The 1,021,404-nt window shown below is 35.7% G+C and overlaps 5 protein-coding genes, 1 long non-coding RNA gene and 3 pseudogenes across 10 annotated transcripts; 4 read left to right on the top strand and 5 right to left on the bottom strand.

Annotated features, from left to right (window-relative positions):
- Positions 1–76,892: 76,892 nt before the first annotated feature.
- GCG (glucagon) lies at positions 76,893–86,054 on the bottom strand. Of its 2 annotated transcripts, XM_045828362.1 has the most exons (6): positions 85,936–86,054; positions 82,865–82,961; positions 81,249–81,410; positions 79,477–79,614; positions 78,005–78,148; positions 76,893–77,365 (listed from the first exon to the last, which is right to left on the bottom strand). In XM_045828362.1, exons 2-6 carry the CDS (start codon positions 82,954–82,956, stop codon positions 77,359–77,361), a joined length of 543 nt encoding a protein of 180 aa, XP_045684318.1. In that variant the 5' UTR covers positions 82,957–82,961; positions 85,936–86,054; the 3' UTR covers positions 76,893–77,358. The 2 variants fall into 2 exon arrangements, with proteins under 2 accessions (XP_045684318.1, XP_045684396.1); XM_045828440.1 differs by lacking the exon at positions 76,893–77,365 and having other exon boundaries at positions 78,001–78,148.
- Positions 86,055–96,712: 10,658 nt separating this feature from the next.
- On the top strand, positions 96,713–112,415 carry LOC123833334. Its single transcript, XR_006788218.1, has 4 exons — positions 96,713–96,921; positions 103,549–103,643; positions 110,750–110,868; positions 111,592–112,415. It is a non-coding gene; the product is annotated as an uncharacterized LOC123833334 (long non-coding RNA).
- LOC123833266 (fibroblast activation protein alpha) lies at positions 107,022–179,964 on the bottom strand. Its single transcript, XM_045861421.1, is given in 25 exon segments — positions 107,022–107,400; positions 108,793–108,866; positions 109,129–109,201; positions 109,672–109,736; positions 110,775–110,874; positions 119,127–119,181; positions 123,889–124,083; positions 124,819–124,888; positions 125,219–125,317; positions 130,720–130,767; positions 135,912–136,036; positions 137,718–137,771; positions 140,423–140,493; positions 140,592–140,696; positions 146,633–146,677; positions 150,404–150,539; positions 152,637–152,740; positions 154,743–154,897; positions 155,782–155,902; positions 156,578–156,650; positions 160,635–160,687; positions 162,130–162,204; positions 163,100–163,194; positions 164,135–164,233; positions 179,874–179,964. Coding segments are annotated over 25 exon segments (2,283 nt in total). The 3' UTR covers positions 107,022–107,298.
- Positions 179,965–185,712: 5,748 nt separating this feature from the next.
- Positions 185,713–199,610, bottom strand: LOC123817011 (annotated as a pseudogene).
- A 3,852-nt stretch (positions 199,611–203,462) lies between these two features.
- On the bottom strand, positions 203,463–253,484 carry IFIH1 (interferon induced with helicase C domain 1). Of its 3 annotated transcripts, none has more exons than XM_045830782.1 (16): positions 252,446–253,484; positions 246,148–246,316; positions 241,514–241,603; positions 229,548–229,652; positions 223,723–223,943; positions 218,086–218,296; positions 216,983–217,200; positions 215,710–215,826; positions 213,841–213,964; positions 213,057–213,308; positions 212,444–212,700; positions 209,753–209,902; positions 208,133–208,294; positions 204,609–204,799; positions 204,066–204,159; positions 203,463–203,971 (listed from the first exon to the last, which is right to left on the bottom strand). In XM_045830782.1, the coding sequence occupies exons 1-16, from the start codon at positions 252,896–252,898 to the stop codon at positions 203,792–203,794; spliced, it is 2,994 nt and encodes a 997-aa protein (XP_045686738.1). In that variant the 5' UTR covers positions 252,899–253,484; the 3' UTR covers positions 203,463–203,791. The 3 variants fall into 3 exon arrangements, with proteins under 3 accessions (XP_045686738.1, XP_045686728.1, XP_045686745.1); XM_045830772.1 differs by having other exon boundaries at positions 241,514–241,660; positions 252,446–253,481; XM_045830789.1 differs by lacking the exon at positions 241,514–241,603.
- A 30,142-nt stretch (positions 253,485–283,626) lies between these two features.
- On the top strand, positions 283,627–302,963 carry GCA (grancalcin). 2 transcript variants are annotated; one of them, XM_045860086.1, is made up of 8 exons: positions 283,627–283,718; positions 287,679–287,849; positions 291,906–291,975; positions 295,641–295,684; positions 295,966–296,113; positions 298,611–298,724; positions 299,007–299,065; positions 300,166–302,963. In XM_045860086.1, exons 2-8 carry the CDS (start codon positions 287,700–287,702, stop codon positions 300,190–300,192), a joined length of 612 nt encoding a protein of 203 aa, XP_045716042.1. In that variant the 5' UTR covers positions 283,627–283,718; positions 287,679–287,699; the 3' UTR covers positions 300,193–302,963. The 2 variants fall into 2 exon arrangements, with proteins under 2 accessions (XP_045716042.1, XP_045716007.1); XM_045860051.1 differs by having other exon boundaries at positions 283,639–283,800.
- Positions 302,964–311,603: 8,640 nt separating this feature from the next.
- KCNH7 (potassium voltage-gated channel subfamily H member 7) lies at positions 311,604–788,332 on the bottom strand. Its single transcript, XM_045819059.1, has 16 exons — positions 788,089–788,332; positions 786,190–786,420; positions 476,013–476,168; positions 456,561–456,989; positions 451,689–451,709; positions 443,975–444,189; positions 397,540–397,965; positions 385,137–385,536; positions 367,437–367,636; positions 345,140–345,383; positions 342,068–342,273; positions 338,543–338,636; positions 326,880–327,143; positions 321,749–321,917; positions 314,111–314,303; positions 311,604–311,961 (listed from the first exon to the last, which is right to left on the bottom strand). Exons 1-16 carry the CDS (start codon positions 788,162–788,164, stop codon positions 311,695–311,697), a joined length of 3,591 nt encoding a protein of 1,196 aa, XP_045675015.1. The 5' UTR covers positions 788,165–788,332; the 3' UTR covers positions 311,604–311,694.
- LOC123812764 lies at positions 571,156–576,977 on the top strand (annotated as a pseudogene).
- Positions 788,333–937,173: 148,841 nt separating the features above from the next.
- Positions 937,174–937,879, top strand: LOC123816962 (annotated as a pseudogene).
- The last annotated feature ends 83,525 nt before the right edge of the window (positions 937,880–1,021,404 follow it).

The following is a 1,021,404-nucleotide window of genomic DNA, read 5'->3' as shown; positions in this document are numbered from 1 at the left end:
CTCTATATCCTCCCATTTATTCCATCCATTCCACTAATACTTGAGGGGCTGCAATGTAACAGACTCTCTTTCAGAAATTGAGGTAGAGAAACAGAACAGCACAGATGAGGTCCGTGCACTTGGTACTTTCAGTATAAAATACACAGGTACACATTTGCTTTTAGGGACCTTCTCTTGAGGATAAGTGCTACTCTTACTTTCTGAAAGGCCTCTTCAGTTTGTTCACTGCAGCAGAAAAGCAAAGCCTCTCTGTCCATAGTTAGAGGTAAAAAATTAAAAATGCAAAGTTTTATAGACCATTAAAACGTGATGATGAATAAATTCAAATTTCCAGTCTTTATCTCCATTTCAGACTTTGCTTCTGCACTCAGGGACCTTTTCCCCTCTTGATCTCTAGTTACTGATGACACATGCATACACTTACACACACCCAACTCTGGAGGCTCAAACTGAACTCTACCTTCTCCATCACCCTACTCACCTTTCTCTGATCATCTCTGTGTCTTCATTAAAAGGAACTTCATTCACCATTTACAAAAACTGAAAACTTTAGTCATTTCAGGTTTTCTTCTCTACTGTCCTGCTATTTGTTTGGCCACCAATTCTGCCTGTATAAGTTTCTTTCAAATCATTCCCCTCCTTCCTCTTCCAACTGCTGGCCATAGTCAGTCAGTAGTGTTGCTGGAGCTGTGACAACAAACCATCTAACAAGGACTACAAGGAATAGTGCCATATTGGGGACTCAGTGTTGGGCTTTGCTCTCACCAGTTTGTACACTCAGCAATGGAGGAAAGAAACTGCAAGTCACGTCAACCTTGGGGAGAGACATCCATACATCTGAGGCTATGCTTACTTTGCCTCCTACACCACTGTACAGCCAGCAAGCTCTGGGGAGGCTGAGGAGAGGTGGGGTGACATCTGTGGACGTGGGGCTCATTTCAAAAAATTCTTTCACATATCTTCCTCACCCAGACCTCTTTGCAATCAGTCTTTCAATCTTGTTTTTTTTTTTTTTTAGTCTCTGGGAAACAGCTGGCTGACACATTAGCCACCACTTACTTATGAGTTAGTATAATCTTATATTAGATCATCTTTCCATGCAAAATGCAAAAACAGATGTACTACTCAAAGTTATGTCTGTTAAGAAGATTTCTAAGAAGATTTCTCTTTCTGCTGTATTTCTGGGCATCCCTGAGAGGGTCTGTGATGCAACAGCCATCCACTTAATGACAGGTACTGACTTACTTTGCAAAAGGCCCACTCTTTTTCCTCCCCTGTTCCTTGGTTATACAGTACTCTCCACAAAAGTATAGGTGTGTGATGAGAGAGAAACATTGATGCAGTGGAAGAGGGCACCATGAAGTCCAAACTCTTTACTCATGCAAACTTAAAAAAAATACTTCTTTATTTAACCATGACTTGTGTGGCTCAGTGGATTGAGTGCCAGCCTGTGAACCAAAGGGTTGCCAGTTCAATTCCCAGTCAGGGCACATGCCTGGGTTGCAGGCCAGGTCCCTGGTGGAGGATGCACGAGAGGCAACCACACATTAATGTTTCTCTTCCTCTCTTTCTTCCTCCCTTCCTCCTCTCTAAAAATGAATAAATAAAATCTTTACTTATAATACTTTACTTATTTAATTACTTTTAGAGAGAGAGAGGGAGAAAGAGAAGGAGATAAACATTGATTGATTGCCTCTTGTATGTGGCCCAACTGGGAACCAAACCCACAATCCAGGCATATGCCCTGGCCAGGAATTGAACTGGCGACCTTTTGCTTTGCGGGCCGATGCCTAACCCACTGAGACACACTGGTCAGGGCTCATGCTATCTTCTTGTGTCTCTGGAACACTTAGGCTCATCTCCTATATCATTTAGATACCATTTTCACTTACTAATGGGACGCTGCTGAACATGCCCAACTATCATTTGGTGGATCAGGTAGCAGTCAGTTGTACAGTTACTTGGTGTTATGGGTTAAATTGTGTCCCCTCCAAAAAAGATATGTTGGACTCCTTATCCCCAGTATTTTAGAAAGTGACCTTTCTAAATAGAGATCAAGTCTTTGCAGGAGTAATAAGGTTAAAAAGAAATCATTAAGGAGGGTTCTAATCAAATATGACCAGTGTCCTCATGAAAAGGGGAAATTTGGACACAGGCACACATAGAAGACGATGTGTGAAGACACATGCGGAGAAGGCAGTTATCAACCAGCCAAGGAGAAAAGCTTGGAGGACACCCTTCCCTCACAGGCCTGGGAAGGAACCAACCTTGTCAACCCCTTGCTTGTGGACTTCCAATCTCCAGACTGTGAGACAAGAAGTTCCTATTGTTTAAGCCACCCAGTAGGTGGTACTTTGTTACAGCAGCCCAAGTGAATGGATATAATGGGTGTTCCATGATCATGCTTTCAGTCTCTCTACCAAGAGGAACTGAGGGGGGTGGAGGAAGAGTGAAAAAAAGTGAAGGTGAGAAAAAGATAGAAACCTCCAGGTATAAAATAAGTAAGCCATGAAGATGTAATATACAGCACAGAGAGTGTAGTCGATAATATTGTAATAATTTTTCACAGTGAGAGATAGTTACTAAACTTAATATGGTGATCAAATCATCAGGTATATAAATGTTGAACCATTATGTTGTACACCTGAAACTAATATAATATTGTACAGCTATATTTTAATAAAAAATTTAAAAAGTAAAAAAATTCTGAGGAAGAGGACCTGAGATCATGGGCAGGGCAGAGGAAAAAGAAACACACAAAAATTTAAAAAAAAAGAGGAACTAATTTTTAGACAGTGAGTATTCGTGGGCAGTTGTAGCCATTATCCAAGATGAGCTGCCAAAGTTTTGGGATATTTTATTATGCATCAACAGATAACTAATAAATTAAAAAGGTGGCATGACCTTGTTCTAAAAACCAGAAGCACATTCTCTGTGATTCTTCTTCTGGGGCTTGCTCAAGGCTCTGCACAGCATCTCCAGTTGCCACTATTGTGTAACTATTGTGTTTGCTCTGTCATTAAAGTCCCAGTCATTAAAATCAGGGCAGCTTGCACTATAGCCTGGACCTAGGGAGCCCTCTCTTGCCACAGGCTCCATTCAAAACAGCCTTATAGGTTACTGAGCAAATGGGTTAGAGAAGCACATCCATCTGTGGTGTATGGTGTCTCCAAAATTCAAAGATTCCTGGCAAACATTGTCCCCCTTTGTGGTGGGTGTACAAGGTGTAGTGACTTAATTCATTTTAGTGGATATGTCCTGACATACTTCCAACCACTGGATGCCTTAAAATTTCAAATATCTTCATGGGATTTATCCTGTATTATATGGCCACATTAATTTTACTAAAGCATCTAAGGAACTTGACACTTACTGTGTGCCAGAGCCAATTAGCATAATTTCACCAATGTAATGGATCAGTGTGATGTTCTCTGGGATATCAAGATGATCAAGTTTTTAGTAGACTATATGCTATAACAGAGAGCAAGAGAGTTGACTAAGGCCTGAAGTAAAATGGTAAAATAAACTATTGCCCCTTCCAGGTAAAGGGAAATGTTTTTGGTTGGTCTTTATTAATTAAACTTAAGAAAAAAAAAGTACTCATCAGGCCAGTACTAGCCGCAGACACTAGGACTGTATGGTTTGACCCAGTAAAGTTACCATACCTGAAATGGCAGCTGAGATTAATCCATAGTCATTTGCACAATCCATTTTGCTTTGCACAGGCTGAACAGGCAAGTTAATTTAGTGTGGGATAGGAAACCAGCATTCCTGCTTGTCCTTGCCCAGGGATGTAGTGCTGCTTTTGAGTTCACCACATAGTTGTAGAGGGAGAGTGCCAGGGGCTTCCATGTGGTCTTTCTTACCATAAGCTCTCTCCATGGGTCAGGAGATAAATGAGCCAAGGAGTGCATGCTAGGCGGACTCTAGAAGCTGGAAAAAGTATGGAAATAAATTCTCCCCCAGAGCCTAATGCAGCTATAATGATGCCTGGACTTCAGTCCAGTTGGACCCGTTTTAAACTTCCGACCACCAGAACACAATAATAAATTTGTGTTGTTCGAAGCCACTGGGTTTGTGGTAATTTGTTATAGCAGCAATAGGAAACCAGTTCACCACTGGACCGTAGTAGTATACTACTCTATTGAAAGTAGTATAAACCTAAGGCTAGTATTTAATAACTCCCCAGAGGCCTCAACTTGCATAAGACATTTTCAAACAGCTGTATGTCACGTGTGCTTCTGAGGAAGACTTGGAAGAAGATATACAGTGTGTTCTGTGGCATCATTGCAGGCTCCAGCTTCCAAAAGATCTGGTCTCCATTTCAAAGAAGGCATTCTCTATGAACTGGCTGGAGTCTGGAAACTTGATGACAGACCATGAATTTATATTATGACAACTTAAGGGAGATTTCTGCCTCAGACATTAGAATTTTTCTGGTTGTTTAAAACAAACCATAGTTTAGAAGGCCACCCATCTACTTCCTTCTTAACCACTCCATGATAAATGAACCAAAAGGATATCTGACATTGCAAGTCAAATACTCTTGTTACCAGAGTAATCCCTGCAGCTGTGTGTGGTAATAGCTCCTATTAACAACCTGTGGCTTGGAAGTGGGATCACCTAGAGCAGGGGTGTCAAACTCATTTTTACCACAGGCCACCTCAACCTCGTGGTTGCCTTCAAAGGGCTGAAATAATTGTAGGACTATATAAATGTAACTACTCCTTAACTGTTAAGGAGTTGAAATTACATTCGGCCTTTGAAGGCAACCGGGAGGCTGAGGTGACTCCAGTGAAAACGAGTTTGACACCCCTGACCTAGAGCAAGCTATTGACCTGGAGGGATAAAGCCAAAAGCACAAAACACACAGCAGACAAAAAGCAGAAGGAATGCATACTTTGATGTCTTACTCTTTCTTGTCTTCAATACCTTTGTCAACATAAGAAGTATCCAAACCTGTAAGAATTTTTTAGTTTATTTGACTCAAACTGGCAACAATTGCCAAGGAGTAAAATCTCAAGGGATTGAGACAATGCTCTGGAAAATGGCAGTTTTACCACTTTTTTATACATCAGAATCAAAGGGGAAGAATTGAGGGGCTTATACAAAATCCATTGGTGAAAAATTAGGGAAGAAGGAGAAAGCAAAGTGAGGAAATATCTGAGACTGGATAAAAAGTAAAATGATAGATACGTACTGCTTTTACATAGGTGGGTGTAGGAGAGTTAAGAGTTAACAATTAACATGATAATAATAACAGTGAGGAGACTTGTGGTCTCTGCTCTGATGCCTTGGTTGCATTTTGAGAGGTCTAGAAAATAGAAGATTACTTTGATATTCCAACAGTATGCTAGTTTAGATGCAAAAAGATAATAGACAGGCTCAGTTAAAATAAAGATTGACTGTTGTGAAGGAAGATACTGGCCTAGGACCGGTTTTTAGTTAGAAAGTTTTCATTTCAGACCATCCAATGTGGTTACTTTAGGTCTCTGAGTTTGTAAGGCTGCTATGTAGACCTCCCCTGAGCTTGTCAGGTTTAGTGTGTGATACACTTTTTGTCCATACCTCCCTGGTGTCTCTTCTCAACTGAATCCAACTAAAAGCAGGACAAAAAAGCCTTACTAATCTTACTCTTATCTTAATAGAGGATGCTCTCTGCAGGGGTCAGCCTCCCCAGGTGCTGGACAAGGAACATAAGGGTGAAGAATATATAGGAGAGTCAAAAAATAACCAGTTAAGCAGCCCAATACCATGTGGCACATGTTATTTGCTAAACTGTTTCTTCATAAGGATTGGAAATGCTCCAGTTATTCTTTTATCTTTCACCTCATCTTTCTCTCTGTAGCAGCTAATACTGGGCCTGGAACACATCAGTAGTCAATAAGCATGGGTTGAATAAATGAAGAAAATGAAATGATAAATGAAGAAAAATAACATTAGATCTTTCTCTGTTTTCTTGGGGACTGTAATCGGAGGCCTGGAACAAATGGGGCAAGGGAGTGATGAGGAAACTGAACCCATTTTACTCCTTGCCCTCAACTCTGGAAGATAAGTAAAGGTATTTATTTTTTTTGCTGATTTGTATATGTATTCTCACTGGACACTTGCCCTTCACCTGATTAGGGAACTCTGCTCTGTCTGTGGAAATGGCTTTCTCTGGCCCAGGGCCAAACCTCACATCTCACATTTTTGAAGTCCAGATCAAAACTCACTCTTCCTGGTTATCTTCAGCATTGATCCCATCTGCGTCTTCGATTTTCTGCTTTTCCTACTAAGTATAGTTTGGAAGATCATTCTGCATGCATGTTAGGTAGAACCTATTTACAACAAAATTTATTTCTACCAAGAGATACATAGATTATAGCTAGCTAGCTGAATAATCCAGTGGATTTAGATAGATGGAAAGAAGACATTTCAGGCCAAAGGGATAATTACACACACAGGCTGAATGAGAAAGCCAGAGGAGCTTTAGGGAATATCTGTTAGTTTAGTTTCACCAAGACATACAGAGTATTCTAGAGAGCACTGAGAAATTAATGTCAGTCATGAGCATATTCTTCAGTCTTAAATTCAATGTTCAGCATACTAAGGAATCAAGGAATGTTTGTTCCAGGGAAGGAATCCAATCAGGCCTAAACTTCAGATATAAGATTCAGGTGATAGCATATGCTGGATAGATGAGAAAGGGAAGAATTAGAGATGGGAAAAGAGTCAGTAATCTTGATGCTACAAAATTAAATTGGCAGGTGCCTCTTTCTGCGGAGCTTGTCATAAAAAGATTTAAATCATGTCAACTTGTGCTCATTAACATAGGAGATTATAACAACTGTTACTCAGCTGTGGTTTGTGGTGCTTTCCTTGCCCCAGTTATCAGTAATAACAAATAAGAGGTTCTTTGTGCATTTGGGGCTTAATAAAAGTCTTTTGCTTCTTGTTAGATCAGACACCAGCTACAGGGGAAGGAGACTTCTGCTCTTCTTTTGTTGACGTCCTCTGGAAATTCTCTGGATTTTTTAATTTGAGGAATTTGCTTATATTAGCCCCTGACTTAAGAAGTAACTGTATGACACTGTGAAAAAATATGTTTAAGATCCTTAGAGCCAGGTTCTCACAAAGTTGCTGTGACTATGACAACATCTCCTTCCTGTAAAGGAGGAGCTGTTTTCCAAGCTGTCAACCTGTGGTGGATGTGACGATGGTGGTGCATGTGTACGAGTCTGGGTTAGTGTTTGAGTGAAGTGCCTGAGCAGTTGTTGCTATAATTTAGAGAAAAGGGATAGTAGAGTCCAGTCGAGCATGGCTAAACTAAAGGGAGAGATCTAGTCTGCCCTGGAAGGAACCACCTATTTTCTTTTGAGTGCTAGATCATATAATCAGAAAATCATACGTAGGAAGGCCTCCTGATTTTGTTGTGTGATGTTTTATGAGTAACAATAGTAAGAAGAAAATGCTTCATGTTTGATATTGAACTTGAGTGAAAAGTGTCTGTTGTTTGTTTTTTAAAGTTATGATAAAATATACCTAACAAAATTTGCCATCATAACCATTTTAAGTGTATAGTCATTTATTTGTTTTATCTAGAGTACATAGTTTATTTTAGTGGATAAACATGTAATTTAAAATTATGCATTAGGACTCTCCTTTTTCTTGGCAAGGTGGTGGAATACAACGTACCATCTCTCATTGTGTACTTTCTGGACTAGCATCTGGTTCTGCTGCTAGAGTTTCTCTTCATAAAAGAGATATAGGATGGAAAAGGATGACTATGTGGGAAACTGGATCTTCTTAGTGATCCCAGATAAGAAATTTTGTTATGAGTATATGCAAAGACTTTTATATGATGACACTCTTCATGCTTTGAGAGAAGGGATAGCAGCTGTAGTATTTCAAAAGAAAGAAACCAACTGGGAAGAATTTTTAAATTTTTTTAATTTATTGATTTGAGAAAGAGAAATGACACTCTAACCAACTGAGCTATCTGGCCAAGGCAGAAGAAGTTTTAAGGTATAGAAACTACAAGAGAAATGCAATCCAAGAGGGATAATCAGATGTTATTTAGCTCCACAGCTTAGAGTTAGGAGAAATAGTTGTGTGACTAAACACAGAATGGGCTACCTGCCGCTATGAGAACCAATACTTGAGAGAAAGGTGCTAATGTCAAAGAAGGTGGTTTATTCAGATGCTGGCCCTCTGGAAGATGAGAGACTCACATCTCAAAGCCCAACTCCTGAGAAGATGGGGACTCATGTCTCAAAGTCCATCTCCACCTCTCCACGGAGGTGGTGGTTTTAATGAGAGAGAGGGGAACAGAACAAAGAGATGAAGGGAAGGGGTTGAAAAGTTCTCTATGTACAGATGAGCACAGTCTATTCTGATAAGGCAAGTAATGGGCCAGTGTGTGTCTTCCTGGTTTAGTCATCCTGGCTTCAAGTCATCCTGGCTTTACTCCATCCTGGACCCACCGCTGAAGATCTGCAAATCTCCTGGAGCTGTGATGCCTGAAGGTGGGAGTATCTTTTGAAGTTAGTTCCTAGGGTTCTTATACAAACATACTGTTTATCTATAAGCTACATAATAGTCAGAATCAGCTCGTATAGGAACAGAGTCAAAAGAATGGTGGGACAGATTATGATTTTCCACTGTTACAGAGGCTCTACAGCATGTTTCTCAACCTTTTTTTTAAATTTTGTAACCTCCCCCACTGTTCCACTTCTATTTTAGATTTTTTTCAAACTAATCTATTATGAAAGTTAAATACCACAGATATACTCTTTGTGTGTTTATGTACTCTAGATCTGTGCTTTATACATAAGAAGAGTAATATGTTTTGCCCCAAGAACTATTCCCTTGGTGATGATGCTGCCCTCACTGAGAATGCATGCTCTACAATTCCACAACAAATGGGGCAACCACTCACGATCAGCAGAGTGGCATTGCTCATTTAGCTTGCAGGCTCCAGCATGTGGTAGACATAGTGTGTTCACTCTGCAAAAGCTAACCTCTGAAATCTTAGTGCTGAGAGACTGAATATGCAAACAGACAATAGCCAGACCATATATGACAATTGGATTCTCACAACCTTTACAGCAGTCTGTCACAGTGTGTTGATCAAGTTGTTAAAAAAATTCCAAAAATAAATTAAAAGAGCATTTTATTCATATATGATTTGCAAATCAGAGGATGTAGCACTCAGTATGAGTTGAAGATGAGTTCCAAGTTGGGGAGAGAGTATGGCATGAGAACAGGGTTTTTATTTTTATTTTTTCTAAACATTTTATTTATTTATTTCTAGAGAGAGGGGAAGGGAGGGAGGAAGAGAGGGAGAGAAACATTGACATGCAAGAGAAACATTGATCGGTTGCCTCTCTCATGCCCCCAACTGGGGACCTGTCCTGCAACTCAGGCCTGTGCCCTGACTGGGAATCAAATGAGCAACCTCTCGGTTTGCAGGCCTGTACTCACTCCACTGAGTCACACCAGCCAGGGTAAAAACAAGGTTTTTGATAGGAAAAGATTTGCTAGGGAAATAAGTTTAGAAACTTAAATAACTTATTTTCGGATTGACAGGGGCAACTTAACCTTTAATGGTAGGAACAATGAGTAACATATGTTTAAGTGATTATCTGTATCCTAAGTTTGGTTCCGGCTCACAGAACAAAGGCTATTTTTAGTAGATCAGTTCTAGTACAGGGGCTGTTACTTTTACGATTTATCAAACAGTACAATCAGCACTAGGGGGCTGCTTGCTCTTCAGGAGGTTTTGGAGCTGCAAAGGGCAAAGTTATGCTTTGTAAGCAGCTTCAAAACTCAAGCTACAAAAATCTAAATATTGGGCCATAAGTTATGATATTAAAGTTCTTATAAGTCTTCAAAGTCATCCACCATTGACTCAGTCAATGATGGATGGCCAGCCTTTCTATTTTTTGCCCTTGCTTCCAACTCAGGATCAACTACAAGAAGATTAATGCTTCCCAATCCGGTTTCATAAGATGCTCCACTTAAAGTTAGCCTACTTCCTGTTTCCCTAGGCCGATAATTTCCACTCAGAGCATACCTGAAGTCTCCCTTATTTTCGCTATGAAGCACTCCCACTCTCTGCCTCTCTTTGCATACAAATTCTAGGTTATGCTGGCTGATACCTTTGCTATATTAAGCTCCAAAATAAAATGCATAAAATGCCTTCACTTTTGTTCTCATTTAGGTTTTCTTTCTTTCTTTCTTTCTTTCTTTCTTTCTTTCTTTCTTTCTTTCTTTCTTTCTTTCTTTCTTTCTCTTTTCTTCTCTCTCTCTCTCTCCCTCCCTCCCTCCCTCCTCCTTTCTCTCTCTCTCTCTCTTTCTTTCTTTCTTTCTTTCTTTCTTTCTTTCTTTCTTTCTTTCTTTCTTTCTTTCTTTCTACAAAATGAGTTTAATGATGATTCCATTACTCCTATCTGTGTGGCCCTAAGCAAGTAACAGGACACATATAAGCCTCGGTTTCTTCATCTGTACAATGGAGACCCACCTCTACCTTCTGGACAGTTGTCAGAAGCATTACTAATGTTAAGAAAGGGACCTGACCTTGTCACACATAGTAGGTCTTCCAAACACCATTGTCTTCTTCCCTCGGAGCCTGTGTCTGCAGCACTCTCCTGCGCAGCAGTCACAGTGCCATTGCACCGCATGCAGCCTGAATCCTTTTCATCTAATACCTGCTCACTCACACCTGTGCTTTGTCCACCTTGGGACACTCTTTTCCTCAATGTACTGCTTTTCTGACTCCCTCCTCTGCTCAAGCCATTTCCTTTACCCACAAAGCCCTTCAACCTCTACCCTCAGAAATTCTCCCATTGGTCAGTGCAAGCTCTTGTGCCCTCTGTGCTTCACAGGCCCCACTTCTGTACCCACCATGCCTCACTAGATCATTTACTCGGCACACCTCCCCTATGGGCATCTCGAAAGTTGAAGCAGAGTTTGAATTTATCTCTGGGCTACTTGATGCTGGGTTGAACTGTACTGAACAGAGTCCCTCTGGGTCCTTTTCCTGACTTAACCCAGACCTGCCTGGACCCCAGTTCTCAAACAGTCCCTCTTCAGTCTTACCAGTCTCATTCCCAATTCTGTTTCTTTCACTGAAACCCAAGGTATCCTCCACTGAGAACTGATTCTTCACTCCAACTTTAGAGACAACATGCATTCTTCTACCTCCCCAGTGTTTCATGGTAGGCACTGAGTCACCCCTTGGGGATTCCTGAGCCCCTTCCCTGCTCCCACTGTGGGGGACAGGATGCCTGCTGCCTGGCCCCAGAGGAAGCCAGGGCCTCCAGGGCTCAGTATTTTTATCAGCCTAGGAAAGAGAGACACAGAAGTGGAAACTGTGTGGTCAGAGAAAGCAAACAGCCCTCACCTTGGGTGAACCCCCAACAGGGCTGGGGGCCAGACATCAGGGAGAAACACTGAGAACAGCCATGTCTGGGAGGCCAGGTATTGGGGCTTATTTTGCTGTTTTATGTAACTCTTGCAAAGGGTTAGTGATGTGCTGATTAACCAGAGAAAAATCTGGATGGAGTAGCAAAGTTGGACACCAAAGTTTTCTGCTGTTTACCTGTTAACCTCCAGCTTTGGATCCTAACCACCAACCCAAACCTGAGCTCTTTGCACTCCACTTCCGAAATCTCCAGCCTGTGAAAGGAACTGGATGCCTGGGCTGCTCACAGCTCAAAGTCTCTTCTCTGAATCATAGCAGCTTCCTCTCCCAGGCTCCTTCTCACCTGTCCTTCCTCCTCCTGCTCTCAGAACATCTGGCTGGTCTCTCAGAGGCCTTGGGCCTCTTGGCTCTGTCTTCTCCAAAGGTTTCATGCTTACCCCATGTTCCTGAGGCTGCCCCTCGCCATCCTCCAATGCCCTCTACCTCTACTCTTGGGCTTCTCCTATGTAGACCCAGGCCCCAACCTGAAAAATAAGTGTCTGATTCATGAGCTTCTCTGATGTGGACAAGTGCAGACTGTACACTCCCGCTCATGCCCGTACTGCCAGCGCTGCCCTTTCTCTTTACCAAGTGCACTGCTGGGCCCTGGGGGTGGCAGTGGGTTTGGTGCTGCCCACTACTTCCTGTCCCAGTCCAGGGAGCAGGAGTGAGAATTGAGTATGAACAGCAAGAGGGATGGTGCCCTCAGTCGTCTGTGGAAATTCTAGATCTTCTCCCTTCATCCCTCAGGAAAAGGAGATGTTTACCTGGAAGGCCATGCCTGCCTGCCCAGAGATAAAACCTAAATTTGGAATGGGGGTAGAAGCTGGATGGAGGAAGTTGAGAAATGAGGCTGTCAAAGAAAAAAACCTCAAAAAGTGTTTGGAGGCTTTGGCTAGAAATAAATGATAAAGATTTACTAGGGTGTTTGCAAACTGGAAACATAATTAGTCAAAAACCCACAAATGTTTTCGAAGAAGAAAGAAAAGTTAAGAGTTCTTATGGTAAAAGAACTCTTTGAGAATCATCAGTCCTGCATTCTAGGACTGCTCCAAGACAGTTATTAGTAGGACATGGGTGGCCTGGATGATGGATGCCAAGTGAATACATACATGAACCCTTCAGGGGAATTCAGAGGGTTATCTGGAGGTCAGACCAGGTGTGTGCCCCAGCATTGAGGCAGGACTGGAAAAGTCAGAAGTTTAAGTTTCCAGGCTAGTTAAATAAGAATAGAATCATTTCCTATGTCTCAACCTACTTGACTTTCATTTTTAGCAGCTTGACTATAGTGAGTCCATTTTACTTCACTCTTTCCTTGGGGCCTGGAGGAGAGATAGGACTGAGTGCTGGGGGGAGAGATGGCCTCAGGTCGGATCCTTTGGTGCCCAAGAGCAGACAACCCACTTTCTGGGGTCCAGAAAAAGGCTCAGTGCTCAAGTGACTACTCCTTAAGGATTTCATTAGATTGTTTGTCTCTTTATAGTAAAGCCACATTCACTAGTATATTAGTATTAATATGTTGGCAGATAAACTAAAAAAGACATCAGAAGAAATTGAAAGATAGATTGTGAATTTGATTAGGAGACTGATTTAAAATCAAGTCATGTGGTTATGAGTAACAACAAAAAGACCAGCCAAAGTCTTCTGGGTAAAAACTAGATGATGGCTACAGATATTGAGGAAAATTTATTCAGAGCTCAGGGCTCTGGCTTCTACTAATAGATGACTAAAAAATTTCAACATGCTAAATCTCATATGTAAAATCAGATATATATTTTAGAAAATTAAAAATAAAACATTTTGAATGTGGCAACTAGTTTATTTACATTTAGCTTTGATTCAATAAAGGTTAATATTTATTATGATGCTACTTTGCAGACAGTGTACTGGGAATATCCCAGTGAGCAAGTCAGGCCCATGACTGGGACAAGAAGGTTTACAAACCAGTTAACAATTGCTAATCCATCCAAACTTGTTAGCAAAACCCAAGACCAAACCTCAGAGATGATTAGCCTTCACTGGCCCCCCCCCCGAAAAGTATTTTCTCGGGGCAGCTGAAGAAGGAGGTTAGAGTTCCCAGAGGCTACTCGAAGGCACTGCGATGCGGGTCTGAGGTTTTAGTGTGGAGGTCCTCTGGGCTCCTTCCTGCAGATGCTCTTACTTCCCTTTTCCTCCCAGGTCTTGTGATCTCTCTCTTTGTCTTTTCCAAACCAGTCGCCTCAGGCAAAGACTCCAACTGGCCATGGTTGTCACCAGTCTCAAACTCCTTGAATTATAATGAACAGACTTGATTGGAGGTTGACACTATAGACGTATGCACTTTATCTGGCCTTTTGAGGACAGAGGCTCTTCCTGATTCTTAAAAGTTGTGCCAGATACACCCTGCACAGACCATATTTTATCAAAATGACTGTTCACTTCCTGTCTCTCTTACCCTTCTTCGAATGTGGCAGTTACATTAATACTTGTGTTTCCAGGAACTACAGCAGTATTGGGCTGGCAGGAACTCACCACGGCCGTGAATATAGAAACAAATGTGTCTTCTAAGCACTCAATATACCACTTGGAAGGCAGCATGGAGAAGAGAAAAAGGCAAAGATTTTAAAGTCAGACAAGCCTGAGTCTGTTATCCCATTGTTATGTACCCATGGGTATTTTGTTTTAACCTACTTCACAGAATTACGGTGATTTAATGATATAATAACTGAGTAACCTCAGCTATTCCTTGAAACTTTCAAATTTATCTCTCTGCTGCTGATTTCTCCACATATCTCTTTAGCTGGGATCTCTTTACTAGATCCTGAGCCTCCTGAATGTCCTGGCCCGGGGGACTCAGAGGCTTATCAAAGACAATTTAGCTAAGAGTAAGTTAATGATTAATTACTGATGACAATACCCCCACTCATACCACCCTTCCCCTACACACCTCAAGAATGATCCTTTTTCATTTTGTCCCATTTCAGCAAGAATAGCCTGTCAGGTTGTCCAAGCCAGACACCCAGAAATTCTCCCTGGTGTCTACTTACCCCGCACATGGACCTCTTTAATCTCTTTCATTTCTCCACATCCCTCTAAGCTTCACCTTTGTTCAGGCCTTCGTCACTTCGGGTTCAGATCACCGCACTAGCCTGCTCTGGCTGGCCTCTTGTCTTGTAATTTCATTCCAGTGCAGCCTCTGTTACTTTCCTGTTTAGAATTAGTGGCTTTCCATGCTGTGGAATATAGTCTGCTCCTTAGCATGGTCTGACCTCTGCTTCACTTTTCTTCTCCCTATTCCTTCCAAACCTTCCACACATATGCTAAGCTACTTGCCTTTTGAAGAATTACTGCCCTTTCCTTTGCTTCAGAATTTTAAACACAGTGTTCCCTCTGCCTGGTATTCCAGTCCCCTGGTTTTACATCTGACTGAATCCTAACCAACCTTCCAGACCCCAGTGCCATCTCCTCTAAGAAGCCCCGTGCATCACCTGTCCAAGTGAGGTGCTTTGCCTCTGTGTTTTCACAGAGCATGAATAAATGCAAATTCATCTGTGTCTCTTCTTTCTGAAGGTCAGGGGATGGGTTTTATTTCATTTATTCCCGGCAGCTAGCCATAAAAAAATTGTTATGGCGCATAATAAAATTGTTTGGTGCATAATAAAATTGTTAAGCTTGTTTCTCTGCGTATGTTCACAGGCATGCTGAGTTCTAAGATTCCATTTTGATTCTGCTTTTTTTTTTTTGCCCTTGCTTCCACCCGACCACACCATAACACAATTTGCTGCATGTCGATTTTCAGTGTGTAGAAAAAAATCAGGTCTGCTGCTGCTTGACAGCTGGAAAAACAGAGCGGCCCCAGAGCCAAACAACTTGCCCCTCAGAGAAGTGGGGAGGAGAGCCTCCTGCCTCAGAAGGTTGTGTGGGTGGAGGGCTGAGTCATCAGGTTCTCTGAGTTCCTTTGAAAAAGATAATCAAAGAAATACAACACAAAATGGGGAAATAGGAGAAAAATGGAGACATCAAAAATGACTAAAATGTTGAAAAAATAAAATCTACAAGGCTAAAAATAATTGAGATCAAGTTTGGATAAGGAAAAGCTGTGGGTCAAAGTTCCAGTGCCCTAAAGAACCAGGAATGAACAGGCTCCAGTTGGAAAGATGTTGGACAGATGTTCCCGGTCCTCATGGACAAGAGGAATGTGCAATAGGTGCAGATGGCTGTTCGAGAAGCTGAGACAGGGGAAAGAACAATTTGCTGGGGAAAAGACAGCCTGAGGTCCAGCAAAACAATCTAAAAGAATCTCTTCAAGTTCTGCGTGACCCAGGCAGACGGGAAGGGTGACGATGGTATTTCCTAGGTAGTAGATACATTTTGAATTTTTTTCTGTTTCAGGAGATTAAATATCCCAATAGATTTTTAAAAATGATTTGCAAAATTTTTCTAGAAAATTTGAAGACTTTGGGTGGAATGGGGTGTGGGGAGGCAGGTCAGACTTCCATGGTCATACAACAAACAAAAAATTCTCAGGCTCCAATCTCCAGCTTATTTGGTAACTAAAACTTGAGACACAAGTTGACATAGGAGGCGGAACATGGACAAATTGCTTACACAGGCTTTGCCTCATTGTCTTTTTTGAATAGCACTTTACAAGTAGTATTGTAAGGATTAAAGAGGAATGCAAAATAAGTAAAACATTTACTAAAGGGCACAAGCATAGTAGGCTCCACAACTGGGAGTGGGGTTATCACTAGTATTATTTTTCACTAGCATTATTTTCTTAATTTTCCAGCTAGGATCTCTAAAAGTATTACCCACCATGAGAAAGATTGGTTTAGGGAAACCCCAAAGTCAGAAGACCTTGTGATTAGAATGAAGGGACTGAATTGGCTCCCAGATAAACTCACTGGCTAAAAAGGGAAGGATTTTATTCAACAGTTTGTTCTATAGCCCATGTTTGGGCTACAAGGCAAGGTGCCATATAAGTGTACTGTAATAATTAATGCCTTGAGGGAGGAGGGCAATTATGTAATAAAATGTATTTTCTAGTTCTTTCATGTACTCATATGTTCATCTTTTTCTGCCCAAGAAGAATGTGCTCATTTTATGGGCAGGGATCTTGTCTTTTTTTTTCCCAGAAAGACTAGTGTTTGTATGTATGTATGTATGCATGTATGTATGTATGTATGTATGTATTTATTTTCATTACCATTTAGTCCCACTATACCCTTCTCCCCCCAGCAATCACCACACTGTTGTCCATGTCCATGAGTCCTTTTTTATTTTTGCTCAATCCCTCCACCCCCACACCTCCCCGCAACAGTTCACTATCTGCTCTCCAACTATGTGTCTGTTCCCCCTTTTCCTTGTTAGTTCAGTTTTTCATTAGATTCCATGTATGAGTTAAATCATATGGTATTTGTCTTTCTCTGACTGGCTTGTTTCACTTAGCATAGTGTTCTCCAGGTCCATCCATACCATCACAAAGAGTAAAATTTTCTTCTATTGTGTAAATGCCCCATAATTGTTTTATCCAGCCATCTACAGATGGACACTTATTTTGGTGATTGTAAATAATACTGTAATAAACACAGGGATGCTTATGTTCTTCCAAATTAGTGTTTGGATTCCTTCAGATATGTTCCAACAAGTGAGATAACTTAGTCAAAAGGCAGATTCATTTTTAATTTTTTAAGGTATCTCCAAACTGCTTTCCACCATGGCCGCACCCATCTGCATTCCCATCAACAGTACAGAAGGGTTCCCCTTTCTCCACATTCTCACCAGTGCTGGTTGTTTGTCGCTTTACTGATGATGGCCATTCTGTCAGGTGCGAGATGATATCTCATTGTGGTTTTAATTTGCATTTCTCTGATGATTAATAACATCAAGCACCTTCTCATATGTCTATTCATCATCTGTATGTCCTCTTTGGAGAAGTATCTATTCAAGTCTTTGCCTATTTCTTAATTGGATTGTTTCTCTTGGTGTTGAATTTTAAAAGTACTTTATAAATTTTAGGTGTTAACCCCTGATCAGATGTATCAATGAATATGTTCTCCTATTTGTGGGTTGTCTTTTTATTTTGTTGATGATTTCTTTTGCTGAGGATGGACCATATCTTTTCATCTGTATTTGTAATCTTTGTATTTTTTTTCCTCAGAGTTTTCAGGAACTAAGCACATATGGATAAAACAAATCCCAGAATTTAAGCTACTTGCATTGCTAAGCACATATAGAGTTTTATAAATATAATTCATGAAAGGTATACATGGCAAATGTTTCTTTCTACCCAATGATCTTTTTAACACCCAGTATGCTATGCATTGTCGCACAATATTGCAACCCTCAGCCCTGTGGAGACCTCCACCTCTCAGGTCTAACCTCCTTCCTGGATCTCAGAGGCTAAGGAAGAAGTGTGCCTGCATCTTTACCCCTGATGTCCCTCTGACCTTACAGCTGCTCTGAGACAGAAGTCACCAAGGCATTCTCACTTTTAAAGAGAGTGAAATAAAACTGCCTGCACAAACTAGTTTCTTTGATTAAAGCCTACAATCTTCCTGTTTTCTCAAGAAGAGACTGTTTTTTTATACGCTATTGAAGGCACTGCTGGTGGACAACTCCAGCAGCTTTTTCCTCCCTACTGTGTTGCAAGACATTGATTAATAAGTAGGTCATTTATGCTTCACAATTACCTTTTGAAGTTTTATTGAAACAAATTTACTGTAAAACAAACAAGCCTTTATTATTTTAGTGAAAATCGTAAACTTAGCTTACGCATACATATAATTAGATTTTCAGGACTCTTATCTACCCAGTCATCCCTGTTGGATGTTAAGTTAACTTCTGTGGATGGGTGACCTCCTTTTACAAGTGGAAATGGGATATATGTTATAAGGACATTACTTTCTTCAGGCAGTCATTTATGATTGGGTGACCATTCGCTAATTCCTCCTGATAATGAAAGAGGTAAGAAACATGTATGCAAAGATTATATCTGAACCATGTAAAATTGCTGATCCTAGAGAATTTTTGACCTATATTATGACAATTTTTTAAATATAGTACAACCTAATATGTGTGAAGTTAATCCATAAAACAACACATTGCATACTATGTCAATATAGAGTTGACATTGGGATAGTAACATAGAATACTTAAGAAGATAAGTTCAGAAATTGTTTTAAGTACAGCTGCAAAATACGAACTTGATACCATGTTCCATACTATAATAGGCTAATAATTGATGAAAGAAGACCCAATTATATTTTGCACCCAGTAACTAAATATTAGCCTTATAATTATAAAAACATATTAGTTTACTACAAACACTAAAATCAATAATATTTTATGAAACAAACCTTTTTTGGTATATTTTATTGATTATGCTATTACCATTGTCCCATTTTTTTCTCCCTTTTACTCCCCCCCACCCTGCGCACCCCCTCTCACCAGCATTCCTCCCCACTTAGTTCATGTCCATGCATCATACATATAAGTTCTTTGGCTTCTTGAAACAAATCTTTATTGTGTTGAGTCATGTGAATTACGTTGGGGATGCTTAAGAAATCGTTATCTCACTGAAAACTATGTATTTTAATAAGTAATGCTTTAATTTTTAAATACTATACACATGAATAGGCAGTGCTAACATAAAATTAATTAAAAATAATTAATAAAATTACCAATAATAACTTTAATTAACTGTTATATGAAACTTATAAAAAATTATATGAACATTTTTGGGTTGAAAAAAATTTTACTAATGTTCAAATATAACTACCCACCTCCTTTATATTTTGGTTTGAGTAAGAGTAATAAGTCACAACTCTGAATTATGCAAAAGAGCTAATGTTGTTTTTCAGTTGATGCATCTAATAGTCTTAATAATGGGGTGTGGTGTAGCATAAACACAGGGAAAAACTTAATGAGTTTGCTTATCATGGAGTAAATCTTTTCCTTTGGAAAGCAAGAAAATACAAAATCTTAACTAGAGAGGAAAGAATGGCTTCTCTCCTGTCAATTATAAGAAGTTATATTAAGACCCCTAACCCCTTCAGAATGCTTGAATACTTCATTGCTAGCAATTTTTCCTTTCAATCCTATAGTTTAAGATCTTTTAAAGGAGAATTATTCTTCTCATGACAAGACTACCTTTTCATCAATGGAGAGTGTTCATTTTTTTTTTCTGGAGGATTTTGTTTGTTTGTTTGTTTATTATTGTTTTTGTAATCCTCACCTGAGGAGATTTTTTTTTTCATTGCTTTAGAGAGAGAGGAAAGGAAAGAAGGAGGGAAAGAGAGATAGAAATATTGACATGAGAGAGAAATATCGATCATCTGCTCACAACTCTAGTATGTGCTCAGACTGGGAACTGAACCTAAAATTTCTCAGTCTATATGACAACACTCCAACCAACTAAGCAACACCATCCAGGGTTCCAATGGAGTTTTGAGTGATAGCATTTGACTCGTATGAATTGTTTCAGCAATTTCCTCTCAGTATTCCTGAGATACAATAAAACTTTATGGACAGCACACAGTATGCTCTCCCTACTTCACATCCAGTCTGTTACCATTGCTTTTTGCTTTTCTGAGATCCTTTATAGTCTATACACTGTTCCAGGGCAGGACTCCTTGTTTGTCTTGTTCACCACTGGATTCCCAGGGCCTAACACAGTGACCGGCTCAGAGTAGACACTTAATGTATGCTTGTTGAATCAATGAATGAATGACTAAGTGAATGAGTGAGTGAATAAATGAATGGATACAGAGAGACAGACAGGCATATTGACATACAATGATGCTTTGGGCAGAGCTTTTATTTTTGAAGAGTTTATAGTCAGTTTTACTTTCTCTGAATTGGAAAGAGTTTATAGTCTGTTTTACTTTCTCTGAATATTTTATTTATTGAAATGAAATAAATTATTTCATTTATATGAAATAATAAAAAGAACACACTTTTTTAAAAAAGATTTTATTTATTTATTTTTTAGAGAGGGAAGGGAGAGAGAGAGAGAAACATCAATGTGTGGTTGCTGGGGGTCATGGCCTGCAACCCAGGCATGTACCCTGACTGGGAATTGAACCTGCGACACTTTGGTTCGCAGTCTGCGCTCAATCCACTGAACTACGCCAGCCAAGGCTAGAACACACTTTTTAATTAGCTATGGATTTATATCTCAACTTCACAATTTACTAGCCTTGTGAATTTGAGTAATTTACCCTGCTCTCTGTCTGTGAGTCTGTCTCTATTTTGACAAGCTCACACAATTAAATAATCACATTGAGAAGAGGATAAGAGAGTTCATATTTATTAAAAATAATATTCATAAATATAATACATTAATAAATATGCACACATCAAGAATTTATAAATGTTTAAAGCATTGTATGTCAAACAGCTTACCTTACTATATAGAAAAATAAATTTGAAGTTAGACTTCTGGCCAAGATAGAGGTATAGGTAGATATACTTTGCCTCTTCACAAAAGAAGTACATCAACAAATTTAAAAACAAAAAATAACCAGAACTGCCAGAAAAACTGTATGGAAGTCTGATAACCAAAGAATTAAAGAAACATTCATTCAAACTGGTAGAGGAGCAGAGACAGGCAGCTGGGTTGGAGAGCACTTGCCACAAGGTGGCGGCTGACAGACCAGGCAGTCCCACATTTGGGTGTGGATAAACCTGTAGGAACAAATGGGAGTGAGACAGGCCGCACAACCCAAGGTCCTACCATGGGAAATAAAGCCTCAAAACCTCTGGCTATAAAAATCTGTGGGGGTTGTGACAGTGGGAGAAAATCCCAGACTCACAGAATAGCTCTTTGGAGAGACCCACAGGGTCCTAGAATGTACACAAATCCACCCTCTAGGGAATTAGCACCAGAAGGGCCCAACTTGCTTGTGGGTAACTGGGGAAGTGACTGAAAACCAACTGAGAGCCAAGCAAGCTGCATTGTTCCTTCTGGGACCCCTCCTTCACATACAGGGCCACAACACAGTGACTTGAGTTGCCCCACCCTGGCAAATACCTAAGGTTCCACCTCTTAGGACACAACAGGTGCACTGAGACAAAAAATATGGCCCAAATAAAAGAACAGATTGAAAGTTCCAAAAATAGAACTATGCAATAAAGAGATACACAACCTATCAGATGCACAGTTCAAAACAGTAATAATCAGATGCTCACAGAAATGGTTGAGTATGGTTGCAAAATATAGGAAGAGGTAAAGGCTATGAAAAGTGAAATAAAGGAAACTGTACAGGGAACCAACAGTGATGGGAAGGAAACTGGAACTCAAATCAACAATTTGAACCAAAAGGAAGAAAATAAACATTCAACCAGAACAGAATGAAAAAACAAGAATTCAAAAAATGAGGAGAGGCTTAGGAACCTCCGGGAAAACTTTAAATGTTCCAACATCTGAATCAAAGTGGTGCCAGAAGGAGAAGAGGAAGAGGAAGAAATGGAAAACTTATTTGAAAAAAAAAGGAAGAAGAACTTTCCCAATCTGGCAAAAAAGTAGTCTTCCAGGAAGTGCAAGAAGCTCAGAGTCCCAAGGAAGCTGGATCCAAGGAAGCACATACCAAGGCACATCATAATTACTTTACCCAAGTGAAAGATAAGGAGAGAATCTTAAAAGCAGCAAGAGAAAAACAGACAGTTACCTACAAAGGAGTTCCCATAAGGCTATCAGCTGATTTCTCAAAAGAAAACTTGCAGGCAAGAAGGGGTTGGAAAGAAGTATTGAAAGTCATGAAAGGCAAGGACCTACATACAAGATTACTCTATCCAGCAAAGCTATCATTTAGAATGGAAGGGCAGATAAAATGCTTCCCTGATAAGGTAAAATTAAGGAGTTCATCATCACAAAGCCCTTATTACGTGAAATGTTACAGGGACTTAACATTTCAGGAAAAGAAGATGATCAAAAACTATAAACAAGAAAATGACAACAAACTCACAACTATCAACAAGTGTACCTGAACTGCCCCCCCCAAAAAAAAACCAAGAACAAACTAAACAAACAACTAGAACAAGAATAGTATCAGAGAAGTGGCGATCACATAGAGGGTTATCAGTGGGGAGGGAGAGAGAGGAGAATGGGGGAAAAAGCACAGGGAATAAGAAACATAAATGGTAGGTACAAAATTGACAGGGGGAGATTAACTATAATATAAGAAATGTTGAAGCCAAGGACCTTATATGTACAACCCATGGACATGAACTAAGGGGAAGAGATGCTGAAGAAAGGGATGGTTCAGGGCAGAGGGGATTAAAGGTGAGAAAAAAATGGAACAATTATAATAGCATAATCAATAAAATATATTTTTTAAAAAATAAAATAGGTAAATTTAAAATTACATTTCAATGGACACAGCTCAGTTTTATGGAGTGATGTTTAAATTAAATTTTATAGTCCATTAATTTAAGTATTAATCATTTGCAACTGAATAAACCCAAAATTTTAAAGTTTTTAAAAAGATTTTATTTCTTTATTTCTTTATTTATTTTTAGAGAGAGAAAGGGAGAGAGAAAGAGAGGGAGAGAAACATTAATGCATGGTTGCCTCTCAAACTCCTGCTACTGGGGACCCTACCCACAACTGAGGCATATGCCCTGACTGGGAATCAAACCGGTGACTCTTTGGTTCACAGGCCAGCTCTCAATCAACTGAGCCACACTAGCCAGGGCCAAAATTTTACATTTTGAATGTATATTTTAAAATATGATACAATTGTATTATTATAATTGGTAATCATATAAATGTTAACTAAAATTTTCTCTAAATTATTGTAGTAATTCATTTTACTTGCTTGTGCAATAAGAGACATGCAGAAAAATGATCGAAGAACTCCTTGATTGCTATTATTCTTTTATCAAAATCTGTACCTTAAACTAGGACACTACAGAGTATGTTGACATAGCCTTATTTTCAAAAAATTTACAACGCAAGTGCAAGTTTTACATGTTTCCTTTGCCGGCTGGATTGTGGCTGATTATGGCCAAGTGTTTTGATGCTATTGGTTTGGCTCTTAAATGAAACTAGATCCTGACAGCAAAGTTCAAGAATTATTGTCGGCTTCTCTGCATAACTTAGAAGCATCTCCAAAGGCATATGTCCTATTGCCCTGGCAGACATATATACACAAGTACAGTGTAACACCTTCTTTCTCCATGCTTGGCAAGTTAATGTGGATGTTCATTTTTATAGCCGCTAACTTATTAGCTGTGGATTAGGTTGTCACTTCGTGTGTTACATTTCCAAGCATAAGAAGTGTGAGTGAGTTCTAAGACATGTGAAATGAAGGATCATCTAGCAAAAGCTGGTCTTGAAGGCATCAGAGAGTAGCAATAAAACTTCATCGTGCGGTTCATAGAGCCTGCCAATTCTTTGACTGACAGCTCTCTGTATGGCAAATTTTGAGGAATTGAGTATTTAAATCTAATTACAAAAAAGTGTGATAGAATACTAAAAATCATTCAAGGAAACTGGAAGGCTTATGAGTAATATTTTTCTATTAATCTCATATACATAATAAAACTTGATTGACAAGATACATACAAATACTGTAAAGGAATTTAGGAAATCAGTACAAAACTGAAAGGAAAATTTTAAACCATGTGCCATAAATATGTCCTATTTTATAAATTAAATTGCCCCACAATCATATACACAAAAATAGAACAGATTAAAATGAGCTGTATAATAAGACATAATTCTAACCAGCCTAAACACCTGAAATCTCAGTAAGAAGATGCAAACAAACAAAAATATAATACAAATGGATTTTTTCCCCTTAGGTTAATAAATCTAATCTTTAGGGAAAAAAATCACAAGAACTTACTACAAAAAAAAATCAGATTCCAAAAGTTATAAATAAAACAACTGTAGAGATAAATTTTAAAAATAAAAATCAAGAAACATTCAAGAATTCCAGTTTATTCTCTTGGTATTTACATCTTTGTTATTCCTTCGTTAATTCATTAATTCAATAAACACTTATTAAGCAACTAGTGTGGTTTAAAACCTTTGCCCATGCCCAGGGCAGAGTATTGGAAATCACGGCAGGGTCAGAGTCCAGGAGGAAAGTGCTCATAAAAACAGATCACAGCAATACAATGTCATTCAACTATAAATAAAAGGCCTGGATATCCTCTGTTACCCCAGCTTCTGTAACCTTTCTCTACCCTTAGGTTGATCTGTATGGACTGTATCAATGGATTCTTTTGCCCTTTGGCTTCTGGTTGGGGTCAGCCAGTGGGGACCCTTCTAGTGGATCAGAGGAAAGAACTGAACTAAAGTATCAAATCCCCTGGCTCTTTTCATAGTGGGTTCCCAGCCTCTGTTGACCAGTCATAGCTCATTTCAGGAAGTGTCCACAAATTACCCATGTGGGTGCGCCATCTGTTTCCTGGAAGGCCCTGACTGATGCACTGTGGAAACACATAGGAAGGAATCTTGTGGGAGAAATCTAGAAAGTCTTCACAGAGTAAATGGCACTTGAACTGGGTCTTTAAAGAGGTGTAGGAGTTTCTGAGGAGAAAAGGGAGAGAAGTTCAGGGCAGCTGGAATACAGGGCAAATGAATGAAGGGAGGGAAGGAACGAAGATGAAATTGGAAGTAGATTGTGAAAAGCCTTGTGTTTCCTATAGAGATGTTTAGACTTAATCCATAGACAAGCAATAGGGTATTTTAGTGGGTTTTACAGTAGAAAGTAGCTGATAATAGTACAAAGCATTGTTTCTCAAATCTAATCATTTCATGCATTCTTTGGATGGAAATCTTTTTTATGAACTTTTTCAGTTACTTCAATGAATATTTATTTTGTATTCAGTAAAGTAGCAGGATACAAAATAAATATTTAGAAATCATTTGCATTTTTATGTACCAATAATGAGCTATCAGAAATGGAAACTAAGAAAACAATCTCATTTAAAATTGCATCAAAAATACTTAGGAATAAATTTAACTAAAGATGTAAAAGATCTGTACTCTGAAAATTATAAGATACTGAAGAAAGAAATTGAAGAAGATACAAATAAATGGAAGCATATATCATGTTCATGAATAGGAAGAATTAATGTCATTAAAATACCCATACTACCCAAAGCAATCTATAGATTCAACACAATTCCTGTCAAAATACCTATGGTGTATTTCACGGAACTAGAATAAATATCCAGAAAATTTGTATGGAACCTCAAAAGGCCCCAAATAGCCATAGCAGTCTTGAGAAAGAAGAACAAAGTTAGAAGAATCACCCTACCTGATATCAAACTGTACTACAAAGCCACATAATAATCAAAAAAGCATGGTATTGACATAAAAACAGACGTATAAATCAATGTAACAGAATAGAGAGCTCAGGAATAGTTCATGCTTTTATGGTCAATTAATATTTGAGAAAGAACATACAATGGGATAAAGATACTATATTTAATAAATGGTGTTGGGAAAATTGGACAGACACATAGGGAAAAAGTGAAACTAGACCACCTGCTTATACCACACACAAGAATAAACTCAAAATGAATAAAAGACTTAAATATTAGACATAAAACCATAAGAATCCTAGCATAAAGAATAGGCAGTAAAATCTCAGACATTTCTTGGAGCAATACTTTTTTCTCATATATCTCCTTGGGCAAGGGAAGCAAACAAACAAAACAAAAACAAATGGACTACATTAAATGAAAATGTTTTTGCACGGCAAAGGAAACCATCAGCAAAATCAAAAGAGCCCACTGAATGGGAGAACATATTCACCAATGATACATCTGATAAGGGGTTAATATACAAAATTTATAAAGTACTTTTAAAACTCAACACCAAGAAGACAAACCCAATTAAGAAATGGGCAAAGTACCTGAATAGACACTTCTCCAAAGAGGACGTACAGATGGATAATAAACATGAGAAGATGCTTGATGTCACTAATCACCAGAGAAATGCAAATTAAAATCACAGTGAGCTATCACCTCATACCTGTCAGAATGGCTATTACCAAGTCAATAACAAATATTGGCGAGAATGTGGAGTGAGTGAACATATTGGCACTGTTGGTGGGTATGCAAACTGGTGCAGCCATGCAGCCACTATGAAAAACAGCATGGAGGTTCTTCAAAAAATTAAAAATGGAACTTCCTAATGACCCAGTGATTTCACTTCTTCATATATTTCTGAAGAAACCTAAAACACTAATTCAAAAAGATATACGCGTCCTTATACTTATTGCAGTGTTATTTGCAATAGTTAAGATATGAAAGTAGCCCAAGTGCCCATAAGTAGGTGAGTGGATGAAAAAGCTGTGGTATGTTTACACAATAGAATACTACTGGCCATAAAGAAGAAGGAAAGCTTACCCTTTGCTACAGCATGGGTATACCTGGAGAATATAGGCTAAGTGAAATAAGTCAGTCAGAGAAAAACAAGTACCATATGACTCTACCTATATGTGGAATCTAATGAACAAAATAAACTAACAAACAAAATAGTTACAGACTCGTAGATACAGAGAACAGACTGACAGCTGTCAGAAGGGAGAGGCAGGGAGCTTGGTGAAAAAGATGAAAGGATTAAGCAAAAAAAGCCCCCCAAATTTATAGACACAGACAACAGTATGGTGATACCAGGGGAGAAAGGGATGGGAGAGGTAGAAGAAAAAACAATCTTTTTCAGGGTGGATTTAAAAATTTTTTATTATTATATATACTATATAATATGTACCCTAAATATGTCAGCTTTAACTAGTTATATATAAATTCCTTTTGCTTATAATTTGTATACAACTGAAGAACCCAAATTAATTTACATAACAAATTTAAAACCATATGAATTCTAAAATTCATATTTAATATTAATTCAAATTAATATTAATTTAATGTGAAGGATCATGTTTTGCTGAAATAAATTTATGACAAGAATAAATTCCATTAATCATAAAAGAATGCCACCTAACTATAATACCTTGTGTTTTGTGATGATTCAATTCTTCACTTCTTTCTGCTGCTCAAACTATTGTGAATCTTTCATCTACACAACATGCTGTGAAGTCATTTGACTTTCATTTAGTATATTAAATCTCCCTCAAAACTTAGCTGTTTAAACAACCATTTTATTATGCTTAAGGATTCTGTGAGTGAGGAATTCAGACTGAGCACAGTGGGAATGGCTTGTCTCTTCTCCAGGATATCTGGGGCTCAACTGAAAAGACTTGATGGCAGGAAGTAAATCAACATCATCATTTGGTAATTGATACTGACTGTTGGCTGGAACCTCAGCTGGGGTGGTGAACTACAGTTTCAACACATGCCTTTCCAGGCAGCCTCAGCCTTCTCCCAGCATGGGACTCTCAAAGTAGTCAGGCTTCTTACTGGCAGCTCAGTGCTCCCAAGTGTCCCAGCTCACAAAATAGAGTTTGCCTCACATTTTCTGACCTAGCTTCAGAAGTCACAAAAGGCTATTTCCACTGTGTTCTATTGGTTACAATGAGCCACATGTCCACTCAGATTCAGGGGAACGTGACATGGATGCTGTGTCTTGATGAGAGATATGTCAAAAAATTGTCAGCTACTTTTTGAAACTACCACAGGCTATAATAATTAATGTTAGTAAACACAAACACAGACTTGGAATGCTAAAAAAGCATGTGGGTTTTTTTTATCATGGTCATCTGGATGGCCCAGAAAACACTTATTAATAGAATAGTAACTGTTTTTTTTCACCCTATAGGCTCTAAAATTGGCAATTAATTTCCAAATATGAGCACAAATGGTTGGTGTATTCCATTTCAGAAGATTTTAAAACTGGCCAAAAGACTTTGCTTTCTCCTTTTCCGTGGAAGACAGAAGGGTCCCCGAGAAACAAGTAGCAGTTGTTACTCTGCCACTGAAATGCACACTCAGCATAGCGAAGGTGGCACTGTGCCATCTGGACATCTGTCTATGTGTCTACTTCACCACCATTTGCAGACTCCTCAGCTTTGACAAAGGGTCGATATGGAACATCATTCGTAGACCACTCCAAATCCTCTCAGTTTACCTGCCATTGTTGTGGCAAGTGGTTTCCGCACAGACTTACCAGTTTCCCACAGGGGCAACCTGACAGTACCTTCCTTGAGACTCTTCAGTGTGCCTCTTGCTTATTGACCCAGGGCTTCATAGGTGCCATAGCATGGGGTTCCTGTGAAAATCAAGGTGGCACTTTTACAGGCACAGCCTGGAGGTATGGGAAGATAAATGCCCATGGGACAATCTTTGACCAAGAGAGTGGGAACTGATGAATGATGTGTGCTGTTTATTACCTGGCATTACCGTGAGATGCATTTCAAAAGTTTCCCCAAAATGTCCTCTGGGGTTGAACACTAGTCACTCACAATGGTGGCCAGTTTGTAAACACATCCTTTTATTGATTTTCCTTCCCTTATGCTTCACTCTCCCAGGCCCTAACCTGGACTTCCTTCCTGAATAAATTACCTGCATACCATCCTTCATTTCAGGCTCTTTGGGGAGTAAGTCCAGGCAAGCCTTTGTTGCAGGTCATGCTTTCAGAAATCCATACTGTGATAGGTCCATGGAACTGCTGGATGAATCCCTATGGCAGGTGCCCAAGGAACATTACCCCTATTCAAGGTCAGCATTGGGGGGAAAGGAGAGGTATCAGAGAAGACAGGCTGGGTATTCTATGATCTCAAGGCCCCAGTCTCTGTCCAATTCTGACTGATGTGCTCTTTAGTGACATGGAAACTAGACAAGGCATAAATATGTTCTATATCCTAGAGCTTTAGAATCATTTAAAATACTTGTGTGTGCTAGCTAACCTCCAGGATGGACCCAATGACCCTTGTTTCTTCAAATTCAAGCCTCTACCTGTACCCCTTCTACCTTATATAGGGCTCCCTTATGTAATAGCAGGGTATCACAGAAATGGTGGAGTGTGATATTCAAGGTGATGCTATGAAAGACATTTTAGCTTTCACCTTGTTCTCTCTTGGATCACTGGCTCTGAGGGAAACAAGCTGCTAGGCAATGAGGAGATGAGTAAGAAGCTCTAGGGAGATACCTGTGAGGCAAGAAACTGAAGCCTCCTTACAATAGCCAACACTGACTTTCCGACTGCAATAGTTTCTTATTGCTACTGTGAAAAATTACCTCAATGGTAGTGGCTTAAAACAATAGAAATGTATTATCCTACGAGCACCACAATCAATAGTCCAAAATCAGCTTCACTGGGCAAAAGTCAAGGTGTTGGCAGGGCTGGTTCCTTCTGGAGGCTCAGAGAGGGGAAGCCCTTCATTTGCCTTTTTGAGCTTCTTGAGGCCACCTGCACTTCTTGGAGTCCTTCCTTGCATCACTCCAGCCACTTACTTCTGTCTTCACATTTTCTACTACTCACCCTAATCCTCTTGCCTGCCTCTTATATGGACCCCTGTGAGTGCATTGGGCCCATGTGCTACTCTCCTCATCTCAAGATTCTGAATTTAGTCACATCTGCAAAGTCCTTTTCTCCATGTATGGTAACACACTCAGATTCTGGGGATTAGACCATGGGTACCTTTGAGGGGGTCATTTTCATCCTACCTTACCAACTATTGGAGTGAGCCACCTTGGAAGAAGACCTTCGATCCCTCTGCTGAGAACTGGGCTGCAACCTCCTGAGAGACCTGAAGCAGAAATGCCCAGCTAAGCCTTTCCCAAATTCCTGATTCACAGACACTATATGAGATAATAAATTTTGGCATAATTTGTTATCTAGCCATAGATAATTAATACAAAATAGGAAAGTTCAATAACATTTAAAATTTCATTTGAAGTTCCATGGGAAATACTATGATTGGATTTGTTCAGGAAAAATGCCTTTTAGATTGCTTACAGTTTTACCTGTTGACAATATTTGATTAGGTCCAAATAAATGATTTTTAAATTTCTTGTTATCTGGTTAAGTGAATGAAGGTTTGCTGATGTCAAACCCCAATAATGTGAAAAGATAATCATTTAAAAATAGTATTCATGGCTGAGGAGGAGAGAAGAAGAATAGGAAGTGACTGCTAATGAGTATGGAACTTCTTTTTGGGATGATGAAGATGTTCTAAGATTAGATTGTGGTTTTGGTTGTAAAGTGTCCCAATACATTAAAAAAACACATTGATTCTATAATTTAAATGGATAAATTATGTGGCATGTGAATTATATCTTAGTAAAGCTTTCTAGAAATCATTATTGAAGCATTGCTTGCTGGGAACCGCCCTGACTGGCTTTGGGAACTGTAACCCCCCATGGCAAAGGCTGAGGGAGTGACCTTTGGACTATAAGCCACTAAGGAGACAAAGTTTATCTCCCTGGCAGGGGCACTGCCTCTGCCCTTTTTCTTCACCCTGCCTGGCCCACAATGCATGATCGCTTAGCCAATGACAGGTAAGATTCCTCAAGAGAGGGACAACCCAAGACAGGCATGATCACATGAGGCCCTCAAGGAAGGACTTGGAGGGCTATAGCAAAAGGGGGTGATGGACTCTCACCCCTCAGCTTTGACATAGCCTGAGTCCTCATTCTGACTGAGAAAAGTCTCCTAATCTTTTGGCTGCCTTACTTCCCCTGCCTGACTTAAGCCTGAAACAATGACAGAGGGTGATGCAGCCTTGTGCTGGGAAGGGTGGGTTCCCCGAGGGATCAGGCCTAAGAAAGAATACATAAAATTCTGTGAAACCTGCTTTTCTAAGAATGCTCTCAATTAAATGATAAGGGTCTGAGCAGGAAATGAGTTTGTTTCCCAAAGTTTTGTAGCCTTTTAGCTAACAGACCCTGACTCAGAATAAGCCCTTGCAGTTCTTTGTATGTTATCTATTGTTTGATCCTTACTGCCTGACAATGATTAATGAGCTTTGCCTCTATTCTTGTGCAAAATGAACCCAATAAAAGCCCATTGAGGAAAAGGCTCTTGGCCCTTCTTTGAGAGATCCACCACCTTTCCTCCCTAAGCAGATCATGTCTTGGTAGACTTATTCTCATTCGTGGTGGCTGGGGGTTGGGGGGTGGGGACCTGTGGGCGGAGCCATCCCCCCAGTAGCTAATCTGTGAGGTTGGAAGTCAGGATAATGATTTTTGAGAAGCAGTGATAAGAGAAGGCCCAAGGTGTGCACTGATGTGGGTTTTTTGATCTGGCTTCCGGCGGCAACATGGATATATTATTCACTTGGTGAAAATTAGGCACTTACAATTTGTGTTTTCTTCAGTATGTATACTGCACTTCAATAAGTTTTATTTTTAAAAAAGCACACACAAGAGCCTAAACAGTATAATGCAAATCCTGCTTCTCAGTGATGCACAAAAGAAACATAATAGTCATCACTATGTCAAACAATAAAGGGGACACATAAAGGTGGGAAAAATGGCAGGGTCAATGACTTTCAATGACTTTTAGAGAGAGTGTGGTTTACCTACCAGTCCCATAAAGCACCCTATTCTTTTACAATAAAATAATTTATTTTACAACATAAATGTTAATGACATTTCTAGAAATATGTAATTATAATAGTTACTATATGTTAAGTCTTATTTAAAAAGAACATGGGGCTAGTTCACTTTAAAAATCTAATATAAAATTATGTTCAAGGGAACAAGCTCAAGTTTTTAAAAATTTTGAAAAGATATTTGGACATCTTATGGTAATTCAATATTTAATATCCTCATTCATGCAGTGTGTTATATTTTTATCATAATACAATGGAATAATATGAAGAAAATGTAATAAATTTTGTAGCAGTCCCCCCAACTTCTAGAGCTCATCTATGATAGACCTATTACTGTATTGGCTTTATGAGTTTATGGAATATTGAAAAACCTCTAGGACCATGGTTCTCAAAATGTGGATGACAAGGACTTGAAAGGATTTGAGATTTATCCTACATCAGGCTAATAAGTGAGCCTGCCACAGTTTCATATATGCTGTCAGAAGACATGGGATGATTGGGTCAGAGATAAGAAAATGTATTATTTTCAACCATAATGATAGCAAAAGTATCATCAATTTTGCACTGAGTTCACCAAACTCCAATTCCCATACAGCAGTGTGAGGATTTTCAAGTGGCACCTGCATGTACAGTGGACTGTGTTAAAGGGGACACAACAGCATCCTTCATAATGGGCATTATAATGTTCTTTTGTAATTTAAAAAATATGTTTATTGATTTCATGAGGGGGGACCCCCAAACCGGAATTTACTTATAAAAATTGTGTATTTATTCTTACATGTTTAAACTTCAGTCACCTTCAAAGTACTCTCCATTTGATGCAATACACTTATTAAGATGTTTTTGCCACTGCTCAAAAGAGTTTTTGAACTTGTTGATTCTGATACTTTTTAGTGCGTTTTCTGTTTTTTGTTTCACCTCTTCCACACCAGCAGAACATTTCCCTTCAAGGACTTTTTTCATCCAGGGGGAAAACAAAAGTAACTCAGGTCTAGGTAGGGTGGGTAAAACACAGGGGTTGTGCTGCTCTTGGTCAAAAACTGTTGAACACTCAGCGCTGTGTGGGCAGGAATGTTTGTAAATCAACTATCATGAAATGGGCAAATGCACTGAGTCTTCCAAAAAATTCACTGAAGCTGAAGGTAGCTTCTCACTACAATGCCAGCTGGCACACTGGTACAGATGGGTTCCCAGAACACTCACTTAGTAGGGCAAGCCTATTACTACAAGGGGTCCACCCTCCAGAAGTGAATTCCTGTTTTTTGGGGGGTCCACTCTGAGACAGAGAGAGAGAGAGAAAGAGAGAGAGAGAGAGGGAGGGAGGGAGGAACATAGATGTGAGAGAGAAACGTCGATTGGTTGCCTTCCATACTCACTTTGACTTGACTCATCAAACCTGAAACCTAGATATGTGCCCTGACCAGAGATTGAACCTGTCACCTTTTGATGTACAGGACATCACTCCATCCAACTGAGCCACATGGGCCAGGATAGCATTCTAATGTTTTATAATGAACTTCGCCCCAGAGAGAGACATTATCTTTATTACATTTGACATTCAACAAACCTTATCTTTTCTCTGGAGGAAGACACTGTCTCTATTTTTCCAAGCGTGTTATAATATAAACATCCTTGAAAACACAGTGGTCAAAGGTAGCTTATGCCTATTCTCTAAGTTGTGCAGAAACACAAGAGCCTCATGGAGAACTATCTTCCAACAGCTGATGGGAACTTTAAAGTACCCTGAGCCCTTATGCAGGGATGTCAAGAGACCAAGACCTTAAAAATTGTACTAAGACATTATTTGCGTTTTTCACTCTTATTCTCTCATGAGGTATGGTGGAGATTTCCAGAGGCTACATAAGAGAGATGATGTCATCACTCTAGTGGCTAATAGAAGGTGTGTGTCTGTATTTATGTGTTTTAAAGAGTTCTTTCATTTCAATAGACATAATCATGTAAACAAAAGCTCTTTGGGAGTCCTCAATATTTTTTAAGAGGGAACGAGTCTGAGATCAAAGTGTCTGAACTGCTGCCCCAGAAAAACTGTCAGAAAAACAAGACCTTCAGAGGCCTGAGTAGAAAGGAGGCCCCAGGAAAATTACTTCCAGACTTGAAGGACGCCGTAGAAAGGGAAGTTGGTCTTTCCTGAGTTGTATGCCAGTTTAGGCAGTTGATTGCTGAACCGCTACCATCTTAACTGGAGCACGAAGATCAGACATTTGGAGAGAAATGACAGGGTAGAGTGGAGAGCCAGCAAGGAGTTAGTTGTCAGCACTCATACACTTCAGTGTGGCAAGGGGGCATGATTTTCCTCTGAGTCACTTGGACACTTAGTAATCAGCTTCAGCGATTTTGTCAGCACCCCACCCAAAAAGCCTGGGGTGAAGAAGTTGCAGCTGAAAGACACTGTAGGGTGGATCACTGAAGAGAGGAGATGGAAGCCGTAAACCTGCTAGTAGATGTTTGACAGCTGGCTGGCCAAAAGAAAAAAAATAAGAGAACTGATTTGTGTTTTTTGCCAATTTGTGTAGTGTGAATTCTCCCAACATGGCTGATTTCAATGGACTAACAACCAGCTCATGTAATTTCTGAAGATTTAACAATTGATCGGTATGAGCTGGCTTTATAAGGATTGGAATAAGTTAAGCAGGATCAAATCTCCTATATACTCAGAACTATACAAGAACACATCATGCCCCAAAGTAAACTTACACTGTGGCTCAAAAGAGGTAACATCCTGGCTCCTGCCATATCCAAGAAATAAATATATGACCAGTGCTGACAAGAGAGAACCAAAGCAGCATCCTTTAAGTAGGACCCAATTGTCTCTTTCCATAACTCCTATTCCTCTCCCCCCTCATCCTCACCTGAGAAGTGAAAATACTAAAGAAAGATGAGGACCACACCTACTGTGCCCTCCAGGTTTCAGGCCATGGGTCAAGCAGCGGGAACTGGATGAGGGGAGGAGAACTTTATGAAAAGGAAGTTTTGACTGGATTAAAATGGACTGGACTGGAAGTAATCTGAACATAACTGGAAAGAAAGGTTTATCCTAGAACAAATGAATGTGGGAATTGGAGAAAAAAATAAAAACTGTTTTAGGTTCATACTTATACCAAGTTCAGATTATCTAATAAATCTTATTAAATTGATTTGAAGTTCATCAAAATAAAAATTAAAAAGTTAATCTTCTAGATAACTCACAGAAACATACTCTATGAATAGGCTGAAATGGGGAAGTGAATTAGGAAACTATAACGTCCAGAATTCAAGGTTGAAGATCTGATCTAAGGAAGTGGCAGGTGGGAGGCAGGATGGAGACTAGGGACAGTTTCAAGGAGCAAGGTTACCTGGTCGAGTGACCAGTTTTATATGGTGTGCAGGAAGCAAAGTGTCAAGATTGACTCCTATCTGCTAACTTGGAAGGCTAAGTATAGTTTTGTATTTTGGGAACTAAGAGTTTTCAAAATTGGCATGAATTTAAAAGACATTATTTTATATGTATGTTGAAACTGGGAAAGTCCTATCTGAATAACAAACTAAGATAACAATGATGAATATGTCTCACAGTGTTAACATTTACTAAGATTCATCCTAATAACATTGTTTTCCTTGCTTTAGAGTTTTATATAAATGATATCATATTCTAGTTGGTCTTCTGGGGCTTAATTATTACACTTACATTTCTAAGATTTATTCATGCTCAGCTGTATGTAGCTGTAGTTCATTCACTCCCACTGATAAGTATTCCATGGGGTGAATATATCATAATTCATTTATTTATTTTTTGATGGATATTTGTGTTGTTTTTAGTTTTGTGTTTAAGTACATGTACTACTCTGACCATTTTCCTGGTGCAGATGAGGAAGAGGACAGGGTGTTTAAAATGTTTAAATTCTTAATTTGTAATGGACATTATAGGTGTTTATTTTATTGGTATGATTTATAATTTACATATATTTTATGTAGATTCTACTATGTGCCGCAAAGACTACGTTTTAAAGAATAAAATTGCGTCATGGAGAAAAGAAGTTGAAAGGGGCGACGGGGATGTCAGTGTGGAGATGCCAGGGCTGCAGTGTCAGGTGGGCGGTCAGAGAAGACTCACTGACATGGGGACTTTTGGGCAAGGCCCAAGGGAGGCGAGGGGGTGGCCATGAGGATACCTGGGGAAACAGTGTTAAAATACAGATGTCAGATAAAAAGTGAAAAAGAAGACTTTAACAGTTCTTAAAAGGAATCTGTGGGGAGAGGTATGGGGCATAGATCAGTTACAGCAGCTGTTCCCATTCTCCTTCTTGAGTTTCTCCCCTGGCCGCCCAGTGGGAACAGCTGCCAAAGCAGACCTCTGCGGCCAACTTCACCCAAGTGAGGGAAATCCCCTCCCCCCTTAGCTTTTGGCAAACACCCCCTGCGCCCTCACACACACAGGCACACTCACACAAACACATATAGGACATTACCAGAATACATAAACACAGAAGTGGATCCATTGACTTGATACATTTTGTTCTAAAGAGAGTAAAATATAGCACTAACTGACCTTGGTATCACTTCTGCCCTGAAAGTCAAAGCCACCTTACAGTCAAACTGTGTCCCATAGTTCCTCTTTTGACTCTCTGGGTAATACCCTGTCCTAATTTCTATTCCTCCTCCTTTCTCCTCAGGCCTCATCCTCTTTAGGTGTAGTCTGGGGGCAAGTAGCTAAGTTGTGGCCTTGCTTAGGTGAACAGATATTTAGTGAGTTTACAGACACTTTTGTGGAGAAGGTGTCCTGTCCTCAGAACATATCAGAAATATTTCCTGGTTGTCCCTACATCTCTTCACATCACCTTTCCTGTGGGAAAGTGATTTCTTCCTCCAGTTTACTCTGATAGGTTGATAATAAGCCTTATAGGCAATGAGATTTTTTAAATAAACTTTCAAAGTGGTTACTAAAATTATCATGGCTCCAAAACAAGCCAAAAGTAAGTCACTTTCCTTAAAAAGCACTTTAACTGGTAATGTTTTGTTTCCTTGTAGATGTTAAAAACTTCCCTAATATTCTCTATATCAACTAAAAATGCTGTTATTGATAATAAGATATGGAAAACCACGCATGGGAAAACTCAGTCATCATAAGGGGCCCAAGCATTTGTTGGTGGTGGAGAGATACTTTTGGCAACAAAGCGCCTGCTATGACAAATCAGTGTATTATATAAATGGAATGTAAACTGTGCTTTCGCAGGCCAGCCCAGCCTGGAAAGAATGGCCAAGTTGTGCCCCATCCAATGGGACTTGTGGGACCCCCAAGCTTCTGTGCCCAACCCCCATGCTGATTCTTAATTTTGTCATGAAATACAGGGAACTCATCTTTTCCTCAGCAGCCACAGCAGCTACTATTGATGTCCTGGTACGGCCCTGGCCTACACATTAGCCTTTTTTGTGATGGATGCTGTCCTGGTTGGGTCTTGACAACACATCTGTTGATCTCCCTTCTTTAATTCAGTTGAGATCTGATTAGCCTGTTCCTTGAGGACTACTGAAAGCCCTCTGTCTCAGAACCAGAGCAACACACCTAATTTCAAAGTCCCCCCCCCCCACCTCTTACAAAGTAGTGTGGTTGGAACAGGACCAAGGAGAAGGAAAGGCTCCAGGGAAACTCTCCTAGTCCTTTGGGTCACCTGTGGAGTCAGAAGCTGGAGTTTGTGACAGTGAAAGTAAGAGGTCATCAATGGGCAAAGCAACCACTGTCCAGTTAAGGCCTACAGCAAGCTGGTCCTCAGGAGCTTTGTGGACCAGTCGGAAAAGTGCTGCATGTTGAGTTGCAGCTGGAATGGCCTGGCAACAGGCTGTCTGGGAAAATGTTAATGGTGGCCTGGGGTAATAGGTTGACAGGTTCCAGTGGATTGGTGAACTTCTCACCATGGGAGAGGGAGAATGAGGTTGGAAGAGGACAGTTGCCTACAACTCCCCCAGCTCTTTGGGTCCTGCTGGAATGAGGGCCTACTAAGCAAATGTTGCATTGGATGGATGATTTTTCAGCTCCAGGCTTTCCAGTCACTGACTTTGTGTATTAGTCACCTTAGTCTAAATTATATGATAGGAACAAATGACCCTCAAATAAACACAGAGTTATTTCTTGTGTTTGCATGTCCACTGTGGATTGGCTATGGCTAAAGTCTATGTATTTTATCAGTGACCCTTCTTCTTCCCAGGGCATGCAGGTCTATGGCAGGGAAAATGAAGTAGAAAAATCACTTTTAAAGCTTATGTTTTGAATTGGCAGCTGGCCCTCTATTCACATTTCATTAGCCCAAGGAACTCACATCACCAAGCCTGATGTCAAATATGTGGCTAGGTTTAATCCTACCATGGTATGGGGCAGCCAATATTTGGGAACAATAATATAGCTTGTCATGGTACGTGAACTTGAGCAAAGCTTTTCGCCTCTGTGATGCTCAGTTTTCTCCTGTGTATAGAGTTTGAGCATAGCCTTTTACCCTCAGGGTTGCTTAGAGGATAAAATGAAGTAGTGCATTTAAATGCCATGTAAATGTGAGAGTTAAAGAATTAAAATGTTGCCCCAGGATTTCTCTACCACAAATACTATCATTTCAAAAAGCTATGAAATTTTTCCCTCTTTAATTTTTCATTCAATACAGGAAATAACCATAAGAAAAAATATACATTTTCAGTAAAGTCATTTGCGCATGTGAAAAAATGTATCTTGTCAACATTGAAATTTTACCTTAATTGTCTCACTTCCAAAAAAGTTGTGTGACATAGCAAAAGTTGTTAACATAGGAATCTTCCTTATAGCTTTTGGGCCCCCTAAATATGGCTGTGAACACTTGGTTTCTTCCCTTTGGGCCTTTCAAAGGGACTGCCATTGCCCACGGCCAGGAATGTGTGTTGCAGATTTTGAGAATAAGGACAGGGAGCTGTGCCTCAGGGTCACATGGAAATGAGGGGGAACAGGGATAGGAGCCCTGCCATGGAGAGGTGAGATGTTTTCCTCTTGGTAATTGAAAGAAAAGTCTCTTGGGGCTGGGGTCCTAGAGACTACAAGTAGGGAGTTTTTCTAGGGGATTTTAGTAAAAGAGGATATAGAAATGAAGAATGTGAGGGATATGATTTTGAATCAGTTCAGGTTACATTTGTCTGCAAGCAAAGAAAAAGCCTCTGAATTATGTTAGCTTACATAAGACAGAAGATTGCTCTTTAGTTAAAAACCATGAGTAGTTCATCACCATTGTGGAAGTTCCATGGCCATCAAGGACTTGAAGTCCTTTTCTTGTTCCACCGTCCTCAGCCTGGTCTCTCAAGGTTCAAAGTAGGTGTTTCAGTTTTAACCAAATCATCTGTGATTCTGCCAGCATAAAGGAGGAAGAGACAAAGAAGTCCTGCCAACACCCTTTAAGAAAATTTCCCACACGTTGCACCCAACACTTCTACTTAAACTCATTGCCCAGAACTTGTCACGTGGCCACACTTGGGAAGTGTTTTATTTTATTTTAGACATCCAGCAAGATCAGGAGTTCCATTTCTAAGAAAAGAAAGAAAAATGGGTATTGGGATGAATGACTAGCAGATGTCCCATATAGAACAGAAAAAGAATGTTAAGGTAATGTAAACTATGTACTTCAATATTTTTAACAATTCCTAAGAAATGGAGAACTTGAGTCATTTTGAAATACGATCTTGGTTTCTGTACTATATTTTATTGTCTGTGGAATAAGTTGAGGCGGAGCCACATTAGCCATGGCTCAACTCTTATCTGACCACTAAGTTCTCGTTTCTGGCTACTAGCCATGGCTCCTCCCACTGAAATGTCTTTCTGTTGCCATAAACATAACCATCTGTGAGACAGGAAAGGACTTTGCCCCACCATCATTCTATTTTATTGGGTTCCCCAATAAGTGGCCCTGATTTTTTGTTCTCATATGCAATGAAGATTAAATTATATTTACTCCTTTACTCTTATATTCTTGCACTCCTTTCTGTAAACTTGGGACAAAATCTTTTGGAAGTAAGTCAAATGGTATCATAAAAGAATTGTGGACAAAAGCATGTGTCTCTTGAGAACCTTAGTGTTCTGGGACAAAGCCCAGGGACCTTGGACTCTTTCCAATGTGAAGACTTGGTTTCTTCCTGTAGGAGAATTATGGAAATATCCTGTCACTTTGCTCCTCTTATATAAGATTGATAATGTCGAAGTCCTGTAAACCTCACCTCTAGCCACCTTGAAGTGTTTATTTCCATGTTTGCCAAGTATCATATTAGGAATCTACGCTAATGGGTCATTCTTTTATGACAATAAGCCCAAGTTTCACCAATAAGTATACAGATTAACTGTTTACTTTCCTTTTCTCTTGGTATAAATGCATTATAATACAACTTTTGTCATAAAAATAGATGTTCATTGTAGGAAATATGGAAAAGTGTAAGAAAGGAAAAAACCACTCATTCTAACCATCTTTACCATGTTCATTAGATTCTTTCTAGTCTTGTTTCTATGGGTTTATATGTATACGTGTGTGTGCTTAACATGTGTGTTTTAAGCAAAATTAGTAATATCATACAAACACACTGTCCATGTGTTCTGCTTTCAAGTTAACTTGAGCACTTTCCATCCAAAATATTCTTTGAAAGCATAATTTTTAATTGCTGCATAATACTTAGTTGTATACACCACTAAAAATCCACTTCAGTAGGAATTTCTGTTAAGTTTGTTGTTTGGTTTCTAAAAGTGAAATGACTTTAACAACCACATGGCAAAGCCAAAATTAATAGTTACGACTACAACTCTTGTACCAGTGTTTATTTAACTACAATAAGCCTCTTGAGGTTATATCATGGCTAGTCTCTAAAGGTAGCCTCCCACCCCCTATCCTCCAACAAACCACACCTCCCAACATTCACGGTCTTGGATAGTCCTCTCCCACAGTGAGTCCAGGGCTTGTCCTGTGTAACCAATAGCATTCAGTGGAAGTGAGGCTGAATGGCTTCTGAGGCTAGGTCATAAGAAGCCTTGTAACATCTGCCTTGATCTCTTTATGTTCTGGAGGAATTCACAAATCTGACTACCTAGAGCTGCTTGGCAATAAGGAGGTCCAACTTGGCTTTGTGCATAAGCCACAAGGTGAGAGAGACAAAGAAGATTGAGAGAGGGATAGAGAGATAGATATGTCCAGCCAACCTCAGCTATTCCAGACATCACAGGTGTGAGCAAATGAGGTAACTTGGATGTTCAGACCAATTAAACCCCAACCACTAACTGATTTCAACTACAAGATGTGAGAGACCTTGTGTCAGAACTGCCTAGCAGAGCCCAATTAACCGGAATTATGGGAGATCAGAAAAAATTATAATGTCAGGGTATTAGTTTTGTGGTGGTTTGTAATATAGCAATAGATAATCCAAACACCGCTACATTAGGTCCTGTAACTTTAGTATCTAGCATGAACTGGCATATGTGGTATATTATAGATGATAATAAAACTTTTTTTAATGAGCAAATAAACTTACAACATCACTTGCACATAAACACATGCACACCTGTGACTGTATACTTGTGAAATTTCCTTATAATTAGGATACTAATAAAACAGTCCCTTTTTATCTTGTTGCTTCTTGTTTTCTCTGTCTCATTTCTCACTGGAATGAGTCAGTAAGGATTGATTTGGTATTTGAAAACAGAGTAAAGCCAAATGTCATAAATGGTTGATAGGAAAATTTCTTTTCCAAATCATTTGTTATTTTGTTAGGGAAACTTGATTTTTAGTAAGTACAACTTGGTTTTGCTTTGAAACTCCAAAATTTAAAAAAAAAAATCAAGTATACACAAGGTTGTGGAAATGGTGTCATATTCTTGCTCGTGTTCCCTCCAGAGCACAGGGAGGACAGGGGCGGTGTGACGGCGGAGGTGTTCCAGAGTCAGTACTGCTGTGGCAGGTGCTTATAGAGGCATGTTAAATGTGGGGGAAATTATGATTTTATATGGTTTCTGGGACTTGAAATAAAAAGAAAAGAACTACAATTGTTTTCAAACTTTCTGTGCTCGACTCTATTCTTTACCCTCTTATGACAAAAGATGGGTTTTAGAAAAAGAGCCAAGAAAATAAGGATGGAGGAGGATAGATATAGAAAGAGGAGGAACAAGATTCTCTCATGCAATTTGTACTTTCTCCAAGGAAGAAACAATTACAACCCTCACATGGAAAGCAAAGCAGTGTTTTCTCTGTTCCTCTTTTCTCCCACTCCTCCCCTCCTTCTGTAACCAAAATACAGAATACACTCCACACGAAGTTCTGCAGAATAAGAAAGGACATCAGCCTTGCCAAGACTTGTAGAAAAGAACTGGGACCTTGGCTGAGGGACAGAAGTTTGTTCATGGTGTGTCCTGAGCCAGGTGCGGTGGGAACAAATCTGTAGCAATCAGAATTTTTGTACTTTTAGAATCAGGAAGCCCTGCTTTTCTGCTGTGGTAGGAAATAATTTACTCCAAGAGGTCAGCACAGAGCAAATGCTCAACAAATCTTGTTATCTTTTGTTCAGAATGCAGCATGCAAGAGCCTTGGCACCAATGTAGTCAAGCTGCATAGTGTCCAGGGGGCGATGCACAAGTATGAAGTATTAACTAAAATAAGCAGCAACCTTAGTCAATAATACTGTAATAAATATGTATGGTGCCAGTTGGGTATCAGAAATATCAGGGGCAAGGCTGTATAAAGTGTATGATTGTCTAACCAAGATGCTGTACACCTGAAACTAACACAAATAATACTGAATATAAACTATGATTGAAAAAAATTAAAAAGAAATAAATAACTAAAGGTAAATAAAATAAGGAACATACTATGCTATTGAATATCAAAGCCCCTTTAGCTATTACAAGAGCAGCCCCTGAGATGCGCCCTGCCATGCTATAGAGGGTGTCCCAGCCACCCTGACGTGTACTGTCTTGCTCTAAACATTTAAAAATGTGGTAAGAATAAACAAACCTTAGAACTCCTACAGAGTATTCTCATGGCTATACATTTTATCCTGAGGGAAAATTTTAGTAGAAATTACCAATGCCCATTTAAGGCATCTATAAAAACAACATGAAACACTCTGAAAAAGGTGGGCCCACTTAGGTTGCTGCCAAATATCTAATTCACAAAGGGATGTGCTCTTCTGAAGGTTGCTATTGAAGTCTGACTACTTGCTGTGTGCAGTTGGAGATACCTGGAGAGGCTCCTTCTCACTGCAAAGTTTTCTAACAAACCCAATTCTGACTTCAGCTTTCAACATTACTCTGTTCAGATTACCCGCTTTAAACAAATAACCCGCTGGTTCTTTTCCCTGTCCTCCCGGGAAATGTGGGTGCTGATTGGCTTTTGGAGGTTTGTGTTACTTGGTCTCACCCCGGAGAGACAATTTTGCCTTATTAAACTTCAAAAGTCTCTTTGATCATTGGAGTTCTTCCTTAAATATTGAACAATCCAGCCTATTATCACTTCCAGTGTGTTTTTAAAATAAATTCTTTTTTTATTATACCCACTAAATTCTTACAAAGAATGTCCAACTTCTGTTTAAACAATTAAGAAAAGCCACCCAGATGTAATGTACAGTACAGAGAATAGAGTCAATATCATCACAATAACTATGTATGGCGACAGAGGATCACCAGACTGAACTGTGGCGATCAGTGCATACATTATACAAATGTTGACTCATTGTGTTGTATGTGTACCTTAGGTTAATAGTGTATGTGAACTGAAATTAAAAGTAAAATTTACAAAAGGATATATGATTGGGAAAAACAAGCCATCCTCAGTATCAGCCACAGGAAGGCTGAGTATTGTGGTGTGATGCAATGTTCAACAGTTGTCCCCTCTGTGGTGGGGTCTTGTGCCTCAGTCCTACCAGGTCAGAGTATTCAGCTGTCAGGCCACCTGTGGGGTCTTATTGCATAAATGAGCCAGATTATGTCAGACTAATTCTGTGTGATCAAGCTCAGCAGGCTCTTTGGTGAAACAGTAGGCCAACTTAAATAATTCACAGCGAATGAAGTGCCAGTTCAAACCACAAAACAACTGCTACTGATTGAAATATTCCATCATCCATAGAATATTTATTGATAGTAAGCCAAACATTAGTGCTCCTTCAGGCATAGTTTGGGAAGTGCTGAGTTAGACATGTATTGAAACAATTTCATTATATTATCTCTACTCCAGGATTCAGCCAGAAGTCAGCCCCGCCACAGGCCCTACCTGACTTCACAACACTTTACCTCTGCTGGACTGCTTACTGTACAATGCAGTGTTTGAATTACCTTTGGTCCCCCCTGGACTGTGTGCTCTTCAAATGTATTAACCAAAATTTTGACTTTGTAGATTGAATAAACAAATGAGTAAATGAATGAGTGAATGAGTGCAGGTCAGATGTGTGTAATAGTGGAAGAGTATTGCACGTGATGAGTAGCTGTGTTGCCCAGAACTTTCTCTGCAATAGTGGTGATAGTATTAGCCATCTTGCAAGGTTGTTGAAGAGAAAAAAATGAAATAAGCTATAATATTTTATTCAACAACCTCATCACTGAGTGTCTACTCTAAGGCCAATAGTGTGAAAACATTCCAGAGAGCTTAAAAGTGATGTTTCTATTTATTTCACAATAGAATTTGGTTGGGAGTTCCTCTAATTGCACATACACCACTAGGAGGGGCAACTTTCTGCTGCTATCTAACATCCTGTGTTGGGATTTTCCTGCTAGAAATTTATATTTCCTCATAGCCTTCTGTTATTACTACTTTGTAGAATTATAACAACATGAATGTTCCCTTAGGGAACCAGGAGCATTTCGTTAACGTTGCTTTATGATCAGGACTGGTTTAATTTGGATATGGTTTGGGAAAAAGAAAAGAGAAAACCTTCACATATTTGTGTTTTAATGAAATATAATCCTTTTTGCCCTGGCTGGCATAGCTCAGTGGATGGAGTGTGGACTGCGAACCAAAGTGTCACAGGTTCGATTCCCAGTAAGGGCACATGCCTGGGTTGCAGGCCACGGCCCCCAGCAACCGCACATTGATGTTTCTCCCTCTCTCTCTTTCTCCCTCCCTTCCCTCTCTAAAAATAAATAAATAAAATCTTTAAAAAATATATAATCCTTTAAAAATACAGTGCCATTTTATTTTAGTTTTTTTTACTTTAACTTTTATTATTCTTTGTGTGTTCCAAACAATTAGAACTCAATTTAGATATGAAAAACAAGTTTGATAGAAATCTGAATTTACTTGTGTTTGGCAGCTGCTTACAAGAGAAATGTTAAGAAACATTTTAAAGATTTGAGACAATTTAGGTTTTTTAAAGTATATATTAGGTAAGTTAATGTGTACATGGCTTTAAAATGGTATACATACTATCTATGTCTGACAGGAAAAGTCAGGGGAAAAGGGCATCTTCACTAGAAACAGCTAAATTTTAGAACTAACAGGCATAGAGCAGATAGACAATTCAGTAATTATTGCATAAAACATACTATGGCAAAACCCCATTTACTTTGAGAACATTCCTATGTTTTTCAAAATAACTTATAATTTTATTTTGTATAATGTATAAGTTTCTTTCAGTGGTCATGGTTTCATAAATTGCTATTTTTAACCTTGTCTAGGAAGTCAGACTTTCATTACACTGTGTTTGTTAGAAGTGAGTTACTGAGGTGTCCCATATTTGAAGAGAGAAGAATATTTCACTGCTTGATGGTAAGATGTCAGGATTCTGGGAGAGTATATGAAAATGTAAATATTGCTATGGCAATATGAGGGAAATGAAATTTGTCACAGGTTCAGCCTACTGGGTAGAGCTCTTATTTTGGATAATCTTGTGTAATACAACATTAAAATGAAAGTTGGAGGCTGAGATGCCAAGATAGACTTCATGTGGTATCCCATAGCTAGATCACACACCATGCCAAATTTACGTTCCATGACTTGAATCCCCTCAGTCACTTTCAGATGGAAAGAGTTGACATGGAGGATAATTTTAAATTATTTCTGTGAAAAGAGCAATTGTTCCTAGGGAATCATGGTGGATATGATTTTTTTTTTACCACAACTTTACTAAGAGGAGACCTCAAAGTGTCCATTTGGAGAGTTCTGAAGCCTGTTCCTTTCCTTATAGTTGGGATTCTCAGAGGATTAGTACCCAACTCGTACCTTGGAAAACCAAAGAGGATAATGATAATACTATAATCTACTATCCTTACTTTTTATCAAACTATATTATTAAAATTTATTATTTATTACTATTATTTTTATTTAAAATAATGGTTTTATTTTTAAATTATGCCATTAAAATTATCTTAATTTTTTAAAGGAGCCTTAATCAAAAGGTCTTTATTGTCTTACCATATAGAGTAAACAAGGTAAGGTGGCCCCAGGTTAGGGTTTTTTATGAGCTCACCATGCATATCATGAGGGCTACATGTAGACTTGACCACATCTATGAGGAACATGTATCTTCTGGAGGATCCCCCTGGCCATCACCAAACCCTCCCAGAGGTGATGGAAAGGAATATGTCCAATGGGCCCAGGGTACACTTGATTCTCTCCAGAAAGGGGGAGGGAAGCATGGGGAGATGCTTTCTCTATGTGTTCATTGCAAATATTTGGATTCAGGCAAGATGGAGGGTTTATACTTCCAAGTTTAAAAGGAGTAAAGGAATATTTTCTGTGGATCAGATATGTGGGTAACTTGGGTCAGTGAATCAATGTGGTTTTATCACAAGCTTTGCCTCATCAAGCCCTAAACTAGTGAAGGATCAGAAGCCAGAATTTGGGATTGATACCAGATTCTTAAGGGCTATGGAAGTACCCACAACTAAGGTGGCCCACCACTCTGATTTGCCCAGGACTGAGGAGTTTCCCAGGACATAAACTTTCAGTACTAAAATAGGAACATTTCTTAACAACCCAAGAATAATAGCATGCATCTGCACCCCCCTCCACACACACACTTCCAAGACACAGGAGTTGCAGGGGAGAGGTCCAGGGGAGACCCTACACACACTTATGAAAGTGTCCATGAAAGAAAGACCCATTTGTAAACATTTTAAAGAAAGCCAGTTCATGATGGACAGTTGCTACTCCCTTATCATTTTTTCTCTCTTCTCGTATTTTTGGCTCTGACCTGGAGACTGGTTAGCAAGCTGTGAGGAAGGAAGGGGATAGGAGAAGGAGGAAAGAAAGTACAAGTTGGAGAATAAGGCACCCATAGAAAAGCAGCCCAAGTAAGAGGCCAGGAGTAAGTTTAGAGTAAAATCAACTTCAGTTTTTGATTCTGTAAGATAGTCTAATTACTGAATTTAATTCTATTTGTTACTGTAGTGACTGTGGGATGTCCTTGTCCTGACATAGATACCTGAGAGTGTCTAGAAAACTCCTGAGATATGTCTGAGTGTTCATCCAGGGGCAAAGAAAGGTCAACTTCACTGAACTCATGTGGAGGCAGAGTGTATCATAAAAACAGGGGTGCTATGATTTTTGTCTTTGTCATGCTAATTCAATATCTGTTATAGTTAAAATTGAAAACCCTTTCTCAGAGGATCCAAGATGGCAGAAGAGTGAGTGGAGGCTACACTAACCTCTTCCCAGAACCAATCTGGAATTATAACTAAACTGTGGAGAAATCATCCATAATAAAGAACTGAACAATAGTGGGAAAGAAGCCTTATAACCACAGACAGAAAGAAGAAACAGCTTGACCACAACGTGACTGGTATGGGATGTGGAGGAGACAAGAGATGGGCTGGCTGGGCTCTGATGGGTGGCAGTTGAAGTGCTGGAGGGATATTTCAGTGGCCAGGGGATTTCCCTGAGAAGTGTTGGGTCTAAACTCCAATCTGGGGAGCCTACAGCATCAGAACCCCAAAATACCTGGATAATATCCAGCTGACAAAAGCAGCAGGGTTTCTTTCTGCCAGGGACAGACAGTGGGAGACACAGAAAGCCTCCTAAAGGGCTGATGCATAAATTTCCATTTGCAGTCACTTATCCTGGGCTCCAACAAAGGCAGGACAGAGTAATAGAGAGGCTTGAAGAGATACTGGGGATGGTGAGTCTGGGGAGAGAACTGAGAGAGCAGCTTCTAGGATCCTGGAGCTGAGTCATCCCCCATACCGCAGAAGCCAGTTTGCCCAGTCAGACCACCAGTCTAAAGATCAATTCAAAGGATCAACACATCTAGGAGCTGGTTCTTTGAAAAGACAAGCAAAATCAGAAAGCCTTTAACCAGACTCATTAAGAAAAAAAATAGAGGACACAAATAAATAAAATCAGAAATGAAAGAGGAGAAATTACAACCGCTACCACAGAAATACTAAGGATTGTAAGAAATTACTATGAACAACTATATGCCAAGAAATTTAAAAACTTAGGCAAAATGGAAAAACTTCTAAAAACATATAGTCTTCTAAAACTGAATCAAGTAGAAGGAGAAAACCTGAATAGACCAAGAACAATTAGTGAAACTGAAACAATAATCAAAAGTCTCCTGGCACACAAAAGCCCTGGGCTGGATGGCTTCACAGGTGAATTTTACCAAATTTTAGGGAAGAGCTAACTCCTATCCTTTTCAAACTATTCCAAAAAAATCGAGAAGAAGGAAGATTCCCAAACTATTTTTATGAGGCCAATAGTATCCTAATTCCAAAACCAGGTAAAGACACAACAAAGAAAACTATAGGCCAATATCACCAATGAACATAGATGCTGAAATCCTCAACAAAACATTGGCAAACCAGATCCAGCAATAAATTAAAAAGATCATATATCACGATTAAGTGGGATTTGTCCAAGGATGCAAGAATGGTATAATATTTGCAAATCAATAACTGGGATGCACCACATAAACAAAATGAAAGACAGAAATCACTTGATCATGTCAATAGAAGAGGAGAAAGCATTTGACAAAGTACAGTACCCATTTATCATAAAACGCTCAGCAAAGTGGGAGTAAGGGGAATGTACCTCAGCATAATAAAGGCCGTATATGAGAAACTTAGAGTCAACATCATACTCAATGGGCAAAAAATAAAAGCTTTCTTCCTAAGATCAGGAACAAGATAAGAATGTCTGCTTTCACCATTTCTATTTGACATAGTATTGGAAGTTCTAGCTACAGAAATCAGACAAGAAAAAGAAATAAAAGGCATCCAAATTGAGGAACAGGGAGTACAACTGTCATTATTTGCAGATGACATGATAGTGTACACAGAAAACCCTATAGACTCCACCAAAAAATTACTCGATCTAATGAGTGAATTTGGCAAAATAGCAGGATACAAAGTCAATATTCAGAAATCAAAGGCATTTTTATACCCCAGCAATGAAATATCAGAAACAAAAACTAGGGAGAAACATTCCATTGACTATAGCAACAAGAAAAATAAAGTACTTAGGAATAAACTTAATCAAGGAGGCAAAAGACTATAATCAGAAAAATATGGAACACTGAAGAAAGAAATTAAGGAAGATACAAACAAATAGTATATGGAAGCATATACTGTGTTCATGGATTGGAAAAATAAAATTATTAAAATGTCCATACTACCCAAATCAATCTATAGATTCAATGCAATGTCTATTGAAATACCAATGAAATATTTCACAATTCAGAACAAATATTTCAAAAATTTACATGGAACCATAAACAACCCTGAATAGCTACAGAAATCTTGAGAAAGAAGAACAAAAGTAGGAGGAATCACAATACTTGATATCAAACTATTCTACAAGGCCACTGTAATCAAAACTGTCTGGTACTGGCATAAAAACTGACACACAGGTCAATGTAACACAATAGAGAGCCCAGAAATAAAACCATGTCTCTATGGTCAAGTAATATTTGACAATGGAGCCACAAGCATACAATCCAGTAAAAATAGCTTCATCAATAAGTGGTGTTGGGAAAACTGGACTGGTACTTACAAAAAAAAGGAAACTAGACCACCAGCTTACACCCAACACCAGATTAACTCAAAATGGATGAAAGACTTACACATAAGCCGCAACACCATAAAGTCCTGGAAGAAAACATAGGCAGTAAATTTCAGATATCCCACACAGCAATATTTTTGTCAATACATCCTCTAGGGCAAGAGAAATAAAGGAAAGAATAAACAAATGGGAATACATCAAATTAAAATGCTTCTGCACGGCTAAAGAAAACATTATCAAACTGAAAAGGGTACCAACCATATGGGAGAACATATTTGCCAAGGATACCATGGACAAGGGTTTGATCTCCATAGTATATAAAGAACTCATATGAATCAATGCCAGGAAGCTGAACAATCCAATTAAAAAGTGGGCAAAGGACCAGAACAGATACTTCTCCAAGGAGGACATACAGAGGGCCCATGGGCATATGAAAGGAAGCTCAGCATCACTACCCATAAGAGCTGCAAATTAAAATACAATGAGATACCACCTCACATCAGTCAGAATGGCCATTATAAACAAATCAACAAACAACAGGTGCTGGTGTGGATGCTGAGAAAAGGGAACCATTGTGTACTGTTGGTGAGAATGCAGGCTGGTGCAGCCAGTGTGGAAAACAGTATGGAATTTCCTAAAAAAAAAAAAACCCTAAAAATATAACTGCCTTTTGACCCAGAGATTCTGCTGCTGGGAATATACCCTAAAAATCCCAAGTCACCAACTCAAAAAAACCTATGCACCCCAGTGTTCATAGGAGCACAGTTCACAATAACCAAGTGCTGGAAACAGCTTAAGTGCCTACCAGTAAATGAGTGGATCAAAAAATTATGGTACATTTACACAATGGAATACTACACAGCAGAAAGAAAGAAGGAACTCCTACCCTTCACAAGAGCATGGATGGAGCTGGAGAGCGTTATGCTAAATGAAATAAGCTAGGTGGTGAAAAACAAATACTATATGATCTCACCTGTAAGTAGAACCTGAAGAGCAAGACAAACAATGAGCAAAATAGAACCAGTGGCATGGAAACAAGAAACAGACTAACAGGGGCTGGAGGGGAGGGCGTTGGGGGACAAGGGAGGAAAGAAGAGGAAGGGCCTATTTAAAGAACAAGTATAAAAACCCCACAGACATGGAGAACAGGGTGGGGATTGACTGTGGGAGGTGAGGGGCAAGGGAGAGCAAAGGGGGGAAACTGGGACAACTGTAACAGAACAAAAATAAAACAATAATGAAAAATAAAATGCAAAAAAAAATAAAATCCTTTCTCTAATGAGAGGTAACAAATTGCATGTCAAGGAAATAACTTGTCAGTTTTTTTAACCCACTCTTTAAGAACTTTGCATTTTCCATGAATTATTTAAAATCCTTAAGATGAGATCTAGTTAGATGAAGAAAACAACTGTACACTTCCCATCTCTTGCTTAATATCAAATGGCCATACCACTAAGATGCCAAGTATTTGCTTCTTCCTTAGTCCAGAGGTGAAAGGATTCCAAGAGATAAACATCAGACTTTCCACATGAATTCTGGGTTCACTGATTTTCTGGGATGATTGTCAGAAATGACTTAGCTTCTTCCACACCCCTTAGTCAGGTAAACCCACCCACCCACCTGTTCCTTCTGCCTGGGCTCAGCTCAGTTCACCTGCTTCAAGTTCTTCCACCCAGGAAATGCCCCTTCCTGCTGACTTTTCAGTACTGCTGCTTGTTCCCCCCAATCCCTTCACCCACCCATACCTGGCACCTAGTCTCAGATGTAATGTTGATTTTCTGGTATTTCTGGACCAAGCCATTTGAAGTATGTAGCTCTGCAGCCTTGTCAGGGCCTTGGTTGCTGTTTCTTGGTTATTTTGGATCTGGATTTTAGTCTCAATTCTGTTAATAACACTCAGTATAATTTCAGGCAATTGTTTTAACCTCTACAAGCCTCAATTTTGTCATCCATACAATTGGGATAAAAAAAGCTGATCAGGGATATTGTGAAGAAACAATATACATAAAAACAATTTGGACAAGTTAGAAAGTAAATAATGAATGGTATTATTTGTAGGACAATCTGGTTACCAAGATGGAGTTGGGATTGCCAATACTATTAGTTTATCTTTACCCTTACCTATCATTACTGCATCCCTTGGCCCTTCACCTGAATCCCTGATCCTCAAAACCTGATATCCTGAATGCCAATATTCAATTGCCTATCTGGACCATCTCCCTAGGGACAGTATCTTCCTATCATATCCTGTAAGTGTCAGTTTCTCTCTTTCAATCTTAGATGAGCCTCCCAAGTCTCTTCTGTTTGAACATTCTCTCTAACCCAATCTCTTAATGACTATAGAGGCCTGTATAATTCCAGTTTAACTACCACTTTTTTCTCTTCTACCCTCATAACAGTCCTCTGGAGAAAAAAACAGGAGAACAAAATGTTCTGGAAGCCAGGTAAAAAGTGTTGTAAGAAGGAAAGAGTGAACAACCATGTCAAATATTGATAATTGAAGAAGAAAACTGAGAATGAGTGATTGGATTTAGCAACCTGAAATGTATCAGTGAAATTGATAGGAACAAATTTAGGAACAAAGAATGGTAGCAAAAACCTTGATTAGAGTAGATTCAACAGGGAAGAGAAGGAGCTAAATTAGAGTCAAGTATACACAGCTCTTTCAAGGAGTGTTGTTGTTAAGGGAAATGAGAAAGATGGGCAATGTCCAGAGAGAGAGAAAAAGGATGAAGAGAGTTTTTAATCAGTGAAAATAGAAAGACCCAAAAGAAAGGAGTAAATTGATGAGGCAGGAGAGACAGAGAGAATTGCTGGCACAATGGCTTATGTAGGTTAGGGAGGACAGGACCTAGTGCTCCACTGGAGGGACTAGACTGGAGGAACATGGATGGATCAACCATAGTGCAAAAAGGAAATCAGTACACGTGCACGCATGTAAAAGGGTGGATAGATGTGAAGGGACTTTTCAGACTGCTTTAGTTTTTCTTAGTTACATAGTAGGCAAAGTTGTCCTCTGAGAATGAGGGTGGAAAAGGTGTTGGAGTTTGAGGAGAGCAAAAGGTAAGATATAGCCACTTCTAAGGATAAAAGTGTAAATGATCTAAGAAAATACAATACAATTGCTGGATGGTGTTAATCACCCACAAAATGTAAGTGATCATGCATCCAGAATGTCCAGTTTAACTGAGATTGGGCTTTTTCCAGGAGAGTCTGATGAAGCAAGAGCAGGGCAAAGAAGTTGGGGACAAATTTAAGGAAGTGATAAGTGACCGTGGAATTTAAATTGGATAATGGAATACATGAGCGAGGGTGCAAGAAGAGCCAGTGAAAGTGTTGTATTAGAATCAATGGATTGGAGGTGTTTTTAGAGTTGAAGAATTGTTGAAATTGGGGTATGGGAAGTTAGCTGGGTATAAAAAAGCAGTTATTCACCAAAAAGTAGGCCATTTAAAATTGAGATAATCAGGGATTTGCAGTTAAGTCCAAGGTTATATCCATGGGAATGAGGGGCCAATGTCTAAGGAAGAACAAGGTCATTGGAAGATGGGAAGGCAAGGAACTGAGTGGACAGACACAGGGAACATCTTCTGCATGGATATTGAACTGACCAAGAAGAATGAGAGGAGTAGAATTAGAAAGAGTGGATATTATACAAGCTTCAAAGAATAACAAGGAATAGCAAGGCATAACGAAGTAGTGAGGACAGTTGTGGGGTGGGGTGTAGCTGACTTCAACAAATCAGCCACCTCTAAAATGACACACTGGTCTGAGTTAAAATGTTCTCCTAGCTGTTCAACACAGACAAGTGGGCAATGAGGAACATTGTTTTATACTAGTGTTCTTGTTCTCATCACCATTAATTTTTAGTTTCAGATGAATATATGAGTATTAGACAACAAAGAGGGAGATAAGAATCTGGAATAGTGATAATTCAGTTAGCTTAATTCAGCCAACTCATTAATCTCAAAATGTGGTCTGGCATCCCCTGGAGTTCCCCAGGACATTTTTTGTGTTGTAACTATTTGCATAATAATATTAAGATGTCACCTGCAGTTTTTGCTTTTTGTGCTATGAAGGTACAGTGGAGTTTTTCCAGAGGCTACGTGATGCATGACAGCACAGCAGATTTAGTGCAGGAATAGACTTGAGGATCCAGCTGTCTGTTATTAAACTAGACATTAAAGAGGTTTTTAAAAATGTAAAACCACCATTTAAAAAACAACTTTTTCCATAAAATTGTTATTTATGTTAATTTGTAACAGGCTTATTCTTATCTTTTTTTTTCTTTACTTCAAAGTCCACCAGTTTATTAAACAAAGTCACTGAGTGCCAACTATGTAACAGATCCTGAAGAAGACCCTGATATAATTTGTATAGCTTACTGGATAATGGAGAAATCAGACACAGAAACAAAACACAGTGTTATAAGGGTATGGTAGTATTTTCTGTGTGGGGGGAATAGCTACATTTCCTACATTCTGTTCCTTTTTCCCAGAACGTTTGTCACCTCCATCCCCATCTCACAGCTGGTTTCTTACCTTTTGAGGTCTCAGCTAAAATAACACCTTCTCCGTAAGACTTTTCTTCACTCTACCAAATCAATCATCTGAAGTGACTTACAACCAGCCCCTCTGATAAACACATCTGAAGACAACAACCAACAGAATATACCAAGTGTGATAGGATATACATGAATATACAGTTCTCTTACATAGGACTGCCGTGCTCTTTTTGCTGGAGCTGATGGCTCTCTCTGTGCTGGCTTTGAGGGAGCAAGTCAACGTGTTAAGAAACCCCAGGCTGGTCTCAGGAGCGGAGGATGGCCTCCAGTCCATAGTCTGTGAGAAACCGAATCCCTGTCTTAAAGCTGCAGGAAATGGAGTTTGCCAACAGCCTGAGTGAGCGTGGAAGTATATCCTTCCCAAGTAGAATGCAGATGAGGCTGAAGTCTCAGCCAAAATTTTCCCCACCCCCCAGCATTACTGAGGTATAACTGACAAATAAAATTGTAAGTCTACAATGTGATGGTTTGATTTATGTATGCATTGTGAAAGGGTTCCCTCATGGAGCTAATTAACACATTCATAACCTTACATGTTTACTGTTTTGTTTTTGCTGAGAATATTTAAGTTCTATTCTCTTAGCAAATTTCAATTATACAATACAGTGTTATCAACTATAGTAACCATGTCACACATTAAATCCTCAGATCTTAATCATCTTATAAATGAAACTTTATACTCTTTTACCAATTTCTCCTTATTTTGTCCACACTCCATGCCTTTCCACTACTTCTCTCTGCTTCTAAGAGTTTGACCTTTTTACAATTTTTAAAATTTCACATTAAAGTGACAGTATACAGTATATTTCTCTTTCTGTGTTGGGCTTATTTCACTTAGCATGATGCCCTCAAGTTCATGCATGTAGTCGCAAGTGACAGAAATTCCATCTTTTTAAAGGCTGAATGATAGCCTATTGTAATATATGCACCATGTTTTCTCAATCCATCCATCCCTTTACAGACAATTAGGCTGTGTCCATATCTTGGCTATTGTGACTAATGCTTCAATGAGCATGAAAGTACAGAGATCTTTTCGAGCTATGGTTTTGTTTACTTTGGATGCATACCCAGAGTGGGATTTGTGAATCATATGGTTGTTCTATTTTTAATTTTGGGAGGAGCCTCCATAGTGTTTTCCATAGTGGCTGTACCAGTTTATATTCTCACCAAGAGTGTAAAAGAGTTCTCTTTTCTCCACATCCTTGCCAACATTTATCTCTTTTCTTTTAGTAATAGCCATCCTACCAAGTACAAGGGGATATCTCATTGTGATTTTGATTGGCATTTCCCTGATGATTAGTGATGTTGAACATCTCTTCATGTACTTGGCGACTATTTGTATGTCTTTTTTTGTGAAAATATTTAGGCCCTTTGCACATTTTAAAATTGTGTTACTCATTTTTTGCTGTTGAGTTGTATGAGTTTTTAGTATATTTTGGATATTAACCAATTAATTGGACATGCTGTTTACAAATATGTTCTCCCATTTTATGGGTTGCCTTTTCATTTTGTTGATGGGTTCTTTTGCTAAGTAGAAACTTTTTAGTTTGATGTGGTCCCACTTGTTCATTTTAGGTTTTTTTTTTTCGGTGTTAAATACAAAAAGTCATTGCCAAGACCATTGTTAAGGACCTTATCCGCTGTGGTTTCTCTTATAATTTTTGTGGCTTCAGGTCATACATTCAAGTCTTTTGTTCACTTTGAGTTGAGTTTTGTGTATAGTGTAAGATAGGTGACCAGTTTCACTCTTCTGATTGTGACAATCTAGTTTTCCCAACACCATGTATTGAAGAGACTATCCTTTCTCTGTCAACATATTTTTGGTTCCTTTGTCAACAATTAGTTGACCATATATGTATAGGTTTTTCCTGGGATCTCTGTTTTATTCCATTGATCCATGTGTCTGTTTTTCTGTCAATGCCATAATATTTTGATTATTGTAGCTTTGAAAGAATAGTTTGAAACAGGAAGAACGATGCCTCCAGCTTTGTTCTTTCTAAAGATTGCATTAGCTATTTGAGGTCTTTTGTAGTTTTATATAAATTTTAGAAATTTCTCTATTTCTGTGAAAAGTACCATTGTCATTTTTACAGGGATTACATTGAATCTGTAGGTTGCTTTGGTTAGTACAGACACTTAAAAATTTTAGTTCTTCTGATCTATGAGCATACAATACTTTTGCATTTATTTGCATTTTCTTCAATTTCTTTCATCAAAATTTTTCATTTTCAGTGCATAGATCTTTTGCCTTCTTGGTTAAATTTATTCCTTACTATCTTATTCTTTTTATGCTATCGCAAATAAGGTTGTTTTCTTAATTTCTTTTTCTGGTAGTTTGTTGTTAGTATATAGAAATAGAGCTGCTTATTGATTTTGAGTCCTGCAATTTTACTGAATTTGTTAGCTCTAACAGTTTTTTGAGTATTTAATAATTTGTACATATAATATCATGTCATCTGTAAATAAAGGCAATTTCACTTTTTTTTCTTGCTGATTTGGGTGACTTTTATTTATTTTTCTTGCATAATTGCTCTGGCTAGGACTCCCAATACTGTGTTGAATGAAAGTGGTGAGTGGGAGTGGGTAAGCCCCAGGAAGGATTGCAGCAGCCAGTCCCTGAATGTGTGTTAAGTGAGAAGCCTGACCCATAAGCAACAGCTTTCAGTCCATGCTGATGAACACTTTTTAGGGAAAAACTGGGAGATGAGTGGGTTTGTTTTTTTGTTTTTTGTTTTTTTTTTGGCTTGTTGTAGTCTTGAGACTCTCCTGGGGGTAGGCCTCATTGCTTTCACAGTTATGTGCTTGGGGCCCTCAGGTGGAAGTCTTGAAAGTTGGGCACCAAGTGTGGGGTTCAAACCCTTCGCTCCTCAGGGGGAAGCTGGGAGTTGGAAGTACCCTCCTGATTGTATGTTCTGGGCTAGGGCTGGGGTTTTTGGTGAGAGTGTGTCTTAGCCTTCCCTACCAATTCTGATGAAGTCATTTTATTACTCACCTAATGTATAGGAGTTACTCAGCTAGTTTCTGTATTTCTTTCAGAGATAGTTGCTTTGTTTGTACATTCTGTGTATCTATCGGTGAAGAGGAGTTTGGTAGCATCCTATGTTGCCACTTGGTCAACCTTCTTCTTTTATTTTATTAGAGATTTTACTTATTTATATTTAGACAGAGGGAAATGGAAGGAGAAAGAGAGGGAGAGAAACATCAATGTGTGGTTGCCTTTCACGCACCCCCTACCGGGGACTTGGCCTGCAACCCAGGCATGTGCCCTGACTGGGAATTGAACCTGTCACCCTTTCTTTCATTAGGCCAGCACTCAATTGCTGAGCCACACCAGTCAGGGCTTATTTTAAATGAATTAAATAAATATTTAAAAATTTCTGTTTTAATTTTGAACATGCTAAATATTCAGAGATACAGTCTAAATAAATAAAAGCTCTTTGGGCGCCCTGGCTGGCGTAGCTCAGTGGATTGAGCACGGGCTGGGAACCAAAGTGTCCCAGGTTTGATTCCCAGCCAGGGTACATGCCTGGGTTGCAGGCCATAACCCCCAGCAACCGCACATTGATGTTTCTCTCTCTCTCTCTCTCTCTCTCTCTCTCTCCCTCCCTTCCCTCTCGAAAAATAAATAAATAAAATATTTTTTTTTAAAAAAGCTCTTTGGGCTACTCAATGATGTTTAATAGGGTAAAGGGACCCTGAGGCCAGAAAGTTTAAGGCCCACTTATTTTTAGTACTTACTGGAAGGTGAAGACTTGTTCTCAGGGAAAGGTTGAGCAATTGGACATCTGAAAAAGAAACGGAGGTGGACAGTCCTAGAACAATACACTTTTTGGCAACTGTGACCTAAAGCTTGAGATAAGTAGCATCATCTCTGACAGAATAGCAGGGAAAGTATGTAGAAACGTATCATAAAGATATTCCTATGAGAGGTTTCTTTATTTTGAGTAATACTGAGGATTTTTATTAAGCAAATTTTTATGATAGAGATGTATATGACTATATAATAAGAAAATGGTATATCTTTGCAGTCTCTATGAAACCACTTATTTTAAAGGTTTAGAAGTTTGTTTTCTTCTAATTATGAAAGCAATACCTATTCACTGTAGAAAATACAGAAAGTTTTGAAAAATACTACAAAAATATGAATTAATTATAATTCTACCTCCCAAAGAAGAGTTAGTGTATTATTTATTTTCTTCTGTCTCTAGTTTTTAAACAAAGTTGTTATCATGTTGTATATATAATTTTACATCTATTACTTTTACTCCTAATTTGACAATCATATGAAATCATCATTTGTAGTAGAGGAAGTATTCCATTGAGATCATTCCATCTATTTAGCCAGTCTGCTACAGTTGGACATGAGTTTCCCCCAAAATTTTACAGAGAATATTTGAATGTGTGCCCTCTATCTGCCCATTTACTCTGTACACATGTGCACACATCTACACGTGCATGCCAAGAAGTCTGCTCCTGTTCTTGTCTACATCACCAGTTCCAAAGCATTCATTTTACTGAGGGAAATAAATATTGCAAAGATTTAACATCCTCCTGAATTAACTTATAATATATTGTTATATTTATTGGCAATTCCAATAAAAGTGCCAGTAGATTTTAACAAAATGATTAAAGGAGTCCAATGTTATGTGGATAAATTGCTATAATAGATAAGAAAGACTTTAAGATTCAAGACATAACTGAGGGGTAATGGTGGTTATAGCAAATATTAAAATGTGTTGTAAAAATAAGATAATTAAAACAGCATGGTTTTTTATTGAAAGATAAAATTTCCTGGAAACATAGTGTAGCATATATAGAAATTTAGTGTACAGATAAAGGCAGCATCACAAATAAGTAATGACACTGAAGACTATTCAATAAATGGTGCAAAAATACTATTAACTCTTTGGAAAAAAAATAAAAACACAAAAAAAGCAAATCCCACTGCTTAAAAAACTAGTTTGAGATAAAATCAGAAGGAAAGATGCATGGTGCCATCTAGTGGTGAAAAATATAACTGCATACACATTGCTTAATGCAGAACTGGCAGTGTTCGCAGAAATTTAAAATAGGAGAAATTTAACACAGAAATAAAAAGACATACCTCACACTTCAACACTAACTTAAGGAAACTTTTGTTAATACTGATAATATGATTTTACTTCTCCCGAGAATATTATAACTGGTATGTATATAGTGGTATGCATATAATAAGTAACAATGTAAAAAATTACATTCACATAAACAAACATGCTAACCTGACATACGTTTTTTAGTTACACGATAGAAGAGTAATTTGAGTTATAGAATACCGACTTAAAATTCATATGTGAGAGTAGAATCTGCCAGTCATTATAGTTTTGAATAAAACATCCAGAACCTGCTCTCAGGATTATGGAGCCTGAAGAGGTCCAGAGCTTGCCCGAGTCTTGTGGCCAGGGCGGCTACACAGTTCTTGGGCTAACTGAAGAATTTGACTCTTTCCACTGCCCCCAGATAGAAGCTGCACACATGCAATCATCTCCACATTGGCTTTCTATCAAGCCATCCAAGTGGCTGTGGGGACGCACGGGTGAATCTGCAAGGAAGCCCTGCCTTTTCTGGGAACAAGCCTTTCTTCCCATCCACATCCATGTGGCTGCAGCCCAGATGCCCAGATGTACCTCTGCTCCCCTTGAGTGCAGAGATGAGCTCCTAGACTAAAGCTGGGCCTACGAGTCCCCTCCACTGGCATTTGGGATTCAGGACTGAGAAAATTGGGTCAATCTGTGTCTGGATTAGCTTAAACTTCAGGAGTTTTTGGTGAGCATTAATTGAACTGGAGAGACAGAAAGAGCAAGCAAAAGGGATGAAGCCCATGAATGAAGTGCCTGATGCTCCCATCCCTGGCTCTGTTCTTCCAGACAAGTATCTTGGCCCCTTGCTAGGCTTGGACATTCAGTTTCTCTTTGAACTTCTTATATTCCCAATATCCTCCTGATAAAGTCTTCCTTTTACTGAAGCAAATGTAAATATTTTCCCTTAAGTTCAAATATACTAATGCATTTTTTCAAAGGACAAAACTGATCTATATTTTTCGGTAGCTGTTCATTACCTTCACAGCAAGTTCAAATTCTTTATGTATGGCCCATGAAACTTCTCGTGATCTCAGGCCTCATAGCTGACTTCACCTTCTCTCTCCTTCCTCCCGGGCACCTTTCGCCCTCTTTCTCCACCCTCCATGCTCAGGCCATACCCAAGGACTCTCACTTGCCATAGAACGGCACTCTACCAGCCTCTCGCCCAAGCTGTTATCTCTCCCAGAAATATTCTTCCAACACCCTTCTCCCTGAGCAGTTTCCATTCCTCTTTTGAACCCCAGCTCAGGCATCACTTGCTTCAGAAATCCTCTTAGATTTCCTCAAGCCGGGTTGGTTGCTCCACCTGCATTAGCTCTATGTATCTGACACCATCATAACTTTTACCACTCTGTTTATTTGTTTGTTTCTCCCAGGAGACTCTAAGCTCCCTGAGGAAAGGTCAGAGTCAGCTTTACTGTTGCATGCCAATGCTTTGTACACAACCTAGAATACAGTCAGCACTCAAATATTTGTTCAGTGAACATATAAATATACACAGAGACCCGTATCTGTTACCTAAGTGAGAAACACTAAATCCAAAGTGAGCTGTGAATCTCTTCAGAGTAAAGTGTCCAATCAGCCTCGTTTCTGCTTAAACAAGGGCCTGTAAATCTCTAATAATGTTTTTGAGAGATGCTGTCTCAGATTTCAAAATTAGACAAATAATTCTAACATATGTAACTTCTCCTTACGCTAAATCAAAGCTAACTGCATATGAATCGATATAAAGATTATCTGTATTTTGTGGACATGGGTGGTCCAGACACCCACGAGGAGATAAATAAATGTTTGAGGTGGGTCCTTGAATGATTTTTACAACCGATGCCAATTTGGCAAGCTTGACCGGGCCCTACCGGTGTGAGGAACCATGGTTTTGGTACGATGTTGGGGGATTTGTGGCTTCCATCTGCTGGTTATCTCACAAAATGTGGAGCTGAGAAAAAAAAATCACATACTGATTAAATCATAGAATCCCACACTTGGAAGGGACTTCACGAGATGATCTGGGCCCGCCTCCTGAAGGTCAATGCATAAATCATCTTGTGCAGATGGCTGTTTATACTATTTTTAAAGCTCTTTAAGGATGGAGATTACACAGCTTCCCTTGGTAGTCTGATCTTCATGGTCAAGAACTTCCTTTTTTAAAAGCCCAGTTTTTCACTGCAGTTTGGCCCATCCTCTCTCTCTCTCTCTCTCTCTCTCTTTCTCCAGCTCTCTGTGAATATGGTAAGTACATGATCAACCTTTTCGGCTAATTATCTCTGACCCACACTCCATACTGTTGCAATTAATCATTGAGATTTATGCTCTTCCCTCTCCCAAGTCACACAGTTGTGATTCCTTTATTTTTTAGAAGACTTATTTTTTTCCCTGTACAAGAATTTTTGTAATTAAAATTTTTTCTCCTTAGAGCCTGTTCCATAGCTCACCATATAAAACTGGTAATGGCATTTCTGCTCAAGTCCTAATCAGCTGTAAATAAATGCTCACAATTTCTTCTTATCTTATCCCAGCATCATATTTACTGTTTACATTACAGCATTTCTTCTTTATTTCTGGCCTAAATTATGTTCCACAATCCTTTTACTGTCAAACTGCCACTTTCTACGTGTTATGTCTGGGTAATTTGTCTTGGGTTTTGGAGTAGACTAAAAGAAGCCAGCTCTTGACCCCAGGACTTGTGATTATGTTAATTTACATGGGGAAAAAAAGACTTTGTAAGTGTGATTAACTTAAAGATCTTGAGACGGGGAGATTACCCTGGATTACTCAAGTAATCACTGAGTCCTGAGATGAGGCAGGTAGGAGGATTAGGGTCTGAGAGAAAAGAGATATTACAGTGAGAGCAGACACTGGAGACCTGTACTTTGAATATAGAAGTCACAAACCAAGGAATGCAGGCAGTCTCCAAGGAGCTGGAAAAGGGAGGGGAAGGGATTTTTCCCTAAGGCCCCTGAGGGAGTGTAGGTAGCCCTGCTGTCAACTTGATTTCAGCCTCTTGAAACCTATTTTGAGTTTCTGACCTGAAGAACTGTCAGGTAATAAAGGTACGTTGTTTCAAACGATAAGTTTATGGTAACTTGTAGCAGCAATAAGAAAGGAACACATCTTGATTCATGAAAATATGTGGGCTTGTTTTGAACTTCATGGTTTTATTTAATAGATCAGTTTTGGATTTATAAAGACTGCTTAATAGTGTGGTCCCTCCCATCATCCACATTCACAGCAAAACCAGTGGGTTTTTATGCAACTACTGATAAACTACTGATAACCTTAACTCCTTATCAATTGTTTTAAAATATTTTATGTAATAGAGATTTCATTTATTGAAAAGGTTTTATGTGTCACTGCACTGTGAGCTTGGAATGGGCTGTCTTAACTTAAGTGTCACAATGAAACCATGAGGTAGGAATTAGTATGCTCATTTTGCTGGGGCGTGGGGAAGTGGAGCGGCGTGACAAGTCACTCACTGGCAGAGGGGACACTCAAGCTCTTGTGGGTCTGATGTTAAAGCCTGTCTTCTCTCTGCTCTGCCACACTGATCTGTCACTGGTCTATGCTCAGTTTCTCTAGCTGGGGTATAACGTTAAGAATCTGAAGCACACGAATTTCCAAGGAAGATGTGTTACTATAAATATATGTTTCTTGGGGGGAAAAAGCTAGTTTCCTAGAAATGTCATGTATTTGTTTCATATGTCAGATGGGAATTATTTCAAACACCAAAAATGAAATTGTAATTGTTGGAAAAGTGAGAGGGATCACTCAAAAATGTTGGGGGAAAAGCAAAAACCTCTCTGTGTCTTGGCAGAAACCTGTAATTTGCCTGGGGGAATGTCATCTCTAAACAGTAAAACTTCTGAATTAATATCCAACAAAGTTATGATTTAAACTCAACTCATGTTTTGCCTATGAGTTTTCTGAAACTGTATTATTCTTCAGCTGTTTTTTGTTACCTACATAATTAGACACGTTAAGCGAAGACTGATGCTATTTTTTTCTTGTGCCATCTTCCTTCTCTCAGTTCTCTCTGTTGGAAAGAAAGGAGAGTGTGCTTTCACTTTGAAAATTCACCTTTCCCAACTCTGTTTTCCACGTGGTCTGCTCAGGTTGGGAAGAGATGCAAGTTTGTTCTCCACGAATCTTCTCTGAACATATCAACTGACACATATTAAATCACCCAATAGTAAAATGCTGGGTTCTACTGATCTCCCCTCTCTTTCTCTTTTCCATCTGAACAGTTAGCAAGTTTTCTCAATTTTATATAATACGTTTTGCAAATATAGTGTCAAGTCCAAACATACTGCTATTATGTCCTTCTTATGTATAAGGACACGTCTTTTGGGAAAAACTTGACCACAAAGACCACAACGGTCTAGTCAACATGTGTTATCTGTACCTGTCATTTTATTGTCTTTTCCCAGTGCACTGTAAGTTGATCCCCACCATTCTTTTGTGGGACAAGTTTTAATGGGTTCTTGTGGGGTAAGGGTGGATGCAGAAGTCAACTTAATATATTTTTTATGTTCCAAACTAAACCTACCCTTTCCCCTACCACTTCTAAAACCTCCTCTTCATCCAATATTTAAGCAAGTCCTTGAATAATGTTCCATTCCTGTTGTTTTGTTATAACATTGACGAGATGCCATAGGAACTTAACTCTTTGTGTATCAGTTAGCCTGTGGTAAAATTAGCTTTTTGTATGTTATCTTGCTTAAAGTCACAGGACCTATCAATGATGCAGAGCGAGGATTAGTGCAGTGTTCTTCATTGAATGACATCATCTAGAAGGCAAATCAGAAATCTAGAATGTAATTTCTACGCCGCAGTCTTCTACTCAGTCCGTCTCCTTCATATCATGTTTACCTCCTCCTTTCTGGTCACTCTCAGTGTTTTAGCTCAAGTCTTTATCATTGTTCAACTGAATTATTGAAATACTGTCCAAACTGCTGCTTCTCTCTAGTTTTTAGGTTTCTTTTTATTTTTAATGAGGTTAATAGTCCATTCTAGGTTAAAAAAAATAAAATAAAAAGAGAGGGGATTGGTCTGGTGGAGGAGACCTAGACATCTGTGACTAAAGCAAAAGATGGCCAGAGCAATAATATGGCCAGAGGAAGAATTACAATTGTAAGAGAAAATGAAATTAGAAGACTTGGGCTAAAACACAAGGGTCACAATGACTGCTCCAAAATACATATGGACCAGTGTGTTTCTAAACACCCACCCATCTCCCAAGATATTATGATTCAAGTGAATACAAGTGGGTGGAATACAGTCTATGTAAACATCCGTATGCTATGCTAGGGGAGTTGTTATGGTGACGAGAGGAGCTCGGTTTATGGAAATGTAACCAGAATCCCCTAGCTATGGCTACAGAATAATGGATGATGATGCGGGTGATGAGCCGTCCTTCTCATTATTCTGTCTTCAGGGGTATTTTATTGAGAAGCTGGCACTCAACAGCTTTTCCTTCTCATTCTCTTTCTTATCTTCATTTCATCTATAATACATTATGACCCATTTAAGAAATTCAAAAAGATATAAAAAACAATTAAGTGAATACTCATATAATCACTCATATACAACCTTAACATAAAAAATTCTATATACCATAACAGTTGAAGTACTGTGCCCAGTCCTTGCTTCTTCTGACTCTCAACCAGAGGTAACTAACTATTTTAGAATTGGTATTCTTTTATTCCAACATATATTTACATATATTTACTTTTAATGTCCAAATTATGTGGTTCTCACTCACCTAACATAGTATCTCACCTACACTACCCAATTGTTGAATATAAAAATTTAGGAGTAACCCTTTATTCATCACTCCCTCTCAGCCTGTGGAATGACAGTGGGGGCTCATTTCCTGGGGAGAGGGAAGAGTGCACATTTTTTCCCAAGCCCATGTGAGATCGGCCATGGCGGGAGCTCACATACAATAAACATTGGTGATAACTATGAATCAAAGGTTTTCTATCCCCACCCCAAGAGAACAGGTTGTTAAGCATTAACCAACATGCTACTGCCCATCTCCCACATCCAACTAGTTCTGTTCCTCAGATTGCATTTCAAATCTGTCCATTGAACTTCGATCCATTGCTACATTCTTGGGCGAGCCACTGTTTTCTTCCTCCTCCTCCTCCTTCTTCTTCTTTTTTCTTTATTATAGAAATTTTCATACACAAAGAAAGGTAGAGAGAATAGCATAATAAATTCCCATATATGTATCACTCAACCTCAATAATTATCAATACTCTGCCAATGATATTTTATCTATTCTGCCCCCCTTTGTGGGAGAGGCTAGAGTTATTTAAGTAAATTTCACCCATAAGTGCTCAATATGCATATCTAAATTATACATATAATTTAGGTGTAATATGTGGCCATTAGTATACTCTCAAAATTAACCATTAGTTTTTAATATTAACACCCAAATTATTTTCAAATTTTTCTAATTTTGTCAAAATGTTTTTCCATAGTTTGAAATCCAAATGAGATCCACAACTGCCTTGATTGCTGTGTTCACCACATCTCTTTTATTCTGTAATGCATTTTTTCCTTTTAAAAAATAATTATCTGATACAGAGGCAGAATAATTTGTTCTATAAAATGTTTAATATTTTGCATTTGGCTCACAGTTTCCTCCATATTTTTTATTAGCTGGTATTTAGATAGGATGTTTTATAGATCCAGGCTTAATCTTTAATCAACACTAGTTTGGGGTGATTCTTTCTGTTGTATCACATTGTTCTTCCTGGGTCAGACGTCAGCCTGGTCCATACACTGCACAGTCCCTCATCAAATCTACACCTAATTCTTTCAGTATCTTTTGATGGTGATTGTTTTCTGGATCTGCTATTTTTAACTAAAGATTGCCAAATAGTGATTTTTTTTCTAATCCTACAATTTCTTTTTATTATTTAACTGGAATTTTATTAAAAATATTTTACCAACTATTTACTTACTCTGAGGAACAGTTTTTGCAGAAAAAGTATAACAAATGTTTGCTTTTCTTACGTTTATCTTTTTTGACATAAGTAGTTGATATACTAGCAATCTTCAATGACAATAAATTTTTTAAAGATTTTTAAAATATATTTTATTGATTATGCTATTACAGTTGTCCCATTTTCCCCCTTCACTCCCCTCCACCCTGTACACTCTCTCCCACCCATATCCCCCCCTTTAGTCATGTCCATGTGTCATACTTATAAGTTCTTTAGCTTCTACATTTCCCATAATATTCTTACCCTCCCCCTATCTATTTTCAACCTACAATCTATGCTACTTATTCTCTGTACCTTTTCCCCCCTCTCCTCCTCCCACTCCCCCTGTTGCTAACCCTCCATGTGATCTCCATTTCTGTGGTTCTGTTCCTGTTCTAGTTGTTTGCTTAATTTCTTTTGGTTTTGCTTTAGGTGTGGTTGTTCATAATTGTGAGTTTGCTGTCCTTTTACTATACATGTTTTTTCTTTATCTTCTTTTCTTAGATAAGTCCCTTTAACATTTCATAAAATAAGGGCTTGGTGATGATGAACTCCTTTAACTTGACCTTATCTGAGAAGCACTTTATCTGCCCTTCCATTCTAAATGAAAGCTTTGCTAGATAGATTAATCTGGTATGTAGGTCCTTGTCTTTCATGACTTGGAATATTTCTTTCTAGCCCCTTCTTGCCTGTAAGGTCTCTTTTGAGAAATCAGCTGACAGTCTGATGGGAACTCCTTTGTAGGTGACTGTCCCCTTATCTCTTGCTGCTTCTAGGATTCTCTCCTTCATTTTTACCTTGGCTAATGTAATGATGATATGCCTTGGTGTGTTTCTTCTTGGGTCCAACTTCTTTGGGGCTCTCTGATCTTCCTGGATTTCCTAGAAGTCTATTTCCTTTGCCAGAATGGGGAAGTTCTCCTTTATTATTTGTTCAAATACATGCTCAATCTGTTGCTTTTCCTCTTCCCCTGCTGGTACCCCTATAATTCGGATGTTGGAGTGTTTAAAGATGTCCTGGAGGTTCCTAAGCTTCTCCTCATTTTTTTTGAATTCTTATTTCTTCATTCTTTCCTGTTTGGTTGTTTTTTTCTTCCTTCTGGTCCACTCTATTGTTTTGAGTCCCAGTTTCCTTCCCATCATGATTGGTTCTCCGTGCATCTTCCTTCATCTCTTTTATGGTAACCTGCATTTTTTCATGTAATTTGTGCCCAAAATCAACCAATTCTGTGAGCTTCCTGATCACCAGTGTTTTGAATTGTGCATCTGATAGATTGGCTATCTCTTGGTCACTCAAAAGAATGAGCCCTGGGGCATTGATCTGTTTTTCTGTTTGAGACATGTCTCTCTCTCTCTCTCTCTCTCTCTCTCTCTCTCTCTCTCTCTTTATTTTTGGTCTGGTCACTCCTGTTATGGTGAGGGGTGGAGCCTTAGGTGTTCACCAGGGCTGGGCACCCCAGTTGCTAGATTGTGACATTGTATGTGGGGGCAGGGGTGGGAGGGAACAATGGTGGTAGCTCCGTTTTCCTGTCAGTCCCCTCCCTGGGATCCTGGGCTGCGGGCTCTGCCCTGCTCCACAATCTCCGCCTCACTGGGTCCGCCAGCTACCGCTTGTGTACTCAGGGTCCACCCACTGTGATCTTGCACACCCTGGGTGGCTTACTCGCTCCCAGTTGCCCCACATGCCCAACTCACTCCTCTCCACCCCTCCTACTGGTCTGGATGAAAGGGTCTACTTCAACTTCTTGGCTGTCCGACGTCCATTCAGATAAATTCTCTATCAGTTCTGGGTGTCATTCTGCCTCTAAATTGTTGTTGCTCCAATCTTGGTTGTACGTGGAGGTACGGAGTGTCCACCTATGCCTCCATCTTGCTGGAAGTCGACAATGAATTTTTAAAATATCTTTTACATAGAAAAAATTTAAACCAACAAAACAGTCAAAAGAATACTGCAATGAACACTCATATATGTCTCATGCTCAAGGTGTACCAACTGGTAGCCTTTTGTCACATTCACCTCTCTTCCATGAGCACTGAGCATTTTCCTTATTTTCTTGGTGCACAAGGTGTACCAATTCACCTTATGTGTTACATACCTCAGAGATTCACACATTTCTCCAAGGAGCTCTCAATATTTTGGGTGGGAAATGATATTTCTAAATATGTGTGTGTGTGTCATCATGACTTTGTTAAATTAACATTTGTTAAATAAAGCCTATCAGTGTGGGATGGTGAGTCAAAGTTCAACAGAAGACCATAAGAGAAAATGAAATAGAGAAATTTATAACATAGTACCCTTGAGGGGCTACACTGGGAGGTCAAGGCATCATGCAGAAGGAGGGTGGGGGGAAGACCTGCAGCACATGCTTTTATTAAGGTCTGAGGGTGACATGCTTTTGGGGTTTTGGGCTAAGGCTGGATTGGTCAACTCAAATTAAAAGAGTGGGTTTTTGGTAAGCCCCATGAGTCTTGTTTTATCTAGGGAGTGCACAAGGGGAAAGCTCTGGAAGGTAAGGAGAATGCTTATAACAAGTGTTGTTGGAGGAGTCCCATAGGGACTTATATTTAATTATGACTCAGAAGCTGTTATTTAGGCTATGTGCTCCAGGGAGAGGCTAGTGACAGTTCAAGACCCCTATAGGCTCCTGAGCCACACAAAGTGGTTGCTGATGCAGCAACATTATGAAGCAGTGTAGCTAAATTCTCTCTGTCCATATGTATATATCATGCATATTACATGTATATACCACAGGCAATTACATATGTTTGAATAGACATATGTTTACAGATGCGTATATAAACCTATGTATTACACACACATAATATATGTATATAAAGAAGCACACATGTATGCATACAGACATACACATACTAATACCTCCAGTTCATCTCCACATAGCACTTCCTCACCTTTCCTCTTCCATAATTTTCCCCCTTCTTATGTAGTGAGGTAGTGAGAACCTAATTTCTAACAGCTTCAGAATTATCTAACTAATGATACTACTAAAATTGTACCTATCTTTATGACTTCTTTTTTATGACTATTGAAATTTTGATTTTGTGGATGTGTATTTCATTCAATCTGTAACCTATGGATGGGTATGCAGGTTGTCTCTGATTTTTTATAATGAGCAATCAATATCTGCAAAGAATAACAATGCAGATTTTTATTTTTGAGTGTCAATCTTCAGGGTAAATTTTTAGAACTAGAGCTGTTGAGTCAAAGACAAAATGTGTAAGTAGTTTCAGTATACTGTCAAATTCCCCTCTTTAAGTGGTAATAACATTTTGTGTGCTGATCTGCATGTTCTAAAGACTCTGTGTAATTGCATCTTTGTCAACAGAATGTATTATAAAGATTTTGAATTAGAAATAAGATCTCAATATAGTGTAAATATAAGTAATTCTCAGTATAAATCAGATCTTCATACTGACTTATTCATATGGATTTTGCATGTTGAGATTTATTTATTAAGGCATAATTTTATGTACAGTGAAATTCACAGATCTTAAGTATACATTTTGCTGACTTTTGGTATATATATCCATGTAACCCACAACTAAATCAAGAAATAAAACATTTCCATTACTCCAGAAAGCTCTATTTTGCTCATTTCTGCTCAAATTCCATATTTCCCCTGTTCCCAGAGGCAACTACTAAACCATTCTACCACAATTGCTTAGTTCATGCATTCTTGAACTTCATATAAAGATAACCATGTATTATGCTCTATTTTGTATTTGGCTTCTTAAATGCCATATAAATAGAATCAGGTGCTATGTTCTATTGTGTATGTGGCTTCTTTTGTGCAACATGTTGTTTGTGACATGTATCCATGTTGCTACATGAATTAATAATTTATCTTTTTTATTTTGTAATTTTTAATTTTATGACTATGCTAGCTTTTCTGTCCATATTTCTACTGATAGACATTCATATTGCTTCCGATTTTTTATCTATAATGAAAGCCACTCAGAACACAATTGCTCAAATCAGATACACACATATATAAATACAAATATTTTTTAATGTCTGTTTAGTTCCCATTTTTTTCAACACAATGTGATTGAAAATCACAGCCAGTAGCTTATGGATAGATAAATGGGTATTTCCATTTTTATGATAATCTGCTTTTTTGGTTAATATATAGAGTAAGTATGTGTTTAAATTTTTAATAAACTATCACATGTTTTTTATAAATGATTATCTAATTTTATATTGCCACCAGGAATGTATGAGACTTCCATTTGTTGCATATCTTTGCCGCCATTTAAAAGTCTGCTGGATTTTGCAAAATTGGTATCAGTACATAATGTATTAGTACCATTTTATTGAATTTTTGTATGAGGACTGGGTATATATTTGTCTAAGGCCTATGCAGTGTGTGTGGAAATAATAATAAAAAAATTTTTTAGATCTTTTAATATGATATAATTACATCATTAAATTTCCTAAAATTGAAACACCTTGACAATTTTAGAATAAATTACATTTGGTGATTGTGTGTTCGAATTCTACTTGCTGATTATATTTTGATATTTCAAAATCAATATTCATAAGTGAAATTAGCCCATAACTTTCTTTTTGTTTTTTCTATCTTTATTAAGTTTAAGTTTTAATGTTATATGATGAAGATCTTGGACAGGAGGATCCGTGTGTTGTGGCTGCTATGAACAAATTCACTCAGACTGCAGAAATTTTTGGAGAAAAAAGGATGGCACAGCCACTCTCTAAGTGAGGGAGAGGGCTCTGGCCCCTGCCTGGACAAGCTTTTATTGCTTTTCTGGGTACATTACATCTAGGATGGTCCTCATTTACTATTCACAGGTTCCTTGTAGGTGACTACTTTTTATAGATAACAAAGGAGAGAATGTTGCTAACTACTTCAAAGGGAAGGGTGTTTCAGACCAAGGGGAAAAGTGGTGGAACTGGTTACACTCCATACTTGGGAGGTTTAGCTCAGATTTTAGGAAGTTACAGTAAGCACTTGCCTCAATTCAGGGTGAGGGAGTTTTAACAAAAGCAAGTCTCATAGCATCCTAGGTACAATGCAGGCCTGATTTCCCACAGGAGAACCTATCCGTGGGCATGGGTCCTGTGTGCCAGACCTCACTTCCCATTGGCTTTTCCGAGTGGGAGCTGGCCTGCATTCCCATGCCACATGGAATGCTTCCCTATAGCTATACTCACTCTGTTAAAAGGATTAGGCCATTCTTGGTTTTTCCCCTAGCCTCTGGAATAATTTACGAAGCATAATAATTACCCACTCTTTGAAGTTTGATAGAAGTTACATGTGAAATGATCTGGATTTGGTAACTTTCTATGATATAATTTTTTTGATACTTTTGAACATTTCTTCTATAAAAATCAGAGTACTTAAGCTTTTTCAAATCTCTACTAGTGACAATTTTTAAAAAATTACACTAAAAATATTTATCCAGGCATCCAGTCAAGATGGAGGCATAGGTAAACACAGCTTGCCTCTTCACACAAACATGGTGAAAATTACAACTCTGCTACAAAGAAGTACATCCAGAATCACCAGAAAATCAAGCTGGATGGGAGTCCAACAACCAAGGAATTAAAGAAGTCACATTCATCCAGATGGGTAGGAGGGGTAGAGGCATGGAGATGTGTGGAGAGGCACAAAGATGTAGAACAGGTGGTCCCACACACATGTGTGGTAGATAAAAATCAGGAGGGATACCTTAAGAGTGAGGGATCCCAGCCCAACACCAGTCCATCCAGTCCGGGGTTCCAGTGCCAGGAAAATAAGTCCCCACAACCTTTGGCTATAAAAACCAGTGGGGATTGGGGCAGTGGAAGAAACTGTGGGATTCTTAGTGTCTCTTCTTAAAAAGCCCACAATGGATTTAAGACTTATGTGGACTCACTCCCTCTGGGCTCAAGCACTGGGGTAACTTTTGGAAGGTCACCAGTGGCATTCAGTGAGAAATTACAGTGTCTCACATCAGGGCAAGTGCTGGGGGACAACTTCTTCCCAGTGAAAAATCCAGAGGTCAGGCAGTGACCTCTAAGCATTCTTCACTTTCTGAGCCCTCACCAACACAGAGTCACAGAGTGGTGACTCCATCAACCTGGTTCATATGGGTTGTCCCACCCTGGCAATTACCTAAGGCTTCACCCCATCCAACTCACTGGTGTGATTTTCTATAATAGGTCACGCTACTAAGACAGGTGGTCAAAGCAGCTCTACCTAATACATAGAAACAAATACAGGGAGGCTGCCAAAATGAAGACAAAGAACTATGGCCCAAATGAAAGAACAGGAAAAAAAAATCAAAAGAAAGAACTAAAAAAAATGGAGATGAGCAATCTATCAGATGTAGAGTTCAAAACATTGGTGTTTAGGATGTTCAAGGAACTCATTGGCTACTTCAACAGCATAAAAGAGACCTAGGCAGAAATGAAGTTTACTCTGAGTGACATAAAGAAAAATTTACAGGAAACCAACAGTGGCATGGATGAAGCTGAGAATCAAATTAATGATTTGGAACATGAGGAAGAAAAAAACATTCAATCAGAATAGAAAAATGAAAAAAGAATCCAAGAAAACAAGAGTAGGCTAAGGAGCCTTTGGGACAACTTTAAGCATTGCAACATTCAAATCATAGGGGTGCAAGAAAGGGAAGAGAAAGAGCAAAATTTTCCTAGTTTGGTGAAGGAAATAAACATACAAGTCAAGGAAGCAAAGAGAATCCCAAACAAGATGGACCCAAAGAGGATCACACCAAGACAGATCATAATTAAAATGCCAAAAGTTAAAGATAAAGAGAGAATCTTAAAAACAGCTAGAGAAAAACAGGTAGTTACCTACAAAGGAGTTCTCATAAGACTGTCAGCTGAGTTCTCAAAAGAAACTTTGCAGGCTAGAAGGTACTGCAAGAAATATTCAAAGTGATGAAAAGCAGGGACCTTCAACCTAGATTATTCTACCCAGCAAAGCTATCATTTAGAATGAAAGGGCAGATAAAGTGCTTCCCAGATAAGGTAAAGCTAAAGGAGTTCATCATCACTAATCCATATTAATAACTTAGTGATGATATATGAAATGCTAAAGGGACTTATTTAAGAAAAAGAAGAAGATGAAAACTATGAATATTAACATAGCAATAAATCCACAATTATCAACAATTGAATCTAAAAAATGAAGTAAGCAAACAAGCATTACAGAAAAAGAATCGTGGAGATCATTTGGAGGGTTACCAGTTGGAAGGGGGCAAGGGGAGAATGGGGGAAAAGGCTCAGGGATTAAGAACTATAAATTGATAGGTAGAGAATAGAGAGGATAATGTTAAGAATAGTATAGGAAATGGAGTAGCCAAAGAACTTATATGCATGATCCATGGACAAGAACTAAGGGGGAGAAGGGATGCTGGAGTGAATGGGGAGTACTGGGTGGAGGGGGGCCAAACAGGAAAAATTGGGACAACTGTATTAGCAAAATCAATAAAATATATTTTAAAATTTTATCCATATCTGCCAGATATATAAATATTTTTGTTCAGCACTTTCAGTAGTCTCAAATTTGTTTTAATTTCATCTCTCAATGGTTGTTTTCTAATTCATTTTATATTATATATTGTTTCCTTTTATTCTTTACTTAAGTTGGCTAGTGGTGTTCTCTGTTGCTTTTCATAAAATAATAATTTTGATTTATTATTCTTATAATAAATAATAAATAAAAAGTATTTATTGTTTTTTCTACCCAAAGTAAAGATTTTAACTTTATTATTTCCTTCTGAGAATTTACTGAAATGTTAATAGGTTTTGACTTTCATCAGATGTGTTTGCTACACTTATTGAAATGAGCATATGAATTTTCTCCTGTTTATTTTTGTTATGTTGTGAATTATATTAATACTTAAGAAATGATAAACCATTCTGAAATTCTTAGAATGCACTTTCTTTATACTGTAATAACTTTTCTTATATATTGCTAGATTTGATTACTTGATGTTTTGCATAGGATTTTTCACTTCTGTTCATGAATCAAGATTGGTCTTTTATTTTCCTTTCTGTAAAATATTTATCAGATTCAGATGCTTGTATCAATGTTATCCTGACCTTAAAAAATGAGCTTGGAAATATTCCTTATTTTCCCATTATTTTGAAGAGTTTATGTAATATTGGTGTTTTCTCTTCCTTAAATGTTTAGAAAAATTCACCTGTTAAGCCATCTGGGCCTGAAGTTCTTTCTGGAAAAAATTTCAAAATAACACACCCAACTTTTATACTACACAGAGGACTCAAGATTTTCCTATTAATTGTGTCTATTTAGTAAGAGTTTTAAAGACATTTGTCCATTTCATCTAATTGTCAGATTTATCAGGCATATATTTTTATATAATATATTCTTATTTTAATTTTATTGTCTGTAAGATTTTAGAGATGTTCACTTTTATTATAGATATTGGTATTTTTTCCTTTTTTTTCCTTGCCTAATCTTGCTAGGGACTTATTTTATTAATCTGGCCAAAGAACCAACTTTTGGCTTTCTTAATTTTTACTACCAATTTTCTGTACTTCATTATTTTTTCCTAATTGTTTATTTTCTTTTGTTTATTTTTTGAGAGTTACTGAGGTTTGTTTTTTATATTTTATTTTTATTTATTTTGAGAAAGAGGGAAAGGGAGGGAGAAAGAGAGGGAAACATTAATGTGTGGCTGAGTCTTGCATGCCCCTAAACTGGCCACCTGGCCCACAACCCAGGCATGTGCCCTGACTGGGAATCGAACCAGTGACCCTTTGGTTCACAGGCCAGCACTCAACCCACTGAGCCACACCAGCCAGGTCTGGGTTGTTTTTTTTTTTAACTCTTTTGAGGTAAAACTTAGACTATTGATTTCCTAATTTATTTTTTCTAACAAATGCATTTAAAGCTACCTTTTACCCTTAAATACCGCTTTAGTTTTATTTCCAGTTTGTATTTATTATATCTTCATTATCATAGAATTCAAAAGTATTTTTTTATTTTTCTTTATGATTTCTTCTTTGGCCAATGGATTATACAGAAATAATTGCCTAGTTTCAAGCAGTTGTGAGTTTGTAAGGTGTCTTTTGTCTTTAATTTCTAGCTTAATTCCACTGTGGTCAGAATGCATACTCTGAATAATTGTATCTTTGAAGTTTATAGAAGACTTTTGGTCCAGCATAAAGTCAATCTTGGTAAACATTCTCTGTGTGCTTAGAATATTAATTTTATTATTAGTAGATGTAATGTACTATAAATGTCAAGCTTATTTTGTTAATTGAGTTTATCAGATATTACTGATTTTTTGTTTGCTCTGTCAAACATGAGTGAAAGGAAATCCTGCCATTTGCCAATGGGAATGAACTTTGAGTGTATTATGCTTAGTGAGATAAACCAGATGGAGATTACAAACATTGTAAAATCACCTACATGTGAAATCTAAAAAGTTCAACCTCATTGAAATGGAGAGTAGAATGGTGGTTACCAGGGCCTGGTGGGAGGCGGGGGTATAGGAACTTGGGAGATTTTGTGAAAGGGTCCAAATGTGCAACTAGAAGTTGAATAAATTCTGGCGATCTAATACACAGTGTAGTCACTACAATCCACAATACTGTATTATACACTAACAATTAGTAAAAGACTAGATCTTAAATGTTTTCATCTCCTAAAAAAATAATAATTATGTGACTTGATAGAAGGTTGGCTAAAACTATGGTGGTAATCATATGGCAATAAATAAATGTATCAAATTGGCTCATTATGCAACTTAAACTTACATGATATTATAAGTTTATTATATTTCAATAAGAAAGAGAGAAAGAGAGTTGGCAATGCTGTAGACTAAGAAAATAATCTCTGGCATGGCAGTCAACACCAGACTGGTATAAGATACTGGACATTGCAGGATGGGGAGATGAGGGTACAGGGCACAGCAGACACTTAAATGACAGCAGGTGCCATTCCAGTGAGACGCATGAACAAAGTGGATTAGGGGAAGGTGCCTGCCTGTGTACGTTATGAGGGTGTGGTGTGTGAGCACACATATGTGTGTAGTTTGTGTGTGTGTGGAGGGGGCACAGTAGTGAACTTGAAGAGCATGTGACTCTTCAAAAGGAGGCAGAAGAGATTTGTTTTGTGGATCCAATATTGCCTGAAGTCCCAATCTTTCCAGAGAAGCATGACATCAATACATATATGTAAAATACCATGAGCTTCCAATGTTGGCTCCAAACGTTAACATACAGCCATTCACAACATGAGGCAATGCCTGACCAGATTGGGATTGTGGGTTACCACCTCAGGTAGAGGAGGTGTTTGGAAGGAATGGGAGCATGAAGAAGAGAAAAAACAGACAATGGAAAAGAAGCTTGAATATTTTATTTAAGTCTTTCCTTGATATATTGAAAGTGAGGCATTTTTATGACAAAAGTTTCGAGAAGAAAGTTCTCTTTCCAGTTTCACCCCTGTGGCTACCAGCCCTACCCTTATTATAATGCAGATGTTTGTGATGGAAATTATTTATATGTACACATTATATCATAGAAAAACAATTTCACGGCTAACTATAAGCAGGTTAGGGCATTTCATTCAAAATAAGAAAATAAGAGATTTTTCACTTTTATATTTTAAAGCTGATATTTTATCAATATTTTGACAATGGTTTATTCCAGTTACAATCTTTTGGCAACATAACATCAGAAGATAATCTATTCATTGGCATGCAAAGCAATATGGCTTCAAAGTACACCTCTTACATTTACAGAACTTAAAATTTCAAACACCCCACGTGGCTGGCAGGTGATGAAGGTGGTCCTGAACAGTGGCATACTCACTTCCTAAAGATAAAAAACAAGGCATGATGTAACTGCTAGAATACTCAGATGACATAAATTATCCAGGCAGCACTTTAAACATTTATTTTGTAAAGTTATTTATTAATCTTTTTATATCTTATAAATCCCTTAGTCTTTGAACTCTTCAAATATTTGCATTAAAGATGATTTATCCTAAAGTTTCCCTAACAGGAAATATGAAATGTATAAGTAATTATAAAAAGGCAATTACAGTCTATCAAGATAAGTGGTTAATTTTGGCATTTAGATTTTTTCTTGATACCCTTACTACATTAAGTGCATACTACCAAATATACTGGTATTTTATTTTGTGCTAAAATTTCAGCATATGTAGAGATTTGTAATGTGTCCTTAATATGTGAATGATACCTCCATGTTGTATTCTTATCTGTGTTCCTAATGCCCTGTTTCTTATTGAAACTCAGGAAATGTTTTTGGAATAAATGGGTGAACGGATAAAAGTGTAATGATTTAAAACAAATACAATAACGTACTCTTAAATGATTCATAGTTTCGGTTATATACCAAGACTGTCCTCCCCACAGAGGGAATAACCTGTAGCAGTATGATAATATTTATGACAATTTTGATGGTTTTCAGAATGGACTAAAATGCAATCACCTGTCAGTAATCTTGGTCTGAAGCAACCAGTTGATAAAGTCCCTGGTGGCAAGATTATCAAGAACTGTGTTCATTTCATCAGAGAAAGAGCCATCGGCATGTCTGCGGCGGAGCTCTTCAACGATGGTGACTTCTTCTGGGAAACTGAGAAAAAGGGGAAAAATCAGTACTCAGTCAAATGCATTAAATAAATGTTCACTGTTTGCCTGTCACTGGAGACATGTAAGGGTCATTGAGAAAACTAAGTTTCCATTTACAGAGGGCCTACTATGAAAAGCTTCATAGAAACCTGTACGGACCAGTCACGTCAGAATGGACATGCTCTGGGAAGAAAAGGGCAGAGCTGGGATGTGAAACCCAGTCTGTATAACCTCATGCTTTTTTCAATGTTCCAGCTGCTTCAAAGATTTTAGTACACTGACAACACAGAAGTTATTATCGAGACTATTAATTTGTTTATGATTCAGAAAATATATGCTATGCTATAAAACCAGTGGTTATCAGAACAGCCTTGCAAAGTGCTGTATTAAGGGATTAAATGTCAGTCTATATCAGATATTCTCTTTGATCAGTTTAATTAGCAAAATGTTTGGTATCCCTTTAAAACACTATAAATTATCCTCAAGTGTAAGTAACTATTTTACCATAGATTTTGTAAACTGGTTTATTAATGTTTTATAAAAACAATGACAATACCAGTTCCCTTGTGTCTTAAGATTTCTCTAAGTCTCCATAAGCTTGTTTTAAATCTCACTGAAAAACTGAGTTGCACATCAATTTCCTGCTTCTCATAATTCAATTGTCAATCAAATGGTCAGGAGAAAATGAGATTGTTCAGGGGTGTGTTTACTTGTGGTAAGATCCAAGGTGGTACCTATAGGTCTTAGCCTCATTTTCAAGTATGAAAGTATAATGGCTATGTGACAGTCCCATAAAAATGGGTATGTTGTTAAATATATGTGTGTTTGAACACATCTCTGTTTTGGGTGTCATTTCATTAAACATCTTAAGTTTAGTTCCCTTCAGTCTTCATCAGATTTTTACCTAAATACTTACTAACACATAAATTGATCCCATTTGTAAATATTTAAAGTCAAACTAAGTTTTCAACATTATTTCTTTTTTCCTTATCCTTAGGTTTCCTAGGCAGTTCTAGTTTAAGCTTATTGTCCTGGTGTAGTTCTCAAAAGCACTCTATTCTCAAAAGTGTCTTGTATTAACAAATTAATAGTCTAATTGTAACACAACTCTAATGTGGGGTAAAAATGTCACCTGTTTGACTCTATTATTAATATTTGCTACTACCGATAAAATAGATTAGATTCTTATAGACTCTTAGAATAGGAGTTATTTCCTTACTTTATGAGACTATAGTAATTTCTTCCATAATTCAAATCCATATGTAAACAACTGTAGTCTAAGTTTTCAGCATCATGCAAAAAAAAAAGTTAAGTAAGAGTATACAGACTTACTCTCGCCTTCCTCGGCCTTTCACCAACCAAGCAATGAATTCCTTTGCAGCTTGGCCTTCCAAATAAGAACTTACGTCACTGGTAAAAGTCCCTTCAGCATGTCTCTCAAATTCATCATGACGTTTAGCAATGTTATTCCTGAAAGACATGTGAAAGTTAAATTAAAGATCTGTGTCTTCAGCAAGATGGTTCTATAAGCAGTGGCAGCTTTGAGTTGAGGATTCTATGTACAAGGGGCTTAGGAGATGTGGGAGATGAGAGTAGCTCTTGGAACTACACTAATTATCTGAATTGGAGTTTGATGAGAGAGGGATAATGACCATTAAGAAGAGCTAATGCTCCCCTATTTTGCTCAGCACACCCATTTTCACCTCCGCTGCTTTTCTGTGCCCTTGCTCATTAGTGCTGCATTTGCTTCAGTCTCAGTGTAGGTGGACTCCCAGTGTGCTATGCTGCTTGCAAACAAGGCAGCTGTTTGTCAGTAGTACATACGGGTTCAGAGACAGATAACTGAGTCAAGGGAAAGCAAAGGACCATCTCAAAATACCATCAAAAGGACCACATGATAATGGATGAAAGGAAATGTGATATGGGACAGCAATGAGGAAAGCTAAGATGACCCCATATCACCCTCAAATGTGTGCAGTGTCTTGTGTAGGTGGTGGACCAGCTGCCCTCAGTTTCTCCGGCATTTATTACCCTTGGGAGGTTTTGTCTTAAACACAATAGAAATCTCTGAAAGCAAGGATTATTTTACATTAATTTACCAAATTGTGGCATTCTGTTCCTAGAAATGAGGACAGTTGTCTTCATTTTTTTTCAAATTTGTGATTTTTCATATTTCACCAGTGGCCACCTCCATAGTCCCTACCAGGGCCACTCCCAGTGTCTGCTCTCACCAGGACCTGTTTCCTGTCATGCCATGTACTTTGAGAACTTTTGGTCAACCACCCTGTCTTTCCAATTCTTCCCGCTGACCCATATTCGTTCTCTCTCTCTCATTCTCTTTCTCCCTTTTCCAATCTATCCAGACAAATCTATGCCCTTTTCCTGATTCTTAGATTCCTTCAACTACTTTGAATGCATAACTCCCTTCCCTCATGGGCCACCTTCCAAGGAAATTGTGAAATCCCACCATCTCTGTGAAACCCTTGTGGATGATTTCCTTCAGTAGCCTACATGCATCATAAAACCCAACACTGTGAATGAAAATCCAGCATTAAAATGTATGCCTTATGATAGGCTTGTGTTCTTATTTGCTTTCTTCTCTCTTTATGCGGTGCAGCTAGGCTATAATTTTAAATGTGTATCTTGGATTGTATTCTACAAGAAAAAGACTGCATCTGTTTCCATTCCTTACCATGATTAACTTGGCTAGGGGTTACTTTGAATGCAATTGCAGCCATGAGTTTGAACCCTAGAAAGGATGTTGAATTTGTTCTCATTTTTTGGTCAGAAATTAAACTGCTATCATTGCAAGTCTACAAAATGCAGCTTTCAATGTTAATAGAAAGTAGGCAAGAGAGTAAATATTGACAACAAGGTCAGAGTTGGGGAAATAATTTAATCCTACGTTCCATCAGGGCGTGGGTAAGACATTTGGTGGGGTGACAGTTGAGACATAGCATCACCAACCTTGAAAATCATCAAAACTGAAAAAGCTTATGGGCATTGTTTGATGAGCCTGATAATGTAAGGGAGTTGAGAGAAATTTTAGACATATTTAAGCAATACATTTGTGTGCACATTTTGGACTAGGTTTAGACTCGTACTTGTTTCTTTTGGTGTTCATCAACCACTGCACGAAATCCTGGGCACGCCTGGAGTCCAGGTATTTGCTGTAGTCGCTGGTGAATGTGCCTTGGGAATGGCGCTTGTCTTCATTCATCTGATTCGGATCATTGAGCGGGTGTCTCTGGGGAGCTGGAAATGAGCTGTGAAGAACAATGATTGGTGCAAGTGAATCTCTCCTCAACAGTAGACTCACTTGAGGACGACCTTCTTCACAAAACACAAGACCGCATGAAATTGAAAGGCAGGTGCCTTGAGTATTTCAGCTGGTATCAGAGAGACCTTGTTTGCCATGAGAATTTCAGAATTTTATTAGAGTTGAATACACTCTGATTCAGAATCCTTGTAACAGATTTTAACTAGTTTCTTCTTTACTGAAATAAGATTAAATAAATCTTTTTTCAACTACTTAATCTACTTATGATTGTGCCAACAATGATAGAAGAGAGCAATGATTTGATTATTTTAAAAGAGTAAAGGATTTCAAATCACTTGGGTAGCTGATCTATGTTCCCAATTTTGTTTTGCATGTTTTAATATAAAAAAGTAGCTTCATTACCTGGTTATATGATAGCTAATGGTGAAGGAGAAAGAATTAAAAGTTCAAAGAAAGACAAGAAAAAGCTCTTGCTAATTTCAAACTGTATAGTGGATAATCCATATGCTGGCAATCAACAGCTCATTGGCATGGCAAATACAGGGAAATATTCAATGGATTAATACTCAGAAATAGAATTGATATACTGTGTCACCTATCAAATTGCAAAGACTAAATACAGGGGCCTTTATTGTGAGAGGAATATTTCTGTAATGCTGATCGGAGTGTGTGTGTGTGTCTTTTCTGGAAAGGAAGTTGGCAAAGACATGAAAGATTTAATCATTCAAACCCTTTGACACAGAAATTTTATTACTAGAAATCTAGCCTCAGATAAACAGTAAAAAAATGTAGGGAGAAATATTATTTGCTGCATTCTTTGTGGGAAAATTTTAGGAACCCAAGTGTTCAATAGAAGAGGAAGAGCTAAATAAATATTGTACATTTATGAGATGAAATAGTATGCAGCCATTAGATATCATGCATTTGATAGATACCCCTAATGATAAAAGAAAAAGGTAACAATACAGTGCTAAGATAAAAGGCATGATATGAAGCTATATAATGATCTGAGATATTTTTATATACAGTACATATTAATACATAACATTTTTTGCATATTTTCTATCATGAACATGTATGACTTTTACAATTAGCACAAAACAGTGTTATTTTGAAAATGGAATAAAAAGAAAAAGTTGGTGTGAGTAATTAAAATAATCTACTATGCAGTGTGTGAGTAGTGAATGGGTAGATAGGATCAGCTGAAGATTTCAATGAGCTATAATTTCCCATGTAACACATTTTTCAACATTGCCTACTCCTCTGGTTGTGAAACAACATACTTTGATCTATACTGTAGAAACAACTTTATCACAATGATATTTGAAAATTATACAAAGTATTTATTTTCAATTACTGAGACCCATTCACTAATCATAGTTTTCACAGGCTATAATATAACCATGGTGCTATGTTAGTTCAAGTCCAAAGATGTAATACCTGGATGTCTCCTCTGTGTCCTGCAGGGAACGTTGCCAGCTGCCTTGGACCAGCATTACAAATAATCCAGCCACAAAGTAAATGCTTTTCATTTTTGCTGTTGGAACACAATCAAGGAGAGGTGGGGGGAGGGAGACAGGCAAACATATTTATACATGCCAGGCTAAATTGGTTTGATTTTGACAAAAAAAATATTATAAATAAAAATAAAATACTATTCATCAACTTTATGCTGCGTACAATTCCAGCATAATTCCAAATAGTAGATTATATTTCCTTCAGAGTTTTAAGATGGCAAAAAATAAAATGCAAAAGATGTTTACCACTATTAAGCTTTTCATTAATGTAAGACACTTCTGTTAATAATTAGGAGACTCATTTCCAGACCTAGAATTAAAAAATGTCCATGATAAACATTTAAAATATCCACTGTGGATGATATGCTACATATGGTTAGTCTGAAAGCCACCTTATCCATAATGCCGCCCCTTCCCTATCAGTCTGGCTTTCAATTAATAGTCCTTCACTTCCAAGCATTTACATTATCCTGCATTTCAACCATCTTAAAGCAGCCTCAGGCTACAACTTGGCATACCAGCTGTCGGTTCAGATGTATTATTCATTTATATTTTAAATAGTGTAACTTGGTCTAGACTTTGTAATTATAAAGCGGCCAACAGATTTGAGGTATTTTAGAGTGCTTTGACCTGTTCTAAATTAAAGGGAAAAAATCACTTTAAAGACAAGCAATTTGCAACAAGAACTAATGCTTCTGGCAACTTGAACAATCACAACTAACAAACTCGGAGATCACTGTCATAATGAAAATTAATGCTTGCTTCTGAAGTCTTGGAAGTCCCCGGGTTGTTTTATAATTGGACTCAGTCCAGGGCATGTCATTTACTGCTTGTGACACTCTAGACCTGGTTGTAGGACACACTTGGTTGCCTATCCTCGTACCACAGCAGATGCCTGTGAAAACACAGCATGCCCAGGACGCGATGATGCAGAGTCGATGGGGTAGGAGCTAACATGAATTTGGGGCTGAATGCCCTCACAGGACACACGCCTCTATGTTCTGAGCAGAAACTCAAGTCCAGCATTTGTCATGCATTTCTCTCTGCTACTTGAGTCTGACCACATTCACTTTGAGAAGTAGGGATTTCAATTCAACATTGGTTATGTTTACCTATAAATAATTTGAATGAGTATTTTTAGCAAATGGCATTTGGTTTGAAATAACAATTTTACAAATATTATCATTTTAAACCATCAATCTTTTCTTTAACATCCTAACCATATTTACTATCTGTCTTTGGCACTAAAATGCGGAAACTATAATACCAGCAGTGGTATTTTTTCTTTGAAATATTAAGTCTCTTTAGATTAAGTGTCAGTGAGACAAAGCAATACAATAGGATTTACATAGTCACCTTTCCTCATTCATCAACATTAAATGACTAATTTGGCATTTTGCTATTCTTCAGTTTATCTAGTTGGCAAACTTTGGAAATTTTGCCATGTATGTAAGTAGTGTCTTCTGATTATACTTCTCAATTATAAGTTCACACTTTCAGGAATTAAAAAAAATTAAAGCAAACATTTCTTTTTAGAATTACACCACTGTGGCAAAGTCAATTTAGTCCTGAATAATTCCTTCTGTGTAAAGTCCCTAAAGGTTTTACAAAATCTTCTATTATATTTTGCAGAGGTGGACTCCAAGCATGTGGTGTTCTATGGCTGTGGGAGCTGATGGAAGAGGAAACAGCCATACAAAAGTGAATGTCCAACGTCCTCTACAGGCAATACAGTGAGTTCTGCTGAAAGAGAAACTGACTTTCAAAATTTCATTTATTCATGTGTAGAAGTCTACAACATTGTGAAAACAATAAGAACACTTTCATGGTTTGAATGCCACTACCAAGAAAGCAAATGTGTGTTATTATAGTTTCAAAATCTTATTCAATAAGAATTTCCAGTTACTCCCCTGCCCCCATTCCAAATTTAGGTTGCTTAAGGAGAAAATCTGTAGTTTTATAAAAACTTCACTTTTCCACTCAAATTTAAAGGGACCATGTAGTAACAATAGCATTCCTTGTGAAGGAAGTCTTTTAGAAGATCAATCTTAGGCAAGGTGACATTATATAATAACCCTAAATGTATTGGTGTTGCAGGCCAAATAAATATTCTTTAAACTGGTCAGCTCATTTCCTTTCATAGGCTTTGGCAGGTGTGGAAAAACACACCACTGAATCATTTACTTCATAGAAGATGGTTGTAAAACTGTTCTCTTTCCCCAAGAACTTAAATAAGTACTTTAGGACATCTGATTTTGAATCAAAAGAGATTTATTAAAGTTTCATTTCAGACTGTGGACATTTTAGATATTTTATTTATCGCCATTGGTTCTCAATCCTTAGTAGATAATCATTAATCTGTGACTTTATTCAGCTCTAGTCAAAATTTCTAGTAATTGATATTTGTTCACTGCACCAAATAAGCTATGACTTATTTATGAAGAGCTGACTTCATGGGCTTTGATTTTTTGATAGACTTATTAGAAATTTGAATATTTGAATGATGGTGTTGATTCTTCTCTTTTGGAAAACTGTAAGTTTTCATTGGTAAGGAGAAATTACTATTATAGCCTCTTTAATGGACACATTTCTGCTGAATTTAAAAGGCGCCTTCTGTTCCAAGTAATATACACATTTATTAAATCCAAGGATAATATTTATTTTAAAAATGTTACCTCTTATTTTTAAAAGGCAGTCCTCATAACAGTTAAATCTCATAACCAGAGCATTGATTTGAATCTTTGTTTTTCTTTTTACTTTATATATTTTCATTGAATTATTTTTCCAACTCATTTTGCAGCTTCACTGTGTTGACATATAGATGAATACATTTTATATTACTTTTTCTTCCTAATTCTGCCCCATGTATTATTAGTAATAAAGTAGAAAATGAAAGAACAATATTTTAATTCATAATAATTTGTCCCCTTATAAACATTTCACTGTACCTAAAACGGAATATACAGTCTTACAATCCCTCAGTATTAATCTTACCTTCTGACTCTGGCACGGAACAGAGCAGGAGGCGAGAGAGCGAGCCCTCTTTGGAACTGTGGAAGAGCTGTGTCCTGAGCTCTGTACTTCTTCACCGAAGTGCACTGCTTTTATATACCCTCCACCGCTGTTTAGCCTCACAGATAATATGCTGACAATATAAATTTCTCATCTGTAAATAATGGGCTTTTTTTACAAACGATTTCACTCGCCCACTCACTTTGCTCATCTCATTCTACGCTTTTATTGGGTGGGACCTCAGAGGACAGGAAACTTTATTTATTGTCATGCCTTTTGTGTATGTGCGGGGGGAATGATGGAAAGGACAGTTTGGAAGTTTACCTTTCATTCCCAATCGAGCATGAAACTCACTTAACTACTCTAAAGTGAATTTTAATGCGGAAGATGTGAAATTATTTAGTTCATGGCTAACCCCACTTTGAGGATGGCCTCATTTGAGGGTCTTACAAGTTTTTTTGTTTTGCTATTTAGTTATGATAAATGTATCTGAATATAATAATCAATTAGTCCTTTTATCTACCCAAATAATACATTTTTTCACTTAGAACTTGTTTAGTAATCCTTGCAGCCCCCACTATGTGGAATTGATTTGCATTTGTAGTGGGGAATTTTAAGAATATCAGTTAGAACCTAACGCATCCTGTTGTAATAAACTGGAGTCAGGAAGAAAGGATAAAGCAAAGTGATGATTAAATATCCAAGATAGGTCATGCTAAAACAACAGAGTCTAGTACTTCTTTTTTCTTCTGATGGATACTTAAAGGCTAAGTCTACTGGTAAGAGAGCTGGACACTAGTTTGTAAAAGGAAAGCTACTATGTGTACTATCATAGGTATTTCCTGAGATTTCTCATCTGCCACTGAAGACTTCAATGATCTATTGGATTTAGCAGACATGAGTCTGATTGCTTTAGACGAAGAGAAAAGTAGGAAGTGATTTGGCAGATAGCATATAATTCTATTTTAGTCTGGCTGCTGTCAACACGTTGTGTGACTGTGGTCCTGTCACACATCTCTTTGTGCCTCAGCTTTCGTATTTGTCAAATGAGAGGGTAGGTTAAATGACTCTTCTAAAATAAAAAACTGATTCTGTATGACAAAGTCATTGCAACATTTTCCAACTAGATTCCCATCTTCTAATACCATCCAAAGCATGATGAAGCTGATGACTTGTTCAGAAGTAAATCATTGATCCAACTGGAGAAACATTCCAATCAGTTCAAACTCTTCAGCTGTGGATTGGACCCAACGTTGGGTAGAGAACTACTTAAACACCATAGAGATAAATTCTACATGGAATTGGGAAACCTTCAGAATGGATCTCTATGCTGATGATTTTTGACGATAGAACTGTTCAAAACATGGTGTATGGACCCGAATCACCTGCTAGAAATGTAGACTCTCAGACCCATGCCCAGACTTACTAAGTAAGAATTCACATTTTACCAAAATTCCAGGCAATTTATGTGTATATTAAGGTTTCTGAAGCACAGCTGCATAAAATACCCCCCTCATTTCTTCACTTCCTGCCTGGTGCTTGCCGCAGTTTTGACCTGAGGACTGCTTTTTGGCATTACCAGCAGGGGGGGTGAAAGAGCAGAGAACAGTAGCACTTGCGGCCAGCTGAATGAAAGCTTGCAAATGCAGTAATGGCTTGAAAGTGTGCAATTAGTTTAATATATGATCAAATAGTTCTTCCCTCTTGCCTCAATCCTCATGAGTATATTAGCTATACTTTATTAGTTTGCCATTTAGTTCTATTTTTTCCCCTTTTCTTATGTGGGTAGACGCTTCTTTGCCTCTGTGTCTCTGTCTTCCCTCTTCAGGTGCTACCTGTTTGTGGAGCAGCCCTAAGAAGGGAGCTCTGCAGATGATGTAAAGACATAAAGATACAAAGATATGAAGCGCTTAACACAGCATCTGGCATTTCAGTAAATGTCCTCTTCCAATATTTCACTAAAACTTGTTTCTTTCCCTCCATCCCACTTACTTTCTGCTTTTTCAGAAGTGACAATCTAAGTTCTTCCAGGACATTTCCTCTAGCTTCATCTCCAGCCCACCAACACTGATCCTTGGGGGTCCCTGATACCATCGTGAGGAGCATTCTGGGAATGCAGAAGCATTTAGATCCTCATTGTATAGGGCACTGCTCCTCTCCCTATGAGGGACAAACCAGGCTCCTTAATGGGCACTGTATTATGAGAAATTATGACAAACAGCAAGTGTCTTTTGAATTTATAGATCTTCCAAACACTGTCCCAACAGCAGCCTCCACTGGGCCTTCAGTTTCCTTCATAGCAATAATTGATTTAGATGAGAGGCAAGGAAAGTAGTGGGCCTGTATTTGTAAGGCTAGTGTTAAAAATGTTGTCTGAAGGCAGGGGAGCTCTAAGAGGAATCTTCTAGAGCTCTCCCACCAGGTTGCATGAGGGACGTCTCGGGGTTGCTAGGGGGTATTGTCCATAGCCAGGATATGCCTTCCTGAAAGGTCAGTTAAATTTGATATAAGGAATTTAAAACACAATTACTCTATGGTGTGCAAAAATCTACATCATTTTAGATAAAATAAGGTACCTATTCGAAGTTTTTTTTTTGCCTTCACTATGATGCTTAAGATAAGGGACAACATCTATGCATCTATGGGCTCATGACCTACATGCTTAGAAGGCCCCTGTTTGGCTTAATGCTGTACTCTTACCATTCTGAAATTTTAATTAAGTTTTGAACAAGGGCTTCACTGCTCCATTTTGTACTTGGACCCCCAATTATGCAGCCAATCCTGCTTAGTACCTCACCTCACAAAATCATGGAGTGTGGGGTTGTTGCATGTGTGTTTTTCTCAGCTGTTTAAGATACTTAGGTTCAATTGTTTGAGAATGGCAAAGATCCAGCTGCACAGTGCACTCCAGTGGCAAGAATATGGACAAGGGGGATACTGTCATGCATTGCTGATGGGAGTGCAGCATGTCACAAATGATCAGAGGCACAATGGACAGAATCACCAAAGTACAAATACCTATAACCCTTGGCCTACTAAGGCTAAAGCACCATTCTGAGAAGTTATCATTCATGTATATATCTAATGATGTAGGGACAAGTTTCTTCATTGCAGCATTGAGTATAATAGTAACCATTGGGAACCAATCCAAGGAGCCATCAATAGAGCAGTGTTTAAAAAAGAATGAGGAAGCTCTTTATTCACCAACATGGAAAGACTCCAAGATATGTTGTTAGGTGAAAATAGGGAGGTTCAATATGGATATATAGCAGGCTCCCCACCTTTTGTGGGAGGAGATGAAACAGGACAAATGTGTTTATTTATTTAAAAATTAGAAGAGTGCCCAAGAAACTAATGCAATGTTTTCCTGTAGTTTGAAGCAGTGGGGTAGACAGGAACAGGGAACAAAGAATACTACTCATTATGTGCTTGTGAGGCTGTTTCCATTTTATGAACATTTGATTTAATTATCTATTTTAAATAAGCAAAAAAGCAATTTAAAAAGGAGTGACAGTGCAACCATTTGGGGAAAAGGTTAAACTTTAAAGCTAAATGGACAACTGCACTTTGAGTAGTAATTCCATTTCTAAGCATTTTACCCAAGAGAAATGAAGACATATATCCACAAAAAGCTTTATAATCCACAAAAAGCATTTTAATCCACAACAGCTTTATTTACAATAACTAAGAACTGGAAACAACTGAACTATCCACCAACAAAAGAAAGACTAGGCAAATTATGGTATGGAATTCATCCAAAGGGATACTACTGAACAACAATAACAGAAAGAAACCAATAACTGATACTGGCAGCAACAAGCATGAACTTCATAGTACAATGCAGAGTGAACGAAGCTGGACACAAAACACCCAATACACTGTGTAGACCAATTGATAGACACTCAAGAACAGGTAAAACTAAGGTTAACATAACTTAGAACTGTGATTGTGTTTTGGAAGCAGAGGAGCAAGGATAGTCTGGGAGGGAACTTTCTGGGGAGACATGATATTCTATATTGTGAAAGAGGATGTGTTTCCCAGGTATGTTTGATTGCCAAACACTGTGGCTAAGGTTTGCAACTTTAATTTAAGTAAATTTTAACTAAAAGAAGAAAACGGTAAAATTAAAAGAGGGATGTGGGTGAAGGAATAAATAATACAGGCACGACTTGTATTATGGAAATTGGTTGATGAGTAAACAGGGTTTATTATGAAATTCTGCTTACTTTATATATAGATTTGAAATTTTCCAAACTAAAAAGTTAAATCAAAACTATAATAAAATAAACACACCAATTAATCAGTTACTTTGAAAGAGTCAGTTACATTCTGAGTCTTCGGTTATGAAGTATGAGCAAGATAAAGTAAATATAGTTTGGAGACAGGTGGGAGCAACCAAGCCTGGAGGTAAAATGGTAGCACTGGGCAGGGCCTACATGGTAGAAAAGCATTTGCAATGAAGGCAGGGCAAGGGATTCACTATTCAGAAATCACAGAAGAATGATTACAGCTTCCTCTCTTTAACCTTTTTCCAGGCCTGTCTTGAGGGAGGTCCTCTCCTGTACTACATGAGACTTAGTTATGGCAGTGAAACTTCCCCTATGAGGCTGAGGTCTATTTTTGTTGCTGGGAGGTAACCCTCCCAATATGGCATGCTCTTCCTAAATGAGAACACTGTTCTTCACAATAAGGATCTTCTGAAAATAGGTGTGAGCCTTCAAAAGATTTTTTAAAAAACAATGAAAAGTAAATACAATTATGTATATCACATGAGAAAAAAAGTTTACATTGAGATTTTTTAGCTTTGAAAAAAAAAGTGTAGTCATTTGACAATAGCTTTTGAAAATTGAAAAACTGAGTACACAGGTTGTAATGATCAGACACCCTTTACCTCTCTGTGAGTGACTTAATGGGATCAGGGATTCAGGGCTGACAAAGGAAGAACTTCTGAGAAGTTCTGAGTTTGCCACAGGATGTGAGAAATATCCTGACCGAGAGATAACTTAAGAGACAGTTCGTGACCCATCCATATGGAATACTGAAACCAGAAAATGTCCGACGTGCACGCTGCCTGTCACTACCAGAACCAATAAGTGGAGACAAGATTGAATCTTTATGGGCACTGTATTCAGATGGCCAGAGATCTGAGAAAACAGCAGGTTATGTACCTTAAAACAGGGGTCCCCGACCCCAGGGCCAGGGGCTGGTCCTGGTCCACTGTGGCCTTTTAGGAACCAGGCCACATGGTAGGAGGTAAACTGGAATGTAATGAGCTTAAATTATCCTGAAACCATCACCCCACCACCACCACACTCTGTGGAAAAATTGTCTTCCACAAAACTTGTCTCTGGTGCCAAAAATGTTGGGAACTGCTGCCCTAAAAGACCGTCTTACATCCCATCTCAAGCTGACGTTTTTTATAAGGAGAAGAAAAGTGTAGGTAAGGGGTTTGGAACTCAGGGGAAATGTTAATTAGATAAAATGTTAATTAGCGACAGTCTGGCAATTTTCCTAGCATCCCTTCATCTGTTGACTTGTGATTCTTTTTTGTTTTTTAATTTATTTTTGAAATATATTTTATTGATTATGCTATTATAGTTGTCCTAATTTTCCCCTTTTGCCCCCTCTCCCCTTTACCCTCATTCCCTCTAGCTATCCCCCCTAAGTTCTTTTGCTTCTCTATTACCTATACTATTCTTAACCTCCCCCTGTCTATTCTGTACCTACCAATTATGCTTCTTATTCCCTGTGCCTTTCCCCCACTCTCCCCTTGCCCTCTCCCAGCTGATAACCCTGAAAATGATCTCCATCTCTATGATTGTGTTTCTGTAATGCTTGTTTTTTAGCTTCAATTGTTGATAGTTGGGAATTTGCTGCTGCTTTGATGTTCCTAGTCTTGCTCTTCTTCTTTCTGTTACTCTTCATCTGTATCCTGGGCTGCAAACTCCTCTACCTGGAGCGCAATGGCTCAGATACCATCTTGACACTTGCAGTCTCCCTGGGGTACAAAGCTTGAATTGCCTGTGAGTCTCTTGCAGTTTGGTTGGTCACACCTCCAGTTCCTGGAACAATAGCTTTTTTGGTGCATTAATTACTAATCTTATTAGTGATAACTTGAAGCTAAATTTTTTTTTTTAACTTTTGAGTTCCCCCATCAATATGGGGGCAGGGGAAAGACCTGGCAATAAGCTCAGTGGACAGTCTTCCTGCCTCGAGGCACTGAGACCCTGTAGAGAACTCACAAGTCTGAGCAGGGACTGTGTAGCACCATGGTTCTGCATATGTCGATTTTATCTTTTGCTAGATCCTGAGTATAATGAGATGTTTAAAATTGTTCTAAATTTCAGTTGTTATTTTTATTCATAAAGGGAACAAGAAAAAGAAAGAAAACAATATCACATTTGTACAAAATAATCTTATCTCATAATTTGTAACTAGAATATATATTTTATATATAAATACATATATATCATTGAATACATGTGTTATGCTTCTATTTTTTCCATATTGTAGCTATAAAAAACAAACCATATGTCATTACATTTATCCAACCTCTTGCTCATCTGGAAAGACTTTTTCTTCTTCAAGCTTCTTAGAGTCTTTAATGCGAACCAACTAAGAAATGAAAATTTTTCAAAGGCTTTTGTAAAAGGAAGTAACTTCAGCCATTAGAGAATTTAAAATTTGAAATCTGTATACTAAAGAAGTGCAGAAAATGCAAAATGGAGTTATAAATATTTTTTCTTATTCCTTATGCCTTGTAATGACACTTGCCCCCTGCCTGAAACTTGTTCAGTGTTGCCAATTCACATTTTATCAGATGTTTTGTAAAGATATCCCAGTTTTTTGGTGATATTGAAATAATATGAGCATAGAGTAGAGGATATTTTATAAAGTCCTATAGTCTATTATTTTATTTTTAAGTAAAAATGTTTACATTTATTATAATATATTTTTGGTTATTTTATTCTTCAAATATACAGAATTAATTACTACTATTTTATTTTGTAATAAATTACCGAGATAATTTATTTCTGGACTCAAATAGTTCTATGGCTAGGAAGTCTTCCATACTGTGTTCTAATGCTAACTCCTGCTAAAAAGTAAATCATTTCTTTGTTGCCACATTGTCAGAGGAATTAAAGACTGATTTTTTACTTTCATTTTAATAAAAAAAATTCTCTTCCTAGATCACAACAGAATATTAACTGTGGGCCCTTTCTAATGATGAAGGAAGATAAATTTTCATTCCCTGCTCCTAAATCTGGTCCATAATCACCAGCATTCTTCTCCATGAACACGATCAGCTCAAGTCTAGAACTCAAAGAACATGCCTCTTCCACATTTTTTTTTGCACTTCTCCCTCTCAACATCAGGCTTAAAGCATAGCAAAAGAGATGACTCAATAAATATCTTAAATTTTTGTTTAATTTATTAGGCACTAATTTGCATCTAATATTTTTATACACATGGGTCCTACATAAATGTATCATTTAGGACAGCTGACACTGATGAAAAGAATCAAATATAAATGATAATTTCAGGGTTGCTTCTGACTAAACACCTGGATGAAAATGTAATAGCCATTCATTCGTGGTTAGCACACAGAACCAACCATCTGAGTAGGTGATTACTTTCATTTTTTATCTGGAATTCATATACAGACTTAATTATAAGCAAAAGATATAGAAATAATAATAATTTGAATGGAACAGAAGATACTTCTACTGTTTAAGTCAGAAATATTTCTATGTCAGGGAGGAAGAGTAGGTCCCCTAAATATACAAATAGTTACCATCTACTGAATGTTTACTAAAGGCAAAACTCTCTGAGCATGTTATTGTATAATCCTCCCATACACAGTACATTAAATATTTCTGCTTCAATTTTACAAATAATGAGATGAGGCTTTAGAACAGGTAACCAAGTTGTTTGAAGCCACAGCTGAATCTGAGTCCAGAACATATTGTCCTTCTAAAGCAAGGCTCTGCAAAGTGGTGGGGGGCATCCAGGCAAAGTCTTCTAACCTCCTTGCAAACTTCCTTGACTGCCTTCTGAATCCATTTATAGATGCCAGTTGGTTAAGGTAACAAGACATTTAGAGATTAAATAATTGGCAATCCCAGATATTTTATAGTTTAGCTTTTATTCTTAAAGTATATGATTCAGTGGTTTTTAGTATTTTCACAATGTTGTATACCCCTCATCACTGTCTATTTCCAGAACTTTTCATCACTCCCAGACAAAATCCTGTGCCCATTAACAGTCACTACCTACTGCCCCTTTTATAGCCCTTTATGATCTCTAATCTACTTTCTCTCTATGTATTTGCCTAATCTGTATATTTCATAAAAATTGACTCACTCAATATGTATGTGGCCTTTTGCATCTGACTTCTCTTAGCATAGTATTTTCAAGGTTCATCAATCTTGCAGCATAAGTCAATACTTCATTTCTTTTTTAAAATTAAACTTACTGGAGTGACATTGGTTAATAGATCATGTAGGTTTAAAGCGTACATTTCTATGGTAATGATCTGTATATTGCATTGTGTTTCCACCACGCACATTCAGATCATCTTCCATCACTATATATTTGTGGCCCCTTTACTATGCCCCTGCCCCATTCCCTCTAGTAACCACCATACTGTTGTCTGTGTCTATGAGTTCCAGTTTTCTATTCCACATGTAAGTGAAGTCTTATGGTCCTTAGCTTTTTCTGACTGACTTATTTCACTTAGCATTATATACTCAAGGTCTGTTCATGTTGTCACAAATGGCAGTACATTATCTTTTTTTACAGTTGAGTAGTATTCCACAGTATATACATACCACATCTTTATCCAGTCCTCTATCGAAGGACATTTTGGTTGTCTCCATGTCTTGGCCACCATGAATAATTCCGCAGTGAACGTACAGGTGCATATGTCTTTGTAAATAAATGTTATTGAGTTTTTTGGGTAGATACCCGGAAGAGGGATTGCTGGGTCATATGGTAATTCTTCCCTAGTATCTAGAGAAGTCAAACATCTTTTCATTTATCTCTTAGCCATTTCTATGTCTTCTTGGGAGAGACATCTCTTCAGGTCCTCTGCCCATTTTTAATTGGATTATTTGTTTGGTGTTGAGTTGTATGAGTTCTTTACGTATTTTGGATATTAACCCATTTGCTATATCATCTCCCACTTGGTTGCTTGTCTTTTTGTTTTGTTGGCAGTTTCTTTTGCTGTGCAGAAGCTTTTTAGTTTGATATAGTCCCGTTCATTTATTTTTGCTTTTACATCTCTTGCCTTTGGAGTCAAATTCATAAAATGTTCTCTAAGACCAATGATTATGAGTTTGGTACCTATGTTTTCTTCCATGTAATTTATTGTTTCAGATCTTTTACTTAGATATTTGATCTATTTTGAATTAACTTTTTTACATAAGAACAACTGTAATCTAGTTTCATTCTTTTGCATATGCCTTTTCAATTTTCCAAGCACGATTTATTGAGAAGGTTTTCCTTTCTCCATTGTGTATTTTTGGCTCCTTTGTCAAAAATTATTTGCCCATATACATGAGGTTTTATTTCTGTGCTCTCAGTTCTGTTCCATTTGTCTGTGTGTCTATTTTTCTGTCAGTACCATGCTGTTTTGATTATTATAACTTTGTAATATCATTTGAAGTTAGGTAGTAGGATACCTTCGGCTTTTTTCTTTTTTCTCAGGATTGCTTTGACTATTTGGGGTCTTTTGTGGTTCAGTACAAATCTTATGATTTTCAGTTCTATTTCTTTAAAAAGTGACATTGGGATTTTGGTGGAATTGCATTAAATATGCATATTGCTTTGGATAACATGGCCATTTTAACTATGTTGATTCTTCCAATCCATGAGCATGTAGTATCCATGTCATTGTGTCTTTTATAATCTCTTTTAATAATGCTTCATAGTTTCAATAGATTGAATAATATTCCATTGTATGAATATAGCACATTTTGTTGAATTATTCATCAGTTTATGGACATTTGGGTTATTTCCACTTTTTTGGCTAACATAAATAAAGCTATGAATATTTGGGTATAAGTTTTGGCCTGGACTGTGCTTTTAATTTTCTTAGGCAAAGTAAAATTCTAGAAGAATTCTAAAGCAACAAAAAAATGAAATCCTTTAATTTGGGGCAACATGGATGGATCCAGAGGGTATTAAGTTAAGTTAAATAAGTCAGACAGAGAAAGACAAATGCTGTATGATTTCATTTACATGTGGAATCTAAAAACAACTACAACAAAATGAACAAATAAAACAAAACAAAATAGGTGCATAGAAACAGAGACCCAAGGGATGGTGACCTGAAGGGGTGAGGATGGCAGATGGGTGAAAAAGGTGAAGGGGAGCACAATGACTGGTGATTACTAGAATTAGTGGGGCCATCATTGTAAGGTAAAGACATGTCAGATCACCGTATCATACACCTGAAACTAACATAAGTAATAAATATTGCAGACTATACTTAAATAAAAAAAGAAGAGAAATAATTCTAGAAGTAGAATTGCTGGGTTATGTAACTCTGTTTAACTTTTGAGGGACTGCCAAACTGCCTTCTAAAGTGATGGTGGAGATTCTATTTTTAAAGAATCAGATCCGTGAGTTTTAAATATGTCACACAATTGACTTTTCACCTTTTCAAACAGCTGTGGTTTCACTTTCTGCTGATGAAGCTGAGGACATTAAAAGAACATACAATCCAGAGCAGAGCAAAAGAGTGGGACAGGTCTTGGAAAGGAGTGCCCATTCTTGTTGTTTTCTCTAGATCGATGTGAAGACAGAAAAGGAGGCAGCCTGAGTTCTGGTATTTGAAAAATTACTTTGGAAGAGCTGCTGTGGTGAATGCAGTTGAGCAGGAAGCTGGAAGAACAGAATTTGTCAGACAAGGGAATTTCCAATATTTGAAAGGTCTAAATATTTTGAATGCTCAAGAGGTTTAAGGTATGGATCTGTAATAATCCTATGGGTTTCTTCTTTCTTATATCCAAAGGTATAATAGAGTGAAGAGCATCTGGTTAAAATAAGTATAACAAATTTCAATTTTTTCTTTAAGAATGAAAGTGTTTCTTTTACTGGAAATGAGGAAGGGTCATGATAAATATTTATAAAACACTTAAGTTCCTGGAATATGCTTTTTTTAATATCAAAACTTGAGTCCACTGATTCTAGAAGTAATGCCATATTTATTTGTTTATAAATAATACAGATTACTTATACTGAAAATTCTTACAGATGAAATTTCAAAAAAACAGATTTTAAAACATTGAGATGAAATGTATATAACAAAATCAACACCTGTTTAAATGAATGAGTCAGTGGCATTGAGTACATTCTCAGTGTTGTGCAACCCCCACTCCTGTCTAGTACCAAAACATGTCCTTCCCTCCAGAATGAAGCTCCCTATCTATGCAGTACTGTCTCTTCCTTTCCTTAGCTGTGTCCTCCAGCAACCTTCTGCCTTCTATTTCTACAGATTTACCTGTTCTGGATACTTCACATAAATAGAATCATACAATAGTATTTTGTGGCTGGTTTCTTTCAGTTAGCATATTTTCATGGTTCATATACATAATAGTATTTATCAGTACTTCATTCCTCTTTATGGCTGAATATATATGGCAATTTGTTTATCCGTTTATCCTTTTATTGACCTTTGGATGGTTTCCACCCTTTGACCATTGTGAATAGTGCAGCTATGAATATGCCTGTACCTGTATTTGATAAAGAATCTGCTCCTAATTCTTTTGAGTATATATCTAGGAGTGGAATTGCTGGGTTATATGATGATTCTATGTTTAACCTTTTGAGGAGCTCCTAAACTGCTTTCCACAGCAGCTGAACCAATTGACATCCCCACCTGCAATGTATGAGAGTTCCAACTTATCCATATCCTTGCCAACACTTCTTTTCTTATTTTTGGAGTGCGGAGGTCACAGCTTAAAACAATAAGGATTTATTATTCCTTCAGCCCATGGGTCAGCTAGGCAATAGTGCTGATCTTACCTGCACTTGTTCATGTATTTTGAATTAACTAGTAAACTGACTGGTCTAGATCTTCTTCTCTCTCTCTTTTTTCAATTTATTGATGTGGCCTTGGTTAATAAAATATATAGGTACAATTCAATTACACAGTACATCATCTGTATATAATATTGTGTGTTTACCATACCAAGTTGAGTCTCCTTCCATCACCATTTATCCCCCCTTGGTCCTCTTCTGCTTCCTTCTACCTCCCTTCCCTTTGGCAATCACCATACTGTTGTCTGTGGCCATGGGTCTTTCTTTTTATTTCTTTGCTTAATCCCTTCATCCTTCTCACCCAGTCCCCAACCCCCTTCACTCTGATAGCTGTCAGTCTGTTTTCTGTACCCATTCTTTTTTAAGTAGCCATCTTCATAGGTACTTCATTGTGGCTTTAATTTGCATTTCCCTATTGACTAAGGATACTGAGAATTTTACCATGGGTTTGTTGGCCACTTGTATATCTTCTTTGGAGAAATGTCCAAGTCCTTTGCCCATTTTTAAATTTTGCAGTTGAATTGTAAGAGTTCCTTATGTATTCTAGATACTGGCACCCTACAGATAAAGTTAAAAATAAATATATATGCACATACTTATATATGTGTATGTATATATAAATATGTGTTTTATACATATAAAACATATATGAGTATAACATAAGAAATAATTATTTAAAATGAATAAAATTCTAATAAAGTATACATTTTAATAAATTATATATCTTAACAATTGCATGCATTGTCTCCACGACCACTTATTTTCTGGGAAATATGATTCAAGGATCATGTTGCTGTTGAGTAGTGGTTTATAGGGTTTATCACAAAGTTTTAACTCTTTGATAAGGATGAATTCCCAATATTTGTTAACAAGAAATACCATGCATGAGACTCTATGTCTGCGTCAAGGAACTGATACTAGTGCTTCCAATAGCAGGCTTCCCTGGGCACAACTTTTTCACCAGAGAAGACTATGTAAACATTTTATGGCTCCTGATACTGTAACTTGAAAAAGTAAATAAAATTACTCCAGATATTATGTTGAAAGTGGTTTGGCAACCTAGAGGCACACACGTGTGTATGTGTGTGTGTGTGTGTTTACAGCATACACTGACAGCCACCAACTAAAAACAGGGAAGAGACACAGAAATACTTATTCTACACAAAGTTAAAATTTTTTACTTTTTGTTTTTCTAAAAACCTAATCTGGAGGAATGAAACTGCAGGTTTACACTTTCATTGTTCTTTATTTCTGGAGCCTCTGCTTTGGCAGCCTAAGTGCTGTTGGCAAGATGCACCCGATGCCAATTTGGGGACCATTCTCGTGTGAGATCTTCGAAGCTTCCCCCCCGATTCTGCCTCCTTCTGTAGCTCCACGGCCATGGTGTAGGAGTTGGCAGGAGAACAGGTGTGGGAAGGCACAGAGCAGGGGTAACATCAGAGAGAAGACATCGAGAAAAAACACTGGTGAGTGGAGGAAAGGTGACAGGAAGATTGGAAAGCTAACGTTATTTTGAGTCCAGTCACGAATTGGATTTACATATTGGATAACTCTGCTGTACATGCACAATGTTTTGCTAGGGCCAGAAACAAGATGCAAACCCCACAGAAGTCACTAAGTTATCGAGGGAGGCACCAAACTCTGTTTTCAAAGCCAACATATAAATGTTTATTTAAGCAGTGACTTCATAGCTACTTCATTAACTGTACTTAAATTCTTATAATGATTGATAAGGGCCTATTACTAGGGTTGTTTATTAATACTTTGCATTGAGCATTTCATTAGTGACAGGAATTGTGACAAAGCCATCTGAAAAGGCATTCCACATAGATGGAGGCATGGCAGGTATAGGAAGCCCATCGTGTGACACACCTGAACACCTGAACTATACCTGAATCTCAGGTAAGTTCTGTAACTTACACCTCATTTTCCTAATCAGAAATATACATATTTTAATTTCTAATTTACAGAGTTTGGATAATTAAATGAAACAATGTATATGGAGTACTTGGTATATAACCCGTACTCAAAATAGAAGTTGATACCCACAGATCAAATCTGGCACACAGATGAGTTTTATTTACTCATATATTAACTGTCAAGGGTTCAAAATTAAGAGTTTCCTTTTTACAATCCAGTTTTCTGACTTCTCTTGACAAAAATCAGGCCAGGAGACAACAGGCTCATGTTCCTACATGGCGACAATTTGAACCAGTAGTTGTCTCTTTCGTGTGCCCACCAGCTTGCCAGTGTCCCACCCTTAGGTTATGAGAGACCGTGCTGACACCTCCTTGAGTTTCCTCGCTTGTTCTGATTGCCTGGCTGGCCTCAGCAGCTGCGTGAGATTTGGAGCTGTACTCCAAGGCATCTGTTACATTTTCCAATACAGGATTCTCAACCTTTAATTAATTCATATAAAATCACTCTCATTAAGGAAGATGGTGATGGTGATGACAATTATTTTAAGACTATATGTGTGTGTGTGTGTGTGTGTGTGTGTGTGTGTGTGTGTACATATATATTTTTTTTCCCAGTGGCTTCTTTTTGATGACTCCAAGTTTATAATCTGAATTTAAAAGAACCAACCAAGCAAACTTTCAGGGATGGAACTTATGACCTACCTGATCTGAAGACAGAAACAGGTATCATTGTGTAAGTCACAGGTATCATTGTTTTATAATGTGAAAGAAACTATTAGTGGTTGAAATGTATTTATTAAGTAAAACATATTTTTGAAACTACTGGTTTTTTTAATAAAAGCTACTAGCCCTGGCTGGTGTGTCTCAGTGGGTTGAGTACCAGCCTGCTAATCAAAGGGTCGCCAGTTCGATTCCCAGTCAAGTACGTGCCTGGGTTGTAGGTCAGGTTCCCAGTTGGGGATGTGTGAGAGGCAGCCACACATTGATGTTTCTCTTCCTCTCTTTCTCCCTTCCTTCCCATCTGTCTAAAAATAAACAAATAAAATCTAAAAATAATCCTTAAAGCTACTAGAGGAATCAACAGTATTCCAGGAGTTTATCTGACTTTTTTCAGTCTGAACATTTTTACCAAAGTTTCTCAGTCTGTGGTGCTCTGATGATTCACCTAGAGGCAGCAAGAATCAGGGGTAGGACAGTACAGTGAATTGTGTTGTCATTTCCTAACCAAAATCCTTTGTGTTTAAAAGACCAACCTCTTTTAGATTTCTAAGATTTGTGTCCTTCCTAACCCCATTCTCCTGATTGTGGCTCATCTGCTGTTCAGGGAATTTTCTTTCTCTTTGCTTTGAGTGGGAAAAAAGCAATTCCTATGACATAGTTACTTCCAAAAAGGATGAGATCTATTTCCACTGCAAGATTACATGTACGGATTCTAGTCTCATGGGCCCCCCATCCACAGAAAATGGGAATATATTCAGCAAAATTTTATCAAGCTCCTCCTACCTAAATTCCAGGACTGTCCAGGCCCTGGGTGCAGAGATTTGCAAAGACAGAGAGGGTGACTGCTCATAGTGAGTTTAAATGTGATTGGAGGAAATAGGTAACAAAGAAGCACATATATAAGTAAAATAATTTCTGATACTCATAAGTGCTATCAAGAAAACACAATGGGATAATGTGGTTGGAAGTCTTCAGATGTGTGTGGTAGAATACAGTGACCAGAGAAGTCCCCTCTAAGGTGGTGACATGTGAGCTGTGGCTTAGATGACAAAGACACAGCCAGGTGAAAATTAGAGTAAACCACATTCCAGACACTGAAACAGAAATAAGCTTGGTTTACACACACACACACACACACACACACACACACACACACAGAGACAGAGAGAGAGAGAGGGAGAGAAAGAGAGAGAGAGGGAGAGAGAGAGGGAGAAAGGAGACCAGTGAGGACGGCTGTGGGAGAAGGTAGAGCCAGGCTAGAGCAGAAGGCCTGTGTGATGCTATGTAGGCTGTGCATGAAGCCTGTACATTGGACTGTCCATGTCCTCCAAATACACATTTCCCTGATAGCCCGTCTTCTCCAAAGGTGTTTCCATCACTACTATCAAGTATTTGACTCCTTAGACAGGTGATGAGATACAAGGATGAACAACTTATTCAAGATAAAGTACCAAGCTTCCTTGGACACTAATGGCTTCTGTATTGGTTATTCCTAAAAGGTGACATCATTTCAGAAAAAGATTAATCTGTAAGTGTTTGATGATTTTGAAACGTAAACTAAATTCATTGATATGGGAAAGAAACTATTGGCTTCTGAATCAGACTGTTAATCTTACCCCTATGTTCATTGCAGTGTTATTTACAGTCACCAAGATATGGAAGCAGCCCAAGTGCCCATCAGTAGATGAGTGGATAAAACAACTATGGGATTTCTACACAGTGGAATTCTACCTGGCCATAAAAAAGAAGAAAATTTTACCCTTAGCAACAATATGGATGGACACAGAGAACATTATGCTAAGTGAAATAATCCAGTCAGAGAAAGACAAATACCATATGATTTCACTCATATGTGGAATCTGATGAACAAACTGAATTCACAAGGAAAACAGGGACAGACTCGTAGATAGACAGCAGGATGACAGCTAGTGGTGGTGGCGGGTGGGTGGAGGAATTGAGCAAAAAGGAAAAAGGATGCATGGACATCGACAACAGTGTGGTGACTGCTGGGGAAAGGGTATAAGAAGACTAAACAGTAATGGAAAACAATATAAAAGATTAAATTAAAAAAAAGAAAATGCTAACTAAAAAGTGGTTTATTTCATATATCTCACAAACCCTCACAAAATACTTACAATCAGTCAAACAATATAGATAGTTAGCTCTATAGATAACAAATAATTTAAACCTCCAAACAACCTTATGGGGCAGGAACAATGATTATCCTCCATTTCACAGACAAAGAAACTGAAGCAGAGAGAATTTTTGAAAACTGAGCAGTCACACAGCTAGCAGGTCACTAAGCTGGGATACAAACCAGATAGTCCGAGTTAGTGTTGTGCCTTTGTTTATAATGTTTACCACCTCTAAAATGAGCTCTAAGGAACATATTATATTTAAAAGAATTGACATATAGGCTATCTTGAATTTTATTTGAAAGGAAGTAATTTGCAATATTGCAAAGTATTGCTTTAATCTTCTAAAAAAAACAAGAGAGACACATTGTTTCCTGTTAGTATATACCTAGTACTTGTATAAAGCATTGTTGCTTTTTATCATCTCTTAAAGCTATAAGTATAGCTTAGTTCCAGTGTGATATAAGCAACTTTTATGATATACTGAAAATATATATTAAGTCCACAAATATCTAAAAGTATGTTTTAGGAACAAACTGAAGATGTGTGAATGGATCATAGTTTTTTTTTTCAAACAAATTTAAAGGTTTAAGACATTTATCTCAAAAACTCACCTTCTGTAACAATGAGAAAAATTCCTGCTCCTAATAATGAATGACTAGCAAAGATGCTCCTTACTTTGCTTGTCAATTAGCAGTAATTATGAAAGAAGGAAAATGAGTTTTCTAACCATGTGGCATGACCTTGGCTTAATTACCGCTCTCTCTCACTCACAGGAAACAGACTCTCTGCAACCACAAAGTGAAGGGTGGGATGCTGTACCAACTGATATTGGTGAAAACAGATATTGTCAAAGCAATTTTTAAGTAAAGTAAGTAATGGAGTATTAATTAGAGGCTAATAGAATGAAATCATATTGCTCTAACTTGCCAAAGACATTACCTGTTTATCCAAAGGAAGTGTTTATGACCAGCATGTTGGAACTGCATGCCAATAATCTGAGCAGGTGGTCATTAGAGACTTTTGCTAGAGGCCAGATAATTTTCCCCATGAATAGCTTGGTAAGATTCAGGCACTTATTTCTCCCTAAATCTAATTTATTATTCCCCTTTCAATTGCCAAGGTACCTGGCTGTAATGCCAAGGAAGAGTTTTAGCATTTCTCCTTTTACAAGCTGAGAATGATTTACTGTGTTCAGAATTTTTTGATCTGTTTTATTGGATAAAATCAAAATATCTGCTCTATTGGATTAAATTTAAATGATCTGGTAGGTGCTTTCTTTCTTCTTTACAAACAGCATATTTAAAAGTATTGTTTTGGTAGAATCTTCTCAGAAGACCACATAATCACTATTTAAATTAGCCCTAATTCATTTCACATTTGCTTATTTTACTGTTAACTTTCCCAGAACTGTATTTTTTTTACAATTAGAACATCTGAATTTTAATTACATTACCATCAAGAAGCTCATTAAAGTCACTTAATTGGCAACATTTCCAAAAAAACCTTAGCTGGGTTTAATATATTTTAAAGAGTTACTGTCAAAGTATAATTTCACCATTACAAACAGCTTGGCAACAACATTTGCATAAAGATCTGTCAGTTTCTGAAAAATGCTCAAATGTTGGGAAAATCAGATTCGTTAAGTCGCCCTTACTGAAACAGTCCATAAACGGAGAAACTGTCACATAAGTCATCTCTGTAACCTCTGCAGTGTGAGAGCACTCCCCACACGGCGCAGGCATTCGGGAGAGGGTTCTTGAAGAAACAAATCATATGTTTTATGCCTTGGGGTAGATTTTTTAAAAGTTAAAACTTCAATAAAGTTCCCTCATTTATGTTAAATTTAACAGAATACCCATTTTCTTGCTGCTTCTTTCTCATTCATTCTAAAAAATTTTATTCACTTAGAATTTTGAAACTTTTAAATATAGCTCTAAGGTCAGCATTGTGAGGCTAACACAGGAGGTTATCTTGAGGTGGTATAATTTTTTATGGTTTCCTTCTAGCACACACTAGGATTCCACCCTAGAGTACTGATCTCATTTGAACTTGCATTGTGATGACACCCCTTTCTCAACTTTACAGCACTTTAAGCTCCTGCTTGTTGAATATACTTGTCTTTTTGAGGGGGTGGGGGTACGGAAAGCAGTGACTTCAAGTCCATTTGTTGGATAAATGAAGGAAAATCTCAAGTTTTTATTATATGAAGGATAACTGTGCATTAATTATGGTGTTGGGAAACCCTTCTCCCCAAACTTCATCTGCAAGATTAAAGTGTGGTGAAGAGTAGTTATTATAATTTGCTTCCTACAAGTATAAAAGGTCAGATTAAAAAAAAATCATCCCCTCTAGTTTAGTACTTTCTACCAAAATCTTTCCCCTTTGCAGTTTATGTGTACCCTTTATCTTCCAAGCCAAAATGAAAGAAACTAATAAAGCTCCACAAAATGAGAACATTAAAAAAGACCCCCAAAACTGCTTCTCAAGTTGCTGCCCTGCTCTCCATTGTATCCTCAAAGTCCTGCAGAGTGTCTAGTATACAGACAAACTCAATAAATGTTTGCTGAATAAATGAATAAATACATAAACACATGCTGACAGTCCTGAGGAGCATCTGGATGGTTCTGCCGGAGGGCCCGGGGAAGGCTTCGTCAACAGTGAAGCAGAAAACCTGAGTCTCCGTGAGCACAGAGGCATTCACTCCCTCACCAGTTGCTGAGCTTCTGTCATGGGCTGTGTTCCAAGATACGGTCTATGAAGACTCCTTGAGGATGTCACCCACTAATGGCATTTTTTGTGATGATGGCACTGCTCTACATCTGATATCTACAGTATTGTTTTGTAGGCAGCAGACAATCACTGGAGGTTTCTGCACAGGACAATGACATACTTGGATTTGTCTTTTAGAAGTTGCCATGAGACAGTGGGAACAAAGGCCTGAGGCTGGAGACCGCTTACTGCTCGGTGATGCTGAATGCCAGGCTTGCGGATTCCACAATGGCGGAAAATAAGTAGAAGTACAAGGCTTTCTATTGCTGTTTATTGCCCTGTTGTGTCCCTGGATAGAGCAGGAAATGACTGTTCATTTTTCTCCTCTCCCTGGCTGGAGAGAGTGAATGATGAAAAAATTATGAGGAAATCTGGGCTTACTCCAGAAGCTGCTCCACACGGAATGGAAAGGGGAGGTATGGGCTCCTGTCCCACCCCCAGCAGCTGCTGTGGAGGAGAGAGGCTCTGGCCTGAATCTGTGAGGGTGTTGCCCAGGCTCCCTGACCACTAGAAACCAGCCCTTCTGGAGGACCAAGGTGGGACTCTAAGGCCCGAGTCGGGGGAATGCGTTTAGGAAACAATGGCAGAAAGAGTGTTGAACTGAGAAATCTGAAAACTCTAAAGGAGTCTGTGTTCTATGACCTTCTTGGCCCCTTCCTGCTGTAATGGTCCATGCCTGCCTTGGTTCTTCTGGCTATAGAGTGTGAGAGAAGGCATGAGGTTTTCTACCTGCAGCTGAGGGAAATCAAGCTAGGGATGGGGGTAGTCATCCAGGGCAATCAGAGCTGGGAAAGATGTCAGTGAACAGTCCCCTAGGCAGTGGCTTCAGGGAGACTTCCAACATACATTTTGGGAATGGTTTCTGGAGACCTGGTGGGGTCCTTTTGAAATTCTGTGGTACCACAGAGATGGCAAGCTGCCCATAACTTTCTACTGGACGGGGACAGTTACTGGCAGAGCATTGTCTTTGTGATTTCAGTCATTATGCATTTTTTTTCCTTTTTCAAAGTAAACTATAATGTAAACTAAAACCCCAGAAAAATTTCAGAGATAGAACATTTTTCCTTTGTAGCTATTGATGTTATTTAATTTATTTGTTTCATTTAGTTTGGTGTGGTTTAGTGATCTGAAGGCAGTTACTATTACTAATTCAAAAAAGGGATACAAAATAGAAACGCTTCCAATTTTGAAGTGTTTCTTAAAAGGAGCCTTAATTGAAAATTCTGATTTTATCCTTATGAAAAGCTTTTGGCAATGTTGAAGAAATCTTCTGAGAGACATTCAATAAACATTTTTTGGAGGGACAGCATGGAGTGCAAACCTCTACAAAATGCATCTCAAAGAGCTTCTAAATTCTCTTCCTTCATGACCAACCACCCTAATATTAGCCCCGTCCTTGCCTAGCAGAACCACTTCTCTCTGTGACAGAAACTGGAACCTGAAATCAATGAACGTAGGCAAGATAATAGCACTTTAACTTCTGACTTTATTGTTTGCCTCACATAAACAGGTGATAAGATGCTGTGTCCAAAGCAAAAGGCATGGCTCCCTTTTCTCTTCCTTTGCAGAGTATCGGGAAATGTAGACAATATTTCCGTCAAACTTCTGAGCCCTAATTTTTTTGCCAGTCATTCGAACAACATTCGTTTGTTTACACCAACATTTTAACAACATAAAGAGTAAAACAAGCAAACAGTCTGAAGCATTTATCTGAAATATTCAGACTGTGAAACAGGCTTGTATTGGCACCATTTTCAGTCTGACAGGGAGAAACACTGCTTTAGGAAGTGGGTCATGTGGGTGTAGAGGTGCTTCGTAGACACGCCCGTTATGCCATGATTCTGGTCAGAGTACCACTGAAACACAAAAGGAAGGAGCCTGCTTTATTCCTGTAGCTGCGCAACACACCCAGCTTTGACTTTCAGAAGCTCCCAGGACCTGACTAGTTTTTCTAATATTATAGTTGAAATTCTACCTAAGAACACTCAAATAAACAAACATAAATGTTTGGAGCAGAAAGATTTAAAGAGCTCCTATTAACCTTCACTACTGTTTCTTTCATATACTTTAAACTGTTTTTTGGCTCTCGGTGGCTAAGCTCCCCTAGTGGCCAATGGCCTGGAGGACCAGGAGGCAGGCGTGGGTGCCAGAGCTCACATGCTGGGACTGCACTTCGCTCCTCTGGAGCTTGGTCTCCTTATTTGTAAAATAAGGGGTTTGGGTTTGCTTTTCCCTAAAGTTCCTTCTATCTCAAACATTCCATAAGGATTTTAGTCTCCGACTCTAATTCTTTTCTATGGTGGAAAACCCACAATACATATAACGGTAAACATCCTTTAAAGGACTTAAAAATAGTATCATTAAAAAAGCAGAAATATGGTGTCATAGATTAAACTCCACTGTTGGAAAGATGCTGGTAAGATTATAGTTTTCACTGAACAAAGGCGGCTAGTGGTCATATGTAATGTTAAGGATTTATAAACTAAATTTACTTTGGGGAGAATCACAGTGAAAAAAAGACCAGAAAAATCTCATCTCACCCTTGTACATTATTTTAAAAAACCAAATTTCAAAAAGATGGGGGTTTCTTTTTCTGGATTGTTGTTCAATATAAGTGAGTGAGGAAGAATCTATGCTTCCCCAAGAGGGGGAAAGATTGTCTCCCTTGCCTTGGCTTTGCTTTATTTTCCTCTGTTTTCATTTCCCATTCCTCATGCAGCCTGGGCATTACAGTTAGCTCATTCATTCTTCCCCTCAGTGAAAATGGAAGCTCCCGTGGTGGGGCCAAGTATGTGCCAGGAGCTGAGGACATAACCCAAGGAAATATTTCCTAACTCCAAGTGGAGCTGCATGACTTCAGGGAGCCTCCAGGGTCTCTGAGAATGTTCTGCAATTACTTCTTACTGAATAAACAGGATCTTCCAGCTACTTTGGGGCTCCCAGGTTTTTTCAGGGTCTCAGCACATAGGACCACAGAGCTATTGAATGTGTGAGCTAGGAGATCATCTCATCAAGTGGATGCCTTTATTTTATACATGATTCAGCTGGAATCACCAGAGGTGCTGTGACTTAGCTTAATGTTCTTCAGAAAGTTAAAGAAAGATCCAGATTCATTTGCTGGGTATGCCTACTCTACCCTTCAGTCTCTTTGTCAGATTTTAGTAAAACAAAAGGAAATTAAAAATAAGGTTCCTCCTTTATGCTTAGGGGTCTAAGGCCATGAACATGAGTAAAATGAAATTATGTACCATTGCCTGGAAATCCACTTGTGCATTAACCAGAGCTTTAGCAATCTGTGCTGAGTTTTGAAAGTGCACATTATCTGCAACAAAGAGAGAGAGTTAAAGCGCTGTTAAATACCAGAAAGCACAGAGTGACAATGTACTGCCTGGAAATGAGCACCAACAATTATCTAGTCATGCCGTTGACATTGTCAGCAGTGCGTAATCACACTCGTTTATGGAACTGTCCCTGACTCTTAGGTACTGACCCTGAGCATGGGCATAGGAGGATGCTTAATGTTTCTTAAACAAAGTGATGCTGGCTCAGTATTTTTATGTGTAAGAGTCTTGCTTAAACCTCACCATCTGCTGTTCCGTGGATGAGAAGATAGTCTACATTTCTGAAATATTCTGCTCTTGCCATCACAGTTGAATTCTGGAAAAGAGGAAAAATTAACATTTTAGTTGCTGCAAGTTCTAATAGAAAACTAGCTAAATCATTGTGCAATGGACTTAGCACCAATACTGAAATTATGTATTGCTTTGGTTGATAAATATTTAAGAGTCAGAGCAACACATTTTCTTCATCATTTGCATTACTTCCATCTGATTCTTGGTTTGAAAAACTGAAAGTTTATGTGTCATATGTTACATATGAGTGAGACCTTAGGCATAAATGATGCCTGCTCAAGCTGTGTAGGGGTTGGGGGTGGGGAGAAGGCAGGGGAAAGAAAGAATAAAATCCAAAAGGAGTAAATTTCTTTCTAGTGAGGTGTTTTGTAGCTAACAAAAGATCATCACATTTGCTCGGGGACCCAGCAAAAGTGTGAACTCTGAATGGCAGCTTTGAAATTATTTTGCACACTTGAAATAAATTAGTGACCCAAATAAAACAAAAATTCTTACTTTATAGTGCTCAAGATTATCATCCTTTGTTGGGAGACCCATGAATCGCTCTGTGTAGATTGACGCTACAAAATAAATAAGAATGTGTTGTTTACATATGATATGTGCCTTGTCATTAACCAGTGAGACCTCCTGGTTCGATAACTGCTCCTCAGTGATCCCATGTGCAGCTGCTGAGGGAGGGCTTTGCTTTCCTGCACTGTGATGCTCCTTCCAAGACTTCTGCTCTGCAATTTGCCTCCGTGGGGCTAGAGAAGTAATGGAGGAGGAGAACGTGGAAGCAGGAGCATCTATCATTAGAAAGAGCTGAATTTTAGCTTTTTTACTTCTACCCAAAGCACATCAGTTGAGGGAATGTTGAGATAGGAATGACCCCATGGAATGACCCCATTATATTTTAAAGGAAATCACAAATGCAGCCACCTGTATTACTTCCCTTCATGTTAGTTAATCTGGGATGGAAATATATCCTCTAAATCCTCCTCCTCCAACATACATATACTTTTTTTTTTGAATAAAGATTCCTACAAGTCACAATCATCTCATTTCTCCCCAACACAGGGAAGGGGATATGATGAAATCTAATTTTCATACAATTATTAGTTAATTCTAAACATTGATATTAATCATTGACATTAATCATAGAAATAGGCAGCTAGGAGAGGTGTATTTCTTGAACAGATATTTATTGTTATGATTCCTGGAGCAATGGTGCTGGAAGCTTCAAAATGGTGGTGTGGAGGTGAATTACTAGGTTCCGTCTGACTTTGTATAGGATGTGCTTAAAATCCAGCTATCCTGCAACTGTGAGCTTTCAGAAAGCCAGTCACCTCTGACTATAAAGGATTGTTTCAGCCGGAGGAACAAGGTTTCTGGAAAGAAAAAGATATGTTGGATTTTGGACAAGTCCTTCCTCACTCTAAAATTGCGTTGATTGTGATGATTATAATGAATCATAAAAATAACCTTATTTATACATTGTATTTCCCCCAGTGATGCTGAGGTGCATTTTACTGTATCATTTGTTTTCTTAGCAACCTCAAATAAAAAGTAATTATGTGTTAAATGTTTTTTTCAGCAAGGTTTACAAAATGCTTCCATACCGTAATATTCCCAGCTGGAGACTGGAGCTACTGCTATCCCACATTTGAAAAGACCTGTTCCGGACGCAAGGGCCAGTGATGAAACGTAACCACCGTAAGACTGTAGAGACATTGTTATGAGTTAGTCCCACATTTACTTTCATAAACTCTTCTCTATATTTTTATAGCAACTTTACTCACAATAAGCACTGATGGGAGCTGGGGAACATGCATGGGGTGGATTAAATGTCTACCTTACACCCTTGGCAGCAAGCTCTATGAGGCGTAACAGTAATTTCATCCTTAGTATATTATAAACACTTGGTGTGCTGATCAGAACATGGCAGAAGCAGTTTAAGACACGGCTATAATTGTAATTTTTCTGTAAAAATTTCTTTTTTTTTCTCTTCTATATTTTTCCAACCAGGGCCTTGCTACAGCAAAAACAGAATTTTACTTGAAAGAAATGAACCAAAAAAGATTATTCCTAAAATGTAAATGCAAGCTACTTCCCATAATTTGCAAAAGTCCTATGAGGCAGAACTTGTATCTGTGTAGTTACTTATTTTCATAACAGAACAGCAAGGGAAGGACATAAGAACCTTGCAGCTAGTCTAAGACATGGCCAGGGTTTTTGTATAATGTCATGTTACATATTCTGTTTTAAGGGTTTCTGGCAGGCAGCTCAAATAAGGGAAAGCCAATGGTGTTTTTTTAAAAGTTTACATACCCTCCCATAAATTTGATAGGAAAATGAAGAAAGACACAAAGGAATACAAATTTCAGGGTAAAGGGCAGATTTAGCTTTCACCACTTTTCTTCCTCTGGCAATCAATAGGTAACTCAGAAATGTGACTCTAAAAACAGAAGAGTTGTCTGCCCATGTCCCTTGGAAATTGGAACTTTTTTCTAAAAAATGAAGAAGAAACCAGAGCATCACAATAAGGCTGCGCCTCTCCCTGGAAGGCACATCTAACCCATATGCACTTGCTGGGAGAGTCTCTTCTGGAAACATGGAGCAAGCAGTGTTCTGGGCCATGGATCCTCCCTCCCCCCAAAAATGTGTGTGCTAGATTAAGAAGTGAGTCTCTGTGTTTACTCTTGCCCCAACGCTGGGACATCCCTGCAAGTCACAGGAGGACAGTATGACTCTCCCACTAACAATGTACTTTGTATTTAAAATGTTATTTCCACAAATTCCTGGAAATCATTTTCCTCAGGTCAGAAAAGCTCGTATTACCATTTGGTACAGAAAAGTCAGTCTTTAGAGAGGGTGAAAGAATGAGTGTGAGAGCTCTACAAAGCAAGAGAGAAAAGCTGACAGACACACAGACAGACAAATGGGACAAATCCACAGGGCAGTGGCAGGGGTCTAATCTTAATCCATAAAATACATGAAATGGCGGAATAAGCTAAACAATCTTGCTGAATTCAACAGTTAAAGGAAGACTTCTCTAGTTTATAGCTTTATGTTTCCAGATCTGGAAAGTTTTACTGAGGACCCTTGACTCCAAAACATAGAATAAAGAGGTGGTTCTGATTGTACCATGGGGTCTTTTTATCACACGTGGAGAAAAACTAAAACATGTTTTAATAGGGGAAAGATATATTTTAAAAACAGAAGAAATATTTGGACTTCAAAATCATGTCGGCAGAAATGTACTTGAAACCTATGTAATCTTATGAACCAATGCCACCCAATAAATTTTTAAAATAAAAAGACCAGAAAAATACATTAAAGGATTTTTTTTGCTTTAAAATTTTTTAAGTCTTTTTGATAAGTGAAAATTTTCTATCAGGTTCAAACTTTCACCTATAATACCAAAATAATTTGTTTTGATGAGTAGATTAGCAACAACTACTCTTGGAACAGAAGACCTTTCCTTTCTTCATAATTTTAGACTCAAATGAGAGTAGAGTCAGCCCGAGTCCTTTAGAAAAATTATTACTGCTTATGGTTTTGTTGGGAAAGTGTGTTCACTGCAAATAACAATGCTGGGTCCTGCTTCTCCTCTTAGAAAACAGAAAACAGAAACAGAAAATAGCATGGAGTAAGATTGGAAATTGAAAGCATTTGCACATAGTAAAAAGTTTTTGAATATATCTGCTCAAAATCTTAGAAATTCTTAATCTGTACCTACTCCATGATTGGATAATGGTGCTGTATATAAATAAAATTTTCATTTTCTCAGGATGAATACAAACCATCTCTAAGAGCAAAACTATACTAGCAGCAGCACAACAAAAGAAGGTGTAGTTTAATTTCTCAGGCAGCCTAGCAAAACTATTCTTATTGTAGAAATGAAGAAGAAAAAAAGCACCAGAGTTAACTTTTTTCTGCTCTCCCTTGGGTGGGGCTCCAAGGCAGAGTGGGTGGCTGCCGCAAGAAAAGAACCCACGGAGCAGATTGGCCATGAGAATTCTAGAATTTTGTCCTTTGCACTTAGACGCCTTGCCATTTTGCTTAAATGAAGGATATCTTTAAAAACATTTTTAGAAGGGCACAGAATTTTGAGGGGTTTATGGAATATTTTTGTGTGAGCTATAAAGCACATTGGAACATTTTACCTACAGGCAATAATAATGAGCTAATGTTTATATGGCTGAGATTATCGTAAAGGTCTCTGTGATCCTACACAATCTGCTTCCCTTCTCCCACCTCACATCTCCCCCTTGCTCTCTGGCCATCCTGATGTTCTTTGCACTTTCCTAGCCCTGGAAATTTGGCAAAGGATGCCACCCTCTGCCCAGAATGCTCTTGCCCCCGAAATTGGCATGATTTACTTTCTCCCCATTTTAAATCTTAACACACACAAAAAGAAGTTCACTTGTCCTTCTAATATAAAAACCTACCCACCCTGCACACCATGCTCTTTTCTTGCTTTGCTTTTCTCCACAGCCCTTAACTGCATTTAACATCCTAAACATTTTACTTTTTTATCTTGCTCATTGTCTTTCTTCCAACCATTCCCAACTCCAGAAAGGTAGACTTTTTTTCCCTGTATTGTTAATGGATATATCACCAGCACTGGGAATATGATCTGAAACACAGTAGGAATAGAATACATATTTGTTTTTGTTTTTTTTAAATGTTTTTTTAAAGATTTTATTTATTTATTTTTAGAGAGGGAAGGGAGGGAGGGAGGGAGAGAGAGAGAGAGAGAGAGAGAGAGAGAGAGAGAGAGAGAGAGAGAGAGAGAATGTGCGGTTGCTGGGGGTTATGGCCTGCAACCCAGGCATGTACCCTGGCTGGGAATCGAACCTGGGACACTTTGGTTCCCAGCCCGCGCTCAATCCACTGAGCTATGCCAGCCAGGGCTTATATTTGTTTAATATATGACTTTTCTATTAATGCATCTAACCCTCAAGGTGAGTTGGTGAGGAAATTACTGTTGAGTTTCACGATGGGGAAACTGAGGCTCAGAGGAAGCATAGAACAGTCACACAGTCAGTGAGCAGCAGCGGCAGGAGCCAGTTCCAGGACACGGGGCTCTACAAGCCACGCCGTGTCTGCTATGTCCCTGCACTAGAGCACAGGTTCTGGGGAACTTTAAGTTTAGAATCTAATATGGTCTCATTAGAGGTGCATTTGTCCTACTTTTACATCGCTGATCACACATAGCAATTCAAATTGCTTATAATTAGTCACTGGAAGAGAAAGGAACTAAGATTAAATCATGAACTAATGCTTATTCAACACCACCTGGCTAGGCCTATATTAACAAAGCAAAGCCTATAAATGTGGTTGTTATTCTAATAATTTAGGCAAAACCCCTGCTGCTCTTCAATTGTCAGAAAATAAATGCTTCAATTTTTCTTCGCATAAGCTAGGGTTTTACAACCTCAGTGCTGTTGACATTTTGGTCTGGATAGTTCCTAGTTCTTTTTTTGTGGGAGTCTGTCCTGAGCATTGTGAGACAACTAACAGCATCTCTGGCCTCTCTTCAACAAATGCCAGTAGTAAGTACCACAGCAGTTGTCACAACCAAAAATCTCCCCAGACTTTGCCAAATGTCCTCCGAGGCACAAAAGGACCCAGTTAATACCACTGTCACAAAGACACTTTTTAGGCATAGTGGATATCTAATAAGCAGGTAAAGACAGGGCTACAGGACTTTGGTTTGTGTGAGCCAGAAAAAAAAATAAAAGTGTAAGATAAAAATTCCTATTCTTCTCTTCTTAATCTGGATAGTGGAGGAAAATGTAGGATTTGCAGCTTACTGACCAACTGACTTCAAACAGTGCTGTGTGGTAAGCTACAGTGTATTTCTCAGACCAGTGACATGCCTAACACTTTATGGAGTCAGATATTTCCTTCCCAAATATGGAATGCAGTACTAGCTAAATAACCCTCATGGTTACTCTCAATGTTTGCATTTTCTCCCTTTCCAATTTCCCATTGGTCCCTGCTTATTACACTCTAAAAGAACACTCAGAGCTCTGACCTGTTCCCATCACTTAATTCGCTGCCTAAATTCAGGCCCGTGGTATTTCTGCCAGTATTGCTGGTCTCTTAACTCCTTGGCCCACTCTTTCCCTGCACCCCAGGCCATCCTTTACTTGGTAGTCAAGAGTATCTTTCTAAGATACCAACTCCACTCCCTGTTGAGTTCTAGAGCACTTCTCAAAGAGGTATGCTGGAATCGAATACTTTTTGGTAATAATGTATTAGACAAAATACAACAGGATTCTTTAATACTTTTTCAAAGAACCTATATATACTATTATATAGAATTTATGATTTATCAAATTATTAGAGCAGAAAATCTTTTATCAAAACATTTCTTGGAACTAGTAGAACACATTTAGGGTAACACTGACTGATAAAGATAAATTCAGTTTAAACAACAGCATAGTTTTATGATGTGGCAAAGTATTGTGCTAAACATTTGAGAAAGCTAAAAAAGACAAAGTCCATTCCCTTGATGAGTGGGCATTTTTGTGGGAAAAACCAATAGACAGAGAAGATAAAACATTGCAATTTCTATAAAAGCACTATAAAGAGCAGTTGGAGCACCAAAAGTCATATCAGTGTTGGGTCTAAACGAGCAAGTAACAATTTTCCATTGTGGCGTGAGGAATAGGTGGGAAATGGAAGAACCAAATGGACATTGCAGGTGCAGGGAACAGGATATACAAAATCACTGGAACAAGGAAGCACAGACATAAGTGGAATTATTCAGCAGGCATGGGGAGAAAGATGAGACTGGAAAACTAGGTTGCAATCAGCATGCCAAGGGTTTGGCATGCAAGGAAATGTGTTGTGCACTAGATTGAGGTCAATGTGTAGCCCTGCAAAATATATAAGCAGGAAAGCAACTTGGTAAGAATTGTGTTCTATAACAGTAACTTCATTAGAAATAGTGGAGCTTGTGAGGCCAAAGAAGTGAGGCTAGTTAAGAGGCAACTGGGAGAGTTAAACTGGTACCATACAACCTATGGAGCAAAAGAATCGGCCTTACCTGGGATCGTGTTTGAAATGCAAATCCTAGTGTTCCACCTGGAGCACCAACTCATAATCTCAAGTAGTAGATCCCTGGAAACTGCGTTTTAACAAGTTCTCCAGGTGATGCTCATGTAAGCCCAAATTTGAGAAGCTCTGGTCTAAATAACATATGAAGAAACCTGAACTATGACAATGTCAGTGAGAACAGGTTTTGATGTTTGAAGGTAGAACTGACAGAATTTACTAGCCAACAGAATGTTTGGAATCAGGGAGCAGGTCAAGTTGAAATAGCTCTGAACTTAATAACTTGTGTGGCAAGGTGTGTGGTGAGATCCTTAATAAAGATGAGGACTTGTTTTAGAGAAGACTATAATAAGTTTAGTTTGGGAAAGTTAAACTCGAGGACCCCGTAAGATGCTGGGAAGAGGTGATCAGTAGGTCTATGAAAGGTGGAGCTCAGAAAGGACATGTGGGCTAGTGGCAGGGATGTGGCAGTTTCATTATCCTGGAAACCACATGGGTTTCCTCAAGGACATGAAGAACAATGAGAGTGAAGGCTAGACCCAGAGAAACACCAACACTTAATAAATGGCGTGTAAAGACCACAGAACATAGAAAAATGAGGAGAGAAACATGTCACAGAGCTGTGGATAAAGCTCATTCTCCCTTATATGACCTAAAAGGACTCCTGTTATCTGGCTATCTACTTACCCAGACTTGCCTCACCTTCTTCATCATATGCCTCCTATTCCTGAAATTGCAAACATTCCTAACAAACTCAGAGCCCCCATTTGCCATACATACTCTTTGTTAACCTTAGGACCTAGGCAATGCGGTCTTCGCTCTGCCTGGAATGCCCCTTAACTCACCTTGTCACCAAGCTCAAATGCTGCCTCATTTCTGAATCTCCCCTTGGCTCTCACAGCCAGAATTAACTACTCTTCTCCCTGGTTTTCTCCACAAGTTGTATCTCTTTTCACACTTGGAACATTTGCTGAGCAATTCTTTTTCTTTCTTCTCCTTCCTTCCTTCCTTCCTTCCTTCCTTCCTTCCTTCCTTCCTTCCTTCCTTCCTTCTTTCTTTCTCTCTCTCTCTCTTTCCTTTCTTTCTTTCTTTCTTTCTTTCTTTCTTTCTTTCTTTCTTTCTTTCTTTCTTTCTTTCTTTCTTTCCTTCTTTCTTTCTTTCCTTCTTTCTTTCTTTTCTTTCTTTCTTTCCTTTCTTTCTTTCCTTTCTTTCTTTCTTTCTCTCTATTAGATGTCCAAGGAAATAACTTACTCATCTTGTTATCCTTTAAAGTACCTTATAGAAGACCAAGTTAAGAGCCACTAAAATTTTTGCACATGGAAGAAGCAACAAATGAGTCAACAATGAGATGGATGGATTAATAAATATGTATTAGTCTTACACTCAAACAACTGATAAAAACAAGATAGTAGTAAGGTATTTTTCCTTCAGGACCTCCCAAGTCCTCCTGCTGATTAAGGGGCTGCTCTAGTGTTATATCTGTTAGCCGTTCACTCATTTCTTCTCCCACACATGCTCTTGGGGATCACCTCACAACCACTGCCATGTTGGAAAGGCAACAATAAAGGGGGCCTGATATACTATTTCTTCCAGAAGCATTTGTACAGGCATGGTGAGAATGTCTTATTGAAGAATTTCATACTGATGGATGTATTTCTGGGTAATGAGTGGGTTCCTTAAATCACCCCATGTAGATGGTTCTCTGCCAAACTAATACTTAGAATTTTCCAGAAATGAAATTAAAAGTTCCACTTTATGGTTATTTCAAAGCCTAAAATAAAACCAAAGTAAACTTCTAAGAGAAATATTAATGATGATATGTAAGTGTTCAGCTTGAAATTTGAATCTTTCAAGAATTTACTTTAGGAGACATCCTAAAAATGGATGGTAGGAATGGTCTTATCTGAAATGTTTTATTTATTCCCTTTGAATCCCACCAGTGTGTTTAGATACTTAAATTTGATAGTTTTAAGAAAGAACAAATGGCCTGAAGAAACAACTTTCCACAAATTCATAACAGCTCTTCACCTGGTCACTGAGCTCAGACTTGAGCCCAATTCTGCAGATTCCCTTCAACACTGGGCTTCATTCCTTCCGTCTTGTGCAGGCCGCTCACAGAAAACAGCCAAGAAAAACAACCCAAGCACAAATGGCTTCAAATTGACTTGCAAATGTACAAATTCAGACCAAAAAGTGAAACAGGAAATCTTTCTTGAAGGGTGATTATCATAATTTACAGGAGGCAAATCTAAGTCCTTTCCAGTATTTCTCTGACCTTTTCAGGGACTTCATTGTCCATGACCCATAACCTCTGCCACTTCCTTTTAACATGTATTTTAAAGACCCGCACAGTTATTCATGGCCTACAACTAGGAAACTGAATACTCCCTCTGTCTCTGATGGGCACAAATTAATATTAGGTCTGGGTAAAAAATATTGATTTCCCCTTTGCCCCCAAATCAAACAAGATATGACTGGCATAGTAGAGATCCTGGGGATTTATATTCTGAAAGTTTCTGTAATTTCAAATTTTAGCTTAGCTTTTCATTAAGATAAAATGATGAAATGTAAAGTAAAATATATTAATCTTAAAACAATGAAGGGAATTCAACCTCTGATGAACATGGTTCAGTTCAGTATACTATAATCTAATACCAAAATATTAAGTAAGAGTGTCAGTTATAAATTAATTTTCTAAATAGGGAAGAAACTAAACAATTGAAAAAAGGGGACAACTTATAGCCATCACTTTGAAGCCCAGATTATTAAAATTGACTGTTTTCATTGACAGATTAAATTATGTGCCAACATTAACATTTCATGAGAAACCTTATAAGCGAACAATTTAGAAGATGATAATTGCAGAACTGAATAACAGGCGTAAAACACATAAAACAACTCACCCAGCCCCATATGGCTATTCTTTTTTCATCAATGAAACCCATTTCTATGAATTTTCTAAAGTAAAAGAAACAAATTTTTAGAATTTTAATTGTGTACACATGACATTTACTTCATTACACAAGCATATTTAATCCAAAAATTTAATAAAATGCTATATTTTCTTTGTTTAAACACATGCATAATCAGGCTACATTTACAAATAATTAAAATAATATTATCATGTTTCTAAAAAGGATAAAAAGATCCTCTAGACTCTACTGTACATCTACTGAGTAGTACTTTTCAGTCTGGAAGGCCTCGTATCCTAGCTGTGTGGGTGGCTCACAGTAATACAAGTAATGTCACCATGGGAGGACCATATTCCCAAATCTCCAGCTGTAGAAAAAGAGGTTTCTGTTGTTGCTATTTTGTTTCATCAATTTCTCACGGCCTTTTTACTTAGATATTAATCACCATCTCACTGTTGGTTGCATTCATCCATGGAAAAATATCTATCTCTGTACCATCTCGTATTTAAGCACCCTGCATTTATCATGGTAAGGAAAATGATCTGCATCTTTTGGGATACGGACATGATTAAGCAGAGCTCTATCACAGCAGAGCCTCCATTTGAACACTATTTTGAAAATAAATCTCTGCTCAGGAGCAAGGGGCATGCTGAAGGGCAACCTTTAAAAGCCATGGGAAGCCCTCAGAAATATAACTTTACAAGGTTGGTACAAAAAAAGAGAGAGTGAGAGTGTTTCAAGCTAATTTATTTCATGCTCCCTCGAGAGAGCTAGTGTTTGTGATTTATAAATTGTGATTTATTCTGGGAATAATTTGATAAAAACTCAAGAATCTCAGAGAAACAGAAGCAGTGGATGAAAAAAACAACTGGAGGAGCCATTGCAGAGGGCAGTACAGGATGGAGGGGAGCAGTCAACGCTTTCTGGACAATCCCAGAAAAATACAACTTTTTTGTTCCTTTCAGTTATGTTAATGCTCTTTCTGATTCTTCTCCTAAAGCAGGATGCAGTGATTTTCATTAGTTGGAAAACTGAGTTTCCTACAGTGACCATTTTGCTCACTGCATCGATTCGACGTGTACATCTCCAATGCGTAGAGTTGGGCAAATGCCCGGGACAAACAGATGGGAAGAAGCCCCGTCAGTCACAGCTTGCCCAACACTGATTCTGAGGGACACTGGAGAGTACAGGGAAGAAATGCAGTAGCAAATGGAGAGTTGCTACCTGTGTGGATGCCATTCATAGTGAAGTGAGAAAATGTGCAGCAAACTGTGGCATTCTGGCAGTTCTTCCACAAACTTCAAAAGCCAAAAGAAAGAGGAAAAGGTGCATTTCCTTCACTAAAAAAGTCAGCTCACCACTAGTGATTGAAGACAGTTCTGGGCCATAAAACCAAACGTGATTTTTATGATTTCCCAGAAGCTAGCAATCATATTGCTTGCGTCTAGGGTAAAAGCAAGTAACAGGTTATATATGGGAACAGGAAATTCTTAACAGCTCCCTTTCTAGGTTTATTCTGAAATGATGACATTTACAGGAAGTAATAGCACAATAGTTAACATGGAAATGAAACATTAACACTTAATGTGGCAGGACTAGGTTAAAGGTTACCTAGATAATCTGAGCACATTGAGACCAACAAGACTCTATAAAATTTACTTCCAAATTCTGAAGAGCTTCCATGAGGGTTATCAGAAATACTGTTGATAATGTGGTTAAATCAACAAAATGTTAGTAGCAAATGAAAAAGCATGTTTTTCTAATTGAGAATGCTGGACTGAACTTTACAACTTTTCTCTCATAAAAATGGCCCTAGACCAAAGGTCAACTTACAATTCTAGTTGTTATTCTGTTTTGGAAATGTTCTTATTGGTAACATGTATAACAGTATGATATAATGTATTTTTATCATATAATTCCTCCTTACCATTAACCCTTAAGTTATACAAAATTTCAAAATTGTGAGAATGTCAAAAATGCCAAATACCCTCCAAATGAGCAAAATTTACTCTATTATCAGTGGAGTTTTGTGTCTCTTACATATGTAACATCTACAGAGCACCTCGAAGAAAGCAGGTTCTAGTTTCAGTCATTCTTTGACCTCACAAGCATCTGCTTTGAAAGATTTATTTTGTATAGTTAAAAGTTGTGAGGTTGTATGGTTTATTTTGTATTTTTTCTGCTTTCCTTTGAATCTATTTATTGACCCTAACCAGTATTTACTGTTATTTCCAAACATGTATATATGATTTTCTTTTAGTATATAAAAAATTTATCCAGATTGAATTTTATAAGAGATTCACAGGGACAAATTTCCTTTTTTTGCAGGGTGGGTGGTAATTTGACAGCTCTGACAGAGAGATTAAAATCCCAGTTCCCTAGGTCAGACATTCAGTGTCAGATTCTTAAAACACCTCTGGGGTAGTCATGTGCCTGAGTTATTCCCAGGATTGTCCTCATAAATCTACCCTTTTTAGCTTGTTTTCTCAAAGCATTGGGCTTCAAGCCTTCCTTTTCACTTTCACAAAACCAAGGATAGCCCCAACTGGCATCTCCATTGTTGCATATGTCCCTTGCATGGGCCACTCAGCTGCCCCTTGCCCACTAGGATGCTTACTGAAAGTTTTATCAAACAGCAATGCTGTCCCTTTAGAGCGTAGGTGGTTTCCACTTTACAAAGATTGTAAGTACATTGAAAATAGGGATTGAAATCTGGACAATTTTATACAAAGTGTATTGCAATGGTGGGCATGAGTATTTGATATTGTTGAAAGGCTGAGTAAATGAGTGAAGATATGCCTGATTTGTAGCAGGAGACCTTCTTTAGGTTCCATTCTAAAAACGGCTCACTGAAGATAAAGGTAGCCAAGTAACGTCTCTGGTCCATCTTCAGTGCTAAATGCCTAAGGCATTTAAGTCATTGTGAAAATCAGGAAAATTTGTGGCTTTCTTTGCTATATGTTGAACATCAGAAATAACAATTTTTGTTAAGGTTTATAGAATGGCTTCAGGTTTAAATTTTCATCCCATCTAAGGAACGCACTAAGAAGCTATCTTTTCTGTTTTTCAGATATTCTTAAATTTGAATGCTGTACTTCTGGTGGCAAATAAATGGGCAAGAATATAATGCTGTCTTTGGTTGTTATTGCTAGGTTGTGGTGATGAATGGTGATGCTCGTGAGATTGATAACCAATGCCAAAACAAACCACTTTTTAGCTCTATTAATTTTGGAAAATATCTAACTAAATTATAAATGACTCATAATTTACATCTCTGTCTTTTGAAGTAGTCCTGGGATTTACATGTCTTTGGTGTTTATTGTATGGCTTAAATACAAAAAGGTTTGTCTGCAGCACCAAATAAAACTCTTCAAAGAATTCAGTCTATAATGCTGACAATTGTGTTAACATTAAGGCACACCGCAGTTTTTATATGAGAAACTGATCTCCCCGTGGAGTTTTTTTTTTTAACTATCCTACTTCTCTCTGTCAGGCAGAAGATGCTCCCAGAGTTAATAGTAGAAAGGTCAATAATATGAACTAGTAAAATAGATGAAACTTCCTACAACTTAGGCATGAATGATGTCCACAGATTTGTGTAGTGTTATTTGATAATCTACTTATTGATTTGTAAGATTTTACTCAAATAGTCTGTTTTTAATCCATTTTTGTGTGTATTACTGTTCACAGAGTGGAAGAAAAAATTGCAAACATATGGGTTATGATTACTTTTCTATTCAAAAAATAATTACTTGTGAGTCTAAACTTTTCTGCTTTAATTACAGACAAAATACAGAAAAGTGTTGTCTGGGCCTGGCTCCTAGATGTTAAATACAATCTGTGTTGTAGATGCTGAATAAAATCAATTAACTATTAATAACATTAAGATGATAAAGGAAATGTGTTAATGAATTTTCTGAATCACTATTTGGTGTGACACAGTGTCTGACCTCTGGCTGTCATGCACACACACCCAGGACTGGGTGCCGTCAGCCTGTGTCAGCTTTTACATTTTTAAACTACTGTTCGCCAACTTCATCTACTTACACCATAATAACAGAAACCTGACAACTATAGAGAACTATCCAGAAAATCCTGAAAAGTGTTTTCAAATAAGCAACAATTTGGTGACTATTTTTTTTAGGAAAAGATGATTGAGCCATAGATTGTGGTTGAGAATGTAGTTGGGAAGTAAAACTCGGATTCTTAATCTGTCTTTTCTCTAAATGTTTTCATAATACAATTTCTACAATGTAAAATAAACTTTTTGTCAAGCGAAAATAAAGAAACACTTTCATGCTAACACAACCGAGCTTCACAGCTTATTTAATTACAAATAAATGCTTAAAATCTACCAGTACATAGTGCCAATGAAATCTTGACCTATTCCTAAATTTGCGAGGTAGAATCCACAATACTTGAGCAAATTCAGCTGTCTGGTTTTCTACAGACTATCCCTACAGCTATACAAATTTTTCTGCTAATTATGAACCACATTAATAAATGAAATGTTATTAGAATGACAAATATTGAAAAAGAATATTTGTCACTTATCACTATAAATCATTTTTCTACACATTTATCAGCTCTCTTCCATGAATATTTTTTTCTCATATTGGACAAAAATCTTCCTTTAAGATTAATAATAGCTTTAGATGAAGTTGGAAAAATAGACATTATAAAAATAGACAAAAAGAATTAAGCCCATAACTTCTGTTGCACATCAATTTCTGCTTGAATGACAGGTGCTCACCTGACAGCTGTGATCTGGTCCTCAACTTCATAAACACCCAGCTTTCGATATACTGCGTACAGGTGTTTGTCACCTTGGAAAGCTGTTCCTCGACCATCCACCAAGGCAATGACTATCCCTTCCTTACTTGCGAGATAAGATATCCAACTAATAGCAAATACAGACCTTACACTCTGACTGCAGGGACCACCATACCTAAAGAAAAGGAAAGAGAGAATCTCTGATTCTTTTGTAAAACTCGACTTCCCATCATGGCCAAGAAATGCCTTTCATATTTCCCAGTACATTTGTATGATAAAATTTCAATAACAGTGGCATTAGAATTGGCTCAAAATCAAGAGAGGACCAGGCTTTTCCCAGAGGTTTGCTACAAGGAAGTTGTTTTGGGACACAGCCTCTCCTATTCCCCAAAACGGATACATCTAGGGTTGGCATTTCAAGGAATATGTGTGGGTTTTTCGTCATTTCTGCCACCTGCCACTTGCTAAAAGCAGACATAAGATATACTAAAAAAAAATGCATGGTGTTTTAAGCAAATTGTGTGTAGGTCAGCACTGATTTTGGGTGTGATTCCACTAAATGTATTCCATTCCCTTATTTCATTTCAAACTCAATTACATAAGATGCTAAGATGATTTACAATATTTTTTTTGGCTGCAATTTATCTCAAAGGTATTCTGACACATTCGGCAATTTGCCATACAAAGGAAATCCAACACAGCAAATGTAAGCAAGTCCATTTAAAGTCCCAAACTTCCTCAGTCTATTTAAATAGCCATATTTTATTTACTCTTATTAGTCGAAGAATATATAAAACAGCATCAATAGGAAATGTTACTAAGGAGAGTGGTTCATTCTATCTCATAAATGTGTATTTAATCCAACATATTTTCAGGAAATACTTTTTACACCAAAGAAAATATTACATACACTTGAATTAGCAAGGGGTACTTCTTTGAACTGTCAAACTGAGGAGGAAGAATCATCTTGTACCATAAAGCTTAGGGAAAAAAAGGAGAAAAATCTTTATTCCACTATACTCATAGCATTATTTACTTTCTTTAATAACATGAATAGCATAAAATTAATTTATCACTAGTAAACTATTCATCAAAAATATGTTTTAAATTGATTTTTATGTTTTTTCTAATATAGGAATTACTAGAAATCTTGAATTATTGTTTTTCTAGACACACATTTTCTAAAATTGAAAGTATATCCCATAATATTATAAGATTTGAACTATAAAATTTATCCTATCATTTTTTAAAGCAAGGTAGGTAAGTGCTCAACTTCATGTCTATAAAAGAGAAGTTTTTAAAGATCTTACTAATTTCATTGACTTCAAGTTTCTTTATTTCCTCTTTAGGCAGCTGGATATTTCTCAAAGCATTTTCCAATTCCTTGTTTTCTTCCAAGATTTTAATTTCTTAAAAAATAAAATAAAATGTTCATTTTTAATTAGTAGCATTTCCATGAGAAAATTCCCTTTCCAAGAGTTCCTTTGGGTTTATTTTTATTTTTTCATTGTTGTTCAAGTACAGTTATCCCCATTTTTCCACCACAACTTTCCCCTGACTTACCCAGCCCCACCTCCCCACCTCACAGATGAAACTTAATCTACATAAGGATTTCTTAAAGAATTTCATATTGGCAAGCTTATTTTTAATCCAGCCTTTAAAACAGGTATGAACTTCTGAAGGACAGCAATCATTATGCCCTAAACTGATTTTCATAGAATCAAAACACATTTTGAGCAGAATCACACCTCAGGAATGTTTATTACACCATATTTCCTTATCTCCAACTTTTCTTTTTTAATGTGAAGTTATGACCTGAGTAGATGACATTTATTTTTATCATTCACTAAAAAACGTAGAAGTAATATCTATATTTCTGAAATCTCAAATTTAAAGTAATTATTTAAGTAGTTATAAAAATGTTTTAAAATTTCTAGTGTGTGAATTCAAATACATTCTTGTTTTTTAAAATATCTATTTCTTTGTTAACTCTTTCCTTCTGTATTTGATTAATATAGGATATTCTTCCTTTTTGTATTAAATTACTGTGTATCCTATTTCTTCAAATTCTTTCTCTCATAGTAGTTATATATCTTAGTAAAACAACAATATATACACACTATGATCTCTTTTTGTCTTTCATCTTAAAAGATCCTCTAAAAACAGCTGTTTATATTTCATCTTAGTTATGTCTCACACTTTAAACTTTGAAACTAAAAAAACCCATTTATCTTGTGATGTTGTAGATCAAGTTTCTAGCAATAGAGGGCTTTTCGTAAGTTTTATTCTGAACTGGGAGCAATACCAAGGATCTGCTAGAGCAAAGTTAGGCTTTCATATAATACGTATAGCTTGTAGCTTTATTTTTTAAAAGAGGGTCTGAATGATTTCTGAAATACAGAGGTTCCTACAAAAGACATTCTGTGGGCTTATTTTTGTGATTTTTTTTGAAAAAGTAATCCTTGAAGATGGGGAGCTAGAAGAGGACTTGGAACTACACTATGTTTGCCAAACCACTTCCCTTACAACTCTCAGTTTTCATATACTCATGGCATTGTATTCTAATATGTTATATTTAATTTTAGAACAATTATAGATGTTTTGGGTATATGAGGGGAGACCCAAAAATAACCCAGAATTTACTTATAAAAAACTGTGCATTTATTCTTACATGTTTAAACTTCAGTCACCTTCAAAGTGCTCTCCACTTGATGCAATTTACCTATCCAGACATCTTTTTCCTCTGCTCAAAACAGTTTTTAAACTTGTTGATTTTGATGCCTTTAAGTGCTCCTGCCATTTTTTGTTTCACCTCTTCCACATAGGCTGAATGTTTCCCTTTGAGGACTTATTTCATCCGGAGAAACAAAAAAAAAATGTTGCTTGGGGTGAGATCTGGTGAATAGGCAGAGTGGGATAGGGGATCATGCCATTTTTGCTTAAAAACTGCTGAACACTCAGCACAGTGTGGGCAGGTGTACTCAAAAATCACCCATCATGAAATGGGCAAACGCACTGAAAGAGTCTTCCCCCAGAATTCACTGAAGCTGAATGCAGCCTCTCACAATACCAGATGGGTTCCTAGAAACTCACCTGGGGAGGGGGGGATCTGTATTATAAGACTTTACAAGATAATTCTGTTCTTTAGGGGAGTTCCCTATTCATAAGCTGTAAAAGATACATAAATTTTGTTTTAACTTTGGCTAACCCACCAGGAAAGAAATGCTTGTGTCATCTTAAAAGTTAAAAGCAAATCAATCAACACATAAAAGGAATACACACAATTTTGAGTACAACGAAGCCTACTCTTAATTCTCCTGTTGTGGGTTTTATATGTCAAGATTTCATGGATAACAGGAATCCTATGTGAAGCAAACACACAGTGTGCCTTCATTATTTATTCATGTATTACTACTATCATCATTTTTCCAACAGGTTAGTTGGAGACAACAAACAGGTGTTTCCAGGTGGCTTTGACTTTGATTTCTTCTCCATTCTGTTCCTAGCTATTGAACTTTTCTGATTCATAACTTACTGAAATAACAGATTTAATTTAAAAATTTGCTAATGTTTCTACAGTCTGAGGTTGCATTTTTATAAGTGATAAGTGGGCATTTTTTTTCATCCCTTGGAGCAAATGGAATTTCATAGGACTGTTAGAAGAGGAGGGGTGGTGACTGGGCTCCTCGATGTGGTTTTTGCATTTAAAGCCTATAATCTGGCAAAGGCATGTCACCATCCCAGCTGCACCTTTTACCTTGTTTCACTCTATGTTTATGCAGCACCCAGGATCCTTGGTACCCAGTACCTGACACGTAGTATGTCTTCTCTATACATTTGTAGGTTTTTGATTATGATGAAATTAAATGGTAAGAATGATGGATCATGTATTAGATTTTTGTTTAAATCATATTAACTACCACATTTGCCCATTAATTAAATTATGTGAAGAATTTGTTTTAAAAAAAGCTGATAAATGAGGTCATTCCATCAGTCGGGTAATTTTAATGAGCACCTGCTGTGCCTGAAGCAACTAATCCTCAGCCGGGCCCTCAATGTCAAGTGGCAACTCTTCTGAGTTTCTACAGCATCTGGTTCAAGTACTATCTGTTGTTTTCAAATGGCCTTACCCAGTTTGCAAAGAAAGTGAAGCCGTTGTACTGTTTTTTGCAATGTCTTCAAACTTTCATCCAATTACATAATAATTCTTCATTCTCTTTCATCAGAATACCAGACATTAATCCCCTCACCTGTCTATGGACTTCATCTTTTTCCAACTTCTTAGGGACCTCCGTCCTGTATGTGTTCTCCCCCTTTGGGTCTAATTTCTTCCATCAACACTTAACCATGCTCAAATGTTTATCATCTTTGAAAAACAAACCTTTATCAATCCTTTCTCTCTCATCAGTGGGACCTATTGGAAATACTGTCTCTTTTTATTTACCACCGACACAGGCCTGAATTTACTTCAATCTGCCTTCCACTTCCATTGTTGCACTGAAACAGCTCTGATCAAGCCACTGCTAATCTCCCTGCCTCTAAGTGCATGGATTTAAAGCAGGCCTCACCTCGCTCTCTGTAGCACTTGACGCAGATCCTCTCCTGCCCTGTTCTTCATGACAGCATACTCTTAAGGTTGTCCTCCTTCTTTTGTTCCCTCTTGGTCTCCTTTACAGATTTATTTTTTCTCTTTCCACTTCTCATGTTGGTGTTCCACATGGTTGTAAGTCTAGGCTCACTGTCAACTAGCTCGGCCCACCCTCATTTTTCCCCTTGTGCTGCCACATCCACTCCCGTGGCTGTAGTAACTATGCCATTTATGTCCATACAATGAATGACTTCTTGATCATCATCTTCTGCCCAAACCAATCCTCCAACATCCAGATCCAAAACTATTCAGGACAGCTCCACTTGGATATCCCATCAGTACTTCAAACTCAACATACAAAACATTTGTCATCTTCCCCAAAGTGTTCTGTCCACTGAGAGTCCCCCATTTCCATAAAAACATCAATATCATTCCACTGACTAAGCCAGATATCCAAGCAGCACCAATCCCTCCTTCATATTCATGAGTCACCAGTCTGATGTAGCTGTCATTGAGAAACACCTCCTAACCCAGAAACCCAGATGATCTGCCCTGTTTATGTGCTTTCTGTGCTCTATTTCCCCACCTTAGTACACTACCCCCTGTGTTGTAATTGTCCATTAACACATTTACATTCCCCATTGATCTGTATTCTCCTTGAGGACTGAAGCCATATCTGACCCAGCATTAATTCATTTTAAGGATCTATTATCCAGCACAGTGTCTGATTTAATGTGAGATGTGTTTAATAAAAATCTGTTGCACAGAGATTTCTGGCACCAAATACAATGGAAAAATGGGTGAAAAAAATTACAAATAAATAGAAGACACAGCATCTGCTGTAAAATGCAACTCTAAAATTTGTCTAGAAATTTATTAAAACTATAGTTTACCTAACCTAATCAACCTAATCCAGGGTCTAGTTAATTGAAATTTCTGGAAAGAGTCTCAGAACATTTATAATAAATATCTCTGGAGAATTTCACCATTAGACAAGTTTGCAGAACTGTACTCTAAAAAATGTGCACTCTATTTTGTGAGTTAGAAAACCTATAAATACATACTATGTATATTTGTAAATATTAGGTAAAGTATTAAAGTTTTGTAAGACCTACAGAAATTGCTGTCTGGGAAAAGGGAAGCCGACCTTTATTCTGCAGTCATGGAAAAATGGGAATTGTACATTTATGGCAACTTCCATTAAAACAAGGAGTTACAGATTTGAAAGTACAACTGCCTTAAAAGTTCTGAAGATTGAAATGAGCCAAACTAAGAAATACAATCTGTTATTCTTAAAAGTATTTTAGTATTAGACCCAAAGTAAAAAAAGAAAAGAAAAAAAACTTCAAAATGAAACTAAATTCACAATCTCATTATTACAATGCCTATTCTGTCCAGAGGTACTGAACTGACTCTGTTTTCCTCATTACCTTATTTTCACTTCTCTTTGAGTCATTGAGCTGGCTGCCAAACACATCTCAAAGCAGTGGCCTGACCTGTTACCAAAATTGTGCTGAAGTCCCTCATTATCCCTAGTCCCCACCAACTTTGATGCTATAACATTGTTTAATAGTACATCAAAAGATAATGGAGAAGCTCAGGAAGGGTTTCAGGTCAATTACACTTAAATAACACTGTTGGGAACAAAAACGGTGATCATTGATCTGTGAACTATTTTGAACCAATATTACAATTATGGGCTGGACAAGGACTATCTTGCTAGCAGTTGAAAATAGAAAGAGCCTCCAAATTGCAGGGCTTTCATATGTGGCAACAGTGTGACGTAGCTGTTAAAACAAAAAAGCTAGCATGATATCACCTTCTGCTTTGAACTGGAGTTATATCTGGAATTTATCTCCAGTTTGAGACGTTACAAAAAAGGGGGGAGGGAGGTTGTGCTAAATATCCTAAGTTTCCTTCCAATTCTAAGCTTCTGTGCTTCTTATAAAGCTGATTGGGGAAGATAGAATTAACCCCTCTGATATAACTCATTTGTGTTATACCAGGTTCTTACTGCAAATAATTACTGAATTTCATATGATGTGGTTTGACTCAATGAATATTCAACTCTGTATAATAATAAGCTATAAATAATAAGCTGTGTGATAACAGGATATCCTCCCCTTATTGGTGTGGGGAAACTCTCTTGCTTCCCCTGGTATAGTGTGTGAAACTTAAGGGTTTCTTTCCATGGACAGGACAACAGTGTGCTATAGAGAGTACCTTGGTCAGTGCGGCCATCGTGAAGAGTAGAAATGGGGAGACCTGGGCCTGTGCACAAAGAGAAAACAAAGCTTTAAAATAACACTTGGTTTTCCATGAGAACTGCTAGTAGTGTTTGTGACTAGTATCAAGCTCAAGTATTGGGTTGGACAAAAATTTTGTTTGTTTTTTCCTTACGATGGTTCTAGTAATGCTTAGTGGTCTTTAACTTCATTCAAAACAATTTTGTTAGATTATATTGTGACAACTGCCATATCAGCCTGCATTTTAAAAACTTATCAGAATTGGTGAATTTTTGTGCAACCATTTTAATATTGAAAATGGAAGAAGATATGCAACATTTTCAGCGTATTATGCTTTATTATGTTAAGAAAGGTAAAAACACAGCTGGAACACACAAAGAGACTTGTGCAATGTATGGAGAGGTGCTGTGACTGATGAAACATGTCCAAAGTGGTTTGCAGAATTCTTGGTACTATTGACATTTTGGCCAAATAATTCTTTGCTGTGCACTGTCTTATGCATTGGAAAATGTTTAGCAGCACCCCTGGCCTCTACCCACTAGAAGCCAATAGTGGGAGATAGCTAACATACTCAAAATATCCAAATCAATAAAGTCATTGGTGAAAATGAGAAATGTATATTTTATTTTATGGAAAAAACTAAATGGATTTTTTTGGCCAACCCAACACAGCTTTTAATTCTGCAGCTATTTCTCCCCCATAAAGAAGTAAACATCACCTTTTAAGTTACATTTAAACACTTAAGATCAAGATGAACAGCCCAGTCAAAGAACAGATGTGAGAAGAATTGCCTGTGCACTTTTCCAAAAGTGATATTGAATAGTTCAGATCTAGTTACACAGATAGATCCCAGAAGCAGCAGAGATATATGGCCTCTGGCAAGACATCATGCTGTATGGACCAGTTTTATCTGTGTCTTTATTATCAAGTAGCCTTCACCGATACCCACGTTTTATTTTCAATCTGTCTTCTTGGTTCAGTTTATATTGGTAGGTAGAACCCTGCATCTTTTTTGAAGTAATTAATACATGAAGAAATAAATTTATATAGAATATGTCGCCTGTAGAAATATGCTGTGGAAGGTCACATTCCCTAGGAAACAGACCCAGAAAGAGTTTTGTGGGCCAGAAGTTTATCTGGGGGCTGGTATTTGAGTACACACCTGTGGGGGAGGAGAGGGAAGTTGGGGCAGCAAGGGAAGGTAGGTTTTCGTGCAGTCACAATGGAGACCTCAGCCAGCCCCAAGGAGAGCTCTGGAACTGGATGGCTCACAGAGTTGTCTTGAATGGGGTCCATGGGGCTGGCTTTTATACTGAATAATGGAGCAGTCATCAGATGTGCCTGGGTTGGGAGCAATCCCCAGGGGGTGGCGGTGGGGTTCTGGGCGGGCGGGGGGGGGGGGGCTGTGAGCTGTCAGATACCAGCCTTCTAAGCAGCTGGAGAAATGAGTGATTCAGTCCTGAAGCCCGGAGGTCTGGGTGGCACCCCAGTGTCCACCACATATTCCAACAAGGAATTCAGGTTCTCTGTGTAGAAACTGGCTATTTAAACAAGATCTATAAATCGTTAAACACCATGTCACTTACTTGAACTGTAGAATAAAATAACAGAAAATATACTTTTAAAGGATATGTATACTTAAAGGAAATATACTTTTAAAGGATAAATTTGCTGAGGTGGTCAGTGGCTTAAAAGCAATAAACATGGAGGCTGGGGCAGAGATACATTTCCCTCCTTCAGAAGCCTGCTTCTTTCTTTGTGGAAGGAGTGGCATTAGACTGGCATCCTTGGTCCCAAACAACAAAGGGAAATGACCTATTTGGTGAGACCTGAGAAGACCAGGGCATAAGTAACTCCATGTTTTGCCCAGTTCTTTGCATTTTTCTGCCTGCAGCAACATGCTTTGGAGCTGTTGCTTGGTGCTTGACGTGGGGCAGTGCCATAGCCCTGGGAGAAGCTAGCAGCCATCCAGTTGTACTCACATTTACGTGAGTAACCTTGATTCCGGGGTGTGAGATCAGGAAGCTGCACACCTTAGCCACGTTTTCCAACTAACCTTTGCAGGTAATAAAGCTAATATTTTGATTTCTTTCCTGACATCTCAGTCCAACTTGGGAGCAAGGAGAAGGGCTATTGTTTATTAAGATCCCTCAAAAAACAACAGTTTTTTTATTGTGTGGAGTTTCAGAATTTTATAGAATTTCATTTCAGAGATTTTTATTTTGTTCTGCTTTTCTTCGAAGTTATTAAAAGGAACAAGCACACATTATATTTTTGGTCAGGATGTAAGGAAATGAGACATGAATCTGGATTTCTTGACTTCAGGCAATCAGCATCCGCCCTATGGAATTTTCATGGGTGTGCAGTTCCAGAAGTGAGAACTGGCATATCTTTTTTTGCCCAAACTACAAGGCACACTAATGACTGACTGCCCTTGACACAAACATCCTCAAAGTATAATCCTCATGGAGTAAGCATCAGTTGTTGAGCATTCCTCCTTTGCATTCCTTTTGTTCCATCAGTATCATAAATATGATTTCACCTATTTTAAACCTATTATCTGGGATTTACTCACCATCTCTCAGAGAGTTTGATGTTACATAATGAGGTTTTACTCTTAATCCTAAAGGGAAAGATTTCAAGGTTTTTCTTATGATGGTGCAGTGACTCATTTTACTGGAGCTTCAAAAACACCAGACGAAGTGATGCTTCCCACACAGTATATTTTTTGCTAAATGGGAAATTACCATACTGCCAAGCAAGAGTGAATGTGGAAAAGTCAGGCAATTCAAGTTCTGGAAAGGACTCTTCCACCAACTTTTGATTAGAGCTTAGTCTTTGCGACCATGTCTGTCCAGAAAAAGTCCAGCCATTGTTAATATAACAAAAACAGGTTGTATGACATAGATGTAACCTGGCAGCCAAGGACAGTGGACTGGAATGTACATGTGTGAACAATGACAACTTCACTGTACTAGTCAGTGGGGATGGTAGATGCAGTTGAGTGAGCGTGTGTACTGTGTGGCCATTGCGTTCAAAATGGCTGAGCAAGTGGAGCAACAAATTTGCATCAAATTTTGTGTTAAGCTTGAACATTTATCCACAGAAACTATTCATATGATTGAGAAGGCTGAAGCTATGGGCAATTGCTGATTGGCAGCTTCATTATGACAACATGCCCACTCTTTCATCATGTCTGATGCAGAGTTTTTTGGTGAAACATCAAAACGTCCAGGTGACTCAGCCCCTCTACAGCCCAGATTTGGGGCTTTGCAACTTCTGGATTTTACAAAAACTAAGATCACTTTGAAAGGGAAGAGATTTCAGACTGTTGATGAAATCTCTTGGTATTCAGGAAAATACAACGGGGCAGCTGGTGGCGACTGGGAGAACTGTGTGAGGTCCCAAGGTGCCTACTTTGAAGGGGACTGAGGCATCACTGTCCACTGTACAGTGTTTCTTGTATCTTGTATCTTCTTCAATAAATGTCCCTATTTTTCATAGTACTTGGCTGGATAACTTCTGGACACCTTCTGGGCAGATCTCATATATGTAAATATATATACCATTGTTGTCTTTACCAGTACATATATCAGCATAAGAATGAGTTATTTGGTAGACTTTGCAAAAGGCAGCAATGCTTGGATCTTTCTAGCACTTATGTTCATTCAGCAAGCATTCAATGTCTATTATGTACTAGCTGTTCTTCTTGACTTTATGATTATAGAGATTAAAAGAAAGCAGACTGTGCCTCCAGAAGAAGAAAGATGACTCAGTACAGATAGTTCAATGATACTGTAACTCTGGCATGTAAGCTTTCAATATATGTTGCATAAATACATAGCTTGAGTTGAAAAATGTTGCATATAACTTGAGAGGACATTTAATGTATACCTGTAAATGCCATAGTCACACATATGGTCACAAACAACAATCTCTTGACTCTTCAAAGGTGCCATTGACCAAACATTGTATGAAACTGTTGTATTAAACTGACTTCTTGAAGAAGTATTTGGGTCAAAATGCTTATTCATTTCCATGTAGTCAACTGAGCTGTGGCACAGGTTCTGGAGCCAAGTGGTTGAGGTGAGAGAAGTGTGAGGCCAGGGTGACCTTCCTTCTGGGAAGGAAAGGGCACCTCAGGGTCCTTGGCAACTAGGCAGAGACCTCAATCAGTCAAAGATTCCATTTGTGCTCTGAGTAGCCCACCCCTACATGGGGAGGTGAAACCAGAACTAGGAGAGTGGCAGGCATTTTGTAATAACCTCCTCTGTTTTCTGTCCCCCACCAGGGAAACTCAGGAATTAACTGGGGAACAGAACAGAGAATCAAGGACTAGCTATTTCCCAGGTCTATTTTCTAAATTCCCAAGACACCAACGTAGCTCTTCAATCTATCCATCACCTACCCTATCCTATTTTATTGCTTGCACCATATTCAAGATATAAATAAAATTTTATGCATAAAATAAAAGTATTTGGATAGAAATTATTCACATGGCCTAAGTAAGCTGGAAATGTATAATGTATTACCTATGATTATTAAAATATTTAAATGAATACTTATTATGTTTCCCAAATTTAGAAAAGACAAACTAGGTAACAAAAGTTCATTTTACATCCCCGTTGAAACTATACTTTAAAGAATTACTGGCCTCCAAGGGAAGAGCCTCAGGTTTCTAGGCCATTGTTCTTTCCCCTGACCGTAAGAGTTTGGCATTTCTCCAGGCAAGTGGCAGAAAACCAGAAACCATTTTATCAGAGGATGCTTCCTTTTATGATATTTTTCAAATCCTGCTGTGATAGCTGGTGGGTAGTGCTTGCATTCAACCTCATGGAGCTATGGCACTGTGGTGGGTAAGAGGTTGGGATTTACATCAACAGACCCTTGTTCCCATCCTGGTTCCGATGCTTATCAGAATGAGGACCTTTGGCAAGTTACTTGGTGTTCTCAGCTGCAAAAAAAGACTATGTTAATGCTTCCTTATCTTTCTTTTATTTTTCCCATAAGCATTAGATAACATAGATATCTTATCTATGTAGATAAGATCCTCACACACAGCAAGTGCTTAATAATCTGTAGCTGAGGATTGGATTGATCAAATGGTGGTAACAAAGATGAGCACAGCAGCAGTGAAGTGGTTAGGCTTGTGTTAAGTCCATTACCTACCATAGCAGACGAGTGCATAGTACTTGGAGTAATCACTGAAACTTGCTGTGTAATATTGGCACCTTTCTTGCCTTAGATGGCAAGTAATACACTTCTTGCTTGGAGGATGGCTTCCAATGCTAATTCTAGAGAAAAATAAAAATAAAACGAAGTCTGAAATTTGAGATCGTGTTTATCAAAATGTACCACTCCCTATAAAATGACTGATTTACATATTGACATCAAACCACTCTATTCTCTCTGGTGCCAATGTCATTTAAAGTAAAGTTAACTTCTTAGTATTTTGGTGTAGTCTCATTTTCAATTTTTGCTTGAATAGGCACTAGCCTTGAGGGAGGAGCCCTCTGTAATTTTCCTGGGGTGAGAGAAATACCTAACACCTCAAATGGATATGAGGTAATCACTTCTCATAGCCATTAATATCTTACACTTTACAAAGTGCTTGGGAATGTGTGGTTCCTCATCTTCCCATTTCTGTTCTTGTATTCCCACCAGCAAAACATACAAGGAGAATCTGGTGGTTTCACCAAGAAATGGGTCCTTGTTTTTATCATATAACTGGAAGGAGAAATTACTAATAAGCAAATTGGAAATAAGAAACCACAGTTTATGTGTTTTCTGTGCCTTTCATTCCACTGGGCAGGAAATGTGGGCTTGCGGAAGCTCTTCCTGGGAATACTCCCTCGGCACACTTCTGCACAAGTCAACCTGTACCTACCACGCTGGGCCCACTCTCTTCTCAGCAGAGCTGTCTGCGTGGTTCCTGAATACAGTGATTGGCTTTAACACACAGACTTCCAGATCATATCAGAATTAGAATCTCATTTGGGGCAGACTAGGTGGTATTATGCCAGAATGGGAGCAGGGTCAGGAACACAGTACAGATGGTAAGATTACCTGTGACCCCTGCAGTTCCTGACCTTGTCTTCCCTCTGCTGCTGTCCCTGACCTTGTGTTGAGTAGGGGGTGGTCAGAGACTTTACTAGCTTCATAGACAAATTCTCCCCAACAGAAAAGGAGCTATGATCCAAGGAGAAACAGAGGAATGTAGCAGGGTGAGCTTGTCTTATTTCCTCAATTATAGTTAATATTCATGTTCATAGTTTGGTATGATCTTGGAAATGTTAAGTAGGCTGTTAACAGTAGAAGGTCAAGGGCAGCATGTCCAGGTACAAATCCTGGCTCCAGCAATACCACTTGCCTCACAGAGTTGTTGTAGGAATAAAATAAAAAATATAAAGCAGATAAAAATGTACTTGGCAAGTAGTAGACTACCAGCATACAGTGACTATTGTTTTTATTTCCTCACTCAGAAAAGGCTGTTGGGGGCACTATTCTAATCACCAAGGGGATGCCTGGACTAACTTAAACACTAATTTAGGAACAGAGAGATTCATTCCTTCCAATCATAGTAGCCAAAGTAAATGATGTTAAAAGAAATCACATGTACAAGAATGAATACAGTAGGTACTTAATAAAGGTGTGTGACTAAATGTCCTCATTAACTATAAATTTAGTTAAATTATTTAGCATTGTGTTTATATCTGCATTAGGATTTCTTGGTTTTTCTTTTTGAAAACAAACATTTGAATTGCTAATGTCTTGGGGGTATATAACTTTATACTAATGTCGTATACAACATTCTCTGAATATTTTGTCTTAATTCATAAATTATTCCTATTACATCTTAGGCTTTTTACTACATTTTAGGCTTTTTACAAATATTCTATCTATCCTGAGGGCTATGACATATTTTCATTCAAATATCAATATATGAAAATACTCAAGTTAGTTGGCATAAATTACCTGTAGATATTTCTTCTTCCAGGGTAACCTTCAAATTCATTGCTGGAATAAAACCTGAAAATATGTTTAGAAGTTATTAAATAAATATCAATATATGGTGATAGTTCAGTGCTAACTCTAATATATTGAACAGTACAGTTAAATGTTCATCTAAATTACTCTATTAATAAATAGTAAATGAATTCAATTTATAAACTAATAATAAATAAACTGTTTACTAACTGGCATTTATATACATAAACTGCTACTGTTTATAACTGAATTTTGTTTGCTTACTCTAACTTTCAAATCATAGAAAATTATATTATGCAGACTACTCTTTTTATTATAGGTATATTATATTCTGATTCACTAGCTATAGTCACAAAAAATAAACTATTTGATTAATGTCACCCATTTTTCTCATGATTAACAGTTTGCTATTCCACTATGCTGTATTATTTAATTTTGTCTATGCTTCTAAACACATTTTAAATTTATTTTGCAGATGTGTTGACATTATATAAGTTTGCTATAAATCAGGGATAGTACAGGAAATGGAGAAGCCAAAGAACTTATAGGTACATGAACTAAGGAGGGGAATGAAGGTAGGAGGTGGGGTGCAGGGCAGAGGTGTATAAAGTAGGCAGATGGGACAGCTGTAATAGCATAATCAATAAAATATATTTTTAAAAAAAGCAAATCAAAATAGTCAAGGGATGTAATGTACAGCATAGGGAATACAGTCATCAATATTATAATAACTATGTACAGTGCCAGGTGGGTACTGAAAATATTGGGAGGAACAATTTATAAAGTCTGACTGTCTAACCACTATGCTGTATACCTGACACTAGTACAAAATAATGTTGAATGCAAACTGTATTGAAAAAGAAAACAAAAAAAGGAAACTCATCCACATTGGGATTCCATACAAAGGAGCATGCTAATTTACCCAGATGCAAAAGAAGTCACAAGAGATCATACTTGTTACTTAAGTATTTGGGACCCAGTTCTAACCTGTCTTAATATAGCCATGAAGTGGGAAATCCAATTAGCAGCATGATTTTTACTCTTCTGTGAGTTCATGTGAATATTACAAAGTGTCCATCTTTTGTATTTTTTGGAAGAACATAATAAGAAATGAAAAGTTTGGAATAACAAAGGTTTGGTTGACAGGTTTTAACTCTCAGTACTTCTCTGCCCTCACTGTCATAAAACCCTTACTATTCTCCAGTAAAAGGAAAAGACAACAGAATACAACTCACTCCTGGTATTACATTTATCTTCTCTACCAGCATCCTTCTACCTGTCTTTACTAACTTCACATGACTCCAGTCACCACTTGCACTTGCCTTTGCCACATCATCTCAAATTACTTGTGAATTAACTACTCTGATCTTTCCCAAACAGCCCCCTGCAGTTTTCGTATGTCACAGGTTTCACAACTGTCTTCCTCTCCAGCACAAGGGCATCCACGTCCCTCTCTTCTCTCCCTTGGCCCTCACAGCCACTCGCTCACCAGTCCTGTTCCGTCTCCATGTGTCTTTACTATCTATCTACCTTTCCTCTTCTCATTCCTTTAACAAATATTTATTGAACTCTGGCTGTGTCAAGCACTATGACAAGTGCCAAGGATGCAAAAAGAGGTGGCAGAGTTTTTCCCTTAGAGTCTGTATTTCGTTGCCACTGTGCTAGTTCAGGTCTCTACGACCTCAGGCCTCAATTATGACCGTAGCTGGGTCTTCCTGCTTTCAGTTTTCCCCTACTTTGCAAACATATGTCTGAAAGCTCCCATCTGTTTTTATCTTGTCACTTCTCTTACACTGGTGATTTTAATGGCTGCTCCATATAATGTTCAAACTCCTTCACTGACTGTTCAAAGAACTTCATGGATTGGCAATAGTTTCTGACAGGTTTTAGACAGTGAGCATGAACTAATAATCCCCTTCTTGCTGTTAGAATTCCAGCAAATGGCAGGGAGATTATAAGGGAGTACCCTGGATTTGGACTTTATTAGGAGTAAGAGAAAGGAACTGTACACCCTTGATTGGAGAAATTTGACTACAAATGATTATTTTAGGGTGGTTTATTTAGACTGTATGCAGGATGGACTGAAAAAGAGAGACTGAAAGGAACAAGTCCTGTATTGAGGTTAACAATAAGAATGTTTGATTTAAGGTGTTCTAAGTTTGAATCCTAGCTCTGCTGCTAACTCCGTGGCCTTGGCCAAGTTAAATTTCCAAGTATCAGTTTTCTTTCCTATAAAACTGGGATAATCATTTCTACTTTACATTATGTGGTACACAGTAATTACTCAGTAAACAATAGGTGTCACTGTTAATAAATTTACATAACAGTGAGTCAGTACAAAATTTTTTTACATCTATGGGCTGCTCTCAGGGGACTTGTCAAGCTTGCTCATGTTTCAAGTGCTAGAGCAAAATTTTTCCTTAATACCAGTTATTTTTTAAATTTATACTTTTATGTAATTATCTATCAAATGCTGGAAGGGAAATGTCCACTTACTATATATTCTTTCCAAAAGAAAATTGTTGACTAGATTTTAAAGAATATGTAGTCTTGAGAAAACCATAGATGTCTAAACTAAACTATACAGTAAGTAACACAAATGCTGTTAACTGAAAGAGGTAGGGCAGGATAATTTGTACATCCGTCAGTTAATTAAACCCTGATTGGTGCAACATGCTTCATGTAACACTTACAGTGAATCCCGTGTTACTCTGAATATATTTATGGCCTCCCACTTGCCACTTGTAATTTGAATAGCGTTTTCCTATAAAAAGACAAACATTATGTTGTGTGAAGCTGAGTGTTATTTGAGCAACCTCAAGTGAATGATCTTTGAGGAGATAAATCTTGGAAGGAACATACCACATTGTCTTTGATATAGTGAATATGTTTGTAGCCATCTTTGTCGCTAAATATTTTGTAGTATGAAGTGGCATCATAGCTGAAAACTGGTGCTGAAACAAAGAACTGGAAAAAAAAACCCAGAGGTTATGTTCAAAAGGCAAACCAAACTAAAACTACAGGTTTTTAAAAAGCAACGTATATAGGAACCAGAATGCCTTCCCTCCCCTGCCTTCCATCACTCACATCTGAAATTGCATCTTTTAGCTAGACAGCTTTTCTAGTGATTCTAATAGGCACTTACATTTTTCAACTACTGTTTAATTGCTACCTCACACCCCTGGGTTTAAAATGTTTAATTTGATTGAGTTTCTATGTTCTGAGATTATGTACTTTGAAATAGAGTTAAAACAATCATATGTGAATGTTAATATTAACCAAGTCAAATCTTCAAAATGTGGTATTTGACCAAAATGTGACTCTTATGAAGGCTGATGACCCTTTTAATTCTTGATTTGTCCAGTGCCAAGTACCTAATATGAATGATTCAATGAAGACATTTTAAAGATTAAAATATCATGACCTGCTAGCCACAGTTTTAAGGGAGAGACTTGAGATAAAAATGTTACGTAGGACAAGCAAATGGAGGGTTTACTCCTTGAGCTCATTAGCACCCTGATTTTTTCCCAGGGACCCTGCTGGGAACCCCTTAATGACCTAAGGAGTCCCTGACACTCACCTCCATTGTGCCCTGGAGCCCAGCCAGCCACACTTCAACATCCTGAGTGGTACAGATAACTAAAATCCTGCTGATGTCCTTACAACCGATTTTAGTTGGCAGTTTTTCCCATTATGAGTATAGCCTTATCAGGTTTTGAAAGAACAGGGAAGTGGTGAAAGGCCTGCACAAGGGAGGAGCTAGTCTATATCACTCAGAGTCAATATTCCCACACATAATCCAAACCCAGCTCTTTCTAGCTGAGTGCCTACAAATTGCAGTGAACCAAGATGTTCAGCTCCTGTAGAACTGACTGAGCAACAACAACCAAAAAACTACCAGCATCTTTTAGCTACAAACACCTGTCCTGCTGACATCCAGTCTGAGACTCCTTTTTGAGCAAAAAGAGAACAAGGGAAGTTGATGTTTGCTTCTTTAGTGATGGCCCCATGTGTGATCTGATACTTGGTGCTTTCTGATAAAATTGATGGGTATGATTGTGATTTCAAAATGCAACTCACTTGATGTGGTATTTGCAGTGTTCTGAATAGTATTCCCTAAAATTTGTTTCCATCCAGAACCTGAAAAGGTGACTATCATAGACCAAATGTTTGTATTTCCCCTAAATTCATATGTTGAAACCTTCCCCCAATAAGATGGTATTAGGAGGTAATTAAGGTTAGATGAGGTCATAAGGTTGGAGCCCTCATGAGTGAGACTAGTGCCCTCATAAGAATCACCACAGAGTTTGCTTTCTTTGCTCTGCTCTCTGCTACATGAGGATACAAGCTCTTGGCAGTCTGCAACTAGGAGCGCTTTCCCTAGCATCTGACTATGCTGGACCCTGGTCTCAGACTTGCAGCCTCCAGAACTACGAGAAATAAATTTCTGAGGTTTGTAAGTCGCTCAGGCTATGATATGTTCTTAAAGCAGCCCAAACTAACGAAGATAGTGACGCTATTTAAAAATAGGGTCTTTACAGATGTAATCAAGGTAAGAATCAAGATGTGATATTGGAATAGGATAGTCCCTAAATCCAATGACTGGTGTCCTCACAGGAAGAGGAGAGGACCCGAAGAGACACAGAGAGATACAGGCCATGCGGAGATGAAAGCAGGGATTGGAGTGATTTAGCTGCAAGGTCAGCAAGTCCAAGGACTGCCAGCAGCCACCAGAAGCTGGGGGAGGCAAGGGAGGAATCTTTCCTGGAACTTTCAGGAGGAGCATGGCTCCACCAACACCTTGACTTTGGACTTCCAGTCTGCAGAACGGTGAGGGAATGAATTCCTGGTGTTTTAAACCACCAAATTTGTGGCACTTTGTTACAGCAGCCCCAGAAAACTAATACAGTGTCCTAATTCCTATCGCTTTGGTATAAAAGTAATAAATCTTTAACAAAATGGCAAATGGTATCATGAGAAAGGACTGTTTCCTTGCATGATCTCCTTATTAGCTTTATTAATAAAACCATCCTTGGTAGGATTTTGTATATTGAGACTAATAACTCTAAGTGAAGTTGATAGCCCAGAGTCCCAGGTATAGGAAATTCTGATCTGCAGTTTTGTAGACAGAATTTCATTAGTGTATGTCTGGCAAAAATCTTTCTTTTATTTTAGAATGAAGTTCTGCCTTCTTAGCAAACGGTGATAGACTTACTTAGTAGTAACCACTTCAGAGCGCCTCCCTCTCACTCACGGCCAAAGTAGAAAACTGGCTTATGTTGTCTTAACCACCAGAAAGGAGCCGAGGTCACAAAATATTTTGTGGTGTCAGAATAAAAAAAAATGTTTCCTCCCAATTGCAGTCAGTTGAGAACCTTGAAAAAAGTTTTCGTTCTTGATTAAAACTTAAAATGTTATTTTCACTGAATATAAAAATGACAGGGCAGAGTGCTATGTCTTAAAATATTAGAATTAGGCAAACAGGAAGAATATTTTTTGCTAAGCAAAGACTGTTATCTTTTCCCTTTTTACTGCGCACATCAAAGATAACTGCTTTAGATGAACAGGTAACTTAGGTGAGGTAAAGAGAGTGTGAAATATTTCCTCATTCACTTTAACAGAGCTAGATCCACAATGCATTTTTACTTAAGTGCTTCTGGCAACAAGTCACACCTGGACCCTAGATAATCATATAATGAGGTAGTCCTTGGTTTTAACCAGGCCTCTTCACGGGTCACTTTATCTCGCTTAAATTTTTTGTTAAATTACTCATCTCCATGTGCAAAGCCATTTAAAACATTTTACTTGGGAAGTAAGACTATTTACCACCAGATAATTTTTTGCTATGGTTGGCAAATGACCTGAGGTCCTACTTACCTAAGGTTGATGCCTAAACTGAGTCCACATTTAGTAAAGCACAGACTTTCAAGCATCAGGTATAAAATTTATTTTTCCAAACTGAGGGATTTTGTCAACAGCCTAAAAGAGGTGTAATGTATCGCTTAATTATTTTGAAATGACTTAAATGTGGCTTTGCAGTCTAAGCATTATGCTTGTCGTGTTCTCCCAAAATTTGGCAATTAAATTCCAGATTCCTTGATTCAATCCTTCCCCTTCCTTGTCTTTTCTCTACAGAGCAAAAAGAGACTTATTTAAAGTGAATTTGTTGTTGTTTTTCTGATCAAATACTGAAAAAGTTAGTCTATTTTCTCCAAGTTGGAACATGGGTTATCTCATGCTGGAGGAAAGAAATAGGTAAAGTTCTGCAGCAACTGTTTGCTAGTTTTGCACCTGCAAATAAACAGGTCCATTGCTTTTAGCAAGTCGTTTAATCTCACTTTTCTAATCCATAGGTAATCTCTGAAGGCCTTTTTCATTTTAAATCTCTTTGACAAGTTCTAATGGAAGAACTCTAAAACTGCTCTTTAAATTTATATTGACTAGCCTGTACACTTTGTCCACACTCCTCATAAATATTACCTGAACAACTGTCGAAAAGACGTATTTCTGGGCAATTTTATTAAGTCACTGATCTGATTATCAGTCAAAGGAAGCTGTGTGGCACACTGTGACAAATAAGTTATGACTGTGCCAAGTTGTACCATGACTTTTTCAAAAGACATGTCTGAACATACAAAATCAAATGAATGACCTCAGCAAAACAGTTGCCTTGGGAGAATGTGGACTTACTCTTAAAAGCTATCATTGCAAACATTTTTGACAATTCCCCTTCTGGTATTTAGAAAGTTTATTGACTGTGAAATAAATTTTAAGAGATTCAGATAATTTTTCTCAGTAAATAAGAAAAATAATGTTTCCCAATAGAATTCTAAAGCTATAGATATTACAAAGATCTGGTACAAAAGCATATGTTGCAGGTAAATAATTTATTTATTCACTAGATTTATTTTGGCATGACTTTTGATTTAATGTAGGACCTCATCTTCCCTCAAATGACATATATGTTCCTCCACTGAGGGTATTTAAAACAGTGTTCTATAGCTTTAGAAGGCAATTTGTTTATTCATTCATTCATTCATTCATTCATTCACCCATTTATCCAGCTATTGCTTGCTGAGATCAAAAGGCTGGTGATGCCCTGGCCTGGTGGCTCAGTTGCTTGGAGCATCGTCTGTACACCAAAAAGTGATGGGTTCAGTTTCCAGTCTGGGCACATACCAAGGTTGTGGGTTTGAACCCTGGTTGGGGGCATAGGTGACAGACAAGCAATTCATCTCTTTTTTTCTCTCTTGCTCTCAAATCAATAAACATACCCTGAGATGAGGATTTTTTTTAAAAAGTTGTTGCTATACAGATTGTAAAAATTGATAGGATGCAATTGTTGACCTCAAGATACTTATTAATAGAAGATATCAAAAGATGCACTTTAAAATATTTCAGAATGTTTTGAACCCTGGTAACGTTTTTAAAATAAATATGTATGAATTCCTAAAATTGTGTCTTTGAGAAGGTTATAGTATCATTGTTCATCTGTTTGTAAAATCATATCACTCATGTTCCTTTATAGTACCCTTAGTCATATTTGTCATCAGGGAGAACACAACTAAAGGAAGTTTCAAATCTTTCTTCCCTCATTCTTTACTGGAAATCTTTATAATGGGAGTGAATTCATGGATTAACTTTCCCCTTTCCTCAAGTTTTCAAGCACTGATCTAAGAATTACCTTTCTGGAAGATGAGCTTCTGATTGACCAAGAATCTAAAAAATTTAGAAAGTCCTGTTCTTTCACTGAATACTAATTTTTTCTGTGTTACTTAGAACAGTGACAAAGAGTAAATTCAAGTAGAGCTTTCCCATTGTTTTATGACTTACACTTATCCTTGTTATTTTGTTATTTTTAGAATATAGTTTACATTTATTGCATATAATTCTTTAGCTAATAAATAGCAGTGAAGACTGAGTAAACATATGCAAGTTAAAAACACTGGATCCAAAAAAAAGTACAATAGAGTTTTTAATATATGAAGACTTTTACTTTACAATTTACTTTCTGCTTACCCATTTTAATTCTGAATTTTTGCAAGACTTAACATCTTAGAATTGGCTTCTGAATTTTTTTATTGTCCTTGTATTATGGGTTTATGTGTTAAACCAAGTCATAAGAATTAATTCTTTCATTAAATGTGCCCAAATCTCAGAGAAATAACCTTTTTTTAAAAACCCAATGATGGCTGATTTTAATCATATATTTGTGTTAAGTGACAGCAACCACACAATATTCACTTATGTCTTATTTTGTGTATTTTATATAGAATGTAAGATACAATTGATATTTTCCTAAAACATAATTGTTTACACTGAAAATCTCTGTAAATCACTGAATAAAACTATTTCCAAAAATCCAGATATAAATGATCACAAACCATAACAAAACACACATTTTTCTATTTGCTACCATTTTACTTAAAACCTAGACTAAGTGTATTTATATATGTATATATGTTTATATATATAAATTTATTTATTTATTGTAGCTTATAATAAAATTTGATAAGAAGTAGGCTATCTCTAAATTACCAAGGATACCCAATGTATTTATTTCTTCTTGAGTTCAAATTACTAATGATTATTAAGATCTTTTAAGGCAGGTCAGGGATTACTTCTCCTTTTCAAAATGATCTTTATTGTATTTGTTTAAGAAGTAATAATTATGAACATCAGAGAGTCAGTTGAAAAAGTTATGGTTGGAACACGAGGAATTCTAAGTATATAGACATTGAAGTGTCTGGTACGAAATTGCCAAAGAGATCACTACTGTTGGGTTTTTTACTTTGATATTTTTTTCTACAACAAAAAGTATAAATACATTTCAAATAGTTCTTTGATAGCAGAGAATCTGTTGAGTTTCATTAAAATATAAAGAAAAGATAGCAAAATCATACTCCACCAGCCCATCCAGTTCTGCTTTCTTCTACATGCTCCTGGGTCTAAAAGAAAAAAAGAGCACACCAAGCATAGCATTAGGCAGACAGTTTTTCCTAAATATAATCTGGACATTTGAACCAATTATGCTGCTTCATCAGAGTGTAGTATTACTAGCCAACTAACTTCACACTTGAGTTTCAGATGACTATTTTCAAAATCTTATACAACAGCACATGTATAATCTAAAGCCTAGATTTTACTGCAAACCTTTAATATTCTGGTTAAACTTCCTATGACATAGTGACTGGAATTATTACAAAATTAATGAAGGTCTAACACATCCCAAGTACTTGGTATCATATAGGTAAAAAGGCACTTTACAGTGGAGTTCAGGTTATTTTTTTTCTTTTCTCAGTCTTATAAAATAGGTAGGAATCTTAAAATTTGCACTAAAGCTTATTTTGGTGTATATTTTGGCTTAATACAAACAATCATTCATTGAACAAACATTCCATAAGCCTGAAAATATGAGTAGGCTTTTCTGGACAAATAATTAGAGAAAGCTTAGTAAATAAACTACAGGTGGTTCAGTATGCTGAGTGAAGAGTGACTCTGGGAAAGAGAAGATGTGGTTGGATCCAAGATATCCACAAGATCTCCGAGAAACTTTTATACCACTCTAAGAAGTTTAAATTTCTCCTTAGGTAAATCCTTTGATTTGGAAAACATAACTGTGAACATTATATAGAAAATAGATTAGAAGTGGGTAAGATAGAAAGAGGAAGAGAGATTGGTTGGAAGGCTACTGTCCTATAAAGACCCAAATCTAGGTTGTGTTAGTGATGGAGCAGAGAAGATGTATCCAGAGATATTTAAACGTTTAAATTTTTGGAATGAATTTGACAGGCAACTAGTAACCAAAATCTCTGTTATAAATAAAAATTACTTAAAGAGAATAAGCAGAGAGTTGTGACAAAGATGTAAGATAATTAATAACTATTTCTTCTTTGCTAGTACTATAGCAAGGCTACATTTCCCAGGGCCCCTTCCAGTTGGATGTGGTCATGTGGCAAGTTCTAACCAATAGTGTGAGAGCAAAAGTGACTTATGCTACTTCTAGACCTAGTCTATAAAAATCTCCCATATGTGATCCATATTCTTTCTTCCCATCCCCCAGATGGATGTTGATGGTCAGGTCTGAATAACCTTGGACTAGCATCAGGAGTTGCTGGATGAAGAGAGGAGAAATGCCATTACCTGAGATCTAGTGACTGTGTAGGGCAGCACACCCCACCCCTCTAAACTCTCACCAGTCTCCACTTACACTTTTTTAGACTCACTATTAGATGTGTACATAAATGTACAAAAAAATTCTACTCTCTTAATCCACTGAATTATTGGAGCTGGTCTGTTATTATAGCTGTTAGCCTACCTTGCAAATATGTTAACTTGGAGAATAATAAGGTTACTAGAGAAGTCAGAAGAAGAAGAGATGGAGAGAAAAAGAACAGTCAGTGAAGTAGAAAGAGGACCACGAGGTAAGTACTGTCATAATTAAGCAGTACAAATAGTTACAGGATATCCATAAGGATGTAAAGTACAGTATAGGAAATGAAGTTGCCAAAGAACTTATGTGAATGACCCAAGGACATGATCAATAGTGTGGGGATTGCCTGAGGAAGTGGGGGGTCCTCAATGGAAAGGGGCAAAAGGGGGACAATTGGGACATCTGTAATAGCATAATCAATCAAATATAATTAAAAAACAGAGTGTAGTTTAAATTTTCTCCTATAGGGGTAAGCCAGTGCCTCAGACAGAACAAGACTTGAAAAAATAGTGAAATTTTTGATTTGTTACTTTTAGCCATAAAGATGAAATTGATTTTAATCCCCTTTTCAGAGAAGGAAGAACAATATGAAAGATGTTTCTTCCCCAAGTTATAACTTTCTTAATGAATTTCATTAAAATAATTATATTGTAAGTAATTATGGCCAGTTTCACTTTTTTGTTTTGTGTATGTCTTCAAACATTAATAAAATGTTGCCAGGTGACTTAATCTTAAATGTTATTTGTTTTAAACACACACACACACACACACACACACACACACACACACACACACAACACCATGAGTCTGGTTGCTAGAAAATTTGATGCTCTATTGTTCTTAAATCTAAAAATGTGTTCCATGTATTTATCAGATAATTTTGAAAAAGAGATTGTTTTGAGATCCTAAATTCATTCAAACCTGGTATTCTAAATGTAATTACTGTTTGGGGCCAAAAACTAAAGTTGGTATTTCAGGGAATTCCACATCTTATTGAATGAGCATCTATATGTTCTATCAGTTTGGATTAAAGTTGTCACTGGCTTTGATAAATTAGAATTTCAGATTCCAAAGCAATTACAGTTTTTAATTGCCTGGTTTTAAGAGCTAAAAATGATATCTAAATGACCAATTTTATAGTTTTAAACTAAAAAATTAAAACAATAATTTCTAGCACCCAGGTTCAATGAAAACATCAAGGCTGACTAATCAGAACAATGGTTTCTAATTAACTAACACAATGAAGTTAATTCTCTCTTTTTTATTTTTGCCTATGATACTGCATTAAGGCTAACATCTTTCTGCTTTGTATATCAAAATATAAATAAGATAAAAATAAGCTTCTAACATATTTCATCAAAATTAGTCAAGCTTGTTACAGACACAGTAGTGATTTAAAAAATATTTTTAGCCTGAGTAACTTGACTATTATAGTCCTGATATATTTCCAAACAGATTCACAGGATTTTTTCCTTGCAAAACATAATGTCCTAATTTCTAGATAGAACTCAGTGATTTACTTTGATTGCCTGTGCTTCTTTTCTTACTTATAAAATAGGTTTACCCTACATTTGGTTTAATTAAACATTTCTTTATAATTAGAAGTCTCATGAAATGTACCCGTCAAATTTCCTATTTAAAGAAAGCATTTTTGTATTTCTTAGTCTCTAATGTGAGTGCTTATGAACAAGCATATTTTAAAGCTTTTAGATTGGTGAAATAGTTTCCTGACTCATTAATTCAACAGATTATGTTTGGATTTGAGCAATAAAAACAATTAAAACTCAACAATAAATCTGTGCCTAATTTTTGAGTTTTTTTCTCCCTAAAATTAGCACAGTATGGAGGGCCCTCCTAAGATAGGACTGCAGGATAATTTGACCTAATAGTTTATCTCATTTTCTCTTATCTACTTTTGATTTTAAAATAAAAAAGTTTAGCTTTCTTTTGATAATATCCATTTCCTTTAGAATTTTTATTTTTGATTTTTGACATTGAATAGAATGTGCCATTATTTGCATATTATCTCAGTTCTTTTGAATAGAACATAGCTATTTTCCTTATAGACCCAACTTATCTCTTCATCTTCAGTATTTTTCATTTTTGGACTGCCAATTTTGTAATCGCAAAAGGATGAATTTCCATTCTAATTCAGAACCAAATACCTGATTTTTCCAAAGTAATGTTATTTGATTTAGTTTTGTTTTCTATTCTAAAACCAATGCTAAAGCATTCAAGGAAATAAGTCTCATTTATTTAATGGAAATAGTGAACTTGTAAATAGAGAATGTTTTGTTTTGTCTGTTTTTGTAAATCAGGAGTCAAATGCAGGAGTCAAAATCAGGAGTCAAATGCAGGAGTCAAATTCTGGCTATGTAATATAACTGTTAGCTATAAGTCAGTCCCCACTACTAAACTTTCATCTTCACAAAGACACCTCTGCAATTTTAATGTAACCTACCTTAGGACACTCCCATGTCTGCCAGTCTTCCCTGAAATCACATATAGACAAGACTGAAACATTCTGAATTCTTTTTAGCCACTGCAGGCATATTCGGTCATCAGTAACCCATGTGAGCCAAGTGAAATAATAATCACTGCAAGTAAGTCAAAACAGAAAGTCACAACCATAAACCAACATTACATTCAAATAATTTCTTCATTTTGGCTTGTTAAGTGATGTATTTTATTATTATTAAATATTCCATTGATAAGGAAGGCAAAACTGTCCTGTCTCTGCAGGGTAAGTTTAAATATATCTGCTGACATTTAAAGAATACCTATTAGAGAGTTCATTTATCTAATGGAATTATTTAAAAATTCCATTATTGGGGAGTTTCTTCCCCAATTTGGACTTTGATATTTTAGAAAAGAACTTAAGGCACAAAGCTAAAGCTACTGATTAATATACAGGAAAAAAAGCATTAAATTAGCTATTTTGCATAGGTCAACTCAATTTTTCACCTTTTAACTAGTTGAGAGAGCCAAGTGTGAAGTATCACCTTTCTCTCCAGGCAGGTTTGTGTTGGAAGCCTGGTTGTCCATGGTCAGGGAGTGAAATTTGGGTTAATATAATAATCAGAGAGATGCATACAAAGTAACTCAATGGTGCTTGGCACATAGTGGATGCCAGTGAATGGTAGCAATGCTTATGTGGCTCTGAGGATGAACTTGCAGATAAAAACACATCAATATAAATAACCCACAGAATTTTGGACACTGATGTAAATCACAGAGCTTCTAGGAGTCTCTAGCTCATCTGCTAGATGGATGAGCTAGATCTTCTACTAGTTAATATTACCTCAGGCTTGTTACCTAGTATATCTTTGCCACTGTTTCTATATAAAATGGAAATGAAAATATTACCAGTTTTAATGGTTGCTGTAAAGATTTGCTGAGTCCTCAAAGTGCTTAAGAACTATGCCTGCTACATAGTGAATGATCAAAAATGTTAGTTATCCCTGTTAAATATATCGTTAGTATTTTACAGATGGTCAAACAAGCCTCTTGACTTGACATGATGCTCTTTCATCATTCCCTTTGCAGCCTAAGGAGAATGACACACACACACATGCACAAAGATGCATTTAGTCAAGCTTTCATCAGTTAGGTTAGGGTGGGAAATAATGGATAACTAAAAAAATTAAAGATATTTTTGATTAGCCAAGACTAGATTTACCTTGGCAAGACCCAGCAAAAGTCTGATGAGGCTCTTTCCCATATAGTGAACTTTTTGTAAAGATTTTATTTATTTATATTTACACAGAGAGGAAGGGAGGGAGAAAGAGATTGAGAGAAACATCACTGCGTGGTTGCCTCTCTCACACCCGCTCTGGGGACCTGGCACACAACCCACGAATGTACCCTGACTGGAAATTGAACTGGCAATCCTTTGGTTCACAGGCTGGAGCTCAATCTACTGAACCACACCAACCAGGTCCATACTAGTGAAATGTTTGGTCATGTTATACAGCTGACTTGTCTCTTCATGAAGCAGGAGAGAAGCCAAGCCTTGGTTGGTTAGGATTTGGGAAGTGGTAAGGAGGTCCACCAGGCAGACTTAGGGACCCCTTCCTTTTATCGACTTCAGCCAGAGTGACCACAGAGGACTAATGGAAGGCTGGAAGGTTGCTGTAATTGGGACTAATCAAACGAGATCCCCATAGGGCACCATGCTGGGGAAGTGAGGATGCTTCCTGTCCCTGTCTCCCTATTCCCAAATAATTAATTCTACAACAAGTAATTGCAAGCAGACTGCATTCTACTTAAAAAGGTAAAGATCTGCAGAAGATCAGTTGGTCTTCTCTTGTTTACATGTGATAGGCATGACCTACAAACCCTGGGTTGGGAAGAAAGTGGCCAGACTTGAAAGAAGCCAGGCTGAGGATGTATATAATTTTTACTATTGACCTATTGGTTTCAAGTTGACAATCATACATCAGAGGTAAGTATCATTTAGGTTGTTCACTGTGGTCATTTTTATACATCTAAAAAGTACTAATATATTTTTTAAAAATTTAAGAAACATACTTGTGATTTTTACTTTTGCCTATATTTAGCTTTGAATGCTAATATTATTTATTTTTGCTTATAGTATATATACTCATTAACAACTCACTAGAAAAGAAGTACATACACTGATTAAGAAATTGTGTTAAACTTCAGTTTCTGGAAAGTATCTGAGATGAATATACCTTGCGGCTATCATTGCTGGAACTGGCACTTCTGTGGGACCTGCGTATTCAGGGTAAGTGGTATCAATAATAAATATTCGAACAACAGGATTCTTAGCTCCAGCCTGCCAAGAAAATGGGGATAAAAAAGCTCATAAAATTCTAATTATCACCAACATTTTCAAGACACTTTAGGAATTTAGGCATATTTTCATAAGCTAAAAATGTTAAGTATATTACTGTTGAAAACATTCTACTTTCAACACAATGAGGAATTTTATTTCAATTTTACTTGTAGGACAATTACAAATATTATGTCAACCAGAGTAAAAACACATATTTTAAGCAATTAATGAGGGCCCTTTGATTCATCAAAAAAAAATAGTTTGGACATGAAAATGCAGTTCTGTAATCGATATTCTTTTTTTTTGTAATTTTAAGACAGATATTTCCTATTATTATTATTTTTATTATAATTTCTCCGTGTGCTAGGGTGAATGCAGAGGTGGATTGGTGTTGGGAGAAGAGTGTACAAATAAATAATGAAAGATATGTTTTGCTTTTACCCTATAATTTGGTCCAGACAATCACTACTCAGTCTCCTAGCTGGTTATATTGCTACTGCTATCATCTCTCCAAAATTAGGAAAATTTCACCTCCAAATAAAGGTCTATGGAATTTATATTTTTCTTGTTTTGTGCTTTCTATGCTATTATATACCCTGAATAGTATATGACAGTATAGTTCACACTCAGCTTTTTATATTTTCTGTTATTTTACCACAGAAAAAGAGAATCTTGTAATTGTTAAATAACTTAAATCCCCAGTTTAGATAAGTAGTTTTAAATGACTCCGTGCTGTTGGCTTCATCTAAGGAATTGTCCAAGCTTTCCTCTGACCTCCCTTTTTTTTCAAGGCTTCGCTGGGACTTCTTAGTTCTGTCAAGCAGTCTCACCTCTTAGTCCATAGTCAGAGGATTCTGCAAGTTCAGTCTTTAATGAAACATTTGAATTCGGGTCCCAGCTTCTCTGCCAATGTCAGTTCCTCCCCAGGTCTGGGTTTCTTCATCTCTTCCTGCTCCCTTCCACCTTCCTAAAGATCCAAGTCCTTTTGCATCTTGGATTCCAAGTATCGCATCTCTCACTTCTAAGTATCTCCAGCTTTCAGACTTTATATACAGCCTTTGAGGGGTCTCCTACCTAAACACTCATCTTCTATCCTTTGGTTTTTCTCAAATAACTTTAAACACAGATTTTAGACTGTCTGGAATTTCTATTTCTGTCCCTATGGCCTCTTGGGCTCACTTTGGAACCCACTGGTGCGTATGCACACCTGCCTCATCTTTGTCACCTAGGGACCCATTGGATCCATCCACGACAGGGCTCCTCTGGCAAGTAAAAGCAATGGGAACAAAAGGACATTGAACTACATTCTAAAACCACTTTCACTCCTCATGCAAGAGGAGAATTTATTATTTGATCCCCTTTCAGATTTCTTTTCTAAATTGTTTGGATGCAATGCTCTTCACTGTGACCTGGCCATTCTCCATCTTCACATACAGGTCTCTTCTCTTTAACATGGGAATAATTCAAAAATATGTACACTGAAAGTTCTGGAATATTTATGCAAAAAACTTTGGGCTCACACCCTGTTTAATTCACTCAAGGCTCACAAACTTAAGCTACCTTGTATGTCCAGAAAAGATTATAACTCATACTTGCTTTTACCTGACTGAAACATCAAGTTCAACATTTGTATTCCCCAATCTAGCTTGCATTTACATGAGAATTCAAGAGGGAACTGAAAAACAGAACTTTACCCTGAATTTGGAGCATAAAATATAAAAAAATTAAATTTAAGTTAAGCTTGTTTTTTCTCCATGATCTAGACCATATGTTTTTCAAAGATTCTGCAATAGGATTTAGCAAGGACTACTTCATCCAGCACAGCCAGATGCCCAAAGCAACAGATGTCCACATAAATAATAGAGCACAGTACAATGTTTGCTTTACAATGCACAAGGATAAGAAGCTCTCCAAACTTGTTGATCCCACCTCTATTCATGGTATTGGTTGCTCATTTTGACACCAGGAAAATAGAAGCATCTGCTAAAAATATCCAACATACCTTTGGGTATGGAATATTTATTGTTCTAGGATATTGTTCATCACCATAATAGGAATAGGCAATAACTGGTATCTCTGTATCATTAAACTCTGCATATGCCAAAAATTTTCCATTAGGAGACCACCAAAGAGCATATTTTGTAGCAAGCATTTCCTCTGAAAAATAAATACTAGTATATTAATTATAAGTACAGCTTACTCTTAAAATCATTGTACATATTTCAAAATATATTGTATTATCCATTTGTCATCTGAAATAATTTACTTATGTAGATGTAACATATGCTATATTTTGGTTATTAAAAGAAAAATAATCTTTTAAGAATAGTTTATCCTTCTATCACTTATCAAACAATTAGTGTTCTTAGGATTTGACATTAATCAGAAATGTAATTTTTAAAGTACATAATAAACATATGAACAGGGATTCATTACATTAACAGGAATTAATTTTTCCCTTGGTGGCAGCTGCTGGTTCTTACTGTCACCTAAAATAGCCAAAACCAGGAAACTGTAATTATAATACAGAGTGACATAAACTAGTTGACTTTCTCTCCCCGGAATATTATTTTAAGAAACAGTTGAGCTATATATATTTTTAATAAAGGCAAAGATTAAAGCACATTTTAAAGTCCAGTTAAGTCCTGAATATTACAAGACCTAGAAAGAGGACAAAATTCACAAAAGTTTAAAAAATTAAGAATATTTTCCCACAAAATAAAATGTTCAGTTTTGGGAAAAAATATTTATTTCTCAAGAAAAAGCAAACCTGAGAAATGAACTAACAGCATCTAAGGACCATATCTTCTTGGAATATAAATTATTTCTCCCACTTTCTTATGCTCAGACAAACCCTACCAGCCCGATGAGGCTTTGTTCTTGCAGAACACTCACGTCCTGTCCATAACATGGATAACAGCTTTCAGAAATGCCACCACTCGTCTCGGGAACATACCACTCTTCTAAATGTTACTAAATGTATGCAATTATTCTCAATTAAAAGCTTAAAACGGCAGCAGTAGAAAAAGAATACACCTTACCTTCATAAACCCAGTCTGGGATCCCATTAAATATTTTATTTTCTTTTCCATTATATGTTATTTGAAAAGGTGGGTCTTCTGGTCTTTCTTTCAAATAGATATTGTTTTGATACACATAAGCCTGGAAGCGGGAGTATGCTAGTTAATAAGGGAAAATTCCACAAGAAATACAATTAAATCTGTGTATTTATGTTAATTATTCACCGAATGCCTTTTAAAAGAGTAGCAATCCAGATGCAAAAAGACTCACAACTAAAATAGAATTTTAATAGGTTAAAAAACCCAACCAGCTCACATTATCAGCAATTATTATTTTTAAAGGCTATATGAAAAAAAGAATAAAGTCTAATATTTTATTAGTGGTTTCATTACCCAAGTAAATAATTATGTATATTAACAGGAAGTAAAATAAATCTCTGAATATTAATAGCTAGCCAGATCTCATCTTTATTTAGAGTCCTTAAATAAGAGCTTGGACAAAATTTCATGTTGTCTGAAGCTAGTCTGGGAAACTTGTGAAAACCATATTTTTCCTGAGCTTTCTGGCACAACGCATTCTGGCTGAGTATAAGGATAAAGTTTCTGACTGCGATATTTAAAGAAGTCGATCCATGAGCTTGAGATTTTGCGGAATTCTCATATGGGTTTCAATTTATCATAACTCTTTGTTTTTAATCACTAAAAAATAGTAATAAATGTATTTTTTTCTTTCACACAAGGAAATTTAAGAAAGGCCAAAATCAAATGGCTCCTCTTTTATTTGAAGGATTAAACACTTTATAATTTAAACACTTACTAATTTACTTCCAACAGGAGACCAGCAAATATACTGAATTGGACGAGGAAGCTCATTTCTTCTTATAAAACCTCTAGAAGGAAAGACAGACAGAGAGAAAAATAAATAAATCTTGCTATTTAAAGCAAATAATATTCTGTGTAAGCAGAAAAAACAAGCAAATGATATAAATGAAGTTTCATCCTTTCTGCTTCTTCAAACTGAATAGAAAGAATGTGGTCACTTGGGACTTAAAAAAATGGGGTAGTAGTTGCAACTCTTTACTAGTTACTGAGAAGTCATTTACCTTCTCTGGGTCACCACTTTCTGACCTTTATAGCAAGGTAAATGGATTCAAGATCTATAGACTGCAAAAGTGGGAATCTCTAGGAAGTATCTAAAGAAACTCCCTCATTTTATAGAAAATAAACGTGAGGTTACAGAAATGATGTGACTTTTAAAAATCACATTGTTAGTTCTTGGCAGACCCCCAAATTACACTCAAGCCTCTAACCCTCATTTGCACACATTGGCTAAGATGGTCGCTGAAGTGCCTTCCAGCTCTGAAATTCTATAATGGTGTTGAAGTTCAATATGTACTCTTGCGCATTCCCATTCACAAGCCCCAGCTCTGTGAATGCATATGCATTTTGAATTTTTGAAAATAAGATGCCATTTGACAATCTCCCCAGGGATCTGACTTGCAATCAGAAACGGAAAGGAACATCTGATCTCAAGCTAAACTGAAAAACAGATCGTATATTGGGCAGTGTGCCTTAAGCTTGCAAAGTCCTACACCCATGGGGAAACTTCAAATATCCTTTCGGCCAGAAATCTCACTTTGATCCTTAGAGTCATCTTGCAAATACTCAGTAGAATGACTCCCACTGTGGAGCTTTTGTAGTTCTTAGCAAGAATGCGTTCAGGTTTTATGTGTTAAAGGGTCACAGGATGCTCTGCTTAAGTTTTAATTTTTATCTTTACGAAGATTTTATTAATAGTTTCACTGAATATGCTTCTGTGGAGACGCAAAGCAAGACCTACCTGGGGAACATTTGAAATCTTGCTCCTTAACATATGTTGTCAGTTTGGCTCAAATAAACTTTTATAAAACTTCTCAACAAAACAAAAAGACCTACCTCCAAGGTATAATATAAGAATTCTGAAGAAAGACTCCTCAGCTTCCTCTTCAAAACAATGTTTCCAACCTGGACCTGACACATGCCTGACATTTTTTTAAAATTTAATCTTTATTGTATTTTTTCCCACTACCATTTAGTTCTCATAATACCCCCTCCCCCAGCAATCACACACTGTTGTCCATGTCCATGAATCCTTTTTCCTTTTGCTGGATTCCTCCACCCCTCTAACCTCCCGGCGCCACTAGCTGTCATCTACTCCCCATCAATGAATCCGCTTTTCTAATTCTTTTAAACTCTGGAAACTGAGTGCTTGTAACACACATCACCTTGATGTAATGTATTTGGCCATGCAGCTTGAGACCTAGCAAACAATGAGGGAACACAGCACTGCACAGACCAGGTTTGACTGGACGAAGGGCGGTGCCCCGGGGGGAGAAGACCATTGGTGCTGCAAGGCAGTGCGGACTACCAGGGAGCAGTTCATGACACCAGGCCCCTGGAAGGTCCGGAACATAGTGAATGACATACGAGGGCACAGGCAAAGGAATGACCCAAAGAGAAAACATTCTTCACCTGGTTTACAATTCTGTCTCAAGCCCGCCTTTGTGTTACCTTTGACATTGTAACATTGCCTTATGTTGCCATATGCTGTGGAATCATCTATGCAGTCATGCAGACAGCGCCAAGCAGAAAATCTCAGCACACGGTCTCTTCATGACTGGCAAGTCACCACAGCTGCCATTTTCTGTGTTTTCTGAGTAATTAACAGTATGAGAGAAAGTGGAGGAGGCTGCTTTTCAAAGGCTGTTATCTCCTCAGTATTCCCTTCCTTCCTTGAAATGAGACCATCCTCATTTTCTCTGTGGTAGATTTTTATAGACTCTTCCGAGGCACGTGGAAGACTTGGAGTTGATAGCTTTCAATTTTGTCTTGAAGCTCAACAAATTTGTCATCCCTCACTTTCTAAATTATTGTATGTTAACTTAACAAACAAAACAATCTGGCAAATTAATAGTTGTGAAGAAAAAAAAAACAACAAAAGTGGTTTGATTAAATTCACTGTACAAAAGCTAAATATTTAAAATGATTCTAGGCCTTAAAACATACAAACCATGATGAAAACATTAGTATTGCCCTATTCTTTGGAATTTGTATACTTTTGTGAACCTCAACATAGGTAAAACTTGGAAAGTTTCAAATTGATTAAAAGAAAAATAAGAAAATGATTAATCCCTTTCTTTAGGCATTAATTAATTCAGTACAACTTGTTAACTGGATTGAAAGAGCAGATTCACTTCACTTGTCTAAATGTTTCTTGAGAGTAGGATTAGTGCCTTGAGTTCATTTGTATCCTCCCATATACACTTTCACACAGTAGATGCTCAATAAGTATCTCTTGAATTTGGTGACAAAGTGGATCAGACAAGATAGACTCAGAGTGTATTAGATAAATTTGTATACTACTTTATGTATTGGTTCCTATTTCTTAATTTGACAGTTTAAGAAGAGACGAATTATACTCTTTGGATAAAATTATCTATGGGACACTTACACAATGGAATACCACTTGGTCATAAAAAAGAAGAAAAATGTACCCTTTGTGACAGTATGGATGGACCTGGGAAACGTTATGCTAAGTGAAATAAGCCAGTCAGAGAAAGACAAATATCATATGATTTCATTCATGTATGGGATCTAATGAACAAACTGAACTAACAAGCAAAATAAAGATTCATAGATAGCAGGATGACGGCTATTAGAGGGAGGTTAAGAAGTGGGTGGATTGAGCAAAAAGGGAAAAGGACTCATGGACATGGACAACAGAGTGGTGATTGTGCAGGGACGGAGTTATAAGAGGACTGAATGGTAATGGAAAAAATACAATAAAATTATTTTGAAGTTATACTCTTAGAGTTAAACTGAACATTTTTAAAAAGTAGATAAATATTTTTTTGAATTTTTGTGCTCTTGCTAAACAAAAGGAGAAATAGACCATAAGATTTTTAATACCTCTTCAAGATATATCATTACTTTTCTTTTTTATATAACACAAATAAGATATCACATTAAGATGAGTAACTAAACCAATTCATTGTCCATTTTTCTTAAGTGCAAAGCTGATCATGTCATTTCCCATTTAAAACTCTTCAGTGATTCCCTATTGTCACCAGAATTAAATCTAAACTCCTTTCAATGGCTTCCTTATTATTACTCGGCCCATGTTTCTTGGCCTCCACTCCCTCCCAACCTTACACCACCTCCCAGTAGTCAGCATGCCCTCCTCCAATTTCACCTCAACAGACCTACTCTGAGTTTCCTGAGGACGCCACGATCTTCATTCCCTTTGTGTTTTTACCTAATATTCCTTCTGCCAAATATTTTCTTTCTTAGCCCTTTGTCTACTGACTTACTTATTTTTTCTTTTTGAAATTATAAATATTTTAATATTTAAACATGCAGGTAAAGAAAGAAAACAATATAATACATAACAATTTATCTACCATCTAAATTTGAGATATTAGCTTGAAGAACAACTAATTTAAAATCAACTAACAGTGTGTATGTTCAGATGCATCTCCCTCCCTCCTGCTTTCTTCCAGTGAAGCAGCCACCCTGGTGAATTCCCCTGCATGTTTTGTACTTTCACTACATAGGTTTATTTCCATAAAAGGTATATTTGTGATTTTGTATTTAAACCTGGAGAGAGGGACTATATTGTCTATAAAAATGCAAAATATTAATTTACAAATGAGATGAATATTGCATAGAAATATTTTCTTGAATTTCTTAATTTATGGTTGCACGTATATTGTAAAGAAGTAAGAAACTATGATCAGTAACAAGATAATGTAGTCTTAACCTCAAGTTAGAGTTTAAAATGAGAAAGTCTATATATTCCATTTGAGTAGTATTCATAAACAGACATGAAGTTTTACCCATTCCTAAGGTCATAGATGTGATATGTTGCTGTGTAAGAGTATCTCCAAAGCTGTCAGAAAAAAGAGAGGCAAAGAAAAATCTTAATTTGTAAAAGCTTATATCAAGAATGCATAATTGTACATTATTCAATTCAAGGTTCAGAATTATGAAAGGACTATTTCCACACAGCATTAGGAAGGATATGTTTCAATTCTTAGTCTTCATTTAAACTGTTTTACTGTGTACTTTCGTCCTGTTTGTCCAAGTTCCAGAACTCATCGGTGATTCACCCCTCACTCCATAAGAACCGTATTCAAAGACATTTGTCAGCATAACAAGCTTTCCTTTGACACATTTTGTCCTAAGAATTTTCACCTTGATTGAAGTAAAACTCAATGAGTTTCACTCAAGGATTATCTTGCACCTGAGTAATTGGTTATCATGATACCAATTAAAACTGGGTAAAAAGAATTTCATTCAATGTATAGTTTTATTATAACATGCTTGCCTTTCTTTGGGTATGGGCTTCTGAGTTAATAGACAGTGAAAACTAAATAGGAGAGATATAGTTTATAGTTCCTCCTTATAAAAACTGTTTTTTTCTCACAAGTACATTTATATCATGGTTAGTAAATAATGCAGGTATTATTTTGGATTTCTTTTTCTTAAAAAGGAGTTCAAATTCTTGGCAAGCAAGCTCCAGAGGGTTGAAACATATCTTTCTGGAGATTGCTGATACCAAGACGTGGTCCTTTGGAAACTGGTCCATGGACAGAACAACAGGAAGTGTGGCAAGACTGACTCTTCATTCTGAATATTATGGGAGTTTTGCATCTCAAGTAGGGTATGAACCTTTAGTTAAAACTAAAGGTTCTTGATCTAAAAGTGATTATTAGATGTTTAAATCAATAGTAAATTCTTTCCCTTTTTCAAAAATAAAGATCATTTTGAAGATGTATAAAGAGAAAAAAATAAGACGATTAACTTACAACTTCAGTCAGGAAAGGAAAATTAAGTAAGGGTAAGTGGTCTGGTTTGGCATGACTCTCCTACACTAGACTTTCGAAGACAGAGACTTAAACCCTGGTTAGCCACTGATGGCATATTGTCTTGCTTGCACAACTGAGTTAAAAAATTACATCTTGATTTTCAATTTTAAATAATAATAAACTTTTATGAGGTTAAAATGTGGGAATTAACTAATGAGTTATGATGTCAAATAGCTTTAGAAATACAAGGATGATTCACCTGTTTCTGATCAATATCAGTGCCCCCAAACAAAGTATTTTTCCCTAGAGGAATATAGTTTCTTCTATTACTGGTTTCAGTTATGCTTTTGGGCTCACCTCAAGCCCACATTAACTTCTTGAATATTTAGAGATAAAAATAGATTCCTGCTTTTTCTTACAGTTATAAACCAAACTGTTGATTAGGAGGAGATTTAATCCCCAAATTAAACATCCTTCTATATATACCCTGTTACTCAAATTACCCAAATTAAATAGTCAATACCTTTGAATAATCACTCTCTAGAAATGCAAATTGCCGATCAGGTGATAAGCCATAATTTGAAGCATTGACACTTTTCTGAAATTATAAAAAAAATTGATTAGAATGCAGAAAAATAACAGATCATGTTAATTTGTAGTTCTAACGGAATATCATATCTTTGATATATCCTACATACATATATATTCAATGAAATTTTAAAATGTCTATGTAGTACCTACTGTATACAAAGAAATTTATTAGGCACTATGGGAGGAGGATATAGTAAAGATATACTTTGTGATTTCAAGAAGCATGTAATGTTAAACTTGTAAATAAGTAACATATTATAAATTAGTTCTATAAAACAGATATAAACATAGCATTACAAGAGCATTAAGGAAGAAGTGATTGAATCCAACTGAGTGTAACTGCCTGCACAGAGCAGGAGAGTGTTACCTGAGCTTGGATTTAAATGGTGAGTGGGCCCTTCCTTGAGGGGAGAGGAAGAAGGATGAGAGTCCATAAGGATCGAGTAGCATTTATTATTCTATGTCAGACACTGTCCTAAGCACTTTTAAATGTTACTTCATTTAATTCTTATATTAATGCAAAGAGGTAGTATTATTTTTACCTTACAGAAGAAATGGAAGTGTGGTGAGGTTAGCGTAGTGTGGAACCTTACCCAAGTTTCCGTATCTAGTAAGTGACAGAACCAGGATTTGAACCTCAGTTTGCCTGACTATGAAGATTGAGTTTTTAACTTTTCCTGATACTGTATTATTTGCACAGAGGAAGAAAGATGTTAGGGGATTTAGAGGAAGGAAGGGCAGTAGTCTAGTTAGACTAGAAGATATAATTAAAGGAGAGCTATAGTGGGAATGGAGCAGAGAAGGCAGGTTGGGTCCAGATCAATTACTGAGTTTGGCCTTTTTCTTGGTCAGTGAAGAGCTGGCAAAGATTCTTGAGGAAGAAGGTGATGTTGGATACATACCATGGTGGCATTACTCAAAATGGTATATGATTCTCCTGTTTCAATATTATAAAACACTATGTTATTATCTGCAGATTGATGGAGATATTCTTGTCCTTTAATCAAGAAGGAAAACAAAACTTGAAATAATCTCCTTTAATAGGAAATACACTTATAACAAAGAGAAACTTCTCTTATTTCACAGACTTACTTTGCTTTTCCTCTTTGTCTAGTACATATTATTTTGTCAGATTTAAAATAAGTTGATGGTGGAAGGGATAAAAGAATACTTTTTTCTATTTCTGACAAATATGCCTTATTTATTAGTAGCAGCCTTATTTTAACAAGTTTAGGGTACTCAGGAATAAAATCAGATTTTGTCCATATACAAAGAAGAAAAACTAGTTTTAAATGGTAAATTTCTCTTGCAATAAAAATGCATTTTATTTGGGCTGTGTTTGATGTAACTTAAAACCCATTTTATGTACATTTTATCTCCTAAAGAGAAAAATGAAAATATCCAATTTTGTTTAGTGGCACTGTAGACAAACTATCATGTCATAAATAATTTAGTTGACTTTACTATTTGTTTGATTGGACTCATTTGACAACATCCTCTTTTACAAAACTATATGTAAATATCAATTTTATGGCCCTTAAAGGATTTTTTAGAGTGGGATTTGTCCATTTCTCTGATAATCCGGATTAACAACGGAATTCTTTTTTGGTAAAATTCCCATGACCTTTCCTAAATACGTATCAATACTTAACTTCCATTCTGAAAAGCTATACTTTATGCTTAGATTTTTCTAACAATTCTCAACTTCTACTTTCTGCTAAACTCCTATTGGCCTAATTATTTGGGGAATCTGGTCTAACTGGTTTTGTCCAAGGTGCTTTGCTGACCACTTGACCTATCTAAATAATTGCTCTTTTTTCCCCCATTTCAAAGGATTCAGTTTCTGTTACCATAGAGATGCATTGGTACTAAAAGGAAAAACACAAACATACATTTTAAAAAATGAAAACCCAAAAGTAAAATAATAATTCACCTACCTGAAATCCAGCTTGGAAAAAATGTTTTATAAGAAAATGTGCCATTTAAAAAATCTTTCAGTGTGAGTGCTCTTGTTGTATTTTCTTCAGAGTTATGATCTTTGGGGGAAGAGGAAACACATTACTACTAAAAAGAAGATTAATAACTCAAATAAATTCTAAGCGTCTCTCTCATCTGTTCTTTCACATGTAATGAAAAAAATCTGCCATTTGCAAAATACTTGTTTAATTCTGTCTTAATAGCTATTATAAGTATTATCTCCTTTTTAATAGACAGGGTAAATGAAGCTTGGACAGGTGGTCACAGTGCCTGGAAGGGAAAACTGGTGGGAAAATGTTGAAGAGTATGAAGGGTGTGGGGGAGAACATTACTGAGCAGCAGGACATTATTCTCCAGTCAGTGAATAGTTGTCAGAGGTTTTTAAGAAGGAAAGTGAGATGAGATTCCAACAACTCTAAACCTTGCAAAGCTGAGATAGAGGACCATGTGAGTTTGACTAAAACCCTAGCTTCTGAAGCACTTTATTACGTTTTCTCACATGTAGCTTGTCTTGAATTTCTACTGACTTAGTAATGATATATTTTAGCTTTCCAGTTGGTCAGACGAGATCAGCCAGAATCTTTACCTTCAGACATCTCAAAAGAGGCATTAATTAATAGCAATAATTGCTCATCCTGATTATGGATTGTTGTAAACAAAAATTGGACCAGAAGAAAAGAAAACCACATAATCTACACAAATAATCTCAGACATTACAAGAATAGAAGTTTACCATATAAAAGCTAACCTAATGTAGTTTATAACCATAAGCGGATTTCACCTATGTTTAAATCCTCCAAAACAACTGTGTTTTTCAAACATGACTATTCTCAGAGCCCTAAAACAGTTAGATATGCCAAATGGGAGTAATCAACTTCCACTCTCCTTCATGTCAGTATTGTCCTTCTCTGTCCTTTCCTCTGGATGCCTTCTCCACACACCTCACTCACAGAACCAAAACTTAGAAAAATATTCTGTACCTTGAAAAGACTTTACAAATCTGGTGTTTGCCTACATAAAAAAATAAAACTGTTGAAGATGAGAGTTTTATCTTCCTGCTAAACTCTTCCATAGCTTTCCATGCCTCTTAGGGGAAAGGCCAAAGATGTCCTGGTGTGGATGGCCTCACCCTTCAGCCACTGCTAATTTCTTGTATGTCTTGGGGTCCTCCCACTATTTTCTAGACTCCAAAAGTGCTGGGCTTTCTGTTCCCCAAATACTCGTTTCTTTCTCCAGAGCTTTGGCATCTCTTTCTACCCTCTCTCCTCTCCTTATAACTTTTATTCCACCTTTAGTACTCAATGTGAGGGCACTTTCTCTGGGAAGCCTTTCCTGATGCCCTGGTTAGTTCTGGCTCAGTTGTTTTCCATTATTGTAGGCCATGTTACTGTTTTCAAGAGCATTTGTCTTTGTGACTATGTATATGAGTGACTATTAATATTTCTCCACCTCCCTCTGTATTCTTGAACAGTCACCATAAAGCTGGAGACTATATGTGCCTGATTTTATTCATCATCACATCCTTAGTGACTAGCACATAATAGGCATTTAATAAATACTTGTTGAATAAACGGGTGCATGAAATGAAGGATGGAAGGATGGATGACTGGTGGGATAGATGGATGGGGTCTCTGCCCACTTCTTTTCAGAATGGTTCCACTGCTAATTTCTTGTATGTCTTTGGTAAGTCCTTCTCTGGCATCATGGCTTTCTCACCTGTAATATAAAGGACTGGACTAGAAAATGTGGATAATACCTTCTACCACATTAGATTTTTAAATTTGACACTCAGCATGATCTATTAGCCTTGTAGTCATATAAATGTACTGCCATGTGATAAAAACCAACTGACTAACTGGATAATAGCATTTTCTGCTGTTTTCCCTGATTAACACTGATGTATGTGTGCCCCACATGATTGATTAGGACCAGGCATTGTTTTCTTAATTCACTAAAATTTACTCTGGTGGCTATAAAAACAGGAATGACTGGTGAGCCTCTCTGTAACCAGATAGTAAATACTTAATAACATTAGCTTATTCTATATTTTAAAATTATCATCTTCTTACATTCTTTTTGCATCCTAAGTAAGATTATGCATGCCATATGATTACTTATAATAAAAGTTATTCTATTTAATGAAATAGTCTTGTGAAAAATTCATACCACTGATTTTATACTCTCAGTCAATGAATAAAAGACTATTTTACTGCAATAGCATAGGAATAACTGCTAAGCATTTTAATTCAATTTTACTTAGCTCTCCTAAGAGCAAATTACTATCTGTTTCTATTGCAGTCAATGGGAAATTCTGGCAATATTATTAACAGTGAAAATTATTTTCTTTTCGAGATAAATTTAATTTGTGTCTATATAATCTGGAACATAAAGATATAAAATTTAGTGAATCCTTTTATTGTGAATACCAAAAAACCCTATATAATTATTTTATTAAAAACACAAAATAAAACCTTTTTGATGGCCCTAGCCAGGTGGCTCGGTTGGTTAGAGTGTTGTCCCCATAAGCCAAGATTGCAAGTTCAATCTCCAGTCAGGACACACACAAGAAACAAACAATAAATGGATAAATAAGTGGAACAACAAATCTCTCTCTCTCTCCCCCTCTCCCTTCCTCTTCCTCTCTTTCTCTAAAATCAATCAATAAAATTTTTTTTAAATTTTTAAAAATAACAATTCAATAAATAAATATAACTGTAGAGATGTCTTTTTTGTCTACAATAAATAATGATCTGATTATGGTTAATGACATATAATAGATTTTCCTATTTAAGTATACTTGCATATAATTTTGCATACTTGCAGTTATGCTTAACTGACAAGTTCTTAGCTAAAATTAATCTTCATGTTTTATAGAAAGTTAAATTAAGAGTGTTGATTCAAGTAAAATTTTTGGCTCTATGCTTGGCACATGATAAACAGTCAATACATGTCAGCTTTTGCTGTTACTGTAGCTTATTAGTATTCTTCAAATGGACATTTCTGATCAGTGTTTCCCAAGCTAATTTGACCAATGAGACATTTTTATTTTTTAATGTCTACTGAAATCATAGTCTGGGAAAAAAGCACTTTCAGATTAGGCTATTAGTATATATAATTAATATTCACTTTTATTCTTCTATAAAACTTATCAGTTGTACTTGGAACATGTGGTCATCCTACAGCTTTATAACTGAAATATCACAATTACAATCATAAATATAGTTAGTAATAATATTATGTATATGGAGAAATACATTTATAAAAACAGTAGTTTAAAATCATGTTTTAAATACCTACTCCTGCTCAGTTTCATTGTCATATCATTAATAATTATGTTGGTCCTTATCAGATTTTTCAAAAACATTTCAAGGTTTAGTCATTTACTCTTTTACAGCATCTAATTTAGATTACCCAGGAAAGTTACAAGAAAGTATAGTTCATATTACTTCCTAGTTAGTCATTTATTTTCAATGCATTCATGGTACCTGTAAATGCCAATAATCTATATAGAGAATTTAGCACATTTCACATTATGACTCAGATTATCTGTATAACAATTTTAATCATGTATTAATTATATTACTAATTACCATGATGATAATGAGCCCCACTAGCATCCAAGAAGTAAAGAGTAGACATACAGAAAATATATCCAGAGTTCCAGCTATATTTATCTGGAAATAGAGTGCATGCACAGACTTGGGGTAGGTGAGTGCTCCTAATCTCGCATGTGGTCAGGTGAGGCTCAGAAGGTGTGATTATGCTGGGGCCAGGCTGAGCTCAGAATGATACCAAATCAAATGGGAAGATTTAAGTTAGTCATTTTTCTCTTTCTGCTGAAAATGACCACATGTTCATAAATGTGATGAAATAATGTGTCTGCTCTGAGGTGTTGCATCAGGTCACAAATTCAGAATTACAAAACATAAATTTTACTTAGAATTTCCAATCAAAACTCTGGTTCTTTGTATATTTAGACAGATTATAAAGATAATAATGTTTCACTAAGCTATCAATGCTGACCCCTACTATCAGTAGAAATGACCTTCATTGAGCTCTATGAAAATATTATTGGCTTCTTGCTATCTTAGTACTTAGCTCAACTTACTGAAAATAAACACTTTTGTTTCTATATTTATGTGAATTGTATAAGCCATAGGACTTTATCCATAAGAACAGAGTCTCTATTTCATTGTCTCACTAGTATATGCCCAGGAGTGTCCAGAAAGTGTCCAGCCATGTAATATGACACATAGACACACTTATTAAAGAAGATACAAGAAACATTGTACATAGGACAATGATACCCCAGTCCCCTTCAAAGTAGGCACCTTGGGACCTCATTCAATTCTCCCAATCACTATCTGCTACACCATTGTATTTTCCTGAATCTCATCAATGGTCTGAAATCTTTGCCCTTTCAACGGAGATTTTAGTTTGGTAAAAGCCAGAAGTCACAGGGCACCATATGTAGGATGTAGGGGGGCTGAGTCATCTGGGTGATTTGATGTTTTGCCAAAAAACTCTGCATGAGATGTGATGCATGAGCAGGTGCATTGTCATGATGAAGTTGCCAGTCACCAGTTGCCGAGAGCTGCAGCCTTCTGAATGCTCAAGCATATTGCAAAATTTGATGCATATTTGTTGCTCCCCTCCCTCAGTCATTTTGAATGCAACAGCCACACAGTACACGTGCTCACTCATCGGCATCTACCACTCCCACTGACTAGTACAGTGAAGTCCTCATTGTTCATATATACACATTCCAGTCCACTCTCCTTGGCTGCCAGCTTACATTAATGTTGTACAAACCATTCTTGCCTTTTCCAGACAGACCTCATACAGTGGAGACAAGATAAATATTTGTTGAATGAAAAAATAAATCAACTTGACAGATTTTATGTCAAGTTGTTTTCACTAATTTCCCCCCAAATATATTCCTATCCTAACTCTATACCCTCATGTCCATGTTGTAAATTTCATGCATATACTTTTCTACCTACACATGCCCTTATTTAAAAATGTAACAAAATTTAGTCTTGGACTGCTTGTTTGGAATGCTTGTTTGAAGAACAGATTCTTAGTTCCTATCTCAAACCTAATCATTCAGAATCTCTGGGGATGAGGCCCTGGCAGTTTTCATTTTTACCAATCTCCCCAGAAGATTCTCCTGCAAAGAATCCAAACTTAGTGATTTCACTTTATGTACTCAGTGAGAGTTGCACATCATTGTACTCCTGTGCCTGTCATTGGAATCGTTCCTTGCCTATAAATTTCTGGTAGTTGGGTGAGCACAGCCTGCCGAGCAATCCATACCTCATGGGCATAGACTCCCCATAACTAAGTGTTGATCGTGGCCTTCAAGGAATATTGATGGTCCTCTGTAATACTTATACCCCATTCAATCATCTTGCTCGCTGTCTTGTGAGGTTATGCCCAACTGTATTCTTTAAGTGCATTCCCCCTGCTGGTCCATGAATAATGAAGACAGAGCAAAGAGAATGAATCATCCCCAGATTAGATGTAAGCAAGATTGCAGGGAAAGCACCAAAGGTCTGTTTTCTAGTGCCTCAAATACGTGTGTGTGTGGACAAGTCAGCATGTACCTCTGCAGCATTGGTCACACTGAACAAGTTCCAATCACCTGAAAAAGATTCCACTAATAATTATTGAATGAATGGATTCTCATGCCTCTTTCCAAATAATGTTTTAATATTGAAATATAATCTTTTGATTGTTTTCAAGTTTAACTTTGATATGTATAATTTTTAAACTCTAAATATTTGATCAGAAATAGAAATAAATTCTGAAAACATGTCTCTTCTACATGTAACTGATGCTTACTTGATTAACACTTAATTACTGACAGTGTCCTTATAGTCAGTTTTGCCCATCTTTAGCACAGTTCGTCATACACCGTTTAAACACTCTAATTAACTATACTTTAATTATATGCATTTCAACTTATTAAATCAAGGCTGAAAATTATTTCAATTATGAATCCAAGAAATTACAAGTCACAGAAACAATTCACACGTAATGATTCACTATTCTAATTCTTTCTTAAAACTTTGTGCTTATTCTTCATTAAGATTCTGTTTCTATTTCTGCCATTTAATTTTCTAATCCTGAAAAAGAGGAAATAAGTGTCAGAGTGGAGACATCTGATGTTAGCTCTAATATGTACCCCAAACTAAGCAAGAAAACATGGTTTATTAAAGTGGGCACACAAATGTGACAAGTCCCTTTGTTCTCATTTTTGTATTTGCTTCAGAACCGATGCTTAGGAAGCTACATCAAGGAAAGTGACGTGGGTTCCCAGGCGACCACATGTCTTTCTGCGGGCTCTGCAGAGATGCTGTCTATGAGGAGGCATCATCTCCAGCCACCACATCAGGTCATTTTTGTTTCTGGAGTGAGGACCACAGGAGCAAATGTAGGAAATATTCACATACAGAATCTTCTACTTAAAAACTAATATTATATATGGGCAAAAGCTGACAATTTGGAAAAAATGGATTTGAGGTAGACCAATACTAAGTCCCAATAATAAATTTTTATAAGTACCAAGCATTCATGTCCCCATTAAATTCTTGCAGCAGCTCTCTGAGACACATACTGTTTTAACTCCATTTTACAGGTTAGGGCATAGAAATCAGAGGGGCAAAGTAACTTGTCTAAAACGTAACAGAGTCTGGGTTTAAATCCAGCCCCATCCAATTTTACAGGTGGACACTTTATTGTTATACTATGACTTAAAGTGAAAAATCATGTGTAGTAAAACAACAGTAACAACAACAACACAAACCAAACAAAAATAAGGTCAAGAGCCAAGCAATGCATTAGGTGAGGGGTAGAATAATTTAGTTCTCAAAACATAGGCTCACTGAGTCTCCTTTGCCAGCTCACTTTCCTCTAATCTCTAAATTTAATTTTGGTGTGGCTCGTATGGGTGTTACTTGGGGCCTGAGGAGGAGCCACTTTCCTTAGACATGTCATGCTCCCGGGGTTTTCCATGACGTATCTCTAGGCTGATTCACCCCCACTACCACTGCTTCGCATGACCCCCACTGGATTTCTTCTCTGAGTTCCAGACCTGAATATTCAACTTCTTCCTTATTACTTCCACTTGCATATCTTATAAGCACTTCAAAATCATTTTATATAAAGCAAAGAAGAAAACAATTCCATGCTGCCCATCCAAATTTCTCCAAGTCAATAGCATATAGTTCCTCAAATCAAATACCTAGGAATAATCCTTGACCTCCCTCTTTCCTTTCTGTCTTTTGTCCAACATCCAGGTCCAGCGACTTTATCTCCAGAACCTCTATATTCTGTCTGCATTTCTCTATTTCTACTGCACCCTTAATGCCTACCCACTTCTCATTAGGCAGACTGTAATGGATGCCTAATGCTCCACCTAGTATTTTATTGTGGTTGTGATTTACATTTTCCTAATGACTAATGATGTTGAACATCTTTTAATGTGCTTATTGGACTTTTGTGTGTCTGCTTTGGGGAAATGTCTATCTTTTGTCCATTTCTATATCAGGTTATTTGCCTTTTTAATATTTATTGTGAGAGAAGGGGCTAGCAAAGGAACACAAATAGAAGACTGGTAGACACGGACAATAGGGGTGATTGACTATGCGGGGAATGGGGTTGGGGTGAGCAACAGGGGAAAAGGCGAGACAACTAGAACTGAACAACAATAAATTTTTTTAAAAAAGAGTTCTTTATATATTCTGGATGCATATATTCCCATTTTGAGGGTTTGACTTACCTGATGGTATCCTTTGCAAACTGAAAGTGTTAAATTTCAATGAATTTTACCAGCAGTGGCTGGTGTGGCTCAGTGGATCTAGCGTGGGCCTGTGAACCAAAGGGTCACAGATTTGATTCTCAGTCAGGGCACGTGCCTGGGTTGTGGGCCAGGTCCCCAATAGGAGACATGAGAAAAGCAACCACACATTGATATTTCTCTTCTTCTTTTTCTCTCTCCCTTCCTCTGTGTATAAATAAATAAATAAATAAAATTTAATGAAGTCCAGTTTATGTTCTTTTACTTTTCTTGCTTGTACTTTTGGTCATATATAAGCAACCACTGCCTACACCAAAGACATGATTTATTCCTATGTTTTAAGTGTTTTATAGTTTGAGCTCTTACATTTAGGTCTTTGATCCATTTTTGAGTTAATTTTTATGCATATTGTGAAAAAGGGAGTCCAACATCATTTTTTTGCAAGTGAATGTCTCATTGTCCCAGTACTATTTGCTGAAGAGACTTTCCTCATTAAGTTGTTATGGCACCCTACTGCAAATCAGTTAGCCATAAATGTAAGGTTCTATTTCTGGACTCTCAATTCTATTTCATTAATCTACATACCTATCCTTTTGTCAGTACTGCACTGTTTTTGTGTAAACATTATAGTAAGTTTTCAAATAAGTGTGACTTCTCAAATGTTTTTCTTTTTCAGGATAGCTATTCTGTGTCCCTTGTGTTTCTATATGAATTTAAGGACCAACTTGTCAATTTCAACAAAAAAGTCATCTAGGATTTGGATATGGATTGAATTTAATCTATAGGTATATATGGGGAGTGTTGCCACCTTAAAAATATTAAGTTTTGATCCATAAGCATAGAATTTATCTCCATTTATTTAGACCTTTTGTATTGCTTATTGCTAATATATAGAAATATGACTGACTTCTATATATTGATCTTATGTCCTGCAACTTTTCTGAACTTGTCTATTAGTTCTAATAGTTTTAGTAAATTCCTTAGGATTTTCTATAAATAAGATTATGCCATCTACAAATAAAGATAATTTTACTTTTTCCTTTCCAATCTGAATACTTTTTATTTCTTTTTCTTACCTAATTGTTTTGGTTAACACCACCAATAAAATATTAAACAGAGGTAGTGAAAACAGATATGCTATCTTGTTCTTGACCTTAGGAGATAACACAGAATCTTTCACCAGTATGATGTTAGCTGTACATTTTTTGTAGATGTCTTTTATCAAATAGAGAAAATGTGTCCTATTTCTAGTCTGATCTGTTTTTTTAATAATGAAAGGGAGCTGGATTTTGTTAAATTCTTTTTCTGTGCCTATTTAGATAACCATGTGGTGTTTGGCCTTTCTTCTTATTAATATGATTTATTATAGTAATTGACTTTTGGATGTTAAGCCAATTTTGTATGCTTTGGATAAATCCCATTTGGTTTTGGTGTATAATTCTCTATATATATTGCTGGATTTGGTTTGTTAGCCTTTTTTTTGAGAATTTTTCCATCTCTATTCATAGGAGATACTGGTCTGTAACTAGTATTGGTCTATAACTTTTTTTCTTGTGACATCTTTGTATTATTTTGGTATCACAGCAATACTGGCCTTATAGAATGAGTTGAGAAATATTCTCCTTTCTTCTATTTTTTGCAAGAGGATATAAATGATCATTAACAATTCTTCCTTGAATGGTAGAGTTTACCAGCGAAACCATCTGAGCCTGATGTTATTTTTTTTTCTTGGGCAGGGAAAGAGTTTTTAAATCACTAAATAAATCTCTGTAGTTGTTATAGTTTTATGCAGGTTTTCTATTTATTTTTCAGTAAATCATGGTAGTTTTTACATATTTGGAAATGTGCCTGTTTCATGTAAGTTACCTGGTTTTTGACATATAGTCTTTCTATTCTGTTCTTTTAAAGAGTCCTATCACATCTGTTTTTCTACCAAGTATAAAATCGTCATTTGCATGAAAAGTTTAATTTAGACACTAAAAAATCCTATTCTAGTTATTATTAATGGAAATAAAGGTTAAAAATTATGTTATTCCATTTATGCTACATAATCTTTGTTAGTTCACCAGGCTACTAAAATGAACAATAAGTTCTTTGATTTACTTAAAATGGCCAATATATTACTTTAAATAGGCTAATTAGTATTTGATTATCATATGAAAAAAATAATTGAGTTTGTGCCTACTGTGTTAGTTATCACTATGTTTTAAAGCTCTGTATGACTGCCTTTGTTACTTAAGAGCTTTTAGCTCTGATTCCACATCTCTGATTTGAGCTTTAGGACACATTTTTTTAAGATGTATCTATGACTAGATATTCTTCTATAAGTTGTAACACAACTTGCTTTGAAAAACAAAGACAGGTAAACTCCTCTGCATTGTGGAAATCATCCAAAGATGATTTGGATGATTTCCTAAATTATTTAGAATTTGGCAAAACTCAAAGAATGTTTGCCAATATTTATCTTCTGTGATTTTAAAATCCAAGTGCAAATTAGTGAAATATAATCTGATTTATTTAACTTCAACTCAAAAGCTCTTTTATGTTCATGAACTTTGTAAACCCTGTAGACTTCCCTTATTTCCTCCAAAAGAACAGTGAATAAATAAGCTTAAAACTTTGAAAATGTTTGAGGGAGTCTGTTTCACAGTTCTAAATGTTGATACTTGGAAAATTTAAAGCCTTAAAAAAATATTCACTTCTCCTTTGAAGATGATGTCATCTCACATATATTATATTTTCTAAAAAATGTTTGTTGAGGTTAGAGTAGTAGTAGTAGTAATAATAATACTAATAACAATGGATTTCTGCCTAAAGTACAGACATTCTAAATGATATTTCTTCTTATAAAATATTGTTTTCTATCTAAATTGTGTGTGAGTTCACATATCTCTTGAAATAAATCATATAAAGCATTACTTAGCTAAGTAGGTAATCACTATAATTTATATACAGGTTGGAGCAAAAGGAGGTTAATAGTTGAGTACACTCAACAGAGTTTAATGTATTATTATTTATTAATTGTTATATTATTTTCCCTGTAAAAACTGTAAACCTACATTTACCCCACCCTGTATATGTCTGTAATCATACATACATATGTATATGCATATTTTCCTGCGTTAATTTGTTTGCATAACTTTGGACTAACAGCTATCAGTCGCCTTTTGTTCCTTGAACTTCCCAAACACTTTCTGGCTGCTAGGACTTCGAGCCTGCTCTTCCCTCTGCAGTGAGGATTTTCCCCACAGCTTGTGTCCTCCTTGTCATTAAGGTCTCAGTTCAAATATCATCTCCGAGAAGCCTTCATTAAACACCCATGTTATAAACTGAATTGTATCCCCACAAAACTCATAGATTGAAGCTGTAACCCTCACTACCAAGATATTTGGAAATATAGCTTTAAGGAGGTAATCAAGTTTACATTACCACAATGGTGGAGCCCTAATCCAGTATAACTGGCGTTTTTATAAAAAGAGGAAGAGACACCAGGAGTGCACACACACAGAGAAAGAAGCTCTGTGAGGACACAGAAGGCAGCCATCTATAAGCTAAGAAAGAGATATTTTGGTAACACCAAATCTGTCTATACCTTGATCTTGGACCTCTAGCCTCCAGAACTCAGAGAAATACGTTTCTGTTGTTTAAGCACTCCAGCCTGTGGTGCTTTGTAATGGTAGCTGTTAGATATCTAACACAACCCTCCCTTCAGTTGTTCTTGATGGAACTTTTAAGAATTTGAAATATTCTATTAATTTTTTTGTTTACTTGTTTATTATCAAACTGTTCTGTCTTAAGAGTAGAGATTTTTTCATTCATGCTCTAGACGAGTGGCTGATACTTGCTAGGTACTTAATACATAGTTGTTGGACAAACAAGCAAAGTGTCCAGGAGCCACAGTGGACTGGACATCATGGATCATGGATGACTGTGAGACACTAATCTCATTTTTTTTTCATATTCAGTGGATAGTTATTTTTAACCCCAGCAGGCATCGTGTACTTTTTTTCAGCCCAAGGGTTAAAAGTCCAGTGTTCACAGATGCCAGGCAGATGTTGAAATGAATATGGCATCATGGATACCATGCAATGGAAGGTTGAGGGGTCTGTGGCAAACTGGAGAAAGCGGTTTCCATGCAAAGACTCCTGCTTCCCAGCTATTACCATAGGCCCAATGCTGCCAGTGTAATATTTAAAGAGATGCCAGAAATCTAAACTTTTATATGAAATCTTCTGATTTTTAAAAGTTGGCAACTAATACAAGGTTTTGTAAAATCACAGCAGGCCCCAAACAGCAACAGGAAGAGGAAAAGTGGTAAAAGACAGGCAGGACGTCAGGGAGCCACGAGGTGGAACGAAGCTAAGCGATTCTCTGTTCACGGAGCGGCCCTGGAGGCAGTGCCTGGGAGGCAGTCCCATTGCTCCCCGCTGCACTGCCCCTTCTTCTTCTCTTTCACTCACCTTTATTCTCCATGCCACCCGTCCCCCAGTTCCCTTTATCTCTCCCTTTATTCTCTTTTGTTTTTGCCTCAGAACCGCCTATGTCTCTTATGAGTACTTTGCACACAAAAGTTCCTGAAAAATTAATTTGCTGTTTTTGATCCAAGGAGGTAGAAAATAGGAAGAGGGATGATACCCAAGGATAAAGACCCCACGCCACCTCTCAGAATTAAGAACATTGTTGAAATTGAAATATATCAGACAGAAGGGCCTAGTTGTCATCTTTGTGTGTATAAGCATATGAGGATGAAGAACACAGTTAAATTCTAGCCATCACTTACTAAGTAGATACTGTATATTAGAAACTGTAGAAAAATAATAGCTGACATTTATTGTTTGCTTATCACCATGTGAGAAACTCTACACTGAATATAAATTCAAGGAGAGGGCAGATAACTCCTACATATTCTTTCACAAATTAATTTCACAAAGGCAGGCCCAAGAATTCAGAAACTGTAAATCATGAAGCAAGATCTTATAGAATCTACTTTGGACATTCCATAACCTCTATCACTTTCCAATTTTAGTTTTCTGTTTATTTGTTGTTGGGTTTTTTTTGTCACTGCCACCTCTGTAAATCTCCTAAAATGAGGCCTGTGCATTTCTCTTTGGGGTTGACAAAACTGAGAGAAAGGTGAGGAGCTCAGTGCCCACTCTCCACCTGGTTGTATCTTCACACAGAGAGGAGCAAGGTGTTTGGGAAGATGGGAGAACGTGAACGGGGGAAGAAGAAAAGGAAAGGAATCAGTCGAAGGGGAGTAGACTGAGGCCAAGCAACACAGCCTGGGACTAAAAGGTAGAAATCCATATGTGTTTCTCATTGGGTAAAAATTAAAATGGGGAATTTTGAAAGTTTCAAAATAAAGTTGCCCCTTATTTTTATTACTATGTGAGTAATCTAAATGGGTCTTTCTCATTTCACCACTACATTCTTCTATTCTAAAGTCCTGCCTAGATTCTTCATGGCTCTTTGGATCCTGAAGCTGGTGTTCCTGAGACTCTCTCTTTCCGTGGAAAAGCCCCTATCTTTTCTTCTTTCACTTAGACCCTGGTGGGGAAACTCCAGTCTCCTATTTGTAGTGAAGACCACGCCTCTGTTCTGGATTCTCACCCTGATTTTCAGAGGGAAATCTAGGCTGCTGCACCTGTGTTTCCCCAACAACTGGCACAATGACAGGCAGTTAGTCAGTGGGAGTCAATTCCTTAACATATAAACAAATGAATGTCTCTGATGTGTGTCTTTACATTTCTTAAAAGAAGACTATTCTTATGCTAGCACATAATTCTGGGAGAAGAATACAAAGGTATCTAAGGAAAATGTGAGGTAACAGAATTTCTGAGGAAGCTTGAGAAGGCCAACTAGAGGCTTTCTTGGCTTTGAACTCTCTGTTCCCCCTCCTCTTCCTCCTTTTCTTCTCCTGCTTTGTCACCTTAGATCCTATTCTCAGCAGGCACTGGACAGTTGTGAGAGTGAGAACTGGACCTGGAGCTCTAGACTAAGGATGACTGAGGAGAGGGATGTGGGAAGAAGGAGGGAAGTCAGAGGACCCACCTAACATCAAGGCTGCCTAGACCACTGACTGGCAGGGAGGAAGGCTTCAACCCTGGTCGTCCTCAAGAAAGTAGGTGAGTGGAAAGTGACCTATACAGTCACTTAAGTGACATTCTGAGAAGTTCTTCAGCCAATTTAGAGTAGAAAGAGAATGACATTATGGACAAAAAATATATAGTTCTCAGCTCTTTAGTAATTTTTTTTGTTTCTGAATGAGCAATAAAATTTCTCCTAAAGTTTAATTTAATTACTTCACTCTATCAGGCAATTATTTTGCTCTGAGAATTGTCCCATTGGTTGAAACAAAAAAATTAGGTTTTAAATTACATAAAATTTTCATAGTATATGTACTTTTATAACATACACTTATGTGCATACTATGCATGTCTAAACTTGGAGAGAAGGTAAGAATTGGGTTTATATATGATTACATAAATATCTATGTGTGTGAACAATTACATATTATTTATAAGTGTATAAGTATAGTATATTTCTAATTAGAAATTATGGCTCAAATTCCAAAGTGCAAGGGCAAACCATCCTTGCCTGTGGACGTGGACGAGCAGGATCACAATTTAGTCCATACACTTTTGTCCTCAGACTATTTATATCTGAAGGAGGAAAGTGTCAACTTCAAGTACTGGGGAGTTCCTTTTAAAGTAAGGAGCTAATTTTGAATGGATTCCCATTCAACAGGTCAATGGGACCTGATCTGTCTCCTGACTATTGCTGTGTGAGGGAATACATGGATGCACACACTACATCTCAACAGCCCAAGAACAACTGTGTGCTAGCAGAGAGTGGGAAATGAACTGAAGATTAACACCAAAGATACAAGCACATTGCTTTCATCTTATCGACTAACCTCTTCCTGTTGTAATTCTGTGAAAATCCCATCAGTATTTTAAGTTTATCAAAATAGTTTCTGTATTTTAATTTTTGAAGGCAATGGATCATTTAAGACTCACACATTCTTTAGCTAAAGGTTTGTCATTGATTTTCCTTAATTGACACTTAACTTTTAACCGAAAGTATTTTCCACCTTAGCTATTATGAACTTTCAGTAGCTTTGCTACAAACTTTTTCCCTTTCCCTAGACCCCAAGTCACAGATTTGTTATTATTGTATTTTTTCCTGTTTTATGTCTTGAGTTTCTCTTCATAATAGTTTCACAGAACCCTATATTGCTGAATAATTTATAGACAAAGTCTTAATTTAAATGTAAACTGGCCCACTATTCATTCATTGTAGCTTCTAACTTTCAGCAAAGGGAGACTAATGTTAACCTAAACCATTTTAAAAATAATTGATCTATCACTAAACATAATGCTCGTTTAATAATACTCAGTGTTCTAATTTAATTGTTCATTGATATTTCATTTGGAACATTTTCAGTTTTTCTACACAGCTGTTCTCAACACTTCTATTCTAGGCTGACTTCCTAAATTTTTGAAAAGGCTCATAATTAAAAAAAACATGGGTTCTGTTCTAAGTTTTCCATTCATACTCATTTTTACTTTCTATGAGGCAATGCAATAATAAAAAGCAATGATAAAAACATAGACTTTAAAGACCTGTCATAGCATATATTTGGGGGGGATGGGAATGATACAGAATAGTGCTTAGGTTTTTCTATTGCTGAAATAATACTGGAAATCTCTTTCTACTGAGACCTTAAATTCTCATTATTTCTGGCTGTGCAGGAACATATCTGTGCGCTTATAAGACCTCTTAGAAATAACACACTTACTTTGGAAAATAAGCACTAAGGGAACGATTAGTCACAAGTGACCATGTATTAGTGCATTTTCCAAGGCCAACAGAGCAAATCAGAGAAAAATTCTTACCTCTTGAAGGACGTAAGACAATGCACATCACCAATAAAGCAAGCACAGCAGAGGTGGCAATTCCAAATGCAATTTTTAACCATATCTACATAAAATTAAAAAAAATAGATATACACAGAGTTTCTGCTGAGTAGTAGAAAAGGCAAGATTTTGTTTATAGCTAAATCTTATTTCGCCTTCCCCACAAAACTTTTCATTGTCTTCCACTGGTCTGGCTATAATTGCTGGAATTTTTCCAGTTCCACAAGGACAAATGTTTCTACAGTATATTTAGAACAATGTCTCAATCCCAACCCACTCCGGGAAGTACATACTTACGTACAAATCTTCACCTTCTAAACAACGTAAAACTTTGATCACATTCAATTCCGACGGCTCTCATTCTTTAGCAACACCTGAATTTGCATATACTAACCTTCATTTTTCCAGATGTTTTTGAAAGTTAGCTAATTCTGACTTCAGAGCGTAGGTCACTGGATCTCTGAAAACCGTTGAAAGGAAGCAAGTCTGTCTTCAGAGTTGGAAGCCGAAGCTAGGACAAGGTTTTTTTTTCTTTCCACGGACTTTTCAATACCGTGCCAAATTTCAAAAGATTTCTGTAAAATTAGAAACAGATTTTGGGGGCGTTCTTGGCCTTGAAATGAACTGTGAGTGGCTCAAGGGAGATTTTACAGGCTTCTCATCCTTGTAAATTCTACACCAACATCTGCTTACGTTGACATACAGAGGTTTTTAACTTTTTTTAAACAAGTTTAGTTTTATGTTTCATTTTCTTTGACAAATCTCTCACTGTTGACTTTGGCAATTTATTGGATTTCGTGTAACTTTCCTATCTGCTACCAAAAGAAGAATTTAAAAGTAATACAAACTTTCAGGTATTTGCAGTACACATACTCAAATTTTGATGAGAGGAAGAAAATTAAAGTCGCTGAAGATTTTATGAGACATGTACCAGATCATTGCACTTTTTTCTTCCTCTGAGAGATCGTGAGGTACTGAAGACAGAAATGTTTTTCTTTCAGCACAATTTCTTTGTCCATGTAGCACCATATGCACTTTCAGTAAATACAGAAGTTTAAAAATTCAACTGTCTAAGCCCACGACTGCTTTCCTTTAGAGAAATAAAATGCCATCTGGTGAAATTTAGTATGGGTTAGGTGTGTATGCACAGGCCAGAAAGATGGAAAGATCAGCAAGAATAATTTACCAGCAGACCTTTGGAAGAATGAAAATGGCTTTGCAAAAGTGATATTTTTGCTTCCATTTCAGAATATCTTCTGAGAGAGAGGACCATTTTGCAATTATAAAACCTTTAAAATAAATAAAAAAACATTTGAAAATAGAAGGAAGACATGTACAATTTCATTGTGGCTAGATTTCAAAGCCACATAATTTCAAAGCAATCAGTCAACGTGACAGGTCAGTAAAATGGGTGACTGCAGTTCCCATGGACAGCGGCTGTGGTTCCACATAAACACAGGCACTGACCTACTGTGTCTTCAGTTTTTCCACTAATAGTTTTCTTCTTTGGAAGTGTATAATGTTCTCAGCCTGACTAAAACAAACTGCAGGGTGACCTTTCATGAACTGTTCACAGAAGATAATGAGGAAACGTTACTGAAGTCTGCTGCTGTTTGCCTTTGTCAACTGGTCCAGCTATCACCGGAGGCTTCCTCCAGTGAGCAGCAGGATGGATGCTTGTGAAATTCCTCTCAGACATTCTCCAGACAGCCCTCCCTGAATTCCAGCCTTATGAAAATTCTGTTGAGGAAAATGAGTCATTAAGCACTTACTGGCAGAGAAATGTAGCCACCCTGCTTCCAGAAGAGGCCCCCTCCCTTGCAGTCAATGGGGCCAGCTCTTTACAAACTGAAACAATCAGTAAAAGAAATAGCCAAGTTATGCTACACACTTGTAGGCATCTCCATGTGATTGTAAGATTTTCAAATCTAAGACAAAAGCCACCAGCCTGGTTCCAAATGAACTGCTCCCGTGTGGGTCCTCTCAGATTGGCTGCCTTCTTTGGAAAATTCACACAGCATGTTCTGAGTTCTGGCCCAGCCTGCCAAAGCCCCACAGTCCACAAGTACTTTTTAGTGGGTTATTTCCAAGACTGTATGCCCTGAAAAAAATTGACTGTAATAAATGATTAAAGTATAATTAAAATAGATACTATTTGCTTTAGAAATAAAAAATGCATGGACATGTGGCTGGTCCGTGTGCCACACAGGATTGCAGCCAAGCGTGGGCATCCACAGGAGACTCACTGAACAGGTCCCACAAAGAAGTGGGGATGCCTGAAAAGGAACAACTTTAAGTTGAAGCTCTGAATCTAAAATATGTTTATTTAGTTTGTTTCTTTTGAAGTTTGGGTGATTCAAACTGCAACTTAGTGTTATGAACTGTTTTAAGAAAAATGAAACTGACTATAGAAACAAAGATGTCAAGAGCTTTTCCATTTGATTTCTTGGATTAGCGATATATTGCTTATAGCAGAGCTACACATCTCCATCCTTTTGAGATAATGTCTGAGTGTTCCAATTTTTCTCCAAACAGGGCTTGCTGCAAAAATTTGGATTCTTTTATATTAGTACATCCTTACTGGCTTTTTCTCCTTTTGGAGTCAAAATGAAAATGCTAACACTGTTTTAAAAAATAAGGAAACTGACTACCATCCTTATTTTAGACAGCATCCAGTCAAAATTTTCATTGGGAAAAAAATATAAAAAGTCTCAGACTGTGTCCGCAGAGAGCTTACATTATGGGACAAGCATGGCACATAAGTTCTTACATAATGTTTTCCCCTTCCTGAAGCTCTTTCTGAGAATGAGCCTGAAGCTGGGTTTGTGCTTAGTAGGCAAGAGTGCCCCCCAAGAGTTGCTTTCTGTATGGACCTAGGAAGAGGGACAGAAAGTACACACAGCACATATTTGCAATCCTTAACTCAAGTCTAATTTTTGTCAAGACTGGAACTTTTCTCAGAAAGCAACTGTGTGTGTCCATTAGAATGCTACAAAAATGGAAAGTAAGAATTTGGCCTGTAAAAATTAAGAGCAAGAATTAGTATAGTAGATGCTCATCTGAGTTTTTCCCAAACTTCATGAGGCTCAGTTTGGAATATGACTATATGCTGGCTAAGTTAACTAGAACATAAATGCTTAATTTTCTAAGAGAGATTTCTAGAACTATTTAGTAATATCCATTATAGGCCTGCCAAAAAATCATTTTTATTTATTTGTTTTCCCAGAAAACACATTCCTAAAGTGTTAAGGTAAGACCATGCTGCAAGCATAAATAAAGATGTTGTCTTTTTATTTGGGAGCAGGGAGATTAAAAAAAAGGGATGCATTTATCTGCAGAAAGCTAAGACATTATGTAAGGACAAGCGGTAAGGAAGGGGTAAGAAGGTAGGAGCGGAGCCAACATCAGCCTTGATTTTATACTCTTTAAAATAAGAGTTTGCTTCTTGGAAGGCTATGTCTACGCTTTTAATTCCTCAGATTCAATAAATATTTCCTGTTTACCATTATACACAAAGTGCTTTACTACATTATTTCACTTAATGTATTCATTCATAATGCATTTCATTCATACCAAAACATGCTTAACTGATTAAGAAATGGAACCTAGGAAAATGTAGGTAACTTGCCCAAGATTGCAACATGAACCACTGTTACTGTATTATGTTGTTTCTTTGCAATACTTTCTGAGACTAATTTAAAAGTAATTAGTATCTTCTAAAAAAATTCTGGTTGATATCTCACTGATTTTCTGTTGAGAGACATGTTCAGGGTGCAATGGCAGAATCATTAGCACCAGAACGACATGCACAACCCTGACGTCTTCAGAGGACATTGTTACGCATGTCTCAGAAGTCCACAGTGTCGCTCTAGAGGGATGGTGTCCAAAATATTAACTTAGAATTTTGTTGGAATCTGGGTCTAGAAATCAGAGCAATAATTACAACGTTCCTGCATTTTAAGGATCTTCCTTTGGGAACTTGTTTGAACTCAGATATCCATCAGAATACCCATCATCAAAGAGATTTTGAGATCCAAGCTAGGAAGAGTCCTAAGATCTTCAAAGCACATAATGACAATCATATATTCATAATGGATCAAAACGAAGTAGCATAACACAGCATCAGTGATAAAAGATACAGTTTAAAGTACTTATTGAATCTGGTCTTTTTTCTAAAACTGTGATTGTTCCATAAGTGAGAATATGAAGCAACCTGCTCTCCAGTTTGTACTTGGTACCTTCCACCTAAATAAATATTATAATTAGATGCCATCGGTTCATTATCCTATAAGAATTAAGGCAACTTGGCTTTGGAGGCATAGAGAGTTAAATATCAAAAGTTGATCAGAAAAGAAACATAGAGAAAAAACTTATTTCTTTGGGTGTCTCGATGTAATTTAAAAATACAAATATCACATCTCCTTAGAAGTGGTTCATCAGTAGGACGACTGATTAAATAGTATAAAATGACTGATAAGGGCCTTCTATATTTTGATATAATTCATTAAACCACAGTGCTATTTTACTCATATTTTTAGATTAGATAATACTATTACTACTAGGTAATGTTTACTCAACACTTCTATTCAGCGGGACATTTTTCTAAGCACTTGACACATGCTACCTCACTTTATCCTCAGCACATCAGTACTGTTATTACCTTCATGACCACGTGCTCATAAGCAAGTAGCTAGTAGAGATCCACATGAACCCCGGCAGCCTTATTCTATGGCACAATCTGATTGTTCTGTGTTTTGGGTTCTGACAGGAGGGTATACATAGGTAGAGTGCTGGGATATATAATTGAGGCTGGATCTAGGAGGCTGTGAAACAAAAGGAAGAAATTAGATGGGCTACTAGATATCTGGAAGAGCCAACTGAGTGGGAAGGTGCAAAGTTAAAAAAAAGGTGACACCAGAAAATAGCAGTCATTGGTTTAAGACTTCAGTGCAAAGACAAAGGTATAGATCCAAGAAATGAGTGGCTGAGGTAGAAGAAAGAAGTGAAGGAGTAGTGCGGGTGTCATTTGGGATGTCTGACAAATTATGACAATACTTGAGGGGGGTGGAGAAAGCACTCTGAATTGCAGTCTAATCTCTTTTTAAAAGAGTTGGAGAGATTTCCGGTTCAAGATGGTAGACTAAACTTATACATCATTGCTTTGCTTTCTGAAACTCCATTACACTTACTGTAAGTGGAGGGAAAGGGTAAGACAGAGAACAGTAGAGAGAATGGAGACAGTATCATCAGTGGATAAAGTAGAACAGAAATAACAATTGCCTGGGACACACCTAAGAAGGAACTTGCATGGAACAATTCAGAACTAAGATTACATTGACCACAGATAGTAGGAAAGAAATGGGAATGGAAAATAGGGTACTAGTTGGACAATTTTATATGAATGTTTCACCTCTGGATGCAGAACAATCTGCAGCTAGGTGTTTATTCCAGGCAAAAAATAGGAGACTTAATTTTAAGAGATAGTAAATTATTACTGGAGAGTACCAGAAGAGGAGCTGGGAGTCAGTGCGCCAGAGTAAATCCAGTTTTCCAGCTGGACTTCTTATCCTTAAACAAAATCCATCAGTCGATGAGCCCTACCTGCATGCTAGGGTCTCCCCATTGTTGCCTCATTCTTATATGTGCTACAGCCCCCCAAATCAGTAGACAATATTTTTAAAAGAAGAGTAAAAACCCCAAAACATGAAAGGAAAAGTAAAGATACCAAGAAGAACAACTAGAAAAGAGAAAAAAAGGCACCCAGGGAAAACAGAAAAAAAATGACCATGGAGATAATTCTGAAAATCGACACCAACCTTTAAATAAGCTTGAATTCAGCAATCCTGCTCCTAGCTGCGTATCTAAAGGAAATGAAAACAGAATATCAAACAGATATCTGAACTCATTGCTACCCCATTTACCATAGCCAAGATATGGAAACTATTTTGTGACTACCAATCTGTTCTAAATGTCCATCAACAAATGAACAAATTCATTTGTGCGACAATTAACAAATGTCACACAAAGGACATTTCTGGAGCACCCAGCTCAGGTGATCAAGGAGGCTGCACCACAGGACACCTACCACATAAGGCCACCCACAAAGGCTGGGAGACAGGGCAGATCTGTCTAGTACACAGAAACAAAGACAAGGTGGCAGCCAAAATGGGGAGACAAAGAAATATTCTCCAAATGAAAGAGCAGGAGAAATCTCCAGAAAAAGAGCAAAATGAAATGGAGGCAAACAATTTACCAGATATAGAGGGTTTTTTAAAAAATGGTTATAAAGATGCTCAAGGAATTTAGTGAGAACTTCGGGGAACTTCAACAGCATTTTAAAAAAGACATAAAAACCATGAAAAAGTACCAGTTAGAAATGAAGAATAGGATATCTGAAATGCAAAATACACAAGAATACACATGAATGATAAGTATACAAAAATGCAAATACAAGAATATTGTTGAAACTCAGCTCACAATATCGAGAAACTGATAACTGTCTAACAGCTAATCCAGAGAAAATGTAAAAATTCCAATATGGAACATATGTAAATGAATGATGTAGATATAAATGTATTGACATAGAAAAACCTCCGCAATATATTGCTTAATATGTATTGTATGATCTCATTTTTCTGGAAGGGAGAAGAAAATGTTCGTGTAGTTGTATGATTAGTAGAAACCCTGTAAATACATTCCTCACAGCACTGGGCCATAAAGGAGAGTGTAGTGGGCATCATCTTCCCTGGGAGCAGAAAATAGAGTACATGGTTTATAGTACATTTACAAAAAATAATAAAACCCACTGAAATCAGTCTGATTTTTATCACCACCACATCTAGAAATTCTAAAGAATTTTAGTGATAAGATACTCCTTCCTGCTGAAGCAGACCACTGCACTCCTACTACACCCTCACCTTGGTCTCTGATTCCATTAAAGGTCAAAAAGTGGTTTCCTCATGAGAAAATAAAGGCAGATCAGAGGCGTAGGGGGTCGAGAAAATTATATGAGAACATAATTCTTTGTGGGAGTAAAAAGGAATCCTGTGTGTTCATTATACAAAGTCCTGTGTTTATTATACAAAGAATGGGGTGTGGGGGCAAAAAACCTCAGATTTATTTATAAAAAATTGCATTTATTATTATATGCTTAAACTTCAGTTACCTTTAAAGTGCTCTTCATTTGATGCAATACACCTACTGAGATGTTTTTTCCCCTGCTCAAAACAGTTTTTGAACTCATCAATTTTGATGCCTTTTAGTGCTTCTGCCATTTTTTTGTTTCGCCTCTTCCACATTAGCACAACGTTTCCCTTTGAAGACTTTTTCCATCTAGGGAAACAACAAAAAAAAAAGGTGTTTGGGGCAAACTCGGGTAAATACGGAGAGGGAGAGTGGGGGATGGGGTTCAGCCTTTTTTTGTGTGTCAAAAACTGCTGAACACTCAGCATGGGTGGGCAAGAACGCTGGTAAATCAGCAATGCTGGTAAATGGGCAAACACAATGAGTCTTCAAAAAATTTCACTGAAGCTGTGGGCAGCCTCTCACAGAAACATCAGGTGGTACACTGATACAGATGGATTCCTAGAACAGTCACCTAGTGGGGCAAGCCTGTACTACAAGGGTACTGCCCTCCAGAAGATAATCTGTTTGGGGGGATCCCACAACATTCTTGAGTGTGGGGACAAGTTTAAGGCCTTAAAATCTTTTTCTGGTCTCTATCTGTACTGTCTAGTTCTCCTGCCCCCACCCCACATTTGACCCCTGGTCGACTGGTGTAAGCCTGAAGTCCTGGGTCTGTAAACCAGTCTATGTCACAGCCTTTTCCCTTCATGATGTGGATGCTTTTTTCCTTCAGTCAAATTTCCCATGGCAAATTTGAGTTTGAAAAGAGAATTGCTAATACTGCTATAACATAATGAATATCTTAATGGTGGTGAGTTCAGGCAGTTTGTCTGACTGGTAGGAAAATCATGCAGCTTCTTTGAGAAGTAGATTTTAAAACAGTAAAGGAACTGAGGGAGGACAAGAGACAACTTTTGGTAGCACATCCATGTCACATCATAAGAACAGGCTTCTAAGCCCTGGCTGGCGTAGCTCAGTGGATTGAGTGCGGGCTGCGAACCAAAGCATCGCAGGTTCGATTCCCAGTCAGGGCACATGCCTGGGTTGCCGGCCACGGCCCCCAGCAACCACACATTGATGTTTCTCTCTCTCTCTTTCTCCCTCCCTTCCCACTCTAAAAATAAATAAACAAAAAATATTAAAAAGAAAAACCCCAAAACAGGCTTCTTAGGTTTTCAAAGGGTAAATCCTATGCTGTCATAAAAAAAATCAACTGGAACTGACCTAACATCTATGTTGTCTTCAGCCTACAAATAAATAATTTCCTTATGAGTCTAATAGACAACATCAGGAAGGATAATGATAGCAAAGTAAGATTTATGGATCAGAAGATAGGAAAGACATTACAACAGGGGCTCAAGTCCTTGCCCAAATGCCACCTTTTCAATGAGGCAGACTCATTCATTTAAAACTGACCACCTTTAACCTCCAATTGTTCTTAGTTTCTTCTTCTTTTCCTACAGATTTTACCACTTCTCAATGTCCTGTAATATTTATTTACACACACACATATATGTGTATGTATATATACAATGTGTAAATATGTACATATATGTGTATATAGACACACAATGTGTGTGTGTATATATATATAATTTCTACTGCTTATTCCTCTTTACCCCACATGTAGCTCCATTTTTTGCTTGTTTCACTCGTATGTCTCAAGGATATAGGAGCAATACTTGCCATAAACTAAGTGCTTAATAAATATTGCTGTCTAAATGAATGAGTGAGTGAAGGAAGAAAGGGAAGAAATAGAGGATATGGAGCTCACCTGTTTACCATAGGCCCGAACTAGATGCTCTGAAGGAGAGCATCTCCAGCTGTGACCATTAAAATGCCAAGCTTATTATTATTAAACAACTAGACATTAACTATTATTATTGAACAATGGTCATTTAATCCTTGTGCTACTGCTTCAGAGTGTCTTTCAACATGAATTGCAGTTTTTTTTTCATTATAACAGAGAATTAGTAACAGGAGACTTTGTCAAAATGGTTCAGTTAGTTTTTCCTGAGACCAGGGGAAAGATTACCAGCTACTTATGAGAAGTATCTGTGTATGGCTGAGTAAAGTGAGAATTAGTTGGACTCCACGTCTACTTCCTTTTGACATTCTAATTAGCAAAATTTCAATGAATACATAATCTAATCAATGCTGCATGCCACTCTGATGATTTTTCCAACAAATTCAAATGTAATATATACTGTATAAAATAATAGTATCAGTATATTATAATTAATTACAAGAGCAATTATTTGATTAAATTCTGGGAATACTAGAGATCTAGAAAAAGATATTTGGGGATACACGTGCCAGAATTATGGGCCTTTTTTGTTTGTTTGTTTGTTTGTTTGTTTGTTTGTTTGTTTTGGAGCCCAGCATGAGTTTGTTGGTTTCACACTCCTTCTTGATGAAGTTGATCAGCCCATTGGTGGAAGAATCCTGAAAGGTCAGTTGGCTACTGTCATCAAGTTCAGGTTCAATTTTCTTAGCCAGCTGCTTTCCCAGCTCCAGTCCCCATTAAACAAAACTGGTGATGTTCCAGCTGATGCCCTGAATGAAGATCTTGTTCTCATCCATGGTAATCAAGCCTCTAAGAATAAATGGTGTGAGAATGGTGAACAAAGTAGAGTCGGCTAGATGATTTTCTTCAAAGCCCTTGTGAGACAACAGCTTCTCAAAGTCTTCTGGACTATTTCCCATAGCCTGAAACTCCTTGCACGCATTCTCTGTTGACTTCCTTCTTATAAGGGCCTCAATCTGGGCCAAGAAATTGGCCAGAAGAATCTTGTGATACAGACCCTCTCTTATCCGGCGATGACACTGGACGTGGATAAGCAAATCACAGCGTATCAACTTGGTGCCTTGGTGGATGAGCTGGTAGAAGGCATGCTAGCCATTGGTCCTAGCCACTGGCTCCCCCACACAGTGGGGCCTATCTGGTGATCCACACGGGTACCAGCCTTGCTGATGTACTTCCCATTGGATTCCATGTCACCCTTCTTAGAAGTATGCAGGAAAGCAGTGCAGGTACTGGTCATAGGGTAGCATGTTGTATGTCTCACACCCAGTGCCGCTGATGTATCAGATACCCAGCAAAGCCAGGAAGACAGGGATGTTCTTCTCCAGGAGTACCATGAAGAAGTTCTGGTCCATCCAGTGAGCCCTTGAGAGCAGCTGCTCAAAGTTGTCAAATCCTATGTGCAGAGCACTGAAGAGTCCAGTGGCTGACCACAGTGAGTAGCGTCCTCCTACACCATCTCAGAACTTGGACATATTTTGAGGGTTGATTCCAAATTCCTTCACTTTGGTCATTTCTGGTATATAGGGCAACAAAGTGCTTCACAACTGCAGAAGGATCCTTGGCCCATAGGAGAAGCCACTTCTTCATTGTCTGTACATTCATGATAGTCTTCTAGTTAAAGGTCTTGGAGTTGGTGATGAGCAGGAAGGACTCAGGGTTCAGGGTGGCCAGGGTTTTGGCAGTGGGGATCCCATCAATGATGGAGATAAACCAGACCCTGGGACCTCTTGAAGAGTAGGCTTACAAGTTTCACTCACCCTGAAAGGTCTCAGATCTGATCTGCCAGTGCCAACGTTAATGACATCTCTGATGGGCCTGCCTGAGTAACCCTTCCAGTAACCGCTTCAGATTGCTGGCAGAAAGACTTTCTCTTCTCCACAATTCTGTTGACCTCTGGCATCTCATCCTTGCCATGCACTAATAATGGGTGTGCTTGACTGGTTCTACAGGGCCATGAGTAACACTGCCTAATCTTTGGTGAAGCTGATCTCGCCACTGAACATGCACTCCCAGGTGGCCTCCACCCCTCTGCACTGGACCAGGCCCACCAGCACCTGTATCACACCTTCTATCACAAGGTTCTTAGAGTAATCCACCAGAACACACCCATGGTTTATGTTGAGCATCAAACTAAAGTGGCTGAAGCATTCTTTGTCTTCTTCACAAAGGAGTACAAGTTGAGGTCAGAGCTGTCCTCAGTTTCATTCCTGCAGCTTTTGCTTTGGGATAATTTTCTCCTGCTTCAATGCAGTGCTGTTGATAAATCCCAGTTTTTATCACACCCTTTACTCGGTTGTAACTTTGTCTTTTGGGAAAGACTCTATATAGGACAAGAAAGACAATGAGAGTGAGCAGGGGGAGAGTCAAAGAGAGTTCATGTGTGGGGAGGTATAATTACAAAATATGGAAATGAATCAAAGCTTGATTCCTACTTTTCCTGCTCCTTACTCAAACACTGCTTATAATCTTGCTTGGGTAGAAAAGAGACTACTTTTCCCCTAAACTGGGTTCTCGGGAAACAGATTCAGAGATGGAGAGATGCAAACAGAGTTTTTTGGGGAGGAAGAAGGGGAAGGGGAAGTGGTTCTCAGGAAGGCAGGATGGGGCAGTAGGAGATGCTCACTTACAGAAGAATTGCATTAAAGGTTTCAGTTTACCCTACAGGGCCTCAGGAGCTGAGATGGTCCTTTAGAGTTGTCCTAAGTGGAGTAAAGGGAGACAGACCTGTGTCCCTTCATCAGTCATTTGGCTTTAGGCCAATTGTAAGAGTGCATAACATTAGGCGTGGCAGGTCCCACAACCTGGGGTAATGCCCAGAGAGAGGGGCAGCAATACTGTGGGCTGTTAGCAGTAATACTTGTAGGCCCAGGGTGGGTGGCTGGGTGTCTCATCCCCCAGAGGGGATCCTGGCAGAGAACCATGGTGTCCATTATGTATCCTCAAGACATTATTTTATCAGGTGTAAAGATGTGCACAACTAGGAAGGTAAGACTTCAGAAAATTAAGAAAAAATAAGATAACTCAAAGTTGATTAATAACTTGCAAAATAATTGAAATTTCATGTCTAAGCTGAATTTTATGTATGTTATTCTTTAAAAAAAAATAGAAGGTTTAGAATTGTACTATTCACTCCAGTGGCCACTAGCCAAACGTGCCTGTTGAGCACTAGAAATTTGGTGAATTCAGACTGAGGTGTGCTAGAAATGTAAAACACATACTGAATTTTGAACCTTAAGAAAAATACTATAAAATATTAATAATTTGATATTAATAACATATCAACATAGTATTTTATTATATTAAGTTAAATAAGTTATTAAAATTAATCTAATCTGTTTTAACTTTTTAAATGTAGCTATTTGCAAATTGCAAATAGTTATGTGTATCACACTGTAGTTTTATTGGGCAGAGCCAGTCTAGAAAAATCTTTAAGTCTGACAAAGGTATCCTTATCTCAGGCCACAGCCTGAGACAGAGCAGCTCTGGAAAGGATCACAGAATAGGGAGGATGGAAACACTTTATTTCTGCTCTCTGAAACTTACTTCTCTGGCCTTACTAGAATGGTTACCCAAAAGCACCATACTTAGTTCTTGAGAGACCAAGAGAGCCCCAAGCACACAGCCAGTTTGACCACATGGGTAGAGTGGGAATGGATGTAGGAAACAGAGAAGATTCGTTATGCTATTCTTCCTTGGGAACCAGAACCTGTGGGAAGCAAGGGATTTGCTCTACTCAAAAATCAGGAGATTCTGACTCATGTGAAACCTTTTCCCCAGGACAAGGAAATGGCATGCACCACAGCTCAGTGATCAGTGTGGGCGGACTAGGAAACAGCTGGAGCTCAGCGAACAAATTCTTGGGTGCCACAAAATCGTTGTTACTTCATGCATCAGGAATATGATCACATGTGGCATGAGGTGACGAACAAACAGAAGTGAGTCATATTGAGAGCAAAAATAAGTTAATGTAAAGAAATTTCTTGTATCTGTTTCTATCACCAACTGTCCTGTACTTTTGTATTTGTTTTGTTTACTGCCATCAGTTCGACGCCAGCCATGTCTTCCCAGATTGTGATTCTATTTCCACATCAGCCAGAACCATTCATTTCTTCCATTCTCATGGCCAGTAACCAAATCCAGCTTTTCAGTACCTCAGCCTGAATGACTGCAACGAGCTCCTTGTTTAATCGTTCTCCTTCCAGTTTTTCTCTCTTTAATATAACTTAGCCTGCTAACTCCTTACAGGTCATCTTCCAAAAATATGTCACTCCACTGCTCAAAAAATTAAAATGACTTCATTTTTGGTTATGCAATCAAGCCAAGACTCAGTGTGACATTGCAATAAATATGCGGAATATTTGTTTTCCTCTTTTCTTCCTTGTTACTTCCATTTAGAATGCACTTGGTACTCTTCTTCCCTTCTTAAATTGGGAAGAAATAGGGATTGAACATCTTGTAATCACAAGGCATTATATAATTCCTTACCCACTCTAATTCAGAAAACTTTTCAATTGACCCCTGACTTTCTGAGCTCTGCAATACCTATAATTTATACCATATAATTGTTGTATAGTCATATTTTTCTGATAATGTACCTATAATCATTGAATTTGCAATAAATTTATTAATTCCCCAAAGTCAGAGATTTTATCTTATACCTCAAATTTAGAAAAAGAAATTAATATTATTGAATGCTTTCTTTGTGTTAGTCACTCCACACTGTATTCACCGTTTGTTATCTGGAGTGTTCTGTGTGCACTCTCCCTGTGTGTGCTCATGGTTTCCGTGCTGCCCTGCCAGATGGCCCTGATGCCTGGTGCCAAATAACAACAAACTCAAGTGTGTAAGTAGCAGATTTACTGGCGTTTTGGGACAATGATGGTGGAATTTCCACAGATAATTTCTACTTGGGCTGTAGCCTCTTGCCTTGCTCCTGGGATTCCCTCTCTCTTCAAAATTTTCTCCCTTCCTCTCTAGCTCTGTCTAACTGATCCTGTTTTATGCAAAAACAATTTAGCTACCTTTTTTATTAATCACCCAGGAACCCCTAAAAAAGCTTCATCTTCAAAAACTTGTTAGTGGGTTCTAAAACAAAGGTAGTTCTATTTCTCTCTCTCTCTCTCTCTGAGAGGTATTCTCCTAGTTTTAAAGTGATTTTTTTCTCCCTGTGTGATACACATATTTTCTCATTTAATCCTCTAAGCAGTTCATGACATAATTTCTCAGGTAAAGTAGGAACCTTTGTTTCTGTTCCTGGTAGTATACAGTTGGTTGTTTGGATTCAGCAAACAAAACTATCTAGTTGTAAATTACATCCTATCCTGTTCCTAAATGATCTGGTTAGAGAACTGGTCATGCATTTGAGTCATTGCCTGTGTGAAAGACAATGTTTACATGTAAGAGTCATTGGATATTTGAAAATTATACCCTTTTGTGAACTAATTCTCATATTTCTTCAGATATATTGTATGAGCCTGAGTTCATTCTGGTTGGAGAAACTTCAGAGTAATTTGAACGGGTAAAATTTAGTCTAAGTAATTATTAAGTATAAAGAGATTACGGCAACAGAGGGTTAGCTAATCAGAAGTAAAAGGAACTCTGAAGAATAGATAGACAGCCAGCATACAAAGCAGCCACTTCCCTCGTGGTTGAGATAAAGCACCCAAGGCCAAGATGTAGACCATATGGGATAGGACAGTCATAGGTTTCTGAAAGCAAAGGAGTTGCCATGGTGTCACTTGCAGGTGTCACTTGGAGAACTTGCAGGTTGTCTGTCTTTTGGAGCTTGCTGGAAATGTGCCCTTTGTGTGCCAAGGAAAGCTGTTTATGGAGAGCTGTCTTCCTGGAGGCTCTCTACATAAAACTGCCTGGGAAGATGCAGTTGCTGGTTACTGAGCATACTGCTGGCTGCCGTGCAAGGCCTTGGTGCTGGAGAAAGCCACATGTACTGCAGGACCAGAAACTAGAGACACCACCAACATTGGAGAAGCTTCTGAGCAAGCACACCACAACCAAGGAGCAAAACCTTTTTTTTTTCTTTTCCTGAAGTCTCTCCAGCACCTTCTACAGAAAAAGTTTAATGTCATGCCATCTGGCAAAGCAAAAATATTTAAAGGGCTCAGATGCCTGCTTAGGGAGCAGACAGAAAGGTTGAATTTAGAGATGAGAGGCAATAAATTGACAACTGGCACTGTGATTTTCTGATACTCCAGGGACTAAAAATGTTAGTATGAATGTTCACAAAAATTCCCCACTTCGCAACGCACCTTTCTAAGGTGGCAAAATTGTTTGTGGTTCAGGCATCCATCAAGCCTAAGAAAGGGGACGGTGAGAAAAAGAAATGAACATAGTCAGATCATATTGGTTTACATTATAAAGGAAAAAGACTGAGAGAAGGGGTAGAAAAGACAAAAAGTAACATACAGGGTGATTTTAGGGAGACAATTTTAAGGATTTGGAAAAGAGAAAAAGAGGTGATGAAGCATTTTTCCTTTATAATGAATGAATAAGAGGTGGGGAATAACATCTCTGGGAAAAACAGCATTTAAAAAGACTTGAAAATATTGTATGATATGCAATTTACATTTGGAATTTTTTTGCATGTCAGAAATAAATATTTGAGTTATGTTTTATTAATGTGGATGTTGATGTTGGGTTTCCTCTAGATACAACCCCTTGCTGAAAGGAGCCACACACGGGACTGACTTCATTTGGGTTACACTGGACCAGAACGTTGTAAAGCTTTTTGTGTCCAACAAATCTTTAAACATTCAGATTTTTTCCTTTCACATTCCAAAGAGTTAATGTAACAGAATTTAGTCTCAAATCCTGCACACATTTATTAAATATGTGATTTTCAACTGATGTGCCACAAATATTTTTAAAACATGCAGTACCTGACTGGTTAGTCAGGAGCACTGACCTCTTTTTCCTTAGATTGTCAAATAAAAAATGACAACAGCCAACACAACAATAGCCATAGGGTATAAATGAATCAGAATTATACCTATTTGTTCTGTCAGATCAGCAAACAATATTTTTGGTGTGCCTCAGACTTTTAGTAATTAGTTTATGTGTAGCGTGAGATGAAAAAGGCTGAAAATTGCTGCATTAAATCACTGGTTCTACATTCATTAGTCCCAATTTGCCAGTCCTTGTACTGCATGGCAATCCTCTTAACAGTTTCTAATTAGTCATTTTTCCTTCTTCAAACCATGCTTAAAAACCTTTATTACTTTTTTCTGAACCCATCTCCATCCTCAAATCCAAAGTCCAGCTCAGCAGATAACTTACTGATTGGTGCCAGGAGAATATATCCCACCAGCCTCCTACTTCTGTAAGTGCACATTTAGCTGTATCTTTTATTCATGTTTGTTTTCTCCTGCTTTAGAAGCAGCAGCTACCCTTCTATCCAGCATTCACCTTCTCCTGTGCTCTTGATCTTATCCTCTCATCCTCTTCCCTTTTCCCATGCATCTGTTTTCCACAGTTATACCCTCTTCACTTCCTCTTGAGTCTTGAATTTCTCCCGGTGTCTCTTACTTAAGCCTTGACCTATAAACGGGCTTGAAACTTTGGATCCTCTTTTAACATTTTTTCTCCAGCTTTTTCAATTTTTTTACACTGTCCATTTAAAGATCACCTATTTTTATTATATCTATTTCATCTTCTCCAAAAATTCACTCTTTGTTGAAGCCTATTTACCAGGCTTACTTGGTACAGGTCAGTTTTTCTTAGTTCAATCACTTAGTTCAGTCAAATTGAGTACCCATTGTAAAGCACATTAAAAAAAACATTTTTAAAGTATACAAATAATTAGATACTGTGAACAGAGATGTACATGGCACCAACTATCCATCTCTCTACCTGCCACACTGTTTCCAGAGCAAACTATGACTGTCTAACACTCTTTTCCTCAGTAACTATGAACCAATGACCTCTTCTGGGCCAGAAGGTGACTTTGCTGGGACAGTTGCTCAGGCCTTTGTCTAGGAGAATGTTGGGAAAATAGGATTGGGTCTCAAGGCATCTTTGGACAGAATGGATATGATCAGAGAAGAGGCAGCTCACAGTCCAGTTCCATGCAGAGAAGTCTTGACCTTTGCTCATGACTGTTCTCCCGTTGGAAGTTGGCACCCTCCTTCATTAGTTTATTTCCTTCCCAGAGCCTCATGGGGGAGTTGAATTTTATTAATATTAGTTTAACTCTTTCATAATTACTTAGGTAAATAGAACATCTGCGTGTCAAGGCAGGATCACCCAAAAAAGGACTCAGAAAACCCCTGGACACCCCACAACCCAATGCAACCTTATATCTCCCATACCTGTGGATGGCTCTCAAAACAAAAAGCTATTTCAACTAATAAAACACCAAAAAAATCAATGTTTTAGAGAAAAATTTGTATTTCACTTGTCTAATGAAATAAATCCTTTGAAATATATAGGTTGAAAGTTTGAAATCAAGAGGTTATTTAGAATGAATTGTGCAAAGTCAAGTCAGGAAATTATATATCTAGCCCTGGCTGGTATAACTCAGTGGATTGAGCATGGGCTGTGAACCAAAGGGTCACCAGTTCGATTCCCAGTCAGGGCACATGCCTGGGTTATAGGCAAGGTCCCCAGTAGGGGGTGTGTGAGAGGCAACCACACACTGATATTTCTCTCCTTGTCTTCCCCTCTCTCTAAAAATGAATAAAAAATTAAAATAAAAGAAATTATATATCTAGGTCAAATGTTATGAAATAAGTAAATTTACAGTATAGTAGAAACTTAGTGTGATACTGAATTGATGTTAGTCTCTGATGGGCAACTGTGTCCAAGTTAACACTAAATCAGTTGTTTTGGTCATTTTTGTATTATACAAATTATTGCAGCTTGATAAATTGTGATAACTTCCATGAACTGTTAAAAGACTCAAGATGAAAGAAATAACTTTTCAGTGGTCCGTTCATCCTGTGTGTAGCTAGTAAAATACCAGCTCTCAGAAAGAACAGCAGAAGACAGGTTTTGAAAGAGATATTTAAGTTGGAAAGAAGCTCATCTTTGGTTTATTATTATCTATATGCATATATATAACTGAAATAAATGTTTAAAGTTCTTTTATAAGTGTCTAAATCAGGGGTGTCAAAGTCATTTTTACCGGGGCGGGGGGCACATCAGCCTTGTGGTTGCCTTCAAAGGGCTTAATGTAATTTCACTCCTTAACAGTTAAGTAGTAGTTACATTTATACAGCCCTAAAGTTATTTCAGCCCTTTGAAAGCAACCGTGAGGCTGATGTGGCCCCCTGGTGAAAATGAGTTTGACACCCCTGGTCTAAATAATTGCCCATTTTAAAAATTACTATGTAAATAATCATATATTGCATTAGACTTATTCCATTTAAATAGTGGCCCAAAAGTATTCCAACAACTGTGTGGTTAAATACTGTTTCCTCTAGTCAGTCTGTTCCCCTTTCCCACGACCCCACATAGAATCTGGCTTTGAGTTCAGATCTAAAAACTGTGAGCTAACAGGGCTCGCCACTGTCCAACTTCATCTTTAAGTGAAATGCTTATGGAACGGTTCATTTCATTTAAAAAGAGGGATTTCATAATACTGTGTGGAAAATATCTAAAAATTATAAAAATACATGCAATGCTTTCCATATGTATTTCATATTTTATAACCTAAGATCTGAGAAAAAAAGTTTACAGATTTAGAAACCAGTAAAAGGAAACCACCACTCATGCTGGACAAAAATTACTGGACATTAAATCCTTCCTCTAGCTGCACAGAATACATATTCATAGAGATCACATTTTATTATAGCTACAATTTTCTTCTTGGGATAAGCCATCTGGGCTAAATATTAGATGTGGGGACTGTAACACTGATGGTCAGATGTAGGTCTAAAATTTCTGTTGGTGTGCGATACCTGCAGCTGTGCCATACCTGCTGCTGCTTTTCTGACTGCTCCTACAACGGTATTCCATACACTAATCCCTACTAGTGCCAACTGCTAGGTACATTCCGTGCTGCACCCGAATTCCCATGACTGTCTCTCAAGGTTGGTATTAGCTCCCTACAGTCTCAGAGGGAGTAAGTGATTTGTCCAAATCACAAAGCCAGTGAGGATCCCAACCCAAGTTTGTCTCATTTCATCCTCTCCCCACAAAAACAAAGTTACAAAATTATATCCCTTGTATGACTAATTAAGGAGAATTTCACAAAGTGAAGAAAACAAAAGCTTATCATCATTCCAAATTAACTTTATGACTCTTAGAATCAAATAAAATAATTTTCTTATTTTTTCTTTATTGCTATGACTCACGTAATTGTTTACCAGATTTTGGAATTGAGCGTTTCATCATGCCCAGGGCAACTGAGTGTTCCTTTCCCTGTTTGTTCTCTCCATTCTAGTTCTAAAAACGTGAGCTATGCTGGATATCAGGAAGGGACATATGGGTTTTTGCCTTCTAAGGACATCAAGGATGACTGCTGAAGAGATGGTGAGGAAGGGCTTCTAACCATATGCAAAGGCCCACATCTGAGAAGGAATCAGTGTGCCAGAAAGGACTGTAGCAGATGAATTTGGTAGCAAATATCAATAACACCCAATGAGCAATTTCCTTTGGTGTTAAACATTACTAATCTTTCTCACTCTCTTTCCCATCAGCACGTGTGTGCAAGTCTCTCATACCTTCAAAGCAATGATGATGGGAAACGCCAAATCTTCTTTGGCTTTATGGTCAACTGAATTGAAAGTAATACCAGGAACTTCCTTTTCCCTAAGGTGTGACACCATGATGCAAGGACTATTAAATTGCAGAGAGAAAAATATTCGCCTCTCTTATAGCAGTTTTCACTTTCAGCAATTGCTTTTGACATGCACTAATTATCCTCTGGAAACCTATTTCTTCTTCATTTTTGAGTTTCTTCAGCACCTTATATTCAAGATATATATGTAAACTATGCTACTTCATTTTAATTTCATGTGGTCTGAAATGATCTCAAACTACCTCTGGTATAAATTGTTAACTTTTCTTATCCACAAGCTTGGCTTGGAAATGCATGTTATTCCAAAATGTCCTGACTTTCAGGCCTTTCAAACCTGCTTCAAGACACCTGCCTCTAGTTCTGCAAGACCACTGCAATGCCCGTTAGCATAGATGAGCTACCTTCAGCCTCAGCAAGTGTTAGACATGGCCTTAGGAAGGAAGCAGCCAGGGAGACAGAAGCACAGACTATGAGAATGGTAGAACTGTAAAAGACTCTTGAAATCATTCAATCTACTCTTTCATTTTCTGGGGGAGGAAACACAGGCCCTATGAGATGAGGTTGCTCAGCATCACCCAACTGAAGAGTTCTGTGGGGCCTAAAGCTCGGGAATTCCACCAGGCCAATGTCTACATGTCGTGAGCATGTTCTGTAAATGACCCTAAAATATTATGAGCATTACATTGTTCAGTAACAATAAACCCAAATGCTACAAGTATCACAGTTGTTTTTGAATGAAATACATGCACCATAGTTTGAGTTTCATTGCCATCACATACTAAGTTTTATACTATTTGAAACATAGAGTTTAAAACTTTGAAGTAGAAGTAACACTTCTTTATTTAAAAAAAATTACTGGAAAACATAGATGAAAGAACCTGATATTTGCTGAAACCTTAAAAACAGTCTACATATGTTACAGTAGTACATTTAGCTATTTTATGCATTTGGTTTCTTGCAGTTTCCAAAATGTTTTATAAGAGAGCAGTACTTTAAGTGCAGTCAGCTGGAGTTTTAAAAAGTATTTTAAGAAACCACAATCTTCTTTTGCCCTCTTGCATTCCCAAAAGCTCTGATTGGTTAATATTCACCCTTAGTTAAGTCTTATCAAGATTCAGAACTACTGTTAGATTGAATTTTCACTCCGTTGAAACCACAGAAGTTCTTTCACCCCTCCAGCTCTTTATTCCTCCTTAGTCACAGGAGGTAACTTTCTGTGAGGCAGAACATGTGTAAGGCTGGGTAAGCGTGGGTTTAAATGGTCAGTTGTGGCTTTGTCTTAATCATGTGCCTATGCCAAAATTGGCTGCTTGTCTACTAGGAGAACGTCCTGAAGTGCTTGGGTGCTGCACCACCTCCACATGATTATACACTTCTTTCAGAAACACTGAAAATGTCACAGCCACCAAGAGCTTACTCCTCTGTCTGGTGCTAGGGTGGAGTGAAGGCAGACATTTTTTTCTTTCTTCTCTGATACCATCCAGCATCTTCTCCTCGCTAAATCCTCTGTGAACCCCGGCCATCTCCATGGACACAGGTGATCTTGTAGTGTTGGTAACTGGTCTGCATTTAGCCACCATCCCTGCTGTTGGTCATTTCTGAGCATAGTGTTATATTCATGGAGGAAAGACTGAGAAAGTAAGCCTTAAACCACCTGATTCTGCTTCTTTTTTTTAAGATTTTATTTATTTATTTTTAGAGAGGGAAGGGAGAGAGAAAGAGAGAGAGAAACATCAATGTGCGGTTGCTGGGGGCCGTGGCCTGCAACCTAGGCATGTGCCCTGACTGGGAATCGAACCTGGGACACTTTGGTTCGCAGCCCGCACTCAATCCACTGAGCTACGCCAGCCAGGCGATTCTGCTTCTTAATAGTATCTTGCCTTTTATGGTGCTTCATATATTTCAAAGTGCTTTCATATGTATACATACATCACTTATTAACAAAAACTGTCCAAGCGGTGTGGTAGGCAGAATTCTAAGGTGGCCTCCAAGATTTCTGCATACTTCTATATGTACCCTAGAAAAGTCCCCTCCCCTTGTGTATGGGCAGGACCTAGGCATGAGCTGAGATGGTCAGCCCTGTGAGTACTTCATCTTAGCAGACTCAGGAAAGAGTCTCCTGCTGGCCTTGGAGAAGCAATAGCTGTGCTGTGAGAGGGCCATGTGGTGAGGAGGCCCCAGAAGCTCAGAGTGATCCCAGTGGACAACTAGTAAGGAGACAGGAATTCCTCTCTACAGCTGCAAGAAAACAGCAGCCAACAATCTGAAAGAGCTTGGGAGTGACTCTTCCCAAGCACATCCAGATGAGGACATTGTCTGGCTGACACCTGGTTTCAGCCTTCTGAGACCCTGAGCAGAAGACCCTGCCCAGACCTCTGAACTACATGTGTACAACAATAAATGCGTGTTGCTTTAAGCCACCAAGTTGGTGTAATTTGTTATGCAATGTAAGGAACCGCTTCTCAAGACGTGGAAATGTAGCTTAGCACCCACGTGGAAAACCAGTGGGGGGCATGGCAGCTCACAAGACCACATCCGTGAAGAAGTTCTCCCATAGGAAATCAGGCCTGCATTATACCTAGGCTGCCTTGTGACTTGCTCTTGCTAAAACTCTCTAACCCAGAGTTCAGGCAGCAAGCTCTTGCTGCATATCTTTAAAGTAATTTCCTGAAGTCTGTGCTAATTCTCCCAAGGACTGAAGTGTAACCAGACCTGTTGCTCTTATTGTTCCCTTGCATTTGCAACATTTTTTCCCACACCCTTGACAATGATCTATTATGGCTGAACCCTAAAAACTGGTTTGAGGGACTGAATTTACAAGTTTGGGTCCTAGCAGCTGTTGGGTCCTAGCAGCTCTTGTCTTAATCCTTATTTGTGCCTTATGATAGATATGGAGGGTATTTTCTTAAGATTGCATTTGGAAACAGCAAATAGTAGGTTCCACAGGCTTAACAGCTACAGTTGATTTCAAAAACAAAAAAGGGGGAGATTGCTGGGAACCGTTCTGCCTGGTTTCAGAAGCTGTAATTCCCACATGGCTAAGGCTGAGTGAGAGACCTTCAGACCATAAGCCACTAAGGAGACAAAGCTTATCTCCCTGGCAAAGGTGCCACCTCTGCCCTTTTTACTTCACCCTGCCTGGCCCCCAATGCTTGATCACTTAGCCAGTGATGGGTAAGATTCCCCAAGGGAGGGACAACCTAACACAGGCACAATCACATGGGGCCCCCAGGGAAGGACTTGGGGGGCTACAGCAAAAGGGGGTGATGGACACTTGCCACTGGGCTTTGATGTAGCCTTAGTCCTCTTTCTGTCTGTGAGAAGTTGCCTAATCTCTTGGCTGCCTTACTTCCTTTGCCTGACTTAAGCCTGAACCAATGACAAAGGGTGGTACAGCCCTGTGCTGGAAAGGGCGGGTTCCCCGGGTGATCAGGCCTAAGAAAGAATATATAAAATCCTGTGAAACCTGCTTCGCTAAGAATGCTCTCAATTAAATGATAAGGGTCTGAGCAGGAAATAAGTTTGTTTTCCAAAGTTTTGTAGTCCTTTAGCTAACAGACCCTGACTCAGAATAAGCACTTGCAGTTCTTTGTATGCTATCTATTGTTTGATCCTTACTGCCTGACAATGATTAATGAGCTTTACCTGTATTCCTGTGCAAATTGAAACCCAATAAAATCCTGTCAAGGCAAGGGATGGCGCACTCTCCTCATCCCTTTTCCTCCACAGGACTCGGTAGTCTCTGTGAATGTCTTGTCTCATCCATAACACCAGGGACACTGCAGGCCAGTGTCTGCATCAATGCAACAATAGAAAACTAATAAAAGCAAAGATGTAATATTATAACCATTTCAACAATAAGGAGACTGGTTCAGAAAGATAAACTGATTTGCTTAATTTTATTTTGAAAATTAGTGACAGCACTGAAACTGGTGCCTCAGGCCTTCATTTATACACCGGCACTTCCCCACAGTATTCCACATGCCTGCTCCACTCCAATGAGCTTGACCAGTAGATTTCCTTACCCCCATCCATAAACAAGATGAATAGTTGAAAGCATGATATATTGTGTTCCCTTATACCACTCATCTCAGAGTAGAGCCATTATTTGACTAATTCTTACATCAGTTCCTTATTATAATAAAATATTAATTAAAATCATATTGAATGTTAAGCTGACAATATTTTAAAAGAATCTTGAATTCAATGTCAGTCTTCGTCACTAATCAAACAATATTCTGAATAGTCAAAATCAGGAAATGTGATAGGTAATTCTACCCATTTCTTATATTGTTTTTTTGTTGAATTATTTTCAAAAAACACTACAAAATTTCTTATTTTGAGACAAGGGAAATCTAAGCCTTTATGCACCATCATCGTTCCCCAAGCCTAGAAAACAAAAGAGAAAGGGAAAGGAAAAAATTAAATGCACATAAGAATTCCTTTGACCAAAGTAAGAATAAACCCCCAGCAGTTTACTCACCTGGCCACACACTTTGCAGATAATCTCCCCATTTGTCTGATAGTCTGCAAACTTCTTTTTCAGTGCTTGGTTTTCTCTCACAATGTAGAGTTCCCTAAAATTATCGAGGAATAGGAAACATTCCTGAGAATTCACAAATGACCAATATGCAGCCTGTGGGTGCAGGAGGTTGAATTTGACACTCATCCTCAGGTGATGCCCCTTCCACACCCACCTCTCAAGGAACACACTGCCTTTTGTGGCTTCTTTAAGTCTGTCAATTATTTTAACTTAAGTTGTTCAAAAACTTGAGATCAAATATGAACTTACAAACACTGATATGTCTTAGATCAAAATGGCTTTCAGCCTTACATGTCTGCCTCCCTCCCCCAGACAGCATATTTAAAAAATAAACATCTGAAATAGAGATGTAATTTGGGAAAGTTTAAAGAGAAGAAGTTCTAAAACATAATAAATTTAATTTGTGCTATTTTGGAAGAACGTTTACATACAACCTGCTTCACCTCTTTTAAAGAAACTTCGACTGAGTTTTCCTGGACTCACTTGAACTCTGGTGTCATGTTGACATGGTGCATTTTCTCAATCACATGGATACTGCCTCCAGAGCAGGCGAGCACGCTGCAGTTTTTGCAGAGGAAACTTATTAATGATGGGTTTTCCTTGTAATGCTTGGCGATACTTCTCTTGATTTTCATTTTATTTTCCATAATACTTTGCATCTGTAATCCCAGAATCTGCAGGAAGCAAAGAATATTCTATGTTTTTTTTTCATTGCTTCACTGAAGTAAGTATCCTTGAATTCAGAGACCTTAGATAGTTATGAAAATATACTCTTGGCCCGTAGTCTAAAAATAAAAATAATGAGGCAATGGGCCACAAAGAATTTAGTATAGAAACCTTCACATAATAATAAAAATGTGGAACCCTCAAAAAACAGCCCATTCTATTTTTAAAAAGTTCTCTGGGGAGAAAGTCCTCAGCCATGGTCGACCAAAAACAAAACAAAACAAAACAAAACAAAACGAACAAAAAACAAAAAAAAAACCTCTCCCTTTATCTACCTCATTAGTTTTAATTGTCTCATAAAATAAATCTAAACTTTCTCTCATATGAATCTCTTTAAAGAACTAAACACTGTTATTACATTACCCATAGTCTTTTCTTATCTATGATAAGCTCCCCAGTTTCTTTCATTGTTCCTCTTATGTTTTAATTCCCAGACCCTTCATTACCTAAGCAAATCTCCTTAGCAAAATCTCCTCTTCTCATGTTCATGACAGAAACTACTAGTTTCCCACCCAGGATCCATTCTTCCTAGGAATAGAACTATTGTATAATTTTATTCTGGGTGGAAATATGCTAACTAAATGGCTATATTTCCAAGCCAGTGGTCAACAAGACATGAGAAAATGTTAAGCGGTATTTCCAGAAAGGCTCCTTATGTATCAGATAGTTGGCACATGTACTTTTGCCTTTTCCATCTTCTCCCTTCCTCCTCCCTAGAATGAGCATGTGACAGCTAAAACTCTAAACACTATCTTTGACCTTGGGAATGGAAGCCAAATGCTAAAAGGGCAGAGAAGAGTGGAGGAGAGAGTAAGTGAGAGAGAGAGAGGGAGGGAGAAAAAGGGAAGGAGAGAAGGAGGGAGAAGGGGAGGGGAGAGGAGGAGAGGGCAGGGAAGAGGCCCAGGGTCCTCGTGACATCATGGAGCTATCACATGACTCTAGACTGCTCGCATTTTTTGTGTGAGAGACTAGGCCTTTATGCCGTGTATTCTAGGTTCTGTGACTAGAGGCAAGACTTATTTCATCATAGGAACAACCTAGTTTATGAAAGACACAAAATTTGAAGTAGGAACTGGTCAGTCCTCTTACCTATACAACTTCAGAGTAGAAAAACCTGTTTTAAGAACCTCCAAACTGAACCTTTTCTAAACAACCAATTTATATCAAATTGTGGCGGAAACTATTGTTTTCTTTAAGACCTAGGGGACATTTTTAATAAAAGTAAATCATCAGTGTTGATGATTTACAGAGCTGAAGGGCCTATCTCCTTGGCTCTCACCTCTCTGTTTTAGGCATTGATTCAGGGCAGTCATGTTTAGCACAGAAAGCGAAAAGAAGCCTTGCAAGCAAACTTATGGGCTATAGAACAGTTTAATCAACAAGTACACAGACTAATTTGCCATGAAAGTTATAATAATAATATAATAAATTGAAGTATTCTGTTCCCTAAAAGTTTAATTAGGTTGTTCTTACAAGATATTTATTGTTTAGTGAGCTGGTTAAAAGATGATTAGGCCAAGAATCACACACACGTAGGCAATTAAGTCGCACCTATGAGTGTGATGGAAAAAATAAAAATAAAACCAAGGTCTATATTTGGATATATAACCAGGGCACCAGAAACTAAAAGACTAGCTTTAAAATAGTAAAGCATATAAACTAATTAGAGGGGAAAAATGAAAAGAAATTATAATAAATATATGGCAGGTAGAGCTATCATCAAAGCCCAAATAAAATGTAATAATGTAGCAAAAGTTGTTAGGTCAATGCCAAGGGAAAAGTTTAAGATCTCCATTTTTTAGAAGCTTTCAGTTATGTATAAACCCTGTATAAGACGTGGAAAACAGACCTCACCTAGGTGTCAACTCTCACCAATTATTTACAGTTACCCGTCACTGAGAAAATGAGGACTCTTTAATCGGAAGAAAGGAGTGCTGTGACCTCCTGGCAACACCTGCTGGGGGCTTTGGGCAGAGTAGAGGTTGGCATGTGCCTCACGTCACTGCCATCCTTGCTCTGAGTTCGTCCGCCTAAAGCAGTTCTAGGAGGGCAGATCCTTTAGTCAAAAGAGACCTAAAAGGTAGTCCATTCTGGAGCCCCTGAAAGGACTGTATCTTGTTCTAGAGATTATTGACTCAAACTCCAGAGGGTGTTCTAGAGTTTCCCCAGTACAACTAGTCTTGAAACATCAATTTTTTGAAAAGAGTAACTTGATTTCATTCATCTAGGACATTAAATGTAAGGCAATAACCTTCCAGCGGGATTATTCGACCACAAATGTTTGATTTGACACTACAACGTGTTTAGTTTCCCTTATATTGAAAAGGGTTTGAAAATATAAGTTTGTGTAGAAACCTGGCCAGGAAACCTTGGAGTTGGTTACAGCAATGCACACCAATTTGAAAGCATCCCTTTCGTGAAACTCTATTTAGGGTAGAGCCGATTCCAATGTTAAGAAACTAACATTCACACCCATATGCAAGGGTGTGAATTTTCTTCTAAATGGATTGTTTGCTATTATAGTTCTCACAGTCTTTAATTCAGTGGTATGGGGGATTTCCTGAAATATTGGAGAAATACTTTCTTCCTTCACTGCATTTCTCTAACCACTCAGATAACTCTGTTAGTGAATTGAGATGCAGCTAGATAATATGAGATGTTATCTTGTTTTTATTCAGATCTAGCTTAGTGTCACTTCCTCTAAGAGGTCTTTCCCAACTGTTCAGTCTAAAGTACCTGTCTAGTGACTTTTCCCACATTATTGAACTCTAATTCTCTAGCATTTATCTCTATATGATATGTTTCTTGCTTCATTTCTGTTTAGTTTTTTTCCTCTTCAAATCTCACTGTGTACACACTAGAATATAAACTTCATGATGCAGGGGGCCTATCTTTGTTGTTTGTCTTTTTGTTCTCTGTTTCTAGAATGCTCCCTGATGCATACGAGGCATTTCACAAATATTTCTGAAATAAAAAAAAAAATGTGCCTGTACAAGATTGGACCAAACCAAAATCGTCAGGTTGTGATGAATGGGCAAGTTACACTAGTGTTTCTGGATCAAGGGCAGCTTAAATTTATATTATCAAAGTTTGTGGCTGGTTTCACTGGAATGGCTCTCTGGCAATTTCAGCCCAATATGGATCTCAGTTCTTTGTATGTGAATCTGGACTAAGCAAAGCTCATCATACTGAAACATACACTTCAGTACAGTTTCTGTCTGGCAATCACATGCAGCCATTTTAAAGCGAAAACTAAAGTCAGAAAGGGCCCCAAACAATACCTTATGAGCAAACTCCTCTGGTTTCATATTCTGAACACAGTCTATAGCTTTATACATCATTTTCTCTCGGAAGTCATTAACTGTCTCGCGTTCTACAACTCCTGAGCCAATGTGGGCAACCAGGATATAGGTGCTCTCATCTGCTCTGGCTCGACCACGGGCCTGAGAAGAGAAAGAAGTTACATAAGTAAGGAAAGGAAGGGCTTCTCTCTTGCTATGAACTCCCCCATTTTTGTCCTGAAATGCTCAGTGTCCCAGACTTCAAGTGCTCTCTTTATTCTCAATAAAGTTAGTCATTCTCCATTCTTTATAAACTTGCTATTTGAACCTCAAAATGCACTTTAATACAGAAACAATGCTCTTGCATGATGATGGTTAGGTCCCCCACAGTTCTCAAAAGCCTCAATAATACAATACCAACCCATCCAGCCTTTCCATTCTGCAGGGCCTTCTCTCACACCCTGTAGTAGTCATGAGTGACCTAGACCAGGGGAGCAGCACTCCTCCGTGTTGTCTGGGAGGGGTGAGTGGGGAGGGGGGTGTCTCTGACCTTGATACTAGAGCTGCTGAGCATGCAGCCCTGTTCCTGGCATCCTGTGTTGGCTTTTGAGCACGTTTTCTCATGAAAACATGCTCAGCACGATGATAAACTTCTATAATTCTCTTTATGAAGTGATACTTAGTTACATTTGAGTAACAGAAAATTGCATGGCCTGGCCCAGGAACCTATCAACTATAATATTATCCTCATGAAAAATGCATCCTGAGTAATGAACAGCTAACAAATCAACTCCTGAAATGAAATGACTTCCTCATTTGGTGGCTGTCTGGTTATCTTGGTTATGACTTGCCTTCCATTCAAGAATGCAATTTAGCATATAAAAAAGCTGCTTTGTTAATTTTATGGGAAGAATGTTAAGCATAATTCCTATGCTTACTCAACAAAAGGAAACAATTTTATTGTTAATGTAGGATGGGTAAAATATAAAGCAAAATTGAATAAAAACTGGAACATTTTACTATTTTTTATCTTTTTCTGCATATAGGGGGAATATGTATAGAATGGAAATCTTATTATGAAAGATTTCAAACATAGAGAAGTTGAAAGAATAAGGGAGGAAAGCACAGAAACAGCAGGGCTCCCTGGGGCTTGGTGTGTTACTTCATCAGACATTTGTGGGACGCTGTGCTTTAGATTCCCGGTCCAGCTGGGGGCTGACTGACATCCTGGGAATGAGGAGGCCTATTTTGACTCTTACAGATGGGGCCAGTGTTATGTTCTTAAAAAGTCCTAGGACACAGAAATAACAACCAAAGAAGAGTTGTTGTTTAAAAATACAACAAGCATCTGGTTGAAATATGAATTAAACAATAATATAAAAGGCAGTAGTGCACAGCTCTTCAAGATTTCTCTTTTTTGTTTCATTGGGCTATAATTGATATATATTACTTTTTAGGTATGCAATGTAATGATTTAGTATTTGTATACATTGTAAAATGATTTTTCATATGAAAACAGCTATATTTTTAAAACTATGTATGCTGTTTTACTAAAATAAAACAATTAAAATAAGAATACAAGATTTAAAAAATTAATATATTAGAGGTATTTGAATGTACCTGGACCATGGCTATTTCATTAGTGACGAGACCGTAACGAATAATCATGTTGCATTCTTTAATATCCAAACCTTCTTCTGCCACTGTGGTAGCAATAAGCAGATTTATTTTTCCTGTGCGAAATTTCCTAATGACTTCTTTTTGTTCATTCTGTAGAAATATTTTAATAAATTAAATTTTGTGATGCTAAACACATTAAAATCATCTAATTAGGAGAATAAATAAAGCATTGCAAGTGGTCAGTCTAAATCAAAGGATTAGATCATACACGGATTTGATGCCATCTGTTTTTGTCATTGAACAAAGACATGATGCTGAGACACATTTGATTTCCAATCTGGGATTATCACACAATAAGAAGAACATTTCCATCTTCCAGTCTGGAGATGGGGAGACCATCATTTACACCAAGGAAATAAACTGATGGGCAACTTGGGAGGAAGAATGGAAGAGATGAGAAACTTAAGTGGGCTTTGCTTTTCACTACAATAACTTCAGAATCTTTAATATTCAAAGAATAACATGCAGTGACACTCTTACAAAATTGCTGAGTTTTGAGTCACCCAGAAATACAGACTACACATTTGGTCACTTTAAGAATCATTCAAGCACCCTGCCTGGTGTGGCTCATGGATTGAGTGCCAGTCTGTGGACTGAAAGGTCATGGGTTCAACTCCCAGCCAGGGCACATGCCTGGGTTGCAGGCCAGGCTCCTGGTTGAGGGCATGCAAGAGGCAACCAATCAATGTATCTGTTGCACACTGATGTTTCTCTCTCTCTTTCTCCTTTCTTTTCTCTCTCTCAAAGTAAACAAATAAAATCTTAAAAAAAAATGAGTCATTCAAGCAAGAATATTCCTGGAAGGACACATGAGAAACTGAAAACATTGTATGCAACAGGGGAGCTAGAAGAGTGGAGGACAGTGGTGGCCCTGTGCCTTACTGATTTTGAAAGAGGTAGTAAATATATTATCTGTTCAAAGGGGCGACACACATAAAAATGAAAGAATAGGTTATGAAAAGCATAATTAAAACAATTATATTTAAATGAATAAAATCTAAATTCTGAAAGTTAATATAAGTAAAGAAATTAAATACGCTCCCTGACCCTTGCATCAGAGGAGTGGGTAAGCATAAACCCAGCCCTTCTTCTATGAGAAGAAGACCATAGTTTTAGCTTCATAACCGCTCCCATCAAAGCTGTCGGTCCTGTCCGCCTTTGATGCACATTCACAATCTCTTCTGCCCCATACCTTAAACAAAAGTGAACGTGCAGGATGGACAGTATGCTCTCCCCTCCCTTTGCTTTCTTCTCAGAGGCAGCACGTGCCTTTGTCTGACTGCTAGCTGTGGCAGAAAACTCCCTCTCCAGTCTCTTCTGACAGTTTCTCCCTCTTGCACTCATGACTACTGATGACTACTGATAAAACTTACATGTCCTTGGATTTTAGCAGAAGATGTCTGTGCCTTAATTCAAAGGAGTGCCTTTGATAGTAAGAGTTTTTAACACATCAAGAGTTAGGCAACTCCTCTCCCAGTAAGACCAATGCAATTTACGAGGTGAGGATGTGGGCAGTAAGGAAGGGGTGTGTCCTGCACTGGCATGCAGTCCCCAAGTCTGAAATGAATGACTAGCCAAAGTAGCCTGAGAACATGTTTTCCATCTGTACCTCACCTTTTTTCAAACAGGAACTGAGATCAAACATAATGAACGTCATAACACTAAAACTAATAACAGAAACTTATAAGCAGGACAAAAGTGAAAGAATACAGACATATCAATTGTAAGGATTAACAGAGAGGCTATGAGACTACAGTTTTTCCTGTGAGGTTCCTAGAACATAGGGCAAAAAAAAGAAATGAAGTAAATTAGCTCTCATCACAAAGGAGGAGGCAAACTTCTTACCCATGAAAAACAGTGCTTTCTCTGGTATAAATTTGCACATAGAGAGTACGTATATGGAGTGTTATAGTGGACAATTTCAAGAACTATTTATTTTCGGCAAACATAAAACAAATTTAATTTGCCCCACTGGACTGAATCGTGGTGACTCTGTCAGAACTGAAGTATCCTGTTGTCTAGCAAGACTAAGGATCGATGTAACTTCGGGAGAACATTTTACTCTAACAAGCCACATGCTTGTAATGTCTACAGGTGTCTTTTTCTCTCTCAAGTGTTTTTTACTGTGCACATGATATGTAGTATAATGAAATGGAAACAAAACCAAACAAAAACCTTAAAGAGGAAAAGAAAATCTCTCGTGATCCCAAATCTCAAACACATCAAATATCTTAAAATGTCCAAGTCTCATCCAATGCAAAACTGTTTTACACAGTTCTAATTATAATGCACATATTGTTGAGGAGATGGAATTTTCCTCTTGATAATTATATTGTAACCACTTTTGTATGTTGTTATAAGTTTAAATGTCAATGATTTTTACAAAGGAAACTCACTTTAGAAAGTTTCTTCAAGTATGTGAAAAAAAAAATGACTCCTAGGCCAATACTTAGCCTTTTAAATACCACAGACTAGACTGCTATTAAACTCACATTTTACTTAAAGAACAAGTGCTTCATTCCTTAAAGTTATTTTGTGGTGTGGTGAGAGAACTGATGAAAAATAGATGACACCTAACTTGTAAAGAGTAGTAACAGCGTTAAGAACAGCAATCCAAAAAGATGTTCATACCTGTGTCATGGGCTTGAACTCACTGCTGTGTCCAGCTCCAATCAGGTGGTGGGCTGTGACTCCTACTTCTGCAAATTTTTCATTTTCATTAATCCACTGGGAAAGGGCGTAAGCACTCTGCCGTGTTTTTGTGAAAATTATGCCTCTTGCTTCCACAGTCCTTGTATATTGCTCCAGGATGGTATTTCTCAATTTGGTCAGCTTTTCATTTTCATATTCTGGGTTTTCAGCCATTTTTTTCAACATATGCTTGTTATCTTTAAAAATAATTAGTTTAAATTAGTAAAATATAGGAATAATTACAGTGGAAGATTTTATGTAATGATGCCCTGAGATGTGGTTCAACTATAATTAATCTTTTATCTATATCTAATCATCAGGCTGTTTAATACATTTCAGTCATCTTGACTAAAATCCAGATGACCAAATGATTGACTGTGATCATACAATGCATGGCTACTGTGGTCATATCAGTTAGATATGAGCAGGATTTCTTCTTTTAAAATGAAATGTTATTTTAAGGGGGCCTTTCGGAGAGCTCTTACAAAGCAGCAGTTCACACCAAAGAGGTAAATGCGTGAGACCGTGCAATCAATGTCACAGTGATCCTCACCCATAAATAAATTCATGAGAAATTCATCCGTCCCATCCAGTTTCAAAGGTTTCTTTTTATCATTCTCATCTTCATCACTGTCATTGCTATCATCTAGGACAGCAAACTTCTTTTCTATTTCTTCATTATAGAAAGTTTCAAGGTGATTATATGCATCAATCATTCGGATTGTGTCATTGATTTGCAGGGCTTCATTGTACTTCCTCAGATGTTCTGCACAAAGGCGGTCTTTGCGATTTCCTTCTTTTGCAGCTATGAAATAATATATTATGTAGCGTGAAAGAACGATCCAAACATATACTGTTAATACTGTGCTGGGGACAGGAATATGTTTATAATACTGACTCTAGAATGGGTTCCATTTTGTTTCTGAGGTGAGTAAGCAAGACTAAAAACGTGCCATAAACTCTAAAAGGGGGCAAATGCTTTAACTCCTAGACTTGCTGCTTGAGTTCTGCAGCAACGAGAACACGCCTCTGACCCATGCTGAGTCAGAGGAATGGCATGACAAACATAATACTTGAATTTGCAATTGGACGCAGGGCTGTTAATATTAATCTTAATACTTTAAATGTACAATAAGTGAAGACTCTGGAGATAATGAGAAAATGAATGAATTGGTGTCTCTTTCCTTAGATAAGGAATTAGAACATGTTTATCCTTGTCCTACTTAGAACAAAGAAGTTCCATTTGCTTTCAGTTTGCTTGGGAGCATATGAGATAGTCACCAAAATCTTGGCATAAACACGGGATAAACTAAGTGTTAGGTAAAAACTCCAATTACCTTTTTTATCCATTTGAATGGCCCATTGTTCATAGGGTTGAGTTCCAAAATCTGCCATTGGACTCATTTGGCAAAAAGTTTGAATCTTTGTCATTATTTCCAATAGTTTGTCTTTAAATGGATCCTAAAAATAAGTTATACACTTATTCTTATATGTTTATATTGTTAAAGGAATAACATTATCTTTGTGAAAATAATTTCTATGTAAAATAAATTGGATTCAGAATCTTTGTCTAAGCAAAGTAATAAGTTAATCTCTGATCACCTGTTTGTACATTTATTTTTTATCATTTTTTTTTCTTTTAAAAGTCTCTACTCTCAAGATACATCCATACCAACACAGTACACCACTTCTGGAATTTTCAATTTAAAGATTTTATAAAAGAAAAATTAACAAATGATAACTGTGGATGCTAATACTAATTTTAAAAAACATTTTAAAGTAATGCCACTGTTATTTAGAAAGCTTACAATCTAATTTGAGAAATATTCTTCTTTGAAGAACTGGTTTTAGCATAATACCAAAATTCAAAGTTAAGAGAATTTTGAAAAAAGCTAGACAGAAAAAAGTGCATACTGTAAGATTTCATTCAAAGAAAGTTCAAGATCAGTGAAGCCCCATCTTTGGTGTTGGAAGTCAGGGCAGCCGCTGTCCTTGGGGTGTGGGACAGGAGGGGAGTGTGGAGTTTCTAGGTGTCGCAGTGCTGTGTGTCTGGGCCTGGGTTTTGGTTACACGTGTGTGTTCTGTTTATGAAAATTCAGCAATCTGTCTTATTCACTTCAAATGTGCACTTTTCTGTGTGTTTTACTTCAATAAAAAGTATCCTAAAATTTAAATTAAAGAGTAAGATGCCAGATTTTTAAAAATATATATCCTAAGTCACATCTAGCGATTTCATCCCAGTCTACATCCCTGCAAAAATAAAATAAAATACCCTAGGAATGTTGTGTTTTATTAATGATTATAACAAAAACACACATTTAAATGTATCAAGTAAAACTAAGTAACAAAAAGTGAAGGAAAATAAAGTATACCAAATATGCCAGTTCAGCTGGGGGAGAGAAGTGCCTGAATTTAAAGTAAAACTAACTCAGAACTGATGGTCACTCACATTAGTTTAGTGCCCACTACATTTTAAACACAAGATTATTCATTATGTGCATTTCATACCATTGAACCCTAACATCACTATGAGGTAGATTTTCAATGGTTACACTCACTATCAAGCACACAGAGCTAAAACTTATCCTGCTTTGTAAATTTCACAAAAGAAAATGTTGATATATGTACTGTCATGAGTTTCAAACTGGGTATCAGTCGCTCTTTATTATTGGTTAAAACAGTCATCTAGAAAGTAACATTAAAATAGGTATTTCACTTCTTCACCAGGCCAATGTTTTCCTAAGAAATATGCAAATTAGGGAGGATTCCCATTATCTTTGCCAACTGTAATCTGGTAGCAACAAAACTGATACTTCAGAATGCCAGAAGACCAATCCTGGAATTCACCAAGAAAGTAAAAATAAAATAAAATAATAATCATAATAAAAAGAATAAAGCAAACTACAGTATAATCCCTGTAGTTTAACTATATAACCTGAACCTTCCCTACCCTCAGCCCCTCATGGCTCATCTGCAGTCAATTACTGAGCTACTCTTCATATAAACTGGAAAACTAAAAGAAGGGTGGAAAAGAGAATTCACAGCAGTGTTTCATGGCCTAACATTAGTAAAAAAGTACAAAATTGTAACTTTTTGCTAAAAATTTAAAATAATATTATTCAGATGGTCCATATAAAATAATCTTTTCATCTTTCAACAGAGTATGGTACTAGCAATCAAATAAATACAACATTTTAAGCACATACTTCTCTGGTGTCATCTGCAATTACGAACTTTTTGCATGGCTCCTTTATTTGGTCTTTAAGTTGACCGATGTTTTCTTTCACAGTTTGAATAGTAGATGCATCAAGATTGGCACATATCTGGAAGAGACATTTTTCGATATTTAAATAATTATTTTTTCTTTTTCATTGATTTAGTGTAGTTTTTTGCATATAAGAAATAAGTAGTATTACTAGCTAAACATAGCGTTATAGTACTGCTTTACTGTGGATCTGATTAACCAATAACCAAAAACCAATCTGTCCTGATAGAGTAAAAAGGAGCTTCTCAATCAAGTTGGTGAATAATTCCAGAAAAGTGTATTTATATTCCTTACTTATATTCAATTTTCCAGCTGGAAAAATTGATATGGGAAGGGTGTAGCAACTTCAGAGATCAGCAGAGAATGATTATGAGAAAACCATATTACAAAGGTGTTTCAAAGGTCATTTTAACATCTACAGGTCATATTACCACTCTCCTCTACAGATAAAGAAGATGGCATGAGGCTAGGGGCAGCTGAAGCCCATGTGCCTAGGTCTAGATTAGAATTTGTCCTTAATCCAAGTAATAAATTATATCTAGAGCCAATAATTATACCTCTGTCTACCTTATATTATTTTTACTGAATTAAATTTAAAATCAGGGACTTAAAAGACAAATGTAATTGCTTTGATGCCAACACACTTCTTGGCTTAGTCTGAATTCATTTAACACTTGCATCAACAACAGTACTTTTGTGTTGTTATCATTTGGAGCCAGCTGATGGGTAATACATTTTTAATTACAGATTCGCATATCCCATTTTCCCATTTAATTTAAATTACCCAGAATCTGAGAATCACACAGAACAAAAAGAGTAAAAAATATGTAATTTTGAAATTCACTAAGTATGAAAATTAGAAATGTTCATAGTTTTATGCACATTTCAATATCAAATAGATCATTTTTGTAATAGGAGTAGATATTTAAAAGAAGGTATTTAATTTGCCCCCACATTTCATTAATTATATCAGCTTCCTATAATTTTTGTGATGTGTTTTCTCATAGTTGTTATTAAGGCATATTACTGTGTTGTAGAAAATTGACTATACTTATTTTAAAGTAAACATGTTTCACTTAGCTGATGACCCTACAATACTTTCTGACATGCATGCAATGGGACTTGCATCTAACCTCACTTAAAAAACTCATGAAGTACTGGCATTTTTTTTAAAGCTTTGGTTTCCTTTTTTATACATAAAGTTCATGACTTACTTTTAAGATGTGCTCTTCAGCTTTGGCTTGCTTGGTGGCCCCACCAATGCCTGGCGATGCTGTTAGTCCCAATATCTGAGGCAGGGGCATCACTGGTTTGTTTTCTTTCTCAAGTTTCTTGTTTTTCAACTTCTGTTTCAAATAACGCCTCATGATGTTATTATAGACTGCTTCTTTTTTGGTGTGATGGCATTCATCAATGATGAGGAGGGAAAAGTCTTAAAAGAAAATTCACATGGTTCATTTTTAAAAAATGTACTTTTAAAAAACATTTTTAAAAGGTACATTAAAAAAAACAACAACAAGAACCTTTAAGCTAGTAAACTGAACTGCCATAGGTATGTCTTTTCTTGGGCAGAATACTAACACTGCCATTTTTCACTTTTTAAGACTATCCTTATCACCTGTACATTCAAAACTTTATGTGTATTAATCATGAAACTCTCCCTGTTAGATACTATGCCTATCTTATTAGATGAGTTTTAGAAAGTGTATAGACCTAAAGAGTATTATGGGATGGAATTCAGATAAGATTATTATCCAAAATTCTCAAGATTACACTTTTTTCCTTAATATAATGTTTAATGGTATGTGGGTAAATTTTACATTTATTATATCAAATAAAAACTGCATTATTTAAAGAGGGAAATTTTGACATGTTTTAGCATTACATTGAATTATTATAATTATTTTCACTTATTTCCATTCCTCTCTCTTACCTTCTCTTCCAATTCCTTAAAAAATAGGAGAGATCATATATTTGTTCTATGGAAAAGAAGGCAGACCTAACAGGATACTTAGCATATAAAAGAAACTTGTCAGTATGGAGAACTAAGAAGTAAATGGAAAGTCCAGTGATTGTTTGATGTAATGATAATATTCCTATGCAGAACAGTGATCTAATTAAAAACTTTTTGAATTTTTAATTTGTTTCCCTAAGGAAGTAAAAGAGTTTTAATGAAAACTTAAACAATAAAAGATAATATAAACCTAAGTTAATTTTTTAAATCAGCATATTTAAAATTATTTAACTAATATGGCTTCTATTAGTATTAATATTAATATGAAATCTTCTGTTGTCAAAAATATACACTTCAACCAACCTGACAACTGGACACCATCATCTTCTCCTTCTTCTGAGTTTAAAAGGGAATTTTCGAGAATTTGAGCTGTACTGATAATAACATCATGGGTTTTGACAACTTCCGGAAATGATATTTTCAATTGGGTATCACCACTTAATCCTGTAACGGAATACCATTTCTTCAAATATGGTTGAAACTCTCTGCAGAAGAGCTGCTCAACTAATGGTACCTTTAAAAATGCCAAAAGTAAAAAAATAGAGAAAATAAAGAGTGTGTCAAAGCAAAAGGAGTATTGATCAAAGGCCTACTATGTGTCAAGCATTAGCAAAGGTTTTACACCATCACTTAAGTAGGCTTCACATCCTGTTCATCATTCCATTCATTCATCTGTCGGTGCGCACTTACTGAATGCCTACCAGGTGTGGACATTGTGTCTGGAACACAATGATGTTTAAGACGTGGTTGACAATGCTCTCGCTGAGCACACAGACCAAGACTAAAACTGAAACAAATTAATATTATCCCATTTAATAGTTCTCCCATGTAAACACATTCAAGTGACAGCAAAGAGGAAGAGGCAACTGACTGCTCAAAAGAAGGCTTTAGAAGACATGCTAATCTTGTAAACCATGGGTCAGTGAAGAAATAAATTGAAATTAAAAAATAAATTTTGAATTGGTAGAAAAGGGCCAGGCTCAAAAGGGCTGTGAGCACCAAGCAGAGGATTTTAAACTTAGTATAACAGTTCACAGGCCCTTGTGAGTTCTGTTACATTTAGGGCTGATTTATTTGTTGTTTGTTTCTGTTTGTTTGCTTTGGGATCAGGCCAGAGGCAACAGGCCTAAAGGATTGGAGGGAGCTGGGAGCAAAGAGTGAGACGGCAAGGCATTGCCTGGCAGAGTGGATGTGAGGTGAGGAACGGACTACTGGAATAGCTGTGGTGGCTGAGAAAAAACGAAACAAGTAAATTTAGCAAAAGAGGTGAAAAGTTTCAGAGACAACTGGCATTGTCTAGTGAGAGTATATTGGCCTTAGGGTGACTTGACCCAATTGGTGATTTACAGTATCTTCTCATTCACTAATAGGCCAAGATGCAAGTCCTCTGAGGACCCTGTCCTGTAAAACTATGAATGCGGAGGTGGAACCAGGTGACCCATGGATAATGGGAGGGCCAGAGCCAGGATAAAGAAGGCATCCCGGGCCCGGCCAGCAAGGGCTCATCTTTGTGAGCATGCAGATAAAAGATGGTCTCACTTTTTAAGGCCACAATCTCCAGAGTCAACCCCATACCTGGTCCTTTGTCTGAGGAGTGACTGTACTCATACAATAAAGTAAGCTAAAGAAAATAAAATGTTAGTAAGGAAATCATAAGAAAGAGAACACATTTACTGCATCTATTGAAAAGAAAATCTGTGTATAAGTGGACCCATGCACTTCAACCTCATGTTGTTCAAGGGTCAACTGTATTTTTCTCATTCCACTTATACAAGGCAGAGGCGATAATCTAAGAATGAAGTATTCTGAGGAAGAGAATGGGAATTAAATTTAGCAGGAGAGTGTGAGCCAGAGGAAAGGCAGCTCTGAAAATAACTACAGCAGCTACTTGCTTATTGTGTGACCTTGGGCAAGTTACTTTCTCATCTCAGTTTCCACATTGATAAAGTGAGATTCATGTGAACCTGTGGTGAGGTCATTGTGAAAAATTAAATAAAATGGAGGCTGACATATTGCTGGCACTCAGAAAGCTTCCCAGATATTTCACCCATCCTTTTATTTCAGCAGTGTGGTGGAGAGAGACCAGTTGACTTCAGAAGAAAAGGGTTCAAGTCCCAGTTCTGCTGAATATCGGCTGGATGATCCCTGACAGGCTGATTAAAGCCTCAGAGCCTCAGTGTTCTGATGGCTAAAAAGGGGATAATTATGGTTACTCCAAACAATGGCTATGTGGTTTTAAAGAGAAAATGTAAAGTACAATACAATATTATTACATTATTAATACATATTTTTTATATCTCACACTACAGATTTCTCAGGGACAGGCTGTGCATTTCATTTGTCTTTAAATACCCCAATGCTACTGAGTGATTTAAGAATCTTTATACCGTGAAGTGACATGGGGACCTGAGGTTCTGTCCATAAAGGGCGAGTCAAAGAAGCAGAATCTTCTCATCTCCAGAACAAAAAGAAGCTGTCACAGGAGGTAGCAGGTGTTGAAAATCCTGATATTCACACTGGGTGGCATTGACATCCTACTGAAGGACACAGAGGAAGCCAGATGCAAGTCTGACATGGCTAATTGGGAGGTGCGTGGTCCTTTTGGAGCCTTTTCCTGAGATGTGACAGAGTGCCTGCCAAGACTAATCAAACCCAACTGCTACCCACTTCTGCTGAATCATATGGGGCTGCATCATAGCATCTGAAGGAACCTGAGATTTATCTCTCATGATGTTGAAGCCCTAGATAGGAAATAGAAAGTCTGGAAACACAGGTGGTGTTTTCATCTCTCCCTGCATTTGAAGGCAATAACTTTGGAAAGTATGGAGAAAGGGAGATGAAAGTAAGTGGTATTAGGGAACAGCATTTTTCCTTTCTAGATCAAGGGTTATAGTCACGTGTTCTTGAGCCAAACACAGAATGCAGGCTAGGTTATTTCCTGGGCCAGAGATTTCCAACTCAGTCAAAAATAATTAAAGCTAAAATGACTTTTAAATTCAAAGAAATGGGATAACAAAGTAAAAAAATATGACATAGATAGAAGAATCCGTGGAGGAATTTCTAGTAATTCTTAGAGAAAAATAGTAGAGAAGCAGATCAAGCATTAAATTCAGATCCTTAAATATCTACACAACAATGCAATTTATATGAATAATTAATGAGGATAACTTAACATGTAAACATGGCTGCACATTTGAATTCATAAGAATCACCTAGACCCATTGGGGTGGGAGATTTCTGACAAGAACTCAGCCCTGAGAGGACAAGTCCTCTTATTTTTACAAAAAGGAAGGTGCATTACATGCATACAAAAAACACAGGACCTGAAATCACCAATCTACATAATGATGTAAAGAAATAAACCTAAGTAGTTGTATTTAGGCTCAAAAATTAACTGCACAAACAGAACTTAAGAGGTCTAATTTAACAGGTTTTTCAAATGAACTTAGGCTTTTTAGGTTACAGCAAGAAGCAGATGAGTCTGGGGGTGACAAGGCAAACCCAGCCACGGGCTAAGTGTCACATCTAATCTCTCCTCGCCTCTATACTGTAGGACTCTATCTATAGTACTTTATTCAACACTGGACTCTGTGTTTTAAGAGGGTCTGAGATAACTATCTGGAAAAGTATGAGCACTCAGGATGATGGACAGTCTGGAAATCATATGATATGAAGAACAGTGAAAGGAACTGGGGGACTATGTATCCCAGGAATCAAAAAGAAAAATAATTTAGATGCTGCATAATGCTTGCTGCTAGAATGCTTGCTTCTCTATGTGGAGTGCTGTAATGAGACAAGAGATTTACAACTTGACTTACTCTTTATCATCACAGGGAAAAGAACTCTAACCAATGAGAGTGGCTTCCAGAGAAACAGATTTTGATGAATACATGTAAAGTTTTCTAACAGTGACAGCCATTCAAAGAATAGACCGAGCTGTCTAGTTAGAAGGGAGGCATCCTCGATATCAGAAGCTACTCAGCAGACATGAGAGAACCAGCTGGCAATGGACAAAAGCTGGATCTTGAAGGCATCCTTCAACTCTAATAGTCTATGACACTGTGACCTCATAAGGGAAGTGAAGGAAGCAGATGAATCAAAAATAACTCCTAGGTTTTGAGGCTCCAAGCTTTGGAGGAAGTGGTATAATGGAGAGCCAGATAAGCAGAAGAGGGGTTTGAGAATGTAGATGAGACTTCTGTTAAGCGAACGGCTAGAGTTCAAATGGTATTAAGCACATCAGCTTAAGTGGTTTTGAATCCAGTTAACTTTTGTTTTATTTTCTGGACCTGATGCTTATTACCTTGCTCCTTGGTTAATGAGTACAAAATTTCATTTCATTAATTATGAAGGTGAGGCAGAGGAGTGAAAGAAAGAACTAATATTCACTGAGTTATTCCTAGACCATAGCTAGATTATCTTGCTTAAACTTCTGAACAACTATACATGGTAGTATTATTTTATTCCTTTTACAGATGAGAAAACTAATGTGAGAAAAGTTTGTAATTTGTCCAGGGTCAAACACCTAAATTTATTGTAGGCCAAAAGATATCCTTAATAAAAGGAATATATGAAATGCTACATGAAAATTTTAATGTATCACCATTACCACAAAAGAAATAAAACTGTCCTAATAATGTACATCTAAGTATAAAGGAGAGGTCTTTAGGCTTAGCACATATATATGTGTGTGTGTATATATATGTGTGTGTGTATATATATATATATATATATATGTATGTATATATATGTATATGCATTTGTAATTACATGATGGAAATCATTCAGATCATGAATTCTGAGTATGCTTCTTTAGTCCTGAAAAACAGGTTGTGCCCTGTCTGGGTGGCTCTGCCAGATGAAGCATCATCCTGTAACCAAAACATTGCAGGTTCGCTCCCCAGTCAGGGCACATACCTGGGTTGCTGGGTTGATCCCTGCTCAGGGCGCGTGCAAGACTGATGTTTCCCTCTCACATCGATGTTTCTCTCTCTCGCTCTCACTCTCCCTTCCTCTCTCTTTAAAAAAATCAATAAACATATCCTCAGATGAGGATTAAAAGAAAAGCAGGTTGCAACTAAGAACTTCTATCATAATAGAAACCCAAAAGATACAGGAACATTGCATCATATATTGCTACATTTTCTGTAAAGGAATAACTGAGAATCTAGTTACCATAAGTAATGGGGAAAAAAAGACTTTCTGCTCATGGAACAGTATACTCAATTTTACTCCCTAAAATGTTAAAGATTAACATATTCAAACTTTATAAATGTGTAAATCAATAAACTCTCATCTATCTGAAAAAGCTCAAATAACTAGACTTTGTTTAAAATGAAGGAGACTTATACCTGTTTATGAAGATAGCTTTCAAATGCCCCAAAATAGGAATTATGAAAGAACACCTCAGTTGCATTTAATGATATGTATATCTTACAAATACCAAGTCTCTGAAAACTATCTATTTAACCTGATATAAATCAGCCAAATATTAATTTAATGTTTTCTTCCTCTTAAAACAAATTATATATATTTTGGTTAAAGAGCACTTGTCACCTTTGACTAAGAGCCAATGGTTAAAGAGACTCTAGAAGACAATATTAATCCTAGACTCTAGTGATATGTTGAGGTCATTTTTGTTCATATGCAATGAGAACTTAAATTAGCACCAGTTAACCTTAAAAAAATATGTGGGTAAATGTACTCTTTATAAATAAGGTACAGTTATTTGATTTAATTCGGTTTTATAGGGAAAAATCAATTGTATAGGCTAATAACTAAGATACTACATAAAGCTTGAAAAGCAAATATTTAAGATGAAATAAATTCCTTTGATATTTTTCACAAATCAAATCTGTGTGATCTATTGTTACAATTGTCACTATATAAATGCTTCAAAATAATAAAAGGAAAACAGACAACTATGTGCCGTTTGAGTACCTTATTGACAAGGACTATAACTTTTCCTGGTTTGGATGCTTTTTTCTTCTTGTCCAAATGATCCTTGGCAATGTAAACAGCCACTCTGGTTTTCCCACTCCCTGTAGGGAGGCATATTATGACATTCTTTCCCTCCAAGGCTGGTCGGGCAACTTCCATTTGGTAAGGCCTGAGATGCAGTTCTGGCTCAGGAGATGCTCTTGCTGCCTTTTCCTCTTCATCTGAAGGAAGTCAAAAGGAAGAAAAATAAGGGAAAAACATAAATAAAGGAATGAGCAATAAAATGACCAAGGCTAAGAAATCCTTGTCTGGAACATAGGTCTCTGTATTTAAATTGCTTTTCCCGTATGGTCCAAAGCAATTCATTTCCTATTTTCTGCACCAAATGGGTGTCAGCCCACTTTGTGTTTGCAGGATAAAACCCAGGAACTCGGTCATAGAAGAAGCCTGGGGGGTGGACAACATGTGGGAGTCTTTTCATAGAATGGGTGAAGCCAAGGGGAAAGTACAGAAAGGTACAAGATTGGCAGTTATAGTTCTTAATGCATCAGACTTTCCATTTCCTTGTTGGACCATTTCCATGTGTTTCTCTTAGCCCTTTCTCCTACAAATCAAGAGGAACTGGGTAAGCAGGAACCATCCGTCCTCCTTGTTCTGGATTCCCCCTACTTTTTATTGTAAAAAGATTTTATAGCTGATAACTACTCTCCTTCATTTGAAATACTTTGTCTAACAACAAAACACTGAAAGCATGCACACTGATCCATCCATCCATTTATCTATCTATCTGTCTATCTATCTATCTATCATCTGTCTATCATCTCAAATATCTAAAAATGGCAAAAAAAACCCACAAACAAACCCAGAAACATTTTTGTCTGGCTGGTGTAGCTCAGTGAATTGAGCACAGGCTGCGAACCAAAGGGTTGCCAGTTTGATTCCTAGTCACAACACATGCCTGGGTTGTGGGCCAGGTCCCCAGTGGGGGCCCCATGAGAGGCAACCACACATTGATGTTTCTCTCACTCTCTTGGAAAAAAAAGAAAAGGAAAGAAAAAAACAAACCACATTTGGCATTTGAACGAACCAGATTAAACAGAAGCAATATTTATAGACAAAGGGAAAAAAATCTTCCCATACCAGCCTTCAATTTATAGGCTTTCATACAATTAAAATAGGAAAAAAATTGTTCATTTAAACTGAATTGTGACTAATTTTGCCGTTTAGTTTTAAATTGTAATCTTTAGCACTTCCTCATATGTATGTCTCCACATAGTCACATTTTCCAGAAACTCAAAGCACAATTAAAAATATTCCCAATTACATAGATTTCTAAATTTAATATACCAGTAAAGTGAGTACTAACATACATTAATTTATAAACATTTGGATAAAATCATTATTGCACATCTTGGTTTGAATATCTTTTGTTTAGTAGTGACCATATTTATCTATATTAGCCAGGGGAAAAAGATATAAAAACGTATAACTTATCATGTGGAATGCAGTAAAATAAATATTATATCAGTTTAAAAGCCTAACTTATGCTTTATGTAATCATAGGAAAAAATGAAATGACAGCACTTATCAGTATTTCATTACACATGAAGTAAGTGTCCTTTCCCTTATCAAAGACCGCAATAAAACTAAGCTAACATGATCCCATTAACTTCAAAAAAGTTGCTGATGATTCCATTTCAGCAAAGGGATGATTCTATTTAACTGCGTTTTATCTTGTGATAGTACCATCTAAATAGGTAGGAAAATTCACACCAAATACCACTTAGGAAGAGTCATCTAGTGACCTGGCAGGAAATTTGCTTTTTGTATGGATAAGTAAACACAGATGCAATACATTTAAGTTACCATTGGATCAGCTGCTGATTCATTTAATATGATTCTCAGAAAAAGCTCATTCAAAATCACCAACATTTAAAAATATACAAGTTTTCTTTCTGTGCTTATTTTGAGTCTACATCAATTATAGCAATTCATCTTCTATTATATTTATGGAAGATTCAAATTTATTTAAGAATATCATTACTTCTCTTAAGTGGCTGTTATACATGATCAAAATCTTAATATCCCACCTATATTATGAGTATTTGTTACATGACCTTTCTAAAAAAGCCATAATATTTGTAAAGGAAAATATATTTTAAATTGCATTTAACAACATCCAGAAATTTACTTTGATAAATTACTCTGTGATAGAGCAAGTCTGTTAAAAGATATTAGTAAATTCTCCTCATTTAATTTAACTCTAGGTACATTTTTGCATAGATTTAAAAAAATAGTAATAAAATTCTGCTTTCTTCAAGATAGATGCATGTACTTTTAAAAAAACATCATTTCTCCTTTTGTTTTCATGTTTTTCAAGAGAAACTCAGATCAATTTCCAAAGGGTCTTTCCCAGGAATCTAAAACTAAGTCAAATGAGCAGAACATCAATATCACTTACACACATGCATAATGTACTAATAAATTAAAGACGTAGACTGTTGTACGGGTTATTGTGTACAAATTTAAGTTGGGAATGCAAGTCACGACATTTCACTGCCAGTTAACTAGTCATGTACTATCAATTCACTCTGCAGTAACTGTTTACTGGGCACCTATTATATTCACGTGTTCTCAAGAATACAGTTCTTCTCCTCAAGGAATTCAGAGTCTAGGGCACTGCACCACTGCACTAAAAACATCTGGCTATTAGAACAGTTCAATAATCTTCCACATTTTTGAGTCAAATCTAAGAAACTCGATGGGTGTCCCCAAGTTTAAAAGAGAAACACAGAGTGAATATGGAAAAAATTAGAGTTGGATTTATTGTGAGAATAGCATCCAAAGAAAAAGAGCTGGGTGAGTGCTAAATATTCAGCCTGATTCTTGCCTTATCACATCCTCTGACATAGGACTGGAAGAATTTATCCCCATAAGCAATGAAAAGAGAATTTTCTCTTTTCTGTCACCAGAAGGAGAGAACTGGACTGGTGTCAATGAGCCAGCAGCCAATTTCCTTTACAAAAAAAAATGTTTGGGTTGTGTTTGTTTATTGTTTGTTTCTTTTTGGCTCTCTTTGAAAAGCAAAATCAATTAAATGCAATAATGAAAATGGTGCTTTAAATATGTGTGGGCTTTGAATAACTTTGTGCCCTTCCCCTACAACAAACATTGATGAAAGATCTTCAAATTATACTATGCCATGTAAACGGTCAGAAAAATGAAATCAAATAGGGCTTAAATAATAACATTCTATTGGAACTACACCATGTGGCAAATTTCATTCTCACATTGATTTTGACAGCTGAGTTATTCTTGGAGAGAAAAGGTCTGTCACCGCATGTGTTTGAAATTGAAAAAGTACTCTTTTACCTATAGTATGTAACCACAAAAAATACACCACTCCAGCTGGACAAGTTTTAATGGGTATTACCTTGAAATCGTAAGGAAACACTTTCTACATACCAGGCCAATGTGTATTCCAAAAATTATGCTACTTTGTGGTAAGCAGTATATCTCTCTGAAAATGAGAAACAGAAAAACAAAAGTGCCCTCCATAGTATAATTAGAATATTTAAACTTTGAAAGCATCATTAATTATCTTTTACTGTGGCATAATACTTCACAAAGGATCCTAATGTTCTGGTGCTGGGTCATGTCCATGATCCTGATGGCCTACTATGTAACCTCTGAAGGAGGACAAAGGACGTATGGAATCACATCCCTGCAACGTCAGCCTCGAAGGTTAAAATATAATCCCAAATGCTGTAATGCTTTTCAGTGATTCAATATGTGTTTACCAATTAGTGATTCATCTAAACCTTTTAAAAAATTGATTTCCATTTCATCCTATATCATGTACCTAATGGAAAGGAATTCCATGATTTTATAATTTCAGAATTCTACTACTCACTATGCAAAGCAATTCTTTTCCCTAAGCACTGACCCATCTAAACATCAATACATAGCCTGTGAAAATGTGTTTGTCTTCACATGTATTTGCCTTTGAAAATGTATTTGCTTTTTAAAAGTAGGTTGCTTTTAGATTTATCACGTCTTTCATGCCACACTGAGGCCTGAAAATTAGTAAACAGTTACATTTGCTAGCATCTCAAAGCAGATAAAACACCCTGCACAGAGAGGACAGCCATTAAGTATCTATTGAATAAATGAATACTGTTGAAAAGCCCTTACGTGGGCAAACAAAAGTTAGGATGAAGTCCAGAAGCTTAAAACTACCCATAAAATGTTGCATATCAGCAAGAGTATATTTGAATTCTACAATCAATAGCATTTAATTAAACATTTATAACTGAATTAAATAACTATAACAAGCATAGAAAAAATAAATATAATACACAGAAATAGGCACATGGCAAGAACTTAATAAACACTGACTGAATTGAACAGAAAATGAATGAACCCCTCTTAGGTGGGGTTAATGTTATGGCTGACATTTGGTGAATTGGGTTTCCTCAAACCAACTCATTACAAGGGATATCAGAGTGTTATTGAGAGAAAGGACATTTAAACAAAAGAGATGATACACTCCAATTTGAAAGCTTTTATGGCAGGTAAACATCCTTATGTAAATTATTTTTACTCTTAAAGCCTATTGCAAATCTAAGTTTCTTTATTCTCTGAGAATGCAGGATAATCTGAAGTACACAATATTTTCTAAGGGTTTACCACAACTCAATTGCAAAACAAACAAAGACTAAAATAATTTGTTTCTTAATTTGCTAGTTTCCTATGAATTCTTAGTGGCCCACATTGTAAAGCACTTTTTTGTTTGTAAATTATTAATTTTAATTAAGATATATTTCAAACACAGACAAATACGGAAAGGTGTATAACAGACATCCAAGAACTAACTCATCCTCCATTTTTAAAAGATGGTAACACTTTAGCTCAGTGATAATAATGGAAATGCACATTCAAAGAACAAAAAGAAGCTCTTTGAAACTGATCAGACCAACAAAAGTTGGGAAATCTGATAACAGGAGGTATTGCTCAAGTGTACTGAGGCACTCTCATTTATTGCAGGTGGGCTATGTACCTAATGTGAAGACCAATTTGGAAAACACCTAGTGAAGTTCTCATTTAGTGAAAAAAATATTTTTGTAAACTCTATTCCTATGCGAGAGAAATTGGTACTCTTTAAGTGTACATGTAATTTCTAGTTCTTCATTCAAAGAGGGACTCAAAATTTTTATTTAAAATATATTTTGCCCTGGCTGGCATAGCTCAGTGGATTGAGTGTGGGCTGTGAACCAAAGTGTCACAGGTTCGATTCCCAGTCAGGGTACATGCCTAGGTTGCAGGCCATGACCCTCAGCAACCGCACATTGATGTTTCTCTCTCTCGCTCTCTCTCTCTCTCCCCCTCCCTCCCTTCCCCCTCTAAAAACAAACAAATAAATAAATAATCAATCTTATAGGAAATTTTAAAAAATAAAATAAATTTTAATTAAAAAAATTAGGGTTTGGAAAAAATGTACCAAATTGTATACAGAATTTAAAACAGTCAAATTAATTGAAACAGATTCCACAAATAAAGTAGATAATGTGGTTCTATGGAAGGTGGCATATGCCAGACCAGAAAGACATGCACTGGATTGAAATTAGAGTGCTTGATTCTAAGACTTCTGTAAGTTGTACTTTTAAAGGAAGTGAATGGCAAAGTTCCAAAACTGTTTCAACTGTAGAAAAGAATTGCTTTAATTGCATAAATACACTTGGGAGGGTAAGAACAGCCCCCATGCTTCCCACTATATGGCGTCTCATTTCACACTTTTTAAGGTTTACACAACAGTGAGGCAGTACCTGAATCACTTCCCATGGTGCCTGAATCACTGCCCATGTTGCTGTTATGTCCAAGACTTTCATCTAAGCAGTTGACACTTCCTTCTGCCAAACTTGTGTCTGATTCTGCAAAGGAAAACATTTTAAAATATTTTTAAAATATTTCCGAGGATAAACATATTTTAACTGCACACCTCTATAGCACACAGTACGTACAGTTCAGTACAAGTTGGGAAGGCACACCCACATAATTATGAATAAAAGGTAAGAGTTTCTGGCAAGCTACATTTACAAATTTCACTTTGAATGAGAAGTTGCCAGGTAGTGAATCAAATCCACAACCCTACTTACAGTACCACACATCCAACACAAGAGCTAATGCAAATTTGTAAGGACTTACGGCTTTTGTCATCCCTCCTTCATGTAAATTTTGTCCTGAAAAAGATCTAGTCTTGATAATGCCACTTAAAAACATATTATAAAAACTATTGAGTTATTTTCACATAAAATGGTAGTTGATGAATAAAGTAAAAAATTAATAAAGTACATTCATTTAATGGCTAGTTATTAAAACAGCAGTTCAGTAACAAAAAGAACTTTAAAATATTAAAAATTTGCTCAGGAAGAATATAATTGAAACCTGGCACTGCAATTGTGCTAGAGCTTATGTGAGGTTGTAAATATATTTTTTCTTCACTATAATGAAACTAAGCTTCTATCAAAGGGTTACAGTTAACGTGAGTAGCAAGGACACACTCTTCCTTCCCTTGTGATCCCAATTTTCTGTTTTTAGTACTCATTATCAATTCCTTTTGAAAATCTTTCCCTCCAGGGAAGACTTCCCTCCTTGCAGTTTATTTCCAAGGTTTTTTGCAATCCAGCCCTCAAGGATCAGAACTATTGCCAAACTGGTGACAATAAAGGGAAGATGGCTACAAATGCCGGGTTTGGAATAGGAAGGATCTGTGAAAACTGCTGTTGAGGTTGCTCTGTGTCTAACGTCCTCTCATTTAAAACGAGGCCAGTACAATCTACCTCCTCATATCGGGTAACCGCTGAATAACATTAGGTAAGATCAGCTCTAAGCACTTCGGCTTAATTACTGGTGGTTGGAAAATGAGATAAAATTCAAGTATTTGGTGTATTTCCAGGGTAAGAGTTTATTTTATAATGTTCTTCTTACCATTAATAACATTTCATAATACTTATACTTGTTAGATGACTATTAGTTCGTGCTAAAGCTGCCAGACACGCTAAATAAATTACATTAAAGTAGCCTTTAGCCCTTGAAAACTAGTCTGGGTGTCACACATTTAGGCTGGAAATAGAAATGGGTGAAAAACAGGCACATAGTATGTTGTCAATAAAATTCCTCTGGAAAGAGTTAACATACAACTCCCTGAAACTACAAGTCTCTTCAGTCAGTTACATTTTACAGTCAGGTGCATTGAGGTATAATTTACACCTTGTAAATTACTCTTTGCAGGTGTAGAGTTTGATGAGTTTGATAAACGCATACAGTTTGTCACCACCGTTAACAACCAAGATTTTTCCTTCACTGTAAAGCCCCCTCACCCCACTTCATAGTCAGGTACCTCCTGCTGTCCCCCAGCAGTCACAGACTTGGTTTGTCCCCATCCTTTCGTCTCTTCCAGAATGTCAGATAAATAGATTTATGCAGCATATAGCCTTTCTGTTTGGTTTCTTTAACTTAGCAGAGGCAGTTTGAGATGCATCCACGTGCTGCTTATGTCAGTAATTTGCCCCTCTTTACTGCCGACTAGTATTCCGCTGAGCATCTGTGACATCTGTGACCTCTCCCTGGAAACCTGGATAAGACTATTTAGCTTAGAAAATGTGGAATTACAGCTGAGGCCAATTAAAATGTGAGATATCATTCTTGATAGGTAAAAGCAAGCTAATAAGAAATTTGTAGGAAAATTCTCAATAGACAGACATACTGTTTAAATACATTAGCACAACATAAATATACTAATGTGAAAATACTGTGCTTATCAGTTGTCGTAGATTAGCTCTAAAACTCAGATTTGAGGAATCCCTTATGATCACACGGGAAAACCTGTACATCTCACTGAGAGAGTTTAAATATGGCACTTTGAATTCCCAGAGGTATGCCTTGTTAGAAGCTCAGAGGCGAGTGTGGGATAGAACTGTCAAGTAGAAGAGTGTTTTGGGCAGATGTACTGATGAAAAGAGAATATGATTTGTAAGAAAAAGTAAGGTGAAAAATGAAATGGGGAAAATGTCAGTATAAGGATAATTCTCGATCTTAGAAGTAGAGACCCAGGTTTTGAGGCAAAAAATTAAATTTTGACATGGTTTTCATTTGTTGTATTGAATGTGGTACTGAGGAATGAAAACAATACCACAAATACAGAGAAATACTTACCAATATTAGCTAAAATAAAACACTGTATCTTTAACTTTCCAACTAAGTGTAATTCAAACAGAAATTACATTTGATTTCCATTTCATTTTGTAATCACTAGCAGTTAAACCATCACCTTCAATCTGCTCCGTGTAAGTGTAAAGTCAAGATTTTCCCCAAGCTTTGTTCTAACACACATATGATATGGAGAACCTATTTAATGCAATGTACACAAATAATTAATGACTATTAAAGAAAGCTGCTGCCAAAATAGGGTATTATTAATTAAGTTCGTTATTGGGGTTATTTTCATCTAAAAACTAAATCTACAATGTGTCACTGAGCACTGTGCTCTCACCGACATAATGTAAATTACATTTAAACCCTCAGCATCCTGTGTGGTAGATACCCATTATCGCCTCCGTTTTACGGGTGAGAAGCCACAGGTCAGAGAGGTGAAATCGTTTATCCAGATCACACAGCTAGAGCAGGGCAGAGCTGGAAGCCCCCAGTTTCTGAGCCTCCATCCCGTTCCAGAGCCTGTCACCCTGCATTGTGCCTGGCTGAGGCTCTGTGAACCAGCAAACAAGCCTGTATCCACACTTCTGATAAAAATAAAGGTTTTTAAAGTATCTAGACATTTTCATTGTAATGTCAGATTTTCAATCAATTTGAAACAGCTTGTCTTTTTTTAATTTCATGTCTAGTTTTTATTCTGAAATGTAAAGCTCTTTTGAATTAAAGTACAGTTGACATACAACATTACATTAGTTGCAGGTGTAGAACACAGTGAGATTCCACATCTATATGCCTTACAAAGGGATCACCACACACAGCTTGTCTTTGCAAGAAACAAAGTTAGACAGATTGTTTTTCGTTGCTAATATTTCTGATTTCATCCATAGACTTTAGTTAACTTTAATTTAAACATCCCATTTAAGGTTATGAAACATTTTTCCCGCACACAAATAAAAGAATATTTCTATCCTGTTGACAAAATTAATTGCAATAATTTCTGCTAGAGATCATTATGAAAGTGGATGTATTTGCCATTTCAAGGATATAGAAATTTCCAGTTTCTCAACTTGAAAATAGTTTTGTTTCCTAGACAGCAATTTCTTCTGCACTCAATATATCTTTTATTTCACAGAAATGTAAGTACTATAGATAATACTTTTAATAATAAAAGAAAATATATTATAAGGTATTTACCATAACATTGAGACTGTCTTTCCCAGAGCTTTTCTTCCTGCATTCATTTTTAAAAATCATGTTTCACACACACACACACACACACACACCCCGAAAAGCCAGACTGAGAAAGTGTTTATGTGATGCCAAAATTAAACCAACCTATTGAGTTCATAAGCCAAAAACTCCTGTAACTGACTATATAGAATTATCTTCCTTCACTGTTTATACTTTTTACAGTAGGTCAATCTGAACTTACATCCTAATGAAAAAGTCCTGTGTCTATGATTTAAAAAGAGATCAGATAAAATAGCATCCATGGGAGACTGGGTGTCACCCTGAAGGCAACACGTGCTGTGGAGTCAGCCTGACTGGTCTCCGGATCCATGCTCACAAGTGATGTAACCTTTTTAAAAGATCTTTAATATACACAGTATTTTCTACTTTCTCATTTGTTGTGAGAATGATTCTTTTAGATGAAGGAAATGAATCATGAAGATAAACAAATCTTGACTTCTCATGAAGTTGCAGCTTAAAGAGGCTTTGAATATTGACGTTTTATTACATAATACTTTTAGCTAACTTTTATATAGGTGTTATTTCCTCTATGAAAAATATCAAAGCTAGTTATGAAACAGATCAGAAAACCCTGGTTATTTCTGTTAAAGAAAATAAGTTATTCATATCAAATTCTATTGAAATGAAGAAAAATGATGCTCATGTAGTGAAGAGAGAGGATATTCTCTAATAATTTTGTAAACAACACACAGAAAAGAACAGCTTTGCTTATAAGGATAAGCCATGGGGGAAAAAAAAAGTCTCATTTTGCAACCACAACTTGAATATTTCAAGACAGAAATATTAACTGGAACCTGAGAAATTTCATATTTAACATCCTCTGGGCCTTAAATACTTTAAAATATTTTAAAACTATTTAGAAACCAAAAATATTGAAGTTTAAAAAAATTTAAATAAAAATCTCTTGAAGGCCTTTGTAGACCTATTTCAATGTAAAGTCTGCCCTCTGCTGGAAAATGCTATTATAACAATTAGTTGATAAATTACATTGCTTTTTTTCAACGTAAAGCCTAAGTAAGCTTCATTCCTTAAGATACAAATTAGTTCTTACTTCTATTTCTGCCAGGTCATGTCCCTCCTCTTTTCAGCCTGGATGTATTTCCTAGCTCAGAGAATATTCCTTCTTTCTTACCTCTGGCCTCAGGCTGTGGAGCAGTCTGCTTGCTGGAACGTGGTTTTACATCAGGGCAGGAAGCAGTGCAAGGGGCCCTGTGCCTACGGAGAAGGAAGGGCGCCAATAGGTCCTGTCCTCCCAAGAGGCCGTGCTGATGGGGTCTGCAAATACTCTAATTCCACTTGCCACAGTAACTTTATATTTACTCTAGTAGTTCTGACCTCACGCACTTCAGCTTCACCCCTTAAGCCACTCCCACCTTCGCTCCAGTTACACCATCTCCGAAGCCTAGGCTGTCGAAGGCGGCCCCTAAAACTGCCAGCACCCATGCAAGTGCGGGCACACACAAAGACGGCATGGACTTCTTGTGTACTTCACTTTCTACTAATAATACATACTTCCTTTTCTTTTGAAATAACTTAAATCTTTTTTGAGAGGAAATAGATGACTTTTATTTTCAGCTCCATGTATATGGATCTGTGCATGCGCGCGCGCACACACACACGCTCACATTTTGGTCTGTCAGATTTTGCTCTTCATGCCAGGGAACATGTGTTCCCACAGAATGGAGAGAAGCCACCTCCACCCACCTTGCATATTCTCTCCTGGATCCAAGCTTCTAGGAAATGAGTTTGGGGAGGGGGGGAGGGAAACTCTCCTAGAGCCACAGGCCCACATGGCTATCCATGACGCTCCTTGTTCAGAGCATTTATACAGCTGAAGTGTTTCTGTCAGAATTAAATTTGAATGTGTGTATGTATGTTGGCTTAAATTGTATCTCTACGCCCTTTGGCCTTTAGAGTTGAGTCTCAAAGGGAAAGACAGGTATTAAAGTACAGAGTTCTGGGGATAACCGTACCCACTAGAACAACCCATTTGCTCACTGCCAGTCAGTACCAGAGGCAAAAAGTCCTAGAGCAGAGTCACTTATGAGTGATATGTCAGATGACCACATGGAAAGTCTTGGCAATAACAAAGTTTAGGGGTGGCAAGATAGAAGATGAATCAGGAATGTCTTTAGCTGACAGGCACCCTTCAGGAGGAGGTGTACAAGCTAAGCAGACAGAAGCAGGCATAAGGAAAATATGTGAAGAGACACATTTAAGGGTGTCCTGATTAATGTTCAGAAGTCAGGCTCTTGGGGGAAAAGGTCACAATTAAAAAGTACCAATTTCCACAGTGTAAATGTTATCACCATGGCTGATTTGAAGCTACCAGTGAGATGTCACTGCCTGTGTGGAGTTAGGAAGTCCTGTCCACATTTGGCTCCTGAAAGCCAGTATTAGTCAATTGCAGCATCCCAAAGAATACATTCCTCTAGTTAAGGGCTTTCCTACAAACATCATCTGAGATGATCACACATGCCTTATGCTAGTATTTTATAATTGTTCAAAAGATGAATGGTAAACTTTTAGGAATATTCTTTTAAATCCGTGGTACATTTGCACAATGGAATACTACTTGGCAGTAAGAAAGAAGGAAATCTTACTACCCTTTGTAACAGCATGGATAAACCTGGAGAGCATTACACTAAGTGAAATAAGCCAGTCAGAGAAAGACAAGTACCATGTGATTTCACTCATATGTGAATCTAACGAACAAAATAAACTAACAAACAAAATAGAAACAGACTCATAGATACAAAGAACAGGCTGACAGCTCATAGGAGGGGGCCTGGGAGGCAGGATGGAATAGGTGGGGGCATTAAGCAAAGAAAAAACCACCAACCCTGCAATAGTCTAGGTGCCCTGACACAATGGTACCTACTCTTTCTGTCGGTTACCTTTCCCAATAAGGTCTCAACCACTATGTGGTATCTATTTCTAGAGATTCTAAAAATTTCTAAACTTCTAGAGGTTAGTGCTATAGAACATTATTCTGGTCCTCCAGTGCAAGGATAAATTCTGTGGCATTTTAACAGAAAATAGTATAGAGCAAATCTAAGATTGGGCTTCGGTCTATAAAAAGGCAAAACAAAACAACAACAACAAGAGTGCTATAACAGATTGGGCCAGGGAGAAGGAGGCTGTCTTATAAAGGTCAATTTTTAAACCCCTCCTACAGAACATGATCTATGCAAAATATACCCACAATATATTCCAAAGCATAATGTCACCGGATAAACCTAAGGAGTGGAACATATGGGGGAATATGAAAAAGAAGGTATTAAAGTCTGAAAACAAGCAGGTTGGTAAGCTCATTAGCTAGGGTGGAATTTTAAAATCTTCACGTGAACGAATATATAAATCAAAATATACACATGCATTCATAGGCATGCGCACTGTATATTCACACAGGGCACATTCTACTCCCTTATACTATACTGAACGGTGAAATTACACTCTTCAGAAATGTAAAAGCGCCCTCTGCTGACCAATCTGAGTAGTTGCATTTTCTAGTTTGACGACAGCAAGATCCAACAGAGCATGATAAAAGAAGTTTGGGGGATATTCTGCGGAAGTCTGCATCATAGTAAGTCTATATCAAGTACAAAAATTTTATTTAGTTGTGAATTTCATTTATTTACTTTCTTTTTATTATGGAGCATTATTTCCTAAAACAGTATACTAAAAAGGTTGTTGTAAAATAACTACTCCCTTGTGACAAAGCAACAGCAGCAGACAACTAAAGCTGACTGTACAATCAATTTTATTGTCCACTTATAGAACTTTTAAATCCACATAATTATGTACTTGCTATAAGCAAAAGATTTTTAATGGAATGAAATGAATGTAGGCTTTGTGTCCTCTGCTCTTTTCTCTGGAAGGGTGGTCTACAGAGACACCGAAGTTTTCCAGTATTTTCTTGTGATATGATGATCAGTGACTTAAGAAAGCAGGGCTATGAGCCCAGCATTAAGGTCCTACTAATAGTCTGAGGACTATTCAAATATCCTTTAGAAATTATTGTGTTAACTTGGGAAAAAAGGCAGAACAAACAAAAAAACCCAACCAACTTTTGGTATTCCTTAATTAACCACTTCTGTTTCATGGGAAGCAGCTGGAAGGAGAAAAAGAGAAGAAATGCCAGCCCTCATGGAGGAGACGTAATGCAGTCACTCCCCAGATCTGCCCACTAGGGCACTCTGATATGTCAGTCACTCCTGGACGCGACTGCAATCAATTTCAGGGTAGGCCACCATTATTAAAGGCAGTCTGTCTCACCCATTAGGTGTATTGATGCATAAAAGGAGCTAAAAACAACATATGAGGAATCTTTGCATTAAATTATAAGTAATTAACATTTGTATGTACTCAATAAAAAATTTAAAAACTGGTTCAGAAATAAAAATTACAGAAATCTTCATTTGAAATTGGAAATAATTCGAGTTAAGTTTTTTCTTTCTGCATATGAAAATTCATATGTGCAGATTATGTGCACTTTAAAAATTTCTTTCAATGCCATTTTGGTAACTGTATTTGAAATCTTAACACAATATATTAGAATTCAAATTAAAGATTATGTATTATTGATAGTAATAGATACGCAAAACAAAATTATGCAAATGCATATGAGGCTAAGGGATACTTTCACATTTATTTTGACTGTTAATTCTGTTAAAGAAGCCAATGAGGCAAAAGCCTTCCACAGTAAATTTTGCAACAAAAAATTAATCAAAATAACTCTAATAATTTCTTTGGGTTCATGGTATTTTACAAGTTACTTATATCAGTACTTTTAGATCTGAAGAGCAGCAGGAAAATAAATGGACACTTGGAATAATCCACAGCAGGAGCGTCTATACCCTAACGCAAAGGCTCTGCGTTTTCATAAATAAGTGACTCTTCAGTACTGCTCTGGAAAGGGCCAGAATGGCCCCAGTCTGCTTTGAAATCTACATCACAAGGATGTTCCAGACTAGAAGAGAGTCCGTGTGTGGGATGGAGTCTTCAGGTTACTGTATATCGTCCTGAACACTCACGTGTCTTCAGACTATTATATATTCTAATAGCCTGTACTTTTCATTCATAGCACTCACTATAGTACTATTGCATGGTACTTACATGCAGCTAATATAGTGACTATTGTGTGCCTGGCACAGCCATCAGTTGAAATCACTGTGGGGGGAGAAGCCATTTCTGTCTCCTGCTCCCCTGGATTTACACTCCTGGGACACCATAAATATTTGTTAAATGAAAGAAGTGAAGGGATGAGAGGAAGGGAGGAACCTCAGGGGTGGAGTGGGGAGGGAAAAACCTTTTCTGTTCTCTATGGCCATTACTAAGATCCAGATTGTTTCTTCACAAGATGCAGCTTTAAGTTTTATATTCAACAGTAAGAAAACAGAAATTTAAAAAAGATTTGCTTTTAACTTTGTCCACTTTGAGACTCAGAATCCTCCATACATAAAGTACAATCCAATGGGATGCATTAGGCACCCTTTGAGGAAAACCTTATTTAAGATGCAGGATCATTTCCGAGCCTTTACTCTGTCCTTGGTTCTTTCCAGTATGGATTTAGAAAATAGCCAGGAACCCACAGAGATGTCAAGTAGCCTACCAAAGAAATGTACTAAAAGGTGAAAACTCCAAAGTTAGATAGTGGATTTTGGCATTCCTACCGATAGGATTTTTGAAGAAAAGCACAGTTGCACAAATGAAACAAGAAAAATCTTTCAGAAGTCAGATTTAAAAGCTTTGCTATTCTAGACATGAAACCTCACTATGGAACGTGTAGTCCAGGACCGGCAGGGGCGGCAGTGCCTGGGAGCTTAAGAGAAAGGCAGAAGCTCAGGCCCCACACAGGACCTGCTGAGCGGGCATCTGCACTGCAACAAGACGCCCCTCCAGTTGACCTCAGGAGCACTGTGTGAAGAAACAAAGACCATAAATGAGCCTAAACAGCAAGCAAACTGTAAAAAATACTGGTGCTATTCGTGATAAAGGATTGCTATAGAACATTCATATAAATCAGCAAGAAGGTGATAAAGAACCTAATAGAAAAGCAGCTAGGTAATTAACAAAAACAACAACAAAAATGAATACACTTGTAAATGTGTTTCACTAGGAATCAAAAGATTCAAATTGAAATAATAAAATACCCAGTTGTGAAAGTGTTAAAACATCACCCACTCCCGCATCGAGAGAAGAGGCTTTGGGACAATAGGTGCTCTCTATGTGGCTGGAGGGCATGTGAATTGATACTAGGTCCTGAAGTGAAATTTGACATTAATTATCGAATGTCTTAACATTGTAGAAATCCATAAATTTCAATTATATGATACATTTATAAAAGTTAAACTGAGACATAAATACAAAGAGTTATTGTGGCATTATTCATAACTTAGAAATTTGGAAGCAGCATAAATGTTCAATAATTCGATAATCAATTATAATGCATTCAGCATATAAAACTATCATTCAGTTTTTATAAGCCATTCTGTAGAACACCTAAAGAACACAGGAAAAATGTCATTATATATAAACGTCCAGGTGCGTAAACAGACGGGAAGGATACACACTCGATTGAGAGTATGGCTGGCTGACTTTGTATGTTTCTATATTTCAAATTTGCTGTAATGCAGCCACATCACTTTTCTGAACCAAAAATAGTATACTTTACAGTGGTCGCCGGAGTCAGCTTATACCAGCACACAAGGGCCAATTGTTAAATTTTCAGAAATTTTGTGAGCCAGTTGTTGAGGACAGTCATTAAAAAAATTAAGTTACATAAATGTATTGATACAATTAAATCAATGATATTAAAACAAAGGTAATGAATGTTTAAAGCCCATCATTTCCTGATCATTTTACTATATCATCTAGGATGTTGAGGCTATTTATGCCTATATGATGAAAATGCTACACAGTGGTTGAAGGCTTGAGATCAGCCTTAGTGGGAGAATTTACACCATGGAGATTGGTATACATTGCCAATCAGAGCTTTTTTCTTTTCCCCAGAGAGCTACTTGTTAAACACTTATCACATCACAGACTTTAAGTATGTCTTGAGAAACCAGAATGTGGCCCTCTGTTGGGGAGAGAGAAGAGGAGAGAAGGATTCTATCATGAACAAATTAGGGAGGGGAACATAATTAAATTAGTTGGGTCCTTCCAGAGCTGTTTCACACCAAAAAGCTGAACATGGTATCTTGTTCTCATGCCCATTAGTTACTGCAATTCAAGCCAATGCCAGTTTAGTACCTGTTCATCTTCCTACTGACAGCCTTAGTTTCTGTCTCCACTACCCAGCTGAGCCTCCCAGAGATACCCTAGTCTGTAAAATAGGAGACAAGGTAATGGCTTTACTTCATTATCAGAGCTTTGGATGAAACAAGCTGCGTAAGAACTGGGATATGTCCTGAGAAATATCACTTGGTGATTTTGTTGTTGTGCGAACATTGCAGAGTGTACACAGGCAAACCCGGATGGCACAGACCACTACACACTGAAGCTGTGTAGTGTAACAGCCTCTTGCTCTCAGGCCACTAGCCTTTACAGCATGTTAGTGTACAAACACCATGAGATTAAACCAAGCACAAGAGAAAATGAGGCAATCAAGAGATTCAATAAACATGAGATGTATGAGGCCAGGGCCAGGTAACACAGCATACTGCTTTACAGCAAACTTTTAGAGTACACTCTAAAATAGTGATAAAAAGTACAGTACAGTAAATACATAAGCCACTAACATAGTCATTGATTAGCAAGTATCATGCACTGCATGTAACTGCATGTGCTATACCTTTAGACGACTGGCGGTTTTTTGTTTAGAACATCACCACAGACATGTGAGCGATGCATTGCGCTGCCACCTCACAATGGCCACAGTGTCACTAGGCAATAGGAGTGTTTCCGCTTCATTATAATATTGCCGGACCACCGTCATATGTGAGGTCATCACTGATGCAAGCATCCTTATGTGGCACATGTCTATAACATATTTGAAAGTACATTGAAAACCGTGAAATATAGGGCATGTGTATGATATTTACCACATTGCAAAGGACCACAGATGTCTTCTAAAGTAAAATTAGAACCAAATGTGTTCGTATTCATAACATATTAATATTGCATTAGTTTTGAAAACATTTTTAGCCTCCAAGAGGAATTATTTTAATCTCTTCTAAAAATATTACTTTAATAAAAATGCTCACAAAAGCCCACAGCCCAAATTTTCTCCCTCTGCTTAACAATCCTGATGTCATCGACGCACGAGTTGCTTTTTTGGGAAGCAGTCATTGGTGTCTGCAAATTGTGTAAGTGTCCAAAGTACCTGAAATGGCAGAAGAATCCGCAAAAGATGACTCTGTGGAAATAGTCTCCACGTCCCAGCCCTGTGTCTCTGGATTTGGCAGATCTAAGGCTAAAAGAAGTGGCTCTTTAACTTCAGGACCATGTTCTTGTGATAAATTCTCATTTTCTATAAATAAAAGTATTAGAATGTAAAAAATAGCACAATGCACATTTTTGTACAGTATACATACAACCATTGTTGGCATTCTGAATGTACATTATATTGCAATATAAGCTTTTATACACTATAAATACCTGTTATTGTTTTTCTGAATACCAAGTGGGGGGTCCCTCATAGAGATTTTCCCAAATGCACTTGGACACCTGGACCCCTTGAAAGGTGTGGAACCTGGTTCTGTGGACACTGCAGTGTGGTGATCTCCTTTCTGACCATCTCCTCTTGGAAGTAAGCCACTCACTCAGTGGTGCAAGTCATACCTAAGGCTGAGTTAATGAAAATGCAAATTTGATGGTAGTTTTTCTTTAGCTTGTGCTCTTGCCATTTTGTTCCCTCACTGTATGTTTTACATGAGATGTACATATGCTTTAATGTCAGCCTAAATGCATGTATTCTGAATTTCTGGAGATTTTTAAAGAATTCAATGAAATATTCCATATCCTTCCTTTCTTCCCTTTATCTCTTCTGTCCGGTCTTTCTTCCTTCAACCAACATATATTGACTATTTTCTTAAAGGACTATGTGGTTACAAGAAAAATAAGAGTTTCTGTCCTTCAGAAGCTGCAATCTGTCAGAGAAGACTGATGCTATAAAGAAAAAAATTTGAAGTATCATTTTGGACTAGGCTATCTTAGAAAATAAAGGAGAATGAGTCTTGTACATATATAATTTCCTGGAAAAAAGTTGTTATGACTTTGGACTTTGTCTTTGGCCAGACAACTTGATAATGTTTGCAGCTAAATATTAAGTCTGTTTGGAATTTATAATCATAATACCCAACTTGTTTTGAACTTACTATATAAGCAATTTACATGTTAACTTATTCAATCTTCCAAATAACCTTAATAAGTGAGTGATATTATTATCCCCACTTCACAGAGAAGTAAATTGAGGCACAGAGAGGACAAGACCTGGCCAAAGTCACACATCTGGGGAAGCGAAGGAGCAAAGATTCAATAAGCATAAGGATTCAGAGCCTAGGCCCCCACAGCTGTCAGCTTGAGTCATCATAACAAAATACCATGGATTGGGTGGCTTGAGCAACAGAATTTTATTTGTTCACATTTCTGGAGATTGAAGTCAAAGATCAAGGTGCTAGCAGGGTTGGTGTCTGGTGAGAGCTCTTTCTTTAGTTTTCAAGGAAGAAGATTATAAAGGTCACTGTCTGACTATGTCCTTACATGGGGAGGAGAGAGGCTATCTCTTCTTACAAGGCCACCGTCCTGCTGAATTATGGCCCACCCTTTCGACTTCATGTAACATTAATTTCTAAACACCCTATATCCAGATACAGCCTCACTGGGAGTTACAGCTTCAGCATGTGGATTTGGGGTAACACAATTTAGTCCATAGCAGCTCCTAGCCACAAGAATAATCACAGCTAACTTTCTGGTCATCAAGACCTGCTAGAAAAATGCTTAGATTCTCATAAGATGTGCTGTTCAGCAAACAATATTTAAATCCCTGACTTTGTTGATTCAGTTTCCTGAGGAAAGAAAAAGTAAGTCCTACTTGTTTGGAACAAGTTGGTGTGAGAGCAGAATGCTGAGCCCCAGCCACAGATTGGCGTCTGCCCTCAGACCTTCAAAGGAAGCTCAGAGACCCATTTCTATTCTGCTCCCTGCCCTTGCAATAGCCCACATATCTGAGTCAACATCCATCGTAACCCACTTTGGTCCAGAGAGGGAGGGGCCCCAGCCATGAGGGGACCCTGACACGGGCCTGGGGTGGATGGAAGGCTGATGGAAAATTGGTGCCACTATTTTTCTTTTCCTAAGGACCTTCCACTTAGGCTCAGCCCTGGCCAGCCATGACATGTGCGTGGGCTGAGAGAATCTGAAAGAGGCTTAAGGACAAATTTATAGCATAGAATAAAGACAGTAATGAGGAAGGTGTGTGAATATTAAGTGTGCATGTTGAGATGTGTTTTAAGAAGTATGATATGAGGTTTACTATACATACTCCTTATAGATTGTTATTGTTCAAAGAATTACAATTTGAAAAATTACATTAAACTTCTAGCAAGGTAACTTATAAAGTAGAACTTAAAAATATCTTAGCAGGAAATACTGCCAGACACATTGTCTATGCAATCTAGAAGACACTTTAGGGCAGATCTTCTAGACCCTTTCGTGAACAATTATGCCACTGCACACAAGTGTAGAATGGATAGGTACTCTCTAGTTTGGGGGATGGATATAAGAAGGTCTTATGTGATCTGAAAGGCTGACCTTTCTAATATCCTTTGATATACTAAGGGTAAAATTTTCCAGGGGAAAAAAACAAACAGCAGTCATTCCCTTTTGAAGTTCAAGTTCTAGAATACTTGTCACAAATGGAAGTGTTCCCATGGCATCTTGAAAAGGATTCATCATGAAAGGGATGGTCTGGCCTGGGGCCCAGTTCATCGCTGTAGCATGTAGGATAGAGGCGGCCCCATCATTGTATGTAGCTTTAGAAAGTACTTTCAGACTTAACAAACTGGTCTCAGAGACATGTTATAGAAACAATGGCTGGGCCGTAATGTGTAAGTGTAAAAACCCATAATCTTGATGTTGCAACTGAGGCCCTTCCAGAAAACTGACGCAAAGTAAAGCTTCCAACTGAAAGGACGTTCTGTACAGTTCAGCTTTGCTGTGGAACAGAAGCAATGACAGTAGAAACCCTGGAACCTGCTTGTAGACAGATCCCGCAGTGACTGGATTTTGAAAGCAGGATTGACCAAGTTTGACTGAGTGAACAGCTCCCCCCACCTTAATCTTGAGTAATTCAAGAGAGAATGGAGAGCTGCAAGGCCTCCTGAGATTTTCACTTTGTGGAGGGCATGAACATATGACCTGCCAAGCATTTGTTTTGGGGTGAAGATAAAAGACCTTGTCCAAATATGTTTAGAGCATTTTAATTCAGTGCAATAAAAATATTCCTATCTATCTATCTTTATGTATATGTATATCTCTGTGTGTACTTCAAACCACTGGACAAAATTAAGCTACCTAATTAATATAATATAAAAACATAATAAACTGTTAATAATTAGCAATTATCTTTTTATTTTGCATAGGTAACTTAGAAAACAGTTTACTCGGTATCTTAATAGAAAGTATGGTATATGGGGGGAGGGGGATTTGTGTGTCTCCTTTAAGTCCATATCCTCAGCCTTTACAGTAGTGTCTGGCACACCTTTGGCACTCATGAAATGTTAGCTGAATGAATGAATGACCAAATGGGTAGACATGAGTTTGAAATAATTCTAATTCATTTAAATCAGTTATTACCAATTAACTTTCAATCTGTCTTACATTTAATTAATTTTTTTTAAAGATTTTATTTATTTATTTTTAGAGAGGGAAGGGAGGGAGGGAGAGAGAGAGAGAGAGAGAAATATCAATGTGCAGTTGCTGGGGGTTATGGCCTGCAAACGAGAGAGAGAGAGAGAGAGAGAGAGAGAGAGAGAGAGAGAGAGAGAGAGAGAGAGAGAGAGAGAGAGAGAGAGAGAGAGAGAGAAACATCAATGTGCGGTTGCTGGGGGTTATGGCCTGCAACCCAGGGCATGAACCCTGGCTGGGAATCGAACCTGGGACACTTTGGTTCCCAGCCCGCGCTCAATCCACTGAGCTACGCCAGCCAGGGCTACATTTAATATTTTTTAAAGCATAGGATACAAACTATGAAAAGAAAAATAAAATGACAGTTTATTTATTGAGTTTAGAGAGAGAGAGGAAGAGGGCAGTGAGAGAAAGGGAGAAAGATCAATTCTTGTTCCACTTATTTATGCACTCATTGGTTGTTTTTTGTATGTGCCCTGACCTGAAATCGAACCTGCAATCTTGGCGTATAGAGACAACATTCTAACCAACTAAGCAACACAGCCAGGGATAAGATGGCACTTTAAACCAGCTTTATAAATATATGACTATAAAATGTTACTTATATTATTATAATTTAATAATTTAAAAACTCACATAAAGTAATAATGAAATATGTTGGCTATTACAGGCATTTAATCAAATATTTAATAAATTCCTTTAAAACATATATAAATATCCAGAAGACTAAGCAACAGAGTCATAATAACCATTAAAGCATTTTCTTCCCATTTATTCTATGTTTAAAATATCTTGATAAAACTTTCAGACAATCACCTTGTTTTTAAAATAAGATGGGTAGTGGAAAGAGTGTTGGACGAGGAGTCAGCTCCCACTATGCCAATATTCTCGTCTATTTTGCTAAGTTTTGTGGTTTTCTGTAAGTTAATCTTTTCCTAGGCAGCAGTTTCCTCATTTGTAAAGAGGAGAAAAAGAGACCAACTCTCAAAGCCCTTTCAATTTTGAAATTTTGATTCTAAATATCTTAGTGTGTGGCCTTGTGTCTGCAAGTTTCATTAAACTCAATCATCGAGCAAATGTGCAAACCCTTCTTCGTGGAATCGGAAATACCTGCACTGGGTTCAGAGGCACTGGAGCCTGTCAGCTCCTGGGCAAGGGCTTCGTTCTCCGTCTGCCTCAGAACAAGCACAAACGTGGAAAACCAGTTTTCTTTCCGCACGATCCGTCTCAGCAGTTCTCTCACACCAGCTTCATTTCCATTGTGTTCTGCAGCAGATACCTGTTTTAAGAGAAAAACAGAATTCAAGATGTCAAACATCCTCAGCATTAATTTTAAAAGAAACTAGCCTTCATCAAGATTGAGCATTAAGCCTAAGTATAAATAAAGGCATTTCAAACTCTAGAGAAAAGAGCAGGGCCACTTGTAGCAAGAAATGTTTTACCTCAGCCATTCTGAGGAAGGGCTGCAAAAGAAAGGGCCTTTACTCTCTAGCCATTTTATGTTTATTTGCATCAGTTTATTTTTGTGTATTTAGGACCCAATTTCTACTTTTAATTCGTGAAGTCTGAAAATGGGAAGTCAAACATCTCTTAATCTAACTCCTATTTCTTCACTATTACCATGATGAAGTCACTACTATCACAGATTTATATCTTTGGCTATTTAATATTAGCAATATTTATTATTACTATAATATTTTTCTTAGGTTGGCATTTATTTAAAATTATGAGACAGATTTAACTCTCTATCTAGTCCTTTTTAAAGTAGTGAGCAGAATTATTTCTCCATTCTTTCATTACAACCCTTTGGCTTCACTTAATTTCCCTCTCAGATTAATAATCGAAGCAAACCTTTCTAAACCTGGATGAACACAAGCCACAGTTAGAGCAGAAAACAGAGACAGACAGGACACCACCAGTTTGCTGTGCCCTCAGGGGAACTACTTTATCTCTCTGATCAAGCCTTGGTTTCTACCTGCGTAAAATGCAGCAACTGAAAAGGACTTCAGGCATTCTCCATCCTTGCTGCACATGGGACTCGGCTTTAAAGAACACTGAAGTGTGGGATCTACTGTGTAGCTAGATTAGTTTTTCCTACAAAATGTATGTGTTTCCTAGTCCCTATAAATATATACCATAAGTTTTTAAAGTCAGGAATTTGCATTTTGGGGACAATGTCTGGCACAGATTCAGTGTTAACTATTTTTATGGATGACAAGGAAAAACATCTACCTTTACAAACATTTTACCAGTGAACACTGCTTAGTACATAAGCATATAGCATGGTTTCTACCCAGAGGATGTTGTAGTCTTATTAGCTAATAGTTAATAATGTTGTTATAAAGGCCTTGGATATATTAACCCAGCAGCTCTAAAAAAGGTAACAATATTGACCCACTGTACAGATCAAAAGTTCAAGGTGCACAGCAGCCAGATCGCCTCCCCGAGAACACACCGCTCATGCACAGCAGAGGGAGAAGCTGATTGCAGGAACCAGCTTCAGTGCTGCCTTCCTGTACTGATAGTTGCCCCTAATTTTGAGTTCGTTTTCTGGCAAGAAGGGTTAAAATAACTACTTGAACTTAATAAATGTTATGTGATTTCAGTTCACCTCCCCATGGCATTTTGTAAGCAGATTCTTACCCATTTCTTACCTTTTTCTTTAATTTCATTAATCTAATAAAAATTCTTTGTCTTCAATGGTGTTTGTAATGACCTTATTATTATCTACTAACTTAATCAGAAATAATTTCTCTAGAAAGAACAAGTGAAGCACTGTAATAAATACATTTATTAAAAACCTAAGCATATTATATACATTAAATTTTCTTTATTAATCAGCTAATTTTTACTATAAAATTACATTTACCAAACTTGCTTTGTCCTTACTGAGTTCAGGCATTTAAGGATCCTTATGCCATTATTTCCTATAAGTATTTTTATCATTTGAATGTGGAACTACATATAATACCTGTGTAATTTTGTCAGCTTCATCAAAATTCGGAATTTTTAAGGAATCTTCCCTGATTGAGTGTTAGAAAATACATCAATATACTTTGAAGCAACTATATATAACTACATATATAATTATATATATAATTAACTATATATATAATTTTACTCAATCTGCTCTCCTAAAACACAGTAAAGATATTAGATTCCAATACATAAACTTAATTGCTGAAATTCTTGGGAGGTAACTATTTAGACTTGAGGCTGCAACAGAACATATAATGATTCCCACTCATGTTCCTCCCCCACTGAACTTTTTCTCTGAATATCAAATTACACATAATTTGAAATGTCTATGAATACATTATTATCTAATTGAAGAATATAAGGTAAATATGAATTTATGGATAATATAACTCAATGCTTTCATATTCTAGATTCTTTGATTTATGTTTTTTCTTTCCAACAGAAATGAGTAGAGAAACCAATGATATTTCCAATAAGCACTGATTTACCAACACAATTGTACAGCTTGATAAAAATGTTTTCTATCCCTCATAATAACCATAGATAGCTATTTAAATATAATGGTGATTTTTTGAATACAGCAGAGCTCCTCTTAGTGCCAGCAAATCAGGAAGTAAAACTCACATTACAAGCAAAGAATTTTAAAGAACTAAATCCCCCAAAAGCTAGTATCTTACCAAAGGATTATATATTGTCAAATTAACATAACTAGTTTCTTATTAATATTTTTTCCTGCTAATAAAATTCATATCTATCCTTATTTAGTAATATAATGAACTGGTGAGGAATGACCAAGGTACTCAATTTTACGTAGGGAGAACAGGACTAGTGGACTGGGTATCTAGTTGGATTGGTCCTAGCATCTCGGGTTCTCCTATGCAAAGAAAAGTTGTATGGGGTTTTCTGGGACTATAATTGTTTACACTTTGAACTGCCCAGGGCTGAAACATGCACCTCTCTTCAACTGCTCCAAATAATATTAAAACATTATGAAAATGTTTATGTGATCATTTCTTTTCCAGAATTCATGGCTAAGTCAATGAATGGGCCAAGATGTCCAATAAGCATCCTAGCGGAGAAGCAGGTCAATCTGTGGGCAATCCTTAGAGTTAGTGATCATTCTATTGTAATGAATCATAAAGAGACTCTTGTACTTATTTCTGAGTCACCAGTATTCACATAATGTCTAGCTTTTGCTAGACATTCTTTAACTATTTGTTAGAAGAATGAACACTGATCAACACTATAACATAGGCTCCATGAAAGCACAGAAAATATCTGTGTTATTCTACAATCTTTTCATTATCGTGGCACCTTTGTGCCATTCTACAAATTCATAAATGAATAAATAAAACAATTATATAAGTTTCTTTGGGTAGTCACTGTACACAAAATTAAATCCAGGGTCATTTTCAGAAGCTGTGCCATGAGGGGAGGAGCGCTAACATGTGGAGATTGGAATCCTAAACTAACAGACCAAGTAAACAATGTCTACTGGAAAACAAGAAAAGAATTAAAATGAAATGTGATTTTTAGAAGTCCTGACTACTTTGTTAAATGCTACTTTAAGCTGTCCAAAAGCAAATTTTGAGCTCTTAATATTACCATCCATCCATTCCCCAATGTCTGCCATGATTCATTATATCATGTGTTTTCATCTCTTATTCTAGACAACTCTTTGGAAATAAATTTAACTAACTGCTTAAGTATTAATCAATATTTATTTAGTACCAACCCTATATCTAGTCTTGGTTAGGTTCTGAGAGCTTAAAAGTGGAAGGATAAAGTTTATTCCTCAACTCACAGTTTATAATCCAGGGACTTTAAAAATCAGATCTCAATTAACCTAAATCCCTGAAACTGTAAATTCACAAGAAAATGTAACCAAATGAATGATAATAAAAGTTATCATCATGGCAAAATAGCTCTTTACCATATATAGCTTTTTCATAAACATGATTTTGTGTTTATTAAATTCTATGGGAGAAGAAATTATTATTATATTAATTCTCATGGGTAAACTTAAATCAGGGAACTTAGAAAACTTGGCCCAAAGTAACATATATGATGAGAAACAAAGATGTTAAGTCCAGATCCTTCCTTTCCAAATTCTCATGCTTTTCCCACACTTTTCCATTTAAGATAGACATTCATCAATGGCCTCCGTATGAATAGATTCCTCTAAACCTAGAACATCTTTCCCATTGTTCACCATTTCTTATTCTGATGACACATGTAAAATGATGTGTACAAAAATCATTCCAGAACCTCAGAGAGACACTATTCCTCTTTAAAGAGTTTTAAATACATAGCCCCTCTGTCTTTCAGTGCCTCCTTTGAGATATGAATCCGAGGGAGAGTTTGGGTTGTGTTGGCCTTAGCTGCTACCAGTACACAAATGTCCCTTTACTCTGTATCTTTCTTGTGTCAACTCCCTTGCATTACTGCTAGCTGCCTCCAAGCTTGCCAGAATCAAGAACTTGGATAAAATCTAGCTGGAGGAAATTCAATCCAGGCAAGACAAAAGTGATGCTGATAGGCAGAAGTATTTAGAGTAAATAAGGAAAAGTGCTGTTTCGCTGGCAATCGGGACATCATACCCACCAAACATAAACAGCTTTGTGGTGTTACTGGACTCTGTTGCTTCTGGACTTCCTAACAGCTACTGTGGCGGAAAATGCCATCTTCTATCTCCAGCTGGCTTGAAGGCTGCATACTGTCTTCCAAATTAAGATTCTGCCACAGTGATGTACACATTTGTCATATCCAGCTGGACTACTATAATGCGTTCTAGCTGGTTCTCAATACACAAAACTACATAAACGTTACAGACAACAGTGTAAAGTAATTTACTTGTTGGGAAAACCAGCCATCAAAATTAGATGCATGTTTAGGATTTTGGACAAGCCCCATAGCTGTCAAATCTACAAGGGAACATGAAATTTAGTCACTAAAGACTAAGTCACAGATAAGCTGGTATGAGTCCAAGGCCCAAAACCTTGTAATGAAGATACCAACAATTAATAAGTCAAAAAAAAAAAAAAAGAAAGAATGAAAGAAAATGATAAACTGATAGCATGTTAGACAAGGCCTTTGACTTTTAGTCATAGGTTTATTTTCCAATTTGCCTTTCAATATAAGACTTTTGACCTATCACCCTGAATAAGTCAGATTCAAATAGGTCATTACATCTGTAACTAGTAGTACACCTTTACTTGTTAGAAAACAATGAACGATAAAACATTACATTAAGTATAAAATCACTTACAAAATTCACCATGTGGAAATGCTACCTAAAATATCCATTGCTCCACTAATATGAAAAACTGCAATTAGAGACATATTTTCTCAATGAATCTTCAAACTTGACTCTCAGAGAATGTTGAAACTCCAGAGGAAAAAAAGTGTGTATATTATATGTGATTTCCCTATTTAGGCCAAGACTAAATGGCATAATGTACAATATAGGCAAGAGATTGATGAACACCTTCTCTGAAGTCCAGATAATAAATATTTAGGCTTTTTGGGCTATCCTGAAGTGCAAAAGCAGACATAATCTGTAATGAATGAGCATGGCTGTGTTCTATAAAACTTTTTTTATGCCCTGGCTGGCATAGCTCAGTGGATTGAGCACAGGCTGCGAACCAAAGCATCGCAGGTTCAATTCCCAGTCACAGCACATGCCTGGGTTGCAGGCCAGGTCCCTAGTGGGGGCCATGTGAGAGGCAACCACACACTGATTCTCTCTTTCTCTTTCTCCCTCCCTTCTCTTCTCTAAAAATAAATAAATAAAATATTTTTAAAAAACCTTTCTTTATAAACACCAAAAATTTCAAAATCTAAAAGCCAGTCTTCACTTTTGGGCCTGGCAAAACCAGTAGCAGTGTGGATTCAGCCCATGTGTCATGTTTTGCTGATTCCTGTTCCATGGCAGTGTATTGAAAAAGACATAAAATTTCACACCATCAGTCCCTAAATCACTAGCTCTGCCACAGTCTTCCTAGGAAACCTTGGGCAAGTTTTTAACCTGCCTCAGTTTTCTCATTTGTAAAACAGAGTTAATAACGTTATACACCTCAATGGATTATTCTGGTAATAAACACTGATAATACATTTTGCAAAATATACTAATTGCACACAGTAAGCATTCAATAAATGTTATCTATTAGCACACATTATTATTCTAGAATTAACTCATTTGCTTATTTCAGTGAAAGAATTAGAAAAAATGGCCTTTTTCTATTTAAATGTTCAAAATTATATTTTAAGTGCCTAGATATTCTTTTTCTCAATGAAGGGTGGAGCCAGATTTACCCAAAGATGTCAAAGAACATCTGGAATGGGGCCAAAAACTGACCAGCCCTGAGATGCAAATTCTGCCTAAAAGCTCAACTCCATCTGGTACTGACAATCGGGTACCGACACCTACCCGATTTCTGTCTTCGATTGTCAACAGTTTCACCTCCACACATTTATCCAAGACATCTCTAACCAGAAGCTTGTTCACCAGAGTGGGCTGAAGGAGGTTCAGCAGTTGGAGACACTCATCATGATCGTTCTCAAACGATGGTGACGGCAAGTCTGTGAGATCAGGGTTCACGTAGCGGGCAGCTAAAGGGTTGCCTGCTCTCCGGAGGGCGTCCACAAATACCCTCGTCCAGCCCAGGGGCCAGCTTCCCTTCTCCAAAGTGCTCAGGAGCAGTTCAGCTGCGCAAATGTCCCCCTCCGTGACGGCAGTCCTCTGAACCTGCTCTTTCACCTCTGCAGGCAGAAAGTTCAGGTAGTCCAGCACGGGCTCCACCTGGATGTACATCTTCACTCTGGCCCGGAAACACGAGATGAGATATTGGAAGCTCTCATCTGCAGAATACCCGTTGGACATCTTTCCTTCTCAGAAAAGGCGAGGTTCTCCCAAGCACACGGACAGGTTGCTGTTCTCTGCTCAACAGGTGCTATGTGTGTACCACTGTCCGTTGCCTTGGAGTAGTAGGGTCTGCCGCAATGTGCCTAACAGCAAAGGGGTTGGCCTGACAGCAAAGGGACCCGCAGACCCGTTCGGCGGTGCGGTCGAACCCCGCAGGTGGGCAGGTGGGCAGGTGCGCGGGGAGTGCCAGGCCGAGACGCAGCCGCGGGCGGACGGCACGGACCGCTCGCTGCCTCCGCAGTGCTTCCGGGTGGAAACCGGGCAGCCCCCGCCGCGCTCTCGGCTGGGAGCTTTTGAGTCCAGCCTTTGGCCAAGCAGTTCGGTTTCTGTTTCGATTCTCCTCTTCAGGAGTTTCCAAACGTCAACCGCCGGGCGCGGGTGTGGCTGTTACGTCCCAGAGGAGCCACCCTTTGGTCGGTTCAGGCAAGGGGAGTCCTTTGGCTGAGCACTGCGCCGGACCGAGAAAAGGAAAGCGAAGTCGCCCGGCCCCTCCCGCCCCTCCAGCCCCAGCAAGGCAGCCACGCTCCGGCAGTGCACCACCTGCGGGCGTTTTGTCTTCCTTGCAGGATTCTGCCTCTTAAATCAGACTTCTTTCCCACGGCTGTCTTGCAACACATCCTCGTCAACTAAAATGTGGAAGGCAGGACAGCGCGTGATTGGGGACTTTCCAGCCCAGAAGTGAAGAGAAACTGATGCCCTACAAGGAGTTCGCTACAGCTGGAAAATGCAGGCAGGTCCTGGCCCCGCCAGGGTGGTAAGATTGCAAGGGGCAGGTGGAGAGATGAAGCTAACAAGGAATGTTTCCAGAAAGGTGTAACTCCACAACCTCAGGATGAAGTGACCACTGCACCCTTTTTAGATATAAACCTGACGTCCCGTGGGTCCCCAAGAACTAAAGGTTTCCTTAGGGAATTTCTGGGTGAATATGAGAAAAGAATAAGTCATGACAAAGCTAACTTTAGTGGCCCATTTGTAGACCAGAGTATTTATTTGGCTCTGACCAGGGCCTGGTGATAGACCCAGGATACTCTAACCACCAACTCAGTTTAGGAGGAAGCCAAGACTGAAGGTTTTCTATCTCCCAGCACATGAATTCCCCATGTCCTTTCATATACAACTTTCCTTTAACAAAACAAAACAGAATTCCCAACAACTTATTTTTTGACATAGCTGCCATTCTTTTCTTGGATTCAATACAGCAAGTTCTGGCTGAAGCAGCTAGGAACTTAATTAGTAACTAATGTACCAACTTGTAGTAAACATCAACATTTGTCTATGTCATGAGGGAAAAAAAGACACCACACTGAAAAATGGCAGCTTCATTTTAGCACAGAAGCCATGTAAACATGAGTCTCAGGTGCTACTCAGGCATTCCACTGCCTTGGGTGACTATGGGGGGTAGTCTATATGTTTCATGATGAGAACCTCATGGTCCAGAATTATATGGAGGATGCAGGGGTCATTTAGGCTATCAAAAAGATATATTTAGGAAAAGTAATATGATAGCAAGCACTTTCAATGATGTTTGGATAGGCAGGGAAACTTGGTCATGCTTTGGACTGGATAAGGAACGTAGAGTCTTTGTGTTTACCAGAGGCATACAAAATATCCAACAACTCACTGTATAGCAAATTAATTTTCTATATATTACAGCTAAGCCTTTTTCTTCCTTAAGTGATTGTATGCTACTTGGAGAAAGGACATACTTACACAGTACTCAGTGCAGTGTAAATAGTAAGACCTTGATGATTTCCCTGCTGAATGGGTATTTTATTTGCCATGACTTTAGCTTTGGGCCTCATCTTAAACAAGTGAAAGCTGCTGAAATGAAGTGAAGCCTTGGCCTTATAGGTGAAGCTGATTTGTACTCTTCTTTTCTGTTTCTTCATAAAGCACTACTACATCTTTTCTTGATGTTAGGAGTTGACCTTGTACCTGGGTAGAAGAGAATCAATTAGATGTTTCCACAGTAGTATTCAAATTATTAATTTCAGTTATTGATTCTACAAAGATATCTTTTGGGGCTACTACAAGCAAGTGCCTCCCCCCACTATGTGCAGGCAGGTTTCATTCGTATATTCAACAAAAAACAAACAACCAACCAAAAACTTTCCATCCTCTCATAACCATTTTTTGTTCTTTAGTTTCAAACACTGGGTAATAAGAGGGGTTGCTGACTAAATACAGGGAAATAATGGGATCTTTTAACACCATGAAATTGCTGCCCGGCTGAGAGAGGGTCAAAAGCAGAAGTTTCAGTGTTTGTGTTCAGATTATGTCATTCATTCATTCAATTATTAAAAAAAAAACATACCTACTATATGAGCAGCACTAATCAAGGTGCAGTTAAAAAAACTGAACAAACTCTCTAATTTTTTGGGAACTCATTCCAATGGGAGTGGGAAGACAGATAATGAATCATAATTAGAAAATATAGTGAACCAGGTGATATGGCAAGGTCTCTTTCTAAGTATTTTTGATGCCCTTGTTATTGGGATCATTTTCTTTATTTCTCTTTCACATAATTGGTTGTTAGAGTATAGAAACACTACTGAATTTTGTATATTGATCTTGTATGTTGAAACCATTGACTTTGTTGATGAGGTCTAACACTTTTGGTGGAGTCTTTAGCGTTTACTTCATGTAAAATCATGTTATCTGCATCTTTTCAAATTCTGATCTCTTAAAAAATCTTGCACTATTGCTCCAGCTAGGACTTCTGGAACTCTGTTGAAGAGACGGTGAGAGTGAGCACTCTTGCCTCGTTCTTGACTTTGGTAAGATTCTAGATGATAATGAACATTCAGGTTCACTGGCTGCCTTTCCAAACAGATGCCCTCTCCCAACTCTCACCATCAGCATCACATAATATCCATCAAAAACAATTCATATTTACTCTCCAGTATGAGTAACTCTGCTGGATGCGGACTGAGTGATGAGACTAAGGTGGGGGTACCCGAGGGAAAATAGAAAGGAACCTCCTTTGCTAAGTGAAATAGCCAGGGTGTGAGGGACAAATACCATATGATCTCATCTTTAACAGGAACCTAATCAACAAAAGAAAAAAGCAAGCAAAATACAACCAGAGACATTGAAATTAAGAACAATCTGACAGTAACCAGAGGGGAGGTGGAAGGGGATAATGGGGTTTGGAGGGAGGGGTGTTCAGGAACAAATATAAAGGACACATGGAGAAAACCGAGGTGGGGGTAGAAGCAAGGGAGGGAGATGGGTTTAACTGGGGTGGGGGGAGTAATAGGGGATAAATGCAGACAACTGTAATTGAACAACAATAAAATATTCTTTTAAAAAAAGAATCTACCATAACCTTGATAACACCCCTTCTGGAGGAAGGAGGTTGAGGAAAACAAAGCCAAACCATAATCTCTCAAAATGTATCTTTTTTCTTCACCTATATTTTTGCATCATGATTTACTTTATTTTCTGCCTTTTATTTCAATAGATGTTTTTCTCTGTCAAGTTTCTTCTAATAGCTTTCACTTTCATCCCTCTCCTTGTTTTCTAAATGTGTTTCCTTTTCCTTTCTCCTTTGAAGTAGACCTGCCAATCCTTTTTAAACTCCAAAGACATATTTCTGTCTCCATCAGTTTTAAAAGCCACCTTTTAGCATTTTCTTCTTTAAATAATAAGTCAGGAATACACTGCATAACAGATTCCCACTGTTACCCAACTTTTCATTTGAGTTTTCTATAATTAAGAAGTAGTAATAATCAGAAGAAGGGGCTGGAAAGAAGTCACGAAAGACAAGGACCTACAGCCAAGATTTCTCTATCCAGCAAAACTTTCATTTAAAATAGAAGAACCGATAAAGTGCTTCCCAGATAAGGTAAAGTTAAAGGAGTTCATCATCACCAAGCCCTTATTATATGAAATGTTAAAGGGATGTATCTAAGAAAAAGATAAGATCAAAAATACAAACAGTGAAATGACAGTAAACCTATAACTATTAACAACCGAACCTAAAACAAAAACAAAAACAAGAATCAACTAAGCAAACAACTAGAGCATAAACAGATTCACAGAAATAGAGATCACTTGGAAAGTTATCAGTGGGGAGAGGGACAGGGGAGAATGGGTGTAAAGGTACAGGGAATAAGAATTATAAACGGTAGGTGCAAAATAGATAGGGGAAAGTTAAGAATAGTATGGGAAATGGAGAAGCCAAAGAACTTATATTTATGACCCATGGACATGAACTAAGGCCAGGGAATGATGGTGGGAGGGCGGTACAGGGCAGAGGAGAATAAAGCAGAGAAAAAAATGGGACAACTGTAATAGCATAATTAATAAAATATATATTAAAAAGAAGTAGTAATAATCAAAGCTACCACTTTTTTAAAAATTTTACTTTAATAGTTGTTCAAGTATAGTTTTCTGTCCTTTACTCCCATCCCAGGCCACCCACCCATCCCTCCCCACCTTCCTCCCATTTCCAGCCCACCCCTAGTTTTTGTCCATGTGTCCTTTATATTTGTTCCTGTAAACCCTTCCCATTCCCCCCTAAAATCCCCCTGAAATTCCCTCCCCTCTCCCCTCTGGTCACTGTCAGCCTTTTCTCTATTTCAGTGTCTTTGAACTGAAAGCTATATTTGAACTTTGAACTTTGAGCTGTATTTTGCTTGTTTGTTTGTTTTGTTGTTTAGGTTCCTGTTAAAGGTGAGATCATATGGTATTTGTCTTTCACTGCCTGGCTCAAAAAGCTACCATTTTTTGACAAATCAAAGCTATAATTTAAAGGCTATACATGGTAGTAATGTCTTTTCCAAAGAAAAATGACAATTAATTTAGTTTAATAAGGAAATCCTTCTAGAATTATTATTGTTTTCCTTCATTTGTTTACTAATTGTGTCAATAAAGAACCTACCCTGTGTAATTTCAACTTAGATACCCTTAGCCTTGAGATATAGACCTGTGATTAAGCAGAGAGACTCTGAACTCAGGATGTCAGAATTCACATCTCAGCACTGCCTATGAATTGCTGTGTGTTCTTTAGGAAATCACCTTGAATTTCTCAGTTGTAAAAGGAAAATGATACCAGCACCACGTCATAGGTTGTTAAAAAGATAGATTGGAAAGCACTTAGCACCAGATATGGAATGTTGTATTTGCTCTGTGAATGACTGCCAGCATTCTTATACAAATAATAGATGAGATGGTACTATCTCTTAAAGAATGTACACTTTATAGTATAAGGAAACAAATTAGTAATATACACAAACACTATGTAATAACTATCCATGTAATTGAGTTTCTAGACAGTTTTTGCAAGTATTTCTGTTCCTTTTTGCAAGAAACAGAAGTTAATATGCTGACTTAGCAAAAAAGTTTATTAAAAGTTCCTGTAATAGCTTTATATCTCAAGTAGGTCCAAAACAGAAAAAGGAATTCTGGCAAAGTTTACTAGATCTTGACACACATTTCTTTAATTTCTTTTACCAATTCAATTACAAAGTTTTGGTTTTAAGTGTGCACATGTAAATGCTTTTCTATATAGCAAACACTTTTGGCCAAAATTTTTATTAAAATCAGTAATCAGTGGAAATTTTTCCAAATGCTTCCTCTATAGCTTAAGTCTTTTCAAAAAGTTACTTGCACATGTTTGTGTGAAAACAGTCCCTTGCCCCAAAGTCATTGACTGGCTGTGCTTCTTTTACTTTATTTTAAAATACATGCTTAAGAGCAAACTACAGTCAGATGTAATTGGGATGCTGTTGTCTGTCTTTTCATTGATACTATGGTTGACAGTAGCTGGTAGACACTATGGAATTAGCTCTCTGAACCTCTGTCCATTTCAGCTGACTGGTAATTGCTCTAATTCTTAGTACCCACCCCATAGAATTGATGAAATATTTAATTTCACCTCTGAAATAGTATAACTGACAAAGTTTCTAAGTAGGAGTAGGAGTGTTGTAGAATGAGTTACTGAAATCAGCTATTGGGATAGACTGAACTTTGGATAGACTGAACTTTAGTTGCTAAATCACAAATGCTTCAGCTAACATTTTTAAAAAATAATAAAGCATTGTCAATTGAAAATATTTTTATTGATGCACTAAATTATATTGATTACATTTAAAAATGTTCTTTAATCTTCATCTGATCTCTTACCTTTTTAATTTATATTCTATGATGTTATTATAGTTGTACATGTAAATATTTTCTAAATAAATAAATACATATTTATTAAGGTTAATGCTCATATATTTTTACTGATAAGGATCAAGAACAAATTACCTGGAAACTGCAGCTGTAGAGAGCCCCCCAAAGGGTAGAGGTTGTGCTGCATTTGAAGAGCAAGGTTATTAAGAACGGAGGAGGAAGATGTGCAGGTGAAAGGAGAGAACTCTAGAATGAGATGAGCAATTCAACATTTAAATCTCGGAATTACTAAACATACCAAGTCACCAGTATTATTATTGCTTTACAACAAATGTCAGTATGCCTGAAACATGAATATTTTTTATATCCTATTGTCAGACACCCTGTCCAGACATGTTTTTGAATGGAATATTTTTTTAAAATTTATGTTTTATTTAAAAAATATTTTATGCTCACTGTAGAAATATCATATAATATTGCAGATTTATGAATTACTTGTAATCCTATCACCCAGAGATAGACATTTATAATATTTCCAGTGTATTTCCTACCAGTCCTCTATTATGTAAATATGTGTGTGTGTGCATACACACATTGCACATTTGTTCAACAGAGAGTGAGCTGGGATGGTCCCAACCGTGAAGAAGAGATCTCTAGGGAAGGGCTGTCCATAGCAGGAGTGTGTTAATGTGCCACGCGGAGGAGGAGCCCATGAGAGCATCCCTGGGATAGAGATACACAGGCTCTTTGGACAGCAATGCCTAATATTAAATAACAAGTTCACTCCTGTGTTATACTTGTTGTACTGTATGCACGTGCATGTTGCGGGTGTACAGATTTAACAGCTCTGGGAGAGCTTGCACAGTCCTTCCCAACACTTAGAACTGGTGCAGAATTTTAGGGCTCATTTAGCACAGATGGTCATTTCATTGATTCTTTTTCCCTCAAATGCAATGAAAACATCAGCAGAGGCTATTTTACTATGAAGGTGATTTTTTAAAATTTATAGACTAGTCTAAGTTACTTTATTACTATAAGTGATCTACTTTAAAATACTTCAAGGTGAAGGATAGTGATTTTAATAGATGAATGTAAGTAAGGCTATAAGCATGGACTGAGTGAAAATTTGTTTTTATGCATTTCAGAATTAATATTTCAAGAATAGACTGCTTATGAATATATACATGTGCTATATGTTGTTAATTAGGAATTAAGAATAATATTAACATTCAGTATTTGTGGAACACCACAGTAAACTACGCAGTACAACTGGGCTTCCTCACAAAATGAATTCTGAAAGCTAACCCAGATTCTTGGGGGAGGGGAGGCAGTCACTGCCTGCGGCTCATTGTATTCCCTGAAACCCTAATGACACAGCGTCTCCTCTGAGGAGCCGACAGATACAAAGCAGTCCAGGCCAGACCTACACATTCCACTGCATTCACTCTTCTCAGAAAGGAACTAAATGGGGAAGCCTTCCCTTGCTTTCTTCCTTAGGCTCCTCTGTACTGTTACCTGCTGGCGATGGTGTCGCCTCTGCCGCCACCTTGTGGCGCTTTCACTATCAAATCTTAATTGGGTCAAACTGGTTGGGCCGGTTTCAAGGAGATAAAATTGTCATTATGTGAATTTTTTGACAGGTAACACAAAAAGGAGGTAATCTATATTTCCCAATGGGAAGATAAAACCATGGCTATACTTTAGTATAAACTTATAGTACTATATTTTATAAAAGCTGACAAAAGCATAAAGGACTAATTGATTTTCTAGTAAAGACTACCCCCATCTTGCAAAGAACCAAGATTCATAGAAGTTGTATTGTAGCCCAAAGTCACCCAGCCAACACATGAACTAACTTGGAATCAATTATCAATCTCTAAGATGTAATAGTTATTGCATAGTTCCTTTGAGTTAGCACAGATGATAATGACCAGAACCAATTGCTTTAAAATGTAGGTTTTATTCTAATTCTAATACGATGAGGACAATAGATCAGGAGATGATTGCCATTGAAAAAACAGTTTGTTACAGTGTTCAAGACCAGGCGACACACCACTGCTGTGCAGGGCCACAAGGGGGAAGCACCAGACTCAGTCAGGAGGCAGAAGAATCCAAGGGAAAGCATTGGTGGGAGCCTCGATTTTAGTTGCCGTGGGAAAGGCAAGATAAAGAGGGTTAGAATTGGCTAGTTCGAATAATTTCAGCAGGCTCTGGGCCTTAGAGGCCATCCTTAGGTATCTGGTGTCTGGCCCTGATGAGCTTAGAGCACAGGAATGTTGCCTTTTGGAGTGTAAGAGGCAGGGAGGAGTTCATTCACAGAATATGGGCTCTGGATTGGATAGTTTACCTATGCAGAGCACACTCCCCTGGTGACTTGCTTGCCCTTAAGAATTGACTAGTTATGTAAGGGGCAGTCTCTTTCCAGTCGGCCAGGCCCCAGGTGCTAGATCATCAAGAATACAGAAAGAAAAGAAAATATAGTTAATATACCAGTTAACAGACTTTCTTTTTATTTTTTAAATTGTTGTTCAAGTCCAGTTATCTCCATTTTCCTGCCACTACTTTCCCCTGCCCCACCCACCATCACTTCCCACCCTCAATTCTACACCTTTGTCCATGGGTCCTTTATACACGTTCCTTGATGACCCTTACCCTTCTTTCCCCCTTATCTCCTTCCCCCCACCCCTCCGGTGACTATGGGTTTGTTCTTTATTTCAATGTCTCTGGTTCTATTTTGCTTGCTTGTTTGTTTTGTGGATTAGGTTCCAGTTACAGGTGAGATCATATGGTATTTTTCTTTCACAGCCTGGCTTATTTCACTTAGCATAATGCTCTCCTGATCCATCCATGCTGTCTCAAAAGGTGGGAGCTCCTTCTTTCTTTCTACTGCATAGTATTCCATTGTGTAAATGTACCATAGTTTTTTGATCCATTCATTTACTAATGGTTACTTAGGTTGCTTCCAGCACTTGGCTATTGTAAATTGTGCTGCTATGAACATTGGGGTGCATAGGTTATTTTGGATTGGTGTTTCAGGGTTCTTAGGATACAATCCCAGCAGTGGAATTGCTGGGTCAAAAGGCAGTTCCATTTTTTAGTTTTCTGAGGAAATTCCATACTGTTTCCCACAGTGGCTGCATCAGGCTGCATTCCCACTAACAGTGCACCAGGGTTCCATTTTCTCCACAGCCTGGTCAGCACTTGTTGTTTGTTGCTTTGTTTATGATGGTCATTCTGACCAGTGTGCAGTGGTGTCTCATTGTGGTTTCAATTTGCTTTTCTCTTATGGCTGGTGGTGCTGAGCATCCTTTCATATATGTCTCTGGGCCCTCTGTATGCTCTCCTTGAAGAAGTGTCCATTGCGCGTGGGTCACCGGCCAGCAGTGACCACGGAACGCTGTGGATGGCTCGCCGAAACACACGCGAGAAAGAACAACACATGCACAGAGACAGACTAGTTTCTGTGGGGAAGTAGGGACAGAATGGCCACCCCCCCCAGTGGGGAGCGCGCCAATTTACAGTCCATACCTGCTTTTATTGGGCTCATGCTACATAATAATTCAGGTAAAGTACAGTACTCATTAGGGGAAGTAAGGAACTATAGAAAACAAAGAACTCTGCCCGTCTATTGAGTTGGGGGGTCAAAGAGCTGTAAGACTGAGGAACAAACTAACTTCCTCCTAAGACCCTTCTCATTCAACTGAGAGCATTCTAAACAAAGAAGGTTTCACAGTAATTTACATGTTCTTTCTTAGGCCTGATCACCCCGGGAAATCTGCACTTCTCAGTACCGAGCTGCACCACCCTGTCATTGTTTCAGGCTTAGGTGGAGCAAGGGAACTAAGGCCACCGAGAGATAAGGAGATTTTCTTCCGGACGCTGAGAACTCAGACTTTGTCAAAGCCGAGGAGTGAGGGTCCATCACCCCCTTTTGCTGCAGCCCCCCAAGTCCTTCTTTTGGGGGGGCCTCCCAAAAGTGATCGTGCCTGGCTTAGGTCGTTCCCCCATGGGGAATCTTACCCGTCTTTGGCTAACCGACCAAGCTTTTGGGGGGTTCAGTCATGAATAAAGCAGCAGAAGCAGCATTCCTGCCAGGGAGATAAGCTTTTGTCTCCTTGCTGGCTCACGGTTCCAAGGGCATTCCCTTAGCTTTAGCCTAGGCGGGGGTTTCAGCCTCTGATACCAGTCAGGGCGGTTCCCAACAAGTGTCTGTTCAGGTACTTTGCCCATTTTTTAAATGGATTATTTGTCTCCCTGGAGTGGAGTCATGTGAATTCTTTATATATTTTGGAGATCAAACCCCTGTCTGAAGTATCATTGGCAAATATGTTTCCCCATACAGTTGGTTCCCTTTTCATTTTGCTGATGCTTTCTTTACCTGTGCAGAAGATTTTTATTTTGATGAAGTCCCTTTTGTTTATTCTTTCCTTTATGCCCTTTACTCTAGGGGACATATCGGTGAAAATATTGGTGCATGGAATATCTGAGATTTTCCTGCCTATGTTCTCCTCTAGGACTTTTATGGTGTTGTGACTTGTATTTAAATCTTTTATCCATCTTGAGTTTATTTTTGTGTATGGTGTAAGTTGGTGGTTGAGTTTATTTTTATTTTTTTGCATGTAGCTGTCCATATCTCCCAACACCATTTGTTGAAGAGGCTATTTTTGCTCCATTTTATGCTTCTGCCCCCTTTGTCAAATATTAATTGACTGTACAGACATGGGTTTATTTCTGGACTCTTTATTCTGTTCCATTGGTCTATGTGTCTGTTCTTATGCCAGTACCACACTGTTTTGATTACAGTGGCCTTGTAATATTGTTTGATGTCAGGTATTGTGATCCCTTCTACTTTGTTCTTTTTTCTCAAAATTTCTGCAGCTATTTGGAGTCATTTATGGTTCCATTAACATACTTTCTTGAAATAGAGTATGTGAATGAATGAAATCAGTGAGTTAATAAAGAGGAATTGTCCTAACTCTGCTATTGGTGTTAATTTACTATCTGCATGATATGGTTACTTGATAGATAGTTTTCTACATGAATGTTTCCCAAATATCAATGAGAAAGAAATATCAAAAGTGACCTAAATATCAACTGATTGTTTTCCATTATTGAAAAACTGTCATAGAATTGTAAGGTTGAAGATACATGTTTTGCTTAGTTAATCCTTTCCAGGTTAAGATCATAGTCATTTAACTTTCAAATTTATACTGAAAAAGCTCTATTGTAGGCACAGTTTGTCCAATAGAATTCAGTTTTGTTTCCTTTTAAACAGTTTTTACTTTATGTGCACATTTATTTAAAATAGCGTACAGAAAGATATTTTACACAAGAATTTTGATTTAAATATTTGATTTTTCTTACCCACATAACCAGGCATTTGCTATGTCACCACCTACCACTCTACAGTACTTTCTCTTCACTTAATTGTGTTTTCTTATATCACTAATTACCATATCTGCAATTTATCAGTAACTGGTGCCCTAAGGCTTGTGTTGCTAGGTTACGCCCTCCTTTCTCCCACCCTCCCGCCCCTGTTTCCTGGGCTGGTTGCCACAGAGCCTCCTGCAATGGGAGGCTCAGGTCTGTATCGGAATCATGGTGTTTGAATAAAAAACTAGGTCTCTCTCATTCTCTCATCTGCATAGCTTAGTTGCTCAGGCAAGTATTTGGGTATAATTAAAAGAGAGATTCACTATTCAGTATAATGTTTGCCTTACAGAAAAATTATATAGATTGACTCTCTAATTGAAGAGTGGTTAAATTTTGACAGCATTGTAAGTCGTGCACCTTCTTTTTCCTCACTGTGTTTGTTTTTTTCCACTTGCCTTGAAGACCTGTGCTCCACTCGCCTCTACACTGAACTGTTCACTGGGAGGGTGATCTTTCTGGATTATACCCATAAACTCCCGTTTCCTCTGGTTTCTGATTGGGAGCAGCCAATGGAAGCACTGGCCGGAGATCAGAGGCAGGAATAAGAGTGAGGTTATGATATTCATTCCTTCAGATCCCTCCATTTAGTTCATTCGGCATCCCTCTACTACATGTGACATCAGGTGGCCCTCAGTATACAGCAATTCTCTCTGCATTTCAAGACTGCTTCTTTGCCCTGCCTGAGGGTGGTAATTGATCCTCACTCACTGTTGCTTGCACTGAGATGCTCTATCATCCGTTATTGGTACATCTTAACTACGTGAACACCTTTGTAAACAGTAACTTTATAGCAATCCCTCAGTTACTGTGTTTGAATGTGCCATCTGTTTTTTTGGTGGATTTGACAGCAATTGAGTTTTATGGCTAAAGGCCAGAAAGCAAGACAAATGTGTTATGGTGGAATGAGTGGCCAGAGGGGAAACAAAGGTAGGGCCCTTGCTATTGCAATCTAACGAAGAACTTGATACAGAAGGCTAAAAGCAAAGGCTCACCCACTGATCCGGTAATCCTGAGCCTGGTCTGATAAGGCTGCCAAGCATTCCGAAAAGCACAAGTCAACTTTGTTAGTGCAGGAGGCTGGGGAGAAGGCCTTTGAAAGTCTGTGTGTATCATCTCCACTAGCTGGGGAAAAGGAGAACCTTGAGACTATATATTCATTCCAAGGTCTAGAAGAGAGAAGGGAAGGCAGACTACAGGGCCCAGAAAAAAAGTCTATGAAACAACTTTGGTTAATTGCCTGCCCCTTGTCGCATACACAAAATGAACAAATAGAGTCTGGAGCAAGATAAGGATTCGGGCTAACAAACCCCACCCACACCTATATTTGGGTAGTCACGTCTCCTAGGGAAAGCTGACTCCACACCCATCAATCAATACGTAATTTCTTCACCCCCACCCCACCAACTATATAAGTCCTTAGAACAAAGGACTTGCTCTCTTGGCTCTTCTTGCCACATGGGGGGGGGGGGCAGCTGGAGCCTGGCCAGGGGGTCCCTGGCCACCTGGCCTCTGGCAACCTTGCTTTTGCTTTCCTATTCATACTTAGCACTAATAAACTTTGCTTGCCTGCTAGCCAGCTTACTGATTCCTTACTACGTCGGTGAGAAAAATCTTAGTTTCTGGGAGTTTCTTCTGTAATATATGGTGCTGTGACTCAGACAGTGACTCGGATTCCACCCTTTGTCTCCAGCAGTTTGGAACCTAGTGAGTGTGGTCTCTCACCTCTGAGGTAAAGGAGATGCGTCACTGTGAGGGTGGGGGTTTCAAACAAGGTAGGCCTGTGTTTGGAAGTAGAAACAAATCTGGAATGAGTGCTTGGGTTCTGCTTGCCCGGTTCCGAAGACAAAAGAGGCACCTCCTCCCTCTGGCCCAGTTTCTCAGGAGTCCCTAGGTATGTGGAGGTCTCGCAGAGGTGTCTGAGGTCAATCCCTAAGATGTTGAGGGGCCTCATAGGGAACTGCCATCACCCACCAGCCTTAGGCTTTTCAACCTCTAAACCTGGCCAGAAGAAAAGTTAGTTTACATCATTGGCCTGTTGTAAGCTTGTAGCATTTCTCTTTCATGGGTGGCTTCTAGCTTGTCTCTTCCCCAGGTGGCTTTCTTGCAGCATCTCTCTTCTCTAGCACTTCAACTTGCATCCAAATATCCTTGCAGAATCTGCAGGAGAGGAGCAATGTTACATTTGCCAGAATCTATCCACATGCCTCTCTCTGTCTCTCTCAATTGCTGCACACTGGGCATGGGTGGGGTCAAACATTTAAAAGCCACTAGGGCACTTGCTGCAACAAAGACAGCCACGAGAGGAAAAGCTGGGACGTGGACTGGGACCCAACGTTAGGGTTCCCACAAGCCACAAGCAGGAGCCCATGCAATGAGAGGCACACTGTAAAGCAATCACATTCCCATCCATGAGGCACATTCTTCACTTAGGTTTAGTTTTCAAGAGAAAACAAGCTTTTAGCCCCTAGTGGAAAGTGCTGGTTTTTCCAGGTTCTTTTCTTCTAACTATGCCTTTTTCTTAGCTCATGCATAAGTTTCATAATATACTCCTTAGGTCAAATGTATGGTAACCTAATCAGGCTTAAGTTTTAAGAGACTTATGCTCACAGTAAGAATGTTGGGTACATATATTGCAGAAGGTAAGTCGTAGATGGTCTGTGCAAGGTGAAGAAGGATTGTGTAAAGGGAAGGAAGGCAAAAGAAGGAATTTAAGGAAGTGAAGCAAAGGAAAGAAAAAGAAGAAATTAAAGGAGGGTTGTGAAGGAGAAGGGTAAGAAGGCATAGAGGAGGGAGATATATGCTGCGTCCATGTGTGGCATGGGAAGGAAGGACATTGGAAGTAAAAAAAGAAATAAGGAAGAAAAGTAAAGCCTATGAGTCTTAAAACACCGTAAAATTCTAGACCTAGGAGCTACCAGGTCCTGAGAACAATAGGGTAATTCAAAGGAAGCAAGCTAATCAGGCTTAAGTTTTAGGGAACTTACTGTGCTTATGTTAGAGTATTGTGTCTAAAAGAAGGAAAATGAGCATATAAGCCTTTGAAACACTGAAAGTTACTCAAACTCATTAGTTTGCAGAAACAGCAGGGTGCCTGTCTTTCCAACGCAGAGGGAAAAGGTATCACTTTAAAGCTCAAGCGAGGTTTTTTCATCGGCTGCTTGAGGCCAGAGCCTATTATCTCAGTAGTTTGTTTACTCCAGATTCCTGAGCAGGTGGGGGTCACTCTAAGGGTGAGATAAACTGCTTCCCAGTTCCTTCCCAGGGAATCGCTGCCAATGTTTAACCCCTCAACTCCCAGAAGGACACAGGAGCTACTAAGACTCTTTCTCAACCCCCCAGAAAAGGGGTTGGGCAGTCTAGCCTACTGCCTGTGTTCCTTTGCCGGGCTTATGCCAGGAAGCTGCCTTTTCTAGATGGGGAGTCAAGAGTCCGTTCCTGCTGGTACCCCCTTATGATGTATCCTTTCTAATTGGGTACTGTTAATCCTCAAAATTTGAGGAAAGGCTAACGGATATTACTGTGATACAGCTAGGCCCCAATATCAACTAGGGGATGGGGAGATTTGGCCACTATATGATACCCTAAACTATAACTTAGTCTCTTTTGCAAATACCTAGTCGGGTAGTCAGAAATCCCCTACATACAGGTATTTTTCTAAGGGGCAGAGGAGACCTATGTCACAAATATAAGCTATATTCTACCTTAAGGCCATCTAATGGCCACTCCATAGGCATCTTCCCATCGGCACTCCCACACTACAACAAGGAGGAGGCCGTGGCTCAGGAGAATAAATGGAGGGAGACTAGGCACACCCAAGTTCTGGCCACATTTTCTGGACGTCACAGTCCTTACTTCCTCCCCTGGATCCCTCTCCTCACAGTCCTAGGAATAATAGGACAGCCTATGGCCAGGAGTTGTCCACCCTCAGGAATTTAGGGACAGCTCTCATTTATTTGGAATATAGAAACAGACTTAAGGCAACCAACATAAACAAGTTAAACTAGGGGGCATGGTTGTTACAGGGTGCAGCCAAGAGGGGGGACCCCAAGTGGGCATTTGAAATGGGGTCCAGAACTTAAGGTGTCCAGGAGATTTTAAGATGTCTCCATCCCACCCCCCCCCCCCAACCCAGGGTGTGGGTTGGGGAAGGGATGAATGGAGCAGGGCCATTGAGAGCTGTTTTGCATAGCAACAGCCTAGCAGCTACCCTCTGGCATGGTCATTTAACATATCTATAGCCTTTGGCTGGTCGCTTAGATATGTTAAATAGCTGTGGCCATGCCCTGAGCCAGGGGAATGGAAGTAACTTCCCCACCAAGACGTGACTGGGGGCAGATCCCCCAAGCTACAGCGCCTGCGTGGGAGCTCTGAGAAGACTGGCTCCAGGACATGGGGCCACACCTGCCCAGACTCATGATGGCAGCCCAGTAAAGCTGGAAGGATACGAGTTCTGGATGTGAAGCCGAGTGTGGGAGGAGTCGGAAATGAGGCTACAGAGGAAGATTGGCCGCGGGGATTTAAAACCCAGACTTGGCAGCCCTGAGAGGGAGAGAACCTTGTGGCTGTGGAGGTGCAGGGAGGATCACGGCCATTGGAGAGAGAATCACACAGCTTTAGCAGAGTGAAGACTCCCGCGGCCCTGCAAGAGAGAATCACCATGCGGCTTTAGCAGAGAACCGCCACTTGGCTTTGGCAGAGTGGCGCCCCCTCCCCCTTGCAGCCATTGTGCAGGGGGAGAAGCACGCAGCTTTGGCTGAGTGGGGACTCCCGTGGCCCTGAGAGGGAGAACCACGCGGCCTTGACAGAGTGGAGACTCTCGCAGCCCTGAGAGGGAGAACCATGCAGCTCTGGCAGAGTGGGGACTCTCATGGCCCAGGGAGAGAGGACCACGTGCCTTTGCCAGAGTGGGGACCCCCACAGCTTTAGGAGATACGGTACTCTGGACTGGGCAAAGGGGGAAGGAAGGACTGTGTCTGTTTGTGGGTGTTTTAAGGGACTTTAGGATTTTTTGATAAAGACATTAGGTCACTACTTTAAGTTTGTATAGCATTAAATAAACATTTCCTTTCCTTTTCACAAATCTCTGACATTGAGAGACGTCTTTCCTCGGGCAGCGGACATAACGGACCTGGGGGCTTCTTTCAGTAATAGTATTGTTACAGAACAGACAAGGGGGCCTGAGACAATATACTATTATTTAAAAGGCCCCCAGGTCCGTCATGTCCGCCGCCCTAGGAAAGATGTCTCTCAATGCCAGAGATTCGTGAAAAGGAAAGGAAATGTTTATTTAATGCTATGCTAACTTAAAGTAGTGACCTAATGTCTTTATCAAAATCCCAAAGTCCCTTAAAACACCCACAAACAGACACAGTCCTTCCTTCCTTCCCCCTTTGCCGAGTCCAGAGTACCGTATCTCAGGAAAGGAAAACGAAGTCCATGGCTCGGACAGTCCTCTGGTTCTTAGTTAGTCCTCCATCTCGACTGGGAGACCTCTCTGGGTTCCCGGCACCCTCGGCTGAGTCGCCGGGATCTCTGCTAAAACCAGGTGGTAGTTCCCCCTTCTAAAGCTGCGGGAGTCTCCACTCTGTCAAGGCTGCATGGTTCTCTCTCCTAAAGCAGCACGATTCTCCCTCAATGGCTGAGGTCCTCCCTATTCTGCTAAAGCCGCATGGTTCTCTCCTCTCAGGGCTGCGCATGGTTCTCTTCCCTAAAGCAGCATGGTTCTCCCTCTCAGGGATGCGGGAGTCTTCACTCTGCTAAAGCTGTGTGTCTCTCCCTACAATGGCTGTGATCCTCTCTGCACCTCCACAACCACATGGTTCTCTCCCCTAATGGCCGCCACATCTGGGTTTTAAATCCCCGCGGCCAATCTTCCTCTGCCGCCTCATTTCCGACTCCTCCCACACTCGGCTTCACATGCCAGAACTCGTATCCTTCCAGCTTTACTGGGCTGCCATGATGAGTCTGGGCAGGTGTGGCCCCACGTCCTGGAGCCAATCTTCTCCGAGCTCCCACGCAGGCGCTGTAGCTTGGGGGATCTGCCCCCCAGTCACGTGTTGACGTGTTGGTGGGGAAGTTACTTCCTCCCCCCCCCCCCCAAGAGATGATCACAGCTATTTAACATATCTAAGCGACCAGCCAAAGGCTATAGATATGTTAAATGACCATGCCAGAGGGTAGCTGCAAGGCTGTTGCTATGCAAAACAGCTCTCAATGGCCCTGCTCCATTTGTCCCTTCCCCCAACCCACACCCTGGGGGGGGGGATGGAGACATCTTAAAATCTCCTGGACACCTTAAGTTCTGGACCCCATTTCAAATGCCCACTTGGGGTCCCCCCTCTTGGCTGCACCCTGTAACAGTATATCATCCCAGGCCCCCCTTGTTTGTTCTGTAACATGGTCTATCTAAAAACCTAGAAGGGTTCACTTCAGGTCCTACTACACACCCCAGCTGCAGTAAAGCTCACGGGAATGGCCAGTTGGGTCCATCTATCTCAAATTAAATCCGTTCCTTCTAAGTCCCCACAGGAATCACAGCCTGAGATGTATGCTTATGAATCCATCAAGGATCTCCAGCTTCTCTTCAAAAAAACAAAAACCTGTGGCAGATAAGTAACACAACAGTTAGGAATCATCTTTGCCATGTTTCTGACACTCCTTCTACCAGCCTGTCAACACTGGTTGGTGGGAAATAAGATTCAAAGGCTGGTGTCCCAGTTCCTCCTTGAAACTCTTCCTTTGTCATTTGTGTTTCTGGTTCAGAAAGGAGTGGCTCTGTTTTGATTCCATCAGAGAGCCCCTTAGGCAGACAGTAAAACTCAGGAAGAAAAAATGAGTCTTTTAAACACTCCAAATCCTTCTTCTGGAGGCCCAGGGGCTGCAGTCCCAGGAACAAGCTATGCCAAGTGTGATATCTCCCCTGCCTCTTCTCTAGCCTCTGTAAACATTGTCAAGGTCACTAGATGATGAAACAGCCCACTTTTGAGCACACTAAAGGAATCACCAAGAATAATTTTTTTCCTCTTTAACCTCAGAGCAGGAAGGGAGGGCACTCTACACTCCCAGCTCACCCCACAACTCCCTGATGTTGTAACCCAATAGAGTCCCTGAGACTGAGACTGGTGCCACCCAGGGCCACATAGGTGGCAACAGTAGGGACCCCTCTTATTAGGCTGAACAATATTATGTTAGCCTCCAGTCCTTGCAGGAAATATGCTAGTTCTGTCCCCTCTCTTTGACTATTCACAGGTGAGAAGCTGAACTTGTAAAAGGTTTTGAGATCTGCAGAAAGGGTCCAGTTTAATGGAAGCTGTCAACTTCACCAGTAGCATGGGGAAGTAGTCCGTGGTAAGCTCAGCTTGTGTCACCAGAGATGTCTGGTAGTTTTGTGGCGGGGAGATGGGGGATGACCTATAACCCACTAAAAGGTTTATAGGCTTATAGGGGAAAGGTTTCTTGGGCAATCAAGGGGACGCCTCTTAGGAGCCCAAGAGTTCCTAGATGCACCATGAACCAGATAGGATATATGGGCTCTATCCCCCAGGATCCCCACTGGGATACATTTTTAGGAACTCAGATAGGTTTGCCCCCAACTCTTAAGAAAAGAAGGCTAATTTTCTTGTGTAATACAGCCTGGCCTCAGGATCAATTACAATACCATACTCCAATTACATCCATTCTGCTGGAGGCCAGGGAAGTGGCCGGAGCTTTGCTATGTGCAACCTTTTTTAGTGTTATCTCATGCTCCATCTCTTTGTTCTGGGTCAAAGAAAACATCAACTTCAGGGTCTACTGATGACATTCTAGATAATCCCCTTCTGAATAAAGGACAAGGATTTTTCCTTCATGCTTTATATTTTTCTCCCTACCTGATCCCTCCAGAATTTGGCATTCTGAAGGAGTGAGTGAAGACATAAGGTTTCTATGCATAAAACCCATAAGACAAGTTGGCAATGGTCGGTTTGTCAACCAAGACTTTGACTGGAATGTGGTACCTGAAGGAGGCGTGTTTGGTCTCTGGTCGTCACCAAAAATCCTTGAGGAACTGGGGTTAACTTTTAAAGCCAGTGAAAGCCCACTGGAGAAAAGCCTGGAAACTTGGTTGGTTGAGGGGTTTGTGGTAGTCTTTTCAATAAGGAACGACAGCTGCTCTCCTGAAAGATGGCTAGGAGGACTTGAGAGAAGCAGCTACTACAGGTGAGGCCAGATGGCAGGTGGGTGTGGCTCAGCTTTAGTGCCCTGATGCATAGATTAAAGAGTCAATCTAAAGGTTCTGTGTGGGAGTTCCACCAAAGCAGACTTAAATATCAATTGCTGCTCTGGTTGTGTTTATACAAATAAATAGGCAAAAGTAAAATTAGTCTTAATGTAGTCCCTTTAATGACAATGAGGGTGATCTTAGGGAGAAATTGTGATTCAAGGAAAACCACAATGCTCAATGGTAGACATTGAACTTGTGTAGCTACACAAGTAGCTAACTGTTTTCAAAGTTTGTTTTCATTTGTAAGTTAAAGCTGTGTTTGTAACGTCATCAAAGATGCTCAAGAAAGACCTGTAAAATTGCCACTGTCAAATGTCATTCTAGCAAAGACCTTGCAACTTCATGCCTTCCCAAAAGACAATCTGCACCCATTCCGGCCAGGGGTCTGAGTCTTACTAAAGGCCTGGAAGACTCCAGGCCCTGAACAGCAGCTGGCTGAACAATGGACTGGTCCCTATGATGTCCTGTTGACAACCTATTCTTCCCTAAAGCTGATGGGAATCAAGCCCTAGATCCACCACACAGCACCGTTATTAATTAATGTTATTATTTGGCAACTCACTAAATAAATTTACCTCTTCTAGAATAGAGGTTGTAAGGCTACAGATGATCATTACAAAAAACTACCGACTTCTGGGACCTCAGGCTCTGGACATCTATTCCGGGCCAGTGGGGGGACACTTCTCTCTACCTCCTCTGACTGATAGTTAGCAAGCAGATGGAAGCCAAAGAAGGCTTAACATCCCTTGGTCCTTTTACAGCCGGAAGCAGTCAGAGTGGTTGTTGCCCCAAAACCCCCCAAATTTGGGTTCCAAATATTTGAAGGGAGGAAGTTAGACAGGACAGGCAGCAAAGCAAGGCAGGGAGGAGGAGGGAGACATGTCTCTCCAACTGGCTCAGTGGCCCTGAGTCCAAAGTCCCCAAAGATTTGGGTTTCTATGTCTTGACAGGGAATGTTACGGTGGAACGAATGGCCAGAGAGGAAATAAAGGCAGGGTCCTCACCGTTGCAGTCTAACAGAGAACTGAATACAGGAGGCTAAAAGCAAAAACTCACCTGCTGACCCAGTAATCCTGAGCCCGGTCTGATAAGACTGCCAGGCATTTCGAAAAACACAAGTAAACCATGATAGTGCAGTGGGGGATGGGTGGGGCCCTTGAAAGTCTGTGTCTGTCATCTCCACTAGCTGAGAAAAGGAGAGCCTTGAGACTGTGTATTCATTCCAAGGCCTGGAAGGGAGAAGGGAAGGCAGACTACAGGGCCCAGGAAAAAAGTCCATAAAACAACTTTGGTTTATTGCCTGCCCTTTGTCACATAGGCAAAATGAACAAATAGAGTCTGGAGCAAGATAAGAATTCGGGCTAACAAACCCCACCCTCACCTACATTTGGGTAGTCACGTCTCTCTGGGAAAGCTGGCTCCATACCCGTCAATCAATATCTAACTTCTTTACCCAGACTCCTCCAGCTATGTAAGTCCTCAGACCAAAAGGCTCACTCTTTTGGCTCTTGGCTCTTTTTGCCATGTAGGAGACCTCTGGCCAGGAGGTCCCTGGCCAGCTGGTCTCTGGCCACCTTGCTTTTGCCACTCCTGTTCTGGCCACCCTTGCTTTTGCTTTTCCATTATAACTTAGCACTAATAAACTTTGCTTATATGCTAGCAGGCTTGCTGATCTGTAATTCTTTACTGCGTCAGCTAGAAGAACTGAGTGTCTGGGAATTTCTCTCAATAACAAATGTCCAAGGTAGACTAAGCTGAGCAGATCTTGAATGCTGCACGAACTGGGCTCATTAAACCCCTACAGGTTGTTCCTGACAACATCACTGATCATGGGTCCTCATGTATGTTAGTACAGTATATGTCATAATTCCAATCCTCAAGGACCTTATAAGGAGATACCAAACTTTTTTTTTCTTTTTATGTTACTTCAATTTCTAATTTGGGATAACTCAAGCAATAAAGTGCTTCTGAATTAGCAGATTTTAAGCAACTTTAAAAGGTTTAAGCATTCATTCATTCAAAAGTACAAGAGCATTGTGAGTTATTTTCCAAACATGACATTTAATCAGGTCATGTTTTGTTTTAAAAAACATTTTGTATCTGCTTTGATCTGTGGCTACTTACGCAATGCAACTTATTACTATCTCAGTTTCCTCTTAAAATGCAGTTGGTGCTACTTAGCTGTATTTTTGCCATGCATAACATGCACCCACGTTTTTGTGCACATTATACATGGGATTATTATACCCATTATTATACCCATGGTGTATAATCATTATACCCATGTGATAATGTGCATCTTTATTTTTCTCTCAAATACTTGGGTAAAAAAAGTATATATTATACATGGTAAAATATAGTATTTCACAAGATTTTTATGAAGATCAACAATGATAATCTGAAAAATAGCTTTGAAAAGCATCACGTGCTTCCTAAATAGATTGTAGGATTTTTTTTTCATTCCTACTGCTAAGTTTTATTCCCACCAATAGTTTGACATCGATAGGGTTGAGGGGCAATCTTATCCTTCCACATACACAGAACATCTGAGAATCAGTGTGGAAATAGGATAACCTCAGCTTTCAGCCAGCCCATAATCTATTTAAGAACTGGGCCACTTTTATGTTTTTGATTAAAGTATTTCTAGTTTTTGTAGCGACTACTCTCAATTCACATTTTACATAATCAAGTTACTAAGGGATAAGTACCAGTAAAAGAAGTATTCATTCAACATTATTTCATTTATATTTTTGTAGAAAGGAATTTTTGTAAGTGTAGGATTCCATGTTACAATACAGAGCTTGATATTTACAAGTATAAAAGTTGAATTTAAAATTTAAGAAAGGTGTTTTTTTCAATATTATCCAAGTATCAGGTAACTTTCTTAAGGCTATTATTCACTGTGTTGGTGCTTTTATTGAGCATTAGTTGTGTACACGTTTTGATCAACAGTGTATATATATCGTTCCTAAAGAAGTGTGCATTGAATTCCAATTGCCTAATAGGGCTTAACAATCTAAGTGAGGATGTCCACATTGAGGAACTATCATTTTTCTCCTTTCTGAGGAACACTGTTGACATTTTTTCATATATGCATTACTGTTTATTCAATTGTTTTAGAGTTTGTACTTTCGCCAAAAGCATACTTAATATTACCAGAATTAGAAAGGGACAAATGTGTTGTTGAAAGCTTAGCTGAATAAGGTCAAGTTGTCAAGTGGCTGGTTTGAGAAATAAATGGTAAATAATATTTATTTCTATCTTAAAAAGAAAGCTTATTATTTCTTGCTGTCCTCATTAGTAGACAGTAACCCTCAGGCAGTTGCTGAAGAAACAGTTTTAGACTGACAGTACAGTTATGAGTGGATGGCTTCATTTTAGACTGCAATATTTTTATGCTTCATGCAAATAACACATATACAGCCTTTATTATTCCATCTTTTAAAAAAGATTTTATTTATTTATTTTTAGAGAGGGAAGGGAGGGAGATAGAGATAGAGAGAGAGAGAGAAACATCAATGTGTGGTTGCTGGGGGTCATGGCCTGCAACCCAGGCATGTACCCTGACTGGGAATCGAACCTGCAACACTTTGGTTCGCAGCCCACGCTCAATCCATTGAGCTACGCCAGCCAGAGCTATTATTCCATCTTAAAAGCACAAGGAATTATTTTTGGAGAAAGTATGATAATTAGTGCATGTATATCAATTAAACTATGGCATGAAATCTATGGGAATACATTTTAGCAGGAAATAGATAAAAAGAAATTACTAGGGTTGATCCAAGGTGAAAATACAACTGTGGATGCTAGGATTAAGTACACCCTCTCCCTCATTTTTCAGATTGTATGTGCCATAGACTGAACTCTGCCTCTCAAAATTTATTTGTTGAAGCCCTGCCCACTAGAGTGATGGATTTGGAGATGGGAATCATTGAATGTAATTAGTTTTAGACCAGGTTAGGAAGATTTCACACTCATAATGGGATCAGTGCCCTTTATAAGAACAGATACCAGAGCACTTGATTCCTGTGTCTCTCCACCCTCATGTGCCCAGGATAAGCTGTGTGTGTACACAGAAAGAAGGCGTTCATTTGCAACACAAGGAGAGATACTGACCTTGCTGAAATGTTGATCTTGGACTTTCAGTCTCCAGAACTGTGAGAAATAAATTTCTATTGTTTAATCCACCCAGTTTGTGGCATTTTATTACGGCAGCAAGCTGGCTAAGACATTGTATATAGTTTCTCATAGTACATGGATTTCAAGTTTGCCAGAACTCTTTTGCAAATATAATTAGCTCACTAGTACATAAAGCTATTATTCATTACTTTTTATAAATAATGATGTCAAAGAGGAACTAATTTCTTTGGCCACTTTCACTTTCATTGCCAGCATTAGCAATTCTTATTTTAGAGCCATTTTGGAGGATCACCCCCCACCAAGTTCTTTGCTGCTTCTCCACAGTTGCTGTGTATGTATCAAGCAGAGAATAATAACAAGGTTCATTAAGATGCAGGTGCCAGGCGGTTGGCAGGCACCCTCACTAGCTAAGCTGTTCACTCTGGCCAGCCTCTTAGGTCAACAGCCTACCTGAGATTGTCACATAGTCTCATAGGCATTTCAGATCTAACCTGTCCAATGCTGATTTTCAATTTGGCCATCCCAAACAACTCTTCCTCCATTCTCTATCATTGACAAAGGTAAAGACACTGGTTAAAGTGATGAGGATGATTTTAATTGATAATATACTATTAATAATGGGAAAATAATAGTAATAATTAATAATAGGGAAACGAATCCAATATAAACTCAAATCAACTATGAACTGTACAGCAGAGACTAGGAGCTTTAAAGGGAGAAATGGGAATTGAGAAGAGACAAGAGGGACTTCTGTAGAGTGAGGGAAGTGAACATGATAATATGCAGGGAGAGGGGCTTAGTCATGTGAAACTCATCAGGGTTTCCTAACTGGTGCTTATTGAGGTTAGTTTCTACCCTCTCACAAAAGCTGGGAGACAGGGACCCTATCTTCAGGTATTGGCTTTTGGAAGCCTTGGGTTTTGCCAGTGAGGCACTTTAAGGAAGCTAGGGTCATCCTGGGAATGCAGCCTTGAACTGTCAGTACAAACAGAAACTATGATAGTGTTTGTTCAATTAATTGTAGGCTAGGATTAAGGCCTAGTCAAGAAGAGAGCTCAGAAGAACCTGGCTAAATTTTGCTCAAGGAGAGAATTTTTGTCACCATGTCATTCAAGGGTAAACCCAAAACAAAACATCAGTAAACCCTGAGGGTCTACTTTAGAAATTGAAAATAACCTCACCACTTCTTACCATCTCAACTGCTGCACCCTGGTGAGTCACTGACGCGGATCCTGGCCTGCAGGATCCGTGTATGTTGTGGCTGATAGGGAACAAATACACACGGACAACAGAAGTCCTGTGGAGAAAAAGGGATGTCATGGCCACTCTCTGAGAGAGAGAGGGCAAGAGGGCTAGAGGACCCCAACCCCTGCCTGGACAGGCTTTTATTGCTTTTCTGGGTACATTACATGGAGGGTAGTCCTCATTTACTGTGCACAGGTTTGCTGCAGGTGATTACCTTTTACAGATGTCAAAGGAAAGAATGTTGTTAATTACTTCAAAGAGAAGGATGTTGCAGACCAAGGGGAAAAGTTGTTGAACCAGTTACACTCCATCCTTGGGAGGTTTAGCGCAGACTTTAGGAAGTTACAGTAAGCACTTGCTGCCTCAATTCAGGGTGAGGGAGTTTTAGCAAAAGAAAGTCTCATAGCAACCCAGGTACAATGCAGGCCTGATTCCCCATGTAAGAACCTCTCCATGGGCATAGTCCTGTGTGCCACTCACTCCCCACTGGTTTTCCACATGGAGGCTGAGTTATATTTCCATGCTATGTGAAAGGGTTCCCTATAAGTCACAGTCATTTCTAAATTACCACAGATTGCTAAAATGTCTCCTTGCCTCTACACTAACTCCTTCAGTCTGTTGTCAACAGAGCTGAGTGATACTTTAAAAATAAGTTATATTGTGTCTCACTAAGGCCCTAACCCTTAAGTGTCTTCTTATGTCACCCAGTGTATAAAAGAAGGTCCTTACAATGGTCCCTAAAGGCCCTACTTGATCTGCCCCAATGCTGCTGCTCTGAAACTACTCTTAGGGCCTTCCCTCTGGCTCAATCCATATCAGCTGCACTGACCTTTACTTCAGTTCTTTAAACAGGTCAGCAGCCTTCTGCCCCAGGACTATAGCTCTAGTTCTGCCGATAGCGTTCTTTCCCACAGGTGTAATAAATACAAGTCTAAGCCGTTCATGTCCTTTAAGTCTTTGTTCAAACCCAACCTTCTTAAGGAGGCTACTTTGAGCATCCTTTTAGCACTGCAGCTTACTCTGTTGCTTCTCGAGCTCTACTCCTGCTTTCAATTTCCTTTCATTCCATAGTGTTTATCATCTTCTAACATATTATATAATTTACTCATTCATTATCTTCACTTAATATTATTTGCTGTTTCTGCTGGAATATAAGCTCCACTAGGGCAAGGACATCCCCCCAAGCCCACTGGTGGATTTTTCCCTCACTAAACTAGCGCTACATTGCAGATGTTCAATAGATATTTGTTGAATAAATAAATTAGTTGATCTAGGTAAAATTTCTTAGTGTTATAAAATAAGCTCCATGAATGTTGTTTTTCATTAGCTGGTTATAGTTGTATCTCATTATAGTATTTGGCATATAAATGATTTCTATGAGTAGGTGGGCTGTGGCTCTGAAACTGACATTTGCTGAGGAGCAGTACATTTTTTTCTCTTGTCTCTCATGTCCCTGTTTCCCCACCTGTAAAGAGAAGAAGAGGGAGAAAATTCATATAGGGCAAAATTCATATAAAGGGTGGCAACAGATAGGAAAGAGAACCATAGTTACATCAATGTTTATATAATACTGATAAATGTACTGGTTAATCAAATATCTAAACTTACGACAAGACCAAAGACCATCAAGAACTGAAAGATATACCATAGGTAGATATAATCATGAAAGACTTTGTATTGACCAGAAAGCATGTAACTTTTGTAAGAGAAAATTACATTGGCTAACCTTAGTCAAAACCATGCATTTTCCCATCTATTTCTCTAGCTGTTGGTGTACTACTCTTCTACTCTTTACAACCTTTCTTCTTATAGTGTAAATGATTTTTATTGTATTTTGAAATAATATGGTAGGGCTAGTGAGGGAAGGGGAAATGCTTTATTTAAGAGACACATTTTTCAGCCAAACTTCCTTAGCTCTAATCTCAGTTTTGCTGTTGACTATACAACTAAGGGCAAGATATACAAATCTTGATCTTACTTTTCATATATATATACAATGGAGATAATAATAGTATTTATCATATTAGATGGAATTGTTTTGAAAATAACACCTCACGAGACACATACTAAGTATTCACTCTATAAATAATTATTTTTATATAATAATGGAGTGTTTTCTGAAAAGAAAAATGTATAACTTAAAATTATTTTTATACATTACATTTTCATAAAATGATACTGTTCATACAATACTAACTGAATCATGTAAGCAAATATTCATTACTAATATTTTGTAAAAACTCTTTATACATTTATTTGAAGTTTTAAATTCCTATGCTAGAAAATTTATAACTTGAAATACTAAAATTAGTTAGATACTTAGACTACAGTGTTCAAAGTTCTCTCTGTATCTTATATAGCAGTGTACGGGAAGTAAAATAATTTCCCCTTTACTCTCCTGAGTTCTGGGTTGAGATCTCTGTAATAAAGACAGATTAACGAAAGAAAAACCTCAGAACTTTATTGATATGTATCCTCATGTATACATTGCAGATAGCCAGGGGAAAATGAGTAACTCTCAGAGGTGGTTTAGAACTTCAGCTTTAATATCATCTTCAGCTAAAGAGAAAAGAAAAACAGGCTTGGGGAAGACAGGCTATAAGGAAGTTGCCAGGAAAGCAGAATAAACAAGTGCAAGATTTGTCATGTAGATTTAAATTCCTGCTTTCTTAATTTCTAATGTTGTCTTAGAGTATGAAGAGAGACACTTTGTAAATTTATGTCCTACTTCTAGGCAAATAGAGGGAGAGCAGCGAGCTTTTCTTATTTCTTCTCAATTGCCTTTAATTACCCCATATTTTGCTGTGTATAATGTGCTCCCATGTCTAATGTATACCCACGTTTTTGGCCAAAACTTCAGGGAAAAAAATCTTTTGTTTCAAGTTTTTAATGCAATTTTTAACTAAGTGATAATTAGACACAAAATTGATGATCAGCCCTCACTGGCATAGCTCAGTGGATTGAGCGCAGGCTGTGAACCAATGTGTTGCAGGTTCGATTCCCAGTCAGGGCACATGCCTGGGTTGCAGGTCACGGCCCCCAGCAACCGCACATTGATGTTTCTTTCTCTCTCTCTTTCTCCTTCCCTTCCCTCTCTAAAAATAAATAAATAAAATCTTTAAAAACAAACGAACAAAAAAAAACTGATGATCATATTCCGGGTTATTATTTTGCATACAGATATCATTTTTGCTTTCTAGAGTTACACTTTTAACATAAGTATAAATAAAAGAGTTAAAAACCAGTTATATCAATATGGAATTAGTACTACCCATGTATAATGCACACGTTATTTTCCCCTAAAAAACTTGGGCAAAAAAGTGCACATAATACATGGCAAAATAAGGTAAAAAAAATCCTTATGTGAAAGTGGCATGTTTTGGGGTGGCATATTCTGCTAGCATTCAATAGGAACTTCTCTGGGTACCTTTTTTCCCTAAGAAAGAGACACATTGCCAAGAACTATGAAGGATCTGCTATGTTATCCTACTTGCAGTCTAACAAGTAGACTGCCACAGTTTCATGGAAGTTGACAGAAGCCACGAGAATTCTCTGTTAGAGACAAAGGACTTTATTATTCACAGCACAACAGAAAGCATGAATTTCAGACTCAAATTCCTCTTCCTTCCAAGTTCTACAAGGCCAAATGGAACTCGAAGGTGGGTGCTGCACAAGCAGTGGGTTTATATTAGAATGGAGGAATTTCAAGCTTAGGAAAGTCCTGATAATAAACCTATCCAAAATTTTAACCCTGGGTGAGAGACGATCTTTGTTATCCTGCAGCAAATCTCTCTAGCCTCAAAGGAAATACTATGCCTATCCTGGAAACTATAATGTGTAAAAAATGCAATAGAGCCATGGAGACTTGGCTTGCAACATATATAGATAAAATGCATCAGTAAGGCTATTGTCATATAAAGAAGGTGTAGAAAAATTCTGACCAGAGTTTTACATTGTAAATGTAAAACCCTCCATGCTTTCTGAGTCTTTGAACATATAGTTAATCAACTAGAACATAGGTGGCAAACATAAGGCCTGAGGGCCAAATCCAGCCCTCTACCTTGTTTTGTTCAGCCGGCACCTCATTTCTACCTGGCAGCAGTGCCCAACTCTCCCTTAACTGTTAAGGAGTACTTACATTTACACAGTCCTAAAATTACATTCGGCCCTTTGAAGGTAACAGCAAGGCTGATGTGGCCCCCAGTGAAAATGAGTTTGACACCCCTGAACTAGAATAAAACTTTGTAATAGTTTGTTTTGCTTTGTACTGTTTTATCACTTGACACTTTAATGAGTCATATGTTCTTTCTGCTTAACAAGTTTTGCCAGCCCCTCTATACTTATGCCAATAATTTAATCTTACTGGCTAAAGTATTTTTGTGTGTGTGTTAGAAGAACTAAGACTTTCTCAAGAGTGTCTTGTACCTTAGCAATCTTCCTTTCTCTGCCTCTTCCTATAAAATTAGGTTTCACAAGGTTCAGCTTGTTCCTCCTTGGTAGTGTAGCTGAGCAATAGTTCCTCAGCTTTGCAAGGTTCGTTTCCTCTGCTAATAATTAACACTTCCCCCCATATTCTTATTTTTAAAATACGTTTTAGTGGTGTCTTTTTCAGAAGTAACTCAAAATGGTATCTTTTTGTTTCTTAAGCTAAAACTACAGCTGTCCTGTATTGTGTGTGTGTCCTGTCCTATTAAAGCTGGAGCTACAAAATTCACTTGAGTGCCAAAGAAGAGAACTGTCGATTACTATACTTAATAAACCAAATATTTGAGCATTTATCCTTTTTGTCGAGTGATAAAAAACCAAGCTGTTCCTCTAAATTGAGTCATTAATAGGGTTGCCAGAAAATATACAGGATAATACATAGGACATCCTGTAAATTATCAGCGTATATATATTTTTAGCATAAAGTGCACGTCTTATGCAATACTTGAGACATATTTATAATATTTCATTATTAACTTGCAAGTGAACTTTAACTGGTCATCCTGTATTCCCGCCCCCCCCCAATCTGGCAACTCTAATTACTGTTTATCTACTAAAAACCTACAGATAACCTTTTGGTAAAGTCTGACATCAAGTCTATTTAGCTTAGAAGCACTCCCTTGGGGGCAGAGCTAAAGGTTTCAATATTTGGACTGTTACAGCAATGCTATTCAAAAATAAACGTAACTCTGAAAGTTTTGAAATTCATAGATGTGTATTTGGAAGTCTAGCTCAAAAAAGTGAGAGAGCAGGGTAAGTCATGCCCGATATGGAGTCCCTAAAGAGAAAAGAAACTTAGGTCTGGAGAACTTTTCCGAAGAGAGTGGAAGATACCGCCTCACCCTTCTTCGCGGTTTAGTGGAGAGCTGGAGGTCTAAGCGAGCTAATAGGCGATGAGCAGGAGAAAGCTGGGTGAGTGAAGCCAATCAGAGACGAGATGGGTGGGATTAGCTTCCAGAAGGGGGAGGGCTCCGACACTCAGCCAATCGGAACCTAGTAGGGCGGGGCTGGACTTCACCTGAAGGCCTTCTCAGAGACTCCCACGGCTCCGCAGGCGCGTCTTCAATTCTGTCTCCTCTGCGTCTGTACCTGCAAGTACGTTTTGCACGCAGCCGGGTGAACACAGACGGGGACGCCAGCTCCGCTGGTCATGGCCTATCCGGGATACGGAGGAGGGGTGAGTCCTGGCAGTTTCACCGAGGCAACTGCTTTCGCGGGGCGTGGCACCCCTGGTCACGGTGCCAAAGTACCCGATCCGCCCCCAGCCGGTGAATCTCCAGTCCCTGGCACTCGGTGGCGCGGGTAGTGCGCACTGTGCTGGAAGCCGGACCCGGCCTAGTTTTGTCCCTGGGCCGCGTTTTGGTGTAGCCAAGAGTGTCCTGTGGTTTTAGAAATTTTACTGGAATGGCCCCGGAAAAGCACCCTTTTCTTGTTCCAGTCATCTTTCGTTGTGCATCCTCCCGTCCCCCGCCATAAGACTCTCAGTTTTGCTAGACATCCCCTTTCTCAATTTTTTGAGCATTCGTTTTCTGTACTTTAAATTGCTTATGAATAAATTAAGATATGCTAAATGCCTCCTAATCTTTACTGTTCTGCTAAGTGTAGTCTGGTCTTGTAGACTTTTTGAGGTTAGGGAAGTTTACTCTTTGTTACATAACTCTTTATTTTGCATCACTTTTGAGTTGGAAGTTATAATTGTAGTATGCTGGTGTCTAGCTTTTTCTTTTCTGAAAGGTCGGGTGACCTTCAGTGTTTACGTCAGTGATGTCCAAAGTGGATGAGTACACTTTATGTTAACAAATGGTCATGAGGGATGACCCAATGGGGGTGTGGGTAGAAAATAACATACAGTGTATTTCCTATTGTAATTCTACGTTTTTTACTTAGAAAGAGAACTTGAGCTTTACTGATATTATATGTAGGATTTAACACTTGCTTAGTTTCACTAGGCCACTTCTACTTTACAATATTTACCTTTTATCAGTCCTGCGTTATCATAATGTAAGAAAATTTAAGATCCCTAAGGAAGGTAGAGCCTTCCTCAAAAATTAGTCATTGTAGCTAAAACCCATGGGACTTTAAAACATTTTCACACTGATATAAATTACAGGGACTGTCCTGAGGGATGAGGTGGAGTTCTATACTTTGGCCTCTCAACTTGTTTCCTTTCAGCCTGTTGTGATTTATTACAGTTTATATGCATCGTGTTTTCTGGGGTTACAGATTATATAATCCAATTTAACTAAAGTAACCCTCCCAAAATGAACCAGTAGTTTGAAAGTTTCTGAGAAGAAACTAGGAATCAACAATTATAGTAAAAATTCAAAAACGTGCAAAACAACATGAAACATCACTAACACTTTAAGCCTGGCTTTTCTTCAGTCATGTTACCAGATAACTAGGACTGTATAGTAATCAGTTTTGACTCCTTTGACACCACCAAGAAGACAACTTACTATAATATGAATTTTTAAAACCATTTTTATGGATTAGCCTTATATAGTGGCTAAGAGGTCCAGTTCTCCACATGCACCCTCTGATCAGTCTTGGGCTTCTTCATGCTCGCCTTGTTCTAAGAGAGAAACAGAAGCTTCCTCTTAATGTCCTAAGCCTGGAAAGGACATGGCACATTTTCTGCTGTATTCTATCAGATAAAGCTGAAACAGGTCCAACTCAGATTCAAGGGAGTGCAGAAAGTCAGCCTTTGCATGGGAGAGATGGCAAACAATTTGCGGTTATCTTATTCTGACCACTAGTACCAGCTCTTACATTTTTGGATTTTTGGAGAGTTAATGCTGCTTGTCAGGAAGGAAAAATAGAAGGTTATTAATAAGGCCAGATGCTTTGTAAAATATTGGTTGCCTGACTGGTTTAGGAAAAAACTTGTGTTGAACCTTCAAGGAACAAATAGAGATGGTATAGTAGCGGGTCTGTAATCATCTTTTGGCACCACCTCACCATTAGCTTTTCACTAATATTCATATATTTAGCTCAACCTCTTTTCTAATAGATTTTTTTTAGTTTTTCTTCCTTATGTAAAGCTTAAGTTGGTGAGAGTCTTTAATAAACCCTACATTCTTGGATATGCCGTAAGAACTGGTTGCATTCCATGTCCTTGGAGGCCTTGGAACTGATGCCGAGGTGTTGGTTATTGCCACCTGCCCTCTGAGAAAAAGCTTTGGGAGTTTTGTTCATCCTTTTATCTTGGGGTTCAGACTTGTCCTCAGATGTTGGCCAGGAAATTTCCTTCTATCAGTAAGGTGGTTTAAAAATAAATTTTTGTAGCATTTTGATTGTTTTCATTATTAAGTTTAATCAAGTTTTCCTAGTCTGCCATTATGATAAATAGGACTTTTTTCCCCCCCTTGAGTCAGTATTTGTAATGTATATAATTTTAGAATGCCCGTTTCATTTACATTTTCAGATATATTGGTAAAAAGGTATTCCTAGCATTTGTCCATATATATTTTTTAATTTAAGTCTATATGTGGTTATGTACTCTCCTTTTTTAAATTCCTCATCTTGGTCTGTCCTTTGATGATCTGTCTTTTCAAAGAAGCAACTTTTAAATAATCACATCCGTTTTATTTATTTATTTTGTTTTTAACCCATAATATTGTTTTGATGTTTACTGTTTCCTTTCTTGTACTTCATTGCTTTAGAATCTAGGTTTTGACCACCTTCTTGAGGACATTTCCTGGAGTACTTCCTCCATACTTTTGCTCTTAGCAAATCCCACCTGCTAGGGTTTTTCAAAGTACTACAAAATTTTTCCCCCTTGTGCTTAATTTTTTTCTTTTTTGCTTTCTGGCAATCCCTGCTGAATACTTAATGAATGCAGGTGAAGTACAAATTAGCAGTTGCAAAATAGTCAGGAAATGTAAAGTACAGCATAGGGAATATAGTCAGTAATCTTTGTAATAACTGTATGATGTCAGGGGGGTAGTAAACTTAAGGGGGAAATCACTTCATAAATTACATAAATATCTAACCAGCATTGCTGTAAACCTGAAACTAATACAATAGTAAATGTCAACTGTAACTGAAAAATGTTTGAAAGGTAACGCTGTATAAAAAAAGAATGTAAATGAAAAATATTTTTGTTCAAAATGGAGTAAAGAACAATTTTGGTATTTCTTTCACTTTCATACTCATAAAGATACTGAGTGAAATATCTTTTTAGATTATTAAATGTGTATACCAAGTTCCAAAGTGAAAAGAGAGAAACCAGAGCTATAGGGGAAACTGTTTGTATCCTCTGGGGTCAGACTCTGTTTTTGAATCTTGCTTTCCTTCTCACTAGTTATTTGACCTTACCCAATTCTGGTAACTTCTTCAAGTTTCAGGTCCTCAACTGCAGAAAAGACATAGTACTTTAATACCTCATAGAGTTGTTGGAAAGTCAAATCACATAACAGAGGGAAAGTACCTGGAGTACTAGGGCTATAAAAAGCTCTCAATAAATATTAGCTTCATTTTATTATTGTTGGTATTGTTGTTATTCTTATTAGTTTTGAAAAAGAACATGGTTGGAATTATCACTTTATTGATCTGTTCATTGGTGTCTTGCTTTAAAAATTTTTTTTTCTGATGGCGAGGATGTTTTGGCCCTATGCAGTTTCCCTTGACTTACAATTTCATTGTACCATGTAGTCTTCTAAGTATGTGGCTTGAGTTATACTACTTGTTGGTTTTCCTGTAGGTGAAATTTTCTTAAATTTTTTACTTTTTGTTTATTTCAGGGATGATCACAGTAAACACTTTTTAAAATTGTGCCTCATGTTCACCTTTTAGATTAAGTTCTTAGTGACTAGAGATTTCTTTTTCTTTCTCAGTTCTTTTAATGCTGGACAACATATTAATGAAAGGAATTAGGTCCTAAGGCAGGCCAGCTAGCATCTAGCTAACAGCTTTTGTGATAATAAATGTGGAAGCTTTCAGTAACTCTATTTCTGCATTTCAATGGATTGTGCATAAATATTTTCTTTTAAACCAACTTTAGTGGATAATAGGTGACATTTCTAATAATAACTTTCTCCTTTTCTACTCTTCTAGTTTGGAAATTTTAGTGGTCAGATGCCTGGAATGCAGATGCTGATGGGACAGCCAGTGCCAGGAGCAGGGCCATATGTGCCCCCTGGTGGATACTTGGGATACCCAGCTTATTCCAACAGTTATTCAGCGGAAGACCCCATGTGGAGGTACTTTACTGATGTTGCTGGACAGGTGAGATGCTAAATACATTGCACAAATACCCGTTTTTGAAACGATTGCTATTTAAAAGAAATGCTCATTTTTTACTTAATTATTTTATGTGTATATCAAGTTTGTATTTTAAACTTATCTAGACTAATTTTCTTTGTGAGATCAGATATGAGGGTAGTTGTTTTATTTTAAAAAGTCTGTTAGCAGGAAGCCCGAACATAGTTCATTTAACTAAAAGTAGGAAAGGGTGGTCTGGGAGACTGAGCCAGAGAGGACTTGGAAAAAGAGGTCTGCATGTACACATGGGTGGCATCATTCAGTTAGTTGCCAGACAGTCATGCTCTACCTACCCCAGCCTTCCTGTATAAAACAGTAGACCCTTAAGTGTTTGATCCTCTTTAATAGAATTTTTTAATTGCAGCTAAATGTAATCCTTTACATTACACCATTCTTACATGCAAGGAACTTTTAAATAGTATAATACTGAGAATAAATGTTATCTGTAACTGACTATATAATAAATCCATTTTATAAAATTATATCTTAAAACATAGGAAGTGGACCTATATATGTAGAGACATTTATTTGACTTCTGAACTATTTCAATGTAACAGTTTTCAACAGTAGTTTGCTATGTTTGTACTATTTGATACTTTCCTCAATTTTTCCAGTCTTGTGCTTTTGAATAGTCAAACTCCACAAGGACATGACTCTTGGCGTATTCTCTCCTACCAAGTTGGCACTAGGAATATATTGTGTTCCCACATTCAACAATAAATGTGTTGAATGGCTACATAAATTATCTCATTTTTAATTTTTAGTCCAAATATTTAGTCATTTCTTTTATATGTTGAATTTTGCCTAGGTTTAGGATCAGGTATCATATCTGATTTACACTATCATGGTCCTAGAACCTAATTGCTGAACTCACCTCTACAGCTATATTCTTTTATGATAGGCCTCATAATTAATGGTGCTCTATGAGAAGTGTCCAGTTAAAGGTTTCTGCAGTGTTCCTTTTTATAGGATGATGTTTTCTGAACAGTGATAATTCACTCATCAGTTGATTAAAGGAAATTCTGGTTTGTACCTTCATAAATACAGACAGACACACACGCATGCTTACTCACATGGGCACACACACACATCGTGCATCTCAGTAATACCAACAACAACTTTAGCGTGCAGACTGCTTCCACTTTTCCACACAGCCAATCTGTGAGGTGGGTAGAATGGATGTACCCTTTTATGATAGATAAATAAGTGGAGATTAAGATTAACTGAACAAATATGACCTGAATTTGAATATTATTTTAAAATCTTGCTGCCTGTCAATGGCAATTAACCTAACCAATGGCAATTGATTTTTTGTTAATTATCTATCTAAAGCTCTTATTTTTTAATTAGAAAATGCAGTTTTCCACTACCAATGCCACCAAATTTTGTAGCGGGATCACACAGTTGATTGTGATTTGCCAGTTTTAAGTGCAGGTAACAAGATCCAAAGTGATCACTTTCTTAGGTAGTTTACTAAGACATTGTTTATTAGTCAGTTAAGACAGTGTGTTTTCATACAATGGATGAAATTGGAATATGGAGTAGTGTACTTAGAGAATGCTTTCTGTTGGTTAAAGCTTTTAATAGAGCTGTTCAAGTTGTTTTTTCTGACTGAACATTCTGTAAAAAGCACATGTAAAATTGAGTTTTATTTATATTAGATTTTAGATTTTTAAATTTAATCCACATTTGCACAAGACATTCTGATATTTTAACTGTTTGAAATAGTAGGTGAATTTGGCCACAAACTGAAAGAAACAATTATAATTTAACCAAGAATTGTCTTTAGCCAAGACAATTATCTTTATTCTCCTAAACAACTAACTTGCTTTGTTCTAGATACTGTGCTAGGACTTGGCGATGCAAAGGGCAATGAAACTCAGATACTGACTTAGAAGGTCTGTGTCCAGTCAGAGAGATGGACATGTAGGAAACAAGTGATGGAGGGAAAGAAGGCTAGAGGTGATTGGGTAAGGATTTTAGCAACACCAAGAACATCCTCTGACATTTATGCTTGTTTCTTTGCCTATAGCAGCACTGGCCAAAATACATGCAATATGAGCCACAAGTGTAAGCCACATAGGTAGTTTTAAAGCCTTGAGTAAGTAGAAAGAAATACGTGAAATGAATTTTAATAATATATTTAACTCAAATATATCAAAATATTAACATATCAGTGTTCTCAGTGTAAAATTTCTTAATAAGATATGTTTCTTTTTTTTGGTACTAAATCTTGGAAATCTGGTGTGTATTTTATACTTACACAGTATCTCAGTTCAGACTAACCCAGTCTAAGGATCCAGTGGAACACATGGCTTGTGGCTATTTGAGATAGCTCAGGTCTGAAACACTCTTCCCTCAGATGTCTGCAGAGCTTATTCCTTTACTTTGTTCAGATCTTTCTCAAAATTCACTTTATCAGTTAGGCTTTCCTTAACCATCTGTATAAAATAGCACTGCCTTCTCCTCAGGGCCAATGCACACATTCCTTATTACTTTTACCTGGCTATATTTTTCTCTTAGTACCTAATACCGTCAAAAGTAATTTCTGCTTTATTGTCTCTCTTCTGCTACTAACATGTAAACTCTTATGAAGATGAGGAATTTGTTTTAGATAATATTTGATACCTAGTCCTTTTAACGGTGCTTGTATATAGTAGGTTGCTCAGGAAATATTTGTTAAAGGATTTTTTTATTCTTTCTAAATGGAAGTTATTCAATTATTTCTCTACATTTTCTTAATGTATTTGATTTAATGATTGCTCTATAAAATTAATTTCATCTTGTATGAATTTGTTCTAAAATTGCTAATTTTTATTGGCTGTCTTTTTGAACATTAGATTTTTCCACGTATTTTTGACTTTTGGTTCATAAACTTATTTCGCATGCAGTTTTTGCGGCATTCCTCCTTCTTCCGGTCCCCCTTCCATGTCATCCCTTTCCTTCCCCGTGTTACCCTTCCTTATGTGTGATTCTGTGATTGTCTTCACAATCTGGATTGTGTCCTCACAGTTTTTTAAAATACTATTTTCAAACTACAGAATTTAAACTTTGTAAGCAAAATCACAAAAACATGGATGGCGGAGAAGGGAACACTTAGATGCTCTGTGTAGTGAATACTACACGAAGGGCTCATTGATGGGAGTGCTTCCCAGTATTTTTTAATTCCTTTAGACCCATTGGAACGTTTTTTATGAGGAACTCCATGCTAAAGTTCAGAATATGAGTATTGCTAATACTTATTAGCAGTAGTTTGTAAAAGTTCTTTGTTGTTGTTGTTTCTTGGGTCTCTTACAAAGTACATGTTTTAAATTTGTCTCCTTGAACCTTTCTCAGAGCTATTGTTTTACATTTGTGAGAATGTATTGAATATTTGACGCTTCCAGGTAAATTATTCTCCTCTGTTTGTAGATAATAAGACGAGGTACTGAAACATGAGACTGTTCAACCTGTTTCACCTCCATTGATTTCTTATTTACATTGAAACCTTATTTCCCATATGTTCAAGCCAAGAATGTTTGAGCAGTAATTAGAAGTGTACTAATAAAATGTAAGGAATGCAGATTTTGCTGGGTGGAGTAGTGGTAGAGGGCAAAGCTATTTCCTCCATCAGTATCCTTTAGAAATAATCTCCCACCAAAACTGCCATAAAAGGAAAGTTTTTGAGACTTTTCTGAAGATATTTTTGGCATTTTCCCAACTGTTTTAAGTAGAGGTGCAGTGTTTGTCACAAAACACATGCTTTCAGCTATTATAGTACAGAATGCTTAAGCTGTTTTCCAGACAGGGAGAGAATAAATTGTACTTGAAATGCTTGATAAATTAATTGATTGTGAAAACCTTCATATTTCATGGTCTTTAATATGCCTTTGCTGTCAATATTTGTCAATTATTTTGTAGTTGATAGTAGAGTAATATTTTGAAGATAACATTTATTGATTAGCCTAGGATAGACAATTAGCATTTTAATATGCTTTTATACAACTGTACATTAAATCAAGTTATAATTATTTTTAACAGGATGGTGAAGTGGATGCAGAAGAACTTCAGAAATGTTTGACACAGTCTGGAATTAGTGGAACTTATTCTCGTGAGATCTTTTTTCCCTCTGTTGAAATTGAAATGGGAAATTCATTTTCTAATGTTTTGTTTCCACACTTAAAATAATTTTATCACAGACATACATGTACATAGGTTAAAGAGTCAAATAGTTCTGTGAAGTGTGTTATGAAAATAACTGTTAGTTGTGCATGCCTACCTCCCCAATGTTAACCATTCATAGAAGAAACCTCTTTCAGGTTTTTCAGCTCACTATTTTGAAGTTTGCCTCCAGATCTCAAAATAGCATGCTTTGTAATCACAATTGTTTTCAGTTTTGATGGTTATCAGATGATGTCCTACTATGGGACATGAGGATTTACTCTCAGTCTTAAACTCACCTTTTTTCCTGCACTTCACACAGTAACCCTTGCCATCCTCCCACCCATTCAGTATGGCTATATAGTAATTTACATTAGATCAATCATCAGTATTTGCCTTATTGTTACTATCTAAATGCTCTTCTTGGATCTTGTGATAGATATGATTACTTTTCCATTTTACATAACTTTACTTTCCTGCTATTAATCATTATCCTGGAGCTTTGTGCCGTGCTTTACTTTCTGTGCAGAGCTGTCATACTGGCATTCCATCACCATTATTCAGGAGCTGTCTTTTCTCTCTCTGGGTCTCCCCTTTATTTTATCTCTGGTCATTTTTTTAATTCTATAAACTGTAACATTAATTAGAATAAAGGAGTGCATGGGAGGTAAATTTTTTGAGACTGCATCTAAAAATGCTTTCATGCTATCCTCAGAATTAAGCGATTGGTCAGGTTTAGGACTCTAAGTTAAAAATCATTTTCACTTAAAATCTAAAAGGTATTGCTCTATTGTTTCTAGCTTCTATTGTCACTCTGTATGTCATTTGTCTTTCTTCTCTTGAGGCCTATGAAATCTTGTTCCTAGTCTAGTAGTTCACAGTGATGTGCCTAGTTGTGTTGTGTGGGGAACCCAGTGAGCACCCCTGTTCTGGGAACTCATTCACTTTAGCTCTGGGGAATTTTCTTCAGTGCTGTTTTCTTCATTTTGTCTCTCTGGAATGCCTGTTATTTGGAATGGATCACTTATCTTTTCTCTCCTATTTCTCGTTTTCCTCAATTTTGGGGGACATTATCTATTTTCTAAGCCTTGTATTGAATTTTATCTGCTATCATGTTCTTAAATTCCAAGAGCTTCTTTTTTTTTCCATGAATATATTATCTTTCCTTTTCCTTATCTCTGAGACTATTAAAGTTTCTCTCTTTCTACATAACCTTTGTTGCCAACAATTTTTTTTCCAGCTTGTGTGTTAGATTATCTTTCATATTAGATGTCTTTCTCGGGTGTCAGTGATCCTTGGATAGTCATAGTCAACTAAAATGCTAGTTAGCAGCTCTGAGATCATGCTTAGGTATTGATTGTTGACTTCCATGTCTGATGGTGGTTAGGCTCCGCAGTTTGCTGAGCAATACTGGGTGTTCGTATCTTTAGGGATTTCCTTTTGGGCTGGTTGTCCAGCTAATCTTCTGTCTGGAAAGGAGGAGGGAGGACTCAGCAGGGCTCCCAGCCTTTTGTACATTGTCATTTCATTGCCTTGTTTTCAGTAGGTGGCCCTGTTCTGGAATCCTGTAGTCCACAGGCTTCTCCAGGGAATAAAACCTGAGACTTCTGCTGGGATGGGAACAGACGTAGTAGCTGTCCATGTAGCTGAGGCCAGGGGGTGATTTGGAGCTCTAAATTCTCCTTAAGTAGGCATTCAACCATGCCTTCTGTTCTTATCTTACCTTCACATCCATTTACAGAAGTGTTGCCAATTCTTAAACTTTTGGGGTCTTCTCCAGGGTAACGAGGCTGCTTCTCAGCTTTTCTTATTGCAAGTTCAGGGAAACACTTGCTCAGATCTACATTAGTTAACTCATGTCCATCTAGTTTTCCTTCTAGTTTCCTTCTTTCTTTTTTAGTTGTCCTTCTAGTTTTAGCTTGCAAAATTTTGTTGCTTTGTTTCTTCCCTTTTTTCTTTAAAGGTTTATGACTTAAAAAAATTTACTTTCTATTCTAATGGGGTATGGTGGGAGAGAGCGGAACTCCATCAACTTTCCTCAAAATCCTCACTTTTTATTCTTTGTCAAAATATTTAATCATATATATTTGATCTTATTTTGAGAATAAAGGTGTGCTTATTTGATGAGTCCATTTTTACTGTTTATTCTCATCTATTGAGACTCTCCCACCTAATGAATGTGTGCCATGTTCACTTGAAAGCAAAACAGGTATCCTTCGCTTGACGAATAATGGAATTAGCACTCCAGTAATTTCTCATGTAACCTTTGTTCCCATCCCTGTTCCTGCAGTTTCTGTATGAAGAAATGCAGGGCTTCAGTGCTGACTCCTCCACTTAATTAGCTCTGTGAACTTGGGAAAGTTTAGCTTTCTGGTCCTCTGTTTCTTTAATTGTGAAATTAGGGTTATAGTGCATGTGGCATGTTTATGTGAAATCATGAAACACTACCTGGTTCACAGTAAATGCTCCTCGAGTGTCTGTTGAAATTGTTTGTAACCACCTATTCTAACATTGACACAATTATTAAACAATTTAAAGAAAATCAGCTATTTTAACTTGTGAAATGTTTTATATTTTTTTCTTAATGGGTCCAAAATTTAGCTGAAATAATTTGGTTCTTTATAGAATTTCAAAAATATCAAATAGCATAAAATAAACCAACTAACTTTAAGCAATTTTACTTATTTATCTTAGTGAGCTACTAGCTGCTATAACTTTATAAGCTTAACTGTGTTGATATAATGTCTCCTTTATGAGGACTATAATTTATCTTGAGATAAATCACATACTAGTTGAATATAATTATGATAAGGATTTGAGAAATTAAATTCTACTTAGTGAGTCCTCGGTTATAGTTCTATGATTACAAGAAAGTTAATATTTTTAATAATTCCTGACTTTACGGTAGTTTTATTTATTTCTTCTTCCTTTCTTTACCCCCTCCCCCACCCCAAGGTGGAGGAACAGATGCTTTAGTTTGAAAACTTATCTTCTCTTACTTGGTCAGTTGCAATAAAACTACCAAATGATTTACCTACATCTATTTTCATCTCACTTCACAGTCTAGTCATTGTAAACTAATGGAGATCTTAGAATTGTCCCTCTGCTCCTTAGAATACTTCAGTGACTTCCATTGGCCTAATCTTTAATGTGGCATTCAAGACTCTCACGATCTGGGCCTCACCTGTCTTTCTGATGCCATCATGTGCAGCTCCCTCACATGTATGCCATACTCAACCAAATCACTAACTCCTTCAAGTTTTGTGCTCACAGTATATGTCAAACTTCTGCTTACACCCCATTTGTATTTGTGTTAGGAGGACTAAAGCCCTCCTTTTCTTCTGTAACAGCAATTTTCAGTTACTTTATAATTGTTCATTTAATTGTCTAAATCCCCTTAATGTCAGTAGTTTGAAGGTAGTAGTAACTTTCTTGATGATGATGATGATGATGATGGTGATTATGATTTTATTGTGGGTGGCTAACATTCAAAGTTTGCTGATTGGAGTGATTGTATATTTTTTACCAAATTTTAATTTGCCAGTAGAAATTGTCATAATCTTACATAGATAAAATTGGGCAGACTCTAATTCAAATAATGAATGTGTTTTATAGCCTTCAGTTTGGAAACCTGCAGAATTATGATTGCCATGTTGGATGTATCCTTGAATAAAAATAGAAAAGACTATTGAATAATTGCTTTCTGCATTTTAAGGAAATTGTTGGCTATAGATGACCACAGTAAACTAGAGTTTAAAAATACTTTGTAAGATCCTGTTTGAATTCCATACTTTTCCAGTCCTGCATAGAAATTTACTCAAATGTTGAGTTTTGCTAATTCTTGCAGAGGCAACCTAGCTTTTGGGGTCAATGATTTGGAGTTTTGGGTTAGGTAAGTTCTCTTGGTATCAAAATTTATTTTTGTTAATAAAACTCTCAGAGAGATTACACAGGAAAAATGGGATTTAATGAATTCAAAGAACTTTGGACAGCCCTTAATGGCTGGAAACAAAACTTCGTAACCATTGATCAAGACCAGAGCGGCACAGTGGAGCACCATGAACTTAACCAAGCCATCGCCGCTATGGGTAAGAACATTAAAATTCTTCAGCGTACATCTCAGTTATCTTTGTCCTTTGATCAGATGAAACTTAATTATTTCATTTTGTTAAGTAATGAAGGGATATATTATTGTACCAGCTGTTGCCTAGTTTGATTTCAAGGTTGTAGGTAAATTCTTACTAAAAACCTTTCACAAAAAAATCATTTTATCCATTATTTTTTCAAAAGATGAACTTTCATACATTCTGGATAATAAAATAACTTAAGAATTTTCTCTGTTGAGTGTATTTAAATGTATTTTTCTAGTTTTTAGAACTTACCATTTATATTATGTTCTTTTGTAACTTGGTAAAGCCTCCAATTCTACAGCAAAGGCCTATCTCAGTTAGAGGTCTCCATAATCTAGCTTTTCAGCAATAAAAAACATCTTTTTTTTTTCTTATGTAGTATAGAACACACAGTAGACATTAAAATACCTCCAAATGGGAAGTATGTTTTTTAGGATATTTTAAAACACTTTAATTTTATTTTTATTAATCTCTGATAAGCTAAGGTTCTAAGTCTACTTTCTTGTGAAAAGTGATCATATACAATGGTGTTTAACTTGCTTACAGTTAACACAATTTTAAGTAGTTTTCTTAATTATGTTTACCTTTGTGATTTTATTTATACTCACTTCTAAATAAAATAGATTTGTAAGAAGATTAACTTTTGAAAGTTAAAATCTGAGCCCAATGCAAATTACCTCAAACTCCAATTTAAAGAAGTCAAAACTAGTGATTTGTTTTGTTTTATAAAGGTCATTTCAGGGACAATCCTGGCCATATAAACATAAGGTTCTATTATAGAGCCTTAATAACTAATAGATTAAACTTGTTCCTTAATTAGTAATGTTTAAAAATTAACCTTTTGCAGAAAAGAAAACCACTAAAGAGTTCACATAGGCAGTTGAATATACAAAGAGGTATTCTGGATTATTCAAATTTGTAATTATTTTTCTAAGAATGCTGTGGGAAATCATAAGAATTTAGTCAGTATCACATCCAGATTGTAACTTTCTAATAGAAAGCTCAAAATGGATTTGTATGTAATTACATTAGTGTGCATGTTTTACTTGCTGCTGCTATCAGTTTATTCCTTTCCTTTTATTTACTTTTAGCAAGCTTTCTGCATTATGTTTTATTATATCTACACATAGAATTTTCTCCAATTCATTTAGTTTTATTGTTTTTCCTTTGAGTGCATTAGTGTCTTTGGTCCATATCTACTAACTCAGTAATAATACCGACAATGCTTCTGGGCCTTCATTCTTCACAGTAAAGTGCATGCACATCATTAAATACATAAGACCATCTACAGGGATGCACAAAGTAGAATATATTAATTTGTATTTCTAATTATTTTTACTTCATTCCTTTTAAATACTAGTTTTAGATCTATTTTAAAGTGTAAATAATCAAACAGTGATACACATATAGAATTTAAAACTAAATTAATGCACATATAATAGAATGAATGATCCCAAACATTTTACTTATAGGAGCATACAATTAAAAACTTTTGGAGACCACAGGCCTAGATAACAAAGAACCAAGGAAGGGTTATGGGACATAGCGGAATAGTACTTTTCTATTTCTTCTCTTTCTGAATGACCATGTTGATCCTCAAATCTTCTCTGTTTATAAAAGACACTTGTAAGTAAAATATTCAATGGGAAATATAGGATTTGAGTGACAGCAAAGATCATTGATAATCTTTGCTTTGTTAGTCTTTAAAGAACTATGTAATTTACAGAATTGATGGGTGAAAGGAGGGCAAAAAGTACAGATTTCCAATTATAAAATAAGTAGTCATGGGGATTTAATACACACCATGGTGATTATAGTTAATAATACTGTATTGCGTATTTGAAATTGCTGAAAAGTAGATCTTAAAAGTTCTTATAACAAGAAAAAAAAAAACTTATAAAGATAGATTATATAAGATGCCAAATGGTGAAAGTTATTTCACATTTGTACTATGTATAGTGTCAAATGTTAACTAGGCTTATTTTGGTAATTATTTTGCAATACATACAAATAATCAAATTATTATGTTGTACACCAGAAGTATAATGTTGTATGCCACTATACCTTAATAAAAAATAAAAACACAAATAAAAAAAATACCTGAAGGGTAAAAAAACAAAATTACAGAATTGAAATACTGAAACATTAAAACCTATGAAATACCTAGACAATTTTAAAATCAAAATATATTTTAAAAAATGATTATTCTTTAGCTTTGATTTATAAGCTAGAATTATGATGTTTATGTACCACTATTAGTAATGAATAGTTGCTTTAATCAATTTTAATATGAATGTTTTGTTTCTAACATTGAGTTTTGTTTTTAATATTTTTTGTGGAATGCATTTTGAAAGTTAATATGTTTTATGACTGTTAACAAGAATGCAATGTTTGTTGTGGTCTTCTTATGGTGTTTAGTTTTAGAAATTTTAATTTATCACTCCCTTTTTATTAGGTTATAGGTTGAGTCCTCAAACATTAAGTGCTATTGTTAAACGTTATAGCAAGAATGGCAGGATCTTCTTTGACGATTATGTTGCTTGTTGTGTGAAGCTTCGAGCATTGACAGGTATGTATCATTTAAAAATGGGTGCAGTATCATATAGCTATTTTTCTTAAGTATAGCAAGTTTATAATATTACATGTTTTTCCTCCATTCATTATTGAATCTAGTCAGAGTGTTAAGGCTTCAAATTTTTTTGGACTACAAATAATGAAAAATTGTTATAGCCCAGTTTTGTAGGTTTTCTTATTGAATATGAATTTATTCACTTTTTAGTATGTGGGGATACCATGTATTTGAAACTGTAGATTTTCAGTTATAATAAAGAAGTAATTTTTTTGTTCAAAGATTTCTTTAGGAGAAGAGATCACTTACAACAAGGGGTTGTGAATTTCGTATATGATGATGTGAGTATCCTGTTAAACTTTTGATATTTACACTGTGTTCCAGAAGTGTTCATAGTTATCAAAAACTGTTAAGTGGGCTCTGGTACAAATACGGGGAGTAATATATTTCATAGGCCATGATCTTTTTCTATATTTTTTAGTTGAGTGTAAATATAAGATTCAGTATTGGTACAAATACCAACTTGACTTAATATTAAACATAAAAAATACTGTGAAATTTTATGAGAGGTTTTCTTAAAAAATTTTTTTATTTTATTATTTTTAGAAACAGAGGAAGGGAGGGACAGAGATGGGGAGGAATCTATTGGTTGCCTCTCATATACACGCTGATAGGGACTAAACCTGTAGCCTATGTGTGTGTCCTGACCAGGACTTGAATTGGCCACTTTTCGCTTTGCTGGATGATGCCCAACCTAATGAGCCACACCAGTCAGGGCTATGACAGGGTTTTGACAGTTTACCCTCTAAATCATTTTCAAGGGCAAAACTACCATTATTTTTATGAAGAGTAGTTTACTTGTAGTGATCTTTCTTAGTTCTAATAGAGATAGGAAATTTTCATTTATAATGGATTATAAAGCTGTTTCATTTCTTATTTCAAGTGGTTGCTATTAACCTGAATTCAGGTTTTTTTAAAAAAAGATTTTATAGGAAAGTTATGTTTCATGTGTGTGGTTTTTTTTTAAAGATTTATTTATTTATTTTTAGAGTGGGAAGGGAGTGGGGGAGAGAGAGAGAGGGAGAGAGAGAGGAGAGAGAGAAACATCAATGTACGGTTGCTGGGGGCCATGGCCTGCAACCTAGGCATGTGCCCTGGCTGGGAATCGAACCTGTGATGCTTTGGTTCACAGTCTGTGCTCAATCCACAGAGCTACGCCAGCCAGGGCTCATGTGTTTTTTAATATTTTAGTGCTGTTGTTTTGTTTTGTTTTGTTTTATTTGTAGAAGTTACAGGGTCACCATTACCCTACTAGTATATACTGGTTGAATTATAAGACTTGGAAAATCAAACTTTCTCAACTTTTGAAAATGCTTTTATGGAATATAATAAACAAATACCATTTTATTGTTAACAGCTGATGATTTTGCTTACATATTAGTTTTTGCAGGGCACTATGACAATTTGAATGCCTAGAATTTGAAAGCTGAAGAAAGTACTGTGAATGTTTCTGACTGGAAGAAACAAATTGGACTACTTTGACTTAAAGCTTTTGGCGGGGCTTCTCCATGTTTCTACCTGTTAAATCTCTTCCCTTCATGATATATATATGAAAGTGATATATATATATATATATATATATATCACTTTAAAGTGATATATATATATATCACTTTAATTTGTTATATATAAAAATAATGTGTTTTCATTGTAGCACACAATTCAAAACAATAAAAGATGTTTTTGTATTTGGGATGTTTCTGCTTTTAGAAAAGTTATCACTTTATGGATATCTGTATAATGTCATCAAATATTGCTGTATGATTAATTGATGTAAATATCTCTTAACTTTAATTTTTAAGATTATATATATAAGAAGCCAAATGATAAAAGCCTATATGAAACTAATTTATACTTACCTGCAGGTTACAAATGTTACTTTCAATTTTTGTTGGGATTTGTAGGCGAGCTAGAAGGGCAATCCTGGATTTTGTGCCACAGTCATAATGGGGTTCATTCTTAATCACATTATTAGAGAACAGAAACTCACAAGTCTTTGTGAAGAAGGACACTGTAGTTCCTAAAATTTTATTTTAAATTGCCTTAGGTGGGCAATAAAATAATATATAGTGAAATAGGACTATAGGAGGCATGATTTTTCCTTTTTTATTCTTTACATACTTTTTTCAGTGTGTTTTGTTGGCATCTATGGAAAAAAGTTTTTAAACAACTTTTCTCTCTGCACTTTAATTTGTTACTGAAGACACAGATTACCTAAAATGGCATCTTTTGCTAAATCTAGATTTTTCTGGAAATGATACATTTTAATGAAATGTCAACATTTAGATTTTCTGTTAAACTTAATTGTTGTTTATATATGATGCCAACTGTTCATAACATTAGAAAAAGTCAAGTGATATACCACTTTGCTTAAATATTCAGAAATTAAAACTCTGACTTTCCTGACAGTATTCGCTGGTGGTTTGGGCGTTAGGAAGCCAGTAAGTCTTTCGGCATCTGTGGGTGTGGAGCATCGCAGACGCCCAGCCACGTTTCTGAGTGAGAGCACTCTTGCAGTTGCAAAGTTGGGTCACCAGGTTTTTAGCCTTTAAAATCCCTGGTATAAGCTCTTATAATTAAGCCAGACCCTTTTTTGGCAAAACCTTAAGTTCTTCTTAATGAAGATTTACTAAAACACATATTTTTCTTACACATGAGCTGAGTATCTTCTCCAGATTAAATGCGAATACAGTAGTCCCCCTGATCCATCCAGGTGGATGCATTCCAAGACCCACCAATGATGCCTAAAACCAGAAATAGTACCTAACTCTCTTTATACTATGTTTTTTCTGTACATACACATATGTGGTAAAGTTTAGTTTGTAAATTAAATGCAGTAAGAAATTAACAACGGGAGCAATATACTGTATTAAAAGTTATGTGAATGTGGCCTCTTTCTATGTCCTAAAATATCTTATTGTACTGCACATGCAGCATGGACATGGTGGCCAAAGGGATGAGTCATGTCCCAGGAGGGATGGCCTGGGGCAGCTGGAGATTTCTTCACACTGCTCAGAACAGGGCGCAGTTTGAAACTTATGAATTATTTTTGGAGTTTTCCATTTTATAACTTTAGACCACAGCTGACCTCAGGTAACTGAAACCATGGATATGGGGCCACTACTGTATAAATTGACATAACTTTAGTATAGCTGGTGACCAAATTAATACAGTTTTTATAAAACTATGTTTCTTTAAAAATGGAGGATGAATGGTTAGTGGTATCTTGAAAAAAAAACATGTTATGAACATATAATTTTAAATCAACTTTTACTTTAAAAAAACCCTGGAAATGACATAATTATAATCATTTTGAAATTAATAATTTTATATACTTGACTGTTAAATTCATTTGGTCTGTTTTATAAAATATGTATATAAATCCATATAATTTGTACCTTTGGCTGAAAAATTTTTTCTTAAATATATTTGATAATGTGAGGTGGTATTAACTGAACCATAAAAAATAATTTTAAATGGAATTATTGTAGGAAAAAGCTAATGTAAGCACACTGTCATTCACATTGAAGAAGGATGATGATATGGCTTAGCAGTCTAGAATCTTAACACCCAGCTTATAGGTGGTTCAGTTACTATACTGTTCTGAAGTCAGTTGTGATTGACTGAAATATTAACATGTCATGTTAGCATGGTAGTTTGTACTGGTTAATTCATGCCCGGCTTTCTTATGATCTAAATTATTGAATAATGTACACTCTTAATGTCTAAGCTTTTATTTGTACAGTAAACATGTTTCCATGTCATTTTGAGAATTTTTTAAGTAAACATTCAAATAGCTTGCTGTAAAGTTTTGTATCATACAAAATCTGTTACATACATGAGATGCTTCAATTCAAATAACAGTGCAGTAACACCTACTATACCTAAAAAACTGCCAAATAATGAAATGTCAGGTATTTCACTTCTATTTCCAGTGCCAGTTTACACATTTTAAATTACATTAAGGGGAAGTCAGTACTATTAGAATCTTAATTTGGTCCATTTTAATTGTAATCTTAAGGACTGTGCTCCTTTGATCTATTTAAGCATGCATTCAGAAACAAAAAGTAATAAAAATGTCAAGTGATATGTTTATTTCTGGAAAAGACACTTATCCTGGAAGAAAGTAGAATTTATTAATGTAGTTTAAAGTCTGTGCAATTAAAAAAAATAAAAACATCAACTTGTGATTTTTTCTTTAAGTAAAATATACAAATCAACTTCGCTCATAATCTCATGGCATTACTAACCTGGACAAACACACACTGCCAGAAATGTGCTTTTCTTTGTCTTTCTATGACAACCTCATAGATGATAATGTTTATTCCTGTTTGTAGCAGTAGTCTGGGACATGAATAGGAATAAATTTTCGAAAAATCTGGTAAATTAAATCTAGTAAGTAAAATCCAACATTTTCAGGTTAGCGTATTTTTTCCTTAAATTTTATAATGCAACCATGATGTTTTATTACTTTAAAAATTTTAGTAAAAGGTCACAATTCTTTTGGCCTCAATTCAGTCATGTACATGGTAAATTAAGCATTTTGAAATTAATGTACAATGTTAAGGTATCTAAGAGTATGCCTCGGCTTCATAATAGTATCAAGTGATGCAAAAAAACCCCATTTTCAACTGTTACAGTGATGAATGCAGAAAGGATTTTAACTGAATAGTGTTGAGATATTTGTGATCTAGAATAAGGTCATAATGTCACATACGTACATATATTAAAGTTGTCCAGTAATGTAGAATACTGAGCACAAAATTTGCAGCAAAACACTGGGAATCTTATTAAAAAGTTCTCTCTGACTATCAGCTTGTTACTTGAATACTTGGAAATCTTGTGCTTTTGATTGTTTCTTGCCATGTCTGTTTTCTACTTGTTTTTTTAAAAAAGATATTTTACTGGCATATAAAAGAAGAGCCTTGTATTACTCTACATTCCTTTTACCCAAGTAGCTTGGTAATGTGCAGTTTTGTGTATTTGCGAGCATTCAAAACTCAGATGTGCTTTACGTCTGAATAGATAGTAAGTAGACATTGGCAGCACTAATACATAACTATGATGTGCATTGAGTTAGGGAATGAGGAGGTCCTTGCTTAGGTAGTACCTATTGTTTTAAGTTGTACCCCTTCTGCAGCATCAGAGAAGGTGGGGAATTTGGAAAGATTACAGGGAATGAGAAGAATTGGGCTAGGTTGTCATTGAATATGCCAGGAATCAGTACTTTCGGATAACACTGAGGGTGTGTGCGTCTAGGGGGCGGGGAGGGTGTGGGGGTGTCCAACCTTTTAAGCATAAAAATAAATACTTTATAGATACATACCTATAGCCATTTGCATTTTAGTTGGCTGTATTTAATCTCATTTTATCTTGCTCTGATTACTGAAATTTCAAAGGAGAACCCGAGCTGTGCTCATGTGATTGTTCTAGAAACATACTAACTAAAGACCCATATTCTTTGAAAAAATTATAGGCCATTTAAAAATCATTTTATGATTAGCTGAACTTTTGGATGCATATTTCATTTCCCAGAGCTATCTCTATGCAATACTTCCAAATTTAAGAGATTGTAAGTTTTTAAATACTAAGCTTTTTCATACTTTGAGTCTCATTTTCTAATCAGCATTACTATAGATATCAATCTAGTATGCTCTACTAATCTGTATTTGGTTTAGTTTTTCATTTATCAGGTAGGGAGATGTTCTCTTGGATTTTTAAATCTTAAAAACGAATGGTGGGAGATCTAAACCACTGAACAGTCTTAGAAAATTTCCACAACATGACCAACACATATTCTTTAAAAGCTTTTCTTTAAGTTTGATTTTTTTTCTTATATAATAGATTAACGATTCTAGGGGCAAATTAAGAATGTATGAAACTTAGGTAAATGAAAATAGTGTTATCTGGATATTTTCTTCATGAAAAAAGTGAATCATGCATATCAATTGTAAAAATTTTGTTTCACATACAAATTCAATCTTCTTTAGCCATCAGAATCTTTAAATAATCGAATGTTTTAGTAAATTACTATTGTGTTTTTGATAGGCAGTAATAAAAACAAAATGTTTTTATTTCTTTAATGTTCTATATAATGCTTTTACCACTCAGTTTACTTGTCTCCTAGTGGGACTCAGTAAAACCTTGGATGCACTGTTACGATTATGTGACTTTGTGAAACCCATCAGCACCCCCACACCCAAGTCTAGTACTGTGCCTAGGAAGATGTTGGAAACAGTTGCCTTCGCCAATGAAAGTGTCCTAACTAGCTATTGAGGTTTACTTTCTTTTCCCCCCGAATAATTTCTTTTACAAATCCTTGAATTTTCATGTATAAATAGATGAGAAATTATATGCTTCTTTCTTAAATTATGTATATATGCTATAAGTTCAATACAACTTGTACACTTAGCTACCAAAAATGTGCAATAATTTTTACATGAAATTTACATTTTTTGTATTTACAGTTATTTGTAGGTTATTGCAAAACTATTGTGCAAGTAGATTACACTGTCAATACCACATACCAATCTTTGAGGAAAATATTTGCTAAAAAATAAATATTTCTGCACAGAGTATTTCAAAAGCATCATGATTTCATGCTACAATATGTGCATAAAGACTAGGAAATAGTATGTGTTTTGGTAGATTGTTTCATCCTGTTTAAAGCATTCCAAGGTACTTACTACTTACCAATGCAAGTGAGCTTCTTTATATCAGATAACTGACATTTTCAAATGATCACAGAGTATTTTTTGAAATCTATTCTTTACCTGGCAAACATTCTATTGTACATTTTTCTATCAAAATTATAGAATGCATATTTCAGCTAAATAGAGGTAATTTGCCTTTAATTAAAATCAGTATGTATCTCGGAGATAAAAACTAGGGATTCCTTAACATTTTTATCTTATTTAATATTTGGAAAAAAGCTGTCTTGGCATTTCAAAGCTTCTGTAATTTTAGGGGCATTTTGATGAAACTGGAGAAGTTAATTATAAGACTACTGACCCTCAAATTTTACTCCTGAATAAGGATGATGGAATGGTGTGGAGTGTTCTTGTACAGTGAAACAATATAATGTCAGCATGGAAAAAATACATAGTTTAAATGCTAACAGTTGTGATTCTTTTCAATTTAAAAACAAAAACAGGAAGTAAAAAGACTAGGTTAGCACTTTAAAATCCCAGATATCCTAAATTATTTTGTGTCTCTCAAAATATAAATTAACTGATGGAAGTCACAGATGTGTTGACTACAACATAGGAATTTATGTTTTGACATTAACTTTTCAAGAATAACCATGTTAAGATTGCTGTTTTCTTTAGAAGTTTGGTTATGATTGGTAGAACAATGAAATTGGTCAACTGTATTCTTAACATCTGTGTTCTTATCATTGCACTCTGTAGATGTTTTATTGTTCACAGTAATAACTTACTAGTTTTAAATATCTTCTTGTTAATAACCTTTTAACCTCCACTTAATTTTTATATAAATTAGCCTTGTGATAATTTCATGCTGTCAGTTTTTTCATGTCATGTTTTCCTGTGAATTTTCTATATTGCATATTTTTAAAGCAGTGTATTTGTACCACAAAAGTATAATTATTCTATGATTGGGCACTGATCAATTGTAATGTCTAGTATTTATAAGGAAAAAACACTTTTAGTTGTTAAAATATTAACATCACTTCATTATAAGTTAAGTAGAGCTATAAGAAAGCCTTGAGTGAGAGCACGTGAGAAGTCAGGCAGGGGGGTGGGGTGGGCAGAGCTGTTGCAAACCTGGAAAACAATTGCAACACCAATAAATGGAGAATTTTATCAGTGTAGGACAAAGGCGATATTTGGCAAATATTGGATGTTGCAGCAGAAGAAACATCGCTAACTCTGGCATTCTACCCTGAGCAAATGGATCTTGGAGAGTTGTGTGAGAATCCTTACATATATTTTTTTAATTGAATTTATTCAGGTAAACTTGTTCAATACCTTTCATAGATTTTTGTCATTGGGTGTAAATGTGGTCAGTGTTGAGCAGGGTAAAGAGCAACATAAGGTTTTCAGAAGACCTAAATTGTTCTGCACTTCCTTCCAGCATAAAGCCACCATTCTGTGATCATGCACAAGTCACATGACGATCTTACAGTTGTATAGTGCTTGATGGTTTACTAAGCACTTCCCCGTGATATATTTTAGAGGATTCTAACCACATCTCTCGAAGATATTTAAGACGTTACCTCCATTTTTATAATTTTTGATACTGGGCCCCATTGAGGTTTCATCATGGCAGTAGGTGGAGAAAGTTACACCTGAATTCAGATTTATCATTGAATCTTGCCATTTCCACCATTCCACACTGGAGCTTAGGCAGTCGGAGGCTATATAATATAGCTGTGCTGTGAGTGAGGAATCCTAGATGCCTCAAAAGAATCGTTATAACTAAAAGTCTGTTTTGTGGAAAAAATAGCCTTTTCCTTCAAAATTGTAATTTGAAAATGCATTTTCAAATATCCATTTGGGAACTATATCATGAATCTAAAGAAGGGCTTGCACAGTGAGGCAGCGTTTATAGAATACATTCCGGTAGTACTGAACTTGACATTACCTTTGCATACTGGGTGTTTCACATCAATTCATAGCAGATGTATTGGTAACAATGTGATTCATACTCTCTCATGTAAATAGTAAGTATTACTTTAAAGCTATAAACCTAGTAGTGCAAAATACAATTAAGAGGGTTAAACAATGGCTACATGCATGTTTTTCTGAATCAAAAGCTATAGTCTTGATAACAGCTGTTTAGTTGGAGACATAGCACATTGTGCAAAAGCTAAATTGTGAAAATTATGTTCCCGATTTTAATGTCATGTTCCTGAATGAGACCAAAGAATAGCATTTTTTCAGCACCTACTATGTGCCAGGCACTTTACTATATGACATCTCATTTTCTCCTCAAGCTTCTTCAAGGCAGGTACCATCATCTCATTTTTACAGATTCAGAAAAAAAGACTCAGGGGGCATTCATTAACTTGCTCAGGGTCACATAGCTATTAATGAAAGAACCCATGCTGACCCCTGAGTTGGTCTGACTACAGAGCCCAAGCCCTTACTCTTCATTAGTACAGTTTTCATGTGCATCATGATCTTGTGGGAGAAGGCTTCGTCAAAGGGATTGCTGGGTCCCCCCAAGTTTCCGATTAAGTAGATCTGAGTGGGGCCCATGAACCTGCATTTCTATGGTGCCGAAGTTGCTGGTGCTAGTGCTGCTAATTTGAGGAGCACGCTTAATATCTCATCTTGTGTTCCTAGTGGCTCGCCTGATAGACACATTTGTTTTACTGCAAAAATATAATTAGAAACCCGATAACATTTGAATTTTTTAGTGATTTACAAAAGTTTTGGTTTGCAGTAAGAAGTCCACTTAAATATATTGATGTAGTTTTGGTATTAACTATGGATAAACAATTTAAAGGCTACACTATATCATAAATGAGTCCATGTTGCAATTCATTTTTAGCAACTAGATCTACCCATTTCTTTTTTTAGTCATGGAAAGCATTCAGGGGGAATACACTGTCAATAATTATTTTAGATATGCTGGTGAGGTGATACATTTTATTCTTAGATAATATATATGGGGTTTTAAAATAACATTTAGATAAGGACATTATTTTAGACATTTTGGAGTCTTTGCTAGAGATCAACCTCCAAAAGGATCTTGCAAGCAACCTTTATACATGCATGTAAACCTGCCAACAAATAAATGCCACTCTGCCCTGAGTTGGCTGCTGTATCTCCTGATGAGGATGACTGGAAAGCTCAGCTGTGATGAACAACCCATTCTAATGGACTTAAGAAACTATCCTGTCCCAAATGTGTCCCTGCCTTCCAAAGTTCGGGGAATGAGTGATTAGTAATTTTAAAACCCTGCAAGAACATTGCTTCAGCACTTTTCATTCCTGGTTTTCTTGTTTACTAATTAGAGCATAGGACTCCCCTACAGGGAGAAATTACAAGTCTAGGTTTTAACTCTCTGTGCAGCAATTAATAACAGTATGGAACATCTTACCAAAATAAACTTCAGATTTCAGATGGCATTTCATCTAGGCCTGGAAACAGGTAATTATATTTGTAGGTGGAAAGCAAAAAGTGTTATGTGTTTCTAAACACCTATCAGGAGAGCCCAACCTGCGGACCATGGGCCACAGGCAGCTCAGGATGGTTGTGAATATGGCAGCCCAACACAAAATCGTAAATTTACTTGGAACGTGAGATCTTTTTGTTATTACACGTTGCCATGTATTTAATGTGTGGCCCAAGACAACTCTTATTCTTCCAGTGTGGTACAGAGATGCCAAAAGTTTGGACACCCTGAAGAAAGAGCAGTTGCTATACTATTTTTATTGGTTGCAGCAGTTAAACCTCCATTCAGCAAGATCCCAGATGGGGGTTTAGACTGCTTTTGCTACAGCCCATGGGGAAAGTGACAGTGATTTTAGGCATTAGATCTTTGACAGGGACAAAGGGATGAATTGTGTAAATTAAGATAATTGCTTTGGTCATCTGTAAGTCATTTTAACCACCAAGTCTTCTGATGTTTATGCCTAAGTGATCACTTCTTTATGTTGCTCAGCTCTTTTTAAGCTAATATCGTGTAGGAAGGGACCTTCCTAATCCTAACCCTCTGACTTAGATTTTAATATCAAGCAATTAATTTATATAAAGGATTTAAGTGTCATGCTGCAATTTAAACAGGCTGGATGCTTGCACATTGTTCCCTACCTTCCCATTCCTTCATGCTTAGTTTTTATAAAGAAGTAGAGCGGCTTTATGTGGAAGGCTGGAGTTTATGCATGTCATACCAAATGTTGCAGCTGAAGCATTCACTAATCAATCAGATATAAATTCCTCACCTGACAAACTCTCTCATCCTACAAGGGCATAGTGTCTGGTGAATTTATTCTGAATTTCCCTGGAGTTTAAGCTGGCAATCCTTATGAAATTTGTTGCAGCTGCCAAAATGTGCCTAAATTTGGAAATAAAGTCCCTAAATCATCCTCTGAATCAAGCTAGTTTTTCCCCCCCTTGCCAGGCACCCCCAAACATTCTTTGAATGGGGATATCAAAGCATCAGTGTGGCTCTAGTTTCTTCCTGCATAACACCAAATGGTTTGGGAAGCTGGTTAGAATTATTATACTTTTATTGAATTGACTGGTAATTTTGACATCCATACTTCATTGCATATGTTTTAGCATTTCAAAAATTAAGCAGGGATTAACATGCCAGTGCCTATAGCTTGCCTCTCACATGGATTATCAATTTATGTGACCATTTAGAAATGTATGGGGAGAAATGTAAGGTCACTTTAATTATATTTTAAATAGTGCAACAGTTTCTGTAAATTTAAATAAATAGTTTGTATTTTACACTTATAAATTAGTATAAATGTTAAAGGTAAATTGATAGATTATATTTCTACCCCTCAGATTATATTTCTATCCAGGAGGGATAGAAATTAGTCTATTTAGTAATGTGCACAGGTATAATCTTTAAAAATATATGAATATAATAATTAGTAAAGGACTAAGAAAATTTCAACAAATTTCAAAATTTTGCTTAGAAGGAATAAATATAATATTTCAGCCCATAATGTTTCAAATTGTACTTAAATGAATTGAAAAATAAAACATCTTGACTAGGACTTGACTAATTAGAATCTTAAATTAACTTACACTTTTTTCTGGACCTTGATTTTGTGGACAGTGTAGGCATCCTTTCCAAAAGAAAATCTAACAGTTTAAGATATTAAAATTTATTCCACTGTATGTTCCAAAATTTGGGAGGTCTACATATATTCAGCCCAATCCTTATGTAATCAATTTTCATTTAATCTTTGATTAGCAAATGTGTGTGAATAAGCCAATAAAACTGAAATTTTACAATTTGTGTGTGCATTTTCTTTATAGGCAAGTAAGTGCACATTGTTTTTCTACAGCTGCAATTAGAAGACCATAGAACAACATATCCTTGATGATAGCTACTTTTGCTATGCAAATCCACAAAAATTGCACATTTTTTTGGAAAACTATGTGTGATCACTCTTTTAATCAAATTTGATTACCCTAAAATACAAATCAGAAGAAAGTTGTGGAATATGTTTTTGTCAATCACTCTAGTAGTTTTGCCTTCCACACCCCCAAAAGAAAAATATTAGAGAAACTTATTTCTAAAACTTCAAGGAAATGTGCCAATGGAAAGTGTTTTAGGCAGTTTCTAAATGCAGTTAGTGACAGAATTTTAACTAGAAAAGCCTTTTGTCCTCCTTAATGCTTGCCTATATTCATGTATTTGGAGATGGGTGTATATTGTCAGGGATTTATAACAGTAAAACTGCATTTTTGTTTTTAGTGTGGTGCAATGAATGTAATTAACTATGAACATCCCGATACAGAATGGAATCTGTTCTTCAAAGTGACTAAGTTCCCTTTTTCCTCCTTGAACTTCCTTGAGTTGAGGATCATCTGAGTTGCATTATGAACAATTTTATCTCTTGGTTTCTAACTGAAGGCATTTTCATAACAAAGTACTGATTTAGTAAAAGCAGTAAGAGTCTCCATGCAAGAGAAATTGAAGTTTCCTAACATGCACATGTTTTAAAAAATAAAAATTAAAATTAAGGTGCCTTGAGATGCTGATAGTTTTAACATTTGGAACAAAAGAGTTCATGTGTCTATATACATCCTAACTGCTCAGTTTTACCCTACAAGCCTCAGTTTAGGAAAATATACAGTACTTTTGCATATAATGGTACCATTGAGCCCCTGAGTCAAGTAGAGAGGATTTAAATACAAAAAGGAAAACAGCCATTAAAAGCACTTACATTGTATGTGGAATAAATAGTACAAAATGATTATTTCCCTGGAAGACCAGGATCAGAAACATGCCTATGAAGACCCAAGGTTCCTGCAGTGCTTGGAGACGAATCTGTCAAAGAGGGATGCCTAATTGGATGCAGGTAAGTCTTCCTTTGCGGTGAGTGAAGCTCTAAAGAGAGATCACTGTCTTGTTTTAAAAGTGAAGTCAAGTTGTCTTCCGAAGCTGTGTTCAGATGCATACCATTTGAGGGCGATTCTTTGGATTTAAGTTTATCTTTTTCAAGGTCTAGAAATTCAGGACACTGATAGAAAAGAAACGATGTTTTATAATTTATTGGACAGATTTCTAAAATTACACTCATGAAATCAAAATATATTTTCTTTCCTCATAAATCTGTTTTTAATTAGTGGTATTAACCAACCTTTCCATCCCAAAGATGGGTCAAGACATTGGACGTTAGGTGTTAGGTTAGATAATCCTGAACAATCATTCCAAGATCTTTAGTGTTACTCTGAAGTCAGATCATATTTTTGTTTTCCATTACTTCACAGTGAGTTTTTCAGATGAGTTTTACTTCAAAATTCAAGACAAAACTGGGATAGAAAATGTGGATTTGTATGGAGAGAAAAGAAAAAAAAGAAGGAAGAAAAATCACTGAACTGAACTAACAAAGAAAACAGAGACAGACTGGTAGATAGCAGGTTGACACAGCTGGGCAGCATTGTTGGGGGTTGGAGGGCTGGGGAAGGATCCAGCAAAAAAGAAAAAGAACTCACGGACATGGACAACAGTGTGGTGACCAGGAGAGTGGACGTGGAAGAGGGTATGGGGGTAAGCGGTACTGGAAAAATAGAATAAAAAATGAACTGTTCAAAAAGAGAAAAAGAAAAATCACCCATCCTTACTCAGACAATGTTACTAAATCCACTGAAAACAAAAAACAAAGTACATGGTTTTGCATGTTTTCTAGGCATTTAAACTAGAGATAAATTAATTTCTACTTCCATATTTTAGAAATAATTTTATTCCTGCCCATTTCTTCCTATTATTAATGTTGTTTCTGTAGAAAATATGGGGTAGGGGGTGGGGTTCTGTGGAAAGTAACCTCACAGGATCATCTAACCATAAATTCATCCTGGTAACCTGGGCAGGTCCTGGTGGATAGTCATGCCCCAGGCATATAAATTCTTTAGTAAAAGCTATCTGTGCATCTAGGTTAACACACCTCTGAAATAAAACATGACTATCCTCAAGAGAGCACATAATCTTCACTGTCCTCTAATCCAATCCTGCCTTGCTTTGTCCTGCTCCCAGGTAATCTTCCTTACCTTTCCTCCACAATTTCAAATGCATAAATGAAGGTGTATTAACTGTTATTCTCCAGAGCATTTGAAATCTTGCTCCCTGGAATATGTCATCAGTTTGGCTCAAATGAACCCTTCTATATAGGTTTGGATAGGTTATAATTCTCTGTAGGTTTGGATGTTTCTTATGTCAATATTTCATTTCCCAGAATATTTTGCACTAAATTTCCAAACTTTAAGAAAAGTTTTGCATGATTGTTTTGTAAATCCTTATGTAAATTATCATTCCTAGGTGCATTTTGACTGTAGTGTTAAAATAATTAGGAATGATTCCCAAAGTAGAATTTCAAGGGAATTAGAGTTTTCATATTAATATAACTCCAAAGGGTCCATTTGGAGGGTTCAGAGGCAAAATGAAAGGACACCTTATTCCTCCTGTTACTATCCTGCAGGTAGAAAAAGGTTTAGAGATCTTGGTGATGGGTGGGGCACAGATAATCAAAGATTACTAATCTGGCTTCCCTTGGATCTCAGGTCTTCTGTAGCCAGCTGCTATTTGTCCTCCCCTTCCTTCCTGAGACCCTTCCCAAGAGTGCATCTAGTCACTAGAGCAAATTAAAGACTTTACTCGGAAGAGTTTTTCGGACCTAGGGTTACCCCTTAGCTTTCAAAGCTCTGCCAGATATAAACGCACGTAGACTGATTCTTGAAAAAAGCTTTTTTTTAAAAATAAAGTTGTGTTTTAAGATCATTCTAGAGCAATGGTCCATTGTTCTCAAACCTTAAATGAACATAAGAGCCCTGGCCTGGCTCAGTGGATTGAGTGCCAGCCTGCGAACCAAAGGGTCACCAGTTCAATTCTTACTCAGGGCACATGCCAGGGTTTTGGGCTGGGTCCCCAGTTGGGGGTGTGTGAGAGGTAACCACACATTGATATTTCTCTCCCTCCAACCCTCTCAAAATAAATTAATAAAATCTAAAAAAAAAAGCAAATGAGCTTAAGAATCAGAAGGGAGCTTGTGTAAAGTGCAGATCATGGGCCCATTCCCAGAAATTCGAATTGAGTAGAATGAGAATCTGCCGATTCAGATGGTCCCTAGAACACTCTTTGAGAGACACTCTTGGCTGTACACTCTCTATACTCACTTGTGAGGAAGAACTGAAACTTTGATCCGTCTTGATGGATGCTCCTGGCTGACTGGTTCTCATCAGGTGGACGGTGGGTCTCTGATACTCTGCTCCTGCAGTGACCATACTGTAGGCTGGGGGAACCACAGTGCTTTGTTTCTGCAGCAACTGCAAGATGGTCTGGACGTCAGCAGTCATTTGGGATTCAAGTCTGAGGGACAGACAAATGGGGGAAGACAGTCCCGACATAGTTAATCATTGCAAAGAATTTGAGAAATTTTCAGCACAACTATTGTCTATTGTTTTAATACGATTTTAAATCTACTTGTTTATGACTTAAATGAAGTTGTTTTAATCCACCTGTTTACAACAAAGTTGTAGAAGTGAAGTTGTTTTGCTGTAAGAATAAAGTAAGTTGTGTCGGGAAGTCATCATTTCCCCTGTTGTCATTTATAAGGACATGTGGAGAAGCACAGATGGCAAGGGGACATTTAAACTATCAATACTGAGAGTTTGTGAGAACAATCCCAGAGTTTTGGTATGGGCAAGCTGACACCTTGCTGACTTAAATAGCTCTTGAAGATTTTGAGACATTTGCTCCTGCTGTGGCCAAGGCAACCCTTTGGTCAGCAGTGGAGCTAAACAGTGCAGCAGTTTCAGAAAGAGAAGGGACATCTGTTCCTGCCTCCACGAGGCACTGCTGGTAGGCAGTGGCACAAAGCCAGACAGTGGCCCGGGAGTGATAACTTCTTGGAGCAGCCTGGAATGTCCAGCAACACTGGGGCCTTTGTTCCCCAGCAATGTGCTCCAGCAACAAGGGCCTTTATTTTTGTGCTGGTAGCTGGATGTCAGCTCTTGGTTGGCCAAGTGCCTCTTCCAAGTGCCTACGTCTATAAAAGGTATCTCATCTGAATTTGGACTTTATTCCTTTCTCTCCTTCTCTACACCCCACCCCCCTTCAGCTGGAATAAGAATGTAATTAATCTGTCATTGCTTTGGAGTATGTTATTTCTTTATTTGGCTTATTAAGAGATAGCATCCTGTATGCTATTGGCTTGTGAAATTATATTTCCCAAAGCACACCTCTATTAAATAAATTGCTGGCAAAGACAAAATCTGCCGCTGAGCATAATTTTGGCATCCAAACTAAACAACCACCAATGAGCAGAATTATGGCGCTGCTTTAAACAAGAAGAACAGGAGAGGGAGCACGGAGACGCCCCCCGGCTGATGCTAACTTTCTGTGTCTCACTGATGGTTCTGATAGAGATCATTGCTTTCCTGCTTATTTGATAAGCTCTTACCAGAAAAACAGCTGAACAGAATAAACTATTTTTTACCATGTACAATGTGTTACATTTTTACAATTATGCTTTATTGGTTTCAAAATGTAAAACACACTGAGAATCTATTTTTAATCAAAGATTGTCTATTCTTTTTAATGAGGCTCTGCTCAGTTTCTTGTAAATGTTTATAAAAAAAGAGATTTGGTTAGCACATTCCTTTCATAGTTACAAAAATTGGATAATTTCTTGTGTGTTTCAAATTTATATTACCTTTACTTTATTTTGCCTATCTCCTATTCACATCAAGAATTATGTATTATTCATTATAGACTTTCTGTAATATTAAGTACTGTTAAATGTTAAATTCCTTTCTTGTCTAAAATTCAGGGCTTTTGGTATTTAAGAAACAAACCAACATAAAAGTTCACTTGCTTTTATTATCCTTCTGGCTTGCAAAATACCAATCTGATCATTTTCACCCAAAGCTCACAAGTAACTAACTGGCTTATTAATTTAATTTTCATGTTAAATTAAATTAATGCATGTGTTAACAACATTAAAAAAGAGGGAATTTTAGACAACTCTTATTTTAACTCTTTACTGACTCATGCTTACTCTTTTGTCTCTGAATGAAAAGTGCAAAGAAAAGCTAAATCTTACAAAAAATGTTAAAATCATAAAATTAATTTTGCTCAATTATGTGTACATATGCTATATTTATGGAAGAAAACTTAGCCTTTGAATTGAAAGAGAACAAAATAAACCTGGAAACCATAAGAAAAGTTTTTTTTTTCTTTTCAACTCAGTATTAATTGATACTACAAATCTTCCTTCTGAGAAACGTTATCCTCACCGATTTTCTACATTTGGTACATACAGCTATAGAGGCTATTGTCTTCTAAACCAATAGCTATCAATCATACATGGTTCTGCCTTGTAAATGCCAAAAGCACACATTGAAAAAAGAAAAATGGAGTTGTCGACTAGCTTATTTATCTACTTGTTACCCATAGGATTGATCTAATTTTTTTATGGTGTCAACTAAATTGAGCAGAGTAGTTATTTTATTATTGTATATCATTTTTTCCTCAAGGTCCAGCTCAAGTTAAATTTGCAACCAAAAATCTTCCCTTATTCGACCTTTTCAGAATTAATTTCTCTCTCCTCTGAGACCTCAAAGAAAATTCTACATTCAGTCTTCATTTTAAATATTTCTTTACAAATTTATCCAATCACTAACAGCATTTAGTATTTAGAGAGTGGCCTACACTTGTTTATTACATTGAATTTAAAAGGATTTGGGGATGGAGTGTGCCATAAAAACTTCATCAACAAGGGGGATGCAAGCCCCAAAAGGCAGTCAAAAATTATGGTAATATTTCTGAATCCTATTAAACCTTTGTCAAACAGCAGTGATCTGTGGGAAACAATGTCTCTGTATCATGGATTCTAGGTATTTGAAGAGACTCTGAGGTAAAACCCTAATGGAAGGCAGAGTATTACTATTTGAAATATACTGCCATGAGTGAGGCTCACTTCACCTTCAAATGTACTTATCAAACAAGTTTTCTTTATCCAGACTTTCTTTAAGATCCTCACTTCATGGTGTCCATCAATCCCAATGTATTATATCATGAACTTGCCCATAGCCAACCAGTTCCCTATGTTGAAAGGCCCAGACTCCAAAATCCTATAAATATACTGCTTCTTCCCTCCCCTTCTGGGACACCACATAGGCTTTGTCAAGATGACAGTTTCCCTGCAGTGATTTCATATACTTGGTTTGGTTTCATTAACTGGTTATCTGATAGTCTGTATAGTTTAGCGCACTGATTAAATGTTGGTGCCCCCTGCCACCATTCATGTGTTCAAGCTCTAACCCCCAATGTGATGGTATTAGGAAGTGGTGCCTTTGGGAGGTGATTAGACAGTGAGGGTGAAGTCGTCATGAAGGGGCTAAGGGCCCTTATACAAGAGGCCTCAGAGAGCTTCCTTCCTTTTTCTGCCTTGTTCGGACTCAGTGTGAAGATAGTTATCTCTGAACCAGGAAACCAGCTCTCACCAGATACTGAATCTTCTAGCACCTTGATCTTAAACTTCTCAGGCTCCAGAACTGTGAGAAATAAATATTTCCTGTTTATAAGTCACCATTTTATGGTATTTTGTTATAGCAGCCTGAACTGATTGAGACATTCAACAAAAGTGAGCTCTAGTGAAGAATTTCTTTAATACGTATCGATTATATTTTCATGTCGTATAACTAGGGTCTACTGACTGCATTGGAATGGGCTCTTCTACTGAAACTAAATTATCTGCTTTACTAAGGAGGAATGACAAATAATTGTTTTAAAAGTCCAGATTGGACTTTAAAACAGGAAAGAACAACCCAGTTTTAAAACTTTTTTTTGGTCAGTGAAGGATACCAGAATATGCCAGCCCAAAATATGCCACTTTAGCATACTGATTATTTTGAGCTGTAGGCACTTGAAAAACAGCAAATGCAGGGAGAGGCTTTCTCTAAACTCCCATTATCTGCCTAAAGGCAGATTTCCCCAAATGAACTCAATTGTCATAAATTCCCAACCTGGGACTTTTATCTACCAGGGGAGATTGACCCTTGTCACAAGAGAGGAGACTAGTAGTTCCACGCCTGAGAGAACTTTGTCAGGAACTATCAGACCTCCCATCTGTTTTTCTAAGAGGTTGTTCATCTCTCTTAAAAATCCTCCCGTCTCCTCTAAGAGGCCTGTGTCTCCCTTCCCCTTGCTCTATTGAGATGGTATTTAATGCTGGATTCTAAGCCACCTCGGAAGTTACTCATTTTCCCCTGAGTATTTCCCATGTATTCATGAGGTATACATGTTAATAAATCTCTGTTTGTTTCTCCCTTGTTAATTTGGCTTTTATTATAGGGTTCTCAGCCAAAAACTCAGAAGGGTAGAGGGAAAATTATGTTTCTTTTCTCCACATCAGCATAGCTACACTGCTGTGTAAAATGGATGTTTTCATTTGCTTATTCAAAGACTCACAATGTACCAGGTGCTATGCTAGGTAGCAAGGTGAAGTGAGGACACGATGATGGATAAATATGGACTCTGATCTCAGACGCCGACGGGAGCTAACCACCTAGTTTGGAAAAGTGAAGGAAGTGCATAAAAATACCATAACACTAGGTGAGGCAAACGCTCAGTGCCATAGTGAAGGCACCCAGATACATTGCTCTGAGTGTTCTACAGGGCATGGAATCATTACTAAAAGCTTTTACATTCTCTAGGGCCTCCCTACTCAAAGCGTGGTCAAAGCTGTGAGCTTGTTAGAATGTGGAATCTCTGACGACTCCAGACCTAGTGACTTAGAATGTACATTTTAACAAGATCCCCAGGTGCTTTAAATTCACATTAAAGTGCGAGAAGCACTGTTTTAGGATGAAGTGTTAATGATTTCCCCAAATATGTATATCTGTAGGCACATTACATAAAGGTATGAGAACATTTCTTATGTGGACCTTTACCCTAAATATAGTTTAATTGGCCATTAAAGCAGAGAAGTCGCAGTGGTAGTAAGGACGATTCAGGATAGAACATTTATATTTGCTTTTTTTTGCACTGTGTATTTAATATGTGTATTTGGATGAGACAAACAGGGTAGAAATTCACAGCTTGATGCTTGAACAGAATGCTGAAGCTCAGTGGGTAGCTCCAACTCTAGAAAGTGCCTCAGGATTCTCACCCCACAAAGTTAAAGACTGAACTGCGTTTCCCTCTTCAAAGTTGTTTTTGCCTTCTAACATGGAGGAAAGAGGTTGTTGGAGATGGCAGTGCAGTAAAGTTGTGACATTTGGGACTTGGTATTTTAGATTTCAAAAGAGGCTGAGATACACAATGAAGTTTTTGTGAAAGTATCAGAAGTAAGAAATTAGTCCAAGGAAAAGAAATATGGCTAAGGACATACAGGTGGTAGGAAAGTGTCAAAACATATTGGCTGTGGAAAAGTTTTTAATAACAGCAGTAACAGTAATAGTAACAATTATGAAGCTAGTGTAATTAAATAGCAACAATTATTATCACTAATGTGCAGTTACAAATCAAGTGGGTTGTAGGGGTGTGTGCCCTGAAAATTTTATGCTTTCAGCCCTGGGATATATTGAAAACAAATGTTTTCAGTAACCTTTGACTCATGTGAATTGTGATGACTGGTACACATAACAAGGCAATGAGGGTAACCTAAAATATAACTTTAGTCCTGATGAAAGGTCCAAATTAGGAAATACAGGAATACATGTAACGCTGGAGAATAACTAGACAAACAGCAATAAAAGGAGTTCATTGTTAATCAAACTTTACCTAACTGCAAGTACAACACTTTTTATTTTGTATAACCTATAGTTTCCACATGTATCATCTTAGTCTTTACAATGGCATTGCAGATAGATCTGAGTCAAAGAAGGGAACTGAAGCTGGAGAAATTTAAGTGTCCTGGCCCAGTCATCCTGTAAGCGGTTCCGTGGTGAGTTAGGACTTCGGTCTGGGCTCACCAATCACACGTGCTGCGCAAGTGTGTGCTGATGAATTCACTGCTTTCCCTGCCGTTCTTCCATTCGTTCTCCCACTGTTCTATTTACTAAACTAACTGAACACATACTTATGTCTTGGAAGTAAATAAACAGGCAATTTCTTCTCTCAGTCACAAGAATCAAAGTTCAGGTGCAGGTCACACATATCAATTCTTGTGTGCTATATAGTGTATAGTTTTTACATGTGTCACGGATAAAATATCAAAGTGGCTTGGCACATATAGCAGAGAGAGAGAAAAAGCAAATGTATTAAGGAACTAAATATGCTTTTCTAACCAATAATAATTATCATGACAAGTTCTTATACTTTAAGAATTACTGACTCTAAGTAAATGATAATCTGTTTAAAATTTCTCAGGTATGTTTCAATTTACAAAGTTGGAATTTGACACAAGGGAATGAGATATGTACCTCAGCACCTGAAAATTTTAAATTTAATTAAATGTTATGGTAATGTCTGTGTATATGCACACACACATAATGTGTGTGCAATTATATTGTGTGAAACTGTTCAATTCTATCATTACATTTTTAAAAAAGCAATAAAAACAACAAACAGGATGGATAAACCACATAAGAAATATTAAGCAGACAGTAAGTAAATAAGTAACATATATGGTATAGGCAAAACTCAGAGGATTCATGCAATTTTCCACCTGTAAGACATGCCAGACATAGAATAGAAACATGATGTAGCAAACCAGAGCGGAGCTGATACATAGAAAGAGATAGAAAGAACAAATGACTTATGCCAGCTCTGGGCGGACACTTTCATCCTCAAATCCGACTGCCCATTGGTGATGCACAGTGTAGGCTCATTCTGGCTTTACATGTGCTTCACCTAAAAAAGGCCAATAAATGCATTGCTGTTAAGCAGGCTAATTACCTGCGAGGCACTTGGCCTCACCTTTCTGCGACAGAGCAAGTGCGAGCCATTGGCACAGGGGTATTTATTTATTTATATATTTAGTCTGTGGACCCCATAGTGCCAACCTCAGCCCTGGTCCTGGTAACCACACCATCATCAGAGAAGGATGATGTGGCAGATGTGAACACTGGGCAAATCAGGACTCAGGTAGTATGGCCATTCTGCCATACTGTGCTTCATAGAAATATGTTAATAACCACATCTGGCTCTTCTCATCTCTCATTGCATGTTTTAAATTGATTTAGTAAATCAATTTAATCTGTAATCTGAGCATTATGGTTGCGCCGTTTTCCATCTGTGACGCCTGGAGTGCCTTGCCTGGTGGTATGCAGTGCACCTGGAGGTTACCTGTGAACCAGTGTCAAGTCCCATAAGAACTACAACTACACCAGCTGTATCATACTCATTCATGCATTTTTTTCTAAGTCTCATTGACCATTTTAACAAATCCACTCAGATTTAGGCTAAAGAGTTCTACCTTTCCTAAAACCAAAATGACACCCTCATTTAAAAACAATATAGATCAAAAATAGAAAGAAAATGGAAAGGATATGGGGTTCAATTTGGTGAGATTTTGAACTCAGTCACATTTTTAACAAGTTGACTGAATAAATGTTTTAAATAATTTTGTTGCTATTTTTAAAAAAATGCCATAACACATAAAAGTTACCAAAAATAGCCAAAGAGCATAAAAGAACAATCAAAAGAAGAAGGGTCTTTGCCAACTTGTAGTCTTATTTTAAATTAGTAAGCATAGGAGGAAAATATGAGACTGTAGTAGCATGAGGAGTTTGCTCTTTACAAGGGGTAAAGCTAGACCCAGCTAAGGGCTTGGTTTTTGTCCTCTTTGCCCTGCCTGTTGCTTATACCTGTTCAGCTGTTCTTGAAGTAAATCCAATCTCTGCTCCACTTCTCCATACGTGAGGTCACTTTCGGTTTCAGAGATCCCCCAGGCTGTTTGCTGAGGTGCTGAGGGACTAGTCTCGTCAGCCCGTGACCGGGCATTTTCTTTTTCCCAGCTTCTTGTGTCAGAGATATCTGTGAGAAATAAAAGATGGATGTCACCTTATTTGGGTGCCAGTTTGCATCAGTAACACAGAGACACCCACAATACCAGCAGGGAAGGACCTTGAAGTATAACCCAAAGACAGAGACCTGGTGTGACTCAGGGAGATATCCAGGGCTACAACTAACCACTCACTCTGACCTTGCTCTCCACGTCTCTCCTCATTTCCACATGTATGAAAACATAGCAGGTTTTGAATCTAAAATATAATTTTGTCCTCTTTCTGTTTGTGCTATGAGAAAACATGGATAACCAACCCTAAACTCTGATTAAACAGCAATAATTTTGCAGTTTCATGTTGGGGAAGAAACAGCCCCATTTGCACTACTTTGAACCTGGGTTTAAGATTTTAAGGATCTTTCCCACAGGATAATTTGCATCCTCCATGATTCAGAGTGGGCCCAAGAAGAGAGCCATGGGGACGTGCTGATCTTCAGGGGAATTCTTTGAGGCCAACCCAACTCAAGAGAGAGCCAAGAAACCACATGCCCTTAAAGATGGGAAGAGTCTTTAAAGTTCCTCTAGTCCCAAGACACTGCTTTAGGTTTTTGTTTTCTTGTAGCTCCTTCTGCACTCTCCCTCACTTTAACTTCCAATATTTCTTCTGTGGCTCTTTTATTTTGAATATTTTTCTGTTACTGTACTTGAAAACATGTTGCTTATCTATTCAAGTCCTCTCTTCAAATGTTCTGTGTGTCTGTTATGTGCCAGACAGTCTGCTAAATGAGGAGGTGTTACAGATGAAGAAGACATAGGCCCTGAACTTGAGAAATTCAGTCTAGACAGGTTTTGATAATTTTTCATACAGAAATTTGTTTTCTGAGCTTCTGTTAATTTACTGCAACCTGTATTTACAAGTTATCAGTATCTGAAAGCAAACATATCTTTATTTTTCTCATTTTTCTCATATACTTTTGGTGGCTTTTGTTACGATTCTTACATTTTACATATCTAGACAACATGATTAACATGATTAAATCATTTAACATGATTAAAAAGTTGGACAATAAAACTCATGGAAAAATACTAGTGGAATTGGGAGTTTATTTTGTGAATAAAAAGGAGTAACACTTGTTCCTGGCCTGGAGAACTGGGTGGGGAGAAAAATGATCCAAACGTGGTTTTCACCATCAGATTGAAATAGATTTGAATTAGAGGTAGTGATTTTGATTCGATATACTTTTTTTTTGGACAAGTAACTATGACTAAACATTGACAAAGGCTATGTCAAGTTAAGGAATTTATATCCTTGGCTATTTAAAAAAATAGAAAGTAACTTTTGGTGAGATTAGCTATAATTCTGGAAATATGAACAGGATTGCAGGACTTCTCACAATCCCTTCCTTTCCTATAATTTCTTCAAAGTCCAGTCACATAGCTCAAAAGCATACCCTTTCTCCAGGTAGCAGACAAAATTTTTATATTCTTTTTCTCATGGATTTTCTTTCATTATCCTTTTATCACTGAATACACAGAAATTTCTCTAGTGAGTTGCCAACAATTTCCTATAATTTCTGCTTCAATTGGATGAAGCTGTAACAAAGGAATTGGCATACTCAAAGATAGCATTGGAAAAATATCAGGTCAGGGTTGCTTGTTCTGTTGAAATGGGTAGCAAACCTCGGAGATCTTGCTATGAATTCCAGATTGTTTCTTCATGATTGTAGCTCCCCGAGACCAAGTGATCTTGGGTTTTTGTTGTTGTTGTCATTGTTGTTAGTTTGTTTATTTTTAACAGTGACAGTATATAATTTCCTTTTATGTTTTACCAAACTCAACAAAATGAAAAAGAATAAAAATATATTTTTGCTAGAATTTTAACTAGTATATTGGCAGATTTTCAGTGACAAGTATGACTTATTTATTTACAGAAATGTGACTCTATTTAAAATGAAGAACAAAGATATAATGCCTTGGCACACTAGGTTTTGAATGTGGAACAGCAATACTAAACAAACATTCAGAACACACATATTGCCCTGACCAGTGTAGCTCAATTGTTTGGGCATCATCCTGAAAGGTGAAAGATGACAGGATCGATTCTGTCAGGACACATGCCTGGATTGCAGGTTCATTCCCCAGTGGGGGTGTGTGCCACAGGCAAACCAATCAATGTTTCTCTCTCACATCAATGTTTCTCTATCCCTCTTTAGCCATCCCTTCCCCATTTCTAAAAATAAATAAATAAAATCTTAAAAATAAAGAACACACATTCATGATTTGGTCAATGTTTGTCCAGTTGTTTGCTAGCTGGTTAATGTAGGAATTTTTTAAAAAGATAATAAGAACTGATGGATAAAGTGACATACTATGCTCAGAAGTTTTGTGCCAAGAAAGCATACAGAATTCCTTCCTGTACTTAACACCTCTCTTTCTCAAATCATATATAATAAATTGATATTTAAAGAACAATAGTGAACCACATGCAATAAATTATGTTGGTTTATATTTTTCTTCAGTGCTCAAGAAAAAACCTGATAATGTTCCCTTAGAAGACATGAGTAAAATGTAAACTTAGATAGAGACTTCCTTGATTATCATTTATTCTTTTATTAAAATCTGGATATGTGTGATTAGCTTGTTTTAACAGCAATATTAAAAAAAGGCATTCAAAGGGGAAATCCTGGCTAGGGCCTTAATCAAAATGAACATCCTTGTAGACACTTTCTAAATATAGCTTAGAAAGAATCTGCTCTCAGTTGCCTTGGAAAATGTTGCTATAGTTGCAGGACACATTCCCAGAAATGGATGAACTGCAAGTAAACTCTACTCTTCTCTGGGCACCCAATTTTCCTAGAGTCAACTTTGCCTTCAATCTAAGTAGGATCAGAATTTGTTTCTTTTTAGTTTTGCCTGAAGATGCTCTGTTATTGGATTCAGCATGACAAATGCCAGGAATGTGAGTAAAGGAAAATTCCTATTAATGATACAATTTGTAGGGATTTAGTAATTCAAACTGCAGCAGTTACAGCTGCACCATAAATGTTATTCAAATTCTCAAACATTCCATAGTACTTCACCTTAAATAATCAAGGAATGAAATTTGCAGAAAATGAAGTTTTAATAATTCTTCATTTGTTAATTATACCGATTAACCAAATTAACTGTCTGTCACACTGATGTTATATGACATCAATTATGTTTATTCAATTGACATGCATATTTAACTATGTATTTTCAAAGTAATTATTTATTTGAACAGGAATTGCATTATAAATTCATTATAAATTTTTAAACATTAAACATTTGTAGATATAAATTTCTAAAAATTAAAAATTTATAGATATTAAGATTATTTGTTATAATACTATTTTATTGTGCATATAGAATAACTAATTAAAAATAAGTAGCAAAGGAAAAAATAGGATAAAGGACATGAGAATTCACTGTCAGCAAAAGGCATTATAAAGTCAAATGAAATCCCAAAATTATATCTTCAATAACTTGTCACTTTAGGCTCAAAATCAAGTAGAAAACAACAAAAAGAACTTAAAAAAGTCAGGCCCACATAATGCTGACTTTTGGTGATTGTAGAGATGGTTCAGCAAGCTCTTCAGAACTTTTGACTTCCATGACACAACCTTTCTCTATTTTTAGCACTTCCCAGAATTCATTTTCATAAATAACTAAGATAGGACATTTGGTAATCACATCTAATATTCTATTCTTCCATTATGATAAATGAGGTACTATTTCCATTCACTTCATCAAGATTTTAGATTGTCCAGAGAACATTTGCTTATATTCTTAGCTTACTTCAATGTGGGATCATGGCAAAAGTGGTGTGATAAGATAGGGAAAGTAACTGTGGAGAAATGTAAAGCCTAAACATCCTAGATTCAATAAAACTTTTGTGGTCAGATATAGTCACTTCACATAAGGGTGACAATGATAGGTAATATTTATTTACTCTGTCCCAAAATTTACTGAATTTTGCTATCCTGCAGTCTGGGAATTATTTTTATTTCACTTTTGTTATATTCCTTTGACTTTTTGCTATGCCTCCATTTTTATACATCCAGGGATATATCCAACAATTAAAGGGTTAGAAAAATAAAATCTCTGAGGAAATACTAAACCAAACTGGGGATTTTATTTCAAAACATAATTTATGCATGTTATTTTGTTTAACAATTGATTACTTAGTTAGAAAATATTACTCCTATATTAAAGATGTGCAAACTGAATCTTAGTGGGGGGATCTGTCAGTCACTTATCCCAAGTCATAAAGGGAGCAGATAACAGAGTTGTCACAGGAACCCAAGTAGTCTGAGACAAATCAGTTCTTGCACCCATATCAGTTTTTGCACCTACTTAATAGATTAATCTAATAAGATCTATAGATCTAGCTTCTATTATACCAAGTTAATTAGACTTCCAAGGGGTAGTTCTCAAGTTTTCCTGAAATTTTTATCCTTTAGCATCAAATTTATATTCATTATTACCCATCTGTGCATATTTCCTATAGCAAAACCCATATATTTGGGTCTTCCTCTCAGTGGCGATGTTAAATAAATGTGTTAAAATGATTTGGATCAATAGTATACTTTATTTAGGGGCATTTTCCCTCATTTTTTCATAATACCCAGGAAACATTTTTTTTTGGCATTTGTTGTAGTGTTATTGTGTTAGCCTTTTATGGTACAAAACAGCAGGTTTCTACAGGTCATTATGTTAAATTCTGACTGGCTGTAAAAACAAAATGAAACAAACAAAAAAGCCTCTTATGCTATTATTGATTGGGAATAATTACCACTATTTCAGAATGGTGCAAACACTTTGTAGATGATCTTGGACTTGAACTCTGCCAATATTTTATGAAATTGCAAAAAATTAGATTAACATATGTTGGTATGTTTATTTATTTGTGAAAAGTCAGCATTTTATGATAAGCACCAAAGAGAGACATCCTGATTCCTAAGAAACTTGATTACCTTTGTAAGAGTGACTTCTTTTATCTATGCGAATTCTTCCTGAGGTGGGCACCATTCCTTCAAAATTGAGTCCAGGCGCCTTCCCTGTTCCTGGAGGGGAATCTGCTATTCCTGAGAAGAGAGGCTTCTGTTCATCGTCAGCGGAGGAGATGAAAGAGGAAGATCCGCTCTTTTTCTCTTCGATGTGTTTCTTGGAACTCTGATAATTTCTTATGGTATCTAAAGAGTCTTCGGGATCATGCATACTGTTTCCTTTGCCAAAATCTATCAAAAGAAAGTTATTTTATAGAAGGTAATTAAATGTGGGACTCTATACATATTACACTCCTTATACACAAACTACCTTTTTAATAGTGAGGTTCTTTGAATAACTTAAACAGAATTTTTTATAAAACTACCAGAAAAATTGTCTTTCTCTTTTCTCCCGTTGAAAAGGTAGTTACTTAAAGATGATTTCCCCCTTAATTCAATGTATATGAGATTATTTTAATGAAATACATGATTTGTATTAAAATTAAAAGATTATCTGGTACAGTAATACCATCTATATTTCAGGAAAAGAACTGTAGAAAAACTTACAACCTCATGCCTGTTCAGCCGTCATTTGTAGTCTTAAAATCTGGTGCAGTACCTTTTTAAGAAAATGAAAAAACGAGGGGAAATCTGTCCCAAATCTGAAATATCACCATGATGCATCTTGTTGTTTGTTTTAAATGTTCACACCCTGGCATCTGGGGCAGCAGCCCTTCACACATTGCAAAGGTCAAAACTAGAAGCCTTCTGTGCTGCAGGCTGACAGGCTGAATTTTAACTGTAATTCAATGCAGTAATGAATGGCCTTGACATTCCAGGCAGTTTGCTTCTGTAGCATATTGCAAAGAATATAAAGCTAAATACAGTAATTAAGGTAGGTTTACCTAATTACATTAAAGCCAGTAGTGCATTAGGCTGTTTTAGGCAGAAATGTCAGGATAATTTCAGCCCTGAAGGTTGTGTTAGAACATATTTCAGCAAGAAATACTCAAAGAGACAAATTCCAGAAATTGTTTCCATTAGTCTCCTGGGGAGACAGCATAATTCTCCATCTGGTTGCTGCTAATAACTGACCAACACACTCCAGTAGGTATATCATTTTCTAGAGAAACAGTTGAGGCAGTGTCCCCACCTACTCTTTGCCTGCTTGTGCTGACTTTATTTATAGAAGGCCAAATGAACGGATTTAAGGCCACTCCCGAGAAATGTCCAACTTTTTAAAAATTCCCATATGGCATAGAAATGAAACAGAGATTTTTTTCTTTATTTAAAAAATCATAATTTAAAATATGAGAAGCCACAAAGCAACCGAAGGTAAAAATGGATAGAGTTTAAAAATCATCCTCATTGTTAACAATAAAATTGTTATTAAGGAGTTAATGTTCTGTCAATTAAAGTTAAATGTAGCAAAAGCTGATTGCTCAATTTATTTTCCTTAAGAGTTCACACTTGCTCAGTGATCCCTTCGTGGCTGGGACCACAGTCCTTTCCAATTTCCAGCACTGTAGACATCATTGATTACTCAGCATCAATTATGTTTCTCGACTCAACCACTAACCTAATTGGTTGTAAATATTTACATCGGTTCTTCCTACACAAACTCTTTTTCTCCAGTGTCATTGACACAGGCCTCCTTAAGCCTCTAAACTTCCTTCTTGTCATTTCTTCCTCTGTTTTCTTTTTTAATTTCTCCCCTCCTGAAAATCTGATTAATATTCCTCACTTTCTGAACATATCATTTAATTCCTCAAACAATAGTTTCCAATTTTATGCTAGTAAATGTTTTTTTTTAAAAGAAAAGCTTCACTTTTCTAACTAATCCTCCCTCACACCTGCTTAGTGAATTGCAGCTGTTTTGCTGCTGCTGCTGCTGCTGCTGCAAGTGAACCGCTGTGCAGTGCGGCTGCAAGTGGGGTTGGAATCTGCTTTTATTTCACTTTCACCGCATCTTTTCTAGCAGAATCAAGTACAAACTGAATTAACCATCAATTCATTTGGTTCTAATCTATGTGTGGAAATGCTAACATGAATATTTATAGCAGAAATTATTAAACCATTTTGTCTCTTTGGTGTGACAGGTCTAGGAAGTTTTCTGTGGGTTTTTAAATCCTCACACATTGCCAGTAAAATGTTCTGTCCCACCTAATACACGAACCTCCATCTTTGTTTACTAATTTATGGTCTAATTTTGGATACTTAGGAACAAATCCATCAGTTGACACGTACTGTTAAATTGAATTATAATTTGCTGATTTCAACTCAGTACAAATATTTGGAAAATGTGGTGAATGAGAGATTATTATTTAATTCTATAGGAAAATGGAGGAAATTACTTTTTATACTTAGTATCTAAAATCTTTAGCAAAATTTCCATGTAAAAGCAGGGTCATGAAAGAAGGAAACCTTTGATATCCTTGAATTGTTTCAATGTGTAAGCAGAATTTTTCCACCTTTATCTCCGCATTCATTGGGCCTGACTGCCAGCCAGCTGCTGGTGGGACCCTGGCTGTAAGAACACTTTCTCTGACTGCAACATTTTTCTCTTCTCTACTAAATAAATCCTGGCTTCATGGTCCATCATTTACAATGAAAGTTGAAATGACAATCTATTTGTGGATTAAAAATAGAAACTACTCAAGCTTAGCCTGGAGGTTGGCTGATGGAATACATGAAATTGGACTGAAATGCATTAAAATTAGCTTCCAGGTACTTTTGGATTTTGATGGCCTGTTTCGTTTCTGCCTTTTCCTAAAGTGGATTACTTGATGGATATTAAATCATATTAGGTACTATTTTTTTCTTAATGCTTTTTTTATTCTATGTAGAAATATTATTCTGAGGTCAATAATGTGAAAGAGTTTAATATTTTCCCCTTCGATAGAAGTGAGATTGTATAATCACTTGTTACCATCATTTTACAAAGAGAAATTTTTGCCTTGAATTTGCTTTCGATTTAGAGGACTGAAAACCATATTTTTAAAAATTCTTTTTTTCTGCAGGCTAAGAGTTCATCTTCTTCCTCTTTCTCATAGGACACAGTTCTAAAGCATTTGTGACTGGTTTTGTGGGTGTCTCTCTGGGTTCAGAATGAATTGAAGAACACAGAATAAGAGGGCCTCGATGGAGTGACTGAGCCACCTAATACAAGAATAACAATGTAAAATTCTTCCACTTCAGACAATTTGAGAAGAAACACTTGTGCTCCATCTTCTATGGAATTTTTCTCTCAGATTAATTGCCATTTTTATTTGTCAGACCCCACAGGTAGACTCATCTTTTGGTCAAAGGGAGACTTTTAATGTGTCTCTCAGTACTGAATTTTAGATTTCCTACTGGTAATAATTTTGAAATAAGCTGAGCGTTTCTTCAGTCAGATGCATTTTGAAAATTCATTTTATTAGAAAACTGAAGTCTAAAACATATTTCATTTGATTTCAAGTACCTTAGTTCCTCTCTAGTTTCAAAGAATGTTGAAAGAAGACTAGTGTCATTTTTCTACACAAATACAAGATAAAAAGTTCAAAACTACCTTAAAAATTAAAATAAAGATACATTTGAATACTGCTGAAATGGATAAGAAAAATTAATTACTATGTGTTATTGGAGAAAACATTCCAAAGTAATGTCAAAGTGTAATACCAATATATTTAAAGGCTTAATTTAATAAAGTTATAATTATGCCTAACCTCTAAATATAAGTTTAACCATGTATATATTTACTCCTTACTTCAATAACTTTCATAGGAGTTATTTTGAGAAACACTTTTAAAACTTATTGACTTTTGGATGACCTTGTGAAATCACTAAAACAGCATTACAAAGAGATAAAATTTATTCTTATCCTTTGAAATACAAAGTGTCATAGGTTCAAGACATTTCTACTCTCATTTAATGGATCATTACATTTTTTCAGTGGAAATATATAGAAGTGCCCATTTTAATAAAAATTATATGGGTAGGAAATGAGAAAACGACAGTCTTCCCTCCCTAGTCTTATGATATATAATATGTCTCAGAATCAGTTCCTGTTCTCAAAGGAATGTGTGGCGCCACTGACTCCAGTGGAAAGAGGATGATGAATATTGTATTCACTTTAATTTCCACCCCTTTGCTTGACAAAGGAGCATCTTTAACAGTGTTTTACTTTCCCCCTGTTTTTTAGACCTGTTATACAGTGCAGTGCTCACTGGCTAATTCTCTTGATGAAGGGTTATTGACTCCTTAAATCAGTCGTTAGTAACTACTTTAATACTGAATTTTCCATCCCTGGAAAGAGTTGAGCAGAATATTCTAAATATTTGGCCACAAAAATGTTATTGGTAAAAAATATATATGTGTATGTGGGTGTGTATTTGTATCTCATTTGCCATTATGCAGGGTGGGGCAAAGTGGGTCTACAGTTGTGAGAACACAAAGCATACTTTATTCTTGTATTATTATTTATTAATTATTGCATTATTCTCCATAGAAACAACTGTAAATCTACTTTTGCCACATCCTGTACATTCTATTGTATTAATATATTATCTATATTATAAAATATAAAGGACATAAAATTTAAAAGAAATATTTCCATAATCAATGGATCATATTGACACACTCTGAAATACATACAATCAGATCTAACTTTGAAGACTAGTTAGAGACTATTTTCAACATCTTCCAAATGGCTATACCTCATTTATTTCTATACTACCTAATCATGTTATAAATGCTTGTGTGTACTAAACAGGTCATTAAAGATTTGTTTTTATTCTTCACTTTCTGTAACAATACCATTTTCCTTCCATATCAGGCACTATAGAACCTCCTTGGACAATGTCCCTTGTAAAATTAGGAAGGTCCTGGGCACCTACATGCCAGAAGTATAGGAAGGAAAGAGAACTAACTAGAAGACACATTAAAAAAATACAAGATGTCCTTAAATTTAGAACTGAACTGACAGCTCTTTCCTGTTGGGAAATGAGTTTATTTTTCCAGAAGAAATGTGAAGCTCATGAGGACAAACCACTTTGATCAATAAATGCATTTTAAGAGAGAAATGATCTAATATGTTGAGCTTCTGTTTGCTCAAGTCAACTTGCCAGAGGTTCTATTTATATCTATTCTTTTTAAATATGTCTTTTTGAATACAAGTTCCTTAGCACCAAGCAGTAGGAAAGACTGGAATGGCAGTGGGGAGAAATGAGGAATGAAGCCCTAAGAGTTCTAGTGCCTTGTTGAGTAGGTAAGTAGTAAGAGGCAACACAAGACTCAACCTCTGTCTGCCTCCAGTGTCCAGCCTTGCATTCTTCCCTCTGGTTCTTGGTGCTTCTCCTGATTAATTCACAATCAGTGCTCTTGGATGTCTGCCTTCAAGGTATTGTTTTACATGAGCAGTAAACTAAGTCTTAAAATAATCAATGTTTTTCATAAGTTGCTTTTAGTTTATGTAGCCCCACGTCATTTAGTATTAATTATTTTCTGAAAGTTCTCTATTTTTTACACACACACACACACACACACACACACATATATGTTTTTCTCCTGGATATTGATTCTATATCAAGAAGTAGAGAATGGGTGGCCAACTTCAGAGCAACTTTTACACTTCTCTATAGCACCATGGAATCCTGAAGCCTGGAACAGACTATGAGGCTCAGGATAACTGGAGTTAATATGTTTTCATATTAACTTAATAATGCTTACTCACTGAAGTAGCAGGAAACGTTGAAGAACTTCAGGGAGGTAGGCAAATCCCTTACCATCTACACTTTATATAAAATGGTCTTATAGACTAAGTCTGTGATTGTGGGAAAACTTTTCAGAATCAGTAGAACTGTCTAGTTGTATGAGTACAGCGTAAATTGCAACATTCTTTCAGTACCTCACCAGTAATAAAAATATTAGATTATTTAGCCCAAGAATGAGGAAATGAAACAAGGTTAAAAGGAGGTTTAATCTTCAACTGTTTGGCAGACATTATTATATAGACAGCATTGGCAAGCTGTTTTTTACTTCTAGCAATATCGAATAAGAGATTAGCTTCAGGATAAGAAATTTAGATTAAGTCTATAGAAGAACAAATTGGTAGTAATGGCTCTGATTGTGGAAAAAAGTTACTGATATCCAAGGTGGAAGAGGAGTAAGCTGAAGCTACACTAATCTCCTCCTAGGACTATTATGGAATTACAACTAAATTGTAAAGAAATTACCCTAAATAACCAACAGAACACTAACTGGAGAGAAGCCTTATAACCAGAGACAGACAGAAGAAATCACTTCCTTCATCACAATGAGACTGGTAGGAAGTGTGAGGGATGCCCGAGAGGGCTGGCTGGGATACCATAGATGACAGCTGAAATTCTGGAGGGATATTTCAGTGGCCAGGGGGTTCCCCCTGAGAAGTGTGGGGTTTAAACCCCAAGCTGGGCTCCTCAGCCTACAGCACCAGAGCTGGAAATGAACTCAGATAACATCCATATGTGAAAAGCCACAGGGTTTCTGTCTGTGATGGAGAGGCAGCTAGAGACTCAGAGAGCCTCTTAAAGGGCCAATACACAAAATTTTGTTTATAGTCACTTACCCTGGGTGCTGGCAGAGGGAGGGCTGAGTAAACTGGAGACACTTGAGGAGAGCCTGGGGTTGGTGGTTCTTGGGAGAGAACTGAAGGAACAGCCACCAGGATACTTGTGTTGAGTTATTCCCCATCCTGAAGAAGCCATCTTTCCCAGACAGAGCACTCCCCTCCAAGTAGCATCAGCTTGAGGAGAAGCAATAGCCCTGCCTGCAGTAATTACTCTACCCTACCCTGCGGCGCTTGAGCCAGACTGCTGATTACAGCTTACATCTATATGATTGATTAGTTTAACAATTAATGCTGATCTCTGGGGGCTCTAGAAGACTTCAGCTACCCTCCCAGGGCCTGGTGATGATAAAAGCTGGCCTTGGTGAGCATCCTGGTTCTTTCTGCACACAAACAGGTCCAGCAGATGGAGCCACATGCTGTGGCTCACTGATAGCTTGGAGCAGCAACAGGTTGACCAGGGCCAGTCACAAGTAGCACCTGACAAAGTCCTACACCATAGTCTTTGTATATCTTCCCAGTACATAGAAATAAATACAAAAAAGAAGCGAACATGGGAAGGCAAAGAAACAGAACCTAAATGAAAGAACAATAGAATTTTCCAGAAAAAAGCTAGATGAAAAGGCAGCAAGCAATTTATCAGATAGAGAGTTTAGAGGAATGATTATAAGGATATTCAAAAGCATGAAAAAAAGACATAGAAGCCATAGAAAAGGACCAGTCAGAAATAAAGAAAGCAATATCTGAAATAAATATACTGGAAGGAATAAACAGTAGATTATATGAAGCAGAGGATTGAATCAGTGTTTTGGAAGACAAGGTAGAAAAAACACCCAGGCAAAGCAGCAAAAATAAAAAAAAATTAAAAATGAAGAGAGATTAAGAAACATTTTGGATAACATGAAGCATAACTACATCTACATCATGGGAATACCAGAGGAAGAGAGCAAGCAAGGGATCAAGAACCTATCTGAAGAAATAAGGACTAAAAACTTCCCTAATATGGTGTGGAAAAAAACCACACTAGTCTAGGAAACTTAGAGAGACCCAAATAAGTTGGACCCAGAGAGGCCTACCCTGAAACACATCCAAATTAAAATGACAAGGATTAAAGACAAAGAGAGAATACTAAAAGCTTAAAGAGAGAAGCAGGTGGTTACATACAAGAGAGAATCAATTAGACTGTCATCTGATTACTCAAAAGAAATATTATAAGTCAGAAGGGAATGGAGTAAAATATTCAAGGTGATGAAAAGCAAGGACCTACACCCAAGGCTACTTTATCTAGCAAGGCTATTGTTTAATATTGAAAGAGAAATGAGGAGCTTTCCAGACAAGAAACACTAAAGGAGTTTGTTAAAACAAAAGCAGTACTACAACAAATGTTAAATGCTTGCTTGCTTGAAGAAGAAAAGAAGGAGAAGGAGAAGAAGAAGAAGAGAAAGAAGAAAAAAGAAAAAGAAAAAAGATGAAAATAGTCTAACAATACAGTGGCACTAATTACATATCTATCCATAATTACCTTAAATACAAATGGATTAAATGCTCTATCTAATGAAATGACATAGGGTAGCTGAATGGATAAGAAAACAAGACACATATCAGATAGAAAGATACACACAGTCTAAAATGAAAGGGATGGAAATAGATATTGCATACAAATGGAAAGAAAAAAAGGCTGCAGTCGGTAGCAGTACCTATATCCTACAAAACACACTTTAAAACTAAGGCTATAGTAAGAAACAAAGAAGAACACTACATAATGATAAAGGGAACAATCCAACAAGAGGATACAACCCTACATACATTTATGTACCCAACACGGGAGCACCTAAATATGTACAGCAAATCTTAAAGGACAGACTCAGATAGAGAGCAGGATGACAGCTGGGGAGGGGAGATTATGGGGTAGAGGGATTCAGCAAAAAGGAAAAAGGACTGATGGACATGGACAATAGGAGTGATTGCTGGGGGAGGATGGGTAAAAGGGAACTAAATGGTAATGTGAAAAAAATACAATAAAAATAATTGAAAAATTAAAAAATAAAATTAATATGCATTTCCTAAAAAAGAAAAAATATTGAAAGAATAATAAAGGAGAGTACAGAAATAAGTTATCAACTATCTATGGTGGTTTATTATTCCATAATCAGCCAGAAGATTCAATAATTATTCTAATCCAACAAATATTATGTTATTTTTTTTAAGGAATCTATAGTTTGGTAGGAAAAAAAATGGGCAAATATACCTATAACCAAGAGGAAAGTGCCTCAGGAATTCATAAGAGAAAGAAAGACTATACATTTGAAGAAATCAAGAATGAGTGTATTTGAATATATAATTCGAGATTAACATTGACAAAAAATGTAATTTTAGTGGTTGAGAAATTGTGTGCTCTGGTTGTGTATGTGTGTGTCTTTGAGGACAGGGAGGTAAAATCAATTAAGATAACAGTGTTAGTGAACAGCAAGTGGGTTCTCCTGCCTGCCACCACTCTGTAGACAAAATTCTGGAGGCGAAGGTTTGTTGATAAAGGAAAGGAGTCTTTATTCAAAAGCTACACAATTTTGCAATAACAGCTTTCTACATACATTAGTTACGGCTTTAATCACTTAGGGCTGTCAGTTAAGACTAAAATCTTTAACACCTGAGTTACCCTACTATTCCCCCTGTTAGTTTTTAATTATCTTATTTCTATAGGATTAATTTATAAAATACAAAATGACACAACTTTTGAAGAATGTCAGGCCTCTACCTCAGAGCTTATCCCCTTTAGAACACCCAACAAAGAATAGCCCTGTCACCCTCTGCCAGGCAGAGGCTGTGCCTGAGTTCCTTCTCATCCAAACTACCGCCCATTGAGAAACACAGGCAGCTGCAGCGGGAACATCCAGACATTCTTGAGGAAGAAGAGCAGGAGAATCAGTCCCTGCCTTCTTTTTATTTTAAATCCTTCTGTCCCATAATTTTATGCAGTCCGGAGGCATTCAGCTTCTCAGCCAATCACATCCTAGACTGTTTACCATTGCCTGGGCTCCTCCTTCCTCCTCCCCAGTGATCTGATCACATCTGTCTGTATTGATAATACAGGCAAAAACACAGAAACAATTTACATTGATGAGAGGGCAGTTTAGTTCACTTAAAATATAGAGCAGTTGAAGCAAGTAGATGAGCTCTCCTAAGGAGAGAATTCAGAAAGAAGAAGGATGAGAAAAAACTTGGATTAAGAAGGTAAAAGGAGGAGAATCAAAAGGAAGATGTGTGCATTTTGTTTTTTTGAATTCATTCATTGTTTCAACAAATATTTGTTGAACACTTGTGATGTGGCAAATACTGAAAGATGAATAAATATTTACCACCTTCATGGGGCTTATAATCTAAAGGCAGAATATACCTATGAAATAATGCAAATAAATATAGAATACAATTGGAATGCTACAAAAAAGAAGTTGATCATAGAAGGCCAGGTTAAGTAGTGATAGAAAGGGTGGTAGTAGATCAAATTGAAGAGGTAGCTATAGACCACCTTATTAAGATTTTAGGACATGGAAAGACCTTAAAGGGCTTTAAATATGTGGGTGACATAAACATAAATGCATTTAGAAAAAATGTTACCATTTTTCCAGCAAGGAGAATTGATCAAACAGAAGCAAGGCGAATTAGCATGCTATTTCAGTATTCCAAGTAACAGATTATGGTAACTTGGCTCAGAGTTGTGGCTATGAAAATGGAAAGAAGTATACCAAAAATGACCTAATTTGATGACTAAATGGAGATGTATTGGAGGTAATAACAATAAGACTTATTGCCAGAGTTGATGGAGAGGTTGAGAGCCTAGGTAGATATCTGGCTTGTGCAACTGATTTATGATGGTGCTATTTAGCAACCTAGCAACTGGTGGAGAGGCAGGTTTCCAGGGAGATGTCATGAGTTCAGCTTACAAAATCTTTAGTTTAAGCTGCTTTTGAGATTTCAAGTTTATGGTGTAATAGACAGAAGTATGAGACAAAGTTTAGATGGTCTGGGATTAAGAGGTAATTATGTACATTCCCTATGTAAGAATATAATAAAAATGTAGGCATACATAAAATGACCCAAGGAAAGAGTATGATATAGAGTATGAAGAGAAGAGGGCCTACGGCCATGCCTTGAGAAACTCTAATAACTAATGGACCAGTTTAGAAGATAATAATCCTATAGTCATAGTCAGGGAGTTATTGCAAATAGGAGGCAAGTAGGAAGAGTGCAGTGCCACAGATGCCAAGAGCAGAATATACAAGAAGAAAGGACTTGGTTTACTGACAGGCCAAATAAGGTGAAGACTAGAGTGTCTGTTGGATCAGCATGGGGCAAGAGTGGACGCTCCTTAAGGAAAGCCTCCTCCCATCTGGCCAGGCACAATTAGATGTAGCCTCATTTGGGTTCCCAGTGAGGTGTGCTTAACCTGGTTACAGCACCTACTACTTCTATTTGAAATGATAGAGCGTGGGTCATGTCTCTTCCTACAGAGGGCAAGGCCTGTTTTACACAATTTGTTTCTCAGAAATGGGGTAGGTCTTTAAAAATGTGAAGTGTTAAATGTATATTTATTGTATATATGAGTAGAACATAAAGAATAGTTAAAAGTCCAGAAGAACCTAGAGAGGACAGGAGTGGCAAATGTCTCAGAGGATTTGGGGATAAACAGAACCAGCAAATATCATCATTCATGTGTGTGAGAGAATTGAGCTCTTGGCCCACAAGGAGAATCTTCCCTCCAGATCACCCAGTTCAGAACTCTGAGGCAGAGCTAGTCCATTGTTATTAATTGGCTTCTTTAAAAACAAAACCAATCTATTTCTTCATCTGTGATGTCCTTGTAGACATCAGATGTCTTTGCTGAATGACATCACTGAAAGCTGTCAGTTAGAAACCATATCATTAGCTATGAAAAGAAGCAAAGGATTTGGCTTTCTAAAACCCAAATAAAATTTCCCTTTGAAATCAGAAGTATAATGAGAAATTAAGTAAGAAGAGCTAATAACCACATGCTCTACATTTCAACTTTATAAATAGAATGAATTACCTGTGTCTCCTTCACTATCAAATGATAATTTCCTTCTTTGTAGTTTGTCTCCTTCAGAGTCATTCATAGACTGTGATCGTAGCAGGAGGTCTGCCTTTGGTAATAGAACATGAAGATAAAATGGAAAGTTATTCAATTTGAACATAATGCATGATCAGTAAACTCTTTACTATTTCATATAATTTCAACCACTTGAGAATTATTAGATTGCAGGAAAACAGCTAAGATGCTTTGCTTATTGATTGTCTCTAAATTATAAAGTAAATTGATAGAATAATTCTGATAGTTTCACCATCTGAAGGGAAATTATAGTTTTAGAAGTTATTCATCAGAAATGTTTGGGAATGATGTTGACAATATTTAGAGACAACATGTTTCTTCAAGTGAAATGTATTTTATGTAACTTGGGAAAGTTAAAATAAAAAAATAATAATTTTAAGAACTTTGCAGAATATGTATTACTTCAGAGAAAAATGTGAACTAATTATAATTAGCTATGATGTTTAAATTACATGGTAATGATTGGAAGGTGGTGCATTTACACAATGGAATACTACTCTGCTGTAAAAAAAGAAGGAAATCTTACCCTTTGTGGCAGCATGGATGGACCTGGAGAGTATTATGCTAAGTGAAATAAGCCAGTCAGAGAAAGACAAATACCATACGATTTCACTTATATGTGGAATATAATGAACAAAATAAACTAACAAACAAAACAGAAACAGACTCATAGATACAGAGAATAGACTGGCTGCTCTCAGCATGGAGGGGTGCTGGGGAGCTGGGTAAAAATGTAAAGTAAGCACATAAACCCCCCTAAATCTCATAGGTATAGACAACAAGATGGTGATTACCAGAGGAAAGGGAGATGGGGGAGGTAGAAGAGGGTAAAGGGGGGATAAGTGATGATAGAGACTTGACTAGGGGTGGTGAACACACAGTACTATAAACAGATGTTTTATAGAATTATACACTAGAAATCTATATAATTTTATTAACCAATGTCACCCCAATACATTCAATAAAATACACAAAAAATAAAATAAAGTTCACACCAATTAATATAATGCTGAATTTAATAGACCCTATGCTTTGAACTGTTTATTTTTCTCCCAGTTTCTCCTCCCTTACCCCTCATGTTCACTTTGTAAAACACCAGTCTTATAAATATAAAGGTAAGCTCCCAAATACGTAAAGAAAAAGGAAGCTCTTGTTTTCTTTGCTTGGTCACTGACTAGACTTTTTATGTAAAGAAATAACCTGTGCTAGATGTTTGTTGTCTTCAAGGCAAACTCAGAATAAGTTTGGTAACATTAAACTGGGATTCGATAAAGTGCTGAAGTAAAACCATTATTAAAACATGCTAATGATAATTTGAACATCTTGCCACCTAAATATTTTTTAACTTTTCAGAGTTTTGTAAAGAATTAGCTGAGCTCAGGTGGTGCTTCACATACCTTAGTGACCTTAAAAGTAAAACTAAAAATTTTTGTGCAGCAAAGGAAATGATCAACAAAATGAAAAGACAACATACTGAATGGGAAAGGGAAAATATATTTGTTAATGATACATTCTATAAGAGGTTAATAGCCACAATTAATAAAGAACTCATACAACTCAACATAAAACATTTAAACAATTGAGAATGGGCAGAAGGCCTGAAAGACATTTCTTCAAGGGACATACAAATGACCAAGAGACATATGGAAAGATGCCCAGTGTCACTAATTATCACAGAAATGCAAATTAACACCACAATAAGACATTATCTCACATTTTTCAGAGTGGCTATCATCAATAAATCAGTAAACAACAAATATTGATGAGAATATGAAGAAAATAGGACACTAATGCACAGTTGGGATTGCAAATTGATGCAGTCACTATGGAAAACAGTATGAAGATTCTTCAAAAAACTAAAAATAGAAGTACCACATAACCCAGCAGTTATACTTCTGGATATATGTTTGGAGAAATCCCAAACACTAATTCAAAAAGATATATGCACCCCTATGTTCACTATAGAGTTATTTGCAGTAGGCAAGATATAGAAGCAACTCAAGTGCCCATCCATGTACAAATAGACAAAGAAGTGGGGCTATATATACACAATGGAGTATTACTCAGCCATAAAAAAGAATAAAATCTTACTTTGCAATAACATGGATGGAGCTAGAGGGTATTATGCTAGTGAAATCAGTCAGTCAGAGAAAGATAAATATCATATGATTTCATTTATATGTGGAATCTAAAGAACAAAATAAACCAAGTAGAAACAGACTCATAGACACAGAAAACAAACTGAGGGTTGCTAGATAAGAGGCGGGTTGGTGTAGTTAAAATGATGCAGGGATTAAGGAATGCAAAGTAGTCACAGGGATGTAAAGTATAGCGTAGCAAATATAGTCAATAATATTGTAATAACTGTATACAGTGCCAGGTAGGTACTAGGATTAGTAGGAGGATCATTTGATAAATTGTATAAAGGTCTAATCATTATACTGTATACCTGAAACTAATACAAAGTAGTACCGAATGCAAACTGTAATTAAAAAGAAAAGAAACTTTGTATTTAAGTTTATCTTTAAGTTTTTCACAATGCCCAGGAATGACTGTACATCTAGGAGAATTAAGTTTACCACCTTTTACCTAACTATGGACTTGAGCATCTGTTTTTCCAGAGAGTATATAGTTAGCATTAAAATACATGGACAAGTTTCAAAAATCCAACAGTTCATATCTGACAATAAAAAACTATTTAGAATTGGAGTTGGGATTATAGGATTTTGTGGGGGAAGAGGATGGAGGAATAACTAGTGATAAATAGTGGGCTGCAGCATAGGTTCTCTATTCTTAAAATAGTGGTAGATCATAAGGACATATTTTCATAGTGGAGGGGAGTGAGGAATATAAGGGCTATACTCTCAAAACTCATTCTAGGTGAAATTGTATGTAGAATCATTTAGCATATTTTTATTATGCTATATGTTATTGGTTATGTGGTACTAGTTTTAACTCAGGTATAAGTCTGATTACTTTTTACCTTTGTGATTTGGAAATTGTGTTAAATATGGACTTAAACTAGAGTAAGTTTAATTATTTTATTATTATTAAAAATACATTGCTAACCAATAAAGGATAGCTAAAAGAATATTTTCATCTCTGTATAACATACACTTGTTTAGGGGATTTTCAATAGTCTAGAATCACCAATTTCTTACAAATAGTTGGCACACCCAATATAAACCGAGGCTATTTAAAACCAAGTATGTCACCTCAGAGTTCTTAAAAGGTCAAACTTAACTGACCTACTTAAAGTTATGTAATATATTTCAAAGAAATTAGACTGAATTAATTCCCTATAATTTAAAAATTTCAATATTAAGTTGTTTTTTTCTTCCAGATATTCAGAGTTGGTAAAATTTTGCTACAGTATTTTGCTTGACATTTCAGGGGTATTTGGGCAGTCTGAGAATCAAATAAAATGTCAAAAGTACAAGAAATAAGAAAATGGTTAACATATACCTTTGCACTCTCATGCCTTAGGTTGAAAGTCAGCTCCAGGTTTGTGAGAAAGTGATCGGAAAACTCGGGGTACATATCCAGAACCTCCAACAAGTCTTCTCTCTGGATCTTGTGTAAGTCACAATATGTGAGAGCTCTCACATCTGCATTAGACTTTCCGGGTTTGGCATAAAGATGAACCATTTCTCCAAATATATCATTTTTCCCTTAAAACAAGAAAAAAGAAAAGGAAATAAAGAAATCTGAATTTAATATTTTGTTTTCCCTAAAAGTAGATGAGAACACTGACTGACTTCTGAACTATAGATTTCTAATGTAAACCCTATGGCCAGCAGACTCTTGAGCAGCAGAATACCTCAGTCATGTTTGTTTGTTGAATGGGGTCCACCTCTTAGTGCACTGGTCCCAATATAATCCCCACTATTTTCTTGTTTTGCTTTTTTGGCTAAACAACTGGAATGCAGCAAACATGGCTTTAGTTGGCTATGCCCCACACTGCTAAAAATTCTTCTTGCCATATAGTAGGTATGGTCTAATTTTGTCAATCTGGAAATGTGAGAAAGGCTGAGGTGAGTCAGATTCATGAACTTTCTGTCTCAGGATGGTCTCTGCAGGAAACGCTGAGCGTGGGTCTCTGGTGCAACACTTTCAACACTTAGAGGACAAGGGGTACACTCTGAACATACCCTGTTTCCTTTTCTAAGCACTATTGGATTTGCCTTTAATGAATTTGTCCAATTGCTTAATAAATCTAGTTATATTTTCTGAACATACACAGGCATGCTTTGTACCACATGGCCTTGATTCTGAAGTGTGTCCTAGCATTCTTGCCAAGCATGGAGTTATTTCAGTGTCTGGATTCTGATAGGCCTTCTCCATCCCCTCTGCCTGGCCATACACTACCTGCGTTGCCAGGCCCTGTTGAATGGTGAGGATGATAGTGACAATAACAACAACAAATGCTCATTGAAGACTGAGTAGGTGCCAGGCACTGTGTCACATGTTTAGGTACATTATTTCATTTAGTATCCAAAATAATCTTATGAAGAAATTACTAATTATTATCTGAAAGGATTAAAGAGTTGAACTGCTTAAGTCAAGGTCACCTTAGTTGGAGGAGAGAGTAACCACGATTAAATCCGATGTATTCTGACTCCAGGCAAAATCTTTACATACATCTTATGTTTAATTTTCCCCCAATATTTCTCCTGAATGTGATGGCCACTTCGATTTTTCTGTCTCTGAATGTCAAAACATTTAAAAATTGTACCTGTGAAATATGTACTTAGTAACTACCAATAGATTACTGATTATATAACTTTTAAAGATCCTCAATGGCAGTATAAAATAGTACTTTCTTACATATATCCTGAAGCTTCTTTTCATATTTGGAAAAAAATTCACTGGATCTGTTAATTTTATTTTGTTAGACAAGTTCATATATACCTAACCATGCAAACTATAAGACTTTGAAATAATAAAGTTCTAACTAATCAAAAAATGCTGTAATGCTTTTATCTTAAATGTGAATTTTGGGGGGAGAAATTGGATACCATATCTTCATAATAAAGACTGATATTAGAACAAATATATAACTTTAAATGAATTCTTACATTTAAAAAATAGAATTAATAATCATAATTTGTGAGGATTTCAGTTGTGGATTTAAATGAAACAGACAAAAGAGAATCTCTTTAAGTTTTTTACAATTTTGGTAAGTCAGTATAGGTGTTATCAAAGAAAATCCTGAATTAAATTCAGCATGGGCTTTGCATTTTAATTAGCTTACATGGCTGTAAATGAGCAAAAAGTAAGCCACTTTACATGTATACCTTAACTATACTCTAAAATTACTGTCTTCTAAAGCAAGAAGGCATATTACCTTCCTGTGGAAACTGACTCTGGCTGACTTAAAGATTAGGAAGGCAGTGAAGCATGCTCCTTCCCTGCAATATCCCAGAGCGAACTGTTGAAGGCCAAATCTGCTGAAAATCCACTTCTATTGTATGGTTGCTAAGTGACTTAGAATACATTTTTATTATTGTGTGCTTACTGTATTGTAAACTGAATTGTGCATCATGTCAAATTTGGGAAAAATTTTAAGGCTGTTACTATGATAAAATTATCAAAATATATAGAAATCACTCAAACATCTCCATTTGTGCATTGGGTCCTATGCAATGTCATACTCTGCTTCTACACAGAAGAGAACAGACTACATACTTGTCTTTTCGGATGTTAACATCAATGAAAGAAAATTATTGAATTATAAGCTTGTTTATTTAAACAGACCTGCATTTAATCCACAGTGGAAAAGTGCAAATGATTGCAAACACCGAGGGGTGTGGATGGGTGTTGCTAAGGGCAACCTGAGGTTTTAACCTACTGCCTCAGGGGTAGGACAGGAGAACTGACCTTTTTCTCTGCAACCTTCTTTCCCCTACTCTCCTGATATTCCAAAGAAATCTTACAAGTCACCCTGGCTAAATTTTTTTTGAAGAGACAGATTGGACAGATGATTTTCTTCTGCATCCAAACCAATTTATCACTAATTATAATATCCTCACCAGAAGTTCATAGCTCTATGTTACCTAGATAATGATTCAAATAATTCTGTTTGATGGAATATAGCAGGTACATGGCAAATAGATGAAATTCATCAAAACATAAACCCAGTTCAAGACAGGACATTGGCATATGCTGGCCGGCACGCTTACAATATGTACATCTTATTTAAGGTGTTAAGGGATCAAGCATGAATCCAACGTCTTCTCAGATGAAAAGGAAAATACTGACTACTTTCAAATATTGGGCCTTGAATGTTGGAGGAGCTGCCAAGGACAGAAGAGCATCATGAAATAGTTTACATATCACAGAAAATGTGAGAGTCAGGAAAACATATTTTCTGAGATGTTAATTTGATTTGAATTGAGTTTAAATACAACTTTAAAATTACCCATTAGTCTTAAATTGTACTCATAAGTAGATCACTCCTTTTTTTCTATTATTTTAAACTACTCATTCCACCAGCTTATAATAGAATTTGTCACCCTCCAGTTCTAAAACACTCACCCAGAATAGCTACCACAATGTCATCTTTGAGTATTTCAATGGAGCCTCTGGATAAGAAATAAAGTGCAGTGAGGACATCCCCACAGTGAACCAGAGTGTCTCCTGGAGGTGCATGGGTGGTCTTGAACTTCATTGCCAAAGCTCTAAGGCAACCTTTACTTGCCCCCCGAAAGGCTTTGCAGTTTTGCAGCAAAGTCTGGTTGAGATGTAGACAAATGTCAGCTTGTAAACATTCTGGGAAACCCTTGAGGACCTGAGGAAAACAAGTAAAGAGTTTCATACTACAGCGCACAGGGTACTTCCACTTGAAATAAAGTATATTTGTTGCTCACAGAACCACAGGTGTGGTTAATTGTCATACAGGAGTTCTTACAATGCTTCTACCTCGCATACCTTCTACCTCGCATGAATACTTGGTTTGTTAAACATGTTAGAATTTTAACTCAAATACTTGTTCTCTAAATTAACTGCAGGCATTCAGACTCAACACAAATGCTGTTTCATTAAAATGTAATGCCTACAACATTTCACAGTGCTTCTCATTCTCTGCATTATGTTATTTAACATCATACTGTGCACAGGTAAAATACAATGTGACAATTAATAAGACATAATTAATGAAGGGTGGTACAATTAGAAAGACAACTTTTTGAAGGAATCTCAAGTCAATTTGGATTGCTATCTCTGGTATACCTGTCTTAGTTATAATTAGTAAAATAATGATCCTGAAATAGCCACTGTGTTTGTAAATGTCTTATACCAGAAAGTGCTCTTAGTTAACAGTACTCGGCATATTTATGTTTCATATGCATTTTATTAATACTAAATATTGTGATAAGCACTGGAAATAGAGCAAGAGAAGGAGAACAGCAAACATACTTTAAAAGTGTAGTCTAGTTTTCAGAATTGGAAAATGTGCCAGAATTTACAGTGAATATATAAAGCTTCTAACAGTGCTACTATTTTGACAGCCTATTCAGTGACTAATTTAAAACTTGTAGGAAAGATTGAAAATAGCTTGTGACAAGTGCTACTCAACTTAAACTGAATAAAATTTTATGTTATTTTGTAGAATTCCCAGTTTCCAGTGGGAAAAGACACTTGATTCTTGCTGCTCTGTGTTTAGCTCTTTTGAGTTTCAGATATAGATTTTAATTCTCATGTTGACTTTATTAGTACAAATATAACCATTTAAATGCATTTTGGGGGGTAAGAGGGAGGAGGCATTGTATAGTGCCTAACCATGCAACTTAAAGATTTCCTACCTTTATGGGTCAACCTTGCTATTGCTGTCCAATATAGTTGAAAGTAATCATGAATTATTTGCATAGATAATTTAAGTGTATGTGACCCATAGAGGAACTTCAAATTAGATTATATTTGAGTTAACTTAGAATGATTATTACTTTAAATATTAAAGCAGCCACAGGGATCCTGGTCCAGCAGGGCCACTGTGTGATGCAGTCTGTCTGCCTGACTGTGGTTACAATATAAAAGGACCCACGAAAGATCTGAAACACAACAACTGCTATTTCCAATCTTGTCTCTTCACTGCAGAATCACCCACAGAAATGGGTCAAGGCTTTTCAGAAGGAAACCCACAGAATATGAGTCATGCTTTTGGTCATGAATTTGCCACAGGCTCATGCTTGTGCAAGTCACTTCATCCATCTGTAGTTCTTTGCCAGAAAATAAAAGTTTTTTACAATACTGAAATTTGTCATAAATTCCAATAGTGTGCTAATCATCATACACTGCTCACCCAGCTCTGCACAGCTGTAGGGACTCAGACTCTATGCTGGAGTTCCTGTGTTACCTGGCTTAGACCTGAAAGAAATGAGCCTTCCTCCATCTGAGTTCCTAGGGACTCATCTGAACCTCTGTCCTTAACTGCAGCTTCCAGGCTTCAACTACATGACTGGACTCCTGGCAGACTTTCTACTTGGACTGAAGTCCTGTGTTCAAAATGTAACTTGCTTAGTCTTTGCCCATTTCTGCAGAGACTCATTCACTTTTTGTTGGGATCCAACAGCCCTGCTCTTCTCATGGAACCAACCCTCTAAGGCAATGATCCCTTCTACCTGTTGAAAGTTATCACATTGGATTTCTTGGCAAGCAATGATAGACTGGAGTTAAGCTAGGTTTGGACACTGTGTTTTGAAAGGGGGCTGCTTTATTTAGAAATGTTAAAGCATGAAGAAAACTGTTCATTGGCATATAATTTACTTTTCCTATGAAGCCCACTGTTGTGGTCTCAGCACAACTCTCAGATGTCTCCATACGGTTAAAAAATGGACTCTCAGTGACCAAGAAACAAATTAGATATGCCTCTTTTTCTTTTAATATTTAGCTATAATAAAGTACAAAAGGCATTTTATATTTCACATGTATAGGGGAGAGAGTGCTACCATTATAGTAGCTGGAATGAGAATACTGAGCTTGTAGTGGCTATGTCTGGCATGTTCACGAAATTTCTCAGTTATACTAAGCTATCTCAGCTATCTAAGCATAGCTTGGGTATGCAAGGAAACTTGTGCATGTGTGTGCATGTGCATTCGCATGCTTTGATGTGGAAGATGCAGATGCAATAGAGGTAGATGAGATTTATTTCTCTGAGTGTGTTTTATTAGCTATGGAATCAGATAGGCATGAGAAAAAGTCTAGTTTTATCACTTACTATTTGTGACTTTGGTCAAGTCAATGTCTTGAGATTTTGTCTACTTTTCTTGAGATTTAGTTTCTTCTACTACAAAATACTTAATAATATGTACTTGACATGGTCGTGCTCACAATTAAATGCAATAAAATATGTAAATCATCCCATGCATTGTAAATGTTTAAGACAGTTCACTCTGACCCTCTCTTCCTCCCTCCCTCCCACTTTCCTCCTTTCCTTCCTTCCTTCTTCCTTCCTGTCACAAATATGTACTGTCCTGAAGAACTGATATGTTCTCTTTAGCTCAAAATTGAGAGATACAACATCCATTGTTATTTTCTTTTTTTCTGGTGAGTAAGAAATTCCCTGCTAAGGTTTGTGTTCCATTACCTCCACAGAGTTTAGACATTTTGTGCTTCATTGCCTCAACAGGGTTTTAGAATTCTTTTTCCTTTCATTTCTCTAACCATTGTTCCATGTTTCTGACTTCCATGAAATGGTTTGACTTACTTGCACTTAGGTTTTCACTGTGACTTGTATTCGACCTTTAGGTAGTTACTAAAATCAATTTATAAGCATGTTCTTGGAATTCTAGTATTAGAATCATTCACAAATACTGAAAAGGAAGTTAGGACAGTTTTTCAGCACCATTCTCCAGTGTCCTTGTTAAATGTTGCCATCTCCTAATGGTCATTCTATCAGAGGTAACACCCATGGGAAAGAATAACCTCAAGTTGGAGGCGCCATAGAATTTCGTGGAGAAGCCTTTGCACAGGGGAAACATTCACAGACCTTGGCATGACGGACTTGCCAAGATTAAATAATACTCCTGTGGTATTAATTCTTACCTGAGTTTCTTAAGTTGGTTACATATATCACTCAAGTAAAATGCAATAGCTGTTAGTATTCTGTAACTAAATCTCTTACTTGTCCAAAACTTTGCATATCCCAAATAAGTTAGCAGCTTTGGAATCTGGGTTATGCCTAAGTAAAGGTGCTTTTAAAAGGAGAGTTAAAAGAAAGTGAGCTGTGGTGAAATAGAGGTAAAACAACATTGAAAAAGAATGGGAAAAAGAAAGGTTTAAGTAAATATTTATCTAAGGCACCCCATTCCATTTGTCCCAGCAGTGTGGCCTTTTTCTCTTCCTACTCATTGTACTTTTTTTGGTGAGGTTTAGTTCTTCTGCTAAATTACCTGATTTAGAACTTCATCAGGGAGCTCTCAAATATTGGCATGTTATCATGTCAAGCAGATCTGGCTGCAGAGTAGCCATGTCAAGTACAAACAAGGGCATAAGCTGGTTTAATGACTGTTATAGTGATTTCTACTACTGCCTACACAGCCTTCTTGTCTGTCACATTCTGAAACACCAAGGGAACAAAGCATCTTTCACTGTGTAGATCCAAAGTTTTATTGACCGAATATGAGTCCACTGGCCATGGAGCTGGAGCACTGTACAGAATCAGCTTCATGATCTGCATGTGGAAAAGTAGTCCTCATTCTTTTAGCAAGTATTTATTATCCACCTGTATACCAGGCACTATGCTAGGCATGGGAGCACAACAGTGAATGAAACACACTCTGAAAATTGACCTACTCTCAAGCCTTTCTCTAAATGCCCAGATTTAAGAAAACAAGGTTTACCCGGAAGTTCCTACACTTGGCTTTTCATGCCAAATTTGGGTCTTTGTGATGTATGTTTATAATACTAGTCATTGTTTAAATGAACCCTCGAGGTACCAGTTAATTTAAGATGAGTGATAATTTCCAGTTTCACCTTTCTAATATTGACTGCTATGTGGGCAGATTTTTAAAAGTCCCTGAAGTTTCAGAAAAATTTTTCAAGGCTTGTAAAAATCCTATGTCTTTATTATGATATAGATCATTTGAATATTTTATAAATGTAAGATTCATTTCTCTTAAATTTATGTAGACAAAACTCTTTGGGACTCTTAAATGAATGAGACATTTGTTCTTTTAAGTGAGTATGAAATGTTTTCTGTGGTTGTTAAATCAACTCCAAAGCTTAGAACCCAAAGTTTAAGAACATTCAAACAAGAATTATCCAACAAATACGAAGCAAGGCAACATTATTAAATCAAAGAAAAGCTATTTGCAGAAATCATACAGAAAGCAAAAATAGAAATAATGAACTGCTCCATAGCAAGCATCTAGCAAAAATGATCAAACATTAATTCAAAAGTACTTCACTTTATGTTAAACTTCCCTCAAGTGTACATATGCTGACATGCATCTAATGGGATAAATTACAATATTGTAATATTTGCAATTATGTAGTATATGAATTCAAATTTTCTCTAAACTGAGCAATGCATATAAAATTTAGAAGCAAATGGATGTTGAAGTTGTGAGCCTTGCAACTTCTGATTTGATATATATGTGTTCATCAAAATGACATTAGTTTTATTAACTTTTTAATGCATAAATATTTAAATTTAAATATATATTAGTACTAATAAAATGACTACATGATTTATATTATGTAATGGGGCTTAACTGAAAGAGAAGTTTGGCCCAGATCTGTGATAGAGTATAATTAGAGAAATGCACCCTAGGCTTCAGTCCGTGGGGTCTAAGTAGGAAACTCTCATAATGAATAAAGGTTTTTCTCTTTTTTGATGTGACACTATTATACAACCCTTCAAGGTGGGACCTGCTTTTTATTAAATTTTACTCTGGGAATAGTTCTTTTATAATCATTTTTAATATGATTTTGTTTTTTCACAGGAACTATATACCTTGTGGGTGAGAAAGGTGACTGCCTCTCTTGAACCATGATTCTCTTCTCCAACCAGCAGTTTAGGGTTCCTCTTTGTTCCTATGAGATTAGTCTCCATGCTCCTGTCCCCTCTTCCATGTGATTAAAGAAGGGCAAAGACTGCAGTAGAGAAACTTATTTCTTTATTCAAGTTTTACCTGGCAGCTGATAGATAAGAATTTCCAAAAGCAGTTAAATATTCACAATACAGTATGGGGCAAAAGTAGGTTTATAGTTGTGAGTACACAAAATATAGAGTTTATTCTTACATTATAATTTATTAATTATTGTGCATTTTTTAATACAAACAACTCTAAAACTACCTTTGCCAAACTCTGTATATTGACAATAAACTTTAGTATTCCTGCCTCAAATTTAAAACACAGGATTCAGTGTTTGCTGTTTCTTTGCCTGGGTTGAAAACACTCTGTATGGTGCTTACATTTTCTAAGATTTGTGGGAAGAGAGTCAATAATTGAGTTTTCACCAAGACTCTCCTAAACTCCTTCCATAGTGTATAAAAACACTGCATTTGCTTTCAAAAAGAATCATATATATTCTTTTAGATACTTAATAGATATCTTCTATCCACTAATATTAGAGAGTTGATCTATGTTGTAATGAATGGCTTTTGATTTGTTTTACACAGTGTAGCTGTACATGGAGGCATTCCTAAAGGCAGGCTGAATCCCAAAGGCAGGCTGAATCCCAAAGCAGCTGACAAGGCACATTGAGAAAGACAGTCTGAGTGTGGCAAATGGTTCTGCTAAACAGTAAATTAATCATATGGACAATTTTGATAACTGTGATAACTAACATTAGGAAATTTTCTGGAAAAATTTTCTGAGTCATTAAATACACTTAAATCTTGACAAATAAAGATTAATCAAAACACAAATTAATATTCCCTAAGAAGCACTAAACCTCAAGCACGATTATCAAATAGATTATGGAAGTAATACATTAAATCTTCAGCCTCTTCATGTAAAATATTAAGCCTACATACTTAATATTTTATGGCATTTTCTAACTCTGATACAGTCATTGTTTGCCATGTGGGCATTTAGCATTTGATAAATCTTTAGCACTTATAGGATACTAAACTTGGCTTTTTGTTGTTTCTATGAGATAATGTCCTTTCTTAATGGACTTTATAATTTAGAGGTCATCCAGATCATATTATTTCTACAGCTATAGTTTATCATTAAGGAATAGTAAATACATATTTTTCATCTTTCTTTAGTGATTACTTGTTTAATATTTCATATTTAACCATCAATCATGATAGGTGGATTCTTTTGGTAGTTTTGAAAATGCAAATATACATAACCCTGGTCTAAAGCTCAAATTGTTTTGCCATTTACTTTCTTACTTTACCTTTATGTGGCTGATTAAAATTAAAAAAAAATTTGTATGAGGTCATCGTATCTGGCCAAATTGCTGGCAACACAGACTATTATGGAATCCATGACTAAGAACTTTTATAAGCCTTGAGAAAATTAATTAATCTTTTGCATGTAACTTTGCAATGATTAGTATATGGTTACACAATTTAGAAGAAAAACAGATAAACAGAAAAGAAACTCATCATACATAGACATAGAAAATAACACCATAAGCCCCCAACCAGTTTTGGTACAAGTAAATGTTCCTAAATGATGAAACAGAGTCTTCCTCTGTCTTCCTCTTCCTCTTTCACAGCTTCTGTCCCTCGTTAACAGCATCACTGTGAGATATTTCTTTGTTTTCAAGAGGCCATAAGCTTTAACCTAACCCAAATTAAGTCAGGGCCAAGGATGAGTTGCAATGTGGGTAATGGCACATGTGCAGAGGGGAGTTACAGCTATTACATACATGTCCTGTTACCCAGACTCCAGAATCCTTCTAATTCAGCAAAGCTTACTTAAAAAGGTGCACTGCAGTTTCTGAAATAAGGTCTCCAGGGAAACCTCAAAACCCACTAAAGATTTCTAAAGGTAACAGGAGGGATCTGCATTCTCAGAAACAATTTCAGGACTGTACCCTCAACCCTCCTATATCTCGAGAGGACAAGTAAGGGAAAGAATAAACAGACTATAACTATAGTGAGGTCTATTGAATGATTTGCAAATGCTTCCTCCTAAATAGATTAATTGTAGATGACCTGAGCATTGCTCACAAAGAAGGGAACTGGGAACAGGGAGGTGCCATTGGCAAGATAAGGAAAAGAATGACTTAAGTACCACCTTGCACTTGACATACCATCTTAAACTTGAATATACTTTTATGTTTCAGAAACATTGTTCATGTATAATATTTTAGAATTAATATTTTTATTTGTTTATTCATTTCATATAAAGAATATAGACTAGCTTGTTTTTCATATGTAAAAGCTGAACTATAAGTGCATAAAAGAGTTTTATTTATGGGAGAACTAAGATGCCAATCTTAGTCCAGGATTCCTTCAACAATTGTGACTTGCCATCACTGCCCATTGGATTGGATTTCTAAAGCTGTTTCCAGTATAGTGAGATGCAAAATGTTTCCCATTTATCTTATTTATTGGTTTTATCAATAAGTAACAAAGAATAGAAATATAGCACATGTGCAATTTTCATTTTGTACCAGTTAGAGTATTTGTTCCCTTAAAAGATTAGGGCTAAATAACAATGCAATCGTTTTCTAGAGAATGTGATGTCTATATTAGCAATTATATTACTTTTTTGCAAAATAGCAGAAACTTTCAAAATAGTTCTATTCATCTTTCAGATTTCTCTTCTTTTACAGAAGAGAAATATTGTATTTGTTCCTGTTACCCAGCACCCTGCTCCAGACACTGTTGTATCCCTTCACATTTCTACTCCCACCAGTTGAGTTGTAAACCAGCTATGTGTATTTTGAAACCTATTTATGACAGCTGTATTTGTTAGTGGAATTATATAATTTGATTGTATAGTGTATAAAGGAATAAAATATAGGTAAACAAAGACATCAGATCTGCCTCCTTTCCCATCACAAAAATAAAAGTAAATGCTTTGAAAAACCTTTATAAAGGGGAGGAACAACATCAAACAAAGCCCAGAGCAACTAGAAGGAAGTAAATAACCAAGATCAGAGCAGACTTAAATGACATAGAGACTAAAAGCACAATTCTAAGAATCAATAAGTCCAGGAGTCCGTTCTTCAAAAAGATAAACAAAATTGGCAAGCCTTTAAGCAGACCCATCAAGAAAAAAGAAAGAGGACCCAAATAAACAAAATCAGAAATGAAAGAGGAAAGTTACAAATGATACCACAGAAATACAAAGGATTATAAGAAATTACTACAAAGAACTATATGCCAAGAAATTTGAAAACCTATGTGAAATGGAAAAATTTCAAGAACAATATAATCTTCCAAAACTCAATGAAGAAGAAGCAGAAAGCCTGAACAGACCAATAACAGATGACAAAATTGAAGCAGTAATCAAAAAAACTCTCAACACACAAAAGCTTTGGACTGGATGTTTTCACAGCAGAATTCTACAAAGCATTTAAGGAAGAGCTAACCCCTATACTTCACAGACTATTCCAAAAAATCCAAGAAGATGGAAGACTCCCAAACTCTTTTTATGAAGTCAGCATCATCCTAATCCCAAAACCAGATAAAGACACAACAAAGAAAGAAAACTTCAGGCCAATATTGCTGATGAACATAGATGCTAAAATCCTCAACAAAATATTGGCAAACCATATCCAGCAATATGTTAAAAAGATCATACACCGTGACCAAGTAGGGTTCATCCCAAGGATGCAAGAATGGTACAATATTCACAAATCAATACATGGATTACATCACATAAACAAAAGCAAAGAGAAAAATCACATGATCATTATCAATAGATGTGGAAAAAGCATTTGATTAGGTACAGCACCCATTTATGATTCAAACACTCGGGAAATTGGGAATAGAGGGAGCATTCCTCAACCTAATAAAGGCCATATATGAGAGACCATAGCCAACATCATACTCAATGGGTAAAAACTAAAAACTTTCCCACTAGGATCAGGAACAAGACAAGGTTGTCCACTTTCACCACTTCTATTCAACATAGTATTGGAAGTCCATGCCACAGCAGTCAGGCAGGAAAAGGAGATAAAAGGCATCCAAAATGAAAAAGAGGAAAGAAAGCTGTCATTGTTTGCAGATGACATGATAGTGTATATAGAAAATCTTATAGACTCCACCAAAAAACTGTTTGACCTAATAAATGAATTTAGCAAAACAGCGGGATACAAAGTCAACATTCAGAAACCAAAGGCATTTTTTGTGCACCGACAATGAAATATCAAAACAGAAATCAGGAAAAAAATCCCATTTGATATAGCAACAACAACAAAAAAATACCTAGGAATAAACCTAACCAAGGAGGTAAGAGACCTGTGCTCAGAAAACTACACAACACTAAAGAAAGAAATTAAGGAAGACACAAACAAATGGAAGCATATACCATGTTCATAAATTGGAAGAATTAGCATAATCAAAATGTCCATACTACCCAAAGCAATTTATAGATTCAGTGCAATACCTATTAAAGTACCAACAGTATGCTTAACAGATATAGAACAAACATTTCAAAAATTTTTATGGAACCACAAACAAACCCAAATAGTTGCAGCAATTTCGAGAAAGAAGAACAAAGTAGGAGGGATCACAATACCTGATATCAAACTCTATTACAAGGCCACTGTAATCAACACAGCCTGGTACTGGCATAAGAACAGATACATAGACCAATGAAACAGAATAGAGAGCCCAGAAACAAGCCCAAGTCTCTATGGTCAATTAATATTTGACAAATGGGACAGCAGAATAAAATGGAGCAAAAATAGCCTCTTCAACAAATGGTGCTGGGAGATCTAGACAGCTACATGCAAAAAAAAAAAAAAAAAAGAATAAACCTGACCACCAGCTTACACTATATACAAAAATAAACTCAAGATGGATAAAGATTTAAACACAAGTCACAACACCATAAAAATCCTAGAGGAGAACATAAGCAGGAAAATCTCAGATATTCCATGCACCAATATTTTCACTGATATGTCCCCTAGAGTAAAGGGCATAAAGGAAAGAATAAATAAATGGGACTTCGTCAAAATAAAAAGCTTCTGCACAGGTAAAGAAAGCATCAGCAAAATGAAAAGGGAACCAACTGTATGGGAAAACATATTTGCCAATGATACCTCAGACAAGGGTTTGATGCCCAAAATATATAAGGAATTTACATGACTCCACTCCAGGGAGACAAATAATCCATTTAAAAAATGGGCAAAGGACCTGAACAGACACTTCTCCAAGGAGGACATACAGAGGACCCAGAAACATATGAAAGGATGCTCAGCATCACTAACCATATGAGAAATGTAAATTAAAACCACAATGAGATACCACTTCACACCAGTCAGAATGGCCATTATAAACAAATCAACAAACAACAAGTGCTGGCAAGGTTGTGGAGAAAAGGGAACCTTAGTACACTGTTGGTGGGAATGCAGCCTGATGCAGCCACTGTGGGAAACAGTATGGAACTTCCTCAGAAAATGAAAGATGGAACTGCCTTTTGACGCAATTCAGCTGCTGGGACTATAACCTAAGAATCTTGAAACACCAGTTCAAAAGAACCTGTGTGACCCAATGTTCATAGCAGCACAATTTACAACAGCCAAGGGCTGGAAGCAACCTAAGTGCCCATTAGTAAATGAGTGGATCAAAAAACTATGGTACATTTACACAATGGAATTCTATACAGCAGAAAGAAAGAAGGAGCTCCTACCCTTTGAGATAGCACAGATGGAACTGGAGAGCATTATGCTGAGTGAAATAAACCAGGTGGTGAAAGACAAATACCATATGATCTCACCTGTAACTGGAACCTAATAACAAAACAAATAAGCAAATAAAAAATATAATCAGAGACATTGAAACTAAGAACAATCTAACAATAGACAGAGAGGAGGGGGAGGGGACAGTGGGGAGAAGGGTTTTCAGGAACTACTATAAAGGACACATGGACGAAACCAAGGAGGAGGTTGGAAACAGGGAGGCAGGGAGGTTTGGCTGGGATGGGGGGGCAGTGGGGGGGGGGAGAAAATGCAGACAACTGTAATTGAATGAAGATAAAGTAATTAAAAAAAAAGAACAATGGACAGTAACCAGAGGGGAGATGGGAAGGGATAATGGGGGGAAAAGGGTGAAGAGTTTTCAAGAACAACTATAAAGGACACGTGGACAAAAACAAGGGGGTGGAATCAGGGGAGGGAGGTGGGGATGGCTGGACAGGGTGGGGAGAGATAGGGAGAAAGGCAGAAAACTGTACTTGAATAACAATAAAATTCAAAAGTATTTAATAAAAAAAGAAAAGAAAAGAAAACTTTACAAAGGTCAGTAACTTAAAAATGAAGTAACAATTTGCTTTTGCATTAGGTGTAAGAGCCTAAACATTTATAAAGTAGAACTGTTATATAGTTCATTAAGTCTGATTATAATCTAATAATAAGAAAAAATTATTAAAAAGTGACCAGAAAATCAGAAGTACATGGAACATAAGAACAACATTCTATGATGACCTTTGGATTAAAGAAGTAATTTAAAAGCAATAAAAGAAAGACATTTTACATTAAAACCCATGGACCTAGAGAAAAACTTTCACTGACTCAAACAATAAAAGATCTTAATGCAGGTGTTAAGAATAATAGGACAATCTAAAGAAATAAAGAAAGAAGGGATTAATGAAAGTAAATGCTAACAATGAATAATAGCAAGAATAAATTAACCCAAAGTTTAGTTCCTTGAAAACAACAATGAAATACAGGGTCCGGCAGAAGTAACACCTGCTTGAGTATGGTTGGTAGAATAATAATATGGGTATAATAATTTATAGTTTTAATTTAAATATTTCACCTAAAATGTCACATGATGTGTTTGAGTGTGATATTGTTATGTTACAGAATCACATGCTTATCATTTTGTAATAAAAGATTTTGTAGTAAAAAAATAGGTGTTATTTGTGCCAGACCCTGTATATAAATATTTTAAAGTTCTGCTAAAAGAGAGAAGACAGAACAAAAATATACAAGTTTAAGAAGGAGAAAGAGGATGTATCTGCTGATTCAGAAAAACTAAGTTAAAAGAGAATCCTACATGCAACTCTATAACTTTGAAAATCAAATTAAATGGATAAATGAATTCTTGACAAAATATAAATTGCCAATATTTATTAAGGAAGAAATACAATAAATAATTACCATACTTGAGTTGGTGTAGTGATTAAAAATCTACTGGTTAAAACCACCAGGACCAAAGGAAAGTAAGAAAACAATCCCATTTGCAATTGCATTAAATACACGCACACAGGAGTGTGTGTATTTAACAAAGGAGGAATAAATTTAACAAAAGAGGTAAAGACTTATACTTGAAAAATTAAAAAGATAAGAAAAGGAACAATGGATTTAGTATTGGTGAAAGTTTACCTGGGGGAGAGGTCCTTGTTTCTCCAGTTTCGACTGTTGCTAAGCACCTGGGACTTTCTGCCCTGGAGATCTCCTATACTTAGCCCATTGCCCCTGCTTTGCTCATTTCTAACTATCTGACCCTGGAAGTGGACTGCAGACAGGGGTTTGAATCTTGGTACTACAATCTGTTAGCTCTGGAAGCTTGATTGCTGATGCCATAGTGTGAAATTTCTCTAAATTGAAATTAATGAAGAACGATCTAAGTGCTAGATCTCCAAAATGGTGACTTAGGTAAACCCAGCTCACCTCTTCACTTAACTGCATCAAAATTACAACTAAGCTATAGAAAAACAGTAACTAAGAACTGGCAGAAATAGAATTGAATAGCAGTTCTGCAACCAAAGAATTGGAGAAGAAACCACATCCATCCAGATTGGTAGGAGGGACAGAGACTTGGAATGAGCTGGTCCTACAACTATGTGTGATGGATAAAAATCAGGAGGGATATCTCAGAAGTGAGGGGTCCCAGGCCCACACCAGGACCCCCAGCTCAAGGTTTCAGTACTGGGAAAGTAAGTCTCCATGGTTTCTGACTGTAAAAACCAGTGGAGATTGAGTCATTGGAAGAAACTACAGGATACCTACATAGTTCTTGTTAAAGAGTCCATACATGGACTTACTCAGACCCACTCCCACTGAGCTCCAGCACTGAGGCAGCAGCTTGAAGGGCAACAGTGGTGTGTGCGGAAGAACCAAAGTGTCTGGCATCAGGGTGAGAACTGGGGGGTCAACTTTCTTCAATACAGAACTACTGGCAGAGGCCATTGCTCCTGTCTGAACCCTCCCCACAGAGCACCACAGAGCACAGTGCTAGTCATAACAGTTGAATGTAATACACAGAAAACAACAAGAAAGGCTATCAAAATGAGGAGCCAAAGAATCATGGTCCAAATAAAAGAACAGAACAAAAGTCCAGGAAAAGAACTAAACAAAATGGAGATAAGCAATTTTTCAGTTGCAGAGTTATATTACTATTTGTGAGGATGCTCAAGGAACTTAGTGAGTACTTCAACAGCATAAAAAAGATCCAATCAGAAACAAAGGAAACACTGATTGAAATAAAGAACAACTTACAGGGAATCAACAGTAGAGTGGATGAAGCTGAGACTCAAATCAATGATTTGCTACATAAGGAAGCAAAAAACAACCAACCAGAACAGCAAGAAGAAAAAAAGAATCCAAAAAAATGAGGATAGTATAAGAAGCCTCTGGGACAACTTCAAGCATACCAAGATTCACATCATAGGAGAAGAGAAAGAGCAATAAATTGAAAATCTATTTCCAAAAACAATGAAAGAAAACTTCCCTAATTTGGTGAAGGAAATAGACACACAAGTCCAGGAAGCACAGAGTCCAAAAAAATTGGATGCAAAGAGACCCACTCCATGACACATCATAATTAAAATGCCAAAGGTTAAAGATAAAGAGAGAATCTTAAAAACAGCAAGAAAAAAGCATGTAGTTACCTACATGGGAAAACTTTTCAGGCTAGAAGGGATTGGCAAGAAATCAAAGAGATGAAAAGCAAGGACCTATAGCCAAGATTGATCTACCCAGCACAGATATCATTTATAATTGAAGGGCAGATAAAGAGCTTCCCAGACAAGGAAAGACTAAAGGAGTTTATCATCACCAAACCATTATTATATGAAATGTTAAAGGTCTTATTTAAGAAAAAGAAGATCAAAACTATGAACAATAAAATGGCAATAAATACATATCTATCAACACTTGAAGCTAAAAATACAAACTATACAAACAAGGAGAAAAGAAACAGAATCATAGATATGGAGAAAGGTTTCATGGCAGCCAGACGGGAGGGGGGTGTGGAGGGGGTAGGTGAAAAGGTAAAGCGATTAAGAAGAAATAGGTAGCTACAGAATAGTCATGGGGTTGAAAAGTACAGTAGAGGAAATGGAGAGCCCAAAGAACTTATATGCATGTTCCACGGGCATGAACAAAGATGTGTGGATTGCCTGAGGGAGTGTAGAGTGCTAGGTGGAGAGAGGCAAAGGAGGAAAAACTGGGACAGCAGTAATAGCATAATCAATTTTTCAAAGAATAAAAGGACAAATAAATGGAAGCATATACCATGATCATGGATAGCAAGAATTAATATTGTTAAAATTAACATACTACTCAAAGCAGTACACATGCAATGTAATTCCTATCAAAATATTAATGGTATATTTCACAGAGCTAGAAGAAATAATCCAAAAAATTACATGGAACTAAAAAAAGACCCTGAATAGCTGCAGCAATCTTGAGAAAGAATTACAATGTTAGAGGAATCAGGGTACTTGATATAAAACCACCAGGACCACATGATTTAAAGATGCTTTCTAACATTTAAAGAGCATATAATGGTAAACCAATATTATTATAAAATAGATGCAACATTTAAAATAATTTACAAGTCAATAAAAGCAAGGTATTAAAAAACCTATGACCAAGTAGAATTTATTTTAGAAAAGCAATGATATTTAAAAGTATTATTCTTAATAGTAAAGCTATTTTCATTGAAATCAGCTATTACCATACAAAATTGTGTGGACAATCTAGTGACATCTACTGGCTATGTTTCAGTTTGGAGTATGTTGTAGACTATTCTGACATAAAAAAGATTACCAGGAGAGTGGAAAAATTTACTATGGCATATATGTAGATAATTTAATACATCTCTGGATTATTAATATGCACCATCTGAAGTGATGGGGCCTAAATAAGATAGATTCTTATCATATAGTTCTTAAACTAGGTGTAAAATTCTGTTTGGTCTAGTGCACCTGACCACAAGGAGCCAATGATGCAAATGAAAAGAGGTTTATTAGGAATATCTGGTAATGAAAGAGGCATTGCCTATATATTTATTGAATCCACACTCATCCCCATGGAGAGCAATATGTCTAAACCAAGAAAAACAAATAAATATATATAATTTTCTTGACTATTTCTGCCTAAGGCTATATGATTAATAGGGATAGATAAACTACTGTGCTTATTTTCACCCTTCAAGATAATTAAAAAAATCTGACATATTCGGTGGAACATTTACATATCCATTTTAAATATACATTCCCAGGCCATTGGCAATGTCTCAGAGAACTCTTCCACAAAAATAAAAAATATCATACCATTTTTTGGAGAAATTTTGGATGGTTTGATTCCATTAGGTTTGATAAATACAGAGCTTCTCTAATATTAAATAGAGACTTATTTAAATGGATTTAAGGTCATATTTCCAAGGAATATTTTAAACCTCAACTTTAATATCTCTCTCTAAATTTTTATTATTGACTAAACCTGTGTTGAATATCAAATGATCTTAAAGTGAATTGAGTTTGAATTACTCCTGTGTTCCTATCACTCCAAAGACAGTGTTTGGAAACACATCACACTCTTCAGCAAAAGAAATTGCACTCTAGATTCCTGATCAAATAGTATCATTATTTTAAAGAGTTCAAAAACAATTTGAGACATCATTCCACCTTCCTACAAGAGGAACATTAATAAACAGAGAGGCTGGAGCACAGAAGTGTGTTTATTGTCAGCATGGTGTTCTTGCACTGACTGTTTTCCTTGTTTGAAGCATTATTTCTCTTGGCTCAGGAACCACTAAAGATCAGATCCCACTGTTGTCTAACTCACTTTGCAAGGAAGCAGCATGGTGCCAGCTGTAAATAAGTCCTTGATAATGGCCAGAGTTCAGGATGAAGTGACCATTATCATTTGTCAAATATGACTGAGCAAATATCATGTGTGACCTGAAGATACCAGATGTCTGTCTGATGTTTGATATTGTTCATATCAGGGGGCTTCAGATGGTATCAATTGTTCTCTGCAGTATTTTTGAGACTTTAGGCTAAATAGTTTTTGTGAAAAATGAAAACACACATGCCTTGCCCTTTTTTAAGCACCTGTTGCTCAGGCTCTGGCTAGGATAGGTAAATGCATATCTTGCTACTGCAAAATTTTAGTACCTATCCAGTTTCTGCAGAGCCAGACAGCTCTTATCAACTAATAAACATGAAGAAGAAAACATCTTTTAAAATGTGTTGTAGGTGACTATTATTTTAATTAAACTCCTAAGTGGTAACTAGGTATATTTTATGGAAAACTAAAAGATGTCACCAGTCTTGAGGGTAATTGTCATTTAAATGCACATTTTTGCTAGCCACCATGCGCTCTTTCTAAGTGCATAGATTTCCTTGTGGGGCAATTTGGACATCAGTGTACAGAATGGGCATGTGTCTTTCAACTGAGGCAATAATTGCAATGCCTTCTGCAACTTGACTGCTAATCTCAAACCTACGCCTTTTTGTTAGAATTGTACTGGTGAAACAAAAAATATCAATTAAACTATACAGGCTTACCTATGCAAAAATTATATTATGCTGTTGATATCTTTAGAAGTGAGTGATTTTATTTTCTGAAGAATTCTTTGAAAAAGAATCATTGCCCAGCGGTGGGGTAGTCAGATATGAGGGCACCATATTTCTAGTCATTTTATTTATAGCTCTTTGATTAAAGTTTTTTGTTGACTGTATTTATCGATTTCAGTGTATCAAAGAATCATTAGGAAAAGGTAATGTGGAATCAAAAACAATGTGGTGAAAATGAGCTGTGCCATTTTGTAAGCCTTGCTTTATATTTTTGATGGGGTTTAATGTCAAGAATTGTTTTTCACCTGAGTTGCTGAGCTGAACATAACTGAAAGAGCTTGTCATTACATTTCCGTATGGTTTATCAAAACTGCCCACGAGAGCACGTGAAAGTCTAGCTCAGATGAAATTATTTAAATAAATACAGAGAATGGGAGCAATGAAGTTTTTAAAGCAGTAGAGTTAGAGTGTGGAAGCAGATGTAAGTGTTGGCAGTAGGTAGTGAGTAGTAGTAGTAGTAAGTAGTGGTTAGTTAAGGTCAGAGGTCAGTTAGCAGAGACTGCTCTGACAGATAACAGAGGAGCTGGGAAGGAGTGATGGAAGGAAAGGAAATCAAATTTCTTAGGAGTTAAAAAACTCCTAAGAACTCGTACCAGGCCCAAGAAGTAAGAATTTTTATCAAACAATATACAATTCTTTATATTTTCTTTTCCATTTTGATTGGCTCTGTTTGTTGGATCCATTCTAAATGTATGCTTGGTCACTCAGAGTCCCACTGTAGTTCCAAGCATTTTTAGCCTATTAGGTTGACTTTTGATTGAAATTCCTAAATATTCTCCCTTCTTCAATCCTGTCCCATTTTACACTTCTTCCTTTCTGAGGAATTAATTTAATCTCTGCTAGACCAAGAGGACTGGGCCATACAGTGGAAGGGACATGGAGTTTTCTGCTTTATCCTGAAAGCCAAGGTCTACAGTATTTCTCTTTTCCTTCCAGCCTGCCTTTCAGCAGCCTTGCCTATCTGCCTTGTTGAAGAATTTATTCCTCTTCCTAGGTTTTTATTCTACTCCTTCTACATCTGATGTTCAAAATTGTCTCCATTAATGTCAAGGCCAAACAAACAAACAAACACAAACCCAAAAATAAAAACAAAAACAAAACCCCTCAATTGTTCTATCTTCATAAAATAAATTAAACAAAGTAGTTTCTGGAGTACCTGCCTTAACTCTTCATTGCTTCTACATGTGCTTGTATTCCTATCCTTGTCTTTACCTGAAATGGCCTCTTTGGTTCTCTGCCATAACAATTCTACCGCTTATTTAGTCCAGTGGTTTCTGAAAAACATGAAGCAGATGTTTCATAGGGAGACTAACAGGTCCACTACAGGGAGTGAGAGAGTGGGCAGCAGGTAGGTTAAAATCTCTGTCTTCAAGCAGAAAAATCTCCCACAATAACTGTTTCATGCATTTAGCATATTTGAGTTCTGGTGCTTTAAAAATATTTGAAAATGACAAGTTTAATGAAATTACAGAGAGGTTAAGTGACTTGTCCAAGATTAGTGGCATATTGAGGGGATAATTTTAGGTAAGGAATAAAATTTGTCATTAAATGTTCATGAAGGCTTTCTTTCATGCCAATGTAATTTTAAATTACAGAGTAATTTCTGTGTAATTGATTATTTCTCTCCAACTAGAATGATGTATAGGCCATGGTATCTGGGTCCCTTCTTCAATCATGCCAGGCTTTTGTGCTGCTACCCTGATGTGTAAGGTGATTTTCAGTTCCTGGCAATGTTGCCACTAAAATCTATGCTGGATAATATCAGAAGGTTTCATATTGGGTTAAAAGGCAGTGTTGATTTGAGGAAATTCCTTGAGGTGAATTTCATCCTATCCTGAGAAAGTATCTCCTTCTTCTTAATTAGTCAAATTTCTGGGAGTTAGAAGGGAAAATGTTTTCCAGAATTTATGTAAATACATTTTTGAGGTAATTTTTACCATTCCTAAGTCTGACATCAGATGCAAAAGAACAGCTTCCTTTCATCGGTCTTATTATCCTGAACTGTTTCTTTTTGCAACCTGAACTACTTGATTCAACTAAAAGAGAGCTCAGAACGGTTTTGGCTCTGGAACCTTCTGGCAATAGCTGCTTCACAAAACCCCCCAAAGATGCAGGAAATAAGGAATATGGCTGCACAGCTTAGGTCACTTCTTTCCTGTCTTGTGATCTACCAAGGAATCAAATATTTTGGGTTATGAAAAATAGTTTTAGGTCAATTAACACCGTGTGACTGGATATCTTGTACCTCATTTGGACATGGCTGAAGAGCAAAAATGACCTGAAATGCTTCATGAGAAATCATATTTAAGGTTATATTTAAACAAAATAAGATGGAATGCTAATGTAAAATACAAAAGATAGATGTACTTATATGTATCACAATGCATACAATTAAATCACTTTAAATTATTATTAAATCACAGCTTAGTAAACAATTAACTGACAAGACACAGAGATTTTAACAATGTGTTTTTGGAGGTAAAAAAAATCCATTTAGATTTTTTTTAACCTCTCAATATTCTAAGAGTACAATTGCTTTTCTCTAATTAACTCTGTTTTGAACATTGTGCTTAATTAGCTAAGATCTTCTATTTGCTGGGTTTTGTGTTATCTTGCACTTTGATTTTTTACTCACTTTGCAGTCACAAGATGAGGAATGTAGACACTGTACAAACAAAAGTTCGTGCAAAGTCAAGCTCTCAAAACCACATGCAAGACTCTGGCACATGGTTTAGAGCTCACACACTTCAGGATCATGTAATACAGGCATGCAGATGAGAGGGAAGAAAAGTACCTACATTATGGAAATAGAGGATGGTGAAAAAGAATGACATTTTCTTTATGACAATTTATCTAATGCAAACCGTATACCCATAACTTTTACCAGAGCGGAGCAAGGGGCAGAAAAGTGACTTTGTGTGGGTAGGGGGAGACTGTATATATATACATATATATATTATTATTATTAGAGGTCAAGTCATTGTTAAAGTTAAGGAATTCTATTCTGTACTTGGCCTCTTCGAGGTAATCTTTCCCAATTTCTTGCTTTGTATTTCCTCTTCTACATCATGCAAAAAAAGATCAGAACTAACATTGGAAATCATTTAACAAGCTCTAAACCTGACAGATAACAAGGGTGCTCTCCACAATTTACACGAGAATTAAATTGGATATAAATACCTCCTGTTCTTACCGGTGGGTGTTGTGATTCCATGTGTTAAGGTGTGAAGCAGACAGGAAAGAGATAAATCTTTCATAAGTACATTGTAAATAGGCAAGTGGTATATAAACCATATTTATAGGTAATAGAGTCAAACAATGAAAGGTAAATAGTTGTCACAAAATAGACTTTATCACAAAATATGGTCACAAAACTAGAGTTATATGCAGAGGGGAGGTGCAATAAATCGTTGTTTTATTACTGTTACTGAAATAATCTTGCAGCAGTATAAAACAACAAAACTGAGTGACACTTGTGTTGCTCAAAAATTCTTGACACTGCTTCAGTCAACCCAGCATTAGAGAATCCCTAATAGTTTCTGAGCGATAACTTTGTTGAATAATAATATGTAAAAGTGATCAATGTAGAGGTGTTTTCTTGTAAGATTAAAGTGTTTTCTTTGTGAGATCAATTTATCAAATACATTTTCACAAGGAACTGTGGGATATTTAGATATATCTTATGAAGTCTATATGATTTTGTATAAAATGTGCTGATTACTCTTTAAAATTTTTTTAGTGGCATGTCCTTCTCAGTCAGATAAGTCACACACTAAGATAAACTTATCCGTATATAACTAGGTCTTTCAAATTGGGCAATATTTGCAATGATCTCTGCACCTGGGCTGCTAATTTTGAACCTTTGCTATTTTTATTAGAATATTATCAGTCAAATGAAAAATGCCAATCTAAATTGTATAGGTTCACTGATGCAAAATTTGTATTATACTGTTGATGTCACTATATGTGAGGGGTTTTATTTTCTGAATATTCTTAGAAACAAGTTCTTGCTCAGTGGAAGAGTAGCTGTATGGGAAGGCACCATATTTTTGATCTTTAAAACAAAAAGATCTATGGTATGCCATAGAATTTGGATTTGTTATATGATTTATCTCAAACAATCAGTTTCTAAAAACCAAATAGCAAGGTCAAAGAAATATACAATTTTTCTAAGAAGAGCTGTATAGACACCAGTCATATTACTACTAACTATGTTAGGTTTTGAGCATTGTTAGAGGAAGAAATAATTATAAGAAGTGATTGTTGGTGTTCAATATGCTTAAAAGTTATGAAGGAATCAACATTCCCCTTTGAAAGGAAAGATACATTAAAATAGATACAATAAAAGGGCACAGTTGATTTTTTAAAACAGAAAATTTTTCATACCATAAATATGAAACTTCTTATTGTAAAGTGTTTATGACATACTTAAATTCCCTAAATGCTTCTATAAATTCTCAAAATGTCTTATTCTTTTAAAGATTCTTAACCTTGGATCTCTGTTTGGGGTCATCATAGTTATTACTGTTACTTGCCAAAGCTTAATGCAATGGGTCCAACTGTTTTTTGGGGGTGCTGGTAGCTAGGCCATCTGGTGAAAGCCCAAGCCCCAGCTGAGCAATGCTGTCCGACCAGAAGGGGGAACTCTGCTGCACACAGCTATACCAGTTTGCATCGTGTTATAATGCCTTTGCCACACAGTATAACTAGACTATAGCATCATGCAATGCCATGAATTGAGAATGAGAGACTACCTCCAGGGGAGAAAATAAATATCTGAGAAAGGAAAACAAAAGCAAGGGGTTCAAAGCTGGTGAGACTGGCTTTTCCTTTTGGCTGTAGCTAAAATGCTATGGTACTTCCTTTTTGGAAACAGAAATACATACCATGTTCATGTCAATGCCATTGGTGTACGTCCACGCATGCTGGAAATACTCTTCGAGCCGTTGCCTCAGAGGGTTGGGAATTTGGTGAAAGCGAATGAACTCTTTTACTCGCAGCATCTGCATGTGGTACCTGGCAGTTCCCGAGTAGAGTCTTTGGATAATTGCAGATACATTTCCAAAAATGCTTGCATACATTAGTGCTAGATTGGATAAAAAACAAAGTTATGGGGGAAGATTGCACTTGGGCACCTTGTCAGAATCTCAAGTATGTTGATTTTTTATTATTTCAATCCAGGTATGAGGATTTACCATTGGCCCATTGAGGAAAAAAAATTAAGCCAATACAATTGTAAATTTTATAGTTTTGATGATAATTCTGGAGGGGAAAATTGTCTAAATTCACCATTGATTCTAAATTAAAGTAAAAATTCAGATTGTTTACCATATCAACTTGTAACCAGATTGCTGATTAGAGATAAAATGCATTTAGAATATTTTGTTTGTAATGTAATAAGAAGGTATGTCATGGGGTTACCATAGATATGTTTTCTGGAACTGGAGTTCAAATGTTAATTTTTAAATTGTGACATCTCTGCCTCTCAGCCTCAAACCTAATTTTAAAATATTTTAAAAAATCTACTATAAGTCTTAAAATTATTTTGAATATTTGGATTTGCTGAAGAATGAAAAATTATTTTAAAGAATTCATACTTTCCTAAGAGTATTTATATACATTTTTAATGTATTAAAATTCATTTTATAGTATTTTTGCATGACACATATATCTCTAATTTAGAATAGGAGAATATTATTTTATTTTTGCAGGGAAAAATAAACTACATCTTTGTTATTTCATCTAAGGAAAGGAAACTTCTATACAACTCTTTTTATATACTCAGTACTTGGGTGGGATATCTTTCAGTACTTCCTAGGCTAAATCTTTGTAATTTAACATAAGGTTTTTAAGCCATCTTCTTTTTCTTACTATATTTGTATTTAGTTGCAGATAATCCTAAAAAGTGCTATCCTCTCTATAGAAAGTCACATCACGACACATGGTCTCTCTCTACCTTTATCTTTGGTTGTGTGTCAGAACATTAGAGTAACAGTAGTTGTGTTTATGGCACTGGAACTGCAATATATGAAGCAGGTGGGAAAAAAGAACAGTTTGAAGTGTTTGATTCAACTATATTCAACCAACACATTGTTTTCCAAACACATTTTATAAAACATTGTATCAATAAACCGTGTAATCGTTTTTAAAGTAGATTTTGGCCAAGTTCACAGTATTTTAAAATGACCTATCTTCTTGGGCATTTCCTTTCTTTTCCATCTTATCTTTGTCTCTTGGTTAACATGGTCCTTACTTACCACAAGTGTCCTTAGTAAGAGAGTGTCCCAGAGGAATGGGTGTCCCTTTGCTTTTATCTATCTATCTATCTATCTATCTATCTATCTATCTATCTATCTATCTATCTATCTATCCATCTATCCATCTATCTTTTTATTTACTAAAGATTTTATTTATTTATTTATTTTTTTTAGAGAGAAGGGAAGGAGGGTGAAAGAGGGAAAGAAACATCAATGTGTGGTTGCCTCTCATGTGGCCCCATACTGGGAACCTGGCCTGAAACCCAGGCTTGTTTCCTGACTGGGAATCTAACTGGTGACCCCTCGTTTTACAGACTGGCACTCAATCCACTGAGCCACACCAGACAGGGCTGTTTCTATCTATTTAAAGGGTGAAAGTCAGGGCCATCTGTAGTGAGTCTGAATTGGGATGTGTGAAAGACACTATGTCTAGTAAGGTAGACAAACTGTTTAGGCTGTATCCTCCACAGGAATAAAAAACATGAGCCTAACTTTAGTAAATGAACAGTTGATTAAGAAAGGAGTTAGTGATATTTGCCTGAAATTGATTCCAAAGTACCTACCATCTGCTCAGGAAATAGTACAGGTTTAATTCACTTGATTTAATTAGAGGCCACATAATCAATGCTAGTCATTTCACCTAAACCACATAATTACTTGAAGAGTCAAGGAAAAGACTCTTATTTCAAATTTAATAAATACTGAGGTTTTTTATACCCATATCACTCTAAAATGAACCAAAACATAGTTTGGGTCATAAATAGGTATTTCCATTCATTGACAAAATGGTAAAATCTAGATTATAAATACATAGTTGAATAATTGAATGACCTGTATTTCTCTTAAGAAATTCTATGCTGGTGGCTGGTTAAATTATAATAAAGGCATAGTTTTTTTCTATTTTTTTAAGAAAGCAAATAGAGCTAAAGGCTGCCAGCAAGAGAGAAGCACAAAATGACTATATTCTGTACACAATTAGTTAATGCCCATCATCTGACATAGAATATGAGTCAAAAGCACATTGGAGTACTATTTACAGGCATTTTTCCCTAACTCACCCTTTTATCTAGTTTTCCATAATAGGGGATTCCTATTTCATCATAATGATTTACTTTAGGTTTAGATATTGTATAAAGAAACCTTATCAAAACTATTCCTTTAGCATTCTACAGCCCAAAACTGATACACTAACCAGACTGATGAATATAGTTGGCCACTGGGCAGTAGCTGAAACATGCTGAGAGGGCAAATGCACTTGCATTTCTCCAAATTACACAAACTTAAAAAAAATTGTAAACTTAAAATTTTATTGATATGTAATTTACATATAGTAAAATTAATCTCTTTTAAGTGTATAGTTCAGTTAGTTTTGACAAGTGAAACAACAGTCAATACATAAAACATTTCCATCACCCCCAAATACTGCCTAAATGTCTCTGCTTGTTTGTCTGCTCATTTCAGGCCCTAGACAGTCACTGGGGTCCTTTAGGTCATTGAAGTTTAATTTTCCTTTCCTGAAATTTAATACAAATAGAAGCAAGATGTGAATGTTAATTTTGCTCAACATTATGTTTTTGAGTTTCATTTTGTTGTTTGTGTGTAATTTATTGTTTTTTTTAATCACTGAGTATATTTGCATTATATGGCTATACCAGAATTTCTCTCTTCTATAGATAGAAATCTCATTGTTTCTAAGTTTTGGCTATTAAGAATAAAACTACCATGAATGTTTGTTAGGCATACATTTTCATTTCCCTTTTAGAATCCTAAAAATGGAATTGCTGAGTTGTATGGAATGTTTAACTTTATAGGAAACTGCTAAACTGTTTCTTAAAATTGTTACACTCTGCTCAGCAACATACGACGATAACAGTGGTTCCACCATCTTTCCAAATTTTGTACCACCGGTCTTTCCTTTGAACCATTGTAGTGGGCATGTAATATCTCGTTAGGGTTTTACTTTGTGCTTCCCTGGCAAATAATAACATTGTTTCATGTATGTATTGGCCATTCACATAGCTTAATTTGTGAAATGTTTGTATAAATCTTTTGCTCATTTTTAAATTGAGGTGCCTTCTTATTATAGAGTTGTACGAATTCTTTATATATTCTGGATACAAGTCTGTTTCTGTATATAAGTATTGAGAATTTTTTTTTTGGTCTACTACTTGCTTGCTCCTTAACAGTGTCCTTTGAAAATGTTGAAGTTACTAATTTCAAATTTATCAATGTTTATTTTATGGCTCAGGATTTTTTTGTATGTTTCAGTTTAAGTAAATTGTATTATACAAATTATTTGTCCATTTTATCAAACTGTTATATTTTTATTATAAAGTAATTCATTATGTTATTTTATTATCCTAATGTCTTTAGAACTTGTAGTAATTTCATTTTTATCATAAAGGCCTTAATAACTTACGACTTCTCCCTCTTCATTCTAACTGGTGGTTTATCAATTATATTGGTCTTTTAAAAGAGCCAGAATTTTCTTCCATTAATTTTCTCTACTGTTTGCATGTTTCATATTTTAATATTTTTGTTGTTTCTTATTTCTTTCTTACCACTATTATTAGTCTTACTTTTCTTGTCATTTAGTAGCTTTTTAAGATAGAAACTTAAGTTTTGGATTTTAGAACTTTCTCTTTTTCGTAAAAACATTTAAAGCTATAGGTTTCACACTGATCACTGTTTTAGCTACCTCTTACCAATTGTGATGTTTTATTTTCCTTTTAATTCAGTTTAAACTATTTCCTAAGTTTCCACATGATTTTTCTATGAATATTAGGTTATTTGGAGTGTGTTACTTCATTTCCAAGTATTTGGGGATTTTTCAAATATCTATTGTTGTTTCTTGTCTTTAACCTTTTTTTTTTTTACTATTTTTTCTCTAATTTCTCTTGTGTTCAAAGAAATACCCTGTAGGATTGAATACTTTTAAATGTATTACAATTTCTTTTTGGGTCCAGAATATGATCTTGGTTCTTGTTTTATAATCCAGCATAGGGTCTGTCCTGTACAGTGTTCTATCTACACTAGAAAAGCATGTATATTCTGCTGTAATTCTATAACTGTCCACATGTCAAGATAATTGATAGCACTGTTCAAGTCTTTTATATCTTTACTGATTTTCTGTCTACTTATTTTATTAAGTGCTGAGAGAGGAGTACTGTAATTGCCAAGGATCTCTGGATTTGTCTTGTAAAATTGTGTATTTCTACTTTAGGATCTGTCAGTTTTTACTCGATTTAAGGTAAAGTTCTGTAATTGGGGGCATATATATTTAGGATTATGGCACTTACTTTATCTTTGGTAATAGTCCTTTTCATGAAGTCTACTTTGAAATTCATTTTTTTAGACTTTTGTCATGATTAATATTTGTATGAACATTTAAAAAAATATTTTACCTATGTCTTTATATTTTAAGTGTTTTCTTTAAACACTGTATGATTGAAACTTTAAAAAATAGAACCTGACAATTTCTGTTGTTCAATGAGGGCTTAGATCACTTATATTTAATAGAATTATGAATATATTGATTGGGTTTAAATCTAGCATCTTGCTATTTGTTTTCTATAGTCCCTTTCTTAAAATTTTTTCCTGCTGTCTTTTGGATTTATTATTTTTTATTGCTTAATTTTGTTTTCCCTGTTGGCTCATCAGCTGGGTTTTAGGGTTTACATATGCAGTTTTAACTTAATCACTATCTATCTTAAATAAAGTAATACAATTTCATGTATAGTGTAGAAATTTTTAATAATATGCTTCCAGGTCCCCTTCCCATTTTTGTACTACCATTGTCACGTTTTTAATTCTACATATGTTATAAAACCTACAAATTCAGTGTCATTAATTTTGATATAAATACTTATTTTGAAGACTTTTAAAATGATACAAAACATTTTATATCTACCCACAAATTAAACATTTCTAGTTCTTCATTCCTTTTTATTGATCTAAATTTTTATCTGGCATCATTTTCCTTTCACTTAAAGAATTTTATAATTTCTCGTAGTCTGCTCATAATGAATTATGTCAGGTTTTGTTTATCATTTTTGAGAGAGTTTAAATGAACAGAAATTTCCATGTTAAGATTTTGTTTTTCTCTAAGTACTTTAAAGGTGTAATTCCATTGTCTTTTATTTTGATACATTTATTGGGGTGACATTGTTTAATAAGGTCATATAGTTTCCAAGACTACATTTTATGATACATAATTGATACATTACATGTGTGCCCACCACCCAAAGTCAAATCATCTTCCTTCATCAATTTTTGGCCCCCTGTTCCCTACACTACTGCTCCCCACTCTAACCTCTGGTAACCACACTACTGTTGTCTGTATCTGTGAGTTATGATTTCATATTCCACATGTGAGTGAAATCACATAGTTCTTAGCTTTTTCTGACTGACATTTGCTTAGCATAATATTCTCAATGTCTATTTATGTTGTCTCAGATGACAGAATTTCATCTTTTTAATGGCTGAGTAGTATTCCACCATATGCAGGAAGAACTGAAACACCAGAATTATCTTCTGGAGGGTGAGCCCTGTGTAGTACAGGCTTCCCCTAGTGAGTGTTCTAGGAACCCATCTGTATCAGTGTACCAGTGGGCATTGTTGTGAGAGGCTGCATTTGGCTTCAGTGAATTTTTTTTGAAGACAATATGTTTGCATATTTCATGATGGGTGAGTTACCAGGTGATTTACTGCCCACACTGCACTGAGTGTTCAGCAGTTTTTGACCAAAACCAGCATGATCCCATGTCATACCCTCCCTAGTCAGCTGATCTCACCCCGAGCAACATTCTTTTGTTTCCCTGGATGAAAAAAAAGTCCTCAAAGGGAAATGTTTTGCCAAGGTGAAAGAGGAGAAAGAAAAAACACTAGAATGGCTAAAAGTCATGAGTTCAAAAACTGTTTTGAGTGGTGAAAAAAATGTCTTGATAAGTGTATTGAGTCAAATGGAGAGTACTTTGAAGGTGACTGAAGTTTAAACATGTACAAATCAATGCACAAATTTTTAATGAATAAATTCCATTTTGGGGGCTTGCCCCTCATATACATGTATCACATCTTTATTCAATTCCTTTTTATCCAATTACTGTGAATAATGTTGCAATAAACATAGGACTGCATATATCTTTGTGAGTAAATGTTTTCAAGCTATTCAGAGATGGATTGTCATATGGTAACTCTATTATTAATTTTTTGAAGAACTGCCAGTGGTTTTCCATAGTGACTATAGCAGTTTACTATGCAGTGAATTAGGGTTCCTTTTTTCCCACAACATCTCCAACACTTGTTATTACCTGTTTTGTTGATAATAGCCATTCTAACAGGTGTGAGGTGCTATCTAATTTTAGTTTTGATTTGCATTTCTCTACTAGCCAGTAAATTTGAACATCTTTTTATGTATCTGTTGGCCATTTTTATGTCTTCTTGGGAGAGATGTCTGTTCAGGTCCTCTGCCCCCCCCCTTTTTTTTAGATAGGATTGTTTGATGTCGAGTTGTACAAGTTCTTATATATTTTGGACAAAACTTGTTGGAGCTACTATTTGCTATTATCACCTTCTATTCAGTCGCTTCTTGTTTTGTTTTGTTGACAGGTTCTTTTGCTATGCAGAAGCTTTTTAGTTTGATATAGTTCCATTTATTTTTGCCTTTACTTCCCTTATCTTTGGGTTCAAATTCATAAAATGTTCTCTACAACCAAGGTCCATAAGTTTAGTACCTATGTTTTCTTCTATGTGATTTATTGATTCAGATCTTATACTCACTTAGGTCTTTGATTCAGTTGGAATTAATTTTAGTACATGAGGAAAAACTGTGGTCTGATTTTATCTTTTGCGCATGGTTTTCCAATGTGCCAGCACCATTATTGGAGGCTTTCTTTTCTTTATTGTTTGTTTTTTAATCCTTTGTCAAACATTATTTGCCCATATACATGTGATTTTATTTCTGAGCTGTCAACTCTCTTCCATTGGTCTGTTTGTCTGTTTTCCCATCAATACCATGCTATTTTGATCATTGTAGCTCTATAGCACACTTTGAAGTCAGATAGTGTCATCTTCCCAGCTTTGTTCTTTTTTCTCAAGATTGGTTTGACTATTCAGGTTTTTTGTTTGTTTTTTGTTATTTTTTGGTTCTGTACAAATCTGATGATTTTTTGTTCTATTTTTTTTTAATGGCACTGGGATTTTGATGGGGACTGCATTAAATCTATATATTGCTTTGAGTAATATGGCCATTTTAACTGTGCTGTTTCTTGCAATCCATGAACATGAAATATCTTTCCATTTCATTGTGTCTTTTTCAATCTTTATTAATAATGCTTTGTAGTTTTCAGCATATAGCTCCTTTACATCCTTTTCTAAAGTTTATTCCTAGGTATTTTATTCTTTTGGTTGCAATTGCAAAAGAAATTGTTTTTGTCAATTTCTGAAGTTTCTGAAATTTCATTGTTAGTATATAGGAAAGCAGTGGATTTTTGTACATGGATTTCATATCCTGCAACTTTACTGTATTTGTTTATTGTTTCTAATAGTTTTTTTGTTTTAATAGTTTTTTATTTTTTCTAACAGTTTTTTTTAGTCTTTAGGATTATCTTTATACGGACTCACATCCTTGGCAAAATGTGACACTTTTACTTCTTCCTTCCCCATTTGGATGCCTTTTCTTTCTTTCTCTTGCTTGATTTCTTTGGCAGAACTTCCAGAATTACGTTGAATAAGATTGGTAAGAGAGGGCATCATTGTCTTGTTCCTGATTTTAGAGGAAAACTTTAGTTTTTCACCATTGAGTGTGATATAGGCTGAGAGTTTCATATATGGCTTTTATTATGTTGGGGAACCTTCCTCGACACAATAACTCATTGTTTTAGTATTTAATCATAAGTGGATGTTATATCTTATCAAATTCTTTTCTGCATCTATTGATAAGATTATATGATGTTTACTCTTTCTTACATAGATGAGGTGTATTACATTGGTTAATTTGCATGTGTTATTGCATATGCATATGTAGTATTGTACTTAATTTGCCAGTATTTTGTTTAGGATTTTTCACAACTCTATTCATCAGAGATATTTTTCTGTAGCTTTATTTCTTGTGTTATCCTTGCCAAGTTTTCATATCAGGATATGTTGGCCTCATGAAATTTGTTAGAATGTATTGCTTCCCCTTCAATTTTTTGGAATGGTTTGAGAAACAGGTATCAAATCTTTGAATGTTTGGTATATTTCATTAGTGAAGCCATCTGGTCCTGGACTTTTATTTTGGGGGGAGGTTTTGATGGTTGCTTTAATTTCCTCAGTGTTTATAGGCCTATTTAGAGTTTCCAATTCTTCATTATTCAGTCTGGGATGGTTATATTTTCCTAGGAACTTACCCCTTTCTCCTAGGTTGTTGAAATTGTAACATACACTCTCATAGTATTGTAGTATGACACTTTGTATCTCTGTGAAGTCCATTGTTGCTTCTCTTTCATTTATCATTTTGTTTGTATGAGTTTTTCTCTTTTCCTTAGTGAGTCTAGCCAAGAGTTTGCCAATTCTATTAATCTTTTTGAAGAATCAGCTCTTTTTTGTATTGATTTTTTTTATAAAATCTTTTTGCTCTCTGTTTCACTCAATTCTGCTATAATTTTTATTATTTCCTTTCTTCTGATGACTTTGGGTTGCTTTTGTTCTTTTTTTTCTAGCTCTTTATGATGTAATGTTAGATTGTTTACTTGGGATTTCTCTTGCTTCTTGAGATAGGCTACTAATGACATAAACTTCCCCCTTAATACTGCTTTTGCTGCATTCCAGAGTTTTGATATGTTGAACTGTCATTCTCATTTATCTCTATATATCTTTTGATCTCACATACTATTTCTTCTTTGACCCAGTCACTTTTTAGAAGTATGTTGTTTTATCTTCACACATTTATGGGTTTCTTTACTTCCTTTTTGCAGTTGATTTATAATTTCAAAGCACTGTGGTTAAAGAATATGCTTTGTTTAATTTCAATCTTCTTGAATTTGATGAGGCTAGTTTCATGACCCAACATATGGTCTATCCCTGAGAATTTTCCATGTGCCCTGAAGAAGTATAATCTGATGTTCAGAGATGAGATGCTCTGTAAATGTCAACTATGTCCATTTGGTTTAATGTGTCATATAAGGCAAATACTTTTTTAAGTAAGTTTTATTGATTATGCTATTACAGTTGTCCCATATTTTCTCCCTTTTCTCCCCCTCCACCCTGCACCCATTACACTCCAGCATTCCCTCCCCCTTAGTTTATGTCTCTGGATTGTACATATAAGTTCTTTGGCTTCTCCATTTCCTATACTATTCTTAACCTCCCACTATCTATTTTGTGCCTACCAATTATGCTTCTTATTCCCTGTACCTTTTACCCCTATTCTCTCTCCTCCTCCTCCCCACTGATAACCTTCCATGTGATCTCCATTTCTGTGATTCTGTTCCTGTTCTAGCTGTTTACTTAGTTTTTGTTTTTTAGGTTCAGTTGATGATAGTTGTGAGTTTATTGTCATTTACTATTCATAGTTTTGGATCTTCTTCTGTTTCTTAGATAAGTCCCTTTAACATTTCATATAATAAGGGTTTGGTGACAATAAACTCCTTTAATTTGACCTTATCTGGGAAGCATTTTATCTGCCATTCCATTCTAAATGATAGCTTTGCTGGTAATCTTGGATGTAGGTCCATGTCTTTCATGACTTCAAATACTTCTTTCCAGTCCCTTCTTGCCTGTAAGATTTCTTTTGAGAAATCAGCTGACAGTCTGATGGGAACTCCTTTGCAGGTGACTCTCTCCTTTCCTTTTGCTGCTTTTAAGATTCTTTCCTAATCTTAATCTTGGGTAACTTAATTATGATGTGCCTTGGTGTGCTCCTCCTTGGGTCCAACTTCTTTGAGATTCTTTGAGATTTCTGGACTTTCCAGAAGTCTACTTCCTTTGCCAGATTAGGGAAGTTCTCCGTCATTATTTGTTCAAATAAGTTTTCAATTGCTTGCTCTTTCTCTTCTCCTTCTGGCACCTCTATGATTCAGATGTTGGAATGCTTAAAGTAATCCCAGAGGTTCCTTAGCTTCCCTCATTTTTTTAAATTCTTGTTTCTTCATTCTGTTCTCATTGAATGTTTATTTCTTCCCTTTGTTCCAAATCATTGATTTGAATTCCTGTTTCCTTCCCTTCAATGATGGTTCCCAGTATATTTTCCTTTATTTCACTTTGTGTAGCTTTCATTTTGTGACCAAACTCAGTCATTTTTGTGAACATCTTGATTACCAGTGTTTTGAACTCTGCATCTGATAGGTTGTCTTTCTCTTCATCACTTAGTTTTGTTTTTTTTTTTGAGTTTTGATCAGTTCTTTCATTTGGGCCATATTTCTTTGTCTTGGCACACCTGTTGTGTAGTAAGGTGCAGAGCCTTAGGTATTCACCAGGGCAGGGCAACCCTCTTTGCTGTGTTGTGACACTCTCTGTGGGGCAGGAGTCATAGATGGAACAATGTTACTTGCTCCTGTCTCACTCAACTTCTGTCACTTCCCCAGCCTCCCATGAGCAGATTGTGCCCTTTCATGTGCTGATTTCCAGGTGGGTGGGTTTTTGTACATTCCAGTATCCTGTGGACCATTCCGATGGATTCTCCTGTGAGACTGGAAGTTTCTTCTGCCTTTGCAACCCCTACAAGTTTTACAGCTAGAGGTTTGGAGTCTTTGGTTTCCCAGTCAGCCAGCGCCTGCCTCACTGGTGGTCTGTTACCTTGCTGCAGGTCCTTTTAGCCTGGTTGCCATCTCCATCCCTCCTACCAGTTTAGATGAATGTGTCTTTAACTCCTTGGTTGTGGGAGTTCCATGCAGTTTGATTTTCTGATGGTTCTGATTGTTTTGTTTTGTTTTTAAATTGGTCATTATCCTTCTTTTGGTTGTATGAGGAAGCTAAGCATTTCTAGCTATGCTTCCATCTTGGCCGGAACATGCAAATACTTCCTTATTGATTTTCTGTTTGGATGATCTACCTAGAGCTGTTGATGGAGTATTAAGGTCCCCAACTATGATTGCATTTTTGTCTGTTCTCCTTTTAGTTCTAATAGTAGTTGCCTTATATATTTTTATAGTCCATGATTGGGTGCATATATATTAAGAAGTGTTACATAATCTTGATGTAGTGTCTTTTTTATTATTGTAAAATGTATTTTTTTGTTTCTTTTGTTATCTTAAAATCAACATTTTCAGATGTATATATGGCTACACTTGCTTTTCTGTGGATGTTATTTACTTTGGGAATCACTTTTCACCTTTTTATTTTTGAGTTTAACTTTGTCTTTGCAGCTTAGATATGTCTCCTCAAAGCAGTATATGATTGTTTTTTGTTTTTGTTTGTTACCCAGTCTGCTACCTTGTGCTTTTTTTATTGGTGAATTCGGTCCATTTACATTTAGGGTAATTATTGATGCATGATGCCATAACCATTTTATCTTTTGTTTTCTGGTAGCTCTGTGTCTCCATTCGTTCTTTTCCTTTGTGTTTTGTCTGTTGTTTTGTTTGGCAGTGTTTCTTTTCTCTCTTTTCTTTTATTTTTAAGCTATGTGTCTCAGTTTTGGATTTGTGTGTGTGTGTGTTTACCATTAGGTTTATGAAAAAGAAATTTTCACATATACAATAGTCTTTTTTCTTTTGAATGCATCTGATCTCCATCTCCTTTGCAAATTCAGATCTTTATTCCTACCCATTTTATGTTTTTGTTGTCAGAAATTATACTTTTTTATGCTGTATGTTTGCTGGTTATCATACTCAGAGTTTTATAACATTTTGGTTTTTGTTTCAGGTAAATAATCTCCTTAAATATTTACTGCAATTGAGATCTTCTGGTGATAGGTTTCCTCAGCTTATTCATGTCTGGAAAATTCTCTATATCTCCTTCATATTTACAGGATAACTTTGCTGAATATATTACTCTTGGCTGATAGTTTTTCTCCTTCAGTAGTTTGAATATTTGGTTCTATTCTCTTCTGGCTTGTAGAATTTCTGATGAGAAATTAATGGGCTTTCCTTTATAGGTTCCTTTCTTCTTTTCCCTGGCTTCCTTGAGAGTTCTTTGTCATTAATTTTTGACACTTTTAATACAATGTGCCTCGTAGAAGGCCTCTTTGGATTGCAGTAACCAGGTGTTCTGTTTGCTTCTTGGGTTTGAGGGTCTAGCTCTTTCCATAGGTTTGGGAAGTGTTCATCAACTCTTTGTTTCAATAGGCTCTCCATTCCCTTCTCCCTCTTTTCTAATTCTGGTGTTCCTATTATTCTTGTATTGTTCTTTCTGATGGAGTCGAATAGTTCTTGTAGAGTTCTTTCATTTTTTTATGCTCAACTCTTTCTTTTCATCCCTCTATGTCATTTCTGTATTTCTATCTTGGATAACACCAATCTTTCCTCCATCCAGTCAGCTTTATTTCCTATTCCTACTAGTTCATTCTTGATCACTTTTGTTGAGTTCTTCATCTCCAGAATTTCTGTTTGGTCCTTTTTCAAAATTTCAATCTCTTTGGTAAGTACTTGTTTTGTTAATTGATTTCTTTTCTGAGAACATTAAATTGCCTGTCTGTATTTTCTAGCATCCAGTTGAGTATTGTTAGAACTGCAATCTTGAATTCTCTGCATTAATATCATATTTTCCTGTCTTTGTTTCTTAGAGATTTAAAATTTTTTTTCTGGGTTCTCTTACTACCTTGCTTATTCATGGTATTTGATGGATTCTTTCTCTGTCTAAGCATCTGTGTATGAGTGGCACTTCTCTAGCAGGTGGTGCTAAATGCAAGTTTTTTTTAGCTCTGTGACATTCCAGTGTTGTCTTCCTCAGCTAGATGCTGCCGTCAGTTTAGCCTTGATATGTGGGTGTGGGGTGGGCTATGGGAACTGGCCAGCTACTTTGTTGTTTGCCCTCTCCACAATGGTGATGTCATACCTCCAGAGACTATCCCCTGCACCCAGACCCCAGTATGGGTCACAGAGTGAATCTCTTGCTCAAGCTAAACAGTGCTTATGTACTATTTCTCAGGCTTGCAGATAATGTGTTTCATATCCCAAACACCAAGTGTGAGGGGAGTGAGAGTTGAGAGGCTACAGGGTGGAAGGGCTCTGTAGCTTTGTGTCCCTGTCTGGAATGGTGACTACCCGATAATGGGGCTGCACCCCGTGCTATGTATATATTTGTCCAGGTCTCTGGCCTTAGACACAGCTCGTACTGCTCCCTCCTGCTGGAATGCCCTCCAAATTGCTTAGCTCCTTTGGGAAGAATAGAGTGAAAGCCACAGCTGGATTCCTCCCCTCTCTCAGCTGAGCCTTGCTGTGAACTCCTGACTGCAGGGGCTTTGTCTGTGATGGTCTAAGCCCTTCTCCCTTCTCACTCCCTCTTTTGCTCCCATTTGCCTGCCTTTAGATGTTTCAATGCAAGTGTCTTTCAGGCATTTTTGTGCATTGAATAGAGAATCCTTTGATGAGTTATAGCTGTTTGTATTATCAAAACTTCAAGGGGAGAGACCCAAGGTATCTCTCCTGCCTTCATTCCTGTGACATCACTCTCCAATCTCTCTAGTCTTTTGATTTGCATTGTTTCTAATAAGAAATCTGCTATTAACCTGATGTTTTTCTTCTATACATGATTGTCTTTATTTTTCCACTCTAATGTTTTAAAGGTTTTTTTCCACTTTATCATTAGATTTCAGTATATTGATTATAATACATTTTGGTGTGTGAACATGTGCATGTATGTGGGTTTTGTCTTTTTGGAAGGCCCTGAACTTCTTAGCTCTATGGTTTATAATTTTTATTAATTTTGGAACAATTTCAGACATTTCTTACATTTTTTCTACTTTCTTCTTCCATTTTCTGGGAATCCACATATACATTTGTTTAAGTACTTGGTACTGTCTGCTACTTCCATCATCTCTGTCATCTCCAGCTGTATGTTAAAAAGGTTTTTTTCTCCTACTATGGGTTACATGTTTTGTTTCTTAGCATGTCTATTAATCTTTTAATGGATTATGGGCATTACAAATTTAACTGTTCATTTCTTTATATTCTTTGTCTTCCTTTAAAAATATTGGATGTTGATCTTGCAAGCTGTTCAGCTTGCTCTTTTTGAGGCTTATAGTTTAGCCTTTGTTAGGACTAGCCAAGCCCTAATAGTATGGCAATATTTTTCTGAGATTTCAGTTGAATGCTAATGTTCAATGAGGGCTTTCCACTGTCCTGGTGGAAATTGTCCAGGTTATAGTACTTCGGTAATTTATTTGCCAGGACTTGCATAGTGTTACCTTATGTGTTTGTGACTTACTTTTCATCAGTAGACTCGAGGGAACACCTATACAGATTTCTGGATTTTTTTTTTTTTTTTGCCATAGCTGCCTGTTGTCTGGTTGTCTTAGCTCAGTGACTACTGTTTTAGGTCAGGTTGCTTGTCCTTTCACTGTGGTGCAGAACAAGTGCCTCCAGAGAGAAAGCTTAGGATAATATGAGGCCCATTTTGTTTGTTTTCCTTCTTTCAGGGATCAAATCCCCTATTATTTGATTTCTGATGTCTAAAATCAGTTAACTTATATATTTTATTTAGTTTTATATTATTTAAAAATATACTTAGGAGTATGGTAAGGTTCTAGTTATTCCATCATGGCCAGAAGAAGACATCCAGTAACATTTTTTTACATGCTATAAAAACAAGAAATTCTCTCAACATGTTTTTCAAGTAGGTCATAGATGAAATATACTTGCATTTGTTTACTGGTTTATGTGTTTTTAAAATTAAGCATCTGTTATATTTATAATAGTTGAATAAAGATATAAATTTATATATTAGAGTACATAGGTATAAATATGTGAGCATAATTTACATTTATACTTTTTAATGGCTGCTTAAATTTTCTATATTTTCATTTTGAATTGTATGTATTTTCTAATCACTGTTCTCTGTACACATTCATAAGTACAATTGGCAACTGTCTTTGCAAACAGAAGCTTTGAAAAGTGTATCTATAAATATTTGAGTTGTTTGCATTTAGTTAGATAATAGCTTCTAATGTTTAATTTTTAGTTTGCTTGAATTGTATCTCCATAACAAGGATAGTTGATTGTTTTGTTTTTACAACGTAGCTTCAAATTTTTCTTTTAAAAAGAATATTATATTTAAGGAAGCTCAAAGAAGATGAGAGAGTTCAACCTGATATAAACTAGACTATATAAGATATAATTAGGATTAGTACATATACAGTATTTTACATTATCTGGTTAGATATTGTATTTTATCTTTTGCTTTAAATTAAGTCACTTATAGATCTTAGGACTATGTACTTATTGGAGAAATAGAATCCAAAGAAAACCAAATAATTTGCTAATACAATAGGATCTAAATAGAAATATGCATATCGACAACTGTATACATCAAATGTCTAAGCAAATACAAGAGGCATTCCTATTACTGTTAAATTTTAAATCTTAATTTTCCTTTTTCTTTACTCATGGCTTAATTTGTCATGATAGAATTCTTCAGGAATTTTTCCTGTGAGACATTAAGTTTTATATAATTTCATTTTGATTACAGTTTGTAAAACCACGTTTGTTATTCATATAAAGAATGCAATGTAGAAAGTGGATGTCTCTTACTCTACCCAATTAACTAGAATTTTTTTTTCTTAAAATAAGAACACTGGAAAAAATGGCAATGGAATAAGAAATTCATCTTCAGGAGGCACATTCCTAAAGAATCAATAGAAATAATGTAGTTTTTTATTTTTAAGAAAAAACAAAAGTAGAGAAAGAAAGAAAAAAAGAATGAAAAAAGAAAGGAATGAAAACTACCAATAATCTCCTGATTTAGGAATTAGAGATTAGGTGTAGGGCAAGTAAAGAGCTGAGTTTTCTTTAATGTAAAATAATTCACATAATAAACAGTACTATGTACTTCACTTAATTCTCACAAGTGGTAAAGATTTCTAAGTGATGAACAGGTTAACCTTCCGGGCATTTTAAAAATTCTTTGTTAAAAGTTCTAAGTTTTAAGATGTGGGTTTAATTTCTTTAAAAAGTTTATGTATTTTTTCTACATAGATATTTAAATAATAAAAAACCTTGTTTTTCTTTTCTTTGTTGGCTACCTATGCCACTAAAGCTCATAGACATTAGGGGTATTTACTAACAGTCGTAATCACAGACTGTTTGCTCTGAGAAATTCAGTCTCCCTGGAACGAACTTTTCTATTTTTTCCAGTAAGCTCCACTTCCATTTCCTTCTGGGTGCAATGCCATTTCTGTGTTTATATCCAAGGCCAAGCCTGAATTTGAAGAATATCTTAAGAGAGATTTAAACATGATTTAGCCTATTCAAATGTCACTAAAATAAAAATACCAAGACATATATATTAAAAGTAAATTTTAAATAAAGTGGACAATAAACTAGTGAATCTATTTAAGTGCCATAAATAAATCTTATTTAATCACATTTCATTAGTTAATATGTTAACATTTAAAAGCCAACTCTCTGGGTTTATTTTAAAAATTTATACATAGTATAAGAAAGATGCTATTTTAAAGATTTATAAATCCATCATGCTTTTGCCAATTGCTGCTTGCTATCAGCGAGGTTATCTATAGTGGTTCCACAGTGTGTTTTAAAAAATATATTAACATTAAAACATATTTAGTTTAATACAAACATTTTTCTTATGACAAAGAGTCTCCTTATAAATAATGCTCATGATATTACCCAACTACCAGGTAAAGGTCACTTAAGCCTTCACATAGTGTCACAGGGGAAGGAATTTGTAGCCAATGATACCAATATATGTATCTACATATATAAGATTATGCAAATCATATATATATATATGTATACACATACATAAAAGATTAACTTACATTATGATCTGTGGTGGTGATATATATATTTCTACCTACCTAGCACATCTAGTAATATAATGTAAACTAATCTTTCCCAATCTAATCTGGCTTCAGCTGGAAATAGAAAATACCCACTGGTAACACATTATGGACACTTTTTTAGAGTGGTAAAGGTGAACTGCAAGTCTCCGTTCCTGAATCCCAAGACCCATGTCATTCCAGTTTTAGGCTCTTGCTTTCCTGAGGTCCTGGAAACCTTTGGTGTCTCCCCTTCATAGAGAGAATCAGATTTGATAGACTATGGTTCCCAAATATTTAATCCCATTATTTCTACAATTTTCTATAAATTTTCCTTTGCCTTACTCTAAATGTTCTAGAGATAGCAATTTTGTGATATTATTTGATCCTAATAGATAAAAGAGAAATCTACTTACAGCCAATCAACATGACACAAATTGAAAAGATTTTTTCCGAATTGGTGTTAGGTGATACATTCCCGAATCCTACACTGGTTAAACTGCTGAAGGTAAAATAAAGTGCTGTGACGTATTTGTCTTTAATGGATGGCCCAGAACTTGAGTCACTGTCATTGTAACGTTTTCCAATTTGCTGTCCTAAGGAATCCAACCATCCGATTTTGTCAGTCAGGTAGGGCCTTTCTACATTCCCAATCGCATACCAAATGCAAGCCAGCCAGTGAGCAATCAGGGCAAATATGCACATTAGGAGCATTAGAACAGCAGCGCCATATTCTGAATACCGATCAAGTTTCCGAGCCACTCGCACAAGACGAAGGAGTCGAGCTGTCTTCAAAAGACCGATTAATGTTGTTGTCTGTGAAGGTAAATACGCATGGTAAGAAACAGTTGGTAAACAACTCAATGCATGTTCCTGTGAAGCTAAGTAGGAAGAAACTGGTTAAAACAATACGGTAGCATTGAGGATAACTTTGTTTGAATTAAGTATTTTTAAAAATTTTATCTATTTTGGAAAATACCTGAAAATGTGCGTGATATTAATTCAGTGCCTTGGCATGAAGACTAGAGGACAAAGAACTTGTCTATCTTGTTTTATGCTCTCAGTGCTTTGCACATCATGGGTAAATCATTCACTCACTAACAAACATGTCAGCAGGCTACTAGTGTGTTAGCAAGTGCCACATAGGGGAACTAGAGTGTTGAACAGATATACATGGTCACTTTTCTGATAGAGACAGTTATTTGGTAGACAAAGTATCTTCTCTAATAAAGGGAAACAAGTTCATGATCTATTGAGAAGATAAATATTTTAAAATATTTTTAAAATAAACAAAAATAAGATCATTTCAGAGATGGGAAGTGCCATGATAATGATGAAACAGAGCGATCTGATAGATGGTGTTTTGGAGTGTGGGTTGGAATGGGGCCTAGTTTAGGAAGGACAGCCTTGCTGAGGACCAGACCTTAGCACTGAGAAGGATCTGCGTAATGAGAAGGAGCCAGTCAGGCAGATATCTAGGAAATTCATTGGATGATTGCAAGCATGAATTAGACACTTTATTTAAATGCATTTTTGTTTCTTAAATATGTTAAATTAATAAGTTGTTTTTGCTTTCTTAGTGCTATTACGTATTTTGCTTTGTGTTGTGATATATGTAACTAATTACATGATTATTATTGACCAGGTATCTAATGATAGGACACTTCCATATAATAACAGGATACTTATCTCCTTGTTTGGACTTGAAATCTGATAAGCACAAATTACAAGTTCATTTCTTAGGTTTCCTAAATAATGTCAGCTATAAGTACTACATATTTCACAGGGCATATAATTATTCCATAGCTACATGGTGTTTACCAATCAATTATTGAGTCATTTTATCTGTTCATTGTTGGTGTTTATTTCACAAAGTGCATCCAAATGAGTTAAGAACACATTTTAATTAAAGAAATAGCTCATGACATAACTATCACACTATATCTATTCACACTGACTTGGTAGAAAAGGGCACTAAATATCAAGAAAAGCATTTTTACTAAAGTACTATAATAAGTGCTGCATTTCCTTCCCCTGGGTCATAGTAGTCCCAAGGGAAGAGGACATTCCTCAGTTTCCTCTGAGCCCTATAATTCAGTTAGTGCTGAAACCCTCCTGAGGTGAGAGGGACCAGCGTAGCTGAGATGTGCTTATCACAATTGGACTCTAGTCTGAGCTCGTTTTGGGATGTGTGGAAAGCTGTCTTCCTTGTTAATGCTGGGTTCTTACTTTTCAGGGTGCAATAAAGAAGACAGATTTTTTTGTCCTTCACAAATTTAAAAGTATATTTCTTTCATATTTGAATAAATGGAGAGTTTGAGTTAATATTACAGAGTCCTCTGGGAGAAAAGTTAACTTTCTACTATCTGTATTATCAATATTTTATATTAGCAGTTATTTGCTAGCACTGTGGAACAGACAAACTTATGTCTGAATTCTGCGTCTGTACCAGTGTGTCACCTCGGTCAAGTTACTGATATAATCTCTAAGGATCAGTGTACACTGTAAATGTGCATTATAATTTCTGTCTTACAGGATTGTAGATAATATCCAACAAATGGAAGCTCCTTGTGTTTTTATTTGAACACCCCATACATTTTTTCCCATCAGTAAGCAGGAACTTTATACTGTAAATTGGGTCCATGGAGCTTACACACTTTCAAAATACATAGCTTAGATATCCGGATCCCAAATTGGGATTTATCAGCATTGGCCTTGCAGCTTCCATGGGAATTTTAGACAAGAACTTCACCCAGGGACTCTGCCTGCTCAGACCCTGGTAACGGGAATCACCCTGGTTCGACATGCCACTTTTTTCTATGCTTCACAGCTTATGTTTGCACGTTTATTTTTTATCTTAGCCAAGTTATTTACTTCTTTGTGTGGCAAAATTAGGAGTATCTGAGGAATATTTTTTAAAACTTCTTGTCCTTGGAGCAAAATTTCTCTCTAAATCCCCAAATAAATGAATAATAATGAAAATTCTGTAAGTATTTGGTTAATGAAGTGAGATACTTCAAAAGAAGTGAGCTGTTTTTATATCATATTGTGATAATAAGCACTGACAACTCTTCTGGCTACAAAGGTGGTAGAGTACAAATGATGTTACAAAAAAAAAAGGAATAAAATCTGCTGATACGCCACCTAGCTCCTTTTTGTCCCCTTCCCAAAGAAACCTCTGATGTTTCTTCCAGAATTATATTAACATGAGATAAAATCTAGATGACAGTAAGTTCTCTAAGAAGAGAAATAAAAAATCTTATATAATGACACACAATAGACACCTTTCTGGACAAAAAAGCTTAAGAATTATGGTACATAATTACTTCTCAACCTAGTTTCATAAGTATAAGTGAAAATTGATTTCAAGAGTCAAAGCCATGTCCCCAAGCACAACCACCTGCTAGTCTGACAATGTGACAAATGACTTGGCCTTAATTCTATTGTTATCAAGATGCGTGAACACATCTGGGCCTTCTTTCTTAACTACAGTTGTGTACAGCACATCTTTTAGATAACACAGGGTTGCAATAACTCCTTTCTTTTTCTTCTTGTTTAGATATCTATTTAAACATTAAAGGTGTTTTGTCTCAGGTTTCACACCAAAAGAAGTGATGGCACCAAAATCTCAGAGGAAATAGTCTAAAGAATGATCAGTCTCCTCTTGCTGATTTGTCAGAGATTGTTAGTCCCCACTGTTTAGTTCAATGGACTATCTTTGTAGTATCAGCAAGTGAAAAATAGGACCAACGGCTACCATATTATATAATTGTGTTGACATTAGAATTTGGCTGAGTGGTGTTTTCAGAATGTCTGGTCATCTCATAGCGTATATAATTTCATGTACTATTCAGACATATTATGGAAGTCTGTCTTGGTGGCGTTTTTTTCCCCCAATTTTTTAAAAATAGAAATAAAACTATCTTTAAACCAATTACAATAATTTCAAAAGTAGTAGAGGTAGACTTTCTTTTAGATGTTATTTGTTGAGCTTTTCACTGGTATCAGAAAAATATTTTCTGTTTATTGTTACTTTTGGTTAAAAAGCACTAAAGCTCACTAGAGGTGTTATTATGAAGTACAGAAATTTCATGATAATAAATAAGATACGGGCTGTGGTGAGCCATTTTGCAGTGGCTTGAAGCAAGGTACTGTGTTTTCTAACACTGCCCATGAACTATTGCAAAAGGGACCTAATGAGCTCTAACAAGTCCAGTTTCTATGCAGTCTCAGATCTAGACTCCTTTACTGTGATTGAATGATATTTCAAACTCTTTTTGCCTAAACGCCATAGTAAACAAAAACTACTTAATTTAAGACTTTTATTTTTAATTCACTTTTTCAGATTCTTTTCTAAATGCAGACTCTTCTGAAAATTCACTTACTTAAATTTCTGTGTGGCTGATAAATATAACACAATTTCAATTTAAAAAAAATCCACATCCATAGTTTATTATAGTCCCAGAGCCTTTATTATACTGAGGTAGAAATTAGCTATTTTTATTAAGTGTGAATCTCTTAACTAAATTTTATTTTTAAAATATATACTCTAAATAATTATGTTCTTGCAAGTATGTTAGGTTCTAGACCCAGACTCAAGAAGATTATGTGATTTGTTTTCAGTGGACATTTTACAATAGTTCAGACAATATTCTCTTTTAATGTAAGTGGAGTTCACTTTCAAGGCCTGGAAATAGAACAGGTGATTTCTTATCAGTATTATACAACTCTACTCAAGAGTAAATGTGGCTGCAGCTAAACTGAGAAAGCCTCATCAGCAAGAGAAAATCTTGTGCTCAAGAAGTTTTCAAAATAACTTGAAAAAATAATTCTACTGTCTTTTTAGCAAGCATTTTCAGGACTTATATTTAAAACACTTTATTTCAGAGGTTTATTCCCTAAAACCTTTGTCTATGGTAAATGGGTAGAATTATTCTTTTATAAATGAGGAAAGATAAGTATACGATCTTAGGGTTTATCTACAGAGTTGATAAAGTGACTTGTCACTGAAACTTTATACTTCATCCATTTTTTTGTCTTGTTTGTCAAGAAATATTTGGGTACAAGAAGGGAAATGGAAACAATGACTAATAAATTTAATAACTATACACTTATGTTTTATTTTATATTTTATTCCAATTACCTTTAAGCTCTGGTACTTATAAATACCAGTTAATAAGTTATTTACCAATAAAATTTGATAATTTTGTAGCTAGTTCCTAGCTGCTTGTTCAACTTCAGTCACACTATTTCAGTACTCCTAGGGGCACATCCAGTATCACAATTAAAGAGCTGTATTTTGAGTGTATAAAAAACATTGAGGGGATCACCCAACTTATTCTTTCCTTATTCATACCAAACCTCACAAATTCCTCCACAAACTGTGGCTTTTAAAGTGAAGATATATTTACAAACTTCCTGGGAAACTCACTCCAATATTGAAAAACCTTTATTGTTGAGACACTTTTTAAAAATTTTGTTTTATAAATAACATTCTATTTTTCTGCAATTTGAACTTACTTTCTTTTTCTTTAGTGACAGTAACGTAGAAAACTGGTCATCAAGTGATTCTAAATAGTACTATGCAAATGTTACAGTAAATAAACAATCACAGATGTGACATTTTTTTAATAAGAATTTGACTTGTTCTGAGAAGGATCTAACCAAAATTGTATTGTATTCCATCTCTAGCAATGTGTAGTCAATAAATTACCTATAAATGAGGATTGGGTGATCAACTTAACACAAAATAAAATTTTTGATGGAGTATTCTTATGTTTTAGTTCAAAAATTATTCTACTGGGATCCTATCTCTCTCACTGGCCATGCCACAAATATTTGGAGGCATGGCTAATAGTTTCAAATACAAGCTGCAGGAAACTTCTGCCTTCACTCCTAGGAACTAGCTAAAGACAGACATAGTAACTTTATGTGTAGACATATATTTGCAATCAGGCCTACAAAATGTGCTTTGTTATTTAACTTTGAATGTGGTGAGTATGTCTAATGTCTTAGAAATTCATTTCCAGCAAACTAATGACAACAATTGCAGAGATCAGGTCCAGAGAATGCTGACAAGATGATCAGAACTTCTATTCAGATACCTGCTAAGTTTTGCTTTGTATCCCTTTATCTGTCAGACTAAGGAAGCTAACATGAACGTGAGCACAAACTCTCTTTGCTATTACAACTTTCTCTCAGAGAACACTCTATTTACTCAGGTTTCAAAGGTCTTGCCTGCAATCAGGATTCAAGTAGAACTATTAAGGATGAAAGGAGAGAGGTCAACAAAGCAAGTAACTAATCAAAAGAATAATAATTTTCAGGGGTAAAAGAGGTGAATAAAGCATTTATTAAACAGAATGCTCTAGGTTCTGTTAGTATTTCTGAAAGTAAGATTTGCCACAGATAATCAAAATATGGGAAACTTTGAGGCAGATAATAAGAATCTGACTTTCTGGAGACTGATCCACAGTATTATTTCTTTGCATCAATAACATGGAAGTAATTTGCTATGGATGGCATGATGTTTGATGATGCAAAAAATAAGAAATAAAAACCTTTTTCTTGGTCTCTCTGAATGACACTGACATCAGGAAGATATCGGTGACAGAGCCAGGCTGTGTTACTGCCAGTATTCATTTTCTACAACGTGTTTTCTTAACATTATACAATATTCTCTAGTTATTAGGTGATTTGCATTTAATTAAACTAAAAATTAATATAATTTTGAAAACATGAGCAATTTTTCTTATATACTCATTTTAGTGAACATGTATATACTGAGCTATCCTTAGCAATGCTAACATGTTTTATAAATAAAATAATATCAATCCTAAATTTGAATTGTTTTTCTTCTCCTGAGTTGAATGTAAATAAAACTAAATGTAACAGTAACTTACAATTTAGGGAAGTTGGAAGGAAGACATTAATGTTTAAATAACATTGACAAAATTATTTTTTCTAAGGTCATTCACGATGCTGTGATGCATAGAAGATTTTAATAATTCAGTGAAAATTAAGAAAGCATGACTGTTCTTACATTTAGTTGAAAATCACTTTAACTTGTTTATTTATGTATTTATTTTGTAGAAATGTTTGTGAGCACACAAAAGCTCTCTCCTGGACTTCCCCTGTGCCCCAGATGGCCACTGGATCTTGTATATCTGACAACAGGATCATTCCTGAAACTTTAAAAATTGCAGGTTTCAAGGCTCTACTTCATACCTACCAAATATGAATCTCAAACTTTTGTAAGATTCACATAGAAACTGGTACATGGTCCTACTGTAGAAGGTCTGATCCAAACAAACTTGTGTCAGAACTGTATCTAATTTATAATTTAATAAATCTCATTTCTTCTTTTCATACCAACTCATAGCTGCTCATGTGATGCCCTACTTGCCTACCTGTCATTTGTACTGGGATCACTAACAAGCTTACCAAATTCAACATGGCCCCTATAACACACCTCCTTCTCCCAAGATTTTTCCCATTTGAATAAATGAGCAGCAATCCATAATAGTTGCTTAAGTCTCCTACTGCCTGCCAAAAAAGTTTCAAAGAAGAAGGAAACAACAAAATCTTTGAGCGATCAATAATTTTGCTTTTCCTCTAATCCTCCAACAATGTTTAATCCACCAACAAGCTCTCATCTAATACGTTCCAAATGTATCTGTTCCTGTTTACCTGTATTGCCACCATGTAGTTCAAGCCATCGTTGTTTGTCCCTCCTACAGAACAGCAAAACCTCTGAAGTGGTTCTCCTCTTTCTACCCTGACTAAATTGTCTATAGACATCAGCCATGAGGTCTTTCAAAATATCCACTCCCACCCTAAAGCTTCCATTGCAGCCAGAATAAATGCCAGATCCCAAGACTGCATGTGATTTATATCAGGACCCTCACATCCTAGCACTCCACCTCTGTCTGTGGTTCAGTCTGGCTGCCACGGACCTTCTTTCTGATCTTCTTACTTGCCAAGGCTGTTTCCTGATGGGGCCATTTTCACTAGTGTTTTCTTTTGCTTGAAATGCTCTGCATGTGGTTTCATGAATTTTCCTTTACTTCCTAGTGGAGTGAGGTAGGCACAAGTCCTATAATCCCTAAAGTGGTCTCCAACAACAAAAATTGTCCCACAGTCATTTGTATAAGCTAAAAGTAAATTTATAGTTACTGAGACTGGAAGTTGGATTTTACATACAAAAATTCAGTTTTATACATTTTAATATCCATTAATTTTCTCAGGACTTTAGTTGCCATGAAAATTGAGAGATGATTAACTTGTTTAGTTTGGACTTTCACTAAGAGTTGTTCAATATTTCAGAAAATCATATCTTCCATGACAACAGGCCTTGTGGAATTTTTGTACTTTGTGGTGTACAGCATGGCTATATCAGTTTACATTTGTAGTTATCACAGTCATAGTGTTTCTAAGTGTGTATAAATATTGAAATGCATGTATGCACATATACATATCTACCTGTATATATACACATTTATACATATATAAGCATACTCATATATATTCAACACTTATATTAAAATGTAAATACAAATAAAATATTTGGTTTAATATTGAAGTTATTGTTTAAATATGGGGTTCATTATAACTAGGTATAAGCATGTGGTGACTTCCTTACATCATTTATTGTACACATGGCTGAAGCATTTATATATTAAGTAGGTATTTTATTATGATCATTTCTTTTATTTGTCCTTTATATTAAGGGGAGAAATTATATATTATATTTGTGAAATTGCATGTTAAAGTGCTATATTATCTATGACTTTTATTTGACAATAATAAAAGGGGGAATTATAAAATATCTAATATATTGGGCTAGGGACGAATACATTATTGCTCCATGCCTCTAATTAGAATGGGCTTCCCCTCCAACTAGTGTGATCATTCTACCCTTTCTACCTGGGAAACCTCCAACGTTACTCTAGGAACTCCCCTTTCCATGCTCCCATGTCCTCTTGTACATGGCACTGTTGAAGCATTTATCAGATAGGACTAATTTTGTTCATCATTGCTCTTCCATTCTATACTTCAAGCTCCCAGACAGTGGGGTCCTTGTCTCACTCTTGTCTGTAAATCCAGCCTCTAGAACCCTGGTACGTGGTAGGTTCTCAAAAGATGCTTTTGGAATGAATACACCTATGTGTGGACTGGGCTATCATGACTCTGTGAAAGTGGCAAAATGAATGAAGTCAATTCTTGTTAAAATGTGTAGAAAATTTACATGAAACTTTACTTGGTAAAGCACATGAAATCAAGCTACTCTTTTTATAGTGGAGGTGGATGGTTCTGAGTCTTATCAGACAGCCTTGTTGGCAAACTGTGTGAGCTGCTGAGATTCTCTCAGACACCTCCCTGAAACTCCCAGGAAAGAACATTGGACTAGGTGATCTCTCATCAGAGTGACCTCTAGCTTAGTGATTTTAGAATTGGTTATTTAATTTTGGGTCAAACATCCCAAAGTTATTTTTTTACTTATTCATATGTTGAAAGTTCCCAAGTTGGTACATTTAAATATAAGATCTCTTTTCTCTGGAAGTATTATTTTTTGCCAGAAACAAAAGTGGATGCTATTTTTAATATCCTCATTGTATGGCATATTATGCACTTTTAGAAAATTTTTATTCTGAAATATTATTATGTACTGAAAAGCCTGATTTTATATATATACACATATGTATAAAATACATTGTGTACTTAAAAGGGTCTTCACTGTCACTCCTGAAGAATGTGCAAAGTTGTCCAGTCCATCACTGGTTGTGCTGTTAACCCTTCATAGCTGATGCAGCCCAATATCTGACTCTCTCATGCCCCTATCAGTCTCACCTGCTGCTGGCTATTCTTGGTGCCAACACATTTCCCCTTACCATGTATCCCCCACTCCTGTGCTTTACAACCCAATAGCTGTGCTCAAAATAATCCCTCTCTGTCTCCCACTTCTTTAGGATTTCTAGCTGCAACTGGCTAATCTAATAACTTTTGCAAGATATCAAACAGTGAATAAATTCAGTCATATATTGTATAACAACTCTTGGTCAACAATATATGATGGTGGTCCCATAATGTTATAATGCAGCTGAAAGCTTCCTAACACCTAGTGATGCATAACCATGGTAATATTATAGCACAATGCATTACTCACATGCTTGTGATGTTGGTATAAATAAACTTACTGCACTGCCAGTTGTATTAAATTATAGCACATCCAATTACATACAGTACATAATAATTTATAATAAATGACTATGCTACTGGTTTATGTATTTACTATCTGATGCTTTTTATTATTACTTTAGAGTGTACTTTAATATTTATTTATAAGTAGTTTGCTGTACAAGAGTATGCCATGTTACTCTGGCAGCAGCTTCATACATCTCGTGTTTGCTGTGTCTCTTGATTGCATCATTTTTCTTTTGTGCTTAATTTAAATTTCATGTGGTTTTGTATAGTAATATGCAGGACAGGTAGCCTAGGAGCAAAAGGCTCCACCATACAGCCTGCATGTGAAGTGGGCTGCATGCCTAGGTTTGTGTGAGTGCACTCGATGATGCTATCGGACAAAGTAGCCTCACTATGCACTTCACAGAATGTCCCCATCGGTAAGAAGGACATTACATATTCATTGGATAAATGAGTAATTAAAGTATTTATGGATTAATGTGGCAACATGTAAATTTTTAAAAGAAAATTTCATTAAGAAACAGGGACTTTAATCTGAAGCGATCCTGAAGAGAAGAAATCTTTGGCAAACAAGTCATTACTATGCATTTGGTATTGTAGTAACCTCTTCATATTTTGTTGCTTTATATATTAAAATCATAAGAACTTACCTATTACCATTTTACAGGAAAGAAATAAGGTCATAAATGAGCTAAGTATCTTGCCAATGTACACAAAGTAAGTGACATAGAGGAGATTCAGAGCCAGGTCTGCTTAACTGCAAAGACAGAATCCCTCCCATATCATATCACACCTTCAAGGTGTGGAGGGCAGCTTTGGGAACACGGGGAGTCTGTGAAATTACACAGAAGTGGAGAAATGGTTCTATTATCTCTGATGCAAACTGCCCCTTTTCCTTAATGCCACATGAGGAAGGTGACTGGACACTATTTTTTCCCAAGATCATTTCATCCTGTGTGATTAACATAACTCTCTTTTGTTTCAGCTCACTAGAGGAAGGCTTTTCCATAATAGTAATTTTCTGAATTACTTATTTTAAATGAGTTTTATTATTTTCAAGTGATATAACAACTGAAGTTAAACCAATCAAGTACTGCATCATAGAAATTCTACCTTAATGGTTGTAATCAGCACATCCAAATATGCACTAGTTTGATTGTTATTAAATATCATCAGTAAATTAACTTCCTCTAACACTTCTATTTGCCAATTTTACTAAACTGAAATTTAATTTTCTATTGGCGCATATGTTTTAAAATTTGAGAGTATGGTTTCACTCTATTTTTATCAATAGGAGCTTACTTGGTGTCATAAAATGGATCTTCCATTGTTAAGGAACTCATAAAGATAAATACGGATAAAGAAGAGTGGTGGTGGGGAAATAGAGACAACTATACTTGAACAACAATAAAACAATGAAATAAAGAAGTATTTCATTTTCTTGCCTCTTATTTTAAAAGGTAGGAGTGTCTAACATTAAAAGTTCAATAGCAGTATTGAACTTTTAATAGCAGTTAGTTTTTTTTAGTATTTTGTTAAGAGTATCATATGTATTACCTCACTAGACTCTAAAATTAAAAAAAATTAGTAGAGAAAAGTAATATTATCATCTTTATAGATGATGAGGCTCAGGCTTGAGACTTAGTTGAAGGTTTGCAAAATCTGGGAAGAATGTATAGTTCGACTGCCCTACTCCTCATTGACCCAAAGTTTGATGGACGTGTTCTGTAGGACAGAATTTACTTCCAAATCTATAGGCTTCCCTTGGCAGAGGAGGATTCTCCTGTCCTGAAGTATGAATTGGCCAGGAAGCCACTATCTGCAGAGGGTATTTTTGAAATTTGATTTACTGTGAGTTTTACACTAAATTTTTAAAATTCCACAACTTGAGGTTATCTTTCTCAACTTACTCCATTTGAACTAACTTTCACACCTTCTGTAAGACTTTCCATTATATAATCTAGGAAATTCATTTGCAATAAAAATTAGTGGAAATTAATTGGAAGGAACTTAAGGAGAATCTAACTTTTTATGGATCAAAGAACCTTTGAGAATGTGACTAAAGTTATGATCTTTGTATCCAGAAAATACACTATACACCTGCCAGATTTACTTAAAGTTGCCAGCTTTTTTTAATGTATGGGGAACATAAGAAGTATTTTCCAACCTAGATATTATTAAAGAGAAAGATTTTGAACAAGATGTTTCAGAAGCTGCCTCTTCCATATAATGAATCTAAAACAAATAAGTCCCTGCTGCCTTAAACCACAATTTTGAGTGAAGAAAGAAACATATTATTCTTTGATAGATGTATACCCATGAATTAATATGTAGTGATTCTACATCCTGAGAATGTGCTATGAAACAGTGTTTTAAAGTTTAATTTTTGGTTAAAGGATAAATAAACTTTAACATCATCTAGCAAGCATTTAAAAAATTGTGAATTATTTCCAATAGCAAAATTGTTCCATTTCATTTTGTAGCATTTTCATTTGAAAATGAATTCCATCTTGGGACATAGAAAATTTGTAAAGCCACCATTTTCTTTGCATTTAAAAGAGGTTCACTTTTATAATTGCAATCTTTCAGAAAATAAGACTCTTAAGCAGCTCTTACCTCATCAGAACCAGATCCAAAAATCAGCAAGTCAAAAGGAATTGCTGCAACCATGTCAATCAGGAACCAGCCTTTGAAGTAGTGTATTGCTATTTTGGCAGGATCACTTACCACTTCCTCATTCTGATTTACGTATGTTGTTCTGAAGTTTATTAGAATATCTATAATAAACATAATATCCACAATCAAGTCTACCACATTCAAAGGGCTACAAGAATAACCACATTCTCGTCTTTTCTGTTCTTCTCTGTCATTGAGGAGAAAGGCTGCAGAGTAGGGAGTGAAGATAGCAGTGTATATGACCAACAGCAGAATAAGCCAGTCCCAGACGGCCTTGAAAGGACTGTAGTGCAATATCGTAAACTTGTTGATGCGTGGCGTCTGCAGTTTATATTCTGGCAAGACGTCTGCTCCTAAAGAAAGAACCTGAACACACAAAAAAATACAGTATATATAAAAATGTCCTTATTTAACCTATAAGTCTACACAAACATTAAGGCAACTATACAGCAAAATCTATTAAAAGAGACTCATGTAATTGAATTCATGAATTGTGAATGATGTCTAGAAAACAAATGCACTTGAAGCAACCCAGATAAACCCCCACTAATATATTCAACTTCAGAAAACCTAATGGGTGTTTTTGATAAATATAATTTTCACTGAAAGATAATAAATATTGTCACTGAGATGCCAAATTTTGGTTATTAGTTCCCTTGAAACATACTACTAGACAGCAATAAAAATGCATAGCTGTTTTTAGAAAATCATGAAATCAGTTTGACACATAAGTAATTTGGTTTTTAAGATTGGCTGTAATGAACAGAAGCAGTCTACCTGGATTCATGGCCATGTTTATATTCTGGGGCAAATACACTTTCACCTGAACTCCTTTATCACATTTAGAGAACCATGAAAAGAAAATGGTGCAAGGAGATGTTTAGTACAGTAACATGAAAATGTCGTAGGATTCTTAAGTACCAAAGAGTACTTAAACTCTTAAGGTTTATTGTACTTTATAAGGCACCAAGTAGACTAAAATAGTTCATCTTTTAGAGTATTAGTTTATCTGAAAAAAAGTGGGAGTTAAACTTGAATTGTGACCTTACTCAGTAGAAAAGTTCATGAGTTTGTAATTTTAAACTAAGTTTCAAGAACAAATGTGAAAACAAATAAGTTATCTAGCTACCCAGTAAATGTAAGTAGCTTTAATACATGGGTTTTAAAGCATTTAACATTTTAATAGTTTGGGCATGCAAGAAGAAATCACACATTGCTGTTTCCCTCCCTCTCTTCCTACCTCCCTTCCCCCTCTCTCTAAAAGTAAATAAATAAAATCTTTAAAAAAATTTTAATAGTTCTACTTATGTCACAAAGAGGCATTTTCAAAGGAGTGGTGGTTATAATTTTATATTATGAATATTCCACATATGTGCAATAGCTCTACTTCAAAGTTAATTTCACTAAGTAAATTCTCTTAGACTAGGTTGTTCTAAACACAAATAATATACTATCAGATCTGCAGCACGGCTCTCAAGAAATCCCATTAATGAGTCAAAGAGTGACTTCTGTGTTTTTGGTAGTTCTATCCATGTAGGTTTTAACTTAATTATAATAATAAACTATCTCAGGCAAATTCTAACTTTCAATTTTATTTTTATTGTTATACTTCATACATTTTCACCCCACACATAATGAGTTATCATTACTATTTAAAAATAAAACTTGAGAATTTGAAGTATAGCATAAATATAACCAAAAGAGTTCAGTTAAAATAGGTAAAGTTCCTTTTAGATAGTACCTAAAGTGATTTAATTAGCTCTGAAAAAAATGATAAAGAACCTAACAATTTTCTTTCACTCAGAGTAAATTTGTAACTCCAGTATATCAAGGAAACAGGGCTTTAATTTAAGTTATTATGAGAAGTTATAAGGATTATTTATAATTAAACAAGAAATCTGGAAAATCAACTAATTTCACTATTTATGAAACACTAACAATCCTCAGAATCTAAGATCTATATCTATAACTATACTTCTAGTCATATCTTACTTCCAAAATCCAATTAGGAATATGTAACATTAAAATAATGAATCAGTTGATGGGTGCAGACTTATAGAACTCCAATCCTGTTTTGCTTAGTACAGAAAACTAGTGTGTGTATGATATTCTTGTTTGGAAAGAACTGATCATCTCTTTTGGTGTCATTACATAATGTCTCTTTCTCAAAAATCAGGGATTACTCAGCAGGTAGAAAGCAAAGCCCAGAACCTTACTTTGGCTTTCAAAGTCATCTAAAAAGTGGCCCCATTCTATCGTTCCAGTTCCCTCTGTCATTAGATTCTGCACCCAGTGCACTCTGGCATGACATGACTAAAAGTGTTGAGCTGCTGAGATCATCCCAGATTGTTAAATTTACAAATTTCTCCTGAAAGTATATGCAGTTATTCAAAAAGAACAACAAAAAGAGCCATGTTTGAAGATAGGAATATTTGTCTGAGCTTGCTTCCTGTTTAAGTGACCTGCTTCTGATAATGACCTCCCACATGGGGCAATTTAATACCAGTTTTAGCAGAAGTAGAAGTTAGACTACATAGAGACCCTTGGAACTTCCCCTGAGAAGTAAAAACTGTGAATGGAACTCTTTCCAATGCACATATGCAAATATTGGAAAGGAAAGTATATTACATGTAGAGGTAACAGAATGAACAGTGATAGGTAGGCATGAAATAATGTGTTGTGTGTTGAGGAACTCTAAGCTGCTTCATAATGCCAATGGATAAAATGTGAGGAAAATAGTGGTGGAAGAAGGCAGTGAATAGGGACAGTGACTGGCTGTGGAAGACCTAATGCAACATGATAGGCTTCTCGGATTTTCTCCTTTAGGTTTCTCACACTTGAATAAAGTATAAACTACTTTTAAGGCTAAGATACTTATTGCAGAACCACAGTGATGGTTTATAATATTTTCATTTATAGTATTAGGTAAGCATGTACAAATATAAAACTAGGTTAAAGGTTAAAAGTTTTTATGCTTATACCTCTTAATATGACTGTTGTGGATTGAATTGTATCCCCAGAAAAGATATGTCAAAATTTTAATCTCTAGTGCCTGTGAATGTGACCTTATTTTGGAAACAGGATCTTCACAGATGCAACCAAGGAAAAACAAAGACACAGTGGGTGGCAGTGGGTCTTGATGAAGTAATTGCTGTCCTTACACACAGAGCACAATTTGGATGCAGAGACATGAAGACATACAGGGGGAGTGCCATGTGACAATGGAGGTAGATATAACTGCAAGCCGAGGACCACCAAGGATTGGTGATAGCCACCAGAACCGAGAAGAGAAGCATAGAAAAGATTCTCCCTCAGAACCTCTAGAAGGAACCTTGATTTTGAACTCCCACCCCTCAGAATTGTGATATTTTGTTATGGCATCTCTAGAAACCTATATATAAACAAACAAATTCTAAAAATATTTGCAAAATTGTCATCAGTAATTTAATATTTGAGATATTTGATTGAACTTTGTTATATGTAGTTTGGTCTAATAGGTAAAATATTTTTCTCTATTCTAACCCTCAATGTCTTTTTGTAAAGGTATGTTATCAAAATAGAATAGTAGTACAAACTTTGAAAATTGTATTACTATTTTAGGACAATATAATCTAATTATTAATTCAAATTTTATTCCTACTAGGTATTTAAAGCCAATTTATATAGTATTACTTGATACTGAAGTTTCTGTTTACATGTAGTTCAATTTTGCTTTGGAGCATTATTGAATTCTACATTAAGTAATTACCTAATCAAATTATTTCTGGAAGTATATTGAGGAAGTTAGTTCATTTGTTTTACTCTAATATATCTATTCATACCAAACCATTGAATTTGGCATATGCAACAATGGGGCATGTTTTGAAAATGCATTTGTAGTAATTTGTATGGTACTAAAAGTTATGGCACAAATTCTTTTGATTTCTGAATGGCTGTGCCTTTTTTGTGTAATCAATTCTTTCATGAATTTTACCAGCCAAATGACTTCAAAAACTTTCATTTATACCACATGTGTTAGCATCATGAGATCTCATTGTAAAATCTGAAAACAGCACTAAGCGCTGACATCAGGACAGAGGGCAGTACTCGGATATTAAGTGGTTATCTTATTGGTTCAGAAGATCATTATATTGTTTTAACTTTTCACCAAGGTATAGGAATCTTTAAGATTTTCCAGGAGAATTCATGGCTCTTCGAGAACATTCTTTTCCATGAATATCAGTTTGAGAACTGTTAAAGATTACTGGACAGAGAAGGCAAGGGGCCAAATATAGTTTTAGATAAATGAATCTGGCAATGGACTGGAGGAGAAAGCAAATGGGGATGTACCACAGGGTTAGAGATCAATTAGGACATTGGTACTGAGAAAGAAAAATACAAGAGAGGTCAGGAAAGCCTGTGCTAGAAACCAGCTGGCAGAGAGGGAGGAGAGGAATACATTTGAGAAATAAATGCTTCTTGGGGTATAAGGAGAACTTCTCCATACAGTCTCTTTAGTAGGTTAGTAATGTCTTATGTACAAGTTCAGTACTCCCAAGAGAAAAGTGGAAACATCTAGTTCTCTTAAGTCAAGTTCTGGAACTAACACAGCATCACTTCTGCTATGTTTTATTGGCCAAAGCAGTCACAGGCCAGCCTAGATTCAACAGAGTGGAAGAATAGCCTTTATCTCTTGATAGGGAATGCTGTACATAGAAAAGGAAAGACATCCACTGTGGTCACCTTAGATATAAGCTACCACAGGCATTGTTGATGATTATTGTTCTTAGGTATGATGATAGTATTATGGTTATGTTTTTTTTAAATAGTTCTTTCCTTTGGGGGGTTCATAGTAAAATACTTATGGGTGAAATTATATGGTGTTGAGGTTTTCTTCAATGTCATCCAGAGCGGGGGAAGTTAAAGGTGAGAGTCTGTTTGTATGGGACAATATTAACTGTATGTTGATTTTATTGAAACTGGGTGATGGGTATATATTGCCCTCTCTATTTTCATAATTTGTTAAAAGTTTTCACAATAAGAAGTTTAAAAGTTCTAGAACATCAGCCAGAAAGGTGTAAGATATTTGAGGAAGTACTTTTCTTGATGAAAAACAAAGAACTAGGTCTATAAACATCACAGAAGCTCCTATCGATCAAAACTGAGTTGGTTCTTTATTAGGCAAGTTTGGATTCTCGTTTCTACAGCAGAATGTTTACTTTGCTCTCTGCACATCTAGTTTGTATTATGTTGATCTCTATTCAGTCACACAGATGACACACAATCCCAACTTGCCCTACCCTCAAACTGCTTGCCTTTAAATTTCTATCACATGGGACACATCACATTACAAGAAGGCAATTGGACAGGCTAATTCTGCACGTGCTCATTCCTCTGAGAATACTTGGCTACACTGTTCATCAAGTTAGATGAAAACACAGCTACTTTTCGGAGACTCATCAGGTTAGGCCTGTTAATGAGAGATTTTTTCTCTGTTAGCATTTCATATTCAAACTTGAAGCTTTCATTCTAGTTCGATTTAGGAAGTATGTTTTTGCATTTTTCCTCATAAAACTACCACTGAATGCAATGTTTATGTTGTAATGTCATTTTTGTAAATATGTGCATAATATATTCCTTTTAGAATTCATTTCTAAAAACTATTTCTCTTGAGGAATCAAAGCTTTCATCTCTCTTTTGTTTTAAAAATGACAAGTTATTTTATTAGTTGTAGTTTCTTTTTGCTTCCTCACAGAAAATTATATGAGTTTAGAATTTTAGTACAATTATTTATATTTCTCTTTACAGTGTTTTAATAGTTTTATTTCCATTGTAATGGCTAAATCCTTGCATATTTTATAGTGTCACTTTGTACTTCTTTGGAAATAAGATAAATGTATAAATCATAGTTCCCAAGTAAATTAAAATTAATCATAAAAGGCTTTGGAGACACTGTTAGAAATAAAATATTAGATAGGTAAGTATTTGTTTTAGAAATGTGAATGGGTTTCTAAGGGGTTGGTCCATGAGTAAAAACAAACAGGCTGCCGCACAGTCCGACTTTCCTTCAGAGAGCCAGCTCCTTCCACACAGCTGAGGAACCACGTACTTTACAAAGATAAACTGTGATTAATTAAACTATGACAAGGTGTTTCTTTTGGGAGGGAAAGAAAGATGGGGTTAAAACCTCACGGTATAAAAAAAGGGGGCTCTATGGTCTACAGAAAGACATTTCTGTTCTCTCTTTCCTGAAACCACCAATTAAATGTACAGTTTAATACAGTCTAAAATATTGTTTTCTGTACCAAATACAGTGTTTCTTGTTGCCAGCACATTGCTCTTTGTTTAACCTCTAACTAACTGCTCAGTGTTATATAAAATGAAAATCTCTATATGAAACAACACTATTTATTCAATGAAGATCTGCTGTGAAAATTTTGTGTGAACACCGGAGTTAATAACTACTCTTCTCTTCTGAAAAGTACAGTATGAAGTGATTGAGTCTTCCAAGAGACTGTACAGTACTTTTGGCATCTGTTAGAGCCACCCTGAGGTCTTGGTAGTCACTGCTCATCTCTTATGTATCCTTTACTCGGCACTTACAGTTAACTAATAGGCTAACTGTGTTTTTAACTATTGAGAAGAGCAGTCAGTATAAAAATGAATCAAATAGACCATATAGCACCTGGAAAGATTTAAATTCCCCTGGCTTTTCTGCAGATGATTTGAGAAATAGAGCAAAACCTGAGTAATTATTAAAACAGACAGCCCCACTGATGATTACCCAGGTGTTTAAATTTAGAGATGAAAAAGATTCACACCATAAATCAAATGTGTCACATAGGAAATGTTTAAATAAATAAAATGCTAAAATTAGGTTGTAGAATCACTTCAGCATTCTGTTTTGAAATAATTTTCTAAGTCTTAAAGTATAGATATTGAGTCATGTGTCAGTGTGTGTGCATGTGTGCCTGGGTGTTGAGCTGAGCTGTATGATTGTATGATTTTATCAATGTCAGAGTCAACTAGTTTCGGCTAAATGTCAGGTTCAGTGTGTTGTATGTGCTCTATAAGCCAATATTAAAATATTAGCTTCTTAAAATATGTGCGACTCAGTTAAGAGAAATAGGTTAGATAACACCTTAAACATTGGCAGTATTCATAAATTACTCAAATATGTACATATTAAGGAGCTAAACCCAACTCTCACACCACTGGCCAGCTGGAGCGTGGCCTTGCTTGTGGCCCAACCTGTGGCAGCCAAGCTTGTGGTGCCACTTTGTTCCTGACACCAAAAGATCTCTGGCCTCATGTTTGCTTCCTTGCATTTTTTCTCTCCTTTCTCATGGAAACTGTACACATGCACTTTTTTCTCCACTTTTAAATCTTTGTTTTAAAATTGATCTGATGTAAGAAAAATTGGAATTTAGGAATAGGAACAAAGTACATTAGTTCATAAGTAAGGCTTTCACAAGGTTTTTCAAAACACAGATGACTGAGCAACGGGCTTAAAGATGGGAAAGGGAAATATGGGGTCTGGCTAGGACAATTTAAGGTAGATCGATGTGCCAGGAGCCACTAGAGGGCAGTGTCCAGCAGACAGAAAGCCTGGGTTAGGTCTTTCCAGGATGTTGGAGATTCAGTTCATCCTGCAGAAGCAGTGACTGAAGTTCTGAAAAGTGGATTCATTTGCCAAAAGAGTGTATAGACAGAGGGAATTAATAAACTGGCAATAACTAAATTGTGGAAAGCAAGACAGTGTTCCTGGGATAGTATAGCATAGTACCTGAAATATTTATAGTAAGCACTCAAAATAGTTGGTGAATAATCATGTTTGCAGCTTAAAGGAAAGGAGACAATGGAGACAGTAGGAAAGAAAATTCATCAGAGAAAGGATCATGATAGAGATAGCTGCTGTACACCAAAATTTGTACCCTCCCTTCCATGGAATAGAGCTGTTGCTAGAATGTGCCTACCTATCCAAAAACAAACAAACAACCCCCCACCCCCCCAAAACCAAAACCAAAAACCAAACCAAACCAAAAAAACCCCTACATTTTCTAGTCCCATTTGCATCTAGACATGGCCATGTGTCTGAAGAGTAGCACTTCTTGGCTGAAGCCTTCAAGAAGCTGTGCTTCCAAGGCTTTAGGTCTTTAAATCTTGTGGGATGGTGGAGCCTCCAGATGTTGGAAACCTGGGTCACTAAAGTACCAAGAGGATAAAAATCATTTCACAGTAATACCAGCTTCTGCTATTGCTTGAGTATGAAATATACTATTAGGATAAGCCATGGCAATATGGAGGTTTATTAGTTCCAGCAGTTAGCATTATCCTAATAGGTGGATCTTTGATAAGACAAAGACCTCAAAAAGATAGGAGAGGTCCTAAAGTACACAGCTTATCTGATCTCTTCCCTTTCTCTCCCTTGAGGTTTAGTTTAATGAAGTCACATAACTGGTGTTAACAGTGACATTTGGTCAATATGTAAAAGACCAACAGACCCACATCTCCGTTTAGCAAAATCACAGGAACCAGCTCACTATCAGTTTAGTGACTTTTTCAAAAGTTGGGTAAATAAGGGTAAAGAAATGCAAAAGAACAAATACATTCATGCTCATTTCACTTAGTCAGGCATTTTGCTCGTGTCCCCAGAATCACTACCATCAAACCAAAGAGGAATGTGGGGACAATCCTCTGGGGGATGATGTGTTCTCTCCAATACTTTCCTTACGCCAATGCTGCCACCACTCGGACCCAGAAAAGGAGCTGAGCCACCTTCCTTCGTGTCCTCTGTCAGTCTATTTTGGCCCTTGCTCTGTTATTGCTTGAAATACTGTAGGTGGGATGACACTGTGACTTCTGAGAGAATGCCCAATCAGCTTATCAATGCTTTATCTCGAAGACTGAGGATAGTTAATACCAAGTCTCTTTTATGTTAACTAGGTCCAGTATTAAATCCTGACATTTAATTCTCTCAACAGCTCTTTGAGATAAGCATTATTATCTATATTTTTATCGATAAGGAAACTGACTCAGAGAGGGTAAGTAATTTATCTGAGGTCTCACAGACAACTATACTATGAGTCATAAAATTCTCAAACTTTATTGAATGCCTACTATTTACTGAAGGCTTGATGAGCATTATCACATTTAAATGTTACTGTTTGACTATGTAAGCACTTCCAGTGCATTGAAGTATATCTTCCCCAAAAGATAAGCTGTAGTTCTAACCCCTAGTTCCTGTGAATGTCCCCTTATTTAGAAATAAGATCTTTGCAGAGGCAATCAAGCTGAGATGAAGTCACACCGGACTGTAGCAAGCCCTATGCAGAGATGTGAAGAGACAGAGAGACAGGCACACAGAAAGCACCCCATGTGACAATGGAGGCAGGGATTGGAGTGATATGTCTATGAGCCAAGGAACACTAAGACTGCCGGCAACACAGATGCTAAGAGAAAGTCAGGAAACAGATTTTCCTATAGAGCCTTCAGAGAATGTGCACCTGCTAATTGCTTAATTTCAGACTTTTAGACTCCAGAATAATGAGAGAATAAACTTCTGTTGATTTAAGCCACTCAGTTTGTGGTCATTGGTATGGCAGCTCAGGAAACTAAGACAATGCTATTGTTTATTCCAGATACAAAAACTGAAGTTAGGTTTCCCAAGGCTATCTGGTTCTCTAGGGTCCATGTTCTCATCTACAGCAGCACTCCAGGATTCAACTCACTTCAGTATGGGGATAAAGCCTAAGTTTTCTTACTAGACATATTGTCTCCAGAAGAACTTATTTTACAAGGGTCTATGTGAACATTTTCATAGCTATCAAAATGATTTTAATAAAATTCTAATCACCTAAGGCAAAATAGTGAATAAAGAGAATTATGTAGAATCATTTCTTGCCAAGAGCCTAAATACTACTTATTAGGATGGACACATGTGTAGGACATAGGACAAGCAAAATAGAAATGTTAGATGGCTACACTGAGCACCAAAAATAAAAATAAAGTCGATTTCTACTAATTAGAAATGCATAATCTGTCAAATATTGCTGACTCTGGACTGAGATGGCCCTCTTACATATCCCAGCTCTGCCATGACCATCGAAAAAACCTCCCTAAACATCATATTCCTTAGCAATCTACCTAATAGGCCACAGTGTACTGGGTAAGATAAGACATATATGATATTTTATAGATAATCCCTGTCTCACCCTAAATACCCAATAATGAATATTATTATTATAATTTTAGGCACATTGAACTTGAACAACTCAAAATTACATTATAAATTAAAATAAATGTCATTCGTAATTACTGACTGGACCAAATTTCCTGGTGTGACCCTGGAATTAAGTCAGTTATGCATAGAAAAGAGAGCAGAAGACAGAAAGGTAAGGCTATTGGTTTTGCTGGTAACAGAGAAGTTTTCCTCTGATTATGAACATCTCAGATGATGTTGGCTTGTGGACCATTTGTAAAGTGGTGGTTTAGGGAATCATTCATTTCTTAAAAGCTCTCAAACACTTTGGAAAGACCTGCTTGAAGCAAACGATAAGATATTTCCTCATAAAAGCATGTGTTCTGAAACTAGGGGATATTTGGTTAATTTGGTTGGAATGGTTATCATAAAAAATAACTGCACATCTGATGGGTGGTTGGAGAAAATTACTTCTAAGCATCTTCCGAGAATGCATGAATTTCTCTATTTGTGTGCAAGTAATGAAATGGCATTTCTTTAAAATGAATTCAGTAAGTATTTATGGAGTCCCTGTTCATTTAAAAATCTGATACATTCCAAGAACCCTGTAGAAATTATACACATACATACATGGCCTGACATAAATAATGCCCTTTTATTACAAAACCCTTTATTACAAAATTGTAAGCATGTAATTCTGTAACATAATAATATCACACTCAAACATACCACATGACATTTCAGGTGAAATGTTCAAATTGTTGTCTATGTGGGACATTCATGTACCCTACCAACCACACTCAAGCAGGCACTACTTCTGCTGGACCCTGTATATATATAATAAAATCAGTAGATGTGATATGAGATCCTGAAATTATTATTTTTCTTATCTAACACAAATTGTTTGCTCAACTACACTAAATTAGTATGGTTTTACAATGTTTACATTGTCTGCAGGTCAAGGATTGATTTATTTTAAGGACAGAAATTGGCAACAGTCTCCATGAAAATTCCAGCATGATGGGGGAATGTAAATGCATGTGTGTATGTGTGAGCAAACACGGATTTATCTACCACAGTGCATTATCCTGGGATATATGGGTGGGCTTTTACTAACTCCTTGAAATTATCTAAGAGAATTTAAGATGTGTAGTGTGTTTATTTCTCAGGGAATATATGTTCATGTCCTTTATGGATTCTCACGTAAGACCCACAAGTAGGTAAAACCTTGACTTAGGGCACAAACTTCTATGGTTCTCTGAATCTCTTAGGACTAAAACTGCATTTATAATGGGAGAAAGAGAGAGAAAGGCAAAAGAGTTAGAATACGAGATGTTTAGAGAGAACACGAAGCATGCAGTAATGGGGGTGGCACTAACAGGAAATACGCTCAGAGTTACAGTAAAGTCAAGGATGACATCTTGACTGACTAAAGCACAGGTGAACTGCTTCTCCGTTATTGACAGAATTTTTTCCCTGGTATTTACATGGTGAATGGTCCACTAATACTCGGACCTGTACTTTGCTTTTAAATAACATGGCTTCAAGGACAGTTTCTCCTTTCTGTTAAATTTCCAAAGAGTAATGCCTTACTGTTGAGGATTGAATACATTAGGTTACTTACGTAGCATTATCAAGTGTGTGACATTCCTACCAAATTTGAAGTTGATGAGTCTTACTTGGTTTGGCCAGGTCTTATGATTAAGGATCAGTCAATAGTCTATAAAATCTGATCCTAATTGCAGAAATCCATTTAAGTAATTTAGTAAAAAGTCCTTGGAAGGCCATCGTTTGTCCCCGGGACTTGTTCTTTTTGGCTATCTGACAAACTTCATTAGGGATCCAAAAGAGCAATGAAAAGAAAAATGCCAGTATTCTACAGGTCAACTCAATACCACTTTAAAGTAAAACAAGATGCCTTCTAGAGACTCAGGTGATAAATCATCTATTTTTCCTTATTTTCCCTCTTCATTCCCTTCCTCCCTCCCTTCCTTCTTCCTTTCCTTTCGAAACGAAAAGGTTTAACAGATGTTAAACTTCTGCGAGGAGAAATGGTAAATTAGGTTATAGGATTGTTTACTAGATTCTAAACTGCCTGATGACCTTAACCATGTTTGCTCTATTTATAAACCTAAAACCACCCCATGTTCATCGATGCTCACACAGTAAGTACGCAAGACATATTTTCCATTGGATAACTAACCTGTCACCCAATTGGTCAAAATACATAAGAAGAAGAAGGTTGGTTACACAACAAATTATATTCTGTTTTTTTTTCTTTTTTTTTAAATTCAAACTGTACTTTGAAAAATGCTTTGCTAAGTAAGACTCAGAAATAACCCTTAAATATGGTACAGGTAACCTGGTTACTAAAAATCTAAATGCCTCTCCCATGTTCAAATATCAAAACTCAAAAGAAACAGCAGCAACAAGAAAAAAAATTAAAAAGAGCATTCCACATTCAAAGAATTACTGAAAAAAACTGCACAAATTGATTTTAATTATGAGATATCTATTTTTTTCCAAGGGGGAAACAACCCAAATATTCTACTATAAGCCATGGTGAATCTTGCCATTAAATCTGATACTGATTCCATCTGAGTCAAAAAGAGTGACACCTAAACAATGGTGCGACATGTCATTAAAATAACCTTCTTCGATAATGCACTCTCCATCACAGCCTCTCTTTCAGTCATGCAGGAGAGTCTTGAGTAGTTCATTCAAGAAAATCACCTTTGATCTTTTTAGAAGCTTTAAAGCAATGGGAATATGAAACATCAGAAATCAATGAAAATAAATAAATATGGCATTCTCACTTATTTAGAAGACTTGATGTAGAAGCATAATTTTGTGCCAGAGATTCATTAGCTTCCTATTTTTGTTCATTCCTTTGCAAGGATAACTTTCTAGGAGGTAATTGTCCTCGATTCTAAATTGTCTTGAATTCCATTTTGGTATTACATTTTTTATCTCATTAGAAATTTTTTACTTTGACAGTTTTTTGAAAAAAAAAAACCTCCTAATTTTTTTGACTTTTATTCATGTTCTCTGGAGGCAGGCATGAATCTGACAACACTTATCTGAAACAAAAAAGCACCGTGCAAGTGATGCAGAACAAATGAAAATCAAGCTCATTTATGCCTCCTGATGGTAACCCCCAGCCAAATAAATGTGTGACATGATTATGTCCACACTTCAGTTCTCTTTATTTCTTTTTTTTTGCAGCTATTACATCTTATTGATAGATAAAATATGCTAGTTTTTTCAAATACAACTAAAACCTGTTATATTTGCTTTCTGGTCAGAGACAAATATGAATAGCAAAAGACATGTATTATTTCTTTTCAGAACTTTTATCCAGTTTTATATGGTTAAACAGGAGCCCTGTCCTTTAACATAATGCATTTCATAAATAACCCTTCTTACTAATTTTGCCTTATTGATACATTGTGACTCTTTTATATGCAAAATATAAGAAATTGAAATCTGTCTCATACTGGCATCTAAATCAGTGGTCCCCCAACTCTTGGATTTCATAGTTGGATAAACTAAAAAGAAATAGGGTGTTTCACAGCATTGCCAATGTTTTTATTTAATTGATTAGGAATGTTAGGAAAAGCAACTTTCAAAAAGAATGTTAATATAAAAAGTCAAAAAGGACAAACTCTTAAAATAAAAAGCAGTTATTTTATAAAAGTCCAACTTTATGAGATCTTATTATACTGCTTTGTCTTTCTCACTTTGTTGAAGACAGTTCAAATTGTGTCACCAACAAGTGCTGCTTGCAGACTGGGGCTTGGAAATACTGTCATAGTGATTATCTCAATTGTAAAATGCATGAGTCAAGTTCAGCTAACTCTAAGATCCCTTTGATCCCTAGTATACTTTAAGTTTCTGATTATTACTGCACTTTTTATACTGTAAATTAATTCACTAGTCAAAGGGGTTACTGTGTTGGTGATATTAAAACCAAGTTCTATTGAGGGAAAGTTTACAATATATAAATTTAACTTTTAAAGCATAAAGATGCATTTTATCTACTTATCTGATAGGCAGTTGCCATGGTAGCACAGGACTTGACAGTGGCACACACTGAGTACTGACATTTCTGACCATGTGTGTTTTTTATTTTATCCAACTGGACTAGGGTGAAAGGTGCCTCACATCAATCATTTTGGTCACACGGATATTATTCTGTGAAGGAATGGTTCAATTAGTCATGCTGGGTGATAACATGTATTGTATTCTCGTTAAGAGTATAGGTAGGACCTGACCATAGTTAACTGTGTGTATGTATATTGTACATTTATCAAAATTTCACTAAGTATCAGTTAAATGTGCATCTGGACATGTAGTCAAGGATCTCTTATTACCATTTTTACCTATTTCTATATGTAGTTTTAAGTAGGTATGCATCTAGGGGAGGTACCTATTTTTCAAGATGATAGACTGTCCACCATTCACCTATTTTTCAAATCTATCTTTAAGATTTTCTTTTTATAGTTCAGGTTCATAGTTATATAGTTTAGGTTTTCCCTGAACTATACCTCTGTAGGTAATCACAATTATCAAAGCCTTGCATGAAAATCAAAGTTAACATCTCATTAGTGTGCTGTCTTATCTCTCTTTGTTTAATTATATGCATCTTCATTCTTGTCACTATAGGCTCAATGATTTCAGGCTAAGCTTATAACTGTGATGCAAAAGCATATAAATAAAATATGCATAACACACACAAAAACACTATATATAAATATTAATATATTGGCTAGAGTCTGTAAATAGCAAGAGAGAGACACCATATGTAAAATGTGCTAGGGAACTCCTGCCTGCCAATATTGTATAATGAATGAAACTCAGAAGATATCAAAAACACATTTCTGTAGTTCACTTTACCACGTTGTAGATTAGAAATGATTAATTCTTTAGTACAGCAAGTGGTAGTTCAGGTTGCCGTATTGAGTAGTATTACTTTACTGGTAACTAGCTTTGGTTCCTCCTTTAATTGGAGGCTTGAAGTGATTCTCATTCATGTAAAATACACAAAATCATTTAATGAATAGTAAATCTTGAAAAAAATAACTAGACACTAACATTATAAATAAGTTGTTGTGAGGAGAGGTGATTCTAATATATTAAAGGTCAACCAGAGTAATAGAGAATGATTTTAAAGTGAGAAATAATCACTTACAGATGATGACATGCATTATTTTATCAATGTCTTCTCTTGAAGGAAAGAGGTGGATTATCATGAGCAGCATGACATTTCCAAATAATTCTGTTTGACTTTAGGATGGGTTTTAGATCTTTCCTATGATAGTAGAAGGCTTTGTTTTGGGAATTCACAGGATATTAAAACAAAGACAAACATACAGTCTCAAGCATCCCACACTGACTGAGGGATGGGAAACTATGTAAATTGCCTATCTTTAGGGGAGAGTTTAGTCCTCAGAGTTATGTCACAGAGAAGCTGGAAGTAATTGTTTCACCAAAGGTTGTAAAATTATTATGTCAACTGAAATCTAAATGTAATCCACCATGTACGATTGGCTGGTGAACCTGTACATTTGTGTGCCAGGAGCCTGTTTTGCCCATCACTCAGGTGTTTTGATGCTCACCCTCTCTGTTCTCCCGATCTTGGACTAACCACCTGGCACTGGGGCTCAGCAGTGGCTCCACTTCAGTGTGTTTGGTTATAAATCTTGGCAACTGTTTATGTTATTTGAAGGATTCTGATTACTGGCTACCTGATACACTCCAACTTTAAATTAGAGAAGAAAAACTCAGCAGCAATTTTGAACCATTAAAATAATTGGGTCATCAAAATATTAATAAAAATACCAACACAATTTAATCTTATGCCTTTGTAGTAAGGAATATAAAGCTATTAAATCAACACAACTCAAATTTGTATACTATTTAGTTTGCAGGTAGCTATTCTAAATTATGCAAGATTATCAACAAAATATCTTGGCAGAAGAATTTAATTTACCTGTCTTACATATCTTGGACAGGAGAGACATTCTTTACTATAATGTGTTTGAAAAGTTAGGGTGGCATGTGATGGCTAAATACTGTTATGCTATTTTATTTTATATTGAAAAAAATCACGTCTAATGGACTCATATAAGATAACATATGATAGTAAAAGTATACTTTAATGTAATAGCTAAAATTTCAGGCAAGATTGACTGAACAATGACTACATTTGATGCAGTAACAATAGTGCTGCCTGAGGTGGTCTCTATACTCCGTTGCTCTTGAACTTACCTGGAGGATGAACATGCAAACTAATAATTTACACATTATGTGCCAAGGGCCAGGCAAGGAGGATCCATTAAGTGCTGTGTGGCATCTAGGGATGCCTAACAAAGGTGCTGTTTGAGTAAATGTTAATGATTAACTGGACTTTTTGAAATCAGATGCTTTTCAGGAACAATCCACAACACTAGTGGAGTGGGCAGACAGGCTCAGTTAAGCTCGTTCAGTGGGAGCTGGTCTTCAGCTTTTTTATGTAAATAAACTACTTAGGAAGCTTGTCAGAAGGCTGATTTCTGCCCTCAGCCCTCTGTGTCAGGAGAAGCCTCAGGCATCTGCATTTTAACAAGCATCTACAAGGAATCCAAAGCAATTAGTCTGCTGTGTATATATTTGTGTGTCTGTGGATATGTGTATTTGTGTGTGCAGGCATGCTTGTGTGTGTACTCAGTATGTATATGTTTGTGTGTGAGTGTTTTTACGAGCTCACAATGGAAGAAGGATGTGTGGAGACGGCGTGGGTGAAGAGACCTGTGAGCAGCAAGTTGTACGGACTTTAGAATGCCTGGCTGAGATGTTTGGCCTGTGAGCCTAGAGTTACAAAGTTGTGAACTCCTAAATCCCAAATAACGGAAGTCAGTGAAAGAAATATTGACTTTTATCTAAATGGTATTTTAAGAACTGCAAGTGAGGAAAAACATGTTCTTTGATCTAAACAACTTTTGTTTGGGTGACAGTTTTGTCAAAGACGTACTTGAAATAATCTTGTGGCACCAGGACCTGGGGGTGAAGGGATGTTAAGTGGGGGTGAGGAGTAGTATCAAGAAATGGAGAAGGAATGGGGCTGCATCAGAAATCTCAAATAATTCATTCATTAAATCATTCACCCACATGTATTGGGGACCTACTCAGTGTCAGGCATTCTTTCTCTTGAGGAACTCACATTTTAATAAGGGCCATAGAGCCCTAAGTGATGACGCAGGGTGGTAAGTATGACAGAGTTGAGCATGTGAGCTGAGGGAGTATAAGAAGGGCCTCCTGACCCAGAATTGTGTGTGTGTGAGTGTGTGCATGTGCGTGCGTGCGTGTGCGTGCATGCGTGTGCATGCGTGTGTGTGAAGGTTTCCTGGAGGAAAACTGAACTCTCTGAATTGAATATTTAAGCATAAATGTAAGTTCTTTAAATAAAGGAGAATGGAGAAAGACTGTTCATTCAAAGGAAACAGTCTTGTAAAGAGATCAAAATTGCACTGTAGGTTGGTATAGTTGCACTGTGTGCTGGGAAATGGCTCCAGATAAATTGGGGAAGTTTAAAATAACAACCCCCCCTTATGGAGGTCTTACCATGTGTTAGACAGCATGCCAAGGGCTGCACGAGGATTACCTTATTTAATTACCACAATTATCCTATGAAGTAGGTATTATTGTTTCAATTTCCAATGAAGGAATTAAAGTTTTGTGAAGTTAATAAGCTTGCCCAAAGGCATAAAACTAATAAATTATGGAGCCAGGATTAGAACCCACACAGCCTGTCTTTAGAGCCCAGGACCCAATTATGATTTAATATTGCCTTTATGCACTATACTTAAAGGGCCTTGTATGTCATAATAAGAAGCTGAGACATTCTCCTGAGGACAAAAATAGCAGTTGTTAAACAAAATAATCAGATTTTCAGTTTTTAAAGACCACTTTGCCACAGTAAGGGTTGTTTGATTGGAGGACACACAATCAGGCTCTGAGACTAATCATAGGTGGTTGTTATAATTTCATATAACATGCTGAGGCTTGAATAAAGATAGTCCTTCCATGTGGTAGGCAGCCTATCAGATGGCATCAATGATTTCTGCATCCTGAACTTCAGTGTTGCTATGTAATCCCTTCCCCTTGAGTGTAGACTGGGTTTATTGACTTGCTTCTAATGGATAGAGTATGGCAGATGAGATGGAAAGTCATCCTCAATATTAGGTTATAAAAAGACTGTGGCGTCAGTCTCTCATGCACCCTCTATCTCTCTCTTGGACTACTGCTCTGGAGGAAGCCAACTGCTGTGGTGTGAGGCAGCTCCATGCAGAGGCCCATGTGATTGAGTTTAGAAGAGGATCTTTTGAAACCAGCCACCAGCCTCTTGAGTGATCTTGGAAACTAATCCCTCTCTAGTCTAGCCTTGAGATGACTGCAAGCCTTGAGAAAGACCTTGAGGTGGAACCACCTAGCTAAGCTTCTCCTTGAGTCTTGACCCACAGAAACTGTGAAATAATAAATGCTTGTTGTCTGCAGTCACTAAGATTTGGAGTAATTTGTTACTCAGCAACAGAAAACTAATATGTCAAGAACTGTCACCCTAATCATTATATGTGCCACAAGCCCCTGGAGACACTAGCATATATGCAGCAGGTTGACACTGTTTAATGATGCCATTTGTGTACAGAATTCTATGTAGGAGGCTTTTTCCAGGAGAATATTATTATCTCTAATTGACAGGAACCCTGATGAATTCAAATTGCCTTGTAATAATTTGTTATTGTCTCCTTTTCTCACAAAATATATTTTCAGTAATTTTAGTATATTTTGGGAGATCTAATGGTGAACCCTCATCCCAGTGAATGCGGCATAAGGCCAGATAATGGGACTTGCATTCCTGGCCTCCACCCAAATGGCCCCTCACTCTGGATTAAGCCAGCTTTTCATCCCACATCTGGGTATATAGGAAAAAGCACATGTTTACACTATAGTTGATATTGTAACACATACAGTACAGTATAGCCAAATAAGGGACTGTTGAGATACACAGAAATGCTTTTTGACACAGATGAGATTATGATGTACACCTATAGCTGAATTTCACAACTATGGGATATTTATAACCTTTAAATAACTGCCTTTCATTATGTATTCTTCCCAACTAGTTGACAAAGGAGAGGGCACACTTAAAATGGAGTCCTTGAAGGCCCCGGCCCACCCCTGATGTGCACTTGCTCAGCCTCATGAGTCATGGGCTGTGTGCATACAGTTGGCTCAGATGAGCTGGCACCACTGAAACGGCAGCAGCTGCACTAAACAATTACCAGGCTCTGACTGAGAAAATTTCCCACAGGGGACAAAGAGCCAGCTGGGCATTGCTGGTGCTTGTCTGGTGAACGTTTGTTAGGTTGTATGAACACTGAAATTCCCAGGGCCGCATTCACTGGGTGAAAGAATTCACCTAGAATACATTAACCCATAAAACTGCAACTGGAGAAGACCCTTTTGTAGGGGCACTCCATGCCTTTGGCAAGCAAATTGGCAAGCCTTGTCTGGAACACTTAGAACTGGGATGAAGCCCCTGGAGCTTGGCATCTCATTAAAGGAGTTTGGTGCCCATTAATGAAATTCAATCTATCAATCCTTAGCTTTCTCAATGTAACCTGCTGGAATAATGTAAACTTTCTGGTCAAAATTACACTGGGATTTTATACACAGACCAAACTTCTAGTGGTAATCTTCCAGGATATATTTATTATATTACCAGAAGCTATATCTAAATATTAATATTTGCCTGAATGGTTCTCAGATAAGAGCACCTCAAGAGCACCTTAATACATTCAGTAATTCAGAAAAACTCATTATCTTGAAACTATCATTTACCTTGTTATGAAGACAGATGCTGAAACTAGATGATTTTTATAGCAGCTTTTTTATCTTTAATGTAACATATATTTAAAATGAAGGTTATGAATTTTAAACTAATGAAGGGTTTTCTTACCAGTTCGTTTTAAATTACTTCCATTCTGCTAAGCTATCTATCATTAGCTCTGTATTTTTAAGACTATAGATTCATTAGTGTATTTTATTAATGCATTTTAAAATATCTTTAAGTAATCTTGAGATGTACAGCAAAACTGAGGTTAACATTTTGTACCACCCACAGTAAATGGCAGATAACACCATGCATTGTTTTCTTATGAGTTGAGGACAGAATATTTTTCCAGAGACTACTTGCAAATGTGAAGCTTCAAAAAATAAGATCCTGTTGTGACCTCTCATAGAAACATAGCTTCTTGGGTGTTAAAAGTGATTATGCATATGATTAAGTCCCACATTTGCAATACAAGCTTTTATTACAGCAATAAAAATTAGCATTGGTCAGGAGCAGAAGACAGGCTCCCCCAGCATCCTTTATGTTTCATACGCCTGGGAGACAGGAAATAGGACATCTAAGGTTTAGGAGAGCCACATAAAACTTGTCATTGACTAGCTTCTATTCAAACTATTTTTAAAGATGAATTTTCTAACTGCAATGAAAAGGAAAAGAAGAGTGAAAGAAAAGTGTAAAATTCTTGTTGGGTCACTGGTAACAGAGGCAGAATCTTGAAAGTTTAAGGGCTCATGATCATTCCTGACATTTTACAGATTTTCCTGCTGACATTTCTTGGGGTTGGAAGCTCTCACCACCTACTTTGGACTCACACAGCAGGAGAGTTAAGGCCCTGCAGGCACCACAAGTGTTCAGAGCTTCACATGCCTTTGAATAGTAAAGGTTCAGGGTGAGTGAGAGGCAAAGGCATGAGAGAGGGTCTGTAAGGTACAAAGGTGCCTGGCAGCCCCTCCAGCCACACTTGTATTCCTGCGGCTCTTTTTGCATTTCTAGTTCTATCTTCTCCCACAAGCAGACTGAAGCAAACAAATCCACAGGTCTTCCCTGTATGCTTTAGAGAAGGAAAAATTTAAATGGAGGAAGTTTTCCTTTTTTTTTTTTTTGGCAGTTGGCAGGCCCTGAAAAAGCAGTCTGTCATTTCTGTCTTCACAGGGAATAATACTGCTGAACATATGAAGCAAATATATTATAAACTCTACAACAAAATATTTTGTTCTAATGTATCCTTATTTTTAGTCTTTTTATTTAACTGGATGAAATATTGTTTAGCTCTTAAAAGCCAAATACCACAATAGATTTAGGAGGGGGCTTGGTAGAAATCTGGCTTTGAAACCAACAGAAAATCATAGCAGACTAGATATATTAAAATTTAGCTTTCAGCTAAAAGTATTAAATTAGCCCTTCTTAAGAGTCATAGCTGCACTGGCATGCAGTCATGTTCTGGGGCTGGGAGGCCTTCCTGTAAAGCAAGTTTCAGAAGGTATACTCTGCTTAAGATAAGAGAAGCATGCAGCTGGTCAAGCATGAAATGGACAGCTCTGTTCTTTTCATTTTGCTCCTAAGATAACGTCAGTAACTCACAATCCCAAGATGTCTTACAAATCTCTCTTTCTGTTCAAGAGTATCTGGCCTTAGTTACATAGACCTGGACAAGATGCCATCAGGAGATAGATAAATCAGAATGTTGAAGCTTGTGTAAGAACTGACCAATCAACAAAACCCCAACCCTTACTCATGATTACTCATGCTTTTTGCTCTATGAAACCTCTTGTCTGTAAACCATCGAGGAATCCAGGCTCTTGAGCACTAGTTTCCCATTCTGAGTGTGGCTGTTCATAATAAAATAGCCGAACTTTCCCCATTGCAAAGCCCAATGTCACTTCTCATTGACTCACTGGCATACAGGTGGGCACGAATTATCTTTTGCCTCACTTGTTTCAGCTCCACCTTGCCTCCTCAAATACACGCCTACTCTTCCTAGGAAAAATAGATATCCATCCATCCATCCATCCATCCATCTATCCATCCATCCATTTATCCATCTGATATTTACTGATACCTACAATGTATCAGACACTAGAAAATCAATGAGAAACAACAAAAAAAGATATTATCCCTGTCTCTAAGCTTACATACAAAGGGAAGAAGGCAGGCATAACACAAATAACTACATAAATAAAGATTTGATTACAACTGTGATATTTGTAATAAATAATAAAAGGATGACACCATGTAAATATAAAACTGGTTGAATTTAATTTAGAATGGTGGTGGCATGAAGATGGTTAAGGAAGGCATTCTTGGGGAAATGGTATTTAAACTGAAATGGATTAGGTATGCTGGTGACACACAGAGGTAAGACTACAGAGAGGTAGGGCTCACACATCTGGAATGAATGCCTTGAGGCTCCCAGTATTTCCCTAGACCTAGGAATCTATGCTGCTCTTGTAAGAAGCTATCTGTATCTCCCAATGATACTCCATGTCTTTTCACTTAGTTGTGCTTTACAACTTTGAGAGCTTCAGTGGTTTTTTTTCAGGTGGATTATAGTATTATATAGATTATATATCTCCAATCCTATAATACTATATAATTATATAATAATTCTATATAGTATTATAATTCTATAATTCTAATTATAATACTAATTCTATATAGTATTACAGTATTGGAGCTAAACTTGTGCCAACAGATTGTCAACAAGCAACTATGACCTGCTTAAGGTCACAGAGCTTCATGCATTACTTCATTGTTGAATATCTTGTAGATTTAATTTGTTTGTTATAAAAAATTAAGTTCAATAAAAATTATTTGTAATTAGTATATTCATTCTCTGACTCTTCTCAAGTAATGTTTGAACCTATTTTGTTGGTTTCTTCTCTCATAGGCTAAGTATTTCCTTCTTTCATTCTCCCCTTTCCCACAAAAAGTACTTTAGAGAATGAACAGAAGTATCTTGAACCAGGTCATCATCTGGTTAATTCAAATTCAAAATTGCCAAGTTTTAATCAATTAGATTTTTAAGGTTTTATTACACACCGTCATCTCCTATCTTCTAGTCCAATATGCAGTCACTAAATCATGAGTTCTGGTGCTAATTTGATTTCAAAGTTGCTTGCCTCTGGTGTATGGTAAACCCTTGAGTAGTTTAAGCTTTTGACCTACTTGAGAGTTGATTCTATGCTCTGGAATGCAGCACATTTTATAGAGCAGGTTAAACTCTAGAACAGGTCATTAATCATTGTAGCTCCCTGAGCTTTCCTGGTGCTTTTGAGAAAGAGGCAGAACTAATACAAATAAAATATGTGGGAAATTTTTGTTTTGAAAGCTTCAAATCTCTTCACAGAAATCAACACAGAGGACAGAGATACTGTGTTCTATATTTAGGTAAGTGGAGATGGCTGAATTACTAGAAAATGTTATCTTACTCTAACAGGAATGGGGAAAGTGAGAATCTAAAAGTCTCTTTTTAAAATATATAAAAGTTTATTCAATACATTGAATTATATATTATATTTATTGATAAATTGAATATAAGCTATTTATCTGTTAAAACTAATGATAATTATTTATTAGCTAAACAATACCTTTACTCATCAGTCAAGGTTTTATTTTGTTATAGGACTTCCAGAGCTTGAATTTCTTATAAAAACAAAGGGTTCATGAACTTTATATAATCCTACAGACTCCAAAAAAATATTTATTTATTGATGGGAGCCAATGACCAGTACCCAAAGCACAACTAAAACTAAACTAAATGAGCAATTAACTTTCACAATTTAAGCATAATTCAGGTAATTATTTATATTTTCTAATATTTATAGATTAGAAATGAAATATATATGCTTACTCATAGAATAAATAAGCTCTCAAGAGGAATTCACCTGAGGAGACTCAGAAAGACCAAAGATAATTTCACATGGAGGAAAAAAGTGTGAGGTCATAATAACTGTTATGAGAAGAGTGGCACTGTTCTTGAGATTGCCTTCTCATTTCCTCTGTTGGGCTTTGGCACCCACTCCTCCATTCTGAATGCACCATTCAAGGCTCAGAATAATCCTCTCATTCCCATGAATGTTCTCCTGAGCATGCAGAGATACCTTTGCCTGAGTTCTAAATGCAAATACTGCTTGATCCTTCAAACACAGCTCTGTAGTATATTTTCAAATTATGTCATATATTATAAATAGTTTCTCTCCCTAGACTCCCCAGAAAAAGTCTCATTGTACCTGCATTTGCAGAGTAGTTAGAAAGTATCTTATGTGTCATAGGTACACAATAAATAATTTCTCCCAAGAATACATGCAGCAGAATTAAACTCAAGATACAACATGAAGAAACTGTGTGTGCTATAAAGTTTGTTCCTATTTATATGAGGACTGAAGTATAGACTGGAATCAGAACTTAAGAGTTGAAGAAAAATATTTTTACTTACCTGGGGATGCCTTTGGAGAGGTCGTAATAGAATTCCTACTAATGACTTTTTAAAAGTTGTATTAATTCCTGACTTTTTGTCTTTCTTAGAATAGAAATAAGTGCAGGCTGATTCTAAAGACAGAGGGATGGAATTTATTTTAATTTCTACTTCATGAAAATGTCACCTTAGATTTTATTTGAACGTGTGACAACTATAACCTGATATTCTGTGAAGAATGATTTTGCCAAGGAGAACATAATCTCTCAAGGGTTTAATGAAGCTATTTCAAGACCTTACAAGAGGAAAGAAAATCTCTAGTTAAAGGCAGCCATTACATTAAGCTATTAAAAATGAAGTTCTCATTAGTTAATATAAGAATTCTGTTTTTTAAAAATCCACATATATGGAAATACTATTATTCTAAATAGACACCTGTGGTGGATGCATTTTTCTTATTTTTTGTTTTACTACATTGCAAATGGTTCAATCTATGGTAAACACAGGAAGCCCACCATATTCATAAATTTATTTAGAATCACAACTAAAGCGCCTTCTTCAGGAGAAGTCTATTTAACTGAACCTCTAACCCTTTCTGAGGGTGGAGAAATGGTAATGATTATAGTAGTGGCATTGGGTGGCTCCTGAGGAAGGTTAAATGGCAAGAAATTTAGGAAAATAAGAATGTTTTCTTTCACTTGTTATTCCTTCACCGCCCCTACCATGTGTTCATCAATAAAAGATTCATCTGAGTTCATGAGCTTCTCCATCACAATGCAAATATATCTCAAGGAGAACAAAACACCCAGTTCTTCAAGAAGCTTTTTATGTGAAATAATCAAATTAGTAAGACTCAGAAAGCATTAATTTTTATTACAATGAGAACAATGGAGGGAATTTATTTTTAAACAGACCCAGATTGAAGTTCTGTATATTACCTTAAAACACTGGATAATCTATGGAATCTTCTTCCCACAGCAAAACCCTAGAACTTTGCCTTTCCCATTCACTAGGCTTGAAAATCTCTGTGCTAATGTTTGCATGTGTCTTGTGCCCTCCCTACCCATGTCTCCAGCTGGCTAACATCTTCTACCTTTTCCCTTCCTTCATGTTTCAGGGTAGGCATTGCCTCCTCTGACCCCTCCAGACTAAGTTAGCTGCCCCTTCTCTGCTCAGAGGTCACCCCTTACTCCATTGTATAACTTTTATCACACTTTGCTTATGGGTTCTGTTCATCTTTCTATCTTTGCCTGCTTGAGTAGATGTCAGGGATGTGTTACCATTGCAACCAGACTTTCTAACACAGTGTTTTATTCAGAACTGGTACTCCATACATACCTGCAGAATGAGAGAATCATCTGTTGTTTTGCCTCAGACCTGACATTAAACATTTAGTGAGAGCCTGCAAAGAAGATATTATCCCCACTCAGATCCTAATTAGGGTCCAAGACAAAGCAGAATCAAGCAACGTAGCCAAGAACATTGGTGATATTGAGTGATTGAATCCAGGTGACATTCTCTTAACTCCATTTAGAAGTGAATAGTATGAGAGTTTCAACTTCTTACAGTTCAGCCTAGGCTGGTCCTTTTCAATTTGAAAAGAGACCAATTAGATAGAATAATTTACTCTATCTAGCTCAATGTCTCCCCATTATTTCTTGCCTTTTTCCTTATTGCTAAAAGACAGAAGACAAGGACAAACTGTAAATATGAAAGGGGAAGTAGACTTAATTTCCAAGTACCTTACTTGACCTACCTGGTACTTAGAAGAAGCTTTTTTTTAAAGATTTTATTTATTTTTAGAGAGAGGGGAAGGGAGGGAGAAAGAGAGGGAGAGAAACATCAGTGTGTGGTTGCCTCTCATACACCCCCAACTGGGGACCTGGCCTATAAGCCAGGCTTGTGCCTTGACTGGGCATTGAACCTGTGACCCTTTGGTTCACAAGCAAGTATTCAATCTACTGAGCCACACCAGCGAGGGAGAAGAAACTTTAAAATGTTAAATGAATACATCCATGAGATATTTATTCCTTCTTACCAAAGAAGTATTATCAGAAGTTAGAATCTTCCCTTATGAGTACCAAGAATGTATTACATAAAATGGTATTTTCTTTAGCATGATTATAGTCTGATGAGTAAGCATTGTGTTAGCTTCTTTGAAACATATTTTTCAAATATATTATAATTTTATTTCTCAATGCATAGTTAGGAAGATGAAAAAATTCATTATACCTGCATATATACACAGAAATATCTATTATCTCTGCATGTATCTGTGTATCTATGTACCTCCCGACCTATGATATGTCCATCTAACAAGAGATACAATGTGAAAATAAATTGTTTAGTTGTGTGGGAATTAGACCAATGCCTTAGAGTTTAAAAATGGCAGAGGTCAATACAAGATGGAAAGCCTGACAAATGCACCTGGGGATCTTATGGATTCCAGAAATGGGTAGATTTGATATGTAGAGGAGAGGATGGCACTACTGTAAATCTAGGGATCACTGCCCGCAATCTTCCAGGTCAGGAGGGAAAACAGTCCTAATGTAAGAAGGCGATGAGAAGAGGAAGCACTCACATGTCTTCTGTAGTGCATGTGCATGTGTATTTGTTTTTCAGCAATATGGGAAAAGTTGATTCCAAAGGACATATCAAAGGGAATTCATGTGAGTGATAGAGCAAGAAAGGAATTGATCCAATAAAATAACAAACACAGTGATGGGAATAACTATTTCAAACAATGCCAATACTTTTAAATAGCTACAAGAAGCTCACTGGTTGGACTAGAATCAAGGTGTGGTGGTTCACTCAGGTTAAGCATTAGGCCAAAGCAAGAGAAGAGAATGACATTATTAATGTCTGCTGCCTGCTACAACAACAAGCGGGGGAAATTGAAAATGTTGCAGAAGCAGGATCTCTTAATCTTTATAGTTTAAGGATGAATCTTTTCTTCCTCTGTAAGATAACTACACCAAAAATAAGTGTTTTCTTGCAGACTTCAAAGTCTGTTCTTAAGGTTTTCTGGAACACAAAGTGAATATCAAATGCCAACTGAATATAATCATATCCCAATTATTAGCAGGTTAATTTTCACATGTTGTAACCAAAAATTCTGGCACTGTTAGCACCAGTAATTGTGTTCTTGGTTTTTTCCTCAAGGGTTGAGGACAGGGAAGGATTCCTATTATTAAGGAATTAACTCTTCATAAGCTATGGAAATAAAAACATAATACAGAATAAATAACAAAGTATATTTCTGATTTTAATATGTTCTCAAATTTCATTCTTGGATTTATATTTTTTTAATTTAACCTTTATTGTATTTTATTTTCCATTACCATTTAGCCCCCTTGTACCCCCCCCCACCCCTGATTGATATGGGTGGGAAACAGAGATGTATATGTGTTAAATACACAGAAAATATATTAAACAGCCTTTCCTTAAAGCCAATGGTGGAAACTTTTACAATACAACCTCTTCAAATATTGTGGACAAGGGGCTGTGCTGGCCAAGTCAAGTTTCAGATATTCTCCCGCTCACGAGGCACATATTTTTGTATTTTGCTATATGGTCCTTGATATGGATTTCAATTTTACATGCAATGAAAGGGATTCTGCAATATGGGATTAATGTTCTTGCCAACACTTAAGAATTTTATTTTTCTATAAGAAAAACAATTAAGGAACAGAAGTTCATTGTTTTCTTTGTTGCTTTGTTCTTGTATATTATGTCTCTCCTTGACAATATCAATTCTACATTTAAACCTATTGGCTCAAAAAGTAGCATCAGATACCTTTTTCTGAGAATATTCTCAGAACAAATGAGAAGTAGCCTAAATTTTAGTAACTATGTTAAAAAGTTGTTGCTTGCTTTCCTGTGTAGTTTTCTGTCCTATTCCTGAGGCAGATATTCATCTTTTGAAAAGTAGACTATTTGATTATTTGGTTTTAACTACTCATGAAAACTCACTTCTGGTGATACTGGAATTTAAATGGCCCTGCTCTCAAGTGAGAGTGTGAAGTGGAAAACATCACAAACTCCAAGCTCAGGAATGAGAGTTCTAGTTGTATGTGTGCAGTAAAAAAATTTGTGGAACTCTGGATAATTCACTTAATTAAAAGTTTTTTATAAAGTTGAGCACTTGATGATCAGAATCAATGAAGAATTCCAAGCAGTTTTCATAAAGGAAAGCACTAAATAAACAGCAGAACTCTTAGACTAAAGTTTCCTCAGAGTGCCTGACTCTTTCAGGTTTGTCAAAACATGCTATACACACACAACACACACAACCATAAGAGAAAGCCAATGAATGCATCAAACCACTTAGAATGAGGCTGGTCTGACTGTACCTACGGGTAATGTGGAGGGCCCAGTGCTCCTTCTCTGTGAGCCCCACCCTGTTTACTGGTATCTCTAAGGAGCACAGGTTTCAGAACTATTGGGATAATTGCACTAAGACATTCTCATATTTTGTAAAGGAGATTTTATCCTAAATAACAGTAGAGTAATTTTATTATATTCTTTATTTTTTCTTTCTATGGTAATCATGGTGACGAAACCAGAGAGGCCATGGCTGTCAGGATGAACCCTAATCTAGCCATACAATCTGTGATCCTTCTTTTCTTGGCAGTTAGATACACCAGAGAAGATCACTATGTGGATAGAAATAAGTGCTAAAAAATGGGGAGGGGGCTTGAAGGCTCAGGGTGGAACACTAAGTGCGTCCAAGGCGAGATTCCTTCAACCTCACTGTGCACTGATTCTCTTCCTGTCTCCACCTCAGTGATTCTAAAGGAGTAGTTTGGCTTCAAAATGTAAGCAAATTTGAGGGAATCTGTGTAAGAAATATGCTAAGAATTATAACATGACTAATAGAAGTCTAAGTTGAGAGGTTATTTTATTATATAAATAATATGAAATAATTCTAAAATGTAAAAATATGATGATCTCTCTCTTTGTAATATCCAGGAGGTTAATGCTGTAGTTTGTACTCATATCAAGTAATAGTTTGTACAGAAGGCAAAACAATACTTGTTCTTCAGAAAACACTTTCTTGTTTTTTTTTAGTTAACTTTATGCTGAAATCTCATGCTTGCAGTTGTCTATTTACTAGAATTAAAGCATTGTCTTTACTAGGATTTATTCATTCATTTCTATGGAAGGAAATATAGGAGAGGGAAAAGAGAAGTGTTTCTTTGCTGGAAACACAAAGTGGGCTGGTAGGATTTAACAGTTCTAGCAAATAAATAAGAGGTAGTAGTCAGTTTTGGAACTAATTCAGGTACCTGAAGGTAGTAGAATTTAGGGGCCTGCAATCACTATTTTCTGGTACCAACCCATGAATAATGGATATAGCTATGGGCATAATTTACAAATGACAGCCTATAACTTAAACAGAATTGTACAGCTGAACTGGAGGCTGCCAGTCAACCAAAAAAAAAAAAACCATGCTAGAATATTTTACTATATACTCTTTTTATTCCTTGACTTCACTCAATTTCACCTAGTGCTGCTGCCATGACCTGAAAATTAAGACTGTTCTACTAATGTTGTGGAGATTTGTGAGCTTGATTCTCCACTTCAAATGTGAGAAAGCTCACCAGGCACCAGGAACTAGACCATTTTTTAATATTTTCTGCTGCATCTGAAAAGGGAAACTGAGAGACCAAAAGGAAATAGAGGAGCCAAGAAGTATGAAAAATAACGTATTTATATAACCTGGTCTGCCTCACACCACACACCACCTCATCTGTCCCTACCATTGCTTGTACATCCTTGTACCACTGATCTCAGGACATTGGGAGAAGGGGCAGAAAAAGAGAGTTCTCTATTTTCAACTTTTTGGCCACTGAAATACAGCAGAAGGTAGCTTTAACTGTGGAACTCTGAGAAGAGAGATTTAGACACTTTTTAATTCTCTTTTCCATGACCCTGCATCCTACATTTTTCCCTTTCTACCCAAGTGATTCTAAAGGAGTAGGCTTCAAAATACAGGTGTACTTGTGACAGATGTATTTAAAACATAAAAGGCAGTGCAGATGGAATTTAAAAGAGAAAAGAAATGTAGATGGCATATTCTCCAGCTTCTGAGCTGAGTTGTATATTTGGTACATGGTTAGAAAAAAAAACCTAAGTGGACTTCTTTAAAACAATGAGGAGTAGTGTATTGTACTTCTTAGTGTGGGGAAGCAGAATATGTCTACCCCAAAATGTACCACTTTGGCATGGGGTTTATTTGGAGCCGAGGACAATCATTATCTAACAGACTCAGTAAGAGCTGTTTATCTTTCCCTTAATTGCCTAAAACATTTTAAATAGCAGACCTGTACCAGGAGAGAGCTAATACCAAAGATAACTTTTTATCAGAAGGGCATATCTGTGTAGCAAGGCAAACATTTGTTTACCAAACATTTACTCTTCTTATTCTTTTCCCCTTGGATGCCCCAGACATTAACACTTCTCCTTAGCTAAGGATGGCATGCTAGCCTCAATTGCTTGACTATCTCCGGGTTTCGTGTTTTTGGGGCTCCTATACACAAAAATTTGTTTTTCATCCATTAATTTGTTTTATGTCATTTTAACTATTAGACCATCCATAGAACCTAAAAGGGAAGAAGGTTAAAGTTTTGAGTTTCTAAACTATTAGATACCATCTCCTTCTTACCACTTGTACCCCACGCCTATCCCAATCTTCTTTCTTTTAAAAGTTTTAAAATTTCTGCCCTGGCTGGTAGGGCTCAATGGATTGAGTGCCAGCCTGTGAATCGATGGGTTGCTGGTTCGATTCCCAGTCAGAGCACATGCGTAGGTTGTGGTCCAGGTCCCCAGATGAGGGCAAGAGAGGGGCAACCACACATTGATGTTTCTCTCCCTCTCTTTCTCGTTTCACATTCATGTTTGAGTTGAATATTCAGTACTCACAGTCATCTGTGAAGAAGCATTGTCTAGAACAATATTTTGGAACGAATCTACCCTCAAATATGAGTTCTCAGGATAACAACAGGTATTAAAAAGAAACAATCACAAGTTTTATCATCAAAATATGTTTGAGAAATACTGGGTACAGGAAAGTTTTATAGATTAAGTTAGTATTTCTCATAACTTTTAATGTGCTAATTTCTCATGTTAATTTCTGGCGAGAGGGGGTAGTATTTGACAAAGAAAACTTTCCTCCTAGGAAACACATAGGAGACCATTGTCCTGAAGAAGATGTTTCAGAGCACTCAGCCAAGGCACTCTCCTCAAGGGAGATTGCTTCTTTGAGGAAGATTGTTTCTTTAATTCAATGTGACAATAGCTCCCCCATGGAAGGAAGACTGTTATCCAATATGATTTGTATAAATAAGAATTAACATATTTTTTAACAAAAAATATTATAATTATAACATCATAAGAATGTACAACTGAACCAAAAAGCTCATTAAGATATCTACAGAAAAGGCTAAAATGCACAGTAACAACTGAAGAAATAGGAAACCTAAATCTCTACTGGGTCCTCTTTTCAGCTTCTTTAACTGCAGAATAAAAGGATAAGGCAACACCCATGCTTCTCAAATTTGCATGACCTTAATAATGTAGAAACAGAGGTTGCAAATGAAATGGGGATTGTTAAAAATTCAAAATCTTCAAGATCCATTGAAACTTACTGTTTATTTCCAGGGGGTGAAAGGTGGTGTGGTGGGGAGAGGACCTGTTGATAAGGAAATTTTTGAAAAAATATAAGGAGGATGATATCTCAATTGAATTTAACTCTATGACAATTAACTGCTTTTAAATGAACTTTTTAAAAGCAATTGAGTTTTAGAGGGTTTGATATTAAATTACATAGTTTTCATTATAAATGTGGTTCATATAAGACAGAGAAGTAGAGCTAGAGGGAAAAATTAAACCTGCAATTAAACCAGCCATATAACCTATGGGACATTTTTGTTGTTGTTTTTAGTTAAAGTATAATTCATTGATTATGCTATTACAGTTGTTCCATTTTTTTCTCACCTTTATTCTTCTGTGCCCTGCACCCCACCAGCATTACCCACCTTTGTTTCATATCTTTGGGTCATACAGATAAGATCTTTGGCTTCTCCATTTCTTACACTATTATTAACCTTCCCCTGTCTATTTTTGTACCTACAATTTATGCTTCTTATTCACTGTACCTTTTCCCTCATTCTCCCCACTTCTTCCCCATCTGAAAAACCATCATGTAATCTCCATTTCTGTGATTCTATTCCTGTTCTAGTTGTTTGCTTTGTTGTATTTTGTTTTTAGGTTCAGTAGTTGATAGTTGTGAGTTCATTGTCATTTAACTGTTCATAGTTTTGACCTTCTTTTTCTAGATAAGTCCCTTTAATATTTCATATAATAAGTGCTTGGTGATGATGAACTCCTTTAACTTGACCATATCTGGGAAAGCACTTTATCTGTCCTTCCGTTCTAAATGATAACTTTGCTGGATTAAATAATCTTGGATATAGGTCCTTGCCTTTCATGACTTGGAATACTTTTCAGCCCCTTCTTGCCTGTAAGGTTTCTTTTGAGAAATCAGTTGATAGTCTTATGAGAACTCCTTTGTAGGTAACTCTCTCCTTTCCTTTTGCTGCCTTTAAGATTCTCTCATTATTGTTAATCTTGGGTAACTTAATTATGATGTGCCTTGGTGTGTGCTTTCTTGGGCACAACTTCTTTGGAACTCTTTGAGCTTCCTGGACTTCCTGGAAGCCTATTTCCTTCACCAGACTGGGGGATTTCTCCTTCATCATTTTTTAAATAAATTTTCCATTTCTTGTTCTTCCTCTTCTTCTGGCACCCCTATGATTTGGATATTGGAACCTTTAAAGTTGTCCTGGAGGTTCCTAAGCCTCTCCTCATTTTTAAAAATTCTTGTTTCTTCATTCTGTTCTGGTTGAATGTTTATTTCTTCCTTCTGCTTCAAATTGTTGATCTGAGCCCCCACTTTCCTTACCTTGTCTTTTGGTTCCCTGTATATTTTTCTTTATTTCACTTTGTATATCCTTCACCCTTGATTTTGCAACCATACATGTGAGCATCCTGATTAGCAGTGCTTTGAACTCTGCATCTGATATGTTGGCTATCTCCTTCTTGTTTAGTTCTTTTTCTGGAGTTCTGATCTGTTCTTTCATTTAGGCCATATTTCTTTGTTTAGGTACACCTGTTACATTGTAAGGGGTGGAGCCTTAGGTATTCACCAGGGTAGGGCAACCTACATGGCTGCATGGTAGTGCTGTATGTGGGGGAGGGATCAGAGAGGGAACAATGCTGCTTGTTTGGCTCTCCACCAGCTTTCAGTCAATTCATCCTCTACCCACAAGCAAATTGGGCCCTTCTGGTGCTGATGCCCGGATGGGTGGGTTTGTGTATATTCTAGGACCCTGTGGGTCTCTCCAATGATCTCTCCTGTGAGGCTGGAAGTTTCCCCTGCCACTGCAACCCCCACAGGTTTTTACAGCCAGAAGTTTTGAGGCCTTATTTCCTTGTGCTGGAACCCTAGGTTTCGCAGTCTGTCTTGCTCCCCAGTTGTTCCTCCTGGTTTATCTGCACATAGATGTGGGACTTCCAGCTGCTGCCTCATCCACCTGGTCCTCGAGTTGCCTTCTTGCCACATGTCTTCTCTGCCCTGCTGCCTGTCTCCACTTCTCCTACCAGTCTGAATGAATGTTTCTTCTTTAACTCCTTGGTTGTTGTACTTCCATACAATTCAACTTTATGACAGTTCTGTTTTTGTTTTGTTTTGTTTAATATGTTGTTGTCCTTCTTTTGGTTGTACAAGGAGGCAAAGTGTATCTGCCTATGCCTCCATCTTTGCTGGAAGTATGGGACCTTTTTATTTTATTTTATTTTATTTTACTTCCTTATTTGAGATTTTTATCTAAATAATATTCCATAGTTGAATTCACTTCCCAACTCAAAGAATAGATCATAGTCAATAGTACAAGACCTTGGGCTGCTTGGGTGTGTGAAAATGCCATGTGTGCTCTGGATTTCCATATCTGATAGAAAATCTTTTGCCTAATTCTCATACTGTGAATCACAGAAAATTTACTGCACTGCCTGATTTTATTAGGCAATCCACCTTGTACTATGTTTGTCCCACCCCCTGGGCTGTGAGGGCAAATGAGCAAAGAAACTCTCCCTCCAGTGTGTTCTTTCTGCTCCTGGGTCTGACTTTAACCCAAGGCGCACACTAACTGGGGGGATCAAAACTGAATCATCTTGGTAACACGTATCTGTGTCCCTATTGCCATAGCAACCAGACAATTGCTATGTAGCTAAACTAAATTATTTTTACTGGTCTCTTCTGACCACTCATGTTTTACTTTTTTACTTCAGGCATCTATTTTCAACTTGTTTCTTTGGCTGACAGAACTCTTAAGGGAGGCATTTTTTTCTTTCCCTTCATTTAAAACTGTGTGATGAATGTACAAAACTATTAAAAGCAATTATGCATACATGTTTTCCCTACAAGCTATGGCTCTGAGTCAGTGGCAATCAGGGCTTCATAAGGATGCTTTCTTTTATTACCTAAAGTATGGATAAATATGACTTGTGAGCTAATTAAGGTGATTTAAATTGAGATGAAATTGTATTTTAATTTAGAATATATGTCAGTAGGTGATGGTCAGCTTTAATGTGCATATAATACTTAGTAAAAACAGAAAAGTAACTCCTCCCTTTTAAGAATCACATAATTCTCTTTTTAAAGTAATGAAAATCCTTATTTTATATTTAATATGTATACAAGGTCTGTCCAGAAAGTATCCATTCATTTAATATGAAAAATAGAGACATTTGTGGAAAAAGATACAAGATACAAGAAATATTGTATATAGGACAATGACGCCTTAGTCCCCTTCAAAGTAGGCACCTTGGGACCTCACACAGTTCTCTCAACTGCAGCATAATGTTCCTTCTGCTCTGGTAGCAGAAGTCATCGAACAAATTTTGCCATGACACATTTCATGCTAAGATCCTGCATCGAAATCTGAGACACAGTAGTTTTTGAAATCCCTCTATCTACTTTTAGTTTTTGCACTGTAAGTTGCCAATCTTTGTTGATTGCAGCCTGAACACGTTCAACATTCTCAGGAGATCTGCTTGTTGTAGGCCTTCCAGAATATGGATCACTTTCAACAGATTCTTGACCATCTTTGAAGCATTTGTGTCACATTTTATTTGCACTGTACATATTGCATCTTCCCCAAAAGCCTTCTGAATCATCCAATAGTTTCCACAGAGGAGTGTTCAAGCTTAACGCAAAATTTGATGCAGATTCATTGCTCTTCTCGCTGTCACTTTGAATGTGACAGGCACATAGTACAAATAACTCACTCAGTGGTGTCTACTGGCCTCACTGACTAGTGCAGTGAAGCTGTCATTGTCCATGGATGAGCATTCCAGTCCACTCTCCTTGGCTACCAGGTTACACTGATATGGCACAGGCCATTCTCATTATATTAACAATGGTTGGACGTTTTTTGACAGACCTCATATAGCATACTACAATTTTGCATTAATCAATTGCTAGTTAAATGTCTATAGTTACTTTTAATCTATTCTTTATTATTCAGAAAATTATAGAATATACTTATTTTCCAGATAATAAGGGTGTCAGAGATCAAAACTTTGTACTAATTGGAAGGCACTTGAAGGCAAGAACCTTGACTTAAACGTTTTTGTATCACCATTGGACATAACACCATGGGTGAATAAAAGAGATTCTATGGAAAGTAACCTCACAAAATGATATGACCATAAATTCCTAACTGGGTATGCTTTGATGCATAGTTATGCACCAACCATGTAACTTCGTTAGTAAAAGGCTCATTTTCTTAAGGAAGCTCTGCTTGTTGTTCCTGTGCATCCAGGTCAGCACACCTTTGAATTGCCCCCTTTCAGATCCACCAAGAGACCACATAAGCTGAACTATCTTATAATTCCATCCCTAAATTGCTTCCTCTCATCTTTGTGTAATTTTCCTCACATTCCCTCCTTGATTTAAAATGTATTAAAAAAACTGCAAAACTGTTATTCTCTGGAGCATTTGAGATCTTGCTCCTGGACATATGTCACATCAGTTTGGCTCAAATAAACTTTTATAAAAGTTCCTCACAGGTTTGGTTGTTTCTTACACTGACGATACTTTGACTTACTTTTAGTAAGCACTCACAAATATTGAATCCATAATTATCCTGACGAATGTGTTTTTCTTGTACTTGCATCATCCATTTATATTGTTTTTCATTTCAATTTGTATAAATGGACATAGACCAAATTCAGACTATGGGGAAAACATTGAATGGGGATTTCTGTTTTGCTAAACCAAATTTGATGGCATTCTATAAACAGCAGTAAGATAATGGATATAAAACTAATGTCATATTAAATTGGAAGTATTCAAAGGCAATTTTGAACTTGTATTGCATTTCAAATTTAATATGGAATTCTGTGATTATTACTATCTTTGGGAGCTCAAGATGATCTGTATAGTTTTATTGAGGTTTGCTTGATATTGTCCAAAAGTATTTAGATTAGGCAAAAAATCAAGTTTAGGAAAACATTTAAATCATCCTGAAGAAGCATTGTGAATTTTGTTTTTTGTATTTTCAAGAGTGAGAATCAATGAGGTTTGATAAAAAATAACTGTTGAAAAATAAACTTTTAAATTAAGTGTAATTTTAAATTCATGACTGTGACATTGTGACTTATTATAATCATATTTGGTCTAATGCCCTTGTTTTCAAAACAGAAACAGAGTGGCTTAAACCTCTGGAAGAGATAAAGGTGTCTTTTGTTATGTTAATAATTTGACTTTTAAAAAGCCCCTAAATTACAAAATGGTAGGTGCTGGCTATCAGAGGTATCAACTAAGATATTAGAGGGCTGGCATTTTCAGTTCCATCTCCAGGGTGAGGCTGGCTGGAGGTTAAAGTCAACAATGACCAATGAGCTAATCAATCATGCCTAGGTAATGAAGTCTCCATAAAACCTCCCAAAAGGAGGGGACCCAAATAACATGGGAAGAGAACCTCCTTTTTTCAGGACCTCACCCCATGTATGTCTGCATCTGGCTGTTGATTCCTATCCTTCAATATCCTTCACAATAAATTAACAATCTGGTTAGTAAACAGTTCTGTGAGTTCTGTGAGTTGTTCTAGCAAATTAATTAAACCCAAGGATGAGGTCCTGATGACCTCCAAGTTATAGACAGTTGGTCGGAAGCACAGGTGACAACTTGGACTTGCAACGGGTATCTGAAGTGGGGGCAGTCTCACTGACTGAATCCTTAGTCCGTACCATCTGATATTATAACCAGATAGATAGTGTCAGAACTGATGTGTAGGGCATCCAACTGGTATCAGAATCTGGATTGGAGTCAGAATTACAATGATATTATTGTCCAAAATTATTGCTATATATAAAACCACTTTTAATTTGTAGTTGTATCTAGAAAACATTTTTAAATATTGTCATTGAAGGAAGTTTATGATGAAGTTTATTCAGTTTGAAACTATAGAAAGAATTAAGAAATTTTGTGCTATTAAGCCTGAGATAATGAAGCAGGTTAGTAAGAAACTGGGAAAATTCCCTGGCAAGTGGAATAAGGAAACTGAGACAATGGTTAAACAAATGGCCTGAATGGCTGAGCAATTAACCGCCAGCTGATATAACACTAGATTCTGTCCTCCCCAACCAAAGACACCGAAGAGCAGGAGGTCTAAATCTATCCTCTCTAAACAAAGATACCTAAGAGTAGGTGATTCAAATCACCTTATCAGGGAGATAGATAACAAAAAGCCAATTAGACTAATTCAGAGTAGAGGTGAAACTAACCAGAGAATGACCTCTGACCCCACTATACACTCATTTTGAAATATCAGCATACTAAATAACACACCTGGAGATCTAATGACTATTCTGTCGAGGTCCTCCCCTAGGACCTCCCCTAAAATTCCCACCTATAGAAAATAGATAATACCTGCAAGACAAAGGACATCAGCATTCGTTACCTTCTTTGAGCATGCCAATGCCTCCCTTTCCTTAGGCATGTACTTTGCTTCTTCTATCCTAAGCTCTAAGGGTCTCAGTGAGACTTGCAAACAGGGGAGCAATGGGCAGCAGCAGGTCATCCAGGCTTAACTCTGATCCTGTTTCCAGGGCGCCTTCCTAAGCCTCACTGCCTTAAGTTAATAACTTAACTCTCACTTGCACCTGAAATTTTTCCCACCCAAGTCAACAACCTGGAGGTCACCTGACATGCAAAAGGTCCTGGACCAAGCCAGGGCAGGGCCAGCACAGTGTGCAAGTAGTATGGTAACAATAACAAATTTTTTTTAGCTTATTAAGGTATAATTGATATAAAAAAATTGCAAACATTTATAATTTTAAATATTAGATGATAAAATGAAGCCAATGCTTTCTCTTCTTTATAAATCAATCCCTATTTCTGAAGTACTGAATTATAAACACTGTGTTAGAGTTCTCACAGAATTAATATAAATTGAGAGTCATTGAATTATATGAAGTGATAACGAACATATTTACAATGGACAAGATTGAGTGGAAAATAAAAAGCCAAAATCTTTAAAATTTTCTTTCCTTTTTTTAAAAGTTTGCATTTATCTATTTTTAGAGAAAGGGGAAGGAAAGAAGAAAGAAGGGGAGAGAAATATCAATGTGTGGTTGCCTCTCACATGCCTCCTACTGGGGACCTGGCCTGCAACCCAGGCATGTGCCCTGACTAGGAATCAAACTGGTAACCCTTTGGTTCTCAGCCTGTGCTCAATCCACTGAGCTATATCAGCCAGAGCTAAACTTTTCTTTATGTGAGTAATCAGTGTAATTTTACTTTTCTTTCAACTGAGTGGCATGCCACCAACAAAATTCAAAATCCCTCCATCCTAATCTAAGATCAGCATAATAAAAATATAACACTAAACATGAGATAGTGCTGAAATGAAGCTCCCTGTTAAGGATGGTTTTATTCAGCTTTTTGAAGAGTTTAGGAGTTTTAGAGAAAATCTACCATATTATCTTCCTATTTATCTCTAGACTCACTTTTCTAATTAGTTACTACTGAACTTTCAGAGTATGACATTTTATCATACAGCCAAATGTTGCATGTATGCCCAAATGCCATGCTAATTTATGATTAGATTTAGGGGGAAAATAGGGAAACAGAATTGAATTATAGAGAGGTTGTCTTTTAGAGGTTAAGCACTTCAGTTTGGAATCAGATGGCCTGTTTGAAGGCTATTCCATCACTGTGTGACCTGGACCAGGTGCTTTTTCTCATGGAGATGATAATAATAGTACCAACTCATAGAACTGCTCTGTGGATTTAAATTGATAATCTATCAAACCACTTAGCATAGAGCCTGGCACATAGGAAATGCTCGATCAATGTCAGCTATTATTAAATATATCATAATTCTATTTTTATGACAATAATATACTTAAATGACTCCAAAATAATGAAAATCTATTTTGACTTTAAAGTTTTATATAGATTTCAAAATTATATGGCTTTTCATGCATTCAGAATTTTTTTCTTATGACTCAAGTCTCTTTGTGATTATTCCCCAAACTAACTTTTTTAAATATTCTCCTTAGTGAAGCTATAGGAAAACTATACTTGTGGACTAGTAGTAAATCTCTTCCCCATTATCTCTTCAGATTAAAATCTCCTGTTCATTTAGGCTCCTTCATAGGATCCTGATATGGGTTACCAGAAATTTCTCTTAAATAATAAAGGAATAAATGATAGAACTATTTGGTCATAATTTGGCCAGTACAGAGTCTTAAAAACCCCTCAAACTACCTTTAGTTTCATAATGTGATTTTGTAGCACTTATTACATTAGCATTTGTAAATGTTGTTATTATGGACTATTGTATAGTGTTTCTCCAAGTCATTTAGAACCCCTTGATTATTGGTACTACGTTTTATACTTCTGTGTCTCTAGTGCTTCCTCAGCACATAATGCAATATTTAGAGAGAGAGAGAGAGAGAGAGAGAGAGAGAGAGAGAGAGAGAGAGAGAGATGGAGAGATGGACAGAGATACTGTTAAACTGAATTCCTACCTTCTTCTTTGCAATGGACCACTGTAGTTTGTGCTTCCTTAATGGCATTCCTTCCCCAGTGAATTTTTCTGGTGTGGTCATCAGTCAAGGCACTATACTTCTTATACCACAAGGGTGAGTGGATGAGCACAGGACTCAACCTGGCCAATCAGAGTCCACTTTCTCAGGAATGATATAGACACTAGAGGGCAGAAGGTTATTCTTAACAAATCACCAACTGTGAGTATTGAGACTAGAGAAAGGGCCCTGCTTCTATCAGATGCACAGTGAAGTCATTATGGAAGAGGGCATTGCTGACAGGAAGAATGTCATTAGCTGTTCAATTTAGGAATGCAGACATGCTGCAAAGCAGATCTGCCCCTGCACTTTTAGGGGTATTTTTGTGACCCAATAAACTGTTCTTCCTTTTCTTTTTTGCTTCACCCATTTTCCACTTAGAAAAAAAAGTAAATGGAAATACCACTACTAAAAACAGAATGCCATAAATAGAATGATGTCATTTGTTTCCAAAGACTATTGAAACACTAGAGTGATGCAAAAATAATAATAAAAGCAAGATATTTCATGGCAAACTTCAGGGGTAAGGTTAGTTGATATTGGGGTACACAGTGCAGCTGCAGGGGAGTATTCTCTGGGCAAATGGGAAGTGGGTTAAGGCGGTTTCTGTTGGGCTCTGCAACCTGCATTGTGGTACAGCATTGGCTAATACAGTCTCACGTGACTGGCCAATGGAGCTTTGGAATCCACAGTGCCGTCGCCTTATAAACCCTTTTGATGCTCTAATACATATCCAAGGAGACTGACCTAATACTAAGTTTGTAAAAGCTGAAGAGGACAACACAATGATATAGTCTATTTATCATAAATATTATCAAAACATTTGAACTGGAACTAAAACTGGAGTAGGAATAATGAAATCATACAAGAGTGCAAAAGTTTGGTTTACTTTATTTAAATGGACACAGCTATAATCAATGATTTGGTTGTCAACCCAGAACCACAAATGAAGAGTAAAAGCAGACCTTTGTTTTCTACTCAACTTTCCTTCCAATTTATTGTTTTCTCCCTACGACTTCACTGAATTTGGTAGGAACTGGCCAACCAAGGCCTTGCCTCCCTGCAGTAGACCTTACATGCATCAGTCTGTACCAGCTGGATTGTAGATAAGATTTAAAAATCCATACCTTCTGAGAGTTATTTTCTATTTTTTCTAATGAATTGAGGTCAGATGAACTTTGACAAAAAAAAGCTGATGGAGTACATAAGTTTGCCTTGTAAAACCAGACAATAATGAATGGGTCTCTGGACCTAAAACAACAAAAAGAATAAAAATCTTGTCTAGGGAAGAATTTAGAAGGTAGGCACTTGATTTAGGTATTTTGACCCACAGGTTTACTCTTGCTTAATTTTCTCCAATACTTTCAGTAGTCCATTTCAGAATCTTTTAGGATTCTTCTTAAATGTTGTGTATTATGCTATGTACTAGTGATACGAAAATTTCATGCTTTACTCATTCATCAATACTTACTGTTTCCCCAGGGCAGCCCACTCCAGATTCTAATCCCTAACCTTGGAAACCTCTCAAGCTTCAAAACTCATCTAAGAGTTTATATTTCCCAAGTACTACCCCAAACTCCCAATATAGGTAATGTTTCCTCTCTCAGTGCCCTTTGCACTGAGTATACCTATAGTGTAATACTTCACACTGCATTGTAATTAATGCTTATGTATTGTACTTGTCTGTCTTACTCACTTCTCAAAGGTGGAGAATTTGCCTTTTAACATGAATTCCCAGAACTTAGCACTGTATATACTGGCTATCAATACATGCTTGTTGAGTAAATAAACAAATAGATGAATGCATAAATGCATGGATGAATGAATGAATAAGAGCATAGTCTCTACTCGGAAGAAGTTTACTCCAGCTAGGGAAGCAAATAGCTAATTGGCTAATTAGAAATTAGCCAGTGTATAATAGAAATGGGATCCAAAAGAGGTGAGAGCATGACATGAACAGAAATCAATGTTCCTTTCATGTATGTTTTTTTATTTTTTTATTTTTTGATGTCTGCTCTATTGTTTGTGCTTAGAGGGGCATTTAAAACTCACTGTTGGATGATCTATGAACAAAATCCTGATAACTTTTGAAGAAAGGATTATCACAAATGTACTAAGGGAATAAAACAAATAAGAACTTTCAATATAGAAAATACTGCTGCTTGCTTATAGCAAATGTGTTGTGAATATCTAGACAAGAAGAATTTCCATACATGCAAGCAAAGGGAATAATAAAGTCTTTGGGTTATTACAAGTTATTTTTAGTGACTAGGAGACAAAAGATGTTACCTGTTGTAAACATGGAAATTCCAGATAGCCATGATGAGGAACCTTCACAAACACCAAATGAGAAAACATTTACAGGATCACCCTCCTTTCAAGAGCTTAAACAAAATCTGCAGAGGCTATGTCTGCAAGAGGAATTTCTCAATTTCTCAATATTTGATCGCTATCTTGTTTGGTATGCCCTGTGGAAAATTGGGAGGTTTATTACTAAGAGCTAAAGCAGGCACTAAAAAGAAGATAGAGCGTTCCTACTGATCTCTTCTTTCTAGCTGCCTGTCTTATCCTTTTTCCAGTCCCTTACCATTTCTGGCCAGAGCCATAGCCAGCCACTTAACTGGCCCGTCTCCGGAATCTCCTTCCTATCAATTTAGGTTGAAAGATCAGAACAAAATCTAATCTTCCAGTGACTTAAAAAGCTTTTTTGCCTGCATCATACTTATCCAATTAGGGTACTTTGAAAATTGTGGAGAGGGACACTCCATGATTTGGAGGAAATATCAGAAGATGTAGGAAAACTATGGGGTATTTCTGTGGACCTTTGATTCCCTCAGTATTAAGCAGTTCAAACATTTTTTTTCAATGTTCAAACAAATATTGTAATGTTATGAAGCTAAATACAAAAGTTGCAGGGATTTAAAGAGAAGGCATGAGACCTCAAAAGAATGCTCTTGATGACAGCTATTGCATTTTACTTAAACCCCAAGGAACTTACGTGAAAAAGGTAGTAAAGAACCATCTAGAGGGGAAAGTTTCAGCAGCTCCCTGACCTGTGATATGCTCCTGGCCTTGTCTCAACCTGGCTCAGGAGACCACCTGTTCTCATAAAACACATGGACTTTTGTGCCCCTAGAAGTGTGTTTTTGCTGTTTTTCTTCCTGGGATTCTTACTCCCTTCCTTGTTCACTTTCACTAACTTTCCCTTCCCTTCCCTTCCCTTCCCTTCCCTTCCCTTCCCTTCCCTTCCCTTCCCTTCCCTTCCCTTCCCTTCCCTTCCTTCTTCCCTTTTCCCCTTCTTTCCTTTTCTCCTTCTTTCCTTTCCTTCCTTCCTCCCTTCCTTTCTTCCTTCCTTCCTTCCTTCCTTCCTTCCTTCCTTCCTTCCTTCCTTCCTTCCGTCTATAAATATTTCATGAACCCCATGCTGCCAGTGTCCTGCTGGCCCTGGCAATATAGGAATAAAAGGATCCTGCAAAGATGGTGAGGAGGGTGGCAGGGGAGTAGTTATACAAAAATATTAGCAAACAGAATAATGTCTGAAATTACTTGTTATGTTCTTAGCACTGATGAACACTTTTCACAAGTTACTCTATTTAATTCTTAAACCAACACTGAAAAATAAGTTTTGCCATCACTAAAACTTGCCTCAATGTCACGATAAACGGAAACTGTCTCCATGGCACACAATGAATGACTTAGCCAGAATTAAAACATGAGCGTATGTGACTCCAGGTTATCCTCCTAGATGTCATTTACTACCCAGTTTGATAAATAAGCTTCTAGATCTAGTTTAAATGTCCCATCTTATCTCTTTTTTTCCCTTCTGAGTTCCTATATCTTTTTTTTAAAGATTTTATTTATTTATTTTTAGAGAGGGGAAGGAAGGGAGAAAGAGAGAGACATCATTGTGTGGTTGCCTCTTACTGGGGCAATGTGCCCTGACTGGGGATTGAACCTTCGACCCTTTGGTTCACAGCCTGTGCTCAGTTCACTGAGCTATGCCAGCCAGGACTGAGTTCCTATATCTTTATTAAAATGATTTAATTATGGCTTTAGTATAAATATTTTCTCTCTCATCTGGTTTAGAAAGACCCCACAGCAGGTCGGTCCCACCTCTGATCCATGCTGGTGTCACCCTCTCCTGGCACAGAGGACTCAGTGAATGTGGCAAGATAGGGTGGGCCCTGTGGTGAACCAAGTGTGTTAAAGCTGTGCAAAGATCACATTTGCCTGCCCACAGGCCTCGTGGTGTGTTTAGTTTGGCCTAAAGAGTATTTTGAATAAGTTTGCCAACTTCCAGGGATTAAGAGTTTATCATAAATTCTGGATTGCTGGCATCTTTTTAACAGTGGAAGATTTGGAAGCACTAGGTGGGCAGCATTCCTGTGTGGGATGCTTTACTTTTAGAGGGCTCTGAACTCTGGAGGTCTCTTGGCCCCTTCCCCGACCCTCCCCTGGCCGAGCTGCCAGAGCTCTGACCCGAGTATTTGCAATTAGTCTTCTGAAGAAGTTTCTGAAATCTCTTAATTTCTATACATCCACATGGTGGTACGGTCTACAAATAACAAAAATTTTAAGGTAAATGCAATTGCAAATAAAGTTTGAAGATATCAAAACAGTGCCAGTACAGCAGACTCTTCATTTACCATTGTTACATTCAGTTTACTAAATTAAGAACAAAATGCCAAGGGTATAAAAAGCCTCATTACTACATAAATATCAAAGTACACATCAGAATGTGGCATATATAACCTCCTATCTCAAAGAGAGTGCTCAGGTCTATTCACTGATGCAGGGTCTGTACATAGCTATCAGCTCACACAAGGAGGTTATTTACAAGTTATTATAGTATTATTTGGAATAACTTTATTCCAAATCTTTAATGCTTGGCATATAGATTAGGGTCAAATTTACCTTTATATTGTGACAGTTTATGACAAGGTTTGCTATGCAAATTTATTTAGTAATTTGTAAGGAAAAAAACCCCTGCTAAGCAAATTTATTTAGTAATTTGTAAGTAAAAAGAAAAACTTGTTTACTCAACACAAATTTGAGAGTCATAAATTCCGAACAATGTAAGTGCATTGTAAGCAAAAGCTAGGTACTGCTTAGATTGGTATTTTGATATACTAAGTACAAATCATTTTTCTCTATTCTTTAAAGCATGACTCCTGCTAGACAGTACCTTCTTATCCTAGTCCAACATGCAACATTTTTTTGAAAACAATAAAATACTGTTACCAGGAAACATATGGGTTTACTCTGACTTTTCCTTATCTTGGTCTGTTCTTTTCCCCAAGTCGATAGACTTATCTGACTATACTTAGTAGGGTAAGTGCAAAAAAGGAGGCCATAGTTAAGAGTAAATACTAATTAGTCCCCTAAAGCTTCAATAGACATATCCATTATAATAAAAAAACCATGCTTTAATAATGCAAGAGTTGGCAGCACAACAATAAATGTCCAAATATGATGAATAGCAGGTTAACCACCTCTGCAACAAAGGCAACAATGATACCAACATAGCCCATTTTTGCTCAGCCTTATAGTAAACAAAATTATAATTTATAGTTTTATTTATTTGTGAGGGTCACCCAACATCTCAAGATAAATTGGAGTGCAAATAATGGCTTACCTCTCTTGTTGGTCACTCGTGGAAAAAAGAATGTGTTTTATGGTGCAGAAAAGAACTGTAAAAACAGTTGAAATTGATAGTAAAATGGTATCCTACCTGGGTAACTTTCTCTGTCACGTTGTGTGTTCGATCTTTAACCTTGGGTGCAATGATGGTTTTATCTGAAGAAGGAGGGGATGTATTCTTTTTTTCAGTTTTGACATCTGAAAAATTCAGAGTGAGCTGTGGAATCTTGTTAATGGTGCTGTATTTGTTGAGGTTTGAATCCGATGTGGATCCCAGGAGGCTTGACTTGATATGATTAAAAGGCCCTAAAAAAATTGGAAACTATTTGTAAAAGCAATGTCAGGAGAAACAGAAAAAGAAAAAAATACTCCTGAATGACTTGCTAGCGATCCATGACTAGTGTGACCCTGGTTCAGGTGTGACAGGGTTCAGGGTCACTGTCTGCCACGTGTAATGGCACGTGAGTGTTCAGGATAAGATGAGCTTCTAGGAGAGCACCCAGAGTGCAGGTGGAGGCTTTAGCTTTTACTCAGCTTCTTTCATTAAAGGCTAAAATTAAAAAAAACAACAACACTTTCTATCATTGGCTAAATTGTATCTGAAAATTTCTCGAAATTCCTATTATAATCCAGGGGTTATCTGAGGAAGGACTTGCCTATGGTTAAAATCATGGTCACCATGAAATTTCTCAATGGGCTGTCTACCCAGCTTCAATTTCTATAGTTTCCTTCTCTATGACAATCCGGCTGGGTTCTTCATGTGCTTCCATTACCTCTATGAGATGTTTGTGCAGAGCTTCCAAAACAGTTAAGCCCAGATGGAGGAATTTCAGATAAGACTGAGAAGGGCAAATGTGTGTGTGTGTGTGTGTGTGTGTGTGTGTGTGTGTGTGCGTGTGTGTGTGTACTTTATTGAAAACTCTAGGATCTTATGTGGGATTTTTAAATCTTTTTTTTCTTTTTTCCTTCTTCTAAATTTGACTAACCACTATTTTGAGGAAAAATGAAAAATACAAATCATACCAGAAGAATGCCTTGGTAAACAATTTATAACTGAAGTGCTGTAGGTAGATAACGGGACATACCTGAAGTTGGTAGTTCCTTGTTCTTTCTTTCTTTTTTAAAACCGTTCTGTATATTAGATTCTCAGAACTTATTCATCTTATAGCTGGAAGTTTGTGCCCTTTGACCAACCCTAGTCACATCTGAAGTTCCTCTCCCAGGAAGGTGATTTGGCAAGGTGCCAGGACTCCTGAGCCATTGTTAAGGATAAAAATACACTGACCAGCTACATCTTTTAGGATAAACCTATTATCTGCTGCTCATGAAGATTCATGGAATGCTCCAAAGTTTCTTGTACAATGAGTAATGTTATATAGCTCTTAAAAATCAGCATCGGGAAGAAATTTTTAAAAAGTCCTGAGTCCAGGAGTATTATACAGCCATTATCTTTTTGCATCAGAGAGTGCTTAAAACATAATTGCATGAATGAACTTGGCAGTTAACACATTTTGCCTTATTTTTCCCCTATTTAGAATGAAATTAACACAGTTTAGGGATCAAAATGTACTTTATGCACCAAGAGAGATATAAACCATTGAAAATTATATTTACAGTTTGTGTCTTTTGGACCACAACACCCAATCAACTCTGATCAAATATGACTCTAAGAAAAAATACCCATCACTTAGCTCATAGTGACCTTGAATAAAAATCACACTGTACTTGATTATTAAAGTTATATTTTATTATTACAAAAGTTTGAAATGATTTAAAGAGTATTTTTATTGAGGTAACAACAACTGTGTTTCTTGAGGTGCATTTCTGTTCATTTCTTAATTTTTTTCTATTATAATGGCCAACTCCATCTTGATGAAAAATTTCACTGAGTTCTCTGCACATTTATTACCCAGTATGTAATCTGTGTGAGATTACATACAGAAGGTTGAGCTCAGGTATAAAGTTAAATTGTGTTTAAAACTGTTTAGCCCAATTTTTAATTCCTTTCCTCTATCATCCTTCTATTATTGGATTTCGGTAGCAGGTTATCTACAAAGTTGCTTAAAAAAACTGGGTAAGAACATGGATCATCTATAATATTACAGAAGAAAGACAACATTAAATATACTTTGATTGTCCTGTGACCAGTTCCAATAAACTCCATTGAATTGGCTACACAGATAAGCAAGTGGTCTCAACTATCACAGTACTTCACTCTAGGGCAGCGATTTTCAACAGGTGTGCTGCAAGAATTTTTAAAACATGCAATACCTGGCTACTTAGGCAGGGGCAAGGGGCTCTTTTCCCTTGATTGTCAAGTAAAAGAAATAGCAGCAGCCAGCACAATAGCCATCTGGTGAATCAGTCAAAATTCTACCTAATTTTTGTCAGATTGGCAAAAAATACAGAACTTCAGTAATTATTTTGTGTGTGCCATAAGATGAACAAGGGGCATTTGTGAGGCATGTTCATTTGCCAAAATAATGGGAGGTGACTATTCTTTCCCCTTGAAAAATTGTCCCATATGTCCGAGTGGGCATTCATGTGGGTGAAAAGCCTTTTTACAATGGTCTGAACCTTGAGCCTGTTTCGCACATAGGGTACACTGTATTTTTAGCATGCTTTGAATATATATGGAACTTTCCAGATCTACAACTACCATGTAAAGGGAAGGTTTTTACATTGTTTTATTTGGAATGTTACCAGAAGTTGTAACATTCCAACTGTGTTGGAGCCAAATATTATAATATTTGCAAAGACTATAGGAATCAAACAAAAAATCATTGATAAAGTCACGTTAAAAGTATTTCGTGTTTTCTCCTACATATATACAATTATGTGAGATACAATGAATAGATACCTATGTGGTAAAAACCAAACATTTGAAATAATCTGTTTTGGGATTCTGTGTTGGTTTGTAGTATTGCCTTAAGACTCCCCAGAGATTGCCACAACTTCTCTATATTGTCTTGATTGCCATTTCTTAGTCCAAGCCATCTTCTAGTTCCTATTGCTTCTGAAGGCATATGATCTGGAGCACGAATATATGTCCTGAAATTTAGTGGGCTTTCTTCTGTGCAATTTATTACTGTTGCATGTTACCACATGGACTATCATTTTAACATTACATTTACAAGCAAGAGCCAGCTCATCTGTGAGAATATTATACTTCCTCATTCCTCCCCACTTTATTTTGGTATATTATTCATAATTCAATTTTGGTTTCCTACTTTAAAATTTTTTATATAAATAAGTTCAATATGTTACTATTTATTTTAATAGTAGTTTTTATTTTGTTTTCCACACATACTCTTGCTCTATCATTTTATTAAGTACTTATACACACTGTTTTCTCATGTCTTTAGTGCACTTAAAGCCAATTTTTTCTTATGTCTAATTATTTCCCTATGTTTTCTAGTGTAATTACACTTAAACATTAATATATTTACAGAAATATCATTTTATTGTAAATGGTTTCATTTTATTTCTCTTTTATATTAAAGTTCTTTTAGAAATAAGTTAAATTATCTCTGAATGTAGCTTCAGGATAATAAAATGAGTATTAAAATATTTGTTGCAACAAGAGGACATCAGGTCTGAAGGTCTAAGATTTGGCCCTAGAGTATTACAAATTCGTTGCAAGCTGAACTTTAGCTTCTCTTATTTGCTGGTGAAAAATCTTTCTAAACTGTTATTTTATTCTGTTTTGTTTTAAAGCTCTAAGTGTTAGAGATTTAATATAGCTTACTTTTTAAATCTATACGCATAAAAAATTCAGTGAAACTTAAAATATATGTAAAATAATTCATGCATGCTCCTTAGACAAGACTTTCACAATCTATTTTATCATGCATAACAAAGTCCATTATGCTCTTTGCCACTGATTTTGAAGCAGGTGTTTATATGCAGAAGTCTGGTAGAGTGTGCAAGATGGTCAGTGTTGGGTTCACTTCCTCTAAAGCCTACAGAAATTTTAATAAAAATTTTTAACACTAGTTAAGATAGGTATTAGCCATATCCTTATTTTACCAATTGTAAACCAAGCAGACAGACTGTGAGGCCAAAACATAATAAGAATCAAGGTCTAGAAATCAGAATACAGGGTTTCCTACCTCCTAGGTCTATATTCAGAGAGGCCTTGGTTGAGGACTTAAAGGTGAAAAGCAGCCTCCCTTAGAGTGATCATGAACAGATGGGGTTTAGGATTCTAATGAAAAAAAAGGGAATAACCTGAAAAACAAAGTCAAATCAATTTAAATAAAATAAATGGGCAGAAATAAAAGGAAATAATAGATTCAATAGAAAGAAATATAAGACTCAAAAATATGCAGGAGGGCTTGATGTTTTTTTGGAAGAACATTTAGATAAAAACAGGTGACCAAGAAGACTAAACAACAGCTCTATAAAGCTCTAATATATGACAAGTCTGAGTAAATACAAATTAGGCCAGGTCTCAGCTACAAAAAAATACCCTGCATTTAGATATCAAGCTAAAGGCTAAAGCAACAACTAGGAAGAATTTTAGATTAAAGACATCTAAAATTTTTATGGTAAGGCTATTTATATTTATCATGAATTACAAGGTACTAAAGGAGAATATATTCTTTTTTAGATGGTGCTGGAAATAGAGCTAAGGACATCTGATATATTTTTTAAAATAAGTTTTTTAAAGATCATTGTTCTTGACAGCTAAATGGAACAAAAAGATTAAGGTTGTTTTTACACCATCAGTTGTTTATGCAATATTTCTTAGGGCACTGAGTTTGTTTTGCTAAAGTTTAATAAAACATAAATCACTGAAGTGACAACGTTAAAGAAAATGCAAGTCAGTGTTTAGTAATTGAATTTTGTAAAACAACACTGTCAATAAGCATGAGGATGACCTGTTTAACACTAGAAAGATAAGACGTGATACAATTATTGTAGTCAACATCTGTATTATCTGTTTCAGTGTGTGGAATGCTATTTACAGAAGACTGTCACTATTGAAAAATCCACTTGCAAATCAACTTATAAAATCACAAATATTCAGGAATGGCCAATGTAGCTTATGAGAAACAGCTTTATCAGATTAGCTGATTTGTGAGTCTGAGAGTTTTTGTGGCTATGGAGAAGGTACAAGCTATAACAAATCTGACAGTAGTTTTGTTTTTGACTCATATGCCAGATTCTTAGACAAGTTAGAACATGAACATGACATTGTCAGTGGGATGCATGAGTTTATAAGGAAGTAGAAGCAATAGAGGGGTAAAATTATTTCAATGACTTATTTACTAAGTAGGGTAAGGGGTTAATTTTTATTGATGACTTGGAAAACAGAATAGGCAAAAAACCACTAAATTTGAGATGAAAAGGTGTTTACAAGAGAAATTATTAAAAACTATAATATACGCACACAAATAAAAAGCATATGCAATTTATTTGAATTAACTTTTTTACTTTTTCATAATGAGTTACAATTTTTGATCTCTGAAGTCTTTTTTTAAAGAGTTAAATTACTATGGGAGTTTATTAAAGGGAAACAAAATTGATCCCAAGAAAGGAGGTTAAATGGAAATTATTCCATTGAGAAGAAAAGATTGAGTACCAATTTGCTGTTTTTATACTGTGGTATTACAATCATGATTAGAAGTAGCCAGCTTAGTATCCCCATCCAACTTAGGATAGATGAAGGGGAATAAATTACATTTCAGCAAGAAGGATTTAGGTTAGCTTTTTTTATAGCAGGCAGTAAAATGCATGTCCCAAGAAAGTTAAAGAATGGGTTCCACTGAAGATAAAGATGACTCTACCACCTGTGTGAGGGATTTACACAATGCCACTGCCCAGGGGAAATACACCAGATGATCTTGAAAAACTTCAAAATGAATTCCTAAATTACTTATTTTATTTTGGTAAAGAAATTATTTTTGGTTGAGTTAAATATTGAAAAGCTACGCATTTGTACACAAAAAAGTGTAGAAATTTGTCTTTGATTAAAAAAATTTAATTTAAAGGGGATTTAGAGACAAACCCCCTCAAAGTTTAAAAAGCACAATTAATATATTGTCCTATATCTAATTTGTATGTTAATTGCTTTGTGAAAATCTTAAGGAGCCAGGCACTTAAATATTTTTAAAATAGTTATAAAAATCAGGGTCTGAAGAAATGATGAAGATTTTGGAGAGCAGAAGTACATAAATTGTTTATTAAATTTGCACATTTTATCTAATTTAGTACTTTAGGACTTTAACTTCATGAATATTAATATATTAAACTTGCTACAGTGATTTTGAGTTTTCTAATTCTAGATTCTGACATTTTTGATTCAAAGACTATTGTTATTTAAAAGTGGGGGGTTGAGGAAAAAAGTTAGAGATTAAGTGGACTAGTTTATGAGTAGAAAATAAAATTGGTGTAGTTTGAATGATAAGTATGTGAGATACTAGTCTGGAAGGTAAGTGAGCTCAATTTTCTATTTATTGAGATAAAATAAGATTCATTTCCTACCACATTTAAAAAATCAGAAAATTAATGCATAATAATTTATTGTTAATTGTTAAAGCTAAAGCCAGTCATATGTCACAGAGGCAAGTTGGTGAGAGCTGTTTGTATTCTTTATTATTTCTTGAGATTATGTTTCTTGAGAAATCACCATGTGCAGCTGACGCTAATTTGCTTCCTTTTAGAAATCTCAGGCCAAAGATATTGTAGAATAATGATGTATGTGAATCCCATCTTGCTATTGAAGTTCACTTATACAGACCCTCTCTGAAGTGACTAAAAATAAAACTGGAGTGGAAGTTGCCACAATTTCCCTTATTTTCAAATTACCCTGGGCTGCTGACCAGAAAACATCTTTAGTTTTTGGTGATATTAATTCGTAACAGTCACCAGCTCTGAATTAATTAGGGAAGCAATTGAGAAATCAATATTCAAAACTTCACAATGATTGAAGTAGCAGTGACACAGGGAAGAGGTCAAAACAGAGTTCTAAGTAATGAGAGTTACTGATGGAGACGTGTCCATGCAACACACATGCGCAGACGGGGTCACTGTCACCACATGCATACCCATAGCAGCATGCATGGCTGATGTTGAAAGACTAAACCCCAAAAGTTTTCAATTTATGAGAATATATTTTGTGATTCCTTATATCTATTATGATCTAGTAGAAAAACAGAAGTGAGTTTCAAATTTTTAGCCAAAGCCGCATTTATCCATGGGTATCGCTCAGTTAAACAATAACCAACAGTAGCTGTAGGCCATGCCAGTGATTTCAGACTAAATAAGACACAATTAGACATGATTGAAATGTAATATAGAAAAATAGAAAATGACTATCATGCATGTACAGTTTACTACTACAGTAAGCTTAAAACCATACCCCCTGCCATCCAGGAACGTGAAACTAGTTTTAAGGAAACAAAAGAGGAACAAGTAAAGTGATGCTGTCATGTAGCACTTTGCTTATTTTATTTAATCTTGACCTAAAAAAAATTTTTTTTGGCTAAAATAGGCTTATATGCCTCTGTCACACTCTAATATATTTGGCTTGATATTTGTATCTTTCCAAATGATTTAAATATTTAGGAAGTGTTCATTGTCAACCTAGGTAAACACTTCTTGCAGGAAAACGTTCAGAACATGTCTGAGAAAGTAAGAATGTCTCCAGCCAAGTCAAGCCATGACGACTCCACCGGGTGCCTGGACTAGCTAAGGGCAGCGCGATGTTGCATTGAACAGGGCATTCAGCAGGCAAGTTAACATGCCAAGTAAAGGGGCACTTAGGGCATCAGATGTTAAAATTTGAGTTTGTACTTTACCTTTGACATTGCGACCATTGTCTGTTTTGAGCACATAGGGTGAGAAAAGAGAGAAATACAAAAAAACTAAAATTATGTTATATACACTGAATTACCTTTGTAAAAGCAATCAGAGAAAACAATGTAATGCTTGAAAATTTATCTTTGAAATGAACAACATTTTGTACTATGCAACCAAATAAAATGCATATGCTAGAAATAATATCTGCCATCATAAGCATTCATGTTAAAATTTGCGAAACACTTATCTCACTTTAAATGGATTTTAAAGTATAGATATTTTAATTATGACAATCTGGAGAAAGACATGCCCAGCTGCCTGCAGTTGTAATAAAAACTTTCAACCTTGTCAGAGGCCAATTTTAGTGTTGCTTCAACCATCACTTAAAGAAGTGTATAGTCATACAACATTTTGCATGCTAAGTAAATTTTTTTGTATAATTTCACCTAGTATGTTAATAAGGAAAATATTTTAAGACAATAGTTTACCTTATAAACCAACTTGTATTATTAATCACAAATTTATTATTTGTCTCTCCCATAAATGCTCTTTAATGTATATTCTGAAAATACCAATTTGTTCACAAAGAGTCATTCTTAGGCAAAAATAATTGTAAGAAATCAGTGGAACATTTGACTGTTCAAAGGTAATATGAGATTTTTAAATTTATGTTGTCACAATGCACTCAGTATAATACCTACAATATTTAGGAAATTTGTTTATATTAAAATGAGCTGTTTTCAAATCTCAGAATAGAGTGTTTTTGGATTTATTTTGAGATTGGCAATCTGATTCTTTGTTATATATTTGCTACTAACAAAATATGCATTACTAGTTTTGAAACAAACAAGCTTAAAATAGATGAAGTCATGTGAAAACCATTGAAATATATCCAAGATTTGAAAAAAATTTTCAACATTTATTGACATCTCTGCTAATACTGTGAATACTTAAAATGTTTGGATATATTATAATTGTTTTAAAGCTCACAATTGAAGCAATTTTCAGAAGTGTGGTATATGAAATTGCTGGTATAGGCATTGCCTTGGACAGAGATACACAAATAAAAGTATGACTTTATATGGCTACTCTTTGCCCACTTTGAAGGACCATTAAAAGCAAATCAGGACAGTGGAAGAGAACTTGATTATGTAGAATTAATTATCCCCAGCAGAAGATAGGTCCAAAAGTCATTAGTAAAGTAACAAGCACTTTCAGGAGTTTAGAAGTTGTAATTCTACTCACCAAACCTGAAAATTACACATAAAATTTTGCAAATTTCAAAATAACTGACCAAAAGGTAATTATACAGTTAATGTTGCTTTGACATTCTAAGGCAGAGCACAGGGTCCACTGTGCTGGTTCTAACTCGATGTGCTCACTATTCCTCCATGACAGTGTGGTGTAGATGCTAGAGGAAGCATTTTGAGTCCTATAGCAGTTTGACAGCATAATTTTACATCTTTCAATCTAATAATAAAACAATTAGTGTTTATATTTTATATGCCTATTTTTTAAATTTCATTTTCCTAGTAATGTATTTTTATTGTATTTACAAATGTATTGGTACATGATAGATTAGGAACAAAATTCTGGTCCTCACCACAAATGGTTGGAAAAGTACAGTTCTAAGGAACTTGATAATGTAGATTAAATGAAAGGATAGTGTAAAATATTTGCAAATTATTTAAAGTTCTATAAAGATAGCCAATAAAGGAGAAAATTTTTCTCTTTGAAATGGGAGAAAACAAAATCTGGTGCGTGTGGGATTTAGCCTGTTAACTGTTATATGACTTCATAAAACTAAAATTAGTTTTTAAAGTTTTCCATCTTCCCTTATCAGTGGCTCAGTTTCTAAAGTATATCAAATAGATAATATTAGAAAGTGTAATTTTCTATGCTAATCAGTGATTTCGTAGCTAAAATTATTCTAAAACTGAAGTACAAAAAATGCCCTCTGACTTTATCAGACAGTAACTATAGCATCTGCAAGAAAGTGATACACTTTTGGAGAGTAACATACTTAGGTAGGGGGAGAAGATTGAAGATGACCTAGATGACCTAAATAATTCATGTCCATGTATAGAACTCATACTGAGAAATTAAAAAATGTTAAATCATCCTTTCCTATAATTGTATCAGTAACTGTGCTCTAAATGGAGATCACATAAAATTGAAAACAATAAAGTTAAGTCGTGAAATCTGATCCAACCTTCTTAGTACCACTGTCAAATCACAGGCTGTTTGTGCCTGTGAAATGCACTGATTATGTATCACTTAATATTCAAATTAACTGTTTCTGCATGTTATTATACCATAACTCAGGTTCTGGGCAATAAGGCCAATCTTTGAAGAGTCAGTATAATTCCTAAACATGACTACACTAATTGGATTGACTAACTAAAATATACCTTGGTCATTTGAATTACTATGTTGATTTTACTGTTTTTCAGCCATAGATGCCACTGCTCAAAGATCAAATTTCAGAGCTTTCATTTTCTCAGGAGATATCAAGCATGCAATTACTATAGGACCTTAGATAATGATCCAGTTTTGAAATTGTCCTTGATTTTTTTCCTTGCTCCTTTTGACATTCTTTGGTACAGATTAAAATGGATGTGCTAATTGCTCTTTGACCATATAGAGTTTTTCAGACCTATCTCAAAGCAAACTGTTCCTTCTGTTTCAGTGATATTGATTTTTTTCTTTGAAGTTTTTCCTGCCATTTCATTTTCTTTCACCTCTTCTGCCTTCTCTATTTCACTGTGCCCTTTAAATATGGATCTCCACATGATTCAGTCCTAAGATTTTGGTTTAAATTTTAGAGCATTATGGAGCAGGTAACTAATTTTCTGATGTGTGTACTTTTGATATATTTTATAACCATGGTCTTCTCAGTTTTAAGCAACATTCACTGAATACCTGTCATGACATAGGCTATTGTTCTGGATCCTAAGGCTGTAGAGCTAACGATGCCAGCACTCTTGTGCTGGAGGAGCTCATACCAACATAGTTACTTGCTTAAATGTCTAACAGGGAAGACAGACATATAATGCAGAACAACCTAGACTGCATTACATGCTATAATATATGTAACACTGGTTTGCATGATCAGGTGTAAAATAATTTAATTCCTCTGATTTGAGAAGCAAAGTGGGTCCTTACGGCTATGGGACTGAGTTGGGAAGAATATTCTTGGCAGAACAAAGTAATGAGGCCAAGAAAATGCATGATACATTTTTGGAAAAAGACAATTAGCTTTGTGTAGGATTAAAATACAATACACGGGAGGGGAGGGAGCTTTGCAGAGGCTGGAAATGAGGCTTAAAAAGCTGATGTGACTAGCTGGCAAAATGCTTAGTACCCTTCACACAGGAGTCACAGAATCAGACTTGTTTTAAGAAGCAGCAGTATGACTAATGTTGGACACTCAGGAGTAATGCAGAAAGGACAGTGAGTCTCTCAGGAACCCAAATCTATAGGATTCAGAAACAGATGTATCTATGCAACAGGTACTCTGCATCCTGGATCCCCTGGCAGTAGTTCAGTGACTCAAGAGACCCCTTCTATAGAAAGCTTTTTTATTGATCTATTGCAGTTGCCCCAATTTTTTCCCACTGCTCTCCCCTGCCCTGCCTACCCCCAGCTCCCACAGTCAACTCCTACCCTGCTGAGCAAGAATGAGGGAAGAAAACATGAGTTGATTGTGAACTCTGGGTTTAAAGGCCAGCTTTAACACTCTATAACCTTGAAACAGTTCCTTATTTAGCATGTCCATGCCTCAGTTTCCTCATCTATAAAATGATGCTTAATAATTCTTCCTAACTTACAAGGTTATTATGAGAATTAATGTGTATCAAGCAGCTGCATTACCTTTCACATAGTAAATACTCAACAAATGTTATTCATTATTGTGTTAATGATGCATAGCTTTTGTCATTGGTTTTTATACATCTACACTTTCTCTACTGGCTAATATAAGTATGTAAAAAAGAAGGAGCCAGGGAGAAATAGGCAAATTCTGATTTCGCTTTCAAGTTGGTTTTGAGACCAAGAGTTTTAGGATATGTTTTTTTTTGTCCCCTAAACTTTTCCCCCTTCCCCTACCTATTCCTTCCCTGTCCATAATCAATTTATAGCTTTCTGATTACTCATTATGCAACATTTCATACACCTCTTTCTTTGGGAAAGAGTTGGCGAATAAAATAATTTTGTGATGGCACACCACTGTTTCTGCCCAGGGCTTGACTGTTTGCTAAATAGAACAAAATTAATTATGTTTGAGACAATAGTGTCATGACCTAAGCATGTGTTATATTACACTTTAATCCATTACCATTCTATAAAGTAGGCAGGTAATGGTTATCATATTATTGCAGAAACACAGTTAAAGAGGCTAGAAGAAACCAAACTATTCACTGGGGTTCAAAGAGGCACTCAGTAACAACTCTGAATCTAGGACTTTTTTTTAACAGCCTTTACCCACTTTTGTTCCTCTAAGGTGGTGATTTTTGACGAGTTGTTGCAAGAGTTTTCAAAACGTGCGATACCTGACTATTTAGTCAGGAGCACTGACCTCCTTTCCCTTAGACTGTCAAATAAAAAAAAATGACAATATCCAAGACAACAATAGCTATCTAGTGTGAATGAATAAAAATTATACCTATTTTTTGTCAGATCTGCAAAAAATATATTTTTTCTGTGCCACAGAATTTTAGCAATTAGTTTATGTGTGTCATGAGGTGAAAAAGGTTAAAAATTGCTGCTCTGAGGCATAATGATTAATGTCAAAATTAATCACAATACGAAAATTCATTTTTCATTAACAATTAATTTATGTTTTCATATTGAAAAAAACCCTGCAAACATACCTTCACTGGCATGTCGGTCTCTAAATACGTTCTTGGGGTGGACATTGAAACCTTCTATATCATGAACAGAAGAAGCCCTCCGTATACTACAAATGCTTTCCTTCGATCTGGAATGAGTCAGCTGGGAACTTGACTGCAGCATGTCAGGGTAGAGTCGGTCCCATTGCCTTTTGGGAGAGGAATGGTCAAGAGGTCCAGATATATTCACCAAGGGGGAACATCTGCTGGGCTGTATCAAGGCTTTTGTATCATCCGCTTCAGAGGGGCTGCAACTTTCTTTTGTAGGAGACTTAAAGTGCTTCATGGCTACTGAGTCATCACTGTGTTTAGATGAGTCAACCACTACCACGTCGGGGTCGTCTTGTGGTAAGGACTGCTTTCTGTAGGTAAGAACTCTCAGACCAGGGAACTTGAACCCAAAAAGTTTCCCTAAAGTAAAAACAGAAAAGAGTATTATTATAAGACAAAACATATAAAACAAACAAGGAAACATTTGACTCATATTTAAATGTAAATTTAAAAAATATGTAAAAAGAGTTATTAATCAATAATTTACAATGGAATGGGGAATGTTGTAGAAAATATCTGTAAGGGAAATATAAATTATCATATGAGTGTAAGAAAGTAGTAATAAATAATTTTTACTATGTTTTTGATAGATATTCTCCAGTGGCACGAAAGCATTATTTGAATGCCACAAAGTTTTCTGTTTTAATTAAAAACGTATATCCACTGTACACCCATTCTTTAAGGGAATTTGAAGGGCATAACATAGTTTACAAAAAAAAGAAGGGATGGAGCACCATGTGTGAAAGAACAAACACAGAAAATATTATAGTGTATGTATGGGTGTGTGTTAGGGGGTCACTGTATTGCAAGTATGAGGGAAGAGAATGAGGTGGGGGTGAGGAGTTGGCCTGACACATCTAGAAGGTTTCTATTGGATAATGATGTGAGTTGAGTGTGGGTGGAAGAATTGGAGTCAGCTGTGTATGAGATGTTCCTCATTCCACTGGGAATTCTTTTTTTTTTTTTTTAAAGAGGGAAGGGAGGGAGAAAGAGAGAGAGAGAAACATCAATGTGTGGTTGCTGGGGGTCATGGCCTGCAACCCAGACATGTACCCTGACTGGGAATCGAACCTGCGACACTTTGGTTCGCAGCCCACGCTCAGTCCACTGAGCTATGCCAGCCAGGGCTCCATTGGGAATTCTTGCAAGACATTGGATTCAGAGCTAAATGTATGGTAAAGATAGGAATTTCTTTTTCCTGATTTCTTCATTCTCTAAATCTGAGAATATGGCATGAAATGTTATATACGTATCTCAGAGTGGATAATGGTTAGCAAAGGCAATTAAATATAAACATTAAAGAGTAGGTAATTAAAATTAAAATAGTAGTTAATAAGTACATTAAACTCGTAGTAAAAGTACAAATTCAAATGACTATATCATTTTTTACTCTTCAATTTAGCAGTAAATGAAAAAAAAAGTAAAACATCCAGTGTTGGCAAAGAACGCAGGAGAGCATTCTGACATTCTGTTGGGGATTGCAAATTGCTATAGATTATTTGGAAAATCATTTTAAAATGTCTATTAAAATGAAAAATATGCTTTTCATTTGACACAGCAATTGCATTCATAGAATATTACAAGGCACAAACTAGACACAACCTGAATATTCACTAGAAAAGGATGGTTGAATAAATTATGGCATTACTATACCTTGAAATCTTATAATATTCTTTAAAGTGCAACAACATTTATATTTTTGATTAGAAGTTTATTCAAATACAGTGTTAAGTGAAAATGCAAGTTTCAGCTTCATTTGTTCATGATAATACTATTTCATTAAAAATAATTAAAGCCTGATGCTGGTTCCAGCCAGGATGGAAGCATAGGTAGAAACCCTTCACTTCCTCACACATCCAAAAGGAGGATATGAACCAATCTAAAATCAATAAACAACCAAAAGCACCAGAAAATCAAACTGCATGGAACTCCAACAACCAAGGAATTAAAGAAAAAATCAGCCAGAACAACCAGGCCGGGAAGGTGGCAGGCCACGCAGGCCGACCCAGAAAAACTGTGGTGTCCTGGAAGACCATGAGGGTGGGACTGGCTGCCAGCTCAGTGGGCTGTGCAGGAGGGGCTGATTTAAGGGGAAACTGACTTAAGGGGAAAACTGACTTAAGGGGAAAACTGACTTAAGGGGAAAACTGAGAGCTGACTGTGGGCTGCAGTTGGCATTGCCGTAGTGGGAGCAAGAGAGTTGGAAAATGTGCTAGAGACAAGCAGGCCAGCTTCACTGTTCCCTCTCAGGCCCCTCCCCCACAGGCAGCACTGCAGCATAGTAAGGAGGGTCTCCCAGCTCGGGTAATTACCTGAGGCCCTGCCCCAGCACAACGTATCAGCTGCTCCAAGACAAAGAAATATGGCCCAAATGAAAGAACAGAGTAAAGCCTCAGAACTAAGTGATGAGGAGATTGCCAACCTATCTGATGTAGAATTTAAAGCCCTTGTAATCAAAATGCTCACAGAACTGATTGAGCTGGGTTGAAAAATAAAAAAAGAAATGAAGGATACCCAAAGTGAAATAAAGCAAAATATTCAGGGAACCAACAGTGACAGGAAGGAGACCAGAACTCAAAACAATGATTTGGGACAAAAGAAAGAAAGAAATATCCATCCAGAAGAAAAGGAAGAAACAAGAATCCCCCCCAAAATGAAGAGAAGCTTAGGAATTTCTGGGACAACTTTAAACATTCCAATATCTGAATTATAGGGGTGCCAGAAAGAGAAGAACAACAGCAAGAAATTGAAAATTTATTTGAACAAATAATGAAGGAAAACTTCCCCAATCTCACAAAGGAAATAGACTTCCAGGAAGCCCAGAGAGTCCCAAAGAAGTTGGACCCAAAGAGGAACACACCAAGGCACATCATCATTAGTAACCCAAGATTAAAGACAAATTGAGTATCCTAAAAGAAGCAAGGGGAAAGGAGACAGTTACCTACAAAGGGGTGCCCATTAGACTATCAGCTGATTTCTCAAAAGAAAACTTACAGACAAGAAGGGGCTGGAAAAAAGTATTTGAAGTCATGAAAGGCAAGGACCTACATTCAAGATTACTCTATCCAGCAAAGCTTTCATTTAGAATGGGAGGGCAGATCAAGTGCTTCTCAGATAAGGTCAAGTTAAAGGAGCTCATCATTACCAAACCATTATTATATGAAATGTTAAAGGGACTTATCTAAGAAAAAGAAGATAAAAAATATGAACAGTAAAATTACAATGAACTCATAATTATCAGTAAATGAACCTAAAAGAAAAGAAAAACAATGAAAACAAAAACTAAGCAAACAACCAGAACAGGAACAGAATCAGAGATATGGACATTACATGGAGGGACTTCAGTGGGGAGGGGGAAGGGAGGCATGGGGGGAAAGGGCACAGGGAAGAAGAAGCATAATTAGTAGGCATAAAATAGATGGGGAGAGAGAAAAAATGGTATAGGAAACAGAGGACTCAAAGAACTTATATGTACACCCATGGGCATGAACTAAGAGTGGGGGATGCTGGAGGGTTGAGGGGCAGGTGGAGGGAGGATAAAAAGGGAAAATTGGAAAAACTGTAATAGCATAATCAATAAAATACTTAAAAAGTAAAAAAAAATAAAGCCTATATATGTCCATATAATAGCAGTAAAGAAGGATGTGGAGGAACATATTCCAAACTTTTAATGGTGTTTGCTGAAGTGGGTTTGGAAGTGGGGAAAGTATAATGTATTGCATTCTTCTTTGGATATCTCTATTGTTTGTTACATGGAGCATGCATACTTACATAAATTAAAAAAAAACTAATAAGGTAAAACTTCTACCCCTGAAAGAAATAAAAAGAGAAATGATATATAATCCAAAGGTTTTCTAAGAACTGTCCACAAGAAAATGCAATTTCCAATTTCTGTTGCCAGCACAGTAGTAGTGTAGGGCCACATCACCCATGGCTTTACAATGAGGTGTTGCCCTTCTGGTTAGTCAGTTGGTGTCTTCGGTTTACTGACTTATATTCTCTAAGTGTCATGGACAACATCATCTTTAATACATTTACTCTGAAATTTTCTTCAATGCATTGAAGATGGTCTTGAAATATGAAATAACACTCAAAACTTTTCTGCATTTTATTTGAGTATACTCTTCCAGGGGATGGTCTCAGACACACATATTTGCAATTCCATGTTTAATCCAATGACTCTTAAATGCATATCTCTGAACTAGACCTCTTTTCTTAGTTCCAAACCTGAATATCTAATGCCCTCAACAGTATCTTCACTTAGAATTCTTAAAAACACCTCAAAATCTCACAGCAAATCCAATCTCATAATCAATCTTTCCAAGCCCAGGCTGGTTTTTTACCTAATCCTACAAGTCGAAGACTTGAGTGTTATTCTAGTTACTTGTTCTCTCTCACCTCTATCCCCATACCTGATCAGTCCCCTAATTGTGTTTATTTCATCTCTGAAATATTTTTTAATGATAGCCACTAATAATAATTATTTTCACTTCTCTCATATCCACTGCTTTCACTTAGGTCTAAGCTACTATTTGTTCACCTTATTTATTGCAATAGGATGCTATTCACTTTCTACATTGCATTGTATTGTTCATCCTTCAAAACTATTTTTTATTTTTCAAAAAATTGCACTTTTGATCATGTATACTATCATTTAACCTCTCACCGCTCCCAGTAACTCCCTGCTTTGGGGATGAAGATGACACATCCACTCTGCAGCTTTACCTTTCTTCCCTTGCCCCTCAGGGTCCAGTCACATGGACTTCATAACTTCTTCAGAGGCCTGTGCTTCCCCCCAGGCTTTCTTGTGTTGGATACTTTTTTCCTCTTCCTCTTTAGTACATCCTTTGGGTTTTAACTCCAAAGTTAATTCCTTTGGGAAGCTTTTTCTTCCTTCTGAACTGGATTAGCATATTCTTTGTAACTTCCAATGCAATTGACTAGTTATACACTTGTTGGCTTTCTTATTTACATTTCTCCCCTTTAGTAGACTGTAGACCTAATAAGGGGAGGCCCCCTGTCAGTTTTGCTTACCAAAACCTAGCTCCGACCAAACGTTTGAGCACAGTAAATATATATTTACTGTAGAAAAACTAGACAATTTAATTGCACCGACCAACTTAATTAGAGAATCTTAGCCTCTTAAAATTGTATTGAACCCTATTTACCAAATATGATTGATTGAGTTGAACTTGTTAGCTCATGCAAATGGTGAACTGTATACCTTGTTCTATATAATTGATAGGACTCTTATTATAAATTTCATCTTTTTTTCAGAGGTTATTAATTGCTACCATTCTGACCCTAAAGCACACATAGGAGTGTTTTCAAACTCTTCATCATCTAGTGAATTTTATGTAAAATATGTGTTACAGGACATTTTAGAATGAAGCAATTTAATTTATTATTGTAAGCTAGTGGACTACTAGTTGTTAACAGTGTCAAATATAGTAGAAATAGAATTTATCTTTTAGGAAAATACATGACACATGCATAGACAAACCCCAAGTATGTTGAACATTAAACTCTTGATTAATAAAATGAAAAAGAAAGTAATCAGTCTGTGCAAATAAGATTAAGTAACAGCACATCACAATAACCGTTTTACAAGCATTCTCACATAATTCCACTACCACTTCTATTTGTTTAAATTGCCAAGTTAAGAATTAGTGAACTGTATCAGAATCATTTGATTAGTTTTTAATGCACTCAGAATTGAGTAATAAAGCAGTTTACAAATCCATTTTGCAAGCTTATTACAAATGGACTGAAGGTCAATGCCTACTCTTATTCATTTTTTATCACTTTCATTACTGCCTTATTTTAAAAACAATCCACTACCTTTTTTAAATTAATGATCACACCAGGCGTTTACTTTGTTTCTATAGTTTAGTCATGTACAAGGTAGTACAGATGGTTTTTTCTGCACCACTAGGTTAATATGACCATGTTATATTGCATTACAGATTTAGTTGTCTAACTGCTGTTCATCCGGAAAGAATACACACTGAGAATTTTGCTTAACGCTAGCACTTTCAGGCATGAAATACAAAACACCACATGAGTGTAGTCCTGTTAGGGACTTAACACTGTAAAAACACTCTTGTAAGTTAAGTCTCCATTTTTTATTATATCTGTATTCTAACTTGTATAACTAAAATAGATACTGTTTATTCTATCTACTAAAATGTTAAAAAAATCTGAAAGAACAGATTAATACATTTTTAAAAAAACATGTTTAAAACATTCCCCAAGGTATATATAAGTATTGATAAACTACTTACATGAACATTGTTGTATTTAAATATATCACTTCCATATAAGAAGATACTATATAGTTTCTAAAACACATGAACTTATAAGTAACTACTATGACAATGTCTTCCTCTGGACATGTCACTTTTGTGAAGCTGCTGAACGTAAATTTAGAAGCTCCATCTTCATGGATCATGTGTCATATTTAACTAAGAGCTTTTTACTTCTCAACCAAGAAGACACATTGATATTCTCTTTGTCTTTGAATTATGACTTTAACCAAACGTGGAAAGATGTAAAATACTTGGCCCATGATCAAGTAGGAAATTGGGGTAAAGTCAGAATAAAACAGTAGTTTCCATGATTTAATTTCAGTTTACCCAAAATTTGCTGTTTACTTGGACCATAAATATCCACTTGAGAATATAATGAGAATCATAACTCCTTTAAATAAATGTATATAAATGCATACACACAATTTTGTTTATTATCTCACAGTTTGAATAATAAACTCCCCCATCCCAAATCCAAACCTTTTCATTAACCTTCCCCAGAGTCCCCTAGGATTAGTTGACTCCTAATATTACTTCCAGTTTTGACTTACTTTGCTTATATCATTGTGGTAATCATAATTCTCAAAAATTATAATGATCAGAACTACATTTCTACCCTCTATCTCAGGGTAATGACACTTTATAAATGGTTTTGCTAAACTTTTCCAAATTGAGAAGATCTCATCAATCTGATTCCTCTCTCTCTCTCTTTTTCTGTCTCTGTCTCTGTCTCTCTTCTGAAAGCTGGTTCTCATCTTCCAGAGTCTGGCAGAAACTATTGTGACAATTTGACTTTAAATAATTTTTCTATTTGGAATATACCTAGTAATGTTAGAAACAATGATATTTCTCACAGAAATACAAATATTTTTGAAAAATCCTTCATATATGTTCCTAATAGCTGAATTTCCTCACAACTATAAATTCACAATCATTCCCTCAGTTCAATTTCTCATCATGTCTACAGACTCTTAGAACTTAGATTATCTAATAATTAAAATCCAATTAAATGTAAATTAAAGCATTTTACTCTTGCTTGTTTCAGTTTATTGAATTAAGGACTTAAAAGTACAGAGAAACTCAAGTTCAAGCAGTCACGCAGATCAAAGAAGACAGTGGGGTAAGGAGCAGGCATGTGTGTGTGTGCATGTGTGTGGCAGCAGGTGAAGTGGGGGATGTTATAAAGGTCATAAGTAGAGATATTTCCCATTACAAAGAATTAGGGTTGGGAAGAAGAGTCTTCACTTGGAACCTTGGAAGCAGACTGTGCAGAGCATTTCATGGGTGTTCTCAGGAGACATGCCTATCAGAAAGGGGGAAAGGCAGGACTGAGCAAATGGAAACTGTTATGCAAATGCAGCTGAAGCTTCAGCAGGTCCTCCTAGAGCTCTGGAGCTGGAGAACCCTTCAAAATCATGCCGAACTGACAGCAGGGTATCGGGACTTTGTATCCTTTCATAACCTGTCACTGGCTAGAGCTAAGCCATGGGAAGGGCCGTATCCTTGGGTAAGGCAGTTCCCTGTCTTTGACAATTCTCAGTGAGGGGCAAAACCACGTGCCCTCATCAGACAATATTCCCCAGCATGGCTCCAGCACTGAGGGAGGTGTCAGGCTGCACGGCACAGCACAAAGGGGAAGGACAGCCAGGTTTTGGTCTTAAAAAAACCTCCAATGATCTAAATTAAGTCTACTATCAGCTATTATCACACAAAATAAAGATTTTTGAGTAAGTGTCAATCTACCTTTCTGAAATCAGGGTATTCAAAAGTCTGACACTTGTTGAAAGCCTTAAAACCATTGTGATTTTTTTCTACAGCTAAAGAGTTCTGGATGTGAAAAGAAACATGACTAATTTCTGAGTCAGAGAGAATGCCATTTCAAATTTTATGGGAGAAACAGGGAATATAGTCAACATATCTGCCTTTTCTTTTTAGGGAGAATATTTTTGTGGAGGTACCTGGAAGGCAAAGAGTCCTTCCTACTCCTAACTATGTAAGGAGGTATACAATGTTGTCCACGGGCTGCCAGAGAAACCTCAACTACTGTCAAAGAAGGCAGCAGACAGCAGTAAACTAGGAAAAAGTATAATTCCATGTGCAGTCAGTGCTGGATTACCTAACCCGAGTTGTGGGTGACAAACGGAGGAGGTTGGTTCTGGTATCAGTGACAACACAAGATCACCAGGGAGTACACTGACCTAGTGAACCTGAAACTAAACATGGGACTGTTCAAAGAAGCAGATGTGGTGAGTAATGCCTTGGAAGACTAAGACTTATGGGACATTTTCAAGGGTGAGAGCAGGGAAAAGGCAAGATCTTACAATAAAGCTGTAGGAATAGGACTGAACTGGGGTCTTGAAGCAATGTGAGTCCTGACCCAATAGTGCACAGCACACCTATGTGGGAGTCAGCAAGTCAAGGCTGCAGCATGTGTGAAAGCAAGCACAGGAGCTACACCAGCAGAGAACCTTTGGAACAGGTTCACAAATGTCTGAGAGGCACTGCTTCCAACCTGGCCAGGTCATATTATATATATACACACACACACACACATTATACATATGCAAATATGTATATATACATGTATACATATTTTATATGTATATTTGTATATATACATATTTGTATATACATATTTATATGTATATATGTATATAAAGAAATACATGTATATATTTTTAAAATATATAAACACATACAAAAAATTAGGTTTCTATGTAATAACTGCTTAATAAATCAATGATTTACCCAAACTGTTATTTTGTTTCTGTTCAATGAATTTCTTCCTTTTCCAAATGCCAAGTTAAACAATCTATTCAAGTTGTGTGAAAATAAAAACATGTTTACCTAGACTGACCTAGGATGACCAAGTAGTAATAATATTGACAGGGTCTCTCTTCATGGAATATTCTAAATACAAATGGCACAAACACCAGTTACCCAAATGTGTGAGTATGGACTGTGCCTTATTTAGGGTTGCTAAGTAACAAAATCTTCCAAGTGATATACAAGTAGGGACTCTGGTGTGGATTTACTGATTTAAGTGATCATTAACATTCATTGTTAGTGAAGGGATAGTGCATACTTGTTTCCAACTGCCAGCAATTTTTGATTTTAGAGATGTAATTTTGCTCAAATCCTAGGGGAAATGATATAAAGTTAATTGTAACCTATGACTAAACTTTTCCATTAGCAATCACATTATGGGTCCTTTTTCTATATCAAATTTAATCTTTAAAAAGACAAAACTTCCAAACACATAATAGAAAACATTAGTTATGTTGTAAAAATTTTAATTAAATTCATCTAAATAATAGATTGTTTCTAGCTAATTCCTGTTGAGGGAAACTCTATTTTACTATAGAGGCTCTTCATCTTTGAATTAAAGAATGACTTTCAGCTCCAGTGGAGAATAATAAAAACACTGTGAATGCCCTTTTATAAACCAACTATACAGAAAATTTCTTTGTTCCTTAGTGAGGTCTGAAAATTGAGATACAAATTTGAGGGAGAATGCAGTTATTCAGGAAAATATGTATTTTATGTCAATTATTTATAATATTGAGTACAAAGCATATAAATACATTTTAAGGGCTTATATTAGCTAGATAATTCCCTAAATTACCAACTGTATTTTGTATGTGTAGACTTAGCCTCAGTCAAAGCTTTTAGAGTAATTCAAACTTTTATTTTGGTAAGGATGAAAGTAAAATTCTGTCTTGATTTGGGGAGTATAATTTTAATCCTTTCAAAGATAATGGAAGATAATTACAGTAGCTTAATAAGATTAAATAAAAAGTTCCCTTTTAAAAATTACTGTAAGTGTAAGAAACTACAAAAATTTATTTTGTTAAATTCTTACATTTAGTTCCACTTAAAATTTATCTTTATAGTTTTAGATAAACATTAATTAGCTTAGACCAGTAGTTTCCACAATTTAGTGGGCATCAGAATGATCCAAAAAGTTTGTTAAAATATGGATTGTTGAAATTCTATATTTCTGAGTTAGTTCTTCTGGTGTAAGACCCAAGAACCCATATCTCAAACATGTTGCAGGGTGATGCTGATGGTCTCACACTTGGAGAATCACTGACACAGACAATCTGGTGAATGCTGATTCAATAGGGAAAAGAACTTAATTACTCAATGTAATAATAATATTTATTTCTTTATATATTTTACAAATATATATTAGGTACTTACTATTTGCAAAATGTTGGGGGGTACCTGCTATGATCTAGAGCTGAACAATTTAAAACATAGAATGCATTCATTTTCTCTTTGGAAATATATTGTCCAATTAATAATTTTTTATTTAAAATAAGTTTTCTGTGGAAAGCAGTATGGAGTTACCTCAAAAAATTAAAAATAAAACTGCCTTATGACCCAGTGATTCCACTTCTGGAAACATATCCAAAGAAACCCAGAACACAAATTCAAAAGAATATATGCACCCCTATGCTCATTTCAGTGTTATTTACAATAGCCAAGATTTGGAATCAGCCCAAGTGCCCATCAGCCAATGAGTGGATAAAAAGCTGTGGTACATTTACACAATGGAATACTACTATTCAGCTTTAAAACAGAAGGAGCTCTTACCTTTCGCAACAGTATGGATGGACCTAGAGAGAATTATGCTAAGTGAAATAAGCCAAATCAGAGAAAGACAAATAGTATGTGATTTCATTTACATGTGAAATCTAATGAACAAAATAAACAAACAAAAAAGTTTTTTCAATCTCTCTTGAGAGATTTTTAACAAATTAAAATATGTGTAATTTTTTTTGTATGTGTGTATGTAAACCAGATTGGTGATTCTAGATTCCTGCTATAAAAGAGAAGAAATACAAAATTCGAATATACTTGTAAATAACTTAAAATGGAACTTAAAAAGTACTTCATTTAATGTAATAAAGCAATCTTTTCTTAAATTTGACAATTTTTTTTATTTTTCTTTTTGAAACTAATAGTATAAGCTAGAAGAACACATGATTTGGTTATATTCCACATCGTGCAAATATTTTATAGCAAAAGATACATTAGAGAAAAACAAAAGAGAACTCATTTTTCCATTGCTATTACTTGCTTTAGATGTGTTCTTCTGGTTGGTAGAAGAGTACAATTTTATTTTCTAGTGTGTGTCATTGCCATTTTCTTTAGATTGCAAAGTTTTTATAGAAGCTATCAATGAGATAAAACATTTAATTATATCTTTTATTTGGTACTTATTTTTATTACATAGAAATTTTTTGACTCAGCTGTGTAGTACTTATCAATTTGATAGATATATTTATCAAAACAATCCTTTTTCTCATACTTGCTTCATTCCAGGGCACATGAGCCATCTATCTGCTGCTGGTCCTATATCACTGACACAGAATAAATTTGTTAAAAATTAGTTTTTCTTAGAAAAAGCAGTTCACTTTTCTTGTGTAGAGTTGCTAACCCTGAAACTAAATATGTGGATTGAAAAATGATCCACCACTTCATTAACTAGAAAGCAAATCTCTAGGTTCCTGAATTTACTCAGCCCGATTTATCGTAATGCCTTTTTTATGATCCATCTTCTCTATTGTGTGTTTACCTCCTTTACTTTCACTTAGTATTCTAAATTTAATAGTTCATTTTATTTGTGTTTCTTGTGCTATCACTTCACAGTTTTTCCTGTATTTTGCCTACAATTCAAGAGAGAGATTTAAATGTACAGAAACTCAAATCTTGGTTACCTTGTTTCTATACCCCTCACTTAAACTCCATACACATTCTTTATTTAGATAATACATTAAGTATATTGAAGGTAAGATATTTCTGCAAAAAAAAAGATGTCTCAACATTTAACATTTTTTCTTTTTTGTTTGTTTGTTAGAGAGACTACTCTAAGAACAACAATGTTGGAAATAGTCAAAAACATTATTTTATAGTTATAACAAGTTATACTTGAAGAAAAAGTCAGCAGGAGTTTGCCAAAGATCAGACATACTACAAAGTAGAAATTGTATAGTATTGGAAATTACCAAGCATAATTTGTCTCTCACTTTTTCTGCTTGATCTAACAATCAACTCATCAAAAACTGACACCAGGTAAAGGGAAATTTAGTGTGTAATGGTAGAAGGGTATAATCTAAACCCAATATACTGGTTGTAAATAATGGGCCTTTGTAATGTTCTGGAAACAATTTTATCTGCATATTTGTACTCTTTTCAAAGATTTGCTGTATGAATGACAGCTGTAGTGTATGGAAATCATTCATGTTCACAATGTAAGAAATGATCTCTGCTGAATTTTCTATCACTTGCACGTGAGCTGCTATTTTAATCACAGTATAAAGTAGCATAGATTATGTATTATATCCTGGGAGGCTACTGTAGATACTCCTGATACAACTTTCTTTTTTTCACTCCCATCCAATTTGATGAACCATACAATATAACTATTCTATGGAAAAATGAAGAATTTGTGAGGACAGTGAAGAAATTAAACTAGGCATTCCCCCAAACAAATGATCATATTGACATTATGACCTAAATACAGGCTGACATTACCTAAAGTATATTATCTGGAATTATTCAATGATGCCTAAATTTGTTAGAAAAAAAAATAAAAATTTGTAACAGCCAGAAACTTAAAAGAATGAAACTTTGGTATCACAATAGTTTCTTAATGACACTTCAATTTTGTTTCTATATGTGTTACTAAAGAGACTTAAAAATTAATGATTTTGATAGAGAATTTTCCTCAAGTGTGAGACTATTCAGAGTAAAATACTCAGAATATTGGCATCATATTAAAATATTTGTCACAATATGGCTTTAACTGAATATTGTACTGTCATTTATACATTCCTAAGGAAGTAACTCATACTGAAAAAATTCTCATCTGGTGTACATTTGATTTAGTAGTATAGTAAAGTTTACAGCATAGAATTTTGATACTGTTGTTTCTAAATTTTATATATATTTTGTAATTTGAATTTATATACAATATAGCAATTTCTTTTTTAACATATTAAAGTTTGTAATAAGGCTTTCAGCTTCTCACAGACAATGATAGACAATACAGTATTGTCTGACAGACAATACATAAATTCAGCTTCCTCATTGATCCCCCTAAAAATCAAAGAGAGCAATAGGAAATTGAATAAAAATATTCATAAACTATGCCTAAAGAATTATTAGAGAAAGAGACATTGCAAACTTGAATTTACACACAGGTGGGGAAATAAATGCCCAAATTCAGCAGAATGGAACACACTGCAGTAGAGTCCAGCAGAAACTAAGTGAGAAAAGTGGAATACAAAAGTCTCCTTGGAGTGATGGAAGACATATCATACAGGGCTTACCCTCAGAACAAGAGGGCTGCACTCTGAGTAAAAAGTACTGAAAGCAGGTTAGTGACCTGAATGAACAGAGCACTGGTTAGTAGACAATAGAAAGTGGTCTGAAAATCCCCAGAGAGCAGACTCAGAAAAGCACTACTTCTTGGAGAGGTGAAGGAACTTTAAAGGTGGAATTGTCCCTTGGAGAGAGGGAAACAAGGTTGAAGGTGAATATAATGTCCCTTTACTGGTCCCTTTGCTGATATAAGAGGAAATAGAAGAATCAGAAGACAAAGAAAAAAAAAACACATACTGCCATATACAGTCATACCTCAGTACTTGTCAGCTCTAGAACTTGTAAAATCCTTTAGTCATCCCCTTTTGATGAGAAAAAAAGAAAATGTTTCAGCACTCGGTGCTTGCTTGGGACTTGTAACACTTGCAACGCTGCCCCGTAAGAGAAGACGTTTCATTATTCAGTAATTGTCGGTTTTGGTACTTGCTGCGAGTTACTGAATGATTTAATGACAAGTACCAAGGTACCACTGTATTTTAAAGGACAAACAAAAACCAACAAAATAAAACAAAATGCCCAACTCCTTGTAATGTATAAATGAGCCTTTGAACTAAAAAATTAAGAAAGCACTCGAATAAGACAGATTTTTTTTTTGCCCCTAACCAGATTTCTTGTTAATGCTAGTCCAGGAAAAGTCCTGCATAAATAGATATAAACAAGTGAACAAACTTTTGTTTGTTCAAAAAACTGAACAAACAAAAAATGCAAAGTGAGAACTAAAAAAATATAAAGGATAAATTCAGGAAAGAAAAATACAAAAGTCACCTAAAAATTTAAGACCACATTACAATCTACCCACAAGAAATAAAGGTTGAAAATGATAGAAGCCAAGAAAGTAAAATGTAAATAAAAAGAAAAAAGATATGAAAAACAGGTAAAGAAGGTCCAACATATATATTATCTGAGTCCCTGAAGAAAAGCAAACAAAAAATATTAATATTTAAAGTTATAATTGAATTTCCTGAAATAAAAGATGTATATATTGTATCTGGGAAAACTGAGTTGGAATAATCAGATCAAGATATATGCTTATAACAATTTTAGACTTTATAAGTCTCTCTTGGTTTGATTGAAGTGTATTAAATTCTACTATTATTAGTTAATTTCTAAAATTTTCTGAGATCCTGGGAAATATATTAAAATCACAAAGGACAGTCAAGTAGGTTGATATCAGACTTTATATTAGCAACATCTGATGCAAGAAAAGAGTGTAACAATATCTGTAAGGTTCCCAGGCAATGAAGTGTGAGCCAAATATATTATATCTACCTAACTGTTCTTCAAGGGCAAAGGTTACAGAAAATAATGTTGACTGTGAAAGAACTCTGAAAATATGTTACCCATGAACATTTGCTGAAAAGAATAAACTTAATCCAAAAGTTATACAAGTAGCAACGACCCTGAAAGCCGGAATTATCTTGGCCCCTCGTAATACAGGCTTCCCCTGCTAGGCGAGTGTTCTAGGAACCCATCTGTATCGGTGTAACAGCTGGTGTTATTGCAAGAGGCTGTGTTTGGCTTCGGTGAATTTTTTGGAAGACGCTTTCAACACATTTGCCCATGTCATGGTGGGTGATTTATGAGTGCACCTGCCCACACTGAGTTTAGTGTTCAGCAGCTTTTGGCCAAAAATGGCATGACCCCTGTGCCCCACCCTTCCTTTCACCCAATCTTGCCCTGAATGACATGTTTTTTTGTTTCCCCAGAAGAAAAAGTCCCTCAAAAGGTAAGGCTTTGCCAATGTGGAAGATGTGAAACAAAAAATGGCAGAAGAACTAAAAGGCATTAAAATCCACGAGTTCAAAAACTGTTTTGAGCAGTGAAAAAATCCTTTTGCTAGGTGTATTGCATCAAATAGAGGATACTTTGAAGGTGACAGAAGTTTAAACACATAAGAATATATATACAATTTTTTAATAAAATAAATAAATAAATAAATAATTTGGGGGGTGTTCTCCCTTATATTTAGGAAAACATTTGCAAAAAGACTAGTGTGAGTATTGAATACATTTTATTAGAAATTTAAAACCATAAAAAAGTGAGAGATAAGTATGTAAGCATCACAAACTTGACTAGCTAAAAACACCACGACCAATCAAAATGGGAGAAGAAAGAAGAAAACATAAAATAAACTCATTAAGTGTCTTTTTGGTGCTAGCAAGCACTCAAATGTTATAATTTAAATTGACAAATTGAATGGTAAAAGGCTAAGTGTACTTCAGAGTGCAAAGATAAGCACTAAGATAACATTATTAAATAAAATCACATGGTGAAAAGGGGAGAGAAAAAGAAACACAAGCTAATTTTATTCTTGCTCATAGTAAGGAATGAAAATACATTGAGGGGAAGCAGAAATGATTAAGATCATCATATAAACTTTTTTTTAATAAAGATATAACCACTAGAAAAAATACAAATGTTGCTAAAAATTAAAATGAAAAGACAGCAGGAAAAGCAAGCAAAACACACACTGGAAAAAATAGCTAACAAAAATAACATAAACATAATATATTTAACATAGAACATGTCACTATTTAAAACATGTTTATAGAAATAAATACCTATTATAGTTATTAAATACATTAAAATATACTGTTCTTATTAAGAAATTAAAAATTCTCTCTGCAAAACAATTCTTGAATGAAAAACTAAGACAACAAAGTTTAAACATCTTTTAGAAAAGAGATAATGAAAATACTACATATCTGAATTTATAAGATATATCTTATCCAGTGCTTATAGAAAAATATCAAGCCTTATGGTCATATATCAAAAAAAAAATTGAAAGGATGAAAATAAGTCAATGCAAGAAAAGGGCAACAAATTAAGTTGATAAAAAACAATAAAAATAGAAGGAAATTTGTGAGTTTGAAAACTAATAGAATTAATAAACTAGTAAAAATTAGTTCCTTAGAAAGAAAAACACTAATCAAAACTTTTAGCTAGAGGAAACAAAAAAATAAAAGAACCAATAAATGTCACAAAAGAAATAAATATAGGAAGAGAAGAAATCTTAAAATTATTGCAAAAGACCAATTTGCATAGTTCTGTTAAAATAAAATGTAAAAATCTATATGAAATACTTAATTTCTAGGAAATAAAATTTAGCAAAACACTTGTTGAGCTGGGTAATTTGACTAGACCAACCTCTGGAGAAAAAAAATAAATTTGTCAAAAAATTACTCCACAAATAAGTACCAGGCCTAGATCAATTCGCAGAGGAATCACATTTAACTTTTAAAGGTAGATAATACCCAAAGTATTTAAGTAGTTTAGTAGCACAGAAAAATAGAGAAGAAACTCAACATTATTTTTTGAAGGAATTATAATACCTGTACCAATATCTGATGAAATTTAACATATGCACAAAAATTATAGAATTACTAATGAATAGTGATGAAAAAATTATACTTTAGCTTTAGATAAATGAAATCTACAGCACATTGTAAAATAAAATACCTCATGTCCACATATGGTTCCTTCCAGAGTTGAAAGTCCAGAGTAAATTCCATTAATAATATTTACCATAAAGATAAGAAAAGAGAATAGTGCACTTATTCTATAGATGCCAGAAGGCAACTTTCAAATTTCAACACTATTCTTAATGAAAATAATTCAGTAGAAACTTACTTAAAATTATAAAACACATTCAACTCAGTACACATGACATCATTTCGATTATTTGGGAACACTGGTGACATGCACACAAAAATTAGAAATAAGGCATGATGCTCACCAACAACATCTTTTAAATGATACACTGGAGGTAATAGCCAATGGAATTAGACAAAAGACAATTATTATATGTACAAGAATTTTAAAGCAAAGCATAAAGCAATTTGTATTTGACATGATATGATACCTGAAAAACTCATGAGAGTCAATATGTAAGCTACTGCAAACTAAGAAATTTCACTAAGATACTATGAAAACTACTCAAAAAATCAGTAGCCTTAAAAATATAAAAGAGAAGATTTTATTTATAATAAGAACAACAAAAAGTTAAATATCTAGTAGCAAACTAAACTAGAAATCATTTTCAAAATGAAATTGATTTTGAAGTGAAATTTTGAAAATACTTCAAAAACACCCCAAAATTAGACTTTAAAATGAAAATCTATAAAATATACAATTTTGTATAGAATAAACTCATCATAAAGATTTTAATTTAAAATTACTTTATAAAATTAATGTGAATCTAGTAAGAATAAATGAGAATACTAAAGGGACTTTTTCTATCTAGATATTTTGTTTCTAAAGTTCATATAAAATGTCAGGCAGGCTAGAAATAACTCTAAATCCCTTAAAGTTAATATCAAAAAGAACATTTCATATTAGATATTAATGGTATATTTAAAAATGTATGATCCTGCCCTGGCTGGTGTGACTCAGTGGATTGATTGGTGGACTTCGAACCAAAGGTTTGATTCCCACTCAGGGCACATGGCCTGGGCTGTGGGCCAGGTTCCAAGTAGGGGGTGCTCAAGAAAAAAATCACACTGGTGTTTCTGTCTCTCTTTTTCCCTCCCTTCCCTTCTCTAGAAATAAATAAGTAAAGTCTGAAAAAAAAACTGTGACCCTGAAGGAAAAATAGACCAACATAACTGAATAAATTTGAGGAACAGATTAAAGTACAAAGGAATATGGGATAACGGTGGCATCTCAAATTACTAGTGAAAAGATAGACTTACTAATTAATGAAAAGGTGGACTGTCATTGATAAAATCATAAATAAGATCCATACCTTTTACTACAAACCAAGCTAAACTTAAATGCATCACAGGTCTTAGCATATAAAAATCATACAATTTCTAAATTAAAAATAAATTTACAAAATTGGCATGGTTAAACCTTTTCTAATATAATTAAAAAATTCAGAATCAACATGGTAAAAGGTTGATAAATTTAGCCTAATTGCAAAAAAAGGCTATGCATGGAAAAAATCAGGAAAAAGATAAAAAAAACCCAGCTGTTTGTTGAAGAAGTGATTTACAACTTATTTTAAAATTTGAAAGAACAACAAAAAAAACAATTGTAGCACATACAAGAAATGGACAGTTGACAGAAGAAGAAAGGTCTATAGTGCTTAACTATATGAACCACACTCAAAATAATAGAAATGTAAACTAAAACTTATCCAGATACTACCAACCTAGTATGACAAAAATCAAGAAGGCTGGCTCACTCTGTTAGTATTGCACTGGGGCAAAGCAATATATTGCTTGTGAGAGTATAACATGGTTCAAACCATAAGGAGGGGAGTTTTGCAGTATATGAAAAAAATTACATATGCATCTAAACTGTGACTCAGGAATCCCACTTCTAGAATCTACCCTGAAGATGCTTTATTTCCAAAATATACATATACATATACATATATGAAAATATACGTGCATAATGTATTCTAGTATAATTTGTATTAGCAAAAGTTTGGAAACAACCTAAACATCCATCAGTAGGAGAGTGGTTGAATTTACTATGATATATGCAAGACAGATGGCTCTGAAAGCAGCTGATTGATTCTGTAAGGAACGAAAGTGTAATGTCAGCTATGGCTTTTTGCATAGAAAATTATTTTACTTAAAGCATAAGTGTATTTTAAGAATTGAAATATGCAAAGAATGTATTAAAATTATTTCAATAACAATATAACAAATATTATGTACATGTTACTTTTACTTACGGTTGACAGTTTTGATTGGTAATATTGGGTTTACTCTCTCTGGGGAAGCAGCATTTTCCTCATCTGTCACATATTCAAAATTAATGATGAACATCATAGCTACGCCCTCTTGGTTTTTCACTGGAATTATGTGAGTGTTGCAAATGAAAGTGGACCCTAAGGGAATGAAAGATGAGTGTTAGGTTAAAATGTGCCAACATTTTGAAGTATTAGTAATATTAAAATTTTAATAAAACCCTATAAACCTTTCTAAAATGGTCACTAACATTAAATTAAAAATATTTTGATTTTTCTCACTATAGTATTATTTTATTGCAATAAATAACACAGGTATATGGGAAACTTCTCTATCATGAATTTGCATAACCTTGATTCTTTTCCTTCCCCCAGGTAGCCACCACACTAACTTCATATACACTAATCCCCTCCAATTTTTATTAAAATTAAATACTATCATTCCATAAATAATTGGACTTTTCCATTTTAAAAGATTATATAAACAGAGACATACAGTACATATCATTTATAATCAGCATTTTTTTCAATTAAAGTTATATTTAATATTATTAGTTTCAGGTGTATAGCACAATGGTTAGACATTTATATAATTTACAAAGCAATCCCCAGTTAAGTCTAGAACCACCTGGTACCATACATAATTATTATAATATTATTAACTATATTTCCCCTGCTGTAGTTTATATTCCTGTGACTATTTTGCAACTACCACTTTGTACTTCTTCAAAAAATACTTTGATTTTTAATTTCATATTGTTTTGTATATACATTTACATAAAATATGCATAAAATCTGAATACTCAGAAAGTATTCACAGAGAGATTTGGGCACCACATTATGGAATAACAGAATTTTAATTCTCATATATTTTCACTCCCACCTGTATAATAATTAGTATAGGGAAAAAAGTATAGTCTTTTTTTGTTTGTTTGTTTTTAACATTTATTTTATTGTTAAGTACAGTTTTCTGCCCTTTCCCCCTCCCCTCCACACCATTCCATACCTCCCCACCTCCTTCCCTGTTTCTACCCCCGATTGTTATTGTCCACGTGTCCTTTATAATTGTTCCTGTAAACCCTTTTCTCCTATTATCCCCTCCCCTTTCACCTCTGGTTACTGTCAGCCTGTTCTCAATTTCAGTGTCTTTGGTTATATTTTGCTTGTTTGTTCATTTTGTTGATTAGGTTCCAGTTAAAGGTGAGATCATATGTTATTTGTCTTTCACTGCCTGGCTTATTTCACTTAGTATAATGCTCTCCAATTCCATCCATGCTGTTGCAAAGGGCAGGAACTCCTTTCTTTCTGCTGCATAGAATTCCGTTGTGTAAATGTACCACAGTTTTTTCATCCATTAATTTACTGATGGGCACTTAGGTTGTTTCCAGCACTTGGCCATTGTAAATTGTGCTGCTGTGAACATTGGGGTGCATAGGTTCTTTTGGACTGATGTTTCAGGGTTCTTAGGATATAATCCTAGTGGTGGAATTGCCAGGTCAAAAGGCAGATCCGCTTTTAGTTTTATGAGAAAATTCCATACTGTTTTCCACAGTGGTTGCACCAGTTGGTAATCCTGTCAACAGTGCACTAGGGTTCCCTTTTCTCCACATCATCCCCAACACTTGTTTGTTGATTTGTTTATGATGGCCATTCTCAATGGTGTGAACTGGTATCTCATTGTGGTTTTAATTTGCATCTCTCTGACGACTAGCAATGCTGAACATCTTTTCATATGTCTTTGGAACTTCTGTGTGTCCTCCTTGGAGAAGTATCTGTTCAAGTCCTTTGCCCATTTTTTTAATTGGGTTGCTTGTCTTTTTAGAGAGAAGTTGTGTGAGTTCTTTATATATTTTGGAGATCAAACCCTTGTCTGAGGTATCATTGGCAGATATATTTTCCCATATGGTTGGTTCTCTTTTCATTTTACTGCTGTTTTCTTTAGCCATGCAGAAGCTTTTTATTTTGATGAAATCCAATTTGTTTGGATCCTTTATGTCCCTTGCTCTAGGGGACATATCATTGAAAATATCAATGATATTTGGTATGGAATACCTGCATGGAATATCTGAGATTTTCCTGCTTGTGTTCTCCTCTAGGACTTTTATGGTATCATGACTTATATTTAAGTCCTGTATCTACCTTGAATTTATTTTTGTGTATGGTGTAAGTTGGTGCTTGAGTTTCATTTTTTGCATGTAACAGTCCAGCTCTTCCAACACCATTTGCTGAAGAGGCTATTTTTGCTCCATTTTATGCTTTCCCCACCTTTTTGAAATATTAATTGACCATAGATACTGGGTTTATTTCTGGGCTCTCTATTCTGTTTCATTGTTCCATGTGTCTGTTCTTATGCCAGTACCAGGTGTTTTGATTGTAGTAGCCTTGTAATATAGTTTGATGTCAGGTATTGTGATTCCTCCTACTTTGCTCTTTTTTCTCAAAATTGCTGCAGCTATTCAGGGTCGTTTATGGTTCCATGTAAATTTTTGAAATGTTTGCTCTATATCTGTGAAATATGCCATTGATACTTTAGTAGGTATTGAACTGAATCTATAAATTGCCTTGGTTTTTTAGAAAAAAATCTTAGCCTTTCCTTATATGTTTTGCATAAATATAAATCATTATAAAATACATGTATATAAACAATGAAGATAACTCATTTAGTGTTATTTTGATTTTAGCATTAAGGAAATTATTTCCTGTTTCTCATTTACTTTCTTGGACATAAACTAGTAAGTTATTGACTCTCTCTCATATATGTTCCAGTAATTGTTTCCTTTTGTGTGAAAAATTTCCAATGCCCAAATTATAATAATTTTATTTGGTTTGTAATTTGTCAGCAAATAAAAATATAATTTTGTCTATGTTATTATGTTAATTTGGTCCCTTCCAACAAAAAGATGAAATTCTGTTTTTTAAATATATTTCATTGATTTTGCTATTATAGTTGTCCCAATTTTTCACTCTTTTCCTCCCTCTGACCAGTACCCCCTTCCCTCCAGCAATTTACCTCCTTAGTTCATAGCCATGGGTCATGCTTCTCCATTTCTTATACTATTCTTAACATACCAATGTCTACTTTGTACCTACCAATTTATGCTTCTTAATTCCCGCACCTTTTCCCCAGTTCTTCCTTCCCCATCCCAGCAGATACCCCTCAAAATAATCTCCATATCTATGATTCTGTTCCTGTTCTACTTGTTTTCTTAGTTTGTTTTTTAGATTCAATTGTTGATAGTGGTGAACTTGTTGCCATTTTAATGTTCATAGTTTTTTTTAAAGATTTTATTTATTTATTTTGAGGGGGGGAAAGGGAAGGAGAAAGGGAGAGAAACATCAATGTGTGGTTGCTTCTCATGCATTCCCTACCAGGGACCTGGCCCAAAACCCAGGCATGTGTCCTGATAGGGAATCAAACCAGTGACCCTTTGGTTCACAGCCTGTGCTCAATCCACTGAGCTACACCAGCCAGGGATATCGTTCATAGTTTTGATCTTCTTTTTCTTAAATAAGTCTCTTTAACATTTCATGTAATAATGGTTTGATGATGATGATGAACTCTTTTTGATTTTCCTTGTCTGCGAGGCACTTTATTGGCCCTTCCTTTCTAAATGATAGCTTTGCTGGACAGAGTAATCTAGGCTGTAGGTCCTTGCTTTTCATCACTTTGAATATTTCTTGCCAGTCCCTTCTAGCCTGCAAAGTTTCTTTGAGAAATCAGCTGACAGTGTTATGGGAACTCCTTTGTAGGCAACTCTCTGCTTTTTTCTTGTTGCTTTTAAGATTCTCTCTTTATCTTTACCTTTGACATTTTAATTATGATGTGTCTTGGTGTGGTCCTCTTTGGGTCCAACATGTTTGGTACTCTGTGCTACCTGAACTTATATGTCTATTTTCTTCATCAAATTAGGGAAGTTTTATTATTTTTTCAAATAAGTTTTCAATTTCTTACTCTTCCACTTCTTCTGGAATCCCTGTGATTCAGATGTTGGTACATTGGAGATGCCCCAGGTGCTCCTTAGACTATCCTCATTTTTTGAATTCTTTTTTCTTCTTGTTATTCTGATTGAATGCTTTTTTCTCCCTTATGTTCTAAATTATTGACTTGAATCTTGGCCTTGTCCACACCACTGTTGGTTACCTGTAGATATTTCTTCATTTCACTTAATGTAACCTTCATTTCTGCCTAGGTCTTTTTTTATGCTCTTGACATACTCAGTGAGTTCTTTGAGGATCCTGAGAACCAGTGTTTGAACTCTGCATCTGATAGTTTATCTCCATTTTATTTAGTTCTTTTTCTGGGGTTTTGTTCTGTTCTTTCACTTGGTCCATATTTCTTTGTCTCCTCAGTTTTGGCAGCCTCCCTGTGTTTGTTTCTCTGTATTAGGTAGAGCTGCTTTGACCTTCTGTCTTAGTAGCATGGCCTATTGTGGAAAAGTCACCTGCAAATTATGTGGAGTGGAGTCTTAGTTAATTGCCAGGGTATGGCAACATGTTTCACTGCTTTGTGGCTCTGTGTCAGGGCAAGGCTTGGAGAGGGGATAATGCCACTGCTTGACTTCTGGAGGTTTGTCCAGGAGGAAGCTGTCTCCCAGCATTCTTCCTGTTTCCAGTCACTTCATTTTCTCCTCATATGACACTGATGACCTTCCAGCCATTGTCTTGATGTTGAATCCCACAGTGGATGGGTCTGTGTAAGTCCTAAGTTCATGTGGGCCATTTAAGATGAGTCTTCTGAAAATCCAGGAGTTTCATCTGCTGCCCCAACCCCCACTGGTTTTTACAGTCAGCAATTATGGGGATTTATCTTCTTGGAGCTGGAACACTGGGCTGTGAGGTCTGGCCTGGGGCTGGGATTCCTTGCTCGTGAGGTATTCCTCCTGATTTTTATCCACCACATGTGAATGTGGGACCACCCTTTCTGATGCTGCTCTATACCACTCCCAGGCTCTGCACTTCTCTGCTTGTCTCCACAGCTCTGCCCCTCCTGCCTGTCTAGATGAATGTGGCTTCCTTAAATCCTCAGTTGTCAGACTTCCAAACAGCTTGATTTTTTGACTATTCTAGGTGATATTTGTTTTGTGGTCTAGTTGTAATTTTTTCTGTCATTGTGTGTGAAGCTGAAGTGCATTTACCTATGCCTCCATCTTGACTGGAAGTCCCATCGGAAATTCTTCTCTGAACACAATTATAGGGTTAATTAGATATATTTTATTAGAATCATCTGAAAATGACCAAAGGGATGACTCAATTTACAATCCACCACCACCTAACCTTGAACAGAAAACTTTTAAAACTGAATACAGACTTAAAGCAGATTCCTCATATTTTTATCATATGAATATTTTGTTGAGATATAATTAAAATATAATATATATTAGTTTCAGATGTGCAACATAGTGACTCAATATCTGTATGTATTGTGGAAAGATCACAGTGTCTAGTTAACATCATTTAATTTACTTTTTCCTTTTTATTCTTGTGATAATGACTTTTAAGATTATTCTCTCAGCAATGATTAAATATGCAATACACTATTATTATTAAGTATATAGTTACCATTCTGTACATTACAGCCCATTATTTATTTATTTTATATCTGGAAGTTTGTACCTTTTGACCCCCATCACCCATTTTGTCCATTCCTCCTAATCCCTTCCCTGGCAACCACCCATTTCTTTTCTGTGTATATGAGCTTTTGTTTTTGCTGTTGTTATTGTTTGTTTGTTTATTTTGTTTGTTAGAGTCCACATATAGATGAGATCATAAGCTATTTGCCTTCATCTGACTTATTTCACTTAGCATAATGTTCTCAAGGTCTTGAATAATTTTTTTAGTCATGGTGATAGAAATATCACAGATTAGAGATTTGTTTGGGTTAAAAGTATTGTATTTTAAAGTCAAAAGGTTCAGGAAAAGTTCTCATTCAAGTAATAGTGTGTTTTGTCATTGTTTTTGTTTTTTTCACACTTTTAATTAAATATACTAGGGTGACGTTGGTTAATATATTTGTATAGGTTTCAAGTGTACGATTTTTATAATACATCATATGTATATCTCATTGTGTGTTGACCATCCAAAGTCAAATCTTCTGTCACTGTGTATGTGACTTGCTTTACCCTTTACTACCCTCACACCCTGCTTCCCTCTGGAAACCACCATACTGTTGTTTGTGTCCATAAGATTTTGTTCATCTTGTGTGTTCATTTGTTGCTTTCAGTTTTACATCCCACATGAGTGAAATCATATGGTTCCTGAATTTCTCTGACTTATTTCCCTCAGCATGACATTCTCAAGACCCATCCATGCTGTCACAAATGAAAGTGTCCTACAACCCTCTCCTGATCCATCTTCTGCTTTTTTTTGCCTTACTCCAGACCCCAAAGCAGCTGGGGTCTGATATGGCCAGCATGTCCCTAGCTCTTTTGGCCTCAGGGTTCAGGGAAGATTTGGCTGGTAGGAGGCATTGGCAAGAGATAAAAGTGCTGGAGGGTAAAACAAGCAGTGCCATGAACCTTGCCAAGGCTACAGGTCCTGGAGAGCAACCCCTTCAAAAGTTGTAGTTCTTGGCCAATTTTAGACCCCAGGGTGCCTGGAAGATCCCCCGTGGCTCTGTAAGTCTGTTCACATCTTTGAATATGTTCTAAACTTGATCTTATTTAATGCCACTTGTATTCTGCCAGGATACCACTCATATACTTCTTCTCTGAACCACCTACACTTAGGGAGGGCCCTTTGTCTGGGTCTTTGGGGCAGTTAAGGAACCTGATGCAAGTCAGTAAACCTACAGAGACAGTGCTCAGCCCAACTGCTTTCTTTTTTAAAAAAAAGCAGTTGATGGCCTTGGCTGATGTGGCTCAGTGGATTGAGTGCCAGCCTGCAAACCAAAGGGTTGTAGGTTCGATTCCCAGTCAGGGCACAAGCTTGGGTTGCAAGCCAGGTCTCCAGTGGGGGGGATGCAGGAGAGGAGACCACACATTGATGTTTCCCCCTCTTTCTCCTTCCAGTCCCCTCTGTCTAAAATAAATAACTAAAATGTTAAAAAGTAAATAAAAGAGTAGTTGAGATCACCTTGACTCTTGAGTACAGTGATGGTTCAATGTAGAGTTAGGAGCAGATTGAGAGCAAAATAGGCCTTGCGTGAACTTCAGAGGGAGATACAGGAAAATAAAAAGACACAAAAAGGCTGGTGACAGGGGCAAAGGCCAATAACAGAAGGATGTAGTTGGAAGTTCAGCATCTGGGAAGGTTGGTGGATGCTAGTATTCCAAAACTGTGTGCATCTCTGTTCTGAGTCAAAAACAAAATAAGTAAAAGAAAACTATTTCCTTCCTCTTCACCCCTATAACATGGCTGCTCCTGCCAGAGCTGAGAACAAAAGCTACTGCTAATATTGTTATAGGTTGAGACATCAGAGGTTGAAGGGCTTTTGTGGGTGGGCCTGTGGATCTAATTATTATTTATGAAATAATTTCTATGGATGAATGCATTTTAATTTCCAAGAAACTCATTTGTAATAACACTTTTAGAAAATAGACTTTGTAAGTTAGAGAAGCGTATGTAACAGTTATGATTCAGATTTTGAAATGTGGATTTCCTCCCAATTTCAAAATGTAGAAGACCTTATATATAATTAATTTCATATTTTCTACAAATATGATGATGGTTTCAGTGATGTGGGAAAGTGTGTTTTAAGAACAATATGCTGCACCTTCACAGTCTTCAGCCCATCTTTAATTTATTTAATAAAATAGTTAGCTAGAACACTTGTCACAGTTTCCATGGTAACAAGCCAGATAACTTTAGTAAACAGAAAATAAGCAATTTAAGACTGCTCTGTTAGAACTAAAATTAGAAGTGCTTCAGGCCAGGCATCACAATACAAATTGGTTGAACAGAGAGTCTGTGGAGATGCTAGAACTAGCCATTATGTATTTTGTTAATGAACCAAAATACATACTGATTTTAACATGTAAAATAACATATCCTGGATCATTTAGAACAACATTCAGAATTTGCAAATTTTTTAGTTAGTAGTTTAAAAATCTTTCAACATTTGAGATATAATGCTGATTGTATAAGAAAACATACAGCACAGATTTGTGAGAAGTCAATAAAAACATGAAGATAGAGATCTAACAAGTCTGTAATAGAGTAATTTTGCTTTCAGTAATGGGGGCAAAAATCAATTCTTTCAATACTAATGCTTGTAATTTTATTGTCTGGTACTGAAACCATAAAATTACAGTGCTTTGTTAAAAAAAAGTTCATCTATATGCTTTGGCCCCAAAGCAGATTTAATAAGTATAATTAATCTGGGATTTCTGCTCAGTATCACTGTTTACTGGCTATTTCTTTTAAGCAATATATCTTCTCTAAATTTAACTTAAGACTCATTTACTTTTGTTCTCTTTTACTTTTTGGATTTAATATCTCCACCAGTCTTCCATAGCTTCCTGGAAAGCAGATATTGAAAGAAGTATATGGAATTAAGAAGAGAAGGAGAATCAAGTACACTTTATAGGGGAAAAACATCTTAGCTTGCATAATTCTGAAAATTTTAAATTCTATTAAGATACTACTTTATAAAGTAACATTATCCTAAGAAGTCACTACATTGTGCTTCTAAATATTTTTTTTGAATGCAACACTGGGAGCAAGAAACATGGAAACATAGTTCAGCCAACAGTAGCCTAGCAAAGAAGAAATAAAAATGGTCACATCAATTATGCATAAATAAGGAAACTAAAGAAATCTAGAAATAAAAAGTTTAGTCTTGTTAAAATGAACTTTATATTCAAATAAAATTAATGTTCATTAACAAGCTTATTTATAACATTATCCAACAATTATTAAATTAGACATGTAATTATATCAATATTATTTAGAATTAGGTTTATTTTCATGCTGTGTCCTGAGTGAAAACATACTCAAAGTGGGAAAGGATCATTAGGAGGAACAGTGATCATTGTAACAAACTGTCTACAAGGTTAGTTTTTAACTGTACCCACAAAGCATGCAAACCCTGGGTGATTTGAATAATTACCTCTTTATTGGTAAATTGGTGGTATATGCCTAGCTACATTTTATTTACTATTATTATTATTTTTCAAATATTTTATTTATTTATTTCTAGAGAAAGGGAAGGGAAGGAGAAAGAGAGGGAGAGAAACATTTATTTGTGGTTGCCTCTTGCATGGCCCCTACTGGGGATCTGGCCTGCAACCTAGGCATGTGCCCTAGACTGGGAATAGAACTGGGGACCCTTTGTTTCACAGGCCTGTGCTCAATCCACTGAGCTACTGCAGCCAGGGCTCCTAGTTGCATTTTGAAATAAAATGCCAGGACTCTTCTGTTTGAGCTGCTTTAAAGATGTTTTATTTTAGTCTTTATTTTTATTGAGAGTGCATCCTTATGTCCCTCAAAATCAGTTTATTGCACACCAAATGTTGGGTCAAGCACTATTCTGTGTTCTCAGATGGTGATGAGAAGGACAGCAGTAAGAAACCAACTCAAGCTTCTGCACTTATGAAACTTATATCCTACTACTAGGGGAGATGTAATTAATGAACACATAAGTATCTACTACATCAAGTAAAATTAAGCACAACAAAGGCAGAAAAAACAAAATAAGGTGATGGATAGTAAGTGGTAAGAGAATGCTTCTGTGAAATCACATGTAAGCAAAGACATAAAGGAAGTGATGGAGTGAGCTATGCAGTTCTGTGGATAAAGAGTGCATCTAGCAGACAAACCTGCAAGTGCAAAAGCCTTTAGATAGAAGCATAACTGTAAGCTCAAGGAACAGCATGGAGGCCAGTGTGACTGGTATGGTGTGGTGATAGTGGGTAGGATGTAGTTGGACTGTAGGTAAGGTCAAAGGAGAAGTAGGGAGCCACACCATGTGTAAGCTTAATGTATGGATTTGGAAATTTCCTCTGAATTTGAACAGAAATACTTTGGAGGGTTTGCATGGAGTTTGGCATGATCCAACTTAAAACTATCTATGAGACTTCTGTATAAAGAATAGCTTGTAGGGATGGCTGGGATGAAATCAGGAAGGCCAGTTAGGAAAATATAACAGTAGCACTAACAAGTGATGAGAGTGGTTTAAAGTAGGATGGTGTCACAGAAGGCGTTGAGTAGGAGTCTGTTTGAGCTGTTGTGAAGGTAGAGCCTACAGAATTTGTGGATATATTGCATTCTGTGTGAGAGAATGAGAGGGATTGTGACAAGTCCAAATTTGGGTGTTGATGAACTGGAAGGAATGAAGATACCATTTATGAAAATGGGGAAGACTGTAGGAGGAGGTGGCTTTGGGGGTTGTGTAAATCCATACTTTGGGGTATGTTAACTTTGAAATTGTTTATTAGATATCCAAGAGAAGATGTCCAGAAGGTAGTTAGATATAGGAGACTACAGTTCATTTCAGAGATTGGTCCAAGACAAGAGAGTCATTAGGGACTGGATGAGGTGATGTAGGGAATAGAGACAGAGAAGATTGGGGCTGGAGACCAGAGGCATTGTAACATCAAACAAAAAAGAAGGTGAAGAAAAACTGGTAAAGATTGTGGAGGAACAGGGAAGTGGGAGAAAAATCCGGTGTGCAGTGCACCGGGGGTGAAGAGGAGGAGTACTGCATATGGAGCGCATGATCGACTGTACAAATCTAGCCGATAGGCACAGTGGGTACTGAGAAAAGATTATGGAATCACAAGTAACCCCTCAAGAGATACTTTGCTAGATTAGTGTCCGTGAAACTGTTTGGAATGAATTCAAGAGTAAATGGGAGTAGATGTGTACATAATTATGGAAAATTCTTTTAAGGTGTTTTACTGAAAAGGTGTACAGAAACCTGGGGTGATAGTTGAAGATTTGGAGGTGATCAGCTTTTGCACATATAGGTGAGAGATATTGTAGCATATTAATATATAAGTGGAGTAATTTTTTTCAAATTATTTTATTCTAAATTTGTATTCCATAAAGTCCTACTAGTAAGTAAGACTCAGTAAAAGTTTAACTTTATTGCAAGATGTGGAAATTTTGTATTTTTTGTTCCTTTGACCAAGTGCAACTCACTCCAGTATTAACTGATTTTCCATGTACACAGTATCTATAGATAATAGTGTATAATCTATTGTTTGAGAGTATCAGCTCTCAAGCAAACTGTCTGAATCTGAATCTCGATTCTATCCTTTACCTGCTGAATAAACCTCAGGTGATTTACTAAGTCTACATACATTCTAGTTTACCTATCTGTACAATGGGGACAATTTCTATTTTATAGAACTGTTTTGGAATCTAAATGAGTTAATATCTGTACAAAAGTATTGAATGAGATGCTCCCTATCTCAGCCTTCACTGATATGATATTCTAATATAATATATATGAGATGACTAAAGTGAAAATGACCCCCTTACCCCACACACAAACATATTTACATAGGAAATAGCTCTAGAACCTTTACATCAAGGATGTAAAATAGCCTGGAAGTGAAGAGGAGAGTGGTGTGAGTGGATCGGGGAAGAGATTTCCTTGGAGATGACAGGATCATTGTTGTGGGTTTCCTTCCTTCCTGATCTCAGGAGCTGCCACCTTCCAAGGCCAGACCTAGTGAGGAGACTTTAAGGGTCCATTCCAAGACCTTTGAAATGTGCTCTCTGCAGTTGGAGGGATAGTGGTGGGGCATTCAGGGGACAAAAGGGGAGGAAGGATGGCAGCAAGGTCTCTAAAGAGCTCTCCAAGTGTCCAGGAGAGACAGCATCAGCTCTGACCATTTGCCAGACCTAGAAAGGGCAAACATGCCAGCCAGGTAAGAGCTTTCCTGCTCAATGACCTTTCCTCTCTCTCACTTTCTACCTTGAAGGGAGCAGCTAGCAACCATGGTGTGAGGAGAAGGTAAAGGGTAGAAGGCTGAAGCTGGCCCCCCATTGCATTCTGACCTGAGACAGGTTGGGAATTGTAATTTTAGAACTGAGACTCTTTACTATGGGAAGTTACCAGAGCCTTTATTATCTGAGAGAGACCCATGGAGCAAAACTCAATAATGTGAGCTATTATATTTCCTATTGTTGGAGGGTTTTCAGAGGGACCGGTTAACTCTTAAATCTCTCCATTCAATTTCCACTCTTGGAACCACAAGCTAAACTGCTTTTTTTGTATTTTGGTCACCAAGGGAAGGTTATTCTTCTTTGAGCTGATTGTGTTAGTGAATGCTTGGGAGTTTTTAGTTCATTTCTTTCTAGTAGACCAGGATTGGGATGACACTTTTCAAAGATTAAAAACTAACATTAGAGACCTGCCCTAGAAGAAAAAATGTACGGCAGTCTTAGGATACAAAGACCTCTTTAAGGAGACAGCATTTTTTCTTTAATTCAAACCAAATATTTAATACATTTCTCAAAACAATTTCTTTTTGCAATGCAATTTTGATAGAAATCTCAGATTTACTAATCAACAGAGTTAATAAGAAAATCAGTAAACATAAACCTGTTTCAACATGTGCCAACATGGCTATTAAAAAAATAAGTCAGTGTCATTTTCCACCAATACATGTTGGTTATTTTTCCTTCATGTTTGCTAACTCTTCTCCCTCTCTCCCACCCTATACTTCCAAAGAGGCAGTTTTATTGATCTTGAATGAAAAAGCCTATTAGTCTATTCAAACACACAAAGATATTTGAGGAAGGAAACTAATTGCACATTTTTGTATTAGTAAAATAACAGAAAACAACCTAAATCCCCATTGTTAGGCATTCACTGTATCAGTGTTTCTAAACCTGAGAAATGTATCTATTTCATTTAAAGAAAAAAATTCTCAGAAATCCTTTCTGTTGAATTTAATTATTTTTATGATATTCCTCTAAAATGTGGAAATTTGAATTAAGTTTAAATTTCATAGATTTATACTTCTTATAATTTTATAAATAAAAACAAATGTATAAATGATATATAAACAAACATGAAACCAATGAAATTCAAGTAAACAGTAAAAAGAAAAGTTTATTGGAAAAGCAAAGGGGACTGTAATGTGTCTTGGAAGGGGAAAGCTGCCACTCCTGGATACCTGCAACCAGGTGGAGGTACAAGTGAGAAGCTAGAAAAATTTGTACTTGACTTTTTTACATCTAATGTTTCCTTTTCTTTCTTTCCATGCTTTTTCCATCTGTCTCTGCTTTTTCCAGGTCTCCAAGGTAAAATATGAACTTTTACTAAAGAGGAGGATCATGAAATATATTAATTTTTCATAACGATATAACGGATTAACACTCTTAAGAGAATTTTTTACAGGAGAGTAGTGAAAAACAATTATTCTAAAATGAGCTCTAATGTATCCTTTATTCCAGGGGACCCAATCCCCAGGCCACGATCTAGTAGCTGTCCATGGCCTGTCAGGAACCAGGCTGCATAGCCCATGAGTAGCAGGTGATCAATGTATTTACAACTGCTCCCCGCTGCTTGCATTACTGCCTGAGATCCACCTCCTGTCAGATCAGTGGCAGCATTAAATCCTCACAGGAGTGCAGACCTTACCAGGAGCTGCACACGTGAGGGATCTAGACTGTGCGTTCCTTGTGAGAATCTAATACCTGATAATCTGAGGTGATGCTGCAGTGGCGATGCTGGGCAGTGGCTGCAATTACAGATTGTCATTAGCAGAAAGGTTTGACTGCACAGAGACCATAATAAATCAATTGCTTGCAGACTCATAGCAAAACTCCATCAGTGAGTGGCAAGTGACAATGAAGCTGCATCTGGTGGCAGTCTGTATAGTGGCAAGTGAGTTGACGTACTTCAATTGTACAGCTGCATCTGGTGGCAAGATTTAAGTCAGAATCCGACACTTATTTTAGCCTGAGCATGGCTCATCCGTTATTTTATTTACCACTTCTGGCCACACCTCTTTCACACACTGCACACTTGTCTCAGTCGTAGTTTCAGTTAGCCCACAAGCTGACCCTAGCCAAAATGAGTAAAAACAAAAGTCACTGAGTGCTTCTCCGAAATGGGGGAAAACCTGATGATGAGAGGGACGACTCTAAGACTGCCAACAAAAAGAAAGCTGCATTTAAAAGAAAATAGCGAGTCCTACTTAAATTACGGGTTCATTGCAGCAGATGAACCACATTCTCCAAGCCCGCTTTGTGTAACATGTGGAGACTGGCTAGCTAATAAAGCCATGAAACATTCAAAACTCCTTCACCACATGGAGACCAAGTACCCTGCATTAAAAGACAAGGCTTTGGAGTTTTTCAAAAGATAAAAAGAGTGAACATAAAGAACAGAAGCAATTACTGAAGGCCACCACTTCATCAAATGTGTCTGCGCCGAGAGCATCATTCTTAGTGGCTAACTGCATTGCTAAAGCTGAGAAGCCCTTTACCACTGGTGAGGAGTTGACCCTGCCTGCCTGCCCTGCCTTCGTGAACTTTTAGGAGAGGCTGCAGTTCAAAAGGTGGCATGTGTTCCCCTTTGGCCAGCACCTAACTAGACAAATTGGTGAAACAGTAGAGGATATCGAGGCACACGTGTTAGAGAGGGTTAATTAGTCACAGTGGTGTATAATCCAGGTTGACAAGTCTACCAATGTTGACAACAAGGCGACAATGCTTGTTTTCATGCTATATATTTTTCAGGAGGCTGTGCATGGGGATATGTTATATGCACTTGTGTTGCCAACCAACACCACAGCTGCAGAGCTATTCAAGTCTTTGAATGATTACATATCAGGAACCTGAATTGGTCATTTTGTGTCAGTGTATGCATGGATGGAGTGGCTGCCACGACTGGACAGCTTTTTGGTTTCACCACTCGGGTTAAAGAAGTTGCTTCTGAGTCACAGTATGAGTCTACATACTGTGACATCCATAGAGAACTACTGGCTGGCCAAAAAATGTCACCTGGACTTAACAGCATTGTGTAGGATGTAATTAAAATTATCAACCATATGAAAGTACATGCCCTTAACTCACGTCTGTTCATGCCCAGCTCTGTGAGGAGATGGATGCAGAGCACACATGTCTTCCCTATACACAGAAGTGAGATGGTTTTCTAAAGGTAGATGACTAGCCAGAGTTTTTGAGTTATAAGAACCACTCCATAGATTTGTTTTAGAAAAACAGTCATCACTGGCAGCACATTTCAGTGACACAGAATGGGTCACAGAACTTGCTTACTTGTGTGACATATCCAATCTGCTCATTGAACTCAATCTGTTACTTCAGGGAAGAATGATAACTATGTTCAAGTTGGCAGATAAAGTGGCTGCATTCAAAGTCAAACTGGAATTATGAGGGTGATGAGTAAATGTTGGGATTTTTGACGTGTTTGAAATATTAGCAGAGATTTTGAAAGAGACTAAGGCAGGGCCTTTCTTCCAGCTGGTGTACAATCACCTATCTCAACTTTCAAGAGTTTGAGCATTACTTCCTAGCTACAAAAGATTCCTGAACTGGTAAGGAATGGATCCGCAACCCATTTGTGAATGTCAGGTGAAGCTAGAAGGGGATTCACTGCTTGAGATCACAAATGATAGTGGCCTTAAAAGTATGTTTGAGACAACTTCAAATCTCCATATGTTCTGGGTTAAAGTCAAGGAAGAATATCCTGTGATTGCCACAAAAGCACTGAAAAGCCTACTTCCATTTTCAACCTCCTATCTTTGTGAAGCAGTTTTCTATAGTGACAGCAACCAAAACAAGATTACGAAGTATACTGGACATAAGCAACACACTTTGGGTGTCACCATCTCCCATCACCCCAGATGGGATTGTCTAGCTGCAGGAAACCAAACTCAGGGATCCCACTGATTCTGCATTATGGTGAGTTGTATAATTATTTCACTATATATTACAATGTAATAGTAATAGAAATAAAGTGCACAATAAATATAATGCATTCAAATCATCCTGAAACAATTCCCCCTGTGGTGGTCCATAGAAACATTGTTTTCCACAAAACCAGTCCCTAGTATCAAAAAGTTTAGGGGCCACTGCTCTATTTAGAACAAATATCTTGTGTGGATACAACCTTGCAGATATCCCCCAGTTCACTCCTTGTAAGTAATTGCTGATACTAGTAACACTGTTGAGCTAGTTGTGATCTAAACAATAGGAGCGGTCCACGATGGAGCCCTTGAACAGGACTAGCATAAATTTCTGTGATAATAACAGAAATAAAAATTCTGTTTATCCAACATTTGTTTCACTCTTTGATTATTTTTAAAGAGATATTAATCTCCTGATAAGAGCAGTGTCTATTGTAGGGGGGGCAGTGGACAATCAAATACCATTTTCAACTGTGGTAGGTGGTAGCCTGCAGTCTTAAGAAGATGGACTTCTGTGTTAAAGAGATACCTGGGTACTAAACTTGAAAAGTTATTTAATTTCTCTGTGTTCTGGCTTCTTTCTCTGTAGATTCAGGGTAACAGTATCTATCCTTTAAAGTCTGAACAGTAAGTGAGATAATACATTTAGAGTACAGTGCCTAGCACATAGTTGACACTTCACAAATGGTAGCTAATGGGAACAGAACACTTTAATACAACATGATAGGTATAGAAACTGGATATGCTTAGCGTGTTACTCTTGTAAGAAGCCAAGAGATACTGGGCCTAAGATTTTAAGGCTGAGTAAGAGTAAAATTGGAAGGAAGTTCCATGGAGGAGAAATATGTACAGTTCAAACCAATTTCACTCTAATAACTGATTATTCTGAAACCACTGTATGCCAAGCACTGTTCTAAGGACTGGGGTTGAGCAGTAAACAAAATGATGGATATCATTGTCACTGTATAGTTTATAATCTAGTGGAATTGGAGTAGAAAGAAATAATGAAGTAAAATATATAGTAGATTAAATGGTGAAAGCTATTTAAAAGTTTGGGTGGACAAAGGGGAGCTATTGGGATGATTGAGAAAGGGAATTGATTGGCTCTGGTAGCTCTAAAGAAATGGGTACATGAAACACTTCATGTTAATTTATTAAGTAACTCAGTTGCAATAGACTAATAATATACTAGAATGTATAGTAGAGCTGGGAAGTGATAGACAAGACTTGAGCAGTAGGATGTCATGTCTTGATGGTTTTCCATGCTGTGGGAACTCAGTCTTTTGGTATTGGGGATACAGTGAATTGTTTTAAGTGTGACAGCATCTTCAGAAGTATTTTAGTGTACAAACAGGATATATGCAGTTTTAGGTATTAATGGTGTCCTAAGGAAAAGAAGTAAATTCAAAAGATATAGGAACTATTTATGGTATTTAATTGAAAAAAAACAGAAGCCACATTTAGAAAAAACTGCTTATTAAATCTTATACAGTATCATATCAATGAGAATAAATGGAGTAGCATTTCCATTGAGTACATATAGTTTCTTTGGCTTTGTGGATTGGGCTAAACTTAACTGCTTGTGGGCGACAAGTATCCTAACATCTATAACATCCTAACACCTAACTCCTATTATTTCATCAGTCATCTGCTTGAGCCTGAAGGACTCCAGTTGAAGCATATAGGAGAAACTCATGTGAATTAACAAAAAACATTTTATACAGGAATACAGGAACATTATTAACAAAAGGGCCAAGCTGTGCATCTGATAATACATTAGGTCTAAAAAATAATCTTTACACAATAATCCAACATATGTAAATTTAACATAACAATCAGCAATATAATTTAGTCATGACAATTGTGAACATATTTAGAGAGCTGAGGTAGTTGTTGGAATATCATGTGATTACAAGTACCCTTTTGAAATTCTAGGATATATACATATATATACATATACACACACACACATATATATATATATTCCATTTATGTAAAAAATAAAGTACTAGCCTAATTTACACAAATCTGGTTGTCATCCTCTTGTTCCAAATGGTAGTATGAGCACTGTCTGAGATGTTAACAGCAAGAGTGACTTATTTTTAATTTCTTCTAGTTAAAAATGATTTTAAACATTTAGGAAACAATGAGGCAGTGCAGTGAGTAGTGCCTTTGTGTAGCTGGGCAGACCTGGCTCTGCTATTATTTGCTGAGTGACCTTGGGTAGAACACTCAGTATCCCCAAGACTCAGATTCCTCATCTGTAAAATGAAGAGAAAATCCCACCTGATAGTTATTGAGAGAGTAGAATTAGGTAATGCATGTACAGTATTTAGCATGGAGCCTGGAGTACAGAAAGTGAGCAATATATGAATTTTATTATTATTAAATGAGGTAGGAAAATCAATTTCTCAAGTTGAAATGGTGGTTAAATTCTGTTCAAATGTTTGATGATGAAATTGAGTCATTCAACTCTCAAGGAATTTCAGAGATCAAATCAGCGTATCTCCTTGTTTTTAGATGAGAACTTTCATCAAATAGTGATTTGAACAGGATGAGGAAGTAGTAGAGGGAATTTCCTTTCATCATCTAGTGTCTTAAAATGTGTCTTATTTACTTTTCAGTGATAAGGCCCTTGGTTTATTTTCTGTAGTTCTCCTATCCCTGTGAACTTTCTTAATGCCTTTAAAAAGTATACTGTATACTAGGTAACTTTTATGATCGTAGAGCTCAGCTTTTTCTGGCAAGCTCCATAGTTAGTAGAATTTGTTATATGGTAAAAATATGTATGAAATAATATTTATTTCTGGATTTATCTTTCATAAGCAATTTTAAAATTTTTATCTTTTATAAGCAATGGCCTGAGAACTATAACTCTTTCCATGTCTTTCTCTCAATCTCACACATTTCTGCAGCCCTCCTGCCACTGTCCTCTTGCCCAGCCTTCCCAACCCCCACTTTTTTTAATCCATTCAGTTCTATACTGCCTCAAGACCATTTCCTACCTCCCCTGTTTTTAAATTTTTATCATCTCTGGGCTTTCTAAGAATAAAGGTGCTCTACTTTGCTCCCTTGATTCCTATATAATTTATTTTCTACTACTATTAACAGCATAATTAAATCAGAGCTGCTATTTTCTAAATATTTTCTATGTGCCACATTTCTCATGAAAACAATTATCTGAGAGAGGTTTTTCACTAAATAGTAGAACAACATTCGAACTCAGACCTTTCCAGCTTTTCTCTGCCTCCTACATCAGCATTTCCAAAAAACGGTGAGATATAATAGATGTTACTGGAAAAGGCTTCCTCTAATTAACCCATTTTGGGAAATGTCCTCCTTTAGGAGATGCTCAGTGCACATTATTGTATTAGAGGTTTTGAGAAATTCTGCAAAAACAAGTATATTTACTTAGTTTAATTCAGCAGTTTCCAAATTTACTTGACTCTGAAGTCCTATTTTAGAGAAATTTGCAATAACATCTAGCTCCTTGGAATGTCATTGGAAAACACTGAATTGTGTTATGTTCCCTCACTGTCTGAAAGACACACTGCTGAGAGGGAAGAAAGTAAATACCGTAGGTCACCTTGATGCTTTTTGGAGAGCAAGGAACTATAAGGAACAAAAGGCTGGGGCAGAGTGGGGAGGGAGTGGCAAAGGCCAGTGTCACCTGCTCAATATATTTTTCTTGGTATGGGTCCTAATGTGAGCTCCCAGAAACCCAACTAAAGCATTATTATCATATTTGATCATATATCTTGCAGTAATTATTTCCTTATAATCTAGCTCTAAATTGAAATGTTATCACTAAATAAGATATAATAGAGCATTTCACATCCTAGGTCCAGTTTATGTTATTTAACAGAGATCAGGTTTTAGAACATAAAACACCTAATTCAATAATCCACTTCTATGTATACCACTCAGTTGCATGAGTTAACTCTGACATCTGTAAGGAAATATTTTCACTGTTTCCTCAGGAGTCTTTTCTCTTCATTTTCAAAACCCATGCACATATAAACTTATAATTATTTGTCAACTCCCACCCTTTTCCATTGGCATATTCACTGTTGACATTTATGCTCAGGTATTAGGTTTTCTTTAAATTATATTTATAAACTTGATATTGGAAAAAGCAAATTCAGCTACTTTTTATACTTGATAAACCACTAATAAATTATTTGGGGTTTGAAATTAGAAATAAAAATTCTTACACTTTGTCTGCCTCATATATCAAATTATCTCAATATGTACTATTATAGTTACTGGCTACCCAGCCCTGATTTCCATTTAATTTTGGTGATTTTTGGTTTGAACTAGTGTATTGGAATATATGAGTGTTAGAACAAGCTGAAGCTAATTTATGATCGTAGAGCTGAGCTCAATATCCAGGCAAGCCAAGTTTACTTTTGTAATCAGAAACTTTGGGGACACCCTTGTGACAGTTTTTAATACATTGTGGGTTTTACACATTTGGTAAATATTTGGTTATTTGGTTCAACAGTTTTTTCATGAGACATAATCATGTTACCATGCCTCAAATGTTCTAAAACTAGACCACTCCACTAAATTGCCATTCATTCAGAAAAATTGCATTAACACCGAATGTACTGAACTGACTTGGAATAAGAGTGAATCTGCATACCACCATAGTTGTACATATTACTATCAAAGTCAAACACAATTAGAATCCTGAGGCCAGTCACCATTGTTTGATGTCATTGATAAGTAAGGCTGTACATGACCATATGTGTGGTTTGCTTTATTCATGGTGTATTCATGATTACTGAAAGGAATTATACAGTGTTTGCTCCCATTATGCAACTTTGGACCAGAACCAAAATTATGAATAATATGAGCTAATTGCATATCTTAGAATGAGTAAAATATATTTTAAATCAACAAAATTTAACATAAATGTGTTAGGTACCTCTGCTGTTATAAGATACTGCACCTAAAATTATAGGGCTTACAATCCAAAATAAAATAGGGACCTTTCATCAAAAAAAAAAATCTACTCATAACAGTGTGCTGGAGTGCCTGAGAAGAGAACAAGTCTTTCTGCTCAGGAAAGTACAAAGTTTCATGGGGAAGCATCATTTAAGCTGGATTCCAAATGATTGTGACAGAGGGAAAGTGGGAGTGGAGCCATGGCAGGTTGAGGGGAAGGCACGAGCAATGAAGACACCTGGTAACTCTAGGACAGAGTAGGTGATGCGTGGCCCCTTCTGGGACAACTAATATAATTATCCTAATGCCTAGTATTTCTGATTTTTATAACAGCAACAATAACAAATAGCAAACTTTTATTAAACAATTGCTATGTGCCACTTACCATGCTGCATTCTTTACATGCTTTATCGTATTTAATCCTCATAAGAACCTTAATCATGACAAAAAATAAATGTTCTTATTTCATAGAAGAGATTCCTGAGACATGGAAAGAACAACTGTCTTCCACCAGGTAACACAGCTAGTCTGTAGGGTAGTCAGGATTCCAGTGGAAATGGTCTAATATATGCCATGGTTTTCACACAACGTAATGACACTTTTATTTCTACTCACTTACAGGTGATACGAATGACCTCCATCACACAGAGCTTTATATTCTTCCAGGGTTCAAGTTTAGTACATACCTTCGGAATTCCTAGTGATACCCTCTACTTCATTCAACACAAAAAAACACATTTTAAAACAACAACAACAACAACAACAACAACAACAACAACAACAACAACATCATTGAAAGAGGATGAAGCCTCTTCTGAGAATCCTCTACAACAAGTACAAACCTTGATGGGGTTAAAATCAGGTTCTCTATAGGCCTGTGTGGGACAAAAGCTATAGAAGCAGAAAAACAAAATTAAAGGTATTTCTGTAGGTAACTTAGCTCTCCCTTCTTCTCACAAAACTTTTTATCTTGTTTGACTGTTACAACTTGGGATTTTCATTTTTATTTTTAAACACCTAGATTAACTTTTTGAGTAGTAGAAGGAGCAGATAAGATGTCCTAGGAACGAGTGATGACAGGGCTTTTTCTTCCCCATTGACACTGTCAGTGGGGAACACCCTCTCCCAGGCTTTGACATCAGGCTCTGGAGCATGTGGCTACCACAGATGTTCCCTGCTCACAAAAGCTGCTTAAGGCCCGAGTCTGCAGCAGATGCCTGATGGAGGGGTTGCTTTGCAATGGCTCATCATGCCCTGGATATATTTTTCCAAATGAGTTGCACAGCAAGAGAGAGATATGTTTTATTTCAAATTCACCCCAAACACATTTATTGTTGTTTTTGTGTTTGACCCAGGACTTAGGACCTAGCCTAGTGATTTTTCAAGCAACAGCATAGTGACTACTATGGTCTAGCTGAATGCTGAGACCACAGGGAAAAGTGTGGGATGGGGATGATCTAACGTGTGCAACAGAAACATATGTGTATATGAGGGGCAGCATGTACTTTCTGTGTCCAGGAGACACTGTGTACTGGTTAAGCACAAGGACTCAGAATCAGATTGTCAGAGGTTAATTCCTGGATCTGCCACTTTCCAGTGTTTGATCTCAAAATAAGTTCCTTAACTGTTCTGTGACTTAATTTTCCCGTCTTTAGAATAGGGATGGTGAAGTTACCCACTTCACATTGTGAGGATTCAGTGATGCCATAATATCTGCAAAAAGCTTAAAATATTGCCTTGCATGTTGAAAGGAATAGTAATTACTATTATCACTAAGGAATTACCAAAGAATAATTTTGAGTTCTGTAGCCAGTAAGTCATTGGCAGAAAGATAAAGCCAAATATTATTTAAGTTTAAGGAAAAAGGGCAAAATGTGCTTATACTTTACCTAGTTTTCTTGAGAGCATCTAACTTCCCACCCACACTCTATATTTCTGGTCCTACTGGCCTCTAACTATACAATTGCCTTCTTGGGACTTGCCTTTAGTTCTGAACTTCTCCTGGGTCTGATCCCTTATGAAAACTTACTAGTCCAAATATTTGTCTAAACATCTTTCCTGAATACCTGTTGACAGAGATACAGGGAGTTAATTTTCAGGTGAGTAAATAAATATTGGCCTTGGTATTTGAAAAAAGTTGGCAGATACACTCTATGTTTGTTTGCTTTTACCTATGACTACGTGGCAAAATATGTTGGATATAAAAGCTGGAGTTGATCTTATCTTAAGTGTTCAGCTTGTCTAGACTGGAACCAACTGTATATCAATGACTCTTTTTGCTTGGTGACTTTGAGGCTAATCAGTGATGTTACTACTCTGAGTTAGTCCAAGGCCACTGATAGGAGGTTTCCAGAGACAAAGTCCTATACCAGGAAAGTTTCTCTAAATATTTTATGGCATAATGCCTAATTATTCCATAAGAAATTTATGACACATCAAGAGGAGAGACATTTTAATGTCAATGGGATCTTTTTATCACTCCACAAATAATAATAAAAAGAGCTGAAAAAGTATTAGATTGAACACATTGGTGAGATTTGAAACAGACATTATAAAACCACAAGCAAGATTTATCTATCATGTATATATTTCAGAAGAAAGATATTAGAAGTTTTAAGATGAAAACAATTAATTTCCTAGATTTTTCCCCTTTAGTATTGTAAATTTCTTGGGACAAAGTAAACAGGCATTTGATAGGATTAACTCTAACAACAACAAGAAAAGAGCCAATGTTTGGTCATCTACTAACATCACTGGAAAGTCCAAAGTAAAAAGGCCCTGTGCTGGGAACTGCCCTGCCTGGTTTCAGAAGCTGTAACCTCCCCCCATGACTAAGGCTGAGTGAGCGACCTTGGTACCATAAGCCATTGAGGAGACAAAGCTTACCTCCCTGGCGGGAGCATTGCTTCTGCTCCTTTTACTTCATCCATAACTGGCCCCCAATACTTGGTTGATTAGTCAATGATGGGTAAGATTCCCTAAAGGGGGGAGCAATCTAAGACAGGCACGATCACATGGGAGGCTCCCAAGGAAAGACTTGGGGGGCTATAGCAAAAGGGGGTGATGGATCCTTGCCCCTGGGCTTTGACAATGCCTGAGTCCTCATTCTGTCTGTGAGAAGTCTCCTAATCTCTTGGCTGTTTTACCATCCTGCCTGACTTAAGCCTGAAACAATGACAGAGGGTGGTGTAGCCCTGTGCTAGAAAGGGCGGGTTCCCCGGGTGATCAGGCCTAAGAAAGAATATGTAAAACCCTGTGAAAACTGCTTTGTTTAGAATGCTCTCAATTAAATGATAAGGGTCCAAGCAAGAAGTAAGTTTGTTCCTCAAAGTTTTACAGCTCTTTAGCTATCTGACTCTGACTCAAAATAGGCCCTCAGAGTTCTTTGTTATCTATTGTTTGATCCTTACTGCCTGACAATGATTTATGAGCTTTACCTGTATTCTTGTGCAAATAAACCCAATAAAGGCCCATTGAGGAACAGTCTCTTAGTCCTTCTCCTTTGAGAGATCAGTCACCTTTCCTCCCCAAGCAGATCACGTCTTGGTAGACTTATTTTCATCTGTGGTAGCCAGGGGAGGGGGTGCCTGCAGGCAGACCACCCAAACAGCCCTGTACAAAAATTTTTGACTGATAAGAACAGAGTAAATTGGTTTCACTGATATTCTTTAAATGCTTCTAATTCCAAGAACTGCACCTGAGAAGCATTCAGTATTTTGAATTGTCTCCCTGTGGATTTTATGGAAAGCTTCCCAGAGAGATAACATCAAATTGCATCTTAATTGGAGAATGTATAAATATTTCCAAAATCATTTCAGAAGCCAAGGTAGTGTAGAATCCTTGGCAATACATATAGACAATGAATGATATTTCAGAACCTAGCTGGAGGGAAATAAATCATGTGCTTCTTTTAAGCCACACCCTCTCTAGAAAGGCATTGAGATATTGGCATAAGTGATATTGGTATTTCTGCTGGATTTCTTCAGTTTGCTTTTTCAGGCTCACTCTCCTGTCCTTCTGCTCCTGCTAAAAATGGAGAGAAGATGCTCCAAGGACTCCATTATCCTCTGGCTTCCACTTGGATTTTAGCCAGTGGAGATTTCTGGCAAGACATTGGAGGGAGGTAGGAGAGTGATGAACTATTTTTCACCTAAACTCCAGCCCTACTGGTTTACAGAGTTCTGATTAATCCCTCACTCAATTTCATAGTTCCTGTCAGCCCTCAGCCAAAAGCTGTGTCTCAGGATCCGGTCCATGTCAATTTCTTTGCTAGCCCCTTCTGACAGCTTCCACTGCTGCTGAGCCTGGGACACTGCAATGTTTTCCGTGGCTTCATGTAAACCCTACTTGCACTTTTGTAAAATATTCTTTTATTAACTCTTCTCAAATTGCCTGATTTGTGTGTTCCAAAAATATTTGGATACTGATTCATGCAGGATAAAAATACAACTGGACGAAGACAGTAAGTGAAAACTTGGTAAGCAGGCATGCCACATTTAAAAAGTAGAGATATAGGGAAAAAACTAGGGATAATGAGAATCAGTTGGATATGTTATATAAGACAAAGAATTTTAAAAAATTAGGCCAGATTGTAATGGATACAAACTTCATTTGCCCCCATATAGATTGGCAGGAATCTTAATAAGGGCAAAATGTGGGGGTTAGGTATTTGGATAAGATAAATGACTATCCAAGATTAAATGCGTTTGGAACTTCAAAAGGAATGAAATGTAATAGATTTAGTTCTGAGCATAGTCAGAAAAATGGCAAATTACTGAGTGAATAGCATGATCAAATTCAACATTTTAGTGAAATTGAGGGGAACTAAAAATATCCATGATAAGGATAGTTCTTAATGCTGGAAAAGAAAACAAAAACAGAAAAAACTGACAGAATATTTAAAACATTTTTAAACATACTAATTAATATTCCAGGAGAAACTTTTAAGTCATTTAAACAAAGCACAATGTATTTCCAAGAAAATCTTTTAACCACAAGTCCCATATGACTAAGTAGCAAAACCACACACTTGAATGAAGAAAACAAATAAAAAATTAAAATTCTTCTTCAAAATGAAGAAATTGTGAAAGTGAATCAAGGAACCTAGTAAGAGTCAAAGGTCAAGCTGAAAAAAATAAGCCAAAAATAATTTGAGGGGGCACTTGAAAAGAATTTCTAAGTGACAAAGTTAAATATGTTTTATTGGATGATAAAAATAGATTAACTGGGGAACAAATTTGATCACTGAAGGTATAGTCAGTAAAGAAAAGGAAACAGCTAAATATTATTCTAATAGGTGTTGAAGAATTCTAGAACCATACAATATAAGTAGAATGCATTAAATGTATTATACAAAAACAATGTAAATGAATCAACTCCCATGATTAATATTTAAAGTACTCAAGTTGTGGTGCTGACACTAAAAATATGTGATTTATTATATTAATGGTCAATGTGATTCTCATAATAAGCGTTTAAGAGGGATCAGATCAGCATATTAGAACAGTGAATAATGTGTTGGTGGAAAAGCAACATTTTTCTGTGAGGCAATATCTGGTCTATTTCATCTCTTGAAGATTTTTTAGTTTAAATAAAAACCAAGCAGAACAGAAGTGAAAAGAAAAGAGAAACAGAACAAAGAAATAGGAGAGAAATTGTTAGCTGACCACTCTGGACCTAACACTGTGGTAGGAATTTTAACACATTCATTAAATACTGACAGTGTTCCAGGGGAAGGAATTATTGTCTTTATTTTACAGAAAGAAACAGACTAAAGGGGCTCCATAAGTACATCACTAACTAGTCAAGGTCAAATAGCTATGAAGAAGTACAATCCAGACTCCTATCTAGGTCTATCTGGTTCTAAGTATCCTGTTTATTTAAGTCAATTAAATTAGGCTTTAAAAAACTTAACAAATATTTATCAGAGATCTTAGAAATTTTTAAAATTGAATGATATTCTGTTTTGGTCAGTGTTCTGCAGAGATAAAGGGGCTGATTCAAAAATAAGAAAAACAGCGTAGGAACAATCAAGTGTGGGGATCTCTAAGAGTATTTACAAGGCAGAATGCTGAGAGGAGCCCCCACATTTCCTGCCTCTGGTATTCACAATCTTGCATAATTCTAGCAACAGTGAATATGATAAATTTGATTTTCACAATGAGTTGATGTCATGGCACAGTTGACTTTGAGAAAGGGAGATTATTTGGGTGAGCCTAACATAATCACTTGGGAGTTTGTTTTTTGTCCCCAAGTAAAAGTTTATTTAGAAAATCACAAAGGTAGAGGAAGTAAGCAGAAAAGAAGTGCAAGAGCTGGGCTGCAGGGGCTCAGGAAACCAGTTATGGTGGCAAAAGAAGGGCCCTTGGAAAGTAGGAGAAAGAAAGCAAAGAAGAGACTCCTAAAGGAAGAAGTCACTGGTGGGGGTAGTGTGACAGGGGGTAGAGAGAAAGAGAGAGCGAGCGAGCTTGAAAGTGCCACTTGGGAGTTTTAAATGCAGAGATTTTTCTTTGTTGGTCATAAGAGTGGAAGTCTTCTTTGCCTATTGGCTCAGAGAGGAAGCCCCTGGAAGCTGAGTGGGGTACTGACCTGACAGCTAGCAGAAATGAATTCTGCCATCAACTAGTGTCCTTCAAGAATTCACGAGCACTGATGAGAACTGCAGTCCTGAGAATGATAGCTTGATAACAGCCTTGTGAGACCCTGTGCTGGGAACTCAGTCACATTGCACTCAGACTTCTGACCGGCAGAATCATGAGCCATTAAGTGGGCACTGTCTTAAGCTGCAAATTTATATTATCATGCAGCTATAGGAAGTTAATACACAACAGAAACTGCTTGAATTTGTTTTATCTGGCATTTTTATAAAAATTCAGAAGCTGAATAGTAAAATTGCAGGGTGCTCATGCATATAGTAAAAGTTTGATCTATGGGAATGCACTGAATGAGGACTGAGTTATGTAGAATGTGTGAAATGGCACAAGTTTCAGTGTGGGAGTAAAGCAACACATATTTAGGTAGAGTTAATCTAGATGATATTTGCAAAATGATGGTTGGATCTCAACCCAATCATGATTCATTAAAGAGCTACAGTGAAGATTTTCATTGTTCCTTGTAGACATGAACTCAAACTGCTATTGTTGAAGAAGATCAACATTACTGAGCATCCTCATGAAGGGTGTTGAAAAGTAGAAACAAAAGGTCTGGAAATGTACATGGCTAATCTTTTTCCCAGGATAATGTGAAAAGTTATCACTCTTCACTAGACCTCAGGGAATGCATGAGTGATACAAAAGGTCCTCAAAGAAGCAACTAAAATGAACAACAAGGCAAATTTTCTTAGGAAGTACAATTCACAAATGTTTCTTTACCTGGAGAATTAAAAATGGAAGAAGTAGTCTCAAATTTTATAAAAAATAAATTAAAAGGGTTACACAGAAGGTATATTGGCAACAATCTGAGAGGTCAGCTGTTGCTGTTGGGGGGAAGGTCTCTTTTTTCCCTTTCTGGGTGTGTTCTTTCTACCCAGAAGTTAGATTAGTGTAATACCCTGGAACCCTCTCCATCACCTGGTCACCTTGCCCTTGGGAAGATAGTGTGATTTATCTGCTTGATAAAATAGAAACAAAATATCAGGCCTGCTTGACTCAGCTCCTCTTTTTACCTCATAAGAATATGCCTAACAAAACAGAACACATTTTCCCCTCTGCATGTTTCTAATTGGAAGATAAGGCTCTTTTATTTGGGGGCTTGGTATAAGGGAGCCTAAACTGCCCTGAAATAAACGTCAGAAACTCCATGCTAACCTTTGCTTTTTAGTCATAAAAATAAAGTTTTGATGCAGAAATCTTATTCTTTTGTCTTGTTTTTCCCACTAGTTTGAAGTTTGTTGTGAGGTAGAAAAAGAGGTGCTATTTATTGCATCTCTTAACAGGTCCAGGCCCTAACAATTAGAACAAAGTAGCATATCCTGATGTTTCAAAGAGAAATTCTAAAAATTGAAACTAAAAGCATAGTCTCATTTATAATTGATAGAATATTTAAGAAATGTATTACTTCAAGAAATTTTACAGGATAAAATTACGAAGTATTTCTGGAGTGTTTAATGAATCTAATTATTATACATTTAAAAGGGATTGGAGCTTTGGATATATTCCCCCTGTACTGAGGTCATATAATTGGGTTATTATATCATTTTTTTAGAGTATTCCTGGTATATTTTAATATTTGCTCATCAGTCATGCAATAGTCTACAGCCACGTGACATTTTTAGTATTTGAAGAAATTTCCAGCTTTGAAAAGATTTATAATGTCAACATATAAAGCACCAAAATCACCTTTAGCTTCAACAAGGAAGATTGGCTATTCTATTTCTCTTGTGTGTTCTTCTATATTCACCACTAATTTTACAATTTGGGTTTTTAATTACTCAATTCTTGATACAGAATGTGAATTTTACATTGTATGAATCTTCCAGGGGTTGTTATGAGCATTTTAACCAATGGAAGCATATGACAAAGGGTAATTAATCTTTTAAACACAAGTCTCCCTAACAAGGCAGTAACAAAGGAGGTCTAAAACAAAGACCCTGATAATTTGCCATGTTACATACCTCATTCTCATGACCCAGGAATAAGAAGAAAAAAAGTTGCCTTTATCTAGAAAACACAATTTAAAAACTGTATGTTTCCTTTTTGTGGAAATTTAGAGTCAAGGACCATGTTTTAAACAATTCAAAAGGACTCTAATTACCCTTTTATCTGGATCTCCTTAGCACTTTTAAGAGGATTCTGCACTTTATTATACCATTCTACCATGAGAGTCTATTTTGTAGGATTCTACTGTATTACTTGTGTATAAGTTAGCTTCCCAATTTGAGTAAAAGGTAAAGCTATGCCACTATTTTTCTTTGTTTCTGTTTTGTAAAACCACATAACCCCTCTTTTCACAAACAATAAATAATAAATAAATAAACTTTCCACAGTAGGTCCTACCAGAAATCGCATGGCTATGACTGATACCTGTGTCAGACCCAAGGTGGCTACATTGGTCGCTTTGCACGCACATCCTGGGTGTACTTCTTTGTGATGTTTAGGGAACATTGGGTTGTCAGTGACTTAGGGGTTGTAGCTTCAAGAAACAAGGCACATCATCCTTGGCATAGACAGAGACAGTTCAAAATCATTACCACCCAAAGCACTGAAAAGAAGGTGTATCCGTTGTACCGTATTGGAAGGATATAAATGGAATAACAGCTTTTATGCAAGAACACTGAAGGAAATAAGTGAGGGGGAGGATTACAAAGAAAAGTAAAAAAGTAGAATCACATTTATGTTCTTATCAGTACATAACACATTGTGAATGTTTGCACAACAAATGTTACTGTGTAGTCACACTCTTCTTATCAAACTTGACATATTTGGCTACTTGACTATCATAAAATCAGCTGTGTTATTCTTCATTACAACATACTTCAAACTTAGGTTAAAACACATTAATTTTTTTATATTATTGTTCGGGAGATAAGAAATTAGCAGGGCTGCATTGTGGAGGATCTGGGATAGATCCCTTTCTTTGTCTTTTACAGCTTCTAGAGATCACCTGCATCCTTGGGTCATGACGCTTTCCTCCATGTTCAAGCAAGTAATGTAATATTTTCCTATTTTTCTCTGACTATGACTCCTGCTTTTGCCATCATATCTTATTCCCTCCCTCTGCTTCTAGGGTCATATTACCTTCACTGACTGTGACCCTCCTGCCTTCATTTTATAAGGACCCTTGTGACTACATAGGGACCACATAGAAAATCCAGGAGAACCTCCCCATTTCAAGATGTCGAACTCTATCTCCTTTGCAGAGTCCCTTTTGCCATGTAAACTCGTATATTCACAGGTTCTGGGGTTTAGGGCAGGTACCTCTTTCCAGGGTTATTATTCAGCTTACCAGAGGCGATAGATTTTATTTATGTATCTTTGTCTGTAGTACTTCTAGAAAGAGAATACATCATATGATATTGAGAATAAAACATTTTATATGTGCATCCCTACGATGCCATGTAAATGATTTACTGTGCAGCAGTTTCCAAAACAGCTAGCAGCCAGGGGTGATTCCAGAATTGCCAAATGAGAAGAGCTCAGAGGTGGCAACTTCATTGAAAAATGAAGACTAGGAAACTAACCTGGGAGCTGTGTTTTCATAGCGAATTTGATATTTTCCATGGATTTTATGTTTATTTCAGGGCAGATTGAAGTCAGGAACGAATGAAACTATTGGAGCCTAATTTTTCCTTTCCTCTCCCCTAGCAAGCCACATCACTTGGCTCTACCACTACCAGTGTTAGACATCCCATTTAATGAAATGATGGGATGACAGACATGCAGTTTGCCCCCACAGTGTGAAATTTACTTGGGGATAGCACTGATAAAATAAGTCCTGCTCTTTTTAAGTATATTTTATTGATCATGCCATTACAGCTGTTTCACTTTTTTCTCCTTTATCCCCTTATGCTTTGCACCACCCCACCCTCCATCATTCCCTCCCCAAACTTAGTTCATGTCCATGGGTTGTACATATAAATTATTTGGCTTTTCTCCATTTCCTATACTATTCTTAACTGTCCCCTGTCTATTTTGTGCCTACCAATAATGCTTCTTATTCCCTGTACCTTTCCCCCCCATTTGCCCCCTCCACCACCTCACTGATAACCCTCCATGTGATCTCCATTTCTGTGGTTCTGTTCCTGTTCTAGTTATTTATTTAGTTTTAGTTGTTTTTTAGGTTCAGTTATTGATTGTTGTGAGTTTGTTGTCATTTTACTGTTCATAGTTTTTGATCTTCTTCTATTTCTTATATAAGTCCCTTTAACATTTCATATAATAATGGCTTGGTGATGATGAACTCCTTTAACTTGACCATATCTGGGAAGCACTTCATTTGCCCTTCTATTCTAAATGATAGCTTTGCTGGGTAGAGTAATCTTGGATGTAGGTCCTTGCCTTTCATGACTCTGAATACTTCTTTCCAGTCCCTTCTTGCGTGTAAGGTTTCTTTTGAGAAATCATCTGACAATCTTAGGGGAACTGACAATCTTAGGGGAACTCCTTCGTAGCTAACTGTCTCCTTTTCTCTCGCTGCTTTTAAGATTCTCTCCTTATCTTTAATTTTAAGTAACTTAATTATGATATGTCTTGGTGTGTTCCTCCTTGGGTCCAACTTCTTTGGGACTCTCTAAGCATCCCGGACTTTCATGTCTATTTCCTTTGCCAGACTGTGAAAGTTTTCCTTCATTATTTTTTAAATAAGTATTCAATTTCTTGCTCTTCCTCCTCTGCTGGCACCCCTGTGATTTAGACATTGGAATGTTTAAAGTTGTCTCAGAGGTTCCTCAGCTTCTCCCTATTTTTTGAATTCATGTTTCTTTTTTCTATTCCAGTTGGATGTTTAGTTCTTCCTTTTGTTCCAAATCATTGATTTGAGTCCCAGTTTCCTTTCCTTCACTGTTGCTTCCCTGTATATTTTTCTTTATTTCACTTTGCATAGCTTTCACTTCTTCCTCTATTTTGTGACCTTACTCAGTCCTTTCTGTGAGCACCCTGGTTATCAGTATTTTGAACTCTGTATCTGATAGGTTGGTTATCTCCTTGTCTTGTAGCTTAGTTCTTTTTCTGAAGTTTTTTTTAAGATTTTATTTATTTATTTTTAAAGAGGGAAGGGAGGGAGAAAGAGAGAAAGAGAGAGAGAGAGAAACATCAATGTGCGGTTGCTGGGGGTCATGGCCTGCAACCCAGGCAGGTACCCTGGCTGGGAATCGAACCTGTGACACTTTAGTTCACAGCCCACGCTTGATTCACTGAGCTATGCCAGCCAGGGCTTTTTTCTGAAGTTTTGATTTGTTCTTTAATTTGGACCATATTTCTTTGTCTTGGTGCACCTGTTATGTAGTAAGAGGTGGAGCCTTAGGTATTCTCCAGGGTGGGGCAACCTACTTCCCTGCTTTGTGGTATTGTATATGGGGGAGGGAACAACATGTTTGCTTAGCTCCTGCCTTGCTTTCAGTCACTACCCCTGGCTTCCCACAAGCGAATTGAGCCTTTTGAGGTGCTTCCCTGGTGCTAACTCTCAGGTCGGTGGGCTTGTGTACATTCTAAGACCCTTTGGGTCTCTCAAATGAACTCTCCTGTGAGGCTGGGAGTTTCTCCTGCTGCCACAACCCCCACACGTTTTTGCAGCCAGAGGTTTTGATGCTTTATTTCCCCATGCTGGATCCCTGGGGTGTGCAGTTTGTCTTACTTCCCTGTTGTTCCTCTCAGCTTATCAGCACAGAAATGTGGGAAATCCTGTCTATCAGTTGCTACCTGGCTTGGTCTACCAGCCACTGCCTCGCCCAGCATCCTCTCCACCCTACATTTTCCTCTCTGCCCCTCCTATCAGTCTGGGTGAATGTTTCTCCTTTATCTCCTTGGTTGTTGGACTTCCATGCAGTTTGATTTTCTGGCAGTTCTGGTTGTTTTTTGTTTTTAAATTGGTTGTTATCCTTCTTTTAGTTGTGTGAGGAAGTGAAGTATTTCCACCTATGCCTCCATCTTGGCCAGAACTCTAAATCCTATTCTTTTTGACATTTTATTTTATCCTTTAGCTGAATTCAATCTTAGTAGGCTGAAGTACCTCAGGTTTCACTCAGTTCTCTTTATTTATAATTTGATACCCTTTACCCAAATTCTGTCTTTAGATATTCATATATATTTGGAATTTACTTAGTCTTTGATTAAAGTTTTCATGACATAATAAAATAAACATCTTGTTTGTGACATGCTGAACTTAATCTTAATGTAGGCACCCAGAGTTTTGAACTAAACTTATTGATTATTTAGGAGGCTTAATTTTGGTAATATTATGGGAATGTCAGATTTTAGGTTTTTCTAGTTCTTGTGATCTTTGTATATTGGTTTCATCAATTTTATTATCTGAATACAGACAAGCAGTCTCATGGTGCCTATTATTCAAATTAGAGTTAAGAAATAATTTGTCATATGATTAAAAACTATTCTGACCTATTTGAGTAAAAATTTCTATTCCTTTAAGATAATTATTTATCTGGTTTTCTTGTTTCTATAATCCTGAATGTAAGATAATTTTAAACATAAGGGTGTTCATTATAGTGTTTTATATGCTAGCTTAATTTATAAAAATAAATAAAATAGAACCCTGGATTTTTATATGTATTATATTCTTGATAAATTAGAATACAATGTGACTATAAAAAGGAATATACATATTTACATGCATTATTATGAAATCATGTTCACATGATGTAGTAATGAGTTCAAAAATCAGCTTAACACTGAGCGTTAATGATTCCATAATTTTTTTCAAGAAAAATGTATACATTTAATTACATATGCATAGAACAGAATCTGGAAGAAAACACATTTAGGCACCAAACTTTTACTAATTAAAACTAGCATATAGGACACTTATTATACTCCAGACTCTGTTCTATATGCTTTGACTTTTAGTTCCACAGGAAGTCTATGAATCATCATTATTGTCTTGATTTCATAGATGAAATTGAATCACAAAAAGATGAAATACATTGCCAAAGACAGCTGGTTGTCTAACACAGTCTTCAGGATGTGATATTCAGAGGGCCCTTACCTCTACTTTGTTCACAGCTTATGCTGTCATTCCCAGTAATGAGTATTACTTTATAATTATGAAAAAGAAGGAAGATGTTTTTAATTTGGTAGAAAAATAATTCCCACAAAAGAGTAAATCAGTTGCAAACACTTGGCTGCAATTTATCTGACATGATGTGTTATTTAAAATGTAAGAAAACTGATACTTGAAAACTTATTTTACTGAATCTTCAAAATAATTACATTTGAAAATAAATTCAAATTAGATCCCCAATTTCCACTCACATAACTGAATAAAAACACAATGAAATTTTTAGTGTTTGCATGAGAATTCCTTCTTTTCCTGAAAATTATTTTTCAGAGTATGCTGCAAAACATGTGAAATCATATCGTCATTTTAAAATTAGTATATAAAATTTTGAGAGCACATAGCATCAATATCATGAAACCACTAAATGACTTTGTTTAAAAATCATGTTGGTTTTAGTCAAATTGTGTTAATGGATTCATAGAAAGAAACAAAGAACAAGTAATACAGAAGAACATTTGGTGTTCTGCTTATCTACTATTATGTAAAAAAACACCTCAATAATTAGTCATTTAAAATGACAATTTATTATTATTTTGCATGGTTCTGGAGATTAAGTTCTGATCTGGGTGGCTGTAGTTTAGGCTCCTTGGTGTTGCAGTAGGCAGCTTCATGTTGTAGCTGTCAGTTGTGGGTGCAGTCATTGAAGGCCAGACTGGACTGTGCATCACACAACTGGCAGTCAAAGCTGGCTTATGGTTAGGAATGAAAAATCCTTGTGTCTTAGGCTATTTAGAGAGTGGTGTCTTGGTTTCTAAAGGAAGCCTTCCACGTATGAACATTCAGTTGTGAGCTTTACAAGAGGTAGAAAGAGGAAGCTGTCAGACCTATTAATGGCTATGTCCAGAACTAGCACAGCATCACTTCTTTCATGCTGTGTTTGTCAAAGAGGTCATAGTCCACCTATACTGATGGGAGTAGAGAAGTGGGTTCTTCCTCCTGATGGAGCAGTGGCGAGAGATGGAAGATAATGGAGGTAATGGTGCTGTGCTGTCTTTAAAAAAATGCATCCTTTGCAGTTGATTAAGAAGCAAACTTCACTTCTTTGCAAGATGTACTTGATGTAAAAAAGCTATGTTATTGAGAATAAGGGTGCTCCTAGATATAAATCTGGTTATCACAAGTGATCTCTTTGTTATTATTAATGATTATTTTAAATAATGCTGGATGTGCCATTTCACATTTCTGACAATTTAATATAAATAGAGGAAATAGTATTCTTTTTATATATCAGAGTAATATACATCTTCATACCATGTAATTTATAAAAATGTTTCATATACATTTTCTGTTTTAAGTCTGCATCAAACTTTATATGAATCAGGAAGCTGAGGGATAGGTAAGTTAAGTGGTATCCTTAAAGCAACATACTCATATTTTTCAGACTATAAGACACATTTCCTCACCCCCCAAATTTGGGAGGAATAATGTTTTTTAATTCTGCTGTTGAGTTTTGTTTACATTTACATTGGTGAAATATTGTTATTTATGTTATTAAATATTTTACCACATTTTTTGCTTCAAATTTTTTTTCCTATTTTCCTCCTCTAAGACCTAGGTGCATCTTATGGCCCAAAAATATGATAACTAGTAATAAGGATTAAAACACAGGTATTCTGTCTTCAGGACCCTTCTCTGTATCATAGTAACTTTATAGGCCTTTCTGTCTGAAAAGCAGATGAAGAGATAAGAATAGGGTGTCAGAGGGTAAGGGAAAAGACAGCCATGTAATTTGGGAAAGCTAGTGGGCCAATTTATCATGGAAGAGAAATAAAACAGAGAAGAAAATAATGGTGCCTTTCTTGTATAATTGTTGGAAAAATTAAATAGGAAAATGTAATAAAGTCTAATAGAGTGATAGACTTTATTGCATACTTCCATTTTGGCAAGTATCACTAATATTACCTAAAAAATGGTATGGAACAGCAGAAGAAGTATAGAGTCAGATCTAGTATTTCATTTTTAATGTAATTGGTAAAAATTGCTATAATTTCTTAAGATGGAAAACCACTTGGTGAGAATATCTTTCTGACATTAAAATTGGCTGGGAAACTATTGCTGAATTTTGTCCTTATATGAGTCACCTTTGGAAGACTACAGTACACTATGGACAAAGCAATGTCCCAAATCTCAGTAGCCTACTCCAAAAATGACTTACTTTTTGCACCTGTCAAATGTAGACTAAGACAGCTAGGAGTTGTCTGTGCCTCTGCTCCTAGAACCTTCTTTATTCCAGGACCCAGGCCAAAGGAGCCGTCTGTGTTTGAGGCATATTGTTCTAATGGCATAGAGAAAATGCAATGACTTAACAACATTATCGCTCTTAAAGCTTTTGTTCAAATGTGATATATGCCATTTATAGTCACATTTCATTAGCCCAAGACATATCATATGGTTAAACTCAGTCTCAATGTGTCAAGGGTGTTTAATTCTCTTACAAAAATATGAGTAAATGATTAGAAATAATAAAACAGTCTATTACAGTCCAAGATAGGAATCATGTCACTACTTGACTAAAAGTTCCTAGAGGCCAAAAAAAAAAAGGAAAAAGAAAAAGAAAGAAATATTTTAAAATGTTTGTTTCTTAGTGCCTAGCTCACAAATTCATACACTATAGTTGCTCATTAAATATGAGTTAGTGAATTCATGATATGGGCAGACCCTTGCACTGTGACCCCTTACCTCACCATGCACCAGATTAAATAAGCAATGGTTAAAATTTTAATTCTTGTTAAACTAAATGTGTATTGAAACATATTCAGAAAATTAATAAAAACACACTTTATATGATTGAAGTAATAATGAAGGAGAACAGGCCATTACATGCTATTTGGTCAAATTAAAGTAGTTAATTCATTTATGCAACAAATGGGCTAGTATACCTTCCTTTGTGCCAGGCAGTGAACAATGTACTTAAAGATAAATAAGACTTGGGTGTAGTCCTTGCCCTTAATGAGGTATAGTTAACATCTAATCAGATCCATAGTAGGTTTTGGAGTGAAAAGTTTTGAAGATTAATTTGATGTCTTGATTTTAAAAGTTCCTTAACTAGAGTGGGTAAGTTTTGTCTGTGTGTGGGTATATACTTATTTTAGTAAACTTTTTTGAATAGTCCACCTAATCTAAAATATATGGTATTTTTTCCTAATTTTCCTTAAAAATAGGAGCTGGCATTGCACACAGAGATATTTTGACATGACCTCTTAAATCATAAGCAAATTTATCTTTATATATGGGAAGCAACCTTATAAAAGTATAATCATTGTACATAAAGAATTAGAATTCAACCTTCAAACTTTACATTATCTTGTGAAAGAAGAATTCTTTCACAAGATAGAATTTAAATGCTAATTTGTTTTCATAAAATATGTGTATTGCAGAAAGAATAACATGTAGTGCTTTAATTGGCGCTTTCTTCTGCCAAAAGACCATATTTAAAAACTTTCTATTTCCCTTTCTTTTTCTTAACATGACAAGATGTATCACAGCTACATACCCAAAAGATATCTTAAGAATAATGAGAGTGTAGAGTATTGGTGGGGAAAATGGAACATTTCTAAATCTAACTTAAGCATTAAACAAGTATATTTTAATATAAATTACAAATTAATAAATATAAATACAAATATAAATTATTAAAAATTATAGTTTCAAAATCTCTCCTAATTAACAAACAACCTGGTACATAAAGTAGATGGGTTTTTTTAATAATCATATTGTTTAATGTTATTAAAAGACATAAAAATACAATAAGTCCCTGGTAAAACAGTGTTACTTAAAAAAATTCCTAAAAATGGCCATTGCTTTACCTGTGGCATCTGCTTTTATTGTACATTGACACGGCATTGGTGTTTAGTGATAAAAAGTAGTGTACACAATGCTTTTAAAATAATAATAATAATAATAGTAATTATTACTATAATTTGAGGTTATTAGATTGACGTAGATGTCATTTTGTTAACTTTACAAAAGTACCTTTACAATAAGTGTTTTCCTCCTCATACACTACAGAATAATTTTGGAACTAAATATAAAAAGGATTCAAAATTAAGTTGTTTATCCTCCCGTGTGCTCACAGCCAAGTGAGGACTGCGTTGGGGATCCCAGCGATCACAGGGATGCCGGTTGTGGGCGTGCCACCCAAGGGGCTCTCTGCTCCATATCTGCGGACATGGCTGTGTTTTCGCTGGGTGCCCAAGCTGGGTTTTACTCTTTCAAGTTGGTTCAGTGTCTGTACTCAAATGGCTGTGCGCTGGATCTGAGTCACCTGTCTACTTTCTGAGCCAGTTTTGAAAGAACTTTAACTCTATCTTTCCTTCTACCTCTCTGTCCATTTTGTCCAGAACTGTAATGAAACCCAATTCAGTTGACATTCAGAACAATCCCACTTTCTCATTCAAGTGTAATTAAGGCACTGGGTATTACACGTATTATGGGCTATGGTACTAATGTATTTTTTTTCAGCACAAAACCAAAACTCTGAAATAGAGGCATATCAGACTATATTAATTATAGAAAAAAAACAAATCACAAATGGCAATGTAGAAAGTGTGATTAAAAATAAAATTCGTTACAAAAAATCCAAGGATTTAATGTGTCCCACTTTTCATGTGTCCTATTTAAATTTGTTTTTTTGCAAAAATAAAGCTTGCTTGAAATTCTTATGACTTTAAGGCTCTGTTAAAGGAACAATTTTATAGATGTCATTAGCTTTTGTGGGTTATTTTATTAGTCTGTACAAAGCTTAAAACAACTAAATAAAGTAAATGTATTGTGGTTGAAAATTTACAAATGAGTACTTAAAAAGTCATGAAGAAATACATTTTTGGGGAATTCATACCCAACCATGAACCTTTTTTTTATCTTTTGGTCCACCAAAGATGAAGGTGAGAGGGAGTCAGAATCAAGTGTACGAAGTTCTGATACAAAGCTAAAATACAAACCAGTCTTTTCTTAAAAGAGTCGTACTAGTCTAAAAGAGTAAATGGATGGTCTACAGGTGGGAAATGTATAAAAGTCTTTTGATATCAAATGGTTTAGATGACAGAGAACAATAGGATTTTAGAATTCATCAAATTTAAGCTCCTCATTTAATAGATAAAGGATTTGAACCAAAGACTTAAAGAACTAGACACCAGAGTAATAGACAGTTTCTAAAGAACTCAATTACAGAATCACATTTAAAGAGCTCCATAGCAAAGACTCTCAATGAATCATGTGGAGAAAAATCAATGTCATAGTCAGCTGTGATCAGTAACAGCAGAATTAGTAAGAAATGTGCTGAATTATGTCAGAAACTGCACAAAATACTTCATTATTTACTATCAGTCCTAGCACCAATATTATTATTTGCAAAGCTGTTGTGTTTTAGTGTGTTTAAAAGCAAGGACATGAAAAATGAAAGCTAATCTATCTTAGTTTACCATTCCTATCACTTCACACTATGCGAGCATGACACCCATAGCATATTGTAATATTAGTTCCAAGTTGCCCTATTGGTTCTTTTCAGTCATTGTCATCAGTATTTGTTGTAACTACTTTAAAATGAAAGCTTTGGGTATGAACATAGAATAGGACAAGAAAACAAGTGGGATCAATGAAAAGATGAAGGTACCTGTATTGATGGGGTAGCCTTCAAAATGTGTCTGCATTGTTGTATAGGTGAACTAAGGTTGTGTCTGTGTGGACAGTGGGCAAGTAGAGAGTGTGGGATGTGCCTGAATTATGTCACAAACAGTATTTAATATATGGAGTTCTGAATTATGGGGACACAGCACTCAAGGTTAAAAGTGTTATGCCTTTCAACTAATGCAGCCAAAAATTATGAAAAAAATTAGACAGGTTTTGGAACTTACAGTTTTAATGTTTCTATCACACATCCAACATTGAAGCTGAAGAAAACAGAATAGAAATTTTCTCATCTTTAGAAACTGACACCCACTCTGGGCATTAGTTATAGCTTTCTAAAATATTATTTTTCTACTTTCAAACTTAGCCTATATGTTTGTCTCTAATAAAGTTGATTCTCTTTGGGTATAAACTTAAAAAAGTAGTGAGGATACTAACTATGAGACTAATTCTTAAGTGGCAACGACCAGAGCATTGTGTTCCCCAAGTTCAATAAAGTAAATGCCAAATTGCATTGCTGCAAACTTCATGAATCAGAGAACTAAGCTCTCCCCTGTGTTTGGAAGTTTACATTTCTGAAGCATTTCTCTGCCATTTCAATTTTTTTTTTTTGTGAATGTAAGTCTCTGGTCTTAGAGATAAAAAGCTATTTTCTCTTCTCTGTAAGTAGCTAACTTCTAACCACACATGGAAACTGGAGCAAAGACAGCACCCCACTTTGGCCTCCAGGGGAATTCAGGAGTGAGGAGAGGCTGCAGGTCCAAAGGGAAGGGCCCATTCAGCCAGGCAGGGAATAGCTAGAAATCCGTATGTAGCTGGGTGCCCAGCAACCAAGATCAAAAAGGGCACAGAGGGACGGAAGAGAATGTGTCATGCCACAGCTCTGACCATTTAACCTTTGTGCACAAAAGGATACCTGCAGTGTTCGAGGTTAGAAGTGTTACGCCTTTGAACTAGTGCAGAGGGTCAAGTATGAAAAAGAATTACTTTTTGGAACATAGACTTTTAAACTCTCTATTTTGCTCCCAATGTTGAAACAAAAGGAAAACCTGATAAAACTAATGCTTTCATGAACTGTTTGTTCAAAATGGATATAATTTTATTTCTACAAATACTTGTGGTTTATAAATATTGCAGAGTTACACAAGATTAAAGAGGCTATAATTGGACTTTTTAAAAGGTGACTCTTTAGGCAATGGCTCATTCCATGATTCACACTTCTTGAAATAACTAAGTATGAGGCCATGTTTTCCCAGTATGTTCGTCTCCGCAAGAATATCTGTTTTTAAAAAGGAATGATTCTTCTACAGAACCATGAAAATCAGCAAGCTTCATATTTAAAATATAGAATTGCAATAACATTTTTTACAATCTGGAAATATTGTTTCTACTGACTGTTGAATTTTATAACACCAAATGTTTTGCTCAGTAGATTTCTCTCAGATCTGTAATTTCTATTTATATTCTAGCAAGACCATAATTATGCAGCTAATTTATATTGAAAATCCATGATGTATATAGTATGTATTCCTCCCTGTTTTCTTTTTCCTTTAAGTACTTTCTTTTATTTTTTATTTATTTATATTTTTTGCTGTGGCTGTTGCTTTTGTTATGAAGTAATAGTAATAAACAAACATTTTTAAGTGAAAATGAAAAGTTTGCCTTTGCATTGAAACATACAAAATTTTGTCGAAATTTTAATTAAAATTTATTGTTGATTTATAATGTACATACTTTTATTACAATTTTGCTCAGAGGTAATTAAAGAGGTTTCTGAGAGAGGCTTTAATTTTAAGGATGTGGGTTTGGCAGTGCAGCAGCTCTTTCTGTATGTATACGTGCTGCTGTCTGAACACTGTGTTGGTCTCTTATATGGAGATTGGGTGTCCTGGGCACTGTTCTGAGCTGGCTGAGCCAAGGCTTTGGTGAGTCCAGGCTGCGGCAGTGAGGGCAAAGGATAAGAGAGTGGATAGCTCCAGTGTTAGCTGTCTGGGGAAAAGAGATCAGATGGGAGGCAAATGTGTCTGTCTCTGGGCCAGGCTCACTTGGATCTGGCTTTGAGGTAGCTGAGAGTGTTGCCAGGTGGTCAAGGGAGGGTGGCCTCTTGCCAAAGAGAAGTACTTTGCTGGGAATCCCAAACATAATGACATCTTGCAAACGTCTTTGTTACTTTCTTTGTCTCGCCCGTGCTGTTCCTGGGCCTTCAGCAAATCTGATTTAAAAGTTCTAGTATAAGCTCAGTCCTTCTGGAATCCACCTTCAAGTTGGGTGCCCACACTTCTGCCATAAACCCCAGTGCAACCAGGGTACTAGAGAAGAATGCTTGCTTTCATGGGGAACCTAGTGCTGTCGCTAGTGTTTGAAGATGTGAGTGGGGTTTTGATCTTTCTTGAAACTATTACTTTTAATAGGTAAGTGTTTTCAAGATTTATAGTTTAAGCCACTGGCACTAAATGAAAGATGGCATATTCACTGGTTTAAAGGTACAGTGATCAGCACCTGCCAGGCAGGGACAACTGCCAAGGTTTTGCATTTGATCTGTTCCGCATGCTATGTGAGGAAACTCTCTCTCTTCATGTGAGAACTCAGTTAATGCTAACCCTTGGGGGTGATATTCAGCATGACTTCATATAATGATTACATGAAGGTGCTAGACACATAAGTGCTGCCATCATTTAGTAAATAGCAACTGACAACAGTTTTAAGAGATGCAGACACTTACATTTTAATTACTTCATTTTTATTGTATTTCTTGATTAATACATTATGGAAATTTACACACACACACCCTTCTCAGCAATAGTTTTATTTGCATGGCTTAGAACACAAGGCAATTCGTTATGCTTTTCCTAGCTAACCCTAAATCTAGGATGAAACGGCATACATCTATCAGATAAAGGATGCCTTTGCAAAGATTTAAAAAACCTCTTGTGTTGTATCTTCGAATTTCAAAGTATGACTGTTTACCTTTTATTCTTTAAAAAGAAGTAAAAATTTATTTCAAAGTTTATAAAGTACAAACTTAAAGAAACCTAGCTCAGCATGTGGGCTGTTGGAAGAAGGTATTAATTAGGGGTCTGCACATGAGATCTTACAGATACTGACATGACTTCATAGCACTGCCTCCTTGGGATTATAAACAGTGTCTGAACTAACAATCTTATAAAAGAAACATAAATTCCTAGTTTTTTTCTTTTCCTCTTAACATTTTCTTGTGCCCAGTATTCACAGCAATGATTTATTGTGGGGTTATATAAGAAATACATCTTCCCTATAAAGCACAGCTATTGTTAGAAGAGGCTTAAAATTTTGTTATCTAGAGTAAAGTTTTCATTAAGCATTAATTCTTTAACAGCAATAAACTATTAAAATTTTAAATGACTTTATTTCAAAACTTAAAACATATATATTTTTTCTTCTGTGTCCTCCTTCCCACACACAATTAATTTTAAACAAATTGCCTCGTGTGTGTTGCTCCTTCTATGCTGTTCTTCCATCCCCGTTTCCACTTTTTCTTTTTATTTTAATTTCTCTTTCTAGAATTTCTGTGTAGCATAGTTAGGACATGTGTTTTTCTACTTGATTTATAGAATTGAGCCAGAGAGTTTAAATGACATAACTAAGGTTAAGGGACAAGGCAGAAATTTCACAGGTGCTGCATCCCAGTTAAAAACATGAGTGCAGCCCTTGAAAGAAAATGTTATACTTGCAGAATTCTTCTTAATTAGTTTCTCAGCTTTGCCAACACAAAGCAGGCCATGTACCCGTGGTCTATAGAGGCAAAACACAATCCACTAACCCCTAAATTGCTTACACAATTGACCTACTCTGTTTTTTCTTCTTGGAAAACCTTAGGAAGACCCTTTGTGGTAATTTTTTAAAAATTTTATTTTAATTGTTGTTGCAGTACAATTTTCTATCTTTTACTCCCATCCCAGCCCACCCACCCAGTCCTCCCCTCCTCCCTCCCATTTCCACCCACCCCTACTTTTTTACCCATGTGTCCTTTTTACTTGTTCCTATAAACCCTTCCCCTTTCCCCCCCGAAATTCCCCTAAAATTCTCTCCCCTCTCCCCTCTGAACATTGTTGTGGTAAATTTAAAGAGACATTTATACAGGCTATTTTCTCCTATTAAAAATTGCAAAATATTTTACGAGTGACCTTGACCATTAATTGTTTGTAATATTGAGGATGAGAGGGATTACTGGTTTAGGATTACGGAAATAAAACATAATATTTTTGCATCTGCAGAATTACTACATGATTCTACTTCTGAGGTTCACTGTAGTCTAGATCCACATTCTGTTCACTTTTAGCATCCCCAGGTCAATATGTCTTCCTTCACATCAGACTTCTTCTTCCATATTTCATGAGCTTGGAAAATTCATAATAAATTTCTAGTCTCCCCAAAACCTTACCTGGTTAAAAGGCATTTAGCATTAGATTAGACCAGTGATTTTCAACTGGTGGGCCACAGGAGACACACCAGTGTGCTGTGAGAACTTTTAAAAATGCAACACCTGACTATTTAGTCACAAGTACTGACCTCTTTTCCCCAGATTGTCACATAAAAAATCAAAAACAGCCAACACAACAATAGCCACCTGGTATGAATGAATCAAAATTATATCTACTTTTTTGGTCATATCAGCATGAAAATATAATTCTGTGGTGTGCCACAGGATTTTAGTAATTAGTTTCTGTGTACCTTGAGGTGAAAAAGGTTGAAAATCACTGCATTAGACATGTTATTGAGAGCCATTTTTATTTCTGAAGGCTTTCAACTCAGCAATGCATTAGTGTTCGCATATCCCCTTAACCTCCAAAGTAATTTGTTTTTATGTTCCCATGTTGGAATCATGCCCTTACTATTAATATTTCATAGCAACAAGTAGGGTCTTCAGTATGTCCATCTGCTAGATCAGCAGAATGCCTGCCAGTATCATTTATCATGGTTTGTTGTTGTTGTTTTGTATTAGGTCTTTTCTGCCTGATGCTTAGCATAATTTAAGATACATTTCTCTTCTTCTCACCATATGTTTAAGTAATGTGTGTGAATAAGTTATTTTATTTGAAAGGAAAAAACTAATTAGAATTTGGAAACATCTCCATTTATGTAAGTTATAGACAACATAGGTTATTATGTAGATTTTAATTTTTAGTATATTCCCCCATTGAGATATAATATGCTTTGCATAGAATGTTGGGAGATTAATAGCATACAAGAAATAGCTTGATGAGATGTACCAAAGGATGACAATTTCTTACTGAAAGGTAAAAGAAGACAGAAAGGAGAAAGTCAACATTATGTTGATGTATGAAGATCTCAGTGTGTCCCATTATATGGTCACTTGTTGAATGGTGGTTTAGTTATTCTGATGCAACAGAGTATTCCTGTGTTTCTAAACACATATTAGATTCGGCAAGTCTGGAGTCAGTCCTTGGTCTCCAAAAATCACTATAAGGGATGTGATGTTGTACTTATAAGATTTCACCATCCAAAAATTGTATTGATATATTTTAGTTTTGGAGCAGACTAGTGGTAGGAATGTACTCACACCTTGGATTCAAATATTAGCCCGTTTCTCTTGAGGTGTGTGACCTTGGAGAAATTACTAAGCCTTTTGTGCCGCTGCTTCCTCATCTATAAAACACACAGATAATGAAGGGTTTTGTGGGGATAAATATAATAATAGCTGTAAAGTGTTTAGTACACTAAATGTTTAATAAATATTAACTTATTACTTATTGCTTTAAGGTATTTACAAGTCACCTTCACCTCTCTGGAAACCATGCCCAGCACATTAAACCTTGCAGTAGAAGACTAAGAGTCCTTGAAAGACATCAACCTGAGAGGCCACTGCCAGCACCAACCTCCCTCCTCAAAAGAAGCCCCTGTTGTTTGTATTTCTGTGTTTTCTTTCTCCTTCATACTTTGTGGAGCTCACCAGCCTCCAAGTCACAGCACTTGCTGGGGTTTAATGTCTTCTAAATCTATTTTTGTGTTAGGAGTGGTCACTTTGTCCTAGTCCAATTTCATTTAAGGACGGTGGAATATTTCGGGACTTGCAGGTGTTCAATAAAGCCTCCGTAGCCATTTTCAGCTCATTTATTTATAACAAGATGAGAATGAGGCTTCCTCACAGACTCAGTTCCATATGGTCTACCCTGTGACCACAAATTATCTGCCTAGATTGAACTAGTTGTCTTGAGAATAAGATCATTAAGTACAAGGAAGGAAAAACAAGATATTGTCAATTTACCACATATATAAACAACATGAATTCATTATTCATTTAATCAGGAAGCATTTACTAAGTAACTAATAAGAAGCAGGTAATATTTGCTTGAAGCTGCAAAGCCAACTAAGACATAGTAATTACTATTGATGAAGCTTTTATTCCAGTGAGCAAAGGTGAGGGTCAGAGAGAGATCTCCTCTGTTAACACCAAAGTGGATGGAATTATATACTGAAAACAAGTGTACATAATGAAAAAGTGAAACAATTCTTCTGAGAAAGGTATCATAATTGGTTTTATTTTTCAGCTAAACTTCATGGAGCCTAGTCCTAAAGGATGAGCAGGCTTTGATCATCAGGATGGAAATGGGAGGATTCGTATATTTAAAGTCTATCAATAACATGTCAATAGCGTAATTTGTCAATGAATAAAGGCAGAACTATGACTGTATCAGTTTTTGGCATAAACAGCATACACAAGAAAACAAGATAACTGAAAAATATGGCTATTTTTTAGGAGGAAGATGATAATTATAAAATTACCACCTTCATCTGGGTTGATACTCCAAAATAACTCTTTACAATCTGCTGTCAAAGTGACCTGAATCTGATAAAACTGGAATTTACAACGGGTTAGGGATAAGTGAGACAGCTCTTTCAATCTTCTTTTTTCCTTCTTTCCTTTCTGAATAACTAAGTCCAAAAGCCGTTAGGTGAAGCTAAACAAGGCAAGCATCTCGATAAAATTGGAGGATGGATCGAGTAAAGTGAGAATAGTAGGTGAGAATACTATCCTAGGGCATGTTAATTGTCTGTACCTTCCATGAGGGCATGTTGTTTTTAGGTTTCTCCCCTCCATCCCACAGCTTCCCATAGTTCAAATCAAGTATCCACATGATCATGGTGGGAAATGCTGTAAGTTTTACACCCTGTAAGTTTTACACGCTTATTTCTATTGCTGGTCTCTCTTCTCTAAAATATAAACTTTATAGGGTATTTTTTTTACTATGATCACATATAAAACTATTTTTTATTTTTATTTTTCACATTTTTAAAATTATTGTTCAAGTACAGTTGTTCCCATTCCCTACTGCCCAATACCCCCCATCCCATTCCAGCCTTCACCAGTTAGAACCATGCATAGCACACAGTAAGATATCAATAAATAATTTTCAAATTAAAAAAAATGAAAAGAATGATTTCAAGAATAAAAATACTTCTATGAAATAATGTTACTTAAGACCTTTAAAGTGTTAAATACTTTGTATAATTCCCACTCCTAGTTGATTAAATAGCAGAACTGTTATAATGAAGCAAAGGCTAGTGACATTGTAATAAGCATTTTCGTCAATGCTTTAGGTATCTACAGGTTGAAGAATTAAGTTAGATCTATTGTGTAATGCAGAAATAAAAAGGAAATCTAAAGTTATATAAGGCATGTAAAGAAAAGGACTCTAGTCAGAGGTAGTGAGAAAACTATAAAACTTTAAAGGAATTTTATGAAAATGATTTTAAGTAGAATTAAATGTAAATAAAACTTAAACAGCATAAGAGATTTTTTTTTTAAGAAAAATATCTTCTCTGGCTTTTGTGGTGTCTTTATAGCTTTTCTCAGATATTGCACATATGACACTGTGAAAATAAATGATAAAACCTCATTTAAAATGGGGGCAGGATGCCCAGCAGGGGAGCTCTCATGCATTCATTACCAGTAGGCACTGTGATAGACCTCAACAGAAAGAAGACTGCTTTACTCCCCAGCAAGGGCAAGATTTTCTTTGTACCTAGCAACAGACCCCACCAATGAGAAACTGCCGTGACTCAGTCACTTCCCTCTTTTCTCTACACAAGATTGGTCCTTTCCTTTGCTCCCAGAGTTTGTTTATGGTTTTGCCATAGCTTGCCTGTCCCTATTGTAATTCTCTGCTAGTCCCATAAAAACTCATTTTGCTGGTGAACAACTGGCTATTTATTTAAATTTGTAAGGATGACCACATACATAAATATAACTATAATTTTAAAGGAAGCCATAAATTTGGGTCCTGAAAGTAATTGTATGAAAATACAAGTATAGCTTAATAATTTTCATACTTGATCTCAATAAACCCTGAAACTAATTTCTTCAAGAAATGTGACATGGATGGAAAACAAAGCCTTTACGTAAATTAACTTAAGTATCTTCAATGACACATATATAGAAAGGCCAAAAGGGAGATTGTGAAAGGAGATGGGAAAATTCTGAATCAAGCCACGACAGGGTGAGAGAACCTCTAAGGTGGGAATACTAGATCATTCCTCTTTGTTGTGGCAGTACCTAGTGCCACCCCCACCCCCATGCTTGAAGAAGAGCAGATAAATAAACATTTTCTGGAGAAATACATATAAGAATGAGTGAAAGTTTTAACTTAATGAAGTTAAAATTAATAATATAATTAAAATATATGTAAAAATTGGGTATAGAAAATTAAGCTGAAATACCTTAGAACACAGAAAGCCATACAATTATTCTGCCCAGAGATTTACAAAAAAAATTACTTATTAATTACATGTTCATAGAATTGTTACAAAATGTTTATTATTTTGATACATCTTCATGGAAGATAAATATTTTTTTCAGTTTACTAGATAGATACAAGCATTCCTGTTACCTTTTATTTGTGTTTACATTGTATAAATTCAAATTAAGATTAGAAAAATTATTCTAGGTCCTGCAGTGAAAGAATCATTCAACTGTTGCCATGTTCAATAGGTTCTTGACTATTTTACAGAAACATTGCTACCTACTTAATTGTGAGGGAGTTTTTATGTGTCGACTTTTTAAAGAAAGAGTGAAGACATATATGTATCATAGTTTAGTATGTAGGCAAGTACCCTGCTGCATACATTCAGTGGCAAAAAAAACGCCCATGAGGCGAAGTTGTATAAATTATTTGTTATAAAAAGAGCAGAGTAAGCATATTTGTAAGTCATAATTTTTCATTTGTTAAAGTTATCATCAAACCTCTTACTCTCAGGGAGCTAAATTTTTTTTTCAATTTGTATTTTATCTTAAATATTGGTATTGAATTATCTGTGATCACATAATTCACTGTCATTGAACAACTCCGCAAAACAGCTGTATTTTGCATCGCCATGGCATGGATATTTTTCATTGTACACTAAAAAATACATACAATAAATGTTAATAAACATCAATGTTTGCCCTGGCTGGCATAGCTCAGTGGATTGAGCGTGGGCTGGGAACCAAAGTGTCCCAGGTTCGATTCCCAGCCAGGGTACATGCCTGGGTTGTAGGCCATAACCCCCAGCAACCGCACATTGATGTTTCTCTCTCTCTCTCTCTATCTCCCTCCCTTCCCTCTCTAAAATTAAGTAAATAAAATCTTAAAAAAACATCAATGTTTAATACAATGCAAATGTGACTGATAGAGATTAGGTGGTGTATTGTGACTTTTCACTTGTTATTTTTCAAGTTGACAAAGGAATCAGTCATAACTCATTATTTCAAGGTTTTAATGGTCCCTTTTTAACTTTAGCATAGGTTTTTTTTTTTAGTTTTAATTTCTTCTTTTTGTAAAAAAATGACAAAAAATCAGGTACTTGTTAGAGAGTTGGCTCAATAGACATGTTATATTCCTTTACTATGGTCTTTTAATACAATCGTGTACATGCACTTGAAATGTTACCTATTTACTTAATAGATTGCAATGACTCTCTGAGGCTATTGAGGGCAAAGTACTTTTTTTTCGTTTTCTATTTAAGTATTCACTATTATGAATGCCATGGAACTGTCTAGAAGAAAAATCTCTGTCTAGAAGAAAAATCTCTAGATATGTTAGTAGTGTTTACCCCTTTAAGTTTTGGAATGAAATACTATAGAAAGCTGGTGCTGAAAGGAACCTGTGAGCTCATCCTGCCAGGGAACAAATAATGAGAACAATGCTGGGTGGTGGCAGAGATACCACAGCCAGTCCCAGCAGGTCCAGGACCTGAAGCCTGCTTTTGGGAGACTCAGTTCCATGTCTTTCCCCCTATACAGTATTATCAGGATGAGGTTATTTAAAGCAAAACATCAACTGTTGTTTCATCTTATGATCAAATAATTTTCAGGTCGAATGCTACATACTGAAGAAGATGAGAATGGTAAATATTGTATGAGCTACCCTTGGCATATAATATCAAATGCCAATGGATGTGTTAAGCATTTGAAGCTTTTACTCCCTTGGTTTTTCAGTTATTGTGGTAAAGTTGTAGTGCTTGTACCAGGCACTGACTCTGTGCAGCCCCAGCCCCCTCCTCTCCAGCTAAGCCCAGGATCCAGAGCTGAGAATCTGACTGCGTGGGAGGGTTTAGTGCTGTAAAGCCTTCTATTCAGGGACATAGGATCAAATCACACCTGCTGCTAGTTTGCTCCTGACCTTGAAGATCAAGTAGAATAATTGGCTTTCTGCCTTACTCCTCAACCCTGGCTCCCTTCCCACATTTACTCTACTCCTACCTTCTTTTCTAAATTTCAGTCTTTGTAGCTTGCTTTGGTTTCTGTTCCTCTAGGATAGTGTCCCACAAGGGCGTCAGCTGGCCTCTATCTATTGTCAGGGGCTCTGTTACTGACAGATTTGCCTGGGACTCACTGCTCTCTCACCTGCCTGCCTGGAATTCTGACACTGTGCTTTGATGCCTGTCCAGTCACCCTCCTAACTTCTGCTGGATCTCTTCATGCCAAATGATAACCCGGATGGCCAGCTCTTAACCTACAGCCACATTTTCTACATGTTTTATCCTGCTATGGGCTAGGTTTTCTCCCAACACCAGCAGCTACATCTGACAACTAGAGACTGACTTTACCAGGGAATAGATAAAAATTTCAGGTCTGCCTGCTGTTATCTGCCCCTTTCTTCTGCTTGTAACTCTACTACCTGACTACATCCCCATGGCATTTCCAAAAACTTTAGATGTCTTTATTAAACAATAACACTTTTTGTGAATTAGCTGAGAGTGCACATTTTCCCTCAGAATTGAGATTATATTTATATGAGTTAAAACAGAGTAACGATAATACTCAAAATATCCTTAAACATACCAAATCACTACTTTAGTTAAAAAATTCCATAACTAACTCCCAGAGATATTTTACTTTTCAGTTAACCATAGGACTGTAAAATTAATTTAAACTAAACAATTACTTTTGCAGTTCTTGAAGCACTATGAAAGATCTTTTGCATAGCTGACTCACTTGTAGGAAATGGGGTTTTGCCATGCATAAACAACTTTGAGAAACCACATAATTTGGATTTGATTTAAATCTGAACTCATCAGTTTAGAAAAAGGCCTGAATCTGGCCAAAGTGCATTTTTCTAATAGCAACATCTACTCTTTGCATAAAGACAGATCATGGCTGCACACCAAGTAACTGTTGTCTTTTTTTTTTTCATCTTAATTGATGTGAAGAATTCAAATTCTGTCATGGAATTTTCCCTGACTTTACTAACAGTGGCTTGTTGAACTTTTTTCTCTAACACCATTCGAGGTTATGGTTTTGGAATTCTTGAGGCAACAGACAAGAAAAAGTACTGCTCCTTTAACTTGTTTGCTAACTTCACATGGGTTATGTAACCTTTCTGACTTTCATTCCTCAATTCTATAAAATTGGGGGTGTGGAGATAATGAGAAGGAAGGAAATAAAATGTCCTTCAATGCCAGCATCCCAAGACTTAAGAAGTTAGGGAATTACATGGAACATAACCTATTCACTAATGAAATCTGTTCTTTAAAGATGAAAAACAAAAAAAGACCTGAACTAATTACTGAAATTAGCCGCACCTCCTTCCTTTTCCCTAGACTCATTCAGTTTTTCCCATCTCTCACTTATGTCCATTTTCCTCATCAAAGTGCCTCATCCCACTCCTCCCTCAAAAAATCCGCTACAGCCATAAAAAATTGAGTTTTTTTGTTTGTTTGTAAGAGTTGATGGATAAAAAAGTGGTGTATCATAGATTTTTAGAAAGAAAGGGGGCTAGGATGATGACCAACGGAGTGTTACAAATAAGAGATGATTTGAAGAGATAAGAGGTAAAAAAGAGAAAGAAAAGGTAAATTTAAATTTGATTTGGAGGAATTAGAAAGAAGAGACCCTTTTTCAACCAGCATAGTTTATTATAACTTTTTTATGTCTGTCCTCACTCTCCCTCATTTAACGCAACATCAAATTATATTAACGTCGTTCATTTTATAGATAAGGAGAGGAGCACAGGATGTCATGTATTGAGGAATATGAAGAGGTTTCAAAATTTTCAGCTCTGGAAACCCCTCTGGAATGTGGACAAGTAAGGCAAAAGAATAGTGAATCTTGGGTAAAAAGCTTTGGACTTTGGGACTTTAGACCCTGGGCCTCACTTCCCTTTTTGTATGAGTTTTCCTAAGGCACTTAACCTAATTATATTAGGTTAATTTACATTACTCCTATAAAATTAAGAAAATATAATCTGTTCTTTTCCTCACAGTTTTATTAACTCAGATGAGGAAGATTTCTAGGGAGAGTATTTTATAAACTGCAAAAAAGTATATTTACATAATATGCTTCATTTATTTTTTTCTCCATAGAGCACAATTTTACTTAAAAAGCCATTGTGTTCTAGAATCCCCTGCAAGTTCCCCATTAAACAAATAAAAAATAAAATTTATGTATTTACATAATTAGTTTCAGTTTCTTTCCACATGGGCATGACCTTTTTCATTTTACAGTTGAAGAAATAGAGTCTAACAAGATGAAGGTGCTCGCCCAAGTTCATAAAGCTCCTAAATCCTGGAGATATAGATTCCAAGAATCTATGCTTCTTCCAATAGGATGCCATGCCTTTTGGTTCCAAAAAATGTTGACATAAGTCCCTATGCTAACTAAACACACGCAGGTCAAATGTGCCTGTAACCTATTTCTACAAAATAGGTTTCTGCGGCATCTCTAAAGCATCTGGATGTTCTCTTCTCTAGTCCTTTTCACTGACTTATCTGGTGTTGACTCAAACCATCCCCCAACACTGAGTAGACTCAGTGTTGGGAGCAGACCAGAACAAAAGATAGAACCATTTTTTAAAGGGGTGGGCTAGATTTTCATAAATTTATCGAGAAGATGAGCATGGTTTTTACTCTTTCCCAGGGTCCAGTCTGCACCCTTTCTCCCTTCAGGCCTTTCTCCCTTTTGATCTCTTCATTTCAGAACTGATTTTCATAAAGCATCTTTTTTAAATTGTTTATATCTCAGTGGAAAGAAATTTAGTTGTTAAGCTACCCTGCACTGGGGATATTCATGATCTATTATTTGAGCTAAATAATTTGTTTCTAGATAAAAGAATTTCATGAATCAAAGAAGTGGAGGAGAGCTTAAGAGTGGTGCAAGCATGTTCATTCATTCACTGATTTTTCTCAGTGAAATCTTTCAAAATGCTAGGTCCCGTTAAGATAAAGGTGATGAAAATAGACATAGCCCTGTCCTCATAGAGGTTAAAATCCAGTAAGGTAAACAATAAACAAGTAATTACAAATAAAAGGTGGTGAACGCTGAGAGAATGTCTTGACAAAATACTGGCCTTGTAAGTCTAGGGAGTGTGATGTGTGAGATTTTTAGAAGGCCCCGGGACACCGGCCCCTGTGGCTCAGTTGGTTGGAGCACTATCTGGTGCACCAAAGGACTGAAGGGTGGTGGGCTTGATCCCCCTTGCACGCGTGCTCGGGAGGCAACCCATCAATGTTCCTCTCTCACACTGATGCCTCTCTGTCTCTCTGTATCTCTTTTTCTCTCTCCCTCCTCTCTTCGCCTCTCTCTAAAAGCAATGAAAAAATGTCCTCGGGTGAGAGTAAAAAAAAGAAAAAGAAAGAAGCACTGGGCCCTTCAACACTAACTGAGGCAATAGTAAATGGAGACAAATGAAAATAACATTCATTGAACAATAACTTTTTTTAGAAAATGAGTACCTATTGAGGCAGACATTAAACATAAGTTATTTCAAGGTGTTTAAATATTTATATTTATTTTGTGCTTTAAGCTTTCAAGTGTATATCTATATATATAGTAAGTCCTCATTAAGCCTTTGTAAAGTAGGTATTACTATTCCCAATCACAAATGTTAATGACATGTGTGATATACCACAAACCAGTTAGTGAAACAACCAAGGCTTCTGACCCCCACTTTTGGGCTCTTGCCAGTGTCTGAAGATCAGTTCAGTGCCAAGTATAGCCAACGAGGTAGGGCACTGCGCCTTGGACCTTAGGAAGCCAGGGCTGAAGCTTATTTAGATGACAATGAAAGAAGAAACCGGAGTCCTTGGCCTACTTCAGGGGTTTTCTGTGGACTGAAGTTGGCACCTGGAGAAATAAGGCTGTCTTCTCCATGAGATAGGAACTGAGGGTTAAAATACATCCATTTCAAATGTAAAAGAGAGAATTCCTGGTGTTGAAACGAGGCCTACTTTTGATAATCACCCTTTGCGATAATTGAGAAAACAAATGGACTTTCTGTGAGTACAGTCTTACCAAATTATTGTTATTTTCAGTCTACCAAAAACAAAAATTAAGTTTTCATTCATTTTTATGAGGTTTTTATGCATGGCAAGGTGATCAGTTTTATTTTATGTCTACCTGTCTACTGAAACACCTTCACTTGGACTGACTGGGAAATAAAATAATTCTATTTATCAGTGAAATCCAGCCATAGCATAAAGAAAAATATATGCCAGGTTTATTTTTTCTGGTGTCATTTATGAGGTTTATGAAGCCTGGGTGCATCCTTAAGCATCATATAAATTCTTGAGCAGGGAGATATGCTGTCTCATATTTGTGTTGGCTGAGGGAGAATGAGGCCAGAAGAGGTACTCCACTGCTACAAAGGATGACGCTCATTACCCCTGAGAACCACTCTTCTGGTCACTTGGCTCCTCTGTGGGCTTGAGCCATTCTTTACTCCCTCCTGGGAACTAACATGTGGGTCTAAGTGTGGGTTTATTCTACTTTACTTCCTGCAGAGGGAGATGCAGTATTTCAAGGCTGACGTGAAGTGTGTGGAAAGAACTAGTACAATCATATTTCCAAGGAGGTAATGTCCTTTTTGTTCCTCTGCTATGTCAACATGACAATTCTGTTTTCTCCAGTTGGAGTGAGCAGCTTGGAGACACTTTAGTGTCTGACACATCAGTTGCATGGCAGACAGCTGTAGGGCTTTTTACCCTGGGTATAGAGTTGGGGAGAAAATTAAGGGATGCTAGCCGATCACGTGCCCCAGCTCACCTCGCCTCTCACAAGGTGGGCACTTCTGAACATGTATAGCCTTTCTGTAAGTCTATGTATATCATAATGGCAACAGAGGCAGTCTTTTAATGAGGAGCCCTAGCTAAGTACATGGATAGATCACATTTTATTTTATTTCTTTAAAGATTTTATTTATTCATTTTTAGAGAGGGGAAGAGAAGGAGAAAGAGGGAGAGGAACATCAATGTGTAGTTGCCTCTTGAGTGCCCCCTACTGGGGACCTGGCCCATGACCCATGCACGTGCCCTGAGTGGGAATCGAACTGGTATCTGTTTGGTTCACAGGTTGGTGCTCAATCCACTGAGCCACACAAGCCAGGGTGATAGGTCACTTTAAAATCATAGATAGAGCACATTTGGTTTTTCCCCAGAAAGATTAAGAACTGAAACTGTGAAAAAAAGGAAAGAATTATGTAAAGAACATGATTTCTTATTTATGAAATATACTGATAATGATTTTAAAATAATTCTGTATGAAAAAATAAAACTTGCTTTCTGTAGATGAAAAAAAAACTAATACCATCATGAATGGCTGCTGTCACTTCATGTAATAGCTCTCTATTTCCCTTCAAAGGAGGCTTGACTGTAAATCAGACCACATGTCCTCTGGACTATTCCCTTGGAAGCAGTCAGATAATGCCATTCTGTGACCTTTCCTGGTTTGTGTTATAGGCACAAAGCCAGGAAGGTCTTTGAAAATTATAACTGAATGCTTGTCCTCTAACAGTGCTCACTTGTTTATTATTTATGGTTCACTGTCCATGTCCATTACTTAGAAATAATATAGTGGTTTCATACAAAAAAATTACCAAGTGCCTAAAAGAAATGATTAAGACCCAGTCCTCATCCTTCATGAAGATATAATATTTCATGAGTGAATTTTTTAATAAAAATGAGTGTAAATAAATCCAAACATGGAAGGAGCTATCACCTCAAGAAGTGAACCTTGGGCTCACTACAAAGGCATGAACAGACAGGCTTCAAAGAGAAGGGGTCTAGTACCCAGAGACCTCATTCCAGTCCCTTCCTTCACAGCCCAATCCATCCCATTGCATTCAAGGCAATTTAATGCACTTTAATTGTATTTTGTGCAACTCAACAATTTTCATTACAAGAGCTTTCATGTGTTGCTGCAGAATGGAGGTCCTCTCCATGAACATGTATCCTGGGGGAGCAATGAATAACGTGACAGAAAGAGGACCTGCTAGGGGAAGAGCCCTAACCATCCCACCATCAGAGATGGCACTGGGGACCTTTATTTAACACACAGCAGCCAAAGGGAGGATGAGAAGCATACTTGATTTGGGGTAGAAAGCAGAGAGCACATTTAAGCAGAGTATCCCTGTGCACACCGAGCAACACACAGGAGAAAAGTGTAAGACTTTTATACAAAAATGGTCTCAGAATGTCAAGAGGCCTGGATGACAATTTTATAGAGAAAGAAGAGAATGAGACTGACAGAGTTGTTTTTTAAATGGGTGGATTTTTTTTATACTGGTTATGCACAATGAGGGTCATAGACTGTTTACTGATATTGCTTCACTATAATTAAATCTCAGGGAGAAAAAATATATAGTGACATAATTTTCCCCAAGCTTTGAAGAATGTAGAGGGACCGTGATGAGTAATAGTGGCAGCCTTCAGGCAAGTGAAATGTGGCAGATCCCTGGATAAGTCCCTGATTTACAAGCAGGGGAACTTCCATTTTGATTGCAAATAATAGGGTTGCAGTCTTCATTTATGACAGATCCAAATCACTAGACAAAATAAACGCAAACTTTAAAAACTATTCTTTTTAATTCTAACCCAAGCATAGCACACTACACAACTTACTTTGCCAACTGCACTTTGTAACTGTAAGTGATAGAAAAGACTTTAATAAATCAAACAACAATGGATAGCTCTTCCAGAACTGCATGAAATATATAAATGACTGAACAATGCAGCAATCACTATTATAACAGCTTAGCAAAAATAGAATCATTGTCTTATTACATCCATTACAAAGGTATTTGGGGCTCATTCTTTTGGAGATGAGAGCTTATTTTCTGCTTTATTATAAGAAGAGGTATTGCAGGTCACAGTCCCTGCTTGTCCTTTCTAGCCAAGGAAAATTACTTTATGTTTTATTATTACTCTTTTAGGTTTTTTAAAAAGTACATTTAAATGCAGATTTTTTTCCAAGGATGCAAACTTTCTTTTACATAATGCTACCTGTTAGATCAGTAGACTGATGGATGATAACATTTATTTTGTTGAGTAATATTTATAACTATTGGGGAAAATATAACACCAAATACCAGAAGCAAAATTACAATGTAATGTCATATATCTTTTTTTTTAATTTGGTTAGATTTATAATTTTTAAACAAGTGCAATAATCCAGAGAGATGCCTCAAACATTTTGACTGCAAAGGGACCCACCTAACCCAAGAAATAAAAAGCAGTGCTGAGATACTCATTGTCAGAATAAACTACTGAGTTGAAAATCCCTCTTCTTCATCCTCAGGCTTCTCATCTGAGTTGACAAGCCCAGTGTCTGATAGAAGGACTAGGGAGATCTCTAGGTACAAGCCAGTTTGTGAAGCAAAATGGGCTGGGTAAATGGAAAGGCCATTTTGACAGGGCTGGATAAGCAAGGCTGCACACTACTGCCCTTCCAGCCTGCGATTTATGAGAAAGGTGATTCTAAGAGTTCAAGATGATCTCTGCTGGGCTAGGATGGAGGACTGCATTTGGCCTTGCAAGTGGTCCGCTGCCCACATGCTTTGGTTTGGGGGGATGTTTGGATGAAATTTGTGGTTTATAATTTGCCATTCTTTCTGAGGATTGAAGAAGAGTCTTCTGAAGTCCCTCATTAAAATAATAAATGTGGGAAGCTTTTTCATACATTCTTGTATGGGATGGCACTTTAGTATTTAACCCTTTAGTAAGAATCAGCAGGGATAAAACACAAAGTAATCACTTTGGGGGTGGCAGCAAGCCTCCTTAGAGAAACTTAACTATTTCATAATTGTTTGTGAAATTGTTTGGTTGAGGCTTTCTTCCCTTTTACTTGTGGGACAAGGCTTTTACTCTGCAATCTACTATTCAGTGACATAGCCTGAAGCTGGCCCTGCTGAAGGGTGTCTGGCTGAGTCATGCTCATTGTTCCTGTTCCACACTACTCTCTTGGCACTCTAAGGCAATTGGTTTACAAGCTTTGGGCAGATACAGTCACTTCCTCCTTATATTTAGAGCACAACATTTCAAATGATAACAAAAAAATTCAGATAATTAGATTCAAAATGAGGGGGACCTGAGCTTAACACTAATTAGCAGTGTGATCATGCGCATCCTACAAAACTTCACAAAACCTCACTTTCCTTCTCACATCAAAGGGACTGAATGAGGTTGTTCTATAGTCATTAGCTTGGATATTAGATGACACCTGCATCCAGAAAGTAGAACCAGTAACAATTCAATGTGAGTTTGCTGCAGTTGCTTGCTCATAAATCTTCCCACACTGAGTAGTATTTTAAATGTTACATTTTAGTTACTTAGTAAGAGTTGAGATATTTATTATCTATTTTGGAATGAAAAATAGAGACAACTTCTGCGATAAGAGCTAAACTTCAAAATTGCATCCCTGGTTGTATTTTTGAAGTTTTGAAACACCCCAACTCTTTAAACAGGGCTGATTGACAAATAGCTATAAACTGTTTGTAATTAGTTACTATATATTTAAAGATATTTTCATTTCCTAGAATCTACAGAAGCTTCAGGTAGGTGACCAGATGGCTATTAGCAAAGCTAAGCTTGATACTTGTATGTTGCAAAGAGAAAAGTCATGCTTTCTATGAATGAAACACTTTAGATATACTTCCATCAGCATGGTACAAGTAGTGAAAATTGTTTTTCCTAATGCAAAATATCATAGTCATATGTTAGGTCATAGCTACATTTTCCCCAGGGTAATTCTGTCTGTACACAGGGCTTAAGAAGGTTGAAATTCACTCTAAGCTATCATCTTGTTATTCTTGTTCTGATTACTAAGCATGGTATTAAGCAAAGTTTCCCAACTATGATTAATATATGTGTTTTTAAACAAGCAAAGGAAAGAATACCTAGTGTGCCTCCCACTGCTGACCTAAAATACTTTCATTATGGTAATGTGGAAAACATAAAGACATAAAATTCAAAATTAACTTAAAATATCTACTATTCTTTTTTTTTAAAGATTTTATTTATTTTTATTTTTAAAGGGAAGGGAGGGAGAAAGAGAGAGAGAGAGAGAGAGACATCGATGTGCGGTTGCTAGGGGTCATGGCCTGCAACCCAGGCATGTACTCTGACTGGGAATCGAACCTGTGACACTTTGGTTTGCATTCCGTGCTCAATTCACTGAGCTACACCAGCCAGGGCTAAATATCTGCTATTCTTAATGCATTTACTACCAAAATGCATTTATAAGTTTAATACAAACAAAACAAGGTGATCAAAATACAAAGTCTTTTTCAAAATTCAAGTCTATTTTAAAATTCAAAGTCTGAGATTTCAGAAAAAGCTGTACCCAATATTAATGTTTTTGCATAATACATGAATATATACATATTCACAGTAGAAGATATAGTAAATAAAAATTATAAATAGCATCAGTTTCCTGCAGTCCAAGTTAGATACCTAATGAGTCAAAAACACTTACACAACATTTTTGTTGGCTTTCAGAACTCACTGAAAGTAGAATTCTGCAGTGGATATAGGCCTGTAGGCCTGGATGATGGCAGGGTAATGACTTACTTTACATTCTGTAAACCTCATTTGCATGATGTGATCATGGGATAGAAACACCATCCATGTGTTAAGTCCATTGCCATTTTTTGTTTAATTTCAATATGGTTAAATAATTCTTGTAGAGCATCTGCTTATCCCTAAGAATATGTCCTTGGACTTTTAAGAACCTCAGAACCTAGTTTGAGAAATGAGCCAAGACCTAATACATTTGAGAGCTGAGAAGGTAGACCTCAGATACCATCTTCTGTGGTTTAGCTATTGAAATACCAAAAGGAGCTTGTTACAAATCAGGGAGAATTAGTCTTGTGACCCAACCCCTAGGGCTGTTGAAGGTGGGGTGGAGGTATTTGAAAAACTACCACATACTAGAGCCTGTCCTTTGGCGTTTCATGTATTACAGGAGGAATCATGATTGCTGAGGAATCTACAACAGATCTCGGGATCACCTCCTATTATATCTTAGAGCCACTGCATTTTGCTGTGTTTGTGAACTAATAAATACTATTGGAACATTAAGCTTTTTACCCACCAATTATCCTGACAATTTCTTCACACAGAAAGAAAGAAGCGATGGGATGAGCACAAGGCTTAGGTTTTGTCCTAATTCTGTCTTATTTTAATTTTTGTTTAGCTCTAAGCAAGTCACCTCCCTAATTCATTTCCAGTTGCTTGATCAGTAAAACAAGGGCTCTACCTGTCTCACAGAGTGCTGTGGGATTTACTGAGATTATGAGCGTCTATGGAAGTGCTTTGTGAAAGAGACGTCCTGTGAGAATGAACACAGCCCTGCCAGAGCAGAGAAGCTCCTCCAGCCAGCTGGCCCCTGCTCTGGAGCTTCTGGTGATTGGGATTTAACCAGTGGAAGTGGGCTTTTCCCTTTTCAACTTGCTCCCCTCCACCCAGGGATTTAAAAGTGACTAAAATGGAAATGTAAACATGATCACTTTGAGGCCAATAGACTTCTTGATTTCTATTTTTTGAAATCTTTGCATTTTGTGTGTGCATGTCTTTATATCTTCCATTGGTAGATATTTTTGGTCAGGATATTTACTCATCTTTATATTTCTCACCATCTCCTTACTGCCTCATGATTAGCAAATGTCTTTGCATAAAGTGGTAGTTGTATAATCATCTCAGATTAATGAAAGAAAACAGAACTTTAAAAAATGTTGTATATCTAAAAATACACTTTTTCTGAACTTGAATACATCTAACCACATGTAAATTTTCATTTTAATCATTCAGAGATTTTGGAAGAAAATCAAATTTAAATTAATTTTTTGATAATGATTAATAAAGCATTTCTAAAATATCCTCTAGTATATAACTGAATAATAGCCTTTATCTAAAACAAATGAGCACAACTGAATAACTAATTAAATAAAAAGATAGAACTAGGTAAAAGATTAAATAATGCACAATTTTCTGTGCTATACCTAATCAATTCAAACTTGGAGCAAGAATCTTCAGGAACACTGTTAGATCAATATTATACAAGTTAGGTTTGTGTTAGAATTGGCCATGTTGACAATTACCAATACCTACTTAAAGGAAGAATGTACATATATTATGAAGAAATGTAACAAATGTATGAATTCATAAAGCCATAGAATGATTTGTATAGAATCTCAGAATACTTACAATGGATAATCAAAACTTAAAGTATATTTTTAAACAATAAAAGCCTTTCTTTTAAAATTAATAATTTTAAGTTTTCAGGATTTTCTTTCTATGCATTCATGACTGAATTACTATTAATACATTAAAATATTATTTCTTTTAATTTGATGATTGTGGTAGATTGCAAGATGTGGTCATAAATCCCCCCTGTCCTTATGGACATGCTCATCTGCATGTGACACCCCTGCTCTGCTCAATGAAGGCTGGAGTCTCTTTTCTACTTCACCTCCCTTGACTCTGGGTAGGTTTTGCAACTTGTTTTGACCAATAGAATGAGCAGGAAGTGATATTGTGTAAAGTTTGATGTAAGAACCCCAAAAGCCTCCTGTTTTGCTCTTTTGGAACTCTGAAGCACTGTGCTCTGAAGAAGCGTGGAATGATGTACCACATGGAGGGAAAGGCCGAGCATCCAGCCATCCGGCCTGAGGCCTATGAGGCCTCAGATTTGGAACCGTCTTCCACATGCCATCCCGTCCATCGATCCGACGACTGAAACCCTGTGAGGGATGCCTGATAAACCCAGTCAAAGAAATGCCTAGCTGAGCTGAGCTCAAATTCCAGAATTATGAGCAAATAAATTTTGCTTTAAGCTACTAAAACTAAGACTGTTTAAATGCCTAAATAAGTGAAGTCAATAACTGAGGTTACGATAATGGTTTCTTTTCCATTTTCATTTTCCCTCTAGAAATAGAAAGCTGGGCTTTGGAATCAATACAAAACAACATTGTAAGTTAATTTAATACTCGAAGTACAGTGACATGTATGAATTTCTCAGTACAAATAATTTTCACTGTAATAAAAACCAGTATAATTTTAGTAGAAAAATATGAAACACTTGTTTATATCAAGTTTATCTACGTCACCTCCTTTGACTCTGGGTAGGGTTTGCAAACTGTTTTGACCAATACAATGAGCAGGAAGTGATACTGTGCAAATTTTGATGTAAGAACCCCCAAAGCCTCATAGCTCCTGTTTTACTTTTTTGGATCTCTTACTTTATCAAGTCAGTCATCTGTATGATGCCTAGTTATGCATATTTCTATCATCATTATGATCAAAATTTTGTCAAGACTGTGTGTTCAATTTAAACTCTGATTCAAATACCATGCACATATTTTTATTCCTCCATGGAAGAAATAGCTTCAGGTTCTTCCATCTCAAATTCTATTGCTTAAATATATGTACATGAATACTGTCATGGTATGGCTGTAATTATTTGTCTATAATTTATATATTTAATTTTAAGATGTTTATTATGCTATTTACTTCATGTTTATGAGTGATCTACCAGTCCCATTATGGAAACTTGCATAGCCTTCATCACACAATTTGACTGCATCAGTTTTTCAGTTGGGAGATATTTTAAGATCCATATTTATTTGTGTGTGGGGGGATTGTCATTAGGAATTTAAGCCCAAACAAAATGTACACTTTTAGAATACAGTGTAATAAAGTCTCCTTTAAAATATATATTTACTTCCCCCAGTCTATATGGTGTACACTAATAATAACTTCCCAGGGCAATTGCAAGCTTGCAGTAAAAGAGCTAATACAGAGTCTAGGTTAAAATATTGCTGAGATTGTTTTTTAATAACAATTTTATTGTAAAGCCTTTGCTCTTTTAGCATTAAGATTTTTAAAAACATAAAGTACAGAAGCAGCAGCAAAAACACTGTTATTTTTAGTTATACTCACACATATGCTTTGTCATCCATATTCTCTCTGTGTTCTTGTGAGTCTATTTTGGTTTATATAGTTTCTTTTTCACATTTTTGTCCAGAAAAGACATTGGCATGTGTGATGATAAATAGCAAATTTAAAAGCATATCCCTTTTGCACTGCAGTGACTGGTTATATCTACAAGTACTCAAACATGTTTCTTAACACAATACATGTTGCTGTTCGTTTGCTTTGCTTCTGTACCCATAAGATGCCAAATTCATTTAGCTATGTCTTTATGTTTTCACACCCTAAGAATATATGTTGAGTCAGTATATAGAACAATACAGGATAGCACAACTGAGATACATAGAAGTTCTGCTACATAAACCAAAAAGAGAATTTCCCAGGAAAAAACTTTACATCTGTAATTGCTGCCAAGACAAGGGAACCAGTCATACTATTGGACAGCAACAACGGTGCCATTGGCAAACCATCCCTGCTCCTTCCCACTGCTCCTGCACTGCACGAGCCATTGAAAGATCATAGAATGTAGACAACTAAGTCACTGTTGCGAATGTATCACGTGGAAGAGGCACTGGTAATGACAACACAATTCCTGACCTGTCACTTCTGAATATTGCCCACATTTTAATATCTGGAAGAAAGGTTAGGGAAAAAATTAAGAAACAGCACACATCTAAATTTAGTCACTTTTCTGAAAAAAGCAAAAACAAAAACACCTAGTATACTTTTATGGTATCTTCACCCCAAAAGTAATCACTGTTTGATACAGATCCTTGTAGTGTCATTATCATATTTAGTGTGGAGTAGCACTAAATGTTTATGAATTTGTTACCATTAATTGGCATATTAACCAATGTTATTTTTGTTGTTGCTTGCAAGTTGCATAAAATTTTTTATTAAGTACATTTTAAGTAAAGCAAATTTAAGGACATTGTAAAGTAAAAATTTTACTTTATTGGTAAGAGGTTGTTTTCTTTTTTTTTTCTTTTACATTTTTATTGTTGTTCAAGTACAGTTGTCTCCATTTTCCCACCACCACTTTCCCCCGTCCTACCCGCACCCATCTTCCACCCTCCATCCCACCCCCTTGGCTCCATCCATGGGTCCTCATATGTGTTCATTTACATCCCTTTCCCTTCTTTCCCATGTTATTTCCCTCACCAATATGTTATTTTTAAGCCATATGCCACTATAACTATAGTCTTTTCCATATACCCCTCCTCAAAATAGAAGTTGGGTGTTTTTTAGATTGAGATATGTGTAATAATTTATAAACTTCTTGTTGAAGTCAAAGTTGACTTTCTTAATCCATTATTTATTTGGTAAATTGTAGATGCATTTCTCCAACAATGATAATGGATGGTCAGTTAGCCTGTGTATACCTTTGTCTCCCCTCCATATGACCAATGGCAGATGTAGTCCTATACCTGAGTTACTACAGTCAAGGAGGAAAGCTTAGACAGCAGGACTCAGGTGCAGACCTTGTGATTTTTCTGCGAGACTGCCCCATCCCAATCACACTTTCATAAATAGATAACTTAGAGAGTTAATTTATCTACCTAAATACGGTCTAAGTTATTCATATTTCAACTTGTGCTAAATATTTCATTCCTGTTTGTCTCACAAGGTTGTTAAAGAAGCAAATACAACAAGAATTCTGGGCGGAGAGTGGCAATGTGGCATGGCCTCCTATAGCTCTCTGGGCCTAACAGCGTCCTGTGGAGCCATAAACTGCATGAGTCAGGAGGGTGGTGAGAGGATCCAAGCAGCTGGCTCATTATGTGTTGAATAAAAACTCATTTTTAAAAAAGATTTTTAAAGTTTCTTTTTAGAGAGAGGGGAAGGGAGGGATAAATAGAAGGAGAGAAACACAGATGTGAGAGAGAGACATAAACTGGTTTCCTCTTCCATGTGCCCTGACTAGGAATCAAACCAGCAACCTTTCCCTTTTGCAGGACGACACCCAACTAACTGATCAGGGCTAAAACTTCACTTTTATAGCTGATTATAGAATATTCTTTCCAGTAGCTTGTGTGCATTACCATGATCCTAAAAGTAAGAGGTGCATGTGTGTGTGCATGATGTATCATTAAAATTAGTGAATTGTCATCATAACAAGTAGAACAAGTAGGAAAGTTCCCAAACATGAAATTTTAAAGAAACATATCCAGAATAATTTTTTAGCACTGTGATTTCAAATTGCATTTTTCAGAACATCAGATTTCATATGGATAGATGTCTGAAGTGTAATCACAGGGTACAGTGAAGAGACCGAAGGGTGTCTCATCTTCCTCTTCTAGGGTAGCTCTCTTCTGATCTGTTTTACATACTGAGGGTTGGAGTTTCATGTGGGATTCTGTTTGAGGTACAATTCCACTAATAAAGTAAGTATTAAAGCCATGGCTTTAACATAAAAGAACTAATTTTTTTAACTTTATGTATGAGTGAGTTTTGATACAAGAGATAATAGGTAATGATGATTTACAAAGTACTATTACTGCTATATTTTCTCTAGTAATGATTAAACATTCAGTGGTTTTGTCCCAGTGGTTGTACATTGTGGGAACTGATACCTTGAGGAATGAGTGAAAAAGAAGACCACACATAGGATGACAAAAGCTAGAGTAGATTATTCAATGCAGAAGGCATTAAGGCAGTTAAGTGAGAAGAAGAAGAAGAAGAAGAAGAAGAAGAAGAAGAAGAAGAAGAAGAAGAAGAAGAAGGAGAAGGAGAAGGAGAAGGAGAAGGAGAAGGAGAAGGAGAAGGAGAAGGAGAAGGAGAAGGAGAAGGAGGGAGGAGGGAGGGAGGAGGAGGGAGGGGGGAGGGGGAGGGGGAGGGGGGGAGGGGGAGGGGGAGGGGGAGGGGGGGAGGGAGGGGGAAGAAGAAGAAGAAGGGGGAGGGGGGGAGGAGAAGAAGGCCAACCCAGATGGACACTACATGTGTAGCTTTGGATGGAAGTTGGAAATAGAGGAAGAGGAGATATTCAATTATAGAACATGAAAATAAATGGAGAAAAACTGGCTTTTAGAGACTTTTACGTAGAAGTAGATTTGAAGATAGCTTTGTCCTACCCAAATCAGAGAGATTTCAGAAGTTCCCAATTGCAACATGGCAGGAAAAGAAGACACCTTGTACCAGGCATTTATCCTAGTGCACTTGAGCGGGAGGAGAGCCACACCTCCTGAAGTTCTGGCAAATGCAATAGCTGTAAGTAGGAAAGAACTAGTGCAAATATTTTTAAGAAGTTGCAATTAGAGACATACACTTAAAATGCCTTTAAGATTTATATTTTAGCTCTAACATAGAGAAGACTCCAGAGTATGAAAATCTTGATGGATAAATGCCTACCCCTTCTTTAACTGGAAGGTGACAGAGAAGCATCTCACAGGGACTCAGATCCAGACAAATAGCAAAAGAAGACAAAGGAAAGGTTGTATTCTCTAGGCTCCCTTGTGATCAAGGCAAACACTGTAGAGTACAATTTCTTTATTTTCCTAGCACCCAAATTATCAAATTCCTTTGCCTACCATTTGAATTAATCTTCACTACCCCCATCCCCATTCAGCATTTCAGTCACAATAAATTTTCTGTTCCTGGAACATGCCCCTCCCTAACTCCTGCCCATGGACATTTGCTGGTCCATCTGCTGTACATGCATTTTCCCAGCTCTTCAACAGCTGGCTTCATCTCTACATTCACAGTTCAGTCAGACTATCATCTTCTCAGGGGGATCTTTCATGAAAAACCAATTGCCTCCCACATCAAGGTTACTTCCTTTATATAGCAACCAATTTATTACCTACATTACATTATTGAAACTATGCACTTCTTTTATTTTTATTTTGGTTTGTACTCTAGCTATAATGTCATTTTTAATGGGACAAAGATCCTCCTTCACATGTGTCTCTGCACATGTTAGAACTGCATCCAGCATGTTGTAAGCATATAACAATAGCTCAATAATTACTTATTTTACTTTATTTTTAAAATAAATTATTTTAAAAGATCAATAACCTCTTGTCATTTCTAACTGTTCCTATTTTATAATTTCACCTTTATAAAAGTATTTTTTCTCCAGAATTATACAGCTACATATAATTTGTGGAAGACATAAAAACAATATAGAAATTATGCATGACATGAAACTAAAGAGCCAGTCTGTAGAGCGGTGCAACTGAGTGACTGAACAGCTATCTCTCAGTAAGTTTTCAAGCAACTTAGGTCTTACAGTTTTGTCATGTTACTATGTCAAACATGGGTAACTGTGGGTAACCTGTCACAAAAAAGTCTATAAAATATTTTTAGCATTAAAATTAAAATTGTGGTTAGAACCAACTTTTCATAATTTTGAATAAATGAAGAAACTTTATTTTCATGTTTGAAATGTAAACCCTCATTTTTAATATTTTATTTTCTACTTGGTTAAGTATCAACATGCCTGTTATATCTGTTAGCCCTGCTTTCTCTTCCTCTCAGAGGTTAACACCTAGTCTCAGCACCAGTTAATAACTTTCTGAGAAACTTGTTTAATGACTCATGAATGTTGAGGTTATGCTGAAAATTCCACACAGAATTGAGGGATTTCAGTCCACTTTTACTTTTTCTTTCTGTTAGATTGACAGAGAGAGTTTTCACTCAACAAAGCACTGACAAACAAGCAGTTGAGAACAGTGTGTGAGGTCGGTGGGGAGTAACCACAGCGAAAAGGTTACTCAATTCAGAGTTTAGCTGATTTTCCTGACCTATTCCTAGTCCCCTGGTAGACAAAGGTTTTATCCACAATCTGCAGTCAGCAGTAGTTCTAGGCAAGGAGTCTGATTCATCTGTAAGTACCTTGGTTAGGATAGAGGTGGAAATCATCAGAGGCAGGGAAGACATCTTTAGGTATCATAGTCAGCTTGGTTAGTAGGGTCCCCAGACATGTGTGAGGGAGAATGGAAAATAGCATGCTTGTTTTATTAGGTCTTCTCCATGACTCTTCTCCCTACAAAATCTGAAATGGTTTGGGAAGGCGGACTCTTGGCTGAGGGCAATAGGCAGGCTTAGAAACTTAACAAGAACAGGCGTCAATACTTAGATGATGAGAGCTGCAAAACCTGACTGCAGCGGATGCTTACAATCCCTCCTTCCAGTGGCCTCCAAGCCTCTAATGTGCTTACTAGAGGATTGAATGCCACTTTATGTGGGTTTCTATTTTATTATAATGAGGTTAAAAACTTTCTCTCTAGATAGTTTTATAAATAGATATTATTTTATGGCTCCTATTTATGGGTTATACTGGCAAAGATTTTCCCTGTCAATTTATTTATATTCTGTTGAGTTGGTCAAGTTTACAAGTAGAAAAGCTTCTTTCTTTTTGATATCAAAATATTGATGCATGTTTGACATCTTATCAACTAATTCCATATCACAGTACTTTATAAATGAAATAAGAGTGTCTACATTCTATAATATTTTCTAGGTTTAGATACATTCCAATTTTTATGCAAATTATTTAATTCACTAATAATCAATCACTTGTTACATTTAAGGGGATAATATTATTAATAGCCCCACAATGATCCAAATAGTAAATATTTCAGGTTTTGTGGGCCATATGATGTCTCTGTCACTGCATAATCCAGTTTAAATACCTTAAAATATAAAAATCATTCTTACTTATAGGGGCATATAAAAAATAGGTTGCAGGCTAAACTTGGTCCATGGACCTTAATTTGCTGACCCTTGTCATAAGTAATAAAAAATATGTTTGAACATTTTTTTACTTCAACCAAATAGTTTCACTTTTCCTCCTCTGTATAATGGGGATAATAATATAGGTAGACATAATAGACAAGTATTCTGTATTTTGGGAGAGAAGTTTCACTTGGAGAGTAAGGACTTTAAACATTTCTAAATGCCAACAGTAGTGTAGTCAGTCTTAGTCTAGTACAGTGCAATCTCAGGGAAAATGTGATACAATTTAACATTGGTAGCAATTTTTTGTTTTTTTCCAGAAAAGGCACTCTATATAATTCTGAAATGCCACCTTCAATACCGTTCTTTGGTATCTAAGTTGGAGTAGGTTGGACTGGGATAAGAATTGCTACTTTTCATCTGTGAAAATATGAATTTCAACCTCTTATTTCCTTCTTTCAGGCCAAATCTTTAGTTCTGATAACTAATACCAAAAATAATAAGACTGTGTGCCTTTTTGACATTCTTCAATTTGCAGAGTTCTCATTGCTAAAATAGAAGTGAAGATGTTTTCTCTACATTGTTTGTTTCTAATAATACTTGTCAAAGATTCAATCTCATAACCAAGGACAGAGGTTGAATCAAATTAACTTCAAAACAGACAAATGTATATATACTTATTGACTCAGCTTATGCATGGACAAGTACTCAGATGTTACACAGCTTAATTTAAATTAAATTATTGCTTATGCTCATTCCAGTGCTATTTCTCCTGTCTTGCACTTGCACTTGACTGACTCATCTTCTATATGAAGGATGAAAGAAAGATTACGGCCTTACTAGCATTGCTTTGATCAGGGAGTCCTGTCTTCCATGGTATTTTGAGATCAGGTTTTTTCTCATCTGGTGGCAGTTTAGTTTTCTTTGGTTATATAGCATACATGTGGTTCATCATATTCCAAATTAGACTTGTAATTTGTTGAAGAACTTGATAATTTGGGGTGAGAGTGGGCACAACCCCGTCGCTGTTCTTCAGGAGAACGTTATGGTTTATTTCACAGACTTGCTGGCTTACAATCAGTGAATCCACTCCTCTGGAGCCACAGGCTTCGTGCATTGCTTTAGCCACTTTTGGTCTTTGTCAGTCTCTCTCTCTCTCCCTCTCTCTTTCTCCTATCCCACTCCTCCTCAGTCTGAACAACAGTTCTCACTGGATGGGCACTGAGATAGGGAAAAGGGAAAATGAGTGTAAGCAAACCTCATCAACATTTGGCAAATCCATTTTTTCTACTATTGGAAATAGGAACATTTTCTGATATTTATCAGAAAAGACATGTAAATTACGAACTATCAGATTTCTGTTTCTGCACTACTTTCCAGAGAACATTTCTACCCCTAGTCCCAGTTTTTCCAACCAATGTCCAAACTTTTTGTTCATCTTGTACCAATATTCATTCTCGTTTTTTACTCCCTCTCTCTTCTTACTGCCATGGCTCGAACTGCAGATGACAACATTTCTATCATGATAAAGAAGCAGCTGCTAAAACTAACATTACATTTACAAGTTAAACCATTCAGAACTAGCTGTGTGCTAAAAAGACTTTGGCCAGTTCCTTTAGAACACCTATGAAGTTAATGTGGGGTTACCATATAGTTTTTGTTTGTTTGTTTGTTTGTTTGTTTATAAGCTGAGGATACAACAGAGGTAGTCTTGTAAAAAGAAGTTATATTTTAAAAGAAATTAAGAACACAATGAAAAAGACTCTTCAATTATACCAAGATTCATCTGAAGATTATTAGGTGTGAATATAAGCAATTGATATCCATGATATCCAAATGCAAAAGTAATCTTTAAAATTGGTAAAATTGTTTTAATGTTACATGTGGCAGAAAAATCACTCTAGTTCTTGAAAAACTGCTATATTTTACAATCATAGTAGCAGCTGGAAATCCCCATATAGACTATATATTTTATGTGCATTTAAACAAATTTAAAGGCTCTTTTACTGAATGATTTGATTATTTTTTTTAAAAAAGAAATGTTACTGCACTTGAAAAGCACTGTGTGGTCATCAATTCAAGTATTTATAGTTATTAAAGGTGTTGTTACATTAAATTGGTCAAATGAAATGATTACTAGGATTAGGTCAAAAGTCCTACCTAGCATTAAAAGTCCATGGATAATATAGAAGTTATTATGCCAGTTTTTCTTATTTTTCACAATAGATATTACATGATATCAGCATTACTAAGAAATGTTACATATTCTTTGTAACCCTCCAAATCAAATAATTAAAATGCTAAATATTTTGTAACAGAGTTTTGGGAGAATTTTATAACCAGAGACATTGAAATTAAGAACAATCTGACAGTAACCAGAAGAGAAGTGGGAGGGGGTGATGTGGGGGAAGGGGGGAAGGAGGGAAGGGTTTTCAGGAACTACTACAAAGGACACATGGACATAACCAAGCAGGGGTGGAAGCAGGGGAGGGAGGTGGGGATGGCTGGGGTGGGGGCTAGTGGTGGGGGGTAAATGCAGACAACTGTAATTGAACAACTTTAAAATAATTTTAAAAAGAATTTTTAATTTCTCAATAGCTAAAATAATAGCTTTGTAATTACTTATTATTAAATGTTATAGGACTCAAACTATTCTCATAAATTAGTAGTTCTTCATGGAGAGAAGTTAAATGCCACATAAATATTTTACCTCTGCAAGATCACAGACTCTTAGGTCCTTTGTACAGTTGGATTCAAAAAAAGCTATAAGTTAATGCTTGGATTGGCATTATGTCTACAAAGTATTTTTGCAAAATGAAAACAGAATTTATAGCATTCCGTGTCTTTTCTTCTTATTCATGGCCTGAAATCCTTATAAAGTTGACCTGTTTCTCATCACTTCGATTTGGACACTGCCCAGCTTTGCACTCTCAACACTTCTAAATCCTTTTATTAACACTTCTTAACTTTTTCTACTTGTAATTCTTTCCACCCTAGGTCTCTGGTTCTTTTCCAGGGTTTCTAAGACTTTCTCAGTTTATATAACTCACAAATTAATCTAAAAACATTATTAGTAATTAATTGACATTTTCATTAGTTCATTAATAAAATTATATATATAATAAAATATTTGATTATACATTTTATGAAGTACATATTACTCTGCTTCTTTTAATTGTGCAATTCACAATTACATTTTCTAATCAGCAAACTGTCTTTGTTGACTAAACACAGTCTGCAACTCACTAGGTAACAACACATCTGTTTCAAACTTGAGCAGCCCAGGGTATATTCGGCAAGTATGCTGCTGCACGGTTGATTCTAAAAAACTGTTTCATTTGTTTGTAATCATTTTTCAGACTGTCAAGGTCATTTCTAGTTGTAATCCTGTCTTCCTAGGTGCTCACCTATCCTGATGATGGGATGTACTTGGCAAATTTAATGACTACTCTCTCCAGCTCATAATCAATCACACGCAGATGTGTTAAATGCACCCAGGACTTTTTTCTACAGAACATCACCTGTGATGGGCTTAAGGGCAATAGTTCTACATTGTGTTATTTTTAAATTCTGGTGATTACTTTATTCTCAACACCGGGTCTCAGGAAAAGATAAATGGAAGTCTCACTGAGTTAAATGAGGCCAAGCAGTTACAGGAAGGTGATCACCCTTGGGTGGCATTTTCCCTCAGGGCACTTGACAAATTATGGCATTCTGCTTGACATTATTTCATGGATGAACCAGATAATTTGAGGGTGGAAGATCCTGCTTCTGCAAAATTTACTGTTCATTTGACTGCAAGACAAGTAGTATGTTGCCCAGTACTTAGGAAAATTTTATTTAATCCATATGAAAAGAATCAGTTACAGTGACAACTCCCTGAACATTCTCTTACTTTTGTGTAAAGTCCAAACAGTAAAAAAAATGAGTCTTTCAAATTGTCAGCTCATTACAGAAGAGTTCAATGTATATGTTTCAGTTCAGGAACTTGGAATATGGGGCAAAAGAGATTAACTTACTTGCAATAGAGAAAAGCTTCATTTAGATATTATAGGCTGACTTTCTAATTCAGCTGTGAATAAGTTCTGAGTCCTTAACTGTGAAGTGGAAATCTGGACTAGAACAGGTGTGGAAGAATGGTTTTACCTGGAATACCAATGGACTGGAAGTGGCTGCCTTAAGTGCTCTCCTAGAAATTGTGAAGTAAAATGTTTAAAATTTATTTTTATTGTATTTTCCATTACCATTTATCCCCTTTATACCTACCCCCTGCAATCACCACACTTTTCCATGTCCATGAGTCTTTTTCCTTTTTGCTTGACCCGTTCACCCCCTAACCCTGCCCCTAGAGCTGTCAGCCTGCTTTGTATCTATGATTCTGCATCTATTTTGTTTGTTAGTTCAGTTTGTTCATTAAATTCTACATATGAGTGAAATCATGTGGTATTTTTATTTCTCTAACTTATTTCATTTAACATAATGTTCTCCCATGCTGTCCCAAGGGTAAAGTTTTCTTTTTTATGGTTGAGTAGTATTCCATTGTGTGAATGTCCCACAGTTGTTTTATCCACTCATCTACTGATGGACACTTGGGCTGCTTCCATATCTTAGTGATTGTAAATAGCACTGCAATGAACATAGGAGTGTTTATGTTCTTTCAAATTAGTGTTTTGAGTTTCTTCAGAGAAATTCCCAGAAGTGGAATTGCTGGGACATAATGCACTTCCATTTTTAACTTTTTGAGATACCTCCACACTGTTTTCCACTGTGGCTGCACCGATCTGCATTCCCACCAACAGTGCAAAAGGGTTTCCCTTTTCTCTATAGCCTCACCAGCACTTGTTTGTTGATTTATTGGTGATAGCCATTCTGACAGCTGTGAGGTGATATCTCATTGTGGTTTTAATTTGCATTTCTCTGATGGTTAGTGATATTCAGCATCTTTTCATATGTCTGTTGGCCATTTGTATGTCCTCTTTCTAGAAATGTCTACTCAAGTCCTTTGCACACTTTTTAAATTGTGTTGCTTTTTTTGGAATTGAGTTTTATAAATTCTTCATAAATTTTGGACATTAACCCATTATCAGATGTATCATTGCTAGACATGTTGTCCTATCTAGCAGATTGTCTTTTCATTTTGTTGATGGTTTCCTTTGCTGTGAAAAACCTTTTCAGTTTGATGTAGTCGCATTTGTTTATTTTTCTTTTGTTTCTCTGGCCTTGGGAAATCTATCAGATAAAATATTGCTATGAGCAAGGTCCAAGATTTTACTGCCTATGTTTTCTTCTAGGGTTATTATAGTTTCAGGTCTAACATTTAAGTCTTTATTTGTTTCCTAGGAAAGAACATTCCATGGAATAGTGATGTTTCCCATGGGGAGAGAAAAAAGAGACAAAGCACCACGTATACTATTTATTATTCCTGAACTAGATGATTTTTCAAGTCCCCTTTTGCTCTAAGATTCAGTGAAAACATGATCGAAGGAAGGAAAAGAAAGGATAACTTATATAGTTCACATCAGTATTCCTGAGAGAATAATATCTAGTTGGAATTCTGCTCCACCAGCTAGCTGGAGAAGAGTACCTATGCTCAATATGAACTGTTGAAAGTTTGTGGCCTGTGGTGGTTAGTGGATTGCAGGTAATAGATGGAGTGACATCAGTTGACCTGGAGTCCCATCATTTGAGATGGCTCTATGAGTTCACCCTGATAGGTGGTAGGCTTTCAACTGTGACTTCTCTCACCAGCCATCATTTGAGTATATTGCATCTGTTCTGACTTCCCAATTAAAAAAATACTTGTTCTTTTTTTTTGGTGTTTTTGACATTTCTCAAGTTAAACTTTCAAATCCAGGAAAATGTGATTTTTAATGATCTTGCTGTTATTTAATTTGCATTTAAATGTCACATTCTGTAATAAACTATACAATTAATATGCTTATCTTTTTGTTTGGATCGTCAATGGTAAATTTATTCTAAGTTGTCTTCTTCTAAAGGTAATAATTCACAGAATTATCTGTGCCATAAGAGATGTATTCAGTCATAGCTGATCAAATTTAAAGATTTTGGAAAACTTTGTCTTACCAAGTTATGTTAAATATTGTAAACCCTTGCGTGTGTTGATGCTCCCTTTCATTTATCAAACATGCATTGCATTTTATTTTTCCTAAATAACTGTCCCACAACACCCACCTCTTTAAAATCACATTGTTGCTACATCTAGAGATATTTTTCCACACACTTTCATTTAAGGAACAAGTAAACTATCAGCCTTCAGAAAAGCTGTCTATTCCAAATCACTTTTCTCCCTACTCTATATGTGTGATATGCTTATACCCTATCCTTACTGTATTCTTCTATAAAAATGAAAGGCTTTAGCACTGGCTGGGTAGCTAAGTTGGCTGGAGCTTTGTCCTGATGTGCCAGGGTTGTGAGTTCCATCCCCAGTCAGGGCACATACAGGAATCGACCAATGAGTGCACAGGAAAGGGAAACAACAGATCAATATCTCTCTCTCTTTCTCTCCCCTTCCCTCCCTCTCTTCCTTTCTAAAAAAAAAAAGAAAAAATTAATTAAAAAAGTAAAATGAAACGATTTAGTTCAAGAATTCATAAGTTAATTCATTTTATCTCAATAATTGATTCTAGTATTGTACTTAAGATATATAAAACATATTTGCAGGAATGCTTGCATTTCTCATAGATGTTAGTTAAATACCAACAGTGTTAAAATAAATACCTTAGAAATAAAATCTCAATTCATATGTACTATAATTTAAATTATTAAGGAAGCTCAGCCTTTTGATTCTTTTTTCATTGACATGAAAATATGTGAGTGTCAAACACATTCATAAGGGAGAATTTACTTATTTAGCTAGAGAAAGCTGTATTGAATACTAGAGATTTCTTCCCAAATTTGATTGCTCGAGAAGGAACACACATTTTCCCTAATTGCGGCTGTTGGCTTCATCTCCTTTCAGAATTAAATAAATTTATATTGATTATACATAGTCATGACTGATGAACAAAAATTACGGTAAGGAGTAGATATGAACATTCTAGTAAATCTGTTCCTTGGTTCAATAATGGATTGTTCATTGGTCCTAAAATGAAGAAAAATGTAATACTTTTCCTTTGGGAGAATGGGCATTGATTTATAGATTATTGCCATTCTATTAGCTGATTTTACTCAGTCCTATAAATTCACTGACCCTTTCAATGCTAAGGATTCTCAAATCTATTTAAGCCCAGACTTTTCTCTCAAGCTTCCACCTGCATATAACACTGCCAATTCCATACATACTTCATAAATAATATAATGAAAGCTAAACCATTTGATTTCCCCTCCAAATCTCTTCCTCTTTTTATATTCCATATCTTTACAAAAAGTCCCACTAGCTACCCAGTAACTAAAGCCATAAAAAGGGGAGTTATTCTGGAAGCATTTCTCTTCCTCACCTCAAATCTTTCTGACCTTTTCATTTTATTTTCTCTAAATCTTTTCTATGTATTCCTTGCTCCTTAATTTCTTTGAGCTATTCATTGAGATGTTGTTGCTTTAGGAAAAACAAACATAATCACTTTATCTGGGAAGCAAGAAAAATCTATGTTCAGAAAAAGACCCTCTCACTAATTTTTCATATTAAAACTAGGTTTTAAAGCAGTATATCAGAATTATATACTGATGAAAAGCTAAAAATATTGCTTATATCTTTCTGTATTCAAAAATAGTAGTAAATGGGAGAAAGCAACCTGAAATACCTTTGAATTATTTCATAAATTGGTCAATTAATTATCAATGATTTTACAAGCTCCCATTGAAGTTCCTGACCAGTTCTTTTTTTTCCACTAGAAAATGGAAAAGTATTTAGTTTTACGTGAAACTGAATGAGAATTGTAGAGTGGAAGTGCATATCAGAAGCTTCTTTTCTGAGAGAGATTGAAAGTGTGTAAACATGCCAATCTCTCTTCCTCCCATGTGGCTAAAATGAATGAAGCTGAACACACATTTCTCACATACCTGAATTATTACTAGATTTCTTGGGCTGAACATGGAAAGAAAACTAAGCAGCATTAATTACTGTCACAGGCTACATAATAGGCTAGATTTCTCCTTTCTGAAGGCAGGTTAATTTTGCTTTTCAATTCAGTCTGCTCCGCAACCATGACAAGCTAACTCATTTCAGGGAAGAATTGTTAAAACTGGTTAGAATTCTTGTTTTAGTAGGTATCAAACTTATAATGGTGCAGCAGCCAGCAGTAAGTAAACACAGAGTTACAACTAGAAATCTTTGGAAAGGAACACCAAGTGCATTTTTATTTTTTTAAATCTGTAGGAAAAGAAAAACCTCTACTCTTTTGAAAGAATTTTTGTTGTGATTTCTAGATGCTCAGAAGGTGATAGATGTGAGCAAAAAATTATGTTTAATGTAAATTTCACAACTATCATTTACCTGATGGAAAATAATCTAAATGTAAGAAGGCATTCTGGTTGTTAAAGTTTCAATTTCAGCTTTGACCCTTCCCCCTTGAAAGCTTATACCATTCATGTTACTGAGCTTGATAATTTACTTTTCTCAATATTAAAATAGATCCTTGATAAAGTAAAGAATAAAAATCCCACAACTTTTACAAGTCAAAAAATCTGGAGTTCCACTTATAGTTTAAACACAACTAGAATCCAGGATAAATAAAGCTTACTCAAATTTTCCAAGACTTCTTATAAATTAAGTGGGCATATTGCATGCCTTCTTAGTAAATTCCACATATAGCAATTTTTTGTGTTTATTTATTTATTTTTAGTTGTGCTAGAAAGATTAATATTCTTTTCAAGACAGATTTTATAATCAATTTTATAAACTACATAGCAGAAAGTCCTTTTGTGTATAAAAAATATTTCTTGTTACCTTTAAATTCCAATATATTTTAAAATATTTTATTTATCTATTTTTAGAGACTAGAAGGGAGGGAGAAAGAGAGAGAGAGAAACATCAATGTGTGGTTGCCTCTCATGTGGCCCCCACTGGGGACCTGGTCCAAGATGCAGGCATGTGCCCTGACTGGGAATTGAACCTGTGATGCTTTGGTTCGCAGCCTGCGCTCAATCTGCTGAGCTACACCAGCCAGGGCTAAATTCCAATATTAAAGATTTGTTTAGCTGGCTCATGAATTTAAAAAAAAATTTATTGTTGTTCAATAATAATTGTCTCCATTTTTCTCCCATTACTTTCCTGTGCCCTCCCTTCCCTGTTGTCTTTGTCCATGTTCCTTGACTTGACCTTTCCCCTTCTTTCCCCTCTTATTCCCCCCACTCCTCTCAGTTTTGACATTTTATTTTATTTTTTTGATTTTTATTTTTGTTCAATTACAGTTGTCCCCATTCCCATCCCCATTACTCTCCCCTGCCCTACCCACCCCCCACCTTCCACATTCAAACCTCCACCCCACCCCATTGTCTTTGTCCATGGGTCCTTTACTTTTCAGATCCTCCTGGCTGCTACTAGGTAATAGGTCTAAGAATGTGGTGTGGGATATTTGGCCTGAAAGAAAGTGCACGAGTTAAGTGAAAGAAAACAGACATACTATATAGTCTTCGGTGAGAACTCGATATAGAAATTCAAAAGTAAAAGCCAAGCTTAAAAGAAAACCAAAAGCTGAACTGAGATAAAAATTACTGTGTTAATTAAAGTTGTCATTGAGTTAACTGACAGATAGTAAGTTAAAAGTTGCCTAATTTTTAAGGATTTATGTAATTAAAAGGTGACATTTACTGTTATCTACTTTAAATTTTTTTTCAATTCAGTGTCTTAAATCCTAAATTCTATTCAATTAATAGGAAGAAGAAGGAAATATAATAGAAGATATGAACACTTAATAGAAGCAATTCAAATGGGTTATATATCTAAAAAATGTTTTACTTCACTAATAATCTTATCAATGTAAATTTGAGCAGAGGACCATTTTCTGCCTATTATGATAACCAAGATAAATGCACAGTGCTGTTGAGGGTTTAATATACTGAGAATCAATTAGTTAAAACAAAGACAAAACCTTCCTGAGAAGAAATGTGGCAAGATAATTTTAAAGTTCATACATATTGATTCAGTAATTCTCCTAGAAATCTATATACTTTTTAATTGAAAAATATTTTTTTAATTAATATTTAGAGAGAGGAGGAGGGAGGGAGAGAGAGAAACATCAATGTGTGGTTACCTCTCAGGTACTCCCTACTGGGGACCCAGCCCACAATCCAGGCATGAGCCCTGACTGGGGATTGAACCAACAACCCTTTGGTTTGCAGGCTTGCACTCAATCCGTTGAGTCACATCAGCCAGGACAGAAATCTATACAATTAAAATAATTAGAACTTTAAACAAAAGATATAGACAAAAACATACATTAATATGTTACTTTTAGCCCTGGCTGGCATAGCTCAGTGGATTGAGCATGGGCTGCAAACCAAAGCATCGCTGGTTCGATTCCCAGTTAGGGCACATGCCTGGGTTGCAGGCCATGACCCTCAGCAACCGCACATTGATGTTTTTCTCTCTCTCTTTTTCCCACCCTTCCCTCTCTAAAAAATAAATAAATAAAATCTTTAAAGATTTTTTTAAAAAGATGTTACTTTTAATAGGAACAGAGCTGAAAATAGCCTAAATGTATGACAATTACCAAATGACTAAAAAATTATTGTACATTACAAGTTTGGAATAATATAATACTACTAAAACTGATATTTCCAATAGGTCATATTGACTTTGAAGAATATTTAAAATAAAGAACACTAAAAAGGGGCTGATACAATAGATATGTATATAAAGATCTCGATTTTGAAATACACACATAGATTAAAAGTCATGCTAGAAATGAATGTACATGTAACTATGAATAATGATTATTTGTAAGTGGTGAGAGTACAAATTGTTTTCTTCAAGTTGTTATTTACTTATGACCACACATTTATTTTATAATTTAAAAAATGTTTTTTAAATTGATTAAAAATAGTTTTTATATTAACAGAAAGCATGATGATTGTATAGCTTCTAAATTTTGAGAGAGTGAAAGCACATTTGGAATAAAGAGAAAAAGTTTTAAATGATTTCTTCATTTTTACTTTGTATAAAATGACATTAATGAATAATAACGTAAGCTGTGTGAAATTTCTCTTTATTAACAATATTCCAATACCCTTATTATATGCTTAGTTCAGTGAAATTTCTGAACACCATATAGTTTATACAAATTAGTTCCTGGACATATAATAGTTAATACTTTACATTTCTTGTATCTTTGAATAAAAATATAAAATTTTAAAGTACTGGATTTTACAAAAACATTATACTTTGATCTCTTCCAAATCTAATGAATTCAGCCAGCTTGATTATATGAATATAATTACAATGTTCTGAAAATATAGACTCTGCTGACTTATAGATTTCTTAATTTAAAAAATCCATCTTACTCATTTAGCTGTTTTGAAACCCAATAAGTATTCCCCACCTATATTTCTTTGACAGGTTCATTCTATTACATTTGATCCCCAATCTATTCAGTATTTGGGGATGCTCTTGAGCTGGGGTGATTACAAAGGCGCCATAGTGTGAGGACCAGATTTGATTTCTGTGTATTGACCTTATCTACACAGAGCACCCAAAGATGAGCCACTCAGCTGGTAGAACCTGCTGCGGCACTGAGCAGACAGGGGTTCTCTGTGAGGGGTTGATGGCATGATTAGCTGATGAGAAACATGCAGCAGAAATGATTATGCATTTTTAATTCCAAACAAAATTTATTTTCAATAGTGTTAAAATTAGTACTATAGGCAGAGGATGATTCAAAACTCTGGAGTCTACAACCAGGGCACTGGAGTGTGTTCTGTAGCTGGGCATCCTGTGGCCACACTGCATTGAGAAGTCATTTCTCTCTGATTTTCTAAGGTAGTGCAATTTACTATCCCCCCTCCCAGTGCACAATGGGGGACTCTGTGGAACTACCATAATTCTTCCTTTTATTCAGTGGTAAAGGGAAAGTGTATTGGGAGGTGGCAAATTTTCTCTAGTGAATTCTTATTTATATCCCAACTTTAGTCAAATGGGACTATTTACGGTCTCCTGAAAATTTCATGTATTCTTCTGACCCTGCCTTTGATCACACTGTTAATTGTACTAGAAGTTACTTATCATCATACCCTGGCCACAGGTGTTAGCATAGTTAATTTCACGTAATTTCTGTTAGCCTCTGATGTTCTAAGCATTCTATTTACCTTACACAACTGGAAATTCACTTGCTGTTTTCAATGGCATCTTCTAAACTGTACATTACTGTATGTTTTCATATTGTTGTTTAAAGGTTCTGTAACCTGACTTGAAAAGCAGGTGCCCTAAGTCTAACTTTTGTACCTTTGTAGGGACTGTTCCCTTTGCTGAGTGTCCCTTCTTTCATTCAGCTTGATCATGGCTCCCAACACACACATCCCTTCAATCTCAGCTGAGACATTACTTTCTCCAAGAAGACATTTCTAATTTCCCATGTGGAAGATGATTAGGTACTCACCCTGCATGAAATCCAAGTAACCTTTACTTTTTCTGTTGGAGCCCTATGACATTAACTGCTCACTTTATCATCTGCAGGTAAGGCCCACAGACTCAGCTCCTTTATCATTCATGAATAAATAAATGAATGATTAATTAAATGAACTCCTCAAATATTATTTAACTTTTCTTAGGCCTTCTATCTAGGCCTTCTATACTTAAAATGAGGATTTATGGGGTTATTGAGGCTGGAAATTAACTTCTTTTTTGATTCTGCCATCACTTAACATTTCACACATCAATGGATTTTCAATACTTCTTTTTTTTTCAAGAACTGTATTGGATTTTTTCTTTACATTGTTGTCTTCACATGAAATCATAAAGCTCTTCTCTAGAGAGGCCCTTAGAGAACAGTTAGTTCAACCTCTTCATTGATATTCTTTTTTGGATTTCACTGTGAAGGTATTTTAGATATTTTAGCCCAGAGGCAAAGTGATTTAGTTAGGAGAAAGTGCTAAGAGTGCATAAATGAAGTTAAGGCAAACTTTTTGCAGCTATTACCTCCTATGGAAGGAGACATGGCAGAAAATAAAGGAAAGGGAGGGAGAACTTGTGGGGTAGCATTCCCAAAAGAGAGCCAGATACTAATGGTGACTCTGGAAGTGTTAAGGATTCACATGAGTGGAGAGTTAGATGAGGGTGTCACAGTGCTGTAATTCTATCGGGGCTGGTCTGGGCCTGGGACAAATATGCCAGGAGGTTATAACAGGGAGACACAAGAAAACCAAAATTATCTCCTGGAGGGCAGGCCCTTTGTAGTGCAGGCTCCCCCTCTACATGAGCATTCTAGGAACCCATCTGTTACCACCATACCAGCTGGAGTTGTTGTGAGAGGCTGCATTCAGCTTCAGTTAATTTTTTTTGAAGACTCTTTCAATGCATTTGCCATTTCATGATGGGTGATTTATGACCATACCTGCCCACACTGAGTGTTCAGCAGTTTTTGACCCAAAATGCCATGAACTCCGTGCCCCACACTCCCTAGTCACCTGATCTTACTTGGAGATACATTTTTTATTTCCCAAGATGCAAAAAGTCCTCAGAGGGAAATGGTTGCTAATGTGGAAAATGTGAAACAAAAAATGGCAGAAGCACTAAAAGGCATCAAAATTGATGAGTTCAAAACTGTTTTGAGCAGTGAAAAAAAGTCTCAATAGGTGTATTGCATCAAATAGTTCTTTGAAGGTAACTTCAGTTACCTTCAAAATACATAAAAATAAATACATAAGAATATATAAGAATACATAAGAATAAACACATAATGTTTTATAAATAAATTCTGGGTTATTTGAGTACCCTCCCCCCCAGCCTAAAAGAATTCTCTTAAAGGGAACAGCTAAATGAGTTATTTCTCCCCACTTAGGTCAGGCTACATACTTCATTTTCAAGAAACATCACCCCTATGGAGTTCTGGTATCCCAAAGCCTAGTACACAGGAAATCATCCCAATTCACTAAATGCTAAGGCAACTCTGCCACTGAGAGAGAAAATAAAAGTAGCTAGGGAATTGTTTTATATGTGTATTTCTGGAGAAAACAAGAATCTGCTAATTTTACTTTTATATGTGACCCACAATTTACTAAAATATCTTCTACATTTCTAGTTTTGATTTTCTGCTAATATCATGCAAAGTTATAATCTTAACAGAAGAATAGGCAGAAGACTGGTGATTTAGCTATTTTTATCTTTATTCATATCATCTCTGATAAGATATTGACATAATAATTGGGTTAATATTCTGAGTACTATAACTTCACTTTGCTTACCTCCGAGTAAGGAGTGGGAATGTGATAAGAATTAAAATTTGTTAGAGAAGGTATTAAATCACACAGACACAGAAGCTCTTCTCTGAGGCAACAGGTTTGAAATCTAGATTCAGTGAAAACACAATATTGGCCAAAATGGGAAGGTGTGTTTGTTAGATATGAAAAGTGCTGCACGATAAAGTAAACCTGAAAGCTTGGAGGTTTAACTTTTTATATCATCTCCAATCACACTTGGCATGGGTGGAGGTTGGAGATCCGAGTCCCCTGTTAGCTCACTGTGGGTATTGAGGTGGGCTGCTAGGCACAGGGGCAGGTGGAGGTCGTGGCAGCGGTGCAGAAGTCCCCAACCAGAGTCAAAGGAGACTAGATCTTGAGTCACACAGGCCTTACTCATTATCTAAGAGTCCTAGCAGGGCAAAATGCCCCCGAGTGAAAAGGTATCTTGTCCCTCGACGTGAGTAGCCAGGTAACACCACACTTCCAGACTTTGACTTTTGCTCTCTGATACAAGGTTGTGCCAGATACACTCTGCTCTTCAGTACTCTAAAGCCGTTTTAGAAGGCAACTGAGAAGAGGATAATGAGCTAAGAAACATGAGATATTAAAAGATACTGTTTTAGAGTGAACACTATTTAAAGGGACTAATTAAAGCAGCAGATCTGAAAGAAAATTGAATGGGTTTGGCATTAAGTAAGTAAATGCACTAAGACTAAGATGTACTTGCGGTTAGGGGGAAAGACAACACGAGTAACGGAACACGAAAGGAATTACATTTTCTTGCACACTTGGGCACGGTGCGAGTTAAAACTGAAATTTTACTTCACAACATAATACTGCTACATAATAAGAAGTAGCACCTATTTCCTCTTCTGAGACACCACAAATCTAGATAATGACATTGCTTCACTGATACCTGAACCCTATCCCATTAAAGTGAGGTTCACTTCAGGGTGAGATTGTGAAAAAAATGCTTCATAAAGAAGGCAGAAATTGAGTCCAATCTTACTTTATGCAGAGGACTTAGGAAAATGGAGAAAGTCACTGCAGGGAAAGTGGATGTTTGGAACAGAACTGGGGAGTCAGTAGCACTTAGAGTGTGGCTAACAGAAAAGATGAAATTTCAGTTCCATTTTCAGTGTTATGACATATTAGATACTTTGAAAAACTCTATGAATATAAAATAGCCAGAAATGTTGGGTAAAATATAGCAAATATTCATTTTAGACTCAGAATGGAGCTTTCAAGAAAGGAAGGGAAATAACCAGGGTCCATAGAGAAGAGTACACTAAAATTCAGAGTAGAAGCTGATGTAGACCTCAGAGCTGCTTTGCAAGGGTTTTCTGAGCTCTGTGCCTAAGAGGACTGAGTGTTAATAGCTATGCAAACTTAAAGCAGGGAGCACCACACAAATCGAGAATTCATGAAAGATTGGACCCTTGGTGAAAGGTAGATTTAAAAAACAATCTCATCTAGTTTGACCTGAGATTGAGTGGGAAAATGTTTCCTCTTGAAAATCTGTGATCATTAACTTACATGGTTTAACTTTTAAATCTGCATGCACTCTGTAGGTGGTCTCAGAGCCCCCCCAAATAGAAAATTATCACAATTAATTAGTATCGATTAGTATTGTACCGGAACATCTGCCAGGAGGAAATGAAAGTTCTCAGAATTCTCAGAGAGAAAGCCTTGCCAAACATGAACTAAAAGTCCACAATCACAAAATACATGAAGAAGAATAAGTAAAGTGCTTAATTAAAATTAGATCCAAAAAACACCACATAATTTAGTTACTAAATATATAATGTAAATACACATATTAAAATGATAAGAGAAAATAGGTTGACACATGGAACAAACACTTTTTGAAATAGTCATTATTTTATAAAGCATTTATATAATTGAAAAATAATGGTTAAAGTTTAAAATCCAATGGAAGATTTAAATAACAGGTTACTCCAGACACCAGCCAAAGGAATAAGTAATGAATAAGTATAATGAATTGAAACAATTAGCCAGAATTTATCACAGAGACACAAGATGTAAAAGATGTCAGAGAATTTAAGGGTCTTAGAGAACTGAGTAAAAAGATTTAATATGAGTTTAATTGTGTTTCTGATAAAAGGATTCTATATAATGAGAGAAAGGAAGGAAGGAAAAAACACAGGTACTTTCTAGAATTGAAAAGCATGGATCCTCAGATTAAATGAGGCTAATAAATTTCACTCAAGTAAACAAAAAGGAATCCATAGCTAGACACATCACATCATAGTGAAACTGCAGAAAACTAAAAACAATAAGATTTCTAAAGCTGCCTGAAAGACTTTTCCCCCAAACGATTGTAATTAGATTGACTGCAAATACCTCCATAGCATCATTAGAAGTTAGAGGACATAGAACAATTACTCCATGTACTTAGAAAATACTGTTGCATAGAAATGTATTCAAAAGAAGGATATATGTATTTTAGTTAAAACAGCACTAAGAATTTTCTATCAATAGAACTTCAATGAATAAAATAAATGAATTCCTCACACTAAAACTTTTTAGTTACTATGAATTAAATTATTCCAGAAGGAGGATAAGAAGTTCAAAAGAAACTGAAGCACAAAACTGGTTTAAAATAACATGTAAGAGGAGGAAGCATGAATTAAGTTTTTGAAGGGTTATCACTAGAAGAATGGAAATAGTATTTAAATTCTGTAGTAGAGGGGAAATAAAATGAAAACTGAATAATTTTTCACCAAAAGAAGGTTTTAAAAATAATCAGAGAAAAGCAGAGTAAATAGAGAACAAAGAAACAAAGACATTCCACATTTCAGGTGTGAATCTAAACCAGCACATTATTCTAATTATTCTTCAGAAATTAATGGCAATATCTTTAAAGGCAAATCACAAATACCTCACGACAAAACAATTGTGTTCCAATATATATAATCTAGATAAATACTTCTTAAATAATCTATGGGTTGAAAATGTACAATCCATTGCAGTACAGTAATTTTACAAAACGTGAAAGCACATAAATGGATATCGTAGCAATGTCAAATTGCTGTAAAAGTTTTCAGGGCGGGGAGGATTGAATGTGGAGGGTCAGAGGTGGGCAGGGCAGGGGAGAGTAGTGGGGAGAAAATGGGGACAACTGTAATGGAACAACAATAAAAATTGCTATAAAAGTTTTCAAATATTTACTTTGGGTGGTTGTACCTACTTCATATAGAACACTATTAATTGAGTAGCACTGCTCTATAGAAAATCTTAAACACATACATAGGCATAAATATATCAGAATAATCACAGTAACATTGCCTATAATAGCAAAACAAAATAAACAAAACACAATGAAAAACAACTAGCTAGGTACTCCCCAAACAAAAAAAAATGTCTAAATAAATCGTGGAATATATTTATACATCTAATAATATTTAGTAATGTGAATGAGTGACTAGTGGTAAATGTATCAAAGTAGATAAATATTTAAAAATCATAATGAATGGGAAAGGTAACCTGCAGAATACAAATGGTATTTTTTCTTTTTGTTGAATTTGTTGGGTGACACTGGCTAACAAAATTATACAGGTTTCAGGTGCACAATTCCACAACACATCATCTGTACACTCTATTGTATGTTCACCACCCCAAGTCAAATCTCCTTCCATTACTATTTACCCCCCATACCATCCTCTACTCCTCCCACCCCTTCCCTCAGCAATCACCACACGGTTGTCTCTGTTCATGAATTCTTAATCTTTTACTTGCTCAACCCCCCATCCTCCAGCACCACCTCCCATTGTTGCCCACAGCTGTCAGCTTGCTCTCTGAGTCTGTCTCCATTTTGTTTTAGTTAATTTTTCTCATTATAATATAAATTATGGTATGCTTTCTTGAAAAAAAAAACCCCACATATTTATAGTGAGCTATACACCATGCACAGGAGTGATAAGCACCAAATTTAGGATAGTTACTACTTTGGGTGGTGGTAAGGGAAGAAAGTGCTATTGGAGAGGGTTCTTGAACTTCATTTGTATTATACTTCTTCAGTTGAGTAGCAATTTCAAGTGTGTATATTATAATAATTATATCTTTTTGCATGTTTAAAAACTCCCCTAATTAAAGAAAAACATACATTGATAGACATATTTCTTAAGTTGAAAGTTAAAATTTTTAGCTGTATGGTTTAAATGTCAGTAAACATATCTGCCATTCTCCAGCATACTTGAAGCATTTTGGTTTTCACAGTTTACAGAACTTCAAATTGTGTGTTGTTAATATCTCAAGCTAGCATAAACAATTACCTGTGACTTCTGGTCACTTACACTCCTTGTCCTCGGTCCTACCCCTAAACAAAGCAAGTGTTTTCTAGGCTCCAATGTGCAGCCAGCCTGGAGTCCATCGGGGATTCTAATAAACATACAAAAGCGCTGTGCCTCCCACGTTGGGCTCCAGGGTTAACTAAGTACTATATGTTTTTAACTTTTTTACTCACCATTTCAAACATTATATACAAACATGTTAATTATAAATAAACCCTCAATTGCCTCTCTTTGCTGGCTGTTTACCTCAAAGACATTAAATATAAATTACTGAAGGGACTCAATTAACAACTTAAAACTATCAAGGACTTGCCTCAGCGGTCAAGGTGTACATTCCTGGTTAGATTCTCCTGAGGCTTAAAAAATTTATTAACGTTCTCAAATGGGAGAGAGCAAGGCCAAGTCATACTCCTACCCTGAGTCATATTACCACTCCACACACAAAAAAAATATCTATCAATTGTTACTTTTAATCATAATGATCTATTATTTATGCAGCACTCTCTGAATGCAGTTATTTAGAGTCATTTTATTTTTGGTTAAGGTAGTAAAACAAGAGGTTATTAAAGTCTCCTATTGCTTTACTGTATTTTTTTCTTTGTAAAACATTATGATCAGCAAAAAGTTTTAGCTCTGGGAGAATGTCTATAAATGTAATTTTAATTATAAATGCACATGCACAAATGTACAAATTGCCAATATTTTAAATACACCAGCTAAAAAAAAGGTGAAACTTCTTTCCTAGATTGCTTATAAGTTAGTTTTCAAGTAATTAACAAAATGATTTCTTATTTCACACTAAATGAGAAGTTACTAAATTAGAGATGAGAAAGTTGCTGAGAAAGCTTCTAATATTATGGTTTTCTAAACTGCCTTCATTTCCCAAGTATTGCTAGAGCAGAAATCAGGCATATTTCTTAAAAAATGTCAAGGATTCTCATTGTGCACTGGTTATGATGAGCACAATCTAGCACCCAAAAACTTTTCCACATTTGTCTGATCTCTATTTCCTAAGTTAAGTTTCTGATGTACGGTGATAAAAGAGTGAAATTCAGTTTGACTCAATTTAATTCTAACTTTTATATATTACATAAATTTTCCATTTCTTACATGTCAACCCATGTGGAGGCTAAAAACGGAGTGGATGGCACAGCCCCCTCATCTAGATTCTTGATGACAAGACTTGTGAATGCTAAATCTTTTAAGTGGGAAAAGTAATCATACAATGATGCATCAGATCTGGTGGACGAGAGAAGTAATGAACTTTAGAAAACTTGGATTATTATCCTCCTGTATCAACAACTAATGGTGTGGCTTTGGTCAAGAGCCACTCCACTGTTACTTTTAACCTCTGGGATCTTGGTTTCCTCATCTGTAAAATGAGAAAATCAGACTGTATGATGTATAAATCCCATCCCACTCTTCCTATACCATCAATTTTCCTGGCCTCTGTGGCTTTGTCTAGGATTGTACGTAGCCTCACCCTTGTTTTCTTTTTACCAGGTTGGTGTGGGTGACAGAAGGAAAAGGAGGTAGCCCAGTAACACAAATTCCATGAAAGTCTTTAAAGTTGACCTCTCTCCCAGTTTCTTTTTAACATGGGAAAAACATGCAATCATCGAAAGCATTTGTACAATTTACATTATAATGAAAATTTATTTCTACTTAGAAAAGTACCTTATTTTTTTCTCACAATGCCATTTATTTTTTTGCTTAAAAGTAAAGAGAAAAATTCAGTAATCCTATGTGTTACTGCAGCCTGGCTTTCAGGTTACGCACGGTTGTATTCTTTTTATTTTCATGAATGTGTTTCTCAGCCTCTACCTAAGTTTCAGGCTGGGGAACAGTGGAATTGAGAGTCAGTTAGTCAGCTAACAGTGTGGAAAAGCCAGAATAGGAAAGAAAGGCAGCAGAGACTAATTTCTTGGCTTTAAGGATTTAGAAAACCAAAGCAACAGGTCTCTGACAGAGGTTCCACACAATCAGATGCTAGAGGAGTGAGGGAAAAGACTGGGAAAAATTCACAAATAAAGTTCTACATATAAAGCTGAGCTGGAGTTAGGATTCTTCAAGGCATTATTGCTGGTCACTAGTCAGATATACAGAAATTGTTTAGAGAATACTTGCTTCACAATCAATAGTAATGTAACATTTCCAATAGATCAATTGGGTTATTCATGTATAAAGTATACTTTCAAATTTAATGTGAATTAATATTAAATAGAGCCTGTAAAATAACTATAAAATCTAATTTATAAATAGGAAAAATATTCTGCATCTATTAAAATGACACACCATTTAGAATATTTTAAAATAATTTCTATAATTTTAGATTATTAATTCTGATAATCACAAGCATATAGTTTAGGGACCTTTTTAACATTTGTTTATTTTTTCAATTAATTAAAATATAAAAGAAATAAATGAAAATATTCCTAGATAAATCTAGCTTTAGTAAAGAGATGTATATAATTAATTTATATAATTAGGATTATTATAATAGGATAATTATCCTATCCATCAGGATAACAAAGAGAAAAAGATTAATTATATTTTTCTAAGTAAATGATGCATTATAATAGTAAATTATAAAGTGATGTAATTATAGATTATTGTTGCTATAAGAGTTCTATCTACCTCTTCCCCCTATTTTTTAGTCTCAGGTAGCTATATTTTGTAAATGAGAAGTGCCCATTTGCTTCTGGAGGCAGTATAACTAGGAATAATAAAACCGAGTATTCTCTAATCCCTGACATGGTTCAGGACATGCTACTCTAAAATATAACACCTTTGTATATGGAATATTCAAGAGGAAGGAATTTGAGAAATGGCACATGCAGAAAGGTCTCTCTGATCTTCTACTGAAGCAAGTCACAAAACCCCGTCATGTGATAAAGGCCCTCCCTACAGCTGGAGGAAATGAGCATCTTTAGTTCTGATGATTGAGGGACACAGAGAAGAATCTGAAGGCACAGGCTTTTTTAAGCTCCTTCCACCAAATTGCCACACTTAGCTCACACTCTTTGTCCTATCACATCTTTCAACTCTTGATCAAACCTTGCATAAAAATACTCAGATTTAACCATTTCTTCTGGCCTTTGTTTTCTTATGTCATATAAAACTTATGTTAAATAAATTTGTATGCTTTTCCCTTGTTAATCTATCTTTGTGAGTCTAATTTTCAGGCCCATTCAGGAACCCTAAGAGGGTCAAGGAAAACTTTTGCTTCCCCTAACTGAATGTTATAACAGAGATCCCACAATGCCATTAAATAAAATAATCATTTATAAAATCTGCATCTTAAAGATCATTTTAGAGGACACATGTGCTCATACACACACATACAAACCAATATAGAACTTCATTTAAATGTATATAAGGAAGCATTGGTTAAAAAACTCAAGTACTGTTTTAGAAATAAAGCATATCCAATTTTACTTTGGGAAGACAAAATAATCCATCTTATTTTTCAAACTCGAATCTTTTATAAACTGCTACATTTTGTTTAAAATACTTTTGTGTTTTTTTCATTACTTGTGATATATAAAAATCTATGAGTTTAGTACTGTGAATATTAATGGACTGATAGATCAATTGAATCTTCTGTCAGACTAAGTGATACAGCTTAATAAATGTCCATGATTCTCTCCTATATCCTTTAGGAGATACGGAAAACTATCCAGCACAGCAATTGGATTTTAAGCCATATTATTACATAGATTAATTAAATAGGAGTATAAAAGATAGAAGAGTAAGATTAAAAGACACAGGCCAGGCAGCATTGTTATGGCTCATTTACGTATACATTCATGCATGTTCTGATTCATTCTTTCAGCAAGCATTTGTTGAAATTCTGGCATGGGTAGATCCCTTTTTTAGGCACTCTTAGTGATACAAAGATAAAAGTGAAAAAAGATCCTGTTTTTAAAGTTACTATAATTTGGTAAGCTTTTGCAGAATGTATACCTTATCTGTCTATTCATTCATTCATTCATTCATTCACTTACTCTTCATTAATAATTTTGTGTCAAAAGCTGTGCTAGGCTATTCATTTATTAACCATGAAAGATACAAAATGATTAAGAAAAATATCCAACTTAATAAATATAATATACTCCAGTTTATTAAAATATTCTCTAAATAAATAACAAAGTCTAAAAAGATATTGCCAGGAGAATGAGGACTAAATTTGAAAATATCACTATTTCTTTAACTGGGTATATCTTATGAATAATCAGGACAAGAACCCAAGGGTAATATCGAAAAATTATTTGAGGGGAATTAATTATATTTTTATAATTCTCCCTAAAATGGAGCAAGCAGAATTAATTCTTGTTCTACTATACTCAATTCTTCCAAAAAGCCAAATCCCTTTTCCAAATCTCCCTCTAGAAAACCCTCAAAAATCAATGCCAGATGACAGCTAATCTATTAATGTTTTCCCCTGTGATCACACAACCTGAAAACAAAAGGCAATATTATGTCCTTCCCTGAAAGGGACCCTTTCAATGGATATACAAACATATATTCTTATTATTGAGGAAATAATTTTTTTCTCTTAGGTATTTGTTGACAACTAAAGGCTTTGTTTATAGTTAGAAATTAATCTCCAAATCCTGGGACATGCTTCACAGCAATTAAGACCAAGTCCAAAATATTGGGAGAACTTTGGTCAGTGCTCAGACACTCTGCTTATAGTTAGCTGATCCTGCATTGAATCATTGTATATTCTGTGAAGTAGTTGGGTAAATGTGCAGCTATATATATATAGACATTGGATACCATGCTAGATGCTGTTAGTGGAGATGTAGGACCCCACGTTTAAAAGTCAGCTTGGTCCAGAAATTTTAACATTTGTGCAAAACCACCTATATGCTGATAATTTCAAGTGCATATTTCCTGTTTCTTTAAACTCTTGTTGATTATGATAAGATAAAACAAATTCTTTGACTTGCCTTTGATCCTGAAAAATATTTTAGATAGTGGGCTCCTTAGTTTTTCTTTAAAATATTTTTCTACTAATATTTCATCTTTGTTATTGCCAATGTCATTTCTCAAGTTCTCTAGATTTACAACTTACATCTACTTTGAGATTCTTTATCCACCATGATTTATTTTAAATCATTTTAGAATTCTGTCAATTACACTTCTACTAGGTCTAATGGATCCTCCTCATGATGTGTGTCCTATTTGTGAAGTAAGAGTCAACTCATGCGTATATAAATGGGAAAACCTTCCCCAATTTTTCCTGCCTCCCTTTGCACTAGGTGCCAAGAAAGCATAGAATAATCTTCCTGTCACAGACCTTCTGTCACATAATTCCTTTGCTCAGTAATATACAGGAAATCCCCAATACTAAGACTCAATATAATGTATTATTCAAATTGAATATTATCCTGGAACAAAAAGCATGAATTGGGAATGCCCCCAAGTCAATTGGGGCGTATGGTCACTCCAACCAGCAATGACCCAAACCTCTTTCTCTGCCATCTAAATGCCTCCACCAATTAACTTATCCCTTTTTTTCCATTTCACACATATTTTTGTATGTATATTGTTAAACAATTTTAGTTATTCCCACAAAATATTCAAGATAATCACCAAACTTTAACCTTGTAACTTCCACAGACAATTCTGTAATTTTATTTTGTGATTTTTATCTTCTTTTTCCTCTGCTTCAAATACTGGGTAAGGTCATCATTTAAGTCAGAGCATGTGAACAGGTGATGCTTGGCATTGGAGGACCCTAGCAATGTGCTCCCACTGACAATAATCCTGTACCTAATGAAGAGCCAGAGAACAGACATCTCTCACAACTGAGAATGCTCTTTTGGCTCTGCCACGCTTAGGCATTTATGAACTTATCTAACTATGTGTTTCAAAGTAGGGGAGAAAGGCTGGAACCCTTTTAATAGATGTATCCCTAATAAGCATTAGGGATTCTGAAAACAATTCATGCTTTAATACATTTGTTTTGATAACTGATTACACACAACTAACTGTGTGGCTAGATAAAACCATATAGAGTTATTATCTACATATATATTTAATTAACAGACTTCAAATCAATTTAATAAGTACATATTCATTACTTATTCTGTGTTGGTGTTTATATGTATAGAATAACACCCCCAAAAGATTAAATATTATCAGTTGGTTAAATTTCCTACAGATGCAGAAATTTTATGTGTAATTTTTATAAGAAGTTGTTCAGTATACAAAGTAGCTATTAACTTTTATTTTAGCAAAATAGAGGTGGTTCATTTAGTTGCATTTGTTAAGCAATCAGTTTGTATTATTCTCTGTATCATTAGTTACATGCTAGCACAAATATTTCTTTTATGAGAGAAGTCACCAAAATACCAAAAGATAAAATTTGCTCTTAAAGGGTATTTTTCTCTTGCCACTTCTCATGTGAAACTCTTAAAATAATATTCAGTCTAATTTCTCTCGATATATAGTCTGCTATTCTATTTCTGCAAAATGAGAACATTCTGTTCTATTCATTCTCTCACTTACATTTAGAAACTGCAGAGAAGTTTAAATTAAACTCCTAAAGAAATTAACTGCCATTCTTATGCATAGTTATCAAATATACAACACTTCTGTGTCAGTTGCTCAGAGGAGATGTGCTTTGCTGATGACACTAACCAGCTCTTCCGCCATCTAAACCTGCACAGGAGGCAGTATCAGAAGTGGGTCAGTACCACTGTCACATGATGATATTCAGGCTCCGCTTATGTGAGCCAGTGAGGGCAACGGGAGGGATATTGGCCACTGGATCACAATGGGATATACAAAACAGAAAGGTTTTTGGGTCTAACATAATTATATTGGTATTCTTTTATTGCAAATCTATAGCAAATGTCATCAAATAGGTCTTTTTATGCTGGCAGATGTCAAATGGAGTCAAATTAGTTTACTCTTAACACAGGAAAGAAGTTTTAGTACCTCTCTTGGTTTCAATTTTATTCTTTATTGGCGATGGGGTGAGAGACGAGATTGATCTCTGACTTTTCTATATTAAGAATTTCTAAACTGTTTATATTTCATCGAACCATTTGTTTAGAGATACTGCATACCATAATCTGTCTCTGCTCTTTTTTTAATCTAAAATTGTCAACTATTAGCAATGTTATATAGTTTAAACTTTATGATAATTTACGCAAGTATGATTCATTTTACAATTTCATATTAAATGATCTGATATGCTGACAAAAGTAAACTGGTTTGACTATAGAACTGCTTTTTATATGTAGCCCATTAATACTATGAACATACACTGAAAAACAGTGATCTAGTTAAAATTCCTCTCACTGTGGTTTGGTCTAGAGGTTAAGAACCTGGATTGCAGAGCTAGACATGTAGGGTTTAAAGTCAGTCATATGGCTGTTGGGAACCAGTCTGTGTGGTTTCCAAGACCGTAGCCCTGTGAGAACAAGCCCTGAAAGGGGCTAGTAAGTCTCCCTGGAAAACCAGGTAAAAACACAGGTGGCAAGCATGACTGAACTCTAACACTGGGGGTTCCCATGTGAGTCAGGCCTGAAATGTACATTGTATCTTTTGAAGCTTGATCTGCTTTGTTTTGTATAGCCCTGGTGATATAAACTGGATGTTTAAGTTCAAGGCATACAGAGTAAACTCCTTATCTCATGAAACGTGTCTTAAAGACCCTCTGGCATCAGCATGATGAACAGACCCTTACCTATGACAGATCTCTGTGTTCCTTCAATTGTTGTCTATAGATAATACCTGTTTTTGTATGACTATAGCCTTTTGACATTGATTGATGAGCTATGCATGTATACACCCACACATACCATTCCCAATAGAATCCATTTGGAAAAAGGGCTTGGGGCTTGGGGTGTTCTCCACTAGAGGGAATTGCCACTCCCTTTCCCTCAAGAACAGCAAGATTGTGTCAGGATGATTTTTATACCATCCATGGCAGATGGGAGGATTCTGCTGGACTGAGCTCCTTCCACATATCACAAACAAATTATATAATCTCCCTGTACCTAATTTTCCTTTAAAATGGAGATAGTACTAACTTATGAGTCTGTGATAAGTATTAAATAAACTAATATTTATAAATTCTTTGAAGGTGAATGCCCTAGTTTACACTATGTATGTGTTAGCTAATAACATTATCTTTTGGCTCAATAATATGAGGGTATCTATGAGAAGAAGGAAAACAGGATTAGAAATAAGGACTATAGGATTGGAAAAATGAAGACTTGTACCCTTAATCCTCATAAATCTGCTTCTGCATTTGGAAAGTTGGAAGCAATGATGCTTATACATGCCCCGTGTAGAAAATAGTCTGCTGCTGTTGGCTACTGTGCAATGCCCCCCTTTATTTATACTTCTTCACTTCACTAAATTTTCTGAGTCTTCTTTAAATTCTAATATTCCAAAGTTAATTAGACAAGTCCTTACTTAACTATGTCTTTTGTGATTTTTATAGACTGCTATCATACACATTTTCCCAGAATAAGAAATTACATAATTTTTATTAACTATATGATGACCCTACCATCTCCTTTACCAATTTTTAAAGCTTTTCTCCCAATCTTCTTTAATTTCATTATACCAAATGCAAGTTACAGATAATTTTAAGTAGCTTGGTGTTTAAATGTGTAACTTTTAAATCTAACTTCATGGGTACAAATCCTGGTTTTGTTTCATTCATTTGCTCATCTATAAAAGAAGAAAAAAAAGGAGTGTTGCTTCATGACAGTGTTGTGAAGATTGAATGAGTATGCAGATAAAGCACTTAGAATTTTACCTGCCATATGATAGTCTTCGACAAATGTTTCTTATTATCTTCTCACTTTAGGCAAGTAGAAGCTAGTGGTGGAGAGAGACTGGTGGGGAACAGAGAATTTTAGAGGTGTAGTTGCTTTAGGCAGAAAATGGGCTCAGGCAGCAAGATTTCCCTTTTTTATGCTGTAGAGTTACTACATGATTTAAAAAATAGAATTGGGTAACCAGTATTCAAATAACATGAGAATATTCAAGCTCTATTCCACCCCACAGGGTTTGGTTGTTTAACTTTCTAGTATTCTGTTATGCATCAGGATTGTAGAAGAAAGAGCTGCAGGGTTAGGGATCACATTAAAAAGCTCACATTGGAAAGAAAGGCTGTAACAAAAAGACATAATTTATTATAAAAGGCAGAGGTAGGAGCTAAAATAAAAAAGACAGAGGAGACTATGGGATGTAGTCTCTAGAAATTATTTAAAATGAATAGCTACATATTTGTTAATAAAATGAAAGTGGAAGGATATGAGATTACCAGTTATATTCATATTTCCTTGTATAATAAAACTAAGGTCTTTGACTTGGAACCTGCTAAGGAACTTGTGGTGGCTTAGAGGTTGGCTTTCACTCAGGAATAATCTAGCCGTGACATATGTCACCACCTTGATTGCCAAAATAGATTCACATCAAAAATACTTAAATTTTCTGGTGAGTAAATTCTTTGAGAGCAAAGGGAAAAAACTGTATCTTTTTTCCTTTTGCAGTCCCAGAGTGCAGTAGTGACTTGTGCATACTATCTATTCAGAGATTGTTAGTAAAAAGAATGGCTGACTTATTGACTATACAACTTAAGGAAGTCTCATATGTATACTGTCTTTGCAGTTTTAATTGAAAGCATCAAACTGCATAAAAATAAAGAATGATAAATTAGCAGTGTTATAGCATCAAGATACATGGATGTGTACACACTTATTCCTCTGGGTTTCCAAATTTTAGATGACTCACCTGTCTCACCAATGAGCTATTGGATAAGAAAAATATTCTCAGAGCATGAGCTCTGGTGAGTGATCCCATGTGGTTATGTTTTCATTACACCACTGACACAATAGGAAAATGTGTTGGATGAGTGTTACTAAAATCAATTTGGAAACAAGACATTTGGTGCATGGATTCTAAAATACCCAAAATCAAAGTAGGTGCAAAAAGGAAGCTCTTGAAATGGATGTGAACCTTCCAGCAAAGCTGAAGTGAGATTTGTTGTATGTACTTTTTAAAGTGAAAAAATAAAATTTACTCTTACTAACATGGGTAAAGAGAGAACTCACCTAGGGGGGATACTTGATAGATTTTATGGCAGCAAGGTGTCTCCAGAAGCCCCTCTGACTTGTGGGTGATGAGGTGATCTAACAGGAAAATTCATGTGACTCAACTGAAAATTATTGGGAGTAAAAAAATTACTCAGCAAGATAGTAAGTTCCTCAAGCTCAATAGTTTTTTTAAATAAAGCAGAAATACCAATTAGAAAATATAATGGTAAAAGAATGTAATTTGTGATACCAGCAAGGATAACACAACAAAAATTCTTGATAACAAATTGAAAAAAAAGTGTATGACAACTATCTGAGGAAAACTCTGAGTTTATGGAATGTGTGATACTAAAAATAACTCAATAATTAGAGAAATGTATTGTCTCCAAATTTAAAAGCTCAGTTTTTTAGGAAGTCAGTTTTCTCAAATTATTCTATAAATCTAAAATAATTTCAATCAAACTCAACACTACAGAGTCCAGAAAAATACATATGAATACATATTAATATAGCTTGAAAAAATGGCATTTATCACTTTTTGGAAAGAATAGACTACTCAAGAAATAGCTTTGTGACAATCAGTTAATTATTTGAAAAGAAATAAAATTAGATTATCTATATAAAATCAAAATATTAGGACTGGAGAGCCTGAGTTCAAATTTTCAACAGTATAGAATGAATGCCATGGTGGTTCTGCTAAACTTTGAGACTTCAGAAGGGATGTGAAAGTATACTGTAACTTTCATTGGACCTACAGATTAAACCACAGGTGGGGACAATGTCACGAGTTAAAGCCTTATTCTTATGATGCTCCCATAGACTTCATCAATTTTGTATCTTTGAATGAGAAGGAAGATACCCTAAACATAGACTCTTGGTTTGAAGAGACAGCCAATTGGAGAATAAGTTTCCTGGAAGCATGGGATGGGGCTTTTTCAGGAAAAAACTCCTTTGAGAAAGGTAAACCCTCAGCAAGGCATTGCTGTATTTGAGACCCTTGACAACTCTTATTAAAAAGAGTCAGAAAAAGAAAATCTGGTGCCATAGACCAGTCCCTCAAATGCTTGTTCTTCCCTAGAAGTCAAGGGAACCACCTCAAGAAATACTCCATCCCAGCCTCACAGAAGATCTGTTAGACTCTCTGCTCAAAAGGATTTGGCACAGAAAGAAAAACACCATGTAAAGATGGAAGTCAAGAGATGTGCTACTTTGTAATCACAAGTGAAATTCTATCCTCCAAAGAATGAAATTTTCTAACAATAAAAAGAAACCAGAAGAAGAAGAAGATGGTACTGCTCATCAAGATACTTCTGGAAAGAATAAGAAAGCCAAGGGCAAACATATTCCACCTGTAAGGTGGAAGATTTTAGGAAGTACTGAGGGGCAAGAGTTGGAAAAAAAGCATGAAAATGCAGCAGGGGGTGATGGAGATGCAGGAAAAGAATGAAGAATTCAAGAAACTTGCTCTTGCAGGAGCAGGACAACCTGTGAAGAATTCAGTGAGCCAAATAACCAAATCAGTTAACTTCCACTTCCACATAGATAAGAAAATCAAACATCCTAAGAACCAAGAGGGATATAAGGTAGTGAACTTTACACCTGAACTGTGAAAGCATTCTCCATCTCCCATCCGATTCAACTAAGGGATGCATCATTATAAAGCCTTTGAACCTGTGTCAAGGAAAGAAAAGAACATTTGGTGAAAGAGCTTTTCCATATATGCCTTTTGCAAAGCCGGTCAAAGTCTTCTGTAAATGAACACCTAACATACATCACTTGTAGAGCACAAAGGATGATATTACTCTGTGACCATCCCAGTCTGCTGTGGCCAAGATTTCCAGGGACCCACAGAATCCTGTGCTGCAAACCGTACAGTGCACAAGGCCTGTGATCTGTGAAAGTGAAGCAGATTAGAAGGCTGAAGAGCTGAAGAAACTTCAACAATATAAATTCAGAGCATAGAAACATAATCTCAGAATTCTTGAAGGGGTGCCCATCTCACCCAATAAACTGCCTGAGAAAAGAATCCACAAATATGAGTCAAAAGAAGAAACCACAAACAATAAAAAATAAAATCAATGAAGAAAAAAAGAGAGAATAAATCAGATGATGAACAATTTGAATTTCATTCCAGAACTTGCCTGACTAACATCTTGGAAGATGTGGGTGTTTCTGAAAAGAAAGTACTTCCAATCACTGTCCACAAGTCACTGGCTTTTGCATTAAAGAACAGAATCCAAATGCCTACCCACGATGAGGAAGAGGAACCAGTAATGATAAAAGCTCAACCTCTGCCATGTTATGGGGTATCTTTTAAACCCCATATCCCAGAGGTAAAAACTGTAGAAATATGCCCTTTCTCTGTTGATTTTCAAGACAAAGAATGTCAGTTATAGATGAAGAAAATAAAAACCCTAGAGAAAGAGAAGGCACCCAAATTCAAGACACTACCTTTGACTCATTTTAACACCATTAACCTGCCAGAGAAGGTGAACAATGCAACCCAGATTTAGCCTTTCTGCTTGAAAACAGACAAAAAGTTACTATGAAGGCACAGACTTAGAAGCACCAGCCAGAGGATGTACGGAAACAGCAGAAAGAAGCAACTTGCTTCAAGGAGCCCAGTGAAGGCAGCAGTTGCAGGAGGCCAGGCAGCAGGAGGGAGAGCAGCAGAGAAGGGAGCTGGCCAGGCTATGGAAAGAACTGGTGTACAAGGCAAACCCAATACCCAAGTGACCAGACTCTAACTGCCTTTATCTCCCCAGTTCTCTGCTCAGTTCTACTGCTGAACTCAGCTGTGAGCTGCAGACACCACTTAGGAAGAGGAGCCGCTTTTTCCATCAAACCAGGGACCTACTTTCTTTGTCATGGGGGCATGGAGAAAAACCATTTTTTTCAGACTTGTTCCTACCTATGCCTGACAGAACATACCAAACAGGCATGAACCCTAATTGTGCTGAGATTTGTTATCCTGCAATGTTGAGGGTAATAACAAGATTCATCCCATACATGTCTTGATCAGATTCCATGTAGTTATTTCCTTTGAACCATCAGTTGACTTTTAAGATGGGTTTTAACTCTGACAAGAATTTAAAGTCTTTATATCAGCACAGTGTAATTTCTATTGCCCCTTTCCACACTCTTCCTCTTTTTTTCTATTTTAAATCAGAAAATAAAGATAGTTAAATACTGAGATAGGAATTAAGTCATGGCATCCATAAGGAATAATCACTATATGAGTTTACTTCCCTTTTTTTTTGCACAAACAGGATTTAGAGTTAAGGAGCTCTTTGCTTCGAGGGTGAAAGCCTCATTAACTGAACAAGCAATGAGGAAGACTGTGTGGACTGATGGAGGGCTTCACAGAGCCTTCAGCAAGCTGTGGGCAGAGCTGCTGCTGGTAAGCCACATTGTTCCCTTATCGGTGCTGATTATAACAGGGATTGCCATGCAGTACACGTATTAAATCCTCCAGTAACTTGGATTGGCATAAATATGTGTTTGTCTTCCCCTCCCTGTTTTTGTTATTCGATGCCTGAAAATTTGTCAAGTCCTCTACCCCAAAATGTCAAAATATTAGGTAAAAATAGAGATAAATACTTTCAGAATCATATAAATGAAGTTGAAAAGGAGGGGAAGTCTTCCTAAATAAAATGGAAATCTAGAGTCATGAAGGAAGAATCTAATGGATTTCACTAAATAAAAATATTTTTTTGCAAAAGATAAGAAAAATAAAAGTCATAGCAAGTAATGATCTTGAAAAATTATTTGAGCCCTGGTTGGTGTGACTCAGTGGACTGAAGGCTGGCCTGCAAACCAAAGGGTTGCTGGTTCCCAGTCAGGGCATGTGCCTGGGTTGTGGGCCAGATCCTCAGTTGGGATATGTGAGAAGCAACCACACATTGATGTTTCTCTCACTCTCTCTCTTCTTTACCCTCTCTCTAAAATAAATAAATACTATCTTTAAAAAAACAAAAATTATTTGAAACATTTATATGAGACAAATATTAATATTCATAGTATGTACAACTATATAATAAGAATATTGGCCCTTTATTTTTAAGTTACCATTTATTGAACATTTTGCTATGTTTTAGGTCATTCACCTAGTTTTATACATATGTATTTTTCATGTTATCCCTATGAGGTATAGTACTGCAAATTTTTATTTTGAAGAAAAAACACTAGAGTGAAATAATTAGCCTATGGTTGAAAAGTTACATATCATCCTCTCAGCATTTAAGTCAAGAACTTTAGTTGAAGAATTCCTAACTGCAACATTCTATGAACTTCCCTTTGATTGTGTTTATAAAATTGTTTTTTTCACAGTTTTTGGTTTATAGTTTAATGTGTTTATACATTTATGATGGTAAAAAGTTGAGTCTATAGGCATATAAATATTGTTATCTATGGGATTTACCTTCTATGATGTTCAGTATACCTTCCTCACAACAGATAAACAAGATTTTCTTGTTTCTTGGTGTCATTTCATATAATCCATTAATCCATCTAGAATTTATTATAATAAAGTACTTTTTAGTAACTGGCATATAGTATGAGGTGAGATGCTAAACCAGTCCCCCCCCCCATGTACATAACTTGGTTATTACATTAAACTCTTATTTTTACTGGAGGCTATTTTGAATTCATCTGTTTTATCCCACTTATTATATGTCGATTCCTCTACTTATATTATATGGATTTTCTTATCACAAATTTATTCTAGTACTTGATAGGGTAAGCTTATTATTTTTGTTTTACACAACTTTCTTGAAAATTCTCTACAAACCGTTGATTTTTAAAAGTCCTATGCTTCTCTACAGCATTTCATCTCCCCATCCAGAAACAAGGTTTGCTTTTTCATTAACTTGAGTCCTCTTTACATGCTTTATAGTTTACATAGTTTGATAATTTCTTTCCCATAGATCCTTCACATTTATTGATGTTTTGTCTAGATTACTTATTTACCTTGTGTGTATATAATGAAAGAGTTGTGTATGAGGTATTACTATAGTTAATGAAGCATTTATCTATTTGATTGCATTTTCTATTGTAGCTATTGCTGGTTTTTGTGTATTATAAGGGCATTACTTGTTTAAGTAGCCACAGTGAAGACTATTTTATATCATTTAAATTCAATAATCATTTTTAAGCACTAAGTGCCCTGTGCCTGTTCTAGGAGTGTGAAGATATAAGTAGGACAGGAATCACTCAAAAGCATACAGGGTATTGTAGAGTTGTCTATAATCTTTATATCAAGGACTAGGATTCATGACATATTGAGAAAGGACAGAAACATTATTGGTATCTATGTAGAATAAATGAAAGATTTTTAGAAATCTCTCCAAAATATCAGGGACTATACTAAATCCTCCAATATCCTCACAGCATTTAGCACATTCTTACCTTTAACAACAACCACAGTAGTAACAGCTGCCATTTACTACCTCTTATGTATCAGGCGTTGCCATAAGGATTAAGGGTAATGCCGATAATCCCCCAACAACCTATCCAAGGGCATAATCCTCATTTCACTGATGAGGGAACCTAGATGCAGAGAGTTTAAGGAACATCCCCACAAATACTCTGCAAATACTTGACAGTCCTAGGATTCCAACAGGTCTATGTGCTTAGTGTCTTCCATTGTGCTCTGCCCTACACACAGAGGCAATAGTTAAAAGATGGCTAAATCATATTTGGTTACTACTAGTCAACAAGGAAAAGACTGGTTAAGCTAACCTTATATATGAGATTTTTTTTTGATTTGTTACTTGATGTAAGATCATAAATTGAGATGGGGATAGATAATAGACAAGTAGTATTGAAATAGCAGATTACATATCTAACAACTTTTGTTTCCTTCACTCTTTTGCAAAATGTAGCACCACACTGCCCAACATGTGGCTACTTAATTTTACATTTAAATTATTTAAAATCAAATAACATTAATAATTCAGTTCCTCAGTTGTACTGGCTATATTTCAAGTGCTTAAAAGCTCTATGCAGCTAGAAGCTACCAAAGTGGGTAGTGCCTAAAATTTCCACCACAGAAATCTCTATACAACAGTGTTGATTTAGCACATCTGACACAGAGATCATATTCTGGGGTTGTTCTATAATTTCATTTCCTCAGTGCACATTTAAATGCACTATGTGCCATGACATGAGCTTTAGTTTACAAAAACAGGGAAGACACAATCTCTTTCCTTAAGCTTTTCAAAATACAGTGGGAGACAAACACAATGAAATTACTATTCATGGGGATAATAATAACATAAAGGTCCATTCTACTTTTTATGGTCTCTTTCCCTGCACAAATGTATAGTTATTGCCTATTCCAGATTGATGTGGGGTGCCTGAATTATCTATTGCCCTAAAATGATGAGTTCAGTCATTATTTTTTACCTTAAAGTTTTGCAAATCTTAGTGCTGATTTTACACTCACCCACACAGGGTCAGAAATGCTGCCTTGACAGGTACATCTGAATCACACTTTCTACTAATTCTTTTTAGATAATAACTTTGTCAAGAGTGATCTATTTACATCTTCTTTTTCTTTGTTACCTAATGAAAAATAGAAAATCTTGACCTAGAATTCTCCCCATTTCATTTTGTACGAAATAACCACTGATAAAAAAAAACTATCAGCAAAACAGTCTGTTTCTTTATCATATTATGTATTTGAAGTCTCTCACTTTTGAGAAGATGCTGGAAAACCCTGCTGCTCTCTTGCAATCTGAGAGGAAACTCGACTTCACCATGAGTCTTTATCCGTAAGCCAGGAATGCTTTCAGAAACATCTTGCTGCCATAAAAAGCTATCAAATATTCCCCCTATGTGGGCTGTTTACCCACAATTAATGAAAATAATTTTGTTTTTCACTTTAAAATGTGCAACAAAAGCTCACTTCAGCTTTGCTGGAAGAGGCAAGTTCATTTCATTAGAGCTTCCTTTTTGCATCTACTTTGATTTTGGGTATTTTGAAATCCATGCATAGAATATCTCATTTCCAAATTGATGTTTAATAGTATTGTTTAGTACATTTTCCTATTTGACAACAAGAATATTTTATGAGGTGACATTATTCCCTGAAGATATGCTAAAATCAGCTTTATCCACAAAGGGATAAATCAGAATCTTAGCCAAAGACAGAAATGAAGAACTGATTAAATGTACACAATGCATTCACCTTCCTCTGAGGAAAGATTTTTCATGGAAAGTTTTCCAGCTTTTACCTGAATCATTCTGTTTATAGGACATTCATTACAGCTGTTGCCAAGTGTTGTCAACCAGAGCCAATGTCATGTGATTGCTGGTCACTGCTAGTTGCTGGACCCTCATCATGTTTTTTAATCCATGCAAAATTAGTCTTGGCTGGTTTCTCACATTCCCTTTTCCTCACTGTCTAGATAAACATTTTTCTCTTGTTTCAAGGCCTGGATGATTTAGAGCTTCAGTATTTTAATGCCAAACAAAAAAAACTAATGAAAATTCATTATGTCACATCACACAGTGCAATTTTTAATAAGCTGACCATGTTCAGTTGCTTCTTAAGTATTTTTTTCTTCATACACATTATAGCAATGTATCAATTGAAATGAATGCAACCAAAAAATCCCAGTGCATTAGCCTACCAATTCTTTGATTACCTACTCATTTTATTTTCTTCTAAAGGCCCAGGTTTTGCACTGTGCTTTGATAGGCCAGCCTGATACATCCCACTGAGTAACAGAGCTTGTCTTTGCTCTTTTTAATTCAACTCTCAACCCTTCACCTTTCCCCATAGAATCCCTCTGCCTAATCTGGGACTACTTGGCTGCCTTCCTCCCTACCCTCCTCCACTCTTCTTAATTCTAGAGTCTTACAGGAGGGGTCTGTTGTAGGCAATTAATTAAGACCTCAATCAGGAGGATTCAACATTGGGACATTTTTTCATCTTTATTCCTCACAATCCCTATCATTTTGCCTACGTTAGAATGTACTTCCTCTGTGTCTTCTGTTCTGGTGTCTGACAGTCTACAGTGTCATTTTCCACATTAATGGTTGGGAGGAACCTCATTCTTATGTTTTTATTTGGAAATATTTCACATTTATGGCCTTTCTTTCTAGGACTTAATTCTTTCCTTATGTAGGGTGGTCTTCTTGTCTCCTTAAGCAGAGCCTGTGGGTAGGGGGATTGGTTGCCCTTGTAGCTTATCAGGTAAGTATCTGCTTTGTTGACTATTCCTTGGATCATCTTACACTAGTGGAAGAGAATATGAAATAGTTACATGTTGACAAACATCTAAACCTTATTCTTTAATCCATTTGACTTGTTAGAAAGCTGATGTGATAATTACTACCTGATCTTGGAGAAGAAATGATTGTAATTTATTGCCCCTTTGACCTAAATACTAACATGTAAGTTTACATGTAAGCCAAAAGATTTTTTAAGATTTAAAAAAATGGTCTAGTGTGTCATCTTAGTGCTTATCTTTACATTATCTTTTGTCAGTCCCATGTGAGAAGCTGCATTTTGAAGAATAATTTTCTAGCACCATTACTGAATCTTATTGACAGACAAGTTGTTACATCATTAACTGTGAGGAGTTTAAAAAAAAGCATTAAGAAAAACATGTATTTTAAAAGTAACCAGAATTCAAGACCCCAAAAATTCAAATCAAAGATGAGTTATTAAATGTATTTGATGTATTTAATGACTATCAGCAATGTGTACTAAAAAAGTAGAGTTATTCCCAAAGAATATGCAGTCTCAGAATATAAACATTCACTCTCTGTCTGGCAACCCAGTCGCAATCTAGAAGTATAAATTATATATTATTTAAAGGATGCCAGACTAAGGGAAGTTCTGAATTTGGATGGGCCAATTTGGAAGGAATCCTGGAAAAGGTGGGTTTAGGCCAAGATTAAAGAGAAGAAAGGATTCACTAGTAAACTATAAGGTATTTTTCATATATTCCAACATATAGAGTACATCTATTATCCATCTAATTCAGGTTTTCTCAACCATAGCTATATTAACATTTTGGGGCAGACAATTATTTATTATGGGGGATGTTCTGTGTATTGTAGGTTGTTTAACAGCATCCTTGACCTCTGTTGGTAGATACCAGTAGCATCCACCTTCCCCCCGCCCCCCCCCAATTGCAGCAACTGAAAATGTCCTCAGACATTTATTTCTAAATGCTCCTTGGGGTGGGGATAATATTATTCTCCTCATGCCCATTGAGAATCACTGATCTAACCATATTATTATAAGACAGCTTTTCATTGGATACTTGTAGTCTAATAGTAACAGTGAAATAGCTAAAATTGAAATTCTTACCATGTGCTAAGTATTTTGTCAGTCTTATGTCATTCAGTTCTCATAACTCTGTAAGAGAGGCAAATACTTTTATTATGAAGGAGAATTCAATACAGTGTAAAGATGATGTGCTATGGAATTGTGCACTGGAAATCTGCTTAAATTTGTTAACCAATGTTGCTCCAATAAATTAAATAAAAAGAAAAAGGTTTTATAAATATTGACTTTAAATTTATGTAGTGACTAGATGCAATGCACCTTTTACAGCTGAATAAAGTGAGGCTTAGAAGGGTTCTAAAGCTTGCCCAAGGTAACACTATTTATTGGGAAGGAACAGAGGATTAGATCACACCCAGTCCTGAGCAAACTCAAAGCCCATGAATACAAATACTACATTTCAAAATCCTCTACTTTATCTGTAAGGAAAACAAACAGACATTAAAAACAAAAATAAAAGCTATAATACTAAGATTTAAATATCAGAGAGTGTTAAAGACTGAATAATTTCCTTCTAAGATAGGAAAAGGCAAAACTGTTTACTCATATAATTTTTATTTGACATAATGGTAGAAATTCTAGCTTGTTTATAAGGCAAGAAAATAAAATAAAATGTAACCAGATGGGAAAGGAAAAATAAAACTATCCCTGTTAGTAGATAACATGATTGTCTACACAGAAAATCCCAAGGAATCTGCCAAAAACCTTCTTAACTAATAACTGAATTCATTATGCTCACAAAATATAAGCTAAACACACAAAAATTAATTATATATTTCCATATTTACAGTGAACAAAAATTTAAAATACAATGCCATTTCCATCATACTCCAAAATGAAATACTTAAGTGTAAATGTAAATCTAGAAAACATGTACAGTAATTGTATGCTGGAAACTACACCATGCTGATAAAAGAAACCAAAGAAGATTTATAAATATAATTATAATGATATATTTATGCAAACTTGTAACTATTTATAAATATATAAAGAGACCTATATGTTCATGGATTGAAAGACTTAATAGTAATGAATTCAATTCTCTCCAAATTTGTATACAGTTTTAAATAATTCCTATCAAAATCTTAGCAGGTTTTTTTAAAGTAAATATAAATAAGAACATTCAAAATTTACATGAAAGAACAAGGAAATAGAATAGTGAAAACAATTTTGAAATTAATGAATTGGGAGGCATCAGTCTATATGATTTGGAGACTTATTATATTGCTACTGGGATATTAGGAGAGGTGCGGATAAACAAATCAACAGCACAGAACAGGGAACCCAGGAGCAGACCCACACAAATACGCCCTATTTATTTGTACAAAGTTGCAGAAGCCATTCAGTGGAGGAAAGGTAGCATTTTCAATAAGTGGAAATGAAGTAATTGGACATCTGTACATAGGCAAAAAACCCTACCAATGAAACAAGTAAACTTGACCTGAACCTCACACTTTATACAAAAATTAATTTGAAGTGTATCAGACATTTAAATGTAAAATATAAGGCTATACTTTTTTTCATAGGAGAAAAATCTTTAAGATCTAGACTAGGCAAATAGTTCTTAGACTTGACACCACAGTCATGACCCATCAAAAGAAAAATTGATAATTTGGACTTCTTTAAAACCAAAAATCTTTGACAAAAATGCAAGATGCAGAGTGGCAGAACATATTTACAAAACTCATAACCAACAAAGGACTAGTCTCTACTGTATAACTCAAAAAGATGAACAGCAAAAGAAACAAACAACTCAGTTAAAAATTGACAAAAGGTATGAACATTCACTCTACTTAACAGGCTATACTGATGGCAAAAAAATCATGAAAAGGTGTTCAATCTCACTATTAGGGAAATGTAAGTTAAAACCACAATAAACTCTCACTACACATTTACTGAAATGGTTGAAATAAGAAATACTGAGAAAACAAAAAGCTCGTGAGAATTTAGAGGAACTGAATCACGCACACATTGCTGGGTGAGAATGTAAACTGGTAAAGCCACCCTGTGAAACAGTCTGGTGGTTTTTTAACACATAAACATGAAACTACCATGTGATAAAGCAATTGTATTCCTGGGAATTTACCACAGAGAAATGAAAACTTATGTTCACACAAATCTTGTACATGAAATTTTATAGTAGTTTTATTTATAACAGCCCAGAATCCCAGAAATAACACAGATATTCTTCAGTAGATGAATGGTTGAACAAACTGCAATACATCCATGCATCAGAATATTAGTCAGCAATAAAAGCACCTATCAATACATACAAAACAGGGATAAATGTCCAGGAACTATGCTGAGTGGGAGAAAAGACAACTAATACCAAAGGGTACATATTGTATTATTATATTTATAGAACATTTTAGAAATGACAAAATTACAGGAACAGAGATGATATTAGAGGTTGTCAGAGGTTAAGGAAGGTGTTGGGACAAGAGAGAAGCAATAGTAATCATAAGGGCAACCTAAGAAATCCTACTTGTCATGGAAATGTTTTCCATATTGACTTGTCAATGATAATATCCTGTTTGCTATATTGCAGTTTGACAAGATGTTACCACTGGGGGAAATTAAGTGAAGGGCACATGGAATCTCCGTGTTATTTCTTATATTTCAGAATAATAAAGCTCAATTTTAAGATATGACAGAGAAAAATATCAGAGAGTCTGCAACATCTAAATAAGTTTCATAATTAGAAAATCTTAAACATATTTTTTACTATTTCAGTTTCAATGAAGCCCAAGCAGTCATTTTCTTTTACTTGCTCAGAAGCAAGGACAATGAGGCCATGCAGAGTACATCCTTATAGTGAAGCTACAGCCTCCTGAACCCAGTAAGTTTCAACAGGTAAGTATTAAGTATGGGGGGTGTGTCTTGATTAAGTTCACTGTCTCAAACCCTATTGATCCTTACCTTAACAAACCTGTTCAAGTTTCCTGAATACTCAACAGTAAGGGCTCTTGTCTAGACTCTAAAAGCACTCATTTCTATGTACTACTCAACTAGTATATTAATCACAATAATGAATGTATATTGATTATTCCCTATATATAAGGCACTGAGCTGGAGCACAATACCTTTGCATTATTTCATCACTTGCTTTATATACTATTTAATATTCATTTGTATATGCTTTTTGTATTTTAATTTTTTTCTTTCTTTATTTTTTTATTGTTGTTCAAGCATAGTTGTCTCCATTTACACTCCACAGTGCCCCACGCCCCACCCATCCCCACCTCCCACCCTCCATCCTAGCCCCTTTGGCTTTGTCCATGTGTCCTTTATATATGTTTCTGGATAGTCCTTCCCCCTATTTTCCCTCATTATTCCTCTCTTCCCTATCCTCTGGTTACTGTCAGTTTGTTCTTTATTTCATTGTCTCTGGTTATATTTTGCTTGCTTGTTCATTTTGTTGATTAGGTTCCACTTATAGGTGAGATGACATGGTATTGATCTTTCACCACCTGGCTTATTTCACTTAGCATAATGCTCTCCAGTTCCATCTACCCTGTCGCAAAAGGTAGGAGCTCCTTCTTTCTTTCTGCTGCGTAGTATTCGATTGTGGAAATATAACATAGTTTTTTGATCCATTCATTTACCGGTGGGCACTTAGGTGGCTTCTAGTACTTTGCTATTGTAAATTGTGCTGATATGAACATTGGGGTGCATAGGTTCTTTTGAATAGGTGTTGCAGAATTCTTAGGGTATAACCCCAGCATTGGAATTGCTGGGTCAAAAGGCAGTTACATTTTAGTTTCCTGAGGAAATTTCATACTGTTTTCCACAGTGGCTGCACCAGTCTGCATTCACACCAAGAGTGCACTAGGGTTCCCTTTTCTCCACAACCTCTCCAATACTTGTTGTTTGTTGATTTGTATGTGTTGGCCACTCTGACTGGTGTGAAGTGGTATCTCATTGTGATTTTAATTTGCATTTCTTTGATGGCTAGTGGTGCTGAGCATCCTTTCATATGTCCCTGGTCCCTCTGTATGTCCTCCTTGGAGTCTGTTCAGGTCCTTTGTCCATTTTTAATTGGGTTGTTTGTCTTCTTAGAGTGGAGTTGTGTGAGTTCTTTATGTATTTTGGAGACCAGAACCTTGTATGAGGTATTACTTGGCAAATATATTTTCACGTACGGTAGGTTCCCTTTTCATTTTATTGCTGTTTTCTTTAGCCTTGCAGAAGTTTTTTATTTGATGAAGTCCCATTTGTTTATTCTTTCCTTTATGTTCCTTGCCCGAGGGGTTATATCATTGAAAATATTGCTTTGTGGAATATCTGAAATTTTCCTGCCTATGTTCTCCTGTAGGACTTTTATGATGTCGTGATTTATATTTAAGTCTTTTATCCATCTTCAATTTTTTTTGTATATGGTGTAAATTGGTGATCGAGTTTCATTTTTTTTTTTGCATGTACTTGTCCAGATCTCCCAGCACCATTTGTTCACAGGCTGGTGCTCAATCCACTGAGCCACACCAGCCAGGGCATCCAACACCATTTGTTGAAGAGGCTATTTTTACTCCATTTTATGCTTCTGTCCACTTTGTTGAATATTAATTGACCACAGAGACTTGGGTTTTATTCTGGGTCCTCTATCTTGTTCCATTGATATGTGTACCTGTTCCTATGCCAGTATTATACTGCTTTGATTACAGTGGCCTTGTAATACAGTTTGGTATCACGTACTGTCATCCCTCCTACTTTGTTTTTCTTTCTCAAATTTGCTACAGCTATTTGGGGTCATTTATGGTCCATATACATTTTTGAAATGTTTGTTCTATATCTGTGAAATATATCATTGGCATTTTAATAAGGATTGGGTTGAATCTAAATATTGCTTTGGGTTGTATGGACATTTTGGTGATGTTTATTTTCTAATCCATTAACGTGGTATATGCTTCCATTTATTTGTGTCTTCCTTAATGTCTTTCACCAGTGTTGTGTAGTTTCTGAGTATAGGACTTTTACCTCCTTGGTTAGGTTTATTCCTAGGTACTTTATTTTTCTTGTTGCTTTAGCAAATGGGATTTTTTTTCCTGATTCTGTTTCTGATATTTCATTGTTGGTGTATAAAAATGCCTTTGATTTCTGAATATTGACTTTGAATCCTGCTGTTTTTCCAAATTCACTTATTAGGTCAAGTAGTTTTTTGGTGGAGTCCATAGCATTTTCTATGTAACTATCATGTCATCTACAAACAGTGAGAGTTTTACTTCCTCCTTTCCAATTTGGATGCGTTTTATTTCTTTTTCTTGTGTGGTCACTGTGCCTGGGACTTCTAATACTATGTTGAATGGAAGTGGTGTAAGTGGACATCCTTGTCTTGTTCCTGATCTTGGTGGGAAAGCTTTTAGTTTTGCCCATTGAGTATGATGTTGGCTGTAGGTCTCTCATATATGGCCTTTATTATGTTGAGGTATGTTCTCTCTACTCCCACTTTGCTGAGGGCTTTTATCATAAATGGGTGCTGTACCTTGCACATCTACTGATATGATCATGTGATTCTTATCTTTGCTTTTGTTTACGTGATGTTTTACATTTACTGATTTGCATATATTGTACCATGCAATCTCTGGGATGAATCCCACTAAGTCATGGTGTATGATCTTTTTAATGTATTGCTGGATGTGGTGTGTCAATATTTTGTTGAGGATTTTAGCATTTGTGTTCATCAGTGATATTGGTCTGTAGTTTTCTTTCTTTGTTTTGTTTTTATCTGGTTTTGGAATTGGCAAACTCTTCATAAAAACAGTTTGGCAGTCTTCCCTCTTCTTGGATGTTTTGAAATAGTCTGAGAAAGATAGGGATTAGCTCTCCCTTAAATGTTTTATAAAATTCTCCTATGAAACCATCTGGTCCAGGGCTTTTGTGTGTTAGGAGTTTTTTGATTACTGCTTTGATTTCATCAGCTGTTATCAGTCTGCTCAGGCTTTCTGCCTTTTCTTCATTCAGTTTTGGGAGATTATACTTTTCTAGAGATTTGTCCATTTTACCTAGGATTTCAGATTTTTTGGCATATAGTTGTTTGTAATGATTTCTTACAATTCTTTGTATTTCTGTGGTATCAGTTGTAATCTCATCTCTTTCATTTCTGACTTTGTTTATTTGGGTCCTCTGTTTTTCTTGATGAGGATGCTTAAAGGCTTGTTGATTTCTTTAATCATTTCAAAGAACCAACTCCTGTATTTTGATCTTTGGATTGTTCTTTTAATCTCTATGTTGTTTAATTCTTCTCTGATCTTGGTTATTTCCTCCCTTCTACTCGGTCTGGGCTTTATTTGTTGTTGTTCCTCCAGTTCTTGTAGATGTAGGGTTAGGTTGTTTATTTGGAACGTTTCTACTTTTTTTAGGTAGGCCTGTATCACTATCAAATTCCTTCTCAGGATTACCTTTGCTGTGTCCTGAGAAGGAATTTGATAGTGCTTATTTTCATTTGTTTACACAAATGTTTTGATTTCTTCCATAATCTTATTATTAACCCATTCATTGTTCAATAGCATGCTATTCAATCTCCATGAATTTGCATGTTTGTTTCTCCCTTGAGGTTGGTCTCTAGCTTCAGGCCCTTGTGGTCTGAGAAAATGCTTGATATGATTTCAATTTTCTTGAATTTGTTGAGGCTTGTTTTGTGTCCCATTACGTGGCCTATCTTTAAAGCTGTTCTATATGCATTTGAAAAGAATGTATTTTGCTTTGGCTGAAAGGTGCTATATATATCAATTAAGTTCATTCAATCTAGGGCATTGTTCAATGCCTCAATATCTTTGTTGATATTTTGTATAGAAGATTTATCCATTTTTGACAGTGGGGTGTTAAATTCCCCTAGTATAAGTGTGTTGCTGTCTATATCTTTCTGAAAGTCCTCCAAGATTTTCCTTATATATTTGGGTGCTCCTATGTTGGCTGCATATATGTTTACAATGTTTATGACTTCTTGATGTGTTCTTCCCTTGGGTATTATGAAGTGTCCTTCAGTGTCTCTTTTTATGGCTTTTGTTTTGAAGTCTACTTTGTCTGATATAAGTATCGCTATCCCACCTTTTTTTTTTCTTTCCATTTGCTTAGCATAATTTTTCCGTGCCTTCACTTTTAGTCTGTATAGGTCTTTTTGTCTGAGGTGGGTCTCTCATAGGCAGTGCACAGGTTTTTTTCTTTTCTTTTTTTTTTTTTTTAACAAATTGATTATAAGGCCCTTATGGTTAACTTTGTCTCTATCCATTTTTCTCTGTATCCATCATGACCCTTGCAATGTCTTATGTACAATAGGCACACAACATACATTTTTGAATTATGCAGTTACCTGAGAGATTTCCAACCTAGCTATATACTGTGCTTTCACAAGAAAAGGTATAACATGCATGTGGGTTCATGAAGTGGTGCATTATTGTCAATATTTTAATTATATGGGCAGGATCACTTCTACTGCCAGAATGCCTCTTTTATTTGTGTCACACTTTCATAACTCCCAGAGACATGGCAGCAGAAACGACTACACCATCTACACATGTTCATTGGAAGCCACAGATATGCTTTAGGACTACAGTGACATTGGCTTAACTTAAATTCCACAACAGCAGGCAACTATTTTCTTGCCATTGTGGTAAAATGGAAGATAAATAACAAGAGGCTGGAGTAGCACTAAGTAAATGGAAAAGCAATAAGTAACAAACCAGAGATTTTAATATGTGTTTACAGTTATGCTGAAACAATTTAACAAGGCAAAACATAGTGTCCGAATTATGAGCATTTGGGGAAGTTTCAATGAAAGAATGATTATAGTTTGAGAATTAAAAAATAATTTATGGAATGCAATGAGAGAAAAAATTATGTATGCAATTAAAACTTGAAACTGTGCACAGCCCTAGTTATTACTAAGAGAAACCTTTGAGCTAATGGACTTTTTCCTTTGAAATATTTTAATAACTCTAAGAACTGCCCTCCCAGTGTTTTCATGGTGATCTTTATCAAATAATGCTAAACCAGCTTACCTTCCAAATTTATTGTATCAAACAGGGCAGCCAGCTGGCTCAGAGTATCCTTAACCAGTGATCATTCAGACTAGTGATTTTGTTTTACATCATATTCAACAATTTAGCAGAAACTGCTAGCTTTATTGAGTTATGGTTATTGAAGTGTCTTAATAATCTGTATTATTTTTAATTTCCCCATGGAACAGGGCAGTTTTAATGAGCATGTGTTATACTAGTTATACTCTATTCATATCTATGACTAAGAAACTTAAAGAGGACATTGTTGTTTTCAGGTGGGTGAAACCTTAGAAAACACACTTTATCTCCTAGAGAGGGACTTCTCTTATAAAATGTCTAAGTCAATTTGTAAATTTTCATTATGCACTGAAGATAATTAGAATGTGCAACAGTATTGGGTGCTTCCAGCTCTCTGTCCTGTTTACTAAATAAGTTCACATTAAGAATTTCTGGTAACTCCAAGAGAATGTATATTTTCAGGGAAAGTTTTTATGTTGACACCAATAAGAGAATTTGACCTTTCAACTCATATTAATCATTTATTTTTCCAAGGATAATGAGCACATTTAATTCTAAAAAGACATAAATGAGTGGTTTCTAAACACCATGAAGCTTCTAGGGATTTAATAAAAAGATATGCCATTAGTGTGATCCAGGTGGACAAGGATTAGTTTTGTCAACTCAATGAGTAGAGCAAAACATACATGAATAAATACAGAGGGACTTTCGTCGTGATTTCTCAGAGGCAAGAGGCTCCTGGTCCCAAGTAAAAATGAAGAATCTCAGTCTATGTATCTACCTGATGTCACATGGTACCATGTGAATTACTTAAGGAAGTCCTGGCCCAAGCTGCTGATAGAACTGCAGCTTCTTGACTTAGTTCCAGTCTCCTTAGCAAACTCCCTTTTCAACTGGGCCTCTGACAAGCATGTATGTATTTGTGTGTTGGGAACCGCCCTGACTGGTATCAGAGGCTGAAACCCCCACCCAGGCTAAAGCTAAGGGAACGCCCTTGGAACCGTGAGCCAGCAAGGAGACAAAAGCTTGTCTTCCTGGCAGGAATGCTGCTTCTGCTGCTTTATTCATAACTGAACCCCAAAAAGCTTGGTTGGTTAGCCAAAGACGGGTAAGATTCCCCATGGGGGGAACGACCTAAGACAGGCACGATCACTTTGGGAGGCCCCCCCAAAAAGAAGGACTTGGGGGGGCTGCAGCAAAAGGGGGTGATGGACCCTCACTCCTCAGCTTTGACATAGCCTGAGTTCTCAGCATCTGGGAAAAAAAACCCTCCTTGTCTCCCAGTTGCCTTAGTTCCCTTGCTCCACCTAAGCCTGAAACAATGACAGGGTGGTGCAGCTCGGTACTGAGAAGTGCGGATTCCCCAGGGTGATCAGGCCTAAGAAAGAACATGTAAATTACTGTGAAACCTTCTTTGTTTAGAATGCTCTCAGTTGAATGAGAAGGGTCTTAGGAGGAAGTTAGTTTGTTCCTCAGTCTTATAGCTCTTCGACCCCCAACTCAATAGACCGGCAGAGTTCTTTGTTTTCTATGGTTCCTTACTTCCCCCTAATGAGTACTGTACTTTACCTGAATTATTATGCAAAATGAGCCTAATAAAAGCAGGTATGGACGGTAAATCAGTGTGCTCCTCACTAGAAGGGGTGGCCATTTCGTCCCTACTTCTCCACAGAAACTAGTTTGTCTCTGTGCATGTTTTTTCTCGCTTGTTTATCGTCGAGCCATCCACAGCATTCCGTGGTCACTGCTGGCCGGTGACCCACGCGCAACATTTGTGTGTGTGAGTATTTGAGTGTTTTTTTTGAGGGATAGTTATACATAATGTACATAGTAAAACACTGTAACTATTATTACATATGAGGCTTTCATAGTATGATTATTTTCTTTGTATATCTGTGATGGTTCATTTCTAAATTTTGTTGCCATAATGTACAAATTCTTTGTATTGATATCATTTTTCATGGTTTATGGTATATAAGGCAATAACTGATGAATGAGAACTGTGTTAATATGTATTGTCATGTTCTTAGTTTGTAGCAGGCGTTGAAGCAACAAGTGCTAAATCAGGGAGTTCATATTAAGCATATCTTAGAGGTTAGAATATAAAGTTTGGAGTCAAACTCCAGACAGTGTCTACTTGACCCATCCTAAGTATTCAATAAATTCTACTAATAAATTACCTATTATAAACTTACAGTTTTCCCATAAACTAAACTTAAACATATTATGTCAAGTCCTTCATGATCTAGTCTCTAATACATTTGCAGCTTTATTGATACTTTCTTATCTCCCTGTTCACATTTAAAGAAAACACATCTTTGTGCTTTTGCTTTTGCTTTTTTCTCAGGCCAGAACATTCTTTCCCTCTAATTTATGATTTAAAATCTCAGGCATACTTTAAGTCAGGGGTCAAAAAACTTGCCTGAAGCCAAATGTGGTCTTTCACCCACCTTTCTTTTCTTTCCTTCTTCCTCCCTCCCTCTACTTTCCTCCCTCTACTTCCCTCCTTCCCACCCTTCCTTCCTTCCTTCCCTCCCTTCCTTCCTTCCTTCCTTCCTTCCTTCCTTCCTTCCTTCCTTCCTTCCTTCCTTCCTTCCTTCCTTCCTTCTTTTTGTCTAGTCCACAAGCTGAAAATTGCATTAAAAAGTTGCTTTTGAAATTGTCATATAAGTGCCTACATAATATCCTTCATTTTTTCCTCTTGGTCCACAGAGCTTTAGAGAGGACCCTTCACAGGAAAAGTTTACTCACCTCTACTTTAGGTTCAGTTAAAATGTTTGCTACCTTCTCCATTAAACCTACATAAGTTCTTTCAAATGAGGAAAAATAATCTTATAAGCCTCTTTAAGAAGTTGCTTATAACTTTATCAAGCAGCTATTTCACATTGCCTTGTTTTTCTCTACATGTAAAATGATCAATCATGTTTTTCCAGGTTTTGGCTGGTATGGTTTTCAGATGCCATCTTTGCCATTTAACAATGAAACATAAAGCAACCACTTCAATATCATAAATATTGATTTATAGATGTTATTATTAAGTGACATGTTCGGGTTGCTGTTTATAAAATCTCCATGTATTTTTGACATTTATTTATATAGTATTGCTAAAACTAGGTCAGGAATTCAATACATGTTAATATGTTTTATATACTTTTAGTGTAATAATATATAAAATTATAAAAACTTTGTGTTTATGAGTGGTTATTTAATGCTTTTTTGAGCTTTTGAGACTACATACATTATAAATGTAATGGTTTTAAAGGAGTAAAAATAGCTGAACTATTTAAAAGAACTTTGAGAAACCACATAAAGAATCCTAACAATATATTGGAAGCAATCCAAAATAGGCGATGACCTTGACATTTCAAGATAGGATGATGAAAATAGATGAGACCACTAAAAAAGGAGTAAGCTAGTTGAGTATAACAGTGGGACTCCTTAGTATTGATCAATTAGAAGCATTAGGTGTTAATAATCAGTGAATTATAATTATGATGGAAAAAATATATGGAAAATAATGTCACAAATAAACAACATTGAAAACATTGAATAAATATATGAAATGCTGTAATGCAAAAGTTCTATTTAACCTGCTGTCTCAGACGTCTACCCTCCTATATAAAGATGCTTATAGGAGATACAGTCAAAACAGACACCCAGAGAGAACCTAAGTCAGAGAACAAGTGAGGAATGGCATTTTACCTCTGTGGCATTAGTACTTATTCACTGCCTGGAAATGGCCCACAGTTTTTGAAACAAAGCTAGATAAAAAGAATGTGTTAATATTGTATTAACAACTGTAAGACTTACTGTAACAGTATTCAGTAATAGAGGGTTGGTAAATGTTAGAATTATTTGGTAGGCTGTCTCCCTTGTTATGATTTTCTTGGACAGATAGTATGTATTATTTCTCTCCATATCCTGTCTGTATTATCTTTGCATAGAGTGGGTACTTAACAAATATTTTTAAATGAATGAATTAATAAATTTTGAATGAACTTCTTACCACCTTTTTTCTCAAACTGAGATATGCACATCTTATGATTACATGGCAGTAACCAGGGCATAAAAAACCACATGCTATTTCTTTCCAAGGCTTCCATTTGCTTAAGAAACTGGATTTAAAAACACATAGAAATAAAACAATTATATATTGTGTAGTAAGATATAAAATTTGCATTAACTTTTAACTTGGAAACAGAACTTCCAAAAAATGTATAACTTGTGAAAGGGACTTTTCCAATTATATTACAAAGACACATTTTCACTATTCTCTGCCATTAGAAACACTGCAATGGGAAACTGTGCTCTTTAGCCTAAGTCATAGGGGGAGAAATAAAGGCCAAATTATATGTCGGTTGCTCTGAATTCCAAAATATTAAGTCCAAATAGAGCTAAATGTGATATGTAGTTTAGAACTCTGGGGTCTCAACTTGGCCACAGCAGCACGAAAGAACCATTGGTCTTAGGGTCAGAAGTTCAGAATTCTTGCATGTAAGACCCATCACTTACCAGTTACATGTTTTGAGCCTTGTTAATACTAGTGGACAAATTTGTTTTAATTAATTAAGTAACTAAGTAATGAATGAATGATACAAAGTAGTTAAGAGTTTGAGTGTCAGATGTTCCTGGTTCAAGTCTTGTCTTTATCACTAACTAGAATTATTGCAAATTATTTTCTATAAACTTTATTTTTCATCATCTTTAAATGGGTTTAATGGTGTTATATAATTTAAGACATTTTAAGAAATAGAAGAGACAATACATGAAGAGGACTTAGCACAGTTGCTGGCATAAAGTAAGCACTCAATTAATTTTATTTATTCATTATTCCTTAATGAAGAAAGAGTAATCATTTGTAAGTAACATGCTAATAAGTATTGGCATCTTCTTTAGAAATGTATGGTTTCTTCACAGCAGCAGTGTTTCCACATAATGGCACCGAATGTTTAACATGCTTCAAGATGTCTCCAGCTGATGTCTGACTTACTTGTTAGGAAGGAATCTTCAATAATCTGGTGCTTACAAAGGCTCTGTTTTCCTGGACTGAGGAAATTGTGTAATTGCTACTTTATTCATTGCTATAGAGTGATTTCAATTATATTGAAGTACTGCAATCCTTAATGGCATTAATTGCTTACTGTTTCTAAATTTATCCTTTCTGGCTCATTGCAAATGTTTCAACCAGCCCCCCAAAAATAAAATAAATGAATTTTATAAAATGTGCTTATAATGTGAATAGTATCATTAGTGACAAGACTTTAGGGTATCTAAAATCAGCTTTAAAGAAATGCTACAAATAAGATAACACTAAAAGTAATTATAGTATCACAATATTGTTATATTATATAATTCATATAATTGTGATTATATAAATTTTAGCGTCCACAATGAACTGTATTGTATCCAATAAGTTCAAAATCAAGTTATTATAGTCTTCCATTCTTGATATCACATTTTTGAAAGGAATTTAATAGAATAAAATCCTCAAAGAAAGAAACAGCAGAAGATTTAAAGTTTGAAGGAAAGTTCATATGAAGACTGGGAAAAAGTGTTAAGAATGGGCAGGAGAGATTTCCACTGAAGAGATTTCACTGGTGCTGCAGTCAGAATTGAAAGACAGTTGTAGAAAAAAACACAAAAGAATTAGTGTGATTTCAGAGAGCAGAATAGGGGCCAATAAATAAAAGTTACAAATAGCATTGTTCAAAAATGGAGTGCGCAATTTAGGGGCAGTTTGGAGTTCCCTGTCCTTGGCAGAGTTCCAGCAGATGACAGATGATTTTACTTGTCTATCATGGAGGTTATTACTTCGAGATTATGGGCTTCTAAGGACACTGTTTATTTTTATAGTCTCTGATTTGGCAATTCTAGAACATTAGGCAATTGAAGTTCATTTCTTTCTGGGCTTGAGTATCATCAGATTTATAAAATAAACAAGTATTGGAATGGGAATGGCTCTAATATTTGAGAACCCTTTCCAAATATTATAATTCTACAAATGATTATTTTTGGAAAGTTTTAATAAAAGTGTAAATTTAAACACTTTCAAGGAAATGGTTTAAAATTTAGATGACTCCACACAATATCCACAAGAATACATAATCTGTTTCAATGAAATATTACCATTAATAGTATCAGTCTCTGAAACTGAAAAGCAAATATTCATTTAATTTATAAGGTATTGAACAAGAACAAATGTTTCTAGCTTCGTAATTTTCTCTTCACCATTGCTTATGTGGTTTTATTTGAGATTAACAGAGATAGATTAGGACTTGAAAAAAATCCCAACACAGATCATTTATATTGTTAATAGAAGTTTCAGCTGGGCTATGTCAGGTAACTGCACACATCAGTGTCAGGTAATAATAAAAAGTAATAAAGAGTTCATGTTTCAGGAAGATGGAAATTTCATTAGGACTCTATTTTCACTATCAATTATTAAATAAATCCACCTGAGTGTTCCTTTTCCTAAACTATTCATGAAAAAACCTCCTCAGAGGAAGAACATTTTCTTTATTATGCATGAGTGGATTTTGAAATAAAAAGTACCAAAGCCTTTTTTTGTATGCAGAAGATTTCTTAGAGATTATATCTGAATAATTATGTCACAAGGTTTTTTGTTTCAAGAAAAGCTCAACTCTACACAAATGGTAAATTGTTGGAGAACAAAAGTATGCCAGGGTAACTTGAAAATAATTTCTGCCTTTGGGTTTATAATAACAACTGTCTAGTACTATTTAGCTTTCAATGGATTTCTAAAATATTCCCTCATTATTTTGAAGCCATTTAAATATTAACTCTCCTGTGAAGTCACATGCCTGTGCATAGCAGTATAGCGCGTGTTTTCTTGTTCTTGGAACTGGCACAGGAGGAGGTTCCCCATGAAAACTCATTGAGACAATAGCAGGATGGAGAACAAATCCTGGGTCTTAATCTCCCAGTTCTGCCATTGACTACGTGTACAACAGAGAGAAAGCAGGGTGGAGAGGGAGAGATGGAATTTTCAGGCATTATTTACTTCAAATTAAAAGGGATTCTGCACTATCTCTTTGTTGGGTAACAGAGTATAATTAAACATAGCTATGTTCATATTCATCTATAGAATTATACAATACAGCAGTATATTTTTATGTTAGTAACACAGGGTTTTTCAATTGCATGCTTACTCGTATAAGATAATTTACTACTAATTTATTAGGCATTATCGTATATTATTTTGAATCTGTAAAGCCAAACACAACTCCTGGAACACCGTAGTAATTTCTGAGGTCTTTAATGAATTCCCCATGGTTAATGTTTGCACACATTTCTCCACAATTGTAAAGCAAGTAGTATTGTTGTTTTATATGTCAAAGGAAATGTTTTATCATTGTTTATATAATAGTATGGTAAAAACCATTTGTGTATGTGTAAAGATATGTAGGAAGCAAAGACTTTTTATGAGTTTGCTGCTCATTTATAATTCTATAGTGGGTCTTCTTCATAATTTAGAACCCAGGGGTTCAGTTATATTCTTGAGGGTTATGTTTCAACATATGATATCTATTCAGTATGAATGAAGTCATAAGACCTGGCATATACTGCTATCATGAAAGGAATTCATTCTTCCTTCTTTGCTTGGCCAACTCTTACTCATTCCTCAGGACAAGGTTCAAATGTCATCTCTTCAGCAAAGCCATCTCAAACCTCCACACAAGGTTAAATTCTCTTGTCAGGCTCTCTCACAACACTGTGAATCTCTCCATCATGGAACTTATCTGTGTTGCCAATTTGCATTTATGTGATGCCTGTGTCCCCTACAGGGCTCTCAGGTATACCAGAGAAGGGCTGTGTATATTGCTCTGTTCATTCTCTTAGCATGATGCCTGGGCAGAGAAGGGCTGTGTATATTGCTCTGTTCATTCTCTTAGCATGATGGGTGCATAGGAAGCACCCATCAATATTCAATGAATAAGTGAATAACTAAACACAGAAGCCTAGGAAAACTTAGCCAAGACTCTGTCAGTTAACAGGTAGATACAATATATAAATAAAGCCATCTTCTTTCACCCACAAATCTAAAAAGAACCATACCATAAATAGCAAAAGTAGCATATTCAAAATATTAATAATTACTTATTATCTTGAAAAATGCGTGCCATCATACTGAAGAACTGCTAAATTTTGGAAAATTTTCAGAGGAAAAACATTGCCCAAAAGCATATTGACTATTTTTTATTTATTAATAAGTAAACTATGGCCTTTCTTCTGTATGCTCAAGATCAATACTGAAATTTGAATACTATAAAATGTAGTAGAGAAATGCCTTAGTGTATCATATAATTTTTTTTACAGAATCTTAAGCAAAAGAAACATTTTGTTTCCTAACACTTCATACTTATCCCAATTTTAACTAGGAAAACTCAAAAGCAGTGAATTTTAAGCTTTCATTGTGGTTGGTGGAAAGAGATAAGATGTTACAATTTATCTGAGTTAGGTCTCAAACCACACACTAGCTTTGTATTCCTGGGGAAAACTCTTAAATTTCTAAGCCTTCAACTTCTCATCTTCAAAAATGGATACAATAATACCACCACTTAGCAAACATGTTATGAGGATTAAATAAAATATATTCAATAAAATGTCTTATAAGGGATCTAGACCACTGCAGGCATTTTGTAAATCTCAGTTTTATAACAATAGCCATATATCAAAAATTGCTTTCCTCCATACAAATTCACATTGTTTTAAGTCTCTTTCTATAGGGTATTTAAAGAAAGATAGATATCAGGGAGTCTGGGTTCAGGTAGCACCTTGCATTGTGTCTTTGGAATTAATGTAGCTGCAGATACCATTGAGTGATTCTTGTGTGCCCAGGCCTTTATTTTATCTCATTTAATCCTCACTAAAACCAAATTATAATATTATTTTACTTGAAAGAAACTGAGACTTATGAGATAAGCTTGACTCCAACACCAGAGGTATTAACCTTATTTTAATAGATTTCAGGCAAATGCAATGCCGGAAGTTCTGGGTTTAGAATGTAGCATGTCAAACCTAGTAAAGCCATATAAGCTAAATCCATGTGCCAGTTGTTTGTACAGGGGGAGGCAGAAGTAGATTTACAGTTGTTTCTATAGAAAATAATACAATAATTATTAAATATAATATAAGAATAAACTCTGCATTCCACGTACTTACAACTGTAAACCTACTTTTGTGCAACACTGTATATTTATACAGGTAGTCTGATGAACTCAGTAGAGTTGATGAAATTTGATATTTTTAAATCTCCAGGATTCAAAGTTATAAAAGCCCAATATATTAAGTTATAATCTTAACCCTGTAGTCTCTTTGCTATGAAACCTTGGATAATCTAAGGCTTCATCTGTGAAATGAGGTGAGTAACATTAGTTCATAGGGTTATTGTGATTATTATTGAAATAGTATATGTAAATTCTTAGTATAGGGTTTGACACAAATTCTCAATAAATACTTGATTTGGCATAACAACAATATAGTGCATGGAAAAAGACAAAAGAGAAACAACTATACATATCTGCAATCGCTTAAAGTAACATTATGTGACAAACCCTTCAAAAATGGTTCTATTGTACTGTGTTCATGTTATTGAAATATGAGGCCCTAATGTCTTTAAATATTCTTTCTTGAAACTTAAGAAACTTGTATGGATAGTTTTGTCTATTGTAAATACTCTAGAAAGTTTAAAATGATGCCTGTTTTATTAGAAGGTAATTCAATTTGAGGTCAAGAGACATAGGTTCTTCTTACTACTATATATTTTTCCTATCTATATAACCAAGTTATTTAACTTATCTCGACTTTAGTTGTCATTTGTAAATATGAATAATAACAATAAGGCTTCTCTTACATTGTGGTTATGAGGATAAAGACAGTAGCTGAAAAGTATTGACAAATTTCTCTGCAGAAACAGAAACTCAAAAAATAAATACACTGACTCAAGTTTTCATGCAACTTTAGTGTCACTGTTTTAATAAAAAAACTCTATATAAAGTCTATATATAATACATATAAAATAGTCTATATAGAATATAATATTTATTAGTTGTATAATCAAAATTGCATAAAGTCTGTTATATTCTGTATAGACTACTTTATATATTTTACTTTATAAAATTTTATAAATTATTTTTACATATTGTTATATACTTATTTAATATACATATAATGTATAAATTATATTTTACATATTTCATATGAAATACTCTGGATATGAAGAGTGAGCATTCAGAAGTGGATATTTGAATCTAGTCTGGCTGTTGCTCTTTGCTTGGCTTTCCCTTGCATTCAGATCCATTATTTATATGGGAAAAGATATCATAGGTGGAAAGTATATTGGGTATGGGTAGCAAAGTGAAAAGACATTGCTTTAGTGAATATGATGAGGAAGGAAAGACTAGCATAAGGATCAGAAATCATCTCTTCTGCTTCCTGTTTCTCTGAGATTGTCTAGGCCTATTAGGAGGACACTGTATTTTGGTTGGCATGTTTGGTGATATGGAAGAAAACTAATTAGTAAGCAGAGCACTTCATGGTGAAGCCTGTGGGATGTTCATTATGGAGCACCCACCAAAAGAGTGGGTAGGCAAATGGGAAAAAAATGCAGTGGTTTGTTATACTAGATTCAGCTTAAAATAAGTACTGAATGTTAGAGACAGTTAATAATCAAGTTCAAGGGTTGCAGATTCGAATGACTGCAGAAAAGAAAAATGGGAAACATTCTGGGAAGGACTATGACAATTTAGAAAGCATATGATTTCTCTAAAAGTGCTAAGCAGCTATAGTGGATTACTGCTAGGAAGAGGGATTCTTGTATAAAATGCCCATTTTTTAAAGCATATATGTATTTTGTTCTTACTATTAAATAAACTTGTTAGTAAATACATTTATGTGATTTCTAATATAAACACATATTATCCTTTATACAAAAAAGCCTTTGACCATTATGAACTGCAGTTAATAAATCCAGCCTCTTTCCTGTCTCAGAGCCTTTCCATCTGCTCTTCTTTCCAGCCAGAGCACACTTTCTTTGTTCACAACTGATTCTTACAGAGGTCCTCTATAATCACCTCCTTTCTTTACTAAGTTGTTCTCTTTTCTTTATAGTCCTTGTTTGCTCGCTTATTTAAAATCTGTTTGACCCTGACTGGTGTGCTCAGGGGTTGGATGTTGTCCCGTGAACTGAAGGTCTCTGGTTGGATTCCAGGTCAGGGCACATGCCTGGGTTTCAGGCCAGGTCTCTGGTTAGGGGTGTGAGAGAGGCAACCCATCAATGTTTCTCTCCCTTTCTTTATCCCTCCCTTCCCTTCTCTCTAAAAAATAAATTAATTAAAAATAAAATCAAATCTGTTTATCATAATATTCTGTAAACTGCATTAGAAAAAGACCATGACTGTTTTGTTTATCATAATCATATGTACAATGTTAAACAAAATGCCGGGCAAATATTAAGTACACAATAAATATTGTTCTGAGAATAAGTAAGTAAACAAATATGACAAGGTAGAATTCAATTTGAAGTCAAGAAACATGAGTTCTTCTTACCTTTATATCTCCATTTTACCTATATAACCAAGTCATTTAACTTATCTTGAACTTAGCTGTCATTTGTGTAGATGAATAATAACAATAAAGCTTCTCTCACATTGTGGTTATGAGGATGAAGACCATAGATGAAAAGTTCTAGTACATGGCAGGCCCTTGGTGAATAGTATTTATGGTTGTTCAGCCTTGGGAAGTCATACATAACCGTCCACACTGACATTTGTTCATTCATAAAGTCAATAAATGAGTTATTGTGAAGTTAAAACATGACTCCTATAAGCTCTGTGCTCAACACAGAGTAAACTTGAAGTAGATGGTTCTTGAATACTCATTTTCAACATGTTCAACAAGCATACTGATTCCAACATTCCTCATATAGCTTAATTTGATATTTGGGGAAATTTACATTTGCAGAATTTGTGCTTGCTATGATTTCATCAACATTTGTTTTCTTTTTACATTTAGTGTTACACTAAGTTATGTTTTGATGACAATTTTTGATGCTGTACTAATGACAATAAATCCAAATATAATTTCTCTTATTTACATCCTTCTCAAAGTAACACATAATTTTGATTATCACTAAGTTCTCCTTTTTCATAGAGAGCTTATTAGTTTGCTCTTCTAGAAAACCATCAATAACATTTTCTGCCCATTCTGAAAATGTTCAAGAGAATTAAATGATCCTTTGTCAGAGGGAATAGGAATTAAAATGCAAATCTAAACATTTAACCTATGTAGAGAAGACCTCCTTAAATAAGCTTCATCAAACCCTAATTAAAGATATTGAGAATAGGTAATATCAGACAATATGATAATATGACAGTAATGAGATGACATAAATGTCTCAAAATGGGGTAGAAATATCAATGTAAAACACATAACAGAGTCAACTGAACTGTGTAAATGGTTTTGAGTAAAAAAGAAAGATAAAACAGAAGCAATTTGAAATAGCTTCCCAGGAACCTTAAGAACCACTGCCCTTACTGCGGACTCCATTACAAACTGCAGTGTTTTCTGCTTGGCTTTCCTGATTCTGCCTAACCTTATCTACTCATTTCTGCCAGCTCTGCCTTCTCTTTAAAACCATGCCAATGCTATGGTCTCTTCTCTGAAAATTCTCAGGGAATTGGTCCCCCTGTTTAAAGTTATATAGGATTCCTGTTCAATTGCTGTTCTAACTCCCTGTTCATCCTTTTCTTTCCATGGCATTTCCTCTCCTCTTTCTGCCAACTTTTCTTCAACCACTTTTTCTCTTAACTGCTTTAAATTCAAAACACCCTTTTAAGAATCTTACAAATGTTACAGACACTCTCACCAGAGGAGTGTTTATGCACAGCAAACTGTTTTACATGCCATTTCCGGGGATTCTTTGACATCTTAAAACCTAACCCCATGGTGAAAAGTACCTGTTTTAGTAATCTTCTGATTCTCAAATCAGTAGCACAATTCCCATTTTTTGGGTGACTGCTCCGCACCAGATACTCTGCTGGATGTCTCCTAGTCTTTGCCTCTAAATTTCATGAGCCCTATTTCATGGAGGATAACACTGAATTACAAAGAAGATAAATAATTTAGCAAAAATTATATAGTTTGTTTATAGTGAAAGTGGGATGTGAATACAAGTCTAATTTTAATGCATTCTTTTCCCAGTGCACCCCACTACATCATGACAATTGGTAAGAAAAAGAATGAGACACAAAGAAGAAAAATAAGGGATGTACCATAAACTTTGGATAATAAATTGGTTTTGGGACAGACTATTAGTTGTTCCATATACAGTAAATGGCATCCATATAATGATCCATATAACATATTCTTATAAATATGGTTTATTTTGTATATATTGTATGGCACCTTTTTATAGAAAGGTGTTAAGTGGCAAAGGACAATACAGTTTTCCAGCCACTGTGGAGTAGAATATACACACCTGTTGCCAAACACTAAAAACAGTTATTTGTTAACCAGAAAATACTCAGCCTAAGGCCCCTAAATGCCCTTCTTCTGCATGATCTGGTTTCCCGGGCTTTTTAAAAAGATACCCAGAAATTAAGGGATTGCAGCTGTCACTACAGGGCCCCAGCTATGACCAGTTCAGATTTGCAGAAGTTAGATATTTTTGAATATCAGTTTTAATTATAGACAGAACATAAAAAATTTGCCCAATTTCTCCTCCTAATTTTTCACCACTTCTTTTTTTCAGGTCACAGTCCATTCATATTTTTTTTATCAGCTGTGATTACCTTTGAAAGTGTACTTCTATTAAATTTTTCAAGGAAAACATTACAAAAATGGAAAAAAAAGTCTTTGGATTTGCTTACAATTTTGATACATATTCTAATCTCTTAAATCTATCATATTTTCCTTTAAATTCTGTAAGAACAGAATTTAAATTAGTCTTAAAAAATTCTCAGATCATACAAGTCATGCCAAATTATATTTGTGTTCTTTCATTTCCTCATCTCTCCTAAAAGTAAAATTAAACAAACAAAATTCTTATTTTTATTATAGGTATATTGAATAAATCCAAAGTTATAATCAAGTGTTTGGCTTACATACAAATTAGAAAAAGCCTAATCTACACTTAAGAATTTTGAAACTCATTTGGATTTTAATAGTCAAAACACAAAATTTTGAATATAACTCATTACTATATTTATTACTCATGTCTTTTGATTAAAAAGTTATATTTGACCAGATCTAAATAAAGTAAAATTATTGGAAAACTGAATTCATCATTTGAAAAATTGGAGTGTGTGTTCTTATATTTGTCTAAAAAATAATGAAAGAAAAATATTTCAAATGTCACTGAGACTGTTGCAAGCTAGAAAAAGGAGCCATCTCTAACCTATTTTTCTATAATCAACTCATTTTGAGCTGTTACTAAGAAAGCCTTTTATAAGTTCTCCCTCTACTTCTTGTTATCCAATGATTCAAGATTCACGTGTTTTGCTACTTAGATCCCAATTAATTTCCTTTATTTCAATTTAATTAAAATGTAAAATGCAGGCAGCCTTCTTTACTTATTTACATACTTTTCTTTTTAACTGGTCTTCTGACTGTCCCTTAATCTCCTAGAATTTGCTGCATCAAAACTGTAATGAATATTATAGGGTGTGTGGAAATCTGCATTCTTCAAAGCACGGTGGCCATATAACATTAATGGTTATAAAAGATGCAGAAAACAATTTTTTTTTATTTTGAGAGTTTTATCTTTATTTTAGTATAGACTGAAAAACAATAAGAACTATATACCATTAAGCATTTCCTTTCATAAAAATTATTGCTTAGAATGAGTTTAGGATGATAAACCACCAAAGGTCCTCCACTGCTTTGTGCTCTAAGGGACAAGTAGATAAGCCAAATAGAAAGCTGAGCTGCCCCTTGGTTTCAATCACTGTTGTATCCTCCAAGTTCTAGCAATAATGCCATTATGCCTTATAGTTCCATTCACCTCCAACAGCATCAGAAACCCAACCTGCTCAGATTCTCTCACCTCTTAATGATGATCATCTTCCAAATCTTCCAAATGCTCTGTGCTTTCTTGAATAAATTCTGTCCTCTTTCTTTCCACTTCTGACTTTTTAAGCCATTCCACAGTGCCTTTTAGAATTCTCATTGAATCTGAAGGACACTTCCCTCCTTCTTAAACTCTTCTATGGTTTCCTTCACCTACTTACTCCTAGTAAAACCTCACTCTTTTCTGAGGATATTGTTTCTTTGCTATGATCAAATAGAATCCCATTTTTTTAATTCCCCTTTCCTCTCAGATCTCATGTGCCTTAGGATCTGGAGCTGCAGGGGGTGTCTTCTGTGCTCTTTACTGCTGCTTCTTGTCTCCCTACTTCCTCTTCAAAAACTTCACCTCCTTGAAAGCCCATCATCAGACTACTGTTTTTTTGCCTCTCCTCTCTATTGTCATCTATTGACTATCTGATCATTTGTATTATTCATTGATGATGTCACATCTAGCTCCTGACTTCTCCAATGTTTTGGAGATTTCCTGTGTCCTAATGGTTCATCCCAAATGAGGCCTCTTAGTTTCTATAGTTCTTGAAAACAGCAGTGATCTCTTCTCTATTTTTGTCTTTAGTGTCTGCCATGCCCTACACCTTTCAGATTGAATTCCATTATGTTTCATATCCCTATTTATCTCAATCACCTCAGCTACCAGACTCTCTTAGTAGAATCATACTCTAGATCTCATCACTCTAGTAGCTGTGCCACACTCACTACATGGATTTTAGAATTCTTCTCACTGACCATCATTCCCTCTCTTTTCAGCCCTTCTTCTCCAGCATATCCACCCAACAGTTTTTGAGCACATTAAATCTCCCAACCTGTGACCCTCCTCTCTGCAATTGCTTCCATATCTGGACTAGAGTCCATAATCCAATACTATAACTCTTTCTTTGCAAAGATCATAACTACCTAACCCCTTTCTACTGATGTCAAAGTGACTAATAAAACACCAACTTTGCTTAATCTAATTACCCATATACACCTTTTGGTTTACCACTGGAGCTGATGTTGCTAGAGAAATCATGCAACTTAATTGACTCAACTCACTTTAAGTTTTTGAACATTTACCTGAAAAGTATACACTCCATTTTTTTCCCTTCAGTACCTTTGCTTCTATCTTTCTCAGATCAATAATTGATTTGAGAAAAAAGAGAAGATCAATAATTGCTGAATTATTACTGTTCTTTGTCCTTAGTTATCTTCCCTTCCTTATGCTAATTCTCTTTGTAGGAATTCTTATCCAATTCATTTCTTTAAAACACTACAAAACTTTGATAACACTGAAATTTTACCTTCATTTTAGATTGCATCTTAGTCCTGAACTATTCAAATGTCCCCTTAATATATCTAACTAGATATCAAATAGGCACTTCAAACTTAAAACATTTAAAAAGTAACGATTATGTTGCAAAAATTCATTTCTCTAAACTATATATTTCTATTAATAGTATCCTTGGAGTCAGCTTTTTAAAAAGATTTTATTTATTTGTTTAGAGAGAGGGAAAGGGAGGGAGAAAGAGAGAGAGAGAAACATCAATGTGTGGTTGCCTCTAACATGGCCCCCACTGGGGACATGGCCTGTAACACAGGCATGTGCCCTGACTGGGAATCGAACCTGCAATGCTTTGGTTCACAGCCCACGCTCAATCCACTGAGTTATGCCAGCCAGTGCTCAGAGTCAGCTTTTAATCTGTCTTTCTCATATATTCAATCTACTAGGTGAATCAGAAGCCAACCCTTTTCACCACCACTTCTCCAACCCTAATGCAAGCTTTTCTATGACCTCATATGGATGACAAAAATATTCGTACCAGCTTACAGTTGATCTGGCACTCTCCAATCCATTTTTTATGCAGCAGCAAGGAGGACATTTCAGAAGGGTAAAACAGATCATATCACTCCCATGCCTAAAGCCCTGCCATGGTTCTCTCTATTGATTACCTAAATCCCTTGCCGTGTACTATCACCATAATTATTTATCATGTACCTTTATTTGTGAACTTACCTCCCTCTCATCATCTCTTCATCTTCTATATTTAATTACATTAGCCATTTTTCTTTCATTAAACACAAAAGCTAATTTTCATCTCAGGACCTTTGCGACAATTATTCAAATCACAAAGGATTATTTTTTTTTCTGCTTGGAACACACTTTACTTTTCAATGAGTATATAATTCTTATCATTCAGGCCTCAATTAATATTTTAATTCTTCAAAGCCAATGGTCTGATGGTCCTTAGATAAATCAGGTATCTTGTCCCAATTAACTCTATCTCACATCATTTTCTTCATGGTGTCCAAAGTTATTTTTATATGTGTAAGTTTTGTCTTTAGTACCTTTTTCATCTATTAGAATGTAATGGTTTACTTAATAAATGGATTCTTTCCTAGTCACATTATACCTTTAGTCCTTAGCACAGTGATTAGAATGCTATATTGAATACATGGTCAATACTTATTTATTAAAGGAACCAAGTAGCTGGCATTTTTAGACTTGTGTTACTTAAAAATAAAAAAATTGACTTCCTTTTTCAGCATATATGAGAAAAACACTCTAATGTTTTTTTCTTTAAAACAACTGAAAATCTTTATTGTTATTAAAATGTTTAATTATACTGCTAAGCTTTCAAGAAAGTGAAAACAAACCAAACCAAAACAACATCAGGAGGCCAAGAAAAAATCCAGAAGGTAACTATTACCTGAAGCTGACAGTGACCTTGAGGTCATCTACCAATTCTTGTCAATAGTGGGTATAAGTTTTAACATTTGCTAAGTGTGTGAGGAACCAGAGATAAAGTCTAGGGCTCACCAAACTTTGAGAATCTCACAGGGTGGAATGCAGAGCCTCAAAGGACTGTACTCCCAATAAAATCTACCCAATAGAAATAAAAGAAAATTCTATTCAACATTAAAGAACTTTTGGCCTAAACTTGCTAAAAGTGCTGCGGAGCACTTTTCTTAAGGATTCCCCTTTCCTCTCAGATCTCACGTGCCTAGTGCTGAACATAGTAGGAACTACTTCTCCCTAGTGCTGAACATAGTAGGAACTACTTTTCCTTGGAATAGAATGTAAATCTTCCACCAGTGCCTCATACTGTTCTTACAAATAACACTCTACTGAGTATGAGCACACAATAAAAACACAGTATAAACATAAGAATAATGAATTCTAAATGAGAAGCAGTAAAAAAAACTGGTAGAAGATTTACATTTTCAAATATATTAAGTATAAGAATTATCAGATAGAAACAATAGAACAATTATAATTACTATGCTTAAAAAGAAAAGACAGCATATGAGTACATATGAAATTCCAGAAAACTTAAAAATGGCTGATATATTTCAAAAAGAACTCTTATAGAAATTAAAAATGTAATACTTGAAAGTGAAAATTTAATAAACATGTTAAACAGCAGATAAGTGTAGCTAAAGAGAACTTTAAAAAAATTAGAATATGGATATGAAAATCATGACCAGAAAGTAGCCTCCTGAACCAGGGAGATTTAAAGCCTCAAGAAAAGATGAAAAATTATAGACAATAGAGTTAGAAGTAATATATATCTAGTTGGATAATCATTAGGAGTTAATGGAGGAAAAACGTAGGAAATAATTAAAGACATCATGGTTGGGGTTGTTTCTAGAAGCATGGAAAGGTGTTACTATTTAGACTAAAAATTAAAATTAATGTCATGTAGGAAAAATAAAAAGAAATCAATACTTAGATTTCTGTATCATAGGAAAAATCTACATCATCAACAAGATAAAAAATACCAAAGCCTAAGCAGCTAAAACATAGGGTCCTTAAAAGAATGAAAATAGTTCCAAAAGCAGTGGTATGAACCAGAAATTTATGGAATGTATTCTCAAATTGCTGAGAGAAAATAATCCTCAATCTATAATTGTAAACCCAACAAGTATACAATTAGATCTTTCAAGAGCAAGGGCAAAATAAAAAATCCTTTAGAAAAAAATTGTTAGAGTTTAATATTAAGGACACCTGCAAAGCTATGGTTCTTAAATTTGAGTTAATTGTTGGTTCCTCTCCTTGTGCCTCTTCTCTCGACAAGAATATTTGGTATGTATGCAGCATATTTTACAGGACTGCCACCCCCCCACCAAGAAAGGATTATTTGCTCACAAATGTCAACAGTGTTGACATAGAGAAATAAAGGATTCATGTACTAAAATAATGTCTAAATCTGTGCTTAAAGAAAAGAACCCCAGGAAAAATACCTATGGTGCAGGAAAGAATTATTAGAAAAAAATATGCAGTCATAAACAGTGACTGTATAAACGATAATCTATGGGATAAAATAATAAAAAAAATTATTATTCCAGGGGTAGGAGAGATATTGATTTGATACATACTTCTTCAAATTATATATACATGTTACATATTCAGGATGAAAATTGAATAATTAGGTCTGAAAACTAAAGTAAAAAATTGAAATAAAACAAGAACCCCCATAATTAAAAAACTCAAAAAAGGAGAAAAATTATTAAAAATATGGAAAATAAAAAGCATAGGATAAAAGAAATATATCAAATATAACAACCATCATGATAAATTTAAGCTTAAAGGCAAGATTGTCAGAGTGATTGATATACAAGTAAAAGTATAAATGAAATTTAAATGGTAGAAATGATAAACCAAGTAAAACCAACCAAAAGAAAACTGATAGAGCTGTATCATCACAAATAATAGATATTTGCTATAAAAACTATATCCAAATGTATGAGAGATAAAAATAATCAATACACTTTTAAAATGTTATTCAGTAGGTAATTATAAACATATATGTAACTAATAGCATAGCCCAATAACCACAAACCATAAATGTATAGAACTCTAAAAAAGAAATAATATGTAACTAATTTTATGCAGTTAACATATATACCTCAACAAACATAAAACAAAGATTGACAGAACTACAAGAAAAATTTGTTCACTATTTCAACATTGTGGGAGATATTAACACACTGTAGTAGCACATCAAGCAGACAAAAATTCTAAGGAGAGAAAACATTTGACCAACACAAATAACAAGCTTGATTTAATGAAGTATATTAAACATTGTAGACAACTCTTTCAAGCACACATGAGATTTTTAAAGAATGTGACAAAGTAATAAGTGTAAAGTAAGTCTCAGCAAATTTCAGAAGGTGAAGGTTATGTACACTGTATTTTATGATCAAAGTATGATTCCCTGAACAATCATTAATAAAAAGATAACTTGAAGATTTTCACATATTTGAACATTTTAGAAATTCACTTATAGATATGACTCAGGGCTCAAAAACAAGTGAGTGTGACACAGATAAAATGTTCTTCAGCTGAGGAGAAAATAATAATCTTAAATGCCTTTGTTAAAAATAATAATAAGCTCTGGCCAGTGTGGCTCAGTTGGTTGGAGCATTGTTCTGTAAAATTGAAGGTTTCTGGTCTGACTCCAGGTCCATGCACATGCCTAGATTTCAGGTTTGGCCCCATTCAGGGAGCATACAAGAGGCAACTGATGGATGTTTCTCTCTCACATTGATTTTTCTTTCCTTTTTTCTCCCTCTCTTCTCTTCTCTTTAAAATCAATAAGCATATTCTTAGGTGAGGATAAAAAATAATAAATAAGTAAATGGATAAATAATAATAAATGCAAAGACCAAATAATTTGTGAAAGCACAGAGATGTGAATAAAATAAATAGAAGAAAAAAAACATAGAAATATTAGCATTAGCTAACACTCATAGCGCATACTGTTATGTTGGACATTGCACTGTCATTTATATTTATTAACTTTAAATTCCTCTATCCAGTTATGTTATTAAATATAGAATAGAATATAAATGTATAATGCATAGCAACAAGAAACTCAGAGATTCCTTAAAAATAATGTAATAAAATTGACAAATTCTGGTCAGATATTTTGAGAACAATGATGAAATATTTCATACTTTATCCTTAACACCGAGAACAAGAAAACAATATTTACTGTCACCATGTCTAGTAAACATTCAAACTGTAACCTAATCCTCAGAGTAAGGTAAGGGAAATGTATTGAACATTAAAGGATTGGAAAGGAAGAGCTTGCAGAAGAATTATTTGTTTACAAAGACTATGCATGGAATGTACTGGTAAATCTTTAGAATTTATGAGAGTTTAGCAGATTTGGTGGGTACAAATAATATAAAAATCAGCTGCATATATATATGGTAATATGGAAATATGGTAACAAATGACAAGAAAATATTACATATTCAGATATAAACCTAATGAGATATGTGTGTGATTTTTATAGAGAACATTTTTAAACTTTAATGAAAGTCACTTAAGAAGAACTGAGTAAATAGAGTTATATGCCATGTTTTGGATAGGAAGAGTCAATATCTTCAGATTGCTAATTCTACTTAAATTGAACCACAAAATCCATGTAAGTGCAATAAACACACTAATAAGCATTCTCGGTAGAATTTAAAACATTGATTTCAAATTTTAATAGAAATGCAAATCCTAAGAATGACTTGGACATGGATGAGAAATAGTATATTTGAGAAATCTATCCATCATATATCAATATTCATTACAAAGTTATATGTTTTTATTTTAAAATGTGATATCAATAAAGGCCATATATGAGAGATCTACAGCCAACATCATACTCAATGGACAAAAACTTAGAGCTTTCCCACTAAGATTAGGAACATGACAAGGATGCCCATTTTCATCACTCCTATTCAATGTAGTACTGGAAGTCCTAGCCAGAGCAATCATACAAGGAAAAGAAATAAAAGGCATCTGAATTGGAAAGGAGGAAACAAAACTGTCACTGTTTGCAGATGATATGATAGTGTACAAAGAAAATCCTATAGACTCCATCAAAAAACTACTTGACCTAATAAATGAATTTGGTAAAACAGCTGGATAGAAAGACAATACTCAGAAATCAAAGGCATTTTTGTACACCAACAATGAAACATCAGAAACAGAAATCAGGAAAAAAATCCCATTTGATATAGCAACAAGAAAAATAAAGTACCTAGGAATAAACTGAAACAAGGAGGTAAAAGACGTATATTCAGAAAACTATACAACACTGAAGAAAGAAATTAAGGAAGACACAAACAAATGGAAGCAAATACCATGCTCATGGATTGGAAGAATTAATATCATCAAAATGGGCATACTACCCAAAGCAATTTACACATTCAATGCAATCCTTATTAAAGTACCAATGGCATACTTCACAGACATAGAACAAACATTTCAGATTTTTATATGGAACCATAAACGACCCTGAATAGCAGCAGCAATTTTGAGAAAGAAGAACAAAGCAGGAAGGATCACAATACATGATATCAAACTGTATTACAAGGCCACTGTAATCAAAACAGCCTGGTACTGGCCTAAAAACAAGCACATAGACCAATGGAACAGAACAGAGAACACAGAAATAAACCTAAGTTTCTATGGTCAATTAATATTCAACAAGGGGGGCAGAAGCATAAAATGGAGCAAAAATAGCCTTTTCAACAAATGCTGTTGGGAGATATGGATAGCTGCATGCAAAAAAATGAAACTTGATCACCAACTTATACCATACACAAAAATAAATTCAAGGTGGATAAAAGACTTAAATATAAGTTGTTACACCATAAAAGTCCTAGAGGAAAACATTGGCAGGAAAATCTCAGACATTCTAAGCAGCAATAGCTTCACTGATATGTCCCCTAAAGCAAGGGACATAAAGAAAAGAATAAACAAATGGACTTCATCAAATTAAAAAGCTTCTTTAGCCATGGCTAAAGAAAACAGCATTAAAATGAAAAGAGAGCCAACCATATGGGAAAACATATTTGCCAATGACATATTGGACAAGGGCTTGATCTCCAAAATATATAAAGAACTCACACAACTCTACTCCAGGAAGACAAAGAACCCAATTAAAAAATGGACAAAAGACTTGAATGGACACTTCTAAGGAGAACATACAGAGGGTCCAGAGACACGTGAAAAGATGCTCAGCATCACTAGTCATCAGAGAGATGCAAATTAAAACCCAATGATGCACCACCTCACACCGGTCAGAATGGCCAACATAAACAAATCAACAAACAAGTGTTGGAGACGATGTAGAAAAAAGGGAGCCCTAGTGCACTGTTGGTGGGAATGCAGACTGGTGCAGACACTGTGGAAAACAGTATGGAATTTCCTCAGAAACTGAAAATGGATCTGCCTTTTGAACCAGCAATTCTGCTGCTAGGATTATACCCTAAGAATCCTGAAACACCAATCCAGAAGAACCTATGCACCCCAATGTTCATAGTAGCACAATTTACAATAGCCAAGTGTTGGTAGCAACCTAAGTGCCCATCAACAGATGAGTGGATCAAAAAACTATGGTACATTTACACAATGGAATTCTATGCAGCAGAGAGAAAGAAGGAGTTCCTACCCTTTGGGACAGCATGGGTGGAACTGCAGAGCATTATGCTAAGTGAAATAAGCCAGGTGGTGAAGGACAAATACCATATCATCTCACCTGTAACTGGAACATAATCAATAAAAGAAAAAAGCAAACAAAATACAACCAGAGTCATTGAAATTAATAACAATCTAACAATAGCCAGAGGCGGGCGGAGGGGAGAGTGGGGAGAAGGGTTTTCAGGAACTACTATAAAGGACACATGGACAAAACCCAGGGGAAGGGTGGAAACAAAGGAGGGAGGGAGGTTTGGAAGGGGTGGGGAGAAAATATAGACAACTGTAACTGAACAATAACAAAATAATTTAAATAAAAATAAAACTGAAGAAAATAAAGGGTGATATCAACAAAAATATACAAATAAGGTAACTCAACAAAATAGAAATTGCAGAAACATTTTCATATTATGGAAAGTCCCTAGAGAACAGGACAAGCTTGGCAGATCAGTATGTAAAAGAGAAAATGATTTTACTGGAAACATATGTACAACTACTTCAAAGTACACTCAAAATTAATTATAGGTGGATTAAAGATCACATAGGAAAAAAGACACTGTAAAATCTTTAAAAGACAATTTGAGAAAAAAACTTTATGAACTTAGAATAAGAAAAGATTTATTCACCAGAACCCCCAAAGCATTAGTCAGAAAGAAAATACTGGTCAGTACAATCACATTATGATAAAGACTTTCTATGCATCAAAAGGCAACACAAAGAAATGAAAAGGACAAGCTGCAGATTGGAAAAGATATTTACAACAAATAACTAGCAAAAGATTACATTACACAATATACACTAGACTCCTACAAATCAGTAAGTCTACAGTAAATAACTTAATTTGAAGAATAGGCAAAAATGAACAGATATTTTACAGAACAAGATACTTGATATGTTAAGGTATATTATACAAAAATATGTAATATAAGATATATTAAGATGTTAAGGATAATAAGCATAATTAGTAATAAACAAGATGTAAATTAAAGTTTAAATTAGCATTTTATATTCATTATTTGATACAAATTAGGAAGTCAGATAGTGCCAAGTGCCCATAGAATTTGGACTACAGGAAGCATTTGATTCCTGAAGTATAAATTAATCTAACAACCCAGAAAAATAATTTTGATTTATGTATTTAAAACAGCCAGATTATTTCTAAAAGCAAGAAAAGCAAAAAAATAAGTGTACACTAAATAAATAAGTGTTAGATAAATTAATTGTAATATATTCATGCAAAGGTTTAACACAGTAAAAAATATGCAGGTAACAAGGAATATATTTCCACTGTAATGAAATTCAAAAATATTCAAAACATAAGATGATATAGTTTACTGGTATCTTATAATTTGAAAGGAAATAAAAATAATGATAAACACTGATATTATGGTGGGGAGGAGAGGATGCATTTAAGTGTACTTGAATATCTTATAGTAATGATGCTACTAAAACACTAGCTTCCATTTAAGCAGGAAGGGTTCTCAGCAAGGTACTGTTCCAATCACAGAGAAACATGTTAATTTTTAGAAACTGCTTTAAAGGCAGAAGTAGAACCTATCAAGTACTGCAGTAGAAAATCTCATTGAAGAGACCCACGCATTTTGGTTAGACTTAAATAGAATGTAATCTTACATTCAAATGGGTCTATTTTATGTTGTTATCCACTTATGAAATAATTAAAAGTCTAAGAATTTAGGATGTAAGGTTTAGGAAATCAACCAAGAAAAATGCCAAATGTTCCATTTCTTCTGCTAACTTTGATATAGTTGCACTGCACAGTGTCTAACAAAAAAAAAAAGAGAGATGAAACAAAAAGAACAAAATTGAGCCCTGGGTGGTGTGGCTCAGTGGACTGAGTGCTGGCCTGTGAACCAAAGGGTCGCCAGTTTGATTTTCAGTCAGAGCACCTGCCTTGTTTGCGGGCCAGTCCCCAGTCCCCAGTGGAGGGCACATGAGAGGCAATAACATATTGATGTTTCTCTCCCTCTTTCTCTTTCCCTTCTCCTCTCTCTAAAAATAAATAAATAAACTCTTTACCAAAAAAGTGTATTAAAAAAAAAAGAAAGGAGTTCCAGTCAAGATGGAAGCATAGGTAGAGACCCTTTACTTCCTCACACAACAAAAAGGAGGATAACAACCAAAAGCATCAGCAAACCAAACTGCACAGAACTATGACAACAAGGGAATTAAAGAAAAAATCAACCAGACCAGACCAGTAAGGTGGCAGACTGTGCAGGAGGGTCTGACTTAAGGGGACTCAGAGGTGGCTGTGGGCTATAGTGTTATGGTGGTAGGAGAAGCTCCCAGTTCCACATGAGAGTGATAGTCCTTGAAAAGTGCACTAGAGATGAGCAGGGGAGCTGCATTGTTCCTTCTCTGGCCTCTCCCCCAACAGGTAGCACTGCAGCAAGGAGAGTTGCTCTGCCTGGGGTGAATACCTAACACCAGCCCCCTTACAACCTATCAGCTGCACCAAGATAAAAAAATATGGCACAAATGAAAGAACAGAGTAAAGCCTTGGAAAGAGAGTTAAGTGATGAGGAGATTGCCAACCTATCTGATGGAGAATTTAAAGCCTTGGTAATCAAAGTGCTCAGAGATCTGATAGAGCTAGGTTAAAAAATGAAAACAAAACAAAACAAAAACAAAGGAAGGATACCCAAGATGAAATAAAGCAGAATGTTCAGGGAACCAACAGTGACAGGAAGGAAACCAGGACTCAAAGCAACAATTTAGAACAAAAGGAAAAAATAAACATCATCCAGGGCAAAATGAAGAAACAAGAATTTGAAAAAGTGAAAAGACTCTTACAAACCTCTGGGACAACCTGAAATGCTCCAATATCTGAATCATAGGGGTGCCAGAAGGAGAAGAGGAAAACCAAGAAATTGAAAACTTATTTGAACAAATAATGAAGGAAAACTTTCCCAATTGGGAGAAGGAAATAGACTTCCAGGAAGTCCAGGAAACCCAGAGAGTCCCAAAAAAGTTAGACCCAACGAGGAACACACCAAGACACATCATCATTAAGTTACCCAAGATTAAATATACCAAGAGAATACTAAAAGAAGCAAGAGGAAAGGAGAGAGTTACCTACAAAGGAGTTCCCATTAGATTATCAGCTGATTTCTCAAAAGAAATCTTGAAGGCAAGAAGGGGCTGGAAAGAAGTATTTGAAGTCATGAAAGGCAAGGAACTACATCCAAGATTACTCTATCCAGCAAAGCTTGTGCTTAGGATGGAAGGACAGATAAAGTGCTTCCCAGATAAGGTCAAGTTAAAGGAGTTCATCATCAAGCTATTATATGAAATGTTAAAGGGACTTATCTAAGAAAAAGAAGATAAAAAATATGAACAGTAAAATGACAACAAACACAACTATCAACAAATGAACCTAAAAGAAAAGAAAAACAACAAAAACAAAACTAAGCAAACAACCAGAAGAGGAACAGAATCAGAGAAATGGACATCATATGGAGGAACTTCAGTGGGGAGGGGGAAGGTAGGTATGCGGGGAAAGGTACAGGGAAGAAGAAGCATGGTTATTAGGCTTAAGGTAGACAGGGAGAGATAAAAATGGTATAGGAAACAGGACACAAAGAACTTATATGTATAACCTATGGATGTGAACTAAACAGGGGGAGGAAGCTGGAGGTTTGGTGGGGCAGGGCAGAGTGGGGATAGAGGGGGAACTTGGGAAAATTGTAATAGCATAATCAATAAAAATATTTTTTTAAAAAAGAGAAAAGCATTGAACTTTCACTAGTAAACAAGGCACTTCCAATTTCTGTATCTATGCTAGAAGGGCAACTGTCAGAGTTGACATTCCCTGGGACTTTAGAAATAATTCTAAAAGATACCTAGAATGAAATGGTGTGAGCATTTAGTAGCAGAAGTACCTTGGGAGAGCTTCCATAGTTACTACTGTCATTGGTTTTAAATTTGAAATAAATCAGGGAAGGGCCAACAAGGAACATGTATACAGGATAAACGGACAAAGCCAAAGGGGGGTAGGTTCGAGGGTGGGAGGCGGGGATGGATGGGTGGGGGAGTGTGTTGAGGGTGAAATGGAGACAACTGTACTTGAACAACAATAAAAAAAAATATAAGAAAATAAAATAAATAAAAATGAAGTTTTCCAAAGTAACTGTATGAAAACTTTCCTTGTTCAGTACTACCACGCAAGGCTTCACTCTGTGACAGAATACTTCCTCTTTTGTTCCATGTGTCTGTTTCCCTGAGGAAATTACCCAGGGCTAGAGAATGTATGAAGGTATCATGTATGAAAAAAAAACAAAAATAAATGAATCCTTTGGTACCATTGCTTGAAGATAGGGGAATGTTACCTAAAATACAAAGTTTTCTAAAATATTACAGTATACCACAAAATTATTTTAGTCTCTTAACTTGTTTACTTGTGCCAAACAACTTGGTTAACTGAGTATAAAAATATTAGTATAAATGACTAAATGATTGTAATATATGGTTCTTGTGAATTTTGAGAGATTATATAGCAGAAAGTATAGAAATCTGGTAATATGTACTCTAAAAATATTTATTTGTTGGTTATTAATTAATTAATATTCATTTGGCAATGATATCATGTAATTTTTAAAGTTATATTGATATGTATGAACACAGAAGAGTGAGCAAATTATCAATACATAGCCTAATGAATTTTTACAAACTGAACATATCCATGTACCAACACCCAGAATAAGAAACAGAGTAGTACCAGCACTGTGAAAGCATACCCATTCAACATATCTTCTCCTTGGGTCCTCTTTTGTGCCTGGCTTCTTTCACTCAATATTACATTTGTGAAAGCCATTCATGTTATTGCATGGAATTGTAAATTGTTCAAGTTTACTGCTGTGCAGTATTCCACTGTATACTAAAATATGTTTATTTATACAACTGTTGACAAACATATGTACAGTTTCCAATTGGAATTGTTAGGAATAATGCTGCTGTGAACATTCTCATACATTTTTTATAAATGTGTTTCAGTGGAATTACCTGTTCACAGGGTACACATGTGCTTAGTTTAGTATATACTGCTAAACAGTTTTTCAAGCTGGTTTAACCAATTTATAGTCATACCAATAGTTTGTGGGAGTTCTAGTTGTTCCACATTCTCTCCAATATTTGGCACTTTCTGTCTTTTAATTTTCATCATTCTGGGGCTTGTATAGTAGAATCACTTTATGGTTTTAATTTTTTTGGTAGGTATTTCCTCATTTTTTGGCCATTTGGATATCCTTTTCCTAAAGTGCCTATTCACGTTTTCTTACTCCCCTTTTATTGGCTTTCATCCAGACATTTTGGGCCTAAAATGAGATACTATAAATAAAATAGCTTTATAAATTTACAAGTATTAAACAAGGGTAAAGCATGTTACATGATTAACATATCTGTATACTTATTCCTAAGATTACATACATGTGATATCACATTAACATAACTGCACGACTGCAGTTTTCTAGGTCACTTAAAGGCTATGTGCTTTCTTAATGTGTTGTTTTTCTAACAACATTCCATTTGTGAAAATAAATGGGTAGAGACTATGTGCACATTCCCCAGAAGAAAATATGGCATGTTATACAAGACTGATAAATGATAGTTTCTTTCATTGCAATTACATTATTCATCTCCAGTTTGAAGAATTGAGAACATTACTAAGAAATGATGGTATCCTGAATGAGATGAAGCTCAATATCCAACTAAACAAAGGAAAGATTTTCATCACCAATGAAGAATGGTTTCCAATAAAAATCTCCTCATGGTAATGCTGTATGCACACTGGGGATGAATGGCTATGTGTGAAATTTACCGATAACCTTAGAAGGTTCTGGGGAGCTTGCAGCCCTAGGGTTACAGCTTCATCTGCATCATTGCACAACATATCAGAAACAAGTTGCAGTTGTTGCTCCTGCTGTATTGGTGAACAGACTTTGAGAACCATTGACCTGTCATCTGTCCTGGCCTGGGCAAGATATTTCTCAGAACTATGAAATGATATTAATGTATATCTTGGCTTGAGAACTATTGAGCTAATGGTTTCAAGCAATAATGATCTTTGGATTTTTAATTTAATTAGTGGTTACAAAATGATGTTTTTTTTCTACATCAGTCCTTCCACAGAATTAGCTGGAATTTTTCTTTAAAGAAGGACTTCTCAAAGGGATTATTTTATTTCTTTTTTAATCATTTTTTAATTTTTCAATTACAGTTGACATCCAATATTATTTTCATTTCAGGTGCATACCTCTGTTATCATATATTTTATAACTTACTAAGTCATCATCCCAATAAAGGGATTCTTTTAATCACCAAGTTTTAAAATTTGAAAGGATCCCTTCAAATTAAATGTATCAGTCCTCTTTCTTGGTATGCATGCCAAAAAAAGATCAGAACAAAGTATGCTAAAAATTAATATAACCATCTCTGAATAGAGAAATTGTGTGTAATTATGTTTTTCAAGTTGTATAATGTGTAACTAGGATCTTTAAAATCAGAAAAAGACAAATTCATATAATGAAGAATAATTTCTTAGATGTCAAATAAAATGAAGAGAAATTTTCATCTCTCCAAAATATTTCTCTCTGAAGAAGGCATTTTGATTGTGATAGTTAATCTTTTTTAAAACAGTGAGTTAACCTATTTCTTACAGTAAAAAAAACAACAACAACCCTCAAATGGATATATTTGGGATGCCTTTTCTGGGTGAATTTTGCTTTGAAGTCTTGAAAGTAAGAAACTTCTTTAATACTGAATGTTAATAAACTATAGAGACATATATTTGTGTCAAACAGCCTAATTTCCTATTACTCCCAGCCAAGAAACTCAAAGTTTTTGGAGTAGGTCATATTTAGGAAATGGGAGTAATGTTAGGTTTGTATAGGATATTTATACAAGTGTAAAGTAAGAGAAGTCATGAGCCTTAAGATTAAATGAAGATGGTGGTTATAAATGCACTTGAAAGTTAACCAAAGAATTTGAAATAAATACAACAGGTACTGGCTGCCTTTGCAGAAGATTTGAGTACAGGAATTTCATATTCCAATATGGACTTAAAGAAATGTAATTACAGGTTGAAGCAAAATTTGAAATAACAGGTCACAGGTTTGAAATTACAGCTGTGAGAAATGACAGCAGCAAATAGATTATCCTGGAGTGCAAGTTTTCAGAAACAGAGTAGATCTTTTTAGGCAAGTTGATAATAAGCCCTTAATATATGAAGGGATGAGAAGAGGTCTATACAAGAAAATTGGTAAACAGCAGTTTCCCAGTACAATAGTCTTGTTTGTATAGTCTTGGGGTATAAAGAGTTGATATCATGTAGTCATATCTTTAGTCATCCCAGAGAAATGTTCAACAGGTAATAATGCACTATTTTCAGGTTTGCACATGTAAGCTAATGTATGTATATTTAATATATTAGAGTGCATTGGTAGATTATGGAGATATATTGTTTTAATTTAAAATATTTGCATGTTACGCTTTGGGGAAGGAAAATTACTAAAGCTTAAAAAATCCTAGAGTTAAGACCATCATTTTATATTACTATATCCCTAAAGTACTAATTACTAAAATACTCTGAGCAGTTGTTTAAAATATAGGAGCAATTTAGAGAGTTAAATACAGAAAAAAACATCATCGAACAATGCATGTTCTTGCTTTTATGCATGTCACATTCAACTTTTTCTTTATAACATTATCTTTATTTTTCATTCATTTGGTAACCCAGGAGACATATGAAAAAAATATTTCACAGTATTGTTTTTAATTATCTTTCTTTCAGGGTAAAAACTGTGGCAAGGTTCAGCTTTGCATTAATTAAAGCATTATGCCTTATTTATGTCTACATGCCATATTTCTCAACTATAATGATATTTTGGAATATCTTTCTAAATTTGAGCTAATTTGCTTTTGAAAACCAATTTTAAAAACTTATTTGAGAACATTTAAAGTAGTGGTATCTTTGCAATTTATCTATAGACTATGCAAAGACTATAGAAAATTAAAGTTTTGTTTTCAGATCTAGAAAATATGCTGCATTTAAACCTACTACAGAAAGTCAATAAAGAATATTGCTTATTTCTAGATAAAGAATAGCAATATATAGCTAATTTACATTATGCAATTTTAATGGCTTATTGGTATTTGACAAGACAGTCTCATTATTCTATGCTAATTTACTTTCAAGGATCAAAATGGAGAAGATACTTTTTTTTTTACTAGAATTAAACTATGATTATTTCCCAGAGAAGAGTGGGAGGTTGGGTGGTGATCACACAATGGGCCACCTAACAATATTTTCATTCAAGTAAAAACAGTCTGGAAGTCTTGAGGAGGAAGAGAAGGCAGGAAGGACTTGATGAAAAGAACAACCCACAGTCTGAGATATGTGAGAAAACAGAAATAGAATACACACTTGCCAGACAGGATGCTCATTGGTGGAATGAGTAAACTTGAGGAGGGATGAAGAGAGTCAGATCTACATGGTGTATATATCTATATACAATGTAAGAGAAATCTCAAGACTTTTAATGTTTCCCAAAGCATATGCTATATGTCTGAAATTAGTGAACATATAAATAAAACCCCCTGTCTATCTACCTATCCATTCATTAGATATGTATTAAGCTTCAGTAAATGATGAAGAAACGTCTGTGTTTTACTGTCATGGAGCTTATGAAATAGCAGAAGACTGACATAATATCAATAGGTGTGTAAATAATTATGTAATTGTAGTCATGATCCTTTCATGAAAGTGAAGTTCTAGATGGCATGAGAGTATTCATCAGGATCTCAAATCTGGTATGGAAGCCCAGGGATAATGGAGTGGAACGGTATTTAAGACCCTGAGCTCTGGAGTCAGAAAGTCTTGGGCTTTGTTATGGCCATGTGGTAATGTTTTGTTGTTGTTGTTGTTGTTGTTGTTTTTAAAGATTTTCTAAGCCTTTAAGTACTAGTTTTAAATTATTATAATATTAGCACCTAGTTTCCAAAGTTTTGGTGAAAATTAAAGAAACAATACTCTGAAGAAGAAGAGTGGGGAGATGAGATAAGCAAAAAGCACATAGGACTTTGGTTTTACTAAGGTTATGGTTCCTAGGTTGTGCAGTAAATCATGGTTGATGGTTATCATGCTGATATATATAGCACATATATCAAATTCTTCATACATAATCTTTAAAAACAATTTCTAGAAATGTTAAAGTAAGCTATCTGAAAACTTACATGTTATCTCTGTGATATAGAGTCACAGTAACTTTCAATTTATTATCCATTTCTGAATAGTTTTAATTTCTAAAAAATGAACATATGATACCTGCTTTGAAAAAGACAGAAATGAAAGAAAGGCAAATAAATAGAATAGAATAAGTGTAAAATGTTCAGCTCAGAGTTTTGTAGTTAAGGGCCTAAGCAAGAGGCTTGGACCATGAAGAAGAATTGAAAGCTGAAGGTTAGGGACACAGAGAGGGTGGCTAACAGTAGGGCTGCAAAATAGGAATAAGGCAGGTGATGAAAGTCTTTCTTGTTGGCCAAGTCAAATTCAAATGAGATAGTAGTTCAAGAAGATACCAGACAAATGCAAGTAAGTGCTAAATTTATTAGAGTTAACTGATTGATAAGTACTGTCCAAAAAAGTTTCAGGCCTATAAAAATTCATATAAACTCATGGCTCTCTAGTTTTTTTTGATGGATGAATCCACTGGAAGTCACCTGTTTTTAAAATGTCATGTTTTCTAAGTAAACTATGAAATTTTGATGTATTTAATATTAACAAACTATAGCAATAATTTTGTCAAAGGGAGGAAACCCAAATTTAAATCAATGTAAAAGTAAAAACCAAAGGGAGCTCTGAGTGCCATCTTGTGTGGTGACTCCAGCACCATCACAGCAGCTTTGGGATGCTCCCCAGCATGCATTGTCTCATCTCTAGTGTCATGCATGAGAACCACTGCTGTTAAGCCAAAAGACAAGCTCTAAATGGATCCAGAGAGATAGGGCTGTTAATACATACATGCAGTATAAGAGCAATAGAAATCTGTTACTCAGGGCCATTTTTAGAAGCATAAAGCCTTGCCGCTGCTGTTATCCACTTTCTGTTAATTGTAAGAATCATTTATTGGTAAGCCTAGTTGCACTACGAATGACAAAAGGCTATAAGAATTTGAGAATTTTTGTAATAAAATATTTAGGTCTAATATACCATAGTTGTAGTTGAGTCAATCTGTATTTCAGGAATTGAGGCAACAGCCATGGGATGATAAAGTTACATTCATTTATTTTTCAAAAGACAGATATTATAACAAAATTGTAACATAAAATCTGGTGAAGAATGTTCAACACAATGTTATCCATGTTTATTTCTGTATGGTGGTGTTATATATGATTTTACCTTCTTATTTGTGTTTTTTGTAAGTTACAATTTTAAATTAAAATAAAGTTATTTGCTGTTGTGACTAGAAGAAAATAATGAATTGTAAACTAAAACTTTAAAATTAAGTTCAGTAATGTGATAAAGAACCTGCTTATATCTGCAATGATTAACATCACAATATTGAGAGAGAACCACAGAAAACCTTCATTTCCTGACTGTTCAACCAGGAAAAATCCAGCTAATAAATGACTTGTCAATTAATACATTTCAGCTTAAGAAAGACTTCTTATATAGTATCTTGTACTAAATTTGGCTTGCTTATATACGAAAGTATAAAGATGATATTGAAATAGGAATATTGAAGCACATGGTTAAAACTTTAAGCATTGCTGGTAAGAGCAAGTATAATATAGAAGTAGTTTTCCTGCTGAATGAACCATAACTCTCTATTGCAGGGCATGACAATGTGATGGTGTCTATTTATTTAAGAAGGCATTAAATTGTTGTGTGTTGTAATTTACATCCCTCTCTGTGAAGCAATCAGAACATCTAGTTTTTCACAGGTACATCTATCATTCAGTACTCAAATGAAGCATATGATTCCCTATTTAGGTAGTGCAGATATTTTTTAAATAATTTAATATCTTCAGATATCCAATTCAAAATTCTTTATTTAGAAAAATTTCTAAGAATTATTGTATATCTGAGCTGAAAATAGCCTTAGGATTCATTAACTATAATTTCCTCATTTTTGAGATGAAAGCATTGATGATAGAGAAATTAGGTAGCTCATTCAAACTTATCTAAATGGTAAAAGGCAGAGTCCATGTTAGAAATTTTTATCCTTAGCCTGGTATCTTTCTTTTAATTCTGTCTAAAATGATTCTTAAACATTCCACCAGCAACTTCCTCTAATGTGCCATTTCGACGACTTATGCTTTGCAAGTATTTTTCCCGTTTGATTTTATTTTTTGTTTATATGCCTATAGTTGTCCTTAATCCACCTCATGTGGCTCACTGACATCAGCTTGAGTAAACTACCTCAGTATGTCAGAATTCACAAATTTAGACATAATGAAAACATTTCTAATAAAAGGCATTAGGTCAAATTAAGAAAGTGTCTAGTTTCCCAGAATAAAAGTGTGACAGGATAGTAAGAGGCTAGGGAAAGTCCTGGGTAAGTGGAACAGGGAAACTGAGACAAAAAAAAATTAAACAAGGCCAAACAATTTGAACAACTTACAGCCAGCAAGTAAATCACAATAAATTATCTACTCTAACCAAAGACACTCGAGAGCATATGGTTTATACCTCCCCTCCCTAACCAGAGAATACACAGCTTAAATCACTCTGATCAGGGAGATAGAGAACAGAGACCCAATTAATGCCCTTTGTACCAGCCAAACTCAAGGACAGATGAAGTCAAGGGAAAAAATAACAAAAACCCCATTAAAACCAGACAGACACAAGATATACGTAAAACAGTAGACCAAAGAATAATCTCAGACTTCCCTATATGCTCATTTTGATGCATCAGCATTTTAAAAGCACACCTGGAAAGCTGATGAATATTCTGCTGAAAACCCTAAGATTCTGTATCACAGAAGACAGATAAAACACTCAAGACAAAGGATATTGGTGTGGGCTCGCTCTAGAGTGTGTGCCCTTGCCCTTTCTCGGGCATGAGGGCATGAACACTTTACTTCCTCCTAAACTCTAAGGATCCCCATGAGACTTGTGACCAGGGGAGCAGTGGGCAGTAGCAGCTTGTCCAGGCCTTACCCCTTATCCTGTTTCCAAGACCCCCTTTCCTCTGACTTCCTGGTGAGCTAACAGCAGTCCCACATTGGCTCACTCCTTTCCTTTGTTTCTAAGGAGCCAAAGCAGAGTGCCACCTACACTCCCTTTTGTTTCTTTTTCCACCCTAAGTCCTTCCTTTGTTTTGTTGTCCCCAGCTTTAATAAATGTACTCTCAAGATCACCTGGACTCATGTGGTGAAATCTTTCCTTCATGAAGTCAAGAATCCACATGCTACCAGCAGTCCCAAGGTAGACTTGCTCTGGGCCAAATCCCATCTGCTAACAAAAGAACTTCCTGGCTGGTGTAGCTCAGTGGATTGAGCATGGGCTGGGAACCAAAGTGTCCCAGGTTCGATTCCCAGCCAGGGTACATTCTTGGGTTGCAGGCCATGACCCCCAGCAACCGCACATTGATGTTTCTCTCTCTCTCTCTCTCTCTCTCTCTATCTCCCTCCCTTCCCTCCCTAAAAATAAATAAATAAAATCTTAAAAAAAAAGAACTTCTCCTGCCTGTCTAAATTCATTGAGACAATATTTCTCTAATTCAATCATACTATTTTCTAAATTCAATAAGTAAAATTTTAATACTTGGATACCTAGAAAATTGTATTGATCTTATCAATAAGATAGATACAAAATTTTTGGACCATGCCTTCACAGAAGCTAGCATCTTACTTCAGAGATAAAATTTATAATTAGAAAATTGATATGGTATCAGCAAATATATCACAAAAAGCCAACTGAATGTATTTTAGTGACAATGTATAGTAAGAGAGTGGCTTATTATGGATGGTCAGAAAGAAATGCTGGAATTATTAAAAATAGTTCTTTGATGAATCTGGAATTGGGATAGTTTCAAGGTAGGAACAACATATTAGAAAGAAAATAGAAGCAAATGTTGATAGGTAGTAATTGAAGTGCCTGGTGGAAAAGGTATTTCACATACATTAGGACAAACAAGATGAGGCCAGAGAGGAAAGTTAGAAATGCATCTGAGAGGCTGATAAAGCCATTGGGGGAGGATTGTTCGAGAACCTGGCCCAGAGAACAGAGAGAAAGAGATAAAACTACAAATCAAGGGAAAGGGAAATTAGGACATGAAGACAGGTTTACTCAAACCTTAATAATGATTCATTGTCACTCATCCACTCAGGGAAGGTAAAACAAAGCAGAATAAAATAATAAAACAGATGTTTCATATTAAAATGAAAAATCAACTCACTAATCTTAGCTCTTTTTTCCCTAATCAGGTGGTTGGTAATCTGACTACAGTGGAACAAAATCACTTCAGTTTAGCAGTGGTTCTCTGACATTACTGCCCAGACCATGAGCTAGTCTTAATGGAAGAAGCCAATCAGGTCAAGGAGACTGAGACATAAGGTAGAACGTGTATTTATCGGGATATAGAGAAACATTTAGTATATAGTGGAGCAATGACTTTACCTTCTGATGAGCACAAAAATGATCTAACAGATTTTACTGTCACTCTTTATAGCCCTCTTTGATAGCAGAGGAGTTAAGCACTAAAATATTAAAAGCAATCTCCCAATTTCAAAATCCAAACTTAAAAAACATGTTTATTTTCTTCTTTAGTTGAGGGTTAAAAAAATTTATCCAAGGTGGTTAACTGGTCTGCCAACCAGAAGATTGGCTATGCTATTTTTTCAATCCTGAGTTTTTGACAATTATCTCCTCCCTGCAGCAAAATAAAAATTATTTTTACTAGCCAGTATCAGTAAACACAAACCTACTCTGTTTCTTCTCCAGAGCAAATATTGCCAAACTTATAGTTATGCTATAAATGTGTGCCTTGGTTTGGTTATAAGAGGTACTCAGGGAGACAATGTGAGTCATGAAAATACTTTATAAGACATGAAAATAGTTTAGGCTTTAGGAAAGTCCTGGGAGGGGCTCATCTAAATATCTGAATAAAGTTGCATGCCTTAAATGAAGAATCTCTACATTTATTTTTTGAATTGTTTCCTTAAATTCCTTCTATAATTCTGTATTTCCCATGTTTTGCCCTTTCTAAAATGTGCTTATGCCTTGGAAGTCCACAACAGTTTCATAGACAAACCTGCCTAGGACAGTGCAAATTCTCAAGGGTCACCAACCTGCCTGGCATACAAGAAGCCTCACATGAAGTTTCAACACCTGCTACATTAGAGATGAACACTTTTCTATTCATTAGAGCTCTCTAGATGCCCAGGAAAGCCCACATTCAGTTTGGAAAAGTTTATTTATTTGTTTTTCGGGAGAAAGTATTCTTATCATAGTAGTTGTGTTTGGCTGTCCCCAGGATTCCTTGTCTAGATTCATCAGAGTCATTAAGAAACCACAAAAGTTGTGTTTGACTTTCTCTCTTCAACAATCAAAGAACCCATTAGGAAGAATACGACTGGTAACAACCTTAGCCTTGAAACTGACCCCAGCTGATGAACTTTCGACCATTTTCCAGACAGTACTATTATCATTCCCCACTCCCTCATTTTCAAAACACTGATGTTTTGCAATGCTATGTAGTTAGGAAATTATATGCTTAGTACCAGTGGTCTGGTAAGGCCAGCTAACATTGACTCATACTGGTTCATAATGACTCCCAATGATTGTTACATTTTCCGGACTTTTGTGAGTTATTGGTTAAACACAACTATTATTAAAATTTAATTATATGCACTTAGAATTAAATAAAATATCTTAAAAACAAAGAAAATATGTATAAAACTTTCACTTACTAATTATTTTTATAACATTTTATTATATGCTCTTGAGGTTATTTATGCTTCTGTATCTGTATGATAGAAATATTTTGTAGAGTATTACTGCACATTTCTTCATAGTTCCACAAAGGAATGTAACATTGGTAGCTTGACATCAGTCATATTGGAAATATTTATCTCCAAAACTGGTAAACAACAAACCAGAGCTCTCCTCTTTCTCCCAAAAATGCTTGTTATATATTTACTAGCGTACCACAAGTAAGGATCAATCATTTTAAAAGCTGACCTATGGAGATAAATAAAGAATATGCCAATTTAAACTTCACCTTTTTCATGTATAATAAACACCAGAGTGATTTTCTCTGGTTCAGGAGCCTTTCTAATAAATAAAGACTATTTTTGTGCAAAATCCTCAGTTACTTTTATCAAGCCTTTCATAAGGAATTTTTAATTAAAGCATATTTCACTGCATAGAGGAACAGATAAAATCAAGCTTATTGGTGATAATTTGTAATATGTAGGACTAACAGCAAAGTTTTGAGAATGAAATAAAAACTCATTAACCAATTAGGAGGTGTATAGTTCCTACTAAGCTATTTTATTGCATGAGATAAGAATAGAGATAACTCTAGGACACTCCATTTAAAATGAATTCAGTTTTCCATGGAATTATGATTTATAGCAATCCAGTGCAACTCATCTTTCTGCTGTTGTAAATTTTAAATGTGCTATAGGTATTTTTAGGTAGTTCTCTGCTCTTAAGTTGTTATCACTTTAAGCACTAACCTCTACCTGCCCCAATCCTGTTTTATTTTGCGGGGGTGCCTCAGCCCTTTACATTGCTGTTTAATGGCATGATATGTTTCATTGTCATTAACAAATGGTATAGGTGTTGTAACTCCCAGAGTTTTTTAAGCTTAGACAGTGCAAGAGACCAGAGGTAGAGTTGGAATGATCTGGAATGAATCCTGTATCTGCCACTTATTAGCTATGTAACATTTGAGCTTCAATTTTCTTATCTATAACATGGGCATATCACATGTTATCTAGGCCAGAGTTGTTGTTAACTTGAGTAATAATGCAATAAAGCTCCTCAAATTTTCCAAGTCAGTGCCTGCTCCATAACTCATTTTCCATAAATAATATCTATTATTATACTACCATGATATTAAACACTGCAGACAATAATTATTGTACTGGATTTAATTATTATGGTTATTTAGGATTCTCTCTTATTCAGTAGCACAGGAATCTTGAAAATATATTTTCTTCTGAAAAGATAAACATGATGCCTAGTATGAGTAAATTCAATTCAAGAACTATAATACAATATACAAGGGTCAGTTTAGTCTGTTTGTATCATTTCCAGTCAAAATGTATTTTGTGTTTTTTAGGGCCTTATTGGCTCAAGTAAAGAAAACGGTGGTATTCATCCATTATGTAGTTTTCAAAGATTGTGGCATGCACTACATAATCTAAAACTAAATTGTTTTTAGAGGTTCTATTTTATGTAGAAAATGCATAATCATTTCAACATGCCTTTACATAAAAATGTCTGAGGAGGCTAAGGCTAAGGAAGATAAGGAGTATAAGGAGGATGAGCTTTACTACCTCGTTCATAATGGGTGAGCGGCTTTGAGAGAAATCTGCCTTCTGCAGGCACACTAGGATTTTTACTTTTTAATAACCCAACAAGGGAAAACAGGAAGAAAGCAGTGTCTGCCTTTAAATAATAGAATTCAGTCAATATTAACTTGTTAAATAATGGGCATTTTAACCACGCTTTTATTTAGTGAAAGGAAACTTTCACAGGAAAGTTCACTTTTTATTTCTATAGAGGAAGGCTACTGCAGATCTCATTTTCATCACTTCTCATTCACTAGAGTTTCCTGGTTGGTTGCCCATGATCCTTGTTTAGGTGGCACTAAGGTCGATTTCAGTCATTGTTTCTCCTGCTTCTCATGGTTAACAGAGATGTAGAAGGATTTGCTAACTTTCTGTACACAGACTTCAGGGAATAATGATATTTCCATCCATGAATAATAGAGACTGACTTTTAAATAAAAGAAGAACAACAGATTTTAAATCTCTCTCTCAAATGAGATTAGATGAAAATACATCTTAACTATAATAGAAAATAGGTTGATAAACCAACATTTACAGAGAAGGTAAAGTGGAGGTTTCCTCTGGCTTCTTTTAAATTATTTGTTTTTTCTAGAACCATTATTAGTAATTTACTTCCTAGACCATTGCTATTTATTTTTAAGTTTTTATGCTGTCTGTTATTCCTGTAGGCGAGTGGATAATTTTTTTCCTAATCCATGGGGACCTTAGTTTGAATGAACTTTTACTGGAAAAAATATTCTGAAAACGGATTAAGAGGTATTGTTCAGCAGATAGAGTGACAGTTCTGTCCCAGTCTCTGTTGAGGTTTTATATGCATGATCCTCATTAACTCAATTCTTTTCTCTCATAAATAATTTTTACAGTAGAAAACTCTTACAAAAATATCTATTGGAAAATAATAAATATCTTATATGTAACTGTTTATAACTGAAGTTAGTCCACTATAGCAACTTCAGGGGTAATATGATCAGTTACTCACAGCTACATGTGGAAACAACAGACTAGTTGGTCATATTTTCTACACACGTGTGAGTTCCATGTTGACATTCCATTGTAAAAGGGCTAAACATTGTTCCTTGGTCCTACATTTCCCTTACCCACCCTTCAACAGAATAGCAAACTAAGACTGTTTACATCATTTGACAATTGCCTTTAAAAATATCTTCTTTCAAATAGATACTATCCTTTTTCTTTTTTTTACCAATTAATTAAATAATCCTACCAGTCATTTGAGAACATGTAAAACAATTCTGGTCTTTGACAAAGATGTTAAACACCAATTCCCCAAGGTAGTTAAGACTGGATAATATTCTTTTTACAGACTCAAAGAACACCTCACTTTTTTCTCCTGTGACTTATACTTTTGCTAGTCTATTGGAATTATGACATGACCAATTGTATTTAGTTCTGCAAATCTGATAGCTCACATCTCCTTATCATTTAGACCATGACATTGACATTGTCTAAGGGAAATTAATATTGATATGAACAACATTTGATTTCATCAGTTACACCATGACCACAATAAATTGTGGGTCTTAGAATCTGTGTCGGACTATGCTAAATAAAATCCCCTAGTGCACACATGTGCACAATTTCATGTTCACAGACAGTGCACACATTCACATGCACACACACATTTTTGCATATGATGTGTCAAATCGTTTGAGTACTTTAGTGAAAATATTATATACCAAATTTTGAAGACTGTGTGCAATCAAGAAACAGAGTATTGACTATTTCATTTTTCTACTGACAAGTACAATAAGTGTAAGGGAGTCTCTAGATAATTTGATTTTTTCTTTATTGGTATTTTAGAGTATATGCTGGCATAACATGGTTAAGGACAAAAGCAGTGTTTGACATGAGCTGGTAAGGATTGATAAAAGATCATACGTGTGTTTTATTTTCAATCATCAAAAATTAAAAAAATGTTGGCATTCAAGAATGAGAGACCACATGACAGAATCAGGAAGCACCTTTAAAATAAATATAATTGAATAAAAGAGAGCACTATATAGTAACCAGCACACAAAGTACTCTAGCAAAAGAGAGTATGACAGATATTGATAAAGAAGTTCTAGAAGTTCAAAAGAAAACTGTTAAATAATCTAGAGAAATGAAGTACTTAATGAACTTACTTAAATTAATAAGTAAATGAAAAAAATACATGTTTCTTTTTTGTTTAACTGGTAAAAAGGTAAATGATCAGATTTAGGTTACATCTATATAGGCAAGAATGCCAAACAGTCCTCACACAAGTATGCTGAATAAGAGGGGGGGAAAAGATTCTTTTAGAGGAGAGTGTCTATACATACTTTATCTACATGAACTATTTGATAAGAGCCTCATACTTGTTAAAATTGCTCATTAAGAAACACATCTTGAGACTTTTCACTTAAATCTGATTCTTCATTTGAAAGGAGGTCTTGAGTAAACTAACACCACAAACACACACACACACATACACACACACAAAACTACTGCATCCAGCAGACATTCATCTGTAACTCCTAGAACTAGTTTAAAAATAGTTATTAAGAAAAGGAAGTGCTAAAATTTCATGGGGATATGATAAGATTAAATGACTAGTTTTCAACTGCAGCATGAGATTTGCATTTCTTCAGATCAGTTCTAATCATATATCAGAATAATGTATCTACTCAGGAAGTATTAAAAATAGGTAAGGTAACAGTGAATAATTACTCCATGTTTAAACAGTTTCAGGTCATTTTCAATGTGCAAAGTTAAACCACGGGCAGATACATCCAATCACAAATCAGGAGAGTTAAGAAAACCCACTGATGCCAGCAGGTGGGAAGCTTTATAAAGCTCAAGTGGTTCTGGCAATTTATCTCTTAGGCAAAAAGCTGGCTGAGGGGCAGTGGGCCGTGGAACATGTGCATGAGAAAATATGACACAAAAAAATATACTAAAGAAGATGCTATTTCTGATTTAATGAGGGAAAAGAATAAAGACAATTTCCAAATATCTGAAAATATGTTGTGGTATAAGCTGAACATGAATATTAAACTTTTTTCATGTTAAATATATAAAAAGAAGAAAGGCTGGCTGTTATCTCAGAGGGGATTACAGATAATGAGGAGTCAATTAAGATATTATTGGTAGAAGAAACAATATCCTATTGTCATTAATTTTGAATGGTGCAGTGATTTCATAATTTAATAATAAAAGTCTGTGAGAATTAATGAGACAGTGTTTTCAAAACCTTTAAAGAAAGGTGCTATACAAGTATAAAACCTAGCTATTAAAAAGTATCTACACATTTTAATGATATATACTCTCATTCTGAAAACATATTTGAGGAACTATAATTAATCACCTCCACTTTAATTCATTTATCTTGCAGTAATTTACATAGTGTATTATGAAGAACTCTCATCAGCACATTAGAACTTGAAAAATAATGAACATATTTTTACTGTTGAAGAAAAGGCATCTTATGTCATTGTGAAAGATATCTACAATGAGTCACTGAAACACTAACTCAGAGGTCAGATTTGCATGTTCACCACAATGGTTTAGCCTTGAACAAAGTTATGTCACTGTGGAGGAGAGGCGATGGGAATTTGTGGATCTTTGCAGTATCGAGCACTCCAAAACCTGCCGCTGTGTGTGTGTGTGTGTGTGTGTGTGTGTGTGTGTGTGTGTGTGCTTAACACCCACATGAGGAGTCTGGACTTGGATGATTCCTGAAGCCCCTACTCAGGAAGTTAATGTTATAGCTTCTGGCTATAAGCATGAGGCTATGTCATGAGTTCTTGCTCTTCCAGGAATGTGCTTACCAAGAATGGACAACAGGCTATTACAAAAATACAAAGAGGAGGCTAGGAAATAGAAGCAGGTCTCACAGCCAAGAGATTGTCTAGACAAAAAATTCAGGCTAGCTTCATTAAAAAAACTGTCATTCTTACAGTTATTATTTCTCAATTAGTGAAAATTTTTACTAAATCTAGATATTTTTACAGTGTTTTTGGATACTAATGAAATTTGTTGAAGTAAAATTTCATGTTTTTTCTTAGGAGGAAACTTGTGATTCTATTGTGTGTGTTATTTATACCTGTCTATTAATTTTATTTTTTCCTATCACTGGATCATTTTGTATCAGTGTTGAATAATAATCAGCTATTGAATTTTGGGGGGCTAGCAGCAGCAGCATAGTTTTCAAATTTTGCTGAATCCTTACACAAAAATAGATAGATTAACAAGACAGCAAAACCAAAACTGTATGAAAAACAAACATAACAAAACTAAATGAGAAGATTGCCCCATAAACCTTGAAATACAAGCTTCTGAGGACACATTGCCGCAGACACAAGCTATGGGTTACTTGGGTCTTTGGGTAAATAAGTAGAGGAAAGTAATGGAGCACATGATGGTCCTGAGAACCCCAAAATGTCAAGAGATGTTCCCTTGAAAGTGGACCATGCTGAGAACAGCAGCGGAAACTGGGCATGGTTTTGCCTAAAAAAATAGCCAGTGAGTGCAGGAGACCCAAGCTTGGTACATCTTCAGAGCACAAGCGGCTGATATCCCAGGGCCCTACACCAGGGGAAAACTACTGGGGAAGAATAAAAACTGGCCTCACTACTGACAAAAAGGATTTAAGGAGAGAGAAAGTCCATATTAAAGCAGGTTAGAGGAACAGCTCCAAAAATTCTTGGAAAGTATGTCATCATATTTTTTGGATCACTAAAGAAAACAACAAAAAAAGGGCTTTGTGATATCTACCTAAGTTCAGAAAGACAAATTTTATACACAGGAATATTGTCCACATAAGCTCTTCTTGAGGACTACACCAGAGAATATTTTTCAAACCCGTCAAATGACTAAAGGAGGCGAAGAGATGAGGACTGAAGTGACCATTAAGCATATGGCTGCTTGTAGAACTAAGACTAAGTGAAGGATAAAAATGAGAGCAAAGTATACATATTTAGGTAATGTAGATATAATACTGCTTTTAACGGGAAGGGGTGAAGTAATATGCTAAGAAACATTTTATAAATTACTTTAGGAATTACATTCATAGTTATATATATTTAGAAAGGTTACATACATATAGTATTATTATTCTAAATCTGTTACATGTATAATTGGTATAAACTAAATAAGTAATTACAAGTTAATGCAATTCTATTATCCTCTGAGTCTATCATTGTGAGAATTTTTTGATGTGGAAGATACAGAATGAATCAAATAATAATAATAATAAGTACCAGAGTTCTGATATGAATGAAAAGATTGTACATATGTTCATAAAGCATTTTATTTTTTGAGATATATTTTCTATGCTGCATACTGAATCTAAAGACAATGATAAATGCACCAGTAATGAGCATCCTTTGTACACCAGCTGTGACTTTGAAATACTTCTTTTCATGAAAAGAAAGCAGGATTTCTTTAAGAAAAAGCTGATTCCAGGTCTAGGGCAGGGAGAGCATCAATGAGCCTGAGAAATTTTGTCACATTAGATATTGAAGAAGCTTGCAGAAACTGCTAAAGTCAGGTCAGAAGAGTCAGCGGCCAAAGCAAAAGATGCTTCCTCTACCAAAATGGAACCATTTGAACTTCAAAATGAATAAAACTTGAAATTGATTGAAACCCTTCCAACATATTTAAATTTGTAAGCTCACAACAATATTTTAAAAAATTGAATTAGCATTTGGAAGATGGTAGAAACCAATTCATTTTATCTTGAAAACTGGTAAATAAATGGAAAGAATCAAGCTTTTAGTCTTGGTTCTTTCAATCTAGCTAGTCTTTTCTAAATAGAAGATGGTAAAGGATCTCTTTATAAAACTATTTCAATCAATAAATAAAAAGATATGCCAGGCATTGTACTGCTGATGAGAGAAAGTGTTGTATCTTGCTTAATTAATATCTCTCTGTCTGGGAAAGATATGAACTTTAGCACTTAAGGTTATTGAAAGCCACAACAACCTGTAAACACAAAGTCTCCCTTTTATTTATTCCTTCTGTCTGTGGCTCTTTTCTTTGATACAGTGAATATGTTTTTTCTTGGTAGGTTAACTGCAATCTACCTCTGTTTTACTCTCATGGCACTGCTTATTAATATGTCATATTTTCTCAGAAAAAGCTCTGTACTTCATATGACATCATTCTTTTTTATGACAGTTTAAAATTAGAGACTGCTAAGAATTAATTTCATTTGAGCAAAGCTCAAAGAATTGCATATTAGAAAGAGCACTAACTTTCAGTTAAACAGTTCATTCCCAGGTTCTGGATTTACTTAGAGGGGAAATTATATCTATGTGCTTCAGTTTATTCTTCTGTGAACTGGAGAACACAAGACCAACACCATAGGGTTGCTATGAAGGTTAAATGAGAAAATGCATCTAAAATATTTGGCTCATTTCAGATAGCCTTTAAATGATAATTATCCCCCATTACCTGTTAAGTATTTTATTCTCAAATGTATGTTTTATGCTAGGATAACTTTCATTCTGAAATAGTTACTGGAAAGACAGTATTTTCTTTCGCTAGGCATATCCAGGTTTAAACTTCGTATTCTCATTATCCAATGAATTTATTTTGATTGAAAGTACAGTGAAAATATGTTACATATTCATTCAGTAATTTATAGCCTACATGTCTAAGTAATGAATTCATTTCTTTATTTCAGATTCAATCTCTTTTCAAACATTTATATTTTTACATTTGTGATCTACTTGAGACTTGATAGCCTCTTTTTTATTTGCTTTTAATTTAGAAAGGGCTAACTGGCAAATGGCACCACATAATCACCTCTAACAACTTGAAATTACAGTTTGTCTTATTCCTGGTGAACACAGCTTCCCCTCTCATGATGTTCAAGATAAAATAAGAGGCTCTCTTTTGAATAGCAGAGAAAGGGCCATTCAGTTATGCATCTCTAGGAGTGTGTCTCTCCCACCCCCACCCCCACCCCCACCACTGCTGTCCATTGCCAATTCTCTGAATGATGTAAGTGATAGGAGAAAGAAAGAAAGGCAAACACTATGGCCTCAGGCTGATACCTCATGGCTATGACAAGTCTTCCCAGTTGGCATCTGCCTCTGCAGTATGATTCCAGGAGTGGTGGAAAGAACCCCAAATTGGATAAACCTTCACATACTTCCTTTCTTTTCAAGAACATTTTTTGAAAGTTTCTAATTAATATGAAAATATATCAAAAGCTGAGACTGACTATGCTCTGGCTAGAGCAAGTACTGTGACTGTGGAAGTGGTTAGCTTTGGGGCAGAGGCATGATGGGGTATACCATCTTCTGGGGCTTCAGCCAAGAGGAAGAAAAGGGAACAGAGATTTGGAATATCACTTTAGGAAAAGACCAAAAGACAATGCTTTTCATCTATTTACAGTTTCTCTGTGGAGCCATGAGATGCTATTCTGAGCCCTTCACATACTGCCAGTTGACTGACTTAGTGAGTGGGAAGTCAGAGAAAGGTTCCTGTGGTCCAGCTCCTTTCAATGGGAAAGTTCCTAGTCTGTGAGGCTCATGATTTGAAATACATATTTTTGATGTGCATAGGAAAGGACAAATGGATGAATTAAATGTGACAAAACTGCCATCCCTTGCTCTGCTAGACAACCACTCCAGAATTCTACATGTAAAAGTGTAAATATTTGCAAGGAGTCTCTTTTAAAAATCCATTACTTTATGGCTGTCAGCATATTTGAAAAAATAAAGATCCTTTCCAATTTTTGAAGCTCACAGAATCTGTTTCTTACTGATTGTGTCAGAGGTTTAAAAACTGTTGCTCTCAGTTTTTTCCTTAACATTTAAGAATCTGTTTCTTTTTTGAGTCTGTCAAAGATTTTTAACAAATTAGAAGAATGTTGCTCATTCAGTTAGATTTTTTTTTTCCTGTGGATGAACATGATACAACAAATCTGTTTTGATGTCTTTAAAAATCAGAGTTTTGGCTTATTAAAATAGTTAAATATCAGTTGCTCTCTTCAAGGCTTTGGAATTGTTCTTTCCAAATGGAATTATTCTTGTGTTTGCCCTGTGTACCAGGGCACTGGTTTCACAGCTGGAACAACAGTTTTTCACAAGTTCAGATGCTCAGTTCAGAACTATTATAGCACAATCAATGAATTGTTATTAAGGACACTATTAAATATAATGCCTCTAAAGGAGTCATCAGGAAATGTTTTAAAAAACCATTTTGAATATTATCATATACAAATAATTAGGGAACTCAATCATGTGATTTTATTAGGATTTTATTATAGTTTCTCTAGTGTAAATATCTGATTTTTTTTCCTGTAAGACATGCATAATAAAAAAGTTCATTAGTGGTGTATTATTGACAAGTTACCTGGAGAATTATTATATTTAGCGAATACACAAATATATGCTTTCTCATTATAGTCTATTTTATATCTTATAAATGTTCAATAATAGCTTATAGACCATTTCTGAACATTTATACTGTTTGAAATTCATTTACATAGTATTCTAATTTATTTAAACATAAATTTACTTCCTATTTTCAACACCAAAATGTCCATAAAATAGATGACATTGACACAAGGAACTAGATATACTAAATTCTTCTAGAGATGGCTATTTTGGGCATGTTATCTTCAAAACTATAATTTCATAAGCCCTCAAAAAACCTATAAAAGTCAGTAACTACAAAATGTAATATAAGGTTAAGGGTTAGAATTTAACGTCATAAACATTTAAGATCAAATTAAAGACTTGGTGCTCATCAGCATTGTATAATTCAACCAATTTCAATTTCTAAAGGGTATTATAAGAAGATAAAATATTATTTGCAAATGGTAAATCCTTTTAAAGAAAAGCAAGAGCAGTGAGAAATATTAGCCAGCATGAATCACAAACACTATTCACTATATCATTATCATCATCATCATCACTATTATTCTTGATTGTGATAAGCACACTATTCTCTTTAAAAATCAGACAAAGCTAGGTCTCTGTATGGTATTTCCCTCCTTCCTGCTAGAGTATTGAATTCAGAGGCTATTACATTGTATTATGCATAGATTAGCCACAGTAGTAAAATAAGCCATATGACATCATTTTTTACTGTCAAATAAAGGACACACCATCAGGTGGAGACATCTGCTTTCCACCTTGAATGTAATGTATTATCACTTTAGTATAATCAGTGCAATAGTGTGATTCAAATGATATTGCTCATTTGCTTGAATTGTTTAAAAATACTCTAAAAATAATTGCAACAATTATCCCATGATAATCTGTCAAATAATGCTGTGTAGATGTAATAGGAAAGAACTCAAAATGTATTACAATATTTTAAATAAAAAGGTGAAATTCTCAGTTAAATTATTATTCATACTTTCAAAGCACTGCATGTCTAATTCCCCCTCCTCAGCACTTAGGTCCTTAGAGCAAGCTGATGTCTGTATCAGAAGTATCCTCTCTAACCTGTCACTTTTACCAGGTTAGTTCCTTTTTTTTTAATCCTCATTGGTCACACTAATTGTAAATCTCTTTCTATTTTCTTTCTTCCTAGTCTGAACATTTCTTAAGATACAGTGTTTGGATCATTTTTAAAAATTCTAACATCCCCAAACCACATTAGTCTGTAGAAACTCAACAAATGCTTGTGTAAAGACACCTAGACAGCAGTAGTTCAGAGAGAGAGAGAGCAAGGGCCTGGACCATTGTCAGGGTGGTACAAATAATTTTTAAAAATGCTGGGTATGCTGGACACTAAAAAGGAGCAGTGTTGATATGTAATTATGTATAGTAGTTGGAGGTAAATAATAACAGTAGCTAAAAATAGCTGGTAGTAGATATGACTACACACCATGCATTAAACAGTATCTCATTTGATCCCCCAAACAACCTATGGTGTGGTTACAATTATTATGTCTGATTTATACATGAGACACCTGAATTACAGAGAGCTTATGCAAACTTCAAGGATTTAAACATGTGTATTTAAGAGAATACAATTGATAGAAATATGAAACAGAGAAGGAAATTGTTTGAGTAAATATATCATTATTTATATAAAAATTTGCATTAAAACATTCCAAATGACACATCTATATTAAACACAGGTCACTTTAAACCTTATATATAATATCTACAGAGAGCAATCTGATTAAGGTGCAGATATTCTAAAATTGATAAAGTGATATAAAGAAGCATAAAATTTAAACTTAACTACTTCACAACTTTCCCTAGGACTAACACTGACTTTTTTTTTAAACAGGCATTACCTGTCACCATAATCATCATAATACTAGAAGCATAACAAAAGTGATTTGAAATGGTGACTCAATTAATCTTGCTGCTGGAACTTCTATCATATCTATGGCACTGAATCTGATCTTAAGAAAAATGACAGAAACAGTAGAAGGCACTTTAAGTAATCTACCTGCCTATATATACAGTACATACACACACACACACACACACACATTAGTTTATCAGAAAGGATACAAAAAGAAATGATATGAAGCATTTTATTAACATAGAAAATATGTTAATAAAATGGAAATGTGGAAAGGTTTATAGTAATACTGTGACTACTGCGCTTCACATATATTCTAAAAAGTTACAGTGAAAATCATAATATTAGCAAATAGCTAAATATGTTAGCTTTTAGAAAAATATTGAGATAATATTTTCCAGAAAAAAATAGGGAAGTAGGGAAAAAAGGTAGGAGCCACCTACTGTGCCTCCTTAGACACTGAAATTATGTTTGACCTTGACTAAATCACAAAATATGTCTGTCCTTTAGTTCTACTAGAGAAATGTACCAGGGTAGGTGGGTGTTTATAGATTTGAAAATTAAAAGATGCAAAATAATGACAAAGCATTATTCTTACTTTAATATATTCAATTAAAAAGTCAGTTAGAGAAACAATCCAGTCATTGAAATCTCAGGGAAAGATATTATGGGACAATACTTTTTCTCCCATGAGTTTAATCTGACTAAAAATGCAACATTTTGGTTGTACAGAAATTATAGCCTGTATTTTATGAGTTGTGTGCTTCGGTTCCAGGTCTTATAGGGTCAAATTTTTAGAAGCTTTTGTCTTTTGGAAGAAGTATTATTTTTAAACACTTGATTCAAAAAAAAAAATTCCACAACCTTATCCAGATAGGGTTTCTCTTCCAGCTCCACATGACAGGAAAGGAACCCCGCCAGGTAATGGGAGAGACATTTTCTTTCATTGCCCCTTCCCAGCTCCCTGCTGCTTTGAGCCTGAGTGTTAGCCAGCTGTCTCCAAAATCATGACCCCACTTGGCATCTCTCGGTAATTGAATACAAAATGACTTTATGGCCAGAGTGAATATACAAAGCTACCACAAACCTACACAAATGTCTTTTTTAATGCTCTTTCAATCAAAGTCTGATTTGAAGCAGAGATGGAGATAAGAAAAAATATTTAGAGGGAAAACAGCCTATAACAAGAAAGATTCTCATATTTTTGAAAATTTGTATTTTGACAAAATTAAGATGGATAAAACCTAAAATAAATGAGTTCAATTCTTAGCACTTTTTTTGAGGGAAGACGTATAGGATTTTAATTTAAAAAATTTAGATTCTGCCCTGGCTAACATAGCTCAGTGGATTGAGTGCGGGCTGTGAACCAAAGCATTGCTAGTTCAATTCCCAGTCAGGGCACATGCCTGGGTTGCAGGCCACGGCCCCCAGCAACTGCACATTGATGTTTCTCTCTCTCTCTCTCTCCTTCCCTTCCCTCTCTAGAAATAAATAAATAAAATCTTAAAAAAATAACTTAGATTCTAAATAACTCATCATTAAAGAATAAATACAGTAGAGTCAGTTAACTGATAAGGGTTAGTTAGCATAAGAAATGAGATTTTGAAATTTGGTGATTTGCTATACATGCTTAAAGAAAGGAAATATCCTTGTCTAAAAGTTAGATTTTCAGGAATAGTTTTGTTTAGGTTAAAGTTTTTATCCTTTTAGCAGTCTTTTCTTCTAAATGTGTTTCTTATCTGACAAATGATTGGCTAATCCTGTCATTTTATATATGGAATTTTCAAGTGTCATTCCTCTCTTCTCTGGAGAAGGGTTTGCCTGAGTTCACATCTGGAAACATATTCTTGTGCTTATAAAAATTTTGTCACTATTGATTTTTTGATCAATCGCATTTATAAATTATAATTCACTTTTATTATCATGCATTCTATTTATACATTGAAGCTATATGGAATTCATTAAATCATAATATCATCAAGAAAGAGAAAAACTGAAGAAAACATTTTATAAAATTAGGAAATTTATTTAAAAGTAGTTTAATAACTAAATATTGATGTGTGCATATAGAATTTACATGCAGCTATCATAGCATATTCATTCAATAATACCGTTATGACGGGAACATGGGCCCAGTCTCTGTGCCTGCTTGGTTACCTAGAAATTAGAACTATCTGTTTAAGTGAAAGAAAGTACAAGGTGGTGCATTTTTTAAGTATTTTGCAAATAGCACCTTAGAGTAAATAAAGGGTGGAATGGCAACTTTATTATCACTACGGTGTTGCTCAAACTGATAACATATAAGAGTTTTAAAACTCGAGCCATCTTCCTCACTTCTGGGAAGATTAGCAGATTACATATTACTCGCCTTTTCAGAGCACTGAAACAATAAGATGGGTTCAAGTTTGCCTCATGCCTAGAAGGGAAATTATGTCTGCATATACTCTCTTTTGTCTCTTTTGGTGTAAGTGTGTTATAGTTTAAATTGTTAAAATGAGCTAAACTGGATGGTGTTCAAGGATTTGACAAATTAATGATATGCCCATTGTTATTCTTGGACTGATAAAGTAGACCTTGTTGTATTATGAATGAGTAGCGAGACTCAACTCTAGTAATTTCAAATTTTAAATTAACTTTAGCCCATCAAAAATGTTGCTGTGAACATGTAGGAAGAAGTCAGTATTTAGTGATGAAGTCAGTGATTCTTTTTCTTATCAGTGAATTTTGGGGACCAAGTTGAAAAAGCCTAAAAATGCATTAAAATTAAGTTAGAACACTCTAAACCAACTGTCAGCCAGGGTTTCCTGCTGGATCATTCATACTGCAATAGAATTAGAGCACTGGAAAGAAAACACACTCTATACACACATACTTGACTTAAAAGTCAGACTCCACATTCTGAAGTTCCTGAGATTTCTGCTGAGCTTCTGCTGTACATGCCCATAGAACTATATTTGCAAGGCACAGAAGAGTGCTCTGCTGATTGTAAAATCATTTTTGTCCCATTAACCAAACTCAGGAGGACTTTGGGACCTTTGCTGGAGACTATGGTGCTTTGTTGCAGTGGGGATGATTTAAATCTAGTAAACCTCAGAAATATTTAAAATTTAACTTTTTAAGCTACAGAAGCATTAAAAAACCAAGAATTTTTGCAAAAATGGAAAAATGAGGGAAAACCTAAAATCTCTTTAAAATGGTTTTAGCAATTAGATAATCATGATAATAATATGAATAATGATTATGTTGATGATGGTGATAAGACTGATTATCTTAAACGGAATGTCTTTTATGCACTTCATGTGCATTATTCAATCCTTATAAAACTCTATAATAGGGTACTCATATGATCCCATTTTACAGAAGGGAAGACTGAAGTTCAGAGGTGGTAGGTAGCCTGACAACATTATATGCCTCAGGAGCTTAGATACAATTCATACAAAATTTTTATCCTTAATCATGCTACCATTTTACATAATCAAGAGTGCTCAAACTCCAACAAATATGCTATTTGGTATCTCTATAACATATTTTTATTTTAGAAGCTTTCAGAACTCTTGAGGAACTATTTGCTCTGATTGACTGTACTTCAGGGCAATCATGTCAGTCATCTCTGAAGTGTAATTGCCTGTCGGAGGGACATACATGGACTAATGCTTGTCTGTACAACAAGCAAAAACTGCTAAAATTGCCTCTTGTACATAAAAATATAATGACCACAGTTATAGGTAGGTCTGGCCATACTTGATTTTTTAAAACACATGCTACTGAGATTTTTAATGAGCATAGTTGGAGTAGAGAAGTTTTCTATCTGAAAGCTGAAGAATATCTCCAGTTTCATGGTGTTACCGCACAGCACACTAGAATGTGCATTCAATGTAGCCCAAGGACCCATTTTTAATACATTTTTTTACCATTGACATACAACATTATATTAGTTTCAGGTGTATAATCCAGTGATTAGAATTGCATAACTTACTTAATGATCACCCTGATAAATCTAGTACCCTTTTGACACCATATAATTATGACAATATTATTGACTATACTCCCTATGCTGTACTTATGCCTCCATCACTATTCTTTGAATACCAATTTGTATTTCTGTTTTTTAAAGATTTTATTCATTTATTTTTAGAAGGGAGGCGGGAGGGAGAAAGAGAGGGAGAAGAAACATCAATGTGTGTTTGCCTCACACACACCCCCTACTGGAGATGTGGCTTACAACACAGGCATGTGCCCTGACTGGGAATCGAACTGGTGACCCTTTACTTTGCAGGCCTGAACTCAATCCACTGAGCCACACAAGCCAGAGCTCAACTTGTACTTCTTAACCCCTTTACCTTTTTCACTCATCTCTCCAACCCCTACCTGGGAGAAGACCCTTTATCATTCCATATAATACTGTTTTGGTGGTGATGAATTCCTTTATCTTTTTCTTTTCTGGGAAACTCTTTATCCTCAATTCTGAATGATAGCTTTGCTAGGTAGAGTAATCTTAGTTGTAGGACCTTGCTTTTCATCACTTTGTTGTTTTTTAAATTGTATTTTATTAATTATGCTATTACAGTTGTCCTGATTTTCCTCCTTTGCCCCCATCCACCCAGCACCCTCCACTCCCTCTGGCAATCCCTACCCCACCGTTCATGTTCACACATCATCTGTATAAGTTCTTTGGCTACTCTACTTCCTACACTGTACTTTACATCCCTATGGCTATTCTGTAACTACCTATTTGTACTTCTTAACCCCCTCACCTCTTTAATATATTCAAAATATTTCTTGCCAATCCCTTCTGGACAGTGAGCTTTTCAGCTGACTGTGTTGCAGGAACTCTCTTACAGGTAGCTAACTGCTTTTCTATTGCTGCTTTTAAGATTCTCTCTTTGTCTTTAACCTTTTGCATTTTAATTATGATGTGTCTTGGTATGGGTATCTTTGAGTTCACCATGTTTGGGATTCTCTACATTTCCCGGACTTGAAAGTATATTTCCTTCACCAGGTTAGAAAACATTTTCATCATTATTTTTTCACATATGTTTTCAATTTCTTGCTCTCTTTTCTCCTTTCAACACCCTCATGATGCAAATGTTGGTGTGCTTGAAGTTGTCCCAGAGGCTCCTTATACTATCCTCAAATTTTTTGATTCTTTTTTCTTTTTGCTGTTCTGATTGGTTATTTTCTGCTTCCTTATCTTCCAAATCTCTGATATGAGCCTCTGCTTCATCTACTGCAATGAGTATTCCCTATAATGTATTCTTCATTTCAGTTACTGCATTCTTCTCTTCTAACTTGTTCTTTTTTATGTTTCTCATCTCTTTGTTGAAGTTCTAAGTTCATTGAGCATCTTCATAACAATTGCTTTGAACTCTGGATCTAGTAGATTGTTTGTCTCCATTTTGTTTAGTTCCCTTTCTGAAGTCTTGTTCTGTTCTTTCCTTTGGGACACATATCTTTGTCTCCTCATTTTGGTTGCCTCCCTGTGTTTGTTTCTATGTATCAGGTAGAGTTGCTACATCTCCCAAATGTTGTAGAGTGGCCTTATGTAGTAGGTGTCCTGAAGGGTCCAGTGACACATCTCCCAAATCTCCTGAGCTGGGAAATACAGGTGTATCTCTCTGTGGGGTGTGTACACACCCCTGCTGTAGTTGAGCCTTGATTTCTATTGGCACCTCAATGGGAGGGATTTACCATCCCCCACCAGACCATTGACTGGGAGGACTAGCTACAACCAACATGGAAAATCAGCTGTGCAGGGGTTGACCCCACAAAGCAGGATTTATATTAGTCAGCTCTGCTGTCTTCTGTTTGATTGTGACAGTTTTGGAAGTGGTTAGGTGGTGTTTTAATGTGGTTTAAAGCTGTCCACTGTGTGTGCTGGCTCTGAGAACTCCCAGGAGGTCCAGACTAAGGTGAGCTGTCAGCTGTGCCCTGCCTGGGGCATCCAGCATCAGCTACAAAGCAAACTGGAGATGGCTTCTAATTGTGCTAGGCCTAGAAAGGCCAAGCTGCAAACTAAGCCCTGACCAGTGATTGAACCTGCAGCCTTTTGATATATAGGACAACATTCCAATCAACTGAGCCACCCCACCGGTGAGCAATCCCCACTGGTTCTTACAGTCAGAAGTAATGGGGACTCCTCTTCCTGGCACTGGAACCCTGAGCTAGGGGGCCTGGTATGAGGCTGGGACCCCTCATTCCTCAGAGGGGAACCTCTGCAGCCAAGCTATCCCTCCTGATTTTTATCCACCACATGTGGGTATGGACCAGCCCATTCTACATCTCTGTCCCTCCTACCAATCTCAATGTGGTTCCTTCTTTAAATTCACAGGTGTAAGATTTCCATTCAGTTAGGTTTTAGTCAGTTCTGAATGATGGTTGTTTTGTATGTTAGTGGTAATTTTGATGTAACTGCGGAATACTGCATTTTTCTATGCCACCATCTTGACCAAAACCAACATGTCTTTTGACAGTCTATGGTTTTTCCCCTGAGAGTTTCATGTTTAAAGAACATCATTTTTTCTCCTTGCATTTGGAAATCAAAGAAAGAGAATCCGAGTCTATGTGACTATAAAACATTTAATTGATTCCATTTTCATTAAGTATTTTTTGTCTTGATTATGAATTTAAGGTTACATTATGGAGCTCATTTAATACTTCTTTATATTTAAAAGTCCAAGCACAGAATTCATAAATTCAAAAAAGGTAAAAAGCACGAGAATCATTAACCTTCATGGAGAAGGCTTTGACATCAGTTGTTAACGGCCAAATTTAGATACCATTATATTTAAAAGTGAGGGATATGAATGATATAGTCTTCACCATAAGCTATGTAGCTGGCATCATCTGAATATTTAATTGAAACAATTTTAAATATGTTTAAAAAGAAATGCTTTTTTTAAAGTCATAATATATTTCATGTAATTTTATTAAAGAAACACAGGCTATGTTCATCTATTGTATCTAAACAACAAAAGTAGACTGTGCGAGGGGTACGATGATGAATAAGATTAATCCTTGCTGTTAAGGAGATATGGCACATGGATAAATAGCTTTGACATAAATAAATAAGTAATGAGCACCCCAAACAGGTAAAAGAATGAGATACAGAAGATGATAAGTGAGCATATCTGACACATATGATATCATCTTAGGACTGTCCCCCTTACTCACTGTGCTCTGGCCAGACTAACAACTTTGTGGTTTCTAGAATAACCAGATATTCTTCAGTCACAGGCTTTTGCATTTGTTTCTTCTCTGTCTAAATATCACTTTCATCTGAACTTTCCTCTGATTTTTTTCTCAGTGACACATTTCTTTTATTGCCCTTTTAAAACTTACAACCTCCCAAAATAGTCATAGGAATGTAAAGTACAACATATGAAATATAGTCCATAATATTATACTAACCATGCATGGTACCATGCAGGTGGATACTGAAAATATTGGGGGAACACTTTGTAAAGCACATGATTGTCTAACCACTATGCTGTACACCTGAAACTAATACAAAATAATATTGAATACAAACTGTAATGAAAAAATAAAATAAAAAATAAAAGTACAACCTCCCTACCTACATCCCACTGCCTTTGCCTTATTTTTTTACTTAGCTCATTAATTTTCAAACACAGTATATTATATTCTTATATATTATTTATCTCCTTACTACCATCTAAAGCAATAGGGACAAGTACCTTTATTTTGTTTACTATTGGCTTACTAGAGTGTGAAATACTTCTTAGCATATAGTACGAACTCAAGAGTTATTTGTTTAATAAATACATGAAGCACTGACTAGCTTAAGGTGAGGGTCCTTAGAACAAAGTAATTAAAGCCTTAGGATAGTAGCCACAGTATAGTCAGGGTCTAGAGAGAGTCTTAGTTTTCTAAAACTAAGGTAGGTGGAAGGTGTTTGTATGCCAAAAATTACGAGGTAGAGACTAAAGAAAGAAAAAATAACAAAGAAAAATGAAACCATTCAGGATCAAAGTCCTGAAAGAATTGAAGGACATTGGATTCCTGGCATAAATAGAGCAATTAGCTTCCTCTCTAGGGGACCACTTCACCCCTTAACACAGGATCAAAGGAGGAGAGAGAGATAAGTGATAATAAAGAGGACCTTGTAAATGTTAGAGGGACATTTAGAAGTGCTAAGGAAGCTCATTTTCTCCAAGGTGGTTTACTAAGAATGAAGGGTATAGCGAAAAAAACTGGGGACTTCTAATGGGGGGGATAAAAGATTGGAATAGATTTTCAATAAAGTGCAAAGACAGAGATAAAGTAGAATGGTTTTTAAAGGTAGTGAGAATTTGATTGCAAGCATATAATATGAATTTATAGTGTAATCTCACAGACACCCTCTATTCACTTCCTATCATCTTAGAGAATGAGCAGAAAAAGAATATTTTGGGTGCCATCCAGGTTGGACAAGGAACATCAGAGTGACTGAATGCCAGATAGAACAGCTATGAAGTACAAAAAATAGTATACAAGGGAAGGTTCCACCCCTCAAAATGGAATTATCTTCTGAAAGGCAGACCCTTTGTAGTATAGGCTACCCAAGCTAGGGAGTGTTCTGTATCAGCGTACCCATCTGTATCAGCGTACTAGATGGTATTGTTGTGAGAGGCTGTGTTCAGCTTCACTGAAGTATTTTTGAAGACTCTTTCAGTGTATTTGCCCATTTCATGATAATGTACCAGCCTACACCTCACTGAGTGTTCAGCAGTTTTTGACCAAAAACCACATGACCCCTGTGCCCCACTCTCCCTATTTGCCCCATTTTGCCCCAAGCAAATTTTTTGTTTCCCCAGATGAAAAAAGTCCTCAAAGAGTAATGTATTGCCAATGTGGAAGAGGTGAAACAAAAAACAGCAGAAGTACTAAAATACATCAAAAATGACAAGTGCAAAAACTATTTTGAGCAGTGGAAAAAAGGTCTCCATAAATATATTACATCAAATGGAGAGTACTTTGAAGGTGACTGACATTTAAACATGTAAGAATAAATACACATATTTTTATAAATAAATGCCATTTTGGGGTACTCCCCTTGTATCTTTAGAATCACCTAACACTATTTAACACATAGTATAGAAGTACATTGTAGACACACAGTAATAATCTTATGATGTTACTGCTATTATTTAAAGAATCATAAAATGAAAGAATCACGGTAAGAATCACTGAGAGTAGAGGGGCTTCTAAATTTGAAATTCAAGGCCTGCCACATTCTGCCCCACCTTCTCTTGCAAACCTTTACTCTAGCTAACCAATCTGTTCAGGCTTCTCTCAACACCTCAAGCTCTCTAGCTCTAAATCATTTTTCTCATTGTATACATTTAGAATACCTTTGCCTGGCTTATTTATTAGTCATCATTCCCTCTGTTAATGTTTTACTCAAGCCCTTTGTCAGCACTGCGTCTGTCCAACCCTTAGAGATAAGTTTCCCTTCTGACCATTGAACTTAAAATCTGTGGCCTCATAGACTGACCAATACATGTCAGATACCCAAAATGTGCACTGCTACTGAAATTATAGAGGCTTGGTCATTCAATAGTATGTTGAAGGGATCAAACTGGATTATTTGAGAATGGATTTTGAAGGGAACTCACTCTTCTGCACATGCATGCTAATCACACAGGATAATGAGAAAAGCACTGAGTAGCAATACACTAGTTTCCAAGTGTACAGGGATTTGCTAGTCGTGGAACAAGGATGATCAAATGTTAAAATAGCTTTGCTTCACAGTCACATAAAATAAGTCTGACATGCAAAATTACCTTCAAAACTCAAAAGGAGCTGAGCAAACCTGTTGCTCAGAATTAACCCAATAAATTCCTTATATACCTGAAATACTAAATTGACTCTGGAAAATACCATATGAATTTGGGACAGTGCTTTTACATATACACACAGCAAGTACAAACATGTTGGCGCTACCATCCACTAATATTTGGGAAGACACATCCTAATTTTAGCATTTGGTTGGAACAAAGACCATACACTCAATGACTTCAAGGCAGGTGACATGCATGTGTTCAGTGGGAGGAGAGCAGGACCGTAACACATATATATACTGTGTGGGGATGTGGCCTGTTGTCAGAGATTCTGGCAGATTTTGGCCAGAGCGGCCCTTTAGGAGCTGCTGTTACTTGGCTCCAGCCAATATTGTCATTGAGAATGTTGCCCTAGTGTAGCCAGATCTTCAAGACTTCAGGGGAAACTAGAAACCTGGAATCCTTAATATGAAATAGAAAGATTTTCAAAGTTGGCTAGAATTCTTCTAAAATAGAATTATGGATCAAACATTGGTGGTCCCAGTATGGCCTGCCTATGACCATTTGCAATTTTGATTTGGATTCCTGTTATGATCACCTTCAGTATCACTTTAATTCAACAACCACATCAAAAATGTACCTGAAAGGTGTTAAAAATAACCACTGTACTTTTTTAGAATACGTTTCCAAAAGGCTGAACAATCCTTATCTAAAAATAACAATAAAGGCTTTGAAATGATATGTGAAAACCAAGAGGCAAGGGGCAGGAGTTTGTAAGGGACAATGTAGATATGCTATTTCTGTGCCTATTTCAATCAGTGCATGCCCCCCCGGGGTGAATAGATTTCTAAAGCAATATTCCAGATGTCATCTCTAGGCCGTCTATTTCAGCAGATATTGTAAAAGGTACTGTGTTTTTAGAACTCTTTCACTGAGGCTGCTGCTGCCACCATTAATCTATTACTCGCTGCCTTTATCAGGAAGGTGCTATGAAAATAGTCTCTGAGCAGCAACACCTCAGTATAGTATAAATGTGAGAAATTTCTGGCCCTTTGAGGGATCAGGTTATATGCATAAGAGGCTTTTGCAATGTGTGTTGTTCAGTAAAATTCTCAAAATATCGCCTGTGTCCATCTAAATTCTGCATTTTTAGTAACAAATTTCAAAGGGAATTTAGTTCATATTTTCATTAGAAGAATGACTTTGGCACTACTGTGTGATCATGTAAACTCACAGGTCCTTTTCCCAATGACCAATACCCAGCTTTCTCTTCAGCAGTTAACATAACTTAAAAACTGGAAAGGGTAAAATACTCTCAACTTAGAAGTCAGACAGCCAGAGCCAGTTCTGAATGCTTTACACAATAAATGTGTTTTTGTTTCCATAAAAGAAGGAGCACACAGCAGAAGCCCCCATCCTGTAGTGAGGTAGGTTTACAATAGCTATTACCTTCAAAAGGAGAAGGAAAAAGAGACCAAAACAAACATACAAGCACAAGCGGAAGGCGATAAATATGAAAGGGTAAAGAGCTGGGAGAAGACAAAAGGAGAACAATTTTCTCACCCTCTCTTCCCATCTGTCTTTGTCCCTTTTTCATTGTTATGCATTCAGGATGTTTCATTTTCTCCTCAAACCTTCACAAAGAACCAGAGTTCTTTGATCAAAGTGTGCTTTGCCCTCCTGTAGGAGACATTTTACTTAGCACTATTAAGGTTTTTCACATCATTTTTTTTGGCCAGTAAACTCTTGGCATTTTTAAATTAAAAAGCAATGAAAAAATGTTAATGTCACCTGAATACAAGTGCTTCTGTGCCGCATATTCTTTTTCCTCTGCAGCTCTGAGCACACATGTTGGTGTTCTTTGTGAGAACGCCTCCCTCACATCTTACTTCTTTATCAGCCTCCAACTCCCAGCTCTCCCTCACCCAGCAAAGCTGTTCCGCAGCACTGGCAAAGGGCTGTCTCTGTAAGCCCTTCTCTGCACCCCCCTCCACTTCTCTCTCCCCTCATTTTCCATGACAAGGAACATTTTATTGTATAAGGGAAGAGTGGTTGAGATAAAATTACTCATCTACACTCAGAATGGTTGAAAATAATGAAATAGGCAACTATCAGAGTGATTGTCAAACAAAGGATGTAGGATTAAATGAACAAATCTTTCTCAAAATGTTCTTAAAATAGGTTAATTTACACTTTCTGAAATATCTATATTGGTATTTTATGGTATACAAATGCTTTAATACTGCTCTTCTACCAACCTGTTTGTTATCAGTTTTTAATATGGAAGATATAAATGATCATTGAAAAAATATTAGAGGTTAACCAGCTTTTACATTTCAAGAATCCCTTATCATAGCAGTTCACTGAACTTCTGTCGGCAGAAAGAACATATTTCCTGCTTTATATAAAATAAGGGAGAAAGACAATCATTTGCATTCCATTGTGAAATGCCAGTTGAATGCTGTTGTTGCTGGATGTAATCTCTCTCTTTTTTAGTATGTGGAAGGAGAGATGTGTATAGAGCTCAAACACCTGATTCAAGACTTTGGAATGACAATTTCTTATGGTTGGAGAAAGCAGCCAGAAGTAAGCCATTTACTATCTAGAGGAGGAATATAATGGGAATTTCTTGTTTCACCATTTGAGAGAGAGTGGGAAGATAGAGTGCTAAGAAAACTACTGAGCCAGAAAAATCTCTAATAATAGGTAGAGGAGATGTTTTCTGGTTGGCATTTCTAAACAAAATTGATATTTGATCCCAAAATTCACTGAACACCTAAAACTTTCTAAGCATTGAGAATAAAAGATTTCTAAAGTAAGAGACAGAGGTGAGTTCCAGTGTCAGGACAAAAGCAGAATTACATACAATTACTCATTTTAGTTTAGTAACTACTCATAAAATCAAATATGTAGATAAATGAAAACTATTAAAAATTGAAGATAGTATAATGGGGTACGGAGCATGGGTCCCCTGAAAATAGGGGAATCCCCCAATCCTGCAAAAAAGTCAGGAGGTAAGAAGGAATTCCCACAGAGTGGAATGTACAGTTTTGAGTAATATTGCATAACAAAGACAGATTAACATCCCATGCCTGCCCAAAGGGAAAAACTGGAAAAGAAGGTTATTGCCTGGGGCAAATTGTGCACATGAATGTAAGAATGTGAGCTGGCAGAGTGATGGGAAGGGTGACTCCTGACATAGCCACAGGGAAGCTCACACAGAGCTTGGCATGAGCTGTGGGGACCACAGGTCCACCCTGGATGCCTGTGAGTGACTGGGCACCATTGCCCTAACTAAAGATGGCAGCCAAAAAGAGGATCAAAGACACTGGGGAGCTGACAAAAATGGTGGACACTAATGCACCATGGGAAGAACTGGATATTTGGCCACACAAGAAGTTCTGAGTCAAGCCTTTAAAATACGAGTATGTCAGGAAACATGAGGTCCACCTGTAGCTCTGTCTTTCAGTCTATCTGGAGGTCTGGAGGTCTGGAGGCCCACTGGAAACATCCCCAATGCCCTTCCTGCACAGAAGGGGGTGACAGAGCTGGTGGCACTGGGAGGGGGGGGAACTGGCCGAGCACACAGATGCAGGAGAGATGCTTGGAGCTAAACTCTGACCAGGAATGCTGAGCCACAGACCTCTGTGTTACCGAAGGATGGTACTTCTGAGTGGCATATTTTGAACCTGGTCTGGCTTGGCAGAGAGAGAGGCAGGGTTGCTTGCCCTAGGGTGTTTTAAAGGGAGCAGGACTGAATGGCAGAAATCTGCCATTATTTGAAATCTGTATAACCTTTAAATAAACAACCCCTTTTCTTTATCACCCAACTCTTGCCTTGGGAATCACACTTCCTGGCAGTGGGCAATTGAATCCCACAGCTGTTCTAGAACACCACTGGCTGGTTCTGTAATAATAGAATGTACAAGCATAATGTTATGCTTGAATGTAGGGTTTTAATTCTGAGGTATAATGATTTAATAAAACATTGCATGTTTAATTTCTTAAATAACAGTGAAGTGGAAAATATAAATATGAATGAAACATCTAATGAGCCATGTCTATTAGATGACACAGCACTATTGTAAAATTAAGCACTATTGTAAAACATAGCAGTGTTGTAAAAATGTTCCAGAGACAACTAGCCACTGAGACTCATATCAGTTAATTGTCCAAACTGAGCTGCAAGGACACTGCAGAGGAACAGCCAGTGAGGGTGAACTTGAAAGATGAAATAAAGCAAAAGAGCAATGAGTAATTAGAGAAGAATATAAAGTAAAAGTTAAGCGGACAAACCAAGTATATTATCAGTAAGTACTGCTAGTCAAAACTCATATACTATTACTACTGGCCCTTCCAAATATTCCCTGAAGGATATCAGAGGAGTAACCCAAATAATCAGGCTGGATTTCTTTAGAAATGTCAGTTTAAAAACCACATAAATATTCTACAATGGAGGGTCAGCAAGGTTATTCTGTAAAGAGCCAGGGAGTAAGTATTTTAGCTACTGTGGTCCCTGTTGCAACTACTCAGCTCTGCCACTGTAGTTTAAAAGCAACAACATGAACACTTGTGAGCATGGCTATGTGCCAATAAAATTTTCTTTATCAACACTGAAATTTGAATTTTATATCATTGTGGCATGATACAAACTATCATCCTTAAAATCTTACTTAATTTCAATCATTTAAAAATGTAAATCCATTTTTAGTTTATGGCCTATATTAAAAGAAGCCATAGGACAACTGCAGGCCATGAGCCAGAGTTTGCTCATCTTTGTCTAAAGTTATATCTGTTGTGACAGCTTTATCATAAATGTCATAATAATAATGAGAATGTGCAAAATAGATTGCAATTTACTAAGCACTTTTGAATATATTATTTCATTTACAAAACAACCTTTTATAATAATCAGTGTGGCAGATTGATTATATTTGGTACCAGTTCTTCTCTTCCTGTATCCATGCCTATTGCCATAACTTTGCAGTTCCTCACAGCTAGAGTTTGGAGTATACTCCACTGCACCTTATTCTGAGTTTATCCATGGTAGTTGCTCTGGTCAAAGGTACGTTAGCAATTGTGACACAAGCAGAATCTTGAAAAATGCTTGAATGTTTCCACTTAGTGCTTATCCCTCAGTGTGACCATGAGAACATGCTGGAGATAGCCTGCTAAAGAATAAAAAACACACAGAGGCTATAAATAAAATCAAAAAAGAACTAAATGAATGGAAAGATATGTCACATTCATAGATAGAAAGAATATTATCAAGATGTCAGTCCTTTCAAACTTGATCTATAGATTAAATACAAGCCCAATCAAAATCTGCAAGTCATTTTGTGCACATTGATAAGCTGATTCCAAAGTTTATACAGAGAAGCAAAAGACTCAGAATAACAAACACAATTTTGAAAGAGAAGAAAAAAGTTTGAGGACTAACATTACTTGAAATCAAGACTTACCATAAAGCTACCATAATCAAGACAGTATAGTATTGGCAAAGAATAGACAAATAGAGCAATGGAAGGGAACCGTGAGCCCAGAAATAAACATATATATATATATATGTACACACACACACACACAGTCAACTAATATCTGACAAAAGAAAAGACAATACAATGGGACAATGATAGTTTTTTGAATAAATAGTAATGGAACAACAAGAAAACCACATGCAAAAAAATGAATCTAGATACAAATGTACTTATCATTCACAAAAATTAATACAAAATAAATCACAGACTTAAATGTAAAATGTAAAACTATAACATTTTTAGAAAATAACATATTTGCAATACACATCTGAAAAAGAACTGTTATCCAAAATATAGAAAGAACTCTTAAAAACTCAATTAAGAAAACAGATAACCTGATTAAAAAATGGGTCAAATGCTTTAACAAACACTTCACCAAAGACAAACAAATGGCAACTAAGTACATGATAAGATGCTCCACATCATAAGTCATCAAGGAAATGCAAATTAACACAACAATGAGATATTACTACACATCGATTAGAATGGCCTACATCTGGAATACGGACAACAGCAAATGCTGGCAGGTTATGGAGCCACAAAAATGCTTATTCATTGCTAGTGTTAATGCAAAATGGCATTCACCTTGAAAGATGATTGGCAGTTTCTTAAAAAAGAAAAAGAACAAAACAACAACAATGAAACATAGTCCGCATATATGATCCAGGGAACACACTTCTTGGTATTTACACCAATGAACTAAAAACATATATTTACAAAAAATTTGAACACAGATGTTAATAACAGCTTTATTAAATTGGAAAAATTTGGAAGCAAACAAGATGTCCTTCAGTAGGTGAATAGATTGACTGTGGGACATCCAGGTAATGAAATATAACTTAGCACTAAGGAGAAATGGACTATAAAGCCATGAACAGACATGGAGAAAACTTAAGTGTATATTACTTTCAAGATAATCTAAGAGGCTACATACTGTATGATTCCAATCATGACATTCTAGGAAAAATAAAACTATGGGGACAATAAAAGTATCAGTGATTGCCAGGTGTGAGGATGTATGTGGGATAGGGGGATGAATATGCACAGTACAGAGAATTTTTAGGGCAGTTAAGATACACTGTATGACATCATAATAATGACATATGTCATTCTACATTTGTGACCCTTTGGGAAAACTATGGTCTTTGGTAGATTATGATGTGTCAGTATAGGTTTATCCTTAGTAAAAAGTTTGCTGTTCTGGTAAGTGATGTTGATAATGAAGGAACCTTGACATGGAGTAAGAGGCTATATGAAAAATTCTCTACCTTCCTCTTAATTTTGCTGTGAACCTAAAACTGCTCAAAAATACATATGCACACACAAAGCAGAGCGGAGACCTCCATAGCCCTATACAAGGCTATCCAAGATCAGTCAACAGCCAGGCAACCAGAGATATGTGAGGACACCCTGCCAAGATCAGCAGAATCACCTTGCTGATGCATAGCTTATCTCAGACACATGAGTAAATTCAGCCAAGATCAGCTGGCCCTTGCTTATTTGTGAGCTAAATAAATGTTTATAATTCTACACAACTTAAATATTATGACTCTTTATTAAATGACATTAATGTGGCTATATGTAACTAACATAGTAGAGTAGATATTTTTATCTGTTTAGCAAGGATAAAATTTAGCCAGGTTCTTAGTAGAATTTGTAAAGAAAATTCTAAAATTAGTAAGCATTTCTCAGAAGAATTCTTTCAGAACCTAAATTTCTGAATTTCCTGGAGCCATGTGGTTTATAACTGGCACAGCTAAAATAAAAACTTAGGTTCTTTAACTGAAATCTGAATTGAAAGAAACATAGAAATTAATAAAATATGAGAGACAAGCATGGCAACTATTTAGAAGTACAAAGAAGCAAATTTAAGATATCTAAGATTTACTCTTTAAAAAGATCTATGTTTTCATTTAACAAATTTATAAGTACTTTTTTAAAGCAAAATGTATAGACTTACTTACCTATACTATAATAACAATCTAATTTAATTATTTCCCTAAACAGTAAATGAGAATGTGTTAAAAGACTCAGAAATGAGTCTTAATCTAAAATATTGTGAAATCAGACCTTATCTAAGCCTTTTTGCCTTTCAAAAAAATTCTGCTTAGACTACAGAAATATAAATTTTGTAATTTATTCTATTGTATCTTCTATGCTTCAAAGTGATATATTATAAAACATTGTCTCAAATATTGTTTTAGGTAAATGTTTTTTGCAAAGTGTGTTGTCTCAGAAATGAAAGTCTATAAAAAACATTGAACAAGGCCTACACATTTACCTTTTTAGACTGAACACTATTTCTTACCAAAAATTGACAATAGCTTTTTATGTGGTCTTAGGTATAGAATATTTTCTGACACAACTGATATTATTTGTATGTGAAAATAATATATATCAAATGTTAACTGACTCATTTGGAATACAAAATTGCTAATGGTTTTATAACTCCATGAGAGATCACATAGGTGTTTTAGAAAAATGCCCCAGAATGCAATTATCAGGTCTTATGACAGTTTCATGTTTAGTTTTTTAAAGAAACTAGTAAACTGATTTTCAGAGTGGCTATACCATTTTATAGTCAAACCAGTACTGTATGAGTGATTTGGTTTATCAGCATTCTTGCCAATCTCTCAGTATTACTTTTTTTTAATTAGCCTTTTTGATATGGGTATAGTGACAACTCCCTGTGGTTTTAGTTTGTATTTCCTTAACAGCTAATGATGCTGAAATAAGAGAAAAAAAGGTGAGAAATAAAGAATTCTCTTTAAATTTGAGATTTGGAAAATACACACACACACACAAAGAAAAAGACATGAATATTACTAGGTAAGAAGAATTATAATGTAAAAATGTCAGATTTCCCAAATTCACCTATAAATTTATATAATTACAATAAAATCCCAGTACTTTTATTAACTTCATAAAATAATACTAACTTTATAGGAAATTATGATAGAATAAGAGTAGACAAGAAAACTAATAAAATTCCATATATTTAATGTTCATACTATTTTTATATATTATATATTTAATGTTAATGTAAAATTACTAAAATAATGTCATATTGGCTCAGGAGAAAATGGTGAAAGGGAAGACAATAAAAATCCAAAAACATACACAATTGTTCTACATTTAGTATTTGAGAGAGATTCCATTCCAATTTAGTAATGGCATACATTTAGCCTTTGAGAGAAAAATTACAGTTAAGTTCCCATTGTTCCATTGAGAAAATAAAATTGACATGAACTAGAAAGTCAATGTAAAAATAAAGTCATAAAATATGATAAAAATGTATTATAACATTGAATCATTGCAAATGGTTCAATTTACTAATATTTACACAATTTACTAATCATGTAGAAAGAATAGGCTCTAATTACAGCCATCATATAGATTATTTTCTTATATTTATATGAATATGCTTTTAAAATATTTTCTCTTAACAAATGCAATATTTTCATGATTATAAAAAAGGAATGAAAATATTATTCATGTTGTGTTTTTATAAAGATTTTGAAAAGAGGGAGTTCTGCTTTAAAGGAGCTAAACAAAATAAAATAAAGCGGCTGTTATAAGATATTGAGGGAAATAACTGCTTGGAAACTCCTAATCATTAGCTAGAGCTAGAAGGTTCACTATTTTTAAAGGTTTTCCCTATTAATATGTGAGCAGATATTTAACTGTTTCTTTTTTGGAAAGACACAACTTCATGTCTTCACTCTCTCTTCCTTCATTTAATACCTTACCACACTGATAACACTATGTCAAGTGCTATCCATGTGTTTTCTTCTTTAATTGCCACAAAAACTATGAAGTAGCTCTACTGTCATTCCCATTTGGCAGCTGGGGATCTAAGACATGAAGGAGTTAAGTAAATTGCTCACAGATAATAATGATGAAGCTAATATGCAACCCCGGGGTATTACTTCTTTTTTCATACAACACTCTGAGGAAGGGTGTACCTCTCCCACCAGCAGTTCTTGCTTACTCCTCTTCAGCCTCAATGGTACCTTGTTATTCCTCAAAGTCCTTAGGATCTTTGTACTTATTCTCTCTGGCAGGAAAACATTCCATCTATATGCATTCAGATATGTAATCATTTCACAGCCTCTCAAAGAGGCTTTTCTGATCGCACAGAGAGAAATAGTGTTCCCCAACACACCTTTACTCTCCTTAATTTTCCCTCATAGCCCTTCTCACCCATTTGTATTAGGCATTTAGATATTGACGACCAGTTTCCATCACAAGAAGGTAAGTTCCTGTTTTGTTCACAGCTAGCTTCCCTGCACTGGAATGAACAGATGAATGAGATACTTGCTGTTTATGGAAAATAAATTCAGCAGTACCTGAAAAGAACTACATTATAAAAATGATGCCTAAAGAATAAAATTCCTTAGCTGACAACTAAAAGAAGCACTAGACACTCTAGGCACCGATTTTGATTTTAAGACCCCCATGCCACATTTAACTCAATCTACTGCGTGCCTAAGAAGCACACATGTAGATTAAATGAAACATATCAGGTTGTACAATTGTAAGTAGTGTTTTAGGTGTGCTCACTCCAATGACTCTACCATTATTCAAACACATTCCTACAACAAGTCTTTGTCATTACCTTCAAGAGCTTGCGAAAATTTTAACTTCGGTATACTCAGTAATGAATTTTTTATCTATTGAGAATAGGTGTGGTCTTGGAAAGAGCCAGAAGTCAGGAGTCACAGTGGGAAAAATGATATGAACAAAGCAGACCTTATGAATGTTTCATATGAAAAGGTGTTCAACATCACTAGCCATCAGAGAGATGCAAATTAAAACCACAATGAGATATCACCTCACACCAGTCAGAATGGCCATCATTAATAAATTAACAAACAGTAATTGCTGGCAAGGATGTGGAGAAAAGGGAACCCCCATACACTGTTGGTGGGAATGCAGACTGGTGCAGTCACTGTGGAAAATAGTATGGAATTTCCTCAAACAATTAAAAATGGAACTGCCTTTTGATCCAGTGACTCTACTGCTGGGAACATACCCTAAAAATTCCAAAACTCCAATTCAAAAGAACTTATGTATCCATATATTCATAGCAGCACTGTTTATAGTAGCCAAGTGCTGGTTAATAGCCCAAGTGCCCATCAGTAAATGACTGGATCAAAAACCTATGCTATATTTACATAATGGAATACTACACAACAGAAAAAGAGAAGGAACTCCTACTTTTCACAACAGCATGAATGGAACTGGGGACTATTATGCCAAGTGAAATAAGTCAGTCAGTGAAAAACAAATACCATATGACCTCAATTATAAGAGGAATTTAATGAACAAAATAAACTAACAAGCAAAATAGAAACAGAGGCATTGATGAACAGCTGCTAGAAGGGGAGGGTAAGGGGATAATGGTGGAAAGAAGGGGAAGGGATCAGTCCAAGAACATGCATGAATCACCCACGGACATGGACAATGGTGTAGGGATTGACTGTGAGAGCTAGGGGTGGGCAGGGTGAAGGAGATCAAAGGGGGGAAAATTGGGACAACTGTAATAAAATAATAGTAAATAAAAAATAAAAAAGGAAGGCCTGCCGCAGGAAGGAAATCTCATATTCACTGCATATTAATTTCAGTATTATGTATGAATATTTCAAGTTGGGTCCTATTAGCTAGATCCCCCTGTGTCCCACTGTTTCTGTATTGCCAAGCAGGAATTTGTTTGCCCTATGTGTCCTGCTCCTCTTCTCAGCTGCCTGTGAAACATGTTCTCCCCACTTTGGAAATCCCAGAACCTGGCCCTTTTACTCCCTTGTCCATAATGACATATTAATCCTCAATTGTCCAGTGGATTTTACCTCTCATTCTTACGACACCCTGAAAATACACTCATATAATAAACTTTGAATATTTTCTCCTGTTAATGCAATTATTAGCCCAGCTAGAAGCACTTAGAAGATGACAGAAAAATATTTTGTACCCCCAAAGCCCAAACTCATAGAATGTACAACACTAAGAGTGAATCTTAATTAAAAACTCTGGATTTTGGGTGACTATGATGTGTTGATGTAGGTTCTACAATTATAATAAATGTATTACTCTGGCGGGGCATGTCGATAATGAGAGGCTATGCATAAGTAGTTATATGAGAAATGTTTATACTGTGCCCTCATTTTTGCTGTGAATGAAAAACTTCTCTAAAAACATAGAGTCTTAATTTAAAAAAATTATCTAGAAAGACACCTAAGAAAATGTAGTCGCTTTTAAAGAGTAGAATGGGAGCCAGGATTAAGTGTGAATTTCATATTATTTTATTCCTTTCCCTTCTGCTTAAATTTTACCTTTGCACCTTTCTCTTATATAAGATTTCTAGGGAATGTCATTTACCTGGTAAAGTTTAATTTAATTTTCTACAAATTTTATATATGACAAATTTAAAATTTTGAATATTACATTTATAATGTCTTAGTGAATTATTTAAGAGGTTTCTAAATCATTAAAGAAAGATTTAATTAAATCTAACATGGTTTCAGGTAAAACATATTATAACCTAATTCTTTTAAAATTTATTATATATAATAAATCTAATTTATGGTAATTCAATTAATCTGAACAATCCCTTGTCCAAACATTTACAATAAATATAAATGTTCAAAATATAAAGAAAAAAAATAATTTAGTCTATAATCTCCCCCTGTCTGCCAATTCAGTGATAATATCTCCCTCTGAACCAAAGGACCTCAGGAGACAGTTCTTGTTCCAAACTGGTAATATACTCAGAGAAGATACCTAACTATCTGAGCTTCAGCTTCTGTTGTGTTGATGTGAATGCAGGGCTAATCACTACAATTCCTTCCAGTCCTAGCAATTCATTTGTTCAGCTTGTTATTTTAAAGAACCTTATTGTAAAATATCTTGTCAAGTTAACATCTTTCTTTACTTCATCCTTTTCATGAAAATGAGACATGGTCAAGTAACAGAGTTTTAGTACATACATGTTAAATGCATAAAACTGCAGAATTTTTTGTTTGTTTGTTCTTAATGAGGGAGATATTATAAATCCAAACCTACATGCTAAAAGTTTGAAATGTCAAGCTGCTCAGTAACAAAATGTATTTTTAGAGCATTTGTTCTGAAGTGAACTTACTTGCATTCTTTTTCTTTTTTTGATATCCACAAAATACAAGGTCTGTCTGGAAAAAGTACAGCCATTGTTAATATGGTGAGAACATTTGCATGGCATCTATGTAACCTCGTGGCCAAGGAGAATGGACTGAAATGCACATGCATGAAGAATGATGACTTCTCTGTACTAGTCAGTGGGGGCAGTAGATACCGTTGAGTGAGTATGTGTACTTTGTGGCCATGACATTCAAAATGACTGAGCAAGTACAGCAACAAATCTGCATCAGATTTTGCATTATGCTTGAACATTCCTCTTCAGAAATTATTGGGATGATTAAGAAGGCCATAGCTATAGGCAAGTGGTGATTGGTAGCTTCATCATAGAACATGTTGGCTCATGCATCATGTTTCATGCGGAGTTTTGGCAAAACATGGAATCAATCGGGTGACTCAGCCCAATAGCCCAGATTTAGTTCCCTGCAACTTCTGGCTTTCCCCAAAACTAAAATCACCTTTGAAAGGGAAGAGATTTCAGATCTTTAGATTTCCTGCAACTTTTGGCTTTTCCCAAAACTAAAATCACCTTTGAAAGGGAAGAGACTTCAGATCTCTAAATATGACATGGCAGCTGATGATTGGGAGAACTGTGTGAAGTCCCAAGGTGCCTACTTTGAAGGGGACTGAGGTGTCATTGTCCCATGTACAATGTTTCTTGTATCTTGTAGCTATTCAATAAATGTCTCTATTTTTCATATTACATAACTGGATACCTTCTGGACCTTGTATTTCTAGTTCTCTAGGTAAAAAGGTTTCATCACATTTTAGCAAGAAGCATTTTATAATATATAAAAAAAACACCTTGACTACACCAGTTTTAAACAGATGGAGTAAAATCTCTAATTTTGCAATCATGTTTTTAAATAGGAATATGTGGGCTAGTTACTAAATACAAAACCATGACTTCAACCAACCCACTATCCCAAATTGCTTGCTATTTTCAATCAGCATTCTCAGGGTCAAAAAATAACAAACAAACAAACAAAAACTCCCAAGATAGAAAAACTCTACCTGAATTTGCCATCCCAGACTTACCACACCCTCCTCTTATGTTAAAAATCTTTCTTTGAATGGTTTCCTGCAGGTTTATTTATAATACAGTGTTCATTTGTGGTTATGTTTAAAATATCAGGAGCTGTTAGTTATGGCCAAGATAAAAAATACAGGCACAAATACTGCCAATTCAAGTTTTCTTTCCCTTACATCTATAAAAACAGTCGTCATAAATGTATGGCTTTCACTGTTACTTTGAGGCATGTCGAATCAGAAGCCCCTTCTGTAAAGGTGGTTTGCATCTCTACAGCAACTGATTGCTGAAATGCTAGTCCTTATGTAACCCAGGGGAAAAGATTGGTGGGCAGATTCCCTTTTCAGTCAAGTACAAGAGAGCAACTGAAATAACAAATTCTCTGCAATTCTTCCTTCTGTACTCCAGTGTACTTAAAATGCTCATGATGTTTTAGTTAAGTAAAAGAAGGTAAAAAAAGAACCATGGGGTGGAGAAATTGAGTCTTCTGGAGTTATCTGAGACAATCTATGGGGGCAATGGTGAGCTTCTAGGCTTTTAATGACCAGTTCTCAAAAAAAACAAAAACCAAAAAACTGTGCATATGTATACATATATAAGTTGACTATATTTTTACTGATAGAAAAATTGTATAGTACACATTTTTAAATAATTAAAAAAGAATACTCTATTATAAATTGCATATAGCCAGTAGATTCTTACAGAATGCTTTAGTTGCATTTTGCTGAATCCTGATATTCAGCCTCAAAATATGGTCGCAGTTGATGCATGAGTGTAGTTCTGACCCGATGTTGGTTGACATTTTCATTTAAATTGATGAGTAAGATGAAATTGTAGCAACTACAACATTTGTAGAAACTTCCCTTGCTTACCTTTGATGTAATTAACTTTGCCCAAATGGATAATAGTTTCTGAATGCTGGAAGAGTATTTCCTCAATTTTTTTCTGTGTGCTAATTACAATATAATGGCTATATACACTACACACTTTTAGCTAAAAACCTGCATTGTTAGCATTTATCCTATCACTAGGTCAAATTTAGGCAATCGACAAAACAACAAATCAGGTCAAGATTTGTAGTGTTTGCTGCTTTCTGAGGTGTGAACCTGACACCATGACCTATTTCAAACACTGGCATGATGCCAGGAAATGGGGATTTGGGAAGAGATACCCAATAATACACCATCATACAGTACTTCCATCATTTAGACAACAGGTATAAATCACCTCAAGGCTATTGATAATTGTAAAACAGAGTAAAATAATTAGGAATAATTAGTTTTGAAGATTTTAGGATATATTTATAATTGTAAATTTCTATATGTTAATTTTTAATAATGGCTGGCATTTAAAAATCATTTTTATGGCATTTAACAACTGGCTCACAAAACTTCTAAAAATTTAAATATTAGCTATTGTAAATTGGTCAAGCTGGTGCCAGCACACCACTACAGGTGGGGAAAGACATCAGAAATCCCCCTAAAAGACACCACCTTCTTCTACTTACCCTAATATCTACATAAGTTGAAGACACTAAAAGAGACAGATACTGAGATTCTTTCCCCAGTCACATTGCAGTCTTCTTCTCCCTCAGGTTACATTCTCTCCTCATCTGTTCTATACTAATTTGACCTCACAACCCAGTAGGGAAGATGGAAAAATAGAATGGATTCATGCCCAGTTATGTTTGGATTATCTTTTTGGTAGCCATAGTAGTTGTTTCTTACTGGCTAAACTTTATAGCATGTAATTAATATACTTTACTTATTTTGTACTTCAAATGTTCTGAGAAGTAAAATACTTCACACTAAATCCAAAGATACATAACAACCAGAGTATCATTTATGTAAATTAAAATAACTTCAAGTTTTATAAAAAGAAATAATTGAGAACTTTGAAAATATGAAGTATTTTATTTTCTATAAAAATCATAGTAATGTTTAATGTTTCAGTGAAAGAAAATGGATGGCTGGATAATTTTATATTATACCAAGTAATTATACACAATTAAAATCTAAGAAAAATTGAGGTTGACTGCATTAAAACCTTTACAGAAAAATTAGTAGTAATATTTAACAGTTTATTTTATTTTTGCTATTATATACATATAAATACACATATACACATATATGTATATTATACATCCATAACATTCTTCTTTATAATGACTTTGGAGTCTAGCATTGAACCTTTCACTAGAGTATGTTATTGGTATAATGGCTGATACTATCAAGAGAACATGAAAATACAGGTCAAAATAAACTTATAAATGATTATTTTTATTACTAAATGAAGCAGAATTATTGGTAAAAAAAACTAAGACTTTAAAATAAGCATAGTAAATATACTCAAGTAGTTTGAACAAAATATAATGATGAGACAGAAACAAGAGTTCATTATAAAGATCCAAGAATTATTTCAAGAACAAAAAATATAGTAGTTGAAATGCATAGTAAAGTAGACTGTAGAACTATAGGACAGATAAAGGCAAACAATAAATTAGTGAGCTGGAAGATCAAATTGAGATACTACTATAACAGAAGACAGAAGGAGATAATAAGGAAATAGAAAATATTTATAAAAAGCATAGAGAAATGCAGACTTCAAAATAATAATTAATTTCTAAGAATCAAAAGCAGATGATTATCTCTGATTGAAAAGATTAATGAATGTGTATCTAACTGAAGTAATAATATTTTCATGCATGAATGTGAGAAAATACACTTTTAAAATTCTATAAATATTTAGAAAAAATGAACTGATTAACTACAAAATCAGAAATCAGACTAATTAGATGTCTTTTAAATAGCAATGCTGTATATAAGAAAAAATAGAATAATAATTTTAGGGCTTCAAAGTGAAAAATAAATGTATATGGACTTTATATACATACAAACTACCATTTAAATGAGAAGGCAGTATAAAGATATTCTCATGTTAGAAAGTCTCAGAAAGTTTGCGACATAAAGATTAATTTTTAAAACTCTCTTGGAATAAGTATCCAAATGAGACAAGCAATAAATATAGGAGGACATTAAAAGTAGAGGAAGTAAATATAGTTTATTATTATATGAAATAATAAGCAGCAAAAGGGAGATATGTCAAAAGTATATTAATAAATGTCTAAAACTTTAATGCTAGGTAATATAAACATTTCCTAAAATGGGGGCTAAGTAAGGGAGAAACAAGAGAAATACTAAAGTATACTAAAATCTGTGTTTTTTCAGAGGAGGATATGTACAATAATAAATTTGAAATTTATAAGCTTAAATATCAGTATGGACTTTAAATACAACCATCTAATGAATAAAAATAAAACAATTAGCTTTTACACATCTTGAAAAAATTTGACAAATTTGACATAAACTGTTGAAAACAGAAGAGGGGTATGTTAATCAAAAGGAAGTAAAGTAAATTTTTAACTTTAAAAATGACAGAAGTAAAAATAATTAAAATAAATGTAAATAGATCTTAACTCACTATCTAAAAGATAGAGGTTTTAAGGTTTTTTAAATATTTAACAATATTTTGGTTAAAAGAGACATACTTAAAACATTAAGGTGTAAAAGGTTAAAATAAAAGAATAAAAAGATAAAGCAAGCAAAAATAAACCAAAGTAAAGTTGGAATATTAACATCTGACAAATTTAAATCAAGTTTAAAGCAGAATGTAAAGCAAAGTAATATGAGACAATAATAACAATGCAAAAACCAATAGAGCAGAATATATCACTATCATAAGTATGTATAAAATTAAGTATAGAATTGAAATACATAATGAATTAAGTAAAATATTGCAAGAAAAAATAAATCACCAACTATAGTTTAAAATTTATCAAGCTCTTTAATAGTAAATGCAAATGAACAGAAATATAAGTAATTTGACTAATACAATGGACAAGTTTCAGTTATGACATTAAAGATAAAACACTGCATTCAAAAGCAGAGGTAGGAAGGAAGTATGCACAGTACTTAAGTATAGCTTTAAGTATCTTTTTCAGGAAAAAATATAGATTCAGATTGACAGAGTTCAGAAGGGAGAGGAGAGGGAATTTCAGGGGAATTTCAGGGGAAAAAGGGAAGGGTTTACAGGAACAAGTATAAAGGACACATAGACAAAAACTAGGGGCAGGTGGAAATGGGAGGGAGGAGGGGAAAGCTGGGTGGGTGGGTTGGGATGGGAGTAAAAGATAGAAAATTGTACTGCAACAACAATTTAAATAAAAAAATAAAAAAGAAGACAATGATGACTTCATTAACATAATAAATACTTCAATTAACTAAAAAAATAAAAATAAAATGAGCTAAATATTCAAATGAAGGAATTGTAAAGAAAGCAACAGAGCAAGCCCAAAGAAACAAGAAGAAAGGCCAATATAAAGAAAAGGATAAAACTCATTTAAACAAAAGAAGCAAAACAAAACAAATGATTATTCTTAAAACATATTACTAAGACAAACTTCTGGCAAATATGACAAAGAGAAAAAGAGTAGCTATAAACAAGTAATAGTCATAAAGAATTATAAAGAAGCATTGCAGACTTAGAAGAATTTTTCAAAGAATTATGAACATATAACTCTAATAAACTTCCAATTCCATAAGAAATTATTCTATATTTCAGAACATTTAAAATCACACAATGGTGCAAGGTGAGATAGAAAACCTAAATAGATCAATAATTATTAAAAGTTGAAACAGTAAAGACTTCCATTCCCATAATCTAGGATCATAAAAGGGAGTTAATAAAACTCAGGGCTAATCCTTATTTTCACTAGTTCTAAAACACAAGAAATGAGTGTAATCTCAATTGAAAACTGGAAAACAATAAAATGAAAGAATACTATGAGTCATTTCACTCATGAGAATATATGTAAATATGCTAAATAAAATATTAGCTAACTGGATCCAACAGTGTACAAAATATGATTTAGTAGAGTTCAATATTTATTTATAAGAATAGAATTAAAAGTGAAGTTCCTTATTTTGATTAAAAAACATATCAAAATTTTACTACTATTTAATATACAGGATGTCCCAGACAATATTATAAGAAAAGAAAAAGAAATAGAAGTACCAAGGTTGAAAGGTGATTAAAATTAGGATATGTAAATGCTATGACTGTGTAAAATACACAAAATAATTAACAATTAGAATTTGTAAAATCATTTAACAAATTTGTTAGATTAAGTTAGATTGAACAAAAATAATATATCTCTTAGCAGAGATAAGTACTTTAAAAAAAAGGCTTTCAATATTGGTTTTAACAAATCATTTAACTTATGTAAAAACTGGTTTAACAATGAACAGTCAAAACCTATTTAGAAGGAATATTAAACCTCTATTAAAGGACACAAAAGACATTTTGAAAATGGAGAAACATTCCATGGTTTTGATTGGGCATCTTTAGTAAAAGAATGACAAAAATTCTAACTTAATTAATCTATACATATAATGCAATACCAAATTGCAAACTAAAATTCCAGGTGGATCTTTTACAAGGATGTGGCTATCATATTTTAAAATTTATAGAGAATTTTTTAAAAATCCACGAATAGCTGTGTTAACACTGAAAAAGAACAGTGAGGGATTTGCTCTACCAGATTGTAAAAAATACTCTAAAACCATAATTATAAAAATGTGTTAATGACTCATAAGCAAATAGATGAATGAAAAAACAGAGATTACAAAGTCATGTATAAATGGGAACTTAATTTATAATGCAATCTTCACAAATCAATAAAGAGAAAACAGATTGTTTTGTAAATAATCTTATTAGAACTTGCTCACTCTATGGAAAAAATAAACAAAATTCCTGCTTACTATATATATGCAAGGGAGGATTCCACATAAATTTAAAAACCCAAACATAAGAAGTAAAACATAGTTGTAAAAAAATAACACAGAAGACTATCTTGTGACCCTGAGGTGGAGAAGGACTTCTTTTAAAAGTTATAGAATACAAAAACACATTACTACCTCAGATCTGAAGCTAGAATTATGGAGATTAGAACTGTCAATAAGGACCAGACTATACCATTTCAAAAACAGACTTTTATCAAATTTACTGGAAAGACATTGTGTTGATAAAAACTTGGTTGAAGACGGAATAAAGAGTTTTCTAATAACTCATGTTTAAATTATGGTCTTACTAGATGAAATAAAGCAAATAAACACCTTTGGAATAATAGGTAACCATGAATCTTAGAGATTCTGCTTAATACCTTTCTAGCTGAGAAAAATAGTTATTTTCTAGACCTGTTAAAATAGTGCTAATCTACTGTAATGTGTGTGTACCAGATAGCATTAAAATAAATATAGTCAAATAGCTATATTGGCAATTGACTGCATTAAAGGGAAGGGTTACTCCTTTTAAGTCTCATGCAATGACCCTAGAAAATACAGTGTTTTTTACTTTTTTTTTCATGACTCACACTTAAAGATCATTTTATTTTTGGAATGTTTCTGAAAAGCTGAGGTCACACTAGCCAACAGTTTGCTGATGAGTATTTCTGCAATTTGAAAAAGAAAGTAAACCTAATTTTGGTCAAAACTGTAGTTTACTCAAATCTATTGTTAAGTAATTGAAATGATTAGAAGATTGTTTCAAATATTTTTGATAACATAAAATTGAGTTACTTCTTTAATAATGCAAATTCAAATTTGTTATTGTTAATATTCACTTCTATACATTCATACTGATTACTGCTATAGTATAACTAAATTCATATTGATATGGAAATCTTCTTTAACATTTTTCCAATTTATGTTTAAATTTAGAGAAGAAACACTTATTACCATCTTTGCTTACATTTTTATAATGAATATTTTTAAGGCAGCATTTCTTTTCAAAAGGCATAATTATAAGCAAAAAAACCCTTAATCATAGGGTAATTACAAGCACTGCAGAAGATACATTCAGAATATGTTTATACAACTATTATGAGGTCTGAATTTTTTACAAAAGCTACCCGATATCATCTGAAGCTTAATCACCTGGTCCTACTATATTACATATCAGTATACTAGAATAATAAAAGCATTCAGGTTATTCACAACAAGATAACCAAAAAAAGAGGCTAGGTTTTCTTTTCCTTCCTTCCTTCCTTCCTTCCTTCCTTCCTTCCTTCCTTCCTTCCTTCCTTCCTTCCTTCCTCCTTTCTTTAATTTTCTTTCTTTCTTCTTTCTCTCTCTTTCTTTCTTTCTTTCTTTCTTTCTTTCTTTCTTTCTTTCTTTCTTTCCTTCCTTCCTTCCTTCCTTCCTTCCTTCCTTCTTTCCTTCCTTCTTTCTTTTTCTTTCTTTCTTTTCCTTCTTTCTCTCCCTTTCTTTCTACTGCAAGTACTTTTGGGTCTTGTCTGGTTTCTTTTATACTGTGTATATAGAAGTTACATTTCCCTACATGGATATTTAAGACTTTTTATTATTATGGAAAATGTCAAATACATTCACAATGAGAGATAATAGGGTAAAAATATCTGATGCATTTAATATTAAGCTTAAATAATTATCAACTCATTGGTAACATTGTTTTATGTGTGTGTGTGTGTGTGTGTGTGTGTGTACACACACACATATACATCCTTATCCATATCTGCCAAACAGCAGATTATTTCATAGTGAATTTTAGTTCAGTTATCATAACATTTCATTTGCACATATTCCAATCTTATTTCAAGACCATATAATGAAAACAGTCTGGTACTAGCATGAAAACAGACATATATAACAATGGGACAGACAGAGAGCCCAGAAATAAACCCATGTCAATATGATCAGTTAATATTTGACAAAGGGGGCAGAAGCACAAAATAGAGTAAAAATAGCCTCTTCAACAAATGATGTTGAGAGTTCTGAACAAGTACATGCAAAAAAATGAAACTGGACCACCAACTTATACCACACACAAAAATAAACTCAAGATGGATAAAAGACTTAAACATAAGTCACAATACCATAAAAGTCCTAGAGGAAAACACAGGCAGGAAAATTTCAGATATTCCATGCAGCAATATTTTCACCAATATATCCCCTAGGGCAAGGGATATAAAGTAAACAATAAACAAATGGGACTTCATCAAATTAAAAAGCTTCTGCATGGCTAAAGAAAACATCAACAAAATGCAAAGGGAACCAACTGTATGGGAAAACATATTTGCCAATGATACCTTGGACATGGGTTTGATCTCCAAAATACATAAAGAACTCACATGATTCCACACCAGGAAGACAAACAGTCCAATTAAAATGTGGGTAAAGGACCTGAAAAGATACTTCTCTACAGAGGACATACAGAGGGCCCAGAAACATATGAAAGGGAGCTCAGCATCACTGACCATTAGAGAGCTGCAAATTAAAACCACAATGAGAGACCACTTCACATCAGTCAGAATGGCCATCATTAATAAACCAACAAACAAGTGCTGGTGAGGTATGGAGATAAGGTAACCCTAGTACATTTTTGGTAGGAATGCAGCCTGATGCAGCCACTGTGAAAAACAGTATGGAATTTCCTTATAAAACTAAAAATGGAACTGCCTTTTGACTGGGTAAGTCCACTGCAGGGACAATGCCCTAAGAATCCTGAAACACCAATCCAAAAGAACCTATGCACCCCAATGTCCACAGCAGCACAATTTACAACAGCCAAGTGCTGGAAACAGCATAAGTGCCCATTAGTAAATGAGTGGATCAAAAAACTATGGTACCTTTACACAATAGAATACTATGCAGCAGAGAGAAAGAAGGAGCTCCCACCCTTCATGACAGCATGGATGGAACTGGAGAGCATTATGCTAAGTGAAATAAGTCAAGTGGTGAAAGACAAATACCATATGATCTCACCTATAAGTGGAATTTAACCAACAAAACAAACAAACAAGCAAAATAGAACCAGAGACATTGAAATAAAAAACAAGCTGACAGTGAGGAGAGGGGAGGGAGAAGGAGGATAATGGAGGAAAGAAGGGGAAGGGTTGTCAAGGAACATGTATAAAGGACCCATGGATAGAGACAATGGGGAGAGGATTGAATGTGGGAGATGGAGGTTGTTAGGGTGGGGGAGAGTAATGGGGAGAAAATGGAGACAATGGTGATTGAACAACAATAGAAAAAATAAAATAGCTTGTCTCATGGTATATCTCCAAATATATACCACACTCTGAGAAGTATATCTCCAAACTATACTTCTGCTTACCAGAAAGAAAGGAGAGTGTTTTCTTTAAAAAGCACATATACTCATAGTGCTGTTGTGATATTTTTAAAAGAAATATCTCTTAACATTATTAAGTGCCTAATCAATCAAGTTTGTTGAGTTTTAAAAATTTGTTTTACTAAGATACAACTTCCATTCACTGCATTTAGTAGGCATACCTCTTATCTTTCTTATCCATAGGTTCTAACTTATAAATTCTGAATCTATATACTTAACCTCTGTCTATTTATTTTTATCTCTTTTTACAATTAAAAAAGAAAACTTGGTCATTTGATCTGTAGAATTTTCCATTGTTTGGTTTTGTTGAATTTACCCTAGAGTTACTGTTTTTTATGCTCCTCTGTCACATGATTTTCTGTAAATGTAGGTCAATGATCTATTACAGGTTAATATTTTATACAGTGTGAAGTAAGGTTCAAGATTTAAGTGTATTGTTTTCATATGAATATGTAATTCTTAGCAGCATTTGTTTAAAGGTCTCTCCTTCCATTTCTTAAATTACGTTGGCACATTTGTTAAATATAAATTGACCTTATATATGTAGTCCTACTTTTCAACTTTATGTTGTTATATTGATCTATATGACTATTACATATTTCCTACATCAATATTCTCTGTATTGATTATGTTGCTTTATAATAAGTTTCAAAGTCCTCTGATTTTTTTAAAGTTGTTTTGCTTAAGCTAGGTCCTTTGCATTTCTATATCTATGTCTTGAAATCAGTTTTCCAGTTTCTCTGTAGTTGCCTATTGGGAGTGTATAGACTCTATGGCTCAACTTCAGTAGACATCATATATCCTAATGATATTTCATGCTCCAATATTTGTAATTTTGAGTGAATAGTTCTTGCATAAATATTTTGCTAAATTTATCCCTAAATATTTTCTTCTGATGCAATCATTTCAATTTTTAACTTTTTAATTTCTAGTATTAAGAAATACAGCTGATTTTCTTGGAAATTAATCTTATATTCAGAAAGCTTGCTACTCTCACTTGTTAGTTCTAGCAACATATTTGTTATTGTATTTGTAGATAGTCTTACTTCTTTTCAACCTGCATATTTTTCATTTCTTTCCTATGCTTTGGAACTAGTTTAAAACTCAGTACATTGTTAAATAAAAGTAATGTGTGGGCATCCTTGCCTTGTTTTCAATTTGGAAGAAAGCATTTGGCCATCATCATTAAGTGTGATGCTATTTATAGGTTTCTCTCTCTCTCTCTTTCTTTGAATGCCCTGAACTTTGAGAAAACACTATTTTATTGCAGTATTCTGTTGTTTTATTATCCTGGGATGATGTTGGTTCATTTTGTTAAATATTTTTCCACATCTATTTAGATGATCATAGCTTTTTCTTTTTAGCAATAAAATCAAGTCCATAAAAAAGTAGATTTAAATGTATTTGATATAGACTAATGAGTTGAAAATATTAAAAAAGCAAGACAATTTGAACATAAAAACATTGCTTTTAATTCTATTAGAGATCCTAAGATAAAAGATCCTTAAAGTATGATTTACACTTCTTATCAAACACAGCCAAATCAGGAAGCTAGAAGAGTTTGAAAAGAAATGAAAATATAAAGAAGAAATGAAAAAGAATGTATCTAAATTATATCTAATAATATTTCTTGAAATAAGGATTAAAGAATGGTCATAAGTTAATATTACCATTAAACCATATTGAAAATAGATATAGTTGAGACATTTCCAGATTTCAGGAAAAACATGAATTCTTGGGTTCATAAGTCCAATATGATCTAAGCAATATTTAAAAACATACACTTAGATACTTTGTTATGAAATTTTACTCCCTAAATGAGAATTAAAGAAAAGACTTATATACATAAAAAGTAGGAGAGTAGATAAAAATAAACAAGAAAAGATCTCAAAATAAGATGAAATTAACTCAAATACATGAGAAATAAAAATATATGTATATGAAATAAGTTTATTTAAAAAAACACCACAACAAAGTTTATTTTATCCCCATACAAATGAATAATTAATCTATATGCTATTTACAAAAGACACATATAAAACAAAAAATATATAAAAATCAAAAGTAAATGAATGGGTAAATATATATCAGACATGTATATACTAAGAAAAATGAACTAGTGGTAATAGCAATAATAATATAAAAAACATTTGTTTTAAAGCATAATATAATAGGGGAAAAAAGGGTAAATATATAGCAGCATAAGAAAAAATTGCAGAAATTATGTCTAACTTTAAATGAAACAAATATTAGATATCAAAATGTCAAAAGCTAACAGTACTGAAAAAAACAGACATTGACAAATAGACCACCTTAGTTTTAAAAAAGTTATTAATGTATCAAAACATATATTTGCAAAAAATGTGACTATTATAATAACTTATTTGCTAGGAGTATTCACTACTACAAGAAAAAATTGTATGGTTAATGATTTGATAACAAACAAGTGCATTTATTAAACACACTAACCACTTGTAACTAAATTGCAAAAAATAAGGAAAAATGTACTAGAAAAATACACTGGGAAATTTTACAAATTAAAACTGCTTCTAAAAGCTCATAGGTGAAAAGAGAAGTCATACCAGAATTTAGTAAATTAGATTAAAATGTAATATTATCAAATACTGAAAAATTAAAACTACATGTTAAATTTGTGGAACTAAATCTCATGCAGTATAACTAACATGGCATTCAGAAGTAATCTACTGCTATAAATTCTTGCATTAGAAAATTATAAACTGTTAGTTATATATGTTACAACTCAAAAACTGGGAAAAGACTTAGAGAAACCTAATATAATTATAAAAATGAATTAAGCAATTAAGTTAAAAGAGTAACAAACTAGAATAATATCTAGAAATAATACAATCAATTGATATTTGAAAAATAAGTAATAAAATAGAACTCTGACAATATGATCAAGCAAACAATACTAGAAATGAAAGGCTATAAACTAGATATAGTGATTTAAATTACAAGAGAATATAATTGATACATTTCTACAATAACATATAATTTGACTTAAAAAATTAAATAAAAAATTAAAACCTGGAACTACTATGATAAAGCAACTAAATCAATAGACTGAAAACTGTTGATTTCTCCCCAAATATCCACATCCCAATTTGCCAAAAATATCCATATGGTTTTAAAGGCAATCTCTAAATAATCTTACATAAAATATGGCAAAACTAAGAAATAAAAAATTATAAAAAAAAATTAAAAAACTCAGTAATCAATTTACTCAATCTAGAATAGGCCTGATGCCAAAACCTGACAGAGATGGTATGATAATGAAAAATATGTTCCAATGTCATTCATTAACACAGATATTAAATTTCTAAACAAAATTAAAAGTGTTAGAACAACTGGTTATCAAAACAAGGAAGAAAAGGAGGAAGGAATAAAGGATGGACAGAACGACAAAAATTAGATCTGTCCTTATAATATACACAAAATTGAATTATAGTGAATTGATAACCAAATGTTAAAAAATAAATATAAAGAATAAGAGAAAAATCTTTATTATCTAAGAGTAAAGAGATTCCTAAAATGAGATGCAAAATGTAGAATAAATATTGGTAAAAACTGACAGCATTAGAATTAGAAATTTCTCTCTTAGAAAAGGAAAATAATCCACCATAAACTATATGGGAAAAAAATTAAATCCCAAGAAGACTGTCAGTACTGCACATTAGCTCTTAAAGACTTTATGTCCTGAATGTACATAAAAAGGCCCTAAAACCAACAAGATAATTTCCCCAAACTGGACAAAGGTATGAACAAACAACTCACAAAAGAGAAAACCTAAATGGCAAATAAACACAAAAAGATGTTCAAATTGACTAATGAAATATAACTGTGCATCATCATATTGAACAAACTAAAAAGTCTTGACAATATCAAATACTGCTGAGACAGGAAGCTAGGTGTTGTTTCATACACTGCTGGAAGGTATCGTAAATTTGTTACACTCATTAGGAGAGTAATTTGGCCATGTTGTGGAAAATTGAAGATGTGCATATTTTAATACACTGACAGTATTTCCAATTTATATACATTATAAAACATTTGCATATATGCACAAAGAACTGCTCCTGTGACTTGGTTTGCAAGAGTGATCTAAAGAAAGGAAAAAGAAGTAGAGAAGAAAAAGGGAAAGGAGAGGAAAAGGAAAGGGATGGGCAACCTAAATTCCCATAATGAAAATATTGATTAAGAGATTCTTTTATATTCACTGTATTGAACCTTATACCTTAGTGAAAATAAATGAACTTGTGTATCAATTATGGATAAATAATATAATGTTGAAAAATGTGCACAGTGCAGAAAGTGAAACATTTTATACACTCTATAAAACATATAAAGCAATGCGTTACTATTTCTAAGGATAGCTGCTATGAACATAAGTTTATAAATATTTATGGACATAATCTTTATCAAAGTCAGGATGGACACTTACCTCTGAGAAATAAAACTTGGAAAAGTTTAAAAACAAAAAAGCTAAAATAATTGTGGCAAAATTTAAATCTGGTAACACTAGGTGGTGGGTATAAGGATGTCAAGTATATTATTTTTATTTTTTCTCTATTTGAAATATTTCATAATTACAAAAATAAAACTATAAAAAGAAACCTATTGGCTTAGAAACCTGAACTGCTGACAGCTGGCAGATAAAGTTGGCAGAATTCAGACACTTGAGTTCCCTGCTAAATGACAGAGCAAGCTCAGGCTAAGCAGCCACAGACACACTAGACAGATGCTGAGGAGGGTGACTGGACAGCCCTGCTCTCCTGTGCGACCACAAGAACATCATTAAGTACCACCACAGTGGTGTGGCAGGCAAGATGCCCGGGAGTGGGCAGAGGACAAGGCCATTGAAAGGGGCTGTGTGTGAGGAGGATGGAGATTTTATTTTCTTGTTTCTGTAGCATGCTGTTCTCTTGAGCTGATATTGAAAGTGGCATTTAACTGATTATATGACAGCCTGCAATGCACACTATAGCAGGGAATGCCAACAATAAGCCAGGACCTTTGAAGCCAATAGATTTTACGCAGAGAAAGAGAAACCAAAAGTAAGTTCAATAGGAACCTGTTATATACAGGTAGTCTATCTCTTATACCTTTCTTCCAAGGATATATTCCTTTTATGCTTATATGTTCATATGGATAAATAGTGCTTTACAGTAATTCAGCTACTGGTTAAAGAATTAACATGTTTAAAATCATATATTAGGGATCCTGTGGATAGAACTAAACTGAATGAAAAGTATATTGGAAGTAAAATAGAATTGAAAATCTGATAACTTGTATTTCCAATTATAAAGTGTGTTCAGCTGGGTAATCAACTTTGCTTCTTTGAACCTTAATATCCACATTTGTAACAGTAAAATTACAGTTGTTAATATTTACCTCAGATTACTGTGATGCTTAAAAAAGATGAGGAACAATGGGAAGAACTCTGTGCAGGTATTTGGTACTTTTATTATGCCTTTTACAAATAGGGTTAATGATTGGTACACAAATGAGATACAAAGATTGATAGATAAATAGATAGATAGGTGAATGATAGGTAGATAGATAGATGATAGATAGATAGATAGATAGATAGATAGATAGACAAACATCCTAAATTGTGGCCAAAATTCTTCTTTCTAGATAATCCAATAATTCCCTCAGGCCAATCAACTCCAATGTAATAATATTAAAATAGTGTAAACTAAACTTGTATTCTTGATCATAAATATCTATGTTGTTAAATAATTAAAACATTATATGAGAGTCAGGTATTTTGATAGGCAATCTATATTACCCTGAATATCTATTTAATAGGATACTGAGTACCTATTTTTGGCCATATGCTCTGCTTGGTTGATAAAAATACAAAGATGGCTAAGAGGTAGAATTTTCCTTTCACCTAAATGCTCCTACATTGCAAATGCCGTCTTTGTGCTCTAACTCAAGACCATGGGAAGGGTTAGTATATGGCACAGCCAAGTGGGGAGAATGGGAAATCTTCACTCCTATACACCCAAGGGAGTGAAAAGTCTTTTTAAATATAAATGAAATAAATGAAATTCAATTAGCCTATTTTAATTTATTTGAGTGAATTTTTAATATGGCTATAAACCTATGTTTAATTGTTCTACAGCCTGAGTTTTACATTCACTTAATACACTTTTCTACTAGGAATTTTACAGTGCATTAAATATAAAATTGCATAATGATTATATCAGCCATATTTTTAATTTAAAAATTATTTTTTTATTGTTGTTCAAGTATAGTTTTCTCCATTTTCCCACCACCACTTTCTCCTGCCCTACCCAGCCCACCTTCCATCTTCAATCCTATCTCCCTTTGGCTTTGTCCATGGGTCCTTTATCCATGTTCCTTGGCAACTCATCCCCTTCAAAATTTAAAGATTTCCATTGCATTATAGCTTTATGAACTTGTACAAATTCAAATTTAGAAAGGACTTAAAATACCATTTGATCACTATTCACTTTTATTACAGACTGTGTAATTTTATCACTGTAAATGTGATAGAACAAATCCTTTACTTTCCATGTAAATATTCTAGACCTGTCACTTATACTAAAATGGGACCCCTGGAAGCTGACACTCCCAGAATATTGAAAAAGAAAACAGCTTACTCATATACCACATAGTGATCTGACAATTTGCTGGTTACTCCCCTCAGAAGCTGCCAATTCAGGAAAATGGAGGGATCGTTAGGCACACCACCTTCATTATTCAGAAACCGTGGTCAATGAGCCAGACTTGGCTATTTTCTTTTCATAATGCTCCACATCATTCATAAAGAAAAAACTATTCTTCATTTTTAGATTATGACCTTTTTATGTTTTTATGACAAAATATGTTCTCCTATGAGAGAGCATAAGGGCCATAGATGTTGATTTTGTGTAAAGTTTTTATCTGGAAACATTAAGGCAACACAATGTCATGCCTCACTCTCTGTTATTACTGCAATTATCCTGCCCATGTGCAGTGGAAACTTGAAAAAACTGCTTTCCCCACCCCTGATTTTTTAACATGAAAGCTCTTTCCCCTGTGAAAACTAGACATGAGGCATTTCTTGCCTCAGGCAAATATTGTTTAAAGAGAAATGGAGTGTTTTTAGAACCCAGATGAACATTTAAAACTTAGGGCATTGATAATTTGAGATCAAATTTTTTTACTTGAAAATCATGGTTTTAAATTTCAAAAGCCATTGTTCAGCAGAATTTAAGACACAAAGATTATATCATAAGCCATAGTCAGAGAAAAACTTCTGATGGGTTGAAATTAATTTTTTTACCAATCCTTCTTAAATTAACAATTAAAAATAGGGAGAGGAGAGAGCTGATTATAGGAAAGAAGTCACAACCCAAAGCAAAAGATTTAGATGTTGATGGGAGTCTTTGAAAGGGGGCTTTACACTGTTTCTTATACTTATTGCTTTGTCTTCTAGCCTAGTGTTTGGGAATCTAAAAGTCAATAGATTATGTTGGGAATCTTAAAGCTAACAGAGCCTGTGCCTCCATCTCCAGGAGATGAGTCTTGTGTGTTATGAACTAGCAAGAAATGGCTGTGACATGTCTAGATAAGCAAGACATCATAGTGGACCCTGCCATTCATTAAATAGCTTACAGGACTGTCTTCAAGAAGGGCTTGGAGTTAGTGAGAGAAAACCATTGAAAGACCTTGTAATCAGGACAAGTGGGATGCTGAGTGATGTGTGTAGGCCAATGGCTTAACCACAGGAAAAAAAATGGATATTTTGAACGGATGTCTCTTGGAATTAATGCTGATAAAAATAAAAAACAAAAGGAGTGCAAACTGTGGGAGGAAATGAGGACTCAGGTTTTTTTCCTTGATTCCATTGTCTCAGCCTCAAGAGAGGGAATCCCACACTGACTAAAAATTCTGATTAGAATAATAACTAATAAAATACCCTGAATACAATGATTAGCTAATTCTACAGAATAATCAAAATTAATTTTAGCTATACAAAAATAAGCAAATTTACTCTGTGCATGTATCATTGTAAGAAATCTCAACTTTTTCCCATTACATGAACCTACAAAATCTGAAAACTTAAAGCTTTTGATGCTTGTTTCTTTGTGGTCCTATGATATATGATTTACATCAGAATAGAGGATTTTAAGGAGTAGTATCATACAGTAAATGACTCAAGGTGCTTTGCTTCCACAAGGCAAAGTTGAAAGCTGATAGATTTAGAGTTTCAACTGGAGGTTACACAGAAGGATAATGATCCATTTGTGGCTATGGGACCTTTAAGCAGCTCATCTGTCAGAGATTATATATTGTTCTCCAATAACAGAACTTCTGTGATTTCCAAGGTAACCAAAATCACAGAAGGAGAGATAGGTATGTTTTACAGTAGTGGTTAATTAGTGGCAGGTAGAAAGCATCAAGAAACACCCCCAGAATTTAAAGAATGATAGTAAGAGACATTAGGGCTTCTTAAAAAGAAGCAGCACAGGGTATGGGCCAGTGCAAGAAAACTTTGTAAGAATTCTGTTATTTTCTTATCTCTCATTATATTTATTATATTTCCTTAAGTTACTGGTAATTAAACATTTTCTTTTCTTTTTTTAAAGGTCCATACCCTTATTCTGACAATTCAGCAACTAAAGAAGCTTTGATGGAGAGGTATTGCCTTTTCATGATCCAATTATATTCATCGGTCCAGACATCTAAAAAAATAAAACAAAACAGCATTACAGTTCTGAAAGAAAATGCCTCAAATTGTAGCTTAGAGGAGGAAAAAAGGTCTTACAGAAAAACAGCTACAGACCTAGAATTTGATCTTCTACTTAATGGTAAGATGATGCGCCCAACCTCCCGGTTAAGCACAAAGTCCATATCTGCATGTCTATAGATTTCTATCCTGACATGGAGTGCTCAGGGAGATGGAATTTTGAAATCCTTTGAGCAAAAAACTGCCTTTACAGTTTCTAGCAGGAAAAATGTGGTGTTTTGGAGAACATGTTTTTTTGTTTGAAGCTACCCAAATTTGGACAGCAAATATCCCCACATCATTTGTAACATGACTGGTATTTGGTGAAGTGAGCTAAAAACACATACTCCAGATCAGACTTGTGTCATCTTGGAGTCCATCAAAGGTATCTGAAAAAGGTAACCAATCCTGAGTGTTGTTGGGCTCTAGATGGTCTCATTGTTCTATGAGTTGGTTTCTGAGCAATGTGAGGACTAAGAGCAGTAGGTGAGGGCTTGTGAGCTCCAAGAAGAGCAGCTGCTAATAGATTTGGAGAGAATGACCCTGTTCATGCTCATGGATCAGAACAGTGAGAGAGTACAGCCTTGTGACTAGCACAAGGAAAGGTGAGATCACCCAAGCAGAAAGTAGGAAATGAGATGTGGCCTCAAGGAATACTCACATTTTCACTGAGAGAGATAAAAAATGTAGGCATTTGGCTATGTATATTAAATTATATGGAACTGCTCATGGAGAAAATATGCATTAAACAAAAAAAGACTAATGAAATAACATTTAAAAAATGAGGTGTTTAAAACCATGCACTGTATTTAAAGAAAAGATATTAATGATTGATAGAAACTACAATATCAAAGACAAGAATAAGAATACTCAAAGTCAATCACAAACACAACTCTGGAAATTTACTGGCTGAATCCAAATTATTTTGCTGGCTTCACCATTACTCACTTTCCTGATATAAGGTCAAGAGGGTTGAACTCGGGATGATATTGCTTGGCTTTTTTTAAATAGTTGTAAGAATAGAATAGCTGCACTTCATCCTTGATAGAATATTTCTGTAACATTCTAAATTTAAACTCTGGTTACCATGCTGTTAGTTAGTTCTAGTGGCATGTGTTTGTGGGTATGTGTGCATGTGTATATGTGTAAGTATCTATATAAATATCTACATATAAAAGTGCTTTTAGTCCTTCCTCATTTGTAAAAACCCTACTCCCTTTGTATATAACCCTTTTGAGTGAGTTCTTGATGACCCCACCAAAGTCATCCCACCCAGGGTTCTTAGTCACAAAGAAGCACAGCCCTTACACGTTAAGAAGATCAGTGCCCAAATTTGACAGTTTTCAAAGGACAAGTTAGCCTTGGCAGTTTCATTTAATTGGGGTTATGTAGAACTTGCTGATGAAGACTTTCCAATTCAGTCAGGAGGTCTCTGAACTCTGTAGCTTCATGCTGAACACTGCCTAATCTGACCCAGTTCTTCCTGGCAAACAAGAATCCTAAAGGAAACCCTGGAACTAAGTTGCTGCTGACATAGCACTTCGGATAAATGTTCAAAAATAAGCTCAGAGCCCCATTTGCCCTGTGTTCTGATACCTGCCTGGTTGTTAAGCAGTTTTTATCCTTGCTGAGACTAATCTACCATAAAATTAGGGTATCATCCATCTCATGTGGGCTCCTAAGATAATAAAAAAATAATAAATATAAGGAAACATTTAATTGTCTTACTTGTCTGTCTCTTGCTGGGACTTAGGCAACCACGATGTCTACACATTTTTACCCCATCTCTGATGAACTTCATTGCAACATAAATTTGGTAAAAGCAGAACACCATTTTCATTGGGTCTCAGTGAGGCTCAGCCTAACTCTTAGTCCATAATCCCTTTGCACTAGATTTCTACTCAGAGACCTAGTTCTGCCTCTGCTTCTGGATACTAACCCATGCCTGCAAAGAAGCTCAACTTTCCTTGAATTCCCCACACCTGCTGGCATTCACACCCTTCTGAAATACAGATGTACATTTTCTTTGGGAGCCTCAGACCTTCTTGGCCCCTGTGTATTCCCATTCTCAAAATGCACTTGTACCCTGATGCCTATTTTTAAATACTCTTCTGAAAACCTCTTCTGCATGCCTCCCCTGCCCTGGGCTCTCCTTCTTTCACACTATCCACTCCCTAGCTTCTTGTTTGATGGACTATGAACCATGCTTCAAATTCCTGTTAAATAGCTAAGGTCTAGCTCCCAACCAATTCCTTCCCTATGCTAAGGGTCCCCAATGCCAGGGCTGTGGACTGACAGCAATTTGTGGCCTGTTAGGAACCAGGCCACACAGCAGGATATGAGCAACAGGCAGGCAAGAGAAGCTTAATCTATATTTATAGCCACTCCGCATCTCTCCCATGACCACCTGAGTTCTGTCTCCTATCCAATCAGCAGTGGCATTAGATTCTCATAAGACCATGAACCCTACTGTGAACTGTGCATGGAAGGTTGCACAGGTTGTGTGCTCCTTATGAGTATCTAATGCCTGATGACCTGAGGTGGAGCTGAGGCGGTGATGCTAATGCTGGGGAGCTGCTGCAAATACAGATTATTATTAGCAGAGAGGTTTGCCTGTCCAGAGACCATAATAAATCAATTACTTACAGACTCATATCAAAACTCTATCAGTGAGTGGCAAGTGACAATTAAGTTGCATCTGGTGGCAGGCTATAAAGCTATTGGCCTCGCCCCTGGTCCTTGGAAAAATTATCTTCCATGAAACTGGTGCCCCGTGTCAAAAAGGTTGGGGACTGCTGCCCTATGCCATATGTCTACCACCATTTCTGAGTGTTATCTCCATAGATCTTTTAAGATGCTTCATGACCATGTCTTGACATACTTTTACGTTTTCTTGAACATCCTGATTGGCAGTCACATGTACCTGGATGCTGTCTAATTTTGCCTTGCTACCTAAGGCTACCATGTTTTATGTAGCTTCTAGTTTAAATTTTTCCTCACTGCATGCGTAGCTGTGTCAGTGGGAACCATCCTGTGTTATTGACAGGAACTGAGATAATTGTGCTCCAGGTCCTGCCTGGTGCCCAGTCATCAGGGAAGCCTCCCTAATTTTCTAATTCTCCCTTACACTGGGCCAACACTGAGGGCATTCCAGGCTTGGCCACAGTCCTGTGTAGGCCTGGTCATTGGGAGAACCTCCTTAATATTTTTCTGTATAGCTTGGTCTGGTTTGAATGGGTGATCAAAGTCTCAAAATCCAAATGATTCTTTCCATTCCCACTCTACTACAATAATCTGAGGTTAGTAGCCACACATAAAGATATGACCATTCAGACACAATCAGAGTAGACACAGCTTTGAGGTGTGGCATATTAGTGTGGCTGTGCCTGGGTGAGGAAGGCTGGGGATTGATCTGAGTCCCAAAAGTGTGTACTCTTTATAGCATTACACATGAGGAGGATTAATTGTGCAGCAAAAACTAATCTACACTAGGGGATATGAGCAGTCCATGGGCCAGTGTTCCAAGGGACCAATATATCAGAAGTGGTTCAACAAGTTTTGGCATGTTAGTCCTGAGGTGAAGGGTGGGTGATTCCAAAGCAGTGGTGTTTCAATGACACATGGTAATGTCAAGTCCTAATTGCTCAAAGAGATCTATTGTTTTGTGTCAGGATCCCAGCCAGATGCTGAACCGCAGGCATGTATGTATGTATGTGTGTCAAGGGAGAGGGATAAAAGCATAGAAGTCAAATACTCAGATGAGGCAAAGACTTATTACAAAAATGGATTTGGAGCAGTGTCCTAGTGTTAGGTACCCAAGGCCTTAAGGCAGCTAACACACAGGCAAACAGGAACTAGGAAGCTTTATGAGTAAAAGGCTAAAGAGATAGATCCCAGGGGTCCTCCCAGGCACATCAGGTAGACAATGTTGGTAGCACAGCTGGACTCCAATCAGCACCAGATGGAGACAGTGGGGATGCTGACCCTCCTCCCTGACTGGGAGGAAGTGAGTCTGTGTCTACAGGTAAGATTAATGAGTACATCCAATTAAAGAGAAAGGCATGGGATATAGGAAAATGTATTATAATTATACTTTTGCTCAACATCTTTGATGATGCCTCAATAAGGATCAAATTTGAATTCTCAGACTGGTATTTTCATTCCTCTCAATTCCTGGCCAGATACCCCAGCTCTGTGTCATGGCATCTTACATAGCCCCTCAGACTTTTTACTGTCTCTGTCTCCATGACTTTGCTCTTGTCTCTCATCTGTAATTCTTTCCTCTTCCTATTACTTTCCCAAGGCCTGCTATGTCATCAGAAATGCTACAGCTATTTTGGTTAGATACTATCCATAAAGCACTTTTCTGAACTTTCTAGAATTGCTAGTTTAGTACACATGAAATCATCTCAAGGACATAGAATATTTTTGTTATTTATTAGCAGTTCTCTCAAAAATCTTAACTCAAAACCTTGAACGTGCCCTGGCTGGTTTAGCTCAGTGGATTGATCGCAGGCTGCGAACCAAAGTGTCGCAGGTTCGATTCCCAGTCAGGGACATGCCTGGGTTGCAGGCCATGACCCCCAGCAACCTCACATTGGTGTTTCTCTCTCTCTATCTCCCTCCGTTTCCTCTCCAAAAATAAATAAATAAAATCTTAAAAAAAAAACCTTGAACGTGAATATGCTTCAGAAATATTTAATTATTGACTAGTTGCTTATGCATCCCAGATACAAGTTTACTTAGTCTTCTCAAGGTAAAAGTCAACCAGTATTTCAGTTAAGGGTTGCTTGGTATTATACAGTGACATACATATATTACATACATATGTTATTTTTATGTAAAGTTTAAAAAATTATAAGTAAAAGCAAAGGCATTTTATAATAGTTATGTATTTTATATTATTATACATTAAATCGTATTAGTATATATTTAATATTACTATATTATATGTTATATATAATATGCTCCATGTTATATATTATATATTTACTCACCTACTAGCACTGTTTTATCAATATGACCATGACTAACTGTAATTCAGTGTTAGTCAACAATCTGAGTTCAGCTTTTAAATTTGAACTGTTAAGTATAAAAATGTCAACTTTCATAATCTCTATTGTGACCCTCATAAGCATATATAATCCAAAATCATATTATATAATGTAGAAGGTTAGCAAAAGATACATGGGAAAATAACAAAGAACTAATTCACCAACACAAATAAAACTTGATTAAGAACTGGAATCAGAACGCAGGCTCAATAACTAGAATACCAGATTTATTATACTTCTAGTATTAAAAATTAGAAGTATACAAAATATTTTAATGCAGTGGATCTATAAACCAATAGACATTACTACAGGTCAAATTTTCAGTAGTCTAGAATAAATTGACAATAATAACAAAAAAAATTAAAATTAAAAATATAAAGGGAGCCTTAAAATTTACATTATGCCACTCCAGAATGCCAGTGCCTGTCATTCATTAAAAACCTAAATCAAAAAACAAGAATTAGACATATTATCAAGAATTTCTTCTAAAGAGAGATAACATATTTTATAACATTTCTCCACATATTTATTAGTGGGCAAGAAGGATGATCCACTGCCACAAAATCATAGACTACATTTCATAACCAAAATGTTGATGATCCAGAGATCATTAGGGAGATAAGAGAAATTAATGAAGAAATAGTAAATAAATCATCTTCATAGACATTTACACTGATTAGGTTATAAAAAACTGACAAACTCATCTGACTATTCATATCCCAAGTCACAGAGGATTTAAAAACCCACAAATGTCTACTTTAGTGAATTCACTATAAATAGTCACAAAATACAAATTGTCAGGGAACATATCATTTTTATTTTTTTAAACAAGTGGTTTTTTTCAGTAGTTTCTCTAAGATTTATTACTGCTGTTAATACAACCTTTTAAGATTAAGCAACAGTCTTTTCTTCCCCACAGTTTTATTGTTGTTGTTGTGGGTTTTTTGTTTGTTTGTTTTTATTCATTGTAATTAAGTTCTCAGGCAAACAAGCTTCCTATCAGGCAGGTATTCCCACTTCCTCCTAGCCCTAATCATCACATTCTCATTAGCTCGTTTCTGACAATTTTAATGCTATACATATAGCTTTATTCTAATTAATAGAATTTTTAATTGCCACAATAATGTGTGCTTCTAGAAACAAGACTAGTGTAGCAACCGTGATGATATTTAGACCTTACTGGCCTTTCCTGATTGGTCTCTACAAGTAACCAAATGCTTTGTAAGAGTAGCTAGAGCTATTGCTCATTGGTTTTTACCTATCTTCTGTTTGATATTAAGGTAAAGCAGTTAAATGCCCACAGATACTTTGTCCCTGAAAGATATTAAAATATTGATATTTGGAAATATCCCTGTAGGACTCCTTGACTTTATATGAATTTGACTAGTAGAGCTTCCAGTTCTCTTATAGACAGATATGCCATACAAGGGTCTCATTGGTATAAAGCAATTTGATAGTCATTTGTCAATTCAATCCCAATTCTGATTTAAGCTTTATTTCCCTTAACATAGCTCACTTACCTCTACTTAACCACTGCATTTCACCTACCTTTTATAAGTATAGTTTGACAAAATGAGAGTCACTGTTAGTATAGATAGCTAGTTAGTTATTAACAAAAGAGAAGGGAGCAAAATAGGCTAAGCTTGATGAAGTCAGGAAGCTACAGCTTCACAGATACCTCAGGAGACAGCCATGTTCTCCATCAAAGGATCATTCATCCCTACACAGGAAGGAAAGACCAGCTTTTCCATTTCCCCAGGAAAAAAACTGAACCCATTCACCTGAGTTACTGTGGCGTGAGGGGTGGGTATACAGATAAACATTAGGGGGAAATTGTTTTGCTGGGTGCATGCACAGTTGAAGCCAAGATGGAGCTGGGTGGAGGGGACAATCCTTCTACTAAGCTCATGCACAGTAGAAACCAGATGACAAAGCAAAACTATGAGTATGTGCAGCAGGAACCAAAATGATGACCATAAAGGGGAAGAGTCTAGTCTGGGGAAATCTGAAAAAAAAAAAAAAAAAGAACAATTAGGATAAGGGCATAAAATCCTGGGAGATCCAAAAAAGGGATTGGATGGGGTGGGGCAGCACCAGCATAGCCCCAGGAATATCAGGAAAGAAATTGGATAGTCTGAAAGAAAGGCTACATTCTCTCAAACCCAAGGAAATAGAATCAAAGTTTAACAAAGGCCCGAGTTCTGTCTCTTCAGTAGCCATGTGTGTGGAAGTACTGTGCTCATTGGGCTGGATGGGAACAGAGACTGTGCTGGACTACTGGAGTCTAGGATGCTGGGCTAACGGCACACCAGCTCTGGGTCCTGGCCCTCCTCATGGGCTTGATGGGACATGGGCAGGTCTGTGGCCCCAGAGGCTGTACTTCTTCTGCAGTGAGATGGAGCTGAGCCACCTGGTCTAGATGAGATATCAGGCATAATGTACCTGAGGGCAGTCTTTTTCTCATTCCAATAAACCTTGCCACTATACCTCAAATCCTGCTATGTGTGCATTCCTGAAATGCTTTTCTTGTGACACCATGGAAGAATCCCATTTCCTCCAGCAACATCACCACCTAAAAACTTTTTTACTAAAGAACCTATTATTCAGTGTGAATGAATGACCAAAAATACTAGATGGGATATCTAGGAAGTGATATAGGTTGAATCCTCTAATCAAGATTTTTCTTTAGTTTGAAAATAAGAATCTTACCAGGTAATTTCAATAAAAATTTACCTTAAACAAGAAAAAGTCAGTATGACTTTTATTGCTGTTAATGGAATATTCTTTGAAAGAAGCAATATTTCCTATGGAGGATATTCTCTAAAGGGGCCAAGTGGACATTACATGGAATAGAATTCAATAATATATTTACTGCTGCAGTTTACTGCTTTCTACTTCTAAAGTATGTCTGTTTAATCATAACTCAAGAAGATTAAAAAAATAAAATTACATAATAGGTATATTTATTCTAAGCATGCACTAGAAAAAACACCTTTACAAATGTCTTTTTCTTAATTTTTCCTCTCTTAAAAGAAGCAAGCTTTCTGCTTTTACCTTTATTTATTTATAGAAAAGATATTAAAAAGCACTTAAGTGTGTTGTTGTTTTTTTATTATAAGCCAAAGTCTGCTGCATTCCAGCTCAGTTAACATCATGATACTTGAAACCAATGTAACTTTATAGAGACTAATACTTTTCTGTATATATAATTTACAAAATGAAACTCATGAGCTTGTTGTATTGTAAGGTAAAGGATTGCATTTTAACTCCCATACCAGGATGTTTTAAAATAAGTGCAAAATAATTATTTTCTTTCAACATTTCTTTCACTGATATTTTGGTTTTCAAGTTCTCAAGCTAGAACTACAATATAAATATAAAAATCAATATTGCTAGAAAATATATTTAATAAATTGTGAAACTCACATTGATTTTGCACTTAAGCCAAACCATTCTCAATAATGCTACAGTAAAATTTATAATCTTCAAATACTAATTTGTCATCTTAGTTTGTAAATAGATGACTGATTTGGACAGTGAGTGATGTTATGAATGTTAATATATAAAAAGGAATCTGAGTTCGAGGTCAGAAAGTATTTTTATCTTGAAAATATTTATAGTGAATCCAGCTCCAGTTCCTGTGAGTTCTTACCCCTTGAGGATTTCTTTGAGATTCAGGTTTAAATGAACCAGAAAACTTAAACTCAAAACTCATCTTACACTGCCAAACTTTGCATGCTTTCTGCCTGAAATAATAAATCAAACTTGAAATTCAGGCCTGATTTGCTCAAAACTCCAATTTTATGAAATTACCAGGGTCAAAAAGCATCAATAAAAATTGCTATAAACTTAAAGCAAGTATGTAAATCAGAAATCAGTAAAACACCATAAATCTACACACTAAAAATGGACTAATCTATTAGTAAAAACATGTTTGTTTATCATGGTTTCTACAGATTACATCTGGGAGCTGTATAGATATTTAGCATAGGGTATTTAAGGGGCATCGTTTTAAAGAACTTGAAGTTATCCATGAAGCTCTTCAAAATAGTCAGGGCAGAATAAAATAAATGGAAAAAAGTAAACACTCTCTTCTACAACTGTTTTGGATTACCATGAAATTCCAAATGATACCGTTATCAACTGTTAACAGTTAAAAATGTAGGTTTTTCTGCTCACAGGGAAGTGATAATAAAGCCAAAGTAACAAAGAAAGTATAACAATTCTTAATAATTTTATTAGATAAAATATTTAAACTGCTTATAAAAATATTCTCAGTGCATTTATTTTTAGAGTTTTATTTAACTCCAGAGTATAGCTGACTGAGTATTCCATTGCATGGAGGAGGAGCTGAATGGCGTGATAAGAAAAAAGTTTTAAAAATAAGGTAGCAAAAATGCCATCTGGTGTGATTGGAATTGAATGAGTAAGAAAACTGTGAATCTTAATAAAAAGCTTTATCTAAATGGGGGTTAGATTCTGAGGGTTTAAAAGCTATGAGGGTTAAAAATAATAAAAGAAACAATCATGATCTTTGATCTGTTAGCACTGACAAGGAAAGAAGTCATTATGTTAGTTCCTGGGTATTATTCCTGAGAGTTTTCAAAAGCAAGAACATATTTTCTAGTTTTCATGGTTAAGAACAATGTGTGTGTGTGTGTATTTTTTTTTTTTGCTTTTTGTTGATGTATTTAAAAACTATTGTTTGCACATTCTAGTTGGGTGTCAGTTGAGCAGCTGGGATTTTGTGGAGTGACAGCAAATGTGTGGGAACGAGTGAACTCAATATCCTACAATAGGCTGGTCCAAGGCAGGAGAGTGACTTGGTAATTGAAATTGCTCTACCAGTTTTACTGTATTTTAACACTTCCCAGAAAATGAAGCACACAGGGATCATGGAAAGCTACCAAAACTAACCAGCAGTTTGACGGGTATAACTTCTAGTATAGAACTGGATTCTTGGTATTCAAATGCACTTGTTATTCATGTAATTCATTTTTTGGAAGGGGTCATGTTTTATATCATGACCTAGTGACTCTTAAGAATTACTTATAGTACTTCCTAAAGTGGCTCAGAAAACAGATGAGTTTTCTGTTTGTAATAGAAACAATCTGTTTCTATTTGTAGTTTGTAATATCATGTATCCATCTTCCCTAAGAGTGCTCATACTGATTTTTTATTTTTACCTTTCTCGACAGTTCTTCTGTAGTTTAGAGATAGTATGGTTGGAGTGGTTGCTTGAGAGTCAAACCAAATAGTAGACCTTAAAGTGATAATCTTTGGGTATCAATAAAAAACATCTTTTTCTGAAAAGTGTTCCCAAGATGCTAAATTTGGTCTGTGTGGACTTGCATAAAAAAAGTCTAATGACCTTGTGGCTTCAGTATTTCATAATCCTCAGGAACATCCTATGGGATAACTCTCCACAGAACACATCATAGGATGCCTCATATCATAGAGGGGTTTTTTTATGGCTGCTGTGAAATATATTTTAAGTGTCATTGGTGTAGTTTTAAATTCCATATGCCAGCCTGTAATATTCAGATTGGGTTTTTTAGCTAAAACAATAGTCCATCTGCTAAGATATACCAGGTGTTCATGTCATTCCTCAGATTTATTTAACTCCTTATTTTTCAGCCTAGTAAAGCTGCTTATTTAACAATCCTATTATGGGTATGTGAAATACTGAATACTTTCATCAAGGCATTGATAACAAAAGGAAAATAGTAGATGCTTCATGTATGAGAATGTCTAAATGTAACAGTCTCAATTTTAATTGTTCTGACTAGCTACATAGGCACACTCTTTCTTTCTCATAATTCTGTGATTTTCTTCCCAAGTTTGATCTTGTGACACAGAGTAGAATCACTTTCTGATAATAATATACAAGTGGCCACACTCTTTTCACACTAACTTTCATAAGACTCCTCAAAATTATGGAGCTGTGACTATGAGCAAAGGAGATAGATAAAACACTAACAAAACAGCAAAACAAGTCTCAACAAAGTTAATAGGCATCTAATTAATCTTTATCTTTTTTCTTTATTTTATTTCCTCTTTTATTATTATTTTTATTTTTGGTGCTAAATAGCTACCTAATTTGGATTTTTGGAACACACCACACTATGTGTTAAGGAGCACAGAAATGGTACATAACGCAGAAGACAGATAATATTCATTTATTCAACTATTCCTGGAGCATATATTAAGTATCAGGCACTCCTCTAGGTTCAAAGGATGTATTAGTAAACAAAAGAAACAAAAATTTCTGTTCTTCTGGGATTTATCCTCTAATGTTAAAGACAGACTTTAAATAATAGCTTATAAAATAATATATAAGTAAAATTTACAATATACATTATGATATGCTACACATAATGTGTAAAACATTTAACAGAGTACAGGGTTCTAGAATGTGAGGACAACAAATGTGAGAAGACGGGTGAGTAGAAAATAGCAATTTTAAACAGTAAATCTGTTTAAAAAGCTGACATTTGAGCAAAGACGTGGAGTTAGCTAATCCTCAAGTTAGATCACCAAGGCATTTGGATTGTGTAATTGAGCAGAAAGTACACAGAAAGACTAAACATGACAAAAAACACCAAAAGCAAAATGTAGTGGGTCTCCGTGGGTGCTGAAGGAATGCATAGCACAGAAATTATTAGATTTGAAAGGTGATAATAAGGATTGAATGAAGGGAAGAGAACACTCCTGCTGAGGGTGGAGTAAAGTTTAAACGTAGGAAGAAATAAATGCTTGATAGGAATGAGTAAATCTTTCTAATGAGTAAACTCAATTTTATCATACTGATGACCTGAAAAGACCTTCAAATTGGGGCTTCTCTGCTTTCAAACATGAAACTTTCCCTGGGGACTTATGTGAGCCTAGGAAGGTTAATCAGATTAATTAAAAGGAATGACAACTCTGGATTCAACCCATTAACATAGAAGAGATAAGGATGAAAACTTTAAAATCGTTAATGACAGCAGATCAGGCCTTGCAAAACCAGGGAATCAACAGAACACACTGGGGCATTGGCTTCAAGGCAGTGGTGCCAGAGGAAGAAGGTGACAGTGACAGAGGATACGAAGAGACAACCACAAGCATCATTGCACTCTGAATGGACAGAGAGAGCACAGAGAATGTCTTTAAATTTAACTTTTAATCTCACAAAAGAAAAAAATATCATGTGAGTAAATAAAAAATACCTGATAAGCTTTAGTTTATTTGGTGATAAAATATAGAAGAGTTAAAAATTCTAGATAGGCTTAGAAAATAAAATGTTACTAGTATTAGATAAACTTCATGCTAGAGTAAAGTGGTTATAAAATTCAGAAAATTAATATAGTCCATTAAGTCTACGCAGCAGAACTAATATAATTTATGATATATTTTTCCAGTGAGGACTATCACTTATTCATTCAATAAATGAAGTTGTATGATATACCTAGACTACAGATAATTCAGAGGTACAATTTAATAAGTTCATTAAGCCATTTATAAAAGTGAAAAGGCAGGTTAACCAATATGTTTAACATTGTAGGACACCTTGATTTGTATAATTTTATCAGCATTTATATTTTGTTTGACTTTTGTTTTGTGGGGTGTATAGGAGAAAGTGTCACCTTGGAATTAATTTTGCTCTAGTTCTTGCACATGGAAACAAGAAAGAATAAAAGTTATGCCTCCAAATATTTTTATGGAAAACATGCAAGATCTGAAAGAATCTCATTGACAATATGCAATTCCTTCTTTTATGCTATGACAAACACATTTTAAATCTTCATTTAAAAATTTTAACGGAATTAATTTTGCATGTTTGTTTGAACTTTCCAAGGCTTAACTCCCTTATATTCAACTGCTAGGCCAAGTTAAAAACAAACAAAAATCAAGACAACAACATGATTACCAATCAGTTATTTCCTGAGATGATGATCCTTCCCCCAAGCCAAGCATAATAATATGGTCTCAGAACAGGAGTTTGATGACCATTAATACTCTGACCCTCCTCAGTCATGGATGTCTTGGGTTTCTTATCCTATGTACCATTATATGTAAGCTTTCTCTTTAGAGGAAGGAATTCATGTTCTTAGAAAAAATGACTTAAAATGGAAATTTATGATATCCTTTACAGAAACTACTTTCCACAAAAGTAATCTATCGTCATTTAATGTTCTGCAAGAAGAATGATAGATCAAAGAGGTAAGCAAAATAATTTAGAGAAGTAATTTACTTTTTCCTGTATATATTAAACCACTGATTAATTTTTCTCCTGCTGTCTCTTTCTTGTCCTAATTTATATTTTCCTATGTGCTAGTAAGACTTATTGTTCTGTTTAACCGATGGTTATATTTATCTAAGATAGGAGCAAACTGTGTCTCCATTACTATAATATTACCTCAGAAATATTAAAAGGAAAGTAATTCTATAACCAATTGAATTTTCAACAGAAACAAATAACATTTTTAATGGTAAAATAAAATGCAAAAAATGTCTCCTCAGGACTAACGAACAAGTGTTTATCTACTCTGGCTCGTGCAGGACACAGAATTTTCAAGAAGAAAATGCAGTTTGTTTGTTCTTTTCAGTATTTGCTTGCTCCTAGCATTTACCTTGAATTTTTCAAAAAACAAGTCACTTAATATCCTTTATATTTTCATTTAGTGATTTCTTCTCATTGATGTTTAAATAAATTATATTTTAACTGAAAATCTAAGGTTAACATAATGAAGCAGAAATTCCTAAATAATTTATCTGTGTTCATGCGGAGTCAGACATACTTGAAATTATTATAGGCCAGGGATTTACCTGTGATTCTGGGACTCCATTAAGTTAAAGGGTTAAAATTTTCACCACAATAGCATTAGAAATTTCTTTAACTTTGTTATTGCTGGGAGCCAGGGCAGATCATCCCAAATATCCCACAATGGCCTGTTGATTATTTTGAATTAGAATCACTTGAGCAGCAGCCTGATCACAAGGAGCTTTCTGGCCCTCTGCAGTCTCTCTCAATGCAGGAAATAAATCTCCATGTGAAAGGTGCTCTCCCAGCTATAAAAGGGCTAACAAGAAATCAGACTAAACAGCCTTATCTATAGAATAGAGAATCCAGAGCTGAGAAGCCTACAACAAATCCTTGTTAATGTTACAAATTAACTGCCTAAACCCAAATTCTACTCAAATCCCTGACTGTGTACTCCAACACCGATGTTCCCTTTGTCCTGTCAATTTCTCACAAAATTATTGTTTGTCTAAAAATTATAGATAGATGGCTGGTTCGATCATTCTTCAAGCTTTATTTTATGACTGGAGCTGCATATCATTATTTCCCATGTACTTGTAATAATTTGTTTTTTCTCTTGTAAACTAGTCATATCAGTGTTATTATTATCTTATTAGGCTAGCTGTAAAAACTAAAGAAGGGTAGAGTGAAGGAACTCTTCCTCGTCCTGACATTACCAAGTGATATAATAGTTTTATTACAACTATGATGAGGTAAATATCTCAAACTATTATTTACACTTACATCTTTGGTCTTCTTATTTAATATTGTATCAAAACCGTATTAATACATAATAAACTTCATATTTTCAAAACTATCTAAATAACATCAATTTTCTATGAGAATTTTTTAAACATTATTTCAAGTTGGGTTTCACTGACTTCACCAGAATGTCACAAGGGCACATAGCACTATGGGGGATTAAGAAATTCTCACTAACAATAGTCCATTCAACTTTGATTTCTGAAGTTCTTTGAACTTCATCAAGAATATGTGTACTTTTAACCAATAAAGGTTCACCCTGAATTTTACAAATTTGTATAATTAGGTCCTGGTCTTTATTTCTCTCCTCTTTCTTTGTTCATTATGAGAATGGATCATGTGTTGGGTATGTTCTAAAATTTATTCTCTGTGTCATAACAAACATCTTCAATATTTTTGTGTTTTGCTTAATTTGACCTGCCTTGATGTGGCAACTATGAATATACAATTTCAATTTGCTTCAACAGTGTTTTCTGTCACATTTATTTTCTATATTTGAAATGTACCTTGTAATTTCACAGAGGGTCATAAAAACAGATTAGAGTCCTGGCCAGGTGGCTCAGTTGCTTGGAGCATCATCATGTACACCAAAAAGGTGCAGGTTCAATCCCCAGTCAGGGTGCCTATGGGAGGCAACTGATGGTTTTTTTTTTTTCACATTTCTCTCTCTCTCTCTCTCTCTCTCTCTCTCTCTCTCTCTGTCCCTCTCTCATCAATAAATATATCTTCAGGTGAGGTTTAAAAAAGATTAGATATCATGATGAATCATGATATCTTTCAAACCAGGCCATTCAGATGATCCTTCCCTAGAATCTGAGTCATTAGTAGAAGGACAAAGAGACTAAAAATATTGGTTTCCCTGTTCTATCAAAAAATGGTGTTAAAATGAATTGAGCCTTGGGTTGAGTTGGCAAAACCCTAATATTCTTTCAGTAAATTTCCTCTTATTTATGTTAGTTGGAGTTGGTTCTGTTGAAAATGAAAACCCTAATTCTAAAATCACTCAGTTGGCATCCTAGATGAATTGCTCTAAATAGGACTATTCCATTTTTTAAAATTAGCTGGAAACAAGCTGCTCAGCCTTCTTTGTTAATAAGATTTCCCAGATGAATAATTTTGGGTTTAAGAATTCTCATTGCTGTTTAGCTGCTCTTCTTACAACTCATATAGTTGTTACATAAGAAAGTTGTAAAGTCCTATTTACAGAGTGAAAGGGAGCAGAATTTCCCACCCCAAAATATGACTTTTTGGCATAACTATTATTTAAACTGGCTATTTTTAAGAAACTGCAGACAAGGGAGAAGCTCTAATCAGTAGAAAGTACCCTTTTGTAATAGCTTTGGAAGGTTATCTCCCTCTCTGTGCTAGGAAGCGGCCAGAGGACTCAATCTCTAGAAATTCATTAGTGGAGAAGGCATAGACTGAAATGTGCATAACAACCTTACCCTTATTTATTGTGCTTTGCCTAATAACCTCCCATAATTGACTGACTCCACCCCCAGCATCTTCTTTGTCTTCACCTGGAGATAATATTTACAGTGGTGTCTTGGGCTATTTTAGGGATTAGATACTCACTTTTCCTGGTTACCTCCCCTGTACACAGAAAGCATGCATGTTATTAAACTTTTGTTTGTTCTGCTATTATTCCATCTTTTATTACAGTGGCGGGGGTATCTCAGCCAAGAACCTAGTAGGGTAGAGAAAAAAATTATATTTTCCTTCCCTACAAGAGTAATAGCTTACATGTGTTAGGAGTTAATCATCTATATTTCCCTATGAATTTCAACTTAGATTGAACATTAAATTAAGTAATATTACTTAATTTTCATTTGAGGAAAATCTAAATAGATCAAATATACAAAAACATTTTCAACAGGATAAAACACTAATACAGGAAAGTAATATTAATAATTTATGTATTTATTAAATGGTATTTATTATTTCCACTAAAATATCCTTGGAAATAGCCTTTCATTTCCCAGAGTATATAACCCAAATCCAGCATGATGACTGCCATAATACTAAGCGATGAATTTGAGGAGGTACATATCAAAAACAGGGATGGGAGAAAGGATATTGCTATGACAGACCAAGTGAGAGAAGTTGTCAATTGGACAAGAAATGTAGAAAAGAGAAAAGGCAAAAAGGTAAGGGGAGGAAAAAGAAAGATACTGCAAAGAGTGAATCAACAACTTTGGTAACTGATTTCATAAGAAGAGGTGGGCAGGGTACAGAAAATATTAAAAAATTGAGTTCTAGCAAAAATAAAATTATCAAGTGAACAAGGAAAAGGTTTGGGAGAAATTGTTAAAATAATTAGTTCAGACTTCAATACTAGAGACGGGGGTACAAGTAAGTTTTCTCATGCAGACTCCCAAGTGACAGGTGAAGGTCTGGGATGGGTATATACAATTATAAATTATATAGCAGATGAAATTGTTGAAATAATGAGATCAGAAGAGTAAGTTCAATGACACAATCTTAGGGAATTTACATATATTTTTACACTTATTTTTCAGAAATTAGGAGATTTAAGGGAATAAACAGAACAGCTGAAGGATGAGATTGATAGGAAATATTCAAAAGAGTCATATCAAGGGTGTGTAATTCATTCAAATACAAATGAATAAAATGCAACAGAAAGATAAAGCCATGAAAAAGCAATTGGACTCAACACTTAGCAAACTTTTAAAAACTCATAAAGCAACTTTGGTAGAGTACTAAGAACAGAGAAGTCCCTTAGCAAGGAATTCATTTTGAGACAAAATAAACATATGAATTGCCTGGCTGCTGAGGTTCACATTGAGCAGAAATGTACTACTCCACCGCACATCTAGTGACTGCTGTATAGCTGTCTGAACAGTAATGAGCTTTCTTACTACACAACACTCTTCCTGTTTAAATTTACATTCTCTAGTATTATTTTTCTCTAGAAAAATTGCAATGAATTAAATTTTTTCCCAAAAGAATCAATTTTCTTTTATACAGAGGGTATTTCCTATACAATTAATGTATAAATACATATGTATTTATTACATAATAAAAACCAAAGTTTACCAATCTGCTTTATTTACTGTAATTTGATGCAGTTTCATTTTTCAGGGGTATTTAGTTAAAATCCTTGCATGATGCTTTATGAGTATAGATTTGAATGTAAAGATAGTCATATGAATGGTTTCCAGCAAAACTACATGGTGGAACTACAGTATATCTATCTTATGAGGTAATGACAGAAATTTCATCACTTACAGACATACCTAAACACACACTGCCATTTTATTATTGAGTTATAAAAATCTTTACCATAGTTTATGCTATGACATTAAATAATAATCATGAGATGTGATCAAATTGGACTTTGGGGATTAAAATCATCAGCTTATATGTGGTCAATTTAAATGATAATATTTTTAAGAAAACCTATAACCAGAGCAGTAGTCCTATTTATATCTGTTACATTGTTGCTGAAATAAGTAAACTGAGATGTTCGTATTATCAAAATACTAAGTAGTTTAGAGAAGCAAATGACATTTTTAAAGTTAACATTTCACATTTTATTTTAAGGGATAGGTTCTATTCTAATTATGTTGACTAAAGAATTCAACTTTTAGCTTTCATAAGTAAATCTCCAAATTATCTTATTATTCAGACTTTGAGGCTGATCAAATTTCATATATCTTCTTTCAAAATAAATCAAAACATCACCAGTGTGAACTAAAGAGGTCAATCTGATTTATAAAAACAACCAAAAGAGATAGAATAACTTACCATGGTTCCAGTTTTAGTAAAAGTTGTAGGTTTGAATGTAAATCATGTGGCAGCAATGGCCTTGCCCCTTTGTTTGCTACTGTCCCAGGATCTAGGCCAAATCCTGGCACATGTTAGACTATTAATGAATGGTCATGGTTGAGTGACACTTCCCCAACTACAGTCTCCTTCTGATCACATCAGAGGAACTGTTACCTCTCTTACTTTCTGTTGAAACTGAACCAAAACTAAGTCAAAATGCTTAGAGGGCTTGTTTTAAAGAACAATTTAATTTATATATAGGGCATTTTTAATGTGGGGTTTGCTCTTAGGTAATACAGATTCAAAAACAAACATAAACTAATCCTTTAGCTAAATAATCAGAAATTTTAATTTAATACGACTGATTCTATATTGATTTTTTTTGAAAAAGTCCAAGTTAGTCATCAATACAAGCCAGTGGTAAAATTAAGTCCTAGAATTTACTTTCTACTATTTGGGAGAATATAAGGAAAAACATCTTTTAGTTTAAGAATATTTTTCTATGTTTAATTTTAGTTGCATATTTTTCATTTTTAGATTATTATTTTTTATTGGAATCTGTAAAGCTGTTAGAAAATGTGGAATAAATTATTGAGGCAATCATCTGCTGTTTTACCATTTCCTTCTGCTGCCAGCTAAAATTAAAATGGGAACACCAGTGTTTAGAGATTTAAATGTTATGCATGATTTAAATAGTATCATTTGAAAGAAAGTCTCCCAGACAATTCTCTCAACATGTATTGGAAAGGCAACTCATTTTAATGACTACCACTCAAGTTCCCCAATTAGTCTATTTAATGAACTTTTTCCTTTCCAAAAATGAAGTCTCCATCACACTACTGATGAAATGATACAGCTTTATTGCTAGAATTTAAATCTGGCAAGAAATATAAAACAAAATAATGTATGCCAGGAGTGATTCTAGAGTTACCTAACCCCCCTCCAGAAATGTTTTCCTAGAAGCTTTGACCACAAAGGTGTATGGTACCAAAATTTTTAAATAAATGGACTACTCTGAAGAGGTGATAATTTCTTGAGCACACACAATGTGTTACAAAGAATTACGTAAAAGGATTCTTTTCTCCATTGTATCTTGGGAGCATGGGATATCAGACCCTAGATTTCTCACTAGGACATGCATTTTTAGCACAAGTAAATAGTAGCTAAGGAAACTGTTTCTTGGTACAGTTGACAAGTTAGAGAGTTCCTCCAATAATTCAGCATTATCAGATACATTGCCATAGAATACTGTGTTTTCATATACTCACCCATGTGACTTTGTATTATACACTAATGAGATGACCTTATTTTCAATGAGCTCACTATACTTGGGCAGAACAAAAGCCAGAGTCAAATACAATGCTAAAACAGGAGGTTTTATATGCAGATCTGGTCTGTTAACTCCAGAAGAAAGGGGACAATAATCTGTCTTTTCTCTATTGTTTCCGTGAGAGCCATTATGCTTATAAATACCATGAGCTGAATAGATATTCATTGAATAAACAAACAGATGTTTAATGAGTTTGTTTAAGAAAACATGGGACATTGACCTTAAGATAAGGGACATTGAAGAAAATCAGTCAAAATCTAGTGAGAATTACATTCTGGCAATAAGACTGTATCATTTTATCCGTAGAGTCATCATGCCTGCACTCTTATCCCTGGATTGGGAGACAGCATGAGCTCCTTCCTGGGCAGGCACTGAAGACTGGGCTGGGTCCAGGGTAAACATACTGGGATTACATTGGTATAGAAGGATATACTGTTCAGTCAAACTGAAAAAAAAAATTTTTATATACAGAGCAGGCTGAAAATGTTGAAGAAACTCTAGCTTTAAGTAGTGACTTAATTTTAATTGCTTTAAAAATATTTCTATAGCTATATTAATGCTTTAGACACCAAATATGTGTCAGTAACTCTGATAAAGCATTGAATTTATTAAGTTATTTCATGTGCCAAAGGATTTACCATTGAATCCTCTATAGATTCATCTTGTATACTTAAAAAGTGAGTCAATTTACTGAACTTCCAATAAAAACCAAAAGCAAACAAAAGCCTTGAGACTTGTGGATGTAAAGGAAAGTTGCCCAAGCCAGAGAAGTGAATTGGATTCTTTTCTGTTAATGAAGCCTAGACTCACACACAGTTCTGAGGAAGTAACACATCCTGAGTGAGGGTAGCTGCATGAATCTGGAGGGAATTACCCAGTATTGCAATGAAGAGAACTTGGTAGCAGAAATGACACATTTTAAGTATATCCTCAGGATAAGGCAAGTTACATCTTTAGTAGTGTCCACAATAGATTAACCAATCAGGTCATTTCAACCCATTAACTTGGATTTGTAAACTCCAGAGCTTCTACAATCCAAGAAGAGTAAGGTGCATTGAAATGATTGCTCTTGGACATGTCACTGATATAAGCTGGAAAGATTGGTTTAAGGACAAAAAAAGAAGGAAGAAGGAGAAATGTAAGGGTGAAGAGAGGGAGGGAGGAAGGGAAAGATGGAGGAGAGGAAAAAATAAATATACAGGGCAGAGGAAGGAAAACTAATTGTAGCATTCATAAAACCAGAGACTATTGAAACAATGTAAACATGTTGGAAATGCATCAGTGATTACTTTGTAGGTAATAATGGATATTTGCTTCCATTAATTAATTTCTACTTTGCTATGAAGTTTAACAAATTAGGCTTCAGAATCCTACCTATTAAAACATTCAAAAGATGCAAAATCCTGAAGAATCAATATATGGTAACTCTATACATAGTGTGTTTACTGACAATGGGAGATAATAAAGTCATTTAAATGGAAAATGCCTTAGTATTTTCACAATGGTAACTAACTGTGTGGCATGCAGTAGATAATTTCTTAGTGTAATAAATTAATGTAGCTTACAATGCTAGCTGGAACATTTATCTTCAATAATATGTTGGCATAGTTTAAAAATATGACACATTTTAGTGAGAGTCTAGTGCAGGGGCTTCAAAACATTTTCCAGTTTAAGGACAACTTTACGTACTTTTTAAAATGTCTCAGCTTCACACATAATATTTTGTTTTGACACATATTAATTAAAGAGATAATTAGTGTGCCCAAACCATTATCAGTAATTAATTTACATTTCCATCAAACCTCTTATATTTGAAAAAAATCACATGTTCAAGACTTGTTTTTTTTTTAATTAAATCTTCAGATAATGCTTAGTTCTTCTATGGATTTGCAGGACTAGCACAATGATTATAAAATTCCTTGAGGTCTGTATTATATAGGTTGGAAAACTAATTATTGAGTTACTTTTGAAGTACAAAATATTATAAATGTTGATTTTGAGCTAAGTGGTATTAATTTAAGATCCCTCCATTACACCCCTAGATGGTATCTTCAGAATCATGCACTAGTATTCTTAATATAATTAAAAGTAGTGAATCACTTGTGTTTAAAACCTAATTACACCAGAAATGTTAAGTGTCTAGTATGTATACAAGTGTCTGTATACAAATAAGCTCAACTTCAATATTTTATTTTGTTGAATATATTTCATTGTAGCATCTGTTCAACAAGGGTTTCCCTTTTAGACATGTACTTTATTACGTAAGTGCATAAATATGGTCTTCTTCAATGGCACACTTAAAATGTGTATAGAAAAGCATGCTAATAAAACTTCCTTAGAAAGATCAGTATACAATATTATTCTTTCAATTATAAATAGCTTATTGTTTACATAGATATAATAGCTAGTTTTAATTTAGATATATCATTGTGGTTGTTTGGCAGTGGTTTCTAAATTTGTGAGTGCTTTCTAAAAGTTTCTCTACATGAGAATCAGAGTGATACATTACAATGAAAATAAACGTGTGGCTTTTTTTGTGTGTAAATGCTGATGAAACAAGCATTTGGCAAGTTATCTTTTGGCCAGTTAGTGCTTACCTAATCTATTTATGCATATATTTGTTTTCCTCTACATTTACATCTATAATCACAACACTATCCATATCAGTGATTTGGATAGAGACCCACTTAAGAAAGCTTATGATGGGATAGTTAGTCTGAGCATAGGATAAATTTTGTGGATAATCTGCAGTGAGCATCTATGCTTGGTCTGCTCAGCAACCATTCCATCTCTTCCTCTGGAAGTGTCCCTGCCTTTCTGACTTCAGCCTGGTAGTTCCAAAGTCCCTGTATTCTTACAGTCTGAACACATGACCATATGCAGAATAATTGGTGACTATCTCAAATTGTTCAAACCAGAACCTAGGTAAGAGAAACTGTCTCAAGCAACTGTACTAAAAAAAATGAGTCCCCAAAGTCAAAATACCCATAAAAACAACAACAACAGTTGATATTTGTTGGGCTTAGCCATTTCTATTAAGTACTTTGAATGTTTTACAATCCTGTTATTAGTCCCCACACTGTACAGGTGAGTAAACTATAGGTTAGAGCTGTTATCCAAGTCTGGGTGCAAATGTGTATATAGTCCGCTGTTTAATGTAGAGCAGTCTGATCTTAACCTGGCAACTTTCAACAGTGCAGTTGCCTCTTACCAATGGGAGGAAACCTGCATAAGAACATGACACACATCGCAAAGGAATTAGACAAGATTGCCTGGTGTTACTTGAGACCATGGTTCCAGTTGCTTCTGAGTTGTGGCTATATTAATGATACAGCCTCCTTTCCGGGGTTTGAATAATCAAACATTTTAAAAATTCTGACAGCATCTCTCCTTCTCCCCATCTCTCTCAATTCCCCCATGCTCCCATCACCCGCTTCAACTAGTTTGGGTTGGGTTTCTAATACTCTAGGAAAGGAAGCATAGTAAAGGTTAGCATCTCAGGGACGGATTTAGGAAGACAACATCCAGTGTTGCTCTTTCTGCCTTCCAGGGGCAGCAAGGAGCCCTCTGTTTCTGCATCTTTGGGTCTTGATCTCTCTCTTTGGGTCTTGATCTCATTCTCCCCTCACTGGTTTGCCCCATCTACACATGTTACTTTCTATGGCTAAGACTTCCAGTTTATTTTTTCTCTATACACTATAAAATTGTCTTTAAATATATTATAAAATGACATATGTATATATGAGTTCTTTTTATAATATCTGGACAGCAAATAACTTGAGCTAGCAAAGATCATTGGAGGAGAAGCGAGCCTAGGACAGGGGGAAAGGGGGGAGGTGTAGAGAGAAGGATTATACCTCCTTGAGGAGTGGAAAGGCAGTGATTTTTATTTTTTATTTTTAAGACTCTGAAACTTTAATTATTTGTGTTTATTTTATTATTGTTATTCTATTACAGTTGCCCTAATTTTCCCCCTTTGCCTTCCTCCACCCAGCTCACCCACTGCTCTCACAGTCAATCCCCACACCATTGTCCATGTTCATGGGTCAGTCACACATATTCTTTGACTAGTCCCTTCCCCTTCTTTCCACCATTATCCCCCTCTCCCTCTCCCATCTAGCTGCCGTCACTCTGTTCTATGTTTCCACGTCTCAGGTTCTATTTTGCTTGTTAGTTTATTTTGTTCATTAGATTCCTCTTATAAGTGAGATCATATGGTATCTGTCTTTTACCTCTTGGCTTATGTCACTTAGCATAATACTCTCCAGTTCTGATCATGCTGTTGCAAAAGGTAGGAGTTCCCTCTTTCTTTCTATTCAGCAGAGGAGGAATAGACTAAAATCACCCTCTGGTACAAATTGCAATGCCTCCTTTCAACACTAGCAGTATTGTACATATCACTCATTTAGACCCTATTTTAATGTCTCAAGGGTTTGTGTTTTGACATCTTATTTAAAGTTGGGGATTGTTTAAGGGAGTCTAAAGAAAGCTTGCTGGAGGCTTAAGAACTGGAATTTAGTTACATTATATCTGTGCCTCATACCCATTCTTCATACAATAAGTACATTGACTCCTGACCTGTCTATCTTATAAAATTGTTGTGAGACAAAGTTATAAGTAATATTAATGTGCTTAGAAAACTAAAAATATAAACATGTAAGAAATGATTCTTAACATGCATTTTATCTAGAATAAGCAGTCAATGTATTTCATGTACACTAGAATTTTAAGAAGATTATTTTAGCAGAGTTTTTAACTTGACTGGGAGGAAAGAAGGGTATTTGGCCACTAAAATGACAGATTAATTGCAGCATCTTAAAAGCATGTCATTAAATGATGGATAGAATAGAAATGATAAGATCCATCACTGCTACTATGATTCTTTCTTGTTTTCAAATCTTTACCCATTTTTGCAAGTGTAGTTCAGAAACCATGATCCAAAATCCCCTCTAACTGACACATATCTTTAAACTTCCAAAACTCTGACTTATGCAAATTGCCTTCCATAAAAGAATGCACTTTCCTTTAAGACAAGAACCATAGTTTACTAAGCATAATTCTGAGTACACAATAAACACTAAAAATATTATATCTGAGTCAGTTTTTAAATCACTCAATTGGTCAGTATTTTAAAGAGAATGTCATATCTATATTTATTCTTATATCAGTTATCACTATGCTATTTTGCTTGCCATTTATGTTATGCTAAGTAGATATCATTTATTCATTGAAAATAGTATCTATACACTGCTAATTTTATCTAAACCTGTAAATTACTCACTACAACTTATATAGCATGCTTCTTTCCAGTTTTTATAATTATTCTGTTACTTAAAATCATCAGAAGAGAATACTGGCAGAAAATGGGGTAGTCAGCTTGATGCTTCAACAGACAGTAAATATTTGACTGAATTGGACAGGGGAAAGGAGGGAATACAGGGAATTGTGTTTATATAGACCAATGACCAGAGAACCTTGGAGGGCTGGTCATTTTGCCTGAGTTAGGTTGATCACCTGGTGGAAAATTAACCTAGAAGGAAAGCATTTGCAGCATGAATGTTTCACACTACCTGTGTTTATTGGTTCCTTCCTTCATTACATATTTATTCAGAATCTATTATGTGTCAATTAGTATAGTAGTCTCTGGGGATAAAATTTAGCTTGTCTTTAATCAAGCAGATGTGTAAACAATGTGACAAGTAATATAGGAAATCAAGGAGAGCATAGCAAAATTGCCTTAGGGCTTGGTATGTGTGTCTGTGTGTGAAGTGTTTGTGGGGGGAGGTTTTTCCATACAAAGAAAAAGATTTTATTCCAGTAGACAGTGTTTGTAAATGTCTCTTTTCAGTATTTCTCTTTCTGGTTACTTGCTTTTTATTTGTTTATATTTTCCACACAAGAAGTAAATATTTTCTAATAATATATTACTATTATTTTAAAATCTAGTAAAATTTACAAGAAATTCCATAATGTTTCATGTAAACTTCAAGTAAGAGAACTGTAACTCAGGAACTGGAAAACCTGCAGTTAGTACAATGTATTGCAAAGTATTATTTTATAAAAAAAAATACCTACAAGAGCCAGTGGTGCTTTGGTTATATGGTTAATTTGACCATAACAATTTAAGGAACAACTTAGTAATATTTTATATAAGTATTAAAAAGGAAATCCTTTCCAAGGTAATATTTTTCTCCATGTAACATTCTTTATAATATCTTATAATTAGACATTACTTTGTATTTTTAAGCCAATTATGTACACGTTGATATTATTGATAAAATATAGTATAAGCCAGCAAGATTATTCTAAAGCATCATTAGAACCTCCTAAAAACACAAAATGGAAACTGAAAAAATAATGGGCAAAATAGACTGATAGTTCCACTTAAATTATGACAAGGCATAAATGATCACTCCCTTCACAAATTACTGTATGTATAATAGCTGGAACAAAGCAGAGAGAGGATAAGTAATGTGGGATGATTAGATATAGATATCTAAAATGTAAATTTATGAATTTTTTTTAAAACTAAAGGCATATATTCAATATAAACATAAATATCTCGAAGCAGATATAGTTTCAACTTTAAATTTATTTTCCTTAATTCATGATATTTTGACATCTTATAAAACATCATATATAAGTTTACTCCATCCAAACTATATTTATGTTAAACTGCAAAGACAGCCTAGCCAACATATTTGAGTTAACTAACATAATTTTTCAAATCTGTTACATATTTTTTAAAAATTAGACATATATGACTATACAAACATGAAATAAAACCTAAAAAGGTAATTCAAAAATATTAGAATACTGTGTTGCTGACATGATTATTTACACTGAGTTTACTTTAACTGATGTGACTAGAAAAAACAAGTAGGGAGAAAAATAAATACAGATGAGCAGAAAATATATGAGTCTGCTATTAACACAAACATTAAGCAATAAACTTACTTGTCAGAGGGCAAGGTGGCAGAAGAGAAAGAAAGACTGAACAGACTTGAATTCAGGTGCAGGATGAGGAAAATGAATAGAAGAAATAAATGTATATTATGCTAAATGAAATAAGCCAGGCATTGAAAGGCAAATACCATATGATCTCAACTATAAGTGGAACCTAACTGGCAAACAAATGAATGAGAAAAATAGATATAGAGACATGTAAATAAAGAACAAACTGACAGTGATCAGAGCAGGGGTGGGGGATAAAGGAGGAAAGAAGGGAAAAGGACAAGTGAAGGAACATGAATAAATGACTCATTGGCATGGACAATGGGGTGAAGATTGACTGTGGGAGTTGAGGGGGTTGGGGTAGGGGAGAGCAAGGGGGAAAATGTGGGAAAACTATAACTAAAAAGCAATAATTGAAAAAGAAAGAAATGTCTTTTGATATGATCATGTGGTTTTTATCCTTCATTTTATTTATGTGGTGAATCACATTTGTTGATTTGTGAACTTTTCATCAACCTTGCATTCTCAGAATAAATCCCACTTGATCATGGTGTATGATATTTTTGATGCATTACAGTATTTGGTTTGGTTATGTTTTTTTGAGACTTTTAGTATCTATGTTCATCTGGGATATAGGTCAATAATTTTCTTTTTTTTTGTAGTGTCTTTATCTGGTTTTGGAATTAGGATAATGCTGGCCTCATAAAATGAGTTTGGGAGTCTTCCCTTCTCAAATTTTATGAAATAGTTTCAGAAAGAGAGGTGTGAGTTCTTCATGGAATATTTTGCAAATTTACCTGTGAAGCAATCCAGTCCAGGGGTTTTTTTGTTGGGAATTTGTTGATTACTGCTTCAATCTTACTAGGTGTAAGCTATCTATTCAGATTCTTTGAATATATTTTATTTAGTTTTGGGAGATTGTATATTTCTAGGAATTTATCTAATTCATTCAGGTTGTCTAGTTTGTTGGCATATAGTTGTTCATAATATTTTCTTAAAATTCTTTATATTTCTTTGTTGTCAGTTGTTATTTCTCTTCTCTCATTTCTGATTTTATTTACTTGGGTCCTTTCTCTCTCTTGCTCTTTTATTTATTAGTATGGTAAAAGGTTTTCCAAGTTTGTTTATCTTTTCAAAGAACCAGCTCTTGGATTCATTGATTTTTTAAATTATTTTTTAGTCTATTTCATTCATTTCTCATCTGATCTTTATTATTTCCTTCCTCCTTGTTACCTTGAAATTTGTTGTTTTTTTGAGTTCCTTTAAGTGTAAAGTTAGATTATTTATTTCTTTTTCTTTTTTTTTGTTTGTGTGTTTGGGTGCATGATAGGCCTATAATGCCATGAATTTCTCTTTTAGGATTGCTTTCCCAGTGTCCCACAGATTTTGGATTATTGTGTTCTTATTTTCATTTGTTTCAAGGTATCTTTTGATTTCTTCTTTAATCTCATTGCTCACTTCTTCATTGTTCAATAACATGTTATTTAGCTTCTATGTCTTTATGTAAATGCAGAAAAAAAATTGATAAAATCTAGCACCCATTTATGATAAAAAAGGGAACCCAGCTAAACATAATAAAGGCCATATATGACAAAACCACTGCCAGGATTATACTCAATGGGCAAAAACTATAAGCATTCCCGTCAAGATCTGGAACAAGACAGGGATGTCCACTTTCACCTCTCTAATTAACATAGTACCAGAAGTCCTAACCACAATAATCAAGCAAGAAGAAGAAATAAAAGGCATCTAAATTGGAAAGAAAGAAGTAAAATTATCACTATATGCAGATGACATTATACTGTACATAGGGAACCCCAAAGATTTCACCAAAAAAGTACAAGAACTAATAAATGAATTCAGCAAAATAGCAGAATACAAAATTAATATCCAGAAATCAGTTGCATTTTTATATGCCAATAAGAAGATAACAGAAAGGGAAGTTAAGAAAACAATCCCACTCACAATTTTTTTCAAAAACAATGAAATGCCTAGGAATAAACTTAACCAAGGATGTAAAAGACCTGTACTTGGAAAGTTATAAGATACTAAAGAAAGAAATTGAAGGAGATAAAAAGATGTGGAAGCATATATTGTGTTTATGGATACAAATAATTAATATCATTAAGATGTCCATACTACCCAAAGCAATCTATAGATTCAACATGATTTCTGTCAATTCCAATTATGTATTTCACAGAATTAGAACAACTATTGCAAAAATTTGTATGGAACCACAAAAGGCCCTGCATAGCAACAGTGATCTTGAAAAAGAAGAACAAAGTTGGACGAATCATACTATGCAATATCAAGCTGTACTATAAGGCCATATTAATCAAAACAACATGGTACTGGCATAAAAACAAGTACATATGTCCATAGAACAGAATAGAGAGCGCAGAAATAAACCCACAACCTTTATAGTCAATTAATACACAGGAATAGACAGAAGAAACAAGCACATACAATGTGCTAGAGATAGTTTATTCAATAAATGGTGTTGAGAAAATTGAATAGATATGTGCAGAAAAATGAAACCAGACCACCTTCTTATACCACACACAAGAATAAATTCAAAATGGATCAAAGACTTAATTGTTGAACCTGAAACCATAAAAATAACAGAATAAAACATAGGCAGCAATGTCTTAGACATTGCCCATAACAATGTTTTATTGGATATAACTATCCAGGCAAAGGAAACATAAGAAAAAGTAAACAAATGAGACTACATCAAACTAAACAGTTTTGCACAGCAAAGGAAATCATCAACAAAATAAAATACAACCCACAGAATGGGAGACCATATTTGCGGGCACATCTGATAAGGGTTAGCATTCAAAATTTATAAAGAACTTACAAAACTCAACACCTAAAAAATGAACAACCCAATTAAAAAATGAGCAAAGGACCTGAATAGACACTTCTCCAAAGAGGACATACAGATGGCCAATAAACATATAAAAAGGTGGTCAACATCACTAATCATCAGATAAATGCAAATTAAAACCACAATGACCTATCACCTCATGCCTATCAGAATGACTGTCACCAGTAAATCAACAAATAAGTGCTGGTGAGGATGTGAAGAAGGGGAAGTGCTTTTGCACTGTTGGTGGGAATGCAGACTGGTGCAGCCACTGTGGAAAGCAGTGTGGAGATATCTCGAAAAAATTAAAAATGGATCTGTCTTTTGATCCAGCTATCCCATTTCTGGGAATGTATCCAAAGGGACCCAAAACACTAATTTGAAAGAACATAAGCACCCCTATGTTCACTGCAGTGTTATTTACAATGGCTATGGAAGCAATCCATGTGTCTATCAGTAGATGAGCAGATAAAACACCTCTGAGACAATTACATAATGGAACACTCCTTAGCCATAAAAAACAGAAAATTTTACTCTTTGTGACAGTATGGGTAGACCTGGAGAACATTATGCTAAGTGAAATAAGCCAGTCAGAGAAAGACAAATGCCATATGATTTCACTCACGGAATCTAATGAACAAACTGAACTGACGAAGAAAATGGGAACAGACTCATAGTTGCAGAGCAGGATGACATCTTTTTGGGGGGGGGTTAGGAGGTGGAGGGATTGAACAAAAAGGAAAAAAAGGACTAATGGACATGGATGACAGTGTGGTGATGCTGGGAGGAAGGGGTATAAAGGAACTAAATGGTAATGGAAGCAATACAATTAAGAGTAAATAAAAAAGAAACAAAAGTCAAACTCCTTTAATATATAATACTTAGATCCTGGTATGTGTACAAGTCCAAAAAATACATACACATGTATCTTCTTAACTACCTCAATATTTAAATAATCACCAGCTTTTTGGCACCAGGTTTAGGAGAGAGAGCTAAAATTGTCATTGCAGAGTTGCACACCTTGAACCTCACTATGTAATTCTTCATTTTTTCAGCTTCTCCAGTTCTGCGTGACTTCTACTCTATGGTAGGTCCTTTGCTATGTGCTTGAGGGCCATCTTCCCAAGGGCTGGAAGTGATATGCCCTCCACTGTTGTTGCCACAGTGTTTTCCCAATACTAGTTGTTTGTAAAGTTAAGGAAAAAGCATATGTGTATGTTTGTGTGTGTGTTTGTGTGTGACACAAAAGGCCAGAAGGCTTGAAATTGCCAGTGCCTGTTACTGATTGGGAAAGGCCACTTTCATCAGTAGTCAAGGTTGCTCATGCTTTACACATGTACTTCAACATGGAATAAAAGTTAATGGAAAAGTAAACAAAAAATACAAATAGAACAAAGCGAATTTATGAAAACCTTCATTATTAGTAAAACTAAGGTGTAGAACATGAAGTCCCTTCTCCTAATTCTTTAAATCTGTCTAGTATCTCTTTGTTGTCAAAATATTTTTTCATAAGTCCAAGTTCCAAAATTAATCAGAAACTTTAGCTGAGTTATCTCCAGTTAGAAAGCTTGCTTCAAAAAGAGCTATGCTATACATTTAAAAGTAGAACAGCATCCTACAACATTTCCTTGCCTAGATAAAATATTTGTGAAATAAGGGGCAAATAGGTTTGTGTTAACAAGAATAGTCATTATTTTTGTTAGAGGACAGTTAGCACATAGTATCCTCATCAAAATATTTTCAAGTTTTAAATTATTGGCTTAAAACTAATTTTAAGCACCTAAATTATTGATTTTAAAAATTAATTTGAGTATAAGCAATTAGTAAATTGAAAGCTGATTACCAACAGAAACAGAAAAGTAAATAAAAATATTGTTGATAGATTAGTCAAGACAAAACCTCATGAAACATTAAAATTGAGATGAAGCTGAGATTTATTTTGATAAACTAAGCCTGTATTTCTACCATATGGAGAAGCACAATAATCCTGAACATCTAATACCACCCATTTACCTCTACTCAATTCAGTAGCTACTGTGGAAACAGCAGTCCACAGATTCCATTCAGACATCATATTTGGGTCAAGGGCATGGATGGATATGGTGGGTTAGGGAGAAAAACTGAAAAAAAATGCAGAGATGAAAGAGACATTGTTGTTTTATTAAGCAGAAAATTAGAAAGGCCACTAGTATTTTTTAAAGGAGGGTAAAGAAAAGTCAGGGAATCGAGCAACAGATGCCTCATAAGTGTCGATTTCTGTAGCTTTGGCCAGGAGGAAGTCTTCCAACTTTTGGAAGGCTTGTGAAGTTTAAATGCAAGGTGCAGTGTTCACTCTGCCTGCCCCCCACCCCACCACTGTGTAGTCAAATCGCCAATCATCATTTTCATCCGAAGTTGGTGTACACTGGTGCACAAAAGGATCAGAAGGAGAGGTGAAGAGGAGGAACTGGCCAGTGCTAAAGGGAGAGTTTTTCCTCAGAGTTTTATGGTTACCATAGTAACACCTTTTTTTGTTGTTGTTTGTACATATTCAAAATAACTGCTTCCTTTGAGTTTCTGGTGGCAGGGATAATATGAAGGTAACTGAGAGGAAAAGAATCACCACTCTGAACTTGAAAAGCCATTTCCATAGTCAGATTATTCTTGTTTACCTGGGTTTAACTTTATACTAGCGTTAAATGTGAGTTTTGAATATTGGTAACAAGATCTTTTAAAAGATGAGTTTCTTCAAGGAAAGACCTAGGCATAATGTGATCTGCAAGATGTTTTTTTGTTAACTTAAATAACAGACTTCTACTCTCTTGTGCCCTTAAGACTTGAAATCTTCCATTCCCTTTCTACTTGGCATACAGGCAAACTATATTGCAAGCTCCACAGGAGGTATTTTTCTCCTGTTGAGAAAAGTACCTCTTCCAAATGCTCACAAATCCCTGTTCACCTTTACAAGTCCTAGTTAATGCCTCTAATTAGAGCTTTTTCTGGCTGCAACCATTTACAAAGTTGAATTGCTTCTTAAAAACAAATTTAATGAATATTTACAAACTAATAATATTTGCTAAATTAACAGCCCTGTTGCCTACATACTGCTATTACAACCATGCAATTAAAGGTTTCTGTAGTAAAGAGGGAAAGATACAGAAAAATATGTTTTCATTTTAAGAAATAAATGCCATATACACACACATATAAACATATGTACAAGTAACATGGAAAAAATGTTTTTCAATGAAACAAATGCCCTACCAATATATGTCATATGCATATAGGTATATGTGTGCATATGCATATATATCTGTAAGTACATGGCATAAAGTAGAAACCTAAGGGGTTAATAATATTGGAGCAAAATATTAAACATGGCATCTGCTGATCGAGTAGTCAAATTGTGTAAACACCAACTTAAGATGCAAATAAACAGCCCTGGCTAGTGTGGCTCAGTGGATTGAGCACCAGCCTGTGAGCCAAAGGGTTTCTGGTTCAATTCCCAGTCAGGACAAATGCCTGGGTTGCGAGCCACATCCCCAGTAGGGGGTGTGCACGAGGCAACCACACGTAGATGTTTCTCTCTCTCTCTTTCTCCCTCTCTTCCTTTCTGTCTAAAAATAAATAAATAAACTCTTTTAAAAAGATGCAAATAAGCAAACAGGAGGTACATAAGTTCTTATAAACAAATTAATATTGAACACAGATAGGTATACTATTGTGTTTCTAACCCTTCTGGATTTTGGAAACATGTTATATGAAAACAAAGTGATTCCCTTGCTTTTTAATGAAAATGTATTGATCAATTGCCTAATGAAGGATTTTTAAACTTTACATTTTTAGTAAAAACCTATGAAATATTTGATTGTTTTACTTTTCCAACTGCTGGTATTCACAGGTTTTACATCTTAAGCCTTTGTTCATGGCAATTTGGTTACATATTTGCCTGGAAGTTCTCACAGCAACCCACTCATTTTATCCTGACACCACATAAAATGTAAATGAGTAAACTTTGATTCAACATTTTAAGGAGAAGGAATCTCCTTAAGAAGGAATTCCTAGAGAAGGAATTCCTAGGAATTCCTAGAGAAGGAATCTTGTAAAGATGTTTAGATTTTTAAATATAGAATTTCTGAACATTGCTATTGGATATTGCTTGTATGCATACTTACCTTATCTAACAATGATATTTGAGAATCTAAAGATTTTGTACTAACTTCAGTTAATAATAAATTACTAACTGTAATATTTCGAGTCCAAACACAAGCATATCTATTCAGATCTCTCTGCTTTCTGACTTCTTGATATGGGGCAAGTTGCCTAACCTGTTGTGAGCACTAGTGTCACAAATTATAAAACAGTGACACTAATACCTTTGGGACATATTTCTGATTGAATCAATTAAGACAAGACATGTAAATTCATGCAGAAACTATAACTGTCAGATAAAGCTGTTACAAGATCTACTATGAGAAAGTAACCATTTTTTTTAATCTCATGAATTGTTTTGATCTTCATTTGATGGCATTTAAATGTCTTAACTTAGTCAAATTTTCTTCCAAATTTCAGACCGCAACTTCTCAAATGTTTGCAAGTCCCGTTGATCCCTCAAATTCCTTGAATACAAATCTGAACTCATTGCATCTTCCAAATGTCACGTTTCTGGTAGAAGTATTACTTTGTTCCAGTTCCTCAGGTTTAAAATTTTCAGTTACATTTTCCTTATATTCAGGTGATTAATTTTACATCTTCACAACCTGAAGCTGTCTCATGGAACTGAGCCCTCATTTTCATTCCTATTTCACTCTGATTGAAATTATTAATTTACTTAGACACTTACATAGTCTCCAGAGTTCCAAGTTCCTGACATACCAACAACAAGCTCCTTTTCCCAAAGCACATATTGCTGTCTTCCTTAAGATAATTGATGGTTTCTGGCTTTCAACTGTACAGTTGAAACTTCTTAGCAATTCTCAGGGCATTCCATAATAAAAATCTTATCTAAAAATCATTGCTGTTTTCATCACTCTTATAAAATGAACTTTTCATGATCCCTTAACATTATATACGTATTAGCAACACCGCTTTGTGCAAGTCAATGCTCACTCCGCTTTTCGATGTACTTAGTTTCCCTTGCTGGTGTAGCCTTTTTATCCCAATCTGTAGAGGTCAAATACCACTTTTTCATGAGATTGTCCTCAATTCCCTCCCTTGTGTTAAAGTAAATGTTGTTGGTACCTCCTATGACACATATTAGGCTTTGCATCATAATTATTTTTGTTTATTTCTAATTACCTTGAGAGAGTTTTAGATATTTTGCTTATTCAGTTTAGTGTTCATTATAGTAAATATTATAACTTTAACATGAAAGATATATAAATGAATAGAATTTCCACAAATTTAAATGGTTTACACATGACTATAATTTCTGATTTATCAATAAGGTAAGTCTTAGAGTTAAACACAAGTTTTTCTAAATTTTCTTCTGATTTTACACTTTTGTATCTTCAGAGTATTTCCATTGGAATATTTCATGGAAAAATTTAATTTTTTTGTATAATTCTCTGTGGTTAACAAATAAAATTATTGCTGGGATGTAACTAATTAGTAGTTTTTGCTCTTAAAAAGAATTGTGCAAGAAAGAACAACCCTTTTCTTCTTGAAGACAGCTTACGGTTGAGACTGAAGTCTCCATCTGTGGACCTGGAAGTGGCCGGCTCAGGAGGATAAGCCCACAGGCTGAAGTTGAGAAGCACAAAGAGAAGAAGCTGAGTCTATGGTGACATAAGACAGCTGTTGAATTACCAACCCTGGATGTGTTCTACCTCCAAACTTTTAATTTTATAAGAAAACTAAGTCCTTGTTGTATAATTCCCTTGGGATCAGCTTTTCTGTTACTCTTAGAAAAAACAAACAAACAAAAAAACAAAAACAAAAACATTATAAAGAATGGCAGAGAAATCAGGGAAATGAGTTAATGATAGAACAGGAAATCCCAGGTACTAAGAGATGAAGAGAATAGAGTCATGGTAAACTTTCAACTTTTTATGAGATAGGCTATACTTTTCTTGAATAGATATTAATTTCCCTGTACTTTGAAAAATATATCCCTATTTTATTTGAGTTAGTGAATGGATTTCAGCTTCTTTAATCCAAACAATCACTAAAAAAACAAAGCATGTATTATCACATTCAATCATCATGATATATCTCTGTAACTAAAATATCAACATTTCCTTAATTTCAGAGATAAAAAAAACAGAAATGCAAAAGTCATAGTAATGAGAGGAAAGTCTGAACTTGAATTCAGATTTTCTGACTAGAAAGACTACTCTTTTTCTCCATACTATGTTGTCCCCATTACATTCATTTAATTGTTTTATTATAGACTTTTATTTCCAATTTCTCCATAACATTAGTTATATAACTTCTTTGAATTGATAAAAATAAAATCCCTTTTTATCACTTCATCCTTCCTTTGGTTCTAATTTATTGAAAATAATACAGTTTCTCTCTTTGAGTATTTATTAAATCTGTCTTCCTTTTCCGTACTTTCCATAGGTCACAAGTGTTGTTAAAGTCAAGTGAGCACCAGGACAGCCAGCTGAGACACAGCTGGAAGCACATCAATGTATTTTAAACTCAAGATCTTCAAAGCCCCATTTTGATCCCTCACCATCAATAGTGGAGCTCAATTAGGACTCGAGTTAAATATGACCTTAACTTTTATATCAGCATTTTGCCTCCCCTTTCTTCTCCTACTTCAATAAATTCAATGCATTAAATGTTCACTTAGTGTGTGCCAGAGTGAAAGATACCAACCTTGTCTTCAAGAAGCTTCTACAGTGAAGGAAAGTGACACATATACGACTCAGAGAAGAAAAGCAAAGAGCATCAGACTCTACTCTTTTCAGAAAAAGGAGAAATTGATCCCTACTCATGGCTAATGTAATCACTCTCCCTTAAGCTTTGAACTTCTCCCTTTCCATGTTGGTAGTCTTACCAAGTTTCACCTTAACTGGATCAGGTCACCTCAACTATTATATAACCTTTTGTATATATTTATATACAGCTATACTTAGTAAATTTCCCACCTTATCAGAATTCATCCTAAAGCAAAATATGGCTATATTTCCTTAAATTAAATGATACTTTCAAACAATCAAGTGATACTGTCTTCTGATATCAAAGGAAAAAGTCCTGAAAAGGAGCTAAGTAGCAGGCCTATCTATAAATAACAGATAAATAAAATGAAAATAAAAATGTACAAGTACATATTTTCCATATCCTAAACTGAGAATTTCTGAGATTATAATACTAACAAATTTGACTAAATTTCATAGACATGTCTCCCTGGAACTTTATTAATTTTTTCAGTATACCTATATTAAATAGACATTGTATATACCAAGACAAATAAGAACTGAGTATGAAGCTTCCAGAAATTTGTAAATTTGTGGAAGAAATAATTCTTTTCATATCAAGGGAAGATTTCTAAATAAACACAGCTTTCACTTTAGCTACTGTTTTCTCTGGGCCTCATTATTAGTAACTGACAAGGGCAAATGTAATCTGACTGAGAGTTTTCAGTGGTCAAAACCAATATGTAACAAAGGAGATTGCAAACTAAAGATAGTTCATTGAATATCAAACTATAATCCCTTTCAATACTGCAGCCATAAAAATAACTTTTGCTCCCAATAATTAATTCCAATATGTCTTTATAAGGATCCAAATGTTTTTTGGAACTTGTGTCTTGCCAACTTGAACTGCGGGTGTTGGCAAATAACAGTGAAAAAAGATGAAGTAAGAATTGTGTTAACTTATGACTCACAAGTAAAACAAAACAGAAAGCACACTGACAAAAATAAATAAAAAGCTCCTCTAGCAAAAACAAACATAAAAATAGTTAGATATCAGTCTTTTTATATTTATGAAATAACCCTTTATTTTGTAGCTAGAACCAAACTTTTAGCTATCAGTGAGTGTCATCAGAAAACAATACTTGAAATAAACCAGTTCTGAGGAGTATCAGTATTCTGTAAATGCATAAAAACACATTATTATCTATTCTCTTTTTAATAATAATGAATGATGTGATAAGCAGTGGATTGTCTTTGGTTAAACAATACAGATACAAAAATTATTTTTTGCTGCTTTCACACACTTTGATAATTTACTTTCAAAACTTAAATATTTCTAAGCATTTTTTCTGGCTATAAATCATTTTGTTAAAGACAATAATTCGAACTGCTGCTTTCATTGAACTTCATAGCCCCTATGTCGTGGTTTAGTGATTTCCCTTTTTGAGAGGAAATGTAGGAATTTACCATAAAATACAAATCTTAAAGAACTAATGTTCAACCCTACAGATAAAGAAGAGAAACTTTTTACACTTTTTTTTGAATTTCCTAATTTTAAATCATTATTTAAAATATTTCCTTATTTTAGATTAATTTTCATTTTAAGCTTACTTTAAACTTTGGTCAATGTTTGTGTCTTCCCTCTTTATTCTCTTATACTGCACTGATTTTATTACTTGCTTTTATATCAATAAAACAAGGATCCAAAATGGAGAGAGTTATCTGCAACAGAAAAAGGGGAGAGGGATGGAGCTGGACAGAAACATCTGTCTCTATGCTGCTGTGACATAATGGAAAATACACATTGGTTTCTGTCCTAGTCCCTGACAGAGAGCTCCTAAACCCTCGTAAATGCCTAAGTGATAAGAGCACTGGGAGCATCTTTTGTTTTAGTGAAGTGACTCTGGATGAGCTCCTAGACACCTGCTGGATGGGGACTGGTCACTGCAAAGACCAAGCCATGGCTAGGAGCTTGGAATTTTCAGCCTGACCCCTTATCCTCCAGAGAAGGGAAAAGAGCTGGAAACAAAGTTAATAACTAATCACATCTATGTGAGGTAGCCTTCATAAGATCCCAGTAGTAGGGGGTTCAGAGAGCTCCCAGGTTGATGAACACATTTGCCCCAGGAGGACAGAGGCTTCTGTGCTTGAGACCTTCCCAGACCTTGCCCTATGTATCTCTTCACCTGTATCCTTTGCCATATCCTTTTAAAAATTAGTAAATGTAATTAAGTATTTCCTTGAGTTCTGTGAGCCACTCTAGCAAATTAATTAACCCAGGGAAGGGTTCATAAGAACCTCCAACTTAGGGCTTGTTGGTCAGAAGTTCAGGTGATAAAACCTGGGTTTGGGACCAGCTTCTTCAATGTGTGTAGAGAGGCATGGGGGACAGTCTTGTGGCACTGAGCCCATAGCCTGTGGGATCTGACAGTGTCTCTGGGTGGATGGTATTAGAATTGAGTTAAATTGTAGAACAGCCAGCTGGTGTCACAGAAAATTGCTTGTTGTGGGGCAAAGCCTCCACGTATTTGCTGACCAGAGTATCAGAAATGAAGCGTTCTATGTGAGTAGTAAGGGAGATACACAGGGAAGAGAAATTCAGTAGAGAACTAGTTTTTCTCTACATAGAAAGAAAAAAAGGTGAGTTTTTTTGGTTTTTGTTTTTAGTGTTCTGTTTTGTTTGTTTTTTTGTAAATACTTGCCTGCTCAGAGAATTTCATATTGGGAAAGGGCTTATCTGAAAGCTGGTATTTGCTGCTGTTTTACAACTCTTATCTTACAAGTAGGGTGAGCAACCTCAGGTTTCTTTTATCTGAGAGACATAAGATTTAGGGCCAAATACCAAGAACAGGTCTCCTCCCAGGACAAATTGCCCAGTGCATCTGGGGGTTTATCTGTGGTGAAAAGATAGGGAGTAAAGAGACTCCTTCAGGCGCATACCCTGTGAAAGAGCACTGCTCTCATAAAAGCCTACTTGTTGTAGAAAATCTGGAATACCAAAATATAAAGTAAAAATTTATGTATAGTTCTATCACTCTGAGATAAATACTGCAAATACTTTGGTGTATTTACTTCATCTCCCCATGTTTTTGAATGTGTACATACCTGCACTTATGGATAGCTCTAGAATGATTTTTATAATCATCACTTTAGTGGCTTTTAACAATGATGATAATATTTGTAATGATAGTAGCATACTATTTTACATCTGTGATCTCTAATTTAACATTTCATCATTATTGAACACTCAAATTATCCCTGGGCTAAATTTACATGAATATAACATGTTGAGCAGTATTGCCTATAAAATTTATGCTGTGCTTGAAATAATTTCCTAAGAATATCACTCTTTAAAAGAAAAACAAATTAGTATGTTAAATATCTCAATGCATGTCATCATATTCTTTGCTAGAAAGGTACTCCTCCCCTGCTTTATGCCTCCTCTACATCAGGGAGTATTACCATTTTAAAAAATGTACTAGTTTAGTTAAAAACAAATCCTAGTTTTTCTCTGATTGTTAGTCTGATTTCAATATGAACTACACTATAATTTTAACTTTATTTTATTGTCTTTGTATTTCACATAAATGTTTGAGTTGGGACTTGTTCTTTGTTGCACAAAGACTTTCCTCTTAGTGTCTATTCTGCTGTGTCTCTACTTACATATTGTCCTTTTAGGATGCATTGAAATTTTCTGGTTTCAGGCAATGGAATAGAAATTGAGAATTAGTAGTAGCTATCATATAGAACATTTAAATGGATATGGTTGAAATGGATATTAAAAGGAAAAAGATGGATAATAAAAAAGAAAAAAAAGAAGGTATTTATAACCAGGCAAAGGAGAAAAAGAAAAAAAAATCAGGTTTCTAGGAACAAAGTTTACCGTTTTGGCCATACATTTGCATTGCATACGATGAAACTCTGACCTTCTTGGTGTTTATTAATTTGCTCCTCAACAACATTGTTCTATTATATTTTTAACTCCCACTACAAACTAATAAAATATCAGTAGTTGTATAAGTTAATATGGACTTACTTTATATAGTCTGGGAATAAGCACAGGGTTAGAGACAGCTTAGAATGGAAGTCAAGAGTGTGGATGCTAGGGTGCCCATGCACAGACCTGGCTCCGTTCTTTCCTAGTTCTGTGACCTGGCTCTTTGGGCTTCTTATTTGACCACTCTGCTCCTGATTTTCCTATAGGACTGCTGTGAGAATTACAGAGTGAACACATGGAATGTGCACAATGATAAATACTTGGCTAAAGATAAATACCTAACACACACTGACTGTTTACTATTAGCAAAGTTGAGATTTTTACTAAAATAAGCTAGGAATTTAGTGTTATCATTAATTTAGTCGGCAGACATTTATTGAGCAAATACTACATTCCAGATTCCATGTGATGTGCTGAAAAATGACTGATACTTTCCCAATGAACCTGCTCATATAGCCCCTGGAGGGGAAGCTAACATAGATATCACATGAGCATAGCCCCAACTGCTCCACTTTACAACTAGGAAGGCCAGTCCAGAGGCTGATACAAATAATCTGGTCCACATCAGCTCCTCTCTGGGAAGTGTAATTAAAATAGTAAACAACTGAGACAATTACCCTTGGGTGATGAACTAAAAGGATATATGTATTTGAAGACTGCATTTTGAGCCAAGTATAAGTGAAAAATGCTGATGGGATTGGAGGAGAGAGAGATAGATGTGGGGAAGAGGAAGAAGCAGAGAAGAGAAAAAGCAGAGGAGAGAGAAAAAAGAGAAAATGAGAAAAAAGAAAGAAGGAGAGAGAAGGGTTGAAGAGGGTGAATTTGGAGAGAGAAGAGAAAGAAGAGAGGACAGAAACCTGAGACCATGTAGCCCCTGAAAGAAAGAGAGTATCTCAGTCTAGGACTTAATTTCCTTTTCCATGGGGTATGAGTGTACTGCACTTCATTATCTTGGACAACAATGGATTTACTCTCATAGCCTTAGAATATCTGCTACTGTTCCACTCCATTTTATTTGTTATAGCTAAGTGTAGTTTTGTTTCTCATTCCTCAAAGAAGTTTAACTAAATCAATGCACAGCAGATGAGCCTGAAGAAATTCTCTGGCTTGGGTAGAGTATGGACATGAGACCAGCTATTATGTGAGAAGTTTCCTATATAAATCCTCCAGCAAGTATTATTTTTTTCTCTCTTTCCCTATTCTACCCTCCATTGTTGGGGTTTGTACTTGGAGCCCCATGTCTACTCACCATTTCAAACTCCATACATATATGCTGAATGATTCATCATATAAGGGGTTCCTGGACTCTCTAGGATCATTCTGCTGTTCACTAAGCAAGTATCATCAATATAGTACTGTCTCTGGTGGCATTAAGACTGAGAGAGTAAATATTGAAGTTAAGTATCTTCATACGTGTTGAGCATATCCTATATAGTTACACTAAGTATTTTACATATACTAACTATAGCCTCTCATTTTATTCTCCAGCAACCAGGACTTGAAAACACAAGTACCTCTTTTCTAAGACTGGTTATTCTTATTTGGTAAAATAAAAAAGACTCTATCTTTGGCCTATATAATGATCCTTTTTGATATGTGTTGGGTAAATGAATATTAAATATAAATCACATGTACACTAATAAGGACTTAAAATTCACAGAGTCCAGCACTAAGCTTAAATTCACTGCCAATTGCTTAAAAAGATAAACCAAAACATAGAAAGGACAGCAATGTATATGCACAACAAGACTGTGAATGCTCAGTGAGCCACAGAGTACCCGTCAAGGTTAAATCATGCTATAAATTAAATCATGTTTGCATGAGGGATAAAAGATTAGCAATAAAATAAATGTCAGTGGTGCGGTGAAACATCAAAGCTTAGGACAACTGAAAATACTTACATCATAACAGGATACATATCAAGGAGACATAATAAAAGGTTTTATAAAAACTAAGATTTTGAGAAGGAAAAAAACCCTAAGATTTTGAGAGAAACTATCAAAATGAATTGGGAGCCCTGCTGCATTCCTTTGCTTCAGAATGACCTGGGGACATTGAGGCCTCTGCTGTTCTGCTAGCACACATCTGATTATGAAAAACAGATCTAAGAATAAACTGATGTGGTGGGTAGACCTTTACTTCCCACTCTTAATGTTTGCAGGATAATAAACTTTTGCTAGATTAACACTCTAGGACTTTCACCCTTCTCTCAACTGGAGATGCTTAAGGTTCAGTTTAACAAGAAGTACAGTGTTTTAGCTTTCTGTGGTTGCAATTACCTGTGGTCAACTACAGTCCAAAAACAATAAATGCAAAATTTCATAAATAAACAACTCATGAGTTTTAAATTGGGCACCGCTCTGAGCGGTGTGATGGAATCTCATGTTATCACGCTCCTTCCTGCCCAGGGCGTTGTTCATCACTTTGTCTAGGTATTCACACCACACATACCACCACCTGTTGGTCACGTGGTAGCCATCTCAGTTACTAGATCATTATCGAAGGCAGAGACCATATTCAAAGAACTTTATGACGGTACGTTGTTATAATTGTTTGATTATTGTTGTTGTTAATCTCTTACTGTGCCTAATTTATAAATTCAACTTTATTATAGGTATTAATGTATAGGAAAATCATAGTATATGTAGGGTTTGGTACTATCCACAGTTTCAGGCATCCACTGGGGGCCTTGGCACATAACCCCATGGCTTAGGGGGCACTAATGGATTGTAATATCCATTTACTCACATTTAAACCAAACTTGCCAAACTTAGTTTATTACTATTAAAACTGACTCAACTATTTGACCCCTGAATCTAATTCTCAATTAATTTGTAAATCAGGTAGAAAAAAAGGTATTCTTTTTTACTTCCTAAAATTTTCATAGCCAAGACTGATTATATATTTGTGTGCTGGGGGAAGGGTGTATGTGTGTGGGTGTATAATATTGTATAAGTCTTTAAACTGTACATTATGGTAACTAGTATTCATAAGGCCTTTTCACTAACATTTACATTAAAAAGGAGTCATTCTACTTTGTTTAATTTTGATTTTGGTATTTGATTCATGGGTAATATGTAAAAACACAGCATGTTCCATAAGGATTAGAGCAGCATAGAGAAAAAGGTTGTCTGGAGGAATTCTAGGTGACTAGGGAGGTAGCTATGCCATTGCTATTATTCCCTGGAATTGCTGCAGAAAGAGAAACAGTGAGGTTGAATCATGTATTAAAAATACAAATAAAGTTGAAGTTGGAATACTAAGAGAATAATCTAATCACATCCTGTAATTCCATTACAATTTTTCCAGTTATAATAAATAATTCTGCAATGGTAATGAATCATTTAAATTTATTCATCAATGCCAAGGAAATTGATGTTATGCTAGAAAATTTACTTAGGCACGTACATGAAAAATTGTCTATTAAAGAAGTATTAAAAATGTGAAATTATAACAAAAACAAGCCAAACTCAAGCTAAAGTTCACTTTTGACACCAATGAATATTAAATCTATTTTAATATAATACTTGTAATGTTGTCCTAATTGCTATAGCATTTTGAAATACACTAACTTTATGGACAATGACAACAATAATTTATTATAGATACAATTGCCTAACACATCCCACACACAATGTTAACTATGTGGCATCTCATTCTGACCTCACCAAAACTCTTGAGGGCAGACACCATTGTTATCCTTATTTTATGAATAAGGAAACAGATCGGGACAGATTATTTTAACAGTGTCACCTGTGTGCAGTTAGGAGAGCTGGGAGTCAAAATCAGGTTTCTCGGGTGTGAAGTCCATCTTCTTTCCATTATGCCACATTTAATACAGTACATATTTCTAAAATAATGTTATCCATCCTTCCCTATACTTGCCCTTCCCTGACTTTCCCACCACTGTGCTCATTTTCCTGGGGCCTGTGGCTCAGTCTTTGATGTTCCCCCAGGACTCCTACATTTCTTCCATCTCCAGGCCCACATCTTTCCTTTCCTGTGTGGCCCACCTTGCAGAGGTTTCCATCACCGCCTTCCCACAATAGTAGCATAAGTCCTTGCAAGTTTATCCTGCATGAACAACCATATTCATCTTGTTCATGCATATACCATTTTATATATTCCACATGATCCATTTGATTTTGCTAACAACTTTCAACAAATCTTGTTTTTTGCTTTGTTTTATTTTGTTTTGCTATAAGGTAGGTGGGCAAACTTTTGTCTGTAAAGGACCATACAGAAATACTTTAGGCTACATGGGCCACACATATCCAATGTAACTGTTTAGTGCAAAAGCAGCCATAGATATTATGCAAATATGAGCCATAGACACAGATAAGTGGGTATAGTCATATTTTAACAATATTTTACTTAGAAAAACAGAGGGTAGGCTGAATTTGGCCCACAGACTAGCTTACCAATCTCTGGTATAAGTTAATATAAAAACAATAACTTTCACTTGTTTCTCAAGGCTCTTTATAAATTAATAAATAAAATAAAATAAAGACTGTTAATAAAATATTTAACTCAGCAAGTCAAATAAATAGCTTGTTGCCCCTACTCCATAGCTTTTCTTTTAGGGTCAGATTTTATGAGAGAATTATGAACACAAAACACTCACTTTCTCTTTACCCTGATCCCCACTCCTCCAGACTACATTCTGCAGCCTCCCTTGATTTGTTACTACTAATGTTGGAGACATTGCAGGTTTTGCAGTTACACAGAACAGGATTTACAAACCAGCTGTGTTAACAGTTTGACCTTGGGTGGTATATTTGACATCTTTGATTCTAGGTTTTTTTCACCTGTAAAATGAGTACAGTAATATTATCGCTATTGTAGAGATTGGAATAAACAGTCACATACAATGTAAACTAGCATAGCTATTGCAGTGCGTTGCAATGCACATAGCAATGCGTTGTAGGTGGTAAATGTTTGGTGCCCCTTTTCCTCCCTCCCTCTCCTCTTTTCTGTCTAGACTTATCTTCTGACATAGTTATTTTTCTAAAGTGTAAATACAAACTCCTAACACCTTGTATTAAAATGCTTCAGTGGTTCCTCACTGCTTATAGAACAAAGTTTAGACTCCTTAGTTTGTGAGACAAATTTTGTCTCTTGTCTAACTTTCCAGTGTTCTTACCACTTCTGTAAATAAAAAAAAAATAGCAGCCCCAGCTGGTGTGGCTCAGTGAATTGAATGCCAGCCTGCAAACCAAAGGGTCGCCAGTTTGATTCCCAGTCAGGACACATGCCTGGGTTGCAGGCCAGGTCCCCAGTAGGAGGTGTTCAAGAGACAACCGCAAATTGATGATTCCTCTCCCTTACTTTCTCCCTCCCTTCCCTTCTTTCTAAAAAATAATAAAATCTTTAAAAAATAGAATAGCAAGTTGATACAGTTTGATTGAGTTCCTATCATGAATACAAAGTCAGAAAAGACAGAACCTCTCTACCCACAATAGGAGGCTTCATAGGAAAAACATATCTAAAGACTCATAGGTCAAAGGAGAAGAGAATTGTTCTTTTGGGGGAGTCAACTTGTTTCCTACAACTGATTCTATGTTCAGTACTCTATGCTTATTTTTTTTCATTCAATCTTTATTGCAATGAGATTGTTATTATTATGTTATTTATCTGATGAAGACATTGATGTGTAAGTTCTGTAAGGTTAAAGATTTTTATGTTTTACTCACTCCTGTTTACCTAGCACCATAAGCTATAGTAGGCATATGGGAAATTTTCCACATTTTCTGAATAAATGGAAAATTAGGAAAGCTACTTGATTTGTCAGTTACAAGATCAACAAGCAACACATTGGAAGTGCTAGTCAGGTGTAATTCCAAATACTTTATTTTTTTCCATAATCATTCATTTTGAGGGTTGAGACTGTATATTTTTCAATCGTCTTGTTATCAGTGCATGCACTGAATTTGGCACAAGGTAGGTAATTAGAAAATATTTTTGAATAGATAATCCCACAAGGTTCTTCCATAAATGAAATAGGTGTAAAAATATATGTATGTTTAAACACATAACATAAAATACCTCTTTTAAAAATTTTAACCACATAGAGTTGATAGAGAGTAAGAGGTACAATTTGCATTTACTTAGATTATGTAAAACTGATATTTTGGACATCATGCTTCAAACTAACATGCATGCTATCAGACAGCACACCTTTATGTGATATTCTGAGATATGCATGACCCATGTGCCTACTACAGAAAATGTATCCATGGGTGTACATGCATTCTCTGCCTGGTCAGTCGTTGATGCCTTATTAGAGAGAAGCCTCATATTTTTTTTCTTTTCCTGGAGGTCCAGCTTCCTAGGTCATTCCACCCAAATTTTAGTGCAACTAAAAAACTCTGTTTTAATATACAATTCACTTTGTTTTATTTTACTGACAAAATTTATGGAGAAAAACTTTTTTCAGAAGCCATAACATGCATTTTAACATTAAGGAAAATAGCTTTTTAAGCAAGCCTTAAACAACAGTTTTACATATACATACATCATCATATAATTTTTCCTAAGAAGCACTATCAATCTAAGACCCTGAGTTGTTCTGTGTGTAATTATTGCTATATTTACATTTGAATAGTTGTTCATACATTGCTTTCCATTTCATGGTCCGAAAGCCATTCATTTTTACTTCTCTCTACTAACCCACTACCCCATAGTAACCTCTACTAACCTGGAGCATCCAAACTGTCTTGGGTTGATGATGCCACCTGGTGGTAGAAAACTGTCTCAACCAACCACGCTCCCATTAGGTCTCTTCTCAGAGAAATTCTCTACAGCTAACGTCACTGTTGTCCTCCTTCCTTCCTTTCTGTATCTGAGTCAATTGCTCCATGAACAATCTATTTCTCAATGTACTCATTAGTCTTTTTAAACCCCTTCCTCTTCTCTCGCAATTGCCTCCATTTCCTCAAGATATACATCTGTTTTTTCCTTGCCTCTGTTGCAATAGTGAGTTTAAACAAAAAACCTGTTATTTGATTGATAAATATATCAAGGGTACTTGTGGCATGAATGTATCCAAGGAGATAGAAAATACAAAGTCAAACTATGTGCTTATCAATTCATTTTGATAAGGGGCAACAAAAATAAGTCTCCCTCTCTCCCATTCTTGTTTCTAGAAAAGTAATTTCCTTCCTTAAAGGTAGTAACAGTTCATAGTGCTATGCAGACAGGTACATAGAAACACCATTTTCCTCCACAAAAATTATAGTTTGTGCAAACCTTTCTGTGTGCCTTCTTTCTTTTCCACAATAACATATCTTGGTGATGTATTCATCATGTACTCGGAGAGCTGCCTCACCATTTGTGAGGGCTACATAATGTTTCATTATGTGGTTGTGCCTTGTTTGTGTCACAAATTCTCCCCTGAAGGATTTTTAGGTTTTCTTTACTTAATCTTTTGCTACTACAGAATATAATGCATTGCACCAGTGCTAAAGTGTTGACAGTTGTACCGTGAGCACCAAGAAATAGTCTCTGGGTCCAAAGAAAGACAAGGGCAGAAAAATATGAACATATTATTAAACTAATTATTGAACTACAAATCTTATAAATACAAAATTTTAGAAGTAAATTGCCATGAATTGATACGATTTGATTCCCTTTGGGAAAAAGTAGTTGTTAGAAAAGCTATTATTCAATGATGTTATATATTTTATTAACTTCATTGTTTAATTAATTTAAGGGATAACTTAATAGAGACTGTATCATATGTTCACATATTCAAACATGCCCATTTATACACATAACCTATATAGTATAGACTCAGAATTTTATAGCTGAGAAGCACATTAAAGATAGTCTACTTTAATATTCTCATTTTATACCTCAGGAAACTGAGAACCTGAAAGATAAGGTATTATGTGCAAGGTATATATTTACATTTATAAATAATAATATTGATGAAGATATGAATTTAATATATTCTATGTCTTTGTCATTATGCTAAATGTTTTATGTGTATTCATTCATAATCTTCATAAGGACAGAATCTATTACCTATTATGATTTAAACAAATGAGGCTTAACGAAATAAAAAATTTTCACAATGTTTGAGTTCAGTAAGTGGTAAGGCAAGAGATTGAATTTGGGTTGCTTATTTTAATTCCATATTTATTAAGTCCCTATATTTATTAACTAAATCTATATGTTTATTAACTATCAATGTTATTTATGCATACTCTCATGAACTCGGAGAATGGAAATTACCAAATGTGGCAGTAGAAAATGAAGAAGATAAAAATTGGATAGAAGTGGAGAAAATGAAAGGAGTAGAAGGTAAGAGAGCAATATTGTGATAAGTAAATGTTTGGGGTTATATATACAAGGTGTCTTTCCAGAAAAGGTCCAGCCATTGTTGATATGAAAATGGTTTGTGTGACATCAATGGAACCTGGCAGCCAAGGAGTGGAATGTGCATACACGAACATTGATATCTTCACTGTACTAGTCAGTGGGGGCGTTAGATGTCATTGAGTGAACATGTGTACTGTGTGGCCATCACATTCAAAATGACTGAGCAAGTAGAGCAACAAATCTGCATCAAATTTTGTGTTAAACTTGAACATTCCTCTGTGGAAACTATTTGGATGACTCAGAAGGCTGCATCTATGGGCAACTGGGATTGGCAGCTTCATCACCATAATGTGCCTGCTCATGCATCATGTCTTGTTTGGAGTTTTTTGGTGAAACATCAAATCACCGAGATGATTCAGCCCCCTACAGCACGGATGTGATGCCCTGTGACTTGTGGCTTTTCCCAAAACTAAAATCACCTTTGAAAGGGTGATTTCAGATCTTCAATGAAATTCAGGAAAATATGTTGGGGTAGCCAATGGTGACTGGGAGAACTGTGTGAGGTCTCAAGGCTCCTACTTTGAAGGGGACTGAGGTGTCATTGTCCTATGTACAATGTTTCTTTTATCTTGTATTTTCTTCAATAAATATCTCTTTTTCATATTATATGGCTGGATACTTTCAATTTTATTGAAGCAAAACTCCCATGTAATATGAATTTGGAGTTTGAGATGCAGATTGCCTGTAGAAGAACCATGGGAATCTTCAGCAAGTTAAATTATTTTATTAAGAGTCTCATGCTCTACCGACTGAGCTAGCCGGGCGCAGCTGGTTAAATTATTTTTTTAAAGACATGTTTTGAGATCTGTATCTCTATATGTCTGTATATCTGTATCTATATCATCTATATCTATATATACATATGTATCAATCAAAAGTACTTTTTGAACATGGAGTCCTTAAAGAATAGTGACTCCACAGTCAAATGTGAGAAACCAACAGGCACATCTAGACATGTGGTTCTGAACTGTCCTTCTTTTAAATCTCTCAGCTCAAGCCTTTAAGAAGATCTCAGGGGGCTCCGTGAGAGGCGTGACTAATTCAGGGCTATGAGAGGAGAGCAAATTTCTTAACATGGTTGAGACAATTGCATTTCATGACTAGCTTTTTCAAAATCTTGGAAAAGTAGAAATTTAGATAGCTAGATATATTCAACAAATCTTCACACTGCAAGTTTCGTCATTAGTGAGGTGAAAGTCAAAATCAAAAGAAAACTAGCTGGAATTTAGTTTTCTCTAGTGTTATTTTGAACTGTGGCATTTAAAATTACTCCTCACATTTATAACACAAATCCATTGCACAAAAGTTATGGACAGACCAAACAATTTTGTGACTCATTAGTTCATTGAATATATATATATATATTTTTTAAATATTTTATTTATTTATTTTTAGAGAGGGAAGGGAGGGAGGGAGAGAGAGAGAGAGAGAGAGAGAGAGAAACATCAATGTGCGGTTGCTGGGGGTCATGGCCTGCAACCCAGGCATGTACCCTGACTGGGAATAGAACCTGCGACACTTTGATTCGCAGCCTGCGCTCAATCCACTGAGCTATGCCAGCCAGGGCCTCAGTGAATGTATTTAATAAATATTTGTGAGGTTACTACTGGCTTGCCTGCCTGCCCCATTATATGCCAGGCACAGTACTAAAAAAAACACACGGAAATTCCTGCCTTTATGGGGATTACATTCTAGCATAGGAGAAAATATGACATGCAAGAAACATATAGAATATAAATACTCTGTTAAATAGTAAAAAGACTAATGGAGACAAATGAATCAGAAAAGATAAATAGGGAGTAAGCAGGACTGTTTTAAATAAAATAATCCATGAGGCTTTTCTGAGAAGTTGATATTTGGAGAAAAACCAGAAAGAGGTGAAGGAATGAGTCATGTGGATTTTTTTGGAGAAAGCATTCCAGGAACTGCAAACGTACAGGCAGTAAGGCAGGAAGAAGCATGTGTGATATTTTCAAGAAAACAAAAGAGGCCCGAGTGGCTGGAGTTGAAGGAAGGGGAGAGAGAGGCTACAAGATAAGATCAGAGAAGACATGAGGAGTCCAATGTTTAAAATCTTTTCGGTTGATGTAAAGACCTTAGTTTTAACACTGTCTAAAAGAAAAAAACAAAACAGAAAGCCTAGAGAGGTTTATGGAGTAAACATTCAATTACTAAAGAAAGGCAATGATTCTGAGTGTGTTTCTATCACATTCTTCTGAGAATAAAATAAAATCAAATAGCTTCCAAAGGAGACTGACTGACAGGCCCTCTCCAAGGCCAGCAATGGGATGGGCATTCACAGCATTTATTACAGAACATGTGGTGATTTGAGCTGTATATCTGATTAAGCTGGAAACTGGTACCCAAACCCATTTTGCTGTCTGATTGCCAAATACAGTTGATCTAAAGGGGAGTATAGGGGAGATGTGGAAGACAAAAATGGAGTAACCTAGTAGTCCTTACTTGGAGAAGGTTACCAGATGCTGTGATGGACAAGTGCAGAGGTTACCTGGTGTGTTCTAGCCTGTGCTAAATCTCTCACATTCTGCATCCAGCATCTTTCTGGCTACTGTCACTATTATCCAACAGTGGCCTGGGCCACCACCAGGTGCTTCACTGTGGAAGCACAGAAGTGGTAACTTATCAGAGGCAACAGTTGCCTACAGATTCCCACAAAAAACTTCCCTATGGCAACCTAACTTGGAATTGGAAGTACCCGGTTTCTCAGATTGAGTGCTTCTTTGATAACACGGCTATCCTCCCTGACCTTCACTGGAACGGCAACTTCCACCATTATGTAATATCGAACTTGTATAATAAATGTTTTATCCCATGACACTCATTAGTGACTCAGCTCCTGTGCCTGGACTTGCCTGATCCAATCTATTTATGTAATACCCATTAGCTTTAACTTTTGGTAAACTAAGTAAATATTGGCAAGTTTTGGAAAACTGCAATATGAACTTAAGTGCTTAGCAGGGCACGTTTGTCTCAGGCCAACAATGGCTTAAGATGTTTCAGGAAGGTTTTCTGTAGTAGACAAAATGTGATTTCATAGCCTGATCCAAAGTGTAAGAATAACATCTAATCCCAATGTCTGCTTCTGAATGCTGTCAATTTGTAAAATGAGAGCAGATGTTGACAGAGATGTAATTGCCAGTCAGATGCCTCAGAGCACACTCTGAAATAAAGACAATGTGAAGCTAGACTGAATAAATATCCTCTTTTAAATGTATTTTACCAATTCTTTTAGCTGTATGCCTTAAAGGTGACATCTCTGAGATGATGAATAAAAGAAAGGTGTTGTTGTTAAAACTCAGCAAAGTCTCTGTACTTCAGTGCCACCTCAGACATAAGATATCCTCATTAAAGAGAGCTTTTCTGCATGTTTCAGTTTGAAATGTAAATGAATGTCTGATTTATTCATCAGTGATTCCAAACTTCAGAGCTTCTCTTTTCTAAACGTACTGAGTGCATTCTAGTTTGCAGCTCAAAGAGTGAATAACTGTATATCTGAGAACACATATGGAGACATCCTTTGAAAATTTGTGAGGAATTCCCTTCATTTTTACTGAAGCAAGACTACCACGTAATATGAATTTGCATTGTTCCTGCAATCCAGTATTTGGAGTTTGAAATGCAGACTTCCTGTAAAGGAGCAATGGAAGTCTTCAGCAAGTTAAAATTTTTTTAAAAGATTTATGCTAGTCAATACTATTGACTCAGATCAACAACAATTTTTTGAGCTAATATGTATTAGAGACTTGTACTGCATTGTTTTATTTATCATCCTGGCCATCCTGTAGGTTGGTTTCACAGAATACAGAACACTACAAACTAATTTTCTCCTATTTTTAGGAAGAAAGTGGCAGTAAGTGGCAGAACTGCTGTGTGGACCCTGGCATCATGACTACAACTTAGCATTCCTCCTTTCCACCTCTGTAATGTTAGAGACAGAAATAATAATACTGACCCCCAAATTTTATTTATCATTTAACTATCACCAAGGATGTGTTAATTCTCCTATCATTCAATTATATAGTCACTGACACAAACACTGAATAATTAACTTCTAGTTGATTGGTTTCATACTCAACTTTATTTAAATGTTTTTGTAATTCCATCAAGTAGTGGAAAGAGCTTCAGCCAGAAGCTTCCAGATTCCCTTTGTAAATTTAGATATATTAAGCAGATGACTCTCTGAGCTTCATTGTCCTCACCCACAAAAACAGCAGGCAGAGTTACAATGAGAGTCAAAAACAGACAGATATTCATTAACATTAGATTTCTGTCCTAAAGTTCTTAGAAGGCAGCACAAGTTGGGATACATTATTATTTTGAATAACTCCAGCAACTACTTAAGGAAAAAAGAATTCTTTGACAAAATTGTCCCATGTTAGCCACAGTAATATTCCAGAGGCTTGTAATTTTGAAAAAAAGTCAAGTCTGGACCAGTGGGGTATAATGCTTTTTAACTGCTCGTTAATCTCCACTGCTTTATAACCAGCCCACAAGGGGGAGAATGGGCAATGGGGGAAAGTGGAGAGGTTGTTTTGGAGAGTTTTATAGTCTCTTAGATCTCTCATCTCATTCTGCCACTAACAGATGACATGGGCAAAGAGTCTGTACACTTTCCTAATTTTATTCTTTTAAAGGAACCTATAATGTTGTCATCTATACATATATTTTACTTTAGAAAGAAAATATTAGCTTTTCGTGAAACAGCATGAATCAGAAACATTTTATTAATTCCTATGACTCACATTTAGCTGGAGATAAATACACCCATTAGCAATGGCTGCTCTTAAGATTGACGATGGTCTTAAAAATAACACTTTAATGAAAACTTTTATTTTCTATTTACTTCTTATTTACCATTATAGCTCTTGCTTAGTATGTTCATTTTTAGTATATCACCACCAACTAGTATATTACATCAAAATTTTTCAATGTTTCACTTATTGATTCATGGTCATAGTCTCCTATTAGAATTTTTTGCAGTCAAATATAATTTGATTTAGACACTCGAGTGAGTGAGTTAAAAAGGAACTCTTTCTGCATTTTTAATTTATTTTCTTCTGGCTTCCATTACTACTCCCATTTTAAGGAGAGTAATAATGTAGAGTTTTGCTTTTTATTTTTTTTTTGTGTGAGATTGCCCAAATAAATGGGATATTTTTTGTTCTTGTTTTTAGCTGGTTGGTTATTGGGTTGTTTGAGTTTTTCAGGATGACTATCTCAGGAAAGCGTCTGAGATCAGTGCTACTTAAAACCCTTAAAACTCCCCGAGAATGGGCACTGAGTTGTGACTGCATCACTTTTATTGGGCTGTTAATTTTCTAATTATTTAATGAACTCCTCTTTCAATGATTTTAAAAAACACTATTAAAACTAGTAATATAAGCCAACATTCAAGATGTACTTACTATGTGCTGGGCACTGTTCTATTAGATTGACATATATTAGCTCCTCCTTACTACACTTCCATCAGGTAGGCACTACTATTCCATGCCATTGATAAGGAAACAGACACAAAGTCAAGTCACCTGTTCAAGGGCACACAAGGAGGAAGGCACAGAGCCAGGATTTGGACCCTGGAATTGTGGCTTCAGATGCTTGTAATGAACAAGTTAAGTTTGAAAACCCACATTATTTTTGCAATTGTTGAATAAATGTTGGTATGATGTCTTTAAAAATGCTTTCAAATTTAAGTTTTTTGAAAATAAAATATTTTATGTTTTTATTTTAAACAAATATTCTGAATATAAGCTAGTGTCCAATGCAAGTGGACTTGAACATACCAAACATGAAGTATGCTAATTTTGAAATTATCTAGATGTTCAACTTTTAATGTTGAACAATTTTAAAAGAAATTTACTTGTTTCTCATCTCAGATTTTTGCAGAAATAATTTCAGAACTTTAAAAAACATTAGTTTTCATACTGGTTGGGAAATTCTATAGTAAAATGAAGAACTAATGATAGATAAATAGCTAGCTAGTAGAAAGAAAGAGAGAGAGAAGAAAGGAAGGAAGGAAGGAAGGAAGGAAGGAAGGAAGGGAGAGAGAGAGAGAGAAAGAAAGAAAGAAAAGGAGAAAGAAAGAAAGGAAGGAAGGAAGGGGAAGAAAAGAAAAGAAAAAAGAAGGGAAAAGGAGTGAGATAGGGAGGGAGGGAGGCAGGAAAGAAAGGTAAATGGATCTGATCACTTGTGTGCCAAGGACTATCATATACCTAATATCTGTACATGAAAAACCACTCCCTGTTCTTGTCCATAAGCAACAGGCACACTGCAGATAGCATCACCTTTCCGCTCCTAAAACATAACTCCATTCAGTTATGGGCTAGAAAAACATTCTAGGAAACACAGGAGAAAAGATTAGAGTTGTGGCTTCCGTGTACTCACTGCAGTACTCATACATTAACTGTGGTAACCTTCACAAGCTTTTAACAAACACTATCCTTATAATGTTTACTCTTCCTGTTTTCTCTCATAAGTACTTTCTCCAATACACTCATACTCTTAAGCCTACTTCTGTTGTTCATGTGAAAAAAGAGAGCTCAGAGAGGTTTTACTTAAATGAATTACCTGAAGTCGCCCTACTAATTAGGCTTACCAAACCAATTTTATTGTACCATTTATGTGTTCTCATTATTAATACATGATAATACCTTCCAAAAAAAAACCTAGCTTCAAACTATAATATAGTTTAGTTCCTAGAAGAATTGGACATGGAAAATGACCTTATTAATATGCATTGAAACACATTAATTTTATTTCTTAATATACTGCAGTTTTTATAGTTTTAAAAGTTCTGATTCATGACCTTGAGTCTATATATCAGAGTTAGTGAAATTACTCTATGTATTTTTTTCTTTTTAAGCTGTTCATTGTACTCTACCCAGTTAGTCAGTAATCAAGAACATACTTTAGTTTTTAATATCATTAAAATGAATAAGTAACCACAAAACTCTATACTCTCAGACAATTTCATTTCATAGATGCAAAAGGATTTATGAATTAGTTGTAGATTAATGTTTGCCTTGCATATTACTAATGATTTAATGTTATATGATTCAGCAATTAGATGATACAAATACTTTCTATCAAAATCTTTTTTATCATTACAAAATTTAGTGGATAAATTGGAGTGAAATTGTTTAAAACTATAATTTCAGAAGAGTTCAGTGGTAATGGAGATAGAAGTGTAGGAAAGGGGGCGGTCAGAGTCAATCATGAGGAATCTAGACTACACCAGTGCGGTTCAAATTTCTCTTTTTTGAACACCCATTCTTCCAAAGGACATCTCACTCAGACGGAGCTGAGTGAGTTGTTTAAAGTAGGTTGAACAACTTTAAAGTAGGTTGAAGTCTGTCCTGAGGGCAAACCCCACCATTGGCTCCCAGAAGCTCTTTAAGTTCTAACTTCAGGCCCTGCTTCACTATTCACTAACTATTAGCTCTGAAAATATGTGATTCCAAATCTAGAAAGTGAGAAGCATATCAAGGAAGCTGTGAAAGACACTAAGGGCTCCTCGGGCCACACTCACATGTGTCAGAAAGCTTATGCGCAGGGTCATGGGTGACCCTTGTGAACAGAATCACAAATAGATGTTGGCTATTTTTCTTCTGTGAAGTGAAAGAAAGGAGTAAAATGAAAGGAGGGGGAAACAAAGAAGAGCACAGAGTAAGAATGCAGCCTCAAAAATCTGAAGACAAGCACAAACAGGCCCATGGAATGAACAAACAGAAAAACTGAAATTCTAGAATAAGTTTGCTTCATATCAATAGCATTTCTGTTTCACTTAAATGAAAAGGTTTATATATATATATATATATATATATATATATGTATATACACACATCATGAATAACAACAAAAAAGAGCATGGGTCTACATCTCATACCTACCACTGATCAGCTTCACGACATTAAGAAAGCTGTCTATTTTTCTCAGTCTCAGTTTTATTATCTGTAAAATGGCTATAACAATCTGAACCTCTTGAGAGGATTGAATGTAATAGTGTATGACATATGATGTAAAGGGCTAAGACAGAGCCTGGCACATAATAGGCTGTAAGTCAACAATGTTCGACAAAAAGGATTTCCCACAGATATTGAAGAAACCAGAGTGGACTGGGTTTTTAATATTTTGTCTAGTGAAATGCTCACGCACCTGCTTCAGATGGGCTTAGTGGGCTCAAGTCACTTCTAATGACAGTAAGTTTAGTGGTTTACTCCTCATGTGATCTAGATAACAAACTAATTTATGGCCATATACCACCTAGCTTAAACTACATAATGTAAAATACATGATAGTATTTCACATCTCCTATTATCAAGACAATATGTCTCAGGACAGGTACTACCTGTGCTTTCTCAGCAGCATCAGCTATGAATAGCATATTCTGTATTGTGCTTAGCATAGGGCACATGTGAACTTTTAACAGGCCACAGTTCCTATGCACTAGCAACTGCAGGGATCTTTAAGCTTTGTTTATGTTTGTTTGACAGTAACCACTCGGGAATTTTTTTAAAACACCTGATTTTGTCTAGTCATGTTTTATTTTTAAATTGTGAATCTCTTTGTATGTAGAATTACTACAAGAGATAGGCAATCAGAAAACAGCTCCTCCTCTGACCTGATTTAAGTTTATTCCAGCTAGATAGGCAGTGTTTAATGTGCAAAGATCTGACACAAGGACAGGTAGATATTTAGGATGAATATCCATCCAGTTTGATTACAGTCTAGTTGAACGATGGTGGGGGAATATGGCACATACATAATTGTAAGACATAAGATAGTAAATTCTCATTTAATAGAACTACAGAAGTTTGATTAACCCCAATCTCTCATAGCTTGTGGCCACCAATAACTAGTCTTTCATTATGAATTTTAATTTGGTCCCAGAAACCTTCTTAACACAATCCTGTGTCGAGCCAACAATGTGAGGATCTCTAGATTATGATGTTGATAATTCTTGCTGGAAAACACACAACTTACCTAAGAGAATGGGTCCATTAATGAATAATTATTAAGAACTTAACATTTCTTATTTGAATGGAAAAGTCTAACATTACTCAGCAGAAAGCAAGAGCATTCCTAAGGATGAACTAACATATCTCCAGGTGCTAAATGCTGGACTGAGGCTATAGCAGAACAGACACAAAACATTCGAATGAAACATTGTCAAGAACAAAATGAAAGTAAACTGAAGGAGTGTTTGGACTATTTCTAGCCCATGGGCCATTGTTCACAAATCCACGATCTGTGACATAAATGTTACAGGTATGGGGATAGATGTTCAATGCAGATCTTCAAATGTGACAGCAGAGAGGGCAGATCTGACCCAAAGGGCATCCTTAGAAGAGCCAGGTGCACCCGAAGCAAGTTGACCATTTTTTCTAAGGAAGGGCCTAACTACCCTAAGACTGTTAACTAAATGTGCAGACCAAGTTATAGCTCTGAAAATTCAGCAAAGGTTAGAGGGAAATATCATGAATCTATGGAAATTAATCAATTGTATAACATTATGGAAATAGAAATTTAAATTGTTGCATTAGCTGTCTTTAGGGGCTCATTTAGGAATTATGAGACAATTTCTAAATTATTCCTACTGAAAAGAATAAAGAAAATTATGAGTAATGGCAAGAATAATAATACTATTAATAATGTGAGTTCAAATAAATATACGTTTATCTCCTTTTAATAAAAGAAAAATGAAAGTAAAAAGCTTTGTTCCCTTTTTTCCATATCTCTAGGTATAGTTTATTGCATTTTTCCATTTTCCTAAGTAGAAACTTCCTGTCTAGAAAGATAGTATTTTAGCAAGAAAATAAAAATGGTTGGACCTAAGGCTTTTCAAAATTTACAGTTTTCTCCTAAAATCTTTCTGTCCCAGAGAGACTGATGAAGAGAGTATAGTGGAACTAACATTTTAAAAAAAATTCAGTCTAATTTTAGCCAGAGCTTTCATTTGTGTTATAACTGGTATAAATATGCTAAGATTCTTAAAGAGATACACATGCGTTTTAGAAAATTACACATAGATATTTTAAAGTTTCTTTCTTTTTCTTTTTTTTTAAGGATTTTATTTATTTATTTTTAGACAGAGGTCAAGGGAGGGAGAAAGAGAGGGAAAGAAACATCAGTGTGTGGTTGCCTCTCATGTGCCCCCTACCTGAGACCTGGACCCACGCATGTGCCCTGACTGGGAATCGAACAGTGACCCCTTGGTTCACAGGCCAAGGATCAATCCACTGAGATACACCAACCAGGCCTAAATTTTTTGTTAAACATTCTACATACTGTGTGACAGAATCTTGTACAACATTCTAGGATTCATTTTTTAAGAACTTTTATTTCCCTAGTATAAGTATAATAACAGATCTAGTCCAAATGAATAATAGTTGAAATGCTGTCTCAAACCAAAATATTCAATAATATATCTTGAACCACTTATCTGCATTCAATTCTTTCATTTCCTAAAAAAATAGGCAGTATGAATAAATTCTTGTTTCAAAATATTTTTGTAGAATACTGTCTAAAAACAGTATCACTTTTAAGATTCAAAAATAGAAAAAGTACCATAAAATATGCTGCTGGAAGATCATTGCACTGCATGTGCTACACACTGAACTGGGGATAAAAAGTGGTCTCTACCCATACAAAGCTCACAACCCAATAATGGAGACAGACACATGAATAGAAATTATAAAATTTCTGTGGGAGACAAGACAAGACATCCTATTTCATTTAACATGATATCACTTGAGATCTGATATTTACTGTACAATACTTATAGGCAAACTTTGAATGAATTTAAAATTAATACTGATACATTATTTTTTAATTGTAATAAGAACAATTGAAATGAGATCTGCCCTCTTAAAAATTTTAAGCATAGGATAAGTAGTGTTAACTGTGGGCAGAATGTTGTGCAGCAGGTCTGTGAAACTCACTTATCTCGAATAACGGAAACCTTACGCACACTGAATGGCAACTCCCCACTACCTTCTACCCCCAGGCCTCTGGCAACCACCATTCTACTCTGTTTCTATGAGTTTGACTATTTCAGATATCTCATGTAAGTAGAACCATACAGTGTTTGTCTTTCTGTGAATGGCTAATTTCACTTGGCATAATTTTTTCAGGGTTAGTTCACATTGTCCCACGTTGCAGAATTTCCTTCCTTTTAAAGGCTGAATAATATTCCATTGAATGCATATACCACATTTTCTTTATCCATTTGTCTAATGTTGGACATTTAGGGTTTTCCACATATTAGCTATTATTACTATTTTGAATAATGCTGTACTGAACACGGGAATGCAAATACCTATTTCAAGATCTTGATTTTAATTCTTTTGTATAAACACCAAGGAGTAGGATTTTTGGATCACATGTAGCTTTATTATTAGTTTTTTGAAGAACCTCCATACTGTTTTCCACAGCAGCTGCACCATTTTACATTCCCACCAACAGTGTACAAAGGTTCACCCTCTGGATGAAGACCCATTAAAGAAAATATATTTTATTTTTTTAAATACTAGTGAGAGCTTTGCTACCCCTGAGAAACAGATGTTTTCTCCTTTTTAACTGGCCCTATCTACAGTCTCCTTAAGCTGTCAAGAAATTCAGTGCCAAATTCAGTGCTCAAATATAGCTATTGTGAAGTCTAAATAGTCTATATATTGTGCTGTTTTCCTCATAAGATTTCCATTTAACTTTTGAAAAAAAATATTATTGAATTGCATACATCTTTCCTAAAATAGTTATATATTTCATGGGAATAACAGGGAACATAATTAATAATAATGAATTAATATTTTAAAAAAAATTTAGGTGAACGTCCACATTATCAATCATTATAGCCCAGATCTCAAATTTTTAGAAGCCTGCCTTGTCTCATTGTTAAATAGTTATAAGTGACCTTTCCTATTTTATAAAATAGGTCTATACTAAAAATTATATTATACTCAAAACTTAAAATTCATTTAAAATCAGATATAGGAGTATACCAATATTCAAGCCCCCCTTTTCCCCCTAACATACTTAACAATGTTGAGGCTAAGAATGCTCAGGGAGAAATTTCAACCAGTTAGTGACTCATAGCAAAGCACAGGTGAAACCGGAACAAGCTGCTGTCATTCAAGAAGACATTTCCATTTTTGGTAAATAGTTCCTGTGCCCTGTTTTTATATCAAAGCCTTAGAAAGTATAGGGCATCATCAATTATATATTTGTCTTCTGTACTACCAGTGCTAATCTAAGTGTCGGGGGGGGGTTGTATTGCAAATGTAAAACACACACCTATATGTATGTGTACACATACACTATGAACAATGACTCAGAATGGGAGGAGACAACCCAAAGCCTTAAAATGAAAGAAAATATAGTTATACATATTTTATCTTTTCTAGGAAAAATAGATCTCTTATCAATGTATCGCTATAACAAGCAATGGCTAGGGCCTAGGGGCATTCCCTGAACCCTCTATGGGAAAAAAGAGAGAGAGAGGGAGAAGGGGAGAGAGGGAGGAAGAGAGGGAGGGAGAGAGAGAGAGAAAGACTGCTGGTGAAAGAACTTAAACCAGTTTAGAGAAATAGCCAGGTGCAGCATTGTAGAAAATGAAAATACTGAGGTTGTGTAGGGCTTTCTTCCAGGTTATTTTACTGAAAGTTATGTAGAGCATTAGTATTCCTTGATTTTTATTGAGCATTCTAGTATTATCTATGTTAATTCATCTGTTTCTTTCACCCATCATCTCCAACTTAAAAATTATGATTAAAACAGTTTAACTCCAAGATACCTCAAACCCTCATTCAAAACACCCCATTAAATATCTGCCCTTTGAAGCAAATTTAATCCACCTGTCACTGTAAAAGATATTATTTCTTTATTACCCACCTATAATGGAATAGAGCATTATTGGGTCAAATTACAATGTTTTAAGAAGGCATAGCTGATGCACATAAAAGAGAATATCACTTGTTAATGCTAACAAAGAGAAAACTGTAATGACTTCTATTATCCTTGTACTTTAGCTTATAAAATACAAAACAATTATTAGTGTTGACATGCATGTTGCATGCTAAAGTGCTAGCTATGCCTTGGACACTCTCATAATGTCTAAAGCTCTTTGAAGAACTCCTAGTTATCTATTATTCGTAAAAATAACCCTGTGTCCTTGCAGGCTTGTCCTGCTTGTTCAAATATTTTGTCCTGTGTGTTGGGGAGCAGTATTTGGAAATGCAGGTCTCAAGGTGACACTAGTTCACAGAGAGTTCTTGCTGGCTTTTCTCTCCTTGTAAGAAAGGGGAAAGGTAGTCAAATAGTGTATACATATATTGACTTTTTATCTCACATTTTAATATAAAATTCATGTGTTATATCTTTTAAATCCATATTTAAGTATGTGAAAGTAGAGATAAGGGTTGTACACTTTTACAAGAAGAAAAATTTTATTCTGATATATTTAGAACTAATGTGAAATGTTTTATATGTGTAATATAGACATGTTTTAGAAAACAATTGCACAATATTTAAAAAAATGTGTTATTGGGAATTTAAAACACAAAGACAAGCTTTGACTTCTTAACTTAAATATTTAAACTTAAATATTGTGGGTACTAAAATTAAGAGCAGGGATAGGAATTCTAAATAAAGTAATTATTTTTTAAATTTATACAATTAAACTCTGCAATAAAAACAATTAATAAGGTTCTGATGTAATTTCTTGAAACACCCTTTTTTCTTGCCATGGATGTCATATCCAAAATAATTTAGCACCATAAAAGTTACATAATCATTCTGACATTCTCAAAAGGCAACACTATCATTTTCCTTCAGAACAGATGAAGCACAGTGGGCTGCCTTAAAACTAATATATTACCCCACTCTGCAGTTCTGCACACATTATGAAAAGTAAAAGCACCTGTGGTAGCTTAGATTCCCACAATAAACCAGGAGTGTTTGAGAACGCTATGCAGTCAACTCCATTAAAACAATTGATAGAAATTAAGCACTAAACTAGGAAAATCTCTATCCAAAGATCTTCCTGGAATGAATGATTTAGTACAAGAGGTTGTTGGAAGAGGGAGACATGATAGTTTTTGAGGAGTTCCTGACAGCCTCAGTATTTAATTATGATCCTGTAGTCCTTGTTGACTTAGTGGTATCTAGCCTGTTAATGAATTTGATTCAGCAGTTAGCAAGAATATCATATTTCAGTATAAGAATATAATATTTCAGTATAAGAATATATTTCAGTGGTTTGCAATTCAGTGGTTAGTGTGCATCTCAATCAATGGAGGTACTTAAATCAAAGATTTCAGGACCCTTCCTCTCCAAATTTTCTGTTTTGGTAGATTTGGGGTGGAGCTGTAGAAACTGCATTTGTAGTAAGATTGACAGGTAATATTAATGTTATTGGTTCTAGGAGTACTTTCAGAACTACTCTTGATTTAATAACTTTCTAGTTTTTGTTTTTTTCCCAAACAGTGAGAGATATAGTAGCATCAGGTGTTTCCCAATACTCAAGTGAATTAGAAAAGCCTAAACTACAACAGATCAGGTAAAGTTGTCTGTAGCATGCCAGCTAAAGAACAGATTCATACACTATTTACTAAGACTAAACTGTCACAGCCTCTGAATTAGCATCTTTAAGAGCAAATAACTTTTGTGCCCTTCTGCCATATTCTAAGCCTGATTTGACTTCTCTGAAGTCTGCATTTAATTCTCAATTGGATATTTTTATTTCAGCCATCTCTGACTATCCAACAGAAATAGAATGAATGCTACAGTGTAATTTTAAATTTTCTAGTAGCTACAGAAAAAAAACATAAAAAGTGGATGAAATACATTTTAACAATATGTTTAACCTGATATATATAAAATATGATTGCAACATGTGACAATATATAACATAAACTGTTAATGTGATATTATGCATTTTTATACAAAAATGTGTAATATTTGTTATCCATTGTAGTTTTAAAATTTGTTATCCACTTTATACTTAGAGCACATCAGTTCAGATGACAAATTTTCAGTGGCTTAAATTAAAATGTAGTTAAAAATAATAGTTTTCTTTAACAAAAAATATTTAGACTGCATCAAGCCTTTTATTTAAATTTAATTTAATTAAAAAGAGAAAATAATTCAGCTTCTCAGTCATACTAGTCTGATAGTCAAGTCCCTGCCAATGACATATGGGTAAGTGGCCACCACAAGAGACAACACACATCTACATATTCAACAGTGTGGGTGCACTTCTTCTGGTAGGCAACCTGAGAAAGCCTACTGACAGACAACTTCTTTAGGGAGGTTTTGAGCCTTAAATAGCCCTCAGGTTCTACTGAACATGATAGAGGAAGAAATAGACAGCTTAAAGAGAAATAAAACTCAGTGATGTGATGTCACCAAGTCAGGAGGGGGAGGACTCCATTCTCACTGACAATGCCTTTTGTTCAACTAATAAAGCACAACTAAAAGGAGCACAGTCCATGATCCCATAAAAATGAGTACTCTAATGTATTTATTATCCTTAATTTCCCAAAGATTTTTATTTTGAGAATTAAATGCTATTCTAATTCTACTATGAATAATTTTTGCAATTCAAACATCACTAGTGAGATAGTCAATTTATTTACAAATAAAATTAAACTTTTCTGCAGTCTTCTTCAGAAGAAATAGTTGAATCATTTAAAATGTATATCAATTTTAGATCAATTTCCATAAGTGAGAAATTTACTTCAGTTAAACTAATATTAGAAATAGACTAAAGCAAAAGACTAGAAATTTAAAAATAATTCTGGAATAGCTGCCACTGTAACACTATTGTTTATAATAAACTTAGGGTATTTTTATTGACCTAATTCTGTGAGATAGTTACCTATATAATAACATTGGATTTAACTCACTAGTCATAGAAAGTTATCATCCCTATTTTACAGATGAAGAAATGGACACTTAGACCATGCATTGTTCTCAAGATCAGACAGCCAGTAAGTGATCCTTTTCTGATCACAGAGATACCTAAGCTCTTTGTACTGTAAGACTCTGTTACCATGAGATAATATAGAATTACACTTTGCAAAAACCATTATTTTTCATATGGCAATAATCTGGGAACCAACATTTTTGGCATATATATTTTATTCTAGTCAGAGAATACCTCTGGAATCCTAGAAGATCCAGGAACATCTCTGTTCCTGAAGAGAGCAGATTTTACTTTGGTATATAATTCACAGAGCAATATTAGAGCAATAAAGAAACAATGGACATTGCTGGACCTCAGACCTAAGCTGAAGCTGCACCTCATGTCTCTGGTGCTCTCTTTACCTCATGTTCCCTCTTCTCCATTCCTTAGTTACAGGACCCATGGGCAATGACTCATTCCGTAGGTCAACATGCCAAGGTAGCTCCTACTATCTCGAAAAACAAAAAAAACAAAGAAACAAAAAAGAAAAAACAAACCCCAAAACAAAACCAAAAACCAAAGAATTTTTTCTCCAAAACTATTTGAAAATCAAAGTAACTTCATTTCATTTTCATCACCCTTGCCCTCAATTACACTATTTCTATGAATTTGAGAATGGGAATATCTAAATTCACACACATGAAATTTCCTAATGTCATTCTGCCTCAAAGAATTATGCAAACTTCTAAAATCATTCTAAACTAGCTTTAAATTTTAGATAATTCAGTTTCAGGAATATGGCTTGTCTCTCCACATATCAACCTTGAATAAAGGGCCTGTAGATAAAAATAATAAAATGCTATTTATAGCTCGCAACTTACTGAGTCCTTGCTATGTGCTGTTTATGATGGCAGAAAATAGTAAATGCTTTTGAATTATAACTAACAAATTGTTACTATAATTTATAAAACTTTTTTATTTTAGTAATTCATGGAGTAGAGAGAAAGCGATACCAATAGTCATTTGTTAATAAAAAAAGAAAAGATTTGGCCCTCTAGTTCTCAAATTCTGCTATTCAGTGTTACAATTTGCATTATGCTTTAGAGCATTCTCTTAAACTTATCAATGAAAGAAACATTTGTAATCTGAGACAGTATAAGTTGTGGTAATAAAGCAATGATATTTCATATTCCATTAGGCACTCTCATCACTACCAACATTGGATGTTTGTATGGAATTTGTGGTTTCAGTAAAGTTGAAGTTGTGGGAGTAAGGAGTAATATTTTTTAATGAGGTCAAAACAGAATGAATAAATGATCATTGGAAACTAAATTAACCCCTAAAACAAACTGAAGTACTATCTAAACTAGCTGGTATTGACCAAAATGGATATCTGTATATAATCTATGTATTTAAAACTATGATGTAGGGAATCATTAAAATAAAGAACTGTAGTGTTAGAAATAGAAATTATAGCATAGCAATGGAAAGTACAGTAATAGAAATAGAATTTTATAGAGATACAAATAGAAAATAAGAACCTATAGTAATAGAAATGCAATGGATAAATATTAAATGCTCTCAAGCAAAAATTTTTTAAAAATAACAAAACCAAACCCCTAAAATATTATGTGAAAGTGTTAGTTTTAATAGAAGGCGGAGATTCTCAAAACAAACTTGTGGTTTATTTGTATTTGTAAAACCTGAAGTCTAATTTCCCTCTACAAGTTGAAAATACAGAAGACAAGAAGGGGGAAGTGATTTTTCAATAGTTTGTACACCATGGACCTTGAAACAATTTACTATATTTATTATTTACATTCATCCATTCATTTTTTCTATTTACTTACTTAAATGAATTTTTAGAGCAATTTTAAGTTCACAGCAAAATGGATGGGACGGTAGAGATTCTCTATAGCCCCTGCCCCACACACGCACAGGCTCCCCCTTATTAACACCCACCACCAGAGTGGTGCCTTTGTTCTAAGTGATGAGCCTGCACTGGCACATCATTATCACCCCACTTCACAGTTTACATTAGTGGTCATTCTCGGTGTTGTGCAGACTATGGGTTAGGGCAATTAAATAATGAGATGTACCATCCTAATACTGCTATGCCGAGTAATTGCACTGTCCTAAAAATCCTCTGTATCCTGCCTGTTCATCCCTCCCCCTTCCTCAATCCTTGGCAACAGCTATTCTTTTTCAGTCTTTAAATCTTTGACTTTTTAGAATGTCAAATAGTTGGAATCATAGAGTATATAACCTTCTTTTGGCTTCTTTCACTTATTAATGTTCATCTTATGGATTCTCCATGCCTTCTCATGGTTTGATAGCTCATTCCTTTTTAACACTGAATAATACTTAATTGTCTGGATGCACCAAAATATATTTATCCATTCACCTACCGAAAGACATCTAGGTTGCTTTTAATTTTTAGAAATTATGAATAAAACCAATACAAACATCCATGTGCGTGTTTTCCTGTAGAAAAAAAGTTTTCAATTCTTTTGAGCAAATGCCACAGAGCACATGCAATTGCTGGATCATATGTAAGAATATGTTTAGTTTTGTAAGAAACTGTCAAACTGTCTTCCAAAGTGGCTGTGCCATTTTGCTTTCCCATCAGCAATGAATGAGAGTTGCTGGGCTCCACATTCTCACTGGCAGGCAGTGTTGTTGGTGTGTCAGATTTGGGCACTCTGACAGCATAGTCATATACAGTGGCACATCATTTGATGTTTTAATTTGCACTTTCCCTTACTTGCCACTGTATATCATCTTTGGAAAAGTGTCTAATTAAGGTTTTTGACCCATTTCTAAATATTATTATGTTCTTATTGTAGAGTTTTCAGTGTTCCTTGTATATTTTGTAGAGTCCCATACCAGATTATTTTTTTGCAAATATATTCTCCCAGTTTGTGCTTGTCTTTTCATTCTTTGGACTATTTCTTTTGCAGAGCAGAAATTTTTAATGTTAATAAAGTCCAGCTTATTCTTCCTTTCTTAGATCATGCCTTTGTTACTCTACACAAAAAGTCCATTCCAGTCCTAATGTCATCTACATTTTTATCCTGTGATATCTTCTAGGAGGGTTATAGTTTTGTGTTTTTTTTAATTTTACATTTATACCCATGACTCAACTTGAGAGGGTTTTTGTGAAGGGCGTAAGATATGTTTAGAGTCTTTCTTTCTTTCTCTCTTTCTTTCTTTCTTTCTTTCTTTCTTTCTTTCTTTCTTTCTTTCTTTCTTTCTTTCTTTCTTCTTTCTTTCTCTATCTTTCTTTTTTTTTGCATGTGGATGTCCTGTTGTTTTAGCACAATTTGTTGAAAAGAATATCTTTGTTCCATTGAATTGTTTTACTCCTCTATCCAAGATCCAATAACTGTATTTATGTGAGTCTATCTCTGGGCTTTCTATTCTATTCAATTGATCTATTTGTCTATTCTTTTGCCAGTACCATACTGTCTTGACTAATGTAGCTTTATAGTAAGTCATGAATTTGGGTAGCATCAGTTGTCAGTTCTTCAATATTGTTCTTCTCCTTTAATATTGTGTTAGATTTTCTGGGTCTTTTCACTTTCCATTAAAATTTAGATCAGTCTGTTAATAACCACAAAATAATGTCCAGGAATTTTGATTGGGATTACATTAAATCTATAGATCAAACGTGAAAGAACTGACATCTTGACAATATTGAGTCTTTCTATCCATGAACATAGAATATCTCTGTATTTACTTAGTTCTTTAAAATCCATTATTTCTCTTCAAAAATATTCAGTGGGTGTCTAGTATGTGCCAGGCAATGTGTGAGGCTCTGAATCTTTAGTAATATTTTTTTACCCAATAGTTTTTTAGTATGGAAGGAATTCACAAGGAGTTGATTAAAAAGAGTTAAGTGCTCCCATCCTCCAGGTTGGAATCCTGTAAATAAAAACCTGTTTCCCTCAACACTAATTGTTGGGTCATGCACCAAGGTTCCACCTGCATGAGCCCTGCTTTGCTTGGTTACACCATTATATGTAATGCTACAGTTGGTACAATTGTAAGTGGTAGAACTGAAAAAGAAATTAAGTGATTTCAAATAAAAAGAAAAGAGTTAATCTCTGAGGAGTAGACCTGGGTTTCAAAGAGACATATAAAAGACTCTTGCTTTTTTTACTCTATACTACACAGTCAACTTGGACTTTTTTAAAACTAAAATCTATTATTTAAAAAATATTTGTTACTGGATGAAAGGAGATGAAGGGATTAGCTGAAGAATACATATGCCTAGCCCAAAGGCACAGACAATAGTGTGGTGAAGGCCAGGGGAAGGGAGGGTAGGGAGTGCATGGAGATGGGCAAAGGAAGGGGAAATGGTAGACATCTGTAATAATGTCAGTGATAAAAATTTTAAAAGAAATATGTTTTGTCAATTTATTTATTTTCTTTTTTATTGACTTCATAGAGAGGGAAAGGGAGGGAGAAAGAAAGAAAAACATTGGTGTGAGAGAGTAATAACAATCAGTTGCTTCTTGCATGCACCCCAACAAGAAACCAAAGCCATGACCTGGGCATGTGCCCTGACTGGGAATTGAACCTGCAACCTTTAGTTTGCAGAGTGACACTCAACCAAATGAGTGACACCAGTCAAGGCACTTTTGTTAGTTTAGAAATGGTCAATCCTCATGTGAATACCAGATCAAGAGGAAAATTAACAATGGAGTACACATTTTAACAGATTTTGAAAATGTGACCTGCTATCTTATACTTTATTTCTCCAGTTCACTTTCATTTTGTAATGTGCCATACATACACATTCTTTTATTTTCAAATTTAATCTTTATTATATTTTCCCATTACCATTTAGTCCCCTTACACCCTCCTCCTCCCAGAAATCACCACACTGTTGTCTGTGTCCATGAGTCCTTTTTCTTTTTTGCTCAATTCCTCCATCCCCTAATCCCACCCCCCACTGGCTAGCATGTGTCCTTTATCTGTGAGTCTGTCTATGTTTTGCTTGTCAGTTCAATTTGTTGATTAGATTCCACATATGAGTGAAATCATGTGGTATTTGTCTTTCCCTGCCTGACTTATTTCACTTAGCATCATGTTCTCCAGGTCTGTCCATACTGTTACAAAGGGTAAACATTTCTTCTTTTTTATGGCCAAGTAGAATTCCATTGTGCAAATATCTCATGGTTGTTTTATCTATTCATCTGCTGATGGACACTTGAGCTGCATCCATATCTCAGCAATTGTAAATAACACTGTAATGAATACAGGGGTGCTTATGTTCTTTACAAAGAGTGTTTTGAGTTTCTTTGGATATATTCCCAGAAGTGGGATACTGGGTCAAAAGGCAGATCCATTTTTAAGTTTTTGGAGATATCTCTACACTGCTTTCCACAATGGCTGCACCAGTCTGAATTCCCACCAACAGTGCAAAAGGATTCCCCTTTCTTCACATCCTCACCAGTACTAGTTGTTTGTTGATTTATTGATGATAGCCACCTGACAGGTATAAGATGATAGGTCATTGTGGTCTTAATTTGCATTTCTGTGATGATTAGTGAAGTTGAGCATCTTTTCATAAGTCTATTGGTCTTCTGTATATTCTCTTTGGAGAATTGTCTGTTTAGGTCCTTCTCACATTTTTAATTGGGTTGTTTGTTTTTTTGGTATTGAGTTTTGTAAGTACTTTATAAATTTTGAGTATTAACAACTTCTTATATGTATCAGCAAATGTTATCCCATTCTGTGAGTTGTCTTTTTTCATTGTTTGAGGGATTTTTAATAAAGCAAGAATTTTATAATCCAAAACACAATTCCTTCCTCAGCTGTCAATTCTGTTATTTAAAACAGAAGTGACATTCTGAGCTAGTCCAGAGTAAATAATTACAAATTTCAAAAAAAAGAATGCTGTAAATTTAGGTATTTTGCTGAAAATTCTATGCCCAGGATCTATAACATATTAATTTGTTTTTATATTTTACTATTTTTGTGGCTTTTGTTGTTGTTTTTATTTATTTATTTATTCATTTATTTATTAAAGATTTTATTTATTTATTTTTTAGAGAGGGAAGGGAGGGAGAAAAAGAGAGAGAGAGAGTAACATCAATGTGCGGGTTGCTGGGGGTCATGGCCTGCAACACTTGCATGTACCCTGAGTGGGAATTGAACCTGAGATTTGTTGTTGTTTTTAAATCAATAAGTAATCTAGGACTAGCATTATGTTTGCTAGACCTGGCATTTGCTTAGCACATAAGGTCCAAAGTTTCCTTTCTTTTTTTGAAAATTTTATTTTATATTTTGCAATGTTTTTTCCATAATATTTAAGTTGTTCAATATTTGGATATTTTTCTTTGGTGAAGCACAAGTTTCTTTTTATGATCCCTGATCAATTTTAAACAGTTGGAACAACAGTGGCACTGTCAACTGCCTTCTGTGCAGCCTCTTTAGCTTGGTGGGCTTGTAGTACAGCTACAGCTTCATCAACTTTAGAACGGAGAGAATCTGGAGACTCAAGCATATGAATAAGTTCCGAATTATCAATCTTGAGCAGCATGCCAGTGATTTTACCAGCAAGAGTAGGGTGCATGGCTTGAATGAGTGGAAACAGCTGTTCACCCAACATTTGCTTTTGCTCTTGAGGAGGGGCAGATGCCAACATGGAAGCAGTGAAAGGCTCCTGACCTTGTATGTGATCAGCAGGCTGCTGCATGATAACTTGTGGAATGGCCTGGACAGTGGGAGTAACTGGAGCAGAAGCAGCTGCAGGACACAGTGTTGATGATTACAAACTGCTGCAGCATATTTATACTGCAGAGTATCAGTGAATATGGCCTCCCATTCTGTGGGTTGTCTCTTTATTTTGTTGATGTTTTCCTTTGCTGTGCAAAAACTTCTTAGTTTGATGTAGTTCCATCATTTGCATACACACATATAAAATAAAAGAATCCTAATTATATTTTTCATGAAATGATTTTGGAATTTTTTTACAATCCCTAAGATCAAAGCTGCTGCACAAAAGAAAACAACAGGGAAGTTTCTGGGCAGTGAAATAAAGGCAACTGGTGGCTGAATTTTGCCTGAGATAAGCCTCACATTAGTCCTAACTCACGTAGTCTAGTGTTTGCTTTGTGAAACTCAATACTTAGAGGAAAAAGCTCACCACATAACTGATTAGCCAGGATTTCCTGATAGATTTCTCTAATCCACTAGCAATGGAATTATGCAGATAAATATGAATCAAGATTTAGGTGAATCAATTTTGAGACCCATCAAAATTTTGAGACCCTGGAGTTAGTTTAACTTAAAGATAATTGTTGACATTGACTAAATGGTGATTAAAACAAAATTATTATTAAGCCCTATGGTATGAATGAGAGAAAATTCAAAGAAAAAATTATCTGGCAACTATCTCTACCCTTTTCTTGAGGTAATTTGAATAAATTATTAATAATTTTATATTGGCTTAAGTCATAGGTCTTTTAACTTTAGCTTAAGTCTCTTAACTTTTATTCTTTAGCTTTTTGTTTCTTTTGACAAGTATTTATTTGGAACTAGAATTTTCAGAAGATGTTATTTCTTTAAATTTCAACACTAAGAAATATTGGAATGACATTTTTAGAAGTTCTTGTTCTGCCTCTTCCGAGAACAGGTCAAACCTTTATTGATATGTAACTTACACAACTGAAGGTAAAGCTTCATTCAGTACTTATGGCTCCTATAACTATTACTGCTCATACAACCAAGAAAGAAATGTCAGATTTATATACGAAAAGCAAATTTTGCTAGAAATATTTTTGGGAACAAAATAAGACCATTGGATCTTAAAAATATTAAATGTTTATAAAAGTATATTTCTTTTAGGACAAGGATAATCAGGTCTAATGCTTTCATTTCACACAAACATTTGTAGGTATCCTTAGGGTACTGAATATAACAGCAAAAGATATTTTTCTAATTTTACAAATTAATTGAGAGGAGCAGAGCTAATCTGAAACAACAAAAAAATTTAACTTATTTATTTAATTCTATAAAAAAATTTATAACTTTTGATTGATATAGACTCACAGTTTTTCAAATTTTTATAGTAGGTGATGAATTCTCACCTATTCTTAAAATAATACACATATATAATCTAATAATATCCATAATATATCTATGCTATAGTATTTATATTCTAGTTGAATCAATTGAAACTAGTAGAGGTTATGATTTCAATATATTGATGAGAATAAGTGTATTATGCTAGGAACATATCTCTTAAAAAGGAAGAAAAGTGGGTAAGGAAATCAAGCTATGAGGTGGGAGCTGGCAGAAAGTCTGTCAGAAATTTGTCATCACATCAGAAGGTACATGTTGACCACATATAATAAAAACTAAATGAAGTACAAAAGGTAAACAGTTTATACTGGATTTAGTTTGAGGGTAGAACTAAACTAATATGAATAGGAAAGTCATGCTTTTATTTGTGTTTGTTTCTCTCTCACATCTCTAGCCTTCACATCTGGGGTCTGTCTCTGGTACTCTGCAAGACCTACCTGATGGTAGATAATTTATGCCAGCAAGTTCCACTCTTAGGAGATTTGGTGAGTAAAAATCTATTTTTTAAATTTAAAGAGCTTAACAGACATGGTTTTATGTGTGTCACTTTCCTCTCAATCTGCATATATCATAGCACAGAAAGTTGAAAATGAATTTAAATTTAGTGCTATAATCTGATGCAATATGTGCCTCTAAAACTTGGTGTCCTAGTTTATCTTAAAATACAAAACCTTACTTTCCCAAATTAAAAAAAAAGCTCTTATAACTGGTAAAATAACTAGTTATGCTAATGGCTAAAATACCACCCTCCCACCAAAATGAGGAGTTAGCTAAAAATATTTTGTTTTATTTTTTAAAGAAACTTTCAATTTTTAAGTAAAACATTTTAAAGTTAATTTAATTTGGCATAGTGAGCCTTTAGAGTTGATGGAAGCAAATCTTATGGCAACAGGCTTTTTACTAAGAAAATATAATATAGAAGCTGGTTGTACCTCTTTGCTCTCCAGAACAATTCAGAGTCATCAAGAGACCAGAACCTGAAGGTGTGCATAGTTTTCCCATTTATTGTTTATTAGACTTGATCTCAAGCATAACATTTAGGAAATAATATCTAGTAGGTAATTGGCAAAATCAGAAATGTGTAATCAGAATGCTAGAGATATTATATTTAAAAAGATTATAAACAAATATAAAAAAGCCAAAAATGGAGTGAAATGGTTATGTGCCCAAACAGCATATTTAGCAACAAATATTCATTGGGTTTCTAGTAAATGCCAGGGGTTTTCACAAGCATTCTCCTTTCATCCTTCTGGCAATTTTCTGAGTCAGGTTCTAGTGTCCTAGTTTTACAATTGAGAAAGAGACAGAACTTCGCCCAAGAGCACATGACTTATAAATAGTAGAGCTAAGATTTCTACCTATCTTGGAAACTGAGTTCTTTTCACATCATCATATAAATCCATCAGTTTGATAAATGAATTAATTAGTATCATATTGTCCTACTAACTTTAAAAGAAACTTTAAAAGAAGCTTTGTTTTGACCAATTAATATGTTATAAGAACATAGTACTATTCTCAATGAGTTTATAAACTGGATAGAAAGAAAATGTATTATTATAAAAGCATTACAAAATAAGCTAGGATTATGTGTCATCTGTATCAGACAGATTTAGAAATGTTGTCCTCTGGAGGAATTGAGGATTTTTAAGAGCTGAAGCTGAAAGAGATATCTTCATGATGAGAAAATACACACAATGAAAAAACCTAGATGAAATGCAAAACCAAGAGTGTCTGTGCTTGTAGGATGGTGGTAGACTCTTCTGAAGAGAGTTGCGGGGACAAAGGGTGAAGAGATGGAAAATCAAGAAGCTGGGCCACTTCATGGATGTGGACAAGAAGTAGGTGGGATCATGACAAGAAGTCAACTTAGGGGCTCAAAACCTACATATTTTATAGGAAACAAAATACAATGAGAATAAATTTGTTTGTAGTATATACAAATATCTTTTTAGGAAACTTGTTTCCATTATGTGAGTATACAGTACAGTGTGCACATGTATGTGTATATGAATGTTTTTACAATATAAAATAATTTTTGATTGTCACAGTTAAAATATTTCAGAAACATCAGCCTGTAGAATAGAGTTAATTTGTGGGAGAACTTACAACTTAACATAAAAACAAACTTTAGACAGAAATCAGGAGGAATAATTTGAATATTTTGGATATTTTGATAAAAATAAATAGTTGAAAACAGGGTCAAATGTGATTATACTGGTAGTGAAATACAGGATAAGTGGAATGAAAAATGAAATAATTACTAGTCATTAAGAAACTGTACTTGAATAAGGGTGAAGAAACAGTTCTATAGGTAGGAGTTGAGAAGTAAAACTGCAGTTAACAAATCAACAATAATAATAAAGAATGAAGATCCAAAGACAGTTGGAGATGAGAATCAAAGAAACATTCATAGGGAAAGGGTACTGTAATATCAAGAAATAAGAGAAAGAAGAGTTCTCTGAAGTATATTCTGAAGAAGAGAAAGCAACCTTACAGTAAAGATATCCTTGGTGAAATTTGAGAGTGAAATTTCACTGGGATGACTGGGATTCAAAGATTTCTGGGACTTGAGAATGGGCAGAGAGGTACGGAAATGCAGAGAAAAGGTAGGAAGAAGAAACCTAAGAAATCTGACATGGAAAGAAGTAGATAAAAATCAGAGAGTAACCAATGAGAAGATAATAAAATAGACCTTTTCTTTACCCTCCCTCTGAAATTTAGGCAATTTTTTTTTTTGCATGGTCAAAGTGAGACAAGACAAGGACTATGGAGACAGGGGATTGGAAATGTTGAAGGTGAGAGGAAAAGTCAAGAAAACACGGCAGTCAGGATAGTTCACATTAGATTACTTTTCTCCCCAGCACCCAAGTAGGCCCAGGAACAACTGCAACATGCTAACGTTCAACTCAAAGAAAGGGAAAATAATCATAGATGAGAATTAAAACCAAATTTGTGTTTTACACTTTGTCAGCAGTATTCTTCATCAGGTGCATCCCTCTACTTTTGTATACTCTTTAAGTGTCACTAAACAGTAGGGAAGAAAACTGTATTAGAGGGGCTGTAATATATCAGACTGCCATCTGGGGTGATTTGTGAGGCTCATTAAAACCTGGTGAAACTTCTAACACCTTAGATCAGCACTTTATGTCCATTGTTCACTCTTTTCCAGTTGTTGGTAGGAAAAGCTATGAAAGCATGGGGAGATTTATTTTTTATCCACTATCAGCCACTGTTAACACAGTTTTAAAAATTTAAAAATCCATCTGAATTTTCTAGTCTGTCATTAGAAAAATTTAATTTTAATAGTAATTATATTTACATTTTTACACATTGAATATGCCAGATGTATTTTATTTAATAGGCCACATGCTAGCATTATTTAGAACTTTGAAATAAATGAATGTCATAGTGATCTGTCTTTTCAATAATATTGTCTATCTCTTTCAAGACTGCCACATTTACATAGAAACTTCAAAAAAGACATGATAGAGTGATTCGCAAAGTTTCCCAAGCTCTTTTTTTTTATAGCTGATATTGAGACAAACTCAGGTGCACTGTAACAATTCATCTACAGTGAGAGAAATTGTGAATCATTCCACCCATACAATCTTCAGAAAAAATTTTGAATATAAGAACCTATTATTTCATGTATGAGTGAGATAATCTTCTATATTTTCTCCCAATAAGTAACTTCCTCCCCCACATAACCACTCTAGTGAATTTTTAATAGGAGTACAGAAATTTACCACCCCAAGCTTTGCTTATGGAGGGTTTCATTCAAGAATGAAGATCACTGGGGTGCATAGGTTCTTTTGAATTGGTGTTTTGGGATCCTTAGGGTATAATCCTGACAGAAAAAAAAAAGAATGAAGATCATTTAACAACATGTAGTCCCTACTAATCTCATTTCAAAGAATTTTGAAAACTCTCATGTGACACAAGCATTCTAATGAATATTATAAGATAATGTTGGGTTTACCTAATAATAATTTCCTTTAATTCTAGACTTAAATCAAGTAAGCATCCTAGTTGTACTGTTCATGCTAAGAAAAATTTACCTATATAATAAGTTATATATAATAAAAGGTATAAAGTTATATATATGTGATATACACATATACTGTTATTTGATAATTATACCCTGTATAGCCATTTCTATCAATAAAATCACAAAGTACTGTATGGTTTGGTAAACAGCCACTGATGACCCTTTGAATGCTGCCCACACTACCTTGACAGCACAACCCCAGAGACTACCATGTGACCCAGCTACTATAGGATTATTTGGGGGTCTCCAGGAACCTGTTCCAGCCTACACTAACAAGCTGGCCCTCTACCTTTCCTGGAAACAGTGTTTTCTGACTCGTAGTCTGTTTGGTCTAAGTCCAAGTCTTACAGGTAGATTAATATTTTATCCAACTCCCCATTTAAGTTAAAAAAAAAGCCAGGTCATCATTATGATTCTCAACTTTAGAATCTGTCTTCTTAAAATACAACACCTAGCCCTGGCTAGCGTAGCAAAGTGGATTAAGCGCGGGCTGCGAACCAAAGTGTCGCAGGTTCGATTCCCAGTCAGGGCACATGCCTGGGTTGCAGGCCATGACCCCCAGCAACCACACATTGATGTTTCTCTCTCTCTCTCTTTCTCTCTCCCTTCCTTCTCTGAAAATAAATAAATAAAATCTTTAAAAAAACAATAATTCCTGGGAATTCCTATTCCTTAAAAAAATACAACACCTGCATCTTAATGGTAAATATACTGAGTTTTAATCAGTTTCTAATGAAATAGGGTAATAAGATTTAAATGAAAAGCTACTTTGATAATAATGCCCGCCCATGTTTAGATCTCTTATTTATCTTGTATGGTAATATTATAGCGAGTGAAAAAAAGACTAGAATGTTAAAATATTATGTTATAAAAGTTTTTTCCTTAACTACAATTCAGGAATTAAAGAAAAATGATTTGGGGAAAAACAGGTCACAGACACCTAATTCTGAATAAAATAGATAACATGATCCACAATACTATTATTTATTCTTTTTAAAAATTAAGACAGAAATACCTCAACATCACACACATACAATTAAAATGTCAAAGTAACAAAGACTTTACCAAATGAAGGTAGCAGCCAACAGAATTGCATATTTTCAAAATTCTAACCAAACACTTATCTTCTCAAGACATAAGTTTTTAAAAAGTTGAACATATTATTTTCTACAATTGGGAAAATTAAGGGTGCAATCATCCGGGAAGATCATGCAGAAAGAAAATATCATCACTGGGGTTACTCTAATTTTCCTACCCTCAGTGTCTTCTTAGGCTTAAGTGGGAGCCAAAACAATACAGTGTGACTACAGCATGCAGGATGCTGGTGCTTTGAATAGTCATAATCTCTAAGGATGTATGACTGAAACAACTCAGAAAAACACACAAACTCCAAAAGTCTAACTGTAACTAGAATGGACTGTCCTCATTGAAATTTTTGTTCTCTGCAGTGGAGTTGTTTTCATGAGAGAGACAAGCCTAGCTGATGTTAGCATCTCTTACAAACACAAATTCAGAAATTCTCCAAAACTACCTGCAAGAGTTCATAAAGCAGAATAAATTAGGTTTACCAATTCAAATAGATCTGCATGACATTCCATCTCAAATACCCTTGTAGCTGGTCTGTGAGATGTGAGTTCCCCTCTTAAAATATTGCAATATCATTTTACAGCAAATAGGTTTCATTATTTTAACATACAGTACAGAGAGCACTATACCTGCTCAAGAAGCTTATATTAATTTATATCTCTTCATGTGATATATTGGGGAAAAAGGTATAATGAAATGTTTAAAAAGCACCGAAAGAGCAAGTTAAATGCTCAATGAGGAAATAAGATGATATATAATTGCTCAAACTCAGTGAGATGCTGACTTGAAATTCAGGCAAAGGGCTCCTCATCTTCAAGAAAAAGAAACTAAATATTGATAATTGTAAGAAGATTGTTTATTTGAGAACATGAGCAGGAAGACAATGTTTTCATTATATAATAGGAACGCCAGCCCTGATTTACAAATTGGAAGATACGGACCCTGGTCCTGATGTCAAGTTAAGCTTGGGCAGGTTGCCTGGCCTTGGCTTCTACATTTGTAAAATAAAGGTTGTTAAAATAAAGAAGGGAAGGAGATACGAAGTAGAAAAGAAGGGGAGGAAAAGAGGCTGAAGGCAGGTAGAAAGCATGTTAGTTGGTTTGCATTTGTGGGGCAGCTGCCCTGGGCCAGAAACCATTGGTGTATTTCCTAGAAAGCATAATTGGTGATCCCAGTTGCTTACCATCTTAAAATTTCATGATTCTGCAGCATTTCATCTCTAGATACTGTTTTAAATGGACTCAAATGTTGAGTCATTATCATTAATGAAATATCATTATCATTATTACCTTGTTTTCTATGAAGCCTAATCCAATTACTTCTCAAAGAAATGAGGTGTGGAAGGCAAAATAGACCCCATGCATTCACTTCTACATCTGGAAACATAAATTTGGTATTTGGAACAAAGACCTTTTATCTACAAAGGGGAAGTTCTTTCATCAGTGTAAATGTCAATATATGGTACTCACACAATAAGATATAAGGAATTCCAGTGCTGCTACTTTTGTTACAGAGAACAATTAGGGTGTCCTCTTATCCATTATTCATCACTCTTACCTTAGCTCCTAATAGAACAGTAAATAGAGCTAAGGAATAAATATTCTTCACACTAAAGAATTCATCCTTCTAGGCTCATGCTGTCTAGCCTCCAATAACCCTCTTGAACTTTTGCTTGTCAAAGATTTCATTGGCATGTTTTCTTCTGGGGAGAGGAAGTCAGTAGCATCTGTCTCTCTCTTTCTATATATATAATATAAAATATATTTATATACAAACATACAATATGAATATATTATATATAAAACATAATATACATGTATTATACATAAATACATGTATATTATGATATATTTATAATAAATACATGTATATTTAAATACATTTATATATAAATATATATTTAGCTCTGGCTGGTGCAGCTCAGTGGATTGAGTGCTGACCTGCAAACCAAGGAGTCCAGGGTTTGATTCCTAGTCAGGGCACATGCCTGGGTTGTGGGCCAGGTCCCCAGGTGGGGAACCACAAAAAACAACCACACACAAATGTTTCTCTCCCTCTCTTTCTCCCTTCCCCTCTGTTTAAAAATAAATAAAATCTTTAAAAAATAAAATATACATTTAATATAAAATATATTTACATATGTGAAATGTTTTTCCCTTATTGCCTTAAAGTGGTTTTCCTACCCTACTCACTCTCCACCATAGGCCTGCATATTTGTTTTCTTTGTGCTTCAGTTGTGTTTTCCTATATTTGAATCTTTCCTCCTTTTTTTTCTGTCTCTTCCAATAACTGAGTAGCAAATATAAACTTTTGTTTTTCTATTCTAAAAATCATATTTTTCACAGAAAGTAATATTTCCAAATATTTCTTAAATACCATAGATCATAATCTAATGTTTACATCAATTAAAAGAGAAAATATATCTCATCCTCCTACTTGTTCTAAACATGATGGTCCAGTTTATAATTAAAAGAATAAAATTATTGAAATAAAGGCTCCATTTATACAAGTGAAGTTTTAAAAATTTCAAACTGATAGACATAATCAAAATGATAACATTAAAATATGCAACAGTAATTTCCATATATATGTTTCAACAATCTTTAGTGGTCAATTAAAGATAAAATAATTAGATATAATTTGACTTTCATGATTTTTCATTAGAAAAATATTAAGTTATGCAATTGCACATGCACTAGGCTTCAGGTGTGCTTTTGACTTGATTTTAAACTGTTAAACATAAAGAATGAAAGAAGGTGAGAAATACGAAACCTGGGTCAGAGTGCCTTAGTAGATTTTGCACACCAGAAAGCAAGAGGGGCACCAAGGGTTGGCTGCTGAGGAAATCTGGTTGCCCTTTATGCCATTCTCCTCAAAGTCAATCAAATGGTAAGTCTGCATCTCAAATATGTCTGTCTCAGCTCTAGTAGCCATAAATAAACTTTTCTTTTGAACCATATTTATAATTCAATTACTACCATCTCTTGAATGTAGCCATATTAATCTCAACATAACTTTACATTTAAATATGATTCTTTTACTCTTTAAAGAAAGCTTTGTCATTCTAGATATCAGTATTTGGGTGAAGAAGAGCTTCACTTAACCACATGAGTAGCACATATTTTTTTTTGTATTACACAATTAATTTCCTCATACTCTTTATGCTCCAAATTTAAAAACCCACTTAGAAATTAGCTCTACTAAAGAAACCCCTTCTACAGTTCCAGTTTCCTTTCATTACTGACCTATGTTTTGTTTTTGCAGAATGCTTGGATCGACATCAAAGAAAAAGTGACTTTAATAAAAATGGTTACTCCTGCCTTTTCCTGTAAAAGAATCTTGAAAAGTGCAAACAGAAATCAATAGAGAATACCTTATCCTGAAGAGCTCACAGATTATTGAAAATCTATTTGCCACTTAAAAATACAGATAATGCCCTTAAATAAAACTGATACACCATTTACTAATATAACAGAGAATTAAATGAAATTGATTTATAGTTTCAGAAGAATAAAATATTGCATTTAAAAGTATAAACTATCACAGTCCAAGAGGTAAAAGTGAATACAAAATAGGCTGACATATAATAAAAATAATTGATTTAGTTCCTTTAAGGCATTTTATAATCTGAGAGGCAACCAAGAAAAATGAACAAAAGTAGTTGCTAATCAAATGTGTTACCCTTATTTCCTAAAACATGAAAAGAAATTCTGGTTGGTATTTCATGATATTACTGATGACTTTCAACTTAAAAAAAAAAAACAGAAAATGAGTTATTGACTGTGATTTTTGCTTCCATGCTGAGTATCCAATTAGCAAAATCGTTAATATGTTAATTCTCCTACACATGAAAGTAAATGTCCAGAATTAAAAGAATGTATTTCCTCTTGATGCATTTCTTTATGTCTCACTGAAGTCTGTGTAATGACTGTATGGTCATCAACAAAGTAGTCTGATTCAAAATATATTACAATTTTATTAAATTGAGGGAAAATTTATGTACAGTGAAATGCAAATTTAAGTATGCAATTTGTTGAATTTGGACCAATATAGAGACTCATAGAAAAAACACACTGATCAAGATATAGAATATGTTCATTGCTCTAAAAATGTCCTATATGTTCCCATAGGGGCTCAGAATGAGCCACCCCAAGATGTACCTTCATGGTATAAAAATTATTTTAAGTTGGTGGTACCTAGCCTGACAATGGGGAGGAATTTAGATTGGGAGCCTGGTCCACAAAAGGAGTTATCCCCAGAAATGATATTTTGCCTACCTATATAGCAGGGAAAACTAATAATTGCTGAATATATGCTCTTCCTGCAATTACCTTCTGAAGCCCCAAGGTAGATGATATCATTCCTTGCTCAGTGTGCCTTATATACCTCTGTTTCCATTGATGCCTCATGTATATGGGATCTCTGACTCATGTATGCAGGGTTCCCATACATGTGTATACAATTAAATTTGGTCACTTTCTCTTGTTAATCATGTCTTTTTGATTATTAGGCCTTCCAAAAGAACCTTCAGGCAGAGGAAAGTTTCTTTCTCCACAATAGTCTCTTCCAGGCAATTCTTACACCCCCTCACCCACAACTGTTTTGATTTCTATCTCTGTAATTTAGTTCATTTTTCTAATCTTGTACTCTATTTAAATTAAATTATAAATATAATTCATATTATATTATGTATTATATAATACATTTAATTTATTATAAAATTTAATTATAAATTAAATTAAAATATTCTTTTATTTTTCTTTTTTTCACTCAACATCTTCTTTGAGAATCATTCATGTTGTTGTTCTTTTACATCAATAGTTTGTTACTGTTTACTACTGACTGATATATCATTGATGGCTATACCATAAGTTATGTAGCCAGTCACTCATTGATGAACATTTGGGTTGTTTCCAGATTTGGGCTATTTTGAATTAATGAGGCTGTAAACACTTTACACAGATCATTTTGTGCACAAGCTTTTTTACTTCTCTTGGATAATGACCTAGAAGAGGAAATGCTGAACCATAAAATAGATGCATGTTTAATTTTATAATGAAACCCTAAACAGTTTTTCAAAGTGTTTATACCACTTAGCAATCCCACTGGCAAGGTATGAAAGCTCTGTTGCTCCACGCCCTCATCAACATTTGGTGTTGTCAGTCTTGTATCTATTTGGTGGGTGTTAAATGGCATCTTATTTTGCTTTTAAATTGCATTCCCTTTTCATGTGTTAATTAGCCATTATGTATCTTATTTTTTGAAGTATCAATACAAGTCTTTTGCCAATTTTTTTAGTTGTTTGTTGTTTCATTACTGATTAGTAGACACACATATATAATGTTATGTATTGAATGTTATTTATATTTTATATGATATATTAGATATACTAGATATATATATAGAGAGAATATAATTCCTTAGTCTAGTGATTTTGAACTTCTGTGCTGCAAGAATTTTAAAACATGCAACACCTGACTATTTCACTAGAGGCACTGATTTCTTTTCCCTTAAATTGTCAAATAAAAAAATGTCAACAGTCAACACAATAATAGCCATCTGGTGTGAATGAATCAAAATTATACCTATTTTTTCAGATTAGCAAAAAATGTAATTTGGCGTGTGGCAGAATTTTAGTGAATAGTTTACATGTGCTGTAAGATTAAAAAGGTTGAAAACCACTGCCTTAGTCAAATAAATGCATTGATGACATTTTCTCTGGTTGAGTCAATTTTCATGTTCTTAACAGAATATTTGAAGTATATAAATTTTTAACTTTGATGATGTTCGAATCATCATTTTTTATTCTATGGGCAGTAGGCACCTTTTGTATAATTTCTTAGATATCTTTGCCCACTCAAAGTTACAAAGATTTTTAAAATTTATCTCTAGAAATTTTATCATTTTAACCTTTATGTGTAGGTGTATAAAACACAACAAATTAATTTCTGTGCACAGTATGGCATAAGGATCAAGATCCATTTTTCTCATATTTTTGCACTTAATCTAACTTTGTTGAAAATAGTCACTTTTCCCCATTGGATTACCTTGGTGACTTTATCAAAAATCAATTAAGTATATATGTAAAGACCTATTTAGACTATTCTGTTTGATTGATCTATTTGCATATACATACGCTAATAGTTAACTGTCACTCCACTGTACTTTATAGTTATTCTTAAAATCAGGTGGTTTGAGTCTTACAATCTCATTATTTTTTTCTGATTGCATTGGCTATTCTAAATTGTTTCCTTTTTTCATATAAATTTTGAATCAGCTTATTACTTTATATTATAAAAAGTCTGCTATAATTTCATTAGAATTATAAATTCATTTGGGAAGACCAGAAATCTTTAGAAAACTGAGACTTCCAATTCAAGAACCCAGAAAAATCTTTCCATTTACTTGTTTGCTCCTGAACTTCTCTCATCAATATTTGTAGTTACTTTAGTGTAGATGTTGTAGGTGTTCAGAACAAATCACCCCAATACGTGCCTTAGTGGTATGTGTATGCGGAGTATTTTAAGCAAAAGGCAACCAAGATCTTCTGGCCTAAGAGATACTTTTGCAGCTCTCTAAAAGAATTTAAATTAGGCCCTGAGCTATAAAAAGAGTTATGGCCAGATATAATGGTTTATGAGCTTTATTTAGAACAGGACAAACCACTGATTACTGAACAACTTGTCATCCTTCCCTAAGATGCTTTCCTCACCAGTTCAAAATCATATATATATCTGCACACACGCACACATTTTCCCTCCTTGTGTCTGAACCTCTTATGTATGGGGGGTTCCCATACATATATATGTGATTATATGTGGTTATTTTCTCTTGTTAATCTGTTTCATGTAGATTTAATTATTAGATAAGCTGCAAAAATGTTTAAGAACACAGGAAAGTTTCTTGCTCTCTCACAATGTCTTTCATGTTTTTGTCAAATTGATCCTATTGATGTTGATTTAAGGGTATTGTTACATTTCATTTTCCTGTTTCTTTTTCAAACCATGTAAAAAATAATATAGTGAGATGTCAAAATTAACATCACTAATCATGGGATAAACTTATACTAGGTGCCTTTGGTGATGTTGTAAAAAAGGATAGAACATCATTTATACATTATATGTGACAAAAATGTATAATTAGACTGAAATTATAAAGATTTGTCAAACAAATTCAAATTGAATACTCTATGAAAGAATAAGCCTTTATTCTTAAAGACTTATCAATGTCATGAAATATAAGAAAGGCTGAGAGAGTGATGTTGATTAAAAGAGATTAAAGAAACATGGTAACAAACTGCCATGTGTGATACAGGTTTAAATCCTGAATTGCTAAAAACAAATTAGCTAAAGGAAAATACAGGGGCAATTGGAAAAATTTGAAGATAGGATAGATTAGATAATAGTACTGTATAAGTATAAAATTCCCTGCATTTGATAATTAATCTATAGTTATAGAAATCAAATTTCTTTTTGATTATGAGATAAAACATTGCTGTTTTTTAAGGCTGAAGAGTCATGGTCTCTGCAAATGATTTCAAATGGCTCAGCAAAATAAGTAAGAGGGCAGAAAAGAACAATATATATATATATATATGCTATTCAGGCAAATGTAGAGAGAGACAAAGCAAATGTAGCAACTTATAAACAATAGCTGAGTTCAGAAGAAGGTAATAAGAGAGTTCATTGTAATATTTTGCAACTTTTCTGTAGGTATGAATATTATTTTCAAAATAAAGATTTTAATTAAAGTGATAACAGCAAAGTTAGACATATGGATCATTCTTTCTTTCAATTTTGCAAAAAAAAATGCTAATCTGGTTGCCACTTGAAAGACTAGTAAATTCTGTTTTTGAATGGCCTATGATTTCTACCATGTCTGGTTCATATATTGTTTGGAGACAGGACAGTGTTTCCATGAAGTAAGGAACTGAGGAAGAACGCAGGGTCAAGGAAAAGAAGAAATCACTGAAAGCTAATAATTTTACATGCTGCTCTTATCTAGGATTAAGTTCTTTCATTAATTCTAAATTGAAGATAATGCTGATTGAAAGTCTGTGTATTTTTCCTTCTATCCTAGTTCATTAAGAGAGGAAACAGCACAGATATAAATTATTCAATGTATTTACTTGGGCATTTTTCTTATTCTGTTCTTCCTTTTTGGATCATAGCACTGTGAACCAAGGCTGGCTGCTGCTAGTGCCAGGCCTGGGGCAACTTAACAAGAGGCACAGGGCTCACTGAAGCCAGATGCTGCTTGTTTGAGAGAATTTAGGAAAATATGAAGCATGGACCAAGACAAGCCATTCATAATGAAAAACCACTGGAAACAGCTTGGATGCGCCTGAAAGTCAGATGGGGCTGGGCAGGGAATCACCAACATGGGGCAAAGAGTTTGAAACAAGTTGGTGGAGTTTCAGATATGATGTCCACCTAGTGGCCTTGTGCTCTGTGAGAGGAGTGCTCAGAAAAAGGTACAATAGCCTCTGCCAGCACTTCTGTCTGGGAGAAAGCTGCCCCCCAGTCCTCACGCTAATGCTGGACAATTCAGTTCCTCTTTGTATGTCTCTGATGCCTTTCAAGCTGATGCCCTGGTGCTGGAGCTCAGAAGGAGTGAGTCCAAGTAGGCCCGTAGGTTTGTGCATAGGCACTTTAAGCTGAACTTCCTGAGACTCCAGCAGTTTCAGTCTTCCACAGCCTCAATACTCTCTGGTTTTTACAGCCAGAAGTTTTAGAGACTTACCTTCCTGACACTGGAACCCTGGGCTGGGGAGCCTCATATGGGGCTGGATCCTATTGCTTATGAGATATTCTTCCTGATTTTTATATACTGCACATGGGTGTGGAACCAGCCCATTTCATGTCTCTACCCCTCCTACGTCTCGATATGGTTTCTTCTTTAATTCCACAGTCAGTTTCTTTAATTCTGCACTTGTAGGAATTGCATTCAGCTTGAATTCTGACAGTGGTGCATGATGGTTGCTCTGTAGTTGAGTTGTAATTTTGATGTGGTTGTGCAAGGAGGCAAACTGTGTTTATCTATGCTGCCAACTTGACCAGAAGTCCTGATTTTTAAAAAAATAATTGCATTTTTTTAAGTTGGGAGAAATCAATATCCATTTAAACTAATTAGTTTAAAGAAATTATAAGTTTACGTTGTATTGCAGATCTTAATTAATTAATTTGAAGATTTTTAAATTAGAATGTTGGCAAATTTCTGCTTTAATACTTCCTGTCCCAACTTTTCTGCCCCAACTTTTCTGGGATTGTTCCTTCTACTTAACATACAACCATTAGACAACAAATTCTATATACAAAGGAAGGCTAATTTTATCACAGGATTACAAATAGAGTAACACAAATGACTAAGGCCTAATAGTCATAAACTGGGAAAAGATGGCTGCAAAACACCCAGTGCATACCCATGCATTAACAGATTTTAATACAAATATCCTTTATGGGATCTTTAGGAATAAAATATATGTTATAAAGGACTGTTGGCATTCAACAATAAACTCCATCTCTTCACCTTTAGTCCATTCTGGTCTCATGATTTACTGTGGTTCACAAAGCAGCAGAAGTTAATCAGTTTACTTTCAGGTTAAAAGTACCCTCGACTTGGTATTAATGAAGTTGAGGTTAATTCCTTTACTAAGAACTTTCAATGTGGCATTCATAGAGAGATTAATTTGTAGTCTTATAGCAAAGAGGTCAGCAGGTGCAGTGTTCTTTAGGGGAATACTAACTTATTTCTCTGGAAAGCAAGATACTGTCTTTGTCTACCTAATAAGCATTTTAGGCATCATAAGAATGAGTAGCTACATTTTCAAACTCACCAGTTTCAGGAGGCTAAAAAATGTCCATGAAAATCCTGCAACATAGTATGGTAGACCTTTCTAAAACCCTCAAACACAGTGCAAGTATACGTTGTATTCAGTGTTTGTACATCCAGTTTGTCTGCCAGGGGTGTCCAACTGACAGCCCGTAGGCCACATGCGGCCCAGGATGGCTATGAATGGGGCCCAAAACAAAATTATAAATTTACTGAAAACCTTTTTTTTGTTCATCAGTTTTCATTAATGTTTGTGTATTTACTGTGTGGCCCCAGACAACTCTTTTTCCAGTGTGACCCAGGGATGCCAAAAGGTTGGACACCTGACAGTCCTGAATTCATCCTATTTTCCTAGTATAATTATTAATAACTTCCCTTTCACTTTAAAAAGGATTCTGCTTTGAATAATAAAGTATATGGTCACCTTAGCTATGGTTCCTATATTTTGGTATTTTTACCTACATATTTTCTCCAAATCAGTGTATTTCAATTAATCCCACTTCTTTGCTTTTTAAATAAGCTTTATCTTGATTCCCACTAAATCCCGGGGGAGGAGTGGTGGACTGAGCTTATGCTTCATTGTAACTTGAGAAACTTTGGCTTTCAAAACACACTGGTTCTGGGGATAATGTTACTGGAATTGGTTGTGATGTAGCTAAAAGATAGCTGTGCAAAGAAAAATTGTAAAGGCCCAATTTACCCAGAATACTGGTATTTTTAGAACAACACCAGAAACAAGTTGCAGCATTCAAAATAGATCTAAAACTAATTCAATTATATAGAATTTGATTGAGATTATAATCTACAGGACAAAATTCCTGGGATTTCACATTTTAAATTTCTAAGAAATGCAGCAAATTGGTTTTTTTTTTTACTTACTGATGTCAAAATTTGATACATATTTTATTGTCACACATGCAGCTCCAAATTTCCTTTTAAGCACAACACTCAGTGAGCATATCCCTTAATATATATTTTTAACCCAAATCATTTTCACATTTTTCTTTTCATAATGTTTTACTCATTAACATATATTGTACTTACTGGGTACTGGGAAGAGTTGTAAGAGCTTTCACGAATATAGACACATTAAGTTTTTGTAAAACCTATTAGATTCAATTGTTATCATAGCCTCCACTTCACTGATGATGAAGCTGAGGGTAGCTGAGTAACTTGCAGATCACAGAGTGCATGTGTTCTGGGTTGCGACCCAAGCAGCCTGAGTCCAGAGTCCATGACCTTAGCCACTGTGCTGTGCTTCCTCTTTATCATCCCCGCCAAACAGGCAAGAAATGACTTCCACTTTACTGAAGAAGTATCTGACAGATCAGAATTTGCCTTATGTTTTAATTTATTAATTTATTTAAAGAAGCTATTTTTTGAATTATTTTTATTAAGTACAGTTGTCTCCAATTCCCCTTCCCACTACCCACTGCCCCACCCATCCCCAGCTCCTACCCTTGATCCTTGCCCCCTTTGGCTTTGTCCATGTGTCCTTTATACATGTTCCTTGACAACCCTTCCACTTTTCTCCCCATTATCCCCTTCCCTCTGGTTACTGTCAGTTTGAACAGCTACTTTTTGCAAGGCATTGGAATAAGCACTGGGAAAACAGAGATGAATTTAACTTGCTTCTAAAACTCCAAAGGCAAGTATTTGTTTAATTGCATTTAAGAGAAAAAGATTCAAAGCCTCCAAATTTAAAACATTTAAATTCCTACAATCCAAAAACCACTCACAGCTTTCTGCCAACATGGGGCTTGGTTGTACATGCGTGTTCACTGAGTGTGACAGGGATGCTGCATGTGCAGGAGGTGTGCTGAGGTGGCATGGCAGGGTTCTGAGAGCACAGGCTCTGAGAGAGGACAATCTGTACTGAAATCAGAGCTTTCTCATATACTGTTGTATTTGTGTGGCCTGAAGAAAGTTTATTGACTTCGTCTTTTCAATTTGCAAAGTGGAAACAATCAAATACCTACTTTATAGGATGGTGCGAGGCTGGGACAAGTGAGATTTTAGAAGAGTACTAGCATATTGTATGTGTTCAGTAAATGATAGTTGTTATTAATATTACTTAAAATGCTCAAACCACACTCTGTATTTAATTCATCTTAGTTATAGAATAACATATAAGTTGTCAGAGAAAAATAATTCAACAAGTTCAATCTTTAAACTCATGAACAAAACACCGATTTCAAATGTAAATAAAATAAACAAAACTCTTTTCCAGGGTCTGATGTTTCATGTCAGTTATGATTAAATTAGGTGTGGGAATTGAGAGGGGTCAATTATTCCAAATCTGCAATAATTAGATTGGTAGTAAGGTGGTCCTACCTGATTATATCATAATGTTATTATTTTTAAATAGTTTTCTATTTTTTTATTCCATGGTTCTTGTGGTCTTTAACACATGGTAGCACATATCACTTCTGCTGGAATGAAAATAAAATGTGTGAGATCCGTTTTGTTTGTCTTTTCCATGTGTTCCAATATGCAAGTAAGTAGTTATATTTTTCTTTTTAAATTCTGCAACCTCAGGTATTCTAATAAAAATTTCTAAGACTTCTCTTCTAAAAAATAATGTTTATAATTTTTAAATGCCATAGAAAAAGTACTTATAAAAATACTCTTGCCTATTCTTTTATACTTGAGATTAATTTTCATTTCTGTAGCTGAGCTGTAGCTCAACCAAACATTCAGATTTATTTTATGTTATTGAACAAAATTAAAAATATTATAAAACTTGGTAAATATTTAGAAAGCATAATTAGTATCTCTCATGTTTTCAAAAAGTCTACATTAATGAAAAAAAGACTACGAGATCTCTTTTAAATGAAGTATTCTCCAGAGGAAAACTCAGAATTGAAGTTACTGGAATCCTCTAGGGAGTCAATGATGAAAACAGAATGTTATATAACTCACACTATAATCACATTGTCGTGAATACATGTAAAATAATAAATGTTGGTGGGTATGAAATTTCGGTAAAATACCTTTTGCTCCCTCTAGAATCGTGAACTGCAAAGAAAAAAGTTCTGCAGCTTTGGAGTGAGAACTGAATAGAAGCCAATTAATAGGACAGTTGAGGCTGCATGTCATTAGAGGCATTTTTTTGTGTAGTCCTTCATTCGGGGAACGAATTATGAGAATAGCAATTTGGGAATTCATAAATCCTACTGAGCCTTGGTTAGGTGGCATTCATTATAAAGAACACCTGGAGGGAAGACTGGAGAATTGAGTCACAGCTAGAAATATCAGATTACGTGTGTTCCTCATGTCTTGCTTAAGTAAGGTAGCCTAGGAAGAAATGATCCTTCCCTGTGGTCATTTCAGAAGTATTATATTAGGATACAGTTAGTGGTTTATCTAATACCGTTATGAGTTTCTGTAACTTACATGTTTCCTTGAAATTATTTTATAATTTTGAGCATTTAATGCTATTTATTCTTAATAGGTACATTTCATTTTTGTTACATGGTCTCCTAGGCAAATGTTTATTTATTATGAGTTTATTACCTTCCATGCTTATCACTTTGAATCTAAGAAAATGATAAAATTTTAAGTATGTTTATGTGAATATATATATATATATTCAGATGCAAACTACCAAATAAAACTGTTTTTACTAATCAAGATTTTCACTATAGTCTACATAGAAAAAGTACTAAAAATAATAAGATCCAACTTATTCCAAATACAAAGGAGAAAAAGTTCACATGATACTGCTAAGAAGTGAAAAATTGGTACTAGTTTCTGAGTCTGAAGCTTAAAAAACTGTTAGCAAATTACTGAAATGAAAATGCCAGTGTAAAGTGTAGTTTTTGGAAGAAGGCCCCTCATGTGGACTAGGGCATCCAGTCCAGACATTCAGCTACTCAAGAGATTCCCATCATTTCCTAGTTTTGGCAATTCAAAGTACTTTTTCTTTAAATAAGAAAATAAATTGATCCATATATTTTCTACATGAGCTTTTCAGTAAAGATTGTGAATTAAATTTAGTAATCAGACAAAAAGGTTATTTTTATGGAGTCAAGAAAAATTAAAAGGAATGCTAAGTTTAACTATAAACCGTAAATGTGCAATTGAGTGCAATCTCTTTTGGAGTTTAATTTGACAAGAGGTACCAAACGTTTTTAAGATATACATACTGCTTTACCCAGCATTATACTTCTAGCTATACACTAAAGAAAGAATTAGTGCAAGTGTGCAAGATGGATGTACAGGTTCTATGAATATTTTTACAATTGTGAAAAGTTGAAAAAATAAAGTGTTTAATAATAAGATGTATTTCCTTTAGTGTAATCCTTTGTGAATATTAAAATAATTTCAGGCTTTCCATGTGTTAAATATTATGTAATCATTAAATCATATACATGTTTATGATAAATTTCTCAGTGAGAAAAACAGGCTACAATTTACTAGATCTAGTGTTATTCTGATATTGTAAAAAAAAATAAGTGTGCATGTGTGAATTGGTTTAGAAAAATTATAGACAGAATATATGCCATAATTTTAACAGTGGCTATCTCTCAGGTTAAAGATTATAGTTTTTTAAAAAGTTATTCTTTGTATTGTCCTATTTATTGACAGTGGAGTTAAAATCACTAGGATAAAGATATAATGTCCTTGTGGAGATGATGAAATCCTGTATCAGGATGTGACTGAGGAAGTGTCTGATGATACCATCTAGACTTGACAATCTCAACCCATGACTCTGGGTTTGGGAAAAATAATGAAATGTGTTGGCAAACCAGTGTCAGTATGAGGTTGTTTTTAGTGTATGGAGATAGTAGAAAAAGACATCAGAATAATTTCAAGGTTTTATATGTACTTTATCGTGTGTATTCAATTAAGGGTTTTCAGGGAGGGCTGAAATGTCTTGCAAACTTGCATATATTATTGTAAGAACATGTACACATTTTATTAATTGACCTGTGGATGCTCCATCAGAATCAGCCAACTGTTTAGGCATTAAGGATCATTCTGGATTATCCAGAACATTCACCCCACTCCTTTTGGTCTAGCTAAATAAGAGTGACTAGTCGTCATGTCTTTTTAGAAAGAGCCACAAGTTATTAAGTATTAGAATAAATTGCAGCAAGTTATCAAGTTATTAAATTAATAAACAATGTAAGCTCTTAATTTTATAATTCTCATATATAGCAAAATGACTGGCACAGGAAATTGAATGAATGGATGGGGGAAACTCTCTAGAACCTGCCACCTGACATTCCCATTGGTAAACAGGTATATTCCCGGGTTCTTTTATTTTTTACTCTCTTCACAGTTACTCTCTTTTTTAAATATAAATGTCTTAATAAGTCCCTTCCAAGAGCTCAAGAAATAGACATAGAAACAAATTATTACAAGATAATGTCATCAGTGCTCTAATAAAAACAAGGAAGAAATGTTAGGAAACGTGGATAAGTTTGCCTGAGGGATTTAGAGAAGATGTGGGAAGGAGACGCTGGCAGCCTCGAGGAGGTGCTGAGGGACACAGGCAGTAGGGTGTGCATGCAGCAGGGGAGCTCGTCGGACATGTGGCCCCAGGTGAAGAAACTATAGGGCTTTTTAAAAAATAAACCAGAGACTCATCACACCAATAAATTCATGATTTCTTTTTTTAAATACAAGTGGTGAATTTGGTCACATCACATAATTTTCCCAGGAAATAAAACTTATTTGTGGGAAAAGGAGAGGCTAATAACACAATAGAGCTTCTGCTACTGAATCACACTACTACTTGAATTTTCCTCTGGACTTCCTGGATAATGACTACACAAAGAGCAGCTGAGAGGCCCTTCACTAAAAATATCCCCCAGCTATAAAGTGAGCATGTCATTTACAGTCTAAAACAGGGACACTTTTAAGAGTAAAAAAGAGTGCCATTAATAATTATGGAAAGATTACAAGCACGTGCTAGCTGTCCTCACTCTACTGAAATCAAATATCCTGCAAGACAGACATTCATTTTGAATGATAGAGTTCTTTTTAAAATGCAAAATTCCTAGGATAGAGCTCACTTCATTTTCCCTTTGGTGTGAATTAATCAGATTCATGCATCAGGTAATCCATAAATCTATGATTAAGAACTAGAATTAGGACATATAGGATGGGGAAGAATGAGGCTTAAAAGGTGTATTATGTGAGGCAATAAAATGGGCAATAAAAGTTTGCAAGCATGGACAAGTCTAGATTTTAAAACTTGCTCTGTGATCATCAGTACTTAACTTCTTTGAACTTCAATTTAATTTATAATATTAATTGGATAATATATACTCCCAAAGCTGTCATAAAAGTCTGATAAAGCAACATATAAAGAGTCAGTTACAGAATTTTAACTTCATTAATATTGGTATTTTGGGAGAAGATCTAAATTGGGTAGAGGGCTATGGTCTATGAAATATGACCATAGCAATTAATACATCTATGTGCATTAAAATCCTAAATAAATGTACTGCTAAATATCAACTGCTTAACAGTATTTAAGAAAATAGACAGTGTATATTGAAACTTTTAGCAAAACTAAAAGAAATTTTAACTAATTTTGCTAAGAGAAGTAAATAGGAACTTGATTAAAAATTATTCACATAATATATAATGTTGATTATCTCTAACATTAAGTTTCTTAAATTGATGTGATTTTAATTAGTATATTCAAAGACCATAAGAATGTGATTTCAATATGTAGTGTTTTCTAACATAAATAAATGTTTATTTCCTTTTAACATATAAATAGCTTATTTATCTTATCCTATATTTTAATTTTTAACTTGATATATGAGAAACTGGTTATAAAACCACTATTAATTTTATATTTTAAATTTTTTCATCAAGCCCATTATCATGGATCATTAATACAGATTTTACTGAATAGAATAAAGAGGGTGTTTTGAGCATAGAGGTCAATAGTCAGTAAGAGAAGCCACAACCATTATTAGTTGTCTTAAACCAATGCACATGTGTATTTCTCAAAACCAGTATTTCAAACAACATGCAAGAATTAATATCCTATCAAAACAAACAAAACCACAACAAGTAGAAACACTCCTAAGGTACCTTAAGAAATTAGAAAAAAATAACCAGGAAAATAATCAATAAAACCAACAATGGTGAGATTCCACCTGCTATAACATGTCTTCTAACTGATCATCCTGGAGGAAAAAGCAGGCAAACAAAAGCAGTGTGGCTCAGGCAGCCTTGCCAGGCCCTGCCTCACACAGTCTAGTTTGAGATTATTTTACAAACTGAGCCAACCAAAGGCATAAATGCACCCACAGTCATATCTCTTTCTCTCCAATTCTTACCCACTAAGCACCAGCCAAGGCTTGTTCTACCCATTTTCAAAGTAAAAAGTAGTGTGAGACAGTCACAAAACAGCAGAAAGCACGAAAAGGAGAATTTGTAAAGGTGCAAACTTACTTCAAATGAGAACAGGGCACAGGAGTTGCCTCAGCCAGGATTTGAGCTGTCCACAGAAAGAGTACTTTGATATTCTTAATTAGATATTTCATAAGAATTAAAGGAGCAAGAGGAAGATATAAAATGTTCAGTCATAATGATAGGAGCCTGGTACTCAATTTTCTCATAACCTACCTGTGACAAGTGGCAATTTGACCTTCTTAATTGTTCAGTAACAGGACAGATTTCCTCTGTGATGATTAGTGTCCTGCTGCTGCCTGATTCTATTGTTTCTTGGTGATTCAGTACTTCTACTAAATGCAGACAGCACAGTATATAGAAAGTAAACATTCATTTGACAATAATAGTTTTAGATCCAACACTCATTATTGATTGACCCTGAAATCAGCTTCATTGTCAATTAAGAATTTTCTTTTTTCTTTTTTTGTTTTTTTTAATTTAATTTTATTTATTTATTTTTAGAGAGGGAAGGGAGGGAGAGAGAGAGAGAGAGAGAGAGAGAGAGAGAGAGAAACATCAATGTGAGGTTGCTGGGGGTTATGGCCTGCAACCCAGGAATGTACCCTGGCTGGGAATCGAACCTGGGACACTTTGGTTCCCAGCCCGCGCTCAATCCACTGAGCTATGCCAGCCAGGGGTCAATTAAGAATTTTCAAAAAAACACTGAGGGATAAATCTTGTACTAGATATAGAATGCCAATACAGTGTAACTTGTGTAGTAAGCAGAGTGTCAGACACAGCAATGAATTCAGAGAACAGAAGAAAACTTTGAAATTGGCTATCACGTAGAGATTGTTGGAGACACTAGTGAGAGTCATTCTGATTTGGTGGGGAGTGAGTGACACTTGGGAAACTGGTTAATGATTTCTGGTTAATAACTTCTCCCTACCTCTTTATTAAATATTTTCTAGCTATTTGTATAGTTATAAGCTATGAAGATGATTTAATACCTTAGCTTATTAAGCAAAGGAATATGTCCATTAAAAAAATTAAGGGGAAAATTGTTCTTAAGAACATTTTAGAAGTGTTCTAAAGGAAGTAAGAAAAATCAAAACATTACTCTTTCCTGGCAGCTCACTTTCCTCAGGATCTCTTGATCTCCATCTGTTTCTTGTTTTTTCAATTCTATGGTATCATTTCTCACCCTCTCTTTATTCTTTGTGTGAGATCTACTTGGGCATGCACTTCATACCAGGTTCTCTTCTGAGCATAAAAATTAAAAAGACTTGGCATGTTTTTCTGAATGGGTTAAAAAATACAGATGGCATTTTCCAGGACAATATGTAATGAGACATAAAACACTCCAGGTGCTGCACTGGAGTGGAGAACCAAGTGTTACGGAGACACAGAGGTATGTTAATCAATGTTCTGGAGCAGGCAATAGGGGGATCAGGAAGGACTTCATATAGATGTCTTTTGACCTGTTTTGGGGAGGAAGATGTTTCTTTTGAGTCAGAAGCTGAGGAAAAAGAAATCCATTCATAGATTCTTTGTACTGCCTATTATAGACAAAGGAAAACTTCTAAAGGATAAACAAAGACTTGGTGACATAAAAGTGCTTGGTTTATTTAAGAAATTGTGAGCAGTCAAGTATTATTGAAACAAAATTTTCAGGAGAAATGGAGTTGAAAAGATATTTAATTGATTGATATTGATTAAACACATATTATGGGATAGCAAACATGCCAGCAATAATGCTGTGTAGTTTATTGTATACAACATGTTCACTCAGCCTATCAAAGTAGATATTATTTTCCAAATATATACCAGAAGAGAAAATGGAGGCACCATAAAGGCAAACTTAGTCAAGTTCACTTAGCTATTGACCGAGCTGGGATCTAGCTGGTTCCTTTAAACATATCCCACTTGAAATCCAAGTAAATTAAACTGTGAAGGGCACCAAGCATCCTACCAAAAGGTCTAAAACATTATCCTGACAGTTTTAATGAATTAAGATAGATTTTTAAGCCAAGTGAAGACATAAGTATATTGAGCAGCAAATACATCAAAGTTGTTAAAGACTCAGGCTTCAACATTTTATGGACTCTGTGGGTGTCATTTGGAAATTGTTCAATTTCTCTGGGTTTCAGCATTCTTCTCATGTAATAAGGAAAATAAGACTATAAGAATATAAGAATAGTATTGTTATATCCATTAATTAATACCTGAAATCCATTTACAATGATGCCTTATTCCAGTAAGTCATCAGGATATGTGATTCTTGTTTCATAGAGAGTTCTCTGATGGCATTGTGAAAAAAGGATTGGAGAGGGAGGGAAAGTTTGATACTCAGTACTCCAGAAGAAGAATTCACTGAATCCTTCTCCACTGGAGAAGTGGGGGTAGCACTGGGAAATATTTCAGATGTGAAGACTGAAAGGAATTTCTGATCAATTTGGTTTAGGAAAGAGACAGAGAAAAAATAGAAAATGAGCCTGAGTGTTCACGTTTAGATGGCCAGATGAGTGTTTTTACCTTAACATTCCATGCTCAAACTGCTACTTCCCTGTCTCAATTATCCTAGGACTCTCCTGGCTGCTGATCGACAGTAATTGGTTCAGTGATTTTTATAGTAAAAACAAAATAAATAAGTAAAATGAAAACAACACTGAAAGGCAATAGAAGCCAATAGGAACCAGAGAAACCAGTTCTTCCTAATAAATCTAGCCTGTGCATAGAGCCCTAAACTGACCCTGTTCTCAAGACTCTCCGGTGTCAAAATAACTGAGCAGTTATCTCTCAAGCTGGCAGATAACAGGGCTTCTTTTCAGCACCAAAGTTGCTTAGAGGTATGGTGCTGGTGAGTGGTGAAAAAGGACTGATGAACACAGCCCACCCGCAGTTTTAGAACATTTTGTTTTCACTTGGGACAATACTGAAATACAATTTTCAAATTGTGAGGAGGAATAATTCTTGAGAATTCTGATTTTGGCAACAAATAAAATTGATTGAGCTTAAGTTCTATATGATAGTTAATGTCCATAAAATATTATAAAGTTTAGGTATGTAATAGAAAGGTACTTTAATAGTAACATCACAGTAATATTCTATTAAGTGGGACATGAAATATATAAACAGAAAATTAAAATGAACACCAAAACAAACTCTAGGCAAGATATTCTCTGCAAACATTTCTCATTGTTTCAAGTATTTACATACAAAATATATTTCTATTTTTTTTTCTAAAAACCACCATCTGTACCTCTACTACAGTTTGGCAAATAGAACAGCTGAATATTTTACATATCACATAATATGTAAAGCTATTATGACTTATTTTGAGCTATTAAAATTTTAAGCAAACTACATTGTCTCTTTAATAAGTTATAATTACATGTAAATGACAAAAGGTGACAGAAAATATACATAAACAAGTTTACATTAGGGTGGGGAAATGGAGGAAGAGTGGTAATTAACCCTTAATTCTGTTTTCCATTTACATAAAGGCTTCTTCATTTGTGGTCTATATATGCTTTCTTTCCTTAAAAACAATCTCATAAAAACATCTTGAGGAGAAGATAGAAATGAACATGAATCACTCTATAATACAAACATCCTAAAAGCAGAGATCAGTTTGTATCCTCCTTTGTATCTCCTATTATGCCTCTATTGCGTAAAACATTACCTTAGAGGAAGGTGACCCTTAGTATGCATCTTCCCCTTTACTCACAGCAACAAGACAGTTTCTGTAAAGTCTTTCCTAATGATCCTTAGGGATGATAGACTGATTCACCACTTTCTGCTTTAGTTGAATCCAATGCTGCCTCTGGAACTTGTTACTGATCCCATCATGACTGGTGCCCTGTCTGCAAGTGGTCCCTATCTGGATCAGAAATGGACTTCCCTCAGCCCCATTTCATCTGTTAGTTTTTAAAAAGTAGCACAGGCCCTGGCTCATGTAGCTCAGGAGATTGAACACAGGCCTGCAAACCAAAGGGTCACTAGTTCAATTCCCAGCCAGGGCACACTAGTTCAATTCCCAGCCAGGGCACACGCCTGGGTTGCAGGCCAGGCCCCAATTGGGGGTGTTCAAGAAGCAACCACACATTGATGTTTTCTCTCCCTCTGCTTCTCCTTCTCTTCCTCTCTCTAAAAATAAATAAATAAAATCTTTTAAAAAATAAAATAAACAGCAGCACAAAGTTAGGGATATTTCTGATTTGCTAACAAAATTACCATTTTACTATGTCTAATAGCGTAATGGCAAAAATATAGAAATGTTCAGTCCTTTAAAAGTAATGCATGTCAAGTCCTGTTTTTCTACTGAGTTAAGACCTTTATTTCTCTTGCAGAATTTACTTTAATTTTCCAAAAGCTTACAGTTGGGAGATGATTTAAGGTAAAAATCACATCTCCAAATGTTACTGACGTTGTTTAGCCCTTAAACTAGCTAACTCTAATGCATGATAATCATGGCAAACTAGATGAGCAATAAACTAAGGGATGACTAAATTATTCCTTCTGTTTTTTAATAATTAACATCCCCTCTATGCCATAAGTTTGTTAATAACCGAGTGTTTGCCATTTCTCAATCACTATTCCTGAAAAGGTACTTTTAAAATGAACATACTATGCTACTAAAATACCCATCCTTATATAAGCCTCACCATAATTATAGTTTTGTATAATTAGAGTTTTATGTCAAAAGATTTATATCTTTATTACCTCAAGCAATATTTCACAGCTGCCAAGAATGATTTATGCAATAATGATTTAAGCTGTAAAATAGAATCCTCAAAAGAAGGGCTGTCAAATATTCTTACCACAAATAACTAAGTTTTTAAAAATTGATATCCTGGTAAACAGCAAGTCCTACTGTACCCAGTTAAACCACATAAACCAGCATGGTAGGAAGGGTTGCTGCACAATGGTAATCACACAACTCACCGTGCGCTGCATCAATGGGAACTCATTACATAGGCCACAGGGTTTGCATTGCTTATAAACCCTCTGGCCACTTCAGAAATAATGCCATGTTCATGTTTTTGCTACTGAAATATGAGTGAATGAAAAAAGTGGAGAGTATCTAAACTTTTTGTTACTTTGCTCATCATGCATACTATATCAGTATTCATATTCCTATGAAATGCTAAATAAAGAATAAGTAAAGAAAGCATTTTCTGTACATACTCTTCAGACTCCAAGAACCTCTCAAAAGTAAATGACCTCAGTAATGAAGAATTAAGGAAACTTCAAGAAACAAATCAATGAAAATGTTCATTTTGTCCCTTCCTGCTTTTATAAATCCGAAGTGTCTGATGGGTTTTTAAGAGGCAAGACTTTCAAAGCTTTCAAACTTCACAAGCTCTGACTGATTTTGCAGATGCCGTGTGAATAAAACCAATCACCTCTGAAGATTCTATTCAAGGTATATGAACTAGTAGCAAAAACACAAGTTGATTATATTCAGAGCCAATAAATCTGGCTGTGACTTTACAATCTAAAAAGGTCATTCAAATTTACCTTTTTCTTTGGAAAGAAAAGAAAACTCCTGACCGATCTCCTCATGTTTCCCATATCAACGAAAGCAAAATAGGCAGTATTTGTCATTAACTGTAAATTTACCCAAGTCCTTGCAGACTATATCACACCTCAAAATTAAACCAACAGAATCAAAATCATCACCAAACATTGAACCAAACCTAAACAAATTTCCAAATAAATGTCTTTGTGTAAAACAGGGAGGTATTAATTTGTATAACCAAGAAAATCACTAAAATAAGATTTGCACTAGTCAAATTCCAAATCTTCACTGAAGACATTTTTACATTCAATTTTGTGATAAGTTGCCTTTTAAAGGTATTCTGAGATTATTTCACACACTCACATTATTCAAGTTAAATGAGGTTTCAAAAAGCACTATTCCACTTGATAAAGAACAATTTATATTTGAAAACACTATATGAAAAATGTAGTTAGTACCTAAGTAATCTGGACAGTCCAAGATTCATTTATACTTAAATCATCTAAGTTGATAAAATTCTAAAATGTCCCATAAAATATAATGACTCAAGGTGGGCCAATATTACCCATAGAAACCACAGTATAGACTATGTCAACATCATGATAAGTATTCAGATAAAACAAAATATCAGACATTCAAATTATGCCGAAAGTCAAATTGTTGGCATCAGATACACACATACTAAGAAGATGACTTGCATTTGGGTAAAGCCTCAGTCCAAGAAGTGTTTTCAAGGCAACAGGGCAATTAGGCTATTTCTAGTATGCCAATGCTACAGACTGAAAAGTGGGGGAAAAGTGAGAAGAACTTTCAAAACAATCTCTATGTTGGTTAACAATCATATGTGTTTTCATTCCAGATTAATCTAAAATTATACAAACCTATTTTTCAATCATATTTTGTTGTGCATACCGACTCAAATTGATATTAAGGGAACTTCAATAATTAAGAATTGTACCTTTTCTGTCATGAAATGTTTAATTATGAGATTAGAAGAGGAAGAGTTCAACCTTTTCTCTGTTAGAATTTGTTGTTTGTATTTTACCAAATGACAAGTAATTATGTGATATAGGCTATAACACACGACTCATACATTCAGTTTCAAAACTTAAGTTACCTAAAAACCTGACTAGATATCCTTCTGCTTCACTAATTTCTAGCAATGAAATAAATGCTAATGCAATATCAACAAAGCTAACTACAATATGCATTTTTAATACATTCACCTTTATACCTACATTATCAAATATAATTAAGTGTGCACATTTGGAAGTGTATATACTTGAAAATGGGTATATCTGAATATACATTACGTATAACTTTATATACATATATATTGTGCGTTTAATAAATGCATGTCCATTAAATGTGTATTTTTGAGGACTTTTATATGTTAACATATTTATGGTCCCACAGCAAGCTTGAAAGAAGGAAGAGTGCCCTTGAAGTTGAGGTTTGACCTTAAGTTGAATTTGCCAGTTTTGCTGCAGCTAAAAAAATAAGTACTAATAACTCCACAGCATCATAGTTCCCTTTATCCATTTTGTTTTTTAGGACAAATCTTGAATATAAACAGCCTTTATTATTTGAGTATACATAGGTTTACTAGACCAATTTTAAAAGTTCTCATACAAGAATCTTTTATACAAGATTCTTAATCTTGTATAAAAAGAAGCAAAAGAAAAAAGAGGCATTGCCTATCAAATAAAGCTGAAGAGCTAAGAAATATGTATAATCTAATAGTTTTAGTTTCAGATATAGTTTTTAACAAGATTTTGCTTTGTATTTTTTAGTTTAAACAGCTATATAAAACTCTGTATTTTTTTCCCACCAAATGCATGTCAACAATACCAGTAAATTACTGGTCCTTTTATCATTCCTTAGAAAGGGGAGAGAGTAAGAATTACAGCACTTTGTCCTCAGAGACATTAACTTATTGCACTTTTGAAGAGTACAGAGGACACTTTCTCAAAGAAGAAATTGCTCTTACTAATCTACTAATGAGAATATCCTTATTTTTGAATCCTAAAATACTATAAGCAAAGTGTATAACTACACCTGCATATTTGGGGCTTCTTTGCATATGAACTTTCAGTATCAGTTGTCAAAATTTCATGTGAATGAAATCAAATACAAGAAATCCTAAATAGGTAAACTTTACCATTTTTGTGATAGTAGGTGACCTCCACTTTCCTCTCCTCTGACCCCAGCAATGCCTGGGCAATTTGGGCAATATCATGCCTCTTGGTCTCTGGCCCATGGAGGAAGTCACATGTGCATGGCTTTTGCATGACATCTGGCCTGGAGAAACCGGTCATCTCACAGAACCCATCGTTGCAGTAGATGATGGCACAGTTTTGCACTCTGGCATTTGCAATGATAAATTTTTTATCTGTAATAAGAAGATAGTAAGGTATCTTTTAAAAATCTTCCACGAGATTTTCATAAATACTAAAATAATTTGGTGCATAATAGGAGAGCTGAAATGCAGTTACTTCCCAAATTGCTAACTGTCCAGGCTTTTAAAAAGGAGAGAAAAAAAACCCAACCTTAAATGTGAAATTATTGGTCCTAAGTAGTTTTAATAATAAAAAAAGTATTAAGGAACTACTCTTCAAATTTTGATAATGTAATTTCCCAAATAACCTAGTTCTCAAGCCCTCTAACTCCCTGGGGTTCCACTGCACATTCAAACAATCAGCTGCCCCATTGATATTTCCAGAATACCATCTAATTGTAAGATAAATATTTTCAAAGCCAAAACAGAGAAATATTATGTAGCTGTCCGATTTCTCACTTACACCTTGACCTTTAGAGTGCAACTTTCTTAAAGTAGTTATTATTCTTGCATTTCTCTATCCCTCTATCCCTCTAAGGCATACTACACACATCATATTCTTTAAAAATAACAAAACTATTACCAATGAAAGTATTTCACATTAATTTTCAGTTCAGTAATGAAAAGGTTCAACTTTTTATAACATATATTTCCCAGAAGATAGAAATATTTACACATACATCCACATTCTCAGTAAATATTATGTTAAAACCTTTCCATTTCTACTTGGGGAGAACCTTGAAATTTTATGTAGTTGTAGGTATTTTAATACCTACAAATGGTTTATTAATTTTTGGTCACCAATTATATTTTCCATGTCCAAATAGAGTATAAAGCAGGATATAGAACTTTATTTTACACACAAGTTCATGTGATGAAAGACAGTGCTAAAATAACTGCAAAATACACAACACAAATGTGTGTTAATGTGGTTTTAAAAAATGTCGAATATCAATGAACAAATATAGAGTTTAAAATTAACACATTTATGTAACATTTATTCCTTATAGTTAGTTCACCTGAGAATATTGAATTTTTCTGCATTCAGTCTTTGTGGGATTTACTTAGTGTACTCCAATTTTTAACTTTCTGGATGAAAATTGAATGGGGATAATAAAGGAACAAAATATTCTTTTGAATAATAATTTACATTGGGAACCAACAAGAATCAAATAATACTTTTTTCATTTTTTTCTGCATGGTGTAGATTTGCATTGATTCAAAGCAAAGTTTAGCTTCTATGAACCAGCAGCTAGCAAGCATGCCTGTCATGACAAAGCCTTGCTATTTAACCAGGATGATATATAGTTTGCATAGCCATTTCCATCGCTGTTACCATTTACATTCTCTAGTTCCAATAGTATTCTCTGCCCTGCTCCTGACTTTCGAAAACTCTGCAATAAAACAGCCTCAAAATATAAACCCATGTTATACTAGTACGTTCCCGTTAAGGGAGTAGAAGAGTAGGACATTAAAGCAGATAAGGTAGCAGTGGGAGAGAAGGATCAAGTTGCCTCCTATAATGGAGACCATAATCTAAAATGTAAATCAAAATTAATATCAGAGGGAGAACACTCCCGCTGCCGTTAGAACCTCCTGGCTGGGTTTCACAGCCTCTTAACTTGCCAGAGCCCGGAGTTGCCGTCTCCGCTCGTCAGCGGCGGACGCCCAGAGCACTATCAAAGCTGAAAGCGAGGGAGAGAGAAGAACAAATGAACTTACTTTGCCCTTCAAATTTCCGTATGATGGTCCCCAGAAATGTGTTTTGTGGTGCCACATGCCCCCTGCGGACAGGCATGTTGACCCCGGTGTTCCGAGGAGCGCTCCCCGCGAGCTCCGGAGTTCTCCCGGGATCTCTCCTCTGCTAGAGCCCAGGCCAGCTCGCGAGCCGCTCTTTGTGGCAGAGCATCCTCTTTTGAAACCAGAAATCTCTTTCCATTAGCACCACTTCTACACACCCGCTTTCTCCACCGGAGTCCAATCCATTCCCCTCACCTCCCGGACTGCCGCGGGTGAGAGGTTTTGGGGGTGGGGAGAAGGAAGGAGGCGGGGAGAAGGGAGGCGGCAGCGGAGGGAGGGAGTGGGGAGCAGTGGGGAAGGGGGAGGGGGGCAGAGAGTCACAAGGGCAATCGATCTGTTTCTGTTTCCCCGAACAGCGCCAATTTCCCACTGCAAATGGGCTTAACCTGTCGGGCGGTTGCCCACAGCTGTCAGAATGGCCGATGGGGGATGGAAGACTTGTGTGGCTGTTGGAGGAGTGGAGAAAGAAAAGGAGGCTGGGGGGAGGCAGGGAGGGAGGGCTTGACGTTTCTATCCCCGCCCTCTCCCCTACACACAGACACACAGACACACACACACACACACACACACACAGACACACAGACGCGAGTGTGTGCACGCGCGTGCGCGCGCGTCCTCCTTATCCCTAGAGTTTGGGCGCCGCCACAGCTCGGATTACTCAAGCGTGCTTTTGCGGAAGCCAGCCAAGAAATCTCCAAAACTCAGTGACAAACAGCTACTCTGGGAAGGTGATCTCCAGGGCCTCCCGTCAAGAACTCCATCCCTGAGCTTCTCACGCCTAGATAGCTAAAACACTCTTAGCTGTAAAGAAAGGACAGGTGGGAAAACAGTCCCTCACTGAGGACTATTTCTAAACTCTGGTGGCGTTCAAGAGGTTGAGAACTGAGGATGAGCCACTTAAAGGTGCAGGTTTAGCATCAGGATGCACTGGAATCCCCGGGGCTGGGCGAAGGTGGGCGCTGACGCCCGGTTGAGCTGGCTCCCAGGTCCCTGCCGGGCGCTGGACCGTGCCTCTCAAAGACTGGCGCTGCCGCTGGGCATGCCCAGTTTCACCGCTAGAATCCCTAAGGAGGTGCAAGGTTGGGGAGTGACTGAGTCTGCAGGTGTGGGAGGCTGCAAGAAAGATGAGAAGGCCAAAGGGTGTTCGAGAAACTGGTACAAATCAAGGAAAGAGTTTGCAAAGGGCGAGGCTGGGCGCCAGGGGGGAAGGAACAAAAGGTGGGTGGGGCTAAGAGTTACCAGCCTCTGAGTGACCTCCCATGCCACTCATCTCCTGAACACAGAGGCACACCATTCTGCCCTTTTCCACCATTTCTAGGAGATCATCTGGTTTAGGATGGGAATGAGTTCAAGAGGCAGAATCAAGTCCGCTTCCTTTTTGCTTCTCAGAGCACGCCAACGCGGGGATCTCATTGTATAAGTGCATATACTTCTTACCAAATAGTCCTTCTGGAAACTTAGCAAATCAAATGTGACAAGCCATACAAACAAATGGTGTTTTCTAAGTTGTTTTTCTAGTTTTTCTTGCTTCTTTTGGCTTCATTTATATTATTCCCTCTTTAACCTAATAGCCAGCCCCTTTTTCTAACGGAAATTGCCGCCACTACAACCTACAGAACTAGAACACGGACAAACCTTGTTTCCGGCTGGTGGTTCAGAGCCCCCTATCAAGACACGTAGTTGAATGATAAAGTTTTTGAGGTATTCAAAATCTGTATTCAAATACAGATTTTGAACCAGTCTCATCCATATTTTCTCAGTTTCAACTTCAAATCTGAAGTGACAAAAAAAATCTGGGTGGAACTGAAAAGGTCCGAGAAGGAGGGCGACGTTAGGAAAGTGAATTGTGCAGACTGCAATAAATAACGAGGAAATAAATATAATAACTTTCATTTTACATCCCAGAAAATACAAGCCAAGGGAAAAATACAAACCAAAACAAGAAATTAAGCAATTCTTATTCTTTCATATCAGAGTAATGAAAATGAATCAGAAAGGTGACACATTGCTTGGGAATGTTGACTTTTCCAGTCAATTAGCTTTACTTAAAAATAAGCAATATATGACAACCCTCAGACTCTTATAGTAACTTTAGCTTTCCTGAACCTGTACAGTTCCCTCCTTCGGAATATTTAAAAAACACGCTTCTTCAGTATATTTACTCCTCCTTATTTGTATAAGTAGATTATTCTGTCATTCGGTTCCAGCTGCAGCTGGCTTGTGAAACAACACAGTTCTCCCAGGTACTAAATGTGTGGAGGAAGCTATCCATGGTGCTGATTATGACTATGCCATTAGCAACTGCTCTCTGCATACAACAGCAAGAGACAATAGGACTGCAAACTCAGGCAAGTGGCCCGGATATATTCACATATACTACTTGTGACACTGGACACCCACAGCAACACAGAGTGCTACTTGCATCTAATTTCTAAAGCACCTTTCTTTTCTATCTAGCTTCTTAGGTAAATCCAAGCTCAAATACATTTCTCCCAAAATGCATCAAGACTTCAGAGAAAAGTGAACAAACCACATATTGTGTAAATTGTAATTAAGCTTTCATGTACACTAAAAATGCACAACAGTAAGTTATTTCAAAGCCATATGAAAAATAGTTTTTATCAAATCACATATAAATTAGGTAAATGAATATTGTTTTAATGGAAATAGGCATTTCCACATGCTGTTTGAAGCACAATATTTATTTACCATATAACAAGATGCATTGACATGTGAAAGGTAACCATGCATTATGTCTCTTGTTATGAGTCTGATATTAACTTTCACAAATTTATTGAGTCTAAAACTCTTGACTTTCACTTGAAGGGTAGAAAAAATGGTTTATTCAAAGGAAAATTGACATTTTGCTCCCTGAAGTATTATTTCTCTACAACCTTTAGAGTAGTCTCTGTTTGTTTGTCCTGGGAAATTAAATATGTGATGGTTAAAGCTCCATATGAGCATTCACTGTGTGCTTCACATCTTCCCCAACCTCGTTTATTTCTAAGATTAGTTCTATTTAGGTTTTAGTGTAAGATCATAGGACAGTCTATAACCTATGTATTATAATTGGTTGATCTGAGTAGAAGATTAAAGGCATCCTGTTTCTAAATTACATTAGTGATTGTGTTCATGCATTATACATTGGTACAGTGGAGACAAGTACATCAGTCTATATTCAGCCCATAATAGAATAAAACCAGAGGATGCTAATCATGGCTGCTTACTGGCTGCAAGATTACTCCTCCTCTCTACAAAAGCAAACTTTACATTTTGTGTTGATGCCAGGTATCATACATTTTTAGTATGTTAGGATCTTTATTTTTAGAATTCCAAATATTGAACAAAGCACAGAGAGATTCAAATGTTGGAATCTATCAAGTGTACAGTTTAATACTCAACACAATCTAATTATGAGCAAAGATACAGTATAGATTCAGACACATTCTTAAAATTACTTAATTATCTCTGTTACCTTAAAATTAAGTATTAATAGCTTAGTATTTGTGGTACATTAAAAGCTTTTTACCAATGCCTACCACATAGCAAGAACTCAATAAATTTCATACACACAAAATTTTATACATAAACCCACAGAATAAATGGGAGCCTACCAAAGAACTCTACATTAGGAATTATTTAAATATTGTACATTCATTAATGCTTGAATCTTTAAGGAACTAGGAGCAACTGCTATGGGTTATTTAAGTGACATTCTTATATTGAAAGGGAATGAAAATTTTCTGAGATCAAATAATCAAATAATTTGTTTAAAATGTTTGTAATTTTACAGAATATAAATCAATGAATCAAGTGAAGTTTTCTTAATTTGACAAAATTAGTTTAATGATTTGATGACCACAATGCAGCATTAAGAAGACTATTTTATTTATTTTATTTTTAAAAGATTTTATTTATTTATTTTTAGAGAGAGGTGAAGGAAGGGAGAAAGAGAAGGAGAGAAACATTGATGTGTGGTTGCCTCTTGCATATCCCCAACTGAGGACCTGGCCTGCAACCCAGGAATGTGCCCTGACAGGGAATCGAACTGGCACCCCTTTGGTTCTCAGGCTGATGCTCAGTCCACTAAGCCACACCAGCCAGGGCAAGAAGAGAACATTTTAATGAGTTCTTCTAAAGGGATCCTGGGTACTATTGTCTTAGTAACTACATCACATTTAACCTAAGCAGCATCCAATTTTACAGTTAGAAATTTTACAAATTTTAGCTTCTGTTATCTTTTCTTCAATCCTCACCCAAGGATATATTTATTGATTTGGGAGAGAGAGGGAGAGAGAGAGAGAGAGAGAGAGAGAGAGAGAGAGAGAGAGAGAGAGAGAGAGAGAGAGAGAGAGATTAATCAGTTGCCTCTTATGCATGCCTGGACCAGGGATCAAACTGGCAAGTTGGGTATATGCCCTGACCAGGTATTAGACCTACAACATTTTGGTATATGGGATGATACTCCAACCAATAAAGCCATCTGGCCAGGGCTGGCTTTATGTATCTCTAGAATATTAAAAGAGTCAGAAATTTTGAGGTCATTTATTAAAACAACAATATTTCCATGCAGGCAGAAGAAAATTGGTTTCTAACCTGAAATAGACATTAATAGTAGAAACTAATGAAAACAGTCAAGTTCTCTTGTTCACAGCTTCCTTTTTAAAATCAGTATAACCATCCCCAACTTTCAATTTTATGTAAAGAATAACTAGGAAAATGAATATAAGGACAAGGGCTCAGGGCTCTGGGCTCTGATGGTGGGGTCCCAGGGGTTCGCCTGCCTCCCAGATGCATTTCTGGACCCAAGGAAGACTGCATAAAGAGTAGGGGGAAGCCAGATTCATGGGCTGGTAATGAGAAATCAGGTAAGACAACCCTGCCAGCATGCAAGTGGGTGAGTGTCATAGCACAAACTCTTGCAGGTCATGAACATTCAAATAGCAGCTACAATCTAAGCACTCTTTATTAGGAAAGTTAGTAAATAAATAATATTAACATTAATGTATAAGATTTAACAAATTTAGATTAAGGTTGTATTGGTGGCATGTGTTTGGGGCATAAGAAGTATGGTATAGAACGAAATAGGTGAATCATGCTTGTACTCATTAGTTTGAGTGATTCGGACTAATGTCAGTGACTGTTACTCGTGTATTAACATAAGTATGCCTCATTATAAAATTGAATATTTCTTTAAAAAATTTAGATGCTTTTCTGATAACATACTGTACTTGTTAGTTTTAACCCAAATGGCTATTATTCACTGCTCTTGGGATACTTTTGTGATAATATTTCTACATTATTTTTTATTCAAATGGTTAATATTTGGTTCATCACATTGATAGTATGTGAATCTTACTCAAGAGTGAGTTTGTTTTTCTGTAGAGAATAAGATCTTTGCAGATACTTCCCTATAATGTATCACCTATTCCTGCAGAAAATAATCTGTTTATATGTGTGTTGTTGATATATTCATCAATAATTGAAATGCAGAATAGCTAGATTTCTTATAATCTATAAAAGAGACCTGATTTCTTATAATCTATGACATCTATGTTTGTTAAAATTAAACACATGCACATATTCTAGGTGAAGATTTGACACAGTACATTAGTAAGGTTACTTTAGAAGATGATTTCTTTACTCAATTCGTAAGTAATTTAGCAGAGAGCTCCAAAAATGAGCCAGCTATTATACCTTATAGTTTTTTAGAAAACCAAGATAGTGTATCAATTTTCTTTTATATTGGTAGATGTTAATATTATTTCTTAGTTGACAAATGCACTCTTATTATCCAGATGAATTATGTGTTGTAGTTGTTAACCCTAACTTGACTGATCTTTGCAATATAGAACTGCATGTATTTTCCTAGAATTATATTATATAGCATTGCTTCTTTTCTGGAAGAAATTTGATTTAGTTAGTTTGAAAACTGTAACTTCATCTTTGGACAGGTTTATTCTGCCATAGAATTTCTATAATATTTAAGCAAATCTATACACTAAGAACCAAGCTTTTTCCTAAACAAATAATTTGGAAGCTGTCATTTGAGCATATCTGTTCGTGATGGAGTAATAGGATCAAAATTTAATGTTTCACATTTAACAACTATACAATTGGGCAAAATATGGAAAGCAATGGCTTTCAGATATTAAACAAGAAAAAGTATAGGAACCTATTTCCCTCCACCGCAAAAAAAGAGCAAAAACAAGCTGAGCTCTATGATTGCCCAGCTAAACAGAATTTTCAGACAAAGGTGAACAGACTGGGAAAACAAACAGAGCTCAATGGACTGAACTGAGGAGATAAGGTTTGCACTTTAGGGAAATTAAGGCAGCTTGACTTTATGAGCAGAATCATGGAGAAGGGGGAGTTGCATAAAGGAAAGGTTCAGATAGTTTCATAACATTCAATCCAAGTCTTTGTCTGAGTACTGTTTTGTGTAAGTGTGTGAGAAAGCTACCTAATGCCAGAGGGAAAAAAATGAAGAAATTATTTGGTAGAACAAGTGTTTGGTACCAACACTTACACAGGACTGGAAATAGTTAATTCTGACACCATCTAAGGTGAAAATTTCTCTAACTTGTGGAATACTGTTTAGGCACTTCAGAAAGTTATTGAATTAACAGAGGGACAAAATTAGACCTTAAGCAAACTGTGATCTACAAAGCTCAGAAGGAAGTCTCAAAAGGATTAGACTGATATTCTAATCATTTCCCAGAACACAAGCACCTGTATGTAAAGCAATACAATAAAATCCTGCACATAAGACACACAATTAATGACCAGCAGCCAAACAAACATCACAGGCATGCAAAAAATGAGAGAAAAATTTATCAATAGAAAGAACCAGAAAGGATATAGATGATTGAATTAGCAAAAAATGACACTATGCAATTATTATAAATACCCTTCTTCTGTCCAAATGAGTAAAGGAAAACATGAGCCTGTTGAAGAAAGAAATGGAGGATATAGCAAAGGTCCACATCACATTGTAGATATGTAAATGTAACATTAAACATGGAAAAATACATTACATGAGATTAGGAACAATTAAACTTTACCAAAAAAATCAGTGAAATTGAGGACATCACAATAGAAACTGTCCAAATGAAACTGAGAAAAAACTGGCTAAAATAAAAAACAACATTTGTTAACTGTAAAGCAATGGCATCTCATCTAATATGGATATAATTAGAGACAGGGTGAGAGGAGTCAGAATATGAAAACCATTTGAAAAAATAACTCAATATTTTCTAAATCTGATTTTTAAACATTTGAACCTGGAGATACACAAAGTTGAACTAAAGAGAAGAAAGAGAAAACCACACCAAAGCATTATAATGAAATTGATAACTTGTGATAGAAGTATTTTTAAACCTTAAAAATAAATGATAGGAAAAAATGTCAAATTTAATATAATGGAGACTTTTTATCAGTATCTATGCTAGTAATATATAGTGCAGCAACACCTCTCAAGTACTTAAAGAAAAAAAACAGCAACTACAAAAATAAAACAAAAAGCTGACCATAAATTTACTATCTAGTAAAAATGATCTATAATAAATTAAGTCAAAATAAAAACTTTTTCAGACAAGCAGAACCAAGAGAATTCATTATCAGTAGATATGTAGTAAGATAAGTACTGTCAAAGAAAAACTTTCAGAAGAAAAATTATGTCAGAAGGAAAATTGCACTGAAGCAATGTAATGACAATTACTAGAAATGATAAATCTGTAAGAAAAATGCAAGACTTTCCCCACAATTTTTATACTTTTAAAAATTATACTTGAATATTTAAAGTAAAACCAATAATAATCAATTGTGGGGTTTACAACAATATCAAAGTAAATATTACAACAACCAAACAAAAGACAAGAGGGAAAAAATGAAAGTATACTGTTATGAGTTTCTTATACTACTTATGAGACAGTATATTACTTGAACTTAGATTGTAATAAGCTAAACATACATATACTTTATGTATATTTATATAAACATATATTTTATATAAATAAATAAATATATATATGCAGAGAGAAGGAGAGACATATATCCTCTGTAATACCCACTAAAAATAATAAAGATACATCACACTAATTGGTCAAGAGCAGAGACAAAATAGAATCAATAAGTATTTCAAACTAGTATAAAAAGGGAGGCGAAAAGAAACTAAGAATAGATGGGATCAAAAAATAGCTGTGTGATACATTTAACATATTCATACAATATAATTATATTAAATGTAATGAACCTAAACATCCCTTCTGAAAGGAAGTTTGTCAACCTGAAATGAAGAGTAGCTATTGCCTACAAAAACTCCACCTTAAATATAAACATGGAAAGAGGCTTAGAATCAATGAATGGAAAAGGATGTAGCATGCAGACTCCATATTAAAAGCTGAAAATTACTATATTAAAAGTAAAGTGAATTTCAGAGCAAGAACTATTACAAGGGATAGTGAAAGACAGTTGATAAAGACAGATATATTAACTCATTAACAGAATGTAATATCCTAAGTATGTATGCACTTATAATGAGTTTTATTATATAAAATAAGTAACTAGCAGGAGTGGTATATTCATATAATGGATACTAACGGGCCATAAAAAAGAGTGAAATGCTTGCATATGCTACAACCTGACTGCCACTGCAACCATTATGGTGAATGCAAGAAGCTACACACATGAAGCCACAACTGTATGATTCCATTTATTTGACATTTCTAGGAGAGGCAAATCCCTGGAATTGTGAAATAGATTAGTGGTTGCAGGAGCTAGCAGAGGAAGAAATGGGGAGTACTGTGTACTAGGTATAAGGTATATTTGTAGTGATGAAAATGTACTAAAATTCGATTGTGGTAATAGTTAAACATCTGTGAATATACTAATGAAACACATTAAGTTGTATACTTTTACAAAAATGAATCCTATAGTATGTGAATTATATATCATTAAAATTATTATATAATTTTAAATAAAATATTAAATATTTATTTATTAAATAAAAAAGTTGTAAAAGGAAAAGGAGAAATAAGTCTATTATAGTTTGAAATTTTTTAATTAAATTTATTGGGTTAACATTAGTTAATAGGTTCATATAGGTGTCAAATGTACATTCCTATGATACATAATCTGTATATTGTATTGTGTGCCCAGCACCCAAGTCAGATCATCTTCCATCACCATCTATTTGGCCCTCTTTAACCTTTACTACCCCTTCCCTCCTTCCCTCTGGTAACCACCATACTGTTGTCTGTGTCTATGAGTTTCAGTTTTGTATCCCACATATGAGTAAAATCACATGGTTTTTAGATTTTCCTGACTGACTTATTTCATGTAGCATGATATTGTCAAGGCCCAACCATGTTGTTACAAATGGCAGTATTTCATCTTTTCTTATGGTCGAGTACTATTCCATAGTTTATATGTATCACGTCTTCTTTACCTGGTCATCTATGAAGGACTCTTTGGTTGTTTCCATGTCTTGACCACCACAAATAATGCTGCAATAGGAGTGCATATATCTTTGTGAATAAATGTTTTCAAAAATTTGCACAGATAACCAAAAGAGGGTTGCTAGGTCATGTGGTAACTCTATTCTTACTTTTTTAGGAACCACCATACTGATTTCCACAGTGGCTGCACCAGTTTATGTTCCCACCAGCTTCGAACGAGGGTTCCTTTTCTCCACTACCTCTCCAACACTTGTTATTACCTATATTGTTAATAATAGCCATTCTAACAGGTAAGAGGTGATATCCCAATGTAGTTTTGATTTGCATTTCTCTAATAGCTACTAAAGTTGAACATCTTTTCATGTATCCGTGGGCTATTATCTTCTTGGGAGAAGTGTATATTCAGGTCATCTGCCCATTTTTTAATTGGATTGTTTGTTTGGTGTTGAGTTGTATGAGTTTTTTATATTTTTTGGATATTAACTCCTTGTTGGAGCTGTTGTTTGAAAATATCATCTCCCATATGGTTGCTATTTGTTTTGTTGTCTGATTCTTTTGCTGTCCAGAAGGTCTTTTGTTTGCTATAATCCCATTTATTTAATTTCACCTTTTCTACCCTTGCCTTTAAGGTCAAATTCATAAAATGTTCTCTATGTCCAAGGTCCATAAGTTCCATACCTATGTTTTCTTTTATGGAATTTTTTTGTTTCAATCTTATATTCAGGTCTTTGATCATTTGAATTAATTTTTGTACATGGAAACAAACTGTAATTTAGTTTCATTCTTTTATATATGGCTTTCCAATTTTCTCAGCAGTTATGACAAGACTTTCTTTAATTCAGTGTGTACTCTAGCTCCTTTGTAAAAAATTATTTGCTCATATACATTTGGTTTTATTTCTGGCCTCTCAGTTCTATTCCACCCATTTTTGTCTGTTTTTCTGTCAATACCATGCTGTTATGGTTATTGTAGCCCTGTACTATAATTTGAAGTCTGGTAGTATGATACCTCCAGTTCTACTCTTTTTTCTCAGGATTACTTTGTCTATCTGGGGTCTTTTGTGGTTCTGTACAAATCTGATATTTTTTGGTTCAATTTTTTTAATAACATCAAGATTTTTTAATGTAGATTGCATGAAATCTGTGTGTTGCTTTCAGTAAGCTTGCTACTTTAACTATGGTGATTCTTCTGTCCAAGAACATGGAATAGCTTTTCATTTTATTGTATATTTCCCAATGTCTTTTAATAATGCTTTGTAGTTTTCAGTATATAGGTCCTTCACATCCTTTGCTAAATTTATTCTTATGTATTTTATTGTTTTGGTTGCAATTGCAAAAGAAATTTTTTTTTAATTTCCTTTTCTAACATTTCATTGTTTGTATACAGGAAAGCAGTGGATTTTTTGTACATTGATTTCTGTATCCAGTAAATTTATCGTATTTGTTTATTGTGTTGATAGTTTTTTGGTGAAGTCTTTAGGGTTTCCTATATACAGATAAGATCATCTGTAAAAAGTGGCATTTTTCCTTCTTTCTTTTCAATTTAGATGATTTTATTTCTTTGTCTTGCCTGATTGCCCTGGCTAAGACTTCCAAAACTATGTTGAATGAGTAGTGAGAGTGGACATCCTTGTCTTATTCTTAATTTTAGAAGAAAAGCTTTCAGTTTTTCACCATTGGTTATAATATTGGCTGAGGGTTTTAGGTATGTTCATTCTATACCCATTTTATAAGTCATAAATGGATGTTGTACCTTATCAAATGCTTTTTCTGCATCTATGGACACAATTATATGATTTTTATATTTTGTTTTATTAATGTGGTACAGTACATCAATCAATTTGCATATGTGAATCATCTTTGTGCACCTGGAATGAACCCCACTTGATTATGATGTATTATTTTTTAAATATATCATTGCATTCAATTTGCTAGTGTTTTGATTAGTATTTCTGCATGCATATTCATCAGAGATATCATTCTACAGTTCTCTTTGTGTGTGTGTGTGTTATCTCTGCCCATATTTGGATTCAGAGTTATATTGGTTTCATAAAATGTGTTAAGAAGTATTGATTTTTCTTCAATTTTCTGAAGTAGTTTGAGAAGGATAGTTATCAAATCTTTGAATGTTTGGTAGAATTCACCAATGAAGCCATATTATCTTAGGCATTTATTTTGGGGGGAAATTTTGATGGTTGTTTCAATTTTCTCACTGTTGATTGATCTATTTAGATTTTACATTTCTTCATGGTTCAGTCTAGGAAAGTTATATATAGGAATTTATCCATTTCTTCTATGTTATTAAATTTGGTAGCATATAGTTTTTCATAGTATTCTAGTCTGACATTTTGTACATCTGTGATATCTGGGATAACTTCTCTTCTTTCATTTCTAATTTTGTTTATGATTCTTTTCTATTTTTACCAGGGGTTCATCAGCTTTGTTATTTTTTTTCAAGGAACCAGCTCTTTGTTGTATTATTTTTGTATAGTCTTTTTGTTCTCTATTTCATTCAATTATATTGTATTTTTTATTATTTTCTTTATCCTAATGACTTTGGGTTGCTTTTCTTTTTCTTTTTCTGGTTCTTTACACTATAATGTTAGATTGTTTACTTGCATTTATCTAGTTTCTTGAGATAGGCCTGTAATGATACAAACTTTCCTCTTAGTACTGCTTTCACTGAATCTCAGAAGATTTGATATGTCATGTTGTCATTCTTATTTGTCTTTATATATCTTTTAATCTCACATTTTATTTCTTCTTTGATCCCATCATTTTTGTAGTATGTTGATTAATCTCCACATCATTGTCATATTCTTTACTTCCTTTCTGCAGTTGATTTCTAATTTCAAAGCATTGTGGTCAGGCAACATGCTTGATGTATTTCAATATTATGAATTTGTTGAGGCTAGTTTTGTGACATGACATATGGTCTATCTTTTGGATATTCCATGTGCACTGGAGAACAATGTGCAATCTGAAGTTCTTAGATGAAACGCTTTGTAAATATCAATTATATCCATTTGATCCAATGTATAATTTAAACCCAATACTTCTTTATTGATTTTTTGTTTGGGTGATCTCTCTGGAGCTGCCAATGAAGTATTAAGGTCCCCAACTATAATTCTATTTTTGTCAGTTTCTCCCTTTAGTTCTGTTAATAGTTGCATTATGTATTTCGATGTTCTCTGGTTGGCTACACATATAGGGTCTGGCAGAAGCAACGCTTGCTTGAGTGTGGTTGCTAGGGTGTAGATGTAATAATTTATAGTTTTAACTTAAATATTGCACCTAAAATGTCATATGGTGTACTTCAGTGTGATATTGTTATGTTATAGAATTACATGCTTATGATTTTGTAATAAAATCTTTTATAATAAAAAGGGCATTATTTGGGCCAGACCATATATATCAAGAAGTATTATATTTTCTTGATGCAGTGTCCCCTTTATCATTGTAAAATGTCCATCTTTGTCTCTTGTTGCCTTTGTTGCCTTGAAATTTATTTTATCTGATATAAGTATAGCTACACCTGCTTTTCTGTGGATTTTTGTTTCTGCAGAAGCATTTTCCACCCTTTTACTTTGAGTCTCACTTTTTTTTTTTTCAGTTTAGATGTGTCCCTTGAAGGTAACATATGGCTGTGTTTTGTTTTTGGGTCCAGTCTGCTACTCGGTGCCTCTTTTCTGGTGAATTCAGTCCATTTACATTTAGGGCAATTATTGATGTATAAGGATTTTCTATGGTTATTTTATATTTTGTTTTCTGGTCACTCTACACCTTCATTGGTTCTTTTCCATTATGTTTCTGTGTATTGTGTTTTTTTGGTGTGGCACTCTACATTTATCTCCTCTGATTACCTCTTTATTAAACTACGTGTCTTGGTTTTGGGTTTTTGTGTGTAGTTACCACCAAGTTTATGAAAAAAAATTTCCATATATGCAGTATCATATCTATATACAAGTTCTGCCCAGAAATTAGACAGCCATGCAATATGAAAAATAAAGACATTTATTGAAGAAGTACAAGAAATATTGTACATAGGATAATGATGCCTCAGTCCCTTTCAAAGTAGATATCTTGGGACCTCACACAGTTCTCTCAGTTTCTCTTTTACTATTCAAAATACTCTGCAAAATCTTTTCTTGGAATCTCCATCAGTTGCCCTGCTGTATTTTTCTGAATCTCATCAGTAATGGTCTGAACTCTCTTCCCTTTCAAAATTGTTTTTAGTTTTCAGAAGAGCCAGAAATCACAGGGCACCAAATCTGGGCTGTAGCAGGGCTGAGTCACCTGGATGATTTGATGTTTCACAAAAATCTCTGCCTGAGACATGATGCATGAGCAGTTGCATTGTTGTGATGAAGTTGCCAATCACCAGTTGCCCATAGCTGTGGCCTTTTAAATCATCAGAAGAGTTTCCAAGGAGGAATGTTCAAGCATAATGCAAAATTTGATGATGCAGATTCTTTGCTCTACTCACTCAGTCATTTTGAGTAGGGTGATCCCACAGTACACTGCTTGCTCAACAGTCTCTACCACTGCCTCCCACAACTAGTACAGTGAAATCACCATTGTTCACGTATGTACATTTCTCTCCACTCTTCTTTGCTGCCAGATTACATCAGTGTTGCTCACACTGTTCTTGTTATATTACAAATGCCTGGAACTTTTCCAGAGAGAAAAGATATTTATATATATATAAATATAAATTATATATATAATTTTCATATATTTCACATGATTTTAATATTTTCATATATTTATATATGAACATTTGTTAAAATTTTAATGAAAGAAATGTCCATATGTATTTAGTTTCAAATTTTAGCATACCTCTTTCAATAAAAGACAGACAAAACTTCAGTAAAGCCCTAGAAGAATTGAACAATCTTATCAACTAATATAAGCTATTTGACATATATTGAACACTATACCAGAAAATAATATTCATGGAACAATCACCAAAACAAACAATTACCAAGATAATCTCTATAAATGTAAAAATATTTAAATTTTACAGAGTATATTCTCTGACTAAAGGAAATTAAATTAGAATGCCAAAAGAAAGATATATAAAAATTCCACAATAATTAGAAATTTTAAAATTTACTACTTTATTACTGTTAGATCAATGTGATGGTCAGTTTATATGTCCACATAGGTAGGCTATATAGTTGCTAGTTATTAACAAAACATTGAGCTGTCACTACAAACATATTTTATAGGTGTAACTAAATCTATAGTTTTCTTATGTAAAAAAGACTATCTTATATAAAAAGAGTGGGCCTTATTCAATCAGTTAAAAGGCTCTAAAGGGAAAACTGGGGCTTCCCTAAAGGAGAAGGTTTCTACCTATGGACTACAGCATTAGCTTGTGCTCAAGAGTTCCTACTTGCCCTTCCTGATGGCCTGCGCTACAGATGTAGAAATTATTCAGGAATTGCCTAGCCACACATCACAATCACACAAGCTAATTCCTTTTCCTTGCTATCTATTTCTATCTATCTATCTCTATATCTATCTATCATCTATCTATCTATCTATCTATCAATCATCAATAATCTTCTTCTGGTAGTACTCTAACTAAAACAGTAAAGAAGAAAACAGAAGTAAACATAGAAGATAATTTAAATTGATTGAAAAAAGACAAATGGCATATCAAAGTATGTGAAATACAGCTGAGGCAGAACAGAAAGGGAAATTTGTAAAATTAAGTGCTAATTATTTTTAAAGAAAGTTATCAAAGCAATAATTTAAGCTTCTCACTTGGGAGACTAAGAAACAAAACACCAAAATAAAAGACATACAAATTGTACATAAAGTAGAAAAACTATGGAAGAAAATCAATGAGAATAATAACTGGATCACTGAAAAGATCAATCAAATTGACAAACTTCTAGCTAAACTGATCAGGAATAAAGGAAAGGAAACTATCAATGTCTGGAATAAAAAAGCAAATAATGGTTAAGATCCTATAGACATTTAAAACTGATTTTATAAATTATAAAAAAACTTTATGTCTACAAGTTTGCCAAATTAAGTGAAATACATATATTCTTGAGTGAAATACATTAAGAAAAAAACACTAAAAAATAAGTAACCTAATTAGCTCTATTATTCTTAAAGAAAAATTAAATTGGTAGTTAAAACTTACCTTAAAAGAAAACTGCAGTTTCAGATGGCATCATTGGTGAATTATACCAAATAGTTATTGGAAGAATAATACTAATTCTAAAGTACCTGATATAGAAAGGAAAGGAGAAAAATTTTCAAAAGTATAACAAGAGCAATCAAATAATATGACTAGATAAAGAAATTATAAGAAATCTCAGAGCACTATCTTTTATGAATATAAATGCAAATCTCCCCAACTCAAATTTTAGAAAACTGAATTTGTTACTTAAATTTGTTACTTATTACTTCATTTGTTACTTAAAAATGAATGTAATTCACCATATGGACATAAAATATGTGATTTTAATTGATGTAAAAGAATTGATCATATTAGTTATAAATTTAACATTTAAAAATTCTTTAAGTTAGGAATACTGGGGATTTCCTCAATGTGACAAAAGGCATTGATAAAAGCCTCTCTCCAATATCATACTTAATGGTGACAAACTAAATTATCCCCATCCCTAAGGTCAGGGTCAAGGAAAGATGGTCACTGGCAGCTTTCATTCAACATTTCACAAAATTGTGGTCACTGTAAAAAGGCAGAAATAATAAATAAAAAACATTCAAACTGTAAAGGAAGAAGTAAAATTATCTTTACTCACAGACTATATGATTGTTTTCTCAGAGCATCCTAAGTAATTCACAAAGAAGCTTTGGAAGTAATCATTGAGTTGAGAAAGCTTATAATATACAAGGAAAATTTAAAAAATAAGTTGCATTTTATATGCTAGCAATGACTTTGGTTATTCAAATTAAAATACAAAACAATTTAAATAGCTTAAAGATTATGGAATACATATAGGGATACAGTTAAAAATCATCAATAAAGCTTACACACCAAAAATTATTAGCATTTCTGAAAGAAACTGAAAAAGACAGACAAGTAGAAACATATGCAATATTTATAGATCTAAAGAATTAACACTGTTTAAATGTCAATTCTCCTTAAATTGAGCTACAGATTTAATATACTTACAATAGAAATCCTAATAGAGTTTTTTGCAAATTAACAAGCCAATTCTAAAATTTATATGTAACTGTTAATACCTACAATAGCCAAAACAATTCTAAAGTAAAGGAATAAGTGGGAGGACTTATATTATCTGATTTTAGTATTCGGTATACATTAACATAGACACTGTAGTATTGTATAAAAATAGAAACATAGATCAATAAAACTAAAAAGTTCAGAAATAGACCCAAACATATATGAGTAATTGATTTTCTCTTTTTCAGTTATATTTTATTATTTATGCTATTTCAGTTGTCCCAAATTTTCCCTGTTTGTCCCCCACTACCCAGCCCCCCCCACTCCCTCAGGCAATCCCCACACCATTGACCATGTCCATGAGTTATGCATATATATTTTTTTGGCTACTCTATTCCCCATGCTGTACTTCACACCCCTATATAGCTTAGGTAATAGTGGAGGCTGTGCCACTGGACCCTATAGGATGCCTACTACATTAAGCCACTCTGTCAAGTCTGGGAGACATAGCAGCTCTAGCTAATACATAAAAACAAACACAGGGAGCCTGCCAAAATGAGGAGACAAAGAAACATGATCCAAATTAAAGAATAGAACAAAACTCCAGAAAAAGAACTAAACAAAATAGGGAAAGGCAATTTATCAGTTGTAGAGTTCAAAACATTGCCTATAAGAATCCTCAAGTAACTTGGTGAGGACCTGAACAATATAAAAAGGATCCAGGCAGAAACGAAGGATACACTAATTAAAATAAAGGACAGTTTATAGAAATCAACAGTAGAATGGATGAAGCTGAGAATAAAATCTCTAATTTGGAGCTTAAGGAAGCAAAAAAAAGCACCCAATCAGAACAACAAGAAGAAAAAAAAAGAATTAAAAAAAATGAGGCTAGCATAAGGTGTCTTTGGGACAACTTTAAGCATTCTAACATTCACATCATAGGGGTGCAGGAAGGAGAAGACAAAGAGCACAGAATTGGAAACCTATTTGAAAAAATAATGAAAGAAAACTTCCCTATCTTAATGAAGGAAATAGACATACAAGTCCAGGAAACACAGAGTCCCAAACAAGATGGATGCAAAAAGGCTCACTCTAAGACTAATTGATTTTCAACAAATAGGCCTAGATAATTTATTGCAGAAAGAATCGTCTTTTAAATAATTGCTGCTAGAATAATTGGAAGCTGTATAGAAAATTATGACATACCATATACATAAATTAACTCAAAATAGCTCATAGACCTAAGTATAAAAGCAAAACATACACAATTTCTAGATAAAAAATAGAAAGAAGTCTTAGTAATTTTGGCTTAGGCAAAGATTTCTTAAATAGGGGACAAAAAGTCCCATTATTTTAAAAATGATAACTTGGAATTAAACAAAATTAATAACCAAATATTTATTCTGTCAAGAAAATGAAAAGGCAAGACAAAGGTTTAGGAAAACTGAACAACATACATCCAATAATGTACCTGTATCCAGATTACATAAAGCCTTCCTAATATTCAATGATAACAGGACAGAATCAATAAAAATAGGAAATATATTTGAGAAGACACCATGCTAAAGGAGATGTAAAGATGACAATAAGCACTTGAATATATGGTTAAAATTACTAATCATTAACTAAATAAAGATCAAAACCAAAAAGCACTACCACTTCACCCCCAACTTAATGTCTAGAATTTAAAAAGAAATGTTGTGCAAAAATACCAAAGGTTGATAATGATGTAGAACAGCTGAAATTCTCATGTGTCGCTGATAGCAATAAAACATGGTACAGCCTCTCTTGTTAAAAAGTTTCTTACAAAGACTTTATGTAAAATAAAACATGTTTTATTGTATGATCCAATATCAATCAAGTCTTATATGTAAATGTTCATAGCACATTTATTTACAATATCCTCAAGCATTCAACAACTACTAAGTGGAAAAAAAGATTTACTTACACAAATGAATGCTACTACTCAGAAATACAATGAAATGATCTATACTGATACACTCACCATATGCATGAATTTCTAAAGCATTATGTATGCTAACTGAAAGAAGCCAGTCACAAAAAAATACAAACTGTGTAATTGTGTTTAAATATAATTCTTTTATAAACTACACTAATAGAAATAGATGAGTGGTCGTGAAAGTGCAGAGTGAAGAAAAGGATAGACTGCAGAGGGGCCACAGGGAACTCTTCAGAGTGATGGAAGTGTTTTATGTTTGAATTATGGTGGTTATATTTTTCCAGTTGTAGAAATGAAAATGAAAATAAGAGATATTTGAGTTTTACAACTTGTGAAACATTATCTTGTAAATAAAAATTATGTTTTCGATACCTAATGTAATTTGTAAGATACAAATCCAGTTATTGATTGAATGAATGAGTAGTCTGAAGATCATTGTATAACAAGTTTAGTAAAAATTTCACAGTGTCTAATGTATTGTCACTAATAATGAGTATCTATCTGTTGAAAACACTGAATTCTAATTAAGAGAAAATAGCAAAATGCAGAATAGTTATGGACTACTAATTAACCATTAAATCAACATATATTTTCTTTATTAAAGAAAAATCACACGGATCTTATTACCATAAATAATGTGTTGGGTTAAATTATTATAATAAAATGGTGTATTTGATTAAATTTCCTTCATTCTATTTTTGGGTGCAAACTTTAAGATTTTAGACTTCTATCACTTCATTTCTGAATCATCCAAATAGTCTCCTAAATTGTTTCTCTGTTTTCAGCCTATTATAAGTATAAATCATCCAAATGATTAATATCACATTTGTATTCTTTGAAATATCACCTTTTATTGTGCCCATAGTAGAAACATTTAATAGTCTTGTGCTACTTTTGGATAAAAATGTTCTATTTATTATGCAAAGCTCTCTATAATTATACCCTTCATCTACTCTTTCTCATTTCCCACTATAACCTATAGATCCATGCCAAACATCCTCCCTTGTTATTAATGTTTTATATTTCCTCTGCCTCCACCTATTTTCTCCACAGTTTACTCAAGTCCCATTATCTTTATAATTCTATGATTAATCTAATCATTCTTTTACTCTCCTTTTCTGAAGCCCAAGGCACCCATCAAGGCACTTCCTTTGCATTGTTATATAATACTTTGAAACTCATTTAATTCTTATAAGAGAAATACTCTTATTTTCACTATTTAACAGTTGAGGAAACTAAAGTTGAAGTTGTTTAAGAAACTTAACCAAGATCACATTGCTAGCAAATAGCAGAGCCACTATAATGTCCATAAAGGTATGAATCTTGCTTTATAATAATTTTAAAACCTCTGCAATTCCTGATACAGCACTAGCATTAAATAAGTATCCAATAATTATATTTTGAATTGATTTTGTAGGATTATTAAATATATCTTTTTGAAGGTGGGATTATAGTTTGTGTATAACTGGTTTTACAGTGTATTTGAATACTGGCAAAATGATGGGGCTGTCCTACAAAAGCCTTTGTGTGAAGGATTGAAGAGCCTCTTGGGAAAACAGTAATCCTACTGGAAAAACATAAGAAGAAAATTTAGTGATAAAACCAACATCAAGGAAATGCATAAATGCTTCTGGCTATTATATGAAGGGCAAGGACCAGGACCTTATAATAATGCTCTTTAGAACTTTGTGTAGTCTTAGGCTCCCACTGATGTCAGTAGCATGTTCTTCTAGGTCCTATAATATTTATGTCAGAATACAAAAATTTAAAAATCAACCTTTTTGAGGTATAAATCACAAAATAAAATGTACTCTTATTAAAAGCACAGTTCAAAGAGTTGTTCAAAAAAGTTTTGACATCAATGTGCATGTGAATTCACATGTGGTCATAAGAAACAAAACAGAGAGATCCTTCATCCAGTTACTCCCAATGGTATCTTGTTGCATAACTCTAATAAAAGTGGTGTCTCTAGAAAGTAGAGAAAGGGAGCGGGTATCTCTTGTTGGGTTTAGGGTCCTTAAGGCTTTCCTTAGGCTACATGATTCACTAGAAGGACTCTCAAGTCAAAAAGTTTTTATACTTATTATTATAGTTTATTACAGTAAGGGGATACAAAATAAAATTAGCAAAGAAAAGAGGTACATGGGTGAAGTCCAGGAAAACCAGGTGCAAATTTATAGATGTCCACTCCCAATGGACACAGGGACAGGCTTCATTTTATCAGAAACAATATGTGGCAACATACGAAATGTCACCAATCAGGCAAGTTCACATGAGACTTGGTATCCAAGATTTGTATTAAAGATCAGTTACAAAGGCATGCAGTGCTCTGTCACTGGACTCAGCTATTCAGTCTCAAGCTCCTGCCCCTCCCCCAGATATCAAACAGATCCAGCATGGTCCAAGGCCTGAGGCAAAAAAAGAAAAGCACTTATATCGGGCAGATTATTCCAAGGACTCAGATGTCAGTTTCCAGGAGCTAAACCAAGACCCAGTTGAGAAGACAGGCGTTTTTAGCAATGCAAAAAATTTGAGAATCCCAGGTAGGTAATCTCTGGGGCTTGACTAATCCAAGGTCTCTTCAGAGTAAACTTTCTTATGATGTTATGATGGGCTATTGGAAGAAAGAAATGAGATCTGCAGAGAGAGAGGGCACGCTATTCTTAATTGTTGTGATCACGTTATAGTGCGTCATTGTTGGGGTGGTGAAAGTAGGGATGGAGGATAGAAACGAACATTGTGCACAGCCTCATTTTTCTAATTTATACCTATTTTTTCCATAGTCCTCTATATAGTTTTACTAAATTTGAAATTGATCTTTCACTGTTGCAGATAATGTGTTCTTTATTTCAGGAATCCTAATATTGGGCATGCCATCTGGCACATGGTAAGTATACAGTAACTGTTTTAAGAAAGAAAAATGGAAAACATACAGGATGGATGTATGGATGAATAGATGGAAGGAGGCAGTATGCATGAAAGGAAAAAAAGAAGAGGAAGCAGGATGAATGGTTGAAATTAAGTCAGAACAAATAAGAAAGAGGAAATATAGGAAAATGAAGATAGGAAGGAGAAAAGATAAAATGGTAACAGGAAGGAAGGGATGAAGGAAGAGAGGTAGAACCCAATATAAGCACAGAGGAATAGGGGGGAAAGGAAAAGGAAATTAATGGTGAAAAAAAAGAAGAGGTAGCAAAAAAAGAAGGAATAGTGAATAGAAATAAGGAGGGAAAGAAAGAGGAAGAAAGGAATGAGCTTACCATAACTTTTCTGAAAGGTGGCCATTCCTACCAACACAATTCAGTAACCATTTACAACAGCACCACCAAAAAGTCACACCAACAGTACACCCCACACAACATGAAAGAACTAACTTATTTTCAAGTATCAATGAGATTCTATTTCTGAATAAGACATGTTTCATTCAAGTTGATAAAAAGTTACCTTTTATGCTTGGTAAGATAAAGATGTCTAGAAATAATTTACTACAATCTGGCATCTATTTTAATAACATTGTAAAGAAGTATAAAGATGTTCATAAGTATAATAAAATACTTTTGGCTCAATTCCACCTTCAAACTGCTAAATGAAAATATATATTTGCAATTAAATAGCTGTGCTTGATTATAATCAAAGGTAATCATAGTTTCAAGTGGTTGTTAATACATTTAACAGTAAAAGCTAGGGCTTATACATGCAATTGCATGTGTATTAATGTTTGTTATTAGTGTCCTCTCTTCTTTAACCTTCTATGCACTGACATAGAAAGGACCTTCTTACCCATGGATTGAGGCAAGTAAGGGAACAAGGACTGTCAACTTTCTCAGCTGTTTTACAGCCTAGGGAATCAAGATCAAGAGATTTGCTTTAAGTCACAAAATGCATTCAACTCAGTTCATTTCCCAGTCATGTGATTAACACATGAATCTCATTCCCTTAACTAACTGCTAAAACCGACTCCTTCTTTCGAATCTGTTCAATTTCTTAACTTGATAACAAATTTGAATGTTTCTTTTTAACCAACACTGTATGTCTAAGCCATACTGCCCATTCAAGCATATTTTAACAATGTTTTACAGCACTTTGGTGCTTGAAATTCCTTGAGATGCTTTTACCCAATGTGGGCATATTTAATCTTTCAGACACATTTCCATTTCTCTTTCTCTAATTTGTCCTGTCTGAATAGTCTGTCTGTTTTTTTAAAAAGTATAATTACAAAACTGTATCACACTAATATTTTATTTTAAGCCTTCTGCATTAAATTATTTTGCTGAATACTGTTAGTATATTTTATACAGGGAATTCATCTACATAACAAAACTCTGGTTCATTCAAATTAGTTATTAACATTGTTAGCCCTGGGTAGAATTCAACATTGGAAATAACTCTCATCTACCACATACATTCCTCCTCTATATTTTTAAAAATTTAATTTCTAACCATTTTTATCTGAATTATTATTTCATAGCATAATGTCACATAGCAGCAAATAATAGTGGATCATTTTCCCTTGCAGGTCATTTTTTCATTGTCATTTCTTGTTATGCTATCAACCATAATCTAAAGAATTAATTCAGGTCAAGAAATTCCTCTTCCAATTCTTTTTTAAAAATATTTTATTTATTTATTTTTAGAGAGGGGAAGGGAGGGAGAGAGAGAGGGAGAAAAACATCAATGTGTGGTTGCCTCTCACAAGCCCCCTACTGGGGACCTGACCCATGTTGCAGTCGTGTGGCCTAACTGGGAATCAAACAAGTGACCCTTTGATTCACAGACTGGCACTCAGTCCTCTGAGCCACACCAGCCAGGATTCCTCTTCCAATTCTTTTTAGTTCTGTTTCATGATATTTTGTCATACACCGTTATGGGCCAACATAAGGTTTCTTCTATCTTCTCCTGGCAGACAGTACATTATGAAACATGCTAAAAATAAAATCAGAAGAAAAAGACATTATACAGATGAGAATTCTTTGCTGTAAATGATTATTTAGATAGTACATTCATAAAACACCTTGGGCGTCATTTTGTTCACATATGGCATTTTCTATGTTGAGTAAGTTTCCATAATAATCATACAGGAAAATTCTAGAATCCTTCCCCTTTAGAAATGATTTCCAGCTTTGGTGTTAGCATTAAGCAATGTTATCTTGGCATTCTGCTGAAGAAGTTTGGGTTATCTCACTGGCTTTGGCATTACAACAAATTGAGTAAGTAATGGAGGAGGCAGTTCTCTACATGGTGTGATTGAAAGTATATTTGTTAGAATCGCACTTGGCTGCAAACATCAGAAAACTCTATACCAATGTGCTTGATTCAGTTAGAACTCTATTAGTTAATACACAAAAAGTCCTTGTTAGGGAGTCCTGGGCAGGACAGCTCAAGCATATGCCATTAGAAGCACACAGTTACCCCATCTAATGCTTTATTGTTTTTCTCAGTTTTGTTTCTTCATAGTTACAAAATAGCTTCTAATCAGTATTCCATGAAAAAATGAGTATGGCAAGATTTAAAAGGGCCAAAGCGGTAGAAAAGTATGTACCAGCTGAATCTACCTTCCCCTTTTTAAATTAGAAATACCTTCACTGTTTCATAAATTGCATAAAGAATACTATCCCTTCTGACTTCTGAGCAGAATTATGTCTCATAGCCACCCTCAAATGTACTATGACTATAAATAGTCCTTAGTAAATCATGTTTGATATCTGTAACTTATTCCTTTCTGTCAAATGCAAAGGCTCAATAAAATATATACATGCTCAGGTTATATACAACACCTTTATTCTGTACTGTACCTCACAGAAAAGAAAATATTCTGACAAACACATTTTTACAAGAGGTTTAGTGACCTAATACATTTCAGAAGCACTGAGATTTCTGATATTTAAATTAAAAAAATTGCTTAGTGCAAAATTTAAGGGATATAATAGAAACCTATTTGAAAAAAGTCTATATTTTAAATGTCCCACAAATCTTCTTACCTTAGGTCAAATTACATTAACAAACACCCAAACACACACAAACTACACTTACCTAAATTATGATTTCCAAACAGTTTTACTTTCTTTCATTCTGTCTATTATATGAGGGTAACATAATGATTTCTTATAATTCTCAAGAAACTCAATGTCAGCAGCTAATCATCCAAGAGTCAGCCATAGGTTGACTCAACTGGTATGAGCAATTTTTGCTGCTTTGTTGGTCATGCTAAAACTAAATATAATTTGTATATAGTCCATGATTTGCTAATCATGAAACATAACTATAATTTGGGAAATGGAGAATATAATGTATCTGTTTTGAATCTGAATTATATCTGTACCTAACACAAATGTTTTGACTATTGACTAATGTTTGACTATTTTTAATTTTACATAAACCTATTTGGTTGTTAAACTTTATAAGCTTAAAAGCCATTACTTTAGCAGTAAATAAAATTTCAAGTAAAAGTATTAAACATATTTGAAAATCCCTACCATGAGATGTTGGGAGAGGGTAAATGAGTTAAGTTATATTTTTATAAAACTGTGTGTTTATGATTTATTTAGTAGAGTCAGGACCCTTGAATACTTCATAATACCTGAGAAAGAGTAGCTTCTAAATGTGCAGAAGTTATTCATGAAAGACATTCTGGTACTTAGTACATTTGACATGCATCAGTGTATTTCAAAATATAGATAAAATTTAAAGTCATGTATTATTTATATTTTCTGGAGTGTTTGAGAAAGACTTTAAAAATAAAGTAATGGAGCCCTAACTGGGTGGCTCAATTGGTTGGAGCATCATCCTGTACACCAAAAGTTTGCAGGCTTGATCCCCAGTCAGGGCAAATACCTAGCTTTTAGATCCCCTGGTTTGGGGTTGGGACATGTAAGGGAGATAACTGATTGTTATTTCTCTCTCACATAAATGTTTCCCCCCCTCTCTCTCCCTTCTGCTCTATCTATAATCAATAAACATATAATATTTTCAGGTGAGGATTGAAAAAATGACATGATGGTGTTAAAATATTTGCTACATGTAATCAGGGGTGGCCTACCTTTTGGCATCTCTGTGTCACACTGGAAGAAGAAGAGTTATCTTGGGCCACATCTAAAATACATTATGATCAGAATCACAAAATATCTCATAATGTTTTAAGCAATTTTACAATTTTGTGTTGGGCTTCATTCATTCACAGCCATCCTGGGCTGCAGGTGGCCCACAGGCTGCAGGTTGGATACTGTTGTGAGTACATATATGAAGAGGTTTACAGTTTACAAATATTTGAATAAATGGAGAAACAAATTCCAATGTATGGGAATGTAGGAAGTACATTTTGCCTTCAGTTAAAATTCTTTCCCTCAAATGTTTCCTCTAGAATTATGTTAAAAACTTCTTAAGGACATTTTCTATTCCCAATGTATCTTTTCCCCCCACACTACCTAACATAGTACTTTTGTGTAGTTAGTATACAATAATAATTAGGCTGTCTAAAAATAATTGCTAGTGAACGTTTGTGCCTAAGATCCTGTTCGTGAAGATTTATCCTAAATCCTTAAAATCTGTTACTACTAAATGTTGGACAATTTTTTAATGCTCATGTAAGGATATGTTTATTGAATTTAAAGAGAGAGAGAGAGAGAGAGTCATTGATGTGAGAGAGAAACATCAATTTGTTGCCTGTTGTATGCACCTTGACAGGGGATGGTTCCCAAAACCTATGTAAGTAGTATGTGCCCTGACTGGGAATCAAACCCGCAACCTTCTGGTTTATGGGATGATGCTCCAACCAACTGAGTCACCTGGCCAGAGCTGGACATTGGTTGACTCATTGGTTGGTCCAGAGCTGGACCAACCTTGAATATCTTGATAAGGAATGTATGGAGAAATTTACAGAGAAGTGGAGAGTTAAACAGGCTTAATACAAGGAGCTAATAGATAATCATAAGAACACCAAAAATTAATGCTTTGAAATGGGAACTAAATTAAGGCAACTTTGATATTAACATTTGAAAAATTTTACAACTCCTGTGGGAGCCATTGGCCTATCATAGAACCACCTGAAGAAACTACGCTGAGCATTAAATTTGAGGGATTTAATACCTAATTTTCCCAGCAAACAGATCTTCATCAAAGTAATAATGCATGAGGTTAAACAAAGCTGGAGTCTGACTGGAGTTTAGCTGCAAGCTGGAGCTCTCTGCATCTGTGGAATTTATTTGTATCAAAGCACATTCACACTCACCTGAGGTGTAGGGATGAGGGCAGTAATATACAGGGAAAATTTGTTCATGTTCATCTGGTATTAAACAAAAACAATAAGGATTTATAGAGAGAATATAAAATTTAAAACTAATAATTTACTATAAATGTTCACATTAAAAATTTTAAATTTCAGCCCTGGCTGGTGTGGCTCAGTGGATTGAGTGTGGGCCTGAGAACCAAAGGGTGGCTGGTTTGATTCCCAGTCAGGGCACATGCCTGGGTTGCGGGCCAGGTCCCCAGTGTGGGGGTACGCAAGAGGTAACCACACACCGATGTTTCTCTACCTTTCTTTCTCCTTCCCTTCCCCTCTCTCTAAAAACAAATAAATAAAATCTATAAAAAAATTAAATTTCCACATATAACTATTCTTCTGAAGAAAGTTATCTACCATTTTGTCTTATGTTTTATATCAATAAACTATTTAGATGAAGGTTTTGGCTATGAGATTTGAAATCTTTCTGAGTACATCTTTGGCATGTAACAAAGTATGTTACAACTCTGCAATATACACTTGGTATAAGACATGTGAAATCACCATAAAGCAGTTTTTTTTCTCTTTCTATTGCATTTACCACTGTATCTTCAAAACTTGAAGAAAACTGCCTATCACATAGTACTTAATAAATATTCCTTTAATCAAATAATATAATCACATAGCTTCTATTTCTTGTATTGAACTAAATACAATTAACAAGTTATTGCAAGTATATATTTTTTTCCTGCCAGGACCTATATTGTTTTGAATGATACTAAAGCCTTCATTCTGTTTGCCTCCACTACTCCCTTCTGTAATACTTCCCACCCTTTTCTTTGCTCTGGGAGTCTGAAGTATTGTAAATGGGCTTCATTAACAGTATTCCCTTATGAGATCTTTCATGAAATCACCAACCAGAGTGAGACCAATATATGCATTTCCTTGTAAGGTCCCTTGAAAGTTCGACTGGCTCAACCAATGGCCACTGCTTTTCTCAAGGCAGCTGACTATAACTTACTGTCTCTCTTTCTGGGTTCAAGTGTCTACAACAGAAAGCAGCCTGTTCCCTCATATGCCATCTTGCTGAGGGATGGTGTTAACTTACTGATACTATCCCTAGGTTATTCCATAATTCCTTACACCTTGCCTACACACTGTTTGTAAACAATCCCTAAGTAAATAAATCCTAATCAAAGTATCTTACTTTGTGTGTGCCATTTGATTTTGGTTGAGACTCAGTGTTATAGCTTGAAACCTGTTTGAGAAAATAATCTTACCACATACTAGTCAGTAGTATATAATACAAAATATATTAATGTATTGGATTGTGTGGTATAAACTATAATATCACAGAATGCTTGAGAAGAGGACATTTGGTAAAGTGACCAGGAAAGGCCTTTTTGGAGGAGGGTGGACTTAGAAGACAGAGTATAATTTGGATTGAGGAAACTGGCAAATACCAGGACAAAGCACCAACAGGAACAAAATTTAGAAAGGGATTTGAGCATACAACCATTTTACATGGGCCAATAAGTTAATCACTAGGCTAAAATCAAGGTGTTGGCAGGGCTAGTTTTCTGTTCAAAGATTTAGGGAAGAATCCATTTCTTTGCCTTTTCTGTCTTCTAGAGGTCACCTGCATTCCTTGCCTCCTGACCACTTTCACCATCTTCAAACCCATTGTCAGAGTCAGGCAGATTCTGCCCCATGATGCCATCTCTCTGGTGGTTCTCCTCTTCTGCCACCCACTTCCACATTTAGGGATCTGTCTGGTTTTTCTAGGAGTCATACTGGTAGGTTGAATGAGTATATTATGGAGATACTACCCTTGTATACTTTAAATCTTTAAAGATAACACTAATTTTTGTCATTCTCAGGCAAAAATATTGTTTTAATTTATTACTTTAGCAGAGAAAGGTATTACAGTTTCAGTAACTTCTACTTTAAATCCCCATTTATGATAATTCTTACCCCACAAGACCAGTAAACATTGTTACGGTTCTGCCAACATGTGATGTTCCTTACAATCGTACACTCAAGGAAGTAATCGCTGAACTGATATAGTTCCATCTGTAGATGCAATTGATCCTCTATGAGCTGGGTTTGGGTCAGGACATTATTTATTACCTACCTCCATATTAATCTCTACCCTGATCAGCAGGGCATGATGATGCTCCAGGGCCCTGGGTATCAGTGGCAACTTCTAACCTGTATTCAAAAGCCCTCAAAATGTTTGGGCCTGCCTTTTTTCCCAAAGTTTAGTAACCTGAGTAAGTTTTTATATAATGCTTTGCAAAAGAACTCATAGAATCATCACTAAACATTTTCTATGGAATTACTGTGTCCCACTTTATGAGGACCCAGCTTTTCCTTCAGTCAATAAATGAATTTGGAGTTTGTATACTAGCTCAGGTAAAAAAATTGAGTAAGGAATTGTGACTTCTTTTTTAAAAGGATTTATTTATTTATTTATTTATTTATTTATTTATTTATTTATTTATAGAGGGGGGAAGGAGGGAGAAAAAGAGGGAGAGACACATCAATGTGTAGTTGCCTCTCAAGCACCACCTCTTGGAGCCCTGGCCCACAATCCAGGCATGTGCCCTGAATGGGAATCAAACCGGTGATGCTTTGGTTCACAGTCCAGCACTTAATCCACTGAGCCACACCAGCCAGGGTAGAATTGTGACTTTATATTGGAATGTGACAGAGCTTTTATCTGTCTCCTGGACATTCATCCTTGTATAAATTAAGCAATATTCTTGTTAGCTATCCATCTATTAATCATTTCCATAGTTCTGCATGTTAGCCTCCTCAATTGTCACACTAAACTCGGTTGCATGCTCTAAAACACACATACAGGAGAGTTCATAGGAGTCATATGAAATGTGAAAAAATACTTAATATAAAATTCAGGATGGTGGTTACTTTTTGCAGGTGAAGAAGCTTGGGTTGAGAAGTGATGGGAGACGGGTGCTGACAATGTTCCATTTTCTTGAACTGTGAGGGTGTTAATATGAATGTTTCTCTGTTATAAACTGCATTGTTTAATGTACTTTCTATGAGAGTTTTCCCTAAAAAAGGTAAAAATGCATTTACAACCAAGTTAAAAGAATACCAACTTTGACCTTTTCAAATAAAAATGTTTATGTTCAATTTTCAAATTCCATTTTCCTTTATTAAAGCCCAACCACTTCAACACCTATTTGACATCAGCTCTTAGGCATATAACAAGTCATCTTTTAAATCCCAGATCATAGTATACACTTAAGGCAAGCAATAATGTTCTTTCTATGTATTTTAACACTGACCTCCAGACATAAGATTTGGATTTTTACTTGTTACAAGCTGCGATTTTTTTTTAGCAAGTTGAGTTTTGGAGGAGGTGGTGGAACAACGGTTTGATAAATGATATTCTCATAGAAAATGAATACTAGGAAATGCCATGTGGTTTTAAAATATTAGAATACCATAACCTCATTTTGTATGTCATTACTTCTTGTAACTTGTTAAAAGGTAGTTTCCAAGGTTCAAAAGAAGGTAATTGACAAAGGCCAATGCTAGAGGTTAGAAGAACGGTGGCCTGGGAGTGAAGGCAATTGTGGCTGAAAATGCCAGATGGTCCATTCTGATGCCAAGCCATCTGATGGAATCCTCTTTTCAACTCTTAGTCTGAGTGTCCTTATACAGTTAAAAAATTGAATAGAAAATTCCTCTCCTGTTTTAGACTTTCTAATCATTAATGAAGAGATAAGAATATCAGAAAAGAAGAATATGATGGAAAAAAAATAAAGTCTTGTGATTGTTAGCACCTGGGCAATCTTGGGAGCTACTGCTTGTTCATATCCCTTCCAGGTGCCACGATTCTAGTCTCAGTAAATGGTAGCAAACAGTGGGGAAAGTGCCTGTCCTGACTCTTGTTTACAGCATAAAGCAATGGTTCTCAGACTTTTCTGGGAACTTTAATCAACTGGAGAGCTTCTAAACTACTAGATATGAAATCTGACATCAACAATGGTATTTTGAAACTTATAGATCTAGTAATTTAGAGAAAATAATTTTATTTTGTTGACAAAGAAGGCATTTAAAAAATATTAAGTTGTATGTCCCATATTGTACTTAGTATGACTCAAAACCACATAGTTAGGTCAAATATGTAAATTTTACTCAACCAGGCACCCTACCCTTGCAAAGAGGATACTTTAAAGACCATTAGAATCATTTCCTCAGATAACAAAAATACTAAATAATGATACCCTCAAATCGAATAATAATCCAAATGTTATAATTGTCCTCATGATTACAGCAACATATTCACCACACAGACAGTGTATCAGGGGCTTTAATAGCTGTGATCTGAAACACACCTTCACAAAGTATACATTATTATTGCCATAGAACTGTCAATTTTAGAACTTTAAAGAGAGCTTTATGTGAGTCAATATCAACACAATGCAAATTATCATAAAACTTAAGGAAAGCTCCTTAGAATTAGAATGGACTATGTATTAGCTACAAGTAGGCTGCATTTCATACAGCAGGAAACCTGAAATAAGAGCGTTTTCAACAAGATAACATTTTATTTTTCTCTTCTAAATTGACATCCCCCTGGGGGAAATTCTGAAATTATGTGACAGCTTTTCTATTTCAGGGTTCTAGACTTCTCAAATTTTAGTGACTTGCCTCAGAATGGCTACCAGAGTTCCAACCATTATATTCAATGCCAGTTAGTAGGAAGCAAAAAGAACTGAACAAGAATAAGCACCCCTTTTAATGGTACTTTTTGATAATTTTACATAGCATTTCTACATGTTTAATTGACCACTATCTGTTTATGTATTTTAATTTACCACAATCAGCTAGGAAAGAAAAATTTTATATGCATGATAATGTGCCTGAATAAATATCAGTGTTCTTGTTATTAAGGTGGCATAGCTAAAGGGATGCTGGGAAGCAATTAGCACTCTTTGTCTTAGAGTAAGAAAATAATTCTTGCAGATAGAAGGTGATAAGACAAAAGTGTGCTGGCATCATTGAGCCATGTAAATTATTTTCTGAGACAGTTGCTGAGACATTTGTTATAGTGTGCTACTGTGTTCATTTTTATGAGACAATAGAAATGCTAACCTAGGCCAGTGGTTCTCAGTGAAGGGGATTCCGTTGTTCCTCTCTCCCACTCCCCGTTCCCTCACAATATTTGACAAAGTCTGGCTGGAGTTGTTTCTGGTTGTCACAACTATGAGGGTGCTTCCTGCATCTGGTGAGTAGAGGTGTGAGATTCCAATAATTTTCTTATAATGCACAAGACCACCACTGAAACAAAAAATTATCTGGCACAACATGTTGCTATCTAGGTGAAAATATTAGATATTTCTCTCTTTTTGTCAAGATGAAGTCAATATCCAAAATGTTAACAATGACACAAAGAACACGGCAGCAGCAAAAGCAACTACATGATATTGCTGATAGTTGTATTAAGAAAATACACAACTTGAAATTAAAATGAAAGCATTCATATATAAATAGTAAACTATCACAAACTCAAAGCCTTAAAGGGGCCATGGATTTAATGTGAATAAGTCAAATCAGCTGAGTGTAAGATGACAAATGGCAATGGCCACCAAGTCATCAAGTGAGGGTGTGACAGAAACTTTCCTTAACTACTGGAACTAAAGATTACAAGCCCCATCTGTAGGGGCCAGCCTCTGTTGATTTCTAGCCCATTTTTGCTGTATTAGTACCCTCAGGCTGCATAAGAAAGCACCACAAACTGTGTGGCCTAAAACAATAAAAATGTGTTGTGTCAGAGTTCTAGAGGTTAGAAGTTCTAAATAAAGCCGTTGGCAAGGTCATGGTCTCTCTGAAGAGGAGGATCTTTCCTTGCCTTTCTCTGGCCAGCTATCTTTGTAGTTCTTTGTTTGTAGATACATCACTTCAATCTCTGCCACAAGGGCATTCTCCCTGTGTTTGTATGTGTTTGTATGGTGCTCTTCTCCCTGTGTCTGTGTCTCTGTGCCTGTCTCCCTCTTCTTAAAGGGATAGAAGTCACTGGATTAAGGACCACCATTGTCATCCAGTATTACATCATCATAACTTGCTTACAGTGACAGACTCCACTTCCAAATAAGATCGCATTCTTAAATACCTAACAAATTCAATGTATTTTTTGAGGTGGGGAAGATAAAATTCAGCCCACAACAGTTACCATGTATGAACTTGAGCTCAGGTCTGTGGAAAATCATTTTTTAATAAAAGCTTGAAATTTAGCTTTTTTGTTACATCTTCAAATTGTTAGAATTTGACTTTTGAAAAATACATGTGGGCTGGATATAGTTTTTGGCTTTGTCAATATGCCATCCTCTCTTAGAGTATTAAGAGTTGAAATATGCCTTCCTTTTCTCTAGGAGTTGGTTACACAGAGAACTAACAAAAGTAATGGTGGAAATAAAAACTGTGGATATGGTGAGGAAATGTGAAATTTCTGAAACATCTCAGAGAAAGGATTTTATGACTGATTGTAAGGGAAAATGAATAAAAAATAGTTATTCTGCCACAAACAACAAAAGAGTAGTAGCATATAGGATATGTATAAATGTGTTCTAGGCAAAAGATCAAGTAAGTTTTTACAAACAGTATGTAGACTTGCATTCAAAGACCCATTTGTATGGATAAATGGCTTTATGCATCATTGAATGTAGTGAGCTCATTAATAGATTAGACATTTGGGATAGCATATCGGCTGGATCTTTAGTAAACACCTTAGCTTTGTTGATATATATACTAAAGGAGTATATAATTTGACTTCCAATCTGACATATTTTTGGAAAACACACCAAATCTTTTTATATTTTTGAAATATTTGAGTTTTCAAAACTTCCACATTTAGAATTCACAGGCAAAATTAATACTTAATGTTTTTAAAATCTGTATATGCACACTTGAAGCCAAGTGTGGAATTACCTCCACCTGAATCTCATGGACTAAGAACAAGAGAGGGTGGCTTCTAAGAAAATGACTACCAAAAGAATGGATGCATGGATGGCTGTTCGGCTGGCACAATATAACATCGATCTCCCTTCCTTTTTTTAAGTATGTTTATTTATTTTAAAGAGAGAGAGAAACATTGATTTGTTTTTCCACTCAAATATGCATTCATTGGCTGATTCTTGTATGTGTTCTGACTGGGGATCAAACCCACAACCTTGGTGTGTCAGGACAATGCTCTAAGCAACTGAGCTACCTAACCAGGGTCTTCCTTTCTTCCTTTTATATGTCTTTATTCTTTTCTTTCTTCCTCTCCCTTTGCTTCTCTTTCTTCCTCTTTTACTTTCCTTCATTTTTCTAAGCATTGAGTGACTAATATTGGGCCCTGTTCTAAATACTAGAAATATATCATTAAAAATGCAGTTCATTACTAAAAGGTGATGAGTCTAGTGGCAGAATTCAGACCATTGAAAAGCAGTATAAGTGACTACAGAGGCCTATAAAGGTTGCTGTGAAAGTAATGAAAAGAAATCAAGTCTGCATATGGTGTCTAGATTGATTCCCCAGGGAGATAAGGTTTGCAATTTGTCATGAAATATGGGTAAAAGTTAGTCAGGTAAAAAAATAAGGGTTTTACTAAAAGATGAAATAAAAAAATTAAGTTATGATGCGGATAATGCAGCAGTCAGGTAACTTTCAATGAGTCTGATATGGCCTGTGCTGTAGATGAGTGTTAGGTGAAGCAGGGAAGCATTTGTCAGGACATATGCAGCACATGATAAGAAGTATGGGTTTTATCCTCATGGCCATTGTAGTATTTTAATAAGGAAAAGGGGAAGAAACAAGTGTTGTTATAATACTCTAGGAGCGGCAGCAAGAAAAAAGATGGGTTGGAAGTTCAGCAAACAAGAGGAAAAATACTGATTAGAAGAAATTTGGAATAACAGACAAAAATTGATAAGGTCCTGCATTAAGGTCCCAGCAGTGGGAATGAGAAAAGAAGATGGACTTGATGCAGTGAGAAGAGGAAACCACAGAGGTTGAAGGAAAATCAGGCAATAATATTAACGAGGCAGTGAATGTGGCTGGAATTTAGAAAAGAAAGTAGTAGTACAATATTGTGGGGCTAGAGAGTTAGAGCATGATGGCTAAAATGTGTAAACTGAATTGGGGATGTTTCAGTTGCACAGAATCCTGAAGATAAATGGGGAGAGTAGTGAACTGAGGCACTGGCAGGAAGTGAGCAAGTGGAGATTTTCAAAACCATAATGAGGTCGGTAAGAAGAGATATAACACAATAACAAAACAGGGGCTTGAGGTGACCTGATAACTTTTTTTAAGGTGGAAAGAATTATACCATATAAATACACCTAGGACAAAGATATGCTGGGAGAGGTTAAAGATGAATAAAGCAGATGAACAGTGATAATCAGAAAATTAGACTGGATATTATGCATCTTCCCAGTTTACACACTTCCTCTCCCTCCTCTCTTTATTGTAATGTAAACCACAGCCTTATAACAAAATTTTTCTGAATTTTGAGGACTATTAGGAAAAATTATTGCTTCCTAGTTCTGTTCTTTATCCATAGCACCTTTGGGATCAGAAGAGAAATATTTTTGATAGAGTTCCTAATTTGCAAGCTTTTTCTTTCTTCCTCCCTCCCTCACTCCTTCCCTCCCTCCCTCCCTTCCTCCCTTCCTTCCTTCCTTCCTTCCTGTTCCCTCCTTCCTTTCATTTTATTTATTGATTTTTAGCACCTTTCTCTGGTATTCCACAATGAGGAGAAATGGCTTACTAAACCTACAGACCCCTTTTCCTGAGATAACTGAGAAAATGTTAACATAATATGTGAGGGTGGCATTACTGGCATAAAGCCATATCATAGTAGTGAAGTCATCTGGCCATAAGTTAGTAGTAGAGCAGGTCACAAGTATCCCTTCCCTTAACAGTCACTGTGACAAAGGCAAATGTAAATAACACCAGAGAAGATGGATCTACATATGCTGTGTGATTCGATTTTTCTTTAATTTCTTTATGGGAAATGTAATTTGATAGCAACTGGTGCTATGAAGGTGCAGATGGTGAGTGTCAGGCAGATCTTATTACCTGCAAAGACAGAGTCCAGCTTGCCTTCGACAGCTATAATTGGCCTCCTCCCCCTCTTTGCAGTTCAGATGGAAACATTACCTCAGAGTCCTTGGTGTTTTTGCAAGAAGATTGGAATGGTTTATTTTCCATTTATTACTTGTGACAGGAAACTAAAAGAGGAAGAGCTGGCCTGAATTCAGGAAAGACAGCAATTCTGGATGAAAGCCTCACCTCCCAGGAGAACAAACAGCCATAAAGGTGTACATAATTCAAAGATCATTTTGTAGTTATGTCCAATGTTGTGCAGGAGTCAAATGATAAAATTCTTTTAATTGGTCAGCTAAATGTCCACACCAACTGCAATTATTTTAAATGTTTCCATGAATAGAGAACAACTCCATAAATATATGGTACCCCTCAAAGCCTGCTTTTCCACAAAGCCTTCTTTCCTGGCATGGGGACTTAATTAAAATTGAATGTGCTTGTCGGTTCATTGCTTCTTAGGGCTTGTGGCCAGCCGGTCATTGCTATCAGATCTAAGAGTTCTGACAGCTTTTCACCGATTATGTTAGCTGCTCAAATAAGGTCTGTCGATTAGTTTTTCCCCTTCATTCACACATTGCTATGTAAAACCCTGAAACAATCATTTTTTAAAGAGTTTACTTACTTATTTTTAGACAGAGGAGAAGGGAGGGAAAAAGAGAGGGAGAGAAACATCAATGTGTGGTTGCCTTTCATGTGCCTCCTACTGAGGACCTGGCCCGCAACCCAGGCATGTGCCCTGACTGGGAACCAAACAGTGACCCTTTGGTTCACAGACCAGCACTCAATCCCTGAGCCACACCAGCAATGACTGAAACAGTCCTTTGTATGCAAATATAAAAGGTTAAGTTTCATTTCAGGCCAATTCCATAACCTGGATTTTAGGGAAGAGGACTTAAAAAGTATTGGTTCATGAAGGGGGGATTATTCTGTATCAGTTTTTGAGTGGTTGGAGAGGATTCCTCACTAATAGCTCTTGACATAACTCAAAATTCAGCATTTAAATAGTAAGAGTCAATATATATTTCTAAGGAGAAACTTTTGTGTTTTTACATCAGAGACCCTGATACACTTTTTCTAAACTGAAGTTACAATTTTCATTGTCCAAAGTCTTCCTGTAATTGCACATATAAAGTACAAACTCAGTTACCAAGTGATAACTTTGCCTATTTAAATTTTCTGGAAAGTTTAATGTTGAATTCCATTCATATATGCTTAATATTTAATAAAGGACTCAGAAGGGTACGTGGCACTTTTATAAACCTTCCAGCCCAGTAAATACATAAATTTGGATCAAATCACAAGAATAAATGGATCTCAGCAGAAGACATAAAACAGATTCATCCTTTCTTTAAACAAGGCCTTTTCTCAACGGCATGCACTCATCTAGTGGTCTAACACCATCAGCAGAAGTCTAGGAAGAGAAACCTAAAACTATGAACCCTTGAGTAACTCAGATTGGCATCTTTAGGTATTATTTCAATTCAGTTTGGTTTACTTCGATTAAATAAGTCATTTAATATCAGTTATGTACTAGGTAGAAACTGTGCTAGGTACTGTGAATATAAATGTTAGCAAATACATTCAACTGAGACAAAAGCCAAATATACCTCTTTGGAAGGGCAATTTAATTCATTAAAACTCAACTTCGTATTAAGTATTAGCCAGCCAACAACTTACAGCTTTAGAATTACAAAGTCCAAGTCGAGAATCCTGCACATGTACCAGCTTAAAATGCCTTTGTGCAGCTGCTGTAAAATTCCTATCTGAAGAGCTGCTAGAGACAGGGAAAATATACCCGAGAGGCATAGAGATACCAATAAACACAGCTACATGCTAGGCATAAAAGCTAGGAATAACTTAGGAATGAATGTCTCAAGGACATGGGTCATGTCCCATTTATCTGTCTCCAAGTTCTAATACATAATAGGGACCCAAAACATGACAATTGAATGAATTTGTAGATTTGGTAACAAAGTAGATTATAAATTTCTAAAATCAATCCTTACTTTTCTTCTTTCCAAACTTTATACTTTAGCAAGTTACCTAGCCTTTCTAAAGCATTATTTTGCTCATTTGTCAATGGGGATACAAATCACATTAAACCCCTAGCATTGTTGTGAAGATTAGTGAGATAATATGAGCCAATCATATAGCAGGGTGCCTGGCACATGTAGACTGAATTGGTGTTCATTATTGTTGATTTTAGTCATTGTTTTGTTAACCACAGCTGTATCGTATTGTCATCTGGAGAACTTTTTAAAAATGCCCAGGTTCTACCAACAGAGATTCAATCTAATTATTTTACAGGGAGGCACAAACGTCTTTCTTTTTGAAAAGCTTCCCAAGTGGTCCAGGTGATACAGTGTAAAGCCAGGGCAGAAAATCGCAGTCATTGGAGAAATGCACATACTCCTCAACACCCACACCCATATGTTTTCTTGTTAAAAAAAAAAACAAAACTAACCGTTCATTAAAACCAGACAGTTTTTTGTTCACTATAACTAGACTATAGAGATCTCTATTCAATCTTCTGGTAGTTTATTTTTCTCTAAAGATCAATTTCGATTAAGAACTGAATACTCTTGTCTCTGTATTATGAAATCAGAGAAGAATCATAGTTCAACAATTCAACATTTGACAACTGAGATTCTTAAAGCCTGGATCTTTTCACTTTTTTCACTTTTCTGTCATCCTGGAGATATATTAGATTCTCTTTTTAATAAGTCAATTTCATTGTCTAATGTGTAAACCACCTATTACAGCACTTGAATTTCTGTGATACTTAAAACCACAATCTGAATGTTCAGTGTTTTATTATGCTTCTCATACCTGAGACTAATGGTTGACTCCATGCCATATCCAGTTGTTTAAAAATCAACATTTTTGAAAATTAAACTTGAATGCACAAGTGGAACTTCCTCTGTAAAGAAAATGGCCAGTGATTCATTGATTTATTGTATTAAAATAGTTACATATCTTTAAATTTATTTTTGTAATTTTATAGTATATATTTGCTTAATGATATTACATCTGTTTATAACAGTTATAAATAAATTCACTAAATGAAATATGCCCTATTTCAGTACTTACATAGAAAGATGAAGTTCATTTTCACCACAGTGAAAATTTCCTGAACTTTCAAAAATAGTTTTATTCATTTTATCAAATACTCTGATATCTATTACATAAATTCACTCTTTTTACTCTGAGTACCATCTTCTAAAAGAACATTAGCCCCCAGCATAGTTTCTCTTCTGTTCCACAGGTCCCTTTTCTATGTTTTTGGCATAGGCATTGCTATCTTGAGAATGTTTTGGCCTCAGCATGCTACTGTAAAGCAGTTACTAGGTGACACTTTCTGTTTTTCTCTCCAGGACATTTATTGCTCTCTCTAAATTCTTTTCTTAGATAGTGATTGGTTAGAATCTCTTGGCACCTGGCAGTGCCTTCTCAGTTCTGAGTCCTGGCCAAAACCCACTCACTTTTCTTGCCTACAAGGAATATCTGTTACATAGTTTGGTATTGTTTCTATGATCAGGGCATATTTTTGTTTCATTAAAATACACACACATGCATGCATACACACATACTATATACAGGAATGATGACATAATTATAAGGCTGTGTTTTTATTTGTTGCATTGTACAATTCATTCTTTGCTATATTAGCTGGATATGTTCAGTTTTGCACAGTTCTGAGTTGTATTTGTTTGCTTGTTTTATTAAACATCTTTTGCATGGTACTAATAGTAAGAAATGCCCTTATGTACTGATTGGATAGAACCAAACTAACTGTAACTGCATTTGGTTCTATATGAGGGAACTACATTTGAAAACATTAATACACATATTCTTTCCAATCAGTGTTAATGTGGCAGTGATGAAGTCATTGCTAGGCACCAAGCGGGTGATGAGGTAAATTTGGAATTCAGGAGTAAGATCTACCAGCACACATCAGGTAAGCTATTGTCAGTTCAGTTCATCTTAGGGAACCAGCCTTCTGTAGTAGTCTGATGATTCATAAGAATCTTGTTTCATGTTTTCTTAATAATAGCTATTTGTAACACCTCCTATCTGCCTGGCATTGTGCTAGGAGATTTGCATAAATAAACTCTAATCCTTTTAATGAAACTGGAAAGGAATGTGTTATAGTTCTAATTTTTAGCTGAGACAATGCCACATACCTTCGTAAAACTCAAGGCACGTGCATTCACACTGTGATTGTTCTTTGGAGCATGCCAAATTCCCTTAGTGATATTAAATTTCAGTGAATATTCAAAAAGAAAGGAAAATTGCCCCACTAATTGTTGTGACGTATTGAAACAAATTCTGGAGTTGGAGCCAGAACTCCTGGTTCAATAATTATTTATTCTGCCAATTTATGTTCCTTTCTCCTTATTTGAGAAATAAGAATAATTAGTTTTATATCCTCCCTCTTTCCCTCACAGGGGTTTTTTGAGAACCTGATGTATTACAATATATAGAGAAAATTGGTGAAGATGAGAAAGTTGCTATGAAAGTATAGTTTCAACATTTTCATCCTAACAACAAAAAAATGGCAATAGTGTGAGGTTAAAAATATATTAATTAACTTTATGGTGCTAAACATTTTACAATATGTAAGTGTTTTGAATTATTACATTGTATACCTTAAATTTACACAATGTTATATGTCAATTATATTTCATCAAGCTGGGAAAAAGATAAGCACTAATTTATTACTAAATACAGGGTAGGGCAAAAGTAAGCTTACATTTGTTTATATGGTAAATACTATAATTAATAAATAATAATACCAAAAACTTTTGCATTCTCATCACTGTAAACCTATTTTTGCATCACTCTGTATCTACACATGTGGACTGAATTCCAATAAAGAAATAAATTATAGTATATATGATTAAATTAAATAGTACATCTATATTACATAGACATATACATACAATTGTGACAAATGTGGAAATCTGAACAGCAAAAATCCTCAAATAGAAAAAGTTCAGTACAGAGGTCCACCCATATATTCCATGGGATTTATTCACTGAAAGCATAAAAAATTAGAAAAAAATGAACAGCAAGTGCCAAAATGATATTTAGTATTATTGTTTAAATATATATTTTTCATAGTATATAATGAAATTTCTAGACACTGAAAAATACCAGTCAACACCTGGCTCTATCGTGATGTAAAGAATAAAAATAGGTGAAATCTCATTGTGGTTTTAATTCGCATTTCTCTGAAGATTAGTGACACTGAACATCTTTTCACATCAGTATGTCCTCTTTGGAGAAGTGTCTGTTCAAGTCCTTTGACCATGTTTTAATTGGGTTGTTTGTCTTTTTGGTGTTGAAGTTTGTAAGTTCTTCATAAATTCAGGATATTAGCTCCTTAGTAGGTGTATTGGCGAATATATTCTCTATTCAGTGTGGAGTCTCTTCATTTTGTTAATGGTTTCTTCTTCTATGTAAAAACTTTTTAGTTTGACATAGTCCCATTTGCTTATTTTTTCTTTTGTTTCCTTCTCCAAAGGAGATATATCATAAAAAATGTTGCTATAAGCAATGTCCAAGAGTTTACTGCCTATATTTTCTTCCAGGATTTTTATGGTTTCAAATCTAACATTTAAGTCTTTAATCCATTTTGAGTTTATTCTTGTGTGTGGTGTAAGAAGGTAGTCTAATATCTGTCCAATCTTCCCAACATCACTTATGGAAGACACTATCTTTAGCCCCTTGTATGTGCTTGCTTCCTCTGTTAAATATCAATTGAATATAAAGGCGTGGGTTTATTTCTGACGTCTTTATTCTGTACCATTGATTTACATATCTTTTTTTCATGTCAGTAACTTGCTGTTTTGATTACTATGGCCTTATAGTATAGTTTGATATTAGGTGGCATGTTTCCTCATACTTTATTCTTCTTTCTCAAGGTGCTGTAGCTATTTGGGGTCTTTTCTAGTTCCTTATAAATTTTTGAAATATTTGTTCTAGTTCTGTGAAATGCATTACCTCACACCTGTCAGAATGGCTATCATCAATCAATTAACAAAGAACAAGTGCTTGCCAGGATGTGGAGGAAAGGGAATCCTTGTGCACTGTTGGTGGGAATACAAATTGGTGCAGCCACTATGGAAAGCATTATGGAGATACCTCAAAAAATTAAAAATGGAACTGCCTTATGACCCAGCAATTCCACTTTTGGGAATTTATCCAAAGGAACTCAAAACACTAATTTGATATGCACCCCTATGTTTATTTATTTACAATCATCAAAATTTGGAAGCAACCTTAGTGTCTATCAGTAGATGAGTAGATAAAACAGCTTTGGTATGATTATACAATGGAATACCACTCAGCCATGAAAGAAAATTTTACCCTTTGCAACAGGATAGATGGACCTGGAGAACATTATGCAAAGTAAAATAAGCCAGTCAGAGAAAGATAAGTACCATATGATTTCACTCATATGTGGAATCTAATAAACTAAACTAAGAAGCAAAATAGAGACAGACTCATAGATAGAGAGCAGGTTGACAGCTCTGGGGGGGGTGGAAAGGTGGAGAGATCAAGCCAAAAAGTAAAAGAGCTCATGGACATGGACAACAGTATGGTGATTGTGGGGGCAGCAGGGGGCTTGATGGAGGTAGAAGAGGGTATGGAGGGATAATTGGTAATGGAAAAATACAGTAAAAATGAACTATTGAAAATGATAATAAAAATAGAGTAGCTAGTAATGAATACCAGATACTTAAGCTGAAAGTGGTGATTTTAGTCTTGGGGATTTAGTTTGAAAATGACTTAAACCACAAAGAGAGGTAATGAGCTAAAACTATTTGATATCAAAAAAGTAATTATTACTGAAAAAGAGCAGATTATTGATTTCCTTTATCTACAAAGAGTGAAACTAAAAATTTTTAAAAAGTTTTCATTTATCCTTTAAATTTAAAAAATAACTTCTGAAAAACAATTCAAGCTTATTCTTCAGTAATTAAAATAGATCTTTTAACATAGTATTTTCACATTTTCTTTAATAAAGATACATTGGTTAATCATTGACAATTTTATCTCTTGTTTCTTGGGGCTATGTGTACAGTTTATTAAAAGACCCAAACCTTAGGTACAGAAAATGCTTCTATTAGGGCTCCTTGAAAACAAACCTCAGAACATGTGATTTGTCTGCTAGGGGAAATGACTTTCACCTGGCCATCCATCTTTGTTTTGCTGCCTTTTCCATACCTTTGCCACCAGGTGGCAGTGAGACAACACATAAGGTTACCATGTAAGCAAGGTTATGTAATTTTTTATGTTTTTGTATGAAATGGGCAAAAAAAAAAAAAAGAGGCTGAGGATACCACTGAAGCAATCATTAAGGACTAGGGTGTTAATATAAGAATGATACTCAGATAATATAGGAAATATCAATTAATAGATTTTACGTACAATGGTGGATGCATAAATGCATTCAAGGACATATGTAGAAGCACAACAGTATAGTTTACTTCTATTTGCAACAGTGAAAATGTTGAGAATAAGCATATTATCAATGATTTGATATACAGTATGAAATAATAAACTACTTCTGAAGTTATAAAGAAACAAAAATGGCCAGGAATTCACAGCTATCAAAAATATTATAATAGAGCCCTGGCTGGCGTAGCTCAGTGGATTGAGCGCGGGCTGCAAACCAGTGTCGCAGGTTCGATTCCCAGTCAGGGTACATGCCTGGGTTGCAGGCCATGACTCCCAGCAACCGCACATTGATGTTTCTCTCTCTCTCTCTTTCTCCCTCCCTTCCCTCTATAAAAAATAAATAAATAAATAAATAAATAAATAAAAATAAATATTATAATAGTACTCATAGCCAAAAAGAGCCTTAAAGATCAAAGATTAGACTTGTAGAGATTCCCAGATACTGAGAAGAACAGATGCAGACGCCCATGCCATTCCTTGTCTAAACACAGGCACTTCTGAGAATAAGGAGGGCGCTATTTATAACATACCAGAATGGTAGCCATGCCTTCCCACAAGCAAACAAGAACAATGCTCAACCTACAGACACAGTAATAAAATGAGGTTTATTCATTGCCTTTTGCTGCTTCTATAAATATAGAAAGGAGTGAAAAATAATATGTGAAAGATCTTTATTTCATAATTTTTCCAGACACGGAACTTTCATGAATTCTGAATTTTTCTTTTGGCAAAAGATGTTTCCTCTCTCCTTTACTTATGTAAATTTTTCTCATATCTCTGTTCAGTCACTAATTTTCTGTTTAAAAGGAAAACTTTTCTGCTTCCTTAGATTAGGTCAAATTTTTCCTTAATAAACTTTCCTCATAGCACCATACTCCAGCCCGATTATTATTTTAAAGTACTTTGACAATATCTATATCACTACACTCCAAACTCCACAGGTAGAAAATTCTCTAGTTTTGATCAGTCATTATTCCTCAGCACATCATAACTAACTATCTATCTATCTATCTGTCTATATGGCAAATGAATAAACATTCCAGTCACTAGAAATACAAATTAGAATAGTGTTTTTCTTACAACAAATGTGTTTGACTAACAGTAACTTACCTCCCCAGTGCTAGGTGAAAAACTGAAATTCCCCCTCCATTTCTATTGGGTAGAATTTTACAAAATTCTTTTGTAAAGGTAAAATGTTATTTTAACAGAAAACCAAATATGTCTTTAGAGGTAAACTAGTCTCTGTAATTTCTAGGGTAAAGCATTTGGCTTCAGTTGGGAAGCTGACCTTGTATGCAGAGAACTCTATGTCCTGTATAGCAGCTGTTTCATTTTTGTGTAGTGTTCACTTTAAGGTAGAATCTGAGCCCAGAGTCCAAGGATAAACTTCAGTGCTGTGCAGCTCACTCTGAAATTATTAGAGGACTATGTGTATGTGTGTGTACTTTTACTAAAAAGAGTGTATAATTTTCACTAAATTTTCTTTAATTTAAAAAAAATTTTAAAAATTTTATTTTAATCATTGTTCAAGTACAGTTTTCTCCTTTTTACTCCCAATCCAACCCCCCTCCCAACCCTCTCCACTTCCTTCTCATTACCATCCTCGCCCTAGTTTTTGTCCATGTGTCCTTTAAGTTTGTTCTCTTGAACCCTTCCCATTGTCCCCTGAAATTCCCTCTCCTCTCCCCTGTGGTCACTGTCAGCCTGTCCTCTATTTCAGTGTCTTTGGTTATATTTTGCTTGTTTCTTTGTTTTGTTGTTTAGGTTCCTGTTAAAGGTGAGGTCATATGGTATTTTTCTTTCACTGCTTGGCTTGTTTCGCTTAGCATAATGTTTTCCAGCTCCATCCAAGCTGTTGCAAAGGGTAGGAGCTCCTTCTTTCTTTCTGCTGCATAGAATTCCATTGTGTAAATGTACCATAGCTTTTTGATTCATTCATTTACTGATGGCATCTTGGTTGCTTCCAGCATCTAGCTATTATAAATTGTGTTGCTATGAACATTAGGGTGCAAAGGTTCTTTTGTATTGGTGTTTTAGTGTTCTTAGGATAGAGTCCCAGCAGTGGAACTGCAGGGTCAAAAGGCAGATCCATTTTTAGTTTTCTGAGGAAGTTCCATACTGCTTTCCATAGTGGTTGTACCAGTCTGCAGTCCCACCAGCAGTGCACCAGGGTCCCCTTTTCTCCACAACCTCTCCAACACTTGTTGTTTGTTGCTTTGTTTATGATGGCCATTCTGACTGGTGTGAAGTGGTATCTCATTGTGGTTTTAATTTGCATCTCTCTGATAGCTAGCGATATTGAGCATTGTTTCACGTGTCTTTGGTTCTTCTGTATGTCCTCCTTGGAGAAGTGTCTGTTCAAGTCCTTTGCCCATTTTTTAATTGGATTCCTTGTCTTCTTAGAGTGCAGTCGTGTAAGTTCTTTATATATTTTGGAGATTAAACCCTTGTCTGAGGTATCATTGGCAAATATGTTTTCCCATACAGTTGGTTCTCTTTTCATTTTGATACTGTTTTCTTTAGCTGTGCAGAAGCTTTTAATTTTGATGAGGTCCCATTTGTTTATTCTTTCCTTTATGTCCCTTGCTCTTGGGGACATGTCAGTAAAAAAGTTTCTGCGTGAAATATCTGAGATTTTCCTACCTACGTTCTCCTCTAGGACTTTAATGGTGTCACATTTTATATTTAAGTCTTTTATCCACCTTGAATTTATTTTTGTATATGGTGTAAGTTGGTGCTCAAGTTTCATTTTTTTTGCACGTGGCTGTCCAGTTCTCCCAACACCATTTGTTGAAGAGGCTATTTTTATTCCATTTTATGTTGCTGCCTCCTTTGTCAAATATTAATTGACTGTAGAGACTTGGGTTTATTTCTGGGCTCTCTGTTCTGTTCCATTGGTCTATGTGCCTGTTTTTATGCCAGTACCAGGCTGTTTTGATTACAGTGGCCTTGTAGTATAGTTTAGTGTCGGGTATTGTGATCCTTCCTACTTTACTCTTCTTTCTCAAAATTGCAGCAGCTATTCGGGGTCATTTATGATTCCATATAAATTTTTGAAGTGTTTGTTCTATGTCTGTGAAATATGCCATTGGTACTTTAATAGGAATTGCATTGAATGTGTAAATTGTTTTCGGTAGTATGGGCATTTTGATAATATTAATTCTTCCAATCCATGAACACAGTATATGTTTTCATTTGTTTGTGTCTTCCTTGATTTCTTTCTTCAGTGTTATGTAGTTTTCTGAATATAGGTCTTTTACCTCTTTGGTTAGGTTTATTCCTAGATATTTTATTTTTCTTTTTGCTATTTCAAATGAGATTTTTTCCTTGATCTCTGCTTCTGCTGTTTCATTGTTGGTGTACAGAAATGTCTTTGATTTCTGGATATTGACTTTGTATCCCGCTGTTTTGCCAAATTCATTTATTAGGTCAAGCAGTTTTTTGGTAGAGTCTATAGGATTTTCTATGTACCCTATCATGTCATCTGCAAACAGTGACAGTTTTGTTTCCTCCTTTCTTATTTGGATGCCTTTTATTTCTTTTTCTTGTCTGATTGCTGTGGCTAAAACTTCCAGTACTATATTAAATAGAAGTGGTGAAAGTGGACAGGCTTGTCTTGTTCCTGATCTTAGTGGAAAAGATTTTAATTTTTGCCCATTGAGTATGATGTTGGCTGTAGGTCTCTCATATATGGCCTTTATTATGTTGTGGAATGCTCCCTCTATTTTCACTTTGCTGAGGGTTTTTATCATGAATGGGTGCTGTACCTTATCAAATGCTTTTTCTGCATCTATTGATATGATCATGTGGTTTTTGTCTTTGGTTTTGTTTATATAATGTATTACATTTACTGATTTGAGAACATTGAACCATCCTTGCATCCCTGGAATGAATCCCACTTGGTCATGGTGTATGATCTTTTTAATGTATTGTTGGATGTGGTTTGCCGGTATTTTGTTGAGGACTTTAGCATCAATGTTCATCAGTGATATTGGCCTGAAGTTTTCTTTCTTTATTGTGTCTTTATCTGGTTTTGGAATTAGGATGATGTTGGCCTCATAAAAAGAGTTTGGGAGTCTCCCATCTTTCTGGATTTTTTGGAATAGTCTGTGAAGGATAGGGGTTAGGTCTTCCTTAAATGCTTTGTAGAATTCTCCTGTGAAACCATCTGGCCCAGGGCTTTTGTATGTTGGGAGTTTTTTGATTACTGTTTCAATTTATTTTGTTGTTATTGGTCTGTTCAGCCTTTCTGCTTCTTTTTTATTGAGTTTTGGAAGATTATATTTTTCTGGAAATTTGTCCATTCCAGCTAGGTTTTCAAATTTCTTGGCATACAGTTCTTCGTATTAATTTCTTACAATCCTTTGTATTTCTGTAATTTTCACTAAATTTTAAAATAACTATGCTATAGAAGCACACATTAAAATCATAATTAGGGGAGAAAATGTTACCACATCCTTATACTTAAATCAGCCACCCTAAGATTGTAATACCAATGTTTTTATGGTCAGTGTATGGCAACACAGCTCATTTTGTTATGATGATTTTTTAAAGTATCTATATGATGAAAGAGATAATATGAGTAAAATAATACATTTCTTCAAATATTAAGGCAATTTGAACTTTCATGACCACATAAGCTTTTTTGCACTCTGGCAATATTCAACTATGAAAGGAAGAAAGAGCCCAATTAAAGCAAATCTTGTTCTATAGGATCAGCCCATGAACAACAGTTCCTCCATTTATGTCGCAGCCAGTCCTTACCACCCAACAACATGAGGGTTAATCCATACAAACAGCAATCAGGTCTCAACTACAGCAGGAGGTCACATGCAACTTATATAAAGGACACATGCAGAACACCCAGCTTAGGTGACCAGGGAGACTGTCCCCCTGGGCTTCACAGGGCACCTACTATATAAGGTCACCATGCCTATTACATAGGAACAAAACAGAGAGGCAGTCAAAAGTAAAGAGACAAAGACAAATGCCCCAGATGAAAGAACAGGAGAATTCTTCAGAACAAAAACTAAATGAAATAGAGGTAAGCAATCTACCCTGATACAGAGTTCAAAACAATGGTTATAAGGATGCTCAAAACACTTAGCAAGAACTTTAACAGCATGAAAAATGAATAGAGAAACCATAAAAAAAAAGAACCAGTCAGAAATGAAGACACACTGGAGGGAATGAACAGTAGAATAGATGAAGCAGAGGACTGAATCGGTGATTTGGAATGTAAGAGCAGAAAACACCCAATCAGAACAGCAAAAAAAAAAAAAATAGGGACAGTTTAGGGGCGTCTGGAATAACATCAAGTGTTCAACACTTGCATCATGAGGGTACCAAAAAGAGAGAAAGAGAGCAAGAAATTAAAGACCTATTTGAAGCAATAATGATAGAAAACTGTCCTAACCTGGCAAGTGAAATAGACACACAGCAAAGAAAGTCCCAAAGAACATGAACCCAAAGAAGCTCACACTAAGACACATCCTAATTAAAATACAAAAGGTTAAAGACAAAGAGAGAATCTTAAAAGCAGTAAGAGAAGAAAAGCAGTTAGTTACCCACAAGAGACCTCCATTAAGAGTGTCAGCAGATTTCTCAACAGAAACATTTTAAGCCAGAAGGGATTGGCAAGAAATATTCAAAGTGCTGAAAAGCAAGAACCAACAACCAAGACTACCCTACCCAGCAAAGCTATCATTTAAAATTGAAGGAGAGACAGAGACCTTCCCAGACAAGATAAAGCTAAGAAAGTTCACCACTGCCAAACCAGTATCACAAGAAGTGTTAAAGGGACTTCTTTAGAAATAAGAAAAAATAAAAATATGAATAATAAAATGGCAACAAATACATATCTATTAATAATTGCTTTAAATGTAGGTGGATTAAATGTCCTAGTCAAAAGATACAGGGTGTCTGAATGGTTAACAAAACAAGACTTTTACATATGCTGCCTCTAAGAGACATACTTCAGATCGAGTGACACACAAAGATGGAAAGTAAAGAGATGGGAAAATAATGGAAATGGAAATGAAAAAAAAACAGGTTAGTAATACTTATTCTAGACAAAATAGACTTTAAAACAAAGGCTATAACAAGACACAAAGAAGGATCTAGAAATACCACTTAGCATATGTACCCAAAGAAACCAAAACACTAATTCATATGCATCCATACATTCACTGAGGCATTATTTACAATAGTCAAGGTATGAAAGCAACCTAAATGTACATCAATAGCTGAGTAGGTAAAGAAGAACTGGTGCATATATACAATGAAATATGACTCAGCCATTAAAAAGAAAAAAATCTTGTCATCTGAAAAAACATGGATGGACCTAAAGAGTATTGTGCTGAGTGAAATGTCAGAGAAAGACAGATGTCATACAATTTCACTTCATTGTGGACTCTAAGAAAATGGAAACACACTCATAAACAGGAAGAACATATTGACAATCACCAGATGGAAAGAGGTTGGGAGGGATGGGTGAAAAGGGTGAAGGGATTAAGAAGTACAAATTGGTAGTTACAAAATAGTCACAAGGTTATAAAATATAGCATAGGGAACACAGTCAATAATATTGTAATAACTGTGTATGGTATCAGACAAGTACTAGGTTATTGGGGTGATGACTTCATAAATTATTTAAATGTCTAATCACTATGTTGTAAAAAAAGTTGACAATACATGTTTTCATTTTTATAAGACAGTAGACAAAGCAAATTGAACTATAGTGACAAGAAACAGATCAGTATGTTTAAGGATGGTGATGTCAGGGTTGGAGGAAGGGAGAATTGTGGATGACTACCAAAGAACACTAGGAATCTTTTGGGGATGATGTATGTATATGCTCAACATTTTATCTGTAGTAAAGGTTGCAGATATATATATATATACCCTTAATAAATTGCACAGTTTAAATATGTGCAGTTTATTTATGTCAAATATACCTCAGTAAAGATGTTTAAAAGTTAAAAATGTAAATAAAGTAAAAAAAATAAAAGTTATATGCCTGGACTGTGACTACCCATCACGACATGCTGCCCTATTAGGAATTTATGATCAGATTGCTCTGTGAGGTTACTTTCCATAAAATCTTTTTTCTCATCCACATATCTATATTTGAAAGTGGAATACTGAAGTTTTCAACCATTAATTTTGAAATGTCTATTTTTAAAAATTTTATCAGTTTTTGCTTTATGCATTCTGGGGATCAGTTGTGAGGTGCATATGTTTAAAACTTTATATATTCCCAATGGAATGACCATACATATACCTTTTTCCTCTTTACCTCTACTAACACTTATTTGTTTAAAATCTATTTTGTCTGATATTAATATAGTCAATCCAGCTATATTATGGTTGTTCTTTGAAGGATAGAAATTTTTATATCCTTTTACTTTCCAACTATCTGTATATTTGAATCAAATGGTTTCATACAGACATCATATAGTAGGATATTGTTTTTTAATCTAATCTCTTAACCTCTACATTTTGATTGTATTGTTTAATCCTTTCACATTTAATGTTATATATTTGGAATTATGTTTGCCCTTCCATTTTTAATGTGTCCATGTCTGTTACTCTGTTCTTCCTTTACTGCTTTCTTTTACATTAACTGAATATTTTCTAATATAACACTTAATTCCTTTAATAATTTTTACTATATTTAAAAATTATTTTCTTAGGGCTTACTGCATACAGTTCAGCCTATCAAAATATTCTTCAGATTTATAATAATTTATTTCTAGCTATATATAGAAACATTACTCCTATTCCCTCTTCCCCATTTGGTGCTGCTATATACATATTGTATCTGTATATGACAGCCTACAATGCATTGTTATAACTATTTGTTTATATAATTTATATCTTTTAAGGCATTGCAATAGAAAAGGAGACCAAGTATACATTTTAAAGTTTGTTACAGTTTACATGCTTATTTAAAATTTTTGACTCTCCTAGTTTGTTCCTATGGATTCAAGTTACCATATGATGTCATTTTCTTACTCCACACAGCTTTGCTTCTACCTCTTCCTTCCTTCATGTACTGTCAAATGCATTTAATTTCTGTATTTCATAGGTCCAATAATTCAATTATATATATATTGTTTTATAAAATTGCTTTAAAATTAGTGAAGAGAATACAGGTACAGAAATATATAGGTTGACTCTGCAGGCATCCTGGGATGATAGTGGTTTTAGTTGGTGTTCTTTGAGTATCTCTTTTTCCTGATATGTCTGTTAAACTATCTACTTCTGCTCATATCATTCCAGTCATTAAGCTCCACTAATGGCCAGCTAATAGTCCTACTGTTTTCAACAATGCCCTGGGACACAAACTACTCCATAATCTAATCTAATTAACTCCAGGCCTCTTTACAGGGGTAGTTTTCCAGGAGAGCTACTAGCCTCTTCTTAATTGGTTAACACCAGAATCATTGTTTTTAAAAGTGTCCTTCAGCTTAAAATTTTCCACATTCTCCTCATGGAGGAGAATTCTCCATTCATCCATCCATGGAGGAAAGGTTGGTTGAAAAAAAGGAATCACCAACCTTTTGACTACATGTACCAGGAAGTTTTGTTTTGTTTTAGAGCTATTTTGGTTTTGTCATTACTCCTAAGGTGTTAATTTAATCTATTGTGAAGTCTTTAATCCTAAATTTTAGTTCTTCTGAGGTCTCAACTGAATGCTCAACATAATCAATAATATCTCTCCATGTTGGGGAGCCAGATTTTAATAGCCTCAGCTTTGTGTAATCTCAGATAGTTAAATTGAAGTTTCAGTTGCAGAGCATCTACTCTCAAGGAGTTTTGTCCTGCTCTTGCACAGCCCAGTCCTCATCTGGGACCATAGGAAAATGGTAGACATTTGTCTGCACTCTTATTGGTGATGTTTTTCCTTCCTCCATCCCCCTGTTGCACAAATTCCAGACACTTCATTGGGTCCAAATGCAGATCTCTGTATTCTCAACTTAGTGGTACCTCTCTTCTCCCTGTGGGCTCATCTTCCCTGTTCAGTGGCCCAGAAAATTTTCCTGAGAAGAAAGTAGAAACACTTTGTGTGTTTCTCCCTCTAAGAGATCCTAATACTTCACTACCTGATATTCAATGCCTCAAACAAGGGACTCCTACATTTTGTTCAGGTTTGTATTGTTTATGGTAGGAGGGTAGGTCTGGTACCAATAACTCCATCATGGTGAGAAACAGACATCTCAGCATTAGATTGTTAAAAAGATTATGTTCAATTTCTTAGAAGAGTGTCTACATATAATAAACATTGTTATCATTTTTTAATAAATGTTCTCTATTTGTTACCTTTTTTTTTGTATAGGGAAAATAATCTTAGGAAACAAACAGGAATTAAGATTTAGAATTAGAACAAATCCCAGCAGCTCCAAATCATAGTTCTGTGAACTTAGAAAAACATATGAGTCCCACTAAGCTTCACTTTCTTTACCAGAAAATAATGCTTTCCTTAAAGGTTTGCAGTGATACTGCATTGAGGGTTTTTTGTGTGTACGTATTTGTGTGTATAAATATATAAATATCTGTTATGCAAAATGGCAGTTATAAAGGAGATATCAGGAATGAAATATATTTGCTTTGGGGGTTCAAAATGTAAAATAGGAAGACTCAGAAGCTGTATTTGATGACAGCACCACTCTTGCTAGTTCTGTGACCTCAAATTACTTAACCTCCTTGAACACTAATGTTGCATACAGCAAATGAGTTAAAGGTAGTATGCACATCAGATAAAAAGCAATGCTCAGTACCTAATGAGAGGTGAATATATTTTAGCTATTATCCTAATTATTATTTCCAGTTTCTCTGATATAACTTTGTTGACAATTACTTTTAAAATCTGTCTTTCCAGTTTAGTTTCATCCTAATAATAGCATTTTAATATCAAAGTCTCAGGGAAAAAGAAACCTACTAGTAGGCCCCACTAGGGGCCTACCCACTAGGTAAAATAAATTCCACAGCTTCTGGAGGTAAATAGTGCCCACAGTCTGTGAGCTGCCTATGGGCTCTAGCTGCCATATTTTCAGGGGTGCCTACCGGCATTAAGTTGTGTTATGTGGACTCACACATGAATAAATGTTCTAAAATTTCATCAAGGTGCTGGAGAAAGTGATAGGAGAGATTCCCACATTTCCTGAAAAATAATGTGAAATTCAAATATTCTCATATTGCTTTTGATCAATTTGTGTTTCATATTCTATCTCTGTGATTGATTTTTATCAATAGTCAATGGAGACTATATTTTCCTCTCATTTTCCCTCCATATTATAAAAAAAACTTCTGCCAACTAGCCAATTCCTTAAAACAAAAACATGAGTTATTTTTGAGTTTTTTCTTTCCAAAACAATGGGCTCATGCTGCTGATTCTAAGTCCAAATATATCCTAAATCCACCTGTGTTGCCTGTATCTGTTGCTATTTCCCAGTTCACCATCACCTTATATACACAACTGAATTATTTCCTAGTGGCCCTTGGCACTTCTGCTCTTGCCTCCTATAATCCATTTACAATATAGCAGCCAGATTAATATATATTTGACTGGACAAAAAATTAATTTTTTCCCCATAAGATGTTCTAGTAGTGCTTAGTTGTCTTTAATTTCATTTAAAACAGTTTTGTTAGATTGTATTATGACAGCTGTCATATCAGCATTCATTTAAAAAACATCAAAATTGGTGAATTTCTGTGTAGTCATTTAAATATTGAAGATGGAAGAAAATACATGACATTTTCAGTGTATTATGCTTTATTATTTCAAGAAAGGTAAAAATTCAACTGAAATGAAAAAAAAAACAGATTTGTACAATGTATGGAGAAGGCTGTGACTGGATGTGTCAAAAGTAGTTTGTGAAGTTTCATGCTAGAGATTTCTCTCTGGACAATACTCCATGGTCAGGCAGACCAGTTAAGTTGGTAGCAATCAAATAGAGACATTAATTGGGAACAATCAACATTTTATCATGTGTGAGATGGCCAAATTACTCAAAATATCCAAATCAATAAAGTTATCAGTCAAAATGAAAAATGTGTCTTTTATTTTATGGAAAAAAACACCACATGAACTCTTTGGTCAACCCAATATATATTTTTTAAAAAATTATAGCATGCCATACTTTGATTTAAAACCTTCTGGTGATTTTGAATTTCATTTAGAATAAACCCAAACTGTCTATCAGAGCCAATAAAGCTCTTGAATCCTGTCCCTCTCTACCCTCTTGATTTTTCTCTTTTTTCTCTCTTCCTTTCACTCATCACACTGGTCATGCTAGTTTATTTTTGTTTTTGTTTGTTTGTATGTTTTTTCTCTGATTATCAAATACAGTAAATTTATTCCTACTCTCATGCTTCTAAATTTTCTGTTCCATTTTCCTAGAATAATATTCCCTTGAATTTAATCTTTTTTTACAAAATGAGTCATTATGGTCTGAATGTTTGTGTTTCCCATGTTCTGAAATCCTAATACTCAATGTGATGATTTTAAGAGGTTAGGCCTTTAGAAGTCATTTGGCCATGAGGTAGGAGTTCTCATAAATGAGATTAATGTTCTTACAAAAGACACTTCATACAGTTCCCCATCCCTTTCTACTATGTGAGGACACAGCAAAAAGTTGGCAGTGTGTGGCTCAGAAGAAGACCCTCACTTGACCACACTGGTACCCTAATCTCAGACTTCCAGCCTCCAGACTGGGGTCTGTAACCCACCCAGTCTATGACATTTTGTTACAGCAATCTGAACAAACTAAGACACTGGTTGTAATGGTTTTCTATCATTGCCATAAAAACTCACCACATAATTAATGCTTTAAAACTATACAAATTATTATCTTACAGTTCTGTAGATCAGATGTCTGGTAGAGGGGTCACTGGAATAAAATCCTTTTTGGAGGTTCTAGGAAAATGTTTATTTCCTGATCATTTGGGTTATTGACAAAATACAGTTCCTTAAAACTCTATAACCAAGGTCTCTATTTTACCATGGTCTCTATTGCATGGGAGCTGAGCTTCTAGAGACTGCTGAAGTGCTGGGCTCCTGACCCTTTTTCTCCATCTTCACCATTAGCGAGGGCAGGTTGATGTTTTGTCACACCTGATCTCTCTGACTCACATTTCTTCCTTCTTCTTGTGTTTTAAGGATTCATATGAAAAGATTGAGCTCATCCCAATATTTAAGATAATCTCCTCATCTCAAAGTCCTTAAATTTAATCATAGCTACAAAGTCTTTTTACCATGTATGGTAACATTATTCATAGTTTGTGGGGATAGAGCCATTGACACCGGATTCTATTCTGCCTACCACAGCAGTTTAGTCCCATTATTTGGGTTTCAGCAAAAAGTCACCTCCATTATGAAATCATCTCTCCCACATCAGCTGTCATTCTCTACTACACCCGTGCAAAGCATTTCTTTCAAAGTTTACTTCATTCTCTGAAAGATCTTGTATAATTTCTTTGCTCATTTATTGCTATCTCATCTCACTGGGATGTGATCTTCAGGAGGGAGAGATGTTTTCTGCTTATTTACTTCCTTATCCCTAGTACCCAAAGCAACATAATGTACACGGAAGACCTCTATAAATAATTTTGGGTTGAATAAATGGGATGAATGGATTTAAGTATTTGTCATTACTCACAATTCCATGACCAATTTGGTGGAAACAAGCTTTTGATGGGATACACTATAAAATTTACTATACAGTTACTTCCTGCTGTACTCAATGACATTTTAATTTCTTTTCAGCTGGTACAACTGAATCTCTCTATTAAATGGCATGTATTTTGCATTTTTAAAAACTCATTCTACCCCAAACAGAACTGAGAATTCTATATTTTTAATTTGCTTACTGTGACTGAAAGCTATAATGCATTTGTTACCAAACTATTTAAAACCAGCTTTCTTGGTCATAACTTCCTATTAAATTTCTAAAATGATTATAAGTTCTTGCATTTGAAAATCACTAGGTCAATGCAAAATATTATTTTTTACCTCTTTTTCTGACTGAAGTAGTCCCAAAATTGCTGTAACAGCTCATGTAAATGTAAAAGCATATCAAAACTCTCTGGGAATAATCTTCCATATTTAGCATAATGGTTGACATTATTTCTCTTAATACCATGAAAATCTATTCTATCTCAGCATAAGAATAATTCTGCTTCTTATCGGTTTGTATTTTTGACTTTTTTATTTGAATGCATGCTTTTTGCAAATGAGGAAAGCAGGGCTCATGGAGGTAAGGGGCCAGCTGGCATTTATCTAGCAAGTTTCTGGCAGAGCCAGAACTGCAACCCAGGAATGCCAGCTTCCAGTCCAGTGTTCATTACTCTGCATGCCACTGCCCCAATGAAAACAGGAGGCCACACAACGATTGCAAAGTCTTATTTGTTAGTAATTTAAGATGAAAAGCAAGAAAGTCCAGATTTAATTTGTAAAGTGGCATGGGTGATGTGAGGATTACTGAATGGTCTTTGTTCTTAATATGTAATGAATTTGGCCTTCCAAATGTCACTCATTAAAAGATCAAAGCCCAGAAATTTTTAGGCCATGATTGTAATTGTAAGACTAGTTAGCAATTTCAGTTATAATTACAAGACCAACTCACCTCACAGATGTAATTACCCTGGTCTCTGTTATTCTGACATGATGTGCAAATACTCCTTGTGGTGCAGATGAGGGCCACAGAGCAGGTTGAGGCAGGGGCCCAGTTTGTCTGTTTCTGGGCTTAGACAGGTGTTGCTGAGTTATCACACAACCATGCACACATTCACGAGCATACACAAACGCAACTGGCCTCATTACCTGCATTCTGATCACCTTATATTGAACAATCAGAGAACAAGCATGGTGATGATAAGATTAGAAATTTATGCAGCTCAAATTTAATTTAATGTCTGCATATGTCTTCAGGTTATATAAAGTTATTTTATTATTATATTTCTTTTAATTAAAATTCATATCATTTATGATCTATCATGTATTCAAAACAAAACTGTTTTAAGTGTAATTTTTTTCCCTAGGTGGAACAAACACTCAACACTATTGATCACTGTCCTTTTTAAAATGTTATTTTCCTTTACTATCCCTAATTTTTCTCCCAAGATTCTGGCTACTCTGGCTTGGATTCTTTTTCTGTGTTTTCTTACTCAAAGAGATACTGTTCATCCACAGGGAATTGACAATTTGTGTGGTTTCCTTGAGAAAACTCAATTAATAATACTGAAAATACCACCCATAGACTATTTCTTAAACTTTCTGTCACCTAACCTGCCTTCTTCCTCTAGTCTCAGTTTTTAGCCTTACTAGTGTGCCAATATTCCAAAATGGATTATCTTAATGCTTTCTTAAACTCTCTGATGTGGGTTGAACTGTGTACCCCAATGAGATATGTTGTAGCCTTAACTCCTAATACCTCAGAATGTGGCCTCCTTTACAGATATATTCATGTTCAGATGAGGTCATGAGGGTGGGCCCAAATCTGATACAACTCGTGTTATTATATGAAGGGGGCAATTTGGACAGAGACTCACTGTGGAATGCCATGCAGAGACAGAGTGATGCAGCTGCAAGCTAAGGAAGCCTGAAGATCAATGGCTGGAGCCTGAGAAGAGGTAAGGAAGGATTATAGCCAGAGTTTCAGAGGGAGAATGACCTACGGACACCTTAATTCAGATTTCTAGTTTCTAGCACTGTGAACAAATCAAGTCCTGTTGATTTAAGCCATCCAGTTTGTGGTCCTTCATTATGTCAGCCCTAGCAAACTAATATTCTCTCCTCTCCCACCGTACAACTTCTCTTTCCTACATTTAATAGCTCACCAGCTCCCCAAAAGCTTGCATGTATCACACAGTGAGGAAAACCTGGAAGCACTTTGCTGATGCTCCTATTAATTTCAAACTAATTTTTAAGTCATTAGATTTACTATATATCACACAATGAAGAAATAAATGTTTTGTGCATAATCAAAGTGAGAGGGGAGGGATTAGAGGTACTTTATATGTAAAATTAATAGTAAAACTATTGTTTAGGAACATCCCTTCCCAGTTTTACCAATATTTAAACACACATAGGGGAGCAGTTGTGCCACAGTAATATTTTAAAATTACATCCCAAATTATTCCTGTTTGGTTGAGTTAAGCATTTAATAAACTACAAGCAGGAGGCAAGAATTGCTAAATTCTTGAAGACCCTTTTGGACTCAAATTCTGAACTTTTAGTTGTGAGAGAAATATCTTAACTGTTGAAGGCTGTGTAGATATTTTATGCTTTAATTCTGCTATTTGAAAAGCTTAATAAATAGTAAGATGGTCAGTCTACTAATAAAAGCATAGAAATAGGTAGTTCTGGATAAGTAAGAATATGAAAATTCAAATCCAGATTCTGGTCTGTTGATGATAAATGCCATCAAAATGTGAAGCACTTTGGCAAAAAGTCAAACACACCTGTAAATGCTATTTTAATTCTCAGTTTGGAGTTCAGGCATTGCCTTAATTGTCTTTTTTCCAGAGATGACCTTTGGCAGATTCTCTCCTTGACCAAACTCTACTCAGGCTCCTTTGAGCTCCTTTTCACCCAGGCCTCAACATTTGAAATTCCTTCCATGTTCATCTCTACATCATCTAATTTTAGCATGAATCCTGCTAGATCACTTAAGCCCCAAATCCCCCCTTTTCCATTATGTCATCATCTTCAGTATCTAATAGTATTTCTTTTTTTTCCTGCGGTTTACATGAAAATACATTTAACTAGGATTCCTGGGGGTTTTTTTGTTTTTTTAATTTTTGAATTCTGGCAACCTTACAAGCCAAAAAAAAATATAGTATTCCAAAAATCACTGAAAAGTAATGTAGGTCTCTGTATGAAAAGGAGCTTTTAAGGACTGAATATCTGAGGATAAAGCAAAGAGAGATCACCAAGGATTTCTCATCTTCTGCCATCCCCCAAATGATATCTGATCATTGGCCCTGCCTCCAGCAAAAATCTTGTTAGGTCAGTTTAGCCAGAATTCCTTGTTACCCCTTATGTCTCCTCTTAGTAATTTTCCATCTATTGATCCTCACCCTGCTCCTTGGCTATAAATTCCAATTTGTATTTGGAGTTGAGCCTGCTCTCTCTCTGACTGCAAGAATCTCCCTATACCCATTGCAATAATTTCTTGAATAAAGCCTTCCTTAGTATCTTTAACAAGTGTCACAAACAATTTTTAACACCTTAAGAAATGAAGTTGCTTTTATTTATATTTATATTTATATATATTCTCAAATTTAAGATGCTGCTAGGAATGAGTTAAATCAGGACCATTTATTCTAATGACAAGTTCAGATCAGTTGCAGTAGATACAGTATTTATCAAAAATTTAGCTGATATGCTTATAGACACCAGACTGAGGATAAAACTCTAAGTGAGACATATTAGGTTCCTGTTCTCTTGGGAATTTTATTCTGATGAGAATGTAAGTGAAAAGGCAAGGGTTGGTTAGAAGTGATGAGGTGAGAGAAATAAAAGGGATTAAACTTGAATTGGGTGGCTCACGAGGACCTTGAGGGATTCATTAAGTAGAATCTGGGGAGTGTGTTCCAACAATTTAGGAAGGGCACTGACAGAAGGGAGGAAATTCCTGCTGGGAAATTTGACTTTTTCAAAATTACACCCAAGGTCCAATTTATGCCTTCTTTCTCATAGGGTAATTGTGAAACTAATTTGAGCAATAAATTAATGTAAGATATGATTCCTATAAAGAAAGGCCTAACTAAAACAAACAAAAACCCTCAAAATATATATAATGTGAACATCTCTTAAAAGCCAGATTTGGAGAGTTATATATTTTGACTGGTTGGCCTCCTGCCCTTTGTTTATTTGTTGTATCTTCTGACTCATTTAAATGAGGTTGATACTTGAATATGGAATTTATAAGTCAGAGATATAAGGATGGTAATAGATAAATATGTGGCACTGCCTATGAAAACCCATCTTTACCGGGTTGCCATCAGCTGGCCATGCATTTGGACCTGTTTTCCCAACAGTGTATTACAGGGATGCATCTTTTCCCTGACTTACAGATTTTTGGAGATTGGCTGGGGTCAGAGGAATTATGGGGTGCCCAGAGATCACTCTGCCTAGTTAATCCTCAAACTAGTCGAGAAGTGCAATTTGTTGATTACAGATCTCACATGCAACAGAACCTCATGTTTCACCAGAAAAAAAGGGGCTGGACTAAATGGATTTTGTATTCATATAAGAATCATATTTTGTTATGTCTGCTAAAGTCATTAGAACAAGGAACCTCACTTCCACTCTTATAGGTTTGAAGATAATCCCCTAGTCATGCCTCAAGAGCTTTTGTTAAATGGAAGTTGTGCATATATGGCACTTGTTCCCTAATCTGGGAAAACTTTTGACTTAAACATAGATAAAATTAAACAAAACCAATTCAAGAGATGTGCAATTCATTGCATAGTGAAGGCCTCTGGGTTGGAAAGTAAAAAAAACAGAAGTAACCAATATTATGTAGTGAGTGGCTATGTATATTTATTTTTTCTATTAGTCTTACCTATTAATGGGCTTATTTTGCTAATTAAGTCAATGCAATAGTATAATGCTCTCAATTTGCAGTACAGTATTTATAAAACTAGGCTCTCAAATTGACATAAACTACAGCTTCAGCAAAAGCAAGTTGATAATTCAGCAATCTTTTCCCCAAATCTCTTCAGAATGCCATAATTCAAACATGTTCATGTAGTTATCATATGTATTTATGTCTGACCCAGATTTTCTGCTCTTTACTGTCATTTTTCCATGGTTTCTTGGTGTGAACTGATAATGAAAAATACAGAATAAAGATAGTGTTCTGCTCCCTTCCTCTACCTTGTCAAATATTCTTTTGGGAATGAACAATACTGGAAAAATAAACAAGCAAAGTATAAAACTTGAAATCACTCTACAAATCCTAACATCTTTCACTGTCCTTTTTAGGAATTGCTGTTAGTAATTATGAGGTTAATTGGAATATTTAGTTCTGACACATGCTTTCTAAATTCAAAACCTGCTTGACTTGTTATTAAAATCCATTTTATACTGTTTTACCTTTAAAAAAAAATATCGGTGGGGAGTAATTTGTCCAAACTGGGTCTAGTGGGAAAAGTGTGGGAAACTACAAATTTCACAAGGTCTGAAAAATCTAAGCCTCCCCGTGACAGGGTCCTTACAATACCTTCAAGACACTCCAGGGATACCTGAGGGGCCTCTCACCTAAATCCTGCCTCCTCTTCCTGGTCCCCCACAGCTCTGTGATGTCTTTGCAGGTCTCTATACCAATGGTGCCTCCCAGACAATGCCCACCTGGGACTACATAACAGACCTGGAACCTCCCTCATGACCCTTTCTGCCAATTGCTCCTGTTAGAATGAGTTTCAAAGACAAACTTGATGATAAAATCATGTACCTAATATACTTTTCATATTTGATGCTGATTACATATATTCTAATAATATCAAAACTGATTTAAAACAAGATAAAATCCACTATATTACTAAAATGATACATAAATTTAAAAAGTTATATGCAGTTTTTATTCTGGTTAGGGTTTATATCATAAGCTGGCATCTAAGATCAAGGCCAATCAACTTCTTTGATAAATTCCAAACAGCTAATATAAAATCAACAAAACAAAGAAGCAAGCAAAATATAACCAGAAATATTGAAATAAAGAACAAACTGACAGTAACCAGAGAGGAGGTGGGAGGGGATAATGGGGAAAAAAGGGGAAAGGGTTTTCAGGAACATGTATAAAGGACACATGGACAAAGCCAAAGGGGGCAGATCAAGGGTGGGAGGAGGGGATGGGTGGGGCAGGGGTGAAAATGGAGACAACTGTTCTTGAACAACAATTTAAAAAAAGAAAAAAATCCAAGATTAAATCCATAGGATTCAATATACAGGTACAAATGGACTTAATAAATGTGAACTTTGAAAACAAATGTAAAATACATTTTGGGCAATTGAATCTTTTTTAATATGCTTAAGAAATGTTTTATTCAAATTATTTGTAGAGTGAATACTTCCATAAAAACAATAAACTTAAAAATATCTGAACCATGATTTTAATATGTCCATTTTTTAAACATTAGGTTACAGTACCTTTTCATTTCAAAACAAATCTATTTTAAAATAAAGTTTTCTTGACACCAAAACTTTTCATAGTTATCATGCACACTATTAAATGAACCCAATTTACTTTAAAATTGCTTTTTCACTACAGACTGCCTACAAACATTAGTAAAGAAAAATGATCTGGATGATGAAAAACTCTTGCCTGACGGTAAATTACAGGCACAATCCTCACCACCCCACCCTCTTTGTTTTGCTGGAGAGATTGCTACAGCAAATTCTGTAATTTGCTATTACAGAAAGCAAATTGTATTTATGTTAAAGCAAAAATAAACTATTTTTCCCAATTTTAAAGGTTCTTGTCCTTTTATTTGCAGTATAAGATTTTCAATGATGGCAAGTCTGATCCACAACAGTTTATAAGTCTCTTCAGAGATGATTTAAAAGACACTTGACAGTCATGTTTCCTGCCCACTAAAGTCAGCATGCAGAGATGGGTGCTCTACAGTTTCTCAACTTCGGAAGTTCATCAGTACATTTCTTCATGATTTTTGTGTCTTTTTTCTTAGAAACGGGATTTTCAAAATAATTTCCATAAGCATTTCTACAAATGTAGGCAAATGAAAGATGCCTGGTTCTAATATTCATTATACTGTGCTGTTGTCTCCTTCCCCCATGGAACACTAAAACTTGGTTCTTATTTATTTATTTATTCCTTCATTGGAGGGCATGCTTATTGATTTTAGTGAGAAGGGAATGAAAGGAGAGAGACATTGATGTGAGAGAGAAACATCAATCAGTTACCTCTTGCATGTGCCCCAGACAAGGACTCAACCCACAACCTAGCTGTTTGTCATGACTGAGAATCAAACCCATAACCTTTTGGTTTACATAGGACAATGCTCCAACCAACCAAGCCACACTGGCACAAAACTTAGTTCCTTTTTAAAGTTTAAATAATTCTTTCCTTCAAACTCAGGTGTCACATTGTATACCAAAAACAGCACAATGAAGAAATGAAATAAAACAACTTTATATGAGTAGAAGGGGATTATCTCTATCTAGAAGAGACTCAAGAAATTGCTACTATTTTTATGGTAAATGATGCAAATTCACACATAGGATATCTATTATAACATCTATTAAGTTATTATTTCTTTAAGTCATAGAATTTCAGAACTTAAAGGACCTTAGAGCCATCTTGTATAACTTTCTACATATCCTAGATAGAACAGCAAAAACCTAGCAAAAAGCAAGAGCTTGCTATTACTTGAAAACAGAATCTCTGACTCTGATCAGTAATCTTTTCACGTTTGATCAGCACACATTTGTGTCACATATAAATAGTCAGTGTTGAAACTGGCATTCATGGAGCCTCAGTCCCATGTCAATGCCAGCATAAGTGTGAGATATGCATTACCATTTGTAAAGTTATTTTTTATTTAAGCCTCTCTGAATACTTCAGGATAATAAATAACTGTCAGCTCTCATGGAAAATAGAAGTGAATCAAAACATGTATGAAATATTCTTTCTGTAGTTTCTCTTACATTCATCTACCTCTTCTACTTTCACTCCCTAATCTAGGCTATTGACATCATACCTTGGTTATCACAATGATCTCTAACTGAGATCTTGTTTAGAGTGTCTCCTCATTTCAGGAGATCCTACACACCACAACCAGATTAGTGTTCTCAAAACTTTGTTTCCATCAATACTCTCCCTTTGAGCAAGTAAATATGCCTTTATTGCTTTAGGATAAAGTTAAAACTTTGAAGTCTGGCATTCCAAGCTCTCCACCACCTGATGCAAAATCAACTTCACTTCCTACTATTCTACAGTTATACATCATTATAGTCTGTCTAATCTATTCAATATCTCTTAAATATTTCTTGCTCATTTATTCATCTCTAGGATTCAGAAATACATTCTCCCCTCTTCATTGATCTAAATGCCATTCATTTTTGTGATTCTTCTCCAGACTCCTAGCTCCTTGGGTCTTTATTACATTTTGTCAACAGACAATTATTTTAACCCCTGCTGAGGTGTTATTTTTCACAAGTTTCTCTCAAACATAACTGTTCATCAATGTTACTTGTTATATTTGTAAAATGCACATTTGCATGCTCTATTATAGGTATTCCATTCAGTAAATCTGAAGTAGGTCCATCCATAGAATCTCCTTTTTTTAGCCAAAATTACTGTTGATTCAGACTCTAGTGGAGGTGTGATTTGCTTTTGCAAACAAACACCACCTAACAGTTATTACTGGCTCATTTATTTGCATCATAAGAACACACTCATTTACAGTTTGTAGATTTTTTATTTGCCTTTTTTATTTTTCCAGTAAGATTATAAATTCACTGAGATGTTAAAGATAAAGTGAGGCATATTAAAGATTTTAAGTGTTTATTTGAGCACAGGTCAATTCAATTCAGGTAGTGACAAATTAGAACTAGTTAGGAGTGCTCTCCTGATAGGAACCAGGCTAACCTGTACCAGCATGAGGTGGGAAAGTATCTTTGGGACTGGATGCTGAGGTTGCTGAGCCAAGGGGGAGGGTAACTAAATTTGGGATTACTCTTCAAAAATATAGGATGTATAACTCTGGCAAGGATCCTGGGAAGTGATGTGAACACACAGCTAAGGTGGCAATTACTAGGATGTTACTTTGTGATATGATAATGTCAGAATTGACATAGTAGTTGCTAGGAGAGAGAGGAATGTGTCAGAGATATGGGCATGTTAAAGGGGATGCATTATATATGGTTAGAAATTCCACTGGACTATTCTGTTCCATGGGAGAGCAACTGGGATACACCACTTACCAAAACAATAATGATTGTTCTGGAGAGACTGCCCTCAGTATCACAGGGACATTTATCAGTTGATTGCTTTCCTCTCTACACCAGCTGAGATCATTAATAGTAGTGGGGAGGAAAGTACTCTACTGAATAGAGACTAGGCGGCAGCACTTAACCATCAGATGGCACATGGTGCATTTGCCATAAGGAGGGTTGAGTTTGGATTCAAATTATTTGGCCAAGGAAACCCAATTTCAGCATTAACAGAATGCAGAATCCCAAGGGGAATAATAGGTAGCCAAAAAGTATATTCTCAACCTATAAAAGCAATGATGAAAAATGAGGAAGCTGAGGATAAGGGCAAATTTATTGATAAAATGTCACCATGTCTTATCCAGTTTCCATCTCTAAGTCAGATTTTGAACTTAAATCCACTAACTGAAAAGAGCTGAAAAGAGACCTACAAAGCCACAGCAGTTACACATAGCAATTATTCCTAAGTCTTTTTCCAAAAGCACAAAGCAAAATACTTAATCATTTCATAAACTAGCCCTGGCTTGTGTGGCTCAGTGAATTGAGTGCTGACTTTTGAACCAAAGGGTTGCTGGTTTGATTCTCAGTCAGGGCACATGCCTGGGTTGCAGGCCAGGTCTCCAGTAGGAGGCGTGCAAGAGGCAATCACACACTGATGTTTCTCTCCTTCTCTTTTTCCTTTCTTTCCCTTCTCTCTAAAAATAAATAAATAAAATCTTTTAAACAGAAAAAGGACCATTGGACACTGGTCAAAGACAAAATGATGCCTTGAGACCTAAAGTATATCATGCCCCTCCCTGTTACAGTGAGATCATATAAAGGTAGATAATAAATGGAGTCCTGGACCATGCATAGTTTACATGCATAGTTTAAGTCTGGGTTCAACAGACTTGTTGACTCACCCAGTGGTTGTTTCTAAGACTCGCAAATGTACAGTGGTTATACTTGATACTTGGCAGCATCTCATACATTGGGAGCTTGGCCTGTGGTAAGGCAATTCTTAAGGCCGAGTGGAAATCTCAGAAACCACTCTGCCCATATTCCTTGCTGGGATAGTTAATAAAAAGCACAGTGTTGCACTGCAGGGATGGAGCAGTAATATACATCACCCATAAATTCCTAAAGATGTAGGAATGATAGCCATCATCATATCTCTGTTTAATATACCAGTCTTGTTTAAAAAAAAAAAAACTCTAAAACAACAAAACCAAAAAAAGTAACAAATATTGGAAGATAAAATAGATTATCATAAACGCAAGAAAGCAGTAGCCTTAATTATTGCTGTGGTGCCAGATGTAGTATAGTTGCTAGCACAGATTAGCATGACCACTGAAACTTGGTAAATGGCCATTGATCTGGCAAATGTTTTCTTTTGTATCATTGTCAGAAGAAAGGTACAGACAACAGAATATATTTACAGTTTTGCTCTAGGGCTAAGGTAGGTATTCTGTCCTCTGTCATAACATAGTTTGAGGAAATCAAGGCTGTCAGAATATCTCACAGAACATCATATTTATCCACTATTATATGAATGACATTATTCTAATTGGACTGGATAAGCAAGAGTGGTCAGCATGAAGAAACCATATGTACTCCAGAGAGTGTGAAATAAATCCTATGGCAACTTAGAAGCCCACCAGATAACAAACATGTTAGGTTTTCAGCATGGTAGGATATTTTCTCCAAAATATAGGAGAAACTATCGCATCCTGTGCCTCTCACCATGAAGAATGAACCAGAGGCTGGTCAGCCAGAGGCAGCATATCTCACACCTCACAATATACTTAGTGAACGTAAAAGTTGGCAAGTATGAGTGAACCTCCCCACCCCTGCCAGAGCAGGAAAGGGCTGGGGTCATCTAGGCTGCAGTGCAAGCAACTCTTGGGTTGTGGTCATATGACACAAAAGACCCTTTGGCATTAGAGATATCAGTGGTGAGAAAGGATGGCATATGGACTCTACAACAAGCCCAACTGGGAGAATATCATGCAGACCTGTAAGGTGCTGGAGCAAGGCCACTGCATCTGCGGTGGAGACTCATGGGCTTTGAGAAACACCTCCTGGTATTTCTCAAATTGCTGTTAGTAGCTGGGGCTAGTTTCTTCTACCAATCTTGCTCTCCTAAGATCCCCTTCCAGCAAGAGAGGGAAAATGGTCCCAGAACCAGTAAGAAGAAGTAAATGCAAGTGATAGAAAGGATGAACTTTGGTTGATACATGATATAATGCCTGATCTCCTTTCAGGAATAAAGGACTTATTCTTTTCCTGGCTGTTGAGTGTAATGTCAGAAGATGGCCATCAACTATCAACCTTTTTGTCAGCTATCCTTGGTAGAAAGAAGCTACCTTAGTCAAGTCACACTTCTTTCCATGTGTGCTTACATCCAGTGGCTAATCAATATGGGATGTAATGACTGAGTTCCTTTATACTAATTTGAGACATCTCTGAAATACCAGATGAGTTCTGGAGCTCCCTGTGAACTGGGCTGAAGTCTTGGTTGGGGCTACATTCTAGTTTCAGGTATGCTTTCTTGTTTCCTTTCTCTCTCTTCCACAGTTGTTGATCTTAAGAGCACTCTCTAGTAAATATCCTGCATGTTGACCTCCATTTCAGGCTCTGCTTCTCAGGAAACTCAACCTGTAACACATTGCTTATCTTTGGTTGACAAATATTCAGCAAAAGTCACAACTTGAGTGTTTTCCATTGTTTGGAATATGAAAGGAACAGACTATCAATAATCAGTCTTTTATTCTTTTCTTTCTATCTTTTTAGACTAGAAGTTGCTAGATTCTAGTTTGTTTGTTTGTTTTACTTATTTTCTTGCCTAAAGTTTTTTAAGTAGAGGAAGCTCCTAAACATAAATATCATTATTTATTTTCAAATAATCTCTCTCTCTCTATATATATGTATGTATATGTATATATAGTATTTAATGTGTTTCTATGTTTAAAGTATCAGAGACTGATAAAATCATGATTTCCAAAAAATTTCTCAATGATTTCTGTGTTAATCTAGGTAAATCATAGTTTTTTATAAATAAAATTTAAAAATGCACGCATACATTCTATGAGATACTTAATTATCTCTCTCCATCTATGGGTTTTAGAGTAATGATATTTAGGAAATTAATCCCATTATAGATAATATCCTGGCAAAAATAATATAAATAAATATAGCATATGATTTCTGATTAAAGAATACTTTTTTTTTCATTTTTCCAAAGTCATATTGAAATACTTAAAATAAAAATAAAATGTGATACCATTGGGAAACCACAGAGATAAGAATTTAGAGACATTTTGGGAGCTAAATAGGGACTGGCAGAGAAATCAGAGCAGATGAAACACCAGAAATGTAGATTTCGTGCCCTGCACTGCACAGCTCTAGGGGTCACAGTACACCTGCGTGCATGATTTATCCTGCACAAATACCCCGAGAGGCCTTAGAAACACAGGCCCAAGGTACCTGTGAGTAGTTTTCCCAAATGATTCCTCAAGGAGTGCCAAATAATTGCCAACAAATCCAAAGAGTGGAAGTGGGCCTTGGGACCATCAGAAAAAGTCATTAAATAATGGATTGCAAAATAGCTGAGAGTAACCCCTTCCTATTTTAGAGAAGAAAATGGAGTGACTTAAAGGAAAGGACTTTGCCCTCAGGGTAAAATTCTGGCACAAATTAAAGAAAGTCTGTAATCTGTCTGGGGAACGTTTGAAGTCCTCTGCGAGAGCTACACTGGAGCTTTGGCAGAGTCCCCACTGCCAGGACAGAGAAGGTGGGAAAACAGAACATCCAATCTGCCTTTGAGGGAAGTAACTTATCCTGCTTCATCTCCAGAGTCAGGCCCTCCTTTCTGCAATTGTGTGGGTCTCAGACTCCCTGCCTACATTAATCAATCTAGTCACTCAATTAATTATGAATGAGCAATCAAGATTAAGCAGAGAGTTGAGAACAATTAACATTAGAGTAGTAGCAATAATAATAATGCCTACAAAACAAATCATTAGAAGGAAAAAAGTAATTGAAATATATAATTAATATCTGCAGAGACTTTTTCAAATAGTACCACATTTAAATGTTGTGACATTTTCTTTCTTTAACATAAAATTAAAGACAGACAATTAAAAGTTCTTGAAAATTATAATATGATTTTTGAAAATAAAATGATGGGTATTCTCATTAATAAAAAACAAAACCACAACTGAAGACCAAATAAGTAGTTTAAATTAAAAAAATTTTATAAATGTAAAAATAGTATAAATATGTATGTTGAAAGGACCCATAGAATTAATGAAAAAATTGCAAAAGAATCCATAGCTATATAAATTCTGAAAGATTCAAGAGGGAAAAGGGGAGAGTAAAAAATATATCAAGAATAGAAACATGTTTACCTACTACTTTTCATTAACAACAACGAATAATAGAAGATAGCAGAATAACATTTTTAAATACTTAGCCTACAGTTCTATACCTAGCCAAATTATTAATCAAGTGTGTGAAGAAAATAAGAATTAAGAGACATACAGGAACTGAGAAAATTTCTCATAGATTATACACAGGCATACACATATACATGTATATATGTAAGAATATGTACATGTAGATATGTTATTTTATATACATACATGCATGCATATATAATTTAGCATATGAATGTATAATTTATATGTATAATTTAGTTTGTATACGTATGTGTATAATTTAGTTTGTCAATTGACACTAATGGTATTTTTGGTTAGATAATTTTTTTGTTGTAAAGACTTATCATGTGCCTTACAGGATATTTAGCAACATCCCTGGCCAGTGTGGAAGTGGAGAGCAGAGTTACCTCCAGTTAGGAATCATTGGTATCTTTGTGTATGGATATAGATGATATAGATAAATATAGAGATATAGATGTAAATACATATAGATACACATACAAAAAACCCCACACATATACATATACATAACTATAGAATCAAAATGGCATCACTCTTGCTATAAACACATGATATCAAACCAAAACTTAACACTTTATTTAATTGTGTGTTCAATCTCTCCCAGAAGTATAATCTCTCCCAGAAATGTAATCAGTCCAGAATTTTCTGCTTAAGCAACAGTTTAGGTTCTCTCCATCCCCCACAGATAAAAAGAAGATGTCCTGGTCTAAAAATAATCCTTTCTTTTCTTCTGCCAGTAGCTTTCTTGTACCACCCTTCTGCCTATAGAAACCTTCTATGTGGACATCCATCAGAGCACTTGCTAGATGGTATGCTACTCTGATCATGAATTTCTTATCAAAGGCAATTTGATTTTAAAATTTACTAAGTTAAATTTTGTTTTTAACAGATGTATGATTTTATACACACACAAACTATATATAATATATTAGCAAATAGAAACATACATACATACATACATGCATGCACACACACATAGCCATTCTTGACCTTTAGGAACTGATGGTCTAGTTCTATCAATTAAATCTTGGCGGTGTTATAAGCAGGCCTGGCGCTCTTTGCTATTTGGTTTCTCCTGCTGAAGATAAACAGTTGCACAGAACATCAATATAAGACAAGGCCATTCTGTGACCATGATAAAACAAAACATAATCATGTCTGAACACAAACAAAATATGAATATTCTCCAAACCACAGTAAATGAACAACATTATCTTATCAGGCTAGTAAGAGTGATTGCTGCTTTATCAGTTATGGCTTTAACCTATATCTAGACTTCACTCTGTAAAGAAAAGATTTACTAAAACAATCATAGAATTACTTTCACTTCCTGAGAGCAAACAATCACAAAGTAACTGCTTAACTCTCACCCAAATCTAACACAAACCCAAATCTTATAGTCCGTTTATTCTGACACCCCGACTGAGACGTTCCACAGTTCTGACACCCCGACTGAGACGTTCCACAGTTCCCATTGGTACATGTTTTCCCAGCTGCAACAGGTAATGAACTGAACTAGTTTAGCTGCAGGTACATTCCCAGTGATACAAGAAAGTATTACATAGGATTCAAGAAAAAGATATTTAAAAATGACCCAGAGAAAATTAAGGATACTAGAAAGGAAATGAAAGAGAAATCATTAGTTCTTGCCTTTTAGAAGCTTCAATTACATAAAAATTTTTGCTCTTTTTATGGTCCAAATGTTTTATTTCATTGTGAAGTGAATAGATGTGTTTGTTTAACTGAAACTACCACAAATGTTATTTATTGATTTTTAGCTTTGAGAAGAAACCTAGAAATAAATACAAGTACACTTAACTGTTGTGATGCAGCTGAACATACTGATCAATATAATTAAACTTGATGATGCAAAAATCATAATGTAGCTGACAGAAATTGAGACATAAATGGGAAAAAGTTAGATCTAGGGAAAGGTGAGTGGGTTAATTAATTTCCTCTTTTTTCATAGAGAAGAATTAGTAGATATTGGTAAAAACGAATACAAAACAAATAAAATTTAAGAGTACAGTTTAAACTTTAAGTTGCTTACATGAAAAACTAAAAATTAATCAGTAAAAATATCTAATTTATGGTAGGAAATGGAAGATGGTTCAAATAAAATGAATTATCATTATTTAAGAAATTTAAGTTGTTATTTAATGTTGACAAATAAAAAATAGAAATACAGTACAGGATTTAAAGTTGTAATATTAAACTCACTGCGACTGATATAATAAAATTTGGGCAGTGATTGCAATAGAAAAATAGAAATGAGCACAGGGAAAAGGCACATTTTATTCCACATTTCAAAGCTTTCTACGTGCATTCCTGACCATGTGTGTCCATTATTGTGTAATATAAATAAACAGTGGTGCGCCCAGAAAACATAATGCTTTAAATAGTTAAAAGCCTGTTTCTAAAATACTAAGTAACAATACAAGTTTCAGAAAAGAATGTATAACATGATCTCATATAAATATATATAATGTACATACTGCCCATAAGTATAATATATAAGGTATATATAACAAAGGTGTATATTACATAAGCTTTACAGTACAAACATTCATTAGCAATGATCATCTCTTGGAATATGGGTGGCTTGAGCTGGAATAGTGACTGTATGTATGGGAGAAGTTAATGGATCTGATAGATGTTTTGAAAAGTTATGACTGAATGATAAGATGTAAAGAATAAGAGAATAGCAATGATTGAAAGAAAACTAGCATTCTGGCTTGAGCAATGTATCAATGGTTGTTCCAATAGTTAAGAAAAAAAACATTAGGAGAAAATCAGAGGTATTTCCCTATCTGTTACCACATTTGTATTTTTTCAGTGTGGAGTAAGCAATAATAAATTTGATATTGAACAAATTAAATTTTAGTCCACATGTAGTACATCTAGGCAGGTGTGTTCAGCAGGCAACTAGACATATAAGTTTGATGCAGAACAGCCTGTCAATACAGAGTGGTAGTGGTTAGCTTATGGGAACTTAGAGGGAGTAGTTGAAAACATGGAGTGTAGGAGACTGCAAGAGGCCTGGTGTGCTGTCTTAGTCTATTTGGGCTACTGTTATGAAATACCATAGATTGGGAGACTAATAAACAACAGATATTTATTTCTCACAATCCTAGAGACTAGAGAATCCAAAATCATGGTGTTGGAAGATTCGATGTCTGGTGAGGGCACACTTTCCTAGTTCATAAAAAGCCGTCTTCTTGCTATAATCTCACATGGTGGAGGGGACAGAGGAGCTCTCTGGAGTGTCTTTTATAAGGGCACTAAATTCCACTCATCAGGGCTCAGCCCTCCTGACCTAATCTAATCACCTTCCAAAGGCCCCACCTCCTAGTTACCAGCACATTGTCAATTAGGTTTCAACATAAATTTTAGGGGGACAGAAATATTCGGTCTACAGCAATTACTAACATTTAAGATACAAACATTTAAGGTTCAAAAAGTATTAGGTAGAATTAGGTCATGTGATCTAGAAGCAGGGAGGGAAACCATTCAGATTGCTCCTTTTCTGGTATATTAGTCAGGGTTCAATCACAGAAACAGCTTTGACATAAGAATCTGATATCACACAATGTGGCTGAGCAGTCTCAATAAGCCTACATCCTGTGTTTCAGCTGCTGGAACTTGAAATACACAAAACCCAGAGAGACAGCAAGGGAAGGGAAATGTAAAGTGTGGGGTGCAAGGATAAGCTAGCACCCATCACTATAAGTTGGCTGTAAATTTATGAGAACAAACCTCCAACCTTGATGAAGTGAGTGTTCTGCAGGAGCAGCTGGTACCCTTTGCCATGGAGCTAAGCACTGCCCTGGCCCAGCAGTCAGAGAAGCTAAAGGAGGATCTGGGGAAAGTGAAGCAGTTGCCAGTGAGCTGCAATAAGTGATAACATGCATGAGCACCTGCGTTGACCTGAGTGTGACAACAAAACAGCTGCTGCTTCAGCCTCACCTTCCAAATCCCTCATGAAAATATTTTTTATTACCCACCTGAATCAGAAACAGTCAAGGTGTTCTGGAAAATGTAGTTCAATTTAGACATGTTGGCACATTTAAAAGCTATCAAATCTAGTGATACTTGAGAGAGGTACAACTACTTAATAGTACCTTTTGACTTTCTGTTATTGAGTTCTTTCCTAACTCTTAGCCACAAAGTCCCTAGGGGCCCTCCATGGGCAGTGCCTACTTATGCTTATGTTGAATAATCAGCATGCAGTCATCTGACCCACCCCCATATCGAAATCAAATTCTCAGTGCACTTGATCTTTCAGAGCTTCAGGAAATAACACAGTACCTCATACAGAGCTGCACAAGTATTTGCTGAATCCTGGATGAATGACTGGATGTGGACTGAGTTAACTCACATATATACTATGAAGAACTGAAACAGTGCAGAGAGCAATAGGAAGTGGCAGAAGAAGCAGCAGAGATATTCCCTGGGTCTTGATACCTGTCTTTGAATTTTGGCTTCATCACCCTGGTCTCAGAAAGTTATTTAACTTTTTTCTGAGATTCTGCTCCCTCATATCTTAAATTCAATCAGTAGTATCATAGCTCACTGTGTGACTGTGAGAATAGAATATCTATCTATAGAAATGCTTGTTACTTTACAGTGATTCAACTGTATTTACAGGTATTAGACACTTCTGCTGATTTTTGAAACTCAATCAGAGGCCTTTGATTTTGACCTCTAAAAAGCTGGGTGAAAAAATCAGCTAGTACATGAAGAAGTTAGTTTTTGGTATGGGTCACTGAGTAGGCATATCAGTCTAGTCCAGGAGTAGGGAACTCTGTTTCCCCTCAATTATTTTTTGTTTTGTTTTCCCACCTCTTCATATATTCCCCTACTTCTGAATCCACAGGCTCCCTAATGGGTAGCAAATTTTTAGTTTTTCCTTAAGAGGTATCATAGCATGGGGAAGAGTGGGGAGAGGACACTCGACAATGAGGGAAAATCAGTGGTGTTGAGAGGCTGCAGAAACAACATCAGACTTTTTTACCTATAGGCCATTATGAAGTCATGGACTCAGTAAAAATTTAGCATTAGCTCAAGAAGTGTTTTCAGTAGGCGCCAATCTGCAAACATTCCAGGGCATTATTACCCTGTTAAACTTGTAGCCTGGTACAGTCTCTTTATGAGTAACACTGTGGGAGTAAAAAAAAAAAAATGGCCTGAGTGCAGCTAGGTCTTTGAAGCCATTTGAAAAATTCTTATTCAGGTAAAAACTATATTGCTGGCATCTTACCTGTGGTATTAACCTGTAAGTCTGCTTTTGATCTGTATTTTACAAGAAGTTTGTCATATCATTTGGTGGCAATTTGTTCTGCTTTCTGCAATATTACAAAATAGTCATGGTCTTTGATTTACAGGTTTTGTTCAGTTTTTATTGCCCTGTTTTCTACTGAAATGAGGTATAGACTGAGACCCCCCCAAATCCCCCATAGCTCTTTGTTGGAGGATGTGGAGAGTGGAAGATATGGCTTAAGATACTTTGCATAACAAAGGCAAGATAACAGTTGTGCTGCTGCCTCAGGGCAAGGTGGGTGTGACTTTCGGGATATATCCTGACTCTTGATATAGCCAGTGAGAGAGGTCCCCCTGGATAACTGAGTCAGTCTTGTCCTGACTAGGGATGACAGCTGAATAAATGTAAACTATATGGGAAACTGGCAAATGCAGTTCATCGTGGGAGGAGTCAGAGATGAGGTCACGCAGGAACCTTCAGGTCAGGATTTCAAACTAAGTGTGAGCAGCCATGAGGGAATTTTGGCCATGCAGTTTGAATGGGTGTAGAAGGGCCCCCTCAGACCTCCCACGAGGTCTCATGCATAAGGAGGTGCTGCACTGTTTTGGATTAAGAGCTGGAGAAAGAAAGGAGAGAACAGCTGAGAAACCTGCCTGGGGAACTTGGCAACATGGGTGATGATGTTGGGAATTTCAGGAACTGCCCACCCAAGCACAGATTAATGGGAGATGCCTGGGATGCTGAACTGTAATTGGGAGTGCTGAGCCACAGACTTCTGTTTTTCTAAAAGACAGTACCTCTGACTGTATTCTGAAACTGGCCTGACTTGGCAAAGGGAGGCAGGACTGTGTGTTTTTGGGTTTTAAAGGCAGTGGGACTTAATGGCAGACTTCCACCATTATTCTAAATTTGTATAACTTCTAAATAAACAATCCCTTTCCTTTCACCAAGCTCTGGCATTGGGAGTCTCGCTTCTTAGAAGTGGACAATCGGTCCCCACAGCTATTCCAGAAAAATATAGGCTGGGGGTTCTGTATCACTATTGTTTTGCTTTCTGCTTTACTTTGTACAAGCACAGAAGCTTTTTATATGCTAAAATAGTGGGGATTAGAAATATGAGAAGACAGAAGGCTGTCTGATTCTCAAACTTTATTTAAGATTCTCAAACTATGCTAGTTTTTCAGTAATAATCACCTGTTTTTTTGTTGTGAAAGCTTCCAGATACTTTTATGAACCTCTATATCTTTACTACCAATTTCAGATATTCAATTACCACAATAAATCATGAAAACAGAATAAGCAATTATTAGGTTAACTTTTTCAATGTTACTGTAGTCTAGCTTGCTATATGGAATTTATGATGACAAACACCTTTCAGATTTCAATAATAATGAGCTATTTCATTTGAGTTACAATTCTACAGTGTCAAGGGTATAATTTCAATCTGGTATATCCTTTATTTTAGGTAACAAGAATTAATTTAATAGCCAACAGAATTGCTCCTCAGGCTAATGTATACAAACCTATTGCTTAAGTACTAACACAATGTCCTAATCTCAAGGCCCTCCTATCTGCTAATAATGTAAGAGTCATATTTTAATACACTTTTAACAAATTATTTGCCACACATTTTTTTTTCTAAAAAGTAGCTATATAATTGCTGCCTTTCACATCTGAGGTCAACACTAATAATGGCAAATGCTTTCCACACATGCAGCCATGCCCAAAGAGGTCCAAGTGTGACGGGCGGTCCTTCCCACATAGTTCACACTTATGTGGCTCTCTTGGGACTCTTTCCAATAGACTGTGCCCATAATGTCTGAGCATCCATATTTTTTCAGAGAGAGAGCAGAAGAACAGAGAGAACATCAGTTGCTGGGTGTCATGAAGAACCAAGCACCGAATGTAGTTGTTTGTGTGTCATATTGAGCAGTAAGACTGTGCGACTGGCTGTGTGCCAGAAATTTGGTTGTGGGACTTCTGTCTTGCCCTAGAATTTTGAAAAGGATCCCAGGTAAGGTTGATGAAACAGCTGTGCAAGCATGGTGCGTTATCTTTAGTGAGTCGAAGTCTGGCATGTGTTTTTAAAACAGCAAGATCTATAAGTTGCTCTGTGAAAAGGTAATATTTGAAAGTCAACAACATTTGAAAACATGTTAAAAGTGGAAAATATGTTATAAGCACATGTATCTAAAAACAGAGGAGGAGATGTTTATATAGAATCCTTCAATAAACAAGACAAATACCCAAATATTTAGAGACTCTCAACTGAACAGAAGAAATCAGGTTTTTTACCAGATTAATATCTACCAAATGTTCCAGACTTTAGGTAACTTTTTGACTTTGAGATAAGTTGCTGTTGAGCTAAGTGCTTCACATTAGAGTTGCCTACTAAGGACTGTTGTTTCCTTGAATCAGAAGTAGGTCAGGTCCAGTAAGCTTTGCTCCATTAGAATTCCAACTATGTAGATTTGAGAAAAACATACAATTGACATCTTCTCTTCTTAAAAGTTCATTTATCTGCACACTTTTTGTCTACTCATATGACAAACGTAGTTTATGCAATTATAAACAAACTATTTTTATTTCAGCCATGTCAGCCAATCTACATTACTGATCATCTGCTTTAAACGTACAAAGTGCACTTAGCATGACCATAATCTTTATGACATGTTATAATCCTAATTATTGCAAAGGACTTTGTAGAATCACAAAAATAAAATGTTAAGGCATTTCACACACGTGTTTATATATACACATATTTATACATTTTATACATACATATATATACACATAATTGTTTTTAAAAGTTGAATCACATTCAAAACTTGACACTCCCAATTTTTTTTACATATGTTTCATATATAGATACCTATATTCATGATATGGATCCTTTCTACCAATTCACACATCTTTTCTATAGCTGTGCAATATTTGGTACCCATGGGGCATACAATGTCAGATATCTTCTGCTGGACCACTCAGGTCCTCTTTCTTTCCATCTCTACCCTGCACTCTGGGAAGCAAACTCCCATGGGTTCCCTTGCCCTCTTTATTCTGATTAGGCCGAAAATAGAAAGCCCTGACAGGAGATCAGAAAAAGAAAAAAGGGTAAGGGCTCGCTTCCTGCAAGTTTGCCTCAGCTTGGCTGTTTCCTTCAATGAAGACCACTTCTCCTATGAAGGTGGTCTCCTCCACTATTTTTCCCTTCTGAACCTTGGTCACAGATTCCTCTCCTTGAGCCTATGGGTGGCAATAGCTCTACTCCTGCTAAATTTGGGTTATTTAAATATCTCCTGTAGATTCCTTATATCCTAATCATACTTTTCAAAATACTCTCATGTGAATAAACCCTCCTCAAATATCATTACTTACCAAATATCATTGGTCTTGGGACTCTGATAAAATTGTTCAGTATTCCCAAGCTCATGAATTGGGACTAATTCAGTTTATTATTCAGTTTATAATAATAATAATAATAATAATAATAATAATAATAATAATAAACTGATTCAGTTTATTTTCAGTATTTTTGCTGAAATAAATATATTTCTACATATATTTTTAAATGCTGGTACTCTTATATCTGTAAGATATTTGCTAGAAGTAGCATTGCTCACTCAAAGGATAAGTGCATTTTTAATATTTATAGATATTTCTAGATAAATTTCTAAAGGGTTGGAAGCAATTTACACTTTCACTAGCAGTTTAATTATTTAATTTATTGATTGATTTCTAACATGAAATTTTAAGTGCTTACTGTATGCCAGGTACTCTACAATAGGCTGAATAAATATTAATTTATGCAATCCAGTATATGAGGTTTCCCATGTTCACAAATCCTACCGTCACTATATGTTATTAATCTTTACTCTTTTTTCCAGAATGGTATGTGAAAAATGGTGACACATTATTTAAATTTGCATTTCCTTGGCTATTAGTGATGCTAACTATCTATATACCATATATCTTGTCTAATTATATTTCCTCTTCAATAAATTGTCTATTCATAAACTTTGCCTTTCAGTGGGGTCTTTATATAAATGAAATATATTAAATTGAGAGAATTTGAGTGAGTGATTGGAAAATAGATCATAATTCTCAAATGATTCTGTAAACACAATGAGGAATCAGATGCTATTAGATTATACTAAGGTTATCTGCCATCATATAAGGTATATACTGCATACTTAAATACTAAAGTGTGTTTAGAAGAAATGCTTGATATTTTAGTAAGAGAATGAAGCTATTTTGTAGATTGAGGAGTTGTGAAAAATAATATATTTTCCTAAGAAGTTATTTATAAAATAATTAATTATAGTTAATAAGTATCTAAAATGTGTTAAAATGTTAAATTGCGACTGGAGCAAATTGGAAAGGACCTCTGAAAAAAATTGAGTGAAAATCCTTAATTTTTCAGATGAAGAAACTAAGTCTTTTAATATCATGGCTGACTAACGGCATTCAGGTGGAAAGAATCATAAATTCTCAGAGAGTTAAAGGTCTTAACTTAACAGATGTGAACCTTTGTTTCTCATACCTACAAAGTAATATGAGTACCTTTTGGCCAAAAGGAGGGTAAGCAGATCAGATGAGATAATAGGGGTTCAACTGTTAGAAAACTCTAACACATAATAAAAAAGTAAGGCATTTCTTTAGGGGTCCTGTACCCAGGGGTTTGGATTTTCTATCTGATGTTCTTTGTTCAGCACTCTGCTGCCCAATCCAGGAGGTGCTACTCATGGGAATTTTAAAGATTCTGGACAACTTAGGCACTAGCATGACAAATAACACTTTAGATAGTCCGTCGTAACCACGAACCTACAAATCCTCAAATTTATAGATACCTGTCTTATCTTTGTTGCTTTTCCTCTGGTTCAGCAACAAAGGTAATAGTCAAAACATGTATCTAATATTTTTAGTTAAAAGATGCCAGATGAAGATAACTCCTTTAAAGGGAAAAAGTTACATCTGTGTGTTTCACATTCCAAACATATTGCTTCTTTTGACCATCAGTACACATAAAGCACTTAGATCACAACAATATGAAAGTTCCAACTCTGCTAAGAATCAATTACAAAGCCCTGGCTGTCATAGCTCAGTGGATTGAGCCGGGGCTGTGAACCAAAAAGTCGCAGGTTCGATTCCCAGTCAGGGCACATGCCTGGGTTGCGGGCCAGGTCTACAGTGGAGGCCATGCTGAGAGGCAACCACACATTAATGTTTCTCTCCCTCTCTTTTCCTCCCTCCCTTCCCCTCTAAAAATAAATAAATATAATCTTAAAAAAAAAGAGGTAACTCTAGTTTAAAAAATTTTTTGAAAAAAAAAGAATCAATTACACTAAGCAAAAGTAGATAATAGTAATTCAAGGCCACACAATAAGCTGCATCTGATGACATACTCATAAAGGTGTTTCTAATAGTAGATGCCTCTTATTAATGAGAATGCAGAGAAATGCAAATATATGCAAACTCCTAACTATAAAGTAGTTGGATTTTTGTTATATACATAGTCTAATCTAAAGCTCTAGTTGATTCTTTATTTAAAAATCTGTGTTATGGCCCTGACTAGTGTGGCTCAGTGGATTGACTGCTGGCCTGTGAACTAAAGGGTAGCTGGTTTGATTCCCAGTCAAGGAACATGCCTGGGTTGGAGGCCAGGTCCCCAGTGAAGGGTGTGCATGAGAGGCAACCACACATCGATATTTCTCTCCTTTTCTTTTTCCCTCCCTTTCTCTCATTCTAAAAAGAAATAAATAAAATCTAAAAAAAATCTATGATATGTATCTTTTCTACTGTAATTTCTGAGGATTCAATTTGCAAGTCAAAAATCTGTATAGTTTGCCTATAAAGAGGAATCACCATCTTAATTTGGGAAGATCAAAATGAATTTTAGAGTATCAACAGCAAATATATTCTATCCAGGGGCATAAAGGGTATTTTATATGTAATGTTTACCTAAAAAACCTGTGTCAATTCTAGTCCTGGGTAAGATGGAATAACAGCATTTCTCTCTGTCTCTCCTACTAACTGCAACTAAAATCTTTGCATACAATGCATGCAGAAGCCCTCTCAGGACTCTGAAAATAGTGGGAGCATGTGGCATGAAGAAGAAAACCAGAATCTGAAGAACCTCAAACTGGAGGGAAGTTTCCCATTTAATTTTTATTCTGGTGGTCCCTAAGCTGGACTCAAAAAATACATGAACTCTGTAACTCGCTTATTATGTGCCGACAGAAAAAGTGCCAAGTGAAAGCTCCTGTTTCTAGTCTGGAGAGAGAGAAAGAAGCCCCGATGGGTCAGAGAGAGTAAAGAATATCACCCATATTTTTTCATCTTTTCTCCACTTTCCAGGCTGTCCAATCAGCGGGGATAGCACTGGAATCAATAATTAGACAAGCACCAAAACCTCTAAAGACACGAACCCTTATTTCTCTCCAAAGGAACTGTGCTACCATAGTGTGAAAAGAATCTTTATTACTTTTTTCCTCTCCCCATTCTTTCATCACTTGGTCTCAAAGGCAGTCACAATCATCGGAAGTATGTAACAGAGTGGAAAAAAACCCTGAGGTTTTCTAGTCAGAGGGCAGAAGAGTGAGGGTGCTGTGAGGTGAAAACTTACTGAGGTGGTAGAGAGTAAAAATTGTACACTATATAAAGTGGAGTTTCCTTAGGAATGTAGAGCTGTTTTAATGTTCAAATATTAAATGTTCAAGAATAGGAATTCTATTGAAACTCTATTCATAGTTGAATCTCAGCCAATGAGAAATAGCAATGAACATCTTTTAACTGACAATCTACACAAAACTCCCACAGGTAATGTTAGGCTTAATGGTGAAAGATTTACTACTTTTACCATAAGACCAGGAGCAAGGCAAGGATGCATCCTCTAACCACTGCTAGTCAGTATTGTACTGGATGTCCTAGACATTGTAATAAGCAGGGAAAAATAAATAAAATTCACTGGAAAGAAAAAAATTAAATTGTCTCTATTTGCAGGTGATGATTATCTATGTGGAATATAAGAAGGGATTTATTAAAATATATAACCTTCCTGAACTAATAAGTAAATTTTGTAAGTCATGGGCTCAGCATACAAAATTCTACCATATTTCTATTTTCTGGCAATGGACAATTAGAAACTGAGATTTTTAAAATATTATTTACAATGACTCAAAAATATTTATATATACATCTTTAAAAACAGGATCTATATTCTGAAAATTATAAAATGCTAATTAAAGAATTCAAAGAAGACATAAATAATGTATAGACTAGAAATGTTAGCTCTCCTCAAATTAATTTATAGTCCTATAAAAATCTCAGTAGTATTATTTTATATATAGAGATAAGCAGATTCTAAAATGCATATAAAATGTAAAAGTATCTAGAATAGCCAAAACAGTTTTGGAGAAAAAATAATAAATTCAAAGGAGTCACACCACTTTAAGACTCATAATAAAACTACAGTTATCAAGACAGTGTGATGGCAAGGGATGGGCGTAAATTAGAGAAAGCACTTTGAGAAAAGACACAAAGAAATATGACCAATTAATTTTGACAAGGACACACAGGCAATTCAATAAAGCAAGGATAATCTGTTAAACAAATTATGTTGAAACAATTTGACATTACACACTTAAAATATGAACTTTAACCTTATATCTTATTAAAAATTACTCAAAACAAAATATTAATTATAAATTGTAAAATATAAAATTTATAAAAGAAAACACAAGAAAATCTTTATGACTTTGTGTGAAGCAAACATTTTTTGATATCATATCAAAAGCATGAATGATAAATGAAAAATGATAAATAGAATTTCATTAATATTACATTTTTGCCTTGTGAAAGAATACATTAATAAGAATGAAAAGACAAGTCACAAACTAGAAAAAATATTTGCATTCTATACCCAACAAAGAACTTTTACCCAGAATAAATTTAAAAACTCTCAAAATTCCTACACAATAAAACAACTAACAGAATTTTTATAATAAGCAAAATATTCTTCTCCACCAAAGAAGATAAGCTAATGAAAATATACCCAACATCATTAGCCATTCAAGAAATGCAAATCAAAGCTACAATGAAATATCAAAGCTATAAAACTACCCAACACAAACAACAATAACAAAAGGGAAACTGAACAATACCTAGTGTACACAAAGATGTGGAGCAACGGAAACTCTCATACACTGCCAGTTAGAACACAGAATGGTATCATCTCTCTGGACAATAGTTGAGTGGGTTTTTATGAAGTTAAACATACCTTAACCTATGATACAGCAATTCATCTTCTAGGTATTTACTATATAGAAATTTAAGCATATGTTCACCAAGTGGATGCACAACAAGTGTTTATAGCATCTTTATTTATAATTGCTGAAAACTTTAAGCAATCTAAATGCCTTTTCTTGGGTAAATGGTTAAACAAATTGTGGTACATTCATGTAATTAAATACTCTCAGTAATATAAAAGAACAAACTCTTGATACATATCTAATACAAACTCTTGATACAAACTCTTGACACATATCTGGATATGTGTCAAAAGCATGATGCTAAATGAAAGAAGATATTCTCGAAAGGTTCATTAACACAAAATTCTGAAAAATAAAGCAAAACAACACAGTGGAGCAAAGTTAGGTTTTCAGTTGTGAGTATAAGAAAAGCAGTTTATTCTTCTATTATTATTTCTTAAGTGTTATATTATTTTCCATATGAACAACTGTAAACATACTCCTGTCCCACCCAGCATTGGGATAAAAATAAATCCACTTTCCCTGGAATTAGTCATGGGGAAGAGGTTTGATTACAAATGGGCAGTCCAAGAAAGTTTTGGGGATGATAGAACTACTATGCAATTTGATTGTAGTGGTGATTATATGAATTTACACATGTGTTAAATCTGATAAAATTTTAGAAGATAATAATGTTAATTTTACTTATGTCTAAAACAAAAAAATATTTTATTGTAATTTTATTTGCATTTCTTGTCATGCTGTCATCTAGAGCAAATGGCATAATTTTAAACAATGCCAATCACAAGTCCAAAAGAAAAGAATAAAATGTGTGCCCATTCTAAAATGTTGTAGACATCCCATTGTGTATCTTCTTCCATAACTGAAATTTATCTTCCTAGGGGTCAAGATTTCTACAACATTGATTAAGAATTATGGAACTAATTATCTCTAATAATGAATCAGTATATCAATGTTAATACTATCCATCATTGACAAGTATATTTAGTGTGTCTACAGAATTATTTCTTTTAATTTTTAAGTTTACTTAAGGAAGGAAATAGTGGAATGGCATAGTCTATGGCACTGTGTCATAGGAAAGTCTTTATCCAGAAATACTTCCTTTGTACCATTATCTCTATGAAAACTGAGACAAAAATGAATAGTCAAAAGATTTAAGCTTCAACTTAATTTGATTCTCCTGAAAACCAGAAAAAAGAAAAGAGATGTAATATATGCATCTAATATAATACATACATGTAATACATATTTTTATAACTTTCTTAGAGTGAGGAGGGTTTGAATTGCAAATGACTACTCTTTAGTGCTCGTTGAGATCTGGAGAAATGAACCAATATTTAAATTTGCAACCTCTGTATATACTTTGGTGGTCTCTGATGTGTCAGTTTGGCTAGTCCCCTGTTATTCTTTCAACACTATGCTAGGTGTTGCTGAGAAGTATTTTTGTAGATGAGTTTGAAATACATAACCAGTTGACTTTAGATAATGAGATTATTTTAGATAGTTAGGATGGACATGGTTCCAGCAGCTGAAAGTGGTTAAAAGCAGAGGGTTCCATAAGGAAGACTTATGTAGACAGTAGCCTCACCCTCTGCCTGAGAGTTCCAGCTTGCTCCTACTCAGGGTCTGCCTTACAAATTTCAGACATGTGTAGCTAGCTCCCAAAATCATATAAGCTAGTTCTTTGGAATAAATATTTTAATTCATATCTCTTACTAATTCTTCTTCTCTGGTCTAAGCCTGATTTATATGGTTACCTGAATGGTAATTCCAAACATAATCAATGAAATACAGTTTAAAATTACTAAATTATTTTATAGCCTTGATGAAAATAATGTAACTTCTTAAGAATTAATTAAATTGAGAGACTGTATTACATTGCTAGAAGGTAGCCATCCAATTTTGTAAATATTTTTATATCTATATTCTGATTTTCCTTGAGTTAACCACAATGATTTTGTTTCTTCACCTGTGGAATCTTACTTGTTTTTATACTTCATACTTTGGATGATTAATAAAAGTGTTTATATTATGCAGACATGTAAATTAATATAAACAGCAAGATTGGCTTTATTTGCAACTTGTAGTTATTAAATACATATGATGGGGATTTTTATTTGAGTCGAGGGATGTAGAAACAAAGCCTTTTGCTATCTTTAAAAAGTAAAGTATGGTGCCCCACTACCATCACCAACCCTGCCAGGTATCGCCAGGGAGTCCATAGGATATAGACTTTTGCTTATAAGATGTCCTCCAAGAATAGTTTGATCAGAAATACTCAGATATCTTCTTGGAAATTATTTTTATTTTTGTTTATTAAGATGTGACTCTCACGCCTCAGGGTCTATGGTGTTAAAAATGGTAATGCTATTCTTCCAATCCAGGTCTCAATCTTTTCTAAACATTTAACATCAGATAATGGGGAGACCTCTTATCCCAAGGGTGTTCCCAATTTTAAATTAACCTCATTTTAAACAAGAATTTATTTTTAAGTATTTTTTTTCTTTCTACCTTAAGTGTGCTTTCATGTACATCCTGGTTAAACACCCTCCTTTACTCAGAGTAACAGCAATTTTTTTCTTTTCATATTTGGAGTAAAAAATGGTCAGAAGGATAAACCCAGCCTCTGCTGATGAGTGGAGGGTGACAGCAAGTCTCCTGCCTCACTAAATTGTTTTTTCTGATATTAGCTCTGGGCAAGATTTTATGATGCAAGCCACAAATAATTTCTCCTACATTAATCCCCATGGGCCATATTTCTGATTTGATGTAGTGATGACATTTGATCAGGATTTTAAGCTTTAGAATTTTCACTACAGAGGTAAAAACAGCCTTGAAATCGATGCTGGAGGACACCAGGTGAGTCAAGTATGTAAATCATGTGGTAGGTAGTGTATTGATAAATGTGCACTATTCAATACACAGAATTTAATATCAGGGTATTGTGGCCAGATTTTCAAATACTGCTGCTAGAATATCATCAATACTGCTGTAAGCTATTTTTCACAATGAGAATCATCATTTTATTAACATTAGTAACTGCATACTTAAATTGTATGCTTTAGGCACTAGCTGATTGCTTTTGGTGCCTGGAGGGATAATGTTACCTAAAATGAGAAGATGTAATTCATTAGTGGTATGGTAGAGTCTTTCCTCCATCTCTGAAGCTTGAGGGGTTTTATTTCTAGCCAGAAGAAGAATATTTAACTGAACAACTTAACAGTCATATTCAGTAGAATAAATTTGATGTTGTTATTATGGGCAACTGATATTTTTGTACACTGTTTTTTCATTGTGTCTTCAGTTTGCAAAAGTAGGAAAACACTGGTGTTGTCAATAAGGAACAGTCCTTGAAGAAAGCACTCACACACATTTGTGCCTTTCCACAATGTCAGGTTTATTAGAGGAGACCTCCTCTACAAGCCAATAGAGTTTCAGGAAGGTTACAAAGAGTGGGAGCTTACAGGATGGAATTGAGCTGAGTGAATGCTCAGCAGGAAGTCCCAGTCACTGGCAGCATCTGCAGGTGAAAAGGCAGATATCAGTCTTAAACCAGGTGACTACAGTGTTGGCAAGTGTCAGCTAAGGGGAAGTCTGGCAGGGATCTGAGCATGACCATGGTATAGCCGAGCTTGAATGTTGTGGGGTGGGGAATCTGAATTCTTATAGCCCACAAGAAATGTGTAGCCATCTTACTCATAGCTCACTCACTCACTCATCAATGTCCAGATGGAATCCTTCTCTAAGTGTCTAACTTACGATTTTGAGCATCCTGGGCCACCCTTAGGGGTGTTCTCTTACACCATATTACCTCATTCTTGGTATTGCACTAGACATAACTGTCATAACTGACACTGACTCCATGTTGAATTGTAAAAGGTGTTTAAAAGTCAGCTCTGCCCTTCCTCTATACTAATGGGAGACCTATAAAATATATCATCAAAGTAGTCTAAGACCTACTTGTTTCAAAAAAATTTAGTCTCTTTTCCATGAAATCTATAACTATGAAAGTCTTTTAAAACAAACTTTCAATTAAGAATGAGATTAGATTACCAAGGGTCAAAATATATTCTTTCATTGCTCTCTTCCCATGTCTAAAGTATTTCAGATAATAGAAATTTTCTTTTATTTTAGAACACATGAGCTCTTACAAATATTTATTGTTTAATAAAATGATAATGAAGGACAGTAGTGTTAAGGAATTTATTGAAAGTAGACATCTCAAGCCAATCAGGCAAGGCACCCCAGAGGAATTTGGTTTGAATTGAACCTTAAAAAACTGGTAAGAACTGGGAAGACAGAGAAGATAAAAAATTATAGTTTCTTTTAGTCTAGTGGTTACAAACATACTCTCCAATGTATCAGGCTATGCATTTTCGACAATAGGGAATTGTAATACCTTTGGAAAACTGGATAATATTGCACCCCCACTCCCTTATTGGCATTCAAATAAAAATAAAAAAAATATCTATGGAGACTTTCACTGTCATGTAAGATGAAGTAATTTGCAAGAGACTCATATCTCCAATGGGAACACCTAGGGAAGCCAGATAAATTATAAAAATCTTTTTTTTAAAGGTATCAGAGACCCATGGATATAAAGATTAAAGGGACAAAATTTTTAGAGAAAATCTTCATAAAATTATTCAAAGGTGAGCTCAGACTTTTCAGTCATGCTTTCCCTAGCAGCATGTGACAATTTGGAGCATAATCTAATTCCTGAAGTTCTGTGCTTCCTTTAGGGAAAAAATTAAAAGTACAGTGAGAAGGGGGCAAAAAAGCCAGCAGAGGTTTTATAGCTGTCATCCAGGACTGGAGACTTAAATTCTCCCAAACACATGGCCAATTTTCTTCATAAATCCATAATTTAATTCATAGATGGGAAGAGTGGTTAAAGGACCACACTGAAAATTGCACTGAATTTTTTATCAAATACTGAAATTTTACTGAGTACTGGGGCCTCTCTGCTAAAGGAAAGAACAATGAACACAATTGTTAAAGGCATTTGAGATAATAGCCAAGCGACACTGAGAGTCTACCATTAGTTTTAATTTCTGGGAGTATTTTCTTATTCTGAGCACAGCTAGAGGTAGAAATCCAGTCTTGGCCCAGCAGAGAGTTTTTGGGAAACTGAGAAACAGCAAGAGTTTTGACAGTCAAATACAAAATCAGACTTCCTCATAAAATAATTTCCATTTGAAAGCTGCACAGAACAAGACTAAACTGAAAATCTCTGAAGAGCAGAGTAGAAATTCCAACAATCATGTACAGCAGGGCTGTCAAACTCATTTTCACCAGGGGCCACATCAACCTCTTGGTTACCTTCAAAGGGCCGAATGTAATTTTAGGACTGTAGAAATGTAACTACTCCTTAACTAGGGGCAAGGGGTTTGGCACTGCTGCCGGGTAGAAACAAGGTGCCAGGCCGGATAAAACAGGTGGAGGGCTGGATTTGGCCCACAGGCCTTGTGTTTGCCACCTGTGATATAGAGGTAAGGATAAGAATGCTTCCAGGGCCCTCAATTAAAACTCTTAATAAGCATACCTTAGAAATAAAGACAAAGTAGAGATTGAATCTTGACCAAAATCAAATGCAATTTTGAACTGGCTCCATTTCTCATGTGATTAAATTGATTATTCCTCTATTTCATTTTCTAGCACTGTTTTTGTGGGAAAAATGGCACCTATAATCAGAATCTTTATAGTTTTTTATGTGAATTGTTCATTATTATATTAAAAAGTGTTTATATTGATACATAAGACCATAGGATCATAAACCAAGAGGATAAACAAACAATAGAATCAGACTTTCAGGGAATCCTGATATTGGGATCATAAGTCAATGATTTAAAAATGCCTGTGACAAGCTCTGGCAAAGTGGCTCAATTGGAGAATTGTGCCATGTACCAAAGGGTCATGGGTTTAATTCCCAGTCGGGGCACATACCTAGGCTGAGGGTTTGATCCTCATTTGGGATGCATGCAGGATGCAGCTGATGATGTTTCTCTCTCACATTGATGTTTCTCACTCTTTCTCTCTTTCACTTTCTCTCTCTGAAATCAATTAAAAAAGATATCCTTGGGTGAAGATTAAAACAATGTCTGTGACAAATATATTTAAAAAATTGGAGAATAAATAGGAAAAATGGGAACATGAGGAAGTTCAATATGCTATAAGAATAAAATGAATGTTATAAAAATAAAAACACAGTACTTAAAACTAAGAAAAAAATGGATGGTTTTCATCCATTTTTTGGATGAAATGGATGGTTTTCACAGAAATTTAAAAAACATTGAAGACAAGTCAATAGGTAATATCCAGTCTGAACCACAGAACAGCAATAGATAGAGATCATAACAGATATGAGAAACTCTGTCAAGAAGTATAACGACAAGCAAATGGAAGAAAGGAGAGAGAAATTTTTAGAGAAATGTTAGCTGAGAATTTATTTAAAAAAAGGTACACTTTCAACATGCATGTAGAAGAATTTTGGCAAACCATAATCAAGATTAAAAAAATAATAACCATAAGCACTATAGTTAATCCACTTAACACCACAAACAAGAAGGTCACAAAGGGCAATCAATTAAAAAGACATTTTCAAAAGAACAAATATAAGACTAACAGATGACTTTTCATCAAAAACAAAAGAAATTGGAAAGTAATGGGTTGATATGTTTAAGATATTAAAATAATTGTTAATCTATAGTTCTGTACTTATTAAAGATATTTTCCTAAACAAACAAGTAATTAAAATGTTCTCCACAAACAAAACTAAGAGTATATTATTAACAGACACTAGAACATATAAAAAGAGTTCTTAAGCCAAAGTGAAATAATTCTAGTCAAAGAAATGGAATGCATAAAAGAGTAACAATCACTGGAAATTGTAAATATTTGAGTAAATATATATTGATACTATAAAATAATAATTGTAATGTTTTAGGAAGTTTATAAATAAATATAGACTTAAGTGCATTGCAACAATAATGCAAAAATAAGAGGTGGATTCTTGATGCAGTGTTCCAATGTGCTGGCATTACAGTGCAGTGAAGTTATTAATAACTTGTATTAGATGGTAATAAGTCAAGAATAAATTTTTAATCACTAAGCACTAAAAGAGTAATAAAAGAATGTATAATTCACAAGGTAATAGAGAGAAAATGGAATAATAAAATTATTGTGCTTATACAAAAGAAAACTTAAAAGAAGAAACAAAGGAATAAAGAAGACACACAAGGAACAGAGAGACAATAGTCAAGTGACAGATTTAAATTTAACTATGTCAGTAATTATATTAAAGGTAAATGGTTTGAATATTTTAATTAAAATATTATGCTTGTTAGATTAAAAAAATAACTCTTCTGCTAAGAGATTAAAACAGTTTGAATATAAGCACACAGGCATGGTGCAAATAATAGGACAGTAATTGATAAATCATAAAAGTACTGATAAAAAGAAGACCAATGTATTTATTCTAATAGAGAATGTAGGCTTTAAGGCAAGAAACACTACTAACAGAGAGACATTTTAAAATCATAAATAGATCAATCAGTCAGGTATATGTCACAATCCCAAATGTATATGCAATAAATAACATATATTTAATATATGCAGTGTGGGGCAAATTAGGTTTATAGTTGTGAGCATGCAAAACACAAGAGTTTATCCTTATATTATTATTTATTAATTATTGTATAATTTTCCATATGAACAACTGTAAATCTACTTTTGCCTCACTCTGTATAAACAAGAAAGTAAGAGATCTAAACAGATAACAATTTTACAATTATAGAGAAAGAATTAACACATTTGTCTCTGTAACTGATAGAAAAAGCTGTATAGGCATGCAAGATCTAAACAACATAAATAAAAAACTGACCAAATTTACATATACAGAACACTGCACCCAACAATGACATCATTTACATTTTTTTAACTACCTGGAAGCATTTACTAAATTGGTCATATCTTAAGCCCTTGAAAAAAATCCTTATAACTGTAAAAGTACTGAAATCATTTAGAGTACATTATCTCATTGCAGTAAATTTCAGCTAAAATTGAAAAATCAAAAGAAAACTATAATATCTTCATATGCTTGGAAATTCTAAGTAATTCATGTGTAACAGAAGAAATCATAATGGGAATTTAGAATGTTTTGAACTAAATAATAAGGAAAATATGACATGTCAAGCCATGCTGGATAGAGCTACAACATGGCTTAAGAGAAAATGCACATACATACATATATATGGTAGAAAGGATGTAATACTAAAAAATCAACTAATAATTTATTTCAAAAAAAACTACAAAAGAAAAAATAGCAAATCTATTCTCAAGAATAAGGAAGGAAGAAAAAATAAGGATAAGACTGAAAAAAATCAATAAAATATAATTTTTTTCATTATAAGGAGAAAATCATCAAAAATTTTTATTTAACTTTTAATAAAATTGAAAAAAGCATAGCAAGACTGATTAAAACAAAAAATGTACAAGTTGCCTATATTAGGATTATAATAAAAGGTATCCATATAAATCATCCAAATATTAAAATTTTAATGATTAAACTCATAACATTTCAGTCAATAAATTTGACAATTTAAATGACATGGAAAAATTATTTGAAAACCCAACTTTCCAAACAGATTTAAGAAGACATTTAGAATCTAAATATTATTAAATCTTTTAAAGAAATTAATTAAATTTTTAAAGATCTTCCCACAATGAAAATTTAAGGCTATAATACATTTGCTTATTAATTCTTTCAAATACCAATATTACACAAAGTATAACAGACAATAGGTAAACAGGGGACACATATAACTCTTTACCTAGAGCTTACATAGCCTTGAAACCAAAGTTTACAAAAGTATTAAGAGAAAAGAATTGTTTTTGATGATTACTCTGACCAATCTAGCTCAAATATCCTAAATAAACTACTAGAAAATGGAACTCAGTTGCTATTTAAAAAGAATGCTTCATGATTAAATAGACTTTATTACAGCAAATCAAGTGTACATTTTTACATTTGGAAATCCATCAATGCTATTCACTACATTAATAAAAACATAAGAAAAAATGATATGGTTATCTCAATAGAAGCAGAAAAGTAATTCCACAGTTATTTATTTTTTTAAAAAATTAATCAACTTAGTCCTAATAATGAAGACATGCTAATTAAAACACAATGTAATATCATCCTATACAAGACTGAATAAAATTAAAAAGACTAAAATACCACCCTGGCTTGTGTGGTTCAGTGGATTGAGTGCCAGCCAGCGAGCAGAAAGGTCACTGGTTCAATTCCTGGGCCCAGCACATTCCTGGAATGTGAGCCAGGTCTCTGGTAAAGGAAACTGACCTATGTCTCTCCATCACATGATGTTTTTCTCCCTTTCCTCTCTTTCTCTTTTCCTTTCCATCTCTCTACAAATAAATAAGTAAAAACTTTAAAAAAGGACTAAAATACCAAGTATTGAAGAAGATGTACGCATTGGAACTTCTCATGCATTGCTAGTAGGAGAATTTCAAATACTGAAAGCATACACTCACGTTAAATGTATACACACCCTGTGACTCAGCAATTCCATTCCTAGGCATAGACATAAAAGAAATATGGATATCAGTCCACTGAAGACAAGTACAAGAATTCTTAAGTCAGCACTATTTGTAATAGACCCAAACTGAAAATTAACCAAATCCCCAAAACTTGAAGTGATAAGTCAGTTATAGTATATACATATAATAACATTTTATGAAGCAATGAGAATGAACAACAACAGCTATAAGAACAATATATAGGACTCTAAGAAACATAATGCCAATTTAAAAAGTTAGATACAAACATAATACATAATAAATGATTCCATATATTTCAAATTCAAAAACAAGCATATCTAATCTATGCTGTCAGAAGTTAGATTAGTGGATACCCAGGGTAAAAGGATAGTGTGAAATGGGGTATGAAGGGGATTTTTGTAATACTTGTAATATTCTGTATCTTGATATAATTGGTCATTTTACATGTGTGAACAGTTTGTAATAAATTATTGACCAATGTACCTACAATTTGTGTACATTTTAATACACATTTATAGCTACATTTGTATAAATGTATAGATACATTTATAGCTATAGTATTATTTATCTATTGTTAATATGTTGTTAAGGGCTTAAAACAACACTATTACAGTGAAGTTCTGTAGATCAGAAGTTTGATCCGAGTGTCTGTGAACTAAAGTCAAGATTTCAAAAGAGCTGTACTTCCTTCTGGAGACTCCACAGGACACTACAATTCCTTGTCTCCCCCCACTTTTAAGGAGTCATATGATTAGATTATACCCACCTGAATAATCCATGATGATCTCTCTATCTCAAGGTGCTTAAATTAACCTCAGTCACATCTGCAAAATGTAAGATAATACAGGTTAAAGCAAAAGTAGGTTTACAATTGTGTGTACATGATTATTCTATTATTTTCCTTATGAACTGCTCTAAACCTATTTTTGCCCCACCTTATACATTCACAGATTCCAAGTTTCAGAGATTGAGTTGGAGACATCTTTAGGGGACCATTATTTTGTTTACCATGCTTATGTGTATATTTATATATTTAGCAAAATTTCACTTAAGGCTCTTAAGTCCTGATATAGCTTTGTAGCAGAAGACTATCTATAAAATCCATTCCTGATCAAATTCTGGGTATATGGGTGTGCAAATTATTTCACTTAGTTTCCTCAAATATCATACTATAAGGCTAGATCAGTCGATCCTCTAAATTAGCTACCCATGGATAGAACTGATATAATAATAGTAGTAGTATAAAGGACTTCGATTTTACTATTCATTTGAATAATTTAAAAATATAGTCATTTGTGAATTATTCACTATGGGCACAATTAATCAACCATTGTCTATCTCATCTGGCCATTCCTTGCTACCCATCATGTTTCTTGGTCTTCCTCTCTTAATTCAGGACATGAAGATTTACGTTAATGATTACAAAGACATGTGCTGCCCAAAATGTGTGCAAGATATTTCAAATCCCAACATAAATGATTTAAGAAGGGAAAAGTAATCATTGTACATCATGATTATTTTCAAGATAGATCCATATCTATTGCAATTCAAGGAAAAGTCCACCTCACATTCTTAAATGTCTGTCCTATAAACAAGTTACTTCTTATTATTCAGTTGTTATATGACCTCAGCTTGGAACCCAGAGAATTTTAGCTTTGCTATAGTCCTTTTCACAGGGGGATTTGTCTGTCACTAGTCAGTCTATACTGAGTAAATAAACTCCAGAATTACAGAAAGAAACATCTTATGTTTAAGCATGGCAGTTCATTTTCCAAATTTGAAATGCTAAAAAAAAACATTTTAATGTGTTATTTTATCTTTCTAAGTGAGGCATTTGATTTCCCAGGGATCACTCAAGAGACCTTTAATTCTAGTGCTTAATGCAGGGACAGGATGCACTCCCTTCTGGAGAAGTTACATTAAAATGCAAAATGACTTTTGTTTTTCATCACTCTACAGGACCCAGGAGTTACAAAAATGTACTATTCTGGCATATCCTGTTGTGTCTCTCCTCACCAAAACTGTCAGATCATGAATCTTATGTTCTGGAGTCACTGAAAGCCCAGAGGGCTTGCTTTCATTGTAATCTGAGCAATTAAAGTCAAGGCAAGAACTACCTCCCACACAAATTCCATCTCCACATTGGAAATAGAGCATCACACTGCTTACATGTCAATCTGAAGAAGACTATAATAATCAGGAAGAATTTATTCAGCCGGGATTAGGTGGCCTGAAGGTCCAGCTTTAGAAATTTTAAATCTGATAAATTTGTTAAGAAATAGTGTAGATTGGCTAGCAAGCAATTTGAGATCATTTTGTGTCAACTAAAAATCACTTTTTTCCATTTATCTCTTAAAAGATTATAAATAAATTTTGTATTTGAAGCAAATATAAAGGAGAGACAGTGCGCCTAGGTGGCATCATTTCCAGTTTATAACATCCCAAGCTACAGAAAGATGTTAAAAAGAGGAGAGTTTACAGGGATGTTGATACCTTCTTTGGGTAGCGAAACAGACATATTCAGCCTACTTTTGGCTGTTCTTGGGAGTTTAAATAGAGTTCTCCCTCAAGTGGCCCTCCTCCCACGTTACTCTGAGTTCTGACACTCTTGAAAATGTTGTAATTAACTGGTGTCACTGCTGTGTGTGACTCTGGTATCAGTGTAGTTCGTAAGACTAAAATGAGATTTGTGTGTAAACAATCACAGAGTCCCAGGCTGCTATAGTAGGCAAACAGCTCTGCCAAGAACACAGAGAAATGGAACAGAAGAGCCAAGAACAGCACACCTGTTTCTGAGGCAGTAAGTCTTCAGTCATAATCCATATTTTTTTGCTTCAAAGCAGTGGCAGGGCACACATTCAATGTGGTAGGCATAAATGCAATTGCAAAGGTGCATTTGATGATTTGGAGGAAACTGTGAAATAGTAAACTTTAAATTGTGGAGATAAGGCTAAATGTTATTGGGTCTTGAAACACAATGTGCGTGTGTGTGTATGCATGTGCGCCCATGTGTGTGCATGTGCATGCACGTGTGCATGTGAAGGGATAGTTGGAAGACTGCAGGGAAAATTAAATATTTAAGCATTTTATTTTTCAAAGTATCATTTAAGACATTTCCAGCTACACAAAAAAGATATTTACTGAAACAATGACTTTTCCAGCAGTCCTATTTATACAGAAAAATATAACATTTATAACTATTAAAAACTACAAGTGAATAAAAAATAAAACTGTATTTTGTTGAAACAGTCTATAGACTTATATGCACAGAAATGTTTAATCTGTATATATGTATAAATAGAATATGTATTTATATATATGTATTTTTATAACCAACCTTATCAAGCACTACTTTCCATGTACAGTATAAGCTACGTCCTTTACATACATTGTCTTAGTTGTTCTCACAACAATTTTGAGTGATAAGCATTTCCATCCCTTTTCAAAGATGAAGAAATAGAAACTTGGTGAGTTAAGTAACTTGACCTGGGTCACACTAATCAATTAACATGTCGAATGATGACCAAGTCTCTATGCAATATTGTACTCCAAAGAATATGTTTGTAAGTAAATCTTTTATTTTTCATACAGTTATTTTCTTCAGAAAAATTCCTAAAAGTTGAATTGCTGATGCACAGGGGGAGAGGGCAGGTCACTACATGGAAGATACCCATGTCCTCACAGTTTCACCAGCACAGAGTGCTACAATGTTTTAAAATGTCAGTTTGAATAGGAAAACAATGCTATATATTTTATTGGCATTTTTATTACAGAGGTTACATATTTGCCTTATAATTATTTATTAGCCATTTTAATTTATTTTGCATTCTATATTTATGCCCTTTGCATAATTTTCTATCAAGTAAATGATCATTTACTTTATAATTTGAAGAAATAATTCTAAAAATCATTTAATGTAATTTGCAAATAAGAATATATGAGAAAATTTTGAAAAATGGAAACAATAGGAAGGATTTTTTTCCTTTTAGATGTTAAAAAATTCCACAACTAATATTGTCATTGAAATTTTATAATTTATTTAATTTATAGATCAATGTTTATGGTATTAACAGTTTGAAAAATCCAATTCAATTGAACTTGTTCAATAACCTCCATATATTCAAATTTTATTTTATATGCCATAGTAAAATTTGTTTTATTTTACCAAAAATCTACAGGATTCCTGTTTATTGTCTAATTTGGGTGGTGTTGTAAATGAAATATATTTTATTATATTTTCTAAGTACCGATAGTTTTCATTTTATTTTTATTTTTTTAGGAAAACTTCTGTTATTTTTTTAAATTAAATCTATTGGGGTGACACTGGTTAATAGATTATATAGTTTTCAAGTATATAATTCTATAATACACCATTTGTATTTTGCATTCTGTGCTTACCACCCAGGGTCAAATCTTCAGTCACCATATATTTGACCCCCTTTACCCTTTACTACCCCCATTCCCCTCCCTTCAGGTAACTAATACTGTTGTCTTTATCTATGAGTTTTTATTTGTATGTTTGTTTCTTGTTCATTTATTGCTTTCAGCTTTATATCTCACATATGAGTGAAGTCATATTCTTAGCTTTTACTGTCTGACTTATTTTAATGTTTTTCATTTTATAATTCATCATCTAAATTTTATTTATGCCATATTACTTTTTATGTATATATGTATTTTTGTGGACCCACTTTTCCTTTTGTTCTTGTCTTTCATCATAAACTATATGGTATAACTCAATGGATTTGTAGATCTGGTGGATATGACTGACAGTATTGAACTAAGGAAAGGATTAAAACAAAAGAAAGAAAGTGGAGGAGAGAAAAAGAGAGGAAGGAAAAGTGCACGTGCAGGGAGGATCAGTTTTTGTTAGCTGATCATTGCACTGGTAATTGTGTATTTGCTTTGTTTTGTCATGTAGAAGTGAATGGGCACTGAGAATCTCTGCACATTTTTTTTTACCCTCATGTGCAACTACACAAAATGTAGAAATCCTTGGCCATTCAACTCTATATACTTGTGTTTGCAATATGTCTATCAACAAATGGTAAACATCCTTCCAGAACACAGGACTCATTAAATAAATCATCAGAGCCAATGCCAAACCTCTGGCCTACCCCACCCTCCTTCAGGTTATGCTACACCATTATCTTCATTAGATAGTATCCCCTTAAGTCAAGTGTTTTGTCAGCATTTTATATTTCACCTTGGTTAAAGTGAACTAATAAGTTTAGTTCTACTGTCTTACATGTGGTAGACAAAACTTGCTCACATTAAATCTATGGCAATTAGCCCCTTGAAACATAAGTTCTCTGTTCTCTATCTATAAAATTCAAAATATTCACCCAGTTTGGTCTAATTTTCTGTTCTTAATTTTTCTTTATATTTGTATAAACTCATTTTGAATTTTTAACCTGAATTCAAGTCACTTCCCATGTTCTACCAAGAATCCAACCTATATTTTGTAAAAATAATTGCAATAATAACAAACTGGGACAAATTATTTTGTTATTAAAATCATCATTACATTGCTTTTTAAAGTAAATATATTTTCTTATTTGAGTTTAGGAACTCATTTAAGAAATAATAATCATTAAACTCTAAATTGTATTAACCTACTAAACCCAACAATAATCTTTCATTCATGAGCGTCTCTCCCCAAGCCATGAACAAAAAAAAACAATTTCATGACAGGTAACCTGTTTTTATGTAGCCTCCAAATTCTCAAATAATATGCATTTGTGCCTGTATGTGTGGATCCTATATCCTAATCCCTTGGAAGTTTCAAAAGTAATTGTATGTGTCTTGACCTCAAAACTTCTAGTACACATTCCTCTATTGTCTAACTCTTCTCAACCAGTCTATCACTCAGAAGAATTGCTGCCAGCTTCTTATATCCATCAGTATATGAAAAATTAAGAATAGTAATTATAATCTCCATAGTTGGCATTTAATATTATAGCTGAATTCATGCTCAGGTTCCTAAATCCTTTATAATATTTTTCACAATCATAATTATTCATGTTCATATATAGTCTTCCTTATAGGAAATAAAATAATCTATATTTTAGCTGCATTATTGTGACTCTTTTGTGCCCTCTCACCATTCTTGCCAACAGCAATTACTTAAAAATACTTGACAGATAAATGAAAGAAAGAAAGAGTTAAGAAGTTTAAGTTGTCACCTTGGGGTATAGCAATATTTTTTTCCTGTGGGTATATAAATGTTTACTTCATGTCCAAAGAAATGTTGTTATGCATTGCATCTGTAATACTTGGCTGTCAGACTCTGCAGGCTTGAAAATACAATCAACCTCAAATAGTTGTAGGTTATCTGGCTCCATATACCCAAGACACTTTATTTCCAGTTATACAGTATAAGATACTATAATTTAATAGGCTAACAAATATCTGGAGCAGCTTGCAGAACAAAGTTGTACTTGTGCTATGTGTAGATCACAGAATCATGGAATTTTTAAGTAAAGATACCTAAATGGCAACTGGCTTATTTTACCACTGTATCTATTTTTTTTTAAAGTCCAGTTGTCTTCTTAAAAACTTTCAGATCAAAGAGCCTTTTGAGGTTTATTATGCTTGGCCTTCTGCTAGGTTTCTTGTTTCCTTAGAGAACAGTGAGGTTATCATACATTCCTGCACCATATTATTATACTTAGTACAGTGACTGAGAGCAAAGTCCAGGGAACTTCCTAGATATTACACCTAAGGCAACCAAAGGAAATGACTGAAAGCCCAAAGCCACATGTGGAGGCATATAGGAGTGAAGATACTGAATGCACAAAGAATGGGAAGATAGGAAAATAAATTGAAAAGAAAATCTATAGAAAGAAAGGCAGGGTAGATATAGAACATTAGTTTAAGATCAAAGGGCATTATTCAAATATACACAAATTGGACAATTGATCATAAGAGGTTGAAGTTGCCAGCAAAGTACAAGGTTACTAGGTAGATAAAAGAGAATAGTGGGGAACTAGATTCAAAGGAAAATTGGTTCATGATCAGAGAAAGGCAAGAGTTTTGAAGCCAGTCAACTCTGTGAACTTGACCAATTTGCCTACTTTCTCTAAGTTTTGCTTTCATTGTAACATTTTAGTATGAGTACTGACACCTCATAGGGTTGGTGAAAGCACATCAAGCGACTATACATAGGAAACACTTGACAGAAAGTGGTTGTTATTTTTAAGAGGCTTGACAGAGCCTTGTTGAGTGGGCAGGGACCATGCTTTTATATTGGAACCAGTACTGAGAAAGAATCATGTCTCTGTGAGTATCACACTTTTCTAATCTGACTTGTTCTTTATGTAAATAGGAAGAGTCTTTAATTCTAGATAGAACACAACCTGCTTGAGGCAGGTAAGCAGTCACTAGAATGGTTTAGTGGTCCCAACTATGTGATCCTGGACACCTTAGAGACTTTGCAAATGCTTTTCTATTCTTCTTTGCTCAGTTACAGAGGTACCACAGACTGGTATTGCAACTGCTCTGATTTTTTAAATAGGGTGAGGTGTTATCACTCAACTCTGCCTTTCTGTAGACTCCTCATAAGAAGTCTGCTATTTCTTTTCCCATGTCCACACATCCCAGTGCCAGTTCCTGCCATGATTGCCTGGGCTGATTACAAGCCATGATTTCTTTATTTCCTTGTCACAATTGCTCTTTTGGGGTGAATAATATCAAGCCATTTCAGCCTCCAGAAGTTCTCACTGTTGTCATACACAACCCTGCAGCATATATACTGTGTATGTGGTCTTTATTCATTAGGGATTTTAATGCCTGGCTGTATTTTCTATTTCCACTCTAACCTTTCTATTATCCTCAAAGGGATGTGCCTCCACAAGACAACACATCCAATTGCCCAGAGTCTCAGTGTTTTGATTTTCACCTCCACCCTCACTTCCCTTTAGCCAATGTTTTCTGGGCATTTTCATCTAGTGTTTGCTTTTTCTCTGTCTATAATCTGTCTGGTGATATGAAGAATAAATTCCACAAAAATGTACAATTATAACTTTGTGGTTATTATCCCCAAATTGGTCCCCAATGTCAGCAGATAATATGTTTATTATTTCTCAATTATTTGATACTTCTCAAGATTCCAATGCACTGGAAAGCAAGTCATTCCAACTCCACGCCTCTTCATTGCAAGACCTTCTCCACTCTTTTAAACTTTTGATTTAAACATCTGTGACTTTTTAAGAAGTTGGTCTTATAGAGAAAGTAGAAGACATAAGAAGCATTTTCTTGGTTTCGTATAGTTCTGATTAAACTCACAGAATTTCCTGCATACACATTCATCTTTTTCTCCCTTTTTCCTTTTAAAATGAAAACAGTATATCTTTTCCTGTTTATGATGATGTTTCCCACTTCATCTTGATCTTATTCTTTCAAGATGCTTCAAGTTTATAAATTATTTTTCCTTTTTTAATACCTGCTAGATTTAAACATTGTCTAACTCTACTATCTCCATTCTTTAAAAAAATATTTCCCTAAGATTTTTCCCTAGCTAGGGAATTATCTTTGTCATCATCGCACAAAGCAATCTATAGTGTTCTCAATACTTACATTCACCTTTTATTTTTGAAATCACTCCTCAATCTATAACAATTTGGATTTAGCATATCCAACTCCATTGATATTTTTCGCATCAGAAGCACAAAGGTCCTATTTCTTGCTGGATCCAAGAAACACTTCTCAGTTTGCTCGCTTGATTTCCTAAAATACACCTGGCCTAACTGACTGCTGCTTGAAAAAAATGGTCCTTTATTGGCATTCATGCCACCACATTCTCCTGGTTTTTCTTCTAACTTTGTGGTTGCTACATTTTAGTATCTTCTTTAAACAGACACACAGAGACACATGCTGTAACTCTAACTCTAACTCTAACAACTCTAACTATATATTTCAAACTGTATACACACATGCACACACACATTAGGGCCTCCCTTAGTACTGTCTTCTTCAGTCTCACTTCTTGCGACAGCCTCACTATTGCCTTTCCCCCAGCCCAGCACAATATTCTGTTCCCTATATACTGTGGCCTTCACTGAGATGAAAATCTATCACTGGGACCTGCAAACATGCTGATTCCTTCACAACGATTGTCCTTACTTTACTTAACTTCTACTTACATTTCAGCTAAGATCTAAACTTCTCTGGAAAAACCTTACTTAACTGCAATAAATGTCTCTCTAATGTGCTATGAGAAGTTCTTTTATTTCCTCTTTCTTATCCTTTATAACAGTGTGTTTAAACTTCCAATTTTCTTTTCTATTTCCCCATTAGACTATAAGATCCTAGCAAGTAGAACATATATTTACCATCGTATTACTAGAACATAGACCCATACCTGGTATAAAGTAGGCACTTGATGAATATTTGTCAAAAATAAATGAATCAATATGTCATAAATATGTATTCTTGTGAACTTTCTATTAAGGCCTGGAATAACTAAAAAATAAATTATTAAATAGATCACTTGTAAGTGCTTTGAAAATGAAGTGGTGGTGACTAGAAGGCATCACAGATTCACAAAGCTAACAAGACAGGCCCTATTAATTGATTTCCTCTGTCAGACAAGATTGACCTAGATAGAGTACCTAGACTTTTCTCTTTAGAAATGTTTGCTTCAAAAGTATCTAATAACTTCGATCCTAAAATCTCTTCTTTCATTGTGGGCAAGATGTTGAAATGAGGTCAAATACAAAAATGCAAGTAGTGATGATATTTCTAATAAGTTTCTCATGCAACAGAATTAGCATTTGGCTTTGCTTTGCAATAATTTTATAAATGTCTTGTATAAGTACCTAGAAAAAGACTTTTTTTGTAATAGCAGTATAGAATAAAATGCTTGCAAAGCATTCAAACATCTGGGTAATAATTTCTCTCAGGGATATCCTTGTTAGAGAAGGTATTTCTATCTTGAGTGGGAGATTGGTTATATAATTCCAAAGTCTTTTTCAAATTTGAGATGCCATTATTCTATGAAGTATTATCATCTCAGAATATGGTGGAGATTCCTGTATAATTCTAAAATGTTCTAACTAATTACAGGGTGTATCACTGACAAATAAGAGAGTGAAGTGTATCACCTAAAAAAAGATATTTAAGGGACAGACTTTTCAGAGTTTATGCATTATAGGTAATAAAGTTTTGGTTATTATCCTATTATCTATCAACTGAATTTACTTGGAAAATATTTAATTATTTGAAAAATCCAGGTGTAAAATAGTGTTTTTTCAATTTTTTGTTTAAGGTACTTTTGAAAGTTTTGTGTGTGTGTGTGTTTTTATTGTTGTTGTGCAATTTACAAAGCTGACCTCTCTGTACTCCACCACCTAAAGCACCAACACAATAAATGGAGCTTTTATATGGTCAAATTCAGAACCTCTGTGATTTCAAAATCCTTTTAAATGATAATGAACCCATATTGTTTTAGAATTTAATGTTATATTCTATCTTCAGTACAGACAATGGGTTCTGTCCCTGTCAGATATGATTTGAAAAGGACATCAGAGGGCAAGAAACATTGCTGACTTGGATAAGTTCCACAGATGAAGAGGTCTAATTGAGGGGACTGGCTAAATTTTGGTAGACGGCCTATAAGTAAAATGCTGCTTCCAAATGATGTTTGAATAATTATATCCAAACAAGAAAGCTTTTGGGGTTTGACTTCTGTGAACTTTTATGTGGTAAACTGTCACACATTTCAACTAAGCTAATGTTTCACCAAATAAACTCATTTGAGAATTCTGATTTCAGTTAAATGATAGAAGCACTGAAGTAAATAAGAAGCAGTCACCATAGCATCTCAATTCTTTCGTTAGAGTAAGTCTGCTGCGTTCCCGCAGCAGACCTTTCTTTTTATTTCACTGCCATGATGAAATTCATACCCTCATTGCCTTTCATCTGCTCTGTTGTGATGATTTCCCAAGTGAGCTTCAGTGCTCCAATTTCTCTTTCCTTTAATTCATTCTACATGAAAGATCAAGTCCAACACTATTTTGATCACAAGTAACTCCCTTCTTGTAAAAACCTTCAATAGGACCCCCTAATCTAAAGTCCAAACTATTCAGTGTGTATTCATGCACCTAACACTATCTAAACCTGCCAAAAAACTCCACCCTTATCAAATAAATTATTTAATGATGTTGTCTTAAGATCCTGCTTCTAAGCATTTACTGGCAGATTGCTTCTCCCCTGGTATTTTTCCTTTCACTTTTGCCAAGTAACAGATCCTTCAGGTTTCCTTAGCCCTTAAGATTGAAGGGATCTGCCCCTCTCTGAGACACTTATAATCATAATTCTCTGGACAACTCATCATGGTGCAATTATTCTTCTATAATTTCATGACCCTTCTTCAATTATATTTGAACTTTATTGTTTCTTATCTCTTTATAAATTTTTTGTTGAAGGGAAGATAATACTTTAATCTCAATATCTTTGATTATATTTAGCACAGTGTCTGTGCTGGTCTTCTTAGACCCCATCCCTGTAAACTTAAACTAACTAAATAATTCAAATTTACATATGCTCCACTTGCAAAATTATCATCCCATCCTTTATTTAAGTCACAATTTGGGGATTACAATTTGGTTCTTAACCTGGGGAAAGACAGAAGCCCAAATCATTTCTTCAATATTATTAAGTCATTGGGAAGTTTCTTTTCCTAATTGGGCAATTATTTTCTAAGAACCTTCTTCTTTGACAGAAGGCCAACCTCACATCTCACTCAGAATCCTCATTCATTGTTCTCATGACTCCCCTAAGACATTGTTGGTTTTCCTACCTCTGCCTCCCTCTACAGGCTACTTCTGGACTACTTCAAACTTGACACATCCACCTCAACAAGCCTGCGTAATTTTTTTCAGGTCCTCCATATGCTGGCTAGTCCATGCTGTCTTTCTCTAAGCTTGTATTCTAACAATCTTTCATACGATAAATGTTCAATAAATATTAGTTGATGTCACTTGATATTTAGCCTTGGTATTCTCTATCAAGATTGCCGTGTTTCTGAATGATGAAACAACAGACACATGTATGAGCATATGATGTGATTTCCAGTTTTGTTCTTCTGTGATATGAAGTAGGCAGTGAAAATTAAGCAGAAAATATGGACAAATTTTCATAATAATATACTAGATAATAACTTTTTCTTAGCTAAATCTCTTATTCTCCTTTTTCTATTGTTGTATTTTAAGAATGTTTCCCTGGCCTCTCCTTAATCATTTTTCACTTTATTTCCCCACTTTTTTTAAAAAAATATTTTAATCATTGTTCAAGTACAGTTTTCTGTCTTTACTCCCATCCCAGCCCACCACCTAGCCCTCCCCACCTCCCTCCCATTTCTGCCCCCCCTAGTTTTTGTCTATGTGTCCTTTATATTTCTTCCTGTAAACCCTTCCCCCTTTCCCCTGAAATTCCCTCCCCTCTCCCCTCTGGTCACTGTCAGCCTGTTATCTATTTCAGTGTCTTTGGTTATATTTTGCTTGTTTCTTTGTTTTGTTGTTTAGGTTCCTGTTAAAGGTGAGATCATATGGTATTTGTCTTTCACCGCCTGGCTTATTTTGCTTAGCATAATGCTTTCCAGTTCCATCCATGCTGTTGCAAAGGGTAGGAGCTCCTTTCTTTCTGCTGCATAAAATTCCATTGTGTAAATGTACCATAGTTTTTTGATCCATTCATTTACTGATGGGCATCTAGGTTGCTTCCAGGACTTGGCTATTGTAAATTGTGCTGCTATGAACATTGGGGTTCATAGGTTCTTTTGGATTGGTGTTTCAGGGTTCTTAGGATATAATCCCAGCAGTGGAATTGCCAGGGCAAAAGGTAGATTCATTTTTAGTTTTCTGAGAAAGTTCCACACTATTTTCCATAGTGGTTGTACCAGTCTGCAGTCCCATCAACAGTGCACTAGGGTCCCCTTTTCTCCACAACCTCCCCAACACTTATTGTTTGTTGCTTTGTTTATGATGGCCATTCTGACTGGTGTGAAGTGGTATCTCACTGTAGTTTTAATTTTCATCTCTCTGATAGCTAGTGATATTGAGCACCTTTTCATGTGTCTCTGGGCCCTCTGTATGTTGTCCTTAGAGAGGTGTCTGTTCGAGGCCTTTGCCCATTTTTTAATTGGGTTGCTTGTCTTCTTAGAGTGGAGGCATGTAAATTCTTTATGTATTTTGGAGATTAAACCCTTGTCTGGGGTAGCATTGGCAAATATGTTTTCCCATACAGTTGATTCTCTTTTTATTTTAATACTGTTTTCTTTAGCCATGCAGAAGCTTTTTATTTTGATGAGATCCTATTTGTTTATTCTTTCCTTTATGTCCCTTGATCTAGGGGACATATCAGTAAAGATGTTATTGCATGAAATATCTGAGATTTTCCTGCCTAAGTTATTCTCTAGGACTTTAATGGTGTCACAGTTTATATTTAAATATTTTATCCACCTTGAATTTATTTTTGCATATAGTGTAAGTTGGTGCTGGAGTTTCATTTTTTTTTTTTGCACATAGCTGTCCAGTTCTCCAAACACCATTTGTTAAAGAGGCTATTTTTACTCCATTTTATGTTGCTGCCCCCTTTGTTGAATATTAATTGACCATAGAGACTTGGGTTTATTTCTAGGCTCTCTATTCTGTTCCATTGGTTCATTTCCCCACTTTTTTTAATGAAGAATACAAAACTTTCAGTAGGAAAGACATGGGTTTAGAAATCATACTGTCTAACCTGTGCTTTTTAATTTTGAAGTAAACTTATAAATACACTAATTTTAAGGTCTAAGAGCCCTGTTTTGTGTGTTCTAATCAGATGAGTTGCTGTTCTCTGGTCATAAATTATGTATTCTGCAAAAGGCCTTAAGTCTTTCTGCTCATGAGAGAGATTATGTACCCTGACAGTTCTCTGTCATTTGAAGGTGCTAAAGAGATAGATTTAACTAGGGAAGACATGTTATAGAAGAGATTCTAGAACCAATCTGTGCTTAAACTAGATTACTGGCTTACTCTGAATGCACATGAGAGTTACCTGAAATGTCTTGGCACCTTAAGTCTTACCTTAAAAATTTATAGAGATGACTTATGAAAAAAACATATAATTCAGTTGATATAAATATATAGTCAGAGTTGAGAACTTGTATTTATTTATTTTTTGTGACAGGGAGAAAGAGAGGGAGAGAAACATCAATATGTGGTTGCCTCCCACATGCCCCCTACTGAGGACCTGGCCCTCAGGCCAGGCATATACCCTGACTGAGAATTGAACCGGTAATTCTTTGGTTCACAGGCTGGCACTCAGTCCACTGAGCCACATCAGCTAGGGCTCCAATCTTTTTTTATCTACCCACTCTTTAATGTTTCTACTTGTTATTATTCAGGCAGAATGGAAATAGTAAATCAGGACTTTCACATTCCAATCTTTGATTTATCCATTGAGTAACCTGGGAAAATGATTTCTCTGGGTCTCAATTTCCTCATTTACAAACTGTATATAATGATACTATTTCTTGAAAGAAAATGGTACATCAAGCTGTATTTAGGTGATAAGGATTTATTGAATACATATTGTATAATTAGCACTGTGCCTAGCAAATTGTATACATGAACTAGTTAATAATTCTAGTTACTATTCTCTTATAATTATTTATTATTATTGTTTTATATGTAGTTTCTGAATAAACAGAAGCAGTACTGTAAAGTGGGTCTATGGACTTATGGAACAATAAGAGGAATATTCAAAGTGAGTGTGTCTTTGAAAATGGATCTCATAGTCATTTTTAATCACTGCTCAAGATTTTTATTATGTGAAATAGGCCCATCATACAAAATGTTCTAAGTATAAAGCCACCTTTATCAGTGAGACTAAGAGAACTACATTGTATACTTGAGGTTTTTTTCCATTCATTTGCTCAAAGATAAGCAGCAAGCTATTACTCTTTCTGGGAGCTGTCTTCAGAGACTATTTCTAGCTACCACTTGTGGGAATGCTTTATGAGATGTCAGCAGGTGTGAGGAGAGATAGAATGGTTTGTCATGGGCAGATAGGCCATAGTCTGCTATAAACTGATGGCTTTGTCTTTTATCACTATCACAGGCTTATTTAACAAGCTGTGACTCTGTGGTTCATCACAAAGAAAACTGTCATCCCCAGACACGTGGCCTGAAGATCCTTTCATCTTCTGTGCTGGTAAGATCTGTCGTGTGACATCAAGCAGACCAGCAACTCTAGATGGGCCACTCGTCTACAATGGTGTAACAAGAAAGGTTTGTATGGCATAAATCCATGTTTTGCACCTTTGATTAGATTACATGAATGAGAAAAACATGTGTAAGCTTTTAAGTTGGTTATGCTGATAAGATGTCATAAATATCACTTGAAAGGAAATGATACAACCAGTAGTGTTTAGGTGATAATTATTTATCATGGTGTTATTCTAAGCAACTGATAAACGAATCAAACGAATTGATTTACTCCACTATCTGATCATTTTAGCAAACTCTTCTTGTTGCTAGGTATTAATAACATTTAAGTTTTTGAAACAACATTTATATCTAATTGTAAATGGTCCTTTGAAATTGTTAACAAGTGTTAATACCTCGTGTGTGTACATGTTTGTGTGTAGCAATTCTGCAAATATTGACTGTTCTACTCACATTGTCAATTAAGAAGTAACAAATTCAGAAATGTAAACAGAAAATTCTTTAACATTTCTAAGGGCTCTCTGGCTGAGAGATGAAGGAGATGCTTAGTTACTGCTTTGCCACTAGAGCCTGTAGGATATGTACATTTGGCCATGGAAACCAGGCCTATCCTGCTGAGTAGAGCATTTTGCCTAACCCCTAGGATATAGTGTGCTGCTTGGCAGATCGGATTAAACTACTCTGGGGACACTAAAATATAACTATTTCATGGGTGTCCTCATGGAATTGAATTTAAGCTAAAACACTGAAAAACTTCAGTTGTTTGTTCTCACTGATGATTTCTACTCTTTTATTTGCTTGAAATTTCCACATTTTACAAAGTTATCTCTTAGGGATTTTAGCTTTGACTTTGCATGCTGTTTTCTCAATACATTCAAAGATGTTTAAAGTTGGAATCTTGGCTACAGAAATTTAAAACTAAAGGGCAAAAAAATCTATTAGTCAACAGGTTGTCTCTTATGAAAGGACAAGATTATTAAACTGAAGGAGAGAATTTTTTTAAAAAGTGAGAATGTAGGTGTAGATCACATAGCACAGGGCAAACTCAGGGCCACTGTAAATCCTGGACACTGCACACAGGGGCACCATTTGAGGTTGTGTGTGGGGACTCAAATCTAGCCAGTGCTCAGCTCAGCAAGCAATGTGCTCTTGTGGGTACATACACCAAAAGGGAGAGCCTTTTCCTAACTAACTGCCAAGTGTGAGTACTTTTTCTCTCTGCACAAAGATGCCAGATAGGCCAGCCATGGCTTTAGATAATTCAAGGCAGGCGTTTAACCCTCAAAATATCTGCTTACAGAAAAGAGTTACTCTAAATATCTCTAGGACCTTAGAAGAGAGAACATTCAGAATGTGATGGAAAGTCAAGTGTAGATACTGCCTTAAAGATGTAAATAATATAAGTAGACTTTCTAAATTTGTGGAATTTCTTTTTAGAATTTTATATTTTGTCAGTAAATCTATATAGTAGATGAGACTAGTTTGACCTTTCCTGTTACTCCCCTACTTTGAATGTATAGGAAGTACACTCTGTAAACAGATAACAAATATTTATTCTAATTAATAAATCTATCTAGTAAACTATAATTTATTTTGATAACAGGAATTGACCACATTTCAGGTTTGGCATTCTTTGCCCTTGTCGAGTTTGGCTTTCAATTTTTGGAGAACCAAGTTTTTCAAATATTATGGTGAATATATTTTAACTATTTAATGCAGGTATATATATATATATATATATATATATATATATATATATATATGTGTGTGTGTGTGTGTGTGTGTGTGTGTGTGTGTATATATACACTATTTAACACGTGTATATATATATACATATATATGTGTATACACACACACACACACAGACATGTATACATATATATATACAAATACTTTGTGAGAATTTTCCATTATAATCCAGATTAAGTTAGGTTAATGGTTTATTATTTTCTTGGGAAAATAGTTGAACTCTTCTGTTCCAGATTAGGTAATAACAGAAGAGGCACTGGGACATTTTCTCTAGAGGGTGGAGTGAACTCACCAGCTATACATACATCACACTCACTCTTTTTCACTAAAGAGTTTCTAAGTAAAGATCAAATATGCAACAATAATTTTTTCAAAAACCAGGGTCCAGGTAAAAATCATTTATTTTTTTAAATACAAAATACCATTTGAAATATCAAAAATATGACAGGTGAGCATAATTATATAGGTATCTTAATTCTACTGTGGTCTTAAAGAAGAAGTTACTCAGATTTAAAAGGAAGACTGAGTAGTAGTCTCTAGTCATAGGACTCCCATATTTAGCACCCACATGCAATTACTGGAGGAGGGCCTGTTTGATTTACTCTGTAATTTAATTAAACAAAATAAAATATTCATATTTAAACTGAAAAGCAAACAACAAAGATCTTTCACATCTTTCACATTTAAAATCCATGTTCTTGCATATTCAGGAACACCTAACAAATTATGAACCAGTGAACCACAAAGATTCATTTCATTCAGAATATGTTATAATAAGGATTTATGCCTAGTGTAAATTGCTTCCACTTTGCTTTATTAACAGACTATGAACAAATAATGCAAATGACATATGTGATAAAGATGCAAATGTATAAACATATGTAAATCCCCAGTGGGAACTAGAATTCCATGACCATCACATAGATGCCTCCTAAGAAGGAGGTTCCTGGCAGATTAGAAAAGCTGAGAACTCTTTGACTTTAGTAATAGTAGGCCCTGGGGTAAGGGTCAGGACAACCTGCAAAAGTTGACATCCTACATATAAAGCAATTCCTTCCTGTGCTTTATGTTTTATTTATTACAGTGTCATCAAACAAATAGCTCTGGCCATGAGCTCCCACACAAGGCCTGGAATAAATTAGACGTCTTCCAAATCTTTGTTGAATTGACTCGTCAGAATTTCAGCCATTCACAAGGGAATTCTATGGGACCAGGTGACATTTATGTAGTTATAACAATCCTTGGTGTTATAACTACTCTGACAGGAAGTGAGAAACTTCAAAATAATGAATGAGCTGCTTCATCGCAATATAGTGTCATTTTCTTACTTCTCTTTTCTTCACACAGTCCATCTCAAGGCTGCAGCTAAAACATTATTACCTTGTTCATACTTGTCAGGCTTAGAAGTACTCAGGCTCAGAAACAGAAGTACTACTTTATATTCCTTGAAATTAGATGACATGTTGGTTTTATTGCTAGAAAGTAAACTGTGACACCTTTGGTGGTCAGCTTTTCATTTTCTTGCTTGAATTAAAGTTACTAGAGAGGGAATCAGAGAAGAGCATAAAATAAAAATTTCTAGAAATCTACCTTGAAAAGGCTTTACCAATGCCAGCCATTCCTGATTGAGGGTGTCCTATAGAATTGTTCATAGGGTGTGTATTTGTAAGACAGCATACAGACCCAGACCCAGGGTCCCAAGGATGTTAGGTGGCCAGAAGGAATACCAGACCACAAGAATGTCACCACCTTTCTCCTCTCTTCCAAAAAGGCAGAAGGAGTTGGCTTTATTTCCCTTTTAAATGCTTCCTTCTTCGCATATGTCTCTGCATTGGCTTCTCCAGGATTTCCTTGGAGTGGCAGTTATGAGCAACACTGCCATCTTGCCCCACAGCTCAGGCTCAGAGATAGTTGCCAAGCGACCCAACAAAAGGAGGAAGTGATCCCACCCTGGCATGGAAAATTCTACTCCTGAAACTTTCACAAGCCTATCTTTTCCATTCACTCACTTTTTTGCACAAGTCTACCTTGTGCCCAGCTTGTAAAAGCAAGTGAGGCAGAGCCAGCCCTCCAGCCAGTTCAGACAAACCTCCTTTTTTCTGTACTGCCTCCCCTGTGCTCAAGAATAGGCTTCATACAACATGTCTGAAAATTTCTCTAGGGTTTCCTCTCAGTTTCTATGTTGGGGAACCCAAGAATCCTAATGCCGGTAACATTTGTATTTTACTGAGAGACTTTAACAGTGAAATGCTAGGTTTCTCTAACTCCGTCTTTTTCAAGTCTTCATAGTTCTCATGTCCTTTAGGCTAATAGCTCCTGCTTTAGACAAGCTAATAATTAGAGGAATTCTGCTCAGGGTTTGAGTTTTTACAAAAATACCCCCTCCCATTTTCCCTTCTCTTGACATAGAAGAAGCCTATACCCTGTACTTTCTTAAGATGGATCTGAGTGTCACATCTCTCATCTTCTTGGTTGGGTGACTTCTCAGTAAACTTTTGAAGCATCACACATAAGGACTTGGAACCAATAATAATATTAAACAAGATTTACAGATCAGCAATGTAAATCTATCATTTCGATGGCATTAAGAACCAAAAAAATTAATGTGTATTTTTATAGATAGCCAGCAAGTTCTCCAGGCATTTAAAAGGACATTATATTTTATTAAAATATCAGCTATATTACTAAAACTAAATCTTTCTTATGACTACTGATTTAAATTAAACCCCTGGAAAATTAATGTCACGGTGAACACACACTTCTCTGAAATTAAGACAGGATAAGAAGAAGCTAGAAAAATTCCTTGGAAAGTGGCATGGGGAAACTGAGACAGGTGACTAATTCAAACTGGCCCCATCTAGCACCCTGAATCACCTGCTTCCTTCCCCATTGCACAGCCATGCCCTTCAGTATTAAGACAATAAAGTTCTGATTACACTAAATAAACTTAGGAATAAAGCCTTGAGTCTACTGACTACAGAGACATTTTTGGTCAAACTAAGCCTCAGTTGGGTTTCAGCTCCAGATCCAGAAAAGCAGCAAAACCAGATGAAGCAAAACCATGGCTGGCATCAGGACCAGATGTAATGACTGATGGCACCCTATCCTAGTGCTGACCAATCAGTAGAGTGCATGACCCTGAGAAAACATAACTGGAAAGCTGATAAGTATTTTATTGAGATTCTCCTCTAAAATCGCTGCCTTTAGAAAACAGATGAAAACAATTAAGGTAAGGCAAAGAACCCAGTGTGAATTTCTCTCTCTCTCTCTCTCTCTCTCTCTCTCTGGAGAGAGCACCCCCCCCCCACACACACACAGCTTTATTCTTCAGGCATGTATCTTTACTTTTTTTCTTCTAAGCTCTAAAGTGTCCCAAGAAATTTACAACAAGGAAGCAGTTTGTCCTGTACTCCTGTCTACAAGGGCCCTTCTTTTTCTTCTGTACTTTGTTTCCTGAGTCCAGGCAGCCCAGATGGCTCACTTCTTCTGCCTTTGACTTTTTTTCTGAAGGGCCAAGGCAGCCACCCCTAGGCACAACTCTTCCTCACATTTCCAAAGGGCCAAGGAGGCTCTGCCTAGGTTTGCTTCTGCTGCTATGATCTTTCTTCTGCTACATTAAGCCCTTCCTTTGTTTCACTGTCCCCAGCCTTAATAAATGTATTTATAATCACCTAGATTTATGTCCTGAAACATTTCCTGCATGAAGTCAGGAACTTGGAGCCCACATCATTGCTAATACAATGATATGACTCAAAGAAATTTAGATGCCAGCCACAGTTCTCTGAACTCCAGGGCATGAATGTCTTCTATGACCAAGTCCAGCTGGAGACAGAGACCACCATTACTTCAAGAGCAGCTGATAAATGTTGCAATTTTGCTAACAAGTTGGAGAGATAAATTATATTTTCCACTGAGTCTAGAATTTGTTCAGTAACTTATAAAAATTACATAATTTGGTCTCACCAAGTGAAACAAAAGGAAAAAAGTTTTCACCTTAGTTACAGTTGTTTCTTTTTCTTTCCCATTTTTAAGACAAAGTAAAGGCTTGTGGCTCCCACTTCAAATTACCCAAGCTTATGTCTAGCATAAATGACAGATTGTATATGAAGCAGCTCTTTAAAAGTTGTTATGGATGATCATGCTAGTTCTGCCTTCTCAGCACAATAGCTTTTTTAAATTTCATAGCTATTCTTTAATTTTTATTAAAATTATTGGGGTGACTTAATAAAATTATATAGATATCAAGCATACAATTTTATATTACATCATTTCTATATCGTTGTGTGTTCACCACCTCAAGTCCCCTTCCACAGCTATTCTTGATTTGAGTCAATTTGCTGACATGTCTTAAAATAGTGAGAGTTTTGCACTCACCTTGTCTGTGTTTTCTAAAGACACACCTCTTTTATTTTTTCTTGAGGAAGATTAAAAATGCAAAGATAATTAGCCACCCTCTCTACCTGTTTTGTGGAGGTAGAATGTTTGAATACTGCATTCTATTTATAAAGAACTTTAATGAGAACATTAACAACAACAATTTACAAAGTACTCTATTAAAAAACAGGATCTGGGACACAGTACATCAGAAGAAACAGAAAGGAACTTATGTGCACATACACACACACACACACACACACCCCCCATAATCTGGGAACACTGCCTCCACCAAAGGCAAATAATGGTGGGAAAAGAGGATGGGAGTGTGGGATAATGGGAGAGAGGCAAAACACTTAAAATTTAAAAATAGTATTAATATAGTAAAAGTAAATTTGCCTGCCCTGTGCTGCTTGGAAAGACAGACACAAAATAAAATTTAATAGTGTACTATGTCTGTGTTATAGTAACTATTTTGCGTTGATTATTTCCAGGGCACCTAAGTGGCCTCAGACAGGTCCATTTCATGAGTTCTGCCCTCATAACACCCTCCACCCAGCAAAAAAAAATGTAGTGAAAAACTGCTTAACTATGAAGCAGAACATTGAGGTTACCATCTCGGATTGGACAGTGTCTGATTACATGACCTTAAATAAACTATTTAACCAAATTGTGTTTTGGTTCCTTCTTTACCAAGCAGGAAGAAAATATTTTGAGATGTAAATCATGTGAAATATTTTAAATATATATCAAATATAGTAAAAGTACAAGTAAATACATAAATACATACATAATTGCAAATATGTAATTATACTTTACATGTAATGTATAAATATTCATTTAATCAGAATGTATAGAAGTATAAATTCTTATGTATGGATTCTTAAGTATGATTTTCATCATACTTTTGTGTATGTTTGGCTATGGGTATCTATGAAATAATTGATGTAGGCCTTGAGAAAATTATATAATACTCCCAATTAAATTATAGCAAATTGAATATATTTTTAGCATGGAACAATCAAAGGAAAGGTCAAGGTCATTCCTACTTATTTTTTTATTGTCTATAATATATAGTCTGAGCAAGATTTTTTTAAATTAAAGATAAAAAAAGAAAGTTAAGCAAAATAATTCACCTTTTGTTTCTCATACAAAAGGTCAAAGAAATTCTAGTCCCAGAGCAATATTAGAGAAACAATTATCAGTTGACTATTAAATAAATTAATGAGTAGTTAGAATCAGAAAGGGCATTAATTGCAAATAAGTAATTAAATCACTGGATGGAAACTCTTTGTGAGTCACAACCTGTTTTTCTCTACTAAGTAAGGTTTTCCTTCTGAGCAATAACCTATTTTAACAAATCCTTACATAACAAACCAGTATATTGGTGAAGTAGAGAATTATGTCTGTTTATTTGTATTTGTCTGTGAATATATGTATGTAAGAACAGGGTTACAGTGCAGTATAAGCACTATTTATGAGCAATAACAAGATTATTTTCTTTCTCTCTTAATCCTTTTGAAGTCAAGAAAAGAAGCTATAAGGAATAAATGTATAAAGCAAAATAGCTTCAAATTATTTTGTGCGGCAGTTTATGACTGAGTTCTAATTCCAAAGTGAATGATAATAGTAGCTAGATATCTGGCATCTATAAAATACACCTTTAGTGTCCATGACATTTAGTGTTTACAACACATTTATGGTCAGAGAGACTATTTTTGGTGTGAATATAAATTACTTATTAGAAGTAGGCAAATCTGTGGATAACACATTCTTTATCAAAAAGTGATAAAATTTAGCATCTGAAACAGGTTTATATAATCAATACAAAAATGTTGAATCTGAAAAGAATTGAAGGAAGGGAAAAAGAAAAGAAAGGAAAGAAAAAAAGAAAAGAAAATACTACCAGGAAAAAAGAAGAATGGGTGGGATGGATGAAGAGAAGGAGAGAGGATGACAAGAGAGGAAAGAAGGAGGATAAGAGGGAAGGAGAGAGGGAGGGAAGGAAGGAAGGAAGGAAGGAAGGAAGGAAGGAAGGAAGGAAGGAAATATTTTATGTTATAACAAGGACCTCTTGAAAATTTAAGGTTAATTGTAGTAAGTAGACAAATATTTTAATATTAGCTCAGAGACTTATGACCTCAGTAAAAACCTCAATGAGTTTAAATTTTACTTTCTGATAAAATCAATACACTACAATAAATTCTAAGTTATTAAGGTATTTTTGTGCTTGGCTTCTATCAAACAGATGAATATAAGAAAAACAGTGGGTCTTTGGGACATGTTAATAAAAATTTCCTGGGTATTTTAATGCCATGTTTTCTCCCTATTCATTACTTATTCTTCTTAAGAATGAAAACCACTGAAGCATTTCCAGAACATGTATAGTTAAGGAAAGTATCAAGTTCTTTTGCTTATTAAAACAGGAAATACACAAAGATACTTTTACAGAAATTTACAAATTTATGAAACTTCCTTGCAAAGAAAAACACTTAAACAGAATAGCTTAACTCTGCAGCAACACTGTTGGTCTATCTAGTTTTTTTATTACATCTAACAGCTGCCACATCCTTCAAGAAAGAACCCGCATCTGTGTCTTTTGACATATTTGCTTTTTGTTTTACATGCTAAGGCATTCATGATGACTTAATTAATTACAATATTTTATTTATAGTTTCAACATCATAAGAAGATAACTTGGTTTGCCTAATCAAGCAATTTCTTAGGAATAATTTTCCTCTACATGGAGAATGGTTTCATTAATCTGATAAACTATAAAGGAAATATTTAATATTCTACTACTCATACTAATGATTGTTCCATTTAAGGAATATTATATTTTTCAAATATCAATTATAGTATTCCTCAAGTTTAGTGTAGGTAGCTGAACCCTATGAAGCTGCCAGGGAACGTGCTGTATTCTCTGAAGACAGAGAATTCACTCTCTCTAAGTTCAGAATCTTATTTACTCCTTGATGCTGAGTGTTTTGGTTGTTGTGTTTCATTTTTCCCCTTTCACTTCTGACTTGCCTCTTTTTAAGTTTGGGTTGCCAGAAAGACAGGTGGTGCATGAAGGTTACTTAAAACAGTGCCAATTTTAGCTCTGCAACAAAGATGAGTCAAATTGAGTGGAAAATGATGTTGGATGGGAGAGAATTAAGAGAGTTAAAAAAGGGCATGCTCACTTTTCACCCTTCTGGTGCATTTTAGCATTTTTTTCTTGTTCTGCTTGGATAAACAATACAGAGTTCTGAAATTTAGATGAACAAATTGTATTACTGATATTCTGTGTGGGGCACTGCAATACAGCATCACTTTTGATATTTATAACACTCCTGTGCAGTAGTTATTATTATATATATTTTACAGACAAGGTATCTGAGGCTTAAAGTAGTGGAGTGACCTACCCAAGGTTGTGTACAACTCAAACATGACAGAGCTCAAATATCTATAAATCAGAAGTAGCTCAGAGGTTCTCAACTAGGGGCATTTTTGTCCTCCAGGAGTATTTGGTAATGTATGAAGACATTTATTTTCACAACTGGGATGACACAACTGGAAACTGGTACCAAGAGGCCAGTGATACTGCTAAACATCCTGTAACACACAGGACCAGCCTCCAAAACAACTACCCAGCTGAAAATGCCAATGGTGCTGAACTTGAAAAACCTGGAAATAGAAGTGTTCAAACTGCAGCCTCAGTGTTCTCATCACAATATTTGCTCTCCTCTGAGGTTAATAATGAACCCATCAGAGCAATAACATAGAACAGTTTTGAGATACCATGTAGTATACATTAAGAGGGATGGTCTTTCCCCAGACCCAAAACAGAAAGCAAAAAAATGAAGAACTACTACATCAGCAATCAAGATTCAGCCTTTGCTATCAAGTAAAAAGACAATCCATGTTTGTGCATGTATGTATGTACATGATCTATATATCTGTGTGTATATATATATATATATATATATATTTGTGTACATACATATACAGACAATAACTATATAGGTAGCATATGTTGCGGGCAAATATGGAGTAGGCAGTAAACAATAAATACTAACATTTGAAGATTGCTTATGATGGGCTGAGTATACCTACAAGGTAGGTACTATTATTATCAACAATTTACACTGGAGAAACTGAACTTCAGAAAATTTAAGTAGCCTTCCCAAAAATCATATGCCAAGCTGTGGAGATGATATAAACCCAGTCACTTGGCTCCAGCATCTGTTCATAGTATACCTCTACTGCTACAGGTTACAACAAGAAAGACACTCCTATGAGAAGGCTACATTGACTCAATGTGGGCTTGTAGGAAGGGGCAACCTTAATAAATTTAGAGGAGCAGGAAGCACTTCAGATAAGTGAGAAAGACTAGGAAATATAAAGGTGCTTATAGGTGGGAGATGTTGGCCTGAGTGAAGGAATATTATGTAAGGACAGTGTGGGATTTAATAACTGCCAGAGCCCCAAAGTCTGTGCATATGCTCAGCAGGTGACCTCACTCCCACTTCGGTGAAAAGTGGAGTCTCCTGGTGTAATCCACTTTGCCTCATGTCACCATACCCCACAGCTTCAATAGAGTTCCCCATTTGTGTCTTCTCCTTAACAAGGCCAACCCCACTAGGTGTGCACCAGACCAGGGACTCTCATCTTCATGTGCAGAGGAATCAGGTAAAAAGTGTATTAAGGTCTTGCCAGCAGAGCTGCTGATGCAGTTGGCTTGAGGGAGGGCCTGAGAATTTGCATTTATATCAGGCTCCCAGTTGATACTGATACTGCCATCAGTGGACTGCATTTTGCTGAGGTCCCATCTCTTCCTACCTCCTCTGAAATCTTGTGTGATCAAAGATCTTTCCTCTACAGAGTAGAGGCTCCACAAGGCCAGAGACCATGTTCAGTTCATTACTGTACACTCAGAACTTAGCACAGTGCCAAGTAGAAAAAAATATAGTTAGATATGTGTTAAAATAATGCATTTTCTTTTTTTCCATGAGCATCTTCCCTGCTACCTGAAAACATGCTTGATTCTCTCTGTCCAAACAAAAGTTTTCCCCTTTATATCCACTACCATCTGAAGTTCCTGCACTGAATCATGCTAAAATCAATTTCTATTGCAGGGAAATGAGTTATAAAAATGTAAGGTTGTTTTTAAAACTTCTGTATTTTGAAATAGCAATAACACTGTATGGACCAGCAGAGCAGAGTGGTTTCCCATTTAGTCATTATGTATATTGGACAAGCTCCTCAACCTTGGGTGCCTTAGTTTCCTTACCCACAAAATGAATATAATACTAATACATACCTCATAGGATTATTATAAGAAAAATAGTGTTCTATATGACAGTACTTAACAAATTTTCTATTCAACATAGAATAATGATATGTAAGAGTAAGGTACTAAAATATTTTGTTTAGTTTATTATATTAATATGCCCCACAAGAGGTAAGTAAAGCATTACAGAAATCAATACCTGCCCAGAGAGATTGGGTGTTAGGGAAGGAACTATAGTCTGAGGAGTCATCTATACAATTGGCACTATAACATAAGGATGTTTTTTGTCAAGTATCAGGTGCTGCAGTAGATCAGGGAAAGAAGTTCAGGCAATCGGAGAGTCAGAGGAAAAACGAAGAGCATAAAGAGTTTTCAAACCTTAATAGAATAAATAGTAATGAAGAAAGGGAAAAAAGAGAAAATAAAATACTATCACAGAAGAGCCAAACAATGTATATAAGCAAAGTACCTAAGTTAAAGATGATAAAATAAATTAATTTTTTAAATAAAAGGCCCTCAGTTTGACAAAGTATGCTTTGTTTCTGTGATATTTCTAAAGTTCACCCTTTTCAAATGAAAATTTTATGAAGTATCCCATCTATGACAGTCTTATTCTCATTAAATATTTCTTTGACACTTAATGGATATTGGTAAATTTGCTGTTACTATTCCTAATTTTTATATAAGGAAATGAGATTTAGAGATCAAATACCTAGTAATTGGTGGCACTAACATTTAAACACAGGGTGTTATTCACATCTAGGTATTTGACTACTTCTTGTGGTAAAAGAAAAAAATGAAATTACAGGAATTATATAAGACACATGACAAGAATCTTAATTTTATATTTACTCTTCCTGGAAAAACTTTTCCGAAACTAATCTACACCTACTGACTTTGTTTATTGCCTTTATTTAGTGTCCAGTTTATACCAGTTTAGCTTTTACTCATAGAACACCTTGTCACAGTTCTTAAAAATATGAACTAAGTATTTTTCTTTTTTAAAGAGTTTATTTATTTATTTTTAGAGAGGGAAGGGAGGGAGAAAGAGAGAGAGAAAAACATCAATGTGCAGTTGCTGGGGGTCATGGCCTGCAGCCCAGCATGTACCCAGACTGGGAATCAAACCTGCAACACTTTGGTTCGCAGCCCATACTCAATCCACTGAGTAAAATATTTTTCATATCCATCTCCAATGGATACTCTTCTTCCCAAATCTTATTTGACCTTTCAATGCCAATTGACTTAGTTCACTATTTTCCCTTTCAGAAAAAATTTTCTTCCTTTGTGGTTTGTGAAGGCATATTATTCCTCTTACTTTTCTAATTAAGCATTCTAATTTTCACTTCTTATTTCATTTCTAGCTAAGTTTTAAATGTTGGAACTGCATAAGGGCAAAGTTCTAGGACATCTTTCATTATTGTTCTTTACTGTTTTCCTAGAGTCAGTGTTGTCCACTCCCATGGCTACAACAAGTATCTCAGTAATGAATAAATTTCTTTCTCCAGTGTACATTCCTAATGGCCTACTAGATATCTCCATTCAGATATTTTATGAACCCCTTAAACTCCTAATGTCCAAGATGAAACTCACCATATTCTTCCAAAATCTCCTATTTCTTTTTCACCAGTGTATTCCAAGTCACTGTCTCTTCTGTACCATTATGGTAATGTTCTAACTCATCCTCTTCAACCACAACAAAAGCATTTTTAGGGCATAAAGAAGTAGGTATAATGCTTTTAATATTACCACTTTTCTACAATTTTAAAATAAAAACAAATAGTCCAATAGTATTTTTCATTTTATGCATTTAACAAATATTTATTGATTAAACACCATACTCAAGACCTTGCATTTGTGCTGAGGAACAATAGTGAATGTGACAAACATGCTCTTTGCTTTTATAAAGTTTGAATCTACAAGGAAAAAAATCTAATAAACAAATAAAATAACATATAGAATACTATGCATTGCTATAAGGAAACCAAAGGGCACTATAAGAAAATGAAAGGAGATTGCAATTGTTCTGTAACAGTCAGAAAATATACTTCTGAGATGATCTGTAATAAGGGACAGTTAGGCAAATATCAGAAGGAAAAATATTCCAGTAAATGAGAACATTATGTGCAAAGATCCTGATATGGGGAAAAAAATGTAATCTACTTGCAGAACTGAAAGTGACCAATATGATGAGTAAGTTAGGTCAGCGTGATGGATTGAATTAGTGACTCAGATTCCTCATCCTTATAGTCACGTTTTTTGCCATGTAATAGTTCATTTCCTTGCATTAAGGCAGAGTGTATCCCAATGCTTTTTTATTTTGGCTTCAATTACATGAATTTCTTTGACCAATGGAATATTAGTGAAATTGTAGGGTGGCAATTCTGAATCTAGTCTTTCCAGCATTGAAGGCTTTAGATTCCCACCTAGCACCTCTGCTATCTCCATGAGAAAAAAATACTCTGTCCAGCCCACTATCCTAGAAGGAAAAGAGACACATAATGCACAACCACCTGCCTGATTGGACAACCTACAGTTTGAATCAAATTTTCCTAGCTGATTCTGAGTCTATCCAACTACCCAACTATGAATTCATGAACAAGTCTAAGAAAGATCATCAGAGCAACTCCAGCCAACCCACAGACATGGAAGAAACAAATTTTAAATATTTTATGTCTCTAAGATTTTTCTACTTGTTTGTTATGCAGCAATAGCTGGCTAATGTAGTTAGCAAGTTAGGTAAGGCCAAATTAGGCCTCACAGACTGTTGCAACATGTTTTGATGAGCCAGAAATGGAAATCAAGTCATAGTAACCAGGAAGAAGAAAAAAAGGAGAAAAATGAAAGAAACAGTTAAATAAGGAACCATGAAAGCCAAGACAGAAAAATAATTCACAAAATATTCAACCATGACCACCTAAGTTCATTGAGTGAAATAAAAACTGATACCTGTCCCTTAGATGTGGGAAACATTTGTGACCTTAACAAAGGTTACACATTGAGTGGTAGAGAGAAAACCCAGAATGATTTGCGATGAAGACTAAATAGGAAATGAACAAGTGATTTTGCTTATAGACAACTTGTTTCTCAAGAAATATACTTGTTCTCAGTTTTAAATAAGGAAAATCCTTTCTTTCAGCACATAATACAGTAATTAGGATGTAGCCATGTTACTCAAACTTAAATTGAACAGTAGTTTTAAGATGTAAGGAGTCACAGTGTTCTTTTAAGAGTGTACCTTTTATTGCCCAACAAAACATTTAAAATTATTAAACATATTCAAAGCAAGATATATTAAAAATACTATATTACACATATGTATGTATAAATGATCAATAATACCAGTAAATATTGTATATGTATGTATATAACTACTAATTCAATCTGTAAAGCAATGAAGAAAACTTGATATGTATTACTACCTAAATATTTTAAATGAAGTATCTATTTTGATGGCTTTTACTATAATAGAGAAGAAAATTTATCTCAAGGAACAAAAAACAGCAAAACATAAACTGGGATTTTAACAGATGGATGAAACTATATATAGAGGAAACAATAAACAATGCAGAATCCTATAGATAGATGCTGAGATTAGTTTAAAGCCAATATATATGAGAAGTAGTTTAAACATAAAGTGACAAAGAATCCTTAATAAAAAATAACTATATAGAATATGTTCCATAAAGGTTCACAGCCACAAATTTAAGATTTGCATTCTGTACATAACAAGCCATTTAAATCTAATGTATTCAGATTGAAAAACTAACAGAACACATATATCTTATTTTTTATAAGGTAATATTTTCACAAAACTTCTAAGAATAAAATTAAATATGCTGGCACATACTTTTGATGTGGGAAAACATATACATTAAGGTGCCAAAGCACACCCAGTCTGTTAGTGACTTGTCTTGTTTTGAAGCACAAATTCTATTTTTGCCAAATCTGTCTCTGGTTTGATAGTTATTTTGTCAGCCTGTATGCTAAAAAAGTAGATTTAAAAAATAATTGGCTATCTGTTGCAAGCCTATAACTGATACCTGATGGTTGGAAGATGTGTTAATAATTGACAAAAGAAAACAATCAGATTTCTGCATGCAGTTACCTAAAATATGATCTATGCTAATAGCTAGGATACATGAGCACAGCAGCGATGGGATATGGAGAGAGAGACCCCAAAGGAGTGATAGGAGATAAATATACATGAGAGTTAGGCTGAAAATAGTCTGGGCAGAATGAGAATTTACTATGCCTTCAAACAGGCATTCTTTATATATTTGTTCAACATTTATTTAGTGAGGTCAGAATGAGTACCTGTGAGAAGTAGTTTATTTGTTTTCTATTGAAGGGGCCTGCCTGATGCTGTGAAAGTGAAATCAATTTAAATTTCAAGATCTTTATGGTGAGATGAGTGATAACAGACAGTTTTTTCTGCTTGTGACAACAGTGGGTTGTGCTGTTTGGAACTTCAAAAAAAAAATCTGCTGCAGACAGCATAGCTGACTGAGTTTTCAGAGCACCTTTATTCCTCCATACAAACCTCAACAGAGGCATGCTTCCCCCAGGCTGATGCCAGCAACAACTGACCAATGCTGGGGGCATTAAAGGCGGGCCATTTCTGTCCAATATGAACCCCTCTAGGGAAATGTTTTATGAGGATTCCTCATCATCTTAGGCTCAAGGTTCAACTGCACTTCAGTCCAAAGTTCTGTCTAATCCTTTGTCTTTTCTTCATGTTTCATACATGTCAAATCTTCTGTTAGAAAATAGGATCAGAAATATTTTAAATTCACATAGAATAAAAAATATTCATTTATATTTCATTATATGAAGTATTCTGTTTTCTTTCATAATATAGTCTTAAGAGATCTATACCTTCTGAATGTTCTGCAGAAAATGACAGTGATTGTTTCTTTGATATCGTAGTGATCAGGCAGGAGTAGGAAGGGGTTGGTACAGACTTTATAAGGCACATGCCCTGAGAGACGAGGGAGTAAGCCCTTCAGAAACTGAAAAATTCAGAGACCTACCATTTCATTAAAAATGTTAAGGGCTCCATGACCAAGGGCATGGTATGCCATTTACTCCAAGTTAAAGGACAAATTGCTGCCTTGGCTCCCCTACCGTATAGAAGGAAGCATAGTACCTGCTCCTCAGGTTCTAGAGTCAACATGGTTTACCTCTAGAAATACTGTTCCAGCCTACAGACTGTGTGATATAGAAGTCTTCGAGCACTGAGTGAGGTCCAGGATGGGAAAGACCTCCAGGAAAGATCCAGATTTCTCTTGGGCCACAATATCCGATAATAGAGGTATCAGCTATGGGGAAAGACTGTGTGGAATTTTTGACAAGCCCAAGGTAGACACTCACAGTGCAAACTCCTGAGATTCTGGAGCAAGGCCATATCATCCACAGTAAATAATAATGTATTTCAAGAAACTGTTCTTGGCATGTTACTGGAAGACATTACTTGTAAGAGAGGAAATGAGTGATCATTGATCACACATCAGGTGTCTGGAACTTCCCCTTATGAATGGATTCTATTGGAGCCATTAAATCATACACAAGCACAGCAGCAGTTCAGCAGAAGTTTGGCATGGTATACCTGGAATTAAACCTGAGAGAGAACACAGATCACAAGTAAATTGCATGAGCAGACAGCCCAGACACCCATGTCACTCATCAAGGTGTACAAACAACAATCCCAGCTCACTCATGTGTATATAGTCTTCTGAAGGGGTCCCAAATGGCAAGCTGAAGGAGTAGGGAAGAAGTCAAGTTTGGTTTACTAATGAGTCATTATGGTATATGGATGGCAAGCTTAAAATGAACAGTGGCTGCCACATTCAGAAATGGCCTTGAAAAGTAATGAAGAGGAACAATCTTTCTAGAGAAATAGCTGAAAGTGATAGAGCTGATTTTCATCTCATATGGAAAAAGAAATCATTCATTGTAGTACAAGTTCAGCGCCCTCACAATCTTGTCAGGAGCCTGGAAGGAATAAAACTAAAAGATCTGAGATAAAGAAGTTTGGATAGAGGCTTGTGGGTAAGCATTGGAGAGTAAGCAAAAAAAGTGTGAAGATTTGTGTATCAAAATAACACTCACCAGAAGCATCTACTGCATAAGAGGCACCAAACAACCATAAAGACAAAATTATTTGACCAGTTAGCATTAGCCATTTCTTATAATTCATCACCCCAGAAATGGTGTAATGTGCATATGAACAGAATCACCATTTTTTACATAGAGAAAAGTTACTCACAGGCCCACTTGCCAAGGCCAATCTAGCTACTGCTTCTCCTGAATATCTGACATGTCAGCAACAAAGACCATCACTGAGCCACTAACATAACACAATTCCTCAAAGAGACCAATTGGCAACTTAATGAAAAGTTAACTATACCAGGCCTTCTGTCCTAGAGGTGCCAGTGTTTTATCCTCACAGAAATTGATACTTCTAGGTGTGGATTTTGTTTCTTACCTACAGAACCTCAGCAAGAACCGTTATCCATGGTTTCAGGAAATGCCCAATCCTTAGGTATTAAATTCCTCATACTCTAGCATCAAATCAAAGGACCCATTTTATAGCAAAGAATATACAAAAGTAGGCCTATAATATTGGGATCCACTGGTTATATCATATAATGCAACACCCAGAGCAGTTGGTCTCCTTTAATGGAGGGATGCCTATGGAGGATTATGCTAAAGTGCCAAGAATTAATCTTCAGGGAAGTGTGTCATCATTCAAGATTCAGTATATGCACTAATCAGAAAACTGTATGATGCTGTGTTCCCAATAAAAAGAATGCATAGACCTGAGTACTGAAAGGTGCTAAAAGAAGTGGCTCTTTTTACTGTCATCCCCAGTCACTGACTTAGGAAATTGTTTTCTATCCCTGAAACACTTGTTTCTGTGGGGTTAGTGGACATAATGTCAAATAAGAGTGTACTCTTAGAACACAGCAAAGGACACGTTGAGCTACAAACTACAGCTGCCACCATGGCTCTTTGTATTCCTTGTGACCAGAGGACATCAGGCTGGAAGAGTTGTTATGTTAGTAGGGGTACTTGACCTTGATTAGTAAAAGGACATGCTGCTTTTACAAAATGGTGCTATATTACTCAGTTCAGCCTGCCTTAATAAGATATCACAGACTGGAAGGCTCAAGCAACACATATCTTTCTCACAGTTCTAGAGGCTGAAAGTCTGAGATCAGTGCCAGTGTGGTTGATTTCTGGTGAGGGTCTTTTCCTCGCCTGCAGACAGCTGCCATCCCAGTGTGCATTGACATGCCTTTTCCCTAAAGCCATCCCAGTGTGCATTGACATGCCTTTTCCCTAAAGCCTGCACATGTATAAAACCATCTCTTTCTTCCTCCTCTGGTAAGACTACCAATCCTATTGGATTAGGATCCCACCCTTATAACCTCATTTAACCTGAATTAGCTCCTAAAAGCCCTGTCTCCAAAGACAGTCACGTTGGGGGTTAGAGCTTCAACATGTAAATTTGAGAGGAGGCAATTAAGCCCATAGCAGGTGATAAAGAGGAATACCTGTGAAACCCAGTTGATCTACTTTGGCGCAGCTTGACACCTAATTATAACTGACAAGGACACTTGCAGCAGACCCTGGCTTGGGAAAGGAGGAGTGACTAGCTTTTCAAACAAACTAATGATTATAAATTTTTTAAAAATAGAAAAATGTATTCATGTTTGGTGAAATATATTTTGGGGGTGAATACCTAATGGAAGCCTATCTGGACTCCTTTATTTATCTGCTTATAATATATTTACATTAGAATTTTGAGTTAGGGTAACAGAAAATTTGTCATTTATTTAAATTGAATTGAATTCAGTAGAGGTCAGTGGAGGGTTTGCTGCTGAGGAATTAGAACTCAATTATTTCTGATGTTACTTTTTTTTTCAGGATTAAGCAAAATGTTATACTTCTCTATGACAATGACCCTGTTAAATAAAAATATAAATTATCACTCTACAAATGACCTTCACTATTTTGTCTTTATAGTCACTTCCTCATACCCCTTAGCAGATGACCCCAGATACACCTCAGGTGTCACACACTAAGCATATACAGTTGAAAATGGGGTTCTGATCCTGAATACATGGGTTTACTGCAGAGGGGTACAGTGGTCATATAGCATGGCTGATCAAGTTGTATCATAAAGCTCAAAACTAAATCAATCCAATTATGGGTCTCCTCACAGATCCCCAGCACTCACCTGAAGCACAAAGACATACTCTGATCACTGTAGTTTCAGTAATATTGATTGTTTTATTCTTCTAAAATGTTTATTGATTTAGGTATTTTGCAGAGCATAAAGAATTAATGTGTGGTTTGATAGGTCTTGCTTCTAAAATACTCAAATTCTTAAAAGCCACAACTGTTAATAATATAGATATAGCAAATATGATATACTTGTCATACCATATGATGATGGGGAAACTCAAGGATATTTGAGTGTAATAAATTGCAAAAGTTTGATTTCCTTTAGAGCAATAAATAACTGTTCAGCCTACATAGAGCCTGCAAGGTTTAAATCTATTAACATCATACTTAGAGGAGGAAGAAATTTATTTTAAAATAAAACTATCAATTTCTAAAATCATACTAGTCATTGCAAATATTAAGCAAATTCTAAACAAAGAAATTCTAAACAAAGTGGAGAAGAACAGATGAAAGTTATATAGAAATTAAGGTTTGAAAAATATATCTTATTTCTTTACTATTTAATCTAATTAAATTCAGTGGAGGTCAAGGAAGGGCCCTCAGCCAGTTGACCTGCTGGGAAATTAGATCTCAATTATATTTGGTGTTTCCTCTACTGCAGAGATCCATGTAAAATACCAAGAGTCTGGTGTTGTTCATTGGAGAGTAATCTATCTGAATTTCCATCTTGCTAGTTATCAGGAAGATGCCTGTTTTTTCCTAGTCAGCAGGGTCTCTTAAAGTCCTTAAGATCCACTGTTCCAGTAGAAAGGGGATATGGAGGGGGATGTTAGGTAGTCTCTGCCTTGAATGAGATGGCAAATAACAAAGAATATTCACCCATTATGGCCCCAGTATATGGTAACAAGGAGCAGACAGACATGTGGAGAGGGTAGAATGATCAGACATGTGTGTCCTTGCTTTCTATCTTTTACTGTGGGGAATGAACAATGTGAAAGTATAGAATGGGAAGAACTCCCTGAAATGACTAGAGGAGTGGAGTGTGTTGGTATCGGCCAGTGGTTTATTTTCCTGGGAAGGCCACAAACATAGTCACACCTGCCATGATGTGGGGTTATGGTACAGCACTAGCAGAAGACAGTGCCTAGAAAACTCTGTTTTAATGCTTCTGGTTCCCAAGTCCTTTATTAAGCATAGGGTGTCAAGGCATTCTGTTTGCCTTGGTTGATAAGCCACAGAGAAACTGAGAAGTGTGGTGGATCTGCAGTGGTCTGTTATCAGGACAAACCAGCTACCATGTGTGAGGACCTTCTGACCAAGAACAAATGGCTCTGAAAAGATGGTTTTCATGGCCAAACAGGACCAGTCATGCTCCAGCAATTACTAGTCCAAAGAGAAGCTCAAACTAGTCATACCACAGTATGCAGAGCTCCTATGTAGGTGAAAGGCCCAGTCTTCAGTCCCAACTTCTTCCCTCAGACACAAGGTGATATAAGCCTTAGTTTTCATTGTATCAAAAATCTATTCAAGAAAGGAGTGAGAAGGAGGAGGAAACTATCTTCAATATTTGCTTGGATCTGAAAGAGATGGAAACTAAAACATCAGATAGGATTGAATTTATCAGACTGAACTACATTTAGTTATATTTTTTCTGAAATGTATACACATAGAAAAATACTTATTGATATAAATATTTATTTATATGCATGAAAAATCAGTGGAATAAAGCTTTATGTAATGGGGTGGTGGGATGCTTTTAAGCAAGGATAGATAAATTATAAGAAATAAAATAAGTTTTTTGTGCACATCTGAATATAACATATTAATGTGTTATTAGTAGTAACATGAAACTCTAGGACATAGCCATGACCTTGAGTAAACAGCATAAGACCAAATTATAAATAGATTGTAGCGCCTTCTCCTTTCTTGGCCACCAATTACTACAAAGAATGCTTTGGCTTATCTGTGGTTATAATTCATTTTAATCTAGAGCTTTTCCAATTATAGGTTCATATGTCACCTATTCCAAGAGGATTTTCATTTACTGGTAAACATCCCAGATATGAAAGGTCTTCCAAGCCAGAGTTTAATTTACCAGAAGAGCTTCCAAGCCAGAGTTTAATTTACCAGAAGAGCTGTGAGTACTTGGTTAAAAATGATAGTTAAAAGTACTAATAGTTAGCATTCCCTATGTGTCATGCACTGAGTTAAAAACTTTGCATGTTTTGGCCCTGGCTGGCATAGCTCAGTGGATTGAACGTGGGCTGCAAACCAAAGTGTCGCAGGTTCTATTCCCAGTCAGGCCACATACATGGGTTGTAGGCCATGATATGGCCTGCACCTGCATGGCCTATCCCCCAGCAACCACACATTGATGTCTCTCTCTCTCTCTTTCTCCCTCTCTTCCCTCTCTGAGAATAAATAAAATCTTAAAAAAACATGTACGAATAAATATACAACTAAAAAAACTGTGCATGTTTTAATAGATCTGTGAGTGTATACCAGTAAGGTAGGGATAGAGTACTTTGGATTAAAAGGTCATCCTCAGATCCTCAAGTCATGTCACTTGGTGGCAATGAGCTTTAACAGAGTCTTCTCTACTTTAGGGAGCCATGTTTGTGCCAAGTGTTTGTTATCAGAACCAGTTAGTTGCTATGTGCTAAACTGAACTTCAGTCATCTGGCTACCTAACGGACAATAAGAATGGGTACAATGGAGGCCTTTGACAAGAATCAATTTAAGTGTCTCCTTCAGCCATTCAGCCTTCTGTGAAAGACAAAATGCACAGGACAATTAAGGAGATGATTCTATTAAGGCTATTGCAATAGTGAGAATGTTAATTAATGAAGAGCCATTTTATAGAGGCGGGTAAACAAAAAAATTATCTGTGAATCTTGTGGGAGTTGTGAAGAAGAGCAGAAATGGTCTAGTCTGAATCACTGAGGATAGGTGGAAGTGAATCTTTTTTTTTAAAAAATATGCAAGAGAGGGAGGACCCTTTGTGGTTAGGTTAGCTGCTTTTTGAAATATGAAATGGTGAGGAGAGGTCAGAAAACAAAATGGTGAGAGGATTTCTGAACTGCCACTTTTTTTCTGGAAGCACATGACTCAGATAAAGATTAGCAGCATTACTTCTTTCTTTAACTGATGAAAAGGCTATGGAAAAATAATACAGTACAGCCCTGGCTGTTACGACTCAGTGGATTGAGCTCGGGCCTACAAAGCAAAGGGTCGCTGGTTCAATTCTCAGTCAGGGCACATGCCTGGGTTGTAGGCCAGGTCCCCAGTAGGGGACACATGAGAGGCAACCACACATTAATGTTTCTATTACTCTTTCCCTCCTTTTCCCTCTCTCTAAAAATAAATAAATAAAATATTTTTAAAATAATGCAGTATAGTGTATGCTTATAGCAATTTGGCAATTTTCCCAAAGTTGTTGAAATTTTGAGCCTAGGCAACCAACAGGACATTCTTTTAGTAAGATTTCATCTTTTCAGTAGAACATAAACTTTTTCAAACCACATTTATGTACTAAGAAAGACTATTGTCACAGAATATTTGTTAACTTTAAGCCTAAACAAAATGTATAACAAAGGAGTATAGTATAATATAAATGAGAAGGATTTTAAAAGGAGGTAAATCTGAGAAAAAATTAAATTTATAAAATTAAATTTTAAATTTATGAAGATAATTTTTCTAAATGTTAAAAGGAAGAAATAGAAGTGGAGAACAAGGGAGGAGCCAACTACTAGTGGCAAGTGTTTCTTCAGTTCCGTACTCTTCTGTATTAAGTAATTTCCGTTGGCCCATCAGTGGTCTCTACCTAAGAGGGTAGAGGAAGCTAAAGACATTGCATCTTAATGTTACTTTAACATAAAAAAAAATTTCAACCCCCCTGCCTTATGGTATGGAACTGGGTCACCAGACAGTTCTCACCTCTCAAGTTTTAGTGTAGGGTTTCTTACAAATGAAATTCTAGACCTCTTTCTAATTATACAAATGCAAACACCTGTCATTATACTGTGGTTAATCAGCAATTAGCAAAACAATTAAATCATTTTGGCTTCCCTATTGTGTTCATAAAATTCTTCAAAATCAGCGCAAATGTTTAATTACTGAGTACAAGCCTAATCTTATCTGTCTTAGTGAAAGTGATGACCCGTGAGCTTGAATCAACTGTTAAATACAGTACAATATGAGTGAGGGGACCTCATTTGCCACTGCAGACTTTCTTGTCTTCTCTCCTTTCCAACCTTTTCTACATAAGTTCTTAAACTCAAAGCTGGCATTAATTTTTCCCCATGTTTGTTCTTTTCTTTAAAATTATCCATAATTCTTCAGCATATATTAGTAATTTTTTTCTATTAGCATGAAGCCAGATATGCCTCAGTTTGAATGAGCTCTGTGAATTTGAGTAAATTAAAGAAACTTTCCTAGAATAGTTCCTATTGTGAAGATGAGTAAGATAACAAATATAACATGCCAAAGAACGATGACATGTAGACACTCAACAAAGTGATTTTTCTTGTCCCATTGTATCTTCTATCTGTTGCTGTCTTTTTGATAAGATACTTTAAGTTTTAGGACCCAGTAATATATAAAGACTTTTCAAATCTTGCGTATCTTTCAAACTGACAAGCCTAATGGTTTATGTTTTTTCTGTACTGAGGATTGCTATTAAAATAGTGTCATGATTATCACCATTCCCTATCACAACTGGCAATGTCAATATCAAAACCATTACCATCCTTATTCCTTAACAGCCTACTACTGGGGACTTGAGGATTCCCAGGGTCATGTTAGATGTTTTATCTGTACCACATATTGTATTTTTATGCCATGGTTGTTGATCTCTTATCCTATTTGTTGGTTTTTATCTTGTGCTGAAAACCCTACTTTCATAGGAGTGAAGGGCAGAGAGAAAAATCCAGCAGTGAACTACTACAGTTTCTACCACTTAGGCTGGTTTTATGGTTAAGTGTGAACTTTGATTTCCCATGCTGTGGTCCCTTTCATACAGTGAGTACAACATGGTTTAATTAAGATGTACTTGCATGATTATTGCCACACAAGTTGGAGAAATGAGCACTGCAGAGCCCAACGCATCCTCAAGTGTTGATAAAACATCCACATTGTGTACCCCTTTGGTACATTTCCATGTAGTGATTTGCCTTTAGTGTTTCTCATTATAACGTCATTATCACTCTTACCCTAGTTGGCTACTTCTTGTCTTTTATATGTCAATTCAAATGTCACTTCCTCAGAAAGGCTTTCCCTGAATTTTCTCTAAAGTGTCCTCCCCAATTTTTTCTCTGCCATCACCCTACATAAAACTTACCACAATCTGTATTTATCTTGCTTGCTTGTCATTTGTTCATTTGTTTACTACATTAGTTTCTCTCCCAAATTAGGATAAATATTCATGAGTACAGAAACCTGTTGTCTTAATTTGTTCTCCCCAAAATTAAAGCCCAAGACAAAGACTTGTGTGCAGCAGTTTATGTGCAAGGTTATTCAAGGAAGTAGAGGAAGGGAGTGGGATAAGTGAGACTGGGAAGAGAGGAACCAGTTAACCCGCCTGCTAATGTGCAAGTAACTAATGGGCCAATCGGTGTTCACTCTTCTGGGGAACTCCTGAGGGACAGAGTGTAGAAAGTACAATCAGGTCTAATATAATGTGGCATATGTGTTTCCAAAAATATCACACAAAATCATGCAACAAGGACCTCAGGGCTCATAGAAAAATGAAGACCACAATAATGAAAAACTTCATCAGTCACACACACACAAAATAAAAATCCTTAAAAGTGATAGCAAGTTGTCACCCATGTCAATTGGTTTAGAAATATATAAAATCTACAATAAATATGGCCTGGTGTTCGCTTTTGGAAGGGCACGCTGGAAGGGCCCAGTCTGTGAGTTATTACAAAGTGGTGGGAGAAGAATTATGTGAAACCTGATGGCACATTGAAACACGAGATGTGGCTCATAAAATATGTAGCCCTGAGGTCACTCTGATGTTCCAGGTGTGTGCTTGCATGCATTTTTTTTTGTATTTTCATGTGATTTTCTTCAGCTGTATGCTGTTTTCTGTATACACTTATATCAGGGATTATCACACTTTTTCTTACAGGATCAGATAGTGAATATTTTATGGGACTTACAGACCCCTGCCGCAGCCATCGAAAGGAGGTGTAAAAAAATGAATCTCTGTGGTGCTCCAATAAAACACCTTATTTACAAAAATCGGTAATGAGCCAGAGTTTGCCAATCCCTGATTTAATGTTTCTCAGGGAAGAAATAATGCATAAGTCAACACAACATTTGGGTCCTGCTCAAATCAGTCCTTGATGTGTTGGAACAAATCCACATTTGCAAAACAAGCACTAAAACGGAATTGATTGTGTCATAATTTTCCCATTGAGGGGATTTCTCCTGATAATGCTCAAAATGGGGGCTGCCCATTTTGTGGCATGAGCAATTTCCTGAGTTGTGGAGAAAGCCTAACAGACTGAGGAGAAAATATACTTGGAAAGGAAAACTGTCAGCCGTGGGGGAACTGTCTTCTACTGCTAAAGGCTGAGGTGGTACAAAATGCAGCATCACCTGCCTCTACTCCACCTTTCTGTCTAATTCACTACCATCTCCTCAGTGCCTAGAATGCATTAGGTCCTTGCAACAAATGGCTTACCTTCTTGACAAAAGTGTCCACTAACCAAGGGAACTAGTGTTGAAGCCATTATGGTCCATTCTTAATTGAAATAATTACTCCTCTTAACAATATGTTATAATGAATGTAATATTCCCCAGAGTGCTTCATTTTCACAGTTACAAGACTGCAAATCCTCACAGTTTCTTTCTACTTTCTCTTGTGTTTACATCTATATTATCAAGACCTCTTTTATTCAGACTATCAATCTGGCATATTATATGAGCTCTTTCCAAATGGAATCCAGCCATGTAATATAAAAAATAGAGACATTTATTGAAGAAGATACTAGATATAAGAAACATTGTACATAAGACAATGATGCCTCAGTCCCCTTCAAAGTAGGCACCTTGGGACCTCACATAGTTCTCCTAATTGCCATCAGCTGCCCCATCATATTTTCCTAAATCTCATTGACAGTCTGCAATCTCTGTTCTTTCAAAGGTGATTTTAGTTTTGGAAAAGCTAGAGGATGCAGGGCACCAAATCTGGGCTATAGGGGGGCTGGGTCACCTGGGTGATTTGATGTTTCACCAAAAACCTCTGCAAGAGATGTGATGTGTATGCAGTCATGTTGTTGTGATGAAGCTGCCAATCACTGATTGCCCATAGCTGCAGCCTTCTGAATCATATGAATAGTTTCCATGAAGGAATGTTCAAGCTTAATGGAAAATTTGATGCAGATTCATTTCTCTGCTCAATCAGTCATTTTGAATGTGACTAGTCACACAGTACACATGCTCAGTCAACAGTGTCTACCGCCCCCACTGACTAGTACAGTGAAGTCATCATTGTTCACATATGCACATTCCAGTCCACTCTCCCTGGCTGGCCAGGTTACATCAATGTCACACAAACTGTTCTCATTATATTAATAATGGCTGAACTTTTTCCAGACAGATCTCATACTTCTAACAATTCAACATGTATTTCCAAGGACAATAATCACATACTTTTATTTTTCCTCCTATACTTATACCTTTCCAACTCACACAGTAAATATATTATATATTATTTTTTCTTAATCTAGTAAATGGCCTTGCTTCAACATGAAAGATCCTCCATCTAATCAACAGTAATAAGCATTAGTTCTGACCTATAGGTTGCAATGTGATTTCCATCATGGGACAACCAATATTCCAAGAGAAACTGCTGAATTTTTGCTTTAAAAATTAACTTGCTATGGATGAAATTTTCTCTCTCCAAAATTCATATGTTGAAGCCCTAATAAGCACTGTAACTCTCTTTGGAAATAGGGCCTTTAGGAGTTAATTAAAGTTCAGTCTGGTTATAAGGTGGACCTTAATTCAATAGGACTGGTGTCCTGAGAAGAAAAGGAAGGGGCACCAGAGACCACTCTTACTCCCCTTCATACACAAAGGTAAGGACTGTGCAGACATAGTGAGAAGACAGTAGGCTACAAGTCAGGAAGAGGGGTCTCACCAACAACTAGCACTGCTGGCAACTTGGTATTGGACTACTAGCCTCCAGAACTATGAGAAGATACATTTCTGTTTTTTAAGCCACTTGGCCTGTGGTATTTTGTATGGCAGCTTCATCATACTAATACAGGGCATTTAGCATCAGAGAAATAAAACAGATAAAGATTTCAAAAATAACAAAATATTCTTAATATTCAGGTATCAGAACCAACTATAAAGTCAAGCAAAATAATAATTAAATAAACATGTATGAAGCCCTGAATACATGCCCAGCAGCTGTTGCTGTTTTAATCAATAGCCATTGTCATCTCAGAACACCCTACCACTTTTGCTTTATTTCTAGCATAACAGGCCTCCGACCAGAGAGATATAGAATTAGGTAAAATATATTTTAAATTCAAAATGTTTGTGTGTATTGGTTTCATCCTGTGGCTTTCCACAGGAGATTATGACAGAGAGACATTTAGGCTAAGGAAGGTTGAGCTGAAAGGAGAAAGAGAAGAAAATGCAGCCTTGAGAAGAAAAGATGTTTTCTTATTTTGATTAGGTCTTCTTTGTAGACTGACCCCTTTATATGCTGCTTCTCAAGGTTTATAAGACAAATTTCTCTGTCCTTGAGCTAAAGCTAGTTTCTTCAGAGAATAAGACAGTAAACAATTTTGCACAAAATATAACTGTTGAGAGTGAGACCCACACCAATAGCAGGGTTCTCTCATTAGGCATTCTTCACCAGACAGAATGAACAAACTTTGTTAAAATTAAATCTGGAGTCCTGGCCGGGAAGTTCAGTTGGCTAGAGAACTGTCCAGGTACACCAGGTTGCAGGTTTGATGCTGGTCAGGATACATACAAGAACCAACCAATGAGTGCATAAATAAACCAATGTTTCTCCCTCTGTCTCTCCCTCCCTCTCTCTCAAATCAGTAAATAATGTTTTATGTGTTCATATTTGGACATATAATTTTTTAAAGATTTTATTTATTTATTTTTAGAGAGGGAAGAGAAGGAGAAAGAGAGAGAGAGAGAAACATCAATGTGCGGTTGCTGGGGGCTGTGGCCTGCAACCCAGATATGCGGCCTGACTGGGAACAGAACCATGACACTTTGGTTCGCAGCCTGCACTCAATCCACTGAGCTATGCCAGCCAGCGAAATATTTTTTTAAATGATATCTGATGAGTCATTATTATTTACTGGACTAAAGGCAGAATCTATTAAACTAAAGGACAGATATGGAAAGGTCATGGAGTTCAGGGTAGTCAAGAACTTGGTTGTAGTTATTAGCCCAACAGAAAAGTATTATAGAAGATTCAAGTTTTGCGGGGGGCTCTATTGATAGAAAGGCACTTACTGACTAGACAAAAACCTGTGAATATTCAATCCTAAGGCTACTAACTTAACACCAATACGAACTGAACCGCTAACGTAGTGTAGATGTAGAAAACATCTGTGGACAGGCAGGGCAATGGAACAGGGGCCTCTTCCTTGACAAGAGAACTTCTTCTAGACTGGCCAACATAGAAGCCTATTCCACTGGCAGGCAAGAACTCAATTATCTTTTTAATTTTATTTAATTATTTATTTTTAAATATTTTATTTACTTTTTAGACAGTGGGGAAGGGAGAGAGAAAGAGAGGGAAAGAAACTCAATATGTGGTTGCCCCTAATGTGCCCCCTACTGGGGACCTGGCCTGCAGCCCAGGCATGTGCCCTGACTGGGAACTGAACAGGCAATCCTTTGCTTCACAGTCCGGTGCTCAATCCACTGAGCCACATCAGCCAGAGCTATTTTTATTTTTTTAACTACAGCTGACATTCATATTATATTAGCTTCCAGTTTATTTTATAATGGTTAGACATTTATATAACTTACAAAGTGATCCCCCAATCCCATAAGCCTAGTGTCCACTTGGCACCATACATTGTTTTTCCAATATTACTGACTATATTCCCTATGTGTACTTTATATATCAGCTACTATTTTGTAACTGCCAATTTGTATTTCTGTTTAGCAGGAAATACATTCTAGGAAGAAGATATTGCTGCATTTCCTATTTTGCTGTTTTTCAAGCAGATACCTTTTCTATAAGTATTGTGTGTCTGCTCCACCATTTTGTATCATGTTTCCTGAAGGTGGGTAGCTCCAGACTGCAAGGCACCTAACTGTGATGAGAACAACATGCTGTCTACAAATGCCTCACCCTAGACCAGCATTAGCTTTTTACTCTGCTTTTCTCTTGTTCTTGTCCATCAAAGAAAGAAACATCCTATTATATGGCATAATAAAGGCTACAAAGAAAAAGAAACTGCCCTATTTTTGTAGGTGATTTATATGTGTGTGTATTCACATACATATAGCATAAAAACTAACCATTTTAAAGTATATAATTGTGACATTTTGTACATTCAAAATGCTGTCAGTCTTCACCATTTTGGTCACCCCCCAAAAAATAACTCCATACTGTTAAAGGTTACTTCCCACTCCTCTCTCCCCCATCTCATGGCCCCCATTATTCACCTTCTGTCTCTGTGAATCTACCTATTCTAAATACTTCAGAAATGCATTTTGTGTGTATGTTTTCCCCTAAAACCTATTTAGAAAAGTTTTTAAAAGTGGTAAAAGTCAAGTTGATCTTAGAGCTAGAAATCCACTGGCCAATGCAAAATAATCAGATTCATTATATGTTATATACCAAATTATCCAATATATGAAACTAAACAGATTCTGTATGGAAATTTTTCTTTTCTCAGTCAATATCATTATTAAAGCATTTTTAGGAAAATGTTCATATTCAAATTATCATTTGATTTTACTTTTCTTTGTATAATCACTAACAGAACTGAAATTTTTTTCTTTACATATAGGCAGGGACCCTGACTGACCTTTGACTAATTCTGTTTGATGACCAGCTAATATTGAGCAATTAAAAACATTCTACCAACAGAAAAAAAAAACCCAAAACTATCAGAACTTTCAAAGGTATTTTAGTTCAAAAGAAAGTGACCTCTTAAAAGACATAGGTATTTATTCTTACTAAAACAGTCACCTATATAAACACATAGTTTGTGTTCTTAATAAATCTCAGAAAAGACTTTATTTATTTGAATTTTAAAAGTGGTATAAAGGAATAAAATGGAGAGTACTTAGCTTTATGAAGAATTTTAAGAGAATTTAAAACATAACATTAAAAATTATTAATAGAAGCAATGAATGCTGCAAAATACCAAATAATTAAAGAAATTTAAAATCTCAAAAAATTTTCTTCAAATTCAAAGGGAAAATTATTAAAGAATTAAAAAGTTAAATCAAAACATTAAAGAAAAATAAATGTTACAAATAACTGTTCCTAAAATAATGTGACATAGGGACACTTACTAATTCAATTAAAACACATTAAAAAGTTACAATAACCATAAATGTGATACTGATTAAGAATTGGAAAACCTGCGCTGGCTGGTGTGGCTCAGTGTATTGAGTGCCAGCCTGTGAACCAAAGGGTCACCAGTTTGGTTCCTAGTCAGGATACATGCCTGGGTTTTGGGCCAGGTCCCCAGTAGGGGGCCCACAAGGGGCAACCACACATTGATGTTTCTCTCCCTCCCTTTCTCCCCCTCTTCCCCTCTTTAAAAATCAGTACATAAAATCTTTAAAATTTTTCATAATGAGGTATAGGATTGCTCATGAAATTAGAGTTTCTCATTATTCCCAGAGTCCAAACAGAAGGTGAGTAATTGATGATCTGGTAGGGATGATGAAAACTTCCAACTCAGTGCTCAATAGGCACTCTAATATCTTTCCTCTTTTCTATTTTTAACATTTTAATTCATGGGTATTTCATTATTTCTTTCCTAATCATTGTTTAGGAATACTGAATAATTATAAATTTTTATATATATCAAGCAAATAGTTTTATATTTTTATTTTTATATTTATATTAAAACTATATATATATATATATATAGTTTTAGTATAAATGCTGGTCTATGCTTGGCCTTACACACTAAGAACTTTATTTTTCTACCTGGTTGTTTTAGTCTCTCCATAGAAAGATGATTATACCATCTGAGAATAATTAAGTTGTCATTACAGTTATGGGCCCACAGCTTCATACTCTTAAAAGAGTGAACAAATTATGTAAAATAATAGTGCTTTGGTCTACACCAATGTTAGAAAATGTATGGCAAAAGGACTGCCACTCCTAGGCCTTTGACTGTTAATCTATGACTGTGTTTTCTTGATACAAAATAGGCTGGGAACATCCTACTCAACATAAGACAGTACAGAAACAATGCTGATAGGGACAATTTGGCCCATGATCAAGAAATGGAATCTAATTGCAATCTAAAGTATACACAGTGCCAAACATCTAGTAGTATGATTTTTTAAAAAAATTGAACCATTATTGACATTGGCTTTAACATATAGACTCTTAAGTGTTTGAAAAAATGTAGAAGATTTGAATAAGATGATGAATGCAGTTCTAGCTCTGACAAGCAGCACCACAATTGGCAATTATATTACAATAAATGACATGCACTTATGGGTGCTCATTAGCTATGAACTGAGTAAACTTTACCCCATACATTTGAGAAAGCTACAGCTAACACAATACCTTATTGTATGTAGCATTTTTATGGAAATATTCAATTATATTATATAAATGCAACCCAGAATTGAACAAATATTATGGAACAGACATGGCAAGAATAGTAATATAACTAACATATATTCACTCAGAATTTACTGTTGCTTAATTCTATTAATACAACAGCTATTTTTTAGAAATCTTTTGTAAAGTATGTGTTAAACTACTTCAAAATACAAAAGAGATCATTCACATACATAGCAGTACATAAGAGACAAAACATAACTACAATCCTCTGTGTCCAATATTCTGCATTAAGAATTCAATAAGTTACAAATTGCTAAAAATTGTAAATAAATTTATATATCAACATATATCAACAAATACTATACATATTAGGAAAGATGAGTACCTGACATAACAATTTCCCCAAAAGACCAAATAGTTGGATATATACACTTTTCTTTACCCAACATATGCCTCCTCTCTTTGCTTCTCAAACCAGTAGGTGCAAGAGAATACCAAGAAGTCCAATATACTCTACCTGGGGTGAATTGACTGTCAACAGAATTTGAAAGACTCATACTGCAACAGAAGGCAAATGATGAACACCTATCCAGAGAGTATAATGAATTAGAAAGGTCACTAGCAAAGTAAATACTTGTGAAATTGAAATGACACACTGAGGGTGGGGATTGGGGAGAGAAGAAGAGCAAGAGGCCTGTTATCAGGAGATAAGAGGAATACACACAGATGTAAACACATTGTATAAAATAAATATTAATAAGCACTCATTCTCATTTTCACAGAGAGAAATGCTATATGGAGCCACATAAAGAGATAATGTCTAACTACCTGATCAAATTGGCCAGGACTAAAAAGTTCTTAGCCAGTACTACTTTGAGTTAGTACTACTGTTTTAACTGTATTGCAGATACAAAAATAAAAGACACTGTTTGGTATAAAAATATGTATACAAATAAAAAAGAAAAAAATAGAAATTTCTATGTATAATCAATTCATTAACATTATTTTCTTATAGGCAACATATGTTTTAAACTTGAATTGCTTAATATTTCTGGTCTACTTGGTAAATGAAGTTGAGCTGAAAATAAAATCTGAACACAGATTTAGCCAATGGAGTATCAGTTTAGGTTAAAGGACTATAACTGTGCACATAATGCTTAATGTTTATCTTTAAAAGAAGTGCTTATTTGTGTAAAAGTATTTTTCCAGAAAATTACTTTATAATCCACCTAGAAGGAAACTTTCCTTTGATTTGCAAGCACAGTAACACTAGGAGAGCTTAAGAATAAAAAACCAAGCTTAAATAATAGAAAAGGTAGGCCACATCGTGGGCATTGTTGGAAAATTAAATGTTTAGACTGAGAAGACTTTTATTTCATTCTTTGAAAATAATTGTATTTCTATTTAATTCATTTCGCTTGAACAAATTTTATAAGTATAGCTATAAGGAGGAATTGACTTTGATTCCTGTAATTATGTATGAAAGCAAAAGAAATTTGCCCTAAAATCACAAGAGAACAAACTCAGCTTTCTGAAACAAAGCCTCCCCAGTCAAGGTGAACCAGCCGCTTACTCTACTCTCACAGTTAAATCTTTGTGTGAATATTTTGCAGGAGTATTTAAAGAGGATTTTGACCAAGAACAAACAATGGCATCTATGAACACGGACAGTTCCTCATGAATATCCCCTAAACTCACTGTTGTTATATACTTAGCAAATGTAGCTGTACACAATGCTCAATGGTTTGCATTATTTTATTGGTAAAATAATTCTATTGGTCTTAAGAAGAGAAATCTTATTTTTCACAGACTTTGATAAAAATTTAAATAATCATTATTATTCATTTATCCTTTGAAGTCTTAGATATAGTAGCTGAAATTGTTCTGAGTAGCGTTAGAATTAGCAAACCTGATGTGAGACAGTCTAAAAATCAGATTTTAGCATGGGGCCATAAAGCCAAATTCTATATTTATTTGAGTTTCTTTGTTTTTATATACTTATTTAATAATTGATTTGAACTGCTTGATATTCCTAACATTTATTCAAATAAAAACAAAACCATATTGCTAAAACTCAAAAACCCACTGGAAAGCACTTTACATATAACATTCTAATAAATCAGTAAATCACTATCATTTATATTTCTCTCCATGTTCTTATTCTTCAATTTGTCCTTTTTTTACTAACAGTTATAAATTAAAATAGTTTTGGTTTGGTATGGTGGAGTTCTTTCTATTGGTACAACCTAAACCTCTCCCAGATAACAATGATAAACTCTAAACACAATATTTTTAAAACTATATATTAGAAGACATGGGAGATCAAATAAATAGAGACATACAATTAAATGGAATTGTATCTTAACCACGTGTCCACTTTTTGACTAGCACACATTCTAGTTCACATGTCATGAGGTGACTAGAACTCAGGCAGAAAACCGCTGTCTCAGTGGCTTGAGGTCTCAGAGTACAGAGTTTGGGCTGCCAGCGTTGCTGGAATTCAATGTGACAACCTTGGAAAGGAAGAAGACAGAGAAGGGATAGATCCCCAAACTGTGTATAACCACCCTCAAACCTTTGGCTATTCCCCAAAGTGTGCATGTATGGAGAAGACTCTATTGATAATAGTGCAAAATGTCAAGTGGAAGGCTGAAGTATTTAGGTGAACGTCTCAGTTTCTTCCCACAGAAGGAAGATAAAATTTTGAGTTTGGGTTCTCAGTGAAGTACCACAAGATTATGCCCTAAGACTACAGATGATTTAGGAGGAATGAATTATTTATATTGAACAAAGATACAAACAAACAGATCTCTTCTAATAAAGAGGTCTAATAAAACCTCCACAGTTCAAGGTTAACAGCCAAAAATTTTATTGTCTGAAAACAGTCAACATCGTTCTGAGGAAGCTCATGAAACAAAATTTCTACAAAGTATTACACATTATCTAGTATTCAATAAATTTTACTAGATATATAGAAACATGTGGCCTGTATTTAAGAGAAAAAATTGTCAACAAAAATATATTTGAGATAAACCAGAAGTTAGAATTTACAGGAAAAGACTTTATAGCAGCTCTTAAAAGCATATACAAGGATCAAAAAGAAACTATTATCAAGTCAGTAAATATCTGGAGGATCTCAGCAGAGAAATGGGAAACATAAAAAATAACCCAAATTGTATTTTCGAATTTAGAAGCGCAGTATCTAAATAAAAGATTCACTGAAATGGAACAACAGATGATTGGAGATTGCAAAAGAAAGAATCAATGTACCAAGAAAATGTTCAACTAAAACAATCTAACCTGAAAGAGCAAAAGAATGTCAAGAAAACAGAAGAATCAGTAATCTATAACACAAAAAAGTAATCTATCATTTATAGTTGGGGTCCCAAAAATACTAGAAAGAGAAAATGGGACAAAATATTTGAGAACATGAGAGCTGAAATTTTTCAAAATTTGGTGGAAAATATAAACTACAAAAGAGCTCAGCAAATGCAAAGTAAGGGAACCCAAATTAGATCACATCTAGACACATATAATCAAACTGCTGGAAACCAAAAGGAAAAAATGTATATTATAAAGAGAGAACTCTATAAATAATGACTGATATTTTAGAGGTTAGAATGTAAAGATATATTTAAAGCAATGACATTAAAACCAGTAAGAACTTCCTTCTGGGAAAATGGAGAATGTATACAGTACATACATTATTTTTTTATTCCTCCCTCTAACTACAGCTAAATTCTGTGTGTGTGTGTGTGTGTGTGTGTGTGTGTGTGTGTGGATACACATATACACTTTATATATATATATACTTGTATATATATATACTTTTTATATATAGAAAGTATATATATATAAATATATACTATCTATATAGAGTGTGTATATGTATACACACTCTATATATATGGACAAAAGTAGGTTTTTAATTGTGAGTACTTAAAACACTGTTTATTCATGCATTATTATTTATTAATTATTGCATTATTTTCCATAGGAACAACTATGAACCTATTTTTGCCCCACCACGTGTGTGTGTTTGCTATTCACATAGAAAGAGAGAAGTGGGAGAGAGGAAGACAGAGAGAGAGAGGCTGAGAGTGAGTGTGTTATGGTATGAATTGTGTTCCTTCAAATTTTATGTGTTGAAGCCCTAACCCCCCAGTGCCTCAGAATGTGACTGGATTTGGAGATAGTCTTTTTTTTTAAAGATTTTATTTATTTATTTTTAGAGAGGGAAGGGAAGGAGAGAGAGAGAAACATCAATGTGTGGTTGCTGGGGGTTGTGGCGTGCAACCTAGGTATGTGCCCTGACTGGGGCACATTGGTGGCTATTAATTGTTAGTAGCCCTCTCAGTGTCCCACAGGACACTTCGATGCCCTGACTGGGAACCGAACCTGCGATGCCTGGTTCGCAGCCTACGCTCAATCCACTGAGCTACGCCAGCCAGGGCGAGATACAGTCTTTAAGAGCTAATTAAGTTAAAGCAAGACCGTTAATTAAGTTAAAGCAAGACCGTTAGGGTGGGCCTTAATATAATCTGTCTTGTTCTCTAAGAAAAGAAAATTTTGCAGCGTAAAGGCAGCCATTTATAAGCCAAGGAGAGAGGCCATGAAAGAAACCAGATCTGCTGACAAATTGATTATGAACTTCTTGCCTTCACAACTGTGAAGCAATAAATTTCTGTTGTTTAAGCCACTGGGTATGTGGTACTTAATTATGACAGTCTTAGAAAACTCAGGTACATACATAGGTGACAGATTGATGGATAGGTTGATAGATATAAATGTATGTGTGCATATGTATGTGGAGGGGAGAAAGAGAGTAAGGAAAAAGTAGACTAGTAGGACCTCAGAAGCCAAGAGCTTACATGATGGTGAGTTCTCTGGCCTTTCTTTTTTGCTTCATACCACATACTTGGACTGCAAAAGCTGGCAACCTAGAAATGACAAGGAGTTTACACAAAAACTCTTCTCTGTACCCAGTGAGCTAGGGAAGGACAACCTTAAAAGACAGAAATATTTTAGACAATAATCAATTTGCTATGATCAAGTCACAAGAAAGAAAAACCATGACCACACCCCATCTACACCTGTAAGGCTGAGCTGCAAACTTAGACTTCTACTCTTGTGAGGCTAGAATGAAGTACTGTCACATCCACCCCCATCTTGGGGATGGTGTCAGAGAAGATGAAGTCAGGAGTTAGAATTTTCATCTCCACTAACTAGTAATGAGGCCACCACCACAATGTTAATGAAGACCACAGCTTAGGATTTTATATCCACTCAGAAGTATCAAGATATCCCTCATCCCTGCTGTCAAAGCAGGCCTAGTGGAGTCAGAATTCTATCACCCAGCAGTAATGCGATCAATCCTACCACAATGTCAGTGGACTCATGAGACCACACAGGAAGAGCTCACACTCACGTATCCACCAAAGAGCAATATAGAGCTCCCACTCCTCTGATTGTCAATAAAGGTGAGTGAAGCACATGAATTTCTGCTTCCATCTGGAAATAATGATGCAGCATTTCTCTACCTCCTCTACCTGATGAAACAGTGTAAGAGAAAACAAGCTAAACTAGAAGTTTAAATAAGACCCAATAAGACCCTTATAACTTAACATAAAAGTGTACAGATTTCAATCCAAAATCACCTCTTGTACCAAGAAACAGGAGTATCTCAGGCTGAATTAAAAAAAAAAACAATTAATAGCCACCAAGACCAAATGACAGAAGTATTAAAATTGTCTGACAAAGACTTTATAAAAACTGTCATTAACACACTTCACCAAACAATTATAGACGTACTTGAAAAAATGAATGAATAGAAAGCCTCATCAAAGAAATATAAAAAATAAGAAACTGAATAAATATTTGACCTGAAAAACAAAATAACTGAAATAAAAAATGAGTGACTAAGAAAAATACTAAAATAGGGGGAAGTGAAGAAAGAATCAGTAATCTGGAAGGTAGGATATTAGAAATTACCCAATATGCTTAGTGAAATAAGCCGGACACAAATAGGAAAAAAACACATGATTTCACTTATACATGGAACTTAAAAAGTCCAATACATAGAAACAGAGAGTAAGTGGTGGTTATCACAGTCTGAGAGGTGAGGAATGGGAGGATGTTGGTCAAAAGGGCACAAAGTTGTAGTCATATAGGATGAATGAGTTTAGAGACTTAAGGCACAACATGATGAATGTGGATGATAATATTTTATTGAGTATTGGAAATTTTCTAAGAAAATAGATTTTAGATACTGTCATTACAAAAAAAATGATTACTGTGTAAGTAGAAGTGTATTAATTAGCTTATCTTCATTGATGGCTAGGCAAAGAGTTCTTAGACTTGACAGTAAAGTCACATTGATAATAGGATAAATTGATAAATTGGAGTTCATCAGAATCAAAATCTGTGAGTCTATTAAGAGAACAAAGGGAATTTACACTGTGGGAGAAAACTATCTGAACCAAATGTCTGACAAAGAACTCATTTGTAGAATATATAAAGACTCAGAACCCAGAAGTCAAAAAGAAACACAAAATAGTTAAACCACATAAAATACTCAACAATTCAGTTAGAGCCTAGGCAACAAGACATTATGAATATTGCAATAAAATAGATATATAGATAGCAGATAAGCAAATTAAAACACATTCAATATCATTAATTATTAGGGAAATGCAGCCATGATATAGCACTACATACCTATCTGAATGACTAAAAAAATAAGACATAAAACAATTACCAAAAGTGTGTAAAGATGGAGAGAAACCGAATCCCTCATACACTGCCATTGAGAATGAATAATGGTAAAACCAATTCTGGAAAACAGGCTGGTACTTTCTTTAAAAACTAAATATGTAATTATCATACTACTCAGTAATTGTTAGCCTAGGCACTTATCCCATAGAAATAAAAATTTATGTAAATAAATGTTTATAGCTTTATTCATAATAGCCCAAAACTGGAAACAGCATCACCACACTATGGAATACTATTCGACAATAAAAAGGAACAAATTAACGATACGTAAAGGAACCTCGGATGAAACCCCAGAAAATTATGCTAAGGAAAAAATCCTCAAAAGACCCATATTGTATGATTTCATTTATATAACACTCTTGAAATCACAAAGTTGTAGAAAGGGAGGACAGATTTGTGGTTGACAGGGGTTAAAGGGGGTAAGGGCAAGAGAGAAGCGGGTATGGCCATGAAATAGCAACACAAGAGTTTCTCGTGATGATGAATAAGTCTTGTAACAATTGGAGGCCATAAGAAAAACACTGAGGTTTCCAAAAAAATTCTGCCTCAGGATGGTAAAACATAAAAATCCTACCAGAAAGTTAGTTTATTGGCCTATTCTACAGCAGTTCGGGGTTAAAACTGCATCAGTTTTTGTCTGAGCATCCAGACTTCTGATTAGATTAGTCTCCCATCCTCTACATCCCTTTCCAAGGTTTCAGTTACCTTTGGCCAGCTGGGGTCCAATAATACTGAATTAAGTGGAAAATTCCAAAAGTAAACGATTCATCCATTTTAAATCATGTGCCATCTGAATAGTGTGACAAAATCCTTCAAATCTCACCCTGCCCCACATGTGTCACCCTTTGCTCCAGCGTCTCCCCACCCATTACTGAAGTAGTAGGTGTCCAGTTGTCAGATCAGCTGCTCCAGTATTGAGGTGCTTGTGTTCAAGTAACCTTTATTTAACTTAATAATGGCCTGAAGTGCAAGAGTAGTGATGCTGCCAATTCAGTTATGTGTGGAAAATGCATAAGGTTTAAGTGAAAATGCTTTAAGTGAAAATGTAAACATCCTCGATTTAATAAGTCATTTTCTCATAACACCTCATCACAAGAAGCATGAGTACAATAAGATATTTTGAGAGAGACCACATGCACATAACTTTAATACAGAATGTTGCTATAATTGTTCTATTTTATTATGCTAGTTATTGTTAATCTCTTACTGTGCCTAACTTAATAGCTAAATGTCAACATTATTATGTATGCATAGGTAAAAACATACAATAGTTAGGTACTAACTGCTCTTTTAGACATCCACCGGAGGTCTTGGAACGTACCTCTGTTGGATAAAAGAGGACTATTGTAGTTAGTTCTCACAATCACCTGAGCCAAATTCTTAAAATAAATCTGTTACTATATCTTATTGGTTTTGTTCCTCTGGAAAACCCTGACTAATACAGTGATATAGCTAATAAGATAACAATGATGCTAGAATGCCATCATACAAAGCATAAAAAAGTATTCAGTAACCAAAAGAAGGACAGAAATGAAGAGAGAGAGAGAGACAGACAGGCAGAGAACAAAGAACACAGGGCAGGGGACCATGCTGCCTAGGTTTCCTGGTGTCAGCTCTCATGCACCTGCAGTCATGCAGGAAGCCTGGCTGCTTGCTGTGGTTGGCTCACTCCCACTGCCTAGAAAACTGGGGGCCTGAGCAGCCTCTCAGACTGTGGCATGAAGGGCCTGGGTTTGGGTCCCACCCTCTATAGTCATACCTGTTCTACATGCAGTTGGACAATCCCATTGGAATCTGATTGCTGTGACTGCCATGTGCCTGGAGTTTTGGCCTCTGAATCAGGTTATTTCTCAGACTGGTATATATTATTCTTCTTCAGGATTGGAGTTGTGCTGATACATGGAGCAGATTGTATTATTAATGACATGGAATAAGGACTATGATGAAAAATGTGCCTCTGTGATTAGCATCCCTACTTCTTGTCATCACCTACTCACTAATAAAAAGAATTAAATGCTGGCCCCAGCTAACCTTAGGGTTGACTTTAATTGGGGAGCATTATTTGAATGATCTGTTGTCTAGAGCTCCTATAATCTGTTTGTCTTTCTCTTTATTTTTATGGAATTATGTGAATACTAATATATAATTTTGTCTATCCCTATTGGGACAAAAGAGATGATGCTGTCATTGGTCTTAAGTCCATGACACTGTGAGTCAGTGAAACATCAAGCAGTGGCTCAGTGGCTTCAGTGTTGTGAGGCTGGAGACACTGAGTCTGGGAGTGAACAGTGAGCAGAGCACTCCCTACTACGCTGCCCTCTGTCAGGTGAGACCACCTGGCTCTTTAGATTTATCCTCTACAGAGTCACAGACCTGAGGAATGTGAGGATAAATTTATCCCCAGACAAATAGGTCTAATAGTATTCTTAGGGATTGTCCTTGGAAAATAGCATAAAGATAAAAAGATAAAATGAGGAAAATCATACTAGAATAGAAAATTGGCAAATAAATTTAGGAATTTTTAAAACAAATTTTTACAAAACAATCTCAGGTCTTGTTACCTTATAATTAAACTCAAATAAGCAATATTATGGTATATTAAAAATTTAAGAATCAGAAGATAAAGTTTTAGAGCAATTTGCCTGGATTTTAGTTGAACAATTTGCTAGTAAAATTCTTTTTTTTTATCACAGAAACCAGGATTCAAGATGACCTTGAGTATTTAAGTTGATGCATTCTTCTGCTCATTATGATTCTTTTCTTAAACAAGGGGAATTATATGAGTTTGAGCACATCAGAAAAAGAATCTCATAAGTTAATATCTGTAGGGTAATGAATTTTCTTTTTAGAGAAAAATAAAAGCTTCTACAGAAAATCAGGACTTGATTTTTTTTAATTGTAACCTCTATTCCCTGCCAAAATGTATAATTAAGAAAAGCATTATTGTTTGAAATTTTAGAGAATTTAAGTAAGCAAATAAAATGTTTTACCTACTATGAGAATAAAAGAACACATAACAAAACAGAAAACAGCAATATTATAGAGTTAAATGTAAGTATATCCATAGTTACATCAAATGTATATGGCCTAAATGCTCTAATTGAAAAGCAGAGGAGTGTAAGACTCAATTATATATTGTCTATAGGAAATCTACTTTAACTATACAGACAAAGATAGGTGAAAACAGAAGGGCAAAAAGTACTATACCATGTATGCATAAATCAAAACAAAATTGGAATAGCTATGTTATTTAACTATGAATTTTGATGAAATGTTTAAAAGAGGTTTAAAAGAATGCCTTCTGATACTTACCTAGGGTATCATAGTGTTATTTGTCACCTTCCTATGATTTTTTATTTTTTACCATGTCATTTATTTTAGGAGTTATCAAGATAGTTATTCTGTGGTTTGTATTTTCCAAATGTCGCAAACCATAAGTCACCTAGATGGACATGTTAGGCTAAAACTCGACAGTTTTTAAATCCCCTGTTTAATTTAAGATAAAATTAAATTGTAAGTGTGCCCGAGGTCATCTCTTTCTAAAATCCCCTCACCCTAGAGTAGTGTCCTCTGAGAACTATGTATATTTTATTTAAAAGCAACATAAATATTTAGAGATGTTTCTGTGTTAGTCTTTCTATAAAGGGGATGAAATCTCAGACCACTTGTGATAAAGGAGAGTTATGGGATCTACTGAGAAACTGTCATTAAATTGGTCAATCCTTTAGAAAAGTTTGATCCCTTATAAAAACTGTATTTAACATAATGTCCACCATAAGTTGCCACATTCTCTTTACATTATGTATATTTTCAATTCATTAATTTTTGTTAGTTTAATAATAAGGGTGACTATGTTCATTTATACTTTAGCTGTGTAAGAAACACAAATAAAACTGGTTTAAACTAAACAGAAAATGTACTGGCTCACCTAACTGAAAAGTAGATAGCATAGTTTCAGACACTGATAATATCAGCCACTCAAATATTAGCATCAAGACTAGATTTTTGCCTGCATCTCTCAGCTCTGCTCTCTTCCATGTTGGTTTTATTTCCCAGACAGTTCTCTCCCCCATGGCAACCCCCAGGATCTTGATGTTTGTATCTCAGCAGTTTGTGTAAAGAGCAATATTAATTTCTCTTTCTTAATAGTTTTCACAAAATTTTCCAAAGTGACTACCCAATGGTAGTCTGCTTGGGTAAATCTCTGAATCAGTTTCTGTGGACAGGATAAAGACATTCTGTTCTTGGCCAGGGAGTTGGTACGTGCTCATTGCCAACAATGTGGTGTGGTTACCACATCCCAACCATGAACTGAGAGTTAGAGACATATGATTTCCAAAAGGAAAATTCATATCTTTCTAAAGAAAGTTTGGGATTAGAGGCTAGTCAATCCACAAATATATCAAACACAACAAAACATCAATAAACAAAATCTATCCTCTGTAATCATTGAACAGGATGCTTAAATAAATCCTTTGCACAGAGCTGATGCTTAAAAAGTATTTGTTCATTGAATGAAGCATTTTAATGCTTACATTTTCTGTATAAAGTTACATGGCTCTTAAAAATTGGAATGATTTTTCTCTCAAGATAACTTAATCTTCCTAAACTCTAGCAGTTCTTATTTTGGCATGAGAGATTTCCATAAAGAAAAAGATTTCCAAGGGAGAACTATAAAAAATTCTCTCTTAATTTGTCCTTTGCTTCCATATTTTTCCTCTGCTGGTATATTCTTATTATGTCTGGTAATTAGTGCAAAAATTGTTTCAAAGAGGCTCACTCTCCTCATTCTAGTAAAGCTTTGGGTGGCAGGGTGGAATAAATATGTCCTCAAAATATTAGTGTTTTAAGATTAATATGTACTCTACATATTTTATTATACAATAATCGTATATTTTACACATTAAAATAAATTTATATATTAATTTAAAAAGAGATTATACTATGTCATGCACACTCTCTATCCTGGTTTGTTTCATTATAAAAAGCAAATAATTCCCAGAATTCTGGCCAGAATTAGGAGAATAATGAGTTTTTACTCTATAACACCAGTCTAACTAGTTTGTTACCCCATGTCTTGATTTCATTGTCACCAACCTCCAACCAATCAGGCAATTATTTTAAAAGCCAATAGCAAAAAATGTTGGGACTTTGAAATCAGAATTCTGACAAGCAAAATTATTCTGCCCTCCATGAACATGCTTTTTTTAAAACTCTGGGTATTTGAGAATCTTCAAGTGTGTGTTCTGCTTGATTTAGACTAATTGTGGCATCAGTTCTACCTCCTGAACAGAGGAGGTGATCTAAGTGGGATTTTAATCCAGCCATTAGCCTGAAGAAAAGCAACAAGCTTTTCCTTTCCTGCTGGATATGAAGGAATGTTTTGCTTCAGGTGCTGCTGGCCATTGCTTTATGGCCATAAGTAATGATCATGCTGCTAGACAGAGTAAACAATCAGTTGGGTGAAGAAATAGGGAGGAAAAACACTAAGTCCTTATCTGCCTGTCTTGAGGTAATATTAGCTATACAATTCTTTGCTTTCAAAAGAGTATAAATCATTTTTGTTATATAAGCAGATTGAGAAGATGATCTGTGACTTGCAGTTTATACTATCCTAATAGAGTCAAGATTCATATTAATAAATAATAATAGTTTTCTATTAATAATTTTAAGGAATAATAAATCATAGCACAATCAAAAATATATCACTGAACAATATGTCAAGGAACCTGGAATTTAATTTCTGATTCCCAAATAATAAACTGTTAGATTTTTATGGGCTTTCTGTCTTTCAAACAGTAACATGGGACAAAAATACTGTCCTATACTTGGAGGCTGAAATAACATAACCTATATAAAAAGGCTACATGATGCCTAAAGGGTTTTTGAAAAAATTAATTTACTGTGGCATTGATGCTAATGAATGACTAATACAAATGTTGCAAGAGCACCCTAGACCATTTGAATTGGTCTGACCACTTATTATCCTTGGTGAGCATGCAATCATAGCAAATTTAGGCCAAGTCTCCATTAACAAGAAAAAGCAGAAAATCAGGTCAGTTCCCCAGATAATTCAGATAGCAAATTTACCTGCTCACGAAAGACCCAATTTCTTTTATTTTACCAGTCAGTTGCTTCCAACTGGGTGCTTTGCTGCCTGGATAAGGATACCTTACCACCATGTCCTATTCAAAAAGAAGAGGAAGGCACAGCCCTATCCTCTTCTATTAACAAGAAGGGTCTATTGACAATCCCACATCATCTCCACATATGACTAGAGGTTGAAATAAAAAATGCAAATCAACTAAGATAAAAGATCATCTGGTACTGAATCCCAGAAAATTTTAAAACTTTGCCTGGGCACAGTGTATGTCTAGGACCACTGACATGAAATTCATCAATGGTGGTTATTAAATCCCCTAGTCCTGCCACTATACCCACAGGTTCCTATGCAGGAGACATGAGACAGAGCCCATAAAAGTATGTTTAATAAGCTTCCCAAGTGACTTTTAAGGTCATAAAAGTTTGAGAAATATTAACACAAGTCAGGTCTTATGCTTTTCTGCCTTTCTATCTAATTCTTTGGTCTTTATAGCTGGTTCTTCAGTTGATTATATCACAAATTTTGGCGGGGGAGAAGCTCAAAAAATAATCTTAGGAAATAGTTTAAGCAGTTTTTCATCACAAATGAACTTCTATATAGGCAGCAGGGACTCTGCTGTCATGACCATGGAGAAAAATGAGCACTTGAAGGTTTTTGTGAACTTGATATTTTCTAGAGGAGACCTACCATACCATATATTTTTGCAAGACCTGTGAAGTAATTAAGCATATTTAGTGATCATATACTCTTTGCTATTTGAAAACAAGAAACACAGTCACATTAGTTCTGCTTTTTAAACAGCAGATCTGAGTTACTTTGCCTATGAGGTTACTCATCCAAAAATTTTGTGGGAATTTTTAACATAGTCATATTGTACATGCATGGCACCTGGTTATTTTGGCACTATTAAATCGGATTAAAGATCCACTGAGACATCCTGTGAGTCTAGATAAAACAGCTCCCAATATCCGCACTGTCAACGACTGAGCTCCAAACGCTCACAGTCTGTAGAGCAGCAGTAACTTACATAACAGTCTACCTACACCTCGCATCTTGGCAAAACACTACAGATACCAATGCATGTATCCAAACACTGGAAACTAGCTGTGTAGTGTACAGTTTAGAGAGAAATGTGGAATACAATCACCCAAATCAAAACATCCAGCTTCTATGAATATCATTCTAAGAGAAATGAAAATGAAAGGAGAGAAGGAAGGAAAAGAAAGGAAGGAGAGAGGAAGAAAGGGAGGAAGTGAGGAAGGAAAAACAAATCCAAGTTTAAAATAATATCATTTTTCAATATACAGGCAAACATATGAAATTAATTTATCCTCTGAAACAAACTTATTTGGACTCAAAAATTAGTTCTAAAATCTAACCAACACCAAACAATTTTACTATCTGTTTCAAACTTTTTTCCATTTCATAAAAATTTTTCAGTGCTATAACAATATATGATCTCTAGATGAGGGAAAATTAGTTTCATAATAAGGAACAATAGTTTCATCTTATTTCCTCAGAGCTTCTGGGACCTGTACATAATTAAGCCCCATTTGCCAATAGTGCTAGCACCCTGTATGACCATCAAATGTAGGTCCAGCTCCTGAGATAGTTGTCTTGGATGGCATGCTGAATGGAGAGAGGGGAAAGACAAGACTAACAAGGACAAACCAATACATTTTCATCTTGGAATGTAGTTTAAATGTAGCTGATTCAGGAGGTACACACAATCTGAGTACCTACTTCATGTCAGAACCTATATAGTAAGAAGACAATAGAGTGACATACTGTCTCCATTCTCAAGAAATTACCATCTGGGCATGGCATTTCCCTTTCTATGCTGCATTTTAGGCTGACTTCACTCCAATCCTTTATATGCTAAGAGGTTTAGAGGGGTTTCTATTTTCCATAATGTTTTGTCTCCCAAGTTTTATTTTTCTTCTTTTAAGAACTGTCTTCCTCTTACCTTTCCTTCACATACAGTTTTTTGAAGAGAAATCATCTCCCAGTGTTTGTAATACTTAACCTTCCCTTATAGTTTGTCTGCTCCTATGATTTTATTGAAATAACTTCAATTACTTCATCAATAGTAATTTTTAGTATTTATTTGAAGAAACCTCTATCGTTCATTTTATATCATTGTTTGTGTCATTCACTTCACATTTACTGAGTATGTGTGAAGGTCCACACATCGCTTCCAGTGCTGGGGACTCAGCAGTGAACAAGCTGGTCAGGTGCCTTGGTCCATTGGAACTGACATTTCAAGTGAACACTTAGTTTGGTTATCATAAAGCAGTTTGCTTCAGTGAAACTGTTTTGTTAGTACTTCTACTTTTCTGACCTTCCCCACTCCATTTCCTTTATGGTATCTTTTCTGTTCTCTTCACAATAATTGAAAAACATTAATTTTTTTATATCAGGTTTTGTCATCAAACTCTTTTTTATTTTCTTTCCATTTTCTCCTGATGTGATGTCATCCATGCTACTACCATTTAGTGATACTGAATAAATTTCTAGATCCAATGCTGAAATTTCCTTGGGCTTCAGCCTTCCATATATCAGCCAGAAACTTCTACCTGCATGCCTTGAATAACTTCCAAACTAATGTACTCAGTTTAATTCATTGTGTTCTTCTGTTTCCAATCAATACCTTCTTGTGTATACTCTATTGTATCAGTGATGTCACTAACCATTCCAGACTATGTTAAAAATCTTAGAAACACCCTCAGCTCTTTTCATTCCTTTGGTTCTCTACATCCTCTACATACAATTATTCATCAAGAGGAGTCAATTTACATCTTTAGTATTTCTTTATTATTCTCTCCTACTTTCTTCTTCATCTCTCTCACAGCATGAGTAAAATTTGGATTTCCAGCTGGAATATGGCACCCCCTTTCTACTAGGGTCATTGCCTCAAATTCATCTTCTGTACAGTATCTAGGTTAATTTTTCTGCTTCAACAGAAATTCAAGTAAACAATTCTTGACACATTCTTGAAGGTATGTAGGAAATCACCAGTGAAATATATTATTCTATAACATGGTAGTTATTTCCTCATGGCCTACACATTTTTGACAAGTAGTGTATGTATACATAGAGAATAAAACAATAAAATGCCAACAGGTGTTACAGGATTGCATAATACCCATTTTAGTCCTTCCCACAGCTTTGAGGATCAAGTTCTAGGAGGAATGAAGAGCCACGTAACATGAGTTTATTAATTCAGCATCCCAAAGTGTGCAAATTTGCTTTTGGATGTAATGTATTCATTGAGAAAGCTAGCCAAATCCGCAATGTTTTTCTATCAGACCAGAAGTAGATATAACTTTTTTAAAAGTTTGGTATTTTTTTCTAAGCTTTTTTCAATAGGTACATGTTTCTATAGACACTATATTTTGTAAATTAAAATAAAAAATTTGGAGTCACTTCTGTACATAAAATTTTCTTAAACATGTTACTTATTTATTAATATTCTAGAACATAAATGGTTATTTAAAAATATTACTAGTATGTGAACCTCCCAGCTACTTAACATCATAAGCCTGTTCTCTATATGTAAACACTAACAACAGCAAAATCATAGAATTTATTAAATAATTTGAATCAAAGCTTATTTGGGGTTTCTCCGTTCTGAGCTACTCAGCTGGCTCCCTCATTCTTTTATACAAATAATGCTTAGCTATTTACAGAATGTACCCCAACATCTAACCCAAGATTCATGTTACTATTTTTCTTCAGACTCAAAGTAATGCCTCTTTTTATAGTGGTAATTTTTATATAAGTAGATTGAGTATCTTTTTATATGGCACTTATGTGGTAAAGATGTATTGGTATATTGCCATTCTGAGAATGATGTCAATAATTGTTGTATATATTTTGAAAGTATAAATGATGTGTCATCAGGAAATCCAATAATGCTATCTAGTGCATTAGTCAGCAGAATTGTCAGAACTAAAGGTTGCTATTTTGAATTTTGGAGGTCATTCAACAAACCATGTCCCTTGCATTCAGTATGTTTATATTACCTTGAGGAGCAGTAATGTGGCCTACATCTCACACAAGGCCAACACATTTCTATTATGAGGAAGAAGTTACTTATGATTGTCTATTCAATGGGGCATCCTGCATAACATCTCTCATGGTATACACACAACATGCATAATTCTGGATATTTAATGAGGTCAGGGTTTTTTTCCAGATCACATTAACATATATTAATAAAACTCCTTTCAGGGTGGTTTTTGAATATTTGTTCTGTTGTTTTAAACATGCTCATATATGTATATGTTTTAAGCACATAACGGGTGGGCAAAAGTAGGTTTATAGTTGTACATATGGAAAATAATATAATAATTAATAAATAATAATACATGAATAAACCGATTACATATTCACAACTGTAAACCTACTTTTGCCTACCCTATATATGTATATATGCATATGTATTTAAAGAATATGAGTTTTTAATATAAAGAGAAACACAGCTAATAGTCTCTGTTTTTTTTATAAACTCTAAATTCAACTCCACAATATTTTTCTTGTATAATTTCCATGAAGGAAAAAAATAATTAATATTTATATTATTGGAAAATATTGTAGGTATGACTATCTTCTAGTAACTTGATAGTCAAAAAACAGCTGAATTGTTAACACATGGATTTCATATTTATTCCTTCTTTGTTAAATTCAAACAATTAGGTTTTAATCTCTATAGCACTGCTGGAATTAAAAGAGCACATTATATATATTTTACTTTAAGTCTAAAACAGTGTTAACGTAATATGTATTTTTTTCTAATAGCAGCACCACTTAGTCTAATGCCGCAAGGTCTTGAGGCATTTTTGACTCTAATGATTTTCCTTTCAATTTAGAGTCACAGCCCTGGCAGCAGAGTGGCCTTAGTACTTTAGGATCTACCCCATACCATAGGAGGGGTTAGTACTAGAGCCAAGAGATTACTAGATAATACTAGAGATTGGACTCAGGTGCCCTTACCTACACCATGCACTCATCGCCCAAGGCTGTGGTGTCAGTTTTTTTCAGATCTAAGTAGCATCACTGTCTTAAGTTCCCTTTAGAAAAAGTCTGGGAGATGTAGTTGGAAAAGGCTGAATCTGTTCAATACCAGCACCTCCATTCTTGTCAGCCAGCTTCATGTCACCAACTTGGGTGAATATTTATCTGTGACTAATAGAGACCTCTTTTCTAGACTTCAATTGACTCATTGCATTTTGAAAAGGCCATGATATTGACATCTCAGTTACCACCTCTGGAATTGCTTTTCAAGCTGGAAATAAAAGTGTCTCCTGCCCTGTTAGGTGCACCTGTGTGGAATAAAACATCAAATAAGCAAACACCTTCTTTTGCTACTTTTTTCAGACTCCTGTAGAATTTCAATCTTATTTCTCACTGCTACCACACTATTTCTTCAAGGCCCAAATCATGTGTCACTCCACCCATGATGCCTTGCTTGAGCTGTACCCTAGCAGAATATATGATTTCTGTCTTCTAGAGCTCCACAGAAGTTTATCTTTACTTGTGTTATAGAATTGAATGCCTTAAAACATGTTCAACCTATTATTCTTATCCTAATGTACATATGTATAATTTTTTCTATCCCCTTTGCATTATAGTTATTATTGTCCAAATATTATCTACTCTTCCAAACTGTAAATTATATCATCATCACAACTGACAACCTTTACTTAACTTCCTCTGAGAGCAGTACATTTAATAAGCACTTTATATTATCTCATTTTATCCTTACAATAGTTCTGTAAGTGATTTTGTTATTTTTATTCTTTAAGAAGGGAGAAATCAAGATGCAAAACATTGAATTAACTTTCCCCTAAAAGCTCCATAATCCAATGCATAGTAACAATCTAGAATACATTCTCTGAACTACTATACCATATGCCTCTATCTTACAAAGAATATGAATTTGAGTTTCTGAATTATTTGATTAACTTCACAAAAATAATTTTTTTATTATTTTTATTACCTTTTTGGGTAAGTTTTCAGGATTTTGTCATGTAATTAGCAGAAAAACTTTCCCTGTAGCTAACATAAAGCAGTAATTGTCAAAGGTCCAACTGCCTTTGAATCATTAGGCACTAGCCGAATTTCAGATTCCTGAGCAGCTTCCTACACTTACAGAATCAGTTGCCTAAGGGAATGTGGGTTTAAAATATACCCAGATGACTGTTACACCCTTTAAATTTTGTGAAGCTCTGGTTAAAACAATGTGCAGGGTGTTCTCTTCTCTATCTTTTGTGATTGGGAGTTGACGTTTACCTGGTTACAGGCCAGCATTTAAGCTTTCAGTCTTTCTGCTTGCACTCTCAAGTTGCTGCTCTGATACAGGAGGTTACATCTTATAGTTTATGTCATTCATTTATTCAGGGATTGCAATGTCATGTATTATCGCAAGTGGCCGGGCCCCAGGTTGTGGGCTCAGACTTAGAGAGTGGCAGGTCTAACTAATTCAGAAGCTTCCCAAAGGCCACCATAGTTGCTATGCTCAGAGCCTTCCTATAATCTTAAGAGAAAGAATAGACTTGAAGACAGCAACAGAGGCTTCATATATTTACTTCTGAACGATTCTGATGAAAGAAGATAAATTACCATTTTCCCTTCAGTGATTTGTTTTTGTTAACTTACAACTCTTTAATCAAGAGATGGTTGTTTTTCCCCATTTCGTTTTTTATTCATTCAACAAACATTTATCAAGCAGCAATGTATGCAAGACACTGAAATAAGAATGGGGAATTAAAGTGGACGAAGTATGGTTCTGCTTGGGAGGAGATGTAGCAGCTAAGCAAAAGAACAATTATTTTATACCCCAGCCAAGAGAAGGAAAAATGCATGGTAGGTGAAGTCAAGAAAGTCTTGCAAGAGAATAGCATTCCAAGTAGAAGAAAAAAGCATGTGCAAGAGACAAACATAGCATTGTGTGCTTGGTTTAGGGAAACTGCAAGTAGAGATGAGGGTCACCCCTTCCTGAAGCAGTTTAAAACACATCTCCCATTTCATTCCCAATTAAATTAGTAAACACCTTTTATCCTCCTGCGTGATAGTCTGTTTAAGTCCTTTTAGATTCCTGTTTACTTATCTCTTTTCAACAACCCTTTGCAAATTGTTCTTTACCTGTTTCTCAAACTGGTTGGCACAAGACTAGGAACATTTTATAACAGGGTGTAAAGAGGACAACATGCACACATTATGCTCATGTTGTACATTAGTGACCCTACAGTATATTGCTGTCTTCTGAGTATTCATATCAAGCAAAGTGGAAGCCTGTTTGAAAGTAAAATAGGATCATGCAGTTCTACATCAAGAAACTGAAGGGATTTAGAAAATTTCTGAAAATGTTGCTAACTCTCTAGTTCTAAGATTTTTAATCTACTTTAGGATATATTTAGGATCAAAAACAATATAATCCACTCTATTAATCTGTGAGAACTAAAAACATGGAGAGTATAGATAATGAATTCCCAGATAATTTCACAATCAATTTTAATCTATTTCTTACTCAAACTTCTACCAAAACTATTAAGAAAAATTGAGATTTGTTTTGTTTCATCTTCCTTTTCCTCCTCTTACTACTACAGGACAGATATATTAACATGAAGTGAAATGTCAAAAAAAAAAAAGATGGCAGATAGGTGTAATTGTAGCAAAGAAATAGGTCCTCTACATACTGGGCACTGATAAGGACTATTCAATAGTAAATTCTTTTTATACACCTTTTTGAAGAACGTACCATGTGCCAAGATCATAATTCATGACATTAATGTTTATCAAAATTACCTAGCCAGTCAGTCAAAAATGCAAATGACTAATCCCCAGGAGATTCCATATAATATGAGATTAATGGGTTCTGCAAGTGATTCTGCAGGAATTCAAAATTTAATAGCCACACTGCTAGGTAAGCATAATGATCAGTAATAGCAGATTCCATAAATTTTAACTAATCAAAATGTATGTGTAGGCAAAATCAAAATTTCAATATTCTGATTTTATAGACTCTATTACCAGACTAAATTAGTGAATTGTTTGAGTTTCATTTTAACAAATTTTTGTTTAATTACTTAGTTCCATAATGATATTTATCTTTTTAACTTTGTTCTGTAGAGATCTATTATGACTTTGGAAAATTTATAATGTGAAAACTACTTGTTTCTTACTTTTTCTTTTTTTTCAGGTTTTTAGTTCATATTTTCTAAATAGGTCCTCCTTCATACAAGAAGCCAAGGGAGTAGGCTTTTCAGATGCATCCATTGCTATAAAAAGGAAACATAATGCTATGCCTTCCTTGAGGATCATAATGGATTTTCAAATGTCACCCAGAGTGGATCAGCAGTCTCAAAGATTTCAGCAGGGACAAAAGCCTGACTGGAAAATAAATCATCATATTGATAAAGGCCTTATGTTCAGCAAGGTCTTGGGGGATAATTGTGATTTTTAGTGTGTGTGTTCCTATGATGTGTATTGAACTTCTGAGAAATGAAGTGAATCAAATTGCACACACCCAGCACGCTTGCCACCATGCATGTGTACATGGTGGTGAAAGTTTAACCTGGAATCCCAGAGCAACTGAAATGAAAAAGTAACTGCTAGTTGCCTTGAGAATGGCAAGTGCATCCCAAGAACTCTAACTATGTAAAGAACAGAGTTTTTTTTTCTTTCCTGCCTGACATCTAATCCACTTTCTCCTTCAAGTTTTTACTCTGAAAAAAATCTCAAATGTACTCTCTGTTGGTTTTCTTATGCCTTTCCTAAAAGTTCCTTATTCAACTTTTATTTTGATCTATACTCCCTAGGGCACCTTCTAATTTCTTCTTTATTTCTTTGTCTTTGTTTTGTCCACTTTTTATGAGTTTGATTGACTTTCATCGAGTATTTTTGTGTTTTGTCCTCTGTTTTTTTTATTTCTGCTACAGTCCACTTATAAAATTATCACTAAATGCTTACTTAAGACCATTTTATTCAATTTAGAATGTTAGTGTTCTTCTGATGCCTTATTTATTTTGAAAAGACTATTTATCACAAAAATATTTTAATTTGAATTTTCTATTCACTATTTACAGTAATTTTCACTGAATGGGTTATTTTTTCTATTTAATCCTTGGCTTTTTGTTGGCTATTTTTCTGGCTCAAGAGTGCTGTCTTCTACCAGTATGATAAAATGTAACTGAAAACATAATGTTGGTGATGATGGGGATGGTGTCAGGAAGCAGGGAGGGGTAGTAGGTCATGTTTGTCCTTTGTTTCTGCGAGATCTTTAAATTTAATTCTCATTTCTTCTTTCTTTCTTTTCTTTTCACTGCCACCCCTTGTCTATTTCGAAGATTCTACCCCTAGAAGCAATGCTTTCCAAAGGCAAATACCTCCAGATCTGCTTCCTTTCAAGCCCATTATCGTAGCTGAGGCTGGGAACCACCAGTTCTTTGACTTTGTTTAGCATTTTGGTACTTACTGTTGAAATGTCTCTTTCCAGAAGTGATTTTGCCTTTTATCTGCATCTTCTGTTTTACTCTTCTTTTTCACAGACTCCCTTCCCTCATTCTTTATACCTATCTATACACTTCCTCCAGTCATGAGAGCTTGTTGGAATTTATTTTTCATCACTACATACAAGGAATTGAAAGTTTATAGTCTTTTTTCATCCCCTGGTAATGTCTAAAGCATGGCCAGTAGTAATTTCTTTAGTGTTCTTTATTTGTGTTCTTTTATGTGTCATTGTTTTCCTTGTAGGTTTTTGGAAGGTTGTATAAAGAGAATCAGATTCAGACGGTCACTATTACCTTCTATACCTGGAAACCCGTTCAGGGAAAGTTTTAAGCAAGGAAATGGTACTTTTAGAAAGTGAATGGAGGCACTACTACAGAATTGAAGAAGTTGAATTAGGGATGCATCATTAATTCTTCTGGATGGCGAAGTTCCTTGCAATAAGAAAGTTGCAGTTGAACTGCAAAGTGAGAATGAGCTCAAATTGCACTCAAAATGATAAGGATGAAATGTCAATATCCTAAGTAAAGTGTGTCACTATTTAGAATAATTTTTAAGTGTCAACAAAATTTTCTGTTCAAAATAGAAAAATAATCAGTTCATGAATTAAGATATAGTCTCCTACCAATGGGCAATAAAGATTCTATTGGCCACTGACTTTCTGGGAAATTCTAAAGGAAACACTAATAAAAATTATTGTAATGCCATAATATCATCATCTCTTGATCCATTGTGCTAAATTTTCACTTGATATTCTCATTTTTAAGATAGATTTTTTGGCTTTGATTCAATCAATTTGGTTTAATTTAGCTTATTAAATTATTTTAAGTTTGTTTATAAGTTATTATAGCACATAAAGTCAAGGCATGATAGGATTTTGCTACTGAAAAAGTAACATGATTTGCATTGAACAGTGAATAATATAAACTATACCAATATGAATTATTGAAGAATTAAAATAGTGTACTAGAGTTATTGTGAGGATAACAAAATTAATAAACATAAAATGCTAGGAATGAAATCTTGTGCTTTATAATTGCTCAATAAATATTAACTACTACCAGGATATAAACTGTGCTTTGATTTTGTTTATATAGCTCTTTTTTAATATAGCTAATAATACAAATGACCAAGAAAGAATTTTTGTAGGTCACTTCCTTCTGACTATGGTCAATAATGCCCAAAATATCTCCTCCAGAAATGTCTCTATTTTTGGTATCTAACATCTGAGACTGAGAGAAGTTTCCTGAAGCATTTCTGCTTTTTTATTTTTCAAACAGGGAGTCTTTTCTGAACATGGTTTATGGCAAAGGAAGAATACAAATGTTTAGTACCAAAGATCAACAGGCAAATCGTTCTAAATTTTATGTCATTTCATAATAATTATTTACTTAAATGTAGGTTTTTGGCCCACTGAATTAATTGTTTGTAACTTGTTTGTTCTACTGTGATATAACCATGAAGACAAAATGTCTTTTTCAGGAGGATATCTGGATTAATAATTAAATTTTCATGGTTACTTAAATGTTTGCATCTGGGGTCTTTGCCATCAAACCCTGTCAGGTTTTAGTGCTTTGGTAAAACCTCCGTGTTTTACCAACCTCTGTGTGTTTTACACACACAGTCAGTCTGTCTTTGTCTCTCTCTGTCTCTCTGGCTCTCTCTGGGGGCCAGGTGCAATAAATAATATGAATCTCAGGCTCTAATGGGTTTAGTAGGTCTGCTTAGTGACTCTGATATTATCACAAGAAGATGTAAAAAAAGTAGGACAGAAACTTGGAGTTTAGGTTCTCTTCTCTCACTTTCTGCCTACTAAGTCAAAAGTAATAAATGAGCTTAAACACCCATGGAAGGCTGTTTAGTAGAACGGAAACTGATATAATCAAATAAGAAAAAAATCAGTGGACAAACTGGAAGGTTTGAGGTCTGAGAGACTGCAGAAGCTATACCCAATATTAAAGTCTTTTGAGCCAAATTGAATTTCAATATGTAACAATTAGAAAAAAAACTTATCATATTGGCTTCTGTTTTAAAAAACTATGTTACCTTTTAAAATTTTGGGGAAAGATAATGGAAATAGAGGTAGAAACAAGGAATAAGTTGGAGGAAGGTAAACAAGAAGGATGGTTCTGTGGTCGATGGGCAGGATTTGGACCGTCTGTCTATATTCTGGCTAGGAGGACTGGGAAGGAACACCTTACTCTTTAGTTTGTAAAAGTGTATTTTTAAACCCTCAAGGGAGCAAAAAGGACTAGAAATGCTATCTTTTGTACAGAAGCATAGACCTTGTAGTCTTGGGTAAGCTTGAGCTTGCTAATGGAGAAATAAAACACCATCTGCTACTTTCTACCTTCATAGAGCCCTAGAAACTCATCCATGAACATCTAAAGACATTCATGGAGCTGATTCCCTTGCTTGCAGGAGAAAGTGGGGCACTTTAATGGGGAGACACCAGCATAGCAGAGGCACGTGCTTACCCATTTTCCTTTGCTGGAGCATGGCAGTGAGCATTTACAGGTGCTTCCTAACATCTGTGAGAGTGCTATAGACCTTAATGACTGATGATGATAAATATTTTTTAAACTTAGTAATTGTGTGATATAATAAGCTAAAAGCTTTAGTTGTTACTATTTTTGTGAATTATGGAGCACTTAATATGATGAGTTCAGATTATCATTCTGTACAAAATACAAATAGAATAATACCCTGCAATGGAAACAAAAATGAATTATCATATATGTGGCAAAATAAAACATGTTTGTTTCTAAAATTTAAAAACATACAGGTGTATGTTCAGTAAAATATTGTTACAATTTTACCAAAAGAAATTATTAGCTGACTTTCAATTTCCATTGTGAAAAACTTAGCATGAAATCTATTCTGATGTAAGGAGTTTTTACTACAGAGGATATAGTTGATTTGTCATAGAGAAATGTAGCTCACATTACAAGTTCAAATTAAACCTCGAGTCTGGAGGTAAAGCACATAGGAACATTGCTGAATGTCCTCAATCACACTTCCTTGCACTTGAAGGAAACAAAATCAGAAGAGATGGTGGGTGGGAACAGATGCTATTTAAGTAGAATTACACTTGGGTTATTTTCAGATGTAAATCCTCTTCAATCTGAATTTATGATTAATTTGCTATTCATGTTGTACGATGTTATAGTTGAGGAAAAAAGTTTAGCCAAGAAATGTTCAGAGTAAACTATATTCTTTTTGAAATTGCCATTAGTTAAATGGCTTTTGGTAAATTGCCCAACTTTGCTATGCCTCATTTTCCTTCATTTGAGATGGAAATAGTTTTTGCCTTACTGTTATTACCATATTGACATGAAAATTCAAAATGTACCTACTATATATTTGAACTTTCATTGGAACATTTTGTTTAAAGTGCTAGTAATGTAAACTAAAATTGAAAGGTCAAAGTTATCCTAACCTCAACAAAAAATAATTACTTAATTAATTAGGGAACATAATCATGTATTGAGAAAGCCAGTGCTTTTATGAGAAGCATTATAAAGTCATGGACCTAACCAGGTTTGAGTCACAAATACAGAGTAATTACACACAGGTCAGTGAAGCTCTAATATGGAAGTAGAAATCCCAATGTCTTCTTATAATGGCAAAGAAGTAGTGTTTATTACTACATAAATATGTGGAAAACAGGGAAAAGGACCGATTTAAGGACTTCATGATAGAAATTTATTTAGAAAACTAAAATTATATAATAGGGAGTAAAAAGATTGGAGAGTCTACAATATTGAATCTTATTACATTTTGAATAGATTTAAGTTACTGTCAAGATTCTTGAGAAATATCTGTGCTGTATAGCAGAAATACTAAGTGCACCAGATGGGAAAGAGCTCAAGAACCTGAAAATGAACTGAGTAGAATCATATCTATCTGACTATGTGATAATGAAGGGTTTCTCCTTGGTAGATGTCTATCAAAATAGAGGCATACTTGGATGAGGAGACTGGAGAAGTTGCAGATATATCTCAACCTGGTACTGGATATATAATTAAAGGGATGTAAAAGGATCGGGGAATTACAATCAATTTGGATCAGGTGAAGTAAAAAAAAATTTCATTTGGGACTTTTAGATTTTAACTTAGGGGTAGGAAATACAAGTGGGAATGTATGAAAAGCATTTGGAAATTCAACTGATAGGACTTAAATGTTTTTGCACAGTCTTGACTCAGGAATACATGCTCTTTGTAGAGAAGAGCAAAACTTTCATCAGCTGTTGTTGTCAGCTCTTAATTTGGCATGTTCAGTAAATATTTATTTTGCAGCTACTTTGTATCAGGGCCCATGCAGTCTCTGGGACACAATATGAAATATTCAGTGTAACTTTTCACCTTTCCATAGGTTGTTCTTGCCTGCAATGCCCTTTCTTTTCAATTCCTGTTTCCAAAACAACAAATTGTATGATCACATAGAGTGTAGAGTTCTGTCTTAAAGTTCATGTTTATAAGAACTGTATTTTATTTCTGTAATTCTAATCAACTTTTATTTCCAGCTCCTATTCTAACAAACTGTATGGAAAGTTAATTCCAGTAGTTCTTTGGGCTCCATCCCCATAACCTGGGATTGTGTGTCAGTTCTGAGAGTTAATATACAGTGAAAAGGCACGAGAGAGGGGTGAGGTTGGGAAGCTAGTTATTGCCTCAATAAAATCAACTTATGTCTGAATCATATGATAAAATTAAACTTAAAAATGAATATTAAACAGGTTACAGTGAAAAGCATATTTTTATTCCAAGAGTTTTGTTAATAGTGCTGGAAACAGAAAGAGAGAATTACTAAACTTAGCTACGTAGGCATATAAATAAGAATGAAGTCTACAGACCAAAATAGATCCAACCAGGGAAATTTGTACATATTTTTCTAATACTGGAAATAAGTGCTGCTTCACTTCAAGTAACATATTCAGAAATTTAACTTGCCCTTGTGTTTCCACTACTCCATTTTTTTATGAGTTCTATTCTCTCACTTCAGCTGAATGCATTCACATTCACTTGTTTGTCACATTAGTTTAGGAGTATATTTTTATTAATTTGTATATATTCATTTGTGTGACCATGTATATGTACATAAGGTATATATATACAAGGATTTATGTATATATGCATGTATTTATTTACATCTTATCACAGCCATCTTTTCATAAGATGAATAGGCTGTATACTCTACAAAGACAGATGATAGTAGATTCAAAGAAACTTAAGCTCTATATTTAGCCAAAATTTAGTTAATTATCTCAAGATGATATATCCACTAGAACACTCCAAATTTTGGGTGAATAGCAAATATATACATTTCTTTTATAAATTACAATTGATAATATTTACTTTTTTAAACTCAAATTTAAATACTATATGTGTTCGTATAGAGGGAAAGATATATTGTTGTTGCTTTATACATATTGATCATTTTTCTTTGAACTCTGAAAAAAAATCTTTATTTTTCTAGAATCCAACCTTAATATCCTTTCTCTCATTTTACAGCATCATCAAAGATAAACTATTTAATGAACTTTCTTGTATTGTTGTAACAGATTCTGAAGTACATTCAAAATTAAAGTATTAATTATGGAGATGTGAGAAAATAAGCAACTTTTTGGTGTATTATGTTTTATTATTTCAAGAAAGGTAAAAACACAACTGAAACACAAAAAGAGATTTGTGAAATGTATGGAGAAGGAGCTGTGACTGATCAAATGTGTCCAAAGTGGTTTATGAAGTTTCATGTTGGAAATTTCTCACTTAGTTTATTTTGTGAATAAAGTTATTGGTGAAAATGAAAAACATCTCATTTTATGGACTTTTTGGCCATTCCCAATACTTTTCTCCAAAAGAAAATCATCATAGGGAATTTTTTAAATTTACTAGAATGAACTTGATTCCCAAAACCATATCAGTTTCAAGTATACAACTCAATAAAACATCATCTGCATACTGCATTGTGAATCCATCACCCCAAGCAAAATCTCTTTCTGTTCCCACTTTTCCCTTTTTGCCTACCTTCACCAACCCCTCACACCCCTTTCCCTCTGGTTATCACCACATTGTTGTCTGTGTCTATGATGTCTAATATATATGTATATATACATACACATGATGTCTAATATATATGTGTATATATGTATATATATTTTGCTTAATCTCTTCATGTTCTTTCACCCAGTCCCTGAACTCCCCTCCCCTCTAATAGCTGTCAATCTGTCCCATGTAGCCATGCCTCTGTTTCTATATTATTTGTTAGTTTATTTTGTTCATTAGATTCTACATGTAAGTGAAGTTATATGATATTTGTCTTTCTCTGACTGGCTTATTTCACTTAGCATAACAACCTCCAGGTTCATCTATGCTGTAGCAAAAGGTAAAACTTTATTATTTTTATGGCCAAGTAGTATTCCATTGTGTAAATGTACCACAGCCTTTTTATCCACTCATCTACAGATGGACACTTGAACTGTTTTCAGATCTTTACTATTTAAATAATGCTGCTATGGATACAGGGGAATATATATTATTTTAAATTAGTGTTTTGGTTTCTTAGGATACATTCCCAGAGTGAGATCACTGGGTCAATGTTACTAATCATCAGAGAGATGATCATTAAAACCATTTCTCAGTTTTTTTAAAAAGTCATTTAAATTTAAATTTTGGAGGTAAGTATGGCTGGGGTGGGGGGGGAGTGGTAGAGGGTAAATGCAGACAACTGTGCTTGTACAACAATAAAATAATTTAAAAACTAAAATAAAATAAATAAATTTTGGGAAGACTGTCAAGGAATCCTAACCAAAAGATCGTAACATAACACTTTTATACATCTAGGTAAAATAAACACATATTTTACAGTAATAACTCTAAAAGACATTAATCAACTTAAAACCAGTTTTAATATCAAATATTTTGTGCAGACCACAGGATCTTGTTTATATAAGTACTTAATTTTTTTTTAATTACTTATCCTATTTTTCCATTACCATTTAACTCCCTAATGTTCCCCTTTCCTCTGCAATCACCACACTGTTGTCTGTGATCATGAGTCCTTTTTCCTTTTCTCTAGATCCCTCCATCCTGTAAGCTCTACCCCCACATCTGTAGCTGTTGTCCTGCTCTCTCTGAGTTTATCTGTATTTTGCCTGTTAGTTTAGCTTGTTCATTAGATTCCACATCTGAGTGAAATCATATGGTATTTGTCTTTCTCTGACTGTCTTATTTAACTTAGCATAATGTTCTCATCCAGGCTGTTGCAAAGGGTAAAATTTTCTTCTTTTTTAGGCCAATATAATATTACACCTCAGTTATGGCATCCAGAGGCAGAAAACACATCACATATAATACACAGATGAACACATATTACAAAAAGTCCACACCCATAAAGACTAAATATATAAAGACATACGCATAATCCAAACCGATATTTTTTGTAGCAGAAGATTTTTCTCATTCATTTTTGACAGTTTTTAAGAGGACTGGGGCCCTGGCTGGTGTAGCTCAGTGGATTGAGCACGGGCTGCGAACCAAAGTGTCACAGGTTCGATTCCCAGTCAAGATACATGTCTGGGTTGCAGGCCATGACCCCCAGCAACCACACATTGATGTTTCTCTCTCTCTATCTATCTCCCTCTCTTCCCTCTCTAAAAAAAGATAAATAAAATCTTAAAAAAAAAAAAAAGAGGACTGGGAAGGGAGAGGGAAGGCCCTAAATACCAAACAAGACCTATTGAGACTCAATAAAAGCTTCAAGGGCTGTGAATAAGTGGCAGAAATAAAGAAAGTCGCTGATCCAATTTAAGGAATCAAGCAGCAGGAGAAAGTCTGGGAGAGGGGGCAGCTTTGGCTCACTGAAAAGTCAGAAACCTGATGACAGAAGACAAATGCTCCAGATAGAGGATCAGGAGTTATAGTCCACATCAGCAAAGAGAATACGAAGAGAAAACATGTTTGTGGATATGTTTACCCCATGACCTGAGGGTGGCCTCACCAAGCACTAGGACATTGGCTAGATGCCCTGGAGATGGATTTAATGTACTCAGATAGGGGACTCAAAAAATTCCACACTAGAAGAGAGAGAAAGCTTGTTTGAGCCATGGACATGTTTACCCTGTGCCCGAAAGGAGGCCTTCCCAATGACCAGGGCCGGCCAAACAAAAGGGGAGGAGAACAGTCCCCTTGGACATCACGGGTTATCAAGTTCTGACTCACTGGACCCTGTGTGCCAGGTATCACCAGGGGGTGGTCATGGGGGTGGGTGACTCTGTGTCCAGAGGGCAGCCTCACCTTCTGTCTCAGCTTTGACGAGAAGCGTTTTGACAAAGGATTTACTCAGAAGTTGACAGGTAGGTTTCCCCTACACTGACTAGGGCAAGAGAAAGTGTAATAGAAACAACTCCAGGTCCTTAAACTTTCACAAATTTTTACCCATTCAGAAAAAACCATCTTTAGAACAACTCATTTTTAATTCTTGTACTTCAAAAATGCATCTTCATGACTTATGCCTTCTATTACTAAAACCATTAAATACTTTTCCAACTTAATTCTAACTTTTAACCCTTAGAAGCCTCAATTTCCAAGCATGAGCAAAAAGTAATCGACCAACATTCCTTAGATGGACTTTTATAAACACATTTCTTGGCCTTTAGAAACATAGGTTCCTCTACTGGCAAACACACTCTCACTTTCAAGAAACACACTTACAACGAAGCACAAGATATTCATCAACAGCTCCAAATCCACTTTACTGACTCTTTGTGATAGAAAGCCAAGAGCAGGTAAAAAGATTTGTCTAACAGTCAAGGTTTTAGTATTTTATGTTATTTCAAAATATCTAGATATTCAGTATTTTTATCAGAATTTACTAATTTGGAAAGGAATAGCTGAAATAAGTTAAATTGATTTGTTCAGAATAACAAAGGACTTTTTTCCCTTTTAATAAAATTTACCTCCAAAAATTTCTATTTTAGAAGGCCCAGATCAGAGTTCTTGGAGAAGACCAGGTATTTACATTCCAAAAATGTAGGGAAAGGAAGCAAGCTTCTTCCAGGACTTTGGTTTTATAAACTCAATTCCCTCCAAAGGATTTGGTGGGCTTTGATGTTCTGGAGCCACACTCTGGCCCTGGAAAGACTTCATTTGTAAAACAAAGACAAGTGACCCAATACCTCAAGATTGGGTCATCACTCAGATGTTTTTAAAGGACTGACAAATCCATTTACTTATTTTAAAAAAAAATTTCACCTGGGTACATATTTTTAAATGAGTTTCACTCTTCTAGAAAAAGATATTGGGCATCATTAGTTTAAAGAAAGTCTCACCCTACCAGGTGAATCAGGGCAGATGCAATTGATAAAAATATATGTTGCCACATAATATTTCCTAGTTGGAAGGAAACAGCTTCTGATTTAAAAAGAGACATTGGATAATAATCTCTACCATTTGCATAGAAGCTTATTCTGAAGTAGGGTGACAGCTGCCAGAGGAAAAGGAGGGATTAGGTGAATAAGGTGAAGGAATTAAGAGTTACAAATTGGTAGTCACAAAATAGTCACAAGGATAAAAAGTGCAGTTTAAGGAATATAGTCAATAATATTATAATAACTATGTACAGTGCTGAGTGAGTACTTAAAACATTTCAGGGATTGTTTATAAAGTATGACTGTCTAAGCATGATGCTGTATATCTGAAACTAATATGAAATAATATCCAATGTAATCTGTAATTTAAAAAACAACAAATAAAGTATGTGTTAGGGCCTTAGTAGTTTCCCTCTCCATGATAATTTCAACTTCTCCCAAACTATTAAGGTGAAGGGGAAACTCCCCAGGAGCAACCCCCTGCCTGCCTCTGTCTTGTGCCTCTTTCAAATTCCACTTCAGCCTCCAACAGTCTCTCCTAGGTGACCTGGCTTTCTGCAGTAGAAACAGACTCTTCCTTAAGAGCTCCCTAGCAATTCCCTTTTAGTATTTCTGCTGTTTTGCTCTCAGAAACCAATAGGTATGTTAATTGGAATATATAAGAGTAGCCAGGACTGTATTTCCTAAGAGTAAATTAAATTTCTTTGTAAACCCATCAGGGTCCAGAAGAAAGTCAGGAAAACCTTAAAGTAGATTTCTTAATTCTGCTTTACTCCAAGTGTTAGTGTAGGTGGTCAGCCAGTCCTTAATAAAGGGAGGCAGCAAGTAGAAGTAGACATTAAGCTCAGCAAGCTGGGAAGCTAAAGCAGACATCAGGCTTGCTTCATCACAAAGCCACAGCACTTCATCAAGCCTGATTTACTGGGAAACCATAACATTTACAGGCTTATTCACACTATCCAGGAGGCTGCCTTGTCCTGTGCATTTGGGACTTAATCCTCTAGACAGACAGGAAGTGTTTCCCTGGGGCTCAATGTAGGCCAGGCACCAGGACCATCAGAAAAGGAGAAGGTAGAAGTGAAAGCCCTCCCCTAGGTACATGCACAGGAGAAGCCAGCAGAAACCAGATGACACAGCAGAACTACCCAGGTACTTGGCAGCAGAAACCAAAATAGTGAAAGGAATGGACAGAGCCCAACCTGGGAAAACCCAAAAAGACCACACTGACCATGGACACAGAACCCTGACAGGTCCAGAAAAGGAACTGGCCAGGAGGAAGACCCAATCCAGGCTTGGGGAAAACCAAGACCACAGAACAGTGGCTGTCAGACCCTGTGCATCACCTTAAACTGGTCTTTCTGGTTTTCTATTCTAGCATTAATTGACCTGAGCTCCTCCTAAGAGCCTCTAATTTGCAATTAAGATAAGCTTCCCATTCATCCAGTTTAATTTAGAGCCTGCTTTTCTAATTTCGCATGCTAAATAGATTTAGGCATCAAAAGAGCTGTATTTTGGCCCCGCTAAGTTAATCACTTCTAGTTAAATCTCATTTCTTTAAGTACCTGCCCAGAAAGCCTTTCTATTAACTATATATCCATAGAAGCATTAGTGGTAACTAGGTCCTGGATTCTCGGACCCTGGAGCCAAGACCACCCCAGGAAGATCCCAATTTTAGTTTGAGATCTGCAAAACCAGAACAAACCTCCAGGGAACTGTGTACTGGGTTAAAGTGTGCTACCTGTGTGCTGAGCTCCAAGGGCGACTGCCCAGGCATCTTAAACCCTCCCACATGTCTCAGCCTTTCCCTACTCACTCTATGAAGATTCTCAGTCACCTAAGAAGGTCTCAGATTCGAATTAGAAGAAATAAGTGCCCTTCATTCTCAGAGCTGAATGAATTTAGACTTTTATTTATCCAGCAAGAGGTTTGTTTTTTTTTTCAGAATCACAGAAAGCAACTTCAACTAAAAGCCAAAGTTAAATATCAATCATTTGTTTTTATCCTGCTGTCCTGCCTTAACCTGGCTTCTTCTCAAACCTTAACCCTTAGCTCTCTCTCTCGAGGATTTTTAAAAATACAGAGCAGAAAACCTTAGCCTCTTAACTTATAAAAGCAGCATAGTCTGGAATTCCAAGGGATCGCACCCAAGCTCACCTGATGTGAATTGAGGAACCAGTTGAGATAATAGACTTCAGCTGGTAAGTAGCATGGTCCCATGTCAGAGGTGGCCCTGGGCAGGTTCATCTCTGGAATCCTGCAATTCTATGACATGATAAGGCAGTCCAAGTCACTGCTAGTGAGTCAGCTGGGCTGCATAGGCTCAGGAAAGAAAGTCCCATCTGGGTTGCCATATATTTCTGGACAGGGGACCTGGTCCTAAGTGATCTTCCTAAGTCCAGGCCAGATGGCAATGAGTGTTGGGTTCTTGACTTCAGTAGAAAAGATTCACAACACAAGTCCAGGTGACTATGAGGTACATTTATTAAAGCTGAGATCAGTAAAACAAGGAAGGGCTTAGCATAAAAGAAGCAACAGGAGAACCCAGGCCTGGCTGCCTTAGCTCACTGGGAAGTAAAAGAAAAGGGAGTCTTCGGGACAGGTTCAGGGGATTTTCCTGGGAGAGGCTGCCAGCTGCCCATTGCCTTCAAGTTCAGAAGATTCATGCCTGTGGAAGAAGAAATGAAGAAAGAAGTGAAAGAGAATGGCACAGGCTGCTCCCCAAAGGGAGAGTGCACCCACTGGGACACCTGTCCTTTTATTTTTTCTCTTGTAGGTGGGTATCTTAGGGGAGATCTTAGGGGAGACTTTCGGCAGCATATTCATCAATTTTCCACATGTGTTCTTTTAAGATCATGGTCTCTACTGATTGCTCAGTGCCAGGGAAGGGGTTATTAGTCATTGCAGCTGGTCCTGGCATCACCCACCTGGTTTTGCAACTTTTCTAGACCTGGAGCAGAAATACAACTGAAGCCTAAATGTTATCCTTAGGTAGGTGACCTCCTGTATCTGGTTGTAAATTGCTTGGCCAGTTTGTTCAGCTGTTTGTCTCAGTTTCATCATTCCACTTGCCAAGGAATTATCTTAGTTTCTTGCTATCCTGCCTCACTTGTACATATAAATATATATACAACTATCTAAGTTCAAGTCCACATTGATTTTTTTTTACATGCTATTGAATTGGTGAAGAGAAAGTTACATCAAAATAAACTAAATCACTTTTTCAGCCAGGTAGGTAAGTTCAAATTCTCCATTTTCCTATGAATCTTAATATAATTCATTTAAGTATCATTTATTGAATTTCTATGATGTACTAGTCACTGTTACAAGTACTTAACAGGCATTATATACATAATTATGTACATTTATAAATAAGAAATATTGTTAAATTTCCTAAAGGCTCATAGATATTAAGCAACACATTCAGGGTAGTAACCCAAATCTGTTAATTCCAGAACTTGCATTCTTAACAACTATACCTCTCTATTATAACACTTACTCAATTGCCAGTGATTCAGGTATATCAGAACATACTCCAAAGTCATATTATTGGTAGAAAACAGGCCAGAGTTCCTATCAATTTTCAAATTATTTTTTGTTCTTAGACAAAAGTCATTTTAACAAGGATATCTGATTTTCCTACTTTTCAGAGTTGTTATAAGATATAGAATTGATTCCTGTGAGACCATATTAAATGTTATAGTGTTATGAAAATTTATGGTGTGGTTGTTGTCACTTATTAAATGCTTCTATGTCATTTAAAATACTTATTGGTTTAAGTCTCTATGACTTAATATCTTAGTGAAAACAAATTCCTACCTGTGTGAGAGATGGCAGAAAATGGTTCTTCAATTGAAACCATCACAATTTTTAAATGTTAGAAACTGAATGAAATTAAAAAAAGACAAGCAGGAAGAACAAAATAATTATTTGTGGAATTTATTTTTCAGTTTCCTGATTCATAATCTAAATCTCACTCTTTTGTGGTACAGTCCTTATATTATTCTCTGTAAAATATTGTCTCATTATCATTTGATACTTATAAATATTATGTATTTTATCTCACTAAAGGCAATCTTGAAACACAATTTCAAGAGGGTATACAATTCAGTAGCATTTCCAAGTTATTATTTTCAAAGCAGTCTTTTACTTCTGATTTGGTGGAAATACTAAGCTTCCAGGTTCTGTACATAACTCGTGTTGTCTTAGGGACTGTCTTTCCATTATTTCTTCCCTCTGAAGTCTGATTATTATCTGTAGATATGGCTGGAGTTTTGTATGTTTAAGGAGTAAATGCTTTGGGGGATAAAGCTTCAATTAAACACAGGGTCTAGAGATGCTTAAGGGTACTTGGTCATCGTTGTTGTGGAGAGTTACATTTGTTTTCATATTCTTCTTCTGTAACAAAGTCTAAGACTCTCTGGCAATTTTGTAGACCAAATGCCTGTGCACAGTGGGAACTTCTTAATAAATTTAGAATGGCTCAGGACCAGCTTCTCTATAAACTCCCTAGTGCAATGTGACCTCTCCTACAATAGAAATAATAATCCATGCTCCTTTTGAAATGATTTTGTGAAAAAGGAGAAAAGAGGAGACAACTTATTTGAAACACATTGGGTTCTGTGGGTTTAAAACTGTGCTGTAACTCAAAAGTTAGTATCAAATAATAGAACAATGGTTAAGAAATTTCCTACCTTTTGTTTTAGCTCTAAGATAGCAATTATAACTTTTGACTTAGTTTTCAAACTCTATGCTGCACACTCTACTTTTTGTTGATGAGTCATCATGAAGCCTGAGTCAAGCTCTGGTACAGTTTTTATTAACATCTCTGTGTGGGGTTTCCTAGTAGGAGCTAGGAGAGGAGCAGAAAAAGACTAAGTAAATATAGTCTCTTGAACCCATGGTCACCTCTATTAATTTTCTAATTTCCATTTTGGAAGATCTTTGTGGGTTTTACCATCATCTCCCTTTGAAGCCCTTTGAAAGAATCTTGTATTAATTGCAAAGATGTCACTGGTGTTGAAGTTTCAAAAAGTAGGTCAGCATCACAACATAAACTATGCTTAATGTTTCTTTTTGAAGTGTTAAATACCTTAATCAGTTTGGCAAAGGTCAGCTTTAATGCAGATTAACAATCCAAAACTGGGAAACTATGAGCAGATCCCCACTTCCAAGGGAGAGATTAAATTGCTTTGAGAGATGACAAATTTTGACTATGGCACATTTATCAATTATCTACTTAACCTTCAGCAAACACACAAATCAAATCTATGATTGCAAAAACACAATTTCCTTTCAGGAGTAAGGTAATCTAAATATGGAGTCACAACAGAGTGCCTAAAGGAAATACTATTTCCCTGTCAGCTACTCATGGATTGGATAGTAGTATTTTCAGCATAATTTCTTCTGGCTTTTTAATTAACCTTACCAATTCCAAACAAATTAGTTTCTAGTTGATGCAGACATAAAAGACAGTAAAGCAATCTCATTATAACCCTTGTGTATATCTGTGCCTATACTTGAGAATACATGGTCATCAGACTGTAATTCCAATTTGGGAAAAAGACATCAGGTGCCCTAAAGGTAACTACCAAATATTCAGAGTCAGATGTACCAATTACTCATCAATCAATGTTACTATTTTAAATCTCTAAATTAAATCACAAAATTTTTACCAAGTAATATTTCCTTTTAAGGTGTCTTAGAAAAATAGGCATGGACCATTTAAAGTTCTATTTTTGTCAGTGTGTCAGATCTATTTATAACTTAAATCTATATTTTAACTCTTAAGAACCAAGGGAGCATGAAACCAAAATAGATTCTCTAATATACTTGTAGGTTACACTGGAATATCAATACCACACTTCTTGTTTTAGATTCAGTATTTTTTTTCTGACTAGTGTCAATGAAAACTTTAGTCTTTATTGTGCAAAGAGAACAATTAAATAAGTTTATGGAGATATTTGTTCATATTATATATATACATACATATATATACATATATACACACACATGCACACACACAAACATGGAAAAACAACATTCCCTATAGTATGTTTGTGGCACAATAGTTCTGTCATAAAGTACTATGAGAAAAAGAAAATATGAATTAAATAGAATTCAAAATGTATATTACTACATTAAGGGCTCTTGGAAAACCTTGTACTACATTGATCTGTTGCTTTCTCCCCACCAGTTCACAAGTTATATGACTATTTGTGTGTATGTGTGTAGTGTAATATGGAGTCAGTGACCTTTGCTGGAAGGAAAACTGGAGGCCAAGCAATTATCTGAGTGATAGAATAAATATATATAAAATAGCATTTTCTAAACTTTTGAAATAGGAGTGAAAGTTAAGAATAAAATTTTAAGGGTTTTCTGTAGAGGAAAGAAACACTACTTTTTTGTACCCATGCATTTATTTACAGAAAAAAATTTCCAAATATGGGGTTGGGCAAATAAAATAAAAATAATCTCTATTCTGTATACTAACAACTGTAGACCTACTTTTGCTCACCCCTGTATAGCTCATAATGAAGTAGGCAAGGAAAGTGAGATTTTTTGCAAGAAATTTAAATGCTGAAGAAAGCAATATGGACATTATTAAAAACAAGATGACAAGTCCCAGAGTCATTTACGCGGATTCGGGCCTCACCAGAGAATCACATTTGCAGCTTTCCCAGAGGTGGAGTCTTAAACCAGTCAATCAGGCATCTTCATCAGCACTAGTTAGGTGATCTGCCTGATAGACCCCTGCTGCCCTCTAAAGGAAAGTCACCTTGCAATAACCAACCTGATTTTCTTGTCTATTATAACTTCCTTGTTCCTGCTCTCCTCTGCCTATAAAGGTCTTTTATTTTGTACAGTTCTTTGGAGCTCCTTTCTTTCTGCTACATTGCGTGCTGTCCAGTTTGAATCAATTTTTGCTCAAACTTTTGAAATACGCCCTAGTTTATCTTTTAACAGGCTGAACAAATGGAGTTCCAAGGTAACTCCTTGTAGATATATTCTTTCTGAGAGGTAAAATGCTGAAAGAATAATGTTAAATTTTTAATAGAGACATCTTTTAAATAAATGCAAAAGCACTTTAGACTATATTAAAATATATACAAGCATTACATATTTTAAGGGAGAAGGAAAGGAGTAGGGTAAAACATAAGATGGAAAAATATACATTGAGATGAGAGACTGAGAGAGACAAAATTTGGTGACAAAAAGAGTGTAGGTACAAGTGCTTAGAAGAAAGACAGAAAGGTGGAGATCTATAAAGAGTAAGCAATTTCTTTGGTTCTAAAATGTGCGGCTACACTGCCTTGGTTGCAGGTTGTGAAATGGTTGAGCTCTGAATGTGGGGGGAAAATTCCCATCAGGTTCCTTTGAAATGGTAATCAGCCAGGCCAGCTTTGCCTGCAGCTTTTCATTTTCTCTTTGTCCTTAATTCTCATAGAATATCTCTGAATGAAGCAGACACAAAAAGCTCAGTAAGAGAAAAAGTATTTTTTGTTTTTCTCAGACAGTGGCCAAAGGATTCTGAAATCAAGGAGGACAATATTATTTTTGACAAATTTGAAAATGAAAAGTAAAATGGAAAAGAAAGAATTTTGAAATGTGGAAATAAAGGAAACCAGAATGAAATAAGAATGAGAAATAGAAATGAGTTGGAGGAATGGGTTTTTAGAAGAGGTCTTACTCCTGCTATCCATAATGATGTCTTTCATTTCTCCCTAGGGCAAATCTTGGGCTCCTCACTGGCAGGGCCTGTTTGGAAATTCAGGTGGTACTGCTACAGAACAATAAGGGGAGGCACCTGCAGTAATATACTATTACAGAAAGGAACCCCCAGGTTCATTATGTCTGCTCCCTTATAGGAAAGACATCTCTCAATGCTAGAGATTCATGAAAAGGAAAGGAAATGTTTATTTAATGCTGTACAGACTTAAAGTAGAGACCTAATGTCTTCATCAAAATCCCAAAGTCCCTTAAAACACCCACAAACACACACAGTCCTTTCTTCCCCTCTTTGTCCAGTCTGGGGTACTGTATCTCAGGAAAAGAAATAAAAGTCCATGGCTCAGGCAGCCCCTGGTTCTTCCCAGTAGTCCGCCTCGGCTGGTAGGCCTCCCTCAATTCCCAGCACCATCAGCTGTGTCACTGGGATCTCTGCTAAAGCTGGGTGGTCGTTCCCCCTTCTAAAGCCACGGGGGTCCCCACTCTGGCAAAACCATGTGGTTCTCTCGGCACAATGGCCTAGGGAGTCCCCACTCTGGCAAAGCCTTGTAGTGCTACCCGCTCAGTGGCTGAGGAGGTCCTCTCAGCCAAAACCGCATGGTTCTCCCTCCAATGGCTGCCGTCTGTGTTTAAATCCCTCTGCCAATCTTCCTCTGCAGCCTCATTTCCGACTCCTCCCACAATTGGCTACACTTGCCAGCACTCTCATATCCTTCCAGGATATGGAAGGGCTGCCATCATGAGTCTGGGAAGGCATGGCCCCATATCATGGAGCCAATCTTCTCCAAGCTCTCATGCAGGCACTATAACTTGGGGGACCTGCCCCTCAGTTACATCTTGGTGGGGAAGTTACTTCCATCCCCCTGGCTCAGAGCTTGGCCACAGCTATTTAACATATCTATGCAACCAGTTAAAGGTTATAGATATGTTAAATGACCATACCAGAGGTTAGCTGCAAAGCTGTTGCTATGCAAAATAGCTCTCAATGGCCCTGCTCCATTTGTCCCTACCCCCAACTCACACCTGTGTGTACGTGGGGTGAGGACATCCTAATATTTCCTGGACACCCTGAGTGTTCTGGACCCCATTCCAAATCCCTATTTGGGATCCCCCTCTTGGCTGGGGAAGAGGGGGATCCCCCTCTTGGTTGTTATAGTACCATTTATTAGAAATATGCTGTTAATCAAATTTCCTACATTCTTTATGGTTCCATTTTCTCGATATTTATATAGGGATACTGATATCTATCAGTTATGCTGGTCTTTTTGGTATTAGGTCAGAGTCGCTCAAGAAACCAGATGGACAAGGTGAGCTAAGGAGCAGGGTTTATTAGCAGGTAATAAGAGGGAAAGTGGAGCCAACCCAGGGAGGTTAGGGAGCCAACCAAGGGAGGTTAAGACTCGCTCAATTGTTCTTAGAGCAGGGTTTTTAAGCACAAAAACCCGCCAAGGGTAACTGGTTGGGGTGTCAGAGTCTGATTGGCTAGAACTGGTTGCTAGGTGCTATTTCTGCTGACCATTGTTCTTGATACATCTTGTCAGGCTCCAGTTAAAACTGCATCCTGTTATACCAGGCAGGCTGACCCCAGACCTCAATCTTAGCTGGGCATCTCTTTGTTCTGGGTAGGGTTGGCGGGCAGTTTCCCAGGCAGGCATTTTCCCAGGCTACAGTTTCCCAAAGGACAGTTTTCCCACCTGGTGATTTTCCATCCTCCTAGGCCTATCTAGATCTGTCACTTAGTATAATTTGCTCATCTCTATTCCTCTGATTCTAAGGTCTCATCGTTAAATTAACATTTTATCTGTACCATCAAAATGGAGTACACATTTCACCTTTCCAAAGCACAAAAATCATTTTCTTTTTGTTATTACTGTGTGTGTGTACTGCCTGAGCTAGCACTGATGCATATGTTCTTGACTTACCTCATTGTTGAAAATCCCTTTCTTTAATCAGTCTAAAAATGCCGTAACATTAGCTTGAGTATTGCCTGTCCCTTTGCAGTCAGTACTGCTGAAGAGTGAAATAACTGGGAGATGATTCTTAAACGTTGGTTTCACATCAAGGGTGACTGAAGGTAGAATACAAGGACTTTCTGCATCAGTTTATTCACAGATACGCAACTGCAGTTCAAAAAGTAGTCAAGCTTAAAAAACTATATTTGATAGAATTCAAATAAGGCCATTGTTTAAATATTTTAAATATTTTATTTCTTTTTAATAAATCTAAATATGGACACCTCCTGCAGTGATAGAAAAGAAATAAAGAAATTGTCTGTAAATACTGCTAAGGAATGTGTTTTCAGAGTGCATGCCTACAAGTTGGGCTTCAGACATAATATTACTGCTGTACTCAATCAGTATCAGAGAATATCTAGTTTCTATTGTTTCTTAGCTTCATGACAAAATGTTACAGAACAGACCTGGGGGGGAGGTGAATGATATACTATTACTGAATGGATCCCGTCCTTGTGCCCCGGGGGTCCTCCCCTGCCTCCATACTAGGTTCACCTTGCCCTCTGCCAGGGAAAGACATTTCTCAATGTCAGCGATTGGTGACAAGGAAAGGAATTGTTTATTTAAAAAGTTATACAAAATTAGAGTAATGACTTAATGTTTTCATTAAAATACTAAAGTCCTTTAGAATACCCACAAAGACACACAGTCCTTCCTTCTCCCTCTGCCCAGTCTGGGGTACCATATCTCAGGAAAAGAAGTAGAAATGGGTGACTTAGGTTCCTGACACAAGCAGCTGCATTCTCATGGCCCATCTGCAAGAGTCCTTTCACCCCTTTCCTTCCCAGCAAGGTCTCTCCTGCTTCCTAAGCATGGCAAAGGAAGCATTTTCCATATGGCAAAAGGGAGCACCCCAAAGTGCATGGTCCTGACTCTAGCCAAATCCATGTGGTCCCAACCATTTGGCATGGCTGCCATGCCTGGGTTTATCCCAATGTAAATATTCCTTTGCAGCCCCATTTCTGACTCCTCCCACAATCAGTTACACCTGCCAGCATTCCCATATTTTTCCAGCCTTTCTTGGCTGCCATAGGAAGTCTGGGCAGGCATGGCCCCATGGCATGGAGCCAATCATCTCCAAGCTCTCATGCAGGCACTGTAACCAGGGGGAGTTGCCTCCCAGTTATGTCCTGGGTGGAATCACTCCCAGGTGATGGGAATACATCACTCCCATACCCCTGGCTCAAGGCATGGCCACAGCTGTTTAACATATCCATGAAACCAGTTAAAACTTATAGATATGTTAAATGACTATGTCTGAGGTTATTTGCAAAACTGTTGCTATGCAAGACAACTTTCAGTGGCCCTGTTCCATGCGTCCCATCCCCTAGTTCAGACCTGTGGGGGTGAAGACATCCTACATATTTTAATATTTTTAATATTTCCTGGATACCCCAAGTTCTGGACCCGATTACAAAGCTTTATTTGGGGTCCCCTTGGCTATACCCTGTTACAAAAGCAATAGTCACCATCTTTTTTGATTTGTTTTCTAGCACCCAAGAACAAAAATTGAAAATAAAATAATAAACAATAAACAAAACTCTATAGTAATAAGGTTCACTTTTCATGTTAGTTATCTAAGATCTATTTCTTCATTGCTTCTTCTAGAGGAGGAAGTAAGAACATATCAGGAATATTGTATGGCTGACTATGGAGGGATGAGTCTATTACATTCATTTTTAATTTAAAAATCCTAAAAGCATATGCAATTATGGCCTATATGTGTAGGCTGTGACATCCCAGGGTCTAATTGAATAGAAAAGAATTGTTAAGTTTAATCTTTCCTTTCTATCTTTTTCTCTCTTGTCAGAGATGAGTTAGAGGAAATCATTAGATCAAGTGTAGGTCTCCTACCCATGAGATTCAATATTATGTAATGCCAAATTCTCCCTCTTTTAGTAGATAAAAACTGCACAACTAACAAAGTCACAACTTTTCTTTTATACTCAACCAAGCTAATTCCTAAGCAAATCTTCTATCCCATATTCTCTTAAAATTATTTTGATTCTGAACAATATTCTGTTTTTTTCTGTGTATGTTTAAGCCATATTTTAAAATACCACATAAGTATGTATGGTTGAAGAACAGGAGTTTTGCATGGCATTTTGGACCAGATGTGGGATGGACAGAAATTCAATGTTGCAGGAAACATTGTTTCAGGTTGCCAACATCCCTGGATATGATATGTTTCGAAGATTTGTCCCCCTGATCAGACTTAGGCCAACAGGAGAATCTTAGCAAACTGTCTCCTGCTGCTGTGTGTTGTTTATGATTTCATAATGGTTATCAAACATGACCTGTTTTAAGCTGCCATTCAATTTTTTCTATCGTTGAAGCAGAACACCTCTCGCTGACTCCTTGCCCATTGATTTCTATCACCTCTAATTTGCTTCTGCAGTCATGACAATACACATAGGCTTACTTGCCCACAACATGTTTCACATTGAATCCCTAACACTAAGGGCACTAGGACTCCCTAGAACAGTTCTGTTCCTGATGTTATGTGCCAAGTTCCTCATCTGTGATAGTGTGAAATGCAACCTAATACCTTGCCTGAGCCACAGTTTCCCTGTCTCCTTAATAACCGTATTTGTTTAAGAATATTTGGAAGCACTGAGGACCACAAATAGTACAAGAATTAGTGGTAAAAGAACTTTTTCTCAGAGTTTGGAGTCCTTACAAAATTTTGAAAAAAGGATTTTCAAATAAATTCTTTTCATTAACAAAGCATGGCTTCCAACACTTCAAGAGCACAACACCATCTTGAAAAAATTCAAACCAAAAGATATATAAGAAGATCATTCTTTGTTTTATCTAAAATGACCTTATGTGTTAAACATTTTATTGAACTTAACATTTTAAAATGAGTTCATGACATTTGACAAATATGAAGTAAGAATGATTTATCATGTGTAACCTTACTCTCATTTTCCTGTCACCAGGTATTATGTATATGATTTCACTCACTAGTCAGCCCATCTTTTTTCAATGCCATAGAGACAGGAGACAGCATAGGAAGAACTCTGAGGCTGAAATACTATTACCAGTCAGCATCTAGCATCCTGATGGCCAGGAAATGCCTTTTACCAATTAGTTAGATTAAATAGTAAACAGAGGCAGTGGGGAGGAAGGAGACAGGTCTCACATGCTAACTCAGCAGTCCTGAGCCTGGTCTGATAATATTGCCAGGTGTTCCAACATCACAAGAAACAGTATGTTAGCAAGAAAGAAGGGAAGTCCTTGAAATTCTATGTAGCATTTCCACTATCTGGGAAAGAAAGCCTTGATACTGTGCTTTTAACCCAAGGCCTGGAATGTGGGAGAGGGTCCACAGTGCCCAAAGAGGAAGCCCATAAAACAACTTTGGTTAGCTGTCTACTTCTGGTCAGTTTCTGTTTTATGAGGGAGTCCCTGATGCTTACAGAAAGAGCCCATAAATAACTTTGGAAAGTGCCTCAATTTTCATTAACTGCCTCCTGTCACCTATTTGTTTTACAAGATGAACAAATGGAGTCTGGAGCACGATAAGGATTTGGGCTAACAGACCCCCACGCATACCTAAATTTGGGTAGTCACATTCCCCCAGGAAAGCTGGTACCACATTTACCCATTAATCAATGTGTAACTGTTATTTCTCCTATCCCACCATCTATGTAAGTGGTCAGAACAAAGAACTCGCTCTCTGTCTCTCGGGGGCTCAGGGCACTCTTGATGCTCTTGGCTCCAGAGCCACTAAGCCTCTGGCCACCTGGCCTCAGGCCACCCAGGGGGCTTGCCACCCTGGTTTTCAGCTGCTCTTACTTTTGTCTCCCTGCTTTGCACTGAAATTTTGCCTTTTACCCTCTACTCTACCCAGTCCTGTTCTCTCCCATGGGAACGGGCCACTAATAAACTGATTACATGCTAATAGATTTGCTGATCTGTAATTTTTTACATGCATAACCAAGAAGAACCAGGTCTCTCCCATCAACACATCTGAACATATTGTTCATTTCAAAATAATCACTTTTTTAATTTATACTTAATGAGACCATAAGTTTTATTGGTGAAGCTCTTTATGGAATATATATTAAAATAGCCAATTTGAAATTGTACTAGTGATACCAGGAGATGAGACCTGATTCAGTGACCAGGGGTGGAGGGTGGAGGAGGGGAAGAACCTGGAGTTGGCATGGGAAAGGTTGTGTACGGGGAATGAGGGAGGAGTGCAGGAAACACTGGAAGCAACACAGCAGTGTGGCAGCTGCCTCAGCAACTGAGCTTGAGCAGCCCCTCAGGACAGACTCCTAGCCAGGCAGAGAACCAGCAGGAGGAAGCCTTGCATGGAGTCTGTACAAGGCTAGGGCTGATGGACAAGGGAAAGCCTTCCTGACCTCTTCCAGTTCCTGATACACGTGTACTTAAAGGTTATTAATGTGGCAGGAGGGGGAGTTGTTGACCTGCCAGCCTAGCCTGAAAAAGGACAAGATTGTCTGAGGAAGCTGGGTCCGTCCTAGCTCATGGAAACTTGGGCCGGAATATTTAAACGGAGAGAGGGCAGAGACTTGTACCTTTGCTTCCTCTGGTATCCACACATGAATATGCAGGCCAGAGCACTCACTGGCCCCAGGGGCTGGGGCAGCCTGTGGTGCCAGCCCACAGACAGAGCCCCTGCACCACTGACTGCAGCAGTTGTTAACACCCTTGGCCCTGGAGTGAGAAGTTGCAGTGTGGCAATGGAGGCTGGCCTGCATGTGCAGACTACAGGCAGGAAATCTAAAGCCAGAGAGCCATCTGTTTAGCAGCCTCAGGCTACAGATTAGGACTGAGGGGGATTTCTGGACATTGGTTCTGGGGATAGCTGGGTTTTGTCTGTGTGAGATTGGCCTGGAGTGGAGGGTCCTCCGTTCCCCAAAATTGTGCAACATCTTAATAAAGATCTTTTCCCTCCCTACTGACCTTTGCTGTATGCCTGTGTTCAGAAGTGGCAGCCAAACCCCACTTTTTGTTCAGTAGCACTAGTACTGAATGATCACCAAAGACTAAGGTCAGTTCATAAGCACTTGACAAGAAAATTGTAAGAATCATACAATGTTATCTCAAAATATTAGTGTGGTAAAATTATTCTGTTTTACCTATCCTCCAGTCATTGCTTAAAATAAATCAAATAAAAAGTTAGATTCTTAGTAGGTTGTGGAAAAACTTTTTTTCTTACAGTTCTGAAATCTAAAATATTTGTTCCTGAACCCCTTGACCTAGTATGTTTTACTGCCAAAATTTTTATAGCAAAATGTAGGTTTGTTTGCAATCTAAACTCAAATGTCCCCAAAAGAGATGTTTTTCTACCTATGATTTAGGACTAAAACCTTTATCTACATTATAATATCCAGTCTTTGTAACAACCATGTAAGTATTATCTCCATGTTATTTATTGTAAGGGTGATAATACTGAAGCCCAGAGAGAATAATTTAGTTGTAGGTAATAGAATCATAATGAGGCACTAATAATGGAGCAAAATGAGAAAAATTGCCCTAGAAAAATACCAACAGACAATTTCAGGTGGGTTACTCAGAAAACTGTACATTTCATATGGCTTACATTCTTATATATTTGTCAATGTGTTAAACTTTTTACACATATCATTAGCATAGAGATGGCCTACTCTTACTAATGATAACATATTTTTACTCCACTTTCCAATCACTGGAAAACTATCCTTAGTAATTTTTTATTTAAATAATGATGATTATTAGAAATATTTCATATGAGTAATTTTCTAAAGGAGACGAAACAATGTCTTGTTCAGAATTTATAAATGTTAGTCTTTTGTCAGCATACAGAGAATAACAGGATGACAAAGCATATAATTTTGTTTCTTCTCCAAAAAATATTTTGACCATACTAACCAAGAAAAGGAATGTATCTTAGCTTAGATATTCATATGTATCATATATAAACTCATTTCCTAATTGTTTTTCCTATGTTTTTTAATCTAAAACATGACACTGAATTATTACTAATATATTTAGAAATATATTATCAAAATTATTTTACTGTAGTTACTGACTTCCAAACCAGGTTTAGAGGATATATCATTAAAAATCTTAATTCAATATTCAGAATGGGCCATCATCATTAACAAACAAACAAGTTCTCCAAGTGATTCTAATAGGATTATTTAGCAACCAGTCTCTAGATAATGTAATTTTTCTAATTTGTTGCTTAGTCTGAATTTTATTTTAATTTTTATGGTTATAGAAGTGATTTAGTTTTTTTAAATTATGTATGTTATCAAGAAACCATAAGCAATTTACTTTGCCAGATAAAGCATCAGATAATTAAGGCATGGGTTATAATTAGAAGCCTAATCTCTAACCATATACTCTTCTCCATTTTCTCACTAAGAGCCTTATAAATAAATTGTTTATAACCAGTGAAAGCACACTGAAGAATTTGTTAACATCAGGCAGGGCAAATCCATGGTTACTGATGACTAGTAGCTCAGAATACATGTTTGATCAAATTTTATTATCAATGTTTTCTGAATACTACCTTTAATGTATTAGCATGTCCCTATCTTACATATGTTATTGTATACTAAGTATTTTCTTTAAATGGGCTCACTTCTTAAACTCGGATACTTATGGTAACTTATATCACTACTATAAAAACTAGCAACATTGCTATAAATGGAAGATAATTTTAAGAGATGCAATATCATAAAAATCATGCTTTTAATACTAGATACTGCTGTCTATATATCAGGCTTTAAGTGTGGGCACAGCTTTCTCCTTGTGATAAGGGAAGATTTACAAGTAATGAAAAGTGTTAAATATATACTGATACACAATGAGACAAGTTAAGTATACCTCAAACAATTCATATTATTTGGTCAGACTTGAGTTTTTAAAGCATGTTCAAGTATTTGGATCCAGAATCTGAATTTGAGAAGCCAGTAACATTACTTTCACTATATAAAAAATATGTGAAAAGGAGACAAATTGCTCATTGCTCATGTTATTAAAAGGGTACATTCAGAGTATCACCGATGGATTTAGGATTAAAATCCATACCCCTAATGTTCCATTAATCCTTTGGACCACACTGGAAAAATAATGTAATCATCAGTTTCTGGCTGTGTGGTTGAATTAGCTGGAAAAACTTCATTTAAATAAAACATGGACATTCTTGATAAAATAGTATATGTCCTTTTAAATACCAAGTTGGACATTTGAAAAATTTAAAAAAAAACCCTAATGGGTAAAAAATGAAAAGGGAAAGAACCTGAAAGAGTTATAAAATGCTAAAACTGACATGTAACTACTCTCATGATTAAATGGAAATAAGGCCTCAGGCCATGCAAATGGTGTGTTGAAACTAAGACTTGTGTGAAAGAGACCCCATGATCTCCATGAGGGAATGAGCTATTCCCTCACTGGAGGACACACTAGAAAAAATATTCCCTCTGGCAATTAAAAGTGACAAGATAATTTATCTGTCCATCACCTTGATTATTAGTAGAAGAAAAATGTCTCTCCTGAGAACTCAATGCCAGAGGCATTTTCACACAATTTTGGGCCTGAATTTATACTACTTACAAGTCCCAGGAAACCCCCAACATGAAAACTTAGTGTGATCCCAAGTATCTGGAAGTATCAAATACATATCCTTTTTAGGAGAATGTATCTGAACCCAGTCTTACAGAAATTTTATGAGCTCACATAATTATAACACTAAGAAATAAATTACCATGAGTAAGAGAAAGCAGAAACAACCATCAGCTTTATATCCACAAATATTTCTGATTTTAAAAGATTGGGTGAATCAGATAAAAAAGTATATTAAAAATAAATGGGATCTGAAAGCATGAGTGAGAAGTAAGAGACTTTTTGAAAGTAGTAAGATACTAAAACCAAAATCAAACAAAACTCAAACCCAAACAAAAAAACACAAGTAGAATGTCCACAAAGGACATGTGATGATGAGACTGGTGGATCTCATAAAAATCAACTATAGATACAATTAAAGATAATTAATAAAAAGATATTAATCTGAAGCTTAGGGAAACAAAAGGATAGAAATCATGAGATATGAAGATATAAAAATAACAACATCTATAGTTTTTCAAAATTTTAGAAGGAGCAAATCAAATGCAGGAGAGACAGTCTTTGAAGAGTTAATGGGTAAACATTTGTACTCCCTGAAGACATGCATTCCCAGATTCAGGAATTTCAGCGAGATTCAAACAGAGAACAAACAAAACAAAATAAAAGTAGGACACAATGGTGAAGCTGTAAAACTGCAAAAAGAATATCTTAAAAGTTGTGAAAAAACCAAGATAGCTCATATGTAAGCAATCAGCATTTAGACTGACAGGCAACTTCTCAACAACATTAGAAATTAATGGAACAGCCTCTTTAATCTGATTAAAATTAACCATAACTTCATAATGTAAACCCACCTTATCTTACATTTAAGAGTTGGATAAAATACATATTTTGATAAAAATAAGAGTTTACTTTTAGTGGAATTTCATTAAAGATACTCTAACAGATACATTCCAGATTTTTAAAATATATATAAATTTAAGAAAACTTAGGGTGCAATGCAGAAGAATGGGCAAAAATATTTGAAAATAAGTTGGTAAATCTATACTAACATTAACTTTATAAAAATAATTATTATTTATCTGTAGTGTAAAAAATATAGAAAAAAAATAAATTTAAATACCAAACCAAAAAACATGTAATATGGAAGGAAATATTTAGGTTAAATAATCCTATGTTGCTTGTGTTGTTGGGTATCATAGAAATAATGATTAACTTTAAATCTAATTCAATATACCTGTTGAAATTTTAAGAATAACCACTAACAGAGGGGAAAGAATATATAATATTATCAGAAATGGCTGGAGAGAAAAGAGTATGAGAGACAAAGGAGTTCACCAAACACAGACCAGTAATGAAATTTACTATTGCTAAGTTTTCAATGAAATTTTCTTATTCACACCTCTTTTTTGCAGTGTTGGTGAGATTGCAACTGAACCCAGGTTTGGCTGCCTGCTGCAGTGAAAGCCAAACTCATAAGACAGGTGCTGGTGAGAAGGAAAAATGTGTATTCAAGTTCTGGTGACCTGAGTAGATGAGGGGACTCTTTTCCCAAAGCCCATTTTAATATCTCAAAGCAGGCAGAGGTTTTTACAAGGAAGGAGAGGAAAAGCAGAACAAAGAGATCAGCCGGAGGGGCTATGGATATGCAGGCAGTGTCCCTACTGGTCCCAATATGGATTTTCACAGTCAACATCCTAGAGTTGGCCATCTAACTGAATTCCTGTGACTGGGGGCAGTGAGGTCAGGCTGCTCCTGAGGTGCACATAGGAAATGAAACTGCTGATTCTAGTAAAATATACTTAGAAATAAAACTTTTAACTTGTAAACTCTAGCTTTGAGAGGAAAAATATCAGGTTAGAGTACCACGCTGGGTTTAACATTTACTAAGATTAATATGGGTAGCTTTGTATAAATATAGTGTATTCATTCTCTGTTACAAGATCAGCATTTTCATTTGTTATGTTGAAAGAAAGCATCTGCTCCTGTTTTCACTGGCTGTAGCTGATGAGTCCCAGAACTTTCTCTGGTAGGCACTTCAACATCCACTAAAGAACAAAGATTATTCCAGCCTTCCTTCTTGCTGGCTTTCAGAATTCCACATCAGATAATTTTGGTGGAAAACTCTAGTACTTTTAGAGTATAGCTGTAGGCAACAGCAGTAGAGTATTTAGCTACTTCTGGTTTCCTTAGTGTAAAAACCAATTCAACTTATGAAAGGAAAATTATTTTAGACTTGAACATTGGGTTCCTTGCTGTGTTTGTGTTAGGGTAGAGTTTGAAGAGCAATGAGCATATCCACTCAATACCTCTTACTTATTTTCACCAAAAAGTACTGCCAGTGAATATATCAAATAATGTAATCTCGAAGTTGCTAACTAGTGACTTTGAGGTTTGTTTGTCCCTCAGACCAAGGAAGACACAGAGAAAAGGGAATGTGAGAATATGGCTTCTTCCTAAAACTCAAGGACTAGTCTCAAATCAAATCAAATCAAATTCTAAATATAGTGACAATGCTATTTTTCACTGACCTTGGTAAATTTACTTTCTCATCATCTGACCCTAAGAAAGCATAAAAGTAATTCATGTTTCCTGTGTGTATAGGTCAGTTTGACAAATGATTTTCAAGAGGTCAGAGAGCCTCCCATTTCATAGACTGCATTTTGACTAAAGTCTAGAAGGGTCTTTTTTTTTTCTTCAAAATATCAGAACTGCATTGTTGCTGGATCATTGTGGGTGATAAAGGGACAGAAACCAAAATCAGGGCTTTGTGAATGTAAACACATATCTAAACATAATTTATAAAAGGAAGTGTTGACCTTTGGTGCAAATGGAGATAACCCCAACTGAACGATTCTCATGTATAGGCTGCTATATAAATATTTGGCTTAGCAGGAGAAATAGACATCCCAAGGACTGATGGAGCTCTCCTTTCTGAATAAATCTTTCTTCTTGGCTATTAGCCTTTATTAACCACCTAACTACAGAGGGAGGGAAGCTGTAAGTGCTGACAGAGCACAAGAAAAGGAACAAGCTAAAAATAAAGTTTCTTGAAATACACAGAGGCATGTGATACCCAGAATTTCAGGCTGGATATAATATTGAATGAATTAGGTTCTCATGAAAAAAAAAGGCTTTTTATAAAAATTTATGTGACAGTTTCATAAGCAGCTAATGATAAAAGAATGAGAAAGGCCAAGGAGAAGGAAAACTGTCCTTTGGCAGCCAGCCAGCCATGACTGAAGTGAGACTCTGGTAGCAGCTAACAGTGACGCAGCAATAATGAATGCCACCAACTTTATTGGGCAGAATCGGTCATCCTTATATTGGAAGGGTGTGGGGCATATGTGAGGAAAATAGAGGAAAAATAGAGTTACTTTTTTGCTTCTTTCACAGTTAATTAAAATGAAAAAAAAATATTAATGCTTGACTTCTGTCTTGGCTGCCTGAACATCTGATTTTCCTATAATATGCAGATGGAACATAATTGTTTTCATACACATACAGAAAGAAGTGGATTTTAATGGCCAATATTTTCAAAGTAAACTTATTGAAGGTAAGTTCTTACATTAATGTGTCTTTTGAATATTTTAAAGAGGGTGAGTTTTGGGTGCAAATTGTAGATCTGGAATTGGATTGATTTGTTTATAAGTTTGTCTGTGTGATTATAGAAATTCTGCTTGTCTAACCAGTTAGGAAATAAACAGTCCACAATAAGAAGCAGCTCAGCTCACAAGGAAGTGTAGGAGTGTGTGAGCACCATATTGATGAGGTATGAGGAGATAGAATTCCATTTCAGAAGCTAGGAAACTGTGATGGAAAGGTACCAGAGGTGTGAGAGAAGGACTGTCAGAGCACCCCTTCTGGGGCAGGGTGGAAAGAGGGAAACTGAGCCTGAGACGGTCTTTGCTAGTTACCTAGTCCTTGTGCGGTCCCTATGCTATCTATGCCTCCAACAATCTAGACCAAGATTCTCCCCCGCTTCTTTTTTAACAGAGGAACAGTAGTAGAAAAAAATTTATACTAATACAATTCTTGTCATTTTTGAAGAGCATTTTCATTTGATGCAATATGTCTTCCATCATTGTGCACCAGACTTAATGTTTTATTTACACGGAGAAGAAAGTCAAATGTGAGGTTCTCACCATGCTATGGCTGGTGGCTTCATTTGTTTGACAAATAGACTATTCTTGAGTTTTTAAATTATTTTAACTAGAGTTTATTTTTCTATACAAACATATGCACCAGAACCTAAGAAAACATATCTCCTGAAAAAGTGAACTTAGGCTGAGAATGGTCTTGTTAAACCAATTCAGAAAATAAAATCATACAGATGTTGAGCCACATTATAGGGTAGGACTCCCCTTATTAGAAAGTTAGAGCATAATAATCAAGGAGATTTAGAAATGGCACTCTCTTAAGTGAAAAGTAGTGCACAGAGAAGACAAGCTATGTTAAAAAAGTAACTATAGAAAAATATAGGAAAAATGTATACTGAAACATTAAGAAGCATTCTCATGGGAAAGAGATTGATGGTGGTTTTTATTTTATTCTTTATGTTCTTTTGTACTTTCTGAATACACTTTATTCTTTATCACATATTCAATTTATAAAATCTATTTTTTACTTTCATTTCAGCAAAATCACTAATTTTGTTCTCATGAGTTTTATACAAAATATGTTCTGTTGTCAATAATACCAAATTAGACCACCTTTCCTGAGTATTTAAACTCATTTATACAAAATTTATACAAATTTTATTCTACTGAAGTTGAAAAGAAGTCCGTCCATATTCAAATCTTTGCTATTGTCCTAATAATGTGGCTTTTTTTTTTCAACCTGTGATTCCATCAAGGATCATACATTGCATTTAGTTATTATAGATCTTTAGTTATGTATAATCTAGACCACATCTCCAGATATTTTTAAACAATCTTTCATAACATTGACATTTTAAATACCTGTGACGATTGTTTTTGCAGAATATTTTATTTTAATTTTCTGTTTATTTTCTCCTGATCATCTGAAAGTTATCATTTTTGTCAGGAATGTTGTATAGGCTATGATACCCCTCTTCAGTACATCATAATGGGAACCACGTAAGTCAATGTGCCTAATTACTTCTGATGCCAAACTTGACTTTTCCCTCTTCTACTCAGGTAAAGATATTCTTAAATGTATCTCTATAAAAATGTATCTATATGAACTCATGTATTTTTTTATTCAGTGTGCTATAAAACCATTCATGTCATTACTCATACTCAATTTTGCCAAATTTGCCCAGTGAACCCCACTTTTGCTGGCTCTTGCATCCTTTACAAATCTCCATCTATTTTGGAGTTCTTTACTTTCTGTCTGGCATGTTCCAAACTGGTAGTTTCCTTCTTCCGTCCCTAGTCAATTTTCTAAGAAGCCCTGGTTTCTTAAAGTGATATGCTTTAAAAAAATAATATAAAATAAAACCTGGGTACTAGACAACTACTGGAATTTTAGCTCCTATCAATGAACACTGTTAAGAAATGCATATAGATATATACTTTTAAGCTATATAGATATATATATTTTTTAAACAAGAGGCTATACTGACACCTCTAACATTAATCCCACTCTGTAAAATTCTTTCTCTTCTTTCCTGTCCCATTTGTGTCTCATTTCTTCCTACAGTGAGAACTCAGTTCCCAGTACAATCAATATGTTTCTTCACTTGCCCAATCTTAAAATGCATGCAATTTCAGAATTTCTATATTTCTACTACCACAAATATCAAAACTATTATGTAATATTTTCTCTGCAGTTTTTGCTCTTGTTTTATGTTGTCTTTTTTTAAAGATTGTATTTATTTATTGTTAGAGAGATGGGAAGGGAGGGAGAAAGAGAGAGAGAGAAACTTCAATATGTGGGTGCCCCTTATATGCCCCCTACTGGGAACCTGGCCTGCAACCCCAGCATGTGCCCTGACTAGGAATTGAACCAGTGACCCTTTGGTTGGCAGGCTGGCACTCAATCCACTGAGCAACACCAGCCAGGGCTTACCTTGTTTTTAGAGTAAATCCTACCAAGGGTACCATGAGAGAGCTTTGTTCCAAAGAGTATTAATTCCACTTATGATAACTAAATTACCTCTTATGTATGATTAACTTATCAATATTACAGTGTTACATTCCTTTGTTTTTCATGTGTGTTCACTCCTTTTGCATCTTTTTTATTTAATTTATTTTTAAATATGTAAGTTATCTGCTTGATTTAAAGTAAATTATTTACATAATTTCAAAATTAAAACATATAGTTGAGTCTCACCCCCAACACTTTCCTTCCAAATCCTTCTGTGTAACCATTTTATTAGTATTTGATTATTCCTTCTGTACTCTGAATACATATATGTACAAACACACACACACATATACACATATATAGCCAGTTTATTTCTGCAATTTTTGAATATTTAGTCCAATTGGATCATACATGCTTAATAAATCCTCAAAATGCCTTAAAGGTGTCTTAGTGTTAGATGATTTAATTTTGCTTTTGTCATTTTACTAATTTCTCACTTTCTTTAATCTACTTCTTTTCCTGAAAAGGAAAAATGAGCATTTGAATTATATTAAATAATTAAATAGTTTTAAATTTTTTAATTAGTTTTTCACTTTAAACTAAAATCACATAATTTTGCATATTTGTTTAAATTCATAACTTTATGGTCAGAGACTCTTCCAAGGATCCCTCAAAGTCCATTATTCTCTGACAAAACAGTAATTTCTGGATATGGGTGCTTTCATTTGTATATACCATCAATCGAAGAGTATTGTTTTGCTTGCCAGTAATGGGAGTAATAAAATGCAGCAGCATAGGAGCCTGTGGGGAACTAATGCATGAATGCAGCACAATATAATGAGAAAAACTCTGGAATAAGGGTCAGGAGAGTGGAGACACTGTTGTGTTTCTTGAATTATATCTTAAGAGACTGGGCAGTAAATCTCTGGTCTACAGTATACACATTTGTGACTGAATTTGTTTGAAATTGGAAACTTCACAGTTCTGTGATTTCTAGCCCTCCTCACTCAGCCTCTCTCCTCACAATTCTGTACTTAATGCTCTCTAAACTTCCTCAACTACTTATAATTCCTATATTTATAATCCAAACTCACTTTTTTCACCTCAGCTAGTGCTTTTGACTCACACAAAGCCACAGAAATAATTATATAATGAATACAAAAATCCATATTCTAAAACAGTCTCACCAACACTGAATTTATAGAGTCAATTTTTCTATGTCAACTACCCAAGATTTGGCATTTCCACTTAAATGTTTGTGTGTGTGCACACAAGCATGTGTGCACAAGAGCTTGTACAAAAATAGTTTAAGGCACAGGTAGGTAGGTGGGAACCCATTAAGGCTCAGAAAGATATTATAATGAAGTCTCTTACTCTTCTTTAGGGCTGGGAGAGTGTGTGTACCTGACCTGCAAATCTGGAGGTGTTATTATTGTCAACAATCTAATATGCATACTTAAAATATAGTTGAGCTAGTAATCATTTTGCTCTCTAACACAGCTCTTTTAAGTGAAGCTTTCCTTCTGTCCCAAGATGCTTAGTGGTCATTTTCGACATTGGGTCAAAATGATTCTCCTTTTTATATTACTCTATATCATGCTTAGTTTTAGGCAAGGGCCCACTGAGGGAAAGTTTTCTGATGAGCAGTACTTGGGTGGATGCATTTTACCATTATACCAAATTGCAAAAGATGGCTTTATATAATTTTATTAAAAATGTAGAGAATTTGACTAATGATCTGTAACTTTTTGAAAATCCTAGGAAACTATATACAATTTTCATTTTTATCTTTTTAAAAGAAAGTAAATGTATAAATCCTGTAATATAGCTACATTTAGTTCTGACAATTTAACCAAATGCCTTTCTTCATTACCCTTCACACATATTTTCAAAACAGAAGAACCAGAAACTGGGAAGATTTCAAATTTAGCTTGTTTTATTCTTTAAATATCTATTCAGCATATTTCTAAGATCAAGAATATAAATTCTGGGGTTAATTATATGTCTGTCTGACATCTCAAAAGTCACCTTTTCAATATAACAAGGTTTGTAGGAATCATACTTCTGTAAGGCTATTTTAACTTGATTTATATGTATGTCCAAAGTTTTGTATATTCATATGCATATATGTATGACATATCTGTACACATCTCTGTTGAGTAGTGGATGTATGAAAGAGATATTTGACCTATGAATATGGTTTCCTAGTAACAAGAATCACATACAAATTCTTCAAGGAGCTCCCTCTCTTCAATCATATATCTTTAGTGTATTATCAAGGAAAGAGCTTTTCAGAGCAGCTTAACTTTCTGTGCAAGACATCTAACAATCAAAACAATGGTGCAATTATATTATATAAGAGGAGAAGCCAAACAATGTTTAGGCAGCAGATTTCTTTAAGTCTGATTTAATTCAAAAAGTCACAGAGTAGGAGACTCCCATAAAAATCAGTACTATCACCAAAATGCTGCATATTGTATAGGCCTTAACAGGGTGAGTCTTATTTTCAGAGCCAAATTGTTTTAAATGGTTAATTTCAAAGTAGTGTTAAATCAATGGAACTTATAGGTTAAAAAATTGGTCACCTTTTATTTTTCCACAGGATAAACTAGACTAGTTCTTATATATATATGTATATATATATATTAGAACTACTCTAATATATATATGTATATATATACATATATACACATATATATAGATATACATACATACATACATACATACATATATATATATATATATATATATTGGTTTGAGTCAGACAATAAGATTCATGGATCTAAGAATAGATAGGATGTGAGGGGAGCACCCTGGAAAGAAGAACACTGCAGAGACTGCATATAACACCCCTCAAATTATTGTCCTCTAAGCTATTTCTGAACAGGATAAGACATCAATGAATGCTTTCGAGGGAAACAATGGGAAGGTTGAAAGTATTATACTAAGGTATAAGTAATTACTCACTGCTCTAGAGGCAGGATTGGAATGTGAATCTCAACATTTGAGTAAATTGACAAACCTCTCAAGGGTTTCCACTGAAACAGCATAAAGGTCACACGTTAGCAGTAAAGACTGCATCTAAAACATAATGGGTTTACCCTAAGACTCAAAGAAATGAAAAATTGACCATTCTAAGAATGCCTAAAAGTAATCTTCTCAAAGATCAATTAAATTGCGTGTAACTTAACTTCATACTTGTACAGAATAAAGCATTTTTAGAAGGCAGCAACAGAGTCCAGATTCTCTATGACACTACTTAAAGTCCCAGTAAACATGAAAACAAGTCAATGGAAATTATGCTGACTGAGAAATATGAATAGAGCTTCAACAGCCAATATGACAGTATCAAATAGCATTACATACGTATAATTAGAGTCCCAGAAGAAGAAAGAAAAGTGTAGAAAAAAATATTTGAAAAAATATTGGCCGAAAATTTTTTCAAATTTGATCAAAGAGAGAAGCCTGTAGGTGCAAAACACTCTGTGAATACAAGAGAGCACAAATAAACAGGAAAATGCACCTTTTTCATAGTGAAGCTACTGATAACCAGAGAAAAATTGTAAGAACAGCCAAAAAATATATATATATACAGTGGATATGCAATGAGACTATTCTTTACTTCTCTTTAGAAACAATATAAATCAGAAGACAATGAAAAAATACTCTTAAAATCATGAAATAAAATATCTATCTTTAGGTAACATATCCTTTAAAATTTAAGGCAAAAATATATTTTCAAGTAACAAGAACTGTAGAACCTGTCACACCAGATTATATTAACATAGTGCTAAGTAACTTCTCAGGCATAAGGCAAATGACTTCAGATGGAAATTCTTATATATAGGAAGAAATGATAAATATAAGAAGTGGTAAACATATAGGTGAATAAAATATATTTTTATATCTTTTCTTAAATCCTTTAAAAGCAAATTATTTAATCACAAATAGTAATAATGTATGGGCTATTTAGAACATATATAACATAAAACTTATGACAAAATAGCACAAAGAATAAGAGAGATAAATTCAGTTATACTGTAAAAAGTCTCAAATTATATATGCAGTGATTTAATTAATTCATGGTATATTATGATTAGTAAATGATGCATATTGTGATTCTTAGAACAATTTGGCAAAAGATTATCAAGAAAGATATTTTTCTTGCCCCAAATTGGGTCATGTTTTTTCATATTTATTAGCATGCATGAAAATTATGGGTTGTATACTGGGCATGAAAAAGTATATCTTGTGGACATTCTTGATTGCTCTATATTCTCTTCAGAGTATTAATTCATTTAATAATTAACTTTAATAATTAACATGGGCTAAAATTCCAAGCTCTGCCTTCTCCAACATGGGTGAAAGCTAAAAGCTGTGTGTGATACCTTTTGTTAAAGGTGGGATGCTTGCTGTCTGTCTTATCTGTGTGTCACTCAGGGACCACCCCGAGATCTGACCAGAAGTTATACACACCACGGACCTGGAGCTGGGGCTCCCATGATCTTGCCTGAGCCATTGTGATCATCTGTGTCTTCACCCTCTATTTGTGTGGGCCAGTAAGACTAAAGATTTATTTTTATTGCAGGTCAGTTGCTTTCTGTAGTAACAAGTCCCATCTTCCTTCAGGAGAAAAGATGTGAAAAAGAGAAAACTCGTCCAGTGTGGTCCCTTTCCTCAAGGGTCTACACCCTCCAAATTCTGCCTGCTTATAAACTCATTGCCTTCATGTAGGCTTGTTTTTTTTTTTTTTTTAATGTAGAATCTATTGTTATCTTTAGGAGAGTTGATTCAGTAGAAGCTACCCATCAATTACTAGACAGGGAAGTGTCTGGTAGGCTTGATCTTAAACTTTGCTAGAGGTTGTCTGGTTTGTTTTTGTCTTTTGTCTTAGGGAGAATGTGTTTGTCCATATATACAGTCTTTGACCCCTAAGGTGTAGCCTTTCTAGGGCTGCAAGCCTGAGTGGTCAGGATTTCAACTATCTTCCCAGAGTGGGCAACAGTAAAACCTCCCTTCTATTTGGCTTGTTTTGCCATGATTCTCTGTATTCATGTGTCTCTCCTGTTTGGGGTAGCAATTTGTACAGCAGATTCAGTTCTCCACTTCTAAGAATAATTGCTGATTTTCAGCTTTTCTGTTCTTTTCTTGTTTTGAGTGTGGAAGTGACAACTTCCAAGCTTTGTTTATTTGTTTGTTTGTTGTTTGTATATGTGTGTGTGAGTTTGTTTGTTTAGAATGAAGGAAGAAAAATAATGATCTGGGAGTGGCCATATATAGCCATAAGGGTCTGGCTCCATTTTATGACTTTGAAAGCCTTTAATGAGAAGATAAGAAAACCAAATATTGCTTCCTGATGGCCTGGCTCAGTATAGGGAAAATTGGAGAAGTTAGAGAACTCAGAGGAATAAATACTCAATGAATCCCTGTACCACCTCTAAAACATTAGTTTTCTCAAGTGAGCATTTGGCAAGTATTAAATCAGAGTCAATTCATAATTGAATTCTGTGGCAAGTATCTGAATTGTCAATATTAATTAATTACACAATTAATTAGAAAGATTCACATGCTTTAATACCAGACATGCAGGTAGTAGAAATTGACACTTTATTGAGAAAATATTAAAGTATAACTTATATTTTTGTCTATAAAAGCTCTTCCATATAGATAGGGTGATATATACATATCAGGAACAGTATGTATGATCCAATCAGTTCACAAGTTCTTGTTTATTATGGCATGTGAGCATGTAGAAAATTTATCTAATATCCATGAAAACATACTATACCCATGCCCATGTTCATGAGTTCTTTCTCTTGTTTTCTTTTTTGCTTGATTCCTCCACCCCTACAGCCCCCTCTCTTAGAGGGTTGCTTTAATTTTGTGTATGTAGACAACTCAGGTTCTGTTGCAATCACTTACTTTTCTAACTGAAAAGCAGATACTTAATTTTTACCTTAAGAAATTTACTAAGACAGTCCAAAAAGAAAGTTTAGTGATTATAAATAACTCTGCAATGAACATGAGGGTGCATATGTTCTTTTGAATTGGTATTTTGGGTTTCTTCAGATATATTCTCAGAAGTGGGATCACTGTTTCAAAATGTGGGTCCATTTTTAATTTTTGAGGTATCTCCATACTGCTTTCCACAGTGGCTGTACCAGTCTGTATTCAGACCAATAGTGCGAAAGGGTTTCCCTTTCTCCACATCCTTGCCAGCACTTGGTATTTATTGATTTATTGATCACAGTCATTCTGACTGGTTTCAGGTGGTATCTCATTGTGGTTTTAATTTGCATTTCTCTGATGATTGGAGGACATCTGTATGTCCTCTCTGGAGAAGTGTCTATTCAGGTCTTTTCTCCATTTTTTAAATTGGATTGTTTGTTTTTTGGTGTTGAGTTATGTAACTTCTTTATAAATTGTGGATGTTAACCCCTCATCAAATGTATTGGCAAATATTTTCTCCCATTCCATGAGTTGTCTTTTCATTTTGATAGTTTCTCTGGCTGTGAATTTTTTTTTTTTAGTTTGATATAGTCCAAGCAGCCCAAGTTCCATCAGTAGATGAGTGGATAAAATAACAATGAGACACTTACACAACGGAATACTACTCAGCCATAAAAAATAAAATTTTACCCTTTGCGATGACAGCATGGATGAACCTGGAGAGCATTGTGCTAAGTGAAATAAGTCAGTCAGCAAAATGCAAATATCATATGGTTTCACTAATATGTGGAATCTAATGAAAAAACTACCAACAAGCATAAAAGGGACAGACTCATAGTTGAAGAGCAGAATAACATCTATGGGGGTGTCAGGGGTGGAGGGATTGAACAAAAAAGGAAAAAAGAACTCATGGACATGGATAACAGTGTGATGACTCCTGGGGAGGTGGAGGGTATAAGGGGGATTAATGGTCAAAAAGAGAATGAAAGAGGAAAACCAAAAAAATAAAAATAAATAAAAAGTTTAAGACCTTTGTCTCAGCTAAAAAATTAAATAACCATACAGATTTCTAAATTATTAAACAATAAGTTGAGAAAATTACTCAAAATACTGACTCTGACCCAACAGTTTTACTTGTATTGCAAGGATATCCTTTTTTTTTTACTTCATACTATAATCTAGACAGATCACAATATATGTTAATGAACAGAAACTCTATGATAAATGTAGTAAATACCAAAAACTAAAACAATATTTCTTGTTGATCTTGGAATCTAAAATTAATATTTGACAAACACATCTTAATGTAAAGGGTAAAGCTCCAATGTGGTTTAATAAAAATGAATCATGCATCAAACCTTAGCAACTTAATTATTTCTTAGACCAAATTATAAAACAACTTTAGTTTAAAATCAATAATTGTCTTATACTTCTCTGTTTAGTCAATAAACAAGATTTTCCAATATAATTGTAATGTAACAGATGAGATTTTAAACTATTTAAACAAGTTGCATCATGTACTCAGTCTTAACTTGCTTTTTTAGGCACAATTAAATAATAACTTTAAATTTAGTGTTACCTTATTCTTCACAGGGTAATCAATAAATGTCTTCCAATACTCATTTTCAAAAATAAACTTTATTATGAAAGGGGTTGTTTATAAGCTTTGAATTTAGATTGCCTTTTAAATTTAATTATATTTCATAACTGTCTTTGGGTAGCTAAATCAAATTAAGAAGAGAGATGATCAAAATAATTTGCTAGTACCATAGAGAAGAAAGAAAATAAAAGCTTAAAGGAAAATGTGGTATCTATAGCAACAGACAGTATAAAGTAGAAGAATACTTTCTCCTCCAATTCATCAAACAAAACAGTGTATATAGTAATCAAGCACCAATGGCAACAATTGTGTATCAGCATCTACTCTGTGTAAGACACAACATACCCTAGCAGTCTGCCTGTGGAAAGGAAACACACAACTAGATGTCTTGAGTGGCAAAAAGCATACTGAACAGCAATGGGATAAAAGGTAAAAATGTTGTATGGAGATGTATTGTGAAAGAATTTGAAAGAAGAGATGAACATTCATTGAATGCTCACGATGGTGGGTCCTTGAATTCACAAGGCATATCTCCAATTGATTGCTAATTAAGGAAGCTGAGGTACAGGGAGCGTAAGTGATATTGTACCTGAGCATAACATCTAGAGGCAGACGATGTCTATCATGCTCTCATTCTGTGATGTTACTTTACCACCTAGCTAAGGCGATGCTTACTTTCTTCATTGTATACTTTTCTTTTTATAGGAAATCAGTTTATTTCAAATAAAATAATACTACAACCCATGCTTTCTGTGTTCTGAATTGCAGTCCTAGAATTTATTTGGTGCAATTTGTCCATCTCTAGATACCTCTCAGACTGGTGCTAATTATTCAGAGAGACTGAGTATCTCAGGTTATTTCCATTTAGACAAGCAGCAGGAATCATCTTATCACCCTTCCCCCACCTTTGGATTTCCTGTTTTCCTTCAAAACCCTTTATCCTTTAGTTTTTTTTTAATTTAATTTTTATTGTATTTTTTTCTTGTATACTTTACATAATTCCCTTTGCAACTAATAACCAATATTTAGTAAGACTGTTTAAGATAATACAAATATTGTACATCTCATCAAAATTGCTTTCTAAATTAGATTCCATTGATGATTCTTGCTTGATATAATCTTTACTGTGATTATATGGTTTATATATTTAACTTTATTGGATTACAAATGATGATTTTTTTATAATCCCAGTATTCTTTTCACATTGGTCAGTTAGCTCTTCTGTCATGATCAGTTCCCTGTAGAGATGACAGGATGGTACGGCTAATTCAGTAGTGGGACAGATCAACTGGAATGATAGCTGTACAAAAGGAGTGGGTAAATGAAAAAATAAATAAGTGAAGAATGAATAGAAAAGGATCAGAATGTAGCGAGCCCTGAGAAATGTTTATATTTTAAAAGAAACGGGAAGCCTAGGAGGCCTTAAATAAAAGGATGGGCTATCAGAATGGTTAGAGGAGAATCAAGGTAGGTATTCATCACAGAGTTCACTGCACAAAGGAGGTTCACAAAGGAAAGTTTGTCAACAAAATAAATCCAGTCCACAGGTCCAGGAAAAGAAGAAATGTTATTATTGGTGGCAATTCATGGAGTACTGAAAATTTAAAGTGAGCATTTTTTTTCCAGGAGAGTAAAGTCAGATGTAAAACAGTAGAGGTTACAATCAATAAAGAGAAGAATGAAAATGTTGGCATATTGACATTTTTTCAGTAAAATAAAAGATAAATGTTAGTAATGTGGAGCAAGTGTTGAGGGACAAAATAACTCATTAGGGTTTTCCTATTTTTTGTTTGTTTGCTTGTTTGTGTTAAAGAAATGAAAGAAATACCATGTCTTCTAATAGGAGGAGTGGCTCAAGACAAACAGCACAGAGCTGGTTATAGAAGCAGAGTCCTCAGGAGTCCACAGACAATGGGCTCAACAGAAGCTGACTATGGATGACATGGATCACTACATCTTGCCTTGCAACTACCATATTTTACCATGTATTATGTGCACTTTTTTGCCCAAATGTTTGTAAGAAAAATAAGGATGTGCATTATACATGGGTAGTACTAATTCCGTAAATTTGTTACCTGTATATAAAATTTCTTGTTCCTTGTATCTGTTCTTGTGTTTTGTAACTATTTATTACATAAAATTTCTTGTACTATAATATATCCAAAAGTAAATGCTAAAATTCCTTTATAATACAAAAAAAACAAGTATCTAAATATAAATAAATAAAAATTGAATTAAAAATTTGAAATGAAAGATTCTTTTCCTGAAAGTTTGGGCCAAAAGTGTGGAGGCATTATTCATGGCAAAATACAGTATTTTTTAGAAAATGTGAAGTTAGGTTAAGGAAAATAGATCCAAGAATCTCCATCCTTTCAATGAAACCAAAGGTAAGCTCAGACACAAAAAGTGTCTGCATGGAATCCATGAGCCTGGAACTTGGGCAAACATTATAACTACTTTGGAGGCAGCAGGAGGGCTGCAGCAGAGCTGGTCTCTGTCCCGTGTGAAGTCTGCATGGATATCTATCTTCCTCTGGGATTACTTTCTGATTCAGAACAACGATGGAGAAAGCAAGTATGAGACTAAAAAAACAAGGATTTAGGAAAAAATGTGGCAATAAGAAGAACAAAATACATGAACATGAAGTTCAGACTAATGAAGTTTCAGTTATCTCAGAATGAGTAATCAGGGAAATTCAGATAATTTGAGAGATAAGGCAGTGTGCAGATGGTTGTTTTTACTTTTATCACATCTATAGCTGTGTAGGTATATGTGGTTATATAATAATGTGAAAATATTCAATGGACTATGTTACATATTCAGAGAGAAGGTTAATTTTTAAAAATAGTCAATGATTCTCATGGCCATGCCAACTCCTCCTCACTTTCCTCCCTACACTTTGTTGATGTTTTATTAATTCTCCATTCAGAAGACTCACAGGAAGACCACTGCTACCAATTGGAGGTCATAGATGGGGAAAACTTGTAGGTGACTTCTGCACAGAAGCTCATTTGCACTCACCTGCAGGAGTAACGAAGATGCAATGGTGAACATACTGACAATGAAATTAGATTGTAATTGGTATTGGAAAGACTTGGAATCACCATAAATTTGTTACAGAGTAATGGATATTATTACCTCATTGGAAATAGAAACCTACTGATTTTATTCATGAGTTAGAAGAAAAAAACCAGAATCTCTGTAGGAAAAATGTCATTAAACATTATCATACATATTGAATGGCATAGATATTTGAATAGGTCAAATTGGGAATTAATTTAACTATTAAAATATTAGATAATTTATATGAAAATACTTATTTTTTCAGATCATGAGATGGTATTTATATTTGGTAACTATGTAGTTTTCTAAAAACTCTATGTAATTTAAAAAATCACTAATGTAAATTTTCTTTAGTTCTTCAAGTCCAAAGAACTCCTAGATATAAAGTACACTTACTAACTGCAGACAATGCTTAAGTATTGTTATTTAATATTGGTTCTTGGGCATACTTACGAAATGTTATGGAAAATTTAAAGCTTAAAAAGTCAAAATGCTACCTTTAACACTGAGGGAATAAGTTCATCCTGTGGAGCTGACAACAGTCAGTGAAAACTCACTGATCCAAGTGGCATTCCTTCCTCCTTCCACCCTGAAGATGAGAATAACGTTAAATCAGAACATCACACATACAGATACATCTCACATTCTAACAATATAAAGACAGCAGAACCAGCAATGAAGAAAGAGTATTTGCATACCATCTAGTGGTAGCTTTTAAAAATAGCAAAAGTTTTCCAAAAGTTTTTTAGGTAGAAATAATGGATATAATTATTTTGCCCTAAATAAAATTCACAAAACCTGACATTACCCATGCTCAGAAAATAAGGTGAGGAGTGGTTTGGACCTCTCCCAACACACCCACAAATATATTACCATCACCTAAAATAATTATTTTATAGTTGCCTAATGTTATAAGATATCAAATATTGTGACTTTGCAGTTGCTGCATCATTTTTGTTTGTTCTTGCACTCTAGCATGCCATCGAAAGGGAATGTCCTTACGTTAAAGTAAAAGTGCAAATAAAACTTGCACCTTTTTTATATAACAGTGGATAACAAATTACAACAGTTAAAGCTTTCATGCTCTTTCCAAAGGTTGGGATCATGTTGAAAATAAAAACTTTTATATAATGACTTCCTCTGGAGCACCTGAAGGCAGACAAGGCAAAATGACCAGCTCTCCAGCTTCTTGTGAGTGATGTCATAATGCAGGTCAGTCACATGGTGTAGCTCTCTCTACTCTTTTAATGTTTTAATGTTAAGGTAATTCCTAATCATTTAAATAGAGAATACTGGTTTGGGCAATTCATTTTCCATAGAGTAACTTGGCAAAGATATGTCCAGATGATAAACTGTAATCATCACCCGTGGAGCCACTGCATATGTAAAGAAAGACAGAAGGCATTATTTCCTTATGTATGAGGAGAGGGGTGAGGAGGAGGTGCCTGTGGCAATGTGGTTTTCAGGAGCAATGCCACTCGTGTTCTGCTGCCATAGACAAGTCAAAGGGAGGGAGATCCCTTCTGGGGATGTCATTTACTTGGAATGGATCAGCTAAGAAAGGAAAACAATATTTTGTAATGAAAATAGGATGGGATACATGAGTGGAGTCCTCAGTTGGGGACTTACATAATTGAAAGAAAAATCTGCCTTTAGGCTGAATCTATGCTGCATGAAATATGCAGGAAAGAAGGTGTTTTCATTTTCTTTTGTTCAGAGCTATAATTAGGGGAAATAGAAAGAACATAATACTAAGGTGGTCTTGCAACTTTGTGGTAAGTAAAATTTGTGAGCAATTGAAATTTAGGCTCTATTCATTCTGACTTTCTTCAAAGTTGAAGGCATATGGAAATCACTCTTTTTCCAACCTTATTCCACTGACTTGTCTATATAGAAATGAGTAAGTTTAAACATTTGTATTACATATGTATGTAATGTCTCATGTCATTTAGACTGTGAATTGTTTTGATGCCATTTTTACCTCCTAAAACAAATTCAGGTCATTTCAAATAAAGATAAAGAGATGAAAGTAGCTTATATTCGTAGGGAAGCACTCCACTGAAGAAGTGCCAGCAAACACCATTTCTGTTCTATAAAGACAGAAAGTGCACGCACACACAAACTATTGTCAGAGTATGCAAATATATCAACACTTGAAATTTTATGAATTAATTATATCGGTTTACATCACTATTTCCCTGGTTTTTAATGTGATATTTTTTTACTCTATCTACATTTGTATTGTATAAATTTTCTCACATCTTTATAGCCAGTCTCTAGACAGAGGAAAAAGTTGTATTGTATTTGCTTGTAGTTTTGTCAAATGTGCATAAAGAGAATCTTATTGAACAGATTGTCACCTGTTCTTAATATTGGTAAAAATCACATAGAGTTTATAGTTCTATTTGGACACTTAAAAGTCACTTAAATGTTATGTAAAGGTTTTCACTATAATAAAGTATTGAAACAAAAAACATAGAAATACAGTTATAAGATTTAAACACCTATCACCAGAGAAAAGATTACATTTCTACATTTTCTTGTGAAGAAATAGCCAAAACGCTCTCAGAATCTCAAGATGCAAATACTTACAAATAAATACAATTGTACAGTATTCCCCCCATGTGCTGTTTTACTTTACTCAGTAACTCTGTATCAGTTACCCAAATTGAAGCATGCTCCAAAAATATTACATGGAAAATTCCAGAAATAAACAATTCACATATTTTGAATTGCACACTGTTCTGAGTAGAGGGATAAAATCTTGCCCCATCCTGCTCTGTCCACATGGGACTTGAACCATCCCTTTGCCTGGAGAACATGCACTGTGCATATTACCTTCTCATTAGTCACTAGACAGCACTCTAGGTCATTGGCTTGGTTTTGAGGGGGAAAGAGAGAGAGAGAGAGAGAGAGAGAGAGAGAGAGAGAGAGAGACCACAGTCACATAACTTTTATTAGAGTGCATTGTTACAATTGTCCTGTTTATTATTACTTATTGTTAATCTCATATACCTGATTTATAAATTAAACTTGATCATATGTACATATGTTTAGAAAATAAACTGTCGGGAGTAAAAGATGGCAGCTTTACTCTAGGCAGCGTGTTTCTCGGCTTCTGTGAAGAGGACGGAAACTCGAGGATCAGTGGAGAAACAGAGTAAGTGGCCTAGGTTATCGAAACATTTTTGAAAACAGGACATCAAAAATTATTGCAATCTTTGAAAAACCAGATGATAAGGAGACTGCATCAGGACAAAAGGGACCCAGGGATCAGAGCGGGGACCAGGGGGGTTGCAGTCCCCAGGCCCGGTGCTCCCGGGTCTGCCTCAGGGCTCCCGGGAGAGTGGAGTTGCTGCTCCCTCCCCCGAATACAGGGGTTGAGCGACACCAGGGGACACCTTGTTGCTGGAAGGCACAGAGAGGCCAGTTGGACTGGGGGGCAAAAATCACCCAGGGTGTGTGAACACCCACCCAGAGCATGGGGAGAAGTGAGTGTCTCCAGCCAGGATGACCAGGGGCGATCTGGAAGAGCGCCTGCACCCCTAGCCTGGTGGGAGTGTGGATCGGTGGAAAACCCAGACATGGCAGCCCTGATCCAGGAAAGGGCCTGGGCGTTCTCAGGTTTCTGGAGCCTGCAGTGCTGAACTGTGGAAGTGCGCTCCCCATTGGGAATCCTGACTCTTGCGCTGTGATCCTGGAAGGGGCACGGCACTTAGTGCGTTCCTAGAGCCCGAAACTCAAAAATTTGGTAGATGGGCACGCCCTTTTACGATTCCCAGAGAGGGCACAGTGAATCCCAAAACATCATGGGTGTTTCCTGAGATCATAGAGCTGGAACCCTGAGGGGACCCGGAGCCTGGAAGCACGTGGCAGTGAGCTCCCGAGAGGGAGCATGCTCGGGAGCACCCAGGGTCCTATAGGGGAAAGTCAGATTGGCCCTGGGGATAGTACCTGAGAGACTTCCTGAGATTTGGCTGGGAAGAGTGATAAGCATTTCAAATGTCCCTCAGTCAGCTGAAGCCAGCAAGATCAGAAAAACTGGTCTGGCCAGTTAGAAACCAACAAGAGGTTTTTTAAAAATTTTGTTTTGTTTGGTTAAGTTTGGTTTGGTTTTGTTTTTGTGGCTGTTTTTGGTTGATTGATTTTATTTTGTGTTTTAAGTGACATTTTATTTTTCAATTATTATTATTTTTATATCTCTCAATCCCTTATGTTTCTCTTCCATTCATCCTAGTATTATTCCTTCCACTCCAAATTTATCTCTCCTGCATTCCATCTTCTGCTTTTTTCCTTTTTTTTGTTTTTGTTTTATTTTGTTTTGTTTTGTTTTTTTGATCTTGCAAGTTACTGTAAATTTGTATTATCTTTTTCTCACTTTTCAGACATTTTTTATTTTAATAGTATTTTAGTATTCTTTTTCTTTCTGTATAATCTTCTTTGCTTGGCTGGTTATACTGTCATTTGATAGGTTCCCCCTGGTATCTCAGTCACAGTGTGTTGATATTTACTATCCATCTGTGTTCCATTGATACACCTCTCAAGGTTCTATACTCTTTATTCTTGTTATCTAGACATCATCGATTCTGCCACCAGACTGTCGCTTTACTATTACTGTTAATAAGACCTAGTTCATACAATTGTAAATACTACTCAATACCCCTACCTGATCTCAGCCCACTCTGTAATTTCCTGAACTATACTATTGTGAGGGTTGTCTCTATTCTTTTACACACTACTCCTATATACTAATCTTTAATTCAACCCTACCTTAGAATCTGACCTCCCACAGCCTCACAGCATTCTAGATCCAACTAACAATCCTTTTGTCCCCAATAAGAGTCTTACCTTCTTTCCATCCTTTCTAAAACATGGATAGTGGGGTTGAGGATCATGGTTAACACTATAAGGAGCCAAAGGATAACCCACCTCTTCTCTACTGGCTGCTAATGTAAATATCATAGTATACTGTCTTGCTGTCTTAAACCATTTTGCCTTATTCTTCCAACCGATCACAAAAAAGAGTAGAGGGAAGTTGTGAACATCAGGATACACAAAGGAGACTGCACCACTGAATCTCACAAGTATTCTACCACAGAAGTTCACACCATAATTACAGGGAACCAGAACAGATCAATTTAAGAAACAGAGGCTAACAAGAAGAAACCCACGAACAATGAGAAAATAAAGAAGCAATCCCCATTTGAAGGGAAAGGAGGAAGCCTCAGAAAAAATGCTAAATGAAATAGAGGCAACTCAACTATCAGATAGTGAGTTCAAACCAATGATTATCAGGAAGCTCAATGAACTCACAATGAGCTATCAGAAACTAGAGGGAAGCTACAACAATCTCACTGCAAAGTATATAAACATGAAAAAGGAAATAGAAACTCTCAACAAAGGCCAAGAGGAAATGCAGAATGCCATTTCTGAACTGAGGAACACAGTAGAAGGAATGAGAAACAGGATTAATGAAGCAGAAGATCAGATTAGAGAGCTAGAGGACAAAGTAGAAAACAACACCCAGAAAGAAAGAAAAGGAAAAGAGACTCAGAAAGAATGAAGAGAGATTAAGAGAAATGCAAGACAATATGAAATGTAATAATATCTGTATAATAGGGACACCAGAAGGAGAAGAAGAAGAGCAAGGGATCGAAAACCTAGTTGAAAAAGTAATGAAGGAAAACTTCCCTAATTTTATGAGAGAAAAAGTCACACAAATCCAGGAAACACAGAGAGTTCCAGTCAAGAGGAACCCAAAGAGGCCCACCTCAAGACACATCATAATTAAAATGGCAAAATTTCAAGACAAAGAGAGAATCTTAAAGGCAGCAAGGGAGAAATATGAAGTAACATACAAGGGAGCCCCAATAAGGCTAAGAGCTGACTTCTCAATGGAAACACTTCAAGCCAGAAGAGAATGGCAAGAAATACTCCAGGTAATGAGAACCAGAGGTCTGCAACCAAGGCTATTTTATCCAGCAAGGCTCTCAATCAAGATAGAAGGCCAAATAAGAAGCTTCTCAGACAAAAGAAGTCTAAAAGAATACACCTCCACCAAACCAGCTCTGCAAAAGATTCTAAAGGGACTGCTTTAAGGAAGGGAAGGAAGAGAGAGAGCGGAACACTCGTGCATAAAAGACAATGAAGAAGTACCTATCAATAATAACCTTAAAAATAAATGGATTAAATGCTCCAATAAAAAGACATAGAATAGCTGAATGGATAAGAAAAAATGACCCACATATATGCTGCCTGCAAGAGACCCACCTCAGGATAAAAGACCTGCACAGGCTGAAAGTGAAGGGCTGGAAACAAATCTTCCAAGCAAATGGACAGGAAAAAAAAGCTGGGGTAGCAATACTCATATCAGACAAAATAGACTTCCAAAAAAGGTCCATAAAGAGAGACCCAGCAGGTCACTTCATAATACTCAAGGGAAAGAACCACCAAGAAGACATAAATATTGTAAATATATATGCACCCAACATAGGAGCACCCAAATACATAAAGAAAATCTTAGAGGACTTCAAGAAAGATATGGACAGCAGCACATTATAGTGGGGGATTTTAACACCCTACTATCAAAAATGGACAGATCTTCCAAACAAAATATCAACAAAGATATTGTGGCATTGAACAATACCCTTGATGAAATGGACTTTACTGATATATACAGAGCCCTCCATCCAAAAGAAGCAAAATACACATTCTTTTCAAATGTACATGGAACATTTTCATAGATTGACCACATGATAGGACACAAAACAAGCCTCAACAATTTCAAGAAAATTGAAATCATACCAAGCATTTTCTCGGACCACAAGGGACTGAAGCTAGAAACCAACTTGAAGGAAAAAACCCCAAAACACTCAAAATCATGGAGATTAAATAGCATCCTATTAAACAATGAATGGGTCAAGAATGATATTAGGGAAGAAATCAAAAGATTTCTGGAAACAAATGAAAACGAACTCACAACAACCCAAAACTTATGGGACACAGCCAAAGCAGTCCTGAAAGGGAATTTCATAAGGATACAGGCCTACCTAAAAAAGTTAGAAACATTCCAAACAAACAACCTAACCCTACGTCTATAAGAACTCGAGGAACAACAACAAAGAGAGCCCAGAGCAAGCAGAAGGAAGGAAATAACCAAGATCAGAGCAGAATTAAATGACATAGAGACTAAAAGCACAATTCTAAGGATCAATGAATCCAAGAGTTGGTTCTTTGAAGAGATAAACAAAATTGACAAGCCTTTAAGCAGACTCATCAAGAAAAAAAGAGAAAACCCAAATAAACACAATCAGAAATGAAAGAGGAGAGATTATAACAGATACCACAGAAATACAAAGGATTGTAAGAAATTGCTACGAAGAACTGTATGCCAAGAAATTTGAAAACCTAGAGAAAATGGACAAATTTCTAGAAAAATATAATCTTCAAAACTCAATGGAAAAGAAGCAGAAAACCTAAACAAACCAATAACAGCAAAAGCAATTGAAGCAGTAATCAAAAAACTCCCAACACACAAAAGCCCTGGACCAGATGGTTTCACAGGAGAATTCTACAAAGCATTTAGGGAAGAACTAACCCCTATCCTTCACAGACTATTTCAAAAAATCCAAAAAGATGGAAGACTCCCAAACTCTTTTTATGAGGCCAACATTATCCTAATTCCAAAACCAGATAAAGACATAACAAAGAAAGAAAACTTCAGGCCAATATCGCTGATGAAAATTGATGCTAAAATCCTCAACAAAATACTGGCAAACCGCATCCAACAGCACATTAAAAAGATCATACACCATGACCAAGTGGGATTCATTCCAGGGATGCAAGGATGGTACAACATTCACAAATCAGTAAATGTAATACATCACATAAACAAAAGCAAAGACAAAACCACATGATCATATCAATAGATGCAGAAAAAGCATTTGATAAGGTACATCACCCATTTATGATAAAAACACTCATCAAAGTGGGAATAGAGGGAGCATTCCTCAACATAATAAAGGCCATATATGAGAGACCTACAGCCAACATCATACTCAATGGGCAAAAATTAAAATCTTTTCCAGTAAGATCAGGAACAAGACAAGGATGTCCACTTTCACCACTTCTATTCAATATAGTGCTGGAAGTTTTAGCCACAGCGATCAGACAAGAAAAAGAAATAAAAGGCATCCAAATTGGAAAGGAGGAAACAAAACTGTCACTGTTTGCAGATGACATGATAGTGTACATAGAAAATCCTATAGTCTCCACCAAAAAACTGCTTGACCTAATAAATGAATTTGGCAAAACAGCGGGATACAAAGTCAATATCTAGAAATCAAAAGCATTTCTGTACACCAACAATGAAACAGCAGAAGCAGAAATCAAGAAAAAAATCCCATTTGAAATAGCAAAAAGAAAAATAAAATACCGAGGAATAAACCTAACCAAAGAGGTAAAAGACCTGTACTCAGAAAACTACATAACACTGAGGAAAGAAATCAAGGAAGACACAAACAAATGGAAACATATACCGTGTTCATGGATTGGAAGAATTAATATCATCAAAATGTCCATACTACCCAAAGCAATTTACACATTCAATGCAATACCTATTAAAGTACCAAATGGCTTATTTCACAGACATAGATCAAACACTTCAAAAATTTATATGGAACAATAAATGACCCCAAATAGCTGCTGCAATTTTGAGAAAGAAGAGTAAAGTAGGAGGGATCACAATACCTGACACTAAACTATACTACAAGGCCACTGTAATCAAAACAACCTGGTACTGGCACAAAACAGGCACATGGACCAATGGAACAGAACAGAGAGCCCAGAAATAAACCCAAGTCTCTATGGTCAATTAATATTTGACAAAGGAGGCAGCAACATAAAATGGAATAAAAATAGCCTCTTCAACAAATGGTGTTGGGAGAACTGGACAGCCACGTGCAAAAAAAAATGAAACTCGAGCACCAACTTACACCTTATACAAAAATAAATTCAAGGTGGATAAAAGACTTAAATATAAACCGTGACACCATTAAAGTCCTAGAGAAGAACGTAGGTAGGAAAATCTCAGATATTTCATGCAGAAACTTTTTTACTGACATGTCTCCTAGAGCAAGGGACATAAAGGAAAGAATAAACAAATGGGACCTCAAAAATAAAAAGCTTTTGCACAGCTAAAGAAAACAGTATTAAAATAAAAGGAGAACCAACTGTATGGGAAAACATATTTGCCAATGACACCTCAGACAAGGGTTTAATCTCCAAAATATATAAAGAACTTACACAACTGCACTCTAAGAAGACAAGCAACCCAATTAAAAAATGGGCAAAGGACTCGAACAGACACTTCTCCAAGGAGGACATACAGAAGATCCAAAGACACATCAAACAATGTTCAATATCGCTAGCTATCAGAGAGATGCAAATTAAAACCACAATGAGATACCACTTCACACCAGACAGAATGGCCATCATAAACAAAGCAACAAACAACAAGTGTTGGAGAGGTTGTGGAGAAAAGGGGACCCTAGTGTACTGTTGGTGGGACAGCAGACTGGTACAACCACTATGGAAAGCAGTATGGAACTTCCTCAGAAAACTAAAAATGGATCTGCCTTTTGACTCAGCAATTCCACTGCTGGGACGCTATCCTAAGAACACTAAAACACCAATACAAAAGAACCTTTGCACCTCGATGTTCATAGGAGCACAATTTACAATAGCTAGGTGCTGGAAGCAACCTAGATGCCCATCACTAAATGAATGGATCAAAAAGCTATGGTACATTTACACAATGGAATTCTATGCAGCAGAAAGAAAGAAGGAGCTCCTACCCTTTGCAACAGCATGGATGGAGCTGGAAAGCATTATGCTAAGCGAAACAAGCCAGGCAGTGAAAGACAAATACCATATGATCTCCCCTTTAACAGGAGCCTAAACAACAAAACAAAGAAACAAGCAAAATATAACCAAAGACACTGAAATAGGGGACAGACTGACAGTGACCAGAGCGGTCTCTCTGCTCTGGGAGGGAGTTTCAGGGGAGAATGGAAAGGGTTTACAGGAACAAATTTAAAATACAGATGGACAAAAATTAGGGGGAGGGTGGTAATGGGAGGGAAGTGGGGAGGGTTGGGTGAGTGGGCTGGAATGGGAGTAAAAGGGAGAAAATTGTACTTGAACAATGATTAAAATAAAATATAAAAAAAGAAAAAAAAAGAAAAGAAACTCTCTGTGGTTTGGGGGGGTCTTAGAATGTATCCCTCATGGACAAAGGGGGACTACTACTATATTTCGTTTTTTCATTGAGACTTATTCAAAACAATTGTTTGTCTCACACTAGACAATGCCATTACAGACCAAAAACAGTACCACATCTCTATATCAATGTTGTGGCTTTCTTTAAGCTAAAAAAAAACTTATGCTGTATTTTTTTTGCCTCATTAAAGACTGTCAATCAGGTTACAAATTTCCATCTTTAAATGTTTACCTTGCAGAAGATGCTGTATGACTTTCAGTGATTTAATGAAGAAACTCAGTGAAGAAAGAAATTAACCTCAAATTGAACCAGGTAAGAACTAGATAAGCATTGTATAATGTATACCTCAAAACTGCACTGCCAGTTCTAAAGCTGTTAAATATATTAATTTCAAAAGCACCAGTATGGAAATGAAGCTTCACTTTGATGTTATTCATTACTGCTCCTACTATCTTGTATCATTATAAAAGACAAGAAATTACATAAGAATGCATGTATTTGCTTTCTCAAATATATAATTATACTTTCATGAAAAGTGATTTTAAGATTTTTGTGTTGGTACAAGAGTGGTAAAAATTTTTTCTTGAATATTCATTCAAGAGATCTCTAGTTAGCACAACTAGTTCATAAATTTTTAATGGATTGCATGAATGATAAATTTATCCAATTGGCTGAAAATAAGTCCAGAAGAATGTATAATGATATCCTTGATATCCTTTATATTACAGCTAAGCACCTTAAAGCCCTTGATGTTTGAATAAATCACTTCCAAGAAGACCTAAGCCAGTGGTTGTCCAAACATGGGCCCAGCATCAGCATCACCTGGGAGCTTGTTAGATGTAAATTCTTAAAGTCCAACCCAGACATTCTGAATCAGAGACTCTGAGGGTGGGGCTCAGCAATCTGTGTTTATCAGCTCTAGCAATCTGTGTTTTTATAGCCTTCCAATTGTATCTGATGCATGCTGAAATTTAAAACCAGTTATCTACAGAAAAAGTATGAAACCTACAATGCACTGAGTTTTATCTTCTGCTGCCTTATGGTAAGATTAAAGGGACAGCTGCACCAAAGCTTGAGAAGGAGAGCATGGCAGGAATAAAATGCCCCACACAACTAAAAAACAACAGTCTTTGAAATGGCACATCAGAAGTGAACATGATAAAAAGACATCACATGGTGAGAAAAACCTTACAGATCTGACCCATAGGTGATTCAGAAGAAACTAATTCAAAATGTGAAACTCTAGACTGAAACTTAGATGCTTTCATTAAGAAAATAGTTGTATTTAAGTGTAAGAATAATTAAATATCATGGTTGGTTAATGATTGCATGTATACATTTAACATGGTGTTTCTTTTTCTCTAGAGAATCTGTAAACAAATTAAAGTATGGTATAATATGACATTAGAACTGATAAGTTATGCTGGGAATTAAAAGGCAACATATCTATATTAAACATATAGAACTCTTTACTGAGGGAATTCTCAGAGCCCTTGACACTATTACATGTTCCAAGAGGTTCATAGAGCTTGGTTTTTCAATCTTGACCACTGAGCCTTTTGGGTGAAACCTGGTTTACCTGATTTCCTTTCGTAAGTTTGTTTAGATCAATAAATACTAAATTTATTATGAGTTCCTATTAAGGGAAGATGGATGTCAAAAATAGGGGTAAGGGACATTTCTAATTACCTAAGCTTTTTGGTCTCACCTTGTTACAGGGTGCAGCCAAGAGGGGGGACCCCAAATGGGCATTTGAAATGGGGTCCAGAACTTAAGGTGTCCAAGAGATTTTAAGATGTCTCCATACCCCCACCCAGGGTGTGGGTTGGGGGAAGGGACAAATGGAGCAAGGCCATTGAGATCTGTTTTGCATAGCAACAGCCTTGCAGCTACCCTCTGAGCGTTGTCATTTAACATATCTATAGCCTTTGGCTGGTCGCTTAGATATGTTAAATAGCTGTGATCATCTCTGAGCCAGGGGAATGGAAGTAACTTCCCCACCAAGACTGACTGGGGGCAGATCCCCCAAGCTACAGTGCCTGCGTGGGAGCTCGGAGAAGATTGGCTCCAGGACATGGGGCCACACCTGCCCAGACTCAAGATGGCAGCCCAGTAAAGCTGGAAGGATACGAGTTCTGGCAAGTGAAGCCGAGTGTGGGAGGAGTCGGAAATGAGGCTGCAGAGGAAGATTGGCCGCGGGGATTTGAAACCCAGACTTGGCGGCCATGAGAAAGAGAACCACGCGGCTTTGGCAGAGTGAGGACTCTCCCTTCCCGCAGCCATAGGGAAGAGAACCACGCGGCTTTGGCAGAGTGGGGACTCTCCCCTTCCCGCAGCCCTGAAAGGGAGAACCACGAGGCCTGGACAGAGCGGGGACCCCCGCAGCTTTAGAAGGGGGAACCACCACCTGGTTTTAGCAGAGATCCGGGCGACTCAGCCGAGGGTGCCGGGAACCCAGGGAGGTCTCCCAGTTGAGATGGAGGACTAAGAACCAGGGGACTGCCTGAGCCATGGACTTCTATTTCCTTTCCTGAGATACGGTACTCTGGACTGGGCAAAGGGGGAAGGAAGGAAGGACTGTGTTTGTGGGTGTTTTGGGGGACTTTGGGATTTTTGATAAAGACATTAGGTCACTACTTTAAGTTTGTATAGCATTAAATAAACTTTTCCTTTCCTTTTCACGAATCTCTGGCATTGAGAGATGTCTTTCCTCGGGCGGCGGACATAACGGACCCGGGGCCTTCTTTCAATAATAGTATATTGTCTCAGGCCCCCCTTGTTCTGTTCTGTAACAACCTCACATAAAATAAGGTTAAGCTCATCCACTGGTGTTTCTGTCAGAGAGAATTTTGAGCTGCGTGGAAAAAGAGACTGATTCAAGCTGACTTGTTAAATTTATGTAAAACTGTGGAAACCTGTCAGGAGCTTCTCTGGCAGCTAGTACTCTGAACGGGACATCCTAAGTAGCACAAGGCACTGACTTCATTGGCAGAGGCAGCATCCCAATGTTTGGTCTCCCTGAGTGCCCAGGGGGCCTACAGTCTTTATGAGCCATCTATTTGTAGTACCTCCCCCCAAAAGCCAAGGGATCCTGTGGGCTGGGCTCTGCATCATTTCTCCCCTTCCATTGAACCATAATAGTGTCTTAGTTAATAAAATGTTAGTTCATTCAATAATAATAAAAACTAATTCTATCTAAATATCCATAGTGGAGTAATACTATTTCAGTCTGAAACAGGGTGCAGCCAAGAGGGAGGCCCCAAATAGGGATTTGGAATGGGGTCCAGAACTCCAGTTGTCCAGGAAATATTAGAAAGATATATAAGATGTCCTCCACCCTCTCCCTGACAAGTGTGAGTCAGGGGAAGGGACACGTGGAGCAGGAACATTCAGGGCTTTGTACAGCAACAGCTTTGCAGCTAACCTCTGGCATGGCATTTAACATATCTATAACCTTTAACTGGTTGCATAGATATGTTAAAAGGCTGTGGCCATGCTTTTGAGCCAGGGGGATGGAAGTAACTTCTGCCCAAGGTGTAACTGGGGGGCAGCTCCCCCTGGTTACAGTGCCTGCATGAGAATTTGGAGAAGATTGGCTCCATGACATGGGGCCACACCTGCCCAGACTCACAATGGCAGCCCAGTAAACTTGGAATAATACTTGGAGGAAGTATTTCCAAGTTGGAATATTTCCAACTTGGAGTTGGAAATGGGAGTGCAGAGGAAGACTGGCGTGGGGATTTAAACCCAGGCACGGCAGCCATTGAGGAGAGGACCTCACGGCTGTGACAGTAGAGAGAGAACCACTCGGCCAGAGTGGGGACCCCCACAGCTTTGGTGAGGAGAGAACCACACAACTTTAGCCAGGGTGGGACCCCCATGGCTTTGGCAAGAGTGGAGGCCCCACAGCTTTGGGGCGTTCCTTTTGTCCACATGGCTTAGGAAGTAGGAGAGACTTTGCTTGGAAGAAGGGTGAAGGGACTTTTGCTGGTGGGCCATGAGGAGGTGCCACATGGTTTTGGATTAATTGAAGATCCTGCCGGCAACGCAGCTGATGGTGCCAGGAGCCTGGATCACGGACCTCTACTTCTACTTTTCCTGAGATACAGTACCCCAGTTTAGGGCAGAGGGAGAAGGAAAGACTGTGCATCTGTGGGTATCCTAAAGGACTTTGATATTTTAATGAAGACATTAGGTCACTACTTTAAATCTGTATAGCTTTAAATAAACATTTCCTTTCCTTTTCATGAATCTCTGGCATTGAGAGACATCTTTCCTCTGGTGGTGGACAATACGAACCTAGTGGGGGGTCCTTCCGGTAATAGTATATCATACCTCCCTTTGGCTCTGTTCTGTAACAAATCTACTTAGCAATTTTCTAGTAAAACAGAAAATATGTAAATTAAGTAAGGCATTTAAATCTCATCACTGTTATCATCAAATAAAAATCTGGGAAACATGTATTTGATGATGTTTTAGATAATAGAGACTGAACAATGTTTAATACCATCGAACATATGGAATGAAAGTTTACTTACAAAACATTTACTTCCATGGCATTACAATGACATCCAGTGGCTGCCTCTTTAAATAATATATATTTAGATATTGTATCCTTTCCAATTACAGGGTAACTTAGTCGTTCCCTGTAACCTGTTCTCTGTGCATTTCCAGGCTGTTATGTAAAAAATCTGTAATTTCAAAGGTCACCCAGATAAAAATAAAGTTTAAATAGGAAGAATTGTATAGTGAGCAAATTATCCCCAGCTTCTTTCTGCTTAATAGTGAATTCACCCTAAGGGATGAATATGACACTAACTCTGATTCCCTTGCTCTTATTTACCTTGAGTCCTCTCAACCCTGTGGGCTCCAAAGGAAACTTCAGAAGGGCTTTACCCTGTGCTGTGATTGTCAACCTTTTTCATTTCGTGGCACACTTAAACTAATTACTAAAATTCTGCAGCACACCAAAAATATATATTTTTTGCTGATCTGACAAAAATAATTACAATTTTGATTCACTCACACCAGACAGCTATTGTTGTGTTAGCTCTAGTCATTTTTTTTTTCTAATTTGACAATCTAAAGGAAGAGATGTCAATGACCCTGACTGAATAGTCAGGACTGAATGTTTTAAAAATTCTTCTGGCACACCAATTGAAATCGCTGCCCTATGCTGTTTTAATATCATTTAAACAGGTCTATTAGTTGTTTACCTGTGTCTGTATCTCAGGTTGGACTCCAGCTATTTTCTTCACAGTTGTTTATCTCTGCCAGCAAAATGCATTTAGAAAGTCTTGGGACAGTCTTAACTTATCTGCCCTCAAATAATGTATTTTTTATTTTATTTTTTCTATTTAGGGAATTTTAAAGGGGTTACCTTAGCAACTGCTGCCATGTACATTTTCCTCTGGGATTTCGTTAGTCTGACTTTTTATAGCAATGCAAAGCCAACACAGCACAAGAGTGTGAGCACTTTCTTTACAGAGCAAACTTTCCATCTGGGTCACGGTGTTTCTCAGACGAGTCTTCCCTTGTGTCTTCACAGTTTTTCCATAATCACGATTTTCTTGGGGACATTTCATGACTCCAAATAAATATTATCTGTTTTTAAATAAAGAAGCTGGCATGTGGAAAAAGAATGGTATGATACAAGACATAGATATTATAGCTCTTGTTAAAATGCTAATGGTAAAACAACAAATTAAGGGAAAATTAAGGTAATATCTAAAATGATGAATAAGATTCATGATTATGGATCATGTGACTCTGAGAGCAGAAAAATAATATTCAGATAGTTTTGTAATTATAACCCAGTTAGGCTCTGAGATTACTTGGTTAATGGTCAAAAAACAAAATAACAGTGAGAGGGAGTTAGTCATATGCAAGCATTTTAAAATATGATATACTATACATATAACTTATATATACACATCATATTGTATGTATTATGCAATATAAACTACAATAATGCTTGAGGAAGAGAAAATATTTTTGATAAAATATAAAATCTTATAAAAAAGATCACACCATGGGGAGATGTTGATCAAAGAATACAAAATTTCAGTTTTGTAGGAGGAACAAGTTTTAGAGATCTAATGTATATCATTAAATTAACTACATATTATTGACTACAGTTAGCAATACTGTATTGTACAGTTGAAATTTGCTAAGAGAGATCTTAGTTGTTCTTACCACATACACACAAACAGAAAAGGTAATTATGTGAAATGATGGATATCTTAATTAGATTACTGTAGTGATTATTTTATAATGTGTATGTATATGGAAACATTATATTGGATACCTTGCATATATTTAATATTTATAATAAATGAATAAATATTCTCAAGTTAAAAAAGATTGTGCAATTTTAAAGTACAAAGTGGTAATCATATCTCAATAGTTAAACTATTTTAAGAGTTGGTAATACACACAACTAGATTGCGCTTATCTACTTTTGTTAAGAAATGTAGTATTCTCATGTCCTGAGTGATGTAGCTCAGTGGATTGAATGTGGGCCTGAGAACCAAAGGGTTGCCAGTTTGGTTCTCAGTCAGGGTACATGCCTGGATTGTGGGCCAGGTCCCCAGTTGGAGGCATGCTAGAGGCAACTACACATTGATGTTTCTCTCCCTCTCTTTCTCCATCTCTTCACCTCTCTAAAAATAAATACATAAATAAAATATAAAAAAAGAAATGTAGTATTCTCTATGAATAAATTTTATAGGTAAAATTTGGTTTTCTAAATACCAGAATGTATGTGTGTACTTAATGGTAATATCACAAATACATTACATGTAGTCTTGCTTCAGTGTAAAGCCTTTAATGCTGTCCCTGTTGGGACACTGAGAGTCAGATAAGGATAAGCTCAAGAAGAAAAATGATTCCCAAGGCCCATCTCTGGTTGTTAGTCAGCTAATTCTTTTTTTTTTTTTTTTAGTAAGAATGATAAAAGCTTTCTTAAAAGTTTTTGATAGTAGGCATTATAATTAATGGAAATATATACATAATATATGCTGTGCTATATATTTTATTATATATTAATATATTATATAATATGCAAAATGCATTGTGGAGTATGGAATATACAAATTACTGATCTGTCTTTTTTGTTAATTCTCATTCCACTCTACTTCTACCTTAATATGAATAAATTCTAAAAACTTTATTGGATATGTTTGTGATGTATTCTGATGAAGTGATTTTACTAAAATGCCAATAAAAGGAAAGGCATTTAGCTTGTACTGATTTCTTAATGATTCCTGAGCATAGTTTCCACCATCAACCATGTTCCACACTATAATCCTGGAGTACCTTGATGAATGAACATTTGCTTCCCACACTTAAGACAACAGATTTGCTTTACTTTTAAACTATTGTTTGCTGTTTTTCATATTTTCTCTATTTCTTGTTACTTTCGCCATTATCAATTTTCTCAGCCTGCCTTAGTAATGCCTCTCTCCACAGTTCTCTATACAATGCTGTTATGGACAGAGAAATCAGAATAAATCCATTTGGATTATACATAAATTTAACAAATATTTGTGAAGCAGAATTTTTGTGCATAGCACTGTACTAAATCTTAAAAGAATACCAAGGTGTCTAAGATGTGGACATCTGATATATAGCATCTTTCTCTAAATATTTTTTAGAACTCTACATTTTTAAAAGCAGTTTTATATTTATAGGAAAATTGAGAAGGTAGAGAGATTTCCCATATACCCTCTGCTTCCACACAGGCAAACAAACAACCCTCCCCCATTACTGGCATCACCCACCAGAGTTTGTTACAGCTGATGAACCTATAATACATTATAATCCTTTCAAGTCCACAGTTAACATTACAATTCACTGTTTGTATTGCACATTCTATGGGTTTGGACAAATGTGTAATGACACATACTCATAATTATGATATTTTACAGCCCATTTTCACTGGCCTAAAAAGCCTCTGTGCTCCATCTAGTTATCCTTCTCCCCTCCCTCAACCCCTGTCAACCACTGATATGTTTTACTGTCTCCATAGTTTTGTCTTTTCCAGAAATGTCATCATAGAGTGGGAATCAAAATGTACTAATCCTTCTCAGACTGATCTCCTTCACTTAGTAATACGTGTTTAAGGTTCCTCCATGACTTTTCATGGTTTGACAGCTCATTTCTTTTTAGCACTGAATTATAGTTTATTGTACAGAAGTACCACAGTTTGTTGATTTATTCACATATTGAAGAACATCTTGGTTGCTTCCAGAATTTAGCAACTATGAATAAAGCTGCTATAAACATCCATGCCCGGGCTTTATGTGGACAAGTTTTCAGCTTCTTTGTGTGAGTGTTAAGGAGGGTGATTGTTGTATTATGTGATAAGAGTATGTTCAGTTTCAGAAGAAAGCACCAAACTGTCTTCCAAAGTTCCTGTACATTTTGCATTTCCAATAGCAATGAATGAGAGTTCCTGTTGCTCTGGATTTTGGCCATAGTGATGTCTCATTGTTGTTTTAATTAGCATTTTCCCAGTAAAATGAGAGGTGATCTTTAGGTTTGTATCATTTTCCAAGATATTGATTTGATATCCCCTCCCCCCTCTCTCTCTCTCTCTCATCTGTCTCTGTCTCTCCATTTTCTTGCTGAGAATCACATTTAATTCCATTGTTTCAGCCATCTCTCCCATATGTAGGAACAAAAACTTGTAGTACTTCTAACAAGCTCCAAGATGATGGAAAAATGTAAATATTTTTTGGAGCACTGGAGGATTCCAACTCGAGAACTTTCTAGGATAGTTTTTCATACACATCAATTGGACTGATTATTAATGAATTCTGTTGGTTGTTGCCTGAAAAATCTCAGAATCATAAAAAAGTTATACTCTGCCTCAATTTTTAAATCCAATCAAGTCCTGTGGGCTTACCTTCCTAATATCTTTTACACTCACATCTCACATATATTACTTTATTTTTACTCCCAATGGGGCATTTTATTACTGGAGAACCAGCAGAGGTGGCAGGACTGGCTGAGGTATCACACCTGATGGGGTTCAGAGCTCTGGGTGTTGGTCAACACTGCCTCACTTTGGGAGATTCACACACCTCAGAGCTCTTTCTCATTTGTCCTTGTTCACCTCTGTTCCTAGAAGTTGGCCTTTGTGGCATTGCAACTCCTAGAAAAACTCCTTGTAACTGAGGAATTTCATAAGGAAACTGAGGCTCACCATTCATGTGTATGTAAATGTACATGGACAATGTAAGATCAAAATGCCAGGTAAGGAAATATTGTACAGGATTAGTGAGAAATAGTCTGTATTTCTATTTTTAATTCTTCCCTGCAATTTTTTTCCTGAACTGACAAAAGGTAAGAAGGCTATTCATATAATAGTGTATTGATCCCTCTAAAGCTAACCTCTGTCCAAAACATTCTCATTTTTTCTGAAATCTCTGTGCACCACCTGCAGCTAAGCTGAACAGTTACCAGTCCATATTTTCTGTACTATCACACCTCCATCATTTTGCTCAGACTGTTTTCTTGCCCAAAATGCACACCTGACCTTCTACAAACACATTTCTTCTTTCCACTTTCAGCCTTTCCTGATGTCCCCAGCTCTTTTCTCTCGCTGTCAGCTACAGTGTTATCTGTACTGCAATAATGAATTATTGTTATTAATAAATATTTTTGTAGCAATAGTAAGTATGTATGGCTTGAAGAATAAGCTCCAAATTGACAGTTATATAACCAATCTGTATACCAACAATGAGAATATAAGAGCATCCTGACACTTTCTTTGTGTCAGCCACAAAGCATTGTTCCCACCCTTGTTGCCAAAGTCGACATAATCCTAACATCTAACCTCAAATGTAGTTTTGCATTTTTAATGAACTTCATGTAATGAAATTATTCTGAATGTATTTATGACTTTGGCTTTTTTTACTCAACAGTGTATTTGTGATATCCATTCATATTTTGTGTAGCAAAAGTTCACTTACTTTTCACAACTCCACAGTATTGTCTTACACATATGGCATAAATTATTCATCTATTCTAATATAGATGAGTAGTTTCAAACTTTTAATCATTTCAGTAGTGTTTCTATAATCGTTTTCTGTATGCCTTTGACTTTGGTGAACACATGTACGCATTTCTGTTGGTTACATACTTTGGAGTGAATTGTTGCATCATGGAGTAGACATGTGCTCAGCATTAGCATACCCTACTGAACAGTTTTCCAATAGGTTGTACTAATTTACAGTCTCATCAGCAGAACACGAGAACCTCAATTGCTCTGAATTCTCACCAACATTTGGAATTTTCAGTCTTTTTAATGAGGACTTTGTCAGTGTTACACTTTTCCATTCTCAGGATGGTCATTTTACATTTTGTAAAACTGTACTAAAAGCTCTGGCTGGGTGGCTTAGTTGGTTGGTGTGTCATCTCATGCACTAAAATGTTGGTTGGATTCCTGGTCAGGGCACATACCTAGGTTGTGGGTTTGATACTGGTAAAGGTGTGTACAGGAAGTGACCAATTGATGTTTCTATCTCATATTTATGTTTCTCTTTCTCTCTCCCCTTTCCTCTCTTCAAAAATAAATAATGAAATATCCATGGGTGACGACTTTAAAAAATTGTGCTAAAAAACATCCTTTTTTTACTTTTTAAATATTGTGTTCAATTGAATGAAGATATGTAGTTCATCCTTTTCAATTTTCTAGAATAATATGACTAACATTAGTGTTTTCCCCCTTAAATATTAGGAATAATTGTCTAACAAAGCTTTCTATACTTGTGGTTTTCTTGGTTGAAAAATACTTTTTATAGATTGCATTTCTTTAATAGATATAAGACTACATGAGATCTATCTGAAAAAAGTTCAGCCATTGTTAATTTAACAAGAATAGTTTGTGTTACATTGATGCAACCTGGCAGCCAAAGAGAGTGGACTGGAATGCACATGTGTGAACAATGACGACTTCACTGTACTAGTCAGTGGGCGTGGTAGATGCCATTGAGTGAGCATGTGTACTGTGTGGCAATCTCACTCAAAATGACAGAGCAAGTAAAGCTATGAATCTGCATCAAATTTTGTGTTAAGCATGAACATTCTTGCATAGAAACTATTCATATGATTCAAAAGGGCACAGCCATGAGCAACTGGTGATTGGCAGCTTCATTACTACAGTGTGCCTGCTCATGCAAAATGTCTCATGCAGTTTTTTGACAAAACATGAAATCACCCAGGTGACTCAGCACCTGCTGGAGCCCAGATTTGGCACCCTACATCTTCTGCCTTTTCCCAAAGCTAAAATCAACTTTGAAAGGGAAGAGATCTCAGACCTTTGTTGATAAGATTTGGGAAAATATAACAAGGCAGCTGGTGGAAATTGGGGGAACTGTATGAGGTCCCAAGGTACCTATTTTGAAGGGGACTTATGTGTCATTGTCCTAGGTACAATGTTTCTTGTATCTTGTATTTTCTTCAATAAATGTCTCTATTTTTTATGTTACATGGCTGGATACCTTCTGGACAGAACTTGTATTATTGGGCATTATCATAAAGCAGTTCAAAAAACTATGCTATAATATTTGTAATATCTGTATGGTTTATGCTGCTGTCTACTTTTTTAGGAGAGATAAGTATTTTGTGAATTCTCTCTTTTCTTTTCAATTATCACACTATGGGGTTATGAATTTCATTACTTTTTAAACAACTAAATTTTGGTTTTGAGATTTCTTCTCTGTTTGCTATTTATTTCATTAATTTCTGTTCTTACCTTTACCATTTTGTTACTTCTTTCCTTGCCTTAATTACTTTTTCTTGAGATGGATGGATATTGAAATTCTTGGCCTGTGTGTCTTTCTTCCTTTCTAATATTATGTGTTAAGGCTATGCATTTCCTTGGAGACATATTATAGATTTTCACCTTTGTTAGCTATGCAGCTATAGCTGCATTCCATAAACACCTTTGCCCCATGGTTTATAGTAGTGTATCCCACAATTTCCAAATATTTAAAGTTTTTCAAGTATTCCTTACAAGTTTAGTTTAATTTCACTACTTTGCAATATATTTGTTGTATAATTCCAGTTCCTAAAAATGTTTGAGGCTTCCTTTTCTCCCCCAGTATTTGGAATATTTACTAAAACTGAATATTTTGTGCCTTTAAAAAATTTCTCTTCAGGTCTTTCTTTCTGCTATTAAATTCTTTTATTGATTTCTTAATTTCTATAATTGTATTTTTCACAACTACAGAGCTAGTTTTTCTCCTCTACATCTGTTTCTATTTTCAGTTTTATCCCTCTGATCTTTTTCATGTAATTCATTATCTCTTATGCCTAGTAATTTTGATTTAATGCCAACCATTTTGTATGGAAAAAGGTATTTTCATGCTCTAGGTAATGTAGTATTCTTTCAAAGACAGCTTAATTTTATTTCTCGTGGGCCAGATTAAGGGTAAGTAATGTTAAACTTTAAATTTATTGTTACCTAGATGTCCCTATGAGTTTCAAATGGTCTCTTTCTCTTTACCCATTATTCTGGGTTGTGACCCTCCAAGTCTCCAACTGAAAATCTGCACTGTTTACCCAATGTGTTCCCCCTTGGTCAGTTTGAAACATAATTTTGTCCCATCAGCCTCATGAAATGATCACTTTTCTTGCCCAATTTCTCAGGCTCTCAGCTATGATTTGCTTTTCCCCATTTTGGCCTATCAAATGGTATTGGCAAATGCATCAAGAGAAAAAATGTGTGCTAAACATGGGGTTACCTTTCTGAGTTCCTCTTTCATTTCACTGTTTGTAATTCTCCAAAGCCTGAATATTTCTAGATGATTGGTCTGCAACAACCGAGTCTCTCTTTAACATTATTGGAAAAATGATTGATGGTCATGCAAGGGCGGATTTCATGTGTGTCCTAAATTCTCCACATTAGTGCAGTATCTTGAAGAGCATAGGTGCTCAACAAAAAATTTGGAATGCTTTCCCACAGTAATAAGTAATCATTAGTTAATTAATATTTTTCTTATAGAAATGTTAATTAAATATATATTCTGTAATCACTGTAATGAGTAAAATAATGCAATGGGTATAAATAATTAATGATCTCTCCCTTATTAATTTCCCCTTTTATCCATTCATAATTGAACCAATGTTAATAGCCTTTATACTCCCTCTTATACACCGTACAAAATTATGTACATATATATGTACATGTAGAAAGGTTTGGTTCTCTTCTATAAAAATGGATCTTTTATTCTCATCTTTCTTACCTTAAAAATATTATGTTTTCCCCCAACATTAACAAAAAGAGATCTGATTCCTTTTTTATTCCACTTAACATTATATAACGTGATTTATAGCAATTTCATCACTCAAGCCACCTAACCTTGCTATGTTTTGCTGACACAATTTAAAATTTCTATTTCACACTTTTATTAACATCCTTTCTTATAATGTTTCTTGCCTATCGAAAGAGTCCTTACAGCTTTTATTTCAAAAGCATAGTCATTTTAGGTAGGTGGGGTGGTAGAGAAAGAGAAGGAGGGAGGGAGACAAGTAGGGGAGCAGGAAAGGAGGAAGAGAGATCAAATGTCAACATTTTTTTTTACCTATTGGCTATCACCTACTTTGAAATCTTTTCTCTGTTTTAGTTGTCATTTAATTATAATAATCCACTGTGTGTTATCTTCAGATAGGGTAGAGTGGTGACAAAATTTATGAATCATTTCTCATCCCCATAGTTTTGCCTTTTGTATAATTTTATATTGTATTATTCCAGGAAGAAACTCAGAAGGCTATGGAAACCAGAATCCTGGACTCAAGCGATCCTTTTGCCAAAACTTGAACTGGTACTTTCCAGTAATTTAGGCAACAGCGTCAGTGTGTGTGTTCCCCACTTCTCCTACTACAAGGGAAGTTTCCATTTTGTTCTGTTTAGTTATATCTTGCTCAGTTAGGGATAGTTTCCTTCTGTGACTTCATTCCTAAACAAGCCCCCTCCTGTCTGATGAGAAATGTTTATAAACAGGACCACCTCTAGGGCTCACCTTCAGAGTGAACCAGGACATCAGGCAAATATTTTATGCAGGAGCCTTTCAGTACCTACAACATGATTTTGAAATGCATTACAGTATTCTTGAGTCTACATAAGGTATGGCGATTTATTATGGAGATTTTTTTACCTATGTAGAGACAAGGCACCTACGGTGATTATTTATTGGCACACATGGCAATTTGTCCAAGCACAGCCTCGTTCTGTCCAGGTGCAGGAATGGTTTCTGTGTGTGTGTTCTACATTGTTGAATGGCTGTCCCTAGCTAGCTTCATATTTCCAATATTTAAGGGGCAGCTAATTTGATTGTTACTAATCACAATGCTTTGGTTCTTTGGAACTTCTTTGTATGGGGATAATATAGATCTTGGCTCTGCAACCTCTTAATACTATTAATTTAATACTGGTTACATTGTTACGTATGATGCTGCATCATCCAAGTATGCTGCCCTTAGATACCAGTTTTTGTTTTGTTTTGCTTTTTTGTTGTTGTTTTTTACATCTTAAGACCTTTATTGTTTCCTTCAAATGTGATTTGGGCAATATGTTTTTATAGCACAACTTTTCAGGCGACTGAATCAACAATAAACTCATGTAATGAAACTTCTAGCAAGTCTTTATATTGAGTATCACTGATAATTTTCTAGCGCTTGCAGGAAAATGTGAATAATAATTTATTTCTTGGTCATGTTAAATCTCCTACTTGGATTTCATAGCTTAAACTATGTATCTATAATTCATCAATGTCTTCCCTACAACACTTTAGGCAATAGTCACTGCATTCCTAGAATGTGATTTTGTTCAATGCTTTTCCTACAAGGCCACTAGTGGAGAGGACAGACAAGCGTTCATGGTCAGAACAAAAAGAGCGTCCTATTTGCGCAGGAATATCCATCCTTACCTAGCACAGTTAAAACTAGGATAGCATGATATCACCCATTGTTGAAGGCAACAGATAAAGTAACGATCTTGAAAGCCCTCAGAGGACAACCTGGCACATAAACCAGAGCCAATAGCACAGGAGTAAAAGTCACAAACTATAAATATACAGACACAGATAATGAAAGTGAAAGGAAGAAAGATTTGGCATGCATATAATAATTAAAAAAAATCTTGTCGTAGCTATGTTAATAACAGTGTAGGACGTAAGGCAAGGATAATAGTTACAAATACAAAATGACATTTCACAATGATCAAAAAGTTAATTCAGTGGGAAAATACAATGATAAATGTGGTCAGCTAAAAAAATACTTTCAAAGAATATTTGAGATTGTGAGTAAAATATGTGATTATAGACTTACTACTAAATACACCCATAATGTTTTTTTAAATAACATTTTAACTTTGTCCTCTTAATTATTTTCAGAAACACATTATTTGCTGCTTACCTCTTTCCTAATCTGATTTCCTAACTCCTGAAGTGAGAACTACTGGCTTCGAACAAATTGAGTCACTTGGAAGCTATTGACTGTAGTTTATGTAATTGCCACGAGATGGCAGTAGTTACCTGCTTTAAAGTATACACTGAACAATTAAAATCTCTCCACAAATGTCAACAATAAAAGAGGGTATGGAGAAAGCCAATCACTTTCTCTTTAACACCAGAAACTTGTTATAGAATAATTATTTTATTTAACACATATTTTAAAGACTTCATATATGTCAATCATTACGGAATCAAGAAGGATACAAGCTTTGCCTCCAGGGAGATAGTGGGCTAGTAGGGCATAGTGGCAAGTCTAGAGGAAATGACAGTACTGTATGAGAAGAAATAGAGACTAGAAGTATAGGATTCCATCTTCTTGGGTCAAGTGTACAACGAATCTGACTTAAATCAGGAAGGCTTTCTGGAAGATGTGGTTCTCTACCATAGACAATTGCTACCATTTCATGAGAGCTACTGATTGCAAACTAAAGTATCAAAGCTACAGGATAATAAAAGTTAGCTGGCAATATACATGTAAAAAAAATACTCCCCAAAGAGAAGGAGTATGTGTAACACCTAGAGTTTGTATGAAAATTTTTTAAAAGACTTATTATGGCTGAATTCAGACAACTAAAAATCTCAAATAATTTAACTAATTTATGTTGAAACATAAGTGGAAGCAATATTTAAAGAGCTATAAGACCTCCAGGTCCAGACTACTTTGCAGGTGATTTTTATCAAACACTTAAGGAATAACAGAAATTCCTCCTTAGAGATTTATTGTAGCAAACAAATGAGGGAAAAGAGATGCTGAAGTAGCCAATTTTAAGGAAAAAAATATAAGAAAAGAATAAACGCTTATAGATGTCTGGTTTCCAGTCCAGCATGTAAGGAGCTTAGAAGTCATCACTCCATCCAACAAGAACAAACTAAACAAATTGAGAACCAACAACTCTTTTGAGATCCGTCAGACGTGTGAAGCCGCAGAGCAAACCGCTGCCCCCAAATCTGAGAGGTGGATGGGAGGACACAGGGAATCGCAGCTGACGAAGTGGAAACCTAGGAGCAGAAGCCAGCGGGGTTTGGGGGCCAGGCCTGAACTATAATTGGCAAATTGCTAGAGATTCGGTGTGGAGAAGCCTAAGAGGGAGACAGTTAGAGGGACCACCTCACACTTTTATGAGCTTTAACTTCTGGAGCCCAAGCAGGTTTACTGGGAGAACCTGCAAGATCAGAGAAGAACCCCCTTGGGCTTCCAGGCCAGGAGAGGAGTGGGGAGGAGGAAATGA

This window comes from Phyllostomus hastatus, unplaced genomic scaffold (genome assembly GCF_019186645.2).
Source record: "Phyllostomus hastatus isolate PE091 unplaced genomic scaffold, TTU_PhHast_1.1 phas_contig_1, whole genome shotgun sequence".
Taxonomy (NCBI): domain Eukaryota; kingdom Metazoa; phylum Chordata; class Mammalia; order Chiroptera; family Phyllostomidae; genus Phyllostomus; species Phyllostomus hastatus.
The sequence above is the reverse complement of the archived record's forward strand: the minus strand, read 5'-3'. Positions and strand labels throughout refer to the sequence as shown.

Coding starts and splice junctions, on each gene's coding strand:
- GCA (XM_045860051.1), top strand. CDS start 283,774: ATGGCCTATCCGGGATACGGAGGAGGG. Junction 283,801..287,678: donor ATCCGGGATACGGAGGAGGG/GTGAGTCCTGGC, acceptor CTACTCTTCTAG/TTTGGAAATTTTAGTGGTCA. Junction 291,976..295,640: donor AATTAGTGGAACTTATTCTC/GTGAGATCTTTT, acceptor TGTGTTTTATAG/CCTTCAGTTTGGAAACCTGC.
- IFIH1 (XM_045830772.1), bottom strand. CDS start 252,898: ATGTCCAACGGGTATTCTGCAGATGAGAGCTTCCAATATCTCATCTCG. Junction 215,827..216,982: donor CTGAAGAGCACATCTTAAAA/GTAAGTCATGAA, acceptor TGTCTCTTCCAG/ATATGTGCCAATCTTGATGC. Junction 209,903..212,443: donor AGTTCAAGCCCATGACACAG/GTATGAACATCT, acceptor ATATTTCTACAG/AATGAACAAAAAGAAGTCAT.
- GCG (XM_045828362.1), bottom strand. CDS start 82,956: ATGAAAAGCATTTACTTTGTGGCTGGATTATTTGTAATGCTGGTCCAA. Junction 79,615..81,248: donor ATGAACACCAAAAGAAACAA/GTACGAGTCTAA, acceptor CATGTCTTTCAG/GAATAACATTGCTAAACGTC. Junction 78,149..79,476: donor AAAGGCCGAGGAAGGCGAGA/GTAAGTCTGTAT, acceptor CCTTTTTCTCAG/TTTCCCAGAAGAAGTCACCA.
- KCNH7 (XM_045819059.1), bottom strand. CDS start 788,164: ATGCCTGTCCGCAGGGGGCATGTGGCACCACAAAACACATTTCTGGGG. Junction 327,144..338,542: donor TGATAGTGAAGGAGACACAG/GTAATTCATTCT, acceptor TTCTTTTGATAG/ATTTTGGCAAAGGAAACAGT. Junction 314,304..321,748: donor CTTCAAGAACAGCTGAACAG/GTATAAGCAACA, acceptor TCTGTCCCTCAG/ACTTGAATCCCAAATGACTG.